A 1,150,085-nucleotide genomic window follows, 5' to 3' on the forward strand; every position below is an offset into this window, starting at 1 on the left:
GGAAGAACTCATTCATTCAACAACTGCGCGGTTTACTGGGCGACTTCGGATGCAAGCTCAGTGCGGGATGCTGGGGCCTGAAGAACACTGGGCCCTTAGGAGTCAGCTTGCGCGCGACCGGGGAAGGGGCAGGGGGACAACAGTCCAGACAGGAGTCTAAAGGCCCGCCGCCAGCGTGTCGCAACAGGTTCCCGAACAAGACCCGCGGGCCATTCCAGGGGATGCCCCGCTCAGGCCGGCTCCGCCTCACGCCAAACCCAAGATCCCGCGGGAACACAACTCTCGGGCTAGGGACCAGCGCGTCTTGGGATTTGGGGCGGGCGCTTGGGCACGGGTCCTAACGGCAGCAGTCAGCGGTTTGACCTTGAGGCTTGGCACCGCCCCCCCACCACCAGGCGATCCGACCCGCAGCGTCCGTAGCTCCACAGGCGCCAGTCCGGGGCCCAAATCCAGCCTCTATCGCCCCGGGCGCTTCGCTCTCCTCCTGTAGCCAATCCGATCCCGACGTGGTGCGGGCCAATGGCTGCGGTCAAAGTATCAAGGATGGTTGAGTCTATCAAAGTTCAGCCTTAACTTTTACATGTCAACCAATCAGTGGCCAATAAACAAGAAGCTTCCAAGATCAAAGGGGAAGGGGCGGGATTTCAGCGGTAGCAACGCCGCGGGGCGGAGGAATGACAGGCAGCTTCACTAATACCACGGACTTGTTTTTCCTACGTAACCAAAGGGGCAGGGCTAATTTGGCAGCAGCACCAATGGCTGGTTGGGGGCGTGTCCGCGGGGCCAAGCGGGAGCCGGAGGCCGGGGGCTCTCCGGGCCGCGCCTGAGGCAGACGCGACGGGGCCGGAGGGTTGCAGCGACAGCGGCGGCGAGGGTGGGCGTCGCAGCTGGCCCGGGTGGATGGAGTTAGAGGGGCGGGGTGCTGGCGGTGTGGCGGGGGGTCCGGCGGCTGGGCCGGGGCGGAGCCCCGGGGAGTCGGCGCTGCTGGACGGGTGGCTGCAGCGGGGCGTGGGCCGGGGGGCCGGCGGCGGGGAGGCCGGGGCCTGCAGGCCCCCGGTACGGCAGGATCCGGACTCCGGCCCGGACTACGAGGCTCTGCCGGCTGGATCCACTGTCACCACGCACATGGTGGCGGGCGCCGTGGCAGGGATTCTGGAGCACTGCGTGATGTACCCCATCGACTGCGTCAAGGTGAGACTTGGACCGGCTCCGAACCCGACCTGGGGCTGACCGGATCCCTGGGTCCAATCCGGAGTCAGGATCCCGGCCGAGAGCCGGAGCCGACATGAGTTCCTTCCTGGCTTCTGCCACTACCACACAATTCGACCGATACTCCATGCAAGCAAGGTCCGGGCTGGGAGTTGATCCCAGTCAGGAACCAGGACCCGTTTCTAACCGTCAGTGAGATATGAATCGGGACTCTGGAACGAAAATCTGTCAGCCCAAGCCCTGGATCTCAGCTGGGACTAAACAGGAATAGGGTGGGATGGGATGAGAACAGGTAAGTGCTACTAACTTGATTAAGGTGAAGCCAACTGGCGTGAATCAGCCTTAAGATGTTCTCTGGGCGAGTGCTTGTACAAGCTCCTTGCTGTGTCTACCCTTAAAAGTGACGGGGCAGGAACCAGAATCTGGGATCTCAGCTAGATAAAAGATTTACTTAATGTAATCCATGAGTGATGGGAAATCATTATGCAGTCAGAATTCAGAGTGCCAGACTGGAAATGATGTGGGAGAGACCGTGTTCTTTCCCACATCATCTTTCCCACAAAAGGTTTCGGTTTCTCTGTGCAGCAAGCATGACACTCCACCTATTTCCTGAACATGAAAATTGAGCTGGGATTAGGATTGGGCATGTACAGGGGGCACGTCATACCCCAATTGAGAGATGGAGTTGATCGTGTATTTCTTTAGCCATCTGAAGTCAGGTGCTGCTGAAGAAAGCTGGGTGAAGAGGGGAACAGGTTATTCTTTACAGTTTTTATTGTGCATGAGCTAAGGTACCAACCATTAAAAGTGAGGACTAAATTAAGTGAGAAACTCGAGCGTCTTTTGAAATAAATATAATGACAAAGCCTCGTGCCTCCTTTACATGTTAAGGGTATAGTCAAACAATATCCTGTCAACTGCTTGATGTATGTTTTCTCTTCTAATTAGGAATATGTTATATATTCAAAAGAAGGAAAGCATCAACTTGGGAAATGCAAACTCTGTCTCTTCTGCTTCTCTCTGGTTCCAGTGCTGTTGAATATTTTCATTAGCAATGTGGATGAGGAAATGGGGAGAGTGCTTATTAAGTTTTGTGAAAGACGTTGAGTTGCTAGGAGTATTCTAGCACAATGCAAGGTAACTCCTAACAAGGGCCATACCCATTGAAAGGGTGGTAAATGTATTTGACTAAAGTGGACATTAGAATTTAAATGCCCTTGTCAATTGGGAGGAATAGAAATAAACTGTAAAGTCTGTCAGAGAAAAGTAAGAAGATGGTTAATGCTCTAACAATACTGAAATGTAAAATGGGTAACTACAAATGAAAAGATTGAGACATTTATGTAAGAGTCATGTTAAATGGCTGTGAATTGTTAATGCTATATATCCAAAAGCTAATATGATCTAACTGCAAAATAACGTCACTATACTTAGACTGTGAGTAGAAAGGCGGGTTTAGGGTGCTATGTTTCAGGATAGGTATCAAATGAAAATGAGATCAAGGAGCGCAATGAAATTATTTAATGACTTGAAAAATACAGTGTAATGTAATTGACTTAGAAATATTACTACAACTTACCAATTTAAGTGTTGTCCCATTACCTTGGGAGGCCATCGCCTGGCTCCGTGTATTTACATAATGCTATTGTTGCTGTTTACAGATTCCTCTTAGAAATGCACATATCCTTGGGTGCATATCCTTAATGGGAGCAATTCTTTGTTCTATGACAAGATGGAATTGACTTTTTAGTAACTGAGACCATTTAGAATCAAATATGACAAATAAGGTGGGAAGTCAAAATGGGTAATACTTGTTTGGGTCAAAGATACAGTGGGACTAGAAAGCAAGGAGATTTTTTGCTTTGATTAACTCCTAAGGCTGTTAAACCCACAGAGGGAACACTTCTGAAGAGGAGTTCCAGAAATGTTTTGCATAACCACAGCATTGCTGGAAGTCACTTCTAGCCTTCCAAGTTTTGAAGAACAATTCTTACACATTTACATAAGCTTTGGAATAATAATAAAAAAAAATTAGTCATACAATATAGTCATGCCTCAATGCCCTGCATTAAAGTAATAATTTTTTTGATCTGGAGGGAAAAAATGCTCAGGAGTCTCCAAAAACACAAAAGCTTATTTTAGAAGAATCATTTTTATTTGTCATTAATGCTGGGACTTAAATGACTAAAGAGAATAACTAGGTGAGACCAGTAGGTTTAATGTCAGTATGTTAAACACTTGTGCAGACATGAAAGTAAAACAAATCTCTTTCTTCAGAAAAGCCTTCCCAGTTCACTTGTCCCCAGGCACTTATGTCCGTATTAGGCAGCTCTTCTTCCTCTTTACCGTAAATGGGTGGGGGAGAGGAAAAGCAGTCCAATCGTACCCTAAGACTAGAGGCAGGTATCCGTATTGGAGCCTCAAGGGCCACTACAGTGTTTGCAAATGAAAGCTGACATTGCCTCTTGGCAGGAAAGCCTGTGCACCCCTAGCCACTTATCAGGGTCAAGGCAACTTGAAATATCCTTGGGACGGACCGTGGGAAGTCAGTATAGCCTTGCTAGGCCATAGTTATTCAGCTGTTTCCATGGTCATATAGGGAGGTTTAACAGCTCCCTCCCCCCGCCCCCCCCAAATCCCAATTTTCCTTTTTTGTGCCTTGGAAGCAAGCACCAGACTTCATCTATACTACTGAAAGCAGTCAGAACTCTTCTCAAAGTCATCTGGCAAAGTACCCACGTGTCACCAAGGTGCTGCTTTTGGGCTCCAGTGGCGAAGCAAATAATCTACTTACATAATAAAGAAAGAAAGAGCAAAGGGAAATAATCTTTTCCAAATTCCTGATGTAAATGGTCACACATTCACCAATGAAAGATTAGGAAATGGAAACATGGGCTTATTTGCTTTCCTTGCATTTAATAATAATAACAAGTATTCAATAAATGACAATGGTTCTTGTTTGCCAAGCACTCTCTGATGTGCCTTATATTCATTTATTTATTTAATCTGTGACACTTCATGAAGTAGACACCATTTTGATTATTCTACAGATGAAGAAAAGGAGGCAAGTTAAATACCTTGTCCAAGGTCACGTAGTTTAAGTGGTAGAGTCATGATGTGAACCCAGTCTGACTCCCAAACCTTCCATACAGCCTCCCAAAAGCAGATTTCCAGAACCAAGCAAGCCACAGAATTTCACAATAGTGTTTGTTCCTAAACATGACCTTCAGATTAATAGCTGGACATATAAATCATTATAGCCACAGAAAAACTTGAAAATGAAAAAAAAAACAAACCTAATTTATTAGTGGTTAAGGACCAGTTAATATGCCCATGCATATTTGTGAAATGACTTATACAAAAGACAACAATGCCATGATCTGTAAATTCTAAGACATGAGAATCATATTTGAATACAATAAAAGGCTTTATATTTCTATCACCTCATAAATTACCAGTGGCTTTTACATGCGGTAACTCTTTCAATTCACACGACAGCCCTATAAGCCAGCCATTCTTACTTAGTCTTATGCTATAAGTGATAATTATTGACCCTCAGAGAGGTTAAGTGACACACCCAAAATTCAGGCATTCTAACTCAAATGTGGCTTGTCTTTGACTAAACCATTATCTCCCTATTTGTCCATTTGGCTTTTCGTCAAAGCCAGGCAGTGGGATTTTTTTTTATGTTGATTTGAAGTCTATTGATAAATTCTTCAGAGATTTCGTCTTTGCCCCAAAGGTAGATTTATTGACCCACAAATTAGGGGAGCCATATTCATTTTAATATTTGGCATAGCTGATGCCTGGGTCCCCTCCACAAGAGTGTATTTTCATTGAGTTATAGTTGTGAGTCAGATTTAGACGTGTGTAAAATGTCAGAGTAACTTACCCACAGTCCAGGTTTCTCTTGTGGATGAAGGGTTGCAGGCCTCTGAGGCCAGACCTTTCAAGACTGCTTGCCTAAACACGCAAAGCAATGCAATTTCTGAACATTCTCCCTATCCAAGATCAGTTTCAAAGAAACCTATGAAGACACATAATTTTTAAGCCACCAGACCCAGTTTATCTATTAGTAGCCATAGCCAGTAAACACCTGTAGTCTCTGTATAACTCACCTGATGTATTTTGTACTCCCCTGCATGATGTAAGCACACCCTTTATTGGACATTGATGAGTTTGTTTTTTGAGAAGTGGAAGAGAATGTGTCAAATTGTGATAAGTGATACTGTGTATTACTTATTAAACTTCCAGCAATTAAGCTTTTAAGCTTCCAGTTCTTTGTTGGTAGCAAGGAGGAGAAAATAATACAGAGGAATGTGGATTGCTTGTGCCTAACTGGGACCTGTTAATCTGGTTTTCTGTTAATGCAGTTAGTTTCTTTTCTCCATGCTCTTGAGAAAAGGCATTCCTTTCAGGTTCCAGATGGCCAACAAGAAGGTTCAAGCTTTTAGTTGCAGACTGAATCAGTGATTGGAATGAAGTAAGAATTTAAACTGTATTTGGGCTTCAGTTACCCCTATTGGCTCACTAATGGCCAGTTTATACTTTCTGACCTGGTGCAGGTACAGCTAAGATCCATTCATTTCATGTATTCGTTAAACAAACACATCTTGAATACCTACTTCATTCCAGACACTGGATATTGATTTTATATTAATGGTTTTAGTCCCTGTGTTACCTTAACCTTGAAATGGATCAATAGACAAGAGATCTTCATTGGGAGACACCCTTCAGAGAAGGTCTGTGATTTGGGGAAGTGTTTCAACTAAGAATAATTTCCCAAATTTCAGTAAAAGTTTGTCCAGGAATATCATACAAAGTGTCTACTGGGGGCATTTGAGATCTTGCTCTCCAGCATATGTTGTCAGTTTGGTGCAAACAAACTCATTATAAGAATTCTCTACAGATTTGGACATTTCTTACATTGACAGACTCATATAGATGGAATCATACAGTATATACTCTTGTGTCTGACTAATTTATTAATAATAATATGCTTGTGAGGTTCATCTATGGTATTACATGTAACAGACATTAAAAAAAGTACCATGAACTTTAGTTCCAATCATTGAATCCTCTAGAGATTCCAAGGATTATATTTCACAGAGACTGATTTTCTTCACTGATGCCAATTTTGGGATTTGGTCGACTTGGATTAGCAATCTGGAAGCTCTTTCAGTTTTAGAGACTAGGTTGGTTCCACCTCCATCGTTTCAGGGTACACTTTTCTTTCCCACAAAATGAGAGCAGCATCTATTCGGAACGCTACTTGTGCCAAGACTTTATCTTACAGACCCATCTGCCAATTCCAAAAAGCATGTAAAAGTCAGATTATCATCAAAGTTATGTCAAAGGATGAGCCATCATCTCATTAGTCAGTGTAGTGTTTGGACAGAAAGCAGGCCCAAAATCAGCCTTCAGAAATGCATGCAGTATGTTGTAGACAGCAAATACTTTAGAATCCATTTGTAAAGAATTCTTAGCCTGAGATTTAAAGCACAAAAGCAACTTCTGAAACATAGGCTTGATATTTGTTGCTGGGGCTGTGAATCATTTTGGAGTTCAAGGACACTTACTAAAGGGTGATATTCTCGTGGAAAATAATGGTGCTCCATTCTTAGAGTCATAAATGACTAGAAAAAGGTCCAAGGCTTAGAAAGATTGGATACAGATTTGGAAGGAAGTAAAACTGGATGCACACTGGCATGATTCCACGAAGAAGGTCTGCCCAGTGCCCAAAGCCTGAGTGTTGAGGCGGAGCGAGAAGTTGGCCTCACTGACATTGCTTTTCTCCTTTCTGTAATTTCAGACCCGGATGCAGAGCCTACAGCCTGACCCAGCAGCCCGCTATCGCAATGTGTTGGAGGCCCTCTGGAGGATTATAAGAACAGAGGGCCTGTGGAGGCCCATGCGGGGGCTGAACATCACAGCAACAGGCGCAGGGCCTGCCCACGCCCTCTATTTTGCCTGCTACGAAAAGTTAAAAAAGACATTGAGTGATGTAATCCACCCTGGGGGCAATAGCCATATTGCCAATGGTATTGAGCCTTCTGTGCGGTTCCCCCACTTTCCCAACTCTTTGGGCTTTGCTGCTGTCAGTGCTTTCCAGTCTCAGCATGGTTTGGAGCTGAAGCTTTGGGCTGGGGTAGGCCAGATTATAGGGGAGGGACTTCCAAACCTGATGATCTCAGACAACAGGCCGCTTCAACCCCACCCCTCCTTTGGGACACCTCAACAAAGGGTTACAATATCCTCCCTTACCTACCAGCTTGACTCTCTTCTCATCTTCTCCCTGGCATCAGCTTCTATGCCCTGGTAATGTGGAGACACCCTGACCTACCCCCGTTGTATGTCTCAATAATCGGGTGGTGTCCTGCTCCTCAGGGCAGGATCAGAGGTGACCCAGCGCCCAAGGAAGACACTAATGGAGCCCCAGCTCTTCGCCTCACCTATTCAGGATCCCAACTGACCACAGGCAGTTGGTGTCACTGAGGATATGACCTCAACAAGTGCATGGAAGTGGGACCAAGGGACTTCTGTATGGAGAAACCAGAGGGTTGGAAGTTGTGTGGAAGGAAGGGAAGGGATAATAGCCTGGAGATTGAGGATTGTCTGGAAACCCAATTGCGTGTGGAGAGGAGAGGGGGAGGAATATGGTGGATCAGAACCCAAGGAAAGGTCTAGAGGCACAGATGTTAGGATTAGAGACGGGCAGCTGGATAGAAGGTGAGATTCTGTGAAGATCTGACCACCTGCCTCATGTTCTCCATGCATTGGAGGCAGTTGATGTCCTGGAATCCCTTGGCAGCAGTATCTGCTTCCTGTTTGAGGCATGAACTGCATTTATTCTCAGAACCATTTTTATTGGTGAAATCTGGGCTGGTTTTTTTTGACCCCTCCTGGCCTTTATATCTTAGATTTGGAATGTATATTGACCTTAACTAAGTCGGTGGGGACAAATACCTTCATTTCGTGGAACAGGAGTTTAGGAGCAGCAGCTTCCCGTCTTTTGAACTGGTCTTACCATTCCCTCTCCCCACTGAGGGTTAGCACAGCCACTTCCCTTCACTCTGGGGCCTCAGTGAATCAGCAGCCCTCTCCAGGCCTTACATGTGGCAGTTGTTTTCTCCTTTGCAGGTGCGGCCGGGTGTGTGGCAACATTACTTCATGATGCAGCCATGAATCCAGCTGAAGGTAATGATTCCTCAACCTTTCCCTCTGTGGGCAGCGGCATCTGCATCTTTGGGCTTTTCCTTCCTTTCTGGTTTGCAGAAGCAAGCTGAGGAGCAAGCACCCCCATCAGTTCTGGTGGGAAATCCTGCCGTATTGCCTTGTCTCACCACTAGAGGGCGCTCCCTCCATGTTGTAGGTACTTAGGAGCCCTTCGGACAGGAAGCATGTTCATTGAGATTTTACTCATCTTTAGGGCTCCCCTGAGAAAGATATGGCTCTTCCTGGCCTGGGCCTTCTTGGAAGCCCCCTTTGATCTCATCTGAAAGATTAGCAGAGTATTTCACTTTTCTACAAAGATGTGAAGATGGATTTTGACACTTGAAAATGCTGCCATTTGGGAATGAAGATAGTTGAGATAGGAATGAAAGGTTAAATTGTAGAACTCAGTCCCTGCATTGTGGCTTGGATCTTGGCGTTTTAGTTGGAGAAGGAGGTACGCAAGAAATATGAAGGGATAGCACAGTTGCCATGTTTCTAAGTTCGTTTTTTGCCTGTCTGGGCAAGGCCATGGTGTGGAAAGCGCTAAAGCTAAGGTGAAGGTCTGCGCAGCTCACACCGTGTCATCTACTTGAGGAAGTAGGAAATATTTGGAAAATAAAGGCACACTCTTCTTGGCTAAGAATTTTGTTTTCTTTTTGGTAGCATTTCCTCCTCTCCTGTAGGAGGGTGGGACCTCATGTCATAATAGTTAGGTGCTCTTACTACCTGAGTGTTGGGATTGTTAGGGCTTTCTGTTCATCATTATGTTCACTGCCACTGAGTCATTTCTCGTTTCAGAAGTTGTTAGAAGGTAAGATAATAATGATATATTGATAGATAGGCACTTACTTCAAGGAAACCCTCTGGAATCTCCAAACCACAATGTAGCTCATATATTATTTGGCTGGTTTTAAAGAAATCTTACCAGAAGTGGGTCCATTGTTTTTTGTCTCTTTACCAACCCTATCCGATCCCCTCCTCTCAAATAAGGGAAATCGTAACTTACCAGGATAACTGACAGCTCACGCATTCTTTTCCTCTCTCTTACATTCGCTGATTCGCTGACGTGGGACTCTGAATCTGGACATTGCTCACCGGTTGGTTGCTGTTGCCGTTTCTTCCTTTTCATTGATGGCACTACCAGTGGTCAAGCAGAGGATGCAGATGTACAACTCACCGTACCACCGCGTGACAGACTGTGTGCGGGCAGTGTGGCAAAATGAAGGGGCCGGGGCCTTTTACCGCAGCTACACCACCCAGCTAACCATGAACGTTCCCTTCCAAGCCATTCACTTCATGACCTACGAATTCCTGCAGGAGCACTTTAACCCCCAGAGACGGTACAACCCCAGCTCCCACGTCCTCTCCGGAGCCTGTGCAGGAGCTGTAGCTGCCGCTGTCACAACCCCACTGGACGTTTGCAAAACACTGCTCAACACCCAGGAATCCCTGGCTTTGAACTCAAACTTCACAGGACATATTACAGGCATGGCTAGTGCCTTCAGGACGGTATATCAAGTAGGTGGGGTGACTGCCTACTTCCGAGGGGTGCAGGCTAGAGTAATTTACCAGATCCCCTCCACAGCCATCGCGTGGTCTGTGTATGAGTTCTTCAAATGCCTAATCACTAAACGGCAAGAAGAGTGGAGGGCAGGCAAGCGAAGTAGCACTGATTGAAACCAGGGGTTCAGACAGCACTGCTGCACCCTGCCCACTCCAGACACACTCTGTCTCCTGGCATTCTCCAGCCTTGAGTGGAGTTGGAAGGAAGGTAGAGGGCTCTCCCCAGGCCATTGGTGTTTTGGCAAATACCAGTTCCTGCCAACTTCCATTGCCACCACCTTTCCTTCCAGGCCCTAAGCAAGTGCAGCAAAACACCACAGCACCTTTGACAACCTCTCCATCCTGGGCCTGATGTCCTGCTCTATCTAGACTGTTATAGAAGGATAAGCAGCTCATTCCCCTGGTTCCTAATAAAAAGCCTTTACATGACATGGTTTCATTGGGTTTGTCTTGTCAAAGGGGACGTGAAATGCTGTCAACTATTCTTGACTTTAAGCATAAATCCAGGGGCCCAAGGGGAAGGAAGGTCTAGTGCGTGTGTGTCGTTTCTGGTTTTGCTGATTTTCACGGTGATTGAAGACAGTGGGGCCCTACTCCCCTTGTTTTAGTAATAGGCTCCAAAGAATCTCCCTGGTGGCAGGAACAATGGGCCTTTGACAGATCCTTGCTAAACAGATGCTCTTGATCCCACTATTGCCTTTTCCCTGGGGCAGTGGTGTGACACAGAAGAGGTAGAAGATCTCTCTAATTCTCAGCTCTGCCTGCAGCAGGAAAACTTTCCATGTGGCACTTCGTTTTCTAATGCAGTGGCAAAACTGAAATTGTTTAGTGAAGCTGCAAGTCCTGAAGATTATGTGGTGCATAAGAATACGCTTCATTTGGTTTTAAGGCTTTTACAAGTACTTCATATGTGATTGCACCTGTTCTCTCAAAACCTGTGAAGCAGGCAGTGCAGGTGTCCCCTCTATTTTACAGGTAAGGAAAGCTCACAGAGGCTGTGACTTGCTCAGGGCCTCACAGTTAGTGCAGAGCCCAGATCTTGTGTCCCCCAAAGGGAAGCTAATTGTGCCTTCCTGCAGGTAGCAAATGGGCGGAGGGCACGTACTCCAGCCTACTATCTCTTGAAGCTCCCTGCCTGACAACTACTTAGGCTGTCTTTGGAAACTCAGGAATGGGGCCTTCACTGTGCTTTGTGGGTCAGTCTGTTCCCTTTTTTGGATATCACTAATTATCAACTTCTTCAGTATGTAGAGTAGAAATCTAAACCCGGGAAACTTCCATTTGTCATCCTTGTTATGTCATCTGTCCATTCAGTAACTATTAAGTGTCTGTCAGGCACTGGTATTAGGGATGTGATAAAACCATCCTAGCCCTCAAGGAGCTTATTGTCTGGAGAGGAAGATGTAAACAGGCAATTAATTACAAGATAAGATGATAAGAAATAGGGTAAACCTAGAATACTCCTTTGTTGGACATCCAGCCTGCCCTTGGGTGATTGGGGGTAGGCTTTTGGAGGAAGTGACACCTGGAGGGCAAATAAGCTAACTAGCTGAAGAGTAGAGGGGAAATGTTCTAGGCAAAACCCTGTAGGTAAGAGAATAAGAAGTGTTTGGGGTTCAATATGCCGATATAATCTGCATGGCAGGCAGCTAGAGAACTAAGCATGGGTTGGGGCTTGAAAGCAATACTAAGGAGTTCAGAGTTTATCCTGAAGGCAATGCAGAGGCATTACAGAATTTTAAGCAGAGGTGTGGTGTGATCAGATTTACAATTTAAACAGATGACTGAGGCTCCCTGAGAAAGGATTAGAAGAGCAAGACTGGACAGGCAGGCAGAAGGGTTAGGATGCTGTCGCAGCCATCCAGGCAAGGCTGCAGGGTGGTCTGTGGCCGGGGAGATGGAGACAAGTGCTAGGCTGGAGCCACGTTAGGGCTGGAGAAGCAATAGGATTCGGCTACACAGCAAATCTTGTCCTCTTCCCACCGGACAGCCCTTCAAGTAGCTATGGAGTAGCTCTGTCCCAATGCACTTGAAAAAAACCTGTCAAGAAAACAGCAGGGTCTCCTGCTCTAAGCCTTATTTAAGTAAGCTCTGCCGCCCCTCGGATACAGCAATGGAAAAGAGATGCTAACGGTGCTAAGCCGCGGTCACTGGACTTGGACTCGCTGTGGAGTAAAAAGAGCATGATGAAACCATTGCAGGGGTCATTTCAGAGGGTTTGCTAGTGACAATGGAAGAGAATGGCTGCCTCCCAGCACAGACTAAGCATAAGAACAAAGGGATGCTTCTCAGGACCATGTCCCTGCAGTCACCTTTACAGAGCCACTGCCTGGCAGAGTACGTGGACCACAGCAGACACGGTGGCAGGAAGCCCCATTTTTTAAGACTAGGATGTGGGATAATTTCTGAAAGAGTGCTAGTCACGAAAGACCCCTTTGTCTCTAATGCTGCTCACAAGTAATGAGAAATGAATGCAATGTACAAAGGTGACCATCCAATCTCCAATTGTGCTCTAGCTACTGGAGGACAGTTAGTTTGGAATTTGAACAGGGCATAAAGTTTTGCAGGTCTCTGGGCCCAATTACTAGAGAAGATAGAAGCAGAACAGTATAATACGGTCAAGCAGTCTGGAATACCAGTGAGTGACTAGACCCCTGGGTCAGGAAGCAAGCCTCACCGTCCCCATGACTGCTCTGGGCATTTGGGACATTCTCAGCTCCAGGCCTCTCTGGAAAGCCAGGTAAGTTATGTGGCACCTAGAGGATGCAGAAGCAAGCCGCCACCAAGTGCCCAATTCCTGCACAGGACTTGGCTATGGGGAAGGCGAGAAAACAAGTCACAATTTGGCCACAGAAAACTTTTCTGAATTGGAGGTACAAGACCAGTGTGAAGGAAACAATCTTGTAATAACACAAGACAGTATGTAGCCATGTACTGGATTATACAGAACCAACGAGGTTTATAGACAGAAAAGATGAGATAAGTGTAGGTTAGAGTTAGGAATAAAGAGGTGGCTTTGCTGAACAGAATAAAAAAAATACTTTCATAAAAGCCAATAAAAATAGAGTATTGCTAATTTTATAAGATTTAGAAAACATAAATAAAAAGAAAACACCTTTAATCCCATTACCCAGAGAATATGTCAACATTTTGATGTACACATCATCTAGTATTTTTACACGTATTTTTGTTAATTTTCCAAAATCAGACCCCATTGTAACCAGCTTCTTTCACATAATAGTATGTGGTGTCCATCTTTCCACATTATTAAATTTTCTTCCATCACCACAGTGTAAACTACACAACATTTCATTGTACAAAGGTACAAAAGTTTATTCAGTCAGTCCTTGTTGCACCTTTATAATAATTTATTATCAAGAGCGTTGCTGGTGGGAGGGTAGAATCTGAATGAGTGAAAGGAGCGTAGGGTATGTGTGGAGAGGTGTTCAGAGTAGGAGGAGACGGTTTGGCGCCATCTGCCGGCAGGAGCCGAAGAGGTCCTGACCCGAGACCACGGTGCAGGTTAGGGGATAGAGGGGATGAAGCTAGTCAGCACGCATGTCAGAGCTAAGGGGGTTCTTAGAAGTCCTCTTGCTTCACCTTCCTCCTAGAGCCCGACCTCACTCTACAGCATCCCGGACAGGGGTTGCCCACCCCGCTCCCGGGTCTGGGAGGCCCTCCATGTCATTGCTGCAAAGCTCCCTCTGTTAGAAAGTTCAGTCGTCACGGGCTCCTGCTCCCACTCTAGATCACGTCACTCCCCCATTTCTGCTGCCAAATTCCTCACGGTGACCAGCAGTGCTTGACGTAATTTGGTCCCTGCCTACCTCTCCAACCCAAACTTACCACATAAAGATGACACATTCAAAATAAATACATATTTCTTGACAATCTAAAATAGTCCTTCTGTCATCTTCATTCATTAGTAGGATTGATAAACAAAATTGTAGCTGAACTATCAGAAACTTAACACGATTGAGGTTCAGACTAGATGTGCAGTCTTTTGTTACCTCCTGCCACCCACAGTCACACACTAAAAAAGAAAACAATTCTTTCCATTGAAGCACTTAAGTCTCCCTATAATGTCCACCTATAATCTCCTTCTGCCTGCTAGAGCAGCATGTAATCAGATTAATCTTTCTTCTCTCAGAAATATTAAGACAGCTGTCACGTCACCCAAGGAGGGTCAGATTATGGACATCCTGAAAGCTAGTCAGAAAAGTTTACTAAGTAAGGAAGATTATCCTAGATAACCTTGGTGGGCCTGATTCAATCAGCTGAAAGTCCTTAAGAGCAAAACTGAAGTTTCCTGAAGAAGAAATTCCACCTTGGACTGCAGCTTCAACTGCTCGAGTGTGTGTGTGCCTATAAATATGTATATAGTACATATATATGTGTGTATGTATATGTATACACACACACACACACACACACACACACACACACACACACACTCAGATACATCTCCTACTGGTTCTGTTTCTCTGGTGGAGCCCTGAGTGATGCAGGATACAAGTGCATGTACATGTAACAAGAGGAAAGCATCACTTACTGAGCACCACTGTTGGCCAAGCCGCTCACTTCCTTCGCCTCACTTATGTCTCACACAGTCTCCCCAACAATACTGAGAGGAGAGGCTATTATTCCCAATTTTCATGTGAGAAAACTGAGACTTAGAAGAGTAAGTGATTTGCCCAGTCCTGTGTTCTGTCGACACACTGTTTCCTCTATTTACAACATTTTGGCCTGAATCTTTGGATGGTGGGTCTCCTCTTATAGTTCAAGTCTGGGCTCAGATGTCACCTTCTAAGACAGTCTTCCCTGGCCACCCCATCTAAAGGTGCCCTCAGTCGCTCTCACGTCCCCCTGTTTTATTTTCTCATAAACTTTATCACTATTTGTTACTATGATGTTCATTCTAACTATTCCTTGTGTTAGCACCAATCTTCCTTGCAACAGGAATTCCACGAGAGCAGATGTTTTCTTTACCTTTCTTATTCATTATGATTTCACCAGGGCCTAGAAAAATGCTGGGCACATAGTAGGCCAGCACTCAAAAACTGTTGAATGAATGAATGAATGAATGAATGAATGAAATAACTGGACCCAGCTCCTGCTGCCAAAGAACTCAAAGTCCAATGGATAGCAGAGATAAATAAGTAGCCAGTGTGGCAATTGTGCAGTGGGAAATTTCGATCAAATTCAAGTCTCAATGCTCGTGGCGGTCAGAATGTTCACTTTGAATCAGGTGTGTAGTCCTCAGGACTGTGTAGCACTGTGACTAGGAGCACATTCTCTGGTGCTGGCCTTATGGGTTTCAAATCCCAACACTACCCTTTACTCATTAGAGTATGATCTTGGACAAGTTTGTAGCCCCTCTTACCTCAGTTTCCTCATCTGTGAAGTGGAATTGATAACAACAGATATATGATAAGGTTGTTTGTGAGGATTAACTGGGCTAATACATAGCGAGTGTTTAAAACCAGGCCTGGCACACGGTAGGCACTATTTAAGCATTTGCTGTTACTAGTGTGCCACACAACTAGACATTACACTCACTGTTCACTCCCTTGTAGTGCATTATCAATTGTTTCCCAATTAGATTATCAACTCCTTGAAGACAGAAGCCAAACTCTTTTTGAGCTTGTTCCCTAATGCTAAGGAATCTGGGTTTTATTTTGTCATCTGGTCTGCTAAAAAAAATTAAAAATTTAACTGAGCAAATTTGAACATCTAATTGGCTTTATTAAATGATTCATGAGTCCGGCAGCATCTCATCTAGAAAGCACAGAGATACTCCTAGGAGTTATACAAAATGGAAGGCTTTTATAGGAAAGAAGATGGGTCAAGGAAGTCATTTAACAACAACAACAAAAATGAAAGTCCATTGGAGGAAAGTAAGAGTTTAGGTTAACAATGGCTTCTCATCGGCCGAGCCACAGCATTTTTCATTGGCTAGGCTAGTTGCTGGGCAAGAAGAAAATCTTCCTTCCTCTTGCTGGGATGGTAAAGTAGACACACCTTTTGCTGGAGATGCAAAGTGTGTCTCTTCCTGTTTGGGGTAATTGATGAGGAGTAGTAGGGCATGAGAGCTCCTTCTACAAGTCTTCCCTACTCCAATTTTAGTTGAAGTTTTCTTTATTAATTTTCATTGGTCTGACGGTGAATCACCAAGGGATTTAATGCAGAGAGGGTTGTGGTCAGATTTGTGTTGTTATTAATAAACAGGTTATTCTGGCAGCTAGGGGATGGCTTTGTGGAGGGACAATGTAGTGGGTTGAATAGTGTCCTTTCTAAAATTCATGTCCATTTAGAACTTTATTTGTGACTTTATTTGGAAATAGGGTCTTTGCAGATGTAATTAGTTAGGATTGAGATGAGATAATACAGCATTAGGGAGGGCCCTCAATCCAATGACTGATGTCCTTATAAGAAGAGGAAAGGAAACAGAGACACAAAGAGAAGAAAACAGGTGAAGACAGGCAGAGTGTGGAATGGTGCAGCTATAAGCCAAGGAATGCCAAGGATTGCTGTAGCCAGGAGAAACTGGAAGAGGCGAGGAAGGAGTCTTCCCTAGAGCTTTTAGAGGGAGCATGGCCTTGCTGACACCCTGATTTCAGACTTCCAGCCTCCAGACTTGTGAGAGCATACATTTCTATTGTTTTAAGCCACACAATTTGTGGCATTTTGCTACAGCAGCCTTGGGAAGCTAATACAGAGAGTGTAAGGAATGGAGGCAGGGAAACCAATGAGGAGGCTGATGGGGCCCAAGCAGAAATTATGGGAGCCTGAACAAAGGCACTGATGGCAAGGAGAAGAAGAGACAAACTGCAGGGCTAGACAGGAGGCTGAATCAATGGTCCCTGGTGACCTGTTGTGCTTAGGGTTACAGACTGGAGTCATCTTGGGTGGTTTGTACATTTCTGGAAAGGAAAGCAAGTTTTCTGGGGAGCAATAATAAATATAGTTATGGACATGTGTTTAAGGCCTGAGTAGATTTTTGGAATCTGCAATATAGATTTAGGAGTTAACTGTACAGAGGTTATAGCTAAAGCCATAGAGTGGATAGAAAAGACGTAAGTTAGAATAAGGACGCTTTCTTTAAAAAAATCCTTTTAAAATAGCATACATAAAATGCTTAAATAACGTAAAGTGCACAGCTCGATGAATTTTTACATATGTACCGTGTTTCCCCGAAAGTAAGATCTATCCAGACAATCAGCTCTAATGCGTCTTTTGGAGCAAAAATTAACATAAGACCTGGTATTATATTGTATTATATTATGTTATATTATATTATATTATATTATATTATATTATATTATATTATATTATATTATATTATATAAGGCCCGGTCTTATATTATACTAAAACAAGACCAGGTCTTGTATTAATTTTTGCTCCAAAAGATGCATTAGAGCTGATTGTCTGGCGAGGTCTTATTTTTGGGGAAACACAGTATGCACTTGTGTAACTAACAGACAGAGAATGTTCCAAAACTCCAGAAAGCTCCTTGCGTCCCCTCATAGTTAACACCATCACTCAAAGTAACCACTGTTCTGACTTCTGTTATTATAAATTAGTTCTGCCTGTGCCTCAATTTCATAAAAACAGATTCCTGTGGTATATACTCTTTGCGTCTAGTTTCTTTGCCTTAACAGATATCTTTAAGCCTCATCCATGCTGTTGCATGTAGTTGTTCATCCATTGCTGTGTGGTTTGAATATACCACAATGTATTTATCCACTCTCTTGTTGATAGATATTTGGGTTACGTCTAGTGTTTGGCTATTTCCAGTTTTCACTACTATAAACATTCTTACACCCGTTCTTTGGTGAACATAGCACCCTTTTCTGTTGGGTAAAAGCGTAAGAGTGGAGTTGGTGGGTCATAGGGATAAATATGTTTTGCCTTCGTAGATATTTCCAAACAGTTCCAAAGTGGTTCTATCAATTTGTGCTCCCACCAGCAATGTATGAGAGTTCCAGTTTAGTGGAAACATTTTTTTCTACTTTTAATTTGCATATAATTTCACAACGAAAAGTTACCCCCCCAAAAAGTACAAGAACACTCATATGTTCTTTACCCAGATTCTCTAATTGCTAATATTTTGCCCCAGGTGTTCATCATTTTATCTATATCTATCTCTATCTAATCTATCTGCACACACATACATATTTTTTCTGAACTATTTATGCCTTCCTTATTTGTAAATACTGGATATTTCCTAAGGCTTCTGCTTACATAACCACATTTATCAAAATCAGGAAATGTGATTGATACAAAACATTATCTGATCCACAATATCTGATCCACCAATTGCTCCACCAGCGTCCTATTTTATAGCTATTTTTCCCCCCTGATCAAGCATCCAATTCAAGTCACACTTTGAACTTACTATTCATGTCTCTTTTGTCTTCTTTAATCTAGATCAGGTCCTCTGCCATCCTTTATCTTTCATGAACGTGATTTTTTTTCTTTTTAGATTACAGGCCAGTTATTTTGTAGAATGCCCTTCAATTTGTTTTGCTTGATAGTTCCTTATAATTAGATTCAGGACATGAAGTTTTGACAGGTGTACCACAGAAATGATATTGAGTCCTCAGAGAATCATACCAGGAGGCACGTGAAGTCAGTTTATACCTTTATTGGTATTGTTTACTTGAATTAAATGTTTATGGTTGTGTTCACTAGGTTAACCCACTGTAGAATTACTAATTTTCCCCTTTGTAGATAATAAGTAATTTGTAGGGAGGTGCTTTCAGTTTATGTAAATATCCTGTTCTTCATCAAACTTCCAAGTTTTAGTATCCATTGATAATTCTTGTCTGTCAATTATTACTATAATGGTTGCACAATGATTATATTCTAACCTCATCATTTCTTCTACATTTACTGGTTGACATTCTGCTATAAGAGAGAGCTCTCCCTTATTTATTTACATTAGTATGAGCTCATAGATTCTTATTTTCTTCCTCCTGTTCTATGGTAATATTACCATTGTTATTTATTTTGATGTCTAGATTGTCCCAGATTTGACCAATGGAGCCCCTTCTGATTCCTCTTTACTTTTGACATATCACCATTGTCTTTTTAGCACTTCTTTGCTTTCTGGTACAAACATGATATTGTAGGCTCATCTTGTGCTTTCCCTCTCTCAGCCCTGAAAACAGGCAATTTCTCCAAGGAGCCCTGGTTCCTTTTAGTGGAGAATGGTACAGTGTTTAGAAACTAAGATCTGAGTGCCATGTGTACTCTGTGCTACTGGGCATCTTCTTCTAAGCCCTTTAACAGACAGAACTAAGAAATATAAATAAATATTTACATCTTAATTTATTTATACACACACACACACACACACACACACAACTATGAACTCATACAGTTACCTCCAGTTCCAATTCAGTATCAGTTTCATTGTAGTCTTCCCTTTCTCCATATTTGTAACCTTCTTCTCCACTAGCAAGAACTGGCGCCCATTTTTCCCAGTATATTTACTCATTTGCTCAATTCCATAGTACGCAAAAAGTATTTCAGAATTGCTAACCCATACCACTATAGAAAAACTCGAACTAGAACTCAGTGTTCATTAGTTTTGATTTGTTTGTTTACTCTCCCTTCAGCGTGGTAATGTTGTTTGTTTGAAATAAAGTTAGGTTCAATTTTTTAAAATTTTTATTCTATTTTGGGGGGTTTTTCTCTCCTCCCTTCATCCTTATTGATTTTTTAAAGAGCAAAAGTACTCTTCACCTAGGGCCTGTGGGGTTTGTGGATGGGCTTCATCCACAAAACTCCCTGAAGTTGTGTGCAGACTATTGGATATGTGTGCATTTTTTTTCTGGGGAGGAAATCCATAAATTACAAAATATTATCGAAATTTTCTCTCTCCTTTCAAAAAGTTTAGAGGAGCGAGAGAAAAGAGCAGGAATCCAGGGGCCCTCTTAGAGGCTTCCCATTAGTGGGGTGGGAAGTTCCATCAGGGCAGATAGCATCTTATTTATCTTCTATTTCCAGTGCCAAGCACACACACAAACACCAAATGAACAGGAACCAAAGGAGAGAAAGAAAACTTGGGAGCAAGTCTGCACGCTGAAGCAAGCTCAGGATTGCTTTTTCTTCCTAAGTGCCTCCCCACCAGGGACAACATGGCATCAGGTCAAATAACTTAGATTGTGGGCCTCCTGGGGAGGCCTAGAACCAATCCAGAGGTGGGTGGGGGAGACACATACTGGTATTTGCCTACAGGTATCTACAGAAAAATAAACGGGGAGAAAAATCTCGGTTTGCTGCAGAGACACTGACCCAAGGTTCTAAGGTACTCCTTGCATGAGTTTCTTTTGGCTGCAAGGTCCCTGCCAAACTGGAGAACAAGAGCAATTATACCTGAATAGGGAAGCTGTGAGTCATGCAGGGTTTGCCCCCTGCAGGCACCAGCTGAAAGCATTCCCTGGGTGTGGCGGGAGGTTGGGACCCACCCTGGCATCTGACACAGAATGTTTCATTGAAGGGCAGCACTGTTTCTCCAGGAGCTTCTGCTGTGAAAGAGAGGCCGAGGAATACAGATAATGAGGTGAGGACCTCATGGTCGCAGATAGTCTCCCTGGAATGCCTCTTCTGTACAGCACAGCTCACTAAGGGCTGGCCAGGAATCCAAAAGAAACAGAAGATCTAAGTCCCTGCCACGTGGCTCAAATAACATTTAGAAAGTCATGGGTGGACTAAAGCAAAATCATAGAACACAAACTGAGCCCACACAAGCTGAGTAATGGGTGGAGTGAGTAAATCAGAGGACGTTTCCTAAAGGAAGGAGTTGATCCAGATTTTGAAGGAGGGTTGACGCTGAAGAAAGCAGAGAGAAGAGGCAAGAGTGTTCCATGCTGCGCTGACGGCTCAAGGAATGAGTAAGAGAGGTATGAAGACTAGACGGCTGGACCAAACAGGAGGGTGCTGAGGTTGTATGCCTATAAAAAGTATGCTTCAGGAGAGACTGAGTGATAAGAATGATGTTTGCGGAAGAGACAGTATAGGGCTGAACTGGAGAGCTGCCAAATGCAAAGAGAATGGCAGAGGGATTACTAAATTCACATGGATGGGAGATATTTACCTAAGCTGGGACAGACAGGAGTGCAATCGTGTGTTAACCCTATATGCTAGCAGGTCAATAAAAGATGAAAATAAGAATTTACATTGTATATGGCTCTGTGGTCTAAGATCACATTTGCACATATAGGATTCTTACAAGTAACAATGAGAATTACTTATAATGATTTATGGAGTGTCCGTTACGTGCTGGTCATTGAGTTAACTGCTTGGATAAGCCTTACAACCACTATCTGAGGGAAACATATGGGAGGCTGTGTACTTGCTACACTTGCTTTCATGAGTTGTAAATCTGCTCAAATGGGAGTCTCACAGAACCCTGTGTGTTAGGTGTGGCAGGAATTATAATCCCCATTTTGTAGATGAGAAAACAGACACTGAGAAAGGTTCAGGCTCTTAACAGCCACACAGCCAAAGACCGTCAGCCAGCTCTTTGGACCTGTAGGTCAGTGAGCCTTACACCTCACTTTCACTCTGATTTCATGTACAAAGCGTTAACAGCATCATCCAAGTGTAAACCATCACTTTGACCTAGATCTGCTGCCCACTTCAGCTAAACACACCAAATTCCTGGCATTGATTTACCAAAGGTTAGTCATTGAGCTTGTTCAGGGTCACTCAGTTGAGTCCGGTTTGCCTGGACAAAGTGTCCAAGGAATGGAAGCAGTGGTAATGGCAAGAGGATCAGCCCTCCTGATCACGTCCCCATCTCTTATAATTCTCCATTTCCCCCACTCCTTACTCAGACAGGGACTCCGCTGCCAGAAGGCAGAAGATACATTCAATCTGCACAGGCAGACAGAGTGAGGGCAAGGTCTCGAGGTCGCCATCATTTCTTCATGACAGAGTTGGACCTCAGGAAAGCAGACAAAATGCTGACCGTTGCTGGGGATCAGAGCAGACAAGGAGGAGATCCGTGGGGAGCCAGTTTCCTGGGCTGCGTCCCGCATATACTCCCGCCAGTCACTCAGAATCCGCTCTCACTCCCCAGCTGCCTCCAGCCAACAGCCGATTGTGGCCACACAAACAAGGTGTTCTTCCCATTCCCCTCAAATCCTCTCTTTTCCCGGAGCATGAGCTGCTTGTATCAAGTTTTCTAACACACACAATTACATGGGTAATTGTGAATCGAGATGGTTCTTGCCGGTCTCATCTTCAGAACACGTGAACTCAAGGTATGTTTTGCATCTGGCAAATCCTGAGATCTCTGCTTTATCTTCTGCCTGGCTCACTTGATTCTAAGACCGCTTTCCACAAACTCCAGAGATGGCTACCATGAAGCACCAGGGGTGGGGTGGGATGGGATGAGTACAAGCCCCACACGGGGCTCCAGAGAGGGCTGGGGAAGGCTTCACGTGCAGGAGATGAAGGACAGACAAGGCCAAGGTGGGAAGCACATGGGCTGCTTCTTAGTTTCAGGCACTGTATCTGTTCTTATCAAGTTAATGGCTCGACAGGTTTTCCATCTGAGAACAATACATTAAAATAGGCTCCGGAGCAAGGAGTTAGATTCAGATTTGGTTAGCTTGCCTGTCTGATAGATGTTCTAAGAAAGATGGCTGTGTCCCTTCCAGGGGTACTTCATATCCCCTCCCAAGAGCAGCAGCTCTGAATATAAAATTCTTCACACAGCATTTTCTTTTCCTAGAGCTTTCGTTCCACAAAATGTATTGAGCACTTACTATATGCCAGACATCTGGAATGTGGACACTGACAATAGTACTTTATAACTTTGCACTTATTCTATGCTGGGCCCTGTTCATTCTCACAATAGCCCTGTGAGTTAGCTATTAAAATACCCCCATTTCACAGATGACAAAACTGAGGCTCAGAAAGGTAAGACACTTGCCTGAACTCACGCAGCAAGTACAAAACAGAACCAGGATTCCAACCCTGAGGAATGAGAGGCAGTCCTGCCAACAGAAACCACATCCCTGGGGGATACTGATATGTAAACAAATCATGAAATGTAAGGTGCTCCTGGCTTCCACAGAGGCCTGAAGAAAGTGGTTTTTTCTCTTTCTGCCCATTCCTGGTGGTGCTTAGGAAGGGGACCCCAGGACCTTTGGAAATGTCAAGCTTAATACTTGTCTTTCTGTGGCTGCTCTTTTATTTGCTAATCGTCAGAAGGTCAAGAGGCCAGTGATGAGAGGCCACCTTGGAAGGTCCTTCTGTTCACATCTGACCTTCAGATTTGATGGGCTGTTGTCTCGTTGTCCCTCTGAACCCCATCCTGCTGCACTTGCCGTTGCCTCTGCACGGAATGACTTCCCACAGATGCCACCCAGCTCACTGTCTCACATCTTGGTCTCTGTTCTGGTCTCAGCTCCCTAGAAAAGTCTTCCTCGAATTCCTCATCTAAAATCGCCTCCTCACCCCTTCATTTCCTTTCCCTCCATTTTATTTCTCTTATCACACTCACCATTATCTGAGTTTTATTATCTACGTATCTGCTCATTGTCTGTCTCCCGAAATAAAAACTGGGCCTTTTTCTGTCTCTTTCCCCAATGGTACTTAGAACAGGATCTGCAACACAATAGATAATACGTAATCCATTGAGCAAGTGAATCAATTTACTTCTGCAAGGAAGGTATCATTAACATGGTGAACCTCATTTCAAAATCAGGGAACCGGTATAGAGAAGTTATACGAGTCCAAGTCACTCACGCAGGGCATACGCATCAGTCCGGACATATGCCAGGCCCTCTCCTTCCCACCGTCTTGGCTCTCCTCTCCTCCCTTGACTCAACTCACAGTCCTGTGGCCCAGGGACTGCTCACTGACTATAGAAAGGAAAGAAACCAACACCTAGCGCTTGACAGTCAGCCCCTGGGCGCGGCAGAGTGGCGTCCTCTGAGGAGCACGACACAGCGTCAATGTCCACACCTCCCGTCCAGTGGCCACCTAGAGTCCAGCCTCATGCCATGGGCCGTGCCCGGGTCACCCTTGAAACAGCAAGAGCAGCTCACCCTCTCCCAAGCGGCAAGGGATACCTGCCTCTCTCCCTCCTGGCCTCGGAGCCCTGCAGCACAGCACCACTGCTTCTGTCTCAATAGACCCCATGTTAAGGGAAAAAATCCATCCCACCAACAAGAGGACATCTGCCCCACCGAGGGCCGCGGGCGCTCCCAGCACTATGAGGATGGAACCCCGGGGGAAAGACCGACCTTCAGCTTCCTTGTACTAGGCTAGAGGCCACCCAGAGGGTGTGGAAGTGAGGGCAAGTGTGTACCTGACGGGGCAGAGCGCTCCGGACCTCACTCACAAACAAACAAACAAACAAACAAACAGGTCAAAGTGGGAAGAAATGTTCAAAGTAGCTGGGAGACTTGGGTTTATTTCACAGTCCGCTTTTTATAAGCTGTGTGGTATGACACTAGGGATGTTACTTCTTATAAACGGGAATAATAAAATAATACCTGCTCAGAGTACTTCTTACAAAGGGATAATGAAATTCAATAACAAATATGCAAAAACATCTTAGAAAGTCTAAAGTATCTATAAACACAGAGAAGTGCTACGTGGATTTTTTTCTGATTAAAAAAGGAAAAATGACTCATTATGGAAAATGCGAATATAATGAATATACAAAAAGTATAGAGAAAAAATTAAGATCACCTATAATTCTACTACTCATAGATAGCCACTGTTACCATTTTGTATATTCCTTTCAATCCTTTATCTAAAGCACATGTATGCAAATACATATTATATACAGTCACTGTGGGACTGGATTGCACAGACTACGCCCAGGGCTCTTTAGAATTTTTTATCATTAATTTCACTAGAGTAGTCATCTCAGCCCACACTGGAACTTTATCATTGTTCTGGCTAAGTAAGAAGTTTTAGAAACTTATGGCTAATAATTCCTCAGTCCTTTAGTTTAATAAATACACAGTTATCTGCAAGATGGTACACTGGGAAAATCATTACACTTGGAATCAGGAGACCTAAGTTCTTTCCCTGTGTCTGACAATTAAGAGCAGTATACAAATTGGCAAGAAGCCTCTGTGTCTCAGTTTCCCCATCTGTGAAATGAGGATGATAGTCTATGCCATGAGGGTCAGGTGAGGTCACATAGGGGAAAGTACTTAGAAAATGCACAAAGCAACGCCTGATGGAAGGTACTGTTTATACCCATCTCCACATGCGTAAGGACAGCCAAGGAGACAGTCTGCCTCTGTTAACCCCGATCCCATTTCAGAAGTCCTAACAATGGAAGGCAAAAGCTACCTTGAGAGAGTCTGCTGGTTTCTAAAATGCTAATGTACAATTCCCTTTGCCTCACGCACTTACTAATGAGTCATTCTCATCTAAACCAGAGCTAAAGCACACCCCAACGTGGTTACCCCAAGAAATGAGGAATTAAAAAAAAAAAAAAGGAAATGAGGAATACTGGTTCACCGCCCAGTTCCGGAGCCTCATCCTGGAGGAGTCAGAGCCACATCATCTCTGAGGCCATGGGGTCCTGGTTTCTCAAAGTGACCTCTTAGGACAACTGCAACTGGGCTTGTTAAATGTGAAGGTTCCTGGGGCCCCAGCCCAGAGCCAAAGTCTTTGGGGGTGGGGCTCAGGGATCTTCATGATTCACAGCACCCCTGTGTGTGATTCTGATGCACTCATAAAGTCATCCAGTGATCCAGTCCAACCTCTCATTTTACAGATGGGAAAACTGAGGCTCAAGTTACAAAGCTGTGAGTAGCCAAGTCAGGAATACAGGACCAGAACTCAGATTTCTTTCCAATCTCTCTGCTTCTTTCTCCTTCTTTCTTTCTTTCTTTCTTTCCTTCCTCTATCCTCCCCTCCTTGTCTTCTCTATTTCGATAACATAGACTTTTTCCTCTCACCACACACAGTTCAGCAATTCCCTGAGCAATTCTGTTCCACATGGTTACCGACCTTAGATTTCCAGTTTGCATTTAAATGATGTTCTAGTTTTTTTTTTCCTTTAAAGTCATAATTCTTTCAAAAATCAGTAACAAGGAAAGATGGTTTGAAACATGGCAGTGAGTAGCCATAACTTTCATCTGCCCGTGGAAGGTAAGACATGGAAAGAGGGCAACAAGCAGGAGTGGGAGTGAATGGCAAGTAGTGTTATTCATTTGTTCACACAGGCATTCACTCATTTATTCATCGGACGAAACATCTAGAGGGTGGCAGGTGCTGGGAATACAACAGCACCTAAGACAGGGTCCCTCTCTTTGTTCTAAGTCAGCTCACGTCACAGGATCACAGACTAAAAAATGAAACCGGGTGATGACCAAGTGAGCAAGTGTGGGGGCAAAAGGGGCCGCCAGCAGCAGCAGCAGCAGCAGCAGCAGCAGCAGCAGCGAGGGAATGGGAACACGGTCCCAGCCCAGCTTTGTCTTCGCACGTGACCATCCCCCTTGGCTTCCCGCTTCTTGGAGGAGCAGAATCTGTGGTCCAAGGGTCAGGTACAGTGTTTCTATTCCCAGACTGATCACATCCTTGGTTCAAGACCAGAATTCAGTGTGGGGAAAGAAGGAGACTCTTCCTTCCTCCTGGAGTGTCAGTTCCCGGTGTGCTGGGGACACCCGAGAGCCAATGTGTGGCGTCCCCTGACAGACCGCAGACTTAGCCGACCACAGAGAGCCAATAAACCTCATCTGCCTGGACTTTAATAAGGTTTTGAATGGGCTCCCACTTAAGTAGTCCTTGAGAAACTTGGAACATACGATGAGCATGAAAGTTTTATTAAGCAGGATGTTGGGGATATTGGTGGTGCTGTTCAGCAACGCCTGCCCCCAAATCATTTGTAGCATGAATTCGCTTTGCCCTCGGTTACCTCCTAGCCATCCTTGCCTTCTTCCCCCTCCGTCTCTCTCTTAGTCTCAGTGACCCTTTTTAAAATCATGTAACGTCCTTCAAAGGGACTTGTGCAGCTTGGAGCAGGGTTGGAAACTGGCACTTGAAGAAAAGCTGAGTTCAAGGGAGGTATAACAGAATGATTTAGGTAAACAAGGCCACTTCATGTTTCATCTTAAAGGTCAAAACCATAAAACCATTCTTAAATACATGCCGGCTGAGTACCTGGAAAATAAAACTGCCTTTTGAAAATAAACTTTGTCTTGTCCAATTAATTCATCATACGCCACTCCAAATGTGTGGTCTTGGCAGAGGGAAATGCTTTGCCAAGGCAGATGGAGGAGCAGAAATTGCCTGAGTGGGGAAGAGTGGGTTCCCCCAGTGAGGAGAGGCTGCACCACAGGGACACCAGGTGGCAGAGGCTAAAGAAACTGCTCAGGGTTTCTGTCTCTCTCCTCAGACAGTCACCCCATAAACTCATAGTTCCCCACCTGCAAGAGGCAGAAAACAGAATGGAGAAAATCATAGCTATCAATATTTACTGTGTGTCTCCTAAATGCAGAGCATTGTGCTAAGACATTTTCTTATGTTCTCTCACTTGATTTCCCCAATAATTATACCAGGAGGGCATTATTCCCTACGTCCCAGGTGACCTAGCCATGGTCCTCTACCTAAAGTGGGATTTAAACTCAGGCATCCCACACAGAGAGATGTCAAGGACAGCACAGGGAATATAGTCAGTAACGTAATAACTATGTGTGGTGTCAGGTGGGTACTAGGCTCATTGGAGGGATCACCTCATAAGTTATATGAATGTCTACCCACTTTGTTGTACACCTGAAACTAATATAATACTGAATGTCAACTGGAATTGGAAAAAATTTTAGTAAAAAAATAAAATAAACTCAGCCCCCCCCCACTCCAAAGCCTATAGCTTAAAAAAAAAAATCATAGAGAGAAGATGAATACAAGTATCTGTGCTTGTGATGACATGTGCATCACTCATGGTTTTCCTACATTCATGGACATATATGATGTTTGCAAAATCATTTATTTAAAAAAACATACAAGACATACATATTTAATACATTCTTATAAAAGTCAAACCATTCAGGGTGAATAGAATGAAAAGTAAGACTTCTCCTTGACATTCCCTATACTTAAAAAATATAGACATGGGTGGCCAGATGGTTCAGTGGTTAGAGCGCAGTGCTCACAACACCAAGGTCACAGGTTTGATTCCCACATGGGCCAGTGAGCTGCGCCCTCCACAGCTAGATTGAAAAAAAAAAAAAACCAACTTGACAAATGGAGCTAATGGGTCCTAGAAAAGCACACTGTTCCCCAATTAAAAAAAGAAAAATGAAAAAAAAAATAGATGTCACAAAAGCACAGCGGAGAAAAATAATTTTTAAGAGAAAATAAACAAAATCTATAGTCACTCCAATTTAATGTAACAACTGGGAGTAATTTTGAATATTACTTTTCAGTCCAGTTTTGTCTACACTCAGGGTGTTTGTTGTGTGATATACACTCGCTGTATTTTGCATCCTGCTTTCCTCTAATTATGTTCCAGGCATTTCTCATGTCATCTACCTGGTCTTATCCCTCAGAGTTAATCACTGGGTAACGTTTAAGTGAGAGCCATGGTTTGCTTAACCGTCCTTCTATTGCTAAGCATTTAGATTGTTTCTAATTATTTGCTATTTTCATGTGGGCGGTGATTAAGATCTTCATGCATATGTTTTTTTCTTTCTCTAGTTTGGATTATTTCCTTAGCATTCCCAGAAGTTGAATTACTGGGTCAAAGGGTGTGAACATTCTTAAGCGTCTTGATCCATAGTGCCAAGTTGTTTTCCAAAAGGATTGAACAATTTTCTCTGTTTGGAAGCTCTCTCTGCTTCCTCTGTGTGAGAAGTTCTGGGGAAAAACTTTGTTTAAGGCTTCATATTCTGTTTAACTGAAATCACTTACACTTTAATTTTGCTGTTTCATACGGCCCCTTTCAAAGTCTGTTGACAATGTTTGACCATCTGATTACTGGGTGGAAGATTTATACTGGTCTCGCTGTCTCCAGGCTCTTCCTGCCTTCAATCTGTTTTGCATACTTCAGCCAGATTAATTCTTTTGCAAACATCACTTGCCTTGTGTCACTGCCCTGCTCTGTAACTTGTAGTGACTATTTCCTCTGGGATCAAGTCCAAATGCCTCCTCTACTGGGCCTTGAAGACCCTCCATAATTAGGTCCCAACCCCCTTCTCAATTCAATCTGATCTCTTACCATCTCAGCAGGAATTTTCAGCCACTTCCCTTCCACTCCCCACATTATGCTCCATGTGACTTCTCCTTTATTTTTCTCTTTTCTCCACCTGGAATGCTTCCCCTTTTTCCTACTTAGTCCAAATCCTCCGCTTTCAGGGTGGTTCAGTCCCAACCAGTCAGTTGAGAATTCTTCAAGAAGAGCCATGGAAAGTGAAGAAAGACCTAGAATCAGGAATACAGAAAGCGGGGGAAACAAAGGAGGGAAAGCAGTGGGGATGCCATGCATGCCACGAGGGGGCAAGGAGGACACGGGTGCCCGTCCATTAAAGACATGAATGGACTGGAAACAGAGATTAGAACCACGGCAAAATCCTTTGTACTATTGATGACATTTAGATTGTTTCTAATGGCCTAAAGAGGGGATCTGTGAACGAGCAGGATTATGGGCTAGGGCTAATAAAATAACGATGACAATAATAATTATAGTATATTAGTTGGGATTAGCTTCACTTTCAGAAACTAAGACCTGAAAAATAATGGTTTAAATATGAGAAAAAATAATTAATATTTTATGAAAAGAAATCTTCAGGAAGTCCAGAGCTGGACTGGCAGATCCCTTCTCATCAAGGAACCAAGATCTTTGCTCTCTGCAAAGCCATCGCCAGGCTGTGCCCTCCTCATGCTCCAAAATAGCACTTGGGGCACCAGCCATCACATCCACAGTCCAGACCAATAACAGGCAGAAGGATAATGAAGAGTTTCTCCTCTATTCAGGGAGATTTCCTGGAAGTCCCATACAATGTTTCTGCTCAGAACTCATGGCTTAGTCTCATGGCTACACCTAGCTGCAAGGAAGTCTATAAGCCCAGATAAAAATCAGGACTACGTTACTAAAAGAAAGAGGAGAATAGATTTGGGAGCACACAGCTAGCAGTCTATGCTACCATTTATTGAGGCACTGTGGTAATCAATTTATATCTATTATCTCTTTTAACTTTTATACCAATTTTACGAGCAAGTACATAGTGGGGAAGGGAAAGTAAGACCTGGAATGTGTCTGAGTCCAGAGCCTTGGCTCTTTTTTATTTCCTTCTAGGCTTCATGGAGACTTAATTTTCATGATTAAAAATCAGAAACTAATTAGTAAATATCTTATTTTTGGCTTGAACACACACACATAGACACATATTCACCACAATTGTATAGTCTCTGAAATTGCATCTCACCATAAAGAATTCACTGGAGTCCCTCCTATAGTGTGTGCTTATTTTTTTGTATATTGTAGATCTTATTTGTGAAGATCTACACCTTTACACCTTTATAGGTGTAAGAAGAACCTATACACCTTTATAGGTTATAAAACACAGGCAGTTCTCAATAAATAATATTGAAATGATGTTCTAAAGGGAAAAAAACACTTCCTTTTTTAGAACGTTCCATGTACAGTTTTCACAAATGAGAAGCTTACTAAAATAGTTGTAAATCTGAAAGAGCATAAGAAAAATGAAATTCTTCCTCCTTCAATTTGTATTGTGCTTTGGATTGTTACTCCAGTTTCCTTAAAAAAAAAAAAATGAATTGCCACATAGAGAGGCTTGTGCTAATTTTGTGGTTGATTGGTATCTAGATGCCAGGAAGTAAGGACTCTAGGTGGAGTTGGATGAATATCTCACCCTTGTTGGAGAGGCAGGGTGAAGGTGAGGCACGATGGGAGTGGGGGGAGTGTAGGGGAGGGCATATATGATTACAAAAGGAAAGCTGTTTGGAAAAAGAGTTTCAGACTGATAGGGATTGTAGACATTGAAGGAAGAGCGAGACTAGGTTAAAAAAATACAGTGGGCATGGAATGGGGTGGTGGGAAGGCCAATTGGAGTTGAAGTATTTGCAGATAAGGCCATTTCAGCTTTGTACCACTGGCTACTCTTAGCTCCTCCCAAACTCTCAAGGCCAAATTATATCCAAGGGCTGCAGCTCAAGAATGATCAGGCCCAGTGACTGCCAATGTCTTGTCATATGCCCCTCTTACTGCGGCTGTGTGAGCCTGACTTGTCTGCAAGCTGCAGTAATGGAAGTTTTGCATTCTGGAGGAGTGAAAGGCTGGGTGTTGCCAAGGAAGGATGACAGAGAAAATTACAAGGAAAGGCTAGTTCCTAGAATGTAAGCAGCTGGAGGGCAACGACCAAGTCAGTTTCATTCCATGGTACATCCCCATGCGAAGTACAGTGCCTGGTTCATGGTTCCCTCCACTCTTACTCCATCAAGTTTTGTTCAATGAATGAATGAATGAATGAATGAATGAATGAATGAATGAATGAATGAAAGACTGTGGCCCCGAGGTCACAAGCTAAGAAGGATTCCTAAGCACCTTCCTGCTATCCCTTTAAGATGACCAATTAGGAATATCAGGAAACATTCTGTTGGAGGCAGCCCTGGTCTATTTCATCACATAGGCAACTGCAGGTTGAAGCCAGGGGCTGGTCACGACAGACACTGTGGTGGGTCTTTGGTGTGGGGTCCAGGATCTTAAATGGCAGAGACTGAGAAATCACTGAGATTGGAAAAGGGGAGGACTTTGTCCTTTCTGTGTCTCTTTTTGCCGTCTTCCTACCATTTACTGATCTCTTACTGAGTCTCAGGCACGTTCCTAAATGCCATGCATGCATTATCTCATGTAATCTCCTGATGTTCCAGGAGGGTCAACATTAACATTCCCATTTTCCAGATAAAGGAAATGGAATTTGAAGAGGTTAAGTAACTGTTCAATGTATGACAAGTCTAAAGTGAGAAAGCCAGATGCCAACCCAACTCCCCCTGACCCCCAAGACTTCATCTACTCACTCTGCTCCCTGCTTCTATCTGCCCCATGTTCTTGCTCACTTGCTCAACCTGTTTGCAAAACGTATTTTGTTTATCTATCTAACATTTTATTTTGAGATATTTATAGAAATTTCACAGAAACAATACAAAGTATCCCTGTATACTCTCCATCCACATGCCCCAAACGTTGGCTTTTTACTGTTGGGAGTAAATATTAGTTACATTTTCTAACTACATCGTTATAGTCCCTCAGACTTAAGTTTTCATTCATTTTTTGGGGGATGGCAGACCCCTGCTGAGGGTGAGGATAAGGAGCAACGTGGCAGCTGGCCAGTGGGCAGCAAGCTCCACGGACCACATGGGCTCCCTGAGCCCCTGGACAGATGTGCTGAGTCCCAGCATTCTCCCCGGGGACAAGAGGGTCATCCAGTGAGTCTCCTAATGGGGAGGCTGCTGAGGAATGTCCCAGACGCCAGGTTTGAGAAATTTATTAGCTACAAAAGATGTCTAAACACACAGAGGGCCAACCACGTGAAGACACAGGGAGAGGCCACCTGCTAGCCAAGGGGAGAGGCCCCAGAAGGAACCATCCCTGCCAACACCTTGATCATGAACATCCAGCCTTCAGAACTGTAAGAAATAAAGTTCTGTTCTTTAAGCCCCCCCCACCGCCCCCCACCCTCCAAAGATGTCTAAACAAGGGAAACATTAGCAATGATAGCCCTTCAGAGTAATTCCACCTCTTACTCTCTTGAGCTGTCAATTCAGGGCAGAAAGACTTACTGTGAACCTACTATGCGTGGGGCAAATGGTTAGATTGTCAATGATGCTGCCTCTAGCAACAGAAAAACAGGATGGCTGAGTATGAAAGATAAAGGAGGCTTGGTAGGAATTTCCCCCTGTAGTAGCCTGATCAGGAACCCTCAGTTGGGGAAAAACACACAATTATTTTGGAAACAAAATTAGGAGGCTGGGAGGTGGGTGGAAGTAGGCAGGACAAGATGGGACAAGTTCTCACATGAAAACAAGGCAACCCAGCTCTGTTTCCTGCCTAACGCTGGTGGTCTTTGGAAGGGGAGCAGCTCTGGGGGAAGGAGGGCTTGTTAGGTGTGGTCAGAGCAGCCACGGGACCAGCACACTGTAGTTGTAAGGGTGGGGCCTACCCACAATGCAGGCAAGCAAAGTTCAGCCGCCGAGCAAATCTAGATGTAAAAAGAGAGGGGGTTTGGCTAATGCTTCGGAGACACTATTTGCATACAGAGTAAAGGAGCCAGCCGTGGAGAATGAAACCAGGCTCTGCCACGCCAGGACCACTCAAGTGTACACGTGAGCCTTCCTGGTCCTCTTTCCTTGCATGTTCTCTATGCCTCCCTCATGCCGTTTCATCCTGCAGACTTTCACTGACTGAAAAAACCCAGTGGGGACCTGCTGAGGCTTCAAGTTGGACAGGTCTGGATTCAAGTCCTAGCTCTGTTGCTAACCAGCTGGGTGGCTACTTAACCTCTGGGGGCCTCAATTCTTCAATTGAAATGTGGAGATGCTGATACCCCTTTCATAAATTTGATGTGATGATTGAAGGAGATTGTTCATGTAAAGGGCCCAACGTGGCTCCAGGCAAGCAGTCTTCTTTCTGACTTCTCAGGCCACGTTTCCCTCACATCTGCCTGCCCTTGATCAGTGATAACACCGGGGGCCGGCATGCTGCTCTCTCCTTGTCCATTTTTTTCCAGGTTATGTTGAAAACAGACAAAGGAGCTTGAATACGGGTTTGATTCCTGGTTCTGCCACTTAACAGCTGTGTGATCTTGGACAAGTCACTTAACCTCTCTGAGCTCCAGCTTCCCCACTTGCAAAATGAAAATTGTACCTGCCTCGAATGAGATAATGTAGGGAAGTGTTCTGTAAGTGTTAAAGCACTTTATGAGAGTCAGCGGCTGTTTTGTAACCCTTCCCAAGTCCCTAGACAATTCCTCCACCCCCCACATCAAACCCAACTTGGGTGGACGGAGCACTGGACAGGGAGTTGGGAGCTCTGAGCTCAGGTCCCAGCCCCATCATCAATTTTGGGTCCTTCAGCAAATCACTGTCTTCTAAGGGCCTCAGTTTCCTCACATGTAAACTAAAGTGTCTGGAGAGAATCACTTTCATGACCTCTTCTATTGTGAGGTTCCACACAGTAGTCGTTGAAGGGGTCAGGAGTTTACTTTCCGACAGGAATACAGTTGGGTTTCGGGGACATCACTGCTTCTGGGCTCAGATCTGCTCTCCTTGCATTCTTCTATTAATATGGCCGGATCATGCACTTCCGCGTCATGTGTGAGCCCTCTGAGGGTGTCTCCAACGCTCAGTTGAGGGTAATCAGTCTTTTTGACCCTTAGCAGGGGAAATGTCTCCAGTTGGGGGGAAATGAAGTTGTCAAACATAGTCCTTAAGGAGAGGGAGATTTATAGGGGATCACATACAAAAGCACAGGAATTAAACAAACAAACAGGGAAAGAGCACTTAAAAACTCAGACCAAACAATGTATACCGCACGCTATGCTTAGGCAGGTCAACCAGTGGCCTGAGGTCTCCCCATGCACCACTCAGGCCGAACAGCCCAGACAATTGTTCATCTTCCAAGAAGCCCTTCCCAGAAACCATAGGGTTGCAGGAAGGTAAAGCCAATAATTTGAACAATGCTATTTCAAGGGGAAGAAACAGCCGCGGTCAGTAGTCCTTCGGTGACCATTTTAAAACTTGCCTTTGTGTAGTCCCAGATTAGGGCCCCTCCAACCCCTCCTCATGGCGCCCTGCTTCCTCACTGCCCCAGTCACACTGCTCTTTGTGTCCCTCAAGCATGGCTCCCCTTCTTGGTCCTCTTTCAGGTAGCATCTCCATAAAATACAGGCTATCTAGTTATATCCGCATTTCCAGATAAACCACAGTACTTTGTTTAGTGTAAGTATGTCCCATGCAATGCTTGGGATACACTAAAAAGTATTCATGGTTCAGCTGAAGTTTCAATTTAAGTGAGCATTCGGTATTTTTATTTGCTAAATCTGGCAACCTACTTTCAAGACATTTTTTACTTTCCGTTATCTCTGTCCAGAACACACCCATCCCCCCACCTTCCCTTGGTCACCTCCTTGTCACTCAGGCTCTACTCAAATGTCCTCTCCTTAGAGAGATGCTCTCTGACCCGCCCCCACCCCTATTTAAAGTAGGGGTGCCCCCATAGTGCCTCTCTAGCATATACCCCTGTATTACTTTTCTCCCTCTGAAATGAGTTTGTTGATTTTCTTGCTTAATGTCTGTATTCTGCAGCTAGGATGGTAGGCCTTGCTGCATGGTTTTCCCCTGATCATTTGTCATCAGGCATTTCATAAATATTGGCTGAAAGAATGAATGAGTGGAAGGTATGCGTTAGGGCAGTGTTTCACAAACTTTAGCAAAAAGCCCGGAGATTTTGTTCAATTTCATTAAAATCCAGATTCTGATTTGGTAGGTTGGGCATGGGCCTAATGCTGCATTTCTAACAAGTTCTAAGTGATGCAGGCACTGCTGGGCCACGGAGCGCACCTTAGGAGGCAACAGGATTCTCTGTGATGATGGAACTGTAGTGTGTCTGCACTACCCAACATGGAAACCTCTAGCCACATGGGGCTACCGAGTACTTGAAATGCAGACAGTGTGACTGAAGAATCAAATTTTAATTTTATTTAATTCTGATTAATCTAAGTTTAAATAGTCACATATAACTAGTGGCTCCTACATTGGTTACAGCTCTAGGAAGTGGTTCTCAATCTTGGCTGCATATTAGAATCACCAGAAGCACATTAAAAAATATAGATACCCAGGACCCACTCCAGACCAATTAATTCAGAATGTCTGGGTGTGGGTCTTAGAGCATTGATTTTCGTTGTTGGGTTTGTTTTTTAAAAAAATTCTCCAGGTTATTTCAAAGTGCATCCATAGTTGAGGAGCCTTCCTTAGAGTTTGTAAAGCAGTCATGCTTTCCTTTGCTCATTCAGTCCTCACTGTAGCCTGGACAGCAGGTAAGACAAGTGTAACTAAATATCATCAGTCCCATTTTCCTGGAAGTAACTGAGGTTCAGGAAGGAGAAGGGATTTGCCCAAGGTTAGTAATCGATGGAGCCAGGAGCCACACAGCCTTTGTGTTCCCACATCTATCCTCTGCCTCAAATTCTTTGTGAAAAAGAGGCAAATATTTATCCATCAATTACTTTTGTGAAGAATCATATGTCTGTCCATCCTCTCTCCATAGCTGCCACCAGCTTCCATCTGCCTTTGATGCCCCTGGGCTTTGTCTGGCCACATCATTCATTACCCAGGGAGGTGAGCCACTTAGAATCCTCACCCTGTTTTCATCATTGATCAGTAAAAGAATGGGTCTCTCCCTACCAGACAGGAAGGAAATCCAAGAGGAACAGACCCTCCCCTTCCTGCCACAGCCGCCCACAGGGCACATGCTGCCTGGTCTTTGGGAGAGAAGTCAACATGGGTGAGCGGGAGTTTACAGACCTTGCTGGGGTTTCCTGTGGCAGGGGTGGGATACCACTGGTGGGGGCCACACAGTCACACCGTGAGGGTGCTTTTAGGTGATTCATGGAACAACTTTTAAAATGTTTACTACTTATGTATTTATTTTAATGTATAATAAGAAAAATGCAGCTCATTAAATCTGTAATTTCACAGATATTCCTGATATTTGGTTCCTGGCAAATTATTTGAGAGAAAAAGGAGCACAAATGTTAAAGCAAAATGTTAAGGAAATAACAGTACAATAGGACTTGGCTTTGGCCAATATGGTGACTGCCACCTGGGTGTCCCCCGAGGGAGCAGTGGGAGGGGGTGGACAGTGTCCTTTGGGCAAAGGTCAAAGGTGAAGGGAAGGTTTTCATGGAAACTTTGTCAGCAGCACATCTTTCAATAACAAAGAATTGCTGTTGCTGACAAGAAATTCATTGTCTTGGAATAATGGCCAGGAATGAAAATAGCACAGCCTCAAGTTTTCCTGGGCCTGCAGTGAGGTCCAGCTGAGGGAAGGGACCAGCCCTTTCAAGCCCCAACAAGCCCAAGTGACAGCAAGCTCAGCCCCACGCTGAGAGAACTGTGCTCCTCTGAGCCCAGTGTCGGAAGACAGGTCCTAGTAGAGGCCAAAGGGCTTGGTCCCAGCTGTTCAAGGACAGGAGTTCCTCAGTTTCACAAGCAGCTCCCTAGAGCCTGGGCGGACTAAGCTCAGAGTGGCTACTGCTGAAAAGGGCACATCTGCCTCTGTGGGATCAACCCAATATGCACTCAATTCAAACCTTTCCTTGTCAGTGGGACTCAGAATTCCCTGGGGAATGGATGATCTGGGACCCTGGGATGGGGAAAGGATGTGTGTTCAGTTTACTGGGCTGATAGGCACCCTCTGAGGATAAAAATGGATTGGATCCAGTTTTTAGGAATGGGAGTGGCCATCTTTAAAATGTCCCAAGGAGGGGGTGGAGACATGACTAGGTGAAGCAAAGAGGATTTTCAGGAAGTAAAAATACTCTGTAGGATACTATAATGGTGGATACATGTCATTATACATTTGTCCAAACTTGTAGAATGAATGTGCAACACCACCAGTGAACCCTAATGTAAACTATGGACTGTGGGTGTTTATGATGTGTCAGTGCCACATGGTGCATCAAGAGTAACAAAAGTGCCATTTTGATGGGGGATGTTGATAAACGGGGAGGCTCTGCACATTTGGGGCGGGGTTATATGGGAAATGTCTGTACTTCTTAATTTTGCTACAAACCTAAAAGTGCTCTTTAAAAAGTAAAGTCTTTCAGAAAAAAAAGCTCCAAGAGAATACGTGAACACCCCAAATCCAATCAACGTCACCTGGGGTGAGGGGCAACTTCAGGGAGACCCAACTTGATTGTAGGTGTAACTAAAGAAACTTAAATTGTTTGTGTTTTATGACTAAACAAAATATAAATTCTAGCTAAAGAAAGAATGTGCCCAGAACTGACATAGTCTGTATAAGGCTATGCTCAGAGAGGCAGTGGGCACTGTGTCTTCAGTAGGAAGTAGGGGCCAACGTGCCCAGACCAAACCTGGGGTATCAGTTCTGGAGGCAGGTTACACCCACAACCACAATCACACCAATGGCTAACATTAACTGAATACTTATGTGCCAGTCACCATTTTAAAAGCATTTAATACTTACAGCAACCATTGGAGGTAGGCACTGATATTAGGGAACTTAAGTGACCCACCCGAAGCTACGTGTGGATAATGGACATGGAGATATCTGGCGTTACAACTGCGTGATAATGCCACTAAGACCACACAGGTGGCACCCGTGCTCCAAGCTCATGCTCCCAAGCCATCCTCAAAGGCGATGTGGCTAAGAGTGAGCAGAGTGGGGTGCAAGTCTTGGCTCTGTCACAGTCAGTTTCTTAACTCTATTATGCCCCAGTCCCTCGTCAGCAAAATGGGGGGGCCACCTGAGCTGTGTGAAGAGCAATGAGAGAATAAGCTCAAAGCTCTTGGCAGCATGCACGGCACAGGGAAGTAAAGCTCCACGGATACTCGTGGTTACTGACCAGCTTGACTTCCCTACAGATAAATCTTCTTGGGAAACCTCACGATAACAATTGCTCCCTTTTACTGAGGGCTTCCCACGTGCCGTGCACTCTGCTAAGAGCTCTGGGTACATCCTTCCTCAGTTTTCATACACTTAGCAAGGCAGGTGTTATCATTCTAATGCAAACATTTGCATTCTAGTTTACCCGTTTGCTTCTTGTGAATTTAATCGTTTCCCCAGAGACAAACAATTTTCTGGGTGTCGAAACCAAATAGTACCGTCCAGCCTGCAGAGCTAAGGCCCAGGCCCTGGAGGGCTCTGTGGGGGTGCCCAGAGGGCCCCTCCCAGGCACCAGTCTTCTGATGCACAGAGCAACCTCTATACGCTGCCACAGGATATACCCAGGACACCCTGAAGCTGCTAATCCAGCATCAACACTGTGCTTTTCCTTGAAGGATTTCCTTTCCTTTAACAAAACTGGTATTGGCTAATATTAATACATCATCACAAACTGTTAACACCAATGCTTGTTTGATGTGTGGCCTCCTAGACATTTTCATATGTTACACATGTCTCCTTTTTTAAAAAATGGGATTCTGTTTTATGTACTGTTCTTGCTTTTATACTTGATAGAAATCTTTCCAGGTCAGAATATATAGCTCTATATCATTTTTTAAAATGCTACACACACACTTTAAAAAATACAGCATGCTTTTTCTTTTTAACTGGTTAAGGAAGACTGAACATTTTTCCTTTTTACTCAACTGCATTTTGTAATTTTTCAATAATGAAGATATATTACTTATGTAAAAAGAGATCATACATACTTTTTAAATAGTGTTGAAGAGATAATATAACAACACTTTAAAAGTAAATACAGTTGGTTTCATTTTTGTTATTTTCCAGTTCTTGTCCACAGATAAGAGCTAGAGCAAATATTTTCCCCTAGTTATGACCATGCTGAAATACTACTTTATCACATTATCTGAAGCACTTGTCTGTATTTCTATAGAGCTCTCTTCAAGGCTTATATAAAGGGGAGAAGGGCATGGGGGGGGCGTGCGTGGAAAGTGCTGGGCTATTCTACAGGGCAGTGTCTAGAGCAGAACTCCAGAGACCGAGCCCTTAGCAGTCTAGTGAAACCTTTGGACCCCTTCTCAGAATAATACTTTCAAATGTATAAAATAAAATATAGAGGATTACAAAAGAAACTGGTAACATTGAAATACAACCATCAGAATAAAAATATGTAATATAGTAATAATATATGTACTTCTTTGTGCATTAAGGAAGAAGCCCAACAGTGAGTCTAATTTGTATCATAATTTCAAAGTAGTGAACACAAATAGTTCATGATAGCTACAACACAATAATGTGATTTAAAAACATCTGTGATTTCCATTGGTGACAAGCCTCAGGTTCACTAATACAGCAGCAGTCTGTTGCGTACATTTATAATTGAAGGAAATGCTACATTTCATTTTATGTTAGCGAAAACAAAAGTGCTATTTTTTTTTCCCCACTCAAGTTCATAGACCTCCTGAATTTTACAAGGGTAGTGGATGCTAGGTCAACAGACATCTATCTACTCCACAGAATTTCTATACTTATTAGCCTAGGAAAGGTGAGAGGAGAAAATTATTTCCAAGTCTCTTTCCCCTTTCATTTTTTTCTATCCCTTCTACCCAAATCACCAGCCTCTCCAGCTCCCATGACTATGAGATCCTTCAGAATTAATTTTGGGATTTCTCCCGTCTCTAGCCACTTGCCCAGCCCTTTACCCCGGCCACTCCCCACCATCCTCTGCACATCCATAGAAAGAAGCTCGTCTTGATTCCAACTCAGCACGTTTCATATTTGCACTAGATTTAACATGCACATCCCTCTCTCTTCCTTCCTGATATTTATGAAGTCGTCTAACAAGTCCAGTCAGTTCTAAACGAAGGAAGCTGGATAATCCGCCTACTTACTGGAGGCTGCCTTATCCAAATAGATGTTTTTCATCACGGGAGGTATTTTCCAGGACTCTGCAAATCCAGAGGATCAGTCTCCTTCCTTCACACAAGCATCGGCACTGGATTCATTTCTGAAATCACCGGCACCAACCAGGCTCTGATTCTTGGCCCAGGTTTCAGAAATTATCTGTGATTGTACTCTCCTTTTTTTCCACCAATAATTATAACATATTGCATTTGTGTGGCACCTTCTGCTTCTCAGAAGTAATTTCACATGTGAAGTGCTGTTGTCCCAGAGCCAGGATGTGGAGCCAGAACTCCGGATTGTTAACCCATCATTCATTCTATGACACCATGATTCAGTTACTACTGTTTCCATTATAACACAGAATTCCTTACTCGTGTAAACTCATAGTAAACTCGTGTCCCCTTTAGCTAAATATGAAAATCTCATGTTACTTGGAAATTTTGAATACTTAAAGTATTGTGGCTAAAAACAAATTAAAGCAATGGGAAAATTTTAAATGCTCCTCACTTAAAAAAAATCCTATTCTTATTTTGATTTTTAAAAACAACATATACTTAACGTCAATCATACAATATCCTACCATGATCAAATTGTCCGGGTTTGCCTGGGACTGTCTCAGTTTTAAAACTGAAAATCCTGCAGTCCACAAAACCCTCAGTCCCAGGAAACAGCTCAGTCTTGGACAAACCCTCTGTCCTGGGTTAACCAGGATACTCACAGATGTCACTGTGAGCTTTGATGTTGATGATTGGCTTCTTTTAGAAAAATCCTGCATGGGGTCAAAGAGCACAGTAGGGTCGTTTTCATCACCACACCTGTGCTGCTCCACAGAGGGGTGGATTCTCCCCCATCAATGCCACATTAAATCATCACATTTAGCCAGACAGGAAAAACATATCAAATACTAATTTCTCTAAATGATTTTTAAAATTAATAACATATTTAAATCCCAACAAATTTTAGCTTCATTGGTTGTAAGCAACGGGAACCAAGTTACTCCAACTTAAACAAAAAATGAATTTCTCAGAAAAATACGGAGTAGCTCACAAAAGCCAAGGAAACCCTGGAGATCCAGGCTCTGGAATGGACCAAAATTGGCATAGCTCCTGGAATCTAGGTAACAGAAATTCATGGGCAATTCCTTTAGAGTAAAGATTAATAAACTTTTTCTGTAAAGGTCCAGATAGTAAATATTTTGGTCTCTATGGTAAATACTCAATTTTGTCCTTGTAGCAGGAAAGCAGCCACAGACAATACATAAACAAATGATTGTCTACAGCTCAATAAAACTTTATTTATAAAAATTGCCAGAGAGCCAGATTTGGTCCATGGCCACAGTTTGCTGAGCCTTGCTTTAAGGTATACCCTTTGGCATGGATCTCTAACTATTTTCAATCTTCATATCACTTAGCTCAAGATTCAAGTTTAAGGGAGAGAGCATCTGATTGGCAAAACTTGGGTCAGTCGCTCATTCTTTGGCCAGGAGAGAGTGGTGTGCCTTGACTGGTCCGACTTTATCCAATTAGGAGATGTGATTCCCCCAAAGCAAAATTAAGGATAGTCACCAAAAGGAAGAAGAATGGATGCAGGTGAGGCTGAAACAACAGATGTTTGCCATGTCTGCCATCTTCTGACCTTTCCTCATCTTGTTAGTTTCTCTCTACCAATTTACACTCTAGGGAAGGAGTCAGAGAACCCCAGGTGAGCAAACTAAGTGAGGCTTGTGTGACAAAATCATGTTTCTCCCAGTATGGTGATTAAAATGGAACCATAATGAATGTTAAGTGAATGATAAAGACTAACATCAAATTTAGTCCTTCATTTTACAGAGGAAGAAATGGAGGACCAGTGAGGATATGGGGGGTGTCCCTGTATTGCCAGCTCCAAGGGTGCATATTTACATGTCTCTGTGAATGACATGCACACCCTGGAGTTGTGCAGAGCAGCCCTGGGAGGAGTGGGTAGCTTGGGGTTTGAGTTAGTTCATGAAAAGGATGGGATGAGAACTGTATTTTCTGACTTTCAGTTGCACCATTAAATTAAGTCTAATTAAGCGCAAGTCTTGATTTCTCCAACAGAAATAACCCCTTCTCCTCTCCCCTCCAAGGAGCCAGAACCTGGCACTTTTGTCCTTCTGGATTCAGAGCCTGCTACTCACCTCCGCAGAGTAGGCACAGCTTTGGTAGTAGGATTTGAGAAATACATACCATACTACCTCTCCACTGATATGTATCCTACCAGTCTATCACAACGCTGAAGTTAGAATGACTAGTGAGTGAGGAAGACAACTGCTCTTTTACACTCTAGTAAGTCAGTCTCAGGAAGAGAGTGCTCTGTTTATTTATTCTAGAAGTAAAGTTTTCTGGGTCACCAGTGTCTGGGAGTCATTTTGCTTCTGTTGTCCTCTAGCCCTGTTTTGACCCCCACCCACACTTCTCCTCTCCCAACACCTTCCCCTTCTTGGAGGTGGGGGAGGGGGGCTCTTTGATCTTGGCTCAAGTGGAAATCAGAGGAAATCCTAGATTAGGCTCCAATGGCCAAAGAATGTCTACCAGCCCTGGGGAGGGGCATTCAATTGGAATGAGATAAGAGCATGTATTTTAATTTACATTTATGAAAAAAATTGCATTTTGTGATATTTCTGTAAAAGTTGAGCTAATCAATGTAGGTACTGAATAGAGCAGGTTTGAGAGAAAAACAAAACAAAACATGTTGCACATAATAATAGGGTTAAGGGTGAGCAAATGTTCCAGTTTTCTCAGGACTGAGGGATTTCCCAGGATTCACTCACTTCTAAACCAATTCAATGAAAGAGGCATTACATTTATTTCTGTTTTAAAAATGAGGAAATTGAGGGACCGGCCCAGTGGCTCAGGCGGTTAGAGCTCCATGCTCCTAACTCCGAAGGCTGCCGGTTTGATTCCCACATGGGCCAGTGGGCTCTCAACCACAAGGTTGCCAGTTCAATTCCTCTAGTCCCGCAAGTGATGGTGGGCAGCGCGCCCTGCAACTAAGATTGAACAGGGCACCTTGAGCTGAGCTGCCACTGAGTTCCTGGATGGCTCAGTTGGTTGGAGCACGTCCTCTCAACCACAAGGTTGCCGGTTCGACTCCCACAAGGGATGGTGGGCTGTGCCTCCTGCAACTAGCAACAGCAACTGGACCTGGAGCTGAGCTGCGCTCTCCACAACTAACACTGAAAGGACAACAACTTGAAGCTGAACAGCACCCTTCACAACTAAGATTGAAATGACAACTTGACTTGAAAAAAAGTCCTGGAAGTACACACTATTCCCAATAAAAAGTCCTGTTCCCCTTCCCCAATAAAATCTAAAAAAAAAAAAAAAACCCAAACAAAACAAAAACCCTGCTTGCATATAAAAAAAAAAATGAGGAAATTGAGGTTCAGATAAGGCACATAGCTAAGTAACTGTGGAGCTGAGACTGAAACCCAAATCCATGTTCTTAACCATTATGATCATTTTTTTTCCTTCAATATATTAAAAAATGAACATATATTAACTTTTCAGGGATTATTGTGTTGAATTGGGTGGCTCTGGACAAGTCTTATCTCTCTATGACTTTTGTCTCAAACACATTATGCTTAACCATTCTTGTAAATGAAATAGAATTTTCAGAAATAGACACAAGTACATGTAAGAACTTAAGATAGGAGGGGGAAAGGTGAATTATTCAATAAATGTTGCTGGGACAATTAGGTAGCCATCTGAAAAAACAAAGCTGGATCACTATTTGACACTTTATACTAAATTCCAAATGGAGCAAAAAATTTTTGTGTGGGAATGAAATCAAAGAAATACTAGAAAGAAGCATGGGAGTGAAGATCTTTCTGAGTATGATACAAAATCCAGAAGCCATAAAAAATTAACAAATTTAACTACATTTAAAAAATATCTGCATGGCTAAACAAAATTCAAAGATAAAATCAACTGGGGGAAATATTTTCAATGCATCACAAACCAAGGAAAAATTTCCTTAATGGATAAAGCATTTGTACAAAGCATAAGAAAAAGATTAATGAACAATACAAAACCAGGCAACATAATAAGGAAATCATAAAGATGGACAGACAGTTCACAAAAGATACTGACTCCTAACCATTTGAAAAGATATTCAGCCTCGAGTTAGTATTGGCAGTCCAGTCAAGATAGCACAATAGGTAAACACTGTGCTTACTTCCTTTCATGACCACATCAAAATTACAACTAAACTACAAAATAGCCATCATTGAGAATCTCCTGAAATCTTGCTGAACCAAAGCCCTACAACTAAGGACACACAAAAGAAGCTGGTAGGAGCGCAAGACTGGTAGGAGGGGCAGCGCCAAGGAACAGGTTGGTACCACACCCGCATGTGAATGTTAAAAATCAGGAGGGATATCTTGGCTATGGTGATCCCCTCCAGAGAAGTGAGGGGTCTCAGCCCCTCTCCAGCCCAGGGTTCCAGGGCCAGGGAGAGAAGTCCCCATAATTTCTGGTTGTGAAAACCAGCGGAGATTGTGCTAAGTGAGACAGAGGGCAGCTAGAGTCCTAGGTGCTCCTCTTAAAGGGACTGAGCCAGACTTATTCACTGACAGAATCACTGGCTCCAGTGCTGGGGCATATGGAGAGGTGATAGAGACATATAGGGGGAAACTGAATTGTCTGGCTTTAGAACGAGGGCTAGAGGGGCAGCTTTCTCCCAGATGGAGCAGCTGCCAGAAGCCACTATTTCTTTGTTGAGCCTGCCCCCTTCCCAGTGTGCAGACATAGGCAGCCACCATATCTGAGTTTCCATCAAGCTGGCTGACACCATTTGTTTGCCACACCCTAATGATTCTGAGACCCTGCCCCACCCAACTTTCGGGCACACCCAAGCCACTTCCAGTGGCTTTTTTGTACAAACCACCTGCCTTGGCTCATGCTGCAGACTTTCCTAGAATCTCCCAAAGGTTTGCAGAACTCAGAGATGCAGCATCTGGCTTGGGTGTGTTCTGTACCTCTGGCTGAGAAGCCCTTAGCCCTGCACTAGAAGCTGCTGGCCTTGGTTTGCAGCTTGGCCTCTCGAGGCACTTCCAAGCATGGCACAGGCAGTGACCATCTGCAGATTGCTTTGTGTGTGGCTCCTGCTGTGTGGCCCTGGGTGGGGCATAGGCTACAGCTGAACTTGACCTGCCACAGGTCCTCTCACAGGTGGCCCTGGGGCTGGCGCGCCCATGGCTAGCTTCAAAATGAATTGGAGCATCACCCAGACATCTCCCAACTTGACAAATGCAAGGGGCAGATTGGGCAGGCACTAGAGCCGTGCTGAGGCAGATCCTGCTCTGTAGGGTCAGCCCCTGCATCACAACTCCTTCACTATAGTCACGGCCAGTCCTCACAACCAATGAGCCCAAAGGTCAATCCCTCCCACTGATGTGCATACAGCAACTGAAACTCAACTACAAGAGGAGGACACACACAACCCACACACGGAACACACCTGGAGTGTGTGGTTCAGGTAACAAGGAAGACTGCACCACTGAGCCCCACAGCACACCTACTACATAAGGCCACTTTACAGAGACCAGGAGATACAGCAGCCCTACCCAATACATAGAAACAAACACAGGGAGGCAGCCAAAATGGGAAAACAAAGAAACATGTCCTAAATAAAAGAAAAGAACAAAGCTCCAGAAAAAAAAAATCTAAACAGAATGGAGACAAACAATTTACCAAATACAGAGTTCCAAACACTGGTTATAAGGATGCTCAATGATTTCCAAAAGAATTCTAACAAAGGGATAGGAAACATTAAAAAATGGAGGTAGAAAACATAAAGAACAAATCAGAAATAAAGAATGCAAAAATGAAAATGAAGAATGCATTACAGGGAATCAACAGTAGATTAGATGAAACAGAGGAACAAATCAGCGATGTAGAAGATAAGGTAGCAGAAAACACCCAATCAGAACAGCAAAATGAAAAAAGAATCAAAAAAATGAGGAGAGTTTAAGGGGCCTCTGGAACATCAAGCATACCAACATTTGCATTATAGGGATACCAGAAGGAAAAAAGAGAAAGCAAGGAATTGAAAGCCTATTTGAAGAAACCTATTTGACAGGCAACTTTCCTAACCTGGCAAAGGAGATAGATATACAAGCCTAGGAAGTGCAGAGAGTTCCAAACAAGATGAACCCAAAGAGGCCCACATCAAGACATATCATAATTAAAATGTCAAATGTTAAAGACAAAGAGAGACTCTTAAAAGCAGCAAGAGAAAAGCAGTTAGTTATCTACAAGGGAGCTCCCATAAGACTTTATAAGCTGATTTCTCAACAGAAACTTTTCAGGCCAGAAGAGATTGGCAGTAAATACTCAAAGTGATGAAAAGAAGGACCTACACCCAAGATTACTCTACCCAGTAAAGCTATCATTTAGAATTGAAGAACAGATAAAGATCTTCCCAGACAAGAAAAAGCTAAAGGAGTTCATCACCACCAAACCGGTATTACAAGGAATCTCAGAGGGACTTCTTTAAGATGACAAAAAAAAAAAAAAAAAAAAAAAAGATAAAACATATGAATAATAAGATGGCAATAACTACATAGCTTTCAACAATTACTTTCAATGTAAATGGATTAAATGCTCCAGTCAAAAGATAGAGTGGCTAAATGGATAAGAAAACAGGACCCTTATATATGCTGCCTACGAGACTTCAGATAAAAAACCACACAGACTGAAAGGATGGATATTTTATGAAATATTTTATGAAAATGGAAACAGACAAACACAAAAAGCTGAAGTAGCAATACTTATACCAGACAAAACCAAGTTTAAACCAAAGACTATAGCAAGAAATAAAGAAGGACCTAGCAATTCCACTTCTGAGTGCTTATCTGAAGAAATCCAAACGCTACTTTCAGGGGATGTGCTCATCCGTATGTTCATTGCAGTATTACTTACAATAGCCAAGATATGAAGGAAACCTTGGTGTCCCTGAATGGATGAATGGATAAGGAAGAGCTGGTACCTATATACAATGGAATGTTACTCAGCCATCAAAAAGAATTAAATCTTGCCATCTGCGACAACATGGATGGACTGGATGGACCTAGTGGGTATTGTGCTGAGTGTAGTAAGTTAGGCAGTGAAAGACAAATGTCATATGATTTCACTTATAAGTGGAATTTAAAAAAACAAAATAAATAAAAGAAACAGAAACAAACTCATAGATACAGAGAACATTTTGATGATTGTCAGATGGGAGGAGGTCAGGGTGAGTGAAAAAGGGGAAGGGATTAAGAAGTACAAATTGATTGTTACACAATAGTCATGGGGATGTAGGGGTATAGAAGGGTATTGCATAAGGAATATAGTCAATAATATTGTAGTAACTATGTATGGTTTCAGATGAGTACTAGATCTACCAGGGCGATAGATGGGAGGGGGGTTGGGGCAGGGTGAAAAAAGTGAAAGGATTAAGAAATGCAAATTGGTAGTTATAAAATAGTTATGGGGATATAAAGTAAAACGTAGGGAATATAATCAATAATATGGTAATAACTCTGTGTAGTGCCAAGTGGGTACCTTTGGATAACTATGATGTACACCTGAAACTAATATAATATTGTATATTAGCTACATTTTAGTAAAAATCTTTTAAATAATTAAGAAAAGATATTCAGCCTCACCAATAATAGGAGAAATGAAAATCAAGACTATAATGAAGCACTGTGTCCACCCATTGGATTGGCAAAGATTCAAAAATCTGATAACTCTGGGAGACATCCAAGATGGCAGAGTACATAAACACCATGCCTGCTTCCTTCCATGAATACATTAAAATTACAACTAAATTATAGAAAATCAACCTAGAGAACCATCTGAAGTGTGCTTAACAGAAGTTTTACAACTAAGGATATAAAGAAGAAGTCACGTTGAGACTGGTAGGAGGGGCAGAGATGCGAACCAGGCTGTTCCCAAACCTCTATGTGGTTGTTGAAAATAGGGAGGGATACCTCTGCCATGGAGGTTTTCCCCGAGGAGCGAAGCACCCCAACCCCACTTCAAGCTCCCCAGCCCGGAGTACTGGTACTGGGAAGAGGAGCACTCACAACATCTGGCTATGAAAAACAGTGGAGTTTCCAACCATCCGGGTGGAATGGAAGGCAGTGGGAAACCCAGGCATCCTCTTAAAGGGCTCATAGACAGACTGACTCACTCGCAGGCACTTACCTTGGGCTCCAGCAAAGGGACAGGAAACGTATCAGAGGCATACAGGGAGCAGATTAAGATGTGTGGCTTCAAGGCCAGAGCCAGAGGTCAGTCACCATTTTCCCTGTGTGGGGTTCTTCTCCCATGCAGCCGGGCAGGCTGCTGCCATCTTTAATGTGTTGAGCCCACCCCCTATGCTAACAGCCAAATCTGAATCTGATTGGTCTGGTGAGCTCTGGCCTGCTGACTCACTGGGACTCCCCCAACACTGGAGGTACTTTCTCAGCAAGCAACCAGTCCCCTTCCCTCTGCCCCCGCATTGCACTCTTTCTTGGAAAACTATCGGAGTCCACAGGCCCCAGGTGGGTGATGACTGGCTTCAGTGTGCTCTGAGACTTTTCCTGAGTAGCTCCAAGCTCAACACTGGCACCAAACCAGAACCTATATTAACCTGGTGAACACAACTCTTCCCATTCTAGCGATTCCCTGAAACCCTGCCTCACCCAACTTGCATACTGTTGGAGGCTTTATCAGTTCCTGAACTTTAACGGAGCCAGTAGGTGGCAGCAGGCCTCAGGGTGTCCTGGATTTTTGCTACCCCAAACCTGGTACTGGTGGAAATTGTCCTCTGTTTACAGCATGACTTCTCCCACGTGCCTCCAGGTTTAGCACAGCTAGCAAGAAACTGCAGATCAGTTTGTAGCCCTACCAAGTAGTCCCCAGCTGGTCATAGGCAATGGGTGACCTAGGCCTGCTCCAGAGCCCCTCCCAAGAGGCCCCAGAACCAACCTGGAGGTTGGCTTCAGACCACAGCAGAGCATCACCCAATTAGCCCCACAAGCAGCATACACAAAGGGTGGTCTCAACATGCACCAGAGCCTGTGGTGGGGGAGGGGAATCCCACTCACTGGGGTAAGCCACCCACATAATAGCCTGTAAGCTGTGGACATGGCCAAACCCCCAGCCAATTAGCCAGAGGGTCATTCCCACCAACTGATGTGCCAAAAGCAATCAAGACTCAACCATAACAGGAAGGCACAAACAACTCACACAAGGGACACTCCTGGAGCACCTGGAGCAGGTCACCAGGGAGACTGTGCCAGGGCCCCACCGGGCACCAACTACATAAGGCCAAGACTGGAGACATAGCAGATCTACCTAATACATAGAAACAAACACAGGGAGGCAGCCAGAATGAGAAAACAAAGAAATACGTCCCAAATAAAAAAAAGAGAAGAAAACTCCAGGAAAAGAACTAAATGAAATGGAGGCAAGCAACCTACTGGATAGAGAGTTCAAAACAATGGTTATAAGGATGCTCAAAGAACTCAGTGAGAACTTCAACAAAGAGATAGCAAGCATAAAAAAGGACATAGAAACCATAAAAACAAACACACAAACAAACAAAAAAAAACCACCAGTCAGAAGTGAAGAATACAATTGAAATGAAGAATGCACTAGAAGGAATCACCAGCAGACTAGGTGAAGCAGAGGATTGAATCAGAAATTTGGAAGTCAAGATAGAAAACACCCGATCGAAAAAGGAAAAAAAAAAAAAAAAAAAGAGGAGAGTTTAAGAGACCTTTGGGACAACATGAAGCATAACAACATTCTCATTGTAGGGGTAATAGAAGGAGAAGAGAGAAAACAAGGGATTTAGAATGTATTTGAAGAAATAATGACTGAAAACTTTCCTAATTTGGTGAAGAAAATAGACATACAAGCCCAGAAAGCAAAGAGAGTCCCAAACAAGATTAACCCAAACAGGCCCACACCAAGACACATTATAATTAATATGGCAAAGGTTAAAGACAAAGAGAGAATCCTAAAAGCAACAAGAGAAAGGCAACTAGTAACTTATAAGGAAACCCCCATAAGATTGTCAGCTGATTTCACAGCAGAAACTTTGCAGGCCAGAAGGGATTGGCAAGAAATATTCAAAGTGATAAAAAGCAAGAATCTACAACCAAGACTACTCTACCCAGCAAGGCTATCATTTAAATCAAAGGCCAGATAAAGAGCTTCCCAGACAAAAGAAAAAACTAAAGGAGTCCCACCACCAAACCAGTATTACAAGGAATGTTAGAGGGATTTCTTTAAGACAGGGAAGGAAAAAAAAAAAAAAGATCAAAATTATGAATAATAAAATGGCAATAACTACATATCTATCAACAATTAATTTCAATGTAATGGATTAAATGCTCCAATCAAAAGACATAGGAGGGCTGAATGGATAAGAAAATAAAACCCTTACATTTGCTGCCTATAAGACAATCACTTCAGATTGAAAGACAGACACACAGATGTAAAGAGATGGAAAAAGATATTTAATGAAAATGGAAAATAACTACGGAGTATCCATATTTATACCAGACAAAATAGACTTTAAAACAAAGGCTATAGCAAGAAACATGAAGAAGAAACCCAAAATGCTACTTCAAGGGGATGTATCATCCATATGTTTATTGCCTTGTTTACAATGGCCAAGATGTGGAGGCAGCTTGGGTGTCCGTTGATGAAAGAATGGATAAAAAAAAGAGGAGATGGAAGGGAATGGGTTCTTCTCATCTGTGGCAGCATGGTTGGACCTGGAGGGTACTGTGCTGGGTGGAATATGTCAGACAGAGAAAGACATATGCAATGAGATTTCGCTTATATGTGGAATCTAAAGAACAAGTAAACAAACAAATCAGAAACAACAAAGAAATCTGATAACTCTGTATTGGTGAGAGTGTAAATTGGTACAATCTCTTTAGAGGGCAATTGGCAAGGTCTATCACAATTTAAAACAAACCATAACCTTTGATTTGATGATTCCACAGAAACACGCATGTAGGAAAATGATCTGCAAAGGTTTTTGTTGCAGCATTTTTGGTCATGGGAAGCAACCTATGCATCCATCAAAGGGAACTGGATAAATCATTGTGTTCCATCCGTACAGCAGAATATTAGGCAGCCATAGAAAAGAATGAGGAGACTACCTGTAGTGATAAGGAACGTTCTCCAAGATATAATGTTAAGAAAACTGCAGAACAATGTGTAAAGTATGCTACTATTTGTATGTGTGTGTCCTTAAGGAGGGTAGGTAATATATTGTGTATATGCTTCTCATTCATGTTTGTAAATGAGTGAAAATGTCTGGAAAGATACACAAGAAACTAGTAACAGTGGTTCCTATAGGAAGGGAGACTTCCCTTTCTTACAGACTTACTTTTATATCTTTAAAAATGTGTAATATGTTAACTTCCAGTTATAAAATATATAAGTCACGGGGATGTAATGTACAACATAGAGAAAATAGTTAACATCGTAATAATAACTTTATATGGTGACAGATGGTCCTTAGACTTATTGTGATGATCACATCATAAGGTATATATATGTTGAATCAATATGTTGTACACATGAAACGAACATAATATTGTATGTCAACTATAATAAAATATAAATTTGAAAAAGAATACATACATACATACATACGTACATATGTACGTTTTAAAATTTTGAGACAGGGCTGACTTCATGGACGTATTTACCTATGCACTTGCAAATGGTCCTGTACTTGTTTAACACTCTGATGTCGCCATGTGGAAATCCTTAACAATTTTTGAATAAGAGGCTCCTCACTTTCATCTTGCACTGGGCGGTGCAAATTATGTAGCCAACCCTGGAGAGACCCCTGATTTACAAGGGCTACCTGAGGCTGAGTCCTGATTTAAAAGGAGATACTTGTGGAATTTAAAGACATTTTCATTTTCTCGTGACCACTAACAACCACCATTAAACAATAAATATCCAGATCAATCTTTGCAAATGCAGTGCACACAACAAGAACCATCAGTATTTGCCTGCTCACTAAAAGCCCCACATTTACCAGCAGGAATACCTATCCTCAAATGATGAGGCTTACGCTGCCCAAATTGGAAAAGCCATTTACAACTTTAAAAAAAACTACCTGACATTTCAGCTTTCTGTGAAAGGAAGCTCTGCACAATAAAAATCTCATGTGGTTTCTGCCTGTAAGGAGACCAAACAAAATGATGGTTCTGTTAAAATACATGTGCACGAGATATTTTGCTTTTAGGAATTTTGTTATGATAACTTCTGAAAGCAAATAGACACAGTAGCACAGCTCCTACCTGATCAGGGCTGCAATGGTCTGCCTATCTCAAGTCCAAAGAGTCCTTATGATTTTGGCACTTTCAGCAAAAAATGCGTATCTGCAAGTGAATAGATTATAAACGTATTTTATTATAGTACTAGAATAAGTGCCAGAAACACTACAGCAAAGTGAACTAAAGACTAAAGTGAACTCAAAGGTTAAGGATGGAGAAAGATGCACCTTATACATGCATTTGTTGTGCATGTAGTTTCTCAGATGTTAAATTCAGGGTAAAATGATACTTTACAAAACCATGCCGTAGATTAAATGAGATGATGGATGTGAACACGCTTTGTAAATTGCTGACCTCTATCACCCACAGTGTTACGTAAAGATAGTGTTTCGAGTGGGTATTTGTGTTTCTACTGCCGACACTGTCTTGAATGGGAGATGGCCACGTGGAATGCCTACAACTCTAAGTAAAAAATTGTTTTTCCCCCCTAAGTACAAGAGTAACACAGGGCCTCACAATGCAACATAAACAAACAACCCAGAAGTAAATAGGGTAAAAAGTGAAAGTTCCCCTTTACCTTCTGCCACAACTACTCCTCTGTTAGCACAGTATGAATTCTTCCAGGAGATTTTTTTTAATGCCTCTGAATAATTTTAAATAAAATCACTAGGATTCTGAGATTCATCACAACCCCCTCCCCCACCTTAGGGAACATCATTGCTTCTCATGGGATAAGCTCCTCACCACTCAACCCTTTGCAGAAGCACAGATGCCTCTAACTCCTAACGCTGCTTCATTACTTCTGTTGCCCAATGCAACTGCTTCCTGGCTGTTGAGAATATTCACATGCAGTCATTTAAAAAGTAGTCCCTGCCATTAGGTGTTAGAATAAGCTTTAAAAGGACTTCGCACATAACACTTCAGTTTTTACAAAGACCCTATTAAGTAGTAGGATTAGTAGTCCCATTTTAGAGATGAAGAATCTGAGGCACAGAGAAGCCTGGTGCTTGTCACACACTGGTAAGTGGCAGTATGTACTTTAAAGCCCTAGTGGTGGATGACCTTCATGCAGGACTTTTGGAAAGCAGAGACACAGCCACCATTACAGAGTGCCAATGTTTCTCCAAGGCCACCTGCATCAAAACCCCCAGGGGCTTAAAAAAGGCAGATTCCTGGGTTTCAGTCCACACCTGTGGAATCACTAGTGTATGACCCCGGAATCTGCACTTGAAAAAATTATTTTAAATTTTTTTTTATTGTACTGAAATAAACATCAGAAAATTTTACCATTTTAATCATTTCCAAGTGTACAGTTCAGTGATGTTAAGTACATTCACATTGTTGTACTTAACCATCACCACCACCCATCTCCAAAACATTTTCATCACCCCAAACTGAAACTCTGCACCCATTAAACAACAGCTCCCCGTTCTGCTTTCTGCCTCTTACGTATTTGACTATTCTAGGTGCCTCATGTAAGTGGAAGCATACAATATTTGTCCTTTTGTGACTGGCTTATTTTACTCAGCATAATGTTCTCAAGGGTCAACCACATTGTAGCATGTGTCAGAATTCCCTTCCTTTTTAAGGCTGAATAATATTCCATTGTATGTACAGACCACATTTTGTTTATCCACTCATCCATCAATGGACACTTGGGTTGTCTCCACCTTTGGGCTACTGTGAATAATGCTGCTATGAACACAGGTGTGAAAATCTCTGTTCAAGTCCTTGCTTTCAATCCTTTTGGGTATATACCTAGAAGTGGTATTGCTGGGTCAACTGGTAATTCTATGTTTAATTTTTTGAGGAAGCACCATACCGTTTTCCTCAGCAGCTGTACCATTTTACATTCCCAACAGCAGTAAATAAGGGTTTCAATTTGTCCACATCCTCTCCAACAATGAGTTCCTGTTGTCTTTTTTTAAATTTTATTTTTATAATAGCTGTCCTAATGGGTGTGAAAAGGTAGAATCTGCATTTTTAACATGATCCTCTACATGATTCTTATTCACACCAAAGTCTGAGAAGTGCTCGGGTCTTTCTAAATCTTAGCAACAGGAAAAGAAGGGGCAGTAGCCTTCTGAGAAGCAAAGCAGGGATTTGGCTAGACTGTCATCACCAACAGTAGATGGATAGGGGAAGTTTGACCACCCCCCAAATGAAACATTTTTTAGAGGAATGGTCTTAAACCACCTAGTAAGAAGTTGGTAGGTTGAAGAGAAACAGGGAGACTGTTTCTGACCTTGGTAGCCACCCTGAGCTGGGTCAAAAGCAAAGAAAAAAGTCCTTCAAACCAAAGAGTGTCCACAGGAGCCTTGAACAGTACTTTGAAGTAACAAATAACATTTAGCTGCACAGTCCTCAAGAGAAGAAAACATTTTCTTTCTGGTAATGTCTGGCTGAGGAAGCACAGTAAGACCCTGCCACGACAGAAGAGGGGAGCTAATGACAGTTATGACTGAGAGGAGGCAGGAAAGGAGGCCAGGGAGAGGAGACCAATAGAGGGGTGGAACGGTGAGCCTCTGACCTCGGGTTTCCCTCCACCTGAAAGCTTCCTGAATACCTAGGTTCTTACTCATAGTTTTGGCATGGGAAAATGCACTACTGGTAAGAAAGTGGGAGAGATAGGATCCAGGATTTCAAGTGATGAAATTGTGCCCCCTAGTGGCCATTCTTTAGTTGTGGTGTTCTGGGACAACCTTAATTCATCACAGTTGCCTGGGTTAGGGAGAATTTTTTTTTTTTAATTAAATTTTATTGGGGTGACAATTGTTAATAAAGCAACATAGGTTTCAGGTGTACAATTCTATAATACATTATCTATGTATCACATTGTGTGTTCACCACCCAGAGTCAGTTCTCTTTCCATCCCTTTTATCCTCATCTACCACGCCTTCCCGCCTCACTCTCTGGTAACCACTAAACTATTGTCTGTGTCTATGAGTTTTGTTTCTTCATTTGTTTGTCTTGTTCTTTTGCTGTTTTCAGTTTTATATACCACATATCAGTGAAATCATATGGTTCATGACTTTTTCTGTCTGACTTATTTTGCTTAGCATAGTAATCTCAAGATCCATCCTTGTTGTCGCAAATGGCACTATTTCATCTTTTCTTACAGCAGAATAGTATTTCATTGTGTACATATACCACATCTTCTTTATCCAAGCATCTATCGAAGGACACTTTAGTTTTTTTCCATGTCTTGGGCACCGTAAATAAAGCTGCAATGAACATCAGAGCACATCCCCCTCAACCCTATTTCCTGTGTAATCCGGATGCTGGCACTACTTTCGGTAATGAAGGGTGACATCGGCTGCATTTCTTGAGTACTTCCATATAGTACCACAGTCCTCTGCACCACACAGAAAGGTTTTATTATTGTTGTTGTTATTACTATTCTTATGTAATGGGTGACGGAACAGAGCATCAGAGAGATTAAGTGACTTTTCTAAGGCCACAGGCTCCACTCTTGAACAACAGGTCCTCTTAACATGTAAGCACATAAACCATAATGGAAAAGAAACAGTAAGATCACTGGAAGGAAAATCTATGCCTTTTTACTTAAGTTCTCTGCTGTGGCAAGGGGAAAGCAGAGACATACACTTGAAAATAACTTTATGTAATTTTCGTACCATACAAATTATAAAATTATTTGTAGAAAAATTAGAAGACACAAATAGGCCAAAAAGGGGGGGGACAAAATTATTCATAATCCCACCACACAGACCTATTCACTATGTGCACTTTGTTGAATATTACCCAAGAGTTTTTACTATGTATATATCATAGTATGTAGTATTGTTTTCTTAAGAAAGAAATAATAGTCTTTTTGTTGTTGTTCATCGGGGCCTTGTATTTGTATGTATGTATTACATCCCTTGAAAAATAATCCCAGGAATTTTCCCCCCTGTGTGTTTTTATTTTGCTTCCTCCTGGTCCATGATGACACCTGAGGTCATTAGTACAATAAAACCAAACTGATGGGATGGTAGCAGATTGTTCTGTCATTTTCTAGATCACTATCTTGCACACCAAACTGGGGCTGATCACTCCACACGTGTTTAACCTGTGAACTTCACAACAATTTCCCCAGCTCTGTGATCATGAATGGCTCCACACTGGCCAATGGAAGCATGCTTCACCATCAGTTAGGGACCAGATGATGACTTTGGAGCAGACCTAGTAAGAACCGGTGGAGATGCTCCCGAGAGCTGTGGCCAGGATGTTCATGTGCACCATTAAGGCACCACGGAAAGTGCTGGAAAGAGCATGATCGTCTTTTATAACCTACTTCTCTCGTACTATATCACAACATTCTAAAAGCTGACTTTAACATTTTTCAGTGGCTTTATTCCTAACAGTCAAATACTGCAATGACGTCAAATAGCCAAATAGCCATCAACCAGTTAAATGAATACACAATTTGTGATACATATAATTTACCACTTTAATCATTTTAAGTGTACAATTCAGTGGCAATGAGTACATTTATATGGTACAATCACCACCACTATCAATTTCTAGAACTTTTTCATAATCTCAACTGTAACTCTGTACCCATTAAATAATATCTCCCCAGTCTCCCCTTCCCCCAGCCCTTGGTAACCTCTATTCTATTTTCTTTCTCTGTGAATTTGACTCTTCTAAGTACCACACTAAGAAGAATTGAATCATATAGTATTTGTTCTTTTGTGACTGGGCTTATTTCACTTAGCATAATGTCTTCAGGATTCATCCATGTGTCAGAATTTCATTCCTTTTTATGCTGTATAATATTCCATTGTACAGATATGCCACACTTTTTTAATCCATTTACCCATTGATGGACATTTGCATTGTGCCTTTAACTTTTCAAGTTTCCTTTCTTGCCACTTGCATAATTACAAAGCCGTTAGAATACCAAGGGGTGATATGATATGTGCCTCATTTGTGGCCCAGCATATGGTGGTAGAAAGACCCAAATTACATTAAGTAAACGCTTTGAAGAAGTTACCTCAAGTTCTTAAGTCTTTACCAAAGGCTGAAAGAATTCACCCTATCTTAGATGGTATCTGGAGAAAGTATTCTAAATAAACCAGAAAGCATTTTGTTGATCTGTAGCAGATCATGGGGCAGGGTGCATGTGGTTTTGACCTTGACACCTCAGCCAAAGCATAAATGAATTGAAACAATCCTGAAAAGGGGATTACTGGAAAGACCAAAGTTTCAGGAAGGCGGGAGTAATAGGCATGAGTACTAGGAGGGATGCTTAAGGGAAATCTTCTGAACTTAGAGTGATTTAGGACAAACAAAAGTATACAACAGGTAATAAAAATGTAGGGGTAGTTACCTTAAGAGATAGTTGAGGTTAAACTATCACTAGGCACTCATTAATATCTGTGGCGTGAATGGAGGAATGAGTTTAAATGAATCCAGACCCATAATGAATCTTTACTCACCGTGTATGAGTATTCTTCAACTTAAAGAGAGCTCCCCTCCCTATTGTCTCATTTGGTTCCGTCTGATAACAACCAAGTGAGTCTGACAGGGAAGGGATCACTCTCCTGACTGCACAGATCAGGAAACCAAGGCCCAGGAAAGTGATTTGTGGCATTACTTAAGAAACAGTGTTGGGCTTGGAGGCCAGAGTTCTCTGGGCTCTGCCACGTGGAGCTCTTACGCTTCTCTGTGACACCATGGTGTGGAGAATCAAGGAGCAGATCCCTAATCTTGAGTGTTTGATGTAGCACAGTGTAACCTCTCTCCCCACTGGGTGTCCCCAGAGACCACATCAGAGATGCTCAATAGATGGACCACAGTCCAACCATGTCCGTCACTTCTGCGTCTACACCACCTCTCTCTGGGGGCCTCAGCTGTAAGGGTTTGCTTATGGCTGCTGTTTAAGCTATGCAGCCATCCCTCCTTTCTCTCCGCTATAAAAATGCTGGGTTGGACTCTGAGGGTAACCATTACATTTAAGGTTATTGTCCGAGTCTAAAATACAATAATCCCCCCACCAACAAGTTAATGTTTTAAAATCAAGAGTTTTTTATAATCAACGTCAAAAGAAACTTTCCTGCCACCACTCCCCCCCGCCCCTTCTTCTGAATTGTTATTGAAGACGTGTAAATGTCATCTTTGAATTCAAGAAACCACTGAGCCCCTCAGAGCACGGGAGAGAGGAAATAAAACTGCCGGTAGGATTCTGGCTGGGCTTTCCCACTCACCGGGATGCCACCACCCTGTTGTTGGTGACATAGGTTCCTCACTGCTCACCCAAGTCCCGAGCCCAGGGTGAAGCCTTTATGCGTGAAATGGGCTCGCCATGAACTACACCAACATGTACACTTAAAAGCTCTACAACAGCAATCCCACTCCTAGGCGTGTACCCCGGAGAACTGAAAACACGTTCACACAAAAGCTTGTTCACAGATGTTCACAGCAGCATTATTCATAACAGCCAAAAAGTGGAAACAGCTTAAATGTCCATCCACCGATGAATGGATAAACAAAAGGTGGTATCTCCATACAATGGGATGTCCTTTAGCCTTAAAAGGGAAGGAAATTCTGATACATGGTTGAACACTACACGAAGTGAAAGTCAGTCACAAAAGACGACATATTGTGTGATTCCGTTTATATGAAATGCCCACAACAGGCAAATCCATAGGGACAGAAAGTAGATTAGTGGTTGCCAGGGCTGGAGGATGGGAGAACAGGAGTGACTGCTGATGGCGATGGGGTTTTTTTGTGGAGTGATAACTGAAAGTGATTGCTCTAAAAGTGAATGTTATAAAAGCGAACGTTCTACAAGTGATTGTGGTGATGGCTGCACAACTCTGTGGAAACACTAAAAATCACTGAATTGTACACTTTAAAATGATGAGGTTTATGGTATATGAATTGTATCTCAATAAAATTTTTTTCAAAACGGTAAGAGCTGTGTAAATAATTTTATAACTTATATCTCATTATAAATAATAATAAAAAGGAAGAAGGCTTTAGCAACTTCCTCTTGGACTCTGGAAAGCTGTTCAGGAAGCACCTCTTTGCCCAGAGGACAGGACACATTCCTGTGAAGCCAGAGTCTTTCAGCTTCCAAAGCTTCCAGTGGGGAGATCTGCAGGGAATGGAGAGAGCAGACATTATCTCACGGCATTTGCCATCCCTAGGTCTTTCCTAAGGAAGCACAACTAGTGACAAACAAATCTGTGCTAATATACCCGAAGGGCTGTCATGTGATACAGGGAGTGGGTTTCTGAGCGACTCCAGTGGACACAATCAATACCAGTGGATGAAGAGACAAGAAGGCACGGTCTCATCAGTAAGAAGAAAGACCCCTGAGAGATTAGAACTGTCCAAATTCGGTGTGAGGACCCTGTCTGGGCTGTGCTCAAGCAAGGCTGGAGAACCACTCTGGGCCCTTGTGTATGTGTGTTTTCTCCCAGCGGGGGACTGTATGATCCAGCTCTCAGGTCCTGAGTGTCTACATGAAGGATGAGGCTGGATTACAGGAAGGTTCAAGAGGGGGATGTTGCCAGAATCCGTGACAGAGGCATCAGAGTGAGGCAGCTCCCTCTCAGTTTGAACAGGTGGCTGTTTCTTAGCAGGTGGGCATTGAGATGAGGAAGGCATAGCTGTTAGCAGAGCCCGACTAAAGACTGACCCTGTTTGAGGGGAAAACTTGTTCAAATTCAAACTTTTGAGAGCTATCGGGAAGTTTCATGCAATGATTAAATGCAAGGGTTCTAGGTTCAGCCAGTCCTGGATTCAAATCCCAATCTAGTACTTAGTAGCTGTGCGACCTTGGGCAATGCATTAAGATCTCTGGGCCACCTTTTCCCTGATTAAAAACATTGGAACAGTAATAAGACCTGCCTCACAGAGTTGTTCTAAGGATTACATGAAATAAGGTGGATAAAGCGCTAGGCCTTAACATATATTAACAGTAACTGTTACGAACTGACCTAAACAAATTTAATTATGCACAAACTATTAGGTTCCTGCATAATTATTATGAGCTGTTGAGGGCTAGCTGTTCCCCCCACAGCTTCACAGTTTTTCAGATCAAACTCTGCCATATTTTGGACATTTATTAGATACACTTTTATCAGTAAGTAGACACAAAATCTGTTCTGAAAGCTGACCACAGCTCTGTCCTTTTAGGTGCTCTAACCAGGCCTTGCATGAAAAGTTTGCTCAAGAGAACTCCACAGTCTAGAAACTGGATTAGGTTAACCTTGAGGCTTTGAGTAAATCAAATTCTTTGACATGATGGCGGACACAAGACCATGTTCGAATACAGCCTCAGGTACCATTCAGAAAGGCAAAATGTACAAGGCTCAGAAGATTCTTTTTTCCTGTCATACAAAGGTGGGAAGTGACAGTAAACTATCTTAGCCTATATGCCTATCTTCCATACCACTGATTTTAATGATGAAACTCATTTCTAACTAGGTTTATTAACAAGCCACATTCCACTTCATGAAAAGCTCGTACACTTATTATACTAATTGTAATGCTCTGGGGATAATGGGAGATAACGATGGCCGAAACCCTCCGAGTTATAGTGAATTAGTGTTTGATTAAAAACACTAGGTGATCACTCCTGTCCTGTGTATTAAGCACAGTTTAAAAGAACACATACAGAGGGTGCCAAAACAATGTCATGCAGGGTCTCTGGTCCTGCTCCCCGCATAAGAACACAAGATATGGTGAGGCCAAAAAGGAACACCCACGGAGCCGTGGATAGGGGGTTCATACCACTATATTCTCGCTGGCGGCTGGGTTGGAGACTCAGGAAGGAAGCAGGAGCCACACGATCCGCAATCTGCCGTCCGCTTCTCTGCTAACCAACCAACCCCCTAGTGTAGCCACGGCAGTTATATTAGTGGCTAATGGCTAACTGGTAACAGCTGATGGCCACCCAGCCACAGTGGATGGCCATCTGATTACAGCTGATGGCCATCTAATAACCGAGCCAGCACCTTTCCACATGAGGCCAAGAGCCTAGAAACTGCTCTCTGGGACTCTATCCCCACAAATGTATACACATTTTAAGAAAGGAAAAAGCTGTATTAATATATACCGATAACAGAAGATGAATACAAGTCATGTTTGACTTCTGCAATTACAAGAGGTGCTCAAAGTAGTTACCATCGGCATCCAGACACTTCTGATTACGGGGAACTACTTACTGCTTGAGCAACATTGACCCAAGTGTTAACATCTCCTGTCACGCAGGGTGGCCTGCGGGGTCTCTGCTCCTGCTCCCCAAATAAGAACACAGGATGTGGCTAGGCCAAAAAGGAACACCCACGGAGCCATAGGTAGGGGAGTCATACCACTATAGTCTCACTGGAGGCTGGATTCACACGACGTGCGACCTGCTGTCCGCTTTTCTGCCAACTGACCGACTCTCTCCTCAACTCCACTCCCCAACGCAGCCGTGGCAGTTATATTGTGGCCAATGGCTCCATGGTTACAGCTGACAGCCAACTAGCCACAGCTGACGGCCATCGACTACCCGAGCCAGCACCTTTCCACGTGAGGCCGAGAGCCTGGAAACTGCTCTCCTGGCTCTGTCCCCACGTCTCCTAAAATGTGTATACATTATTTTGACAGCCCCGGTATTTACTATTACACTGCAAACCACACACATCTGAGAGCTGACCGCATTTCTCCAATGCCCTGCTACTTCTGAAATAGAGACTTGCTTGCTTTTAGTAGGAGCTAACCACCTGGATTCAGGAATACCTCTAGGAGCTAGTCTTTCCTTTAAATCCTTTAGTTCATTTGGGTTCTCACAACAACCCTTTGAGGGATGGACTATGACTCCCACTTCATCAGTGAGGAAACGGAGGTTCAAAGCCACAGAGCTGGAGGAAATGTGGCAGAAATCAAGTAAAGAAAAAAAGAAATGAGACTCTCCCTCATCTTAGGTGAGGAGCAAGAAAGAAACTAAGTATGGCCACTTCATCTCCTGCAGTTGAAAAAAACACACACACACAACCTTCCCGTAGTAAATAAGAATCTCGTCCTCTCACGTAACCCAGGGCCTCTCATTTACCTCCATCTGAGGGGCTGAGTGTTAATTTCAGACTTTCAATTGACTGCAGACAGATGCACTCTCTTCCCGCTGCCCAGCTGAGGACCTCTAGGATCTCTGCATGCTGCCCTGTCCACGCCAAGTCGCAGACCACCTCCATCTAGAATTACAGCAGACCAGGGCTAGGGTTACTGCACTTAGCACTGAAAGGCCGCCTCATTCCAGCCTTTTAGAGCCAGGCAGCTAATCACTCATCACTTGCCAGTTGGCTGGTGTATTTTAGGCTTGCTTTGTTTCTGCCAGGACTGAAAACAAGCAAAGCGTGAGGGGCCATCAGGAATGGAACAGGCTGAGCAGGGCTTGGAGGATATAAGTGACATGGGAATTTGGAGAATCAACATCCCCAGGGTGTTAGGGCTTGTGGACAGGTGTGAGGGTCTCCACAACTGACGTCATGCTTGTGACTAAGGGCCTCCATGCACTGTCCCCAGCCGGGATTACTGAGGGGCTACTCTGTGCAGGGCAACTTAAAATGGGAACTTCAACACAATCCCTGTCTTGATGGGGAGACTTACAGCAGGGAGATAAGACGGGTGTCCTCCTAATTTACTGCCCCCCCAACACTCTCAGTCAACCTGCTCCCCCTCTCCTCTTCCAGTCTCCATGAAAGATACTCCCATTCACCTTCTCACCGAGCCCAAGATCCAGGGGTCATCTTGGGGTCTCCCCTGTCCTCCACCTCTTACATCCGACAAACTGGCAGGTCCTACCAATGTTACCTCCTTTTCTTTCCCATTTCCATACCCTAGTTCAATATTTCATCGTTTCTCACTTTGATGATTGCAATCGTCTCCCTACTAGTCTCCGTGACTCCAGAGCCCCTTAACCTACCCGCTCCCCACTGTAGCCAAAGAGACCGCTCTGAAATGTGCATCTGACCATGTCATTTTCCTACTAGAAATACTTTGGCAGCTTCCTATGCCCAGAGAATAAAGTCTAAGCTCCCTGTTCATTTTGTCACTCTCAATAAATATTTGATGAACACTTTCTCTGTACTGGGTACTATGCCAGGAGCAAGTATACAGGTGTAAACAAAACAGAAACGGTCTTTGTCCTCAGGAAGTTTACAGACTAGGTGGAGGGAGGCAGGGGAGGGAGACAAACAAAACAAGCAAACAAAAAAACACATGATATCAAAATTGTGATAACAGGGCCGCCGGGTGGCTCAGTTGGTTAGCACATGAACTCTGAACAACACGGTTGCCGGTTCGATTCCCACATGGGCCAGTGAGCTGTGCTCTCCACAATTAGATTAAAGACTTGGAGCTGATGGGCCCTGGAGAAAAACACTCTTTCCCAATATTCCCCAACAAAAAAAATTTTTTTTAATTAAAAAAAAATTGTGATAACAGCCGCCAAGTAAAGGGAATGGGAGCTAGAATAGAGAATCACTGGGGGCACCATCCTGAGACAAGACATTCAGGAAAGGAGTCTCTGAGAACTTGGGAATGCATAGGGGGTAGCCCCATGAAGAGAGGGCAGAGCATAAAAGATGGGTGCCCTTAGGAGAAGAGGAGATTAGGACAAAGACATACACACATGGAGGGAAGACCGTGTGAAGGCACAGGGAGAAGAAGGCCATCTACAAGTCAAGGAAAGAAACCTCAGAAGAAACCAACTCCGATGGCACCTTGATCTTAGACTTCCAGCCTCCAGAACTGTGAGAAAACAAATTTCCGTTGTTTAAGCCACCAGTCTGTGATACTTTGTGATACAGCATAAGCAGACTCATACAAGTGGGATGTCCACTGCAGAGGCCATTGAAGAAGTCCTGCTGGGAGAAAGATGATGGTGGCTCATTCCAGAGGGGAGGAAAAGGAAATGGAGCAAACTGGATGGATTCCAGCTTAAAGTACAATCTGCAGAACTAGGTGATGGCTTAGAGGTGGAGTGAGGGAGGCAGAAGAATCAACAATGATCAACTCAGGCTGGCCTGAGCAGGGTGTCCCTGAGGTGGGGAAGGACTAGGGAGAAATGGGGGTGGGAAGAGAAGCAAGGCTCCTTCTTTGTCATAAGCTCCATCGAATTCCATGTTCTCAATGACAACAATGATAACATTGGCTGCCCCCCAAATACATCAATTAAATTAATAACCCAACATAAGTGTTTTTAAAAAATTAATAGACCTTATTTTTCAGAATATTTTTAGATTCATAGAAAAATTGAGCAGGAAGTACAGAGTTCCCATATACTCCTTTCTTCTGCACACAGTTTCTTCTGTTAATCCAATATGCATTTCAAAGCCAAAGGAAATTGTTCCTAGAGTCAAAACAAAACCTGTGCATGTGTCTCCCCCAACACAGAGAGATGGTTTTAATGTGCGAGACCTTCTTAGGGACACAACACTGAGTAAACTGGCCCCTAAGCTTTCTCTTAAAGCCCTCTCTCACCAACTTCCCACCTTTCCTTTTACAGAACTAGTTTTACTTTTCTTCCTGGAGCCTGGCTAACTCGTATTCATGCCTCAAAACTTGGCTTACATGTCACCTCGTCCCAGAAGCCCGTCCTGAGCCCTCCTGGTTGTGCAGCACCCTGCCCATCTCAAGGAAGGGAAATCTTCTTTACGAATGTGCTACCCCCCTGCCCCCGCCCCATGATACTATAACCAACTAAAGGGCAGGGACCTTGGCTTATTGTATCTGTTCCTTCCTCCTAGCACAGTGCTTGGCGATAGTAAATACTCCCTTAGATAGTTTTTTGGACTGAATAGAAAGTGGTGCCATGAAAAAGAGAGAGAGAGGAAGAAAGCGAAAGGGAAAAGTGCTCTGGGATTCAGGACTTAACAAAATCCAAGCCAGTCAGCAAGGCTGCCTGCTAATTGCAGATCACAGCAAACCCTGGGAAAAAGAATCATGCGGCTTACTGCAGAAGGTACTTAGAGGATGCAGAGGGGCAGACAGTAACGGCAGCAGCTGCTTGTGGTGAGCTGTTGTCTAACATGTCAGGGCTGGGTGTGTGCTGAGTGCTGAAAGGAAAACAGATCATCTTCTGTGTGCATGGCCCGTGTCTCTGACCCTTCCATTAGAGTGACCTATTGTGTGTGAATGTGACTTGGAAGCATCATCTATAGATTAGGGTTGAATCTGATTTTGTCCACTTGGTAAATGAGTGTTGTTTAAATGACCTTCTCCCGGGAGGTCATAATTCCATTTAAGTGGGAACTGGGTCTTATTAAGCTGTTTGAATTCTTGTAGTTCCTATAATGTCCTCACATTGTGGACCCCGTGCTACGTATTTGTTGTGTTCAACAAATCGTTTCTACTCAAGCTCTTGCCATGAACGGGCTGTGTGATTTTGGAGAAACCACAGAAATGTTCTATTTGTCTTCTCCAGAAAACTCCAGAGGAGAAAGTCTGGAAACAAAGCAGGGAGCTTGGAACAGAGGATCCACCTTCATCATTCCACGATCCTGCACCTTCCTTGCTGCTGGTATCCTGAAGATTTCCCCTTGATGCTAACCATATGAGTACCTTCTGCCGGTTTCCCTCCCCTCCCTAGTATTGCATAAACTCTGTGGGGCAGGGGGGGGACTTTTCTCTAATCAAAGATCACTAATGCGCAGAAAAAGGTACTATGGTTTCTATACAAAACAACAAAGCAATTTAACACTGTTGTTCTTTTCATGAGTGAATTGTGACGGGTTGAAGTTGTCTTATTTTTAAATATAAATAATAGAATAAACAATGCTATTAAATACTTTACATTCCATACTATAAGTCAATTAGTGGATAAAAGGAAAGTGAGGAAAGAAAGAAGGAAGGGAAACAGAGAAAGAGAGGAAGATAGAATGACAAGCAGAGGTTTCAAAAGAAGAGGCAGAGAGAAAGTGAGGCAGAAGAGGAGAGAAGAAGTAAAGATGGGGGAGGAGGAGAGGGGAGAGAAGAGGAGAGGAGGAAAAAAGGAGAGAAGAGGAGAGGAGAGGAGAGGAGAGGAGAGGAGAGGAGAGGAGAGGAGATGAAGAGGAGAAGGAAGTAGAAGAGCATCAGGGCAAAGAGAAGAAAACAGAGTCTCAAATGCCCTTGTTCGGCCCTGCTACTCACCAGGTGGCTGTCTTTCATCACAGGGTTATTTGTTCTCACCTTCCCTCAAAGTGTATGTCTCTAATTCCTCACTGTCCACAACTCAAGTCTTCAACTGTACTTTTAGTGATTTAAGAATTAAATCCATTATAGGAATTGCAGTCAGTTAAGGAAGGAATTCTTCTCTGGGCTGTAGGAGCAGTGACAAGAGCAATATTTGTCCCAGTGCCTGAGGAAATCAAGTAAACTCAGTCAGAGGGCTGGACTTTCCCTTCCCTGGACAGAAGCCAACCCACCTATTTATTACTGAATTTTTTCCCAAACAGTGATTGTTTTGGTGTCCTGTAAAGGTGGTCAGCATGTCCAGTTAGCATCATGTTATTCAGTGAGTAGAGAGAGGGATTAATAGATGCATGGGGCAACAAAACCTTGACATTTGATTGTGGGGGTTGTTCACTGAACAAGGGAGCCCAGCCTGAGAGACACCCATACCCACCCACCAATTCCAGCACCTGGAAAAGCCATGTCCACTTGGAGGAAGTGATGCCTTTTTCTAATTTTCCCAAAGGGGTCAAGAGTCCCACGTGACCCAGAGTCCATTCGGAGCAGGTTTGCTTATTGATCTGAAGGAAGGCTGCAAGGTTGTGGGCAGCTTTAGAGGCTCGATCTGCACATGTGATACACAGAGAGATTAAGAGACCTACTCAAGGGCATGTGACATAAGTAAATTTGGGAACTTAGCACAATGCCAGGCAGAGGTTTGTCGATGAACAAAGGACTGTGGAAGCTAAGAATAGACATCAGTTATAGAGACTTGGAGTCACATGCTTTTGCTGACTCTCTGAAGAGGAATTTGGGGCTGTTGCCAAGTCCCTCTCTTATCTGATTTTGGTCACTGTCAGGCATGGGTGGGTCTTCCTTAAAGGATTAGTAGGGATGGGGGATCCAGAGAATCCAGGTCCTTCCAGGGAAACCTGGGAGATGCCGGCACCTCTGAAGCCCGAGTCTATATGGCCTTGCATCCCTGGCCAACACCAGAGGGTGCTGACAGAGGCCCTCAGAAACGGCGCCCCAAAGAGCTGTGTGTCTCCCTGTCACCACTAGAGGGCACAACAGGGCACTGCTTCTCTGCTCTCCAGAGATGCTAAACTGATGGGAGCAGTGATAGAGCCAAGGTGTGGGACAGTTCTTACAGGAGGGACCTCACCAAGAGCAGTCATCCAGGAGAAAGTGGGCATTCAAGTGACGTGGCTGACAGTTGGTCAGCGTGTCTCCCAAAGTTTTCTGGTACAGCCACTATGGAAAACAGCATGGAGTTTCCTCCAAAAATTAAGAATAGAATTACCATACGACCCAGCAATCCCTCTTCTGGGGATCTACCCATAAAATTTGAAAACATTCACCCATAAAGATATATGTATTTCTATGTTCATTGCAGCATTATTCACAGTGGCCAAGAAATGGCAACAACCAAAGTGTCCTTTGATAGATGATTGGATAAAGAAGATATGGTACATGTATACAGTGGAATATTACTCAGCCATAAGAAAAGATGAAACACTGCCATTTGCAATACATGGTTCGATCTTGACATTATCATGCTAAGCGAAATAAGTCAGACAGAAAAAGGGGGGAACCATATGACTTCACTCATGTAGGATATAAAACTGAAAGCAACAAATGAACAAGACAAAGAAACAAAAACTCATAGACACAAACAACAGTTTAGTGGATACCGTGTTTCCCCAAAAATAAGACCGAGCTGGACAATCAGCTCTATAATATAAGTAAAAACTTATATAACATAGTATAATATAAGATCAGGTCTTATATTAATATTTACTCCAAAAGATGCATTAGAGCTGATTGTCTAGCTAGGTCTTATCTTCGGGGAAACAGGTTACCAGAGGGTAAGGGCGGAGAGGGGTGGTAGATGAGGGTAAAACGGATGGAAAGAGAACTAACTCTGGGTGGTGAACACAGAGTGCAATATACAGATGATATATTATAGAAATCTACAATTGAAACCTATGTAATTTTACTAACCAATGTTACCCAATACATTTAACAAAAACTTTTAAAAAGTTTTCTGGAGAAGGCAAATAGATCAGTTCAATACCCTGCTCTGATACTAGCTAAGTGATCTTAAGCAAGTTGTTTTACCTCTCTGAGCCCTCAGCTTACTCATCTGTAAAATGGAGCTACTAGGACTTGGGGCTGCAGAGTTATCATGAGCCTCCTAGAATGTACACTGCCTGGCACTTTAAGCAGCTGGGCTATAGTTTATGGTTATAAAAATCCTACTATGTTTCTGGACTCTGAAAGGGTAGTTGAGCCCTGAAGAGTGCCCCTGAAGAGCTTGGGCTATAGTTTATGGTTATAAAAATCCTACTATGTTTCTGGACTCTGAAAGGGTAGTTGAGCCCTGAAGAGTGCCCCTGAAGAGCTTCTGAATTGTAACTTCTTCTTTTTTTTTTTTTTTTTTTTTTTTTTTTTAAAGATTTTATTGGGTAAGGAGAACAGTGTGTATTTCCAGGACTTTTTTTTCCAAGTCAAGTTGTTGTCCTTTCAGTCTTAGCTGTAGAGGGCGCAACTCAGCTCCAGGTCCAGTTGCCATTGCTAGTTCCAGGGGGCAGAGCCCACAATCCCTTGCAGGACTCGAGGAGTTGAACCGGCAACCTTGTGGTTGAGAGCCCACTGGCCCATGTGGGAATCGAACCGGCAGCCTTCAGAGTTAGGAGCATGGAGCTCTAACCGCCTGAGCCACCTGGCCGGCCCCTGAATTGTAACTTCTTGGGGGAGGTTGTGTTCCTCCCAAATAGTCACTGTTACTAAAGTGTGTATGCTCAGAACCTCAGAGGTATTTTTTGTTTACATTCCAAGAGCACTGTGTACAACATTAAACATGAGTTGGGGGCATTCGGAGTGCAGAGCTGGGAGAGGGGATGTGGGAAAGGAAACTTGCCAGAGAGGAAGAAGGGATGGGGATAGGTGTAAGGACAGGACATTGAAAAGGAGGAGTTAGTGAAATACAGTGGGGGAGGACAGAGCATAGGATGGGATGTCACAAAGCCACTAAGCGGAAGGTGACCTGCGGACAGACATTCTCCTCTCTGGGCACATTTTCTCATCCTTACCATGGGGAGGTTGGCCTGATCCCCTTCTAGCTCTGACATTCTCTCCTTCCACATGGGGAAGCAGGAAAAGAATCCCAAAGGAAGTGGAGATGTAGGACAACGCTAACATGTGTTCCAAGTCATATTTCCAGTTGTTCATTCCTTTGTCACACGTACATCAAACATCCAGCACGTTCTGGCCACTGTAGGAAGGTGCTGGAAAAAAAAACAAAACACTGGACAGACAACTGTTCCTTGTCCTTAAGAAGCCAAGCACCTAATGGGCAATGTGGGTGCCTCTCTTTGTACACGTGCAGTCGGAGAAGGCAGGAAGACGTTGTGAAGGATTAAACAGGAAGAGGAGAAGGAAGTCTGGGTCTGACTTTCTTAGCAAATCCCTCAAGTTTCTGCTGACTGTTTGCTGCACCCATGTCCACTATCATCAACCAGGCAATCCATTTTGACAATGTTTAGAACATTCATAATTTTAAGAATAATATGCTTATAATGTTTGTGTTGTACTTTATACTTTTCTTAGCATTTTCTCCTAAATGATTTCATTTATATCTATTTCTGTAGGCAATGCAAAAGCAGCATAAAACATGATCCTTACCCTCAGGGAGCTTATTTTCTAATTGAGGATGGAGATAATGAGACAATCAATAAAAATACTTGGATCAAGGCCTAAATTTTGCAGGCGAGGCCATGTCCATCTACATTAAGAGAATGTGACATGCCATTGCTGGGAGCTGTGGTAGCTGGAAAAGACTTCATAATTGGGACAGTAAGGAGACAATGAGGAGGTGGCCAGTTAGCTCAGTTGGTTAGAGCCTGGTTCTAATAACACCAAGGTTGCCAGTTCGATGCCCACATGGGCCACTGTGAGCTGCGCCCTCCTTAAAAAAAAAAAAAAAGAAAGAAAGGATTTAAAAACACAATGAGACATTTCATCAATGAGGGTTCACTAGTGGTCTTTAGAGTATATTTCACACACAGTGAAGAGCCAAAGTATGGTTGAGGTAGGTATCTTTGATTTAGAGGCATTTGGAGAAAACGAGGATGGGGTTTATCAGTGATCTGCCACATCCAAGGTGACAAGGTAGGAGGCCATTATAGTAAAGTGCTTAGATGTTAGCATCAGACAGACCTTGATTTGAATCCTGGAGTCTTTGAAACTTTAAGTCTGTCACTTAAAAACTGGGTGTTTATATTCTCAAATTTTGATTTCTTAACCCGTAAAATGGAGCTCATGGCATTTACTGTTCAGGCTGGTTCCGGTATCAAACAGGTCAGGAGAAGCAGAGCCCAGTGCCTGAAACGTCTTAGGTGTTCGTCGATGTCAGTTCTTTCAGTCCTTCTGTTCTAAGCAAAGAGAGACTCTCAGGGAAATAATTTGTTCACTGACTGGTTCCAACCAAATGGAAGAGGAAAAGGAAAGGTGATGCCATTGGCAAAAGTTGAGATGTGAGTAGTTTGGGGGAATGGTGATGAACTTTACGTGACAAGGCGACAGGTACAAGTAGAATTATCCCCAAGGCATCTGAAAATATGACATTAAAGGGAGACCTAGGCAATCTGTAGCTTCAGGGCCTCTTAGTCTAAAAGTGATAATTGACACTGTGTGTGCAATGACAAGCTTTAGAAAAGTCACAGAGACTTGGAGGGTTGTATTAAGTGGGGCTGGAGAAAGAAGAGGACTAACTACCCTTTGAGAAAGAAAATGATCAGGGTAGTACAGGGTGTCCAAACCACAATAAGATTTCCCAGAAAAAAAAGTCATGATGCCAAACACTCAAGAGAGGTAATAAGGCACAAGTCTGAAGAAAAGCCTTTTAATCTCAAAGAATGAGTCTCAGATAATTAGGGGAAGTGGCAGGACTTTAACTCCTCAGGAGTGCTGGAGAAGGGAACCTGGCTGGCATCAGGCAAAGAGTAGAAACAGCTGACCGCAAACTTTGGGAGTAACTTTGAACTGGGCGTCAATATTCACCTCTTGGAAGGTAAGCATCATTCAGACTGAGGGAAAGAGAAGTAGCTGGTGAAGACAAGTGTTCAGAAATCTGACTCCCCAAAAGGGAAGGAAAGTTATTTGAGGAAGGGGCACCTGTGAGTGCTAAGAGAAGATAATATGGAGAGATAGCTACATGTTTGAGGGTGAAAGGAAGAAAGATAGAGAATTTTAAATTGTAGGGTGGGGGGACCTCAGAACTCAAAATAAGAAGCATTGTTTTGAGAAGTAGAAAAGAAATTATATCTAGAGTTTTAGGGGAAGTGTTATTTTTAGAGAGAATGGGCACTTATTCCTCTGAAGACTACGGAATAAAAACATAAATTGAGGAGAATGGGGCCCAAAGGGAGAGTCTCCTGGTGGAGCGCCTCAGCCTTCTCAGAAGAGTACAGGAACGTAGGAGTGTTTAAAGGCTTAGGAAGAGGGGACCTCCTGTGGGGTATACACCAGAACAGCCCAGGTACAGAAGAAATGGCTGAGCTAGAGAACACCCACTGAAGAATGACCAGGAGGCTGACAGTCAAAGAAACTGAGGCTCTTTCACCTGGAGAAGGGAAGGTATGCAGGGATTCAAAGGCTGGCTTCAAATTTTTGAAGAACTGATGTGCAGAGGGAGTAGACACCTGTGGGAATGGGAGGAGCAGCTGATGGAAGTTGCAGGAGGCAGATTCCATATGAACATAAGGCAGAACTTTCTCACACTCACAGAGCGGAGCGGTGAGTGGCTCTCCCATGGGTAGTGTCCCGGAGCTATGGGACAGTTACCTGCCTGGGATGCTGCAGACAGGAGTCAGTCTCAGAACAGAGTTAGACTTTGGTCATTTCTAAGGCCCTTTCCACCAGCACAGCTGAACTCTACAGGTATGTAACACATTTAATCTAAAGAAACTCAAGGCTGGAAGGGACCTGAAAGGTCATCTAATCTAATAACCTATTTGACTTTGAACTCCCTCTGTGAAAGGCTCACCAAGGAATGGGGGGCTGTAAAACACACCCAGGCTAAGCCTGAATCCACTAGTAGCCACCAAAGGCACAGAGTTTCTAGTTATGTATCACCTGGATAGAGAACTAATCTGTAGGCCCCTCAGAGAACTTACTGCCAAGATGGTCCAGATGAAACTTTCCTGAGAACCTGTCTCTAGGAAAGAGGAAATATGAGTGAAACATTGCTGAATCTTACATATAATCTTGATTTGCTCTTCATCCTTATTTATTACTTGAAAACCCAAACTTACAAAGCAAATGCTGGGTTATTACTCATATTTCAAAAGGATTCCTCACTTTACAAAATAATTCACTTTGGAATGCTTTTAAGCAACAAATTCCAGGGATGAACTTTAAAATGTACTGTGTTCTCCCCCTCCACAAGCAAAAAGTTCTTTGCACACAACTTTCCAAGAACTCAGTGTCACACAAAGTGAATTTCACTGGCATCACAACATAAGCACTTCCTCTGCTGATATGGCCACACAAAAGTGGTCAATGATCAGTTTGGGTCCATCCAAAGAGATGTTTAGCAGAGGACATCAATTTGATCCAGAATTTCAAGATCTACACCAGCCAGGGCTCTGTTTACCCAAGGAAGGGAGGTAGAAAATGTCAGAAATGTTCTCAGTGGCTTGGGGTTACTGCTACTGTTTACCAGCCATGTGGGCTTAAGGGGAATGACTTAATCTCTCCCAGCCTCAGTTTCTACGTGTGTAAACAAGAAATACCTAAGGCGCGTGCGCGCACACACATGGTAGGCAGGCCCTCTGGTGCCTCCCAGGGCTTACTCTGCTTCTTAATAAGCCAGTGAGGTAGCATGCCCAAAAGTTCTAATGCCGTTTTATTGAAGGTCAGAGCCAAGTTGCAAGCTAACACTGTGCCAGCACAAAACCTTGCTTCTCAGCCATGGCTACAGCCTGCAAGGCCATCACACCATCTCCTTTGGTGGCATATTCCAATAAGTAACCATAAAGGAAGAGGACCACTGATTTCAAGAAGGCATAAAGTGACAAGAGCTGCGGGAGATGGATCACCTCATACTCATGGCTCCTTCTTTATGCCCTCTTAGCTCTGATCCAGTTCCTAGGGGAGAAGGCTGCTTGGGTGGGAGGCCTGATTGCAGGGGAGTGGTGGTATAGAGGGTGAACTTTAGATCCTTATTACATCTCTCAGTCCCCAAGAATCCCTCCAACCATCATCAGCATCATCTTTACTACGGTTCAGTGGCAATTTCCATAACTTAAAAGTGAACCAAGGCCTCTTTTAACTACATGCTCAGCAGAACGGCTGAAACGGAAAAGAAATGCAATAAAAATACTAAGTATTGGGGAACGTGTGCTTCTACTGCTGTTGGGAGTGTAAAATGATAGAACCAACTTTAGAAAACTGCTTGGCAGAATCTACTAAAGCTGAGATTCATACCCCTTGACAGGGCTTGCACTTCTAGGTAAATCCTGAAAAGAAACGTTTATTACGGTCACCACAAGACATACTAGAACTGTGCTGTCCAATACATGTGGCTCTTTATATTTAAATTAATTATAATTTTAGAAAATTGAAAATCCAGTTTCTCCGTCGCACAGCCACATGTGACTAGGGCTACCCTATCGTACAGCCCAGAACATTTCCATCACTGCAGAAAGTTCTATTGCGTACTGTTCGAGAATGTGGGTACCAGCACCATTCACAACAGCCCCAAACTAGAAACCACCCAACTGACCATCAACAGCAGGACGGCTAGATTAATTGTGGTGTAGTCACACGACGGAATACTCTAAAGTGATGAAATGAAAGGAAATGACCTACAACTTCACGCAGCAGTAGGGATAAATCTCACAAACGACAAAAGCCAGGCACGTAAAGTACATACTATTTGATTCCATTTATGTCATGTTCCAAACCAGGCAACACGAATCTATCTTGGCTACTGTTAGAAGCCAGGATAGTGGTTATCCAGGATAGCGGTGGTGGAAGTCACAAGAAGAAATCACGAGGGAAGTTTTGGAGACTGGTAATGTTCTGTCTGTTCATCTGGGAACTGGTTTCACGGGCGTGTACAGTTTGTGAAGATTCAGCGAGCTGTACATGTATGTCTTTTCTGTACGTATTCATACTTCATACATTTTCTAAACACCCCTTTAGAAAACTCCGCTGTTATTAATGTTACCTACAGCCTAGGCTGGGGGGCGGAGTCCTTTCTATAAGCAAATGTGGTTTGGAGATGACTCCACCCCCTCGGCCCCCAGCCGCCTCCCCCGGACTACCTACCGAGGCCTTGCGCGCTCAGCAAACTCCCCAGAGCGTCCTACTCGTACTCCGCGCTGCGCGCTGGGCCTGGCTCTCTCCCAGGTTGCGCTCGTCGGGGCGGCTGGCTCTTCAAGTTTGGACTCTCAACCCGATTGTTGGCCAGGCTCTCCAGGAGTTCGCCGGTGCGCTCCCTGCCCAGCGGGCTCTGACCGCCCCCAGCCTGTCTGGGAGGCGGCGCCCGGCTCCATGTCACCTGCGCTGCCCCCGGCGGTTCCCAGGATCCTTTCCCTTCGCGCGGAGTCAGGCTGCGGCAGAGCTCTGAACTGTCTGGTCGCGGAGAACCCGCCGTCCTACCAGGACCCGGCCCCTCGCCCGGGGAGAAAAGCCCCGTCTGTGGCACTGAACCCTGAAGTGAAGGGGGAGGAGGCTGCGATGGAGGTCTGGTACCCATCCTCCTCCTGCACGCGCCTTTCTCCAGGGAAGCGCCCGCCCACCCACCTCACCCTTGCAGAGATGCGTGGCCCCAGGTTACTCCGGCGGAGCCTGGCAACCGCGGAGCGCGGGACCCGGGAGAAGCCCTGCCGAGAGGGGCTGGGTTTCTCCTCCCAACCCTTTCCTCCCTTCAGTAATTACCTAGAAGGGGCCGGAGGCTCCGCCTAGAACCTCTTTTCACCTTCCCCTTCAGTCAGTTTCTCCAGACCCAACCAAGGCCCAAGCCTCTGAGAAGACAGACGCCTGCCCCTGGCTTGCCAGCAAGGGCTCCGACCAGCCTCTGTGGAGACGTGCGGCCGCGGTGCTGCGGTTCTGAATGCTCTGGCCAGCCGAGCTACCCTGGCGGACCTGTGAGTGCCTCAAGGGCAGAATAGTCCTGGGCTTTTCAGCATGCACAGTGCCTAGCACCGGCCTGGCTTATAACATTGATGCAATGCCCCATGCCTACCAAACACTGAGCTAAGCTCCTTTTTCATGGATCACCTCATTTAACTTTCAAAGCCAAGGAGATTTGTACATGAGTGTTTACATATATAAACATCCATTTAGTTGTACACTTAAACTCTGTGCATTTTACCATAGCTTAAAAAAAACTATGAAAGGTGCTATAAACATACCCATTAAACATACCCATTTTATAGAGGAGGAAATTGGGGTTCAGAGTGCTCCTAACTTACTCAAGGTCTCTACCTCTGGATATGGTGGTCTGAGGTAAGAATTGAGGCTGCCTCACTTCAGAGTCTAGCCTCTTGACCCCTCAAGATTGGGCTCAACAGGAAAAAAGAAAAAAAGCCTGGCTTTCTAGAACCTATTCCACCTCCCCAGTGGTGCCTATCCTCTTCTTAAGCTCAGTGTGGCACCAGTGACTGGGTGGGGAGGGATTAGCCACTCACTCAGGGAAGCAAGAAAGGTCTGAGCCAGAAGTAATCTCTGAAATCATAAGTATAGTCCATCCTTCTCTCTGTCTGAGAGCTCAGAAACCAGAGCCCAAAGGGACGACTTACTTCACCTCTTCAAAGTCTCATTAGAGACTTTGCCTGCCTCATTAGAAGGCCTGCCTGCATTTTAAGATTCCTCCTGGCTGACAGGACAATCCATAGCTTCAAAAAAAAAAAAAAAAAAGCAGCAATTTGGGCCTGAGAGGGGGTCTTTTCCCCTGCAGAGGGAGCTCAAAGGAGAAGTGGCTGTGTTAGTCAAGGGTTTTCACCCTCCAATGGCCAAGGCCCTGGAACCTGAGCAACGAGCAGTAGGAAATCCTCCAGTGAAGACTTGGGAGCTATTTATACTCAGAGACTGAAGGTTCTGGGGAAGGGTAGGGAGCGGGAACGGGCTGGTCCAGGCTGGGTTTAAGTATCTCAAGACACGCAAACTGCACGGAAGCCAATCCATAGAACCATCTCTGTTTCCTGTATAAAGATCACACGCCTCTTTTCCAGAACAGGAGGGGATGCAGAGTGAAGGAAGGTTAGCGTGGGCTAGAAGGAAGCTGGGCAAGGAAGGTGGGGATCTGCCGGTGGGAGCACTAAGAGGCCACGGCCCAGCAGGATACAGACCAGGTTGGAGAAAAAGTTGCTTACTTAGGAAACCCCCAGCGGAGCAAGGGCATCTGCTCCCGGAGCCTTGGGTTCCTGGGGTACAGGCGCTGAAATCCCGCCTTAGAAGTGAGCGCTCCCGGGGTGCTGGCATCATCTTGATCACCCACCATTCTCCTCACCTAGTGAATGAAGGGGAAGTCGAATTGGGTCCTAGATATAGGATCGGGATTTATCCTATACATCCCAGGTTTCCAACCCCCATCCCGCCTGAGTCCTCACTCTCCTCCCCTTCCCTGAGTCTTCCCCAACCCCTAAACTTTGTGTCCTAGTGTCAAGGTCATTACCAAGTTTTCAGCCTCCTTTGCTAGGTTGTGAGCTGTAGGGTAAGGGGTCACAGTCTCCTGGAGAAGCCATGTCCCCAGACGTCATCATGGAGTACCGAAGTTGGGAACTTCCTCTGGGATCGTGATGGGTTGCCCGTCTTCTGCCTGCAATTTCCGCTGTCCTGGCTCTGCCGAGATGAGCCAAGAGCCCCACACCACATCTCCCTTGCAGCCAGCACCCAAGGCCGCATTTCCACACCACTGGAGCTATCCACATGGCCCTGAAGGGACCTGGCACCATGATCTCCTACTGTGTTATTTGTCCCAGAGGAAATATATGCCAACCTGCCCTCCACAACGACCTCACTGGGACCTCACGTGGAGGGAGAGGCAAACAAATCTTTGCACAGCACTATGTTGTGATATTGGAAAGTACCTAAGACTCTGGTGGCACATATGAGGGAGGGATTACCTTCACTTGGGTGGTTCAGGAAAGAAGCTTGGCCTTGAAGGAGGAGCAAGAGTTCACCAGAAAGATGGGGGTGAAGGGCATTCCAGGCCAAGGGGAGGGCCTGTGCAGAAGCATGGAGGCTGCAAGAGCAAAGCGCTGTTTGGACTGGCTTCCTTTTTGTCATTCAGGCAGCAGCTTAAATGTAATCTCCCATATGTGGCTTTCTTGACCATCTACTTCAAAAGAACCCTCCCTCCAAGACTTGGTTCTATTTCCTTTTTAGAATTGATCTACTATTTTTACATGTATTTGTTTGTTGTCTGCCTCCCTGGCTCACACACCCTTGAAAATAATCCTCATAAGTCTGCAGACACTGGTTTTTTTCACTGTCCCTGGGATCCAGAACGTGCAAGAGAACATATTTTCGTAGGTGCTCAGTAAATGCTGTTAGATGGATGGATGGATGAATGGATGGATGGATGGATGGATGGATGGATGGATGGATGGATAAACGGGTTGTCTGCGGCTGCAGGCGGAGAGAAACGTGTTATGAAGCGAGAATTCCCTCCCCGACCCTTAGCTTAAGCAACTCACGGGAAGATAACAGCTCCAGAAGAGAGGGTTGCTAGGAAGGGAGCTTGGGGCGTCACGGTGGTGAAGGCGGTGGTGGGAGGCAGTGTCCCAGCTCCACAGAGGCTTTTGAGAAAGGAGGGAACTGGCGGCGAGGAGATGAGGGACCCGCAGATGGGCGCAGAAACTCACGCTCAGCTCTTGGGTCTTTCTGCCTCCAGGGAGGTGAGGTGAGGGAGGGGCCTTTCTAGCCTCCCGCTAGATCCTTTCGCATGCGCCCAAGCCTCATCCTGGGCGGTCAGCGTGTTTTGGAGGGTTCCCTTGCCTGCCTCCCCTCTGTTCCTCCCCTCCTTTTTTTTCTTCCTTCTCCCCGCAGTCTCTGCAGCTCCCCAGCCCAGCGGCCTCGCAGCGGCCTAGTAGCCCCCGCCCACTCCTGTAAGGGCGAAATTGCTAAACTTGTAGCAATAATGACCCTGCATTCAGACCGCCGACTCCCGCTGAACGTCTCCGCGCCCGGACCCGCCGGGCCTAATCAGCGCGCCCCTTCCTGATGCCCGCCCAGCCCCCGGCCCCCCTTGCCGCCCCCTCCTCCGGCGCACAAAAAGTGGGGAACAAAACCCCCGCGCATTTCTCCGTCCCTCTGTTGAGCAGACTGCAGCACAAAGCCCCCGCTCTGAGAAGCAATGGGGAGCTCGGGGAGGACGTCAATCCCGACGCGCTGGGGTTTTTGTTCGCGCGGGGGACTTCGCCTTCCTACCACACCTTTTGTTCGGGACTCCAATAAAAAGCCATTCTTTCCGCACCTTCCCGGCCCGGAGCCGCCTTTCAGCGAGGCCCGGCCCCACAATGGCGCGGCACTCTGAGGCCTCCCCATTCACCCGCCTTGGCACGCTCACAATCGGCCGTGTGGCAGCACAGGCCTCGCACAGGCATTCTCCGCAAGTGACAAGAAGCCGTATAAAGCCGCGGCCGCCGGGGGAGAAGGGAGGGCGGCCGAGGGGGGAACTCGGCCGCGGCGGGGCGCAGCGTAGCGCCCTCCAACGCGCTGAAAGCCCGGGCGGTGGCAGAGGGAGCCGCCTTCGCGCTGCCTACGGCTGGGCCCAGTGGACAAGGTTTCCTTTTCTCGGGCGACCCTCGAGGTGGGGCAGAGTCTAAACGGTGATCTAACCCAGGCTTAAACACTAGCCCAAGCTTCTGGGTAAAACTTGGGGGGATTACAAAGCCCGGGACCTCAACAGGTCCTGAGTCTCCGACCTGTTCTCCCCACAAGAGTAAAAAGAAATTAATGAACAAAGCCATGAGGAGACAGGACATGCTGCCTGGGAGCTGGCGCAGGGGAGACCAGGCCTTGAGATCGCCCAGTGAGGACTGCTTTCCCTTACGCACCTTGTGCTTTCCTGCCCGCCCTGTTTAAAGGCTCCCTCCCCACTTTGGGGGGGCTAAACAAAGTCTGTAGCCGGCCAACGGTTTGGAAATATTGCACCTTGTTTATTGACTCCTGTAGTGTATGGCAGCGGTTGTGTACACGGCGTGTGAATATAGTTATATATATATATATATATATTATATGTGCTGAATACAGAATACGAAACAGAAAGGAACCTGGTAACACCTCTCATGGGCCACCAGGTCTCGGATTTGTTCAGCTCCCCCCCCCCCAACTTTTGATTTCGCTCCGCTGGTTTTTCTCGCAGAGTTCTATGCCCCCTGACAATTCGGGGACCCAGGCCGAGGTATCTGCTGTGGAGGGCAGGCGCTTGGGAAACGGAAAATCGACTGTGGTGTAGCGCTCCGGGCCCGCAAAGGGGGCAGAGGGTCGGTAAGGCCTGGGGATTTCTCAAGCCACGACGCCCATTTTTCTCTCCTTCATGCTCTTTTTGTCCTTGGATTCTCCGCCAACACTTCGCGGAGGCCGCGGGAAGGCCGAGAGAGAGAGAAGCCTCCTCGCTCTCAGAGAACCAAGCGGCAGCCAGAGTCCCAGCCTCTCGCACTCCTTTCCGGGCCAGGTCAGGGCCATCGTCCTCCCCGGAACCCAGCCGGCGTTTCTGCCTCAGAGACAGTCTCCGCGACCGGTCCCAGACATCCTCCTCGCCCCTGAGTCCCCTTTCCCAGGCCTCGCGTGAGCTGCGCCCCGGGGTCCTGGGGAGCGAGTTGTATGTTTTCATTTTTTTAACAAGGGGACCTGGCCCTTGGATCCAGCCTTTCTCGCGCTTCAGTCCTGCAGCGCCAGGCTGCGGTGGGGCGCCCGTAGCCTTGACCCTACCAGGCCCGGATGCCCTGCAAGGTGCCCTGCGCGCATGCGGCCCCGCCAGCAGCACCCTGGTGCAACGGGGGCGCGCCGCCACCGCCGCCGAAGCCGCCCAGGTTGCTCACGTTCACAAAGGGGCCGGCTCCTGCGGCACTACAGGCGGGCTGCATGGCCGCGGCCGCCGCAGAGGCCCCGCCGCCACCGCCGCCGCCGCCACCGCCTGCCGGGTACGCACAGCCGTAGCTACCGCTGTAGGCCGCGGCGGCGGCGGCGGCGGCAGCGGCGGCGGCGGCGGCGGCTGCCGAGTTCCCATAGCCGTAGGCGGGGAAGCTGTTGTAGGAATAGGCACCCGCGCTCACGCTGTAGGGTGCGCCATAAGCTTGCGCCCCGGGCGTGACGCACGGCTTGCCGTCCCGCACCAGCACCGGCACCGCCACGCGGCGCGGCGGCGGCGGGGGCGCGTGCGCACCCAGCTCTAGAGACTTGTCCTGCCGCTGTCTCTTGCACTTGTACCTGCGATTCTGGAACCAGATCTTCACCTGCGTGGACGTGAGCTTCAGGCTGCTGGCGAGGTGCTCGCGCTCGGGCGCCGACAGGTACCGCTGCTGCTTGAACCTGCGTTCCAGCTCAAAGACCTGGGCTTGCGAGAAGAGGACGCGGGGCTTCCGGCGGCTGCGTGGCTTCGGCCTCTCGCTGTCCTCCGCCGCCTTACAGTCTCCGGCCGCCTCCAGAGGTTTCTTCAGCTGGCAGCTTTCTGCGGAAGAAGGAAAACAACAGCGTCCCTTAGATGTTCCTGACCTCGCCGCGGCTCCGGCTCCGGAGCACTGTGGCCCCTTTTGGTAACAGCGTGGAGTGTGTGGTGGTAAATCCCCGGACTTTTTGGAAAGTTTGTGGCTCCTGGCGCCGTGGGACCAGGCGACAGCCCAAGTACACTCAGAACGCCCTTGAGGCACGTTCCATGGGGAGGGGTAGTTAGTAAGCGTTTATTTAGAACTTGAGCATCTGTGAGAGGAGAGATTACCCTGTATTACACGTGCGGCTCAGGGGGTTAATGACTATTTTCAGGAGGAAAGTTGTAACTACATAATAACTACAGTATTTGCAAACTCGTTTGCCTTCCACTGCGTCACCGATAGCTGAAGGTGTGAGGCATGTTGGTATTTGGGGGCCAGTATACGAGACTTGCTTGAAAATCGTTCTGCTAGGAAATGCCTGGGTGTAACGTTTGTGCATTGCCCACAGACTGATTTTTGCTCTTAAAAGACTACATGCCCACAGCTAAATGTCTGTGTGAGAATGTCTGTGCTACCTTAGAGAGAAAAGGAAATTTGATCGACTGATTTAGACAGTTTCACGTCGATTTTAGGCCCAGGAGAGCTGCCAGGGTGTAGGCCTTGGCTTCTACCACACCAAATCTCCTCTTGGGGACAGAGACTCTGATTGCATCCCCTCAGAAACAAACACTTCTTTAGAGGCTTTATTCAGTTATCGATTTCCCTACCCTCGTCACCTCCCATCCGATTTCAACGGCCAGAATCTCGGACTAAGTTCGGCGCGGTTTTCTTTTGGCCCGCAGCCGTACCGCCTGGGACACAAAGCAAAACGTTACGAATTTTCAAAAAAAGGCCGGCGCTTTAGGCGTGTGAGTGCTCTGCAGAATGGACTCTATTCCCACACACTCTCCGACCATCACGTCCCTCTCTGCTGGGTGCTGTGGGTGCAAGGAAGCTGAAGAGGCGAGGAAACCACCCAGCTGGTGTCTACCAAAGTTCCCGCGAATCTCTGCGAATGCTGGGGACACAACCTGCTTGGACGTTCTTTTCAGAGAAGAAGGGACCACTGCCCTGGCCTCAGAGAACTTGTCTCACGTTAGAGGGAAAATGGGAAAGGTTCAGGCTCTGACCCCTCTAGCTCTTGGAAATAGCAAAAATACTACGAGTTGTCAGGACCCAGCGGCAGCTGAGCCCGCGCTGCTTATCAGCCGCAGGGCAGCAATAACTACTTTCCCTTTCCTTGGATGCTGCATCAACGTCCCCCCCCCAAGGAGTAGTTGTCGGGGTCACCTTGTACGTCCCCTCCACCCAGGCTCCTTCGCAGGCACCTGCGTTTTGCGGAGCTGTCGTTGACCAGGGCGAAGCATGACCCCAGCCAAAGGCTAGAGGGGCACAGCCGTGCTGGCAAGGATTGTGGGCTGTTTGCGGGCGCTCCGCCATTGCTCCAGATGTGCGGGTACGTTTCCTTTTCCCCTCTACTCACTTTGGCTCCGGTCTCTCACGACCTCAGATTCCTCTTCATGTTCCTTAGGCCCGCTGCACGAGTCCCGCAAGACCGTGTGGACATAGCTCTGGGGACAGAGCCCCGAATCCCCGTGACCGTCAGCGGTGGCTAGAGAGTTCAAATAGGACAGTTTCTCGCCCTCTTCTTCCTCGTCCTCCTCCCCTCCGTCAGAAAATTGTGTCCCATCGGCGGCGGCTAGCATGCAAGGCACCGAGTGGAAGTGGTGCTCTAAGTCCGCCTGCAGTTGCGCGCTGTGGAAGTGCTGCTGCTGCTGCTGCTGCTCCAGGTTCAAAATGTCTTTGACTGAGAAAGGGGTGGAGGTGACCGGGCTTGGTAACATCATCAGGGCCACTTAATTGTCCAGTCCAAATACTCAATAAATCCCGGCGGGGGCGGGGAGGCAGCCCAGCGGCTCCAGCTCTCCTCTGGACTCTGCCGCTGCTGCCGAGTGGGGCTTTTGACAGACGCGGTCTCACTCCAGTCTAAATCGCCTCCATTGGCCTGGACCTGGGAGTCTGGGTTTTGTTAACAGCCACTGCAGGGACTGGGGCCTCGGCTGTGAAGCCGGTGCCCGGGGGTCGTGCGTCATGTCGGGGGAGGGGCTCTCTCCTCGGCCTCCCTCCCCATTGGTTTCAGCTCATGTGGACCACGCCCTCCGCAGTGGTGGGTTGGGAGTAGTGGCACTACCAGAAATAGACAAGACTAGTATAGAGTCGCGAAGTCCTAGTCGCTGCTAGCGGGGCTGCACTGCCCCGGGTGCCCGAACTACCGATTCCCGCCCCTCCTGGCTGCACCTTCCCGGCCAGCGCCAGTTCTGGGAGGCTTCCTGTCCGTGAACCAACTGCTGGGAAGGATGGCCCAAGGAGGGAGGTTTTTCTAGCTGCTGCTGGGCAGGAAAGCTTCCTGGCTTGTAAATACCGGACACTGGATCCCCAAGGAGACGGGATGTTTTATATATCTGTGGACCAACGACGTGTCCGTTCCCGCCTTGTTGGCTTTGTTCAAGCTGTCTCCTCCACTTGGAATGTCTTCCCCGCCCTTGTCTCCGTGATGCGAAAGCTGTTCTCCAAGGCTCTGCTCAAATACCACCTTCTCCATGGAAGCGCACTTCCTGATCACCTAGTCGGAAGTCATCTCTCCCGCATCTAACTTGCAGCGTGTTAGTAAAGGACAGTCGTGTCACTTATCATTTCCCACATAGTACTTTAGCTATATTGCTTTCCTGCTCTCCCCGGGTAGACTATGAGTCCTCCACCCCACCCAGCAGCAGGGTCCCGGTTCCACTTGCCCTTATAGCTCTTGCAGCGGCTACACGAAGCAGGTATGTGAGAGACAGGATGATAGAGTTATTACTGAACTTTGTTGTCTGGTATCATCTCTTGGTTCGAATCCTGGCCTAGTCAATGTGTGGCGCTGGGCATTTGTAAGCCTTAGTTTCTTTGTCTACGAAAAGGAGGGACAGATGAGGCAAAATAGGTCAGAAGTTTATTGCAGGGCCCCGCACATATTAAGTGCTCAATACATGTCAACTACTGCTATTCTGCATCAGAGGTCAAGCAGTATTTGTTTACTGCACTGGTGATGACATGGCTGAAGTGCCGTACACACGGGATGGCTTCACGTGGTCTTGAGTGCAGGATCTGTTCTCAGAAGAGAGGTGACCCAGCCATGGAGGCTGTCTTTTCTACCTATTGAAATCAGGCGCCTGTGTCTAGGCCTTGAACCTCGGAGACGTCTAATTTCTCCAACCCACACGCCTTTTGGCGCCCCCGTGCGGCCCTAGTTGTTTGCTGGGGGAATCTGTGGGGTCCCCTGAGATTCTGGAAACTCCACACTAGTGGGGGGGGGGATCATCTTTCTGAAGCACAGTAGGCGTTCGCCTGCCACCACGTCTAGCCCAGTGAGGAGCAGCAGGCGCTGTTGTGAGGCCCACAGAAAGCCCCGTGTGCAGCCCTGGTCTTGAAAAAAAATAGAGATCTGTTCAGATACACACATGGTGCCCCTGATCCGGCGCTAGCCACCCCAAGCATTTTTCCGCGGCCGAGATTGGTGGAGCTGGGGGAGACCGGCCTCAACTGGAAGGGGTGGGTAGAAGGTGGCGGGACTGTGGATGACGCCCTCGGGCGGTGGCAGACCCGGAATGGGAGTGGAGACGAGTTGCCGTGAGGGCCCCCGCCCCCCGCAACCGCGGGAGGAGTGGGTGCCCAAGGCCGAGGAGAGGAAGAACAGCCTGTCGGGAGGGGGGAGAGGCGGGGCTGTTCAGGAGGGAGCGGAAATGGTGCGGGGAGTCAGCCCCTGGGGCCGCCCGCGGAGCTAGGATGCCGCGCGGGCCAAGTGCACAGGAGAGTTCTTAGGTGGCGGCGGGCTAGCGACTGGGGGACCCTTTGTGGGCAGGACCTTGCGGGGGGGATGACCATCTCTCAGCCACAGAGGCGCCCGGTGCCTTTCTGCTTTGAATTCTGAGACTATTGACGCCTCAGGCAGGGCGGACTTCTCCAAACCAGGCCGTGGTGCTGCAGAGAGAAGAATGCGCCTCGTTTTGCTGCGGATCTCAAGGGCTCCAGCGCAAAGCTCGAGAAAGAGGTGGGGGTGAGTGTGCGGCACTGCTGGGTCGGGGTCCTTGAATGTGTGGGTCACGGTGGCAGGAGAGGGTAAAGGAAGGAGGCTACGTTCCAGCCCCAGTCCTCCAACCCCCATCCCCAGGGCCAGACCGTTGCAGGGAATGTTTCTGCTTCCCTCTGGTCCCCAATTTTTCGCATCTTTGGGTGCTATCCTTAACATGATTTCAAGAGTCAAAAAAGAAGAAAAATACAAAAACTACTGAAACTATCTCTCCCCAGTTTCCCGCCGAAGCCTGCATTTCTCCTTGCTACGTTCTCTTGCTTCTTCTCAGCACTTACTTCCCTGCTAGGCCTTTCCTAAACCCAACTCCAAGAACCCCCACTTTAGAGCCGGTGGGAAGGGCGGAGGCGGGAACACCGAGGCACGCCCACACACCCGCTGCTGCTGCGGTGAGTCCACCCGGAGTCACCGGCTTGCCTCCTCTCTGAGCAGGCAGCAGGCTGTCTCCTCCCCACCCCAGCTCGGCTCTCACCCAAACCTGTTGCCACCACCACTCCGCCAGGTACCCTCGAGCGAGGCCTGAGTGGTTCTCCGTTGTGGCCCCTGACCAGGTTGCTGGTCGCCCAGGGACAGAAGTTAGACCCGCTGGTCTGGAGGTCCAAGAGGATCCTGAGCGTGAGGACCGCGGGCTTAGGGGCCTAGGAGGCGGTTTCTGTGCCTTTCCCTCCCCCTTTTCTCTTATACGCAGCGCGGCGCACGGCTGATCTAGCGGGCAGGAGACTTCTACCCGATACCTAGAGCTGATCTTGGCTTTATGTCCTGAGCAGGGGCTCGGGTCCTCTTCGGTTGCCGTCCCCTGGTTGTTCAAGCTCCTTTTGGTGGATCTGGTTCCCCTGCAGCGGAGCTTCCCAGCCGGGATCTCCACCAGGCCAATCCTATTTAGGCCATATGCCTTTTCTGTGCCCACAGCCTGCAGCTCCGACCACTTGCGAGCGTGTGCGTCACCAGCTGTGCGCTGCTGCCCGGGAGGAAAGCGTCCGAGCAGTAGTTACATTACAGCAGCGGTCGGTTCTCCCGAGTCACTTATCAGAACGTGGAATCTGGTTCCAAGCGTATCCAGTTACAATCGCGTTCTGGGGCGTTTGCATTCTCTTGTCTGAAAAGAGGATCTTTAAAATCCTGGAGCTGTGCTCGACTAATAATAGGTTTTCGTTCCAGACAGTTTAGCTAATTACTGTCAGATAAAGTAAATATCATTACATCCATGGGAAGTGTTTGATTTTATTTTAATCGACTGTATCTGCCTACATACGCTTGTCACATTATACATTTATGGAAGTTCCCCTCCTCCCATATTTGATTAAAGATCACAGTAAAATGAAGGTAAATTCTATGAAAGGGAAATGCTATATGGGTGCATAAGCGATAAAATTATACCTCTTTTGGAGAAAAATCACACGCTAATCATTATAATAAATATATTATCAAATAAAATGCGATTATTCTTTGGAAACTGTAAAGTGTTCCCATGAGTTATTATTCTCTACACAAAATTACTTTATTAATATACATATAAATATAGGCAGAGAATCGATCATTTTAGTTATATGTGCCACTTGCTTATGTTGTCACCTTCCAACTATTCAAATAACCATTTAATTATGTAATCAAGGCCACAAAAATATGGAACGTAATGGCAGTTTTCTAATCTAAATGTAGCACCAAAGTCAGAAATGAGTTTTTTAATTAAAATTTATTGGGGGTGACAATGGTTAGTAAAATTACATAGGTTTCAAGTGTACAATTCTGTCACACATCATCTACATATCACAGTGTGTGTTCACCACCGGGAGTCAGTTCTCCTTCCATCACCATATATTTGACAGAAATGATTTTCTCTTAAAGCATGAAAAACCATCCTGTGATGAACTCAGCCAGCCAAAACTATATGATAACATTTCAGAAGAATTTTTTTCATAGATTTTTTTCATTTTTTGCTGTTTTCCTAGAAATTTCATTTTCAATGGCATCTTACCAAAAAATAAAAAAAGAAATAAAAACAAAAGAAAAAAGTTTCCTCTTTAGCAGCAGTACTAAATAGGTCTTTGTTACGTTGACGGTGGTGGTGGTAGTGGTGTGTAAGTGTACATGTTTTTTGGTTTGATTTTTAGTTGAGGAATGTTAGAAAGCTATCCAAAAGTTTTGAGCAATCTTGAGGCAACATTGTTTTCTGAGAAGGATGAATACATTTTCTATTTTTCAAGAGACATCAACTTGGTAGTTCACAGAAAGCAATAAACTGATCCAATTCCTTGAGAGGAAAAATTTCTTCATTTCGGTAATTTTGTAAGATACTTTAAAATGGAGCTTTGAACATTTTAGCTTGTTTTGCATGTGTCTGTATAAATTTTCCCAGATTGTGTTTGGAATTGAATTTTCTAAAGAAGCCACCACTTCCCTTCCCTGGGAGAAAACTAGTCCACAATCAGTAATCCATGTAGTTCTTTGTAAATTACAGGCCCTTGCTGAGGAAGTGAGTTTTGATTTCTCAGGGACAGGACTTTCCACATCTATCTGTGTATCTGCCCCACTCCAAAAAATTGTAAAATAACAATGTAAATACAGCTTTCATCAACAAAACCAGTTCTAGTCTGCCAATAAAACACACAAGTCAGAAAGGCTAACTTTGCCGAATGAAAATTAATGCAATATTTTATCAAACAAAAATGCCTAAATAAAGGATGCCTTTTTTTATTTGTACTATTTGAGCGTGTTGTTCAGGAGTGCAGTGAAGTTTTAACTTGGGGATTAAATTGGAATTCTGGGTGCGTTCCTTAACTTTTTTTTTTTAATGTGAGTTAACTTCCTGTAGTGAAATTTCAATGTCTGTAGACTTTTTAAAATATAGTCTGACTTCTGAACTTCGGCTGCAGTCTTTGGTGAATTAATTCACTTGAACCAGGGCGTCTGCCTGCTTTGCGCGGGTCTCCGAGCCAGAGTGGGGGAATGTGGTTATCTCACGTTCAAACAAGCAGAGATTTTTCGTGACTCTTCCTAGAGCGATATTCTCAATTCTCGACCCTGTCTGCTCTCAACCGCAAGCCTTGGGACTTCGGCCTTTCCCCAAATCTCCCTGGGGGTTCATGTTGGAGAGAATAACTTCAAACCGTTCGAGAACGAAAAAGACCTTTCTCGGAAAGAAAAATTTGCGGCAGTCTTGTCGCTTAAGTAACGCCTTATCTCGCCCTCGCTGCATCCAACTTGGAGGTCCCGGTCTTCAGTCGGCACCGGGCTGAAGCGATTCCCAAGGTACCGCAAGACCTTTGCTCCATCACTGGGCGACTGGGTTTGCGGGCCTTGCCGCCAACTTGCCCTTGATTCCCTGAAGCTCTGGGGTACACCCAGCAATTACCACTGCTCAGGCGACACTCCGAGCATGGCTGACTCTGCGGGGATGTTTTGGGTGTGAGCGTGGACTGCTTGCCTTGCTCCGCACCAGTTAGGAATCGGACCTGGAAAGGACCTAGGCCCCAGGCGGCCGCTGCGCAGCAGGGCGCGCAGCCACAGGGACAGGAGGCGTGACGCGCTGGAGGAGCCAGGTCCACACCCGCAACTCGGGGCTTTGACCTCGCAGGCTCCACAGCCCGCGGAGACGCCGCCGTGTCAGGTCGGAGATAAAGAAATGCGGGCCTCGAGGCTGCGGGAACTGTAAGGTTGCCAGGCCTCACTCTCCCCTGCCAGCCATGTGCGCGCGTCTCCAAACCTGCGTGCACTTTGCGCGGACCCAGAGTGCGGGGCTTTCTCCCGGGCGCTTTTTTTCCTCCAGCTGCGGGCGGAGAGCTCCCAGCCCTAGCAAGGAGCCCCGGAGTGACGCGGTCTGGGCCTCTGTCCTAGAACCTTCCTGTAAGTTCTCGAACTCCGCTCGACCTCTCCTCACTCCCTCCAACTCGAGAGAAAGACCTTACCCCTGGCGGCTCGCGGTACTCAGAGACCCGCAGAGCCTCGGAGTCTGGGACCCTAAAACTTCCGGGGCAGTCCTCCTTTTCCACCTTGTAGCCAGTCTCTCTCCCCTTTTGGCCTCGTCCTCTTTCATTGCGCCCATCTCTTACTCCTCCACCCCCTGCCTTCCTCCTACTCCCACCCCCTTTCCTTCACTACCCTTCTCCCACCTCCTTTCTCCCTCACCTCCTTCTCCCCTCCCTGGCCTCTTTTCTCTCTGGGTCTCCACTCCTCCCCACCGGTTTCACTCTTCCTTATTTTTTTCACTCCACTCCTCCCCCATTTTATTTCATTCCTTTTCCTCCTCCTTTCTCACTCCTCCACTCCAATGCTCTCATGCTTTTTGTCCCTGGACACTGCTGGAGTTTGATATGGAGGGAATTCGCCCCCGTCCCTTTCCCCTTCCTCCCCCCCCCCCCCCCCGCCCCCGCGCCTCCGCATTGTACTGGAGGGCTGCACTGGGGGGGGCACATTAATTGAGCTCAGCCTCACTGCTGAGACCCAGACCCCTCTCGTGCTTACTTTCTCAGGAGCTGCTCATAAAACCGCCCAGGCGCTCTTGGGCGTGTGGTAGGAACGCTCTGTGCACCCTGCTCCAGCCTGGAGGACCTCTCCTACTTCCCAGCCCCCCAACCTCCAGCAGCCTCCGCTGTGGACCCTGACCAATATGTGGGGCTCCAGGTGGCAGACTTGGCCACCCTCCCCATGGAAATCCCCACTCCAGGCAGATCCTGCAGAGCCTCCGTTTCCTTCTATTGTGGCCGGAGAGGATCAAGGTGGAACTGAAGGCGACCAGAAGGCCTGGGCCCCAGGCATCCCTTGAGAGCACAGTTGGGGGCTCCACAGCCACGGCTGACCCCTCCCCTACAACACACCAGCAGGAGCAGACTGAACTGGCCTCTTCTTTTTCTTTCCTGCCAGCCCCACTTTAGATGAGGGGGCTGTTTAGCCTTGAGGTCACCCCAGCTGGAAACTGTTGAAGTGTTTCTCTGGCTGCCTTAAAATGCAGGGGCCAAATCTGGGTGAGGAGAATGGGGTCCCCCATCTCACACCAGCCAGCGAGGGCAAGAACTGAGCACGCTGTAGCTCTTTCCCACCCACCTATAATCTCTTACCCTCTTCCTAGATGCTGGGTAGGGGGCCAGTGGGGCCACTGAGTCACTGGCCTCCAAAGTGGAGACAGGGTCTGGGGTCTTCTCCCCTGTGAGTTGGGCTCCCCAGCTGCACAGTGGGCAGCAGGCCAATCTCTAGCCCTTTGCCCCCCATCTGCAAGCACGTTTCTGAGATTGATGGAAGTTGCCACACACTGATAAATACAGGTTTCCAACAGATGCACGTGGACCTGACATATATATTTCTATGGACTTATCTTTCTCCTTGAATGCAAAGGAAGTTGCTTTCCTGTGTGAGTACCTGTGTGCACGTGTGGATAGACATGAGGAAGAAGGCACTCAGGACTGCGCATAAATGCAGGCTCACATTTGGGCTCTGCTCTTTCAGAGAGTGTGGTCAAAACAGGAGGGCCGGGCTAACACCCATTCTGAATCCCCCTCCCTCCTTTTGCCCCCACAAAAATGTGAATTACTGGTAGTAACATGAGATTTGGAGAGAAATGTTTATATGATCCAAGATGAAAATTAGCTTTCATGACTATCAGATGCACTATTTTCATACAGGCAATTTATGGGATCATTACAATTAGTCTTGTCCAAAGTGGTCCCATAAGGACCTGTCTAAGCTGCAGCCAGAGAAGAGGGAATAGATTTTATTACCAGCGTTGTAACGACTGTGTGTGTTCTTGAAAGTAATAAAACCACATTGAAATTATTCTGCAATTTAGACTTTCAAAAACTCCACATCCCCCCATTAGTATAGTAGAGAGGGTAGTCTGTGTGTACATGTTGTAACCCTCACACTGAGGGAGCATTCATATAATGTTTTACACCTCCCACAACCAGTAAGCCAGTCAAGGTGTCTGTGAATCAATGGACACAAACCTCGGGAACATGCTTGTGTAAGAATTGGCACCTATGATACTGTCCTTTGCAGGGAGAGCCCACAGAGTGAGGAGGCTGAATTTGGGGTGGGGCCCTAGAAGACCATGGCTTTCCCTAAATTAGAGTCACACCTCTTGCCTCTGTCTTGGGCCAAAGCATTGACCCTGGAATCCACTAGAGGGGTTTGGAGCCTGGTCCTGCTGCTTTTGTAGTCTTGTAACTCAAACCAGTCCTTCAGCCTTACTAAGTAACAGTTTTCTCACCTACAAAAGGAGATAAGAATGGTGCAGACTTTATGGGTCTGCAGTAAGGATTAAAGAAATGATGGAAGGAAAGTGCTTACAGGGTCCTCAGCACAGAGAGGCGAGTAGTAAGTGTTCTTATGATGGTGGTTGTTAAACACAAGAAGGGAGACTCTGAACCTCTCCTCCACTGAGCAGAGATCAAGGAGCAGGATTCCCAGGTGCCCCTTTTTCTCACTCAGAGGGAAAAAAACATTATTTAAATACCAATCAAATTTTGTGCTTTTTTTGTGTGTGTGTGTGTGGTCCCCAAACAAGGAGACTAACTTTCTTAATCTCTGAAGTTTTAGGATACGCGTTTGGAACCACCAACAACCTCCGCTTCTCCTCTTGGACTTCCCCCCTCCATCCACAGCAAACAAATCCCGCACCCTGACCCAGCTTTCCGCTCCCACAAATGCATCATTTTTAGCTGCAGTAAACAAATCCCCAAAGTTTCATGTCATTGTTATCGTGTTTAGATAAAGATCTGGCCAATTAGTGTCCACGCTGGAATGTAAATAAATCAGTTGCCCAGGACCTACCCCTGCGGGCAGTGGGCGTCCCTCTCCCACCCTGGCCTCCCCTCTCCCACCCTGGCCTCCCCTCTCCCACCCTGGCCTCAGCAGAACCCCCACAGTCCTCCTCTCCTTTTCCTTCTGGTATAGGTGAGAACTTCTGGCTTTCGATCTCTTCTCTCTGTCTCAGACTCGCTGTGTGACTTCAGGTAAGTCACTTACCCACTCTGAGCCTGTTTACTTTTCTGTAAAGAGCAGTTAATGATGACTTCCTCTCAGGGTTGGGAATAAGCAGCAGTAATAATAGAAATAATCCTGCCGATAGCAGTAATACTCCCACCAGCAATGGCCTTCCACGGCTTTTCTACAAAGCACATGTGTGGCTCATTAAGACCCTCCCCACTCCCCAACTCCCACATAAACTGTCAGACTTCAGTAGGGCTGGGAGACTCATGGGCATGAAGGTCAGAGAATTACACTAGCAGCATTGTAAACCCTTTCTAAGTGTCCACCTTGTTATTGTTTCTGTTTCTTGCAATAGCTCTTGTCTATGGCCCTATCAATGTAAGCATTTTACCGAGGAGGAAACTGAAGCTCAGAGAGGTGAAGTAACTTGCCCAAGCTTAAGTTCCTTGCTTTCCACATTCAGCTCCCTCTCTTTGCTCCTCTTGCTTCCCTGGGCAGCGCCAACATTCCCAGGCTGAGATCTCCACGCAGGGACTGCCTGCCCAGGTAGTTCTCCCTGCTTTTGCAAATTCCTGCTCTGTATTCGGCAGCCTTCCCCACCCCAAATCTTCTTGTAGGACCCAGGCGGTAGTCCTTAGCTGCCAAGAAGAAAGTGCCTAGGTGATGGGATTCACTGGTAGTTGCCTTGAAAATAAACACTGCTGAGCTCCCCGACGTGGAGCTCCCCCAACCCTCTCGGATGAACCCCTCAGAACTGCTGCTTTTCTCCCCATCTCCCTTCTTCTTTACTTTCTCTTCAAAGAGAAGAGGGGCTGCTAGCCCTCAGTTCTGCCTTCGGAAGTGCCTGCCATGGAATTAATATTAATTGTGATAAACTTCCCACCTGTGAACAAAACATTTCACATGTACAACCATTACATCCCTACGAGACAGATATTATTGCCCCTCCCCCCAATTTAGAGCTATGGAAACTGAGGCCCGTACAATGAAATGACTTGTCCAAGGGCACAGAGCAGGTGAGGGATAGATGCAACACTTCCAGGCCTGTGGACTAGACGCAACCACTCCAACACCTGGGTGGGCTATAGAGAACGTCTTGTCCCAGCCGGACTCCAGCAACTAGGACTCCAAGGCCACCTGGCCCCAAGGAGACCTTCCCCTAGCTGGTGAGCCAGCTAGGGTGTGGAGTCTCTGAGCTGATGGGCTAGTCCAGAGGCCTAGCTCTGGGAGTGTCCAGAGCCCCAACTCCCAATCCCTTAGAACAGGCTACAGGGCTTTTAGAGGCGGCTCCCCTCCCTCTCTGTCCAGACTTCACAGGCCACTCTGCCCACGCCCTTGGCAGAAGAAGGAACATCCCATTGGAAATCAACCACCGCTGCCCTGAGGGTTGGGAAAGTGCTAGAAACCATCCCCTTCGGAATCTGACAAGTGCCTGCACCTCGGGTGTGCACAACGCCTTTCCTGGTGCAGAATGGTGGGTTCAAATCCTGTCTCTACTTTGTCTGGGGCGGGGGATTCCTTAATTCTGAGCCCTGCTTTTCTGATTTGTAGAACTGGGAATACTAAAAGTACCTACCTCATAGGTCGCTCTGAGGATTAAAAATTACCTCTGTGAAGCACTTAGTGTGGTGACTAGCACAACAAACGTTCAATAAATGTTAATTTTTAGTATTAACCCCTGGATTAGTGGAGGCTGACTTTTTCGGTTTCTGGGTGTGAGCTCTGCGTCCCTGTCTGCGGATGGGGCGGAGAGGGCCGTGGCAGGACACTTAGGCTCAAGGTTTTGGAGAAGAGCTGGGTTAACCCGAGTTTCCGCTGTGTTTGGGGCTGGGCTCAAGCGGTTGCATTAACCCGAGGAGCGGTGGCGCGGCGTTCTTAGTGTGTGCGTCTGTCTCAAGCCACGTGCGTGTCCAGGCCTGTGCGTGTCAGAAGTTGGTCCCCGATGACGCGCCTGCGGGGACCTCACCTGCGCGGGATTTAGATTTCAGCCCTGGCAAGAACCTCGGGTTTACCTGACGGATGCGCGGTGTCCACGCTGTGTACACAAACTGAGCAAGACTGGAGTCCGGGGTGCTCGGCCTCCGGCTCATCGAACAAGTTGCGCTATTAATGGTTATTTTATTTATATCGTTAGAATTGTCCCCCCGGGTCTGTTTACACCAACGTCTGGCTGTCCCGGCCACAGTGTTTGGACAGGGGATTACACTAATGGATGGCGAGCTGGAAGGGGGGAAGGAGGCGCGGCTGGAAACGGGGCTCCGGGCCGCCACGCGGGGTGGGCCTCGGGGGAAGAGGGAGCAGGCCTCTCCTGGGCTCAACCTCTGACCTTAGGAGGGAAGGAAACGTGTCTGCCCGCGATAGGAAGCTTCGGCCTCCGGTGGAGCGGAGGCTGGAGGTGCCTGCTCCCGAGAGGCCCCTACCCCTCTTCTCTCAAGGCCGATTCTGAACTCGAGGTCGTCCTGCTTGGGTGCTCACACATCAACAAGTAAACAAGACCTGGAGCTACCAGGATGGCGGCAGCTTTGATTCTCCACGTCGGTGGCGGCCAGTTTAGTGCTGCGGCCTCCAAATCCGGATTATGGCTGAGCCCCGGGCGCCTGGCGGCTGGCGGGGTTAGACCGGCCTTCAAAGGGCAGCCGCCCAGCAATCGCGCAGCTCCCCAAATTGGGGAGGCCTCCACCGCATCTGGTCCTAGGTGCGCACCCGCATGCCCGCTGAGCGCTCCGGAGCAAAACGCGTCCTGTGCACCCATCCTGCTCAGTGGGAAAGGCCGCCATCTGGCAGCGGAGAGGGCAGGTGGCCTGCCCGCTGGCGCCCAGGGCCAATGAGGGTTTTTGGGATTTTGGCAGCTTCATCTTGAAAAGACTATGCCTGGAATTCCTGTCTTTGGAGCCAAGTGTCTTTGCCATAGGGCTAGGGCTGATGCATAAAAATGACATTTAGGTAGCATTTATTAGCGCCAGACACCGTACTAAGCACTTTTACTCTCCACAACAATCCTGCGAACTATTACAGAAGAGGAAAACAGGAAGTTTCAGTAACGGGCAAGGTCTCACACACACCTAGTGTCAGAGCCAGGACTTAAACCAAGCAGTCGGGCTACAGAACTAGCGTGTTGTCTTAACGTTTGGGTTTAGAGCACCCGTTTGGGACTTTGATGTAAGTTCTGGACCCTCTTCCGGGAAGAATGCACCTGGGTACGTGCAACCCTTTGTCAACAATTCCAGTGGCTTCACGGAACCCTCTAGACCCGTCCACAGACCTCCGATTAATAACTGGCTTTACAGGTTACACGGATCGCATTTGATTTAATTTGTTAATTTTGAACATGCACTAGGAAGATACTACTTTTTACATCCCTTTTATAACTGAAGATTCCTGAAGCTCAGAGAGGTAAAGTCACTTTCTTGACATCACGCAGCTGGTAACTGGTTGGGCTCTGAGGTCTTTGGGCTCTAGAGCCTTCCTACGCACCACTTGTCCAGTCTCGCCAGACCCTGAAGTTCTTTTCCTTCGCTCTTGGCCCTCACTTTCTCTCCTCCCGCGGGAGAACGTGGGGCCAGCCCTTTGGAGGATCTGGGTTTTACTTTGGAGGCCTGTGCGAGTTGCTCGGCTGGCGGGGGCGCAGCGCCAGGACCCCATTGCCCTGTGCTCTGTAGGCCACGCTGCCAGGACGCGCGCTCGGGTAAACGGTTTATCTAAAGACAACTTCTGTTTCTCGTTCGCTGTCTGGAGTTGCCCTGCAGCCAGCAATGAAAAATGCGCCTTTTCCCGAGACTCTGGCGCTGGTGATTTATGTGGGAACCGTCCTCACTCGCGAGGCCTGGGCTGCTCAGCCGGGCCTAGGGGGTGCAGGGCAGGGGCCGCCTGGAAGAGAACCTGGTGCCCCGGTCCTTCCAGCGCCCACATTAACGGCGCCCTCCTACACCCCTACCTCCAGGACATTTTACAGCCGCTAACCCAGGAAGCTGAGCGCTTTATCGCGGTAAAGTAAACACCATTATCCCAGGTCCATTAACACGGAGATTTTGGCGTTGTAAATAGACCACGAGAGGGAGAAGAGCAGGCCCCACGAACTCCGTTGTAAAACGGTGAAGGTTCTTCAAGATTTATGGCCGTTGATTGGCCCCCCAACCTTCTAAGAAATCCCAGTCTTGACCAAAGCCAGAAGGTGGGGCATTCCTCCCAGCCTCGAAATCCCACCCCGGTGTTAGGACTGCGAGGGGGTAGGGAGTCCCCAGGACTCATCTAGCCTAATCATTACTTTTCTTTAAGTCATAGCCCAGGAAGGCGGATTCCTTTCCTGCTGTTGATACACAGATAAACTCTGCAGCTCCCCAGGAGCTCTTAGCAGAGAGCAACCAGTATAGATGGTGCCACCGGCCAGGATGCTTGTGTTCCAGGCTCTTTCCTCATTTGTAAACTGCATAGTGCTTTCAGCAGCTACTTGGGAGTGTATAAAGCACAGGTGACCTGTAATTGGTGGACACTGCCCAAACACCCTGTAACCCAGGACGGTCTTTTGGCCAGCTCATATGGCCTTGCTTTCGCTTACGTTTCCAAAAAGAAATGCCCACTCAATTTACTTTTGGGCCAGCCTGTATATGAAATCAAGTAAGGACAATGGTGTTGGCCCACGGCAGAGTAGACAGTCCTAGGTGTGCACTCGGCGGATCTAGTGACCTGTCTGTCCCAGGACGTTTTTGCCCATTTAGCGTGTGGTTTTCTTATCCCCTCAAGTTAATATTTATATTGACAAAACAGTGGATTTTGAAGTAGGAAAGGTGGCTCAGTTTGATTGAGAAAACAAAGGGACCCTTCTCCAGGCCAAGGGAAGCTTCAGGAGAAGCCAGCTTCTCCTACCCTTTGCCAGGGTCACTTTCAGAACACAGTCCATGTTGGGAGGCCACTCCTTCTTTAGCCCTGAGAATTCAGTGATTTTTGTGAGAAACGCCATCCTGGCCGAAAGGCTGGCTTTTGCGGAGGGGCGACAGAGAAAAAACAAGGAGCAGAATGGTGCCAGAGTTGTTTTTGGTCTTTTGGCATAACTGGCTCTATCTAGAGCAGGGACTTTTAACATTTTTGTTTGTTTGTTTGTTTTTGTTTTCTGCCCAGGGCCCCTTTGACAACTTCGACAGTCTGCGGAAGGCTATAGACCCCCGCCCTCAGAATGATATTTTTAAATGCATAAAATAAAACACATACACTGATACTGAAATACAGCTATTAACACGTTTTCTTTAAATAGCAGGATAGTAATATATGTGCTTATTTTGAATTAAATAACAAAATCTAGTGGCAGGTCTAACAGCAACCATTATTTCAAAATAGTGCTGAATAGTGATGAAATTGGCTGTCAGGATATCTGTGGGAGCAGTAATGTGCTATTTCCGATTGGTGACAACGTCACAGGAACTACTAATACGACTGGGTTTGTTGCCTACATTCAAAAGTGAGTTAAATACTAAAGAAAAATTAGAACTAATAAAAATGAAGATATCTTTTCCCCCTTCGAGTTCATGGACCCCTGAATTGTATCCTTAGGTACCTTGGACATCCATAAACTGCAGGTTGAGAATCACTGGCCTAGGGTCAAAATCTCAATCACGGCATCTCAAAGAGTGGTCTTTGGATCGCCTGTGTCAGAATCTTCTAGGGGTGTTTGTCAGGAAATTCTCGGGCCTCTTCTAGAAAACTGGACCCAGAAAAGTGCATTTTCAACTAAATTCTCAGGGGATTGTTTTCTCATAAATTGTGAGACTGGCTGCATCTGGACTTCACTGATTAGCACCAGCGCTTTGGTTGGCAGCTTGAATGATGAAAGGAAGACCCACTTGGAGAACTGGGGGTGGGCTGGGGTGGGAGGGCAGGGATTCTGAGCAGAAGCCCTTCCGTGGAGACTACTTTGGTGTGGTGCACATGAACTTGGTGGGCACAGTAGGCTGGGGCATGGGAGAACACCAGGGAAGGAAGGTGGAGTGGGATATTTTGGTGAAGAGCTCCAATGTGTTGGCAGAGGCTCTGGAAAAACTTCAGAAATTAACTAATCCCCCCTTGATTCTGTATTTTACAAATGAGAAGAGAAACGTGCCAAAGGCCACATTGCTAGTGGCAGAGGTAGGTCTCTAGCCCACTATACTAAAATGCCAAGTTTAATCCTCACACTTGCTGGTGGTGAGTTCAGGGCATAACAAGAGGTCAGTGGCAAGCCATATCGCTGTGACCCTAGGCAAACTTTACTTCTCCATCAGCACTCTGCACTGGCTTCCTTTTTTGCTTTCAGGTTCTACTGAGTTCTGAGCTCCTGTTACAGAATTGTCCCATGTTGGCACCTTTGGAGCTTTCATTCCCTGCCTCCCTCCCTCCCTCCCTGCCTCCTTCCCTCCTTCCCTCCCGCCTTCCCTCCCTCCCTCTCTCCCTCAGTGAATGCCACCATCAAGGCCTGTCCTAGATGCTATGAAAAATACAGAACTGAGTAAAGAGGTGATCACTACCCTTAAGAATTTTCACAGATACCTTCTGTCATCACTACCAACCTTAAGTAATCCTGATTAAGTAAGCATCCAGGCCTCTTTTTGACCCAGGACTGATTTGATGTTTGTGTAATCACTAAAGGCCAAAGACGTCTTTTTGGAAGGGAGGAAGAGCTTGTAGCGTATTGATTACTTATCTTTTCTATTATAAAAGGTAACTAGTTAGACCATGAGCTTTGATGAGCACAATTGCAATGTTAAAATGTTGAATAAAATGGGGCTTTTCCAAATATAAGAAATGTGCTAGCTACATCCAACATGACTCTTGAAGATGATTATAAAATTTCTGGCTCCAGATCAGGCAAATGATTATAATTGACAGCACTAAGTACACTCAGCTCTAACTAACAAATTTTCACCTGGCGCTAGCTTTAGCTCTAGCAGTACCATTTGCCTCACTTTGTATTTCAATGTGTGTCTTCATAAGAACTTTGTGCTTCAGGCAAATAGTTGAGCTTGAATTTTCTCTTTGGTAAAATGAATATAGCAATGCCTATTTCCGAAACTTGTTAGAAGGAGTAAGATCATGTATGATAAAAGTGCTTTGTAAACTGTAAGTCACTATGCAATGTGAGTAGTTATTATATGCTTTCAGAGCCAGATAAATCTGGATTCCAAGTCTGGCACGAGCCACTGACTTGCCATTTGTATAAGTTATTTAACATTCTGGGCTCAGTTTTCTCACCCATAAAATGAGACTAATAATACCTGTTTTTCTGGATCATTGGTGTAAGAGTTAAATGAGATCGTTGTATGTTAAAGAGTGTCCACCACATTGTAAGGCAGCCAACAGCCATTCCTAGGTTGTCAAGGGGTTGGGGGGTGGCAATGACTGTGTCCTATTTATCTTTGTGTCTTTACAACATGGCACAGAGTGTTGCATATAGTTGACATAATTTTGGTTGAATGAATGATTAAGGAAATTTCATATATGTGTCCTCAGGCACAGAATAAGCAGAGCTACTCCTATGTCAATTTCAATGTCAGTTTTACCCCTGTGGGCCCACTACATTCACCTCTCTCCCTGGAAAAAGTTGAATCATTAGCAGCAAATGGCTTCAGCACATAGCTTGGGAAAAAGATGCAAGTTTCTAAATTAGCATTTATCCACCCATCAATCAACAAATGTTTTGAGCTAGTACTGTGTACCAAGCACTGTTGTAGGTGTTGGGGACTCAGCAATAAACAAGACAGACAAGATTTATGTCATCAGTCCCTTTAGCCAGTGTAAAGAATGACACCTCATTTCTGTTTCTTTTCTTATTTTCTTTTTGAGATGAGTGGACCTGAGAATATGGAGCAAATCCAGGGAAATTGCTGCAGTGACTGATCCTGGGAAGATGGTTTCTGTTTGAGGAATTCAAGGATATACAAAGGACTGGAGAATCAAGCATAGCACAGTCACATACACTAGTCAATAAGGACACAATTGACAGAGGGAGAAAGTGGAAGAGAGAGGGAGAGTGGGGAAGAAATATAGAGAAAGTTAATTTTCTATGGCTGCTGTAACAAACACCACAAACTTGGCGATTTAAAACAACACAAATTTATTATCTTACAGTTCTATAGGTCAGAAATCTGACATTTATCTCCCTGGGCTAAAATCAAAGTGTTAACTTTTCTGGAAGCTCTAGAAGAAAATCCATATCCTTGCCTTTTCCAGCTCCTAGAGGCTGCCAATGTTCCTTGGCTCAGAGTCCTTGACCTCCATATTTAAAGCCAGAAATGATACGCTAAGTTCTTCTCAACTGCCGTCTTGCCTGTTCTCTGTCTGACCCTTCCTCTGTAGTCAAGTCCCTCTCTGACCACAGCAAGGAAATTAAGGATTCATGTGACTAGGTTGGGTCCACCTAGGTAATCCAGGACAATCTTCCCGTATCAAGGTCTGTACTCTTAATCACAGAGTAAATTTGCCGTGAAAGGTGACATATTTACAGGTCCCAGGGATTACAGTGTAGGCATCTTTGGAGACCACTATTCTGCCCATGAGAGAAATATTTGCATGGCATCTTTGCCCCCCAAAAATGGACTTCCAATAACTGAACAATTAAGAATTAAGAATGCAGCTATAAAGTTCAACATATTCTAGTAAATTATATTGTACTTTTTGCTGAACATTCAGCAGCTGAAGACATCACATATGATACTCAAAGCACAAGCCAATGCCATGAACTTCTGCAGTCCCCTTCTGCTCGCAACCTCTCTTTGAGTCTTCAGGAAATCAACTCCTTATTAACTACACTTTATCTTTGTTATATCTCCAGGTTTCCATCTCATGCAAGATCAGTCCCAGACAAAGCTATGAGAGAGCTGACTTTTGTCTTTGAAGCCACTGCTGTCTTTATCACTAGACTGGCTCCTCTGCTTACAAGCACATACATAACTGTTTAATTTTTTTTTTTTTTAGGGTATACATATAGGAAAAGACTGGAAGTGAGTACTCCCAAATTATAGTATTTGTTAGGTGGTAAAATTATGGATTTCTATCTTATCTTTCTTTTAAACATTATCCACTGTTCTTTTGTATTTTTCAATAAATGTATATTCACGGGCTGGCCCGGTGGCTCGGGTGGTTGGAGCTCCTAACTCCGAAGGCCGCTGGTTCGATTCCCACATGAGCCAGTGGGCTCTCAACCACAAGGTTTCCGGTTTCAACTCCCGCAAGGGATGGTGGGCTGCGCCCCCTGCAACTAGCAACAGCAACTGGACCTGGAGCTGAGCTGCACCCTCCACAACTAAGACTGAAAGGACAACAACTTAAGTGGAAAAAAGTCCTGGAAATACACACTGTTCCCCAATAAAGTCCTGTTCCTCTTCCCCAATAAAAAAATCTTTAAAAAAAAATAAATGTATATTCACAAATGCTAGCCATTTGATCGAGACTAGTTTTGCAACATGGAACTGAGAGTTGGAGGTCAAGATTTAGATTTTCTACTTTTGTTTCTGAGGAGGCAGTCTTGCCTAAAAGTGAGGCGCACGAGACTCGGGTAGATCTAGGTTGGAGTCCTGATTCCTTCATCTACTACCTGGTTGGCTCTGGGCAAGTGACTTAGTTGCTTTAGGTGTAAAATGAGGAAACTAACTAGTTTTTCTCTCATAGTGTTAAATCACAGATGCATGCAAACTGGTCAGGCTGGTATCTGGCACATAATAGGCTCCCAATAAACACGAATTGTTAGTTTTAGAGCTCAAACATTCCTTAATCCAGCCCTCAAATTACATATCAAATCTATTAACAGGGACAACAGGGGTGGTCATGTTCCCAATTTTTAGATGTGGCAATTATGGACAAACAGAATGTGTTTCCATTTGAGAACCGTCAATTTGGGTGAAAGCCCATAAGTGACTTAATTATATAGACAAACACTACTGGTAATGCAGGATATGGAAGCAAAGAATAAAAAAACAGTCTTTCAAATTTATTTACTTATTACTTATGGAGCACTTAGTATTTTCTGGGGCCTCTAGAGACAGGTCTCTGTCCCCAAGAATTTATAGTACATGAAGGGAGAAAAGAAATGAATGCAAATAGCTACAAAAAGAGGCAGACTAGATAACAAGTACCCTGGCAGGTGAAAGAATGAGGTTTCCCTGGAGGGTGGTCAGGCTTCCTGAAGGTGGTGGGATTTGAGCTGGGCTTTGAAGGAGGGTGGGGTTTTGATAGGGTGATTGGATGGTGGAAGGGAATTCTGGATTACCCTGCAAGCATTTTCAGATACGAGCTTCCACTGGCGCAAAGATTGTTGTTCCCAAGAGCTATGCTTTTTGAAACAGGGAAGACTTTCAATGCAATATTGCAGTTATTTTTAAAATTACAAATATGCAAAGTATTTTTTTTAATTAAAGTTTATTGGGGTGACAGTTGTTAGTAAAGTTACATGGATTTCAGGTGTATTTAATAACATAAGGTGCTAATATGTTAAACTATCTCTCCGAAAATGCATATATCAAAAACGTTGCACAGTATGATTTCAATGATGTAAAATATACAGAAAAAAGATGATGGAAAATATTTTAAAATGTTAACATTTGTTGCATCCATAATCCCATATGGATTTTTAAATTCTGTATGATTGTGTATGTGCATGTGTATATGTGTGTGTACTAAATACCCAGAAAGAAATGTATGAAACAAATATGTTCAGTTTTAGTAACAACAACAATAATAGAAGCACTTATGAACTCTTAGATAAAGATAAAGAAATAAACACCAAGATAAAGAAATAAAACACTGCTGATATTTAGAAGTCCCCTGTATGCCCCTCCCCAATTGTATGCCTCCTCCCCACCCCTGAGGATACTATTAAGTATTTCCTTAAGTTTTTCAACTTACGTGTGCATCCCTAAGTACCATATTGCTTTATTTTTTGGGGGTAAACTGAGTGTCAAACACAAATCTAGCTGTGTGGGTAAAGGACAATATCGCCACTATTAGATGAAGGCTCCCAGAAGGAGGGAAGTAGTCTCTGGGTCATAGTCCTACTGTAGCTTTCCTGTGAGTTTACCTTAACCATTTGGGAAAAGTCAGTGGGCGGGACCATAAGTAAGATCTAAAGTCTAGAGCTCTGGAACCGGGGAATCTAGCAGGCTGTAGTGTGGGGCAGAGATAGGAAGATTAGTAGATACAGGGGCAGACGGAGTGGGCTGCTCTGTATGTGTTGTTCCTAAGCCCCTATAGATTCCCTCTAATGCTCAAGCGTAGATCCAAGAAGACTTCTGTGGAGTGAAATGAATGTCTTCAGTTGGTCCATGTAGCCAGTGTAAAAGGGAGAGCTATAATTTGATTCAGACGTGGTCAGGCCAAGCAAGTATAAATACGAAAATCGGGGCCAGGCTTACCTGGATGGTGCAATGGCGGAGAAAATCCTGGTGGTGACAATACTCAGAACGTTTGGTCCATGGATCTTACTGCTCCTGTCTGACCTGGCTGGCCTCTTCAATGGGGGCAAACTGTTCTCTTGGGATGTCCCACACTCTCTTAAGAATTGCGTTCAGCCCTCTCCTAGGTTGGCTTATAGTTTCCTGTATCCTGTGTTCTCTTCATGGTTATTGGTGTCTTTTGTAGGAGCACTACTTCCAAGAGCTTTTTGAAAACGGAAGGGTGCATAAGAAGTCAACAATGTGAGACTTTGAATATCTTAAAATGACTTTTATTTCACCTTCATATTTGATTGTTTATCTAGGGTTCTTGTGTGGAAAATTGTTTTTCTTCAGAATTTGGAAAACATTGCGGCATTTTCTTCTGGCTTCCTTGTTAGTGTTGAGAAATCCTAATCTTCTCTAAATCACCTGGAACCTTGTAGAAACTTTTCTTTTCACCCAAATGTTGTGAAATTCCACAATAACGTGCCTTAACGTGTTTTACTGTGGGTCTACTTTCAACCATTGTGCTCAGTAAGCACTTGGTGCCCCCTTTCAGTCTATCAATTCATGTTCTTCAGTTTGGGAAATTTTCTTGGATTATTTCATTGATTTTTTTAATTCTCTCTGTTTTCTAAATCTTTCTCTCTATTATTTGGATATTGGATCTTTGGACTAATCCTCTATTTTTCTTTTCTTCTCATTCCTCTTTTTCACCTCTTTAATTTTTTTTTTAAAGTTTGGCAGTTTTTTTTTTTTTAATTGTTTTATTGTGGAATATTGGGGAACAGCATGTTTCTCCAGGGCCCATCAGCTCCAAGTCATTGTCCCTCAATCTAGTTGTGGAGGGCGCAGCTCAGCTCCAAGTCAAGTTGTTGTTTTCAATCTTAGTTGCAGGGGGCGCAGCCCACCATCCCATGCGGGAATTGAACCAGCAACCTTGTTATTGAGAGCTTGCGCTCTAACCAACTGAGTCACCAGGCCACCCCTTTAATTTTTTGTTCAACTTTCTGGGAGATTTCCATGATGGTATCCTCTGGCTGAATAGCTGAGCTTTCATGTTTTTAATTCTCAAGAACTCCTTTTAATTTTGTTCTCCGAATGTTACTTTATTGTAATGCATATCCTGTTCTTGTTTTATGATTGCAATATTGCTCTTATTTCTCTGAAGGCAATATTGATAATTTGGTTTTATTTTCTTCTCTCTGTATAATTGCTGTTTCTTCCAAGCTACATTTTTGTTTTCAGTCTTTGAATTTCGTGATAATGGCTTTCCTCAGATGCCTGGTGAGACTCGAATGATTAAGAATGGGCACCTAGGGCCGGCCTGATGGCTCAGGCAGTTGGAGCTCCGCCAAAGGCTGCCGGTTTGATTCCCACATGGGCCAGTGGGCTCTCAACCACAAGTTTGCTGGATCGACTCCTCGACTCCCACAAGGGATGGTGGGCTGCACCCGCTGCAACTAACAATGGCAACTGGACCTGGAGGTGAGCTGTGCCCTCCACAACTAAGACTGAAAGGACAACTTGACTTGGAAAAAAATCCTGGAAGTACACACTGTTCCCCGATAAAAAATCCTGTTCTCTTTCTCCAATAAAAATCTTAAAAAATAAAAATAAAAAGAGTGGGCACCTAAAATGCTGATCGAAACTTCTGAGAGCAGGAGTAGGGCTTTGGACTCCATGTTTCAGTGATTTGGGTGAGCTGATTTTTGTGGAAACCCCAATCTCAGAATCTTCATCTTGGACTGGTCAAATTCTCAGGGAAGAAACTTCCAGTCTTCTGCCTGGTATGGCCTCTTCTGAGATTTTGAGGATTCTATGATATAAATTGGACTGGTTCTCATCTTTCTCCACTGTTAGCTTGGGATTCAGCTTTCTTGATTCTATCTGTCCCTACTCTTAGAACTGAGAGGTGAAAAAAACTAAAGAACAAAGGTGAGAGGTTAAATTCTGGATCCTAACATTCGATTTTTACTTCAGAAAAGAGTCAGACTGGTATAAAAGGATGCAAAAATCAATTAAATTCTATATGTCTTAGATGTTCAGCTAACCCCTGAATCATCAGGAGTAACAGAGGGAATCCTGGATTCCCAGAATAGGAGAATGTCAGAAGTGGAAGACACTCTGGAACTAATTCAAGTCTGCTGTGTGCAGAAAGTCCCCAAGCCGGTCACCTCGTATTTGCTCCAGAAGGCATTCTCTGAGCTCTGTGTTTGCCTGGCCTCATACACAGCTAGCTCATGATCCTGGAACACACATCTCCCAAGGGACGAGAGGGAGCCCAGAAGTCTGGATCTTGAGGGAAAGGAGACTTTCAGAGGTGATCTGACCAGTGGATCGTGTACTAACCAAATCCACCAAATCCAGATGCACCAAATCCAACTACATATATGTTGCTTCATCGGGTTTGGTCCCTCTTGGTAAAGCTCTAAACATTTGGTAGGGCTTGGTCCTGGAGGAGCGGGTCATAGAGTGGTTATAAGGAAGAACGATGGAGAAATACCTCACCTCCTATTGTCCATACCAAGGGCAATCCAAAGCTAGAACCCCAATTTTCAAACCCATCATTCAAACTCATGCCGTGGGATAAGTCAACACAAAGTATTATTCTTCCCAGCGGCTTCCCTTGGTAGACTCATAGTAAAAAGTAGGAATCAGAGGCTTTGAACATGGTCTTAGAAGTCATTCTGATGTTCTTTCTCTTATAAATTCCCTCACTTGGTAATGTACTGGCTCCACATCCTCCCTTTTGTGGTTTCATTATATTTTGCATTTGTTTAACTGTAATTTTATTTATGTTTGAATAGATATTAAATTTATGTTTTTCAAATTTCAAAAGGTACCAGTCTCCTATTTTCCCATGTACCCCAGCTCCTAGTTTCCTTCTGTAGAGGCAACCAATGTGATAAGTTTTTTCAATATATTTTTCAAAAACATTTTGTGCACATACAAAAGCATATAAGTACATATTATTTTTTCTTCTCTTTTTCCTTTTGTAAAGATGGGAGCATCTACATAACAATCCATTGTATGGATGAACCACAGTGTATTCAATCAATCTATTATTGATAATTCCTTATGTTATATCATCTCTGCTTTTTCTTTTGAAGGCTTTTTTCCTAGTCTTTCCCCTCTCTCTTTTAAAATATTTTAATTTAAAAAAATAGGATATAAACATTTAGAATTTTAATACGTAGGTATTGCCAACTTACACACTAAAAAGGTTATTGCTATTTACATTCTCACCAAATATATGAAAGTGCCTGTTTTGCATTTTTCACAACAGCCAAAATATGGAAACAAGCCACATGTCCATCTGCAGATGAATGGATAAAGACAATGTGGTATATGCATACAATGAAATGTTATTGAATCTTAAAAAAGAAGAAAATTCTGTCATTTGTACAACATGGATGACACTAGAAGACATTATGTTAAGTGAAATAAGCCAGTCATGGAAAGACAAATGCTGCGTGATTCCACTTATATGAGATACTTAAAACAGTCAAACTCGTAGAAGCAGAGAATAGAATGGTGGTTACCAGGGGCTGGGGGAGGGGAGAATGGGGAGTTGTTCAAATGGTACAAAGTTTGTTATGCAAGATGAATAAGTTCTAGTGATCTGCTGTAAACATAGCATTTATAGTCAACAATACTGTGTCATGCATTTAAAATTCTGTTAAGAGGGTAAATCTCATATTAAGTGTTCTTAGCACAACACACACATGCATGTGTGCACACACACTCACAGACACAAGGAAATTTTTGGAAGTGATGGATATGTTTATTTCCTGCTTGTGGTGATGGTTTTATGGGTGTATGTGTATGTCCCAACTTATCAAATTGTATACAAATATGTGCAGTTTTTTGTATATCAATAATACCTCAATAAAGCTGTTTTTTTTAAAAAAGAAAGTGTTTTTCCCCCACAAAGCTTCATCCATAGTTTATTTTAAATCTCTGAAATATTTGTCCATTTAAAAAACTTTATTTATTTTTAAATAAAAATTTTCACAATCTTATTATACAAAAGGTAAATGATTGCTGGATAAAATTTACAAAATACAGAAAAACCAAATAAGACGATATAAAAAAAAAACCATAATTTCATGCAGCAACAACCAAGTTACAATTTTGGGGGCATTTACTGCCAGTGCTATAATTTATATTCTTTTTCTTCTTAGTACAAGTATGATACCATACTACATATATTGTTTCTTAACTCACTTTTCAAAGTTAATCACATATGTTGAACATTTTCTGTATTATTAATTCTTTGTTTTTAACACATTAAAATTATAAAAACTTGAAACATGTAAAAGTAGATAGAATATCATAATGAAATCCATGTACACACTGCTTAGATTTAAAAATTAACATTTTCTCATTTCACTTCATCTGTTTCTTTTTTTTTGCTGAGTATTTTAACATTATGACATTTCACCCCATATACATTTTTTCTAGATTTTAGTAAAACCACTCTTCCTGAGTTCTCTCCTCAATCTGGTATTGTTACAAGTGAATATACATTTAATCATGTGATGCTATATGTATAATTATATGTAAAACTGCATGATAGAATTACAGGCCTTTCCTGAGGCAAAATGGTAGCACCAGGATAGCTCCTTGTCCTGAGGTAGCCAGCACCCTTGTCCTTTTCCTAGGGACCCAACAAAACCATTTACACAAAGTTGCTGGGAACTTAAAAAAAAATAAATAAATAAATGTTGGGCAGCATATAAGTCTTTAAATAATCTTCTGTAAAACAACATCAGCTTGAGGTAGCTAGGGAAGATTAATATTAATATCCATAGTTTACAGACCAGAAAACTAAGTTTCCACGAAATTAAAGACTTGCGAAAGGCCACATGCTATGAATAGAGACGGGATTCTAACTCATCTTGTTCACAACCAAATATTCTTCCTCCCAAGAGTTTTGCATCTTAAAAGAGGATTTGTGGTGCGGGGTTCTGGGCTTCAGAGGAAGATATTTGGGGAAAGAACTACCTTTGCAAAGACCAGTCTCTGCCTGTTCCACTTGGAGTTGGAGGTGAGCACATGAGGGTCTTCCTTGGGGGGAGCAAGCATTTGGGGAGATTTTACAAAGGGAGACCTAAGAGGATTTGGGAGTTTGCTGGACACTGGGAAAGAGGAAGAGGCATTAGGGAAGATGCCAAGGCTTGCGCTTGGATGAAAGGAAGAAATTGGGCTTGAAGCTGATTTGGGAGAAAGGATGACAGTACCCATCGACTTTGGCTTATTGCCTTTGGAAAACATCTAGAGAGAGGTGTCGAGTGGTGATTGGGAGATTCAGGATTGCAGCTCAGAACAGGAATCTGTAAGGCTGTAGAGTTAGGAATCACTGAAATAGAGGCGATGGTTGGTAGAGGCCATGGTAGGAGATGGATAGAGATAGAGTGGAGAGGGAGAAGTAGTGAGGGCCAAGGATGAGGTCATATACAAGGTCATCAGGAGAAGGAAGGAGAAAACCAAGAACAAACAAAGGAGACAGAGCAGCATTGGAGAGAGAGAATGAGAGGATGGTATGATGTCACCAAAGTCTGATAGAAGTCACCAAAGAAGTCAGGGCTGATCAACAGACCAAAGGTAACAGGATGGTCAAGGATGAGAACTGAGAAAAGGCCATTGGACGTGATGCAAGCTGATTGAAGGATTATGAATGGGGTGAAATATGGATAAAATAAGCATATATCACTCCATCACCTTATGTTCCTCTGCAGGGGACTCTGGCTCACAACCAGGGCAAAGGAATGGGACACTCCCTCCTCTCTCCCTGATACATTTAAATCCGCTATTTTTCATTTAAATCACCTTCTAAATAAAAATATTGGCAAGAGGTTATAATACAAGGCTCTTTGTCCTCCACCACTCTATGTCTTACATAAATGGCTGCTTCATAATATCCATAGGGAAGGTCCTGGTAATGATTGATAGATAGATAGATAGATAGATAGATAGATAGATAGATAGATAGATAGATAGATAGAGTTTAATTAAGGTATAACATACCTATAGGAAAGTACACAGATCCTGAGTGTACAGATTAATGAATTTTTCATAGTACGTATATCCCTGTGTAGCCACTATCTATGTCCTGATATAGAACGTTTTCAACACTCTAAAAGGAGCCCTCAGAGCCTTTGGCTGTGATTTTGGAGAACTGGCCCAACTCCAGCAGTGAACCCATGGTGGGGAGAAGTCCTGACTTCACTGTTCAGCTGCCCCTGAGAAACAGGCTACCCAATGGTGGGCAGTGTGGACACTGGGCTACTACCTGGATTAGAATTCTGGTTCCACTACTTATTAGCTTTGTGATCTTTGGCAACTTACTTAACATTTCTGTACCTCAGTTTCCTCATCTGTAAAATGGGGGCAAAATACTTGACAGGATGATGGAGAAAATTAAATGAAGCACTGAGAATAGTGCCTGGCACAGAGTAAGCACTCAATAAATATTAGTTCTTTATAAGCCATTGGTGGGAATTCCAGGTGTACTGTCAGAGCCAATGGAGCATATATTTGGGGGTGGGTCATGATGACTCTTCAAATCCCATCCTTAGCTGTTTCCACCTGGCTTACAAGGAGCCAGGGTTTTTCACTACATTCTCCAGGCTCTTCATGGGGTCTCTGTTCTATCCTATCCCTGGGCACTGCACACTCAGCTGAGGGAGTGGAGACGCCAAGCCTAGCTCTGATGGTGACCTTATCAAGACTTTCCATCACACCCACCGGGTCATTGGAAAGGTTTGCTCACTGTGCAGTCCAGCCAGCTTCCAGAGAATTTATCAGTGGGCTGGAACTGGGGTGTGTGTGACCCTTAGCTGCTCCCAGGGCTTTCCCCTTCCTTCTCCCCACCCTGGGTTCACCTCTGGAATTGGAGCAGTTCTCCACAATCTTGGCCAGGATGACAGCAAGGTGTGATGGATGGACAAGGAGCTGAGGAGTGGCAGGGCGCTTGGTCAGGAACCCAAGGCTGTGTTTATGAGAAGGAAGAGGCTGTTTCCTGGAGCAAGCATAATGCAGCTCTAAAAAAGGCAGGGGAAATACATCATGCGAGGGAGCGTAACCCTGGGAGGGCCACTGGGAATCCGAGCACCAGAGAAGCCCTGGCAGGTCAAGGTGCCTCTGACAAGGCCTTTTTTATAGGCCATTTGCGTGAGGTTTTGCTGCTGTTCCCTGCAGAGCTGACAGCTACTCAAGGTCTCAGTGGGGAGATTGGAAACTAATCTTAGCTGTCTCTGTCCAGACCTTCTTCACTGGCCCTGCTGATGCATTTAGAAAAGAAATAACAAACTCTATTGTTTTAAAAAACTGCACAAACGACAATTTTGGTTGTTGACTCTTTCATTGCTGCAAATAGATTGGGAGGGTCAGCTCTTTGCCTCCTTCCAAACCCAGGGCAAAAGAAAGTTTAACTGGATTCCCCCAATAGTCAAGAGAGGTCCAAAAATGTGTTTTTCCCAAAGTGTTAATATCTCTGTTTATCCCTAAGAATTCTTGTTCCTCTGACTTCCCTGAAGATCCTGTTGGGCTATAAAGCAGACCTAGGATAAAATGAGCTCTCGGTATTAGTTTCCTATGGCTGCTGTAACAAACTACAAACTCTAGTGGCTTTAAACAACATAAAGTTATTCTCTTATACTTCTGGACACCAGAAGTTCGAACTGAGTCTTTTAGGGCTAAAATCAAGATTCAGATAGGGCTGGTTTCTTCTGGAGTTTCCAGGGGGAGAATCTGTTCCTTTCATCTTCCGGTTCTGGTGGTTGTCAGCATTTCTTGGCTTGTGGCCCCTTCCTCCATCTTCAAAGCCAGCAGCATGTGGCATCTTCTCATTCTACATCTGCTTCCCTCTGCTTCTGTTGTCTAATCTCCCTCTGCCTCCTTTTACCCCCAATTTGTATTTTATTGTGGTAAAATACATATAACATAGTTTATCATCTTAACCCTTTTTAAGTATACAGTTCAGGGGTATTAAATACATTCAAATGTTGTGCAGCCCTCACTCCCATCCATCTCCATAGCTCTTCTCATCTTGTAAAATTGAAACTCTGTACCCATTAAACAATAACTCCCCATTCCCTCCTGCCCCCAGCGTCTGGTAACCACTGTTCTAATTTCTGTCTCTATGATTTTGGCTACTCTAAGTATCTTATATAAATGGAATCATACAATATTTTCTTTTTGTGACTAACTTATTTCACTTATAGCTCTGGCATAATGTCCTCAAGGTTCATCCATGTTGTAGCATGTGTCAGAATTTCCTTTGTTTTAAAGGCTGAATAATATTTCATTGCAGGAATATACCACATTTTGCTTATCCACTCATCTGCCACTGGAGAGTGGGTTCCTTCCACATTTAGCTACTGTGAAAAATGCTGTAGTGAACATGGATGAACAAATTTCTCTTTGAAACCCTGCTTTCAATTCTTTTGGGTCGGTACCCAGAAATGGAGTTGCTGGATCGCACAGTAATCTTATTTTGAATTATTTGAGGAACTGCTACACTCATTCCCACAGCAGCTGTACCATTTGATGTTCCCACCAATAGTGCACAAGGATTCCAATTTCTCCACATCCTTGCCAACACTTGTTACTTTCTCTTGTCCTGATAGTAGCCATCCTAACACCCGGGTGTGAGTTAAGTGGATCTTGTAGTTTTGATTTGCATTTCCCTAACAATCAATACTGCTGAGCATCTTGTCATGTGTTTAGTGTTTGTATATTTTCTTCAGATACATGTCTATTCAAGTCCTTTGCTTATTTTTGAATTGGGTTGTCTTTTGTTATTATCATTGAGTTTCTGCCTCCCTTATAGAACACACTTGTGATGACATTTAGGGCCCGCTTGGATAATCCAAAATAATCTCCCCGTTTCAATATCCTGCAAAGTCTCTTCACCCATATAAGGTAACATTCACAGGTTTCAGACATTAGGACTGGGATATTTTTGAGGGCCATAATTCAGTCTATCACATCCTTTAATAACCATAGGAATTTATTAAACATTTAGTATGTGCTAAATACTGTGCTAGGTGCCTTAATGCAGGTACCTTCCTAATTCTTTGACTCTGTGAAGTAGGTATTGCCCCCAGTTTGCAGACATACTAGTTAATATCCATTGAGTTCTTAGTTGTGCCAAGTTCTCTTCTTGGACTTTAGATGCACTAACTCTTTTAACTCTTATAGCAACCTGTGAGACAAGTACTATTATTATCTCCATCTTGGAGATGGGGAAACTGAGGCATAGACAGGTTAAGTAATTTGCCCAAGACCTTCTAGTAAGAAACAAAACTAGAATGTGAACCTAGGCAAATAGCTGCTAAACTTACTGCCAACTCAGCTTTTTTCTTCCTATTTCATAGCAGAAGGTTTACCTGGCTCTTTATTGTCTTTATTCCACTGACAGGGTAAAAGTGACACTGTGATCTGTGCATCACCCAGATCAGTTGGTCAAATATCAGTTTTTTTCATTGCCTGGATGTATTCTTTTACATTCAGTATTGCCCGTATACCCCCTTCAAAACTAAACATTCTTAGAGGAGTAACATTAAGTCATTAATACCTTTATGTAAATAGATTTACTGGGTAGTTTTTATACTAGAAAGAAAAGCATGAACTTGGAGCATTAAGAAAGAGAAAACTGGGATACCATGTCATAAATCATAAAGGGGGTAGGAGAATGGGGAATAAAATGACCCAGCTTCTGTCCTGCGAGGATGAGGTCATGGTGAGAAGGGAGGGAAGGAAGAAGGGAAAGATGGAGGGAGGAAGGGGAGAGAGAGACGGAGATGACAAATGAGAACTGGAGTGTTTTGAGCCTACTGAAGTCAAGTTTGCTTCAAGGTCACCATGCTGAAAGTGTGGAAGTGAATGAACAGCCAGGCATTGGAACTGGCACTTTACTGGGAAGCAAGGTAGAGAGAAGAGATGATAAAAGGGACTCATGCCATCAGGCTTTTCAGTCCAATAAAACCCCAGACCATCACCACAATCTATTAATTCAAAAAGTATTCATTAAGCTCTTACTGTATGCTCAAGGCTTTTCAAAGAGCTGCCGTTGAACCAGAGGGTAAGGGGGTTGGGGGGTGGGGGATGAGGGTGAGGGGGATCAAATGTATGGTGATGGAAGGGGAGCTGACTCTGGGTGGTGAACACACAGTGTGATTTATGGATGATGTGATACAGAATTGCACACCTGAAATCTATGTAATTTTACTAACAATTGTCACCCCAATAAATTAAAAATAAATAAATAAATAAAAAAAAAGAAAAAAAAAAGAGCTGCCCGTTGAGAGGGTGGCCGGATGGTTCAGTTGGTTAAAGTGCAAGCTCTTAACAACAGGGTTGCCAGTTCGATTCCCACATGGGCCAGTGAGCTGTGCCCTCCACAACTAGATTGAAGACAACTAGATTGAAGACAACTAGACTGACGACAACAAGCTGCTGCTGAGCTGACGCTGAGCTGCTGCTGAGCTGCCAGAGGGGCGGCTGGATGGCTCCAGCTCTTAACAACAAGGTTGCCGGTTCAATTCCCACATGGAATGGTGGGCTGCGCCCCCTGCAACTAAAGATTGAAAACGGCAACTGGACGTGGAGCTGAGTTGTGCCCTCCACAACTAGATTGAAGGACAACAACTTGACTTGGAGCTGATGGGCCCTGGAAAAACACACTGTTCCCCAACATTCCCCAATTAAAAAAAAAAAAAAGCTGCTGTTGGAGAGACTCCCACCGTCATTAATATAATCATGAAGTAATGCCTGGATTGCAAACTGGCAGCCCGGGGGCCTAATTCTGGAAGCAATATTTCTGCCAGCAAAGTATTTTAAAAATTGAATTCGATTTCTTTTTTTTATTTTTGTTTTTTTAGTTTAAGCGTGCCCTGTCCAGTTTACCACACTTCTCACATTCTATATTGGCATATTCCCAACCCACTTCATTCATTTCTTATCTAGCCCCTTAAAGGTCTTTGAGTTTGTAACCTTTGGGATAAGTCCTTTTGCCATGTGATAAAGGCTGCCAAACTTTGAGAATGAAAGCTGTTAAGCCAAGGAAAGCTATGGTTACAAGGATCTCAGTAATTCTAGAAGGTCACACACCTGACCTTTCAGCCTCATTTGTCCACTAAGTATACCCCATTAGAAGACCCATATGTCATGAATTTTACTGCCACAAATTAAAGGGTCAGATCATTTCCCATTTTGTCATCCACCCTTGGCTCTCCTGGGAGGCTGGAGGCTCTTTCTCCTGAGTAAGTGTTTGACTCAATAGCTTTTAATGGGTGGGCAAGATTAACTTTTAGCCTCCACATGTACCTGGGTTGTGTGGCCAAGAAGGGTGGTTTGGGCCAAGACTCGCTGGGGGCTGGCAGGAGCTGAGGAACCAAGATTATGTCAGGTGATTCTACCAAAAGTGGTAAGATGTCAGAGCTAGAAGAGACCTGAGGTTATTCATTCATTTGACACATATTTACCGAGTGCTACATTTTACTAGGTGCTGGGGCCCAGCAGTAAAAGACAAAGTCCCTGCCCTCATGAGACTTATGTTTAATAATGCAGTTACCCAGAAATCATGTCTGTAGTCCAGTGCCTTTATTAAGTACACAATGAAGTTAGGATCAGGTCAGACACATGAATTGTCTAAGGTCATATAGCTTGTTGGTGACAAAACCATGACTGAAAATAAGGGTTTTTTTTTTAAACTTCCTACTTCCACATCCTTCTTAATGGTTTTTATCTGCCTTTATCTTCCACAATGATCTATCCCAAACTGTCCTGCTACTGAAGTTGACCTTATTGAGGTCCCCTGAGCTTGATTATCAATTGATTCTATCTTAAAGGATTGAGCAAATTATCCCCTATTTATAGAGCAACTTCCCTCTTTTATTGCCACACTGTGTTCCTCCTTTCCTGTAAGTTACATTCAAAGGCTTCACCTACTGCAATTATTATATTTTTATAAATGGGTGCAGCCCTTGTTTAAAGGGGTCATTTTCACAGAAGAGTAGATAGTGTATGATTCCATTTATGTGAAATTCTAGGAAAAGGAAATTCTATTTTTATGAAATTCTATATCATATCAATAGTTACCTGGTATACATATCGTACATAATGTAAATATTGAACATATTAAGCACTCTAAGAGCCAAGATAGCTTCTGAAATACGTGAAGGAACCAGAAAAAGAAGGAAGCCAGAAGGAGAGGTCCGTGGGTTCAACTGAAGCATCAGCCTGCTCCACTCAGAGAAGCACACTTTTGTGAGAACTGATGGAAAGAAACCTGAGCTGCTGGAACCTATTCTCTATGAATTCATTGCATAATAAATGTAAAAAAAAAAAAACAACCACAAATAAAATAAAGACCTCTGTACTGCAAAAACAAAACCAAAATCAAACCTTAACTATCTCATGAAAAATCAAACCCTAAATTACCTTCATTAATTGTTCTCATCATGCTTGTGGGTAGAAGAAAGAAACTGAATTCTAGGTTCATAATAGTCAAATCCCCCTCTCCCTGGGAAATTTGACAGGATATTTTCTGGGGTCTTGAATCAATGTATCAACTTGCAAATAAGCCTGGCCCTGTCTGTATCTCTGTGGTATGCTTACGGTTAGTGGCCTTTTGCCTTTTCTATTAACTCAGATTCACCTCTAAACTTCTGGAAGTGAGAGGTTATGTTCATTTTTACAATAATATGAGTATGTACCATGGTCTCTGTCGTTATCTGATAAACACATGTGGATCGTTTGATTCCCTCTGCTTTCCTAAACTCAAATTGTTATTGCAATTTCATTTTTAAAGGGCTCAAATATCCTTGGTGTGCAAATCTCTCCATGGAAGCTCTGCAGAACCAGATTCGTTTACCAAAGTTACCTCGTCTTTCTCCAGCCTCACCGTAGCCTCTGGGTGATGGACATACTATTTTGAAGAGTGACATATGTAGGGCTAATTCTAATAATACCTTAGATTTGTGGGGTACTTGATGCATTTCATGGTACTTTCACATATACTATCCTCATAACCAGCCTGGGAGGTGTATTGGACAAGTATAATTACCCCCACTTTATTGATGAAAAGCCCAGGCTCAGAGAGGACATCAGATTCGCCCGAGGTCATACAGGCAAATCAGAGCAGAACTGGAACGAGGGCCAACAGCCATAGACAACTAACAAGACACGGGACAGAATAGAAAACCTGTAGTTATCATAAAGGCATTCATCATACAAATATATGGGGAAGGCAGCCACCATTCATGGAGTACCTACTATGTGCTAGGCACTATGAGAGGTGGTTTATGTACACGTATATTTCTATATCTAAGGTCATAGGAAATGTGTGGAGTTGTGATTCTGCGGGAGAATGAATTTTTAATTATCTCATTTTACAGAAGAGGAAACCAAAAGAATTCCAGGAGTCCAAAGGATGAGCAATTTGCTCAAAGTACTGGAAAGAAATCCATTCACCCTCCCTTTTGTAAGAATATCCCAGAATATATAGATGACCAAGCCCTAGACTTTCCTTAACCTCAGTTCAGTCTCTACTTCCATCTCTAGTCTCCACCCTCCTCCATCTTGATTTTCACTTTTATCTTCAACTTTATTCTCAATCTCAACCTTATACTCAATCTTAACTTCATCTTCTTCTCCCCAGGATCAGGGAGAATTAGTCTCAATAAACAGTAGTTGATGATAAGGAATTTCATGTTTCCTGAGTAACTCCACCTAGACTCCAACTTGCCAGCACAATTTCTGACACACCATCTTTCTCACGCCACTCTGTGGATAATTGTTTTCAAATATTTCTGTTGAGTAAGTTTGTGTATTGTTTTCGCCATTAATTTGTAAGCTCCCTCAGGATAGGAATTACGGTTATACTTTTTTCTTTAGACTAAGAAGCTAGCATAGTTATTTTTGGATTGTGGGAAGTTAATACATGTTTGTTCCCAGTGGTGACATGATTATACTTACATTGGGTACACAGGATTTCTTCACTAATCATTTTCATTTGCTTTTTGTATTGGATCCAGAAAAGTTCATCACCTTTTCTTATGTTCATGATACATTATTTGCTATTACCATTAGATTTTACTCAGTGTATTCAATTATTCATCTAATAAACATTTACTGTGCTAGGTAACACAGATATTAAAAGAACAAGGCACAGTCTCAGACTTCAAATCTTGAGGCATCAAGTAAGTTTTTCTCATTTTGGAAGAAAGCATTTTACTTATTTTGGCTTTATAATTGTTTTGCAAGCAGTAATTTGACTAGAAAAAAAAATAGCCATAATTCTGTGAAAAATTGTTGGATTATCCTTGTAAGGACCAGGAGAGACAGCAGCTTTTGAGGTCTTATATGATTCTTTTCAAATGGCCTTTAGCCACAATATGGCTGCATTTACTCTTACATTTGTCATGCCCTGTATTTCTTTAGTTTTCAACCAACCATACTCTTCTGGTGATTTACTTTTCATGAAGAGGAAACTTAGATTCAATAAAAGCACTCCCCCACCCACCAAAGGAGTAAGATGCCAAAGAAAAATTGGGAACAAATGTCAAAAAAAAAAAAAAAGGAGATCCTTTTATGACCCATGGTCTTTACCTTGTAAGGGGATTTATATACTACCCTGTAATATCCCCATCCAAAAACAGAACACCTCCCTCCAAACATAGTTGTAAGATACCCATGGTCAGGGAATATGACAGACTAGAGTTTTGGGATTCTAGCCAGATTGAATTTTGGTGAAGGGCTGTGTAGGAACACAGTGTGCTGATTTAGTACTGGGGTAGATCAGTGTGTGAAAGAAAAGAGAGTTACAGGATTCCCTTTTCTTAAACCTTCTATTTTGCTGCATTTTTTTTAGAAGTCATTCAACTGGATAAATATCATTTTATTTCTGAGAGCATAAAGAATAAATTTCAAAGTGCCCCTCCCCATGTATAGCATCCATCAATGTAATGGTTTGATTATATTATTATTATTGTCATAATTTCCATTGTCCCACATAGTTCACTATGGTGGCTTTGCAGTACAGACCAGAACAATAAGTATTTCAGAAGAATGAAGGATTGGGTATATTCTGTGGTACAGTGCAGGTAAGAAGTTGGTGAGCATCCTTCCCTCAGTATCTTTACCTTTTCCTACATCGTTATTTTTTCTATATCCTTCGAAATCAGAGGCTCCCTTATCTCTCCAAACTTATTTTCCACATGGTTCCTAAATCAAAACCCCTCTTGTAGGTTAGGTCAAATTTCCTTACTTTCATCTCTCCCCCACAGGATACAAATCCCTCCCTTAGTCCCCCTGGGGAGGAATGACTTTTCTGCCTTTCCCAATCCTTTCCTTCCTCCAAGGTCCACTTTAGACCAATGTCCTCCATCAAGTCCTCCCTGACAGCTCCTGCCCAGCTCCCTCTTCCTTCTCTGACATCCTACTACACAATGGTATGTGATAATAATAGCCTTCATTGGCCCAGTGGTTGACAAAGCACTGCCTTCACTTGTGATTTTCACAAGGCCCTGAGGTTGGATACGAGAATTTTCTTGTCCCTTCAGAGAGAACGAAAAACTATCCCACGGCCATATCGCAAATGGCAAGACTGGGATGTTGGTCCAGGTCCTATAGTCAGGAGATTGCCTACTGCAGCCTTTGGTCTCTATCTCACACTTCTATAGGCCAGCAGCGCCTAGTGCAGAGTTCAGAAAAAAATTAGATGCTCCAATAAGTATTTGTAGATTTGCTCTATTGACTTTGTCAGATCTTCATTTTTCTTCTTATATCCCACCTGCTCCCAACTCAAAGTGACCGCTTCCACTTGTCATGAACCATGAGTCTACAAAGCACCAGAGGTGGAAAACCTGTTCTTCCCAGACAGCATCTGTGATGGAAGCAGTATCTGGGGAGTGGGACTGGGGGCTATTCTATGGGAATGTCATCTGTGAGGGGCATGGTCTCTCTGAAGAGCTAGAGAGAGGGCCATATCTCTAAAGCACAGCAGAAGGGGACATGATTTCACTTGTTTGTTATGAGATTTTTTTTTTTGAACCAAAGAAAAGGGGTATTTAAAAAAACACTAGCAGAGAAAATCTCTCTCCTTTGGCTGAGTGACATTTCATGCCTGTTCATATCGTTATGTTAGTCTTTGAAAAATGAAGCACTAAAGCAGCCTCTTTCCTCACTAGACAAAAGGAAGAGTTGGGTGTTTCCCTGGTAGGAGACCCGAATGTGATGAGTGAAGCATGAGGATAGAGGCTGAGTCACTGGTATTGGGAGGGTGGGGAATCATAGCCTTCCCCTGAGCTTTCAAAGCCAGCAAATGTGCTTAGGGCCGTGGTTACACACACCTGTTGGCTGCAGCCAGTCCTGGTTTTGTCAGCATCTGGGACACGGCTCAGGGAAAATCTCCAGCTGTCTTTAGTTCTTTCGAAATGGATCTTTTCCAGATCAGGGGGGGCTAGTTGTTTTTTTTTTAAATAACTTAAAAAAATAATTTAGGATTCAGAATTAGTTGTAAAACAGTACAGAGAGTTCCTGTGTACCCTTTCCCCAGCTTCCCTCAATGGTAACTTCTTACCTAACCCTAGTTGTTTGTTTTTAATGTAGTATCTCAGAACAAATGCTTTATTATTATCTACGATGGTTCTAGGGGTTGGTGAGCTCACTTGGTTCTCATGTGGTGTCTTTCATCAGTTGTCATCAGATGACAACTGAGGCTAGAGCCATCTGAAAATTTCTTCACTCGTGTGAAGTTGGGCTGATAAATCAACTCTTTCCACATGGCCTTTTCTAGTTTTTGCTTTCTAACAGCAGGGATGTCTGAGGGTAATCAGATTTCTTATGTGGTAGCTGGCTTACTCCAGAGCAATTGTTCCAAGAGGCGTGGTGGGAGCTGCAAGGCTGCTATGATCTATTCATGCAAGTCCCAGAATATCACCTCCATCACATTCTGTTGGGCAAGCAAGTCACTCAGGCCCGCCAGGTTCAAGGAAAAGGGAGTTAGACTCCATATCACAACAGAAATTGCAAAAAATTAACTCACCACAACTCAGTTGGGTGGTCCCCAAGTGAGCGGACAGGGATACCAAAGAATGCTCATTATTGTGTTGTTTATGTCACTAGTAGGGTAGGTCCTTATGTCTGATTGGCCCCGTGAGAATTTCCCTCCAGTCAGTGTCACAGCACCATTAGGCTACATATACTTTCTAAATGTTGTCTCACAGAGCGATTGAATCACCTTCTCAAGCCACGTGTGGTAAGCAGAAATACAGAGGCAAGCAGGGAATATCTCTGTGGACTTTCGGGTAAATCCTGGAATTGGCCTCATACTGCTACAGCTTCCATGCTACAATTAAGTTGGAATCAATCACATAGTTTTTGCTATATTTGTGTCTCTTACAAAGTAATCTGTCTGGACTAGATAAATCTCAGTGCTACGTATTATGTGGGATATGACGATGACGTATGCGTGGCTCCTGCTCTCAGGAAGCTGGTAACAATCCTTCCCTACCATTTCGCTGGGGTCTGACTTTCCAGGCTGGGTGTGAAGCAGGACTGGAAAAATGGAGAGGCCCGAGGTGGTGAGCTAACTGATCCGGGGAAGCAATTGCCTCAGTTGTTGTGATAGTTAAAACTATCAGGGAAAATCTCCAGCTGTCTTTAGTTCTTTCAAAATGGATCAAAACAGGTTCAAGTGGTTATTCCATGAGGGAATCTGCAGCTTGCTTTTCTGACAACAGCCTCTCAGAGGGAAACATCCACCCGGTTCTCTCTTAGGCAGAGAATAGGAGTGGGGATTGGCATGTTGGATCTTGATGACTCTTTTTCTCAAAAATTTATCCTCTTCTGTGCCCAGATGCTAAATTATCCAAGGAACAATTGTTTGCTCACCCACAGTGTGGGTGGAGAGAAGTCTTCACCGAGGGGTTGGGAACGTCCAACTCAAGGTGGATGGAGTTGGGGAAGTCTATCTTAGGTAGGAGCACAGTGGGCTTCAACAAAGCTGGTGAAGCGAGGAGAGAATTAAGGACGCTTGAATTAAGGGCAAGGCGCAAACTGAGCAACTCGGCTGGTTTGTATATTGAACATGCTTCCTGTGACTCTCTTCCTCAAATTAAGACGATTATATGTCTAGTCCTGGGGGTGGTGAGGAGGCAATTTAGTGGAGAGGAAAATTAGGTGGGAACCGAAAATGGGTGTGTCTGACAAGAGCAGGAGAATTGAGTGAAAGGGCTCCACCTGGAGGCTTTTCCTGGTGGTGGTAGCAGAAAAGCGCACCCGAGTGAGTCTTGGGGTCTGAAGAAGAGAGGAGGAGGGTTCTCTCCTGAGACTCCCTCCTAAACCGTGTGAGAACCGTGGAGTTCTGAGTTGATAGAAGGGGCTGGTAGAAAACCGTGTGTGTCTGACTGAACTCGGAAGAGTGTGACGAAGTGGATGGGGGAGAGGCTGCCTGAAGTACGGGGAAGGGGAAGGGAGAAGCTGCTAGACAAATTCCAAGGGCTGGGCTTATGGGAAGGCCCCTCAGCGATGGTATTGTCGGTTCTCTGAGTGTCCCCTGTTCTTGCAGACATACCATCGTGCCTTTGCCCAGGCAGGCTGTTCTTTCTGCCTGGACTACTCTCCCCTCTTCTTGGGCCTGGGTGACATGAGGTTTTAAGATCCAACAGAAGCTTCAGGACCTTAGGGGGACCCTTTCTGATCATTCTGTTTGTTTTGGGGCCCCTCTTCTGTGTTCCATGTTATGTGGGGTTCCTATGGGACGTGAGATCCATAAAGGTAGGGGTTGTGTCTGTCTGGCTCATCCTAACAGTCCTAGTGCCTAAAACTTGTACATTCTCAATAAATATGAACTGAATGAAGTACCTCTGTTGTAGCACTTATCATAGGTGTGAAAACTGTGTGTAGACTTATCTGTCTCTCCCACTAGATTGTGAATTTCCTGAGGGCAGAGATCATGGCTTACTCAGCGTGGTATCCCCAGCTAGAGTCTGGGAAATAGAGGTGGCTTATCAATATTTGTCGAATGAATATTAGAGAGGGAGGGAGAAGTCTGGGGGTACCCATAAGGCTAGTTGGTGATTCTAAGCTCTGGATCACGGTAAGGTCCCTAGGGGAGCTTTAAAAATACTGACGACTAGGTCTCACGCCAGGCCATTCAAAACAGAGTCTCTGGGGTGGGGCCCAGGCATCAGTATTTTTTAAAAGCTCCACAGACAAATCTAATGTTGGGAATTTCTGGGCTACGCTCTAAAGGGATGTTGGAATCTAAGGCAGCCAAGAGAACATTCCAGAACAGAGTCCCTTTCTGTGGAGATGGAAGAGCTTTAGTTCTCTTCCAATACTGTGTAGGTACTGGAAGAGAATAAGGAAGGCTAGATTTTATGCTAACACTGGATGGATTCTCTCTGGGAGAAGAACTGAGGTAGCCAAACATGCTCTGCTTTTAAGAAATGAGGACATTTCCAAGGACGGTCTTCACGATAATTTCCCAGGACTAGCAGAATCTGTATCACTTGGGAGCTTACTACATAGAAATGCAGAATCTCAAGCCCCCTCCCTCCCAAACCTACTGAATCAGAGTCTGTATTTGCACAAGATCCCCAGGTGATTTGTGTGCACACTGAAGTTTGAGAAACATTGTTCTGAAGGTAGTTGTTCTCAAAGTGTGGTTGGGGTACCAGCATCATCTTAGATAAGGGGTGGGTGGTGTTGGGGAGTTGTGGTTCTCACACTTTAGCTTGAATCAGAATTACCTGAAGGGTTAATCTCAGATTGCTCAGGCAATTTCCAGTCCGAGGAGAAACTGGTAAACTCGAAAACCACTTCATTCAGTAGGTCTGGAGTGGGATATGAGAATTTGCATTTCTAACAAGTTCCCAGTTGATGGTGCTGGTTCAGGGACCACACTTTTTGGCTTATAAATAAGGCTGTTAGGACCATTCATGTACAAGTCTTTGTATGATATATGCTTTCATTTCTTTGGGGTAAATACCTAGGAGTGGAATTGCTGGATCATGTGAGAGTTTTATGTTTAATTTTTAAAGAAACTTCCAAACTGTTTTCCAAAGTGGTTGGACCATTTTGCATTCCCACCAACAGTGGATGAGAGTTCTAGCTCCGCCACATCTTTGCCAGCCCTGGATATGGCCTGTGTTTTAATTTTAGCCACTCTAATAGGTACGTGGTGATATTTCATTGAGGTTTTAATTTGCATTTCTTAATGTCTAATGAAGTTGAGCATCTTTTCATGAGCTTATTCACCATCTATATGTCCTTTTTGGTGAAGTGTCTGTTCAAATCTTTTGCCTTTTTCTTATAGGGTGGGTTAATAGCTCATTATTGAGTTTTTTTTCTTGTTGTTAAGTTTTGTGAGTTCTTTATCCTGGATATATGACTTCTATCATATATGTCATTTGCAGATATTTCCTTTCAATCATCCATGGCTTGTCTTTTCATTCTCTTATCAGAGTCTTTCAAAGAGCAGAAGTTTTAATTTTGTCGAAGTCCAATTTATCAATTTTTTTAATGGAATGTCCTTTTGGGGTTGTGTCTAAGAAATCTTTACCTAATCCAGGGTCACAAAGGTTTTCTCCTGTATTTTCTTTTAGAAATTTTATAGTTTTAGGTCTTATATTTAATTCTATGATCCATTTTTCTTGTATATAGAAATCCAATTTTTTTCATCATTTGTTGGAAACACAATCTACTGATTGTCTTCCACCTTTGTTGAAAATCAGTTGTCCATAATGTGTGGATTTATTTTTGGACTCTATTCCACTGATCTAATGGTCTGTCTTTACTCTGATACATTGTCTTAATTACTGCAGCTTTGTAATCAAATTGAGTTAGTCCTCCTACTTTGTTTTTCTTTTTCAAAGTTGTTTTGATAGTGCTAGGTCCTTTGCATTTCCATATAAATTTTGGAAGCAACTTTTCAAATTCTACAAGAAAGCCTGCTAGGATTTTTATTGGGATTGCATTGAATCTATAGATCAATTTGGAGAGAATTGACATCTTAACAATATTGTGTCTTTCAAGTGATGGACATGGTACATCTCTTCATTTATTTACATCTTTAAGGTTTTTCAACATTGCTTTGTAGTTTGCAGTGTACAGCTCTTTCATATTTTTGTCAGGTTTATACCTGTATATTTTATATCTTTTGATGCTCTTATAAATGGTATTATTTAATTTTGATTTCTGATTGTCCATTGCCAGTATATAGAAATACCATTACAGTAATTTTTGCATATTGATCTTGCATCAGCTTTGTATTCTCAATTGACTGAGTTTGCCCAGCTCTGTCTGTGTTGCCGCTCTTTGTGCTATGGCCTGGAAACTCTCAAGGAAGGAAGCGGGGACAAGTGTAATGCTTACTTCATTCGTTTCACATCTCTCAGGGATCACTACCTTTATTTGCCTAATATCCAGTGCCTTTCCAACTGTTGTTTCAGATATTTTGTCTTTTTTTTGGTTGTTTCGGGTGGGAGAATAAACCAGTCCTCCATCTTGGCCAGAAGTAGAAGTCTACATTTAAATTTTTTTTTTTATTTAAATTTATTGGGGTGACAATTGTTATTAAAATTACATAGATTTCAGGTGTGCAATTCTATATCACATCATCTATAAATTACATTGTGTGTTCACCATACATTTAAAATTTAAAGCATGTTTTTATCCTGAAAGTCCTTTATATATTTTATAAAATTAAAAATAATCAATTTAGGTATTTCTCAACTAAAACTCTAGTTTTCTTCACCTGAAAACTATTCCTGACCAAGTGAACTGCCCTTTGTCTTAATAGCAACTCCATTGCTCACTCCAAGATGTTAGAACAGAGCTGTATCTGAATATAAACCAAGCTGCATTAAATCACTGTGTGTGTATTTCACAATGACTGGCAAAACACAACTGTAGTTCTAGGTATAGCCACTTGAGCTAGAGCAGCAGCATTAAATCTTCGCCTCACTCAAGTATGGCCGTTCTGTGGTTTGCTTTACAGCTGACATGTCAAAGACATTATGAGGAAGAAGATGAAACTCAAAGGTAAGATTTATAAACATATGCTCCCTGCTCTTAGATTAAGTGTCTCCGAAGACTTCAACCTAAAGTGGATGTCTGTAAGTCAAAATCCCAATCATGCGCACGCTGATGTCTTCTGTTTGGATACTGGTGGGAATTATTAAGTGACTATGTAAATCTGACGACAGTGAAGTACAAGGATTTATTTGATAGTGTTGAATAGGGGGAGGTGCAAAATGTGAAGTAGTAACAAATGAGCACTGCCTGTGGACAGAGAGGAATGACTAGTTATTTCAGGCATGTGTTGAAGTATGAAACTGCACTGTAGAAAATAATGCAGACTCCGGGACCTGGATTCAAATCCAATCTGTGACAATTATAGCTGTGTAACTTTGGGGAAGTCACTTACTCTGCCTCGTGTCAGTTCCCTCGGTACTACCTCATAGGGTTGTTGTAAGAATTAAATAAAACAATATGTTTAAAGCATTTAGAGCAGTGCCTGGACATAATGAGCTCATTATTTTAGTTACTGGCATCTTCATCATCATTATTATTGTTGCTTTGGAGAAGGGCATGGACAAGGGCAGGAACGAATGTAGAATGTGTAGAGAATCAACAGGGAAGGTCTCCTCAAGAAGGTGAGCTGGGCTTTGAAGCATACAAAGAACTTAGAACAATGGAAGTGGGCCGTGATTCTGGGTCTAGGAAACAGAAAGAGCCCAAGTCCAAAGGAAAAAAAGTTTGAGATGTGAGCAGGTCTAGCTGGCAGGTATGGTGTCGCCAGGCATTAGAGAGTGATAAGACTGGAAGGGGAAAAAAATCATGAGGCAACTGTGGCAAATGAGGGAAAAGCAGGTATTGTGTATAACCCAAATATAAGCTGGATAGCCACATGGCCCCGTCTCAAAGCAATGATGAACTAAAAAAGAAAGAAAAAAAAATGTCTAGCAACCCAAACTATTTTAAAACTAATTCAAAATTTTGCTTGCCATTCTCCAAGAACATTAAAAAGCAAGCGATTCATGAACTACAGGGACAATTCTTAAACTTTCCTTTCCTCTCCTCAGAAATTCTTACACCTTATCAGCTCTGGAGCTTCTAATTCTCTTAACCCCTCACTTTCCATTTCTTTTCTCCTGAAACTCTCCACAGTCTCATGGGGATCCTTGTCTTTTGTTCCTCTCCTGCTTTCCTTCTGCCTCATCTGTCTTGTCTCTGTTTATCCACCTCCTGATTTTGGATCACAAAACCTAGGAACCACCCTGAAAGAGGCAGAACTCTCCTTAGAGGGCAGTCTTTGCAAAGCTATGAAAGACAATATTCTCTTCACGAGTGGGTGACAGAGAGGTTTATGTTATGGCAGAGAGGTAATATATTGACACTCCCACGTTAATAACATTTTTTACATCATCAGAGATAACACTAAGTTTGCACCTTTGGTGATAGGATAATGGAGAGTATGTCATTACAGAACTAGGGGAGCCAAAGAATATAAGAACACTGGGGGCAAGATGCTGAGTTTGGAACTGAGCATATTTTGTAGCTACAGCATCATTTCAGGTATAGACAGAGAAGAGAAAACTGGATAAGTAGATCAGGGATTTAGATGGATTAGGACATCGCCCTCAGAGTAGTGGTAGTTAAAGATACGGGAATGAATCAGAAGAGAAATATAGAGAAGATACAGAGAAAGATGAGAGTTAAGGACAAAACTTGAGAAAATACCTACATTTCAGGGCAGGAGTTGATAAGAGGATTTAGGAGAGGAGAGAGATATCCTGGTGGCCAGGTCTCACCCGGACCAATTCCATCAGATTCTCGGGAGGTGGGATTCAGGCATTACACTGTTGACAGCTTCCCAAGCGATTCCATGTGCAGCCAAGGTTGAAAACCGTTCTAGTAGCTTATGGGATGCTTGATGATTTTTCCGGGTTATGTGGGAAAGCATTTGTTAGGGAATATAATTTTAGTTTATTGGATTTAAAAACCAGAAACTAACATTCTCATTTTGCTGAGGAACCTGGGACTCAAAGAGATGAATGAATCTTGTGACTTTAAACGAGAAATGTAATGATTTCCAACCTCGTACTTACCTCTCACTGCCATAGACATAAACTCTTCCCCTTGTCTTCTCTCACCCTGCCCTTCCCCCACCAAGCCCAAGTCTTCTATCACCCCTGTCCCTAGATTTCCTGCCTCTTGGTATAAGGCTGCGCAGTCCTTCCGAAGGTTCTCAGTCCAGAGTTTAGGAAAACCACAATTCTGTGAGGTGAAAGGCTCGCCCGAATTACCTTCAGCAGCAGTCCAGGCCACGTTGTCAGAGGAAAACCCTTTCCGGGGCTCTCTCATAACTTTGTGAGCCTGGAGGGAAGGTTAACCTCTAGAAGAAAATGGGGAGGGGGCATCTTGTATTTCGAGGTGCTGGAGGTGGAGATGCCATGATTTCTAGCACAGCCCCCACCTCAGAGACTCCAGCAACACCCTGCGTGCTGTTTATGAATTGGCGTCGAAGTCTGGGGCTGTGGTGGTGAGGGCTGCCAGAGCATTTGTGGGAATTCTGTGACTCCAGAAGGCGAAAGGTCAGTTTCTTTTCATTGACAGTGTTCTTGCTGCCCAAGGGTTTATCTCTGGGAATCTTGACTGGTTTCCAGGGTCAGGCTTCACCTCCATTGTTATCTGGAAACACAGGAACAGCCGTTTTGTCCTGCCAGACTGGGTTAGACATTGGACCCCATTCGCCCGGCACTGTAATCACGCCCTTCCCCCACAAGTGAAGTTCTACACTCTTCCAAACAGCTGGAAGAGGATTTTTAAAAGTACGCAAACCTGCTCATGTTCCTTTCAAATACATACATTTATGCTTGATTTCTACTCCCCTCTGTGTTTCATTTTCTCTCTGGGCTCCACACAATCATCCTTGAGTGTGATCGAACATTGGAATGCACCGTGGAGCTTGGGGACACGCCTGAAATCTCCTGCAAACACTTGTCTTTCATTCATCCTCATACACAGAAAGGATGTGCACATATAACCCCTGAACTCATACATGATTCCACCAGCCCACAGTCACACTAAAAGTGGGTTCGAGTTACACATATGCTTGTTTACACCTCGGCTCCCACGCTCCCAACCTGGAGGTTTGTGTACACAGGACCCTTTCATTCCTAGCAGAGCCAACATCTGTGTTCACAGCCACATCAAAACACACCTTTAGGTTCCTAAGAAACAAATGGCAACAGAGAAGGGAAATAAGGCAGCTGAAAGCATGGCCCTGCTCCTTGTTCTGCTGCCCTGGGCTAACTTGGTATGCTGGGCTGCAGTGTAGACTCTTACAACAGGCCCTGATCTGACTCCAAGGCTAAGAGCAGCAATCTCCCCGCCCCCCCCCCACCCCCCCAGCCACGTCTGCTGGTTCCTCCAGCTGTCTCCAGGGCAATTCTCCCTAAATGCAAACTATTAGCATTTCCTGTTAAAACATTTCTAATAAATAAATGAATACATCATCTTCCCAACCCGAAGCAGGTCTGAAAGCAGCCTAGGAGCTACTCTGAACTAAGGACAGACATGGACCACCCAGCACCAGCCCACTGGCCCAGGGCCAATGCTGCTTTTGTTTGAATTCCTGTATGAGTAACTGCTCGAGCTGACGCCAGCCAAACTCAGTGAAATATTATTTTTAATATTAAATAAATAGATGGTGGGGTGTGTTGATCTTCCCCCCCCCCCAGTAAATTGCTACATCACAACATAGAAGCCAGCTCTTGTATCCAGATTTCCTCAGATAGCAGAAGGAAGGTTGACATTCTTTTTGACCTTCCTCATGGAGCACTTACCCCCCAGGAGACAGAAAAGTCCCAGTTGGTGTTGACAGGACCCTATTTGGAGTAAGCTGGAAGTTCAAATGGTAACAAAGCTTGTATAGGATCATCAACCATTTTTGTTAATTTTTCTAACTTATTGTTTCCTTTCAATATACAAAAAAGCACATGCTCTGTATATAAAAAATCAGAAAGCACAGATAAATAAGAAACTGCTGAAATTCTACTACCCAGTAAGAAATAATAACTGCAAATTTTTGGTGAATCGTTTTTCCACTCACTGAGTAATATATCTCTATATATCTATATCTATATCTACATCTATAGCTATATATCTACATCTCTCCCTATATATATATATCACTCAGTGAGTGTTGATTTTACAAAAATGGCTCACACTATACGTATGTATATGATTTGGGGCATCTCTTTTATATTCTCCTAAAACCCTACTTGTAAGGGCTGCATAATACCCCATCATCACATGAATATGCCACAATATACTCAACCAGTCCCCCACTGTTGGATAGTCAGGTTGTTTCCAAGTTTTTGCAATTATAAACAACACTCCAGTAAGAAATCCTTGTAGCCAAATCTTTGCTTACATCCTTAATTATTTTCTTAAGATAAAGTCCCAAATTTAGAATTTTAAGACTTTGGCTTATTGTCAAGTTGCCTCCCAGAATTATACCAACTTACATTGCCACCATCAAAATGGTCCCCTGCTTGTACCTCTGCCATGCTGCATATTCTTCAAAAAATAATCTTTGACAATGTGTTAGGGGAAAAAAAGAGCAACCAACCATAAACATTTAAGAGAAGAGGTGAGCACTATAGAACTTTTACAGGTCTGAATGTTGAGTGGTTGCAATATTGGGCAGTGACGGGGATGGACAGAAAAAGAGACATTGGCTGTCATGGCTCAGACTAGTGAGATGACGCCTCAGCACCAGGCAGAGCTGGATGAAATCAGTGCTGTGCTGCCCCAAGGTGAACCAGGATGAGAGGCTCTACCATGGGGTTTCCCAAAAAATGTATTCTCAATGAACTTCATTTATTTGGAGGAAAAGACACGGAGGTGAAGGAAGTTTGGGGAATAGTGGGATAAGCCAGGTTAGACCAAATCTTCACAGCAGGATTTCTCAGGACCTGTCAGATGCTAAATGGGGATGCTGACACTCCAAGGGGGAAAGTGGTATGCATTGTTTCCTGAGCTCATTTAACCACAGAACCAGCCCCGACCCCAGCTTTCTTATTTTCCACAGTGCATCTCATGGATCTAGCACTTGTTGGAACAAACCCACAGTCTGATGTTTCCACAGAAAGGTTTCCACAGAAACCTTTTCCTGTGGAAAAAGGTTTCCACAGAAAGGGCAGAGAATGGGAGATAGGATAGAAAAGAAGGAATGGGGGAGAGAGAAAGAAAGGGGCAAGAAAAAGCAGGAGAGCAAAAGGGGAATGAGAAGTAAGGGAAAGGACAGAAACAAAGAGGAAAGGAAAGGAAAAGAGAAAGGGATGTAAGAGAGGGAGCAAAACTTGAAGAGAATGAAGAAAAGTAAGGAGCAGGAGAGTAAGGATAGAGAGGACCTTTATTACTAGAACCACCTCCCATTGCTTTTAGGAGAAATCTCGGTGCCTGTGATGATATCCTCCGTGCTCATCTCCCCCTACAGGCCTTCCCATCACCCCATGTCACTCTCCAAGGCTGTTCTCTGTAAAATGCTACCCATTTCACAGCCCCTTCCTATTACTTAAAATGCAAGAATTCATTTGCAAGGGAAGCTCCGAACATAGGAATGAACAACAGGCCCCAAAGATACCTAGATAAAATAAAACATAAAATAAGAAATCCCCCAAAATTTTAATCACTATGTCTTTTGTTGTTGTGTGGCTTCTTGTAGCACAATAGGACATGACTAAAACTAAACAAACACACTCTACTCAGCCAGGAAGTCTAGTGGCCTAAAGAGCAGCTGAAGGCAAATTGACAGCTTTTAAACACCAACTGGGCCTTTCACCCGAGAGCCTGCTTTCAAGCAAACTGAAAGCACCAAAGTGGTGAAATAAATTCCTAAAAGCTTAAATGCAGTGCATGTACACAGTGCTAAACCCTTTAGAATTCCACAACAAAAAGGCATTTAATTATTTAATGGAAGCTATTTGTTATTTTTTTAAAAGTCTCAAGTAATGCATGCTAAAACAGAAATGAGCATTTTGAAATAAACTCATGGAGTGTTCATTCAATCCTGAAACCCCAAGAATTCTCAGAAATATGGGGTAGGGTTTGAAACAGTTACATTAAGATTGACACCAGAGTTTGTGAAGACAGTGATTCCCAACCTTTTAATCACCAAGGTTCTTTTTTTTATTTTAGCATTCTTCCCTATGATCAGTCACTTACCTTAGGCCCTCACTCTGCTTTGATGTCCACAGTTGCTCATGGGTTCAACACTGGACTGTTAGGTTGAGCAATAACATTCCAAAAATGTCTGTGACTTCAACAAATCTAAGTCATAGTGACTAGCTTGATATACCCAGGGTTAGTGAATGGAGTTGGTACTAGTCTGTCTAAAAGGACAGAAACTTTGATATTTAGTTAACTTTATCAACCCTATCACAGATAAGGAGTTGGCCCTTATATTGCTATAAAAAGGCATAAGCCATTATTATTGACTTTATAAATGCCCCAGAGATCCAAGACCCCAAGGATGAAAACGCCCATATTTGAGTTTTTCTGAAAACCTTCCAGCTTTCAATATTTGCTGAATTTTTCAGAGTTGACTCATCTTGAGCCTCTGAAAACGGGTGCTCAGTTCTCACTTCCTGTGCCCATGGCAGATATCTCTAGTTGATCTGTACAATCTTTCCCAATGAGTGTTTTTTACTTTTTAATACAGAGTTCCAAGAAACCAATGAATCAGAGCTGGTGCTGAAGATGAAACCAATTTGTCTTTCCTGCTTTACCCTCTATCTTACGTGATTTGTTTGTAAGGAAAGTACAGGGGGTACAGGTTCAGGGTTCCTCTGAGTAGGGAAGCTTGAGATTTCATAATAAAGATGGATGATGTAGAAATGAGGGGAACTAAGAGATGTAGAGTCACATGAGAATAAAATCTGACTTCTCCCCATCCCCACTGACAGCTAATTATAAATAGCCCCTTCTCATTCTTCTTGTCTCCTCTACTCCTCTTCCTAGTGCAGGTAGAAGGATTGGACAAAAAGGTATCAGAGTAGGAAAGGTTACTCCTAGAATCAATTAATTTGAGCTGGAGAAACATCCAAAATGGTCTTGGAATAATACTGATACCACCCTACAGGCAGCTTGCTTTTGAGACCATTTAAGAGACATGGGCCTGCCACGGTCAGGTTCTGGTGAGGACTCTCTTTCTGGCTTGCAGACAGTTTCTTCACCATGTCCTCATATGGAGGAGGGAGGGAAGGAGGAAGGGAGAGAGGGAAGGAGAGAGAGAGGAAGAGAGAAACAGTGAGAGACAGAGAGGAAGGTTCTCTGGTGTCTCTTCTTATAAAGGTACTTGGGGGACCCCCACGACTAGTTCATCTCAGTGAACATGTCTCATTAGCTGGAATCATATCATGGACCCATTCCTAAACCAATCACTGTGGCCAGTGTGATGGGCTTTACTGATTCCCTTAAACCAATCAAAGTTCATTCTGAGAATTGAACTCATCCAACTCTCTTTGGATGGGCGGTTCAACCCATCCAAATTGCACCACTGCTTCATACTCTGGGAAAGAGAGTAGAGATGAAGGGAGGTGACTGTGTTGCCCACTATCGCTTCCACTTTCAGACAATCCACTTTAAAGTGTTGCCTGTGTCTGGCATGTGGCAAGTTCTAAGTAACTATGAGTGTTCTAACCGACCATATGCCTGTTTATTATGAGCTGTATGAAAATCCAGGGAGGTTAACATAATGAATCCTAAGGTCAACATCACTACTAACTCTTATATGTGCCACATAAAGGAATTCAAGAAAAGGATAAAAGTCCCTGGGCCCAAAAGCTACATTTGGGGTTTCACTGAGACCACATTTCATGAGCTTCCACTCCCTCCTCCAGGTCTGGGAAGAGCCATCTTTATGCTTCTTCAATAGGGGAGTTGGCGTGGTATTATGCTAGCCTGGTAGGATCTGAATTTTCACTTTATTTAAAACATTTAGTATGATTTATATCCATAATCACTTTGCAAATGACCTTAGGATATGACTAGTTTAAAAGTTGGGAGTCTAGTATGCTAAGTGAAATAAGCCATTCACAAAAGGACGACTACTGTACGAGTATGATTCACTTATTAGGGGTACCTAGAATAGTCAAATTCATAGAGATAGAAAGTAGAATGGTGGTTGCCAAGGGCTGGAGGGAGGGGTAAGTGGGAAGTTATTATTCAATGGGTACAGAGTTTCAGTTTTACAAGATGAAAAGAGTTATGGAGACGGATGGTGGTGATGGCTGCACAGCAATGTGAGTGTATTCAATACGACTGAACTTTACGTTTAAAAATGGTTAAGATGGTAAGTTTTATGTCACGTGCATTTCACCAAAACTAGAGAAGAAAAATTGGGGAGTCATATGGGATTTTCTTTTTTAACCTGACTTTTACCATCATTTTTTTTTTCTTGAAAAGCTCTTTTCTATTTCTATTATAAACATTTTACTTAAGCAGTCAGCATAATTTTTTCCTACCTCAGGCACTTGGACTTTTGTTTTTGTAAGGTTAAATTTAGGCCTTCTCTTAAGGTACTCTCCATTTACAATATATTCTTTTCTTCTAAAATTTTTTCTTCTAAAATCTTTCCATTTTTATTCTCCCTGATAATAGAATTTTTTGCAGCTCCCTTTTCTTTCCCAAGTGGAAAAGAATTGAGATTTCCCAAGTTAACTTTTGTTAACGTTAGTAGCTACTAGAGTTACCACCATCACCCATTTTCTTAGGAGGATCAGAATAGCCTAACCATGTTTTCCGTAGGATGCAGCAAAGGCCAAATTCTACTGGTAACCTGAGCGTTGCATCTTCCCTCAGGCGCTCAACAGTCACCTCTGCCAGGCCCTTTATAAACATGATTTCATTGGGTTGTCTGAGAGGTCTGTATATCATCACCAGTACACACAGGGACACTCAGAGAGGTTAAGTTCAAATCTCACAGTTGGTATCCTTGGCTCCAAAGCTTTGTAATGTCTTTCTGTGCTCCGGTATACTACCTCCACCCAGTCTTTTCCTTTTATTCCAAGAAATGGAGATTAGGAAATCTCCATTTCTGACCTTCTGGAGCAATCCCCTCCTTTGGTGGGGGATTGAAAAAGCCTGGTGGGAAGAGCTGATGGTGGAATCCCCTGTGGTAAGCGACGAGTCATCACAGGTTTCTGACTCACTGACCTCCCACCTTCTCCACTCTCCTTCTGCTCATTTCCTCTCAGTTCCCCAGTTCTCACCTCACTGCCATCACCTCACCTAACCCAAAGGACACTTCGATCCTCTCCTTGAGCTAACGTGGGTGGAGACAAATCTCCTTCTTCCCTTTTTTGAGCAGAAACCAGGAGAACACTTTTCAAAAGGAAAGGAACATTGACTCTACTTTTGCTAAGCTGAAGTCAAACTAAACTGCAACCAGGAAAGACAAAAGCATCAGAGTAGATGTACTGACCCAGGGAGAATCCTCTTCATAATTTAACTGCTATCCTTCCAGAGCTGATGAGGCCTGACCTGGCTGCACTTCCATTCCCCATCTGCACCCTCCTTCCTTCCCGTAGGGGGAATGAAACAGAATCCTCATTCCTTCATCCTTCCTGGGCCAACAATGGGTCTGGGGACCAAACGGACCATTGCCCCAGAGAAAGAACCTTCACATCTCTCCAGTATTAAAAGTAACATGACTGATTTCCACACCTGGAACCTAGTGTCCTCTTCTGTTGTGGGGTAGAGGAAGCTGACACATTGAGCACAGGAGTTTAGTCCTCAAGGCCATTCCCATAAACAAAGTATTGTAAGAAAGAGTTAAGAGTGTGTGCAAATTCCCGCAGTGTTCCCACCAGCTGTAGAGCTCAGCCGGGCCACTTTCCCAAGTGCCATTTCCCTCCTATGTAGGGCATCAGGGAGGACTGAAGAGGTAAATGGACATAACACTCAACGACCCACCAAAACATTCCCTGTTAGCCAAGATCTTCTGAGCCAGGGGTCAACACAGCGCTTCCACTGCGGCGACAGCCTTGAATGCAGGTCTGCTGTGCTCAGGTTCCCCCCGTATCCCCATTGCTTCAGCCCTCATGTGAGCACTTGTTCTCATACTGCCTTGCACCGTTACCAGGCTGTGCATTTGTAGAGGCCAGAACCGTGCTAAGTAAACGACTGTTTGAATTGAATGCATGAATGCCCATGTTAGTAAAAGGAGAGGAAATGATTTGAATTTGAGAGACAGAAAGAGCACTTATACCAGAGGCTAATAGATTCATTCATTTTGACAGTCAGTTAGTTAATATTTACTAAGTATTCATAGGATACCTGGCTCTATTCACATACATTGTACCATTTTGGATGCCTGGCGGGGGTGGAGAAGGCAGGGTTGGGGGACTAGAGGAATGGAGAAGTCGGTCTAAAAAAAAATAAGTCTGAATTTAAAAATTTTATATTATTTAATTATTTTCAGATAATTATAATCGTTACACTGGGCTAAAAAGTATTGTCAGAGAAAGTAAAAACTGGTACTATAATATGATTTGTAATAACCATACTAGTGGTTGTTATGTGAAAACACTTCTGTCCTCTTCTATCCTCAAAGCCTGGTTACACGAATCCTTAGCATAACCTCTCAGAGCTAGTGATTTTAAATTCCAAGTCAGCATAGAGTCCAAGTGAAGGTTTTTATTGGACGGTTGCTATGGGCAGAAAGTCCTTGAGAAGAAGACATCATACCTTGGATGGGAGGACAGGATTCCAGAGAACAGCACGTCGTGTCTTGAAGGGGGTTTATGTTGCTTGACTTCCTCATTCATTTGATTAAGGAAGGGGACAAGCAGCACAGGAACCCCGAATGTCAGAGGCGTGCATGGGCAGTTGGGGGTAATACCGTCATTGCTGGGGAGGCCTGATGCAGTTAGGGTTGGGGATGGATTGATGGAGAGGGGAGAAGAGAGGGAGGAATCCAGGGCCAGTGATCCCTCAGTGGGGGCATCTGCAGGTTCAGACAGGTAAGAGAACAGACACGTTGAAGCAGGTTGGATCACAGGTGACACAGTGAGAAAGGGCTCCCAAGCATGAATCCTCAAAACGAGTGTTGAAATAGGAGTCAGATGAATCTGGGGTCCTCTCTCCTCTTGCAGTCAATCTTGAGCCATGAAATGGATGCTGGCTGATGTAGAAAGGGGCCTTTCGAAGGCCGTCTAATAAGGTGCCTCCAAGAATATTTGAATCCCAATGTGTCACAGGTTGAACAATCTTGGTAAATCATTTACTCTTTAGTCTTCCACTTTCTCACTGGTGAAGTGGGGATGGCAGCAAGAGCACTGGCCTCAGTGGGATGTTATGAGGCTTAAATAACTTGATGAAGCCACAGGCTCAGCATGACACCCGGCACCTACACGCTCAGTACCAGGCAGTGATGATTATTGAACTGTAGGGACCTAGGGCCACCACTGTTGGTTTGTGAGCCCCTCAAGGGCAGATTTTATGGCTTTATCTTTAAGTAGTCATTAAACTGCTTCATTCATCATCATTATTGTTGTTAATAAATAACACTCAGCTATTTTGAAACATGGGTTCTGCTTCCAATGGTGACGAATACCCAATACCGAGCAACCTCTTTGTAGACCTGGAACCAACTCTTCTGGGTTTCTTCCACCAGGAGAAGAGACAGCTGAGCCATAGCAACACAGGTAAGCTGTCCCATGATTCATCCTGCTCCCAATGCATACCCTGACATTATTCCATGAACCTCAGTTCAAGTCTACATCTTCAGCCCAAGATGACTCCATCTCCTCATAGGGAGGAAAAGCTAGAAAACAAACCCAGAGCTCTGGGTTCTGGTCCTTCTCTTATTATGTGGCTCTGTTATTCCCAATGCAGATCTTGACATTATTCCATGAACCTCAGGTCCCAGTAAAGGAGACAGCATAGAAAGAAAGAAGAAAGAAATCTGAGGGCAGAAGTAGAGAATTGTTGACTTGGAGGGTTGGAAGGTCTTGAAGGTTCTCCAACCAACTACCCCACAGTCAGTTAAGAGTGGTGCTAGTGATGCCAAGGAGGAATTGGAGAGAAGTGAAGGGAGGAAGGAAGGGAGCCCTCCAAGGAAAGGCAGGGGTAAAGACTCGAAGCTGGTTCAATGGAAGCCTTTCTTCTAGTTATGGTGTTAATGACTGACCAGTGTTATATTGGTTATATTGGAATATATAACCAGTGTTATATATTCCCAGGCTGAGATCCCTGGGAAGTAGACAGGAGGCTGTCCTCCAGATCCTGAGGTCTCCGGCTGAGAATTTCTTTTGCTAAGAGGCAGCTCTCAGCTCCTGTAGATATTTTCATCAGATAACCTAGGTTAAATTACAATAGACTCTTTTTACCCTAATTACTCTCTTTCGCTTAGCTTTCTTAGTATTTGATGTACATTACCATCTTTCTTTCTTTGCAATCCCTGTCCTTATTAAATGTTTTCTCTCCACAGTTCTCTTTCATTGAATATAAACTTTTTTAAAAAAATTCCCTTCATTTCCTTATTTTTCTCTCCCTCTGCCTCTCCAACTCTCTACCTCTTGCCCTTTTGCCCTCCTGTTCTGATTATGGATTTCCTTTTCTGTCTTACTTGCCATTCATATCTTGTTCTAACACTGCATATGAGTTTCTACTCATCTTCATGTCTACATTTTCAGCCCAAGGTGACTCCATCTCTTCATAGGGAGGAAAAGCTAGAAAACAAACCTAGAGCTCTGGGTTCTGGTCCTTCTCTTATTATGTGGCTCTGTTATTCCCTTAGTGCTTTCACTTCTTGGTTTGAGCATTGAAAATAGAGAATGAACTAGGATACTGCTCAGTAATGTGCACCATGAATCAACCACCTTTTGACTAAAGGCTTAGAAGACACAGCTTCACCATTTAAGGTGCAAAATATTCCAGGCTGATATTATGCCACTGATATTATGCTCTTACAGGATTAAGTATTCTGGCTGAAGCCCAGCTTCTGCCACTCTACTGCCCACAGGCATTGGGACACTTGGTAATTCTGGGTAGGCTTCACTATGGAATTATGGAGACTTTGGCAAGAGGGTCCTTCAAAGTCAATGCAGTCTCTCCAGCCACCTGACATCCCCAAATCCAGGGAAGGGAAACTCACTACTTCCTAAGGCAGCCCCGTCCATTTCATGGCCAAACAAAAAAGCTGAATTTTCAAAGAAAACATTCCTATGTTTGGTCATGGTGGTTGTTTGCTGAGCAAACTCTTTTTCCATGCCTGATAGTTATTCTTAAGTTTCAGTAGCCACAAGTCGTCCCCCTCCTATCAAGGTCTTTGCAAGAGAGGCCTGTAAAGTCATCACAATACTGGATTATCTGTCCTTTTAAAATCGACTGATATGGAGGTAAAATGTGTGTGTGGTGCGTGGCTTCAGCCCTGTCAACCTCACTGTCACATAGGACAATAAGAACTGACACTTTGATGGAATTACTATGTGCCAGGCATTCTTCTAAGCGTGTTGCATATATTGAATCAAGAAAACATGATTTCCCTAAACAGCTTTTACTATTTGCTTCCATACAGGGGCACAGAATATGATGACACATCAACAAAAGATGAATCTAGTCATCTAGTCCAATCCCCAACTTTCCAGATAGGTCCCAGGGAGGGTATGTGCCTCACCTTAGGTCACACAGCTATTAGTGGTAGAATGGGATCTCAAATGTCTTAATATGAACAAGCTCACCATTCATAGCCAGGATCGAGTAAGGTATTTCAGGCACCCAGGATTCTTTTCTTTTTTTTTTTTTTTGAAGAATCAGCCTTGTTTCGCTCGACATGTGGCTAACACTCTGCCACAAGGTGCCAAAATCACCTTTCTATTTTTCCTGTCTTTTTCTCTTTTAAAATAAGCCTTTCTTTGAATTTCCTTCCAGGCATTTGTATCATCTCTCCTTCCATTTCCCAGTCTATTTCAACATTTTTCTAAAGTAGCCAAGTGGAGTTCTTGCCAAGTTAGAGTGAGATTTCTGGATCGGGAACAAAACAATCATTTCACCTTCTCTGCCATTGATTCTTATCAGAACAACTGACAAACACAGTCAGTTGACCTAGTCAAGATCTGTCGGATCTTTCTCCTGCATGGCTTGCCTGTGATGAAGGCTGTCAGAGCAGGTATCAGGGAAAGGGGAGCCCTGGGCAGAACAAGAAGATGGCTAGTGTCTTATCTGACTGCATGTTGAACAGAACCCCTCTCTGGCAGGAGAGAACGGAGCTGGCTTCCTGGATGTTTGCTCCCATGGAAATCCACCTGAGTTCTGCTCCTGGGATAGCCCAGGAGCACGATATGGAAACTCCTGCCCAATCCTGGTTGTGAACATTTCTTCCCAAGAACATCTGTCTGTGCCCTCTCCACATTTGGATACAGGTCTGGCAACAGCAGTGGAGAGAAAAAACTTGAGTCCATTCAGAACATGGGACTGTTTTCTGGATATGAGTTTGGTGCTTCAGTGTGTGGGCTCCATAGAAAATTTTAAAATCATATTTGCCTGCAAGCAATGACAGCTTTATAAACAGTATGGACATGGGCAGTTGAGTCCAATTCAATTTATACCTAATGCTAAGGCAATTCCCAAACTATTGTGTAAAATATTGTTTAGAATTTGCTTATTGGGTTTGAACTTCTTTTTTAAAATACAGATATTATTATAGTTGTATTGGTTGGGGAAAAATACTGAAGACAGATTGGTTGATTTTTAGTTAGGTTTTGGGCAAAAGGGGCATTTTCTCTAATTGTTTGAACTTTTCTCCTCTTCAGTAACTAGAAAGGTGGCATTTGTATGAATTTTAGGCTCGCACAGTCTTGGGACTTGATCTTCATTCTACAACTTACAGTCGTGGAAGTTTGTGTGTGTGACTTAACTCTCTGAGTCTCTGCTTCCTTCCACGTGATAGCACTTACCTCACAAGCCAATATGGGTTTTAAACCAGATATTTGAAAAGCACATGGAATAAGTTTGCATAGTGTTAGGTATATAGACACTCAGCAAATGCTAGTTTCCTGTGTGTGTGTGTGTTTGGAGTGAAGAGGAGGAATGGAGTTGAGTATCAGTTGGAGGACCATTCCAGAAATAAAAGATCTGTAAACAATGACACTAACAAAAAAAAAAAAATCAGACATAAAACAGAAAGGAACAGAGGTGAGAAATGGAAAAAAGAAGTTTAGAAAAATGTTATCAACAACAAATATTTACTAAGCACCTCCTATTTATACATTAGGTCGTCCACCAGGAAATCAACGTACTAGACTCAAGAATAGTTCTTGTCTACAAAAAGCCTACAATACTTTTGAGGAGACAAGATTTGTTCATTTGTAAAAGAGATAATTAAAAGGCACAGCAGTTGTGAGAGAGGAGAGCAATCTCTGCATTTATAGTATCTTTGGAGACCAGGCAGAGGTTCAGTGGTGCCCTGGGTGGGAGGCAGAGGCAGATGAGAAAATCTTGAAATGATCAACCATTTGAGTCATACGACATAAGGCTTGGGAATGGCTTAACAAGGGAACTGCTGGTTTTTCTCTTTTAAACAGTAGTGGTGAAAAACTTAATATTCTTTGGAACAACAGAAAAATCCCAAAACAAACCTAAATGGGACCTGGTAGTCTCCTGCGGTTCATGTAAGGGGGAGGGGCTGATGGACAAGCTGAAGACCTTCAGTGCACACTCCTGGTTTCCTTATTTGCTTGAGAGACACCCCTACCCTTTGGTGAGTTACTTATCCAGATCCTCTTTAAGCTCCATTTCTTTCTTTTCCCAGCAGATCCCTGGAGAGATGCCCTTTCAACCCTCCATCTCTGCTAAATGCCTTTTGGATCCCAGCAGTGGAGCTCATTGGATGCTTGGAATGACTCAGAGCAGACTATTACTGAGGCCTATTAGCACTGGCAAAAGGAACTCTAGCCAAATCTTCCAGGTTAGGAGAGAAATGACAACTCCTCCCCAAGGTATTCCCATGACAAAGCACAGCAACCATCCTACAAAGAGTTAATACTCCCCCCACGCGTGCCCCCCAACTTGCTGCCAGAGATCAGCTAATCTGATAATTACGGCAACAAACACAGTTTAGACAAACAAGACCTGACCCTGAGGGTTTGGAATGAAAACATTTACTCTCTCCCTCCCCGGAGAGTTGGTGCCTGGAGCATACACACAGAGAGACACTGGGAAAATACCCTTGTGCTGGAGCGACAGGGTGAAAACATCTGTGTTCCTGAGCTGCTTAAGAAGATAAAGTTAACGGGAGAAGGGGTGGGGTGGGGGAGATGGCAGGAGCAGGGGATGGTGCCCTGGAAGCGTGTGCATGTTTGGAGCAGATGGAAAATGTAGCCCTCACTGGAGATATAAGCTAATTGTAATTGAATTTAAAACAGAGGCAGAATGAGAGCAGAGGTGCAAAGGGGACTCAATGATGCAGAATTCCCGTGAAAAGCCTGGAGAGGAGCTAAAGGAAGAGAAACATCTTAAAACACCAAAGCGGGATTTACTGCTGAGAGCTAGAGCGGAAGGATATTCAAAGTAGTCCATGATTCTAAGTGAGTTTGATAGCGGCCTGCCTGCGATATACGGTTTACGGGCTAAGTGGGTCGGTCAGCCTTTTCTCACCCCCAGTTTCGCTTCTCAACGGAGCAACATGTCCTTTCCCCTGTCTCAAAACCTGTCGAGCTACTTTTCTCCCGTTTACTTCTAAAATGCTGCTTCCTAGAAGAAACCTTTCTGGGTTGCTTACAGTGGAGAGTCTGACCTTGGCTGCTTCAACCCGGAACTGGAACAGTTTCTCCTTTCTCAATTCTACCCTTAAGTTTTGCTCCACGTACCCAAGTCATAGCGCCAAACGTCATTTCTTTTTCACACACGGCTGATGGTGTATCAGCTGCTAAACTCTCCTTGCCCCTCAGAACGCTGCAAATTATCTCTAGGCTTCCAAATCCCTGGGGGACTGCAGATCCTACATATGGATGACACCAAGCTAAGAGGAATCACTGTGATGGATGATAGGGTCCGTGTTTAAAATGAATTCCAATAGGTGAAAGATGGTCTAAAATCAATAAGGTAGGACGCGCCGGGAATGTGAAGCACTGCATTTAGGTTCAGTAATCAATGGTAGTAGTGTAGGGTGGAAAGACCTACGAAACAGCAGTTTATGTGGAAACGACCAAACAAAACATTTTTCAGCTCAATATGAGACATTGATGAACCTATCTGTTTAAATACCTACTGTACAATCATAGTAGGTATTAATCAAAGTATTGTGATCACCTTAACACTTCACTGTGTTCTTAACAAAGGAGGGGTAGGGACCGAACACATCTATTTAATTTTGTTTTAGTATGACTGTCAGCTGACCACGCAGAGTCCAGGAAGCTATACAGAACAATTTTGTCTTATTTGTTGGTGCTTTAATTTCAAATTCAAGTCCCCTGTTGCAGTCCATACTGGGGAATCGCCTTGGCAATCATCAGGGGCTTCCATATCCTGTTCATCTGGTTCCACTTGCTCCTCTCTTTTGAGTCTCACACAGGCCCACTTGGCTGTCCCGCTGGCAGTCTGTTGGAGAGTCCCCTGCTTTTCAAGGAGAGATACTTCTTTCTAAACAGCCCAGTTGTCTCCCTGTTCCTTACACACCCCATTGTCATTGGTGCATTTGTTCATTCATTCATTCATGTAGCTATTGGCCATCCTCTCTGTGCCAGGCACTGTTCCAGGACCTGGGGATTCAGTAATGAAGAAGACATGTCCCTGCCCTCATCAAGCTTATGTTCTCATGGGGGTAGGCAGATCCTAAACAAAAACTAAAAAAAAAAAAGTCACAGATAATAAAAATGTGTGAAAAGTTACCAGGACTTGAAAAGCCTTTTACTTTCTGCCTAGACTTTTCAGAATGTTACCTCCTGCTTTTTAACTCAGCTCAAGTTCCACCTTCCCCTTGGAAGCAGAAAACGCCTCCAAGCTCTCCCTTCCCTGAACTCCTGGGACGCAGGGGAGTATAACACATACCTTACCACCCAACAGCTCTCCAGTTGTTTCCCTAGTGCTAATTTTGCCTCCCAGCTGACTGTAGGAGAGGGTGAAATCTTTGAAGTAGAGAATATGCTTTCTATTTAAATATATTCAGTCAATCTCTATCTAGGATGCTCTTTAAAAGGAAATGAAAAGCACTGTTCAAACATGAGTAGGTTTTTAAGCCGATTCCCAGATAACAAGAAAACTTCTTCCAGTGCCTTCAAAATCCTCTAGAATAAGAATGTAAAGTTAGGACAATAGTTTGTTTATTTGCTGAATTTACCTCGCCAAAGAGCCCTAGATTCTGTAAGGAGATCTTTAAAGCAACAAACATACTTTAAACTGAGTAGTGGCAAGATTAGAGGGGACAACAAGAGGAAACATCCAACAAGCTCAAAAAGGGAGGGAAGGACTGACAGACAATGGCAAATTCAGAAAAATGCTCAGTCTGAAACTAAATCCAAACAACATTCTTTTGGGCCCTTTACACTCTGTAGAATAGAAGTGCCCCACCCACAAGAAACCCCAGAAACAATACCAGTGGACTGGTTAGAGGACCGGGTAAAGAAATAATGGCACCTTCTGAAGGTGGACCAGTGTGTGGAAAGAATAATGTCAGCAAAGCTGTATACACTGACATAAAGAGATGGCCACTACATAATTTAAGAAGCAAGTCTCAGAACAATATGATAATATGATTTGTTTTTATTAAAAAACTATATTTATGTATGTGTAGAAAAATGCAAATTGTTAACAAAGGCATTTCTGGGAATGGTGTTATATGTGCAATGGGCTGGGGGAAGCAGATAGGCAGCGGAATTTAACGATTTATGTTTACTTTATAATTTCTGAATGGCTGTATATCTTGCACTTTACACACACACACACACACACATACACATACACACACACACATTTAAAATGAGCAATTACTGCTTTAATAACCCAATAAACAGCTAACAAAAGCAGCTGGAGTTTTCACTAATCTGTCTTTTGGTGAAGATACGTGTTGTAGGGAACGGGATCGTTTCTAATGTTTGGTTTGCATCTTGGAGAATTATGGATACTCAGAGTTGTTCCTGGATGTGTATAGGTGTCTTTGGGCCACATGGGATGACTTCTGAAGAGAAATCCTAAGCATTTGCCAATGGCCCTACCCTAGGAGACACTCTTAGGTAGAATGAAAGCATATCCAAACCAAAGACATGGCAGGACACAGAAGGAGAGAGATGAGAAGGCAGCTAGAAGCTGTTTCATGAGTTTGCTTCCTTAATGCAACTGAAGGATGCACTGAAGAAATTCCTTGGCAAATTTATTAGTTGTATAAATGAACTACTGGAAAAACTGTATATAAATTTTTTATATCAACTATAATTTTAAGCAGTAAGGGAAAACAATATTTAGGAGATGTTGAAGTCAATAACGTGGCTTTGGAATGCTAGAGACATTTCGAGTTCTAAGTTTGCCACTTACTAGCTTTATGACCTTGGGCAAATTACAGCAAGTCCTCGAATAATGTGGTTTCATTCAACGTTGTTCAGTTATAAAGTTGATAAGATGCCTAGGAACTTATATCTCATTTATATCAATTAGCCAGTGGTAAAATTTATTTTGTCTTATGTCATTTCACTTAAAGTCGTAGAACCATTTGAGGGCATTAAGTGAGGACATTCTGTAAGTCACCTCCCCTTGTTTTTCTCCTACCTCTTCTGAGTCTCTTTTGGGGGCTCCTCTTTCTCTTTCTAGCCCTGAAATGCTGGTGTTCCCAAGGCTGTTGTCTGAGGCCTTCTTCTCCTTTTGTTGGGTAATATTATCTTCTCATGGCTTCAGTTACCACCACGTGCCCATGATATACGAGTCAACGGATCAGGCCAGCCCCTCTCTTTAGCTACATGCTCTGCCTAATGGCTTTTCATGGATCCCAATTTCCCACATGCTAAAACTCTTTCACATGCTTTACATGGTCTTTCAAAACCTGGTTCCACTTGATTTTTCCAATCTCATTACTCATGCATTTCCTCTTCCCTCTATGCTCCAATCATACTGAACTACTTTTCATTTCTCTGGCTAACTGTTATGTGCTCTCTGAACTCTGGACCTTTACAACTACTGTATTCTTAGCCCCAAGCCTCCTTTTCCCTTCTCTTCCATCCTCTTAGTTCATTCCTACTGTCTTTTAGATTTCATCTTACACCTCACATTTTCTGAGAAACCCTCTTTGCTCCTCCTGGTCTGAGCTATGTATCTTAGCACCTAACCCAGCGATTTCCCAGTACTGTGCTCCTTACGGCACTGAATGTCTTCTTTACACATTTGGACGGCTCACTAGATCATGAGCTCCATGAGAGTAGGGACCATATCTGTCTTGTTTGTCACTGTACGAGTAGAACATAACCCCCAATACTAGCACGTAATAGTCTTATAATAGTCTTATATTTGTTGAATAAAGCACTATTGTTATTAATATGAGTGAGGTGATATAATGGTTAAGAATTGGGCTCTGGGTTCAAATTTTAGCTCTACTTCTTACCAGTTATGCAACTTTTGGCAAATAAATTAACCTGTTTGTGCCCCATTTTTCTCATTTGTTACTCCATCTGAAATGCTTAGAGGTAATGAAGCACTAAATGATAGCAGTTTTTTCATTACAAAGCAAGTGCTCAATAAATATTAGCTATCTTAACACTTAAAAATGCTTAGAGCAGTGCCTGGCACATAAAAGCATCATAAGTATTCGTTGTTATTATCACTATAATTTTTTGTAATGAAAAAAATCTCTAATTAGTTTTAAAAGTTTAGATTTCTGAGTATCGATTTTCTTAAACCACAGCATATTTGTGTTTAGTAAGTCAGCTGGTCTAGTAGCTTTTCCTTCTAGGAAATTAATCGAGTGCTTGGGTGGAGTGTTAATAATGTTTTACATTTCAGTTTTTGCAACAGTGGTTGGACTTTGAAGATAATGCTTCTATCATTGTTGCTTTTGTTCTAGATGGTAGTTCTCAAATGTTGGTGTGCATCTGCGTCAGCTCCAGCTCGAGCTTGTGAAACTTTAAGCCACCTCCCCTGGAGTTGCTGATGTATATCGAAGTTCAAGAACCTGTGATCTAAGAAAAAGCCATTGGCTAAAATCAACAACCACCACTATGACCCTGTGGCAGCTTTGGGCTCGGCAGGACTCAGCCTTCTAGATTGCCTTCTAGCAAGGGCTCTGAGAGATTGGTTGCTGGGAGAGACCTCTGGGACTTTTGTCACTTCCAGGAGAGTCCTAGAGACAACTGGTTCCACCTCTAACAGGAACAGCAGCTGGAAACAGGTTCTGGGTTGGTTGGGGGGCTCTTGCTATGAGCTGTGCTGGATGTGCCCTGACGAGCCCGTGCTGGAGGTGCTGCCCCAGGTAGCAGCAGTGCTTCTCAAAGTGGGGCCCCATCACCTGTCTCCAGAACCACCTAGGGAGTTTGGTAAAAGGCATATTCCTTGGTCTTACTCCAGACCTACTGAACTGAGATGTGCATTTTAAGCCAGCTTCCTAGATTTTTCTTGGCATGCTAAAATCAGAGAACCGCTGACAGAAGGCTGAGTTGAAGAGGCCTTGAGATACAGTTAGTTCCAGTCTCTGCCTTCTGGGGTGGAGAGGTGTTATTGTTTTGTTTTGTCACGCTCCCTTCCTGGCAATCTGGCCAAGTTGGAGGCCCAGATATTCTGTGTGGAAACTCAGACTGACTTCGCAGATCTTAGATGGTCACCAGCCCTCATAGGCCAGGTAGAGGGTGTAACCCAGAAAAAACTTTCGTAAATTCGAGCATAACTCTCTTTGAGTTATTAGGTGTTACGTACTTTTCTGAGGACAACTAGAGTGGACATTTGGTTTTCAGGAGCTGTCTGGTTAAAATGATTTTCTTTTGAGAGAAATCTCAATTGTGGTCGGTGGGTCTGGTCTGGATTCCTCCTGTAGGGTCCCAGAGGCTACAGGGCTGTCCTGGCACACTTGGCTCAGGTGAGTGAAGCGTTTTGTAGGTGACATCTACTCTCCCTATCTGTCAAACAAAGATAGATGAGCAGGGACTTGGTTGCCGCAGGGGATGTTACCGCTTTGGTTTTCCCATCAAACTCTGTCAGGTTTTGTAACTTGAAGAAATGAAAGGAGGAGCAAGAGAGGGACAGTTTCTAATGTGCTGTCAGCAGGGCCCCACCACGGGCTGGAAGCCTCCCTCTTTGTCGGCCTGCCTCAGCCTTGACTTTGTTCCAGTGCTATTAGGGTAAAATCCTTGAGTTTCTCTCAGAGAAAGAGAAGTGGCCCGGGGCTGAGAGACACAGAATCATAAGTAATTTCTCTCATTATACACTTCCAGGGCTTAATTGCCATTTCAAAGAGGAAGAGCCATCACAGTGGACTTTGAGAATTTTGCCTTAGATGGGAGGCACGTCCCTCATCCTACAGTTTAATCAGTGTGCTTTTCTCAGGGGCTTCAAGTGGGGGGGCCTGGCTCTCAGCAAGGCTGAGTTGTAGGTAGTTTTCTGTCCCCAGTGATTTTTAAGGCTGGGACAGGGGAGAATTTGCAAGTGCTACTGAAGAGATCCTTCTAGAAGTGGGATGTGCTTGCATGGGTGAATTATCGAAAGAACCAGAGAGGTTGTTGATGCGATGCCAAGTGTAACATTGGATGAGAGGGTATCTAGAGAAATCAGAGCAACACAATCCCAGAATCGAGAAGCTACAGGTTTAATAATGAAAACCCTGGATGCCCTAGCAGTTTTTGTTTTGTGTATGTATTACAGATTTGTTTTATTTTTGTCAGCCACTATACTCTTTATTATAAAATTATGCATTCAAGATTATGATATTAAAATGATAATTAATTTAAATGGTCTATAATCCAGGATTACAGATGGTATGACAGCCAACAGCTCTGGAATGTGTTTCGGATAGTTACACAAGCAGTGCGTGGATACATTCTTGCTGTAAAATATTTAGAAGTTTACAAGGCAAAAAGTCCCTTTCCCTCCCATTCCTCTTTCCAGAGGTAACCACTGTCAACAGTTTGGTGAATACCCTTCAGTTATCTTTCTAAACGCTGATATATACACTTACATACACATACTTACCTTTCTACAGAAATGAGAGTATATATGGCATGTTGTTATGTAACTTTTAAAAACTTACTAGTATAGATCTCAGAGATATTTTCATGGCAGTAGATATGTCGTCCTCATACATTTTAACATTAGCACTGTACTGGATCGTGTGGATGTGCACTACTTATGTAATCACTCACTAATTGGTGGACATTAAAATTGCTTCCAATATGTTTGCTATTATAAATAATGCTGCAATTAGCCTCTGAGCATATGCACCTTTGTACACCTATTCTTGTAGGATGGATTCCTGGAAGCAGAATTGCAGGATCAATGGCAAAGCTCAAGCCATTTTTTTGTTTATTACCATTTCTACATTTGTTTATTGCAACGTATGTCTAACTCTGCTCATCTGTCGATTTGTCCCTATCACTAGTTCTCAATACCAGCAAGCACCTTAGATTCACTCAAGGAACTTTTGAAAATTACTTATGCCCATGATGTACCTCAGATCCCTTGAAGCAGAATCTTTGGGAGGAGGGCTCAGGTTTTGGATTGTCAGAAAAAAATTGAAAATTGTAATATGCAGCAAGGATTGAGAATCATTGATCTATACATTGAACAAAATAAAACAGAACTCTAAAGCATTTTATGATCATATAACCAATTACAGAAACAGTCAAATAATAACTGATCAACCTTTAATTGTTTCCTTCAAAAGCAGCTTCAGTAAATCAATTTGTCCAGGTGGATAACTTTGAGGTTTAATAGTTGTATAGCATTTTTGGATCTCGAAAATGCTTTCCTTTTTACTTATTATGATTATTTTTAAAGCTCACAGCATCTTCAATTCAAAGCTGTGAGAGGAAGGTGGGCCTGGAATGACATTGTCCATTTTACAGTCTCGAAAGCTGATAGGGTAAAATGATGCTTCTCAGTTTTAATGTGGTTAGGAAAACCTTCTTAAAATGCAGATTCGGGGGATCAAATATATGGTGATGGAAGGAGAACTGACCCTGGGTGGTTAACACACAATGTAATTTATAGATGATGTGATACAGAATTGTACACCTGAAATCTATGTAATTTTATTAACAATTGTAACCCCAATAAATTAAAAATAAATAAATAAAAATAAATAAATAAATAAAAAGTACAATGAGCAGGTAAAAAAAAAAAATGCAGATTCCAACTTAGTAGGCCTGGGGTGTGGCCTGAGATTTTGTATTTCTAACAAGCATGTAGGTGACGCTGGGGTTGCTGGTGTGAAGACACATTCTGGTGAGTAAGCACCTGGGTAAAAGGTAGTGAGCTACATTTTATACAATGAAGAACCCAATCTAATAGAAGGAACTGGGTGTCATAGGGGTACATCCTTCATATGGCCCTAAAAGGATTCCAAGCCTTTTGGTTGTCATACCATCTATAATCCCAGAGCTTGCCTAATACTATTTCTTGTCTTTGATTATAATCTTCTCTTCTGGGGATTCCTGATGGGAGCCCCTGGGGTCTTCAGTGTTCATTCCATTACGTTCTATGTCTCATTTACAGCCCAGCCCTCCCATGGGGAACCAAAGGACAACACTGAACTTGAATTGTCTCTGCCCACCATTTATTGTCTTGGGTCAATGGTTTTCCAGAGGAGACTCTACAGCCCAGCACTGGCTCTCATGTCCATCAGACATGAAGGAGATGCTGTATTCTCTTGGCGATGTCCATTCACCGTCTGTGACTGGGCTGTCCCCTTTGGGCAGTGCCTGTCCTTAGTTTTCCTCTCAGCCTTTAGAGATCCTTATCCTCTGTAGGATAAAAATAATAAACAGAAATAAACGTTTCTGATTCTCCTTTCTCTTGATACTTGTTTTTTTCTTTAACTTAATAAAACTCTATGTTACTCTTATTCGAGTAAATTTCTTACTTGCTTCACGTTTCTCAACTGAATCACAAAGATAAAAACATTTGCATCTTACTAATGGAAATTAGATTTTTAAAATGATGTTTTTGTATATTTATCTTTTGTAATAAAAGAGCTAGAAACAATAATAAAGGCATTATTTTTAATGTGCCATTTTTTCTTTAAAACATTGGCTGCCAAAATGGATTCCAGAAACTGAAGATTACTATGTGCAAAGTGTAGGATCTAAGAGGTGCTGCTGGGGTGGGAATTAGAAGTGGAATGCTATCCATGCTGGAGGGAACATTCTGAGGGGGAAAGAACTGGCCTCAACTAGATTAATCCCCCTTTTATATGCTTTCATGTGCCTTTTTTATGAAGGTACATAGCACTTACCATGGCTGCAATTTTAGTAATTTTATTTATTCAATGCTCTTATTAATTGTCTTCCCCACTAGAGAATCTGTGAGGACGAGGACTGTTTTTTCTGTTCACCACATCATCCTTAACTCCTAGTGCAATGCCTGGCACATAGTAGATGGTCAATAAATATTAATCAAATGAATGAGTAAATAAATGAATAAATTACACACAAAAAAAGAAAGAAACACTGGTATTATGAGATGAAGTTAAACTAAAGTTAAAACCAAAACCAAAACTAAAACTAAAACAAAACAAAATGAAACGAACAAATTCTCATGAAGTCTACAAAACTTAGCTTACAGAAGAAATATTCCTGATTGGAAAAGTTGGAGATCCGTTGCTTTAGGCATGTGGAAGACTAAAACTCACACACACCTTACCCCTCTAAATAATTTTGACATTGTTATGTAATTCCCTTAAGCCCTTATGTCTTTTCCATTTCTAGAGCAGGATGTTTATCAGTTCAGAACTTGGAACTGTGGTATGGAAATTAATATGATGTCAGAAAGCAAATACAGTGACTTCATCACAGGAACAAGGATCTCCCATGGTCTTTTAAACACATAATCAATGAACCAGTAATATATTTAAAATGTTTTTAAAATATGCTCTACCTCAAAGGGAAGCTGTGGGGTTGATTTTCAGGTATGATTTAATATAAAATATTCTGAGCTCTCTGGAATAAAAACACAATATAATTTCATTCTTTCATTCACTAAGTTTTTATCACACTAGAGGCCACATGGCATAGAGACCCTGAAGCTAGACTCTCTGGATTTATATCCCCACCGTTGTCCAGCTGTGCCATCTTACATAAATTGCTCAATTACTTTTTGCCTCAATTGCCTCATCTGTTAAATGGGATAAGAAGACACATCAGTTGTTATTGTACTATGAATGATTTAGTGTTTGTAAAGCACTTAGAACAGTACCTAGCATTAAGTCAGCACTAGATATATGGTTTTAAATAAACAAACTCTTGTAATGTGGTAGGCAGGTATTAAGCACCAACAGGCCCCCAGAAAAGTAGTGAACTAGTATCTACTGAATACTTGCTATGTATCAAGCACTAATTTTTAGGCAGTTTTGTATCAATTTTTATGAAAATTTTTATCCCCTGATGGAGACATTATCCTCATTCATTCCTTCAGCCAGTATTTGTTGAGTGTCTATTAGATATCAGGAGCTGTTTTAGGTCCTGGGATACATGTCTTGGAGTTTATATTTTTAAAAAAGTCACTATTTTATTAACAACTGTTTTTCAATAACTCCCTCGATTTTCAGATCTGCTCTTAACTGTAGCACACCATATTATTCTCTATCAAAAAATAGTTTTTCATAACTTCTGAAGTTTTAAATTACCACATCTGTAGTGCTTTGAAGAACTACTTTTTTTCCTCTGATCTACTTAATTATCATTGTTGGAGATGATCTTAATTTTATATTCTTGTGAAGTCTCTTTCAAATAAAAACTTGATTTTTTTTTTTTTAGGTAATAACACATTTGTTGGAAAGTATATCATTGTTTACTATTTTTCTATCAAAGCAATGCTGTATGCATAACTGTATAACTCTATACCTGTCTATCTCTGCAAACTTGTAAAAATTTCTTTAAGGTAGATTCCTAGAGGAGAAATTGCTTGGTAAAATGCTATGTACGTTTTAATTTCGACTGCTACTGCCAAAATGCACTCCAAGAGCAGGTTTTATCACTTGATACTCTCACCAGTAGTGCATGAAAATGCTTTACTACTGCCTTCAACAACACTATTTTATCAATATTTTTAATTTTTGTCAGTCTGATAAGAAAAAGTGAATAAATTGTTTCAATTAATACTAATTATTAATAATTAATAATTTAATAAATTATCAAATAATAATTTTGGTATTTTTATTGGCCATTTGTATTTATTCTTTCCTGACTGATTTCTTTACATCTTTAATTCATTTTAAAAAATCAATACAATGAAGCTCTGAGTATATAACAGATGTGACTGATAAACATACTGCAAATATTTTTTCCAAGTCATTGTATTTTTATTTATGGTGTCTAACACCATACAAAGTGAATTTTTTTCTTTATGGCTTCCGAAATTGTGTCATTTTTGGAATCTATTCTACTGTTTCAAAAGTCTCCGTTAGTTTCCATATTTTGTTTGTAGTTTAAAATGTTTAAATCTTAAATCTGTTTAAAGTTTATTTTTGTGCTTGATGCAAAGGAGAAAACCAAGTTTTTTTTAATCCCAAATGAATTTGACATGATAATTGACAATCACAACAGTATATGAAGATCTATGCTTGAAAAGGTGCATTGTTTCTAAAAACATATATTGAGAGTTAAATATGATACTATCCTGAGAGAGTTCAGGAAGCACATATATCGATAGCCAAAGCAGGACTCCGGCCCTCACACATACCAGCTAAATAAAAATGCTGTTGTAATAGCAATAATGATTAAAAAGAGTACTTATCTTCAGCAATTAAAAAAAGTCAGATATTCTGAAAGTCAAATAATTGGCAAGGGAGTTTATATTTTCAAGTGATAGTTTCCTTCATATAAATGTTTAATTATATGCTAGACGTCAATGACTCGTGAAAGCACTTTATAGAGGTGCCTCCTTTTCTGGTATATATTCCCAGGTTTATAGAAAATGGCTGATTTACAGGTTAGAGAGAGACTAGGGTGGAACCTCTAGGAAAGGAGGAAGAATTTAAAACAGAGTGGAAGTCTTTGGATTACCTTGTTCCAGATAGCTCTAGCTACAGAGTGAAAGTCCTATGTCTTTTTCCTGTTTTTGCCCGATCAATAAAGAAGCACTTTCGAGACTAGGTGATGCGGAAGATAGTTTTTCAAGAATGAATTCTGGATGAAAAAGTTCTAGAGATCTGTTGCACAACAACCTGCATATAGTTAACACTACTGTTAGACCCTTTACAATGGTTATGATGGTAAATTTTGTTACTTGTTTTTTATCACACTTTTAAAATCTATATTTAAGAGCTAATTCCGCATTGTGGTTTATGTTTTTAATCAATCAATGAATATTTGAGTACCTATTCTGTATGAAACATCTTGTTTCTGTGGAGGATACCAGGAAGTATAATTGATGATTTCAGTTCTCAAGGAACAAACAATCAAATTGGAGGGGAAAGTTAAGTACACGTGGAAATGAGCAAGCTCAGGCAATATAATGATACTAAATGAGGAGGAGAGACACAAGTTTTATATCTGATATTTTAGAAAAGGCAGGCATCTCTTTAGGCTACAGTGATAGAAATATGTGTTAGGTGGACTTAAATGGCTTTCAAGCACTTTATATATATGTTTTCCAAATTGACCCTTTTACTAGACCTAGGAGGCATTATCTCCTGTGTTTAACAGATGAGAAAACAAAGGTTCAGAGGTTGTAATTTTGCCAGGTTCACAAGGCAGAGCTGGGAACTAGACTCAGTGCCTTCCAGCTCTTACTCCTGGTGGGATTAATTTAAATTGACACTGAAGATTTGCTGCCAAAAAGAGTTTTGAGGGTTAGAGCAGAGTCCAAATGTACTAGGATACTGTGGTTATGTATTTGCTAGAATTAGGACTATTTTCTCCTCTCTGTCATCCTGCCCAAGAGCATCATGTAACTTTTAGTACAAAATAACAGATTTTTTTTTCTTGCTGCTCACTGGATAGAGAAATCGTATTGCCACAGATGAGGACTGGCCTATAAAGGCTTCGATTTCACTGCTGTACAGACACAGCCGTTTAGCCAACTGCAGTCCCATGAAAGACATTCCTACCCATCATTCCTACACATCATTCTTTAGAGTCATAATACAGGTGATATAGTTGAGATAGGTCTGATCTGCCTCAGGTGTGCTAGAGAGGAAAACTACCACAGGCAGCAGAATAAAGTCAGTGAATTAGAATTGAAAAGCAGTTATCAGGGCTAAGACCATAGGAGTTACACACATTTTTAAAACCACATCCTGCTAGTTCAGTAGATTGACTGCTACCCAGAAAGCACAGGAGCATTAGGTCTGTTCATACAATAACCCTATCTGATTGACCAGGGTCAAGCTTCTGTTTATCTTTGCCAGACAGAACCCATATCCTGAGCAGAGGACCTAAAACCTTCTGCGTTTTTCACCGGTTACTTCAAGGCAATACAGGCTGTGACGTTCTTTCTACATAATCACTTAAACAATAAGAAAAATAGTCTGTTTTTAAAAGTATTAGGTAAACACAGAGACACAGTGGTCAAGAGCTTTGCTTTTATTTTCTTTCTCGAGTAGTCAACGTTTTGCAAAGTAGGGCAGTGCTGCCCTCTACTGCTGGATGTTGAAATGTCAGCACTACACTTTCCTGCAAGCTATGTGAAATAGATGAAAAGACAATCTATTACATTGTTTTAGAGTATCCCTTTAGGAATTGTTTAAAATAAATATGTTTTCTGCAAGCACGTTGAATTTGTTTCCTTCATTATCATTATACTTTCGTCTTATATCAAAGCGTAGGACTTCAGGACATGACTCATAAAAAAAAGGACATCACAACTTGGGGGAAAATGCTTAACACATTGCTCTAGTAGGAAGCTGTATTTGTGATGCATTTAGGGAGAAACAGCAAGGAGCGAAAATTTTCTTCTGATTTAATTAAGGTCTGTAGCCTTGCCATTCTTCTGTCATTCAAGTGCCTTCATTTGCTTTTTGTTAAGTCAATGCAGTTCCTTTGTGTTTCTTCAACTGGAGATGATGACAGTCATTTGGGGAGTTGAGAGAGTAGTGGAATAGTCTTTCTAAAACACTTTCTACTCTTCAAGAAATACAAAAGGCTATTATTAACATAGCTTCATTTTAATTATTAAATATGTTGTCTTGTTACCTTTAAATTGCCTTGAGATTTTACAGATCACTATGAAGACGTCTCGAAAAACTCTAAATATTAAAACAATTATGTTCTCAGCTTTCTTTTCCATTTTTTAAAAATTTGAGAGTATATACCTGCAAGAGACGAGGGCAGAAAGACTTCAAAGAGAGTTAGCCTAACCATTACCCTACAGCTACTCAGGGACTAAAGTTTAATGTCTATGACAATAATAATAATTTCTACAACTGTGTTAAAACCGTGTGTACATCAATATTAAGGAAAAATCATTTTGTCCCAGTTTACAATAAGAATACTAAAACTCAGACACAGTAATTTACTCAAAGTTTCAAAACTAGTAATAGGCAAAACTAGAATATGCAAAGCCTACGCATTGTTCTGCTATGCAGCTCATTGAATGAACAAAATAAATAAATCTCAAAGGCAAGCGCTTGTAAACAACATCTGTGATGATGATGATGGTGGTGGTGGTGGCGGTCGTGGTAGTGGTGGTGACAGCTAAGATACTGAGTACTTACTAAGTGGTACAATTCAAAGTATTTTACATTATGTTATTTAATTACATTAACTCATGTAATCCTCACAGCAACCCCATGAGGTAGAACTATTATTATCCCTATGTTATAGATGAGGAAACTGAGGCATACAGAGGAAATCTAGTTCCAGAGGCCGTGCTTTAAACCATTATGCATACTGCTTCTTAAGTACAAAAACTATATAGCAAAACAATTTTGAAATAGTGCTCTGGAACTTAATTATATTCAACAAGTAGGTAAAACCATCAATAGTTGTTATCCTGTTGATATCTCTGTTATACAAAGGTCTTAGCCACTTAGAAAAAGTTCTGCCCATGTGGGTTCCTGGTTCAGGAACTAACGTTAGACCTTGTCCTCTCAGGGTCTCATTGGACCCTGATAACTGCTTTTCATTATGCCCTTCTGAGACAGGAAGCAGTCAGAGAGCCTTGCTCCATCCAATCCATGTGTATGGGTGGGGCAAGGAGTCATACTTGAGGGAAGAGAGAAGTGGGATTGGGGGGAGATGGTTGCACCAAAACACAATTGGGAAACAAGCCAGCTAATTGGAGGGGCAGGGTTGATAAGTGATCTCTTTCCTCAGCAAGAGTCAGCTCAATGCAGTGAGGCAACAGCACCACCTTAGGGGCTCCCTGCTTATCTTATCACTCACCATTTGGCCACATGGTGATCTGCAACAGATCTCTTACAGCTTTGGTTTTTAAAGTCACATTTGTTTGGCATACAACTCAGCTGCTAAACAATAGCTGACCCTTAGTGAAGCACACACCCAAATATAACCATTGCAAAACACTTTGCACTTGAACGCAAAGTGTGAAAAACTCCTCCTCCCCCTGACTTGTTCCTAAGTTTATAGGCTTTCGGGGTTTGAGGGGCAAGATTGAGTACAATAAGCTGGAGTAGGTGTGCTTAGAGGTCCATGCAGTGCCCACTGCTGAGGACCGGGCTTCCCTCTTCTGCTATGGGGCAGTGCTGCCCAGCCCTGAAAGCTTCAGATTGCCAAGAGAGTATATTCCAAAGGGATTTATTCCAGATGAAGCTGGTGCTGTGTGGATTCCCAGTTCCTCCCTTCCAGTTCTTTTGCGATGAGGGAAAAAAAAAAAAAAAGGCAGAAGGGCAACGGTAGGGAGGACGCTTGAATAGATAGATGTAGCAAAGTCAGGAGGCAGGGAGAATACCAGCCCATCTTTCTTTTGACCCTTATTGCCCTTCCCCGGGCACTCACTTGACCTGGCTGCTTACTTGTCTGGGCAATGTTCGCCTCTTGAGTGTTTTGCTTGAATTATTCACTCAGCAGGGAGGCAGTGTTGAATCAATTTTAAGTCAAAGTGTTAAAATTAGCGATGGCCTGGAAAGCATTTTGTTTATTTTAAGATTGGCATTTTGCTTAAGAGAGGCAGCCTGCAAGGCTGCAGACAGAAGGCCACTGAACTTAACCTCCAAGAACCTCATATTCCCAAGGAAAAAAGGTTCAGACTTGGATCCCACATAATATGTATTCTCCCCACTCCTCAGTAACTGTGCCTTTCTAAAATTCAGAACGGATATCATGGAGACATGAAGGAAAACTGTATGCAAATGGCACTTTCTTTGCCCCTGTCAGCATTGACTTGGTTGGAGCTGCTGAGGTTGTCAATAAATATTTATTTAGACTTAGCTAAGTTGATAGTGTTTAGCTAACCTAGGGTTGTTGTTCCCCAGGGAATGACGTAAAGTGTGACCATGATATTGTTGGCCAGTGCTGTTAAGATCATAGTTTTAAATCAAACTCTGTGAAGGCTGGGCTATAGAACACCCCTCTCAGCAGTTGCCCTCTGCCAGTGCTTTTGGAAGCACTGAAAGTTCATTGTTATTTCACCTTCAGCGTTGAACTTGCAACCTTAGAGGAAAATGTTGTTCATGAAACACTGTGGGCAGTTACCTATTAAACCAGAGGCAACGTTTCTAAAAAACAAAACAAAACAAAACAAAACAAAACAGGCAATCAAAGGTTGGCAGGTGTTGCATGAAGTTCTTTTGGCTTGTGTTTATTACCTTGAATGGAAAATTCATTTGGAGATTTGTTTTATTGTTCAACGAATAGAGGCTGAGGTATTGTTTTCTTCTGGAACACCAAGAGAATTGACTCCTTTTTCCACCATTTATTGAATACTTACTACTAAGTGCAAGAAACCCAGGGAGACTTACAGAGGGTAAGATCTCCAGCCAAAAGAAGCTTACCATCTACACGGGGTGTGGCAGATGTGTAATGATAACAAAAGCTAACATTTACAGCGTGCTTACTATATGCAACAAAACACTTTCTATGTATTAACTCACATAATCCCCACAACAACCCTGAGGAAAATATATTATCTCCACTTTACAAAGCAGGAACAGAGAGGTTAAGTAACTTGCCTAAACCTGCCCTAGTTAGTAAGGGGCGGAGCCAGAATCTAAATTTGGGCAAAGATTCCCAACAAGTGGGTTTCCTAAAAATTATAATATTACTAACAAGGTGCAGAAGCAAAGGAAAGAGAGACGGATTTTGACCAGAGTGAGTGTTAAGGGAAGATTTTATGGAGGAGGCATTTTCCCTGGGTCTTGAAGCAGGTGGGGCTGAGGAGGAAGGAATAATCAGCGGGAAGGAACAGCCTGACCGAAAGAAGAGGCTGTCTGGGTATCGGCCAGCTGAGGACAGCACCATCAGGTTGAGTGCTTGTGTGGGAGGGAGACGGCGCCCAGATCTTGAAGGTCCTAGTGAACCAGGCCCTCCCTGTAAGGAAAGGGGAGCAACAATCTCGAACTGTAAGAGTGGCAGAAAGGAACTCCTGATTTCTCCCTCATTTTTGGTAGATTGTCCCCTGTCTGACAGCAAGGCGGACGGCCCACCCATATTTCCCTCGGGGGGATACAGCCGGCCGAGATGGTCAAGGTCGTCAGCTCGGGTTCCGAAGCTGCACGTCCTGGCCGAGGACTGGCGCCCCAAACGCAGACGCCGGCGACTTGGCTGCCAGGCCGGGCCAGGCCGGGTCAGGAACGTGCGCGCTGCCGGGTCTGGCAGCAACACCTGTTCCGCTGCTACCGGAAGGCCAGTCCCCGGGAATTCCCGCCGGCCACCCCTCTTTCGTCTCTTGGCTCTTGAAGGTCGAGGAGGCAACCTCCAGCAAACACTGGCCGCTCGGCTCCTCCCCTCAGCCCCGGTACACCCCAGGAACAGTGGCCTCAGCGATAGGAGCATGCTCTGCCAATCAACCCTAGCCCCGGCCCCCATCTCAGCCGGCGTACATTGCATTGGTTGTATTATTACCGGTCCCCGATAAGATTCTCTTTTTGGATTGGCTAATAGCATCTCCTCCCTCTTGTAGCGTGTGCGTCAGAAGCTCGCGATTGGTTAGCCTCGTTGCCAAGCTCCGGACGCGGATCGGCCATTGGAGGCCGCGGGCCCGTCCCCCGCCGGCTAGGTGAAGGTGAGAGTCTCCTCCAGCCCGCCCGACTAGACGGAACGCAGCGGCTCAAGGCCCACGGTGGAAGTTCTTCGTCGACTCGAGCTCTCTCGCTATGGCGCCTCCATCAGTCTTTGCCGAGGTTCCGCAGGCCCAGCCGGTCCTCGTCTTTAAGCTCACTGCTGACTTCCGCGAGGATCCGGACCCCCGCAAGGTCAACCTGGGAGTGGGAGGTAAAGATGCTGTGCCCAGGAGTGTAAGCAGCCTGGGGAGCCGAGCCGACCTAACCTGTGCCGTGGGGACTGTGGGAGAGGCCGAGGCCCACCTTGACGCTGGCGGCATAGTGGGGCCCCAGAGAGGAGGCAAATCCACGAGGCTTACTTAGTTCACCCTGCCTATTTTACAGATGGGTATATTGAGTCCCCGGAAAATGGAGGTGTGTCCAAAGTCACACTGAACAGGTATAGCAGCCAGGACACAAGCTCAAGTTTTTCAGTTCCCTATTCTGTGTTCTTCATACTACATCCTTTTGCTTCGTAAGAAATGGGGCAGCTAGGGATTGTAAGGAATGCGAGGGAGATAGGATAGACTTGGAGTCCTGGTTGATGCGAAATGGGTAAAGGAGAACTCAACCCTAGGGAGCTCTGATCTCAGTGCGTGAAAATTTGAGAGACTACCATATATAAACCAGGTACTTTGCCAGGCCTTGTGGGGCAAGACCGAGGCGTGGTTTCAGCTTCAAGAGGTTTAAAATCAACAGGTGTTAAGTGAGATAATAAAGATTGAAAATGCTTCTGCGACAGGTTAATGCTTCGGGGGGGGGGGGAGGGGAGGAGGGACTGGGAAGAATGTTCTGGCCCTCCCAGATGTGGTAGGAATGGTAGAGATGGTGGAAAGGAGCTGAAAGAGTGTGGAAATTAGAAACTCACTTTCTGCACACCCTTGTCTTCATGTCTTGCTTGTACTTTGTGGACCTGGGACAGCTCAGAGCACGGGCCTCAGTTTCCCCTTCTGCCAAGGAAAAGATTTGGACTGACGTTCCTCTGAAATTTTTTTAACTCTCATCTTCTCTGGTGAATTTGTTGTTTCTGTCACTCTCATTTGGATGTTTGAAATTCTACAGACACTTAATCGATCACATACAAAGACCAGCCAGGGAGAAGAAAATGAGAAGGATGACATTCTATGCTGGGGAACAGACTTAGGGTAAAGGACTAAAAGTTTTGAAAAGAGAAAGTTGAACTGTTCTGGAGCAGAGGGTGTGGAGCAGGAGATTCAGACTTTCCACAGTGACTGTGTCTGTACATAGGACCTGTTACAAAAAAGTCTTCACCAAGGAGTATGGGGGAGGGGTGAGAAAAATGCCATTAAAAAAATGATGGTTTGTTGAAGCTGGTAATTTGTTGAAGCTGGGAATTGAGTACATGGACATCCATTATAATATTCTTGCAACTTTTGTATATATTTGAAATTTTCCGTAATAAAACATTTTTTTTTTAAAAGTCAGTACTACATAGTTTCACCCATGGAGGGAAAGTGATGTTTTTAGCAGGCATCAGAATGGGAGAAAAATGGAAAGACTGCCTTGAATTGAATTTCAGTGGTTACCATTCCAGCTTTTATTTAAATCCAATCCAGAACCTCCAAATATTTCTTTAGGGCCAGGTATATAATGAAGAACTAATATTGATATTGATCTGAATATAGCTTTTTAAAACTTCAGATTTCCTTGGATTAGTTACCTTTGAATCGTCTTACAGGGTTTTTGTGAGGATTAAATACATTTAAAGTGCTCAGAACAGTTTCTGGCACGTAAGTAGGCGTTATGTAAGTATTAGCTATTACTATTATTGTTGTTTTGGCATTTCTTTGGGTGGGGCATATAAAAGTTGTTGAATAAAAATATTTGGCTGAAGAACAGTAAAATGAAATAATTTCCGGCGTTGGTTCAGAGTAAACTGTTCATGCAGACTAAAAGCGCCCTGCTAGCTCAGGCCAGAAATGATTAGCCCAGACGCATATTCTGCAGCTCAGATGGTCACCTCAACTGGCAGTGGCAGTGTCTTTGTCATGTTTTCCAGAAACCCAGGAACACCAACTCCTTACTGTGAGCAAATGATTTGTGCTTTTAATGTCATGTACTGCTCACAACGATTCTGGAGGGTTGTATATTACTATTACTGCTTTAAAGGTAAGGAAGCTGAAGCCCAGATTAATGAAATAGTTTGCCCCAGGTCGTATGGCCATCCATAGTGGAACTAGGATTCCAGGCCAGGTTTCTCACACCTGGGTCTCTGCCCCGTCCTCTCTTTTGGGTACCTTTACATGCTTCAGAGGCAGCCAGTGCACTGTAGTAGGAAGAGCCAGGAGACCTGGGTACAGGTCCAGTGATGTGACCTTGGGAAGGTTAACTACCAGACTCAACTAGTTAAACAGAATGTCCTCTCTCTAAAATTCTAAGATTCATTTAGCACATTACATGAGTGTAGTGTAGGATAATAATATTACTGGCCTCATCAGTTGACTGAGGATTAAATTATATGTGAAATATGATGTGTAAGTGAAAAGTGTTATGTAAATGTTATTTTTGATGATACCTGTGACCCATCTTTTTCTGTGGATGGCAGGTGCTTGGATAAAGATCTAATTAGAGAAGAATAAGAGGTTTCATTCCAGCTTTTATATGTCCTAGCTTTATACACATCCCAAATATATTCTTTGTGAAGGAAATGTGATTAATCACTGACTTTGGGAGAGATACTCTTTGTTTCTCTGTGTTAAGATAAAGCCCCATGTGGCTATCCAGCTCAAGTTCTAGTGATGTTGGACATAATTAGAATAAACTGCAACCATAATCTCATTAGTTAGTTGCTACTTGCAGATCGTTTCCCCAGAGATTCTTCTTGCTGTGACTATGTCCATAATTTCCTTGTAGTTAGAGGAGAGCATCACATTTTCCACTGTTAAGTATGACACGCTCTGAGTTGACTTATTTCAGTGCTTCTCAGAGTTTCAGACAAATGGCTTTAAGGGCAAGGGAGACACGAGTCCAGCTTGATGCAGCCTGAAGCAAGACATTTCTTCGTAGACTTCATTCAGTCCGTTTATCATGTAGACTCAGCGTCCTTTTGTTCCAGACAAACTGCGCTTACTTTAATATTTGTTGTTGTTTTTTAGGTGGGTTCTGACATTGTCAAATAAAATTGTTGGAGAGGTGTGTTGTGTCAGGTGTTTCTGAGCCCCCCCCGGCCCTCTCCCCAGGACCCTAGTTGGAGAAGGGCCTTTGAGGTATACCTGCATGGGCTCTTGAGTGGGGATGGGTGAGGGGAATGGAAATCTCAGGAGGAGGAGGAGGAGGAGGAGGAAGGGGATGTTTCATCTTTTAATTCTCTTTGTCGTTCCTTTTCTTCTGGAAAGCAAGACTGCTGGACTCACCTGAAACCTGCATGACTCCTCTTCAAGAGCTTGTACCTGGGGAGAAGGGCACTGGTGCATGGAGCCTGGAGCAGGCCGATAAAAAGGCCGCTCACACAGTCCTCTGGGGCCTGCTAGCTGCGGCTTTCCCTAGACATCTCTTGCTCTTAAAAATAAGCGCATTGATCCGTGAACTTAACAATAAGACAGCCTAGCTCTTACAATCCTTGTGATCTTGGGCAAACTACTTGATTTGACTGGCCTCGGTTTCCAGATCCGTAGAGTAGGAATCACAATATCTGTTTTGTGAGTTTGTTCTGAGAATTGAGAGTAAGACAAATGTAAAGCATTGAGCACAGTGCCTTGTATGTACTATAAAATTTAGCAAGGATATACAAAGGTCAACCTCTATGATTAGTAAACTTGACCTAATGAAATAGTAAAGAACAGTACATTCAATAAGTGAAGTATAAATTACACAAAGAATTCAGTAAGCCCTTATCATTATGGTGGCTTCAGCTACTGTTGATGTCTATAATTATGAAATCTTTCTTTCCATCCTGTATTTCTTCCCTGAATGCCAGACCCATACTTACTACAGTTTGCTGGACACATCCTATAACCGCCTCAAATTCAACGTGTTTAAAACACAACTCATCGTTTCCACCTTCCCCTCAATCTTTTCTTTTTTTCTTCCCCTTATATTCTATGTCTTGGTCAAACCCCCTACCACCAGTCACTATTCATCCAGACTAAAAAGAGATCTTGGAGTCATCAGTGACCCCTTCTTGGATCCCACATCTATTTATTTGGTCACTAGCTTCTGTCTTTTCTACCTCATAAATCTGTTTTGAATACTCCCCTTGTCTTTCTCCCTGTTGCCACTGCCTTAATTCAAGACCTCATTATGTTTCTTTGGGATGATTGCAGTAACCTCTTAACTATCTGCCTCTTTCCTCCTCTCCAGTTTATTTTCTATCGTGTCAATCCTATTAAAATGTACAGCTGTCCATGTCACTCTCTTGCTGAAATACTTTCAGTGGTTTCCCCAGTGAAATGAAGTTCCTTCTAGAAGAGACTCCAAGACTCTTTGACTACTCCTTGCTGTTCCTCCATGGATCCTGCCTCCCAGCCTCATCTCTCCAAGCCTCCAGGACCTCGCACAGATGTTCCCTCTGTCTGGAATGTCATTTTTTTCTTGTTTATCATAAAAATGTTCCACACTTCATTCTCTGTAAAATCTTCCCTGATCCCTCACAGAAGAAATGAGGGTTGTATTCTCTGTTTCCTGGAGGGTAGACAGTTTTTTTCTTTATCTTTCCCATCCCTGTATACCTACTTCTAGCTAGTGCCTAGTTCATGGTAGACTCAGCAAGTCCTTGTTAAATGAATGAGCGAATGAAAGACTGTATGAGAAACTCATGGGACCAGCAAATGGGAATAAAATCCCCTGGGAGAACAGGCCTAGTGGTGGCTGTTAAGGCTTGGCTTCATTGCTCTAATCACTTAGTTCTGCTTCGTTAGGGCAGGTAGGCGAGGCGTTTGGAATACCTCTGAAACTGAACCTGGTGAAACTGGGCAGTGAAGAAGGAAGGTATAAATTGGTATAAATTGGCCAGTTTCTCTTTTGTCACAATATAGACGCATGCCTCTCTGTCACCAGTTGTATTACAGTATTTCTTCGAGTTGCATAGCGTATACAATACAGTATTGGTAAGAGCAGCAGTGCTTTGGCTTTTCTTTGTCTTTTTATATTTATTTAGAATACATGATTTACAAATAACGTTATCATAAATATAATATAGATAACATAATTATATATATAACCCCCAAACACAGATGTAAAGAATAATAGAACTGGCTTTTCTGTGAATTCCCACACTCTTGTATATCTAAATAGTAGCCTGTCTGTGTAGTATAGTACGTATATACTGCTGCTGCTTAAAGACTTCTAGAAACCCTCCTTTGGAATGCCCTTCAAAGTACTTAGACTCACACAAGAGACTATTTCTTTATAATTTCTCCATTAATATTATCCAGTTTATTCACCCACCTCTCTTGCTGGATGTGCTACAAGTATCATTTTTGAAAATTAAACTTTCAAAGAAATGAAGATTTGGCACCATTGAGGATATTCAAAATAATGAGATATCGCCTCTAAAAACAATTCCAAAAGGGACAACTCTTACTTGGAAGTAATTATTTTTACATCTCTTTTAAAAACCAGACCAAATCCCCCGTAATGAAGTAGGCTTTTTGAACTTGTCGACAGGGAATTAGTTTGTTGGACCAGGTGGTATAAAGTGAGTGGTGAGGTAGTATTGTGAGTTAGATCTATGTACCCAGAGACTGGTGGTTGTTTACTAGTTGTGTCAGGCTGGAGTTCTGGCTACATTTTTATTACTAATATACTTACCAGATTTGCAGATGACACATTCCTGGAGGGTAGAATGAATTAATAGGAGACAGATGCAAAATCAAAATGATCTTACAAAGTCTCATTTGTTGTTTAACTTTTGACCTAATACTAGAAATTTTTCCAAAGAAACACTCAAGAATATGTGTAAAGATATAAGTATATTCACCACAGTATTTATAATAGCAAATAATCAAAAGCAACACAAATATTTAATACATTATGCATAGAAAGGAATATTGTGTAGCCACTAAAACCATATTGTAAATGGCTTATATATATGAAAAATTTCCAATTGCATTCATCATAAGAGAAATGCAAATTCGTATTCTTGTATTGGCAAAAAAATCACTCAGTGGGTAAGACTAGAGAAGTAGACACTCATACTTTGATGGTAGGAATGTTAAACTAATAAAATCCTGATGGAGGCCAATTTGCATATATCTGTCAAAAACTACAAATACACATACTTCTCAGCCCACTCTTTCATTTTCAGTCCTGCATCTTACAGATATATTTGCACACATGTAAGATGATGTATGTACATGTTTGTTCACTGAAGTTTTGTGATAGCCAGAGGTTGGAAACAACTCAGATGTCCATCAACAAGAGACTGGCTAAACAAATTATGCTACATTCATCAGTTTTGCAGGTGTAAAAACAGAACAAAGACTCTGTATGCACAGATATCAACAGATCTTCAAGTGGAAAAAGCAAGGAACAAAACAGTATATAGTGTGCTATGTGTTATCTTTTATATAAATAGAGGGGCATAAGAAGCTGTGTTTGCTTGTGTATGCATAGGGAAATTCTGGAAGGCTGCACAAATTAAGAACAGTTGATATCTATGGAGGAAGAGGATTTGGAACTAGGGAGATGGAAAATAAGGATGGGATGGGGACATGCGAACATATCACCTATCAGAAGAAGAGTTAATGGTGATGAAAGATACTCATATAGTTAAAAAGTAGAAAAAAACAGGTTGAAAATTCTATATACAATCTGACACATATTTTATAAAAGACCATACTCGTGTGAAATAAAGCTTAGAAGGTTGTACACCAAAATCTTCGTACTCCTTATCTCTAACAGCTGAGATTACATGTTAATCGTAATGTTTATTATTTACTTCTGGGCTTTTCTAAATTTTCTACAATGGACATGTGTTGTTCAATAAACAATGTCAACCACCCTAAAAAGTGATTTTTTAAAAAAAGGGATTACTGTTGGGCAGAAATCAACAAGCTAAAACCTAATCAGAATTACTGTAAAATTTTCAGTGTCAAAATCACTCGCAAAGGTATAGGATTGTTGGAGACCTAAACGTTCAAGCAGAGAGGCAAGTGACCCCCGTCAGGAATCCTGCTCAGATCATTGGCTTGGATGTGAGCAGACCAGCTGCCCTCTAAATCTCTACTCCCCAAATAATCAGAGGGCATATAGGGGAAAACATCAGTGACAGGGTCACTCGAAGTGGATTAAAAATATTTTTAGTGTAGTTCAAGCAGTTCCTAGAAATTTGCTGTAAGCAGGATTAAATGTTACGAAATAAATTTAAATCAACAAAAGTGTGACGCCGATGAAGTGGGAGGAACTGTTAAAATGGTAAACACTGAATGATGTCAGAACTCAGAGAGAGGACACAGATACGTTTCAATGGGTTGGGTGATTGCGAAACCAGTTGTCGGAATCTCCAGCCCCATGGCGTTTGCTTACCTTATTTCTGTTCTTATAGGACAAGAGGAGGAGGTAGTTCTCTCACCCCCATCCCCTCCATGTTTATGTTCAAAGGGACAGTGTTCATCTGAAGTAGCAGCTAGCTAGCCCTCTTCTGGAAATCTCTTGGGGCAATGCAGAAGGAAGAAGACGCCTGGGCCCATGGCTGCGGAGACCTGAGTGCACTAGTACAGACGTAGTGTTTGCGAGCTACGCCGTTTTAGTTTGCACAGTGCTTTCCCATGCACTCACTCGATCCGGCTCTGTGATGTCCTGGCTTTGTTTTCACATTCTACTGTCTGGCAGTCATATATGTAAGAACTCTAAGGATAGGGACCATGTCTGTCCTGCTTACCCAGCTCCTAGCCCACTGCCTGGCCTAAGGCAGGCAGTCAGCAAGGGACTGAACTTAATTTTAGTTGCCCTCACAGCTCTAGTTTGATTGGACTGTGCAGTTCTAAACTCTTCCTTGGACGAAGCCTCATACATTCCCCTTACACACTCTTTCCCATGTTCCAGCGTATCGCACGGATGACTGCCAGCCCTGGGTTTTGCCTGTAGTGAAGAAGGTGGAGCAGAAGCTTGCTAACGACAGTAGCCTTAACCACGAGTACCTGCCAATCCTGGGCCTACCAGACTTCCGGACCCATGCGTCCCGCGTTGCCCTGGGGGATGACAGCCCAGCTATCCGGGAGAAGCGGGTGAGTTTTGGGTGAGGATGGATCTTCTTAGAAACTGAAGGTAAAAGAGATGGAAAATTCAAGTTGTGGTCAAGTGTTAGGTGTTAGGGCTTTTGAACTGTCAACGAATAAGGGTTTAAGTAGCGTAACCTCAGGAACCTGACCAGTGCAAATAACGTGCTTTTGTATAAAGCATGGAGTCTTCGATGCTCATTTTTGCCCAGTAGATAATCAGATTTCAGGTGCTGGGTTTGAAGCAGTCAGGAAATACCAAGCCAGGGGAATTTAATGGAATGGTCCAGGGACCAGGGTCTGGACCCAGCCCTGCCACTGCCTTCGACCATTAGGCAAGTCATGTACCCCTCTTGCCCCTCCGTCTCATCTACATGTTAGAAAAAGACTAGTTTTTGGTTCACGTTCCCATGAGGAGCATTTGTATAGCGGATACTTTAAGGGGCCTCTGAACCCCCTGAAATTTTATGCGGAATTCTATGTATATGTGTATCTCTGGGGAGGAGGTTCATCGCTTTTATTAGATTTTCAAAGGAATCTGGGGCCCCCAAAGTTCGAGAGTCGCCTGGCTAGATGCTCTCTAGTTCTGAAGTTCCTGCCGCTTCTAATATCCTTTCATTCTGCTAGCCTTCATCTCAGCATCTCATTTAAGTGCTTCCTGGTACGACGTAGTCTATGCACGTAACCAGAGACTCGTGGGAGTGGAACACATTTGGAAGCAGACACAGTGAGGGAGACCCTACGTGGCATGAAGTGGTATGGTGGGGATTCTCAGTGTTGTTGGGATTCAGAGAAGAAGGAGGCTGGAAGGGCCCGAGATGAGACTTCAGCTGAACCTTGGGGAATGAGGCCAGGACACTGGTTCTCAATGCTGGCTGTTCGTTAGTAGCACCTGGGGAGTTTTTAAAAACTTACTGGTGGTTGGACTCTACCAGACCAGTTAAATCAGAATCTTGGAGGGTACCACCCTACACCACCCTTGTACTACATTTCCCCCCTAATTCCTTTCCTTCCACAGGCATATTTTTAATAGCCCCCCAGGTGATTCAAAAGTATAACCAGGATTGGGAACCATGAAGTACACAGAAAAGAGAAAGGAGGGGGAATTGTCTGGAGTATTTGGAGTCCAAGGCCAGAAGTAAGATGAGCAGGTCACGGTTGTAAAAGAGACCTACCTGATTAGGGCTGGAACATGGTGGATAGATCCACCGGGCTGGTTTTGGCAGCCCAGGGCGGGGCGGGAGCTACCTGCAGGTTTGAGCAGAGGAGTTGCCCAATGAAAGTGTTTGAAGATGATAAACCTGGCTGGATGGTACAAGGGGGAAGAGCTCAACTTTTTGCAATAGTCCAGTCAGGTATTGTGCAATTTAAAGCAGCGGTCCTTATTGATCCCCTGGGCTACTGTTGTAGTGCAGTCTTCCTGCATGAAAGCGACCACATCTTGGAGTCATCTGATTGAATCCTCCACGCTGTTACCCAGATGCCCTGGTAAACAGAACGGCAGGGTACAGTTAAGGTTGCACACGGGCACATGCTTACATATATTAGGAGGCAGGGACGCTCCGATGAAGGTTTTGGAACTCAGGTCAGTGCTTAGATTAAGTAGTTAGGTTTTGTTTGGAGAGACTGTGACTTACTTAACTCAAGGAACCAAAGGAATACAGGTAGAAAAGGTAGAGTTTAGAGATTATGGGTGACATTGGGAAGTTGCTCTGAAAATCCAGTGTTCCCACAGAGGGAGAGGAGCATCCTGATGAGTTTTGAAAGTGGGGAACTTTGGAAACTGGGGGTTATCTTCTGAGATGCTGTTGATAAGTTAGTTGACATTCTGTTGTTGACAAGTAAGAACACATTCTGTGTTAGGGAGCTTCTTCCTCTCAGGCTGTGTGCATCCTTACAGACTTACTAACTATTGCGCAGGTGCTGGTTCCTCTGCCCCAGTTTGGGTCACCTACTACTGGAAGACTTGGGGCTGTGGCTTGTGGAATGTAGCCCTTCCTCTTAATCCAGTTCATCCCGTGTTGTGTTTTGAGCATAGAACACATTTAAATGGCGGTCTGTAAATGTTTGAAGACTTTTTTTTTTTAATGGTTTAGGATGCTCTCTTGGCATTTACATCACCACAGATACCGGTTGATACTGAGCGCTGAACCTTTCCTCTCTCTCTGGATGCCTACACCAGACCCAGGCTCCTGTCTCAGTTCAGCTCACCATCATCTCATTTGGATTCTTGGGATAGCCTCTTGCCTTAGTCTCTTGCTCATTCCAGTACATTCTGCACAATGCCGTTAGCATGATCTTCTTGAACAAAAAAAGCTAATCACGTCACCTGCTCCTCGCTTCACACACACAGTAGCTCCTCCATTATCTCTACAGGGTAAAAGCTAGACTTTGAACTGGATGGGCAGCATATTTGAAGCTAGCCTTATCCTAGTCTTGCAGTTACTCAAACCCTTCCTGCTTCCCTGCTGAAGTCCTGCCATTCTAAGACCCTGTGGTTTTCTAGACCCTGCAGGCCCTGTCATGAATTAGAGCATTTGCCTCAACTGTTCCTCTGCTGGTAATGTCCCTCCTCACTGCTCTACCTCCCCAGTTGCCACCTGTACGTCCTTCAAGGTCCCATCAAGGGTCACCTGTGTGCTGAATCCTCAGCCGTCTCAGGCAGAGCTAGTTGGAGCCCTCTTAGTTACGCAGGACTTTGCTCACAGCTTGGGAATAACAGTGCTTACCAACTTGATAAGTGTAATTCATTGTATAATTAAGTTGTATGATTGTGTAATTTATAAACCTGTCTCTCCCACAAGACCGTAACTTCCCCCCATTGCAGGGATGATGGCTTACTTATTTATCTTGCAAATCTTTCGTGTTTAGCTCCTAGCCTGGCACCTCAGAGATTGTCAGATGTTTGAATTCACACATTCATGCAGTCAGTGGATGAGTGCTCACCGCTCGGGCTAGGCGCTGTTCCTGATGTTGCACACAGGTGACCAAAACACCCGAATTTCCTCTGCCCCGGCTTACAGTTTTGTGGAGAGAAGACTATAAACAGAATAAATAAAAACACGATACAGTATATGAAAAGGTGATAAATGCTATAAAAATAGAGCAGGGAAGGCATATTAGGAGCCGTGAGGATAGAAGTGAGGCTGGATACAGTTTTAACGAGGGTGGTCATGGTAGAATGGAAATGACATTTGGGCCAAAACTTGAAGGAGATGAAACATGAAAGGAAGAGTGAATGAACCTGAGAAAAAACAGTAATCATGTTTTCCCTTAGATTTTTCTTCTCAGCTTTTAACATTTCCAGGTCCTTCAACCATTTGGAGGAGACCCATTTTCTAGACTCTTCACTGCCTCTTACTGCTTTTCCGTCTCTAGACCTTAGGATCCAGACCAAAGATCTCCTGCGTGGTAATGTTTCAGCTTCTGCAGTGACTGAGCCCCCGTTGGTAGGAGGGAGGGCTTGTGTGCCACGTGATGACGTCCCAGTTTCTCGCTTTGACCATTGCCTCATGGGCCTTTGGCTATGGCTCTCCTCTTTTCATCACTGCCTTTTTCTCTAGCTCATTGAGCCCATGTTTACCTAGCGTCAGGTGCCAGATACTGTGTGTGTGGCTGTGGGCGCCCAGGTCAGTGTCACATGGCCTCGCCTGCAAGCAGCTCCTCACAGTGAAGTTATCGCGTCAGTAAACTGTGACCCAGACAAACATTCTAGAGAAGAGCAGGGATTTCTCCAGGGAGCGTGGCTAAGTCGGGTGTACAGGTAATCTACTGACACACTTCATACCAAGTCTCACTGGATTTCCCTCGTTCTGGGTATCCCTGTTTAGACACCCACCTCCAGTTGCCTGGCTCCTTGAGAAGTCTGTACTTATTTTCTTTGATATTATGATTTTCCTTCTTCCCAAATACAGGATTTTATTGGGCTCTACAGCAGTTTGCCAAAGGTCAGTTCACAGAATGACCGAATTCACCAAAAATTTGTTTCTGTTAATTGCTGATAGAGTTTAGAGCAATTTGTGTTTCACAATTTGTGTTTCACTGAAGCCATCCAGTGTTGAATATATTTTTAGGGCATGCTAGTTTCTGGAGAGTTTGATGTGTCAAGTGTCATATATATCATGACTCTCAAGGATCAGTTAATGTTAGTGAAGTGGATTTTTCTCTTCCAAACCCGTTTTCAATCTCATCTATTGATGTTTTTGACTTCTTTTAATTAATGACTCCGCTTTCTGGAGTGGGAGAGAAACGGTGGCATTAAAAGTTGAGCACTGAAAATAAAAAATCAATCCTGGAAATGTTTTCTCTGATATCCACATGCCCCTGTCCTATATCCATGATAACTTAAAACCTTGTTTAAGGGAAACCTTGCTAATTTAATTTGTATAGGAAGTATCAACATTCCAGAATTGCTTAGGTGTTTGAAATGTGAAATAGTAAAGTCGACATTCAACTTAGCTGGGGACAAATGCATGAAAAATAAATGCACATTTGGGTTACATTACCTTGATAGAGATTTGCATTAAAGAATCCAGGTAGATCACAGTGTGAAGGTAAAACCTTTAAAGTAATGGGAAGAGACTGGTGCTCAGTGGGGATCACTGAAGAGCAGGGAGTTCATTGTGCCCATCTGACGTGCACCAGCCGTTCTCCCCTCGGTCCACTGCTTCTGCTTCTCTCTGCAATGGACAGCCACGCTCGCTTCCTCATTTCCTTGAATGTCACCTTTGCTTCTGTTTCATGTTTCAGATGGTATTTTTTCACAGATGCTCAGATCTCTGGATACGAATAGAACAGTGGGGAATAATAATGGTTGTAATTGGTATCATTGCCTTGTTCCTGGCTCCTTGAGAAGTCTGTACTTATTTCCTAGTAGAGGGGATTTCTGCTAATGATTCATTGTTCATCATGGTTGAATGAATTTGTCTTTCAGTTATTTTCAGGACGTAGCCATTGTTTGCTGTCTTACTGAGCATTTCTATCAGGAATGGCTATACTGCTTTTCTCATGTTACGATGCTCATTCGGGTATTCTCCATCTGGCGCGTGACAAATTTTATAATATATTTCTTAATAATCATGCATTCATGGAATGACTCACACGTGATCAAGGAGGTATTTTTAAATGTAATATTGGATTCAGACTGTTCAGTAATGTTTATTTGAGAAGTTAGTATTAATATTCATGAAAGAGCTTTTTCCTCTTTTTTTTTTTCCTTTGTCATCTTTTAGCACCAGTGTTATGTTAGTTTTTTAAAAAAGATTTTGAAAGCTTTTCTTTATCCAGGAAGATTTTTTTTTTTTACGTTTTTATTGTAGAAAATTTCAAATATACACAACAGCAGATAAACAGTGTAAAGAACAGTCTTATCATCCAGCTTCAACAATGATATGTATTTGGTCAATCTTGTATACCCCTTACCCCCCTGCCAAAGTCAAATTGTTTTACAGCAAATCCCAGACATCTCAATATATTTTAAAAATTACCTAAAAATTTTACAAATAATAAGTGAATACATTCTCTTTATTTTTAAAAGACAGCTTCCAGGTTAGGCCAAAGACCCTTTGGCCACTATTCCCACATCTTAGGCCCCTCTCCAGAGGTTGCCACTATTACTGGATTCCTTTTATTTAGATAGGCTTTCTCATGTGATCTTTTCCTTTCTTTCTCCTTAGTCCTATAGACACAGTAAGCAACATGTAATTTATGACATTTTGCCACTGAAAGAGTTATGCTAAAATCTTGTTAGAACTGTGAAAGGGCAAAATCAAAGCTATGTAGGCAAACAGCATGAGTGGGCACAGTGAGCAGATCTAAGTGACAAGACCCAGATTGACATCCGGCTCTGCCACTTACCCACTCTGTACGCCATGGCAAACCACTTCTCTGAATCAATTTCCTCGTGTAAAATGGGGATCTAGAACTTACTTTACAGGGTTGTGTGAGGATCAAATAAAAATGTGGGTGAAGGTATTTTGAAAATGGTAAAACATAGTTTTTTTATTATTGTCCATGTGAGGTCATTTTGAGATGAGAGGAAGCTCAAGGAGAGGAAAGTAGTATTTGCAGGTCACCTTTGTTTTGTTAGGACAGATTTCTAAGGATTAGTAAGCCTGTATTATAGAAGGGGAGAGGAGTATGACAAATTGATGTTGATGGCAAGCTGGAAACATTATTTTCCAGGCTCCTGCTGGAGGGCAGTTTTGATCTAGGGATGGGTGCCAAGGGGAGGGTGTGCTTTCCAGGCCACACAGTGAGGTGGTCTAGGTCCTCTGCCTCTGTATCAGGAGGGAAGCTCCTCTAAGAGTCACACATCCTGCGGTAAAGACCTGGCACTACTGCTTGTAGCTGGTAACTCTGAGCAAGGTAGTTCATTTCTCAGCCTTAGTTTCCTCATTCGTAAACATGGGCAAATAACAGTGTCTTCTTCATGCAGTTGTGAGGTTTCGTACAATGGTACATTTATAGGGCTTAGCACAGAGCAGGTGCAAAGTAAGTGCTCGTTATTATTACTGTATTTTTCCTAGTATTATCTGACCTCACCATTATCAACCAGTGACACTGCTTCTCTTTCAGGTAGGAGGTGTGCAGGCTTTGGGGGGAACAGGTGCCCTTCGAATCGGAGCTGAGTTCTTGGCGCGATGGTACAACGGAACAAACAATAAGGATACACCTGTCTACGTATCCTCACCAACCTGGGGTGAGTCCTTTAGCTGTGTAGGGAGGAGAAACAGAGAAGCCAGGGGCAATTATGACTCTCACTGCTTATACAGAAACTGTAACCCAGCCCTGGATCAGCTGACTTGGGAATGGCTTGAGCGTGGGATTATGGCAGGACATGAGTAACCCGATGCTCAGATTCACATTAGGGAGAATTTTTCCCAGGACTCTTGGTAGACTTGTATTGTCATGTATGTTGAAACTTCCCAGAGGAGCTTAAAATGTAGATGCGGGCAGTCTGTAGTAGGATGTGTTTAGCATGCTAAGACTGGCTGAACTTGTTCTTGGTTACAATCATTCTTCTAAATCTTAACCCCTCACCTAGAGGCCACCCAGTGGACATTCCAGGGTCCTGGAAGCTGACTTGTATCCTTTCCAATTACGCCTCCTTGTGTTTGTAAAAGCGTTTAATGTTTTACCCCTTTGCTTGCAGAGAATCATAATGGTGTATTTTCTGCCGCTGGATTTAAAGACATTCGGTCCTATCACTATTGGGATGCAGCGAAGAGAGGACTTGACCTCCAGGGTTTCCTGAACGATCTGGAGGTAGGTGATGAGATGAAAAAGTAAACAGAACCCTCTGGTATCAGGAGGATCAGAGAAAAGTCTTTGGATTAGGTGATAAGTGAGAGAGTCTGAGAGATTCTACGCAAGCCAGATGGCGATTTGTGAAATGGCACATAAGGAGAGAACACGCTGCCCCTAGACCCGTGTGCCTCCACTCTGTCCCCCCGCTTTCCTGTTGGTGTCGAAGCTGACATAGCTTCCTTCTCCTCAGAGTGCTCCTGAGTTTTCCATCTTTGTCCTCCATGCCTGTGCACACAACCCAACTGGGACCGACCCAACTCAGGAGCAGTGGAAGCAGATCGCATCCGTCATGAAGGTAAGTGCCTCGTCAGAGCATTTCTTAAAAGATAGCGAGTGTTAACATTTAATGAATTCAAAAACAATACTTGTTTACCGAAGAATTTGGAAAATGGAGAAGAACCCGAAGAAGAAAATAAATATTAACTGTAAATCCTGTTACCCAAAGAAAGCCACTGTTAATATTTTGTACAGAATGTCAGGTGTAGTTTTTTTTTTTTTTTTCAGTGTAGTTATACATATAAATAAATCTATTTTACAAAGATAGGATCATTTGTCTATACTATTTTATGTATTTATTTTTGTTATTTTTATTTTTTGTCTATACTGTTTTATAATATGCTTTGTCTTTTCATTGGAGCTCCTTTCCATGTCATTAAATGTTTTGCAGCATTGTTTCCCACACGTGGATATGTCACATTAGGGATTGACTAAATCAGTTTGCGGCCATTAAGATCTCAGGTTTCTTGCTCATATGAATAATTTTTTAATAAACTCTTTTTTATTATTTTTGGGGGGATAACTTTCTAGATTGGAATTTCCAGCTTCAAGTATATATCTATTCTTTATTACCATGTGTAAAGAGTACTGACTGAGACACTGTTACGTGCCAGGCAGCGCGGGGATGCGCTAGTGAGCAAAGCGGAGACGGGACCTGCCCTCAAAGAGCATGCAGACTGGGGACACAGCCCAGCCCTGTGACACAGCTGTGTGTGGGCGGTTATAGGCAGGCACATGGCCCAGACTTTGGGGGTAGTGTGTGTGTGTCGAGAGGGGTGGTAGTGGCAGAAGCAGCCTTCCGGAAGAAGTGGTTTCCAGGTTGGCACTGACAGATGAGGACAGGTGCGGGCTGGTGGAGAAGGAGTGTTCCCTGCGGGGGGAAGGGCATGTCCAGGAGCCCAAGGCAGAGGTCACAGCCCATTTGAGGAAGTGAAAGTAGTTCTTGGGATGGCCTGGATTCCAAGGGAATTGGGGGAGAGTGAGTGATAAGGTGAGAGAGGTACATGGGGCCACATCCTGTGCTGAGGCACTGCCTTCATCCCGAGGGCAGCCAGTAGCCCCTGCAAATCAGTGATGTCATGTGACGTGATTGGATGTGCACTGTCTTCAGGCCACCCTGGCTGCACAGCAGGGAAGGGATCATACAGGCTGGGAGGGTAGTTAGGTGCTATTGCTGTAATCCAGGTAGGAGTCGATGGGGACCTGAATGAGGTTGGTGGCAGTGGCAGACGTGAAAGGATTCCAGAGCTCGCAGGAGACAGGAGGTTTAGGACTTGGACTGTGATTGGATGTGAGGGATGAGAGCTGCAGAGGTAGGGGTGGAGGATGCACCCAGGCCCCTGGCCTGGACAGCTGGGGGCAGAGAAGCGGAATCCACATAGAAAGAGAGCCCAGTAAGAAGAGCCAGTTCAGTGTGGGGAGCTCTTTGAGGAGACCGTAGTGATAAGAATAGAGCCTCTGTCTTGAGTACCCAGTCGGCTAGCCCTGTGGTTGTGAGGAGGCCCTGGGGATACCACGCTGACACTTGACTAAGCTTGTCACACCAGGAATTCATGGGGAAGAAGCCACCGACATAGGACAGAAACTACTTCCATGCCCCCAAATAAGCCTTGCTAGCAAAGCAGCATCATGACACTCTAGGACAATATACTTAAAAAGGTAAGGGTTACTGAAATTGTTAGATTTGTTGGTTGGTATTTAGCTGAATAGAGAAACAGATGTAAAGTAGTGGCTGGACGGAGAAAGAAAGGAAGTATAATAGGTGAAATGGACAGTGTTAGAAGTTCCTTCCAGGCCCCGGTTAGGGAAGGAAAGCCGGTTTCGGAGGTTGGTTCTAGAAGGATTTCCTGCCCTGACTCGCTTTCCTTCCTCGCAGCGCCGGTTTCTGTTCCCCTTCTTTGACTCAGCCTATCAGGGCTTCGCCTCTGGAGACCTAGAGAAAGACGCCTGGGCCGTTCGTTATTTTGTGTCTGAAGGATTCGAGCTCTTCTGTGCTCAGTCCTTCTCCAAGAACTTCGGGCTCTACAGTGAGTGCTCTCCTGAGTTACAGCCCCACCCACCGCACCCCCTGGCCCCCTTAAGGGCCTCCAGGGCTGATTGTCGAACCTTTCTCTAGATGAGCGAGTGGGGAACCTGACCGTGGTTGTAAGAGAACCGGATAGCATCCTGCGGGTCCTTTCCCAGATGGAGAAGATTGTGCGAATCACTTGGTCCAATCCCCCTGCTCAGGGAGCACGCATCGTGGCCACTACGCTCTCTAACCCTGAGCTCTTTAAGGAATGGTAAGGGGCTCACAGCCTGGCGGGCGAGGGCTGGGAACGCAGAATGGTAACTCCCATTTCACTGCACTGCCTCTTCCTCTATTTTGGCTGAGGCAGGACGAAATTCCTTTCACCTCTCTGAGTCTCAGATACGTCTGTAAAACAGGGCTGCCACCTACTTCTTCCACGCGCATTATACCACACCTGGAATTTAGGAAGAGGCGCTCGACAAGTGGGAATTTCCTCCACTTTCCCAGCACTCAGGCTTCTTCCCCGTGACGTCGGGAACAGGAAAGAATTCCTGATAGAATAGACTGTCCAACTTCAAGTCAGTGTGACGTTTTGGGGGCCCTTCATTCTTAACTACTTTACAGATATTTTATCTTATTTTGAAGCAGAGTAACTTTTACATAGTAGTTAAATCTGCAATCTCTGCTTAATGAGGCCTGATAAGATACAGTATTCTGTCGAGATCAGTACTTAGGTGAAGTCTGAGTTACAATAGAAGTGGTGTTACAGCTAGTACAGCCAAGACTAGCACCGAACTCTGTCAGGAAATGCAATCCTCTCCTTCTGCCCTGTATATCCACATACATTTCCTAGGCAGGTCGGGATCCCATTTTCAGCTTATAGATTAGATTAGGGCTTTTAAACCTCCATGTTTCCATGTACCATCTCTCCGGTCTGGACTGGTATTTATATTTGCTGTCCACTCAGGACAGGTAACGTGAAGACGATGGCCGACCGGATTCTGACCATGAGAGCTCAACTCAGGGCACGACTGGAAGCCCTCAAGACCCCTGGAACCTGGAACCACATCACTGAGCAAATTGGAATGTTCAGCTTCACTGGGTTGAACCGTAAGTGACTCCCACCATTTTTGTGGGCGGGGAAGTAGCTCAGAGCCAGCTGGGAAGTAACCGGATTTATAGCTTGGAAAGAAGTCAGGATGCCAGCTGGTCAGGTGCTGATGGGGCCTGTCTTTCCAGCTTGTAGGTGGCTATCTTCTTGTTGCACCCTCACATTGGGGGGGTGGAGGGGGGGGGAGAGAGAGAGAGAGAGAGAGAGAGAGAGAACATGCCAGCCCACGAGCCAGCTCTCTGGTCTCCTCTTAAAGGGCACTACGCCCATCATGGGGGCCCCACCCTCATGACCTCATCTCAGCCTAGTTACCCGCCAAAGGGCCCCGTCTCCCAATAGCACCTATTGGGAGTTAGGGTTTCAACATGGGAATTTTGGAAGGACACAAACATTCAGTCCATAACAATTATTATTATCCCATTCCCTCAAACTGAGGCTGTCTTAAGGGTACAAATTAGTTAGGCAAAAAAATCAGCTGAAATTTTCTTGTGACTTTTCAGCAAAGTGAAAACGCTCTAGGGATTGTGGCATAGAGGAAGTACAGGCAGTTCCTTCCCGTTTCACCCACGAGCATTTCTGCAGACGTGGGGAAGCCCTCCTGCATGTGTTTGAAGGAGAGCTGAGAAGTGCCAAGGTAGAGAGATGCCTGCAGTTTTTCTGCCCATTGGTTCATACACACAGCACGTCTCATGCTTAGGCCCTTGTACAGGGTCCTGTGGAGATGAAATGTCAGAGGGAAGTTGCTGGTAGGTGCTCAGGGATAAGCACCAGGTTAAGGAAGAGATAAAGGAAGCACCTCAAAACCAGTTTTTCATGTTAGTGGACTGTTCTTAAGTCTGAGGGTTGTTTCAGTTGACAGGGTGTCCTGATGAATGTCACATGCAGGGTTTAGCTGGGAGGTAGTCCCAGACTAAAATTCCCATGGGAGGAGTGATATTCAACTTTCTGAGGATTAGAAAATTGGCTAGTAAGACTAGTTTCCAGAATCTACTGAGCGTATTTCCCTCTGTGCCAACTGGACAAAATAACTCCTTTTGTTTCTCTGTGTTATGGTAAAAGAGGGAAAATTGTAATTGTCACAGAATTGCCAAACCTCCGTGGCTTAAAGGATTTCTGCTACTGATCGTATCTCTTTCGGTATTCAACAGCCAAGCAGGTTGAATATCTGATCAATGAAAAGCACATCTATCTGCTGCCAAGTGGTCGGATCAACATGTGTGGCTTAACCACCAAAAATCTAGATTATGTGGCCACTTCCATCCATGAAGCAGTCACCAAAATCCAGTGAAGAAGCACCACGCCAACAGCACCACCAAAGCGGCCCTCTGTCGTGTGTGTCCTCTGCCTGCACAAACCTACTTGTACATATCACCGATTAGAGACTATTGAAGGACTGAAAAAGGCTGCTCTGGTGTGGAGGCGTGGCCGCTGTTCCAACTGGCCCCACGTGAAAGAATATCCCCTGAGAAGAAATGTGGGCCTGGGATTAGAGCCCTTTTAGAGGCCAGAGCAAATTACGGTTTCTATTTAAGAAGAATAAAAAGATACTTTGATCATAAGCCGTAGATATCTTGGCCCCTCGCTAGAAGCAGGAGTGTTGCCTGTGTCGCTTGTGTGATTCCTTGTGTTCCTTGACTCTGTACAAAGTCTAGTCCCAAAGATGAGGTTGTCTGAAGAGTCAAGTGTGATTGTGGGTTTTGGCTGTGTCTCCATCCGGTGTCCTGTCTCCCTGCTCTTTCTGCATGGTTGTATCCCTAGCCCTAAGCTTTCATTCTTTAGGGTGACCAAGGAAAGAAATATATTTACATCACACACACACACACACACACACACACACACACACACACACATTCTGAAACAGAAGTTTCACAGGACAGTATTTGCCCTTGCTATGTGTAGTGCTTTCTGATATTTTCTAGTCGACTCTATTCTACTGTGTCCTATTTCACTAAAGAAATAAAAGTGCTGCTTGAGACCTATGGAATTGACTTTGTGATCCACTAATGGGTTGGAACCCATGGTTTAAAACGAATGCTATAGCTGGACTTACTAGTTGCTAAAGAGAAAACTAACATGTTCTTGCAGCACGCCTCCCTTTAGTGAGCGGGCCGCTCCACAGCTCCTTGGCAGTTTCCTGGGCTTGTCCTTCAGAGGCCAGCTGTCTTCTTATAGCGTTAAGGCCCTGCACTTCATGGATTCCTGGAAGGGTTGACGTCACGCAGGGCGGTTCTGGAACACAGCCCCTGCCATTGCATTGGAGTGCCTCCTCCTCCTACTCTTTGAAACAATTAGAGCCGCTTGAACACAGGTCATATTTTCCAGAGAGTCCAAGTCCAAGGGACTCTTTCCATGACGGTTTTGTCGAATCTGAGTCTTACAACAAGAGGGCTACTGTTTGGAGTTTTAAACTATTGAAAGCTAATTCTTGTTATTTTAACAGGATCTGCCCCTTTCAAGGATGTCTTTGAGCTATAAAATTCTACCATCTTGAGGGATGATTGGGGATTTAGAAGTCATTAACTCTAGCCTGTCTCCACAATGGAATGGTTTCCCCCGTATTGTCCCTGACTTGTCATTTCCAGCCTGGGGAGGGCACGGTGGATCGTTTCAGTACTTGGTGAAGCCCGCCATTCTATTGATGGAGCCCCGTAACGAAAAAGATCTTTTACTTCGGTCCAGAATTTGCTCTCCATCTGTCCTACTCCCCTGGTCCCCTTCCTCTCTCCCTTTACACTACAAACACCAAACCCACTGGTACTTCTAAGTGATGATATTTCAAAGATTTGAAAGTAGCAGTTGTTATTCGCCTTGCTTTTCCATGGGAGACTCGTCCCCCCTCCCCCCATTCTTCTGTGTTTCCACATGGGGTGTGGATTCCAGGTCCCCTAATCATCTGGCTGGGTCTCCAGCATCCTTCGGAGAACCCTGTATACGTGTGCGATTGGGCCTGGCCGTGCAAATGATTCTAAAATGATGAAATGAACTCACACTCACCTCTTCATTACCTCCCACTCCATTTCCTTTCTAGCAGTATTTGTTCTCCTTCCTATTTAAAGATGCTTGTCATTAGTTAGGGAATAGGTTGACAGTACCTACAAGGGGGCAAAAATTAGTGCTCAGGGGCAAAAAAGTCTAAGATATTAAATTGGTTTGTGGCCCTCCAAAGCACAGTTCTACCTGACAAAATCTGATTTCTTGGTATTTAGTTTCTCTTGTTAGGAGAATTTAAATTTAATTTTTCTCTGCGTGGCGGGCAGGGGTGGGGCTAATGAAAAACTGATCAAAAACACTTTAAATCCAAGTGCCCCTACCAAAGTGCTAAAATGTTTTTAGCATTTAAAAAAAAGCCCCAATCTCAATGGACGTTAGCCTTCTTCATTCTAGTCTTACATACATGTTGGTCAGTGTTTGCCCCCAGTATGTTCCCATGAGAAACGGGCTCTGTGTAAGTTGGGAAAAGCTGGGCTTAATGAGTGAGGTCGGTCTCTTTGCTGCAGGACTTCTCAGGGCCTCTCGCGCAGGTGTGCTCTCTGACTTTCACAGGTAGGATGGTTTCATAAGTGTCTGCTCCCATCTCCGGGTGCTGCCACTTCCAGGCTGTGTGACCTTGTGAGCAGGTCACCTAACTGCTCAGAGCCCATCTCATGACAGTAAAACAGGGACAGACTGTAAAACCTTCACAGGGTGGTTTTGAGGAAGAAATAAGTGATTGTATACTTAGCACATAAAGCCCTCGACAAAATAGTTGTTACTATCCTTATTACTCTTAGGAAGTTAAGATCGTCTGTGGACGCTCCTGGGAAGAATCTTAAGTCATCCTGGCACAGGCCACTAATCATCCTGGGTGCTGCTTTGAGACTGGAAGCAGGTGTCAGATTCTGAACTTCCTCACATAAACAGACTTTAAATGCCCAAACACACCTTCCCACCTGTCTGCATGGGTTTAAAACTGACCAATAATCCTGGCCCACCCCGTTCCTTTTCCCAGCCTTTGGTTGGATTTGAGCCACGGTGGCTCCTCTCCAAAGGGTCTGCAGAAGCGAGCCAGTGTGACCGACACATCTCAAGGGCTTAGCCTTGGTCTCGCCCCCCCCCCCCCAGACCTTGAACTTGGAATGCGCCCACCAATGTCTTGCACATCACACGGATTCAACAAATACTTGTGTTAGTGCCCCTTGTCCTCTTTCACACTCTGGCGCCTCATTCGGGTTTTACTTTCCATTTCTGGCATTTGCTCCTGCAAAATCGTACCCATCTGTCTTCCCAAAGTAGAGCACCAGTGCTTTTCTGTAACCTTCCCTGCAGCCTCACATCTAGTTTTGACAGCCTTCGCCTCTTCGGGCAGGTGGGACCCAGGTGAGAGAATTACACGTGTGGTCCACCCAACCTGCTTCTCAAATGAAACCACTTCAGAACTCGGAGATTTCATGGGCAAGGAAACCAGTCACATTCCAGGAAAAGCATTTTCATTTTATTTAAAAATTATGTACAATTCATTAAGCCTTCATAAATGCTTTATTTTAAAATTAAAATCCTCTTTTTGTTTTTAGATTTTTTTCTTTAACCTGAAGAAAATCTTGGGGGTGGGAACAGGGAAGGGAGTGGTGACAGGCTCCTTAGGGATTCGGCAAAGGGATGGATGTAATGCAACAGCAGGGGCCTGAGCCCTGGGGCCTTTGTAATGTAAGAAACACCAGCCAGGCAGGTCCCCTTGGGCCAGTGGCCAGCTGGCCAAGAAGATTGCATGATGGCAGTTCTTGATACTTACTGTTTGCTGGTTTAGGTCTGAGGCACGCAGGATGGGGGTTGTGTGTGGGGGGCACTTTGCCTATTCCTACCAGGCAAGAGTACATGTGGGGGTGGGTGGTAGCTGCGGAGCTATCTATGAGAAGTCATGCACTGCTGAGCCTCAGGGAGAGCCAGGCAAGGGGTGTGACGTCAATAAGACATTGCTGGAAAAGGCATCACCAGCTGGAAAGTCTTCATTTCCACATGCTGCGGCCCCCCTGTCTCCAACACCCACTCTGGTTTGGAGGGGAAGAGAGGACGAAGTAATGTGGGGTGTAGATTATACAATAGCTTAGGGTGTGACATGAATTTCTGAGGATTTCCACTTCTTGGTGGGTGCCAACTTTCCCCATCTATTTCATGGACACTTGTGAACACCACTTACAACTAAAACTCTGTCTCAGACTGCCCAGTGGTCACTCTGCATTGCAGAAACTTTAGGCTGAAAGTTCCACTTTCAGTTAAAACAGTGGTTTTTAACCCTTTGTGGGTCTGAGACCTTTGAGAATCTCATGAAAGTTTGAGCCCTCAGGGAAAATACGCATAAGAACACATACGCTAAATTCCTACAGTGTTATGGGTTTCATAGACCCTCTGACGTCCAAAAATGGACCCCCTGGGGTGACAGACCCCAAGTTAAGAACCCCTGAGTTAAAGGTTCCTGTGGGAAAGCATTTTCTTTTGCACTCCAAGTAACCCAGCGGAATTATTATATCAGTGTCCCTCTCTCTATGTGATTATTGATTCAATGGGTGAGGGAACTTGGGAGTAATGGTTGTGCAGGAAGGGGAGGTAATCCCGGATGCTATACCCCAGGAAAAAGGTTGGAAATGGTTTGGAGATTCAGCAGACAGCACTGGATCACTGGATCCCTGACCCAGGGAACTCAGGGGTGGGAGACAGATCAGAAAGGAACACGGGTGTCCCAAAGACAAGCTTCACTGACTGCCACATTTTCCCTAAGGCTGGCTACATGTTCTGATCAGAATTATTCTTCAAGTAGGTATGTACAGTCATCCTGCCATCTGGTGGTTATGTTTGGAATTGCATCTGCACCCACATCGGGTGAAAAACCAGAGATCTTACGCGTTCTTGGAATAAAGTACACTTAGCTGAACTGCTGGGGTGCAGTAAGGGGTGGGGGTGGAGGGATGGATGAAAAAGAAGAATGATTCTTCAATGTTCCTGTGTAATGCACATGAAAGTCCCATGAGAACTTGCATCCTTCTTGGCTGACCTGGGCACTCTTTGGTTTGTCATGGCTAAACTCCCTTTAACAGCTTAGAATTTGTCCACATTTTTTTTTCTTTTTTGCTTGGATTTGAACTGAAAACCTGAAGTTCCATCTCTGGCTCCCGATTGGGTCTGTCTGCTCCCTGCTCCTCTTCCAGAGCAGATGTATTGATGGATCGATGACTGCTGATCGGGAGCCAAAGCAGATGTGTCCCTGGGTAAAACAGTGACTTGAGGTTCCATCTCACATTCTTTCCATGCCAGCTGAGACACGCTTCCCAGGCTGCTGGGACCTTTCTCTAACAGGAAACCGGTCACCGACAGTTTTCTGTACTGTAACTTCACATGCCAACATGGGTGAGTCCCACTGCCCTCAAGTTCTGGAGGAATCCTTGGGGCATCTCCTGAGCTAACCTTCATACCTGCTACTCCAGCTTCCTAGGTGCCTGTTTGCCAGTGGCAACTTTTGAGTTAAGCTAAGCATGAACTATGGCATCGGGATCTCAAAGAACAAAAAGGGCATCAGGGGTCCCAGAGTGGCGTTGTCCGCTTGGGGTCATTGCTTCTCCAGTCACCGACTGTCTTGTGGACAAGATCATTTCTAACACGTTCCACTGGAGGCACCTCCTTTCATGGCCACGGCAGGGCTTTGAGTCAAACGAGGCCACGAGGGAAAATCTGCCCAACTGCCAGGGGTGAAGAGGTGGTAAGGAAAGCAGAACACTCTGTCACCTGTGAGAGGCCTTGGGGAGCAGCACAGGATGGGAGGGTGGGTTCTCCCCCAAAGCTTTGGAATCTCACACACCCAACAAAGGCTGGCTGCCCTGTCATGTGATCAGAGGCGTTAGATTGGAGTGCTCCTCAGAGGCTCTGTCTCCTTCAGGTGACTTCTTTCTTTTCCGACCACCTGAAAAACAAGATTGGCAAGGATCAATCAAGGCTGGGGGGACATTCATACTCTCTGGGTGGTCCAAGGTCTCTTTAAACTAGAAGCAAAAATGGATACAAAGCTCTTGATAGTTTGGTGGGAAGTAATCTGCTTTGTATCCTGGTGCTGATATCAGCATATTTACATCTTGAAGGACTGGGATGCACCTTCCATCTGAGATGACAGCCCTAAAAAGCCACGAAGCCAGGTCAGTGCCTGTGGAATGGAGATTTCCTGGAAAGGAGTGAGTAAAAGCTCACGTAATGCCGAAGGATGATGTCTTTCCCATCCCCTGAAGGCCCTGGCCCAACTCACTGCCAGACGCCCTCGAGAGAGGACTGGTCTCACATGAGCCAGAGGTGGTGGGTGTCGCTGGGTGCCATTCCCAGGGACCATCATCCGCCCTGGGCATGTGGGAGTCATTCCATAATTGTCCTCAAGGACGGAAGGGCAATCTGTTCCCAGCTCTGTTGTTTTTAGGAAGGAGTATGTTTCACCTTGTTTTCTCTGTCGTTGACTTCCTTCCATGGGAGGATACTGCTTTTCTATTGAGTCTCCGAGACATAAATTATTTCTTTAAAGGACCAGATAATAAATATTATAGGTTTTTCAGGTTACATGGTCCCTGTGGCAATTACTGAACTCTCCACTGTGGCCTATTTATGATCCAATGGGTCTATTTATGATCCAAGAAGTCTTTATTTTCATGAACAGGTGGGGGCGGGGGTCAGGACTGGCCAGTGACAGACTCCTGTCCTAGATGGCCACCAGCTGAATGGGACAAATCCCCAAACTGTCAAGGGTGCAGTACCGGCCCAAACCCTCTGATGTGTTCCCACAATTGTACTTCATTGGGGTTTCCAAAAGGAGTCAACGGCCCCTCCTCCAGGAGTAAGATCTTAACATGCTTTTTCTATGAACCATCTGGTTGGCAGCTTTTGTCTGCGTGAAGAGCTACTCACTGAAGGTTCTCAGCAGCTTCTTGCCCATGGTTTCCTCGAAGTCGCTACTGCTGGTTTCTGTGTCCAGGTTGATGTTACAACATTCACTATCTGATGCTGAGAGAAAGGAAAGGAGAAACAACTCAAGTGTTTCCAATCTACACAGCCAGCGAACTAGGTGAGGTGATTCTGGTTGACGTTCCTCAGCAGATGAAAGTTCAAAACCAGAGCCAAGGCAGCGGTGGCCCTAACAAGGGAAGAATGCCCAGGAAGGCACTAGCTCTAATTAGTTAGCAAGAGGCACTTTAGTGCCACAAAAGGAACAAAGAGAGAAAAAAGGAGCGGAATCCAACTATCCAAACACTGTTTGGCAGGAGAGAAGAAGAAAACAAGATGTGCTCCACTCAGCATCTTTGCCAGACAAAAAGCACATCTGAGGACAGGTAGGGATGTCTCCTTCCTCAACTTGCACAGACCCTGGAAAATCACGGGGCTCAGTAACAATTAAGCACATGCCCCACATTTCATACTAAACACAGTGGGAATTCAGAAAGCCATAGAATCTCAGAGCCAGGAAGGTGCCCAGGCTCTTACCACCAATGTAAGGACGTGACCTGTGAGGCAAAATGATGCAGAGGAAACTGCACTGCACCCAGAGCCACAAGGCTGAGCCCTCTTCTGATGCACTATGTGGACTGAGAAAGTCATTTCACCTCTCCAGATCTCAGCGTCCTCATGTGTCACAAAAGGAGGGTGAACTAGATCATCTCCAAAGACTATCCCATCTTCTCCATTCTTATTCCTTTAATACAATTTCTTGCTACATGCTTTAGCTACTAAATTCAGCATGTGCAGGAGAAAAAGAACATCATTCAGGTCCTGGAACCGTAATTATGTATGCCAGAGATAATCTGCGTTAGCTACAAGTTCAAATGTGTCGTCTCACTGACTTTGAAACTATGAGCACTTGTTGGGTCATGACTCTGGACTTGAGGGGTCTCAAACCATGGCCTGGGGCAGGTCTAGAAGGTTGGGTGGGGTAACTGCTAACCTGGGGCTGCTGAAAGCTTGGGGAATTCTATCTGAGGCAAGCACAGAAGGATCTCAGGACTGCTGGGACCCTGGAGCTCGGGGCACCACCACTGTCAAGACAGAGGCGTTCAGTGTCTCGGAGGGGAGTGGTATGATCTCAGACTTCAGGACAAGTCCTACAGATTACGTCTGGTCTCTGGACCCCGAAGGAAGGGAAACACCCTGCCAGTGAGAGTGGGGCTGACATTAATGTCCTACTCTATAAAGGAGGTCTAAGAATGCCTACTCTTTAGAGAACATGGTTCCAGGCACCGGGATGTGGCCTCTGTATCTTATCTTATCTATGCTCAAAGCTACTTGGTGAGCTAGTCACTATGACTTGCATGTACTGACATAAGGAAACTTACCTATTAAGACAAAGAAACGGAATCTTTGGTTAAAGTAACTTGCCTAAAATTGCATAGCTCTTAAGTGAAGGAACCAGGCTCTGAACCCAGGAGGAAACCTAGCTCCTAACACTGCCTTCTGGGAGAATGAATTCAGATGGGCCTGATAGATGTTAGTTTCCTTCCCTGGTGGCATAAGGAAGAGGGAAATTTTACATGGGGGTTGGGGTCCCAGGCTCCCGTCACCCAGTGCCCGATGGTGATGACCCTCCCGCCCCCTTGTTCCTCCAGGTCCAATTCCCTCCCTGACCTGCTCTCGTGGGAACAGCTGCAGGAGACAGTGAGAGCTGCTGTGTGCTGTGCTCCAACAAGTCTGTCATATCCTCCTGGGTGAAGGCCATCTCCTCCATCCTCAGGTACACGACCTCGCCGGGGCTTCTCAGCCCATCTGAGCGGCTGCCTGGGGAGGACAGCGAGTGCGTCACCTCTCTGATTTGGAGAAGACCTGGGGCTCCATGAGGACACGCTGGTAGCTCTGGACAGCGCTGAGAAGGCAGGCAGGGCTGCCCTCACTCCGAGGCAGCCCGGCCGTCCGCCTGAACGACTTACACGTCAGGTTGTTGCTATTGTTCAGGAGAGTGACAGCAGGGTCATCCTTGGGCGTCTGGGGAGTGCCCCGGGTCGTGGGGGCCTTGGTGGAGTCTCCATCAGTGAAGGCCTCCATGTCGGGGGACTGGGGTGAGTTGTCCATGTGGCAGGCGGTCAGTGCATTCTGGTACTGCTGCCGTGTGATCTGGAGGGACGAGGCAAAGAGGGACAGAAGCTCAGGAGGAGCTGGGCGGAGCCCTCCCTAGATGGGGCCCACCTTCCTGAGCTCAGACGCAGCCCCACCAGGGTGCTTTGGAACCCAGGCCTCTGCAGCCCGGGATCCATGACCTTACCCAAGCTATAGCAGGCCAGGGGTAGAGGGACAATGAGGCAACCCTTTGCTTGTTTGCCACCAGAGTGCCCACTGTCATTTCTCTTGGATCTGGACTCTTAAAATGCACCTGGAAGAGCCAAGTGTTCCCCTGAGAGCCTGGAGGGGAAGGAGGGCATCTTCTGTTAGCAGGCTGGTCACCCACTGAGAACACAGGCTTGCACTATTGCCAATGGCTCTCTTCCTAAGGGTCAGGCAGTGGGGACTTGGCAAGAATGAGACCCCTGGCTTCTTGTGTAGACAACGGAACTAAAAAAACCTCCATATGAAGAGTGTAAACTCTGGCGAAAACCACAGATGAAGCCAAGGTGTATTATTTCTTCCCGATGCCTTCCGTAGTCATCTAGGAATCCATTTGCTAAATCCTTCAGGATATTACTGCCAGGAAGAAGCTCCTCTCTCTAGATGAATTATATACTTCCTGATAGTAAAGAAGAATTCAAAGATCCACTGTGTTTCCCCCTTTTGCTTTTATGACCAGGAAGTTCACAGATAAAGGCACTATTTACTTGGCAGTATCAAACTCATTCCTGATAGCTTTTCCACCAAATTGGTTTACAATCGCTTTTCAGTTTTTAATTTAAAACATCATTGGAGTATTTATTTATTTTTGGAAATCATATATATTACTGGAAGTGCCATAACTATCTTAAAGAGATGGAACTGAGAATTAGGTTTTCAGACGTTGGTGAAAGCTCTAGTGGTAGTGTTACTCGGAAGAGCTTGCTTTTGCAAGTAGAGGTTGGGATATGAGGATGGAACCTTCCATCTATATAGTGTATTACGGCACACAGAGCACTTAGGTACATGTTATCACCGTTGCTGTCATAATGACTGTATGGGGTAGGCATGAGAGGTCTTGTATGCCCCATTTTACAAATAAGAAAATGAGGTCCAGAAAGGTTGAGAGACCTGCCGACGGTTTAACAGTTTGCAAGCTTTCAGAGTCCTAGCCAGTGCACTGTCTCAGACGGTGTGGGCTTTGCCTGGGAGACCGCTATTCACTCTTTGGAGCCTGGAAGATGGAAGGTGAAGTGAGAATGTGGAAGTCCAAGTTCTCCAAGGGGAAACCCCACGGTCTAATAAGGGCACCCCTGGCAATATAGGCATTTTAGCTTAAAGGGCCTTTGCTCTTGCTTTCTGGGGGAAAATTATCTGAGCCTGGGCTCTGTACACTGCAAACATACCTGGCTGCATTAGGCTCCCTTTCACATGCCCGGTCAGGTTGCCTTTCACAATCCTTCAAGGGAGGTGCTCCAATAATTACTTTGGTTTTGGGGTATATAGGTACCTAGATGACTCACAAGAAGCTGGCATAGGGCCTGAACCAAAACCCAATCATAAAAACCCAGTTTTCTAATGTGCCCAGAGGTTTTTTGAAGGTGAAGCTTTCTTTGGAGCCTTGCAGGTTCTCCTGGCTTAAAGGACAGGAAAATTTCCTAAGTGACACTTGGTAAGCCCAACAAAGCACCTGGTATCACTCTGTCTATGTTTTTTTTTTTTTTTTTTTTTAATTTCTCTCTCTGTTTTAATGTCTGCAATTTATCAGGCCCTTAGGCATCTCTTAAATTTTCCTAAAAATGTTAATGTGACAAATTTTTGGTGGTGTTCCTCTCTGGGTTGATGCTGTTTCCAGGTTCTGAGGGTTTGGGGTGCCAGCTACTTGGCTCAGAGGGGAAGAACCCATGGCAGAACCCAGAACCTGGAAGACAGACGAGGCTACCGTCCCCACAGCCGCTGCCGGGAGCCTCCTAGCGCTCCTGAAGGGGCAAGACGCCTTGTTTCTATAGTAAATCTTAAGCTAACTCTGCTGCCAAAGCCTTTTCAATTAGGAACATGTTTAGATTGAGAGAAACGTTAGGGTGGATTTTTTCTAAATGATTTTTCATGTAAATTAAAAATTGCATTGCACTGGTAACTATTTTCTAGTTGTTTCAGCTCTTTTTTTCATTTACTTAGGTCTTTTTTTCTCTCAATTTATTTGAGATGTTTTTAAGATTTTTATTAAAATATAGCTAACATACAATATTACATTAGTTTCAGGTGTACACCATACTTATTCAAACTTATATACCTAAACAAGTGATCACCATGATAAGTCCAGCAACCATCTGACACCATACCACGCTATCACAATATTAATTATATTCCCTACGCTGTACATTACATCCCCAATGACTTATTGGTTCTATACCTAGAGGCTGGAACCTCTTATTCCCCTTCACCTTTCCCCCCTTTTTAAAAATTTCAATTACAGTTAACATGTGCTATTATTTTATATTAATTCCAGGTGTGCAGCATGGTGGTTAGACATTTATATAATTTAAGAAATGATCCCCCTGACTAGTCTAGTACCCACCTGGCACTATACATAGTTCTTCCCATATTATTGACAATATTCCCTATGCTTTACTTTACATCCCTTTTACTATTTTGTAACTATCAGTTTGTACTTCTTACTCCCTTCACCTTTTTCACCCTGCCCTCAACACCCTCCCATCTATCACCCCAACAAATCTAGGACCCATCTGACACCATACCTAGTTATTACAATATTATTGACTATATTCCTTATACTATACCCTACATCTCCATGACTGCTGTGTAACAACCAATTTGTACTTCTTAATCCCATCCCCTTTCTCACTCATCCCCAACCCCCCCCCCATCTAGTGACCGTTAAAATGTTCTCTGTATCTATGAATTTGTTTCTGTTTTGTTTGTTTATTTTGTTCTTTGCATCTGTTTTTGTCTGTCTGACACTCCACTCAGCACAATTCCCTCCAGGTCCATCCATGCTGCCACAGATGGCAAGAACTCCTTCCTTTCTCTGGCCAAGCAATATTCCATTGTATATATGTACTACCTCCTCTTTATCCATTCTTCTGTTGACAGACACCCAGGCTGCCTCCACATCTTGGTTATTATAAACAATGTTGCAATGAACACATGCACACATCCCCTTGTAGTAATGTTTGGGTTTCTTCAGATAAATAAATACCCCGAAGTGGCATTACTGGGTCCTTCTTTATCTCTTGTTATAGCCTTTGTTTTAAAGTCTATTTTGTCTAGTATAAGTATTGCTACCCTAGCTTTTTTTTTCATTTCCATTTTCATGAAATATCTTTTTCCATCCCTTAACACAACATCTGTGTGTGTCTTTCAATCTAAAGTGAGTCTCTTGTAGGCAGGATATGTAAGGATCTTGTTTTCTTATGCATTCAGCCCTCCTATGTCTTTTGAGTGGAGCATTTAATTCAGTTACATTGAAAGTAATTGTGGATAGATATGTAGCTATTGCCATTTTATTATTCATAATTTTGATCTTTTTTGTTTCCATCCTAAAGCAGTCCCTCTAACGTTATTTATAATGCTGGTTTGGTGATGATAAACTCCTTTAGCTTTTCCTTGTCTGGGAAGTTCTTTATCTGTCCTTTGATTCTAAATAACAGATTTGCTGGGTAGAGTAATCATGGTTGTAGGTCCTTGCTTTTCTTCACATTGAATATTTTGTGCCAATCCCTTCTGGCCTGCAAAGTTTCTGTTGAGAAATCAGGTGACAATCTTATGGGAGCTCCCTTATAAGTTACTAGTTGCCTTTCTCTTGCTGCTTTTAGGATTCTCTCTTTGTCTTTAAGCTTTGCTATTCTAATTATAATGTGTCTTGGTGTGGGTCTGTTTGGGTTCATCTTGCTTGGGATTCTCTGCACTTCCTGGACTTGTATGTCTATTTCCTTTGCCAGGTTAAGAAAGTTTTTAGTCATTATTTCTTCAAATAAGTTCTCAGTCTCTTGCTTTCTCTCTTCTTCTTCTGGTAACCCTATGATGTGAATGTTGTTACATTTGATGTCCCAGAGGTCACTTAAAGTATCCTCATTTTTTAAATTCTTTCTTCTTTTTGCTGTCCAATTGGGTGTTTTCTGCTACCTTGTCTTCCAAATTGCTGATTCAATCCTCTGCTTCATATAGTCTGCTGGTGATTCCTTCTAGTGTATTGTTCATTTCCATTGTTATATTCTTCACTTCTGACTGGTTCTTTTTAATGGTTTCTATGTCCTTTTTTATGCTTGCAATCTCTTTGTTGAAGTTCTCACTAAGTTCCTTAAGCATCCTTATAACCATTGTGTTGAACTCTGTATCTGGTAGGTTGCTTGCCTCCATTTTGTTTAGTTCTTCTGGAGTTTTCTCCTGTTCTTTCATTTGGGATGTATTTCTTTCTTTCCTCATTTTGGCTGCCTCTCTGTTTGGTTTTATGTATTAGGTAGATCTGCTACGTCCCCCAGTCTTGGCCAGGTGGCCTTATGTAGTAGGTGCCCTGTGGGGCCCAGTGGCACAGTCTCCCTGGTCACCTGTACCTGGTGCTCCAGGAGTGTCCCTCCTGTGTGTTGTATGTGCCCCCCTGTTATAGTTGAGGCTTGGTAGCTATTGGCACTTCAGTTGGTGGGACTGACCCTCAGGCTGATTGATTGTGGGTTTTGCCATGTCAACAGCTTACAGGTTGCTGTGTGTGGGGCTTACCCCAGTGAGTGGGATTCACCCCAGTGGGCTCTGGTGCCTGTTGAGACCGCCTTTTGGGTGTGCCACTTGTGGGGCTAATTGGGCGGTGTTCTGTTGTGGTCTGAAGTCAACCTCCAAATATGTTGGTTCGAGGGTCTCTTGGGAGGGGCTCTGGTGCAGGCCCAGGTCACTCACTGCCTGGTAAGAGCTACAAAGTGATCTGCAGTTGTTCACTGCTTATGCTAACCCTGGAGTCATGTGGGACAGGACATGCTGCGAACCGAGAACATCTGCCACCAGTACCGGGCCTGGGGTAGCTCCACAAAATGCCAGGACACCCTGAGGCCTGCTGCCACCTGCCAGCTCCCTTAAGATGGCAAAGTCTTAAGCTGATAAAGCCTCATATGGTATGCAAGTTGGGTGAGGCAGGATCTCAGGAGTCACTAAAATGGGAAGAGTTGTGGTCACCAGGTTAACGTAGATTCTGGTTTGGTGCCAGTGCTGAGCCTGAAGCTCCTCAGCAAAGGTCTCAGAGCACACTGAGGCCGGTCGCTGCCTGCCTGGGGTCTGTCAGACTGATAGTTTTCCAAGAAAGAGTGCAATGCGGGTGGGCCTGGTTGCTCTTGGAGAAAGTGCCTTTAGCGTTGGGGGAGTTGGGTGGGTCTGGGTCCCAGTGGGTCAGCAGGGCGGAGCTGTGGAGCTCACCAGACCAATCAGATTCAGATTTGGCCGTAAGCGTAGGGGGCGGGCTCAACACAGGAAAGATGGTGCCGGCCTGCCGGCTGCATGGGAGAAAGACCTCCGTGGGAAAATGTCAACAGTCCTCCAGCCCTCTTCTGGAAGCCACACAACTCAGTCTGCTTCCCCGTATGTCTCCAACGCCCTCTGAGTTACTATTCCTCCGCTGGAGCCTAAGGTGAGTGCTTGGGAGTGAGAAAGTCTGTGCTCGGGCCCTTTAAGAGGACGCCTGGGTTTCCCGCTGCCTTCCATCCCACCTGGATGGTCAGAATTCCCACTGTTTTTCACAGCCAGATGTTGTGGGGGCTCCTCTTCCTGCCATCAGTACTCTGGGCTGGGGAGGCTGGTGTGGGGCTGGGGTTCCTTGCTCCTCTGCACAGAACCTCAGGAGCTGAGATATCCCTCTGGATTCTCAACCACCACACGGAGGTTTGGGGTTAGCCAGTTCCGCGTCTCCACCCCTCCAACCAGTCTCGCAGTGGCTTCTTTATATCCTTAGTTAAACTTCTGTTCAGCTTGATTGTTCTGTAATTCAGTTGTGATTTCAATTTGTTCACGGAACGAAGCAGGCACAGTGTTTATCTACTCTGCCATCTTGGATCTCCCCTCTGTTTGGGTTCTTCTAATTAGTTTTGATTTGGCTTCTAGTCTAATCAAAGAAGGCCAAATGACCCTTCACCTAGAAAATATGGTGTGAAACACACTGCCTACTCAAGACAAATGTTCAAGTCCCAGTGTTGCACCTTTCAAGCTGGGTGACCTTGCTCAAACCGATAACCTCTCTGAGCCTCTTAAAAAGGCCCAGAGATAATGAGATAGCATGAGTGAATGTTACACAACTGCTTCTGGTTTAAAACATGTCCACATCTATTTCTCACAATTTAACTTTATAATTGGCATACATTTCAAAGAAAGGGGTCATACTTACCATCTCATGTCTAAACTCTCCATGAGGTGGGGTTGGGGGAAGAAGCAGTGTCCCCCCCGCCAAGTGTTAACTGGAGGTACTCTGGAGGCAAGACTAGATCTTGGGAAAGTGAACCCTCAACCCATAAAATAAAGCAAAAGAGAAAGTAGGGGCAGGAGAGAGTGAGAACAATAAGAAAAGGAAGATGGAGAAGGAAAAGAGACAATGAGTAAAGAGGGGGGAAGGAAGAAGGAATAGGGTGCATTCTGGTTTGATTCTGAAATGGATTTGTGGGCTTAGGGCTCCTGTCAGTTGGGAAAGTCTCTTGGGCATGTTTCAAAGCGCTCTATTTTATTTAACTAGTTCATTTCTGGAAAGGTTCTATCCCGAGTGTACTTGTAGTGACTGTACCACTCTCTCTTTGTTCTTAAGGAACAGTGATATGCCCCTCTAGTAACCTGGAATCAAGGATCCAGGAACTCTAACCCTCCCGTGAAGCACTGTTATGAAGGAAAGGTTGAGCTGGGTATAAAGTATTGCTTTTGGTAACAATACTGAGAAAATGCATTCCTTCCTCAGAAGGTACTGAGTTCCTTGTCATCGGAGGTGTTCACACAGATGTTAAATAACCACTTGTCCATGGTGTTAAGGACAAGATTCAGACAGCTACAGCCAGGAGCTACCATTAGTGGGAGGAAACATGGCAGAGGGTCTGTGTGTGTGTGTGTGTGTGTGTGTGTATGTTGGGGGGTGGGGAGTGGTTGGCCCAGGTACAGAGGTAGGAACAGAGATTGGGGAGGGTCTGCAATGTTATATAAAAGGAAAGGCACTACCCATTGTCCACCTTCTGTATGTGCCTCACAGCTTTGCTTTCACAATGCTTCCTCTTTCAAAAAAAAAATAAAAATCACGAACTAATGCCATGACAATGTTACCTTAAAAGAAATTGTTGACAAGGCACCACTCTGTATTTAAGGAAATAGCCTCTTCTCAGCTGTATTTCTAGATTCATGCATCACGGTTCGTCATTTACCGCTTGTTCAGAAACCTATAAGAACTCCTTTCCATCTAGCACAGTCCTCTCCAATAGAAATACAGTGTGAGTCACACAGGTAACCTAAAATTCTCTAGTAGTTACATTAAAAAATAAGTAAAAACAGTGGGTGAAATTAATTTCAATAACATATTTCATTTAACCCAACATTATCCCAAATAATTTCACTTCAACATGGAATCAATATAAAATTATTAGTGATGAATTTTATATTCTTTTCTGTACTACGTCTTTGGAATCCAATGTATATTTCACATCTACAGCACATCACTTTGGATGAGCCACATTTCATGTGCTCAACAGCCACTTGTGGCTACTGGCTACTGCATTGGACAGTGAAAGTCTAGCAGATCAACCTACGCTTCTTTGCCCAGTTGTGATAATCCGGCCTTGCATGGCCACAAGTGTCCTTACTGCTTGCCAGCACAGAACCACTGGTCCACCTCAGCTTCTGTCTTCACAGTTCCTTGAAGGCATCATGTTTATTTACCTTCCATATCCCTGTTTATCGGTGTCCCCCTCATGGCATTACCTTAACTCCCCTCTTATTCTTTCCTAATTCTTAAAAGTCCAGCACATTCTCCTGCCAATACAGTGCTTAAAATAAGTGCCACACAATCTTATAATCAATTATATATTACTCTGCATTGGTCACTGTCGTTTGACTTATGTTTCTTCTCCTTAACTAGATTTAAATCTACTCACCAAGCAGAGGATGTGATTTCTATTTCTTTAGTACAGCCCATGGTGCCTGGAACCATGGTTAATGCTCAAGACATACTTATGGATCAGTGCATCGAGGGACTCAAACCACTGTTTAAAAGAAAACCTGTTTTTATTCTCTCTTCGTTACTGTAGACAGAACCATTTCTCAGCAGTACCTTGAGTTCGAATTGTCTTCTATGCTTTGGCCAGTTAAGAACTCAAGTTCCCTCTAAATTACAAAGGAAACAGAGATCTGTTTCTCTTGAAACTAACAAAAGGTAAGGGTACCCTTTTGGACATTTCGACTTAGCAGCCAACGTGTCCAGAAGTTCACCTTGATCCAGTGTGAGGTCTCCTATCATTTTATGACGTTCATCCCTCAAAACACAATCCTGCAATTTAGGGATTCTGCCACCAGATGGTGATGGGGCGTCTTGGTTATAGTTACACAAGCTCGGACTGTAAGACGTTGGCCAAATAGTCTTAGTTTAATAATGATATCTACAAAACATATTTAAAAAAAAATTCATTAGGATTCTTTGGTACCTTCATAACTTATGAAGTACTATTAATCACAGCTTTTCATACCTTTCCCAGATAACCATTAGATAAAACTTTGTATCTAATTTTGTAACTTATCTTGAAGTTAAATTACTCCTGGACTTACTAAACAGTTGTGGAACTTCCTTCCATTGGACATGAAAAGCCCTTGCAAAATCTTCCTGCAGCCAGTCTCAGGGGCTTCTGCCAGTGAAAACACCCCTTTGTACAGTCTTCTCTTCAGCTTCCTCAAAAACCCTTCATGTTACAAAACGGGGTGAGTGGGAGAGGTAAATGAAAGAACAGCCTACATAATGGCCCTAAAAGTCCATTAAATCAGGAGGAAATTTTTAACTTTAGTCTTTAAGGCGTCATCTGAATTTATATATGTATGTATATTAAAAAAAAAAAAAGAGCTAAAACCAACACCCAAATAAATCACTATGTTAAAAGCACCTGAACTCCCAAAGTTCCCTTCGCTAGAACTGCCCATTGCAATCAGAGTCTTTCATTTGCAAACCAGGAAGTGGGCTCTCACCAGACACCAGCTCTGTTGGCACGTGGAACTTGGACGTCTAGCCTCCAGAACAGTGAGAAATAAGTGTTTGTTGTTGAAGCCAGTTGATGGTAATGTGTTATAGCAGTCCGAACACACTAAGACAAAGGGAAAGACCTGAGAAAACCAACCTAACAGAAATGCCCAGGGCTCTTCAAATAGAACCCAAATGCCTTACTGTGGCCTAAAGATGCCGGTTTACCCAGCAGCTGATGCTCCAGTCGCATCTCAGATCAGACTGTCATTGCACACCAAGCAGTAGCCCTCAGATCACCAAGCTCTTTCCTGCCTCTGCTGTTTCTGTCCTGAACATTTGCCCCACTTCCCCTTTCAGGTCTCAGCAAAAAAAGTCCTTTTCTTGGCCTGCTCTGATAACCATTTCTAAAGCAGCCTCCTTGCCTCCTCTGCTCAGTCTCTGTTTATCCCACCACCCTTTTTATTTCCTTCATAGCCGTCATCACGACCAGAAATAACCTAGGTTATTTACGTGGTTACTTGGCTATCATCTCTCTCCCCTTATTAGCATGGAGGGTACATCAAGGCAGGAGCTTGCTGTCCTGCTCACCACAGGAACTCGTCAATGCCGGGACAGTGCCAGGCACAGAGCACGCAATACTTGAACCACTTACTTATATTGTGACTTTCAATTTCTTTTCCCACCAGCCATGGGACCAGTACTACAAACCAAGCAGAGTCAGCATAAAATGTCTCCGCCCCGGTGTATTCCTCCCTCCACTTCTGAGGAAGGTCTGCAATCAGAGTGGCTGGAGGCAACAGGGAGGAGGATCACGGGCCATGGTTTTCCCAGGTTTCACCTCTGCGTCACATTGTTTTGGAACATAGTGGAATGGGATGCACCGCCTGTCCCACTTCCCCAGCGGACTCTACAGGCAGGATGGAGGGGATGGTTCCCGACCACCCGCCCCCGGGAGTGCGGGGTGGGGGGGAGTTACCTTCACAAACTGCACGTCGCTGAGGATGTGGACCGAGTAGTCGGGAGTGTAGAGGTTGTTGCTGCTACAGCACAGCTGGCTGTTGCTCCCCCCAAAGTCACTGCGCTCACGACTGGGCGACTCCGAGCGGTTCAGCGCGCTGCAGCGAGAAGGGGAGCGGTTCACTGCAGATGGTGAGGGGGAGCGGAGGCAGAAAAGGCAAAAGGGGCAGGTGGGGAGAAGGAGAGGGGAATGGAAACGGTGGGGGGGGGGAGAGAGAGAGAGAGAGAGAGAGAGAGAGAGAGAGACGTTGTTCACTGAGGTCCCACAGGACTTGAAGGCAATGGTAACACTGGGTCACTGGGTGGTGGAACTGAGCCTCCGGCCTCCCTTCAGAGCCCAGGAAAACACCCAGCTGTTCTATGGATGTGTATTCCCAAGAGGAGCAAACCCCTAGGACAGGAACTCCTGGCTCCACTCTGCTCAGGCTCCTCTTGTTCCCTGAGACCTCTGCCAGGCAGGAGCTGGGCAGAGGTTGTCACTGCCTTATTTGGTTCTGTTTTCTGGGTTAAGTGCTGTGGGCGGAAAAAGGGGGTCTGTATCAATCTGACTGGAAGGAACCTCACAGCGTGATCTGACCTAAATCCCTAACTGGGCAGGTCGTGGTGGGTAGTCACGCCCCAAGCCTACAAAAAGGTTCATCTTTGCCTTAAGCAAGCCCCATCCATTGTTCTTGTGCCTCTAGGTCAACACACGTTTGAAAGGCCAGAGCAATCCGCATTTTTAGATCTCCTCCAAGGGAGCACATAATCTTGTTAACTGTCCCGTCCCTTGCTTTCTCCCACCCTCTTGTCGTCTTCCTTGCTTCCCCTCCTTAATTCCAAATGCAGAAAAGAAGCTGCACAAGTGTCACCCTCCGAGCCTTGCGAGAGCTTGCTCCCAGCATGTCATCAGTTTGGCTCAAAATAAACACACAAAAATTCTCTGTAGGTTTGGATGCTCTTCCATTGACAGTGCCGATGGTTAGGTACCCCAGACCCTGAGACCCTCTACAGGGTGAGTTATTTTATGTAGACTCCATTCACAAACCTTCTTTTAGGAAGGCAAAGGTTGCCCTCAAAACCATCTGTCACTGCACAGATGACCAATCCGCACGGCAGTGATGCATTGTAGTCGGGATAACTCAGGTCTGCCCCAACATTGGCTAGGCCCAGGACGGGTGGGGGCCCGCAGATTATATGGGTATATATTTAAAGCACATTAAGAAGCTGTTGAAATAGGTTCTCTGCTTGTCCTTGACAAATATACTGAATAAAACTCCAGCTAAACAGGAACCCGCTACAGCTGTCTACTCTAGATTCTGCCGCCAGCAACTCTTCTGCTGGTGTTTCTCTTCTTAAATAAGTTTTCTGATTTCAGAAAAAACAAAACAAAAACCCAAACTTTCAAAACATCCCAAGCTAAATTACACTTGTTAAATCAAATTGTACCAGAGGTCCAAATCTCAAAATAGAAAATCTAGTGCCACTATTATAACCCCCGTCTTATCATATACACTTGTAAGAACCTGGAAGGCCAGGCCCAACTGCTTAATCGAGTTTTGTGCCAGAAACCAGGGCTGTATGAGGGAGAACCACTCCTGGCCCCCTTTCCCCAGGCTGTTTGAATGGGGAATGCTGGGATTTCAGTATCTGAAATGTGATCTAGAAGGAAGAACACAGGCTCTGGGTGGGTGGGCGGGCACTTCCCTTTGGCCACAAGAACTCATCCCACAGAGAGGGCCAAGACTGAGGAGAGCCAAGTGGGGTCCTCTAAAGTGTGGGGCTAGGGCACGGCTCCCTCTAGGCCTAAGGAGGGGCAGGGGACGAATAAGGCCTCCTCAATGTTCAGTCAGCTTCTTTTTCCATTTTCAAGAACAACTTCTTGGGAAAGTTCAATTAAGACCATGTCACTTGGTTTCAACATGCACTCTGTGAACTATTCTCCCCAGGATCAACAGAAGAGAGGTTCTGAAGGTGACCCTAGCTTTATCTCAACCTTGTAATAACCCCATGAAAGACTGCAGAGCCCCTCCCAGCCCTCTACTTCCCAACTGACAGCACTCTCCATTTCTTCCCAAAAAGGAGAACCGGGAGGCTGTCAGCTCCTCATAAACGGATTTATTTAGTTCAGTGGCTCCAATGAAGAGATTGACGCTGCTCCTTATTCTTTCAGGGTAGAACCTTGAGAATTTAATTCTCTCTTTTGAGATAATATTGCCCTCCATCAAAATATTTGATTAGCATCTAGTTGGAGTGAGTCCTGGAGGGCTGACAATCTGTTTGGGTGCCAAGCTATTATTGCTGTCTGGCAAACTGTGTATCAGAAAGATTAAAAATAACAATAGGTTGAATCATTTTCTCATTAGAACTATAAATAATCACTGCCTTGAGAGGATTATAGAACTAAGAGTTCCACTTCCAGTCTTCCCCTTCTTGGTAAATGTCATTCACATATATGCTGTCAGTTAAACCAGAAACCTGCAAATCACCCCAACAGCGGCCACTCCCTCAGCCCCACATCAAGTCCTCTTATCTCCACCTCCGACATAATAGCCCATCTGCCTCCATCTCTGTCTCCACTCAAGTCTGAGTTATCATCACTCTCACCTGGACTGCAGGCTGGTCTGCCCACTTAAAATCCTATAATCAGTTCTTACCTCAGGTGCCAAAAGCACAGTTTAAAAACACAAATCAGCTTCCCACTGAATCTGAATAGAATCCACACTCCTTGCTGTGACCCTTAAGCCCGCCATGACCTGACCCCTGCTTTCCTGTCCGATATCATCTTGGGACTCCCTTTTTCCCTGCTTGCTCTGCTCTGCTGCTGGCCACCTTGGAGGTCCTCAGTCACACAAGCACCCCCACCTCAGTAGGAGCCATTTCCCCGGCTCCCTCTTCCCCTCTTATCCCACCCCCCACTCCCTCATCCCTATACCCCACCCCCAACCACTTTCACTTCCCAGGCATTAGATCTCCTGAAACACCACTTTCTCTGAAGACCTGATCTGGATCACTGCCCTCTATTCATTCCTTCAAAGCACTTTTCACAAGTTTTAATTACACGTTTGTACTTATGTGTTGAGTTTGCTCAATTCAACTCTAAATTCCCTGAGGGCAGAAACCTTGTGTTTTCTGGTCATCATTGTATACTTAGTACCTAGTACAGTGCCTGGCTTAGAGTAAGTAAGTGCTCAATAAAAATGTGTAGAATGAATGAATCCGCACCTAAGAGTCCCTCAAGGAGTTTTGATTTAAAAACCTAAATTTTGTCTTAAATAAGGTTTCAAGGCTCTTACAACATCCTGGAATCAGAAAACCTTTCCTCCGCAACCAAAAGTCATCCTGGGGAAACTGACTTCTCCAGAAGCTAGGGTGGGTAGAAGGACATGCCCAAAACGCAGCTGGAGAGTTAGATTGTGCGCAGCGAGAATCCATGGGCACCAAGAAGCCTCAGGCATTGGCCTGGTAGCTTGAGAAAAGCCACAGGGAACATGAGGCCTTCCTGTCTGTCTGTCTGTCCTGGCAGTCCTGGAGTCAGGTGTGCTTATCCACTGGGTAACAGAGGACCAGACCCTCCTCCAGCGTGACTAAGGACTGAGCGGGACAGGGCTAGTGCCATGGAGACTGGCGTGAAGCACCGAGATGATTGTAAATGTCAGTAGTATCAGGCAGAAAAATAACGTGTTTCATTTCTGGTCCTGGTCCCTTGAAACCAAACGGATGAGTTCTGGCTTAGCTAGGTCCATCTGTGGCTGTTCTAAGGTGGGGGCTGGCTAAGTAAGTCAGTGGTGCTTCCTCTGGGCCAGTTGTGGAAAAGAAGCGCAGGCAGTCCTGGAGGAGGGCGGCTTCTCTGGCGTGAGAGTGGAATCTGGGAAACCATACCGTGAGCTGGTGAGTCTCGTTCTCAATTCAGTTGGGAACGAGAGGGGAGAGTGTAAGTAAGCAGGGCCTGTGGCTTCGGTTACCCTGAGAACTAGCCATCGCTCCTTGATCCTCCTCCCTCCACCTGGTAGGGCATGTGCTTCACACACCTGTCGGCTGGCCCCCATCCTCGTGCCTTACGTCACAATGCAAGGTACCTTCAAGGAGGATGACAGGGAAACACAGCCCTGTCTTATCTCCTGAACAACTTCCATCCATAGAAGGTTCTGCCTGGATCACTTCTACTCCCCGTTGGAAACAGAGGCAGCAGTGACCCCCCTGTGCCCCCAAAGCTCTCATCCTCACTGGCACCCAGCATAGGCATGTCACCCTGCTGTCACTCACAGGGACCTGCATGTCAAACACAAGCGACATCATTGTTGTGCTGGGAGGAAAAACATGGCTTTTTTTAAAAAAAGTAAAAACAATGCTATGGATGGTTTATTCACAAAGTCCCCAGATGAATCCCAACGCCAAAAGATACAACTGTCTGACAAAGGTCAGACCTATAAAAGTAATTTTTAAAAGAAAAAGGAACCCTCATTTCATGACAAAGAAAGTCCCAGCTCATCCGAGTGTCGTGCAAGATCAATGTTTTCATGTCCCAGAGCCTGACATTCCTCAATAGGTGGGATGCTGATGACTTGGCATTTTGGTAATTGTGCACATACACGCAGAGGTTTCTGAGAGAGGGAAATGGAAATGTTTTTAATAAAAAAAGAGAAGAAATCAGTAACAGACGAGCGTCCCAGCAGCATGGCAAACTACTTCAAGTTGTGTAATTCCCCTTGGCGTTTCCTAAGAGCACAGAGGCACAGCTTGGGGAACTGAAGTGAAGAGGGAAACCCTAAGTATAAGGCAAAGAGGTCTGAGAGGGGACAGACCAAACAGTGATATGTAAAACTGACCACAGGACCCCTCAACAGGAGAAGAGGCCAAGCAACCAACATGTCCCCTGCCAACTCTTGCTCATCAAACTCTGAACCTGGCTCTGGAGAGACTGGGTGATAGGGGTAGCGATTTCTACTCTAGACCACTAAGCGCTGTGGTGAAATGTGGCAGATCTCATTCCTGCAGCCTTTGCCTGGTCAGTCCGCAGGAGAGATCTGCCCTTGATGGCAAATTGGAGTTATTGAGGTTGGGCGGAGATGACACTGGGGTAAAATTGAGGGTGGGAAAGGGGGTGCAAGAGGATTTTGCACTGTATTTGGGGCTGGATGGAATCTCCCATTACTCTGCACAAATAGGCAGGGGCCGCAAAAACTGATACACAGCTCTGGGACTCTTACTTCGCTTGTGACATCTGTATCCAGAGAAGGTTCACAACTCTCTGTGGGGAGAAGGACGCATGATGCAGAAGAATCCTCACTCCCCTGTTCAGTCTGGGGATTTGAGGGGAAAGTAGGGTCTAGTGGCTACCTGCTTATATCTTTTGGAGCATCAGTAAGGGACAAGAGGGAACAGCCCACTTTGGTTACAGTCACTGAGACACGGGCCATCTGTACTCTCTAAACTGCATAAAGGAGTTTAATTACATAGATTTTAAGAGTGCGAACTAGGGGGGCGGCCGGATGGCTCAGTAGGTTAGAGCGTGAGCTCTCAACAATAAGGTTGCCGGTTCAATTCCCACATGGGATGGTGAGCTGCGCCCCCTGCAACTAAAGACTGAAACCAGCAACTGGACTTGGAGCTGAGCTGCGCCCTCCACAACTAGATTGAAGGACAATTCCCTGGAGAAACACACTGTCCCCCAGTACTCCCCAGTAAAATTTATTTTTTTAAAAAAGAGTATAAACTAGGATTATTAAAATGCATCATTCTGGGGTAATATTCAACAACAGACAACCAAATGTCAAAAGCTCTCTGTCAAAGCTCCAATGTGAACTCTGCGAATCAGCCCAAGTCAGGAGCCTGGATGAGCTTGCTCACATTACATGGAGCTTTAATGGTTCCCAAATGTTTACTACACAAGAGCCGACCCAAAGGAACATTTCCGCTTACTACATTTCACAAAGTAAAAAGATTATTTTTAGGGACTCCAGGTACATTCTGGGAGAAAACTCTATCCTCATTGATCTCAAAGCACATTATAAACAGACAAACAAGCATTGAAAAAGAACCCTTGCTCCGACCTCTCTCCTGTCTCTCTGCTTTTATGGATTTGGAAGGATTCTGAAATCATCTCTGCTGTTGGGAGAAGAAAGAAGGAATGAATCTAGGGAGACGGAATGATAACTGCAGTGGGGCTGTGTACTCTCAGTGGGTTCATCAGAAGTTTCCATTGTAAATGAAAGCACCTGTAAAGCTGGCTAATCGCACCACACACTGGACCGCTCTGCTCTTCTTATTTCAAATTGAGGCTCAAATAGAAGGAAACTCCCTACAGATGACGGTGGCAATATTTGGTGTGAGGCACTGCTGGCCTCAACCCGGTGTGAGCACCATATTCATTAGCATGGCTGCTTTCAAAGTCGGAACAAGTCACAGCCCCCTCGGGAGCACAAAATGCCTACATTCACGAGGGCAGTAAGGTCCCCGGCTGTAGGAGAGCAGGACCCAAGAGTCTTGGATTCTAGTCCTCGTCCCTTTACCTTCTTACGACACCTATGACACTGACCCAATGGCTTCATTTCTCAGTGCCTGTTTCCTCACCTGTTGTTTCCCAACAATAATCCCTGCTCATCTCCTAAAGTGGTTGTGGGGATCAAATGAAACGGCAGGGTTCTTTTCAAACTGAAAGGCCCTATTAATTTCCAGGATTTATATTCTTCTTTGTGTATGATGGGGCTAAAACATAACGTACGTAAATTAATGTTTATCAGGCATACAAATCACATAGGGAGCCAGAAATTGCCCAGGACTGCTTTCCACAAAATTCCTACTGTTTCCCTGAAAATAAGACCTAGCCGGACAATCAGCTCTGATGTGTCTTTTGGAGAAAAATTAATATAAGACCCGGTCTTATTTTACTATAAGACCAAGTCGTATTTTACTCTAAGACCGGATCTAATCTAATCTAATCTAATCTAATATAATCTAATATAATAATATAATATAATATCAGGTCTTATATTAATTTTTGCTTCAAAAGACGCATTAGAGCTGATTGTCCAGCTAGGTCTTATTTTCGGGGAAACAGAGTATGACTGAAGCTTCTTCTTCTGGTGATAGGCAACAGAAACAAGAGTGACAGTGGAAATGCCATAATATAGGTCCTGGGACTGTCACCCAACCACTGGGAAGCCTTGGCGGTTGGCTATAGATAGAGAACAGACAAAAGAAGGTGGAGAGGAGAGCCACAGGAGAAGCAACGTATCCCCGCCTCTCATTTTCTCCTGCTCTGCTCCACCTGTGGAATTAAACCAAGGGTTGGAATAAACTGGCCTTGCTCTCATTTCTTTTTCACTCACCTGTTTCCTGTTAGGTTGAACACCCACAGTCATGGAAAATGGGGGGATGGTTAAAAGAGCTCTCAGGAGCACGTGGCACCAGCCAGTTGGATGGGAAGTCTCTGCCTCCTGCACAGCAGGAATGAGTCACCACAATCTCTGTCTGACACTGGGTTACGATGAAATTTTTCACAATAAATACCAATAAACTAGAATTAACCTTTAGTTTAACTGGAAAGTTACAATTAACTAGGTTGTCTGGTTAACTGAGGGGTAACTAAAAGGAAAATATACCCCTGCTTTTATCGTTTTTAAAAATGCTTTGATCCTTTTGGTTGAAAATCTTGAAAAAAATGTGCATCTTCCCTTTCATAGCACATTCTTCATTCACCAAGGTTCCCCACATGTAAAAAGGATCTTGAAGGTCCATGATCTGGTCATTTCTAATTTTCGCTGGCAGGCAGGAGTAGACCTGTTAGCTGGTGAGGGCAACAGCTTGGCGTCTCACATTGACTGTACTGTCCGGTGGTCATCACGAAGGCATGGGCTCTCACAAAATGAGAAACATTTTATTTTTTGGTGGAAAATCGCCATCAAATGAGACAGAAAACTTTGGTGGAATTTGAGTATGTGGTTGACTTGTCTTATACAGATAAACATGGGAACCAGATAGATGACTGTTGATTGAAAAGTGATTTGGGAGAAAAAAGTCAACATAAATATTTCTGAAATTGCAGACTCAGGGGTTTGCGGTCTCAGGACATAGCCTTTTTGAATGTTGAGGGTCTACTCTGCAAAAACGTAACTGGCTTCTTGATGACTGAGATCATGGTGGGGCCTCAGAATCATTGCTGTGGCTTGAGGCTAAGGGAGACAGACGTAGAGGGTGTGGGAAATTGGACTGTGTTCTAACTTCAGAGCAATTTAACAAATAAATTCTTGGCCTGGTGATTACTTGTTTCCTGGGCCTGAGAGATCAACCTCTAGAGATGAAAACAATACAAACACTTAATTGATTGTTCAGATTTATTACATTCTACTCAACCCTTGAGTTACTGTGTAGCTCCATGAGGAGCTGCTATATCCAACTAAACAGAAAGTGCTAACTTGCACTTAACGAGAGGTTAAACCTAATGAAAAGGTGTTTTGAACTTTTACATAGAGCATCCTTTGTGCGAACAGAGCCAGAGAGAATATGGCCACCCCAAGGTATCATTATTAGGAAATGATGGGGATGAGTTAGTGGTTAGCTAAAGGCAGAGACCACATAGAAGAGGAAAAATAGGAATAAAGCATAATATACCATCGTTTCTTCCTGTTTTGCTCCTACTGCATGCCTCATCCCCCCATTCTACAGTCAGACAAACAATGAGGTAGCAGTCACACCACTTCTCATCCCATTATTTCTCCATATACATACACACAGGAGCTCAATTCACAAGTGACACCATTGAACCAGCAATGCTGGGTCTGTACGTGCAAATCAGTATTATCTGTGCAAACATCTATGCCTCAGGCATGGGAGTGCCTGCTGGGAGAGACTGTTCTTGGGTGGGACAGTGACAGAGGCCAAAGGCCTCCTGCAAACCCCACTGGATGTATGGGGACCCAAGACACCCATGCATGTTTACCTGGGGAGCCTGCCAGAGAGTCCCCTCTGCTGACGGCGAAGGTATGGGACACAGAGACGGGCACTAAAGTCAAGGGCCAAGGATTTGTGAGTTGCAGAGGGGAAGATAAACACAAAAGGAGAGAGACAAAGAGCGTGGGTGAGACAGTCTGTTCCTGGATCTTAACAGCATCACATTTTTCTGCAAAAGGGAATCTTGCCTCTGGAAACATGGAAATCGCACCCTCTTACAAAGTCACTCTCCAGAAAGAGGAAAAGGAAAAAGACTTTTCTGAAGGCCTTCCCAAAAGATGCACAATAATTCTTAAGGGAATCAGACCTGCCAATGACGAGACCAGCAGTGGGGAGCGTGCATATGCAGCATTCTCTCTGAACCAGCAAATCTGCGGGGAGCCCAGGACTGCGTTCCCGCCAGGCTCTCCCAGCCGCCACATGCGTCTGCTCACCTACCCGAGGGCGGGCTGAAAGCTAAGTGCATTCCCCAGCGGCACCCTGGGGAAGCTGTATCCTGCCTGGGGTCCCCAGGGTCTCCCTCTGTGGTCACAGTGTGGGGACTGTGCGTTGCTGAAGGCTCGGGGTGCAGGAAGGGCAGCACTTCCAGTACCTTAACGTGAATCAACTTGATGGATTAACTCACCGTCCCTTCTTAGCAAGTACAAGTGCTCCAGAGTGCCTCTTCCTGTCCCCCCTTCCTTCTCTCTCTTTCCCCACACACAGGGTCCGAAATGGCGCTGGCTAGTTATCACTCGGGGCCTGAGTGGGGTGCTGTGTGTAGCAGTACTCCAGTCCTTTTCCCATCTTAACTCTGATCAAGCAGTGTTTCTACTTGGAAATCTGTCTTCATCTGTCTTATCTGATCAGAGTCTCTTCCGAGTCCCTTCCAAGAGCTAAATGAAGCCAGTCTGTAGGTGACAGCACCCTGAAACAGGCAGCTTTCTGTGGTCTGTACTAGATGATTTTACTGCAAGTACCCACACAGGCAGGGGTGTGTGTGTAAGGCGAGCTTGGTATCTACCTCACAGTCATTTGCTCTGACATGAGATGTCAAAGAATACTTGAGTTGGGTCTCTAATGTGAGACGCACTGGAATAAGAAACCCCATAGTCTCATGAAGAATCCTAGCACTTCTGGGCTGCAAGTTAAATGTATACGCTGCCAAGCAGATGGGAGACTCGTTCTCTCCCTGCCTGCACAGCCCTGTGGGCTTCTGTTCTGGCGACCCTGAGATCAGGCCCAGTTCCTCCAGAGAGCCAGGCTGACCATGGTCCTCCCGGGTTCCCTGGCAACCAGAACCACGATAAAGGAGACAAGGCTGGCTTTGTTCCCTTTGCTTTTGCACAGGAAAGCTAGTGACTTACCTGTACCCTCAAGTTCAACTCTGAGGGATGGGTCACAGGGCCAGTGTGCTGGCCAACTCCTCATCCCATTTATCACCCTCAAAGGCCGACAGAGCTCCAGGCAGTTTGCTAGACAAGAGTTTACTGCCTGTGGCTTGGCCTTAAGCTCTCCCACAACCTACAGGCTGAGGTTCTCGGCCAGTGAAGGATGCTGGACCCGGGGCTGAAAGTCCACCAGGGACAACTGTAGGGTGTGGCAGTCACACTTCACTAAGCGGGGAGAGCCTGGGGGGACGATGGAAAATGTCTCTATACTCCCTATAGACAAATTCGACTTTTTTGTTCCCTCCTGAAGATTTCTAAAGATGCTCAGAAGTGTGGGGAGGGAAAGAGTTGAATGCTTCCTTTTAGTTCAACCAGGACCGAAGGAGAGATCGGCGTTGCAAGTTTGCTCCTGTCTCAAGTTGACTCCTTTACTCTGTTTAATCCTGATAAAATGGGAGGATTCTGATAAAACCAGGAAAGAAAGGAAGGAAAGGAGGAAACCAGATAACATCTTCCTTTTAAAATAATTTTCTTTTTTTAAGAAAGAAGGCCATCTAAATTAGGTGGGCGAGGGAGCCTAATGAAGCCCTTTTCCTCCAGATGTCCCACCTTTTTTGGTCTTCTGGAAGAGCCAAAACAGGACCAACATGTCTAGGTAAGATTTAGAATTCCAGAAGTGACTCTACCTTGAGCAATGTGACAGATGGAAATCTCCTTTAGAGAACCAAGGTTTACCTGGTCCTGGAGCCCATCCCTTTTCCATCCAGAGTTCTTCTTAGCACTGATGTTTCCTCCAGCAATCTTGCTTGAGATTTGTTGGTTTATAGAAGCATACTAATGTACGAGGGTTTTTTTATTTTACAGATCCCCTTCAACTCATGTTGGGTGACCCCTTAGGTTTGAGCAGCAGCTCCAGTTTCATTTCAGCCCTCTGCTGGGCTAGGATGTGAATTTACAGTGTAAATTGTTCCCATATAGAAATTGCATTCTGGCATATGATGGATCACAAATTTGTATTTCATTGTGCTGTGTGGACTAGTATGGACACCAGAATGCATCTGGGTCAGTCACTAACTTGCTGGGTGATTGGGAGCAAGTCATTCCTTTAGTTTCTCTATGTTAAAACAGTATCTACCTTTCATGTGCCAATGATTATGATATCAAGCGTTGGGACCCTCTGAGAAATCCAATGTAAAGTACTACACAAAATATTTTTTATGACAAGAGAAAACAACCTTCTTTGGCATTAAAATAGCCACTGTAAACACTAATAGCTGGAAGCAATGCATAATTCAGACCAGTGAGTCAAAAAAAAAGATAGAGAAATAATTCTTTCTAGATCACACTTACATCACAATAAATGCCATGCCTTCGAAACACAAGTGCAATAATTCTACACAGGAAATAGCAAGAAGGTAGAGCACAGGAGGGGCACAGCAAACCAGCCAGCAGCCCTGTGCCAGCCCCCACCATCAGCATGCACAGCCAGCTGGCAGACACCTCTCTACCAGCTGAGATGTGGCGAACAAGGAAAGAGAAGCAGATAAGCAACAGATTGCACCAGCCTGGGATTTACATCCTAAGAACTTGCAGTCACTTCTTACTAACCCCACAGACACACTAACAGCATGTTAGGTTTTCAAGTAAAGGCCAGTGGGTAAATTATCAGTTGAGAAGGAAAGGCTGAATCTCTAGCAGAGCACACAAATCACCTGCATTTCCTGGCAGGTGACAATAAATCGTGCCTCCCCTCACAACCTCCCTCCCCACCATTCCTCACTTGCACATGAGCAGAGAAGCAGCAAACATTCCAGACACACAGAAACTAAGCCCCCGTGGTCGGTGGGTACCTGGCAGGAGGCAGTGTTCCTGGCAGAGCATTACAGAGAGGCTGCCAGCATTTGCGTTAGCCCCAGCCCAGGCTCAGAGTGCTCGGTCCAGGTCCCCAGAGTGGGCTGAGGCAGGACCACGATGGGGAGGACGAGGGAGGGGTTTGAGAGATACATACGAAAGACAGAGGATCCAGCCAGGCTTCCCACCTTCCGCATATCGTTATCTAAGGACAGAAGGATGCAGTGGGTTTCAGAGGCAATTCAGAAAGTGCACTTTCTTATGGGCCTTCTCCCTTTTCCACCCCACCCCCAGCACCAATTAACCCTGCGAAAACCAGGCAATCAAATGGTAGCGTAAAAAGCAAAATAAATGTATCTTTTCATCCTAAAAATACCACCGTCCATCTCTAACACTTGATAATGTTACCATCTACCATGTACTTCTGCAAACAATCTCTCTGAATGAAAAATGAGTCTTACACCCAGTTTACAGAAGAGGACACTGAAGCCCCGAAGTTAAAGGGCTTGTCCAGGGTCCCTAACAGGAGTCAAGACTTGAACCCAGATATTTTTTTCTACAATGTCCCATTCCTTCCCCAATAAGCTATGGTCTGGGAACTGGAATACCTGAGCACGCAGTGGTCATGATGGCTGGGACACCATAGTAGGTGAAGGCTCCATTCTCGAAGCGAAGGCCTTCCTTACCAACTTCCACCTCCACTTTCCCCTGGAGAAAGAAGGGTGTGTACTCGCGCTTCCAGTTCATTTATTGACTACAACCCCAGGCATTCCGTCTGGATAACTAGGGGACTTAAGTTCTCGCCACAGGGGAATGTGAATTCTGTCCAGACTTACGTTTCAGAAATAGCACCTCCAACTTCAGTAGCCCTTGGCAGCAAATTAATTGCTTAATTCATAAAGCAGCATCCAGTCACAAATCCCCGAGCTCTCCTTGCATACTATAACGGCCCTTCCACGGGGCAGGTCCAGGCACCAGCTAGCCCAGGGCCCTGTAAACTGTCTCACTGGTTTAGTCAGAGATTAGCCCATCTCTAAGTCTGGTTGAGATAAAATCTGATTCTGTGTAAGCTTGTTGGATTTATCACCACTAATAATGATAGTGAGTAGCATGCACTGTGTATCCATGGGCCGGACACTGCTTTGTGGTCGGGATTCTCATTCAGTCGGTCCCCGAACCTTAGAAGCCCATACTTCTTTCATCCCCTGTTCACAGATGAATCAGTTTTGAGGCTCAGAGACGTTAAATTCCTAACTCACCTTGACCAAGTTTAGTTAGGAATGTGGTCAAAGTCAGTTAGGAAGTGGTGATATTGGAATTTTAAAGTCCGGTCTTTCCAAGTTCTGAACCTATACTCTTGTCACTCCATTTTCCTCCCTCCAACTTGGACTTGGAAACAGTTATGTTTATATTAAGTATAAGACAGTAGATCGTGTAGGTTCATGATGTTCTTTAAACACTGTGACAGGACCCTTCTTGATTTCCAACAGTGAAGTATGAAACTATTTTTGGAGAAGGGAGGCTGCTTTTTCGAGGCGATGTGGAAGGATGGGTGTGAGGCAACTACTGTCTCAGAGCAGACAGACTCCGGGTGGGTCAGAACAAAGAGAGGCCACATCTAAATTCACATGAACTTAACTACGACGGTAAGACAATCACCGTATTTAGGGTTCAAAAGATTCTGTTGGGAAGAGACGGGAAATAGTGACAGAGCTAATGGAGGAGCCAGGGATTCTGGCTCCTGATAGGGATTCTGCAGGGCAGCCGTTCTGGGAGTTCAAAAGCAGAATCCCTCGGCTGGAGAGGTACCCGCCGCACCCCACCACAAATATCACTGAATGGTCAAACTGAAAAATGCCGTCAAGATCCCACGACTCCCAGGACACCAGCCAGCCATCCTTGGCCCTTTCTTTGGGTCACGGACAAACGCCCACCTGATGGCCTTGTTCTCAAGGCAGCCAGCCGAGTCTTGGAACCTGAACTTGGGGAGGCATGGCTGTTCCTCCCCAGCCTGGGGATGCCCTCGCCTTGCCCTTGGAGGGTCTCTAACTTTCCCACGTACCTGGAGGAGCAGCACAAAATAGTCCACAGGGCGGCTGCGCTGGTAGAGGTAGTGTTCTGGAGCTTTCTTGTTCTTGTCGTCAAACTTTAGCTCCTGGATCACGTTGGGATGTTTCAGGAGCCGAAGCAGGATCTTCTCTGAGAGGTACAGAGACTTAAAGGGCTCCACTTCTAGGGGAGAGAGGGAGGCAAGACGAATCAGCAGCTGGGAGGAGAGAGGGTGGGCACAGCCACCCTCCAGTGCCTGTGTGTCTAGAGCCCCCTCCATTCATGCTCCAGGCACCCAGCTGGCAGCGCTCCTGTGACTCCCGGGGGTGGGGCATCTCAGGCCTTCCCCAGCCCTCTGGAGATGTATGTCCCTGAACTGGCACCTCAGAAAACAGGAAATTTTGGAAATGTCAGTTTTGTTAGTAATTTTCTCCTTTCGGCCTCAGTCTCCCGCCAGGAAGCAAGTGGAGGTAGGGAAAAGTGCAGCAGTGGTTTCTTTAGCTCTTTTCTGAGTAGAAGAGAGACAAGCAGAGTTGGGTTGTAGTCACTTCCTCCCTAGAAGATCCAGGCCTGGGGCTGGAAATGACACTAGGTGATGTCCTGTCACCCTACCTAGTGCAACCTCCTCTCCTGGAGCTGTGGTTCTCAGTCCCGGCTGCACACTGGAATTAGGCTGCAAGGTAATAAAAATGATCGGTGCCTGGGTCCCACCCTCCAGATTCTGCTTTAGCCACCTGGGGCTGAGACACAGGTGGGCAGTCATACCTGTGGCCATGAAGCGGTGTGTAGCTAGCAGCAGCTGTGGAGAGATCTTCACCCTCATCTCTGAGTCGGAAAGCTTAAACAAGGAGAAGTCATGCCGCTTCCTCTCCCGGTGCGGGACCCTCTGCTTTTTCCGATTGTCGGCTGTGGGTCACAGGGACAGATTGCAGCTAACTCAGAATCACTGTTGGGTTTGGGAGGTTTTCTCAGAGTTACACAGGACAGATGGATCGTTTGGGACCACGTGAATTTCTGCAAAGGGTCAACTGTAGGTGACATTACAATACCTCTCCCAGGGAGTGGAAGGATGTTGATAAGGGATAGAAGGTGGGAGCTGCTGTAGTCTTCTCTCAGGTGGTGCAGAGTGGAAAAGGGGAAAGGCTGGTCTGGGACTCCCAAGGTCAGGATTCGAGGGCTGGCGCCTCTACTTATAAGCTGTGCCACCTCTCTAAGCATCAGAAAGTTTGTTTGGTTTAATCTACACAATGAGATTAATAATAATAACTCTTCTATTCATCTCGGGCAGCTATTATGAGACGCCAACCAGAAACTATCTGTGGAAGTGCTTACAAAAGGGCATTCAAACATTAGGGACTTGCATTCTCAGCATCAAGGGGTTTGGGGGTCCCAGGGAGTTGCTGTCTCGGTCCCTCTCCTGTCCCCAGAGCTGGGTTCACCTGGTCTCTTCCTGCTGATTTAAACCACACTCTGAGCAGTATCTGAGGCAAGGAAGAGGGTGCTCACCTCCTCTTTCTACTCACAATTCTCTTGCTTCAACTCTGGCCCCTCCATGGGGAGAGAATTGGGGGAGATAAAGGGAAGAAGAAAGGAGAAGAAATAGGAATAGCTCTATAAGCTACAAAGGTGGGTTCTCTGGGTGGAGGCCCCAGGCAGGACCTGGAGGAACTCCAGACAGCCTGATTATCGATCGACAAAATTTGCTTTTTCCAATTTAACCTTTTTTCCTTTCTTCTTTTAATCTTGTCTTAAAACAATTTTTGGAGGGGTACGGGGGAGGGAGAGTTTTTGCTTTAGTCATATCTCTTTTGCTTTCCCTTAATTCTGAGTACAATTTGGAAACTTCCAACCTATTTCATCTGTGCTAAGGGGGGCAGGAAAAGGGGTTTGGGTTTTCTCGCAACTTGGCCTGGAGAGAAACCCGGCCTGCGGGGAACTTTCAGTGCAGGCTGAGTGGACATAGTGGAAATGAAAGGGAATGAACCCCTGGGACAGGGAACCAGGGCCCGGAATCTGGCTGCCTTGGACTCTCTCCTTTTGGAGTTCACCTCCGCTACACTGTTCGGGTTTCCTGCTAGAAGGGAGAAAGGCCCTCCACCGCACTGCGCTCTCTGGGCCTGCCTTGGGCTCTGGGCCCTGCTTTAACACTCCTATTGCTCAGATTGTAACAGTGATGAGATCCAGTCCCAACCTTCCTGTGGGTCAGGGTCAAGTGAGAAGCAACACAGTGTTCCTGGCTCCTCGGCCATCTCACAGCTCTTAAGGAATCGTGCCAGAAGCTTATTTACAAGGGTGAGAAAACACTAACCCTCTCCTTGAGAAAGAAGAGCCATTGCTCAGCAAGACAGCAGCAGGTATTTGTATCGGACCAGTTCCTTTGCTCTCATTAGTGAGCAAGCTTCTGCTTTGCATGATTGTTTGCCTAAATATCCCTCTCCCTCCTCCACCAGAATGCCATTTAGCATTTCATCATGGAGAATCACTCCTCTGATCTCCTTCTTCATTCCTTTTGTTTCCATAGTGAGCATTTGGAGCATGAAGGTTGTTAAAACAAATGCCTTTGGAGGAGCTTACTCATGTAGACTACACTGCTATTGTCAGCCAGTAATACTTCGGTGTGAATGTCTTCCCCGATGTATCTATGAGCCACTTGGGAATTCTGGTGGGCAGAGGCGGAGAGGGGAGAAGGCAATGGGGAGGCAGAAGTCAATCCCTATTTGAAGAAGATAGACCTGGCCAGGGCCTCACAGCAATACCAGATACTCTGACACTCCTGGTATGTTTTGTCAAGGCCTGGCTCACCTTTTAGGTTTGATCTCTTTTTCAGTCCAAAGGGAAGGCATTCTTTTTGTGCTGCTCACGGCCTTACAGTGTCAAAGCATTTTCTACTCGCTGCTTCTAGCAAACTAAGGACAGGGGTCTGGAATGAGTTATCTGAGGGAGGGAGAAGAGATTGTCCCACGAGGTGAAATTTGGAGGAAACAATTCCCCGTCTAGACCTGCCATGGATTTAGATACATTCTCATCCCAGAGACAAAGCCTGTCTTTGCAACGTTTGCAAGAAAAGCTTTGCTAAGTCTCAGGAACCAAAAGTAGTTATTATCTGCATAGAAGAGTCCATACTGTTCCTGAGAAGGAGTGGGTAGGAGTATGAGAAGACCAGAAAGAAGGGAGCAGGGGTGGGAGCCAGGAGTGCGAAAGAGAGGGGAAGGGGAAACCAGGTGGTAGGGCTGAAAAAGCATAGGGAGAAGAGCAGGGTCTCAGAAGGGACTTCTAAGGTTTGGCTTAGGTTGCGGTGGGCAATCTCATGACGGTTTCCATTACGTAATGGACGTTCTGGTGTGAGTAGATTGTTGAATGGAACCCCAGGGAGTGCTGGGGTCTGCATCTAAATGGACAAAGAGACAAAACAAGAACAACATAGGGGACAGAAACAAGGGCCGAGTGGCCACCCAAGGTACACTTCGTTTCCTTTAGTTCCTTTTTCATCCAAAGGCCAGGAGGTGTCCTTTTCATAGTCTTGGTTCCTGAAGGTTCCCTCCTGATAAACATTTAGTTAGGATATTCTCAGAGACACAGAGGTGATTCAGGGTGCGGTGTATTGCCGTACAAGTACCTGCATTAGGGGGCTGACATACAGCAACGCATGGGGCTTGTCCTGACACCCTTTCACACTGTCTATCAAACTAAGCCAGCTCTGAGGGCCTCAGAGGAAAATAAGATGACCTCAGACAACAGCCTAGGCCATGCACTTACTGTAGAGGTCAGTTTCGTCCAGGATCTCCGACTTAATGATCTCCTCTATGATGTCCTCCAGTGTGACAATACCCATCACCTCATAGAAGGGGTCCCCTTCTCCCTCATTATTCACCCGCTGAACAATGGCCAGGTGAGATTTTCCTAGAGAACAAATGAAGTCACAGTTAGGCACCTGGGACACATTTTCAGAGACCTCTCCTTGTGAGAAAAGTATACAAAATTGCTTTCTGACTAATTCCGAGACTGAACCTATCCCAGGACCTCCTTAAAATACGAAGTTAGTGTACAAGTTCACGTAAATGCAAAACTTACCCTTTTACATCTGTTTCTTTTTAGGAAAGTTACTAATATACACAAAGCCAGTTCAATTGTTTTTCTTTTAACTTTCACACAGTAGCAAGTACCATGGACCCTTGAACAAGATGGGGTTTAGGGGCGCTGACCCTCACAAAGTTGAAAATCTGCATATAACTTTTGACTCAACAGTCAGTCTCTTGCAAATGGGGATTGAAAACAGTAGTGGGAATGCAAAAATACTGTTTTTGAGCCACGGTTGGTTGAATCCGCAGATGTGAAATCCATGGATATAAAAGGCTGACTGCATTTATTGAAAACAATGCACATATACGTGGACCCATGCAGTTCAAAGCCGTGTTGTTCAAGGGTCAACTATATATCTAAGCTGAAGGAGGATGAATAGTCTAACTGAAAGAACAAGAATCTGAAGTCAGAAGAACTAGGTTAGAAGACTTTTCCTCCTCCAAACGTCTCTCATCCCCTAACCCTTAACTATCCCAGTTACGATCTGTGCAAATGACCCTTGTCAAATCATTTAACCTCTACTGAGTTTCAATTGTCTCATCGAGAATTGGAGAATAAAACCAGTATGGCGCCCAAATTCTCCGCTATGCCTCCCATGGAGAGGTGTGGTCTCTATCCTCTTCCCTTGAGTTTGGGTGGGCTTGTGAGTGCTTCAACCAACAGAGACAGGGAAGCATCTGCCTGCTATGAGGCTTCTGAAGCTAGGTCATGAAAAGCGTGTGGCTTCTGCAACAGAAACACGCTAAGAAGTCTGATGACTACCCTGAGGCCACCACGGTAGAATGGCCACATATAGGTGCTTAGGTGACAGTTCCAGTTGAGCCTGGCCTTCCAGTCATCCCACCAAAGAGCCAGACAGGTTAGCAAAGAAGCCATCTTGGCAGTGGATCTGCAATCTCAGCTGATTCAGCCCCATCCTCTAAAGCCCTCCAAATCCAGCTGATGGCACAGACGCTGCAAGGCAGAGATAAGCAATTCCTGCGGTACCTTGTCTGAATTCCTGACTCACAGAATCTGGGAGCAAAATAAAATGATGCCCATAAGGGGATTGTGGAGCTCCAATGACCTAGTGGATGTGTGCAAGCACTTGGTCAACTGTAATGTGTCATAGGCAGTTAGTTAATTTTTCTTGCCCAACAACTGAATAATAATAGTTAACATTTATTGAGCTCTAACTCTGTGCCAGGTACTCTTTGGAGCACTTTACGTGTATTGATTTATTTAATCCTCATAACAAACCCTGAGGCAAGTACTATTATTATCCTCATTTTAAAGATGACAGAACTGAGGCACAGAATGGTTAAGTACACAGCCACCCCTAAGTGGCAGGGCTGGATTGTGAACCCATGTAACTGGGTTCAGTCCTAACCGAGGGACCAAGTCTTACTTGACTTACCTGCTTCACCTTGGTTTGTTTTCATCTGCTGATAAACACATTTCCTGATCCTGTTTCTCCAGTGAAAATCTGGGTGGTTCTTTTCCTTGTCTAAGAGACATTTAAGGAGAAAACCTAGGGTACTGACTAGGATGTCATTCTTGCAAAAAAAGAGAAGGAAGTTCATGCTTTATCAGTGTTACTTTTTATAAACTTTTGCTTGGTTATTGCCAAAAACTTTCAGATAAGAGGAATAGTCAGTTTGCTGGAGGGAAAATTAACCTTTCACATTTAAACACATGAGCTTCTGTATCAAATGCTTCAAATTACAATAAAGCTACCGAATGGGGTTTTTAATTGGAAAGATCTGTGGTCTCTCAGGAGTGGTCTCTAATTTCTTCTCCACCTTCAACCTGTCCTTTGACTTACCCCTAATCTGATTTGATCATGCCACTGACCTGCTCCAAAACCCTCCCTGGCTCCCTAGGGTGCACAGAATCAAATCCAGACTCCTGAGTTTGGTATTATAAAGACTGCAAAATGTGGCTCTTTCCTATCTTTCTACATCCCATAATGATTCTGTATGCCAAGTGCCCCAGATTACCTCCATTCCATCTGTTTCCTCCATGCACACTTTCTAAGTTTTGGCTCACACTGTTTCCTTCTCCCATTCCATCTCCCTTGGCCCTTCAAGTTCCAGCTCAGGTGCTAGCATCTCAAGACAGTTTTCCTGGATGTTCCCCATTCTGAATCTGAACCAGCCTCTCCTTGCCTGTGTTTCTAAGCCCTTGATATCTCCATTAGCGCAATGATCACACAATTTGCTCCTTTTCATAACTAGCAATGGGTGTGTCCTCTACTGGACCATGTTTCTTCCTCAAATCATCATCTCCTTCAGGACACAGAGTTAGATAGGGCACCTTCCATGTAACAGGCCACCAACAAATGCCTGAAGAACTGAACTAAGACTGAATAAAAATCCATAGTGGATAGATGACTTTAAAAGCAGGCACCAAAACCTTCACTTTTTAATAAAATACAATGTGTTTAAATTAAAATTTAAACTCTGTCTCAGGGGTTTTAAAAATACCCTTCTTTGAAACAACTGCATCCTACCCAACTGAAGGGTTTTGTAGCTTAAATTAGATTATGTTACTTGTTAGAATATGCTGAATTTAAAGTTTTTTTTCCAACACAGTGTTCTTAAACTTATGGCAACTGTTCTCATTTTTCTGCTAACATGTGCTAGCAGATGACAAAATAAGTATAATGGAAAAACTTGGAAAAGTGATTTCTTAAAATTATTTTCTATAATTGGATGATTTTTGTATGTGGAGCCCAGAATATATAGAATACAGTCATACTTCCTGCCACTAAGAGATTAGTTCATATGAAACAAAATTGTATTATGTTTCGTAAAGAGTACTGTAACTTTCATGTGAATATCTTCCATTGGTCTACACTTTATAAGGTCAATTTAAAGACACACTATGTGATCACCAGGGAATAGAGATTTTAAGTTCTAGTTATATAATATCAAGACAATGTACTTAGATAATCTATTTAGAAACATTTTATAATCCACAATCAACTTTTATGATTCCCTCAAGTGCCTGTAGAGATCTACAAACAAATGAAGACGTCGTTCTTTCTTGGGTACAGACTGTAACAGGAATTAGCAATCACATAACCCTGTTCTGAGCTGACACTCACAGGGATAAGAAAACCAGCTGTTCCCGCGACACACATACTTGAGGTCCTCCCTCTCTCAAAAAGGTTGGTCTTTGAGAGACCCATCTTCCTGTTCCCTTCCTCTTCTTGGGCCCCAGAAGTGATGGGGGATGAGATGACCCCAAGGGAAGCCAATCTTGAGACATGGAAAAGTTAGTCACTCTCTTCTGCCACAGTACTTTGAACATACCTCTCTATTGGTATTTATAACAACAACAACAACAATAATAATAATAATTATTATTATTATTGCAACTACCATTTGCTGTAAACATTCTAGGGGCCAGGCACAGTGTTAACATCATACATACATTATTTCACCATATTGTTGTTCTCTATTTATATGGGATCTCCCCACTATGATAGTAAGCTCTCTGAGAGGAAACAGGTATGTCCTACTTATCTCCATTTCCCCAGAATCTAGACTAGCACCTGGCATACAGTCAGAACTCCATAACTAATGGGTGGTAACTGGATATGCACAAGATATGATGCAAAAGAATGAAGTTGGATGCTACCTCACACTATACACAAAAGTTAATTAGAAATGGACCAAATGCCCAAATGTAAGAGTGAAAACTATAAAACTCTTAGAAGAAAACACAGGAGTAAGTCTTTGTGACCTTGGAGTAGGAATTGATTTTTTAGATAAGACATTAAAAGCATAAGCAACCAAGGGGGAAAAAAATACACAAATTGGACTTCATCAAAAAGGGATACTACAAAACAAAAAAAATGAAAGACAACTTACAGAATGGGAGAAAATATTTGCAAATCATATATCTGATAGGAAGCTTGTATCCGGAATGTATAAAGAAAATTTACAACACATGAAAACACAACTCAGTCAAAAAGTGGCTTTTCCATACAAATGGCCTGTCTTGGCTCAGGTTGCAGACTTTCCTAAAATCTCTCAAAGGTCCACAAACCCTGAACAAGCAACATCTGGCCTCACCATGTCCTGTACCTCATGCTTTAGCAGCCCCAAGCCCGGCACTAATGGCAGCCAGTGTCAGTTTGCAGCTTAGCCTCCCCCCCGGAACCTTCAAGCCCAGCACAAGTGGCAACTATCTGCTGATCACTTTGTAGCTCATACCAAGTGGTTCTGGACAGGGCACAGGCAGCAGCTGACCTTTCCCTGCACTAGAAACCCTCCCAAGAGGCCCCGGTGGCCAGCTCCAGACCACACCAGACAACCCCACCCAACCACCTCCACAGATGACACAACCAAAGGGCAAACTCGTCAGGCACCAGAGCCCTGCTAAAGCAAATCCTGCTCTGTAGGGTCAGCCCCTGCACAACAGCTCCTCCACTGTAGTCACAGCCATTCCTCACAACTAATCAGCCTGAAGGTCAATCCCTCTCACTGATGTGCAAACTGCAATCAAGGTTCAACTACAATGGAAGAGCACAGACAATCCACAAAAGGGACACCCCTAGAGCATCCAGCTCAGGTGACCAGGCAGACTGTGCCACCGGTCCCCACAGGACACCTACCACATAAGGCCATTCTATCAAGACTGGGAGACATAGCAGCTCTATCTATTACATAGAAACAAACACAGGGAGGCAGCCAAAATGAGGAGATAAAGAAACATGCCCCAAATGAAAGAACAGAACAAAGCTACAGGAAAAGAACAAAACAAAATGGAGACAAGCAATCTACCTGATGCAGAGTTCAAAACACTGGTTATAAAGGTGTTCAATGATCTCAGTGAAAACTTCAACAAAGAGATAAGAAACATAAAACTGAAGGTAGAAAACATAAAAAAGAACCAGTCAGAAATTAAGAATACAATAACTGAAATGAAGAATACATTTCAGGGAATCAACAGCAGATTAGATGAAGCAGAGGATTGAATCAGCAATTTGGAAGACAAGGTAGCATAAAACACCCGATTGGAACAGGGAAAAAAAAAAAGGAATCCAAGAAAAGGAGGTTAGTTTAAGGGGCCTCTGGGACAACATTAAGCATAGCAACATTTGCATCATAAGGGTACCAGAGGAGAAGAGAGAGAGTGAGGAATTGAAAACCCGTTTGAAGAAATAATGATGGAAAACTTCCTTAACCTGGAGAAGGAAATAGACATACAAGCCCAGGAAGCGCAGAGTCGCACACAGGATGAACCCAAACAGGCCCACACCAAGATGCATCATGATTAAAATGCTGAAGGTTAAAGATAAGGAGAGAATCTTAAAAGCAGCAAGAGAAAACCAGTTAGTTACTTACAGGGAGCCCCCATAAGACTGTCAGCTGATCTCTCAACAGAAACTTTGCAGGCCAGAAGGGATTGGCATGAAATATTCAATGTGATGAAATGCAAGGACTGCAACCAAGATTACCCAGAAAGGCTATCATTTAGAATCAAAGGACAGATAAAGAGCTTCCCAGACATGAAAAAGCTAAAGGAGTTCACCATTACCAAACCAGTATTACAAGAAATGTTAAAGGGACTTCTTTAAGAAAAAGAAGAAAAAAAATAGGTAAAAAATATGAATAATAAAATGGCAATAACTACATGTCTATCAACAATTACTTTAAATGGAAATTAATTAAATGCTCCAATGAAAAGACATAGGGCGGCTGAGTGGATAAGAAAACAAGACCCTTACATATGCTGTGTACAAGATCAGATGGAAAGACACACAGAGATTGAAATTAAAGGGATGGAAAAAGATATTTTTATGAAAATGGATATGAAAAAAAGCTGGGGTAGCAATACTTATACCAGACATAATAGACTTTAAAACAAAGGCTATAACAATAGACAAAGAAGACCTAGTAATTTCACTTCTGGATATTTATCTGAAGAAACCCAAAACACCAATTTGTAAAGACATGCATCCATATGTTCATTGCAGCATTATTTACAGTAGCCAAGATAGTGAAGCGATCTAAATGTCCATCAATAGATGAATGGATAAATAGATGAATGGATATACAATGGAACATTAATCAGCCACAAAGAAGAATGAAATCTTGTCATCTGCAATAACTTGGATAAACCTAGAGGGTATTACATTGAGTGAAATAACTCAGGCAGAGAAAGAAAAATTCACTTATAAGTGGAATCTAAACAACAAAATAAACAAATAAACAAAACAAACAAACTGACAGATACAGAGAACATTTTGATGGTTGCCAGCTGGGATAGGGGTTAGGGGGATGAATGCCCAGGAGAACCTCACAACAAGGAATGTCAATAGTACTGAGTTTGGAAACCTTGCTTTAAAGAGACAGAAAGTAAGAAAGTGGCAGCAACTTCACAACCATATTTTGGTATTTGAAGAAGTTGAAATATCTTCTGAAGGGTCTTTAATAAATATAGCCTCTAGATGGTTTAGCCACGTTCCCAGAGAAGAGCTCCCAAGGACCCTGTTAGCATACCTCCTATGCCTTGAGAGAAAAAAAAAGAACGAATAATTGATTTGCTTCCTCTCTCTTTCAAAAATAGCTACAGCACTTTGGTAAGGTAACTGTTCCCAGGATAAAATACAGAAACTTGAGGATAGCATATTGCTTAGAAATACAGAATTAAGGAAACCAGAAATCATTTTATGGTTTTATGGTTTCTGCCTCACTTGACCTTCACCTTGTAAAATATAGTGGCTTTTGCCATGTTCTTATTCTCCTTGATGTCCCTGCAGCATCTTTTATTCATTTGGTAGACAGTATTGAGTGCCTCTTCTTTCTTACCTTGGTCTTGGTGACTCTCTACCACTTGAAGTGTGTCCTTTAGAGCAGCAGCACTGAACGTCACCTGGGCTCTTGTTCAAAATGCAGGTTCTCTGGTCCCACCCTTGACCTACAGAATCAGGATCTTGGGTGGTGAGGTGGGGCCCAGAGAACTGTTTTAATGCTATCCCAGATAATTCTTATTCATGTTAAAGTTTGAGACTCACTGCTCTTGCTACTCAAAATGTAGCCCTTGGACCAGAAAAATTGGTATCACCTAGGAGCTGGTGACAGATGCAGAAGTTTGGCCCCCAGCCCAGCAGTCTGAGTCAGAACCTGCATTTCTACATGATAGCCAAGAAATTCTTATGCACATTTGAGTATGAGGAGATTGGTTAAGGCCACCCTGGTTTTCTTCCCACCCTTATGACTGATATTATTCTGTTTCTATTGTGGATTCCTTTACTTTATCCTCACCTAGAGATAAATGTATCTCAGATACTCTAGCTCAGTGATTCTCAACCCTGTCTACATGTGGGAATCCCTGGGGAGCTTTAAAACCTATTGCTAGCTGAGTCCCACCCACAGAAGTGCTCATCTGATTTGTGTGGTCCAGGCATTGGGCTGTTTACCACTTCTTCAGGAGACTCTAAAGAGCAGTTGCAGTTAAGAACGTCTGCTTTTGCCAATGATATATCTGATAAGGGATTAATATCACAAATCTATGAAAAACTCACTCAACTCAACTCCAAAAAAACAAACGATCCAATTAAAAAATGGGCAGAGGACTTGAAGAGACATTTTTCTAAAAAGGACATACAGATGGCAAACAGACATATGAAGAAATGCTCAACCTCACTAACCATCAGAGAAATGCAAATAAAAACCACAATGAGATACCACCTCACCCCAGTCAAAATGGCTATCATCAATAAATCAACAAACAAGTGCTGGCGCGGATGTGGAGAAAAGGGAACGCTTGTGCACTGTTGGTGGGATTGCAGATTGGTGCAGCCACTATGGAAAACAGTATGGAGGTATCTCAAAAATCTGAAAATGGAACTACCCTATGATCCAGTAATTCCACTCCTAGGTATCTATCCGGAGAAATCCAAAACTTCAATTCAAAAATCTTTATGCACTCCTATGTTTATTGCAGCACTATACACAATAGCTAAGACATGGAAACAACCAAAATGCCCATCGGTAGATGCCTGGATTAAGAAACTGTGGTACATTTATACAATGGAGTATTATGCAGCCATAAAGAAGAAAGAAATCTTACCATTTGCAACAACATGGATGGATCTAGAGAACATTATGTTAAGTGAAATAAGTCAGACAGAGAAAGATAAGTACCATATGATCTCACTTATTTGCGGATTCTAAAGAAAAGAATAAGTGAATGAACTAATCAGAAACAGTTTTGGAGACAATGAGGAAAAACTGAGGGTTGCTAGATGGGCGGGAGGGGTGGGGGGTGGGGGGGAGGGTGAGGGGATTGGAGGGCAGTCGGTGACCACAGGATGGCCACGGGTTTGAAAATTAATCTGGGGAACGTAATTTGGTGGTTACCAGAAGGTAAAGGGGTTGGGGGGTGGGGGATGAGGGTGAGGGGGATCAAATGTATGGTGATGGAAGGGGAGCTGACTCTGGGTGGTGAACACACAGTGTGATTTATGGATGATGTGATACAGAATTGCACACCTGAAATCTATGTAATTTTACTAACAATTGTCACCCCAATAAATTAAAAAAAAATAATAATAATAATAAAAAAAAGAACGTCTGCTCCAATCTTTGAGGGGCAGAGGCTCTTCTCTGTCCTTTTGGTTAAAGATACCAGTAGAGCCCATCGCTTTAAATATCACCATTACCTCTTTCCTGAGAACTAAATTTATACGTAACATCAGTGTCTATTTTGAACACTCATCTTGTTTTAGACATTTTGCCTGAGCTATTCTCTTGTCTCCTCAAAATCACTTATCCAAATAGGAACACATGACCCTCGGGACCCATAATCCCCACTCTTTCTCCCTCTTCTCTGCAGGAAATGGCACCGTCAACCATCTAGTCACCAAGAGTCATAACCCAAGACTCATTTTAACCTTCTTTTCCTTTGCTTCTAAGGAAAAAAAAAAATCCCCACATTCTTCCAGTTAGTCTTTTCTTTCTTCATTCTTTCAACAGTGTTTATGGAATACCTACTATGTGCCAAGCACTATTCTAGGCACTACACATGCATCAATGAACACAACAGACAAAGTAATTTTCCTCCTGTAGCTTACATTCTAGTAAGTGGAGGTGAGAGATAATAAGATGGATAAGTATGTAAAATCTAAAGCACTGTGCTAAGAGGAAAAGCTAAGCAGGGAAGGGCGATGAGGGAGTGTGTGGGAGTGAGAGAGCAGGTGTTACAATTTTAGGTAGCAGGGGCCAGGAACGAACTCCTTGAGAATTTGCTATCTGAATAAAGATCTGCAGGTGGTGAGGTAGGGAGCCCTGAGGATATCTGGGGGATATCTTTGCAGTCGAACAAGATGCAAAGGCTCTGAGTTGAGCTGTAACTGATGTGGTTGAGGAATGGCAAGGAGGCCAGTGGGGTGGTTGCAGGGTGTGGGCGAGGACAGTAGAAGGAGCCAAGGTCAGGGAGCTAAGAGATGGGGTAGATGCAGCTGTATGAGCTTTGGAAAGACTTTGTAACTCAGAGTGAGATAAAGCCATTATAGGTGTGTGTGTGTGTGTGTGTGTGTGTGTGTGTGTTTGTTTTTGGCAAAAAAGGTGACATGATCCTACTTATGTTTTAAAAGGAGTTCTCTAGCTATTGTGTTAAGAATGGATTAAGTCTGGGTGGTGAACGCACGATGTAATTTATAGATGATGTGATATGGAATTGCACACCTGAAATCTATGTAATTTTAATAACAATTGTCACCCCAATAAATTTAAATAAAAAAAAAAAGAAAACGTCAAAAAAAAAAAAAAAAAAAGAATGGATTAAGAATGGATTTGCCCACAAAGTGGGCAAAGGTAGAAGCAGACCTCATAGGAAGCTCTGGCGTACATCCAAATAAGAGATGGGTGGTGGCTTGGACTGGGATGGTGGTAGCAAGGTGGTGAGATGTAGTCAGAGTCTCTAGATATGCTGAAAGCAGAGTCTATGTGAAGAACTGGATGTAGGACAAGAGAGAAAGAGAACTTTGGGCCTGAACAACTGTAAGAATGGAACTGCAATTTACAGAGTTTAGGAATATTGTGCAAGGAGTAAGTTCAGCAAAGAGAGCAGAAGCCCAGTTTTGGACAAGCTTAAGGTTGAGATGCCTTTTAGACCTCCAATTGGAGATGTCAAGTAGCAGTTAGAAATATAAGTCTTGAGTTAATGATATCTTTGGGAGGATGGATAAAATAACCAAGGGAGTGAGAGTAGACAAAGAGATCCATTGCGGAACCTGGGGCATTCCAGCATTTAGAGATCATAGAAATGCAATATTCATGTAACAAGTACTTGAGCATCTGATATAGGTAGGCCCTGCTTTCAGTGCTGAGGATATATCGGTGAATATGATGTAGCAGGAGCCAGTAAAGGAGATTAAGAAGGAGCGTCCAGAGGTAATGAATCTCAGAGATTCCCCCCTTCCAATTGCAAGCGTCTTTAATTTCCCTGTGCTCAGCTCAGCCTGGCTGACTGTCCTAATGTCCTAACCAATCCTCCTTTTGGTTTTTCCAGCTCTAACCCATCCTATCCATCAAAACTAGATTGTCCCCAAATACTGCATTTATGAGGTTATTCCTCATCTCAGTAACATGGACCAGTTATACTAGGGAGAATCATTATGAAGCCTTCTTGCTGCCATTAAAGGGCTCTGTGGTTTTGGGGTATATATATTTTGCCTTCTTTCCCACTACTCTATCAAAGTATTGTGCTTATTCCCCATTCAAAAAAATAATTGGTTTAAGGATACTCAGCTAATAAATGGTACAGCCAATATTTGAACTCAGGGAATTGAACAGGACCCACCCTAGTTGCCGTCTGTGGAAAGCTTCAAGACACAACTAAACAAAACTGTATACTTTAACTTCAGGCCTCTCAGACTCAGAACTGGTCTTAGAGGCTGCCTATTGGGCCAATTTGTTCTCCAGGTTCAGGCTAAACATAACAAGGATCCTGGGCTTAAAAATCACCACGATGACCCAGAGTGATCTGGCTAAGTTTGGCTGATATTCTCAGGCCAGGAACCCACCTCAGATGTGAGGAAGACACATTGAAAGGCAAATGGGCTGGCCTTAGTTGTCCTGAGATCACTTAATTCTGGGCCCGCCCAGGGGCTATGATCAAACAAGGCTGGTCCCTGAGAGAAGGGAGAGAAGTGGTTCTTGGGGGCGTTATTGAAAGTACGCCAGACACCTGAGGTGACCTTAAAACTCACCATTTTGAAGGTTCTCATTCCAGGTGAAGGTCGCCTACAGCTAGTCCAGATGTTCCACACTGTTTCTGATCTAAACCGGGCTGTTTCCTGAGAGTACAGGTCTACGTTCACCCTCTTTCCCAGTTTTTGCCATGGTAGTGATTGCCATACCTACTGTTCACTGGGTGCATACGTTCCTCACATCTCTGGAAAATGAGATGATTACTACTAATCTCTGGATGAGAAAACTGAGACTCAGAAAAATAAAGTGACTTGCCCAAGGCTGAGTCAGTAAGCGACAGAGCCAAGGAACACACCCCAGTCTGTCTGCTTCCACAGCCCGTGCTCTTCCCAACACACCCTGCAGACTCCACACTGGAGGCCAAATCTCAGGTTTCCTATCTCGAATGTGTTAAGAGCAATGGGAAGTAATGCTGAGCACCTAACGAGTGGGTTAGCAAGGGAGGAGAAGGGCTTTGAACAGAGCGGGGAAGAAAGGAGTCCCAGCCCCACCTCCCCACCATACCTCTGCCTTCTTGTCCAAGCCTTCCGATGTCTAGTCTGAGATTCCATTTTCGTGGACTGGTTGGAGCTTTGAAGGGTTTCATTGATCTGACTGTGATATTTGTTTACATGTTTGTTTATTTGCCTGGGATGCCTGAGGAAGGGCAGAGTTTTGGGTGAGGAAACCTCATGCTAAGTGGTGACAGGATAAAAGACATGTAAGGAAATTGCCACAACTCAATTTTGGTTTCCTGGGCCCTATCCAAAGTAAACAGCTCTCCGTTTTATTTATTATATACAATAACTTGTACATGTGCTGGATCAGAGAACACTTATACAAAATGTCTAACTAGATACTAGTCATTTGACTAGATCAGTGATGTACTGTGTTTCCCCAAAAATAAGACCGGGTCTTATGTTAATTTTTGTTCCAAAAGATGCATTAGGGCTTATGTTCAGGGGATGTCATCCTGAAAAATCATACTAGGGCTTATTTTCTGGTTAGGTCTTATTTTCAGGGAAACATGGTAAGAAGCAAATGGTGGAGTGTCTTTAGTGCTCACTGTACAGGCATTATCTTTAGCCTTTGCAGTAAACTTACAATGCAGTATTATTATTCGCTTTTTAAGAAGGAAGATAAGCCTCATTCGGAGTGGTAGAGGGACCTGCCCCAGTCACATAGCTAGTAAACGCAGGTGCTGGGGTCTGAGTCCAGGTGTCTATGACTCTGTGTCTGGGGCTTCACAGTCTGAGGTGGCGAGTCAGATGTGGCTTCTGGTTCTGCTTGAGTCACTAACATTGAGCAGGACACTTATGTCTCCAGATCCCAGGTGCTCATATACAAAACAGGGATAAATTCTACTGACTTCACATGTACAAAATGAGTTACTGTTTTGGAAAGATCTTTGCTAATGTAAAGGCTTTGCAACTATAAGGACTTATGATTGCTGTTTTTATTATTTATCTTTTCTGGGACTCAGTTTTCTTTATCTTAAAATTAAAGGATGGGACCAGGTGATCTCCAAGGTGACTTTTTTTAGCTCTAAAATTCTATACTTTTGTAAGTCCAAAGAGTCCTGGGCTGCAAAAACAGTTTAGTTTTACAGGGTGCTTCTTTGTGATGATATATGATATGCCAGAATTCTAACAATGCCAACAGTTACTGCCTCTTACATTTACAAAGGGCTGTGAACTCCTAATGTTTATATCTTAATATTGAATAATTGGAATAAGATGAGAAAAAGCTACCTTAACACATGCTAGATTTTTAAAAATCTATATATAATCAAATCACTTTCTATCAAATCAGAAAGAGACAAAAATGTTATCCTACCAGTCCTGCAGCAACCACCTTGATTTGGAAAAACAAAAGTCCCTTTCTCTAGTGGCCAGTTTAAAAAAAAAAGAAGAGGCTATACTTTGTAGAAATTATCTTGCTCCAATTCACCGGAAATAGAGTAATCAACACATTTATCACACACACAAATTGCTTGAGCCACTAAAAGATAATTATTAAAAGAACGAACCATGTCACCCAGAGCACCATGGTAACCAGCATCACCAGGGCATGAAAAAATAGTTGTTAGTCACTAGAATCTCAGTTGGTTGGCAGTTTGGCTTGCTAAGCAACACTGTAAAAATAGCAGAGTAGCAACCCATTATCTGGAGGTCTGATTTCACAGGGCTTTGAATCTGGTCCCAGAAGGAATATCCCAGGTCCCACCAACCACATACCCAGGTTCCCAGTCAAAGCCTAATTAATCATTTCTTCAGCAAACATTGATTGAAGCTTATTGTGTACCAGGCACCCGATTCCCAATATGTGTATTTACTTGGTTTCTCAGTTAAATAGAAGCTCTGAAATAAACGCAGATAGAATGGTTTTGTGATGAGTGAGGTGGAGGCAGGGATTTGCCTGAGGCCGACTCAAAAATAAATAGCAGCTTATCACCAGAGGCCAGAGAAAAATAAAAATGTAGTCAGCACTGCTTTATAATACTACATAATATAGCTACATTCTCATGACCATGCTCCTGCGTCATCACGAAAAGATTAAGTTATTTTTAGGATCCTTTGTTAAGGAAGGCAGGAATGGGTATAAAACATTTTAGACATAGCACCACCAAAAATGGTGAGAAGACACCATTCCGGCATTTGGAAGGAACAGAAATTATGTTTGACAAATGCCTCATTCTATGAAGTTCTCCATTTTTCTGGAAGCAAATTAACATCATGATCATTGCTTTGCCAGCACTCAAATGGATCACTGGTTCCCTCTCTGCCTTTATTTTTCTAGCTCAAGCTCCTGCCTCATTTGGATGCCCTTTCCCTTCCTAACTGCTTATCAGAGTCCTTCTCCTTTCACTTTCTCGGAGAAGTTTTCCCAGATCCTTGTGGGGAATTATTCTTCCCTTCCATGTTCACCCACAGATATTGTCTAGATGTCCTTGCCTGTCCCCCAGGCTGCTTTGCATCATTTCCATCAAGGCCCTTCCTCCTTTCATGTTCCTGGGGGGCAGCGTCTTTTCCATATTTATATCCACATCCATCTCCCAGAGCCCTGGCAGCCTGGCACTCAGTGAATGTGACTGCACTCAATTGCCCAGCTAACACTGACAATCACTAGAGGTGAAAGGAGGATTGGTTGGCAGAGGTGGCACTTTCTATAATGGATGTTGAATGGCCAAGGAACCCTGCGGGGCACCCACACTGGCCCTCTTTCCTCAGAGCCTTTGCAGGTCTGCTCCCTTCTCCTGGAAAGCTCTTCCTCTACGGTCCTCCTGCTCATAACCCTTTGGGACTCAGCTCAAATATCACCGGAGGAGGGGGGAGTCTATCCTGATCCACAAGACCAAGTCAGGGCTCCTTGTCGTATGCGGTCATAGCTCCCTACACTTTTTCTTCAAATCCCTTGTCACCGTTTGTAATTATTTACTGGTTAGTGTGTATGTCCCTACTTGACTGCAAGCTCCAGGAGGACAGCAGGCCTGACATAGAATAACGTCACATGGAAGGAGGAGGTGGGGGGCAAGGAGGGAAAAAAGAAAAATGAATTGAGAAGAATCTCAATTTGGAAAGGAACAGACAGCAGGAAACAAAGAGGATTGAGAGTTGTTATTGAAGATCCAGGGGTCCTCAAAAGTAGGTCTAGAGGTAGACCAGTTTAAGAGAGTTCTAGGAAAGACCACAGGCTCCCCCGCCCTCTGAGACACCCAAATGCCTTAAGGGATCCAGAAACACAACCAAATGTATTTTGTTGTCAAAAAATGGAATGAGGTGAGCCACTATATTCTTCAAATAAGAGAAGACTCACAAAGGATGATAAAAGGAGAAAATTGAATTGAACCACAGCCTGTGGGATTTACAGTAGATAAAAATATAGTTTTACAATGAAGGCTGTTATGCCCTGGAAAAAATAACTAAATCTAAAAAAAAAAAAGTGAATTAGATTCTCTGTTAGGTCTTTCAGTGTCCCTTTCAGCTTAGATTCTATTATTACCTGGTATTTCTTTTTTGCCAGGCTGAGAAAAAAAATTATTGCAGAACAGCATTACAACAATCACAATAAAAATTTCTAAAGAAAGAAATATAAACCGACAATTTTAGCGCCTTGTGTAATTAATTATTTTCATTTTTCTTGTTTCCTTTTGTTCTTGCTCCCTGTACATGAGGGACTATACTTTGTTTACTGTTTGCTCTAATTATTGTTTAGAAGGTAAGCATCTCATTCTAAATATTACTAATTATTCTTTAGCAATGTTTAACACATTTAAAGCACATTATATCTAATTAACACCAGGGAAATACAACTTTGAGGGAAGGTAACTTTTTATTTTCTTTTATGGAAGACAAAGAATGCAGCACTGATGTCTGGCAGCTTTTTAAAGAATTAAGCAACGGGTTGATTACTTTTCCTGCTATCATAGCTTTCAGAGTGATAAAGAATTTGGAGTGATAAAGCAAAACACGGACTTTTCAACCAGATTATTCCTCACTGAAAATGTTACTGAGCACTTACTCACTATTTGGATGTACTTTCAGTAACAGACTCCACGCAGCAGGACCAAAGACTGAAGTGGCTCCTTGTCAGCTCCACAGAGGCTGCTCAAGGTCTCTCTTTTCACAGTGATATTCCTAGGGCCCACCACAGTGCCTGGCCCAAAGCAGGGGTTCAGTAAATATTTACTGAATGGAAGAATGAATCCATGAATGAGCGAAGACTGAGTATGAAGGCTGCAGTAGGCCATCTTACCTAATTTTACGTGGCTATGCTAGTCTACAGGCAGAGTAGCCCCACATGATGTGGGGTACGCTGTCTTTTGTTTAGGAAGGTGGTGTTACTAACCCAACACAGCTAAGTTGTTTCATTGAGTTGAATACCAGAGCTGTAGGGCTCAGAGGCCTTTGACTTCAGAACAAGGCTTTAATTCTCTCCCCTGTTGTCTATTCAGGGTTGACTTCTAAAAGCAATCCAGCAAAAGAGTAGTACATTTTAAAAATTAAGTTCAGTATGTCTCTAAGGCTCCCGTTTGTAAATTAGTCTTCCCAGATTACAGAACTCAACCCCAAGGAGACTATAGTGAAAATAATACTATCATATTAAGAAACCACGCTTGGAATTAGAATAGGATATTTGATTTGTGGAAGAAGAATGTATAGATGCAATTATGTATAGATTCCCTTTATTTTCTGTTTAAGAAATTAAGGTTGTTATTATGTGCAGTATATTTTTAACACGACAAATTATTGAGTTATTATTTCAAGATAGTGGGATGATTAGCTGCAGGTGGTTTTCTTACTTTTTCTACTGTTCTATATTTTTCAATTTTCTAAATGAATATGCAGTACGGAAACTTATAAACCTCAGTAAAAATTTTATAAAAGCAAAATAACCTAAGGGTAGTTACTCTCTTCCTGCTTGTTCTCAACGCATTTTTATATTTCTAGTATAACACTTTGTTTTAATGATGTATAGGTCTGTCTTATCTATATATGTGTATGCAGAGATGTGACTTGTGAATTGTAACGTTGTTCGAATTGCGGGGAAAGGTGAGTCCAGGCCGCTTTCTAGCTTTACAAAGCAGACCACTATTCTCCCATTAGGCTGTAGACTCTTTGGAAGCAGAGATTGCATCTCATACACCCAACTCTTGGTACACTGCTTTGAACGTGATTGTTATAATAAATAGATGTAGCTAAAGAAGCAAAGACACGCTCTCCTTGTAACATGTAAAATTTGACTTTGTCCTGCTGCATGGTCCAAAATAATTGGGCTGGAGACAATTAATGATTCATTTACTAGAGTTCTGCAGATCCCTGCCATTACATTCAAGTTTACCTCCTTTAGTCATTCATTCAGTCATTCAACAAACATTTATTGAAAACTTATGTCATATCCATCAATAGGGTGCTACCACTACAAAGACAGATAAGACAGTCTTTGCCCTCCAGCTGCTCTTTATATGGGTTGGCAGCACAAATAAACAAATACTGATAATGTTAGTTCAATAATAGAGATATAGAATCATTACGTTGGCCAAAACTGGGGTTTACATGAGAAGCTTCCCAGAGGAGGAAGCACGTGCTTGGTGTTAAAGGAGGAACTGGAGTAGGGATTAGTCAGGCAATGCACGTTTCTGACAAAGAGAACAGCATGAGTAAGGGGACAAAGGAAAGATATAGCACAGTGTGACCAAGCTTAATGTTGCTGGAGCAAACAGCTGAAGCAGGGAGTGGTGAGTGGCGAGGCTAGGGTGACCAGGCTAGGGGGGTGGGCAGGGAGCAGGTCACGAGGTCACAGCTTAGACTTCATCCTGCAGGCCATGGGGAGTGCAGGAGAGTTTAAAGCAGTTGTAGTAGCACTGGAGAGGATGAATTTGAGGGAGACAAAAATTGGAAGAAGCAAAACTTTGGAGGCATTTGCACAAGTGACTAACAGATTTGTGTTTATATTTAATAATCATAGCTAACATGTATTTAGCATTTATTATATGACAGTTACTAAATAAGCATGATGCAATATTATCTTAATATTTCAAACAACCCGATGTGTAAATACTATTGTTATCCTCATTTTATAGCTAACAAAACAAAAAGTTAAGTAACTTGCCCAAGGCCAGGATGCAACCTGGGCAGTCTGGCACCAATGCTTATACGCTTCGTCATTATCCCATTTCTTTAATTTCTGTTTCTTGCATTGGAATGAAAACTCCATGCAGAGAGGGACCATACGATTGGTGTTCTCCACTGTGCCTGCGCAACAGGTACTCAGTAACTATTTGTTGAAATAAAATCAATGAATAACCTAAGTGGAAGAAATAGTGGACTAAATTACGTATAGGTGCAAGAAATATTTTGGATGCAATATTGGCAAATTTTTTTCCAACTTTGTTCCAAATATTTGGCAGACTTTGCTGACTGGTATGGGCTGAGTGTTTGTGTCCCTCCCCTCCCCAAATTCATATGTTGAAGTCCTAACCCCCACTGGGCCTCTGGGGAAGTAACTGAGGTTAAATGAGATCATAAGGGTGGGACCCTAATCCAATAGGTGTCTTTATAAGAAGAGGAGAGACCAGTGTGTTCTGGTTTCCTCTCTCTCTCTCTCTCTTTCTCTCTCTCTCTCTCTCTCTCTCTCTATCTCCCTCTCTCCCTCCCTCCCCCCATAGATGCACACATGAAAGTTCATGCAAGGACATAGCCAAGTGGCCCTCTGCAAGCCAGGAAAAGGATCTCACAGAAAGCAAATCAGCTACAACCTTGATCTTGGACTTCTAGCTTCCAGAATTGTGAGAAAATACATTTCTGTTGTTTAAGCCACCCAATGTATGGTATTTTGTAATGGCAGCCCCAGCAGACTAAGATAGTGATTAGTAGGATGAGGGTGGGTGGTAAAGGAGAGGTTTCTGGCCTGGGAGATTAGAGGGGCAGTGGTGCCACTAACTGGGGCAGATAATCCAGGAAAAGGAAGAGGAGAGATCGGTTACCACCAGTGGATCACACAACACTAATTATTCTGCACTTACGGTTCGCCTCACTCAAACATAGAAATGTAGCAGAAATTAGCTATTTAAATCCATTTATTCAATAAATGTTTATTCTTCCCCTAGGCATGGTGGCCACTGTGCTTATCCTGCGAATATAAAGTAAATAAGATTCATTCTCTGCCCTCAAGGAACTGTCCAGTGGGGGAGAAATATTGTTCCCTTGTGTAAAGCTAGCATGCTAGCAGGAAAGACTGTTTTCCTTTCCCCCACGTCTAAAGACCTGGAGCTTCTAGGAAGATTAGAGATAAAATCCCATATGGACAAGAGCTTTGCAGTCACGTGAACTGAATTTGAATCTGGGCCTTGGAATATACTAGCTGAGTGGTGATCTTAGGCAGGCCACATAACACTTCTGGTCTTAGGGTACTCACTTGTAACTGTGGGATTGTTAAGGGTTAGATAGGAGCAGGTAGGTAGACATGTTTTGTAAAATGCAATATGCATGTTAGCAATTATTGTCATTATAAAAGCTACATTTCTAATCTGCAGAAACCAGAAGTGACTCAGCCATGGGCAGCAAGTCAAGAGGGCCAGCTTTGAACCCAGTGGGTGGCAGGAGTTCTGGAATGGGGGATGGAGTAAGACTGCGATAGTGGGAAATAGAACAGGTGTTGGGGTCCTACAGGCCCAGTTCAAATCACACTTCAGTCAGTTATTAGCTATGGAAAGTTGAGCAAGTCATGTAATTGATCTGAGCGTTAGTTCCTTCATCTGTAAAATGGAGTTAATAATACGTCCCCTGGAGGGTTCTAAGTAGGTAAAGGGCTTGGTGCCTGGCAGAGTTGTTGCTCAATTAACAGTAACTGTTGTTGCTATTAATATTATCAGTTTCCTCTCCTACCGCCTAAGGGGTTTGTTTAGGTGGTAAAGAAACTTGAGATGCAAAGAATGAGGGACATGGAAGGGCTTTTATGACTTTAGTTATAAAGTTATTTTTAAAGGTGTAAAAAAAACAAAAACAGTCCAGCGTGGTTTTTCTCTCCTAACCTATGATGCAAACATAATTCTTATAGAAAATGACCACTGTATTTTATGGCTTGGAGCCAGAGAACACCCACCTTGATAATTCTTCCTTCTAAGTAAATCTACCAATCACTGTTAGTAAGGGCTCTCCAAAGGCAATGCTTCTCAAACTTTAATGTACACACATGTCACTTGGAGTTTTGTTAAAATGCGGGCTTTTATTCTGTGGATTTAGAGGCATGAAATTCTGCATTTTTAAAAAGCTCCCAGGTGAGACTTCTGCTGGTTCATGATTCACACTTTGAAGAAGGAGCAACGCTCTGAAGGGATGCAGACATAGCTTCCTTGGAGAGGTGTTGACTGTAACGGCAAGCTTCTCTTTCATGACCTACTTCATTAGAAACTACTAATAGAACGCTAACAAGCCTTTTTCAGACCAGATTTAGAAATTCTGCTACAGGATTCATTTCAGATCAATATCGACTTTCTTTGAGCAGCCTACTGTGCGCACGGCACCGTGTGCTGGGGATACAAAGATTAGTAAGACAATTCCTGCTTCCAAAGGCTGCCCTTATTCTAACACTGTATGCTCCTGTAGACTGTTGACTTTCTGAAGGCAGTCTTACTCTTGCCTAAAAGCATATAATGCTCAATAAATACTAAATGAGTGAATCAGTGAGTTCAGAGGAGTTTCATTAAAAATGTCTTCTGGCAGCACATGTCAATGAGACACTATTTTAACTGCACTCCGTCTTAATTATCACATGCAAGAGTTGGTTAAGTTAAAATGAAGCTGATAGGGTGGGCCCTTAGTACAATCTACCTGGTGTCCTTAGGAGATTAGAACAGACAAAAACACTCCAGGGAGGAGGACTCAGTGAGGACTCATCTGCAAGCCAAACAGGGAGGTCTCAGAAGAAATCAAGCCTGTTGACACCTTGATCTTAGACTCCCAGCTTCCAGAACTGTGAGGAAATATATTTCTGTTGTTTAAGCCACCCAGTCTATGGTATTTTGTTATGGCACCCCTAGCAAACTAATACAGATTTTCACAGCTTTTAGGCCCAGATCCAAGAGTCGCTTCTGTAGGGTACACAAAACAGAAGAATAATTCTAAGAGTGGATGGATGAACCCGAGTGCAGTGGGAACGAATCACGCAAGGACTAGGAGATAGACAGAAGAAGGTGAGACAGTAGCCCAGACTGAGCTAAAACAGCTGCAATATATATACATTTCCTCCCCTTCTCATGATTCCAGTACAAAGTCTAGGGCTATTCTCTCCTGAAATCTAAGGCTAAAAGCAGCTTTTGACATTTCCCCCTTGGTAGCAGGAGGAAGACCTCCGATTTCTCTCTGTATGCAAAGAGTTAAGAGTACCTGTGATGATAAAGCAATGAGATTGAATTTTTGACGAAAAAAATAAAAAACACACAAATTAGATTCCTGTTAGTTACAGGGAAGCTACATTTGAAGCCTGATTCTAAAGTCAGAGAATGAATTTTTTTCTTTAGTTTAGTTTTTAATAAACATGCCAACTGCTTTGTGCAGATGAGTGCCTCTTTCAAAATGGTCATTCTGGAAGGATCTACCTTTTTCTAACCATGTCACTGTTCTCAAATCACTTCTGGAATTGCTTCCAGGGTCTGTGAGATAGTCTTCTGAATGCTCTTAATGGTGACTCTTGAAGGTGGATTTGATTTTCAGAAATAACCAAGGGTCCTTCTGGATCAACTCCAGTTAGCTAGGGGGACCAGTCAAACTGCAGAGTGCCAAGAGGACTGACTCTAAAGTACCCAGGCTGATTTTTCTTGAGTGTATTGTACTCAACTCCAAAAGTCAGTTTCCAAGACAAACCCCAGGGATGTAGTAAACATTTTATAAGCATGACATCAGGGCGTGTGTGTGTGGGGGAGAGATGATGACAGCTCTAAAGGAAACCCCATGCATTTGGATATGCAAGTTTTCTAGTGGTCTCCATTACCAGAATATTTCCTCAGGTCTACATCTATCCTACCTCATGGGACCACAGTTCCCAGAAGTACAAGCACCACACTGCCTTAGTCAATTTTTAATCTGCAACCTGGGTACTTGATGTGTAGAGTGAATAGCTGATGGAAAATTAAATAGGGGGGAAGAATGTCTAAGGTGTCTGAGGCTCACTCTATGTGATTCAAAGCGCAGAACTAAGACCCAGAGAGAAGCTCCGGAGAAATAAATTTCTGCTCCATGTGAGAAAGACATTGTCAGCAGCTGGAGCTGTCCAGCAATGGAGTGAGTTTGCCCTAGAAATAGAGAGCTTCCAACACTGGGAGGAGTTTAAAACAAAGGCTGCTTGTTATGGGAACCTGTAGAGATTTCTCCCATAATGCGTGAGGAGAGGTTTCTCCTGCAATAACTTCCAAGGACTATCTCCAGACTCCATCTTGCACAATAACTGGCCATTGTTAGGCCCTGAAAAAATACTGGAATGGAATGAATGAGGAATAGGAGGCATCTTGTGAGCCAAGTCAAGGGAAAGAGGACCGGGGCTCAGTCAGCTGCCAGGAAGGTAGGGAGAAGTGAAATGAAAAGAGCCAGGGAGTCCGGAAGTGGGGTGTACCTTGAGTTACTGGTACCATAGGAGAGTTGCTTCGGGTGCCTGAAGCCTCATATGTTTCTGAAAGGGTAATATTTTTGAAGGGGGTAGTAGAGGGAGGAGATAGACCATTGCTCACCCTTTTTAAACTCCTCCAGCACCGTGTCCAGCCGGGTATCATTGAAGACACAGTGCAGGGGCCGGTTGTAGAAGCGGGTGACGGTGAGCAGTGGGGTGCAGTCGTCGGGGTCCACGAAGGCCAAGTCCTTGACAAACAGAATGTCAACAATATTGTGCCGCTGGTCGCCCTCGTACACGGGGATGCGAGTGTAGCCACTGCGCAGGATCTCAGAGACGGTGGCGAAGTCGAGCACGGCATCAGAGCGCAGCATGAAGCAATCTCCGAGGGGGGTCAGCACCTCCTCCACCACTTTGGTGCGCAGCTCCAGGGCGCCCTGGATGATGTTGAGTTCCTCTTTCACCAGGTCGCCGTAGGGGTCTGCCGCCCGCAGCGTCTCCAGCAGCTTCTCCCGCGTGTAGAAGGTGCTGATCTCTTGGCGCAGAACCCAGTCCAGCAGGCGGCCCAGCGGGTAGCACACGGGGAAGGCGGCTGCCATCAGGAGCCGGGTCAGGCATACGCTGTGCGAGGCGATGGCCAGCCCGTGCCGAGAACACACTGAATAGGGGCAGATCTCGGCGCCCAGGAACACGGCGCTGGTGCACACGAGCGCCGGCAGCCACGGAAAGTGAATCCCTGCCTCGCCATAGTCTTCCCCCGGATCCCCGACGCTCGGCGGCAGCGAGGTGTACAGCCAGCCAGCCAGGGCCGCGTTGGCTCCGGCTTGGCCCAGGAGCAGAGTGCAGAGCAGATGTGTCCCCCTGCCGCGCACGGCCTGTACGCGGCGCGCCTGCTCCTGCTCGGTGGCCGAGCCGCTGTTCCGCAGCACCCGTAACTCCACGGGGTCCAGCGAGAGCAGGCTCAGGCGCAGGCCGCTGAACAGGGCAGACAGGGCGAGCAACAGAAACGCCCCAAGCGCCCGCAGCCACACTGGGGGTAGCAGGCCCCCGCCGGGGCCGTACAACCGCGGGCGGACGCGCAGCAGGAAGCCGCCGGCGGCGCCGTGGTGGTGCCAGGCGCGCCCGTCCCAGGCGCACAGCGAGAAGAGCTTCCCGCCACCGCCCGCGCTGCCCCGCTCTGCCTCCCCCTTGCGCAGCTCCCGCACCCGCACCTGGACTAGAGCCGAGCCTGCCACGCCTCCGGGGCGCAGGGGCCCCAGGACCTCCACGTCGGATGCCCAGTCGCTCTGCTCTCGGCAGCGCTGTGGCCCTGGGGGGCGCGTGGGGACAGCGCTGGGCGCCAAGCCGCTCCCGCCTGGGGGCTCCTCGATAAACACAAGCCGCGGAGCCCAGTCGCCGGTGCCGTTCACCCCCGTTGAAAGAGTGGGTGCGGGTACCGGCGCCTCAGGCGCCGCGGGCCCAGGCTGGAAATACACCCGCAGGAGGAAGCTGGTGCCTTCTGCCGCGCGCAGGGTGCCCCCCTCCAGGGACACGCGGCCTCCAGCGGTGTCCTCGGGCCGCAGGCCCAGCAGCCAGGCGGCAGCGGCCGGTGGCCTAGGGGACAGGGAGAAGAAGAGCAGGAGCACAGCGCCCTGGCTGCAGCAGTCCCGGAGCCTGACGCCCACCGCTGCTGCAGCCGCCGCCATCCTGCACCCGGCGCGGCTGCACGTGATACTGCAGAAAGCAGAGCAAGAGCTGGAAGGAGGAGGAGCCGGAGCAGGGAACCGGCCCCAGGCAGGTCACCACGTGTACGCCCCCTACGCGCGCGGGCTGGAGGCCTTGGGGATTCAGAATCTGCCTGGGGAATGGATCCCTGCCGGAGGCTGGAGATGGCCACGCATCACTGCATGGTGCATAACTGACGCACTTCGGTATGTCAGAGCTGCAGCCTGGGGACAGCTCGGCTTGGCGTATGACCTCTGACTCCAGCAGTAGGGCGCCCTTCAGCAAACTCCTACCCGGCAGTAATTCTCTGACCGCCCCACCGCTTCCCCATTGGCCGAGGAAATTTCCCATCGTTTTGCCTCTCTAGCCTCTGGCGTTCCCCTTCCGGTCATATGATATTCTGTAGGCAAGTCTTGAACCTGTGAAAACTTTGTTTAGTCTCACCTCCAGCTGACCTTTCATGTTTTAAAATTTTCTAAATTTCTTAAATTCAATTCCTCGCTAAGACCCGACTGTCCACCAGTAAGAAACTTGAAATAAATCATTATACCACTGTGATGGAATACTACGCAGCAGGAAAAAAGAATGACGTGGATCCATGTGTTTGTGATACGGAAAAATCTCCAAAGTAAGAGTTAGTTGAAAAATAGTAAGATGCAGAACAATGTGTATAATATGCTACTGTTTATGTTAAAAGTATGTATGAATTTATGTGTACACATACATATATGAGATACTCAATTTCATATGCAGAGCATATGAAATAAATTTGTAATAGTGTTCATCTCTGGAGAGCAGGACTAGAGTCTGGAAGCTTGGTTGAGAGACACTTAAACGCGCGCACGCACACACACACACACACACACTGTAAGTTGCAAAGATAAAAGAGATCCCAGTACCCTTTACCAAGTTCCCCCCCAGTGGTTACATCTTAACTATAGCATAATACAGAAAGCAGGAAATTGACATTGGTATAAAGTGTGTGTATAGTTCTATGTCATTTTATCACATGCGTAGATTTATGTAACCACCACTGCACTCAAAATACAGAACTATTATTGTATCACCACAAAGATTTGGGAGGGAGACTTTTTATTGACTTCCTTGTATTGTTTGAATTTACCATGGGCCTATTTTTACTTTTATGCATTTATTTTTAAAATTTATATATTTAAAATTCACGTTTTCGTATAGTACTATTCTATAAGTTTTGACAAATGCATATTCATGTAACCATCACAATCAAGAATAGTGCCATCACCCCCCAATACTCTCTTGCTGTCTCTTCTCTTCCCTTATCTCTTCTCTGGCAGCTACTGAGTTGTTCTTCCCTATAGCTTTCCTTTTCCAAAATGTTATAGAAATGGTATAGCCAACATATAGCCTTTCGGATCCGGCTTCCCTGACTTAGTTAGCCTAGTGCATTTGAGAGTCATCCACGTTGTGTTTATCAATAGTTCATTCTTTTTTATGACTGGGTGGTATCCCATTATATGGATGTATCACAGCTTGTTTATCTATTTACCAGTTAAAGGACATTTGAATTAATTCCAATTCTTGGCAATTATGAATAAAGCAGCTATAAATGTTCATGTGCAGGTTTTTGTGTGAGCATACATTTTCATTTCTCTTGGGTAAATTTACCATAGGTCTGCATTATTTATAAAAAATAAAAGTAGCAATAATTTGGTATACTACCTTTGGCACCTCTGACTAATTTAAAAAAATCATTGCTGTGTGTGAAATCTTATTTTCCATAGAATGTGTGAGACCCCAAAGATATCGACTGAGAAAGCCTTGCAAAGGATAAAGCTCAAAGGATAAAATACAAATGGTCCCAGCAAAAAGTTACCTTCTTTTCATAACATACTCTTATCATCCAGAATGGAAATATCCCCTTTCTGGTTTGGCATTAGACAGGCCTTAGTAGGCTGCTGGTCACATTCCTACATAGGCTGCTTTTTCACAATGTGAAACAAACCTGACGTTGCCTTAAAATATACCAGATCCTGTCTATTACAAGCTGTTTCTTGCATGGACTGCTTAAGAGAGAGAGATGGGAGATTTAATCTGAAGAGGGAACATTGAGGCATTTATTGGAAGTATAGGGAAAAGGGAGAAGTGGGTTCAGGCATGTGATTGTTTCTCTTAAGTGTTGGGAAAAAACAAACAAACAAACAAACAAACAAACAAACAAAACCCTCTTACTTTTTCCCTGATACTTAAGATCTCTGTTCTCTCCCAATCTAAAGCTTCTTAGCACAAAGTTACCTGTTATCCTAAGGGTTCTCCCACCTCTTTCAGGCTACAGGACTTTATCATCATTATAATACCACCTAACACCTTTCTCAAGTTTTAGAGTTACAAAGGAATTTCATATTTATTATTTCATTCACACAAATAGCCCTGTGAAGTAGATATAATTATTCCCATTTTTACAGATCAGGTTAAACAACTGGTGAAATTTCTTTGGACTCTAGGTTGATGCTCACTCACCCTGCAGTGCTGACCAGGACCAAAATAAATAAAACCTTTCAAAAATATTAGATCACGAATTTTAAAATCTAAATTTCTGATTATAAAGTATTACATGCTCATTGAAGATAATTTTTTAATGCAGAAAAGCATAAGTAAAAATGACTATAACCACACCAACCTGAAATAAACACTGTTAATATTATGGCATACTTATTTTTTTTATTTTCTACATAGATAGATAGCTGAAAATTACACACACGTCTTCATATATTTGTATATTTTATAATTAAATACATATTATACATATAATTCTAGTTGGCTTTTGTCACTTAACATGTCAAGAGCGTTTTCCCTAATGTAATAAAAAAATTCTTTCATAAACATATTTTTTAGTGAATGATACTATTACATATATATGTATAATATTGAGGGAGGGAGGGAGAGAGAGAGAGAGAGAGAGGGAGAGAGAGACAGAGAGAGAGAGAGAGAGAGAGAGAACTGTAAGAATGATCTTATTTTCAGTTGTACCAGCTCTGTTATTAACAAGTATGAGGCTTCAGAAAATCGGTCCACTTTTCAGGGCCCATTTCCTCATCTATGACATGAAAGACAGTTTTAAGGTCCCTACCTTTTCATGAGTCAGTGGGTAAGGGCTAATGTACACTGGCTGAAGATAATCTAGAGAGCCTGAGTACGTTTCCTTGCTGAACAGGAGGTTCTGGAAAAGTACTGGGTTTCCAGAGTTCTCCAATAACTGAAAGGATTCCTGAAAGCACGTTCAGGCAGTGTGATGCTCGTAAGGAAGCGCTGCCAAAAACATGCCCAGAACCTGAATGTTGACTGTCTCCTAGTTTACAAAATGGGCCATTCCTCACTTCTCAAACAGAGGGAGGAAATGATACTTGCCTCTAATTTCATGATTATGCTATTTCAGAACATATAGGTTACAATGTTTTTTTTCATTAATTGCTCATTGATTCAACAAATATTTGTTAGTCCACAGCGTGACCTGTGCTACATACTGGGCATAGACAGATACTGTCCTTGTCGTCATGGATCTTAGTTTCATTGATGATGACAGAAATGAACCTACCTCATTCATTCATTACTTCTATAAAGGAGATATTCATAGTGGCGTGCATCTAGAGAGGAAGATCTGGGAAGACTACACCCAAAAATGAAATTTAATGAAAATGGAAGAATTGTTACCTTAGGAATAACATGAGTAAAATGTTATATTTTGTGCCTTCTATTCTTTTTTTGTACTACTTTTAAAACTATACCAATGTATTAATAATATTCCTAATAATATAATCCATTAACATTTGTCGAGTGCTCACTATGTGCCAAGTACATGGGTAACTTTGTGAAAGTGACATCATGAATGGGTAGTGGGTCCTGGTTGGATATACAATCTAAGCCGAGTCTTCACTTCAGAAAGTTAGGAAAATAATAATACCAGGTAAACCTTATATAAGGTTTACTATTATGTATTAGGCACAAAATAAGTCATTTAATTCTAAGAACATTTGGGAGTAGGTATTATTATTTCCATTTTACATGAGGAAACTAAGCGACAGAGAGATTGAGTACCTTGGTGACCAAGGTCATACAACCAATGGCAGAAGCACTGCCACTACCCTACCCTACACTATTGCTATCTGTCATGCTTTTGCCCAACATCCATACATCGTTCTGCAGAGTTACCCTTCTAACATTTCTATAATTGTAATATTCTGTTTCCTTTCATTCCTCCTTGTAGTGTATTTTCCCTCATTAACACTATTTACTATAAACGTATTTTCCTTTCCTCTGCTCTGTTATTATTGTTGTTGTTTATTTGTTGGTTTTACCAATTGTTGTTGTTTATTTGTTGGTTTTACCACAGGCACAGAGGATTGAGTTGATCATCTCTCTCAGTTCATGGGCTGTGAAAAGGCCTCGTCCCCATCCTCATCGCCAGTCCCATCCCCTCCCCATTCAGGCAGCCACTCCAATATTTTGATATGTCCTTACATCTAAGTATCCTTGTAAAGTCTAGAGTATTGGTTTGTGTGTGTTTTTTCTTTTATTGAGATATGATTCACATACTATAAAATTCACCCCTTTGCACTATACAATTCAGTGGTTTTTAGTATATTAATAGCATGGTGCATCACGATCTAATTCCAGAATATTTTCATCACCCCCAAAAGAAAGAATGTACCCATTAGCAGTCACTCTCCATCCCTTGCCTCAGCTTCTAGCAACCGCTGGTATACTTTCTGTCTATATATATGTGCTTTTAATTTTCATAAAAAGTACTATAAAACTTGTTCTGTTTCATTTTCACTCAACACTATGTAAAATCTGTTCATGTTGATGAATGTACACTTGGTTTGATGTTTCTAAATGCTTGGTGATCTTCCTCGGCGGATAGCCACAACATTATTTTCATCCATTCCCTTACAGATGGACACTTAGGTTGCCATTAACTTCCCACTACCGCAGAACCACAGTGAAATCCTTGACCATTCCCGATTGGACCTGAGGGAGATTCCCCTGGGATGTACCCCCTGTGGGACTGTTGGGTCACATATATTTAATTTCGCTCTGTACAGACAGGTTACTCTCCACCGGCAATGCCTGAAGTTTCCTGTTTTCTTACATCTTACCCTACAATTACTACTATTCACTTTCCAAATTTGGCCAAGCTGATGAGGTGAAGTACTATCTGATTTTTAAACATTTGGGTGTCTCTGATTTCTAAGGACTATGAGCATCTCTTCACATATTCATTAGCCTTTCAGGTGTGAGATGGGGCGGAAATGAGGTTAAAGTGTTGGGCTGGCATTTAAAGTACATCTGCTCTTTTATGGGACATATATTCAACCATGCTTCATATCTGAAAACACTAACCCACGCTTTAGTCTGCTTGAAGCCCTGGACCCTGCTTAGACAGTAGCATGGAGATGGAGCTTCCCAGGAAAGCAGGGGTAAGGCAGTCTGGACTCGTTAATGTCTACAATAAACCATTCAGTGTGTGCACAACATTTATGAGATGTAGGTATTTCACTTAGTAAGAGACGCTTCTGCCTAGGACAGGGAGGAGGTTTTTTACCCCCGAGAAAGGTCAAGAGTTTTTTTGAAAAATGATGAATTCCCCCAGCACCCAGGCTGTCAGGTCAATCCCACTTTGATCACCAGTTAATCAGTTTATTCAACACCTGAACCAGTGTGGGGTACTGGACTGGGTCACAAAGAGCTGGAAGCAGAGGTGATAACCTCCAGCCAAACAGAAAAAAAGATTGAAGATGTTTTCTTTACTGAGAGGAAATTGAAAAAATGAAAAGCTATTCATATATGCTTGACTTGAGTGCTGTTTTTCAGGATAATCCAGTTCCCAGATGGTCAGGGGGAAAATCGATCTGAGTAAGACAGTCTTTGGTGCAGGCCTGTCTTCATTTTTTTCTTTATAGAGCAATAATTCTCAAATTTTATTATGCATAAATATCACCGGGGAGGTTTGATTTTTTTTTTTTTAACAGATTCTAGAAGAATACATAAGAAACTGGCACCAGGGGTTGCCTCTCTGATGAGAAACTGGTAGCCAAAAAACTGTTCTTTTCTGATCTTTTAAATTTTGTACAATTGACATACATTTCCTATTTAAAACTAATTTACATTTAATTTAAAAATGCACATTCCTATTTCTATTTTTATTCTATGGTTCTGGAATAGGACCCAAGAATCTGCATTTTAGCAACTGTCTCCTGTGATTCCAATTCAGCTGACTGATGGCTCACTTTTTGAGAAACAATAATATAAAAGAGCGATTCTTAATCTTTTTTGGATTTGTGCACTCTTGGGAATTTCTTATGAAAGCTGTGGGCCTTTCCTCTAGAAATCTGTGCATGTACTCAAGGACACAATAATGTGAATATCTTGTGAATTCAATTACAGAGGTTCGTGGGAACCCCAATGGCATCATGTCCGTGATCCTTATGTTAGGGATCCCTGAGATAGAGGTTTTGTTCTATATCATGGCAAGGAGTTTTGGTTTTGTTTTTTTAAGAAGGAGTTTCAGAGAATTGAGAATATTTTAAAGTGTGTATGAGTGCATGCATGCACATGTGTATGTGTGTGTGTGTGTAAGAAAAAAGCAGGGGTAATTTCTACTTTTGCTGAAGGGGTTCCCTCTCCATTTTTAGAACCAGCTCCTAACTAATAAAGGAACAGAAGATGGATCCCTCAACAATTCTCTTCCAGCTACATCCTGTCCACAAACATGTTAATGAAATTTGCAGATGACCCCAAAAGAGGATATGCGGCATACACCAGGAAAGCCAAAGAAATTATATAAAACATTAGCAATATGGAAAAGAGAATGACACTCAACTTGGAAAAATTTCAAGTAGAGGCATCTGGGGAAAAATAATTGGAAAGAAAATTTTTCATGGGGAGGGCAACACCTGGAAAGTAGTAATGGCTGTAAGAGGCCCATGGGTGATGCTAAATGGCAAATTAGATATATGTCTGTTGCATAATATTGCGAGAAAAATATGACACTGGCCTCTTGTCACAAGGCAAGGAGATAACGGCTCTTTCTGTTTGGCCCTAGTGAGATAGCACCTGAAATGCTTTTTTTACTTTTGGACACTTCATTAGTGAAAAATTGTTGGAAATTTGGAGGCAAGAAGCAAAAACAATTAAAAGCATTTATTTGACACAACTCAACCATTCAATACCAATGGCACAGAGGGAAAGAGGAATAATGAAACTCTCTAATACTTGGATTGTGTTGCTGAGAAATAAAAGAAATCAAAGGTCTCTTCTTTCAATTTCAGCATAGAACCACTGATTGTTGGAGGTGGGAGGGACTTTGGAGGTGACCTTTGAGATCCTGGGCAGTGCTAAAATTTCGTTAGCTGGGCAGTTTGCCCTTGGGTTGTGCATTACACAGAGATCTAGCAAGGGTTCTCTTAAAACATAGAGCTGATGTTATTCTCCTGATTAAAATCCTCCAATGAATTCCCATGATATTAAGAATAAATTTAACCTTTTGGCAGGGCCTGCATTATTCTGCTGAATCTGGCTTTTGCCTATCTTGGTTTCTACCACTCACCCCTGAGCTCACCAATCTTCAACCATACTGGCCTTCTTGCTGTTTCTAGAACTCTCCAAGATCTCCCAGCCTCACGGCCTTTGCATTTGCTGTTTATTCCACCAGCTCCTTGCATTATTGATTCCTTCTCATCTTTCTTCCTTCCATAACCATATTATCTAAAGGTCCATCCCCACTCCATCATCCTGTTTATAGCATTTTCACAATCTGTAATTACCTTTATTTACTCGTTTATTATCCTTTCCCCCTATTAGGATATAAGTTCCAGGAGAACGAGGATCTTTTCTATCTCACTCATTCCTATATTCTTAGTGCCTTTCATGAAATAATAACTAACACATATTAAGTTCTCACCATATTCTTGATCCTGTTCAGTGTTTTACTTGTGTCAACTCATTTATTCCTCACAACAACCTTATGAGATAGGACTGACTATCTACCCCTTACAAATAGGGAAACTAAAATACAAACAGGCTAAGTTTCATTTGCCCAAGGATGATGGAGTGCCCAAGGTTAATCAGCAAAGAACTCAGCCCAGGGTCCCTCAGCCCATGGGGGGTTGGCCTCCTCTGTCCACCGCCCCTGGGGCTCTTCACCATTGCTGGCCGGGGGGGAAAAGGTTGTTGTGAGGAATAAATGAGTTGACATCCCTGCGCTGAGCATGGAGTGCAGCAGGTGGAGCTCAGAGGCAGGTGAGCACCGCCCCCTTGTGAGGCCTCCTAGAGGGACTAATGGGGGCGGGGGGGAGAATATCCCCAGAAAGTATGGACTCCCTAATAATTAAGGGGGTGGGGACTGAGAGCACAAGATTGGGGGAATGGCCCTCAAGGGATCAGATTTATACTCACTATTCTGGCCTTCTTGCTGTTTCTAGAACTCTCCAAGATCTCCCAGCCTCACGGCCTTTGCCGAACAGAAGATTTAAAATTCCTAATAGGGTATGCTCCAATTCTGGAAGTTTTTAGAAACCTACTATTGGGGGTTGGGGAAGGATTGCTATAGTTACTTTCCTGTTCATATCTCTTTTGGGGGCGATTCCAAGCACAACCTAGAGAGAACTCGAAGGCAGCGGAAGTGCCCGGGAAGTGCTTCTGCAGAAAGGCGGCTCTATCTCAGTCGGGAGCTTCCTCACAGCCTGTAACCTCGCGAGATTTCACCACCACTGAAGGCATCGCAGAGCCTCCTGCCGGCCCAGAACGTTTGCGCAGGGGAACTTCCCAGGTGTCACCAAAAGTTCTGGAACTTTCCGGAATGGTCAGTGACCCTCCAGCACGTGTTGCGCCTCTGCGCTTGTCTTTCTGTGGGGCCCAGAACACTGGGCTGGAACCGATAGAGCCTGTAGAAGACTGGGGGGGTGGGAGGGCCTGACAGGAGCCCCTGACCGGAAAATCCCTGAGAGTGAAGAAGAGCTGGCCCGAGTCCCGCGGGCGTGGTTGGGAGAGGGGACTCCAGGCCAGGCGCGGGCCTGTCCCCTCCGAGGGGCAGAGGGCGGAAGGGAAAAGGGAAAACCGACGTTGGGAAACGCAGGAAAGCTCTACTTCCAAAGAAGAGGGACCCAGGAGGGGATTCTTCCCCCCCCCCCCCAGCAATGGTGAAGAGCCCCAGGGGCGGTGGACAGAGGAGGCCAACCCCCCATGGGCTGAGGGACCCTGGGCTGAGCATGGAGTGCAGCAGGTGGAGCTCAGAGGCAGGTGAGCACCGCCCCCTTGTGAGGCCTCCTAGAGGGACTAATGGGGGCGGGGGGAGAATATCCCCAGAAAGTATGGGCTCCCTAATAATTAAGGGGGTGGGGACTGAGAGCACAAGATTGGGGGGATGGCCCTCAAGAGATCAGGTTTATACTCACTATTCTGGAAGACCGCGGAAAATACTGGTTGTATTTGGACTTGCACTGGCTGCAACCAGGTGACCCTTTATGGAAATGAGGAGGAGATTAGTGGGTAGGACTCCACTGAAGAACCTAGTTATAAAATATTAATGTAAAATCACCAGAGAAATAACTATAGCTCTGGCCGTGAATCTTAGAACTTATTTGCTTAGCCTGAGTCCAGAGATTATAGATATATTTATTCTTGCTTGCCCTCGTTCCATTCCTTCCACCTGCCCTCCTTCCTTTCTTCCTCTCCTCACACTTTTCACTCCTCCCCTTGCTTTGTCTCTTTCTCATCATTCCCTCCTTCCTCCCATTAAACCAGGAATTCTTATCCCTAGAATTCTGGTGGTCCATGAAGTAGGATGGAAAGAAAATCACACCTTTATTTTGTTTAACATCTAAGTAAATTTTTGCATCTTCATCAACTATGAAAGTAATTGTAAACAATAGTACTATTAGCAGTACACGTGACTATGTCATCAATAGAAATCACATAGTATTAAAGTACCTGTATCTTTGTCACCATAGAACTCACAGATATTGACATTCACATTGTGGCATTTAGAAATATTTTTACTCACTACTGTGAAATTATGAGTTTTTTGACTTGTCACCTGATCTTTTGTTCAATGCGTTGACATTGGAACATTTAATACTGTATTACTAATTTAAAAATATTTTGATAACTATAGTTCACTATAATTGGTTTCCTTTGCGTACTTTTCATCCATTCCTAATCTTTTTCCAATTTTGGTGGTTTCCAGTTCTTTCTTTCAACAAAATTGGAGAAGGACCTAATGTAGTTGTTAATTGATAGATAATTTAAAGTAATTTTTAATAATAGATCACTGTGGGATTTTTGGTATATAACTCTGGAGGAGGTGAAAGAATGTGATGTTGCCATAACAAAATGGTTACTATTCCTATCTACTTATTTACGTAAAAAGCTTTCTCAGTTTATATTTAAAAATAAAGGAAAGGGATTGATTTTGTACATTGACTAATACTATCAGTAAATGCATAGATTCATAAAATAAAAGCCATATTCACTAAGAAATGCAATTACAATTAAAGTTTTCTTATATTTAATATTTATATACATTTTATTGTATTTATGCTGTTTTGCTCAGTTGGGTACTAATACTAATTGTAATGACAGCTTAATTTAGAAGAAACTTTTTAATACTCTGAGCCTTATGGTCATGGTAAGTAACACCTTGATTTTGGACTTCTGGTCTTCGGAACTGTGAGAGAATAAATTTCTGTTGTTTTAAGCCATCAAGTCTAAGGTAATTTGTGACAGCAGCCATAGGAAACTAATACATAGGATATATAGTACGTATAAACGTTCAGTGTTAGTAGATATTGCCTAATAGTTTTCAAGAGTGGTTGTACCAATTTATATTCCCAGTTCTAGTTCTTCTACATCAAGGGTTGGGGGCCCTTGATGTTAAAGAGCCTGATAATAAATATTTCAGGCTTAGACCATAATGGCTTGTTGCAGATACTCAGTTCTGTCATTGTAACATGAAAGAAGCCATGATAATAAATTAATGGCTGCATTCCAGTAAAATTTTATTTACAAAAATAAGTGGTGGGTCCTAATTTGCTGATCCATTGGTATTTTCTGTCCTTTTCATTTTAGCCATTCCAGTCAATGTGTAGTAGTATCTCATTATGCTTTAAAATTTCTTATCCCTGATGACTAATGAGGTTGAGTATCTTTTCAGGTGTTGACCATTTAGATGTACTCTTTTGTGAAAGTGCCTGTTCAAGTGTTCTTTTTTTCATTTTTAAGTTAACAGTTTGAGATATAATCCACATACCATAAAATTCATTCTTTTAAAGTATAAAATTCAGTGGTCATGGGTATATTCACAGAGTTGTGTAACTGTCAACACTACCCAGTTTCACAGCATTTTTGTCACCCTCCTCCTCCAAAACCAACCAATCAACCAACCAACCAACCAACCAACTGTGGGGACAGTCCCAGAGAGCAGTTTCCAGGCTCTCGGCCTCACATGGAAAGGTGCTGGCTTGGGTAGTAGATGGCCGTCGGCTGTAACCGGTTAGCCATTAGCCACTAATATAACTGCCTTGGCTATGCTGGGGTTGGTTGGTTGGCAGAGAAGCGGACGGCGGATTTCTCATCGTGTGGCTCCTGCTTCCTGTGTCTCCAACCCAGCCACCAGCGAGAATATAGTGGTATGAATCCCCTATCTATCCCCTATCTACGGTGTTCCTTTTTGGCCTCACCATATCCTGCGTTCTTGTGCAGGAGGCGGGAGCTGAGACCCTGCATGACACCAACCAACAACAAACCCATATCCATTAACAGTTACTACCCATTTCTCATACTCTTAGCCTCTGGCAACCATTAATCTACTTTCTGTCTCTATGAATTTGCCTGTTGTGGATATTTCATATAAGTGGAATCATATAATATGTGATCTTTTGTGTCTTGCGTTTTCACTTAGCATGTTTTCAAAGTTCATTCATGTTGTAACATGTGTCAGTACTGCATTCTTTCTTATGGCCAGATAATATTCCATTGTATTGGATACACTATATTTTGTTTATCCATTCATCAATTGATGGGCATTTGGATTGTTTCCAGTTTGGGCTATTATGAGTAATCCTGCTATGGACGTTTGTGTACAAGTTTTGTGTGTTTATGTGGATATATGTTTTTAATTCTCTTGGGTATGTACCTAGGAGTGGAATTACTGGGTCCTATGGTAATTCTGTTTAATATTTTGAGGAACTGCCAAACTGTTTCCAAAGCAGGTAAATCATTTTACAATCCCACCAGCAATGTCTGGGGGTTCCAGTTTTTTCATCATCACTTGTTATTGTCTGTCTTTTTTTAATTATAGCCATCCTAGTGGTATTTCACTGGAGTTTTGATTTGCATTTCCTTAATGACTGATGATGTTGAACATCTATTCATGGTTTATTGAATAACTGTACATATTCCTTTGAGAAATATCTATTCAAATTCTCTGACCACTTTTTAATTGAGTTGCCCATGTTTTTACTGTTGAGTTGTCAGATTTCTTTATACATCCTGGATACAAGTTCCTTACCTGATATATGATTTGTAATATTTTTTCCCATTCTGTGGGTTTTTTTTTTTTTTTTCACTTTCTTGATGGTTACTTTTGAAGCACAAGACTTTTTTATTTTGATGAAATCTGATTTATCTATTTTTTTCTTTTGTCACTTGGGCTTTTAGTGTCATATTTAAGAAACCATTGCCTAATCCAAGGTTACAAAGATCTCCACCTATGTTTTCTTGTAAGAGTTTTATAATTTTAGCTCTTATGTTTAAGTATTTGTCCCATTTTGAGTTAGTTTTTGTATATGAGGTCAGGTAAGAGTCCAACGTCAGTCACTCTTTTGCATGTGGCTATCTAGTTGTCCCAATATTTATTGAAAAGACTATTCTTTCCCCATTGAATGGTCCTGATACTACTGTTGAAGACCAGTTGACCACACTTGTAAGGGTTTATTTTTGGACTCTCAGTTCTGTTTATTGGTCTATATGTTTGTCTTTGTGCTAGCACCACACTCTCTTGCTTATTGTAGCTTTGTAGTAAGTTTTGATGTCTGTCAGCCCTCCAACTTTATTCTTTTTCAGGGCTGTTTTGTCCACTCTGGGTCCCTGGCGTGTCAAGTAATACAAAAAAGACAGCTGGGATTTTGATAGGGATTGTACTGAATCTGTAGATCAGTTTAGAGTATTGCCAATTTAACAGTGTTAAGTTTTTTGAGCCATGAACATCAGAACAGGGGATGTTCTTCCACTGATTTAGGGCTTCTACAATTTTCTTCAACAATGTTTTGTAGTTTTTAGTGTATAAGTCTTGCACTTCTTTTGTTAAATTTATTTCTAAGTAGTTTATTCTTGTTAATGCTATGGTCGATGGAATTTTTTTCTTAATTTCATTTTTTGGTGTTCATTGCAAGTGTATAGAAATGCAATCTATTTTCACTGTGCTGATCTTGTATCCTGCAACATTGCCGAACTTGTTTATTAGTTCTAATTGTTTTTTAGTGGATTTCTTAGGATTTTCTATTAGATATATAAGATCATGTAATCTGTGAATAGAAGTCGTTTTACTTATTCCTTTCTAATCTGGACATTTTAAAATTCTTTTTCCTGCCTAATTGCTTTGGTTGGATTAAAGCCTCCAGTAAAATGTTAAATAGAAGTAGCGAGAGCAGACATCTTTGTCTTGTTTCTGATTTTAGGGGGATAATCTGAAGCTTTTCCAGATTATCCCCATCAAATATTTTTATCTCTGGGTTTTATGTAGATGCCCTTTGTCATGGCGTGGAAGTTCCCTTATATTCCTAATTTGTTGAGTGTTTTTATTATGGCGATATTTTCTCTTTTTTTCCTGAAAGCTTTTTAGTTTACTTTTCACATTAAGATCTGTAATCTATCTGGAACTGATTTTTAGGTGTTAGAGAGAGGTCAGAATTACTTTTATTTCCATGTGGATATCCAATTCACTTTCTTGACTGGACTGTCATATTTTTTTTTTTCATGAATTAAGTGGTCACATATGTGTGGGCATGTTTCTGGGCTTTCTATTCTGTTCCAATAGTACTGAAAAAAAATTTTTTTAATACTCTTTATGCATTCAGTTCACTTTTTGTATTATGTCATGGCTACTCTTTGTAGTTCAAAATCATTTGTCATAAATTGGTAGTCACAAAATAGTCACGAGAATGTGAAATACAGTACGGGGAATATAATCGATAATGTTTTAAAGATCATGTAGGGTGCTATATGGGCACTGGACTTATCAAGGGGATCACTTAAGAGATTGTGTAGATGCCTGACCACTGCGCTGTACACTTGAAACTGATGTAGAATAATATTGAATGTCAACTACAGTTAAATATATTCGTGTGTGTGTGTGTGTGTGTGTGTACAGAGGGTGTCAAAAAATGTATACACACTTTAAGCCAGGAAAAAACTGTATTAATTGTAATACTCAATATATACCGACAACAAAAAATGAATACAAGTCACATTTGACTTCTGCAATTACAAGAGGTGCTCAAAGTGGTTACCATCAGGGTCCAGACATTTCTAATTATGGCAAACTACTGCTTGAGCATAGATAACATCTCTTAAAATGTATCTACATATTTTTGGAACTGTGTGTGTGTGTGTGTGTGTGTGTGTGTGTGTGTGTGTATGTCACGGGATGTAAAGTGCAACATAGGGAATATATATAGTCAGTGAGGTTGTAACAGCTATGTACAAGGTCAGAGGAGTAGTAGATTTGGGGGGCTTATTTTATGAGGGGTGTAAATTGCTAAACATTATGTTGTTTTGTACACCTGAAACTAATATAAAAAAATAAAATTAAATTAAAAAATCTATTTGTCATAAATTTTAAAGTTAAGTTGAAATTCACATAATATACAATTAATCATTTTAAAGTGAACAATCCAGTGACATTTATTGCATTTATAATATTGTGCACACACTAACCATGTCTAGTTCCAAAACATTTTCATCACTCTAAAATAAAACCCCATATCCATTAAGCCTATATACCCGATTTTCTCTTTAACCCCCACTCCTGACAACCACCCTACAGATTTCTGTCCCTATGGATTTACTTTATGGATTAATTCTGGATATTTCATATAAATTGAATTATAGAATGTTACTTTCTGTGTCTGGTTTCTTTCACTTATCACAGTGTTTTCTACTTTTATCCACATTGTGGCAGGTGTTACATTAGTTTTTATTTATCCTTGCAACATTATCACAGTCTTAATTCCATAGTTTTGTAATAGGCCTTGTTATCTGGTAGTTCTCCAATTTTATTCTTTTTCAAGATTGCCTTGGCTATTGTTGCTCCAGTGTATTTTCCTATAAAGGTTAGAATCAGCTTGTCTATTATATTAAGGAAAAAAACTGGCTAGCATTTTAATTAGGATTGCATTAAATCTATATATTTGGGGGTAACTGACAATTTAACATTGTAATGATTCCAATTTGTGAATATGTTATATCCCTCCATTTTAGGGTGAAAGCCTTGCATGTCTTTAAAAAAAACTTATTCCTATGTATTTGATATTTTTGATGCTATTTAAATTATGTATTTTCTTAAAATTTCATAATCTATTTGCTTATCACTAGCATAGAGAGATAAAATTGATTTTTAAAATATTGACTTTGTATCCAGCCACCTTGCTCAATTCACTTAGTTCTAATAGTTTACCTGTAAATTTTTTTACACTTTGTATATCACAATCATTTGGTGACTATGACTTTATTTCTTCCTTTTTAATTTTTTTGCCTTTTAAAACTAATTAATTTAGCTTTATTGCATTTGCACTGTTGAATATTTCTAGTTAACATTCTATTCATTCCTTATCTAAAGGGGGATCTTTGTGTTTCTCCACTGAACCCCATCATGTGTGACACTGGTACTGCTGTCCACGTAAATTACATAAACTCCCTTTGCTGTTTGCTCAGTTGCTCCCAAGGGGCTCCCCACACACCTTGGAGATAAGTGACCTTCTGCAGCACCATGGCATCTGTCAAGGGATTGAGGACAGGAGAGTTTACTCCCTCTTGCAAGTGAGATATGTCAGAGGGCCCAGGTTTGGTTCTATCTTGTAGGTCCTATTTCCACTTTCGCAGGGAGGCCTCAGTGGCCATGCTGAGTTTGTGGGTGCTGCTTCCACGACCCAAGGCATAATGAGTAGCTGGGTATGGGGTCAAGATCTGTAAGAGGCTCTGCTTCCAGGACAGCCCAATATTGAGCCAATAATTGCCTCCCTAATAGCGTAGTATGAGGTTGAGGAGAGCAGTTTCTTACGTCAAAAACCTGTGGGCAATTGATAGTTACTATGGGTGGTCCAGAGCTCTAGGGCTTATGAGAGGAAGTTGTTAAAGCCTCTTGTTGGCAGAATAATGGCCCCAAAGATGTCCATGTCCTAATCTCTGGAATTGGTGAATATGTTGCCTTACATGGCAAAAAGGGACTCTGCAGATATAATTAAGTTAAAGACTTAATCGATATGCAGAGATTATCCTGGATTATCTGGCTGCGTCCAGTCTAATCACAGGTGTCCTTAAAAGTACAGGACCTTTCCTGGCTGTAATCGGGGAAATTTAACAGGAACAGTGGTCGAAGACGTGCAAGAATGTGGGCAGCCTCCAGAAGCTGCAAAAGGCAGGTAAATGGATGCTTCCCTAGAGACCTCAGAAAGGAATGTAGCCCCAAAGACAACTTGATTTTGGCTTAATGAGAACTGTGTTAGTCTTCTGATTTACAGAATTGTAAGACAATAAATTTGTGTGTTTTAAACCACCAAGTCTGTGGTAATTTGTTACAGCAGTAATAGAAAACTAATACACCTTTACAGTGAAGTAGCCTCTTTTGTATTGGAATTTGAACAGATTCTAGAGCCTTATGTTGTATAGGAAGCTCCCTTCAAAGTGAGGCAATCTGTGATTAACAGCATAAATAAGTTTTTGTAGTATTTGTTAATGAAAAATATGTTGCTTCCAGAACCCCGAAAGGCCTAAAAGATGTTGGGCTTGGTTAACGTTGTGAGTGCTGAGAGGCTCAATAGTTATTCCTTGACAGTGTCAGGGATGGAGGCGTCCCTGTTTGTCCCTTTGTCCTCCAGTTTATTTTTCATAGTTCCCCTAGGAGTATAGGGGGTCTCTTTTTTAAATTTAGTGGGATTGCTTGCTATAACTGAGCTTCCATATCAATTAAGGCCATAGAGATTTGCCAGTTGGTGTATTTCAACACGTTTAATGTTAATTTGGAACTTACGTTGTAGAGGCACAAAACCCAATTCGCACTTTTTAATTTTTAATTAATTAATTAATTTTTATTAGTTTCAGGTGCACAAGACAAAGTAATACTTAGACATTTATCATTTCTATCCTTCACACTGTGTGAACCCCCCTCCCCCATCCACTACCCCTCTGACATCGCACACAGCCATTACATTTCCACTGTCTCTATTCCTAATGCCGTACTCCGCTTCTTGTAAGTATATACATACATATATATACATATATATATAAAATTATAGTTGGCATTCATTATTATTCGGCTTCAGGTGTACAGTGCAGTGATCAGGCATCTACATCATCCCTGAGGTGGTCTCCCAAATGGGACATGTGTCCATCGGACACCCTACAAAATCTTTACAACATTACTGATTACATTCGCACTTTTTAATTTTTACTGTATAGATTCTTTTAGTAAATTTTAGGTTTCTAATTGGATTAAATTACGAACATCTGTGCAAGATTTTTTATTTCTTCCCTCTGTCACCACGTATGTGTGCGTTTACTGGATATATTTTTTTGGGGGGTAGTGCTATCTACTTTGCTCATATTTATAACTTTCTTCTTCCAGAGATTCTCTAATCTGTATCCTAAGGCTTATACCCCTTGGCACTGGTAGTTTGGGTCTAAGGATCTGTGCTTAACTCAAGTTTAACATCTTGGCTGTGCCATGGGGGTTTTTCTCTATAAACCTGAGGATCAGGAATTTTTTGGGGGGGAACCAAGGCCTAGCTGGCAGCAGCAGAGCAGAGTGGCCGGACTGCGGCACACTACATGGTGATTACTCTTCCTCCACATGAGTGATAACTCGGGCTCAGTGTATTGCTCAGTGTATGAGTCATTCCCCTAAATGTTCTATAGAACAGGGACCAACACCTGATTGAGACACACAACCACTGGTTACAGAGTAAGTATCATTTCTCTAAGTCCTGTGTCAGTCATGGCTTATGCTGGAGTTGAGACACACAGTTCAACAGGAAACACACAGGTCCTGTTCAAGATATATGCCCCAGGGCCACTTTAAGGAGGGACCCCCTCCCATAGCTTGTCTCTAAATGCCAATACTGAAACGCCCAACTTAGGTCGGTTAAATCTCTAACAGAAGCTTAGTAGGAATCAGCAAATGCAACACACAACAGCACAGCTCCAAGTGCACACTTGCCAGCACTCGGCAGGGCCAGTTAGCAGGTTACAGCGGGGGAAAAAGACCCTCAGTGCAGTGGTCCTCGTCTTAATATCCTCTCACAGCACTAATTGTGGGGGACAGGATCAACCCCCTCCACCAAAGATTTCATTTAGATGTTGAGACTAATTTTTACCACATATGCGCCAAGAGGATAGAAAAGGATTTATTATTCACACAATGAGGCTTTCTGGAGGAGAGGAGGGCAGGCTCCCAAGCATGCAAGAAGGGCTTGAGAGAGCAAGGAGGAGAGACTGGGTTTAGCTTTTATTATGGAAAGAGGGCAGGGATGGGGTGAGAATAGCCACATGTGGGCTAAGGCTTGTTGGGTGGGTCTCCCTGCCAGTGCCAAAGCGGGGGCATGCAGGCTCTCTTATCCGCTTGCCCAGATTTGGGGCAAGACTGTAAAAGGGTGGGGTGGGGCTTGAAAGCCGCCAGAAATGGAGTCAAACTTTTTATTTCAGTGGCTCTTTGATCAGTGTTACAAAACCCTCCATCATCATCTCATCAAATATTGCTTTTGCCCCATTTTCTTGTTCTTCTTCTTTCGGAACTCTAATGATGCGTATGTCAGATTTTGACTGTGTCCCACGTGTCTCTCTGCTCTGTTTATTCTCTCTCTCTTCATGTTCTCTCACTCTCCTCCAGCATCCCCAGAAGTCTTTTTCTTTTTGTGCTTCAGTTTGGATATTTTCCTATTGATTTCTCTTTGAGTTTACTTTCTATCTCTTTGCTAGGTCAGTGTATTTTTAGATACATTCATTGAGTTTTTAATTTCATATACTTTTAGTTTTAGAATGTGCATTTGATTTTTTATATAAATTCCACTTCTCTTTTGAAATTTTGTATCTTTTCATCTCCTTTGCCCATCTTTTCCTTTATTTTCTTTACAGAATATATGAATTATTTAAAGTCCTTGTTTGCCAACTTCAATATCTGGATCACCTATGGGCCTACTTTTATTGGTTATCAGTCAAAGGGTTGGTTTTGTCTTCATATACCTAGTAATCTTGGTTGAAATGTCGGATATTTTATATTAAATACATGCACACTAACAACAACAACAACTTTAGAGGTTTCAGATGATGATGTCTTTCACCAGAGACATAAGTTTCTAAGAACATAGAATGGGGTATGATCACCTTAGTTCAGTTACAAACTTATTTAGGTCAAGACTGGTTTGCAGTTTTGGTTAGATCTAGTCCACCTTTGTTTTCTTTGTTCCTAGAATATGGGCCTTTATGGCTTTTCATTAAGAGCATGGGGGTTCCTTTGTTTAGAACCAAGACTTGCAGAAATTTTCATTCTACTTTGCAGAGGTATTTGGATTAGCTACTTAGACTTCCAGCCCATGAAGCTTCGAAATATCACACATCTTTTGAGGAGACTGGCTGTGGGATTGAGGTCTTTTACGTCTCCAATTTTGATCTGCCAAGACTGCTGGTTTACTAGCTTACTGTTATTGCCAAGACAACTGCCAAGAGGACTCACTTTATTTTCCGGAAGCAGCCTTCCGACAAGACTGGATTCTCAGCGTCTAGCTGCGCCCATCTTGGCAAATGACATGAGGGGGAAAAAAGGTGGTATGAATCCATCATTCCCTCCAGGGTTTTCACCTCTCACTGTCTGTATTCAAGGCCCTTTCCCCCAGCCAGCCCTTGTCTCCTAAGTATCCATAGACTCTAGGAAATTGTACTCTGCTTTTCAGAAGTTTTGGCTTATCTTCAGAATTTAGCAAATACCTTGAGGAGGAAAACTGGCCTTGTATTTGAGGCTTCTCAAAATCGTCAATCTTCTCACTCCAACACAAGCAACTGTCAAACTTGGCTCGTTTCTGTGTCCTAGGCAGTATTTTGTGCTTGGCCCAATTCCCAATCTCAGCTGCAAACTGGAGCCTGGAAATGGCAAATGCCCCCATAATCCTTAGATCACGTCTGAACGGTTCTCTGTTTCTGCAGTTTTGTTCCTGATATTCCTCACTGCGTTCACAGCTCTTTGATACCTTTACATATATAATTTTTGTAATGTATCCAAATTTTAATTGTTGTTAAATGGTAATGTTTATCTGCATCAGACTACTTCACCCTACATGGAAACATACATATTCAGAGGCCCGTATTTTTTAAAAAGTCTTTGAAGGCCCCTAAACTAGAAAGTGATTAAACAAACCATACTGCAGTGTGATAAGTGTGACATGTTTAGGGGAATAAATGCTACTTAAGCCAAGGTTAAAGAAGCTCGATTTGCAGAGTCGGGGCACTTTCTGGAGGCAGTGTTGTGTCAGATGGTAACCCATGGGTTAAGCAGGAGTTAGTCAGGCATAATTGCGGGTGGATTTTTGGGAAATTTCCTTTGAATCTCTCATCTTAGCTAGCAGACTGCACCTGGCCTCTCCCTTAGACTTTCAGATAGTCAGTCCTGAGCACTTGGAAACTGTGTACGGTGTTTTCTGGTGTTCTGAGCTCTGGATATGCCCTTACCACACTTCCTATCTGCCTTCACAGTTGACCTACTGTTCTAAAATCCTGATTATCCCATAGAAATTTAGATGCTAGATTCTTGGAAACAGTGCATTTTAAATTGGATCTGCCATCTGGATCCAACTTTGGGTTCTAATTTCACTTGCCTAGGGTGGCATTATTTTGAAGGAACTTTACTTCTGAAGGGAGTAATTGCCTTTCATAGGACACCAGGCTAAAGGAGAGGAAAGGTTTGCTAAGGTCCCTTACCTGACGAGTGTTACGTTGGAGAGGATGCAGCTTCTTTCAGAAGCCTGAGAGAGTGAAAAATGTTTTCACAGTCCTTGAGGCTACGATGTAGAACATGGTACCTGGGAAGGTTTGATTGTAAATTGGCTTTTTCTATATTTTTAGATAACTGTATTCTTCTTCCCATCCTTAAAAGTTACCTGGGATGGGCATAGGTAAAGCTGTGAAGTCATTAAGAACTTAGATGGTACAAACCTTCTATATTTCTTTCTCTTCTCAGTTTTACTTTTTCACCATAGAGATCAAAGAAAGGAACAGTTGCAGTCTTTACAACCAGGTAACCCACCAACGCTTATAAAGCATTTTCATGTATACTTTCTTACTTTATTCTCATCTTGTGAGGCAAGCCTGGCATTTTACTAGTGCAAAACAGCTCAGAGAAAGTAAGCAACTGCTGAAGGGACAATGATGGGTTGTTCTTTGTGTCCTTAGTAGGCTCAAGGTGGTCTGGTGGAGTCTAGGATATTTCAGACCCTGTGAGGAAGATGTACTTTCATTGTAGTTTCTCTTATCCTGCCATTCTACGGCCAAATGTTTTTTAGTGTATCTCCCACTACTTTAGACCAGTGTTTGATCTGCTACCAGTTATTTATGAGCTTGAATAGACTGCCTCAGCCAGGACTATTAGCGATCTGTTTCCAGAAAGTACTAGTGAAGAAGACCTTCTATAGATTTAAACTGTCTTGTATTTGTTGGAGTTTTCTTTTGCAATAATATACAATTTTAGCAATGTGGATCAACTAGGACTTAACTGTCCATTTGAGTTTCTGTAGGAAAAATGTATTTGAATTTAAAACAAAACAATGAATACAGCTTATTTGTAAATTTCAAAGTGACCATATTTAAGTTGCTTTTTGTTGTTGTTGTCATCATTGTAAATATTTTGATTCTAATAGAGATAATACACCTTTAAGTTCGCCTGGAAGCAGAGGAGGCTAGGGGAAGTTGTGGTTCACTCAGCACTGTGTTGCCAGTGGGTGGGATCGAGAAGGAAGAAGCCATGGTACTGTTGAATATGGACACAGCCCCAGCTGGGCTGATGTATGGATCACGTCACAGGGTTGGCAGGGTAGGGATTATCTGGATATGGGAGAGAGATCTCCTGGGCTCTGAGGCCACTGGGCTAGAGAAGTAACAACAGGCTCACGTAAGGGAAGAGGAAAGAGATTTGCAGCCCAGTTTACCTGGAGGGCAAGGAGGAGTATCTTGATCAAGGCTGGGAAATAATAACCAGATTGCTTTCCATTTGATTTTTCACCTGAATCATTTTGTTTGATTGTCACTAATTGTAGGATTTGTTTATATTCCCATTCTAGATGAGACCACTTTGCCTTAAAGAGGTTAAGTGGCATGTTTCAGGTTTTTCAGCCCAAGTCTTTCAGTTCCAAAGCTATAATCTTTATCTGCTTCACCTTGCTACCTTATTAGTGTTTTGGTGTTTTTTTTTTTTTAAATAAATAAAGTTTTGAAAACAAAGTGTATCAGTGGGTTCCAGTCTCTTGTTAGTAGAAGTCTGGCTATACTTTCCAGTTGTCTCTTGTTTCAAATAAAATTTTAAATACAGTATTATAAAAAATTGGAAGATACAGAAAAGAGAAAAAAATGATGTTTAAAATCCAGGGTTTTTTTTTCTTGTCTTTTTTACATAGTTATAATAACTGTGAGTGTGCTTATATATAATTGTATATTGCTTTTTTTCATTTAACATTACAATCTAAACATTTTTTTATTAGTTTCAGGTGCACCAAACAATGTAATAGTTAGACATTTATCATTTATATCCCTCACACAGTGACAAACCCCCCTACTCCCATCCATTGTCCCTCTGACATCGCACACAGCCATTACATTCCCACTGTCTCTGTTCCTAATGCTGTACTCTGCTTCTTGTAACCACATATATATACATATATATACAATTGTAGTTGACATTGATTATTGTTCAGCTTCAGGTGTACAGTGCAGTGATCAGGCATCTACATCATCCCTGAGGTGGTCTCCGTAATGAGACAAGTGTCCATCGGATACCCTACAAAATCTTTACAACATTATTGATTACATTCCCCAAATTGACTATTGTGACCCCGGGGCAATCTTGTGGTTACCGACTGTGCTTTCTAATCCCCTCACCTTCCCCCTTATCCCCACCCCCCTCCCATCTAGCAACCCTCAGTTTTTCCTCTATGTCTCTGAGACTGTTTCTGATGAGTTCATTCATTTATTCTTTTCATTAGATTCCACATATAAGTGAGATCGTGTGGTATTTGTCTTTCTCTGTCTGACTTATTTCACTTAACATAATGGTCTCTAGGTCCATCCATATTGTTGCAAATGGTAAGATTTCCTCTTCTTTATGGCTGCGTAATACTCCATTGTATAAAGGTACCACAGTTTCTTAATCCAGTCGTCTACCAATGGGCATTTCAGTTGTTTCCGTGTCTTGGCTATTGTGTATAGTGCTGCAATAAACATAGGGATGCATACATTTTTTTTGAATTAGAGTTTTGGATTTCTATGGATAGATAAACTAGGAGTGGAATTGCTGGGTCATAAGGTAGCTCCATTTTCAGAGTTTTGAGAAACCTCCATACTGCTTTCCATAGTGGCGGCACCAATCTGCAATCCCACCAACCGTGCACAAGGGTTCCCTTTTCTCCATAATTTCGCCACCATTTGTTGTTTGTTGATTTATTGCTGATAGCCATTTTGACTGGGGTGAGGTGGTATCTCATTGTGGTTTTTATTTGCATTTTTCTAATGACAATCAAACATTTTAAAAGTCTTAATAAACCATTCATAAACCTTGTTTAATGGCTATTTGAAAGTCCATTGTGTGGATATCCCATAATTCCGTTCTGCTGAGGGCAGTATCGTATAATGGTTAAAAACACAAACTATAGGTTATTTGTATTGTAATTCTGGTTCTACCACCTTTGAGCTGTCTGTATAACTTTGGACAACTTAAGTACCTCAAAAACTCTTTGAATATTGCCTAATACAAAGTAAATGCTATTTAAGTAAACAATATTACTACTGTTAATTTTCTACTGATAAATATTTAGGTTATTTCATTTTCTCATCTGATAAACGATGCTATTACAAACATCTCTGTTCTGACAGAGTTTTGGGGACTTCGATTACTTGCTTACAATCCAGGAGTGGAATTACTGAGTCCAAGTGTATTTTTTAAAGCTCTGAAACATCTCATTAAATTGCTTTCCAAATGTGCTGCTAATTTACAGTTTACCTTCCCACTTGCAGTGTGTTAGAATGATTATCGCTCTGTCCTGTGAGTGCTGTTGGTAAAATGTAATAAATATAGCACGGTTTTTCTTTGACTTTTTTTTTAATTAGAAGATTTATCTTCTATTAATTAGAAATATGACTACTCCAGAAGCTATCATATATATAAATGAAACCCATTGTCTTGTAGATGGACTTAAGTAGAAAGCCGTGTTTTCTGAGTATAGACTCAGAACAAAGGGGGTTGGAGGACAAATCAAATGTTTTAGATCACTAGGCTGAGATTGCCTGAGATGTCTCTCTCCACAGTGGAGGTTATCATGTCAGTGAGAAAATAATGATAATAAAATTACATTGACCATTTACTAGGTGCAGGCCCTGTAATAAGGAATTTACATATATTGTGTCGTTTAAGGCCTATGGGGGGAAGGCCAATGCAGGGAAGCTTATGAGGTAATATTATTACTGTGATTTTATACCTGGAGAAATGAAGCTCTGAGAGGTGAAGCAGTAACTTGTCCAAGATCATCAGAGTGGGGATTCAAACCCTGGCACGATAATGCCCAAGTCTGTACTCTTTACCACTACCCCATTTTGAGTATTGAAAGTTGTTAGTTAAGGTATACTTTTATTAGATATAACTTTAAAAACACAATCCATTGATTAGACAATACTGTTGCATTCACCTAAGAGAAATATCCTTAGAAAAGGGTGTTCTTGCTCTAAATTGTTTTGCCAGGAGGTGAAGACTAAGGAGGAAACCTGGAGCGTCATTTGGAGTTGAAGGAGTTAGCTTGTCCATCAGTGGTGGACGCAGACAAGTATGTGTCCAGTCATATTGGCAAAGCCTTTTGGCCAGTGTGCTTGGAACCTTACAGGGATAGCCAGGGTTAGCAATGAGAGAGTAAGGCGTTTTGCCTTTCTCTGCCATGTTTCCCTCTCCTTTCTGTCTTCTCTAATTGGTTATAATCTGGGGCTGGGGTTTAAAAAAATCATACTTGTTATATTATTGATTAAAATCTAATTAATGTTAGGTTTTCTTGACCAATTTTTCAGTTATCCTTCTGTGGCTATATACAGTTTTAAATGTTTAAAGATTAAAAAGTACTTTTCCAGTGTCTCTGTTTTCTTTTAAAACTGGCAGCTGTAAAAAAACAAAAGTTGTTTTTCGCTTGAGCACGTCCCTTAATTGACTTCCCCCGCCTCCATCCCTGTTTCTATAGGAAGCACAAAATGTTCCTATCCCTTTCCCCAAAACTTTAGGACTGGGCACACAATCTCCTCAGAATTTTACAAATGCATCTTAAGTTATGGTTTGCCCAAGTTTTCAAATTCCTATTTCATATGACAAAGGCAAAGTATTTAAAAGTTTATTTTAATATTCATTATTCATCTTTCAAGGCACAGTTCTAGTCCCATCCCGCAGTAAAGATTTGTTTGACTGCTGTAGCCTGTACAATATTTCTTAATACCAACTCAACATTCGCTCTATAATCATGCACTGCTTTGTGAAATAGCTTACATATTTCGCCTTTTTTCTATTTACTTTTCATAATAGTAACAATATCTTATGTTATAGTTGTATGTCCTTTAGATTTAATGGTGATTCTCAAATAGGTGTTGTATGTGTGTGCATTTGTGGGTGGGGGGCTGGTAGCTGCTCATCAGACCTTGCAGATGAAGAAGGTCACGTGTTCTTTGGAAAAGCGTGGAACTTCTAGTCCCTGCTCTAGCCAGCAAAGTAAAGATTACTAAGTGGATGGGGCTAGAAAGGGAGAGGTGAAAATGGAGAGGGAATTCCTTCTTGAATGGGGGGAAGTGGGAGCAGGGAAGATACATGTCAGAAACTTAGAGATGTGTGTGATTTAGCTTTATCAGAAATTTGAGAAGTATTCTTCTAGAAGGTAGCTACTAACCACATGTGGCTTTTGAGCACCTGAAACGTGACTAGAGTGAATTGAGATGTGCTATTGGTGTAAAATAAACAGTGGGTTTCTGGCTTAGCATGAAAAAAAAAGAATGTCAAATGTAAAATGTCTCAGTTAATGTATTTTTTATATTAATTACATGTTTAAGTGACAATATTTTAGATAGATTGGCAATAAAACGTATTGCTAAAATTAATTTTACCTTTTATTTTCTTTTTACCTTTTTAAATGTTATTGCTGGAGAGTTTAAAATTACATTCCAGGCTTGTATTTGTGGTTCTCATATTTCTGTTGGGCAACAGTGCTCTAGAATGCAAATTCTGTGAGGGCAGGGGCTCTTGTTTGTCTCTGTAGTACCTAACACCTAGCACTGTGCCAGCCATGTGGTAAGCACTTCCTGTGTGTTTGTTTAATCAGGTTATCTCCTCTTCCAATTAGATTACAAGCTTCTGATGACTCATTACTGCATTTTAATGTTTTGAGTACCTCCCCATAGGTTTAGTAGAGTGTTATACACATAGTAGACATTCAGAACATATTTATTAGATGAATGAATAAAATAATACTTTCTGATGGAAATTTCTCAAATGTTTACTTCCTCTGTTATTAGCCAGTTCCCAGCTGGTTTTCAAACATTTCCAATGTGATATATCTGGCTACTTGCCCCTTTCCTTTCCTCTCCTTTCCCCTTTCTTCTCTTTTCCCCTTCTCTCTGTCCTTCTAAACTCTTCTTTTTCTTGGACATCTTCAAACCAACATGGTTTATAGGTCCTGACAACCTTTTATTTTTTCCTTCAAAAGCCATTTAGTCAGCCCTCTCCTGTTTCTAGCTTTTTGTTCATGCATGAAAACTTCAATTAAAGTTCACTGGAGGGGAATGGAGCTTGCTAAGGGCTGAGAGGAAGATGTAGCTTTCCCCTCTCTCTGCCTGGACACCTGCACAGCCTTTTCTCAGAGGGGCTCACTACAGTGTGATTTCCTCAGCAGATTGGAACCCTCTATGGGCCATCATCTTTTATAACTAAATGGGAGTGAGAACAAGAGTGAAAAAAAGATGTGAGCCAAGGAAGAAAAAAATGCACATACCCACCGAGAGTCTGAAGATCTTGGTGGTGGTGCCAGCCCTAGTCCTTACTAGGCATGTAATTTTGGGAAAATCTCTTCTTGGAATCTCAGATCTTCATTAGAAAAAAACAAGGAGATAGAATGATTTCTATGGTCCCTTCTGGTACAAACACTCGTTGATTCGCTAATTACTAACCAGAGAGGGCAGAAACAAGAATCAAACATCAGACCATTTTGAATTCAGGATGGGAAGTCCATTGGTTGACCCACCTTTTGTGACCTTGTATGCTATATTATTCTAATATCAATGTTGTAAATTCTTACCACTTTTAAGTGCACAGTTCAGTGGTATTAAATATATTGACGTTATTGTGCAGCCATCACCACCATCCATCCCTATAACCCTTTTCATTTTGTAAATCTGAAACTCTATACCTGTTAAGCAATAACTCCCCATTCTCCCTTCCCCCAGCTCCTAGAAATCACCATTATACTTTCTGTCTTGATGATTTTGACTACTCTTAGTATCACATATAGGTGGAATCACATATTATTTATCGTTTTGTGATTGGCTTATTTTACTTAGTATAGTTCTCAACGTTCATCCATGTTGAAGCATAGTTCAGGATTTCCTTTATTTTTAAGGCTGACTAATATTCTATTGTAAGCAAATAATATTCTATTGCAAGCAAAACCACATTTTGCTTATCCATTCATCTGTCCATGGACACTTGGATTGCTTCCATGTTTTAGCTATTGTGAATAATGCTACTATGAACACAGGTGCACAAATATCTGTTGGAGACTCTGCTTTAAGTTCTTTGGGGTATAGACCCAGAAATGGAATTGCTGAGTCATGTGGTAATTCTATGTTTAATTTTTTGAGGAACCTGCATACTGTTTTCCACAGTGGCCATTCCATTTACATTCCCCCTAGCAGTGTGCAAGGGTTCCAATCTCTCCACATCCTTGCCAACACTTGTTGTTTTCTGGGGTTTTTTTGATATTAGCTATCCTAATGGGAATGTAGTTTTTGTAGTTTTGATTTGCATTTCCTTACTGATTGGTGATGTTGAGCATCTTTTCATGTGCTTATTGGCCATTCATATATCTTCTTTGAAAAAATGTGTATTCAAGTCCTTTGCCCATTTTTGAATCAGGTTCTGTGTTTTTTTGTTGTTGAGTTTTAGGAGTTGTCTATATATTTTGGATATTAATCCCTTTTCAGATAAAGGATTTGCAAATATTTTCTCCCATTCTGTGAGTTGCTTTTTTTTACACTGTGGATAGTATCTCTTGACATACAAAATTTTAAAATTATCATGAAGTCCATTTTGTCCTTTTTCCTTTGGTTGCTTGTGCCTTTGGTGTCATATCACAGAAATCACAGTCAAGCCCAGTGTTGTGAAACTTTCATCCTGTTTTCTTCTAAAAATTTTATTGTTTTAAGTCTTATGTTTAGGTTCTTGATCTGTCTTGGGTTGATTTTTGTATATGGTGTTAGGTAAGAATTCAACTTCATTCTTTTGCATGTGGATATTCAGTTTTCTCAGACGTATTTGTTGAAAAGACTGTTCAAGTTTTTTTTTTTTGACTTCCTATTTTTTTAATTAAAATTTATTGGGGTGACAATGGTTAGTAAAAATACATAGGTTTCAAGTGTACAAGTCTGTAATACATCATCTATATATCACATTGTGTGTTCACCACCCAGAGTCAGTTCTCCTTCCATCACCATATACTGAGTTTTTGACCCCATTTACTCTCTTCTGCCACCTCCTTGCCCCCTTACCCTCTGGTAACTGCCAAACTATTTGTCTGTGTCTATGAGTTTTTGTTTCTTTCTTTGTCTTGTTCCTTGTTGCTTTCAGTTTTATATCCCACATATCAGTGAAGTCATATGGTTCTTGACTTTTTCTGACTTATTTCACTTAGCATAATAATCTCAAGATCCATACATGTTGACACAAATAGCACTATTTCATCTTTTTTTTATGGCAGACTAGTATTCCATTGTGTATATATACCACATCTTTATCCAATCATCTATGGAAGGGCACTTTGGTTGTTTCCATGTCTTGGCCACTGTAAATAAAACTGCAATGAACATCGGGGCACATATATCTATATGGATAAGTGTTTTCAGATTTTGGGGGCATATACCCAGGAGAGGGATTGCTAAATCATATGGTAATTCTGTTCTTAATTTTTTGAGGAACCCTCACACTGCCTTCCATAGCGGCTGCACCAGTCTGCATTCCAACAACAGTTAAAGTCTATTTTGTCTGACGTTAGTATAGCCAGCCACTCCTGCTCTCTCTTGGTTACTGTTTGCATGGAATACAGTTTTCCATCCTTTTACTTTCAACTTTTTGTGTCTTTGTATCTAAAATGAGTCAATAACAGACAGTATATAGATGGATCATGTTTTAAAATCCATTCTGCCAATCTCTGCCTTTTAATTGACGAGTTTAATCCCTTTATATTTAAAGTAATTACTGATAAGGAAGGGCCTATTTCTGCCATTTAGCCATTTGTCTTCTGTGTGTCATATGTGGTTTTCATTCTTCAATTTCTCCATGGGCCTCAAATTGTGGAGGAAATGAATGAATCATGGTTTTTAATAGTTAACACTTAAAAGTACTATTTGAAAGCATACATATTATTTGAGTCAGTACCAAGATGAGAAAGATAATTTATCAAATGTTAAGTAGTCTTCAGTAGAAGTATAATATTCTTAAAAAAGATGAAGTGATATAAGGGTTCATTTTTAAACAACCATTTATTAGACACTTAATATATAAAGTACAGTGCTTAGCTCTGTAAAGATACAAAATAAAATAATGGCAGCCACCATTTGTTGAACAAAGACAAACATAATGTTAAGCCATTTAAAATGTGAGTTTATTTAATCCTTACAACTCTGAGGTTAAGTAGCGTTATTATTCTCTTGTTCCCTTTCTCCATCGACCAGTCTCCTTGGCTCTGCTTCCAAAATACATCTAATTTCAGTCCACTTCTTGGTGTCTGTACTGTTACTACTCTAGTCCAAGCCCAATAATTTCTTATGTGACCTGCTGATCTCCCTACTTGCATTCTTGTCTCTCTCCACACAGGAGCCATCATGAATTTCTAAAAAAAATGTCTATAAGATGATGTCATTCTAATTCTTAAAACCCTTCAAGGACTTTCTGATATACATTCTATAAAATGGCAACTCTTTATACCATGACCTGCAAGGTCTTAAACAACCTGTTCCTTGCTTATCAGTCTTGATTTAAATGAGACAAGCTCTTTTACTGTGTTTCCCTGAAAATAAGACCTAGCCCGACAATCAGCTCTATTATGTCTTTTGGAGCAAAAGTTAATATAAGATCCGATCTTATTTTACTATAAGACCGGGTCTTATGTAATATAATATGATATAATATAATAATATAATATAATAATATAATACCCGGTATAATATAATATAATACCTGGTCATATATAGTATAAGATCAGATCTTATATTAATTTTTGCTCCAAAAGACGCGTTAGAGCTGATTGTCAGGCTAGGTCTTATTTTCGGGGAAACACAGTAATAGAGAATCCAACGAAGTCTAAAGATTTATTACAACCTTTAATGACAAAGGGAAGTAAAAGGACATTCCAAAGTTGTTCTTCTTATTTAACAAAGAACTTCTCAATTATTATATTTTTCAGAAAATAGATAATTCAAATATTACAAGGGCAATAAATTATTAAATGAAACAATCAGAAATGGAGAACTTACAGGTTACTTTCACTGGACAAAGCAACAATTAGCTTATTTTTTATGGTTTTACGAACGACACTTTCATAATAACAGAAAAAGAACACTATGTGTTTTCAAATGTCCTCAAAGTAGATAGCAGAGTAAGTTGGATATTTTGTGAATGTTCTCAGTGTAACACCTTATTAAACATAATAATTATACAAATAACAAGTAACATATATTACTTATACTATGTGCTAGGCACTGTTTTAATATCTTTATGTTTATTAACTTTTAATCATTCTAATAATTCATGAGATAGATACTGTTAGTCTCATCATTTTACAGATGTTGAATTGAGGTATAGAAAGGTTAAGTAATCTGCCTCAAATCATCCGTCTAGTAAGTGGTAGGGTTAGCATTTGAACCAGGCAGTCTGGCTCCAGAGTTCACACATTTAACAGTACACTGTAGTGCTACTCAAATAGAGCACACTGTATAGCTTTTTGTTATAGAACAGAGCCTCCTTTTATTACAGCTATGTGGTAAGAGAGAACACTTTAGTCCTGTCTTTCTGAGACTTCCTTCTCAAGTAGTTTTAAGGGACCATAGCTTCACGGCTAAGCATAAGAATTCCACTGGAACAGAGGGAAAAGAATAGACTTGATAGTCTTAAAACAATGGCCTTATTTTGGTTCCTCCCAACACACCTAGCTTGTAACTGCCTCACAGCCTTTGCGCTTGCTCTGCTTTCTGCCTGAGATATGTTTCTCCCTGTTCTTTGAATTGTTGCGTCTTGACATTTAGGTCTTCATTCAAGTGTCACCTCTTTAAGAGATACCTTCTCTCACCATCCATCTTATGTTGCCCTCTCTTAGGCTATATTATTTTACTCTGTTTTGTTTACTTTATAGCCTGAATTATTTATTTGTTTACTTTTTTATTGCCTGTCTCCCCATTATAATACCTATAAGCTGTCTGAGCATAAGGACCTTGTATTTTTCACTCTTCTACCCTCAGCATCTAGAACTGTACCCCATATATATAGGCATTTAATCAATACTTGTTGAGTGAATGAATGAAATCTCATTTAATAGACAAAGAAACAGGCTCAGGGAATTCAAGTGTCTTATTCAAGGTCACAGAGCTATTAAATGTAGGAGTTTGGATTTGAATCCAGAGCTGGAATTTTTGCAATTGCCTGGCTTGCAACATGAGATGGGCGTGCCCACAGTTAACCAACCATAACACAGGTTGGCAGACGGGGAGGGCTGGGGTGCATATGCAGGGCAGGTAGTGATGACAGGAAAGTGGTTCCTGAAATTGGCTAGAGGTTCTTTGCTTTCATACTTCACATTGTGGCTATTTTACTGTTCCCCAAAGTCTGGGAAAGGGAAGGGGAAATTTTGTCATTGTTGAACTGCACTGATGACAGGTGTGAGAGGTTGAAGTAATTATTAGATAGTTGAGATTTGGGGAATGCATATGTGTTTCAAATGTCCATGTTGTTTCTTTATAACTGGGGACATTTGAGGCTTTAATATACTGCTAATGTTAAGTAAGTATAGGAGTGTTTTAGAAGATGTGGTGGCATTCAAGGCCTTTGTGATCTGGCAGACTTTCCTTGTTGACATTTTCTCCCATTGCTACCCATACGGAATACTTCCCCAGATGATCTGGTTTGTTCACTGTCCCTCGAATAGATGTTTCACTTCCCCGAGCTCTTGCCTAAGGAGGCCTCTAACCGCTCTTGTGACAAATCTGGGATCCACACAAACTCACCATTTTGGAGTTGGAAGGGACTCTGAAGAACTGCTGATCCAGAAAGCTTAAGAGACTTGTCCAAGGTGACACAACAGTTAATGGCATAGCTAGTCAAGAGCCCAGTTCTCCTAGGATTATAGGCACAGGCTCTCTGCACAGCCCCACTCTGCCTCACTTTTGGGTTGCTAGGAGCAGTCTCTAAAGGATATGCTGAGAGGGCCTCTGAGTCTCCTCTGACATCAACTTTAAAATATGTGCCAGTGTGAATTTTCATATACAGAGTATGGGATTTTTCAAGAATGTCACGTCTGTTTTATTTACTCAGTGTAGTCCCTGACAGCAATATGCAAATACAGAATTTATTTAGTCTGCCTCCCCTGGTGACTTGCCAGTCTCCAAGGGGGGAGAAAAACATTTTGTTTCCCATGGGTTTTGTTTGTCATAGCTTGATTTCCCATAATGAAAACAGCCCTGGGTAGCCCCATATGGGACAAAGCTGGAGATTATTAAATGCTTCTGTCTTATATACATTGGGCATTCATATTTACTTATGAAGTTCCTCCATGCATTAAATTTAGAACTTGCCAAAATCTACCACTCAGAAATTGGTTTCTTGAGTATTCTGATGAACTACAGTATTTGACAAAGGAAAGCTAGTTTTTTAGTGTAAAAAATTGGAACCTGGGTTTTATTTACAATATAAGAATCTCTCTTAGCTAAGTGTATTCCCTTAGGTAAAGAATAAAAGCGTTGATTCTTATTGAGAACTGTAAATTCTTTCACCTGTTTTTTTTTTTTTTCCCCCAGAATGGATGTTTTTGGTCCAAAAATCCAGCATCATCCAGCCTTTCTGTGTGTAATTTGCTTGTAACATTTCTCTTAGATAGCTCATTTATGGGCTATCCCTTTCTATGGTATCAGTAAACAACAAGGCAACATTTTCATGAAAATAAGCCATTTCTTCTCCCTTTCTAATTGGTCCTATCTGTCAAAAAGAACAGCAATTGCAACTGTGGTGTTCTGAAATGAGATTTCTGTTCTTTTTTTGTTTTTTCTGATGACAAATGGAGATCCAAGGAATATATACGAGCTCAGTGACTAGAAGAGAAATAATGGTTTTTATAAATTGTGAATTTGATGATTTAGTTATTTTTGGTATTTTGAAGTCTATAATCTAAGTAGGCATTTATTTTTTTAAGGGAAAACTATGTCAAGAACATAGTCTGTTTTAGTCATTTCACTATTACTGTCTTCCCCTTTTAAAGAATACCCACGTGGTACTTTCAGTAAAGGAATGATAGGAATGATTAGAACCTTTCATTTATTGAACATCTACTGTATGACAGCTACTCTACATACTTTAGTTCATTTACACCCCTAAACCACTTTATGAAGTGGTTATTTTTAAACTATTTTTACTGATGAAGAATTTTTACTGAGGTCAGAATATCCAAGTAATTTGTCTATGGTCACACAGTTAGTGTGGTAGAGCCGGGATTTAAACCCAGATGTGTTGACCTCTGTGGTGGTGAATGCCAATTTCCTAGTTAATATTCATTCTCTTCTCTTTCTCATAAAAAGAATCCCAATTTTATTTGAGGCAGCAAAAAGCTGTATTTTCTCAGCCTCCTGTCAACTAGGAGTGGCCATGAGCTGTAAGTGGAAGTTGTTGGAGGGGACTTCCGGGAATGACTCAACTGGAAGTTGTCTTTTACTCATCTCGTCTTCCTATTTCTGTCTAGATAGTAAATGTGAAGGCTGGAGTTCCAGCAGCTGTCTTATGAACATGAGGGAAACTTGAGAATGGAAGCTGCGTGCCAATGCTAACAATTGTGGAATAGAAAAATATGAGTCTGAGACTTTGATGACAATGTGATGCTACATTCCTGGACACCCTACCTTCAGACTTGATGTTAATGAAGAGGAGAGAGAGAGGGGGAGGGAGAGGGGGAGGGTGAGAGGGAGAGGGGGAGAGAGAAACCCCATTCGTTAGATCTGTGTAACAAGCAGTTGAATGCAGTTCCTAATAAGACAGACTTCAAGAACCATTCTACATTTACTACCACTGGCCTACCTGCCATATTTTGAATAGCCGAGTGACTAACTTTTAAGATCAATATAATCCAGTGTCTTAATATTCCAAGTGTAGTGGGTGGACCAGCAGCATCAACATTACCTGGGAGTTCTAAGAACTGCAACAACACCTCAGGCACTGCCGCAGACCTATTGAATAAGAATTTGTATTTTAACAAGATCCCCAGGTGATTCGTATACCTGTTCAATTTTGAGAAACATTGGTTGTCTTATGGTCACAAGAAGTTCTTAACTGAAAATGAGGTCTATGAAGTATACTTATAGGTATGATTTGATTTATGCAACATATGTATTTATGATAAACAGTAGACCAACCACAATTTTGTCAATTAAATCATATTAAATATGCTGGGACAGAGGGACAGTCTTTTTTTTTCTCCCTCACGTCTATGTGCCAGCCATTGGGTTAAGCGTTTGGATTATTTTCATATTTCTTGAAATAATCCAACGTGTATAGACATAATAATGATAATAGCATTGCCATTTACAGTGAGGTAAACCGTAGGTCAGAGTGTTGAAGAAACTCAAACTCTCTAACAGGTAGCATATGGCAAAACTGGGACTTGAATTCAAATCTGTCAGATTCCAGAACCTGCATTCTTAGGCATTTAAAGTAATCTCATGGTGTAGTCTTTGGTAAGGTCGCTGTCTTTTTAAATGAAATGCCCTCTGGTCTTTTTCCTTACAAATTTTTAACATACTGAAACAAGTTATGTAATAAACATAAGAATATAATAATGTCAAATTATTTATTATTCATCAGTTATTATTGGCATTAATAGCATTATTTCTTCCAGAACTCTTTAATTGAACTTTTATAAAGTAATAATAATACATGGAATAAAATTTGCATTTTTGAAGTTCCTAATTACCCTTTTTTGACCATATAGTTTAAATTTTATTTCTTAAAACTGTTATTATTTTTTTCTGATAACATACGTAATATGTATTTATTGTAGAATGTTTTGGAAACATAGAAAAGTATAAAGAATAACATAAAAGTCACTTGTAAACCCAGAAATAGCCATATCTACCTTTAAACATTTTTTTCTGACATGCATATTACTTCATACATATTCATTGTCAGAGTATTATGAAGAGTCCTGCTGTCCTTAATTTATTAAGTTTGGGGTGTTAAATATCAACTTTTCCTAAAATGAGGTACACACACATTAAACTGTATTGTATATGATAGACATCTTGAAGTTTCCATCCTCTTCTTAGAAATTTGAGAATTTTTATTTCATTATATTGTGCATATGGCATTTATACTATCAAAAGTGTTAGCTAATTGTTCCAAAATCCACCAGGATACACAAATGCTACGTATTTCTATTACTAAATGTCTTCCAACATGGAAGGTGGGGTGGTGTCTAACGTGCCCTCAGAGGTGGAATGGCTTGTAGAAGCCTCAGCTGATGAAGAACCAACCTCCTTCCATTACCCCTATCGTTTTGACGTCATCCTGCCAGGCTGAGCTCATCACCACATAAGGCATCCATTTCATTTTTATTGAACAGCTTTGCTTGGTAGATTTTCCTTAAACTGAGCTCAAACCTTATTTTCCTTTGGTTTTCACCTGTTGGTCCTAGTTCTACTCTCCACAGCAATGTAGAACAAAGTACTTCAGCTTCTTTCTAATTTTTCTCAAAGTGAGGTGCAAGCATCCCAGCAGGATGAATGTGATGATCTGTCTTTTTGATTTCTATTTTGTGTATTGTTAATGCTTTAATGCGTTAGTGTTCTAAATCAGTAATGTATATTTGATCTGTTAAAATATGATCAAAAAGTTTGGAGACCTCTCTTCTAAACTTTCCAATATATGAAGCCTCTCTTTTATGGTCCCTTTTCCAGCTAAGAAGTCCCCTGAGGCCTTTCTTCAGCTGGCCTTCGTAAGATGTTATTTTTTGCCTTCTGTCACTTGCATCATGAGTTATTTAAGTATAATTGTATTGTTAGACATTTAGGTTCTTTCCAACTTATAATGTTCTGTGCTCATATTTGTACATGAATTCTTGTGTATCATTCTGATTATTTCCTTAGGATAACTTCCTAATTGGAATTATTCTATTAATAAATAACAAAGTTTTAAGGCATTTAATATATATTGCCACATTGCCCCTAGAAAGATTATATCACTTTATTCTTCTACTAAAAATAGATGAGAGTATCCAATTATTATAGCCTTGGCAAAAAGTAGTTATATTCCTGGGCCTTAATTTTTTATTTTACTCTTTTTAGTTAGATGGACAAAATGAAATTCATTGTTTTTTTTATTTTTAACTTTGTTGAGTTTTGGTGCTCTAATTGTTTTCTATAATTGATTTATATTGCACTAATGTTGTCTACTCTTCACGTTAGTTGTTTAGAACATTATATATTCACTGTTTGCTAAATACCCTTTTCCTTGATTTCATTTTTGGGCCAACAACAAATAAATAGAAAAAAATTAAGGCATCCCACAGGTAGATTTTGTCTCTGCAGGAATACGGAAAAAGAAACCTAATATTTGCAGGTTTAGATTGGTGTACCCATGATTTTAAAATGCAAACCAGCAGATTATCTAAAGAGATGTAAAGAAACATTTTACTGGTGTAAAGGCAGGATTTACTTTCTTCCAGGATCCTAGCAAAATTTTTTTCCCCTTTGTTACAATATGTTCTTTTTAAAAATTACATTGTCTGTAAGCCTTGGGTGCGTGCAAGTGTGTGTGTGTGTGTGTGTGTGTGTGTGTGTGTGTGTGTGTGTGTTTGGACTTTATAATGCCATAAAATGATAGAGATGATTGTTTTTACGCTATTTTTCCTCCCATCCTTGGGAAGTATCTTGGTTTGAATGGGGGATAAATGAATTCCTAGCAGATTTCCAACAAATTTGCTTTAAATGTTTTCCCTATAATTAGATAAAAACCTACCAGGTGACAATCACTATCCATTTTCTCCTCTCTGTCTTATCTTTCAGTAACTTCAGTCTTATATAATATAATATAGCACCATGATTTACTGTTCTAGTCTCCGCACATAATCTTACAATAATCAATGTAAATTGTTACAGTCATCAGTTTTTGCAGGCATCATTACATGTGTCGCTCGTTTAATAACTCACACAGAGACTAAAACTCAATATTGTTTCTTGTCTATTGTTACTAATACAGTTATCCTATTTGCCAGTTATGGGAATTTCAATACTCTAAGCACAGATCACAAACATAACACAGATTTAAACAAAAACAAAAACTCTAGAATGCATAGAAGAGCATTATAAATATAATTTGAATGAATACTATGCTGAGAGCAGGGGACAAGAGAAGGGGCTAATAAGTTATTTAAGACATACATACACGTATATTAAAGGGATTAGTGTGCAGCGAAAAACCCTGGGATGGAAGCAAAGTTCCTTTAAAAATTATGGCTAGATAACCATGCTACTCAAGTACCCAACTATGAAATTTCTAATACTTTTCCATAGGGATTTATATGCTAATGAAATAAGATATTTAATGATACATAGACTAGTTCTTGGGTTTTAGGTAAATAGGCATTAGTAAAGACAATGTAGTATATGAAGTACTGAGCATAGTGTCTGAGTCATCGTAGGTGTTAGTAAATGGAGCTATTAAGTAGTCTAGGATATTAGTCTAGTAGCCAGGATAAGTAGTTTAGGAAATTGACCACCCCCTCCAGGATATGTCATAAGGCAACTCACTGGTTACACAAGTAGCAAGTGACTGTATCAGGCACCTGCAGTTGGAGAAGAACAAGAACTGGTTTCATCCAGCAGGGCTAATCCCCTTGGGGGGACCTGACCTTTAGCTAATTCTAATGTCATTATAATCTTATTTACTTTGTGGTTACTACGACTCCCAGCATGCATCTGATGCCAGGACATTTCTGGAGGAGCCAAGGATCCTACCTACTGGGAGGAAACTGAAGAGCCACGTCAATGGGACCTTACCAAATCCTGCCCCCAGCGAGGTATAAATACCCCAGGTCAGGACTTCCTCTGAGCGACTCAGTCTCTGAGTTCGCCCTCACTTCCCCCTCAAGTGTGTACTTTCATTGCAGTAAACTCCCAGGTGTTTCCTGCACCTGTCTCACTCTTGGATTTTTTCTTGTGAGGAGACAAGAACCTGGTCACCGCTGCTCCAAGGGACATTCCTGTGAGCCTCCGGTGACATCTCGGTTATTGTTCAAAGTAGTAATATTGTTATATATGTAATAAAATTGTTCAAAAATTAGTTTTATTCATTTCCAGCAAATATTTATTAGGCACTTACTGTAGGCAAAGTATTAAGTATGATAATAAGATGTCCTAGGTTGGATGATAAATTGTACGGTCACCCTACCCTTAGGATCCTGAGGTGTAGGCATTGAGAAAGTTTCTTTGGCTCATGCCATCTACATGACCACCTACGGGGGAAACAGGGAGGCACTGAGGGGACGTGATAACAAAAAGAGTTAACTGCAAATACTGAGATAAACTAAAGGTTTCACTTCAGCTTGTCTTCATCTCAGTAGGAAAAATCCGACGCTGAATGCAGAAGTACTCCAGTTCTCCAAAATACTGGATTTTGGAGGAATGGGATCTAACTCTAGATCTAACTCAGTTAATAACCTGCTGTATGACTTTTCCTCTTCGGCTCTGCAAGAGCGTGTTTCCACATTTGTAAGGACTGAATTAAATTATTTCTTAGGTCCCTTGCAGTTCTGATATTAAATAATTATTTTTTTCATGAGAAGTGGACTGGGAAAAAGTCCTTTTGCAGAATTTTGTTCTAGTTTAAAAAGTTATATCCATGTAAATGAGATCACCAAATGTGCTGTTGGTGAAGTATACCTCCCAGCTGAGTGTTACGTGGTCTTTGAAATACTACCTGAAGTCTTGCTCCAGTTTGTTCTATGGAAATTGGGAAAAAATTGTTTTCAGACAGCTGTAGTGCCGTCCTTGTTAGAGAATTTCATTACCTGCATTTAACTTCCTACGAACTGATCGCAGACAGAATGGGAAGTTGTGAAATCATCCAGCTGCCCCCAAAGATGTAATTTCTTGCCAAGGCAGTTCTGATGCAGGGGCTGAAAGCCCCCTTTCCATTTCTGTGTTCATTGATTGATAGATTACAGCTCAGGTGCTCCAAGCTTGGTCCTTAGTGTCTGTTTCTGTCTCCTTGGACTTCTTACCTCACACTGTTAACAGGCATTTAGCTATTCTTTATTTATACAGATGATATCAGAGAAGTTATATGACCCCAGATTAGTTAATGATCTGTTTGTCCTTTATTTTCAATAAGGGCTTGCTTCAGATTGGATCTTAGAAGTCGTGTCCCTGGCATCAGAGATAGTGTGCGTATCTTCACTGGAGAGCATCAGGGCTTCCTTTTTGTCCCTGCTATTGTTAATGGCTACTCCCTCTTTCTGTAGTAGTTTTTTTTTTTTTAGAGGATTTGTCAGTGACTAGATCATCTATCAGTCCATCCGTCCGTCCATCCCATCCGTCCATCCATCCATCCATCCATCCATCCATCCATCCATCCATCTGCCTATCCGTCTATCTGTCCATTTTATATGTGCCCTGCCTAAAGATCTGTATCCAAGAACTCCAGAAGAGAAGAGTTGTATGCTTTGTTTCTCTTGGAAGGTAGTCCCACTCTTGTAGGGGGGCTTTATGTCTTGGATCTGATTCTTCCACATTTTAGTGCCTAGATTTAGAACACTATTTTCTTAGATTCTGTTTCCCTTGTGTATAATTTCAGCACTTCCCTTTAATCTGCTTTACAGTCATTACATTTAGGCCAGAGGCAGAAGGAGAAGGAAAATTCTCAGGCCATAATTTTGGTTTCTTACTTTAAAAAACCCTTGTATTATGGAGAGTTTCCAAAAGACCCCCAAAATAGATTTGTATAACGAACCCCTATGTATCTATCAACTAGATTAAAAAATTACAACATTTTGAGAATTTTTTTCAGTCATCTTCCTCCTCTCTCTTTTTTTCCCTAGAGTATTTTAAAGCAAATCTCAGCATGTAATTTCACTTATAAATACTTCAGGATTTATCATTAACTCTGAGAACTTTTTATTTTTTTAAAATAAATTACGATGACGGCCTGAGTTTTTTCCATCTTTGATGTTATAGTTTTTGCTTAAAAGGAACTTTAATACTGGGAGGAATATAAGGAAGGAATGAAGGGGAAGTTGGTGTATGTACATGGGGATATGCAGCGAAGGTCAGATTTGTTAAAGGGAATTTGAATCCCTCTTTTTAAATCAGATGCAGATGATCAGGTGATTCAAACCCTAATTGGTTACCCCTATGTAAGGTAGATGTTGAAGAAAATTTGCCTTCATTGGTTGATGTGTGCTTTTGTCTGTTAGCTTTTATCTGTTCCTGCATGTGAGGTTTTTTCTGTGCTGTGATCAGGGGTTGAGTAAATTCCCCCTTTGGTCTCATTCTCCCGAGCAGGGGAGATGTGAGATGAAGCTACTGTTCTGTCTGTGCTGTGAGGTGATAGTTAGCTTAGGGTTAAAAAAATTCTATGATCGGGGGTGAGAGAATTCCCCCTTTGGTCTCATCCTCCCGAATAGGGGAGATATGAGATGATGTTGCTTTCTGTCTGTTTCGCCCACATCAGCAGATGAAGTGAAGAAGTAGCTAAGTTATATCAGGATGACGTGACAGGCACGTTGCCAGGCCTTGTTGCTTATCTGGATAAATTGGCCCTTTGGCCGGATGGACGGCATTCATATCAGTAACTGCCGGACCCTCCCGGAACTGGCCATTCCCAGGGGAGGAGGAAGGAACAAGAAACTTGGCTCTAAGATACATCTGAGAAAATATATAAGACAGCAAACCTCAGTTGGCAATGTAATTATTATTTCGTCATTTGGTCATTTGTCATTGGTGATTTTTCATCATTCTAACTTCCAGCCGCGGACCTGGTGAGGTCTGGCTGGTTCCCAGCCTCTCCAGTGTTGTTCCCCATTGTTAGCCTTCTTGAGAACTTGTTAGCATCTTGAAAACTTGTATGAAGCTTGCAGCTTACAACATCAGAAGACGCCTTGACTTCTAACAACAACAACGGCAATAGCAGCAATATTCTTCAGATTGTTAACACCTTGAAAACTTACATGCAGCTTGCAGCTTATAGCATCAGAAGACGCCTTGACTTCTAACAACAATGACAACAGCAGCAACATTCTGGGGAACTAACAAGCAGCGGTGTGGGAGACGCCTGAGTTTCTCTCAGCTACAGATCTGACAAGGTTTTGATTTATGACTTTTCCAGTGCTGTTCTCCCCCAGTTTGGTGAGCTTTTGACATCTACTGTAATAGTTACTATCCTATAGAGCTTGTTACTGCTTTTGGATACTCCTTACTGATGTTGTTTGTGTATTTAGCCAAGTGATTTTTGATCAATAGTAAACATGTATTGGGATCTCTTAAACTTATATGTATGTATATTCCTTTGACATGACATTGTTATCAATGTATATAGTTTAGTCTTAACCACCTTTACTTTCTGACGTTAGCGTATTCTATTAATTGCCTTTATCTGTTGCTATTGTATATTGCTAAATAAATTGATTAGGTATTAAATAAATAAATTAGCCCCATTCTAGTGTGTGTCCCTTCCCTTTCTTCCCCCCTCCTCCGCTCATCATTACACCCCGATATTGCCATATTGCAGTTATTATTTAATTTCACTTGTAGGCAGATGCTTTTCTAGGGCTTCCCAACACAGGTCCAGAGCTTGAGAACATTTTCACAAATATTCCATTAGGTATCACTAAAAGGTAGGGTCTTTTGAAAAACATTAGTATAACCATGCAATTATATCACCTGTAGAACCATGTCACATACAATAATTAATGGAAAGTACTTAATATTAAATAACCAAATTTCTAATTCCTTATGAATACTCTGAATTTTTTTCATTTTGTTTGAGTCATGTTGGATTGGTTGATATGTTTTAAAAGTCTCTTTTAATTTAAAGTGTCCCTTGCCCCCTGCAGTTTTTTGTGGAAGAAACTACATCATTTGACCTGTAGAATTTTCCTAAGTCTGGATTTTCCTGTAGATTGGTAGTTGAGTTGGGAGATCTAGGTTATTTCCCACCCCCCCAAGACTTATTTATAAATAATGCTGTGTTCTTTTACCAGGAATCACATCATATCTAATTATCTCTCTTTTTTTAGTGTTATTTTCCCAAGGATCCATGATACCTCTTGGTGGGGAAACCTGTTCATTAAGGGTGCTCTTTGCTACTGGGTTGGTCATTGTTTCTTGGCTATTTTAGTGGATAGAACTAGGAAATATGATTTTTAAAACATAAAATACATCCTGAATTCTTACCGTGTTTCCCCGAAAATAAGACCTAGCCAGACAATCAGCTCTAATGCGTCTTTTGGAGCAAAAATTAATATAAGACCCAGTATTATATTGTATTATACTATACTATACTATACCCGGTCTGGGTTTATATTAATTTTTGCTCCAAAAGACGCATTAGAGTTGATGGTCCCGCTAGGTCTTATTTTCGGGGAAACACGGCAGTAGTACTTCCAATTCAATTCAGTACTAAAGGATTCTTACTTAACCTCTTTTTGTTTGTTTTTTAAATAATGTATCATTCTAATTCTCTTTCATTTTTTTCTATGCTGAGAATTCTGGTCCTCATGGATATGATAGGATAAAATAGAATATTACATAAAAGTTATAAAAGTTAATTTTCTTTATCCCACATTACACACATAACAGTCTAAAAATAATACCAACACTACCACTGACAATTGTGACTATTAGAGATGTATAAATTACTGGGCTTTAGAGTCACTTGAACTAGTTCCTCTGTGTGTAGTTAACCCCCCACTTGGATACATATGTAGGTTGCTTTGTTTCATTTGATTTTCAGTTTTTAAGGGCTGCTTTAAAATTTTTTCTTTTATAATTCAGTAAAATATGGTTCTAAGTTAAAGCAGTAAAACAAGCTAATTTTAAAAGTTTAATATTTTTATACAATATCTTAATCCACTTGTATTTTGATTTTTGTCTGTTGGCTTCCAATGTAAGCAGTATTAAAATTAGCCAGATAACTTTTTCCATTCCCCCATTCTTTCTCCCCTATTCCATTCCTTCTCCCCCAGCATTTGATTTGAAGTAATATCCTTTTATTCCCAGTTAATCAGCAAGCTTATTCTCCTTTTTTCAGACTTTCCCATTTTTTGATAGTTTTACTGGATCTACATTGCTAGAACATGCGGACATCGATTGCTATATATTCTCCCTTATGACTATCATTTAGTCTTAGTTCTTTAAGTAAATACACAGTTCATACATAGTTAATACAGTTCTTACATAGATGTCTCACCAGTTGTTTGGGTGGTCTCAAGTTTATTCTCTAATAGGCTTATCTTGAAGGACTCAGGAGAATAATATTCCTTGAGTTCTTAGGTGTCCCTAACAGCTTTTCTGTAGTTCACCTGAAAGTCAGTTTGACTAGATATGAAAATCTTGGCAAATATTTTATGTCCTTGAGTATCTTAAATATAGTATTTTATTGTTTCTCGGCATAAAGTTTTGAAAACTGATGATAAATCTGATTTTCTTTCCCTTGTAAATAACTTGGTCTTTTTGCCTATGACCAAAGGATATTTTCTTCCCTCCCCCCACCCCAGCTTTATTGAGCCAAAGGATATTTTCTTTTCTTCTTTATCCAGTATTTTACTAGGTTATGTCTAGCTACATTGGTCATTCTGGGATACAATGTATCCTTTCAATATGTAATTTTTTTCAATAGAGTTTTATGGAATTACAGTTTTTCACATTTATTCTGTTCCACTGATTTGATTTTTTTCTTCAGGAACTCCTATTATATGTTGTGAGATTTTTTTTTTTAATACTATTTTCTGTATTTGTCACTTTCTCTGATATTCTTTTTCATTTTTATTCTTTTGCATTCTTTATCTCTTTTTTGATCTGTTTCTTTTAAGCTTATTCACTCTTTCAGTTCTTTGGTCATCATGTTCTTTGGGTCTTCTTTTTGGAAATGATATTTTTCTTTTGTTTTTAATTCTTCCCTGAGTTCTAGCACCCCACACCAGAGTTTTTTAAATTGTGATTTGTGCTTTACTTTCGTATCTTCTATGATTTTCTTAATTTTCTTTACTGTATCTTGAAATATTAGGTTATAGTTATCATGGTCATGTCTTTTCTGGCTTATTATTTTTTATTTCTAGAGAATTATTCAACTTCTAGTTTCTTTTTTCTTACAATATTTTTGCATGAGGTTGATTCTTTTTTGTTGCTCATTTTTATGCAAAATTTGTTTTCCTGAACTTTTAGGAAGGAGAGGTGGGTTAGATCTCTCTCTCTCTCTCTCTCTCTCAACGAGCTCTTGCATTGTGTGTGTGTTTGTGTGTGTGTGTGTGTGTGTGTGTGTGTAGCATTAAAAAATGGCCTGTTGCTTTCTGCCATATATATTTTTGTTTGCCTCCTCCAATTTTATCTGAGATTTCTGTTTTCTTTGCCTCAATTATCTATGTACTTTATGATGTAGATTATTTTCCCAAATGTTCACCTCATTTTGGGGATTTGTTTGTAGAAGAGTTTCGGATGGTTGGTTTTGTGAGTTACTGGGCCCAGAGTGCTTCTGGGGGCCCTTCAGACTTTCCATGGACCTTTGAACCCATCTACAAGTTGGATTATACATCTTCCTAGTTTTCTCCTGCTGTTTTCAAATATGCCTGATGCTCTTTCCAGTGAGCGCGCATTGGAGAGAGAGAGAGGGAGGAAGGAGGTGGGAGAAAATGAATGAATGAATGAATGAATGGAGTGAATAAATGAATGAATATGAATAAACATAAACAAGAATTTATACACTTGAGTTAGGGGATTCTGAGAAGGCTTCAGGAGCCAGATTCTCTATGCCTTACTCTGTAAACGTATGCAGTATGCTCAGTAAAAGTGAATATAATCATGAATATAGACTTAATCTTTATATACTAATATATATTAAATTCAGAACCTATAGAGAAAATCAAATTATCAGTATTACTGAAAAAGGAAATCAAATCTGTTCTGTGCAAGATATATCCTCTGTTATAGAGAAAGGGGTGTCATTTAGTTCGAGGAATAAAAGATGATTAAAAGACATGCTACATTGATTTAAATATTTATTAACTCTGATTAAATATTAGGGCCTTACATAGACTGATTCAGGATATCTGAATAATTAAGAGCTTAGCCTCTGGAATGACAGACCTAGATTTGAATCCCCAAACTATTGATTTCAAGTAAGTTACTTAATCTCACCAAACTTCAGTTTTTTCCCTCTTTAAAATGAAACTATGAAACAAAATGAAGCTGTGAGACCCTGACTATTCGAGTTACTGTTAAAGATTAAAGATTAAATGAGGTAATGTGTCAAAATGCTTTGCACAGTGCCTGGTACTTAAGTGCGCAAGAAAGTTGCTTATTTTAAGTGTTATTCTTTGTCAGCATGAGAGGGTAGATGGATTTCATACCTGAGATGATGAAGGAAGGGCTTGCAGTGACATCAGCTTTATTTTCATATTGCATCTTCCTCTGGCAAAAATAGTTTTTGCCTATTTGTCTGCCTACAAGGTATTGTGTGCTTATTTTTTTCTGTAATAATATTTTGTTTTGATGCCAGCATGCCTTGCACACAGTGGGTATTAAGTAAATATCTGATAACCATTTTTGTCTTCACAGAATACGAATAGCACATTACTTGTCTTTAGACAATCTGGTTAAAACTCAGGTGGGCCGTGCCCAATTTTGTCTTCCTGAAGTTCATGCTTTTTACCACCTGGATTTGCAGACTTCCCAGCAACTGGGTTTTTTTTTTTTCTCTACCTGGTGCTGGCTGTTGCTAGGTTTGAGATTGCTGCTTCATCTATTTTATTCTCACAAAGAGCATCTATGGGCATTCATTTTCATGATGTTTCTGACTGATCTATTCCCTATTTTACAATTGTTTCTTCACCGTCAGCAACAGAAACCCTGGAACTTCATATTGCTTGCAGGGCTTACCCAGTCAATTTTTGTCTTCTTTGGCTTCGACGCATTATTTTATCAATGACGTAGTAGTAGTTTCCTTTCTCCCTTCTTCCCTTGGGGTGTGTGTTAAGTGCTCGCTATGAGGAATGCAGAAATGAGGTTCACTAAAAATTTAAAGAACTGAAGAAGTTTCAGCACTTAATTGCTAAAACATAGATACATTTAGCCAAGAGGAGCTGAGCAGAGCTAGTTGTGGAAATCTTGTCTGTAATAATGGAGCAAGGTTCTATTTGCTGTCCCCTCAAGTAATGCTTCTCAGACTTTACATCTGAATTTAATCACTTGAGGAACTTTTTAAAATGTAGATTCTAATTTGATAGGTTTGGAGTAGAGCCTGAGACACTGCCTTTCTAACCAGATCCCAGGTTATGCTATTGCTGCTAGATCTGTGGACCACACTCTGAATAGCAAGGCCTTAGAACAGAAGTGTGATCTGACCAGATATGCGATGAACTATTAAAATACATTTTGCCTTCCATTTACATTTTTATGGACACTAATTGTATAAAATAGAGTTGACAAGTTATATTAAATGTAAATATCAAAGATAAATGAGAGAGATCTATTTAGAGATTTTAGCTTCACTAAGGATGGATTAGGAAGCATATTTAAATTAGTATTAAAGGTTTAGTTTAGCCATTAATTTTTTTTTCTGACATTGTTGGACATTTCAGTTTTACCTGTACCCCACGAATTATTACAACCCTGTAAATTAGATCACTGTCCTTAATTTACATATAAAGAAATTGCGATTCAGGGAAGTTAAACAACTTCCTTAGTAAATAGTAAAGCTGGGATGAACTTAGGTCTGACCTCAAATCTCATTCATTTGGCATTGCAGTAAGCTGCCTTCCTAAGATTGTTTTTCTGGGAAATGGGCTTTATATAAATATTTTAAAATGTCTTATGGACCCCTCCAAATGAGTTTGTATGTTTATCTATCTGGGAAAGATAGTTTAGCTTCGTGAGTCTACAGAGTTCTGTGACACAGTGGTGATGGAAGGTGTGTGTGTGTGCATACACACTCATATTTTCCTCAAATGAGATACAATCTTGTAAGGAGATATTTACTCATCTCTAAAACCAGAGGCCTGAAATAAAAGATCTCCAAGATTCCTTCAAGCCTACATATTCTATGATATATGTGATATTTTTGTTTTTGAAAATGGATTGTGAAATAAGTGGGGGGATTTGAAACATTTCTACCAGCAGATGGCACTCCAACATTTCTCAGCAGGCAACCGTTAGCTATTCCCAAAGAAGAGACTAGACAAAACTGGGGACAAGAAAACAACAACAACAAACCCCCCAACTCATTAAAGTATGAAATATTTCAGTTGTAATTGTGATGGAAAATGTGTCAGGTAAAGACCCCTGTATATTAATATGAAGTCATATTAATGACTACAAATTAATATGAAGTGCAATTAATATGAGTACAAATTAATATGGAGTACAGATTAATATGAAGTCATAATCCCTTACAGTGCTCCATGGCACTTTTCACCATACTCTATTATAGCACTTATCAAATGGATTTGTATTTGTTAACCTGTTCATTTTCCCAGCTAGACTGTGAGGTTTTCAAGGGCAAGATTATTTTTTGGATCCCAAGGTGGGTGGGGGGCGGGGGGGTGGGGTGGGCAGGCACACTACCTAGCCCATAGTCAGGACTACCTAGCCCATAGTCAGGACTCCTTATTTGTCCACAGTCAGGACTCAATAAATATTTCTCCCTTTTATTCCGCCCCAAATTGGTTAAGTATTGCTTTGAATGCAGGAGAATGTTCAAGAAAATTGGTCCATGCAAAGGCTCTTTTTTCCCCCTTTTAACAATTACCTATAGGCATCGACTCTAAAGTGTTTGATGTACGCCCTTTGTTATTTTTGTATTCTTGTAAAATATATTGTTTTTGTGTGTGTATGTGTGTTTTATTTTTACTAAGGTTATTATGCTATAGACCTCTTTGTGTGTGTGTGTTTCTCACATATCATTGTATTTAAAGCCCATCCATGTTGTTGTATGTACATTTAGTTCGTTGATTCTAACTGCTGCTCTCCTTATTTGTCCACTTCCCTTGGACGGACATCTAGATACCTTCTATTCCTCAGTATTAAAATCAATGCTTTATTGACCATCCTTATTCGAATCTTCTTATGAACCTTTTGTGAGTTGCTTGGGAGTTTATGCCCATCGTGGGATTTCTGGGTCTTAGGGAGTACACAGGCATAATTTAACTAAATATTGCCAGGCCACACTCCAGAATGGCCTAACCAGTGTACACTCCCAGCAGCATGCAAGAAGGTGCCCCTCTCCCCACATCCACAATTAGTGTTATCAAATATTCAAATTTCGCCAATCAGATGGTGTAAAGTGAAAACATTTCTTGAATGAAGGAATAATCAGTTGAGAATCTATTAAAGCTAATAGGATATGTGATATTTACTTGCATAGTTTTACATCTTTGAGAATGATCCCTCTCGATCTGAACTTTAACTGTCTAAACTTAGGAACAGAATACACTCCAATAATTTTTTGAGATACCCCTTATTATTTGAAATCTTGCTCCTCATTACCCGAAACCTAGGAATCAAATAGATTTGAATAGCATGGTATCCCTTGCCATCTAAATTTGCTCTCTGAAACTAGAAACAAATATCAGAGGTGCATAGCACAGGATCCAGGGTATGCTGAGGCCTCACTCCAAATCAGTTGTCAGAATATCTGAGGGTACCCCAGGCATGATTATTTATAAAAAGCTCCTCAGGTGATTTTCATGTGTGGTCAGGGCTGAGAGTCACTGACCTAGACTCTCAAGTTATTTCTGAAAAGGAAAATCTAAGTCTTTAAACAAAGGATTGTGCAGGCAAGGCTTCAAAAAATCAAAAGAGAAATTTGAAATTTAAATGCCCGATGAAAATGAAAGTTACTTTCTCAAAGTCGTAGCACATCAATGTCTCTAGGTAACCAGAACGACTAGGAGAATTGACAAATTTGGTGAGAGTTAAGGCTGGTAATGTTTAGTACACGGGTATTGAACTAAGGAAGGACTTGTATCTGTTTAAGTGGGGACAGAACTACTCCAAAGAATTAGGGATCTAGATGGTAATTCAAGCAGAGGTAAAATATTCAGTTGAGTAAGTATGTACAAGTAGAGTCTATCAGCTGATTTTGATTATTGAGAAGTAGCCTGAACCTGTGGTAGGCTTTCTGTTTGGAAAATCATTATTTAACTTCCATTATTACGAACTAAGCATATTAGGGTATTTAAAGGGGTCAAAGTGTGTGGGATATAAAACTGAAAGCAAGAAATGAACAAGACAAACAGATAAAAACTCATAGACACAGACAACAGTGTAGGGGTTACTAGAGGGAAAGTGGGGAGGGGACGAGGAAGAAAAAGGTAAAGGGCGTCAAATATACGGTGACTGAAGGGGATTTGTCTTTGGGTGGTGAATACACAATGTGATATACAGATGATGTAGTATAGAATTGTACACTTGAAACCTATATAATGTTATTAACCAATGTCATCTCAATAAACTGAGGGTTGCTAGATGGGCGGGGGGGGCGTGGGGGTAAAGGGGAAGGTGAGGGGATTAGAAAACAATCAGTAACCACAAGATGGCCACGGGGTTTGAAAATTAATCTGGGGAACATAATTTAGTGGTTACCAGAGGGTAAGGGAGTTGGGGGGTGGGAGATGAGGGTAAGGGGGACCAAATATACGGTGATGGAAGGAGAACTGACTCTGGATGGTGAACACACAATGTAATTTATAGATGATGTGATACAGAATTGCACACCTGAAATCTATGTAATTTTACTAACAATTGTCACCCCAATAAATTAAAAAAAAAAAGAACTAAAAAAGATTTTTAAAGGTCAAAGTGTGCCATTAGCCTAGGGAACAAAAGAAAATACAGTCATAGCTAGTCACTTTTTGGGGTCAACAAACACACGTGTTCCAGACAAATGTTTTATTACAAGATCAAATTCTCAATGTTGAGACTAAAATAGGTGGTATACTTAGGTAAATATATATCACTTACATATTTTGCTTTCTTAGAAATTATCTTCAGAATTAATTCTTAGAATTGTCTGACTAGGAAAATAGTGTGAACTATAAACAACTTATAGTTGTTTGAAGGTATGTGTAAACAATTTATAGTTAATGAAGCTATAGAACATGTGAAAGGCAATCTGAATTTTTGTTCTGGGATATTATGGGCATATCACATACATACATACAACTTTAATCTGTAAAAGTTCTCAGGTATTTTCCGTAACAAACATACCAAAAGCATAGTCTAGTTATCAGTCAGTAGAGCTGGCTTTAGTCTCAGGTTCTTCAAGAAATAGCATTTTGAACTTTATGAGTCTCGATTCCTTACCTGAATTATGAGGATAAAGCTTGTCCTATCTATGCTATCAGCATAAAATGGAATCATATACATATAGGTGATTAATATACATGCGAAGGTATGACAATTAAGTTTGTGAGCTTGCTACCTTGTGCTTACATTGGCAGCACTGTAGAAAAAGCTTGGAAGGTTTCATAACCTTGGTATATCAGTGCCTCACAGCTGTGTTTGTGTCAACGTGTGGCGGTGTTTTGCTGAGTGGCGTCCATTATTGTTGTTGTGTGTTTTTGTGTGCCATTGCGATAATGTCTGAGCTTGAATTAGAGCAACGAACAAACATTATTACATTTTTTGTTAAGCTTGGCAAGAGCGGAAGTGAAATCAGGGACATGTCAGTCCAAGTTTTTGGGCATAATGCCAAGAAGAAAATGGCAGTGTACAAATGGATTAAATGTTTTTCTGAGGGGAAAAAACGTGTCACTGATGAAGAGAGGTCAGGACGGCCAGTGACAAGCAGAACTGACGAAAACATTGCAAAAAGTTGTCGAATTGTGTGTCAAAATCGTCGGCTGACTGTGAGAAGCATAACAGACTGAGTAAACATCAATAAAGAAACAGGAAAATCTTAACTGAAAACCTTGGCATGAGAAAGGTGTGTGCAAAAATGGTCCCAAAGGAGCTCACTGATGAACAAAAGCAAAGGAGAGTTGAAGTTTGCCATGACTTTTTGGAGAGGCAAGACGATGTTTTGAGCTGCGTTATCACTGGTGATGAAGCATGAGTGTACCAATACCACCCTGAAACAAAGCGTCAAAGTGCACAATGGAAGTCAGCCAATTCTCCACATTCTGTCAGTCCAAATCAAGAGTCAAAACGATGTTCTAACCTTTTTAGATATCAGAGGGATTATTCATTACTAATTTGTACCATCTGGACAAACAGTTAACCAAGTTTACTACTTGGAAGTGATGAAAAGGCTGCCTGAAAAAGTTAGACGAAAACGACCTGAACTTTTCGCCAACAATTTATGGCTCTTGCATCATGACAATACACCAGCTCACACAGCACTGTCTGTGAAGGAGTTTTTAGCCAGTAAACAAATAGCTGTATTGGAACATCCTCCCTACTCACCTGATCTGGCCCCCAGTGACTTCTTTCTTTACCCGAAGATAAAGGAGATATTGAAAGGAAGACATTTTGATGACATTCAGGACATCAAGGGTAATACGACGACAGCTCTGATGGCCATTCCAGAAAAAGAGTTCCAAAATTGCTTTGAAGGGCGGACTAGGTGCTGGTGTCAGTGCATAGCTTCCCAAGGGGAGCACTTCAAAGGTGTCCCTAGCGATATTCAGCAATGAGGTAGGTAGCACTTTTTCTAAGATGAGTTCGCAAACTTAATTGTCAGACCTCGTACGTTTACTGCTTGATGGCAACAATGGCAACAAAAACCATCTAGCTAGAGTTTTCCTATATAATGAGGTAGAACAATCACAAAGTTACGAATTTCTTTTGCCTTCAACTTTCCATGTGATGACAGTGTTGCCATTCCTTGCTCTTCCCAGCGGGACAGAGACACAGTGTGTTATTCCTCAGCCCTGTGCTGTGCCCACTCCTGTCTCCCCTCTCCTAGTGCAGAATTGGAAGCAGCATGTAAAACCTACTGAAATTCTCTTCTTTTTTTCAGATGCTAATCACAGGCAGAAGAGCTTGCATGGTTAAAACCTGTGGTATGTATCTTTATTATAACTTTTATTTTATTACTGCATTTATTGACATCACATTTGATAGAATTGACCTTTTGTTTCAAGTTTATCACAGAGTTATTTGTATTTAATTTAATTCTGGCTATAGTCATCATCTGACAGGATGTATCTGTGGCAAGTATGGGAGAGAGGGAATAAGAAATAACAAGAAACAAATTGTACAGTTGGTATACTATTTTAGAATTTATAAAGTACTTCCTCCATAAATAACCTTATTCGATTCTAACGCTACTCTAGGATATTATATTAACTTTACAGAGTAGGCAGCTGAAGCTTAGAATAGTTTAAAAATTTACCCGAGATCACAAAGCTAGAATCTGGCAAAGTCAGGACTTAAACTTAGGTCTTCCAACTCCTAGTCAAAGGTTTTTGTCCATTATACACTGACAAATTGTTAGAGGGTATGCAGTGTTTTAGCCATATACAGTGGAGTGTGGTGGTTAAGAACACAGATGTATTATGTTTCCCTGAAAATAAGACCTAGCCAGACCATCAGCTCTAATGCATCTTTTGGAGCAAAAATTAATATAAAACCCGGTCTTATTTTACTATAAGACCTGGTATAATATAATATAATATAATATAATATAATATAATATAATATAATATAATATAATATAATATAATATAATATAACATAATACGCATATTTCCATTAGTCTGAGATGGAGTGATAAAAATATTAGTGATTTTTCATGAAGTTAAATTTATTCAGTATAAACACTTGCTCTTTATTTTCACATATCATTTCAGCTTTTTCTTTTTTTTTTTGCTGTTAAAATGTTCTTTTCTTTTGGGAAGTAATAGTGATAAGTAGTTGATAGATTTTTTAAAGGACTTTCCTAGACAAAATAAAAAGTTGGCAAGTATATGTCAGCTCTTCCCCACTAACTAATACTTATTTTGACATCCCATACTCTAGAAATCACTGAATCAGTTTAATCTTCAAGATTTCTTACAGGTCTGGGGACCTAGACTCCTAGATATCAAAGGAATTTATCTATCAGGTACACTCAGTAACAGCAGGCAGAACATTTCCAAGAAGAACTTCAATACATCTAGTGTCCAGTAATTCATATTTTATGTAGAGATCCCATTTTTGTCCCCGAGGGAATTACAGTCTAAGACAGAACAGAGATGCAGATTGTTGTCACCGAGCACACAGAAGATAGGATAGAAATCTCAATCTAATAGTCAGATTAATAATGGGCTAATTACAGCATCTAATTTATGGTTAGTTGGGAGGCAAGACAAAAGCCATGCTATGAGGAATGGGGGCTAACAGGAAACAGTAGCCCTGTGGAGATCTGTACCCAAACTAGAGCAAAGAACCACAGAATCAGGTCGTCTTGGAGTCAACCAGGACTATCTGAAACTCCTTAAATGTTACTGAATTGCTTTCTTTGCCTCGATGTCCTGAATATGGACTTGACTATCGAATTTCAGTGGCTAGACTAGAGAGATAGTTTTCATCAGGAATTAAAAAAAAACCACTTTGTATTGTTGTTTTAATTTTTATACTACATAGAGGTTCTGATGAAAACATTAAATATGGGTTAAAGTGGTTAGGCCACCAAATAATTACAGAATAGTTGGATCAGTAGGCACAAATTGTGAATAAAATTCATAATTAAGCAGATTCTCATTATACCCAATTCATCCTTAGTCACAAGAGTAGGTAGTTTTTTGAAAAGTACATTAATTATAAACAGGTAGTGGGTGAGTGATTATTTTATTCAAGTGGTCTTCCCCTGGTTCCTGTTAATGTGGCTTGTAAAAGTACATTCACTTGTAAGCCAGGGGATGTTTAGGCCCTTGGAAAATCTGGCTGTTTGTTAAAAATATATAGTAATTGGTTTTAATTCTGAATATAGCAATAATTCTGAATTTGCAAGGTAAGTATTTCCTGGAGGAGATGACCAGGAAAATGGTAATAACTGGGAAAACAAATTACTGAACAGAAACCTAAGACAAAATTTAGTGTGACAAATAAAAGTATTTGTTTTTTCACATTTTTCTTGAGAACAGTACATGATTTTAGTGTGTTGATCATGATTTGCTTTACCAATAATTTATTTCACAGACATTTATTGAATGTCTACTAAGTGCCTGAGGTTGGAGATGCAAAGATACATTAAAATCTTTGCTCACCAGGCTGTCACCATCTCTAGGAGGTGCTCAGTGCATATTTTAAAATTACAGTAATTTCTACTGGAACTCATACCATACCACACACCCAAACAGAGAAACACACACATATTTTAAAGGATCTAGGCGTGTTAGAAATTTTTAGGACCCGAGGAAGTAGGCCTTAGGGACCTGATTACTTCAGTATACAGGACACCTATTACTTCAGTATATGGCATTTTGGTTTTTAAAATCATCTTTAAATAATATGCCTTGGGTTTTCTTTCTCCTTTGGCCTCATTTTATGTAGTCCTGCTTCTAGAAGGTCGTAATGGCACTTCCCAGTCTAACCCAACCTAACTTCTGGATTTCCTGGTTGCTTAGTTTGGTAGGAAGCTCCTCCACAAACTTCAGTTGAAGACCATCTACTGCAGCCCATCTCAGATTCCTTAACCCGCCCGAGGGGAGGGGAGGGGAGGGGAGGGGGGATAGGATGCCATTTCAGTCATTGTGGGCTCTCAGTTTGCCTTTTGGGGGTCCACCCTGGGGAAACATTTGCTCTGCATTTTATAGTTTTGCCTGTTTGACACCAGGAAGCCCTGGGACGCTTATGTGTACGCACACTGCATAAAGTAGTTCTCTTAATCTGCCCAGTAGAAGGCCCATTTTGTTCCAGAAAGAAGCCGAAAGTGGGCCCTACGGTCTAACTGCATAAACTGGGCCTGGCCTTTCCCCCGCACTTTGGTCTGGGACGCAGGGTCCGAGCTGAGAGGTGCTGTGGCTCCGGGATCCGTGAGCTAGGGCAGGTGGTGCACCGCGCGGTTCCAGGCTAGGCATCCTGGGGCTACATGTGGGCGGACTTCGGCTGACTTCGGGCCGAGTTTGAAAACCCAACTGCTGTCACTCCGTTCCTTTCCGGCACCGTAAAGGCGCCCTTCTCGGCAGCAGGGGCAATCCCAAGGTGGACCTCGTTAGGGTTTGGAGGGGTGGCTCTGCTTGTGCAGTGGAGTGGCCAAGTAGTGAGTGGTTTAGATGGGCGCTGCGCCGCCCAGACTATCCAAGCACAGACCAGGTTGCTTTGACTTGGCCTAAGTCACCGTATATTGAAGACCCCGAGACACTTTCGCTTCGGCTGCAGGCAGAACGGAGCTACGCGCAGCCTGGGCCCCTTTGCCCCTTCGGACGAATAAACCCTGTGACCTGGTCACTCTGTGTCGTCTTTCTGGCTACTCTTTGCCCTGTCGAGATCACAGGATGCTCAGCGCGTCGTAGAGGTCCCGACTTGTGTCCTTGGGGTCTCCCTCTGCACTCTATGCTTTGGCAGGAATCACAGTCGCTGCCGCAGGAACTCTCTGCAACATAACCACCCTTGCTTTGCAGCTTCAACCCAAAGGGAAGGGCCCGGAGCGGACGAAATGCCTGACGCTATCAGGACAAACAGGCGCGCGGCTGGTGCGGACTTGACTTCAGCGCGCTCGGGGCTGGCGCTGGGGCTTTCGAATAGGGGTCGGAGCTAGAACCGCCCTCCCCAGAGCCTCGCAGGGAGGGAAGTAAAACCAAGACGCCCCGCCCCGTACCCGAAACTTAAAGCAGTCCTGTTTCGATCCCTTCCTCCGCTTCCAGACCCTAGAGGGTTAAATCAGGAGGGTACAACGCCACCCCTTCCTCCTACTTCCCGCCTCTCCCACCCACCCCCTTACCTTTAAAAAGTTAAAAAATGTCTGCAGTCGAAATCTCTTAAAGGGGCGGTGCTGGTGAACGAGTACTCTTGGCACGAGTCGCTGAGAAGGCTGGCTAGGGGCGTGAGTTCGCTCCACCAGCACCAAAACACAGAAGAAAAAAAAAGAAAAAAAAAGAGAAGGGGGGGAAGGAAGGGAAAAAAAGGGGGGGAAAGCAGACAGACACACACTTTAGATAAGGACAATTAGTCACCAGCGAGACCCTGTAGGAAGAGAGGTTTAAATCAGAGGGATTTAATGAGGGTGCTCTGTGCCTTCCCTGAAGCCATGCCCTCCAGCAGCTCCCGCCCCCCCGCGTGCCTAGCCCCGGTGGCTCTCTTCTTGGCTCTGTTGCTCCATCTCTTCCTTTCCTCCCAAGCTGGAGACAGGAGACCCTTGCCTGTAGACAGAGCTCCAGGTTTGAAGGAAAAGACCCTGATTCTACTTGATGTGAGCACCAAGAACCCAGTCAGGACAGTCCATGAGAACTTCCTCTCTCTGCAGCTGGACCCGTCCATCATTCATGATGGCTGGCTCGATTTCTTAAGGTAAGGCAGGGGCTTCGATGGATCATTTTTTTTAAGTAACAACCCCCACCCCTTCCTATCCCCCATTCCAAAGGGGGAAGAAGAAGAAGAGACTAAGCCAAGCGGATCTCTCAAAGAGAAGAAAGGAGGTTTTCCTCCTCCTGGAATATTTGCTGTGAGGCTGTAACTGGTGATTGAGAAAAGCAGTGTTTTCTATTAAGATGCACATGTTTGCAATGCAGAAGGCATTTCAGAAACTTATCAGTTATGACTGAAAAAATGTTGTGCTTACATATATCCACAATTAGCCTGCCTCCCCGTCTCCTGAAAAAGAAACAAGAGGTTCAGGGCAGTTACAAAAGCGAAGAAAAGGTCTCGAGCAACAAAGACCCGAGAGGAATGGGTGTGTGTATGTGTGTGAGAGTGCGTGTCTGCGTGTGTGTCTGTTCAAGCGGGGATTGCACGAAAGTGGAATTTTCCACGGAAAGATCGTTTCCTCAGTTCTCTCCCACTTCTAGACAGAAAACGAATTTAAGCTGAGGCTTGAGCAGTGGACAACTTGGGTCGGATTAAAAAAATTATTTTATATCTTCCGCTGTCGTCTCCGGACTTCAGGACTTTGTAAGACGCTTTTTATAGACCGAATGGCCCCCCAGTCCCTCCTCCTTAAATCTCTTGCGGTAACTGCATAGTTTAGTTTTTCTTTAAAGAAAAAAAAAATCCTCGCTCCGGTCATAGCATATATAAGGAGAGCGGAAAGGGTCCTAGAAATACTCGGAGGATGTTTGGGAAGTCTGAGCCCGGCACTGGCGGATTAGCAAACCGGAGGTTTGTGATCACGGACCCCCTTACTGTAGGGCTTGTAATCCAATGGGCTCACCGTCTGCTAGGTTACTGTTCAGCAATGAGGCAACCACGATCCCTCCTCATCAGGGACAGAGTTGCAGTGTTAAAAAAGAAAAAAGAAAGAAAGAAAGAAAAGAAAAGAAATCGTCTGCAGTGTTGAATCCAAGTGTCGAGTCTAAAAATTCCCTCCAAATTGGAGCCCCAGCTGTGGGCTCCCGGGAAGAGACCTGAGCGCTCAGTCCCACTCCTCCGCCCTGAGGCCGCGTCTGCCGCGCGTCTTTCGTGAGTATCTTTCACTCCTCGCGAAATTAGAGTTTTGTTTGCGCCGACCCCTCAGCCCTCTGGGTCTCCACGGGCCCCGGACGGGTCAGCGGACGCGGCAGGTAGCGGGAGGCGCAACGTTGGGCGCTCTTCCACGCGGAGCGAGCGTTGCGGGAGGATTGAGTGGCTGCGGCCGCCGCCCGCGAGGCCGTTTCGGTTCCAGCCCGCGCCTCAGCTGGGAGGGCGGGAACAGCTCCGCGCGGCCCGGCGTCCTCCTCCGAAGCTCTTCCGTGCAGCAGAGCGAGTCCCTGAGCTCGTCCCCAGGTGGGGGACGACAGGGGTTTGCCGAAATACAGGCCCACTTGCATTGCACTTCTGCAGCTGCGGGGACTTCTTCAGGATTCTTGTTTTCTTTTTAAAAACCATCCTGTTCGCGCCAAATGCTTGCCGCAGAAAAGATTCTGGAAGTGGGCTTTGCGGAGGAAGGAGCCGTGGCGGGGCGCATCTGCGTTGGTTGTACAGGCTTCCGGACGGACAATGGTTGGAAATGCCGTTTCCGCGGGGCCGGACTGGCGCGGGCGTCCCCTCTGCCCATCGCTGGCCCACGCGACGCCGAGACCTGGAGTCCTCCGCCACCCGACTGCTCCGGGCGGCCAAGACTCTTCTCAGAAGCTCTCCCAAAGCGGAGTCTCGGGTTTTTCCCTCTCGTGTCCACCCACCCCCTTTCTGATACTCTTTCGTTTCTCCATGTGGATTTGGATTTTCAGAACTCCAACCAGCAAAGCGTTGAAAATAACTTACAGCTCTGAAGCTCAACAGCTGATCCCCTTAGCGTTACGAGCCTCTGCAAAGCTCTTCCACCACCCCTTCCCGAAGTAGCTGCAATTGGCTCTTAAAAAAAAAAACAAAAAACTATTAAAGGAAATCCTGAACCTAAATAGACGTAAAAAATGCTATTGTTCTTGTGGTCCTCGAGTTTCCTCCATCACGCAGGTTCCACATTTCGGCAAACTTCACTTTCCCCAGCGCTTCCAAAGGGTCCCAAGTGGGAAGGAGAAAAGATGGAGCCCAACTCGAGGATGGAGGACAGGATGTTACTTTTCCTGAGATCAGGCTGAATTATTTGAGGAGCCAAAGAGCTATTGCCTTTATTATGCGTGGCGGGGCGGGGAGTTCGCAGAACGGCTAGGACTTACCTGGGGGACGGATGCGGATGCTGTAAGGCAGTGGAAAAGGAAAACCAACTTGGGCATTAATAAAAAACGTTAGAATATACTTGATCTCAGGTGCCTGGTCTGAGAAAAAGAAGGCAGGTTGCACCTTCACAGAGGTTGCGGTGCCGCTGGGACGGAGGAAGCAGATCCCGGCTTTCAGCCTAGAGGTTTGGCAGAAGTCGGAGCCCCGCGGTCCGCGCGCTGCGCGTCTCAGTCTGGAGCGCGTTCCCAGTCGTGGCAGGAACCCGCAAAAGCGCTTTAGCCCCGTGTTCTCAGAAGTGTCCCACCACCCCATGCACACTGCCAACAAACACAATCTAACCCTTTGGAAATAAGTACCTTTGGCAAGCAGCGTCGGGGTGTCTGAGGGAGGGGACCACCGCCGGGAGCTGGGCTGCGGAGGCCAGGGCGGGCAGGGGCGCCGGGCTCATGCGAGACGCCGAGGTGCCGTCAGGGGCCCGCGCGGACCGCGGGCCGGGAAAGACACAGACTCCCCTCGTCCCGGCTAAGAAGCCAGCAGAGAGTCGGAGGAGGGTCTTGCTGGGTGCCCTGAGGCCTCTCGCCTTCCCCCGGGATCCTTTCCTCTCTCTTTTTCTACCCCTGCAGCTCCAAGCGTCTGGTGACCCTGGCCCGGGGACTTTCGCCCGCTTTTCTGCGCTTCGGGGGCAAAAGGACCGACTTTCTGCAGTTCCAGAACCTGAGGAACCCGGCGAAAAGCCGCGGGGGGCCCGGTCCGGATTACTATCTCAAAAACTATGAGGATGGTGAGAAACTTGCTTCCCATTCCTGCGCGGGGGGGGGGGGGGGGGAAGTTTGGGGAGTGGGAGCCAGCATTCGCTGGGGGCGTGTGTGGTGGGGGCAGATTTGGAGGAGAGCCTGGTAGAAGCCTCCCCACAGCCCCGAAAAGCTGGTAGCTGCGGACGAGGATACACCCGAGTGTGCAACTCTTGACGTGATTACGCAAAGGGGGCTCGCCAGATTGTCCTGGTTCCGGCTGCCGGCCTTCGGCTGGGCTGCTGAGATCTGAGCCAACGCTAGACAAAACTGGCAGGCTAGTCCAGTGGGAAGAAGATGCAGTGGGTTTCTTGAGAAAATTCAGGCAGGTTCATAAGCTACTAAAGGGTCAGGCTCACTTTTCATTCCTAAAATTCTAGAAAAAAGTGCCTATTTTTCTTATTTCTTGCTTTCTTGAGATGAGAATGCAGCCTTTTTTGGAAACCCCCTCTAAAGTTTTCTGGAACGACCCCTTTTGGTCCCTTGTCGGGGAAGGTTTGAAAATCTCCGCAGTGGGTTCTCTTTCAGATTGTCTAATATCAGAGTCGCATTTTTTTCCTGTTTTAAAATGGGATTGTAAATGCCAGCCTTCTTTCCTGCCAGGATCACTTGAGTTAGGTGTTAAGCTTTGAAAACTCCAGATCCTATTCCTCTGTGAGAGGCCAATCTTTAGGTTTGAACAATCTCATTTTTACTAGGGAAAAAATGAAAATGGCATTGAAAAATTTTTGTTTAGAGGGTTTGCTGTTAATATCTATGAATTTTCTGTGTAGGTAGAGGGACATACTTTCTTTCAAATAGGGAGGATGGGAATTGGTGGGTCCTCACCCACTGAGGCTGTTTAGATTGGATAGAAGAGGCATCAGTGTCCATTCTTGGAGGGCTAACTGTCCTGCTGTTCCTTCTCATAAGTGAGCTATAGTTTTATTTTTAAAGGGTTCATGGACAGTTTCTCAGAGCTCCCTGGATTTTGTTACATCTTGTCTTTATAAATCAGCAAACCAAGGAAATGCCGTTGTATTTTCTGGGGCTTTCACTGAATGGAAATTCTGGAGAGGTAGTGGGATTTATTAATATTTCAAGGGTGGCTGAGCAACGTTTTTTTTTTTAAGTGCCACAATGAAGAAAGAGACCAAGGCTGAGACTTCTTGAGTTTGAAGTGTGACTAGGACTTACTCTTTTATAACATTTGCCAAAGTGTGTAGGTGTTTAAATCTACATCTTTTCAAAGATAAATGCCATTGCCATAAAAATGTGGATTGCAAGTAGATTTTGCTGTCACTCAGCATAAAATGCTGAAAGGTAAAAGATAATCCTGAACAGCAGCTCTGATGGTAATTTGACCCAGGGCCCTATAGCTCCCAGGGTCACTGTCAGCTCTGCGATCAGACACAAGAAGGGAGAATATTAATGGTTTTCCTGATAAAACAGCTCTTCTTCGAATCCATTTGAACTACTTCTTTAGTTTGTAGAAAAACTTGTAAAAGCCCCAGGTACCACTGCGGGGGGAGGGGAAAAAAGGACCATTATAAGTTATAGGAATTGGCCTTTTTCTCCCAAACTTGTACCTAGGATTATATTACTGATTCATTGAGAACATGAGATCAGCTTAAAATGAAGGATACAATTTGCTTCCCTTTGTAAAAGGAGAAAGTGGGCATCTTGGGGAAAAAGGAAATTGGCAAAAGACTGTGCCCATAAAACTTCATAGAATTAAAAAAAAAAACAGAAATGGAAAAGATCTAAGAGATCATCTTCAATCCTCCCACCACTTCAGGGGCCAGTAGAGGATCATTCCAGATGGAATCCTTTTCTTGTTTTGTCCAATCTGGTATTAAATATCTCTAGGAATGTAGTTTTCACCACTCCTGTGGGAGAGAGTTCTTTTGTCCCATAGGTTTTTGCCAGCAAATTTATCCTGAAATTTCCTTTTATAAAAATCCCCTAAGTATTTGTGATTATTCCTCTTTGAATTGTTTTAGACGTCTACCTTTAAAATAATTTCTGTCCTTGGTGTGAATGTCAGCTTCAAAAAAAGGTTTCCTCATAGCTTTTTTTTTTTTTTTATCTAGACTACCTGGATTTAATTCTCTTAAAACTTTCTTTAAAGTCAGTCCTTCCAGACACTAATCTGTTTTATTGCTCCTAGCTGAACCCCTTTTGATTTATGTCTCCCCGGTAATAAGATGCTCTGAACTATATCAGTATTTGAGGCCTTAGCAGAGTTAAAGAGAGTGGGAATGCCCTATTTCTGCCCTTTGATGCTCATACATCCTTAAATCACCCATGTTGTCTTTGTTGTTGCCTTGCAGAATTGAAGGCAAAATTGTTTTTGGTATAGTCTCAGAATTTTGCAAACATTGTACTTCAGTTGTTACTTTTCAATTAGTGATAATTGTCATCATCATGGGCATCTTAAAATAATTAGGTCTTCTTAGTAAATAGTCACTTAGGCGTAAGTACCTTATTAGAAAAAAGATGTATTGACTTAAACGTAATATAGTATAATAACATACATTTTGAGTAATAAGACATACTTACTGGCACATTATGAAACTAAATGATGTAGTGAAGAGAATATGGAGTTTGGACTTAGAAAGCCTGCATTGCAGGCCTGGGTCTGTCACTTATGAAATGCATGGCCCTGGGCTTGCTGCTTCTCTATAACACATGAATGATGATAATACCTGTTGTGCATTGCTTTTGTGAGGGTTTTAAGAGGTAACGTTTGCAAAATATTCTGTCAATTACAAAGCACTATATGAAGGTTAAGAATTCTTACTTTTATTAGTATCAATTTCAGAAAAATTTAAAGTGGGATTAAAGAGTGAACAAGATTTGGTGAGACAGAAGTTTATCCAAAAGAAAAGATAGATTTAGGGAATTGTTTGAGCGGATTGAGAGAATGTAGGGAGAATTGTCTTTACGGAACGGAGGTGGAGAACATAGGGTGGCTTTTTTGTGTGTGTGTGATAATGAGAGAAGAGACTGATCTTTTAGTTTTGTTATATACAAACATACAAAAATGAACTGAATCATTCCAATTTGGGTAAAATATACTTTTCTGGTTAATTTATTCATATTGCTACCTTGATGTGAAATTTTTGTTATTGTTTTCCCCTGAATTAATAGTGCAATTAACAAGTCATGTGGCTTCTATTTTCCAAAGACTTTTTAAAGCATTTCAATGCAACTGCATTTTCTCTTTCTAAACCCACTGCTAATGTATCACTTTGGGAGCTTCTTCAGTTACTTCTTTAATACAGTTATCTATTCCACTCTATGCTTAGGTAACTTGAATTTCATACGAACATGGTGATGATGGAGGAATAAAAATAGGGGTGTTCTTCATACCTTGGAATTTACCCTTTGCCTAACTTCTTCTCTGTTCTGTGATGTTATGCTTTTCTTGCTCCCAACAAAGAAATCTTGGGTTAACCTTTTGTTCATAAGTTTATTTTGCTCCTGTTTACCCCTCTGTGTTACATATTTGGCGTGCTTTATTTGTATGCCTAGCTCTTTACTGTCATAACCATATCCTTAATCGAGATGGATACCATTTATTATGCAAACCAAAACACAGCTTAATATTTCTAAAACATCACATTCATCGTGTCACTTTTTGCCCAAAAACTGATTGTTCTTGGATTGCTTACAGAAAATGTTCAAACTCCTCACCTTGGCATTCAAAACCTTTCACATTTCAATCTCAGCTTACCTTTTTACCCTATAAATATACACCTTTTATTGCAGCCCCACTTGATTTCACTGTCTCCTTTAAGCACTACCTCAACCCCCTACCTTCATTCAGCCAGTATATCTCTCCTTTGAATGCCTTTCTCTTGGCTCTGTTCAAATCTCACCATCTACCCTACCCAATTTCTGAAGGCCTGTAGCAAATGCCCCTTATTTTCACAAACCCTTTCCTGAATAGGTCATTCCATAGTGATATCTTCTTTCTCTGGACTGTTTGTTACTTTTACTCTTTCTGCTGTTCTTTTGGCCACATTTGCCTTGTTTTGCTCTTTAACTTTTCATATATATATTTGTTTTACCTTTCCAACTAGAATGCACATTTTTTATAGGAAGGGACTATATCTAATTATTTGGGATATACATCCCAAAATGTCTAGCATTATGTATGACACATAGTAGAGCTTCAGCAAATATTTTACGTTAGGAAAACTGTTAAAGGCACTGGGAAATGGAGGTGACCAATGAAGGAAATAAATGAATGCATACATGAAGATTCTATTTGTTTTTTTACCTCCTATGCATATTCCCACGCAGTCCATTCTTCATGCCTCGTTTAATGACATTCTTCATTATTTTAACCACGTACACATTATCTTTGGTTGTCTAAATTGTCTTGGTGTCATACGATGCATGAAATCAACTTTAGCACCTGGTTTAAAGCCTTGCACTGGACCCGTATTATTATTATTATTATTATTATTATTATTATTATTTTGTTGCATCTGTTTCTTCTTTGCTTTTTCTTGTTAGCCTTATGTAGTTTCTATGTCTAATTTCCAATTCCTGATTTAATACCGTCTTTTAAAAAATGAAAAATTTTTAAAAATCTCTATCACCTGAAGATTTTCTCTTCAGAGAGCTTCTCAGATTCTAAATGATGAATGTGAATACACTTTGTAAATTCTAAGGCACTATACAACTGTTAGTATTGTTCTTCTTTTTCCAGGAAGTTATTCCAGTTTTAGTGGAGGTGAGGTAATTAATTCTTCTTCTTTCTATTCCCATTCCATTAATCAAGACGTCTGACATAAGAACAGCACAACTGCCAAAATATACATTTACCTTGAACTTATCCACCTTTCATTATTTTATTTCACGTACATGTTTCTTGAAATTCAATTACACTTAAGTATTTATTGATTATCTACTTTGTGTTTAGTTTCATGCTGGACAAAGAATGGCAGAATATCAGAGAAAAAAAAAAGACACTGTCCCAAATCACCATTAGAACACAACAATAATAACTGGTGTAGGCAAGATCCACTAATCAGTGTTAAAATAAGTAAGCAAAATTTTACGGCAAAACAGGATATTTGCATAGCATCAAAGCATCTCTCCCATAATATTTATTAATTATTGTGGTGGTTTTAGCATGTGCCCACAAATTCTTTGATACCTCTCCCTCTGCGAAATGGAGATTGATTTCTCTCACCTTGAGTGTGGTCTGGATTTAATGACTTGCTTCTAAAGAGGAGAGTCTGTAAAGAGGAAAATGTTAACTTCACGGTGGAGAAACTGACATCGTTTTAGCAAAGTGATGAAGGTGAACATCAGCAAATAAGTCATATTGATGTTATGTATTCCCTGATAGGATGTGATCAGAAGGGCATTTCACTTGTGTGATAGTCTTTCCCCAAATTCATATCTCTGTGTAGATACGAGAAAACACTAATCAAACCCAAATTGGACACGCTACAAAATACCTGACCTGTACCCTTCAAAAGACACTGCCAATCCCTGTTGTCAATGAACTAATAGCTTAGTGAGATAATGTTTGTACTGATAAAACTGAAGAGTAACACAAAGTCAATATAGAATGAAGTGCTAAGTATAACATAATAGTTTGCCAGGGTGTAATGTAACAGGAAAAGTAGAGATGGATGCTGGCCAGACTCAGGTGGGAGTTAGGTTAGGCCTTTTAAAAGATGGGTAGCTTTTGGAGAGGTAGAGATGAGAAGAGAGGACACGTAATTCAAAAGGGCATGAAGCAAAGCCTAGGTATGTGTTTGGGCAGTGAAGAGACCACCCTGGCTTCTGCATAGAAGGTACAGGTTAGAAAGTATCTTAGTTCACATTGCTAGACCCATGTCAAAATTTTTTTATAGAAGCCTATTTGCACATTTTTCTTAATTCAGAAATGTATATATATATATATATATTTGTTGTTGTTGTTGTTTGTTTGTTTTTGTTTTATGTTTTTTTTAAGGATGAGGCTATTTTCTTTCTTTCTTTTTTTTATTTGGGAATACTAGGGAACTGTGTTTCTCCAGGGCCCATCAGCTCCAAGTTGTTGTTCTTCAATCTAGTTGTGGAGGGCGTGGCCCACCATCCCATGTGGGAATCAAACCGGCAACCCTGTTGTTCAGAGCTCATGCTTTCACAAACTGAGCCATCTGGCTGCTGCAGAAATGTTTATAATTAAAAAAATATATATAAAAAATAAAGTACGTTCAAAATTAGATAAGAAAAGCTCATATTGCTAGAAATATGTCGAAATCAGGTTTTAAGAAGTTCTAATGTATTTCTGTTAGCTCCAAAATATGTAATTAATAAAGAGGAAGAAGAAAGTACATCTGTGAGGGAAAAGGTTGGTTGGATACATCCAGATCAGATTATGAGAATCTTGCATTTTAGGCACATTAAAATGGAATTGGCCCCATAGGAAAATAAAGGCCGTTGTAAGTTGTTCTACTTCTTTGGAGAAGGGGAGGACACATTTTCAATGTGAGCAATGTCCCTTGCCTTCTCCCATTCTCCTTTTCTAAAGTACTGCATATGTTCATGTACTCTCTAGCTAGTGTGTTATAACTGCCCTTGGTCAGACTTGAGCAATGAAACATGACTGAAAGATAATTTAAAATTGAATTATTAATTTGCTTCTTACATTACAGGGTATATAAAATAAAGTTTTAGAATTTGCTTGATGATTTTTAGGTTACCCTTCTTTTACAGAGTAAAAATGGGCTAGTATTTTATAATATTCATTCACTCATGAATTTCCTCATTTAATATTGTATTAAAGGATGCATTTTATATCATGTTTGAAATCTGGGTCCTGAGTGCTAGCTGCAGCTCACTCTACCCCTGTGAATTTGAATGTGGTATCTCACAAAGATGTAGTCATCATGTCATTTAGTCACTATTTAGTTATTGTGGCCATCTGTATAGTGCTAGAAGCAGTAGCGATCAGGATATTCTGGTCTGTTGCTTGTAGAGGTGGCTTAATTAATTTCAGTGAATCAAAAAGTATAGTAAATATACCTTTCAGTCTCAACCACATCTGTATGATTCACACCTGGTCATTGGGGCCTAAAGTAATTCACAAACAGTTGTGTGTTCCCTTATATCACTTTGGTATTGGTTACTATTGCCAAAACCAAATATCAATATTTTTCTTGCCAAATTTATTTAAATTCTCTCTCCTCTTCTCCCAGTTCTGGTGGTATGGGCACCTCATGAAGAAAAGAAGTTTCTTTCAAAATTCCCTGGCCTGTTCAGCTTGCCAGTCACATGGTCTGGGCTCCAGGTGTCAAGAGCCTCTTCTGAGAATCCTTCATCAAAATGGATTAGATATTAAGAATCTTAACTTCAGTGCTTCTTAGTGCCTTAATCAAGTGTTCAGCTGTTTCAGCCTATGAGGCAACGGATTGGAACTCTGAGCAGTGTGTGTGTGCGGGGAGGGGTTAGGGAGGAAAGAGAGAGAATGAATATAGTCTGAGCATGAAATAATTCGGTGTGTTTTATTTCTTGCACTTCTCCATGATGGTGATGTAGGCAAAGTAAATATACTTTTCTAGACTAGTGGCTAGTGCTGTAGAAGGTGTAGTAGCTAGTTGAACTCCTTGGTCCTTTGGTTTCATGATTTGACTGAGTTGGATTCAATTCTGTTCAGTTTTCTTCACTTTAGTAGAGTGAAGAACTGTAATTTTTCTTAATTCAATAAACATTTTTTGATTCCCCAACTATATGCCAAGCTTAGTGCTAGATATTGGGGCTACTAAGAGGAATAAAACATGAACTGTATCCTTAAAGTGCTCTGGTCTTACATATTCAGTAGAATTTTACAATGGTCTCCAGTATTAGTGCTCTACTTTAGTCAGACTAATCTTTGCTCTGTCCCTCCACTTTGCACATACGATAATCTCCACTTTGAACTCTCATCTTCCCTCCTGAATTAAAAATTTCACTTGTCCTTCAAGCTCTGCTCAAGTTCCCTTTTTCATTCAGCCTTTTGTTAAGCCAATCTCCATTAGTCTCTTCTCATTTTCTGATTTTTTCTGAAATTTTTCTCTAAATACTCAATCTAATTTAGTCCAAGTGCCCCAGAATTTATGTTTGATTGACTTAAGCAGACATCATTTTTATCTCTAGGAATTTACAATCAAACATGCTGGCATTGAAACATACATAAATCCATAAAGAGATAACCATCACATGGGACAGACACATTAAATCAAAGTATTTATGTTATTTACAAACCTTAATGCATGTGTTTTTTCTATTAGTATGGCAAAGAATGAAGAATGAAAAATATAAGCTGCATATTTAGAAAAGATGGGGTGCATATATGCATCTGTATGCTTGTATCGAGGGAGTTGGGGATAAACCACTACCTCATTTTTACTTACTCTTGAAAGGCAAAAACACGTTGGAAGGTGAGATTAGAAAGCTGGGAAAGGAAAATTGCCCAGATTTGGGGCATTGTCTCTGAAATACTACGGAAGAATGCATGTTTCTCTGCAGCTTAATAATAGTAATATAATAATATTGCCTAACATTATTGAATGCTTATTATGTGCAAGCAATTTACATGCATTAACATATGTAATCCTTTTAGCGACCCTATGAGGAAAGTACTGTTTTTCCCATTTAACAAATGGGGGAAACTGAGACAGAGTGTTTAAGTAGCTTGCTGAAGACCACCCAGCTAATGTCTTGTGCTCAAACAGGTGCTCAATGACATCAGTCATTAAACTTACAGGCTTAAATAGAGCCTCTGCTATGAGCTTCCCAAGGAGGCTTTGATGTTAGTCTCAGTTCTTCTACTAATTAACTGTGTGCCGTTGGGCAACTCGTTAACCCTCCTAAAGCCTTCCTTATCTATAAAATGAAGAAAATTGACTACATTGTCTATATGTGACGTCTGATTCTAAGATTCTGCAAGTTAAAGATTTCCTTAGACACATAAGACATGAAGGAAATAATAGCAGCAAGAATAGGATATTTTCAAAGGTTAAAGGATGTAGAACAAGCTGTAAGAGCTATAGGAGTTCAGAGCAGGAGGTTAAGGGAGAGCTGGAATAGTCAGGACAGGTGCCTGGGAGGGGTCTTGACCTGGCCTTAAGGGTGAATAATAATAATAATAATAATAATAATAACAACTACTGTTTGTTGAGCACTTACTGTGTTTTACATATGTTATCTCCTTTAATTCTTAACTCAAGTTGCTGAGAAACATTGCGTGCATATGTGTGTGTGTATGAAGAAACTGAGACTCAGAAAAGACATGTGCCTTACTCAAGGTCATACAGATGAGTAGTTGGTAGAACCAGGATTAGTTCCCAGTCCTATTCTGTCTTCACCATGCTTAGATAAGAGAGGGATCCAGTCTTGAATTCATTCATTATTTCATTTATTCATTCATTTATCTATTGAGCACTCCAAAGCCCTAACCTAAGCATTGTAGAGCATTAAAAGAATATGTGCCATAGGCCTTTCCATGAGGGTATTTGAAGGTCTTATGGGTTAGGACAAAGTAGTTGTTAGGTACCACAATGAAAGAATAATCATAGAGAGACACATGAACAATTGAAAGACATAGAGAGACACATGAACACTTGGTGACATATTGAAGGAATGGAACAACGATTGATGTGATATGAGATAGAACTTATTAGTTTCTCAGGAAAGGACGTGTATTTTGGAAGCAGACGCATTGAAGAGAATAATAGAAATGAATCAACAGTTATTGATGTAAGGGAAATGGCAGGGGAAAAAAGCATTAAAATAAGAATATTTAAAAAGAATATTACCATCAAATTGTTAGGAAATTTTAGAATTAGTTTATTTTTTATTTATAAACTGGAACCATACTCTGCCTTATTCTTCCCTCAAGTTCTAAGCCCAGTGAAATCTTGCAAAGGCTAAAGGGAACTGATAAGAGTGAGGTTTCAAGAAAAGCCTTCCTTCACCCCGCTCTCTTGTATTCTTTCTCTTTGAACTGAGATTTTGTTAAATTCAAGCAGAGAATACTTTTATAGCCACTTAGAATGAAGAAACCAAGAAGCAAAGAGGTTATATATTCTACATTAAGTCTCAGGGGTTATTTAAGTAACTGTACTGGTAAGTGGCGGAGCTGTGGTTGGATTCAGGACAGTCTCACTCCAAAGTTGGTGATTTTCACTGCCCCTATTATAACATAACATAACAGTACAATGTTCCTTATTCTTCTACCAGGACAGCATCAAAGGTCTTTTCTCTAGGGGTTTATATTAGCTTGAGTCTCATTGGAAAGTTTGAGAATGGGGCTCAATGAAAATCATTGTTTCCCTTTTGGCTGTTTCCATCTGTTTGGGCATTCATCACCTCACACCTATTCTGTCGCCTCTCTCTCAGGGAACTGGCTTCCCTGTCTCCAGCCTCTCTCCACCCTGCTGTCTGATTAATCTTTCTGAAACACCACAGTCCTCCTGTCACTGCCCAGCTAGAAAACTTCAGGGACATCCCTTGTCCGCTAACTCAAGTTCTCTCCATTCTTCTCCACTTTTCCAAGGCCCTCTAGAGTTAACCCGTCCTTCTTGGACAGCTTCTTCTCCTACCCACAGGAACCTGAGTCTATTCACAAACAAATGGTGTAGCTTTCTTTCACAAAGTCCTACTCTGCCATTCTTTATAGTTCTCACCCTTTGGATCCCCCCACCCTAGTTCCATCATATGTCTGCTCCCTTTCTATCCATTTCTGAATTCTTCCTCTTTCAAAGCCCTGCTTAAAATTGTCCTCCTTGTAAATGAATTCTTCACCATCTCAGCTCAAAGTGTTCATTCATTCACTCATTCATTCAACATTTATTGAGCCTGAATTTCTAAGGCACTTATTGTCTAAAAATCACTTTGGCTGTTTTTATAGTTTGCCTTATGTCTCAGATATTTTTTTGTGTAGGTTCATGTAGACTTGGCTTTACCCACTGTGAGAGGAGTGATTACATCATTTCTGTTGTTTCTGTAACATCTAGTAGAGTGACTTTTGCATAGTAGTTCTTCAGTAAATATTCGTTGACTGATTATTTGCTGTTTATTTGGTAGCTTAATATGCTAAAAGGAATAACCTCTCTTCCGTTCATTGTTTCTGCTTTTTAAAAAATTCATAGGATATTTCTAGTTAATGTTTAAATTTTTAATTCGTATTTTTACTTTTACATTTATGCTTTCTATTTACTTTATTAATTACTAATGTAATGCATGCTCATTAATACACATTCAGTATTACATATGTCAAGTTACCCCCAATCCCACACCATACCACTTATAGCAGTTTGGCATGTATCTTTTTAGACATTTTTCTATGCATACAGATATATATCAAATTTTGAATATATAAATGGGATCATATTGTTGTATAATTTACTTACCTAGATAATCTTTTAGTCAATAGTTATAGTCTGTTTTTCAGTGGCTAAAGAATAATCCATATGTGAGTGAGCTATAATTTAACCATTCGCTTCAACTTTTTCTTTGGTACATTTTAGCAAGCACCTCTCTTTTGCTATTTGTCTAGTTTCCAAAAAAGCAGTGCTGTAGTACCATAATTCTTTCTCCAAATTGGAACTTGCTCTAAATTACTTATTTTCCCCTAACATCTTTTTAAATACCCTTATCCATTTTAATCCTTTTAGTTATAATATATTCTTTGAACAAATAGCAAGAAAAAAGCCACAGCAAAACTAACCCTGTGCATCAAAGTATGGTTTCCTTTAGTAAAACAAGTACTTTGTAAAGTTTTGGATACAGATGGAAAGTGACACTAAAAGTATTTTGACTTTTTGTTCAAATAGTATATCCCCGTGTGATTTGAAAGCAATCCTGACTGAGGATTTCTTGATTCTCTTTGAATGTCACTCATCTCGTTAAAGCGGCTTTGTGAACTTGAATACTAGTCAGCTGAAGAATAGAGATTTATAAAAAGACCTGGCATATGTTTTGTTAGAAACGGATTAAAGAAGTCATAAGGTAGTCATTTTTGAATAGCTCCCTAATCAATCGTTCGTAGGAGAAAAATAATTACACTTTGAATTTGTAATGTTCTTTAAAGATTATAAAAACTCCTCTGATCCTCACAGAAACTGTGGATAGTTAGTCTTTTTTTAAATTTTGGCATTTCCATTTTATAAATGAGAAAACAGACTCAAAGTAGTTGCTCAGAGTAACATGGCTTTTAAGTGGCAGAGCTGGAATTAGAATTCAGTGCTTCTGCCTTCACGCCTGACCCTCTTAAATGTGGTATCGAGGTAATAATCCCTTTGCTCCACTGTCGTGAACCAGGGGATACTTGTGCTCCGTGGTGGTTGGGTCAATTTGAAACAGGTTCTCTGGGAGGCTAGAGTGGATTTTTGTGAGAAGCCTTGTTTGCTTGTAAGTGTGCTGGGGTCCAGGTTAGTCCCAGACGTTCGCATCTTTTGTTCTTTACTGACAAACTCCTGAAGAGGCTGCAGCATGCCGTTCTTGGATTTGTAGCACCTGAATCGCAGACTCCCTTGATACTGGGCTCCAATCCCGGGGTGAGGTTAGAACCAGCCCAGAGAATGGGACACAGGGGTCTTTGAGGGCACTCCAGGGGGTGCTAATATCCCCGAGGAGACTTTCACCAAGAATTTCAAAGCCTTTTAAATGCAAACATGCATTAACTATCACAGTGCACCCAGCCAGAGAGAGGAGGAGTCTGTTTCATTTACCACTGAAGGAGGCCCATCGTGAGTAAGTAAGCCGAGGAGCTGGAAATAGAACATGAGCTTTTTGGTGACATAGTCACCGAACCATGCAAACCTAAAAAAATCTTTGTAATCAACATTGAGATAAATCTCTGTGTATTAGTCATTGTCCTGGTAGGTACGATGTTTTCATCTGGGTATTTATTTCCTTGCAGTTGTTGAAAACCAAGATGGTGGACTTATTTGTCCACCCATTATGAATCCCCTTGGAGGAGTAGACTCAGGTTAAATCTAGTGAGGTGTAGATTCAAAAGGGACAGCATACAGGCCAGTCTGAGCCAAGTTAAAATCCACAGGTGAAACTAAACACGTAACCTAAAACCATTAGGAAAATAAATGCTATTGTTTCATAGAACATTTCTAGAAGCAAATGAATGGCACCCCAGTCCAAAGGTCAGGATTTTCAACAACTTGCAGCAGAAAACTTACACTTATTAAATGTCTTCACTAGGGGTTTTTGTGTTAGTGGATGACTGAGGTCTTTTGTTTCTTCTGTTTTCCTCATGGCAATAAGGTTGAAATTTAGCAAGCTTTCAAAATGAAATTTCTCATAGAAGTTATAACCGCAGGTTTTAAGTTTTCATCACCTAAATGTGGAACAGAACGATTGAAAACTTGGGGGGAGGGGACGAGAGTGGAGGACACATGTGGTGTGTGTCAAGAATCAGTATAAATCAGGAAGGTGTGGTCAGGGGGATTTCCTGTGTTACAGAACCGCTGAAATAGTGTTCCCCCACCCTGCATCAGTACATTCCAAATGAAGGTGCTGGCCTTTTGTGACACCTTGCAGAGATGGTTTGCCCCTTACCTGACACACACAGTTTCCTTGAAGCTTCAATCAACAGTTTGCTGCTAGGGGAAACTCATCTTGGGGATAATGTGTTCTTTGATTGTGTCCTTTCTTTTGTGCCTCATGAGTTTGGCAGGTACCTACCTGTAGGATGGGGCCAGACCAGCACATGTGAACTTGTTCCTTTTTATCCCTGCTGTAGAATAATTCATTTCCAGGTTTCAGGTATAATAATAACTACCAATTATTGAGCACTTATACATCCTAAGTAATGGTCCAAAAGCTTTTCAAAGGTGATCAGATTTTCTCCTTACAGCCCCATGAGGCAGGTACTATTAATGACTCATTTGATAGAAGGAGGTTAGTCAGTGGGGGAGCTTTAAAAGATATTGGGTCCTGGGCCAGTTAAATCACTCTCGGGTAGAGCTGAGGCACTGTGACTTTTACCATCTCCCCAGGTGTTTCTAAAGTGCACACCAGGGTAAGAACCTCTGAGTGAAGTGGTTTGTCTAAGGTACCCTAGCTGGCCTGTTGTGGAGCTCACATCTAGACTGTCTGAATCTAAAGTTCAGGCATAGACAAATTCTGCTGTAGTGCTGCCTAAACATTAAGGTGCATGTGAGTCACCAGGGGTCTAGTTAAAAATGAGAGTCTGCATTTCTAACAAACTCCCAGGTCTTCCCGTACTGCTGGTCTGGGGACCATACTTGTAGTTGCAGGGTTTGCTACTGGAGACTAACATTACTGTCTGTGGGAGTCAGAAGGAGAAAATGTTCACCCAAAGGCAGCAGCACGGTTGGGTAATGGGAGGGGCTTCTCATCCATTGTACTAGAGTGATGAAAGCGGGGTCATGTGCTGATTACATAAACTTGTGAGGGTTTTCCTAGGGCTAAATACCCTATTTCACATTACTTCGCTGTTCCTGAGAACCCTCGGAACTTCAAGACTACAGTGAAACTTCACTTGTTGAGACGTTTTCTTCTGTCAGGTAGGGATGTGGGTTGTAATGGCTAAATTGATCGGCTTTCAAAACGCTTTCCTCTTTTTCTTCAAGGAGGCTGAAACAGGAGTTGAGGTAGATGAGAAATTACAAGAAATCCATGGATTTGCGGTGAAATGCTCCTACTATGTTGTTATGCGGGAGACCCTGCTCGCTGCGCCATGTGTCGTGTGGGGTGGCCTAGGGGATCTCAGCTCCCGCTCCCCACATAAGAACGCAGGATGTGGCTAGGCCAAAAAGGAACACCCATGGAGCCATAGATAGGGGAGTCATGCCACTATAGTCTCACTGGAGGCTGGAGTCACACGACGTGTGACCTGCTGTCTGCTTTGCTGCCAACCGACCGACTCCCACTCCCCAGTGCAGCCGCGGCAGTTATATCAGTGGGCAATTGGCTAACCTGCTACAGCTGACGGCCATCTACTAGCCGAGCCAGCACCTTTCCACGTGAGGCCGAGAGCCTGGAAACTGCTCTCCGGAGCTTTGTCCCCAGATATGTAATATAATATCTTGTTAACATTGCAATATGCTCTCCCTATAGGGTATTAAAATGAAAGGGATATAGTCCTTGCTCTGATAGAACTTACACTTTTGAGGGGAAAATGACATAAAATAGATAATGATATGGTAGCAATATGAATAGAAAGATTACAGAGAAGGAAGCAGTAAACTTTACCTGAGGGAGTTGAGGAAGACTTCATAGGTGTCACCAGACAAATTTAGTTTTGTTATTATTTCCGATTGTTGTAAATGTTTTTAAGAGTTTAGGCTATTAGACCATTGCTGAGATTCTTCGTTTCCTCTTTATTACAGAATGGTTTTACAATTTTGAGATTAAGGGTCCAGGTGATTCACATCAATTGCATGCATAAAAAAGTTGACATTAAATGTATTTTCTTCTGGAAACAACAATATTAGTGACATCATCAGCCTAGATTTATTGAGCCCTTCCAAGGTGCTACAAGCATCGTCTCATTTAATCTTTTTTTTAACAGCTTTATTGAGCTATAATACATTCCATACAATTCACATACCATTTAAAGTATACACTTCAGTGGCTTTTAGTTTGTTCACTGAGTTGTGCCGCCATCACCACTATCTACTTTAGAACACTTAGAACATTTTCATTACTCCAAAAGGAAGCTTTGCACCCCTTAGTGTATCTCCCCCAAAGGGACCCCCTCACCTAACCTAGACAAGCACTACTATCACCATCCAAATCTCTGCGTTTTGCTATTCTGGATATTCCATGTGAATGGAAAGAGGAAGTTGAGGCTGAGAGAGGTAAATCTCTTAGATAAGGCCGCAATGCTACCAAGACGCAGAGCTAGGGTTTTGTACCCAGTCCATGCCCCTCACCCCACTTCTGGCAGGCAGTTTGACTCTAGCACTTGAGTCCTGATGCTTCCTTCAGATTACTTAGACTAAAAAAGTGAACCCAGAGCAAAAATGCTTGAGAGAGAACATAAACTTCTAAGCCTGTTTTATTGGTTCTGGCTATTAACGTGGCATTGTGTAAGGTATTTACCTCAAACTTAAGTTGTGTATGGGGACTCATGCCTCAAAGGAACAGTCTTTTTTCCTTTGCCAGAAACTCAGTGAAATAGGATGCTTTCCTTTGGTCCTGGACACGGTGGTCTTAGCCCGTGGAGGGATGGAGCCCATGGTTAGAAGTGATCTATTTAGTCATCGTATGATTCTTTATCAAAGATTGTTTATAAAGGAGTTCATTACTGACCTTTTCAGAGAATTGTTTTTCTTCTTCTTACTGAAGTGTAATGACCTAAAATAGTTTACCCCAAGGATATCTTTTCCTCTTCTCTGCGTTTTAGATTTTGCCTAGAAGTCTAATTTTTCTTAAGATAGAAAAGGTTCCCCCTTATATTGAGACCTGACCTTTTCCCTATAAAGGAATGTTTCTTTTAGTTCATGAGTATAATGAAACCTTTTTTGCAATGCCAGCCAACTATCTTTTTTGCCTGTTTAACTGCCCTTAGTATTTCTCACTTTCTCTTTGGTCTTACTGTCACTCTCCTATTCCAGGCCTTCTACTAAAATGATAACCTCTTATTTGGTGTCAGTGGTCCTAACTTCTCTGAAAGAAGGAAACAAACTGTTCTTGAGCACCTACCTCCTGAAAGGCAATTTACGTTATTTCTCATTTAATCCTCACAAGAACTCTACCAGGCAAGTTTCCCAAATACCACCATTTAAAGATGAGGAAACTGAAGATCAAGGAGGTTAAGTAATTTGTCCCAGCTTTACAACTAGGACTTGGCAGAGTCAGAGCCGATGATTCTAAAATCTGTTTTTTCAACAATGTATGGTTGCTCCCAATCCATTTTAGAATCTCATATCTGGCTCAGTGATCAGTACATAATGGGTGGTCAAAAATGCTTACTTACTTGTACTGAATTCCTGTTTTAACACACACAACATTTAAAAGCCAGAGAGGGGCAAATGTTCTCTTACTATAAAATAATGATGCTTAAGGACTCACTGCACACTTCGTCTTAGAGTGGACTTCTGTCCCTGGTATCTCTACCCTTGAGTGTGTGGTGGTGGCTTTTAAACCACTATACTTGTATATCCTGTGCCATGTACAGGGCCTGGCACATAGTAGGTACTAGATAAATATTTGTTGAAAGAATAATGAGTGGGTTAGGTGGTGGTGGTCCGGAATCCATCCAAATTTAAAACAAAGGTCTTTAATTCACTTAACTTGAGAGTGGTTGCCCTTCCAGTGGTTGTTTCTGGATCTGTGTTTGTAATTGCCATTAACCAAAAAAGCCCCAGAGTCTATAGAGAACCTATGAGTCTAATGTTATAAAATAGTCTCTTTTGGAAAATAGAGGTCTTGAGGAGCTATGGTTTGCATGGGAAGAAGGAGCTCTCACATCTTGAGAGTCTTGCTGTCTTTGAGCTAGCTTGTTTATTCAGAATGAAAAAAAATACAAGGAAAAACTAAAAACAGACAAAAGCTAAATGCACAGCTCTGAGTAATTAGTTATGAGGAGGGACCAGAATTCCTGAATTCTGTTCCTGCCCGGCAGCTGATTTACTCCACTGCTTCCAGCCCCTACCTTGCTCCCCCAGGAGCTTCATTTGCTTTACTAGTTAGTGGAGGAGAGGGCGGACAGTATGGAAGTAAGCATTAGGAAACCTTGATGACATTAGTAGGCTGATGGTTACCACATGGAGACAAGTATCATGCTCATCTTCTGGCATTCTTGGTTTATTGGAAATTGGAAGGACTTTGCATATAACTGGGAGCCTGTACTTAGAAGTATAGGAATATAGGGTGGGTTTTTGTTTTATGCATATTAACATATGATGCCTTTTTTGGGATTTTTTAGTCGTGGGCAGGAATATTTGGAAATGAAGAGATGTCCTTTTTTTTTTTTTAACCCCCCCCCCCCCCATACACAAATGACTTAATGTTTGGGAATTGGTGAGCTACAGATAATGATCGTGTGTCATTGGGCCAATCCCGTTTCCAATATACCAAGGCCATTTGGGAACCAGTTGTAAAAGGCTCGAAAGATGAAATTGCACTGGGTTTGGGATAAGACAATCTGAGAGTTGAGAGTTAAGGGGTTTGGATTTTATCCTTTAGACAAGAGAGAGTCAAGAAAATTATATGTGATGTTTTAGGAAGATTTTTCTTATGGCTTCTCACAGGACAGAATAGAACACTGGTAGATCCTAGCTGCAGAGGGACCAAAGAGAAGCTAGTGAAGATATCCAGGAGTGAGATGAGGACAGATCACATGAGTGAACCAGTAGTAGGAAAGGAAAGGACAGAGAGTCATTATAAAGGAAAAAGTGACAGAACATGGTAATTGATTTGACATGGGTAGTATCCTTTGTAATTAATTTGTGCTCCAGTTGTAACATGAAAGGGAGACTTGTTTTTGTTTTTTGTGTGGAATTCACTGGGATCAAACAGTGTTTATAAACTGAGGGATTAATAGCATCAGCATGAGTCAAGCTTAATTATTTTAAAAATTTAGTCAATGCAGGGAAGGTTTTTGGCTCCGTCATTTAAACTAGAAACAATCCTTTTTTTCCTACTTTTTTGTTCTTTTGATTGACTCCTCTCCCAAAAGGCGGAATAAAACCAGATAATTTGATAGTTGAGGATGGCTTGAAAAAATATTTTCAAATGATTAGTACATGGGTAGAAAACAACTTTGTATTTGAGGCTTCCCCATATATGTGACATATCTGTGTGACAGATATGTATGCATCTAGTTAACACACAGGGTGAAAAAATATCTTTCTTGTAGCTCATATTGCACGCCTACACCTGCCCTGTTGTCCTATAGTTAAAAGTTCTTGCTTATAAATAGGGACTAGGTGAGTGAGTGGGGTCTAGATCATCTTCTTCTTCTCCTTCTCCTCCTCCTCCTCCTCCTCCTCCTTCGTTGTCATCATTATATGGCTATTTTTTATTATTAATGACTTTTATTAAATATTTAATATGAGCCAGACATTGTACCCACATTATACCTACTATTTTATTCAATTCTCACAACCATCTTATGAAATAGGTACCGTTTCATTATTGCACAGATGAGGAAACTGAGGGTCAGAGATGTTAAATAGCTTGCTCAAGATCTTACAGCTAGTAAGTGGCAGAGCTAGGACAGCACTCAGATCACTCTGAGCCCAAAGCTCTGTTATATCTGGTAAAGCATTTCCATTTCCAACAGACGTGGGGAGCATCAGTTTTAGAGCTAAAAATCAGCAGCATAATATTGTACCTCCTAAAAAGAAATCTGGTCATGGGGTAGGAATTATTTACAAAATGTTTGACAGCATGTGTCTAGGTGCTTTGCTATGTGCTGAAAACCTTTCAGAAAGTCAGTGATGAATCTATCTGCCTAAGTAGGTTTTATCTTTTTTTTCAATTGTGGCAAAATAACATAACAAAAAAATTTGCCATCTTAGAACTAATATATGAATTCAGTAAAGTCCCAGGATATAAAATCAACATACAGAAATCAGTTACATTTCTATACACTAACAATGAACTATCCGAAAAGGAAATTAAGAAAACAGTCCCATTTACAATAACATCAAAAAGAATAAAACACTTAAAGTTAACTAAAGAGGTGAAAGATGTGTGCACTGAAAATTACAAAGCACTGATAACAGAAATTAAATAAGACACAAAGAAATGGAAAGACAGCCTGTGTTCATGGATTAGAAGACTTAATATGGTCAAAATGGTCATACTACTTAAAGCAGTCTATAGATTAAATGCAATCCCTATCAAAATCCCAATGGCATTTGGCATCTATTTCTGTACAGAAATAGAAAAAACAGTCCTAAAATTAATTTGGAACCATAAGGAACCCTGAATAGCCAAAACACTGTATTGTACATTTAAAATTTTAAGAGGCTTGATCTCATGTTGAGTGTTCTTATCACAATAAAAAAGATTTCTATCATAACAATATTGTAAATCCCCTAACGCTTATTATATGAATATATGAGGGTTTTAAAGTGTTCACTGTGACTATTTTGGGTATCCTAACTCAAATGGTAGCTCTATGAAAAGTAGAGTCCATCTATTTAATTTCTTCCTTACCCTGTGTTTTTAAAATAGTGAAGAACCACACAGTAGATTAGTTAATACTTTGATTAATGTATAGATGTGTTAATTATGAGGAAAGTAAGGGCATTCAAATGATAGAAACTGATATTTTTGAATATTTACTATGTGCCAGACACTGTGCTAAATGTTTAGTATATTTTGTTTCATTTAAATATTTACAAATCCCTGTGAGAAAGTTATTACTACTTCTCCTGTAGAGATGAGGTATCTGAAATTCAGAAACGTGAGTTGTGCGAGATATTGTGGTTAGTAAGATTTGAAACTATGTCTTTGTTGTTGTTTTTGAGTGTTTTTCCTTTCTGACTCCAGAAATATATCTCTTTACCTACTAATAAATTATTGTGACCTTGGAAAAAAAAGTTTACTGGCTTAACCATTTTTAAGTGTACATTTTAGTAGTGTTATGCCCAGGTAGTTTTGAGTCTATGAAAAGGGTACCTCCTCTTTTCACCTTTGTCAGATTTATGTTTTATATTAATAATTCTATATTACATTTACATGGTATATTACTGTTTGCTATGCACTTGGTATATAGATGTCATTTAATCTTCAAACAACATTGTTGGGTGGATACTCTTATTCCTATTTCAATGAAGAAGGAAAAGATTTAGAAGGTAGGTGGCTTGCCCAAGTTTAAAAAGCTATTAAATGGGTCATAGCTGGAACTTGAACTTGATATTTCTAACTCCATGTTTAATACTTTTCTGGCTGTAATCTATTAAAGTTGGTGGGGTATTCTTCCAGGAGTTGGAAGAAACGCAATTTGTTAATGCTGGTGATTCAGAAATGAATAACAACCATGCTTGCTTTTAAGGAACTCCTCTTGTAGGACAGACAGATATGTGTATAAATGCACACAAAATAGAATATTAATGTTAACCTGGAGACATGTACAATGTCTGGTGTTAGCAAGGAGATATAGAAAGTAAATAATGATCAGCTGACATTCGCATTTTCATCTCTTCTTATGTATCTGTGGGACAGTATTTCTCTCACTGGATTCTGAGGACTCCTGGAGGGTTGCGTGTACCTGTCAGTCTTCTCAGATGTTCTTTAATTGAATTTTAGAATTTTATTTTTCATCCATATGTGCATTTGGGTACATTCTAATTCACACTTCTCTCATAGGATTTTATTATCTGTATTTATTGGTCTTTAGGATTATGTTGGTGCCAGGTCATACTATAATTGTCTCAGATTTGTGAGGAAAGAGCAGGGGCAAACTTAATGTACAAATGATGTGATTAGCCAAAATGAAGGCAAAATCATGTCAGAGAGAGCTCTAGGACCAAAATTTTAGAAATAGTTCAAGTAGATAAAAGCGTTGTAGGGAATTGAATGATCCGTAGGGCCTGCACGCAACCTGAGATGACAGTGACAAGACTGGTGATGCTGCCTATGGTACCAGCTACCATTTCCTGGGTGCTTACTATGTACCAGGTGCTGTGCACGGTACAGGCATTGGCTCATTGACTGATCAAAATAACCCGATGAGCTCAGCAGTTTTATTTCCTTGTTTTCTATATGAGGAAACTGAGGCATGCATAACTTGTGCCATAAATCTTAGCTATAGTTAAGTCATGAGTGGTCATGAGTGGTGATTTGGTGTTTCAATAAAATGATACCATCCATCACATTAGATGTGATGGTAATTTAAATTTTATGGATTTTTTTGAGTTTGTTTCTATTTAACTTATAAATTTGTTCACTTTTTTGTAGTTGCTTGAGAACTATAGGTAAAAGCTGGTTTTTATACTTTTAAATATTTAAATAACATGAATGAAAATAGTTTACTTCAATTTTGGGGGTAGTCCATGAGAACTTACTTTCCCGACCTGTCTTTAAAAGGAGAGCTTTATCTGAAAGACGCTGTCAGGGAACATTATAGGTATTGTACTCTGTCCTCTACCACAGCAGCATGTCACTTTCTGGGTCTAGAGATTGAAATAGTGGACTCCCAACTTTTTTCATAGTGTACTTCTTTCTTTTAGTAAAGATTTTTAAGTACACCCACAAATTTTATTTGTGTATTTATTTATTTATATATTATATACTGTGTTTCCCCAAAAATAGGACCTAACCGGACAATCAGCTCTAATGTGTCTTTTGGAGTAAAAATTAATATAAGATCTGGTATTATATTGTATTATATTATATTATAAAGACCCGGCTAGGTCTTATTTTCATGGAAACACGGTACTAGTATTATTGTATTGTATGCTATACTTATATAGTGTATACTAGTATAGTATATCCACAAACATATAACTTATGACAGATTAAAATATATATGTAAATAGATATCATTACTTTCTCTTCGCATTCCCTGGTGCACACAATAACCTATTTTGGAGAACACTGGTACAGAAGACAGTGTTAGAATAAGATTGAGAAGATTGGGTCTATTCCTGGCTCTTTGCCTTGATTAGATAAATTATTATTTCTGGGCCTCTGTTTAGTCTTAAAACTTGATTTTCCAGCCTTTTTTTTTTCCTGTAAACAAATTATAACTTTGCTTTTTCTTACAATAGAGTTTGTGTAGGGTTGTGGATCATTATTGGTGTACATACTAATTGTAGGAGTCAGGACATTTGAACATAATTTTTGCCAACATTACGCATATTTTATTTATGATGAGTTAACGCCCTAGATTTCTTAGCAAAGGATTTTCCCATCATGTTGAGTGTCAATAAAATATAGCTTAATTGTCAAATATGTTTGTGAAACATTAGGTTAAATCAAGTTAAATAGGTTTCTTCAAGGAGCTTTTCACATACTAATATGCAGTGTAAACCTCTAAGAGAGGGACAAAGTTTGTATTTCATGAGACCAGTGTTTCCCAGAACATGCTTTGAAAAACTCTGGGTCTGAGAATTGGTTTTGGAGTCAGTGTGGTTTAGTAGTTAAGGACGTTGACTTTAGAGTCAGACAGCTCTGTATTTGAACTCCAGTGGTGTGATCTTGGGAAAGACATTTAATCTTGCTAGGTGTTAGTTGTTGTATCTATAAAACAGAAATAGTAAATGACTGACATTTATTGAGCACATTTAATCCCCTGTGAAATAGATTCTCTCATTATCTCTGCTTTATAGATGGGGAAACTCAGGAACAAAAAGGTTATGTAACTTCTCCAAGGTCATTCAGCTTGTAAGTGGTGAAGTAAAAAAATCCAACTCAGGTGGTCTGACTCTTAATTATTGCTCTATACTGCCACATTGGTTATTGTAGAATGACATGATATTATGTCATGACATTAAATGACATGATATGTAAGTATTAGCACAGAGCCAATGCATAGTAGATGCTTAACAAATGTAATTATTCTCTTGTTTCAGTTGAGTCATTACATGAATGCCCCATAAAGTGATCTGTGGCAGGAAGGACTCTAGTGAATGAAGAAGTTAGTAAAACTCCATGGGGAGGCAGGGAGTGGGAGAGATTCATGTGGGAACAGAAGGATCTACCCAGGCTAGTTCTTAGAGGGTTGGAGGCACTCTGTCTGCTTCCTAAACCAACCAGGGCCTCTCTTGGGCCCCCTGTGACTAAGAAACCAGCAAGAACTCCCCATCAGGGAGTGTGGTTGATTAGTTCAGAGGAAGGAGGATATCTATTCTAGGATATATCAAAGGTTTCCCTCTGTCTCAAAAAGGACCCACATGAGATGCACTGCTCTCTTCAGAACCACAGTCAGAGCTCATTCAGAAGATTATGTTCTACATAAACAAAAACAAACAGTCAAACAAAACAACAGCAAAAACCATGCTTGACATGTACCAAACCGTCAAGTGGGTTCTTTCAGGACACCAACTTTGGCACTTCCTAACTTAGAGTTAAGCTGCAGTCTTCATGTGGGTGTGATGTCATTTTGTACATGGCCCCCACCAGGCAATTTTTGCAGCAGGGAGCCCTTTTCTAGAATTTTCACAAATGACGAAACCACTTAAGTAAGTTCATACTTTTTAATGAGTCCCTCTCCTCCTAAACATGGGGTCTTTTTCTCCTCAACTGTCTACTCTGACATGTAGAAAAGGAGAGAAAGGTAGGTGTCTCAGTCTTTGGAGGGAAATGTGGGATCTTCCATTTAAACTTGTGTGACTTGCTTTCTTGGTCTGTTTGTATAAATATAAGAAGTCAGAAGCCAGTGAAAATAAAAATCGTGAAGCCTTCCATGAGACATGCAGAAGCAGCCTCCTTGAATGATAAACAAGCTCAGCTGCAGGAAGATCTGTGGTCTGATATTCATTACTGAAAATCTTCCATTGGATGGACAGTTTGTCCGGATGAGTTAATTAATTTTAAGAGCTCTTTGTCTTCTTAGAAATATACCATTCCAGATTGGCTGAAAACATGTTTACTTTGAACATTCATCAGTAATTCTAGGTCAGCCACCCCACAGCTTGGTTTGCTTTGGTGCCAGCTGCATGTGGCAGAAAAGTTAATTAGATGTCTCTTGTTGTGTTAAAAGGGGGAAAAGTCATGTGAGGGAACAGGACTCTTGCAGAGAGAAGGGAGTGTGGAGTTGCTAATTCTCAGAATTGGGAAGCCATGAACACAATGACTAGTTCATATGTAAGCAAATCAGGGGCTTTTTCCGAGGATAGTTTCTCCTCTCTGCAAATGAATTTCCATTTCGATACTCTGAAAATATTTAAACAAATTGTTTCACTTGTCCAAAGTCTCTCTCTTTTTTTTTTTAAATGCCAGATTTACCTTGCCTTCCAAGTGCTATTTGAGTCCTACCTTTACTCCCAAATGTTCTTGGATTGCAATGGCTTTATGAAACCCTCTCTTGTCTGAAGTTCTAAAGCATTAGGAGTTAACATCCGTGCTGTTCTCCAATGTATTGCACATTTTGCTGGTGTTTCAAGTGTATTTAGTAGGTCTCTCAATTAGATTTAGGTGAGGAATTACCTTGTGAGTGGGTAGAACAAGTGACAGCCTTTGCAAATGATTTTATAAAAAGTTTCCTCTTCCCTCATCTCTTCTCCATCCCTTTTTAAAATGTAATCAGTATTATTCAGGTAAAATTTCCTAATTTTCAAGTTTGCAGTTTGATGAGTTTTAGCAAACATATTCATTTGTTAATTACTACCATAATCATGATGTAGAAATTGTCATGATATAGAACATTTCTCGAAAAGTTTCTTCTTGCCCTGTTATAGTCAACCTCCCAGCCTCCCAGGAACTACTGATCTGCTTTCTGTCACTATAGTTTTACACTTTCTTGACTTTTATATAAATGAAGTTATGCAGTAGATAGCTTTTTATGAAAGGCTTCTTTCACTTAACGTAACACGGTGGAGATTCATCAATGCTATTGCATGTATCAGTAGTTTGTTCCTTTTAATCATTAGGGAGTAGTTTCCATTGAATGAATATACTCCATTTTGCTTATTCATTTACTACCTGATGGAAATTTGGGTTCTTTCCAGTTTTTGGCTATTATGAAAAAAACTGCTATGAAAATTTGTATCTCTGCATGGACATATGTTTCCATTTATTTGGGATAAATACCTGGGAATGGAATTGTTGGACTGTGTGGTAAGTGTACGTTTAATTTTAAGAAATTGTCAAACTTTTCCCCAAAATGATTGAATTATTTTGCATTCCCACCACCCATTTTTGAGAGTTCCAGTTGCTCCATATCTCGTCAAAGCTTGTTATGGTCAGTCTTTTTAATTTGAGCTATTTTAGTGAGTACAGTGGTATCTTATTGTGTTTTCATTTGCATTCCTGTAATGACTAACGATATTGAGCATTGTTTTATGAGCTTATTTGCCATGTTGATTTTGTTTGGTGAAATTTCAGTTCAAATTCTTTACCTTTAAATTGGATTGTTTTATTATTAAGTTGTAAGTGCTTTATATATTCTGGATATAAATCTTTTATCAGATATTTGTTTTTAAATATTTCCCCCCTGCATCTGGTTTGCCTTTTTATTTTCTTAAAATGTGTCTTTTGAAGAGTCAAAGGGTGGAGGGGGCCAAAAGATTTTTTTTAAAAGTATCCTTTCATTAGACACAGCTACCATGTTTCCCCGAAAATAAGACCTAGCCGGACCATCCGCTCTAATGCGTCTTTTGGAGCAAATATTAGACCCGGTCTTATTTTAATACACTATAAGACTGGGTGTTATCTAACATGATATAAGACCCGTATAAGACTGGGTCTTATATTAATCTTTGCTCCAAAAGACACATTAGAGCTGATGGTCCGGCTAGGTCTTATTTTGGGGGAAGCACGATATACACAATCAGTCAGGGTTCCACTTTTGCCCTGGGAACAAAAGAAAGCTCAGGACCAAACACTGCTAAATCATAGTAAGCCATCCTTTCCTTAACTTTCCGGTATGATCCATGTACTTTGTGAAGGCAGGGGCTGGGTTGTGGTTGTATTTGTATCTTTAGCATATGTGTACTGCACCTGGTAGTAATAGTAACATTTTTTGAGTACTCACTACATGATAGTCAGTGTGCTAACCGTTACATTTTTTAAAAAATCTAGGTGGTCAGTTCATCATTTAAAAAAATAATTTGTGCTTTTTATGTGTGTTCTAGGGTTTACAAAATACATTTTTAAATGATTAGAATCTACTTTCAATTAACATTATACAGTTTCATGCATAGTATAAGTACTGTAATTCTCCCTCTCATCTCTCATGCCATCAATATCACAATTTCATTTTAATATATGCTATCCACAAAATTCATTGTTCCTGTTTTGGCTTGAATCATTCAGCTATATGTTAGAGTAATTAAAATAAGGAAAAAGATTTTGTTTTACCTTCATTTATTCCTTTTCTGACACTCTTTAGTGGGTTTTTTTTTTAACATCTAAGTTTCTGACTATATCATATTCCTTCTGCCTGAAGACATTAATGTTTCTTCAAGAGTAGGTAGCCGACAAGAATTTGTTTGAGAAAGTCTTTCAGCTTTACTTTTGAAGGATATTTTTGCATAGTATAGAAATCTGGGTTGACCAGAGTTATTTTTCTTTTAACGCTTCAAAGATGTCACTCCATTTTCTTCCATGGTTTCTGATGAGAGGTTTGCTGTAACTCTTATTCTTGTTTCTCTGTAGACAGTGTGTCTTTTTTTCTCTGACTGCTTCCAAAATTTTATCTTTGTCTTTGGTTTTTCACATTTGGACTTTGATATGCCTAGGGTGTGTGTGTGTGTGTGGGGGGGGGGTTGTTGTTATTTACTCTTTTGAGTGTTATCTGAGTTTATTGGCCCTGGTCATGGTTTGTTGTCTGTCCCTAATTTTACAAAATTCTTAGCCAATATTTCTTCAGGCTTATTGTCCCTTTCTTTGCCTTCTAGGATTACAGTTATGCAGATAATACACCATTTGCTATAGTTCCTCTGCTCTTGGGTTCTCTGTTCTGTTTTTCTTTGTTTTGTTTTGTTTTAATTCTTTCTTTTTTTTTATATTTCACTTAGGTAATCTCTGTTTGACTTGTTCTCTCTTGCTTGCTTGCATTGCTTTTGACAAAATTCTGTTGTCATATATATTATTTTTATTCCTATACCTAATGTGTCTTTTTGCTCCATTTTTAAGATTTTTCTCTATCTATGGTCTTTAGCTATTTGATCATGATGTGCTTTGGTGTTGTGTTTTTTTTGTTTCTTCTTCTTGGAGTTCTCTGGGTTTAGAGTTTTAATCTACAGTCATGGACTGCTTAATGACAGGGATATGTTCTGAGAAATGCATTGTTAGGTGGTTTTGTCTTTGTGTGACCATCAGAGAGGGCACTTATGCAAACCTATATGGTACTGCCTCCTATACACTGAGGCTACATGGTACAGCCTAGTGCTCTGTAAGGGAGGAAAAATAATTTCCCTCTTCCTACCTGGGTTCTTGACTGAGACATCCTGTAATAAAAGACATAGTAGCAGGAAGTAAACAAAAGTTTAATGACATGTATACCTTCTGTCAATGTAAGGAACATCCAAATCTGTATAGAATTTCTATAAGAACTTAAAATGATTAGCGCCCAAACTGAAGACAATTTCAGGAAGAAAAATCTCAAATGCTTCGGAGAGTGACAGTTTGCAGTTTCTTTTACACATTTGGAATTAAGAAGGGAACACAAGGAAGATGACAGGTGGGAGACAGGATAGTTAACAAGATCATGTGTTCTCTTGAGGGTGGTTACACTTCAGAGAGATGTAAGAAAGAGGATTACTCTGGCATTTCAAAGGTGCGTTAAACTAGATGCACAAGAACAATGGACAAGGCTTGTTTAAGGCAAAGCTAAACCTTTCACTAAAGAAGTTATAGGCCTGCGGTGTGACTACTTAGTATGACCTGCCCAGTTAAGAATCTATGATTAGATCACCCTGTGAGATTACTTGCAGTCTCTGGACTTGTCAGATTTATTACAGCATCCCAGCAGCCCTTTTTTTGGTCCATGCTCCTGTATATATGAGAGACACCTGAAAACTGAGTAACTCACCCAAATAGCTGAAGCCACTACCTTAAATACTATCTTCAGCTGAAGAGAAAAGAAGATGCTGGAGGTGGGGGGAGTCAGTTATGGCAGGTTAGCAGGAAAAGCACAGTAAACAAGAGTAAGGTGGTTATGCAGAGTGCAGTCCTTGCACTCTGCATGCGATAAAAGTTTCTAGAGATGAGGTCATCCCCCTCTTCCTGGTACAGTAAGGGAGAAACCCTTACAAATGCTGATTTACCTTACAAAATGTAAATGTCTTTTACAAAGGGTACCTTCCACTTGGTTTTCAAAACTTCTCTCATGTCTGCTGTTTCTTAAAGTTAACCAGCCTAAAATAATTCTTACGCCAAAGAGACGTATTTTGGGGTGACAAGTTCTGTTCCCCTATAGCCCCTAGTCTACAAACTGGTATAGTATGTTACTGTACTGACTACTGTAGGCAGTTGTACCACAGTGGTAAATATTTGTGTAATGCATTGCACTATGACATTATGACAGCCACCACATCACTCACGAGGTGACAGGAATTTTCCAGCTCCAGTATAATTTTATGGGGCCACTGCTGTCTGTTGTTGACCAAAACGTTGGTATGCAATGCATGACTATAATTTGGAAGTTATGACCATTATTTTCTCGTTTTTTTTCCTTCTCTTATCCCTTTTTGGCACCAATTACTTACATGATAGGCTGCTTAATATTGTCTGGTAGCTCAGTGATGCACTGTTAGCATCTTTTCAGTCCATATATGTCATTTTGGATAGTTTCTACTGCTATGTCTTTAATTTCATTTATCTATTTTTGTGCAGTGTCTGAGTTACTATTGATCCAATCCAGTATACTTTTCATTTCAGTTATTATATTTTTTAGTTCTAGAAATTCAAATTTTAAAAAATTTCTCATTTTTACTCTTGTGCTTGCTTTTATCTTCTCAAATATATAGAATATATTTTTTTTGGTTGTTTTTTCATATCGTTCCATCATCTGTGTCATTTCTGTCTGTGTATCTGTATTGATTTTTCTCCTGTTTATGGGTCATATTTTCTTGCTTCTTTGTATGCCTGGTCATTTTTAATTCTATGTCAGGCATTTTGAATTTTACATTGTTGGCTACTCGATATTTTGATATTTCTTTAAATTTTTTTTGTCTTTTTTGGGGATGAAGTTAAAGTTCTCGGAGTCAGTTTGATTTTTTTGTTAAGCTTTGTTAGGGTGGTCAAAAACAGTCATTAGTCTATGGCTAATTTGACTTTTCTATTGAGGGCAATACCTTTCTGAGGCAGTAGCTTTCTACATCTACACTCTTCTTGATGCCTTGTCTGGAATGAGATCTTTTCAGTCTGGCTTCTCAGAACGTGAAATATTCCTGGTCCCATGTAAACTGTGGTGACTGTTTCACTTACTCTTTTCTGGTGGTTCTTTTCCTTGCCTTGGTAGTTTTCTCACATCTGGCAGGCCATTACCCAGAGACTCAGGTGACTCCATTGCAGATCTCTGGAGCTCCCTCCTGTCCTGTACTCTGTTCTGTAAATTCTAGTTGCCCTGGCTTCTCCAAAATCTGAACTCTGCCTCCTCAACTCAGCAAGGCAGCTGAGTTCTGTTTTGGTTTTTCATCCCTGGCAGTGTGATAGGGCATCTCAGGGCTCACCTCATTTGTTTTTCCTTTCTCAGTGATCGCTGTCCTGTGCTTTCTGTTTTTCTTTGTCTGAAACCATTGTTTCATGTATCTTGGTCCTGTTTAAGTAATTTAAGGTAGGAGGCTTAATCTGGTCTTGTTATTTCATCATGACAGGATGCTGAAATTTGTGATATGATTTTAAGGTTCTCAGAATGTCTCCTTGTCCTCAAATAGTTTCCTTACTGCCTTGCTGGGTGCTTATAATTCCACCATTAAATAATGATTAATTCGAGTCTTTTGGTATTTGAATATCTTCTTAAGATGCAAAAGTGCCCCTTAGGAATGGAAGCCTAACACCATAAGGAGCTCACTAAATACTTATGGGGCATCTGAAAGCACAGAAAAATTATAGAACTAGAACTCTGGGTACCTGGTTTCAGTCTGAGATCTACCACAAACTATGTTTGAACCCTGACTAAGTTACTTGTCTGGGCCCAGTTTTATCTTTTTTAAAATATAAAGGAGGAAAAAAGGTGATTAGTTGGCCTCTGGCTAAGAGCAGTAGGCCCATGCCTTCCTCAAGAAACTTAAATGTAGTTGGAGAAAGACAACTAAATTTACTGTAAACTCCAATAAATCATAAAGGACGATGTAGTAGAATATTATCTATGCTAAGTGTTATAAGAGTTCAGATATGTTAACCTAATAGATTAAATTATAAGGTCTTGAAGGAATAAGATAAGGCTTTGTGCAAAGATAGAAATCAATTTATTTCTTGAAGGATTAGTGCTTTGGAGGACTGGCTAAGCTAAAGGGGACAAAAATAAGGAGGATAAGATGTTCATCTTTGTTAGAAAATTTTATTGTCTAATGAGAATTTAGTCTTCTGATACTAGATCAATTGATACTAGATTAGTTACATTATACTAGATGTAATTTATAAAAACGGAAGCAATTGCTCCTTTTTTTCCTGTAACAGTAAGAAATAACAATATTTTAATAGTGGTTATAACTCTTGTGGTTATTTTGAGATGGTTATAATATATTGTTTTTTTCAGATTTGTGAGGTTTGTAGACACTTCCTAGTTTTTCTTAAACAAATCTCAGATCTAATTTGTACCCCAAATAAAATTTACTAAAGTTCCTCATCAGTACTCATCCCCTCAACTTCTCCTTTGTTCCCTACCTTAGTTAATGGCATTATTGTCTACCTTGTTTCTTAAGGAAAACTTTGAACTATTTTTGATTCTTTTCTGAGTCTAATCTCCCACATTCATTTGGCTATCAGGTATAGTTATCCTTAACCCTGGAATCTTCTTTCTTGCTAATGCTATGTTGCCAGTCTTTCTTGCCTCTCTCCTGGACTATTATCACAGATTAATGGGTCTCCCTGCTTCCCAGCTCTTCTAATATAGTCCTCATACTGCTTTTGGGGTTATTCTTGTGTATGGTCTTCATTAGATCACTTCTCTAATTCAGAGCCTCTGACATCTCTTCAGAGCCAGGAAGACAAAGCTCAAACCATAAAGGCACTCATAAGTTTGCTTCTGGATCATTTCTTCAGGTTTCTTCCCATTCTACTGTACTCTAGTCTTAGTATTCTATGTACGGTATGTGGAAAAGGGAATCTTTCAAAGAGGAAGCAGAATTAGCAAAGGCATGAAAATGGATAATGTACTTGGATTCTCCATCAGACAGACTTCTAGTTATCCTTTAATTAAGACTTGTCTCAGAAGTCAATTGCACTTCTCCTGACATCATCTCCTTTCCCTTTTTATGCAGATTGTACATGCTTATTACATTGTTCTAGAGTCATTTCTGTTGTTACTTGTTATTGTAGTAGGCTCCTTGAGAGCAGGGACCAACATGTATTCATCTCTGCACTCCTAATGTTCAATAAAGTGTGTCGAACACATTGTTGGAGCTGATGTGCTTGTATGAATGGATCACCATCATACGTAACTAATGCTCTCTTGAAAGCCTGGTCCTTTCCAGGACTCCTAGTTTTGTAGGTCCCCTGAGGCTGCCACTAGGAGGCTCCAAACCCATCCCCATGAAGAAATGGGGTATGCTTCCAAGTTAGGGAAGGAAATGATGATGCTTGACAAATCCTTATTAAAAGTTCCGATGTCTAAACCTCTGTTTTAATTTCTTTAGAATTGTGTGTGTGTTTTTTTTTTCTGGTTGATTTTGACATTTAGCAGCTTTGGATTACACGTAGACCTTTGGAGAACTCATATTATACCTAAATGATGATAAAGCCAAGGATGTATACGTTCTGGTCCTAGCCAGTCTACTCATACCATAGGGGGAGGTCAGCTCTCAATGAAGCTAAGTTAGTTTTCTTTTCAGGCACAGAATGAAGAGGGCAGGTGCCACTGACTCTAATCCAGTGCTTGAAAATTCTTTCTTTTATTCATCAAAAAGCATCTGTTATGTGTAATTGTTGGCTCCTGCCCTTGCCTGTTGTTTATGTAGCTCCAAAAGATTTGAAAATACCAGATTCCAACAGGAATTGCTGTCTAAGATTATTGCTGCTCTGTGACCAAATGTGCCAGGCGATTGGCTCTAATAGGCACTTACGACTGTTGCTTTGGTGAAGTAAATTCTAAACCGTTTCTTAGAAGGTTGTCTCTTTAGGGACCTTAGATAATGGGACAACTAGAGCTTCTGAGTGTTTTTTTTCTATTTGGATGTGAGGAAGAAGAGAGGAGCCCATTGCTGCAGAGCTGCATTGAGTTCTTCATGTATCTCTATCTTTTCTTTCCACATCTGAATTCTGTGTGTTCTTTGTTGGCTGAGTTAATCTTCTGTGAGGTTTCCTCCAGGATGTAACATTCTCTCTTTTTTTCTGAATTTAGTCGAACTAAATTTTAGAGTTGGAAGAACTTTAGTCCAGTCTTCTACCCAACGTGTGAATCCCATCAAGTGTGGGTAAAAATGGCCCCAGATACACTGAGTAAACGAGCAAATGTCTTGGTTTTGGCCAGGGTTGGTTATGTAACTGTTCTTATCTGAGCCCAGTGCTCTTCTAAGATCTAATGCTTTACTTCAAGCTGTGGGTATTATTGCTAACAACCATTTATGATTACCCAGTCCTTCCATGAGGTAATTTATTCACTTTTGTGAAGAATCAGTCAGGCCAAGCAAAATATCTTTGTGGATGGAATTTCAGCAATTACAGATGAAAGAAAAGGAGATGTGATACATTCTGCTACTTTGTAGAGGTTAATATTAGATCCAGTTCTACAGGGGCTCTCGCTTGAAAATCGACTTCAAGTTGATTGGGTATGAGTCATGGTGTACAGATGAAAAATCGGGGCTGTGAGGACAGCCTTAGAAATATTTAGCAGATGAATGATTTATGCAGAGTTGTTGTGGGAAGTCTCAGCTTCTGGGTTCAGCCTCCACCCCAATTGTATTGCATGTTTTCATGAACATTTTTGAGATGGAACAATGGTGTCTTCATCTGGGAATGATGCAAAACTAGAGAAATACTGCAGACCTCAGAGGAGGGAGCTGCAGCAGAGACTTGAATAATCATGGACGTCTGCCAAGTATCCATATATATTTGCATACATTTAGAAGAAATGGATAAAAATACTTGCTGAAGCAGATTCTGTCAGGGTGTCATTTATTCTGCTGGGGGATGTAGTGTGAAGAGCACCAGCATTTGGGAAGCCTAATCATTGCTTGGCATAAAATGCTGTGCAATTAAAATGCTGGGCAAATCACTTCATCCCTGACCCCAGTTTCCTTATCTGTGAAATTACGCTTTACTCATCCTTCTAGAGCAGGAATCAGCAAAGTACAGCCTGTAGGCAAAATCTCACCACCATCTGTTTTTATAAAGTTTTATTGGAACACAGCCATGCCCATTTGTTTATGTATTGTCTATGGCCGCTTTTTCATTACAACAGCAGAACTGAGTAGTTGCAACAGAGGCTGTATGGCCCACAAAACCTAAAATATTTACTGTCTGACTCTTTATAGGAAACGTCTGTCAACCCCTGCTCTGCAGAACATTTGAAAAACTTGAGGGGTTTACAATCATTGACCCAGGGATGCTGCTGGTGTCGGGTTGGTGGGGGCCCAGAATGTCCGATGTCCTGCAGGGCAGGATTTAATGAAGAACCGTCTCACCTGAAATTCCAGTCGCTCCCTCCTAAGGATTCCTCCCTTGTTCTTGATTCTAAGAAGAGCCATTTTGGAGCGCGACATTAACTCTTTCGGGCCACTCAAGCGACAACATCTCAAGTTAAATGAGTTAGGAATTTTTTAAATAACCTGAAAGAGTGTCCACCAAGAATCTAAATCAATTATTATTCTTAATGGTGAAATGTTAGAAGCATTCCCTTTAAAACCAGGAAGAAGCCAGCATCTCCCACAGGTCACCTGTGCCCTGGAGGTTCTGGCTCTCGCCACCACAGTAATGTTAAGAACTGTGAAGGGTCTAAGGGCTTATCCTGCTTGCACACTAACAAGGTGGCCTGCAGTTTCATGGATGCTTGCAGAAGATAGGAGACTCCTGTGTCACACACAAAGCAGTTTATTTTTTACAGCAGTAGTTGTGGCCCAAGTATCAACACATTTTTTTGCACTGTTTTTCTGAGTCTCGGTTCCCATAAGACAACAGGAAGAATGCGGGGTGATACTTGCTCACGCAAGGGGTTATATAACAGGAGGGGAACCCTCACAACAACATGAAGGAATCTTAAATGAATTTTGCTAAGTGAATGAAGCCATATCCCAAAGGCTACATGTTTTATGATTTCCGTTGATATGACATTCTGAAAAAGACAAAGCTATCTATAGGGACAAAAACTCCAGACGAGCAAACAACAGATCAGTGTTTGCTGCTGACACTGGAGGAAGGGATTAATAATACAGGGTAGCATGAAGGAGTTTCTTGGGTAATCAAACTGTTTTGTGTGGTACTGTGCTTGTGGATACTTGATTCTATTCAATTGTGATAACTCTTAGAGCTGTTACACCACAAAGAGGGCATGTCACTCTCTTCAATCAGGATGTTGCGGAAGCCCAAGATGGAATGTAGATTTACAAATGTTTCTCACTGTATTACAGTGAATGACACAACCACCCAGAAGGAGAAGGAAGGAGCGGACCTAAGCGGCTTTATTTTGACTGGATACTGTAGGGCTAAGGAAAAAAGAACTGGGAAGAAACACTACTGGAGTTGATAATTTTGTTTCTTATAGGGGTATGGATTAGCAATTCTGAAACTGCATGTATACGACTGTTGAACAAATAAGTGAATATATTGTAGTTGATGATAAGCAGGTTTTTCACTGTCAGAGAAAGAAATTGCAAATCAGTAAGTGGGAATGCTAGAAGGAACCCTTTGGTACAGGATTGGAGTTGGAGGCCTCAATTTGAACTAATGTGTTCTTTTTTCCTTTTAATAGATATACAGGTAAATAGATACAGAAATAAATATAGATATATATGTGTGTATACATCAGTTAGTATGTACGTATACTTTTCCTAGCTCTATTAACTGAACGTCCTAGAAGAAGTGACACCCCAGTAGCAGTGAGCACATGTTGTACCTATATTTTTAAATACCATTCTTAAACGAAAGGAACCAGTACTCCTTGGAGAAGTGTATGATTCTAGGTCTGGGACAGGGAAAATACAAGGTGATCCTGTTTTTAATTTTTTGAGGAACCTCCATACTATTTGCTGTAGTGGCTGCACCAATTTGCAATCCCATTAACAGTGCACAAGGATTTCCTTATGATTTCACTTACATGTGGAATCTAAAGAACAAAATGAATGAACAGACAAAATGGAAACAGACTCATAGATATGGAGAATAAACTGATGGTTACCAGGTGGGAGGGGGTTTGGAGGGCTGGGTGAAAAAGGTGAAGAGATTAAGAAGTACAAATTGGTAGTTACAAAATAGTCATGGGGGTGTAAAGTACAGGATAGAGAATACAGTCAATAATATTGTAATAACTATGTATGGTGCCAGGTGGGTACTAGACTTATCGGGGGGAATCATTTTGTAAATTATATAGATGTCTAACCACTATGTGGTACACCTGAAAGTAATATAATATTGAATGTTGACTGTAACTGAAAATAAAAATTGAAAAAAAGAAAAGATGATCTGAAACATTTGTGGTGTTAGAAAGTAAGGAAGTGCTGTTAAAAAAATGATGGGAGTATGTCAAAAAAAGACAGAAGCTGACCTGAAAGAGTTCCAAAGTGCCAAAGCTGGAACAATCTATGTAACGAAATAGATAAATATGATGACTTAAAGAATAAAGTAAATACCCATAAGTCCATGCTGATATGAATAATGGTTGAATAAATAAATAAATGGAGAAGGGGTAGCTCTTCCTTGCAGAAGAATTCCAATTAATAAATGTAGAAGGATTGAGAAAAATAGAAAATCACTGTTAGAATACCAGAGGAATAATTGCTGTTGACAAGATCCACTGATGAATGCTAAAATTAGTGGATGGAAGTACAGAAAAATGCAGTATTGTATAGCCTCAAAGTTTCTCCTATAGAATGTTCATTAATTACAAGGGCAAAATAGTAATTTCACTGCGGAGAAACCTGTCAGACCACCATAAATAAGTGATCACAGGTAACATCAGCATTAATAAAAGACCTAAGAATACTTCTGTGGTATCCTTCCCCCAAATCCATAACATGTGAAGAAAATTATTAACAAACTTCAACCAATCCAAATTGAGGGACAGTCTACCTGAACCTGATGAGTACTGTTGAAAAGTGTCAAAGTCATGAAAGACAAGGAAAGGCTAAGGGATGGACTGTCACAGTTCAGGGGAGATTAAGGATACATAGAAACTAATGCAATGTAGGATCCTGGATCAGGCTCTGGAATATAAAAGGTACTAATAGAGAAAGTGGTGAAATATAATAAAGTCTGTAGTTTAGTTAATTGTATTTGTACCAATGTTGATTTCTTAGTTTTTATAATTGTCTCTTTGTTGTAAAAAAGTAAACTAATATTATGTGTTTTTTATGCATATAATAAAAACATACACATACATACATACATACATACATACATAATATGAGGTCGGACAATTAAGTTTGCGACCTCATCCTAGAAAAAGTGCTACCTACCTCATTGCTGAATATCACTACAGTCACCTTCGAAGTACTCCCCTTGGGAAGCTATGCACCCATGCCAGCACCTAGTCCACCCTTCAAAGCAATTTTGGAACTCTTTTTCTGGAATGGCCATCAGAGCTGCCGTCGTATTACCCTTGATGTCCTGAATGTCATCAAGATGTCTTCCTTTCAATATTTCCTTTATCTTTGGGTAAAGAAAGAAGTCATTGGGGGCCAGATCAGGTGAGTAGGGAGGGTGTTCCAATACAGTTATTTGTTTACTGGCTAAAAACTCCCTGACAGACAGTGCCGTGTGAGCTGGTGCATTGTTGTGATGCAAGAGCCATGACTTGTTGGCAAAAAGTTCAGATCGTCCAACTTTTTCATGCAGCCTTTTCAGCACTTCCAAATGGTAAACATGGTTAACTGTTTGTCCAGGTGGTAGAAATTCACAGTGAATAATCCTTCTGGTATATATATTAAAAAAAAAGGTTAGCAACATCATTGCAACAAGTTCGTGAACTTAATTGTCAGACCTTGTACATACATATATACATACATACATACAGCTATATAAGTATATTACTTGCAGAATTTAGGATGGTGGTTATCTTTCTGAGGGAGGAGACAGGAGGGAGAATGTCATTGCAGAGAGGCAAACAGAGGGCTGCGCGTGTTTCTAAACTATTTAATTTCTTTTAACAAATCTGAAGCAAATACGGGAAAATGTTATAAAAGGATAGAGCTGAGTTGAGTGGGGGTACACGGATGTGGGTGGGTTTTCTTTGCACATTTCTCTGTTTGAAACATATAAGGAAAACAAAGTAAAAATGAAGGATTTTTTTCTACAAGTGATAAAACGCTGAATGCCTTGGAGATCCATGAGTCTGGGGGTGTGGATGCTGGCTTGTACTTTTAGTTACAGACATGAGGTGTGGAGTGTTAATTGGAATTTAAAAGAAGAGGACAACTCTAAGAGACATTTGAAGCCACAATGGATAACTTTGGTGACTTGAAGGGAAAGGGAGAGTGAGGAATAAAAGAGGAAGAGGGTTGGAGTCTAGATGATTAAGGAAATATGTGGTTGACTAAATCAGGGAAATGAAGGCACAAGCCATTTGGATGGAGGAGAGAGTAGATCATGAGTTTACTTTGGCTTGGGACTATAGGCTCTCATCACAGCGTCTCTTCTAGCATCTGTGAACTTTCAAGGGCCTGCGGAATAGTCAGGATCTTTCTTTTCCTGCTGCTGTTACATTGGCTGCTTTGAAGCCAGGAGAGAAGGGAGTGGCTCTGGTCTCATCCTTGGTCAGTTTGTGTGAGAACAGCCAAAGCATCTCTCAGGCCTGCACCTCATTCTTCTGGACATGGCTGTGCAGGAGCAGCATACAAAAGGATATCAACGTTGTGATATCTAATCCCATGTCATCTACAGAGGAAACCAAACATGGACTATGTAACAAGGGCATTGCAGACGCAACGTTTTAAGGTGATTTCATGTTTTGTTTTAATTTTTTGAAAAACTCTATAATTCTGGTTATTTTTTTTATTACTCCCAAACATTTCTAATTGTGGTAAAATACACATAACAAAATTTATCATCTTAACCATATTGAAGTGTATGGTTAAATGGTGTTCAGTACATTCACATTATTGTGCAACCATCACCACTGTCCATCTTTAGAACACTTCTCATCTTTTGAAACTAAAACTGTACCCATTAGAAAATAAGTCCCATTCTTCTCTCTTCCCAGACTTTGGCAACCACCATTCTACTTCTGTCTCTATAAATCTGACCACTCTAGGTACGTCACACAAATGGAATCATAAAATATTTATCTTTTTGTGACAGGATTATGGCATTTAGTGTAATGTCTTCAAGGTTCATCCATGTTGTAACATGTACCAGAATTTCCTAAGGCTGAATAATATTACATTGTATGTATATGCCACATTATGTTTGTCTTTTGATGGGCATTTGGGCTGTTTTTACCTTTTGGCTACTGTGAATAATGCTATGACATAGGTGTATTTTTGTTACTTTTTAACAGTTTTTTATTATAATTTACAAATAATAAAATTCACCCATTGTAGGAGTATAGTTCGTTATTTCTATGAAATGCATAGAATTGCGTAGTCAACATGAGGATCCAGTTTTAGAACATTCTCACGCCTATTTACAGTCAATCCTTGGTCCCATACTAGCCTCAGGCAGGCACTGGTAGTTTCCTATCTTGAATAATTTGATTTGCCCTTTCTAGACAGTTTACATAAATAGACTCATAGAATGCATAATCTTTTTGTGTCTGGCTTTTTCACTTTGTCTATGTTGTTGAGGTTATCTAGGTCTAGCATTTATCGATCGTTTGTTTCTTTTTATTGCCAAGTAGTATTCTACTATATGGATTTACCACATTTTGTGTATCCCTTTAATAGTATGTAGACATTTGGGTTGTTTCCAGTTTTTAGCTCTTATGCACAATGACACTGTGAATATTCATGTATAAGTCTTTGTAGAAACATATGCTTTTATTTTTCTTGGGTAGATTCCTAGGAGTGATTTGTTGGTTTGTACTGTAAGTTTATGGTTTTGTTGTTGTTGTTGTGTGTTTTTTTTTTTAAGAAACTGCTAAAGTGTTTTCCAAAGTGTCTGCACCATTTTGCATTGCGATCAGCAGTGTATGAGGGCTCCCATTTCTCTATGTCCTTGTCGACACTTGGTATTTTCAGTCTTCTGCGTTATAGTCATTTTAATGGATAATACCTCATTGTGGTTTTAGTTTGCATTTTCCTAATGACTAATGATGTTATGCATTTTTTTTCATGTGCTTATTAGCCATTTGTGTATCTTCTTTGGTGAAATATCTCCTCAGATATTTTGTTCATTTTAAACTCGGTTGATAATCTTTTTATAAGTTGTAAAAAATTTTCTTTATATACTTTATATATGTTTTTCAAATATTTTCTTTATGTCTTTTCATTTTCTTGATGATGTATCTGTTTGAATTCAAAGCCTGTGCCTTTAACTATCTATTATATTGCCTCACATAATGTCAGAGAAAGTACCTAACCCTGTACTTGGCAGGCTTTGATGACTATACTGAAATCATTTTATTGTGCCTGTGTCACCAAGTCTCAGCTTGAATATCTCCAGGAATGGGAACCTCACTCCATCCTCAAGTAGCTCTTTTCCTTATATCACAGCTTCTGTTGTTATAGTTTTCTCATACGGAACTGAATAGTATGTATTTTGGTTACTTCTGTAATGTTTGACTTTTGAGGTTTATACAGAGCCGAGTCAGTTATCTCCTCCATATGAAAGCAAGTCTTCTTTCATATGGCTTAGCACTCTCAAAAATTTCAGCTATGTTTTAAAAATAAAATTACTTCCCATCTTGATACTTTTCTTTGGATGCATTCTAGATGGTTAGTATCCTGCTAAGACTATTACAGCTGGAGATAAATATAATACCACAAGTAGGATATTAAAACAAAAATAATAATAGTTAACTTTTGTAGAGCTCTTATGAGGTGGGATGTGTAGGTGGCTAGGTATTTTATGACTCTTTACCATAATAGTGGATGAAGAAATTTAGGCTTACAGAGGCGCTTACTTCTGCAACTAATAAGTGACCACCAAGTCAGAATTTGAACTGAGGTCTGCTTAACTTCCACTCTTCATTTTGCTGCCCTTGGCTGGTATGGAATGCAGTGTGGCTATGTTCCCGCCTGTATTCTGAATGTTCTGGTTCTATCAACAGTCTAAGATTACATTAGTAGTAGCAATATCATATTTGGCAGCCTGTCACTGACTTATATTAAGCTTGTATTCAAATCAAATCTACAAATTTTAATAAGATCTTAAATATTTGAGCATCTATCTGGTCTGGACTTCCCACCTTATCTTATGTAATTAATTTTCAGTATAAACTTTGTGTTCATGTCTTTACCTACATCTTGGGGATTTCAGCCTAAGTTTTTAGGTTGCCTAGATAATTTTGAATTTTGAGTTTATCATCTGTGGTATTAACTCTTCCTCTAGATATATGACCATGTATATCTTTGATAAGTATTCTTGATTTGTGTTTAATCTAGTTTTTTGATACAATGTCAGACAGATTAAGGTTGAATAAAGAATCCATACAGCGTATCTATTTTTCCCCCAAACCTTGTTGAAATGTACTTTTCTAAAGTCTAGAACATATGTTTGGCCATGCCCTTGTTTTTCTTTTCTTAGTATTATTACTATTAAGATAACATGGTCACTTTATTTCAAAGTCCTGGTTGAATGATGTTGAGGATATCAGTTATAATTATTGCTTCATCTGCCTTTTGAGCAATAAATTTATTAGAATGGAACTAGAGAGTTTAGTAAGTGTTCTACTCTTTGAATTAGACTTCTATCGAAAGCTATCAAGATAATTGAAACTCCTCTTTACTCTTTATAATATGTTTTGGTACAACTTTTATAATGTTTTCTGGGAAAGTATCAGCCATATTCCTTTTTTGGATAGCTTATCTATAGTATGCTACTGTAATAGTATAATTAGGTTTTTCTTTTTAGTTCCTCACTTTTATTGTTTGTTGTCCTTTACTATTAAGTTCATGAGTTTCTATATAGGATTAACTTCCAGAAAGATCACTGTACTTGGCTTTGAAAATTACTAGATTTGGGGACTGACCTGCTATGTGAACTTGAGCAAGTCACTTCAGCTTTGTGTACCTCAGCTTTGAGTTTTCCCTCATGTATACAGTATGGATAATAATATTATTCTTTATCATTTAAGGTTGCAAACACAGATTAGGATTTCAAAAATACATGATTGACTATGAAAGGCTTATACAAATAGTGCCTACATCTCACATAATGAGAAATCAAAAGATGGGCAGTCTAGCACAAGTATGGAAGCTCGATAAAGGCCTTAGGGACTTAAGCTCTTCCCATCTTTCTGTTCACCATCTTTAGTGTGCAGTCCTGTGTCCTCTTGCTTCTTGACTCGTTGCCATAAAATGGCTACTACAACTCTGGACCTCAGTCTGTTTCAGGCATAAAGAATAGGAAGGACTAAAAGGCTGAAGGAAAAAAACCTGTTTTTTTCTTAGTGAGGTTTTGTCTTTTAATTTCGCAAGGGAAGTCCCCCAAGGATGTCTGTCTGCAGCTTATTGGCCAGAACAATGTTATGTGGCCACCTCTTGCTTCAAGGAAAGCTGGGAAATTGTGCATTTTTGCTTTTCAGTCTCTACAGTAGAGGAAGGCAAAGAAGAAGGGATTGTATTTAGGATTTAGGTCAGCTAATCAACAATGTCTGCCACATACTTTCACAGGATTGTTGGAAGGATTCAGTGATGCAATGTGATTCAAAATTTTTATATAGTGTAATTTGAATAAATGTAAACTAGAGTTATTTTCCTGTTGCCTTCTATTGATGGTCTTAAAAACTAGACTGTATCTTTGACCTTAAAAGTAAAAATCTATGGGATTGGACACTTACTTGAATGTTAGAGTTCCCTTTATTGCCTACATTTTAGAAACTGGTGTAACTATATTTAAGCATAAATACTGCATTATTTCTAAACAGCTCCCCTATTTTCATCTAAGAATGAATGAGGACCATTCCCACATCTGGCTAATCTTTGTGTAGCACACATCTTGGTCCTCATTGTCATGCGTTTTTATTTATCTCTGGGCTTCTCTTTTGGGGCTCTATTTATGGGTTTGAAGATTATTTGTCCACAGTGATGTTCCACTTTTCATGCTACATGCCCAATTTTTTGTAAAAATGTCATTGAGCATTGCTGAAAAAGCCAAATGTTTCTTATTGATGTTATAACACAGCCATTCGTTTTTCCCTTCCAAAGCCATTGGTGTCAACAGTGGCCGAGCAGTTATTTTTATTTATTTATTTATTTATTTATTTATTTATTTATTTATTTACCTATTTATTTAGCATTTTCTCCTAAATAGTTTGCTCTGTAAAACTTGAAAGTTTCTAGAGTTGTCATACAGATTGCTGTTGAGAATATAATTTGTTTTTATGATAATCAGCTGAATTGTATTTTAATTTGTAAAAATAAAGCAAGTAACTTCAGGACATGAAAGCTACCCTAATTGAGAAGCATTCTAGATGAATATTTGTTTTGGAGGAAGGCTGTTTTCTGGAGTAGACATCTGCTTTGAGTGAAACGCATACTGAATTTAAAAAAGCAGCCTATAACTAATGGGAAAATAATTGAGAAAGAGGCAGATCTGGAAAGCAACTCTAGCTGTACTCCTGCTTTCTTCAGTGACTCACAAAATACTTCTGGATTTAAAGAGTGATTACTGAGTCAGAATGTACCCAGAGGTACTTGAAAAAATAGCAGGAGAAATCATGAGCAGCAAACCCACAGAAGAGCAGCCCGAGTTTGAACTGAATGGGTTGGCTGGGAGGTAAATTTGAAAAGCAGGCCAAGTATCCCGAATATAAATGCGTGAGCTCTCGTAACCTGGTCCTAGAGCATGAGGTAGAGGAAGTGAACTTCATAGTCACTTGTATTCAGACAAGGTTGCATTATTTTTCCCCATGAAGAATGGTAAAAGATGTTAAGAAAAGGCCACAGGAGGTAAATAAGTACTGGAGGTGAACTTAGAAGGGAGATGGAGAAGTGATAATCTTAAATGAGTTCAGAAAGAGATAAGAAACAGAAAAAAATCTCCCAAGAATTTGGAAATTACCAGAGAAACTTGCAGGATGTATCATGAAGTTGGAGACCCTCAGGTTTATTACTTCTGAATCTCTTTATTCTGATAAAAATACTGGTCGTTTATAAGTTCTGTCATTTTGGGGTGGAATAGAACTTTGATGGGTGTATTTTTTGTTGTTGTTGTTTTGCTTTTCATTTGTGCAGCCTGCCTTTTTTCTTTTTGTAGACATTGTTCGAAGTGACGTTGCCTTGGATAAACAGAAAGGCTGCAAGATTGCCCAGCACCCGGATGTTATGCTGGAACTCCAACGGGAGAAAGCAGCTCAGATGCATCTGGTTCTTCTAAAGGAGCAATTCTCCAATACTTACAGTAATCTCATATTAACAGGTAAGGCTATTGGAGTTGGCTGGAATCTTAAGCACCGTCGATTGATGGCCTCCATCAGTTAGCAACTTGATGCTTGAGAGACACTAAAGTGGGATCCAGATGAGCCCACATCTGTCTGTCTCCACTCACTATATCCCTTTTTTAAATGTGATGACTCTTGTCTTCCTATAAAAAATATTTCTTGTAGTTTGCAGATGTATTTTGGCTTGAGGTTATGGGCGATTCAGCATGTGTGTTCTCAAAAGACAGAACCAATGAAAACCTAATGAAGCCTTATAAAAATAGGACTTTTTAGATGTGTGCCAGTAGATTTGAGAGAATTACTAAATTTGGTGTCTAGAAGCAGCTATTTTCCTCTTTCTGTGTATGCCCTTTCTATGAACCCAGTGAATATAAAGATGAAATGTAAAAGAGATAATGATCCACAGGCAGAGCTGAGCATGTTTTGTTCCTGGTGGAGTTTGAAAATATCTGGGGAATTTGACTTTCTTTTTAAGAGCAAAGAGGCTGTACGGCTGAGCCGTACTCCCTTACATCCTTGGTTCTAGGAGGGAAGTGAATATGTGTGAGAGAGAGCTCAAAGGAGAAAGAACTTTTTACCAGGTTGCCTGCAAACTTTGCTGGTAAAGAGCATGGGAGTTACATGCCTTTGTTAAGTTTGGGAAAAGATTCTAGTAGCAGACTCTGATGTGAGAATCATGAAGGGCTTGAGATGAACTAAGAAGAGCAGTTCAAGTTACCTCCATTTTCTTGAGGGCATGAAAGGCAGACATGGGTTGTATTGATCCACATAAACTTTATCAAATCAAAAGTGTGTTTTCCCTTGTTTATGAATATTTAAAAAATAAAAAGTGGAAATGTCTGACAGGCTATGAACATCTCACACTTATTTCTTTTTAAAGTCCAAGTTAGGAAAATTTCAACTTTCTTTTTAACAGGCTGCCTGGCATTTCACTAAGAATTGCTGAGTGGCAACCAAATTGTTGTGCGTTTGAAAAAGCACAAGGCTTTCCCAACTTTTCATCCTGTACCTGGTAGAAAACCCAACAGCATGAGATGAAAGCCAGATTTTAAATGTGGTTTTGGTGAGCAGAGGAGAGGATTATGGATTTCATAAGTATAGGCCCTGTTCTTTGCTCTTTGATAGCTCATTAAAGAAGGAAGACTTAAAAGTGATTTATGGCCAATGCATGCACTTCCCTAAATTGGTTAGTGAAACTGTGTTTAAGTTTAGATGTTTGGGAAGAACATAGATTTCTCTCCAAAATTTTCAGTGTACTTGAAGTGTACAGATTGTACATGTATTTAGTGTTTTCCAGTTCAATGATTGGAAATGAAATATTTTTATTCCATCCTTATTCTAATACTTTTAGGCACATGTTAGAGAGGTCAGACCCCATGTTCTTTAATGTGGCATAGAAAGGGCTTAGGGTAATTCTAACCCTAAACTGTGGATCCAGAGTGTGGCTTGAAGGCATATTATCTTTGAAAACACAAGTGTTCCATTGAGTTCAATGGAATCTTTTCTAATTCTCAGTAACATAATCCCTTTGGATGTTTATTCGCAGTTCAAACTGTTGGAATCAACATTGTCAACTTTTACCCTGACAACTTGCTTACTTTCCGCTAAACAAACTTACCCTAGAGAAGAGCCTCTTTCCTGCTCTTACTTCTCCCAAGCTGCTTCAAAGAGTCCTCAGGCATTTTCCACATTTTTCACCCAAATGCCGGTGCAGAGGTGGTACCTTGCTGCAGACAGAGCGTTTGGTGTGCCCCGGTGTGTTTACATGAAAGTTCAAAAGGTTTTGGTTCCAGGTGTTGGGAAGAGATGGAGTCATTTCAGTTTAGCACCAATGGTAAAGCTATTTTAATGTCCTTTAACTAAGTCTTTGATTTTACACAGTGTGGTTTTCTAATTGTTATGAAGTTTAATCCTTGATTTCTTGTATAAATTTTGAGAACATGGTCTCCAGACAGCTAAACATAATATTTAAACATAACTAAACTAACTTTTGTAAATATTTCCCTTTTCAGTGATGAATGTATATTGGTAAAGAGGGTGAGGTTGAAGGGGCAGAGACCTCTCAAATGAAGTGACTTTCTTTACCAACATGTTCAGAACACCTACTCTAGGATTTCTGCTTGGTGATGTTCCACTTACTTTGTATAACTCTGGCATAACGTTTGAGATACCTGCAGTGGAAGTATTTATGTGGGAACAGGATGAGGAAACTGGGCCTCCAAAATCTCAGAAGAGATCACTTTTTCATGCCTCTGGCCTCCCCTCAACCCCTCTCCCCAATTATTAACAGAATTTCATGTATATGAAATGTATATGAAACAAATACCATAATTGTTTTCTGGTCAATTAGTGGTATATTCTTTATTTCAAAATTGGGAAACTAAGATCACAGTATAGGAAAGAATAAAGTGATTGAAATGTCAGTATAGTAAGAAATTGATAAAGGGATTGGAATGGCAGGTGGGTAAAAGCATATTAAAGATAGCGGTAGTTGCCCTCCCCCTCACAAGCAAAGCCTCATTCTTCGATGGTCCATTTCAGCTGATTTGACCTTGAGCATTGAGGCGAGAGGCATGGCGTCATAATCTGCAGTACAGCTGATGCTCTCTCTTAAACAGCTACCTCTCAGATGAGGGCAAATGATGTTCTAGCTGTGAGGGTCATCTGACCATTTAATAAAAGGAAACAACTCTACAGTCCTCATGGCAGCCCACTAATGGAAAAGAATAATCATCCTTTAATGCATGTATCTTATTGAAGTAGTCCCCATTGGATCACATGTTTAGCAAAATACATTATATTTCTCCATGGTATTAAGCAAGTCTTAATGTTTTTATGTGAATGATTTACATGCTATTGGACATAACGTTAGCCTCACCTAACCTAGTGGGTTTTTGAAATAAAATCTAAGGTGATGGGAAAGTGATGGAGTAATTCCAGTGGAACATCAGTGATAGAGCGATTTTAAACGGGGATGAGTTGTATCCTGCACTTATCACACTGACTCACCAACACCTGAATGTATGCTTGTCCTGTAGCTTCTTGAGTCTGAGAGTGTTAATGTCACTGTGCATATTAATCAAGGAGTGACAAATGAGAGGGAGAGTTGGGTAGGAGCCTTTGAGAAAGGACAGGGATCATGTCTTCCATTTCTTTGTGCTCTCAGGATTCTTAATGTAATGACGTTCTGTAAATTTGTTAAAAATGTTCTGCTGTGTACATAATGAATGAATTCGCTTGAAGACTACTTGAAGGGATAATTTTGACATCTATTAAATAACTTTTATAGGTTCAGATTCAGTTATTTGTCTCCCTCCTCTCACACCCCCTCCACTTTGAGGTGTCAATTGGACTTTTGTGGCGGATCCCTGTACTAGAATCAAATGAAAAACAGAAACAGAAAATAAAAGTTGCACCTTTAAGATGCAATACATTTTCTAGGATTTTGCTTAGACTATAAACTCTTGGAGGGCAAGGAATAACCAGGCACCCTGATCCGTGGCCATTATAAATGGATGGCATTACTCAAGATGCTTTCCAGTATAGCTTACGAGGATTTGTCATGTTATTGGCTGCCACTTTTGGTTTTGTACCTCTTTCAGTCCAAAGTGGACGGGAATTCCTGTGGACAGCTTTACTGTGTGACTGTGGCAAATGAATTGAGCAAAAGAGGCTCATACTACCCTGTTGTGGCCCATTCTTCTAACTTCAATTAAGCAAAAGGGCTCAGATCAGTGGAATGAGAACTGTTCTTTCAGTTCCCACAAACCATAATGCTCAAAGGACTATTTTCAGATCTTTTAAATTATTTACATCATATTCTATAGCATTGAATATAACGTACTTTATTTAATCATCCCCCTATTAATGTCCATTAATTTATATACATATTGACATGTTTATTTCTGTAGAGTAGACATCTCAAGTGGGGTGTCTGGGTAAAAAGGTATGTATTTTTAAATTTTTTAAGTTTAGGTTTATTGAGGTATAATTTACGTGCAGAAAAAAAAATTTGACAAATGTATAATCTATAGAGTCATATAACCACCATCACCATCACGATATAGAAGATGTCTATCACCCTAAAAGTTCTCTTATTTCCCTTTGCAGTCAATCTCTTTTCCCCACCTCCAGTCCTTAGGTGTATCTGATGTGATATTTTACTCTAGATGTCATGTAAATAGAATAATAAAGTGGTTGTGTGTGTCTGATTTCTTTCACTTAGCATATTTTTTTTGATTCATTCATCTTGTTGCATATATCAGCATTTCATTCCTTTTTATTGCTGAGTAATATTTTATGTTATGAATAGCCTACAATTTGTTTATCCATTCATCTGTTTGTTGATGGACATTTGTTTTGTTTCTAGTTTTTGGTGATTATGAATAAAGCCAGTATAAACATTTTTTCTCAGATCTTTGTGTTGACTTAGGTTTTCATTTCTCTTACGTAGGTACCTAGGACTGGTGCTGCTTGATTTTATGGTGTGTGTTTAACTTTATAAGGAACTGTCAGACTATTTTCCAAAGCGACTGTACTATCTTGCAGCCCACCAACAGTGTGTGAGATTTCCTTCACATCCTTGCCAACAATTAGTATTGTCTGTCCTTTAAATTTTAGTTATTCTAGTGAATATGTAGTAGTATCTCATGATTTTATTTTGTGATTTACCTTATGACTAATTATATTGAGCATCTCTCCAGGTGCTTATTTGCCGTCTATATATCTTTGGTGAACTGTCTGTTCAAGACTTTTGTCCATTAAAAAAAAAATTAATGAGTTTGGTTTTCTTATTATGGAGTTGTAAGAGTTCTGTATATATTTTGGGCAACAGGTCCTTCATCAGATATGTGATTTACAAATATTTTTTCCTCTCTAACTTGTCTTTTTAATTTTCTTAATAGTTTCTTTCCAAGACCAGAAACTTCATTTTGATGAAGTCGAATTTATGAATTTTTTTCTTTTATGGCCTCCATTAGAAAAAGATTTTTAATGAAGTTTATTGGGGTGACATGGGTTAGTATAATCATATAGGTTTCAAGTGTACAATTCTATAATACATCATCTATATATTGCATTGTGTGTTCACCATCCAAAGTCAATTCTCCTTCTATTACCGTATATTTTACACCGTCTTAATGCATCTTGCCAGATAATTTTCAGAAAAGATTGTAGCAAGTCCCATTTCCACTAGCAGTGTACGAGAGTAATTATTTCCTAGCATTCTCATTCGCACTGGGGATTATTGCTCTTTTCAACCTTTTTCAGTCTAACAGGTGAGAACTATTATCTTACTGTTGCAATTTTCTGGCTCTAACCAGGGAGACTTCACATATTTATTGGTGATTTGCATTTTTTGTTTTGTGAATTCCTAATTGTAGTCTTTGCCTGCTAAAAAATGGGGTGCTGATTTGTTTCTTATCAGTTTGTAAGTGCTCTTTGTGAATTACGAATGTTAATCTTTTGTCATATGTATTGCAAACCATTTTCCTCCCTGGATGTCATTTATTTTTCAACTCTGTCTTTAATTAAGAACTTTAATCTTTTACTATGACTGGAATTTATGTTTATATATAGTGTGATGGAAGTATATAGTGTTGTTTTCTTCCAAGTAGCTAGCCAGCTTTGCATACACTGTTTTTAAAATAAAACATTCTTTTGCCACTGAACTGAAAGATCATATATGTTATATATTATATATCCACATATGTTTGTACCTATTTCTGAACAGTATTTTCTGTCATTTTTCTATTCTTTATTTCTGTGCCAATACTATACTGTCTTGATATCTGGTAAGGCTTATTTACCAATCCCTCATTCTTCTTTTCTGAGGTTTTCATGGCTATTCTCACATACTTATTTTTGTTGTTGAGTTTGCAGAACCCACCTTTATCTTAGTTAAAATATTTTTTTATTAAAATATAGCTAATATACAATATTATATTAGTTTCTGGTGTACACTATAGTTATTAAACATTTATATATGTACCTAAAGAAGTGATCACCATAAGTCCAGCAACCGTGTGGCACTGTCTCACACTATCACAATATTATTGACTATATTCCTCATGCTGTACATTACGTCCTCACGACTTACTTGTTTTATACCTGGAAATTTGGGCATAATTCTTATTCCCATTTGCCCTTCTCTCCTTTTAAAAATTTTCAATTACAGTTGACATTCACTATTATTTTATATTAATTTTAGGTGTACAGCATGGTGGTTAGACATTTATATAATTTAAGAAGTGATCCCCCTGACTAGTCTAGTACTCACCCAGCACTGTACATAGTTATTACCTTATTATTAACTGTATTCCCTATGCTTAACTTTACATCCCCATGACTATTTTATAATTACCAATTTGTACTTCTTAATCCCTTCACCTTTTTTACCCTCCTCCCCAACTCCCCTCCCATCTGTCACCCTGAAAAATCTAGTACCCATCTGACACCGTTTATAGTTATTACAGTATTATTGACTGTATTCTTTGTGTTATACCTTACATCCTCATGACTACTGTGTAACAACCAGTTTTTACTAATTAATCCCTTCCCCTTTTTCATCCACTCCAACCCCCGACCCCCAATATGGCAACCATCAAAATGTTCTTTGTATCTATGAGTTTATTTCTGTTTTGTTTATTTATTTTGTTATTTAGATTCTACATATAAGTGAAATCACATTGCATCTATCTTTCCCTGTCTGCCACACTCCACTCAGCACAATACCCTCCAGGTCCATCCTTGCTGCTGCAGATGGCGAAAACCCATTCCCTTTCCTGGCTGAGCAATTTTCCATTGTATATATGTACCACCTACTCTTTATCCATTTATCCATCAATGGACACCCAGGCAGCCCCACATCTTGGCCATTATAAAAAATGCTGCAATGAACATATGGATGCACTCGTCCCCTCGAAGTAGTGTTTTGAGTTTCTTTGGCTAAATACCCAGAAGTAGGATTACTGGGTCCTTCTTTGTCACGTTATAGCCTTTGTTTTAAAGTGTATTTTGTCTGGTCTAAGTATTGCTTCCTCAGCTGTTCTTTGGTTGTTTATTTCCATTTTCATGAAATATCTTTTTCCCATCCCTTTACTTTCAGTCTGTGTGTGTCTTTTGATCTAAAGTGAGTCTGTTGTAGGCAGCATATGTAAGGGTCTTATTTTCTTCTCCATTCAGCTACCCTATCTTTTGATTGGAGCATTTAATCCATTTACATTGAAAGTAATTGTTGATAGATGTGTAGTTATTGACATTTTATTATTCATATTTTTATCTTTTTTTTCTTCATCTTAAAGAAGTCCCTCTAAGATTCCTTGTAATACCGGTTTGGTGGTGATGAGCTTCTTTAGTTTTTTTCTTGTCTGGGGAGCTCTTTATTTGTCCTTTGATTCTAAATGATAGCTTTGCTGGGTAGAGTAATCTTGGTTGTAGGTCCTTGCTTTTCATCACTTTGAATATTGCCAATCCCTTCTGGCCTGCAAAGTTTCTATTGAGAAATCAGCTGATAGTTTTATGGGAGCTCCCTTGTAGGTAACTAACTGTCTTCCTCTTGGTGCTTTTAAGAGTCTCTCTTTGTCTTTAACCTTTGGCATTTTAATTATGATGTGTGTTGGTGTGGGCCTCTTTGGGTTAATCTTGCTTGGGAGTCTGCACTTCCTGGGTTTGTGTGTCTATTTCCTTCTCCAGGTTAAGGAAGTTTCCTTCATTATTTCTTCAAATAGATTTTCAGTTCATTGCTCTCTCTCTTCTCCTCGGGTACCCCTATGATGAAAATGTTGTTATGCTTGATGTTGTCTCAGAGGCCCTTTAAACTATCCTCATTTTTTTGGATTCTTTTTTCTTTTCTGATTGGGTGTTTTCTGCTACCATATCTTCTAAATCGTTGATTAGATCCTCTGCTTCACCTAATCTATTGTTGATTCCTTCTAACGTATTTTTCATTTTAGTTATTGTAGTCTTTATTTCTGACTGGTTCTTTTTTATATTTTCTATCTCCATTTTTATGTTTCCTATCTCTTTGTTGAAGTTCTCCTTGAGATTATTGAACATTCTTATAACAGTGTTTGGAATTCTGCATCTGGTAGATCGCTTGTCTCCGTTTTGTTTGGTATTTTTTCTGTTCTTTTATTTGGGACATGTTTCTTTGTCTCCCCATTTTGGCTGCCTCCCTGTGTTTGTTCCTATGTATTAGGTACCGTATTTCCCCGAAAATAAGACTGTATGTTATATTAATTGTTGCTCCAAAAGACTCATTAGGGCTTATGTTCAAGGGATGTCATCCTGAAAAATCATGCTAGGGCTTATTTTCCGGTTAGATCTTATTTTTAGGGAAACACGGTAAGACTACTATGTCTCCCAGTCTTAGTATAGTGGCCTTATGTATTAATAGTAGGTGTCCTGTGGGACACCTACTATTCACCAGAGCTGGTCACCAGAGCTGGGTGCTCTATGTATGTCTCTTGTGTGGGTTGTGTCTGCCCTCCTGTTGTAATTGAACCTTGGTTGCTGTTTGCATGTCAATGAGAGGGATGGAACCTCAGGCTGATTGATTGTGAAGACTTGTGGTGACTACAGTGGAGGAGCTGTGGTGCAAGGGCTGACCCTGCAGAGCAGGGTTCACTTTACCAAGGCCCAGGTGCCCGCCCAGTCTGCCCTTTGGGTGTTTCATCTTTGGAGGTGGCTGAGTGATTGTCTGGCTTGGTTTGAAGCTGGCCACCAGGCTAGCCGGCACTGGGACATCCTAGCAGTGACCCACTGCAGGCCATTTTTTTGCTGCAGCCTGTGCCCTGCCCAGACCACCTGGTATGAGCCATAAAGCAATCTGCAGATGGCCTCTGCCCATGCTGGGCTTGGAGGTGCCTTGAGAGGCCAAGCCTCGAACTGAGGCTGGCTGTTGCTAGTGCCGGGGTTGGGCCTACTCAGCCAGTGGTACAGGACATACCAAAGCCAGATGCTGCTTGTTTGGATTTTGTGAGCCTTTGAGAGCTTTTAGGAAAGTCCTCAACATAAACTAAGACAGGTTGTATGGAAAAGCCACTGGTAGTGTCTTGGGTATGCCTGAAATTTGGGTGGGGTGGGGTCTCAGGGAATCAGTAGGGCAGGGCAGATGAAAGGTGATAGCCAGTTTGATGGAGACTCAGATATGGCATCTGGCTGCATCTGCATGTAGGGAGGGAGAGGGTTCAGCAAAGAAACAATGGCTTCTGCCAGCTCTTCTGTCTGGGAGAAAGCTGCCCCTCTAGCCCTCACCCTGCAGCAAGACAATTCAGTTCTTCCCATATGTCCCTGGTGTCTTTCAAGCTGCTGCCTCAGTGCTGGAGCTCAGAACAAGTAAGTCCATCAGTTAGTAATTCCCTGTGCAGGCCCTTTAAGAGGAGTGCCTAGAACTGTAGCTGCCCTCCGTCTCACTCAACCACAATCTCTGCTGTTTTTCCCAGCCGGAAGTTAAGGGACATCTCTCCCCAGCACCAGAACCCTGGGCTGGGGAGCCTGGTGTTGGGCTGGGACCCTTTGCTTCTTGTTGGGGGAGGGGTGACCTCCACAGTCAAGATGTGCCTCTTGATTTTTAATGGTCTCACGTGGGTGTGAAATCAGCCTTTTCATGTCTCTACCCCTCCTACCAATGTCGAGGTAGCTTCTTCTGTGTATCCATAGTTGTAGGGCTTCAGGTCAGCTAGACTTCAGGCAGTTCTTAATGGTGGTTGTTCTGTAGTTTAGTTGTAACTGATGAGGTCCTGAGAGGAGGTAAACACAGCATTTACCTACTCTGCCATCTTGACCAGAAATCCCCTGATTGATATTCTTTTAGAATCTTTCTATTCACACAACACATATATACATGAATCATAAACATATAGGAAACAGCACATAATTTTATATAAGCCAATTAATATAATTTCTATCTTTTTTAAACATCTTTTCTCTTGCTGTTTTGTGGACATCTTTATATATCAGAGAATATAGGTTCATATTCTTTGTAATGGCTATATTGCATAGAATTACATTGTACAGATATATCATAATTATTGAAAGACATCAATAATGTTTGTGTTCGGTGGAGTCACAGTGGAGCGGGAGCAAACTGGGGGACCCACCAAGATTCCTGAGTCCCCTCGCTGGGCATGGCAGAGCCTGTGGCAGTGGGTGGAGGTGAGAAGAAAGGTGGGAGGAGCACCTGTGGAGCCCACTCGCTGGTATGGGGGATGGAAGAGCTGGGACCTGTATGAAGGGTCGAGGCCCATTCCCTCAGCACCAGCATCTTCCCTCCACCTGCAGGTCAGTTCCAGTCTTCCTTGCTTCCCATCCTCTTGCTTTTCCTAACCACCTTTATGGTCTTTTCCAGCCCCTTGATTAAAGTTCACGGTGCATTTTTTTTTAAAAAATTTAATTAACACAATAAATGGTACTTTTAAAAAAGAAGAAAAAATAATGTCTGTCTTCTATTGATAGACATCATGATTGTCTCTAATTATCATGATTATAAACAATAATGTGAGGAGCATCACTGCATATGTCTTTGTACAATCTCTAGAAGTATGAGTGCTATGACAAAGGAATGCATCAAAATTTTAAATGTGCATTCCTTTGACAGCACTTCCAGAAAGGTCATACCAATTTATACTTACATCAACAATGTATGATAGAACTCATTTATCTTGTCTTCTGCTAATGCTGATTATTTTTCATCCTTTTATCTATGTCAGTGTAATAGACAATAATTGATATGGCATTGTTGTTTTTAATTACATTTCATTGATTACTAGTGAGGTTAACAATCTTTTTACATTCTATACTTTTTTTAAGTTTCTTCTTTGAATTGTTTCTTTACCCACTTTTTATTAGGTTATTGGTCAATTTCTTATTGAATTATAAAATCTTTTTATATATTAGGGATAGTAATCTTTTGTCAGGTATATTGCAAAAAATGTATTCTTGGGCTTTTAAAATTTATTTTTGTTGTATGTATAGTTTAGTATTCTGTACACTTTGGATCTCTCTCTCTCTCCCTCTCTCTTTCTCTCTCTCTCTCTGCTCACTCTTGCCAGACTAGCATTTTGGGGATTGTCTCTGTCTTGCCCTTGGTGTTCCTAGTCCAGAACCAGGTTTTATAGTGGTGTTTGATTCTGCTCTGTAGTGGTATTTGGGGTGTTGTACATCTAGTCTTTGGCCACATAGCCTGCCTGAGTTCTAAGCATTCTCTCTCTGCCACTTCCCACCTACTGTTGCCTCTGGCAGCAGGCCAGCAGTCCCCCACCCCTTCCCATTTAGTAAGTCGAGCTCTGTCTGGTCAATCATTTCTCCCAGGGCACTTTTATTTGCATTATCTCTTAACAGTCAAACTACTGGTTGCCACGGTGACATGGGTGAGGTTGGCAGGTTGGGAGCAAGGACTAGTTTAGATACGGCAGTCACGGAAGGCCTCTCTTAGCTGAGACTTTCCAGCTCTTAATCAATTGTTAGTATGTTCTAAGCCTCAGTGTCCCCTGTCATTAATAGATAGGTAATAATATGTGCATTGCTATTCTCTTTGAATTATTTTTGGGAATTGTTGTCTCAGGCTGTGTCAAAGCTAGAGGAATAACGTTCTGTTCTTGTATTTGAATAATAAGATAATACGTGTGAAAATACGTCATAAGTGGTAAGAGATCTGCTTCATCTCTTTATAAATGAAGGAATCATAGGGTCCCTTGGTGCAGAAATGCACAGGTCGTTGGGCAGCTTTTAATTCCACCTAATGTATTGGTTCAACATGTGAATTTTGGAATCACATAGTCTGAGTTTGACTCTAAAACAGCCACTTACCAGCTCTGTCATCTTGGGCAAGTTTTTTTTGTTTGTTTGTTTTTGTTTTTTAAATTCTGTCTTTAGCTTTAACATCCTTAGGTATAAAATGGTGACTGTATCTTACCTACCTCAGAGAATTGTTTGAGGATTAAATTACATTATGTATATAATGCTTTAGCATAGTGCCTGGCATCCAGTAAAAATTCAATATATGTTGGATTTATTATTGTGATTCATTTTGCTATGCTTTTAAATACGAATATTACTCTTGGGTAGCTCAGTTTCTTTTCTGGTACTGAAATCTGTCTACTTTTAAAATGTCAGTTGACATAATAATGGTGAAACCAATCAGAAACAATTTTGAGCTCTGCTTTTAACTTGTGGTATCTTCATGATAAACCTTTCAGCCACTCTGAACCTTGGGTTCTCAGTTACCTAGGATTCATGTAAGGATTAGTAAAATAAAGCACAAAGAGTCAGTTAGTCCTCTGGAAAATACGGTCTGAAAATGTGTCATGTGGGATGCATTGTTCACAATTTTTTGGTCAAGCATTTTGAGTTCCTTGAAGGCATAATGCTAACTAGATGAATATCACTTGGTATTAGAATTCTTTCTGATTACCCTAAATTGAAGCTCTGAGGCTTAGCAGAAAAGAAATCAGAAGCAATTTGACATATTTAAAAGTTCAACACAATGAAGAGTCTGTGTAAAAGTCAGTGGTCATACACAAGTGCCCAATCATGACTAGACATTCCCTTTTTCTCCAACTGCTTTATGTTTTTAAGTACAGAAATATACTCTGTTCCTTGTAAGTCCTCTTATGAACCATCACATAAGTGAAAAAAAAAATTTTTTTTACAAACTCAATTTCTTATTCTTAGATTCAACAGACATAAAATTGCATTTCAATAAATATGATCAGAAAAAAGGTAACATAGGAGAAAAGGCTATAACTACAAAAACTACATTTTGTACATTAAAAGCCTTGTATTGAAAATTAGTACAAAGAATCACGAAAGGAAGTGCTCATGTTCTCCTCTCAAAATTAGGCTTTGGCCCGTTGGTGATTGACTCCCTAGTTGATGTATGCTTTGTGTGTGTGAATCCCAGAATGAGCTTCCTTGTGGTCAGTAGTCTTTGCATTAGGAGACCTGGAGAAATGACGATTATGTCTTCCTTTCTTTTCACCCATACTCTGTTAAAGATGATGTAGGAAGAAGTACTCTGAATTTATTTTAACTTGAGCTTTCCTGTTTTCTCACCATGAGAAATAGTTTCTCATAGGTTCCTTTGTTTAGGCTGATGACATCACATCAAAACATAATTGAGTAAAAGCAATATTTGGACAGTGAATTAAATGCAGGCAGCTTCTGCGGGTCTGGTTGAACCCAGCAGTGGATTTTAGAGGATTTAGGTCAGTGATCTCTAAGATCCAGGCCGGTAAAGGGTGAGGGTAGATAGGCATTTCAAGAGCTGTGCCAGGAAACCCATTGACTGGAGGGGTTTTACTAATAGCTAATTATGCAGTCATCTTGTTGGAAGATTATTAGTTTTTTTTTACCTTTTTTATTCTCAAAATAGAGTGAGAATTTTCATAATTGAGAGGAATTAACAATGTGCCATCATCTGTTAGTTTATTTTTGGTGTATTTCAACATATTGCAGTTCACATGTGACCAGTTAAGTAGATTTAAAGGGATTTTTGAAAAGAAACTGGACTAAATATAGTTCTAATGCCAGCACAAAGGAACAAGAAAATTGTACAGTTGATGGTTTGTCTTTCAGTATGAAATCTTTGTCAGCCACATAATGTGGTAAAAATAATCTGACAAGAAGTTGTCCAAAAAATGTATGAATTATCAAGGAGACTATCTGGAAATTGAGTTGGCGTGTTATTTTTATAATGTGTCTTATGGAACATTTATATAATGCCCAGGCATTATTATTATTATAATACTATTTTAAAAATAGGAGCGAAAAAGATTTTTACCATTATGAAAATAAAACACAATTTAAAAATGTTGCTTACTTAATTTTTAGCTGATAAAGATTGCTATTTTGACCTGTCTTTTAGAATGTAACTAAAATATTACTCAAGTAAGTAATGTTTTATATAGATATAATGCATGTAATTATATATTATATATTTTAATATATGCTATATATGTATATATATTTACATATATGGATGATTTATGATAAAAAAATCTTTTACTGATATGCAACCAAAAAAATTTGGAGGCCAACAACCTATGAAGTCCTTTGTTCCTCAAAGCAGTATAAGACAGTAGATGTGATCAGGAACTTTAGGGTTAAATAGATTGGGGATTTGATCCTGTACTTAATATCTACTAGTTGTGTGGACCTTGGGCAAACCATTTAAATCTCATTCCCATTTGTACAATAAAGAAAATAATATCTTTCATGATTTGTGAGGATTAGATTAACTAATTTATAAAGTGCTTAACACAAACCATATACTCAATGAATGTTAGCTGTTGTTATTATTAATAAAGAGATTGTTTGTCCTTTAGAGAATCTTCCATAAATTAGTCATGTCTCAGATACCATGACGATGTGAAGTCCCAGCACTGGAACTCAGGGCTGGGGAGCCTGGTGTGGGGCAGGGACCCCCTGGCTCCTCAGGGAGACCTCAGCAGCCGAGATATCCCTCCAGGTTTTTAATGGTCACATGCAGGTGTAGGACCAGCCGTTCCGTGTCTTGGCCCCTCCTATCAGTCTCAAGGCCACTTCTTCCTTAGTTATATGATTTCTGTTCAGCTAGACTTATGGCGATTCTCAATGATGGTTGTTCTGTAGTTTAGTTGTAATTTTGACTCTGCCATCTTGACCGGACGTGAAATGCACTCTTAAGAGAATGTCTAAATAGGTCCAGAAATACTCTGAGTTCTTGATTTTTAATTAGGAATATTTTTTCCTAAAATATCATAAAATTATATATATATTAATTAAACTTTATTAGGGTGACAATTGTTAGTAAAGTTACGTAGGTTTCAGGTGTACAATTCTGTAGTATATCATCTATATTATCACATTGTGTGCTCACCACCCAGTCAGTTCTCCTTCCATCACCATATATTTGATCCCTTTACCCTCATCTACCACCCCCCTCCCTGCTTACCCTCTGGTAGCCACTGAACGATTGTCCGTGTCTGTCACCGTGTACCAAAAAATGGTATTTTATGTTTGACTTGTCAAAAAATTATCTTCCCTTTCTCTCCACATACACTGTGGTATGTATTTCAAAAGTGAAGTTACTGATCCTCTACAAACTTATCGGAAATTTGTTTTATGAAAGGGAAAATGACTAACAATGAAGATTTGACTGATGCTTTTATGAATTTTGGGGTAATTTCAATATAATTTTTCATGTTTCCTAATCCATTGATAAAGGAGAGATGGAATAAAAATATCATTTTCTTCTGTCACCAGGATTTAAGTAAAAAATGTACATTTTATCCAGTTGAAAGCCTTATTTGCAATGGCTAAGTTACATTTACCCCGAACATATTTTCCCAGGATTAGTATTTTCTCACTGCCTTTTGTGAAAATGGGACTCTCTATTTTCTCATCTAGACGAGTCTCACTTCTCCAGAGATCTTCCCCTGTCCAGTGTTGGAAGGGAGGAGGATACTTCCCATCTATGCTTCCAGGGTCTGGAGGACATATGCTATACCTATCAAGGATGGAGCTTCTGCACACACCCTGAGGAGCAGCTTCCACATTTGGGCTGTGGTTTTCTTTTCTGCAGGGAGGACTTCAGGCTGAAGAGCTGACCAGGAGCTGAGAATGCAATCTTCTTTTCAAGTGGGCCTAGTCAAAAGAAGAGTATGTGCTAAGCAGGAAACAGTACAGAAAACTAATCCTGAGGCGCATGCCTTTTTCTTTTAAAATAGCTTCAAGGTAATGTTTTCTTAGGAGGAGAGACCCCTGCACCCCCAAATAATACTTTCTGTTTTTGAGTTAAATAATTCTATTCATGATGTTTAAAGAGATGTTTGCTTATGACACAAACCTATTTTCTAGCGTATGATGTCCGGAGAACAAATTGGTCCGCTTTCCTTCAAGGTTTTTTATTTATACGCCTCCTGTCCCTGTCATATCACTTTCTCCAGGCCTATATTTCTTGATCTGCCATCTGAGTAGATTTCACAGAATCTGCTTTTCAAGGGACTTCACATAAGCAGTCTCGTATTCAACAGTGATATTTACTGCTTTTATTTCTTCCAACTTAATTGTGTCTGTGTTGATTTTATTTTTTATTTTTTTTATCATGTGTTGGCAGTACCTAACCTAGTACTGTTAGGAAAATTTTTCTTCATGTCATCTTCAACCTCTTTGTACAAGAGGCAAATGGAAAAGAACGGAGCCCACATTTGTTATGTAGCCAAAACACATTCTGGAGTATTTGGTGGGTATTTATTTTATGCTGCCACTTCAGTTCCATTTTTTTCTTTGGAGAAGAAGAGACAGTAAAGAGCCAGCCTCATACAGCACAAAACCTTCCTATTTAGTACTGTCATTCCATTCTTGGAGCCACCCCATTTTCGACTGGAAAATAACCCATTTCACCCTGTGCCAGTTGGGAATGACTTTTGTTTGCCTGGCTGAAGTTGTCATTTTAGCATTTTAGTACTGTAGGCAAGAATTCCAGGAAACTCATAAAAAGCTAACCAGATAAAAAAATGTTTCCAAATTAAATATAAATTTATAGCTGGGAATGTTATTAGGAACCAAGTCCAACCCTGCCACATTATAGGCTACTGGTTCAAGGTCACATAGTTGCCTCAGTGGAACTAAAATCCAGGTTTTGGATTCTTGAGTTTATTGCTCTTCCCACTACACTGCAAAATGCTTTCTCTCCTGGAAATGAAATAAGTTCTGTCCAATTGAAAAAGAATGATGCAATTCAATAATTAATTCATGTATGTACTCCAGAAATTCTATTGAGGGGCTGCCCTGTCTCATGCAGAGGTAGGCACTCACACATGTCGAGGTGAATACGTCGGTGTTTCAAGCTCCAGATGAGCCCACTGTCTGTTGGTGTGATTGGCACATCCAGTTAACAAGTGCTCTACTCTCGTGTGGAGACTCAGAGTAACTCTGCCTGGGGAATAGGGATGTGGACATTTTACCTAAGTCTTGAAGGAAGAATGTGAAGTATAAAATGCGTGAGGGCATATAGTTTAATTTTATTGAAAATGGAACATATCATTTAATTCTTTATGGCCTATGGAGACTTCCAAGTCCCTGTAGTAAAAACACACTTAGAAGAGCATCCAATTTAAGAAGCCACTTCAGGCTAAGAAGATTAAAGCTACAGGATAAATTCAAGAGGGACTTTTAAATTCTCTTTAGGTCTTTTATCTTTATTTTTGGTGGCTGGGTGGTAGTTCCTAATATGGTCTCTTTTTAGGGTAATGATTAGATTTTAGGCATAGAAAATGGAGACAAACAATATCCCTTTATTATATACTTTTGTATTTATTTAGTTTTGAGTTTTTATAAGAGTTTATTTGAGCCAAAACTGATGACATATACCAAGGAACATGATCTCAAATGCTCTTACTCTTGTATTTTTAATAGAATTATAATTAGTTACCTAGGTGATAATATAAATTAGCCATGAAATATTATTTATAGAGAAGTTGAAAGAAACAGATTTCTAAATCTGAGGGGAATACTGTGTTACTAAAATAAACTATGATTTTTTTTTTCCCCTCCCGACAGTGTCTCTTCTTTCTCTTACTTGTGGGTTGCCATAGATCACTTTCAGTATGCCTTCTTTTTTTCAGTTTATGCCTTTTAGTCTGAAGTTATGAAATACCTGGTTAGTACTTTCCTGCCAATCTCTCTGAACACAATCAACTTTTCACAGACTCTGATATCCTCTCAGCACAAGCCTTTTTTCCAACTGCCTAGTTTTGTGTCTCTGTATTTCTTTTTTCTTGGCTCTGTCTGTCTTGTAGCTCAAAATAACAATATCTTCTTTTAACTCTCCAATAGCTCTGAACTATCTCTTAAAGAGAAGACATGTAATGTAACTGTCTGCCTCCGCTATTTATAATTCCTTAATCTAGAGGGAAATATAGCCTGTTTTATTTTACAGGAGTTAGATCTATATTTTTACGTCCTGTTTGAAAAAGCAGAACAGATGTAAGCTGCTAGCAAGGTCTCCTTATAGTTAGTCCTACCTTACTTCTTAGTGGACTATTAATATTTGCAGAAGGCTAGTGGGATGTGCTCTTAGAAAGATGAGTCCAGGAGATACTTAGTGTTCACTTTGTTCCCCTTCTTCATTCCAAGAAAACCAAATATGCTCAGTGTGCAAATCCCTGGGAGATACATGTGGAATGGTCATCCAGAAGTTCCACGACAATTCCAATAATATGTCGTGGGGATTTTGAGTAGTCTTTTATCAATCAATCACTTATTAACTGAAAATCCATTTTATATATAAGGCACAATGCCATGGAGAAAAAGCAGTTCTTGATTTCCAAGGTAGGTAAAACAAAGTGTTAAATATTGATTTAAGAATAAATGTCAATATAAAAGTATCGTTTGCAATTACAAAGTTAATAGCAAATTAAATTGTTATAATTGTAGTATTGGCTCTTTTGGAAAAGGAGTCTATGGAGAAAGCACTAACTCTTTCTAAATTAGCTGAGAAATGATAAAGGGCTAGAAAACCAATGACAGAAAAATTTAAAAAATTTACAGTGTCAGAATAGAAACTTAGTATGTAACGGTATAGCTAACATTTCTTTCAGAACTAACAGAACTGTTTAAGGGGAAGTTTAAATATTCTGTTGCAAAAGATGCCTAGACTATCATTAGATTAATGTTAGAAAAAAAGGACATTTAACATGTTCTAGGAAAATTAGTGAAGAGCAGTAAATTCTTTAAACGTAGGTGTCAAAAAGCCCAGCAGGACTAGTATTCTAATATTTAACATCAACAGTGGGAATTTAGAAAATAACTTCTTTAAGCCTCAGCTTCCTCAGCTATGGGGTAATGATAGTATCTATTTCAGTGGGTTGATGTGAGGATTAAGTAATATGTATGTTTAGGGTTTAGCCCAGTTTATAGTAAGCCCTCAAGTAAGTGGCAACAGTTATAGATATTATATAACTAACGTTTGGAAAAACTACTAGAGGTTTAAAATATAATAAAATTATTTTTAAAATTTTACCCTGGTTTTCTCTTATATGAAAATCAGAATTACTCTTCTTATACCAGTTCACAAGAACCCTAGCGCTTAAATCAGCTGATGCAGGTTTAAAAAAATGGTTGGTGAAATATTACTGATGAAATATCATTAACTGTATGTAAATTGCCCCCAAACACTGTTAAAATCTATATCAATAAAATGATTGTAAGTGGAGCTGGTTCTAAGATTTTCTTCCTTATAAAGATTTCAGAATAGATTTTCTAAATGTAGTAAATGGAGTGGTTGGCTCTTTTTTTTTTTTTTTTTTTTTTTTTAATTTATTGGGGTGACAATTGTTAGTAGAATTACATAGATTTCAGTTGTGCAATTCTGAATCACATCATCCATAAATCACACTGTGTGTTCACCACCCAGAGACAGCTCCCCTTCCATCACCGTACATTTGATCCCCCTCACCCTCATCCCCCACCCCCCAACCCCCTTACGCTCTGGTAACCACCAAATTACGTTCCCCAGATTAAGGTTGGCTCTTTTACTGACTTGTTAAGAACTAATATTTTCTACCAAACTAAATACCAGTACAACAGGTTATTTTTGCATTCTTTAGTGATAAAGGTCATAAGTTGGAATTAAGAATAAACGGGGCACATAAGCACATGTTCAGCATTTATTATATCATATTAAGAAAATCATAAGAGAGATCCAAACTTTGTGAAAGGAAGGATTAAAAAACATTGACTTGAATTTCAGCATATTTGCAAAATATATAGGCCCTCTGAAAATATGAGGTGTGTGTGTTTTCACTCACTGTTATCTTGTGTCAGAATTTAATGACAAAGGGCTAAAATTGGATTAAATTTGGAAATGGAAAAGATGGACCTCCATGAGAGACAGGCTCAGAGGGAGGAATAGAATCTCCAACAAGTTATAGCCATAAAGCCTTCGCCCCCATCCTACCCCTGGCCATTTCTGAGTCTTGACAACTTCATGAGGAGACAGTTCCTTTTCTTACCTGCATTTTTGGAAAGCACAATACCTGGGGTTCAGTCCTAGTTCTTCCACTTACTAGCATTTTGATTTAGGACACGTCACTTAATTTCGGTGAACCCATTTTCTTATCTGTAAAATAAGGGTAATGATGTCTGTCTAGCCAATCGGATTGTTTTCAAGATTAAATGAAATGATGTATGTAGAAGTACTTTGTAAATTATAAAACCAAAACCCTACTTAATTATGAGTATTATGGTATAGGGATATGCCTAGGTGTTAACTATATTGTGCTTAGGGAAATAGTTTACAAGGAATGTTATTGCAAAGTACTTATAACTATAAAACGAAGTTTGTAGCCTTGCAGCAAGATGAAATATTTTTGACCTTTTTAAAAAAATTTCATTAATGGAGATAATTAGATTGTGAGAAGAAAATGCTAGATTTTACTGCAAAAAGAAAGCTATAGAACTAATTGGAATGGGTCATTTGCTTTCCAGATTTCTTACAGAAACCTAAAAACATACTGAAGGCCCAGAATTTTCTAATATTACCAAAATAACCAAAGGCCTCTTATAGTGTAAAATAGGCTTTGCTGTTTAGCTTTCGTAGGGATTGAGGAGATATAAAAGTTCTTTAATCAAAAGAAGGATGCTTTTTTTCCTGTGGGAAAGAAAAACATGTTATTCCAGTTCCCACAATTTAGAGAAAATACAATTCCTGGAAAATATTTTAATGTCCCACAGTATGTATTGTTCCCAAATGCAAAAGTTCTATTTAGTTAACTTAGAAGAGATACACTAAATGTTTTCCCCTATAAATTTTCCATTGGAAATAATGAACTGACATTATTTCCAGGGGTTTGTGGAAGTGCCCTGAACTGAGCACAGTAGGACCACAGCTTGCCGTCTTTAGAATAATGGACTAGCTGCGGCATGACATTTATTGACCTGCTTATTAATGATAACCACAATAGCTACCACTTACTAAGCAGTTATTAGTTAGTAGGTGTTATACATTTATTGGATCTTCCGTTTACCGTATAGTCACTTAGAGGGGATGTTATTAGGTGTTGAGAGTGTGTGGGGAGGGAGGTTTCATGGATAAGCAGATTTGGGAAATACTGAGTTAAAACCATTTTTTATTTCACTGAATGACTTAGAGCCTTTAATATCCTGACATACATGTGAATCTCAACGAGGGGGACATAGACGGTGGTTTCCTCTAACTGTATTTGACCAGTAACCCTTTCTCTCTCCTCTCCCTTTCCACTTCCTCTACATGTCATAAGACTGGGATGATCTGAAGAGTCTACTTTCAAAAACACAGTCTGAAAGGATCTTTTGGAAACCTCAGGATTCTTAGCATTTGAGCTCATGCAGGTACCAAAGATGAGAGTAACTTTTCTGTTAATTTAAAGAACCTTTGCAAGGAGAGCTCACAGGGAATTAAAAACCAATAGTGAGTTTTAAGATAATGAACAAAGTAACGTGTCCTTTATTAAAAGAGAATATGGTAAAAGGACCAGAAAAAAAAAAAAAGATATGGCAGAACTGCAACATCAAGAACATTTGAATTAGGGGACGTAGTAATGACATTCATGCCCTCATAAAAGGGTAAATTAAAAGCAGCTGGGGATGAAGAGACACCACAATAGGGAACGGAGCACAGAATACCAAATGGAACATGTGTCGGAGACTTTGTACGCTTCTTCTCCTTCTTCCTCTTCCTCTCCCCCTTCACTTCCTCCTCCTCCTCCCCCCACTCCCTTTCTCCTCCTTCAAATCAGAGCAACTCCACTTTTTAAGGAAACAGAATTGGGCCAAAATCACAGCAACTAGTGGCTGTGGCTTTAAAGAACTCTGTTATTTATAGATGGGTGAAGTTCTGAGTAGTCTAGAAATAGACTGAAGTCCTAGGTCTAGTTTTTGTTCTGCATTCTGCAGGTACCAGCTAAGTGGCTCTGGATAAATAACATAATGTTATTTACCTTATTTCACAAGGTTCAGGTTAAATGAGGTAGTGAATGTGCTCTGTAATAGATTAATAAGTTTAGTTGTAGCTCTCTCTGTGTCTCTTTAAGGAATATTTTTGTCACTTATAGAAATGTTGGTCTGTAAATAATATTGCTGATGGCATATTATCATCACAAGAAGAAAATATAGTTTTGTGATTTTTATCCCTAGTTAAGGTCAAATTCAGAGGTTTGAATTAAAAGATTCAGGGAGAGTCCTGTGGGAGGGAGGTTGAGACAGATATTGCTACAGTGGGTTTTGAGGACGAAAGCAACAGTTCTCAGACCTAAATAAGCATAAGTATTTTCTGGGGAACTTGTTAGAAAAATGCAGATTTGTAGGCTACAGCCCTAGAGCTCTTGAGTGGAGGCAGGAAATTCTATTTTTACCAGTGAGTATCTCAGATGTTTTCGATGCAGATAAATCTTTGATCACAATAAAAATAATTGAGCTCAAAAAATAAAAAACTATCATAATAATAGTGGAATAAGATACAATAATGATGTACAGATGAAAGAATGACTTAGAAAATTTCTTAATATTTTCACATATTTGATCATGTGATCAAATTCTTTGAAATAATTTTATTATCCTACTCATATATTTATTGGTTTATGTATTTCTCATTTTTTAACAAGTTATTGAATTTTATTTAGCATTCACAGATATTTAAATTTATACTTGTGAAAGGGGAGTATCCTGGATAATGATTTAATGCTTTGGGGAATTCTTGTTGCAGTAGAACTTCCCAAATGCTCCAGATTCTTCTTGAACATGTTCCCTTATTCATTTTGAGTATATTTTTTGGGGGATTCAGATATGTGCCAGGCACTGTTTTAATTGCTGCAGAATATAATGATGACCATTTTAGAAAGGAAAATAAACTATATAAATAAAATATATACTCTGATAGATGGTGATAAATGCTATGGAGAAAAAGAAAAGCAGAAAAGGGAGCTAGGCATGCTGGGATAGGTGTTCCATGTTAAGTAGAGTGTTGAGGGGAGAATTCACTAGGGTAGCTGGGGAGAAAGTCGTATAGGTTATAGGGGAAGAGTGCTCCAGGCTGAGGGGTATCATGGGCAAAACCCTAAGCCACGAGCACGTGTGCGATGTTCCAGGGACAGCCAGGTGCCTAGTGTGGCTGGAGAGGTGTGAACAAGGGGAGTGCAGTAGGGAGATGTGTTCTGAGAGTGTATGAGAAGGGAGTTTTAGGAAGTAAGGGATGTGAGGGGACTGATGATTTCTGGTCTTGGGAATTCTTTCAACTTATAACAATGATCCTAAACTAATCAGAGCATCACATCATTCTGAGTTGGGTTTTCATAATCTGGTGAAGAATTTCCACAGAAGATAAAATAATTTTCGGTGATAGGGAAAATGTCTTATTCCTCTTGGAAAATCCAGTGCCTCCAAAGTAAGCATTTAATAAATATTTTGTTGAACTGCATTTCTGAAATGAATTGTCAGAAATGGGATTTGGGATTGAGATCTCCACATTTAGAATTTTTAAGAGAAATTATTTACAAGTTTATTTTGATAATAAATGTCAAAGTTCAAATTTTTTAAATTAGTTTCAGGTGTACAGAACAATACAATGATTAGACATTTACACCCCTCACCAAGTGATAACTCCAACAAGTCTACTACCCATTTGACACTGCAGGTAGCTATTACCATACCATTGACTAGATTCCCCATGCTGTACTTTACATCCTGTGAATATGTATGTATGTATATATTTATATATTTCTGTTATACTTGACATTTAATATTATTTTATATTAGTTTCAGGTGTTACAGCACAGTGATTAGGCATATATATATATATATATATATATATATATATATATATATATATATATAATTTATGAAGTGATCCGCCAGATAGGACTAGTCCCCATCTGACACCATAAATGGTTTTCACATTATTGACTATGTTCCCCATACTGTATTTCCCATCCCTGTGACTATTTTGTGACTACCAATTTGTATTTCCTAATCCCTTCATTTTTCTCACTCAACCCCTAACCCCCCGCCCCATCTAGCAACCATCAGGTTGTTCTCTGTATCTAGGAGTCTATTTCTGTTTTGTTTGTTTGTTTATTCTGCTCTTTAGATTCCACATATAAGTGAGATTATATGGTATTTATCTTTCTCGATCTGACTTATTTCACTTAACATAATATCCTCTAGGTCCATCCATGCTGTCAGAAATGGTAAGATTTCATTCTTCTTTATGGCTGTGTAATACTCCATTGTATAAATGTACCACAGTTTCTTTATCCAATCGTCTATCAATGGGCATTTCAGTTGTTTCCATACCTTGGCTATTGTGAATAGCGCTTCAGTAAACATAGGGGTGCATGTGTTTTTTTTGGATTAGTGTTTTGGATTTCTATGGAGGTTCCTCAAAAAATTAAAACTAGAACTACCTATGACCCAGCTATTCCACTCCTGGGTATTTATCCACAGTCAAGTTTTGGCAATCAGTTCTTCAGGTGATCTCCTTGTCCTCAGATGAATTAATTCAAGGCCTGCACAATCACAAAGTATTTCTTTTGGATAAAAGATATATCTTTTCCTAGTAATTTTAAAAACCGAAATATGTTGTCTATATTTTAGTTTTTTAAATTACGCATTGGACCTATTCTACCAAATAACATGTTTATTATCACTTAGGATTTATTTATTTATTTATTTATTTATTTATTTATTTATATTAGTTTCGTGTGTACAAAGCACTGTAATCGTTAGACATTTATCATTTATACCCCTCACAAAGTGATAACCCCCCGCCCCCAATCTGCTACCCCTCTGACATCACATATAGCCGTTACATTTCCACTGTCTGTATTCCTTAAGCTGTACTCCACTTGTGACTCTATATATAGTCACAAGATATATGTATATATATATATGATTTATTTTTAAGTTTAGGACTCAAAAAATTATAAAGAAATCACAGCTTAATTCCAAGTTTCTAAATTTTATTGAAGTTGATGGACGGGTTGATAGAGGGATCTAGATAATTTGATTGAATTTGTGATTTTGGGTCGTTTCAGATAATGAACTGTTAGGTATTGTCTGAAGTCAATGGAAAACCACTGGATTTTATTAATGAGAGTATCAGTCTTAAATTTGGAGTTTAAAAGGATTATTCTGCCACCTTTGAGGAGAATGGATAGTATTTAAGATAGGTGGACAGGAGACTAGAACAATGGAACTATTGCAGTTATCTGAGGATAAAATGAACAGTGCTATAGATAGTGGATCTGAAGAAGAAAGAAGAGTCTCAAGAGTTATTAAGGAGGTAGAACTGAGAAGTCTTGGTGGCTGAGTGTGTATGTGTGTGTGTGTGTGTGTGTGTGTGTATGTGTATGCGCGCAAGGTGAGGTGGAGTTCAGGAGAGGAAGAATGAGGAGTGTAGGATGAGTCTTGGGTTTCCAGGTAGGTGCAGATTGCCACTTTACCAATTTTTCTCCATTTGTATGCAAGCAAGTTCATAAATGTCTTCGAATTATTAGTGTTTATAGCTCAGTTCAGTAAAAAACAACAAAAAACAAGGAAAAATATAACAATTTAGTGGCTAAAGACAGTCATTGTTTTGGAATTGAGTGCAGCTTTTTTTCTAATACTCTTACTAACTATTATTTTAAATTATCAGCATTAATTGGAATTTCAGTTTCATTTTCTCTTTAACTAGGCGATGGGTCTGGAAATGGAAAAAATCTTGCTCTGGGCTGGGCATCAGGGCAATAGCAGACCAGGGAACATAAAGGACTTAATATCTAGTTCTTTCCTTGGGTTAGAAAACCACATAGGATCTCACCTGGCTATGAAGCTCTTCGTTTGTTCATGACCTTCATGTGTCACTTCTGGTGTTGTGTGCACATTTAAGAGAAAGGGAGCCAAAATCAAACCAGTCTTAATGAAGGGAGTTTCAGCAGTTCTGTTAGGAATACGCAGAGGATGCCCTCAGATGCACACCCAGAATTTCCACTGACGTCAGTACTTATTGCTCACATGTATCCAAGGGCAGGATCTGGCCCTTAGAAATTAAATTAAATAATTCCCTGGGTAAGACGCCAGAAAGTCACAGATCTGCTGAGAGGGACAAGCTACTAACCATGAAAGGGAACTTTTTCTGTGGTAATGTCAACACTGATGGATTAAAATGGCCCAGAGATGCAAAATATGGGCTGTGTCCATTATTGTTTAAGTTTACAAACACTTATGATCTGCAAATGTGTTTTCAAGAGTACACATGATTTTTCAAACAAGCAGGAGATGGCTCCAGTGAAGTTTTAATCTTTTGCCTGTTGTATGCTTTTAAATGCAGTGAAATTAAAAATTCTAAGCTCTAGCATTCCCAGATCACTGTTATTCTATAATTTTAGGTTTGGAATAATACAGAGAAAACCAAACATTCGCCAAACCAGTGCTACATTTCATCCATTGGTGGATGCATTTTCTACAATGAAGGTGTCCAGAGTTTGCAAATTGCTAGGAATCTTTTGGACTCAACAAATGGGAAAATGATACACTGCATGATCTTCTGATTTGGGGGTTGGATGGAGGTCAAGCTCTTGTCAATCCTCAGAAGGAGAGAAATTGGTTCTTTTTTTGCATAGTAGTAAATTGAAGGGAATCTTCATTTTGTACACAGTCAGGAAAACACGTATGTTCTTTGAATGAAAGATGAGATTAGGATAATTTGTTTTCCATTAGAAATCCAATTCAAATATATAAAGAGGTCATCATTTAAACTCTTCAAATGAAAGTACTATTGAGTATTATCATATTTAGATTGTTTAATGCTGATTATACTATTTCCTTTTCTCCAAACCTTCAATTCAATTAAAGAAACATTTATTGTGTGACTCGACTCCTTTAGGTAGTCTCAGGGCTGGCATTCTGGGCTGAGAACAGCCCCAGCTATCCAGGCACTTAGCACCTATTGATGCTACACTATCACAGAAGACAGAGTGTGGCAAGTTATATAATTTGCTTAGAGTGTGGCAAGGACGTATAAACAAAATTCTGAGAGGGAATAAAAATGTTCAAATTTGCCTGCTATTTTGGAAAGGCCCCAAGTAGCCCTGATCATCTGGGATAAAAATGAGTGTGGTTTTGACTGGTGGCAGAGGTGTGGGTAGGATAATGAGAACAGTATTCCAGTGATAAGCCTGAAAAAAGAATGAGATAAGTGCTTGATATGGATATTGGAAAGCAGTGAGGTGGCTGGTGTGGTTAGAACATAGGGTGCATTGAATAGTAATAGTGTAGATATAATAGTTAAGACAAGACCAACCTTTGGCCTTTGAATGCCAAGATGAGGAATTTGGATTTTGCTCTGAAAGCATTTCATATTTCTTAGTGCTTTTGTCCAGTCTCAGTCCATATCAGGATAAAATTCCAATCATTTCTCTTAATAAAAATAGTTTCACAGATATTATCTCCAAGCCTCTTCTGCTCACATGTAGTTTTTATTTTTTCACTTTCTTTCAACACTTTTAATAGCTATGGTTCTCTACCTAGTCAGGAAAGTTTTAATATTGAATAAATAGGTTTATGAACCAGTATGATGGTTGTCATAGAAGGGATTCAAGGTGAAAAAAGGTGATGTGAAATCTTTGGGTGAGAAAGAGACACAGGAAGTGCCTTCAGCGCTTACCTTCTTGTTGTAGTTTTCCCTGGCTTGTAGATGATGTGGGTTACTAGCACAGGCATGCAACTAGCTCCCGCTCGGCAAACTGGTGCTGGGACATAATATCAGGCCCCAATAATATCAGTGTTAGCCCCAATACACATGCTTAGACAAATTACTCCACTTCTCTGGACCTCATGTTAATGTACTTTGAAACTGAGGAGTTGGTCTAAATAAGCTCCAAAGTCCCTTCCTCGTCCATGATTCAATATTGAGCAGTCAGGGCTGCACGCAGCCAAAGAGATTTTCTTTGTTGCTGCCGACCAGTTCTGAGGTCTTTAGCATCTCACCTTGGATGCCTGCAGCGATTTCTGCATCTGGCTTGCTCTGCTCCCTCACCTTGCTTCAGACCTATACAGTCTGAATGAAGGGTGGTGGAGGAGGTGGGAATGAGAGGTGCTAGAGGTAGGGAGGAAAGTTAGTCGCCAAGGTGTACTTTGAGCAGGAGATGTGCAGGATGTGAACGGAGAGAGGCCGAAACACAAAATAGGTAAAGCTGAGCTTTCTAACTGCTGAATTTGTTACTTTTGTATGTACCCTCTGTGTGTCAGGCAGTATTGACTGGCCTGTTGGTCCATTGGCTTGTTTTTGCGGGTTCTATTCGGCTAAATTGTCACACACAAGCCCTCTGTTTGCTGGCAACCAAAGACACGCACTTACAAGAGTTCTTTTTTATCCCTGGTCTTACCAGGTTCTTCTGTTCTTGTTTCTGTGTTTTAGAATTTGGTCTGCTGACAGATAAAATTCAAATCATTGGCTCAAATCAATTTCTAACTAGTGGAGCCAACCTGCCCAGCAAAAGTGGTTCCCCAGGGAGGCTCAGTGTTGGTTTATTTGCAGAAATGTCGAACTTTTAAAACTAGCCCCCTGACTATATTGGAAATGCCATGCCCTGAGAACATTGGGATCCTGTGAGGACCTTTGACCGACCTGGGAACTAATATGTGCCAAGTGGTTTGTTCGGGAAAGGGCTCAATACATATTTGCAAAGAAAGAAGGCCACTTTACATCTTCATTTCCTCCAGCACTTTCCTTAGAGGGAAAAAAGCTTGAAATTAATGTCATTGTCCTTGGTTCTCTGGAATTGAAAATATGGACTTCAGTGCCCTTAAATATACTGGTTACCAAGAAAAGCAAATGCTTCTCTGTGGCATGCTGTTGACATTATGGAAACATTACTCTGCCTAGCATTTATTTCAGGATGGGGAGGAATTGAGTTTTATGGTTTTCTCTGCAAAGGGCACAAGCCAAACAAATCTCAAACTTTTGACCTGTCTGTGACCTTTTTCCAATAGCTGTAACTTTCGTTTCGGATCGGAAATGGGGTAGCCTGGCCTGAAATATCTCTTAGGAGAGAACCGTGACCAGTTACTTAAAAAAACAAAACAAAACAAACAAACAAAAGCCTTTTGCCAGACTCCTGTACAGTTTTGCAGATGAGCAATGCCTTCTGTCTCATAGGCATTTTCAACCTTTTGCAAAATTCTCATTGCCTTCTTTGACATTTGTTCTTTTTTTTTTTTCTCAAGACATTTTCTTTTACATTATTGACTCCAAAAGCACATTTGTTGGAGGAAAAGAAACTCAGGTCCCCTCTTAACAAACACCTCTTTCCAAGAAAATTAAATGACAAGATAGTTGAGAAGGATGGAGGACTTTTCACTGTCCTCTGGATTTCCGGCGGCGCACCCAGGAATGGTGTCTTCTGGGCTGAGGAAGAAAAGACCTTCACTGCTGGTTAGTGTTCTCTGTGCCCCGGCCCATCTGTCTCTGCCATCTCCTCCCTTGGTTCTCATACTGTGTGAAACTACACTGTCCATCATCTATGAGGCCTTTGTGAGTTTCTGAGTCTATTTGTATTGAAAATCAGGACTTCAGATCTGTTCCTCTTTGCCCCCTTTATCCTTCAAGCTTGGGCAAGAAGTCTGGGGTACCATGTCATAATTAAAATAAAGAGGTGAAATACATGAAAGCCCATTATGCATTGGGAAATGCTATGTAAATGTAAGATCTTACCAAAAATGAAAGGGAGGGCTTAACAAAATCTCCTAGACCTATTATGTGATTTACTTTAGGTAATGGAAATGCCCTATTTTTCACAGTTGGTTGTGATAAAAAATTTTTTAGCATAGTGACCTTGAATCAAGTTATCTAATTCACACACTTACTTTTGGGTAGAAATCCACTTAGAAAGATACTCTTTTCATCAACGTGTATAGAGTAGAATAATCCTTATCTTTTTTGGAAGCCTTTGCCAGTGTTTTATGTCCTTTGTGATGTGAATTCTGACTTTTAATGTAAGGATCTCCTGCTATAATTAAAGGCTGTTCCTTTCATCCCATTATAATGGACACAGGACAGCCATTCACCATTATTAATGTAATATTTTAAAAAAATTCTTGAAGGCTCATCTTCTCTGAGTGAAAGTATGTCTAGTTTCCTTAGATTTTCTGTCTAGTGACTATTTTCAAAACATCTCAATTCTCCAAATCTTGCTTTAGTTATAAAGCCCCAATAGAGATCTCTCATTAAAGGCATACTCAGTGCTGGAAGATGGATTTGTCTCTCTGCTGTTCTTTTATACGTGTTTCTACATATACATAGCAATCACAAATTTGTTTTTTTGTTTTTATTTTTTTTGCTACCCAATGACATAACATAGTTTTTGACCTTCAGATATTTTTCTGTTTTGCACGATAAGGCCTTGATTTAGAATGTGGGAAAAAATGAACTTTGAGGTTCCTAGGAAATAGGGTGAAAGTAAAAGCATAATTATTGGTGTTTATACTCCCTGTGAATTCATTTTTTCTTGCATTCAACAAATAACATGTATTTAGTATGTGCCAGGCACTAGAAATTTAGCAGTAAACAAACATGACAAAAATCTCTGTCCTCCTGGAACCAACATTCCAGTCAAGAATTTCTCTCCCCACAACATTTTCAGTTGAAGTTTATGTGGCCTAAGAATGTCGCAGCATGAATGCCATATATGACAGGGATGGCAAGTGATGGCAGTGGTGGCGGGCATACGCATATTTCACATATTGCCTCTATTCATGCTGAATTGTCCCCTGGATTTAACTTACAAAAACAAGTTCAAAGATACAGTCATTAAGAATTTTAAGATGGTGACATCAGAGCGTTAAACTAAGCACAGGTCCTTATGAGCACAGGGCTTTGAGTGTAAGGTACATTATAGAAGCTGTGTAGTGCGTTTCACAAAAACTACCGTGTTTCCCCCAAAATAAGACCTAGCTGGACCATCAGCTCTAATGCATCTTTTGGAGCAAAAATTAATGTAAGATCCAGTCTTATTTTAGTATAATATAAGACTGGGTCTTATATAATATAATGTAATATATAATATAATAAGACCGGGTCTTATATTAATTTTTGCTCCAAAAGACGCATTAGAGCTGATGGCCCGGCTAGGTCTTATTTTCGGGGAAACACGGTACATGCTAATAGAATAGCAAAGAACTGTGCAGGACATGACTATTGTGTGTAACTCCTCTGCTCACACTCATGTTACATTGTCCCATTGGATTTCACGTACAAAACACAAGTTCAAAGGTAAAATTATCCAGAATTTTAAGATGGCAACAATAGAGATTAAACCAACCATAGGGCCTACTGAGTGTGGGCCCCAGTGTGACTGTACAGGTTGCATGCCTGGGAAGCTGGTCCTGGCTTCTTCACTCACATTTCTGGTACCCGGGATGGGATGACTTAAACGTCAAACTTAGCTGGACCTATTGATGAGAGCACCTACATGTGGCCTCTCAATATGAATCGGGTTTTTCCCAGCATGGTGGTTGGGTACCAAGTGATGCAGTCCTTAGAGCTTTCAGAGGGCAGCTATTCCAGAAGCACTAGGTAGAAGCTGTTTGCCTTTAGTGACCTAATCCTGGCCACCATATTATGTCACTTATGCTGTACTCTATTGGTGGAAGCAGTCAAAAGACTACTCTGATTCAAGGGGAAGGGAATAGAGTCCACTTACAGATAGGAAGAGTGTCAAAAAAATTGGGACCATGTTTAAAACTGTTTCAGTGTTTAAAACTTATCAGGTGCTCAGGTGTTTTCACATTCTTTTATTTCCCGTCTCCTCTCCATTCCCATTTCTCCCCATCTAGTTCTTTCTCATCTCTCCTCCTCCTCCTCTTCCTTTTCTTCTCCCTCTTCCTTCTTTTCCGTGTCCTTCTTCTATTTTTAAAACTCATTGCAGCACACTTTTCCTCATTGTTGAATGGGAGAAAACATTTAGAGTTGTAGAGAAACATGAAAGTAGGTGAAACACTAAGAGAGAGGAAGAGAGAACATGGGATTAGCACTTACCTTTCCATTTATCTGTGTGAATTTATTGCAGTATTTTAAAATTTCAGACCTCCAGGTTATCTCCACTTACTCCATCTCAGCCCCACCTTCATTTCAGGAAATATCTGTGATTATGCACATTTCCATTTTTTCCCATTTATGTCTCATCTATTTGCCTTTGAATATAAATACTTCTGTTAGCCCTGGTTTCATGTTCTCTTCACTTGATTTCTCTGTCAGTTCTACTGCATCTCTTGACTCTTCTAGAAGCCAAGCAACATGGCTTCAAATGTTCTACAACCAGCACTGTATGAAAGAGATAGAAACTTATTCCAAATATACTGAAGCAAGATGTGGCTGCAAGAGGAATTTTGGCCTATAAATGTGAAAAAAAACCCACCTCATTGTATGTTCTAAGAGAATGCATTTGGCAAGAACATAGAGTTCAGTGGAAACTGATAGAGCTGGCTTGCATAAAGCATCTTTAACCCATCTGCCACTTAAATGATGGCTTCTGACTCAGTCTCCTTATTTCAAAGAATACCACTTAGTATTCCCTTAAATCTCAAACAGCACTCATACAAGAGCACTGAGGTTTGCTAAGTGGAACTAAATCAGAAACATGGAGACTTGGCATCACTCAGATTTATGAAATGATTGAGCAGTGTCAGGAAAACACCAAGTCAAACAATGTGATGAATTCCACACATTGTTTTCTCACATACCTCAGAGTACTTCGGTTCCAGGCTCTCCAGAGGCAATACCAAAGATGCCCTCACCTTGACAGAATTTTTGATTTTAAGAAGGAAATGTGTCATTGTGTTTTTCCTCAAAATCATCATTTCCCACATGCCATTGGCCTGGTTTATGTTGTCTACTAGATAATTAAGAAGGAAGGAAAGCATTTTATATTGATATTATTGGTTTTTTGATGAAGCTAGTTCAAACTAGGTACATTAAAGTAGTGTCACATAGGGACATTAACTAACAAATTAAAACCCAAATGAAATCTCTTTATAGTAACAAATTATCTATATATCCATGAAATTATCACCACAATCAAGATAACGAACACATCTACCTTCCCCAAAGTTTCCTCATACCTCTTTGTAATATCTTCCTTCCTCCCTTCCCTGGCTTCTCCATCCCTAGATAACCTGACCTGTTTTCTGTCATTATACTACAGATTGCATTTTTAAAAATTTTATATAAATGGAATAATACAGTATGTACTGTTTTTGTTGGCTTCTTTTACTTAGTATAATTATTTTGAGACTCCTGTTGTTACAATAGTTCATTCATTTTTATTGCTGAATAATAATCTGTTGTATCAATATACCACAATTTGGTTATCTATTTACCTGCTGATGGACATTTTTTTTGTTCAGTTTTTGACAATCAGAAATGAAAACGTCAATGAATATTCTTGTATAAGTGTTTGTATGGATAATGCTTTTATATCTCTGGCAAGTATATGTTTAACTTTTAAAGAAACTACCAAACTGTTTCCTATATACACTGGTCGTAATCATTTTCCTTTCCGCTAATATTGTATGAAGTTCTAGTGGCTCCACATCTTTGCCAGTACTTGGTATGATCAGTCTTTGTAATTTTAGCCATCCTAAAATGGCTAAAATGGTATATCATTATGGTTTTAATTTGCATTTTCCTAATGAAAAATGATGTTGACCATCATTTCATGTATTTATTTGCCATCATTATATCATCCTTGGAGAAGTGTTTGTTCAAATATATTGCCCACTTTTAAAATTGGGTTGTTTATTTATTATTGAGTTTTGAGAGTTCTTCATATATTCTAGATAAAAGTCTTTAACAGGTTTGTGATTTGCAAATATTTTCTCCCATCTCTGAACCGCGTCTTTTAAAGAGCATAAATTCTTACTTTTGATGATGTTCAGTTTATCTTTTTTTTTTTTCAAACGGGTCATGCTTTTGGTGTTGTTACATTCTTAATGCATGGAAAAACTTAAAAACAGAAGTATTTCAACATTTCTCTCTAAATTGCTCTGGACAACAGCACTGAAAAAATTTGCTTTATACTTCCCCAAATCTCCTCAGTACCTAGATATGTAGACCTCTTTGTTTTTCTGCCTCTACTTCACTTTTCCAGTCTCACAGTGGACAAACTATTCCAATATTATTTGTCCAAGTAACTGCATAGGTTTTTTCCCCCCAGGTTACCAAATAAGAAACGGCTACAGTTACAGTCGTTGCAGTATATACATAACCCACTTTAGATGAGAACAAACGTGGAGAGTGTGAACAATAGATGAGATAATCCATGACAGCTCTGAGTACTAAGTAAATGCTCAATATGGCTGTCATTTTCATTGCCATTTTATGCTGGTTTAGCTATAAACACTTTTCAGCATCACTCGCAACTGTGAAGTTGAGTGTTAATATTACGTAGATATAACGATAGTGTGCATATAATACATGTAAGCACATAAAAAGGAAAGAGGGAAGAAAAAGTTCTTTTTTGGACATACTTTTAAATAGAGCTTTTTTGTTTTTAAACTGGAAAATCACTTGTTTTCCACAGATGTAGTCATCTTTATAGGAATTTGTTTTTCTAGGAATTTGTTCATTTCTTCTAAGTTGTATACTGACCTAAACCAATAAGGATGTCCAACAACTATAGAGTTGAGAACTGAAGAGGCCTACCTCTCATGACTTGACCCTACGACTGCCCTGCAAGCCACAATACTTCAGTTACTAACATTTCTGGGCAGAGGTAGGAAAACAAAAGTTCCCTTGTTTCTTTCTTCCTTTCTTTTAGGTCGCTGTTCTCGATTTCCCTATGAGTTGGCCTTAAATATGTAAAGGACTTTTGAGATCCAGGTTGGATCTAGAGTTTTCTTAACCTGTACTTGGACATTTCTAGCATCCTAGCAGGCCTTAAGAATCTATCTAGAACCCCGAGGTATCTGAATTAACTGAGGCCTGTGAATCTGTTTTGTTCAGACCAGGTTTAGAGAGTACTCCCAGGGGAACACTGGCCTCATAGAATGAGTTGGGAAGTGTTCCCTCCTTCTCCATTTTCTGGAAGAGTTTATGAAGGATTTCTTCCTAAATGTTTAATAGAATTCACCAATAAAGCCATCTAGATCTGGTCTTTTCTTTGAGCAAAGAGTTTTAATTACTAATTCAGTGTCTTTACTCATTATAGGTCTATTCAAATTTTCTATTTCTTCTTGAGTCAATTTTGGTCATTTGTGTCTTTCTAGGAGTTTGTTCATTTCATCTAAGTTGTCTAATTTGTTGACCTGAAATTGTTCGTAATACTCTCTTATAATTCTTTTAGTTTCTGACAGATCAGTGATGATCTGTCCTTTTTCATTTCTGATTTTGGTGATCCTTCTTATCATTGTTTTTCTTAGTGAGTCTTGCTAAAAGTTTGACTTTTTTTTTTTTTTTTACCTCTTGTGGGAAGCATTTTTAAAACAAGTTATTTTCTCTATTGCTTTTCCATTTTTTGTTTAATTGATTTGCAGTCTAATCTTTATTATTTCCTGTTCTCTCTACTTTGGTTTTAGTTTACTCTTCATTTTCTAGGTTTTTAAGGTAGAAGCTTACATTATTGATTTGAGATCTTTTTTCTAGCAGAGGCATTTAAAGTTATAAATTCCCCTCGAAGTATTGCTTAGCTGAAAATGGATAAATTTATTGCTGGCTATTTTTTACTTCAGAAGATATAGTAGTAGTTTTTAATCTTGGTTTGGCAGAGACTATCCAGATATTTGTTCTGTTTGGACATTGGGGTTGAATATTTACTGCCCTGCCAAAGCTACAATCTTTAGGGGTATATACAGTGTTGCTGGGAATTCTGTTTTGTCCCAAATATTTATTCTCCAGAGAAAGTCTAACAAAACCATTACCCCAGCTGTGTGCCTATACCTATTCACTTTCTGCCCTGCATTTGTGATTTTCTGTGGCTTCTTATTTTACTATTTCAGTTGTTTTCCAGAATCACTTGAAGCTGAAGAGAAGGGAGGAAGTGAGGGAAACAGTGTTCCAAATGATGAAAGGAACTGGAAGTTAGAGGCTTGAATTTTATTCTCAATTTCACTGCTTGTCAGGGTCAGACATGTCTTTTGGATAAATGGGTTAATGTGATTTCAGAGGTGTCAAGACAGTTTTCATGCCTTTATTCCTTCTTAGTTACCTTTGTATGGTTGATGCCCACTTACTCTTCAATCCTTGGCTTAGTTATTTCTTCTTCTAGAATTCTCTGATCCTTAGCACTTGGTTAAACCTCCTCTTTCATAGCACCATGTCTTAAGTCTATTATAGCAATTGCCACATTTTAGCAAAACTGCTTCTTTATCTGTTCTGCATGTTATCTGAGGACAAGGCCCATCAATCTGGTTCACATTGTATATAGTACCTGGCAAAATTGGGTACTCGTGGAATTTTAAAAATGGATTTCTGAAATTGAGCAGTTATAGCTATATTCCTTTGTATATTTGTTACTCATCAATGTAAATTTGTTTTTCAGATCTTTTCCTGAAAGCAGAAATTTGTTGGGAGGGAGCTCGGGGTCACTTGGGAGGCAGCACCGGAGGAGAACTAGGCTTGGAAAGGGGCAAAGGCCACACACTATGGGCTCCATTTACCTTTGAGCTTAACATGGTTTATCGGAGTTCTTGTTTTTTGATGAATTTGGTATCATTTTTTATGTTATCTTCAATGATGAAATGGAAAGAATGTGTGTTTAATCTCACAAAATTGAGCTGGTGATCTTGTACCTGAGATGAATATGTTCAAATTTAAAATGATCTGACAAACTGAGAAAAGGACAAGATATAAAAAGGAAATTTCAGTTTGGAGTAATTACTTTACAAAACAAGTAGATAGAAATGGGATCATTTTCTAGCAATAGTATTAATGTGTGTAATATGCTTTAAGCATGAGAATAATAGTAAAAAGATAAGAATTGCTAGTTTTATAAGGAAATTTTCTCTGATCATATTCTTTCTAAAGAGAGCTATCATTCTATATTTTAAACCTAGAATTACCACATTTTAATTCATATTTAATGCTTGACACAACTTTTTTTTGTTTAGTTTGCTTGACTCAAAAACAATTTTAACTAAGAAATTCTGGTGAACAATACTAACATTTTACATTTGTATATCACCTGAAATTTCTTTTGGTTGATATAAAGTATAACTTAACAATAAGAACATCGGTACTTTGCTTTATAATCTGCAAAACATTTTTTCTTTAAAAAATTATAAAAGACTAGTTACTACAATGTTATTACAATAGCGTAATATTGTAATAACTGTGGTGTCAAATGGGTACCATACTTATCAGGGTGATCACTTCATCAGGTATATAAATATGTAATCATTATGTTGTACACCTGAAACTAATAAAATATTGTATGTCAACTGTAATTGAAAAAGAAACTTAAAAAGTAAAATAAAATAAAAATTATGAAAGAAGTTCATTTGGTTGGAGAAAATTACAGGATGTACTGTGTATATATATATACATATATACATATATATACATATATAAATATATATATTTAGCATATATAAGTATATATAAAGTATAAGATCTCCTCCCCTATGTTCTCCAATCCTGCTTACCTGAAATTGATACCATTAACAATTGTGTAAACTTCCAGACCTTTACCTATTCACATATAAATATATTTATGTATGTATATATAACATATATAGCAAAGGTATTACAGGCACACATTTATTTGCAATTAATTTAGTTATTTTAATGTACATCTTGCACATGTAGTTTGATGAATTTATGATAGCATTTCTGATTGTTAGTTTACTAGCAGTAGAATTAATGGAGTAGAGGTTATTCACATTTTGAATGTTACAGGCAAATTGCCTACCTAGAAGGTTTGTGCTCCCTCCAACTGTGTATGTGAGTGTCCTTTTTCCCACACCCTTGCCAACATGGGTGCTATTAAGCTCTTTAATTCTTGCCAAGCTGAAAAGCAGTATCTCCCTGTTTAGTTTGCAATTTTCTGATCTCTACTGAGGTTGAACATCTTGTATTTCTTCTGCGATTCTCCTGTGCATGCCTTGCCATTATTTTTCTGGTATGTGTTATTTGTATTTTTCATATTGATTTGTAGAAATTTTTGAATTTTTAAGGCTATTAACATTTTGTTAAATGTTTGTTGTAAATATTTTCTCTCAGTTTAGCATTTATCTTTTAACTTTGTTTATAGTGTGTCTTTCAAAAATTCATTTTTATTTTGTCAAATCTTCAAGGTCTTCACATGTATTCTCCTACAATCCTTAAATCAATCTATAAAGGTAGGGATTGCTACCATCATTATACAGATGAGCGAGCTGAGGTTCACAGAGCTTAAATGACTGGCCCAAGAAGGAAGGGACTCACATCTAAGCCTACCTTGCTGGAAATGCATGACACGGAGAACTGTAGAAAGATAGGTAGATTGGCTAAAGAGTCACAGAACAAAGAATGTTCCCTTCCCACCTGACTGCTCCTCAGGACCCAGCCGTTGGTTGACAGTCTTTACGGAGGTTGTACTGAAAGCAGCAGTAATAGTTTTGCGATGGCCTCGTGGTGGTTCCGGTGACATGAGGTGTTTGTAAGTCCTTTAGCTTAGACTTGACACCCATTCCCCTTCTTTGCCAACTTTGTTTTATGGCTCTTGGCTCAGATCTTGGATGTTAACTTTGCTCACTTCATGACTTCTGGCTCTGACCATTGGCTGCGCCTGTAGACAGATTACTGGCTGCAATCTCACTGGGTCCCCTGGTTCCAGATCGAGGATTTCGGCCCTGGTTGAAGGTCATGGTGCTGATACTGGGCTCTTAGGCCTTTGTATAGGTGGGTGAACAGAGAGATGGAGAGTTGGGGAAAATGCACCAGAAAAAACTATTTGAAAATGCTCTCAAATGTTTAATGAGAAAATTCAGCTACTGGATACCAAATATCTGTGAGGAAGTAGGGGGTAGATTGGAAGAGTGGTCCAAATTATTCTTCTTTCTGACTGAAAAGAACTAGTTATGTGCAGTTTACCTTCTCAGCATGTATTGAAGTCATATGAAGTCTCCTTAATCACTTTGTCACCTGGAGTTTGAGAGGAGCAGGGAGACTGGAAGTAACTGGCCGGCACCTTTCAGTTGATATGAAATCTAGAAAGTAAATTATTGTCAAATAAAAAATCAAAGTATAGAACAGTGTACATATTGTAATTCTGTTACAAAGTAAAACACTGCCCTAGAATATTGGTTAGGATTCTAACACATAACCAGTAAAATCCAACTCTGGCGAAGAATTGATGCAGAAAACCTCCCGATAGGCATTTTGGTGGCAAATTGATGGAAGTCTTGGAGCAGTTTCTGCCCATTCCCCCACCCCAGCATCTTGTATCCAACCGTGGGGAAAAGGTGACCTTTTCTCTAATACGTCTCAGCAGATGACAGTTTTGTAAATTAATTTTTATGAACAAATACTTCTGTTTTGAAGCATTTCTGTTTTTTTAAGGTAAACATCTAAACATCTCATTTAATCCTTCCACCAACCCTATTTACAGAGAGGGGATGGAAGATGCAGAGAGTTTAAGTAATTTGCCTGAACTCACACAGCCAGTAAGTGGTAGAGCAGGGCCTCCAGAGTCTGTGCTCTTTACCGTCCTACGCTATGCTACACTGCCCCTCGGGCGGAAACACGGGAAAGGGTGAACGTTTTCTTTGACAACAGCTAGCATCCATTGTAGTGAACACTTATGGAGCCTTTATTATATTTCAGGGCATGTACTACATACTCTACATGTAATATGTTACTTAATCTTCATGACAGTCGTTTGTGGGAGGCATTATTATTATCTCTATTTTATAGATGTGAAACCTGACGTTATAGTGGTAAAACAACTTGCTCAAGGCTATACAGTCAGTAATGGCAATGCGAGAGTTTACATGCAGATCTGTCTGGTGCCAGGACCTATGATACTAACATTTTTCTATACTGATGAACAAACACCAAAACCCACCTACATTTATTTAGCCTTCTAAGTATTGAACTCACGAACTGACAATTATAAGTTCAGACACTGAAACGCAATTTTCAGAAATTCTGAGAGAGTAATACGAATGGACACACATCACGTGAGGACTTGGTATAAAGGCAGTGTGTACCATGGAGGGCATCCTGGACCATCTGGGAGGTGGGTAATGGTGTTGGAGTTGTAGACCTGCCACCAACTCATTATATGACTTTCTGTAAGTTCACCTTTCAAGGTTGGAGACTTATCTGTAAAATTAATGCATAGGATTAGATAATCTCAAAAGAACTTTCTGATTTTAATCTTCATTGATTATGGCCACAGATAGATTATGAAAAGATGTTAGACTGTCTTAGAGTTTAGTTTTACCTGATTATGCAGTTGGACATTATACTGTCTAGGTCTTTTTGGGATTATTTTCCAACTGATGGGCACCCTTTGCCCTGGGCAGACACATTTCCTTCATGCCTAAGTTCCGCTCATCATCACCCTGTCTATGGCGCATCCTCTTGACCTCCGGGTTTCTATTCTGCAGGGCTCTCTGTGTAGGATGACATTCTTCTGTAAACCTGTTCTCAGCCTACCCTGTTCTCAGCCTTCTCTGAGTTCCTGGATTATTTGTCATCTGTCACCTTGAATTCTTTATTGTTGCCCATGTTTGCATTTTCTGTAGAATCTTAAATACCACAAGCTCAAACTTTTAAAGTCACAGTTGACTTTAAACATAAAAATATGTGCCACAAGGACATATGTTTATGTTCATATTATCATTTGATTATGTCTTTTGTGATTTGTTTTTAATATTTTACTATATTTGTAATAAGTGTTCTTTTTCTCTGGATGAGCATTCTATTTTATCAGTAGGTTGGGTAGGGGGTTTACATTTTCATTACTGCCTTTTCTGGCATTTTTCTAATTTTGTTCTTGTTAGGCAGGAAGTATTTCTTCAATAAGATATTTGTGAGCTAGGATTTTTCTCATGCAATTTCTCTAAGTTTTCATTTTTATTATAGCTAGGTGTGATTCCATAATGTTATACATTTTCATTATATTGAATTATATGAAGTGCTTGTGGTTATTAAATCTTCTATGTGACTTTTATGCCTCCACCACTAGACTGTAAGTTTTTTGAGGGCAAGAACATATCTGTAATGCCATCTCCTGATCTGGTACCTTTATCTAGGAATGGTCCCTTCAGTGAAAACTCTGTGAAAAGTGCTATGCCAAAACTTATAGTTATAAATTATAAGCCACTCTTCTTGCCAGCTCTTTTTCCTTTTTCAAAATGACATATGAATTTGTTGTTCCTAGCAAATAAGCCTATCATACTAGAGATGCTTGTTTATTTGGGTGGACATGTTAGTGTTTTCATTAGAGAGAGAGAGCGGGTAGGGAAGGGAAGGGGAGAGAAGAGAAATGTACTGGTACCTATGTTAACCTTTCTCATCACCAAAGTGATCCTTAGAATGAAGAGTTTACCACAGTTCCGCACAGTAGGGTGGAATACTCAATTTTAAAAAACCTACTCTGAGTAAGTGAGATTCTTGCTGTAACCATTGTACGGTTCTGGAACTGAAACTTGAATAGTGGTTTTTATTGGTATGAATAATGGTCTTTATTGATATTAAACTGGGATTGGCAAGCTATGGGCCTGTTGCCCATTTTTGTATGGTTTGTGAGCTAAGAATGGTTTGAAAATTTTTTTAAATGATTGAAAAATATCAAAAGAATATTTCATGACATGTGAAAAGTATATGAAATCCAAGTTTCAGTTTCCATAAATTGGAACAAGTCATACTCATTCATTTACATATTGTTTATGGTTGTTTTTGTGCTACAATGGCAGCGTTCAGTAGTTGTGACAGAACTCGCATGGCCCATAATGCCTAAAGTAGTTGCTCTCTGGCCCTTCGCAGAAAGTTTGCCTTTATACTTCTGGTATAAAACAAGATAGGATATGAGACCCCCTCCACACACACTAAAACAAGCGGGTTGAGAGCAGAATCTCTTTCCTGCTACCTTTTATTGCTTCTCCAGCAAGCTCTATCTCTCTTTCACTCCCCCACCCCCCACTACAGCCCTCCACTGTATTCACAAACACATATATGTTGTAGGGGAATAAATCTTTATTATTATGAGGTTTTGTGGTTGTACTTATTTTTTTAAATTGTATTTTCCTTTATTGTTTTAAATCTGGAGTTTGGACCATATGGGAAAGAAAAGTGGGGACCTCAGTATGTAGGCTCTCCATTTGGCAACAGCTGAAAGTAGTGCTAAGACTAGTCAAAAGGAGTGAGACTGAAAGTGAAGCTTTGTTGGCCTGTATCGGGAAATTTGGACCAGGTCCCACAATTGGAGCATCATTTTTGACCACTGTGCTGGGAATCTTGTTTTGTTCTACTGTACAGGAAACCTTTAGGGGTTAAACTCCTACCACTCAATTCTTTGTGTAGAAACACCACCGCAAAACTAGGGGCTCAATTTGGAGGAGAAGCTGAAACTGATTCAAACAAGATTTCATTAACTAATTTGGGGAGCATTTGGAGCTGTTCTGAGCTATACAATTACTCCTTTTCTCATCTCCACTGGCACTCTGAGAATCAGATCACCTGGGGAAAGCAGATTTAAAAAATTCCAGATGGTGTGTGCGATGCTCCAGCTGTGGAGAATCTCTCCCAGTCAGGCAATCTGCCTTTCTGCCGGAACCCTCTAAAACTGTGCTGCCCATTTGTCATGCTTCTCCAATTGCAGCCTTCTGGATAGCTTCTCTTTGCCTTGTCTGAGTCTTCCTTTCCAGTTTTTATCATCCCCCTTCATGAGCTAATGTAGTAACATCTCTTCATTGGCTATAAATCCATAGAAGAACCTGATATAAAATATGGTTTTGCGAAGGAAAATTGGAAAACATCTGTTTTTTTACCCATAAGATTCAGTGTTCACTTGTCTCATATGACGACGTGACTGTTTGTACATGTGTGAAAAAGAAAAGAAACAGGAAGAGGGAAAGGCTAGCACGAGGGTGAGCAAGAAAGAATTCCTGCATGTGTTTTTGTAGCAAGCTGGACAAAGAAGTTCATTTCCGTGTCAGCTTGGTTAGAATCCTGGGTTAATGTTGGGAAAGGTCAGTCTCACTGACTGACTGACCTCGACCGGGCTACCAAAGAAGTGTTTGCTTCTGAATTGGTCCTGGCTATTGTCTTGATACGTTTTGTCTGGAATTAGTATACCTAGCTTGAGGTGGCAAGATCTGAACGCTTATGGGCATCTTTTGGTTTCCAGAGGGTTCAGGTGGGCTTTCCTTGGAAGTTGACCCCTTTGGAGAAGTGAAGAGATGAAGTAGACAGAAGATGGAACCCCATGCTGTTGGCTGCCTGCTGTCCTTGTTGTGTCTTTCTGTAGTGACTATACCTTTCCTAGTTTGTAGAATATTAAATGGGTGAACTTTATAACCTTCCATTTTAGGTATGTTATAGTCCATAACTGAGTTCAGATAAGGTCATTTGAGTTTTATTTTACTTGGTACTTGGTACCTTCTGAAATCTAGATGGAAAATTTCATAAACTGGCAGGAACTAAAATTTCCTGTCCCATATTGTCACATTAAAAAAATTGAAGTAAACTTTATATATCATAAAATGCAAAGATCTGAAGTGTACAATTTGATTAGTTTTAATAAAAGTATACACCTATATAACTACCACCTTAAACAAGATCTAGAACATTTTTGTCATTAGAAATGCCCCTATTGTCCCTTGCCAGTCAATCCTCATCTTCCAAAGGCAACCACTGTTCTGATTTCTATCACCACAGATTATTTGGCCTGTTCTTGCACTTCATATGTACTCTTTGGTGTCTGGCTTTTTTAAAAAAATTATTTTTAATTATAGTTGATACACAATATTATATTACTTTCAGGTGTACAACATAGTGATTCAAAATTTATATGCCTTACGAAGTGATCACCATAATAAGTCTACTAATCATCTGTCACAGTACATCATTCTAACAATATTATTGACTATATTCCCCTTGCTGTACATTTCATCCATATGACTTACTTTACAACTGGATGTTTGTACTTCTTAATCCCTTTCCCCTTTCTGCCCATCCTCCCACCCTCCTCCCCTCTGGAAACCATCAGTTTGTTCTCTGAATCTTGTTTGTTTCTGTTTTGTTGGTTTGTTTGTTTTGTTTTTTAGATTCCACGTGTAAGTGAAATCATACGGTATTTGTCTTGCTGTGTCCGACTTATTTCACTCAACATAACACTGTCTAGGTCTATCCATGTTGTTGCAGATGGCAAGTTTTCATTATTATTTATGATTGCCTGGCTTTTAAAGCTTAACATAATGTTTCCAGTACTTATCCATGTTGTGTTTCAGTAGTTCATTTAAAAATTTTTTTTGACTTGTTTTCCATTGTATGACTATCCCACAATTTGTTTAATGCTTTCTCCTGTTAATGAACTTCTAACTTGTTTTCAGTTTTGTAGAGCAGAAAGTTTTAATTATAAGTACAGTTTATCAAAATTTTATTTTATGGCTAATGCTCTCTCCCATATAAGAAATCTTTGTCTACTCCCAAGGCCACAAAAATTTTCTTTCATGTTTTTTTCTCGGCATCTTAGAGGTTTAGCTTTTACACTGAAGTCTGTGATCCATTTCACATTGATTAATTGTGTCAGGGAGAGATTAATGTTCATTTTTTTCCATATGTTTATCTAGTTATTTCAGCATCATTTGTTAAATTGCCACTTAATTATACAGCTGAAGATTTGGGCTACTGCTTTGTAACTTTCTTTTTTGTAATGTCCTTCTCCAATTTTGTTATCTGAGTTAAGCTGCCTTATAAAATAAGGTGGAAACATTCTTTTCTATTTTCTGAAATAGTTTTTGTAATACTGACATTAAATCTTCCTTGAAGATGGACAGAATTTACCAGTGAATCTAGCTGGGCCTGGAGTTTTCTTTGTGGGAAATTTTAATTATATATTTGGTTTCTTTAATACATCTAGGGCTGTTCAGATTTTCTATTTCTTCTTGAGTTATTTTTGTTGTTCTTTAAAGGCATTTTCCCATTTTACTTAAGTTGTTAAATTTATTGGCATAAAGTTGTTCATAATATCATCCTATTATTTTTTTAAGGTCTGTAGGATCCATAGTGGTGCCTCCCTTTTATTCGTGATATTGTTAATTTGTGGTTTTTTTCCTTTTTATTAAATATTCTTGGTAGGTTTTATTAGTTTTATTAATTCTTTAAAAGAAAAAGACTTTTGACTTTGTTAATTTTCTCTATCGTGTGCTGACTTCTACTGTAATCTTTATTATTCCTTTCCTACTATATGTTGGATTTAATTTACTCTTTTTTCTCTAGCTTTTTAAGGTGGAAAGTTAGATAATTGATTTTAAATCTTTTTATTTTCTTGAATATAAGAATTTAAAACTATAGGTTTCCACTTTAAGCACTGTTTTGGCTGCATTCCACAAACTTTGAAATAAGTTATTATGATACAGATTGAAGTATTTTCTAATTTCTCTGTGATTTCTTCCTTGACCAATGGGTTATTTAGAAATGTGTTATTTAATTTGCAAATAATAGGATATTTTCTAGATATCTCATTATTACTGATTTCTAATTTAATTTTCTTGTTGGAGAACACACAGTAAGTTTTCAATATTCTGGTGTTTAGATTTATGGTCAGTATTTTTATCACCATGTTTAGCCATTATTTCATCATATCTTTTATCTGCCCCACTCTCCATGAGTGCTTAATTATATGTATGTTTGATCATTTCATATTGTCCCATAGATCCACAAGGCTCTATTAAATTTTTTCATTATTTTTTTTCCTCTCTCCTTCAAACTGGATTACATTTATTCATCTGTCTTCAAGATCACTGCTCTTTCTTCTACAATCTGCTCTTCAGTTCATCTAGTGAATTTTAAATTTTAGTTCTAGAATTTCTGTTTTGTTCTTATTGATTGTAGTTTTTATTTTTCAGATTCCTTATCTGTAAACTCAATGCTGTGTGCACATTTTTTAAAGTTAAAGTTTATTGGGGTGACAATTGTTAGTAAAGTTAGATAGGTTTCGGGTGTATAGTTCTTAATACATCATCTATAGATCCCATTGTGTGTTCACCACCTAGTGTCAGTTCTTTTTCCATCACCATATATTTGATCCCTTTTACCCTCTTCTACCAGCCCTCTGCCCCCTTACCCTCTAGTAACCACTAAACTATTATCTGTGTCTATGAGTTTTTCTTTCTTTATGTGTTTATCTTGTTCCTTTGTTGCTTTCAGTTTTATATCCCATATATCAGTGAAGCCATGTGGTTCTCAACTTTTTCTGTCTGACTTATTTTGCTTAACATAATAATCTCAAGATCCATCCATGTTGTTGCAAATGGCACTATTTCATCTTTTCTTATGGCAGAATAGCTTTCCATTGTGTATATGTACCACCTCTTCTTTATATAATCATCTATTGAAGGACACTTTGGTTGTTTCCATGTCTTGGTAAATAAAGCTGCAATGAACATCAGAGCACATACATCTTTACGTGATTGCTGGGTCATATGGTAATTCTGTTGTTAATTTTTTGAGGAACCTCCACATTGCCTTCCATAGTGGCTGCACCAGCCTGCATTCCCACCAACAGTGTATGAGGGTTCCTTTTTCTCCACAGCCTCTCCAACACTTGTTACTATTTGTCTTGTTGATGATAGCCATTCTAACCAGCATGAGGTGATACATCATTGTTTCATTGTGGAATTGTTATTAAATTCTAAACATCCAGCCAATATATGCACATTTATAAAACAGTCTGCTTGTAAGTTGGAGTGGTTCATTGTCAACAAATTTAAACTGAACATACGATTAAGTGCCAGTATAAACTAGCCACTATGTTAGGGGCTTTCATGCATGTTATCTGGCATAATCATCATAAAAACCCGTGTGTGTGTATGTGTGTGCACGCGCAGTATTAGTCTCCTAGTTTTATAGAGAAGAATTTGGGAAACAATTATGATTAAAAATGAATATTGTGACTTCTGGTTTTTGGCCTAGCATGTAAGGAGCCTGGACATCTCCACTCGATCCTAAAAAGAAAGAAAAAGCTGAACAAACGGAACAATCAACTCTTCTTAGATCCATCAGAGGAGTGAGGTCACAGGGCAAATTGCTGCCCGTATGCCTTATGTATCATCTAATTTGAAATACTAAAATCTAACCTAAAGAAGTCTGACATCCAAAAAATAAGTAACAATATGAAAGCTGCTCCTTTAGAAGACATCTAAAGCAATCCTTGTAACAAATATCAGGAGAACAATAAATAACTAAATTGGCCAATTCACCATCAAAATTTCAGTGATTCTAGGAATATTTATCTCAAAACCCATTAGTGTTCTTGTCCCTGAGTAAGACTCAGAGCCCTGTTTCTTGGAAATGGCTTGCCAGCCTCTCAGTGAAATGAAATCTCTAATCACCTTTTGTTTTCCATCTTACTTTAAATCCTACTTCACAGATTGTGTTAAGGATCAGTTTGAAATCCACTTCTCAAATCAGACTTTACAAGTGCTTTTTATGAATCTTCAAAAAACAATTCATAAGAAAATGTTACTAATTCAAGTTTTAAAAACGCACTCCTTCGGCAATCCCTGAGTGCTTGGCAACAATCATGTTATTAGACAAAACTGAAATAATCATCAAGCTGAGAAAGAGCTTATTTTATATATTGTTTGGTAGAAACTTAGTTACCCATATTCCAACATTGACTGGTGTCCTGACCAATCAACCTGTAAAGACATTTGAGAAGCCTAGAACTTGCTCTGTCCCTCTCTTCAAAAATGATAGATTTTACTTGAATTTTTACAAATGGAGCCACAACTACTTATAGCTGCAAAGGAGCAGCTATCTTAGCAGGTACAGAAAATGAGAAAACACTCTAGAGAGCTCTGGAAAGTTTCTAAGTTCTTGAAATTTGTGAAGAAAATGAAAGTTTTGTTTGTTTATTTATTTATTTATTTATTTTTTAGAGTTTTTTTATTGGGGAAGGGGAACAGTGTGTACTTCCAGGACTTTTTTTTTTTTTCCAAGTCAAGCTGTTGTCCTTTCAGTCTTAGTTGTGGAGGGCGCAGCTCAGCTCCAGGTCCAGTTGCCGTTGCTAGTTGCAGGGGGCGCAGCCCACCATCCCTTGCAGGAGTCGAGGAATTGAACTGACAACCTTGTGGTTGAGAGCCCACTGGCCCATGTGGGAATCGGACCGGCAGCCTTCAGAGTTAGGAGCATGGAGCTCTAACCGCCTGAGCCACCAGGCCGGCCCTTGTTTATTTATTTTTAAATGAGGAATCTATATCATGATAATCAGCTGTATGTATTTGGAAGCAGCCCTTCCCAGTTTTCACTTAGCATGCTGCTGCATGCATTAGCTTCATTTCTCACAGAAATGTGTCATAAAATAAGAGATATATAAAATTACCATTTAAAAATAAATAAGTAGTTGGTGTTTTCAGGAAAATCATTTCCATGAAATTCCAAATTTTATGAACGAATGTTAAGCATTTTCCTTCTTTTCTTCATGTAGAAACTAACCTTTTGTACACAAATTTGGTAAAACCGAATAATAATTTAAGCATGCTTATAGCTAATGATATCTAATCTTATACATGACAATAAATGTAACGCAACTAAGAATCTACACACATTATGTTGGTGTGTTAGTTCAGGCTGCTATAACAGAATACCATGGATGGGGTGACTTCAACAACAGACATATTTCTTAGAGTTCTAGAGGCTTGAAGTCCAAGATCGAGATGCCAGCAGATTCGATGTCTGGTGAGGGCCCACTTCCTGTTTTGGAGATATCCACCTTCTTACTGTATCCTGACATCATGTCTCTCCATCATGTGATGAAACTCTGCTCTCTTACTCTTCTTATAAGGCACCAATCCTATCTAGAGACACCAGCCTAAGAACTTCATCTAAGCCTAATTACTTTTCAAAGCTCCCCCACCCCCAAAAACTATCATATTGGACATCAGGGCTTCAACATATGAATTTTGAGGGGACACAAACGTAACAGTTGGCTAGTGCCACACTAACTAAAATAATGTCCTTAATTGTTAAAGATTTATGGACTATTTTTAAGTTCTGGAAAAGTACATATATACAAATTTGAGAAAATGCCATGCAGCCAACAAATACAATAATTAAAAATATTTTAGAATATTATCAGTAAATAATAACTTTGAAAAAATGAAATTTTATGAACTCTGGCTAAGACTATATATAAGAATGTGTAAATATGGGCAAGAATTTAAAAGGTGGGGAAAAAAGCCCTCTGGTCTATTTAAGGACATAAAATTGTGGGTAATATGAGTATTTTTCCTCTTAAGAATTCATTTATTATTTTTAAACCATTGCTTCTTAAACTTTAATCACCTGGGGATCTTGTTAAAATGTAAATTCTGACTCAGTGGTTGTGGGTAGAATATGAGATTCTGCATTTTATAAGTTCCCAAGTGATGTTTGTGCTGGTGATCTGAATATGACATTTCCTATAGCAAGGGTCTCTATTAGTCAGATAGAAATTGTGGGGGAAAAGGACGAAGTACTAATTTCTTATCCCACAAAGACTCCACTCAGTTTTCCACTTGCAGAAAATTTTTCATTCTGGCCACAATCTTGGGAAAAGTATTTGGAAAGTGAGGTAACCTCTTCCTAATGAGTACTAAAAGATATGTTCTGTTCTGTCAAGAATTTTGCCTGTGTTGTTCTGCACTGTATCCGGAGGCCTAGAAAAGTTTTTGTCAGTGACAAGTGCTCAGCAGTAGTCATGAGTCTCGAGGTGGCTTGTTCTATATGTCCTTAGTTGTAGGACTTCAGTTCAGCAAGACTTCAGGTGGTTCTCAATGACAGTTTTTCTGTAGTTTAGTTGTAATTTTGATGTGATTGTAAGAGAAGGCAAGCACAGCATTTACCTACTCCACCATCTTGAGTGGAAATCCAGTGTTAAGCATTTTCAGTGTTAAGTTGTTTCAAGGATTTGAAGAAAACTTGTTACTATTAAATCTTGGTCAGATAACTGATGATAGAAGGTTATATACGGTTATATACTTTCAAAATTTTTGTGTTGGGTCATCAGGGATTAAACAATGGAATATTTTCTGTGAAATTAGAAGTAGAACAAGAGCCAAGAGTTTTCAAAAAGCTTGGTATTCTGGGAGGCTCTCATCAGAAATGGTATGGAGAACATAGAATGCTACCAACAAAGGCATGAGGCACATTAGCTCCAAATGCCTACTGTGTGATTCTGCCTCACTTATGACTAGATTAATTACCAAGTTAATTCTGGTCAACTAGCCTTTTGGGGATGAGTGAAAATATTTAAAGGAAGAGGAGCCAAATAGCTCAGGAACCAGACTTTCCAGCCTCTTCCTTATAGTTGCTTCATATTCTGATGGTTGAGTAGAGGCCCTGGCCAGTGGACTCTTGGAATTATTTGGAGATTAAGCTATACCTTTTATATTCCAATGTAAGGAAATATTGTAGTATGTTAAATTGGAAGTTTCTACTAAGGCATCAATGTTCAATAGATGTCACATACTAAAAAAAAATGCCAGTCCAAGATACAGAAGGATATACCTGGAAACTGGTCACATAATCTTAAAAACTCCTTACCCACAGGAGGGTATTAAAGTATGGATTGTTAGATATTTGAGGAGTATTGTTTAAAGAAGCTTTATTTGGAGAAAGGGGTACTGTGCATCTTTTTCTCCACACCTCTCTTCCAGAAATAGGGTGAGAGTGCTTCCCTCTGCATTCAAGGTCAAGAGAGAAGGTCCATGTAAGGCACTTGATAGGGATTTCCTACCACTGATATTGGAGAATGCAGTGAAATGACCTGTCTCTCCAGGAAATCTGGAGAATAAATGATAGATGGCCTATCTACTTTGTCAGTGGAACCAAGGAGAATTGCTATTGCATTACAATTGGCCTGTACTTCTCAGAGTTTTTAGGGGACAGGGATCCATGAGTGCTTTTAGTAGGTCAGATGTGGGGTCATGTGAACAACGGTCAGTATGGAAGGCATCTTAGATCTAGTTCAATGGAATATTGTGCACAAAAAAGAATGAAAGCTTACCATTTGCCACAACATGGATGGACCTAGAATATATTATACTAAGTGAAATAAGTCAGACAGAGAAAGACAGATAGATACCATATGATTTCACTTATAAATTTGGAACATTTATTCTGTTGAAATACATATAGCTATTAAAAGGAGTCCAATAGAAGTATATGTACTGATACAGAAAAATTTCTGTGATATATTTTTAAATGAAAAAATGCAACTTGAAGAACATCTGTATAACATGATCCAATTTTTACAAAAAGAAAAATATACATATGAACTATATGTGTCCTTATATGCATGTATATAATCTGTAATTTACCTGTATAATCTTAGGAAAAAATTGTGGAAGGATACATATTTTAGTTAACAGCAGTTAAATCTAGTATGCAGGTGTGAAGGTGGAGGTTGACATTATACTTGGACATCATTTTTGAAGAATAATTAAGGATAAGTAAATATACCCAAAATATAATTAAAGTATAAAAAGTATATCCCTGACTAGTTATTTTAGTTTGGCCAGGTCAGAAATAAGATCGAAGCGCCAACTTCCTTCCTTTTCTTTTCTTCCTTCCACTCTTAGCACTAACCCTCCTTTGCTTGATTCCAAGACCCCCAAAGCCCTTTTCCACTGAATTGGTTCCTTTTTCTCTATGCGACCGCCCCTAACTTGGACCTTTTATAACCCATTGCAATGTGATGATCTTGTTGAAGCTGTAGTCTACTTGGAAAGGCCAAACAGCATCATGGTCCAGAACACCTGCTGCTTCAGAGCAGAAATGGCTACATATAGATAGATTTCATACAGATTTTAAATGCACTATCTTACTCGATTATTCTAATAGTCCTACAAATTGAGAAAGGTAAGTATTCCTATTTTAACAGAGGCTTGACATGGTTGGTGGCTTACTCGAGATAGGCAAGTAGGAGTGAAACATAGATCTATTTATTTATTCTGTTAGAATGAGAGCATGACCAATAGGAGGTGAAATAATTCCTAAGAGTGGGTAGAGCACTAGCTGAGAATCAGAAGCCTATGGCTTTGAACGTTTCATTTTACTACTTCAGACCTGTGCTTTATACTATTTTACAAGATTAGTCAGAGAAGCAAACTCAAATGCCTTTAAGGATTAGACACAAATTTAGATGAATGGAACACAGAGTATATAATTATAAAGGAGTGGAAACTTGTGAAATAGAGCTCATAAACTCCCTCCAAAGACTTTGAAAGTAAAACAATTAAAAAAAAATTAATGCTGCTAACACCAATTAAAGCAAATCTGTTGGTCAAATTCAGCCCATGGGCTCCCAGTTTGCAACTCCTACAATTAGTTGATTTCTTTTCAAGTGTAACATCCTCTTATTCTTTTTGTAACATAGACAAATGATTGAAAAATGAGAGCAGCAGGTGGCAGAGGGTATTGAATTTATAATATCGGTTTGATTTTAAAAAACTTTTTATTTGGGAACATTTTAGGGATTAAAGATATGCAAGAAGTTGCAAGGAGTACAGGGATATCCTGGGTTCCTTTCATCTAGTTCCCCCCATTAACTCTATCTTGCGTAACTTGAAGTATAATATCAAAATCTGGAAATCAATGTTGGCATATGTAGTTCAGTGTCATTTTGTCATGTGAGTGGATTTGTGTGACTGCCACCACAATCAAGCTACATAACTATACCATCACCACAAAGATCTCCTCATGTTACCCCTGTTTACCTACTCTTTTGACCAACCAGCATAGATGTACCACAGCTTGGTTAATCATTCACCTGTTATAGGACATTTTGGTCACTTCCAGTTTGGGGACATGGCAACTAATGTATGAACCAATTGTGTATATATTTTTGTGTGGACATAGTTTTCTTTCTGGGATAAATGCCCAGGAGTGTGATTGCTGGGTGGAATGGTGAGTGTATATTTAATTTTTTAAGAAACTGCCAAACTATTTTTTCAGAGTGACTGTACCATTTTACACTCTTACCAGCAATGTTTCTTTGCATTCTTGCCAGCATATATTCTTGTCACTATTTTTATTTCAGCTGTTCCAGTAGGTATATAGTGATAGCATCATGGTTTTAATTTGCATTTCTCTAATGGCTAGTGATGTTGAACATCTTTTCATGTGTTTTTTCACCATCCACATATCCTTTATGTCTTTTGTTCATTTTCTAATTGGAGTGTTTGTTTACTGTTGAGTTCCTTCGGAACTGTGAATATGTCACCTTGTATGGCAGAGGGGAATAGGTTATAGATGGAATTAATATTGCTAATCGATTGACCTTACGATAGAGAAATTACTCTGAATTGTCTGGGTGGATCCAATGTAATCCCAAGGATTCTTAAAAATGGAAGACAAAGCAGAAGAATAAGTCAGAGAGATTAGATGTGATGTAAGAAGGACTTGACCTGTTTTTGTTTGCTTTGAAGATGGAGGAAGGGGGTCATGAGCCAAGGAATGTGATTGGCCTCTAGAAACTGGAAAAAGCAAGGAAATGGATTCCCAACTAGCGCTTCCAGAAAGGAATGCAACCCTTCCAACACCTTAATTTTAGCCCAGTGAGACCTGTTTCATACTTCTTACTGCCAATAATCTAATAAATTTGTATTACTTAAGCAATTTAATTTGTGGTGATTTGTTATAGCAGCATTAGAAACTCATATAAGTGTCAAGATAATTCTTCTACATCAGTAAGTGTTCATCTATTACAAGATTTTAAAAAACGTTAAAAAAGAAGAGACATAAATGTTAAAATTGATAAATATGAATTTGAAAGGGATACGTGGAAGGAGTATGTGAGGAACCTGAGGTATTTCGGTGGAATCCTTAGGGTTCCATGGTATTCACTTTGAAAACTTTTGATTTTTAATGATTGAATAGTGCTGTGTTTTTCTGCTTTTGTAGACACATAGTTTTTTATGTGCTGATGTTTTTCTCGCCACCTCTTTCTTCAAGGAATGGGTGGACAGAAGGGGGACCTCATGATCTCAAGAAGTAACGGAATAGGTTGAAGACGTTTCCTAAACATTGTTCTATGTGCAAATATGTGTCTGCTGAATCTAGATACAACAGCTGTTTCTCACTTTCTTATGATGTGCTTCAAACATTCAGCAGTATCTGTGAAAAACACCTTTAAAATGTCTTATTTATGATGTGGCAAGTGGACATTAAGATTATTGTGCTTATACTTGAGCCAGATATATGTGGTGTGATTGATGCAGACATTCAAACTAAGTCTAAAAGCCTAGGTTGATCTGTGCATATTTTGTGAATGTTGTGATTGCTCTCATACTTAATAAGGTAGTGGAAACCCCAGGAAAAAAAATCACTGTCTAATAGCTTGCCATATTTGAACTTCTGGCATTCTCTACATTAGCCTAAAAAGTGGTGAGCTTATTTCTTTTTCATTGCCAATATGTCATTTTTACCTTAGAGATGGACCTACTAACTTAACTACAAACTGTTCATCCTTATATTTGAGGACTCTCACAGCCTCTCTGTTTTACTTCTCAATAGTACCCTATAAAGAATCCAAATATCAAAACTGGTTGTTTTCTGGTCCCTACGACTAATTGTACCTTTTCCTTTCTATGCCTCCCTCCACTTAAAATTCTTTCCTATCCTTCTTCCATCCTAGCCTACAGAAGGTTCAAGAAATTTTCAAATCTCAAATTCTATGTCCTTAAATGAAGCAACCTCTTATTGCCTCTGACTTGGAAGGAATTTGTCATAGGTTAATTTACTGTGCTATGTATTATGGAAATTTAAATGTTTATAAACTTGAGATAGAGACTTTCTGAATTATTCTTTTTTCATTTCTTTAAGACCTAGTTTAAATTTTAGGAGCTATTGCATAAGTTTGTATGAAATAACTATTGGAGCAGAAAAACTAGGACAATTGACATGGGCCCACTCATAGAGAAAATCCATCACATTCGAAAACCAGCTTTGGTGACTTGGTTTCAGTTTTTAATGTGCGACTTTTATTTTTCATTAATATATGTTTATTCCTAATACACTGGTTTCACGTATGACCTGGTAAGTTCAAAGAACTAGACTATTGAATAGCAAATAGTATATTAGTCTCCTTGGTATTATTACTTTAGAACCAAGAAGGGGAAAATTTGACTATACTATTTCTTAACTCGTCTCATAATTGAATAACACTCAAGAAATTATTGTTCTCTTAAACCTTGGGAGTCGAAAGGGGTAAAGGATGAAAATTCTTCCAAGGGTTCTTGTTGTATTGTGGACACATTTCTTCTTGTTGAACCTTCTTATTTCTCCCTTCAGCTTGCTCAAATTAATCAAAAACTAGATTTCAAATGAAACCAGATAGATCTTCTACATGTAACTCACATGTCCCCACTTCCATGCATTAAAGGGGAGAGAATGAAGGGTCAGTCTTGGCTGTATTCATTTGACAAATATTCATTCAGCATAAATATTTATCAAGCACCTAGAATAGTGTCTAGCCCATACATTAGTGACTAAAAAAAGTCCCTGTCCTCATAGAACAATCATTGTGATAGGTAGGGACATTTTCCAGATCATTACTCTATCTTTTTCTCATTGAAAGCCCATATTCTATTATCTTTCTATTCTTCCCAAATCTTTGCTGACTTTAGCTACCGTATTGGACTTACATAGTTCTGGGAATAGTTCATATTCTTGTCAACCATAGTGAAAAACCTTATAATTAATGTGACACTGGGTAAATGACTCTGAAGGGTATATTCCCTCACTGTGGGGTAAAATCAGTATTAGGTCAAATGTTTGGTCCTGCTTAACAAAACTAAAATCAGGCATCAAGAGAATCAAACTGGTTCCAATAGGGAGCAGTTTGGGAGAGTGAGTTATTTATGTGTTTCAAGACTCATCCCTGAGTTGGGCATGCATGAATCTGGTCCTCAACACCAACTTAAAAATTTTGAGAACAGAACTAAGAGCTAGATCACTGCTCCAGTACCATACTGACTACTGGAGAGCACAAAGTTAGGATATATTAAAATAGAATGGTAAAGCCTTTGAAAACAGGACTCTCATTGAAACTATAACCCAAGGAGGACTTGTGGCCTGAACTCATTCAGGTCGATTGCCTACTGAAACAAAAATATCAACATTCTCCATGGGACTGAAAAAGTGGCCAGGATAGACCCAAAATCATGTGGCATATAAATAACCAGGAAAATTTCAACTTGCTTTGGAAAAATAATCAACAGATGCAAATGACAATATGACACAGATGTTGGAATTATATGGCAAAGACCCTCAAGTAGCTATTATAGTAATGCTCCAACAACTAATTGTGGACATTCTTAAAACAAATGGAAATATGGACTGTCTCAGTAAAGAAATAGAAAATATAAAGCAGAAGCAAATGGAAATTTTGGAACTGAAAAATATAATACCTAAAATAAAAAATTCACTGCAGAGGCTGAATAGCAAAGTATAGATGACAGATGAAAGTATCAGTGAATGTGAGGATAGACCAAGAGAAACTGTCCAATCTGAACAAAAGGGAGAAAAAAGATTGAAAAATAATTTAACAGATCCTCAGGGATCTGAGGGGCAAAACTGAAATGTCTAACATTCATATCACCTGAGTCCCAGAAGGAGAGGAGGAAAACTGCAGTGTAGAAAAAATATTTAATATCTGAAATTTACCAAATTTGATAAAATACTTAATCCTGCAATTCAAGAAGCTTAGAGAATACCAAACAGTATAAACCTAAAGAAATATACATCAGATACCTCATAATCAATCAGCTAAAAACTTAAAGCAAAGGAAAAATCTTGAAAGCAGCCAGAGAAAAATGATATATTATTATAGGAGAACTACAATACAAATAATTGTGGATTTCTCATCAGAACCCATGGTTGCCAGAAAGAAGTGGAACAGCATTTTTAAAGCACTGAAAGAAAATAATTGTCAACTACAAATTCTGTATAGGTGAAAATATCCTTCAGAAAAAAGGTGAAATAAAGATATTCTTAGAGTAATGAGAATAATGCATTTCTAGGATACCTCTTCTTAAAGAATTGCTAAAATAAATTCTTCTGACAGAAGGGAAATGGTACCAGTAAGAAACTTGGAAGATAAGAAGTGAAGAACAATAGAAATGGTAAATTTTATGTTATGTGTATATTACCACAATAAAAAAGTAAAAGGATAGAAAATGTTATATTGTGTAAACACTAATAAAAAGAAAGTTGGAGAGATTACATTAATATCAGACAAAGTAGACTTCAGAGAAAAGAAAAATACCATGAACAAAGAAAGATACTACATAATGAAACAAGGATCAATTCATCAAGAAAACATAACAATCCTAAATTTATATGCACCTAACAACAGAGCTTTAAATTACATGGAGCAAAGTTACTAGGATAAATTATTTATTTAGATAAGTTACATTTAAAATGATTCTATTTATGTAAATTATACAAAATGTGTACTAAGCTATAGCTACAGAAATCAGATCAATGGTTGCCTGTGTACAAGAAGGTAGAATTACCAAGGGGCACAAGGAAACATTCAGGGGTGATGGATATGTTCATTATTTTTATTGTAGTGGCTTCTTGTGTACATACATATTTTAAAATTTATTAAATTATATACTTTAAATATATGTTGTTTATTGTACTTGGTTATGCCTCAGTAAAGCTATATAGAGAGTAAAAAGAGAGACTGGAACACATCTAATCTTTCACACTCGTCTTAGTTCATAGGCTCCATATTTCTTTCTATACTTACTCTTTTTCCCCACCAAATATGCTGTTTACCTTTTATGAATCCCTGGCGTCTTGACCACTTGAAGCTCCTTGTTTTGTTTTTGGATAGCTTCTTCCTGGCCATACATCAAGGAAAGTCAAGGGAGTGAGGGAAGTTCTGGAATATCTGATCTTACCATTCCAGTTGACAAAAGGGAACCTAATCTAAAGATAGAGGGTATGGGAAGGGCAGATTGCTCTTTTTTGGGGTTTTATTTGTTTGTTTGTTTTTTTGTTGTTTCTTTTAAGATCTTGAATCTTGAAGTCACAAAACTACCAGTTATTTACAAACTTGTTCTTCTGGAAGGAAGAAAACAACAACAATGATGACAAAAAACACACAAACAAAAAAAAAACAAAAAAAGCCACACACACAAAAAAACAAAAAACAAGCACATGGAAAGGTGCTCAATATCATTATTCATTAGGAAATACAAATAAAAACCCCAATGAAATATTACTTCACACTCAGTAGGATAGCCATAATGACAATAATTTTTAAAATGGAAAATAATAAGTGTTGACAAGGATGAGGTGAAGTTGGAATCCTCATACAATGCTGACAATTGTATGCTTATGGTCTGAATGTGTGATGTGGTATCTCTGAGTTGTGATCCGTGGTTTCTTTGGGTTCATATCATGAGTGCTTGTATTTGTGTTCGTTAAATGATTATAGAAGGGCTTTGTAAATAAGTGCTGCCTTAAGGATGTTGTAAATTTGGGGTTAATGTCAAAAAGAGGGCCCAGTCAAGTGTTAGAACTCCAGAAGAGTTGTAGAAAGGAAAGTCTTCACTTCAGACGATTATAATTAATTGGAAGAACAACTTATGTAGTTACAGAATGTTGATAACTAAATGACACCTGTAAGAATATTCTGAAATTTGAAAAGCATTTTATCATATACAGTTTCATTGATTCTTCTAACATCTCAGTGATGTAGGTGGCATTATTCGTATTTCATAAAGGAGTAAACTACTTACATTTCAGTGCCATTAATGTTAACCTAATGCATTTTTTGCTGGGTTAAAATCACTTAATGCTACCACCTTCAACACGAGATGATCCTTTTCTTCCTGAGTTTCCTCCATTCTTCCTGAAAGGGTAAAGTCCTTCCCGAGTCTGCTGGAACTTTTGCAATTCAAGACAAACAATTGTTCCTACCCCCAAAATGCTTCTTGGATGAAGAAGCAATTGGAAAGTAAATATTGGTTTGAAGCCTACTAATATTGCGGAGAGAAAAATAATACTGAACCAAACACCTTGGGGCTCAGGGAGTGAGCCCTTCAGGATAGGATGTGTCGAGTTATTGGGCAGGTCATTGTGTATCCATCATGATGCGTACCGTATCATGTATAGAGGCTTTGAAAGTAAAAGGATGTTGGGAAACATGAACTTGTTGAGGTGGATGCTTTGATAGTAATCTTCACTCTCTATGTAAGCCTTGGATGTGTTATTCCAAATTGATGTTTTCTCATTAATAAAATAGGAATAATAATAGTGTTTGCCTCAAAGGGCTTCTCTTGAGGATGAAAAAAGATCATTCATATAAATGAGTTAATATACTTGAGGTAAGCTAAGCAAGCTCTACATATTAGCTGTTACCATTAATATTAACAAATTGTCATGGATGAATACAAAGACTATATACTCTACTAGTAGCAAATCTGCTGGAGAACACTTGGAAGTCAGGGGAAGACAGTCACAGAGAACACTTTTAGGTAGACAGAAAGGACTTGGGGGAAGAGAGACTCACGCAGGGAAATTTCCATGGATGGAAACTTCAGCAGTCTGAACTGAAGGATAGGTCTTAGAAGAAAAAGAGAGAGAAGATCTCTACTCCTATGTAATCATGAAAGCAGTGAGGTTTAGTATTGTCTGGACTTGGGGTGGGGTGGGAGTTGAAGCAAGTGTGGAATTAGGAAAGGAAGTGACAGCCGATGAAAGTTTTATCAGTGTATTCATCTTTGTCAGGCTGATTTAGGTAGTGAGATTCTGTACTTGAAAATCAATCATAGTCTAGAACATCAGTCAGTGTAATGAAATGGAACCAAAATTTAATTAAATAGACATTGTTGAGCACCTCTTAGATGTAAGGCAATGTCTTATGTAACTGTGTTAATCTTGATACGTTCAGTGTGAGGCAAAGCCCATGATCTTCAGGAACTTCCTTAAGTGAGCAAATGGGTATGAGGATACTGAGAGAATTGACAGGGAAAGAATATGTTCTCCTGGCAGCGTGGTCTAAGGTGAAAAATACCTGAAGTCACTCTTGAGTGTTGCTGGTATTAGAAAGCTATTGGGACAAAGTGCTTAGGCACTTGTTTTGGGGGATGTCCCAATTTGTTTATTCATATACTTTCCCAGCTCAATGAATATGTTTTCACTTTCCATGCTATATTGGTTTGCTTTTGTTAGGTAACAAATGACCCCAAAGTTCAGTGGCTTTAAACAACAAATATTATTGTTCATAAGTCCGAGGGTCAGCTACCTGGGGATTAGCTGACCTAGGCTGGGTTTGGCTTAGGCATTTCTGCTCTTTGGACCAGTGAGCTAGCTAACCTGGGCATGTTCTTACGGGGATGGTAGAATGTATGGGAGCAGATGGAAACATACAAAGTCTCTTATGGCCCAGACTCGTAAATAGGCCACTGTCATTTCAACCTCATTCTGTTGGCCACAGAAAGTCATGTGGCCAACCAAATCTAGGGACAATGCACAGGGAAGTACACTTGACTAATAGAGGTGTAGGAGAGTGAGTGAACATTTCTGAATAATTATCTAATCTACCAACCACAAGCTCTGAGAACACTGGCAAAGGCTCTTCCAAAAGCCAAATACTTTGACTTCCTACCACGTAAGTCATGCCTCTTGCTAAAACTGGACCTTTGACTAGTCTTTTCTATCTGCGTAGCAAATTAAAATTTTCAAAGAGTTTTCACATGTTGTTTCAGAACTGCTTATTAATATAAGCAGAAATTATCATCCCTAAATTAAGAATCAGAGACCTGAAATAGTGATCCCAGGCTAACAATCACTAGGGAAGAATACACAGAAATTATTTTCCCCTGATTTAATACAGAAGAAATTCTGAAATATAGGTATATGCTCAGGAGCTATCTTGGGTCCTTGATGCAGCAAGTAGTCCTTTGTCTTCTGGTCAAGGGCAGGGAGATTGGAAGAATGGCTGCTACATATTTCGTTCTCTTTGTCTGGAGTCTGGGCTATAAACTCAGAGAGAAACCACAGTTTTCTTTCTTTGACATCAGATGGGTGGAAAACTGATTGTTTTGGTTGCTTCTACAATTTCCTCTTATTCTCAAAGCCTAGGAGATTAGAATTGATTACTACTTTGCCGTTGGACATAACTAGATTTGAAAGCATTTGTCAACTATTATTTGGCAGTGGTTGGTTGACACAGCCTCTAGTTTCACTTATGATTTGGTTTGGGTATGTGGCTGTTACTATTAACTTCTTACCCAACAGCCATTCCCGCCCTTCTTCCTTTCTAGAAGGGCCTCGCTTTTGTTCAGGAAGAGGCAGCTACATGCTTCTGGGGAAACTGATTCCCTCCCAACCTGAGGTGGGTGGGTCTTCATTTCTTTAAGTCAGTCATGGTAATTCTAATCTCCTTACCAGTGACTGATTTAGGAATAGCCAATGAAGTAAAAATGGGAGGCTTCTGGGAAAAGTTTCTTCACTTTTAAAAGAAATGCACTGAGAAAAACAGTTGTATGAGGAGGTAAGGCTTGCAGGTGCTGCAGCCATCTTGCTACTATTGAGGGACATGTGTGAGAACAAAAGCCAACCCTCTAAGTATAGTAGAGCAGAAACTGGAAGGATTTACATCATTAACGATATCACTGAGCCTCTGAATTAATCAACCCTAAAAACACCTCATTCAAGACTCCTCTTTTTATGTGAGATACTACATTTATGTATTGTCACATTAGTTTTTCCGTGTTGTTTGCTCCTGAAAGTGCCCTAATTAATTGAAAGCAGGACCCTGTAGTGAGATGATCCACATCTTGCCCTGCCTTCACCCTCAAGGAGGCAATAAATATGGTGGTCAGGAGCATGGGCTTTGAATTGGACCGGACCTATGTTTAAATGTTGGCTCTTGCCTTTTATTAGCTGACAACCTTGGATAAGTTATTTAACCTCTCTAAGTTTCCTTTGTTTTCTCATCTATGAAATGGGAATAATAATATTAGCTACTTTATAGGATTGTTAAGGAGTAAGATAATGCATTCACAGCCTTAACACAGTATCTGTCACACACTAAGTGCTCAATAAATGTTAATGCTTGCAAATGCATATTGATACTGCTGTCCACCCCATTTGTGCATTCAGCAAATATTGATTAGGCACATAGTTGGTAGGTTGAGTGTTGAGAACAGCTTGCTTCTCTCCTGTGAAGATGGAAATCTAAGCTGGGAGAGGAGTTACAATGATGGGAAATGGATCACCTGATCCCACTACCCTGAAATTTGAGAAAATGCTTCAGAGGGCCCTGACTCCACTTTCCTAGCCATGACGCACCCTCCTGTGCCATAGCTGGTTGTTTTACTTTGCGAAGTCATATCCATGGCCTCTGTGCCCCCTGGCCCTATAAACTAAGCGGAGTCACCATTTTCAGCCAGTATTTAAGAAAGAATCTGGTGATTATTCTAGAAAGTCACTTAGAACGCCTCCCTTCACCTATCCCCAGATATACCACTTTTTCTTTAGGAACAGGTCATCCCTGCCTCCACCCCAAAGAAAAGCCACGAGGGCGCTGCTGTCTTCTACTTTTACTAGAGCAGTCCTGTGTGTTCTTTTTTTAAAAAAATTTTTTTCAGTTACAGTTAACATTCAATATTATTTTATATTAATTTCAGATGTACAGCACAGCGGTTAGACATTTATATAATTTATGCAGTGATCCCCCTGACTAGTCTAGTGCTCACCTGGCACCATATGTAGTTGTTGCAACATTATTGACTGTATTCCATATGCTGTACTTTACATCCCCATGACTATTTTGTAACCACCAATTTGTATATTTTAATCCCTTCACCTTTACACTCAGCTCTCCAACCCCCTCCCCTCTAGCAACCATCAGTTCGTTCTCTATAGTTATAAGTCTGTTTCTGTTTTGTTTGTTTATTTTGTTCTTTATATTCCACATATAAGTGAGATCATATGGTATTTGTCTTTCTCTGTCTGACTTATTTCACTTAGCATAATATCCTTTAGGTCCATCCATGTTGTCGCAAATGGTAGGATTCCATTATTTTTTAATGGCTGAGTAATATTCTGTGTTTTTCATAAAAGCTTAGGAGACCTCTATCACTAGGTACTCTGCCCTCTCCCTAAAACATAAACATGCACCCAGCCTGCCCTTCCCCCAGATATGCCTCAGCATAGAGCAAAGAATTGTATAGTTGTGGGAGGAGGTAAAAAGCTTGGTAAGCTCTGTTCTAGAGAAGCTGTTGTGAGACTGCCTTGGAAATAGAATGGCAGTCCAGGAAAAGCACACTGAAATGCACTGGGTACACAGTGAAAGAGAACTGGGCTGGGGGCCAGGAACCTGGTATTTTGTAACCGACTTATTGTGGGACCTTAGGAAGTCATTTTACTTTTTCATGTCTATTTACTTAGCCCTAGTTAAGAACTATACATTCATTGAACAAGTATTTAGTTTATTTAATAATTACAAATATTTAATTTATGAATTATACATTCATTTGAATAATTATTTACTTAATGTTTTATTTTTTAATTAAGTGACTCTAAAAGATCAGGAACCATGTCTGGTTCTACTGGTTATTGTAACTGTTACTATGCTTCCCCGAAAATAAGACCTAGCCAAACCATCAGCCCTAAATGCATCTTTTGGAGCAAAAATTAATATAAGACCCAGTCTTATTTTAATATAATATAAGGCCAGGTATAATATAATATAATATAATATAATAAATAATACTGGGTATAACATAATATAAAATAATATAAGATAATAATATAATACTGGGTCTTATATCAATTTTTGCTCCAAAAGACGCATTAGAGCTGATGGTCCGGCTAGGTCTTATTTCCAGGGAAACACGGTAGCACAATTCCTGACTTAGAGTAAGTGCTCAAAAATAATTATGACTGAAGAAATGAATCTATAATATGAATGACTCTGGGAGAGGATCCCTAAGTTCTCTGCTTTTTCTATAAATAAAGGGAAAATATTTCATCATGTCCTCCTTAGTATAAAACTGAATAGTGCTTCTTTGAGAAGAACTATAAATGCCATTGTATTTGAAGAGGGAAACCATTTTGGTCCCTGAAGCATCAAGGTAGTGGGGGCATTAGGAAGAACTTTAGAGGAAAATTTGGCTATTTTAACTTGACAAAAGTGGATTTGGCAAAGCTGGAAAGTATGTATATACTTACTTGAAAGTAAGTAAGGTAAGTATGTGCATACTTACCTTAAAGGACAAGGTAGACCTATGTAAAGGTAAGACCATTACCTTGAGCTATGTGGTCTCAAGCAGGAATAAGAAAAAGTCCCATTCTTCATGTGTTAAAATAAATTTGAGAGCTTCCGTAAAAGTTACTGGGAAACTGAAGAATTCTGTAGGAGAAATCGCCTCCTATATGTGAGATGCCTCTCCTGCGGAGGGCATCTTGAAGTAATATGCAACTCTTGATGACACCTCTTCAGCACTTAGTAAATCTGACCTTTCCTTTTATCTGTCATTATGCTGAATCACATGGCCCAGCAAGCAGCTAACACATTGCAACCAAACTTCACAATTGCAGGCTGGGAACATGTGCTCCCTCAAATTGATTAGTGATATTACCAGTGTTTAAACTCATTTCCTGTCACCTTGGAGGATGGAGGTTACTTAACAGGAAGTCATTCTGCTGTCATCCAGCAGGGCTGCCAATGCAATTCTTTAAACTTGTCGGTGAGTAAAGAGGCAGCCGACTTTACTTGGTCTAAAGCTTTTGCACATGTTGAGTAATGCAGGCATTTAGCATATCATGGAAGCACCTAGATTTGATACTAATGGAATGTACATTAAGGAAAGGATTTCTAACTTCTCAAAAGTTTTGGCAAATGCTGACGTGGAAACGGTTTTAGTTAAAAATGAGCTTATTTTGTGTTTAAAGGGTCATTTTGCATTAGCTGTGTCTTCAAGTCGATTTTGAAAAATCACCTCTTTGGGGAGTAGGCAAAAAAGAAGTCCCAAGAGGCAATACATTTCCTCTAATAAATTCAAGCAACTTTTTCTTTGCATTGAAGATATTATTTGTCATACATTTTCCTTGTCATACTGAGCATTCCCAGACCATCATTTAAAACAGATTGGTAATTTGGCCCTTAATTTTGGCACCTGTACATCTTTTAAAGCTCTGGTCTGTGTTTGGAGACTTAACTACTCTGTAAGTTAATACCCTTTTAGGGCCTAAACACCACCATTAACAGCAAATTGGCCTCTCAGGATGCTGGATAGAACCATTTTTTATATTTATTTGTTTAATCTTTATTAGCCAGAGGTTGTCCAACAGCTCAGAGGGAGTGAATTGCCCATGAGGCTTGGAGGTACGTTTAAATCCTTCCCTATAACTTCAGGGTTGGGAGAGGGGTTTGATCATTGTAAGTACTTTGGGCTGCTTATGATTCCAACCTCGGTTTCTAGGCAGCCTTGAACACCCAGTTGTAAGCGGCTTGCATTCTCTGGTAGGCCTAATAAATCCTAGATTTCCATAGCTAGAGGAGACCACAGAGATCGTTTGGTCAAAACCACTTATTTTACAGGTAGGGAAACTGAAGTCCAAAGAGGGGAAGTGATTAAGCTGTTAGAGTTTTAAGTTATTTCTCTTCCCAGGAGCTGTTTGTTTTTTAATAGAAGTCTTCTAACACAAAATTTTTAAGAACCAAAAGGATTCCTGTTGATGGAGTTTCATGAACTTTCAGGTGGTGGAGAGCTATTCTTTTGTAGGGTAGCTCTTCAAGTAGGTGCCTATTCCTTTTGCTTTTTCTCCTTATTACTACTAACACCTCTGCTGGGGAGTTAAGACTTTAAAATTAAAGAGGCTCCATTCCATGTAATATCTGGGTGTGTTTATTTCAGGACAACACCTAGGCATAGAGCTTGACATGAAGTAGTTGCTTAAAAATATGTACTGAAAGCATATATCAAAATGGATTTAAAGATTCCAATCTAATGAAAAATAATACTCTATTGACGGAAGAGCATTTTACTTAAGAATCCAAACTGTCAACCCTAATAGTAGCTCATCTAAGCATGACTGATACTTGCTGAGTTGTCAGTATATTGAAATTGTGCAATTAACATTTATCCTCACGAGGGTTTTCTTGTCTATTCTGAAGTATTTGACTGAGCTTTTGCTGATTCTTGGCTAGTAGGGGTTGAGATGAAAAAGGAATTTGAGATTTTAGAGTTTGATGGCTTCTTGGAGGTCATTTAGACCAATATACTATCTAAGCTTTGTTTGATTTCCCTTTACAATAAACCTGCCAAATTCTTAAACAGGTTTTGCTTAAAGCACTTCCAGGGTAGGGCTGCTCCTCAGACCATGAGGTGGTCCAGTCATCTTTGAACAGACTGAGAAAAGGTATGCCTTTGAAAACAAGTTATTATCTTTAGCAATATCCTTCATCTCTGAAAATTTCTACTCATTGGTGGTAGTTCTGACCTCTGGAATCATAGGAGTCAAGACTAATCCCTCTTCCACAAGACTGCAATTCATGAGTCTGTTTATTCCCATGCTTGGAGGGTATATTGTTAACATTATTGCTGCTTCTAAGGGAAGATGATTCCTAAACAGGCTGATTCATGGTAATTTTTCTTCCTAAGTATGACTTATTTACCTTTTATAATATTTTGTGCTTAAAGATTTTCAAAGCAGTAGCTAATTAAATACATTTAGTTCCCTTCCTAGTCTTTTGGCTTTCCAAAATGATGGTTGCTTTATGTTTTTGTTTGTTACTTTCAATTATAGACAGTTTCATTTGATGTACTCTTTAAGCAGAATAAAGAATCTCATTCCCCTAAAAATCTCACTAAGTTTTGGATTATTTCTTTATGGGGAAACAGCTGTGGTTACAGCAGAGAGGATTCTAAAGGTCTGCCACTAATAATTGGTCTTTGGGCAATTCCACTTTTCAGTCCAAAATAAGTAAATATATAGACGATAATAGACTATATCACTCCTCTGCTCAAAAGTGTCAGTTGGCCATGACTGTCTTCCATTTATGTCCAAATGTTACTGAATGTTACTCCTATTCATAATGGGAGCCACAAATGATCAGCATCAACATTACTTAGGAGCTTATTGGAAATGAATTCCCAGGCCCCACCCAGACATTGAATCAGAATCCCTGGTCCTGAAAATCTGTGTTCTAATAACTTTTCAGGGGATTCTCATATACACTAAAGTTTGAGACGCATTGGTTAAACTTCTGAGACATTCAACATCTACTGAAATGCCCTAACTTTTCTTGCTCTTTCCTTATTATCTAATTTTAAGCTTTATCTAAATTCAAATACTTGATATTCCATCATGGTTTCCTACTATTTTTGCTCACACCATTCATTCAACTATGAATGTCCTTACTGCCTTTTTTTCTTTAAGACCCAGTTCAAGTGTGGCCTCTTTTATGAAGACATCAGGAAGTTTCCGACTATACGTGGTTGGAGACCACGTATATCTTCTTCTTCTAAAACTGTCATAGCAATTTATATCTCCCTGCACGTTACATTCTTCTCTAAATTAGTTGTTACCTTTCTTGATTCCAAACCTCCATCTACCTCCCTATTCCACCGTGACCATAAATTCTTGAGAGGTATGTCGGTCTCTGTCTCTGTCTCTGTCTCTCTTTTGTTAACTTTTCCGTAAACAAGTAGTTAGGGATTAGGAAATGTTTGTTGAGCAAATGAAATAATCTGCTATCAAAGGAAAAGCAATATACTCAGAATTTAGAGATATGGGTTCTGGTCTAATTTTTGCTGTCAGCCAATTTGATTTCTTTGAGCAAGTCTCTTTATCTCTCAAAAAGTCAGTATTTCTCATCAGTAAAGTAAAAGGTTTGGACTAGCTAATTGTTTCCCAAACAATGGTCTATAGATGAATGCCAGTCTGTGATGAAGTTTTCAGCAATTTAGGATGAAATGAGAAAATAAGAACAATATGGTGAGTTTTTAATGATGCTAAATTTATCTAATTTTTGAGTTCCAAGTTTACGTCCTTGCCATATTTTTGGTTATTAAAATTTTTATAACATTATGAAATGGTGCTGAAATTGATGGTGGATGCTGTTTTAAATGTCTTAATTTTGCTAAAGGAGGTGACTATGAGAAAATAAACAACCTTATTTTGGTGCCATATCAATATAAATATATATATATAACTTTTCTCAGTCTCTTCAAAGATGACTGGACCACCTCATGGTCTGAGGAGCTGCCCTATCCTGGAAGTGCTTTAAGCAAAACCTGTATATGTATATTACTGGTCCATGAAATCCATTAAGTATGTGAATCACCGGTTTAAATGCTCTCCAAGTCTCCTCCCAGGGTTAACATTCTATAGTCTGTGAATTGTAGTTGGATCAGGCTCGCACACAAAACCCCTGTGGAGAACCCAGGTGCTACAGGAACTGAAGTTTGGAAATCTACAAGAGACTGGCTACGTCGTCCCTGTGGTCCACTGTTGAATCAATACTTCAGGATGGTGTCAAGGTCATGTGGTTGCCAGTCACCCTGCTGTGGAGGAAGACTGAAAGCTGGCGCTGGTGCTGAGTCCTCTTTAAGATCCTTCAGAACAGCTCTGAAAGCTTTTGCACTGAAAAGCGACATAATTGAACCAAAATGGAGATTTTCATAATTACCCCCACCCCTGGAAAAGGTTTTGGTTCCCACCTGACAGAGCAATAGGAACTTTCAGGTATAAGTTGAGAAGTGGTATCATTAATAATAAATGGCACTTCTTGTAAAATGATGCATCGTTTCATATAGGACTGAATTCTGTTGAAATAATAAAGGGACCATTTAAGAAAAGCTTATCAAACTGTCCTTGAGATTTCTTCTATTTTCCTTTCAGCCCTCGTATCCATTCCCACCTCCAAGCCCTGAGTCTGGCTGCTTTAGTATTTAAGCAGACTGACTCAAGAGCCTTTCTGTATCTAATTTTACAGTAGCATATCTCTTGATTATTAACACATTAAAAGCAATATACTTCTAGCTTAGAAATCTGATACTAATTGGCTTTGGGATATTTTATTTAAAAAACATTTTCCAAATGGGTCTGTGAATTGTTCCGTTTCTTTATTCAGGACTAAAGAAAACATTAATTCTGCCAGGAAAAGTTTGTCCAGCAGGGAAGAAATATTAGTCTTGGAATTTACCTGTCAATCTTGTATTTTCATGTCCTTTGCCTAGAAACAAGCTTACAACCTAATTGACTTCTGATCCTTTCCTCTTGGCCTCTCATTTTTCTGAACATGGCGACTTAAATTAAAACAAAGATAAAATTCCAGGGGAAGCTGGCATTGATCAGGTTTTGGATTAAATTAAATTAACTGCTTTTTATTGAACTCAGCAGTATTAGTTATTAAAACCAGAAGGCTTTACCCTGGCTAGTGTAAAAAAAAGAAAACAATGACTCATACTGCGGCACAGATTTTATTGGGAAATTAAAGCACTCGTTCTCTCTTATTCCATTAAAACTTTTGCAGACAAACACATGTAAACAAGATCAGGAGATGGAAAGCAGTGAGGAGTCAGTCTTTCTGGGCTCTGGTGCTTCGTGGGTTCTAGCTTTCAGTTGCAGAAACTTCGGGAGGGAAATCTTATCTGTGAAGAAAACAGGAAGGCATAGTAGGATTTTCTTTTTTGGTGGGCATGAGTCGAACGAGTTGTCAAAGTACTCTTTTGTTTTTGTAGTGACTTGGAATTATGTACATCAGAAAGGGGAGAGGGCAGCAGGATAATTTAGCATTAAGAGCATTAGCCAGGAAGTTAGACCCCCAAATCCCAGCTCTAAATTTACCACTTACAGGCTGGTTGGCCTTGGGTTAGACACTTAACCTCTCTGCTCCTGTTTTCTCAGCTGTGAAATAAGGGGCTAGACTGGATAGTCTCTAAAGACCCTGCTCTCATTCTGTCATCTATATCTATGTTTTGTTTTGTGCAATGGGAGACCACCATGACCTCTAGTGAATACAGTAATTAACCCAGGCTGGCCCAGGCCAAATCTGGCCTGCCATCTATTATTACTGTTTTTTAAATTAACTAAAATGTCCATGATTTATTCAGATTTCCTCAGTTTTTACATATGTTCTTCTCTGTTCAGGATGTCATCCAGGATACCATATTACACTTAGTCGTTATGCATGTTTTTAGGCTTCTCTTGATTATGACAGTTTTTCTGACTTCCCTTGTTTTTGATGAAATTGACAGTTTCAAGGAATCCTGGTCAGGTATTTTAATAGAATGTTTCTCTTTTGGGATTTGCCTGATATTTTCCTCATGATTAGGCTTGGCCTACGGGTTTTGGGAAGAAAAACCCGTGAAAACTTTACCACGGATGTAAAGTGCCGTTCTCATTGCATCATATCGAGAGTACGTATTATCAACATGACTTGTCTCTGTTGCATTGACCTTGATCACCTGGCTGAGGTCGTGTTTGCCATATTTCTCCACTATAAAGTTACTCTTTTTCCTCTCTTTTCTACACTGTGCCTTTTGGAAGGAAGTCCCTATGCACAGCCCACACTTGTGGAGTGGGAAGATAAGATCTACCTCTTTGATGATGGAATAGCCATATAAGTTATTTATATTCTTCTGCCTGAGGGATTTATCTCTTCTCCCCCACTTAGTTATTCATTTATTCATTTCAGTGTGGACTTGTAGACATTTATTTTATTCTTTTGGTTATAATCCAGCATTACTTTATTTCATTGGTCAAATTGTTTTAGCTTTGGCCATTGGGTGGGAGCTCTTTCAGCTGGCTCCCATGTCTCTTTGGGTTTTTGTTGTTGTTTTTCTTGAGCGGTTCCTTTTGCCACCTGTTTTTGTAAATAAAGTTTTATTGGAATATAGTCACACTCATTCTTTTGCATATTCTCTATGGCTGCTTTTGCACTAAAAAGGCAGAGTTAAGTCACAGTAACAGAGATCATAGGGCCTCCAAAGCCTAAAATATTTACTATCCGATCCTTTACAGAAAAAAGTTTGCTGACTCTCGATTTAGACCGTTCTCTATGTTTTCCAGGAATGTGCTGTAGCTGTAACTTGATGTAGTATAATATCTAGGATTTTCAGATTTAACTTTATGTCATTTATTTTCCCACTCAGAACATGATCTTGACCATGAAGTATAATCATCAATGGTACCATCAACAAGCCTTTTTTAACCGCTCATGGGTTTGGGTGGCTATGTTCCTTTGGCTATGACTGCTTCCTTGCTTGGGTATTTGACAAGTTGTAAAGCGCCTTTTCTGTTAGCACTTTTGTTATTGAAAGGAAAAATTTGAAGATCAGGTGTATTGTGTCTTTATTCTCGTTACTGACTTGACTAAAAGAATTTATATGACCAAGGTCTGAGTTATTTAATTGCTGTGTACTTGAGAAATTCTTTGTTGATGGTGCTAGGTCTGCTCTGTGGAAGCAGATCGGTGGGGAACTTCGTGCGAAGAATGTTGACTAGGGTTTTATACAAGTCCATCAAGCTTATTTCATTAGTGAATTTACTCAAATTAGAACCAAAGGTTCCAGGAGTGAAATATGAGTGCATTAGCCCACTTCTCTTAAGTGTTTTCTAAGCCATATGCTCTGACCTGTACTGAGAGAAAATAAATCATCAGGCTCCATCCCGGTTTAATATGTCTAAACATCTGGATTTAGACATAAATCTTATTTCAGTATGGTTTTCACACTCCAATATCATCATCTCACCAAATTAGTAAAGTTGTCAATAGAGGGTGATTAGAGAAACGGGGTGATTTATTTCAAATAATAAGTGTATTCAAGTCCCAATGAAGCAACATTAGTGTTATAAATTCAAGTTACAGTGCAATCCTGTAATAACACAGACAGGAGTGGAATGGACACGGTTAGTACTCACATGCTCTCTCTGGCGTATTGAGACTGATATCCTATATAATGTCATACACACGGGACAGTGTTTGATCCATACTATGGCCTAATTCAGATTATAGCATACTGGTGCTCTATTTGAGAATTTTACTATAAAAATTAAAATAATGAACTGAGAAAGTTAAAGTTCTCCCAGGTACATTAAGCCTAGCACATAATGTAAAATCCTGTTTCTTTCTTTTTTCACTGCCAATCTTTTCAGATATGTAGTCATCCCATAGCCTCCACTTTCAGTTCACACTCTAATTAGTTTTCTGAAATCTGCCCTCTCTCTGATTACTTGCCTCTTGAAGGGGGTCACCATGACCTCCTATTTGCCAAATCCAGTGATCTTTTACCAGCTTTAGTTTCCTTGATTTCCATGCAACATTTGATACTGTTTTTCACTTCTGTGTGTGTGTGTGGTTTTTCTTTTTCTTTTTTCTTTTAAGTCTGGTTCTTAGCCCTTAGCTTTTGTTACTCCATGCAAATTTCCGTGATGATTTGGTTCCCTACTTTGGCTCCACCTCTATGCAGATGATAGTCAAATCTAAATCTTTAGCCTGACCTCTCTCCTGGGTAATTATCTCTAGGAAACATGTTCAGGTGGTGTCTTAGATTGTGTCAAATGCAGTGTATCTTAACTTGTCATTTTTCTTTCTTAAATTTGGTTCCTTTCTCTTAAATTTCATCTATTAATAATCTCACCATTCTCAGAGTTGGGTCTAACACTGGAGTGACATTTGATATACCTTTCTCTTGTTCTGCACAGCCTTTGAGTTAACACGTTCCAATGATCTTCTCCTTGCACTGTCTTCCCTGCCCTCCTCCCATTTTACTTTTCCATAAATATGTACTGAGTACTGCCACCACGTGCCAGGAGTTGTCTTCATTTTTCTCTTCTTCTCCATTTTACTCTAGCTTACCACTCCACATTTGTGCTATGACAGTGACAACCTCAGGCTGGCTTCTCTGCTTTATTTTTTCTCCACAAATTCATCCATCCTACCTCATGCGAAACGACAATTGTTAAAGTGAATTCTATAATGCCATGCAAAGAACTATAGCGGCTCCCCACTGTAAAGAGAATAAGGTAAAACTCGGAAGCTCGGTGGTAGAATCCTTGCACAGCTTGGCCCACACTTGTCTTTGTAGTGTCAGCTCCTTATTCCCTTTTGTATAATCTTTCCTCCAAAGCAAGCTTCCTCATAATCCACTAAACTCACCTTTTGTTTGGGCTTTTCCTTTTGAAAATCATGGTAGTGGGAGTCAGCTAAGATGCCTTCCTGATTCCAGTCCACAGTGGAATCTGCATGTCCTTCAAGTTCCAGCTCACGTCTCCTTCTCAGTGAGATTACTCGTGTGTTCGTACAGAGTGGCAGCATGGAAAGGTAGCATGGTGGATAGAAGGAGAAACAGATTTGAGCTGAGAGGGCTTACCTCTGCTGCTCAGCACCTGGCTGACTTTGGACAAAGCATTTTGCCTGTCCAACCTTCGTTTCCTAATTTATAAAAGTTAGAGTATAGCGTCACCTTTACAAGGATGTTGGGATCATTAAATAAGTAGACATATGTAAACTATCTAGGCATAGTATCTGGCACCTAGTAATTGCCCGCAAATGTTTGTGGTGAGTTATCTCTTTGTAATCTCCCTCCCTTCCTTTCCCTCCCCTCCCCTCCTGCTTCTATTCTTTCTCTCTCTCTCTCTCTCTCTCTCTCTCTCTCTCTCTCTCTCTCTCTCTCTCTCTCTCTCTCTCTCTCTCTCACACACACACACACACACACACACACACACACACACACCCCTAGCAGAGTACTTTGGGCATAGCATAAGGTCGGTGAATATCGACATGTACTATTTCACCTGATGGTACAGGATTGAACTGTATACCATCTCTCCTTTCCCTCCAGCCTCAGTCACCCCCAAACGCCACCCCCATCCCCACACGTACACACTCATATACTGGATCCCAGCAATAACCGATAAGTCTAATTCCAGGCTCAAGTAGAATTCTATCTCTGACCTGCCTTACCCTTTGTACAGAATGGAAGGGGAATAAGAGCTTGTCCTTTGATAATGATGGATGAGATTACAAGGTTGGAGTCTCTTTAGTATCCTCTGGTATCCAGGAGGTGTCACTACAGCCTTATGTGCATTGTGAAAGGGTAGACCATACCTTTCGCGTGAGTGGACCTTTTACTGTAGTATGGAACTCCTGGTACTGAGTTATCTTCATCTGGCCTTTCAACTCGTGCATTTATGACTATCAAAGGGGAAGCGTTGAAATTCAAGGCACAAATCCTTGTATAATCCTGAGACGTGATGGGGAGTTCCTGGAAGGCTGCGTGATCTGGTTCAATTGTTGTGTATGGAAAAAATAATTTGAGGCCTCGCATTCAGAGCAGTTTGGAGCTAAATGAAGGGGGATCTATGTTTCCAGGGAGCTGAGGCCAAGGTGTGATGATTATTCACAGGCGTGTTCGTGCCCTTCTTTAAAGAAGCTTCCATAGGCAGACAGTACTGGCCAAAAGCATGTGAAGAAATCTGTGGCCTTCTTTTATCTCTTCTTCATCTAGAATTCTTTTCTAGGCTCAACAAAACTAGCTGAGCTTTCCATCAGGAAGATGTTTGAAGGTTATCACAAGGGGAAAAAAAGCACACTAAAAATTTTCTTAATTTGGTAAAACTAAACAAAAAATTTTTTTTTAAAATAACCCAAAAGCAAAATCTTTGGATGGTAATATGCTTATCTGTACTCCCTCACCCAAATTACAGCTTTCTTTATTATATTTGCCTGTGATGAAATACATCAAACTAAGTGTTGGCTTGACCTTCTGACCTCAGGATAAAGATCTTGTCAAATGTCAGCGCAGCTAAGCTCTTGCGCAGTGAAGTACCTGGAAAGGAGACCTCAGAAAGGAATGGTTTGGGCATGACTGGTGAGAGCATTTTTCCTGTTGTATTAGAAATAAACCAGTGCTCCTAATGGAAGGAAAAGGTCGCTGAGCTGTGGGACGTGCCTTCTGTGAGATGAGGCTCTGACCACTAATGATACTTGTGCTTTTCATTACGACAGAGGTGTTAACCACATCGTGCTGGCTGTGTGCCAGCCCGAGCCACTGCAGCCTTCTGCTTCTGCAGCCTTCCTCATCTTCGCCTCGGTTGGCTGTAGAATTCTTCACTTCCTGTCCTAAACTTTTGTGAGGTGTCATGGCTGTTAAACAGCTGCCATGTTGCAGGCCAGATGTCGCTGCTCTTTAGTGTGCATGAAATGTGCCTCCTATAAAATATTAGATAGTTTAAAAATCTGTTTTGAAGGTTTGTAAAACACTTAGGATTCCTTCAGATAAGAGGGCTATTTGTATATTTCTAAATTGTGTGTGAAAAATGTGTCAAAGTATACAATACAGAAGGTGGAAATACTGTAGACGCTCAGCCTTCTGATTGTGAAGATTAACTTACCAGCTATTTTGAGGGGCAACAAGTGGATAGACTTTCAAAAATCTATAACTGGGTTTCTGATCAAAGGTCTTTAAAATGTAGGCATTGCATTGATTTTGGAGTGGGAGGAATCGGTTTTGACTGAAGTGGAGACTTTATTTAGGAATAGGAAACAAGGGAGAAGTATGCGTTCTTATTTTAAACATTGTTCTATTAATGTATAATTTGCATAGAGTGAAGTAATAAGATCTTAAGTGAACAGTTTGATCCGTTTTCACAAATGCATACCCTGGTGTATGTAGTCCCATCCCTATCATACCCCCAGAAACGTTCCTTAAATCCCTTCCCGGTCAGTGCTTACCCTTAATCAACCCCTGGTCTGATTTCTATCACCATAGATTGAGTTCAACTATTCTAGAGCTTCATATAAATAGAATTATGCAGTATGTACTTGTTTTGTGTCTAGCTGCTTAACATTTTTGAGATTCACCCATGTTTTTCTTTATGTCAATAATTTGTTCCTTTTTTGTTGCTGAATACTGTTCCTTATACGAATATATCACAGTTTGTTTATCCATTGTCCTGTTGAGGGATATCTGGATGTTTCCAATTTTTGGCTATTAAGTATAAAGTTTCAATGAGTCCGTGTGCAAGCCTTTATTTAGACATAGATTTTCATTTTTCTTATATTAATACTTAGGAGTAGAATTGTTGAATCATAGGGTAGAAAGATGTATGTTTAATATTTTAAGAAACTGGCAAGCTATTTTCCAAAGTGATTCTACCATTTTACAATCCCGCCAACAATGTACGAGATTTCTGGTTATTCCCCCTCTTCTCCAACATTAATTCTTTTTCATTTCACCGATTCTAGTAGACATGGAGTGGTACTTCATTATTTTTAACTTTTTATTTTCAAATTTTGGCTTTACAGAAGTTTTAAACTTGTGTAAATTTGGATTTGGAAGTTCCTATAAATCCTTCCCCTAGTTTCCCTTAATTTTTTTTTTTTAGCTTCCCTTAATGTTAATATCTTACATCATTCTAGTATATTGATCAAAACTCAGAGATCAACGCTATTGTAATACTGTTAACTAATCTACAGCTTTTATTTGGATTTCCTCAATTTTTTCCACTAATGGCCATTTATGTATGTATATATGTACGTATGTATGTATTTATTTATTCCAGAATCAAATCCAGGATACCACATTGCATTTAATCTCATTATGGTTTTAATTTGCACTTTTCTGGTGACTAATGATAATCATTTTTTCATGTGTTCGTGGCCATTTATAGATTTTCTTTTGTAAAGTGTCCAAGTCTCTTTCCTGTTTGTGTGTGTGTTTGTTTTTTTTTTTTGGCGGGGGGAGCATTATTTGATTTTTTATCATGAATTTTTAAGAACTTATTTTTCTGGGTATGGGTCCATTGTCAGATATATATATATAGTGAATATATATGTGTATATATATATATATATATATATATATATATATATATATATATATATTTTAGCCTGTGACTTGTCTATTTTCTTATTGGTATCTTTTGAGTAATAGAAGTGAATACTTATCTTAGGAGGAAAGTATAATGTTAGAGTTCCCATGGATCATAAAGAGGACTCAGATTTAATATTTTTGAAACTAATCTGGAGAGAGCAATATACTTTGACTTCTTCAGAGAGGTAGGTTGAATAAGTTTGTTTGGACTCTGAAATATAAATCTGAAGTGGAATATATCAGGAATGGGCCTAATAAAAAAACATAATTATAGCTCTAGTAATTACTAATACTTGTTGGGAGCTTAGTATGTAGCAGACCCTTTGCTTATTGCTTTCTAGACATTATTTCATTTTATTCTCATGTTATTCGAACTATCCTATGAGGTAGGATTATGATTATCAGCATTTAGTGGTAAGGAAACCAAGGCTTAAAGCAGTTGAATAATTTGTTCAGATTATGGCTAGAAAATGGTCAATACATACAGGGTTTGAATCCAGGCAGTCTGACTCCAGAGACTGCAGGCTTAATTTCTGCACCATTCTGACAAACAGAAAGACAGTCAGTGAACTTCAACGTGTGTGACTATGGACATGGGAACTGAGAGTTATCAAATATTGTTTCCTGATATCACTGTTGTGGCAAAAGGCATGTATTGATAACTTTCTGGAAAACTATTTCATCCTTGGATAAAGCAGGCACTCTTCTACCTAGAGCACCGTGGCTAATTATTTCTGGTCACCATACTTCAAAATGATGGAATCAAAAAGTCAACTGACATAATACATACACAGGAGGAGGAGTGGTGGTGATGGAGGTGTTCAAGATCCCACAGATGATATGGACTGAAGCTGATACATGCAGCTGAGAGGGAATATATCCAGAATGTACAAGTATCCAGAGCATGGACACAGTGAGCATGGTTTGTCACTGGGACCCATGACTGTAGCATAAAGGGACCATCATCGAAGCTTCTTCCGCTGATGGAAGCTTAAGTAAAATAAAAGGAAGAATTCTTTTACACATCTTATGGAACTTATTAACTGAAGAGGCAGTGAAGGGTAAAAATAGTAATATATTCAGAGGGAAGGTTGAAAGATTCCATGAGTTATTTAGGGGAGCTAGGCTGTGACAGGGAGGGGACAGGAACATTCCTAAGCTTAAGTTGATGTCCAAGAGGACAACTATGTTCAATTTCAACAAAATCTCATTGTAAAACGTTAAGATTTTCTATACGTCTGAACAACTTGTGTTTTCCAGAATATGACATTGTCTTTTTATGCTATTGTATATGCGTATCTCTCTTGCTCATGTGCACTATCCCTCGTCATCCGTTAAGACTCAGCTAAAAGACACCTCTTCTGTGAAGCATTACCCAACATTTCCAGGCAGTTAGTTTACTCCCTACTTCGTGCTCCGTGTAATTTCTTCTGTCTTAGCACCAATTACAGGGTTTAGGCAATCTTACAGCCTAAATTTTCACGGGTGAAAGACAGGCTGGCCAATCTTGAGGTCAAAAAAATCAAAGAGGGGACAAGAATGTATGATCTTTCTATGTACCCAGAAGTAGAAAACTGGATATTGATTAGCTGTAGTGATTCCCACCACAACTATTATTCCTCTATGAACTAGAGCTTAGAGATATTAAATAATTTGTCCCAGATCAAACAGCTGCAAAGAAGTATAACCAGAATTGGAATCCAATGCTCTCTAACTTCATTCAAATCTCATGCTTTAAACCAGTATAATATGAAGACTTTTTGATTCCTAGATCACATTTTAATTTGCTCCATGCTTGACTACCATAAGAATACATGTAGGGAAGAGGGATGTACTCCTCTCCTTAAGCACATTGGGCCTCCTTTACAGGTCTTGTATATTCTTTCGTGTAGAATATGCTTCTCCACTGCAAGGCTTGCAAGACTTTCCTTATTCTTTATTATTTCCACCATAGATCTAGCATAGTTTTTTGCACATAGTAGGTGATCAATGAAAATTTATTGAATTGAATTATATCTTACTGTGCTCCCATGATTCAACACAGAGGCTGGGTGGTGACTTGGGAATTACACCCTCATTGCCTTAGCTTCTCTATTGATCTCCCCAGTAAATGATTGGCCGCAACATAATTTCATGCTCGTGTTCTGGAATATATTAGCATTTTCTATTTTAAAATGTCTTATGCTGGCTCTTTCAGAGAGTTATTACGAAAGAGGTTCTATAAAAAACAAACCAGTTACTGTGAAAAAACAATTATTTAAATTATAGAATCAGTCCTAAACAAGGCAGAAAACGAAAGGGGCTATTCTAGTTCCCTAACGCCCAAGGGAACACTAAAGTATTTTATACAGTAAAAAATATACATTTTCTGTCATTTTGAACATCTAGTTTTAAAAAGTAACCTTGTCTACATATGAATTTATCCTGTACTTAGGGATATGCGGTAACATATTGTCTCTGTCTTTAAGGAAATTCAAATCTAGTTGGGAAGGCAAGAGAAAGTTAAAAGACATAATTGATAAAAGACGCAATTGGTTTATTTCTACATTGGTGGAAAGGACTTAGTACTGTATAGCTTGAGAGAAATATTTGTGGAACTGATGAAATGGAAGAGGTGGTTGAAACCGGGTACGGTCAGGGAGGATTTTGTAGAGAGGGTCGTGTCTGGGTGCAGCCTGCTTCAGAACAGCTCCCAAGCAATTTTACGTGGGTAGAGAAAAACACACCACTTTGCTAACTAGTCCCACTATGATTTCAGTAACTTGAAATAGGCTTTGGTTATGCTCAGCAGTCTTACTGTTTTTCTGGTCTACTCACTCTCCTTTTCACTTTCTCTTCTCTCCTCAAAACCTACATTTCTTTTTCCTCCTTTATCCTTTACTTCATTGGCATACAAACATGGATCCTTTTAAACCTACGTCGGACCCTGCGACTCTTCTGCTTACACCTTCCCAGAGGCATCCCTTGTCTCTCAGTGGCCCTACGAGGCCCTGTGGTCTGCTACCCACACTCCACCCCACCCAACTGACTGTCCACTCTTTGACCTTTCTCCTACTGCCCTCCCATTTGTTACCTTCACTGGATTCCTTGCTCCTCCTTAAAAATACAGAGCATGCTCTTCTGTAAGGGCTTTTGTATTAGCTATTCTTCTGCTTGGAAGTTTCCCTCAGATGCTTGTGTGGCTTATCTCTGACTTCCTTTAGATCTCTGTTCAAAGGTCAGAGAGGCTTTTCCTGGCCACTTATATAGAATGCTAATCCCCACTCTGACTTCAGCAGTCTCCAGCCCTCTTACTCTGCTTTATTTCTCTTGACATTTTGCATTTATTTGTTTATCCCTTTAGTGTGTATCACTTCCCATTTGATGTAAGGGACTTCGTTTTGTTCTGTGTTATTTATATATTCGCAGAAACTGCATGCTGTACACCCTCACAGCATTTTGAATGAACGAATGGATGAAGTAGACATTTGATAGATGGAGGCTAGAAAAGTCATTTCATGTTAGGGCAATGGTATGAGGAAAAAAAGGAGAGGTGGGAATATGATTAATAATAGAGATAGTGAGTAGACTAATATCCTGGAGCATTGGGTTTAAGTTGGGAAATGGTAGGACAAAATTTAGAAGGTTATCTTGGGGTATGTTGTGAAAAGTTCTGAAGAACAAGCTATGATATTTTATTTGTATATGTAGGTGATGTGAAGTGATTGCAGGTTTTAGAAAAATGGAGCATGTCTTTCCTACCACCAAACCAATGCATTAGGAACATCCCGTGGAACCTTACAATCTCTCCAGTACCTCTGTAGCTAGAGCTCTAGAAGCTTGCCTTATTTGGGACTATAGATAAACATATTTTAATTAATTTTCATTTTTGAGTTGGAAGACATATTTGACATATTGCTTAAACTACCATCATGACACTGTAAGTGCTTTCATGGCAAGAACCATTGTTTAGCACATTGTCTGGCATTTAGGAGCCAATAAATATTTGTTTTATGAACACTATTTGTTGAGTGGAAACAAGCCCCAAAGAATTTGAGTGACTTACCTTAAGGTCACCCAACAAAGTGGTTCCCAACTCGTCTTTTTGTAACTGTTCTTCATGGTTTTTTTTTTTTTTTTTTTTTTTTTACAGCAAGCAATTTAAGAAATTAACCACATAATCCATATTCTAGACTTAGATTTTTTCCTCCTTAAATGATTAACTATTAAAATATAACATTATTTACTGTACTAGAGGTAAATAACTAAATTAAATATACTTTGGATTAAAAATGCAGTGGAATAGAACTGTAAACAAGTTACCCATCTCTAGTTGATTGCTTAATTAAGATTATAATCTTACCTAGAATGTATAGTGAATTTTCTTTTCCATAATTTTTTCTTGGCGTCTGCTTGGTTGATTGTTGGCAACTCTGACATTGGAAAGCCACATCTGTTTTTAGGTGTTTAAAAGCTCTTTTTTCCTGATTCTTGATTTTCTTTTATTCCTTCTTATCAGAAGGAAACAAAATTTATTTTCTTTGCTTTCAGATATCAGATGTTCAGTGATTTTACCCTAAAAACTGAGCCAGGAATTCATTTGTCTATGTAAGATTCTCGTCAGTGTTTGGAATTTATTGAGTTCATAAACTTTCTCCATAGGGTGTCCTCCCCTGCCCCCAGCTCTTTCATTTGTTTTTATTGTTGTTTTGTGATTAACTTAAACAGCTTATAACTTGGCAGCTTTATATCCATCTTTCTTCTCACTTTCCCAGATCCCTCACAAAACAGCATTTTTGTGGGTATAATCCAAGAGAGCTTTAGACGACACGATTCAAATCAATGTTTTGTTTTTTTTAATGTGGTTATAGATGACATTTTATTTCTTTACCTGAATTTCTGTTGGGGGATAAGCCTTTTTCCTCTAAAAATTATTTTAAAACATATTGATCAAAAGGAAACAAAAAAATCATTTTTGAGGAAAAGATAGAAGAGGTATTTTCTCAGTGATAATTTGGAAGCAGTGATTTCAAATATGGAGTTAGTGACCGGTCAAATGGATACTTGGAGGAAAGGAGGCCAGTGAGAAGTGTATTGTTTAATTCAGGACGCAGGTATTAGTGTCAAAGAGGTATTAGGGAAATAAGAAAGAATGTATGAATGCAAGGATAGGATTGACTTTTCTTTTTTTTTTGAGAGTAGAAAGTGAGAAATAAAACTAGCTGTAGACATAAGGTATCCAGGAGGGAAAACTGGTTTTAGCTATATTGGGGTGGGGAGGGGAGGAAGGCATAGAACTAGAAATAACCACCAAGCAGGTGACGATGTTGGACAAGAAGTTAGAAGAGATGTCAGTATTGGAAATGGAGGACTGAACTTTCAGTAGTCTAGTGTTCTTTTATCTAAAGAATGTTTGGATATCCTGTGGAGCCAGAGTGAGTGGGAACAGGAGGAACGAACATTTCTTGAGCCCGTCAGGAAATTGGATGCTATGCTAACCTTTCATAAATGTTATTTTAATGACTCTTACACTAATTCTGTGTAAGAAGGCATGGGCGTCATTTTCCAAATGAGGACATTAGGGGACTTGATAGCACATGGCAGAGTCAAGGTCTAACTTAGTATTTTGTTTCTAAAGTATACTCTTCACATTTATATCACAGTGATGCTGACACTTAGGAAGGGGAAAACAGGAAAGAAATGGGGATAGGGATTAAAAAATACACCAGGATAGGAATTTTAGTAATATTTTATCTAAAACCAAGTTATATAAACGTGGAGTTGATTCTATTTGAGATTGTTTTTCGGTTGTCTGCTGGCTGATGTGCTTGAGATTTTCTCTCCATGTTTCATATACTCAATACATTGGAGTGTTGCCATCAAACATAAACATACTCCCATCTTTGGCTAAAGATTCCACGAGGGATAGCTACTGAAATTGTCAGAATTTGGAAAGGTTCTAATTATAATATCCCATCATCCTCCAAATTAGCAGCCAAACCACAGCAGTGAGTGAGCCATAGAGGAAAAACATTTTGACTTGTCAGCCAGGATATGTAGCTACTAGACAAAAATATTGTCTTAACAGTTTATTCAACATTAAATGTTGGGCTGTGCAATAATATTAAGTTCAGCCATATGGAATTGCCAGTATTCTACCATTTTTAACAACAAGAGTAACAAAATGATAAAAGCAATAATTTATTGACATTACTAAATCTTTATGATGTGCTAAATGCTTGCCATCATTATCTCACTTAATTCTCAAGGCAAGCTGTGCGATCGATAACTATTTCCTTCTTTTAAAGATGAGGCTAAGAAATGTTAAGAGTTGCCCATGGGCATATAGGTTGGAAGGTAGCAGAGTTCATGTTTAAACTGAGGTCTCTCTTACTGTAAGTGGCCTGCCTTTCAGTATACTTCGTCGATTCCTTATGGAGAATTATAAAAATGAAGACACTTGTAGCAATAATGACTGTGATATTCCTCTCACATGGAATGTGTTATTTACATTTTAATTAAACCATGCAAAAATGGATATATTGCTTCTCTAGCTGTAGGTACCTTCCTAATGTGGCTTCAAGTTTAGAATGACTTTATTCTGAGGCCAAGCCAATGTGGCTTTCCTTCTTTTTGTTTGTCTTGCAAACTTCTTCTCTAGATACTTATTTCTGCTTTGTTGCTTAAATATCCTTTTGGAAAACAGGGAGGATGTTGGAAAGAGCCTATCAATGAGAAAGGATATATTTCTTTTCTATTCTTTGTTTCTTTTTTAATGAGCTAATGAAGTAGTTATGTTTTGTAAAGTTGTTAGAAACACTGATTTAAGGAATACTGAGCCATTGCTCTTGGGGAAAATCCAAGGTTAGGTTCCTCTGAGCTTCTGGTCATATTGTCATCAACCAATCAATACATAGCCTTGTCTGATACATGTGTGTTTAAAGACACCTTATTTAATATGTATTAATACTTCATAAAAATAATTAATAGTATGCAGTATTTCTTTATAACATAAAACACTAGCCTTAGCTTCTTAAAGGGTGTAACATTTTCCCAACCCTGGGTAACACGACTGCAAATTTCTTTGGCTCTCAGATTCACAACAATGCTGTGCTGTATGCTTTTTGTTGTTGTTACTGTTGTTGTGTAAATTGGTCATCGTCTCAGGAATTCAGAAAGTAAGCTGCTTTTCCATCTTTCTATAGCTTTACTGCACACTATAGATGTTGTTTTAATGCTGTGTAGAGTGGCCTTCTTTTTCTGGAGGAATTGTATTATTGATTCATTAACATTGAACTCAAGGCCAACAAGTGGACAGTTTGACGGAAGGAGGCCGGTAAGGAGGGTGTTGTTTAAATCTACTAGAACTCCGGACTGAAGGAAGCTTGTCTGCCACATGCATTTCCCATGTCAGGCACGTCACATCCATCTTACACATTGGAACACTAGAGCGCACTTCAGCACTATGCTTGGGGACCACTTCCAATAGCAAAATCACCAACAAAAAGCACTGACATGCAAAGGATGTGGCATGTAATCGGCAGAGAAAGGCACACTTGTTTGCAGTGTGAAAGCTGAAACAAGAAGTCACCTTGTATGGCTTCAGATGAGAACATATGAGTCGGATGTGAAATTTTTTGCCGCTCTGAGCATGTCTGCGAATGACCATGAGAGCACATGAGGATTGATTTTGAGAGTTACCAAGACATTTTAGCAAGTGGACAACTTTGCAAATACAAAATCAGTAAAAATAAGGATCAAGTGTAATTGGATTTATTACAAACCACAGCTTTTGGTGCATAGCAGTTTTCAGGATTATGATGCTTTGAATGAATCCGGAAGAACAGGTAACATATTAAGAGCTACCACATGTTTTATGACTGCTTATTTCTCAATAGCCCTGTAAGGAAACGTGTTGAGTTTATTATCGGGTCACTATTAGTCAAACAGAAGCTGAAGTAAGTGATTACTTTCAAGTCACATAACAAGCCACTGGTTAATCAAAATGTAACTGTGGCAAAACCACACCAGATTGCAAATTTATTTTTGCCACTTCTGTTGGTACTACCCCACACCTCCTTTTTTTATTTTTTGAGGGCCTGTTGGAAGATGGAAGATGATCTCTTTGAGACTCTAGCCTGTTTTCCTTTATCTTTTATACTTGCTCAAAGGTACATGTTTCTTTAACAAACACGTATTGAAGGGTTTACCTAAGATTTGCAATTTTTAACATTTGCATAACAAGGAGGATGATGTCAGGCTGTAGAGTAAGCTGAGTTCAATGTTGGCTCTACCTTTTATTAGCTGTGTAGGTTTGGGCGTGGTATTTATTGTTCCTAAATCTGTTTCTCTGTAAAACTAGTGAAATAATGGTACGTTATTTCATCTATACTATAAATACATGAAATATTCACATATATGAAAATTTATGAAATTTATATTCATATGTACTGTAAATAATTAATATATAATATATATATAATTATTAGGTTGTGCAAGTAAAATGACATAAATTGTATAAAATACAGAGCACAAGCTAGGTAGATATAAGCATGTAGTAAGAAGTATGTATTATCAGTACAAATGATTTTGAGGATGCAAAGAACCTATTTTAAATGAGAACACAACAATTCTCTAAAGTAGGCAGTGTTCATATCACCTCTATTATTATGTTTTATAGTATAGTTTCAGAGAAGTTAAGTGACTTGCTTGCCAGACTCCACCACCTGAAAGTCTGGTTAGCTGTCCTTTCTGTGAATTTACAGTGAATCCTGTTCTCTCTGTTAAGAGTATCAATGATAAGATAATGTAATAAGTCACTTGAAATGACACGTGGGCGAGGTTCATGTTTGTTCTCTTGGTTGACTTCCTGGTTGCCCAGCACATTGCTTGGCACATAGTAGATCCCCAGTGTATGATTACTGAATGAATAGATTAAATGCCAAAGTCATAATTTTTATATAGTAAATCAGCCCTCTTGTTTTCCATCTTCACTCTTATTTCCCAGTATTGTTGCCATCATACACATGCTTCTTAGGTACGACACTAGATGGAAAGAGAGAAGACTGTAATGATACACAAAATGCAGTTCCTGTTCAAGGAGTGTACAGTCTATTACAGAGAGCCCATGGATGGTGTAGCAGTGTCCTATGGCTCCAGTAACAAACTGTCACAAACATAGTGGCATAAAACAATGGAAGTATATTCCCGCACAGTTCTGGGAGCCAGAAGTCCAAAATCCAGGTGGTAGGGCCACGTCATTTGAGGCTCTCGGGGAGGTTTTGTTTGTTCCTTGCCACATAGGTTTCTGGTGGCCCCAGGCATTTCTTGGCGTATGGCTGCATTACTCCAGTCTCCGCCTCTGTGGTCACTTTGCCTCTTCCTCTTCTCTGTTCCCTGTGCATTTCTTAGAAGGACACTTGTCATTGGATGTAGGGTCTACCCAGATACTCCAAGATGGTCTCATTTCAAATCCTTAACTTAATTACCTCTGCAAAGACCCTTTTTGCAAATAAGGAAACATTCACAGGTTCCAGGGTTTTGACATAGATATTTTGAGGGGCCATTTTTTAGTCCACTACAAATAGCAACCACTGTCAAGTCTATTTTTATGAGGGTACAAACAGTTCCTTGCTTCAGGTGTGAGAAATGATTATGTTGCCAACTAAAAACAGGGAGATGGCAGTATGTACAAAACACAACTTAGCCCTGCTTACGGATCGTCTTTGTAAAGTGTGTTAAGTTATGAATATCTTCCAAGCCATGCTAAGTTCTTACTGAGAAATTTAATATGCTGTCTCCCCCCAGCACTGCCCCCCCACCCCAGAAAGATGGTAGAATACAGGCTCTGAAACCAGCTTGCTTGGCCAGACGCCCCCCACCATACCCCATCATTTACTAGGCATGTGCCTTGGGTAAGCCTTGCCTATACATTGGGAATTATAATAGTGCTTACCTCATTGAGTTGTTGTAAGGATTAACTGAGTTAATATTACATATGAAGCATTTAGAACAGGTCTTGGCACATAGTAAGCACTTAATTAGTTTCATGCATATTAACTATTATTAGCTATTATACTTGCTTTTGTTGGAAATACAGGAGTAACGTAAGATACGGTCCCTTTCCTTGAGGGAAATACAGAAAATTATATTGAGAGGAAATCCTGTGGAAAATATAGGACTAACATAGCTGAGTTCTGGTTGTAGGATGAGAGACCACAATCAAGAGGTCTGTCTCAGAGCTTGTTATAGCAAATCTCATGTGAGAAAAGGGCGCCCGAACTGGAGCTATTGAAGAGAGTAGAAGGGTTGGATAAGTGAAGAGTTTTAAACAAAAGTGGACCAAGACTTGGCAACTTTATTCTACCGGGTTATGAAGGGGAAACAATCTATCTCTTAGTTCCACTCTATTTCTAAAATGAGCATTGGTTAGATTTTTTTCAAAGGTGAATTAATGATAAGATTCCTTCCAGAGCTCATTTTCTGAATAACAACTCTTCTGAGATTTGAAGGAATCCCCGAGGTCCAACAGTTTGTTCAGGTGCACTGACTGCCAGAAGCCTAAACCTACTTCCAACCTGTACAGTTGTCTGAATTGTTCTCTGCTGAATAATCCACCCTTACACTCACTCACTCCTGTTCTTATAGCTCTTGAAACACATGAGCTGGGTGTCAAATACCTCTATTTGAGAGAGGGCTTCTTGAATAAATTACATATGCCTGTTATTCTTGAAATACTTTTTCTTTTTACACTCCTTTACTCTGATGGAAAGATAGAGAAGTAACTAAGAACAAAGAAGAGCAAAAGTCTTGCAAAAAGAGGTGGCTTTTGCTTCTTTTCTTGGAAAAGTTAGTGTGATCTCACAGTAATTTTTCTACTTTGTAAGTATGCTGCAGAACACACACTGATTCTGTCATATATTAAGATTATAAGCTCAACAACTGTTGTAGTTTCTCTGTTAAATCTAATAAAGTTTCATGACAAGCAGTGACCCAAACAAAAGTGAGAAAGGAATTCACTTAGGACATAAAGTTGAAGAAGATACAATTAAAATAAAATCATTTTCATAATTCAGACTTCATATAGTTGTTATTCATTTAAAGAAGGTAAATGTAACATTTCATCTGCTATATCGATCACCAGAGTAACAAAACTGCTACACTCGATACCAGAACAAGAAAACTAATAGCATTAAGTTTTGCTGTTAATAAAGGTTTGATGTTATCTTTATTAAGTATTAGTTTACTGCTTCCAAAACAGTACATCTGCAGTCAATCTTCAGTTAATGGTTGTAGCTGGAGAGATATTTATTAACAGTAAAAGGTAACAAGGCAATAAGTTTGTAATGAATTCACTTTATAATGAATATTGGTGTCTAAAGTTGAACCACTATGCCTAACAGTTTTTCACAATCTATTTCTATGATCACAAGGTAATTATCTTCTCTATAAAGTTGCTGCAGTCTTTTAAAATCCCACATTAAAGATATTTTATTTGGCATTACAAATCATTCTTTTTGCTCACTCAAGCTCCCTGTATTTTGAACCTCCCTTTTGTCACCGTATGTGCGTGGTGGTGGTGGTAGTAGGGAAATGGGATATGATGAGGAGTAATATAGTTTTTTTTAAAGAAATTGTTTCATTTTTGCCCATTTTGTTTGTTACAGACAATTTGCACAATACAGACAGTAGAAAGGAAAGTTGAAAACATTACCCAAGTACACTTCTGGAAATTTCCGATGAAAAACATGAGCACGTTTACCAAGTGGGAAAAAAAAAAAGCTGTATTCTTATTAGAAGTTGTTCAGATTTGGTAAAACAAATTTGAAATTTACCTTTTGTTATAACCAACATGTGATCATCAAGGCCATCTAGTTCAGAATTAACTGTTTACACAGCAGACGTCCTTATAAGTCTTGCAGGCCTGGCTGTTTTATTTTGGAGACAGCATCTTCAGTATATGTACGTGAACATTTATCTTCAGAGACGAAGGTGTTTGTGGGCAGGACATTCTTTGAGCATTCTCAGATGATGATACAATATAGATACATATTCTGAAATTACTTAATCAGCTTGGCGTTTTTACTTGGGTAACTGCTCTTTCTGAAAAGGGTTTCTTTCTTCGTGTTAAAATTGTGACTTCTAGACAGAAGATTGCTTATTTATTCGGGTAATTTTTACATACTTGTAATCATGGTTATATAGCTCAAACAGAAAATTGCAAACACTGTCAATTTTGGGTTACTCCTTTGCTGAAGGGTTTTCTAAGCCAAGAGTCACTATAGCCTCTGATTGATGGAAGGGATGTACAATAAGCCTTAACGTTATAGTTCATTAGTGTAGTTTATCATCATTCCCACAAATCATTGCAAAATTATATTGTACAGTGGAAGCCACTATAGTTCTTGTAAGAAAAAAACTTCACAGGTTTATTTATTTATTTTTGGTTGCTTAGTGAAATCTAGAAAAATACACACCCCGTTCAACATGACGGAGACACTAATATTACATGACTTGGGAATCAGTATATGCAAGTTATCATCTTAAAAAAAACAGCCTGTATCAAAAGTGTTTTTGATCTCAAAACAAGGACTATACCTGCATGGAGTTGTCCCCCAAAATACATGTCTTATAAATACATTGAGAGATGGCTGCATCAAATGAGACTACATTTCCGGGAACTAAAATATTTTCTGCATTGCTGATTCAGGGTAGGACTTGATGTAAACAAAATAGAAGTAGGATGGTTGTCTTCTGTTGAAATCAAGCTTTTTGGGATGGGGGTTGAGGGGGTGTTTTGAGCTAAGTAACAGAAGAGAGGAAGAAGGAAATTTGTTTTATTTATTGCATAAATAATGATGCAATGTCAGATAAACAATTCAATGGAGAATAGAGATCGCAAAGAAATATCCATGTATGTGTGTTACTCACATACAGTAAGTTGACCCCACAAATCAATGGACTTATCTATGAAATATAAGTCCACAGAATTAGTAGAAGAAAATGTAAGTGAATATCTGTGTGAACTAAGGGCTCAATAAATGACTTCTTGACAAAAATTTAAAGCACAACCATAGGCCAGCACTGATAAATTAATATTAAGGATTTTTTAGTGCAATGAAGCCTCCAGGGCCAAAATTAAAGGCAGGCAAAAGAAGGAGAGAATGTATTAGCAATGTCTATAATCAGCAAGAGGTTAATATCTTGGATACACAGGGAATTCCTGGAATCAACAAGAAAAGAAAAATAGGTGAAGGATAGGAACAGAAAATTTACTTAGGAGAAAAACCTTAAAAGCTTGTAAGCATGTGCTCAAAATCATTAGTAATTTTGAAGATATGCACTGTAAAAACAACGAGATATTACTTACTACCTATTAGACTGGCAAAGTTAGAAAGTCTGACAATGCCAAGTGTTGGCAAGCATGAGGGATATAGGAGCCCTCATGCACTGCTGGTGGGCTTGTAGACTAGTGTAGCTATTTTGCAGAGCAAATAAAGAGTAGCCTTACTCTCTGACTTTGAAATTCCACTCATGTGTTTTACTCCCATGGAAATTCTCCTGTGAGTCCATAAAGAGACATACAAAGGGTATTCATTGCAGCTTTATTTGGTGGAAGGAGTTGGAGCAATCTGGGTGTTCATTGCTGGGAGAGTGCATGGATGAAATGTGGTGACCACACAAGGAGTATTATGCAATAATTAAAAGCCACTGATTTGTTGTTATACATAGCAACATGGATAGATCATAAAAACACTGTGAAAGAAACATAGAGTGATACATAGTACAGTACCATTTACGTGAATTAAAAATAGATTCTCACAAAATAATGCACAATTATAATAGCACATGCAAAGAAAAATATATCAAACACATTTAAGTGATTGTCAGTCTTCAGAAGAAGGGGTCTTGAATGTAGTATGGGTATAGAGAGAAAAAAAAATTGCTTTGCAAAGATCAATGGTGATAATGTATCATGAACTGAGTATAAGTAATTGTACCCTCTGCACTTGAGACCACAAGCAAAACAAACAACAAAAATAATTTTATAACAATAACATGAATTACATGACAGTAACAGTAATTAAAAATAAAGATCACCTACAGTTCCTCTACAAATTCTATACTATTTGAAAGAATGAATTTTGTTGTTGTTGTTGTTGTTGCTGTTGTTGTTGTTGGTCTTTGTAACACTGGTACCTGGCACATACCAGTAAGTGCTAAGGAAGTTTTTGTTAATTAAATGAGTAAAAGGAATGGACGAATGCATACAAGTACTTTGTTTCTCCGAAAATAAGACAGGGTCCTATATTAATTTTTGCTCCAAAAGACGCATTAAGGCTTATGTTCAGGGGATGTCATCCTGAAAAATCATGCTAGGGCTTATTTTTTTGTTAGGTCCTATTTTTGGGGAAACATGGTAATTATGTTTTAGTACTCCTGTGTTTTTTACATCTGTTATCTCCTAGTTTTAAACTGCTCTGAATCAGGGAAATAAATATAGCCTCTCCATTTTGGTGGCTCTGTGCACAATATCACAAACTGTTTTAATTAAATCAGAGGCATCTTTATAAAATACAAATTTGATTACTTCCATGATGAAATGCTTTATTGGCTCTATTTAGGCTTTGGGCGGGGGGAATGACTTTTAAAACTTAACATGTACATAATTTGGCTTCCAACTACATCTTTTTGCTTCATCTCTTTCTTCAAGCACCGTGAGCTCCATGACATGGGGAACTTCTTTCATTTTACAAATGTGACATGTTGTTTGATGACAATTTGCCTCATACATTCTGATCCTGGAATAATGCTCTTTCACCCAAGAAATGTACGAGGTGGTTTCAGATGCCTAGGACAAGCAAAAGGTCTATTTTTGGCTGGTTATTTATGTTAAATATTGTCCTGGAGTCAAGGGATGCAGAGATAAGAGAAAAGGGTACATTACCTAAGTTAATGTGCTTTTTAGTAAAAGCTTGCGTTGATTGAGCAGGGTTGCCAAATCATTAATTTTCCACTAATCTAACCCTATCCTTGCCTTCATTGAACCAGAGAAGGTTCCGTAATTATATAATGTCAGGGTTGCAACGAGGCTGTAACGTCACTCTAGTGCAAACCCCTGGTCAGTGGTTAGGAACTGAAGGCAGTAGGGAGAAGTGACTGCCTTAAAGCCACAATGCCTTTTGTCTTCAATCAAGGGTACTTTCTAGAAAACCACATCATGCTGCTTTTTAGTTAACCTCAAGTAAGGACCCAACATGAAAAATAAAACGAGAAACATAAAGAAGAGAAGGTTAATGTACAGACTGTCCATTTGCCACCTTCAGGCTTGTGGGATTTTCCCTTTCCTATAGAATAGGGGAAGTCTGAGCAAAAATAGTTGGTATTGGGCTTCAGACCAATGCAAGTATTAACTGTCTGAACTAGGAATGAATATTGAACATTTCCTTTCTGCTGCTGAAGAGGAGTGGAAAAAGGAAAGGTTCGTATAGTAATCTTGGGTTACTAAGACTGACTTACATAAACTTTACAGTGTTCCATAAGTCAAGATACATTTCTTTTTTGGTGGTGCATAAACATATATATCATGCTCAGCTTTGAGTAGTTTGTTATGTGAGGGAAGAGAAGACTCGACAGGAATCTCATGATTTGGTCATATTCTCTCTCTCGCTCTCTCCATGCCTTTATTACAGACAGCCACTTAATTACCTAATAATGTAAAGTGACTTTGATTTATGTAAATAAAAATAAAAAGTACTTACATAAGAGTTTCCACAGTAGTCACCTGACAGAAGTAAGGGAATGTCAATGAGAAGAAATCCGGGCAGTGTAGCTATGGGGATCCAGACAGCGCTGATTACCCAAAAGGCAAACTAAGCACATGCTTTAGTTAGGGGGCTGGTGAGGATAGATGCACCAGACTTTTAAAAAGGAATTAATGTCTTTTTTTGTTTTTTAAAAGCATGAAAATGGCCACCATAGAGAAGACCAGAAATGTATTAGGCTTGCTTATGCTTTTTTTCCTTTACAGGTTAGCATTGTTTTTATTTTGAATGACATGGTGGTAGATGTGTAGGGAGGGGGCAGACCCTCATTTTTTAATCCTAGAGAGGTCTTAGTCAGTCTTTAATATGAAAAAAATCATTATTTAAGCCAGGAGTAAATGAGTCATGTGTGTGATAGACTTATTTCCAGTATTCCCTGCGGCCTCAGAATGACAATCTTGAGTAGATCAGACATTCACTTGTCCTCTTGCTTCTAGTCCCTGGTCAATTTGGAAAGACACCCACCATAATTGGGTTGTTTCTGAGCTCTCTCAAGTGAAAATCTTACGAGGCATCTATCCGAAAACAAGTGGCAGTTTGGGGTCACTAGTGGTTACTCAACTGAATCATCATCCAAATATTTTACTTTATTTGCTTTACCAGTTCATTATTTAAATTATTCTTTTTTTTCCAAACTTAGCTTAGAGTCTGTCTGAGGCTTGACCACATGTGAAGTTTGACATTTTAAATGTCAGCTGGTTTGAGTTATTTGTATGTAAGAGTCAAAGATTTGTTTTTTCTTTTTAAACAGGGAAATGTCTATTGTTTTTTCCACTTGAAAAACTAAATAAAACATACAAATATTTCATGAGCTGTCCTCAGACTTTCCCAGAAAGAGTGTATTTGTGTTGAGACAAAGCACAGGGAAGTTGCAACCTCAGATGGTTTGGAAACAGATCACATTGCAATAGCTGAAGGGCCAGATAAGGGAAAACCTGTGGAAGGAAGATTTCCACTTGTTTAACTATAGATAAGAAAATATGGCTTCTCAGTGTCTGTGTTATAGCAGTTTGCAGTCTCATCAACTCTAAGACAGAGCCACATTTGGGACATAGCGGGGGTGGGGCTAATACAGTCGCATGTGCTAAACTGTTCCTGGGATATTCCATTGTCTCTTAGCTTAGACCAGCTTCAGTATCCATCTCGTCCTTCTGAGCTTAAGCCTCCATGAAACCTGCTAGCTAAAAGCTCAGAAGAAAACATTTTGGAGTCTACCGCGTTCTCCGAACTGCTTTCTTTTCTAAAGCATGGTTCACATGGCAGAGGACGATCTTAGAATGCAAACCAGATCATACACTCCCTTGCATAGAACACTAACTTTTTTCCCCATAGACTGGAACAGGCTTGCATGATCTTAACTCCAGCCTAGAAGGATTTAGATGCCAGCTGAGTTGAGAGGGGAGGGTTGGAGAGCGAGTGGACCAAGGGTGCCTGGCCAGTGGTTGGTAGAAAAGTTACAATGAAAAAAATAAAAACAACCCACCACTGTTGGACTGTCTTTTATTTTTATCACCCTGGCTGCTTTCATGTTGTGATCTCTGAAGTCTTTTCATTATAGTATTAACAGCTGCAATTCAGTATACGTATTGCTGGTACCTTTAAACAAAATGTGATGCTTTCCTTTCTCTTCCACCTTGCTCTGCTTCAGTCTGGTCCCTTTCTGTTTTCTCTGCCTCACCTCTTTCTTCAGTTACTTTGATTTGTCAAGCTATTTCTGGCCTCAGGACCTTCACAATAGCTGTTCCTTCTGCCTGGAAGCTCTTTCTCCCTCTCTTTGGCCAACTTCTAACCCTTTAGAATTCTGTGTAATTCAGTCCTCATCAAAGAGGACTTCCCTTGAGTGACTGAATGAATGAGAGAGAAAAAGAGGAACAATGCAGAGCCGTAGCCCTCAAGGAGCATGTAACACTGCTGGGATGATACGTCCTGAATACATGAAAAGTTCATTGACACAAGACAGTTCGTAAGTTAAGAGACCCGAGTGCTTAGTAGAGGCAGGGACCATTTTTAGTTGAGTTTTTTTGATGTAGAGCTCACAGAGTAGGTAGTTGTTGAAGAGAACGTGAAGGATGGTAATATTTGTGTAGGTGTAGAAGAGAGGTACAAGAAAAGGGAAGAATTTTCTTCTTTGGAAGAAGTGAACATGGGAATTGGGTTGGAGTGGAGACGTGGATTGGGAAAGAGAATCATTGAACTTTAGAGGGGGAAGAGACCTCATAGTCAGATTCAAATGACTTCAGTCGAACGTCTACCACGTGTTAAGCATATTAATATATTTTTTCTTAATTTATATTTATTCTAGTATATGAAAACATTATTATTTATAGAAATAGATTTGTAGAGGTTAAGTGACTTGCCCAAGATCACACAATTAGCAAGTGGCAGAAACTGGTATTTTAAGCCCTTCTTTCTTCACCTAGAGCCCGGTGTTCTTGGTGTTGTCTTGTGCTGCTTCTTACAAACAGTCCCCAAATAAAGTTGGGTTGGAAACAGATTGTAGAGGATCTGAATGTGAAATTTGAACTTTCTTTTTTAGGTAACAGCACCTATTAAAGGTATTTTGATCAGGGGAATTTCATGATGGAAGTAATATTTTAGGAAGATTATTCTGGTTGGCATGTGCAGGGTGGATGAGAAGTGGGAGAGTCTGTTGACAGAAAAGCTAGTAAGGAAGGTATTGCAATAGTCTAGGCATGAGTGGCCCGATCTGGAAACTGGAAACATGGAAAAGCAAGTTATGAATATTAGGAAGAGGATCAAGGAAGACTCAACAGTACTTGGTGAGGATTAAATATAATGGGCAGGAAAGAGAAACCCAGGTTGATTCCAAGGTTTCCACGTCATCTAGGAGAATTGTTTACCTCCATTAAAAGAAAAAGGGAAACCAGGGATTGACATTGATTTGGGGGAAAATATAATGAAACTGGGTTATTCATATGATGCGAGCAAGACATACAATTGGCGATGTTCTGCAGGCATCTTAAGAAGATATGATTGGAACTTGGGAGGTAAGTCAGGACTTGAGAGACTTAATTAATAGTTGACTAATAAATGGGGTAGCAAATGTCACGAATGTCGATGAAATCTCTAGGAGTAGAGGGTTTTGGTAGAGACAAGAGCAGAGGACTGGGAACAGACCCTTGGGGAATATTAACATCTAGAGGGAAGAAGGGGAAGAGGTAACTGAAATATAGATAGTAGAGTGATTAGAAGGTGGGAGAAGCAGACTAGGAACACTATGGAAAGGAAGGAAGGTGCTTTAAAAATACTGTAATTAGCAATGTGGCTGTGTCAGATGCTTGATATTTGCAGATAATATGGTTTCTAAGTTATTGTTAAAACAATAATCAAGTTATTAGCTAGTAAAGGGGACAAAATGAAAGTAATGTCGAGTAGCTTAATCTAATTACACTTTCAAAAATCTATTTTTAATGTGTAACAGCTGTTTTCCTCCAAAGAGAAACTGGACAGGAAACTTTACATCGGGATTACTAGTATTACATATTCGTGGAAAGGAAAATAGAAAATAACTAGAAAATAAAATAAAACACACAAAATTAGGAAAGAATAGGCAGTTGAGAGAAGAGCAAAACGAAAACTTGGGAAGGCAATGGTCACAAGTCCCTGGATGGACACTGGAATGGGGAGAAACTCGTGTGGGTTCGTTGAGCTGTGCAGGTGGTCCTCATTTAGTCACAGACATGCCCCTCAGCGGTGTGAACGTTCACCTGTGTTTCCCATTGACTTATGTTGTAATGTGGAATATTTTATCTCCATCTGGCATTCAGTCTAGGTAATAGATCCTGCTGTTCATAATGAATGTTCTTTGCTAAGTCATTAACTTTATCTTGACCTTTGGTTCCTAGTCTATAAAGGTATTTCTGAAGCCTTTTCCCAGCCCACACAGTCTATGGTTCTGTGACTTATCCTTAATTGGAAACTGCCACCATTGATATTCTTCACCTAAAGAAACATTTGGACACATTTGTTTTGGAAAGTCCTCATGTTTCCTGTTAAGTCATGGAATGCCTCGCCTGGAAAAAAGGCTATACGGGGGCATTTATACCCATCCTTTTGTATTTCTTGATGTTTCTGCATTTCTGGTCATTCACGTGGTTGGTACAGAAAAACCAAATACACAGCAAGGTAGCACGAGAATAAAGGGGAGGATGAGTGAGATGAAAGATGGAAATACAATTTCATAACACAAATGCGTTCTCAATGCTGAAAACAAGCAAAGAAAGGAGACCAGAAGAAAACAGTCTAAAATGTGAACAGTGGTTAAAAATGTTCATAGTGGTTATCTGCAGGTCTGGGAATTGTGGTTTATTTACTTTTATATTTTTATACCTTTTTCCTTTGCTTTTTGTATTGTCTAAATTTTCTGCAATTATCATATTTTAATTCTTACAATCATAAAAAAATAGTGATACAAGTGTCTTGTTAGTTTTTGACGCATATCCCAAAGGGCTTTAACATGATGGAAGCTTAATAAATCTATCTTGATTGTTTATTGACTGATTTTTAATGAAAGGAATGAAAACTGTGTGCTGTGGAGAAATCACGCCGTGTGGGTCCTGGGGATCCTTAAAGTGACTACCAGTCGTCTACAGGTGTGATCAAGGTGAATCAGGTTGTCCATTCTTCAAACATTCACAGAGAATGTCCTCCGTATAACATCAAGGAGATCTACAAAGATGAGCAAGACTTCCAGGAGCTAACACTCCATTTCGGGAAAATGAGAAATGAACATAGTAGCTAACTGCAATTTAAAGAGGATGAGTTCTTGCTGTGTTAGAGGTACACACAGAGCTGTGGGACTGACTACCGATGAGGGAGGGATGAGTTCTGCCTTGGGGTAGTAGAGGGATTTTTATTGTTCTGTTTTCAGATTGTATAATACATAACTAGTATCTCCCAAATTTACTCACTTTCAACCCACCTTCATAATTTCCCCCTTATCTGCATACCATTTTTTTCAGTTGATCCATCTTTTTAACTTTAATAATTCAAATAAATGAATTAAGAAAGTAAACTTTATCTTAGTACTATAAATGGAAAACTAGTTCACTTGCCATAAAAAGACAGTAACTAAAAATAAAGACAGTATAAACAAAATAGTGTTATTAAATTCTATCTAGGTAGTGTGGCCTGTTCCTTGGCTCTGAGACTGAGCCCTTATAAAAAGAACCTTAGCAAGTGTCGGAGACATGCTAGTGACATATTAGCATGACACTGAGACTTGCTTCTTAACAAATCAGAAAAAGAATTGGAAATGGAATGGTTTTCTCACAGTGTGATTCTGTGCTCTATGATGACTTTTTTTGCCACTCATGGTACCAGTCTCACTTTTTTGGAAGTACTTTGGGAGTCCAGTGAAATCAATAGTCCAGTTTAGGTTTCATGGACATGATCTCAGTAGAAAAGAGGCAGATTTCATGGAAGAAGTAGTGTCTGAGGTTTTTGGTTGACAGGATCTGAGGCAAGGTATTCCGATGGAAGCACTGGTTTCTACAGTGGCAGTAGAAAGAGAAGGAAGAAGACTTACTCCAATTTTACCGTCTTATTTTTCTGCTCTCAGAATTCATTTTGGGTCTAGATGTAAGGATGAGCTGCATGCCAGCTTTCCTATATTTCTGAAGCTTTCTTTCTAGTTGTCTCCATCTAGATTAAGGCCTCCACCCCCACTTGTCTCTGAGTCTGCTTTAGACTATAAATGCCTTTGCAGATGTAAATAATGGGAGCCTTTTTGAATGTAGACGACGTTTATATACTGAAAATGGACTTCACTAGTGGGGGTTGCTGGAGTTTATCAGCTGCAGGAATACAGCCTCTCAAATGTAGATCATCGGACACATTTGTATCATTTCACAAAACGTCTTGGGCACCAACAGTGCTTTGATGCTTTGAAATCCAAGATAAATGCTGTCATTCAAGACAGAAAGTGATTATTTCTTTACGGGCTAGACCTTTGGAGAGATGTGGGTGTTGGACTTGGCACGGCAGCCACTGGGACTCCTTTTCCACTGGCCATGTTTTTTCAGAGATAATTTTGACAAGAGACTGGAGAGAATCCCTCTCAGTTCTCTGGGGAATGTGAAAATACTAGACTTATAAGATCTATCTTGTTTGCCTCAGAAAAGCCCAACTTTAAGCTTGCTAAGAATAGTAATTTGTAGCAGAATCAAAAAGTAATAACGAAACCACTCCCTTAGAAAATATGAACTCACATCTCATGCTAATGTTCACAAAATATGTTCACCCTGCTTTTGGCGTAATAATAATAAATATAATGGATGTCATATTTTTAGTGCCTTCTCTGCTTACTCTATGCCAGACAATGTTTTTTACTTCACACACATTATCTCTAATCTTCGCATCAATTCTGTAAAAGGACTGTTTTTCCCACTTTCAGATGAAGAAATTGAGGTTTTTGTGGAACTGGCCAAGGTCGCATGGCTAGAAGTGGGAGGATCCAGTACCTCCTAACTCTATAAAGTCTGTGTCTTTCAATTAGGTTCCTAAATCTGACGTGATATTCCAGGTGAGGTAACATAGGAATACCATCCCGTAGAAATACTGTACACTTTTAATATTAATGAAGCTTAAAGTTTATATTTTCCTCTCTCCTCCTTCCCACCCCTGTGGCATATGCACATCATATAAGCATAAGAAGCTGTTAGAGCACAGGGCTCACAGTCAGACAGATCTGGTTTGAGTCCAGCTCCATCACTTACTAATTCTCGTATTTGGCAAGAGACTTAATCTCTCTAGTACTCAGTTTCTTTAACTATAAATCAAGTGTAGTAATAGTGCTTGTCTCTTGAGGTTATTATTACTAAATGAGATAAGGTAATTTGCACATTGCCTAGCTTGTAGTAAATACTCAATAACAGATAGTATGAATAATAATCATTATCATTATTCATTTATTTAATTCAAGTTTGACTTTTACTATTGCATCAGCTTCTCTTTTGTTTTATAGTTCTCTGTGTGACCTCTTTGTACTTCCATATATTTTTTTAACTCCATTATCTGACTAATCCTTGACTTTAACTTGTTCTTGACAATGCCCTGGCAGGTTGTACAAATGTGTTAAAAATGTCTTATGCAAACTACTTGGCCTGGTTTATCTATTGTATATCTATATAAGTATATATGACTGTGTGTATGTGTGTGTGTGTGTGTGTGTGTGTGTGTTTGAGTGTATGAGTGGGTGACATATGCAAAGACAATGAAAGACCTCTGAGACACTAGCCTTCTAGGGCATTATTTTGTTAACAACCCTAGTGATCTCCTCTCGGGAATCTAGATCCATCTTTAAATAGCAAAACTTTTTGGAAGATCTGTGACTCAGATTGTCAAAGCTCACAGAGAGCAAACACTGGAAGAAGAGGCAGCCCCTCCAGCTGCTCTCTTTCTTCTCTCTGCAGATGTGAATACTTCCCACAAACCCTTCTATGAAATCTGGGAGAAGCAGAAGGGAAACTGTTGAGCTGTTTATTTTACTGCAAACAAAGGTTAAGAGAGTCTTTTCTGAATATTTTTCTTGGAAGGCAAGAATGAAATCTTATATTACTCGACCAATATGTTTATTTTGAGGGAATTTCAGATTTAACTACCTTGAATTGGATCTGTTCATGACATGCCCACATGATCTTCTTAAAGCCCAAGCATTCCAATGCAACAATTGGGAAAAGCTGCTAAGGAAGTGGGGGGCGGGGAGTGAGACTCAAGAATCAGAAGGCACAGTATAGATGGAGCATGTAGAATTGTAGACCACACTCATGACGAGGGAACTTCATAAATCGGATGTTTGATGATCTCAGGCAAAGATGGTCATCCTTATCACAGTGAGGATGGCCCTTTCAGGAGGACTGAAAATGCTCCAATCTACACTTACTACTGTGGCCTGTTATAAGGTCTAACATGCTAATCTCATGACTTCATGCTGTAACATTCTTTTCCTCATTCAGTTTTTGCCAGCGTCGTAGCTTTCTTTTTATTCCAAAAATACATCAAGTTCATTCCCACTTCAGGGATTTTGCACCTGTCCTTCTTTCTGATTAAAATATTCTACCTTTAAATCTTTTCATGGTTGCTTCCTTCTCATTATTAAGACTTGAGGACAAATGTTATTTCCCCAGAGAGGCCGCCTCTGAGCAGCTTTGACAAATGCTACTTGCTTCCTAATATCTCTTTGCCCTTTCTTTCCTTGTTAGACACATTGGCACCTAACGAAATGACTATATTATCCAGACTCCCTTGCAGCTGGATGTTGCCCTATAACTAAGTTCTGATAAATGAAACGTAAGCTAGAGTATAATGTGATGCTTTGAAACAATTCCTAAAAGGAAGGAAATGCATCCTTCTTTCTCCCCATCTCTGTCCTGTTCTGTGGAATACCAAATGGTGACTGGGTTCGAGCCGTTATCTTGAATCACGGGGCAAAGGGCATTCACTAGGTATGGCGGAGCCGAGATCGGAAAGCCTGAGTCTCTGATGAATTTGTGACTCTCTACAGTAGCCCTGGGTTGTCTACTTCCAGGCTTCTTTTACATGAGAGAGAAATAAACTTTATCTCATTTAAGCCACTGCTATTTTTGCTTCTTTTGTAGATTCAGTCAAACCTATGCCAAAACAATTTAAAGTATCCCTCTCCTGTCTGTACCTGCCATGCTCTGGCATACCATTACTCCCTAATTTGTCTTCTTCAGGGCACTTTTTAACAATTGGAATTTCTAATGTCTTTCTTTCTTTATTGTTTTTCTCTCCCATCTAGAATGTAAGGTCTCTGGGGGAGGGACCTTCTCTTCTTTGTTCACCGGGGTATCCTCAGAGCTATAACAATGTCTAGTCGGTACTCAATACAAAATTGGTCGAGTGGATGAAATCTGTAGGCTAAGAGTCCTCCTACTCACGGCAGCATCTATGCTCGCGATTCTGCTTCTATGGCTGACCGGTCTTCTTGTGAATCACATCTTCTTTCTTTGGCTATAGTAATGTGTTTAAATACATCTTTCTAGACTTAGAGTTGTATATATCATCGATGCTTTGATCCATCGAGTATTTAATATTCAATTTAAAACCTTAATTCTTTTTTTAATTAAAGTTTATTGGGTGACAATTGTTAGTAAAATTACATAGATTTCAGGTGTACAATTCTGTATTACATCATCTATAAATCCCATTGTGTGTTCACCACCCGGAGTCAGTTCTCCTTCCATCACCATATATTTGATCCCCCTTACCCTCATCTCCCACCCCCCACCCCTCTTACTCTCTGGTAACCACTAAACTATTGTCTGTGTCTATGAGTTTTTGTTTCTCATTTGTTTGTCTTGTTCTTTTGTTGTTTTTTGGTTTATATACCACATATCAGTGAAATCATATGAAAACTTTAATTTTTAATTTCATTCTGAGGGGGGCATCCATTGTCAGCTGTAAAAACTTAAAAAGATCAAGTTTGAGTTATTAGTTTCCCTACAATGTAACCTAACCTATGTATATATTTGAAAGAAGGTGGCAAATTCTGGGTTTATGGTGTATTCTCCTCATAACTATTGCCTCCAATAAAATGAAAGGTTTTTATTACATTTATTTCCCACTAATGTGCTAAGCGCGACAAGATTGGTGGTTTGCAGCGTTGTCCTCCCAGGATCCCAGCAGCTACATGTTGCTGCCTGGTACTGAGCTTGCCACTTCTTTTGACCCCATGCAAAACAGCACATTAAATCTCAATAAAAGTGAGTAAAAGAAACCACTAGTGATGTGAGAAAATGTTTAGAATATCTTGCAAGTACTGAGAAATCAAGGGACACTTGTTAACTTTGGAATATTTCTAATGTTTTAAGGGAGGAAAATGAACTACCCAGGGCCAAATGGTAGTAGTGAATCTCTGAGAAGAAGTGATAAAGTCCGACGCCCTGTGCTCTCAGAGCTGAGAATGAGACCTCTATCCACGAGGGTGGGGTTGGCTTGTGAAAGGCAAAGAGGTTTCACAGTTTCGCTGGAGAGTAGAGGGGTGGCAAGGAGGATTATGGGCGTAGAAAGAAGTAGTTAATGCAAGAGGATATTACTCCAAGTACAGAGCTGGAGAGCACAGTTCTCCCCCAAAAGACTCCCCGACATTCACACAGGGCTGGCACTTAGGGGTGCTCAGCAAATGGTGAATCGAGTAGAAAGAGTGTAGCCTGTTTCCTCTGTGAGGACACATCAGCACTACACCTTATCTCACATTTCAAAATGAAGGAATCAGTCTCTTTAATTGTATTTCTTCATATGAATCAATAGGCTTTCTAAACCAAAGTTACAAAAGCTGTAGAAAACTGTATTAAAATCAATCTGAAGATTTCCTTTCTGTTACAGAAAAGTAAAAGTTAGGGAATAAAGAACCCTCAGAAATGTCGCAAAGTAATTTCAACCAATTGGTGATTTTAAAGCTTAAAGCTCATTATGTTTTCCCTAATGCTGGTTAGTATTGTCATTTTTAAAGGACATCTTGGTATCTGGCGATCACAAGTGCTTAATCGAGATTTTTAGTGACATATTTGGTGTCACTAGGGCTCCCAATAGAATGGAAAAGGGAATGAAGATTTTAGGCCTTAACACTTTACTGCCCATAGCCTTTTCCAAACTCTGAGTGCTCTGTTCCTCCCACTCCATGTTCTTTCTTAATAATAATAACAACTACTATTTATTGAGTGCTTCGTATAGATTTGCTATGACACTCAGCACTTTGCTTACGTTACCCTTACTTTTTAAATCCTGGCCAATTTGGGAATTTTGATTCTAGTTTAGAGATGAAGAAGCTGCAGCTTAGAGGCATTCAGTAAAGTGTTTAACATTGCATGGTCACCAATTGGCAGAGCTGAGAGGAGGCCCCAGGTCTGCTGGGCTCCTAAGCCTCTGTTCTTAACCAGCTGTGCGGTCACGTGGCCATGTTATACTGCCTCCTGATACCTGTTGTTTCACTCTCTTGTAATGGCCCAGATACGTATCAGTCTTACCCACCTTCTCCAATTCCTCAAGCTCTCCAATAGTCTATCCTTTCCACTCCCTCGCTGTGCAACTATGTCCTATTGCTCTTAACCAGGTGGGCCCACGAGCAGGGCTGGGTGGGTAACAGAGGAGGCCACAGCATGCAGAATGGGTTGGGGACAGAAGAGGGAAGACCCAGGCAGTGTGAGCACAGTTTGGTGCAGTGAGGTGGCTGAGTCTGCCCAGGTCCCTGGTGTGATGGACAGAAGCGTGGAAAGGTAAGCCAGCATTGATTAGGCCAATCGATCACAGTCACAGGAGCAGACATGCCCATGTGGGATCAGACCAAGTCAATGAGATACTGTCATGTGGAAAGACTGATCCCAAGGCCCAAGAAGAGTACCAGATGAATTGTAGCTCCCACTGAGGGCTTCCCACTGAGGACTTTCATTGGGGATCTCAGAGCTGCCAGGCCAACCCTGCTACCAGAAGGAAGCCCATCTCTCTTGTGTAGGAAATATTCCGCTTCCCACCAGAAGCAATTGCTATCTTTTTTCCAACTCTAACAGTGCCTTAGACTTATTCAGGGCCCTGGCAGAAGTAGAGGGAAGAAAATGTGTGGGATAGGTGTCACGAGTCATTATTCTTTGTCAGAGCTTACTACCACTACTGCTGTGGACTGCATTGTATCCCCCTGCAAAGTTCTGACCCCCGATGTAACTGTATTTGATAGGGCTTTTTAAGAGGCAATTAAGGTTAAATGAGACCATAAAGGGGGGAATCCAAATCCTATAGAATTGGTGGCCTGACCAAAAGGGGAAGAGAAGAGATCTCTTTCTCTCCATGCACACATACCGAGGAAAGGCCATGTGAGGACACAGGGAGAAGGAGGCCATCTGCAAGCCCGAAAGAGCTCTCACCAGAACCCGACCATCCTGGCATGCTGATCTCGGACTTCTGGCCTCCAGAACTGGGAGAAACTAAGCTGCTTTGTGTAAGCCACCCAGTCTATGGTATTTTGTTATGGCAACCCTGAGTTGATGAGTACAACTACTTGGTTATCAGAGCTTTTGTCCTCAGTGGCTGGTCATTTTCTTTGGCCAGAGTGGCAGAATTCTTTCAGTCCCGAAAAGGGAAAGCAAACTTATCAAAATAATTTACACTGAGTTATGAATGACTGACAAGTTGTAACCTGAGGGAGGAAGGATTTGCCATTTTAAAGTGACATTTGTTGCAGCCCGTTTCTCACTCTGTCCCCGTCCTTTTTACCCCCAATCATGGACCATTTTGCTTAACTACACACACACACACACACACACACACATAATATAGGAAAAAGAGGTGATCTGCTTAGCACCTCACTTGTGAAAGGGAGCCCACGCCTGACAGTAGATTGTTCTTTTGTGTCCGTGACAGGGGCAAAACAAAATCCTGTAAAACAGAATCAGAAAGATCAGTCATCCCTCTCTGTAACTAAGAACAGCAATTCAAGTCAGCAATCATTTGTTGTAGGGTTAAGAGTGGTTAAGGCTTTGGAACGAGCCTGGGCTTGAATCTTGGTGGCTGTACAGATTATAGCTATATGAACTTGGGCAAGTCACTTTACCTCTCTAAGCCTTCATTGCCTCATCTATTAAATGGGTTTATGATAATAATCATTCAAAGGGACGTAGGGATTCAGTTGGGTAACCTATATTAAGCTCGTAGTGGAGAATCTGGTTATCTAAGTAGTCAATAGATGTTAGCTTGGTTTCAGTTACTAAGCACCTCCCGTAAAGGACATTCTGTTTGGAAATACAGAGAAATAAAGCTCTGTTCCTGCCCTTGGGGAGCTTACAAGTATGAAAAACAGCATGCAGGATTCCTGTGAGACTAGGAGACCAGAGACACCGAGTTTTTTTTAAAACATCTTCAGAATCCCTGTTCCTCAGGAAAGCTACTGTCAGGTTTTCTGCACACTCAGTTTATCTGTCTTTTTAAGCCTTTGAAGTCAGCTACATTTGGCTTTTTTGCATCTTTCCTCCTAGCCCTGTGCACAATGTGGCCAAATATTATACCTCATGTATTATTTTTTTGTCACTTCCCTGGTGCTTCTCCAAAGCAGACCCTTGCCTTGCATGCAAAGGAGGGAGACTTCCTTGGAAGAACATCTAGTCCAAAGACTCCACGTATCACATATGCCGACTTTGTCATTTTTTTCACAAAGACAGTATATTTCCTCGAAGAAAAAACCAAAACCCAACAAACCCAAATAAAACGGCTTTGTGAGAATGATCAGTGTATCTTAATGGTATCAATTGGGATAAAAATACTTTGCTTCTCTTCTCAGTTAGAGCCAGGGCTGCAGTATTTCCGTAGTCACAGTGCTGTAGTCTATGCAGGTTTATTGCCGAGTGCTTTTGTTTTGAAAAAGAAAATGAGCTAGTGTTTGTCTCCTAAAGCTTATAAAATGGCGCTCTCACTTTCTTCACTTTGCACCTGTCTTCCTTCTCTAGTTAAATTAGTAGTAACCACCACTTCTTTTTTTTTTTTGAAGAGTATAAGCCACTTGTTTTGCAGAATATCCTTTGATTTGTGTTTGTCTGATATTTCTTTTTGTTTTTAATTAAAATTGATTGGGGATGATTTTGGTTAGTAAAATTATATAAGTTTCAAGTGCGTAATTCTGTAATACGTCATCTGTATATCACATTGTGCGTTCACCTCCCAGAGTCAGTTCTCCTTCCATCACCATATATTTGACCTCCTTTACCCTTTTCTACTATCCCTCCTACCCCCTTACCCTCTGGTAACCACTGAACTACAGTCTGTGTCTATGAGTTTTTGTTTCTTTATTTGTTTACCTTGTTCCTTTGTCGCTTTCAGTTTTATATCCCACATATGAGTGAAGTCGTATAGCCTCACTTCTTGTCACTTCTACTTACAGGCCTGGCTTAGATAGCCTTTACAGGAACTCTCCTTTATCATAAACTCTGACATAAGGTGGCACAGAAAGTCAGAGGTCAGTGTATGTGTAAACAGTGATGCCAATTGCTAGAACAAGTATAGGGAAAGAAAGTTCTACTACTTCTCAATGGGCTAAAAATCACAATGGTTTTTGGAAGAGGGAGTGTGTTGTCAGCTCATGACTTATCATTTGAATTGCTCATCCTCTTGAATGATTTATTTGGGATGGAAACATTGATTTGTTTATTAAGTGAGCACATCATGTCCATATTGCACTGAAAAAACAAAGGTGCTGGTACATTCTGCCTTCATATATAATGAAACTCTAGATTAATTATATTTTGTTTCTGTGATTGTGTGTTTTTAGAAAATCAGTTTTGGGGAAGTTGGTATAGTCAGAGTGATGGCCAGAAACATTTGGAAATACTGATAACATAGCAGGAAAATTATAATTGATCTGTGAAAAAGGACAGTACAATTTTATCATTCTCATTCATTTTAATCATTGAACAAATATTTACTGAGTACCTCCTACTGTGTTTCAGTGAATCTAAGACTTTGTCCATTAGCTTTTTTTCTTCCGTGGGATGCAACACGTGTTTATAGAAACGATACATGCTTCATAGTCAAAGCTTACTGAATTGGTAGTGTTACTTAATTTTTCTGAACCTTAAGTTTCCTATGTGTAAAATGGGACTAATAATAACTGCTTTATTAGGCATGACCTTTTTATTTCAAGTGACAGAAACCCAACACAGACTAACTTGGAAAAATAATAAAAGTAGAACTTGATGGCTTGAGGCGACTCCAAGAAGGTCCACGGATTGATTGCTGACACCAGCGACTGCAGAGCCGTAAGAACTGTCTCCTTCTACCAATAATCACTGCTAGTCTCCGGTCAGCTTCATTTTCTCCGATTGGTTTCTTTCATGTGGCTGGAAACCTGGCTACCAGAATCTCCTATTTCTTACATCCCTGACACAGCTTTGTCACCAGAGAGGGACTGAATTTCTTTTCCAAGCTCCATTTTAACAAATGCCAAGGAAAGACTGATTGGCCCACTTTGAGTTACGTTGATTGTGGGACAAGGCAGAGGTCCATACTTGACAACCCTCAAGAAAACTACCTGGTTAGAATGAGTGTGTGGCGGGCATCACATCATTTTTTGAAGGATTATTATGAGAGTTAGAAACAAAAATTCTTCTAACGTACTTGGTTTATGTTGTTAATTTTTTCTATGAGTGTGAAATGTTACAAAGTGAATAGTAAATGTAAAATAAGAGGTTAGTATTATCTAATTGTCCCTCTTTAGGTATCATTAAATTTCATCTAAAAAGGGTTTTGACATTGAAAACAATCAATATAAGGTTAAAGAAAAACTTTGAGGAGGGAAAATAACTACCCACAATTCTGTGTACTTCATGAATTGTTGCGTAGTCCCCTCCAGGCTTCTTCCACGTCCCCAAAACTTCTACAGCGTTATAACTGTGTTTACCTGTACTTTGTATCCTGCTTTTAATATTATGTAATACTTCCCATCTTTCTAGGTAGCAAGCAGAATAACATAATGGCTATATACTATTATTCCATCATGTTGATGGATCATAATTTATGTTGTACTTACTCTTTATTGGTTGGATTTTACTGTTTAATTTATGATAATTTAATCTATTTTTGGCTGTTATAGGTAACGTATTGTAGATTCTTAGTAGTGCACTGGATTAAAGATAGGTTTTACTAGCATAAAGTTGTTCAGAGTTAGGCAATTACAAGACTCGCTAAGTGTTCTATAAAAACTTGTGGCATGAGTCAATGTGTCAAAAAATGGGCTTCATGGAAGTAAACAAAGTTTAACATAGAAAGAGCGTTTGGCTGAGGATATTAGGAGAAGGAAAGTTACGTGCACTTGAAGTTGTGGTGAGGGAGAGATCTTGTGTTGCAATGTAGGCTTTCCGTGTCAGAACTTTGACTTCTTTATCTGCCCAGGTCTGTGACCTTGGACAAGCCCTTTACTCTCCTGAGCCTCAGCTTCTAGAGAATTTCTAGCATTCCTTTCAAATAAACAATTGTTTGATGTTGACTGTGTACAGACAACTGAGCAGAGAAAGGATATGAATAATGCTTTCCTGGTACAGATTACAGCGCTGAACAGAGCAAATTATAGTAATTGGGTGCAACTTAACTATTTTGATGGCTGCTGGAAGCTAGCGTCTGCTAAAGCCTGCACATCTTATGAATTCCTTTTTGTTTGACTGACAGTTTTACATCTAAGAGGGTAAAGAAAGAAAGCAATGGGAGAATCTTTCTGTGTCATCTACAAATGTGATAGATAAGAAAAACTATCAGAAGATCAGATGTGAGCAAAAGGTCATTGTTTAAGGGAAAAAAGAATGAATTTTGGCAAGGACAGTAATGTATATGTTTCCAGTGTATGTAAAGGCAGTGCAGAGAATTATAAAGCTTGTGCTTTGTGAACATGTAGAAGAAAAAGTGGTGTTCCATAATAGCCACGTTCACTAAAAAGAAACACAGCTAAAGTAAATTGGCTTCCTTTTTGGATGGGGTTCGTGGCTTGATGTATTGGAGAATTTCATACACAAAGGGTATATTGATCTCAACAAATCAATTTACAAAACGTTCAGTGTCATATATCTTGTAGCTGAAATGATGAATTTGCACCTAAATGAATTTGCAGTTGATTGAGCAACCATTGTGGTGTGACAGCAATCTTAGGCTCTGTCGATAGATGTGCAATATCCATAAAAAGGGAAATAATGGTCTCCCTGGTTATTAAAATTAATAGAGCACTGGAAGGTCCTTGGCACTCCAGGCGCCTTTTACTTCCAAAGTCAGTACTGTGGAGAAGATGAAAGGATAGATGTGCGAGCTTAAAGGGGTCAGGGATGAAGAAACTAAAGCTAACCAAGGTTTTCAGAAATGGATGAAGGAAAGAAGAACCTTTGTACTTAAGCCAAAAGGCAGGTGTTGTGACAGTGTCAGACCAAGCAGAATGAGTGTTACGGGTTTCCTGAGGAATGGTATTCTAGCTCATTGACCATTTTAATCCATTTTCACCCCTAAAGACTAACACATTATGCCAGGAACAGAGGAAATACTCAGTAAACAATTATTGAGTAAATGATACCTGCAAAAGCACGAACGGAATTGCCTTCCAAGCTGAGAAGATGCCCTGCCTATTCCTCTGTCTCTCAAGACCATGGAAAGAGTAAAAATTATAATTCATCCAAGGCAGTGCTACTGCCCCTAGCGTTGTGCGGAGAGAATAAACATGCCAGTAGTAGAGTATATGGACATTTCATCCAGCTCTTCTTTGTAGATAAAGAAACGGAATCCCCAAAGAGACCAAGAGGCGTGTCCAGGATCCCATAGCTAATTAGAAACACAATTGGTTTCTGAAATGCTCATCTCTTGGATCCTAGTGTAGGAAAGGTTTATGGGCCTCCTTCCTGCTCTGCTGCTCTCTGCCTCAGCTGCCTCATAGGCAAGTCCTTTAATACCTTCTCCATCTGAACATTTGTGTACATGGACTCCTATCAGTCACGCCTGAGCTCATGTCCTACCTCCACCCTTTGCCTTTCAAAGTGACCTGCATTGTTCTTCTTGTATCTATTTGGCCTCTCAATGAAGGCTTTCCCTTCACACCCCATTGCTCCCAGTCTGGAATTTTTGTCCTCAACCTTATCCCAATTCTTTCGTTTTCTCTTAGAAAGCCAAAGATAATGGTTTTATTCGTTATTTATTGCTGTGTAACAGCCTACCCCAAACCTAAGTGCCTAAAACTAACAACATTTATCATCTCAGTTTCTCTGGGGAAGGACTCTGAGAGCTGCTTAGCTGGGTGGTTCTGGTTTAAGGTCTCATGAAGTTTCAGTCAAGAAAGTGGCTGAGGCTGCAGTCTCATTCGAAGGCTCGACAAGGGGAGGATCCATTTACCAACTCATTCACATGGGATTGGCAAGCCTCAGTTCCTCATTGGCTGTTGGTCTGAAACTGCAGTTCCTCACCACATGGACCTTGCCATGAGCTAGGAGATAGAGAGAGAAAAAGAGAACGGAGCAAGAGAGGGAGAGAAAAGCCATTATCTTTTATAACCCAACTTTAGAAGGGACAGACCATGGGCCACATGTTATTTGTCACACAGGCCTTCTTGGTACAGCAAGAGAAGGGACTACACAGGGGTAAGAATGCTAGGAGGAGGGGACATTGGGGTCCATTTGGAAGCTGGCTACCACAAGAGTACAGGAGTGCTCTTTGGTGATGAGGTCCAGAAACAATTAACATTTATTTTAAAAAGCTATATTTGTGGGGTATACATCCATGTAGTCCAGAAATCAAAATACAGTCATGTACTGCATAGTGGTGTTTCCATCAACTGACTGCATATATGATGGTGGTCCGTAAGACTGTAATGGAGTGGAAAGATTTGTATCACCTAGTGACATTGTAGGCATCCTGAAAGCACAGCACCACGAATAACTGTTTTGTTCCAGTCTTATTCTATCGATAGTAATGCTATTGGCTAGAAATGCCTGGGGGCACGTATCTGGGCCCCAGTGAGCTTCCCACAGATATCTCCTGTTTCTAAACCAGTGTTAAAACTAGAACAATCCTGGGGGTTCTTATTATGATTGCAAGATGCCCTTCACCAATAACCATTAGGAAATTTTGAAGAAAAAAAAGTTTATTACTTACAGGTCCTGGAGTGTACAAGGCATGGGATTGGGGAAGAGTATGTGAGAGTGTGGGCTTGGGGCCCTGCTTGTATTAGGTGGGTCCAAGATGGGGCCCTAGGATTTCATGAGCTCATTTTCTTTTAAAGATTTTATTGGGGAGGGGGAACAGGACTTTATTGGGGAACAGTGTGTACTTCTAGGACTTTTTCCAAGTCAAGTTGTTGTCCCTTCAGTCTTAGTTGTGGAGGGTGCCGTTCAGCTTCAAGTTGTTGTCCTTTCAGTCCTAGTTGCGGAGGGCGCAGCTCAGCTCCAGGTCCAGTTGCCGTTGCTAGTTGCAGGGGTCACAGCCCACCATCCCTTGTGGGACTCCAGGCAACCTTGTGTCTGAGATCGCACTGGCCCATGTGGGAATCGAACTGGCAGCCTTTGGGGTTAGGAGCATGGAGCTCCAACTGCCTGAGCCACTGGGCCCACCCATGAGCTCACTCTTTATTGGTGAATTTAAAACATAAGAGCTGGAGTTTATAGGACAGGAAGAGAAAAAAAGCCAAGTAGCCCAGATGGTCAATTACCAAAATCAACCAAGATCTCCAAAACAAAGGAGCCTCAGTTCAAGGTAGAGGGTGTGGATCTTTATCTGGCTTTGTGGCTGGCACTGTGTTTATTTCATCTCTGAAGTGGATGCCTCTAGACAATCAAAGGTTAAGTCAGGTACTTGCATTACAAAAAGAATAGCCTCCGTCAGGGTTACTACTACAATTACTCACTTGTTTGTGGTAATGCTGGTGTCAACAAACCTATGCTGTCAGTCATTTAAAAGTTTAACACATGCAATTAGAGCAGTGAGCTATACCATCTAGTTAGGACACTCTATGTTCGCACAAGGATGAAATCACCTAAACGATGCATTTGTCAGAACCTATACCATTAAGGGGCACATGACCTTAATATGAAAGATATTCAATATAAGTCTGTTATTCGTGCCCTCATCTGGCCCCCTTCTGATAGTAATCATTTTTAAAACTTTCTTGTATATTAATGTAGAGTAGAGATTGGAAATATTTTTTTAATAAAGCATCAGATAGTGAATATTTTAAACTTTACAGACTAGACAGTTGTTGTCGCAACCACTTAACTCTGTTGTAGCACGAAAGCACCCATAAATAATAGTGTATAAGAGAACAGGGCTGTGTGCCAATAAAACTTTATTTATGGACACTGTAATTTGAATTTTTGAAACAATGTTCTGTCATGAAATATTTTGATTTTTTTCAGCTGTTAAAAAAAAAAAGAAAACATTCTTAGCTCGTGGATTGTATTAAAATAGGATGTTTTTGCCCTCTGGCAATAGTTTGCCAACCTCTGTTCTATACTTTTTTTATGTAAGAATAAGCAAATATGAATATATAGTCTTAGTTTTCCTTTAGGGACATTATACAATTCTAGATCACTCCAGACCAAGCAGGTCATCTGTAGTCTCTCAGTTTTGAGTTGTTGGTAATTCTGGTAACTACCTTAGTTCTTCAGCAGCTATTCAACATGCATACCTCCTCACAAAGCTGGGCTTCTCCTTACCTTGTTCAGAATGAGGAAACTTTTTGTGTTGCCAGAAAACGGGTTCTTGGTATTGGTCAAAGGAAAGAATTAAACGACACACTGAAGAAGCCATGTGATCAGTAGATTTATTTAAAAAGGATAGTACACTCTCCAGGTAGCATGAGCAGGAAGGCTCGGAGAAGAAGAGCTGCTCTGAAGAGAAGTGGGGTTTAGGAATTTATTACACTTGAAAGGGTGGAATATTCAGGACTTAAGGGTGGTGTTATAGGCCTTCCTAGGCGGGTCCTTGCTAACCACTCCTTCCTGTTGGGAGGGGCCTTTTTGTCCTTATTTGTCTCTCAGAACTGTCATGGCAACCCAGAGGGCGGGGATTTTTCTTGGCTGCCATGCTGGTAGTATCACAATCCATTATAACCAGCTAGAATTCACCTAAAGTGGTAAGATGGCGCCCTGGATGCTCTCTGGGGGGCCAAAGGCCAGTTCTTTAGTGGGCTTTAACTTAACTGCTGACCTTGCCTCCTCCTTCCTTTTTCTCCCCTCCTCCCTAGCGGGCCTATTCTTCCTGCCTATGGTAATATTAGTATATAGTATCTTGATCAATAGAGCCAGAGGAGATTTTGGATATCTTATCCACCTCCTTTTTTTTCCATTTTACAGAGAAGCAATCTGAAGTCTAGAATTTTTAAAATTTTATTTTATCAAGAGTAGAGCTAGTACTACAACCCTAGTCAAGGAAAGCCTTACTTTGCTGTGGGTCATGAAGAACGGGAAAATGGAAGGTCGTAGGATCTGCAGTGTTCACTGTCATTGAAGCTTGTGGTTTCTCTGTTCCTTTGCCCGGCATGATGACAGTGGTGTGTGTTTCTGGAACTTTGTGTCTGCTATGTGTGTTTACAAGGGCACGTTCAGTGTGCCATGGGTATTAACAGGAATGTGGCAGGACGTTGATGACTGCGAGGGAACAACAGAGAGGACAAAGGAAGGGTGGGTTTGTGATAGAAATGTGGGATTGGGTGGTGACTGGTAAATAAAAGCTTGTCTGTATGTCTAGTTGGCTTTTAACAATTTTTTAGCTTGGGGCCAGGGTTTCAGTGTTGTGGAAAGAAAAAAGACAAGTAAGGGAGAAGATGGATTATAACTTTCATTTAATGTGTCCTAATAACTGCCTTTTTTATTTTTATTTTTTTACCTTGTGGTTTGGTGGAAAAGGCATGTCTCAGATTTAATGGTGCCTTGAAGACATGCTGATGTTTTGTTGTTAGAACCACTGTTGTCAGTGCTGGGAACATTGGGTGATTAGGAGGGAGGGTAACAAGAAGGCATTTAGGCAAATAGCTTAGTGACCATTTAAATAGACCAAACTCTTCCCACTACCTAGCAGCTAATAGGAATCATGCCTCTTTTTCTTCCAGTGTCGCTCCTCATGGGTACCCTAAATCGAGATCTGTCTCCATGAATGGATAATCCTAGCTTGTCACACCATCGCCTTCTCTGGTTCAGCTCTTCGTACTCTATATGTTTCACTACTCTCTGGTCATATTTTATTTTAATTTTGGTTCCTGCTTTTAATTCTTATTGAGACCTTTTATTTATTCCGCCTATTCACCTTCAAACTTCTTCCCACTGGCTCAGAACCAATTTAAAAAATCAGAATTCTCATATTTGTTTGTTTGTTTATTTATTCATTCATTTTCTGAGAGCAGTCATTTTATGGCTTCATAAATTCATTCCACAGGCTACTACTGCCAGTCAAAAAGCCTGCGGTTTTGAGGCTTGTTTTCTAGCAGGGGAAGACAGACAATAATTTATAAATATTATCACTGAATGAGTATAGTATTTTAAAAGGTGACGTAGACTACTTCCATTTCTAGGCAGATAGGGTAGATGTATTTTTCCCTATTCCTCTTGTTAAGTACACCTAAAATCCATGGAATGAATATATATATAATATCACATGTACAACATATATACAGAGGGTGCCAAAAAATGTATACACATTTTAAGAAAAGAAAACTGTACTGAAATTGTAATACTCACTATATACTGATAATAGAAGATGAATACAAGTCATGTTTGACTTCTGCAATTACAAGAGGTGCTCAAAGTGGTTACCATCAGCATCCAGACACTTCTGATGACGACGAACTACTGCTTGAGCAATGTTGACCAAAGTGTCCACTTGTATACATTTTTTTGGTACCCCCAGTGTATAAAACAATTATAAAAAGACTCTGAAAGTTAGCGAGAAGAAGTCAAATCAGGCCCCAGGAAATGACATGGTGGTGAGTGCCCTGGGTTTTTGTTTTGCCTCCCATATCCCAGACTCGGAACTGAAGAAGCCAGCAACCTATAAATGCCAATGAATGCAGAGCAAAACTGCCCCAATAAAAGCTAGTTCTCTGTAACCGAAGGACCAGTAAAGGAGCAACCTGGCAAGACAGAAAACTTTAGACAGTTACTGCTCTTCTCCAGCCAAACACTACCAAAAATTGTGTCCCTACTCTATCGTGTTACTAAAGGTTGAGTGGGGAGCCTAGAGTTCTACTCTTGTGAAGTTCTAATGCTGTTCCCCAATACCGTTGTCAAAGTGATGTCATGTAAGTACAGTAGGGAACCTAGACTTTCATCCCTACCAAGTGGTAATGAGGTGCTCCTTTCCTCCTTCACTATATATAGTGTCAGTGGAGACTGTGGGGAGCTGGAGCTTGCACCACCACCAAGCAGTGACAAGGAGCTCCCCTTAGATGTCAGTGGAGGCTGAATGGGTAACGTGGACTTTTACTTTCACTTGGCAGTTACACAGCAGTGCCCTCACTTTCCCTACCCAAATGTGTCCAAAACAAAAATGAAGCAAACAAAAAAAAATACAGTTAAAACAGAAGGTTTAAAGAAGAACCAGAGTCTTGTTAACAAAATATGGAAATGTCCAGGTTTCAGTAGAAAATTACTTGTCATATCAAGAATCAGATCTTGAATGAAAAAAGACAATCAATAGGTACTATCTTATTTTTTTTATAAGGTCACTAATTCAATTCATGAGGGCTCCATCCTTATGACTTAATTACTTTCTAAAAGCTCTACCTCCTAATACCATCACATTGGGGGTTAGGATTTCAACGTGTGAATTTTTGGAGGACACAAATATTTAGTCCATTGCAGATGCCAACAATGAAATAAAAGAAATGTTAAAATTATTTGACAAAGTTTAAAGTAATCATGATAGAAATGCTTCATTGAGTAATTAGGAAGATAATTGAAACAAATGAAACATAGAAAGTCTCTGCAAATAAATAGGCAGTATAATAAAGGGGTCAAATGTAAGGTAACAGAAGAAAACTAGACTTTGGGTGGTTAGTATGCAATGAAGTATACAGATATTAAATTATAGTGGACACCTGAAATTTATATATTGTAAACCAATATTGTCTCAATAAATTTAATTTAAACTATAAAAAAGTTAACTACCACAGTTCACTCAGTATGAAATAGCTAATTTGAATAGCTGTAACTATGAGGATTGAGTTGACAATTTAATAACTTCCTGAAAAGAAATTTCCAGGCTTAGATGCTTTCACTGGAGAATTCTACTGAATTAACAGCAATTCTATGCAATTTCTCCAGAGAATAAAAGAGAAAGGAACATTTCTCAATTCATTTTATGAACCTAATATTGCCCTGGTATCAAAAACTTGAAAAACACAGTACAAATAAAACTACCGACCAACATTTGTCATTAATATCGATGCAAAAATCCTTAACAAAATATTAGCAAATAGAATTCAGCAATATGTAAAAAAGAATTTTATACCATGATCAAGTAGGGTTTATTCCAGGGTTATAAGGGTGGTTTAGTATTAAAAAAAACAACAACAATAAATGTAATCTACCATATTGACAGACTGAAGAAGAAATAAGATATATCAATTGATGCAGAAAAGCTTTTAATAAAAGTCAACATTTGTTCAGATAAAAACTCAGAAAAATAGGAATGTAGGGGAACTTCCTCAATTTGATAAAGAGCATCTACATAAAAGGTACAGTTAGCATTATACTTAATGGTGAAAACCTAGATGGTTTTTCCCTAAGATTGGGAACAAGGCAAGGATGTCTGCTCTCACCATTCTTATTTAAGATAATGCTGAAAGTTCTAGCCACTGCAGTAAGGCAAGAAAAGGAAATAAAAGCCATGCAGAACAGAAAGAAAGAAATAAAACTGTCCCTATTTGCAGATGACATGCTTGCATATGTAGAAAATCTTAAGGAATTTGCCAAAAACAAACAAACAAACAAAAACTAGAATTGAAACGTTAGTTCAACACGGTTGTAGGATGCAAGATATAAGATCAACATATAAAAATGTATTGTATTTCTGTATATTAACAATGAATATGTAAACATTGAAATGAAAAACACAATACCAATTGTAATCACTCAAAAAGGTGAAATGCTTAGGTGTAAATCTACCAAAATATGTACAAGATTTGTATGCTAAAAACTATAAAATGCAGATGAAAGAAACAAAAAAGAGCTAAGTAAATGGAGGGACATACCATGTTTATTTATGATTGGAAGACAACATAGTAAAATGTCAGTTTTCCCCAAATTAATATACAGATCTAACATAATTCCTATCAAAATTTCAGCAAGATTTTTTGAAGCTATAGCAAGACTATTTTAAAAGTTAAATGAAAAGGCAAAGGAAGTAGAACAGCTAATTTTGAAAAAGAAAAACAAAGTGGCAAGAATCAGTTTACCAATTTCAAGACTTATTAGGTAGCTAGAGTCATAAAGAATGTTTTTATTGGTAGAGACATAGACACATAGATCAATGGAACAGAATAGAGAACCTATAAATAGCCCCACAAAAATATGCCCAATTGATTTTTTGACAAAGGTGCAGAAGCAATTCAAGTAGGAAAGATAGACTTTTCAACAAATGGTGTTGGAGCAATTGGACATCCTATATCTCACACCTTATACAAATATAAACTCAAAATGGATTATAGACTTAAAATATAAAACTATAAACTTTCCAGAAAAAAAAAATAGGAGAAAATCTTCAGGACCTAGGGTGAGGCCAACAATTCTTAGAGTTGGCACAATCCATAAGAAGAAAAAATTAATACATTGGTGTTTGTCAAAATTAAAAGTTTTCTCTGTGAAAAGCCCTCTTAAGATAATATAAAGACAAGCTACAGACTGGGAAAAAATATTTGCAAATCATATGGCTGACAAAATAGAATATATCATCGGCCCTCTGTATCCGTGGGTTTCACATCTAAGGATTCAACCAAACGTGGATCAAGAAAAGTCCCAGAAAGTTCCAAAAAGCAAAACTTGAACTTGTCATGCACTGAGCACTGTGCTGAATTCACACAAATGAAATGATGTGTAGGCATACCCTGCTGTAGCCTATATGCAAATATGGGTTATGCGCAAATGCTATTTTATATAAGGGACTTGAGCATCCACAGATTTTAGTATCTGTGGGAGGTTCTGGAACCAATGCCCAGAGGAGACTGAAAAATAACTGTATAAAGAACTCTCACATGAAGAGGATATATGGATAGCAAATAAGCATATGAAAGATGGTCAGTACCATTAGCCAGTGGGGAAATACAAATTGAAACTACAATGAGGTACTGCTACACACCTGTCAGATTGGCTACAATTAAAAATAGTGACAATACTTGCTAGTGAAGATGCAAAGAAACTATACATTGCTGGTGAGAATGTAAAATGGCACAGCCACTTTGGAAAACACTTTGGCAATTTCTTAAAACTATTATGCTACCACCCCTTGACTCAGCAATTATGCTACTGGAAATTATCTCAGAGAAATGAAAACATGTTCACACAAAAACTCATCCATGATTGTTAGTAGTAGCTTATTTATAATAGCAGAAAATGTGAAACATCCTAGAAGTCCTTCAGTGGGTTAATGGTTGAACATTAATGGTTAAACAAACCATTGGAATACTACTCAACAGTGAAAATAAACAGACTATTGATACATACAACAACTTGCATGAATCTCCAGATAATTATGCTGAATGACAAAAAGCTAGCCCCCAAAGTTTACATGTTGAGTGATTCCATTTATGTAACATTCTTGAAGTTACAGAATTACAGGGATGGAGAACAGATTAGTGGCTGGCAGGGGTTAAACTGGAAGAGGGGGGATGGGCATAGAGGGAGATAGACCTGGCTCTAAAAGGAGAATCTGAAGGATCCCTGTGAGGATGGAGGTGTTCTGTTTCTTGACTGTTTCAAGGCCAATATCCTAGCTGTGATGATGTACATCTAGTTTTGAAAGATGTTACCATTGAGGAAAGTGGGTAAAGGGCACGTGGGATCACTCTGTGTTATTTCTCAATTATCTCAATAAAAAGTTTAATGCTATAGAAAAATAAAGTAGAGCAGTATAAGGGGAATTGGGATTTCTCGATTTGCAAGGAGGATGTATGATTTCAGAGCAGTCAGAGTGTGTTTAATTGAGGCAGTGACCTTTGAGCAGAGTTGAGAGGCGGGCGAGTTAACCATGCGTCTATGTAGGTGAAAAATCATTCAGCTAGAAGAACAGCCAGTGTAATCAGTAGCTTGATTGTAGGACTTACAATTAACTACTTATATATTGTCTGCCCCTAGAATCTGAGTTTCCTGATGCCTATGTCTATGCCTTATTTGCAATGTATATTTCCAGTGCCTAGCTAGACACATAGACACAACTTCCTTAATTCTGTTCATAAACTCAAACTTGTTTTTCATTATATAGGTCTAACTCTCCCACTCTTCTTCCTAGAATTCTATTTATTATATAACAAGTAGGATTACGACAGGTAACTTTGTTGTTTATAGACATATTCTGTTGTTACAGACATAACTTTGTTGTTACAGACATATTCTATCACCAGAAACAAATAATCTTCATCTTTGTCAATCAAAGATGCACTAAGAGCCCTGAGGAGGGGGCAAACCATTTCTGTTCCCTTTAGTTCTCCTTTCATTTCATAGAATCTGATTCAGAAAGGTGCTCAGAAGTCTTTCATTTGCTCCCTCCATCCCCTCTGTTCTTCCTCATCCCTTTCTCGTGGTGTGTCAGTTTCATGTAGTTGCCATGTTTTGGCTCAATGATTGTGAGAATCCTCTCTTCTGTGGAACGCGTTGGAGGCAAAAGCACCTCTTTTGCTTAGCCTGATGGCCTTTTGTAGCTTAACTTCAATTTGTTAGGCTCTCAGACACTCTATCTGTCACCAAGGAGTGAGGATAGGTTACAATGAAGTAGATAGAGTACCCAATCTTGTCACTCTTGATAGTCATAATAGTTGAGCACTTTATATGAGCACTTTATATATGTATCAAGCACTGTGCTGAGAGCATGACATACATTCTCTCTGTTAATCCTCAACTACCTTACAAGGAAGATACTATTATTGTTCTTGCATATACTGATGAGGAAATGGAGATCCCGAGAGGCTGAATGGCTTGTTCAGAATAACAGGACCAGCAAATGCCAGAGCTGGGACTTGAACCCTTGTATCTATATCAAAATCTAGATAAGACGTTATCTAGATTTCTTTATCAGTTGGATTCATAGTTGAAATTACATAACCCACTCGAGCTAGTTTAAGAATAAAGGGAATTTTTTAAAGGATCGTAGGTAGCTCACAGAATCTCCAGGAATGCCAGAGAGGTCCTAGAGTCAGCCCTTTCATTAGAGCTGATCACTTGTGTCTAGCACACAAGTCTTTCTCCACAAATTGTTACCTACTAATTTATAGTTACTAACCTTTACCTTAAAAGAGGAGCATGAGGGTAGGTGACAGAACACCATGGAAAATGTTCTCTTAATCAGGTACTCCTGCACCCATGGAAGGAGGTCTGTGACTACACTGATTTCAGAGAATTTCCTCACGGGATGTTAGCTCCAACTGCTAGAGAACAGACTTGGAAAGAGAAGGTCTGGGGGCCGGCACGGTGGCTCAGGCGGTTGGAGCTCCATGCTCGTAATGCCAAAGGCTGCTGGTTTGATTCCCACATGGGACAGTGGGCTCTCAACCACAAGGTTGCCGGTATGACTCCTCGACTCCTGCAGGGGATGGTGGGCTCTGCCCCCTGCAACTAACAATGGCAACTGGACCTGGAGCACGACTGAAAGGACAACAACTTGAACTGGAAAAAATCCTGGAAGTACACACTGTTCCCCAATAAAGTCCTGTTCCCCTTCCCTAATAATATCTTTAAAAAAAAAAGAAAGAGAAGGTCTGTGCTGATAAATGATGTCACAATTGGGCAAAGGAGCATGTGCTAATGAACCATGCAAAGCCCCAGTCACTAAAGCTGGGGTTTTACAGATGTGTTTTTATGGATCCTTATTTACCATGAACATTTAGATGGTAATTGGAGCACAAATTGTCTGTTCAAATAGTTATTCCAGCCTTCCCCTGACCGTCGTGATCTCCTGGTAATCCCTGTTTTTGCCCTCTCCAGCTGTCTGCCCCTCATTCAGAGAGAGGCCACCTTCCCCTTTGCCGCTGTGAGTGAAAGCGTTGATGTGTGGCCACTTACAGAGCATCTCAGCTTTCCACTTCAAAAAGAGGCCAGATTGCTTTATATGGTCACTGGCTTCTCCAACGTGAAAAGCAACTCCGTCCACTCCCAGAGCAGATGTCCCCACTGCTGACAATGACCTAAATAACAGCGATTTCCAGTGACTGAGTACTCAGTACGTGCCAGGAACTGTGCTAAGTGCTCTGTCTGCTTTGGCCCATTTCCTCCTTCCAACAAGCACACACTAGGTACTATTATTCTGATCAGTTTACAAATGAGGTTCACTGAAGACCAGAGACAGAAAAAACTCGCCTAAGGTCACCCAGTTTCAGCACCTAATGGAACCGGGATTTAGACCCCAGTGTGTAGGAGTACAGCGCCTGTACACTTGGCCATGCCAGACTCCCTCCCTGGACTAGGATTCTTGTGTGTTGACTTTGAGACGATGTCATCCAAATACTCCTCTGGCAGCTGGATGAAGCTGCTTGCAGCAGGAGAGGCAGCTTCTCGGAAGTGGATGAACGTTGTACTCTAGAGAAGACTCCGTTGTGTGCCTGAGTTGCTGTGCCCTGGGGCTCAAAGAGGAGACGGTGATTGTGTAAGCTGAGAATTCACTTGGTTCAAAACAAAATTCTTATGGATAGCATCTTCACTATTTTTAGTTCAATATGGTTTTTATGGGAAGTTTAATCTAATTTAATTCAATTATATGAAATGTTAGTAAAAGATGTTCTGGATGTTAGGATGGAACATACTCCCCAAGGGAGGTGGGTAAGTCATTAGGAACAAAATGTCTGACCGTGAGGGCTGTTAAACACTGGGTCAGTGTGTAGTCTCTGGGAAAATCCCGAGGACCAGCCACATTTCTGTCTCCCAAAGGTGGCTCAGGTGTGATACTCTCTTTAGAGGGCCTGGCATTTCCTTGTGAATCTTATTCCTCATAAGCTTAAACTACTGTGTCGGTTTAGGTCCTCTGAGAAGCAGGCACCAAGAGAGGAATTAGACATGTACGAGTTCTATGTGGAGAAACACCCATGAAGGGTGAAGGGAAAAGGAGCAGGAGTAGGCAGGGAGAACCTTCAGACAGCGGTGCCGGTCTGACACTGTAAAAGGAGCAGCAGGCAAGAAAATTGGACAGCAGGAGCTTCAGACCACAAAGTAGTTCTGAGAAAGTCTTGGCTGGGTTGATGGGAGTCTTTAGGCAAATGTTCCCCATTAAAGAAATTTGTGTTGGGGGGAATGGCTTCATTGCACCTGCTTAGTCATTGTCTGGGAGCAGCATGGAGGTCAGAGGTTGGAGGGTGGGGTGGGGAGCGTGGCCTCTGAGTGAACGCTGCAGTGGATCTAAAGGTACAGCAGCTGGAGGCTGTCAGACAGCTATGCTTCTAGCAGCAGGTTCTCTGGAAGGGACAGCTGAGTGGGCCATCTCCATGTCTGTCACCATTACATACTGCATTGCCAAACTGGGTACTTCCCTAAAATTTACTGCTAGTGTCAAGTGAGCCGGGAAGCAGACTTTGCATTTCAGCAGTATTTTCTCTGAAAATTAAATCCCTTGGCATCCAAGTGCATTGTCTAATAAAATTCCTTCATCCCTTCCTTTCTAGACACTATATTCAACTATCTGGTCTTTCATTTTTATTATTTTTCGAAATTACTAAAATTTTGCCATTTTGGTATCTAATAACTTGTCTAAGAGCTTCAAATTTATATTCCGATGTGAGTAGAAAGAACACTCTTGTACTTTTCACTTTCACTTTTCCATAAATGTTGACTGATCTAATACTATAATTTTGTCTCCAATATATTTAAAGTTCGTTCTTTTTCTCCATTTCCTGTGCTATTAGATTGGCTCAGTTCCCTCATCCTCACTTTCTTGGATTATTTTAGTAGCTTTCCATCTGTTCTTTCTGCCTCTGTCTTATCGCCGTTTGGTTCACCTTCTGTACAGGTACAAAACACAAATGTGACCTTTTTAGGAAACCTCCATGGCTTATTAGCATTTCGAGGAACAAAAATCCGAGCTCCCTAGCATGACAAGCGAGACAGTTCATAACTCTGCTCACCTTGCTAACCTTTATCTCCTTCGATTCTCCTCCATGTGCTTTCTATTCCAGTGCTATGGAACCAATTGTAGTTCTTCACACTGCCCCCCCCCCCGGTGTATATATGCTTTCCTTTGTCTAGACTGTGCTCTTTTGTGTCCACTTGACACATTGCTACTAAAACTCAGCTGTTACATTTTCTTTGAAGCTTTTCCTGATTTCTGTTCAGAATTGACCATTTCATCTTTTATTTTCCTACTGAATCTCCTAGCAGTCTGTGATTGTAAGCTCCATGTTTTGTGTTATAATAATTTGTACCCTTTCCTTAATGGACCATGTTGTATCTTATTTTTCTTTACAGCCCTTGTGCATGGCACAGTGCATGGCCCATGAGAGGTGCTAAGTAAATGGTGAACTGAATCAAAATGGAGTGAATAGTGTTTGTACTGCCCACAATGTTTACCACAGTCTCCTTGAACAAATATTTGTGAAATGGGATGTAAATGAATGAAATGAAAATGTATTTAAGGAACCATACAAGACCTCAATTTCAGTATCCATTAAGTGGACTTGTTGTTGATGATGTTTACATCTGATCAGTTTTCATTACTTGAGGGCAGTTGCCTTACTCGCCTTACTATGGGTCAGCACCATTCATATATGTATCATATATGTTTATATAAATGTGATGATGCAATAGGCAAGACCTGAGGGTCTGAGTTACCTGGTAAGCATGGCCCTGGTATATCATTTTAATTTCCATATAACGTGTTTGTGAACGATTATGTTGGGTTGTATCTTCAATGTGATAGCTCTTCATTAAAATTTCCTGTGGGCACTGCCTTCAGAAAGACTAACAAAAAAAGAAATGTAACTTCCTTGTTAAATGCCTACCAGAATCCCTTCTTTACAAGTGTTGCTACATATATATTTATTCCTTCCTTCCTTTGTTTCTTTTATTCATTCACTCATTCATTTATCTTTTATCTTACAGTGGTAAGTAAAAACAATCCACAAGGGAAAAAAAAGTAGATGCCAGTTATTGAGTGCTCATTCAGGCATCAAACTAGGTGACTTACTCCTCAGAACAGCTCTTTAAGGTAGTAGAAAATACTCTTTTCATTTTAAAGATGAATAATCGGATGTTCAGAGAAGTTAAATGGTGGAGCTAGGACTTGAAGGCAGGAGTTAGTGATTTGAAATAAGCCTCGTTTCAGAGTTGATTTCAGAATCATTCCCATCTACTCACCTGAAGATTGCTTATGTACTTTATTTATATTGCTGCGTTTTTCTTCTACTCAAATCAGGAATCTGATGATACCAACTTTTAAATTAGATGGCAGACAGAATTAAATTCTGAAAAACCATCATATTTATTGAACATCTAATGTATATAGTTAAAATGTTTGTAGTGTAATTTTTATTTTGCCTATAAAGAATTGTTTCTATTAAAAATGCTAATGATACTTCCTCAAATTCCTCCAGTTTTCAATCAGCTAATGGTGAAGGAGGATGCCGGGGAGGGTGTCCGCATTTAAACTGACAATGACAAATTAGTCTTGGGTGGATCTGTATTTGTGTAACATTTATAAATGGCTTCCTCCAAGCATGAGGGAGGCCACGAGTTCCATTTGGAGGCATCTTTGAGCCCGTTGAGTAGACATCATGAGCAAAGCTCACCCTTCCGAGATGAAAAAATTTGTGACAAGAAGTTATCATTGCAGTTAAATAAACGGTGGCAGATATGTCCAAGGAATATTGCAGGGTTTTGATCCCTTTATGAAACCTGTGATAGATGAATGTGTGGCGACGGCAACTCGTGGGCAACAGAGCAATATCGGAACGGCGGTAACAGGAGGAAATAGTATCATGTTAGAAGCCTTGGAAGGAGTATAAGGAATGGCTGTGTTCACCAGAGATCAACAGCTTCCACATGTCCCCTCTCCACGGCACCTGTTTTACTACAGCATAAAAATCAGGTCGTGTACATTTTCATACAGAACTTTTTTGTTAAATAAACATTTGTAAGAGTGAAGAAGAACAAAGTGGCTTCCTCCTTTCCTAGTTCCCCTACAAAAAAAGCAAGAATTGAAAAACCTGGCACAATCTGACATAGTTGCCAAGTCCCCATCTGAGGCCTAAATTTTGCTTTTAATAAAGACAGACCCCAGTCTAGCCCGGGGAGCTCCAGTCAGACCTGTAGCAGCCTCATTTCCTCCCAGTAGGAGGCATGGTAGATGCTCTAGAGATACAGCAATGCTAACAGGAAGGGCTGACCGAGGAGGGGAGCAGGGCCTGAGCTCCTTGGAGAGGAAGGGGCCAGGCCTATGTGTTAAGGCTAATCAGAATAGATGACCTGATTATCTCCCAGAATATAAACATGCCCAAAACTTAATGGTTCTATTTCTGTTGAAAGAAATCAAGAAACAAACTTGGTTATGTTATTTGGAATAAATCTGTGCAGATGGTAAGCAGAACCAGAAACTGTTTGAAGTTTCATGACAAGCTAGGGGCATACATGAATATGATAACTTTCAAAGCACTTGATTTTATCAGTGTGTTTACCTATCTGTCACAATAGAGCATAAAACGAAGGAATGCTTGCATAGACTGATATCTGAGAAATGTGTTCCTGGTAGCTGAGAAGCAACAAGAGTCATATATCAGTTTTCTGCTCTTTGTTAAACGCAGCAATAAACTAGTTCTTCAAAAATCACCTAACTGGGTGTCAAATAGAGTGTGACAGTGGGCAGATTTATAGCAAGGGGTAGACGTTGTCTGTATAACAAATTGTTCTCTTGCACCAGTATTTCATGCCCTGTGCAGATAAATCAAAAGCAATTTGTCACATTCTCAAAAATTCACTCCCATTAAGTTGTTAAACAAAGCAAGTAATTGTGTTACACAGTTTTCTATTCTTTAATCTTCAACCAAAGCACACCATTTAGTTCTCTGACAAACCTGGATGGTTATCACAGCTGGAGCAGAACTGGTTAAATCTTATTCTGTCTTCCAACAGGGAGCTAAAAGTAATTGCAAAATATTTTGTCCCCCTTGGCTCTGCGTGTACATTTAAAATTAAATTGGTTCTGGTTAGCAAGCTAGAACAGGGCAACTAAATTGAATTTTCTAAGGAATGTTGTGAATCCTATGTGAAAAACAACAACAACACACATACGAAGTTTGTATGTTTCCTGTTATCCTTTCTTTTGTACTCTGCTCTCTCCTGTCTATTGTAACCTTTCCATACTTAACTCCCTGTCGGTAAGGCCAGCCTCCACCGTATCTCACTTGGGGTTTTAGATGCATTTTTACCCGTGCGTATTTCTCTGAATGTTTCAGACGCTCCTTCTAGTAACCCTTTCCAAACACTCTTCCTATCCCCAAGTGCAAATTGCTCTCTTTCTTTCTTTTCTCACTCACACACTTTTCATGGGATGAGATTATTGTTAGCATTTTATTGAGTTTGCACAGAGAAAAAGCAAAACAGAAAGACCAGAGACTGGGGCATGTGAAATGTTAGGCTGTTGGTTATGTTTTTAAAGCATGATCACAGACTTTGGGTGATGTTAACTTCCAGAGTAGATGATGACATTCTAGAGAAGATTCTAGAATTGTCCCCTTAGAACTACGCCTTTCCCTTCCTGTCGTTTTTCTTTTTTTAATTTTAACTTTTATTTGCTTGCTATAAAACTAATGCTTACTTGTTGTAGGAAATATGGAAAATTTAGAGAAGTATAAAGAAAAATACAAAAAATTTTATCCAAGTTTATTGAGAAATATAGATGTATGTAGGAGAAAAAATAATCTTACCATCAAAGATAGAAACAATGAATGATATGTCATATTTCCTTCCAAACTTTTTTTAGTGCATAATACTTTCTATATTGTTAAAATTATACTGTATATACACTTTTGGATGTTTTTTAATCTTGGAAGGTTTTATAATGTTTTTTTTTTCCTTGAGTTGATCTTTGATGTAGGGGCCTGGCCTTGGGGCAAAGTCTACCATACATTTTCCTTCCATTATTCTCTGAATGTTTAGCTAGCAGGACATCTGGAATGTGATAAGATTGGCTTCAGTTTGGCAGCAGATGGATCTCTGTCTTCTAAGCTCTTCTCTCTTTGCCCATGAGGGTAGAGGGCAGGTATCTTAGTGCTGTCACGGTTCAGATTCCTCCGCTTCCATTAGGGTGATTTTTCATAGAGTAACTTTTGAAAGGGTAAGTTTTCTTATTAAACATTCATTCTCTATGTAAGAAGATACTGCATCAGACGTACATCCGATGTTACAGCAAGTTACTAAGTGCGACTGTCCTAGATTAAGCAGTGTTTGCTATTTGGCCTTTAGGCAACATATTGGAGCAATCTTAATCTTTATTTTATGGTTCCTCCCAAGAAGATGAATGCCCCAACTGATACTAAATGGTGTGGGTTTGAGAAATTCGTAGTATTTTTTTGTTTTGTTTTGCCTCTTATTTTTATTGAAGAAATAGCACTCGGTCTCATAATGCTTAAATCCTCCATTTTCACCTATTAAAATTTTATTTCCCTCACTGATCTTATGAGAAAGGGGGAAAAAATTAGCTGTTTACTTTATTCCCCATAATTGTTTGTGGATTTGAGGCTCCATCAGTCATTCAATATGGTACTCTGCTTGCTTTTATTAAGGAATCAGCCCCTTCTTTTTAAGTTCTTAAATTCTTCCCTTTCAACAAATCTGTTTAAAAATTTTTGAAGATCCATCTCACGTGCCCCCAGTGAGAGCTTTAATTTCATTTTATTTGCTCTGATTCAGGCATTTCTAAGCCATGCTGGGTGCTCAGTGGCTCACATCCCTGGGCGGTGAGTGGCATTTGGGCTGCACATTTGGGAAAATTTTAGACCAGTTTTTCTCACAAATGAAATGTCTTTATGATGGTATTTTCTGATATTTCAGAAGGAAACAAAAGCCAGGAATATGTCAGTCTTCTCTGAGGCCAGTTCTTTTTCCAGGTATTGCTGGGCCTTGCTTTGCCTCTACTGTTTACTAATTGAGGATATTACGAGAGGTTATAGAGGTTTACACACAATTTACTTTTACATGAAGATAGATGACAAGTGATTTCTGTCCTACAGCTCATCTCAACAGTTCTACCATTGAAGCAGATACGTGATTTCAATGGTGATCGATTTCCAATGTGTACAATAGTCAAGCTTCAGAGACAGTGACTTTAGTCATCTCTGGATGTAGGACTTCTAGGGGCTATTCAAGGTTTCAGTATAAAAAGGTGGGGTTCTTTTAGCATTTTGCAACTGAAGTTGTTGCTAATTAGATTATAGCATTACCTTGCATATGAATTATTTAATACAATTCTTTAACACATTTCTTTGGAATATCTGACATCTTTGAATAGAGAATCTTAACTTCAGCTAATGAAGTAGAGGGAGATAGAAGAAAGAAGAGAAACTTAAAACTTACACCAAATGACGTTGCTAGAGAATAATGGTCTACCAGGCTGGGTGTCCAGCTGAGGCAGATGTTAGCGGTTCAGTGGGTTGGTTTAAGAGATTATTACAGAGAACAAAGTCAGTTGGTAAACATAGGCCTTTTCTGTCTTTTTGCATCCTCCTCAAATTCCATGTCCCCAAATCTTGTTCACGGTGACCTGTCTCCTTATCCTTAGTGCAGCTTGTGCTATCAGTGTATTCGTTACAATCATTTATTACTTAAAATGTAGCCGGATACTATAGTAGACAAGTTATCATATTTAGATATATATCACATTAATTCTGCAAAGGTAGGTATTATTGTCTGTATTTTACAGAAGAGGAAAATAATCTCTTTGAGATTATGTAATTTCTCAATGTCAAACAATTTATAAGTGACAAAGCCAGTTTTTAAACCCATATCTATCTGGCGCCACAAATGGATCTATTTGCGACAGTCTCCTAATTTTTTTTGTCCCCACCTCCATCTAATTTCTAACCCCTCTTTTCTTTTTCTGCAGCACAACTATGTTAACATTAAAATATCAGTGTATCCTCAGTTGCCCAAACAATGAAGTCTAAATGTCTAGTTTGGTTTCAGCCTGATCCTAGCTGGATCCCTACCTCATCTCTGACTACTCTCCCACTCATTTCCTATCTTTCTACCTCCTGGCTCTTTATGGTCCAGCTGTTTATGCTTCAGATTTGTTGGCATTATCTGAATATTTCCTGCTCTTCAACATTTCTGTGGCTGTTTCAGTGCTTAGAACATATTCCGTCTGCCCCTTCTGTCTGTGAACTCCTAGTAATCTTCCTAGACCAGCCCCAGTGTTACTTCCTTTGTGAGGCCTTTCCCAGCTTTGCCAGGCAGAGTCAGTCACTGTGATGTCTGTACTTAGTTGTTTATGTGTCTGTCCCCTCTCAAAGGTCTTCAAACTCCCTAAGAGCAGGAGCCAAGCCTTAGTCTTTGTACCATCTCCTGCATCTCCTAGCAAATAGTCTGCTTATGGGCACCAATTAATGTGCTGTCCCTAGAAACTGGCAACCACGTTACGTCTTGGTCAAAGAAATACAATCCAAGATGAGAGCAACATTTGTTACAGTCCTCTTTGCCTCCAAACCACTCCGTCTATACCCAAACACTTGTTTCTTGTTGTCATCTGATACCTTCTCAACTTTTTCCCTCTCCTTTTTCTTGGCTAAGCTCGTCTTGCTTTTCTTCTGGTTTAATTCTGTCTTCCTTTTCTGATTCTTCATATTATGCATTTTCTTGTGGAGATAGAAATATCTTCAGAATAACTGGTGGAACTTCAAATCCACAAATAACTTAGAGGAATAGACAGCATCTGTAATATATTTCTGTTTCCCATACAATCATTGAGGAAAATGAAATTTTAGTAGGTGAATATGGGAGAGACCTCGTTCGATTTCTTCAACAAAAATAACAGGCAAAAGAAAACAAAAAACACAATGAATTTCTGAAGTCCACGCAGTTTAGTACCAGTTGGGGCAAGCATTAACCTTCGTGAAGGGTGGCAGGTGAAGCGGAGCAGGCAACAACTCGATTGCTTTTCGTTAAGCAAGGTCTTAGAGAAAGGCTGTGAAAACTCATGCTTGAAGATCTTTAACAACATCTTCGATCCATAAATGTATTTTGCGTTGAATTGGGTCTGGTGGAAAGACCACTGGATAAGATCAGCTGGCCTGGGTTCCAGTTCTCTGTTCTGGGTCACTCTGAATCTTCTAATGTGTTGTGCATTGTGGAAGCACTTTGCAAGCTCCCATGCAGTATTCTAACATTGAGTGATTCCTGTTCCTCTGGACCTGTCCTCCGGCCTGCAGTGAGCATTGTCCCTTCCTTCCACTAAAGCTTCTTCTGCCTTATCTCTGAAGACGTAGGATTTTTTTTTCTTTTATGTTTTCTTATTACATATAGCATACAAACTAAAAAGTGCATAAAACATATACACGTATGTACATGTAACAAATAGTTATACGTGAAATCTCATGTAACTATTAAGAAACAGAACACTGATGGCACTCCCTGAGGCCACCCCTCCCCCACCTCATGTGTCCTTTTTGCTGATTTTCCAAATATTTAGTCATGGTCTCTTTATCCCTTTCAGTTGTAACTCAGAATCCCCCTGGGGCCTGATGCTGTACTGCAGACAGTGAGGGCATCTGATAGGGGAAAGCCTTATCTAATAAAGCAACTCCATCTCATGGCCCCAGGTCCTCCTGGGGCACAGGTTCCGACTCCTTCCCTCCAAGCTGGCAGATTCTTTCCTCCCTCGCTGGGAAGGTAAGCAGGCAGCCCTAAGCGCTCCTGCAGGAAGCCCCATTGCATCCGTGATCTTGCTGGTGCCCTTCTCTCTCCCAACATAATTAGAGCTGTTCTTGTGAATACATTTTCCTTCTTATAAAAGCATTGTGGTCTCTTTTTAGAAAACATGGAAAAAAGTATACATAAGAGTATTAAGTAATCAAGCAGCGATAGCTTATATTTCTCTTGACTATTTTTTCCATATTTGAACAACTCATCGTCTTCTCTTTTTGTTTAATATGATATTACAGCTGTTTGCTCATGCCATTAAAGTTCTTCATTAAAATCATCTTCATGGTTGCCTAATATTCCACCACATGGCTATAGTTTCCTAAACATTCCTTTATGAATGACATTTAAGTTATTATTTTTAAAATGTTTATAAGTAAGCTTTTAGTAAACATCTTTGTACATACATTTTTGTCTGAATTTCAGTTTATTGGCTTAGGCTAAATTCCCCAAACTGATTTTTTTTTTTTTTTTAGTTGAAAGGTATTCATTTCAAAATATAACATTATTTTATGATTGTGGAAGTATTACATGTTCCTTATTGGCATTTTGGAAAATACAAGAAAGGAATAAAGATTATAAAAGTTACCCGTATCCATTACTGAGGTAACAAATAAACCCTGAAATGTCGGTAGCTTCACACATCAGCAGTTTCCTCCTCTCTCAGAGAAATGTGGCTTACATCTCTCCTGTGTGACTCTTTCAAGCATCAGGAACCCAGGATACTTCTCTTTGTGGCTCCAAAGTCACTGTGGTGTCACAGCTGACTGACAGGAGAAAAGGAAAGTGAAGTGTGGAATATCACACATAGAGCTACTGTGTTTCCCCAAAAATAAGACCTAGCCGGACAATCAGCTCTAATGCGTTTTTTGGAGCAAAAATTAATATAAGACCTGGTATTATATTATATTATATTATATTATATTATATTATATTATATTATATTATATTATATTATATTATAATAAAGACCCGGTCTTATAGTAAAATAAGACCGGGTCTTATATTAATTTTTGCTCCAAAAGACGCATTAGAACTGATTGTCCGGCTAGGTCTTATTTTCGGGGAAACCGGGTAGGCCTGGAATTGACAAATATTAATCCCACCCACATTCCATTGCCTGAGCTCAGTTATCCAGCCAAGGGAGCTATGTAGAAGGCTGCACGGGAGAGGATGTTTAGGGAAGAGCATTTCTCTTTTTATGCCAGGAGGAAAATGAAATGGCTTGGAGAATATGCCGCATTATTTTAAGCATATTATCCCCAGTCCATTCTTCTAGAAGTAACCGCTGTTAGTGTGTACTATGGTCCGATTGTGTCCCCCCGCCCAAATTCATATATCGGAAACCTAATGCCCAATGTGATGGCATTAGGACGTGGGGCCTTTGGGAGGTGAGTATGTCACGAGGGCAGAGAACTCATGAATGGGATTCGTGCCCTTATGAAAGGGGCCCTGGAAAGCTCCCTCACCCCTTCTACCACGTGAGGACACACAGAGAAGTCAGCAGGCCGTATCTTGGAAGAGGGCCTTCACCAAACCCAAACAGGCTGACACCTTGACATTGGACTTTCAGCTCCCAGAACTGTGAGAAATAAATTTATGTTGTTTATAAGCCACCCAATTTAGGGTATTTTGTTACAGCAGCTTGAATGGACTCAGATAGTATGCTGGTATATTCCCTTTTAATCTCTTTATGTAAGTATAGTGAATATTAAATAAAGTAGCAATTACTTTGTATATGTGTCTTGTGTCTAGTAGTTATGGCCTAACAACATATTAGGAACATTTTTATGTCACGAAATATTCTAACTTTGAAGATTTTTGAAGCTCTGGATGTATAATGACACATTGTTTTTCAAAAATGTGACATCAGCACTGTGTGAAAGTGACTTTGTGCTTCATCGTTTCACATCTTGCTCAGCCTCTTTTGGCCTTGGTTTCCTGATCTACCTACCTTATATAGTTGTTGTGAATATTTAACAACTTAGTGTAAGTAGAGAGCTTAAAATAGTGCCTAGCATAGAGAAAGTACTCAGCAAATATTATCTATTATTATTATTGTATGAAGAGACTTGAACTCCCCAAGTCAACTAACAGTTTTATTTTGTATCTTGGATACGTGTTGCATGCCTCTGTTTCATAGTGAGTGTTCTAAACACTTTTTAAGTAATATTTGATTTACAAAATAAGGTAATCTCTATTAAATAAGCTTAACGACAGCAGTGAAAGATTTTCAATAAACACTGAATGGTTGTTGGGGACGCAGGGAAGAAAAGGAAATTACAGTTTTTTGAACATCTACCATATGTGTACGTTAGACACTATTTTGTACATTTATGCCATGTCTCATGTAATTCTCTCAGGAACCCTGTAAAACAGCTGTTATTATCCAGATTGATTAGATAAGAAAGATGCGATTCAGGTAATTCATCTGAGAGCATAAGTGCTAGTAAGTGGTAGGCTCAGAACCCAGATCTGTCTCCATCAAAGTCTCTCTGCAATTCCATGATACCTCCTATTTATTCTGTCTTCTCTGTTGTACTGGTGGCGTGTTGATGTGGAATAATGTGCAGTTTTTAGGCCAAGAGATGTCAGAGCAATTACAGCCTATCGTTGAACACCCAAAAAAGAACCTGCAGCACATTTGAAAATCCTTTAAGATTGAGCTTTGCTGCTTTACTTCTCCATCTTCTTTTTCTCTTTTAGAGGTTTCGATTGAGAACCAGAAAGAGCTCTGAACTTTAGTATACAAACATTCAAACATTGCACTGGTATTAAAAACAAAGTAGAACGCTGTACCTCCTTACTCTGGTTGTATTGGTCCCTGAGTGCCCTGAGACCTCGGCTATGAATGTACATCAAAACACAAATCAGCTCTGCCTCAAAATTTTATATAATTACTTTCCTTGCTGGCCATTTAAAACCCAGTCTGGATTGATGCAGAAACTTGGGGAAGTTTGAGCACAGTTACCATTTAAGCTTCTTTTCCACATCCAGTCTCGTCAGTTCTCTCCTACCACCCTAGTTGGGGGTCTCTATATCCTTACTAATTGGACTGCTCTCATAACCTCCTAACAGATCTCCTTGCCTCTGATCTTTTTTCCTCCTACTTCATCTAGGTAAGTCTGTGGACCAAATCTGGTCTGTTTTTGCCCTGTCCTGAGAGCTAAGAACAGTTTTTCCATATTTAAAGGGTTGGGGAAAAAAAAGATGTGACAGATCCTGACAGTCAAAATTATTTACTTTTTTACAGAAAAAAGTTTTCTGACACTTGATCTAGATTATCTCCGACAGATCAATCTATGGAAAAACCTCTCACAGAGAACATGAGATGTATGACATAATGAGATGAACACTAGTCCTGGACTATGGAGTCTGGGCTTCCGGTCCTCTGTCTGTTTCCTCATTTAGAAAGGGAAGTGAAATAATATGATCTTTAAGTTCTTCTTGTTTTAACATTATAACATTTGTTTTTCTTTTTAATTTTTAAATGTATCTGAGTAATTCATGTGCATGAGAGATGTTTGACTCTGTATATACAGTGCAAGGGTTAGGGATGCCAACCCCCTTGGAGTCGAAAATCCATGTATAACTTTTGACTCCCCCCAAACTCAATTACTAATAGCCTACTGTTGACATAAACAGTCAATTCACATATATTTTGTATGTTATATGTATTATGTGCTGTGTTGTATTCTTACAATAAAGTAAGCTAGAGAAAAGAAAATGTCACTAAGAAAATTGTGGGATTTACAGTATTTATTGAAAAATCCTCATATAAATGGATTGTGCAGTTCAAACCCACATTGTTCAAGGGTCAATTGTAGAATATACCGGGGTGCTAAAAAAATGAAATGTATACACACTTTAAGAGGTCTCTTAAAATGTATATACATTTTTTGGCACCCTCTGTATATGTATGTGTGTGTGTGTGTGTGTGTGTGTGTGTGTGTGTGTGTTTCTTTAAAAGTGTCTACCACAGGATGGCCACGGGTTTGAAAATTAATCTGGGGAACGTAATTTGGTGGTTACCAGAGGGTAAGGGTGTTGGGGGGTGGGGGATGAGGGTGAGGGGGATCAAATGTATGGTGATGGAAGGGGAGCTGACTCCGGGTGGTGAACACACAGTGTGATTTATGGATGATGTGATACAGAATTGCACACCTGAAATCTATGTAATTTTACTAACAATTGTCACCCCAATAAATTAAAAAAAAAAGTGTCTAGATGAAACTTTTCGAGCCTTTTACACACACAAATATACATACACATACATACATAAATACACATCTGCAGTTTTTTCCGATTTAACGATATATTGTGGATATCCTAACTTGTCAATGCGTAAGATATTTTGATTTAAAAAAGGCAATACAGTGGTCTATTAACCCTGCAGGTGTGTGCCATGGCAAATGGAAAATTTGCATTTGTGCCTTGAAATGAAAAACTCTGTGAAGCTCTGATCTGGGCTATTCCCCAGCCTTCATAAAATGATGGTGTTAAGTTATTCCATATGGATGAGAGTTGTTCTTTCTTTTTCAAAGACTTATCTTCCTCAAACGTGCTATGCTTATTCTTGATCTCGTTCATGCTGCTCTGTTTTGCTTGAATTACCTGCAATATTACTTCACATTTATCCTGATTCTTCCAGCTCTCCAATATTGATCTTTGTCTTAAGATACCTTTATTTCTGGGAAGTTTCACATCTCATTGTTTAAGTCTAATTTACTCTTTTTTGTTTTTTTTAGAATGCTACTCTTTTGATCTTCTCTATTCTCTCTATTCTCCAGAAGTATAGGACTTGACTTTTAAAGAGACTGCATATAAGGACATTATTTCTGGCCTCAATTTTTCCGAAATCACTCACTTACAGCAGCTTCCTGTAAGTGAATAATATAGTTTAGTTTCTTAAAAGACATATAACATTCTGAAAAATTTTATTCTATTTAACAAAAATTATAGAATCCTAGATTTTATTGATAAGAGGGGCCCAGATAATCATTTGTTTTTGTGAATGTCGTTAGACAAAAAAGGCATCATTATCTCTATTTGACACAGATAATAACAGAGGCTGCAAAAGATTCTATGATTTGTCCAAATCTATGTGAACTAGTCATTTTTCTCTCTGGAAGAAAATTAAGCAGGTCCTTTCCTCTTCTCAGATTCGAACACAGTATTCAATATGTGTACACAAAGTGGCAATAATTTAAAGCATGCGCTTCAGAGTCAGAAAGACCTGGCTTCAAGTCCTTCCTTCATTATTTCCTAGCTGTGTAACCCTATAGACAAAGTAGTTTATCTGTGAAAGCCTTGATTTCTTTATCTGTAAAATGTCCATAATAATAGTACTTCCTCATAAGATTTTTGTGAAGATCAAATACCTAAATACACTATAAGACATGCTTATCATAGCTCCTAACGTAGAGTAAATTGAAATCATTGTTATAAATATCAAATGAATAAATTACCTTCACTATTAAGTTGTGATCATACTCTAGCACTTTCAATTATTGGCAAATGCCCTTATGTTTAACCTATATCCTTTATACTAAAATTTTACTTTCTATTCTTATACTGTTGGTTTTCTCCTTTTCACTTGTCTCTGAAATAAATCCAACTCTTTCACTTTTCCTCTAATGTTCCTTTGGCATCCCTGACTCCTCTCTGGGTTTTCCGTAGCTCATTCAGTTGTCATGTGCTGAGTTGAACAGCATAACTGAGCAAGAACCTGATCAACTACTCAGTGTCCTGGGCTATGCAGAGACCCATGATGTTCCTGATATCATAGTTTCTTCACAGTGAAACTGTGTGGCAGTGGTTTAGTACCTCCTTGTCTTGCTGGTTAGATTTCCCAGAAAGCAGATTCTATGATGGAGCTTAGCATAGAGGGAGTTTTTTGGGGAGTGCTGTCAGGATCTACACTTTGCGGGGAAAGGAAAGAGGCAGAAATGGGCAGAGGCCGAAGTTGATCTGTGGTACATTCCAAAGGAGAGATCAGCAAATTCAACCAAAGCTCTGGAGCCGGGATGGCTTTTCAGAGTCAGATGAGATGGTCCGTCTTACAGACCCTGACATTAACCAGTCATTGGATGCAGGCTGCATGACCTTGGAAGAAGCAGCTTTTCTCAGCCAAGTGCAATTCCTGGGGAGGGCTGTCAGCCGAGGGTTGTCAGCAGTCCTGAAGAGGTGTCCGGCAGATGCGACAGTGTCCACTGTCACTTCTTTTGTGCAGTCGTTTGCCCTAACCCTGAAGGGTATTGTCTTCCATTGTCGCTACTGAATACATTTTCTTAAATTTCCAATTCTGTCTTCAGTTTCTGTCCTTCTGGTCTTGCCTAAGAACTTAAACCGTGCATCTGAACCCAACAAAGGACTTTTCAGTCCAAGGCCTGTAACTTTCAACCTACTCCTTTTCAGCCTTTGTTGAATGTTGGTGGTATTTAAAGCAACTCATTGAAAAAAATCTTTATAACCAGTTGTTTCTAATGCTGGTCTGGGACGGAGGGCCACCAAAATGCAATGGGTAACAATCGCTGCCTCAATACTGGTAGGTTGGCTGGATAGGAGTCATTGGGGCCTGGACATTTAAGTACTTCTCATAAAATACTTCCGTTTTCCCAAGTTTACTTTAGTCTCTCTCCCCTCCCCCACCCCCATCTATCATTTGCTGGGTTTCAATTAGAAGCACTTGTTAGTAACCATGATAAATATTATGTAGGATAAATGCGAACATTTAGCGCGTATATGTGATTGAGGTTATCGATTATCTCTCTTTAGCTCCTGTCTCTTGTTATGCCCAGATAAGTGAGAACTGGCAATAATGTGTTAAATCTTAAAGATTTTTTGAAGATATCTTACATTTTTTTTGTCATTAAGATTGAAATATATATAAACAAGAGTTGGGAATTGAAATATTAAACGTCAAATGATATTGTTAACTCTGCTATATTATATTGAGTAGTATCTAAGATTACAATTTCAATCGTCTGCTTCTCTTTAATGTAGACCATCTGTCTGTAGAGCCACCTTTTACCATTTTTTTATTTCTTGACTCTATGGATTTATTGATTAACTTGTTCTTTAGCTTAAAACTTCCTCAATGGTTTTTTAAATATAGGGAGGGATAGGCTATATGCAGAGAATCCACAGTTTTTACCAGAGATCACTGTTATGCAGATAAGCAAGTAAGAAGTCCACCAGAAAACACGCTGTTCTTGTTAAGGCCTGTGTGTGTAGCCGCTTAGGTCCTCATTTGTGGGAGATTGGACTACAGTAAAACTTTGTGTTTAAATTGTCCTGGGAAAGGTTGTTGTCTTCACAGAGCTAACTTCCCTTTCACCTTTAAAAGAAGATGCATGTGCCTGATATGGGTATGGCGAGCTCCCAGCTCTCACTAAAATTCCTCCTCGCCTTCAGATCTCAGCCTGTAACAGCGTGTTTTCGACCACACCTGTGTTCTTCTGGTCAAGCTTACTACCCAGTTGGCCTTTGTCTCTTCCGACTATGATCTAACCCTTCTTCCATGATACTCGCCGTCTCTTCAGTCAGTCTTGAAATCACTACATTTCAAGCTGTTTCCTTTTCCTCTAGGAACTCTTAAAATGCCATCTGTTACTCTCAGTTACAAGAACAATATTGTATTTATTATTTTTTCTCAGATCTTAGGGCACATTACTAACTTTAGTCTCATTAATTTATAAAGAAAGTAGATAAACAAGTAATTCTAAAAGATTGATATGTCACAGTGTACTATAACATGTAGTTTATAAAATACTTTTTGTATCATGTTTGCATTTAATTATTATTATACCCCAGTGGGTGGCGTTTTCTCTATTTTACAGTGAAAAAAACTGGGACTGAAGGTAGTGAAATACTTGTTTAAGATCTCAAAGCTGTTAAGCCTATTTCATTTAACCTACATTTTCTGACTCTAAGTCTAGTGGCAACGTCTGTTCTCCCTTAGCACTTTTAGATACTTCATTTATGGTAAATGTTCATTTATATCTTAATTATGTGTTTCCACATCTGCCTCCCTTATTAGACTGTAAACTTTTTGAGGGCAGGCTCCAGGTTTTATTTGACTTCATACCTTAGTGCCTAATAGAATGTCTGATGTGACATACCCACTCTATAAATTTGTCAAGTCAGTGAATGAAATCAGGAAAGACTCACAAATTATTGTAGCCCGAGAACAAAGGTGAAATAAAACTCCAAAAGGAAATTTGAGGAGTAGTTTTCCAGGAATATGTAAGAAAATTTTAAGGACCTCTAAAGCAAAAAACAAGAAAAAGAGTCAGTAAAACCACTTCTTGGTTATAGTAGTAGAGAGACATAGGGTGAAGAAGAGACTAGGGAGAGACAGCATTGATTTTTTGACTTGATTAAAAAAATTTTAAACATCTTTATTGAGGTATATACTATGCAATTCACCCATTTAAACCATACAATCCAATGACTTTTAGTGTAATTACAAAGGGAATCTATAACCACTATTAATGTTAGATCATTTTCACTACCCCCAAAATAAAATCTGCACTCATTAGCTAGCACCACCCCAAACCTTCATCACCCCAAGCCCTTGGGAACCTACTAACCCCTCTCTCTAGATTTACTTATTCTGGACAATTCATATGAATGGAATCACACAATGTATGTCTGAATGACTGTCTTCATTCACTCAGCCTAATGTATTCATATGTTATAGCATATAGCAAATATGCTATAGCGTATATCAGTACTTCCATGTTATAGCATATAGCAGTACTTCATTCTATGGCTGAATAATACTCCGTTGGGTGGATATACGACATTTGTTTATTCATTCAGCTCATCAGTTGAAGAACATTTAGGTTGTTTACACCTTTTGGCTATTGTGAATAGTGCTATTATGGATATTGTATTCCAGTTTTTATATGGGCATCTGTTTTTATTTCTCTTGGGTATATATCTAGGGGTGGAATTGTTAGATCACGAGGTAACTTTATGTTTAACCATTTGAGGAACCGCCAGACTGTTTTCCCAAGTGGCTGCACTGTTTTACATTTCCATCAGCAGTGCGTGAGAGTTCCAATTTCTTCATATCCTTGTCAACATTTGTTGTTGTCAGTTTTGTTTTTTTATATAAGGAACTAAGAAACTGTGCTGCAAATATTAGGGAAGAGAACCTTTCCATATGCTAGGGGTTTATAGAATCAATGAAACTTGAATATGTAAGAAGAAATCAAGACTATGGAGTGTCTTTTCTGATATTTAAAAATTCCTTAACTGCTGTTTTTTTTCAATATTTTTTTAATGAAAATTTCAAATACACAGCCAGGTTGACAGAATTTTACATTGAATCCTTTTATACTCACTATGTAGATTCTGCTGTTAACAGTTTTGTATACTTGCTTTATCACCTTTCTATCCATCTATCCATCCACTTATCCATCTTATTTTGGTGCATTTTACCATAAATTGCAGAAATCAGTATATTTCATCCCTAAAGTTTTTTTTTGACATTTTTTTTAAATTAAAGTTTATTGGGGTGACAATTGTTAGTAAAGTTACATAGATGTCAAGTGTACAATTCTGTATTACATCATCTATAAATCCCATTTTGTGTTCACCACCCAGAGTCAGTTCTCCTTCCATCACCATATATTTGATCCCCCTTACCCTCATCTACCACCCACCTCCCCCCTTACCCTCTGGTAACCACTAAACTATTGTCTGTGTCCATGAGTTTTTGTTTCTCATTTGTTTGTCTTGTTCTTTTGTTGTTTTTAGTATTAATTAAAGTTTATTATTTGTGTCTAGGGTTTTTTCATTTCACACAAAATTTGCATACAATGAAATGTGCAAATAATAGCGTTCTAACAAATTGTGTACACACGTGTAAACTAGGTTATAGGGTTTTAAGTTAGAAAGGACCTTGGAAGTCATTGGACTCCTTCCTCCCATTTTACAGATAAGTAAACTGATGTCCAGCAAGGGGAAGTAACTTATTCAAAATGAAGGGAAGGATAGAACATCCACATAGCGTACTTTGACTGACATTGTCATCCAGACCTTAGGTATCGAGGTCGCTGTGATCCACAGGCAACCCCCTAACATGGCACTCTTAGGCTTTAACTCATGCTTATTGTACATAAGCTTAAATATAGCAGGACTTTATATGTCAAGTAATAAAGCTTCCTTTCAGAGCACTTCATGAAAGAAAAGTAAATTAAGACACTGAAAAGTCTAGCCAAGATCACGTTAAAATTTCACTTCTTTCTTCAATCAAACACACCTTTATTCAACTACTTCCTAGTCTGCAAAATCATATGCAAGTACTACTTCTGCTAAAACTTTATTCCAAATCTTTTTTCTAGATCTTTCCCTCATATTATTTGTCTCACATAATTAAGTCAATATTTTGTGATTGTGAATTGAGATCCTAAGGTATCTTGAATGCTGAAAGAAATAATGGGTGACTGTCTGGGTTGTTATTACATGAATGAATTATAGCATTTTCAGGCAACTTAGATGTTGAGTGCTCTGGAATTAAAGTCTGAGGTACCTGGTGTTGATTCGAAAGAGAAAGAGAGCTGGTAATAATAACTGAGGATGTGCCGTGTCCCAGGCATCATGTGAAGCGCTTTACATGCATTATTTCCTTAATCTTCATAATCCTCAAAGTGCTATTCTTATGAATATTAAACAGCTGAAGAAACTGAAGCCTAGAGAGGTTAAGTCACTGGCTCAAGATCACTCATAAATGATATGGCCAGAATGAAATTCCAGACCTGTCAGTGCCCAGAGCCCATCTTCCAACAACTCCGCTCTACTGTCTCTAAGATAGGTATCTTTGACTATTCCAAAGCTGTCAAGGAAGATTATATTAGGGCAGCTGCTGAGGGCAGAATCTGGACCAAATATAGCCATTAGAGGGAAGTATATTTAGAGTCAGCACGGGAAGTTATTCTGACAGAGCTCAAGAAGTAGACAAAGCAGGCGTGTGTAGCTGCAACTTCAGACATGAGTAATATTCAGGTAGGAGATATCTGCATACAGTTGGAGGTTGGATTTGTTCAGAGATTTCCTTAATAATGGGATCACTTGGAGGAAAAAAATTTTTTTTCTAAATTAGCTTTATTGTGGTACAATTAACATACAGTAAAATGTACCCATTTTAATGGTACACTTTTGACAACTGTATACAGCTGTGTAACCACCACCAAAATCAAGCTGTAAAACATTTCAATAAGCCTGCAAAGCACCTTTGTGCTTCTCCTTGGTGCACACCCCCTCCAGCCCCAGCTGCAAGCAGACACCAATCTGTTTCTCTCGCCGTAGATTATTAGATTGGTCTTTTCTAGCACTTTACATGACTAGAATCATACCGTATGTTGATATAGCTTTTTATGCTCGACATAGTGTTTCTGAGAGTCCTTCATGTTGTTGCATGTATCAGTAGTAGCTCATTCCTTTTTATTGTTAAGTAGTATTCTATTGTACGAGTACAGCCTAATTTTTTTTTTAATGTTATCAGTTGTTACCTTATTTATTTATTTATTTTTATTATTAGTTTCAGGTGTACAAAACAACAGTTAGTCATTTATACCCCTCACAAAGGGATAACCCTAATTTCTTTACTCAGTCACCTGTTGGTGGATGTTTGGGTTGTTTCCAGTTTTGGACCACAATGAATAAAATTGCTATGAATATTTATGTCCACATTTTTCTATGGGCATATGTTTTTATTTCTCTTCAGTAAATACCTGGGAGTGGAATTCATGGATGTGTAGTAAATGTAAGAAACTGCCAAACTGTTTTCCAAAGTGGTTGTACCATTTTACATTCCTACTAGCAATGTATGAGAGTTCCAGTGGTTCCACATCTTCACCAGCATTTGGTATTGTCAGTCTGTTAAATTTTATCCATTTTGATGGACATGTAGTAGTATCTCATTGTATATGTTTTATTGTAACAGCTTTATTGGAATATAGTTGACATATGATAAATTGCTCCTATTTATGCAATTTGATATGTTTTGACATGTATATATATACATATATATGTGTGTGTATATATATATATATATATATATATATATACACACACACCTGTGAAACCATTACTACAACCAAGATATGTCCATCATCCTGAAAAGTTTTCTCATGCCCCTTTGCAATGTTTCCCTTTCCCCTCCTGTCCTTCACTCTGTTCCCAGGTAACATTGATCTGCTTTTATTTTTTACAGATTAATTTTAATGTTCTAGATTTGCATATAAATGGAATATTACTGTATGTATTCTGTTTTTTGGTTTCTTCCACTCAGCATAATTATTTTGATATTGATCCATAGTGTAGTATTCTTTTTTATTGCTAGTGGTATTCCATTGTATAGTTGTACCACAGCCTGTTTATTCATCTATTGATGGATATTAGATTGTTTCTAGTTTTTGACTATTATAAATAAAGCTGCTATAAACATTTTTTATACAGGTCTTTATTTAGACACATGCTTTTATTCCTTTTGGGTATATACTTAGGAGTAGAATGTCTGAATCACATAGTAAGTTTATACTTAACTTTTTAAGAAACTGCCAAAATGTGTTCCAAATGATTGTACCATTTTATATTCCCACCACCTATGTATGAGAGTTTCCATTTCTTTATATCTTCACCAAAACTTGGTATAGTCAGCCTTTTATTTTTAGCCATTCTAATAGGTGTCCATTGGTACTTCATTATGGTTTCCGTTGTATTTTTCTAATGATTAATGATGCTGAACATTTTTTTCATATGCCATCCATGTATCTTCTTTGAAGAGGTGTTAGTTCAAAAATTTTGCCCACTTTAAAATTTGGTTCTTTGTTTTCTTATTATTGACTTTTTAGAGTTCTTTATATATTCTGGATACAAGTCCATTATCAGACAAATGGTTTGTAAATGTTTTTCTCCCTATATGCTACTTGTTATTTCATTATCTTGATGGTGTCTTTCAGTAAGCAAAAGTTTTAAATTTTGATGAAGTCCAATTTATCAAAAATTTTAAAATAGATTGTGTGTGCTTTTGGTATTCTAGCTGGGGCCCATGGACCAAATCTGGCCTGTTGCCTGTTTTTGGCAATAAAGATCTTTTGGAACACAGCCATGACTGTGTTTACATATTGTCTATGATTGCTTTAAAGCTACAACAGCAGGGTTGAATAGTTGGAACAATGACCACATGGCCCACAACATTTAAAATACTCTCTTGCCCTTTATCTACAAAGAAAACGTTTGTTTAACCTATGGCACAGAGTTTTTCATCTGTCTTTCTTGTACAAGTTTTATAGTTTTAGGTTTTACATTTAGGTGTATGATTCATTTCGAGTTTTTTTATTTTTTTATTTTATGAGTAGAGATGTGGATCGAAGTTTGTTGTTTTGCACACGGGCATGTGTTCCAGCAAAATTTGTTGAGAAGACTGTCCTTTCTCCACTGAACTGCCTTTATACTTTAGTTGAAATCAATTTTCCATATATATTTTAGTTTACTTCTGACTATTTGTTGTGTTCCATTTATCCATTTGTACATCTTTTCGCTAATGCCATACTCTCCTAATTATTTTAGCTTTATCATAAGTCCTGAAATCAGATAGTATTAGTCCTCCATTTTGTCCTCTTTCAGAAATGTTTAAGTATACTAGGTCCTTTGTATTTACTCATTTTTATTCTTATAAACATTTTGTTGAAATATTTTTGCAATTGTATTGAATCCGTTGGTCAATTTTTGGGGAATTGCCATCTTTAGAATATTAAGCCTTCCAACCCATAAGCATTGTATATTCTCCAGTTATTTAGGTATTTCATAATTCTCAATAATGTTTTATATTTTCAGTGCAAAATCTTCCACTTCTTTTGTCATATTTATTCTTAAATATTTCAATATTTCGATGGCATTGTAAATGGTATTTTAAATTTTTAAATTTCTGATTTGACATTGCTAATATAGAGAAATACTGTTGATTGTTATATTTATCTTGTATCTTGCAACCTAGTAGCTTTTTTTGCAGATTTCATTGGATTTTCTATGTAAACAATTATTTAATATGAGAAAAAAGAGTTTTGTTCCTTTTCCAATATGAATGCCTTCTTTTCATGGTATATTGCATTGGCTAGGACCTTCAGTCCAGTGTTGAGTGTAGTGGTAAGAATGGGCAATCTTGTCTTGTTCTGAATCCTAGAGGGAGAGGAGAGCCTTCACATTTTTACCATTAAGTGTGATGTTAGCTATAGGTTACTTATAGATGCCCTTTATCAAATTGAGAATATTCCTTTTTATCCCTATCTTGCTATGAGTTTTTATCATGAATGGGTGTTGAGTTTTGTCAAGTTTCTAATGCAATTATTAAGATGACTTTATGCTTTTTGTGTTTTGTTCCTATGGTTAATTACATTTGATTGTTTTTTCCAAATGTCGAAACAACCTTGTATTTTTAGGATACACCTCACTTGGTTATGATGTATTATTGTTTTAGATATTGATGGAATTTCCTTGTAGGAAAGTTTTAAATTACAAATGAATTTTTAAACTAGATATAGGGCTATTCAGAATTTCAATTTTTTTCTTGAGTTGCTTTTATTTTCAAGGAACTTTTCATTTCATTCAAATTGTCAAATTGATTGGCATAAAATTATTCATAATATTCCCTTATTACCCTTTTGCTATATCGAAGACCTCCAATGATGACTCTTTTTTTATTCCTGCTACAACATGTGTCTTCTTTCCTTTTTATGCTCAGTCTAATTTGAGAATTTTATTTATTTATATTTTCAATGAACAAGATTTTGGTTTAATTAATATATTTCTGTTTTTTTTTTCTCTTTTTAAAAATTTTATTCATCTCTGCTCTTATTTTGATTTCTGTCCTTCTATTTACTTATGGCTTAATTTGTTCTCTTTAGCATTGTAAAATAAAACCTTATGTCATTGATTTTATACATTTTTTTCTTTGTTTGATAAAAGCATTTAAGGCTATAAATTACTCCAAAGGAGAACTTTATCTGCATGTTCCATTTACCTTTATATTCAGTGCAAAATATTTTCTAATTCTTGTCTTTTCTTCTTTTACCTGTAGATTATTTAGAAGTGCGTTATTTAATTTCCATATATTTTGAGAATTTCCCAGATATTATATTACTGCTGATATATAAGTTTAACACAATTGTCATCAAAATCTCAGTAAGATTATTTTTTAGATATAGACAAGATTTCTTTCCCCTAAAATTTCAATAGCAAAGATTGAGAATAACTAAAACAATTTTGAAAAGAAAGGGAGGGGAATTAATCTATCTAGCTTCGAGTTTTATTATATCACCATAATAATCAAAAATGTGTACTATTTATAGAGGGATAAATACATAGCTCAATGGGACATAATAGACAACCCAGAAATAGACTCACATAAATATGCCCAAATGAGTTTCCCTATCTTTCTTTTTTCACTTTTTATTTTGAACAAATTTCAGACTTACAAATAAAACTGCAAAAATAATACAAAGAATTTCAAATACCCCTCACCAAGCTTTCCTTTATATTAACATCAAATTTCAAAACAAAGAAATTAACATTTGTACAATTCAAATTTTACCAATATTTCCACTAATGTTATTTTTCTGCTCCAAGATCTTATCCAGGATCTAACATTGTATTTATTTATTAATTCTTCATAGTCTCCTCTATCTTGCAGAATCTCAATTTTTCCTTGTATTTTATGGCCTGAACACTTTTGTAAAAATAAACTTTTTAGATTAGACAGTTTTAGATTTACAGAAAATTTGCAAAGATAGTACTGAGAGTTCCCATGTACATCATACCAAGTTTCTCTTACTGTTAATATCTTACATTAGTATGGTATATTTGTTACAATTAATGAACCCATACTGATAAATTATTATTAACTAAAGTTCATGCTTTAGTCAGAGTTACTTAGTTTTTACCTCATGTCCTTTTTCCATTCTAGAATCCCATCCAGGATACCACATTACCTTTGTTGTCATGTTTCCTTTGGCTCTTGGCTATAAGTTTCTCAGATTTTCCTTATATTTGATGATTTTTAACAGCAGTCAGGTATTTTGTAGAATATTCCTAATTTGGGATCTGTTTGATAGTTTTCTCATCATTAGACCGCGGTTATGTGTTTTGGCAAGAAGGCCATAGAGATAAAGTGTCATTTTCATCACATAATATCAACGGTACACACCATCAACCTGACCTATCCTTGTTGGTGACCTGGGACACCTGGCTGAAGTGGTATTTGTCAGGTTTCTCTACTGTCAAGTTATTTTTTTCTCCCATTCATATTGTGCTTGTTGGAAGGAAGTCATTATTCACAGCCCACATTTAAAGAGTGAGAAGTTATATTCTATCACCGTGTGAGTGGAACATCTACAGAGGGTGCCAAAAAAATGTATACACATTTTAAGAAAGGAAAAAACTGTGTTAAAATTTGCTGATGGTAACCACTCTGAGCACCTCTTGTACTTGCAGAAGTCAAACGTGACTTGTATTTGTCTTTTGTTATTACAATTCTAATACAGTTTTTTTCTTTTCTTAAAATGTATATACATTTTTTGGTACCCTCTGTCTATACTGTATTTTGCCGTGAATAATGCACACTTTTTTGCCCAACTTTGTGAGGGAAAAGTAAGGATGTGCATTATACATGGATAGTACTAATTCCATATCTATATAAATGTTTTTAGTTTTTTTATTTATACTTATGAGTTAAAAGTATAACTCTAGAAATCAGTAATGATATCCATATGCAAAATAATACCCTGGAATACGATACTTGGTTTTGTTGAACTTATGACAAACTTGCAATGATGAAGAGTTGAGTAAATATCGTAAACTTGTTACAGGCACATAAAATCTTGTACCTTGTATCTGTTCTTGTGTTTTGTAATTATTTCTTATATAAAATTTCTTGTACCATAATATGTTAAAAAATAAATGCTAAAATTCCTTAATAGTACAAAAAACAAGTACATAAATGTAAACAAATAAATATTTGAATTAAAAAATTCAAATTTTCCCCCCTGAAAGTTCGGGCCAAAAACGTGGGTGCACATTATACATAGGAGCGCATTATGCGTGGAAAAACATGGTAAATTTTTTGAAATTCTTCTTAATGAGAGATCTGTCTCTTTTTGCCATTTATTATGTACTCAATCATTTATATCATTTTGGACTATTAGATATTTATTTTGTACTTTGGGTTATAATTCAATACTACTTTATTTCATTGTTCAATATAGATCCTATATTTAAGTGTAAAATGCAAAACTATACAACTTCAGAAGAAAATGTAGAAAAATCTATGAGGCCTTGTTTGGTGATAAGTTTTAGATATCACACTAAAAGCATGATTCATGAAAGAAAAAAGTGATAAATTAGACTTAATTAAAATTAAAAATTTAGCTCAGCATAGGATACCATTAAGAGATTGAAAAAATAAGCCACAGACTAGAAGAAAAGATTTGCAAAGCATATATCTGATAGAGGATTTGTACTTAAAATATATAAGGAACTCTAAAAAGTCAACAATAAAGAAAAAACGCAACCTAGTTAACAAAAAAAACAAGCAAAAGATATGAACAAACACCTCATCAAAGAAAACATACAGGTGTAAATAAGCATATGAAAAGATGCTCAATGTATATTTTCTTGCAAATAAAAACATAAAAGCTTTCAAAAAGAAAAGGAAAAGATGCTCAACCTCATTTGTTATTAAGGTATTGAAAAGGAATGTAAAATGGTACTGTCACTTTGAAAGACAGTTTGGCAGCTGTCTCATAAAGCTAAACAGTCTTACTATACGATCTAACAATTATACTCATAGGTATTTACCCAAGTGATATGAACGTTTCTGTACACACACACACACACACACACACACACACACACACACACACACACACACACTAATATATAAATGTTTATAGTGGCCTTATTCATAATTGCCCCAAGCTGGAAGCAACCAAGAAGGCTTGCAGTAGGTGAGTGTACCGATATGGTACATTCAAACAGTGGAACGTTATTCAGTGATTAAGAAATGTTATCAAGCCACAAAAGACATGGGTACATTTTAAATGCATACTGCTCAGTGAAATAAGCCAGTCTGAAAAGGCTATGTACTGTATGATTCCAAATCTCTGGATTCTCTAATTTCTACCTTGTTTGATTTCTCTTACTTTCTTGCCAGCTCAGCAATTCATTTTAGAAGATGTTTTAATACTTAGCATTTAACTTTTTATGCAAGTCAAGTGATGTTCAAAGTGTCTAATTGGCTGTCTGATTAGAAATGTAATTCAGACATTTTCTTTTCTTTCTTTCTTTCTTTATTTATTTATTATTTTTTAAATTTATTGGGGTGACAGTTGTTAGTAAGATTACATAGATTTCAGGTGTACAATTCTGTATCCCATCATCTATAAATTACATTGTGTGTTCACCACCCAGAGTCAGTTCTCCTTCCATCACCGTATATTTGATCCCCCTTACCCTCATCTCCCACCCCCCAACGCCCTTACCCTCTGGTAACCACTAAATTACGTTCCCCAGATTAATTTTCAAACCCCCATGGCCATCTTGTGGTTACTGATTGTTTTATAATCCCCTCACCTTCCCCTTTACCCCCACCCCACCCCCGCCCATCTAGCAACCCTCAGTTTTCTTTTAATACTAAGTATCCTAGTTCTCATGACTTCCTTGTAATTTGACTCTATAAATGTTTCCATGCAATGCATACCCTTTCATTTTTAGGAAAAAGGGATATTTTTACTAGCTTTGTGACTGTAGCAGTTACTTAATCTTATTAAGCCTCATTCTATTTAAAAATGAGGGTGATAGTGATACTTATTTCATAGTAAGCTTTGTGAGAATTAAATGAGATAAGGTACATAAAGCACTTAGGCCAGTGTATGGCTGCTGGTAAGTACTCAAGTGAGCTAGCTACTCACCTTCTCATGGCTCCAGGAGAGAGGACGACTCTCCAAAGGTTTAACACCAAAAATAAGTGTTAATGGCTTTTTCAACAGTGTACTTTTCACTTCTGTCACAGAAGTTAGTCACAATTCTTGGCTACAGGGATAATTAAAATCACTCAGGGGGAACAAGAGACTTGTCATAAGGCAATTTATTTTCATTGTCAGACAGTTAACTGGTTGATGAATTAGTTTGTGGTTTTTGGAACTTGGGACTGAAACTCAACTCAGCAGAAAGGGCACTGGCCCAGTTGTGAATATCTTGTTCCCACATTGATCTGTAAAGGATAGTAGAGGGTTCTTTTGCTCAAGAAACATCTAAGAGTTCATAAATTGGGAGATCAAGACAGAAAGATTCATACTGGTTCATTTCTGGTAGATTTCCCATACTTACTCTCATGATAGACAATGAATATTTGCTGAATTAAGTAGAAGATGGACTAGTGGTATCAATACATATTGAATATTTTTATTCCAAAGCTCAGTTAGGATCTTTGGGATTGGGATGGGGCCTTGATTGTCATATTAAGTTGTGATTTTTTGAGGATTTGGATAATAAAACAGAGATATAGTGCACTTAACCAGGAACTTCTTATTTTCTCTCAAATACATTTTTTCTCAATAACATTTATAATATTTTACTTAAGGTTTTCTTTTTTCTTTTCTTGTCACTAAATTTTGAAAAGAATGTTTTTCAACTTTTTGCTCTTCTTTATTTTATGTTCCCCACCCCTAGTTTTGTGTCTTAAAGATTTGTGACCAAATGCTAGAAACATAAATAATTCTCTCTCACTCTCGATTTAAGAATGTAACAACTATTAATTCCATTACTTACATTTCATGAATCAGTTAGAAATAAATGTTCCACATCTGTGGGTTTCAGGTGCACTGATTCTCTGTAGTTTGAATTATTTATTCAGTTTACTCTTCACTCTCCCATGTTTATGGGATCATTTTTAAATTTTGATGACCTACTATTCAAATGATTTCCATGGGCAATTGCTGCTACTTTGGATATGGTTCTCTTTTTTCATTTCTTTCTGAGTTCAATTGCTATTCAGAGTAAACACTTTGAAGGAGTAACCAGAAGAGTTTAAAATCTAGTCCTGTCAGTAAAGTAGCTATGTTGAAAGCATGCCCTCTAATCACCCTGTGCATACAGCATGAAGATCTGGAAGGTTCTACCTAACTATTAGGATGCCCTAGGCTTGGAGTCCACTTTACAACCCAGATGATCCAGAAGTGTCATTTGTGAAAATTCTTCTTTACCGGAAAGCTCTTTTCCTTTGGTTTTTTATCGACTGAAGTAATTTTTAAATGTGTTCTATAACAATACCACCCTACAATTGAAAAGATGTTTTCAAAGAGAAAAGGACAGAATTACTCAGTTTATCCAAATATATGAACTCATTTCATTTTTCTGTGTTTTCTAACCTTTATATACATGTATGTACATTTTTGTATAGTTGAGATCATAATGTACAAGCAATTTGGGTCAGGCCATCTTCACTTAGCATTATAGCATACATATTTTCCCATAATATCATTTATCCCTTATGATAATAATGTCAGTGGCTTCTTAATTCTCTATCAGGTTTTTGTTTTTTTGTGTTTTTGTTTTTGTTTTTACCATTTTTCAATTGTCGAACATTTAGGTTTTTTGGCAGTTTTTCCCCTACTGCAGACAATAATTCTACAAATTATCAAATCTTGTTTCTTTTTTACATTTATTAAGGCTGAATCCCCAGAAGTGAGGTTATTGGGTCAAAACATTATTTAAAAAAAGTAATAGCTTTTATGTCTTCAGTACTTCCCATCAGGGAAGTGTCAGGTTGTGAATTTAATTTAATCTTTAGTACACTATTATCTTTGTGTTATAGAAGGGATAGCTATGTTAAAACAACTAAATGGACATTGAAATCCTGACAGTCTGAAAACTAGAGACTGCAACTTTGAACCACCATATGAGTCTCATGCTCTGGACGTATTTTACCAAATTGCTCTCCTAAAGAGTTCTACATTAATTTGTAGTAGTTCTCCACCCTATCCTGTCCACCCAAGCTGTGGAAAAGGTATGCATTCCTCCCCCAGTTTTGTCAATTCAATAAAAGCAAAAGATACCCTGTAGTTAATCTAGAATTTGTGAGCTGGAAGGGAACTCCTGGAATATCACGTTATTGACTAATAAATTGAGGTTCAGAGGAGTGAAATAATTTGTCCAAGACCAACCTGGATACGTGATTCCCTGGGCTAGTGCCATTTGCAATGTACTTGGCTGCCATTCAGCTGCCATCCAGTTTGTGTCTTCCTTCTGTGTCCTCTTTTCTTGTTCTCGCTTGGTCCTTGCCTATAGGTACCAACTATAAATGTTGCAGAGCAAGCCCAGGATTAAAAGGTTAAGAACCAAAACAGATCCAGCTATATGACTGAATCAACCTCACTTCCAGTTTATTTTTGCTGGGGAAGGGGCAAGAGAAAAAAATTTAAAACAAAAAGCCAATGTTGCTTTAGAAGAGGAAGTGACTGATAATGACACACTGGTGTCTCTGGTGAGATTACTGATTCTGAGGATATGGCTCCAAATGACTAGTTTTCACATATCTTTGAAGCAATTTCAGATTGAAAGAAGGGTCGGATTTAATTGGCTTCCCATAATTCTTTGTTTTTTGTTGGAGAAATACCGTGTTCATAGTTAAGAGATTTGCTAAGGCCTCATGGATTATAGAGAAACACCTTTTGATATATAAATGAATTATGTGTGTTTCGCTGTGTTTATGGTAGTCAGTTTTAGGAGGAGGAGAGGCTAATTGAGGGCTTAATGTGTGCCAGATTCGTGTTTAATGTACCTTCACTTACGTAATCCTTAAACAGAGGATATTATTATTCCCATTTTACAGATGAGAAAACTGAAGCTCAAAGAATTTCATTGGCGTACTCAAGGTTACAACAGATAATTACGAAGTGAGATGGTTTCTATCTGATTCCACTATGGTTTCTTTCATCATTGAAGCTCAATGACATTTTTCCTTAATTTTCTAGGGCAAACATTGGAATAGTTGATAATTGTCAGTTTTTAATAAGTAGACAAAATATTTGTCTCTTTCTGACTTCAGAAAATATGATCTTCCGACTAATGACCCTGTTATTCTGAAGAAATTTCCTGAAGTATGAGAATGTATTGTAAGTGATCAGATTCCACCAACAGATTTCAGTGGAAAATAAAGGTAGAGAGAATGGAAGGGAGAATCTACTAAATTTTCTTCAGGGCTGAGTACCATATACTGCTGGGCTTTCTTTAGAAGTTATCCTGGTGTATGTATGTGTGTGTGTGTCTGTGGTGTGTTTGGGTGCATGTGTGTTTAAATGCTTGTCTCTATTCATTAATTTCTGCAACTGGTCTTTTTGTGTGTTCACAGTTTTTAAAAATTGCTTTAATTGTGTTTTCCCAGTGTCATATTATTTTCACCAATGCTTACGTTTCCTGTCTTCCAAAGGATACGTTTGTACCAAGTTTGGCAAATGCTTGTCTTTCATCTCTCCCCAACGCAGCTTCTCTTATGTTTCCCTTGGTATGTTCTCCCTTTGTCTTGAAGATTGCATCATTTCTGCCCCTCCTCCCTTTTTCCTTTTTTTTTTTGTTAGTTTCTGGTCTGCCAAATTGCTTTTCTTAAAAGCTCATCCCTGTGACTATTTCTTGGATTAATCCTATTTTACTTTTGAACACCTGCCACACCTCAGATGCCCTTTCTTCTCAGACCCTCTAGCTTTCATAATGCCTCTGTCTGTCCTTCTTGCTCCCCATTTATTAGACTCGCTGATACTGTGTTGTCCACATGGTTCACATTTTTTAAACCAGAAACATGTGCATGGAAAGGAGATGCTAATAATAAATAATTAAATTTAGCATTTTCCATGTCTTAGACCTCTTTACCAATGTTATTTAGTTCTTTTATACAACAACAGAGCTAGTGGGTAATAATCAGTTTTTTTTTTCCACCATAGAACAGAGGGAGCTAATGACTTGAAGAAATTGAAGTAAAGTGAGATCCAACCCTGGAATTCATAATTATAATTCCTAACTTTGACCTGAAAAAATGAACGTATGCTGTATGTTTGTGTTCTATTAGGCATTGTCAGGGGTGATTATGTACATTTTGTGATACAGGAAAACTCATTGTTTAATATTGTAATCATTTGAAATTTTTGACCATCATCACTGAGGCATTCCTTGTGCTATCTCTATAAATGTACAGAGGACCCCAAACCATAAGTCTCTGCTTTGCCTTCTTCAGAAAGCAGAAGACTGAGAAGGATCTGACTGTATTGTTTCTTTTATATGAATATGACTAATTGCAAATTAGACCCATTGAGATTTGGAAACTGTTCAAGCAGCTAGTTGTACTATTTTTCAAATTCATTATTAATTCTGTTACTTCCCTGCTTTAAAAAACCCCTTCTGGCTTCTATTCCCAGCTGAATTAAGGAAGTACTCTAGGAGCCATACCTGACTGGCTCTGCATTAAATACATCCATCTTTTCTTGTGCTTTTCTGATCCTTTTAACCCTTTCCTTCTTCCTAATCTCCACTTTCCATAAGTCTACTCATCAGCCATTCCAGTATCTGATACTAAGCCTGGGACATGTTAGGAACTCATGTTCATTCAACTCTTTGTTGAATGGACAAATGTCAATATCCCTCCTAATGAATCCTTTTGTCTCTCTCCTTTGAACCTTTTTTATATCTCTGCAGGGGTTTCTCTGTGGTGCTCTTCTCTTAGTAGGCTCTGTATCTAAGTCATTATCATGCATCTCTCCTGTCCCCTAGTAAATCTTTAACTCTCTCTGGCTAAAAATTATATATTGCTATAGTGTTAAGACATTATACATAATAGATGCTCTAAAATTTATTTGGAGTTGGGCATATATGAAAGTAATAAATCTTTATTAACTATATTCTACTGGATAGATTGTCATGCTTTTATTTAGTCCAAGCAAATGAGGTTTTACCTTATATGTTTTGGATGTATCTGTGTATATAATTCATGTATAGAATATATGTATATGAACATTTGCAATATTTTTTCTTCAGTCTTGTTTTTGAAAATCACGTCCAGGAGATTTATGATTGAGAAATGCAAGGACTCATGGCAAAACTAGCTTTACAAGGACTAAGAACAAACCTATAAACATCTTTATAAAATTCTTAATTTTATATATCTTAATATCGATACCTCAGAAGGAACTTGCAGATTCTTTTCATCCTAAAGTTATAAGAAGATACTCATAAATTGGTTATGCTTTATTGCAGATAATATGGATATTAAGAGAATGTTTTCACTATAGCTAGTCTTTCATCTAAACTTTCAACACCTTTCAGGTTGTATGCTCTGTCTCCGGGTTTCACCATGGTCCCAGAGGTTAAAATAATTTGAGTACTTTGAATAGAAACACAAAAACAAAACAAACTACGACAGATAGGCTTAATTTAATATACTCTGTGGAACCGAGTAGACTTTTCCCAATTCTCCTAGGCCATAGCTCTGTCTATAGCAAAGCATATTTTTTAACCCCTATTCTATGTATTGTACCTTTCCTTCTTCTAACAAATGAAGCAAACAGTTCTAAGTTCTAAAATTATCCTCTATTGTTTCTTTTTTGTACTTCGAGGCAGCATGGCAAACATTTCTACTCTGCTCTGCCAACATTTTTACTTTTTAAAAAAATTCCCCACATCACCCTTCGTTTTCTGGAGCATCCCCAAATCAGCTGTTCATCATCTGCATCTCTTTGAGTCGTTATGGATGTAGTATTTAGCGCCTGCTGGAAGCTCCTCATCACCTCCCCTCAAGTCATTTTCTCTGAAACAGCAGCAAACAGTGTAGACTTGGTTGAAGATTTCCTGAAGAAGCAGAGGAAAGACTTTATATCATTCATTCCACAGCCAATACCTTCAAAATCCCTGTCAGATATTTCTACACTTTAAAATTTCTCCTTAGCCTTTCAACCACCAAGAATTGTCTCCCCTTATTTTTTTCTTCACGCACTACTTGGCTTTCTTGGCTCCTATCTCTACCAGATTTTCCGTTCCTCAGTTCCTCATCGCTTTCTTATGCACAGTTATTGAGGTCAGTTGTACCTCCTACCTGCAAACTTATACATCTAAATCCATCACAGGGCTCAATAAATCAAACAAACAAACAAGAAAAAAACAAAAAAAAAAGGACTCTTGGTAGTAGGATGTGTGTTGCTTAAGTAGCATGATCTTCTTTTATTACTCCAAACTCTAAGCCTATCAAATATTTATTTCAATTAAGTTCTGTGCTCTCCCCCAAATAAGCTGTCTTACCATTTGCTAAGACAATAAATAATTCTCTATAATGCCGTTACACATAATATCTCTAGTAGGAGTGGCTTAAAATTAACATTTTGGAATATATTCATTGGAAAAGTAAAGATACGCAAAAATCTGCCTATACTAGAATTTTGTCCAATGTATTAGGTGTTGTGAAGGAATTCCTATTGGGAGTATTAAATAAGACAACAGGTATAAACTGCAGTGTCTGGTTATTCTTACTGTTATTATTCTCACTTATTATTTTATTATTATAAGTTTTATTAGATACCAAACTAAAATGATATGTAAGAATCTTTTAAAAACAAATATGTTAGAACTCTAATGTCTAAATGAGTTTTAGTTCCTTTAAAGTAGTTCTTATTGAAGGTCAGATAAATACAGCCATATTTTTATCACTCTAAATATTTTTTCCAGGGGAATTAGCTTTCAGGCAGTTATGTTAAAACCTATAAACAAACCTAGGTCTGATAGGACCTAGGTTTTCATCCTGGTCCGGCCACTTACAATTCAGTGACCTTTGGAAAGTGACCTCACTTCTTTCAACCTCAGCTTTCATATCTGTGTGATGGGAATAATTCTACCTACTTTGCACTGTTGTTGTCATGAGAAAGCATATGCAAAGCATAGATGCTAAATAAACGGGATTTTGATTATGTACCTGGGTTATTCTTTGGGGCTCATGGAAATGTAATTCTAATCGACATACCCCCAATCATGGTTAAGGGCAGGTAAAGCATAACCCTCTTGGCTACACCCCAGCATAGCTGATATAGAAAGCACAGTTCGGATCTATATACAGATGAAGTCCTTACCCTCTCACAGCGGGGCTACACAGAACCAGATACTCTTCTGCCCTACATTTACAGAAGTGTTGGTATTACTGGGTCTTGGTCTTTAAAAAAGAAAAAGAAAAGCCTGTGTACTTTTTTGTTAAAATAACTTAGATTCTTAGATATGTTGGAATGACTGAATAGTATATAGTATTTATAATTTAGTGACATTTAATAGCAAATATTTCAAAGGTATGAGTTATTTTATACAATTATATTCTTATTTAAGATCATTTGTTCCTTGATTAAACAAATATTTATTAACTTCATGCTGAAAACATGATACTGTAACATTTAGTCAGCACCTGGAAAGAAGGATGCAGACATACTGATTTAGTAAGGCAGGTCACTCCAAGCAGAAAAACAGCCTGAGCAAGGGATTCCAGAAAACTGGCTGCTGTAGACAAGCAGGTAAAATGTTTCCTATCTTTGGTAGAGTTAACTTTTCTTTGAGCAGTAATCCACCGTGCCTTATTAGTAAAATTGGAAACTATTTCTATTTTTAAAATAGCCTCAGTTATGGAAGTTGGAAACCTGACAATTATATAGGAACTCATTGAAGATACACAATAGTAAATGCAAAAAAAGTTAATTTTTTGTGGCACAAACCATACAAATCTCTGTCTTTATCTTCCTACCTCTATGCAGGAGATAAAAATTAAAAATCTAAGAGGAACCCTTTTTCTCGTCTATCTACCCTTATAACAACTATTTAGGCATTTTGTTTAGGTTCCTTCCTGTGGTCTAGGATTAAAGACTATTCAGGAAAGACGTAGGCAGCCAAGATGCCAAGGAAGAGCTCTTTTTGTAGAAGCTTTTATCCCACGAATGAATGAAATACAATCAAATTCCTCTAAAGATACTGAAATACAAGCATATGTTGCCCCACTCTGTCTCTCCAGTCCTATGGGGAGAATGGATGTCCTCTTTTCCTCCCTGTTGTGGAGACAGTACAAGGCACAGTTCTGGCGGTCCACATGACATGTACAATCCCAGCATTCACCTGAACCAGTTTCCCAAATCAGTCACTTATACCATCTTCATGATTTTTACCATATCTACTTACCATCTGTTCAATTGTTGACTTAATATTTTTCCTGAAAGCAACTTACACTTTTTACTTAAATACTTATATTTACCTCACCTAAGGTGAATATATTTGTAGAATATGAAGTTTGATATGCTAGTTGTACTTTTTTTTAGTTTCTTCCAATTTTTTCCATTTATTCAGTTAGTTAGTTTCAGGTATACAATGTATCATAATAGACATTTACACCCCTCACAAAGTGATAACCCCCTCCCCCAAGCTCCTACCCTTCTGACATCTTATATACCTGTTACAATACCACTGGCTGTCTTCCTTATGCTGTACTCCACCTCCTGTGACTATATATGCACATATATGTATTTTCTTATAGTTGACATAAAATATTATTCTACTTCATCTTCAGTTGTACAGCTAGTTGTATTTTAAAATTCACAATAAAATTAAAACGTTTGCCTGTTTACCTCCCAGAATGTTCTCATGAGCCACAGTTGGTATATATACAACGTTGTGAGCAGTGGTGGTTTCAATTCACCACGGTCCCTTGACACTGCTGACTAGAATAACTAAGAAAATTATATCTGAAAAGTACCAAGAAAACTATTGCAACTATCCTATGTTAATAAGATATTATTTCTTACCATGTCAGAGTAGGAAGCTGTCTTGTTCATCACTGTCACTCAGCACCTAGAACAGTTTCTGGCATATGATAAATTTTCAATACTTTTTATGAGCTTATGGATAATTGAAGACCCACAGATTTTTTACTTCTTATTCTTTTACCCAGAAAATTTCAAAATGTGGCTTCCATTGAAGAGATACTAAGCGGTATCTGCTTGTTCCATATAGATTAACCAAAGAAGTTTAAACTTAACCACACTTAATTATCTTAGTGCCATCATGGCCAAAGGAGTCCCTATTTAACCTCACTTAATGCTGGAGTTTTGTTTCCCAAAGTATAGGACATATAATTCTAGGTGGTTTTAGAAATGATTTCACGTGGTTCATGGATATGGCATTAAGTAAAATTTGAATCACATAGTGAAGAATCACATATTCTGGTTTCAAGCCTCCTTTAATTCTGTTTACAAGTACACTTTCTTAATTGGGCACTAGCTGAATATCTCTCACATACTTCAAAAGGCAGGCAACAATATCTAATTAGATTTTAATAGCATTGTTTTGTTTTTCATTTGTATCTGTGTTTACAGAGAAGTATATTATAGTGATTAGGCAGACAGGCTTTGGAGTTACTCAGCCTGGATTAAAAATATCAAGTCTGCTACCTACTGGTTGTGACATCTTAGGTAGGTTACTTCTCTGTGTGTCTTTGCTCGTCACTGTATACGGATCTAATGATGGTACTTACTTCATGGCGTTCATGTGAAGATCCAAAGAGTTATGCATGCAAAGCACTTAAAATAGTACCAAGCACTAGCAAATACTCAATTAGTGTTTGCTATTGTATTTATTTTTGGCAAGTGATAATAGCTTTCCATTGTAGTAGTAAAATAAGATTTGAGGATTAAAAAAGTGGTCAGTATACTCTGGTTTCTCTTCAGATCACATAAATCTTTCACCTTTTACTAAAGATTTCCATGAAAAAAGTGGTCAATGTAGAAAAGAAAAATGAAGCAAATATTAGCATAGGTAGTAGAAGGCTATAGCTAAAAATCATGAAGGTGGATGAGTAAACTTTGGAAAGTAGTATGCTAGGGTGTTAGTTACAAGTGAGTTAACCAGTTTTGGTAGGGCCACCAAAAGGTAGTGTCTCCCAAATCAAATGTTCCATGGAACTCTTCCAAAGATTATTTGTGTGGAATCTCAGTGGACTTAGCCTGTAGCCTGGCACAGTAAGAACTCTATAAATGTTTGTTGAGTAATGAATGAATGCAGATAACTGGTACATAAACTAATAGAATTTCCTAGGCTAAAACTCTTCTATTTTACTTTTTGACAAAAATGTTGAGCCTATTGTCAGCCACCTTGTAGCCCATCTCTAAGCAGATTTAGGGTAGTTTTTCTAGTGATTTTCATAATAAAATGGCAACTTTGTCAGCTGTATGTTAATATTCAAATCATACAGATTTTCTTGCAAGCAGCAGCAATAGAATGTCTTTATTTTAGACTCTCACTAGAGACCTTTTCCTGCAGCGTCACTTACACAATTGTTGGCACAATCTTAGATGAGATCGTTAAGAGTTGAAGAAGATGGGCAAAGGAATGCTCTCTCTGAATTCCAAGACTGGATATGAATTTTCAGACCAGATAAAACAGATGAAAATTTATTTGAATCTCATTACTTCTTATCCTGTATATATGCTTTCATTAAGTTTCTTATGTTATACCTCTGGAGTTAATTGGACATGACTTTATTATAGAGACTGCTATTGAATATTTTATTAAGTCATCCTCAAAAACATTGTTATTTTGTTGTGCAATATCAATTCTATAAGAACCTCCCGTATAAATTCCTTTTAGAAGATGAATTATCATCCTTCCTTTTATTATAAAATAAAATTTATTTGCTGGACTCATTGAGTTTCCCTTATACTCCTAAGTGGTGGGAAGCTTGGAACTGAAATTAATGTTCTTTTACAGTAACATATATTAGCCTAGATTTGTAAGGAAATATATGCTTCCTATTGCTATGGATTTTATTTTAAGTTTATATTTTAATAAAATGTTTTGTAGTCTTTCATTGTAAGCTGTCTATAGTCCTATTTGGAAGGAGGAAGTGGTTTAGGTAGTGATAAAGTGCATGTGCTCAAACTGTCTGTTCAGATCTTGGTTCTGTTATGTCCCAGCTACATTATCATGATGTTTCACTTGATCTTCCCGTGCCTCATTTTCTCATCAATTGAATGGGAATAGACACCATCTCATAAGTTTGTTGAGAGGAATAAATCATGGAATGGTTAGTATAGTGGCTGAAAAATCATAACTGAAAATAAAATTCTAGTTATTTTTTTCAAAGGTAGGAAATGTGATAAATTAAATAATAAGGGTTTAATAATTATGAACAATAAATTCATAAAGAATTGAAATAGTTAAAAGTTAAAGGTGAATTTTTTCACTTCCAAAACCCAGGAGCCAGTTGTTTGTAGGACTGTGATTTGCCAAGGCCTATGTCCTACTGTAAACTGGGTAACAGATATGCCATGAGTGAGGGTATTTTGAGGCAGTTTTCATTGAACTTGTAATTTATTCAATGTCTACATGTTCCATGTGTTGCTCGGGGCTCTAGGGATTCAGAAATAAACAAAATGAAGTCCTAGCCCAAAGGAAATTCGCATATAGGTTTAAGAGGATATCAAAGGAAGAGGCTAGCTTCAGAGGGGAAAAAGAATCTAAACCACAGAGAATGCTAATATATAGCAATTAAAAGGAAAGTATGTGAGTTCTAGTCTTTAAAACTGACCTGAAACATTCACTTCCAGCCAAGATGGAATAACAGGAACCAGAATTATGCTCTTGACTTAAACAACTAAAAAGGCGGACAGACTATAGCCAGGCTTCAGGTCTTGGACAGTAGCCAGCCCAGGACTGCGATCACTGAAAAAAGGGAAACAAACATCTCCAACCCAGGGCCCAGAAGTAGTTTCTAGGTCGCAGCCCATGTACAGGATGCTCCAGGAGCGTGTAGGAAAGGGATCTTTTTTTTTTTCTCCCTTTTTCTGGGAGTCATAGGCCTTGAGGAAGTGTTGTTTATGCTGGGACCTAAAAGATGTATCTATTCATTCAATAACTATTTATTGAGCATCTATCATATGTCTGCGTTATTCTAGGTTCTAGGGTGTCAGAACTGAATAAGACAGACAAAGTACGCAATTTGCTCTCGTGGATTTTATTTCCTGGTGGATGAATAAGAGACAAGCAGGAGAAGGTGGTTAGGAGTGACAGAATGTTCTGATGGAAAAAAGAGAAGTTTCAATGACCCAGAAGTGAGAAAGATACTAGTATGTTCAAGTGATTAAACATTTAGTTTGATTAGAATGGAAACAGAGGGAGTTGGCCTGTGAGGAGCTATGATGAAGCTGGAGAAGATGCAGAGATGAGAAAATGGCAGAGGGTGGTAGGCCATGTGACAATTAAGGTGCCTTTGCCCAGGGGTAATGGGAAACCACTGATGTTTTTAAAGCAAAGAACAGATTGAATCCGTGTTATATTATGAAAAGTTCGTTCTGGCTCCAAGTCAAGAATTAATTGGAATGGGCAAGAGGTGGGAGATCAGTTAGGAGGTGAGTACCAGTGCCCCAGTGCATGGTAGAGACTGCATTACAGTATGACAGTAGGATGGAAAGTAGGTGAGTGAGATAGATGGGGTGATAGATTAAATGTCTGGGACAAGAGGGAAGGAAGAGAGAGAAGTGAGGGATGACTTCCCTATTTCTGTCTTCAGCAACTTGAGAGAGTGGTGTTGTTAACTGAAGAGACAATTCTGAAGAAGGAACATATTTGGGGGAGACCAGGGTAAGTTCAACTTTGGACGTATTACATCTGAGATGCCTACAAAATATCCATGTGAAATTGTCAAGGCAGTGAATACACAGGTTTAGAGTTTAGGTGAGAGTGCCAGCAAGATTTGGGAAGCTCCAGCATGTAGATGGTAGTAGAAGTCACGATGTTGGTAAAAGTATCCCTGTCCTCCAAGCATCCTTTTCTGTTTTGTTAACTTCTTTGTATGTTTAGTGGTTGTTTTAAGGTGTTTCACACACATGTGTATTCTGTAAGAGATGGTCTTACTCTTTGATTTCTGGGTGTACTTCTGCTTCTTCCTAGCTTCTGGTATAAATGTCTATACACAGTGAATGCATCATAAACATTTTTGGTAGAGAAATCAGGAAGCATTATTCTGGTGACTGGTAAGGACCCAATTTTCTCTCTAACAGGTATATCATTCCACATTCAAGGCAATAGATTTCTTAGGAATTATAGGAATTTTGAAGGATTTTTCTTCTACCATGATGTGTATCCTGGCAGAATAAACATGCCTTCCCTTATTGGATCAGGCAGCCAGGAATGTAGAGCTCTGGGAAATCCCTGAAGTAATGAGGTCTGCAGTGTAAAGACCCATGTGAATCATTTTCAGGCACGAGTTGATTGAGCTTGTCCCCAAATTGGCAATGGTTTTATGGAGCAAACATCTGTGGCCTTGGTGGACCTCAAGAAAATAGACTTACAGCTGACAGTTTTTGAGTTAATACTGGAGAACAACTGTAGGTGTGTGTGTGTGTGTGTGTGTGTGTGTGTGTGTACAATGCATTTCTGCAGAATTCTATTCCAATAGGGAACATGAGTTTTACATTATGGTTGTTTGCCTTTCTGTACATTACTTTGCCTTCAGTCTTTCTCTTGCTGAAGCTGCAGTGCTGCTCTGCTCTGATGTTTCTTCAGTGCAGCTGGAGGCATGTCTTTTGGCAAAGTTCTGTGTTTATTATATTCTCTGTGATGTGCAAAAGTAAATTTCTTCTTTAACTTTCTCTTTAAATACTTAGAATTATGAATGTGGTTTTAATTAAGGATTTCAAATTGAAACATTTCCTTTTTCTTAGGACAGTTTTCGGTTAGAATATTTTAGGATTTTGAGAAATGCCAGATCCCCAACTCACAAAGTGCAAAAAAAGAAATCATCAGTCATTCCTTTAAGCAGCAATGGTGTGGCTAAGGTTGTAGGGCGATGATTTGGGTCATAGTCACAGCTAAAGAACTCTTTTTTTTAAATGACTACAACCTATTTGCAGAGTTGGAAAACCTCCCCTAAATAACATGGTGCCTGTTTTTCCTTTATGTAAACTCACGCCTGTTACATTTAGGTCTTACTCCAGGCTTGGCTTTTCAGATCAAATACTGGCTTTTCCTCTTATAGACTTAGGACTTTGACAAATCAATTAGCTTTTGTGAACCGCAGGAGCTTCATATGTGTAACTCAGATGTTCTGCTCTTTCCAGGCACAAAATGAATATTTGAGAGTCAATGAGTCTAGATGCTCTGCTTTCTTTTGATTATGAAATGCTATATGTATAAATATGCTTGTAATTACATGGAAATAACTTTGCAGAACTATGACAGACCTGAGTCACAACTGTTGCCTCCAAGAGTTGGCCAGAGGTAAGAGGGAGACTTATTTTTCACTCTTTACCCTTTCATTTCGATTTTTTCCCCATGTGCAGGTATTACTTTTTTAAAAACAACAGAGCAAAATCAGTGTGACTCCAAGCCACTATCTTGTGAATTGTGAGAAATATTTTCTATTCTTAGAGTTTGTCTTTTCAGACATTCTTAGGATTGCCTTCCCAGTCCTAAGTGGTTAATCTTTACTGTCAAGGAAAAGTCTGTTGTGGATTTGTACCCGCGCCGGCAAAGGATTTCTACCTGCTGTTCTCTCTATCCCGTAGTGCTGCCCCTTTATTTGAGGACAGCTGGCAGGATCCACTAGTTCCTTCCCAGAAGCACAACTTTCTTTGCTTCCAGATTTGGGCCTCCGCCCTCCTCTCTCCACAGTCTCATGGCCTCAGCACAGGCTGCAAGCGGCTGCTCGGGAAGAACACAGAAAGAATGATGAACTCATAGACTTGTCAGGGTTTTCAGGAGGTCTACTCCTGCTGGAAGCTGTCAGCTCTGTTTTTAGGAGTGAGGATTGCACAGCTTCCTGGGTAGATATGGTCCGGTTGAGTCTTTCCCTCCTATGTTGTCAGTCTGAGAGTTTTCTCAATGACTTGGATGAAGATAGAGAGTAAATGTAGGACATAAAGGTGATAAAATCAGGACCCCAAAATATTTGACGAGGCTGCAACCAAAAAAGATAAAAATAGCAAGATGGACTTAAACACGAGTATATGGCTAAAGGATCTATGACTTAATGCGAAGAGATGTTTGAGCATCAGTCTGTATGAAAGAGAACTGTGATTTTATGTGAGAATGATGGACTACCACAAACGTTAATGCTTAGGCCGTTCAAAAATAAAAACAAAAACAAAACCTAGAATGAGAACTACGAAAATCTCACCAAGTCAGACGCTATCTACCTATTGCTTTCTGTGTCAGTATCTTATTTTTGAGGAGGACAGTAACAAAGTGCATTAATAAGAGAGTAACAAAAGTAGAGCAGGACCTGAGTCATTGTGATGATGTTTAATTACGATAGCTAGCATTTGTTTACCAGTTTCTATGTACCAACCATTCTGTTAAGCGCTTATGTTAGTTTTTGTTGCACAACTGTGGTAGATTAGATTATCGTGTAGGAAATATTCACTCCTCCCTCTCCCCAAATCCGTTAGAAGAGTAAACTTTTCCACCCCGTTAATGTTGAACATGCTATGTGACTCCTTTGGACTCAAGGTCCACAGAGTTTACTTCCCCTTCTCTTGACTTTGGATGTGGGCACAGGATTGTCTTTGACCAGTGGTAAGCTAGTAGATGTGACAGCAAGCGCACAGCTCTTTTTGTTTTTCAGGCTTTCTTAGTTGGGTTTGCCCTCTGACACTCTTCCTTTTCACCATAAGATGAACATATCTTGGGGAGCTGCTGGTCTGAGAATGATGGGACATCTTTGGAGCTCCAGACCCATTCTGTAGCTTTAGAAATGAACCACAGCCAAGACCAGCACAGGTCAGCTGAACTCTAGTGAATCTGTAGGCAAGAGAGCTAGAAATAATAAATGCTTATGGTCGTACTCTCAGTGTGGGGTGGTTTGTCATGTAGCATTACTGTGGCAATAGTTGGACAATATTGTAACAGACAACCTCAAAGTCTCAGTGGCTTACAATAAAAACCATTTTTTTTTTCTCAAAAGTCTGTGAATCTGCTGTATTTGGCTGAGATGGGCTAAGCGTGGCTTCAGAATGTTGATTGGGTTGTGCTTGGTATGTTTTATTTTCCTTGGACTAGTGACTCGCTGGGGGCATATTCTTATGGAAGATCATCACAGCACAAGAGTGTTTAAAGTTTCTGATTATGTTTCTTCTGCTAACATTACATTGGCTAAAATAAGTCATTTGTCTAAGTCCAATATCACTGGGGCAGGGAAGTATGCTCCATCCACAGTGGCCCTGCACACATAGCCAAGCACGAATGTATAGTTCTAATACAGGGAGGGTATGAAAAGTTAGGAACAACAATCATTTAGTCTACTACCCCAGTGCTCCACACATAATTTGTTTTAATCTTTACAGTACTGTGGAATCAATACAATTACCGTTTCTCTTTTACAGATGGGGGAAACTGAGATATAGAGCGGCTATTAAGTATCCAAATACCACACAGTCAATGGATTGTGGTTATAGGATTTGAACCTTCAGAGTATGATTCCAAAGACTGTACCCTTTACCAGAATGATTTACCTCCTCCAAAACATGTCATATGAGCACTGCTTTGCTTGGAGAGGAGAAGCCATATGTTCACCATCCTGCTAGTTCTGAAGGGCTCTCATATGGGAGAGAGAGATAAGATACGTTTTATGTGTCGTCAAAATGTAGTACCCTGGGTAAGGGTAGTGGGTAGAGAGATCAAAGGAATATAAATTTTGACACAATTAAAGAAAACCTTTATAACAGTCAAAAGTTCTCAAAGATGGAGTGTATCCAAACATATCTAAGCGACCACTGGGCATGGATGTTACAGAGAAGATTCCAGTATCGTATAGAGAATCAGGTTAGCTTGAGAGAGGAGTGAAACTTTAAGAATCCTTCCAGCCAAAAAATTCTGTAATTATATGAAAATGTAAGTTGTTCTAAAAGTAGATATTCATTCTCAGTCAATAAAGCCGTTACCACCAGTAATAAATCAGTTTCCCAATGTTTAAATGGCTAAAAATTTTAGCACTAGTTAATAATTAAGAATCTGATGTCATGCTCTGAGTCAGCTGTGCCCCATTCGATAATATTCCAGATGTGTGCAACAGATAACTTAGACATGGGCTACTCATGACAGCGAGGTAGAAGGACAAATCACTGAACTTCAATTCATTGAAGTCACTATCTCCCTCCTTGTCGCAGTCTGGGACTCAGTTTCCTCCTATGTAAAATGGGTGGTTAGGTATTCTCTAAAGACTTTCAATTTGGCTCTGATAGTCTGTGATTCTATCTATTAAATGAAGAACTTAAGGATTTATTGTTTGTTTATTTAAAAAATAAAAGTAACTTTGCACATCCAAAATTTACAATGTTGTTCTTAAAAAAAAAAAAAGCCTTATCTCTACTGGGGCATCTGTATACAAAGTGTGATTGTGTGTCTTGCTAAGTAATACATAGGAATCGTTCTTTCCCCCTCTTTTTCTCTTCCACTGTTCCTTTATCTTCTCCATTGGATTTTCTGAGAAGCTTTTAAGTTTAAAGTTGGTAATTAAAGTAAAAAATCTCATAATAAAGGCAGCATTTAAAGTTTTTACTACCTGCTTCAAGTTCTAAAGAACACTTTTCTTTTTAAATTAAAGTTTATTGGAGTGACAATTGTTAGTAAAATTACATAGATTTCAGGTTTGCAATTCTGTATCACATCATCTATAAATCACATTGTGTGTTCACCACTGAGTCAGTTCTTCCATCACCAAATATTTGATCCCCCTTACCCTCATCTCCCACCCCCACCCCCTTACCCTCTGGTAACCACTAAACTATTGTCTGTGTCTATTAGTTTTTGTTTCTCATTTCTTTGTCTTGTTTTTTTGTTGTTTTTGGTTCATATACCACACATCAGTGAAATCATATGGTTCTCTGCTTTTTCTATCTGACTTATTTCACTGATCATTATAATCTCAAGATTCATCCATGTTGTCACAAATGGTCCTATTTCATCTTTTCTTACCGCTGAATAGTATTCCATTGTGTATATATATCACAACTTCTTTATCTGTTCATCTATCAAAGGACATTTTGGTTGTTTCCATGTCTTGGCCACCATAAATAAAGCTGCAATGAACATTGGAGCACACGTGTCTTTATGGATAAATGTTTTCAGATTTTTTTGGTAGATACCCAGGAGGGGGATTGCTGGGTCATACGGTAATTCTATTCGTAATTTTTTGAGGAACCTCCACACTGCCTTCCGTAATGGCTACACCAATCTGCATTCCCCCAACAGTGTATGAGGGTTCCTTTTTCTCCACAGCCTCTCCAACACTTGTTACTATTGGACTTGTTGATGATAGCCATTCTAACTGGGGTGAGGTGATATCTCATTGTGGTTTTTATTTGCATTTCTCTGATGATTAGTGATGTTGAGCATTTTTTCATATGTCTATTCGCCATTTGTATGTCCTCTTTGGAGAAATGTCTCTTCAGGTCCTCTGCCCATTTTTCAATTGGGTTGTTTGTTTTTTTGTTGTTGAGTTGCATGAGTTCCTTGTATATTTTGGATATTAGCCCTTTATCAGAGGCACTGTTTGCAAAAATCTTCTCCCAGTCAGTTGTTTGCCTCTTTATTTTGTCGATGGTTTCTTTTGCTGTGCAGAAGCTTTTAAGTTTGATATAGTCCCATTCATTTATTTTAGCTTTTACTTCCCTTGCCTTTGGAGTCAAATTCATAAAATGCTCTTTGAACCCAAGGTCCATAAGTTTAGTACCTATGTTTTCTTCTATGCAGTTTGTTGTTTCAGGTCTTATGCTTAAGTCTTTGATCCATTTTGAATTAATTTTGGTATATGGTGACAGATAGCAGTCCAGTTTCATTCTTTTGCACGTGGCTTTCCAATTCTGCCAGCACCATTTATTGAAGAGGCTGTCTTTCCTCCATTGTATGTTTTTAGCTTCTTTGTCAAAAATTATCTGTCCATATTTATGTGGTTTTATTTCTGGGTTCTCAATTCTATTCCATTGGTCTATGTGTCTGTTTTTCTGCCAATACCATGTTGTTTTGATTATTGTTGCCCTGTAGTACAAGCTAAAGTCAGGGAGTGTGATACCTCCAGCATTGTTCTTTTTTCTTAAGATTACTCTGGCTATTCTGGGTCTTTTGTGGTTCCAAACAAATCTGATGATTTTTTGTTCTATGTCTTTAAAAAATGCCATTGGGATTTTGATGGGGATTGCATTAAATCTGTATATTGCTTTGGGTAATATGGCCATTTTAACTATGTTGATTCTTCCAATCCATGAGCATGGAATGTCTTTCCATTTCTTTGTGTCTTCTTCAATTTTTTTAAAAAATGTCTTACAGTTTTCAGCATATAGATCTTTCACATCCTTGGTTAAGTTTATTCCTAGGTATTTTATTCTTTTTGCTGCAATTGCAAAAGGAATTTTTTTTTTATTTCTTTTTCTGAGATTTCATTGTTAGTATATAGGAATGCAATGGGCTTTTGTACGTTGATTTTGTAGCTGGCAAGTTTACTGTATTCGTTTATTGTTTCCAATAGATTTTTGGTGGAATATTTAGGGTTTTCTATATATAGCATCATGTCATCTGCAAAGAGTGACGATTTAACTTCTTCATTCCCAATTTGGATGCCTTTTATTTCTCTTGCCTGATTGCTCTGGCAAGGACTTCCAACACTATGTTGAAAAGCAGAGGTGATAGGGGACAGCCCTTTCGTGTTCCTGAACGTAGAGCAAAGGGCTTCAGTTTTTCACCGTTAATTATGAGATTAGCTGAGGATTTGTCATATATGACCTTTATTATATTAAGGTATTTTCCTTCTATACCTATTTTATTAAGTGTTTTAATCATAAATGGATTTTGTATCTTGTCAAATGCTTTTTCTGCATCAATTGATATAATCATATGATTTTTGTCCTTTATTTTGTTTATGTGATGTATCACATTGACGGATTTGTGTATGTTGAACCATACTTGTGCCCATGGGATGAACCCCACTTGGTCGTGATGAATAATTTTTTTAATGCATTGTTGCATTCGATTAGCTAGAATTTTGTTTAGGATTTTTGCATCCATATTCATCAGAGATATTGGTCTATAGTTTTCTTTTTTTGTGTTGTCCTTACCAGGTTTTCGTATCATGGTAATGTTGGCCTCATAAAATGAGTTAGGGAGTACTGTCTCTTCTTCAATTTTTTGGAAGAGTTTGAGCAGGATTGGTATTAGATCCTCTTGGAAGGCTTGGTAGAATTCACTAGTGAAGCCATCTGGTCCAGGACTTTTGCTTTTGGGAAGGTTTTGGACGATTGATTCAATTTCGTTACTGGTGATCGGTCTGTTCAGATTTTCCAGTTCTTCATGGTTCAGCCTAGGAAGGCTACGTTTCTAAGAACTTGTCTGTTTCTTCTAGGTTATTGAATTTGGTGGCATATAGTCCTTCATAATATTCTTGGATGATCCTTTGTATTTCTGTGGCATCCGTTATAACTTCCCCTTTTTCATTTCTGATTTTGTTTGTTAGTGTCTTCTCTCTTTTTATCTTAGTGAGCCTAGCCAAGGGTTTGTCAATTTTGTTAATCTTTTCAAAGAACCAGCTCTTTGTCACATTAATTTTTATATTGTCTTTTTGTTCTCTATTTCATTTAGTTCTGCTCTGATTTTTATTATTTCCTTTCTTTTGCTGACCTTGGGTTTCATTTGTTCTTCTTTTTCTAGTTCTTTAAGGTGTAATGTGAGGTTGTCTATCGGGGATTTTTCTTGTTTTTTGAGATAGGCCTGTAATGATATAAATTTCCCTCTTAAAACTGCTTTCACTGCATCCCCAAAATTTTGGTAGGATGTATTTTCATTCTCATTTGTTTCTATGTATCTTTTGATCTCTCCTCTAATTTCTTCTTTGCCCCGGTCATTCTCTAAGAGTATGTTGTTTAATCTCCAAGTATCTGTGGTTTAAGAATACTTTTTAACAAGAAAATATGCTAAAATATGCCTGATAGCAAATTGCAAATTCTCTTGGAATTCTTTCCCAATAGAATGTTCTGTGATGAGATAAACTGAAGTTTGTTGACTGGGTCACATGCTCATATCCTTCTGGGTTGATGCCACTTGACCTTTCCACGATTACAGTTTCTTACATATGCATATAACAGAGTCCATCAGCTGAAAGTCAGAGAATATCATAAGGCAAAACTATTCTGGGTGGGAACAAAAGTACCACCCTACATTTTAGACTTTTCAGGAGAGAGCACAATGGACCATCAAGTTAATGATATGTGAACCTTCTGTTTCTGCTGAACATGTTGGTTGGAGTAGAAATATCAATTTCTTGGAGCAGATGTGTCTTGCTATGCTTAAGTGGCATGGTCTGTTACCAAAAATGTACTTGTTGCAACAAATTATGAGAGGGATAGCTTCCTGAAATCTTTGTATATTGAAAATTACATAATTAATGATATACTTTCTCATAGAAATAAATTTGAAGCCTTCTAACCCCTATAGAAAAAGTTTGGCTTTAATGATGTTTCTGTTCTCCTAATTTTATCACAGCATAGTGGAAGCAACTCAGGAGAAACTGCCCTTTCCTAAATTAGTAAACACTAGAGAGCCTTTATGTCAAAGGTTCACCCCCCCACCTCCCCGCCTGCCTCAGGTGATATTTAAATCATGATGCTTTTTGGAGTCATAAGTAACAATCGACCCATTCCTGACTACTAGGGCCAGCCTGCCACAACCTTGAGGTTTGGCCCTCTGAGACCTTTTTTACTGCATCCCCCCGCCTCTTGATAGTGCCCAGGGTCGTTATCTTTGGTTGTCCAGTAACCCTCTGATAGGCTTGCCGTCTCACGAGGTTGAACAGTTAACTTTGCGAACTTGTTGCAGCGATGTTGCTAACCTTTCTTGATGTCAGAGGGATTGTTCATTATGAATTTGTACCAACTGGACGAACAGTTAACCAAGTTTACTATTTGGAAGTGCTGAAAAGGCTGTGTGAAAAAGACAACCTGAACTTTTTGTCAACAATTCATGGCTCTTGCATCATGACAATGCACCAGCTCACATGGCACTGTCTGTGAGGGAGTTTTTAGACAGTAAACAAATAACTGTATTGGAACATCCTCCCTACTCACCTAATCTGACCACCAATGACTTTTTCTAGGATGAGTCCGCGCACTTAATTATCAGGCTTTGCTTATCTGTCCTTTTCTGGATTCCTCAAAATCCTTTCTTGACCTCATATCTATCAAAATTTATCTTCACGTGATTGCTTCAAGGCCCTGTCTTGTTCTAGGGATAACTGATTGTCTAGTAAGTAATAATAGATAAAAACACATGAATGCGTTTACATATATTTCAATATGGTGTCCAAAATGAAATAGTGCTCTGTGTTCTAGATATTCTGTGGAGGTGCTCCAGGGGTCCATTGGAGGTAGTAGGATTCTAGATTCCTCCCTTCCCCACCTCTCCACCCTCTACTGCTTCAATCACAAGAATTTTAGTTTCATCTGTTTTATAATTTGAACTTTCATGTAGGATTTCATTAAATAAAATATTCAGTGAATAAAAAATATTGGAAGAGCGCTTTCTTAACCCCAAAGTGAGATGAATATTGGGGCTAGTATTTCTCTGGCTAGGTCTTATATAAAGAAAAGAGCTTCTTCAAGGTCCATATTTGGCTATACGTAAGGCATGCTTCAGATGGTTGTGTGGGTCAAAGAAGAATGTCTTGATTATGACTCATTTTGAACAGCAAATGAAACCAAGTGCCGTGCCTTTCATAATGATAATATTTTAATATATTTACCGGTTGAGGAATTTTCTTCATTAGAATGTTTTAATATCAGAAGCCAGCTGCTCTGCATTCATCCACTCAATCAGAATGCATTTATGAAGCAATTCATACAGTGAATTGTATGTTCCCTGTCCTCAATGAGCCTAAAATACACATTTTATTTGTGTATGCGCCTGTGGGTGGGGGCATACAAATTAGAATACAGAGTCAAATGAACTGAATGCTTTTATAGATGTGCAGAAGGCTGATAAATATATTAATGTAACTATTTTGAACTTATGGGCATAGGAATTTGGGAGCCAGCCTTACTGAAAATGCTGGCATTTGAATTAAGTCTTAAATGTTGAAAGGGCTTTCAAAAGTTGAAAAAGGAAATATAGCCTCAGGGTTAGTGAATCATAGCACAATATCCAAGATTGTGCTGGATTACCAGGGATAATCCTTTTTTGATATCAGAGGGATTATTCATTATGAATTTGTACCAACTGGACAAACAGTTGTGTTACTTGGAGCAAGTTATTTAACTTCTCTTGGTCTCAGTTTCCCCATGCCACCAGAGTCCTCAAAAGAGCCCCAGGCATCGACTTAGGGGTGCCCGTAGCGCTACAGCACAACCATGTTTTAAATGATGTCACTTTTTGCCAGCCAACCTGGGAACGTGATAATCATTTATAATGAAGACCGGCAAATTATTTTCTGTAGAGGGCCACATAATTTGTGAGTGCATGTGTTTTAGGCCATGTGGTCTCTGTCTCAAAGCTGCTGTTATATGTGAAAGCAGCCATAGACAATACGTAAACAAATGAGTGTGACTGTATTCCAATACAACTTTAGCTATGGACACTGAAATTTGAATTTCATGTAATTTTCACGTGTCATGAAATGTTAGTCATCTTTTAATTTTTCAATCATTTAAAAATGTGAACATAGAGCTTGTGGGCCATACAAAAACAGGTGGTGGGCTGGATTTGGCTTGCAGGCCATTGTGCTGAGTCCAGAAATGGAACATGGTTCCCTTGGTGAAATGAATTCTGCATTCTAAACGGTTGACTTTGAAATAGACTTTTGTAATACAACCTGTTGGTAAGGTAGGGGCTACATAGCCTCTACTGTATATTCTTTTTACAGCCCCCTCTGCTGGTTGATTTTATTCACAAATACATTATCATGAACAGATTTCTAGGTATTCATTTCCCTTACAAATAATTTGTGATACCAACTCACATTTACTAGTAACATTGAGTTTGGCATCCTTCCATACAATTTGAAAGAGACTTTTTAAGCAAATTTGCATCTTCAGCTTTTAGTCTCTGGTACAGTGTTGTTCTTCTTCCAAATGGAGTTTTCTCTAACTTCCTACTGATTTATTAATGAAGGTTGTGGCATCAAGATCCTGAAGGTCAACCTACCAAGTACAAGAATGAGATAGCTATTGTCAAAATTGGTTTTCTATTAGTTTCCCTAAAAATGTCTCAGAGTTTTAAAGTTCCCAAGGAATCAAAACTTAATAATCATGCCTCAGTTTTGTTTGTTTTGTTCTATTTTACAAGCTGTAATTGCCAGTACTTACTCTATAACAGACAATCAAAGTCAAGAATGGCAGAATTTATAGTTTCTGGGTCAACTCTTGTCTTGATATCTAAAAAACCAAATTTCAACCTCCAGAGGTAGCGCTGCTAATGGTTAAGACAGATTCATTCACATAGGCATTCAGTAGCCATTGTTGTGGCATTGGGGAGCCACTTATACTTTCTGAGCCTAGGGGTGTCTGTAAGATAGGAAGAATAGCTATTGTGAAGCGTTGTTAAGGATTGAATGAGATGATGCATATGTTACCTGATAGCTATTGATAGCTGTGATTATTATTCGATAGCTGTTATTATTTTCCTCTAAGACCAGTGTTATTTTTTTATAACCTATCTCTTTCTCAAATAGTTTAGTCTGAACAATTTTTCCCACTCACACTGTTTTGTGATATCCTCTTATGTTACATTTTCTCTTCATCTCTTCGACATTTTACAATCTAGAAAAGATTCTGTACTCCACAAATGTAAAAGTTTCCACCCTGCATTCCCTGTTTCAGATAATGCGTACAAATGCTAAATAAAACTGTCCTAGATCAGTTCCTTAGTAACTTTAGTCTTAATACATCTTTATTAAAAGTCATATACATTTAACTTGCATTTTTGCTTCTGATAATTAATATAATTCTCTTTTTTAAAAAGGTTTTTGGGGTGATAATGGTTAGTAAAGTTACATAGGTTTCAAGTGTACAATTCTGTAACACATCATCTATATATCACATTGTATATTTACCACCAGAGTCAGTTCTCCTTTCATCACCATATATTTGATCCCATTTACCCTCATCTACCAACCGCCTACCCCCTTTACCCTCTGGGAACCACTGAACTATTGTCTATGTCTATGAGTTTTGTTTCTTTGTTTGTCTTGTTTCTTTGTTGCTTTCAGTTTTATATCTCACATATTAGTGAAATCATATGGTTCTCGACTTTTTCTGACTTATTTTGCTTAGCATAATAATCTGGAAGGCAGTGTGGAGGTTCCTCAAAAAATTAAGAATAGAATTACCAGATGACCCAGCAATCCCTCTCCTGGGTATATATACCAAAAATCTGAAAACATTTATCCGCAAAGATATGTTTGCTTCGATATTCATTGCAACTTTATTTACGTTGGCCAAGACATGGAAACAACCAAAATGTCCTTTGCTAGATGATTGGCTAAAGAAGATGCAGTATATGTACACAATGGAATACTATTCTACCATAAGAAAAGATGAAATAGCGCCATTTGTGACAACATGGATGGATCTTGAGAATATAATTTTCTTTCTAATGTAAGACAAAACTCCATTGAAATCCATGCTGTCGATTTTTTTAATCTTTGGAAGTTGATTTGGTGTGTGTGTGTGTGTGTGTGTGTGTGTGTGTGTGTGTTTCCTATTCATATTTCAAAACCTTTTTCAGTTGTAAATATTGTACTTGTATTAATATACTTTGGGGAATGGTCTAAAATTTATGGTGTTCAGTGTTCTCAACTAATAAAGAAATATTTGTTGCTCCGAAAAGATCACACTGTTTCTACTCCAACTAGCGATTGGAGGACTGAATTGCCTTCACGTTGTACTGATCTATTTTCTAGCTCATATAAATATATCTTTTATTTTTCTATTACATATATGTCTAGCTACAAAGTACAGATATGAAGTCTTCTCTATCTGTGCAAGTAAGATACTCAAAGGGACCTGTAAGTAATATAGATGATCCTGGAACAGATAGGAAGGGCTAATCAACATAATTAGGTGAATAGAACATTCAAGAGTAAGAGGATGAATTCGCTCTAAGTCCCAGAAAGGGAGCTGACTGCACATACTTGGTCTGATATCTCCTGAGAGATGATGTTTTTGGGTGACTCTACTAATTACAACATTTTGTGATCAAGACTTGGTGGACAGGGCCCTGGAGGTAAGAGTTAGCTGAGGAGAAGCTGAATGTGAGGAAGTGCTAGAGAGAGGAAGGAGACATTACGTACACTGGGGAAAAGCTAGACTACCTGCTGGGTAGTGAGTTTGGCCAGACTGCTGCAGATCACTGACTTCCTTGAGTGGCGAGGGAATAATACTAAACTAGTACCTGTTACAGTGTTTCAGAGTTTTACCAGAGACAATGGATAGCTCCATGTGGGATGACTGTATGCTTGCTAGCTTAGTTGGGAAAGGCAAGGGGCGGGGGTTTCATCTTATATTATCCTGGTTCAGCCTTAGTCTTAGATTAGGTACTGTGTCCCTGGGTCTCAGAGATGGGGCTTTCTCATCAGTGATTCTGCCTCATTCTGGATAATAGAGAATCTCTAATAGTCTGAGCCCAGGAGAGTTTCTTGCCCTGAGAGTGATACAGTGTGTTTCTAATCCCCCAGTGGCTTAGAGCTTTTGTACCTTCAAGAAGATAGGGAAGCTAAAAGTTCAGTGGGAAAGAAAAATAAAAGGAATAATAAGAATTCAAAAATAGCCTTTTACACACAATGCCTCCTTAAAATTTGGTCTAGAGTTTCCAATGTGTATGTTTACAACCTCCTTAGTTTTCAGCTCCATGTATGTACAATGTAAACAAATCTTACTTTTGACTTTTTTGTGGTTCCGATTTGTTTTCTGTGAAATACCTTCTATTAAGAATTGAATTAGAAGATAACTCATATGTTATAAAGCACAATAGATTTTGAGGTCAAATAATCTTCTTTGGACATTGTCCACCACATTTTTAGAGATAATAGTTATATTAGATTGGTGCAAAAGATAACTATGGTTTAAAAGGTTAAAAATAAGAACCACAATTACATTTGCACCAACCTAATAAATCAAGATAAAGAGATTTTAGGAGATGATAAGTGAAAATAACAGTGAACCAACACTTCCCTAAAGGACAAAATGGCATTAGTGGACCACAGCAAAATTATCCAAAAGGACAAGGTATATAATTTAAAGGGAAAGGTCCTTTTCAAATGCTCTGAGTCAAGGAGGCCCATTTGCAGCGTTGGGCTTATTTCATAATATTAAGCAAGAATATTTAACTATCTACAAGGTCCGAGAGCATAAATCAGACATCAGTGCACATATTTCAAGATCAAAGCTGTAAAGCAAAATGATTTGTGGGAACAACCAAACAGTTTGAATATATTATAGCTCTTTTCAGAGAACACTTAAGCATCTTATTCATTTTTGTCTCCCAGGACCTAGAACAATATTCAGTACATTTTAAAAATAGAACTAAAACAACAACAATAATATCTAGTATTTTTCAATTGCTGACTATGTGCCAGGCACTAGTCTAGGTTCTTCCCATGTGTTATGTCATATAATTATCACAGCAGATCCGCAAGGCAGGCCATGTTTTGATCCTCATTTACATAAGAGGAAATTGAGGCACAAAGAGTTTTCGGTTCTTACTCATGATCACATAGTAAGTAGAGATGTACATACTAAAACAATATGCACATCTCTAGCATATTTTATCGTAAGAGTAGAGATTATAATAAATATAATATAAAATATGTTCATCGACTATGTTATAGGTAAGGATTCCAGTCAACAGTAGGTTATTAGTAAAGTTTTTACAGTCAAAAGTTATACATTCGATTATGTTAAGTGATATAAGTCAGACAAAGACAAATACCATACGATCTCACTTATATGTGAAATCTAAAGAAAAGAATAAATGAACAAACTAATCAGAAACAGTCTCAGAGACATAGAGGAAAAACTGAGGGTTGATAGGTGGTAAGGGGTGAGGATAAGGGAGAAGGTGAAGGGATTGGAAAGCACAGTCGGTAACCACAAGATGGCCACGGGGAAACGAAAGTCAATTTGGGGAATGTAATCAATAATGTTGTAAAGATTTTGTAGGGTATCCGAGAGACACGTGTCCCATTAGGGAGACCACCTCAGGGAAGATGTAGATGCCTGATCACTGCACTGTACACCTGACGCTGAAGCTGAACAATAATCAATGTCAACTATAATTTTATATATATAAATACATATGGTTATGAGAAGTGGAGTACAGCATTAGGAATAGAGGCAGTGGAAATGTAATGGCTGTGTGCGATGTCAGAGGGGTAGTAGATGGGGGTAAGGGGGTTATCACCATGTGAGGGATATAAATGATAAATGTTTAACTATAACATTGTTTTGTACACCTGAAACTAATAAAAAAAAGTTTTAAAAAGTTATACGTTCGAAATAAGTCAGACAGAAAAAGTCGAGAACGATATGATTTCACTGATATGTGATATATAAAACTGAAAACAACAAACGAACAAGACAAACAAATGAAAAAAACACAAAAATTCATAGACACAGACAATAGTTTAGTGGTTACCAGAGAGTAAAGGGGTGGGGGTGGTAGATGAGGGTAAATGGGATCAAATATATGGTGATGGAAGGAGAACTGACTTACAGTGGGTAAACACACAGTGTGATATATAGATGATGTAATACAGAAGTGTACACCGGAAACCTGTTTAACTTTACTAACCATTATCACCCCAATAACCTTAAATTAAAAAAAAAAAAAAGAAGAAGAAGAAGATAGGGAAGATGGACGTGGACAGGGCTTTTGTGCCTTTCCCAGAGTAACTGTTATTTTCCTTCCCTCCCCTCACCCTTCCCAGGCCTGAAGCACCAAATAGTGCTCTTCTGGGTCTCCTGCCCCCTGCCCTCCCCGTCACCCTGCCCAATCATTTTAATGTATGCCTAATGAGATCCAGAGAGAAGAACCTGTAAGCGATGCAAAACTCCCTTTGCATCTTTGTATCTCAGACTCCCAGGCATTCTATGCCTTCACGCTAGCCCACACTTTGCCTTTCACAATTTGTTGACTTTTTTAGTTGAGTTCGTCTTACCAGCTTATATGGTGTCTGGATCTCCTACTCCCCTGTTCTGCCTGCCCCAGGTAGGCAAGTGCAGCCATCCCATCTCTCCTGGAAAGTGCCTGTCTTTCCTTAGAATTCAGGCTAGCTTTATTGATTATAATAGGTGAATAGTATATATAATAACCCTCAGTGGTTTAGAATAACTTCCTGTAAAACTAAATCTACAAGTGCAGAAAGCTTGGCCTTCTGGACCCTCACTAGTAATAAGTGTCCCTCCCTCTTTAGTGCCCATGGATCCTGGTTTTCATATATTTCTCAGTATGCTCCTTATATGTTGGATGTCCTTCTCTTTTCTCCCTTCTAGAATTTCAGCTCCTTGAGGGAGCAGTTCTGTCTATTATTCATATTTTCCTTCACCGCCTCCCTCGAACATCTGCCTATGTGTAGTAGTAGGTTCATACATGTTTGCTAAATTCCAATTAAAGAAAGTTGTTTAATTTAGTGACCTCAATTATAGATCACTAGAGTACTAGGTCTTTAAGGTCATTTTATTCCCTGAACGGAAAGTTGAAATGTCATGAGTTGCCTTTGATAAGCAAAGAAATGCTGACATTAATACCCAATGATACATTAAAACGAAAACAAAAAAGCAGGTTTCCATTTTCTCTGTGTGAGCACTACATTTAGCAATTCATAATTGAATTTCTTGTAAGTGAACCTTGAGACAATTCTCTCTGCTTGATTACACAGCAAACCATTTCTCATAAAAGAATCATCAACTCATAAAATAGTCATTATAATGCAAAGTGTGCATGAAATGTGCAATATAAGGAAATCAGTTAGAGGAAATTAAAAGAAAGAGCAGAGAACATCAAGAAATCTTCACTTTTAAATTCCCGTTCTTGCCTTTAAGATCTTCAATACCCAGAGTACAAAAAAAGGGGAAACTCTTTGTTGGTATATTATTCCTGATCGCTTTTCTTAATATAATTTTCAAAAAACTCTTATTGTCTTGGTTTCTTTGATCAGCCTACTTAGAATTAGAGAAAAAAGCAGAGGGAAGAACAAAATAATAATATTCCCTTTCGCTTGTCTAGACTTTTATAACTTTCAAAACAATTTCACATGTCTTATGTGAAATTTCGCATACCTTTAGTTCCATTTTACAGATAAAGTAACTGAAGCTCAGAGCAGATACATGAGTGGCCCAAAATCATGCAGTTGTAAGAAATAGAGTTAGATTATCACTTCTATCTTAGTATCATAAATCGCCTCTTTCTAACTGTTCTGTTTTTGCTAGGATTCTTTTATATACTGGAGGTGCCAAAAACATGTATACACATATTAAGAGATGTTAACACTTTGGTCAGCATTGCTCATGCAGTAGTTCGCTGTAATCAGAAGAGTCTGGACGCTGATGGTAACCACTTTGAGCACCTCTTGTAATTGCAGAAGTCAAACGTGACTTGTATTCATCTTTTGTTATCGGTATATGTTATTATGATTTTAATACAGTTTTTCTTTCTTAATATGTGTATACATTTTTTGACGCCCTCTGTATAAATTCATATATATATATATATGAATTCATGCATCTAAAATTCATATATATATATATATAAGAATTCATATATATATATATTCAAGTCCCAAATGCATGGAATAGTTGCTGTCAAAGACGTGATTGTTGTGGATGGGTAGGGTTAATAGAAGAGATAACACTTTTACTTTTTCTTGGCCATTTTACTCTAAACCATGCCACCTCCCTATGACAGAAACAATTTTCCTAGTGATATGTGTGTAAAGGAGAGGAGATAAAAAGGAGGAGAGGTGATAAGGAGATAAGAAAAGAGAGAGAAAAAAGAAAATGAGAAAAAAATACAGATAGGAAGCTCTATTTTTCTTTCTGTTTATTATCAATATCAAAGGCAATAACATTGACTAGGAGAACTTGGGGTAGAACTCAAATCTTGGGGAGCTTTGTTTGCTGAAGTGCCTTGCTTCTTTGGAAAGGAATGCAAGACATTGCCTTAATGCATTACTTGATTTATGGCAAATGTAAGAGGGAAAGCATCTCCCCTTCGGGTGTGTGTGTGTGTGTGTGTGTGTGTGTGTGTGTGTGTGTGTGTTTAAAACCCTCCACAAATGCTCAGAACTTTTAGGGGAAGTTTTGCTGTTCCTCCTCATTCAGCTGTGAGAAGAAACTGGTTTGGCCTTCCATAAAGTGCCTATTGCATAACAATTTTTCAAAAAAGATTAATGACAAGGATATTTATAAAAATGTCTCTGTAACTTTCATTTGTAACTATTCAGATATGTGGCTTTTGCCATTTGTATTTAATTTACATTTTAAAACTTTTGTTTTGGAGCTCAGCCAGACAACATATAGCCCAGCAGAGGGCCTTGGAACTGTGTAAACAAATAAATAAGTGATCCAATGAATGTTATATGCATACAGGCAAGTTCTTGGTTCTTACTCAAGGAAGTTAGCTCTCTAGTGGCAGGTAGATAGAAAAGCTCATCTTGCTTTCCCCAGTTTCTTTCTTCCTTCAGTTTGTAGATTATTAGAAAAGATGCAGGGTTATACGTTTTATGAAATCTTCATTTAAAGAGGATTAGTTCTTTGAATGTAAATGAAAGTGGGGGCTACTACAGTAGGACACCAGTCTTGCTAACATGGTGGGTTCATGATAAACCCTACATTTTTAGAGATATTTTAGTCTCCCTTTCTGGTTTACCTCCTAATTACAGTATCTGTTTCTCCTGGCTCTCTTAGAAGACAAGGTAAAGGAGAATCATTACCAATCTGGTTTTGTCTAGGTGATTCTGATTACTTAAGACATGTGGTAGTAGAGAAAAGAACTCCAGAAATAATTGGTCTGATCCCATATAGAAACTTTCTTCCAGGTAGAAGTGAACTTATTTGCACCACAATTAAAATAAAAATGAATTTATTCTTTAGCTTGGTGATCTCAAGAAGCTAGCATTCTAGCGTGGTCTAAGGGAGGTAAGCGTAAGATTAGAGAACTTTTTAAGGAAAGAATCCCTCAAAATGTGAAGAAATCTGGGAAAGAAGACCCAGGTTGTGAAAAGCCAGGGAGAAACTACAGAGAAAGAGTTGTTCCGTATCAGAGACTCTTGCTTTTTTTAGAAAGAGGAAGGGCAGAAGGAGCTGGGAAGAGGCATGAATTGGTTATGGGACATATTTTCTTGAGGAATCCCTTCCTGGCTTTACGCCAAACTAAAATATAGAGCCTTTTCACTTTGTAAAAACCTGTGCAGCAGGAGTGTAAGGACAGTGGGAAGAGAGGGGATATTAAGGCGGTCCAGAGAAAAATGGCAGCAACTATAGCATCACTAAAACTCAAGGATTCCTCTGTTATGCCAGGATCCCCGAGTCTCAGGTAACTTCCTGCCTCTGTCATCAAAACCTTTTGGGGTTTCACTTCTAAAGATTTTATAAAGCCCAGATCACACGATACCTCTCCTGAGGTACCTCTTCCCTTCCAAACTTACTTCTACTCAACAAGTATGGTTGGCTGTTTGTCATTACTGTGTAAAACAATCACAAAATATAGACTATGTTAGTTTCAGATATTTAGTTTTAGTCACATTGCCAATTCAGTTGACATAGATTCACAAGAAATCCTAAGTTTTAGAGTCATTTCTAGTGTCCTTTTCTGGTTCACCTGCTAATTAAACATTTATTTCTCTCAGTTCTCTGGGAAGACAAGATAAGGGGAAAGCAGTATCTACCTGGTTTTGTCTAGAAAGGTTACTTAACCTCTCTGAGGTCTCTCACCTTTAAAATGACAATAATAATACCCACTTTGCAGGCTTGTAAGGAGGATTAAAGGAATAATTCTAACTCATTTAGCATAATACCTAGATCCCAGTAAGTACTAGAGTCCACTGAATTGTTTCAAATAGTTACTTCTTTTAAAGTTGCTAGAACTGTTTTTATTCTTTCCTCATCACTTTTAAGCTGTATTTCTCACTTATGTAAGGGTTTGGGACATCTGTTTAACAATGTGAAATAGACACGGAATGTGTGGTCCACTCCATATGGGATAATTTATGTGATACAGAGAGAGGCCTTTTCTAGCAGGACACTTCTCTATCATTGGCTCATGTAAAACTCGCCCTTCTTACAATATTTGAATTCATATATCAAATATGAACAAATATTTGTCAATTCAGTTTTCTTATATTTACTTTCTAAAGCTAACTTACAGCTAATGATAATTTTTTATATTTATCCATATATTGAGAAAGAACAATGAGTTTTGCCATTTTTCTAGTTCTCATATTTCCTCTCCCTTTAGAAGATCTTCTGGCCATGTTTAAGCCTTGACTTTCACTTCCAAAGTCTTTGGTGAATCTGTTCTTTAACTTCCTGGTGATGAATCCAGTACTTTCCTACCCAGGTAGAACATGTTTATTTAACCTCTTCAGCGCAGCTAGATTTCTTGAATCATGCATCCTGAACCTTGAAATGTATTGCCTTTTGCAAGCAGAAGAATGGTTGTCAGATATTTGAAATCTTAGCTTACCATTTCCTTTATTTACTTTGATTGGTGCAGAATACTTTCACATATATCTACTATTATCCTTTACATACCTGTGTGTGGGTATATGTGTTTGTGTGTGTAGACACATATGTCAAAGTATATGTACATTAATTATGTAGCCCATGGTGAGACTTAATTAACAGGGAGAGAAACCCATATTATATACTAGAAAGTTGCTATTGGACAATTCACTTAACCTCTTTGGGCTACAGTTTCTTCATTTGTAAAAGGGAGATAGTAATACCCTGCTCTGTGTGAGAATATTCTTTATAGAGTGCTATGAAATTATAATGGATTATTTTTCATCTTCCCCACTAGACTGTGGGCCTTGAAATGGCAGAGAGTGAATCTGATTCACTTGTGTAAACCCAATGTACTTGAATATAGCATGCCCTCAACAGTGTCTTGTGAGAACGAGGAAAAGAGAGAGTAAAGAGGGGAGGGCAGGAGAGCAAAGGGAAGGACAGAAGGGGATGCAGTCGAGAGGAAAGGGACAGGGTGGAGGGAAAATCTTCGGTGTGTTTGGTACTTTCCCATCTTGGTTGAGTTTAGCAGCAGGGATTGAGTTGCAGCTAAAGGAACACTAACAGCTGGGCTTCCCTGCCACGCTCAGGACCTGGGGACGCTCACCCATTTATATGGCCTCCGAGACACACGTTCTGTTCATTGTGTCCACAAGACGAACTTGACCCATCTGTTTGGTACAGTGATAAAAATTACCAGAATATAAGCAGTAAGGGAATAATCCATTCTTTATAGTAAGACCCGGCTTTTATGATTTTCTAGCTTTGAGCTGATTCTCTTTGTCTCTAATCTTGCTGCTCTTTGGTCTTTCTTAGTTTTTAATCCCTTTGCTCACCTCCTGCTAAATCTGTTTTCTTTTTTAGTCTCAAATCCCGAATTAACTCCCTTAGCTGTGGACAAGTCTGCTGCATCTTAGTCTTAATATTTTTAAGACTTTCTTTTCACTTGAATTACTTTATGATATGCACAGAAAACATCTAGCCTAATGCATACAGGTTTATTCACACTTTAACAATTGATATGCTGGTTCGTATTGTTCTCCCATCACAGGTGAGCCATCAAATTCTTGTGGAAAAGTCAACACTGGTTCCTGTTTCCCACAGACAGTGCATTGACCATACAGACTGGATATTCTAATGAAGTACTAATTAAGGAAATTCTGTTAAGTTAACAGATCAAGTGTTCTGAGAGTAGTCTGGCAAAACATGGTCGCATAGACATGACATAGGCTAGCCTATAGATCTCATATCATATGGGATGAGAGTAATACTTCACAGAGGAAGAATCACATAGGCCAGTTGCCAAAGACCTGATGTGTATGTCACTGCTACCTCTTTTAATCCCTTACGCATAGCAGACATCAATACATGATCACAGTTCTTTTTCCCACTGAGGTCATACTTTGCCTAAGAATCCAGGAATGTATTCCCAATCCAAGCAAATGGGCATATAAAGTAAAATCCAATAGCCATTCTTGGAGTAGTGGTTAAACCCCAGGCTTTAGTACTTAGGCAAATTTGGGTTCAATCTCAGCTCAACCATTTATTAGCTGTGTAACCTCTCTTGGCCCCAATTCCCTTCGTTATAAAATGGGGATAATAATAAATGCCTCCTGGGATTGTTATAAGTATTAAATAAGATACTATGGAGTACTCAACAAATGCCTGACATAGAACAAGTGTTCCATAAATGCTAGCTGCCATTATGATGAGAATTAAAAGAGTAGAGTACCAGACATGTTTTGGTTGGCAGTATGACCCATCTCGGATTGAAAGGCAAGGGGAGATCGATTGCACTCTTAATACAGAATGTACACAACTCTGGGAAACCTCTTAATAATTTGGAGTTGGTGTTTCCCGTCAGATGTTGTTATGGAATCTGAAGGTGGATGATGAACTGAAGACGTATGCCTGTCAAGGATTTGCTTGAGTTAATCTCAGCCATCAGTCTTCTTCCTCTGTATTTTATACCCACTTGAACTTTCTCTAGGTTGCTTTGTGTCTGCAGATACACACTCTCTAACTTGAATGGGATATGATGGAATTCATCTCATGCCCTCATCAATGTGAACACTTTTGTTAAGAACAGTGTGCCATTACAGCAATTTGGCAGCTGCCTTAGGGAAGCTTATTTTTAAAAAGCATTTGTTTATTTATTTGTTTGTTTGAATCGCTTTCTTTGCCTGTTGGCTTGAGTTTTAGTAACTTTTTGATTTTTCAGATTTTACTGGAAGTTTTTTCCTTAATGATAAGGATGTTTGAATTGTGCATCTGTTATTCCAGAGATATCCCCAACAGATGCTAGCTACCCCACTCCTGGGTTTCCTAGACAACAAGGAAAAATGTGTGCAGGAGATTTGTAGCAAGGCATGTCTCCGTGCTCAGCATACTCACAACCTTATGCTATATTTTCAGGTTCCTTTTCATCTAATCATGAACTTCAAAACCCAGGTCATGATAAAGAAGAAATAAAAAGAAAAATATAGCATTGCATAGCTAAAAGACCAGGTGCTTTGGACTCCAGTCCCAGATCTGGTATTAACTATTCGTCTGAACTTTCTTGTTTAAATCACTTAACCAACCTGGGCCCTAAGATATTTGTCTTTTGTATGAAAATGGAGGCCCACATTGCTGGACCTTGGTGACCTGGGGGAGTCTCGGAGGCATTTGAGAATGCAGTGGAGGGTCATATAAGTAGTCTGCAAAAGTATATTCAATATCGTAATGTTATGTTTGGAAAACAAAAAGTGTATCATTCCATAAATAAAATTATGGAAACTAAAACTCAAAAATCTCTCCTGGGTTGGTAGGACATGTGTTAAAAAAGATTAAGAAGCAAAACTTTGCAGGTGATTCGCACCCCTTCTACATTTATTTGCCATGTAAGCGATGCCGGAATCAGTTAGGACTGGCATGTTCAAATGCGACTAGCACACAATTTCTGGCCTCTAGGCGCTACTTAATAGGACAGTAATACCCTTCTACTCTTATTTTCCGGTTTCTACTCCTTAAACCTCTTAAAATTTTAAAGTTATTTCTTGATAATTTTAAGTCGTCATTAACAGGTAATATAACAACTGCCATTTCAAAGTTTTTAGAGCACATCCCTTAAAATAATGATTTATTTAAATTTTTAACTAATACAAAAGAATGTTCCACTTGAAAGGGGTGAAAAGTCTTAATCCAATATTTCTTCATATCACTGTCAAAAGAGAACTTAAAATGACTCATCTATAAACATGGTCAATAAACTCATTAGGGTTAATTTTCTTCATAATCAAGTAGTTGTGTATTGGATCTAAACAGAATATTTTGCTTTTCAAAGCACTTTCAGATAACTAGATCTGTATAGTGATCCCAGCAGGTAGGCAGCCAGGGCATTCTATAGTTAGCAAAAATTTTAACTTTGACTTGCTTCTTTTAAAAACATTCTCAAAAGCTATAGGCTTTTTAACCCAGCTTATTTTCTTGTTACGCTGTATAAAGGCAAAGTGAAAAAATTCTGTTAGTAAGTTTATAATGTATTTCTCTGCAGAATCAGCCATAACAAAACCCCATCTCATGGTGAATAAACTCTAGCTGTAAAGAAAACCTGTAAAGTTATCTTGCTTGATAGGAAACAGAAATCCCACACCACATGCCAGGCCCAAGGCCCCTTATTCTGCATCTGTTCAATACTTGGAATGGAAAAGAATTCCTATTGGTTGGGATACACAACTACTGGTAATTAAAAGCTCTGATTCCTTTACTGAGCAGTCCCAAGACAATCAGTAGGAGCTTGTGTGCTAAAGACTCCAGCTGCCTTCAGCCTGCAAATGACCCAGTTCCCAACCTTATGTTAGTCCACGACACACCTGTGCACTGGCCAGGACACACTGGAGAGTAGACGGGAAGTCCCTTGTCCAGCCTGCTCGCAGCCACATCAGAGACACACACCAGGTGTGACTGGAAAGTAATGAGGCTTGCTCAGAAACAAAACATGACAACTGGACCAAGAACAGGATTTATGCATCCACTTGAGGATTGTTCCTCAAAGTGCTCACCATGGAAAACATAAAATGCTGCCATTGCTCATAACACTTTTCAAATGTCTCCCTGAGAATGGCCTTTGGAGACTAAGATCTTTCTTTATGCTCATGTGTTGGTCTCTTAACCAAAAACTTTGTGATTTGCTACATAGATCTGGTGGTCACAGGAGAAGTCTCCACAGGAGATAGACGCCACCAGAGATGCCATCATCGCCACCAACTACCCATTAGAAAGAGTAACAGGAGATGAGAAGCTGATGGCAGAAGTCATCTCTAGCCTGCTCACCCACTCTCCGCCCCGCAGCACTGATTAGCGCGGGGTGAGAGGCGCAAAGTAATGAGCTCTCCTGCCCTGACCCATGCTCCTGACTGAGTTGGGCAAATTGCTTTCTATTTCCCTTTCTCTAAGTCTTCCTCGTTCCTGCCTAGCTCTGAGGCAGCTGCCTTGCTGCTAACCGTGCTTTACCACCTTTCCCCTTCCGGTTACAACTTTCGGGATTACCTCCATTTCATTTGTGTCACACTTGGCAATGTCTTCAGCCAGGAAATGAAAATCTTAATGGCATTTAACCACCGCCTTAACCTTGTACATAAGAGAAAGAAATATTCTTGATTTGATGGAATTTGCTAATGGGGAGTGCCCTGGACGGAGGTTGGGGTTTTCAGTGGGAAGGCCAAGGTCAGAATCTTGGTGTTCTCAAGTTATGTTACCACTCTGAGTTGAACTTTCCTCATCTGTACTATGGGAATAGTCATACTTACTTTTCAGGGTTTGTTGTAAAGATTAAATATTAGAAATATATATGTAATGTAAACCTACATAATGCCTGGAACATAGTCTATATTTAATATGTGGTAGCTATTGTTCAAAGTAAATGCTGAAGTTCTCAGAGGCTAAGTGACTTTCCCGGTCACATGGCCGATCGATGTCCTGGTATGGGCTTAGATTCAAGTGCATTGAATCTGTCATTATGGCTAACCCATAGTTCTGACTTTTTCATTTCATTAATATTTCTCTGTCTTTGTCTCTGAAACTTTCTTGTGTACATGTCCAAATTGAACAAAGGTCTAAATGCTTTAATCTGCTGTCTAGTTCTAAAGAGATTGTTGTTGGATATACTGCTATCATTTAAATAACTATCTAAACCACATAAGAATATGAATAGCTTAAAATCATAAACTCAAGCATAGCTCACAGCTCCAACATGTAAGCAGTTTTAAATGAAGGTTCTTGCAGTCTAGAGACTGATCACTCCATACTCACTCAGTTGTTTTTACTGAAAGCTTTGCAGATGCTTTCCAGTTTTTACTGGAAGTCACCTTGCAGATGCCTTCTGAGGAAGTTTCTCTCCCCTTCTTTTATACTTATCAACCCAGAGAATATCAGAGCTGGAGAGACCTCAGATATCATCTGGTCCACTTCTTCAGTTTATAGGTGAGGAAACAGGCCCAGAGAGGGAAAGTGACTTCCTTAATGTCACATAACTTAGAACTAGAACCAGGTCAATTAATGAATAATTTAAATGAGCCCCTGCCACCAGTAACTCCCTAGAACCACCAAGGAATTCCTAGCTTATAATGAAACTATCATCTTAGGAATGAAAGAGAATCTGTCTTTAGCTAGAATTAGAATTGAGGTAATAATTTTTTCTAAAAATAGAAGAATTATATGTATCTAAAATTAAGTCAGAAGACTCAGAATTTTATTCACCTTTGCTCACCAGGCAGTAAACCCATCAGTTGGAGGCTTTAAAATCAAAGCATTTGAAGACACTTTGCCCTAACCTGGGGAAGGAGTAAAAAACACATATAGGTGTTTGGCGACAAGGGAAGATTTATTATTTGTACATTTATTGTAGAATGTTAGCTTTTCATGAGCAGTGATGTTATGTTTACTTTCAACAGTGAGAAGGCGGATGGAAATAGCTGTTAGCAGGAAGTAGGTTAGGGCATTTGAAGAACTTTTCATTTCTTTTCTACCGGTCTTTAAGATATGGTTTAATTTAATTATTGAAATTTTATATAGTGTAGTTCCAAAATCTCTCCATATCTGAATATGGAGGGTTATGTGCCCAAATCCTAAAGCCAAACAGAAATAACTTTTGAATTAGCGATGTCATTGTTTCACTGGAGTTTTGTCATAATTGAGAATATATTGTGTTCCATATTGGATTCTCCTTTCTAGTAGTAACCATTTTTTTATATCCCAACATAGAATTTTTTTTTAAGGGGGAACAGGACTTTATTGGGGAACAGTGTGAACTTCCAGGACTTTTTTCCAAGTCAAGTTGTTGTCCTTTCAATCTTAGTTGTGAAGGGTGCTGTTCAGCTTCAAGTTGTTGTCCTCTCTTGTTGGGTGTTGAGTTCGTATGTGTTAATTACTTAACTAATCAATAATTAGAGTGTATCATGAACCAAGAATTATGATTAATTCAATGCTGTGTGCAGTAAATTAAACAAACTTTTTCCCTCTTAAAGGTGATAGACCTTTAAATAAACATGGCTGCCATGATTTCCTTTCGTTTTCTTAGTAGTTTCAGGCTAAAGATGTTAATTTCTTTAACCATTCTTTCTTATCTCAGTATAAGTAAAAGTTGACTTACCTTCTTCTGAAATATTTTTTCCTCTGCATTTCATGATTCATGACACTATCCTCTGAGGCACTGAGGCTTGAAAATTTGGAGTCATCTCTGAACCTTATCTTTCTTTGTCTCCTCCTCAATCCAATTAGTTTTCAAGCCCTGTAGAGTCTCTCCGTGCTCTCTTCCTCTCTATTCCCACTGTCATCACCCCAGCCCAAGCCCGTATTATTTCTCTCCTGCAATATTGTAAAAGCTACCAGCTACTGTCTGTTTCATCTATCACCTCTCCCATCCATTTTCAACGTGCTGTCAGATTTATTCTTCCTTTATACTTTCATACTTCATGGCACACCTCTGCTCAGAACTTTTTACCATCTAAACATAAAGTGCAAACTCAATACCTTGCTCTTTTAGACCTACCATCTGCCCTTGCCTATTTTCAACCACATTTTTTACTTATCTCCTTTACCCATTATATAATTCAGTCAGCTGAACTATTAATTCACTTTTACCTTGTAAATCATTTCCTGCCCTATCCAGATAGTCAGGAGATTCTCTTAATTAAAGGATCATTTGTTTACTGGAATGAACAATGGACATGAAATAAGACCACTCAAGTTTAAGTTCACCAGCTGTAGGATCTTGGGCAGGTCATTGAATTTCTCCAAGCCCTAATGTCCTCATCTGTAAAACATGAAATCTAAATGAAGATTGTCAGAAAGTTTAAGTAGGAATGTCTGTTTTTAAATGCGAATGTATATTTTTTAAATGCTTTGTAAAATATTTTTAAATGTAATAATTAGTTCCTCCCCTTTCTGCCTCCCAAAGATGATCTTAAATACCACTCTTGGAAATTTTTATTTCCAAGGTAACATCATTATCTTTTCCTCCAACTGAAAGAAGTCCTCCCTTTTTTGAACCCCAGTAACATTTTCACTATGACTTACTTGGTCACTTAACACATACATTTTATTATAATCATTTATATGTATGTCCTATCTGTCCCACTAAATTGTAAGGATCCGGACGATTGGGTTCCAGATCATTCCATCTTTTTATGCATGTTCTAGAATTTAGTATAGTGTCTTGAACATTGTGGATGTTCTATTATACTTCATGGATGAATAATGAATCTGAATTTATGATTAAAAAACTATTATTCACCTTATTATAATCTATTTCCTTTTCTAATCTCCATCTTGTCTTTCATGAATAGAATAGTGGTGAGGTTTTGGAAAGGGTTTGAATCTTGTAAAAGTTTAGAACCTCATAACTGATATCAAATGCAACAGCAGTGCTATGTGAGATGAGTTACCAGACATCAATAACATGAGAAAATTATCTCTCCTAACTTCTGCATTCAAACTTTCAGTCTTAATGTTGCATGGCTTTGGTTTTGGCCTTTAATTTATAAAGTTTCCGTTTTTTAATTATGTCTAGATGGATGAAGTGAATGTTCATAACATGGCTCATTACCTACATTAGTAAAGACATACTCTAGTAAAATGTGAATCACATATTTTTCACTGGTGCATTTCTAGAAGTAATCTATTACAGTTTTATATTAAATTCTTTAGATGGTTTATGAATTTTAAATATAGACTAGATCATAAATTTCTAAACTCCTGTAGCTGGGTGAAGACAGTTTATAGGATCCACAGATGTGCCCCTAGGCCATTGTCGGGAGAGTTCTGCCTTGTAGGAGGGCAGCTGAGGGCTTAGGAGGCCAGTAAGGAGTCTACACCTTCCCACACTTTTTAAAATAATCATTTGAACACCTAGCGCTGTGCTAGGTACTGTGAGAAACATAAAAATGCATCAAGTATGGATCCTTCTCTAAGAGAGGTTGCAAATGTAAAAATATAATTATATTTATAATATATATATGTTATAGGTAGGCAGCAAGAATGTAATACGTTCAGCTCTTATGTTTCAGGCTCTATGTACATTATTATTATTTTTTAATGTACGTAATCTTTACAATAAAAGGGTAAGATACACACTATTATCTCCACTTTACAGATTAGAAAACTGGGGCACAAAGACATAAAGTAATTTGTATGTGGTCAGTGAACTGCTAAGCTATAGAGCTGCGATTTAAACACAGGTCTGTTTGATTCAAACGTCAATTACATACAGCAAGATTTGAATCGTAGGTTAGAGGTACAAACTACTATGGGATATTGGAGAGAAAAAATACTTCTAGCTTTTATTTTTAGGGATAATTTCTATTTTTTTCAATGAGAATCTGTCTGAAATATATAATATACTTTTCTGATGTTTTTTTAAAATTATGAAATAGTTCAAGCATACAGAATAATATAGAGAACAATACATGAATAGAGAATATCCATGAATCTACTACCCAGATTTGTCATATATTAGTTTTTATCAAATTTGCTTCATATTTTTTTAAAACTAAACCCTATTTACACTTACAGCTTTCTTTGTACCCATCCTAGATCCAATTTCTTCTCTTTCATGAGGTAACAACTATCTTGATTTTGATCTTTTTTATTCCTATGCATAGAAAAATAGGAAACAGTAGTAGTGGCATTGAAGGGCAGCCTTAGTAATCGCTCCCCTCCCATTATTTTTGATACTTGCCCCATTCTTTGAAATAGACAATTGTAATTTCTCTACCTTATGTAAAGTACAGTGCGAATGCTGTTTAAGCTTCCATTCTAACCAGCCTTTAAGCCTCTCCACTCAAAAATTCTTGCGTCAACACTGACTGAAAAGAAGGCATACATTTCTTGATGTTGCTGGGTCAAACTATGAGTATTAATGATAATGCTGTCTTATACTGTGGTGTGTTTTGATGTGTCAGCTTGGCAAGGCTAAAGTCCCCAGCTATTTAATCAAACACTCATCTACGTGTTGCTGGGAAGGTATTTTATAGATGTGATTACAGTTCATAATCAGTTGACTTTATTTAAGGGCGAGTATCCTAGATAATTTGGGTGGGCCTGATTCAATCAGTTGAAGGACATTGAAAAGCAGGGCTGAGACTTCCTAAGGGAAGAAGAAATTCTGCCCATGGGCAGCAGCTTCAGTCTGTGCCTGTGAGTTTCAGCCTGCCCTTACTCATGGCCTGCCTGTGCATTTCATACTTGCTGACCAGAGTCCACAATTGCATAAACCTTTTATTAATCCTCTTAACATATAGTGTATGTCCTACTGGTTTTGCTTCTCTGACTGGTTGAACTCTGACTGACATACATATATTATATTAAAAACAAATTGTGGTAGGGTATGTATTTCTTTGTTTTTCGCTCCTTCCTTCTTCCCTCCATCCCTCCCTTTTTTCTTTCCTCCTTTCCTTTTTAATATTATGTTGTTATTATTCAGTCATTCAGAAATTATTTTGAATTGCTCATCTATGTCTCACTCTGAGGCTATTTTTATCTTCCATTATATAACAGTGTACTGCATATACTAGGTACACAATACACATTTGCTGAATTGATGGTCTATAGCCATCCCTCTCCAATTTCTAATTTGTCAGTTCTAACATACTATAAGCTTATAAACCAGACAAGCAACTATGTAAGAAAAGTGCATGAAGTAAGGATAGGCTCTAAGTGAGGGTTGAAGGAACAGAATAAATGGCATGATTTTTATGCATCTGGCTCAGAAATATGTGAATTCTGATCAGAAGGCACTTTAACTTTTGTCAGGTCTTATGTAATTGGTTTTGTCAGAACCTGCTTTGTCCCACTCTACTGCAAGGCGGCAGATAGATGGTAAGCGGATAAAGACAGCAAAGCATTCCAGGTTCTGTGCTAGAGATTTGCATGGGGTACTACAAAAGAGTCTGAAGGAGGCAGGAGATCACTTTATAGCTCAGGTTACTGACTAAACATGTGAAACACTCTGTACAGCTAAGGACGGACAGCGTATATGATGCTGGTTCCTCAAGGTGATAATGGAGCTGAAAAATTCCTATCACCTTGTGACATCAGGGCCCTCGCAGTGTTGTAGCACAATGCATTACTTGTGTGTGTGTGTGGTGACGCTGGTGTAAACAAATCTGCTGCACTGCCAGATGTATAAAACGCTATACAATTATGTAGAGTACATAATACTTGGTGATGATAATAAATGGCTATGTTATCAGTTTATGTATTTACTATACTTTTTATCAGTGTTTTATGTACTCTTGCTACTTATAAAAAACATTGCTGTACAACAGTATGCTGTGTTACGCCAGCAGCAGCCTCACACATCTGTTTACCACGTCTCTTGATGGCATCATTTCTCTTGTGGTTGATTTAATCTCATGTTGTCCTATAAATTTAGTCTAGCCTAAGTGTACAGTGTTTATAAAGTCAATAGTAGTGGACAGTCGTGTCCTGGGCCTTCACGTTCACTCACAACTCACTGACTCACCCAGAGCAACTTCCAGTCCAGCAAGCTCCATTCATGGTAAGTGCCCTGTACAGGTGTACCATTTTTATCTTTTATACCATCTTTTTACTGTACATTTTCTATGTTTAGATACACAAATGCCATTGTGTTGTAGTTGCTTATATGTATTCAGTACAGTAAAATGCTGTAGAGCCCTGTAGCCGAGGCACAATAGACCACACCAGATAGCTCAGCTGTGTAGTAGGCTATACCTCCTAGGTTTGTGTAAGTACATTCTATGATGTTTGTACCATGACAAAATCACCCAATGATGCATTTCTCAGAATGTATCCCCACAGTTAACTGGCTCATGACTGTACTTCATTTTCAAAGATGGTTTTAGATTCCAAAGCAAAGGTGTGAACCCATGATTAGAGAGTTACAGACTCAGGAACTTAAGAGGCCGATAGCTAGTATCTAATCTTCTTTTAAATATGTAGTTGAAGAGTGGTCTTTTCAAGCAGTAACCCATCCATCAGTGTGACATAATGAGCAGCTAAGCAGACCGGCTTTGCACTTGTTCCTGCACTGGAAGGGATTGAGTGGTGTGGGACCATACCATTCTCTTTCGGGACTGATGAGTTATTATAAGGTGAACACCTTTATAACCACCACTGAGCTCAAGAAGTAAAACTTTTTTAGCTACCCTGAATCTCTTTGGTGTGTCCCACTCCAATTAACCCCTTTCCCCTCTCCAAAGTAACCACTATAGTAATCAATTTCTTGTATTTCCATATACTTTGATCGCTCAAGTGTGTATCCCGAAACACTATAGTTTAGTCTTGCCCATTTAAAAAAATTCATGATTTTGAAGTCTCTTTTAATAAGTTCTTCCTTCATCCTTTCTGGTCCTTATAGTTTGTCTGTGGAAGAATCCAGGGCATTTGTCCTGTAGCGTTTCCCACAGACTGAGGTGTGCTGATTATATACTTAGGTTGCAGTTCAACATGTTTCTCTGTCCTCTGTATTTTCTGAAAATTGACAGCTGAATCCAGAGGCTTGATCAGACTCAGGTTTGATCTCTTTGATAAGACCAAGAGTTCTCACACATTTTAATTTCAGGATTTCTTTATTTCTTAAAGTTTTTTGAAGAACCCCCCCACCAAAAAAAAAAAGCTTCTCTTTCTTTGAGTTATGTTTATCAATATTTGCCATATTAGAAATTAAAACAGAAATTTAAAAATATTTACATAATAATTCATTTAAAAATAACATTAATAAACTCATTACATGTTAACATAAATAAATTTTAAAATCATAAATAACTATATTTTACAAAATGAAAAAATGTCTATCGAGAAGAAGGACATTGTTTTACATTATTTGCAAATCCCTTTAATGTCTTGTTTAATAGAAGATATATCTGCTTTGGCATTCAATCTCTTGTGTTATGTTGTTTTATTTGAAGTGTATGAAGAAAACCTGGCTTCACACAGATTTGTAGTTGGGAATATAAGGACCTCACAGATCCCCTGAAAACATTCCAGAGTCTTTAGACTACACTTTGAGAATCTCTGGGCAAGTCTAGAGGTAGTGTTAAGTTTTTTCCTCAAGAGGGACATGATGTCTAGTGGCCTCTCTTTTTTGTGGTGATAGCAACTATTTTTGCACAGTGCCCAAATGCATTAAATCATGGGCGGTTGCAAAATGGTGATATTCTATTATTTATTTTTAATTCATTGGTTGGAATACTCTTGTAAAAATGTGCTTCCCACACCTACTGGTTACTCAGTGGTACAGTTAATATAGGAAAGGTAGGATAAATGATTCTTTTTCCTTATTTATCATTTTTCAAGATAATTAAGTTCTCTATCATCCTCTAAAGGCGACCAATTGGTTTTTAAAATATCACTATAGATCAATGGACATAAATATGTTCCAATCAATTGTAATTATTATCCCTTTTGAAGCTTATATTGCTCCATCTTAACTGGTTGGAGCCTCTTGAAATTGTCTCCTGAGTCCTGATAATGAGGAAGCTAAGCCCTGTCATTTTTTCACAATCAACATCTCTGAAATAAGAGTGTGTCTTACAATTAGTTGGGTGTCATTGTTTATTTGGCAACATTTTTTTCTTTTAGATATATGTATGATATAATCAGTAGCATCTTAGATTTGTTGAAGTACTTTAACACAATTAAGATTTACTTCTTGCTTAAAGTCTGAAGAAGCATGTTAAGAAGCCCTTGTCCATCTTGTTATATCATCTGAAGCACTGGCCACTAAGCTCACTGTGGCAGGGTTATAAAAAAATCTGAGGATTTTACCAGATGCTTTGAAAGTCTAGGCCAAAAAGTGGTAGACATCACTTCTACCCACATTTCTTCATTGGCTGAATTTAATCACATGATTGCAACTTAATTACAAGGGGTGCTGGGAAATGTAGTCTTCCTTTGTGCCTAGGAAAAAGTGATATGATGAACACAGCAATGCCTCTGTAATATTAGGTAACTTGCTTAACATCTGTGTCTCAGTTTCCTTATCTATAAAATGAGGATAATAATAACAAGATCTCCTTTATGGGGTTATGTTAAGGATTAAATAAATTAGTACATATAAAATATTTCATGCAGTACCTGACATATAATAAATGTTCAATAAATGTTACCTAACCTATTAATAACAATATTTTTCAATAGCAATGTCTTAAAACAAATGCCTAATATGTTCCAGAAGTCTGAGGCATGGTTATTCCTTAAAAGGTATTCTTCAGAACATGCTCAGGTTCAAGAAGCAGAGAAAGTTTTGGCAGATAGATCCATGTTCTAAACTAGCCCCTTAATGAAGCCATCGTTTTTGAATTCACCTTGAATTGTCAGGTCCAAGAATAAAGATCTCCATGAAGAAAACTAGTTAGTAGTCATGGCTTGATTTTTGCTTTTTCCCTAAAGGATCTGGTCTAAGAGCCTCATAGATTGTTAGGTGTTTGGAGAGCTGTCTGCCTCTTGACTATTTGAGTATGCTTTTAAAAGGTTCCAGAGATGGCTGTTTGTTGATAAATCAGGATAATCAGAAAGAAGAGTATTAGTGAAACTGTAAAAGTAGGAACAAGATTTTATGCAGTGGTGCCAGCTGTCATCCCATTTGGGAACACACATCATAGATTTCAGTGCTTTTCAGACATCTGCTCTCTTAGCCATATAAAACAGTCATGCTGTCAGCAAAAGCCCTGGCAAAAGAGCTCCATTATTTCAGGAATCACATTCCCAGGCCTGGTGCCTGCATCTCCATCGTGATGGATCTGGAGAAGTCCCGTAATATTCTCTTGCAAAATTAGCCTGTGACCTAGTACTTGTATATACATCTTCTTACCCCATGGCTGGAATTCAAGCTTCTTTCTACATTAGCTAAATATGGAGCCCTAGATCAATGGTATCTGGGCACCCTCTCTTCTCATAGTCTGAAAAGAGTAGCCACTATCTAAATCCTTTCCCACAAGGATCATGACCACACGTTGTCTCTAATCATCTGGTGCAGATTGTTAGCTACCTCACCTAGACTTTTAGAATCCTCCAGCTGAACTCATTCCTCATGACAATTATCTAAACCCTTAACATTTTGAGATTGAACCCAGATCTTGCAGTTTATTTCAAGCTGTTTGTCAGCTTTCACTTGAACCTAGAAACCATTGTTGTCATTTGAACTCTTTACCATCTGACGATTGAAACCAGACCCCAAGCTGGTCTTCCAAGCTTTTTAATGACAAGAGATTGAACCCAGACCTCATTCTTGACATCCAAAACTCTTACCATTTGAGGATTAAATTCATTCCCAAATATTGTCCGAGCTCCATGCCATTTGGGGACCAAACTTTAGGTCTTAGGACTTTTATCTAAGTTCTTTACAGTTTCTGGATTTAACCCGTGCTGCTCATATGTTATCAAAGCATTGTATCAATTGAAGATTGACTGCACAGCACGAGGCGGGCAGCCAAGCTCTTTAGCAGTTAGATATTGAACCCAGACCTCACTGAGGATTGTCTTCCAAGTTTTGTGCCAGCTGGATTTTGAGCCCAGTCTGTGGCTGCCTTCCAACCTCCTTATTGATGGGGGAGAAACAGAGGTCCCCAAACCACTTTAAGCATTCTATCCCTAGGGGTCAAACCTATCTGTGGTCATTATCCAACCTCTTTACCAGCTGTGGATTGGACTCGGCTGTCAAAAACCAAGCGAAAAGATTGGTTGAAAGCTCTATCTTTTCAGCTGCTAAAGATCTCGTATGATGATATTGGTAGCTCTGAGGAACAGTGCTTCTCAAACTATGGGTTCCCACTACCTGCGTCAGAATCACCTGAGGCTGCTTATTAAAAAGGCCTGTTTCTGGGCTCTAGCCAAGTTCTCTGGCTCAGAATTCTTAGACCCATGACCATGGAATCTGCATTTTTGGTGAGCACTCTAGTTGATTCCCTTGCACACTAAAATTTGAGAACCACTGCCCTTGAGCAAGGGCTCCCTTATCTGTTGGAGAACAATCCCAGATCTCCCAGCTGCCATCCAGCTGCTCACCAGCTGGGTCTAAAATGCAGGTTCTTATTAATATATTCTATCAGTACATTACTTTATTAGCTTGGATGTATATGCCAAGTTTTTCCTAACTGTTATTCAGTTGTGCTGGTTTATAGAATGGGACTCGTTCCTCTGGTTCAATGAATATGGGGGGAGGGCAGTAAGTTGAGTTGTGGTACAGCACAGCCAACTTTGCCACAGGGATTTTATTTGCCACTCAAAGAGGACCACCAGTACAGTACCCTGCTTTGGAGGAAGCACACCATCAGCCCTGAATGCATGTTCCTTAGCACCAACCCTCCTGCAAGTATGGAAAGGCTAGCATGGCTTCTCTGAAGGTAAAAACTGGTCCTCCCCCATCTTTGCAGCACACAAGCTGCTCAAATTGACATAGTAGGTGAGACTCAAAACTTCTTACCCACCCTCCTTCTTCTTGCTTTCTTGCATCCCCCCCAATATATAAAAAAAAATCAGAACATTTGCAAATGCACTCTTTTATAAGGAAATGCAGAGGGGTGGAGAATGAAAAACAAACAATCTAGATGTTAACATCTGGAGCAGACCAAATTAAGACATACGAACTCATTACTGCAGCAATTACTTACTAAGTCTGGGAAACTTAAACCTAAATCTGGGTTGAAATTTTTCAAGCATGCCTTTATATAAAAATAACTTGGGAAAAAATCTGCATGGACGGTTGTGAATCAAATTGAATTTCATGTCCACTATTGAAAATGCAAGGACCTGCTTTCCCATTGTTTCTGAGGGGAGAATCATGCTTTCTAGGGCTGAATGTGTGTTTGCTTTTAACCAAGAAATGTTACGTTAAAGAATATTTTAAACCATCAAGTCTTTCCCATATATAAGATGGCTGTTTATTTTTTAAACTTCTTGGTGAAAGTGAAAACAATTCTCTTAATGTTAGAAGTTTTGTTAAGAAGCGTCGCTTGTGTCTGCATGAGCACTTTTACCATAGGATTAGATTCAGGACGTGTCAAGAATCATTCTTGTAACTTCTTCTCTTTCTCCCCAGTAAGGTGTAACCCTGAGGTTCAGGCTCTGTCACTGAACGTCCGAATTTCAGCCTGACGCCTTTTGTTTCTAAGCCCTAGGAGTTGTCGTCATTGTTACTACTGTTGTTGTTTTCCCATCTGCCCGTTGAGTAGGGGAAGGCATGATGGGGGCACAGAGAGGTGAAAGTAACGCCTTCCTCTTCACTAAGTCCTCCTCCTATCCCGCTTTTGCTTCCTCTCCCCGTCCTCTTAGTTCCCCTCCCTCTCTGCCTCCCCTCACTTCTCCATTACACTTACTATTGTTGCTTTTTGTCTTCCCCACTAGAATGTAATCTCCATCAGGACACGGGCTGCATCTGTCTCACTCACTGCAGTTTCCTCAGTGCCTGGCATGTAGTAGACAATAATATTTATTGACTAACGGCAAGACTCCTTGCTTAAATGAGTGAATGAATGAGTGAATGAGAACAGCCAGAAAGGGAACAAGTAACTTCAAATTCCTAGTAATATTGCAGAATAGTGAGAGGTAGAAATTTCCTAAGTCGAGGTAATGTTGAAAAGCACTTAGAAAATGCAATCCAAGCCCTTATATTAAAGGCTGGATGGGATGTTTGTTTTGTGTGTGTGTGTGTGTGTGTGTGTGTGTGTGTGTGTTAGGTTTTTTGGGAGGAAGTGGGGGGGGGTTCACCTTTTAAAAGTTTATTTTTAATTGTGGTAAATATGCAGAACTTAAAATGTACCATTTTAACCATTTGTAGGTGTACATTTGCATTAAGTACATTCACATTTTTTGTAACCATCACCACCGTCCATCTCCAGAATTTTTTTCATCTTGCAAAATGAAACTCTGTACCCATTAAACAATAACACCCCATGTCGCCCTCCTCCCAGCCTCTGGAAACCACCATTCTCCTTTCTGTCTTTATGAATTTGACTACTCTAAGTACCTCATATGCGTGTAATCATACAGTATTTGTCCTTTGTGACTGGCTTGTTTCACTTTAACATAATATCCTCAAAGTATATTCATGTTGTTGCATTCAACAGAATGTCCTTCCTTTCTAAGGCTGAATAATATTCCATTGCATGTATATAACATTTTGTTTAGCCATTCATCTGTTGACAGACACTTGGGTTGCTTCCACCTTCTGACTATTGTGAATAATGCTGGTATAAATATGGGTGTACAAACATTTGTCCCTAATTTCAATTCCTTTGGGTGTATATCCAGAAGTAAAATGCTAGGTTATATGATAATTCTTAGTTTTAATTTTTTGAGGAACCTCCATCCCGTTTTCCGTAGTGGCTATACCATTTTTACATTCCCACCAGCAGTATGCAAGGATTCAAATTTCTCCACATCCCTGCCAACGCTTACCTTGTTTTAATTTTTTTTTTAATAATAGCCATCTAAATGCGTGTGAAGTGATATCTCATTGTGGTTTTGATTTGCATTTCCCTAATGATTAGTGATGTTGAGCATCTTTTCATGTGCTTATTAGTCATTTGTATATTCTCTTTGGAAAAATGTCTATTCAAGTCCTTCTCCCTTACTTGAATTGGCTTGTTTGTATTTTTGTCATTGAGTTTTAAGAGTACATGAAGTTTTCTTCCTGAGAATGTGTCAAAGTTCAAAAAGAAGGCAGGATGATATAGTGCCAATAATCTGTACCAAGAATCAGATGATTATGAGTTCTAGCCCTACCACTTAGCAGGCAGTGACTTTATTCAAAATTATTTATTCTTTCCAAGCTTCACCATCCTTGAAATTTTCACTCTTCTTACCTTGCAAGATTGTGGGCATCCAGTAAGAAAATACATGCAAATATTTTTGAAAACTACAAAGCTTTGTGCAAAGACGAAGCAGTGTGTATTATTTAGAATTCTCAAGAGAGACAGAATCAATAAGGGGTGTGTGTGTGTGTGTGTGTGTGTGTGAGAGAGAGAGAGAGAGAGAGATAGAGAGAGAGAGAGAGAAATTTTAAGAAATTGACTCTTTACAGTAGCGGAGGTTGGCACATCCAAAATCTGCAGGATAGGCTGGCAGGCTAATGACCCAGGGAAAAGTTGCAGTTCAAGTCCAAAGGCAGTCTCCTGGCAGAATCCCTTTTCCTTGAGGGAAGTCAGTTTTTTTCTCTATTAAGACCTTCAACTTACTGCGGGGGTCCATCCACATTGTAGAGAGCAGTCTGTTTTACTCAGAGTTTACTGATTTAAATGTCAACCTCATCTAAAAAAAAAATTACCGTGACAAAAACGTCTAGAATAATGTTTGACCTAATATCTGGGCAGCACGGCCTAGCAAAGCTCACACATAAAATTAACCATCACATGGTGATACAGTGGGCTGATAGATTCCTTGGTGGCACCGCTGCCCCAACAATCTTAAAGTAGCTTTTAACTGTTAACTTTTACTACATGATAACACAGATAATTCATTCAACCTTTCATTTCCCTGTTCTTTAACTACCATTATTGTTTCCCAAATTTAAATTGTAACCAAATTTAAGTTGCCCTTTTCTAAACATCTGTTTTCTTTTTTCTGTTGAAGGCTATTATAATTATATATTGCTATATAATAGACCACACCCAAAACTAATAGTTTACAACAATAATTATTTATCTCACAAGTCTTCAATTTGTCCAGTGCTTGGCAGGGAATCCTCATCTCTGTTCCATGTGGTATCAGCCAGCTGGACAGCTTAACCTGGGGGCTGGTGGATCCACTTCCAACACTGCTGACTCACATGGCTGGTAAGTAGGAGCTAGCATAATGCCTGCTACGGGCCTCAGTTCTTCTGCACATGGGTCTCTCCATGTTTGTCTTTCTCATGGCATGATGGCTGGTACCAAGAAACAGGAAGTTCTATTATAAAAGACAGGAAGTGGAAGCTGCCAGTTTCTTAAGAGTCCTGGTCCTAAAAACTGCCACATTGTCACTTGTGGAGTATTCTATTGGTCAAATAGTCACAGAGTCCAGATTCAAGGACAGAAGACATAGATTCTACCTTTTCGTGGGAGGGGTCTTGAAGAACTTGGAGTCAAGTTTAAAATCTGCTACAATGATACTTCTGTAAATCTCATTGGTGGGTCTTGTCTCCACTCTCTTCAGTGTTGCTGTTTTCAATATATTTAAAATGAGTATTAAAAATATTACAAATAGAGTGAAGTGGTTTTCTTTTTTTTGCCCCTATACAATACCGACACTTAATGTCCTTCAGAGTTTTTTCATATTCATCCAATAGATATTTTCTGAGCATCTACTATGTATTTGGAACTATTCTAAACACTTGGAACAGAATGGTGAACAACATAGACAAGGTCTTTGCATTCTTTGGCGCATACATTTTAGTGGAGAAACAAATACATGAAACTCAAATGATTTTAGACATTATTCAGAGAATTAAACTACAACCATGTGATAAGATGTCCGAAAATGAATGCTTTCAGCTGCAAGTAATGGCTGCAATTAACTAACAGTAATTTGAATAGTGAGTCTGGAGGTAGGGTGGTTCTGGCTGGTTAATTTAGTGGTCAGAGACATCGGCAAGAACCCAGTGCTTTCCATCTTTCCTTTCTCAGAGTTATGAAGTGGCTGCAGCGGTTCTGCCATCACACACATTCATGACTATGTCCCATAACAAAGAGGTAAAAAAGAAGGGGTGTTCATGCATGTATTCTTTCTTTTCCTTTTTCAGAAATGAAGGAAATTTTCCCAGGGGTGGGTCCTCTTCATGTCTCATTGGCTCGAGTTGTGTCACATGCTCATGCTTAAACCAATCCTAGTAATGGTAATGAGACCACCATAACTGACTTAGATCATAGGATTCATCCCCTGGGGATGTTGTCTGTCTCCCCACAAGCACTAGTCTGCTCAAAAGAAGAGTAAATAAAATTGGAGTTTTGTTAGCAAAGAAGAAGGTGGAACTGGCTTCACTTCAGTGACTACATTTTAAACTGGGAGGTTAGGAAAGATCTTTCTTGAGTAGGTGATAGTTAAGCTAAAATCTGAATGACCAGAAGGAGCCAGCCTTGCTTGAGCAAAGAGAAACACCTGAACTGTGTAATTGGTGTCTTCTGTCTTTCTCCAGCCTTTTTTTTTCCCCCCCGAATAATTATCCGTATATCCATTTCAGGCTTTGCTGATGACTTCCCTGTGGCTGTATGCTCTTTCTTTCCTCATAGTAGTACCTGTTTTTCCTTCAAAAAAGCTCAGCTCAAGCACTGCTTTCTCAGGAAAACCCCCTTTCCTTCTCCCCACCTCAGATATATCCCAACACTGGATGAAACCTTTTTGTTTGGATTAATAAACTCTGAAGCACCATGTTTTGTTTTTTGTTTTTGTAAGATTTTGTTGTAACTATTATAGCATAAATTTATGAGTATGATTACTTGGTGTGCTACTTCTATACCTTTGGCTGTAAGAACACAGACATCATACCCATTTTTCTCAATATTATATTCCAAATATAATATTGTGGCACAGTGCCTGACACATAGTAGGTGTGCCATAATGTTTGTTGAGGAAAAAAAGGGGAGGGAGGGATGGAGGGAATTCCTACCCTTAAGAAACATACAGGCCACTAAGGAAAATAGAGAAATAAACAAACAATTTCAGTGCAGCCTGCTAAGAGCTGTACTAGAAGTAAGATATTGAAAGGGTTTTAAAAGCAAAAACAGCAAAAACTAACTCTGCCTGAAGGGTTTTCTTGAAAACAAAGTTGACTCCTGAAAAGGTTTTGATAGTCTAAGCAATACCCATCACTTATTTTTTTCTTCATATAGCCAATTGAATAGCTTAAGGGAATAAAGTAATTTTAGTTTAAGAATCAGAGTGTGACTAAATCTTTCCCCTAGTTTATAGAATCACAAAAGATTAGAAAGGAGATGAGTAGCTGAAGTTATCTAAAGATTAACTCCTTCATTTTAAAGATAAGGTAAATGAAATGTCACTTTTAACCTAGCTGTCTGTGTTGATAAGAGACATTAGCACACACAAAATCTTCAAGTACCACAGGAAGTAGAAATGAAGGAATATATTCTGCGTTATTTTAATAACATTTTGTTGAATTCAAACATACGTGCAGAAAAGTACACACGGCATTAGTGAACAGCTAGAGGCCTTTTTTCCAGTGGGCATGTGTGTCACAAGCACCTGGCCCAGGAACTAGGTCATTACTAGCACTGAGACGATCTTGCCGCGACCACTCTCACTAACCTTCCTCTTCGTGTTGAAGATAACAACTGTTCTGATTTGAAACACCATAGATTAGTTTTGCCTGGTTTTGAACTTTATATAGATGGAAGCAGAGTATATACTCTTTTGTGTTTGGCTTCTTTCACTCAACAGTATTTTTGTGAGATTCACATTCCACATAGCTAGAGTTTGTTCATTATCATTGCTACATAGTATTCTGTTATTTCAATATACGAAGGTTATTTAATATATCTATCGTTGATGAACATTTGGGTTTTTCCAGTTTGGGGCTATTAAAAATAGTACTTCTATACAAGAATGTCTAGAGACATTTTGGGGTTTTGGTGAACATATGTTCACGTTTCTATTGGGTATATGCCTAGGAGTGAAATTGGCAAGTCATAGGATAAATATTGAGCTCTTTATATTGCCCAACAGTTTCCAAAAGTGGTTATCGAATTTACACACCCATTAGCTGTTCCATTTTTTCTACATTGTCACCAACACTTACTATTGACAGTCTTTTTCATTTTAGCCATTCTGAGGGGTACACAGTGTTATCCCACTGCATTCTCCTGATGACTAATGAAGTTAAGCACCTTTTCAAATGTTTATTAACCATTGGTGATTCTCCTTTATGAAGTGCCTTTTCAAGTCTACCCATTCTCTATTACCTTTTTCTTATTGATTAGGCGATCCGTCTTTATATATTCTGAATGCAGTCACTCTAGTGATTCTATGTATTACAAATATCTGCACCTACTCTGTGTTCCGTTCACTGGCTGAGTGGCGTCTGATTAAAAGAAGTTCTTAATTTGATTGTAGTGCAATTTAACAATCTTTTTCCTCTCTGTTAGTGCTTTTTGTTCAGGAAATCGTTGCTTACCCCATGTAATGAATATATTCTCTTGTGTTATTTTGGAGAATCTTTGTTGCTTTACCCTTTACATTTAAACCTACAATACCCGTTGAATTGGTTATATTTGTAGATGAGATGGGAATGCAGGGGTAGATTAACATTTTTTTTCTATTTCCATATCCAGTTGACCAAGCACCAGTTTTTGAAAAGATGCTCTTTCCCACACGTGTTTGCAGTGTAGTCTTTATCATAAAGCAAGTGCCCAGATAGGTGAACAGATGCTCCTGGGCTCTGTTCTACTCCTTTGGTCTATGTGTCTATCCTTATACCAACATCACATACTCTCAACTACTATAGATTTATAAGTCTTGGTATCTGGCAGAATGAATTCTCCAACTTTGTTCTTCTTCATTACCTTGGCAATTCTTGGCCTTCCCATTACCATATAAATTTTAGCATTAGCTAATCAACTTTTATAAAAAGCCTGCTCGTGATTGATCGAGAATGCATTTAATCTATAAATCAGCTGGGAAAAAATAACATTGAGTTTTCCAGCCCATTAAGATGATATATCCATTCATTTCTTTATCTCTTATTTTCAGCAATATTTCACAGTTTTCTGTGTAGATGCCTTATGCATCTTTAAATTTATTCAAATTTATTCAAAGCAATCTGGTTTCATATGCATTATGCTATTGGAAATAGTCTCGTGTTTCTCTAATTTCATTTTCTCATTGTTTGTTGATGGAATATAGAAATATAATTGATTTTTCAGATGTTCACATATATCCAGTGACCCTGCTTAATTTACTTATTCATTCTAAAATTTTATTTGCAGATTTTGGGGAATTTTTATATACACAATCATGTCATCTATGAATAATGACAGTTTTATTACCTTCTTTCCATTTCTTATATCTTCATTTTTAATTTTGCCCTGTTAGTTGACGAGGACCTCCAGTACAAAGTTGAAAAGAAGTGGTGCTAACGGCATCCTTATCTCCTTACCTTTGTTAGGGAGAAATCTTTCAGTTTCCATTATTAGTGTGAAGTTTGTTGTAGATATTTGTAGATACCCTTAATCATGTTAAGGATGTTTCTTTCAATTCTAATTTGTTCAGAATGTTTATTGTAAATGGGTGTTAAATTTTATCTAACGCTTTTGCTATATCTACTGAGATGATCATATTTTTTTCCTCCATGGTGAATGATACTGATAATTTTTGAGTGTTAAACTAACTTTGCATTCCTGGAAAAAACTCAGTTTGGTTTTGATGTATTATCCTTTTAATATATTGCTAGATTTTGTTAGAATTTTTACATCGATGTCATGGGAATGCCTGCCTTGTATTTTATTTTCCTTCTGGTAATGACTTTGTTAGGTTTTTAAATCAAGGTTATGCTGGATCTAAGCATATCAAGGTTATGCTCTAATAATAAAATGGAATAGAAAGTATTCCCTCTTTATCTGAATTCTCTGAAAGACTATGTGTAGGATTGGTATTATTTCTCCTTAAATTAATGTGAGAATATATATATTTATATAAATATATATAAGTATTTATATATATTTATATTTATATATATTTATATATTTATATTTATATATATATTTATATATAAGTGAAGTCACTTAGTTGTAGAGTTTTGTGTGTGTGTGGGGGGGGATGTTTTAAATTCAGATTAAAAATTTTAATAGATATTAGACTACTCATATCTCTATTTTTAATTTTTTTAAATTGAAGTATAAGTGACAACGTTATATTAGTTTCAGGTGTACAACATAATGATTTGATATTTGTATACATTGTGAAATGATCACCACAATAAATCTAGTTAACATCTGTCACCTTACATACTTAAAAAAATTTTTTTTCTCTTGTGATGGGAACATTTAAGATCTGTGCTCTTAGCAACTTTCAAATATGCAATACAGTATTATTAACTGTAGTCACCATGGCTGTACATTCTATCCCCTTGACTTATTTATTGTATAACTGGGAGTTTGTACTTTTTGAGACCCTTCACCCATTGCTCCCACACACCCTCACATGCCCGCTTTGGCAACCACCAATCTGTTCTCTGTATCTATGAACTTGTTTTTTTGTTTTGTTTGTGTGTGTGTGTTCGTTTGATTTTTGTTTTTTAGATTCTACATATAAGTGAGATTGTATGGTATTTGTCTTTCTCTGTCTGACTTATTTCACTTAGCATAATGCCCCTAAGGTCCATCCATGTTGTCACAAATGGCAAGATTTTATTCTTTTTTATGGCCAAATAATATTCCATTGTACATATACCACATTTCTTTTATCCATTCATCCATCGATGGACACTTTGGTTGTTTCCATATCTTTGCTGTTGTAAATAATGCTGCAGTGAACATGAGGGTGCATGTATTTTTTCGAGTTAGTGGTGTTTTTTTTTCTTCGATAAATAACCAGATGTGGAACTGCTGGATCATATGGTAGTTCTATTTTTAATTTTTTGAGGAATCTTCATACTGTTTTCCATATGGCTGCACCAATTTACATTCCCACCAACAGTGCAGTACATAAGGGTTCCCTTTTCTTTACATCCTTGCCAATACTTGTTATTTCTTGTCTTTTTGATAATTGCCATTCTAACAGGTGTGAGGTGATATCTCATTGTCATTTTGATTTGCATTTCTCTGACGATTAGTGATGTTGAGCATCTTTTCATGTACTATTTGCCATATAGGTCTTCTTTGAAAAAAATGTCTGTTCAGATCCCCTGTTCATTTTTTAATCAGCTTTTTTGTTGTCGTTTGCTGGTGAGTTGTATGAATTTTTTATGTATTTTGGATATTAATCCCTTATCAGATATATGACTTGCAAATATTTCTTCCATTCAGTAGGTTGCCTTTTCATTTTGTTGGTGGTTTTGGTGATGTGCAGAAGCTTTTAGGCTTGATGTAGTCCCACTGGTTTGTTTTTGCTTTCGTTCCTTCTGCTTTTGGTGTCAAATTAAAAAAATTATCCCCAAGAACATCCCCGTGTTTCCCTGAAAATAAGACCTAGCCAGACCATTAGCTCTAATGCGTCTTTTGGAGCAAAAATTAATATAAGACCCGGTATTATATTATATTATATTATACCCAGTCTTACTGTATATTAAAATAAGACTGGTCTTATATTAATTTTTGCTCCAAAAGACGCATTAGAGACAATGGTCCGGCTAGGTCTTATTTTGGGGGAAACCCAGTATGTTTTCTATTTTTTCATGTCTTGCATTCATGTTTTGAATCCATTTTGAGTTCGTTTTTGTGTATGGTGTAAGACAGAGGTCCAGTTTCATTCTGCACCATTTGGCTGTTCATTTTCCCCAATACCATTTATTGAAGAGACTGTTCTTTCCTCATTGTATATTATTGGCTTCTTTGTCATATGTTATTTGACCATTTGTGTGGGTTTATCTCTGGGCTTTCTATTCTGTTTCATTGATTGTATTTCTTTTTTATGTCAATTTTGGCAAATTGATTTTTATAGGAGTTTGTCCATTTTATCTATAGTTTTAAATCCATTGGGTAAAGCTGAGTATCATTTTATCCCCATATGTTACTAATGTATGCAGTCTATTGTGATGTGCCAATTTTAATTCCTGACATTGGTTTTCTGTGTGTCCTTTCTTTTTTATTGTTCAGACTTGCCAAGAGTTCATCACTGTTATTAATCTTCTCAAAGAAATAACTTTTGGCCTTGTTGATTTTTCTATTTTATGTCAGTTTTGGTTTTGTTGATGTCTTCTCTTATATTTATTTATTACTTGTTTCAATGTACTTCCTTGGGTCTTGCTTGCTATTCTTTTTCTAACTTATTGAAATGTAAGTTTATATAATGTCTTTTAGACGATTAATGATGTTGAGCATCTGTCCATGTACTATTTGCCATATAGGTCTTCTTTGAAAAAATGTCTATTCAAATCCTGTTCATTTTTTAATCAGCTTTGTTGTTGTTGTTGTTGTTTGCTGTTGAGTTATATGAGTTTTTAAATATATTTTGGATATTAACCCCTTGTCAGATATATGTGTATTTCTAATCTTCTTTTCTAATATGTGTATTTAAGACTAACAATTTCTCATTCCATTTGTTAACTGCTTTAGCTACATCCTTTCAGTTTTCATATATATGTACACACACACACACACACACACACACAGGGTGCCAAAAGATGTATACACAATTTAGGAAAGGGAAAAAACTATATTAAAATTATAATACTCAATATATACCGATAACAAAAGATGAATACAAATCATATGTATACATTTCCCCCCCCATATTTATTTATTATTGATCAATTTAAGGTACTCACATTTTCTAATTTCTGTTTTGACCTATTCCTTGACCTGTGGATTATTTAAAAGAATGTTGTTTAATTTTTATTTATTGTTTAAAATATTATTTAATTCCACTGCAGAGAACACATTCTTAAATCCTTTGAAATTTATGAAGACTTACCTTGTGACCCAAAATATGTTTTATTTGGGTAAACATTCATTGAAAAGCATGTGTTTTTCTGTTTTGGGTCTCTCTGAATATTTATTATGGAAAGTTTGTTGACTGCATTCTTTAAATATTATTTATCCTTGTTGATTGTTTTTACCTGCTTCTGAAGGTTACTATCAAAAGTATGTTAAAAATCCTCCACTATGATTGGTGGACTTGATTATGTACGCTGTTATTTAGGTCTGTTAACTTTTGCTTTATACCTTGAGGCTATATTTTTACAGGCATGAAAATTTAGAATTATTGTATCTTCTTTGTGGATTTACCCTTTCATCATTATTTTTCTTTATCTGTAGTAATCCATCTGTGTTAATTTTTATTGCTACTGTAACAAATTACCACAAATTTAGTGGCTTTAAACAACGCAAATTAATTTTCTGGCAGTTCTGGAGATTAGACATTTAAAATGTGTTCCCCAAAACTGTGTTCCTTCTGGAGGCCCCAGGGGAGAAACCCTTTCCAGGTTCCAGAGGTGGCTTACATCCTTCAGCTGTGGCTCATTTCTTTTATCTTCAAAGCCAGCAGCATAGCATATTCAGGTCTCTTTTTATCTGTCCCTTCGCTGCTGTGGTTACAATGTCTCCTGTCTAATTCTGACTCCTCTTGGATCCCTTTTATACAAGAAGTGTTCTATTAAATCAGGCCCATCCAGACAATCCTGGATAATCTCCCAATGTCAAGATCCACAATTTGATCACATCTTCAAAAATCTCCTTAAACAGGCTCCTGGGATTGAGGTGTGGACATCTTGGCAGTAGAGGGAAGCCATTATTCATCTTACCTCACCATCTTTCCATTTTCATTGTCTGATAGAAACGCAGAGGTACCTACAGCTTTCTTCTGGTTTGCATGGTATGTCTTTTCCCATCCTATTTCTTTTATTCTTTCCCTACACTTGTATTTAAAGTTTGTCTCTTTTTAATAATATATAGTGGGTTTTGTTTTTCTGTTCAGCTGACAATCTTAGTCTTTTTTTTATTTAGTTTCAGGTGCACAAAACAATGTAATAGTTAGACATTTATCATTTATATCCCTTACACTGTGTCAACCCCCCTACCCTCATCCATTGTCCCTCTGACATCGCACACAGCCATTACATTTCCACTGTCTCTATTCCTAATGCTGTACTCCACTTCTTGTAACTATATACATAATATATATGTATATATATATATACACTTATATATGTGTATATAGTAAAAGACAAAGATTGTTTATGTATACATACAGATATATATGTGTATATGTATATATGTGTATATATATATATATGTATATATATATAGATATATAGATATATATATAAACAATCTTTGTCTTTTAACTGGAGTTCTTAATCAATTAAATATTGTTAAGTATATATTTGGGTGTACATCTATACCTTACTGTTTTCTAATTATTCTATTTCTTCTGTGTTCTTTTTCTTTACTTTCTTGAATTTTAAAATTTATAACTTTTAGTATTTCATTTTTCCCCTACTAGGTAGTTTTTAAATATTATTTTATAACTTTTAGTGATTATCTCTGAAATTATGGCATATATTCTTGATTTATGATATCAATTAGTAATTTTATAATTTACTGGATAATGCAAGGATCATAAAATACTTTAAACCCATTCATCTACTTGCCATCTTTTGTGCTGTTGTTGTCATTTGCTTTACTTCTTTGTATATTTTGAACCCCACACTCCCAGAAGAGAGTGAGCATAGGCTGGAATCCACTGGGCACCTTTGCCTTTGTTGATAATTACTTTTGACCGTGAAAAAAATCCTTTAGAGTATAACGGCTGCTGCTTACCTTCTGCCTTTCAAATCTTCCGTAAATTCCTTTTTATTTTTTTGGCTAACTCTAATTCAGAACTACATGGAGAAGAGGATTTGGGAAATGTTCCCAACTTAACAAAGTAAACATAGCACAAACATCGCACTCTAAATGTCATTTTCCTCCAAAAAGTATTTACTTTTGTTCCTACCGGACAAAGGGCCCATTACCTTAATCCATTCAAGACTGAGCTGACTTGAAACTAGTTTCAGTCTTTGTGAGGACTTCTATTTCTGGTTTGTTCCAACTTCGAGGATGCATCCTATCAGGGTCCCACAACACTTGGGACAAGTGTGAACCAGCCCTGTGAGACTGTTGGAAATCGTGCGCGGGTGGCAGCCCTTCAGCAGCTGCTTTCTCCTGGACTGAGTCTTCTTGACTGTGCAGCTTCTTGGTGCTTCACTGTATGTGAATCAGCAAGTGCTTTGCGAAGAAGATCATGAAAAACTATTCAGCTAACCTCAATAAGGTACTCTTGTTTCATAGAGCTACCTCTTAGGTCCTGACTGGTTTGACGACTCTCCAGTGCCTTCGAACTGATTTTTTAAATTCAGTTTTTCTAGCAACAGGAAGGTCGATCTGATACAGCATGACTCTTCATAACCAAGAATGGAAATCCCAGGGTTATTTTAAAATTTATTAGCCACAAATGTGCAACAGAATAACAAGTAATATTGGGTGATAAACAGGAAAGGGCAGAGACAACATGAAGAAACAATAAATAATGACTATTGTACTGGCTGACTGCCCTATTGCTGAAGAAAATTGTTTACCATGGTTAAGTAAATAAATCTCTGCCGCTTCTCACTAGGGAGCATCATCCATAGAGTTGCCCAAATGACAAGCAGGTCATAAATTGCAGTTTGATATGTCTGCCCTTCATGTGTTTGTTAATTGGTTGTTTTCTCTGTTTTTAGTATTTTAACAAGTGTGGCCTTTCCCTTTAGTCATTCTTGGATAGACTATTAGCCTAATCACAAGTCAAAACCTCCAAATTTGATGAAAATCCATATGGTCCTTTTTACTTAATATGGAACAGAGTAATAAACAGACAGTTATGTTTGTATGGATCGCATCTGTATAATCTACAAAAATACTGGTAGGACTAATAAGTGAATTTAGCAAGATCATAGGCTATATGGTCAATATACAAAAATTAATTATATTTCTATATATGAGCCACAAACAACTGGAAAATCAAAATTTTTAGAGTATTATTTTCAACAGAATTAAAAACAAAAAGTACTTAGTAATAAATTTGATAAATTGATCTGTGAAAATGTTCATAAACATTTAAATTAACATGTACAAAGCCTTTTGCGTTAAACAAATTTAAATCTTGGCACCACCAGTTACTAGCAGATAATCGTTTAGCCTCTCTCCACTTCAGTTTCCCCTTTTTTGAAATTAGGATAGTAAAAATTACCTCAAGGGCTTGAAATGAGTTCATATACATGGCGCATAGCAGGTACTTAATAAGTTAACGGTCTCTCTCTTCGTTGCATAACAATGTGGGGACTGTGCTCTACCTCTGAGTTCAAAATGTTTTATTTCAAATGTGGCCAAATTGGTTATCTTAACTTTTTCAGATACTTCTTGGTTGATCAAAGTAGAAACATATTGAAGAATACCAGTAAAAATAGAGGGTGCCGAAAAAATCTTTAAATCTTTAAATTTTAAGAAAGGAAAAAGCTGTATTAAAATTGTAATACTCAATATATACCGATAACAAAAGATGAATGCAAGTGATGTGCATACATTTTTTGGCACCCCTGGTATAATGAACATAACCATTCGTTAATCAATTAAGTCACAAAACAAAGGCCGGGGAACTGTTCTGTGGAAAATACTACTTTATAAATCCAGATAGCAACAAAGAAGGTTATTTCTGAAGAGATAATAATTTAGAACTCACAGGATAAAGTAAAGGATTTTCTATTTTAATAACAATATCTAATAAAGTTGATTTAATTATTTTGTGCATATATTACTTCTTGGAGGAAAAATACTTTTTTATACCCTTTAACTCTGTCAGACTCATAGAGCATCAGTTCAGTGCAAAGGTGTATTATTGTATTGTTATGTCCCAAAGTGCCTAACATATTTCAGTTAGTGGTCAGTTCCAGGAAAGCTGATTACAAAATGCAGCACGCACACAGGACCAGATATAAGAGAGCTTGCAGTAGCTTGTTGCATCTGTGGATCATCTGGCTTCTTCTAGACTGGTGATTATGTGACAGCCTCAATACATGATAACTATAGTTCTATATTTTATATATGTGTGTTTATATATAATTTATATAAATATGTAAATAATTAATTTAAATTTAACATAAATAATTTAATGAATAAATAAATCATTTATATCATATCTATTTATATATGATACATTTACCATAAATGATTTAATAAACAAATAATTATTTACACAATACAAAGATAGCTTTTGCATTTTATACATAATTTACATAAATGTGTAATTTGTACTTTATAATATTTATATAATTAATGATATATAAAAACACGTAATATGTAATATATTATTATGTATATAATATATAATATATAAAATAGTGATTTCTATAATTCATCTGTCAATAATCCTACAAAGAATTTTCCAATTGATAAAAATGAGGCTTAGAGAAATAAAGCAAATTAGCCTAGGCTGTAGCTGGTCAACAGTGGAGATGGGACCCAGTCTCATGCTGATTGATTCCAGAATCTTTGTCTTTAAACATTATATTTTGCTCTTGTACAGCATTCCTTTATTTGATCTGGTTCTATTTGACTCGTGGGAGGAGGGCCACTGTTATACCTAGACGGAGAAGGAAGTGATTTTAGGGATTCTGGGAGCAACAATTTCTCTTCTTCAACTTCACAATGTTTTGGAACTGATGAATTGAAACTTATTAAAGTGACCGTATTTAAACTAATGACCGCAATACTGCCTAAAAAAGAGACATCCTATTTCTATCTATGGCATTTAGGTTAGAGTCCAAAAATGTTAGAATTTCTGGGCTTTTTCATGTTTTGTAGGAAGAAAATATTTAAAGTCCTGGTCATAAATCTTGGACCCAGGTTTGTGTTTAAGAGGCTCCGGTCTCATGGTGAGTGACACTTACTACTAGTTGTTTATTTCTTGATAGGAATGATAGATCAAAAAGCAATTTTTCTGGGAGGAAGAAAGCAAGGTCATTGCAGGTAATAGAAATGTCCTTGAGGTAAGGGGAAGTCAACAGGATTGGGAGGCTGGAGAGAGATGGACTGACCACCAATTCCCTCATGTTCTGGGATCTCTTTATTATGGGCTGCATCCAGCCGCATCACTTGGGGTGGCTTGTTAAAATGGCAAATTCTTGGGTATGAGCACAGGAATCTCTGAGCATGGGCCTCAGATATCTGCATCTTTCACAGATATTCACAGGTGATTTCTGTGCTCAGTAAAGTTTGAGAATTCCTGGAGAAGTCCTTTATTCCTGTCTTTTCCATTTCCAAATACTAGGAGTCAGGGCAATTCAGGTAAATTCGGATTACTGCCAGATAATCTCCTATGGGTAATTTATGATCCATTCAAAATCCTCCATGAACATATTCCTTGTGGATTGAGGGTGGAGCAAGAATTACCCATAAAACGATTATCCTGTGGTTGAAACCTGTCTGATATTCATGTAGCATTTTCCTTGGCTAGTGCTGAGGAGGTTTATGAGAAAGAACCACACTAATCTAATGAAAGCTGGAGTGGCTTTATTGAAATGAAACAAAGTAGACTTCAGAAAAATGAACATTGCAGGGGTGAAAAGGAACAGTATATAATGAAAAGGGGGATGATTCATCAAAAAGACATAAGAATCCTAAATGTGTATCCATGTAACAACAGAGATTCAAAGTATATGAACCAAAACCAGAGAGAACTGAAAAGAGAAATAGACAAATTCACATTTCTACTTGGTGACTTCAATACTCCTTTCACAATAATCAGTAGAATAAGTGGACAGAAAATCAGTGAGGGTATGGAAGAACTGACAACACTATCACCCAACTTTACTTGATTGACATGGGACACGCAATCTAACAACAACAGCAGAATGCATACTCTTTTCAAGTGTACAGAAAATATTCACCAAGACAGACCATATTCTTGCCGTAAATCCAGGCTCAATCTTAATAAAGTTAAAAGGACTGAAATCAAAAAATATGTTCTTTGACTAGAATGGAATTAAACTAGAAACCAATAACAGAAAAATATCTGAAAAATTCCCCAAATATTTAAAAATTTCTCAAATATTTGTAAGTTAAACCACACATATTTAAATAATCTACGGGTCAAAAAGAAAGTCACAAAGGAAATTTAAAAATATCTTAAATAGAATAAACATGAAAATACACTATCTTAAAATTTGTGGGATTTGAAAAAGCAGTGCTTTGAGAGAAATTTGTGGCGTTAAATGCTTATGTAAGCATCGATGTCTAAGCTCCGAAATTATGGAACTATAAAAAGAAGAAAAATTTAAATCCAAAGCAAACACAAGGAAGGAAATAGTAAAGATAAAAACAGAAATCAGTGAAATTGAAAACAGAATAACAGTAGATAAAATCAATGAAGGTTAACAGAAAAAATTGTATTTCTATATCCTAACAATGAACAATTGGAAATTGATATTTAAAAAATAGTATTGTTTATAGTTAAAGCTATGCTCGTCAGTTACAGCATCCCAAACTATGTCGCAATTAGGTATGGTTCGAACAAAATATGTATAAGATCTGCATGTTTGAAAACTATAAAACACTGATGAAGTAAGTCAAAAAAGACCTGAATAAGTAGAGATAATGTGCTGTGTTCATGGTTTGCAAAACTCATTATTAAGATGTCAATCTGATTTTTAGAGTGATCTGTAGAGTGAATGAATTCCCAACCAAAATCCAGCAGAACTTTTTGTAGAAATTGACAAGCTTATTCTAATATCTACTTGCTTATACGGTTGTTCTGAAAATCAAATGAGATAGCTACATGTAATTTACTATTAATACAAAGCTTAGCATACAGCAAGCAATAAATATCAGCTGCTATAATGCATTGCTTCCTTTGGTCAGTGAATGTCTTTGATCTTAGATACTACATTTCCTTCAATATATGAGAGTTGTATCCTCTTTGGCATTCATCCTCGTTCATTAATTTCTTCATTCATTGTGCAAATATTTATTGGGCACCTACTCTGTACACAGTATTGTTGTAAACTGGGGAAACAATGAATAAATAAACCTACTATGACCCATATGTGTAGGAAATTTTCATTCTAGTATCAAAAGGTATGGAATTATTTTTTATAAACTCTGTAATTACAATTGAGACAAGTGTTTGATGAAGTAGGGACTAGTGAGTGAGGTGACTGGGAGACTGAACTTGGGCTGCGAGCTTCCTTGACAAAGTAGCATCAGAACTGAGGTAAGAGGATAGGAAGAGGATGCTGGTCAAAGGGAACTGCCTGTGGACAGGCGAGGCAGTGGGAGAAGGCCAGTGTGGCTGGCCATAGAAAGTAAAGAAAGAAGTTCTAGAGGTTCCTGGAGAAGAGGGCAAGGACTAGATGACAGCAATAGTCTTTTATCATAAGAGTAATGGGAAGCTATTGAAGGGCTTCTAACAGGGATTTGGTAAAAGGAGGATTAATCCATCCATCCCTGCTTTCACGCATCACAGTGGTATTTGGAAGACCTAATATGTATAAGAAACTGAGCTGATTGCTGAGAATTCAGCCGTGAAGAAGCCATACAGACATAAGTTTATGGTGAAGCTAATGAAGCTTAGACTGTAGGACCCATCATTTGCACAGGCCCTTAGGAGTGCTGGTAACGGGAAAGGAAGGCCAATGTGCAATCAGTATGCGTTTCTATGTAAGCGTTTCTAGTAAATTATCTAAAGAAGTCTCAGAAGAGAGGGATCTTAATCTGTAAAGCTTCAGTAATCTGTTGTGATTTCTTTTCTCATTATAAATAAGCATACATATTTATACGTAATTTTGCATCTATATTTTATATTCTTTTCTTAAAGAAGTCTCCCTAAGTTGTATGAGTTTCAGGTCCCACAAAGTCTAGATCTACCCCCAGTGGCAGCCCTCTTACAGTCTTTTAGGGGAGGCAGGTTAAGTAAACAGTTAATATGACAAGTGCTATGATAGAGGAAGGCACTGGACCCAGACTTGGGTAGGGAGGTTGTGAAAGGCAGGGAAACTAGTACCTGAAGATTGTAAGAATTAGTAGGTACAAAAGCAAGGAGACTAATTAGAATGTCTTTAGGTCAAGCAGAAAGTTAGTAGTTACTGGTTGCCACGGAAACACAAATCTACTCCCATCGTGATTTTGAAGAAAATGATGAACTTGGATTAGACAAAAGGGCAAGAAAATCTTTTATGGTTTTCCTCCATCTGTTCTGCCTATAACAAGGAAAGATCAAAGAATTAAGTAAAACCTTGCCAGGAAGTAACAGAAGGCAGGCCTAGATAAGGTTGGTAGGAAGAGCACTTAATTCAAGTCAATGCCTCGAGAGAGCAGGAGGTCAGATAAATGGATTTGCCCTTCAGTATACTTTGAATCATAGATGTGTACTTTTAGTATTGCTTCGTATTTAATATTCCCAAGAATACAGCCTCCAGGTCACTGTAGCACTAAAGATTTCAGTTGTTAATATTATTAATATTATTTTCTTTATTTTTTAAATTTACAGATGCTGTTAACAATTCAAACTTCATTGCAACATATAGAGTAAGATATAATCATCCATTCCTAGCCCTCCTAATTTCCAGGGTTAGCTGTCAGTTTGGTGGGTTTCTGTCCAGAACTTTATCTGTGGATATGCAAATATATATACTCATGAATACAGAGAGAGCTTTCAAAACCCCCAAATGGCACCATACTGTACTTACTGTTTATTAACTTGTTCTTTTTTACTTAACAGCGTATCATAGCTGTTTGATTGGTCAATATTAATTGTTTTGGATGTTACTTTATATTCATACTAGGTATATGCCTTAATGAAAAAAAATTTTCTGGAAAAAGTTTTAAACATATGCAAAAAAGAAGAACCCTTCACTCATTTTCAATAATTAACAACTCTTGGCGATTTTGTTTCATCTATACACTCACTTGCTTTCCTACCCACTTATGAATAGATATTAAGGTTGTGTCTAAGATTTTACTACGCAAATAAAACTATAGTAAATATGTTTATGAATGTATCTGTGCATGCATATTATCAAAACTTTGAGCCTCAAAGCACTGGGTTGAGTGAATGTCGACTGAGGTATTCGCTGATGAAAGAGGCACCAGGGAAGGTAAATGTCTGGACTAGACTAGATTGCAAGAGAAAAACTAAGCAGGAAACTAAAATCTGGAAGTTAACAGTTTTGTATAGCTGGGGACTTTGAATGGAAACTAGTCATTAGAGATAAATGTTCTCAGTTAATATAAGCTCTAGCTTGCATGGCAAGCTAGTAAACTGGAACTTCAGAGCTATGTAGCTAGGGCACTAATTGGAGGCTATCAGGACTAGTTTATGGCACCTTTGAAGGCCTCTCTAAATGTAATAATGGGAATATAAGTTTTTATATAGAGACTGTAAAATTAGGGAAATGTGAGCTGTATTTGAGAGGCCCAGATTGCACTCAGATTGTGTTGGTGTGATTTCTCTGAAGATTATCAGATGTTTGCATTAGTCAGACCTAGTTATAAAACTACATGCTTTACCAATAAAGAGAACTTTGTTTTTTCTGGCTTAGAAAAAGGATTTATGTCTTTTTAAACTCTCTTAAGTGTTAGTGGAAGGGCTACTGAGGCATGACTCTCACTTAATTCCTAAAAGAGTTCAGAATTCTAGTTTCTTGATTAAGCACTATGTGCTTGAAATTATGTTTAATTGACCAAATGAGCTATCACATTCATTAGGTTATAAAGTTGTAATGTCCCCAATTAGTAGAGCTGGGAAAAGAGAGGACCAAATAAAAGAGAGATTTCTGAGGAAGAGTCACTCTTCTTTGGAGTTTAATTGGGTGTAGGAGATAGGAATTTTAAAAATGTAAGGATGAGGCTCTAGACACGATGACCAGAAGGGTGGTGGTACCGTCAATAGAAACAGAGGATTTGGGGGAGGGAAAAAGAGTTTGGGGGGATGATGATGAATCAAGAAGATTCTTGGAGTCAGAGAATTGTGGGCTAGCGATGTTGATGTTAGAGCAGCTCACGTAGAGATGTAGGCTGAAGTCATAGAAATGTGTCGTTTATTGGAGCTTGTAAAAGAACTCAAGGCTGAAAGTAGGTCTTAGAATATCTCCCTGTTTAGTGCAGAAGAACAAAAAGAGGCTAAGAAGAATCCGTCAGAGCCAAAGGAGCCTCGTCAGAGCAGTGACCCAGAAGAGAGAAGCCAACACTTTCCTGTATCCCTCACAGTGACTTGGTCATTACATGGAAGTCAAAAGTGGTTTGGATTTGCCCAACAATACACTTAAAAAAGGGGCTGCATGTAAGCTACTAGAACTTATTTTGTTACTGTTATTATTAAACACTATCACCAAGATATAGAGAATTTGTTCATTACTTTTCTACAAAGACGATCATCATATTGGAATCTTAATTAGGTTTACATGTCCCACTTAGATAAGGAAAAATGAAGACATTTCAAGACAATATCCCAAGTGTGTTATCAGGACCGCTTTTCTGGGAAGAGTCAGACCATATAATGGTGCTGGTGTGAGTTAACAATTGTTGAGTGCCTGCTGCATGACGTTACAGTTCATTCTTTAAACTTCACAGCAACTGTGAGCGAGAGGTGTTATGACTCTCGTGAAGGGAGAACCAAGGATTAGAGCAAAAATGTCGCATGTGAGTTTGGATGGAAATGGAAGTGTTAGATGTATGATTTAAAAGGTGAGAGTTTCATAATCATGAAGAGGATAGGTGGGGAGTGGGTACAGGTTTAGGTGAAATAAGAATGGCAGACACAACATGTGAATGTACTTAGTGCCACTACATTTAAACATGGTTAAAACTGTAAATTTTATGTCGTGCATTTTACCATAATAATAATAAAAAAGAATGGCAGAATTGTGAAAATATTGAAGCTGGGTAATAGGTACATGGCCATTCTATTTACTTTGTACATGTTTGAAATTTTCCATAATCAAATATTTTTAAAAATTAAGATTCTTTAAAAGAAAATTGAAATGTATACACTATTTTTTCTGAAGCATGAGAATTGGGTATATAAACTCTCTGTTATACAACATCCACATAACAATCTACTTATTTGAACAACATTACATCTGTTTAATCAAATCGTGACTATGAGATTATCATCATGATTCATCCTAGTAGTTTTTATATTTAATGATTTTTTTACAAAGCACTTTTGCATTGCATATATATAAGGTCTTATCCTTCCCTTTTACAGAGAGGTTCAGTGATTGCCTGTGATCTCATAGAAAGTAAGGGGCAGAGCTGGGACTCAAATGACCAGTGTTCTGACTCCCAAGTACAGTGCTGTCCCTGCTGTTCCCTGGATGGTGGCATTTCGATAGTGATCCCTTTATGACATCTTTACCAGTGTTCTGGAGCTCTGAGCCTGAACTGTCTACTCGCTAGCAGTGTCACTGGCTAACTTTGGGCAAGTCAGTTAACTTTAATCACTTCACTTTTCTCATTTGAAACTGAGCTAAATGATAGTTTTGGTCCTTCTTCATCTCTAAAAGTCTGTAGATTAGATTTGATGGTTGTAACTTGGGCACTACATAGAGGTATAGAAATAAAAAGGACAGCAGCAGTCCTGTTGTATGTGCTAGGTCATATACAGAGTTCTAATTTGATTTCTGGATACCATGTTTGAAAATTGACATTAATAATAATAATAAAAAACAACAACACCTATAACCAGAGAACAACCATAGTCCATACCCTCAAGGCCCTTATGATCCAGTAGTCTGGTTAAATTCATGTTACAGAACTTCTTGCTCAATCTCTACCCACTCTCATCCTTTCTATTTTCTACACAGACTTTGGATTGTCTGTTCTGTTCCTTTTCCATTGTTCTTAGTGACAAAATTTCCAACCTCATGTTTCATGTTTGTTTGTTTACTTTTAGCTAGTATTTGTGGCAAAATAAGCTACACTATAGTACAGCTGAAGAAAAGCTATACTACAGTGGAGATTCTTGTGATTGCCCCTGGGTGTCTAAACTAATTTCAAATTCATAAATGCTCAACCGTTCCTTTCCACATTGCCTATGTAAAAGCAACGTACTTATTTACCTAAATATTTAGTCTACTTTAATTAAGCTGTATAGATTTATATTCAAAATCAGTTATTTTTATTGGAAGTTTATAAACATATCGTTGTCCTTATTAATAACTCATATTCTGTTATCTATCTCTTGCTTCCTTAATTTTTTACTGACCTTTGAGATTTTCCTAAAGTTCTATATTCAGGGTTTTGAATTACCAAGGAAAGCCACTTGTGTTTGCATTTAATTCATAGGAATTTGTCCACATTATACTTCTATTTTTAGAATTAGCATTATATATTTGCTACCATCTAAAGCATAAATATACATTGATTTCTCTCTAGCAAAGCATACATATTTTTTTCTTTCCACCCCCCACAGCATATTAGTAATGGAACAAACTGATATTGTATACCTCCTGTTATTCTACATTGAAAAGGATAAACTTCTCATAACCTGCATAACTTGAATCTAATCTCAAGTAAAATCAGACAAACCCCAATTTAAAAATATACTATAAAACAACTATGGCCAGTACTTTAAAAAAAAAAAAATTAACATCATTAAAGATAAAAGATGAGGAACAGTTCCAGGTTAAAGAAGGCTAACAAGGTATGAAAATTAAACATAATGTGAGATTCTGGGTTAGAATAATAAAATTTCTGTAAAGAATATTTTAAAAACTTTTAGCAAAATTTAAGTAAGATAATAGATTATTATCTATAAATTAGATAATAATATTTTTAATTGAAATATACTAATGTTTTAATGTTATTTTCTGATTTTGGTCATTGTACTCTGGCTATATTAGTGAAAATTTCCTGATTTTGATCATTGTACCTTCATAATTATCCTTGATCTTAGGAAAAACACACTAAAGTATATAGAAGTTGAAAAGAAAAACTCCACAGATCTTAAGATCCCGCATTTATAACATCTTCATGATTTAGCAGCCCCAGCCCGCCTCTTAAATTAATGTCTCTCAGAACTCCAATCCTACCAGCTCCTTTTGACTAGAGTTCAACAGCCTTGGCCTTCTTTTGTCCCTCGAACATTCTGAGCTTGGTCTGCCTCAAAACCTTTTGTACTTGCTGTTTACTCAGCCTACAACTTTCTCTTCCCAGTTCTGTGCATGGCTGGCTTCTGGTCAGCATTGGGCCCTGGCTCAAATGTGACCCTTCAGCACTTCACCTCAGGGCAGTAGTCTCTGACTACTCAAACGAACATAGTTCTCTCCCACTCTCAGCTGCTAACCTGTTGTCGTCTTGTCTCCTTGGAGTCGCCATATCTGAATTTATCTTGTTTATTGATTGTCTGTCACCTCCCTCCCTCCCACTCTTCTTTCTTACACAGGATGTAGGTCCATGGAAGCAGGGACCTTGTCTGTCTTGGTGACTGCTATAAACCTCTTGTCTAGAATAATACCTGGCACATAGTAGGCACTCAGTTACATTTGTTGAACGAATAAATGCATTTAAATGTACAAAGCCTAGAGATGAGTAACAGCAACAAAAAAGTCAGTTGTAGGGAGTGGTATATGGATAACTGAAAAATTTATTCAACTCCGTTAGCCAGTTGATTTCATAATAGCAAGTGCCCATGACTCCAAAAGAGTTAACACCTAACATGCTGTCTGCTGTAATGGCAGCAGTGATTGATTACTTTCTGTTATACTTAGAGCAAGAGCCCGAGAGTTTCCAAATGTAACTGATATGACAATTAGGGGAGAACATCTGAGATCCAAATTATCCTGGGACAATTGTTCATGGCACGGTAGATAATTGTATGTTCCTGAAAGAGGAGTGATCTCCACGGTGTTGGAAATAGGGCATTCATACATTTTGAGAATAACCATTGGCCTGAGGGCTCATCCTAATAAAAAATTTTGCACTCCAAGTTATATTTTTGTCTGTGAAAATGTCACATTCCGAGTTATATTTTTGCCATGGTATTGCCACATTTTGAGACGTGCTGAAGAAGAACTAAGGCAAGCATTTGTTTAATAAAGCCACTAAGTAACAACATTCTTTATTTCATCTTCTTCCGACCTTTTCAAAGGCCTTCTTCAAAGCTGTTCTCTTTGAGGCTCTATTTATGCCATATTAAATGTCTCTCTGAGTGAATTCCTTGGGTAAGGGCCAGTCTTTATGGTGTTCTTGGTAATGCAAGACTTCGGAGCGATCTATAAATGACAGGTCTCCTTTGTACAGTTGGTTAGAGCAGTAACCACTACTCTTGGGTAGCACGAACCATTTCCTAGTCTTCATTTTTGTAGGAATTTGTAAGGAGCTGGGCTTCATTAGGCCCTTTAAAATGCGTAAAAATGTATCCACACTTTGCAGACATGATGTTTTTAGACACTTGTAAGTTCAAAGATATCCTTTATTCTTTCCAACTCAGTAAGAAGGCTGTTCCCTATGGAGGCCTAACCAGAAAGCAAGTTTGAAGTTTTCTTTTGTTTGGCTTATATGAAGTTATTGGTGAACTAACTACCTATAGAAGTCCTTCCACCCTATTTTCTATGTTTGAGGTGGGGGAGAAACAAAACTAAAGTTGTCTAATTTCACTCTTTATGTCTGTAGGAACCAAAAATATTTTTATACAAATTAGACACTGATACTGTTTTCACCTTGAGTTTTATAAAAAAGACTAACGATTGGATTTATTGGCTAAAAAGAAAAGTGTTTTGATTGTGTGGTAAGACCATAGCAGTAGCATGGGGATAGCAGCAGTACCTATCCCCCCAAAACAGGCACAGGATTTTATTTCTTCAATGGTACATTAATTTATAAGTTCTTCTTTTACATTCAGCTCAAGGTTGTACTTGGTTTTGTAAAAGCAGAGATGCTCGTGAACATGTTTTCTCATGCTCTTCTGGAGACAGCTCATTTTTAACTGTTGTGTATCTGAGATAGCATGGACAGTATTCAAAACAGGGTGATTTCAAAGAGCCATTGTCATTTTACCCATGAAAGAACTAAAGAATTAGATAAGTGGAAAACTTGAACTCTCAATCAAGTGTCAGGAAGAATAATTCCGTCGAAGAAGTGTGGAATTAGGCATTACAAAACGCTGGCCTATGGCTCTGTTTCTGTCTCGCTGTGTAATGTTAGGCTAACCGTGTGATCTCTCTGGGCCTCGATTCAAACATTCCCTCTGTGGGCAATATAATGTGAGACATAGGTATGAAATTATTTTGAAAATAAATAAGTGCTATACTATGGGGGATTAATTGGATATTAAGTAAAAGTATCTCTGAAACACAATTGTGTTTGTTTTGTAGATATATTTTTAGGTGAGGCCAAATTCCATTTAACAGGTATTTTGGTCAAATATTTGAAACTTATGGAGTAAGGCACACAAATCCTTATTTGGGAAAGAATTCCTTATAAGGAAAAAATCCACCTCGCTTCCCTCCTATCTTTCACAGCACATGTGCCAAACACAGAGTCTGTCTGCTTTCTCAGCACATTACCAGCCCTCAACACCAAGCCGTCTGGCTTCCATGTCCAATAGCATTCGTTTTCTTGAAGCTTATCAATCATCCTCTGATGGCCAAATCCAATGGCCTCTTGTTAAGGCTTTGTACTGAGGATCTGCAATAGTATTGCATTTGCTCCCTCCTTCAAGCTTTAATGCCTGCCCCACCCCACAATCAATTCTAGAATTCATTATGTCTTCATATTCTAAAGGGAAATTCATGATAGGCTGTGGAAAAAATGATAGAACATGAAACACAATGCTATATGTAAGTTGTGAGACATAAGATACTCTCTTTGTTCTATGACAATAAAAAATGTGCAGAATGTTTATTGATAGAAACTCAGAAGAGGAGCTATGGGTGCCATCTTAAGGCAAGGTCTGCCCCATCACGTTAAATTTGACATACCTCACGGCCGTCACCCTTTCCCACCCCCCAAATATTTTTGCTGTTCTCTGCCTGTTTGTGTCATTTGACCCTGGAGTCCATTCCTTTTTGAAGTTTTTTTTCTCCCTAGTCTCCGAGTCACTGCACTAATTCTCAGTCTTTATCTTTATTTATCTATCTTCTTCACATTTCAAGGCTCAATATTATATCATGTTATTATTTTAAAAATCACTTCCTTTCTTGGATCTCATTGCTGTTATTTCATCGTGGTTCTTGGATCGTTCTATGACTTCGTCTTATCTTTTCTTGACAATTCCGTTTACTTCTTTCCTGACAACAGTGACTCTAAGACTTAGCCCTTAGTAGAGTTGCCAGATAAAATACAGGACACCAATTGAAATTTGAATTTCAAATAAATAGCGTGTAATTATTTTTATCATAAGTATGTCCCGATTGTTTTATAGCATTATTTGTATTTGTTAAATCTGGCATTACCTTCTCTTCTTTCCCCATTTGGGGTAGATATTGGAGATGCGTTTCTCAAATTTCTCTTCAAAGAAGGGATTGCCCAGCTGGAGATCGAAGTCAGCAGACAGCCTCAGCTGTCAGCTCCTTCAGGTATCTCCTCACTCAAGGGCAGTGCTTCCAGGGCAGCCCACATCAGTGACTGAATGAAGTGGGAGGGCGGGATACACGGCCCAGCCATTTTCATCTGATGCAGGGCAAGTCTGTCAGGCAGTATTTTCTTCAGAGCTCCCCCTCAGACAGGCCAAGGATTTTCAGTCTGCATCGCAGTTTGACTTCTTCCTCTGCCCAATCCACTTCTTTCCCTTTCTTTCAAGGGTATTAGTCCTTAATAAACACCCAGACTTTGTCTCAGCTTCTGCTCTTGAAGAATCCAACCTGCGACACTCAGCCTCTGAAGGGACTCATTCCTATGACTTCAACTATGACCCTCCCAGCTGTGGTGGTGTGTCCCAAAGATGTGTCTATGGGTCCTTTGCCTGAATTCTCAGCTGCTCAGAGCACCTCTCCATTTGACTGTTTTCCAGACAGAATTAAACTTATCTTTCTAGTCATTCATCCAACAAATATCTCTTGATTGCTTACCATGTTCCAAGCACAGTGTCACTGGACTTATAACGATGAACCAAACATGCACAAATCTCTACCCTCATGGAGGGCGTTCTGCAGGGGAAGACAGATAATAAGCAAGATAAATAGATAAAGTGCATTATAAGTTGTAAAATGACCTGCACTAAAGAGAAAAAGAAGCAAGAAAGAAGGATAGGAAGTGTGTATATGTGTGTTTGGGGTTTTTTGGGTGGGGGGATGCAGCAGAGGAAATTTTAGATATGGCGATCAGAGAAAGTGTATTAATCAAAATAGACTGTGCTGTGCTACAGTAACAAATCCTGGTATCAGTGGTTTAACCCAATAAAAGTTTAGTTTGTGTTCATAAGAAGTCTGATACAGGAGATTCATTACTCCATCCAGTGATTCAGGATTCCTGTCTTCCACTGTGTTGTGATGCTGCCACATGGATCTATACTTTCTATGGGCGGAGAGAGATGGAGGCAGATTAGTAGCCAGTAGGTGCCTTGGCCTGGAAGTGACACATTTCTCCTGCCCAGGTTCCCATTTGCCAAAAGTAAGTCACATGCTCCCATCCTTAACTGGAAGTCAGGAAATGCCCTCCTGTCTGCCCAGGAAAAGGAAATGGTGTGGTGCTCATGCCATTGTTGTTTCCTGCCAAGAAGGCTTCACTGGGAAAGTGACACTTGAATAAAGACCTGAAGGAATTTTCTCAGAATTTTTGCTCTATTTTAAGAACTATTTATTTCAAATATATTATCACTCACAACTCCTTTCCTGTTGAAAATGTGCAGTTATCTTGTGTTCTTTTGTCTTCTCTATCTAACCAATCAAAAGTCTAATGCTTATCTATAGTATTGCAATAATTTCATATATTCTATTTCTATATCTAGCCCTTCCCCACTTTCCAGCCCCTATTCCATCTTCCCTGTCACAGTTGGTGTGAAAACTCTAAAGCAAAAATCCTCTTGATGAATGCTTTTCCTTAAAAAAATTTTTTTTAATGATATAAGAAACCCAATTGTAACCATGCATCTGTGATTTTCCCACTAATTATTATTACTTACATGTCTTAAAACTTATAACAATGATCAAGATTGAAAAAAAAACACTTTAGTACAAATGAAATACCTTCCTAATAAAAATCTAGCCAGTTATTAATCATTGCCAACACTATCTGATAAACAAAAATTTTTTTCTAAGAATTAGAGATTTTCTATGTTTTATGCTTGACAGTAGTTTCATGTTTTATATCAGCACTTTGCAAGCTTCCCTTAGCTCTTAAACTGCCTATAATTTATCAGAAAGATGTCACCTGTTTTCTGAAGACTTTGTAAATAGCTCTCACAACCTCTTTTCTAATTCTGCCTTCCTGCATGTACTGCTTCTCCCTCTTTCAGTTTCCCTCATTTTTTCATTTTTGTTCTTATAGAGGAAACACATTTAATTCTGTATAATTTAAAAGAAATATGCTCAGAGAATTTCAGCTTGATAGGAAAAAAATATGTTGTGGAGACACCCCGGCCCCATGCTTGCAACCAATGTTTGGCTCTCTAGTAAGTCTCTTCCAAATCAAGCAATCCCTGCCCTTTGATATCAGCTTCTTGGTAAAACCTTTTAAGTTAACTAAGTTAACTTGTTTGGACTTGAAGATAATGAGACCTCGGCAGTATTAGGACTGGTTTCTAGTTTGTAACGTTTTCAAGATTAGGGATTTTGTCTTACGTATTTTGTATTCTCTTCACTTCACTCAGTGTATGCCATGACTAGATAGTCAATAAATGTTGAATGTTGACTGTATTAATACATGAATTCTAGAACCTTCTTAAAAGATTCTTGCTAGTTTTGCTTCTGAATCTAAAAACACATTTTAAAATGAAAGTTTTTGAATAACAATACATATTAATTTTCTAATTCTCAAGATAATTTTCTGTTAGGGCTTGAATGGGTAGAGTCCATGATGTGTGTAAACACATCCCTTTTTTTCGTTTCAGTGTTACTATTTGCATGAAGTCTCCCCTTGAATGAAAGAGTGGAATTGTGGGAAGCAGCCAGTACCTTCCCTCATTTGCGCTTCCGCTGCCCATGTGGAGTGAGTTGGATAATATGGGAGTGCTTCTGCCTCTAGCTTTATTGCAATTGATTTCACCCCACTCAAGTGTCAGTTTGAATGTGTGGAAGGAGCTGTTGAGTCTTTTGGAAGAAAGAGGAAGGGAACAATTGAATAATTTCAAGGTATTCCTGTGTTAGTGATTTCAGGCACTAATCTTCCTCAGAGCTTTTTTATGACTTATCTCTGCATCTGACAATTGAGGGAAAATGAGACACTAAGAAACTAATTTTTCTCTTTCATGGGCTACATTCATATAAATGCATTTATATAGACTCACTGCCCCCTGAGCCTATTTTCTGCCCGGTAACCAAAATGGAGCTAAATCTCATACTGCAGCTTAAAATTAATGTCTCACTTAACATCTGTTTCACCATATTATTTAGATTTTCATATGTAATTTGATATAAATCTCAAAGACAACATGTTTTGCATTTTGGTTATATCATCAGTGAAGTCCATTAAACTTGACTGTAACTTGGAACTTTATCCTTTATTTGACTTTCACAACTTCTTTGAGATGATTTCTCTTAAAAGGAGGAAAACCTCTTCTATACTAGAATTTATTACCCAAGCTCCCTTGTGATTTCCGTAGAGCAACTTTATAGATTCATGGACAGTGAGAACAGAGACACATTGGAGATCATCTGATTTAACCACATCCTTTTGTACATGAGCGAACTGAAGCTCAGTGAGGATAAGGTCCTTGCCCCAGCAGCCAGCCTGGACGCAGAATCCTGCTCTCCTGACTCCCTCTATGTACAGATTTGGTCGTAGGTGTTCTTGTGTTTGATATGCTTGCGTTAGGCATACCTGTGGCATGAACGCCCATATCATATTTCCCTTGATTTAGATCACCACCAAGAAATACTGGTGGCATGAGAAAATCTTTCCTTCAAGGAAGCACAAGTAGTTAAATATGGCTGTAGCATAGGGAGTAAAACGGAGATGTGACAAGGGAAGAGGAAGGACAGGGAGACAGGGACTCCTTCAAAAAGAACCTTCAGGATGCTAAACGCAACAGTGATTTTATGAGGGCTTGACATAGGGTTTTTAAATTTTTCTTTTATTTTGTTGTGGGGCAAAAGGAAACTATAATATAGAGGACAAATTGCAAATTAATAATGCTATTAGAAGAAAAACAAAGATTCAACCGTCTTATTTTTAAAAAATTAACATATTTACTCTTTGAAAACTTCTGGTATCACACAATAATGCATTTTGTTGGTTTGACCGTTATAAAAACTAGGACATAATTTAGTTTGGTTTTCCCTTGTTTTTCTCATCTCTAAAATAAAGCTTATTTGGTTATTATGAGAATTTAAAGAGAGTTTGCTTATAACTTTTTGTATTCTTTTGTGTAAAAGAAAATGGCTGGCTTATTCAATTTGTCGAACTACCTAGCCACTTCTGTATATAGCTTTTAAGTATTGTGTTAACTTGTATTATTCTGCTCATTTGGGAATGAAGCCTGTGCAGGTGCTGGGGAGGAGAGTAAATGGCTTCGGTAATTCAACATCAATGACCTCCATATCATTTTTTTTTTTAAATCCAAGAAATTCAATTCTTTTTGTAACATGGAAGATGTCTACTGGAAGAACAGTTTAGCAGTGGTGACGGGCTTCTCTCTCTCTTTCTCTCTCTCTCTCTTTTTCCTCTACTACTTTTTATTTTGAAAAATTTTAAACTCAAAGGAAAGTTGAAAGTCTAGATTCAGCTATTGTTTAAACTTTACCACATTTGCTTCCTTCTCTCTATCACTTGTCTATCTACCAATGTAACTTTTTGCTGTGTCATTTGAGAGTAAGTTGTAGACCTCATGACCTTTCACCCCTAATACCTTAGGCTTCACCTCCTAGGAACAGGAGTTTTCTGCTGCATAATCACAATACCATTATGATACCTAAGAAATTGGACATTTATGGATTCAATATCATCTAATACACAGTTCATATCTTAATGTTTCCTAATTATCCCAATAATGTCCACAGTCGCTATTTTTACCTTCTCTTCCTCAATCGTGGATCCAAACAAGAATCATGTGTACATTCGCTTTTCTTACTCTTTAGTCTTTTTAAACCTAGAACGGTTTGCCCAATTATATTTTGTCTTTTGTGATATTGACATTTTTGAAGAATCCAGTCCAGATTTCTTGTAGAATGAACCTCAATATGGATTTGTTTGATTGTTTCCTTATGGTTAGATCCTGTTTAAATATGTTTGGCAAGAACACTACATAAACGAGGTGAGGATCTCCTTTTTTGAAAGCTCTCTGGACTGTAGTCTGGAGACTACATATGGGATTGAAGTGCGCTAAATGGGGAAGCTGTGGCAGTTATTTGGGTGAATGATATGGTGGCCTGAATTGGGGGACAGGTGATAGGAACAGAGGAAGGGAAAATCTGGGAAAGGTTTAGAAGATGGACTTGACTAACTTTGGTTGTGTTAGGTGACAGAGAGGGAAGAATCTAGGATAATTCTCAGGATTATTAATATGACTATTCATCAATTCAGGGAATATAAGAAAGGTTTATCGGGGTGGCTGATGAGTTTATTTTTCACATGTACCATTTGAAATGCTCATGACTCATTTAGGCAGACATGATTGATATTAGCAGTCTGGAATTCAGGAGACAAACCCTGGACAGGAGATTGAAATTTGGGAATAAAATATTTGCACAGAGGTAGGGGTAAAGCCATAGGGGTGAATCAGATTGCCTACAGAGAGTATCAGGTAAGTAGTGATGGGTGATAGGGCATTCCTAGTTAAGATTTAGCCATAACAACTAGTCCAGTGCCCTTTTTCCTGAAGTTCTTGTTTAATTTCTCAGTATTTTAAGTTTTGAGGTTGTTCCACTGATTTGGTCTTTAGTTACCAACTAAACTCAAAATTGGTGAGCCCCTTCACTGATGCATTTGCCTGAACTAGACTAGAGAATCACTGGCACTGACCCCATACTCATAGTGATCCATGTTTCATCTAGGTACCCTGGGTAGGTGTGGGGCTGTCGCCCCCAAAGGAGCCACACCTGATTTGAGATGGTGCTGGGGTATGCAGATGGGATTGAAGGTTGCTGAATGGGGAGGCTCCTCCACTGCTACTTGGTTCAATCCCAGCCTGTGCCGAGGCACATTATGCAAATCAACCAAACACAGTAAAGACGCTCATACGTCAGCTGTGCATGTACCCATGTGTGTTTCTGCAATCTGGATTGCAAGTTGGCGATGGGATAGGTCTGACCTAGCAGAAGAAAAAGAAGGGAAACCCAAAGAACGTTTGTCTCAGCCCCAAGTAATGCTTTGACTTTGTCGAGAGTGTGTGTTATGTTTCTGCCGGTAGCTTTCAGTACACGGAGAAGGAGAGTCCGGACCCAGTCATCCCTCCCCACTCCTCTAAGAAATCTTTCCTGCTTATCCCACAGGAAGAGGCCTGAGTCACCCCCAACACTGAAGAGTGTTTTATTGACACTGTGGTATTCTATTAGCAGAAACTTCCCGTTTCCAACATGTTTAGAGTCAGGTCAGGTGAATATCCACAAAATGGAAATCCTTATTCAGTGTCCTCTAAAGAGGAGATGAAGGAGCTTGGCAGTGTAAGAGGAAAAGAGAAAGCCTAAACAGTACTTCTTGCAGGGAAAGGGAAGGCTGAGCCCAGTGGGGATGGCTGAGTATTCAGTTGCCAATACCTGTTACTTAAGGACTGACGTTTTCCAGATCTCACTTCAGAAAAGGCAGCACCTGATTTCACTTAAAACTGCAGCATCTGCCCTGCTGCTTTTCCCTGACCAGGCCCACGCCTCACCAGCCGGAGCCATGAGGGCTAAAAGAAAGGAGGATGCAATTAGCTGGTGAATGGGGGCTGGGCTGAGTGGGAACCTCTTGAGAGTTCTGATCTGATTGTGCAGCTGACTTTGGAGGTTTTTTCCCACACACTCACACACACTAATAACATAGCCAAGTACCAAGAAGCAAGAGAGAGAGCTGACACAATCATTGAAACATATACTATTTTTGTTTTGGTGGTGGTTGGTGTTTTCGGTTTAATAGTTGTTATTCTCTAGCTTCTGCTTTCTTGAATCACCAACATTGATCTGTGGAGCAGGTAGGAATTTTTCTCTTAAACACTACATTAGCCCTGCCAACAGACCTTTAAAAGTTGATTGGTATACTTGTGTTCAATTATTTTGTTTTATTCTATTTTGGTCCTTAATGTCTTCTTGGTCTTCACAGTATATTTTTGTGTACACACATACACACAAATACATATGTGTGTGGACAAATACATACAATGAAGGCAGAGAAGATATGAAGGACCAAAATAGACTATGTTTATGTATGTATATACAGATGTAAAAATATTATATATATATGTATATATATATTTCTCCAAAATACGATTCAAATTTCCTGATGTTAATTTTAATCTAAACAATCTCCATTAAGGCTGGAATGAACCAAAAAGGTCAAAATTGCAACTAATGCAGAAAACTTTAAAAGCACAGAAATATTTGCTTAGTGATTTTTTAACAACCAAAGTATTGTATTTATTGTTTTTGCAGCCTGCTGTTTTTTATACTTAGCAATATATTAATATTTTTCTATGTCAAAAAGTATTTTTCTGGAGTGCATTTATTGAATCTGTCCTGTGGATTTAGTTATTCACTCCCCTATTGTTGGAAATCTAGCCAGTCTCTCTCTCTCTCTCCCTCTCTCTCTCTCTCTCTCTCTCTCTCTCTCTCTCTCTCTCTCTCTCTCTCTCTCTCTCTCTCTGACATTAAACAAAGCTGTGATGAACATTCTTATGTATTTTTGCATCCAGTTCTGAATATTCCCTCAGAGAAAATTTTTAGAAGTGGGGTTTTTGAGTCCAAGGGTATATGCATTATTAAAGTTGTTGATACATTTTTCCAAAATGTTTCTTTCCAGAGGAGGTTTTAAAGTTTCATGAGGATTATCTAATCTGAAATTTCCACAAACAGATTGGCGCTTAGAGCAGATTACAGATTACAACGGAGGTCATTACTGTATATCCTAAAAGTATCTGGACCAGAATAATAGGGGTAGTTGTCATGGAAGACTGTGCCAGAGTCATTCCCTCTACCCCTCTGGACTAGCTCAGAGAAATATGGCTAATCTGAGAATCGGGCCTCTGATTCTCTACTGATACTCATTGCTACATGTGCAGTGCTCATCTCTAAATGAATTTATGGTATCTGAGATTCAGAATGTTAAAACCCTACAGTCTAATTTAAAAGAAAATATAAGGAGATAATATTATAGTAGAGAAATAATTAAACTGTAAAAAAATAGATGGTTGCTGTGTTCACTGAATTAAATAATTCTGATAGATAGACTATCCTCAACTGCTAGGTGGAGGTTCATGTACCTCTGGCTAGGATCTTGGAATCAGGCCACCATAAGTAAGTTTTTAAACCATAAGTAAGTTTTTAAACAGGCAAAGTAGAAGTTAAGGGCCTCCACAAGAAGAGGAAATAGATCTTCCCTAATCAATCCTTATTCTTTGCTGGCCTCATTAGCTTACTGCAGCCTAATGGAACAACTGTTCTTGCAATTCTCATCTTTCCAAAAACTTCTATTGTCTAATAGATTTCTATTCGGAGTTCCAACCTCCCAGCAGTAATTCTCATACTCAATATGCTAATAATATTTTTGTCTCTAGAATTTATGCACGAAGATTAATTTCTGTGCCTATGTACAAGGGATAGAAACTTTCTCCTTATTTTCCATACCCATTCTTGTAGTAAATCAAATCAGTCAATAAATACTAGGCATTTAATTTGCATTAGGCACAATCTTAGGACTCCATTTATTATCTGACCTTCATAATCTCCAGTGTAATATGAGGGTCTTATTGACACTTTGGGTCTCCAGGTGTCATTGTTCCCTCGGTCCCAGTGCTAAATATTCCTCAAAATACCTGGGTACTCCCTTTTTCTCAGTGTACAGCCTGAGTAAATGACTACAGGTCCCTCTGGGAAATGAGAATCATTATATGATGCTACCATGTTTCTCCTAAAGACCTGGCTATGGCTTCAGTCCATTGGGTTCTGGAACTTTGTACTAATTAGCTTAGTACTAAGAACTAGCAAGGGATCAGGACTTTTCATTGGGACAACCATCCTCAGCCTCCTGCTCATCCATTTTTGTCTTTTTGTGGTTGTAGATACTAAGTAACACTCCTGTGTTTGTCCATCTATGTCCCTAGGGATATCGGGCCCTATTAACCACCTCTATGATGCCCTGGCCATTATGGTAATTGCAACCTTTTGGCTTAAGCACCACCACCTGGGTTCTATTGTTTTGGCCCATCATCCCATCCTCATGGTTGTTGAGGATGGGCCAAATGCAAATTAAATGCCTAGTATTTATTGACTGATTTGTGCCTAATGCAAAATAAATGCCTAGTATTTATTGACTGATTTGATTTACTACAAGAATGGGTATGGAAACCTGCAAACCTGGCCTGCAGATAAGAGCCACCACTGAACGTCTTAACGATGCTGTGCCCCTCTCTCCAGGACATTCCTAATGGCCTTGGTGGAATGATGTCCTCTGAGTTCTCCCTTGGACCCGTAACCCTCTGGTGAGTCTTCTGGCCTTACTAATATATCCATTCTAGCATGGCCACTTCCTTCAGTCTCTTTTATTCCTCCCTCTACTATCTGCCAGGGCAACTCAGGCAATTCTACTTTCCTCAACGTGGCCATTACTTTTTCTAGGATTCTAAATGTCATCCTAGCAGTGAGTTAGCGCCAGCCCCTGGGATCCTTGCAGGGATGTTAAATCCCATGTCCCAAGAAAGCAACCCCAAGTCAATGAATTCTTGATTATCTAGTCTTATACCCTGGTCCCCTTGATCGGGCATCTTCAAACTCCGATTCCAGGAGTACTTCCCTGGCTCTTGGAAACATGCTAGCTAGTTCTCACAACTCCTTGACTACACAGTCTTTTCATTTCCTTAACTGGGTAATGCTGGGCTTTAGTCCTAGCCATCACCTGGGCAGCCAGGAGAGGAGAAGGGCAGCTCCTGAGGGGGGCACCTGCTGTCTTGCAAGAAGAGGCTTCTGCAGTGTTTTTTGACATAGGGCAATGCTACCTCTTACGAGGGTAGAAAGGGCCACATTCTAAACTCTGGGGGTTCAGGAGAGTCATCAGCTCCAACTTCTGGGGCATCCATCCAGATGTCCCAATCCCAATTTTCAGGTTACTGGGTTTTTCCAACCAGAGCCTTGCTATTACCATAACAGACCTTTCTTGAGTGAGCATTTAAATGTCCCTGAAGCCCTGTAACTCTATCAGATCTTCAGTCTTCTACTTAGTTGTGTGTGCTCTTCCGCTACAGGATATGAGAACACCTTTATAAATGACCAGAGAAGTCCTCTGGCTCTCACACTTAGCCATTAGTTACTTGTTGACAGGCCTCAATTTCTAATTATTTTTCTTCAGAGCCTCAATACAATTTTGCAATAATCTGCAACTCTGCTGTCTTTGTACACATCCCTCCACCCCCATATTATTTAAATTATTGCAGCTGCATCCCTCTACCTGGCTGTTTTCTCTAGTCACTACCAGTGAAATCTTTAGCACCCACCTACCCCACTCAGGATTGTATCCTTTTTGCCCGCTGGGTAGTGCGTGAACCAGTCCCAGATCTGCATTTCACTGCCTGCTTCCTTGGACCACAGTCTCTGTCCTTTGCAGTAGTTTGAGTATGCCAAGAAGCAGACACAAAGATAGGATTAGATGTGCCAGAGATTGATGGGGGAGTGGGGAGAAGTTGGCGACAGTGAAGAAAGCCTTCAGACTACAGTGCTACCTCGGTTTTTGAACGTAATCCGTTCCAGAAGACTGTTCGAGTTCTGAAACGTTTGAAGACCAAAGCATGGTTTCCCCATAGAAAGTAATGCAAAATGGACTAATCCATTCCAGACCTTTAAAATCAATCCCTAAAATTGCAAATTTAGCATGAATTTTACTCTCTAATGATACGATAGATCCAAAAAATTTACAGCGTTCATAAACCAAAATGTTCATCAACAGAGACGTTGGAAAACTGAAGTACTACTGTAGTCTAATGTCTGTGGAGAGAGGAGAGGAAGAATAGGGTAGGAGGAGTCTTAGACTACAGCACATTCCAACAACGGTTCTTTTAGGCCAATAGGAAGCCCTTAAGCCAAATTTGTCTGTATATGTTCTGCAACTTGCTGGAATGGACTAGCCTTAGTACCTGTGGACACCATGTTCACTCACTGACTGGGAGCAGCTCATGGGAAGAGTGGCTTCAGCATGAACGTAATGGTGAATGCAGAAGGACAGCAGCTGAAGCCAATAACTAGTTATGCTTCCTGTAGCAGGATTTCTGAATGGCATATTTCACGGTGTGCCTGCACGTGCATGTGCGCGCGCATGTGCACACATACACACACACACACACACACACAGAGTCATTGCTGAAGAGCAGTAAATCATCATGTTCAATGCTAGTAGATTAGAGTGTCTGAGGGGCTATATCCAGAAAAAGGGGATTCTGGCATCTCTAATTCAAGTACACACACACAGATAGTACACCGAGGGATCAGACTCTACCATACCATTAGTATTCTAATTTCTTATTCAGAATGGGTTTATACCAAGTTTCTTGGCCAAACTAAAGAAATGACCCCCATTTGTGTCTTTGTTTCCATGTGAAAATGTGTACCAAGTTTCCCACAGCTGACTGACGAGTCTTTGGAACACAACAACATTGTAAACTGAGAGCTCCCTGTAGCCATGAGAGGACTCTTGGACTCTTTCTGGGCCCTCTGAGATATAAGTCACCAAGTATGTGTTCTATCACTGTTTCAGTGGTTTCAACAAAGAGCCTTCTCTCTAGTCATGTCCTGTCTGAACAGAGACTCTAAGCTCAGCAACAACATTCTATCTTCACATCCAAAAGAAGAAAAATTATATAAAGTATGGCTTTTATATGTGACCAACATGACTAGTGCATATGTTTTGGTGTCATCATTCTATCCTGTGTTGATCATCTGCTGAGTATATCCAAGTTACTATATCTCAGCCTATAAATTCCGAGAAAGCAAGGACCATGTCTCATCTTTGATTACATTCAATCCCCAAGTGATTAATTCAATGCCAACAAGTATTTGGTGACCTCTTTTCTTAACTCTCTCCCTCCTTCCCTGGACCAGCTCTTTATTGTTCCCCATTAGAATCACAGCCTTTGGAGAGATGCCCCATATCTCTATAGACTCCAATTTCTCTTCCCTGCATTATTTAGCAAACCGTCCCCCCCACCCCCCACTCATGGGAGAGCTGGATCTGTCCTAGAGCCAAAATGGTTTGAAGTCAAGTAAGAAGTGTTGTACTTCTTACTGCCATACAATAAGATTTATGACTGGCTCAGTGGGACCTTTGCCAAAAAACTGGTTAGTGTGTCATCATGGCATCTTGAGAAATTTCTTCCTAAGAAAATGTCTTTATGACTAAAGAAGCCAAGTTCCATAATGTCCCTATCCAAAATATCGTAACCACCACCTCCACCCGACCAGAACAACAGGTCGTATCCAGAGGCTTCGAGACCCATTTATGGAAGTAAGAATTTTTTTCATTTTTATTGACAAGTTCTGGGAAAGGATGGCCTGTGGATGTTAAAGTAATGATATTGTCTCTTGACAATTCTTCCCAGTTTGTCAGCGATCTCCTACATTATCCAATTTGAATATGTTTTATGCTTTACAAGAAAATTGATATTTATTTTCTTGTTTGAAATTTAAAATAGTCTTGGAAAGTAGTCAAGACAAATATTATTGACATCTGAAAAATAAGGAATCTGAAGTACCGTAGAGTTAAATGATGTATCTAAGGAGTAAACTTGCCAATGATTAGAAATAAGAGAGATCAGAGTGTACGATAATCTTTAGGAAATAAAATACAACAAACAGTAAATACATACTTACTACCCGCACTGTGATGGGCGCGACCACTAGAACAACAAGGACAGAAGATCGAGGCATCAAAGAGTTTAGAATCTGTGACGTGCTCTTCAATCAACTTCAGTCTGTCATTTCTATTAAAAGAAATCAATGAAAAAATATTTTCATTATAGGTATAAATAGACAAGGTAACAAACCAAAGGGTACAGAGGAGCTTTTGATGAAAAGCAATAGTCTCTTGCTCTTTCTCCTCCCAGTACCACCTATCTCAGCCCCTCTCTCCAGAGGCAACTTTTTCATTAAAACAAGTATGTTAAACCTTTTTTGTTTTTAGAATTTTTATTAGGGAAAAAATCTATAGAAAAGGTAGAGAAGGTAATAAAATAAGTACCTGTTTACCCACCAATAATTAACTTTGTTAACATTGATATGTCTTTACATACAAAGGTCTGACAATGAAGTTCGCGAACTTGTTGGAGCAATATTGCTAACCATTTTTGATATCAGAGGGATTATTCATTATAAATTTGTACCAACTGGACAAACCGTTGACCAAGTTTACTATTTGGAAGTGCTGAAAAGGCTGCATGAAAAAATTAGACAACCTGAACTTTTCACCAACAATTCATGGCTCTTGCATCACAACCATGCACCAGCTCACACAGCACTGTCTGTGAGGGAGTTTTTGGCCAGTAAACAATTAACTATATTGGAGCACCCTCCTTCCTCACCTGATCTGGCCCCCAGTGACTTCTTTCTTTACCCGAAAATAAAGGAACTATTGAAAGGAAGACATTTGAATGACATTCAGGACATCAAGGTTAATATGACGACAGCTCTGATGTCCATTCCAGAAAAAGAGTTCCAAAATTCCTTTGAAGGGTGGACTAGGCGCTGGTGTCAGTGCATAGCTTCCCAGGGGGAGTACTTCAAAGGTGACCATAGTGATATTCAGCAGTGAGGTATGTAGCACATTTTCTAGGATGAGTTCACCAACTTAATTGTCATACATCGTATATGTATACATGAATATGTCATTCAGAAGGGATCATATTATACCATTCTGGTAATTGCTTTCTTTCTTTTTTTTTTTTTAACTTTTTAAAAGCAATAATATATCTTAATATTCTTTTCTTATAAATGTATACAGATCTACTTTGCTCCTTTTAAAAATATTTTATATTGAATTTTAGGCTTATGGAAAAGTTCATCAAATTTTATGAACTCATAATTTATACATATTTCATAGAGTTTTCATATAATCTTTATTCAGTTTCCCCTAGGTTAGCATTTGACATAACTATAGTACAATTATAGAGACAAGAAAATTAACATCGATGCAATACTATTTACCTAACCTATAGGCCTTTTTCAAATTTGACCAATTTCCCCACCATTGTCCTTTTGTTGCTGTTGTTCTAGGATCCCATCTAGGACACTACATTGCATTTAGTTGTCATGTCTCCTTCAATCTATGATCGTCCTCAGTCTTTTATTCTTTCTCATGACCTGGACACTTTCAAGAGTCCAGAACAGTCATTTTGTAGAATGTCCCTTAAATTGGGGTTGTCAGATGTTTTCTAATAATTGAACTGAGGTTTTCCATATTTGGTCAAAATACCACTAAAATGATGTCGTGCTTTTCTCAGGACTTCATATGATGTACCTTATGTTAATATGTCTACTAAGGTTAATTTTGGTCACAAGGGTAAGCTGGTGTCTGCCAACTTTCTTTTCTGTAAAATTACTATTTTTATCTTTGTAATGACTATCTTGTGGGGAGATAATTTAGGCAATCCAAGTATCTTTTGTCATCACATTGTCACATACATCTAGGATCCATCAATGGTCTTGACTGCAACGATTATTATGAAGTGCTGCCTAATAGCAATTTTCTATCTCCATTCTTCTCCTTTTTTTATTTGGTATTCTGTGAGGAACAGCTGTTCCTTCACTCTCTTTTATTTACTTAGTCAATGATTTATTTATACAGGTGACTTTTGGCTGTTTATTTTATTCTGTGAGTTATAATCCAATGCTATCATTATTTATTTTGTTGTTCAAGTTGTCCCAACTTTGGTCATTGGGGGCTCCTTCAGTTTGGCTTCTATGGTCTTTGGACATGCATCCATCATTTTTGAGCACTTCCTTACTTTCTGGTACCGCAAGATGTTCTATGCTCATCCTCATTTTCTCTGACCTAGCTCTGTCATCAGTCATTTCTCCAAAGACTGGTTCCTTTATTAGCAAATGGTATTTAGAAACCAAGATCTGAATGCTACATGTGCTCATTGATACTAGAATGTCATTACTTTCAGGCCTGCTCAGATATATATCACACCCATGTACACATCTATATTTCTCTGTCTATCCATCTGTACATATATTAAAAACCATGAGTTATATTGATACCTCCAATTCCACTCCAACTCCACAGGGTTTATGCTAGATTTCTCCCTTTCCTTATTGGAATCTCTTTCTTTATAATTTGTTTAACCAGTCACAATTTGATAACCATTTGGATTGTTTTTAGTTATTAGCTAATAAAAAGAGTGCTGCAATGATAATCTTTGTACATATATCTTGGAGAGATTTTGCAAGTGTATAATATATACACATATACACTCATATATACCATGTTTCCTCGAAAATAAGAAAATTAATTTTTGCTCCAAAAGATTCATTAGAGCTGATTGTCCAGCTAGGTCTTATTTTCGGGGAAACAGGGTATATATACTTATGTACTCATATATACTCATATATGCATATATATGAAAAATACCTAGCAATAGAATTGCATGGGCAAAGGGAATGTACATTTAAAATTTTGATAGATATTTACAAACTATCCTCTAGAAATATTGTTTGCATATTTTAAAATCATTTTCTTAAGGGCACATTTTTTAAAAGCAGTCCTAACCCATTTACTACTGTCAATGTCTCTTTTACTCTTTTCCTATCGCCATTTAGATGGACTTCTGATGGATGGAATCCAGAGGTACCATTATACAAACTGGAAAACTACTTAGTTTTCCCTTTAATCTAGTTAAATTGATTAATGCAGTCATTAGTCTCTAGCCCAGAGTCTTCGGATAGTGTTGTAATTTGTATTCACAGACATTTCCCAAGTTTCATTCTCCTTCAACAGCTTCTGTCAAATTATAGACATTTACGCTGATTTCTTTATAATCTCGTTAAGGTTTCATTGCCCTGACTAAATGGGAGATATTTCTCTTTATATTAAAATTTGCTTTTAACTTTGAGATGTCTTAACTCTGTGCAAAATGGCTGTGTTTTCCCCCTAGGCAATTTTTAAACTGTTCTCTCTTAATAGCTACAATTAAAATTCCCTCCCTTCTTATTGGTTGTACTCACTAATTCAAATGGTTCCCCATTTACTGATGGTTTTTCCTGAATTACAAGAGGCAGAGTTGGTTCAGAGTTCTCTTCACTGTTTCACTTTCATGTTTCTTTTCTGACTTCCACTAGAAATTCCTGTTATTCCTGTCTATTGGATTATCACCTATGCTTCTCCTGTGTGCTTCACTCCACACTGAACACATAAAGCAATGAGGCTATTATTTGAATGTATTTAACAGCATAGTGTAATAGACATAATCTAGAGGGAATTTGCTACAATAAATAACGATAATTGAGGATGGGTGTTTTGGGTGCAGACAGATTATAAGTGGCATTGAATGGGCCTAAATAACACCTGTGTGAGATAGACGTTTATTAAAGCTTACTGTGTATCAGTCACTGAAATGGATGCTAAAAAAGTAGACATGATATCTTTTCTTTGGCAATTGCTCCAGTCTGCCATTAGAGCGGGAGTTAGAACTGAACGATGATAGATAGCGTGGTTGGCTGTTGCTGTAACAGGAACTGATAAATAGCTGGGGGAGACCAGAGGAGGGGGAGCCCCATTATCTCTACCTTAGGGAGTCAGGAAATAGCTCACAGAGAAGATCATTGACCTAGGCTATGAAGAATGAGGAAAAGAGGAGGAAGGATATTCCAGGAAAAGATTAAAAGCTTAGAACAACAGGGAGCCATTGAATAATGTGGTTGTTGAGGAATGACAGGGAGTTCTAATGTGGCCCATAGTTCATCAGACTAGTATTTGAGAAACTCTTGACCAGTGTAAGCAACTATCACACAGATAACGTGGCATATTTGTTTTAAGGATTCAGTCCAATCGTATTCATTTCTAAACTGGCAAAAAAAAGGCTAAAATTTGTGATTGTTGTGTTCTTTTGAAACTTTCATGTGAGGGGAGAGTGGCTAAGGACTTAGACACTTGATCCTTACCCTTAGCTTTTGGAGGACAGTACTGGTGACTCCAAAATGGGGAAATTGGGGCTGAGTACAATAGAGTAAAGTCAGTTTCTTCTAATTGTGAGTACCTGAGACTAGGAACAGATTATCAAATCACATGAACAACAAAATGCAAAGATCAGTCATACTTGAGCAAAGCTCAATTAGTACTGTGTTTCCCCGAAAATAAGACCTAGCCGGACCATCAGCTCTAATGCGTCTTTTGGAGCAAAAATTAATATGTCCGGATATATTATATTATATAAGACCCGGTATTTTATATTTATTATATTATATTATATTATATTATATTATATTATATTATATTATATTATATTATATTATAGACCTGGTCTTATATTATGTTAAAATAAGACTGGGTCTTATATTAATTTTTGCTCCAAAAGACGCAGTAGAGCTGATGGTCCGGCTAGGTCTTATTTTCGGGGAAACAGGGTATTTTGTTATCTGTCCTCTGAGGCAGCTTCCCCAGCCCAAGGGGGGAGGGGAAGTATAAGGAAAGGGGCCTGCTTGGGATAGGTACTGGGATGACGTCTTAGATACTGAGTTCTGTAGAAGATTTAATGCCTCATCTTGCTAGAACTCTGGGGGAGCACAAGTGGAAGCCACAGTTAATGCCCAGGTGAAACTTAAGGCTCCATAATTTCTATAGAAGAGGAATTTAGAGGTGACTGTTAGTTTGGAAAATGAGGCATGAAGCCATTGATAAGCTTTGTTTGTTTAGCACTTTATATAAGATTAAGAAAGTGTCAAATGTCCCTGTTAAAGAATGGGAGGGTAATCATTACTTTGAGGAAAATAAATAAATGAAATCAGGATGAGAGAGGGAGAAGCTAATCCTGGAGAGAGAATCAATGAAGGTGAGAATCAAAAACCTGTAAGCGCTCAGCTTAAAAGGGAGCAGGAGAACAGCTGGGATAGGCTGCTTTGAGGACATTCTTATCTGTAAATCAGAAGATCCCTGTGACAGCCCCACTCCCTGCCTTTACTTCTCTGTACCTCTCCCAACCTTTCAAAATGTTTTACTTGGAATTATATACTCAGCTGATAGTTCTCTCTTAACTCTGGGTTTATATATTCTACCCACTCAAATTCTTAACTTATATGTCTTATATGGCATCTGAAACTTAACATGTCCCCCCAAAAATTCTGATCTTTGCCTTCCCCTCTTCCCTTCTCCCATTCTTCCACACTTCTTCAATGTCAAGTTCATCTTTCTGTTGCTTTCTTTGGAATTTTCCTTGATTCCTTTTTTTGTCTTTCTCACACCCCACATCCAACCCTTCAGCAAATCTTACCAGCTCTACCTGTAAAACACCCCAGGAACCCAACCACTTCCACCACTCTACTGTTGCCGCCCTGGTCCAGGTGTTATGAACCCTTGCCTGAATTACTATGGACGCAACTACTTTCCTTGCTTTCACTTTTGCCCTCTGTTCCCCCTCCAGTCTCTTTTTATCTCAGCAGCCAGCGCAGTGCTTTTAAAATGTGAATCGGGTCATATTCAAAACCATCCAGTGGTTTTCTGTGAAATTCAGAGTAAAAGCCAAAGTCCTTACAATGGCTACTAAGGTCCTACACCGTCTGGGCCTGCTACCAGCCTGAGATCGCCTCCTACGGCCCTCTCCCTTGCTCATTCCGAGGCCGCCATACAGACCCTCTGGCAATTCTTCACGTCGTCAGTCTCATACCTGTCATGGGCCTTTGCCTTCACTGTGCTCTCTCCCTGGAATTCTTCCCATAGCTATCCACTTGACTTACTCCCTCACCTCTGTCGTGTCTCTGCTCAAATGTTACATTATCAGTGAGACTTACCTAAAATAGCATATCACCCCCATTGGTTCTATTATCCTCTACCCTGCTTTACTCTCCCATCCAACCACACCGCAATTACGTGAAACACAAACTCCACGGGGCTACAACCTGTTTTCTGTTGTGTTCACTGCTATAACCCTAGATTGTATAATATTGCCTGGCATATACTAGGTACTCAGTAAATATTTGTTGAATAAATGAATGAATCCTACTAGAAATTCTAGCCACCAGTTGCTTAGATGAATAGGAGTCCTATTTCTTTGTCGGTTGGATTGTTGTTTGTTCATTTTGTTTTGAAAGTGTCAAGTCTTTAGGAAACTAAGGAAAGTGACCATCATTTCCCCCTTAGGGTGAACTCAATGATCTTATCTGTTTGTAACATAAAGCAGAGATTAGCTTCATTTAAGACATGGGGTTTTTTTTTTGACAAAATGAGGTCCTCGGCCTTGATATTTTAAGAACTTATTTCTGGTGCTTGTCTAGTAACTATTTTGTTTCTTTCTTCCTATTATTGTCACAGAACTTCAACAAGTAAGTTGTATGTACCGGAGTCTATTTCTTTTCCTCTACCACTCATTCACACTCCCACCCTAAGTCTAGTTTCTAGCCTTACTTTTGATTAACCATAATGTGTTTTTTCCCCTCAGTTCTTTTTCTCCTCAATCTCTCACCAACACCTACTGTCACTGACCAGCATCTCCTTGAAACTATCTTGTTCTTGGTGCCTTACGACTACATTTCTGTGTTTTCCTCCTCCTTTTCTGTCGCTATTTCCCCCTTTTTCCTAACCTTTGCATGTAGACATTTTTAAGGTTCTGTCCTTCAGAAGCCTCAAGAACTTTCACAGTATCAGCAGTCGGCACAATATCCATGACCCCCAAGCCTGTTCTCTCCCACATCTCAAGCCCCAGCTCCTCATCTTCATCTGCCTTCTAGACAAGGTTCCTTAGAATTATAGGAAAGAGGTGCAAGGGAACCTGACTAGAGGACATATAGGCATTGGCACCCTCTGGTGGAGAGAGTAGAAAGTCATCTTTTAAGTATCTGCTCGCTTGGATGGAACCTGACAGCAGATGTTGCAAGGAAGATTACATTTGTTGAGCACCTACTAAGCACTCTCTATTCCAACATATGAATTTTCTAATAAGCTTTAGAATACATCGCTAGATCTCTCTTTGGGATCTTTCAATTTCTTACTACACCATTTATCTGCAACAAAAAAGATTTGGGTTGTGAGAAATCCTTGGCATGATTTTAAGGCAGGAAATTGCTCTCTAATAGGTGCTGTGAAGGATATAATGAGATACAGAACTAACCTTAAGGAACTTAACAGTTTCAATGGAAAAGAAGTCATTCTCTCTGGAGAAGTGACTCAGTCAAGAGGTAAATCCTAAAGTAAGCCAATATCACAGGAGCTGTCACTAAGCACTCAGATGCCAGTCAGTGGTATAGACCCTGCCTTTAGAAAAGATTGAGGTCACTGGGGAAGTTGGTGTGTTCAGGAATGACTCCATGAAGGAGGTAGGACTTATACTTACCTTTAAGGAAGTGTTTCCCAAACTTCTAGAACTCTACGTTTCAATTTTTACCAAGTTAACAAAGCATCTATATTGTTATTGCTCCACACTTTTCTTTACATTGAAACTTTTTGTTGTTGTTGTTAAATACCTTTGCCTTGTCTTGAACCATCAAATACACAAAATCACAGCTTTGATGTGCTTTTGTGTTTGATATGTATTTGTTTTTCTAATGTACATGAAACAAACACAGGAAATTCTTGTTAGATGGAGATAATTTCAGTTAAGTCCTCTCTTAGATTGTTGATAGGTTCCGTGACTTTGAGCAAAATGATGTATAACAAAACCAGTTTTACCATAGGCTACTTGATGTAAACAAGAGTTAAATTTCTATGGCATCTCATCAAATGTTATAACGAAACAACATTGAACAAAACAATGTTATTCAACGACCTGCTATAGTTCTAGAAAAAGGCCAGTTAAAAGGAATCTGAAAAAAAAAATCAATCATTGATATTAAATTCTGATGCAAAAGTTTGATTAAGATTTTAGTTTATAAATGAAACTAAAAATTTTGAAAATAAATGTATTTTATTGTATACTTGAATTATAAGCTATTGTTGCAACCATGAACAATTTGAACAATTCAAATTAATTGAAATGAGTATTTTTCTGATAAAATAATTTAACTTTTGTGGCACAATTATAAATATTAAAAGACTTCAAAATAGACCTCTCTTCATCTTTTAATATTCAAATTATTATATGAGCAGTCTATTTAGTTATCATCAGAGTTTTCTCTTCTTGAGATAATTGATCTAATTCTTCTAAATCCTTATTTGTTGGTGTAGTTTCATGTGATCTGAGCAGTTATCTACCAAAGTGTTTTTTGTTTTGTTTTGTTTTTGATCTCATGAAATTCTGCTACTTTTGCTCAGATTTGCAACTTGGCTTTCCAAAAGATTTATACTGGCTTTGCATTATATTGGAGAAATTGAAAACATCATTGATTTGATTAGTAAGGATATTGCCAAGCGGAAGGAATATTTAAGTCAGTTCTCAATTCAACAGTGAATATTTTGGTGTTAGGGTGACTTTTATTTTCCTTTGCATCCTTTAACTCTAGGACAGCCTTCTCAAACTTTTTGTACGCTTCAGATAATTCCCAAGTCTCTGGAAACGTCTTGATAAAAATTCTATCTAAAGCTTATACATGTCAGTGTGATCATTTAGTTGTAGATATTATAATCCAACAATAATTGCCAATGATCTTTTAAATAGACAGTGATTGATTGATTGTTTGATTTGATTGATTGATTGATTGATTGAGGATCTGTTTAGTTTGGCCAGTTTCTTAGCCTAGCCTTTTGTAGGCTGTCCCCTCTCCACAAAGGATACCAACTCTAATGTAGATCAGTGGTATAGTTAGAAGAAATTTCAGTTGTTTATTTTAAAATGTATTACTTGATTTTTTTTGTACTTTACTCAAGTAGGGCTAAAAGTCTTACCACAAATTTCTATCATATAAATGCTATTGAGGTATGTTATGTGCTATATGGGAAGTACAAGGATAGGTTTCTCCCTCCAATTAAAAAAAATGTTTTTTATTAGTTTCAGGTGCACAAAACAATGTAATAGTTAAACGTTTATAATTTATATCCCTCACACAGTGATAACCCCTCTCCCCCCGTCTACTACGCCTCTGACATCGCACAAAACCATTACATTTCCACTGTCTCTATTCCTAATGCTGTACTCCGCTTCTTGTAACCATATATATACATATATATATATATATACACACACACATATATATATATACATATATATATATATTTGTAGTTGACATTCATTATTATTCAGCTTCAGCTTCAGGTATACAGTGCAGTAGTCAGGCATCTACACAGTCCATGAAGTGGTCTCCATAATAAGACAAGTGTCCATCGGATACCCTACAAAATCTTTACAACATTATTGATTACATTCCCCAATCTGACTTTCATATCCCCGTGGCAATCTTGTGGTTACCAATTGTGCTTTCTAATCCCCTTTTTTTCTCCCTCACCCCCACCCCACTTCCCATCTAGCAACACTCGGTTTTTCCTCTATGTCTCTGAGACTTTTTCTGATTAGTTCGTTCGTTTAGTCTTTTCTTTAGATTCCACATATAAGTGAGATCATATTGTATTTGTCTTTCTTGTCTGACTTATTTCACTTAGCATAATGTTCTCTAGATCCATCCATATTGTTGCAAATGGTAAGATCTCATTCTTCTTTATGGCCGAGTAATACTCCATTGTATAAATGTACCAGTTTCTTGATCCAGTCATCTACCGATGGGCATTTCAGTTGTATCCATGTCTTGGCTATTGTGACTAGTGCTACGATAAACATAAGGGTGCATACATTTTTTTCAAATTAGCGTTTTGGATTTCTCCGGATACTTAGGAGTGGAATTGCTGGGTCATAAGGTAATTCCATTTTCAGTTTTTTGAGATACCTCCATACTGTTTTCCATAGTGGCTGCACCAACCTGCAATTCCACCAGCAGTGCACAAGGGTTCCCTTTTCGCCACATCCACGCCAGCACTTGTTTGTTGATTTATTGATGACAGCCTACAGACTGGGGTGAGGTGGTATCTTATTGTGGTTTATTTTGCATTTCTCTAATGATTAGTGAGGTTGAGCATTTTTTCATGTGTCTGTTTGCCATCTGTATGTCCTCTTTAGAAAAATGTCTCTTTATGTCCTCTGCCCATTTTTTAATTGGGTTGTTTGTTTTTTTGGTGTTGAATTGAATGAGTTTTTTATAAATTTTGGATATTAACCCCTTATCAGATATATCATTGGCAAATATCTTCTCCCATTCAGTAGGATGCCTTTTTATTTTATTGATTGTTTCCTTTGCTGTGAAAAAACTTTTTAGTTTGACATAATCCCATACGTTTATTTTTTTCTCTTACTTCTCTTTCCTTCTAATTAAAATTAAAAGTGACTTTTTAGACAACCTTTCTTGAAAAGAAAAACAAGTATTTAACTTTATTTTTTAAAATTAATCCCTTTCTTTTCTTTTTACGAATTTGAAGACTTATAATGCAAACATAATATGTTTTTGTTAAGTAACTGTTTTAAGTCAAAATAGAATATAATTTTTCTAAAGGTAGGCTTTTTAGGTTTATGTAAATAAAGTTTTTGAATTTAATTAATGTTGTTTTCAGTATGAAAATAAATTAACATTGTTGAATAGTAAAGTTATTAAAGCTATATGTCAGAACAATATGAATAAAATTATAGCCTCAGACAAAATTTTGTATAAAACTTTGAAAGAAAATGTTTTCTTACTGAGTGACATGAACGGGCTCACGTGAATAATTATAAAATTTATATATATATGATATATATGTGTGTGTGTATATATATATATATATATATGTTGGTTTCATGATGACTTTAATAGGCCTATAAATACATTTTAATTTTAATTGTTATTTTGGGACTAAAAATAAATAATTGCATTTATTTTTTTATGCAAAACCTATGCCTTTTGTTGTTGCCCAGTTACTTGATTATGGGTTGATGTGAGATAAGTTTCCCATGGCTTTTAAGTTCCAACTGAAATGAGGCAATTTCTGTCCTTGTTCTTGATGCTTCTTTAAAAAGACTTTCTCATACATATAAGATGAAAATGGCAGCCCCCCTATATCCCACCTCAAAAACTGATAATGAACTTAACCAAATGATCATGGTCCCACTTTATAGGTCCAAAAGACGTATAACAATTGCTCATGTGGCACCGTGGTCAGTCTGTATCACCTTTTGCAAAACACCTAGTGACATCTTATGGAACTACCCCTAGTGTTCCACAGAACCCCATTTGAAAAACCCTGCTTTAGGGACTTAGATAATGAATACTAGGATAATGTGAACTTCTTTACATAATTATTAAGCTAAAATTTGTTTTTCAGTCTGTATACCACTAAAAGTCATCATCCATACCTAGGAGAACACTGCCTAAAAGGACAAGTAAGGTCTGGATATGTTTAAAAGGAAAAAAAGGCATGCCAAATGAGGAGAATAATCAGAGCAAAGGCCAGTGCAGCAGGGACTTCTAAAATAAATAGAACTGGCTAAAATCAACAAAGAACACATTGACAACAATCGAGAGTCCTGAAGTTGAAGGGGAAATTATGGTTGAGTTGACCTCTACAGGCCTTGAACTAGGAAGAAAATGGTGTTGAAACTCCACTAAGGGTTTGAGGGGTGAGTGAAGCTGATGAAAGTGATTGGGGAAATATAAATCTGGCAGGATGGGAAGAATTTAGAAGCAGACATGAAAGTACAAATACTGCAATGATTCATGTAAGTGGAAATGGGAGCCAGAACTAGAATGGCAGCAGTAGAAGTGAAGGAATGGAATGGGGATGGGACATGTGGGGACTAGAGTTAATGGTATCTGGGATCAACCTGACAATGCGCATATTTGTACTAATGGTTATGGTATTTCCATTCTCAGAAATATTAAAAATGTGGAATTGGGTGAAATTTTTTTGGAAGTGCTGCTAGGTCGAGCTATTTTCCAAGACTCAGCAGCCAGTCCTTTCCCGGCCTTGTTTCCTGACACTATTCCTATTGTTTCATGAAGGAATACAGACCTAGCAGTGCCAGATCTTCTGATTTTTCAAGAAAAGCTACAAATCTAGCTGCTTTGTGATATCTTCCCATTTTAAAATGTTAGCAGTTCAATTTTTGTGTTAACAAGTAAAATATACTGTGGAATAGACTTGGATGCCAATTTGCAACCCCTGTCTGGAACTGTGTGTGCTGCTTTCTAAGTTCATCTTGAAATGTACCCTGAACCGAAAGGTAATAGTCCCTTGTAGAGGCTTCTTCTGTGTAATTCCTCTTAGCAGGGAGCTCATAGAAGGGCTTTTTGTGGTAGCTAATATTATCCTTTTGTCAGAATGTTGATTTGAAAGTTACAAGCCTTTCTCTGCTTCTTCCCAGCCAGGTCTCTAGACAAACTTTATAACTTTGCTGATTGCTCTGGACTCCACCTGATATTTGCTCTAAATGCACTACGTCGTAATCCCAATAACTCCTGGAACAGTTCTAGTGCCCTGAGTCTGGTGAAGTACAGCGCCAGCAAAAAGTACAACATTTCTTGGGAACTGGGTAATGGTAAGTAAGGATGTTATTTCTTCTGAATTGACAAGATAAAGGGTGAGAAATAAGGTGGCCTGGGGTATAGTCTCAGTCAGACCATCTCCAGTACACTGGCCCAGAAAACACTTAGGATGTTAGGCCACTGGGTTGGCCTTCCAAATAGTGAAAGACAAAATAGTGAAGGGCAGTAGATTTAGAGAATCCATACCATTTGCTTGTATAGTTATCTCTAGTGACCTCATTCCAAATATGGGGGAAATGCCATATGTGATTTATAACTAACAAATTAATGTTAAGCCAGATACAACCTGTCTGCGCAGCTTGGGCTGCATTTTACAACGTGTGTTCTATGGAACACTGGTTCTACAAGTTGACCCTTATAATTCAAAAAGGCTTGGCCAGATATATCTGGGGATTTCTCTACAGTACATGCACCTCTTGAAGCTTCACAATGCACATTAGCATAAAAAAGGCTCTGAGAAGTCCTGCTGCAGTGAAATCTGTATAACAATTTTTAACGCAGCATTTCTTAAACCATTTACTCAGAATTGGTTTCATGGGTGTACAACCTGCGCAGCACATAGGCCCCACACTTAGAAGAGACCCATGTTTGGTTTAATGCTCTGCTGTTGCCATCTTGAAATTCTTACTTTTTAAACCAGGGGATCTACATTTTCATTTTTCATAGGGCTGCACAAATTATATAGCCAGTCCTATTTAATTAGTATGTGTGTGTGTGTGTGTGTGTGGGTGTGTGTGCGTGTGTGGGTGAGAGAGAGAGAGAGAGATAGCGTGAGAGAGAGAGAGAGATCTTTTATCATCCCATGAAACAGTACTCCAAGGAACACACTTTAGAGAAATATTGCCTAAATCACACTATTTTTCATAATGATTTTATACATATATATAGTATACATATACTATATATATACTGTACATATATGGTATATACATATATGGCATATATATGTACACACACACGCACACACACCATATATGTATGGTTTATATATAGTATATGTATACTATATATATGATATTTTGTAGATTATATGACTAATATTAGTGAGTTAATTAATATGGGTTTTAGTTAAAATTATGGATAGTATAAATTTGAAAATATTCTGATTCTCTAATTAAAAGACGTTTTAGAAAACCTTAGAATAAGACAATTGAGTCTAACAAACTAAGACTTCTCTTAAAATCACTGTAACAAATTGAGATCAACATTTTTGTGCATGGCCTCATATATCCGTAGCTAACCCATATTTGTTTGCAGTGCTGTGTTTGTGTGTGTGCACACACCCACATACAAATGCACATGTGTATATTTACTGCACTCTACGATTTGAAGTCCTAGTAATAAGATAGGAAGGAATGAGGGAAAGGATAGGAAGGGAAGAATAAGTGTTCTATTTTCCTATCTGTAGCCATTAACTGGAATGTAGCTCCGTTTTTTTCCTCTTATTCTTCCTTTCTCGCTTCCTCCCCTGGAGTGGTGGAAATTTGGGGAGACTTAGGGAACAGATGGAGAGCCACTGAGTTGAACTGATGATGCTTTGGCTGTAGGGGAAGATACTGGGGTAGCCTGAGGTTTTTCATCTTCCCAAACTATTTGGGTACCATACATTCTATTGTAAAAGCAAGAGTGATGTGATCAGATTTGACTAGGAAAAATTATTACGTAGTAGGCCAAGTTCTTTACTGATCTCTCCACTTCCGATTTTCTATTTTACACTCCTTGGAATTCTGTATTTTATGTTGTCTCCTCACCCGCTTAACCTTACCCTGCTGCAATATCAGACTCCACCCAGCTTTGCTCTCTTCTCCAAACAGAACAACATATTCTTTAAACAGTACATTCCCCAAACAGGGCATTATACCTGTCATGAGGGACCAATTAGACATACTGTTTAAAATGGGTGCGTATAAGACAGTCAGAAGTGGTAGGGTCTCTAAGGAACTGGAGAACACAGACTCTTCCTAAAGGCTTTGTTTGTTTTCTTTTTAAAATATTGGGCTACCTAAATAAAATTGGTTTGTAAAAATATCTCAGCTAGTTATAGATAAGCCCAAAGCAATTAAAACTTACCTACAAGTGATTGAGGGGAATAATTCCTCCAGGGTTTTTGGCATCTCTGAATGTGGGAGCTTGCTAAACTAAATAAATCTTTAATTGGTATAACTGGAGTGATTTGGAGGTGGGTGTGGGTGGAGACAGAGTATATGCCTCCTTCTGCACGTACCCACCTATTCTAGACAACTAAGAGCCTCCCCTTCCCATCCACCTCTTTCCCCCAAATTATGCTAAATAGTTTGGAGATGGAGCTAATTACGTTTTAAAAACGTAATTTAGTCACCTTAGACACACAACACTTGATTCTCATCACCATCTTTTAAAACATCTCTTCAGGGTTTAACAAAAACAAAGAATCATTTGTGAGAAGGAGAAAAGGCACAGTGATAGATAAGAAAATAAATGAGTACATAGATAGGAATAGATAGGAAAATAACCAAATCTATGCGTTTAAAAATGTAATAAAGTAGACAATATCTGGTAATGTTTTTATGAGCATTTCTGTCCAGGTAGATAAAGATGAGTTTGAGTTTCTAGTCAAGAAGACTAGACTTGGTCCTTTTCCACTACCCCCCCTTCCCTTTTATTTTAAAATCTGCATTTCTATTTTTTTTTGATATGACTAATAAATAGTCTACCCAACTCAACATACCTTGTAGGGTTTGAGGAAGATTTATTTTGCTGCTTCTTCTAATTCATTTTACACCTACTGAAGTTTTTCTTGTGCTAGTGAATCATATCCCGTAAGATACAGTGTATATTCTGCCCTTCCCCCTCAAAAATTATCTGCAGGTCATCCTCCTGGCGTAGACTTGTCTCTCCAAACTTTTATCTGTTTTCTTCTTTGTAACCTTATTTTGTTGGACAGAGGTAATAATTGAACCATTATATCCAGATTTAGGGAGGGACAATGAAACTGGTCGTCCTTTTATCACTCATCCTCCCATATACCCACATCCTGTTAACAAATATTTTATCTTTAGAGCAAATCCAGCACGGGAAAAACAAAAGTAGACATTTCTTTGGTTGTTTCTCCAAGAACAGCTAACCTTCAAGTAGCTCTTTTTATCTCCTTTGATATCAATGAATAGCCAGATATACCCAATATCAAAGGTGAAGCTTACAAAAGTTTAGGATGTCAAAATCTGTGAAAGAATGACTTTCTTGATACAAGATTTTAAACCACATTTGTAGATGTTTCCTTAAATGTTATAAATTGTAAGCTCTTGTATTTGATGAAGGCTAGGTGATGATTATAGTTATTTGCATTTCTGTTAATCATTGGTGAATCTAAAGTAAGGAAGACCTGTGGGTATTTTCAAGCTGCGACTCAAAACCTGGAAGTGTAAAATAAGAATTTTAGTCCAGTTCTGCTCCAGGGACATGATATTTCTTGTTTAGAGGGGTATCCTTAACAAAAATCCTCTGAAAAAAATGTAGTGTCTTTAACTGAAGTTTACATTATGAATCGCTCCCTAAAATAAATGTGTTCCCCAAATAGATTAGCCCACTTCTGTGAGCAAATAAAGCTACTGTAATTAAGTACTTAATTAGTGTCATATATTCTTCCCTATACCTTACCTATACATCCACCAATTATTCTTTTAGTGGTTTTACTTATATGACTCAGTTCCCTGAAACTGGATATGTACTGAGCAATTTCATAAAATCAAATTTCTGACCTTACAAAATTGAATTCCTTACAGATGATGACTCTGGCAGCTCAGCTTTATTTAGTCGTGCATTCACTTAATATTTATTAAGCTTTCAGTCTGTGTTTGTGTGGATGAATGTACAGTGTATTTATGTATAGCCATTTATACATTTTGATTGTATACATTTGTGTATATATAACAGTTACAACTTTGGGAAGGCCCAGCACAGGGTTGAACCACTCTGTCTTCAAACACATTGCCAATTGTTTATGTGGCTAGGTCATAGCCCAGAGCTTTAGAGAACTGTATGTTCATAGGCTAGAGTTTTGATGGTTAGGGAAAGAGAAGAGAGAGCAAAAGGAGGAGCAGAAAAAGGAGGAGCAGCCCTGTGGCACAAAGAGATGAAAAACCATAAGTAGTTTCTTTACCGGCTTCCTTTTCTCCTTTCCCTCTCCCTGTCTGCTTCTCACCTTCATTACCTTCATCTTCTCATTTCTTTCTCCACATACTCCCCTCCACATACGTACTTTCATGCTATTTACTTATTCCTTCATTTAATATGTATGTACTATTGAGCACCTGCTGTGAAAAATATGCCAAGTGCTGGAGTGGGAGTTGGAGGATATCTTTGAAGTCCTTCTCTGCCCACTACTGCAGTGCTTGGGAGAGCGTACTGTGGTGGAGAGTGAATATACACAACAAAGAATTCCTAGTCTCTAGGAAGTTATTCTCTAAAGGTAAAGACAGGATAAACTCAAAACCATTGAACAATTAAGCCTTCCTATAAAAGAAACGGAGGAGCTTTTATAGTTAGAAAGGAGTATAGAATAAACCGGAGAAGTTGTTAAACTAACAAATAATATAGGATAAAAGTGTAAATAATGCATAAAGGTGTTGATAAATATATAGCTTACATTTATAAGCATTTAAGTTAATTATTCTTTTATTATTAACGGAATTTAGTGGCTTGAGTTACATCAATTCTTTATTTGAATTATTTGTCATAGTGGAGAACCATGTTCTCTCATGAACATGGTTTAGTGTTACAGTTTACAGTGTTTATCTGTTTAGTTTTACAATTAGATAGTTGAAGGACACATTTGTGGGATAGCTGCTACGTGTGTGGAGGTTGGATGAATCGTTGATATGACCAAGATCATTTATTTTATTGTTATCACAGATATGAGTCGGGTGCAGCTGACTCTTTAAGAAATACAATAAATAATTAACACCTTCTACTCATTTCTTAAACACTCCCTTTTATTTGCTTAGAACAGGGTACTATGAAAGAGAACACATCTAACTGACATTGTCCAATAGCTCTCCTGCCTACTATTCTTAAATATTTTAAAACCCTTCCATTACTTGTAAAAGCTAAAATAGAATCTGTTGTTCTGACTTACCTCATTGTCACACCAGTGAATTCTCTGTCCGTATTAGGTTGACAAGGGACAGAAAACCTGCTGTGGTCATTTTTTTGGCTTTGGGTACTAGACATGCACCCGCAGTGACTGTTCACAGCATATAAGGCCAACTCCATATCTCATTTAAAAGACTGAGCCACGATTCCCACTATATGCCATTCAGGCAAAGGTAGAGCTATAGAGAGTGGTTGCCAGGACTTCCGGGAGATGGAGGGAAGGATGACTAGATGGAGCATGGGATTTGGGAGGGGGGTGAACTTATTTTGTTTCATACTGTAATGATGGATACATAATATGGTGCATTTATCAAAACCCATACAGCCCTGTGGCTCAAAGAGTAAATCCTAATGTGAACCAGGGACTTGAGTTATAATAATGTATCACTATTGGTTCATCGATTGAAACAAATGTACTGCACCAATGGTACCATCTACCAATGGTACCATCTACCAATGGTAGATGTTAATAATGGGAGACATTGTGTACGTGGAGGGGGAGGATGGGGTGGAAATATCTGTACCATCGATAGAATTTTCTGTAAACTGAAAATTGCTCTAAAAGATAAAAACAAGGTCTATTAATTACAAAAATAGACTATGAGCCCTGGTGTAGACCTACTACTTAGAATTATGAATATCATTTGTTGTATTGTTTCACTTCATACTAAGGACAACCCAAGAATCAGTTAAAAGAATATTATTGGGCAGAAGATCTGAATAGACATTTCTCCAAAGAAGAAATAGAAATGGTCAATAAACACAAAAAGATGCTCAACATCATTAGCCATCAAGGAAAAACAAATCAAAACCACAATGAGATTGTACTTCACATCCACGAGGATGAACATAAGAATAATAAAAAAAGGAAAGTAACAACTGTTGGCAAAGTTGTAGAGAAATTGGAACCTCTCACATGCTGGTGGAAATGTAAAATAGTGTAGCCACTTTGGAAAACAATATGGTTCCTCAAAATGTTAAACATAGAGTTACATATGACCCAGCAATTCCACTCCTAGGTATGTATCTAAGAGAAATGAAAACATATGTCCACACATAACTTGTACACAAATACATAGTAGCTTTATTTATAATAGCCAAAAAAACGGAAACAATCCAAATGTTCATCAACTAATGAGTGGATAAATAAAATGGATATAGCCATACAATGGAATATTATTTGGCCATAAAAAGGAATGAGGTACTGATACATGCTACAGCGTGGATGAGCTTTGAAAAGATTATGCTAAATGAAAGAACCCAGTTACAAAAGACCACACTGTATGATTCTGTTTATATGAAATGTTTAGACTAGGCAAGTCTAAAGGGACAGAAAGTACATTAATGGTTGCCTATCCCAAGGGTTGACTTGGGATGAGGGGTGACTGCTGAAGAGAGTCAGATTTATTTTTGGGTTGACGAAAATCTAAAATTTGTTGTGGTGATGGTTGCACAGCTGTGTGGATATACTTAGAACCAATGAATTATATACATTAACTTAGTGGATTGTATAGTATGTAAATTATATCTCAATACTGCTGTGCCCCCCCCCCAAAAAAAAAAGAAAAAAAGAAAATTGTATGTTTATCTTTTTTGTTTTAAAGGGAATGCATATTTTGTCACTGATTGGTGACAAAAGACTTAAGAGTTATTTCCTTAGGAGGTTTACATTTGCAATTAGCAACAATATTGTCATCCTTTATTTGCATATTATTTAGTTTACATAGCACTTCCTAATACTCTTCCATTTGGATGTCAAGATGCTAAATAAAGTGCCTTATGATGTAACTATTATACAGGCGAGGAAACACTGAAAAATGTGAGGGGAATTGCTAAAGGCAGCAGTAAGTGCTAAATCTACGTCAGGAACTTGGGACTTCTAACAGAATGGGGGGGTACTTTTTCTATTACCGTTGTTTTTTTTAATGGTAGTAAAACTTCTTAACTTTCTTCACTTCATTAACTTTCATTCAACAAATATTTGACTACCTGGGATGTGCCAAAGGTACTGTACTAGTTTTGAGAGAGGAAACAGTAAATAATAAATAAATATCCCTGCCTACATCCTGGTAGAGGGGACAGATAATAAAGAGGATTTAAAAACAGTTTATCATTATTCTCTCTCACACATTTTTGCCCTTTTGTAATTCAAATTGAATATTCAAGTTGACCCTATTGCTTTTCTACCAATGAATTAATGTAGCCCTCCCTCCATCCCTTTCCTTGTCCCTGCCTCTCTCCCTCCCTTTCTTTCTGTTCATTTTACAATTCAGTGATCCTTAGTAAATTCACAGACTTGTACAACCATCTCCACAGTACTTTTTTTTAAAATTAAAGTTTATTGGGGTGACCATTGTTAGTCCATGGTCCAATTTTAAAACATTTCCATCACTCCAGAAAGATCCCTCCTGCCTGTTCGAGGTCAATCCCTGTAACAATTCCCAGTCCCAAGAAACACTAATCTGCTTTTTGTCATTATAGATTTGTCTTTTATGGACACTTCATATAACTTCATATAAGATACACTATGTAATCTTGTATCTGATTTCTTTCACTTACCATGTCTTGAGGTTTATCCATATTGTAGCATGTAAAGTAGTTCATTCCTTTTTACTGCTGACTAGTGTTCCAATGTATAGACGTATATCACAGTTTGCTTTTCCATTCACCAGATGACAGACATTTAGATTGTTTCTACTTTTTGTCTATGATAAATAATGCTGCTGTAGACATTCATATACAAGTCTTTGTATAGATATATGCTTTCATTTCTCTTAGGAAGATATCTGGGAGGGGAGGGGTATTGCTGGTTTGTATGGTAAATTTATGTTTATTTCTTAACAAACTGACAAACTATTTTCTAAAGTAGCTGTACTGTTTTACATCTTCACCAGTGATGTATGAGGGTTCCAGTTTTTCTACATCTTTGAAAAACACTTTATAACGTCTGTCTTTTTGATCATAACCATTCTAGTGGATTTAAAGTAATATCTTAGTCTGGCTTTAATTAGCACTTCCTTAGTGACAAATGAAGTTGAGCATCTTTTCGTGTGCTTGTCACCCATTCCTACGTCTTTGGTGAAATGTCCTCTCAAATCTTTTGCCCTTTTAATTATGTTATCTTATTATTGAGTTGTAAGAGTTTTAAATATATTCTGGATGCAAGTTCTTTATCAAATATATGATTTGCAAATATTTTCTCCTAGTGTATAGTTTATCATTTCATTTTTGCTATGGCATCTCTTGAAGGGCAGAAGTTTTGAATTTTGATACAATTCAGTTTATCAAATTTTTATTTTATGGATCATGCTTTTGGTGTCAGAGCTTTGCCTAATCCAAGGTCACAAAGTGCTTTCTTCTGTATTTTCTTCTAAAGGTTTTAGAGTTTTTGCTCTTACATCTGGGTGTAAGATCCATTAGGAGTTTATTTTTGAGTACGGTGTGAAGCAAGAGTCTAACTTCATCTTTTTACATGGGGATATCAACTTGTCCCAGCACTGTTTATTTAAAAGACTATCCTTTCCCTTATTAGATTCTCTTGACTTTTGTAAAAAATCTGTTGACCATAAGTGGGTTTATTTCTAGACTCTTAATTCTGTTCAATTCATCTGCATGTCTGTCCTTGTACTAGAACTACATTGTCTGGATTACAAGAGCTTTATAATGAGTTTTGAAATTGGGGAGTGTAAGTCCTCCACCTTTGTTCATCTTTTTCAAAATTGTTTTGGCTATCCCAGGTATTTGTATTTTCACCTAAATTTCAGGATCAGCTTGTTAACTTCCTCAATAAAGCCTGCTGGAATTTCAATAAAGCCAGCGTTGAATCTACAGATCAGTTTGAGGTAAATTGCCATCTTAACAATAGTGAGTCTTCCCATCCATGAGCATAGGTATTTCCCCATTTATTTAATTTTTAATTTCTCTCAACAGTGTTTTTTTCAATTTTCAGCATACAAGCTTTGTACTTTTGTTAAATTCATTCTTAAGTATTTTATTCTTTTTGATGCAATTGTGAATGGAATTATTTTTTAATTTCATTTTTGTATTGTATATTGCTAGTATTTAGAAATACAATTGGTTTTATATATTGATCTTTATTCTCCACCTTGCTGAACTTGTTTTTTAGATCTTGTATTTTTTCCCGCATATGTGTAAATTCTATAGGATTTTCTGTATACAGGATATGTTGTCTGAGAATGAAGGCAGTTTTACTTCTTCCATTCCAATTCAGATGCTTTTTATTACAAATGTTGAATATAAGTGAGAAGAGCACACATCCTTGCCTGGTTCCCCATCTTAGAGGGAAAATATTCAATATTTCACCATTAAATATGATGTTTTACCATTGAGCATTTCACCATTAAGTATATATGTTATTCTTAGATATTGTTTATCAGATGAAGGAGTTTCTCTTCTATTCATAGTTTGTTGGGAGTATTTATCAGGAAGGGATGTTGGATTTTGTCAAAAATTTTTTGCATCTATTGAGATATAATGTGGTTTGGGTCTTTTATTCTATTAATATGGTAATTTATATTAGTTGGGTTTTGACATGAAATCAACCTTGTATAAATCTCACTTGGTCGTGGTTTATAATTCTGGTGTATATATATATATATATATATATATACACACACACACACACACACACACATATATATGTATATGGCTAGATTCAGTTTGTAAATATTTTATTGAGGATTTTTGATTCTATATTTATGAGGGATATTCACCTGTAGTTTTCTTGTGATGTCTTTTTCTGGCTTTGGCATCAGGGGAATATTAGCCTCATAAAATGAGTTGGTAACTGTTTCCTCTTCTTCCAATTTTTGGAAAAGTTTGTGAAGGATTGGTATTATTTCTTCCTTAAATATTTGATAGAACTCACCAATGAATCCATCTGGGTCTGTGCTTTCTTTGTGGAAATATTTTTAATGACTACTTCAACATCTTTTATTGTTATAGGCCTATTCAGATTTTCTATTTCTTGGGTCAGTTTTAGTAATTCGTGTCTTTCTGGAAAGTTTTTCAGTTTATATAAGTTGTCTAAATTATTGCATAAAGTTGTTCATGGTAATCCCTTATCCTTTTAATTACCGTGAGGTCCTTAGTGGTGTTCCCTTTTTCATTCCTAATTTTGGTAATCTGTGACTTCTCTTTTTTTCTTGGTCAGTCTGGCTACAGGTATTTCAATGTTGTTGATCTTTGCAAAGAAACAACTTTTGCTTTCATTGATTTTCTCTATTTTTTTTATATCATCAATTTCCACTCTAATTTTTATTATTTCATTCCCTCTTCTTGTTCTGTTTAGTTTTCTCTTCTTTTTCTCCTTTTTAAAGATAGACGCTTAGATTATTGATTTGAGATATCTCTTCTTTACTAATACAGAAGTCTAAGATTATAAATGTCCCTGTAAGTACTGCGGTTTGTGTGTGTGTGTGTGTTTTGTTTGTTTGTTTGTTTTCTCTAAACAACAAAAAATTCTTTTCTCACTGTTCTGGAAATTGGAAGCCCAGGATCAAGGTATCAGCAGACCTGGTTTCACTTGAGGCCTCTCTCCTTTTTTCATAAATGTCCACTTTCTTGCTATGTCCTCATCTGGCCTTCCCTCTTTGTGTGCTTCTCTAGAATCTCCTTATGTGTCCAAATTTCCTTTTTTAAGACTTTTTTAAGAGGAGTTTTAGGCTCACAGCAAAATTGAAAGGAAGGTACAGAGATGTCTTGTGTATTCCCTGCCCCTCTACATGCATAATTTCCCCCGCTATCACTGTCTCTCACCAGAGTGGGACATTTGTTACAATTGATGAACCTGTATTAATACATGATAATCACTCAAATCCATAGTTCACATTGTGGTTCACCTTTCATGTATACATACTATGGGTTTGGACAAATGTATAATGACATGTACCCATCATTATGGTATACACAGTATTTTGACTGCCCTAAAAATCCTCTGTGCTCCACCTATTCAACCCTCTCTCCTCTACCCAACCCTGGTAATCACTGATCTTTTTACTATTTCCATAGTTTATCCTTTTCCAGAATGTTGTATAGTTGGAATCAAACAGTATGTGGCCTTTTCAGATTGACTTCTTTCACTTATTAATATGCATTTAGATTCTTCCATGTCTTTTCATGGCTTGATAGCTTATTTCTTTCTAGTGTTTAACAATATTCTGTTGTCTGGAGGTACCACAGTTTATTTATCCATTTACCTACAAAAGGACATGTTGATTGCCTCCAAGTTTTGGCAATTACAAATACAGCAGCTATCAATATATGTGCAGACAAAAGTGTGGACATAAGTTTCCAGCTACATTAGGTAAATAACAAGGAGCCTGATTGCTGGATCTTATGGTAAGAGTATATTTGTTTTGTTTTGTAAGAAACCTCCAAACTCTTCCAAAGTGACTATCATTTTGTATTCCCACCAGCAGTGAGTGAGAGTTCCTCACTCCACATCCTAGCTAGCATTTGGTGTTGTCACTATTACAGATTTTGGCTATTTTAATAGGTATGTACTGTTACTTCACTGTTGTTTTAATTTGCATTTCCCTGATGACATATGGTATGGAGCTTCTTTTCATATACCTATTTGCCACCTGTTTATCTTCTTTAGTAGCTGTTAAGGTCTTTGGCCCATTTTTTAAAAATCTAGTTGTTTGTTCCTTAGTGCTACATTTTAAGTGTTTTTTGTATGTTTTGGAAACCAGTTCTTTCTAACATGTGTCTTTTGTAAGTATTTTCTCTCAGTCTGTGACTTGTCTTCTCATTCTCTTAATATTGTCTTTTGCAGAGCAGCAGTTTTCAATTTTAATGAAGACTAGATTATAAATTATTTCTTTCATGGATTGTGCCTTGGTGTCACCCCATATGCTTTTATATTTTTTCATTTTCATTCCATTAAAAATAGTTTTTAATTCTTCCTGTGATTTTTTTTCTTTGACTCTGGATTATTTGTTTAATTTCCAAATATTTATAGATTTGTCAAATTTCTTTCTACTGAATTCTAGTTTAATTCTGTTGTAGTCACGGCACATACATTATATGATTTTTATCCCCTTAAATATATGAGACTTGTTTTATGTCCTAGCATATGGTCTATCCTGAAGGATGTTACATATGCACTAGAAGAGAATGTGTATCCTGCTGTCATTGGGTGGAGTGTTCTGTAGATATCAATCAGGTCAAGTTAGCTGATAGTGTTAGTCAAGTTTTCTATATCCTTGCTGATTTTCTGTCTCATTGTTCTATCCATTATTGAGAAATGTGGTATGGAAGTGTCCTTCTATTGTTGAATTTTCTACTTTTCTATCTGATCAATTTTGCTTCATGTATTTTAGTGTTCTGTTGTTGGTACATATATATTTAGAATTCATATATCTTCCCTATAAATTGACTCTTAACATTATAAAATGCTCTACATTGTCTCTAGTAACATTTTTGTCTTAAAGTCTATTTTGTCTGATATTAGTATAGTCATTCCAGCTCTCTTATAGTTACTGTTTGTATGATATATCTTTTTCATACTTTTAGTTTCAACCTATTTGTGTCTGTGACGTTAAAGTGTGTCTCTTTAGTTGGATCTTACTTTTTCTCAGCTGACGACTTCTGCTTATAATTGGAGTGTTTAACTTATTTACATTTAATATAATTGTTGATATAGTTGAATTTATGTCTATCAGCTTGTTTTTCATTTCTTTCTTCCTTTGTTTGTTTGTTTGTTTCTTTCTTTCTTCCTGATCCTCTGTTTCTCCTTTACTGCCTTTTTATGCAAAACAGATATTGTCTGAGGTACCATTTTAATTTATTTGTTTTTGTTTTATTTTAGTTATTTTCATAGTAGTGTCTTATAATACATTTTAACTTGTTGCAGTATACTTTAGAGTGGTAATAACTTAATTCCAGTTAAGTATAGAAATATTTACTCCAATAGAATTCTATATTCCCTTCCTCTGTGTCATTATTGTCCTAAATATCACATCTTTATATGTTATAAGCCCAATAATACAATTTTCTAGTTTTTGTTTCATGCAAGTCTTACTTAAATTAGTTAAGAGTAATGCATATTTTTAACTGTCTTTTATATTTACTTATATAATTACCTTTACTGGTATTCTGTCTTCCTTTGTATGGTTTTGAGTCACCATCTGGTGTCATTTCCTTTTGACCTAAAAGACTTACTTTTTCATTTCTTATAAGGCAGATTTTCTCATAATGAACTGTCTTTTGTTTTTCTGGGAAGGTCTAAATATTGTTTTCAGTTTGAAGGATAAAGTGCTGCATATAAAATTCTTGGTTGACTTTTTTTTTTCTTTTAGCATTTTGAATATATCATCCCAGTGTCTTCTGGCCTCCATTATTTCTGATATACATTCAGCTGTTAATTTCATTGTGTTCCCATATATATGTGAAGAGTCATTTCAGTCTTAAGATTTCCATTTGATCATATTTTATAATTTCTATCTCTTTATTTATATTTGCATGTCATAATTTGTTGTTGTCATTAAAAACTATGCATTTTAGATAATATGTTGGAGCAAGTCTGAATTCCAAATCCTCCATCCCAGAGGTTATTTTTGTAGTTTCCTTTCTGTTTGTATAGTGACTTACCTGGATTAATTCTGTAGAGTCTATCTCCCTTGCATTATGTACCTGCTGATATCTCTTAAGTTTTTAATTTTTTAATCATTTTTCATTTTTGAGGCCAGCTTCTTAAGGGTGGCCCATGAATCAACATACCTTAATGGTGAGACAATGATTGATCAGAGGTTGTACTTACGTTGAGCCAGTAAGGCTTCCACCCTTTGCCAGTGGATCTGTATATGGGTTGGGGAACACATTCAAAATTTAGGCCGTTTACAAGTCTGCCCAGCTTTTACTTCCTGACAGGCCTTCTCATATCTCCTTAATGAGTGTATCAGATTTTACGTTCATCTGGGAATCATGGTTAGCTAGTGCCCTCTCCAGTCTTTCCTGAGCATGCACAGCCTTCCAGAGTACAAGGGGTATATGTGAGCTTATCAAGGCCCACTGTGGCTGTCTTATTCCCCAAGTCTCCCTGATAAATTTCTTGTAAACCTGCTGGTCTATTGCTTGCCCCTACCAGTATCAGAACCTCAAGCTAGCCTAGATGTCTTTCTGGGACATGTGCTTCATTCCAAATCAAATTAGCTTCCAGCAGTGGAGCTGCTGGTATTTAGGACTTTCCTTGCCCTTTTAGAACTACCATGTAAGAAAAACTGAGGGAGGAGGTTTGCTCTAAATAATTTCACTCAGATACTTTGTTATTACTAAACATTAAGTTTTTTCTAACTTTTTGGTACAATGACCATCTTTATGAAGCTTTCCTTTTTTACCATTTGTATTAGCTTCCTAGGCCTGTCATAACAAATTATCATGATCTCAGTGGTGTAAAACAACAGAAATTTAATTTCTCATAGTTTGAGAGACCAGAAGCCTGAAATCAAAGCATTGCCATGGTTGATTCTTTCTGGAGCTCTGAGGAAGAATCTATTCCATGCCTCTCTCCTAGCTTCTGGTAGCTGCCAGCAATCCTTCACATAGCAGTATCCCTCCAATCTTTGCTTCCATTGACATGTGGACTTCTTCCTGTGTGTCTGTGTACCTGAATCTCCCTCTCCTTTCCCTTATAAAGACACTGGTTATTGGATTTAGGGCACACCCTAATCCTATATTACTTTATTTTAACCAATTACATCTTCAAAGACCATATTTCCAAATAAGGTCACATTCTAAAGTTCTGGGTAGACATGAATTTTGGGGTACAGTATTCAACCCAGTACACCGTTCATTATAAAGTATCATCTAAAAATCAGAATGGTCTCTCTGTGGGATTAGGTGATCTTTTATAAAGATTAGTTTGAAAATGAGTAGAGTGGTAAGATGGCACTTGAATTTTTTTGTTGGGGTGGTTCATCAAGTTAAGCTAGCTTACACTCTCTTTTTGGTTATTTTATTCACATTGTTAAGAAAAAGGCAGAGAGATCTGTGGACAGGAAAGGGTTGGCAGAGCCTCACCCTTCTGAACTCTGACTTGCATGTCTGCTTTTAATCCAGAGCCAAATAACTATCGGACCATGCATGGCCGGGCAGTAAATGGCAGCCAGTTGGGGAAGGATTACATCCAGCTGAAGAGCCTGTTGCAGCCCATCCGGATTTACTCCAGAGCCAGCTTGTATGGCCCTAATATTGGGCGGCCCAGGAAGAACGTCATCGCCCTCCTCGATGGGTAGGTCAGATTATTTAGCAGTTCTTATAACATTGTTCATTAAATGTAATGAATTAATACATTTGTATTTTTCCTGGTTATTTCGGTCTTAAGAAGGACAGAGAGACTTTTTCCACAGTGATTTCCCCCACTCTAAATCAGGGATTCTCCATCAAATAGTAGAATAACCTTTCATCTCTCCAGGCCTTTCACAGTCAGCGAGAGGTGGTGGGATTGGGGAGGGACATCGCAATCTCCAGGATAGCTTGGAGGGCATGCATTGTTTCAAAAGCCACATTTAATATTACAGCATTTCGTGGCATCATTTTATATTTTAAAAAAAGCAAAATATTATCTACTCTATTTGTGTGTCTTTTTACAGAAAATAAAGCTTGACAAAATCATGGCCAATGAAGCTGGGGTAAAATGTTGAGAAACACTACAAATACTTGTTGATTAAAGCACAACTTAACAGATAGATTTGCTACTAGCAAATTCTAGACAATTGCTTTCATGTGTGATTTATTTAATTTTGACAGACTCTAATAATCATTTTTGAAAGCATTGGTTATGGATGAAGTACTATGTTAAATGTTCTCTACCCCAGTCCTGCTGGTGGGTCAGCCCAGATCGAATAGTGGGTATAACCCATCCACGCAGGTTAGGTCCAGTTACGCTGGGTCTGAGGGAATGTCAGAGGGAATGGCATGAGGAAGGCTGAAGAGGCATATTGAATGCAAGACCCAAAGTGGAGATGTAACTGAAGCTGCAAGGGTGGGAATATGAGCAATGAAGCTGGAAGAGTTACGAGTTAGTCTGGAACACAGTGTATGCACCCAGGCAAAACTCTCACATAGGTATATTTATTTCAAAGGTGGGTAAAGTGAAGTGCACAACCCTAGTTAGGTTAGATACATGCCATATGAACACAAACAGTATACCAGGCGAGAGAAACCTTTGGCCAACCTCCCAGATACATGGCCTTTGTGGCTTGAATGCATTTGTGACTCTCTCTTCTCCCTTTTGTGATGGCTCAGTCTTGATCTAAGCTAATGAACATAGCAGATATTACTGAAGGTTTGGGAAGGCAGAAGATTTTACATTGTAACAACATTAACAACCTGAAATTTAATTTTAGGCATTTTCCTCTTTACAAAGAATCCCAAAGTCCTGACTTCAACTGTTGTTCTTTTCCCGTTCTTCTCTTTTCTCTCAGGAGAAACCTCCCCTTTTCTTGTGGAACAACTTCATGACTTTGGCCCCTACCACAAATGCAGCTCTGGAACTCTCTTTGCATACTTTCACTGAACTTTGAAAACACTCTGTGTGTGTGTGTATGTGTGTGTGTGTGTTTATGTGTGTGTGTGTGTGTATTTATGTGTGTGTGTGCTTGTGTATGTGAGTGTATGGGATGGAAATGGAGAGACTGGTTTCATTTTATATGTTATAATTAAAGGATAGGAATAATGTGTAGAATTTCATTCTTTTGGATCATCCTTTTTGTTTAATGATTTAATTAATGTATTCTCATAGGAATGACAATGTCCCCTTAGTAGCATGACCCTGTATCAATCATTCATTCATTTTGCAAATGTTTCCTAAGTACCTAATAGGTGCTGAGTACCATGTTAAGAACTGGGTATGTAAAAATAAACAAAAACGGATACTTCTCTGTCTTCATGGGGTAAATAATATGGTAGGAGAGAAATAGACATTTATCAACTGATCTTAAAACTGAGACAATATCAAGGAAAGGTACAAAGCACTACAAATGACTCCAAAAGCTGGGATTTGACTGAGTTAGGAGGTCACGGAAGGGTCCCCTTAAACAAGTGACAAATAAGAGGAAGAAAGATATTTAAAGTACAATCTAAATTAAGAGCAGACATTAACTAGACAAAGTGAGAAGTGAACAGTATCAATGTTCTTGGCAGAAAGAAAAGCATGTGCCAAGTCCCTGAGGATGGCCCCAACCAGGCCTAAAAAAGGGCCAGGTTGGCTAAAGAAAAGTCTAGGTAGAGAAATAATTAGGAGTCATATTATATGGGGGCTTATAGGCATGGTGAAGGACTTAGAATTACTTCAAGTTGCAGTGGGAAAGATATTGAACATTTTTAAGCTGGGGAGGGAAATAATTTTATATTATACAAAAAGTATGCCATGTTCACTCTATGGAAAATTGATTGGAGAGGAAGCTGCATAGACAGAGAAAGGGAGAAGTCTGCTGCAGTAGAGAGAGAACGAATGATGGGAACCTGGGCTAAGATTGCAGCACCAGAATATATTGTTGGAGGTAGAATCCAAAAGTCTGACGTATTGCATAAGTGTATGGTGATGTGACATAGGGATGTGTAAGTAGCTGGGTGGGTGGTATTATCATTTACAGAAACAGGAAGACTGAAGAAATAACTGGTTCTGGAAAGAAAATCATGACTTTAGTTTTCACGTTGTATTTATTATGCTTGAATCTAAATGGTGATATCAAGTATATCACTGAATATGAGTCAAGGGATCAAGATCTCTTCTGGGTATATTGATTTGGGAGGTCATTAGCATGCAAATGGGATTTAAGGCTATGGGAATAGAGGAGATCTGTTAGAGAAAATGTGAAAAGAGAAGACACAGAGGCTTAGGAGAGAGCCCAGAGGAATTCTCACATTTAGAGATGTGAGGGAAGAGGAATGACCTTAGAAGTAAGAGGAAAGGGAGAGTTTGAGTTGTCACAGGAACCAAGGGAATTAGAGTCTTATATAAGGAGGGAGTGCTGCTAGGAGGCCAGGAGGTCGAGTAACCAGAGGATAGAAAAGTAACATTAGATTTGGCCACATGCAGATTGTTGGTGACTTTGAGAAACACAGTTCAGTGGAGTGGTGGGAACAGATCACAATAGTTTGAAGAGTGAATGGGGGGTGAGAAACTCGAAACAATAATAACGACAACAACCCTTAAGATAATTTTTGTTGTGAAAGAGAAGAAAAACGAAGGAAGATGTGGGGTCAAGGAAAGTCATGGCATTGTCCCCCTTTAAAGTGGGAGACAGAACAGGTTTATATGTTGATAATACTGATCCGGGAAAGAAGAGCTAGATGATACAAGAGATGGAGGATATAACCAAAGTGAGAAGTCCTTTAAATTTAGAAGAAATGGAATCCAGATGGATTGGCCATCGTTAAATGGAAGGGTAATTCCACCAGGGTAACAGAAAGTAAGAAACAAATATTTCTCCACATCAGAGATTAACGGGTCGTACTGAGGAGACACTTCTACCAAGTACATCAGGCGTAGTTAGGGCATCCCAGTTTGTGAGCCTTCTGTAAACCTGAGCAGCACATAGATGCTATTTTGTTTTGAATAAGTCAAGACACTTGGATACGATAGTAAGTGACAGATAAAAGAAATGAGCATGTAACTGGGTGTTGTGGTGGCAAGTGGGGTCCACTTCTCAAAACACCCAAAAACTAAGAGGATTCAAGAGACTAGAGAAAATCGCTTAGGGCAAGGAAAGGTGCCAGTGAGCACTTTTTTCTTTTATATGCCAGAAAAAAAAAAAAAAGGAGATTTATCTTTCTTAATGTATATATACTAAATATACAGTGAAATATAACTTGAAACACATAAGCATTCCCAGCAACTCAACCAACAATAACAAAAATGTCAGCACTCTAAATTACCAGCTCTGTAGTCTTTTCCAGTTCTCCTGGTTATACAGATAGACTTTTACATAGTTGTAATCACTGTATATGCATCATTTTGAGTTATGCATCTTTTACCCATTGGTTTATATTGCCCTTTTAAAAATTTTTACATAGTTCTCATATTTGTCATTCTTAATAGCAAGAAAATATTCCATTGCATTAATGTACCAAAGTCTGCCTAAGCATTCCCTCACTATTGGGCATTTGAGCTGTTTCCAGTTTTTTTGTCTGTAATATATCACACAGCTATAAACATCTTAATACAAATAGATTTTTTATTTCTTTTGAATTACATCCTTGGGCTGTATTCCAAAAAGTTAGGTTTCTGGGCCAAAGTATGTATATGATAATTTTTATGGCTCTTACATTTGTTGCCAGATTTCTTTTCAGAACGATTTCACCAGGTTGCGAGGTAGCAACGTATTAGTGAATCTTTTCCCCCAATACTCCACAGCAATGAGTATTGTCGTTTTTATTAATTTCCTCTATTTTAAATAATGCAAGATTGTGCCTCATGGTTGTTTAAACTTGAATTCTGTTAACTATGAAAAGAACTGAACGTTTTCCAAACCCTTATGTTGTCTCCTTTCCCCCATCCCAGGTTTGGATAATGACACAATAACCGTTTTGCCCGAGGCGAAGATTAAGAGGCCATTTTAGATTTATTCCTCTCTTTTGTTCACATACTCCATTAGTTACTTACTAAGTTCTGTTATTTCTGACTCTCAGTAGCCCTCGTATACCATCTTCTTTTCATTTTTATTTTAAACCTTATCATTTTTCCTCCTAAATGATTTCTCCATATCTAGTCTCAGACTTTCTTTAATAATTTCTCCATATAGATTTCTAAGTGATTTGCAACATGTGGTCAAATCACTCTTGCTGGAAATCCTCCCTTTTTCACATGCACCTCTCGGTTTTAGGGTCAGCTGCCTGCCTCATTCTGCAGCTAGTCAACAGCTACACCCCCTTCTACAACCTGCCCTTAACTACATCAAAGTATATGTAAATTTGAGAAGATGCCATACACTTTTTATCTTTGCACCTTTTTATCTTGTGTTGTTTTCTTTGGAATGCCACTTTTTCCCCTCATTTTTCTGCTTCCCAGTAGATCTTTTCTGACATTTTCAGAAAGGATTTGTTATCACCTCCTCTGTCCTTGTATGGCACTTTGTTTCTTTGTCTGATGTCACACTTATCAAATTGATGATAACTTATTTATTTACATATATGCCTCCCCTAATAGACTGTGGACTAGGATCAGGATGGGCCTATGTTTTATTTATTCTGTAGCCTCAAAACCTAGGAATACAGTAGGTGTCTTATAAGAGCTTGTTGAATAAATACTATCTTATTCAACAACTGGCTCTAAATTCATCTGACCCCAAAACAATATGCATGAATATAATTGTGAAGTATTTTAAATCATTGTATAAATACTGATTTAAATAAATTATGGTGATTTATATACATCATAATGTTTAGCTTTCGTTTTATAGAGCCAAACTAATTTTTAAGCTTTTTTAACTTAAGTAGTTATAGCACTAAACGGGACTATCTTTCCAGTTAGGATACAAGCTCCACTAGGACAGAGATAGAATCTTCATGTTTGTATCTTCAGGGATTAGCATGTTGCCTGGAATATGGAACGTACTTAATAAAATGCTTGTTTTATTACTTTCATTTCCTCATTCAGGAACGAGCTATTCCTAGTCATTGATTTTTATCTAAAGGATGAAGAATTGTTCTTTGGGGTTATATCAGTTTCCTCTGTTTTCCTTTTGTAAACTTTTATGCATCATCTATGTAATGACATTTTATCTTAATCTGTTGCTTTTTTTATTACTCTGAAACAAGTTTTTATTGTTTCAGAAGTTTATTTTTATTATAATTGTTCTTGTCTACTTTCTTATTGATAATCTTTTCTATTTCTTCCCTTACAGTTAGGATAAAGTTATTATTTCATTTCATCTAGACTTTTTTAATGTTTTAATTTCTAATGTTAGGCTTTTTAAAATTATTTGGAGTTTATTGCTATGTCTGCTCTAGAGTAAGGACTTGATTTATTTTTTGGTGATTCAGTAGTGTCAAGAAAAGCAGATATTCTTTGGAAGCATGTTTACTAAGGCTCCATTTGAGGCCTTTAAATCATAATGAGATAAGCACTAAATTCCCTCTCAATAATATTTATTGAATGCCTATTTTTTGTTTAATCATTGCTTAAGTGCTGGATATATGTTGATGAATAAAGCCGAGAGAGCCACAGAACATAAGAAAACAAATAAATTACTGCAAATTGTGTGTAATTCTATGAAGGAAATGATCAAGGTGCCTGGGGTTAGGGGAGCTATTTGGACAAGGTGATCAGAGAAGAGTTATCTGAGGAACAATTCGTTTCAGCCTAGAACAAAAGAATGAAGGCAGCAACTGTTCAAAGAGCAGAGGGAAGAAAATCCCAGGTAGAGGTTCTAAGTTGTGATTGTCAGTGTCCTGAATCAGAAACAAGTTTAAGGGATTTGAGGAAGGGAAAGACAGGCAGTATAGTGAGCAAAAGGAGGGATCATCTGCTGATGAGAGATTTTTAACAGATTTCTATAAGACATTTAAACAGATGGAAGCCTGTTGACAAATCAAGCAGAGTAAAGAAGCGGCAACCCAGAGAACATCGGCTCTGGGAAAAGATAGCCAATCTACCTAGCAGGTAGGCTTAGAGTCGGGAGGGTAGGGTGAGAAGGGGGACGAAGCCAAGGGGCTTATATGAAAGTCTATCTGCAGAGGGACTATACTCACAGCGCAACTCCCCCTCCATTACTTTAAGTCCCCTTCCCTGCCCAGGCAGAGCAAAGACAGATCAGTCTGTTATCTCCAAGCAAATGCCAAACCAAAACTTAGGAGCCTTCACCAAAGAAACTGAAGTAATAGCCTGGTGATGAGCTAGTATTGCTAAGATGGAGTTGCTCCTGCATAATAAAACACTGAGCTAAGCATTATGGGATACGCATACAAAAGGCTGTCTGTGCTCTCCTCTTCCTCCCTCTCTGAAGTGAAATGTGTCAGTAAACAAGCTCTGGCCACAAAATAGACATCCCACTGAATAGAGAGATTTATCTAAAAAGCCCACATATTCGACAGCTAAGAAGAATCTGTGCCTACTACCCAGAAGAGTCTACTTAGACTACAATTTTTAAATATGAATTGATAACCAAAGATCACAAGGCATAAAAAGGAATCCAGTAACATGAAAGAAAAAAAGCAAGATAAATAAATTTAAAAATTGACCCAAGAAGAATTATAACTCAAGAACAGAACTTTAAAAATAAAAACCTGGAATAAGTATCCTTATAAAGATATAGTAAGATATTGTACTTTTAGAGTAAAACCATATTTCTATGAAAAAAGGTACAATTAGAACAAAAAGATATATTTTTTTAAACTAACATAATATAATTGCTGAAATTAAGTCCAGGATAGGTTAGGCAATGATTGCTTTAAATATAACACTGAAAGCATAAGTGATAAAAGAAAACATTGATTTATTGGACCTCATCAAAATTAAGAACTTTTGTGCATCAAATGACATTATCAAGAATGTGAACAGACACACAGAATTGGGAGAAAATACTTGCAGGTCATATAACTGATAAGGGACCTGTACCCAGAATATCTATAAAGAACTCTTACAACTCAACAATAAAAAGACAACCTATTTTTAAAATGAGAAAAAGGGAATTGAGTAGATATTTCTCCAAAGAAGATATAAAAATGATCAATAAGCACATAAATAGATGCTCAATATCATTAGTTATTAGGGAAATGTAAATCAAAATCATGAGATACAACTTCACATCCAGTAGGATGGCTATAATCAAAAAGATATACAAGAACAAATATTGGATAGGATGTGGAAAAACTGGTAATTTATTTGTTTTTTTATGTTCTGTAATTTATTTGTTTTCTTATGTTCTGTGGGAATGTAATATTGTGCAACAGCTTTGGAAAACAGTCTGGCAGTTACTCAAAAGGTTAAACATAGAGTTACCATATGATTCAGCAATTCCACTCCTAGGTATATACCCAAGATAAATATAAACATATGTCCACATAAAAATTTGTACACCAATATTTATAGTAGCATTATTCATAATAGCCAAAAAGTAGAAACAACCCTAATGTCCATTAGCTGATGAATGGATAAGTACAATGGAATATTATTTGACAATAAAAAGAAATGAAGTACCAATACATGTCACAACCTGGATGAACTTTGAAAACACTATGCTAAGTGAAAGAAGCCAGTCACAAAAGGCCAAATACTGCATGATTTCCTTTATATGAAACATCTAAAATAGGCAAATCTATAGAGACAAGAAGTAGATTAGTAGTTACTTAGGGCTGGTGGAGATTGTGGGGAAAGAGAAGAATGACTGCTCATGGGTATGAGGTTTCTTTTTGAAATTAAATATTTGAGAATTAGAATATATTTATGGTTGCACAACTCTGTAGATACAATTTTAAAACTATTGAATTATATACTTAAAGGGTAGATTATATGCTATTAAATTATATCTCCAGAAAGCTTTTAAAAGAAAAATCCAATAAAAGAATTGGAAAAATAAAATCAAGGAAATCTCCCCTACACAGAGCTTTAGACAGAGATAAAATATTACTGATATGAAGAATTAATTTAGGATACCAATAGCTGTCTCATAGGAAATCCAGATCCAGAAACAAGGAGGAAAATCATGGTTACAGAAGAGAATGAAAACTTTGTCAATCTTTACAATGTAAAAGTAAAGGGACAGTTGACAGAAAATAGATGCTAGAAATGGAGAGAAGAAATAAGATGTACAGAGACTGATATCCTTGTAGAACAAAGGTAGAGTCAGAAACTATTGTCTAAATCATTGAAATAATAAATAGAGAGGTGGAAAAGAGGAGTCCCAGTAAACCAAGCACATGGAGTTAATTCTTGGTTAGAATGACTTATGGTAGCATTTCCTTAAATGTGCTCTGGAGAATATCAGTTCTGCAGGATATTAACATTAAGTGGAGGGGGAAAAAAATAAAAGGTTCCATGATCAAGGAAGTTTGAGAAATACTGGGATATACAAATTTTCTGAAACACTTCCCATTACCTTTAATCCATTAGTTTACATTCTGAATCTCCAAGAAGGGGATTTAGCATGCAGACGTTCTTAAATTTCTTTGATCGGAGTCTTATTTTCAGAGACCATCTTGAGGAACGAGTGTTTCACTAACCATTTTGGACCACATTGACTTGGAATATGAGCCCTGCTTTAGGGGAGGAATGGCAGGAGAGCAGACAGTAACGAAAGAATTACAATTTGGAGAACTCAGAACCTGAAGTTACCGGCCTATTTGCTTCCACTCTTGTCCTCTCCAATCTATTCACCACTCAGTTGCCAGAAAATCTTTTGCAAACATAATTCACATGATGTCAGTCACTTGCTAAAGACTCTTTAATGACTTTTCATTGCTCTTGGAATAAAATTTAATCTTACCACATCTGACAAGGCTCTACAATGAATGATCTTGGCCGCTGCCCAGCTCTTCATTCTTATTTTCTCCAGCTTTCCTTTTTTCTTACTTTGCTCAGGCCTCACTGGCCTGGTATGTGCTAAGCTTCTCTTTGTTTGGGAGCCTTCACATATGTTCTTCTTTCCACCTAGAGTGTTCTTCTCTCTGCTTGCCACATGGCTGGTTTCTCTCTATCCATCATAGTCCTTCTTTGAGTAACCTAGCTAAATAATTCTCTGTCAACACACTTTTTAGTTCTCTTTATGGCATTTATCACAATGTTTAATTACCCATTTATTGTTTGTTTGTTGGTTGGTTAGCGATGATAACTCCATGAGGGTGGGAAGCATGTCTGTTATATTTACCAATGTATATTTGTATGCAGTGCTTGCAAAAAGCCCGGTACATAGTAGGTGCTCAAATTTGTTGAATGAATGAATGAAGAATGAAAGTTATTTTAACATTGTAGAGTTGCTAGTGGACTATTCTAATCTGGTCTAAGCTAGTCAGGGCCTTTAGCTCCTGTGGTGGCCCAGAGAGCTGTGGAAAGCATTGTGATTCGGGCAAAGAGGATAAAAGCGGGAGAGAATTAGAAAGCAAACAATGGTCTTTTCCATCACAGCAGACCACATGATGTATATTACGTGCTCAATCGTCTACAAACCAGAAACTGAAAAACTTGCTTTCTTACATCCAGAATTTCTATCTTTAGTAGTGTCTAACTACCAATACTTCTACTAAGTGCCTAACGATGACCTACAGACTCCACTAACTCAAAGCATAGATAGCAATGAAGGTTGTATGGGGGGATAAGGACGGAAATATCACTGTGTTCCCATACATAGGCTCCCATTATGACTCTGTGGGCCATAGGCATTTTTTAACTTCATGGGTCTCTTCGTCCATAAAGACATATTAAAACAACAGCCTTCTGTGTTTGACTATAGTGAATCAATATAGCAGGATTGGGGGAGAAAAAATAACAGGATGGAGAAGAGCATGCACTTTGGAACTAGATGAGATCCAGGTTAGCTACTAGCTAGAACATCTTGAGGAGTTAATCTCTCTAAAGCTTCAGTGTCCTCATCTGTAAAATGAGACTAATGAAATTACTTATTTCTTAGGCTTGTTGTAAGTTAAATGAGGTAATGAATTTAAAGAGCAGTTCCTGGTAGAGTTGACACTGTTGTTAAGGGTAACAAGTGTATTTCAAAGACGAAAAAGCATTGCATGGGACTCGATGTAGCCTTCTAAGCAGTTCAGAGAATTGAGTGAGGATGGAAACTAGAAAGATTAGCTACAATTACATATTCGTATAATGAAGGTGATCACAACTCTACCTCCTGCCTAGAAACCTGCTTACACCACATTCTAGTTTGTAATGGGAAGATACACAGCTGGGGACAATTTGGTGCACTGGGTAATTATTACAGTGTTATTCCTAATAATTGTTCTGTTTTATTTCAACTGTGAAAGAGTGATATGACTTGCCCAAACTACAGGAGGCGAGACCAATTTATTCCTCTTAGTGAAGGAGAGTGTTTCCATCTCTGCCTCTAGAGAGAGGCCAGGCCTCCCAGCTGCTGTCCAGTGTTCACTAACAGAGAAATACTGGCTACTGCAATGGTCTGCTCCCGAGCTGAGAATTGTGTTAACTACTACTTACTTCCAAACTTGCTTTCTTTTATATTTTTTTTTTTCCTGGAAAGGACGTATTTCCTGATTAGAGAAATAGTCTATTTCCTTATCCATACCAGAGGTTATCGGATACTGTCATGATTAAGAATGTTTCTCTCTTCCTTTAATGGTAGAGAAGTCGCATGGGAGTTAGAAAGAACATTGGAGAAGGCAACTGGACTTAGATTTGACACAGATGGGCTTGGGAAACATACTTTCTCACTTTATTTTCTTCCATTCCTTTCCTCTGTTTCCTCTTCACTTTCCCTTAGCACCCTACTTGCTCCTCCACGAATGGCCTGGCCTAACAGGTGCTGCTAAGATCAGAATCTGTCAAAGGTGTGGCCCATGATCCTCCTGCGTTAAAACACCTGGAGAGCTTCTTAAACATGCAGCATGATTCTTAGGCTCCAGCCCAGACCTACAGAAGGCAGAATGTGTGGAAATACGACCTAGATGTTGGCATTTTGAACAGGGACCCCCCCGCAAGAGATTCTCTGCACGTCAAGGTATGAGAACGACTGCCCTGTAATATAGGCAGAGCGGGTTTTGTTATCTTTATTTTACAGATCCCGGAGTAGACGTGCACTGGTGTTAAATTATTTACCAAGCCCACATTTACTGAGTGGCAACCGTGCACTGGGCAGAACCCTTGTTCCTTCGTGTATGTGATCTTGTTCAGCTTCACAACACCTTTGGGAGATAGTTGCTGTTCTTTCCATTTCAGATGGTTCTGGGAGGTTAGGCCACTTACCCAGTGACACTTGGCTAATAAGCTATGGAGCCAGGTCTTAAACTAGTTATCTGTCTGACTCCTGGGCCCATGTGGTGTTGTTTACCTGAACCTTCATCCTTGAATGAAGCCACACAGTCTAGCACACATGTACTAGAAAAAAATATAATCCTTCTTCCCACCGTGTTCCACAGTGTTCACTCTCTAAGACTCAGCTTCATTCCAGGCCCTGAGCTTTTGGAAAGTTTGCTTTTCCATGTGAAATTCATCATAACATCTTGATGCAGTTTTCCTCCTTCCCACCAGGCTCCACAGCCAGGGCCAATCATAGCAGGTCAGTTACAGCCTTCTTTCCTCGCATCCAAGTCTTCATGACTTCCTCAGCAGCATTTTCAACTGTCAAGACGTGTCTATCATAATATTCCTCTAGCCGGCACCTTCCAACGCCCGCCGTAGCCATCCAGATCTGTTTCAACGTCTTCTCTCACCACCTCCCCACACCCCTACCATTTGTCCTTGTTCTAATCAAGCAAACCTACTCTGTCCTTCATGTAGTGTTGTCTCACATCGGCCTCCATTTTGTTGCAGACCTTGTCCTAACCAGCCTCCTTCTTCCCAACCCCCCGTCAGCAGCAAATAGACGTCGTCTTGGGGGCCAGTTCCAGGAAGCAGTGGCTGGAACCCAGTCTTGAGAAGGATTCTTAGGCCAATTCTGAGATTAGTGAGAGTATTGAGATCTGCCATGGGCTCAGAAAAAGGGCACAGCACCACACACCTCACAAACTGGCCAGCTCTGCGTGGTTAAAGGAAGCACTTGAGAGCCAGAACTGGGTTTGAATCTCAGCTCTGCAACTTATTGCCTGGGCGATCTTGAACACAATTTCTTCATCTACAACATGAAAGTGCTAATCCCAACCGTCTAGGGTTGTACATTATATACAATGAATACCAAGCACCTGTCAATTGGTAAATGGTAGCTGACTTAGTTTTTCCTCTCTTCCTTCAAGAACCTCTATAAATTAAACCTGATAGCTGTAACTTATTGGCAACAGAGATCGACTGAAGAGTTTCACCCATTTCAAATCCCTCCATATTAAAAGCTCTATACTATCAAATTAAGGAAATTTTAAGCTAGAAGGGAAGTTTAAATAGAGAGTTGCACTGGCCATTAAAGTCATTGAACATATAGCCATACTATTTATCAGCCTGCTGCCAATATAATATTATATATAAATAGGGGTAGGGAGAGAAGGGAAGGGAGGAAGCCAGGGCGAGAGGAAGGGAGGCATGAAAGTAGAGAGTAAGAGAAAGGGGGTGAGAGAGAGAGAGGTCATTATTTTATTTGTTCAGTACAGCACCTAGTGTAGCTCAACATATAATTAGCCATGGAAAAGTAACTGGCTTTGGACCAAATGGGAGATGCCCCCCGCTTTTTTTCCCAGTGGAATATTTGGTTTATTTCTGATATAGTGACTCTCAGGACAGTGGCCGATTTGGGCCAAGGGGTGGGGATGGGGCAGAGAGCTAGAACTCCACCTTTGCTATAACTCAAGATGAATAATTTCCTCACAAGTTTTTTTCTAGGCTTTCGTGTAGAATGGCTGTCCTATCTTATTCATGTTAATCACATTACCAAAGATTCTTTTTGTGGATGAGAGAAGAAAGATCAGGCTGGCCACTCTGACTGAAGTTTTTACTCATTTAGACATCCAGTTAGTTCCCTGTGAAAGATTTATCCTCTTTCCTGGGAGAAAAATTTAGAATCCATGTTTTAGGGTTGCACTCTGTGGTCCAGAAGTAGAAATCAAACTCCAAAGACCATGAATAAAGATGTGCCTTATTATAAGAGAGAGCTGGTGATATGCCTGGGAGAAAAGGCTCAACAATATTTCAGATACGTCATATATGCAGGTGGATAACAAAAGAAAGAAATTCTCCCAGATTTGGGGTCCCTTGGGGGAGGAAAGGAACTCTCACAATGAAAGGGGATATTTTGGGGTTTTTTCCATAGCAGCAGATTGGCTCCAATGGGAAAGATTTCCCAATACTGAAAGGTCTGCCTGTCACTGGCCCATTTCCTTTGATACAGGTCCCTGCCCTTTCCCTCTCTTATCCTTCTTTGCATGACTGGATATCAGCATGAGGACAGACACCTCCTGTTTTCTGAGATAATCATTCAGAATTTCTGTCTTCACAATTCAAGTATGGAGACATCCAACCTTAGAAAACCAAGATCTTCCCCTCCTGTTGTTCTTCACATCCTGGGTCATCTTTTACTTGTACATTCATAGACCTAAATCTAGGGATTAGAATGGAAGTAGATGGTTGAAAATCCTTGGATAATACCAGACCCTAACGGAATTTCACTTCCCAGTGGTATTTCCCTCCTGACAGCACTGGTCTGTGTGCATGTTATCCACCTCTAATATGGCTGTTGCTGAGCAGTCTGCAGCTGTGTTGAAGTTATTCATTATGTGGTTGGGCCAATTTCTGAGAAACAGGCAGAACTGGAGAGCAGAAGAATCCATCAATGTTAGATTTGAATGAAGAAAAATTATGATCTTTTGGGACTTGTTGCCCTCCACAGTGCCAATATAGATATAAAAAACACCTGAAACTAATTTAATGGTGTATGCCAACCATACTTTAATAAAACATTTTAAAAACAGATTATGGAAATGATACAGATATAGAGAGCTCCAATTTCAGAGAAGGAGCGTGGGGGTGGGAAGAACTCCCCAAACTCTCTGGCTACACTATCTATTCCTTGGAGTTTTGTCTAATCAGTTTCCTTTATGTGTTATTTCTACGGTTGGTTTTTGTATTTCTAGATTTTTTTTTTTATATATCATTTGAGGACTTCTAAAAATAGAACATTTGGCCCACATTAGATGAGCTTTTTACACACCTCGAAAAACATGGGTACACTTGGTCATCCTGGTAGTATTTGAAAACGCATATTTTGTTTGACATTATTTGTGAATTAGATTTTTCCTCCTCAAAATACGTGTAGAAATGCTTCCATATGTTTGAAGTTGGTCTCATCATTTTGCTCAAAGGGAAAAATAAAAACTGTAGTTTATAGCAACTTTCATGTGAATACATATCATATAAAGGTGTTTTCTCAAAGTTAGCTAAAACAACTTTCTACTGCTTCAATATACTAGTAAAGTTAAGAAGATAATATCCTTGTTTAAAAATATTAAGTTGGGACTGAAATATTTTTTAAAATATAATGAAACTAAGCTATACTACTTTGATTTCTTGTACAAAATAAGATAATAGGTCAGGATCTGACTTTAATTTTTTTCAAATAGCCACAAATCCATATTTTAAAATGCTTTGTTTTTTTATGTACTAAATTTTTTATGTAATAAATTCTTTTTTATTAAATTTATTGGGGTGACATTGGTTAATAAAATTATATAGGGTTCAAATGTGCAATTCTAAAATATATCTCTATACTGCATTGTGTATTCACCACCCAAAGTCAAATCTCCTTCTGTAACGATATATTTGACCCCATTTACCCTTTACTACTTCCCCCCTCCTTCCTTACCCTCTGCTAACTGCTAAACTCTTGTCTGTGTCTATGAGTTTTTGGTTGTTTGTCTTATTCGTGTTGCTTTCAGTTTTATATCCCATATATGAGTGAAATGATATGGTTCCTGACCTTTCCTGTCTGACTTATTTCATTTAGCATGATAATCTCAAGATCCACCCATTTTGTTGCAAATGGTAGTATTTCATCTTTTCTTATGGCTGAGTAATAGTCCATTGTACGTGTGTATCATATTTTCTTTATCCAATCATCTATCAAAGGACATATCAGTTGTTTCCATGTCTTGGCCACCATGAATAATGCTGCAGTGAATATAGGGGTTGTGGGTACAGAGCCAGGAGTACAGTTCCCAAGCTCTCGGCCTCACGTGGAAAGGTGCTGGCTCAGGTAGTAAATGACCATCAACTGTGATTGGATGGCCATCAGCTGTGGCTAGTTGGCTGTCAGCTGTAACCAGTGAGCCATTGGGGCACTAATATAACTGCTGTGGCTACGCCAGCAGAAAATGGGGGCTAGCAAGAGATGGTGGCTGAGCTAGCAAGAGCAGATTGCAGTTAGCACGGCGGATTGCAGCTAGCCAATGAGGTTGGTTGGCAGAGAGAAGTGAATGGTAGGTTGCGAACAGTGTGGCTCCTGCTTCCTGTGTCTCCAACCAGCCGCCAGCGAGAATATAGTGGCATGACTCCCCTATTTATGGCTCCGTTGGTGTTTTATTTGGCCTCACCATGTCCTGCGTTCTTATGTGGGGAGTGGGATCAGAGACCCCGCGTGACACCCGGCAATGACAGGGGTACACATATCTTACAGATAAATGTTTCCGATTTGGGGGATAGATACCCAGAAGAGGAATTGCTGGTCATATGGTAATTCTATTCTTAATTTTTTGAGGAACCTTCATGCTGTTTTCCATAGCAGCTGTACCAATTTACATTCCCACCAACAGTGTATGAGAGTTCCTTTCTCTCCACAACCTTTCTAACATTGTTATTGTCTTATGGATAATAGCCATTCTAATCGGTGTGAGGAGGTATCTCATTGTGGTTTTGATTTGCATTTCCCTAATAGCTAGTGAAGTTGAACATTTTTTCACATATCTGTTAGCCGTTTGTATGTCTTCTTGGGGGAAGTGTTCAGATCCTCTGCCCATTTTTAAATTGGATTGTTTGTTTTTCTGTTGTTGAGTTGTATGAGTTCTTTATATATTTGGATAATAACCTCTTATCAGAGGCGTTGTTTGCAAATATCTTCTCCATTCAGTTGGTTGCCTCTGTTTTGTTGACAGTTTCTTTTGCTATGCAGAAGTTTTCTTTCTTTCTTTCTTTCTTTCTTTCTTCTTTCTTTTTTTTTTTCTTTTTTTTTTTTTTTTTTTTGTGCTTTTACTTCCCTTGCCTTTGAGGTCAAATTCATAAAATAATCTCTAAGACCAAGGTCCATAAATTTAGTACCTATGTTTTCTTCAATGCAATTTATTGTTTCAGGTTTTATATTTAGGTCTTTGATCTATTTTGTGTTAATTTTGGTGTATGGTGACAAATAGCAATCTAGTTTCTTTCTTTTGCATGTGGCTTTCCAATTTTCCCAGCACCATTTATTAAAGAGGCTTTCTTTTCTCATTTTATGTTTTTGGCTCCTTTGTAAAAAATTATTTGCCCGTATATATGTGGGTTTGTTTCTGTGTTCTCAATTCTATTCCATTGGTCTGTATGTCTGTTTTTCTGCCAATACCATGAGGTTTTGAATATTGTCGCTTTGTTGTCCAAGTCCAGGAGTGTGGTAGCTCTGGACTGTTTTTCTTAAGATTGCTTTGGCCATTTGGGGCCTTTTGTGATTCTGTAAAACTCTGATGGTTGTTTTGTTCTATTTCTTTTCAAAATGCCGTTGGATCAAAATTTAAAAATTTTGATGGGGATTGCATTAAATCTGTATATTGCTTGGGGTAATATGGCCATTTTAACTATGTTGATTTTTCCAATCCATGAACACAGAATATCTTTCCATTTCTCTGTATCTTCTTCAATTTCTTTTTAAAATATCTTATAGTTTTCAGTTTGTAGGTTCTTCACATCCTTTAAGTTTATTCCTATGTATTTTATTCTTTTTGTTGCAATTGCGAAAGGAGTTGTTTTTTTCTGAAATTTGATTGTTAGTATATAGGAATGCAGTGGACTTTTGGACATTGATTTTGTGTCTTGCAAGTTTACTGTATTTGTTTATTGTTTCTAATAGTTTTTTTGGTGGAGTCTGTAGTGTTTTCTATATAAAGAATCATGTCATCTGCAAAAAGTGACAATTTGATTTCTTCATTCCCAATTTGGATGCCTTTTCTTTCTTTCTCTTGCTAAATTCTATTCCATAGATTTCCTGACTAATTTCTGAGCTAGGAATGTTTTAATCGTTGCAACTTTTATTGTATATTTTTATAAATGGTAGGTGAAATAAATGTCCCTTGATTACTCCAATTTTTCAGAATTTTCTTGGCTTCTTCAGATGAATGTTAGAATGATTTTATAAAGTTTCAAAACTATCTGCAGGGATTTTTTAAATTAGAATTTTATTAAACCCATAAATTAGTTTAGGAAGGATAGTTGATTTTTTCCTGTCCAGGATCATGGTAGGTCTTTTCCTGTATTCAATTTAAAAATATTTCTCTGTAAATTGTATACTATTCTATATACGAGTCCAGTAAGTTTTATATTTAATTAGAGATTTTATAGATTTTCATTGAGGGAAGTGAGTTAGGGGTGTGGGGAGAAAACATTAACATTACTTTAAATGTTCCTAATTCTAGTTTTCCCATTATTTTTGTAATGCTACGTTTGATAAGGGAAAGTTGTTTAAGGACTTAATTATCAACTTATAGCAGAACAAATTATCCAATGCATATGAGGATCTTCAAATTATAGTACCATGAAGAACTATTTTCCAACTTCTAAAACGCCAAATTAGATGTGTTCTTAATCACCATTCCAGAGCCTTTTAGCCAAGCAGGGCATTGATGATCATATTTTCTTTCTAGTTTTCTCATGAATACATCACTGTCTCCTCAATGACTATTTACGTCGAGTTCTTTGAGGCACATTCAGGAGCATTGGAATACATTAGCCAGCATCAGCATCAAGAGTCTGTTCCTGACCTGCCCACTACCACAGTTAAAACTTCAGGGTCCTCTCTTACACTCCTCCCCCTACTTACACTCACCTGCCAGGTCCTGTTGAATGCTCCAACAGCGTTTCTCAATTGCGTCTTTCTTTCATTCTCACATATCAACGTCTCCTCTCTTCTACATTCATCTCCCGCCAATTTGTCCATACCAGTACCTTTCACTTTTACCATAGCCAGAGTGAACTTCCTAAAATTCAAGTCTGTTCCTGGCACCCCCTCTCTTGTTTAAACACAGGATAAATCCAAATACACGAAGAAGCTGGCTATTATATTTTATAATAACATGTTGAGTGCTAGTCATACAAACATAAACAGGACATGGACGTATACCTACTTGTACCTACAAAGGCCAGATGTGTTAGCATCACAGGCTGGTCTGACCTCCTGCCACTCCCTTACCTGTCCTCTGACACCCAGCCACCCTGGACTCCTGAGAATACACTCACCCTGACTCTGCTTTGCTTTGCTCAAGCTGTTCTTGTACCTAGCCTGCTTTTTATGGCAAAATCCTACCCTTCTTTCAATGTCAGATTCAATGCCATGTGTGATGTGAGCTTTTCTCAATGCTTATCTCTCTTCTAACACCGTAGAAGGTAAGGCTAACTGCTCCCTTGACTGCTCTCGCACAGCGGTTAGTTTGCACCAGTTGTGCAGCATATAGACTTTGAGAGCTTATTGTTGTTGTGTCTGTCTTCTCATCTTTATTGTGGTGGTCTCATAGTAGAGGCCCGAAATCAGTCACCTTTTATACCTGCTCCAGAGTATTGTCTAACAAACAAGGTGCTGAAGTGCTCAAGTCTGTGAAGGTGCTCAGGCCCTTATTCTTTTTCTGATAAATATGGTAGTGTTTTTCACAAGGCAAAAATTCAATTTATTTTTTGTATCTTAGAGTTATACTGTACTTCTTGACCTCAGTGATAACAGCTTGAAGGCAGCATGGGATCCTAGAAAGAGGGTAGGGCTCGCAATCAGAAAACCTGCATTTAGTCCATACCAGCTCTATGAATTTAAGCAAATCATATGACCTCTATGAGACTCAGCCTTCTCCACTATAAACTAGGAAATATCTACCTCCCAGTGTTATTTACAGGGTTCTGTGAAATTATACACATAAGAAGCTGAAAAAAAATTTATAATGAGAAAGCACAATAAATGTCAGTGTTACTTTCATTCTGGTTATTTTTATATGTAATGGAGACAGTTTTACATAATATAATATTTCTGTTCAGAGATTTTAGAAATTATTTGGAGGAATCATGCTCATGTAAATATATTTTTAAGTATTTTATTTCTTTTTTAAAAAATGATATTTATATCTAAGTTTGTCTAGATCTTCTAATTTTAAAGTTTCCTGGGGAGGGGGTGCAAAATTTCGTCTCCCTTCTTTATTTTTGGGTGTTCCTACTTGTAAGACTATCATCAGGTCTCCACTACTAAGAATATATATGTGTATATATATATGGAAGGGATAGTATTTTGGATGCTTATCCATTTCGTTCTTCCTGTATTTTTCCATTTTTCTCCTCTCTATTCAAACAGGTATTGTCGTATGCTTATTGGCTCAGAGGGAACACATGGTAGGATGAAAAAAGAATGCGAAAGTCCTTCTGCTTTTGAATTCCAAAGGGGGATCTCAGGCACAGGGCCAGAAAATAGTGAGAGAGTGGAGCTGCCCTCCCAGTCTCAAGAGATTTTCTTGGGCTGGGGAAAGAGATGAGGAGACAAGAAAGAGAAACACATGGGTTCCAAAGCAGAGGGTACCTATGCCCTGCTTCTCAAAGAGGAGTAGATAACCCCATACAAAGGGGCTCTTTAGGGTGTCTGGAGTTACTACTCTCTGGCCAGTAGGGAAGTTAGCAATCTGTGTAATCACAATAATAATATCCTCCTCCAAGCAAAGCAATTTTGAGAACTTAAGAAATAATACGTATGCATGGCTGGTACTATGTAGGTACTCCATAAATGTTGTATTCCCTCGAATACCCATTTGTGTTGGTCAGCCATCAAACTGGTTCCATTCCTTGATCACTCCCATGCTCCATTTCCCGGGGGGAGGAGGGGAGCAGGGGAGGCAAAACCATACAGACAAGAGCCAAGCTGCTTCCTCCTCCTCATTTCTTCCTTCTCCTGTCCTCCACCTCCTCCTGAAACCCTGTGGCATCTGTGAGGCCTCAGGTGCTTCCTCCTGGCCCTTTGGTTCTAGTGGGACCTACAGGAGCAAAGGAGAGTAGGGAGTTGCTAGCAAGATTGCTGTGTGCTTTGCAAGGAAACAGGTTTTGTCTCCCTTTGGAGCTGAGCTTGTTTGTCAGATGACACTCAGTTCTCTCCAGAAATGGTTAGATTTCTCTGTGTGGTGCTCAGATTTCTACATTTACACAGATGTTGCAGCCCATCACTGAGGCTATATTGATAGTGCTTCGTACTTAAATGAATAAATTGGGTTTTCCCGTTGCTCTTTTCAAAAGGAGAGGGCTGAGGTTTTTCAAAGTCTTCTATTGTGTTGTCATCCTTGGGAAATGTAGTACATCTCAGAGTTCTCAGAGAATAGGCAATGGACAGGTAAGTTTTGATCATAAGAAGTGAGGTGGGAGCTGTCAGGCATGGGCTTGGGAAGACAGACATAGGTAGGATGTCACATTGGGGCCTTGATTTTCAGATGGTGAAGGATATGTGGAGAGCTGAAAGTATGATTACCTTCACCTTCTTGTACAGTGTAACTTCCATTAGCTGTCGACAGGCCATGGTTGTGGCTGTGGACCCTTTCGGAAAGCATAGCTGCCTGGTCATTGGCCTGACCTAGGTGTCAGTCTATTTCATTTAACCCTGCGGATATGGTTTACCTTAAGTTGCAATATCTTTGTTCTTTCTATTCCTTACAGATTCATGAAGGTGGCAGGAAGCACAGTGGATGCAGTTACCTGGCAACAGTAGGTATTCACAATTTTTGCTCTTACTTATTATCAGCTGCTGTGCAATGAAAGATAATTAGTTGTCATGAAGTTTATAGATGACATGTATTAAGCTATCCTTCATCCTCCAAGAAAAAAGTTAAAACTAACTCCAAAGCTATTCTTATGACTATCTCATAGTAATATAATTTAAAAAACAACAACACTGGCACATTTTGGAAAGCTCAGCTATTATGTACACTTAAATTAATCTGTCATCAGTGAACAGGTAATGAAAATCTGAACGTGTCACCATTTCCCCACAAGCTTTACCTTAGGAATAAATTTCCTTAAGAGAGGAAATATTATTAATTACTCAATATACCATGTGAAAATAGAAACACTTCGTTATATTAATGGCAGTGGTCTTAATTAGTGCCAAGAGGGTCACTAATATGAAGCAAGTAAAAAAATATATATATGAAGGGAATGAAGCAGCTTCAAAAGAGAAGCTTACAGTGACAAAGATATGCTACCCTAAGAGGAGATTAATTTGTAAAGATAATTCTCTGATGTATAAATTTACATTTTCTTTAAGTCTCCTTATAACTTTTGTGCTGGAATGTCCAACATCTTACAATGTCTCATGATTTTATACTGGAATCCTGCCCTTCCTATTGGTAAGAAATCTATCCCACAGCATCTTCCAAATTGTGTCTCATTTAATGTGGTCCTTATAGCTCAGATATATGTTCCCATTCTGTGCCCTCATGCTGTCAACTATGGCCCTCTGTCTGTTACTCGTAACCCTTCCTGCCTAGTGAGTGCCTTCCTTCATCTTAAATGGGTCACAGTATTCCTTACATAATTCATGACATGTGTGAAAGAAAGAGAAGTGGACAAAATCTTTACTAAGTATCCCAAAATGAGTTTTGGTTTTTTTGCTAATCAATAATTTCAATCATAATGAAAAATATTTTATTCTACATTTATACTTTAAGTTTCTCTAAACGACAAGTTCCAAATATTTTCAGAAATTCTTATCTTCCTTCAAATTGTGTTGGTGAGTCATAGGTTAAGTCTGAAGATTTTGTGATTGTTTTGCTTAAAACCCTTCAGTGTCTTCCCTTTGCACTTAGACCAAAAGCCAAACTTTCTACTCTGTCCTATAGGGAAGGCCCTTTGTGTTTGGCCTTTGCTACCTCTGAAGCATCTGGTGGTACTCTACCATTGCTCATTCTGTTACAACACACTGGTGGTCCTTCAGTTCTTAGAAGGTTCACATGCATATGTGCCTCAGGATCTTTGTACATGCTATTCCTCTGCCTGGAATGCTGTTCTTCCCATTTTTGTGTGGCTGCCTCCTTCAGCTGCCATGTCATCTCCTTCGAGAGGCCTTCTCTGATGAGCTTATCGAATGAGGTTCCTAAAAAAATCTTTTCTTAGCTCTCCTTTTCATAGTGTTATAAACCTACAATTATTATTTTTTCTTATAACTTGTTTTTGTAATTGTGTGTTTTTCTTTCACCAAAATAGCACTTATTTAATTCAACAAGTGTTTATTTCGGCAGTTGTTTATTGGGCATTTACCATAGGGGTAAACAAACAGCAATGGTAATACTACTAACAATATGGCAGGAACTGTCGGCACACTTTGATATGCCTTACCATATTTCATCCTCAAAACAACCAAATGAGGTGGGCGAATATTTTTTTTAATCTCTTTTCCTACAAATTTGAGGAAATTGTAGAAAATCCAAAGATTGCATAGAAGTGGGCAGATTTTGAACTTGAAGTTTGGTTCTGTCTCACTCTAAGAGCTATTCTCTTAACTCTTACAGCTTTGATCCTTTACTGAATGTATTACATTCTAGTGGGGGAATTCAGATCCTCTTCAGGGTCCTCACTAATGGCTGGTATCTGGATAATGTAGGATAAAGGCTAAGCTTGAGGAATTTACAGTGTTTGTAGGGAGAAATAATAGATCAGTGTACAAATATTAATGGATAAGAATGGAAGGCTTGCTTCATTATCATGGCCGACAGGGAAGGATCAGAGGAAGCTTTTCTTTCCTAGTCAAGCACTCTTTCTAGTGCAAATGGAATGAGTGAGCACAGTATTTTATTTTTATAATGGAAAAATATATATTTTTTTATAAATACATTTTGTTTATTGGCTACTTTTAAAATATTGGCCATCTCTCAAGATAAAGATCATGTGTTTGCAACAACTCTAAAAATACCCCCAGAGCAGGCAATGGGTTGTGTTTCTTTTGGCTCCAGGATCAGTACTCATTTGAAGACAACAATTAGCACCTGGAATCTGTCATTTATTCTTCCAACTGTAGTTTTCAGTCAAGACTTGGAATAGTCATGGAACAATTCCAGGAAATCTTGGCAGGAGGACTCAGTAAAAATTAAAGCCAAATGCCATGTTTCTGTAAATCCTGAGAAATGCTGAAGTGAAAATTTCTTAGTAATGTAAAGGAAATCAAGAGTCATTATCAGGAGAGGAAAAAAAACTAACATAGAATTATCGATACATATCTATATATAGTAGCCAAAAGAATCAATTCAATACTGGCGTATTGAGCTTGAAGCTTGAACAATCAGAACGCTGGGTCTGCAGTCATAAATAAACAAATCTATATAGTTAGACTATTTTTATTTCCGAAGTTCAGGCTCTTAGATTTTTGAAAACCAAGATAAATAACTTAATGATTGGTGCTGCCCATTGTACGATAATAAATTTGGATTGTTTTAAGCCACGTTTGTGATCATTTATTTACAGCAGCAATAGAAAACTAGTACAGTACCTAATAACAGCGATTCAAAATACACAAAGAAAAAACTAACAGCTCCAAAGGGGGAAAAAGGGAAAAACAGACAAATCCATGCCATAGGTAGAGATTTTAAATATTTTTCAGTAATTAAACAACTAGATTAAAATAAAACAGGAGGATATAAATTTGAATAATACTATCAATCAGCTTGACCATCAACAGTTGTGGATTGTAGTTGAACACACATTCTTTTCAGGTGCACGTGGAATCTTCACCAAGATAGGCATATGCTCAGCTGTAAAACAAGTCTCAATACATTTGAAAGGATTGAAATTATACAGTATGTGATTTTGATGACAGAAATTAAGTTATATATTAGTAACAAAAATATCTATAAAACACCTTAATATTTGGAAATTAAATAACGTACTTTAAAATAATCTATGGATCAAAGAGAAAGTCGGAAATATTTTGAAATCATTATAAAAATATATCAGAATTTATGGGATTCAGCAAAATCAGAGCTTAGAGGGAAATTTATAATCTAATATGCTTATATTGAAAAGAAGAAACATTTGAAATTAATGACCTTAGTTTTTATCATAAGAAGCTATAAAAAGAACAAATTAAACCAAAGCTAAGTAAAATGAAGACAATAAAATAAAACAGAAATGAATGAAACATAAAATAGACAAACAATAGAGAAAATTTACAAAACCAAAGGTGTTTCTTTGAATAGGTCAAAAAATTTGAAAAAATCCCTATCTAGAAAGAGAAAGAGAAGGAGAGAGAATGGAAAAGAAAGAACATAAATCTCCACTATCAGGAATGAAAGAGGGATTCTCCATGTAGACATTGAAAGTATAACAAGGGAATATTATGAACAACTTTATTCCAACAAATAAATTTGTCCATTGAAATGGACAAATTTCTTAAAAATACAATTTACAAAAAAATGACACAGATTAAAAAGTCTTACTATCCCTACATACCTGGCTCTTTTTGGAAAATCTGGTAAATTCTTATATAACTTTATGTAGAAGCCAGGTCAGAGAGTTCTGGGCCCAGATCAAGTTGCTGACCGATGAGGAGATAGAGAGGTTACAGCTAACCTTTCTACCTCCTTTACCTACTAGATAAAGGTTGCATCCTTTACCTACCAGATAATCATGAAGCACAGCTCAAGAATGGCAGCCTTTGCTCACCAGGGAAGCAGGAGGTGAGGAGGACGAGGAGGAGGATGAGAAAGACAAAGGGAAACTGAAGCCCAACCTCTGCAATGGGGAAGACCTGTCCAATTACCCCGCACCTAGACCCTGTCATAGCTGGACCTGGCCGTGTCTTTCTGTGTGAACTTCCGGCTGAAGGGGAAGGATGTGGTGGTGAACATCCAGTAGCCACACCTCGGGGTGGGACTCAGGGGGCAGCCGGAGATCATTGACTGGGAGCTCTACAATGAAGTGAGGGTAGAGAGCTCATGACTCCTCGAGGATGGCAAGTGGTGAGAGTGCATCTGGAGAAGATCAACTAGGTGGAATGGTAGAGCAGCTTGGTGTCCACTAACCCTGAGATCAACACCAAGAAGATCAACCATGAGAACTCCAAGCTCTCAGACCTGGACAGTGAGACGCACAGCATGGTAGAAAAGGTGATGTATGACCAGAGACAGAAGTCCATGGGGTTGCCCAATTTGGACGAGCAGAAGAAACAGAAAATTCTGAAAAAGTTCATGGATCAACATCCGGAGATGGATATTTCCAAGGCCCAATTCAACTAACCTGTCTGCCTCCCTGAACTCTTGGGCTGAGCCCCCAGCTATCCGCCTTACTTTCCCACCCTTCCTTGGGACTTGAGGGCCTCAGCGTTGAGAAAGACATGGGACTGGCCCAGGTACACAGGTCGCAGAGCATCATGGGAGAAAGGTTGAGGCCTTGGGGGCTCTTGTCCTCTCCAGTTGGCCTACTGTTACATATTAAACTATTCCCCACCACCAAAAAAATAAACCAAGAAAAAAAACCATATCCTATGACAAAGCAATTCCATTGCTAGATATTTACCCAAAGGAAATGAAAACTTATACCGCACAAAGACTTTTTATAAGAAGTCTTTATATATATAAAACTGTTTTATATAAACAGTTCATACCATATATATTAAAACTGTTCATACCAGTTTTAATAATAATAGGCAAAAACTAGAAACAGCTGCAGGTGTCCATTAGAAAGAGAATACCTCAAACTGTTGTGTATTTATGCAAAGGAATGCTGCTCAGCTAAATAAAAGAACAAATGATGCACTGCACTCATGAATGAATCTCAAAATCATTATGCCAAGTGCAAAATGCTTTATATGAAAAAGCACATTTGTATTATTCCCATTATATGAAGTTCTGGAATAGATTTAAAAAATTAGAACAGTGGCTGCCTTTGTGGGTGTAGGGGGTAGGAGGTAGGGATATGGATTGAGAGGGAAAGGTGCATGAATTTTCTGGGGTGATTGTAATTTAATCTACATCTTGATAGGGATTTGGGTTACACAGGAGTATGCGTTTGTTGAAATTCATTAAATGATATGCTTAAGATTTGTGCATATGTATGTAAAATTTACTTAAGAAAAAGAACCACAAATACATATTGAACTAGCACTAATGGTATGCCTGTTGAAGTGCTTAGAATGAAGTATACCAAAGTCTGCAACTTACTTTGAAATGCCTCAAAACATAAAATGGGTGGATAGAGGGATAAATAGATTGATAAATGTGTGACAGAGCATGCATAGCAAAATGTTAATTGTAGAACTATAGTGGAGGATATATAGTATTTCATTATATAGTTCTTCCCATTTGTCTCTATGTTTGAAATTTTTCATACTAAAATATTATGGAACAGACCTAAATTGTTACACCTAAATAAATAATGTCATCCATTATGAAATATATTGCCATGAAAATATTTATGAAAAACATAATAAAGGGGAAAATGCTTTTGTCAAGTAAATAAAGTAAAATGTAAAAAATATAAATCATATCTCAATAATATAAAATGCACATAAACTCAAAAGGCACTAGTAGATTCATAGTGTTAATCTTTAGATAGAAAGAGTATAGGAACTCTTTTATTCTCATTTTTGCATTTCTGTAGTTTCTAATTTTTCTGTGATCAGCATTGTAATGCATTTTTGTTTATAATAGAAACCATCACTGCTCAGCTCCACTCTTGCCACCACCCTCAGTGCCCCCTCTCCAGAAGCAACCATCACAATTTTTGCCACTTTTTCTGGTATTTGTTTTCCTATGTCTAAATAACAATCTGATGCTGCTATTTCTTGTTCTGTTTTTTTCCAATTCAAATAGTATCTATTAGTTTCCTAATGTGGAAGGTGAGAATTTACCTCTCATACATCCCTCACTCCTCATCTATTGAAACATACTTACTTTTCCCCACCCTCCAATATTTATATCTTAAGTATTGGTTAGATCAGAACTTGCTGCTCACATTTTCGTGACTATATAAATAGGATTCACAGCAGAGAATGTGGTGTGCTGTGATTGCATTTTCTTTCTTTCACTATGTTTTGCTTTTCCTGGAGTTAATAATGTCTCTTTTTCATTTACCTAGTTTCCTAATCCATCCCTAATTCATCTCTAAATTCTGTCCCAGAGGCGGGTAAATATCTCTCTGGGCAAACACCCCAGGTAGCCCTCACTTTCATCTTGTCCTTGGAGATACTCCCCTGGAGCAGACCCTCCTCTGGTCCCACCTGCACTGGTCGAGTTCCGTGTTTCCGGCATAGCTGTTATCTTGGGATCTCCCCTCACCATCATCCTGGGGATTCCTATTGACTCTTATTTGTTGGACCCATGTATTTTTTGAGGTTTACTCCCTCCTTTAGATGGAACATTTTTTCCCCCAGAAATTCCTGAGAAAAGATAAATGAGAAGTAAACATGTTAAGACCTTGTATTAGAGTTTGATTTATATTTTGGATACATATAGATCTTCCTCACATTTTGATGCTTTGGCTGCATTTCATTCTAGCTTTCCTTATAACTATTGAGAAATTCAATGCCTTTTAAATTTCCAATGCTTTTTCTTTTTTGCCCTGTGTCTTCTATCTTAGTAATACTTTTAAGATCTTTGTGTCCCAAGTGAGCCTTTCTGTGGCTCTGTTTATTCTCTTCAGTAGGTGGGTGGTAGGCCCTGTTAATTTCAAAGTCATGCCCTTCCGTGTAGGGAAATTTTTCCGAATTCTTTTTTCTTTGATAATTTCCTTTTTTTATATATTTTTTATTTCTTTTTTCTGGAACTTCTACAAGTCAGATATCAGAACTCCTCAAACAGTACTCTAATTTTCAGTGTTTTTCTCTTGTTTTTTTCTTCTGTTTTCTGATAAATTATCCTTAATCATCTGCATTTTCTGTTGAAATTTTTATTTACATTATCATATGTCTACTTTCCAAAAGCTCTTTTTATTCCCCAAAGCTTCCTGTTTTATGGCTTCTTATACTTTCTTTCTCTCTGAGGATATCAAGTTTAATTGTTCATTATTTTGTTTCTTTTCTTCTTTACTCTCCTTTCCTGTCTTCCTTCCTTCCTTCCATGGTTTTTTTACGGTTTCTGTATTAAAGTTTGTTTCCTCTTTTTCCCTTCCTCCCCCCCACCAACCATTTCTATATTTTACTTTGTCTTTCACATTGAAAATTTTCCTAAATGTCAAGTGGTCCTTGGATCTGTACTCCTATTTAAGAGAGAGGCATGAAAATCTGATTGGACATTTATTCTCAACTAGTGGGGGTCTAGGTGGGGTGATCTGGATGGGTTATTACATACGGACTCCTAACTGTCCATGTTTTGTTGCTCAATTGAAGATATGTGGATTCTCATATCCTCTTCTGTGTTCTGTGGCAATATATTGTTTTGTTTAAGAATATGAAGAAAATTTGCTCTCACAGGGATATATAACTATAAAACAGAGAGGTATTTGAATAGACTTTTTCAGATTATTGTGGCTATTCTTCTCAGATACTACACCAAAATTCAACAAGTGATAGTTCCTTAAAGATTAGTTGCCATGTGGAATATAAGCCATACCAATGAATTCTTCATACTCTGATGCCTTACAATCTATTGGCCTTGCATTTTGAATGTCTTTAAGTTTTGGAAGCTGCTGAGCTCATGGTGGCAGATACAAAATATACTACAATTCCAATTTTCACTGAACGGTTCAAAGTTTATAATGAACACAATTTCTGTCAGTTGTTTTCTTTGAAGTGACAGGCTTACTTTATTAATTTTTGAGAAAATATCTTCCAAATATCCAAGTCTGAATAACCATAATTTGTCTGTCAGTCATTGTTTCAAATAAACATGTTCCATGAAAAAAGTGACCAGTTCAGTTTGCAACTCAAACAACCACAGAAGTGTTTGTCCTTGAGACAAACATCATACTTTGCTGTGGAGATGAAGTGTTTTATATATATATATATTTCTCATTTAGTTATACAGATTATTTTTTAAATATGTACCCAGGAGTTAAAAATGTAATAAATGAATATATTTTTTTACTTTGTCAAGGGAATGATTAAGTGACACTGCATCTTTGTTTTATTGCAAGTCATCGCCACTACAGTTTGATGCTCCTGCCTTGATTTGTGCTAAGTTGCCAGGAGTTTTACAAACTGTTGCTTTTGTACCATCAGTTCAAATGTCAGCACAGTTCCCCAGTACAAGCCATGCGAATCAAATCAATTATTAACACTTTATATATTGTATCACGTTTAGTATTTAGTGCCAATGCACCAAGTGTATTTTAGTGCCATTCATGTAAAAGATCTTTATCAATGCTTAGTGGTGTTGATGTTGGATGGATGCAAGAAAAAAAAGCTATGTCTGTAGATTCATCCAGATATTAATATCCTGAGATACTAACTTTGTCTTCATGTTGACAGCCAAATCCTTAGCTGTATTGTTGGGAAAGTGGCACTAGTTTCCTGAGTTTTCATTCAGCAGTGTCATTCTCTGAGTCTCTCAGCTACCGTGTATACCTTTCTAGCCAATGCAGTATGACAACCTACTCTTTAAGGTATTTTTCTAACTTTAAAATTTAGAAAAGTTTTCAAAATAATTTTAAAATGTAATTGCAAAACAAGACAACAAAATGTTCTTATGTCCATGGAGGCATAAGAAAAACATTAGAATTTCAAATAATTTATAGGATGATTATGGGATTACACAGATAATAGCAGGTATAATAGAAAAAAGCTTGTAAGAACACAGTAGAAACATTGAGAACAAATTGAGTTAACCTTTGAAAACATACATATGTATTTATATCCCAAAAACCATACCTTCGAAAAGTCTAGAAAACAAGAATATACAAGTATATATTCCATTAACTGAGCAATGACATTGTCACATGTCATATAGACCCTGGAAAACCCCACTGTACACTTGTGAGAGAATGAGTGTGAAAATGGCACATAGTTGTCTTATTGTTATAATGGAAAGGTTTTATCTTATGGACCCCTGCAAGGGTCTTGGGGACCCCCAGGAGTCCTTGGACCACACTCTACTATCAACCGATGTAGAGTGAGTTTCTAATTGCTTCTCAATTCTCCCGTTTCAGTTCACCTTCCTCCTCCCTCCCCCAACCATTCTCAAAGGCACCTGGTCCTTCCAGCTTCTGAGACTTTCTGGGATCCCACAGCAAGCGGCAGCCTGCTTTTCGGCCTTCCCTAAATAATTCGCAAGTGTCAAATTCAGCCTCAGCTAAGTCAGTTACCACTCTTCCTTCTGTTTTCCAAATTAACATTTTTATTGTGGTATTTTCTTGTCCTATTCTCTTAGACTTGTAGGTTAATGAATTTTTTTTTCTTTTTGATTCGTTACCATTGTTTTAGTTGGGTTTGTGGAAGGAGCTTAGTAAAATGCCTATTTTTTAAACCACAGTATTTAACCTGAAATCCTGCTGTCTGCTTTTTTGTTTCTCTAGGATTGTTTTTAGAAGACAACATTTAAAAATTAATCACCCCCCGCCCCCGACCCAAAACAAAATCCATTTTAAATATGTATCAAGTTAGCAATCCCAGTGTTCACATGCCTGGGCCCCACCAAAGACCAATGGATAAAAATCTATGGCTTTGTGGCCCAGACACCAGGATTTTTAAGAAGTTCAGGAGGTGATTCTGATATTTAGTGAAGAAGGAGAACTACTGTCCTGGAGCCTTCTCACTGAGCGTCCGTAGCCCCTGGGACGTAAACTCCAGAGCACACTCCCGATGGCTTCTTGAGCAGCATCCATAGCATGACCTGGAAACTTGTTAGAAATGCAGATTCTCAAGCCCCATCCCAGACCCACTGAACCAGGGACCCCAAATCTGTGTTTAACACGCCCTTAAGGTGCACTCTAAAGCTTGAGAACCACAGCCATAGATGGTGGCCTGTATCTGATTTCTAAGAATACGTTGATCGCCATAGTTTTTTGGCATAAAACTTTCTTCAGTAGCTTCTTTTCTGACATATAGATAGGAGGAAAGATGTAAGAAAAATTGTCCTGGGACTTGGCCTTTAGAAAATTCCTGCCCCTTGTAATCAGAGTCAGAACTTCAAGTCGTCTAATTTTCAGTTTCTTCTCATATAAAAGTTAGCACTTTTCTCTCTTTGGTTTTAGTCTGCACTTATATACATCATTCCTCACTTCTCTTGTTGCAGAAAAATGAAATATGGCAATATACTACAGCTATAGGCTTAAAGATCAATTTTATAATTTAGATTTTTAGCTGTGTTTAAAAGCATAAAAATGAACATTTTAAAAGTCATTGCAAGAGCAACTACGGATTTGCCCCGCAATATAAGTAAATGTGAATAAATGACTCTGAGGAGAGCATCTATTGGAAATTCATGAGCATTGCCAGGGGTAATGGCACATTAAAATGACTGGTTAAGCAACGATTCTGCTTTAAAAGAAAAGCTGAAGGAATCCATCACATAGATATTCAATTTTAGAGAAAAGAGTGCAAGTGAAATGTGGACCCTATTATTTAAAAAAAAAAATTGGAAAACCGATTTAACAATGTAAGTGATTCACAGGAGTGCTACACATATTTCAAACACTATTTGGAAGCAAAGGACCTATAGAGCTGCTGCGCATTATAGTTTGGTAGAAAGAACAAAGGCATTGAAGTCAGACAAGCCTGGACAGAATCCCTTTGATCACTAATGGATTTGGAGCTTTGGGGAGAAAGTAAATCCTTCAGAGGTCAGTCTTCCCATCTCTAAAGTGGGGGTTAATGCCTACCTCACAAAACTGTTGAGTTAATGTATTAAAAGCACTTCACCACAGTACATACATACAATATATTGAGCCCTCACGAAATGGAGTTTCCTTCTTCCTTCCCCTCTGTCTTTCCGTGACCCTTCCCAATCTCTCTGTGTTTATGAAAGTGTCTCACTATAGAAGATACAGATGTTTAGCACATACTCCATTACTGAGCATTTTTATAGCACTCTGCAGATGCTTCAAGGCATTTCCTTATGGTCTTCTCAACCAAAGGAGGAATCTGGGTGGTTCTGCGGGGTAATCCTGGTATGTTTTATTTATGAATTCATTCAAAAGATAGTTATTGAGCACCAACTATGTTCTGTGCTAGATGTTAGAGAGAGACTAGGGAGAAAGAGACAGCTCCTTCTCCCTGGGGAGCCCTAATGGGCTTCCAGTTAGCAAGAAGTGTATCCCTCTAGCAATCACACTATCCGTGATTCGTCTTCTTTGGGAAGAGAAAGTAGAAAGGAGAGGTGCTCCAGATGGAGGAAGTAAGGAGCACGTTAAGAAGAAAATCCTTGTGGTTCCCAGAGAGAGCTACACCTAGACAGATACCTGCTGCAGAGGATTTAAAAAGGAAGGATAAGAAGGGAAGGGAACCATAAGTGACATGGGGCTTGGCTGCAAAAATTAGAGAAAAGGAAGAAAGAAAAAGAGGACTTTCTAAAAAGCAAGTACAAGAATCGAAGAGCTCTTTGTTTTAAGAAAGGTTCACACACACCTATATGTGTATGTATATATTGTATTTTAATGAGTGTTTTCTGGGGTCAAGCTCTGAGCTAAGTTAGTTACAGAAGCATCTAGAGCTCTAACAGGTTTGATTTCAAGTCTTCAGCACCTATTGTCTGTGCGACCTCAGGCCAGTGGCTCAGCACCTCATTGAGCCTCAATGCCCTTTGTGACACAGGTGGTAGGTTCCTGGCCCAAGAGGTGCTGGCAGCTTTCCTCAGACTGATTTTGGAAGGCCACAGTCTCCATTGGTGGCTCCCTTTACCTCAGTCACTCCCATGGAAGCTGTTTCAGTATCTATTGTCGATTTGGGCGAGAGACAGTGGGCAATTCCCTTCCCATTTCAAAGTACACACACACACACACACACACACACACACACACACGGCGCACACACACACACACACACACACACACACACACACACACACACGGCTCAGTCTGGCATTATCTCCAGGTTCCCACAAGTGTCTCCTCTGCCTAAGGAGGGAAAGTTTGGAGTAACACTGGTCCAGGACCTTACACATAGCTAATACCATCTGCCGTTAATTAAAAGCTGTCCAAGCACATTATATGCATTATATCAAGGGCATCTGCTAAATGTATGGACATTAATGGGCAGCTTTAGAGACTTGCTAGGCTTGAAATCCCAAGACCATGCCTTCTATCTTTGTACCAGGTCCCAATTGTCTTTGTTTCAATCACCCTGCAGCCCACCCCAGAGAGGTGCTGGTTGGTTCTGTCTATCCTGTGTTCTTCAAGGGAAATCAAAGGGTTTGGTTGCCAGTTTAGACTTAGAAATTCCTGACCCTCACTTTTTTTATTCCTCGTTAAACAGTATTGCACTACTTTGGGAGTCAGACTGTCTTATTTGAATTCTGGTTCTAACACTTATTATCTTGTACAAGTCTTTACTGCACTGAGTCTTAATTTTTACATCTGTAAAATGGGTATTCGTTCAAAAAATATTTATGGAGTGTCTACTCTGTGACAAGCACTGTTCCAGGTGCTTGGGATAGGTTAGTGAACAAAACAGACAAAGCTTCCTACACTTATGGCCCTTACATTCTAGGAGGGTAGGTGGGCTTGGGCGAGATGGGGGAAAGGTGGGGTAGGAAGACAATGAACAATAAATATAATTAGAAAATTATGTAGTATGTTAGAAAGTCAAAAGTTGGAAGAAAGGAAGTGTTGGGTGGAAGGGAACAGACTGCAGTATTAAACATAGTGATCTTTGAGAAGGTGAGATTTGAGCAAAGATGTAAAAGAATGAGGGAGTTAGCCAAGCAGATACGTGGAGGGCGTGTATTCCAGGCAGAGGGAGCCGCCAGAGCAAGGCTCCACATTGGGACAGGGTCTTACGTGTCCTATTCGTTCCACCACGTAGGACTGTTGTGAGGATAAATGAGATGATGCATGTAAAGCACTGAGCGTAGAACTTACCACTCATGAGTGCTTAGTAAGTTTGGGCTATGGTATTGATTATCATTTTTGTGGAGACCCATTTCTAAATGTTCAATACATTGTAGAGTCTTTCAAAATGATCCACATAGCACATGAATGGAATGGTGCTTTGTGAAATTGCTATTATCCTCCCTACAGATTCTTGACTTTCATACATACTGCTTTGGATGAGAAAATATATATTGTCTCTGAATAATTTCCTTCCTTGGCAAGGGTCCTGAAGAGTGTAAACTGTTATAGTAAACATTTTTTTGAAGGTACATAGGAGATGTGACCACTGTTCCCTAGGCGGTCAGTAGCTTTGTCAGTCTCTCAGTGGTTAGTATCTAAAGTCTGCTACAGTCAAAAGCACAGCGACTCGAGGGAAGACTGTCCAGTATTCCCAGGCAATCTAACCATTTTCCTTCCTGTGTCTCTTTTCATTTTTGAAGAAGAGAATGGGAGATTTTAGGTTACTAAAATTCTGTTTTGGCTATCTTAAACTTCAGATCCTCAGAGGAATTGAAGCTCTATACACATAGTTAGTGTTTTATGTAATATAGTGTGTAAAAACCTTACGTCCACCAAATAGTGTTGTAGCCACTTGATATAAAATGAAATCCTTGAAAGACCTGACTTCCTTGCTCCTCAAGGTATGGTCCAGACCAGCAGCAGCAGCAGCGTTGCCTCAGGGTTGTTCGAAATGCAGTCTCTTGGGCCTCACCCCAGACCGGTTACTAAGTCATAATCTGCAGTCTAATAAAATCCCCAGGTATTTCATATGCATTTGAAAGTCTGAGACAAGACAAGTACCATGAACACCAACTTCCTCAGATGAGTAAAGTAAGCTTCAGAGAGAACCGGTAACTTGTCTACCTACTCGGGGATAGTCAATGGATTTAACTGAGGTCTGTTCACAAAGAGTCCATACTCTTTCCACTACACGACTTCCCTCACAGTTCTTTTGAACAGGCATATTTCTAAATCTTTTATAGAGAGAAAAAAAGAAATAGGTCAGCTTCCACTTGAATGTACGTTGAAAGCATTTGCCCAGACAGGCTGAGTGTAAACACCTGGTCAAAAGAAGAAGGGCTAGAAGATGATAATTGAATTTGTGTGTGGCTGTGGGTGGGTGAGTCACATGCTCCCCTGCTCTTCTGAGATGGCCAGCCTTTCTGTTGAATTAGGGAATCCAAGTATAATTGTTGGCAGGATTCTCCCCAAATCCTCCTCTGAGGAGCAGAAGACAAGCGCGAATGGGTAACAGCAGACCATGGGCCTGAGGAGATGAACAGTCTGGCGTACAAGTCAGGGAATGTCTATTTTTATGAGCAAGGAGGTATTTTTATGGTTTGCCTTGAGTGAATAGCCTCTGATGTTGGGAAAACAGACTGGGAACAGCTGGACCACACTCTGGATCAGTTGCCACAACAACTTGATACATTTGTCTTTGGTGTCATTTGATCCTTTGGAGAACTGTATTATCTCAACGTAGATGTCTGACTTTCAGGCTTACTTTCTGCAGTGAGGACGTCTGTTTGATTGTGTTCCTCAGATTACATGGAGTGTTGATCATATTTATTTGGGAGTTTGGATTCTAGTATTACAGACCATGGAAACTCACAGGATGATCCTAGGATCCCATACAACTGTCATTGTATTTACCACCATCAGAACTGATTTCCAGGCATAAACCATACCTGATAACAAGTAGGAAAATCATACAGATATTCAAAGTCATCCCCAATTTTCAATTTCTGGAAAATATATTCCCTATTATCATCTCAGGTGACCTTTGTAAGCAATACTTTTCACACTTGATCTCAGTATAAAAGTTACTGTTTTATTATTTAGTATTTACTTTTCTCTTGGAAAAATTAAGCAAAAGTAAATTTGCAAAGTAAAATTGAATACACTTGTGTGATTTCTAAGAGCAGCTTAAATCTTTCCTCTTAAGTTTAGAAATGACTGGTCTCTTGATGACTGAGAGTGAGCCCAGCGACTGTCACAGTTTGAGAAAGGGCGGAGTGCTCTGCGTGAGTCATTTGCACTGACAGACACGTGTTCTCCTTAAGAAAAGGGGCTGCTTTCTCTTGGATAAGAAACCGTCAAGCACTCTTATCCCAGTTCCCAAAGTTATGCAGCTGAAACTGGAGATCCTGATACACTTATATTGCCACTTCTGTGCCCACCACCACCATCACCACCACCTTCTCTGAAAATCATAGTTAGGCTCCTTTCTAAGAAGTAAAATCTCAAAGAGTTTACGAAAGCGAAGAGCAAAAATATGTATGTCGTTAGAAGCTATGGAGGATGGTTTTGAGCATGTGCAGGATGTAATTTCATTATTGTCTAGAGTTACATGGCTGTGTCTGGGATCAGGAAGTTTCCTAAACAGAATATATTGTTGTTAGATGGCAGCGTAACTGTGGTTTTTCTGCTGGTATTTGGTGCGGAGGTGGATAGCTGTTTCCTGTCATTTCCCCTGGTTTTTTCCCCCCCTTCTCTTCCCACTTCATTTCATATAAATAAAACGAAACAAAATTAAGGGTAACAAAGAACCACCATCAACAAACACTTCTGTTAAGTTCTACACTTGACCTATAGAAATCAAGGAATTCAAATTTTCTAAAATATTAGAAAATTCATTTACAGTGTGTGTAATTAGGATATTTTTCCAGCGCTTGTTCAACTTTTACATAAGATGCTTAATGTGAATCACATGAAAAATGTGGTTGAATGTTATAAGCACTTTAATATTTGCATTTCCTGTTCTGTGTGGATAATTTTGTAAATTTGGGGTTAGCTTAACATGCTGGGAAGGGGGCAGAAAGGGAGTTGGAAAATGCCCTTCCTTTCTGGATATTTGGCATGCCCTGAGTGAGGGAAGGGATGATGACGTCCCTGTGGCATGGAGGACGTTTTTACTTTATGAAAAGCTGAGTTTTGCCATAAGCAGAGCCGAAAGCCTCTGTCCCAGACAGACACAATTTGGTAGCCTCGCCAGCAGTAGCAATCTTTCAACGCTTGAGTAAACCAACCTACTAAGTGGGCAGACTAGGGGCTGGTGGGACTCAAAATCCCAGGAAAGACCTCCAGGTCTTAAGAGATTTCCCAGGTCCTTATCCGCTTACAACAGGAGCCAAATCCTCTCTGCTGTTTCTTTGGGTTTAAGGCACTTTTTAAGGTAATTGAGTCTTTTACAATTCTGATGAAAGCGATTGATTTTCTTAGAGAAAGTGCATGTTTATATGCAGAAATACACACATACACACAATTTTACGTAAGAATTCAAGTTTTTTTATGGATTTCCTATAACCCATCCAGGAGGAATCCTAAAACCCTACGTTAAGAACTAGGTTTGGGCATCCCTTCCTCCTGCCCTCATACTGCACTAACTCCCATGCCCCCAAACCCTCTTCTGAAATGCCCTTGAAGAACATAGAAAGACCCAACAATATTAATGTAAATTAATTTATTCTCATGTAATAAGAGACAAGAGACAGGGGTTGTGGGTAATAAGAGAACGAAGTCTCCCCTTCATTACTGCCCTTGATGTTTTGTATATGATTGCTCATTAAATCACTATAGAGAAAAGTGGAGATGACACACAGAAAAGACACCTTTGACTGTCTGAGGACATTTTCTTTTATTTTTCCTGGACTGATATTTGCCAGAGCTTTGATGAGAGAGAGAGAAAAGGCACTGAAATGTTGTATAATACCATGATCCGTACAGTTTTTATGAATTGCTCTCTCATAGATTCATGGCATATTTCTGGCTGGCATATTCTCTTTTCTAGCACTTCTGGCAACCTCTGTAAGGACAAGCATGTTTACTACTGTTGTACTAAAAATTTTCATTAACAGAAAATAACGCACAGCTGATATATCAGATATTTAGTGGTCAGATTGCAAAAAGCTACTAATTATTCTAGTACAACATCATTTTCTGGGATCTATTCAATCAACAATTGCTTTCTGCTCACTGGCTTCTGTGTTCAACTTCACTTATCCAAGAGCTACACGGTGTGTGAGTTTAGCAGAGCGACAGGAAAATCCCCTCGACTCTACCCCAGTCTCCTTACTGTCCTCTCTACTGTCATTTACTCAGATTAGAATCACTTGCTGCCTCCTGGGAATCTCAAGTGACACGGTAGCTGTCGCTTGCCTCTTTTGCTCTCTGCCCAAGTCACCACACATTGTTGAAGCTACACAATTCCAGTGTGTCTAGGAGAAAGGGAACTGATGTATTTTTGGAGGTAATTGTCATTTTATCTGATTCCTCTACTTCTCAACTTCTTTGGAGTCTCTTAGGCCTTCTCAACCCACTCAGGCTTCCCCATGCCTGCCCACTTTTATTATACTACTTAATCACTGTCGTTTTCACTTACGTATCGTTTTGTAGTATGGGAGAAATACCATTGTACTTGGAATTCAGAGATCCTAGCTTTCTAATCTATAATCTGCTCTTGACAAGTAATAGGGCCTTACACAAGTCGCTTTCATTTTTCTGAGCCTTGATTTCTTCATCAGTAAAATGAAGGTAACGTCATCTACCTCATAGAATAATTATAAGAGAAAAGGGCGATAATTTACATTAAAATATTCAGTTGAACCATCTGAAATTGCCACTGTTCAGCTGTTTTTGACCCATAAGAAAAGCAGTTTCATGTGGGTCAACCTAACATCAAACGCAGATCCTTATAAATGGGCGACAGTACATGTTGACTCTGAGCTTGTTTCAGTTTGGGGAAAAGTGAAACAATGATAATTACGAGGTTGCTTTTCAGATAATCTTTCCAGATCACACAGTAAAATCACACATTATTCCTGACGAACATCCTTCATGGGGGCTGTGGGGAGACAATTCAGGTCTGTTCCGTGTCACAACTGGCCCCTGAGGGTCAAGTACAAAAGTTTCAAGACCACAAGGTTAGATAACAAGATGGTTTTTCAGGCCCTCTGGAAAAGGGTAACTTTAAATACAATGCTTTCTAATTTTCCAAAGTCTGGCTAAGTTATACTGGTATTTAATGAATGAAAATTATGGTATAGAACATATATTAGGAGTATTGTTCCTAGAATTATGATTTTCATTAAAACACTGTCTATAATTATTCTGTTTTGTAGATGATGAAAACGAGGTTTAGAAAGTTTAAATAATTTATTTATCTTTATTATAATATATTTAATAAATATATTTAGTGACCATTTATGACGCTTTTTCAACAAGAGCTTTTCTATGTTTTAGCATTTACTCTGATTATAGGAGGACAGTGGAAGTGCTAAAAACCAACTTATGTCTTAACACGTGACCAGTTTTCTCGAGGCTGGGCCTGCCTTTTTTATGCACGTTAGGAAATGTTGGATTTGGGGAGAAAATGCCACCTCCCTCAAAAACACCTCCCTGGGTGTTGGAAACACACCCACCTCAAGTGATCCAAAATAAAAGTTTTACATGTCCTAAAAGAGTTTTTAAAAAATTACATCAGTGGATTATTTCCTGTCTTCGAGTGGTAATTTAATTAACTAGAATATGAAAAATCAAGGTGGCAGGAAATGATTACATTTCATGTAGGTCTCAAAAGCGGTTAGTGCCAAACTTCTAATGTCAGTTGGCCATCAACCAGCATTTCAGGGCCAGCTGGCCCTGTGACTGACGAGCTCTTCTGTCTTATGTATCTCAAGACCCCAGCACCTCTGCAGGTAATTGACACACTCCTACAATACTCATTGCCAAGGGTCCCAGGATTATCATACTTTTAGAGCCTTAAGACATGAACTTGACTGCCTGCATGCCCACATGGTTTATTCCCTGCAGGGCTGGCCTCCTGGCTGTGTGACCTGTGCAGTCACACAGGCTCCGTGCTCAGAAGGGCCTTGCATTTGCCTTAATGCTCTGCTGTCGATGTCTTGACATTTTTAATGATTTTTTTACCAAGGGGTTTTACATTTTCATTTTGTACTGGACCCCACAAATTACATAGCCAGTTCTGATTCCTTAGCATCCCTTCTAGGCTTTTCTGTTTTAAAATTTTCATGAAAATGCTTAACTTTGTTGAGAAGATCATGAAATACCTATGGAACGCGGGGCAGTAAGGGGCATGAGGCAATGCGACCTGAATAGTGATTCAGTGAGATTCTTCTCTGCTTCCAAAATGTCAAAGGCTGGAATGCCCCTTTGTGACTGTTACCTCAGGGTAACCTTTCCCAAGTCCTTCTTACTACAGAACTAGCCCCTTGCCTTCTCCTGATGGAGTTAATCTGCGTCACATACTTAACGTGTGCCTTGTGTTTCATCTGCACCATCCTCACAACGAGGAAAGGCTGGTATTGGTACACTCTTTGTACTGACGAGGAAGGCAAGGGTCAGAGAGCTTCACTAATTTCCTCAGGATTTAAAGCTAGGTCTGCCTAATTGTTTGTTTGCTTGTTTGTTTGTTTGTTTGTTTGCATCACGAGCATCTTTTCCCTAGTTACAGGAAGATCCTTTTTTAGTGTAATGGAAGCAATATTGAGTTCCATTGAGTTCCAGTTGAGTTCTTTAAATGTATCTCAACCCTGACCTCTTTCATTTCCTTCGTCTTATCTCCTATCTTCTCCCATATTCTCATTCCTTTTTGCCCTCCATTTTTCCTCCTTCTAGACCTGGACTTCCTTTCTCACTCATTCTCCAGCCCTATTGAAATTTCTGTTTCGTTAAGTAAACAAATTTCCCCACATCCGTAACCTTTTTGCAAATAACCGCTTTGCCTTTTGCAATTTTATGACTTTGATATCATCTTGTAAACCAGCCATCACTGCAGAAAAGCAATAACTTTGTGTGCATGATAGAGAATATTATTCTCCAAAGTAAACTGATCAATTACAGCAATTTTGGTACCGTTATCATTGCATATTGATCTCAGCAAACAAAGCATATTAGATAATGTAGAATTAATGCCTTTTCTATATTAATTTTACAAATATTTATTGAATACTCCATGCTGATATTTTAAAATAAAATAGTTATTAGCATTCAATAATTTAAATTCTATTCAGCAAAGTTCCTGTTGATTATAAGAAACACCACTGTATACCTGACCTATTTTGTTTCACCTAGACTGTTAATAATCAACTAACTGAGGTCTCCTTGCCTCTTGTCTGTCTCACTTCCCACAAAACACACATCTGATTATGTCATTTTAAAACAGTGATTCATTCGGTAGCTATTTGTTGAGCCCCTACTATGTGCCAGGTAGGTAATAGACACCAGGAATACAGTGAAGAACAAGATAGGCGTAAAGACTTGCTCTCGTGGTGACTGCATTCTAAACATAACTTCCCATTGTCTCCTTGTAAGATCAACACCTTAGAACAGTATGTGGTGCTTATCATAATCTGGACAGCACTTATCATGTTCCAGCCTTACCCTTCTGTGTTCTTCTACCTCCCTCATCCCTGGCCATGCTGTGCTCCAATGGAGGCAGTGGTTCTTTTTCCACAACATGCACTTTCATGCCACTGGTCTTTCTTCTCCTGGAATGCCTTTCTTTCCCTTCTCTGACTCATTAAAAAAAAAATAAAATCTTAACCTCTCCTTTAAAGTGGAGCTCCCATGTCAAAGTTTCAACTTCTTTACTAAGCTTTTCTTATCTAACTACCTCAACATAGCAACTATTGAATCTCAATTTCCTTCCTCTAACTCGTCCCTTTCTTGCTCTTTGAAACTGGGGGTTGTCCTTAAGTACTAAATTTAAAGATTTACAAGAAAAGTAAAAGCAGTAGTGGGGATGAAAAATTGCAAAATCCGTTAGCAAACTGAATACAGCACTATAATTCACCAAGGGTTCTGTGAGGATTGGTTATTCTCAATCCATTGATAAACAGGGGGTGATGTGTAGCGGTATTAGACGAGGTCCCAGCCTCCAAGGAATTTGCAGTGTAGCGGGCAAGATACAATTCTTTACATGAAACTGTAGTGAGCGGCATAAAAAAGTAGGTAATGGGGTGCTATTTTTGAGGCACAGACTAAACCAAATTTACAGATCTTATAACTGAAGGCATTTCAAGAGACCATTTGACTTGGCCCTCAACTCCAAGCAAGAAGTTAATGACCTGATTTTACAGGTGGGGTAAGTAAAGCCCACAGGGGTTCTTGCTCAAAGTCACATAAACAGATAGTAGCAAGAGAAGCCAGAGCCCAGGATTTTTCCTTTCCCGTGCAGAATTCTCTGTCCTGTACTCCCATCAGTCAACCCATTAGTAAATCCTGTTACTTCTACAGTCAAAATATATCCAGATCCCAAACCCTTTTAACCTTCACCACTACTATCATCAAAATGCAAAACAATTTTTACGTCTTCCCCAGACTATTGCAGTAGCCTCATACGTGGTTGTCTTGCTCCCACCTACAGCCTATTTTCAACTAGCAGCCAGAGTGATCCTGTTCCTCTGCTCAAAATCCTCAATGTCTCTTCATCTGATTTAAAATAAGAACCAAGGCCCTTAGGTTGGCCTGTAGGCCCTACGTTGATGGGCGCCCTGAAATCCCCTCCCCCTGCCACTCCCCTACCTCCCGCCCAATTCTACTCCCGCCTGCTTGCTGTTTCTTGAACTTGACAGTCATACTCCCGTCTTTGGCCCTTGCATTTGCTTTTCCTTTTGCCTAGACTACTCTTCCTCCAGAAATCTGCGTGACACTCTTGTTTCTATTAGGACTCTGCTCTAATGTCACTTAATCCAAGTGGCCTTTCTTGGTCCCCTTTTGTAAAGGAGTGATGTCCCCAGCCTAATGCTCCTTGTAACCTCTTCATCCTACTTTATTTTTCTCTTCATAGCATTTATCCCCAATTTGACACATTTATTAGTTTATTTTTATTTTTTTCTCCCCCTTCTAGAATATAAATTTCATGAGAGCAAAGAGGCATTGTCAGTCTTATTCCCTGCTGTACTCCCAGTACCTAGAATGATATTTGTACCTCAATAATGAATTGTTGAATGAGAGAACTAAAAAAATATTGGTAAAGATTGGAGGCCTAATCAAACTGGTTTCCATTACGCCCAGAACATGTCTTGTGTTTTCTTGATTCTTGGAATATCTAACCCTCACGCTTCTGCCATTGAATCTGTTCATCTTTGTGACCCATATTAAATCTTACTTCCTATGTAAATTTTAAGTGTTCTAAGGAACATTATTTCCACAGCATATTGACAATTGGTCCTTGTATTAATCAGGATTCTCCCAAGAAACAGAACCACGAGGACATGTATGTACAGAGATTTATAATAAGGAATTACCTTATGCAGTTATGGAGATTGGCAAGTCCAAATCTGCAGTGTGAGCCAGCAGACTCAAGACCCAGGAGAGCTGATGATGCAAATAAAGTCCAAAGGCATCTGCTAGACTGCCTCTTGCTCTCTCTCACTCGGAAAGGCCAGTCTTTTTGTTCTATGCATGCCTTCAACTGATTGGTTGAGGCCCACCCACATTGTGGAGGGCAATCTGCTTACTCAAAGTTTACTGATTTAAATGTTAATCTCATCCAAAAATACTCTCCAAGTTGACACATAAAATTAACCATCACAGCCTCTGAAAAAAAATGACCCCATTATGAAATAAATCTGTGAAATCCTGAATTAATTAATGTTTGTCCACTGTAGTCTTCTCAGAGTCTAATATGTACTGTCAATTTCCAAGGTGTGCACCCTTTGGGACTAATGTTCCATGCACATGCTAAACCAAAAGGTCATTAAGATTCTTTACATTTCTAAAAGGTCAAAGTCCTAATTGACTTGCCCAAGGCCACATGACTGCATAACATTAGAGATTAGACTAAAGCTCAGTTCTCTTGCACATCCATTGCACAAGGTTACTTATTGCTGCTTTGTAATAGCAAAAGATTGAAAACAACTTACTGGTTTATTTAGAGGGAATTGGTTAAATAAAATCCATGGTATATGCACATAAAAAATGCTATGCAGCCAAAAAAGAAAGAGGAAGCTCTTTGTGTGCTATTATGATACAATCTCTAAAATACATTATTTTGGTGAAAAAAGGAAAATCAAGAACCCTGGTATATAGAATATTTTGTATAAAAATGTGTATTTGGTAGGGATATATGCTTTGCTTATATGTGCTTAAAATCACTGATAACATGTTTTGCCTCTAAGGAGAGCAGGGTCACTAGGGTGTAGGGGTGGGAGGGAGACTTTTCACCACATGCCCTTTGTTCCTTTTGATTTCTGAACTTTGTGAAATGATTGCCTATTAAAAAACACAAACTAAATAAATAAAAGGCACTCTCGAGTGATTCTAATGAAACTGGGTAGGAAAATGCTGGACTGTGTGTTGTCCTCCTAGACCAGAATCCTTTGAAAGTTCATTAGTCCAAGTTTTTGGGTTTTTTAAAAAAGATTTTATTGGGGAAAGGGAACAGGACTTTATTGGGGAACAGTGTGTACTTCCAGGACTTTTCCCAAGTCAAGTCGTTGTCCTTTCAGTCTTAGTTGTGGAGGGCACAGCTCAGCTCCAGGTCCAGTTGCCGTTGTTAGTTGCAGGGGGCGCAGCCCACCATCCCTTGCAGGAGTCTCATGCTACCTCCAGTGACTTTCCTCATGTGTCCTTTGAAAGACATAATCATGTCCCCATTCCCTCCTCCTGCCTCTCCTACTTCTCAGCCCTCACACAGGTTTGTGATTCCCAGGGGAACTCCAGTTCTGGTTATTCTGTTTCTGCCAGGCTTAATACAACCTGAGAGGAAGGCGGTGTCATGGCAAGAGGGGCCAAGGAATGGCTAGCAGCCCAGATTGAAGGTGGATGTCCTGAGATGAGCCCTGGTCTCTGGTGCCAATTCAGTGTACTCCCTCCTTACATTTCACCTTTCTTCTCTGAAAAATTCAGATAATTTACTTGCATCAGGGATGTTTTGAGGCTCAAATAAGATTATAGATGAAAATGTGCTTGGCAAACACAATGGGTTCCATATATCTGAAAGCGAGGAGTTTGTTTTGGGAGAGTAAATTGCTCCAGGTGCATCCACTAACATAACAATAAAGCAGCACTGTTCTTGGTGGCTGCACCGCCGTCCCTCATAAAGGAAGCAGGAAGTGTCCATATCTTCTTCAAGCTCTGGAACCTCAGTCTGAGTGTATAAGGGACATTATGGGGAAGCTGAAACCCAGAGGCACAGCCAGGAATCCTCTTGCCTGTTCAGACGCGCTCACTGGCCAGCCCTTCACCGCAGTCTTTCCCGTGGCCAAGAGAAGCTGTGGTGTATCAGGGGTTCCTTTTCAAAGCTGCCTTTTTTATCTGGGGCACAGTAATTTCACAAGTAGAATATGGAATCATTTTCAGAGGCATTTGAAGAAGGCCCAGTAATGAGTTGCATGGTCTTAGACCAACGATTTCACCTCTCTGGGTCTCAGTTTCCAAGTCTGTAAATGAGAAGGTCCTTAGGACTATATAGCCCCATTCCAATTCTAAAGCAAGAAAACTACCCAGCACAATTGGTAGAAGGAAAACAGAAATCCCAGGCATTTGTGCAATTCTGCATTCCAACTGTCATCAAATGTAGACAATAAATTTGCAGTGAGAACCACTCCAGGATCCGCTTTCCCTTGTTCATTAACACATGACCATTCTTTTCCCCTCATGCGTACTTCGATTTGATCTGCCCCACCAGCCGCACTTCCTCTCTTTATTCAGACAAACAAATAACCAGCCTAGTAGCCAAGAATGAAATTAGTAGCAGGGGAAACAGCTTAATTTTAATGATGCTGCAACCAAATTTTAATTGAACAAAGACTCATAAGTTTCCCATTCTCAGCCCGTTAATACTTCACAAGTTCTCAGTGAAGTTGGCCACACCTCCCTCTGACGGAGGAAGATGCTGACACTCGTGGCATCTATTGGCAGCTCTCCTTTCCACCTCTAGAAACGCACCCATTTCCCTGTCAAATTTCAGTTCTACTATGGCATGGGTTTTGTTTGTTCTATTTTTAATTGTTTTAATGTAAATTTGTTCAGAGGAGACTCTTTACCTTCTCTTTTAGGAGGTGAGAGGGTGATCTCAAAAGAACTATCCATAGGACTCTCTTACTGTCTTTTTTTATAAGTTAGAAATGGAAACAGAAAGAATGATGTGAAAACAGTTGTGTAGCCAATTAATAATTAATAAGTATTAATATTTTAACTTTTGCTTATGATATTTTGTATAAAACAAAGCATCGTTGATATAAAATTGAGGTCTACTTGTTCCTGCACCTCATCCCATTACTTCCCAGAGATAAACCACTTACATAACTTTAGATTGTATACTTGCAATCTGTTTATTTTTATATTTTTACTAAAGCCACAAGAATTTATAAACTATCTGTTGTACTGCTTTGCACATTTGAAACATTGACATAAATTACTTAATTGAAAATTACATAAAATCCCATAAATACAGAGTGATAACACTCAGATTCTGCAAATTGCTTTCTTTGCTCATCATGTTTTTTAAGATCTATATATATTGTTACATATAAATTTATTTCATTGATTTTCTCTGCTATATAGTATAATGAAAAACGTTTCCAATTATAAGATCATAAAAATATCCTTTTTTTCTTAGCGGTTTAAAGGTTTTTTTTTAATACTTGAATCTAATTCCATCTGGAATATATTTTTCTTTATGGATATTAATTAGAAATCTGACTTCATACTTTTCTTCGTATAGTTCCTGCACATTTGGATAGATTTATTTCCAAGAATCTTATAGGTTTGCTACCCTTGTAAATGTTAACTCTTTAATACGTTTTCTAATTAGTTGTTTTCAGTATTCAAGAGCAGTATAGATTTTATATGTTCATCTTTTAAGTAACTACCATGGTAAAAAGTTCTCAGAATTTTTCTGTAGTTTCTTTAGCTTTTCTATAGAGCATCATATTGCTTGCAAATAGTGATAAATTTGTGTGCTTTCAAAATTTTTTTTATTATTTTGACTAGTTAAAATAGGACCTTCAGTGCAGTGTCAGTGAAAAGGGTAATGGAAGGCCTCCATGTCCGTTCTTGAGTTAAATGGGAGTGACTTAATTTTCACCACAAAGTATGATGTTTTCTCCGGGTTATTGATAGAGAGCCTTAATCAGGTTACGAGGACCTTCTTATCTTCCTGGCCTGTCCAAGTGTTGTTTTATTATTTTAAATAATGGAAAGTGTCCATTTTTATCCAGCTTCTTTTCTGTATCTATCGAGAGGATCATGTGTTTTTCTCCTTTAATGTTATGATAGTGCATTACATGGACAGAGTTTTTCATACTCAACGGTCCTTCCATTTATGGGATAAGGCCTATCCAGACTGGAGGATTTTTTAATATATTGCTAGATTCTATTTGCTCATATTTCATTTTTAAGATTTTTGTTTCCATATTCATAAGTGAGACGATTCTATAATTGTGTTTTCTTGCACTCTACTGCCTTTCAATTCAGTGTTCTACTATCCTCATAAAATGATTTGAGTAGTTTTCTTTCTTTGTCTATTCTTTGCAACAGTGTATTTAATATAGGTATTATTTGTTACACTTGTATGTATAGAACTTCTGCTCTGGTCAGGAGGGAGTAGTTTATATTGTACTAAGTCTCTCACCAAAAACAACTCTAAAAGCTGATCAAATAATAAAATAACATTTCGAAGGCCCTGGACTATAACCAACACAGGGAGACTTGGACTAGGATCCTTGAAAGAAAGGAAATTCATGAAGTGAATCCCATGCCACCATCATCCCTAGATTGTTTTTTTTCCTCAGGACATTTTCCAGATTACCACCTAAAAGAATAGAGTTTAAGCAGAAAACAGCATTCTTACTGGACTAGGGAGACAGAGTCAGAATTTGGAGCTGCCAAAAGTGGACGGGTTTTAATGGGTAAATTCCCAGAGAAAAGCAAAGCCCAGAGAAGGAGTCCAAAAATATGAATACAAATTTCTCACAAGTCATTGGTCAGCTCCTCAGCTGCATATACAAGTGGCAAGACCCCTAGAAACCAAGCAGAAAACAGCAGCTGAGAGGCTAAAGTGCTGCACAAAGATTTCAGCAACCACGTGGTGACAGAGAGACGGAGAGATGAGCACTCAAGTCCTGCTAACGTGTAGGGCCTTTAATAAACTCCCCTGGTTTTCAGTTGGGACTCTACAAGTCTCATACCTTAGGAGTACTGACCATGCTTTGAAGTAAGGACAGTAAGGGCAAATCTGAAATAGATCAAATCTACCAAAGCTTTAAATCAAGCTTCAGTAGAATCAAGGTGGTCTGTTGGTATTCCACATTCTTTCCAGAAGAAACCATAACAGTCTTTGGAGAATGGCAAATCATCCACAGCCTTTAAAAACTTTCACTCACAATGTCCAGTTCCACTTGAAAATTATGAAGCATGCTAAAAAAAATAGAACCAAGAGACCAGAAGCTAAAGGAAGAGAAACACATACAGAAACGTGCACATATGAGGTCTGAAAATTAAGTTCACAAACTTATTGCAACAATGTTGCTATCCTTTTTTGATATCAGAGGGATTATTCATTATGAATTTGTACCAACTGGACAAACAGTTAACCAAGTTTACTATTTAGAAGTGCTAAAACGTCTGCGTGAAAAAGTTAGATGAGCTGAACTTTTCACCAACGATTCATGGCTCTTATGTCACAGCAATGCACCAGCTCACACAGCACTGTCTGTGAGGGAGTTTTTAGCCAGTAAACAAATAACTGTATTGGAACACCCTCCCTACTCACCTGATCTGGCCCCCAATGACTTCTTTCTTTATCTGAAGATAAAGGAAATGTTGAAAGGAAGATATTTTGATGACATTCAGGGCATCAAAGGTAATACAACGATAGCTCTGAATACCATTATAGAGAAAGAGTTCCAAAATTGCTTTGAAGGGTGGACCAGGCTCTGGCGTCAGTGCATAGCTTCCCAAGGGGAGTACTTCGAAGGTGACTGTAGTGATATTCAGCAATGAAGTATGTAGCACTTTTTCTAGGATGAGTTCACCAACTTAAATATCTGACCTCATGTACAACAAAAGGTTTGCATCCAGAATGGATAAAATATACTGCTAGGCAATAAGAAAAGACAAGGAATTTCATCTTAACAAGGACAAAAGACAGGAACAGACGCTTTACCAAATGCCCTGTTTCATGTATGGAGCGGCCCTCTGAGATTTATGATGGAAGTTGCTGCCCCCAGTTCCCACCCTTGAGGCCTATGCTTGATCCAGGTTGTCTTGATTCTATTCAGTTACCACTCTGATTTTGAATCCCTATTTATCTCTACTATTTGGAGATTTCCCTTCAAGTTTAGCCAATATTCTTTATTTTATTTGTGCAGCACTTCTATATGTTTAAGAGTGGAGGGGTGATTCCTAATACCCAGTCAGTCATGTGTGTTTACTTAAGTCCAAATTCCATTTTTATGAAGTCAGTTTAGATTAGAGTGGGTAATATGGCCCTGGATTGTTTCTGGATTCATGACTTTATATTATTATAAATCATTGCAGGCACAGTAGATTACAAGAGTTCACAAAGAAAGGAGCTCTTCAGACGAGGAAGAGGGAAATAGAGGTTTATATAGCCGTTGGAAACCCATGCTGAAAGACCAAGTGTACTTTCAGCACTTTCTTTTCTGGTTGACTTTACTTTGAGAACTTGCTCTTTGTCACTAGGGACCTGGTGGGTTTTTGCTTGTTTTATATAAGCAAAGGATCTAACCATTTACAGTGATCCAATGATTGTCAACATTTGGATCTACTCACAAATCATATCTCCTGTGATGCTGAATAAAATGACTCCACCCAGGGCCAGGGAATACGCATTTAACAAACGAAGATGTTGATTCATATACTCAAGTGTGAAACCATTACAGATAGGTAGGTACATGTATGTTAACCCTACCAGTGATGGCTGTGTATCAACTGTGGGAAATATGGCAGATAATGCTTAACTCACGAGGATAACTTGTATTTTTCCAGCTGCAAAGGGTTTCAATTGTTTAGGGTGGCAAGGACTAGCAACCTATGGCCTGCAGGCCAAATCCAGCCTATCAAGGGTTTTTGTATGCCCAGCGAATCTTACAAAATGTTATTAGCATTTGCAAATGGTTGAAAAAAATCAAAGAACTTTGTGACTTGAAAAATTCTACGAAATTCAAATTTCAGTGTCCATAAATAAAGTTTTATTGGAACACAGCTATGCTTATCAATTTGTGAATTGTCCATGAATGCTTTTGCATTACAATAGCAGAGTTAAGAAATTGCGGCAGAGACCATATAGCCTCCAAGCCCTAAATTACTTGCTATCTGTATCTTTGCAGAAAAAATTTGCAGACCCCTGGACAAGGCTATAGGCCTTTACCGTTCTGTGCAGGCCTATCAGTCTCCCCCAGGATGCCTCCCCCAAGGATGTCTTTACTTCACCCCCAACACACACAATACACACAAACACACACACACACACACACACACACACACACACACACACACGCCCTGACTGAATGTCCTGCAGTGAAGCCCTGAACTATCTTCTTCATTGTGGAAAAAGAAATAAAAACTGTCCTGTTTTCATTTAGAAAGATTTTTTAACTTTACGTGTTCTGTGATTTTGGGGGAAATATATTCTGGAAATATGAGGTAACTTTGATTATATTAATTCAATCCTTACCAACTTTTGGTGCCACTTAGAAGGGCCAATTCTAGCCCCAGGAAAACATAAAAATGTCTAAAAAGTTTTAGAAGGGAAAATCCATTTGCAAGTTAGAGGTTAATAGATTCATGATTGAACCTCAAACTATATTGTATCAAATACAACATTTGATCTGACAAAGAAAAGAATGTTTTTAAACTTGACAAGACAATACTACCTCCTGAAGTCTTCCCAAATGTTTGGTAAGGTAAAAGATGTGTTTTGGAGAAAGGAAAATAAAGCAGGAAGTAAGACTAAGGGACTTTGCTTTGCTTTGTGTGTAAAGAGGGCTACATATATAGTTTGTGAATTATTGAATGCCTTTTTTTCCCCACAGTTTCTCTCAACTTTCCCTCTGGCCATTTTTCTGTCCAATAGCAAAAAGATAAAAATAAATGAGGAAGAAAGAGTAAATGAAAAATAGGGTTAGAAGAACAAGAAAGCAATAAGAAAGATTGGCACTCTAAAACATGTATCAGCTGGTTTTCTTCTCTTGTTAGAGATGGGCTACAAATTTGATTCTATACTTTCAAGTAGACAAATCAAAGTTGTAAATAAAATCTAGTGTACATAAGTCAGAAACAAAACTAATTTTTCATGAAAAACATCACTTTCGTGATACTAAGCCTTGAGGTAAATTTTTCTGGTGGGTCTTAATACAAAGTCTATTATATGATATAGATGCTATTTTACACACACACACACACACACACACACACACACACACACACACAATATAGACACTTTTTGCCTATCCTATTCTTTCAAAGACATGGATACAAAGTCCACACTAAGGAAAAGGCATGGCATAGGAACTGAGACAGTGCAAACCAGCAGTGTTTCTCAACCTTATATATAAATGAGAGTGTGGAGAATCAAGCTGAAATAGGAAACTTACATGAGACCTTGGGGCAATTCATTTTGTTTTGCTTTCCTTACATGTTGGATATATTCTTGTGTGCATCGGTTGGACATCATTTGAAAATGCGATTTCACTAATGCGAACTAAAATATACAATTCTCATGTGTGGAGGGGACACCCAATGGTGTCATCTGACTATGTGTCAAGAGGAGACTTTGAGCCTTAGATCTGAAAAGGGCCTTAGAAATCATCTTGGTCAAAAATGGCAAACACGTCACACATGTGCCTTCATTCCTTACTCTCATTACCATGGCAGACATGACTAATTGATCACATTAATGCACTAATTGACAATGCAAAGTGGAGATAAGGCTATTTCTCAACAAGACCCTTAATGCAACTACTACCAAAAGATTAATGCAGGCCTACACAGTAAGAATGCTTTAGTGGACTTCTGGTTTTAACCCCCAATATGTAAATAGTTTGGAAGGTGTTACTCTCGTTCATTCAACAAGAAAAAGCTGAACAGTTTGATGAAGAACTTTTCTTGGACCCATCAGAGAATTAAGATTGCAGGGCAAACTAACACCCTGAAATCTGGAAAGACAGGTGAATCCAGAGTCACCACCCAATTTTGCTTACTTGAAACAGAAAATACTGAAGCCATAAACTGGTAGGAACACTTACATGGTTGTTTTGATAAATGGCTAGAGACTTAGTCTAGACAAGCTTGAGAAAAAGAAAATCCTGGAGGCTTCAGTCGTAGACCCCTGCCCCACACTTTTTTGAAGAAAAATCCCCTCGTAGCTCTGGCCAGGGAAAGGTAAGCGTGAAACATAACCAGAGCATTCTCTATAACAAAGGTCAACTCTCCAAGAGAAAAATCATAACCAGAGCCTTATCCCATTTGGGGAAAGGCATTCTTCTCACTTTAATCCCTCTAGACTTCCTGTCTCACTTAAAGGGAAAGAGATATACCACAGGAAAGATATTGTGATGTTTATAGCCCAGAGATAGAGACCCACGAAAAACTCAGATTGAATCACAAAGTTAGGGAACAGATTCCTTCGTCTCTACCCAACTACCACACCAACAGTAGGCTACTATAGTAGCTGAATTATAGCTGAAAGAACTGCAAGACACAGGCTGTCTGAGGATGAGTAATTAAGGCAGCCTAACGTCAAGAGATGACACACAAACAAGGACATTAAAGGAATTTGAAGCCTCTGTACCTACAACGACAGCAAACACAAAACATAGCTCAACTCCTAGCCCAAATCCTCACAGTGGATGTCTATTTATCTCAGTTTCCCAATTCATCATGTTAGCTTTCAACAAAAAATATTACAAGGTATACCAAAAGGCAAGGAAAAACATAATCTGAACAAACAAAACAAGCATCAGAATTAGACTCAAGGATGACACATATGTTGGCATTATTAGACAGCGATTTAAGAATAACTATGATTAATATGTTAAGGGCTCTAATGGAAAATGAGAATAAATGAATAATGTAAGCAGAGAGATGGAAATGCAACAAGATCAAAAGCAAATACTAGAAACCAAAAACACTAACAAATGAAGAATGCCTTTGAGGGACTCATCAGAAGACTGGAAAAACCTAAGGAATTAGAGCTTGAAGATAGGTCAGTAGAAATTTTTGAAACCGAAATGAAGAATGAAAAAGAAAAAAAAAAACAGAACAGAACATCCAAGAACTGTGGGACAGTTTCAAAGTGTACAACATAAACATAATTGGAATACGTGAGGGAGAAGAAAGAACAGAAGAGAACAATGAAGTAATAATGGCTTGAAGTAATTCAAGTATTGAAGTAATAATGGCTGAAAACTTTACAAAACTTTACAAAACTATAGATACAGGAAGTTCATAGATACCAAGTAGGGTAAATACCAAGAAAACTACACCTAAAAATAACACATTCAAGCTGCAGAAAACCAAAGAAAAAGAGAAAACCTTGAAAGAAGCTGGGGGCGGGGCAGGAGGAAGCAAACTTTACCTGTAGAGGGCAAGGATGAGAAGTGCAGTCATGCGCCGCCACTTAATGACAGGGACACATTCTGAGAAATGCATCATTAGGCGATTTCATCATTGTGTGAACATCATAGCGTGTATTTACACAAACCTTGATGGTCTAGCCTGCCACACACCTAGGCCATGTGGCGTAACCTATTGCTCCTAAACTACAGCCTGTACAGCATGTTACTACACAAATCATGAGATTAAATCAAGCACAAGAGAAAATGATGCAATCAAGAGACTCAGAAAACATGAGCTGTGTGATGCTGCTGCCAGGGTAACATGGTATAATGTTACATACTGTTTTACAGCAAACTGCTTTTTATAAGTAGAAAGCAGAAAGAGTACACTCTAAAATAACATAAAAAGTGTAGTATAGTATAGTAAATACATAAACCAGTAACAGTTGTTTATTATTGTTGTTACTATTATTATTATATACTGTATATAATTGTAGGTAATTTTAAAAGAATGGCAGTGAAATAGGTTTGTTTATACCAGCATCACCACAGACACATGAGTAATGTATTGCGCTATGACATAACAACTGGCGACAATGTCACTAGGGGATAGGAATTTTTCAGCTCCATTATAATCTTATGGGACCGTTGTCATATATGTGTCACATTGTCTGTCACTATGCAAAGCATGACTGTATATGCTTTTATTTTTGCCCTTCTCTGAGGAGCATAATGGAACCAGGAAGTATCCCTTGAGATTCCTCAGAGAGGCAGATTTTTATTTTTTCAGATATCTGCCTCATTTCGGAACCTGGATACCTTAGCTAGGTAAAGGAATAGGGGCAGGTTGCCCTCAGGAAGCCTTGCTCTGCCAGCATTTCTGGTAAATTGCTTGAAGAACTCTCAGAAAAAAAGGGACTTGATTCTCTGAGTTTCTGGGAGTTTGTTGTGATTTATTTTGTCATTCTCAATAAGTGTTTATTTTTGAGCCTAATTTTGTGTTTTGTGCTTTTTTAAAAATTAATTTCAGGTGTCCAAAATAACATAAAGATTAAACACTTACAACCCTCACAAAGTGATAACCCCAACAAGTCTAATACCCCTCTGACACTGTATCATGTTATTACAATGCAATCGACTATATTCCCTATGTTGTACTTTACATCCCGTGTCCATATATATATATATATACACACACACACACACATATATATACATATCTAATTAATTATAGTTGGCATTCAGTATTATTTTATATTTGTTTCAGGTGTACAGCACAGTGTTTAGGCATTTATATAATTTATGAAGTGATCGCCCCAATAAGTCTAGTACCCATCTGACACCATACATAGTTTTTACAACATTATTAACTATATATGTTTTGTACTTTTGATTTCTTTTTCTTAAAAAGCATCCCACACATTAAGTTTCAGCGCCAAAACACGTGGATCCACTCCTGCCCACACTTTGGGTGCCATCATCTGCTATGACTCTGACAATTCCCGGAGGTGCTGTCTTCAGAGACCCTCCGATGGGCGGAACTGTAGATGGCTTCCCCCCACTCTCCTTCCCTGCTCCCTGTAGTGCTCTCCTCAGCACTGCTAGGACAAAGAAAGGGCCAGCTGTCTGAGCCTCTGCCAAGACACAGTGTCTCTGCACAGACAGTGGGTTCATGGGGGAGAATGGCCTGGGCTTAGGACCCAAAGTGTGCAAGAAATTGAGAGAAAAATCAAGAAAACAGGGCCCTGCGGGTAGCACTTGAGCCTCAGGGCCACACTTTTGGCTCATTGTGGGTTAGATTATACAGGAAGCCCTGCTTTTATTAAATGTCTTTCTTGAGCACGCATTATGTGCCGGTGGGATTGCCCACAACCCTGACCTTTACTTGTGCCATTTTTCAACGATAACAATTTTTTCAAAGTGCCAACTCTGAAATTCCTGAACCACAACCCTTTAGTTAGCTGGGTGACTCCTGTATGGGTTTCTAAGAAACCCAAAGAAACACCTATATTCTGTAGGATTTTTTTTTTTTTTTTTTTTTTTTTTTTTTTTTTTTTTTTTTTTTGGTTAACAGTCTTCAATTCATCCAAGCTTTGCGTGCCCAAAGAAGTTGTAAACACAAGACAGGAAGGTTGATTCATTACAAAGAAGAGCAAGCATAATGTAGCCTTAGAAAGAAAACCTAAAGGCCAGTGGGAATGTGGTCAGCAGGAACCCAGAGTGGGGACCTTTGGAGGAGGGGCACATACAATTCATACACCTTTGGAGAGCCTCAGGTCAGCCTCTCCAGTGTTTGGCTTCGAGGTGTCAGAATAGGTTTTATAGGTCAACAGGGTTGTTCTAATGATTATCCAAGATTTTCCCCCTTCAGCGGGGAAGGCCCCCGTTTTATGGAACTACCTGCCCCGTCAGCAGGCTGGGTGTTAGAATTCCGAGCCGACTGCCCCTCCTCCCCAAGAGCAGCAGGCAGCAAAATAGGCCCGGAAATTCCTGAGCATTGGGAAGCCAGCTCTAAGCAATTACCTGAAATAAAAGAAGGGGTCAGATAATAAGGGGCAAAGGTTTCTCCTTTTAAAGTAGAGAGCCAGGTAAACAAAACCAGCTGCCCCTGGAGCCAACAAACTCTCCTCATTAAAGGTTTTAAGAGGTTAATGGACATAAGTGTCTAATTGTAGTACAAGGCTGAAGACTGAATCTAGGGTCTGGAGGGGGGCAGGTTTAAGGGGATTAAGCCCTGGCTGGCAGGGGCCGAAAGGAGATGAGACCTGCCCCTGGCAGAGGAGCCCTAAATGGGCAGAATGGAATTGAAGTGAGAGTAAGAGGATTTGACCCCGGAGTCTCTAATGTTTCTGTCAGTCTCCCTGGGAAATGGGCCTTGGAGTGTCAGCTGGGACAGTTTGAAGTTTATATGCTAGTAGAATAGGATCTGGAATAAGTTTCTGAAATAACTAATTATGGGAAATATTATGTGTATTTACTGTGAGAAACTCTGAAAGGGTATACAGCAAAAGGTTAGCAATGGGTCTCTCTAGGCTTTGGGCTTATCAGCGATTTTTCATTTCCGTACTTTAATTTTGTTAATGTGCATTTTCTAACGACTCCATGATGAGCCTTATTTCTTTTATAATAAGCAAATAAAGGGCAAAACTTTAAATAAGGTGGAAGGTATTAAACTGGAAATAAAATTTAAAACTAAGGAGGGCAAGTGAGTTGCTGAATAAATTGGTAAGTGGTTCCATTTACTTCGTATGCGCTGCCGTCCCCAGGTATGTGCTTGCTATGACTTCCCAATCTACAGGCCAGCAGCAGGAGTATAGTATCGAGTCCACACAGAAAGGTCTCACCCTCACTGCATTTGTAATAGTGCCCAGAAAGGTAATTTCTGCACAGCCTCTCTTGGCTTCAGCTTTTAGTTGAACAGCCCCAGCCACTGGTGGTGTGATCCTAAGAGAGGCTGAAATTTCAGGAGAGCTAGGAGGGGGCTATGATTTACCCAAAAGTATCCATCAGTCTTAGTGTTTCTAGAACCAGTCATTATGCCCGGGTTTATGTGGAAGATACCAAAGCACCTCTAATTGATGCATTTCCTTCCTCTCTTCCTTCTTTCTTTCCTTCCATCAATCCATCTGCTTTATTTGGTCTTCTGACACCTTTGTAGCCATTACTAAACCAATTAACTTTTGTTAATTAGACTGGTTGGTAGCTAAGATTCATCTTTATCATCCTAGTGAGAAAGACAGAGAAAAGCAGAGTTGCCCCCAGGTCACTGGACAGTCCGTTGGAATCCAGCCCGACTTCCTTTTACCTAGTCTTAGTGAGACGTGGCCATCGTCATCATTTTTAACAACTAATTCTTTCCAAATGGTTACACAGGCGACTCACCTCCTTCATGTCCAAATCTAAATGATACACTGGGCCCTTAACCACAGGCAGCGACTGTCAGAGAACCACAGCTCTGTAATAGGCAGGGACTTTTTAAAGAACCACGAATAATGGACACTTAATGTTGCCTTAGAAGCCTCACAGTTCTGAAGGGTAAGTGCAGCAAGCTAACTGTTCAAGGGTTTCCCAAGAAAAGGGTTTGGATATTTATCAGACTTATACCTATGGTTAAATTATCCCCTTTCTTAAAAGTGATACTAAATTCTAAGGCAACAAACTTCATGTTTCCATAGTACAATATAAATGTGGGTGTGAGTTTGCACATGAAAATTGCTGAAACTTCTCAGTATAATATAGAGATTCCTTGGACATCCAAATGGGAATTTGACTTGGACTGAGATTATTAAAAAGATCATGATGGTCCGGCTGAGAAAGGAAGGGACTCTAAGACAGTGCCCGGGGCCATATTTGAGATAATGTACGGGGCCATATTTGAGAAGCATTTTAGAGGGTGTCTGACATCTCTGTTAACTTCTCTTATTCATTTTGGAAAGGTCATTCCTTACAAGCTGAAGAAGACACCCAGGTCAACATTCCCTGGCTCAATTTTAATCTGTACCACCTCTTCATACCTTCAACCTCTGATAAGTTCTGCATACTTGATATTTCAAACAGCATCATTCATTTCCTTGATAAACCTAGAACCTGGTCTGACAGGGCCTACACATCCTTGGCACCAGTGTTCTTCAAGGCATTCTTTCTCATAAGCTTGTGGTCATAACTGACTCCCTTCCTGTCTCTTACACTCTACAGAAGCTTTATTTTATTAGTGCTTCCTTCACAGACTCTCACTTTTTATTTCTTTCCATGACCTCCCTTACTTAGACCCAGATCTCTTCTCGCCTTCACTATCGAGATAAGATAACCTTGTCACCTTGGTTTCCTGCCGGGAGCTCTCCCCGCTCCAGGGTAATTCACAGCCCACAGGAATATGCTGACACCAACTGAAAATGATTGAATCCAGCTTGTTATGTTAAAAGTGGGGCCAAGAGTAGGCTCTAAAAAACTTAAGCCAAAGTTCTCACTGGAATTCCTCCTCTACGTGTCACATGAAGGAGGAACTGGACTGTTTCTGGGTCTAAGAAAGCAGCCATTGAGTGGCAGTAAGAAGGAGCAAATGTTAGACCCGTGTTAGAAGAGCCTTTCATGGATTTGACCTTTGATACAGTGGGACAGCACTAGTTGTGTATGTAAGTGGCTTCCCTGGCCTAGATAGTCACTTCTCAGGGATGTTATAGCAAGCTTACATGTGTGACATCATGTGACCGTTAACGTCTTTTGAAGCTCCACACTTTTGCACCATAATCACAGTCCCCTCCATCCCTCCCTCTGCCTCCCACCTCCTGGGAATCCAGCATCTGTTCTTGCTGCTCCTCACTTCCCTCATTCCAAATCCCACAGTGGATGAACACGCTCTCCTCCTCCAGGCAGATGCTCCGCTGCTCACCCCATCCCGTGGCTTTTCAGTCTAGGTTGCTGCCACCGTGGGCCCTTGAGTAACCTGGAAGGTAGATTTGGTTATTGAACACCTTTCATGTGCCAGGTTCTGTGTCTAGCATTTTTCCTGATTAGTACAGTAACCCTGTGAAAACACTATAGTTTCTTTTAAATCAATTTTAAAGAAGGAGAACCCCAATATCTTATAAGTAGTATATGGCAAGGCAGGGATTAAATCAAGTTCTGTGTACTTGAGAAAAAGGACTAAAGGAAAGAGGAGAAGAGTGAAGGGCCACTCAACCCTGGGCCATGGCTTGTGTGGGAAAGGGAAGGTGTTCACAGGGAATCCTACCTATTGCAAAAGTGCAGCTGGCATTTTTATCTCCATAAGCATTAAACTGTATGTATGACCAGCAAAACTTATCAATTCTGATGTTTAAAATAGTGACTGGGTGCTAACAAAAGGAAAAGGGAAAACTATAATACATGTGATAAGAAGACCGCTAGTTACAGGGCATTTTTATCATATGCCTAGTTATCATGTAATATAGGACCAAGTATCCATGTCCTTCAGTCTGTGTCAGATTAGCATTGCATGAATTATTTTTTATTTTACGACTATGTTTTCATATGCCTCACTTTCGCATAGTATGCTTTCTAATCTAGTTCTTTTAAAAAAAAAAATCAGAGGCGCTAATAGTGAACTACCAATAGGAGGAGGTTGTGAGGCAAAGGACATGGCTGTGCCCAGCACATGATAAATGTTTGCACATAATAAATGTTTATTGGCTCTGAGTCTCGCATCTGTACCAGCAACAAAGTAAAAGGTCATGTCATTGTTTTGGTTTATTCCCTACTATAAGGAATCACATAAGTTTTCAAAAGCATGGACCCTTTGATACAACAATTCCACTTTTAGAATTGAATACTCACACTAATTTAAGAACCGAGTCCCCTATTGTGTACGATCCCATCTTTGTGAGCTGAAAATTAGAGAAATTAGAAAAAAAAGAACCGAGTTGTTGAGCGCCCGCTGAGTGCCAGGCACTTTAGATTTGTGTGCTTCATCTTCAGTTAATCCTGAGAAGTAGTACGTCACCTCTTTTTTCAGAATAAAAACATGGAGGCCAATAGAGGCCAAGTATCTTGCACAACATCTCAAAGGTGGTAAATACCTGATTTGGAATTCGAAGTCAGATGTCTCTGGCTCCCAACCCCATACTATTTCCCACATACGAATGTTGGATTCTGTGGAAATTTCTGAGAGGGTGAGGGGGGCCGAGGGGAAGTCTGAATGGGTGGAGCTCTTCTCCCACCTGCCTTACAATTAAAAAAAAACCATTCTACTAGTGCGTCACATACTGGTCTGGAAATTTAACATTAAAAAAAATTTGTACATAGTTCTATAATACATACTGATAGGTTGGTGTTATTAAAAATGAAATAATCTATCATTAGCCATCAACCAGGAGGACCTGAGTGGGCTGGAAAAGGCACCCACGAGTTATAAGCATTGATTTCAATTAAAGTGATTTAATTTGGAATTTTGCAAAGATGGGGGTGGCAAGGTTTGAGACAATGAAGGCCACCTAACCCTCGGCCCGTCTCAGCTTAGTCTTCAAAGTAAGGATTCCCAAAGAGGGTCCCAAAGAGGGTCCCCACAAAGGTGGGTGGACATGTTTTGGTCAAATGTTCACAGTGTAGTATCAGCATAACGTGCTGATTCACTTAAGCTGCCTAACAAAACCCACCAGCACACCAATGACTGCCAAATTTGTTACTGTTTTAGGAGAGAGCTCCTACACTTTACTCTGACTCATTTATTTCTTCATTCATTCACTCATTCATTCATTCACTTTGGAGGTGGTAGGAGAAGGTTAACTATAAGACATTTTGCCCAGAGAAGTGAGCTGGAGATGAAAACTTTGAGACCCATTCACTGCACTAAATCTTATTTTTGTGGTTGGAGTTTGTTTTCTTGTTTAAAGGTGTGGAAAGCTATCAAAATATTTGAGTATTCTCCCAAACCTCTCACATACCTTTATTACTTTAAGGTATGGGTAGGGATTGTATGGGATGGGTATTAAATTACTTTCCCTAGGGGGAGAAATAATAAGCTTTTCCCCATTACCCAATTTGGTTTATGGATTCCTGTCAATTCCTGTAGAGCAAGCAATGTAGTTTCATGTGACAAAGGTTGAGAAAAAAAATTACAATATTAGCCCACAAATGGAAGAGGAAATGAAAAAAATAAAAAGTGTATTATTTATTCACAAACTACCCAGGGTCAAACTCTTTAGGATATAAGAGCCCAAGTGCACCCTGGGTTGTTTCCTCAAACCACAGAGGCCTCTGACTAGAGAAGTCTGTGGAGTCTCCTGCTCGAGATTTTATCTGATTGTTATTTTATTTTTATTCCAGTTGCTACATTGATGGCCGAGTGGTCAAGGTGATGGACTTCCTGAAAACTCGCCTGTTAGACACACTCTCTGACCAGATTAGGAAAATTCAGAAAGTGAGTAAAAGTCTCCCGGGAAGAAGAGGAGACAGTTGGGGGGTAAGGCAAGGAAAAGGTCACCAGGTCCCAGCTGGTCGTCAGCGCTGTGGGAACCAGGGTAGAAAAATAGTCCAGTCCAGACTCGCATGGTCGAGAGCTCCCTCTCACAGCTGAGTGCTTGTTGTTTTTCCCATTGAGAAGGGTTTGAATGTGCCGTATCCAGATTTAAAAGCTCTGTTTTAATAACAAATATTTTGTAATCAGTTGCTTCTAAATTGTGAGCTTCTTAAGGATAAGTTTGCTGTGTTATTTTCCTTTTGGAGGGGTTTATATTGGGTTAGTTTAAGAAGAATGGTTACATTCATTCAGTGAAATTCCTGAATTGGGGCACCGGCAATTCTGAGCCATATTTACACTATTTCTATATGTCTTCGAATCAGCCAAGTAATGTTTTACTTTTGTATAGATCAGGAGAAAGCTAATATTATATTAAGCAATTAATTGTGTGTAGGTCTTATTAGCAAGACATCTTTGGTCAACAATTCTCAAACATGAGTACAATCAAAATCACCAGAGCTTATTCATAAAGTTTCCAATTTCACTTCTTATGTTCTGATTTAGTATATTTGGAGTGGGTGTTAGACATCTCTATTTTTAATAGTTATTTGCAGAAAACTTACATAAAAGTAGCAACAGATAGGCTTCCATTAATATGAGATAAATAATTAAGTTAATGGACAAATGCTTATATAAAAGTAGCTGTGAAATAAAATCCTGTTTGGAGCATTCATAGAAAAGCACTTTTGATTGCTGAAGTGGAAGTCTGTACCTTTTTTTGTATTCATACCAATGTCATACTCAGATTACAGATATTCCTTGGAGTCCCCTGGTTTTCAAAGCGTTTTGGCAGCTGGGAAGCCTCAGGACTTGTGGACTTTTGCCTCCATGTCTGATCCCTCTGGGGACTAGGTGCATTTGCCCGCACCCTGATCTGTCACTCACTGCCTTCTACTAGGCAAAGCCTAGGAGAGCTATATGACTTGAAATATCTCTGCCAGGGTCTGTTTGACATTCATTTAGTTTTTAACCTTTAAATATTTAATATTTACCGAGTACTTAGCAAGTACCTGGCGAAGTGCCAGGTGCTGGGATACAAAATGGAATAAGTAAGACATGGTCTCTACCCTGGAGGGACTCATACTTTTAAGGTTTAATACTTACTTTGAGCAGGATGAAAAACATTACCTAATGCAGTAGAATGTCAACCTATTGAACTCTACAGTTTTCTAAGCACATTATGCTAATCTGATATTAGGTACTGTTCTCTAAAAGGAGTGAGGAACTTCTTCTTCTTCTTCTTCTTCTTCTTCTTCTTCTTCTTCTTCTTCTTCTTCTTCTTCTCCTCCTCCTCCTCCTCCTCCTCCTCCTCCTCCTCCTCCTCCTCCTCCTCCTCCTCCTTCTCCTCCTCCTTCTCCTCCTCCTTCTCCCTCTCCCTCAACCCCCACCCGCTACTGAGTGCTTACTGTTCCCACACTGTTCCAAGTATTTGTATACAACATCGTACAAGATAGACAAGTCCCTATATTTTTGACTTTTCTGGAAATAAGTCTAGTGACCTGATCAAAGGGTTGTTGTTGGAAGTGAAATGATTCAGTGGTCTCATGGCACTAAGATTGAAGGTTCTAACTGTGCTCATGTAATTATTTAAATAGAACAAAAACCTCTAAGTCAGAACTAAGACAAAGGTGTTGGAAATTAGGTTCTCCTTTTCCTCCCACTACCCAGCCATCACCCTCCACCACAGCATACTCCCTTAACAATCACAGAATGTTCCAACATTGAAATAAGTCAGCTCAGCTTACCTTCTCATCTGTGCAGGCAGGGCCAAAGGAAGTTAAGGACAAGGGCTCACTGTGCACAACTGAGATTCAGACGCTTAAAAACATGTCCGATGGACTTGGGTGGGAGGGCAAAGTGTGACTGCGGGGAGGAACAGGGGCGCCTCTAAGAGAAATAACCTACATGCGGAAGGCATCCAGTAGGGTATGGTGCGAATTAGCAGGAGGGCCTGCAGCCGTCGTCTGGCTGTTGCACATAGAACACGCCCAGCGATCCCCTCCGGCCTCAGGAACTGCTCTGGTTATATCTCGCTGTGCAATAAATTATCCCAAAGGTCAGTGGCTTAAAACAACCATTTATTATGCCTATGGACTCTCTGGGTCAGGTATTCCCATAGGGAACTGTGGGGATGGCTTATCTTTGCTCCAGGATGTCAGGAGTTTCCACTGGAAGACTCAAAGGCTGGGGCAACTTAAAGGCTGGCGACTAGATCATCAGAAGGCTTGTTGACTCATGCATCTGGCAGTTAGTTGACGTCACCTGTCAACAAGCACCTGTGTGGGACTGATGACTGGAATACCTCCGTATGAACTCTTCATGTAGCCTGGGCTTACCCCTAGGGTTTCCAAAGTCAGATGCCCAAGAGAGAGCGGGGTGGGAACTGTGTCACCTTTTCTGACCTACCCTCAGAAGTCACAGTCTGTTCTTCAAAATAATCACCAAGACCGATGGAGATTTGAGGGGAAAGGAAATAAACTCTTCTTGACGAGGGAGTGACAAGATTCTGGAAGAGTGCATGGGAGCAGAACTAGTTTTGCAGTTATTTTTGGAAAATACTGTCTGCCAAAGTTCCATCCCCTCTGTTCATTTAGTGGCCCTTCAGTCATTTCCATGACTAGTTTTCTTTTTCCAACTCTCTTTTACCAAGCTCCTGCCAGATATTGCCTGAAATGGGTATCTGCTGGAGGTGTTGCTGGATCACAGATCCCCTGAGATTTGATTCATGGGATAGACCCTCCATGGGTCCAGACCCTGCAGCAGCCTGGACGCAGTTCTTAGGGCCTCCAGGATGAGATTCTCTCACCACAGCCCAGGATGTGCTAGGTACTGGGCTATCCTGTGGAGATGAGGGCTGGGGCAACAGAGAAGGGTCACCAAACTTTTCCAGTTGAAAAGTTGCTTTGGCTGTTCCTGAAGACCCCTGTGAGTAGAAAGGAGGTGTGGAGAATGAGAGTCGAAGGCGCAGACTGGGGCCAAGTGGCCAAACTTCTTTCTTGTGAATACCCAAAACTAGTTTGGAGGTGAGCCAAGTAAGATTTTAATATGTATATACCTGGAACCTTCATTCAAAAGCTAGAAATGAAATCTTTGTTTTGTCTCTACTTTGGGAAATTCAGAGAAGTCGTAATGGCACTTGTCCCCTTTAGCCCCACAGTGACGGTAAAAGGGGCAGATTTCCCACCAAAATGGACTCATGTGGGATCGGTTAGATAAATCGGTGGTGAGGCTATTTGAATAAGAGATAGGATACAGGATTTGAAGTCCGGTGGCTTGGGTTGGAGTTCAGGCTTAGTCATGTGACCTTGGGACATTACTTAATTTCTCTGATTTTGTTTCTTTATGTATGAAATGAGGACGCTAAGAATACTATCTTCCTTCACTCTTAGGAAGTTTAGGAAGGTGATGGGAGGCCCTGTTTGGTTAATTGCTATTGAATGCTAGTTCTTATTGCTATTATTACTGTTGTTTCAGTTATTGTAGTTATTATTAATAATAATTTATGTAACTGGAGAAGCTTCATGCTACTTTTATCCTCAACTTGTTCCTTGCTTCTTTCCTCTCTCCTCCTCCTTTGAACCCTGGAGAATATGACAGGTGATATTTTTGGCACCTGAAATGCAATGACTCAATTGCTAAAAACAGCTGTGGTTTCCAAATTTGGACTGCCACTTACAGAAGAATTCTCAGCTTTCTGAGCAGTGGGCAAATTCTTATTATATGAAAATCTACAGGGTGCTTTTGGAAACCAAACCGTTTGGACACCCCACTTCTTTGAATGATCCACACACCCTCTCTCTTCCACTAGAATGAGGCTAATTATCTGTGAGTATACTGTGGGAGATGAGTCAAGAGAAAGAGTTGAGAATCTAACAGTACAGGCAAGAAGAGTCAGATGGGAAAGTGAGAGATGTTTAGGATGCAGTGCAGATGGTACAGTGTGGAGATCTGGGCTGACTCCAAAACAATAACATAAGAACCAAGAAGAACCACTTTGGCTTAAGTCGCTTGGACTCTATGATTTGTGTCTTCATCTCCTAGAGGAATCAGAGGAGGAAATAACACTTTTTGATATTATTTTTCAGCAATTGAATAAGCACGGGGAGGAGTTGGTAAAATGCTAGTCATAAAGGAAGTATTTCCAAAAGTCCTGTCCCTGTGACTGCATTTTGAATACCAAATGAACTGAACAATTGGCTTCCCTAATATTTGAAAAGTTCTTTCCTTTCTCCCTTCCTTCTTTCTTCCCTTCCTTCTTTCATTTGTCAACTGTGTATAACATCCTTAGTATTTCCGGGACCCCTGAGGATAAAATGGTAAGCAAGACTCATGATGTGGTGGTTGTCCTTATGGTCTAGTGGGAAAATAGTTAACGAAGCAAGTAATGGCAATAACATGCAATGATGCTTATATTTAGTAAAGATTAACTCTTTGAAGTCTCAATAAATGCAGTAACATTATGCCACTTTCTCCAAAATATCTTAGTTGCAGGATCATGGGTGTAAGTAAAGCAGAAGAATATTTAATCCTTTTGAAGTAATGAATAGATCAAAAAAGAAACTTTTTTCTTAACCAAACTTCTGGTTTACCTCCTTATTTGAGCCTCTTCGTACATCAAAGGGTAAGAGGGTAAAAGAATAATAATCATCATTCAGGATCATAAAATAACTGGATACACAATTAAAGGAAAAATGAGGGCGTCAGTGTTAACCTTGTCTAATGGAGAAAACGAGAAAATGAAAACACGTGACTAGGGTAAGAACAGTAGTATTGCCACAAAAATCAGTACTTGATTGGTTGATTCATTCATTCATTCAACAGCAAATGCTTATTTCAATGTTCCAGTGCCTACCATAGCGCTTATCACTTGACAGATGTTCAATAAATGTTAGAGGGAGGAAGACAGGCAGGGAGGGGAAGGTGAACGAGCAGAGTAAAACAGTGGAGGAAGTGTAAAAGAAGTAAAATAATGTCTTTGTCTCATTCACATTTGGACCTGCTGTCTCTGCTATTCACGTGCAGAAGACTATAGTCTGCTGGTGTTGAATAGATAGAAATTGATTTCTGTAGCCATAAATGGGCTATGCCTCCATGTGGGCATAGTAGGAGATTGTGTTTAGAGGTGAAGGAAAGGTCTCTTTGTGCCTCAAAATAACATTGCAGTCTGTTTGCTAATGCCGGATGTTTCATTTTAGAAAAATAATCTTTCATTCTACATTAGAAGGAAGATGTAAAATAGAAGTAACCTGAAAAGAGGTAAACTACACTGATTTAAAGTCAGACTGTGGTGTTAACATCAAAAGCAGGTTTTGATGGAGGGGAACAGAAACACAGGCCAAGGAAAGACTCAGGAGAGGCAGGGAACCCCAACTACAAGCTGTCCCAATCCTAATAACCTTTACCGACATCCATGGGTGATTCTCAGTTTTATGGGGCCAGAAGCTTATACAAAGGGGACCTCTTTAAGAAAAAGAAACAAAACAATTTGCACATTTTAGAAATGCATCCGACCACATGAACACATTACGAAGGTCTTCCCAGGCCATAGGAGAGGCCTGTGAAAGTGGGGAGCTGGAAGTTTAAGCTTCACGAGCTTCCCAATAAATGAGCCTCTGTGACTGCACTTGGCAGTTCAGCTGCAAATGGGAGACTATGAGCCATGGGAAATGTCGGCTCTGCTCTTTCCTATAGAAGACACTAACGGTAAAGAGGGGAATCTGGCGGGAAAGGTATGTTTACCATACAAGGGCTCCAAAGTTTAGGTCATTGTCCTTCCATAAACCCTATTTTCTTAATTCTTAACACAAATAATTATAACATATACCATCAATTTAATAACAGCTGGGGGAAAAGTGTAAACAGCTGACAAGTTTCTTTTGATATTAATTATGAAAAGCATTCTGATTTCAAAACAATGAAAATGTGAAAATGCATGAACTTACAGAAATATAGTAATTATATTACCTTTGAGTTTACAAATGCCATGTATTGGGTGCATCATATATCACTAATCCATTGAAGAAACCAGTAATTTGCTCACGGCCATACTTGCTGGGTAGTAAAATCAGAATTCAAGCCCCAGCAGACCCATTCAACTCCAGAGCCCACATTCTTCTCTAATACACAATTCTGCATCTCCATACTTTTTAACCGTTTATTTTGTAATCCATGTAATATTTATATTCCTAACCACCCAGGATTGGGAAGACTTTTTAAAAAAAATACTGAATGTTTCTGGTGAAAGAACATCAATTTGATCCCCAAATCACTTGATATAACCTGGGGTGTGTGTCCTAGAAATGAGGGTTGAAGGAAAGTGGGTACCACAGTATGAGGTAATATCTAATATTACCACCATATTCGGTGATGGAAGAGGACGTGGCTCTCCAGGGAGAGATGTGCGTTCGTTCACTGGACTCCATTTATGTTTCATGTGTACTAGCTTTTGATCCTGTTACATGCCAGGCACTGACGATGTGAAGATAATGCTCCCAGGGCATTTGGAGGAAAGGCCCTGGGGACAAATTGCCGTTTGGAGCAAAAAGCTTCTTCAGAAGGAAGAGGCATAGTGGGGTGACTTTCCAGTGTTTCCACATGGAAGTGGAGACTTTCTAGGTTTGTCTTGAAGAAGAGGACATTAGCTCTGACGCTGGTGGAGCCTGTGACTGGTCGGTGGGTAGACTGTCCAGTAAGGCTGAGGGGAGGGGTTGGTTACTCACAAAAAAGGGCTGGGGGAGGGAGGAACAGTGATTTATATGCGAGTAGCTGCTGTCCAATTCCTCCCTCTTCCAGCACTTATCCTCGATCATAGTCATTGCTTTGGGACTCGGTGAAACTTTCTTCCTTATATTCTTGCATATGCTCATAATTTCCTTGCCTCCGGGTGAATTTATCTTTTTGTGTGTATGTCTTATTTTAATTTTATGTTTTGTTGCAATTACATTCAATTGCTTTTCTGTGGTTTGAGATAACAAGAGCAGACAATGCAATTTTAAATCCTGAAAATGACACAGGAGCCACAAATTAAAAATTGATCTGATACCAAAAGAAAATGGGCAAATAAGGCACTCCGGAACACGGAGATGATAAAAAGAAATTACACCGAAAAAAATTAATGGAACTGACAGGAAGTACATTAGACAGAAGAAATAAATCAAGAATATGATGAGATATTGGAATAGCTGAGCTCAGAATAACCCTGCTTGTCTAACCTAAGAAGGACGTATTAAATATGGAGGCAGTTTAGTCAACCAGAAGCTTCTAGGTCTCCTCAAATAAGAAAATTCAGTCAGAAAGTAGACGGAGTCCTGAACTGCGATCGGAAGGATTTGGGGTTTGCTCTTACGGTTTTGAGGCTATTAATTATCTTCTATGAAACTCAGCCTTTCCATCAGTAGAATATTATCTCTCTCATTTATTAACATGTTAGTGATTTCCTTATCTTATTATTTCACGAGTATGTAATAAGTAAAGTCATTGCCAAGCATTCCATGAGGCATGCAAAAAGGGAAAAATGTGGCTTTCTCAAGCTTATAGGATAGGAAGGAAAACATACAGGCAAACAGAAAATTACAACTCAGTATAATAATGTCAAGGTCAGAAATAGGTTCAAAGACCTTTGGGGCCCGGAGGAGTGAACAATTAATTTTCTGAAGGTTTAAGGAAAGTTTCAGAGAGGAGGTAACATGTGAATTAAGCCATGAAAAAATATCAGACAATGTGGGTGAGGAATGAGTAGGAGAGAAGGTGATCAGTACAAACCTAAAAGAGGATTGTGTAGTTGCCAATGGTGAGTCCATTGTGTGTTGTAAACCATAGGTGTCATGACGAGGGAGGGAAGAGGAAGTAGCTAAGTGGTGGTTATGAAGGATCTTAGATAGCAAGTTAATTAAAGCAGTTGGCATCGTATCCCATGGGTCAGTGGTTCTCACTATCACGTCACCATGTCTAGCACACTCCATGGACAAATGGATGAAATAGACCATGGGTTGTACGCGGTTACTGGCTCCTTAGGGTTAATTTCCCAGTAAAGGAGACGTTTCATAATTCTGGTGAATGAAAAGAATATTACTGTGACAACTTTCAAGTTACTCTTAGCACATCTCATAACTAATCACACAGACTTCTCTCTTTGATTGCACGGTTGAGTACTGCTGGTAATGGGGAACCAACAAAGGGGAGGGACTTGTCAAGCTAACAAATGGCAGCAATGTGGAGGATGGACTAGAGGAAGATGGACTTGGTAGGAAGACCAAGGGAGAAATGATAAGATCCAACACTCAGGAAGGGGCAGTGAGGAAGGAGTGATGGAATGATCCCCCTCCTCTTTGAATATAGTAGGTAGCTTAGTCAAAACCATGCAAGAAGGATGGAAAGAAACACCGAAACATTATTCAACTCTCACTTGGATCCCTTATAAATATAATAAGGACCCAAGAGACAGGGGCACCGCCAAGAAGAGTTCTGTGCGTAGGTAAGGTTTAAGAAGCTTCTTGAAGCTAGTCAGCTCCTTTGAACCAATGATACAGGGGACCAGTCCTGGTTTCGTAAAGAGCCATTGCTCTTTCTGAGGTCCTGGGGAGGTTGATTTTCAAGTAGATGAGATGCTGGAATTAATGGACTCCAGCTTCTTTTGGAGGGTGGGCCTCCTGCCAGGGCTGATTAGCCCAGCTGGCCTGTCCACTGTTCCTGTTTTATTGCTTCCTTTCTCATTAAGGAAGGTGTTGGGTTTGGATAACCATAAACAACATGTCTGCTGCTACAAGGCTACCATCCCTTGCAGAGCCAGTGGCTGAGACCAGGCTCTCTGGAGTCTTTTTCTAAAGACTTAGGTCACAGTTTTGAAGCCCAGGTTTGAAAATGTGCCACATAAATGGTTATTTTCCTTCTTATTGTTTTTTCCTTTTTTAAAAAAATTCAAAATAGTATAGAGAAAAAAAATCCTAACCTCTCTCTTCTCTCTCACCCCTCCTCCTTCAGCGTAGCCATGTCAAATAGTCCTGATGTCCTCGACTCCTGCAATGTGAGGGAAGGGAGCTGGCAGGGTTTCCCTTTGCACCACCCTGCCCCCAGAAAGCCCAAGGATTCTAAGCAGCCACTGGCCGCTTGGTGAGCTATTCCATGGGTGCCTCAAAATTCCCTTGTCTGTTTGGGCCCGAGGGCCGAAGTCTATTTGGGACACAGAACTACTGAAAGGGAACCAACCACCACTCAGCTTCCCTCTGCCCTCACATCAGCGACCTCAGCATTTGTGCTTCTCCCTCCCCAGATAGTGTGTTCCTTAAAATAACCTTCATTGGCACATCATTTCTCAGCAGGAACATGCCCTTGTTTTTTCCAGTCCTGCAATTTTCTCTCTTCCAGCACAGGGAGAATCATATTTACGCAGAAAACCACAGTGTTGAACTATAGCCCTCCGTTTCTCAGAGTTTCACTTTCTAAGGGAATTTTGCAGGTGGTTCCATCTGGTTTTCCTGATTGTTTTTCTCTCTTCTTCTGCCCATACCTATTTCCTCCCCAGTCCCAACCAGCACCCAGCCTCAGTGCCTCTCCCACACGTCACCATAATGGTCTTCTCTGTTTGGGGTAGGCACACATCAAGCCTCTCGCCATGTCCCAAACAGTAAATGCTCAGAAAATCCTCATTGATTTATACCAACTACTCCCAGGACCTTTAATCTGAATACTATCTAGGAATCTCTTTTCCCCAAAACATTTCATAAAACTGGTTTAGGTTTTGTATCAAAGTTCTACCTCTCTGGGTGTTGTTTTGTTCATGTGGCATCTCCAGAAAAAGGCAGGAATTGCCTCTGTGCTGACAGTGGATAAATGAATTACTCTGAATGCTAATTATGTCCATGTATAAATTATGTCCACGTGCATTTTCAATTCTAAAAAGGCCTTTCTCTACTCTTTAGCATACATTTAGCCTATTACCTATCACCACAAGTATTGTATGCAAAAGAAATCAACCAACCCTAATGTTAGATTGACCCGAATACAATCCCATGTGCTTTGGACAAGGAGAGATCTAGGCAATATTTGCTTTACATTTTAAGAGCTTGCCATATGCCATACACTTTTCCAAGTGCTTTAGAAATATTAGGTAATTTAAATATCAAAAAATGCTTCCTGAGATAGTATTATTTTTTAATTTTACAACTGAGGAAATGAAGGCATCGAGAGGTCATGTAATGCACTGAAGGTCGTGCAGTGAGTAAACGATAGCACCAGCAGTCAAACGAAAGTAAATGTGTGCAGTCCATGCTCCCAGCCACCACTCAATAACAATTCTTAGGTTGTTTCTCTTCAAATCTCCCTGCGAGTCAGAAGAGAATTCGGATGAACTGTTCTTTGCACAGTGTCTGTGTCCTTCCAGAGTCCTCTGTACACAGTATTTTATAAATCCAACCATTTTCTAGAATCAGGTCCTCATTTAAATGAGCTAGACTTTGAATTTCTTTTGAAGTATAACCACCTCATACAAATTGCCACTTCACGTTGGGCATGCCGCCTTCCAACGAAGTACTTATGGCAAATGTCCTCGCAGGGTGAGTGGTGGAAACACACGATTATCATCTTCAATATAAGAGTATTATAATGAGCTTGATATGTCAAAAAATCCTGGTGTCAAATCACGCTGAATGGTGATTTGCCTTCACCAGTTCTGGGGTTATTGAATTCCATATATAAATTGTCTGGTAAGCAAAGCAGTGGTTCCCTTTCCTTCTCTGAAATTTCCATTTTTCAAAATTCAAGGGTCAGACTCCAGGCTTGATATTCTGAGCTTTAAGCAAATAAGCACGTGTTGCTCTCATCTTAGATCTTTCATTCTGTTACAGGTTTTCATTGTATGCCTTTATTTTTCCTGATCTCTAAGGTGGTTTTGCAATCAAGGTATTGCTTCCAACTCTTTAACCAGTTTAGTTGCTCTTTCTCAGGTTGTATAACTTCTTTAAAGAGTGACAGTTTCCTGTCACCTTGGGCATTGGCAGGTTTGGAATTGTGTTCACCTCTCTGGGTGACTAGAGCCCCCCAGCCTCCACTTCTCTGTGCCAGGCACTCTGCTAGGAAATAAATATCGAGGTAAACAATACAGGGACCTCTGTCCTCCAAGAGCTGACAGTTCAGGGTTCCTCGGAAGTAATCCATAGACACCTGGACTTCTTTCTAGGATCATAAATGATAGGTCAGAATCCCCCACAAAACTGTAAGTATCTTTGGCATTAGTTCCTCTGAATTCATTCATCACGTTAGAGGGACTTGCATAAATGTTCATCTGCTACATCTATGCCGCTTCCCACTAGCTCTCAGGATCTTTCTGTGATTGGCCCAATGTCATCTATCCTGAGCACAACCCTGTCAGGTATTAGTCCATCTCACGGATGAGGAAATTGAAGTTCAGAGTGGTCATAGAAATAACAGAACTTTAATTTGTGTATCACTTTACAGTTTTCATGATTTTAAAATCTTTCATTCCTTTACTCACTACACTCCAGATGGTCTTCTTTTGGTTCTATAAACAGTCCTATTTCCACCTCAGGTCCTTTTTTTGTGCTGCTCCAGCAGATCCATCAGGGGGCTGGCTCTCTCTTCATTTCACTCAGGTCTCGACTCAGATACGGCCTTTCAGAGGGACCTTGCCTGACCCCTATGTAAAGTATCGACCCTCCCCTCCTGCTAAATCACTTTCTATCAGATTACTGTTTTATTTTCTTCCTTGTTCTTATTATTTCTGTTTCTTTTGTTTGTCTACTTTTTATCTTTAGTCTCCTTCCTTGGACTAAAATGTAAGCCCATGAGAGCAGAGCCTCGTTCTGTTTCATTCACTGCTATATTCCTGCCCCTAGAACTCTGCTTGGCGTATAGCAGGTGCTCAATAAATATTTGTTGAGTGAATGAATAAATGCATTTGATAACGCCTTAATGTTTTTGGATGGAAAACCTTAGCCCTTTTCTAGTCCCATTTTTGTATGTTCTCCTCAGGTAAGTTCATCTATTCCTGTGGCTTTTTCTACCACTCTCACGATTCACCTCCAGTCCAGATCGTTTCTGAGATGACCAGCTCTAACCTGTATTGAACTTTTTTTCCTGTCTCCCGTATTTGTTGTTTGTGTAGTTTTAACTTGCATAATCAAAGATACTCTTGACCTTTGGAGGACAGGAGCCAATGGGACCTGCATTAGTATTACAAAATGCTAATAGATTTTAACATTTTGTATTTGGAAGAGACTTAAATTTCATCTACTCCAAAGCTTCACGTGTTGATGAAGAAATTGAAGTCCAAAATAATAACGAACCAAAAGTCTCACAACTAGTGTCCAAAATCCCCAGGACTCATTCCTTTTTTCATATTAGTTATCTACCTACGTAAGTTCTACCTCTCCTTTTGCTACACATACGCATGCGCACACACACACAGCTTTACTGAGATATAATTCACATGCCAGAAGGTTCACCCTTTAAAAGTGTGCAATTCAGTGGCTTTTAGTATATTCACAGAAGGTGAAACCATCGCCACTATTTAATTTTAGAACATGTGTATCATCCCCAAAAGAAACCCCATACCCATTTACCGTCACTCTCCATCCTTCACCTCTCTTCTTCTCCTTCTCCATTCCTAGGAAACCACTAATCTGCTTTCTGTCTCTATGGACTTGTCTATTGTGGTATTTCATATAATGGATCATATAATATGTGGCCTTTTGTGTCTGGTTCTTTCACCTAGCTTAATGATTTCAAGGTTCATCATGTTGTGGTATTTACCTTTTTATTTTGTTTTGTTTAACCAAACCCCCTATCTCTAACTGCCTCATTTTTTTTGAAGATTTTATTGGGTAAAGGGGAACAGGACTTTATTGGGGAACAGTGTGTACTTCCAGGACTTTTTTTCCAAATGAAGTTGTTGTCCTTTCAGTCTTAGTTGTGGAGGGCGCAGCTCAGCTCCAGGTCCAGTTGCCGTTGCTAGTTGCAGGGGGCACAGTCCACCATCCCTTGCGGGAGTCGAACCGGCAACCTTGTGGTTGAGAAGACGAGCTCCGACCAACTGAGCCATCTGGGAGCTCAGTGGCAGCTCAGCTCGAGGTGCCCTGTTCAATCTTAGTTGCAGGGCTCCGCCCACCATCCCTTGCGGGACTCAAGGAGTTGAACGGCAGTCTTGTGGTTGAGAGCCCACTGACCCATGTGGGAATCGAACCGGCAGCCTTTGGAGTTAGGAGCATGGAGCTCCAACCGCCTGAGCCACCAGGCCGGCCCCTCTAACTGCCTCATTTTAACATCTTTGTGCAAAAATTAAATTCTGAATATCCTAGAAGCAAAAGGCAAAAATAAAAATAGATTACTCAGTTCTAGTTAGTCATAAAGGTAATACAAAGTTTATCAAGAGCACAAGTAGTTTTCTAGCACTGTATTTTAAGAGGAATCTTTGAGGTGGTCCTTTAATTTCACCTTATGGCTCTGTCTTCTGATCATTCAAGGTATTTTCCTGGAATTCTTATTTATACTATTTCCAGTTTCCCTTAGTTGGACACGGTGAGCATTGTTGAGAATGCGGAGAGGGCTGTGTGTGGTGTCTTCAATGACACTTCTTTTTCTGGGTCCGAGGAGGAATTCTTATTTAATTTTTAACAACATCCCAGTCTGACCTCCACTACTAATTCTCAGCGTCTTTCTTCCATTTTTGATCACTATCTTACTTCCATCTGAAATGTTTGAAATATTTTTACAACTTTATTCTTGAAAGGATCAAGTACTTTGCCAATTCTGATTTTAAAATAGGTCTCAAATAATACAAATTCTTTGGTAAATGAGGGAAAGGGCAGGGAGCTTTACCTAGGGAGAGATGAAAAGAGGAATCTGATTGCTTGCTGATGTCTGTCTATGGGTTTGGGAAAAGGAAGGTTCTGGCATATATGCTACACTTCACATATATTATTTGCTATTTTTGTTTTAATTTTCACTTTCATCTCTAATCCCTATTTGTATTCATCTCTCTCAAATACATGCTTTTCTTATGTTTGATATATATCTTTAAGAGATGTGTATTTTTATATACCATTTAGTGTTATTGAGTGTCACTGAGTTATTACATAAATAATAATGTGTCATAAATCTCATTCTATTGCTGTTTTTTAAATAATTTGTTATATTTCAGTTACAGTTGATATACAATATTAGTTTCAGGTGTACAACATAGTGAGTAGACATTTACGAGTGTGTAACTTACAAAATGATCACCCAGATAAATGCAGTCAGTACCCATTGGACACCATACATAGTTATTACAATATTATGGACTATAGTCCTTATGCTATTCTTTACATCCCCATGACTGTTTTGTAACTATCGATTTGTACCTTTTAATCCCTTCCCCCTCTTCACCCACACCCCCCAGCCTCCCCTCTTATCTGACAAACATCAAAATGTTTTCTGTATCTATGAGTTTGTTTTTTCATTTATTTTGCTCTTTAGATTCCTCATATAAGTGAAATCATATGATATTTGTCTTTCTCTGTCTGACTTACTCCACTTAGCACAATATCCTCTAGGTCCATCCATGTTGGTGCAGATAGCAAGATTTTATTCTTTTTTTATGGCAGAGTAATATATATGTATACACACACACACATATATATCACTCTTCTTTATTCATTCATTCATGATGGACACTCAGGTTGCCTCCATATCTTGGCTATTGTAAATAATGCTGCAATGAACATATGGATGTGTATGTTTGCCTTAGAGGTAATGTTTTGTATTTCTTCGGATAAATACCAATCCAGAAGTGGAATTACTGGGTAGGTCCTACTTTGTCTCTTGTTATAGCCTTTGTTTTAAAGTCTATTTTGTCTGATATAAGTATTGCTACCTCAGCTTTTTTTTTCCCCCCATTTTCGTGAAATATCTTTTTCCATCCCTTTACTTTCAGTTTGTGTGTATCTTTCAATCTGAAGTGAGTCTCTTGTAGGCAGCATATGTCAGGGTATTGTTTTCTTATTCATTCAGCCACCCTGTGTCTTTTCATTAGAGCATTTAGTCCATTTACATTTAAAACAATTGTTGATAGGCGTGTAGTTATTGCCATTTTGTTCATATTTTTTATCTTTTCTACTCTTCATCTTAAAAAAAAAATCCTTTTAACATTTCCTGTAATACTGGTTTGGTAGTGATGAACTTCTTTAGCTTTTCTTTGTCTGGGAAGCTCTTTATCTGCCTTTTAATTCTAAATTATAGCTTTGCTGGGTAATGTGATCATGTTTGTAGGTCTTTACTTTTCATCACTTTGAATATTTCCTGCCAATCCCTTTTGGCCTAAAAGTTTCTGTTGAGAAATTAGATGACAGTCTTATGGGAGCTCCCTTATAGGTAAGTAACTTCTTTTCTCTTGCTGCTTTTAAGATTCTCTCTTTGTCTTTAACATTTGCCAATTTTAATTGTGATGTGTCCTGAGGTAGACCTCTTTGGGTTCATCTTATTTGGTCTCTCTGTACTTTCTGGGCTTTTATGTCTATTTCCTTTGCCAGGTTAGGGAAGATTTCTGTTGTTATTTCTTCAAATAGGTTTTTCAATTCCTTGTTCTCTTGCTTCTCCTCCTGGTACCCCTATGATGCAAATGTTGATACACTTGATGTTGTCCGGGAGGCCGCTTAAACTCTCCTCAATTTTTTGGATTCTTTTTTCTTTTTGCTCCTCTGATTGAGTATTTTCTTTTACCTTGTTGTCCAAATCACTGATTTGACCCTCTGCTTCTTCTAATCTATTGTCGATTCCCTCTAATGTAGTCTTCATTTCAGTTATTATATTCTTAATTTCTGACTGGTTCTTTTTTATGTTTTCTATCTCCATTTATATGTTTCGTATCTCTGTATTGAAGTTCTCCCTAAGATCATTGAGCATCCTTACAACCAGTATTTTGAACTCTGCCTCTGATCGATTGTTTGTCTCTGTTTTGTTTAGTTCTTTTTCTGGAGCTTTGTTCTGTTCTTTCGTTTGGGTCATGTTTCTTTGTCTCCCCATTTGGCTGCCTCCCTGTGTTTGTTTTCATGTATTAGGTAAAGCTACTGTGTCTCCCGGTCTTAGTAGAGTGCCTTTCTGTAGTAGGTGTCCTGTGGAGCCCACTGGTGCAGTCTCCCTGGTCACCTGAACCAGGTGCTCCACATGTGTCCATTGAGTGGGTTGTGTGTGCCCACCTGTTGTAGTTGAACCTTGATTGCTGTTGGCATGTAAGTGGGAGTCATTGACCCTCAGGTTGGTTGGTTGTAAATACTGGCCATGACTACTGTTTGAGGAGCTGTTGTGCAGAGGCTGACCCTATGGAGTAAGATTTGCTTTAGCAGGTCTGGTACCTGCCAAGCCTGCCTTTTCCATGTCTCATTTGAGGAGGCAGCCGGATGGTCCAAAGCCAGCCACTGGACATGCTGGACATGAAGACCCTGGGGCCTCCTAGGAGGGGCTCTGCCTCAAGCCAAGGTCAACTGCAGCCAGTGCCCTGCCTGGGGTCACCCAGCATGAGCCACAAAGTGATCCGAATATGACCACCACTTGTGCTGGGCTTGGAGGTACCTAGGAGAGGCCAAACCTCAAACCCAGGGCAGCTGCCACCAGTGCTGGTCTTGGAGCTGCACAGCAAGAGATATGGGGCACACCAAGGCCATATGCTGCTTTGGGAGGAGGGGGTTGTGAACCTTTAAGAGATTTTAAGAAAGTCTTCACCCTGAGCCAAGGAAGGCTGTTTGTATGGAAAAGCCCCTGGAAGTGGCTAGGGTGGGCCCAAAATTTGGGTGCAGTTGGGTCTCGGAATCACCAGGGTGGGGCAAATGGTTGATGGAGATTCAGATCTGGAGCCTTCCTGCTAATGCAGTCTGGGTAGGGAGAGTGTTCAACAAAGGAACAATGGCTTCTGCCAGTACTTCTGTCCAGGAGAAAACTGCCCCTCTAGCCCTCATCCTGAAGTCAGACAATTCCATTCCTCCCTGTATATCCCTGGAGCCTTTCAAACTGCTGCCCCAGCTCTGGATCTCAGAGTGGATGAGTCCGTCAGTGAGTAAGTCCATGCACAAGCCTTTTAAGAGAATCACGTGGGACTCTCCAGCAGCCCTCTGTCTCACTCAGCCACCATCCCTGCTGGTTTTCAGAGCCAGAAGTTGTGGGAACTTCTCTTCACGGCACTGGGACCCTGGATTGGGGAGCATGGTATGAGGCTGGCTGGGTCCCTTCACTTTTCAGGGGGGGATCTCCACAGCAGAGATATCCCTCCCAATTTTTAACCACCACATGTGTTTGTGGGACCAGTCCGTTTTGCATCCCTACCCCTCCCACCAGTCTCAAGGTGGCTTCTTCCGTATATCTTTAGTTACAGGACTTCTGTTCATCTAACCTTCAGGTGATTCTTGATGTTGGTCATTCTGTAGTTTAGTTGTAATTTTGATGTGGTCATGAGATGAGGTAAGCACAGCATTTACATACTCTGTCATCTTGACTGGAAATCCCTGTTGCTTTTTATTTTTAACTCACCACTAAACTTCTAAAACCTTTGCATGTTCCTGGCTTTACATTGAATATATTGGTGTAACTGCTGCATAATGTTTTATGGGGTGTATCCACCACAATTTACTTTTCCATCCCTCTAGCAGTGGACACCTGCCAGAACCAGTTACATAGTGAACATCCTCATACTTGTCTCCTTAGAGACCTAAGGGAAGATTGCTTTGGGCTACATGTCCAGGAGAGGAATGGGTGAGCCACTGGACCTAAATACACTGCTGTTTTTATCCAGTGCCTCTTGTGCATACCCAGCTTCCTCTCAGTTCCACCTCTTTCTCTATCCATCTCTGCAGAGACTAGAGTTAAGCAGGCACACAGGGTGAAACTAACTTGGTGCTGGTGTAGTGCAGTATGTCCTGGCCTCTCATTTCCTGCTCTGGGATTCCTCTAAGGCAAAGATGTGGAACACAGGGAACCTGCTCAGTACTCATGCCTGCACAATGGGGGCAGGGCTTAATAGGAGCCAGGAGATAAATATTTCCTTTTGTCCCCTCTTGGGGGACAGTTCTGAGACGCAGTTCATAAGGCTCCTGCCAGGATCCCTGTGGGATTGAGTACAAGTTGCCAGCAGTGGTTGACAACTTGAAAATGTTTCCTTGTCCCAGTTTTCCCTTCTTCCCTATTTCAGTCCCCCAGTTCTTCATTCTTGCTGTCTGTTATTACTTCCCAAATGAACTAACTATAGACAAGCTTTCAGAGGCTATGCAGTGTACAGCATTTTCCCTAAGTACTGCCAGATTGCTCGCCAAAGGATCTGAGCTCTGATCTGGATAATTTGGCCAATCTCCAACTTGTGGATCGTGACTGGGCCATTTCAAAACTTCAGAGAGCCACCTTTTGACAAGAGGCTTTGCCTCTGCTTAGAAGACTGCTCCCTGTGTAGGCTCTTTCACCTTTGGGTCAGTGATTTTTCTTTTTACACTTACTGCAGTTATTTCACAATGTGGTTGTAATATACATACATGTCCTGGTAATTATAAAATACCTCTCCCAAACATTGATCTCTGCTTAATCTCATGATTCATGACTTCTTATGCATGGACAGTGCATGCATCCATAGATGTGTTGTAACAGAGTATTAAGAAAATTTGCTTCCCAATACTTGTTAATGTGGAAACATCATAGATTTATGTTTTCCAGTGAAGGGTGTAGCAGTCAGTTGATGTCCTGGAATATGCACTTGTTCTGTCACATTGGGTTTACTTTGAATGGACATGTGTCAATATCAATGCTTGTGTGTGTGTGCCAGGTGACTGTAGGGTCATGAAAACCAGCACAGGTCATTACCACCTGGGAGAAAGGGATTGGAAGAACTTCCTTAAGGGATATATGTGTTCCTTCTCACAGCTTTCAAAAATCTGATCATCCCCTTCTGCTTTTGTTATGAACAGGTGGTTAATACATATACCCCAGGAAAGAAGATTTGGCTTGAAGGTGTGGTGACCACCTCAGCTGGAGGCACAAACAATCTATCTGATTCATATGCTGCAGGATTCTTGTGAGTAACTCTTGCAGTTTTACTCCCTCAGGCTTTGAGGAAAGGACAGTGAAACTCCGACAATGCTCGGTGTGCTGCCCATGGGCTGGAGGGGGTACGGTGGGGGGGCGTTCTTTCCCGTTGCAAATTCTTCATCTATTTCTTTGTGAATGTGTTTAACCATCCAATAAACAGTGATTAGGGACTTCTCTGGATACTAAAATATCAAGCACAGGCGTTAGAGCAAGATGGTACTAGCAGTGGTCATAAAAGCAATAGGAAGTTTATTTAAAGTCTGTTGCAAAACACAGTGCTAACAACATACATGTCTCATCTAATTTTCATCAGCGTCCTGGAAGACAGGTAAGAGAAACCACAGGGTTTTTGCCCTCCAGAAACTTCTAATTGGAGGAAGGGAGACAAGAGATTAGTAAAGCCATAGGAGATGAGGGCCATAATAAGAATAATCATTTTAACTCAGTAGTGCTTCCCATGTGTCTTACGTGCTTTATATACAGTTAATAATTTAACAATCAATGAAATAGATACCATTATTTTATAACAACCCACTGAGATAGGTGCTAGTATTAGTTAGTGGCAGAGATAGGCCTCAAGCCCAGGCAGTGTGCTGCAGAGTCCAGTCTCTTTGCAGCTACATCAGACCACCTCTCTTTCTGCCTTACATGGTCTGTCTATAGCAGGGAAGTGATAGACTGTGAAGGAACCAAGACTCTTACTGGGAGGATCAGGAAGCGCTTCATGGGAAAAGTGGAATTTGAATGGGACATAGATTACTCTAATTTCTGTAGGTGAAGAATGCTGGTGATGGGAGAGGCAAGCATTCTCAGCTGAAGGAACATGATGGGCAAAGGCACAGGGGATGGGAAATGATTAGTGTGATGAACGCCACGGCATCTGGAGAGATGCAGTGAAGGTGGAGACGATGGAGGGGGGTTAGCAGCAAATCACACAAGGCCTTGGAAACCAGGGAGAGGAAATGAGGTCCTGTTCTATACTCAGGGGCGAGCCAATGAGGATTTTGGAAGAGAGAGGCACCACCTGACTGGTGTTTTAAAATGGTTTTGGCAATAGTACGCTCAAGAGTTTGGAAAGGCAAGGGATGGGAAAATGAACTTGAAGGCTACTGCAGTTGTCTGGAGAACAACGTAAGCCAGAGGCATAAGGGCCCCCGCCTGGCCTGGCAGTGCTATGTAGCAGGGACAAACCCCTCAGGGCCACGGACCAACCTGATCTCGTCTAATCCTGTGGTCCTGGCTGTTTTGGCTGAGCAAAGTCCTCATAAGAAGCTTCTTTAATATATTTGTGGAAGACAAATCAGGCCCGTCAAGTAGACTGCCTTTACAGACGGAGTCCTGCAAATGTAGATGGAGATAATGAGTGAGTTTTAATACGCGGTGATACCTTGGGTCTCCTACCTCTGTGTTCTTAGCACTTAACTGGGCGGCACAGAGCAGGTGTTCAGTGAGCGAGGTTCCCATGAATGAAACTGAGTGAATCAACATTTGATACAGTGTTGCTGGGAGTCTTCTTTCAAAAACAGACTCCCCACGGGGTTTCACTGTGAGCCCTGGGACAAGGGTGAGAAGTGAGGTTGGCAGTCAGTACTGTAGGCGGCCTCTTGGAATCAACAGTGGAATGGATTTGCTCAGCTGTTGCAAAAGAAGTCTGCGGCAGGGCTCAGTAAACAGCCCAGTTGTACTGAGTGTTTTCCTGAGCATTCTTCTCTTAGAGAATGGTGTGAAATGAGAAATACTACAGACTTTCATGGAGGAAGCTGGAGAGAGACCTGTCTTTTCACAGGCATCAGCCAAATATCCGTAGACCCCTGCAGTCACTGCAGAGCACAGATAAACACAGTTGTGTAGATTTGGGTTGTAGTTCAGTACCCATTGCTTGGTCGGCACAGATCGTATGAAAACTAGCCCATTGTGCTACCCTGCCTCTTGATTCCCCATTTGCTCTCGCTCCACTGGCAGTTACCCAGCATTATGCCCTTTGAGTCCAGTTCTCCAAGGGGCATAAATTGCTTCCCAGGGAAAAAAAGTAAAGCGTTATAGTAAAGCTCCAGAAAGTTAGCAAGAAATGGGAGAAAAGGCATTTTTTAGTCTTTTTTCAACATAAGGCCTAACTATGAGTTTGCAAGTACACATACCCATGCATTGCATAAATCAGAATTCTTTGCTGCCAGTCATTCAAGGGTAGTTTTCCCAATCCAGGCTTTGAGATTCTTTGATGCACTACCAACATCCTTGGCATAGCACTGTGTCTCCAGCTTCTAGTGGTGTCTGGCACATAGTAGATATTCAATACACTTTTGTGGGATGGAAAATAATGGTTGTGGTAGCATCCTTGGTGGAATATTCCAGTCATCTTATCACCTTTCTCTACCTGACCATAAAAGGGAGACTTGGAACATCACTTATTTCCCCCTCTCCGAGGCCTATTATTACATGAGGAAGATGAAGATAACTACGGTACTAACCATCCACTCTGAAAATCCCTGGGGAAACAGGGGTTCTGGCCACAGTCGTTTGTAAATGCTGTGAGGTGTGCATATAAGATGTGGGTTTGGAAAGGAGGATGCATATTCCTCCCTCTCGTGTGAGAGTTCCTTCAACAACTTCCATATACTAGCAAGAATCACATTTACTAATTAACATCTATTTGTGAAGTATATATAATCTTCGCAGGTGACTGTGCTAGGCTCTGTAAAGGTCACAAGCTGAAATGTGATACCATGTCTGTGAATGTGTATGTACAGGTATTTACATGCCCAGTGCTTTAGAAATGACTTACATGGTCACGCAAGCGTTTCTGTTATCTGTCTTCAATGCTGAGAACAAGGCCTGGTATGTACAGTTGATTAATTAACGTTCTTGATTGAATGAGCAAATGGGCTCTTTCCATATAGAAAAATATCAAAATACGGTTTTGCGTTGATATCCAGATGCTGCTAGGTGTAGGGACTCACATATGTGTGATTTCATATTTACTCATCATTTTGTTTCTTTATTCATTCAACCAGGGTAGGAATAGACAGGTGAACAAGACGTACTTGTTTTCATAGATAAATACTTGTTAGATATAGACCCTGTTGTATTTGTGTTATTTCCACATTGAAAGAACACTGACTTGGGAGGCATCAGCCCAGCATTCATGTTATATAGTTCCACCACAGGACATTTAATACTGCCTCTCAGTGGCTAAACAAAAAGCTAAACCTGTTATCCTGATTTCACAGAATTGCTAAATTAATAAAAACAATAAAGGCAAGTAGCTTAGGCATGTGATATTGCAAAAGTAATTTCAATTTCCTGGGTCACGATGTACCAATCGGAACAACAAAAAAGGTTGTTATTGTCAGAGTTTCTTTTTCATTTACAACTTTTGTTTTTTTGCTTTGCTTTGTTTTATTTTGGGTTTGTAACTCTAATTATCAGTAAATACTTGTTAGTTTTTATAAGAATAAAATATAATTGTCAATGTGAAAAAGATTTGAAAATATTAATGATATTCATTCATAATATAGAAATGCACAATGCTCTTTATTCCAGTAAGGAAAAAAATCTTAGTTCTACAAGTCACTGGTTTGGAGCTCCATATGCTTTCAGATTTGGGAAATCATAACTGTGCATAATATGTCCCTAGTATACTAAATGGTGATTCTTAAAGGTCCTAGAATCTAATTTGATCCATATCAATTTCAACATAACAAAGAGTATTGAGCACCTACAGTGTGCTAGGAACTGTGATGGGTGTTTTGGGTACAAAGCTGCAACATATGTCTGTTCTTGATGAGCTCATAACCAAGCAGGGGATGCCAGAGAAGTAAGCAAGTGATTATCATTCAGTGGATGGGTCTGCAGAAGGTATAAATGAGAGTCCAGGAAGTAGAGAGGAAGAGGGTTCTCTTGTTGGCTGGGGCAGCAGAGGTTAGAAGGAGGTGACACTTCACTTGGAGATTAACAGATGGAAGGAAATTTGCCAGATGAAGTGAGTTAGAGGAAGAGAGGAAGGGAATTCTAGGCAGCACTTAGAACATGTATAAAGACTCAGGTAAGTATGTGAAAGCATGGTGTATGAAGGCCGCCAATAGTAGTTTCATGTAGCTTAGAGCCTGGGGAATGGAGTTCAGGATGAGAGAAGAGGAGAGAAGTGAGAGATGAAGTTAGACACATATGCTTAGGAAAGATTGTGAAATGCCTTATATCCTGAGAAGACTGAAGCCCACAATTCTTATCCATATGTATTACAAGTAGAAGTTTCCGTACGTTTCAGAAGTAGGAATACAAAGAGAGAGAGAAAAGTAAATTTGTAAATGAATGAATGAATTGAATGTGCAAATTATGAAGGCAGAGTTAGCAGTGGGTGTTGGAAGAACCAAGAGGGCAGTATTTTGAAGGATAAGATGCCCTGGAAACTGGGTGTTGGGCGTGTGGGTTATGTAATAAATGTTTAAGCGATGCAGGCCTTCCACTGTGATGTGTATGTAATGGCAGTGTACTTGAATCCCTGTATAGTTAGTTATAGTGCCAAGGAAAATTATTATTGCACCGATTGCTGACAGTGATATATGAGGAATGCAAATGACTAGACTTCTGTAGCACAGCCATAGGAATATGTGGGTTAGAGTCACATGAAAGGTACATGTACATTGATAGGGTGTAAGCAAGAGAGTTCAAGTGATGAAAAGTATAGTGTCTGCACCCCTGTGATTGTGTGTCCTGTGGTCGGGGGAGAGGAGGCCGATAATGAGGCTTACAAACGGCTAGGGTGTTCATTGTATTTGTGAATATTCCAGGAACAAGAGATAAGTCAGTAGCAACAAGCTGTTTTATGACCAAGGGCAATTCATTTTACTCCCCTGGACCTCTGTTTCTTTTCCTATAAAGTGAAGAGGTTGGATTTGATAATCTCTAAAATCTCTTCCAGCTGTGTACTCAATGCTTCAAGTAATCTTTAAAGTACAAGGTAAATTTGGTGGGGGTGGGGGTGGGGGGGGTGTTTGTGTGTGTTAGCCAATCTCTACAGAGCTTGTTATATACCATTTAAAAATATATTGATGTAGCTTTTCCCCCCTGCTTTTTAGATGGTTGAACACTTTAGGAATGCTGGCCAATCAGGGCATTGATGTCGTGATACGGCACTCATTTTTTGACCATGGGTTCAATCACCTCGTGGACCAGAATTTTAACCCATTACCAGTAAGTATGAGATCGAGATTCTCAGCTCTTTTTCCATGTCATTCAGTTCTTTTGATTGTGCCTTGTTCCACACTGGAAGAATTTTTCTCCTCCTTCTGTTACCAATTAATTTCATGAATTGGTCAGAAGCATCTTGAGCCATTTCACAGACCTTTGGCTTCACCCCCCACCACCCCGACACACACACACACACACACACACACACACACGTATGCATATACACATATATGTACGTGTGTATATAACATATTTATATATTTACTACTATACTTGTAAGAAACCTTGTGCAGTTGAGATTCCACATCTACTTGTGGCCTGTTTGAACTCTGCTTGAGAGTGAATTTCTCCAGATTGTTTTCTTTTCATGCTAATAGGAGACATTAGTTAACGTCAGATGCAACATGTTGAAAGCAGATGGGAGAGTGTTGGCCAAGATCGGATACAGTAGGAACCCATTTCTTGGAGAGAGCTGAATAAAGTGCACTTACAGTTAGATGTTGATCCCTCTGTGACAACGAGGGGATTTGCCCAGAGCAACCAACTTTTCTACTAAAGCAAAGGAGAGGGAAAACTAAAGAAGACTGGCACAAGCAGAGATCTGGTTTGTCTCGTGACTTTACAGACCGATCAGAGAAATCCCACTCAGTCCAGAAAAGCTGAATTTGCCAGAAATATTACATGGGTTTTCCTTAGCACAGGTGTCTTAGTCATGATGACAGGTCAGACTCCTCTCATGAACCCATAGAATGGTCATCCCCTTCAAGATGAATGAGTTCTACCTCATGTAACAGAGGGACTGACAGCCCAGGGTCAGGGCAAGGGGGCAGGTAGACCAGCCCTAGAACCTGTCTCTATGCCCTGGTCCAGTGCTCATCCTACGGAATGACCGCTGCCCGGGGGTCCACCGTAAACAAACCCCATGGAACCAGTGAGTGTTCCTGCCATGTGCTTCACTCTGCTTATTTCCAGGCCTGAGTCAGGAGACCTCCAAACCTAGAACAGAAAACAGCTTGGCTCCCAACAGACGAGTTCCATGTCTCCAAAGGATTTCTCTAGGCAAAGTTCTGAGTAATTACTGTATCGCTAATTGCACATCACTTCAATTCGATCACAGAGCTAAAACTGACTGGCACAGTTGCTTTTATGCAGAGCCAGGATGCCTCTCTCAGTGTGTGTAGGGTTGGGGTACAGAGGGGTGCAGAGGGGAATTTCAGTTTGGAGCCATAGGGTTTTTTGTTTGTTTTGAGCTCATAATTGTGGAGATAGAACAAAATAATAATTAGAAAAATATCTATGAAACGTAAGCATTAAACAAATATAATGTCACGTGGAAGTAAATAGTTCTTGATCATCAGGCAGTGGGGAGGAGACTAGTAATAGATAAATGGATATATAGATAAGAGGGCTGTACCAATGGGTCACGGAGGGCTCCTTCTGAGTGTGTCTACAAGGAAGGCTTCTCTGAGAAGGTGGCATTTAAGCTAAGAGCCCGATGACAGAAACGCAGCACAAGCTGTAGGGATTTTGCAGAAGAGCTTTCAGGAAGGGGACGGGGCTAGCACAAAGGCTTCACAGCAGGAACACACTTGGCACGTTTGAAGAAACAAGAACACCAGGCTGGCAGGGAAGGGGAGACCGCCTGGACATGAGGCCAGCAGCGGTCAGAGCACACGGGGCTTTGTAAGCTAAAAGGAGTGTGGCTCTTACTGTGAGTAGTATGAAAAGCCATTGGAGGGTTTTATGCAGGGAAAGAACGTTTTAAAAAGATCACCCTGATATAATTAATGCATTGAATGTGAGTTACAATGTCTTTAATAATGTGGATAATAATTAATTCATAGACTACTTTCATATATGGTCCATCAGGAATGCTCTGGACACTCTGTCCTCTCTTCCCTCTGCCCTGCCTTTTCCTTTCCTTTCCTCCTTGCCTTTATTCCTCCTTCCACTCATTCAAATCTCATTCACTGGTCTTGATCGTGTGCTGTAGCTGATGACTATTCCTGGCAATCGGCCACAGTGATGACCCAAAAAGACAAGGAACTCCTGGAGCTTATAATCTACTGAGGCATACTGAGAAATGAAAAGTAAATAAACATATAAACACGATAATTACACTTCGTCATAAGTGTTCTAAAGAGAGCCTGGTGAGATAACTATGACTATTTATACTTACTTTGCTGATGAGAAGCTGGGGTTATTAAGAGACTTACCCAAGTCAGACAAGTAGTAAGAGCTGGAACTCACAGAGTTTTTCAGTTCTAAATCCTATTTTCTTTTCACCATGCTGTGCTATTTCTTCCAGTACCGTCTTTGGTGTCTGGGCTGTGGTCTGAGGCCAATGTTCGCCTCAGAATTGGGTCTGGAGGTAGAAACAGGCGTCTTAAGGAATTGGAGAAAAGAAAACCTAGCCTAGAAAAGAGATGGTCTCTGGGTGACTAGACAGGCTTGATTTCCAGAAGTGGACAAACCTGGATTCCACATCAACTCTCTGTGTAGCTGTGCATGTCCCCGTGTAGGTTAAAGACGCAACTTTGCTCTCTGTAGATGGGAGTTTCTGCATGTGACTTCCTGTGACAGTATGGCACAGGAGACCTCAGTTGATATGTGGTGGCAGCAGAGCTCATAGAAGTTCAAAGGAATCTAAAACAAATCCCATTGACTTAGCACAAATGAGCTGGACAGCTGTATTTCTGGAAACACCAAGCTCTAATAAAGAAACCGTATGTAAAAACACTTAGGAAGGTAGCAGACTTTCTTTTTATCTTTGTGCTAATAAATTCTGCACCTTGTAAGCAGAGAACTTGGCACCTGGGAGAGCGTATCCTAAGTCTCCCCTGGAAAGAATTTACTAGGCCAGAGAAGAGCACCAATCTGACAGACCTCACCGGCAGGTCTCTAGAATGTGCGATGGAGACAGATCTGGGAAAGTGCAGGATGCCACTTCAGAGAGTTGTACCGTTGATAACCAAACACTGTCAATAACAACCTGTGGATTTTATATTGTGATTAAGTCTTCAAGAGAGTTTGTTAAGCGCTTAGGGGATTACTGAGTTGTGTTTTGGTTGCCTCCCAGAAATATCAGTATTTTCTATTCCAGCTCCTTCAAACCTAGCTCAGTACATTTCAGGAAAGGTTTTTATTAGCAAACACTGTTTTGTTTTTGGTTTTGTTAATGCTCTAAGATAAATTCAAAAAAAGTGAGGATCTTGGCCGAATGGCTCCTCAAACTATATCCCACGTTACGCCTCCACCCCGCAGTCAACTTCGATGCCAGCTGATAGGATTCCCCACAGGTCGGACAAGCCCACCTCCCATAGCGCCGTTCTGATGTAAGGTAAGAGAGAATAGGAGGGTGGCCCTTAGAAACAGAAACCTGTCTTCAGAAAAGATCATTTTCAACTACATCCTTTGTTCTTTCTGGTTCTTCCTCCAGAAAAGTGCCAGCTCTCTCCTCCTGCCATGAGATTTTCCTTCTCCTGGGAAGAGGAGAGCATTGAGTTCAGTGGTGCTTCATCAGTCAGCTCCCACCCTCTTCCCCTGACCCCCGTGCCATTGGGAAAGAGGCAACGTGTGAGTCTCCACAGCCAGTCGGCTAGTCACGGGCTCCCTGGGGAGTAAGCGATGTTTGTGCAGAAGAGATCTGCACATTCGGTGGACAGAGTCCAGACCCCACCAGCGTGGGCATTTCTCCTAAGAGAGGGTTTTGGAATTTAGCTTGCTGCTTTTTTTAAGAGCTTGATTTACAGAGCTCTTAGGGAAAGGAATGGTGAATTACGAGTCAGCATCTTCTTCACTCCCACGCCAGCCTAGCAAATATAATTCAATTCAAAAAACATTGACGCTTCAAATGTGTCTGGCTCTGTGCTAGGTGTTCTGGGGATGTGCAGATAAATAAGATATAGTTCTTTCATCTGCAGAGCTCACAGTCTGCTGTGTGTTTGTGTCTGGGGGATTAAAATTTAGATTCCATTTAGGATAAAATAGAGAGCTAGTTCACACTGGATTGCCTTTTCTATACTGGGTGGAGTGAGGGGATATTTATATTTTGCTGTCAGCATTCTGTTTTGCTGACCGCCCCTGCTGAATAATAACAGACATTCAATGCAGCCCAATGCACACTTACTGAACACTTGCTGTGTACATTGTTCTGAATACAGTCAGTGGTCAGAGATAGTAGTACAACTCCCTAGTCTATGGTGGGATTAAACCTACGGCTGTGTTCCCATAGCAACAGGATCTAAGCCAAGCCACCACTAGGTGTCATTTGGCCACTGGAAAGAAACTGAATCGTAATGGTGCCTGCCTAGCTTCGCTGGTTGGCTTATCACAGGGATGAGATCCTAAGCGCTCCGTTCTTGTTTCCCTTTGAAATGTTAGACAGGGCCCCTTGTGTACTGCACAGCCAAGGATCAGCTTAAATCTGTCTCTTTCCTGAGGAAGAACATCCAGTTACAAACCCATGTCCCATTGATGCTGGACTGGTGCACAATTTCTTCTTATATGAAGAACACTACCTAATTAGGAGGCCTCGTGGGGAGCAGCAGAAGCCTGGTACTGTGACAAGATTCAGGATTCTAGTCCTAGTTCTGCCATTAATTAGATGTATATCTTTGGGTTCCAGTTTTGTCATTTAAGTTGTGATAAAAATGTCTCCTCTATCTACCTCTAAAAGATATTGTTACAATCCTTGAGAAAATGAGATGTGATAATAAGATTCTGATTTTTGTATATACACGTACACACAGAAAATTACTGGAAGGGACTACATCGAAATGTTAAAAGTGGTTTTCTTTGGGTGGTGGTATTACAGAAAGTTTTTATTTTCTTTGTGGATTTTTTGTATGTCAGATTGCTAAAATCAGCATTGTGGCTTTTATAATCTGAAAAAAAGGCTAATTTGAAACGAAATAGAGTGCTTTGAAAGGATTAAGTGCTTTGAATAGTTAAGCAAATCTTATCCTGGCCTCATTCAATTATCATTCATCGATGGGTTCAGTCACAAACACTTACTACACTCGTGCTACGTGCTGATAGTGTGCTATCCACTGGAGACCCTGTCTTGCCCTCCAGGAGTTCACAGTGTGGGTGGGAGACAGAAGAATCAGCCAGGACTGTGGCACAAGCATTGTCAGGACAGGAGAGGCACAGCGGGGGTAGTGCAGTCATCGGGCATCAAGAAATGCCTGGAGGAGACAATGCCTGAGCTAGCTCTTGAAGGAGAAGAACAAGTTAGCCATAGGAAGAAGAGTTTGAGGTCTGAGGAGGATCTTCCAGAAAGAGGCAGTAGTATGTGCAAAGGTACAGAGGCGTTAAATTTTCCAGAGAGTCATGGTTTATGGTGGGTGGTTTATGAAAAATTACTTAGGCAAGCTTTTCCCATTGCTGTCCGGTGGCCACACAGGGTGTGTGAAAATTAAAGAATTTCAAAGCTGGAGGCACAAAGGGGAGGTACAAAATCCAGCCAAAGTAGCCTGTGACCTGTTTCTTGATGTAGCTTCCTTTCTCTTTCTTTTCTTTCCCGTGGGAGCCATCAAGAAGATGAAAGAAGCAGAGTGTACCTGTTTAGGGGTAGCTGTGATGTGAAACCCAATCCTCTCATTAGAGGCCCTGACAGAACCTTCTCCGTGCACAGCCTTCCTTTGTGGGGACCTGCAGCTGCTGAGAGAAGGGTGTCTTCAGCTGCAGGATCAATCACTGGGACTCAGGCTGGCTCCATGTTAGTGGCCAAAGCACCCGGGCTGCGTGCCCAGTGGGCATGACTCGCTTCTTTCCTCCTCTCTGCCTCCAAAGCCTGGCTTCTCAGATCAGAGCCTGCGCCTGCACCGTCTGAGTAGGCAGACAGCTCTTTTGCCCCTAATGCTTTAAATAGAAGCCCCTCTGATTTTCCATTAGAGTCCTCATTCTCTGCTTACTTATCAACCTGAGTGGTGTGTGGGGGATGTCAGCGACAGACGTTAGCAGTTGCCACAGCTCACCCCAATGAAAGCTGCCTCGGGAAGTAGAAAAAGCTCCCCACCTGAAATTAGAAGGTGCAGGTTAAAGAGCAGCACCCCGTGGTTCCAGTTGCTTGAGTCTTCGTTTCCAGCTCTGTGAAATGGGGCTAACTGTGCTCAGTTGGGCGTGGGGAGTATTTGAATGTAGCGTTTAAAAGCAGCGTTGGCTTTGGGAGCTGACTGGCCTGAGTTTCACACCCAGCTCTACCACTCATTAGCTCTGTGTCCCTGAGCCGATTACTAAACTTCAGTAAGCATCAATTTCCCCTTAAAATGGAGACAGTAACAGTGTCTGTGTCAGAGGATTGCTGGTAAGGATTAATGGTGCTGCATGCGTGTATGTAGCTTTTACCACATAGTAAGTACTCAATAAATGTTAGCTGCTGCTATTATTTACAAAGTCACTTTGTCAAATGTAAAATTCTCTAAGTCACAGTAATAATTATCGTTAGTAATTTGAACATAACTGTGCTGAGATAATATACATTTGAATATCTGTATAGATATCTGGAAATCAACTCAAGTAATAACTAATGTATGAAAAGTAGATATTTTTTGTAAAAAATATATTGCTAGAAAATTAGAAGAATGCAAAAGGAAAGCTGTGATTCCTGCACCTAAGAGGAACTGACTGCAAGTAGTTAAAGACAAGCTAAAAATTGCATTTCATTTTCCTCCAGAAAGATTCTGCCAACCTTTCCCAGTGGAGGCAATTAAGGCTGTAACTGTAATAACACCTTCATTTGTATTTATAAATGGCCCAATAAGCCCTGGAAACCATGATATGTCACATCAAAGTGCTAATGACAGCACATTACTCGAGTCACTGAGAAGCAACAATTGAAAATCTCACTCTGCCATCAACCATTTATATTGTTCCCAGATTGCAGTACTGAGGGATTACAGCTACAGCAAATCATGTGACAACCTAAATAAATTAAGGAGAAGAAGCAATTATAGCCTTAGTGTGTTTGACTTCAGTAGCATAGTGTGCTGTCCTCAAAGCTACCTGCTGATGACAGACGGGCAAGGCCAGCTCTGGAAATGAGAAGAGCTACGTTCTCCCCTAACTTCATCTGTTCACCTAAAACACTGGAAAATTGTCGAAAAATAATCAACAAAGAGGAAGGGAGGATGGAAGAAAAAGAAACGGAGATAAAAAATGGAATGCCCCTTGGTGGGTTGGAAAGATCTTTTGTTAGTGCCACAATTTGACAAAATTTAAGGTTATTTCACTTTAAATATTATATTTGCAAATCCTAAGGGCACAGTGATGTCTGGGTATGATGGTTAGGAACTTACAAATAGGCCTCTGCTAGAAGTGAACATGAGAGCCAAAGATAACACGTTGTTGTTTTCTAACTCAATTATGTTTTTGTCTTGTTGTTTAAGTAAAAGTAGTTTAAAAATAGAAATAGAATGAACAGTTATTCTGTTTTTAAGTCTTATTTAAATACACTACACTGTTGATATAAATTTTTTAAAATCTATCAGTTATTAGGTACCTCACTAACTTTCAACTATAATCAATCTCTGCTTATTTTATCTCGGATTTGGTTTTAAACATTGAAAGGGTTGAACAGAACACACCATTTTTACTCACTCTAAACTTGACTTGAGCAGACCTGCCTTGTATTCTGGAATTCACTGCCCTCATCTTGGTGTCAAAATCCTTATACCCTTTCTTCATTAGAGCAGTGATTCTCAAACCTGGCTGCATATTATAGTCACCTCGAGGGCTTTTAAAAAAATACCTACACTCAAGCACCATCCCCAGAGAGTCCGATTCAGTTGGTCTCTAGAGGATCCCAGGTGTTGGTATTTTTAAAAGCTCCCCGAGTAATTCTAATATGCAGCCAGAATTGAGAACCACTGGGTTCGAGGTTTCCACTTACCCTGATTAGATTAGAAATGACCTTTTTCTTTTCCTGTGCTGTCCTCAACTCTTGCTTCAACTATGAAGCTATTAACAAAATATTCAGTAATGTCATTCATTCATTTGGAAAATATTTGAGTATCTATTATGTTCCAGACCTAGGTAGACATACTCTAGTGTCTGAGGAAAAAGAGATGAAGGCAAGATCTCTGCCTTCACTGGAGGCTACAGGATAGTAGAGGAGACTGAAATTCACCAGAAAATTAACAAATAATTGATTACAAAATTCAGAATGCTGTTTAGGAAGCAAGGAGGCTGCTAAGTTGAAGAATAATGAGGAGAAGATACCTCTTTAGAAAGTGTGGCCACGGAAGACTTCACTGCAGAGGCAGCCGTTGGAGGAGTGGGTGGAAGAAGAGACTTTCTGTCAGAGGGCGTAGCATCTGGAAGGTCCCAGGGAAGAGGTTCCGTCATACAGCGGAGGCCATGCAGAGCCTCCAAGACCACGCTGAGGCATGGTCTACCCACGGCCAGGCATACAGGCAGCCAGCAAACTGCTCCGTACGATTTATGTCAGGCTGCCTGGTACCCCACCCGTGCCACCAGCACTTGGCAAGCTGCTTTGCTTCCTGTCTCTCGCCCTTTGTGTGAATAGTGGTGGTGTGCTCCACCGCCTGCCCCTACATCTGGGATCTCTGATTCAGCCCGATGTCTACTGTGTTTCCCCATCACTGACCTGGTCATCAACGTGTGCACCCTCTGTCATCTCTCAGCAGGCTTTGAAATGAGAAGAGCCGAGTAATGATACCTGTGAGAAACATTTGGGAGTTGGTCATACCGTTCTATTTTTGTGTATATTAAAAAATGTCAGTGATAATTTTTTAATGTCCCCATGCTAGAGTGTTATGCCATACACTCAAGCAAAGTACTAGTTTAAGTGGTGTGAGACATCTCCATGTGAACAGCCTGTTTGGGGTGACAAAACACGGAGCCCTGGAGAAATAGCCACTAGATGATTATGCTAAGGTCTGTCTTGTTCAATCAGTATCCCCAGAGCTGAACGTAAGGGTGCCTGCATAGGAAGTACTCTGTAACTATTTGTGAAAAGAAGGGAGTGAGGAAGGATTCCACATGAACAGCAGGCAATGGGCTTTGTAGTCCTCGGAGGTGGGGATTACGACTGGCTGGAGGAGAGGACCGAGAGGGGAGAATGGGTGAAGGCTTGTGCACAAGCTGTCAATAGTGGACATTCGTAATGTCAGTTACCCAAAGTATACGTGTTCCTGAGAAAGCTCATTGGCCCCTGAGCACTTCCGTGCTGAGACAGCAGGAAGGAAGGCGTGCCTTAGGATAAAAGGAAGACTGGAGTTCTAGATATGATTCCCGGTTCTCCCACCAACTCACTCATCCTGGAGCACTAGGCACTCTGGGTCCGTCTCAAGTGTGGTGGTTAAACTTGGTGATCTGAGGTCCCCCTCAGCTCTGACGTTTTCTGATCTCATTTTCAAGATTTCCATACCAGTATCTTCAGACAGAACTTCTAGCTGAACTTACATTTATAAAACCTTTCAAAATAAAATTAAACTGGACTATTTCACTTTGAAATCATTCAGGGAGTAATCCCTCTTTTCTCAAGGCTCTTGTAGCCCTGTGATAGCAATCATCACTGTCTTCCGTTGTTGGAGTTTTACAGGTACATCTAATTTCCTCTCTAAGCGTAAGCTCCTTAAAAACAGAAGCCATCTTTCCTATCTTTATATTCCCCACAATACCCTGCTCATAGTCAATCCTTACTGCATTCTAAGATGCGCCGTAACTGAGATTCTGGGGGCTACAGTGCACACTCAGTAATGGAAATATGCAGGGCAGGTTTTATTGTCAGGTGTTGTGTGCACACTGCACAGTGAGGCGGGATAGCTAGGTGCTCAGAGACTGGGCTCGAGTCAGACAGATCTGGAAGCTTGCTGTGTCCCATTTGGCAGATTGCCTCATCTTCCATCTTTTCTATAACAGGGATACTAGCACTGTATCTTATAGGTCCTTCTGAGTGCTTAAGACGGTGCCTGACACTTAGTAACTACACAATACTGTGACCATTATTATCTATTCTAAATATCTGAAAATTATTCCTTGGAATTAGATGAAATTTTAACATCTTGGGAAAGATGGAAGCACCTGGGAAACAGCCACCCCAGCAGGCAGGGATGCTTACCAATGATTGGTAACAGGACACATTTCAGATACAGTAATGCTATTTGGTACATATAGATTGTTTTAGAACTGTCCAAGTCCTCCACATCTCATTTCATACTCCACAAACCTCCATAATAATAGGTTTCTTCTTTGGCTTCTTTGACTTTGTTCTTTATGTCCCACTCTAAGTTTCCACAGCTTACTCCCATCCATTAATTCATCTGGCCTTTCCAGCTTCCTGATAAGGCAAGTAGGATAGATAGACTCCTGTTTAGCAGAAAAGAAAACGGAGGCCCAGAGAGGTCCAGCAACTCACTCAAGGGAATACAGCAAGGTGTTGCCGGTGGTTCTGAGTTCTCTGATTCTTCATCACTACTTTGTGTTCTCCTTCTGGTCGGTTCTGCCATAGCTCAGGAGAGTCAAGAATTCAGGCCAGCATCATACCCTAGCAGCCAAGGCAGATAGAAATGATAATAAGGAAGTAGAAAAACTGGCTTCGAGGTAAAATAAAATGATCCAGGAGATAAAACCTGGGATTTAACAGTGGCTGACTTTTGTACATTTATATTTGCACTGAATAATGAAAGGAAAAAGAAAGGGACAAATTTTCAATTTCATGCAGCAGCAGCTTAGTTTCCCTGCTTCTACCGAATATATTAACAGCAAAATATAGTATCTACCACTCTTATGGCAGTTATCACTTCCCCCATTACTATGTGTGTGTTTGTCTAACTCCTTGAATGTGGGACCACTTAAAACCCCTAGAACCATGAGCAGTGCAGGAGCTGCACCATCCTTGAATGTGGGACCACTTAAGACCCCTAGAACCACGAGCAGTGCAGGAGCTGCACCGTCCCCTAAGGTTTAGCCATGTGATGATAGATGGCACGTCCAGAAGTCAATCCAGTCATTTGCGAGAGCCACATCAGGGCATTCTCCTTCTTGAGGAAGGTTCCATGTTGGCTCTGAAAGACAAAAGATCATTAACGTGCTTTCACTAATTTTACCTCCAAGGAGGTGCTACAGACACATTGCAGGCTTTGCCATGAATGCAGACGGCCTTGACCCTTGCCCTCAGGGGCAGTGGAATAGGAAAGGTGTTGGCAACGTCCCAGGTAGCATACCAACTGCCATCAGTCTGTGCAGTGGATTCATTTCCAGTTCCAGGGTCTGTAATAGCTGGGGTTATAGGAGTAACAACTAAATTCACCAGAAGTCTCCAATTCCCATCACCTTCGGGCCTCCAGGGCTGTCGTATTGAGATAGTACATCCCTTACTATCTCTGCTGCCTTTTAAACTGTAATCAAGGCTGTGGTTTCCCTTCCCTTCCTCGGACCCCTCACGATGAGCTAGGGAGGCGGGTAGGGGACTGATTTACATGTCCCACTACAGGTGAATATGCCCACTATGTATAAACATCCCACTATGTGTCCCGCTACTTCTCTTCATGGGACTCTTCTCAGTCACGTGGATCCGCTCTGGACATGATGACAGCACAGTCATGTAAAACATCGACACATTTAGTGGGGAGTGTCCATTGGAAACACAAGAGGACACTGATTCGGGCCAAAGGACTCTCACCCACAAGGCCACTTTAGATTTATTTTCCCTACTGGAAACCTTGTCCAAATCTTACTAGTTGAATTCAGGAGACCTCTTCCCCAATAAAATGGGTAGAATTGTGACTCGGTCACCTGTATCCAATAAAAGTGTGAGTTCCTTCCTCCCTGAAGTTACTCAGCATACTTGCTTAGAGCCTTTGGTCCCTCGTGGAGACAGGGAGACCTCAGCCCCACATCTCGTCATCGATCTCCTTCAAACAGCTCACGTTGGGGTAGAGGGAAGGGAAGGACCAGGGGTGCTGATGGAGAAAGCAGCTCACGCCACTAAGCAAAGCTTTGCATTTACATTAATTTAGGTTTTTTTAAATAACAACTTTATTGAGATAAAATTCACCTACCACAAAATTCACTCTTTAAAAGTGTATAGTTCGGTTGTTTTTAATATATTCGTAGAGTTGTACAATCACCACAATCTATTTTCAGGTATTACCTGAAAAGGAAACCCCATACCTATTAGCAATTACTCCCCTTTCTCTTTTACTCCCAACCCCTGCCAACCATTAATCTACTTTCCATCTCTGTGGATTTGCCTGTTCTGGACATTTCATATAAATGGAATCATACGCTATGTGACCTTTTGTGACTAGGTTCTTTTACTTAGCATGTTTTCAAAATTCACCCATATTGTAATATGCGTTAATATTTCATTCCCTTCTATTGCTGAATAAAAATCCATCGTGTGGATATACCACACTGTATCTATTCATCAGTTGATATATATTAGAGCTTTTCTACTTTTTGGCTATTATGAAAAATGCTACTATGAAACATTCATGTACAAGTTTTTATGTGGCATATGTTTTCATTTCTCTTGGGTATGTACCTCAGAGTAGAATTGCTAGGTCACATGTTTAATTTTTTGAGGAATTGCCAAATTGTTTTCCAAAGTGAAGTCACCATTTTATATTACCACCAGCAATACATGAAGATCCCAATTTCTCCACATCCTCATCAATACTTGTTATTGTCTGTCTTTTGATTGTAGCCATTCTGGTGGATGTGAAATGGTATCTCATAATGGTTTTGATTTGCATTTCCCTAATGACTGATGAGGTTGAGCATCTTTTTATGTGCTTATTGGCCATTTGTGAATCTTCTTTGAGAAATGTCTATTCACGTTCTTTACCATGGTTAAAGGGGGGCTATTTGTATTTTTATTGCTGAGTTGTAAGAATTCTTTATAAAACAAATTCATTATCAGATATGTGATTTGCATATTCCTCAATTCTGTGTTGTCTTTTCATTCTCTTGATGGTGTCTTTTAAGCACAGAAGTTTTTAATTTTGATAAAATCCAATTTATTTATTTTTCATTTTGTCACTTGTGCTTTTGGTGTATAATCCAAGGCCACAAAGATTTACTCCTATGTTTTCATCTAAGAGTTTTATAGTTAGTTCTTATATGTAGATCTCTGATCCATTCGGAGTTAACTTTTGTGTATGGTGTGCGGTAGGGATCCAATTTTATTGTTTTGCATGTGGGTACAGTTGTTCAAGCATCATCTGTTGAAAAAAACTGTTCTTTTCCCATTAAATTGTTTTTTGCACCCTTGTTGAAAATCAGTAGACTATAAATATAAAGGTTTATTTCTGGACTCTCAATTCTATTCCATTGATCTATATGTTTATTTATGCTAGTACCATACTGTCTTGATTACTGTAGCGTTATTGTAAATTTTGAAGTTAGTAGGTATGAGTCCCAAAAAGGAAATGTTTTTTTCAAGACTGTTTTAGCTGCTACTTTCAGTTTTGAGTGGTGTTGCCAGCTGCTCATTGCTCAACTAAATGATCTTCCAGTGTTTTCAGTCCATTGAAAGTGCCTTCTCAGACCGCATTATTTCCGACACCCTCTATTTCCGCTTTAGGGACCCATTGGCTCAGTAACAGCAGCCATGTTGACTTTAGGTTGGAGTCACAGGGCTCTCGCTGCCCCATTGTTATGATAATATCCTTTCCCTCACCCACCTGGGGAGTGTGAACAACAGTCAGGATACCATTTTGGTGGTTTGTTTCCATCCCACCTTTTACTGCTCAGCCTCTAAATGTTAATTCAACTTTTTTTCATCAGCAGACAGAACAATGGGGGACCCTACTCCCAAACTCACCCACTATTTGGGTGAGCCCTCAAAACCAGATACTAGAAATCTTTGTATGTCCCCAAACCTGGCCTGCAAAGCCCTTGTGCTTCCTCATCCAGAAAGTCATGTCATTGGCATCATTCCATTCTCATCATCAAAGCTGTCATGAACTGTGAAGGATCTGAGATTTTACCCTACTTATGAGCTAATCTGTTAGCTTTTGTCCTTCGTATATGCATATGTAGCCCAAGGACACAAGACTCCTGGGTCAGAGACAAAAGACCTTATATACTCATGCACAGCAAGCAGCACGAGCATTAGCATATTTCCATTGGTTCTTCTGGAGGCCAAGCCCCATTGAAGCAAAGCACTGGGCCCAAATGAATGATACACAGGCAGTGGGTTTGAGTTGCAGCTGGGGAATTCATAACCAAGGGCCCAGCACTTTTTGAACAAGCAGCAAACAGGCCATTCTTCGTTCTCCCAGGAGTGGGCAGTTTTGTGGTAGTCGCCCTCTACTCACTTGGACCTGTATAAGTCACTTAGTTGTCTGTGTGAGGAACTACAGAATCTGCCTTTTAACCCAAAACAGGTAAGCACTGCCATCTGGCACACTCACCAAGAATGTGCAGGGACAATCAGGACTTGTGGCCAACTGCCTCTCCCAACAACCTACCCCTCGGCCCTGTATTTCTTGACGAAACTCATATTTACACCTACGTATACCAGCGTGCCACTCTGTCGACCACTCTGATGAATCTGACTGGCAGAGTCTGGGACGGAATTTGTGCCATTTGTCTTGTACAGCCTGATAGTTAATTTTATGAATTAACTTAGCTAAATCACAGTACCCAGATACTTAATTGAACATTACATCATTACGTGTTTTTGACATTTAATTGAAGGTATTTTTTAGATGAGATTAACATTTAAAGAGTAAAGCAGATTATACTCCACAATGTTGGTGGGTCTCATTCAATCCACTGAAGACTTTAATAGGAACAAAACTGACTCCTAAGCAAGGAATTCTGCCAGCACAGTGCCTTTAGACTCTAGCTGCAACATAACCCTACCTGAGGTCTCTAGCCTGCTGGCCTACCCTGCTGATTTTGGACTTGCTAGCCTCCACAATCATGTGAGCCAATTACTTAAAATCAATCAGATAGATGATAGTTGATAGATGATCGTTAGATAGATAGATAGATAGATAGATAGATAGATAGATAGATAGATATAAACACACACACACATCCTATTGGTTATTGGTTCTTTCTCTAGAAAACCCTGACTAATACATACAATATTAATTAAGGCTACTACCAGCAGGACCTTTATAAAATACTGACCATATAGTATTGCAACTCATCTGTTCATTTCTTTTTCTCCTCCTCTCCCATGAGAGGGAAAAACACTTGAGTTGAAAGTGACTGTGAAACCTTGGGTGCTGAGACTTTATTTTAATAAACTCTGTCTCCCTCAAACATAGTAGGCAACTCAGTAAAGGTCTGTTGAATGACAGAGGGACTGACTGAGTGTGTGAGTATGTGATCGGATTTCTTCAATCCCCCACAGTTGCCTTCCCCAACATCTCCATTCAGCAAAAAGGCCTAGCTATCTTTCAAGGTCCGTCTCACAGATTAACTCTTTCTTGGAGTTTTTCTTGATTTTCCTAACAGAATGTTTCCTCTCCTGCTTCTAAACCTCATTAACATTGACTCTGTATCCTTTTATTCATTTAGTATGCATGGTGTGTTATCTATAAATATTATAAATATCTACACATATTTTTACTCTTTTGCAAACTGGTCATATTTCCCTTGCTAGATTATAAGTTCCTTGAGTGTGGGGACTTACTTGGTATAGTGATTCTTATATCTCCTCTAGCACCAAGTACACAGTACCTAACAGTCACTCAAAAATCATCTGCATGAGGCTATCTCAAGCCAGGGTAGGGAATCGCTACTGCAAATGTGCTAATTACCCACAGCTGGTCTTCAAGGTGTTTCTGATTATTAGTTTGCAGTTCAGATTTCCTTTAGGAAGCATGGCCTTTTTTTGTTAATGACCGCTTTAACGACCATGCATCTCTGTAATGATTGGTTGCCTTTAAAATGAGCCAATAACTAGATGTTTATAGAGAGCATACATGTGAAAGACCGGGGAGTAGAATACCAAAACATTCAGAGATCCAAATAACATGGGTGTTGAATTGTTCTAGAAATCCTAGTTCATACACCTCATTATCCTCTCCATCTTCTGAGCTACCACGAAATGATAGCCTGCTATATGCCAGGAACTGGATCATTTCATACCACGTTTTTTAATCCTCAAGACAACTGGAAATACTATGTTTAATCTACTGTTGAGGAAATGGAGGCCCAGAGAGTTGAGGTGATTTACCCAGTGATCTCTCACATCCTACCTCACCTTCATGCCTTGCTCATCTCTAAGCCCTTCAGAGTCCATCTCAGCATCCTCTTGTCTCGAAGCCAAGCCACCTCCTGTCATTCCTCTAGTCTCTATAACCACTCAGAGCCTCTTTAGCTCTTGTCTAAATCATCATAGCGACCTCCTTATGGTTCTCCTGCCTGCAGTTTCTTCTACTTCCACAGTACCAGTCAGAGATATGGTCTTGTCTTTTCCCGGATCCCCATCATCTACATAATGCCCCCCACTTCTAAACACGGTATTCAAGGCTTTCCGTAATCTGGATTTCGAGTCTTACTCCTAACCACTCACTCCCAGATTACATGTTTTCCACTGGAATCACCGACTCATTATTACCCCCAAATACTCAGTACTTCACTCCAAAGCCCACGCCCAGTGTTGCCTTCTCTAATGTCCCCAATAGGACTCTCTCATTCTGGTTCCCTTGTAGCACTTTGATTATGTGTGACACTTGGTTCTCACTATACAGTGCTGTCTATCATAGTTATAAAGACCCAGGTCAGTCTCTCCTTTTAGAAAATGAGCAAATTGGAGGCAGGGAATATTATGGCTTAGTATGCCTAGCATCTAATAGGTACATAAGGAAAGATTATGATGTTGGCTGGGATTAAATTGAAATGAAATTGAATTTGGGGTGGATAAAGCATTAGAAACCATAACCCACTCTGAGGGACCCTTACAGCTGCTGCCTAAAGGGACACTGATTATAAATTATTCAATCATTCTCTATACTGTAACCCACCCACCGTTCAGGCAGTATTGTATCAACTGCAACATGGGCAGAAAGGGATCTCAGATATATTCAGGACTAATTTTCTAAGTGTTTTACCAGCTCTGAAAAGCACCTGGGTGCAGTGGTTCTATACCAACTCAAATAAGACTTGAGAAGGGATTTGAAGGGTGAGAGAGAGGTAGCTTGCCAAATGAAATGTCTTAGAAACACCAATTTAATGACTTACATATAAATTAATCATAAACATGTGGATTAAATTTCCCCAGAAAAGGCATGTTTTGCCTCTCTGTGGACCGCAAGTGATTGAAAAATGATTGGAGATATTTCCTGAGCCCAAAGACTAAGAAGGAGCTGGTCTATACTTCTTTAACTGCAAATATTAGTGCAATAGATAAATTATCCAGGGGTCTGGGGAAGTTAGAAATATGGACAGGAAATAAGAAAATGAGATTCAGCTTGAAAGAATGCTCCAGGTACATCTGGGGCAAAATAATCAGAAACAGAGAGATTTTGTTTGAGGGAGAACCCAGTAAAGTTATGGAGACTACAAGACATTCAGGGTGCTTTCTAGTTGGCATGGCCCACATGATAGAAGACTGGCCATTCTTATTCCTTAGGCTGCAAGAGAAGGCCCTGGAGTATAGAAATATGAAGTGGTACTCCTTGTCTACGTAATATAAACAAAGCCTTTGCTTTTGGTTATATCAAGATTTTCCCAGTAGAAGAAAGGTTTAGCTAAAATTAGACTAACTTTTCCAGATAAGGAAATACATGACCAAAGTCAAGGATGTAGTGTTTGAGCATAGAGTCCAGAGGCAAAATGGGGTCTGAATTCCAAGGCAAGAGAAACTGAAGCTCAAGTTCAAATGGAAACCTTCACGAGGGAAGAACACAGTATTTGTTTGAAGTCATAAAGGCATTATGGGCCATCCACAGGGAGCGTCCCTAGAAGTGTTTTATCCTTCCTTGTCATTTGGAAATACATTTGAAGAGACCAGATGTCCATCCCAATAGGTCAAACTGAAGGACAGTTATTATAGGAAACTTCTGACCTTGGAAATTGGGCCATGTTTTGCCGTGTTACACAAGTGTATTGGCATGAAGACCAAATGTTCTAATGCCAAGGAAATACAAAGAGGTTGAAGAAAATAATCTGTTACTTGCTAGGGGGCAGTATATCCTGATTTTATAAAAGTTTCTGGATGCCCAGTGAAGTGTGAGAAAAATGATAAGGATCAGTGATAATAACAATCTTTTACATTTGCACAATGCTTTGCCATTTTGGTGGTGCTCCATATAAATTGTCCTATAATCTTCCCAGTAACTACCAGGTAATGTTACTGTCTCACTTTTTATAGATGAAGAACCTGAAGTACAGAGATGACAAATAATTTGGAGCAAGTGGCCGTGTCAGGGACTCAAGTCTGGTTCTTCTGATCCCTAATTCAGTGTTCTTCCGCTATCTAACTGATTTCATAGCGTATTGGTTTAACTCTATAGAGAAGAACACTATAGCTAGTCGAAAGTCTCATTCCTTGTTGATTGGATTGATTGATGTGAATAATTCACATTCCTTGTTGATTGGATTGATTGTATGGTCTAAGCATTTTATTATATGGACTCCTTTAGTGCTCACAACAACACTATGGGGCAGACCTTATTATTACCCTCACTTTAAAGATAGAGAAACAGGTACAGAGGGACTAGGTGATTTGCCCGACTACTAAGTGGAGGGGAGGGAAGTCAAGTCCAGGCCGTCTGTGTCCAGGACTCGCTCTCTAACCACTACATTGTACTCTATTTAGAAACTATTTTGTGATAAATATCCTTTTCCCTGGTGAGAGGAAACCTATCTCAGAATGGACTTGACATCTCCTCCTGGGTGTATCTAAACCTGGGGTACAGATTTCAATTGACTGCAGGCTTCAGTACTAGAGCGAAGCTGAGGTGACATGCCCTTCAGCGGATGGCACATCATGACTCCAGCCTAGACCTGTAACTCTTCGCCCTCACTATTGTGACCACTGAATCCTGAATAGAAAGGAGAATTCCAAGGTTGAGCAAATAAGGAGTGATATCTAAATAGTACAATTTTTAAATGATATGACTGCTGGATGCAGGACCAGAGATTCCCACTGGCAGGATGGTTGCTTCTTTCTTCTTAATGGGGAATGTAGAGAATGAAAAGGTGTTTTGCTGTTGTTGTTGTTTTGGTTAGAAGAAAAGACAATAGGCTTTGAGGGTTTGGTGTTCAGACCAGCAGACATGCCTGCCTAATTTTTTCTCTTTTTGCTTTATAGAGAAGTAGTGACTAGGGGACTTGGACTCAAGAGCTGACCTTTTAATTCAGCTCATCTCTTTGTTTAAATCTACTAGCTTAATGGAGACAAGGCAGGGAAAATTGTGAACATCTGGATAGTTGAGTCACAGTTGCCGGAAGGCTTTTTCCTGACAGGCTGACTAAATTCTGCAGTAATTCCATGAGGAGTTTGAGTCAAAAATGAGGATTCAAGGGGAATGAAAAGAACCATTCCAATCAAGGCTGAGGATAAAAGTGAAGTCTTATCAAGAAGTGATATACAACAGTGTGGAATGAGTGTGAAGGGAAAATAGACAACTTGCAAATGCTTCTAGGGAGAACAATCTGGATAGTGAAAGATAATGAATCATATGACAGAAGTATGGCTTGAAAGTCCTGGGGAATTTAGGCTAAAGAAGGGCACACTCACAGGTGATGTGATGGTTATCTTCTGATATGTGAAAGGAAGTCATTTATAAGAGCATTTAGATGTGTTCTACAGGGCATAGACTTTTTATAAGGCACAGAACTGTACCCCTGGGTGAAAACTACAAGGAGAAGGATTTCAGCTCCTGCTAAAAGTGATGAGCCAGGATTTGAAGCCCAAGTCTAATCAGAGAGCACTTCATCTTAACCACTATTTTATTTTAACAGGAGGGCTTGAATTTATATTCTACAACTCAGATCTTTAAAGAACAAACTTTATTTCACAAACTGATTGCTCATGAGCTCCCCCTAACCCTGCTTGGGAATAACAAGACACAACAAAAATCAGTTTGCCAATTAAAATAACTCAATTTTTTTCTTCCTGGTAATTCCGCAGACTTCTCAGAGTTTCCATTTCTTTCTCCTTTCCTTCCTCCTAGATGCCATCTGGGTACAAAGGGATGCTGATTTCATATGCAGATAATGGGGAGGGGCCACACGTTCTGTCATCTGGGTACTGATTGATCTTCACTCAGTCATGCTCCCGATTGCCTGGTGCACTACCCTGGTATTTACTGAGGGACAATGGATGCTGCCAGGTTGTTGTTTTTTTTGGTGTCGTGTTGGCACCTTCTATTGAACATGGACATTGCCGTTGCTCTGTGTTAAGATCCCTGTACTCTGAGACTTCCTTGTACTGTCACCAAGATTCTTCCAGAACACCAGACCCCTCAGCAGTTCTCAGTGACCTCGCAGAGCACATGGGGACTTGTGGATCTCTTGCAGGAAAGCAAAGGCCATGGAAGGCAGGAAGCACTCACTCAGGCTCTCCCTTTGCAGAATCGCACCAAGCCACTGTTTCTGGGCCATTGTAGCTGCCCTTGGTTAGTATGTGATGTCTCCCCCCAAGTTCCATATGAAAAGTAGGACATGTGTACGCTCTTCTTTCAGTTTCTCCTTCTTCTGGCCTGAGAACTAGGGAGATGAATACTGGGTCTCTTTCTGCGATCCAGGCAACTTCCGACCTCGCTCTCATCCCCTCCAAACCTTCCCTGACCTAGTATCAGTCATGTCCTGAGTCCTCTCTACAGGAAGGCTTCCAGTGAAACTTTATGGTCAGACCTCTAAGCTTTGCTATGTTAAGAAAAACTTTAAGAATTTGGGAGAATTTAACAAGATCTGTTTTGTAAGACTTTGCCTCACTAAGTTTTTGAAAGCTAATTTGAAACTCAAAGCTGCACTCTGACTCTTTTGTTGTAAATCGTATCTGACCTTCTAAAGAAGCTTGAATGCCCTTGATTCAATATATAGAGTTGAAGGGCAAAAAGACGTACAGAGAATGAAAGTTAAATTGGTTATTTCATGTATTCTTTTGTTTCAGTGACATATTTTATAATTTAAAAAAATTTAAATACATTGGTTTTACATCTCAAAATATCATTCTCATATACTTTACTGCTTTCTGTAAAGAAAATCAGCCAGAATACATTTGCATAATCCTTTATTCAAAAATGCCAGGAGAAAGAAGGCTCTGAAGAAGTATTCTGACTTGGGGAGGGAGGACAGAACTTTTGAATAGGACTTCAGCAGATGGGGTTAGCCGAAGTTCAGCTAGTTTCGGGAATCGTTGGATCAAGACAGTTCTCAGAAGAGGGAGGAATTGTATTTGTGAGTTAGCAGCCATTGTTTGGGCAATTTGAATTTTATTAAGAGTAGAGAGGAACAGCTGTGCAAGGCGAGGACATGCTAGGGCCATAGTGGAAAATTCTCTGGCCTTACGTGTGTCTGAATTTATAAAGTGGAAAAATACACCAGTTGTTCTGTTCAGCATGTAATAGGCTACTTCCTGAGTAACTATTCTAATGGTGCGACCATAACCCACCGTGAGGTCTCTGTCTCTCGATAACTAAATTTGCAAGTTCTTTTTTTTAAATAATGAGATGGCTCAAAAAGCTTTGAACGTAGTAGGCTTTCAATCAACGTCTGCTTTGCAGGGCTGAAAAGAGACCCCGCCTTTGAAGAACTCACCAAACAACAAGTAAGAAAGACATAAGCAAATCAGTCTGTCACAATGAAAGCGTGTTCAAAGTGTTGTGAAATGTCAGGGAAGAAAGTGGTATGTTTGCAGAGGGGATGACATTTGATTTACACTTTAAAGGACGGTAGTGATCGCAATGATAAACATATTAATATAAGCTACTATCATTTACATCTATCATATGCTTCCCACTTACAGATACATTATCTTGAATCCTCAAAATATCCCGCTTAGTCCATTTGGCTTGTGTAACACACATACCATAGACAGGACGGCTTATAAACAACAGACGTTTATTTCTCACAGTTCTGGAGGCTGGGAAGCCCGAGGTCAAAGCGCCAGCAGATTCAGTTTCTGTGGAGGGCCCTGCTCCTGGTTCATAGATGGTTATCTTTTCTCTGTGTCCTCACATGGCCAAAGGGCTGCGGGATCTCTCCGGGGTGTCTTATACGGGCCCTTATTCCACTCAGGAGGGCTTTAGTCAACCCCCCCCTCCCCCCCCCGCTAATGGTATTAACACCATCACATTGGGGCTTAGGTTGCAACAGGCAGATTCTGAGGGCGGACACAAGCGTTCAATGTATAGCATCCACAGTGAGGATCTTATTTACTTAAGAAGAACTGAAAAGCAGCCCCAAGAACATACATAGACAGGTATCTTGCCTTCCTACCTGAAAGGCCAGACCTGCCTGGGAACGAGTCGCAAAAGGCTCCTGTGTTACTAAGCAGAGTGTAAAAGAATGTCACAAAACACTCTGTTAGTAAAATGAGAAAACCAAAGACAAAAGGAAATTTAAATTTTCTGTAAGAATACAAGTTCTCTTAGAGGTTTCGGATAATTGAGTGATTCAATCACTCAAAACCAAAACAAAACGAAACAAAAAAAAACCTTGCAGTTTGGTCTCAATAAAGCTGTTTAAACATAAATAAATAAAAGGTTCCCATAAGAATGTCACTACTCTTTAGTGAGAGTCAAGCTATGAAAGAATATATTAACTGATTGCTGAAGGTGAAATTTCAGAAGAGAAATCTTGGGTTGGTGAAGAATGGGGCGGGGACGGGGAAGGAGCAGCAGGAAGAGGAAGTACCTGCAGACCTTTCCTGGTTCAGACACTGCCCAGGTTGCCTCGCGGCCAAGGCACAGGGCATGCTCAGTGCATTTGGCGCCCTGAGGGGGATCCTTTTAACATCCCCATTCCTCAATGTGACAATTATTTATAGTGATAATCGGTAATAACATTATTTTCTTGATTCCTTTTTTAGTATTAAGCCCGTTGAAATGGAAAAAAATACATTTCTATTTTAAAGATATTTTTATACAAAGAGATTGTTCAAATTCAGTACAAGATTTTGTATAAACTAAAATTTGAATTTGTCGAACAGGAATAGTTACCTTGCAGCTCTGTTTTTACGGTTCAAATTCACTTTACATGTAAAGTGACAGAATTGAAATAACACTAGTTCTGTTTTTTCATCTTTAAGATCCCTGAGCAATCACTGTTTTTTCAGAAGCTCCGATTTAAATTTAGGAATATGTGATACCACAGGGGTTGGCGATGTGAAGTGCTGGCTGGAAGAGAGTTTGCACGATTCCAAACAGTTTACTCTCAAAAGGAACATCTGCTGCCAACTCCATGTGTGTAGGGGACCCGCTGAATAACAGAGTTCTCAGAATTAACTTCCATGTAGAATACAATATTCACTAACAGCTAAATTATTAAAATGTGCTAATTTGAAGCTTACACATATATTATTAAAACTCAACAATCACTACTGCAGTTGTTTCGACGTTAGACCAACAAAAGACTTTTTCTTTTGTTGGAGGAGTATTTTATCACTGGCAGTGCTTAGAACTGTTGGCACATGGTGATAATAAAAAGCAGACTGACTTTTAGTCAGTTTTATTATGGTTTTTGAAATCTCTGCACACAATGCACCCCTCGATGCCTGTACCCAGGGCCAGTCCTCAAGCCCCTGTATGTGGAACGCGACTGACGTAAAGTGGCATGGCCGTGGTAAACAATGGGTTTCATAGCCTAACCACCATCCTTACTGTGAATAAAATGCTAACGTAAGAGTGAAAAATGGCATCATTTAAATCTAAATTTGCCATAGGTCTGTTACAGAATCCTAGCACTGACATTAAAAGGTTAATTTTTATCAAACCTTGGAGTTCATGGAGGCTCTAAAGCACACACTACGTTGTAATAAGTTAAAGTGAATTTCTCAAAGGAAAAATCGGTTAAGAAGAAAACACTGACTTATTCAAACTACTTATAGCCAGATGTATTCATGGGGCACCCAACACACTTTTTGTTTTTGAATGTTGAAAATATTTTAATATTAAAAAAATAGAACACAAAAAGAGGAAGAATAATAAGCAAATAATTATAACAGTGCTATACAAAAGCATTTGAAATTACAACTTGTAATGGCATATTGTCTGAGTTTACCTCTTTTTCGACAGAAAGGTGATATGAAATATAAGAGAAGTATATACCAGGAAAACAAGACCGATTGACCGTATAACCTGAATAATTAAGAATTTTAGAGACTCCTTATATAATCTACTCAGATATTAGAGACCTAAAGTTTATTTGGAGAAGTAAAATATCCCATCTACCTAAACATCCATTCTTTCCTTCCTGCTTGCCTGTCTCTCTGCTCTCTTTATGTCCCCATTCTTTTTTTTTTCTTTCTTTATTCATTCAGTTCTTCATCTATCCCAGGCACTGTGTAATTTGTAATTTGTGGATTACAGAGGTGAATGTTATCATTTTTGCCCTCAAAAATCTTTCAGTCTGGTGGCAAAGACAGACACATAAACAACTTATTTTAATTCGGTGTGGTTAGTGCTGCATTGTAAGAATGTACAGAGAGCTGCAGGAGCATCGAGGAAGAAAGAGATCATTAGCTCTGTGTGGGCGGAGAGAATCTCTGTCTAGGAGGTGACATCAAACTGAGTTTTGTGGGTTGAGGCATTCTCCAGGTGGGGATGCACAAATGCAGACGTGGCAAACATTCTCCGGAGTCGAAGGCTTGCTTGCTTTTCTTTTTTCTTCTCCTGTTCCTCGGTTTTAAATTGAAGTAATTTGAAGTAAATTGAAACTTATTCTCAATGTTTTACCGAGCACCTCATATGGCAACATTCAGTTAACAGGAAATTCCTGGATTATTGACAGCGGACAAGTCATGACTCGATTTTATAGAACAGGTTGTCAAGCTCCCTGAACTAGGATCTTCACAAATTTGAATTCTTAACCCTCAAATCTCCTTTTCTTTCCGCTTGGCTCTTTACACAAGAGTGAGTTTTGGACAAACAGTACTTTATAATTTTTTCCCATCTCTGTCTTTCAGGTTGATGGGGCCCTATTAATTCTAATAGCACATAATTTGGTGTATAAAACCTGCTTGCCCTCGTTGTTTCCCCTTGAGAACAGGGTTAGGGAAGTGAACCCCACACCCACACCCCTGACATTTCCTTTCCTCAGAAAGCTGTTTCAGGTGAGAGGTCTGCTCAGCCTCATTGGGAGAAGAGCCATCAGGCCTAGCCAAAGGCTACCTAGCCAGCCCCTGCAGGTCCCAACAGCAGCAAAATCAGTTGAGAAAAGGAGAGCCGATTCGTCTCGGAAATGGACTCAGATCAATGAGAATGCACTCATCCGAAACCTTAGAAGTATGCTTGTGCCTTGTTTTCTAAGCTACCACAACTGTCTTCCACCCCACATGCGCTTCTTAGACTGTGACCTGCCACTCCTCCCAGGGAGCAGAGGGTGCTGAGTTCCCTGTCCTTGGATGTGGGCATAGCACTGTGACTGCCTCCACTAATAGAGTACAGTGGGAGGTTTCCTATGTGACCTCCAAGACTAGGTCCTGAAAATACTAGGCACTTTGCCTTGTTCTCGCAGGACACTTACTCTTGTATCCCAGCCTCCACGCAATGCGTTGAGAAAGCACAAACTATCCTACACAGAGAGGCCGCATGGAGCAGCCACAAGTAAGTCATTCAACCAATAGCCTGTCTGAGGTCCCAGCCAACAGCCAACATCAGCCACCAGATACTTGAATAAAAACGCTGCTAGTCCCCAGCCGTTGTGTCCCTGTAACTTTTAATATTTTATTTTCTATAGTAACCTTATACTATTAACCTAGAATTCCATATGACCTACACATATGATCTCGTGTGTAGATCTGCCATGACAAACATTATATTTCTAGGTTTGTGTTGGGTTAATTTAAGTAAGACACACTATAATTGGGAATGTCACCTAAATTATTTTCTTCATGCCTTCCCTGTTCATGAATCTGAGAGAAAAAACAAAAGCTGGTCTAGCTACTCTTCCCCCTCCTGAGATTACAATGCTTTCATCATGGCTGAGTCTACGAGCTGCAAATGGAATCTAATATGAATGATTTAAGGTAACCCTGTCTGTCAGACTCTCACCCCAGGATTTGCATTGGACACTCTCCTCTACCTCCCACTTCCTGACTCTACTCAGCAGGACATGTCGTCCCATTATCAACCTGGCTTCAACATAACCACACAGTCTGTTTTTCCTATTGGTTAACCTAAGAGAAAGGCCCAATACATAGAAGTTTCAAGAGCTAAGAATAGAGAGAAAGAAAGATTGGCATTTCTGCATTCTGTGAATAACAACAATCAACCTGAGATGTGTGTATTTTACTGTTTCAAATGCTTTATACTGCTGATGAGGATGCAGAGAAGCGATCTCTCACACACTACTGTGAAATGGTACAGCTACTCTGGAAAAAGTTTGGCAGTTTCTTGAAAACTAAATATACACTTGCCATACAACTCAGCAATCAAACTCCTAAGCATTTATCCCAAAGAAAACTTATGACTATATCCACATGGAAACATATACGAGGTAGGACAATTAAGTTCACGAATTTGTTGCAAAGCTGTTGCTAACCTTTTTTGATATCAGAGGGATTATTCATTATGAATTTACCAACTGGACAAACAGTTAACCAAATTTACTATTTGGAAGAGCTGAAAAGGCTGCATGAAAAAGTTAGACAACCTGAATTTTTTGCCAACAATTCATGACTCTTGCATCATGAGAACGCATCAGCTCACACGGCACTGTCTGTGAGGGAGTCTTTAGCCAGTAAACAAATAACTGTATTGGAACACACTCCCTACTTACCTGATCTGGCCCCCAATGACTTTTTTCTTTACCGGAAGATAAAGGAAATATTGAAAGGAAGACATTTTGAGGGCATTCAGGACATCAAGAGTAATACGATGACAGCTCTGATGGCCATTCCAGAAAAAGAGTTCCAAAATTGCTTTGAAGGGTGGACTAGGCACTGGTGTTGGTGCACAGCTTCCCAAAGGGAGTACTTCGAAGGTGACCATAGTGATATTCAGCAATGAGGTATGTAGCACTTTTTCTAGGATGAGTTCGTGAACTTAATTGTCAGACCTCATACACTGTTTTCATGGGAACTTCCTTAGTAAAAATTAACAACCAAAATGTCTCTCAATAGGTGAATGGCTGAACTGTGGTACATCTGTACCAAGAAATACTACTTAGCAATAAAAAGAAATGAACTATTGACCAATAAAACAACTTGGATGGATTTCAAGGGCAGAATGCTTAGTAAGAAAAGCCAGTATCGAAAGATCAAATAATGTATGATTCTGTTTCTATAACATTCTTAAAATAACAATTATAGAAATGGAGAACAGATTTATGGTTGTCAGGGATTACAGGTGGTAGGGGTTATGGGATGGGAATGACTGACGGGTTAGCATGAAGGAGATCTTTTCTATACCTTGATTGTGGTGTACAAATGTATATGTGGGATAAATGGAATATAGCTATACACACATTGTATCTATGTCAAATTCCTGGTTTTGATATCATATTATAATTAGGGGAACTTGGTGAAGGGTACATGAGACCAATCTGTACTATCTTTGCAACTTCCTAAGAATCTCTAATAATTTCAAAATTTAAAACAAAAATGAGTGTTTTCTCACTCTCTTAAAAATCCTTTTAGACATGTAAGCGTTTGATATTTATCCCCATTTTACAAATAAAGAATGCGAGTCTCAGAAAAGGTTTTGACTTGCCTAAAGCCACATGGCTAAGACGATACTGGAACTGCATCTTCTGACTCCAACTCTAGTGCTCTTTCATTCAGGTTTTAGTAGAACCAACTTAGCTCTAAGGGTCAGAGCTTAAAATTTCTGTTCTTATTTCACTAATACTTCATTAGTGAAGTATTATTCAATTGACCTTTTGAACCACCTGAATTTACCAGATAGTGCATCATTTTATGAAATGGCCATTTGTAGCTCTGTAAAATTCTCTATTTATATGAATAGAAATGTTTTAGAACCAAAATAACATGAATTATCTATTTGAATACAAAGATTTAATTCAAGATCTTTTTAAAAGTTTAACTAGATATGTTTGGAGCTTTAGGGCTTAGAAAATTGAAAGTCTCAGAATATGTTGGGTTTTCCTTCTGCAAAATGGCAAGTATATTTGCCTATCATTTTTGTGGTTTCAGTATTTATACACCTGGAAAAGGAACACAAAAATTGCAAATGATAATAATAATACAAAGACAAAAGAATACAAAAATTGCTAATCTAAAATGTATATAACTCCTTTTGACCTTTTCTAATTTTATTTTCTTTAGAGTAGAGCCAGATTTTAAGATACTTGAGAAAAATCTGAGGTCAAACTCTTATATAGTTTTATTACATTTTCCTCAGCTCCTGTCCTCATCTAAATCAACAACAATTTTCTTTTTCAGTGGGCCTTTCCTATATCAAGTCTTTCCAAAACATTCAATGTAGTTTTCATGGCAATAACAACTCTCTTCATATTTTATTAGTTCATCTATCTATCTATCTATCTATCTATCTATCTATCTATCTATCTATATATATATATATATGAAAATCAACCACCATTGGCATAACAGATTTGGGGGAAAAACACAACTGTTTTTTGATAGGTAGTTAACTGACGGAAGTAGGAATGTGGGTAAATCAGTGAGTGGCCTCATAGCCATGAGCATTTAGTAAGTCATGAGCGCCAGTCATGTTGCTCAGAAAAGGGAGTGTGTCCATTAATCCAGTAAGTTGGTTGATGGAAGTCAGCAAAACAGTCTCTAGTGTATTATATTAAAAAACCAGAACAGCAGGCTATATCATATACTAAAAAGGGGAGTAATTAAAAAATAAGGACCTCTTGGAAATTAAAAATATGATTTCTAAAAATAACAATAATATTGAAAAATGAAGTAGAGTCCCCAAATATAGAACAGAAAGAAAAACAGAGACAGAAAATATGAGCTAAGATTTATAAAATAGAGAGGATAAGAAGGCCCCCCACTTTTACTAGTAGGATTCCTGGAAGAGAGAACAAAGCAAATGGAAGAGAGGAAGCAATCAAGGAAATAATACGAGAAAATATTCCAGAACTGAATATGTCCCAGAGCTGAGGGGAGATAAAAGTTTTGATATTTTCAAGGGCATAGCAAATTCTGAGCAGAATGAAAGAAAAATAATCTACATCTATGCACATTATTATAAAATTTCAAAAAACCAAAAACCAGTAAAAGATACTAAAAGCTTCCAGATAAAAAAGGGAACAAAGCTTAGATTGGCATCAAACTTCTCATCAGCAATATGGGAGGCTAAAATACAATAGAGCAATGCCTTCAAGGTTCTAAGAAAAGTTAATTTCTGAGTTTTTAACTCAGAAATCTATATGTCACCTAACTTTCAATCCAATGTAAAGGCAAAACACAGACGTTTTCAGACATGAAAATCCAAAAAGCACCAGTTGGGAAGCAGATCTACAGAAGAAGTGGCCCATGTTGGGACAGGAAGATGGAGGACTCCAGGAGGAAGGTTTCAAGAGTGAAAATGGCAATGTGATGAAACAGGAATTATGTTGATTTTAAGAAAAACAGAAAACATGATAAAGGCATAGAGTTCAAGAATAAAAGAAAGTCTTAGAAACGGGAAGAGTGAAGATAGGGAGGAGAACCAAGTAAGAAAATTATGATTCAAATAGGAGCAAAGTAAAAGTTGATACAACTTTCTGCAGGTGGTTTTCAATATTTAGAATACACCTTTTAGACAAATAATGGAAGATAACCAGGGTTATAGAACAGACCATAAATATTGTCAGCCTTGGAAAAATGTAAAAGTAAAGGCACAGCTGACAAAAGTTGGGAGGTGGAAGGTGAGAGGAGAGGTGAAGGAAAAGATGGGAGAACTAATGACCTTCTTTTACAAAGTGGAGTTGAGTGTCCTTAAAATATGAGTACCACTCAGATAACCTGTTCATATAGTAAAGATGAGTTCATCACTTACTGCAGTAATGGAGAGGCTTGCCTTGGCAAACCTTAATCTATTTGTGTTCACAGACTCTTTTTAAATATACAGTGAAGTGTTGATGGTCTGGCAATAGGACTCTTTCCCATTTTAGATTTTCCTTGCATGTTAAACCCCCTACTTCTGGCTTAGGGCCATTCAGCAAAAATAAGGAGAGAGCTGGAGTCACCACTGTTTCAGGATCTACTCAGAATACTGTCTAAAGGTGCTAAAAAGCTTATCCTGGAAATCTCAGGTGAACTCATCCTTTCTTATAGGACTGAACTGGAGCTTTCGATGCAATGCTGGATCTTTTAGGTCATCCTCAGTGTTTTCCCATTCTGCATTGTTTCATCTGATTGTTTGCATCTGAGGTTCCCTCTAACATATGAACTAATCGGTGTACATTTGTGAGCCCTGGATGATGCACAACTAAAATTATTCTAAATTTCTCTGCAAATTTCACTGTATCTTGTCTAAGCTTTGGGAAGTCCTTTTTCAATGGCTCTCAGCTCAGATTGAGACCAGAAATTAAACCCCTTCCTTGTTCTGAAAGGGGTTTCACTTTAAGAGATAATTGAGTTTTGAGGGTCTCTGGCCAGTTAGGAGAGAAGGGGAGTAGGTGAAGAGATAGAAGCAGAGGGAAATGGAAGAACATAGGATGGGGAGGAGACATAGTGAGGTGAGAGCCATTTGTTTCAAGTTGCGTGTTGTGGGAATTATCTAAAAGGAAGAGTTTTAAGTGTTTCACATTTTTCTTTTGGCTTGACCGAGGAATCACGTAAGGAAACAATTTTGGAATTTGAATTTCTTTTAGATGCTCTTCATCCCAATCAAAAAATGCTGACCATTTGACATTTACTACCTTTTCATTCAAAACTGTTTCTCAAATGAACATTTTTTTATTCATGTCAAAATATTGTAATTATGAATTATCCTTGAGAAATTATGCCATTTGGAAAGTAAGCTCATGAATTTGGACTTTGTATAACAAAGTCCTGTATCAAGGACCTGTAACAAGCAAAGAGTATAGACTGGAAGGTTGAATCATTAGATTTAGACTGACACAAACCCCTGAGAGGCTGGAAACGGTTAAAAGTGTCACTGTGTACCTCATGACTTAGGACCCCATCCAAATGGCTGAGCCATTGCCGTTGGAAAACTTGAATTTCCAGTTCCCATGGGACAGAAAGTTTAGAGAGGAGATCTCTTCCAGAATCAGAGTCTCACAGACAAAAGAGCAAGAGGGAGAAAATTTCTTACAAGTTTAGAAAACTGACCCAAAGCATAGTTTCTTCAAAGGATGCTGGTCAGGAAGAAACTGACAGGGTTCCAGGATGCAGTACCCCCAAATATGGCACCTTGCCATATTGAATATTTTAAGCTGAAGGAGTTTGAGACAACAGCAGAAACATACCTCCCCTTTCCCCCATCCCCACCTTCTTTCCTGAAGCAGGAACGGAGAGAAGAATCCAAAGATACAGGCCTTGCTAAGTTTCCCCTGTTTACTACGCTTAAATTAACCTCAACTCTTTGACCCATCATATTTTTCCACGACTCTCCCCTCTTCGTCAAACCTAGCATAAAAATACTAAAGTTTAAACGTTTCTTTGGGTCTTCGTTTCTTTATGAACATCTCCTGTGTCACTGTGTAGGCATTAATGTAAAAATTTACATTAATGAATTTGTTTGCTTTTCTCCTGTTATTCTGCCTTTGTCAGTTTAACTTTTAGATCCAACCAGGGACCCTAAGAAGGTCAAGGAAAACTTTCCTCCCTGACAAAACCTCCTGAAATTCTTAGTCCTGGGGGCCAGTTTGAGGAACAGACTCTGAGTCTTTGTCCTCTCTCCTTCGAATTTGTATCTTAAAGATGCACAGTAAGAAATGGGAAGTACATTCAGAAACAAATAGTATAAGGCAGAGTTCTACCAAGGATAGAAGTTTTCCCACTCTGATCATGTGATCAAAGGATTCCTAAAATGAATTTCTTAATCCTGGGACACAAAATAAACTCAGCATTTGAGCAGCTGAAGGAAATAAAATAAAAAATGTCAGAGCCAGGCCCAATGCAGGACTTAGAAACTTCAGTGCTGACGTCAGAGAGACCCCAGGGGGAGGCTGAGGGGCTCTGAGCAGCTGAGAGCCTTGGAGCCTCGTGATGAAGAGATCTCAATGGAGCTGCCAAAACTGTTCAATGCTGGCTCCAAAATACCACCAAACTAACCTGTTGATAAGGCAAAACTGAGTTTATTGCTTGCTGTGGTAGAGAGAAAATACCTTTGCAAAGTCTTAGTAGCACCTCAGGAGAGCAAGTACAAAGCCAGGATATTTATGAGGCTTTTTGGAGGTCTGGTTTAAAGTGGGTCTTTGAAGGTGTGGGCTCGATTTGGATTGGGTAAGTATTGTGACATAATAGTGTAAGATTAGCAGAGCAAGAGTTTTGAGGTGAAGGTTCTGTTGACCACAAACAAAAAGTCAGCCATTTTACTGAAGGTATTCCTTCAGCAAAAAAAAAAAAAGCATTCATTTGGTAAAAAAAAGAAAAAAAAGAAAGGATTGAAATCTGGTTTGTGCAACCATGGTGAGCCACAGGCAAGTCTGGCAAAACAAAGGAGAGGAAGTTCTTTTATAGACAGGAAGAGGAAGTGTGTGTGGGGGGTGGGACGGCTGTTATAACCATAGAGTTCTTCCTTAGGGCCTTTGAGACCAATATAGGGTGTGAGAGCTCCTCCTACAGGCCTTCCCAATTCCTGTCTTGGTTAAACCGTCATTAATTTTACATTTCATAGTGTCTTGGACAGTAAACAGTCATTTGATACTATCTATAGAAAACTTGAGCAGTTTGATGTTCCTTTAAATGGGTTTTCAGGAAGTTCCTGAAATAAACAATAAACTTATTTTCAAGTTGTATCTTCTTGGCCAAGAGCTTCCTGGAACAGAAAAATCACATTGATGAAGACAGTGAAATGATAAAAGGAGTAGCTGGTTTCCTTTCTCAGGGGGGAATCAAGAGGTAACTGTGTGGTTGCTAACAAAAGAATCATCAGTTTAAATATGTTGTTTGAAAGTACAGAGGTGAACAGTAGAGGAAGCAAGAGCACGATTTAATCCTATTGGAAGAAGGAAAGAAGGACTAGAGGGTCAGGGCTTTTAAAGAGCTAAATAAATCCTCATCTTTCATACCAGAAAATCAGGGATAATTTCTAAAATTGGTAATTAAGAACTAGTAGTACATTTAGTGGCAGAGGCAGCACTCTTCATTATAAACCTTTTGGTTCTATTTTTAACCATATGAATATATATTACTTTGGCAATTTAAAAAAATAATAAATAAGGAAGGGCTAATTAGCTATTGAAAGTTTGGTAGAAGGACTATAGAGAGTAAGGGCTTCGTTAAAGAAGGGATCATTGATAACCATCTCCAAGTTTTCTCAAGGTGGTGAGCGGGGAGGGTTAGGGAGAGCACAGGGAAGCTGAGGAAATGTTCTAGAATTGTAGGCAGCAAGGAAACAAGGAAGTAGGATACTCCTGAGCACGATACTCAGAGAGAAGGAGGTCTGACGGTGACAGATGCCGAGGTGGCTGGGACCCTTCTGAGCATGATCTTTTCTGTCCCCTGTACTCCCTCCGTCTCTACTTGTCCTTTTCCTCTTTCACTGGCTATAACATAGGCCTAGAATAGTTTTTATTACAATTTTCGGTGTATTTATTGACTATAGTTTTATGTTTCCTGTTCATAATTGAAAAAGCAGATGAGTTAAACATTTTCTGTTTCTCATGAAAAAAATATATTAAACCAAATTGAGTTGCTTTTTATTTCTCTGTGGTCTTCAGTCGACTTCATTTTGTGGGTGAGTGGTCTTCAAAGACTCGGCCTTCCCCCTCCTCCCAGCCTACACTATTCCCTTGGGAAATGTAATCCACCTTCTCATAGACCAGAATTTTTATTGTTTCCCTGGTGATTTGTATTCTTCTATGACACCATTAATTATTTTAACCTACTCTAGGTTTTATCTGTGATATCACAGGTTGGTCACTTTGTAGCTTAATATATAATATTCAAATTATTCTGAACTCAGTTTTAATCTTCACATATATTTCTTCCACTAAAAAGTGAAGCAGGTATTTCATTCCACTTACAACTCAAGAGTCAACTTCATTTTTTAGGTAAACAGCGATAATAAACACCTAGATTATAAGTGTCAGCATGTGAAAATATTAACTAGAGGTTCACATAGGATTAGCAAAATCCTAGTGGATAACTATTAAAATAACCACTTGCCTTTATCAAATGAATTTAGCTCAAATATACATACAATTAAAAATGACAAGAAAAGATTAAGTAGCCTGTCTTAAATTTGGAAACTGTAGAGAATTAAAGCTTTTGGTGGTTGTAGGAGGCTGGGGGCAAGAAAGTCAAGAATTGGCGTCATGGCATGGCAGTAATATTAGACTAGGATCAGAAGACATGAGGTGTAGTTCTAGTCTCTGATCAGCTATTTGACCTTAAGCAAACTTCTTAATTTCCCTGAGCTTCTATTTCTTTATCCGTAAAACATCTACATCATAACATCATAAGGCTGTTGTGAAGATTAGTAGAAATAATAAATATGAAATGCTTAGCATAGTGTGTAGCACATAGTAAACACTTAAATATAAATATTAACTATTTTATCTTCATTGTTTCTATGACTATTACTACCGCAAATTTACCATTCGGCTTCAGGCAAGTAACTTTACCTATCTGGGCATGTTAGAATAGATGAGTTCTATCTTATCTCTGTTGTCTGTGACACTCCAGTTTAGCTTTCTTCCACCTAAGATTCACCAGACAACCACAGCTGTGTGGTTACCTGTATTCTTTCTCTGGATAGGTAGATAGCTGACATCCTATCTAAGGTTATTATAAGCAAATTCAATTATATGTAGGTCTTAAGCAACATCAAAGTCTAGTAAAAATGAACCTAAATTCTTGTCATGATCCATAATTAGTTGCTTAAACCCAGGATCCCATCTAATGTCTTTTCCTTTTCAAGGCTGCTCAGCCTGATTTCTTAGGGATCCTCCCCTACAATGACTGGCTGCAGAATTAGCCTACCTAGCTTCTCTCTTTCCTGCTATCCCAGAAAACAGAAAAAACAACAACAAAAAAGCAAGCTAGTCTTTGTGGAGACACTGATCTCTGTGGAGGCTACTGAGATTGAGGTAGTCCCCAAAGTTCTAGAAATTGGATCTCGTTGTTGTGGAACCGTCCGGGATAATGTAGTTCCAGCCTCACTTAATAGTTTCTGGATCGTGACAGTTTCTCTCAGTGCTCAGTCTCCAGTCTCTCCCTTTACTTTAAATTAGTAGGAAACTGAGGACAACTTGGGAGTGTCCTGTGGTAGAAGCAGACCTTGTTTCTGACTCCAGTGCACCATGAGGGTCACCCTTCCTGGTCTTTGCTTCAGGCCCAAATCTTATCTAAGGAGTCTGTCTGCACCTTGGGTCAGTTAGATGGGTCTGTGATATCTGAATGGCTCCACATTCTTCGGGAGGTGTCAAGACACCTAGGACTTCCTGTCTAGCTTCCTTCTAGAGCTTTCCAAGGAAAACTACTGCTTCTCTCTCTCTCATTTCTAATGTTCTCCTTTTCAGTCTTTGTTCTCTTTGCTTTTTGGTTTCCAAGGATTCTATTGATATATCCTCGAGCTCAGAGATGTTTTCCTCAGTCATGTCCAGTATACTAATAAACCTATCAAAGGCATTCTTCATTTCTGTTACAGTGGGTTTTTTTTTTATCTTTATCATTTCTTTTTGGTTCTTTCTGAGGATTTCCACCTTACTGCTTACATTGCCTGTCTGTCTGCATGCTGTCTACTTTCTCCATTAGAGCCCTTAGTATATTAATTATAGATGTGTTTAAATTCCCAGTCTGATCATTGAAACATCCCTGCCATGTCTGGTTCTGACGCTTGCTCTGTCTTTTTAATTTTTTTTTTTTTTTTTTTTTGACTTTTGGTGTGCCTCGTAATTTTTTCTTGCTAGTTGGACTTCATGTACTGGATAAAAGGAACTGCTATCAGCAGGCCTTTAGTAATGCTGTGGTGCAGTGTAGGGGGAGACACGGCGTTCTATCGTCCTGCCATTAGCCTCAGTCTCTCCGTGAGCCTGTGCCTCTGGACAGTGAACTTCACAAACGTTTCTCAATTTTTATTCTCCTCTTAGGTGGGTAAGGATGGCTAGAGTGAGTTGGAGGTAGGCGAGTCCCTTCCCCAGCTCAGTTAGGCTCTGATAAAACCCCAGCAGGTTAGGCTGTGGTTAACGGGTTTTCCCCAAGGGCAGGTCTTGTTAAAGAACAGAGTGCTCTGGTGTACTTTAAAATGGTTTCTTCTCCTTTCCCCTTACCAGAAGCTCAAGGGGATTTTTCTCTGATTATCTAGAACCTGATCAAGCTCCTGGTGGTAAATTATAGGAGGTCCCCCATGACTGGGTCCCCTAGAGCTTTTAACTCTCAGAGTCAATTATAGTTCTGGTTTCCCTACCTGGGCACTGGTTCCCATGGCAGTTTCTGCTCCCACGTCTCTGCTCCTGTCACTGGTGATGACCTGTATTCACCTGTCTGACTCTCCAATCTTGGGGCCAGTAGTTTGTATCTCTTCCTCTCTTAGGGATCCAAGAAGAGTTCTGGATTTTTCAAGTCTGCTCAGCTTTTTTACTTATTGTTAGGACAGAGTGGCTACTTCCAAGTTTCTCAAGTGCAAAACTAGAAACCATAAGTCTAATGTTCTCTTTTTAATTATTATTTTTTTAATTTTAAAGTAATGCATGAATAAATTATCCTTTAAAAAATGAATATATTCCAAATAAAGAGAGTCTCCCTTGTATTCTAGTCATAGTCTCATTTCTCTTTCTACCTCCTGGGAGGTGTCCAGGTCTCCACTTTTATCTTTTAATGTGTATTCTTCCAGATTTCATGTTCATATGCATATATTGGAGACCTTTATTAATATATGTACCTCTACCTAATGTTTTTAAGTGTTGCAGTAATCCAGTTTGGCTGCACTCTGCTTTATTTAGTAATTCCCCTTTTTACATACCCCTTTTTTACATTCCCCTTTTTTACATTGAAGATACCTCTGTCTTCAAGAAATATAGTAGTGCTAAATGAAAGAAGCCAGTCACAAAGGACCACATAGTGAGTAATTCCATTTATATGAAATATCCAGAATAGGCAAATCTGTAGAGACAGAAAGTAGATTAGTGGTTTCCTGAGCTCGAGATGGGAGAGAAGAGTAGTGTCGGGGGTTGATTGCTGAGGAGTGCAGGGTTTCTTTTTAGGGTAAGAATGTCTTCTAAACTTGTGGCGATGGATGCACAACTCTGTGAATATACTCAAAGCCATTGAATTGTACACATGAATCGATGAACTATATGGTATGTGAACTGTATCTCAATAAAGCTGTATAAAAGAAAAAGAAATATAGTAAGAATCTCACTAAATTTGCTTCATCAAGACTAATTAAACTAGAGGCAATCTCTAAGGACTGCTTAATAACACTGGTGGTTTCTAATCCCCACTCCTCATTCACAGAGGGGGCTCTCCAAAGAGTCCTTCTTCAGTTGCCTCCTGGTAAAAATGGATCCTTTCCTTAGGAGTAAGTAGAATGATCTATATGCTGGCCTCAAGTGTCAGGCTCACCAATGAGCTAGAACAATGTCTCCTCTGAACTACAGGCATCTCTGAAGGCCTTTCTATAATAGCGGTGAGTGTCAGGTTTTGTGTTGCTGACTCTACGGTCCTAATAGTCAATGCTGCTGTTATATTTAAAAACAATAACAACAAATCATTGATCACCATTTGTTGAATGCCTAGTATATGCCACTTGCACTAATCCTTACAAGAACCCCCAGGAGAAAGTTGATATCATCTCCGTTTACAATTGAGGAAAATAAGGTTAAGTAACTAGCCCGAGGCCACGCAGATCTGTTGTCCCAAAGCCAATGCCCTTTCTACTACCTCTGCTGTTTTCTACGTATTTTAGCCTAGAGTAACAGGCTAAGGACCTGAGGGCTCTTTGAAGTCAGAGGCTTTACTGATTCTTGTCTCATTTGCCTCCCGTAATGGGGGGCTCAGCACACAGTTGGTTCCTAGTCCACGTAGGTGAAAATGCATTCTTAGAACTGTCTCCTTTACTTCATCTGTGCAGGTCTGGCCTGAGTGTGGCCATGTACCTACCACCTGAGGCGTCTGAGCTGCCCGGTGGCGGATTCACACAGAAGGCCATGTGGAGTCTCTGACTAACTCCAAGACGGGATTTTCTTTTTAAAAAAGGATGTTACGAAGAGTCTAAAGGGAAATGTTAGGAAATTAAAATCTGTGGATTCAGCATGAAGGCTGCTTACGGACGCATTAGTCATGGAAGGTGAATTCACTCTCAAGAAAGCAGAAAAGTGAAGAGATCGGAGGATGCAGTTGGCAGGATGCAAATGACAGTTACAAGAGTTAACAAAGTACCTTGAGAAGGAAGAAACCCAACCCCAGTGATCCCTAATGCACACGAGCATGTGTGGATCAAGTTTAGAAGGAGAGAAAATTAGAGCAGTAGCTAAAGCAAAAAGATGCTCATTGAATGTGCTTGCATGTTCATGGAAACAAAACTGACCTCTGGAATACGCAGATGCTATCTCCAGACAAAAATGAATCAATCATCAACTATAGCATCTCACCTCAATGGAAGGGTGATACTATATTTGGAAAGCAGCTTTGTTTTGAAATTAGAGGTAAGGCCTGATAATAATGGAAAAGAAATACTAGAGGAATCCTCTTCCTCTGGATTAGAACTCCAGGACATAGGGCCCTGTATAAATAGACAAAAGTCCTCGCGCGATAGACAGTTATGAAAACATGCCTGACCTAACTGCTCGTGCCTGAAATGAATCAAGCTGGGTGTAAAGCCCCTCCCTTGCTCGGCAATTGCTTTGTGTGAGATTTGTATGGAACGTGGTTTGGGGCGCATCGTTGAATGCCCTTGATTCCGCTCGCTGTTTCCTCATCTCATGAAATAAATGAACAGTCCATGAACATTGTCACTCCAAAATTGGAGTCTAGTCTCTGGAGGAGGTAAATCTCGAATTCCACCCTAGGTCTGCTATGGACATGTTAGGAGGATAAGTCAGTTACTTCATTTCTCTGTTCCTCAATTTCTCCTTTTGTAACAGAGATAATGCAGTTTCATCAGTCAGTTACCTCAGGATAAAGGCTTTTCCAAAATACAAAATTATTTCACTCCTTTGAAACCCATTCAACATCATTCAATATATATGGGTCTCCTTCGTGTAAGGTACAGGGCTAGAGTCTGTGCACTATGCTCCTCATGCTTAATCCATAGGATTATTGTACCAGGCAACCATTGAGCCAAGCATCGACGTGCATTAGGTCTTTTCTACTTTCTTTTCTAGAAATATCTCTGCTGGAATCCGACGCTGGAATTTCCTAACGTTTCCAAGTTTAGATAATAAATCTTCCATTGCACTAGTATAATTTAATGCCTTTATTTGCCTGAATTATATTTTAAAAAGCAAGTTGTGCAGCCCGACTGCCCTCAGTGAGGCCACAACAAGCATATTTCATTAGATTTATACACTTGAGATTTTACACTCTACAGTACTAAGAATTTTAAACATACAATAATTAACACTGTTCAGTTGAAAACAGCATCTGGGAAGGCACAGTATTTTTAAAATTGGACATGATAGATTATTTCAAGCCTCAAACTTGGAGTCAGAGGACGCAAGGTGCAGTTTGAAAGAAGGAATTCCAATTGATTTATCTTAGTTACTTATCCACCCCTGAACCTCTCATCCGTGGCCACAGGGTCACATTTTACAAAGGGCTGCTTCTGTGGTAACCATCTGATGGCTCTGCTTTATATGAAAAAGTTAAGGGAATCAGTAAATGGGAGCTGAGCAGACAAAACAATGAATCCAACTACCAGGTTATAACTAACTGCTGGTTTTCCTATTCTAATAAGCAGGTCCAAAGGGAAAAAAAAATACAGAGGGTGCCAAAAAAATGTATACACATTTTAAAAAAGGAAAATATTAAATTGTAATACTCAATATGTACCAACAAAAGATGAATACAAGTCATGTTTGACTTCTGAAATTACAAGACGTGCTCAAAGTGGTTACCATCAGCGTGCAGACACTTCTGATTACGGCGAACTACTGCTTGAGCAACGCTGACCAACGTGTCCACTTGTATATATTGTTTTGGCACCCCAGTAGTTCCCACAGTGCCTAGCCCATGGACAATTAAGAGTTAATTAATTAGCAACCAGCACAGCCAGCTTTATTTGTGAAGCAAGGTTTATTTCTCCTAAAAGAAAAAGAGTTAATTAATTAAATGACTTTTATTGATGAAAACAAAACAAACTTCTTCATTGTCCAGAGCAAGAGTTCTGAAGCAGTCAGGAGATTCTTCTTAAAGAAGAAGAGTCAAGTCAGCAGACGAATTCATTTGAGTGCCTACTGCCTACAGTGTACTGCACGGTGAGGGCACAGAAGTGGTAGAAGCCAGGCCGCGTAGATATAACCAGTAAGGGCCGAAGAATGGACATAAGCTGAACAAAGAAAGTACCGGTAACTATGAAATAGGCTCCTTAGGGGAAGACTGCCTTCAAGGAGAAGAAAGGTTCAGATCTGGCTTTAGAAAGAAATGAAGGACAAGGAAGGAATAGCTTCGGGAGAGGATTCCAGCTGCCAGGAAGAACACTGGCAGAGATAGCGAGTGGGCATATTGGCAAATGGCAGGAAAAGCTGGTGAGATATAAAACAGCTGGTCCAGGGGAGCCCTCTTAGCACTTAGATGGATGGACTCAATAAGCAGAGATAAGCAGAGATCAATAAGCAATAAGCAGAGATCGTGTTAGGTTCTGAATTAGGAGAGGAAAGTAAATGGAACTGGTAGAGGAGGGAGTTTACAGCGCCTCTCTGGGAGTCAGTGGAATAGGGGGTGTCCAGGAGACAGGGAGGTCTTCTGGGCATCAGTCCTGGTCTGAGTCAGAGACTGAGGAGCTCTCCTGGAAGAGGTGAATGAGAGAGACTTCTGGGTGGAAGGGTCCCGAAGAGTAGTCCTGCTAACATCCTCCTTCACTTCCTCATCCCTGCACCCGAGAGCCAGGTTCCATGAAGAACGGGCAGGAGTAAGTAGCACAGGTTTGATAACGATTAGAGAGAGGAGGCTTGCTGGTGGGAACCAAGAAAGGCTTCGTGGGGTAAATCTGGAAAGATGAACTGAGTTTTGACGGCTACAATAGTACTTGATGAGGAGGAGAGAGAGAATGAGAAGGAATATACATTTGCCCTAGGGGTGCTATTTAATCGTGACCTATAATGCTGTGTAGTGTGTTATGGCTCTTTAGAGTTTAATTGAACTTATATTTTATAATTTAAATTTATAATTATAGTCTATATTGCAATTAAAACTAAAGAAGGACAGAAGACTAGAAAGCTAACTAGTCCAACGTATTTTATTTATAATAGTTTTATTGAGATATATCTCACATACCATAAAATTCACACCACCCATTTAAAGTATACAGTTCAGTGGTTTTTATTATAGTCACAGAAATGTGTAGCCATCACCACTCTCTACTTTTAGAATATTTTCATCAACCCCCAAAGAAACCTATTTTTAATTCAGAACTCACAAACAAAATGAGAACGGAGGCTTTGATTGCCAGGAGTTCTCTGTCAGTCCTAGCTGGGTAGAAACCTTGAATGACTCTCATTAATCTTCGAGTCCCAGGCCACTACTGCTCTACGGAAAAACATCCTGATGTGGCTAGGCTGCACGGGGTGGAGAGGAAAGGTCCCGGAGCCCAGAAAAGAAAGATTTATAAGAGAACCTCTAGGGAGAGGAAAGGGAGCTGTTGGTCTCCCAGGGAAAGAGAAGCCAGCCAGGGAGCAGGTAAGAAGGCAGCCCTTCTTGCAGCAGCCCCAGTAATGTGACAGCCTCACGGGACAAGTGTGCAACTGCTCTAGCCCCACACACCTTCTGGAGCGGAACGTAGGACCCTTTTTCTTCTCATCCTCCCTGGAGCATTTGGCATGCTCATCCCCTTCTTTCTTCCGTGGTGCTGCAAAGTGCCGTACCCTGAGCTACAGACGTTCTCTGTGTTATCTCACAGAGGTAATTTAATCCCTATACCAGCCTGATGATGAAGAGACGGCTATCACACGTTTCCTTAGAGATTAAAAAACTAAAAGTTCATAGAGTTAAAGCAACCTGCTCAGGATCATATACCTGATAAGTGCCAGAATTGATTGCAAGCCCCAGACTCCAACCAGGATTCACTTAGCTTCTAGATCTTTACTGTGACTGTCAGTGGGATCAACGTCGTTCTGCGTCCCTTTTGATACCCCAGGACAGAGAACCAAGACATAAGAAAAAATCTCCTACCCACGCCTGATAAGAGCACTGTGATGACTAAGGCTGTAAAAAGCTTTGAATCCTTCACGAATATTTCTGAGAGTGGTGTGATCTTCCCAGCAGTGTCTTTTCTGTTAGTACCGTGCACATCTGGCATCCTAGATCCCAGATGAGTGATTTTCATCCCATGCAGTGGGGCCACGGTACTGGGGATCCTGCCGGGTCAGCTGTGCTCAGAAAGGCCTGCAGGAGGTGGCTAGTGCTGGTTTTGTAGCCCCTGATTTATTAGTGTCTCCAGCCAGAGACCAGTGCTACACAATTTGGTACACACACACACACACACACACACACACACACACACACACGCCATCCATTGGGAGAGGAATACAAAGACGGAAATATTCACAAGGCATCACCATTGACTTCTCTTTTCTCCCGGATCAACTGGTCTGACTTCTCCCTGCTGCCTCCTTTGCCTGTGGTCTGTCAGCTGCAGGTGATGACAAGGAATATTTCAGACTCTTTCCCCATCTGCTCCAAACACCAGGAAGCTTCAGGCTTGCTTCCCTCCAGGCCAGCTTAGAAATCCTGGTGTCAGGATAGAACAGGCTTCCAAAAGCCAACCACAGAACATTTAATACCTGTGCAAACCCCACATAGAATTCATATGCCATGGGGTCACGGCTTTATGAGTGTTTCCATGACATGGTATTATTACACCCCAGATCTCTCACCTCATATGTCACTCAAGCATTCTCTGTCAGGAAACCAAGGAATAAACATCCAAAAAGAAGATTAATATTAGAGAGACTAAAAGAGTAAAGTTCACACAAGCCATATGGTTCAGCTCAGAAGGGATGTGTCAGCCCTTCTCTCTATCCTTCAACCTGCCTTCCACCTCGTCTCGTCTCACACTCCAAACAGGAATCCTTTACAGCAGTGTTGCTTTGGTTACCTGTGACAGAGTTAGTGAGGAAACTTGTGAAAAATGCAGATTCCTTTAAAGAGCAAAATAAACAAACAAATGAAACAGAAACAAACTCATAGGTAGAGAGAACATTTTGATGGTTGCCAGAATGGAGGGGTGTTAGGGGGATAGACAGAAAAGGGGAAGGGATTAAGATGTATAAATTGGTTGTTACAAGTAGTCACGGGGATGTAGGGTATTATAAGGAAAACAGTCAATAATATTGTAATAACTACGTATGGTGTCAGATGGGTATTAGATTTGTTGGGGTGATAGATGGGAGGAGTTGGGAGTCAGGGTGAAAACGGTGAAGGGATTAAGAAGTACAAATTGGTAGTTACAAAATAGTCACGGGGATGTAAAGTAAAGCACAGGGAATGTAGTCAGTGATATGGTAATAACTCTGTATGGTGCCAGGTGGGTACTAGACTAGTCAGGGGGATCACTTCTTAAGTGAAACAAATGTCTAACCCCTAAGCTGTATACCTGACATTAATATAAAATAATATTGAATGTCAACTGTAATTGAAAAATTAACAAAGTGGGGGAAGGTAAAGGGGAATAAGAGGTTCAAATTTCCAGGTATAAAACAAATAAGTCACGGGGACGTAATGTACAGCACAGGGAATATGGTCAATAATATTGTAATTGCATGGTAAGGTGTCAGATGGCTGCTGAACTTATCAGGGTGATCACTTCTTTAGATATATAAATGTTGAATAACTATGGTGTACACCTTAAACTGATATAATGTAGTATGTCAGCTATATTTTAATAAAAATCTTTTTTTAAATGCGGGTTCCTTAGAGTAGCATCTCAGGGACATGGCCAATCTATATTTCATGAACTCCCCAAAAGATGCTTGTGAACAGCAGTCTCCTTTGTGACCACCCCAAGAAGCAAACCATCTACCCCTGACTGAGTACATTTTGTCATGTAGAAGCCACTACTTCCTTGGGCAGCTAAGTCTAGTGTAAAGTGATTGTAATAAGGGGAAAAATCTCTTATTGGACTGAATTTGACTTTACATAATTCTCATCCACTTTTCTTCCCATTTTCCCTCTTCTCTCTGGAGCCACAGGGACTAAATCACCTCCCTTCCATTAGAGAGCCTCTAGCTCAGGGGTGACCAAACTTTTTTCAACGTTTTTCACCAAGCGCCATATGCGGTAAAATACACAAACAGCCGGGCCACTCACTCGAGGTGAAGTACGTATTGCCTCACCTGGTTTATTTAAGTAAACTAAATATATTTTTGGAATTTGCTACGGGCAAATTAACAATGGATTGCGAACTGCAGTTGGCCCGTGGGCCGCAGTTTGGACACCCCTGCTCTAGCTCAAACCCTTCTGTGTCCCACCTCAGGAATCAGAGAACTGAATCCACCATTGGACTAGGATAGCTGGTCAGGGCAGGGCACTGAAGCCAAAGGTTTCCACCTGCCAGGAAGGCAGCAGCTGAGCGTCCTGGTTAAAAGCCCAGCCTCTGGACTCCTATTAGAGGCAGGCCCTGGCCTATCCCCTTAGGCAAGATACTACCTTTCTCTGTGACCCATTTCTTCATCTGCAAAACAAGGGCGACGACGATGATGGTGGTGATGATGATGATGCTAGCTAGGGTAAGTTTTTATGAAGATTAAATAACATAATACACATAAAGCACTCACAAGAGTGCCTGGTATATATTAAATTCTCTGTAAGTATCATCTTCGTCGTCATCACCATTGAGTGGGAAGAGGGCACAGAAAAAAATGTTCTTCAAGTTTGGACTTCTGCTTCTTTTGTCTCCATTCCACAAATGGGCAAAAAAGTAAAAGCTTAGGCACATAAGGTTGAGAACCAGTTGTTCTTCTATACTACACACCAAGTAGAATGATGTGGGCAGCACTCATAACAGGAAAGGTTGCCATTAGTGGGGTGACTATGTGTCCCAGCAGTTTGCCCAGAATGTCCCCATTTTGTTCCTGTGGTGATTAGTGATACTCTTAAAAATGTCCCAGTTTGGATAATAAAATGTTGAATCTCCCCAGGCATTAGATTTTCAGAAGACTTTCGATGTGGGTTGGAAGCATTAAGACAGGTTACTCAGAGAGCTTGTGAAATCTTTTCTGTGGAAATATTTAAAACATGCCCATCTGGCTGGGATGATTTAGAACAACTGCAAATAAGTACTCATTTATAAGCCCTGAAAATGCTTTGTTTGGTTTGGTTTAACTAAACTACCTTGCCCTGTCTCCAGGAGGTACGTAGGTAGTAAAATTAATGAGAACAACATTCTTCACTATTCAATTTGCCAAACAAAAATTGTTTTGTGCTGTGGACTAGTAGACGCGGATGAGGAACCATTATGAGCTTACAGCCAGGAACATTCTGCCTCAGATTAGAGAAAAGAAACACTGTGAGTTTGGAAGTTACCAAATTCTTGGGCAACTAAAAGTTTAAAATGAGAACGTAGATGACTACTTGGGAAAGAGTACTATAATAATAGTTAGCAATGTGCCAGATACTGTACACACATTAACTTTTCATCCTCAAGACACCCTATGAATTTAGTACTACTGTTATACATACTAACAGATGAGAAAGCTGAGTCACAGCGTTCGGGAACGTGCTCAATGGCAGACTCGCGATTTGTCCCAGGCGATTTGGATCCAGAACCTATGCTCTCCACCACTGTGCTGCGTGCTCCCCAGACAGAAGGAACACTTTAGTTTAAATGAAGTGGGAACTGCCAGGTTTTAGTCCATCTGAGTTGGCTGCTGAGGAGAGCAGACTGTTTTGCAACTGAGGGAAACAAACTGAGGAATAAACGAAGAAAAGTCGTATTGATAGAACTTCACACTTAATCCTCGTGGCATCCATGGAAGGTAGTATCATCGTTTCCATTTCACAGTTAAGGAAAGGAAGTGCTTAGACAGGTGAAGGAGTTTGCCCAGGCCTCATCGTAAGTCAGGGGCCGAAGCAAGATTCTGACTGAGGATTCCTGTCTGACCCTGGAAACCCTGCCCTTAGCATCTGTGGAAAGTACCTGTGATCGCTATTAAGCCAAACATGCAGGCTACGAACTTAAATATCTAAAATGACCCTAGGCGTGTGTGTCTGTGTGTGTGTGTGTGTGTGTGTGTACACAGAAAAAGGCGTGTAGCAAAAACGTCAACAGTGGTTATCACTGGGTAGTAGAATCATGGGTAATTTGTTTCTTCTGTATATATTTCTATATATTTTTTTAAGTTTTGCTTAATGAACATGTGCCTTTTTAATAACAGATTTACTGAGATACAATTTACATGCCACACACTTTAAAGTGTACAATTCAATGCTGTTTAGTATCTTCACAGACTTGTGCAACCATCACCACAATCACTTTTAGAATGTTTTCATCATCTGAAAAAGAAACCCCTTAACCATTAACAGTCACTGCCTATTTGCCCCCAACCCTTTCAGCCCTAAGTAACAACTAATCTGCTTTCTGTCTCTATAGAATTACGATTCTGGACATTTCATATAAATGGAATCATACACTATACGGTCTTTTGAAAATTGCTTCTTTCACTTAACATAATGTTTTCAAGGTTCACCCATGTTGTAAGATGTATTTATACCTTATTTCTTTTCATTGCCAAATAGTATTTCATTACATGGATATACCACATTTTATTTATCCACCCATCAGTTTATGAACATTTGAGTTGTGTCTATTCTTTGGCTATTATGAACATTCATGTACAAGTTTTTGTGTGCACACATTTTCATTTCTCTTAGGTATATGCCTAGGAGTAGAACTGCTTGGTCCTATGGTAACTGTCTGTGTAATCTTTTGAAGAACACATTTATCCCTTTAAAGCTTTTTTTTCTTTTTACTTCTTCTTTTTTTTTTTTTTTTTTTTTTGGCCGGGGACCCAGGAACCACTTATATGATAGTTGGAACAGGGAAGATCATCTTAAAATTAAATGTTCCATGTCAAGCCTCTTATAAAATCAGATCATCCAAATAACAAGGAGAAAAATAGAAAAAAATAAGAAACTGATCTTCAAGAGAGATTGATATGTACGTTGACTCATTTGTTCATACCTCAAATATTTTTTGAGTATTAGGTTGGTTCAAAAATAATTGCGGTTTAAAAGGTTAAAAATAATTGTGAAAACCACAATTACTTTTGTACCAACCTAATATTATATACAAGAAAGGACTAGTAAATTTGAAGTCAGAAGACCTAATCTCTGCCTTTCCAGGTTCTCTCGAAGGATGTCTGTAAGGCTCCAGTGGGATCCAGTATTTCTACACTGTAATTGCTGTTCAGTTGTGAATGAGATATAGTAGGAGTGATCTCAGGGAGGCAAAGTCCTCCTGAAGTGAACCAAGAAAATACACTCGGTGGAGAAGAAAAGGCCTGAGAGGCAAAGAGGAAGATGGGGCCAGTACTGGGCTTTGCTCTCAGGCTACTCAGGGTTCATCAGTAGACCCCAAAGGGAGGAGCAGGGCCCAGGATCATTCATCTGTGAGGTGCATCTCAGGGCAGAGACAAGTCCTGGGTGGCATCGCCCCTTCCTCTTTGTCTCAACAAAATGTGGTTGGGAGGAGAAAGCAGCAGCACGTGCTGTCTCACTAGCAAAGGAATGAGGGAGAAAGAGATAGGTTGTGACCACCCTTCCCAGTACCGAGGATGCTGTGGTGGAACAGATTTTTCAAGGCGATTTGGGGATGCGATTGGCACTAATGATAGGTAAAGCTTAAAGAGGAGGCCAAGGGAATTTAGAGAGAGTGGGAAAGGTGAGCATGGATGAAATGGATTCTTTATAATTCCAGCTCCGCACTCCATTTCTCAAAACCTTTCAGTAGTCTGTACTATGTATAAAATGAAGTCCATAGTGAGGCATCCATGACCCTCCGTGGTCTGACCGCAGCTTAATTTTCCAACCTTACTTCCCCCTGCTTCCCTTCAATAGATCCAGCTACACTAAAGTATTTCCTCTTGCCCAAATGAAATCAGAATCTGGCCCTTGTCTAGAATTACCTTATTTATTCTCTGTTTATCCAAATAACTGCCAGTTTTCAGAGCCCAACTCACAAAACGACTCCTTCCACTTGGACTCCCCAGAACCCCCACACCCTCCTTCCCATACAGAATTAATATCAGATTCGCCAGGATACGTATAATCCGTTACCTGTGTGATGACTTTCACAGGTTGCCTTTACTTTCCTCAGAAGGTAGGTCTCTCGGGGGCAAGACTGTCCATCAATTCCCCTGCCCCTGACATAGAGTCTGGTATGTACTCTGTATCAATAAATGTTTGTTGAATCAGTGGGTGGATGAATTAATGGAATGCAGATGTGGATAAGGGGAGAGAGAGAGAGAGGTTTGGGGGATGTGAGGATAGATGTAATCCGATAAAAGTCAGTGCAGAGACCATGAGACCATCCCACCATGAGAGGGGTGGGATGACTAAAGATGTGCTGAGGTCCAATCAGATGGGAGTAGAGGTTGGTGCTGGGGAGCAAGAGTGGGCAGAGGGGAAGGGAGTATACAAGGCAAAGCGTGATCTCCATCCTGGAGACTCAAACTTGAGCTAATGAATCGGTAGACAGAGGCCTACAGTGCTAGACAGGGAGCATCAATGAGTGAAGTGAGTAGGGAGTAATGCATACCCTCTGAAGGGTAGACCCTCTTCTCAGCTCCAGTGGATTCTTGGACGTGAGCCACCATAGACAGATCTTGAAATATTTTCAAGAAAATCCAGAAATAGGTATTTTTTTTGGTGAAATCTCCCATTTACCAAATATTAGGAACTAATTAGGGTTTTTAAAACTTTTTATTGAAACAATGTATATACAGAAATATACACATAGTCTAAATATACACAGAGTCTAAATGAATTTTCAATGACCAGATGAATTTTCACAAACTGGACACATCCATGTAACCCCTTGATCAAGTATCAGAATGTCACCCACAATTCAAAAGTACCCTCTCATATGCACCCTTCCAGTTCTTACTGTCTCAACGGTAACCACTATCTTGACTTCTAACATCATAGACATATGTTGCCCATTTTATAATCTATATAAATGGAAGCATGTAGTATTTAAATTTTTGTGTCTGGGTTTTTTTCACTCAACACTATGCTTCTGAGAAGCATCCATCCTGTTGGATGCAGTTGTGGGTTGCTCAATCTCATTACTGTGTATATCCCACTGTGTGAGTGTACCCCAATTTATATGTCCGTTCTACTGCTGCCGGATGTTTAATTTCAGTGTTTTAACCATTACACATAGTGCTTCTAGGAACATCTAGTAAATGTCTTTTGGTGAACATATGTGCACATTTCTACTGGGTATATACCTAGGAATGAATTCGCAGGGTCATAGAAATATGTATATGTTCAGCTTTAATATATATTGCCAATGTGTTTGTATAGATTTACAGTCCCACCGACAGTATATGAATGTTCCAGTTTCTCTACAACCTTGTCAACACTGATTTTTCTTTTTTTTCATTTTAGCCATTCTCATGGATGTGTAGTAGTTTGGCATTGTGGTTTTGATTTATATTGTCCTGATGAATAATGAAGTTGTTCATTGGCCTATGTTCATTGGCCATTTTGATAGCCTCTTTTATGAGATGACTGTTTGAGTTATTTTCTTGTTTTTCTATTGCATTGTCTATCCTTTTCTTTATATGTCCTTTTCTTTATATATTCTGGATATGAATCCTTTGACAGATACAGGTACTATGAATATCTTCTATTCAGTCACCTGCCTTTTCACTTTTAATGATGTTCTTTGATAAACACAAGTTCTTAACTTTAACATTATCCAATTTATCAATTTTATTTTAATGATCAGCATTCTTTATGTCGTTTAAGAAATATTTGCATACCCCACTGTCACAAAGATGTCCTCCTATGTTTCCTCTAAAAGCTTTATTGTTTTACCTTCCATATTTAGCTCTGCAATCCATCTGGAATTGTTTTATTATATAGTATAAGGTAGGGTCAATAAATTTTTTTCCATATGTATATCCAATTGTCTCAACACCGTTTATTGAAAAAGATCATCCTTTCCCCAATGCTCTGCAATGTTGCCTTTGTCATAAATCAGGTTATTGTATATGTGAGGGTCTGTTTCTGGACTGGGTATTACATCTCATTTGTTAGTTTTCTGTTCTTGCACCAAAATCTCAGTGTCTTAATTACTGTAGCTTTATAATGTCTTCCTATCTGGTGGTATAAGTTTCTTCCAGCTTTGCTTTTCTTCTTCAAGATTACATAAGGTATTTTTAGCCTTTTGTATTTCCATATAGAATTTAGAAACAGCTTGCTAATTTCTGCAAAAGAACCTGCTGAAATTTCAGTAGAAATTGCATTAAATCTGTACTTTAAGTTAGGGAGCATTAACATCTTTACAACAGTGAGTCTTCCATTCTATGAATATGGTAAATCTCTTCTTTTATTTAGATTTTTCAGATTCTCTGAATAATGTTGTATTGTGTTCAGGGTAGAGGTCTTACCCACTTTTCATTAGATATATTCCTAAGTATTTGATATTTGTTATGGCTTTTTTACAGTTTTCTGTGTTGCTGTTAGTATGCAGTAATAAATTTGATTCTTGTGTGTTGACCTTATATCCAGTGATCTTGCTAAATTCACTTAATGCTAATAGTTTGTAGATTCTTTTGGATTTTCACATACATAATAATATTGTCAGGAAATCACAACCGTTTTATTTCTCCTATTCTGATTATTACTCACCCTTGATTAGAGCCATCTATTTGTGTGATCTACCATTTCTGTTGGGATTTGTTGTTCATACCTCTTTCCACCACGTTCGTATTTCCTTTACCCTGAAAGTACGCTTCGTCCTCTGTTCTTTGCATTCCAGGGAGAGACTGTTAGTATCTGGTGAGCTTACCCCACCCTTTATTACCACCAGTCTCTTTTGACTAGAAGTGTATGTGGTAAACAATGACAGTGGGCAGTCAACATGGTTTCTTATTCAACGCAGTCTTTTCTGTGGGAGGGAACTAAGTCTCTAATAGACTCATTCTCCACTTCTCTAGTGTCCCACCTATGCCCTTAGATTTCATAGTGCCAACAACAGTAGCTTTCAAGACTGAAGCTCTTTATTCTACCTCAAGTAAACAAGCCTAACACTTGGTAAGGATGCTAATTATGGTGTATGGTGCTAATTATGGTGTATTGTGGTCCTTGTTTCATTGATAATGGGCCTTATTCTGTGTGTGTGTGTGTGTGTGTGTGTGTGTGTGTGTGTGTTGTGTGCCCTCCCCGTTGAGCCTTGATTGCTATATGAGCCTTATTCTTAATGCTGCTTTTCATTCTTTTTTGTTTTGTCAATGGGTTTTGAAAAAGGGGAATGAAGTTAAAATGCCTTCATTACCTCATCTGCAACCAGATGTCCCCTTCACATTTTTAAAAACTGAAATTTTGGGGTTTTATTATAAACTTTATATATGCTCATTGTAGAAAGTACAGAAAATAAATGGAAATACACAGAAGAATCGTTAATAGAATAGTACGGACTTATTTGCTTGAAGCAAGAGCAGCAAAGACTTTGGTAGAACTGCAAGACAAGAGGTGTTAATGGACAAAAGAATCCCTCGGAGAGCCAGACTGTGCCAAAATATACAGCCCTCAAAGGGGACTTTAGTTAGACAAGTCTACAAGACAAGCCGAGTGTGCAAACATAAACAGCCCTCAGAGGGGAGATCTGGGCAGGCAAACACAGACAGAGCCCTGCAGGAAAGCAGAGGCTGCAGGAAAGGAGAACGTGCAAACAGCGCCGCTCAGACGGGAGGCATAAAGAGGGTGGAATCCCAGGCATTAGAGGTGCGGGAAGGCTTATTAAGTTACACTCCATTCCCTGGGGCTAATGCTGAATCATTCCCAGTTAAAGATTAATTTAATGCATTTTGCTAAATGGCCCAAAAGGGGACATGACTTCCCCAGAGAAGACTAAGCTGTTATTGCTAGAAGAGACCGTAGGGATAGTCTAGGCCAATACCTCCCAAAGCATGGTCCATGTGCCACTACTGGCATAGGAAGTTATTTTAATGGTTCACAGATTTTTTTACTATAATGGTTTCTTTTATTTCGTGTTAGAAAAAAATTATAGCTAACACACCAAAACCACAGTTTCACAGATTGTCTTATTTAGGAGGAGGCTAACGTTGGTACTAATGTTAAGCCTGGATTGATTTAAAGAAAACTGTTAAGCAAATAAAGCACAGGTATTGTGCAGATATTGCAAAACTCAAGACTATTTGGGAAATACTGAACTAGAGCACCTCCCTCATCTCAGCTGTGAAGAGACTAAGCCAAAGAAGAGACATGACCCACGCAAGGCAGAACCATGACAAACACCCAAGTCTGTTTAATTCTCAGACCAGTGTGCTTTCTTTTGCAACTGACAAGATTTCCCGGTTATCTTGAGAGAATTTGGAATTGGAAGAGTTTCTAGGTATTCATTTGGCTGCCCACTTACCTTCAAGATACTTGTATAATTTGCAAATGAACTGTCTAACTTGATGTAGTCATTCATTTAGTAAGCATTAAAAAGCATTGTGGGGAGTGTTGTGAGGAATACTGTGGTAAGAAGACGGGGTCTTTGACCACAAAGAACTTACAATTTTATGAGGAATTAGATGTTTTAGTACAAATAATTATTCAGGACACAATAAGGTTAATGTAGCTACAACAATACAAGAGAAGAATTGTACAAGAACAGAGAGCCTTCATGAAGTAGGTGTTACTTGAGTTAGGTTTGGAGGAATGAGTAGGATTTCAATGAGCGGAAAAGGACAGAGAGGGACTCAAAAAGATGTTGATACACCCATGTTCATGGCAGTATTATTCACAATAGCTAAAATATGGAGGCAACCCAAGTGTCCATTGACAAGTGAACAGATGAACAAAATGTGGTATATGCATACTATGGACTATTATTCAGCCTTAAAAAGGAAGGAAATTGTGACATGTGCTACAACAGAAATGTTGAGGACATTATGGTAAGTGAAGTAAGCCAGCTATAAAAGACAAATACTGTATGAATCCACTTATATGAGGTACTTCAAGAAGTCAAACTCTTAGAGACAGGAAGTCGATGGTGGTCGCCAGGGACTGGGGGAGGGGCAATGGGGAGTTACTGTTTAATGGGTATAGAGTTTCCATTTTGCAAAATAAAGAATTATGCAGATGGATGGTGGTGATGGTTGCACAACAGTTTGAATGTACTTAGTACCACTGAACTGTACACTTGGAAATGGTTGAAATAGTACATTTTATATTATGTGTATTTTACCACAATAAAAATAATTGGAGGGGGGAAACAAAGGAAGGAAGGAAGAACACTTCAGGCTCAGGTAAAGAGCAGGAACAAGGACTGAGAGATGCCTGAGTACACAGTGAGTTTGGATAATGATGAGTAGTGTGGTCTGACTGGAGGCCTAGGTAGAGGAGGCGTGTGCGAGATGCTCGGAGAGGTAAGGCTTGAAGGATGGGATGAGTCAGTCCTGGTGGGCACCGGATGCAGTGCCAAGAAATGTGAATTTTACTTCATTAAGAATGCATGTCTGACCCCTGGGGATCCTGGGAGACTGAACACACAGGTAAGGGCCACCCAAAGTCCCACCTCTTACCAGGGAAAGGACTAAAGCTTCATTAACAGGTAGAAAGAACAGACAGTAAAAACTGAGATCACTCAGAAAGAATAAGCATCTACTGCAGTTACATAGTTAATCATTTATATGTGTGTGAACAGTGTTCTCTGTTCTCAGTATAACCTTGTGGTAATATGTGTGGTTCCATCTTTTAAATATTTCCAGGAATGCCGGGAATATGTTTTCTTGAAATAGTTCATGTAATCCACTACCTGTGGAATTCATGTGACAGATGCTTTGAATCAAGTGTAATGTTAGTAATCTGAAAACAAGTGTGTATTTATGCATGTCATCTTAACTAAGGGATGGAAATAGTGATGAGGCTAATTGCAAAATATCAGAAATCCTAAAAATAGTTGATATCCTGATTTCGAATCCAATTTAAGCAATTTTTATTGATGTTCTTCTGCAGGCTTGAGTTAGGCTTGGATGAATGAGTAGGACACAGACTGTTTAGTGTGTCCTTAGAGAAACAAAGAGGAGAATCAGGGGCTTTCTTGACTCGTGGGGACCTTGCAGTCTAGTAGTGGACAGACATCACTAATATAGGCAGACTAAAATCAATGTTACGAGGGAAGTTCATCTCGGGTGTGTTGGAGGTTCAAAGAAGAGGATCACACTTCTATCTCATCAAGTCTAAGATGCTGTCAGCGGAAAGACACACCTTTATTTTATGCACCACTATGAAAAAAATAACTCGGATACTTAAACGATGCATTGCTTTGATTGTAAGAGGCATCCGTTTTCTAGAGATGTTAAAAATGTGGGAAAAATCATCTAGAATTGATGAAATGTGGTAATTGAAGAATTCTGACAGATTGAAAGAAGAGAAAAAGCCCACCAAGCAGGGGTCCTTCTGTTTTTTATATACTACATACTTTCTTTGATCATTCACATGACTGCAGTCACCCCCTCTAGGATCCTGACTCATAAATCTTCAGCTCCTGACAGAATTTCTCTCCTTAAATGCAGACCTTTATATCAACTTAATTTTAGTCACTTATTTAACACTTATTTCATTCAACTTTATTTCGTTCATTTAACACCTATGCATCTATCATGTGCCTGGCAGCATTCTAAGTGTTTTATTTAAGTGTCATAAAAAGCCCCTGATAATAAGTATTATTATCATGGTACCATCATCATCTTCACCATTATACAAAGAGGTCAAGTAACTTGCCTAAGGTCATACAGCTAATAAGTGGCAGAACTAGAGACGATGGGCATGACACATTGCAAGTCGGCAGGACTTGAATCTACAGTACTTGTCAGCTGAGTGGCGTTGGAAGCCGAGAGATAAGGAAGGTTTGAAAAGACAAGAAAAATCACTGTCTTCGTTTGCTAGGGCGGCTATGACAAAGTACCACAGACTGGGTGGCTTAAGCAACAGAAACTTACTTCTCACAGTTCTGGAGGCTGGGAAGCCCAAGACCACAGAGCCGGCAGGTTTGGTTCCTGGTGAGAGCCCTCTCCCTGGCTCGCACATGGCTGCCTGCTCGCTGTGTCCTCACATGGGGAGACAGAGAGAGCTCGGGTCTCTCTTCCTCTTCTTATAAGGACTCTCATCCCCTCATGGGACCCCACCCTTGTGACCTCATCTAAACCCAATTACCTCCCAAGGGCCCCACCTAAAAATACCATCATTTTGGGGAGGGGAGGGAAACGGGGGTTAGGGCTTTGCCATATTAATTTGAGGGGCACAAAAACATTCAGTCTAACAATCACCAACAGGATAAGGAAGTCACATAAGAATATTCCTTTGGAAGGGAAATATTTACACTTGGACAAGTTGAGTTTTTAAGTGCTGCAAGAAATGCAGGTACAAATACCTATCTTGTACTCAGTTGGAAACACTAGTGTATAGCTTTGGGCAGATATTGGGCCTGGGATATGGATTTGGGAGTCAGATGCAGAGCTGAGCTGTGGGGGTAGATGGTATTGCTGAGGAAGAGCTCTATCAGAAGCAAGCTAAGGACAATGAGAAAACCCCACATCTAAGAGAGAGAGAGAAGGTCCAGTCTGAGTTAGAAAGACTCAAATTGTGGAGCGTCACAGAAGGCAAAGAGAGTTGCAAGAAGGAGGTTGTTGGTCAGTGTTAAACTGTCAGTGTTCAATGTAGAGGTGAAGAAGAATAAGGACTAAGTACGACCCTCACATTTGGTAATGAGCTCACTGGTGACGAGAAAGAACACTTGCATCAGATTGATTAGAAGGAAACTTGTGGGTAGGTGATTTTAAAAGAAAGCAGGAGTTGCAGATATTTTTTCAAGATTGTGCTGTGAGGCAGAGCCACAGTCCTCTAGAAAGAATGAGGAAATAGATTTTTTAAATCGAATTTTGAAGTAGTGAGGGCATAGACTTAATGGAAATAAGTCAAAATGCAAGATGCAGATAATTAGAGGAGTCTACTTCTGAAGGAAGCCAGAGAAAAGGGGATCCTTAACAAGTAAGACACATCATTCTCTGCAAAGGAGGGATAATAATAATAAGAAGAAAAAGAACAACAACAACAACATTATTATTTTGGTCTTTTGCTAAGTATCAGGAACTATTCTAAGTAGTTTATAAGTGTTTAATTTAATCTTACCAAAATTCTGTAAGGTAAGTACTATTATTTTTCTCATTTTACAAATGAAAAAAATGAGACTCAGAGTTTTAAACAGCTGTCTGAAGTCTCAAAGCCACTGAGTTGTATAAGCAAGATCTAATTTGAAGTGAACTTGATTCCCAAATCTCCACTCTAAACCAACACACCATAAGATTGCGAAGATTTTCGGATTGCTAGAATCGGAGTTTAGGATACTTGTGTCAGGTGGCCTAAAACTTTGCAGTAAAATAGAATCATCCACTGCAAGTGGGCAAAAGAAGGTGAGGTTGGGGGCTCTACTGAAACAGGGATGATTTGGGAATAGAGATCTAGTAAGAGATTAATCAAAAGACCCATATCCTTCTTACCTGCCACAGTGAGAGAAATGGGACGATCACTGTAAGATTAATTTTGTGCTTATTTTTCTTGACCCCTCCCAGATGGATCCAGATGCCTAACTACTGGATTATAGAATTAAGGGTCGGGGAAAAAGGCCTAACATTTCAGCTTTTCAGTGTGCGAAACGGGAGTCCTACAAATGGAATGCCTATGTCAGTGTTCAAAGGAGCTCTGTACCTTCTCACCTGAAGGTTAAAAATATTAACTATCCATCTCCAGAATCTCTGAAATCATACAGGAAGATAGAGGGGAAGGGAATTTGTCCACCATTGTCAACAAGGCATTTTTTGTTGACACCATTCACTAAGTCATCAGAGAAGCAAGAGTATGGCCAAAGTTTTATAAGAGTTATTAGATGTAATACATCTTCTCTGTGGCCTTAATGTTTTGTCTTCTTCTGAAATTTATAACTTTCATTATATTATAGTTATTTGTGGGCATTTTTTTGTCCCCCCGTGAGACCGTCAGCTTGGAAGGCAGGGACTGTGTGTTGTCAATATCTGTGTTTCCAGTGCCTAAAATCTCATAAGTGCATAATAAGTCTTTAAATTGAATTATTGTGTGAGAGAAAGACATCTTACTCAACTACTTGGAAGTTATGTCTAGTTCAAATAATTCCGAATTTAAATGAATTCTTGGATGTGGGCAAGTCAGTTTTAATATCCTCACTTTACTTTTTTTTAAGTAATTTATGGAGACAATTGCAATGTTTCAAAAAATATAAAGCTTCTGTATGGTTCAGAATTTCACATATGCAGCACATTTTAGAGGAGTACATTTCAACTTTGAAAAAATTAAATTTCAAAAATTAAACCGTGACGTAGCACAATGAGGATGGCCTAATGTTTAAAGCCTTTTTAATTATAATTGAAAAGTAGAAAACTGTTTTTCCAACTACAAGGATTCTAAACATTTATTCCACACTAAATTATTACATTAAAACCCTGTTTTTTTAATTACATAAAGGTAATTAATTTAAAAATTCTCTATCTAATGAGTCATCTGAGTCCTAAATAAAGATTATTCCTAAAAAAAGAGCTATTTCTCTTCTTCACATTGTTTTTGCTTCTCCTTTATAATTTGATACAGTTTATATTGTAGTTCTTAAGTCTACACAACCTTAAATTTAATTATCCTTATACTTCCTTTTTACATCTAGAATCCAATTATATCATGGTGGATGCATTTGAAATGGCTATGCATTTCAAACTTGTTGTTTCCTAACTGGATTATAAGTCTTAAAGTGCTATGATTTAGTTGCTTTTGCTTATTTAATTTTCTTGCTGTTTATCTTTCCCTCAGTCTTGCAAACTATATTTTCAGAGAGCAAACATTATCTATTTAGGTTATTTGTGTGCTTTTGAAGGAGTTTATGTTTCATGTCTGTGGTTTATTGCTCCAGAATCCTGTGGACTCTGTTCTCTGTTCATGCCGCTTATCATTATTTTTTTAATGATTCTTTTGCTTTCTTCATATGTGCTTCATTTCCTCAAAAATGTGTTTAAGACACACTTGTAAATGGTTTTAGTGAATGGTCAAGCCAACCATAATTGCATTTGGCCCACTACGTCTTCATGGTCCCACGATGGTCAAGGTGACAAGCCCTTTACCACATGGATCAGTTTATGTTGCATCATGTCCAGGTCACAGATCTTGCTCATGACCTTGTTCAAAATTCATACAAATGTATATTTTTAGGCATGAGAGAAACTAGATGAAATCATAAGTACAAATTAGTCCAAATCCAACCCCACTGCTAATAAAGTTGTTCCATGTGTGTATCCTACTATTGATGGCGTATTCAAGCACCATTTATTCAACAACAACAAAAATTATTGACTTCTTTCTATGTTCCATGTGCTCTTTTAGTTACTAGAGATACATAGGGAACAAAAGACATTATTCTAGCTCTCATGGAATTTTCAATATTATAGACCCCCACCCTACCACTGATAATAAAAAAGATAATTATGTAAGATAAATAGTATGTTACATAGAGATAAATGCTAAGGATTTTGTTTAAAGCAAGTAATGTGGTTAGGAAGTATTAGGTAAATTTTTAAATAGAGTAGTATCTCTACAAATATCCATTGGGCACCTGCTGTGTTCCACGCATATGGTGAAAAGGCAGACACAATTCCACCTTCAGGGAGCTCACAGTCCAGTACATAAAACAGATACTGAACAGTGTCCTAAAAAGAAAAGAGTAGAGTACAACTAGGTATTATAAGGGGTACCAACCTGAGTGTCAGGAAAAATCTCCTTGAAGAAATGGCATTTATAATGAGAACTTATGATGTTGTGTTAGCTAGGTGACAATGAGGGACAGCATTTCAGGTGAATCAGTAGGGTCACCTTGAGAAGCCCAGTCAGTTATAGAATCATAGATTCAGTAGGCTTTTAGACATCACTCTTTCCAAATTCTCTGTTTCACATAGTGGAAAACTAAGCCCCAGGAAGACCACATGATTTATCCAAGTTACTCAAAGAGTTAGGGACAGGATTAGAAGTAGAACTCAGAACCCTCAGAATGAAAGTTCCACAAGAAAGGGATTTTCATCTGTTTTCTTCACTATTGTATTTCCAGTGCCTAGAACAGTAAACATTTGTTGAATCAAAGAATGAATGAATTGCCTGATTGGCTCTTCAGTTCTTTTTCCACTCTCTCATAAAGCTTATACATAATATTGTAGTAGGCCCATAGAGAGAGTATGACATGTGAAGTAAAATAGACACATTCCCTGTCCTGCAGTAGCTTGTCATATTAGACCAATGGGTCTCAAATTTTTGGTCTCAGATCGCCTGTACACTCTTAAAAATTATTGAAAAACCCAAAGATATGTCGGTTGTCTCTATCGATATTTACCCTATAGAAATTTAAAGTTTTTTAAAAATATATTTTTATATTAATTCATTCAAAAGTAACAGTAAATCCCATTGTATGTTAATATAAATAACCTATCTTGTGAAAAATAGCTCTATTTTACAAAACAAGAAAGTAACTAGTGAGAAGAGTGCCATTATTTTACAGTTTTTCAAATCTCTTTCATGTCTAGTTTAACAGAAAATAGGTGAATTTTCATGTGTTTCTGCATTCAATTTGTTGCAATATATTATTTGGGTTTAACTATATATTTGGGTTTAACTGTACTTACAAAGACATGTAGTTGGAAAATGGAGAGGTATTTAATAGCCTTTTCAGATAATTCAGGCATTCCTGTTTGATACTACACCAAAACTCAATCAGTTGTGATTTTTTCAAAGGTTAGTTGCAATGTTGAATCTAACACTCTATTCATGAATTTTTCATACTCTGTTACATTAAAATCCATTGATATGTCTTGTAATTTGAATATACATTTTACTCATGCATGATTTTGTAACACCATTTTTTGGTCATTTAGAAAATACTGGTTCACTGAGCTATGTGAATCTTCCAAAAGTTACAGAATTTCATCATACAATATCAAAGAAACCACTTTGTTGATGTTACTACCAATCTCATCAGAAATTAATTATTGGGAACCTGGTCACAGAGGTAGATCCAAGTTTTCCAAAATTCTACTTTTCACTTGAAAGTTGAGGTTTTATTATTGGCAACGAATACTGTCATTTTCTTTGAAGTGACAGACTCACTTAATTCATTTTGGAGAAAATGTCTGCTAAAATATCCAGGTCTGAATAATCATAGTTTGTCTGTTAATCATTCATTCAAGCAAAAATTATGTTCCATGAAGAAAACATTTAGTTTGGCTCACAATTGAATCACATGACTGCTTTTCCTTGAGATAACTGATGTAATTTGGTATGCAGTAGAAAGGCTTTATGTGTGCTTCCCGTTTCGTCACATGGAATATTAAAAGATACAGGACTCTGACATTGGAATTTTTAGAAAAGCTTTCCAGATTATTCTACCCTATGCAGTCAGGGTTGAGAACCACTGATCCACACCAACTTTATTTTCAGATGAGGAAACCAAAGCTCATCAGTGTTTAAGTGATGATAAGAGTTCCAGGTAATGCAACAGTCAGGGCAGAGCCTGAAACCCAGGTTTCATACTTGTCCACTCAAGGGCTTTCCTCCCATATTGCCTTCTCTTAAAGATGTAGGAAGACTGTGCAAGGGTGCAGGGAGAATTGTGGAAGACGGAACTAAGAATGGTGGCTTACCATTGGGTAAAACCAGGAATGAATATGGCTGTTAAAAAAGAATAAAGAGCTGAGGAAAGATTGCCAAGAAACTGAAAGAGGCCCCTGTGTGGGAGACAAAGAAGAAAAGAGAAGGAAGTGGAGGGAAAGGGTTAAGAAGGGGGTTGTGGGGACAGAGAGAGCTAGGAACAAAGAAAAGAGATAGAAGAGGTGGCAAGAAAGGGGTAGATGGGAAAACTGCTGAAGTAGAATGCCACCCACACTCTTCTAAAAATATGAGTAAAATGTTTAAAATAGGATCACAAACAGCTTTCTTAACATGCCTTTTAAGGAAGGGGAAACATCATGCCTTACAGTTACCAGATGGTTAAATATTGTGGAGTTGATTTCTTGATAAAAATGCTTTGACAAGAGAAGGCCCAAAACAGATTTCCACCTCTTCACCACTTTCCTGAGCCTGATATTAAGCACCCATCTATTGCTTTCCCCATGCAGTGGGTCAGTAATTCTGGAGAATGGGTATTCTGGTTCTCTATTTGGCGCTACTATAGAAACCAGCCTAGTCGCTGGCCACCTATGGACGATTTATACAAGATGTATCAAAGTACTTGACAACACATAAGAAACCGTCTGCTGTGGCCCCACCAGTGTCTTCACTATCCTCACAAATGGGCATGCTCACTCCATTCACTTGCATTCCTCAAGAGCCTGCTCAAACTTTTCACTTCTTCCATTAAGCTAAACGAAGCAGTTCTCCAGAGATGAATGTATATCCTTTTTTAGGAAACACTGAAGCAAGATCAGAAGCCATCTTAATTAAGGGCAATGGTTCTCAATCTTGGCTATACATGTAGGATCACCTAGGGAGCTTTTAAAAATTCCAATTCTTAGGCAACATTCTAAACGAATGAAATCCGACTTTGTGGGGAGTTAGGGGGCAGGACCCATTTATCAGTACTTTTTAAAGCTCCCCAGATGACTCCAGTTCAGAACAATTGCTCTTGGCCTTCTTAATGAGGTATACTGTGCGACATTACAGAGACCTAGAGAACAAATAGCCTGCCTTGTTCGCTTCCCGCTGCCCCAAGAAACTAGTGTAAAATAGTAATAAATACATTACCAAATCTACTAATAAGATTGGGTAAACCAGGTTTCAGGAAGGTTTGTAACTGTCAGGACCACAAGAAGATGAAGAAAGCCCAGTGGAGGAGGAAGCTGATAGATGCTTGACTTTGAGACACCATTCTTTCCTGACTTCCTGGCTTCCTCTCTGACTATACTTCATATCCCTTTGCAAGCTCTTCTTCCTCTACCCATCCTATAACTATCAATATTCTTTAGGGTTCTGTCCTAGGCTTGCTTCTTTTCTTATTCTACGTACACCCTATGTAAGCTCCTCCACTCATATAGCTGCAATTATCATGTGTTCATTGGCCATGTGTTCACGGACATACTTCTAGCCCATTTCTCTCTCCTGACTTTGATCTTCCCACTGGATATATCTGATGGGCTTGTATAAACGTAAACTCTACATCTAGATTCCCCTACCCGTCCACTCCCTTGCCGTATGAAAGCCCTCCTGTGCCCTATCTAAATGAAGGGCACCATCCACCCAATTGCCTGAGCTAGAAACCTTGACTTATCCTTTCACCTCATTCCCCATCTCCTTAATTTGTCTCCGCCCTTCTGCCATGCCTCTCTTCACTCTATTCTATACTATACAGCCAAAGTGATTTTCTAGAACACAATGCCTGTTAACATCTCCTTAAAACCCTTTAATTCACTGCCTCTAGAATAAAATTCAGATTCATTAAAATGGTTCACAGGATGCATGATTTGGTCTCTACCTACATCTCCAGCCCAATCTCCTGCCACTTCTTCCTGCACTCTGTGCTCCAGCCAAATTGAATTTCTTTTAGTTCCTTGAATGTGGTTTCTTTCGTTCTCACCTCTGGGTAAACTCTATTGTGTTCATTGCTGGAATCCCAGTCCCTGTCACAGTACCTGGTGAGTAAGGACCCAAGAAGCACTGTGGCCCAGGAGTAAGCATGCATGAGAGACTGAATGTGTTTGCAGACACATAAAGCCTTTGATATTCTCCTCCCTCGTAATGAGCTAATAATCCGCACTAATGTATTGATTCAGAGTAATAGTCCTCTTGCCCTACCTGACTCAGACCTCTTTTGTTCTTGGCCTTGGCTTAGCCAACCTGACCCTTGCCTCTTACGTGCTTGACCTCACTTCCTGATTGTCCACCACCAACCCTGACCTTTCCCTTTCTTCTCCCTCTCTGGTAACCAGATCCATCTCCACGTAACTCTGCCTTACTAGCTCAGTAGGAAGGACATCAGTATTACTGCTCACATCAGAAGCACTCTCTCTTTCCAGCATCACCTCAATGCTTTCTACAGACTTGCTTCTTTAGCAGGTTTATTTGGGTTCTCCACCATCCAAGATAAAGCAATAAAGAAATAGTTATATATGAAATGGTTTTTCTAATGATAAACAGAGAATATCCTTTTAGCTCTGCTTTGGCTCCAATTCTCACTGAACCTTTGCTTGTGTAACAAATTGGACTTTTCTTTGTCCATTTCATCTGAGGCCCCAGAGCTGAGGTCAGTGGGTATAAAGTGCCACACGTCTAAAGAGGTTAGAGCTAGACCATTTGGGCAGGACTTCCCAAATCATTCTGGACCCAAACCAAATGGGATCTATTGCCCATTTCCTGTCTACATATGAGAGAGGCTGGGAGGTTGATGAAAGAGAAGATTGTGTTTGCATGTGAGGAGAGTTGTATCAGCCCAGCAGAAGGTACAGGAGAAGGTTCTTCTGCTCTACCCCAAATTGTTTTACAAATTTACCTGTGCTTAAAACTCAGAGCTTAGGAACCACAGCCTGGGCAAAGTCCTACCTTCTGTGTTGCATGTTTCATAATATTGAATTATTGCTTGGCGATTTCCCCAAACAAATTATGTAGAAGGATAAAAGTAAGTCTTAATTCATGTTAACCCAGTGTAAAAAATGGCCTTAATTTCAAGCACCAAAGAAATATATTTCCAACCAACACATAGTTATATCACCTTTTATTAAAACTGTGTCAATACCTGTAGGGCACTGATTTAAAAGTGTAACACTCCTTCTCCGACATGGTTACTATTCTAGGAGTATCTATTCTAGGAGTATCTTGCTGTCACATATGTGAGCTGCAGAAACAAAGACACGTCCATAGAAATGTACAAAGACATGTCCCACAAGAGAAGGGTCCGTGTTTAGGCATCTCCCTCAGAGGGTGAACCAAAACCAGATTACAATAATAATACCAGTCAATGAGGCAGTTTTGCCCCCATATGCCTTTCTTCTTTCCCTCTACACCTTCAGGAATTGGTGGAGGAGAGGATTAAATAAAAAGCAAACAAGCAAACAAACAAAAGTATGTATCCCCTTCCTTCACTAGTTTTCTGATTCAAATGTCAAGCCTAAACTGGTCAAGACATGAATGGAATTTGATGAAAAACTGAAGTTTTGATATAAGATTTGACTGGGCTTTTCAATACCTGAAAATTAATATCCAAAAGCTAAGAAATCAGCTTTGAGATGACATTCAAGGAAAGTGGGTTTGAAAGACAGAAGGAGAAGTGTAAAGTTGTTTTCTGTGGATACCCCACCAAATCAAACCCTTTCAATAACCCATTACACTTTTACTCCTAACATCTAATGGGTGGGGGGCAAGGAACTACCTCACATATGAAGCAAGCTTAGGAGATAACATGCTAACTTTTTATCAAAACTTCCAGAAGTTATATACCCAAATGAAGGGAGTTCTCTACAAAAACAGTCCGTTCACAAGGCTCTACAGTTCTTTAACTGATACTGCCTTTGCTCAAAACATCTCTGAAGCATCTCTTTAGGAATTGCTTTCTGAGTTCAGTCTTTGATACCTACAGCTCATTTTTATCCTTTAGTGGGGGCTTGGATTTTCTGAAATAGCAAAACTGTTATTTTGAACCAAGACAAATGAATCGAGTGGATAATTTAACTGAGAAATTTCACTTGGGGTGAAAAAATACGCCAGGTATGAAGTGGATTTCTTCCATGACTTTTACTGGCTTAAAAGGCACTACGATTTAAATATCCCAATGGTTGTGAGTTGTGGCCGTGCTATTTGAAGCGCCCCATGACCAAGCTGGTGTCCAGCTTTAGAAATCAAATTGTCATTTGTCTCTCAGTAGGACAAAACAGGTGGCCGTTGTCAGACCTTCAGATGCCACCCTTTCCTCAGTATCGTGGTTTTTGCCAGTTCTTCCAATGGTGATGTCCTGGCACTTAAAGCCTTATGTCTAACCCCCATTTCTGTTACTTTTTAAACTATAAATTTCTTCTTGTCCTGAAAAACTACGTCATCTCCAAGCCTCCTTTTCTTCAGACAAAACAACAAGCACAGTTGTTGGACACTAACGAAAAATCTGGTTAATTGCTCCCTGAGGACCAAGTGAAACTGTTTCACATCATTAGAAAAAAATGAAAATGGTCATTTTGAAATTCAGACTAACTATTAATGACCAACAAAACAGTATGTTCTCCATCTGCATTTAAAGTCCCCATGAAAGACTTCTCACATTGGCTTTCATTGTTCTGTCCAATTTAGAAATTTCCAGATCCTACCAAAGTCTGCCGGACAGCTTCCTAATTCCCTCCATTCCTCAGAGAGAGCCGTGTTCAGTGAGCTATCCCAGGCCTTCATGCTTTGCTTCAGGAAGTATCTTTCCAATTCCTCTGCTGACCTCCTGGCTGGAGTGATCTAAGGATTTCTCCCCATCTTGAATACCAATCAGAACCACCTCTGAAAACTCAGATCCTAATTTCATCACAGAGTTAACTGGTGTTTGGAATCATACAGGTCTATTCAATATAGAAAACATATGTTTAAAATTGACGTTTGGACCAATTTTTGCATCCATTAGATCCCAGATTTAGAAGACTTGCATGTGATTAACATTACGAAACATAAACACTGTGTTCCAGTGACTCAAAAGAAAGCCAGGAAATTTTGTATTAAGGCATTATTATATCTTCAAAATGTCCCATTGTGACTCCCATAAATACCTCCCCAAACCTACCTTCTTCTATAAAATTCTACTTTACACTGTTTAAGCCTCACATTATGGCAATGCTTCTTGACATCACAGCTGCTTCCTTTGCGACCTGGCCTGCTGGCTGAAACCTCTGTCACCGACACTGCTCCTGACTGCATCCGGCTCTGTAGCAGTCAGGGCCAAACGTCCACTGACAGAGAGGCACTGGGAGAGGTCTACAGGCTGACAGGGCATGGCAATTAGAGGGGACCTTAGTGACCATCCAGTCCCTACCACTGAGAGTACTGAGGCTCCATGAAGGGGCACAGTGAATATCGACGTACCTAGGTCCTCAGTGAATATCCAGGCACCAAGGGATCAGAGTAAGTCCAAAGCCCTTGCAGAAATGGAAATGGGTTCGGACTCGTGAAAGAGAAAGAACTCCGTCAGCCCTTGTCCTTAAAAATCAGTAAGGCCAGAAGCAATTCAGGTCGAAATAGACAAAGGGAAGCTTTGCCAGGATCTACAGTCTGTTCTGTGAATCCCAGAGAGAGAGAAGGCTATTATTCCACCCTCCAAAAGGTAAAATGATAGGCTAAAATCAGAATCTCTAGGCAGAATCTCTACAGCAGAGATTGCTGGGAGCTTGTCAAGCAGTGAAATCAAGGCCATGGACTGAGCGCCAACCGCACAGTTGGTGCTCTCCTGTATGACCTCACGGCATGTGCCTCAGGACCCCTGTGCCTGGAGAAGGGAGGGTTGGGGTACTCCACTGAAATGGTCATTCTCAGCGTAGAGTCCTCAGATCACCAGTATCACTTGGGGACTTGTCAGAAACGCACATTCTCAGGCCCACTCCAGTCTCACTGAGTCAGAATCTCTGGGGCTGAGGCCCAGGAATCTGGGTGCTCACAAGCCCTCCAGGTGGTTCTTTATGCACGCTAAAGTTTGACAACTGCTAGAGGATTGAAAGGCCTCCAAGTGAGGAATGGAACACACAAGTGAGCTGAGGTAAGTCTGGCTGGGCTGAGCACCTTTGACCAGGAGAGAGCACATACCTGCCCCTATCACGTACGCACACCCCTCCACTGTATTCGTCTCTAAGTACAAATGAAGCAGCCAGCAGGAGCCAGTGGGCACCAACGTGGTCTGCAGGTTTTTTAAATCAGATGAAGCCCTGGCAGTTGGTGAGGCTCAAGGAGATCTGAGCCAGAGGAATCAGGGATGACTGATCATCTCAGCACTGGATAACCAAAGGCAACTCCGTCTTCTTACTGCTAGCAGAGGAGCAGCAGGAGTGTAACCTGGTTTGTGGCTTTTAAATCAAAATGTGATGAAGAGGTTACATTGACTCTGGTAGATCAATCTTCCTAGCTGCCCAGATTGAACTTTTTAACTCAAAGTCTTCTGTGACCCCCTAGTTCCTGTCTAGTTACATGCAGACCTCCCTGATCTGGTTACAAATCCACGTTTGCTAACTGTCACATTAAACACAGTTATTTGTAGTCACCTTGAGTTATGTTTTTGGAACAAAGCACACCAGATCTCCATAAATTAATGAAAATGGTTACTTACACGTGCGTCCTTTACCCTGATAGTGTCTGGCAAGCGGGAGCCGAGTAGCCCTTGGAGCAGGAGCGTAATGCTTGGCTAAGTTTTTGTTAACTAATATATGTTGTATTTTAATTTTAAAAGGGTTTTTTGAATTACAAAAGTAACACATAATTCTGGTAAGAAATTCAAGCTGTATGGGAGGACATAAAGGATTCCCTCTAAACAAGAGTATCAGCTTCTCATATAAGAGTTTTTCATGTTAATTTCATAAACTTCGCATGCATGTGCAATAATATATTTATGTGTGGCATATACCTTTTTAAATGCCATGTTCTGCACTTTTCTTTTTTCACTATATCTTGGACAGCTTTCTATCTCTGTGCAAATTGTTCTACCTATTAATATTCTAAGGATACGCCATCATTTATATAACCTTTCACTTTATTAACAGCCGTTTAAGTTGTTTACATAGTTTGCTATTATAACAATGCTATAACTAGCGTTCTGGTATTTACTCAAATGTTCATCAATATTTATTGATCTCTCCATGTGTGACATACTGTGGGAAGGGCTAGGTATACATATCTGAATAATATCCTTTGCTTTGTGGAGCTTGAGATCTAGTACCGTGTTTTCCCGAAAATAAAACCACATCTTATATTAATTTTTGCTCTTAAAGACGCATTGGGGCTTATGTTCAGGGGATGTCATCCTGAAAAATCATGCTAGAGCTTATTTTCTGGTTAGGTCTTATTTTGGGGGAAGCACGGTAGCAGATACGTAGAGAACAAATGAGGAAGTAAATATATAATTACAAGTTGTGATAAATGCTATGAGGGAAATAAAATATGCTAATGAAGAGTTAGCTGGGAACACTTACCTAACAGTAGAGCCAGGGAAAGACTTTTTGAGAAGTCCCAATTTAAATTGGGACTAGAGATAGTAGAACATTCCAGGCATAGGGAAGAGCACTGCAAAGCCTTAGATGGAAAGGAAGTTGGTATTTTCAAGAAATTGAAAAGAAGCCAATGTAGCTAAAAGGTGATGAATGAGAGAGAGTGGCATGAAATAACGTTGGAGAAGTAGGCAGAAACCATCATAAAGTATCTTGTAAGACATGTTAAGAAATTTGGGTTTTATCTGAAGTGTTATTGAAAGCTGCTGGAGAATGTTATTCAGGGAACTAATGTGATTAGATATAGATATGTAGAGATAGAGATATATAGATAAAGATATACAGATATAGGTGTAGGTATAGAGAGGTAGAGATAGAAATAGAGATACAGATATAGATACAGACATATAAAAAGGCTCAGATACACTGTAGAGAACAGATTGTAATGAGATATGGATGAGGCCAGGTAGGAAATTGTTTCAGTAGTGCAGGCAAGACGATGATGGATTGTTTGGGCCAGGCTTGTGGCTATAAAGGCAGACAAATTCAAAACATATTTAAAAGGTACAACTTACGTGAATGTGGGGACTGAAGAAGAGAAACCTGGACAGCTAATGAGTGGTGGAGCCACTCCCTGCATGAGGAAGACTAGGGGAAGAATAAGTTTGTCGGGGAAGGATAAATCAAGGGTCCACTTTGACCACATTGAGATGCTTGGAAGACATCCAAGTGGAGTATCAAGTATGCAGATTAATCAAAAGTCTGGAGCTCAAAGGAGATGTTTGGACTGAAGATACAAATTTGTCAGTATACCTAAAGTCAGGTGACAGGATGAGGTTTGATGATGCAGGAGAGAAACAGGATGAGAGATGACAGACGGACTAACCTTCTCTGGGGGATATAGCATTTCTGACTTGTACAGGAAGAGTAGGGCACAGAATCAACCATGAAAAGATTGGATGATGGGAAGAAGAGGAGCTCCCAAATCATGGTTTCTTGTATTGCTTGAAGCATAAGGCAAAGTCACTGGCTGAGAGGAAGGGAAGTGAATGGAGAAGAGGATTTGAGCAGAAAAGAAATGTACAAAATAGTTGTCTCAGAGAATAGAAGAGCAAGCTTGATGAAGAAACTAGAGAAACATAAGAGGGTTACTGGTAGCATTGAGAGCACATTTGAAGTATGGGATCATGTTTAGAAGTGAAACCTTTTTGCCTGATGGTGTGGTTTTCTCCAGCTACATTGGTGGCGTGGGTACAAAAAATGAAGAAGATGAGTGGTTACGGATGTCTTTGTGTATTATTGTAAGTCTGTAGTAAAAATACCTAAAAATAAAATTACTGAGTCAAGAGTATGTGCAGAGTAAATGTTGATAGCTATCACTATCAATCAATGTATTGCTGATTTAGCTGGAAAATTTTAAAAAACACTTTTCATCCCTGTTAGTCTCTTTCAACACAACAAAAACAAAAGCAGTAACTGGATAGTAGTATTATTAAGACCAATAACTCAGAAGTGTCAAAGCAGACAGAAAAGTTTAATGCAATTTAAGGTGAGAAACAAAGCATTTACTGCATAATTCATCTTGTGTATATGAGCTTATTGCTGTATGTGTGTTGGTTGAGTAAGGATTTGGTGTGTGTGTGTGTAAAAATGGAAGATGACCTACCTGGCCCTGAATGGGCCCAAAGACATCATAACTGAGCCCAGGGTGTACCATAAGAGGTCTGCGGTTTTTACCACCGATTTTTCACGATGTCTTCCCACTGTGCAAGTCTCTGTCAGGAAAATGGAGCGGTCTGGCTAGAGATGGTTGGGAATTGCTGTGAGTGGGGTGGAGCTGTCAGATTTATATGGCTTTTTCTCTTAAAAATATACAGCCTCCCTTTTTCATTTGCAGTAACTGTAAATCTCATTTGGGGCTGTTTCTTCCCAATCACTTGGCTCCCGAGTTCTAATGAATGCACAGCACCTCACTCAGAGGGACTACACTTCCAGCCGACACGTCAGGTGGGAAACTCAGAATGGTTTGGTCCCCAAATTCCTTCTGGGTGTCCACGTTTCCATAGTTCTCTCCTTTCACTTACCAGTCAAAGGTTATTATAACTAATTGGGTGTCTGTCCTACACTGGCTCTCAGGGTTTGATCTGCACACACTTTGCTCCACTGATGGAATCACCATGTGGCCTGGGGAATGAGTGTTGATCAAAGTACTGTTCATCCTCTTGCTCTCCGACTCGTTTTTTTTTTTTTAATTCCAGCTCTGCCTCTGGAAATGCCCTCTAAAACTCACATCATATGCTTTTTTGATAAAAATGACATGACTCAGAGAATGTATCTAGAATTATATCTCATAAACCCGGCTTTCAAAACTTAAGTGTGTTGAATCGAAGCCAGTCAAATGAACTAAAGCTGGCTAGGGGAAGACAAACGCGGGAGAGTGATGAGTGACTCTGGGCTGAGGAGAAGAATGCCTGCTGTGAGCCTGTCAGGGATGAAGAACCGTTTAATTGTTGTCTGTCTCACCATCATTCTTGATCTAGAAGGCAGATGTTAAAGCCACCTTAATGAGAATGTAGGCTATCCTAAATTTAGAAGCATTCTCCAAGGCATAAAAAATGTAGGTGGAAAGTACACAAAAGAAGAAAATGCTTTTCCCAAAGCTACCATCATTGTACTAGAAGACGCAGAGGTTCAGAGATCACCTGACCGCGCACAGTCCTCACCTGTCTTACCCCTGAAGGGCCTCAGATCAGCAACTTGGGAGCTGGGAAATATGGCTGATTTTACTGTCCAGGTACCTTCATGAGCTCTGTGGTTGCAGATACCTTCCCCAGAAATGACCATAGGATTCAGAGGTCCAGTTTTAAAGCATGCCGGGCACTGCGGTAGCCTTGTGACGGGAGACAAGTTTAGTTTTCCGATGCATACTTTTTGAGCACCTGCCTTGTGCTAACACTTGTGCTAGGTGCTGGGAATATTGCTATGAGGAAACAGACGTGGCCTCTTGCTCTCGAGAAGCTCAGAGTTGATCTAGGGGAGAGACAAATAATAAGTAACGTGATAAATAAGATAATTACTACAGATTGTGAGAAATACATGAAAGGTTTGGAGATAATCTGGAGGAGACCTGACAGATGAGAAAGAGGCGGCCTCCAGAAGAGCTGGGGGCAGCCCTTTTGTGCAGGGGTCTTAGAAGGCACAGGGCCTGCCAAATTCATAGAACAGAGAAGAAAGGTAGGTGTGGTGAGGTAGGGGAAGAGTGGTGTGAGATGGGGCTGGAGAGCTAAGCAGGAGCCAGATCATGCAGAGTGCCAGGTCACCAGAAGGAGTTTGGATTTTAGTCTAAGGGCGATGAGAGCCAGTGAAGGTATTTAACAAGGAACTGCTGGGAGCTGATTTAAGTTTTAGGAGGATGACTTTTGCTGCTCTGTGGAAAACGGAGTGTAAAGAGTGGAGCAGCGGGCCTCGAAAGAAAGCCGTTGCAGACCAGATGAGAAACTGTGATGGCTCAGACTAAGGTGATGGCATTGAAGAGGGCAGAGGGGACAGAGGAGAGATATAGCAGGAGGTAGAAATGAGAGGACATGTGGATGGATTGGATGGGAAGGAAGTAAAGATAAGAGAGGAGCCATTTTTTTACATTTACCTCCTTTCATGCAAACCCTTAGATAGTATTATCCTAAATCACATCAACACTGTACAAACTCCCCAAGAAAGGGTGGACTGGCTGAAAACCTTCACAAGGGACTTGAACTGATATTAGTGCAGTTGACCACTGGGTCGTCTTCCAGAGAGCTGGGGCCCAAAACTTTCTACCCAACCCCAGTAAGCCCTGACCCTAATCTAGTCATGACCACAGAAAGGCAGTCTTTCACCATCATTCCCTGTTATGTTCAAGATTTTCTCTCCAGGCCTCTACCCCGCATTTATTCCCATTTGGAATTCCTAGCCCACCCTTCTTTCCATTAGTGTCATCTGTAAACTTAATGATGCCCATGTTCTGTATTTTAGCCTCCAGGTCCCTCAGAAACAATGTTCTCCGTATTTGTTTTTGAAGTCATGAGCAAGCAGATGGCCATGCTGCATGAGCACAGGCACTGAAATGTGAACCAAGGAAATGCGATTTTGGAATGAGACTGGTTCTCCGGGATGAATGCTAAACTTCCTACTATAGAGTTTCATTTAATGTTGGCATCAGAATAAAACATCAGAGTTCATCTGATAGGTCTGATACATATGATTGTTATTATGCTACGAGAGAAACGACACGTGTTAATGACTTACGCACATTTCTGTTTCACAGCCACACCTCAGTTGTAGTTTTCTTTATAAGAATGGTCAGTAATATTCTCTATCACCCATGCCAACACCAACTCACAGTAAAAGAGAAAGATTCCATCTGGACCTTACTTCTAATCATTGTACTCAGAGAGCTGACTTTTCCCCCTTGTACCCAGTCTTCTCCTATACCTTCCCCTAACCCCAGGTCCTTAAGTATCACACATAACTGTTTTCCACATCTAACCATACTAGAAGGCTAGAAATAGCAGAAACTTGAGCTTCTGAGACTGTGGACTTTTTGCCTGAGGTATGATGGCAATCATCCTGTCCCTTTGCTGTGGGGTGACGAAGGGTGTGTAATGGTGGCAAATTACATCTTAGACAACGCTTCATAGAACTTTGCTTGCACCTATGGTAAAAGTGCTCTTACTGGAGAGTGACATCAAAAATTTTAAGTTGAAACATTATTCACAGTCAGTGTTAAAAGCTGCCAACACTACTTCCCTCATGCTGCCAAATCCCCGCATTCGTTTATGGAGGTAAAATATTGAAGAATCTTTCTACCAGTCTCGTCATTCTGAGTTCACACCCTCCCCAGCCCAAGCCACCCCCATGTTTCACTCCCTACCTGTCTGAGCTCCGGAGGCCACAGAGGTAGATGCTGGTCACTACAGTAGCCCACAGGTCTGCTTTGCTTTCTCTGAAACGTGTGGGTCTCACCCATCAAACTCAATTTTCACCAGAGGAAGATCTTTCATTTCCCTTAGTTAGCAGCAGCCATCTTTTCTTCTCCTTCTACGGCGTTTCCTTTTATAGTCAAAAAGGTACTCTGGATCTCCCTTAGGTCTGTCTTCTCAGCAAGTCTCTCCCACCCTATTCGATAGTATATGCCTGTGAAATATACAAGGAGAAGGGGACGCTGCAATGCCATAGCGTGGTTGAGATGAGTGAGAACTGGTCTCGCCACCTACATAATTCGCAGGACCCCCTACAAAATGAACATGTGGGCACTCAACTTCAAAAAAGTGGCATGAAACGTACTAAAATGTATAGTTTTTTTCCTTTCCACCAGTCTCTCTCCTGACTTATGGTATTTTTTACTTGCTATTAACATTGTTCTAAGTAAAGAAAAATTAAAATTTTAAGTAATTAGCATAAATTTTGCCTTCCATCTTTATATTGTGCATGTGAAACTTAAGAGCATTTAAGTTGTATGCAAATCACCAAAATTATACAATTTGTATTTCATAGCTTGTATAAGCATATGAATTTTGTTCTTACCAGGACAAGGGGCACACAGCACAACACTAACTCAACTGTTTTCTATTTCACTTCTTGATATGTGCACATTCTACCAACACTCTCTGGTTACTGGGTTACTGATAAGTAAAGAAGGACTGAAAGAAAAAGGGATTATAGGTCGCCCTATCTTTCCCTTTCATTCTGTTATCATTTTTAGCAAAAGCAGTTGGCTAATCCAGGGAAGTAATATGAGGAAGAAAGGACATGATAGGGTTCTTTTATATTTCTTAGAATGCTATTGCCTTCTTCTTGTGTCAAAACACGTTCTGGTGTGAACAGAACGTGTGGCCTCTCCAGGCTGTCAGCCCCTGCACTCCCCATTTACACGCACTCACCTAGCACTCACTTTGAGCCTCATCAAACTCCCACGTAGCACGGATACCAGAATTCTGTGCTCGTGGGGCATCACAAACACTGTGCATTAATAGGACAGCAAAGAACTGCAGACATGCGTGCGCGTGTTGTGCGTATCTCCTCTGCTCAGTGTACGCCCCATTGTCTCTTTAGACTTCATGTACAAAATAGCAGTTCACAAACAAAATTATTAAGAATTTCAAGGTTGCAACAGTAGAGCATTAAGCCAAGTGCAGGGCTCTTTTGCGTGCAGGCCCCTTCTGAGCATGGGGGTCGTAGGCAGTTGCACAGGGTGCATGCCCATAAGCCGACCCTGGCACTGAAAAAAGGGTGATAGGATTGGGTCGTTGGAAGAAAGCAGGTGGGACAGACCTTGGCTCTGCCAAGAGAAATCCCTTATTATATTATAAAAGGCCTCTAACCTACTGGACTTTCTGGTCCAGTTTCTGTCAAGAACATCTGAAAATGTTGTTTATGTCTTTGTCTAAGGGGGTAAAAAAGATAGAAAGGAGCTCTGCTGATTTTTCATTCTAATTGGCTAGAAAACTTCACTGAGGTGGAAGTGAGAGACCAGGTAGTGAACCTACATGACATAGACTCTAATTCCTAATCATAAGGGAAATTTTTAGATGCATTTTCAATGTTCCACTTATATACTTAAAGCAATCATTCTCACTTAAAACTAAGGAAGGGTGATCAGGGCAAAATTAGGATAAAATTTTTCATCCAGCTTATTTTGTGTGGAAAATTTGTGCAATTCAAGATTTATGCAAATGTCAAAATTATCAAAGTATGTAATGAGATTTATAATAATGCCTCCATTCAGGGCTCAATAAGCTGTTTTGCAGCTGGCAATTTTCTGGAATTGGACTTTCCTTGGAATTTTGAAAATTGTGTACATTTCAGAGAGTCTCTCTTCTAGTTCATACCGGGTTTCTGTGCCAAGGTTATTGTTCTTTCCAGCTTCGCCAGCAACGGATATTTCTTTATGCAAAGTCTGTAAAACCTCATAAAGGAGGCTCTTCAGGTGTGCACTGATTGATTTCCAATATGTGGTAGTTGCACATGAAAGTATCAAAAGTGTTTGCGAGTTGGTGCTGTAGCTTCCCATTTGCACTTACTAAGAATAATAATGTATATTGGCAAAGTTCCTGCACCAAAGTTCCTGTCTCTAACCCTCAATTACTCCCTGGATAGTAAGGACGAGGGATTGGGTGAAAATACAGACCTTTTCCTATGGTCCTGTGCTGTGCCCAACCAAGGAAACTACACGTAGTCCCAGGTCATAGGCAGCACCACAGGGAAAATTGAGCCGTAGTCCAGAAAAGTCCCGCTGTATCGATAGCCACCTTGGTGAATTTTGCTTCTACTATAGTTTCTGTTGGGAATGATTCAGTTGGGTAGTGTGAGTTTCTCGTTAATTGGTGTCCTCCTCTTCACTTGGTATCACCAAAAGTAGTCACCATAATGAGAACTATACTCAAGGCACCGGGTAGAGTACAGTGTTTTTCTTTCTCCTTGCCTTTTCTTTCTACTGCCGCTATCTCCTCCTCTTCAGATTCCCTGGTAGAGGTGGGCTTCATTCCACAAGACCTGTGTTCTCGCATCCTAGAAGGACCTCACACACCTCATACACATCTTTGCTTTTCGTAAATAGCAACGTATCTATCAGCTTCCGTTATAAGATATGAGGGGAACAAAGATTCTCTGTCTTTCTCCAGCTTGATTCTTTATCTTATTCATATTTCTGCACACATGCCCTGGCTTTGGCATATACATGCCCTTAATTTTGGTGACTGCAAAGTTAATTATTCTTTTAGAATCACATAAAGCCTGATAGCAATAAAAATATCCTAAATGCCATTATAAAGTATGGTTCTTACCTTGCACCTGAAACCCACTCTCCTGGGCGGCCTGGATTCACTTGAATACGGGCCTTGTGGGGGGCCAGCTCTGGAGTCCAGACAGCCTTAGCGGACCCCATAAAAGCACAGCATATTCCACACTTTTCACTTAAAAAAGTAAAATATGAGGTTTTGGGGGACTAATTCCTGAAAATTCATTTTTAAATTCTCTCTGTAGATGGTCCTAGGATTTATAAGTTGTGGCCTGCCCAGCAATTTAAGTTCTGCTTAGAAACAAAGGGAGAGACTAACCTAGTTATATGCAGCCTGCATTTCTTTTCCTCAGGAAAGATCCTGAAATTAGAAGTGCCTCAAGCATAGAAAACCTGTTTCCAGTGTTCAGGAAAAGAAAAGGGAGCTAGCCCCTTCTCCTAACCCCAGTTGAGTTCTGGATGTATTTGTCCTGCAGAGGGTGGGTTGATAGACAAAACTGCTTTGGTCATGCTTTCCCAGCAGTTACACATTGTAGCCATTTCAGGTTCAGCCATGCGTGCCAGATTGAATTAAATGCTTTTTAAAAAAAACGACCCTCCAAAGCAGGAAAACATCTTTCTCTGACTGGTATTTTTTACATATTTGTTAATGAGTGTCTGCACAATAAAGATGTGGTCTGTAGCTTGTTTTCCAAGGAGAAATCCAATTTGGCTCTCATGGATGTTGCTGCTACTCAGATATAGTTTAATTCTTTAATTGAAGCAGCTGCAAAATAACTTGTGGGCAACACAATGTTCCCCAGGCTTTCCTGGAGCTGTCTGGGTAGAGACCACCTTCACTTTTGTGTTCTGAATTCTCCCCACCCCCAGCTCATCAGAGAGGCTGTGGAGAAAGTGTCTGCTCTGGGGCTGGTTGACCCTGGCATTGGCCTGTTAAAACTGTGGTCAAGACTGTGGCTGACTTCACAGACTCAGTTCTACTCTTTGTAATCAGGAAGATGCCAGCATGATGCCACCCTGAGCAAAGGAATGAATCGATTTCTCTCCAAATGCCCTTCCAGAAATCTCTCCACTAGCTCGGCTTCTGTAACCTGCCCAGCAATGCGTGATTATAAAGCCTCTTCTCTAAGCCCTCATGTGCACTTAACTTTCACGATTTGCACCAATACTTTTGGTACAGAAAGTCTTCGGTGGCAAAAGAGGGCAAGTTTGGGGAGAAAAAGGATCTATTCAAACCTACAGGGGCTTGCACCCCCTGTAACACCTTTGGGTGTCTGCCTACCAACACCCAAAGGGTGAGTCAGTGAAGGAAGGAGAGATGGGATCTCAGAGTCGGCTCAGAAACTCTACTGAGAGACCGTATTGGCTTTGGCCAGTTAGACTGAGCTCTTCAAAGCATGAGACGGCGCCTTAGTTATTTCTGTGTGTCTAGTGCATCACAGGTGCTCAGCAAATAATGACTGATGATGATGATGATGATGGTATGTAGACAAAAATCTTCCTACTATCTATGCATTCATTTCTAGTGAAGGCAGGACCCTTCTCTGTCCCTCTCCTTGGCCTGATTCTCTAAGACTTTGTTGCACACAGGGAACTGCCCCCCACTTTTACATAAAAGTATCACTATTCACTTTTATTTTAACCTTTGTCCTTTTGGGCTACTTTTTCTTTCTATCTTGTTCCTGCATTTTTGTCCCATCTATACTTTATCCTCTGCTTGTTCTCTTGTGATTGGCCAGTTATTTGAGTTCTGTCTCATCTCCCTTAGGGATGCTGCTAAATATCCTAGGACAGCCCTCCAAACAGAATCATCAGGCCCAAGCTACCAATCGTGCTGAGGCTGAGGGACCCTGCTCTAGATTTTAGGATCAGGGAAATGGTATACTTTCTCCCAGGACCCTGGGATTCTAGAGAAGGCATTATTCCTAGAATATTCCCCTGCATCCAGATAAAAAGTAACTGTGCCTGGAACCAGGAATCTATCTAGGGAAAACTCACTGTTTTTTTCTTTTACTGCCACACTCACAATACTCCTAACACCAGATATGTGGGGGTTTTCCCATACCAACCAACTATGCAACACTAGCTGGGTGTCCTGCAATTAATTCAGGTTGGTAGTTCTGACACTACCTATCTGGAGCCAGCATGAGATCCCACAGCTTAAGGGCTCAGTCCCACAAGACTGCCCCCACTTCAGACGCCAGTCGTAAGCCCTAGGGTGTCCTTGCTCCTGCTGACCAACCACCTGCTGTACATCAGCATTCCCATGAGTCCCTCCTGAGGTTTGGTAATTTGCTAGAACAGCTCACAGAACTCAGGGAAACACTAAGGTGTACTGGTTTATTGGATGATAAAGGATGTGAAAAGGATGCAGATGGACAGCCAGATGAAGAGATACACAGGGCGAGGTACAGAAGAGCATAGGTGCTGCTGTCCCTGTAGAGTTGGGGGGGTCCCACCCTCCTGGCATATGATGTGCTCAGCAACCCAGAAGCTCCCCAAACACTGTACTTTTGTGATTTTTGTGGAGGCTACATCATAGAGGGGTGATCAGTTATTAACAAAATTTCTAGCCCCTCTCCCCTGTCCAAAGAATGGGGGAGGGAGCTGAAAGTTTCAAGCTTCTAACCATGCTGGGTCTTTCTGGTGACCAGCCCCCATCCAGAAGCCCAACAAAGTAACCTCATTAGAACAAAAGATGCTCCTGTCACGCAGGAAATTCCACAAGATTTAGGAGCTCTGTGTCAGGAACTGTAGTCAAAGACCAAATATTAGCAGGAGCTGAGGGTAGGATATTATTTCATAGATTCTCAGAGAATTAGGGAAAACCCAGTGAATTTTTTCTTATCACTTACTTTTCTGTTTGCTGAATCCCAACTTAAAATTGAGATTTTGGGCAGCCTGCTCCTTTTCTTTTCACTGCAGTGCTCAATTGATTCTTACATTTGTCCCAAGTTAATTCTTCATATTCCAGGCCCTTCCTCACAGTGTGGGTCTCGGGTTCTGCTCAGGTCTTCAAAATTCAGCAAAGAGGGGTACAGGGCATCTCGGGGGCATGGGGGGGGGCCATTCAGGCAAGCAGGAGTGCATTTACCTCTTGCCTTTCCCTCTGCCTAATTCAGCCAGTGAAGTGTGGCCTCTATTTCACTGATTCTCACAGAAACATTCAGCGGAGGAGAGAGGATGGGGCTGATTTTTATCTCCAAGAGCAGTGGCTCTGAATTTTTACGGGAGCTTTACAGTGAGTTCACCAATCAGTGAGATAAGATGTTTCCCCCTTTTGGCTGCATATTGATTTATTACCCATTTGATCAGGCTAGCACTCGTAATTCTAACAGCACTTTTTAATTATAGATTCAGAGAACTGCAGAAGTGAGATTTATCTACATAATTTTAGTATATTCATTCATTCATTCAACAAATATTTCCGAAGCACATACTATATATCTAGGCACCGGGCTGGGTGCGAGAGCTACAACTCTATCACTTAGGTACATTGTGTTGTATCTCTGAGCCTCAGTATGCTCACCTGTAAAAAGGGCAGATAATAGTGCTTCCTCATGGGATTGTTTCATGAATTCAGTGAGATGATGCATGTGAAGCACACATTAAGCACTCAAGAAATGGTCATTGTCACTGTTATGAGCAAACATGGACCCTAATGTCCTTGAAGAGTCAAGTGGAGAATACACACAAGTAAAGAGGCAGTTAGCACAGTATGAAAACTACTAAGAGGGAGGGACCACAGGATCCACAAGACCACGTACAAGAGAAGCCCCAGTCAGGACTGAGGACTTCAGGAGGCGTCTTAAAGGAAGTGTCACTTAGGCGGAAACCCAGAGAATGAGAGTCAACCAGGCAGAGGTGGTGGAGGAAGCGCTCCAGGCAGGGAAGAGCATTTCCCAAGGCCCAGAGGTGTGGGAGCATGGGCCTTTCAAGGAACTCGAAGGAGAGTGGTACTGCTCAGAGGTACCGACTGTTTTCCTTTACACGTGTGCCCTTCAAGTTTAATGGCACAGAGAGACACTTATTCTCCCCCAAAATAAGAGCACCCTATTTTAGAGATTGCATACAATATAGTAAACATATTTAACATCATTAGATAGTCTTCTCAAATACAATTTTTAGCAACTGCAAAATTTCCATAGTCAGATCTTTAACCTTTCCAATACATGCACACGTGTGTGTGCGCGCACACACACCCCAGTTATGTTTTGGGGCAACTTAGACCATAATTGTGTGCATGCTATAATATGACTATTTTCAGGAGGCTAAAAAAATCTTTCAAGGAATCAAGAAAAGAATAAGCAACATTTATTAAATACTTGTATATCAGCCGCTATGGTAGACATTTCCAGGTATATTATCTCATTAAACCTCTGTAGAGAAACTGAGGTTTGGATATAATAAATAACTTTCCAGGCTTCTAATGTGTGCTTGTAGAATGAAAGAATGCATTCACAGCTCTCACTGGGTTGCTCTGAGCCTTGGGCCACAGCCCAGAACACCCTTCCCACCCCGAGTTCTCTAGTGTATCATCGAGCATCTCATGACCATGCAGTGTTGGTGTGATGCCTGCTCACCCTCCATCCTTAACTGCCCCTTGCACCTTTCCAGCCTAGTCGTGCACACTTGAGCTAGGGTGCTCTCTCAGGAAGCCAGACTCCAGGTCGAGGTCCATGCAGGTCCTGCCAACAAGTTAGGGACTATCTGAACAGAGCTTTCCGGTATCATGGGGACTCAGAACGTGATCCACAAAGAGGCATGGCCCTTGGCTCTGTGGACTTCTTACCCCATGGAAAGGGGTGCAGCTGACAGTATGCCAGAGCTCTCCAAAGCAAGGACCCCTTGGTCCAGCTCTATTAGTGGAAATATTAATAGTAAATGTGACAAATCGTGAAGTAAGTGGGTAAAAACAAACCATGTCGAAAATAAGCAGTGAATTCATATGTACTGAAAAATGACAAGAAACTTCAGAACTAAATTTCAGGGACACATTAGGAAAGACGTAACAAATACAGGTTTGTTAGTTATTACTATCGCTCTGTTTGATTCTGTTTTCTTTAGGTATGTTCTTTACTTGTCCCTGGCAGAACTTGATCTCACTGAGCTTTCGTGGGCTGGGGGTTGGGTTAGAGGGAGGTGGATTGAGGAGAGAAGGGAAATACTGCTTTTTTTGCTGTGCTGCCAAAAGCTATCCCATCCTCTGGAATTAAGGATTTGAGTATTTAGAAAGCCACAAATCCTGTTTAATGTCCTATATCCAGTCAATCACCATGTCCAATCAATTTTACCTCCCAAATATCTCTCAAATCCCTCTTCTTCTCTCTAATCTAATTTCCTCCACTTAATCAAACTATCATCATGTTTCTTCTAAACTAACCTCCTAAATGGTTTTTTCCAATCCATTTTCTGCACAGCTGTGAAAGTCAACTTGCTAAATGCAAATTGAATAGTGTCACTTTCTCTCTTAAAATTCTGCAGTGGCTTCCCATTTGTTTTAAGATAAATTCTAAAATCCCGAGGTCTGCATGAACTGGACCTACCATTCTCACTTTGTATTCATTTGTCCCTTTGTTGTCACACTTCAGTACGTGCACACTTCGCAGAAGCAGCTCCACGCTAAACTGGCCTGCTTTCAGATTCTCAAACATTCCAAACTCTTTCCTATCTCAGAGCCTTTGCAAAAGTTCTTTCTCTTGCCCAAGACATTTCCTATCCCCACCGTCTTTTCCTCGAATCTTAAATGTCACGCCATGAGACACCCCTTCCCTGACTACCCTTTCCCCCAGACTGGGTCACATCTTCTGTTAGATCTCATAAATTCCTCCATTACTGTTAGCAGTATCAAAATTAACTAATTGCCAAATTTAAAAAAATAAAGAAGGAGAAGAAGAAGAAGAAGAAGCATCCAACTGGAGCACTGATAGCATTAAAACTAAATAAAATCATTAAATTCTTTCATGCAAAAAAAAAAAATTTAACTAATTGCCTAACTCATTCATTAGCTTAAGGACTGTCTTACTTGATAGATTATAAACTTCATGATGGCAAGGACTATGTTTGTCTTATTCCCCACTGTATCCCTAGCCTCACTCAGAACTTTAAACGTGGCACACATTCTGTAATTGAGTTCTGACACCTCCTCTAGGCCAGGCGTTCTATGAGGCACAGGCTGTAGGAATGGGTAAGCAATCTTAGACCTTGAGGAATACATGGTTCAGCGATTAATCCAGTAAATTCTGCGACCCTCCGTCAGTTTCTTTCTCTTTTCCCATTTATTTTGGTTCAACCTACTCCATATACTGCATTGTCTAGCTTTCACACAACAATTGACTTTTTGACAAATACTAAAGAAAAAGAAAAGATTTAAAACCTCTGTCTTTTTAGTGTCATCTGTTATTAGTTTTCCCTCTCCAACTAATAAATGGGCACTATTTTTCTTCAACCTCTTCTCATGTCTGATACACTTAAAGAATGTCTGTCTGTGTCTCTCATTGTCCCTTGAAAATTGCAGTCATTCCTTGCTTTGGATTTTTTTATTATTGATGTAAAAAGCCATTATGTTTGCCTTCCTTCTTTTTTTTTTTTTATTAGTTTCAGGTGCACCAAACAATGTAATAGTTAGACATTTATCATTTATATCCCTCACACAGTGATAACCCTCCTCCCCCCTTCCACTACCCCCCTGACATCGCACACAGCCATTACATTTCCACTGTCTCTATTCCTAATGCTGTACTCCGCTTCTTGTAACTATATATGTAAAATTGTAGTTGACATTCATTATTGTTCAGCTTCAGCTTCAGGTGTACAGTGCAGTGATCAGGCATCTACATCATCCCTGAGGTGGTCTCCCTAATAAGACAAGTGTCCATCGGATACCCTACAAAATCTTTACAACATTATTGATTACATTCCCCAAATTGACTTTTGTGACCCCGGAGCAATCTTGTGGTACCGACTGTGCTTTCTAATCCCCTCATCTTCTCCCTTATCCCCACCCCCCCTCCCATCTCGCAACCCTCAGTTTTTCCTCTATGTCTCTGAGACTGTTTCTGATGAGTTTGTTCATTTATTCTTTTCATTAGATTCCACATATAAGTGAGATCATATGGTATTTGTCTTTCTTTGTCTGACTTATTTCATTTAACATAATGTTCTCTAGGTCCATCCATATTGTTGCAAATGGTAATATTTCCTTCTTCTTTATGGTTGCGTAATACTCCATTGTATAAATGTACCACAGTTTCTTAATCCAGTCATCTACCAATGGGCATTTCGGTTGTTTCCATGTCTTGGCTATTGCGTATAGTGCTGCAATAAATGTAGGGGTGCATACATTTTTTTTGAATTAGAGTTTTGGATTTCTCTGGGTAGATACTTTCTTGATGACTCTTATTGTATGAAAACTTCTCATTATATTCCATCTTTCATACAATGTCTTTTTTTGTTGTTGTTGGAGATGTATGTGCATTCTTTTTTCTTTCCTATGTGTTTTATGCATAATTATTTCTGCTTTTTTATATCATTTCCTTAAGAGATACCTAGAGATAATTTTATTTGTTTAATTTTATTTATTATTATATAAATGGCACATGTTCATGGTAAAATAAAGAGTGAAAAAGAAGAAGAAGGGAGGGAGGGAAGAAGAGAGGAAACATAATTTGTCAGCTCAAAGCTGGTTTACGTGAGGGAGAGATAAGGACCGTGAGAGAGGGAGGATGGAGTTTTCAAAACAGAAGGATAAATAGGGAACTGGGAGAAGAACAAGGTGAGAGGGGAATCTGAAAATGGTGCACAGAGCTAAATAAAGTTGAAAATTTCATATCCCACTTGGTTTTTAAGCTATCCTCAACTGACTTACCAGCCAAAATACTTTATTCTCCCGAGGAAAGAGATGATAAACAAAGAACAAGTCACCATAGACCCGTCTCTCTTTGGGTAACAGAGATGCCAGCATATGGGTGGATCAATGATGTCATCTTCAGAAAGGAAGCTCTGATAAACCATGCAGACATAATTATCCTTTGTTATCTTTTTAATATATTATTTGACACATTCAAAAGATTGTCTAGGCCTACATGTTACTTTTAAAGCAAAATAATCCATCAGCCCAGGCCCAAAACTAAAACATTGCCAATAACTCCCATCAGCCTGTACGTGCTCTCATATCCCATTCCCTGGTTTCCTCTTGCCCCACTTAAGGCAACCGTTATCCTAAATTTTGTGTTTATCAACCTATTGCTTACATACCTATACACACAATTTTATTGCAAATGTATGAGTGCTTAAACAATATATATGACCTAAATATGAACAGATATTTTTAAAAAATGAAAAGCAAACATTTGCCTGCAGCATAAAAGAAATACACAGCTATTGCCTGGATCACATGCTTTACCTGGGCACATTTATCCTTGAATTCTGGGGGTGAGGGGGGAGGAGATTTGGGGTGGAGCGCGGAAACGAAGGCTTTTTGTCCATTCATGTACACTTTGGGAAGTGGAAGTGAAGAGATCCGTCACAAAGTTTTCATACGATACCAAAATGATAGGCAGGGAGAAAAGAGATGTAGAAGCACTTTGAAAGTGCTTTCTCTAGAAAAGGAAAGTCAGTGAATCTGCCAACAGAGCAAATTTAGAGCTTAACACTGGATTGTCTTTATTGCTATGCTTACTACTAAATGGTGAATAGAAATCTTGTAAAAAGAAAATGTTTTCTGATTTCAGTCACTGAACTGAGAAAGCTTCCATGTTTTCTTCTCCTTTCAAGATTTGTTTTTATTATAAATGACCTAGAATATTTTCTCAATAGAAAAAAAATACATGATTATGAACTTCCTCTTTCAAAAGAAGGAAGGAGAGAAAGGAGGGAGAGGGGAAGGGAGAGAAAGAGGGAGGGAAGACAGATGCCTGACTGGAAGGAATTTATTTTTCAGTTCCTTTCATATTTCTTGATAGGAAGATTTAATATAAAAAAAGAAAGTAAATTCTCTTCATTTGATCTGTGAATTCAATGAAATTCCAAAGCCGCAGTAGGTTTTGTTTAGATATTTGATAATCTGATTCTGAAGTGGCTGTGACTGAGTAAAGGTCCAAGAGTAGCAAAGCCCTTCCTAAAGGATGAGACAGGATGACATCTCTACCAGATTTCAAGACACATATAAAACAATGGTAATTAAAACAGTGTGTATTTGTTCGGGACAGAAAAATGGAACAGAATAGAGAGCTCAGAAACACACCCATGAATATATGGAAGTTTGATATATGATACAGAGGGTGCTGCAAATCACTAAAGGAGAGACTATTTAATAAACGATGTGGAAAACTACGCAATTAGATACTTACCTCGTCCCGTGCTTCAGATCAATTCCAGATTGATTAAAGACTTAATGAAAAAAGAATTACAAGTTTTAAAGTATAAAATATCTTTATGAACTAGACATGAGGGAGGACTTCTGAATATACAAAAAGAGCTAGACATTTTATGCCCACTAGACTAGCAAAAATTAAGAGGTCTGAAAACAACGTGTTGTCAAGGATGTGTATCAAAGGGACCTCATACAGACACTGCTTGAAGGAAGTATAAGCTGGAATCATTGTAATCACTTTGGAAAACAATTCAGCATTGTCCTATAAAGTTGAATATTTGTATACCTGGGTAGCACACAGCAATTCCACTCTTAGGTATTACCCTAGAATAGTGTTTCTCTAACTTGAATGAGCAGCAGAATCACCTGGAGAGCCATGCAATTTGGGGCTCCCACCTGTGGAGATTCTGATTCAATAGATCTGTGATAAAGTCTGTAAATTACAATATACCTAACATAAAAGCTATATGACATATTCATATATTTACATATATTTAAGATGTATTATATAGTATGTAATTTCTAAGAAGCACACAAGTGACAAGGCTGCTGCTGGTTTCCGATCAGTAGGAGGAATGCTTTTCCAGATTTCTTCACCCATGTCTTGGGAAATAGGAACAAGAATGTGGAAAGCCACATTGTTCATAATAGCAAAAATCTGGACCCAACCCAGATATCCATCAGCAGAAGAATGGATAAATAAATTGTAGTATGTTCACACAATGAAGCATACAACATTGAAAATGAATGAACTATAAGTACATATAACAACCTGGATGAATCCTAGAAGCATAATGTTAAGTGAGAAAAGTAAGTCACAGAAAATTATATACAGCATGACACCACTCTTTAAAAGCTAACAAGTTAAATAATATACGGCTTAGAATAAAGCTAAAATATAAAGCAAGGGAATGAAAAGCAGAAAAATGGGAAAGGGAAGAATTGTATAACCATATGCAACAGTGTGGGTGTTATGGTAGATTTTAAGGTGGATGATGGTTTCTGATATGCTTCAGAACTGTCATGTAAGTTACATATATTCTCCTGTATGTGGAAGATATATACATAGTACACTTAAAATGGGGGCAAAAATTAATGAGTGTCAATCAGGTAAGCTAAATGAGACAAAAAAAAGATTACATGGAAACTAAAATTGTAATAACAATTAAAATACTCATAGGACATAGTAAATGACAGAAATGATCCTGGAGAAAATGGGTATGCAATGTCCAGGACAAACCTGAGACATCCTCTTGCCAAGAAAAAACAAAAGTATTAAAAAACAATGATAAAAGAGATGACACATGTGCGGAATTGAAGATGGAGATCTAACAGACTCGCCCAAAGCAGAGATTGGAGCAGAAGGAAATAAGATTAAAGTTATATATAAAAATACATTCTCATGGGTTGAAGAAATGCCTTAGTATTTTTTATCAAAAGCACTCCAAAATACCAGCAGATTACTGCAGAAACCCACGTTGACACATTCCTGGTAAAAATTCAAATATCAATCAAGGATAAAAACATGACTCTTATAAGCATCCTGGCAGAACACAAAAGATAGAAAATAAACAGGCTAACCAAACATAGAATAAAATTTATGCTACCCTCAAACTTCTCTGGAACAACGAACACTACAAAAAAAGTGATTTCAGAGTTTATTTGGGAAGATAAATTGATATGACTAATTTAAGGAAAATTTGAACAAAGAAAGAAAAATTATAATGAAATGGACTTGAACCTGTAGATACTAAAATGTAAATTATAATCATTAAAATGATGTGAAACTGATATAGAAATGGAGACTTCATTAGAAGAGAAGATCCAGACACAGAATTATATATAAATATAACATTTCTTACCAGTATATTATGATATGCATAACATAAAAGATATATGATATATTCATATATTTACATATATTTAATATGTATCATATACTATATAACATAATACAGCATATAATATATAATACATATTTATATTAATATAACATAATATATAATACATATCTACATATAAATGTAAATATATTAAAATGAAATACATATGATATATGTAATTATATATATAGTATATGTAATAATTCCATATATAATATATAATACTATATATATATATATATATATATATATATATATATATATATATGAAACTTGGTATGTCATAAAGATGATGGGCTTAGGGACAGGTTATTCACTATATGATGCTACAACAACCAGTAAATTATTCAGAAAATAATAAAGCTAGTACCATACACCAAAATATTTTTCAATGAACTAAAAGGTTACATTTTAAAATGATAATATAAAAAGAACTAGAAAAATGTAAGTTAATATTTATCTGAAACTTGTGTGAGAAAGGACTTTCTAATAAAAAAATAAAAAGGAACGAATCAAGAAAAAAAGATTGATATATTTTCCTATAAAAATTGTTAAAATTCTCCATGTCAAAAAAATTCATGAAAAGTGATAAAAGGCAAACTACAAACTTGGACAGAATGTTTGCTCCATATATATTCTAAAGGATTCTTACCATTAATATTAAAAGATATGTTACAAATCAGTAAGAAAAAGGTGCACATCCCATTGGAAATATGGGTGACTATGATAAACACATCACAGAGTAATAATCAAAAACACAGAAATTATAATAAGAGACAACTGAACCAATGAGATTTTCTTCATCTGTATGATTGACAATGATTAAATATTTGCCAATTTAAATATTAGGAGACTGTATTTAAAAGCCATCCTAAGGCCATTTAAAGTTAATTAAGGTAAATGGTCTGGCAAAGTTTCGAGCTCAGCACTCAGGACAGATTTAGAGCTATTCTGGTGACAAAGGGGCTTTGAGACTTTGTTCTGATGTATGCAATTCACCAGACGTTTTTAAGCAGCTGATGTTATAGATGGCTACAGAATAAATAAATAAAAAGATCATTGACAGGCTTCTACCTGGAAAGATGAAGGCTGAGAAGACATGGGTGATGTCTTTAAGACCTTGAATAGCAGGCACTGAATAGAATGTTCCCCGAATTCCAGAACTGGGGGAGGGGGAAAGCCCCTGGACAAATTAGGAAGCCCTGTGTTACGAGTTATAAACGCTGAAGTCATTACCCCGTAATAGGTGATTAGCACTAATACATTACAAATGCAAATTTTATATTTGAATCAAATACACAAATGAGATATGCTAACAGCAAATACAGTACAAATTAAGGCGGTGAATAAGTTTTTGTAACTTCAAAAATATGTATGGATGACAGATTGAATATTTATTATTCAGTTCCAAATGGATCCTGGAATAATTAAAAGCATCACATTCTCTTTAGTTTAGAATTATTCTTTTTAATTTTAGAATTTCTGAGGATGACCCAGAATTAGCACCATGGTTTGCAAACATTCTTCTCTTTGCGTTTCTGACTCTGGAAAGCAGGACTCCAGTCTCCTGCCTGGAGAAACTCATCTCCCTCGCACCGCACTGGTCATCTTCAGGGACAATATCTGGAGGATGACATTTTGGATTCTCATCTGGGTGGCAGTCCTAAAAATTGGAAATCTTCCATTCTGCAATTAAACAGACGCCATAAACCAGTATGAAAGTACAGTCAAAGCAAAAGAAAGTTGAAGACTTAGGGCCCCGACTGGTTGTCATTTCATTTGTGAAAAACTTTCGTTCGTTTGTTTGGACCTGCTCTGGGTCTGCCTCACCTCCATTTCCCTATCTGGTCAGTTGACAAAGGGCACTTTAGTGCGGGCTTCACTGTCAGCCCAGGATAAACCCTTCATTTGTTACAGCCACATTGGTCCAGATTCACTGTACTCCTGCTAAGAAATACCGTCTGGCCTGTGTGTTTGTCATGCGTATTCATGTATCTTTCCCTGACTGTCTGCCTCTGTTCTCCTCAGGACTACTGGCTCTCTCTCCTTTACAAGCGTCTGATCGGCCCCAAAGTGTTGGCCGTGCACGTGGCTGGGCTCCAGCGAAAGCCGCGGCCAGGCCGAGTGATCCGGGACAAACTAAGGATTTACGCTCACTGCACAAGCCACCACAAGTAAGTTTTTACACAGATGGCACAGAAAGCCACTCACGGGGCTTCAGGCTTTGGGCCCCTCCTAGAATTCCATGCCATTTGGGACTCCTTCAACACTTACTGAAAACTGCCTCTGGAATCACTCACACTACCTGCTCTTCACGGGTTTCAAGTGATCTCTGATAAATAGCTTTTTTGCCAAGTAAACCCTTTTCTCACATTTAGAGGATTTATTCATAAAACGTTCCTAAAAATACATGCCACTTGTTCATTTACTTCTTCATTCAACAAATTTTTATTGAGTATCTTCTCTGTACCAGTTGATGTAATGCCCGAGAGACTTTTTTGTGTGCCTCTGGCTGAACCACGGTGAGACATATAGAATCTGGTTCTATGATCCGCCAGCAGAGCTTGAAGAAATAAGTCGACATTTCTAAGACACATGTGGGAGAGCTATACCACTAAAAACTTAGCCCCAGACCAGGGTATCCTAAACTGGGGGTCCCCAGGATGAAAGGAGTGCCTAAATATAGTCATGCCAGCTTTAGAGACATTTTCAATATTTCAAAAACCTTTTCAGCTATTTTAAGGGTTAAGAAGTTAAATAAAATCTAGGCTTCCTGTTTTAGGGGGCTGGACCTACAACAGCTCAGCGTGGGAATGTGTGGCTATCCTTCTCTTTTGGGATCTGAAGCATTGGTTGTCATTGGAGTTGTCTTTAAAACAACAGGAAAAATGAATTATCAATAAATAAAGTTTGGCAGATAAAATATTTTAAACATGAGGATTGTAAGGTGAAAACTTAACAACAGCCTAAAGCAAAACTCCTCAGACCATATTTGGCTTTCTTACATCATTTCCTGTTTAAGGAGCAGAGTAGGCAGCCCTGGAAAACGAGAATTCTTTCTCTTAATGCAAAGAAACCCTGGGGGCGGGGAAGGGGGGGTGGAGGAGAGGGGAGGAGTCAGCAAGTGCCTCCAGCCAGACCTTCATTCCAACCGGCCCATCAGGGGCCTGATCAAGGGCAGTGGACAGCACAAAGAGCCCCAGTGGTCAGGTTACAACAGACGCTCCTTCCCCTTCCTTGATGAGAGAGGAGCCAAGCCAATTAATTTATCATGATAAGATTTTTCAAAGAATCACTCTGAGCACAGGGAACCAGGGGCCAGTTGTCTTGTCTGTAGATACAAGTACCTATTGTGGATGAGAGGAGGCTGGTTTGGGCAGAGGCCAGAGGTTTTCAACATCCCTTTTGCTCAACAGGAAGCTCAATCCAATACCTGACAGAGAGTGACTGCTTTATGGCCTTGGCCTGAAGTTATCTGATCACCACACAAGGAAACATTGTATTCCTTGTCTCCTCCCTGGCCCTAAGGTAACCACCCAAAAGGTGGACCCCCAGCTTCAGGACAGGAAAATTATTCTTGGCACCTTTTGTCTCTTTGGGGAAGCACATCAGTTTGTGGCCTTTATACTATGTCTGAAGACTCAGGAGGGAAAATGTCAATAGCATGGGGCCTAAGAGCACTTGAGTGTCTTCACAGAGGGCTCCCACCTGCTCTCATCCCAGTGTTCATTCTGAAGTTCTTTAGGTTCTCACGGAAGTCGTCACCAATATTCTGAGTATACCATGAACTAAGGTCAGTGTCTCATTTGTTTTTGTATTCTTGGTGTCTAATATAGCAACTGGCATACAGAAGATCTCAGAAAATATTTGATGAATGAATGAATGAATGAATGAATGCAGATATAGGGCATTAAGACATTACTGCTGACTTACAGTTCTAGCTTCCTTTACCTTTGATATCACCTCATCATCCAGAAGGAAGTGGTGTGATGGAGAGGTTAAGAATTGTACCATGCACTAGCATGAGGTCTCAGACAAATTACCAAAGTCATCTAGATTCACTATTCTCTACATCATCAGCTCTCCTCTACTTCCTATGGGGAGTTATTCCAGAACCTCTCTGGGGAAATGATGCTACTATGCTTCTGTCAGTGCCATTCCTCCTTCTCCTTGAAAACCCTGAATGGATGCACTGCACTGGCTGAGGTTGCAGGTCTCCTTCATGTCAGTGGGTGTCAAGTGCCCCAGCCAGGTAGGCACAAGGAGAGAAGTGTCTCTGCTCCATCTCTCTGGGAAGCCATGTGCCCTCCCTGTGCCCCCTCATTCTCCACAACAGTCATGAGGAAGCACTAGTGATTCACTTAATTTATTTGTGGCCAACAAGGTCAAGGTCACAGAAATGTGCCAGAGTGGGTATGTTGACTTAACACTATTCAGTCTTGATCGATATTCTGAAAATATATAACCTCGGTCAAATCAGGGATTAGGTGAGAAAGTATAAATTTACCAGTAGAAAAACCCAAATAAAGTACCTATTAACACAACTCCTGCACTCCAGTGTGTATGGAACACTTACTATGTGCCAAGCATCTTGCCTGTAATTTGCGTTTATATTATCATATTGAATCCCAAAGGTCCTATGGTATCACTCCTCTATGCAAGTGATACCATTAATAATGCAAAGAGTTTTACAGGTGGAAAGAACCCTTAGAGATATTTTGGCCCAGTGTCCTACACAACACAGGAATTCCTTTCACGATCTCCCTGACAGTTATGCCACCTCTACTTGAATACCTCACTGTCTCTCAGGACACTCTCTTGCATTGTGGGTCATTTCTGACCTAGAAAAGCGTTGTCTTTTATTATTGATTTAGGAGACAAAGTTAGATGCTCAACCAACAGCAGCAGGTGCTTTTCTGTTCTCTGTTCTAGAGTTAACAAATTAGAACAGCATGGCAGTTCTCACCTTAGGTCTTCTTGTTCAGAGAACAAATACGCTTTGACTGGGAAAAACCTTTTTCTAAACCATTCTGCTGAGACAATGTGTGTTTTGAGGGAGGAGAGCTGAGGTCTTTAGCCAAGTTCAGAACCAATTGGAATCTGGTGAACACTGAAGCAAACTTGAGCCTTTTGAGGTTCAAGTTCATTTATTATTGGCAAAACATGACTTCCTGTTTTTCAGAAGAAATTTTTTTTCAGACTCATAAAAAAAGGTTCCTGAGGCTTCTTGGACATCAAATGGCTCTTACAAAACAATATTTTGATGAGTTAAGTGTAAATGAATCAGAAACATGTGGATTAAATTTCCCTTGAAATACACAGGGGCTTTGAAATTAGGGGAAAAAATGTTTGGCAAAACATGGCCTGACTTTTACCAAACCCAAAAACTTTGAATTAGATTTGGAGACAGTGGACCAACCCAGTTTTCAAGCACTCTGACTTTCACTGAGAATGACGATGGATTCTAAAGCATCGTCCTCCTTTCCCTTTCCTATCTCCCAGCTTTACTGAAGACATTTCTAGAACAGTGACTGTTTTTTATCTGGAAGTCAAGAGGTACCTCCCCATGTGACATTCCCCACCTCTTACATCCAGGATATTCCAATTCTAGCCTCCCTTCCCTGACTCACTTCCTCCTCCTCCCATGGCAACACAGAGAAGATGTCAGAAGGCAAAAGAACAGCCAGAGAGATGAACTCCAGATATGTGGATTCCCTACTGGGGAAAAAGTCTCACCATGAGTGAGACATGGAGCAAGACAGATGTTCTACCAGACAAAAGGGGACATTCACTGAAAGAACCCAAAACCACCTGGACTAATTGCCTGCAGGCCATGCCTTCAGTCAGACCCCATTTTCTTAGGGATTGGATACTCTTCCAAGATTAATTTTCTGTGGGCAGAAAATATACATTCTTCAGGGATCTTGATATCAACACCGTACGTCCAGGTTGGTGCTGCATTCCCCACCCAAGAATGTGTCTTCACAGCCGAAAGGCCCCTGCTTAACACCGTTGCCCATCAGCCAAGCAGGGAATGGGGTGGCTGAGGCAGTCTTTAATGCCAGTGCCTACCTGAGGTGGCTTCAGTTGTTCTGTGAGAGCCTCTGCACATTGGTCTCTGGGCCAGCTTTTAGTACTGGTTTGTCTCCCCCAGAGGAACTGTAAATGGAAAGCAGACCATTTCCAAGCAGCTTGAAAAGACAGCTTTCCCTGGAGCGAGGCTGTGATTGCAGGTCTCCCTCCCACCTGCCACTTCCCTACCCCCCACCCTTCTCCTCTGCACTCTGAGGCCTCATTCTGCCCGGTTCTGCAGGAGAGAAACTCACAAGTGAAGCCCAAGGCTCACTCTCCCATCCCCTGCTGGCCTTTGAGAAGGTTGTTTGATGGCAGGTAACAAAAGGGTTTGCCACAGTCGGCAAAACTGGTACCCAGGCATGCCTGCATTTGTTCACACTCCGAAACCCACAGCACCTGTAGTTAGTTAATGGTGTCTTCCTTAGTTTTGCAAACGGCTACATTAAGCTTAAAGCCCACCCATGGAAGATAGTTGGTGTTCTTCAATGACGGTAAATGCTGGCATATCTTTCTTCAGAGCTCTGATGACACAAGTGTGCTCAAATAAATCGGCATTCTCTTCTGACCTAACTCATTAGGCTCCAAAAGCTAATTCACAAACTTCAGGGGGTTGAGAAGAAGGACAGGAGGAGGAGGGACCAGATAGAAGAGTCATTGGATAATTTATCAGAATATCAAAGCAGGCATCCGAAAAGCCTTGAAGACAGTAATGTGCCCTTCTACACATGCAAAAAACATCATCTGACGCACAGCCAGTAGGATATACTTTGGTAATTCTTCTCTTAACCTTAATGGATTGCTCTGGGCAAGTGGTTCCCAAACCCAACTCATCTGCCAAATATCCCAGAAAGATTTTTTTTTTTTAAATACAGATTCCCAGCCCCAGTCACAAATGGATTGAATCAAAATCTCCAGGGATGAGCCCTGGAAACTGTAGTATTAAAAACAAACAAACAATCCAAGTTATCATATTGACCTGCCCTTGGTCATTCCACTCTTAATTAGCACCTTTAGAAGCAGAGAGGAGTGACCCAAAGGCCGAGGCGTGCTGTGTCTGCAAGGAATGATAGTTTCCTCTGGGCAGAGCTGATGTAGAGTTTCTCTGAACTCCTCCTTTGAAGGCAGGACCAGGTCATTTTTTCTGTTTCCTCTCATTAACCCATCCAGATGGGGCCCTCAGGGACCCCTTAGAAGCACTCATTTTTCCTACAAGAGAGAAGGAAATCATTATAGTTCTGTTGATGCGTGCTAAAAGGCCATGTAGGCATATAGTTCTCCCAGGTTTCTGAACATCCTGTACTGGTTTAAAAGGATTCCAAAATGGTGAATAGTTTTATAATCTTGGGGTAGGTAAACAGCTAAAGCAGAAATCAAAAAGATCAATACATTTGACTAAATTAAACTTTTAACTTTTAGACATCAAATACAATGTAAACAAACTGAATTGGTCAGAGAAAATTGGGGGAAATTGGGCAACATACATACAGATAAAGGGTCACCATCTTTAATAAGTAAATAGTTTTTATAAATCAATAGGAAATTGGGAAAAGGACGTGAACAATCAGTTTCCAAAAAAAGAAATGAAGTGGCAGACCAATGAAAAAAATGCTGGCCCTCAGTGTGAATTTTTAAAAAGTACAAATTAATACAACATAGACATCCCATTATCATCTCTCAGGTGAGAAAGGTTACTACCCAGTGTTCTCAAAGGTATGAGGAAATGGGTGCTCTCAGACATAATTAATCACAGCAAATTGGTACAAGCTTTTTAGAGAGTTAATACCAATATTACCAAAATGTGTGTGTCGGTCAGGATAGGTAAGGCTATGCTATGATAATGAAGGACCTCCAAATCTCCAGGGCTTTCAATAAGAAAATGTATTTCTCATTCACACTATTCCTCTGTCATGGCTCAGGGGTAGCTCTACTCCACATCGTCTTCATTCCAGGATACAAGTCAATAAAGCAACCTGGCTCTTAAAGCTTCTGCCCAGTGAGTTTAACATGTCCACCCACATTTCACTGGCCAAAGCCAATCATGTGGTCACTCTAGGCTTCAACAGAGCAGGGACAGGAAATTGTCCACCGAGCACCCCCTAGGAATGAACTAGACAATTTGGTGAGGACTCATGCAATGTGTATTCCCCTTGACCTAATGTTTCCAACTTTAAGACTTTATCCATCAGAAATAATCATGATGTGCAAAAAATTTTGTACAATGTGTACAAATGTGTACAATGAAGTCCTTCATCACATAATTTGTAACGGCAAAAAATTGAAAACAACCTAAGTCCCCAAAAGGAGGACAGTAGTTAAATAAATTGTGTTACATTTCTATGATTATAAATTTAGCATTCTTCTATAAGTAGAAGACTATATAATAACATAATAACATGGGAACATGTTTAAGATATTCACGAACTGAAAAAACTGAACAATGTGATGTCAGTGATGTAAAAATTGAGAAATATGTGTGTCTGTGTCATGTACACAGTACATATTTGTCAAATTAATAAACTGAAAAATGCTGGAAGGATGGTTACCAAAATGTTATTATAGCTCAAGATACTTGGATTATGGAAATTTTCTTTTTCTTCTTTGTGTTTCTCTATATTTTTCTTCCTTTCCTTTTTTATTTTATTTTATTTATTTATTTATTTATTTTGCAATGAGCATGTTTTACTTCCATACTCAGTAAAAGATTTTGTTTTCTCAAACCACTGCAATACATGTAAACAAAAACAAAAGGAGTGTGGTGGGAAGTGGGCATTTCCTTTGCAGGCATCTGCAATAACAAGGCCTTCCTGACTTTGAAGGTTTAGGGTGGCCAGCAACCATATAATATGTGCCCTTTCCTGGGGTAGTTCTGTCTCATGCGGTCTATGAATTGTTTAGAAGCATCTAACAGACCACTTTGTTTCCATCTTGTTCTCTTCTCTCTCTATGGATCTCAGCCACAACTATGTTCGAGGGTCCATTACACTTTTTATCATCAACCTGCACCGATCAAGAAAGAAAATCAAACTGGCTGGGACTCTCAGGGACAAGCTCGTGCACCAGTATCTGCTGCAGCCCCATGGACAGGAGGGCCTGAAGTCCAAGTAAGTGCTGACCTGGAAATAGCTTAAGCGCAAGTGTAGCAGGAGCTGGGTGGGGAGGGAGCTGCAATCGCCCCTTCACTGTTGATTAACTCGGGAATTCGGTGGGATACAATCAGGGCACTGCTGACTTCCTTTGGGACCCTGGTCCAGCACCGCTCTGTCTCTAGACTTGGATTCCTCAACTGTAAAGCCGAATAGTAGACAAATATTTCTCAACGAGGGTCCTCTTGGGCCTCAGAGTCATTGTGCAGAACGATCCCATTTGAAGCTATTTAGGATCCTTGGCCCCTGTCCACTGAATGCCTATAGCAACCCCTAGTCATGTGACAACCCAAAACATTGGCAGTTGAGCACCATGTCCCTTCCAGGAGTAAAGTTCTATAATGCTATAGCTCCCTGTTTGTCATCATCTTCAAACCTCGTGGGAATTAGAGGAAGAAACCCTGACCAAAGGGTCAGAAGTTCAGAGCTCACGAGTCAGTTCTGCCCCTAACTTTGTAACTTAGGGCACTTTACCTCTCTGGATCTCAATTTTCTTATCTGAGAAACAGGAGAGAAATTATATTCTGGGGACTTGTGGTCCCTTCGAAACCTATAAACATATGACTCCGTGATACCGCCCACTTCCATCAGTCTCTACTAGAGACCACTGACGACAGTGACCTCTACCAACAGAAAGCAGCTCTAGGCCGTGATGAGAAGGGCCTGGTCAAGGGTAAAGGTACCCCAGCTTCCCAAGGAAGGCCTCCCAGGAAGGGTAAGGGATGCTGTACAGACTGGGAACGTTCCCATTCCATTTTTAATGTTTACCAAGTTTAACAAAGCTGTAAACTTGGAGCAGGTGGCTTGCACTCCCACAGCTGCCCACAACTATTTGCGCTATAATTATTCGCTGTTGCACTGCAACCTTGGTGGCTTGCATTTGGCTTCCAACTGTATGTGCAATGAGAACAAAACACAATCTGGGAAGTCACTTACTGAGTTTCTTTAGCCCACCCTGCAACTGTATGTGCAGTCTTGGTTCAGGTTCTGGCTCTGCTTTCTGGCTACGTGTACCTCGCTTCTACTTTTCTTTCCTCTCCATCCTATCTAGATCAGCAGAACTCTCGTAAGTATTTTATCCCCTCTCTTAACCTCCCAGTAGTTCATGACTGGTGTACTGAATTCCTGGTCTTCATCGTAGGCAGGAGACTAGGTTCTGGTTCATGAAATAATCACATGACCTGGGCTAATCCTTTAATCCTAATCCCTAGGCCTCAATTTCCTTACCTGCAAAATTCAAGAGTTGCTGTATATTTGGTAAGGTCCTCCCCAGCTCTAAAATTCTCATCCTGGGTCTGATTTTCTGAGGACCATGAGTCTGTTTAAGTCTCCCCCTGCCATTCAATAATGACCTGCAAAGTCACATCTGGCAGAAGGGCTGGCTCTTCAGCAGTGATTGTAAAAATTCAGCGTCCTCTGGAACCAAAGATTAGGAGGTGAGTCTGCCCAGTGTCAGGAAAACCATGTGTACCACATGGAAGGAACTGACCAAATGCCTAGTCTGCCAGGCCAAGGTAGCAATCCCTGCTCTGCCACTTGCTGGCTGTGTGTCTTTAGGCAAGTGATACGATCTCTATGAGACTCAGTTTCCTTCTCCGTAAAGCTTCTCATGTAGAGAGGGGTAAATGAAGTAATCCATGTAAAATTACTGACATAGCAAGTACACAGTAAATGCCTATTTTCTTCCTTTTCCTTGACTTAGAACTCTAGCTGGTTGGAGAAGAAGAAGGGAACAACTGTTCTAAGAATGTTTTTCAAAAGCAGAATCCTCTCACATTCTTAAGATAATGTGCTGCTAAGACATTTGTTAAGATTATGATAAAAAGACATAAGAATTGCATAAATGCGAAACCATGAAACATGAGGAGATGGTAGTTAGAGGGTGGCATCCTTTTATGAGCTTGTTTCTCCACCAACCAAGGGCACAGGCCTCTAACCCTTTTCCCCCATTCTGCCTCTGTGCCTCCAGGATTACTCCTCTGATGTTTGAATCTGGCCATACCTTGTCCCTGTTCTACCTATACCCGTCCTAAAGAGGGACTGAAGTGACTCTCACTGGCTACTGATATGCCGCATTTCTAATTATGCTGTCTTCTACCGCACCTTGTTACTGTATTGGTGAGGAGTTGTGTTACAGCTTTGTTGAGAATGGGAGAGAGGGACAGGGAAAAAGAGAATTTCATCCCACAGGGGTCCGAAAGAGTGGTTTGATAACACTCACTGCGATCAAATAATGATGTCACGCAACTGGAAGAAGAGGGAGGAGAATCAGAAGGCCTGGATATGAATCGAGTTGCTACCATTTATCTCTGTGATCAAACCTCAGCTCCCTTACCTGTCAGATATGGTGCTTGTGAGAATCAAATTAGAGCATATGAGTGAAAGGAAGCCTCCTACAAATGAAAATTTCACATATCCATGCATACACATACATATATAAGTATAGACACCACGTATGATTTTACACACCAGGGATGCCAAAAAAAAACTATACAAGTGCACGCTTTGGTCAACGTTGCTCAAGCAGTAGTTCGCCATAATCAGAAGTGTTTGGACGCTGATGGGAACCACTTTGAGTACCTCTTGTCATTGCAGAAGTCAAACATGACTTGTATTCATCTTTTGTTATCAGTATGTATTATTACAATTTTAATGGCTTTTTTTCCTTTTTAAAAATATGTATATATTTTTTTGGCACCCTCTGTATATTGTATTAGAGAGTTTGGCATTGGAAGTCAACCGAACTGGATTCCAGCTCTCACACTGCTTCTTCACTGTGGAATTTGGGGCCCCTTCCTCACATCTCTAAACCTGTTCCTGTCCTGTAAACCACTGCTGATCGAAAGCTCTCCCACTCTAGACCTCGGTGGCTCTGACCCTGCGCTGTGCCCTCTTGGACTGTAGGTGCTCCACGGGGACTGTCGTGTACACGTTCAGTGCCACGTCCAGCATCTACTCAGTAACTACTACTAAGAGCAAGAGCCCTCAGTGGTTCTGGGATGGCGGGGGGTCCCACAGGAAGGGTGTGGTTTCAGTGCAGCAGACTCTGCAGGAAAGGATGAAAGGAAATGCTAGGAAGTGATTTCAGCCTTTGGTGTCTCCCTCTCTCTTTTATAAGCCTCTGGAGTCCGATTCTGTGTTCTGTGTCTGCTAATTCCTAGCTGCAGCCTGAAGTCATATTAGCTCAGGAGAGGGTGGAAAGCTCTGGGAGCAGGGGAACCTATAATTGCTCCTGTCTGGAGGAACCAAGAAGAGAATACAGAGCAAGTCAGTGTACCATTCAAGCCACCAGTTGAGCATTTTGGCCTGGGGTTTCAAGAGGAGGGAGATGTTGGCAAGCTTTTTGATTAGTAGGGAACATGGGGTAATTCTCTTTCTCTTAGAATTGCCATTAGGGCTGGAAATACTTGAAATCTGAAAGGGTGTCTCCATGTTAACTCAGCACTTGGACATGTCAGGTATTGCACAGGAAGCACCTCTGAGGCCACCAAGCAGGCATAGTCTAGGCATCCAGGGATACAGGGAAGGTTCCTGCTTCTCATCTCAGTGAGTGAACCAATCATAAGACCCACCACTCAAGTCTTAACTCTTTATATAAGAGATAGTTCTCATTCTACAAACTATACAAAAGATGGGTCCCCTGTACCCTCCAGGATAGGGGAAGGGAAACTTTTATAAAACTGCCATGTATATAAGAGAAGGGTATTGTGTGTCTGGACTACATATTTTTCAAGGATGGCTGGAGGAAATGGGGGAGATTTAATTCAGAGAGGAAAAATAGGGTACGTTGTGCGGTCTTTTTTCAGATATTCAAAGGACTGCTAAGTAAAAGAAAACAGATTTGGTCTAGAATCCTCTAAAATGACAGAAGACCAGGGAGTGCAGTTTAAAAGAGAAAGATCTCACCACAAAAGGAGCTTGTTTTCCCAAAGGCTTGCCTGTACCGACCAAGGACAGGTTAGGCTTTCTTGGGAGGTGGCCTATTAATCAGACAGTGAGCGAGCGGCCTTGGTGCTCCTGAGGTGCTCTAAGATTCCTCATCTGGTGGGAAGTTGCGGTAAAAGATGACTGCTTCCCATCGAACTCCAAAATTCTATTATTCTCTTCTATTCACCTTCCCCTCACTCCCAATTCACTTGTGGAGCCTGTTGTCTCTATGCTCACCAGTATAGCAGCTTCTTCAAGCCACTGAAAGGCCACACGAAGAGACTGTACTAGGGGAAGGAGTAGTGGTTATCAGTCTAGTTTTCCTCAAAAAATCTTCAGCTTCAGGTCCCTCCTTGTCATGTTCCCTGGTTTCTCATCTTTCCATAAGGAAGACTGACCATTCACACCCAGGACCATCATAGTTCCCCTTCTGGATAAGTCAGAGGGCACTTCGAAGGGCAGCTTTATGTTCTACAAAGGAGAGACTCTGCCCAGTGCTTTGTCTGATCACAAATCAATAAACACTGCCCTCTAGGGAATCGTTTCTACCCCAGACATAAATATCTCCAGTATCTTCAGCAGAGAAGCAACAGGAAGTCAGGCCAAACAAGTCAACTTACATCAAAACAACAGGAGGACTCACTTTTTGGGGGAAAGTTAAACCAAGAGCACGTGTTTGGCCAGGTCCCAGTGTCCTTCCCTGGTTCCTTCCCCTGTCCTCAGACAGTCTGTGGCTCGGACGTCTAGACCAGAAGACACTCTGTGTTTGAAGACCTCTGGGGATGGAGTGCCCACAGTGTCCATCCTGTCTGAATTTTCTAAGAACACTTAACTGTATAAGAACACTGGGGCTTGCTGTGCCTGTGGCTGGGACTATATAGATAAGAAAGAGCTTTAATAGCCATAATCTCATTTAACCTTCTGAACAGGGCCATGAAGCAAGTAGAACAATTCCTGTTTCTCTCCCATTTTAGAGCTGAAGAAACTGAGTCTTAGAGCATTAAGTGACTTGAATTCAAGAGTCACACAACTGGTAGGTGACCAACCTGGAAAATACCTAGCATCCAGTTCTCCTGACCCCAAATTCAGAGTACTTTCTTCAACACTGTGCTACCCCAAGAGTCCAGTAATATAAAATTATAATAACATAATGACACATATACAGTGTGGATAACTGAACTCTGTTATGATACTGTCTAGGTTCATTTCATCTTAGGCTCTTTACATAATGAATATATTTTATAAGTATTAGGTTACTCAGCAATGTTCTCTCCTGTAGGCAAAACTCATCCCAGTTCCATTAACTTTTCTTCACAAGCCCTAATTTCAGATCCTTCTTAAAAGTTCTTCTCTGAACTGCTTCTAAGATTCTGCTTCCTAGTCACAAAATTTTAGTAAAAGCAAATTTTATCTTGGCAAAATTGAGGAATTCCCTTCTGTTTCTTCTACACTCTTCTCAAACAAAGGGATTATAAACTACCAGGAGTGACTATAAATTGATTTAATTGGAAGTCTTTAAAAATCAGTCTCAACGTATTCCATTTTGACCCCATACACACAGGTACTGCGAGCTGCCCTCCGCCTAATGGAGCCCCCGTGAGAGGGACAGCGCTGAGGGAAAGATGCTGGCAGGCGAGGTTTCCCAGGGAAACTGCAGAGTATATAGCTTCATCCATTCACGAACTTTAATTGAGACCATACTTTGTGCCAGACATAACTTGTCCCTCTTCAGCAACCAAACTTGCAGTGGCAGTTAATCTGGCTAAAACTTTAAATGAATTGTGGTCCCATAACTAGAAGAACTCAGGGATCCAGAGTAGACAGAGCAGGGGCAAAAGTCTGACTGTAAAGTTTAATGTGAATGCTTCAGATCACAATGTCTCTTGATCGACCTAATGACAGGCCGTGTCAGCACCTGGCCTTCCAGAGCTATTTAATGTGGGATGTTTGAGGGAGAGGTCTCTGCTCTCAAAGGGTTCATCTCTATTATTAGAAACAATCAGCTAGCAGGAAGCAAGCAGCCTGTGGATGGTGCCATGAGAGAGAGAGATAATAAGTTCCACATTAAATGTCTGAATTTCATATCTTCACGAGCCTCTCCTTCAGCTGCCATGATTTTAGCTGAAAGAATCTCCAGTCTCTTATGAACCAAGAATCTTATTGCCTATTCTGAGAAGAAATGAATATCATTTTTCCCCCTTTTTCTACATACTGCTTTTCTTTTTTCCATCTCTCTGGAATAAACTTTTTCTTTGATTTCACCCTCATTAAATCCTATATCAAAGAAAAACATTGGCATCCAACTGCATGCCTTTGGAGAGGTGTCATTTAATGTTAGCCAAACAGAATGGCTCTGAAAATCCTCAAGTAACTCCCAGGTGCTAAGATTTTAAAAATAACTTCATGTCCCTTTGGAACAGAACACATTCTGATACTTCATCTCCAGATTCAGAGCTTGGCTGGTGTGAAAAGTCCTGAGGGCTGACCTGGCCACCACCTGACGCCCCACAATCTCTCTCTGATGATAAATGGGCGCACCACATGTATTTTGAGACATGGACAGATCTGGCAAAAGGAGCTTTGGGAAAACCCTTAACCCTGAGAGTTCTGCACCAAGACTTCTTGCTCACACATTCAAAAATAAAATCTGAAGACCTGTTTTCTGGAACCAAAGGGCCATTACCCAGTTTATCCCAGCCAACTCAAGATATCTAAGGGTTTAACTTCTACACTGCGGGTATTCTTTGGTACCTAGAGGTTTTGAACTCGGGTCGACCAGATGTGTGTACTCTCGGCAAGTTTCTATTATCTTGTTTGGCATCCATTAAATTAGTTTCTTTTTAAAATAAACCACTGTGTTAAAGTTCCACATTTATTAAAAGATGGCTTTATAGAGGAAAAATTGGAAGTACTCTTAAAGATCAAGATGTTTCTTCTATACCATCCCTCGCAGAAAGCCTGTCAGTTTCTGCTTGATGACTGCTCATCTCATGAGGTGGCCTACTCTAGGACTAGAGGGCTCAGCTGTAGAAAAGATCCTCGTTACCTGTGGCCAAAGGGTGTTTTCTTCTCATTGCTACCCTTGCTTCAGAAAACTTAAGCAGAGCAAATCTATATGTTCCTTATCACAACTTTTCAATATGTCTCCCCTTAAAATTCTAGTCTCCAAGCTAAACGCTCTCAGCTCTTTCAACCACTCCCACTCCTCAAATAGCCTGGTTTACAGATTGTTCACTGTCCTGCTTGCTTGCAATCCATTGAATTTTAGAACCTTATTTCATATTGATTAACAGTTCAATTTTCTCACCTCAGACAATCTTAGCTGTAGAGGTCTGACAAGGAGAAGGAAATGTGAACATTTTGTTATTACGATTTACCTCACCAAACACAGAATAGTAAGATTTTTAAATCTTTGCCTACTTTATAATGAAAAATAGTATCTCTATTTAATTTGTATTCTTTGAGTATTAGAGAGGTTGAAATTTTTTATGTCTATTAGTATTATTTTGCTTTTATGAATTTTGTGTGTCCTTTGATTATTTTTCTACTGGGGTGTTACCTGTTTTATTAATGATTTGTAAGTTTTTTCTAATATAAGGCAATTTACCCTTTCCTATCTACTATATGTGTTGAAATATTTTCTCCAGCATATTATTTGCTATTTTCCAACGATTTCATTTTTATCTTGATATATGGAAGTGTTCCCTTTTTACATAGGTAAATCTATTTATCTTTTGCTTTGTGGCTTCTTCTTTTCTACTTATATGTGTATGTGTTTATATTCCTGAAATTGGATAAATAGGTATCTTTATTTTCTTCTAGATTATTTTCTGTTTCATTTTTTATAGTCATCTCTTTAATGCATTTGGAATTTGTTTCATTATCCTATAAGAGGTAAAGAACATCAATAGTTGTGCTGTTCAAGCTGAGAGTTTGTGAAGTTTTAACCCATGCAGGGCTTCGGGTGCTAGTTTTAAAATGCCACTTTAAAAAAAAAAAAAAAAGATCCTTTTTTAAGAATAAGGGTCAGAATAGAGAGCTCTCTGACCTGGAAGAAAAGGCCCTGCAAGTGCAGATGCAACTACATCACCTGCAGCCCTTTTGAAAGGCCACTCAGAGTCCCGTAGGAGGAAAGCTAAGCTGCAGAGGCTGGGAGCAGTTGGTGGCAGGAAAGGTGCCTTCGAGTGGGAAGCTTTTGAGCCACTGTGAGTGACAGGAAGGTGATACTTACTCTAACCAGCAACACTCAAGTTAGTGTTCCGCTTCAGAAAGTCTGAAAGACACTGTAAAAGTAGAAATAGAAATATATATATAAGTGTCTATATTTATAAAAATACTTATCCTTAAGGCTGTGAGTCAGTCTGTAGAAACAAAGAAAGAGAAGTAAATACCAGGGGTGCCCAAAGAAAGTGTACACATTTTAAGAGATGTTATCTATGTATTACTTTTTGAAGTTGAATTGAATTACGGTAGCAACGTGGAGTATGACGTTCGCTCAAAAGTTGGCATTAATCAAATGAATGCTAGTGTCATTCATTGTATTACAATTTTAATACAGTTTTTTCCTTTCTTAAAATGTATATACATTTTTTTGGCACCCTCTGTGTTTAGAGAAATGACCCTTACCAATCTTTAGTCAATGTAAGCTTACTCACTGAAACAGAGGAGTTTTGCGTGCTCATTTGAGGATATCTGTGGCTCCGAAAGGGATGGATAGCTTTAACCAAAGTATATAGCATTATCTAAGTAAAAAATTACATACATATCTAGACGACGCAGTAAGGGTACTGAATGATATGTTTAATCCCCTTAGTTCCTGTTGCCTAAACAGAGCTCGAAGCACTGTAAGGAGCTCTCTGTGACACAGCTTGAGAATTTATACAACTTGCACTTGTAGAAAAGGACAAAGTAGTCCCTTTGACTGTTAAAGGAACACTTCATCATCCATGCGAATGTTTCACCTGATTTCGGTTCTTAATCCATCCTGTCAAGGATGCCACACACTCTTCCCCAAGGAGCCTGCTCGTCTCCCCAGTGTGCACAATCCAGGGAAACATGAAATGAAGTGGTTCTATTGAAAGAGCAGAAATGCTCGTTTCAGACTAGTCAACAAAAAGCATACCTTTTAAAAGGTCACATCTTCCTTTTAGGTTAAAAAAGTGAGGCCTCCTAACATGGTGCTCTACAAAAGTAAGAAAAGCTGGTTTCATTCAAAATAAATTCAGAATGCAGTGGTTAGAAAGCTGATTCGCCTCCACCCCCAGCTGCAAACATATTCCCACTCTTTCTTCTACCCCTGGTGCTCAACCGTGCCTGCAATTTGAATTACCTGGGGAGTTTTAAAACCCCCCGTGCCCAAGCCTCACCCCAGACCAATTAAACCAAAATCTCTGGGCTGGGACCCAGGCATCAGTATTTTTTAAAGCTCGCCAGGGGATTCAAATATGTGGCCAAAGTGGAGAACAGTTGTCCCCCTAGAAAACATTGGAACAAGATCCCTGCTGATTTGCATCTTTGATTTCACCCAGATTCTGTTCTACATTCAGGCACTAAGCCATTTTGCCAAAGGTGTGAACATGCCATAAACCCCTAGAGGGTTCTCTGTAACTGAGTGGAAGGATGTGTACGGCTCCCCAAAGGTTTCCTTGTTTGTTTTGTTTTAACTCCCAGATTAGTAATGTACAGATCACTCTGCAGATTAGAGCATCATAAAATGCTTTTATATTTTACAGTCACTCGACATCTTAAACCAAGATGTTTGGGAATCCAGGGTTTTCACTGTTATTTTCTAAGAGTTTTTCATTTGTTTTCGGCTCCGGGATACATTTATTTCCAGCTCATTCCCAGCAGCTGGAATCTCTCTGCATAGCAGTCCCTCGGGGCTGTGGCCTCTCCTCTCCACCTCCGCTCACTTGGGGGACCCTCGCTGCAGGCACAGAGTTCCATTCTGTTCCAGTTGTCACCTGGATGAAATACTGGTAAATGAGCGCTTTAGGGTAAAGCTAACATGTTTCTGAGTAGTTGATTCTAAACTGAGGGACAGGGAAGCAGAACATGTAGGCAGTTCTGGTGGACTGAGAAGAAATGGCCCTTTGTCTTCTCCTTTCTCCACATACTCCAGAGGCTGTGGTTCAGGTGATGGACACACACAAGCCCCCGGGAAGTAAAAAGTCCTAATCCACCTCATCCTTATAGCAGGGCCTGGGCCCTGAATCAGTATTTCTTTGGCTACCAAGCATTGGGAGCCCGTGACAGGATGTGGTTCATTCCAAACAAGGGGCTGGAGCATGAGCCTGTGCCCCAACTGCCAGACACCAGCAATCCCTGGCAGACTACCTCTTCCCTGCTCATCTTTGCAAGAATGATTCAGTCACAAGCACTCTGCACTTTGACATCTGTGGACCCTGGAACACAACCTGTGCTACTTATTCTTCCCTATTGAGGGTACACCAGTGCACCTGGTATTATAGAAGACACTGTCAACATCCGATAAAACAGATATGTATCCTTTTGATTTAACGTATTTCGATAGGTATCCTGGGAGCCATGACCTAATAGTAATGGAACTAAATGGGGGCATGGCTCATGGACTGTACCTCATACTGTTACATATGGAAAACGTATCTGTGCACATGTGTGCAGGCATGCACACGTGCACGCATACACACATAAACACCCACCCACCCACACACACACACACACACACACACTCCTGCCCTCTTACCTGACTCTCTTCATCTCACCTGCAGGCTGCCTGTAAAGGGGATGATCCTGCACCCCGCCCCCCTTCCACTGCCTCTTCCAGCTTCACACAGTTGGGGCTGCAGAAACCTGGTCCCTTCTCCTAGAGGATACTTTAAGACAAGACAAGACAGACCACAAGAGGGTAAATATAGGAGAGTGGGAGTGTAACGAACAGAACCTGGGAAATCCTGAGGGCTGAGGGCCAATGAGCAAGAGCTGGAAGAACGAGCTACATGTCTAGGAAATGCTGGAGGGAACACAGGCTTACTAAAAGTTTGGGAGTACAACATCTGCAGGGCCACTTTGGGGGCATGGCACATCATCTCACATGACTGGAATATAGATGCTTTATGGGGTGAGGGGAAAGGCCACAAAAATATATTAGGGCCAGAAGGCAGAAGGCCTTGAAATCCAGGCCAAGAAGTTGATTTCCCTTCTGTCTGTCTCTCTCCTTGTGTAATGTGTTAATTACCATGTGTCTGACCACACATTTGCATGTTTCTGTTTCTGTCTATTATAATTGAATCTTTACAACACAAAGAACAGCAGGGATATAAGCAATGTCCCTTACACTCCACTTGTGAATGCTGGTGATCATGGCACCCATTCCTTACAATGGGAAGGCAACAGAGTTAACCACTTATTAAAGTCTCCATGAGTTTTATAGCTGGTTCCTGTTGTGTCCTGTGGTTTGAGTGTGATTATGCCCATGACATGGACCTTTGACATGGTCACAGAATCAAATTTTCTTCCCAAACTGCCCCTACATGATTCCCTCATCTCTTGGGAGTTAACAACCTCAGTATAAATCCAGGTACCTTAGATGGGCTCTCATCTTGTCTACCAAGTATGTTCAGTTATTTTAAACCCTTAGAAGTACACGGTGGGGATAAGGGGGATCAAATATATGGTGATGGAAGGAGAACTGACTCCGGGTGGTGAACACACAATGGGATTTATAGATGATATAATACAGAATTGTACACCTGAAATCTGTGTAATTTTACTAACAATTGTCACCCCAATAAATTAAAAAAAAAAAAGAAGTACACGGTGGAATCCCATTGTGGCTTGGACAATTATTATATAGACTTGACTAAAACACAGATCAGATCAGGACACCCGCACCTAACTGCAAACAGGAAAAGCCTATATCCCTAACAAGTCGCCTATAAAATCCCCCAGCTCTGCTTGCATAGTGTCTTCTCTGCTCAGTGATACAGAAGCTGGATCGATACTCCTCATTGTTTCAATATGCCCTCAAAGAGCAGGACGAAGGGCAAATGATCTTATCAGCCTCCAAATGTCTCGGCAGCCAGGAACTTCATATATGAGGTGGACTTTTGAAGGGGCAAGGGAAACAGGAAGCTTTTGTCTCCATTTGTTTTTCTCTTGCAGTCTCCTCTCTGTAACAACAATAGAGGAAGGGATTGGCGTGTCCCACAAGCCACATGAGAACTAGAAAGGTTGACTGAGTGGAACTCAACAAGCATTCATTTGAACTGTCATGGGCAAGAAGGCACTGGATGACGTGGTACTGAAAATTAAGAAATGAAAACAACTCTGTGTAGCAGGAAAAATAACTCCTGCACATGGATAAAATAAAGCTGAGAAGGATGCGTGCTAAAAGGGAGCGGCAGACAGTGTGCCTCTCCTCCAGCTGGGGCTCTCAGATAAGACCCTGGTGGAGGAAGCCGCATCCTATGGGGCCCGGAGGAAAGTGCATGTATACTTTTTGACAAATTCTAACCAGATTCCATGCAGAGCAGAAAGCACATAGGAGGAAAGCTGCAGGACACACTTGGGAGGAAGTGCACCTCCCATGACCTCTGAGGAGTAGGAGCAGCAGAAGATGGGTCATGAGCATCCGACAGCCTTTGCTCCAGCTGGGCATGTGGGGCCAGGGACGCTGGCCTGTGGTGGCCACTCCTGAGCAGCCCTCTCAGCGGGGTAGTAATCACTCATGGCCATTTCAAATGAACTTCCTCTCAGCTACCCCAGAGCACAGCCTCTCCCAGAGCAGTAAGGGGAGCAAGGCCCTTCTGTCCTCAAACCTGGCCGGGCTCTCTCCTGGCTCTAACCTGCCCCTGACCTGGACAAAGGAAGGGCAGCTGCACATACCACCTTGCTAACCCAGGCAGGCGACCTCGATGGGGCAGCCGGGGCTTGGCAGGGGGGTGAGGGTTGGGCGGGGGGCGCTGTGAAACACACACAGGTGATGGCCGGCGGGCTGGGCGGAGGCGCTGTGGACCTGGGACTGGAGAGCCGGGCGCCAAGTCGCTCAGGCGCCACCAGCCCAGCACCTGCACGGATCCCCTCCCTGCACACTGTCCGGGAAGCCCGCACCACTGGCAGAAATCGCAGCCGGCTTCGCACATTTCCTTAATACGGTATTAGCCTTATTCCAGGTGGGACCCCAGCCGAGTGGACCGCAAGGAAGTTTTTGTTGTGATTTGATTGATCCTGTGGTTTCTTCCTCATTAGGCCAAGCCCAGGGCACAACTCCAGGCCATCCCCGGGCGGTAGAGGGGGTGTGGGGGCAGACGCACGTGCTTCGGCTTCCTGGGAGCCACTGCCTTGCCCCCATCCCCTCCTGCGCAGTTGTGTGGAACAAGAGTGACCTCTAGTGGCTCCTGGGGAAGCACACTGGAATAGGGTCAGAACTAGGAGGTGTGCGGGTTATTGAGCAAAGCGAGCTGATATCCCCTAAACACCCTCCCTCCATACAACCCCCCGCCACACACACACACACACACACACAGATGTTTATTCATTCTCCTTCTTCTCGCTCTCCACCAACCCCTACTCCTCTTTCCCTCCCTGCCTCTCATCATTTAACAACCCGGAAACAGACCAGAGCGGACTGGTGGCATATCTAGGCCTGCACATGTCATGCTCAGAATCCAGTCTCTGGCCTTCCAGTCCAGTGTCATTCGTCTAGGTTGTAGTGCTGCTACCCCCGTATTTATATCCAATCCTTCTTTTATTGAGCATCTACTGTGTGAGTTGGTGGACAGGAGAGTGCAGGAGGAAAAGGACAGACACATGGTCTTCCTGTCTTGGGGAGAGACTGACAAGCAGTCAGCAATCGCACCACCATGTTATGAGTGCTGAGACCGGAGATGTACTGGGTAATATGGGAGCACTTTGGAGGAACAAGTAGGAAAAAGAAGCTGGAAGCGGGGAAGGAGTGTGAAGAAGGTTTCAGGCAGAGGCAACATGTACAAAACGCTGAGATTAGAGAGATTGTGATTGGAGAAACTGCGGCACAGAATGAAAGGAAGTGGTGGGTGGTGGGGAGCTAGAACGGGTAGGAGCTCGAGTGAGCCTCTAAGGAGCTGGAGAACTACGTAAAAGGTGCTTAGGGGGTCTTGCAAGGACTTTGGACAATGTTCTAAGATTAGCAGGGAAGCACAGAACATTTAGTAGGTCAATGTCATGATCAGATTTCTATTTGTGCAGGATCACTCTGAATTTGACATTAAAGTCTGCCTCAGGCTAGCTGTTAGGCTGTGGGCCACCTGCCTGAAAAATGTTCAAGCCAGAAGGAATGTTACAGTTCATCTAGTCTATCTTACAAGTTGAGAAACCCAAGCTCAGAGAAGGCAAATCACGTTTGCAAAGTTGCTCAGACGGAACTGGTTATCTCTTCAGTCCTTTCACTTCCCATGCAGTGCCCCAAGTATTCCAGCCTGAACCAGACACTAGGTCCCAAGACTGCTCCCAGTAATACACAGGCTTCCCCTGTCTCTGCTCCTACAAAAGCCCACCCGGAGCCAGACCAGATTCCAGCCACGTATCTTCCAGACAGTCAAAGGGCATGCTCACTAGACTTGCTTTCGAGACCTCAGAACGATGGAAAGCTTGCTTCGATATTCATGGCTAGCAAGAGCCATGATAAGACGTGAAGACCAGAGACTATAGACAGGTGGTGGGGGAAAGAGTGACCTGACCAAGGGGCTGCCATAGAGAGCTGAAGAGCAGAGGGCTTGACTCCAAATTGAGACATAGAATCCCATTTCAAATAGCATGCAAAATAAAGAAAACAGCTTTAGGGATTGCAAAGTACCTCAGACTTTGTGAAAACAAATGGTGATAAAACCCAGTTGTCCTAATATTTGGATAATTTAAATGCCCTCAGCAGCTAGGGAATTAAGAGAAATAGTTCAACATAGTCTGGATCATTTAGCATTTGGTTTGAAAAACCATGGGCAGTGAGAAGGTGCCAGAATATGATGAAAATATGACAAGAAAGGTTTTCAGAGAAAGAAATATGATCCTGGTGAGTGCCATCTGGAATTGGAGAACAACATGAAATAGTAGAAAGAAATGTCAGGAAGCCTGAATTTGAGACCTAGCTTAGCCACCTATTAGCTATGTGACCTTGCCCAGACCACTTAACCTCTCTGACCTTGTCTCAATAGTGAAGTTACAATAATAATAATAATCTTGCCCTATGTGCCTCCCAGGGCTCTTTAGCAATCACAAGGAAGGCCAGATAAGACTATGGGGAAAGGCAGCGGTGCAGTCTCAGCTCTACCCTTACTGGCTGTGTGACTTCGGTGAGTTTTAGACCCCTCTAAACTTGGATTTCCTCATCTGTAATATAGGGATGCTAATACCTGCCTTGGTTGTAAGGACTGAATGCGATAGTCAAAGTAAGTCATAGCATAGTGACTTTTGCATTGACAGTGCTCAATAATCAATGATTTTTTTTTATCATTAACATGATTATGTTTGCAAATTTACAAATTGTTCAATGCATGAAAGTGAAAGATTCCTGTAATATTTAGCTTGATGTGACTTCACTGGATAACAGGATAAATATTAAAAGAAAAATATAAGCAGGAAAAATAGAATGGAGGTGGTAAAGCACACAGTCCATCTTTATAATGAAGGGATTTTGTAGAGGACATAGGAGGACTCAAGTTCTCACAAACTTGACTCATATTGGCTTAGCTAAGAGATGATCCTATAGATCTTTTTTAAGGAGGAAAAACACTAGTAATGATCAATTTCCTCGTATTAGGGTGGGATAAGGAATCTAGTGACTCTAAGAACCAGTGATAATTCAGGTCTTATCTAACATCTCCAGAGCCACTGAGAGCAAGAGTAATTGGTACGTTAATGAAATCTGTAAAGACACTCAACGAGCCTCCAGGGAGCATCTTTAGAACTGGAGAAATTCGACCCAGAAAGACCAGAAATAATGCAAAAGCGCCTCAAAATTCCATTCACTTGTTCAGAAACTATTTCGTCCTTACTCTGTGCCAAAAATCTTGTTAGGCACCGAGGATTTAGGGATGAAAGACAGGATCCCTTTCTGCACCAAGCTCACAGTCCAGAGGGACAGAGTGAGTAAAACACTACAATTCAGTGAGGTGCTTATAGGGAAGTTTAGGGTACAAGAGAGCCCAGGATGAGGCTCTTAACCCCGGGTCAGAGAAGGTTCCCCAGAGGGAACAACACCTGGGCAGACTCTACAAGGACCAAAGTAGTTAGTCCAACTGAGGGAGTTCCGTATGCAACCCCCCAGAAGCTGAGCTGCAAGTCATTTCATCTGGTCTTGCTGGGACAAGGGTGCAACCCAAAAGTAGGAGGGTTCCTTTGCAATGTCAACAAATGTCATAGCCCTCTCACAGTATAGCAATTGTCCTTTTACGATATCTTTTTTGAAAAAGAGCTCATGATGCCCTTGTCCTCTCAAAAAATCTTACTGGGAATTTTATGACAGTTTTAAATCAACGTGTGTCTTAGTTATCCCAACAGTGTCTACTGGCATTCACCTCTGAAAGATATTGACTATACATTTATTGAACTTATGTGTTGTAATCCTAACAATATCTACTTACATTTTTCATTTGAGAAATATTCTCATCTATGTGCAAGACTTACTAGTTTTTCATTGTAAAACAATCTTTATTCATGCGTATATTGATGAAAGCCTTACAAGACTGCCAACTCTTCCCACACCCTCACCCAGAGGTCTGTTATCCACAGTTACTTGGCATTGGAGTGCTGGCAGGGTCTGAGACTGGAGAGGTATCGAGCGAAGGCTTCATTGTCCGTATTCACGTAGAAGGAATGGGGAGTTGCAGAGCTTGAAGCAGTGACGGCAGCATATGTCTCGGTCAACAATGTGGCATGCGAGAGCGTGAGGGTCTAAACTAAAACAATAGCAGTCAAAGGGGCAGATTTGACAAATATTAAAAGGTAGAATTGACTGGACTTAGTGACCCTATATGTGGGAACTGAGCAAGAAGTCTCAGATGACTCCCAGCTTTCTGGCTTAGGTAATCAGACAGATAGTGGTACCAGCACAAAGATCAAAAGGCAGAGAAAAGGACAAGGTTTGAGTAGAAGATTTTGACTTTGGGCAGAGTGACTTTGAAGTTCCTGTGGGACAGCTAAGTGGAGAAGGATCTAGGCTGGAGGTACAGGTTTGGGAAGCAATGACATGTGGCTAATAATCAAAGTCCCGGATGTAGCTAATAGCGCTACAGGGGGAGTACGTAGTGTGGGAAGAGAAGATGTCCACAGACAAAGCACCAGGAACCCCAATATCTGAGAGTCAGGTCGAAGAGAACAGTCCCCTTGAAAAAGAAACAACATGCAGAAATGAAGAAGGAAAACAGAGAGAGAGAGAGAGAACATGGGTACCAAGGAAAGAGAGGGCTTTAAGCAGGAAGCCATGAAACTTGTCCATGCCATAAAGCAGTCAAGTACAAGGACCAAAATGTTTACTCGTAACGGCAATGAAAAGAATAACAAAAGAACACCACCATCTCCCACATATATGGCTCATTATGCTTCCAAAGCACTTTCATATTTTTATTTCATCACATTCACACTATCGCCTATGTAGCATTCTTACTAAAAATGACAGGAAGTGAGGTTAAGAGATTTGCCGTAGTATCTAACAAGTTAGTGGTCCGGCTCCTGGAGTTACAGATCAGTCCAGAATCAACCATGCTCCCTGTTCCACACACCCGAGTTAGCTTTTTAACCAACAAATAGGGAAATTAGAATGGGGCCTGTTCCAGAATAACTACTCGTTATAAGTATAGACATTAAAAGACTTGCCTATCACACTTGGTTTTGCACTTCCCAGAACCCAAAGAGGTCAATACTCTGGGATCAGCTGAATCTAAAAGGGCGTTATCTACGTAATTCCTCAAAGGGAAGCTTGCACCTAATTCTGTGTGTAAGAGGGACCATTGAAGGTTTTCAAGGAGAGAAGTGATTGAGTATGACATCAATTTTTATGAGTATGAGTGTGGAAAGATTAATTCGTGTTATAGAATTTGTATTTGTCAATGCATAGGTCTGATTGTTGGATAGTCACACCATCTGAAACAAAATAATGAAAATACACTGTGAGGACATGTCTGAGCTGTTGTTTTGTTTTGTTTTGCAACAAAACCACCTCTCCTCACCTGCCTCCCACTCCATGAGGAGGCTGTCTTCAACAGAGAGGGTCACTCAAATTTGGAGCAAAAGCTCCTTGCATATTTGGTGAAGTCAACACCTACCTTCAGATCTCGATTCTCCCACCGCCGCACCTTCCAGAGGCAGGCCTGGATGTCCAAACAGGAGTCAGTCCCCTTCTCACTCATTTATTCCTCAGGCATACCAACGAGAGGAGGAGGAGTCAGACCTGGACCGGACCCAGACTTATTCATGTGGGCTCAAGTCTGGAGCTGCTTCTCTGCCTCACTCTCCACTGGGAACAATTTACAACACACTTATCTCTGGGAATTCACTGCTCTATTGGACATGAGTCTGATTATCTCTCTCTAAACCTGTCTATCATTCACAGCGCAGAAGGAACACTAAACAAAGACCTTTGTATCAATTTCTAACATTTTATTTTCTTTACAGCTCAGATGAGATAGCACTGCAGTGTTATCACATTGGAGGTTGGGCAAAGCCCAGAAATAGTCATCACCATGTAGTGTTGATTTTCTGAGGGTAACTCACAGCTTTATTTCCAGCTGGTGGCCTGGTTCAGGCCTTTTTTTCTGACCCATAAAACTGAGCTTTGACCTTGGTACATGGCTGTACGAGTCATTCCCCAGTCAGGAAAAACTGGGAAGTTGTCTGAATTCTGCACCCCAGGCCAAAAGATAGGTGATCTGTTTCTCTTTGCTCTCTACATGCACTACATGTGTGGCCTCCTTCTTAGGTTTGAAGGTGGCTGGTCCACAGGAAGAATAAAAGCGGGCAAGACAGATGAATTGTGATCACAAATGCCTACTTCATCACCTACGTTGTTGTGTTGCTAAAATAGAAACACACATTAAATATTAGGTATGAAAATTCATTCTTAGATTACAAGAAGGAGAGTTGTTAAAGATATGTCTCTGTCCTTCAGAACAACCCAATACAAGTAATATGATGTCAGTTCTCTCATCTGTCAAATTAATGAAAAATTTGAGTTAAACAGGAGATTTCTGAAATCATGTTAAGCCTGTGCATCATTCCACGAGCAAAAACTCTTCAGGTAGAAAAGTCAAACTGAAGTGCTATTATGATTTTTAAAAAATTAGGCATGAGGGGCGGCCAGTGAGCTCAGTTGGTTAGAGCGCGGTGCTCTTAACAGCAAGGTTGGCGGTTCGATCCCCACATGGGCCACTGTGAGCTGCGCCCTCCACAACTAGATTGAAACAACTACTTGACTTGGAGCTGATGGGTCCTGGAAAAACACAAATAAATAAAAGTTTAAAAAAAATTAAGCATGAGACACTTTTCAGCTTCTGCATCACGGAGACCTGTCACTTGTCTAAATGATATGCCTGTGGAACTAGACTACCTGTGTTCAAATCCTGGCTCCCAGACCTACAGGCTGTATGACCTTGGGCAAGTCAATTACCCACTACCTGTAGAATAGGGATAATGATAATTTCCTCCTCAGAGTGTTGCTGGGATGCTTGAATTCATTATTAAAATCAAGCCCCTAGGTGAGATCTGGGCATAGCAAGTGTCATTGATAGCTGCGCACATATCAGACTGGCAGCAGTCTGGGGCTGCCTAGGCTTTGTTGCAATGGCTCCCTTTTAACGCAATGCTGTTTTTCCTCACTTTAGAGCAGTGCAGCTGAATGGCCAGCCCTTAGTGATGGTGGACGATGGGACCCTCCCAGAATTGAAGCCCCGCCCCCTGCGGGCTGGCCGGACATTGGTCATCCCTCCAGTCACCATGGGCTTTTATGTGGTCAAGAATGTCAACGCTTTGGCCTGCCGCTACCGATAAACTCTCCTCACACTCACAAGGTGCCAGTGGGCCTACTGGACTGCTTTCTACTCCTCTGCCCCCATAGTATCCTTATTTTTCAGACACTTTCTTAGCAACAAACCAGTCTCTGCTGCCCCATCCTGCTGGAATCAACATAGACTTGCTCTCCGAAAAGACAAATGTCATAGCACGCGCTTAGCCTATATAGGTCACATCCACCCCAAAGGAAAATGTGGACATCATTTGTACCTACAGAGGGATGAAGGTATGTGTTTAGAGCTGGATGTATCTTTGTATATGTACCATGAAAACCACTCACAGCGCACCCCCAGGACAAACTGAATAACAGCCCAGGATCCTGGCCGCACAGCAATAGAACTACAGACTTCAGCCTATGGCTGCTGCCCTCAGCAGAAGATGAGAAAGGAAAGAACCTGGCGGACTTTTAAGAGCCCGATCCTCTTCCAACTCCTTCCTTTGTTCCCTGCTGTTGCTCTGGGTTTCCTATCAGCTCTTGTCTCAGAAGGGAGCAAGTGGGTGAGTCAGCACCGGCCTGCTGGGTGAGCTGTTGATGTCATCTCCCAGCTGATGTATGAGTGTGTGTGCCTCTGGGTTTCTGACAGGGGCATCAATCACTGGCTATTCCGCTGGGAAGCGGGTGCTTCAGAAGTAAAATTGCAATCATTCTACAGATTTTGTAAGAAGGTTCTATTCCTCTGTGAATCCGGATTCCCCGGGGTTGAAATGGGAGTCAGGTAACAGTGTTCATTGAGGGGAGAGCAATGTATTCAGCACCACAAAAAGTAATTATCATCTGTCATGTGGCTCTGAGGGAGAGAGTTTTAGTACGAAGAGAAAGCACAGCAAACCACCACGACACATGTACACACACACACACACACACACAGAGCAAATAATTAGACCTTCAAATTTGAGAGAATATTTATTAAGGATAAGCCCTTAATGCTTTGGTTAACCAAAATCATTAAAAAAAAAAAAAAAGAGGTGTAAATATCAAAGGTCCTCCCTGCAAGACACAACTAACATTTCTGCCTCTTCCCAAGTAGCTGTGTGCCTCCCAATGCATTTACAAGGCAGAAATCCAATCTGGTCCTTAAAGACGACCAGGACCGTCCTGTCCCAGACCAGCTTACTAGATCAGCGAACCAAGCTTTCAGGTAGCCATTCTGGGGAAGGTGAAATCTGGAGACAGGTCTGATGGGCAAACGGTGGAATAGTCAGTCGGTGGGAAGCTCCGCGTTGGGCAGGGGGCAAGGGGAGTGAGTTGAAGTTCGTGGTACAGCCCTTCCGTGTGGCTCACAGGTTGTGTGGGTCTCTACACACAACCTGTGACTGAAATGACTTTCTTTTCTGTGGATGTGATTTTCTTTTTCGGGATAAATGACATGAATGATGCTTTTCTAAAAGGAGGAGATATTTGACAATGTCACAGGGTTCCAACAAAGAGAGTGGTACAATTTCTATTGTGAAAGGATAGGAATGGGGGGGGGGGCAGAGTCGCTGAGGCCAGAGGCCAGGGAGACTGCAGCAGACGCCCAAGGGGGTGAGGATTAGAGCCAAGTCTGCAAAGTCAATGGTGAGGTGAGAGACAGGAGGAAGACTACTTGACAGGAGAAGAGGTAGAGGATTCTCAGCGTGAAGAACTGGGAATTTGGGAGAGGGAAGCCATCAGGCGTGTTTTATGTGTCAGGAAGATAGTGGATTCAGTTTTGACAGGCTTATTATTAGGTACAGGAAGAACAGCACACAGTAGGTACATCAAGAAAGGGGGAGACCAAAGACCGGTTGGACCCAGCCAGTGGGTGTCTCAGCCTGGATGCAGCTGGAAAGAGAAGAGCAGACCCTGACATGCAGCCACAATGCTACCTACAGGGGCCTCCTCTTCTCTGAAAGCAGGCACCTCCCACTGAAGCTTCAGCTCTGAGAGGGGAAGAGAGAGAAAGGAGGAGAAAGAAGTGGCAGAGGACAGGCCAAAGTGAGGAAGAGAGCAGAAAAGAGAAGTGACAGACTAAGGGGTGGTTTCTCCAAAGTTTTACAAATTAGTGCCGGTATCAAAATCTCTTCCATCGCCTGGTCCAGGCACAGCTGCAGAGCCCCTGATAATAACAAAAGTAACCAGAGGTCCCTACAGGCCGGCCCCGGGCTACTTTGCTTTACATACACAGTAGCCCACTGTTTTTTCTATGAGGTGTGGAGAGGGTCGGTAGCTTTCCCAGGGTCACCCAGGGCAATGGGTTGCTGAGCTCAGAATAATCCAAAGCCCGTGCATTTAACCACCGAGCTCAGTGGCTGCCCAATTCAGACTCACCCCCTCACCTCGTCATAGAGTCTGCTAATTGAGTACAGCCAGGACCTCCAAAGCTCCATTCAAACCAACCTTCTGTAAGTAAGTGTTGATTCTTCACTAAGCCTCTACACATGCAGAATATAGGCAGTTCCTGCTGCTTCTGTCTTTCTCTGTATATTAAATGCTGCTCCTATGAGGTTTCAGTTTTGTTTTGTTTTTTAGTTAATAAAAAGGAGAAGGGAATCACTGAACTTTATCTTTGGAGTCCTGAAATTCTAACTTTATAGCTATCTCACGGAAGAAGTATTTGCCTTATTCAAAGGAAACTGAGAAACTCACTGTGACGTCACATTCCATAGAGACTTTAGTACAGGGCGTCTGTCCTGGATTTTTCATTTTGGGGTGGGAGGAATGACTAGATCAGTGGGAATCACTCCTTATAATGGACTCCCCTGTCACACTCCCCCCAAAAGACAGCCTGTGGCAAAATTCAGCATCACCATCTACATCAAGGGAGCAGCTTGCCAGGCTGGGCCTCTGGGCAGAAGAGCTCATCCACCAGCCTCCCCAGATCAGATGTTTCCTCCTGAAACAAGACATGGCTGAGATAATCTACGACTTTAAGAACCACTTTATTTTAAACCAAAGAATGGGCTTCAGAAGTGATTATTTGAAAGCGTGATAATGTGTAATGGGAAGTCTGTGCCTTTTGTTGAGATGATTTTCTGCTGCTTCTGCCTCGAGGAATGATTTTCTCCTTTCTTATCACAAAGGCTCAGAAAAAATTCTCATTGTTATTTGGAGAGAGTGTCCCAATTCTTCTAGTGCCCTGAAAAAGCTGCAACAGTGGGATGTTAGCATTATCTCCAGCTGGAGAAAAGCTTGAGAATACCAGAACTGAGAGGCCTGGGAGTCCCAGAACTGCAATTCCCAAAGGCGCGGTCACCCTCCCCAGCAGCTGGCAGTCCTCCGGCAGATGGGCCCACGCCCCGTACCTCTGACAGGGCAGAGGTAGTTGGTGGATTCTGCCTGAGAGGCCCTCACCAGCTCTCAGCACCAGGGAGCCTGTGCAGCCTCCTGGGCTGGGTCAGCAGGGAGGACCCCACATGACGGTGAACTGCTACGCTGCCATGTGGTCCCAGCCAGGCCAGGCCCAACATCTGTAGTTGTGCTCTACCATGTGCACTCAGCGTCCCTGTGTTTGGGATGGATGCATGACTCACCTTGGAAATCCACTGAGAGCAGTTTATTTCTGAAAATAAAAGGGCAGTGTTTAATCTCTGCAGAAGCAAAGGTGAACCAGGTGGATCCCTCTGACAGTAAAAACGCTGGAACAGGGAAAGACTTTAAAATTTTGGAGTATCAGTATAGCAACCAAAATAGAGAGATGGCTTGGAGAGGGCAAGGGAAGAAGGAGCCTACACATTTGTGCAGCCTGGCTTTCTCCTCGTCCCTTGTGTGCAGCCTCAGCCTGGACACTGCCAATGGCTCTTTTCCACTGACATACTCTCCAGTTCCACAATCTCACCTCTGCCAGCCACTCCGTCCCCAACCTGGAGCCCACTGAGAGGGAATTAAGTTTTGATTGTAGAAACATTTGCAGTCTTGTCTTAGGATGTACCGGAATTGAAAACAAGATAGCAAGGGGTTCTCAAAGAGAAACGGTTATTATAAGACCCAAACATTGTGCCATTGCAACGGGCATTATATTGTAATGGGGCATCACTGCCTCCTAGTTCTCCTAACAGGGACACAAAGGTTTCTGTAACTGCCTTCCTATCCCAGGCCTCGGCGGTGAATATTTGGGGAGGACCAGAGAGGCAACTTATCCAAGACCGTCCAGATAAGCACAGGGGCAGAGCTGCAACTTGAACCCAGATCTGTTGGACTCCAAAGCCTGCTCTCGTTGCACCATGCTCCCGCTCACTGGACTGGTTGTGGCCACCTTTGTCTCGTCTCCGTGTTGTTCACAGCTAGCTTTCTTGACGTCCTGTGTGTGTCTACAGAGAACCCTAGCAGTGCCTTCACCCAGTACAGTCAGTCTTGGGTTTGGGGACGCCACCTAGCAGCTCTGATGACAGTGAGTCGGGCCGTGACCAGCCTTGGCTGTAGAATTTTGAATCTAGGCTCATCGCAGCCCTCCTGGTCTGCTCCTCTCCCTCTCTGTTTTTCTGTAGAACAGTTTAAAAGGCCACTCCCACCACCACCACCCATCACAGGTGATCATTCCTGATCATGCGTCCTGGAGGTAAGCGGCAGAGCCAGTCAGCACCCACAGGTACAATGTCTGCAAGCACTGCTCCTCCTCCCCACCCCGACCCCACTCCCAGCAGTTTGGAAGTTTCTCTGCATCTTCCCAGACTAAATGATAAATCCATTCATCGTTGCCCTAGGGGTAGTATTTGCAAATATCACTCTAAGACAAGATAGCCAAAATACCAAAAGACAGCAAATCAAGTGCTTCGGCACCCACTTCCTTCCAAACACCAGAGCAGCCCCTGAGAGCCCTGGCAGCGTTCGTGAAGAGCCGACCAAGTGCTAAATTACTGTCCCACGTACCCAGCAGAGAAAAGGGGATCCTTCTTCACAGCCCACATCACAAACATAACTCTTCTAGTTATTATTCATGAACTTATTCTAGGATTCTTTTTTATGTTGTAAATGTTATGTAATAAATTATATTTTGGAGAGAAGCAAAAAGAAACCTTAGTTTTATTATCTGGAAGTTGGCAAAATGAGTGCGGGGATGCCTCCCAGGGAAAGTTTGTTCTCTGTGCAGGGGATTTGAACAGGTGTGAATATTTTCTTCCAGAAAACAGAGTATATTAAGGCTTATATGATCCCAGTGATTACAGAGTTTGGGTCCATGAGGTAGTTTATATTTTGAGGTAATGTTTTGTAAGTAATAAAATGTGAATACTCTAAGTTTCTGTTCTCAGGGTGTTCTGTGGGGAGAGGGAGGCCGCTGTTGTTGATGCTACCCCTTGACCTTAAGGCTGACTGCCTGATGAACTAACATATGCTGAGGAGCTTTGTTTCCATGGTGAGCTGCCCTCTTCCTCCACAAGCTTTGCTTCAAGTAGTCTAAATGGAAATCAAATTTTATCAACCAAGTTAGATGTCATTGTCTATCTTAGTTAAAATAACTATTAGGTGCAGTATCAGGCAAAGCCCCGAATTTCAATGGCTGAAAAAAACTGAAGTTTATTTCTTGCTCATAGATCGTGTAAAATTCAATTAGCGGTAATGGGATAAGGTGGGCAGGTGTTCTGTTCCATGTAGTCCTTTCGGGATCCAGACTGATGCGGGTTCTCTGACATCTTCAGCACTTGGCCTCCAGAATTGCTATGGGCATCACCAAGATAGACCATATCCAAGGTCATCAATAAATTTAAAAGGATTGAAGTCACATAAAGCATATTCTCTGACTAAATGGAATGGAAATAGAAATCAATAGATACCTGGAAAACCTCCCAATATTTGGAAATTAATAACATACTTCTGAATAAACCATGGGTCAAAAAGAATCAAAAGAAAAATCGGAAAACATTTTGAACTAAATGAAAAAACATATAACATATCAAAAGTTGTGCTGATAAAGCAGCACCTTGGGGGAAAATTATAGCAGTAAACTTCTGTGTTAAAACAAGACAAAAGGTCTCAAATCAATGGGTCAGTTTCTGTCTTAAGAAACTATACAAAAAAACAGCAAATCAAATCCAAAATAAACAGAGGAAAATAAATAGTAAGTATCAGTACAGAAATTGGTACAATAAAAACCAGAAAACCAATGAAAGTTGATGAAACCAAAAGCTATTTAAGAAAATCCATAAAATCCTTAATGTGACCTGAATCCTTCTAAATTTATTGAACAGAATAGAGAGTCCAGAAATAGATCCACACATATATGGTCAATTGATCTGAGACTAACGTGTCAATGTAATTCAGTGGAGCAAGGATATTTTTTCAACCAATGGAACTAAAAATATTGGACATCTACCTGCAAAATAATGAACACTTCTATCATACCATCTACAAAAACAACTCAAATGGATCATAGACGTAAATGCAAAACTATAAAACTTCTGGAAGAAAACACAGGAGAAAATCTTTGTGACCCTGGCTCAGGCAAAGATCTTTTAGACAGTACACAAGAAGCATACAGATTTCTGTTCTTTTGAAAGTCACTGTAAAGAAAATGAAAAGACTAAGCCACAGACTGGGGAAAAAATGCAAAACCAATATATGATAAAGGATTTGCATGCAGATTTATAAAGAAATCATATAAATAATACAAAGCAAGACAATTCAATTTAAAAATGGGCAAATGATTTGAACACTTTACCAGAGAAGAGATATAGATGGCATAAGCACATGAAAAGAAGTTCAACATCATTAGCCTTTAGGAAAATGGAAACTAAAACCACAATGAGGTACTACTACAGACCTACTAGCATGGCTAAAGTTAGAAAAAGACAATATCAAATGTTAAGGAGGCTACAGAGCAACTAAAACTCTCAGTATTGCTCGCAGGAATGTAAAATGGTGCATGCACTTTGAAAAACAGTTCAGCAGCTTAATATAAACTTAAACATACATTTTTCCATACATCCCAGTCATCCCACTCCTAGGTATTTACCCAAGAGAAATAAAAACTTATGTTGACACAAAAACCTGGACACAAATAGATAAATTAGATTACATCAAAATTGAAAACTTTTGTGCTACAAGAGATACCATTAAGTGAAAAGACAAACCATATAAAGGGAGAAAAATTATGCAAGTCATATATCTAATAAGAGAAATAAGATATATCCAGGATATATAAAGAACTCTTACAACTCAATAATAAAAAGACAATTAATTTTAAAATGGACAAAAGATTTGAAAAGACATTTCTCCAAAGAAGATATACAAAAGGCTGCAAAGCACATGAAAAGATACTAAACATCATTAAGCATTAGAGAAACACAAATCAAAATCACAATGAGATATCACTTCACACCCACTAGAAGGGCTAAAATAGACAATAACAAGTGTTCACGCAAATGTGGAGAAATTGGAACCCTTATACATTGCTGGTGGAAAATGGGCTAGTAGAGGGAGGGAATAAGTAAATAGCAGCATATCCATTTGATGGAATTTATTCAACCACTGAAATTCATGGTTATGAAGAGTTTGACTTAAGAGAAACATGGTGAGTGAAAAATAATAGGATAAAGAGTGCACAGCCAGAAGATCTCAACTGTGGGTGGGAGACAGAGGTGCCTGCAGTCGGGCTATGTGCTGTAGATGGGGAGTTGGAAGGTTTGGGCTAAGGTGGGCTGCCAGGGGTGGGCAGTGAACGGGGAAGGGGAGGAGGAGTGATGTTGGCTTTCTCTGCAAGTGGCAGAGGCATTAATTCTTGGCCCCTGCCTTTGCCCAGAGGGCGCTCGATCTGCTGTACCCCAGATGGTCCCCAAAATTCAAAGTTCCCAGGAGGCACCAGGGCACTGAGGGGTGACTTGGGTGTGTGCATTTAGTTCCTTCATGACCTTCATCAGCTCCAGCCCCACTTTCAGACACTACAAATGTACACACTGTTTAAGAAAATCTTGCAAACACCGGTTCAAAACGAAGCCCGTAATGTGCACCCCCAACCCCCAAAATGGATTGAGAACACTTAAAAAGAAATTCCAGCGCTGGCACTCTGGTGGCAGCTGGGCCCTTCTGCAGTGTGTCTCCTCCCCAGGAGGTCAGGGAAATACGCAGCTCTCGTCCAGACTTGCAGTTCATCAAGTAAAGCCAGTGGGTAAGAGCCCAGCCAGGAACCGGGAGACCAGGGTGCTCATCCTAATTTGGCCCCTCAGCAAGTTATTTCTTCTCTTTGGGCATCAGTTTCCTCTTCTCTAAAATGCGGCTAAATGGGGAAGTTCCCAGTGCCTCAGTGGGAAATTGCTTGAACTAAAGCAAGGGGAAGGGCCTAGCACAGTGCCGGACGCAGCAGGTGCCCCCGATAGTTGTGGCCGAGTCCCCCAATCCTTTGGCGCCCTCCTTGATGACAGGATGAAGGTGGCCACGCGACAGCAGGAGTCAGTATTCGCTGGGCCGGACAACTAAGCCGCAGCAAACTGCACCTCCGGCAAAAGCTCACCAAGGCAGGGGCGGGGCTCGAACCTACGAAGCTGTGTCGCGGCTTCCAGCCCCTCCCCGGGCTGGGCGGTCACGTGGGAGGTCACGTGGGCCCACCCGGAAGCGCGGCCCCGGGCCAGGGGCTGGTTAGGCGGTGTTTGGGCCGCGATCTGGTCCGTGGGTCTCCTCCACTGATCCGGCGCCGACCTCGGCTGCCCACTCCGTGGGCGGCCCGGCTACCTCCGGGACCCCCGCGCGGCCCTCCCGGAACTGGGGGAGCGGGCCCCACCACCAGCTTCACCCTCCACCCGGGCTGTGTGGCCGTAGGTTCGTCGCTTCAACTTCTCACAAAGTTTCTGCAGCTCCGAAGTGGGGCGGGTGCCACAAGCCGGGCCTTCTTCCCAGGGTAGCTGTGAGGTCTGGGAGGATTTGGGGGCGAAACTGCTGCGTAAACTGGAGAGGACGGCAAACAGGAATGCTGCCATTGGGGGCCCACGGAGGCGAAATGCTCACTCGCGTTCGCGGATTCTCCCTCCTGGGTCCTGCAGCCCAGCGGGGGCAAGACCGAGGCCCTAAGGGAGCGGGGCCGAGATGGAGCTGCTGGGGGCAGGAGCGGCGGCCGGTCGTTGGGGGCGGTTTGCTGGGCAGGATGGTGAAAAAGCCCCGAGGGTTCCCCCAGGTTGGTGGGTGCCCTCTATAGCTCCAGTGTGCCCTGGGTTCCCTCCCGAGAGCAGGGTGGGGAGGAGAACAGGGGGATCATAAAATGACACCGGTGAGATGCTCTTACCATCAGACTGTTGGAATAAAAGGTAGAACCTAATGTCCACTGAAACGCACTCCCGTTTGTTCTGGGAAGACGGCGTTAAGGCCAGCGATGCCGGTGTTGTCAGTCTCAGTTATGTTGCACAAGATGCTGAGCCGCTAATGCCCTTTCATGCCTCTCATGTGCCGAGTCTGGTTGGTTTCCTAATTAAGCTAACTCTTTATATTGTTCTTGTCTTTTGTCATCAAAATGTGAATGATCTGGAACCAGTTTAATTCATCCTGTTAATTTCATGAAGGGCCGCGGGTTAAGAATAAAGACCCACCCCCCCCCCCCCCCACGGCCCCCAACTCTATGTAAGAAAGAGAGTTTGCTGAGGGAAGGCCTGCCTGCTTATAGTCACTATAACCCTGTAGGGAGGTGGAGTGGATTTCTCTCCCTTTCACAGCAGGAGTTTGAAGTTCAGAGAGGTGTAAGGGTCTTGGCAAAGCCAAAACTAGAACTGGCTCTCAGGTTCCTTTTGTGTTGGCTTATTTACTGCCATTCATCGCATCATCCCCAGATACCCGCTCTCTTCTGGGACTGCTTCCCCACGCGCCTGGGTTGTGCTCTGCTGTCTCCTGACAGTGCTGACACACTCCCTGGGGCTGCTCAGGGCGGGTCTGCTGCCCACACCATGGCTCTGAGTGACCCACAGTGAAATGAGAAGTCTTGGAAGGAAACTGTAGGTGGAAATTCAGGTTTGTGGGCGCCTGCTACGCCCAAAGGACTGTGCTGGCCGGGTTCCTGGTCTCCACTGTGGGAGGGATACAGGGCACTCAGTCACCTCAGGCCACCGGGAGGATGTTCTGAGCGGACTGCCGCAGGGCCAGAGAGAGACCTTGGACCACTCAGCCCTTCACCACCTTGTCCAATCCCAGGAACAGGCAACAGTCAGAGCAAGGACCTCTGCTTGGCCTCATGACCTCTCTGTTTTAAGCATTTGCAGGACCCACCGAGTCTGTCTACCGCAGGCCTTTCTGAACCTCTGGCCGTCTGGAAGCTCCGCGGTGCTCCTTACCAAGGTAGATGATCGTGCCTGATCTGGGGTGGACGGAGGCAGGCAGCACCCACTCGGGGGCTACTCAGGGGCTGTGGGAGCTGGACAGAGTCGCAGGCAGTGGGCTGAGCCCTCCTGGGCTCTGCAGGGCCCTTTCTTCCCCACCCCTGCCCAGCTCTGCATCCTCATGTCAATTTTGCCTCTTCTGTCCTTCCTCCTTTGCATCCAGGCCTGCTGTGTCTCTAAGCTACACCTCTGAATCTGCCCCTCCTTCTCCTAGCCTCCACCAAGGAGTGGGTCCTCAGGACCCCACACCAGGATGATGGGCCTCCATAACTTTAACCTCCCCATCGAGGACGCGCACACCACTTCCCACGCCCTTACCGGGGCTCTCGCTGTTAACCACGGCCTCCATTCCATAGCCCGCCATTCCCAGCCCTGAGACTCCCTGCCCATCAGCCTGGCGCCTCGAGCCCCCATCTTTGTCACACTCACCTGGCAGTCCCAGGTGAGCCTCTTCCAGGTCCACTTGCCCTAATCCAGCAACCTCTTCACACTCCCTTGCTCTCTCAGTCTGCCTCGTGTTTAGCAATTCCACGGGAATAGGCGACATGCTCTTTTTCACTGTGCTGGAAACACCTTAAGGCCAGGTACCCTGAGTTGGAGTTGATAAGCTAGAGATTTGGGGGGAATTCAGTAAGTACCACTAAGCTGGTCTCCTAGGGAATCCTAAAAAGTGTAACTGAGTCTGAGACCTCGAGGTGCTATGATCCTGTTGAGGAAACTGACCTCCACTCACGAAAGAGTCAGAACAGAGCTTGCTAATCATAGCACACGTGCAGCATGGTCACGTCTGTGTGGCACATGGGTACACGAGGAGGTTTGAAGCCCCTGCCTGGGGTTCTCTCAGCTGCAGGCAGCTGGCCTGAGAGCTCTGGCCTCCCCCGAGGGGGAGAGGACCACTGACTTCCTTCACCCAGAGGAACAAGGCACAGTGGGGGAAACTCGGGATTAAGAATCTACCAGTTGGTGGAAAATAAAACACATTTTGTATAATCAGGCATTAAAGTGTGTGTCATAGAGGACACCTGTGTGAGTGGTGGGGCAGGAGGTTCAGAGGGACCAGAGATACTGGAGGATGTGACTGAAGACGCAGCAGCTAAGCAGGTGGGAGAAACGTGGAGAAGGTCAGCCTGTTTCCATGCAGAGCAGGGGGACCTTGTGATTGAAATTCCTGTAATGCTACATCCACTCCTCGTGGGCTTTGAAGCTCGTCTGCTGGAGCTGTTTTCGACTTGAGGAGAAGCACTTCTGGACTGCCCAGAGGCAGGTGCACAAGCCGCGCTCCATTCCAGACCAGGCTCTGACTGTCTGCCGCCAGACTGCCTCCCTGTGCAGTTGACTCTGTGTCCAGATCGAGAGCTGGGTCCTTCCTTAGCTTCGGTCCAGGAGGCCCGTAGTGGGTCTGATGCTGTGGGGAAAACAGAGGAAACAGCCCCAGCCTTCGCCTCAGACAGGCCTGGGTCTGGATCCCAGCCCTGCCACTTCAGGCTGTACCACATCCTGCCCTGTAGGATGGCAGGAACTAAAGGTTCCTCCTTTATCAAGGCGTCGTGAGAGTGCCACGAAATAACACCAGGGAAGCCCGTGTGGTAGTGCCTGGCGCGCAGTCAGAGCCCAGCAGGCATGCGCTGGGATTAGGATCCTCTTCGTGACTCAGGCCCAGCTTAGAGACATGGGGGTGACCTTGACCTTGCTTCTCCCTGGCAGATGAAGTGCATCTTGGTGGCCACAGAGGGTGCTGAGATCCTCTTCTACTGGACAGATGAGGAGTTTGAAGAGAGTCTGCGGCTGAAGTTCAGTCCCTCAGAGAATGAGGGAGAAGAGGTGAGTGCTGGACAGGAGGGGTGGGTGGGCGGGGACAGCACAGAACTACCAAGAGGCAGGAGAAACTCCTGGCCCAGCCACGGGAATTAATGGCGGTGTGTGTGGTCCAGCATCCCTCACACACGGCCCCACAGCCTCAGGGGTCGGCCTCCTGATGCTCTTGAGTGCAGTGACTACACCCTGTACCCCCTACCCCACCCCAGAACTCACTAGGCTAAATGAGGGCAGGAGAAGGAAGAACGTTAATCACACAACAGAGAAATATAATCTCACCAGTTTCTCTACCTAAAAAGTTTAGCATAAGCTTGACATTAATTTTTGTAACAGCCATGTTAAGGTACAATGGACATACTATAACCTGCACATACTCAGAATGTACAATTTGACACACTTTATTGTGTCCATGTACCTACGATTCCATCACAGTCAAAAAAATGAGCATATCCACCATCTCTAAAGTCTGTGATCCTCCTTCACCCCGCCACCCCCACTCAGGCAACCATGGGTCTACTTTCTGTCACAGTAGATGAGTTTGTATTTTATAGACTTTTATATGATGAACTCATACAGTATGGGCTCGGGGTTAGGTTTTGGTTTTGGTTTGGTCTAGCTTCTTTCACTCAGCCTAATTATTCTGAGAGTCATCTCTGGTAGCGTGTATCAGTAGTTCATTCCCTTTCAGTTGTCTGTTGGATCACTACACCACAGTTTCTTCCTCCATTTATCTGTTGATCGTAACAACATCCGGATTGCTTCCAGTTTTTACTCTTACACATAAAGCAGCTGTGCACTTTCACATACAGGTCTCTGTGTGGACATCGGCTTTCATTTTTCATGGGTAAATCTGTAGCGTAGCGTGGCTGCATCATGTAGGATCATGTATGTTAAACTTTTTAAGAAACTGCCCAACTTTTCCAAAGAGGTTGTATCATTTTATATTTCACTAGTAGTATATGAGAGTTCCATTTCCTCTTTGTCCTCGCTAACTCTTGCTGCAGTCAATCTTTTTAAATTTAGTCATTCTAATATATGGATATCTAATAGAAAGTGACTTTTCTATTAATATAATTTGTTCGTGACAGATTCGTTGTGTTTTAATTTTCATTTTCTTCGTGACTAATGATTTTGAACATCTTTTTATGTATTTGTTTTCCATCTTTATATCTTCTTTAATGAAGTTTCTGGTCAAATCTTTCACCCATTTTTTATTGGGTTGATTGTTTATTATTTTTATTGAGTTTTGAGAGTTTCTTATATATTTTGGATACAAGTGCTTTAGTCATATATATTTTGTAGATATTTTCTTCCAGTCTATGCGTTGTCTTTGCATCCACTTAACAGTCTTTAAGAGCAGAAGTTTTTAATTTTGATAACTCCAATTTATCTTTTTTGTTTGTTTTTGCTTTTATGGATAATGCTTTTGGTGGCATATCTAAGAAATCTTTGTCCAACCCAAGATCACAAAGAGTTTTCCCTATATTTCCTTCTGGAAGTTTTGTAGTTTTAGGTTTTATATTAGCTCTAATGATGCATTTTTACTTTTTATTATAGTGCAAGGTATTGTTTTTTGTTTGTGTTTTGCATTTGGACATCCAATTTAATACTTTAATATTACAACTCAGAGACATAATTTCCATTCGACATTTTGAAGGAGTCATTTATTTTGAAAAATTTCTCCAGATTAATTTTGGGTTAAAAAAATCTCTATTGGGGATGCGTAGAGGTGTGCTTGCGTTTCCACAGCAGCAGAGACTGGTTGCCTGGCAGAGCCCTTCCTGCTCTAACAGGCTGAACCATCAGCTGAACCAGCTTCACTTCTGCAGTTAATTCACCTCAACATCACTTGTATTCGTGTTCCAATTGTTAGGAATCTAACAAGGTATCCAAGATCATGGACATTTAAATGGTTTTGTTGAAACTAAAAAGCAGGTCTATTTGATAGGCTCTGTTATTTTTTTAGCAGTCAACATGTGCAATTTTTAAATTAAGAACGTTTAAGTATTTCAGTTCTTAATCTGTTACTTCAGCTAGTTTTTTGATGATGTTTTATTTCCTGTTTAATGAAAACCTGGTAAAGGAACAAACTAATATCCTCCTGATTTTTCAGTTTCTAAATGATTAGTGTAAAGAAAAAAAGTCTTTGAAGTTTTATTTTTTATATACACAACACATTTTTTTTCTTGATTCTATAAATAATGTGAATTAATTGTAGGAAATTTGGAAACACAGAGAAATAGTTTTTAAATGACCCATAATTTTACTACCCATAGCTATTAGCTCTTTAATATATTTTCTTTGGGTCTTTAACTTTTATATATAGTTGGGATCATGCCACATTTACAGTTTTATTTCCTTTTTTTTTCTTCACTTGCCATTATATCTAAAGCATTATTCCATTTTGTTAAATATTTTCAAAAGCGTAAGTCTTAATGGAAACATTCCAGTGTATGAATAAATGCCTCATCATTTATTTAACCATTTCCCCATTACTAGACATGTGTATTGCTTGTAGTTTGCTGTAACTATTGCTTTAGGGAACATTTGTGCTTGAATTTTATTCCACATCTGATTATTTCCTTAAGATGAGTTCCTAAAAATAGAAACATGATTCAAAAGTCATTCAAAGATACCGTGCCGCTATATAATTCCACCAACTAATATACAAGCATGTGCCTTTTTGCTCTGCCTACACCAAATATTTTCATCTCCCCCCAGAAAAATTTCTTGCTACACCTGCAGAAAAAGCTACTACTTTTAAATCGAATTGCTGTACACAATCTAGATTTTTTTTTTTAAACAGGACTTTATTGGGGAACAGTGTGTACTTCCAGGACTTTTTCCCCAGTCAAGTTGTTGTCCTTTCAATCTTAGTTTGAAGGGCGCAGCCGTTGCTAGTTGCAGGGGGCACAGCCCACCATCCCTTGCGGGAGTCAAACCGGCAACCTTGTGGTTGAGAGCCCACTGGCCCATGTGGGAATCAAACTGGCAGCCTTCGGAGTTAGGAGCACGGAGTTCCAACTGCCTGAGCCACTGGGCCAGCTCCCACCATCTAGATTTTTAAGGGACTTTTCTATTAATATAATTTGTTCATGACAGTTCAAGAAAATTGTGGTGTGTGACTAATTCAACAAACATTTGCCTATCTGGAAGGACAGTCAACAAATATTGAGAACCTACTATGTGCCAGTCTCGGGGGGTAAAACAGTGACCATAGCAACATGCCCCGCTCTCACGGAATTAGAGGCTAAAGAGGGACAACATACAGTGAACCTAAAAAGCACCATGAGTTCAGAAAGTGATAAATGGTCTGAAGAAGTTAAACCTGCGATAGGATGGGGACTGACTGGGGCAGGGTGGTCTGAGGGTGGGTGATGGATCAGAAGAGGAGCCATCTGAGCTGAGATCTGAATGATGCGAAGGAACCACTGTTCAAGCTTGACTCACAGACTGCAGCAGCTGGACACAGACCTTGGTTCCTGAATGCTGAGAATGTTGGAAGAAAAGGTGCTGCGCAGTGCGGTGAGCACTCATGTTTGAAAAGCTGCACGCTGCCCCTGGCTGCTTGCCTGTTTTGCTTTTCAAGGGAAGGTCTTACTCAGTCAGCTCCTTGTAGATTTCACCAGCTCCAGGTGAAGACTCTGTTTTCTCCATATTTCAGGCACGGCTCCCGGAGTCAGCCTGAGGAAGGTCAGCTGTTTCCCTCTTTTCCATTCCAATATTGCACATTTGAACTATTACCATTCCACTGGCTTTATCCTATTTTATTGGCAGATTTCCAACACATTTGTCCCGTTTCTTTTTGGTTGTATTGGTTTTGTTCCTTATTTTGGAGGGTAGAGGGAATGAATGGGGGAGGAGCTTACAAAAAGTGAAAGTCTGCTTGTTATAGAAATAGGGAAAGTACAGAAACATATAAAAGTGACCAGCCTTGGACATGTGTCTTTGCCCCTCTCTCTGGTCATTTACCTTAGGATAGATCCCCCTGCAGAATTTCTGCAGCAAAGGGCATGGACTTTGGTTCATGTAGTGAACTCTCTAATGACCAGCTCTCCATTAAATGCCCCAAGCATTCTGCTGTGGACATGTGGTCTAATCCCTTAACGTTCCCTTCTAGATTCAGAGCCTGAACAGCACAATTAGTTGGCTGGTCCCTCCCAGCCTTCCTAACTACCACCCAAGGTTTGGGGGCAGTGTTTTTCGGCCCCATTCTCTGTCAGGACACTGATACCCTCCCAGGTGGGTCTAAAACTATGGAGACTCTTGGTGGCATGTCATATCCTTTCCTTTGTCCCCAGGGTCTGGCACATTAAGCCGTGTAATTTTTCTTCCCCTTTCATAGCTTCCCGCCTTGGAGGACCAGCTCAGTACCCTCCTGGCCCCGCTCATTATCTCCTCCATGACGATGCTGGAGAAGCTGTCAGACACATACACCTGCTTCTCAACAGAAAATGGCAGCTGCCTGTATGTCCTCCACCTGGTGAGTGTGTGGTCCTGGGGGCCTGTGTCCCTCTTCCCTCAGCTCCACGGCAGTCCACGTGCCTCCTTCCCCCTGATCTTGAGCTTGACACTCCTTCAGAAGGCAGAAACTGTGTCTCACCCAATCCCCTGGGACCTGAGCCTCCCCTGCAGCCCCCAGGCATCAGGGCCTGTGAGGGGGTCCCCTGGGGCCAGCTGCTAGGAGCCCGCTGTGCCTGCAGTTCGGAGAGTGCCTGTTCATCGCCATCAGCGGAGACCACACAGAGGGCGAGGGGGACCTGCGGCAGCAGCTGCGCGTGCTCAAGTACCTGTTTGAGGTGCACTTCGGGCTGGTCACTGTGGACGGCCAGCTCATCCGAAAGGAGTGAGTGCTCTGGTCCTTTGCTAAGCACCTTCTTGAGGCAGTTTATGCCCACTGCCCATCTGCACTCTGCCCCTGGCTCCTTCCTGGGTCTCTCTCATTGGCTTTGTGTCATATCTGTGTGAGAAAGACTGAGAAGTGCAACGCTTGCTCAGTCTCCTGGCTCCTGGTTCCGTGCCCATCCCACTCCACTCCCCAGTCAGGGCACGGCCTGCTCTGTGCTCTGTGGGCTCTCCCAGTTATTTAGTTGTATTACATGTGCTCACCCAGCCCTGACAGTGATCTAGGACTGTGCTCCTTTGGTTGAGGCTGGGGACAACCAGCTTTTTCACGAGTGCCTCCCACTCTGCCCCCAGACTGCGGCCCCCAGACCTTGAGCAGCGCATCAAAGTGTGGGAGCATTTCCAGAGCCTACTGTGGACCTACAGTCGCCTGCGGGAACAGGAGCAGTGTTTTGCTGTGGAGGTGACTACAGGGTGCGGGAGTCCTTAGACCAAGGAAGTGTCAGGTCAGCAGGGTTGTGCAGCTTTAAGACCATGTTTTGACCCCCCAATGAATGAGGTCACAGGCAGAACCTCAAACTCATGCCATTCGAGAGTTGCTCTTTCTGACCACATGGTGGGTTTGGTACTCTGATGGGCCTTCCTCCAATAAAACAGCGAGGTCCTGGATAGAACAGATTTTTAATGCAGTGTTTGGGCTCACAGTAAATTACAGAAACCTCAGAAGATAGCCCCTTCAACCACAACCCCTCCTCCCAAAAACTTCCATTGCGTTGAAACTGGAGTGGGACGTAGTGAAAACTAAGCATCACTAGAGGCAGGATTGCCTGAGTGCAAATGGTGATAGCAACACTACAAGCAGCAACTCAGCCTGAGGCCAGCAGCACCGTGGGAAAGCTGCGCCTGCGCTGCTCCTCCCACCCAGACCTGAGGAGCTAACGTGGCTGTTGTCAGTAGCACTCCCTGGCCCGTGTAGACAAACATAAATTCTCTACATCAGTGGTTCTCACACTCCCGTTTGCAGCAGAATCATCTGGAGGCTTGTTAGGTACAGGTTTCTGGGCCCCGCTTTTCTCATTCAGTTGGGGGCGGTAGTGGGGATGCTCTAGAATTGGCGTTTCTAACAAGTTCCCAGGTGACACTGACTATGCTGGTCCAAGAACTACACTTCGAAAGCCCCTGCTTTAGAGGACAGATTAAGAGCAAACAAATAGGAGCTCACAACTAATGATCAAATGCACAAGAAAAGAAGCCTCCCTGAGTGAGAGTCAGGAATCAATCACCAACAGATTTAGATCCCAAGGAGCTTGATATACTGAAATTGTTAGGTACCGAATATAAAATAACTATGACCTATTAAAAGATATAAAAGCTAAAAAAAGAACCCATAATGTAGGTATTTACGAAATGAAAACATAATTGTTAAAATGAAAACCTCAAGGGAAGGGTTAAATGGTAGATGAGACATGGCTAGAAAGAGAATTAGTGAACTGGAAAATAGATCTGAAGGAACTCATTTTCATATCCCTCACTCACTCTTCCAATAAACATGTAGTACCCACTCTATGCTAAGAGGTGTGCTAGGCCCTGGGAATACAGACATGAATAAACACAGTCCCTGCCCTTGAGGGGAAACCAGCTTTACATATATACTAAAAGATACAATAAAATTTCCTGGGTGCTGCCATATTAGGTTTCTCCTCAAAATCCACAGTGGCACAAAGGATGGCATGCTCAACTTTCTGGACATCGGGGAAGGCTTCTGGTAGGAGGTAATCTAATGCAGTTAAGATACAATCCACACTCTTTCGCAGCACCTACCAGGACTTGTATGATCTCTCACTGCCTGTCACCCCAGCCTTTCTCATGCCTCTCTTGTCCTATGTACTGGCCACCTGCAACTTCTTCCCATTTCAGGAGTACTCTCCATGTAACTCTGTGCAGTATGGTCGTCATTAGCTACATGTGGCTATTGAGTATTTGGGTTTTGAGGGTTTAGTAACAAAAAAAGAACGTCAAATATCCCAGTAATAATGATTTCATATTGTATGTTGAAATGGTAACATTTTAGATGTATTGTGTGAAATAAATTACTACTTTTTAACGTAGTTACTAGAAAAATTTGAATTGTGCTTGCCTCATACATCAGTCGGACAGCACTACTCCAAACTCTCTCCCTGCCTCAGTGCCTTTGCATATGCTCTTTCTTCTGCTTATAGCATGCCCCGCCCCCTTCTCTGACAGGATTTTCTTGTTCTTTAGCTATCAGGTAAAGATTACCTCCTCAGGGACATTTTCTTTGTACACCTTACCCAAGTAGGTCTCTGCTGTGTTCTCTAGTCCAGTACTATCTATTTCCTACACAGCACTTATTAAAGTTGGCACTTATTTGTCTTTTTCCTTGCATATTATCTGAATCATCCATTAGAGTCCAATGCCCAGACTGCTGGTCTGAGTCTCCCTGTTTCCAAGTGTCTGGCACCTAGTGTGCGCTCAGGTGACTGAGTGAATGTCCCCACCAGCCAGGGCACGCAGCAAGAGAGGGTGGTAGATGACATGGCTTTCTCTCCCTGCCCACCTCTGGCCAGGCTGTGGAGCGGCTGATTCACCCTCAGCTCTGTGAGCTGTGCATAGAGGCTCTGGAGCGGCACGTCATCCAGGCTATCAACTCCAGCCCTGCACGGGCTGGCGAGGAGGCCCTGCACGCCTTCCTGGTCGTCCACTCCAAGTTGCTGGCTTTCTACTCCAGGTGAGCCTGAGGCCTCCTGGCCCCTCACATTTACCCCCCCTGAAAAGCACCACTTCCCTGGCCAAGAAAACCTTCAAGACCCGTGTCTTCTGTGAAGCCTTCTCAGATTCCTCAATTCTTCAACCCCTCTCAGCTCACTCCCTTCTCTGAATGATTTCTTCCTGGAACACTGTCTGAGTCTGAATTTAGGACTTCCTGATAACGCTGCTCCTGGTCCCTGGTGCTTTCCCACTGGTAATTTTTTTTTTATCAGAACCAAGTTTTATTTTAAAAATCAATGAGTTAATTTTATTTCTACCTTGCCTTTCTCCAAAATCAGTGAGGTCAGTTGGCATATTTGTAAACTCCTTGAGGGTAGGGACCATACTCCAGATTCCCTTAACCAACCTGTCCCCGTCCACTGCCACCTGCAGGACACTGGGGGTACCAGGCATGTGCTGAATAGCCACCTGTTCTCTCTGCAGCCACAATGCCAGCTCCCTGCGCCCAGCCGACCTCCTTGCCCTCATCCTCCTGGTTCAGGACCTCTACCCCAGCGAGAGCACTGCAGAAGATGGCAACACTCAGGTCTCGGGCAGCTCTCTGGGCAGCAGGAGGCCATCAGTGAGACAGCCCCAGAAACCAGTCTGGAGGGTGCTGGGCAGGCAGCTGGAGAGGCTTTGGTTCCTGAGTCACAGTTCTGGGCACATGATCGGGCCTGACGTTTTTTTCTGGTGCTTTCAGATGCAAGGAGAATTCTAGAATGCATGGGTTACAAGTCCAGATTTTTGGAGTCCGATCATCCCAGCTTCACCCCCTAGCTAGCTGTGTGAGCTGGGCAGGTCCTTGCCCCACCTGAGCCTTGGTTCCTTTATCTGTGCCATGGGGTAGTGATGGCATCTACCTCTCAGGGTTGTTTTGAAGAATAAAGGAGACAGTTTACCAAGAGCCCAGCAGTGCCCAGCACTTACTGAGGGGACACTCAGTAAGTGCTAGCCACCACTGTCACCATCACTGTCATCAAAGGTGGTGGATTGGATGCCAATAGGGTGCGATTTTAGTGGTTCTGGAGAAAGACTAGACCACTGAGAATTGAAACATCCCTGGAACGTGAGAACGCACACCAGGCTGTGAGGTGCAGTGGGGACATGCCTGTCCCTCTGCTCTGGGCTGTGCTGGGAAGTGCTGGGAGGTGGTGCCTGTCCGACATGCTCTAACCAGTCTTCCGTGCTTGTCACAGCCTTCTCCACGGAGGTCCCGCAGCAGCCAGAATATCCCTCTGCAGCCGGCCTGGAGCCCCCGTTCCTCAGGCCCTGCCAGGAGTTCTGCAGGAACTGTATGTGCTGTGCACCCACCCAGCAGGGAAGGGCGGAGAGGGAATGGAAGGGTCTGCCCCTCCCCAGAGAGTGGGGACCAGGGTTGAGCCCACATCCCCAGCAGCCCCTTTCTCCCCCCAGGAGACAGACAGCTTCTCCCTCCCTGAGGAGTACTTCACGCCAGCTCCTTCCCCAGGGGAGCAGAGTTCAGGTTCAGGTGAGACCTGGAGGGGCGGGCAGGGCAGAGACAGATGCCAAATGGAACCCATAGGGAATCTGTCTTAGGGTCCAGAGGACCCCCTGCCTGGTAAGGACAGGTATAGACACCCAGGTTCCTGGAGAACAAGACACTGTCAGCAGCAGCCCCTCTGTCTACCCTGCCAGCTCCAGCTTGAATTCAGGGACTATCAAGGCCACTCAAATGACTGCTAAAACTGTCTATGACAAGCCGATTTCATTTAAAAATTCATCTCATATGTGTGTTTTTTGCAATTAATAAGTAATCAAGTAATTAAAAAGTAACAATCATTTGATTTCAAGTACAGTGTTTTAAAATATAAATATTCATTCTCTATAGTTTATACCTTACCTGTTTTTTCAAAGTATGTGGATAAACAACAAGAAACTGAAAATATTTAGAATGCTATCAACAAAACAGAAAAGGGCAACATTGCTTAGAGAAGGTGAGCCAAAGCCTAGACTCCTGTCGTCACTATGACGGGGCATCACGTTTATTTGTGAAGTTCTTAGAGAAGAGGTATGTTCACGTCATCCGATAGGAGACAGAAGGCCAGAGATTCAGGAGGAGAAACTTCTTCGGGACTGAGTTTTGAAAGGAATTTACTGGATGTCTTCCTTAAGCCAGTGGTTCCCAACCGCGGGTGTACATTAGAATGACCTGGGCCGCTTCCGCCAGACCAGCTGTATAGTCCAAGGGCTGGGGAGCAGGTGTGAATACTTTTAGAAGTTCCCCAGTGAGGCCCAAGATGGGAACCACTGCTATGCACAGATTTAGGTTAGAACAGTGGTGCTCACCCCGGCTGCACAGTGGGCTCACCTGGGATCTTTAAAAATTACGGAAGCTGGGCCTGTGCCAGAGATTCTGACTTAACTGGTCTGGAGCGTGGCCTGGGCATCAGGATTTTCAAAAAACCTCATGCGCAGCCATAGTTGAAAATCACTAGGTTAGAAGTTCTTTAGGTCCTTGGCCGGGTTGCAAAGAGCCTGGGACGCCCAAGATCATATGCCAATTCATATGTGCTTGTATGTTTCTCTAGGGCCAGGGTCCCTAGCTGTCCTCAGTTCTCTAAGCTGCGCAGCGAGCCCAAAACACATTGAGAAGCACCACTGTGGAATGATTGCTGCAGTTCCCTTTTCTTCTCCTTCCCCTCATTCATCACGATCCTCCTTGCCCCTTTCTCTCAGTGGGTTTTTATGCCTCAGAGCTGTAAAGAATGCCATTCTACAGTGCACGGAACTCAGCTTACGAATGGCTTGAGGTGCACTCACCCGTTTGTAAATCAAGTGTTTGAAACAGGAACAGGCTTCCCCAGAGAAACGTGGTTATAAATAATAGTATTTGCAATAGACTATGAGAGAACACTGTTATTACAAACATATTTCCAATATATAGTGAGTTCAGTAGGTTATTATGAACTGTACTAGGAAAGGAAACGTCACTCAATTCCCAGCACGCACATAATAGGTGCTCAGTAAAATGCCTGGGGAAATGTGGACCGTGCGCTGCCTTCTAGTGAAGAGGCAGTGTTACAGCCAGGAAGGGGCCTGAAGGAATAGAGCAGAAACAAGGAGAGGATTGAGGGGGCCAGGAGGGGGCCAAGGAACGTGCCCCCCACATTGCCAGGTGCACCCTCAGGCGCTTGCTCCCAGCAGCTGGCTTTGGGAGACGGGGAGCTTGTCTTCCCAGCCCAGGCTGCTTCAGTCCCGGTAGCGCAGAGTTCGCCTGCACTGGCTGGCTTGGGATAGGACGAGAAGGGCAGTGCTGCTCCAGCCCATACTAAGTGCCCTTACCCCTGCCAGGTGCTCAGAGCTGCTGATGGGGCGGGGCCATCTCTGCTCCACACTCCCCTCTGACATGCTACTGAGCCATTGTTTACGTTTTCCGGTTATTTATGTTGTTATTTTATTACCTGTGGCCTGCAGGTAGCACCGTCTGGCTGGACGGGGGCACCCCGCCCAGTGATGCCTCCCTGGTCCAGGTGAGTTTCTCCTGGGGGTAAGGGGTGCCAGGGCACGTGCTGATCTGAGAAGCTGCAGCGGGCGCTGGGACTCCCAGGGTTTCTCTTCTGGGTGACCCCACCAGCACTGGCCTTCCTCCTGCCTCCTCAGGGCTGACCAGTGCAGGAGACAGAGCTCAGCCCAGAAGCGGGGGTTGGGGGCAGGGGGTGACCTCCACTCCTGAGAAAGCCCTACCCTCCTCACTGTTCTTGAGTGAAAGTCCAACTGAATTTTTAATTTGTTTTTAATGAGAAAGTAAATATATTCCTTATAGAAAAATTGGGAAATAACAAAAGTAAAATATGGAAAAGGAATAAAAATCACTGTCAGTCCCTCTCCTGGATGTTAACTACTAGATTTGGGGGTATTTCCTTCTAGTCTTTCCTGTGATTTTATATATATACCCAAGGCGTCCATCACGTGCATGTTACTACTTATTTAGCAAATCCCCAGAACAACTAGTACTTTGTATGCAGTTTTTAGCTGTTATCATAAGACTGCAGTGACATCCTTATAGAGGAGTTTTGGTGGCATCTCTAATAATGTCCTTAATTCTCTGCTTTTGCCCACTAAAGGTTTCTTGCTCAGAGCCTTCCATAAGGCTGGAGTCTTGCTCATTTAGTCATTTTATGCCTCAGTTTCCCCATTGGAATGGCTGTCAGGATGTTCTGAGAGTGGTTGAAATGACAGACTGTTACTTAACTTTCAAGTGTCGTCTGAAGACATGGGGAGGGAGCCTCTCCCTCTCACTCTGCCCCTGTCTGTTTCTCCTGCCTGTTTTGTCCTTTCTGTACCACCCACTGCCCCTGCTTGGCATCCAGTCCTGACTCTGGGTAGAAAGGCCCAGAAGAAGCTGAGAGAGAGGCAGACATTAGAATTGGAGCTGCTTAGGCACTGTCAGCAGAGTTCAGGGATCAAAGAGCTGCAATTTCTTGGAGCTAAACTGTTTGCTCCCTGTGGGTATCCATGGGTATGTCTGACGTGCGGAGGTGGCCTGACAGATCCCCCAGCCTTCCCACGGCAGCTCCTCTTCCTCCACAGGTCGCTGAAGACACCCTCCAAACGCTGTTCCCTGGCTCCCTAGCAGCTGCCATCCCCCAGAGGATTTTCCTGGATGCCAATGTGAAGGAGACTTACTGCCCCATGATGCCCCACACCATGTACTGCCTGCCCCTGTGGCCAGGCATTAACATGGTGCTCCTGACCAAGGTATGGGTGCCCCCCGCCGGCCCCAGTGACGCTGCCGCCTGGACACCCCCCCACCAGGCTGCCCGTCCCCTGCCTCTGCTTCGTCCCTTAGAGCCCCAGCACGCCCCTGGCCCAGGTCCTGTATCAGCTGCTGGATGGCTTTTCCCTGCTGGAGAAGAAGCTGAAGGAGGGTCAGGAGGCTGGGAGCTCCCTGCGGTCCCACCCGCTCATGGGGGACCTACGCCAGAGGATGGACAAGTTCGTCAAAAATCGCGGGGGACAAGAGATTCAGGTGAGACCAGATTCCCACCAGATTCAGGAGGAGGCAGGGCCTGTTCTGTTCACACCAGCGAGGGGACAAAGGCTCTGGGTCCTACCTCTGCCCCACCACAGCTGGTGGGACCTTGTTTCTCCGTTAGGAAACGACAACAAAAACTAACATTTCAGAACATTTTTATGTGAGTTGGGCAGAACACAAATAGTTCCCACTTTTTAGGTGAGGAAACTGGGGCTTAGATGGTGACCTGGCCAAGATTCCTCGGCTGGTGAGCAGTGGGACCAGAGCCTGACCCGCGGACTCAGTGAAGGCCAGTGGTCTGCCCCCCACACCCTCGCAGCATGGCAGGTCACACACAAGTGCAGGACGCAGCCCGCTCCCACCCCAGGGGACTTAGAGCCCAGGTGGGAGACGAGGCCAGGAGACCAGGGACAGTGCGTAAGCCTAGAAAGCAGGGCGCAGTCTAGTGATGAGCCTGGGAGGAAGTTCAGGGGGGTAGAGTGCTTGTTCAGCAGCTGGCAGTGCTCGGGTCTGTGTGCAGAGCAGAGATTCACTGTAGCTGCAGTGCATGTCGGTCCCAAAATGAGCAGAAGGAGTGGAGGAGACAGAGCAAGCGGCTGGAGCCCCAGAGGGCCCACTCAGAGCAGTCGGAAGGCTGAGCATCTCACCATACTTGGGGGCATCGCGGTGGCACCGTGATGGAATGCAAGGTTCCCCTTTAAGGAGATGGCCCAGGGTGCTCCTCAGTGCCCAGCGCCTGCCCCATGTCCACCCTCCCTCAGGTCACTTCCCTGTCACTGACAGCATTAGTTTATGTGTCTGCCAGCCAGGCAATGAGCCCAGTACTTGTCACACAGAAACCGCTCTTGAAATAAACGCCTGCCGAGTGAGTAGAATGTGGTGTACAGTGCGGTACAGAGAGCTGGGGGGACATGCCAGAGACCCAGCTATGGCTGTGCGCGTGCGGATGTGTGCGGGGCCTGAAGAAGCCATTGAGAGGCTCGGTGCCTCTCAGAGCCTGAGATGTGGAGAAGGCCTCTCCTGGACCTCACTGTGGGCTGACCTGTCCCCTGCCCTCCTACAGAGCACCTGGCTGGAGTTCAAGACCAAGGCCTTCTCCAGAACTGAACCCGGATCGTCCTTGGAGTGCGTAGTGGGCTCTGAGGACAGTGGGGAAGGTTTGGGCAGACGGGCAAGTTTCCTCAGGCCAAGAAGGAGCCAGTGCTCAGGAAGGCGCTTCCGAGGGGGAGGGCACCCTGGGAGAGCGAGGTCCAGCTCGCAGACGCTGGAGGAGGTGGGGAGGTAGAGTGGTGAGAGGCGAGGAGCGGGACCGTGAGGACCCACACGGAGGTGGAAGGCCCGGTTCTGGCCCAGCTTCACTGAGTCAGCACTGACGCAGTTCGACCTCAAGCATGTCCCTTCCCTTCATTTATTGGTAAAATAAACTGTGGAGTTGGATGAGTCTCCATGTCCTTCATCCCAAGTATTTGGAACTCCACCTTGGGGAAAAACTGGGAAGCTGCCTCCTGGGTCATTGGGGGTAAGGGAGTGCTTCGTCAGCCGTGTCCACACGGGGATGAGGTGCTGTGCTAGGCGGGTCTGTCATCAGTGCAGGAGCAGGAGCACCACATGCTCTCCCAGGACCCGTCCGCTGTGACACCCTCCCTCCCTGTGTACAGGCTGCTCCAGGCGTGCGGGAAGCTGAAGCGGCAGCTTTGCACCATCTACCGTCTCAGCTTCCTGACCACGGCTCCGGGCCAGGGAGGCCCACAGCTGCCCCAGCACCTGCAGGACCAGGTCCAGACACTCATGCAGTAAGTGTGGGTGTGGCCCCTCGATAGCCGGGGTGGGGGGCGGGACACCTTCCCACACCCCCGCTTCCCCCCCAGAGAAAAGCTGATGGACTGGAAGGACTTTCTGTTGGTGAAGAGCAGGAGGAACGTTACCATGGTGTCATATCCTCATGTCTGAGCCCCAGGCCTGTCCAGAAAAGCCCTCGTGTCTGCCCGTGTCCTCCACCTGCTGACTCTGAAGGATGGGAGACTACATATTGCAGCACCTCAGCTTTGCTCTGAGGAAAAATATAGGAGATAGTGTCCTGGAAGCCTCTCTGTAGGAACACTCCAAGGCCGAACTTACAGAAATCCCTGGTGTCCCAAAGTCACTTCATAAAAGCCTTGGAATTAGTGTTGTCAGTGTCCAGCCAGCAAAGTGGTGATGGGTCTTCCACAAGGGCAGGGTCCTGGGGGCCGCGTCTTCCTCCTCAGAGGCGACAGTTCACAGCAGAACGTGAAGGCTCTGAGAAGGCCTACAGGAAATACGCTTATTCTTGTTTAAAAAACCGTGTCCAAGACCTAGTTGCCCCTGTTATTATAGAACATGGGTTTTATTGAACACAGAATGCCCCTGGAACTTTATACAAAGCAGCTTTTCCTGTATTAAAATCTCTAAAGGCTCAGGCCTCCAGTTCACTGAAACTTCTGTCTTCAGTGAAAGGGATGACAGACAGCCTTGTTAGCCACCAGCCACTGCCCTTCCATGGGTATCTGTTCCCCTCTCAAATAGGACCTTCCAACCACTCGAGGTGAAGTGCAGAGATGGAACAAAGTTCACGGTGACAGAATCACGGTGAGGTGTGTGTTGGGTGGTCAGCGAGGCTCACTCACTAGCTGTGTAGCTCTGCTCTCACACCAGCCTCACCATGTGTATAATTTAAACTCGTTCCTCTTGAAAATCATAAAATAGGAACATACCATGTTCCTGTCGGGTCCAGAACACCCCGTATTAAATCTTCTAATGTCATGGATCTATCGTATTTGCGTCTCAGAACTTCTCAGCGTTGGGGGTTAGGAGGTACAGAGAGATCTGGAAGGGGAGCTCCTCGGGGGGTGGCTGAAGTGGAAACCTTCGAGGAGAGGTGGGCACGGTAGGCCTGGCCTCCGACTCCACTGCCTACCCTTGCTGGAAGCCTAGGTCAGGGACAGAGAAGTGTCCTCCCGGCTCCTGGCTTACAAGCACCTTAACTCAGACCTCCACCTACCTAGAAGACTTCCCAGGCTTGGTGCACTTCATCTATGTGGACCGCACAACCGGCCAGATGGTGGCCCCTTCCCTCAGCAGCAGTGAAAGCACTTCGTCGGAGCTGGGCAAGGGGCCCCTGGCAGCCTTTGTCAAAACCAAGGTAACCACTGCCCAGCCCCTGTGCTCTTTACTGCCCGTAAGACACGACGTGCTGGCCTGCACCCTGCCCCAGAAGGACGAGTGCCCCTGCTCTCGGGGCTCCCCTGAGGCTCTGGAGCACACCCCACCTGCACCCCTACGGTGCTCCTGTGTCAGCATCTGCGCCCAGCTCTGGAGGCTCCTAAGAATAGCAGTTTATCTCTGTCCCTCGGGCCCCAGTCGGCCACCAGAGCCATTTGGGCCCCCGCTGATGCCCGGGGGCACCTTCCTGGGTATTTTCTGAGGTCCTGGACTGGCAGAGTCTGGACAGCAAAGTCAGAGGAGGAAATGGCCAGGGCATAAACAGATGCTCAACAAGCATTTGGTGAACTAAGTAAACAAAGAAGAAACACAGCTTAATCAAGTGGACTAAGAACTTAATCTCAGAACTTAAAACTGAGAGTTTTCTACTAAGGAAACATTCTCTGGTGGTTCTTCTGTTCTCTTTAACTGACTCTTCTTCATGGCAAACTAGTATCCTTGGTGGAGAGGAGGAAGGACCTCTGCCACTTTCTGAAAAACTAGATATATACACAGACACACACTTTTTTGTGTGTCCAAAGAAAGCACATCAATAACGGTAAAATAAGATGGGTGACCAAAGGCCGGTGTTGGGGATCCAGCTCTGGCTCTCACTCGCTCTGTGGTTGGGGTATCCCTTAGTCGAAGTTATGTTTCCTTATCTGTGAAAGAGAATGGTTACACTGTTGATGTCCTGGAATTGTTACAGATACCTGAGATGGTGCATGTGAAATATTGAGCACGGTATGTGGCACAACATTGAGAGACGGTTCATTTCCTGGTACCGTCGTCAGCCCCACCATCTTCTTCATCCCTCTTTCCAGAGACAGTTGGGTTCTCCCAGTACATTTCTTTCATTGCTTTCCTGTGCATTTTATTGTAGTTGAGCTCTTTGTGGCTATGCAATTGTGTTTACCACAGTTGCACTTCATTTCGTATCAGATGCATTTCCTCATGTCATTAATTCTTTATAAACATGATTTTTAACGGCCCCACAAGAGTCCATCATGCGAATGTAACATAATTTACTTAGCCATTTCCCCAGCGTTGAACACTTACGTTGTTTCCAGGCTTTCGCTGTTATAAATAATTCCGCAGCACACACCTTCGTGCATCCATCTTTGTCCTCATCTCTGATTATTTTCTCGATACAGATTCCCAGAAATGGAATTACTAAGTCAAATGGGAGGAATGTTTTTAAGGTTATTGATACACATTGTCAAGTTGCTTTCCTGAAGATATAGCAAATCCGTGTGTCTGTTTGCAGATTTGATTAGACATTACGTTGTGGTCAGGTTTTGGAGTAAAGCGCGTGTGCCTTGCACTCGGCTTTTTGGTGAGAGCCTCATCAGGCCTTTTCCTGGCTCCAGGAAGTGGGGGAGCCAGCTGTCCCTGCTGCGTCCCTCAGGTTACAGGCACTCTCAGGAAGCTTTGAATTAGGCAAGAGCATGGCAGAGGGGCTGGCTCTAAGGCATGCTGTCCCTCGGGCACTGTTTCCATCACACTCCTTGGTGAGCCCTGGTTTGGACTTCACCCCTGAAGCAGTGGATGTACCTAGTTCAGGGTGCTCTATGTGTTTACATACTTTACCAGCACCTTCCCGGCACAGAACCTATACCCAAGGGGCCCCGCCTGGAAGGGGACCAGGTGAGTGGCTGGCCCTAGACAGCAAGGAGGGGTTTCCAGGGGGCCACCCCTCCATCTCCTCCTATATTAATTGACAGTGTCTTTGGTTATATTCTGGCTTGAATGATGAGTTTACTAATTTATGGCTGGTGTGTCTATATAGTACAGTTATATAAAGTGTTTTTACGTATATTTTATCGTCACAGTAACTAGAGGGGTAGTCCACCCATCCATCCAACGTGGATTTATTCTTCAGCTGCTGCTCTGAGCCAGGGCCATGCCTGGGCACGAAGGGAGAAGAGCAGGACAGGCCCTGGACCTTCAAGGAGCTCCTCTTCTGAGGACTTTTCTTCCCCCAGAGACGAGAGCCTGACCTCTGCCCCTGCCGTGGGGAGAGAGTGACCCCGCAGGCGGTGGCCGTCAGGGCAGCCATGATCTCTCCTTTCCCCAGGTCTGGTCTCTGATCCGACGGGCTCGTAGGTATCTGCAGAAGGGCTACACCACGCTGCTGTTCCAGGAGGGGGACTTCTACTGCTCCTACTTCCTGTGGTTCCAGAACGAGACGGTGGGTGCGGCCAGGCCCCCGGCCAGCGTGGTCCTGAAATGCTTTCCCTTCCTGTAACGCTTGGATTCCTTTCTTCTGGACTGTGTTCTGTCTGTCTCTTCATCTCTTCTTGTCCCTGGTGGAGCTGACAGGCACAGCTGGTATGGGACCTGTTTCCACACAGACTCTGAGCCCTCCACCCAGCTGTGTAAAAGACTCATGCTGTCGTACAAGGCAGAGTCCAGGTAATGTGAGAACAGAGACACACGCCCGTGCGAGAAAGGCTGCTCAGGTCACGTGCTTCCTCAGTGGTCCCTGGTCATCGTCCACTGCACTTACGAAGCACTGTCATTCCCATCGTAGCAGGGGACAACACCCAGGAGGCTCAGAGCGATGAACCAGCCTGCCAAGGCGACGCTGACTGTGGCTCGGATCTCTTGCCTTCTGGCCTGTTTTCTAGACCTCACTGTTACGACAGTGTACACCCAGGGCGTGGAGACTTCCTGTGTGTGTCTTCCGCCAGCCCCTTTCTCTCTTGCTCTGACTCTTGCTCTGTCTCTGTGTCTTTCCTCTTTCGTTTGCTTTCTTTTCCTGTTTCTCTTTGTTTTCTCACTTGTCACTGTTAGTCATTATTCCAGCTCTCTAAGGGTCATTCCTTCTACCCCTCACATGTCTTTGGTCCCCATGCACCTTTCCCTCCCTCCCTCATTCCCTACCCTCTCTCTGCTCCTGCAAAGAGGAGACCCTGTGGTGACAGCTCTCCCTTTCCACAGGGAAATGGTTATTGGGGTCTCTCACTGCTGTTCTCACAACCTGGCATCCACAAAGCCCCATACAATGGTTTGGGCAGGTATCAATGACCCACTTCGCAGGAGGAGACCCTGATGCCCTAGAGATCAAACACCATGGCCGGGGCCACTGAGGTCATTGGTGATGGAGCCAGAATCCAGACTCAACTCTTTTGACCTGCAAGCTCCCATCTTTGCTCTGTGCCCTCAGAAGTTCCCAGTGTATATATGACCTTGACCTTAGCTTGTAGGGCAAAACATGGTTTCGTGTGTATGGCTGTCCCCCTGGGGTCACAGACTGAGGCAGAGCTGTGGGGGGGAGACCCAGTGAGCAGTCTGGCTGCACCTGTGCCTTTGTGTGGCCACTTATCACTGCCAGGTCCACCTCCTCACCTGCAGGCGGGTCCCACAGTGCCCTTGTGAGCGTGTCTGGTACACACTGGGTGCTTAGTGGATCTTGACTCCCTTCTCCTTGTCACACCCTGGGAATTCCCCGCCCTAGAATGGACACAAGGACGAGAGACCATCGTTTTCAAAGGGAGACTTGGGCCTTTTTATAATGCTTTGCTCTCTGTGACACCTCCCTGGATCACCCTCTTGAGCACGTGCTGGTCACTAACCCAGGTCCACTCACTGATGGGCATGAGAGTTACCACGTGCCAGGCACGATGCTCGGAACGTTATATACATTATTTCTAATGTTTGTTGGGGATTATCGTTAGTCCCAAGTTACAGATGAGAAAACCAGGTAAAGAGATGCACGCATTTTTCCCAGCAGCAGGTACCCACCAGGCAGGGTTGAGCCAGCCCTGAACCCGGGCCCAACCCAATCCCATGCTCTCCCACCACACCCACCGCCTCCCCAACCAAGACCCTCTTCCTCCTTCCTCAGGGGTACAAACTGCAGATAATCGAGGTGCCTGTCCTTTCCGATGACTCGCCCCCCGTGGGCATCCTGGGAGGAGACTACTACAGGTGACGCCGATCAGAAGGCTGTTGGGGACAGTGGGCACACGGGTGATGGTGACAAGTGCCAGCTCCGCATAGCCTGGCCTGGTCCAGAGAGAGGAAGCGAGCGAGGAGCACATTTGGTTGGCTCTTGGCACCCTCTTGGCAGCATTTGCAAATGTCTGCACGGGGCCTCACAACTTCCCTGCTGGCTCTGTGGCATTCTTACTTAGGACGCTGCTGTCAGCAGACCCCACACAGGGTTAACCCGAAGGGATGGACCACAGTGGCCTGGGGCTGAGCCTCTACAGTTAGGTCAGTGAGGGGTGGGGAAGGCCTTGCCAGCCGTGTGCTGGGCCCAGTGAGGTGACAGTGTCTGCATGGTGCTGGGAGAGGCCACCGGCTTTGCAGGGAGTGCCGTAGCCTTGCTCCTGACTAAGCCTGCCATCCCTTTTCCTTCCCCAGGAAGCTCGTGCGTTACTACAGCAAGGGCCACCCAGCGGAGGCTGTCAGGTGCCACGAGCTGCTGGCCCTCCACCTGTCCGTCATCCCCATCGACGTGCTGGTGCAGCAGGCCGGTGAGCTGGCCCGGCGCCTGTGGGAGGCGTCCCGCGTCCCCCTGCTGTAGGCCAGGGCGGACTGCCCTGGTGCAGTCTGCCTGTGCACCCCACTTCTCCAGCCCCCATCCCCACCTGTAGAATCCCCACAGCAAGAGCCGCCTCCCCTCCATAGTGGCCACCGGAGGATTGGACAGTCCCCAGGGCAGCCCCATGATTTCTTAAACTTCACCTAGAGCAGCCCCCACTCCAGGCAATGAAGAAACCCCCAAATTCTTCCCTCTAAAGGAGGAGGAAGGCCAGGGTGTGCTTTTGGTCTCATTGAAAGAACAGTGGTTGTGAGGTTAGAGCTGGGGCAGCCCCTCTTTCCGAGCTGCTCTCCGTTTATCCCCAGGAGACAGGAAGTCCCCAGTGCCTGCAGGTGTCTTCAGACACCCTACCCTCTCGCTGCTGTTGCCCGAGTGGAGGAAAAGCTCCTTCAGGAGGGCGTCTCCTCCCCAAACGAAAGGCGCTCTCTGGCTAGGTTTGAAGTCCAGCTCTGCCGCTTCCTGTCTGCGATATTAGGCCAGTTTCCTAAACTCGAAACCTGTCTCCCCACATGTAGAGTGACGGCACCTCCCTCTCAGGTATTTGTCAGGGCTGCCAGACATGCAGCAGGTGCTCAATAAACACTGGTTACGGTTATTCATATTATTCAAGCCAAACATGCCTGGCTGGACCCGTGGTGCTGAGAAACCCTGGCGAGTCCGGGCCTCTTGCTGCCGCACGCGGCTCTCGTCTCCTGCCCCAGCCCCACCCCCGAGATTCGTGTATTCCGTTCTGTGGATCCCAGGCTTTGAGGTTTTTTAAACCCTGCCAGGTGATCCTGCTGCCCTGGACTGAGAACCTCTGCCCGAGAAGTGCAGCCCCTCTCCTCCAACCTAGAAGCCCCCGCCCCAGAATGGACACAAGGACGAGAGACCATTGGGGTACTGGGTCTGGAGAAGCGACGAAGTCAGCACGCAATGCAGCACAGTGGGGGTTCATTCATGACATGCCGACAGCAGCTGGGCCTTCTGTCTTCAGTCAGGAGCCAAAATTCATGCCAGGAAGACTGTTCTTTCCCGTTATGGGGACAGCTAGGGGGACAGAGGTCCTGAGGGAACTAGAACCACACCACGAGCTGAAGTCCTCAGAAGGAGGCCGTGAGGGACAGAGTCGACACGGAGCTGACCAGGACTACGTTCCTCTTAATAGCGGACAGAAGTTTAAAGTACCAACTGCGGAATTTACGGAAGAGTACAAAGGGGAAATAGTCTGGAAGCCCCCAGCCGTTTAGGGCCTCCACCTTTGTCACCTAGTATTTTCCCTTAATTTTTAGCAGCTGCGTGATCTGACGTGTCCAGTTTAATCCCCCGTTTTCCAATATTAAATTTAACACCAGGGTGAACATCCTGAGTGGGATTTAGTAGAGATACACAGGTGGGGTGATCCTTCTGTGGTGTCGTGCTGTGAAGGGGGGTCTGAGTTGAGAGTAGAAGGGTCCTCAGAAAACCCTCTTACTCGGAAACACCTTTTCCACATGTTCTCTCCCTTTGGGGATGCGTTTCTAACAGCAGGTTCCTAGAACACTGACAGATGTCGGAGCAGTACAGACATTCCCAACTGCTGGGGTGCATTTCTACCAGGGGAATGGCCTGTCCTGCTAACTAATGGGCAGAGAACAAAGGGGCTCCTAATTCAAGACAGACCCGAGGCCGGTAAGGAAGTGCTTCAGCTGAAGGGATTCACAGATGTGATCCTAATCCCCGAGGATTCTTGGAAAACGGGACAGGTGCCAAAGGGCAGCAGAGAAATGGCCAGGCCTTCACCAGGAAAAGGTGAACCCGAAGAGTTACGAGTGAACTGGCCCCCAAGCCCATCAGCCACTGCAGCAGCCTATTCAGCGCATGGCGTTGAAGCGTTAGGGAGAGAACGCGTGGCTTTCTAGGGCCCACTGACCGGTGTGGCCCTCGCTGCTGCTTTGTTGAGGCCCTGGTCACGGTGATGGTAGGGGTGTTGGCCAGCAGGCTCCCTAAGTCTGCTGTGGGTGTAGAGCCGTTCACCCCTGTATAGGCTGGCAGGACGGAGTGGAAGCAGAGTCGGACCCGGGTCTGTCTCTTTCCTTAGGAGTCCCACTCCAGCACTCCCCGGGCATCTAATTCCTCAATGAGAAGCAGGATGGCACAGGGAGAAGAGAAACCTGGGACCCTCTACCACCAGAACGTCCGCTGCCCACACCCTTGTCTGAGCCGCAGGGCTCGCTGCCCCATCTGTAAAATGGGAACTCGGGGGCTTACATGAGAGGCTGCTCAGCTGACACAGGGCTAGAGAATTATCAGCATGGCGATGGTTATCCAAAGGCCTGGAGGCAACACAACTTCAGTTAACAGCCAACCTCCCTCAACTCTGCCCTGTGTGGACTCCATGGGGGGCGTGTGCAGCTCAGTGGCCTCTGTTTAGCCCTGGTGCTGGGCCAAATATGGTAGCTGGACAGCAGCTCCTCCTCTCTTCCTGTTTTCTCCCTGCTCCTCCCCCTGCTGGAGGGGACAAAAAAGCTGATTGCAAGCAAATTCCCGGCCGAGTAGTGGGCAGAAATGGCTGCAAGTGGCCGAGGTCTCAGAAGGGCCATGCGTGCCTCTCCCTGCCCTGCTTGGAGACGAGCTCACTGGGAAGCCAAGGGACGCCTGCAGCCTGAGTACGACGCGGTGGTGATAGGAGCAGGTAAATCGGGCTGAGCCAGAGACAAGCGCTGGGGAAGGCAGCCCTGCTCAGAGGCCTGGAGGGACCCCTTCCCCTCCCTCTTGGCACAAGATGGCCAGGAGTTGGGGCAAGAGCAGGGGGTGGTGGAAAGCCCACCAGTCTGCAAACAGGCACCAAGGTTCTGCAAACAGGCTGGCTCTGCTGTCGACTTGCTGTGTAGTCTGGGGCAGATTGTTGCCCTCTCTGGGCTTGGGTCTTCCTATCTAGAATGACCAGGGAAGACTCGGTGAGCTCAGGGGTTTCCCTGTGTCTCCTATGAAATTAGCTGGTTGCCACCACATTCTTGAATTATAAGGGTTGGAAAGAAAGAGCCCTGGGACAACAGACCTGCGAAATCCACCACTTCAAGTGCCCTGAGTTTTGGGTCATCACCACTTTACCACTAAGCTCACCCATTCCCAAAGGAAACTGGAAGTTTTATAAAGAGAAGTTAGGAAAAACTAGAAACGAGTCCCAGAGATCCTAGTACATGACCACAGAGGGTGACAGCCCCCACACTGCCTTGCACATCTGGGGCATGTGGGGATCTGCTGCAGTGGTCCTGCTTCACTTTGCTGTCCCCCAGGCTGCAGAGCACCCGATTCGAGCAGGTGACTGTGTGAAGCTGCGGCCAGGACCAGGGACCTGGTCCCTTTCCTCGGGGCTTCCCATTCACTTACAAAGGACTCCAATTTCAGCTTTTGACATTCTTTCCAACTGGGTTTATACAGAGAGACAGTGACAGGACTGAAGGGAGAACACGCTCATCGCACAGCTCCAGAGCTGCACCGTGTGTTGGCATTTCTTCATATGTGTGTGTGCACCGAGAGCAGTCGTGCGTGGGAAAAGTCTAGCAGTCACCCCTCCAGCGGAGAATGTGTGCATTTATACACATGCCTCAGTTTATTAGAAATGCTAAGAAAGAAAAGCGTAGCACACTTTTACATTTCAAATAACAAAACTCTAAATTCCAGGTTTTGATTCTCATCCAATTTCTGTGATTTTTGCCAAACTCAGTGGCCAACCTATGGTTCCAATTGGCAAATGAGGATAGTTCCGAAAGGAATGTAACTTTAAAGAGTAGAACGAACGTGAAATGAGGATTTATGTCCAAATTTAACTCTGTCTTTAATGATGGGGCTGACTTTCCTTAATCAGATAATCTCCTTTGAATACTGGAAGAACATTTCCTCTATTTTTTGTGCTAGTCACAATGTAACAGCTACAAACACAAACAGTGTTGAGTTTAATCTGCATTATTAGCATTTTTTCCATCACTTTCTTAAGTCTAATAACAGAATAATAAATCAAGCCCTGATGGGTAATGCTGGCTGATTTCCATGGTGTAAATACTCTGGGCGCGGCCTTTTTCAAGTGACCAACATGACATCACCAAATGGGAATTTGGGAGCAATAAACACCTGGTCATGGTTATATAGTATGGCTGCTGTACCGATACATATAAGTAAATAACCGCAATAGAATAGATAATAATAAAATGTAAAATAACTAGGTAGCGGGAAGTTTTGAGTACTTATTACCTTTGTTTTTAATATATTTTGTTGTAAGTGAATATAACTTAAGTTTTACCAATGTGAGCGTGTTTGACAACCGCTCCCGTGCTCCAGCCCCCACTGACAGCTCAGTGAGTGGAAGCTCCCAGGCCTCAGCCTCAGGGAGGAAGCCCCACAGCTGCCCTTAATGACAGCTCACCCCTGCTGTTTCCTGGGAAGGAGGCTGACTCTAGGCGTCATCTCTGCCTCCCTAAAGTCCTACCAGTACCTGGGAGCCACCTTGACGATGACCCCGATTTAGTCATCTGGCTCAACATGCCTCAGAATGACCCAGGAGCTGCTTCAAATGCAGTTAGTTCCTGGGGCCCGGGCCTGGTGATCAGGAGTCTGAGGATTGAAGGTGGCTCTGGAGGTCAGCACGTGCAACCAGCACTTTGAGTGGATCCAATGCAGGTGGCTGCAGCCCACCAGGTGCAGCCCACCACGTTCAGAGCAGCGTCCGTCCAGAGCTGCCTGGGCCTGCTGCCTAAGGATGCCGCGGGTCAGGCCTGAAGATGAGCTGAGCCTGCAGCTTAAGGCCCTTCAAGCGGCAAGAGCAGGTCACCAGAAGCCACAGGAGGGCTCAGCCAGGCCTAGGGGTGGAGGAGGGTGAGGGGAGGAGGGTCTGAGGGTATCCGATCCTTGACCTTGGTCATCTGAGGTGTGTGTGCTCATGTGTGGGCTTACGTGTGATGATTGAACCAGGACCCAGTTGCCTGGAAGCCTTTATTCATTTTCCAAGTTTTATAATCGGTTCTAATTAAAGGACAAATAGCTACCATTTATTGAGGGTCTGCTCAGGGTCAGGGCTTCACATACATTATTGGTTATACTCTCTGCAACACTGCACAGTTCCCAGCACGCTCTCTGTTTTACATAGGAAGCAGCTTGAGGCTTCCGGCGGTTAAACTGACTCTCCTGAGGCCATGCCTGGTAAAGAGCAGAAGCCAGCTTGAGCCCCGGATAGTCAGTCTTTAAGTTGTACGTATTTGAGAGCCAGGCGTTTCAAACTGCAGGTTGCAATGAGTCCCACCCAGCAATATTTTTAAAACTTAAAGAGAATTTTCACACGTATAGAAAAATAGTATATCCACCAGCATTATTTAAATATATATATATGTATATATATATAAAATAGATCATCACCTGATTATCACATGATAAGAGTTATTAGATCAGGAAACATAAAATACATTTCTTCCTGTGGATCGTGGTCACAGAGGTTTGAAAAACTCCATTGTAGAGATTCCGTTAATGGATGACAGGTGGGCTCAATGACCTCTAAAACTCTGGGAGTTTCTATGTGCAAAATTTAAAACAAAATCACCTCAGCCGTGAAGAAATCCATCATGTGGGTCATTGCTGCTCCCTTATTTATGGATGTTTGTGAAATTATCAGCTAAGCATTTTATTTGAGTAAACACCGAGTTCAGATTGCTGCTCAGAGAACACAGTCATCTTCTGACATCTTTGAAGATGCAGCGCGACCTTCTGTCATCAAGGAGAGACACGTGCCAAGTGGTGCAGATAAGGCCGGACCGCCTCCCTGAAAATGAGCTGGGCCTGTTCTCTGCCCAGTGCGGAGTCTCCATCAGCAGCTGCACCTGCTCTGGGAGTAAAGAAAGAGGATGCCGCTCAGCCCCAGTGCCCGCGTGCTCCGTGTGTGGGCCTGAGGCTGCTGGCATCAGAATGACCTGGGAGCCTGCGAGAAGTCGTTCCAGCCCCCACCCCCAGCCTGCTGAGCAGACCCTGGGGAGGGGTCTGGGAATCAACATTTACAGGAATCCTCAGGTGATCCTAAAGCTTCCCACACCTGCGGATGCACTCGCTACCAGGTGGGCATGGTGTGGAACATGGGATCCCAAGCGCAGGTCAGCGCTCTTAGCCCAGAGGCAGCCCTCCTAAGGTTTTTGGAAAGAATCTTTGTTTGTAAGATAGGTAAGTTTGCCCAACCAGCTAGGACCCCTGAAGTATACTAGCTACTCCAGCACACATGGAAACTGTATATGTTTAATTACTTCATTTTGAACTGTTTCTGCTTTATTTGGGGAACACTGGGGGTTGATAAAGACAAACCCATGTGCCTAAAGCCTTCTGGGGCACGACTGTGAACCTCACTTGGCAAATCAAGCCAGGCTGGACAGCAGCTGCCCACAGGACCAGCACTCCCCTGGCAGCCATGGCACACAGGGACATCCAGCATCAGCACACCGGCTCTCCTGGTACGTTTCCTGGTACATCAGTGGACCAGCCATGCTTCCCTTCTCTGCTCTGCCAAGGAAACTGGGACGCTCCCTCCGATGGCCATCCGTTCATCCCCACATGACAAGCCCCGCAATATGAGGTTTCGTGGGACAGCTTTTGTCGGGTGACTGTGGATTTCTCCTTGCCCCTCACTCCAGCATGGAGCTGCTGGCCAAGACAAATGACAGGGCGTTTTTCAAGCTGGGGCAAGAACTAAGGTTTTCTGGCCCCCCACAGACCAGGTGTTTTGTGGAATTGAGCTAGATGCTGTTCCAATACCCAGGTACAGGTTTGGTGAGGTCCTCCAAGGCTACCTCCCCAGGATCTTCACAGGTTTGGGGACAGGGATGGGTAGCTGCACTCCTCAAGGAATGTGTCTGTCTGCCCGCTGACTGGTGTTGCTTTCCTCCCTTCTCCCCTGTCTCGTTGCAGGTCACAACGGGCTGGTGGCTGTGAGTACCTCCCCTCTCTGCCCTGCTCCACTTGCTCCTGGGCATGTAGCGCTCAGCAACAACAGGGGAGAAGGAAAGGCAGGCTAGCCTCCTCTCTCTGGTGCTGGCCAGTGGCTGGGCCAAATGGACATCGGCAGTAGTTAAGGAGCATGTCAGGGGCTCTCTTTCCTGTCCTCTCTTCTCTACTCCCTTCCCCTCCGTCCTCCCCTCCCCTCCCCCACCTCCTCTCCTCTCCATGCAGGTGGATTTACCCCCCCACCCCACTGTCGGCCTTGGGAGAGTCAGGGAACTTTCAGAGGCCAGATAATGAAAAGGTGGGGAAGTGTATAACTGGCATAGCCTGGGAGCTGTGAGGCTGGGTCCCCACGACTCCAGATTACGGGCAGTTCTTGTGTGTGGAGCCCTGTGCCCCCAGCTGGGTCTAGGCCATGTACCAACCTGGAGTATACAGCTGCTACACGGTCCCACACGTACCCCAGAGACAGCGAGGAAGACAGTCTAGCAGAGGGGATCCTAAGCTGAGTTGGGCCAGGGTTACCCTCAGGGCTATGTTTCTCCAACCTGAGGCCATGTGCCCCTAGGAGGCCACAGTGCGTATTAGTGGGTGTCCAGGCCGCAAGACAAACACAGAACATCTTCCTGAAGCAGTGGTTGCTCCAGAATATCAATACAGGGGACTTAGAACACCAGTCCAGAAGCTATGAGACGTCTGTTGAATCTGAGTAGTTTCCCTGGCTTACCAGTTTTAGTTGAACATTTTACAGGGGACATTCTGGAACTCAGCTAATCAATAATTTAAAAGATCAATTTTATATTGACATAAACCTGGGTTTGTCTCCCAGCTCTGCACTTTCATCTGTGGTGGGTAAGGCACATCACTTAGGCTCTCTGAGCCACGGTAAAATCAGAGTAAAGACGCCCAGCCTCAGCGGTGTAGTGAACGGAATAGGTAACGTGCATGAAGGATCTGGCACAAACACTTACACGAGTGGTGACTCATGGCTGGAGGTTTCTAGCCCGAGGCCCACCTGGGTACCATCTGCCATGAATTGAGCTGGGTGGTGACTCCCTGCAGCCAGGAGAGCACACACTATGGGGAACCGGGTGGCTCTCAGTGAGAGGGTGCTGGGGGGAACCGATTCTTCGTGGGATGATTTGAGGGCGAATCTAAGGAAGTAGGGGTTCACTCTAGATTGGACCCTGTCAGAACGTGGGACAACACTGTGACCAGGCATCTCAATAAGTCCTGTCTGTAGGGAGGGGCACTGGTGTGAAGAGAGTGGGAGTAGTGAAGAGGCAGCCGTCACTTGGCCCAGAGAGGGGGCGTTTGGTATTTTGTGGGTGGCCCTGAGACCCGGTTTTGTGCTCAGTGAAAATAGTGAAGAAGGCTTGCTCTGTCTCGGTCTATATGTTCTCAGACTACCTGGTCTGAGGTGCACATTCTAACAGGAGAACAACACGACTCACCTCTGAGGGCCAGCCCAGCTTCCCAATGTCGGGGCTGCTCTTTTTCCTTTTGCATCAGGATGTGTCAGGAGTGTAGATTCTGGATCCAGATCATCTGGGTTCAGTTCCCAACACCTCTACTCATCAGCTCCGTGAGCCTGAGGAGAACCATTGACCCCATCGAGCCTCAGTCTCCTCATCTGTGAGATGGGGAGAACCATGGTGCCTGCCTCTGTGATGCTGGGCTGGATTCAATGAGATGACCCACTGCAGTGGCTGGCACATACTAGTCGCCAAGCGAAGTTTTTTAAAAGTCTGAGTTCTGAACTACATCGTCCCTGTTGTCACCTTGGGGGATGGGGGCAGGGGCGGGTGGGAGGACCAGCATTTAGGTCTATAGATTCAGGACTAGTTCAAGTCAAGAAATGTTTATTGATTTCCCACTAAGTGCCAGAGAAAAATTAATAAAAACTCCTGCATCCTTTGTTCTCCCAAATAACGCTGTGCTATAACCATAGCTACTTTTATTGAGCACATTTTATGTGCCAGGGACCGGCTCAGTGATGCCTCCCAGCAGACCTGCAAAGCAGGCAAAGTGGGTATTATTATCATCAGCCCCATTTTCACTCATGAGGAAACGGAGGCGAGGTGGAGTAGGTGCTGAGGCTGCCACAGCAGAAGGAGAGAAAGGAGTAGAAGCTGGCGGTCTGACTCGGCGCTCACAGGCAAGCTTGCTGTGTGAGGAGGGAGGGGGCTCACCCCGCCTGGAGGAGATGGGCCTGAGTTCACAGAGTCACATGGGCCTGCCAGGAGGGAAGGTCACCTTCAGCTGGGAACTGGAGGGGCAGGAACAGTCATGTTGAATCTCAAGACAACGGGGAAAGTGACAATTCACAGGGAAAGTAAGGAGAATGGCATTCCCAGAGGGGGGACAGCATGAGTCGAGGGGTGACGTGCTGGCCCTGTAGTGATGACCCTCAGACCACCGGTCAACCCCCCGGCATAAAGGGAGGGCCCTGTGTGCCCCTCCAGGCCGCCTACCTGCAGAGACTGGGGGTGAACACAGCCGTCTTTGAGAGACGCCATGTCATCGGGGGTGCTGCTGTCACCGAGGAGATCATCCCAGGTGAGCCCCAAGAGGTGGTGTGGGGGACAACGGGGAGTCACCCCTGGTGACACTGGTGACTCTCTTCTTCTGATTGGGTTTCAGGGTTTAAGTTCTCCCGCGCGTCCTACCTGCTCAGCCTGCTGAGACCGCAGATTTACACCGAGCTGGAGCTGAAGGTAGAGCCCCCACCCTGCAGCCTGATGGTGTTGGGGACAGTTCCACATCCCCTACTATATACCCATGGTGACTCCCCACATCTGAGGTATCTCTTCCACCTGGGGGTTTGTCTGTCTCCCACGGCCTCCTTGGTACATTCCCACAGATGGGTTTTGTCTAGCCCACCTTTGCGTCTTAAAAATCGAGAAATTTCACATAAAAATAGGCCTACTTTTGATGGATGAACGTTGTCAACCTCAGGCCTGTGTTCCTATGTGCCGCACTGGCTGATAACCTACATGGGACAGAGTCCCAGCCCTCCCCCTTCACTTCCTGGTGTCCCATCGGCCCCCCCAGGGAACCGGCCTGACCCCTTGGGCCTCTGACTTTGCAAAGCTGAGCCCAGTTAAACTTTAGCTCCTGTTACCATTCTTGGCAGCCTGAGCAGGAAGTCAGAGGGACTTTCACCTTTTCTGGCTCCTGGGCCGTTTAGAGGGGATCCTGAGAACTTGAAGTCTGCGCCCATGGACTTCTCTTAGTCAACTTAACTTTGGTCCACAGGCCAGCCGACTCTGCCCCCACCCTTTTCCATTCCTTTCACCCTTCACTGCCTCTTTTAGAAATTCAGTCACCACATTCCTGGAGCCCCCTTAGCTTCTACCTGCTTGTTGCCTCTGTCACCCACCACTCAGAGACAAAGGTCCTCTGTGCCATCCGTACAAGCAGGTGCCATGAACTTAGCACGGACATTAAGTTGAACATTTGTAATTAATAAGACGTTGAGCCTCTGTTCACAGCTCTTTGGCTGCTGGAACTGGTTCATGGAAATGCGTTCTCTGAACTAGATAACTATAGAAACGCACTCCAGGAATTATTCTCTGAGCCCCTAAGAGAAAGGGAGACAGAGAGAAGAGAGGAAGAGCCTCTCACCTACCAGGCCTGGGAACGGGGCTCTGGTTTTCAGTCCCCCGCCCAGACTATTGCTGAAGGCAGTTTGCAAACACACCAATTATGCAGTGGCAGCCGTGGTGCTGGGTGTGTGGGTAGACCCTTCTTTTGAAAAATCTAGCTTCTGAAAACTAAGAATCACAGAATAGAAAATTTCCATATGATTATTCTCTTTACATTTTAAATGCATCAAGGGGGCTTCCATTTAAGGTGACCCTGGAGTACAAGAGTCTGCAAAGTAAATAATGTTTTTGGATGTGAATAATTCATCTACCTTGTAAGAATGGATTTTCACATAATGGTTGCTTTCATGTGTTTTTCCAAATTTTAATTATTTATTCCTGGAGTGGAGGCCGTGATAGACTAGTGCTGGGAGCCGGGCCTTGGAGTCACAGAGATGTGGTGTTGAAACCCAGATCCATCTCTCAGTGTGACCTTGGACAAGTTATTTATCTTCACTGAGTGTCGGTGGTTGTATTTGTACAATGAGAATGATATATTTCTAGAGTTGTTGTGAGGCAATCTTTGTAAACCCAAGTACAGATCCTGGAACGGGATAGCGTGGTGTGGCGTGGCGTGATGTAGTATGGGTAGCATGGTGTGGTATAGCTTAGCACGGTGTGGTGTAGGATGTTGTGGCATCGTGTGGTGTGGCGTGATGTGGTATAGTGTGGTGTGTGTGGTGTGGCACGATGAGGCTTGCCATGGAGTGGTACGGTGTGGGATGGTCTGCCACAGAGTGCCTGGGCAAGAGGGCTTTTTATATACTTACATGAAAAAATCGGAAGCAGGACCTTGGGACCCTGTATGCAGGTACCTAAATGGTCAAAAGCACAATGAGAGAAAGGTCAAGGGCAGAGGACACGGATGCCTTCATATGTTGCTTGTGCTGTGTTCTGCAGGAACACGGGCTGAGGCTCCATCTTCGAAACCCCTACTCGTTCACCCCCATGCTGGAAGAAGGCACAGGGAGTAAGGTGCCCAGGTCCCTTCTTTTGGGCACAAACATGGTAGAAAACCAGAAGCAGATCGCCCAGTTCTCGCAGAAGGATGCCCAGGTAGGGGAGCTGCCCAGCAGCTGGTTTCCTTCTCCCTCGCCGTCCACTGGCGGCAGCTCCTGAAAGGAAACGGGCCTGGTTGGCCTTGTCCGAGAGTACCTGCCAAAGGCCCCAGGGGCTTGGATGGGCTACTCCACCTGCCCTGGGGGGCTCCAGCCTGTGCTAGCCTTTGACCTTGGGCTCTGTGCAGAGAAGGGGATGGAGGTCAGTGATGAAGACCAGTGGGCTTCAGAAACCCTCAATCCCATGTGTGTTCAACATGAAGCCACGACTGGGTGGCCTCCGCTGGCTGACCATCCACTGCTGTGCACTTATACTGTTGTGCTTTCTGTCACGCCTGCTTTCATACAGAACTCTAACTGGCTATCCATACTAAAGCACCCGAAGGCCAAAAGGAAGGATAAAGGGCAGATCAGAGACAATTAAGGACAGAATGAACTGGACCAGGAATTTAGGATTAGAGACGTATAATAAACATTCATTCGATTTGGCATCGATCCCCTGACAGCCCAAGGAAAGAAACTATCCATGATGGCGTATGGGTCTGGTGAAAGGAAGTGCCCACATCTGAGGGAGAATGCTCCTTTTTTCCTCCGAATTGCATTGTAAGGAATTTGTTTGGGTAGTTATTGAGTGTAAGGGGCCTGGTGTGACTGGTTTTGCAGACATAAAAAGATTCTTTGAATTGCCATTTTTTGTATTATGCCAAAATATAAGCTGAAGGCATAGCATTAACTCATATCTTGGTGGAGACATTTTTATGAGAAGAATTTAGGTTAATACAATCACTGTGTTGCTTTTTTGCTGTGTTGATCTCGTGTTGGATAAGGGCCAAGAGAAGCACAGACACACAGTGTAGCTCTTCAACCAGCAATTTCCAAACCTGGCTGACAATCAGAATCACCTGAGGAGCTTTGCTTTTTTTTAGAAGTGATTCTTTTGTGCAGTGGGTTGGGGACCCCTGCCGACACCCCATTCTCCAAATCCTGCCCATCTCAGATGCACTAGAAAGGATTCAGGACGAGGCCAGGTCCTTAGACCTATAAGACAGTGGCTGCGGCCTTGAGTACTTGTGACCACAAGCCGGAGGCAGGGGCCACACCCCATGGTAGAAAGTCAAAAATCTGAATTCTGGTTTTGTCTTTGCACATTGTCGTGTTGCAGGCCTGCTGCAGAGAAAGCTGTTTAACTTCATCTTTATTAAGACTTCTCAAATGTCCTTCAGTACAGGACTTTGCTTTGTGTAAAAGTTATTAAAATTCCACGGGTACATCCATGAGTCTAGATGAACCAAAAATTAAAAGCTCTGGGCTGAAAATTAAGATAAGGCCTCCAGCAGCACAGACATCCACCCCTGTTCCTGTCGCCCTTCCTTGAGGGAGGGGTGGGTGTCCTAACCAGTCTGTCAAAATGGATTCTGTCGTGGAAACTGGTGGGGTGAAGGGATGCAGGCTACTGCCCTTGTTTATGGTGACAGGACATGGGAGATTTGCAGACCAGGCACGAACCGTCAGCATGCTGGGATACAGGCAACGAGATCTTACTTGGATCGGTAATATATGGACAGACAGGCGATAAGGAAGAAACTTTTAAGTGGTTTTTGGTTTATCACAGAGACCACATTCTAGGGATACTTGCCAGTTTTTGGGGGCTGACTCCTGGTCTTGGCCAGTATTAACCCTTTGTCCCTGCTGCCACCCGGTGGCTCTCCTACTACGCAGGCATTCTCTGACCTCCTGTGGTGTTCACATCAACACACAGACCTAGAACTGGGAGTAACTCAGCACAGCCACGCTGAGCCACGTTGGGCAGGAGCCCTGATGAACCGTGGAGGCTCAGCTGAGGAGCAGCAGGCCCCCTGGGGGCGGCACGGAGGGCAGAGCCTGGGGACAATGTCCCCCTAGGGTTCTAGGCACTGGGGCCTTGACGTGGAGCTCTGTTCCAGGCCTTTCCCAAATATGAGGTCTTCATGAATCGCTTGGCATTGGCCGTCGACCCTCTGCTGGACGCAGCCCCCGTGGATGTGGAGGCCTTCTGGCGGGGCTCCCTGCTACAAAGGCTCAAGTCACTCTCCACCCTCACACCCCTGCTGCAAGCAGGTAAGTCCACAGTGCAGGCATCAGGGCACAATGAGTGACCTTCACAGAGTTGAGCCCATTTTCTCAATGACTGGACATAAACCTGACCATCCAAGGCAGCCGGCCAACTGCCATCCATTAATAGGGGCTGCCTGGAGCACATTAGTGAGAAGGTCTTAGCGAGGCCCTAAACTAGAGCCTGACACAAAGGCTTATGTGCAAGTTCATTCTGAAGGGTGACCTAGGGACAGGAGGAGCGAAACTGGAGAGAGCGAGAGTCAGTACCAGGCTGTGCTGACCACCATGCAGGTGACAAGGTACCAGGCTTGTGAGGACCCTTGAGAAGCGTTATGAAATGCACGTGAGGACCATTTCCAAGAGAAGAATGGGGAAACATTTATCCATTAGGTTCTGTCCCCCGTTGATCACAGGCTGTCCCGTGGTGTATTAACTCTCACATAGGGCTGTGTATCTATGGGTGCCAAATGGTTTTTGTGATGGTCCTGTCGTAGTACCAGAGAAGCCCAAGGGCAGAAATGAAGAGGTGCGTCTTACAGGTGTGAGGTGAGATGCTGTCAGCTGCACTGTGTGAAGCTGTTTGAAGCCTACATGGAGCTCATCACTGTAGCCATGGGTAGAATCAGAGCCAGGAGCCAAGAGAGTTTGAAGAGGTGCCCTCATACAAGAAGGATGCTAGGTTTGAGCTCAGCAAGAAAAAATTCTGTGATCAATTAGTGATGTCTGCCACGGATATGAGAAGGGAAGGTTTGCGAAGCACGCTATTCTTTTCTACGCACTTCTTGAGGGTATAAAGGCCAGTTTAGCTTCTATATTCTAAAAAAATGCTGAACCAGTTAGCTATGGTCACAAAATTGCTGCATAACAAACAACTATAAAACTCCAGTGGCACATAAAAATTTATTTCTCATGAATCTGCATGGTTCAACTGATCCCAGCTGGGCTCGGCTGATTTGGTCTGGTCTCACACACATGTCTGTGCCTGGGGCAGATCGGCCAGGTCAGCTATGCACCAGGTGCCTCTCATCCTCCTCTTGGAAGCTGCAGGCCAGTCCAGGCATGGACTTCTTACATCAATGGCAGAAGCACAGAGGGTAAGCCCCAATGTACAGGCCAGTTTCAAGGCCCTGTTTGCAGCACATCTGCAAACATTCCATTTGCCAAGCAAATCACGTGCATGAGTTCAGAATCAAGGAGCAGGGAAGGTCAGCGCAGCTAGGGTGGGGGGCACTGTAGAGTTACCTGGCAAAGTGTGTGGATACGGGGCGGGGTGAAGGATCAGAGCCAGCAGAATCATCACACCCTCCAAAAGTAGACATTGCTGCTCAGATTACCAGCCCAAAGAGCTTCGTGCAATAAACATGCAACAAACGTTCATGCAATGAGCATTTATGGAGCAACTGCTGTGTGCCAGACGCTAAGCTAGGCCCTGGGGCTACCATGTCTCAAGGCCTTACTGCCCTTACTCTCTGAGATTATCCGAGAAGTGGACTAGCCACACCGGCTCCCTCCCACGGCACAGCCCTCAGAGTTCAAAGTAAGGGACTATGGTACAAATTAAAATGTTTCCAAAAATAATGCTAAGAACTAAAATGTGTTAAGTGCCTATGAACTTGCAAACACTTTACATACCTCATTTAATCCTCACAGTAGCTCTTGGGGGTATGAAATATTCCTCCTATTTTACAGATAAAGAAAACAGGTACAGGGATATTACAGATTAGAGCGTTTCCTTCTTGCCTATCTCAGGTTATGTTTTATGGATCTTCTCTTTCAGGCCGCATCCTAGGAGTCCGGCTGCCCCAGTATTACCAGGTCCTCACAGCTCCAATTACCAAGGTGAGGGACTCCCCAGCCTCAGACCCGGCCTGGCACTAAGAGTTTCTCTCCTCCCGAGGTCCGTCCAGAAGCCCTTCTCGCTGCCATTTTGCTGTCCCAGGTGCTGAATCAGTGGTTTGAGTCCGAGCCTCTAAAAGCCACTCTAGCAACAGATGCTGTGATTGGAGCCATGATAAGTCCCCACACTCCGGGGAGTGGGTGAGTCGGGGAGACGAGGTGGGGCAGCAGGCGTGGAGTGAGCTCCTCAACCAGCAATAACAACTGTCATTTCTGAGCTCGCCCAGAGAGCCAGGCAGGGAGCCAAGCACTTCGCATACTATTCATTTAACCCTCGAGGTGACATCTGAGAGCTGTAGTTCAGAGAAGGGAAGTATTCTGCCCAAAGCCACACAGCTAGTAAGTGACAGAGCAGCTCTGCAGCCCAAGTTGTCTGACCACCCCCCCACCCACCCAAATCTTCCTTCTTAGCCTCTGCTCTCTAGAGCTTCAGTAAAGAAAGCCTCTCTCCCACCTCCCACTGTGTTATCTCAACTTGAATCTCTTTATCCCATTCTCTGTCTCCTCACTCTTTCTCACTTCTCTCTCCCTCCCGGGAAGCCCCGTTGCCCCTGCCTCTCCCACTGATCCTTCTCCTGGGTTCCAGAACACGCTCACACACAGACACCTTTGTAAGGGATTGAAGCTGCCTTTCCCTTTGTGACCGGGTGGGTGTACTGACAGCCTGATCCAAGAGGGGGCAGTCAAACACAGCAAAGTCTGTAGTGTGGGAGCCGGAATGGAGGGGTGTGTGTGTGTGTGTGTGTGTGTGTGTGTGTGTGTGTATTGGGAGAGAGAGAGAGAGGATGCTGCCAAGTGTTGGGCCATGTCCAATGCACCAGAAGATGCAGCTAGAAGCTGTCAATGTGGCTTTTCTCTCAAGGGAGGAGAGCACCCTTTGGAAGTGGTTTTCAACACACATTAAGCCAGCCCCAAATTCCCCACGGCCATGGAAAAGGGTGGCAGCATTTGCCACACCTTGGCCACACTCCATGATAAAACGGCCAGTTTTGTTCTACCAGCTGGGCCTCCTATCCTTTTCTCTGAGGGTCTCCGGGAGGCTTAGCTGCTGCCCATGGTTGTAAAATGTGCCTTTAAGTAATTTCTTTCTTCATTAATCCTTTCAATAAATATTGATGGAGCCCTGGCCGTGCTGGGTGCTGGGGCCACAGTAGTGAATGGAACTGAAATCCTATGGAGAGAGAGGTAGACACAGAGCAAGTAACACTAGTGGAGTGCCGTGAATGTTACGATCAGGGAAATAAAGCAGGGGAACAACGTGGTCTGGGGTCAGAGACGCCCTCCATGTTTAATCTGAGACTCTAAGGATGGGAGGGATCAGCCAAGCAAAAGGTGCGGGAGGAAGAGGATTCTGGGCTCCAGACCAACATGTGCAAATGCAGGGAGTCCATGCAAAGAACTGAAAGAGGTTCAGTTCGGCAGGAATGTGGGGTGCTTGGGGGCGCATGGTGAGGGATGAAGCTGAGGAGCAGGCAGGAGCCCTGGATGTCATTTTTGGGGACTGGCCATTGCCCTAGGAGCAGCAGTGGGCCAGTGAGGGCTTGAAAGGATGGAAGTAACAGGTGCAGAGCTGGGTTTTGGGATCGGGCTCCAGGTTCTGCATAGAGAAAGGTCTGCAGGGAAGAAAGAGTGGGAGAAGGTGTTCCAATTTGGAAGACAGTACCGCAGCAGTTTAAGGAAGAAAAAAAGAGTGGCCCAGACCAGGGAAGAGGTGGCAGGGACCAAGGGTGTTGGAAACCTCTCTACGAGGCACAGTTGACAACGCTTGATTAGATGTAGGCGATGAGTGACTAGTAGGAGGGAAGATTGACACCCAGGTTTCTGTTGGAAACTGAAGGTGCCATTCACTGGGATGGGAAAAAGAATGAGTGTAAGATGCCTGCCAAAAAACCATTCAAATGGAGAGATCTGTGGCTAGCTGGACACACAGGCTGGAGCTCAGGAGAGAGCTGGCATCGCAGCTACATTGTTGGCACCAAACCTCTGCACAGATACGTTTGCATGGGGAGAGAATGTAGGATGGGGAGGCAAAGGACTCTTACAAAAGCCTAGGGCTCATTTAAAGCCTAGTGGGACGGGGCTGGAGACGGGAGGGAGAGGCTGAAAGTACAAATGGAATGGATGATTTGTACCTAGAACTCTGGGGAGATTAATTCCACCTCCAGCTACTGATTCTAAGGGTCTGTCGTCAGGTATGTGCTGCTACATCACGTGATGGGGGGCCTGGAGGGGATCCAGGGGGCCTGGGGCTACGTCGAGGGAGGCATGGGTGCCCTGTCTGTTGCCATCGCAAGCTCGGCCACTGCGCACGGTGCAAGTATCTTCACTGAAAAGGTGAACCCCCTTCTACCCTGTACCCCAATGATTGGCTAGAATCCCAGGATAGAACACAGTCTCAGATTAGGAAGGTCCGTCGTTTTACTGATGGACAAGGCAGGGCTCAGAGTCAAGGGCCTCGGGTTATGCAGCCTCTTGGTGGCTGAACAGCTGTCAATCAGGTTCCAGTTCTTCTGTGAACTCAGGTCCCCTGTGAATTCACCACCACTAACCCACATTTAGGCAAGGGCTTCCCATGCGGGGGGGAGGGGTGGGGGGGTGAGCTAAGGCTTCTCCGAGGAGCTGTAGAGCTCGGCAGGGTGGATTCAGGATGAGGAGGCTGTGAGAGCCGAAGAGCAGCACAGACAGTGGAAATCCCTCAGGATCCAACCTGCCTTCCCTTCCTGGGGGTTTCTGGGGCCTTGTTCCTATGGGCTCTAGACGGTGGCTAAGGTGCAGGTGAGCAGTGGAGGACGTGTCCAAGGAGTCGTGCTGCAAGATGGCTCAGAGGTGAGGAGCAAGGTAGTGCTGTCCAATGCATCGCCACAGATCACCTTCCTGAAGCTCACCCCACAGGTGAGGCCTGCGGGGTGGAGGTTAAGATGTGTGCCGAGACAGGGACTAGAAAATGGGGGTGATCGAGGGAGGCAGGACTGCATTGGGGCAGGATATGCAAGTGCCAAGCCGCTCTGCATCAGAGGAAGCCAGCCCTTCTCTTTCTTACCTAATAGGCAGGTAGCAAACAGGGAAGAAGCCTCACAGGTGAGGAGAAAGATCCAGAGAAATGAGGTGCCATAGGCCAGGCAGCTGGCAGTTGGCAGAGCCAGACCTGGAATCCATGTCTGACTTTCAATCCAGAGTTATTTATAAAACTTTTCTATCTTAATTTTTCCCTTGTAATCAGCTCTAATTCCACTGTGTGTGTCAATTATTTCTGTATGAATGCCACATAACAAACAACTACATGACTTCTGGGCATTTAACAAGAAATACTGATTTAGCACACAGAGCTGGAGAGTTCAGCTGACCTGGGCTCACTCAGGCATCAGCCGTCAGCTGTGAGTCAACTATTGGGCCCTGCTGAACTTGGCTGGGCTCGCTCCCATGCCAGGGGTCAGCGGGCTGTGGCTAGTCCAGGACAGTTTCTGCTGGAATGACCGGGGTGACTCAGCTCTGCTCCATGTGTCTTTTCATCCTCTAGCATAGTCTCAGCATCTGGCAGAAAGCAAAAGCAAGCAAATCCAATCATGCAAATGCTTTTCAAGCTTCTATTTGTATCCTATTTACCAATATCGGCCTTGTCTCATGGCCAAGCCCAGAGTTAGAGTGGGAGGGCGTTACAAAGGGGCACGCATACAGGGAGGGGCAAGGATTTGGGGCAACTTTTGCAATTGACCATACCTTCCCTGTCCCCAAAAGATACATGTATATGAGCATGGAGCTCCCAACCATTCTAGGAGCTATTCTTAGAGACAAGCACCACTTTTTCTGAGTGGTTCTACTAATAAAATAACAAAGATAAGTTCTTGTTAAGGCTATTCTGAGATCATAGTAAGACTTCCAAGAGCTTCCAGACCAGAGGACAAAAGAGGACTGCAGACCACCAGCCATCTCCAAAGCAGGAGCTGGTGTGGGCCACTTACAGGCAGAACTGCTGGCCGGGTACAGAGGAAGAAATGTTCGGCACTGAGCAGGAGGGGGTCCAGGAGGGCTTCACAGAGGAGGTGGCTTGGCTGAGCTCTGAAGGATGGAGCGGATTTCCGGAAGCAGAGGTCAAGGGACCAGTCTGAGCAAAGGAGGAAGGCAGCCCCTTGGGGGCCTCAGCCATCCCCAGGCCTTTCATGGAAACTTCTCGTTCCAGGAGTGGCTTCCCAAGGAGTTCGTGGAGAGAATCTCTCAGCTGGACACGCAGTCACCCGTGACTAAGATCAATGGTAAGAGGCATACCTGCCACACTGCAGAGCTGTCTCTTCTGACATCATCTGAGTGGGCAATGTCCAGGTCTGGGGAAAACTGAATTACATCATCATCTCTATCCCCTGACCTCCAGCCTGCCCCTCAATTTGAAGGCGAAACACTCTTCTACTTTTCTCTTCCCAGTCCACCACTTGGGTGAGCAGGGTAATGGGTAGAGAAGGAGGACCCTGGCGGGGGTGGGGGAGGGGCGTTGAGGACACAGGCCTTTGGGTCCTGACCCTCCCCATCGGTCCCTCAGTGGCTGTTGACAGGCTGCCCGACTTCCTGGCGGCCCCCAATGTGGCCAGGGGCCAGCCGCTGCCCCATCACCAGTGCTCCATCCACCTGAACTGTGAAGACACCACCCTCCTCCATCAGGCTTTTAAAGATGCCATGGATGGCTGGCCTTCCCACAGGTGGGTGGGCCCTGGGCTTGTGTCCGCTGGGGTATTCTGATGCATGAATGTGGTCCTGGGGAGGCGGGAGGAACTGTCCAGACACGCAGGGATGGCCTCTCACTCCTGGTTAAACGTTGACCGTGAGGTAAAATCTGCCTAAATCCACACTTAGGTTCTAAGGCCAGGAAATACATCCCAGGCAAGAAATCTGTGGGCCGGGCAGGCAAGGGGTGAAGAGTTGGACTTGTTCCACCAAATGTCACGGGTTAGCAGAAGGGGCAAAGAGCTGCAGAGATAACAGTGCTGGCACATGGGAAGAAGTGGAGAAAATGCTTTCTGGGAGAGAAAAAGAGATTCTCTGATTCAGCAGCCTGTCGGAAGGCACACACTCACCCGATTCCACATTCTCTCTTATCTCTGATAAGCTGCCTTCATGCAAAACTTCTAAAAGTATTTTCTACCTCCCTCCGCAGCTGTATCCCCATCCTTCTGGGAACAGGCAGGGACATTGCAGGAACAAGCATCTTTCCATACTGTCAATTGTCCACCAACACTTGGTGAAGACCTATTCTGTGCCAGGCTCATATAGATACACGCTGGGGGAACTGGGGATCAGGCAGGGGCATGAAACAAACTGCTGATCATAAGATGGGCACACACATATTTATAGCATGAGGTAAAGAGGAAGTGTGTCCTGAGAGAAGGGAAGAGGGCAAAGACCACCTATCCATTCATAAATATTTTGGGGCCCCTACTCTGTGGCAGGCTTAGTTCTGGGACCTGGTCACAAAGCAGCAAGCAGGGTCAACACGGCCTTTGTCCTCAGGTCTCCGACCTACAGTGGGAGACAAGAGAGGCAGCAAACATGCACTGATGATATGGAGGAAGCTAGGTCAGGAGAGGGGAGGGTTTGCTAGTCTTTATAAGGAGGTCAGGAAAGGCTTTTCTGGTATCATGATGCTTGAGCAGAGACCTGAAGGAAATGAGTATACAGGTCTTGTGGATATCTGAGGAAGAACTTTCCGACAGGGGGAAAGTCAGATGCAAAGGCCCTGGGGCAGGCGTGTGCTACTCTGGTGGAGGCACAGGGATGAGGCGAGTGGCTGAAGAAACAGAACCTGGGAGTGAAGGGTAGGACGTGGGGTCCGAGCTGCAGCTGCTATAGCCTGCTGGGCATTGTCGACCACTCCTGGCCAGGGAAGTTTGTGCAGAGCTTGACATATATTTTAGAAGAACCACTCTGGCCACTGTGTGGAGAAAAAGGGCCATCTGTTGCAATTTGTTACCATTGCAGAATCCAAGGGAGACGGGATGGTGGCTTTGACCAGGGTTGGGGCAGCGGATATGATGAGAAGTGGCCAGATACTGGGTGTTTGAAGGTAAAGGTGAAAGGATTTGTTGCTGGACAGGAAATAGGGTGTGAGTGAGACAGAGGAGCCACCAGATGATGGTGTGTCCCTCTATCGACAAGGGGAAGATGGTGTATGCGGGAAGAGCAAGTTTTAGGGGAGAGCAGGCATTCAGGTTTGGACAAGTAACCGCCAAGGTGCCTAGTGGACATCCGAGTTCAGGAGAAACATTGCAAGTGAGGGACGCAGGGAGACGGGGCATTTCGTGTGGCTTTGAAGAGTGGTCAAATTTGGAGAGCAGAGGAAGAATGCGTCCAAGTAGAAGAGGTGGTGTAAACAAGGGAGCGTCAGGAAGCAGGTCCTAGTTCAGGGGGTGTCAGGCAGCCCCAGCAGCTGTTTGACTTGGCCTGCTCAGGACAGGTAACCAGGCAGGGTGAGCTTGGTTGAAATCTGACCGCCTGAGCACCTGCTGTGTTAGCCTGACTCCTTCACTTATTCGTGTTGTCTGTCTGGACCTTGGAGACAGTTGAGACCCTGGTTAGAGTACAGGCTGTGAGATGAAGGCAAGGAAAGGCCACACACTGAGAGGCGGTTGTGCAGGACCAGAGACCTGGGGCCTGGGGCTGGGGGAGCCCTTCGGGAGTAGTCTGGACCATTCTATGGTCACTGAGCCCATGCAGGTGAACAACCCCCATGTCCTTACAGAGATAATCGGCCCTGCCTTGACATCATGTCATCTCAGGCCTTCCTTTGTCCCCAGCCATCGCAGAGCACCCCTAGCTCCTTCCCTTGGGGCAGCTGCTGTTCTTCAGCTCTGCCCTCCCTGCCCCTTCTCACAGGCCTATGATTGAGCTCTGCATCCCTTCCTCGCTGGACCCCACCCTGGCTCCCCCTGGCTGCCATGTCATCTCCATCTTCACTCAGTACACTCCCTACACACTGGCTGGTGGCAAGGTCTGGGACGAGCAGGCGAGAAACACCTATGCAGACAAAGGTAGGAGGGCTGGACGGGCCTGTTTCCAGAGTGACCGCCGGCCATGCGGGCTCACTGGACCTCTCTCTTCGTGGCTGCCCCATTCAGGATTAAAACCTTCGGGTTCTGTCCCAAGCGAAGAGAAGTGCCGTGGGAACTTAAGTCAACATACCGTACCTCCTGGGTTCAGGCACTGGGCTAAGAAAGGGAAAAAGGCACAGTTCCTGCCCTCAAGTTGCTCACAGTCTAGTGGGTTGAGTAACAAAGAAACCAGCCTTACAGTACAAGGTACTATGTGAACTGAAGGAGGGAGCCGTGCGCCAGAGAGACAAGCAGAGCTTTCCAAGGAAGGGACATGTGAGCTAGGTTTTAAAGGGTGAATACGAGTTGGCCAGGCAGCAAAGGGCATTCCAAGCACAAGAAACAGCTTGAGCACAGCAATGAGGTGAAGAAAGCTTTGCATAGTCAAGCGGAGACAAATAACTTTGTGTTTAGGGTTGGGGAAGGAGGTGGGAAAGGGTGGGGGCTGAACCAGCCTGAAATCCACAGGTCTTTGCACTGAATTATTTATTTGCCTGTGGACTGTTTTTGTTTGCTTCTTGGGATGTAATTTGCATATGCTAAAAGAAACCCATTTTAAGTGTATGTTTTAATGAATTTTAGTAAATTTGCCAAGTGTGCAACGATAACCCTTCCCTTCTTCCTCTTAACACCACCCCATGTGCTTGCCCGGCTCCCAGTGTTTGACTGCATCGAGGGCTACGCCCCTGGCTTCAAGAGCTCCGTGCTGGGCAGGGACATCCTCGTCCCACCTGATTTAGAGAGAATCTTTGGGCTTCCTGGAGGGGTGAGTATAAGCCTGGGGGTCCCTGATACATTCTTCTCTCTACACCCCCTCTTCCTGGCGAGCCCTCCACACTCAGCCTTTATCGGAAACGGGGACAGTGGCCGAGACCATGGTGGAGGGGGGACAGAGGAGTGGTCAGATCTAGGGAGTGGGGACGAGTCTGGAGACACAGACAGGACAGACAGTGCCTGCTGAGGAGGTCACCAGGATGGTGGCCCTTCTGCCTGCATGTCCACGTCAGCCTGAGCCCTCGGACTTTCCACAGAGGGACTTCCCCTCTTAAGGCAGCATGTCCTCAGGCTTCTGTCCGATGTATGAAAAACTCACGGAGACTGGAGGCAAGGAGACCCGTTAGGAGGCCAACGGGAATCCAGCAGCCACAGCCCATATGGCTATGGATCACATGAATGAGTCTCGGCCAAATCGAGATGTGCTGCAAGTGTAAAAGGCTCACCAGATTGCAAAGACTTAGCACGCACACACACGTAAAATGTCTCATTAGTAATTTTTATATTAATATGTTGAAACGATAATGTTTGGGATCTACTCGGTTAAATGAAATACAATTGACATTAATTTCACCAGTCTCTCTTTAAATTTTAATGTGGCTACTAGAAAAGAAAAATTATATATGACTCACGTTATATGTTTATTGGCCCGCGCTGGCCCAGATAAAAACCAAAGGAGGAAAAAGGGTGATGGATGTGGAAGGAAGGCATGGGGCGGGCAGAAGTGAGCAGTCTTGGTAGGTCAAGGCAGAAGTCATGTGCAGGACGCAGCCTGGAGGCCGAGGAGGGTGGTGTCTTCCCCCGAGGCCGGGGAGAAGGGACAGAGCAGACTTCAGGGGTGAGGATGAGCTCAGTTTGGGTCATGTTGAGGGTTAATGGAAGCACATCCCCACGGCGGGTCCTGCAGATGTTGTCTTCTTGCCCAAACCTGCCCCACAAGTCTGTCCTTCCCATGTCCACGCTGCCTCCCTTCCTGGCTAGTCTGACCTAGGCCAGTGGAGCAGAACTGAGCTCGGGTCCCAATGCCCTTTGTCAGCCATTTACTGTGATTCTGCTGGAGCTTGGACCCCCGGGGTCCAGGCTCAGATGGGTGTCTTGGCCAAAGAAACATGTGCCAGAAGCCAAGATAAGTCAAATTCCTCTATTATTCAAATAGAATGAGTGGGTTTCCTAGTCCACAGCAAAACCTTTCAAATCTTCCTGTTCTTTCCCATTCAGTTTCCATGTGCTCTGAAGATGCTCCCCACCCTTCTTTCTTCCTAAAAAAAGTGCCTCTGGAAAACCTCACCCTTCCGCCGTAGGACATGTGGCTATTCTCTCTCTTCCTCTTCTCTTTCTGCATCATAAGAACCAAGGAAACATCCCAGAAGGAGAACAACCTTCCTCAGAGAACAGGCGAGGGGAAGACACCCACAAAGGCGGTAAAGACCACAATACCCCACGCTAACGGCTGTGGCTCTGCCTCCCACAGAACATATTCCACTGCGCCATGGGCCTGGACCAGCTCTACTTCTCGCGCCCCGTGCCCCTGCACTCCGGCTACCGCTGCCCTCTCCAGGGCCTGTATCTCTGCGGAAGTGGTGCCCATCCTGGTGAGTGGCCCTCAGTCCCACCACTACCCTGTGTGGCCAGTGAGGGCTGGCTGGACATCAGAGGCTTACAGACGGGGAATAGGATAAACAATGAGGGAGGAGGCAGAGTAGGAGGGAGCATGGAAGTCCCCCGAGAACAAGCCATACCCCATATTCAGAAGCCTCAGCGTTTGGGAAAACTATCAGTGGTGGCCTCGGCCAGACCGGCCATAGCCCACGAGTGAGCTCCCAGCACCTCCTCCTGAGGTTTAAGGGTATGTCCCTGAGACATCTCTCTAAATTCCAATTTGGGGTTCTGAGAGAACCACGTCCCTAAGTTCCCCCTCCATATTTTAGACCAGCAAGAATCAGTCAAGTTAAGTTTCTCAATTTTAAAATCCGCCCCTGCACCTATCCCGAGACTAAGCGACCTCACCAAGGCAGCCGCTTCATTCTGACCCTTTCTCGGAGCTGCGTGGGCCTCGGCCTCCCAGAAAGGCTCTGTACTTCCACATCGTCCCCCTCAAGCCCTCGCTCCCATGTCTTAGTTTCGCCTGCTGAGAGTCTCGCCATCTAGCACGTCAGCTCTCAGACTGAGAGGGGCCCCTGCTTGGACTTTGTGCCCGGCCCCTGCCCCAGAACTCCGAGGCAGGAAGCCTGGAGGGGAGCCCAGAGTCTGTCTCCATAGTCGTCCCAGGTGGTTCTGTTGCCCACAGCCCGGGCACCTCCCTCAAGCATCCTGCTCTGCCTGGTCGCTGCTCTCTGTAAGCCCTGGTCCTGCCTGCTCCCTAGGGGGTTCTCAGTACAGCTTTGGTTCACGGGAGGTTCCCTTCCAGGAGGAGGTGTCATGGGAGCCGCTGGACGCAATGCAGCCCACGTGGTCTTTGGGGACCTCAAGAGCATGTGACCCTGAACCAATTCTGACCCAAGACGAAGAATCCACCCTTGAGCTTTTACGTCCCCATTAGGTCAACTGCCCAGGTTATGGCTTGAGGCAGACCAGCCCTCAAGGCTCAGGTGACTATTTTAGAAAACACGTACAAGTTACATTTGGTACTGGTTAACCTTGTACCCAGGAGTTCATGAATGAGCAGGTTTTATTTTGTTAAAAATACTGTTTCGTAGCTAGTTTCTATTCTTTATGTTAGTAGAATAGGTTATATGCAGTAATTTGTAATGACACACTGTGTGATAATAGGTGAGATATACTTGTCTGGGATACTCAGGATTCTCACAACATCAGCTCCAAACAGTCCTTTGGACCCACAAGCATCCCCGACGCACTGCTGGGCCCCCACCACCAGCGGGTTGCAGGACTGCCCTGGTGAGGGCCAATCTGCTGCTGTCACATTCCAGGCAAACTATAGGAAAGGACCCAATTCCCCAGGGACCCACCACGTCATCCCCAGGGGCCACGGGCCTGAACAATGCTTGGAATCTCAAACTCTCAAAACCGCCAGTCAGGCAAACAGCAGTCAAGGGCGAATGCAAGGGGGGTGCAGCTGAGGGCCACCTGGGAGCCCACATTCCTGACTCTCCAACATTCACCTTCTTTCTTTCCATAAGCGAGACATACCCGTCTGTCGCATCACTAAAATCTCTCCACATAAACCCATGTTATTCTAAAGTGAGTAGGTTGTCGCTCTTGGTCAGGAAGATTCATACACATGGCCATGCCGCCCTCCCAGCCAGCTTCTCCAATCCCAACAGCTCAGGCCACACCGGCCAGAGAGTCCCATCAGCAGAGGAGGCGCAAGGTTCCCTGAGGCATCTCCTCCCTCCTTTCCTCGGGGAAATTTATATAGATTAAGCTTTAGATTAAGATTATATAGATCTGCTAAGTGAAATAAGTCAGACAGAAAAAGCAGAGAACCATATGATTTCACTGATATGTGGCATATAAACCAAAAACAACAAAGGAACAAGACAAACAAATGAGAAACAAAAACTCAAAGACACAAACAATAGTTTAGTGGTTACCAGAGGGTAAGGGGGGATGGGGGGTGGCAGATGAGGGTAAGGGGGATCAAATATATGGTGATGGAAGGAGAACTGACTCTGGGTGGTGAACACACAATGTGATTTATAGATGATGTAATACAGAATTGTACACCTGAAATCTATGTAATTTTACTAAGTTGTCACCCCAATAAACTTTAATTAAAAAAAAAAGATTATATAGATCTAGATTTATATAGACACCCACCTCATTGCTTAACTTCGCGAAACTCAGGTTTCTCATCTGTAAAGGAGTTGTTTTAAAGATCGAATAAGACTGTGGGTCATGTTTTAGTCCAGGGTCTGGCACATGATAAGCATTCAGTTCACTCAGTGCATGTGGAGGGGTGGGCTTGCTGCTAGCACTGTTGGTGGCGATGTCACTGTCATTTCTGCATTCTGCAGAGAAGAGGAAGGAGGGAGAGAGGGCAAAGGGGAAGGAAGGATGGAGGGAGAGAGGAACGGAAAAAGCAGCACGTGGGTGAGGGCAAGGGCTGGCGAATACCTGTGGCAAGATGTGTCTTCATTCTCTGTGAAGGTGGGTGCTTGTTGGCATTGCCCTCCCCGCTCACCCCTTCCTAATTCTCACATGAAGAGCAGAACTGAATAACCAAGAAGAACTTGTGAACTCTCCAGAGGCCTGGGGCAGATCGCATCAGACTCGGTTTTTCGAAAATATGAATGTTTGGGTTTTCGGTGGCGTTTTTTTGTTTTGTTTTGTTTTGTTTTCTTGTTTTTTTAAATAAAAGTCACAGATGCTTAATTTAGGAAATTTTAAAAATACAGTAATAAGAAAAAAACATAAAACTCAAACATAATCTTAACTGCAGAGATAATCACGGTTACTTATCATTTTACAACGTTTTTAGCTGGTCTTTTACATAATTTGGGTCCCATTCTATATTCTACATGAGTTTTATATCTTTCGTTCATTTTACTTCAAGTCATGAGCTTTTTTCAGTGTTATAAAAATTCTTTGAAAACGTGATTTTTCACAGCTGCCTAGTATTCCCTGGTAAGGCTCTACCTACCACGATGTATTATGGGACATTGAACTCAGCCTTGGCCTTGATTGCTAATTCGCAGCAGCCAAAGCCCAGAAAGCTACCCTTTTTATCACATCTACTTGAATGACTCACCATCCTGTCTACCAAAGAAGGAACTCAGAGGAGGCCAGGGAAAGGCGAAAGAGCAGTTTTAGCACCGAGAGGAAGAATTTCCCACTGTTTGGTGACTCCCTGTCTCTGTCTCACGTCTCTGGAAGATACATTTGGTTCAGCCCAAGATACACGAGCGGGCCTCAGCCCTACAGGGTGCCTTGTCTCTTCCAGGTCCCAGCACATGCCATCCAGCTGAGCAAGGGAGATTCATCACTTCCCTCCAGTGATGACTCTAATTGACCATGAATCGAGCAAGGGGTCCCTTGCTGACTTCAGAATGTAAATCTCTTATGAGGATAAATAAGTCAGCACCTTATTGTTACCTGATTTACAGTTGCCCATTTCCCCAGAGCAGTGGGGAACGCTTCCTCTGAGGCACAATCATGTGAAAACCCAAAGTGCACGCGAACTTCCCCTGGTTAAGTCGTTAGGTGATACAGCCAGCCCTGTCTGCCCTAGGGACCCGTGGGCGACGGTGTCCAGAGTCTAGGTGAGATGCAAGGTTTACAGCTCTGAGAGGAATTCGAGCATCCTGGTTGGGGGAATGACAAATGTGGGCAGCCAAGCCACCTGCAGGCCTTACGACTGTGCGTGTTCCTGACACATGTTCTGTTCGCAAAGCATTTGACAATGCTGAGCTGTTCTGGGGGAACTCATATTACTGCCGTGGTAGAAGCCCAGAAGCAGCAGGGACCGAGCCTTGCCGAGCACAGGGTGACATTCTGTGGGGAAGGGGAGAACGTATAAAATGAGAAGTGACACACCATGCAAAATAAGGAGGAACACAAATGAACAGCAAACCTGAAAAAATATTTAACCTCACCAGGAATCAATTACATGCAGTTAAAACCACACTATCGTGTTTTACCTATATAACTGAGAAAAATTATTGATAACAGAAAATTACCAGGATGGACAGAAAAAGACACTGTCATAAGCTATTGAGAGCAGCATAAATTTGTATTTGATAAGGAGCTTCAGAAGACAATATTCAAAAGCCAACTCACTTGGTGGGTTATTCAACATCTTGTCATATAGCCTAAGATATCAGAGCTTTCCCGCAGGATTTAGGTACAAGCATATTCGTTCAGTGTTATTTGCAATGGCAAAACATTGAAAACAGCTTAAATGTCCCAAAATAGAGAATTAGTTAAATTAATCATGTGATGGCATATCAAAAGGCAATTTTTAACAAACTACTTTTGAAATTACTTTTTTAAATCACATGGAAAAATGCTAATAAAAAGTAAGATACAAGTGGGACTCCAATTTTGTTTACAGAGATAAAAAAATAGAAACTTTTCTCTCTCTAATATATATGTACCTATATATATTTATGTATATTAGAGATATAATACACACACACACACACACACACACACACACACACACAGGATTAGAGAGAAAGGGACTGAGATGGAGAACAGAAACAGAGACAAATGTTAACGTAGCCTGAAGTCTGTCTTACCACTTGGTGGCAGTTTGGAAAATGTTCCTTATTACCCTTAGATAGCCTACCTTAGTTTAAGAACAATCCCAAAGTAAATGGATAGGGCTTTGAAGCTGTGTTTAAAATGATGGTCTAATTCTGGTCCAAATAATTTGTGCATTCCTTATGCATTAATGTATTGATCACAATTCAGAGGATTTCAGACATGGTCTGGGTCTTAGATTTCTTTGGTGGAGGGATGGGGTTCTCCATCACCTAAGGTTCCCTTGACATCACAAAGGGAAAGGGCAGCATATTATCCATGTTTCAACAGCCCAACAGAAACCCTGTGGCCTAGTAAGGAGGCTACAGAGATGAACCCAATCCTGGACTTGCTTCGGTTTTATCTGAAATTACATCAGTTCTATTATGCAGGTTGTCTGATCAACAGCACTATAACTGGTTAGATATGACTTTGACAAATAAAGGAATTAGAAAATGAATTAAATGATACTGAGCAAATGATATTTGCTTGGTGACTTGGTATGCAGTAATCTTCCAAAACAATGGGTCTCTTAAGAAAAAGTAATAAAGAGGGTTGTCAATAGTGCAAAAGCACTGGAGCCAGACCTATACTTTCCCCATTGTGCCAGTGGGCTTTTCCTGCTGTGTGCTCTTTCAGGACCTGTGGAGGAAGCGTAGGTCTGGCTCCAAAGCTGCCGTGAACACAGCTGATGACGCCTTCCTCACATAGGGGATGTGAGGATTGCATGTATAAACACAGCTCAGCAAAACATGCGTGCCCTACAGCACAGCAGTTCCACTCCCGGTAGATATCCAACAGACGTGCATATATGTGTTCAACAAAAGGCATGTTAGCCTGCTCATAGCAGCACTACCCAAATGCCCGGCAGCAGTAGAATAGAGAAGTAAATTGTGGTGTCATCACACAATGGAATCCTATTCAGCAGTGAGAATGAACAACCTAGAATCACAGGCCACACTGGTATGTTGAGTCAAGAAAGCCAGGCACAAAATAATACAGGCTGTTGGATTCCATTTATAAAATATAGAAAAACAAGCGAAAGTAATCTATGCTGTCAGAGATTCACCTTGAATTCAGGGCTGGAAGGGAGCCTGAGAAAAGATGTCAGGTGCCAGTAATACCCTGAGGTTTGATCTGTGTGATGGGTACAAAGGTACGGTCAGTCTCTGAGAAATTCTCCCAGCCCTATACTTGGGATGTTGCTATGCCTGCATGTCTATGACACTTCAGTAGAAAGGTAAGAAAACTAGTTTGGTGCCTGGCACAAAGTGGTATTTGTTGTTAACATCATTCCTATAAGGCTCTTATTTCTTGGCGAAGCCCTGAGCCTGAGTCTAGACAAGGATGGGGAAATGAAGGAGGACGGTAAGAAAGGAGAAGAAAGAGGGAGGGCCAGGAGGGTTGTGGGGGGTAGAACTTCAAGGTGCCCTGCATCCACGACCCCTGCTTCCTGGTGTTCACACCCTTGTTGACCCCCTACCCCTTCCTGTGACTTGCTTCTAACCAATAGAAGACGACAAAGGTGATGGGAGGTGTGTGGTTATATCCCAGAAGACGATGGGATCCATCTTGCAGGAATCTCTCTCCCCCTGGCTGGCTGTGAGCAAGAAGCTGGTCACATTGGGAATCCCCACATAGCAAGTAACTGTCACATCCTCTAGGATCTGAGAGCAGCTTCCAGCTAACAGCCCGCACACACCTGAAGCTCTCAGTCCTACAGTCTCAAGGAACTGAATGCTGCCAGGAGCCATGTGAGCATGGAGACGTGTCCTTCCCCGGTCGGGCCTTCAGGTGAGAGAGCAGCCCTGGCCAACCCCTCAACAGCAGTCTTCTGAGACCCTAAGCAGAGGATCCAGCTACACCTGCCTGGCCTCCTGACATATGGAAACTATGAGATAATAAATATGTGTTATTTGAAGCTGATAAATTTGTGGTAATTTGTTACATAGGAATAGATAATAACAGAGAAGGCCAAACATGCACATGGTGGGTACCAAATATATCTGATGATGTGAACTGAAATTGTGCCCCTAGATTTCAAAGCATTTACATTTAAAATGACCCTGTGATCTGGACATCTCTCCCATGATGGCTGGCCACCTGTCCCCCAGCAGGGCTAAGCCTGGAGTCAGTCACCACTGAGGTCATCAATCAGACACACTTGGGTTTGTATCTTGGCTCTACTGCCATTTCACCTGGGGAAAGTTCCTTAACTCAGAATTCTGAGTTTCACTTGCTTTTGGCGAACGCAGATAGTGATGTTTTGCCTGGTATGAGGCATGCAACAAAGACAAGTTTTCTTCCTTCCTTACAAAGTGACATGTTACCACACTCAGAAACAGAGGGTTCAGACAGAGTGAGACACACTGTGGGACACTCTGGGCCCACATGAAGCAGAGGAATTAAATTCAAGTCACCACATAAAGATCACTCAGAGAGAAGGCCCCCAAGCTAGGAGCTTCCATCCTAGGACAACAGCACCTACATATTCCTCTGCAATCAACTACACCCCCTCACCCCTACACAGATCAATATATCAGGGCAAGAGAGAAGGAAGCAGGTGGGGTGGTGTGCCAAAGGCAGAATCTGTGTGTGGGCTGGTGAGCTGTATTTCTGGCCCAATAAATCAATCCGCTTCGAAAGAACTCCTCCAACTCCATGACTGTAATTGGAGCTCCATTCCTCAGGGGCTGTTTGTTACGTTCAAGGTCAGGTGACAAGCACAGGTTTTCAGAGTTGTGCATAGTCGCTCTTCACCTGCCTCTGAGAAAAGCTCTGTGATATCTGGAGAATCCGCTAAAACAAGTCTGTCTGCAGGCTGTTGAAAAGTTGGGAGAAATAGGATTGGGTTAAGCCCCAATTGCTCTCCTTGTTGGATTTCCATAACTCACTTCAACATTCTCTCGAGGATGCCTCCCCTAGAAGGAGCATCTGCATTAATTTGCTATTTGTTGAGTCTTGCTACAGCAGAGATACCTAGGCACTGGCCCAAAAAAAGAATCAGATGATAAGAATAACAGCTGCTGTTTACTGAGTCCTGACTCTGTGCCAAGCACGGCACTAACCAAGCATTTCACTGCATTACTTCACTTAAATCCACAACCAGCCCAGAAGCTATGTACACTGAGTGTCTGTTTTCACAGATGAGGAAACAAGCCCAACGAGATTAAATAGCTTGCCTAAGGTCACAGAGCTAGGAGCTGACACAGTCAGGATTTGAACTGAGGTCTTTCTGACACCCAAAATCATGTTCTAAGCAAGAAGCTATACCCTGGATCCAACTAGTAGACAACTGGTTGTATTACTGTGTCATGCAGACTCTCTGGTTCTGCTCCCCACATAAGAACGCAGGACATGGTGAGGCCAAAAAGGAACACCCACGGAGCCATGGATAGGGGAGTCATACCACTATCCTCTTGCTGGCGGCTGGGTTGGAGACACAGGAAGCAGGAGCCACACGATCCGCAGCCTCCCGTCCACTTCTCTGCCAACCAACCAACCCCTTGCTAACTGCAATCCACGCTTGCTAGCTCAGCCACAGCAGTTTTATTAGTGACCAATGGCTAACTGGTTACAGCTGATGGCCAACTAGTCACAGCTGATGACCATCTACTACCTGAGCCAGCACCTTTCCATGTGAGGCCGAGAGCCTGGAAACTGCTCTCTGGGACTCTGTCCCCACACACCACAAGACCCACTAATTGTTGACCTATTTTTGTGTAGGGTTATCCACAAAAGTGAAGTAAGGTCCCTAGCCTCAAAGCATCTACAGTCTAGTGAGGGGAAAATAAAAACCATGCATATGAAGCTTATTAACAACTCTAGTGCCATATGAATCTGTACAGTGCACACTAGTGGAATTTGATGGACAGACCAGCTGCGTGTGAATGGATAGAATCAGGGAGTGGTTCTTCCAGCAGAAGGGACGTGAGCTAGAGTGAGAGCACACTAGATTCATCAAGTGAAAAGACTTGATGAATGAAAAGGATGAGGGTGGCATCCTGTAATAGTTCCTCCAGGGTGCCATGTGGCAAAGGCAGGGATGTAGGTATGGGCAGAGAGCTTGGGAGCACACGTTTGGATGGGAAGAGGATTTGTGGAATGCAGTGGCGGGACACAAGCAGGACAAAAGGCTCACGCTACTGAGAGCCTCATGCCTGGCTAAAGGCGGGCTTCACTGGACAGCCAATGTGGAGTCTGAGAAGGTGTTGGGGCTTTTACACAAGCTGGAGTGTGTCCAGTCCCTTGTCTTATTTAAGTGGTCAGTGCACGGTGTTGGAAGAGGGGAGCTTTGGGGCTGCCCTCCACCCCCTTTGGCTCTCTCCCAAGGCACACAAATGAGCTTTTCAGAGATGGAAGTGAGTTAGGGATGCGACATTGTCTCTAGGAAGCTAGAACCAGATCTTTAAACCGTCCCACCCCATGGTCTGCCCTGGACAAGAGCTCAATGTGGAAGTGTGAGCAGGAGGCCAGCATGGCTCCTTCTGGTCTCTGGAGGACAGCCCTTGCTGTCAATAGCTTCTTGTTCACCCCTGTCACAGGGAAGGAGAGAGACCCTGGCCATGGGACCGGGACCGGGGAAGCTTTACCCACAGCCTCTGCTTTTTGTTAGAGATGTTTGTAAAACCTTGTAAGTAATGGCCCCGAGAGCCATCTATTCCAAGAGCAGCCCAGATGCTTCTTCTGTGAGCACCAGCTTTGAGACTGTGCGGAGCATTTCATCAAGGATGGAGGTAAGAATCCAGGGGCTGGCTTTCCCCTACAGAAGTCAGAGACTCATCTGCACACTGTATAAACTGGGGCAGCCCACATTTGGAGTTGGGAAGAAGTTTAATAATAGTAAACAAACTTCCTTGGAAAGGATTGGCCTAAAGGGGAACTGGTTATTAGGATAAAAAACAAAAACAAAAACAAAAACACCACCACCACTGCTTTTATCGTAACCCTGCTCAGTCTGTAATGAGAAAACCTCTCTTCTGGAGAAACGACCTCCTACTGTGAGTCACCCAAGCCCCAGCTCCCTACCCGTGGCCCAGGAAGCAGGAGCATAAAGGAGCAGTCAGGTGTAAATTATAGGCGCCCATCAGGGCAGGAAGCAAGGAGAGTTATAATAGCAGAGTAATTAATTTTACGTAAGTGGGATTAGCAGTAAAATAAATAGGAGCCCCACCGCTAACCCTGTCTGGAATGCTGAATGTCTGTCCCCTGCCAAGGGGACAGAAAAACCAACGGCTGAGCAGGAATCAGGTCACAACACGGTCGCCTACCTCCTCTTAAGGACAACTCCTCTGGAAATCGAAGGCAGAAAAATGTTTGTTTTTACCCAATCAGGACTCAAAAGGAGATGCTATGCCTCCCACTGATGGTTCAGCCACCTTTACGGTGCCCATGAGCCAGTGGAGTCCTAAATGCAACCTGAACAATAGGGAGAGGTGGCCCAGGATTTGGGCTAACTTGGGGGCGGTGAGTTCTAAAGATGGACCCATGAGGAGCTTCTGTTCCAGGCTGAGTACGTGTTGGTTTTATTTTTAAATTGTCAACCTCTTGTTTGTTTGTTTGAGGTTTTTCTTTGTTTTTTTGTTGTTGTTTTGTAAGGTTTTTGCCCCTTTCACAATTTGAAAGCAACCTTTGTTCAGGTGAGTGGAGTCCTGGGTTCTTTGGCACCTCGGAGGCTGAGGGTGTGGTGGGGAGACCAGGGTTTGAGCAAAGCCAGGCCAAAACGCTGGCCAGGTTTGAATTTCAACTCAGTCTCCTGATGTACCAAGTGGGGTCAGTCACACTTTATAGAGTTGTTGTGAAGACTAAATTAAATTAGGTCAAAAGCAAAAAGCCCCTAGTCTGAGTTCTGACACGCTGAGGATAAAAATGGGAGTAAACGGCAGCTCTCTCGCCTCCCCTTCCCCCCTGCCCCAGTAAAACAGACGGAGCCAAATAAGAGAATCCATATTGGATGCTACCCAAAGGAGGCTATATCAATATGAAAATCTTCCTAAAGTAGGAGAATTACCTACCCTTTAGCTAATCCCCAGTAAGGACCTCCAGGATGCTTCATGAGGCTGTGATTCTCAGTCCATTTGTTTGGAATCTTGAACTAAGTCAAGGTTTTAGGGGGGTTGGAGGGGGCAGCAACATTTTAATATGTCCTTTAACCGGGGATTCCAAAACTTTTTTGTCTATACCAAACAACACCAAATCTTGTCTATTCCACGTCTCCCCTAAGGTTGGTAATTCGGGGGATGGGGTTAGGGGAAGGAGGTGAGACTTGCAGAGGAACCAAATGAATATGTCGCATTGAACTCGTTGAACATGCAACATACATGACTCACTTTCTACTTATGTTAAAAGAGGAGAATCTTACACTCTACACTTGATTTGACATTATGAATGAATGCCCTTTGGTCTCAAAAATCACCGTAATTTTATTATACTAACCTTAATTGTAAGACAAAAGTTATTAGAATAGCACACATCCACAGGCATGCAAGCGCCCCTAAATAGTAGGTTGCCCAGTCAGACCAGGTTGTGCAGGATTTTCCCAGTTTTAACACAGAAAATGCCACATTCTGGCAAAACCCTTAGTCCTGGGCAAACTGGGATGGCTGACCGCTCTGCCATACAAGCAAACTATAAGGAATTATGTCTATATCTCCTTTAGCAATAGGGGTACATGAGTGATTACTTCCTGAACAACAATTCATTTACATGTAACGTGTAGATAGTGGACCATTTTATAGGCCAAAAACGCCTCTCATCAGACTAAAATGGATAATGAGGGCACAAAACCTCTCTTTATAAATAAAAAGTATGAGTAACAACGATTGAAAACCGCAATAGTTCATAACAACAGCTGAAGAACTAACTAAAAAGCATCCTTCCAAAAATTGGAGAAATTCGACCTATGTAAATTAGGTGTGGAATAACAGAGTTGAGTCCTCAGTAAACCGTGCAAACACTAAGTTTAGTTTATGAATACCAAATGTGTGTGGGTTACTGGCAAGTCGCCTTCAGTTGTCTGTGAGGAGGAAAGTCATGGTGTGTGACTCACCTGTAGGAACCAAGGAAGAGGTCAGCTCTCCTAGGTCAGTCGTCAGGAGTTCCCACCAGGACGGCAGGGCCAGCACCAGGAAAGTCGCTGCTGTAGCTCATTTAATAAATGAGAACACCAGCGCCCAGTGGAGTTACACGACGTTAACAAAGCTATCGTTGTCATGAAGACCCCAAAAAGGATTTGCTGAGTATGACAGAGGTGTGTCAGGAGGCAGAGATGTAGGCTTTTTAGATATTTAGTCTGTCCTATTTAGTCACTCCCTCCAGATACATCTGAAATAGTGAAAGAGGGTTGATTCGGTTACCCTCCAAAAAAGCCTGGTGTCCCAACCAGGCTAACCCAATGCCTGGCTAACCATTGGGTGTCCTAACCCAATGCCTGGTGTCCTTATAAGAGGAAAAGTCACCACACACACACACACACACACACACACACACACACACACAGACGAGAGCATCACGGTAAGATGGAGGCATACATCTGAGTTACGCTGCCACAAGCCAAGAAACACCTGGGGCTCCCAGATACGGGAAGAGGCATGGAAATCTCCTTCCCTAGCATCCTTTAAGGGAGCACGGTCCTACCCACACCTCAATGTCAGCCTTCCCGCCTCCAGAACTGAGAGAATCGATTTCTGTTGTTTTAAGTCACCCAGTTTGCAGTACTTAGTTACAGAAGCCCCAGGGAGCGCTGGGGCTGGCCTCCCTCCCATGCGTGGGCGCACAACTCAGGCATGGAGAGAGTGGCAAATGTCAGTGCCGATGTCTGGGCACCAGGAGGCGGTGGAGCCCTGGCGGGCACCCCTCCCCTTCTCCCCGGGCCTGCTGTTCTTCGCCAAGTGCTTCCAGCAGAACCACTTGACATTTTCCTGTCCACACCCCATTTGGCAGAGGGCAAGAGGTTCGATGAGCCGTCCTGCCCTTCACTGTTGTTTCTAGGACAAAAGAAAAGAGCTCATCAGATTACAGGGAAGGGCTGCCTCTGCGAAAACTGAGATGGTTGCACCTTAGTTTGCTTTTACATTTGACGTCTTCTTATAGATGCAACATACAGACTTGGCTGAGTTACAGACTACTATGATCTAACTGCCCGTGAACTTCCCCCCGGAGGAGAGAGTAAGCTTCCCCAGGGCCAGGACGGCACCAGCCACTGCAAAGCCCATGGTGATAAGTATTCACCAGACACACAGTATGGTCCTAACTTTATCAAACGAATGTACTTACACATCTATCTACATATTAAAATGTCTGGAAAGAAAACACCAAAATGTCACCGATCCAGGATGGAATTATAAGTGTTTTCATTTTATTTTACTTTTGTTTATTTCTTTTCTGATATTGCTACATTAAACAGGAAAAACTGATGCAATAAAACTAACAAAAGAAAAAAATCACCCATGATTACAGCTCTTGAGCACAAATACTGTTAATATTTTGATGCCTGATAGAAAAAACACCAAGAGAGCTATAATGACACAACCACATGTAATACATAACTTTAACCCTTTCCTACTCCAGAAAGAAACAAAGAAGCCTTTTTCCAATGAAGCACTTTTTCTTCCTAGTTGTGATCACCCTGAGTTTGTAAAACTGTGGTTTCACCTGAAGTTATAACAAGTATTTTCTCATGTTGCTCTAAACCCTCATTTCACAATAATCATAATATTGAATAGGTACATAATAGTCCATTAGGTTTATAAACCTTCCTTTACTTAGTCCCTATAATTAGACATTTCAGTTTTAGATTTGGAATTTTAAAATTAGGAATTTTGTGTTTTATTCTAGCATCAAAATTCAGAGGGCCAGGTAACTTACAAGTAGTATGATCTCATTTACTCTCACAGGTTAATTTTTATTACTGAGCAATAATCTACCTTGTGGCCCTCTGTTATATATGTATGTCTTTATGTATGTGTTATCACGGTGTTATCTCCTTTTCTTTAAATTGCAATTTTTTAATTAAATTTTTATATTTTGCCACATACCAGCCAGGTCATGACCAGGCATTCATGATGCAATTTTTCACTTGACTACTAGCTTTGTTAGATCGAAAGTGATTTTGAATATCAATTGATATTGAGTAAAAGAACACTGTTCCTGCCACTAGGTCTCCACTTTTAAAATACCGTGCTGTTTTCAACTTAAATCCTGCCTTCCCTTCATCCATATGACATTCCTGCCTTTCTGCAAGGAGGCAAATACGTATGTGGCATATGCCACACCACCCCTCATTCCTTGCCTGTGGCCAAATCACCAAATGGTCACTATATTTTTTCCCGTGAAACTGGACACAGCGTTGATCGGCCTGATACCGGAGATAGAAAACTGGGTCATCTCTGGGCTCAGTAATGTTGGATGTCTCTTCTAACACTGATATTCTGTGAACCTTTATCTAAATCTTTCCCCTTTTTAATTTAAAATCTGAATTGTGTAGAATTGGCAACAGGACATAAGAAGTCTCTGCAATCCACACATCCTGACGTGAGGAATCTGGTACCAGGAGCGGAGCCTCCCAGGACCGACCAGTCTGCGGCAGGAAGGAATCGCCTGGAAGCTGGAATCAGAGGATCCGCGGCACACAGACGATAAATCCACACCAGGGGGAAATGGAGACACTTCCTGAACCACACACTTGGCTGAGGATTTTCACGAATCCTTGGTGAGGAGTGATTGGAAATTAATACCAGAATCCCACTGTGTAGCTGCGGTTCACAATATATAATTATGCTTGAGTTAACGTTACAGTCAACTGCCTGTAATTCTCATTCCATCGTGTAGGTTCAGACAGTCTCAAACAAGTTTCTCTGTTGTTTTTAGAAGTCCTGCAGTAAAAACCTTACTGGATATCACTATAAATCTGTCCTGGAGGGTCCCCCAAGTGACTGTAGCAAAGAAGATTTCTATTCCCAAAGTGAGGAGACCAGGATAGCAGAAGCCTTATTGTCAGAAATGCTGCTGTGTAATAAAGCTCAGTCTGGACGGGGCTACTACGTGTTACAGGAGCATTGCAGGGCTCACACGTGCAGGCATTCGTTCATTTCACAAGCACTTATTCAGCACCTACAATGGTGCAGGCTCTGTGCTAGATACTAGGGATGCAACAGCAAATAAAACGGAGTGAAAAACCTCAGAAGCCTCGAGGAAGTAAATAAGCAATAAAGGTATGAGTGGGGATCAGGTTCTCAGAAGAGAAGATCTGGCATAATCCCGAAGATCAAGGATGCGGAAGATAATGAGAAGTTATGCAAAGGACAACATGAGGCTATGCCCATATTGTGACAGACCAGGTCCCTGGAACCTGCACGAAACATTGAGAATAAAGAGGCGAAGAGGGCTGGTCTTTGTTTCATGCTCCGGGGGCATAAATAGCACAAACAGTGAGATTCAGAGGTTTTGAATTGCTTTGAACATCAAGATGTCAGGTGGCAAGTGCCCTGTAGTGCATGCAGATGGCTTGAAGTGGGCATGTGAGCGAGGACAGGAAGTCACATCTTCCTGGAGTAGCGGGAGATGGAGCTATCAGTGAGCGACGATTGAAATGCTCATCTCGGAGCACAGCTGCAGGAAGGACAGCCAACGAGATAAAGGCGGGCAATGGAAGGGAATGTGTTTCATCAGGTTCTATCCTTGTGTGATGCCAACCCGTGAAAGGCCAAGAAGGGAAGCTTGGAGGCAACCCAGCTTTGTTCGTGCTCAGCCTCAAGGGGCTTACTTGCTAGGAAGGGTTTAGCAGTCGGGTTCTCAGTAAAGGAGATGATGCTTAAACCAGGGCTTTTGAAATTACTGGTGGAATTTATAAGTCTACTCGTGAGCCATTTGGCCTGGGGATGTGTGACAGAATCTAGAGGAGACTCACCTGTTCACAATGCTTGAAGCTGAGGAGAATCTGAAAGTCCAAGTGATTGTATCCCCCAGGCTCCCATCCTCCATTCCTCAAACCTCCACTCTGTTACTGTTGTTTGCAGCTGCTTTTCCTGCCTCCAGCTGCTTATCTGGAGCAGCCTGGCCTCATTTGATAATAAGGAAAATTATAACAATGCCTCCCTGTACCTGTATGTAGCTCACAGCTTGCAAACTTCAGACAATTTTTATTTCATTGGATAGAACAACATGGAGACAGAGAAAGAGTACACATTATTACCCACCCCCATTTTCCAGCAGAACAAACTGACGCTCAGAGAATCGATGAGTATTTTCTCGGAGTCTCATAGCTGGTAAGTGGTGCTAGAGTTCCAGCTCAAGTCATCTGACTCTAAAGACCACCGCACTACAAGTGGTCTGTATAAGGCAGTGTGTTTACACAGTTAATTGTAAACTGTTAGTTGCTCTTCAGCCTTACAGTTGAATCCTGTAAGTTTCTGGATGAGGACTCATTCCTGAGAGAGGCAGAAATGCTCCTTCTCATCAGCCAGGTTTGGAGGAGGTGGGGCCCAGTCCATTTCTGCTAGAAGAAGACGGTGGTAATGATGGTGGCTGTTTCCATGGCATGAGTAAATCTCAACCTGCAGGGCCCTGGCCCAGCCCTAACCCAGTTTGCACGGCCCGAATCTTAGTCCCCAACACCTAGCACGTTATGGCATAATAGTAACTTGCTCTGTGGGCACTCAGCATCCATTTCCTAACAGCATTTGGAGAGTTGGATGTCTTTCCCCCTTTGTGTGCCGTCTCTTCTCTCCCCGGGCTTAGGGGTACACATATGGTCCCACTACAACCAGTCAGGCTCTCTCCTGGGACTCCGACAATTGCAGAGTGACAGGAAAATCATCGGAGCAAATTTATTCCAGGGGCAGAGCCCCAGGAAGCTATTAATTAGTTTCTCCTGCCCGGACCCTAGAGCACTCTGGAGTCCTTTCCCAAGCCCTGTTCTCCCTCCATCCCACTGGATTCCAAAGGCCAGCTAGTGCCCCGCCAATCAAACTCTCTGCCATCCAAGCTAGCTAGATTCAAATTCTGTTGCTCGCAACGAGAGAACATTGATCAACTCCATTTCCCTTCCACTCCCCACACCCTCTTCATCCTCCATCTCTTTCTTAGGGGACACAGGATTGCATAAAGGAAAAAGACTGGGAATCAAAGCCAAAAATCTGAGTTTGAATCCAGTCTCTGCCAAGGCCTCAACAGAACAGCAAGTTCACAGTGAGTGACATGCACCCAGGACACATCTAATAGAGCTTTTATCAATAGATCCTGAGATGTCAGGTCAATTAAAAATAGCTTCTTAGATAAATAAGAATAAGGAAGGAATTCATCAAGCTGAAAGCAAAGCTGTTTATCCTGGGGGAAGAAAATGGAACTAGAGCAGGATCCACAGCCATTCCTTGACCTGTAAGGGGAGCTTTGTCCTAGATACTTTGTGAGGAAAGAGGACAGGCCCAGAAGTACGCCCCACAAAGAAGAGTAAACACGCTGGCATCCCAGGCACCCAGCAGGACAACCGTCCCCTTTCACTGGGGGATAAAGAGGGCACTGAGGTGGTGGACACGCTGAGGGTGGGTTAAGGTGAAGTCGGAAATTCCGGCGACGTCAGGCTGGCTCTGCGTCAGGTGGTGTGTTTGGGGCTGAACAACCCTTTCCTGTTGTGCATCCGTCTCAGGTTTCATGCCGTGTGTGGAAAGAGGGGTCATCAGGGCTGTGTGCAGGCCTCTGTGTATTACCCAGAGGGATGTGTTGGTCCCTGGGCTGTCATTAGGCTTCAGGAAGTCAACAGGCAGCTTCAAGATCAGGGTCTGACTCAGGCTTTTGAAATGTGGAGGCACAGCCCAAGTCTGCACTGGAGTGGTTCCTGCCCGGTTCGGGGGCTGTAAGCAGTGGGTGCTCTGTGCTCTTCACGCTCCCTCCTTTCATCTGAGTCCTTTTCCACCGAACTGAAAAACAACATTTTTATTTTTAATTTTTGGTCTTTGACTTGACTCCATGCAGCTTCCAACAGCCTTCAAAGCAGGAGCCTCTTATGCCAGAATGGAAGAAGCTCTGTTGGGGTGACCTGACCGGCTCCTCCTTTGTTCTGAACCAGAATTCACTTCGGGTCACTATTCCAATGAATGATGGGTGTGACTGTTCAGATGTACGTGCCCACCTGAGCACTGTGCTTTGGGCCACATCAATAGGCTTCTGGGATTTTATATCTGATGGGAGCTGTCTGGATGAAGCCCACTCTGTGGCCTAGCTAGAGTTGTGTCTTTCACCCAGCACTTCCAAAATTGTTAAAAAATTCATGTCTGAAAGTGTGGAAAAGAGTTTTGGTAACCAGTGAATCCTCAGACAGCAAAGCCTGGCATTGGACAGGGGCAAGAAAGAAGAGGTCTTCAGATGTCCCCATCGCTGAGGCCATCAGAGCCGGGACGCTGGTTGTAAAAGACGTATTCTTCCCTTCTTGCTTCCTTTTGCTCAGATAACAAATTGTCACCTGTCTCTCCTCCCTTTGGAAGTGGCCTCCTACACTGGTACTGGGTTTGGCCATGTGACTTTCCTTGGCTGACTGGACAGTAGCAAATGGACACAGAGAGTTAAAAAGTACTTGCATATTGGGGCTTGCCCTGTTGCTGCTCCTAGGACCCTGCCACTACATGAATACGTCTGTACTAGTTTGGTGGACGGTGAGAGACCACGGGAAGGTGACAGAGGTGGTCCAGTCGATAGCTGGCCGTCCGCAGCTGACACAAACTTAAAAACAGTCATTAAGACAACTTACTTTACACTGTCATTGATCCCTGAAATGTGCAATATTTTAGGGTCCATCTCTTATTGGTCCTACAGCTTCACCCCATGTTAGAATCCTTCAAAACAACAAGGTGACTGATTTAATAGTTGGAGTTTTATTCAGTTGTCTTGCATCCTGTAACTGTGTTTCTTAGATGCCTGAAAGTCATGACAGAAAGTGAAGTTTTGAAGGAAAACTTTCTGGAAATTAGGCTAACTTCATTCTCTAGAACAAGTAAATGGATCATGGAGAGGAAAGTTCCCTGACGTCCAGTTTGCCAGGCAAACTCCATGGAGCCCAGCCCAGGAGAGTCAGACTGGGCCAAACGAGATGGTTGCCCAGAGCAGAAAGGGAAGCCCTGGCCAAAGGGAGCTTCAGGGCACGCGTCCCAGTCACAGCAATCAGGCAGGGCTGTTGGGGAAAGCGCAGGCCAGAAGCAGGGAGATGGGCCATAAGATCACAGTCTGGAAAATGAGGAACACTTGGGAAGTAAGAAATTCAAGCAGACGGTAGCAAATGGTTTAGGGACAAGAACTACGGATGTTGTGAGTGAATTAGTGGCTTCTTCCACTGCATGGCCCTGGAGGAGTTGGCCTCTGGTTTTCAAATCAGCAGAAACCCCCTCAAGGCTTGGCTGAACATGATCTCAGCAGATCAATTAGTGGTTATTAATGAAGCACCACCAATATACCCGAGGTTGGGCTAGTCACTCCGAGGGCTGTAAGACCAGGCGAAGACCCCTGCCCTCCAGGAGCTTACAAGTTACTTCCTGGAAGCCATACCAACCAGATCCAGACAAGTTCAGAACAGGAAGTGGAGAAATAAGTGGAAGTTGAATGGTTCTGTGTGGATTTCTGGAGGAGAAAAGGTTGAGTTAGATCATGAGAAATGGCTAGAATTTAACAACAAAGAAACTCTGGCCAGGGATCAAGACAGGTCAATATGAAAGAATGCCACGATTGAGTAGTGATGTCTGCATCAGCACAGACATCCTGCTGTCTGTTTACCATCTCTGGCCTAGATGATATTTAAAGTTCCTTTGATCTTTAATGGTCCATGACTAATGGCATTTGGTCTAAGGTACAGCCATGACACCCAGAGTCCATGTTACTTAAGGTGATCATGGAAGGAGGCAGATGGTATTAGACTGTCCTCGTCTGAATTTTTCACTCAGAAACCTCAGAGACTGGTTGGTCTGGCCTAGAACACTCCCCACCACAAACATGCGGGCCACGATGAGCAAACAAACAAACAACAGAAACCATAGAAAACACTAGATGGGAAGAAAAGTAAGGGAATGATTAACATAAAATTCAGAATTTCCTTTAAGAGGAGGGAGGGGAATTCCACTGGGGAGTGCATACAAGAGGAATATTCTATTTGTTAAGCGGGCTGGTATTTGGGAATAGGGTACATGAATATTCTTAGTGCTAATTAATAGACATTTGGATTGTTTCCACTTTTGGGTTATGATGAATAAGGAACATTCATGCATAACTCTTTGTGTTGACATATGCTTTTATTTCTCTTGGGTCTATACCTATGAGTGGACTTGCTCAATCACATGGCAATGTTACGTTTAACGTTTTGAGAAACTGCCAGATTATTTCTCAAGGTAGCTGACATTCCCAACAGCAATATATAAGGGTTCCAGTTTCTCCAAATCCACTCCAACACTTATTATCTATCTTTTTTCTTATAGCCATGCTAGTGGGTATGAAGTGGTAACTCGTGGTTTTGACTTGCATTTTCCTCACTGCTAGTGATGTTGAGCATCTTTCGTGTGTTTACTGACCTATATGTATATTTTCTCTGGAAAAAATGTCAATTCAGATCCTTCATTTATTTTTCAGCTGGGTTATTTGTTTTTTTTTTTATTGAGTTATAACCCTCATCAAATATAATTGGCAAAAATTTTCTCTCATTCTGTGGGGTTTTCTTTCACCATCCTGATCAAGACTTTGGTCTTCAAGCACAAAAGTTATTCATTTTGATGGTGTCCCATTTACCTATTTTTTCTTTTGTTCTTTGTGTTTTTGGTGTCGTATCTAAGAAACCATTGCCTAATCTGAGGTCATAAAGATTTTCCACATGTTTTCTTCTAAGAGTTTTGTAGTTCTAGCTGTTACATTCAGGTCTTTGATCCATTTTGAGTACATTCTTGCCTACGGTAGGAGATAAGGATCGCGCTTCATTAATTTGCCTGTGAACACAATGTATATTATGGCCTAATCTCAGAAGTGACTTACCGTTTATTATTTCTCCATATTCTATTGGCCACACAGGCCAATCCTGCTACAATGTGGAAAGGGACTACACATCCCCTTCTGGTCATGAAGATCAGAAGTATCGTTGGGCATCATCTTGGAAGCTGGTTACTGTATCACACTTAGAATTCTCATAAATCAGGGAAATTCTTTGATACTGCCTTTACTGAACAACAAAAGCAGATTATAAAATATTCTGTCAGCTGTAAGTGATAGCTAATTTAATTCCTCTGTTATTGATTTACTTTTTTGTGTGTCCTGGTTATAACAAGATCTATCACTTTCTGAGCAACTGCTTGGTTCGTGGCACACAGCCAATTTTCCTACTCATTATTTCTAATCCTCACTTATTGGGTATTAGAAACAAGGGATTTTTATACCCAGGTATTGATAAAGGAACCAAAAGAGAGGTTAAATGACGCATCCAAGGTCACCCAGCCAGGAAGTAGTAATCAAGTTCTAAAACCTTGGCTCATCAGCCTTCAGAGTCCTTCCTTTCCCCCTCCCAACTGCCATCCAAAAAGCTCCTGGGCTTGCAAATCAGGGCTGGGCCTCACCTGCTTCTCTGCTCTCTCCATGCCACATCAGCCTGGTCATCTTTTAAATCAGCCTCCTGAAAACCCTCAGAAATGAACATGGGGGAGCCATCAGCATTAGTTTGTACTAGATCGAGCTGCAGGATTTGGGGAACAGTGTCATGGTGGTTGGTAGGCCCTGTGGTCTGTTCAGCTCAGCTGCCATTCTTGTTGCTACAGCAGATCTCTAGGGTATCGTGCTGAAATTCAAGATATATCCAAATACATTTTTATTTGCGTTTCATAGTCTGTTTTGAATAGCTGAACTCCTTAACAGTTATCCAAAGTGTATTGTTTTCCTTTAAAAGCACACTTTAATATGTTTCACAGCATCCAATGTGATTTTATTACATCTTGGAATCAAAATGTTTTCTCAAATGAATGTCTGATTTTATGAATGTGAAGACTATTAGAAAATAAGTCTAGTAACACATTAAAAAATTACAGTACTGGCTATCTTTATACGTATCCATTCCAAAAGGAGGTGTGATATGCCTCTCTCTCCCTCTATTTCTCTCTCTACCCACCCCCCCCAACCCCGCATTTCCAGGAGACTCAAAGACTAACTGATGGGCATAGAGACAACAGCAATGTTTTTGGCCCCCAAGAAATTTAAAACCATTTTCAAACACTAAGTTCCTTGTACTTTTGGAAGAGGATAAGATATTGTAATCTGGGGCTTTCCACTATTTAAGAATTTGCCATTAAAAAACAGCTGTTGTTTTTCTCCTTTAAAACACACCTAGCAAACCACAGGCAGCGGTTCTCCTTGTGCTCCTGTCATTTCCCTCCCCTCTCCTAGCCTCTGGAGATTTTATGTTTCTACTGGGGGTGGGGGAGGGACAACACCTCGGAAATCAATTCACCTCGCCTAGCTTCAGGCTGCCACAGAAAAAGTAAACATATCCATAAAAGTGGCTCATTTATTTTGCTGTATTTGGTTGCTTCAGGGCCCTCAGGTGGCTCTCAAGTTCCTCTAGGTCACAAAAACAAGCCTGTAGTTTCAGAGGGATGCCTGCGCCTCCAGTGGGCTTTCTGCAAATGCACACACAAAGGCAGCCCTTGTCTACACGGGACAATCGGGGAGGCTCCCGCAGACCACTGCAGGGGCTTCCTAACTGGCCTTCCTGCCTCCAGCTCTCCCGGCCTCTGCCCAGACTCCACTCCACAGAGAGACCTTTCTGAAATGCCCAGCAATTCTCTTCCGAGCTTAAAATCGCTCTGATGGCGGGAAGGAAGACAACCAGGCATTATGAACCTCTGGAAGAAGTCTTAAAAAAAAAAAAAAAAAAAAGATCAAACCTGAATCTGATGATATCTGCAGCTCTCCCAGTTTATAGGAAACACACACAGGGAGAGGCACATGTTAAATATCACCAGGGGCATGCAGCCCGCAAAATGCAGACTGTGGGAAACGCTACAAGACAGGTTTCTTCAACAACAAAAAAATGCAACGGAAATAAAAAGATGAAACGGGAGCCTGTGAATTAAAAGAGACTTTAAAAAGCAATACACGGGCTTTATGTGGCTCCTGAATCAAATAAACAAACTGTTAAAAAATATAGGGAAATATGAACACTTGACTGGGTACTTGATGACATTAAGGAAATATTGTTAAACATTTTAGATGACTTAATCGTTATTATGCGTGTGTTAAAAAAAAAAGTGTTTTGTTTTGTTTTTTTAAAGAGTCCTTATCTAAAGAGACACATACTAAATATTTACAATTGAAGCAACATGATGCCTGGGATTAGGGTCACATGAATCCAGGAGAGTGAGAAGTAAAGGCACAGCTGAAACAGGACTGGCCACGAGTTGGTCATTGTTGACGGTGGGACACTGAGCCCATTTGCTATTATTCCCTCTACTTTTGGTATGTTTGGAAAATCTCTATAATAATTGATTTTGAAGTGAAAAAACAAACAAACAAAATGTTCTGATGGGTACCCCGTGGTCTCTATCAGCAGTGAAGGCCCCATCTCACTGAGATCCTGATGAAATGCAGACAATCCTCTTTAAAAATGCATGTACACTCAGATATTTCCGTGCAATTTGGGAGATCAATGACCCCTGACCCTCCTTACACTTCTGGCCCTCAGGTTCAAGTATTAGGCAATGAGCTTTGTGGTCTGGGCCCAGCTCCCTCTGCAGCTTTCCTCCACCACCTGCCACAGGTTCTGCCACACCTGCTCCTTTGTGCCTGCACTCATTTGGTCTCCTCTGTCAGAAGACCCTTTCCCAAGAAGGCCCACATCAAATCTCCCCTGCTCTCTGTAGTTCTCCCTAACTGGCAGCACACCCCCTGCCCTGGCCCCCACCCTACAGAATGAATACTCCAGGCCCCCTGGCCTCCAGCATGCTGCTCATTGACTAGCCTCCGTCTTGCCCTGTACTAGAAACCTGCTCCCATTCCCCAGAGTGGGACTCTGCTCCCACTCCCCACACAAGAACGCAGGTTACAGTGAGGCCAAAAAGGAAAACCCATGGAGCCATAGATAGGGGAGTCATATCACTGTAGTCTCGCTGGCGGCTGGGTTGGAGACACAGGAAGCAGGAGCCACACAATCTGCAACCTGCCATCCGCTTCTCTGCCAACAAACCCACCCCTTGCTACTGCAATCTGGGCTTGCTAGCTCAGCCACAGCAGTTTATTAGTGACCAATGGCTAACTGGTTACAGCTGATGGCCAACTAGTCACAGCTGTTGGCCTTCCACTACCCGAGCGAGCACCTTTCCACGTGAAGCCGAGAGCCTGGAAACTGCTCTCTGGGACTGTGTCCCACACTGGGCTTCCGGTTTGTTCCTGTTACAACCAGGAGTTCCCTGAGCAACCCTGGAGCCACCTCACCCTTGTCTGTGCTGAGCCCAGAGCTTTGCACACAGTCAATAAATGTTGGTTAAAATGAATTCAATGGAAAATATAAAGCCCTGGGGTCAAAAGAGAGCTAATGGGATCTCGCAGCTCACCTACTAAGTGCAGAATGGAGAACACAGCATTAAGATCACCGCTACCTGGTCTTGGTCACATCTGTCAGGTGAGAAGTCTCTGCTTTGGTGTGGAAGTGGGGAGCTTGGCCAGGTCCAGTGGCCGACACAGCCTCGCCCACAGGGACTCTGCCCTTGATCTCAGCTAAAAGGTGAAGGCCACGGAAGACTTGGGGCCCATCTGAGACCCACATCAGGTGTTCCATTCTCATCCCTGACAGCCTGGGGAGAATGTGCCCGTGGGGTGAGGAGGGGTCCTCTTCAGGGGCAATCACGTTGCTCCTGAAAGTGATGCTAGGCTTCCAACCTGCACCAACCTGTGACCCTCCAGCCCTCACACCTTCTGTTCTCTTCCTGAGTTAAGCCTCCTTCACCCCTCAGTGTAAACTAGTGCTACTAGGTCAGGGTGAGATGGAGGACTTTGGACATCCAGGAGACAGCCTGAGACCCAAGGTGCCTGGGACTGCAAAAGCAGGACCCCTGAGAAGAGTTCAGAAGGGGAAGGGCCCAACCAGAAGAGATGAGTGAGTATTAAACAGGGCAAACAAAGCACCTCAAACTAGGAAAGAAGCCACCAGGCCCCAGAGGAGTCAACATGGGTCTCGGTGAGGAACGGACAGGGCCAAGGCAGGCCCCAGGGGGGGCCCCAGGCTCTGCTAAGACACCCACCCACCCACCACGGCATTTGCCTGGTACTTGGTATTTCTTTGAAGGATTTTGGCTTTCCTGTTTTTTAAATGGCACACCCTAACTTGAAAAGGTGGGAGAGGGACAAAAGGGATAACGTGATCTTTTTCTGAGCTTGCATCAGGTCTACGTGACAGTGTTGGGTGGCAAGTCTGAGCAGCTGCAAACTGATTTCCTTTGCCCAACCAGGCACTGAGGTTTCCCTTAATGCAAAGGAAACGCTTTCTGAGCACAGTACTGGGCTGTAACCTTGAGTACCAACCAGGCACCTGTTATCTTAGGGGCTCTTCACTGTCATCCAATGAGGGAGGTAACGTCACTCCATTTTATAGTTGAGAAAACTGAGACTTGGCGAGTAAACTGAGTAGTTAAGTTCCTTTCCAAGGAGACATGGTTAGCAGGTCGTGGCATTGGGATCAGAAGCCAGGTGTGACTTGCTTAGAAGCTCAGGGCCTGTCACAACCATCATTTTCTACATGTCATGTTTCCTTCCAGGTGAGAGGCTCCAGTTTCTTCAGAGAAATACCTGGGCCTCGAATCACCCTACCACCTCTCACCACCAATAGTAATTCCACTCAAACACCGCCCTGGGAGCAATAAAGTTCTTGCAAATAGAACATGGTATGGAAGGAAACTGGACTTCCAGGCTGTAAGGGAGCAGGTAGGTGAGCGTGGGGTCACACCTACCCTGCAGGCTTGGCCAGTGTGTGCTCTCTTTCTTTTCCTCTCTGGACAACGAGGAGCATTGCTATGCGAAAGTCCTTTAACAAACCTATCTGTTCTGGGAATTGGCTCTTCCCCTCCGGGGCTTCTGATTCTGAAATCCCCCACTTCCCCTTCTGTCAGTAGTATCTTAGAAGGGACCCCCAAATCGTGTCCAACCTTAGTCACACCCACGTTCTCTGACAGATCTGGAAATTGCTCTATTAACCTCTCATTATCTCATTAGCGATTTGGTTTTGACTTGCCGGTTTTGTCCTTCAAAGCTCTGCACCCCCCCGCCCCCTCCTTCCCATGGCGTGATGACGGATGTACTTGCAGGGAGAGCTCGAGCTGTTTCCTCTTTCTCCCTTTCTTGTCTGCAGGACTTTAATTCTCGTGATTCATTCTTTCCTTTCTTCTAATCATAGATCTCCGTAGCCTGACGTGCACACTTGGCGTTTTTCTTTGCTCTTTGAAGACTTCCGTGGGCATTTCCGGAGGCTCCGGACCCTCTTCTGTCCAGAGCTCATCTTGGGTGCATTTTCACGGTTATTTCCTCTCTGCGATTGTAACTCCCATACAGCAATTCCAGGCACCCGGGGCATGATCCACATCCTAGCCTCCTTCCCTCTCCCAGGAAAATGCCCCCAGACTCCAAAACCTCACTTCTTCATCGACCATAATGGCAATATTAACTGACATTTAAGAGGTGTGCTACAATTTTCAAAGCCTGTTGCTCTGCCAGATAATCTCAGCAACCCCGTGCCTATTTCCCAGCAGGGGAAACTGAGGCTTAGAGACTCTCCAAGGTGGCACTGCTGGTGAGGGGCATTGTGGGAGCACAAAGCAGGTTTGGAAAAAGCACCTGCAGTTCGGAAGTGTTTTTCTCTTTCGCTTCATTAGTCATCACCAGCAAAAACCCTGGAATGTGAGTTACACTCTTCCTCCAAGAGGACCGAGTTATGGACGTGTGGATTTGCCAAACTGAATTCCAAAACAATTGTCCTCTGCCCACCCCACTGCCAGGTGTGAAAGTGTCTGTTTCAGCAAGCTTGAAAGGGTAGGATTTTGGCCATCTGTTTGTTACTCCTGTAAAGGCAGGGTAGTATCTGCCCTTCTTTGGCCTAAATTCCTGGGCCCCAGGCCTTCTATGCTTTGTGGGAGACACACGAGAGGAACAAATAGAGGCTAGAGCCGTCCATATGCTCCTCTGTTACCACAGTTCCCTTCTCCAGTCGAGTGTCCTCCGGGAGCTCCTCCGGGAGCACATCCCTTCACCCTGATCGAAACCCAGAGGGGTCTTCCATGCAGACAGCGTCAGCCCCAGCACTGACGGACTGCCACAGCGAGAGTTCACCTTTTCCTCTCTGAACACCTCAAATCCCTCACACCAGGTTCCGGCAGAGGTTCTGTACACGTCTGCCTTGCACATGAGCGTTCTCAGTAACCTTGCCATTGCCTGTCCACTCACTGCCCCTTCCCGCTTGAGCTTTTCCATGGCTCCTGAGTGCCTCACTCTCTGAACTCTAGCCCTAACTCTTGTCACTGAACCCGTGGACCTCGTCAACGTTTGAAATTCTTCATAATCACTGATTTCCGTCTGATTGGAACACCAGGACCTTAGCTCCTCCTCGCTGTCACAGAACCCCATGGCTCCAGGCATCACAGCTTTCAGAGACAGGACTTATGCTCACAAGGTTGGCCCATCTCATAATCTATAGCCTTGGCCACCAACTAGTACTTGTCTTAGTCCAGTTTGGCTGCTGTAACAAAATTACCATAGACTGGGTGGCTCAAACAGCAAACATTTACTTCTCACAGTTCTGGAGGCTGGAGTCCAAGATCAAGATTAGATGTGAGGTGAGGACCCATTTTTGGTTCACATAAGGCCACTTTTTACTGTATCATCACATGGTGGAAGGGACAAAGGAGTTCTCTCGGGTTCATTTTACAAGGGCACGAATCCCCTTCACGAGGGTGTCACCCTCATGACCTAATCACCTCCCAAAGACCCCCACCTCCTAATGCCATCACCAGAGAATTAGGTTTCAATATATGAATTTGGGGGTAAGCAAACATTTAATCAGTAACAACACCTAATATCTACCCTGGTTACCTTCTGGGGCCAGGCCTGTGGGACCTGGGGAAAGCCCTGCTCACAGAGTGAGACCTTCCTTCTTGGCATGGGATTCTCCCGGTAAGCCTTTCCTCTTGTCTTGGAACTTGCCTGAGAAGTCAGAACACCTGAAGTGTGTGTCCTGTGCAGGGGAGGGCAGGGGACAGGGAGCTGCCTGGGGAAGTGACACATGGGACGGGGGTGGGGATGGGGTAGCCCACAGGAGTGTCTCTCCAAGACAGTCTCCCTCAAAGCCAGGATGGAGGAAAAACTGTCTGGAGACAGTAATGTGCTTTAAACCAAGGACCACGGTGATAACGGGGAAAGGGGAATAGGGTCAGCAAAGAGAATCATAGAATCATACAGTAGAGCAGTTAAGGAAATGAAATCTCAAAATTTAATTCTTACAAAAAAGAAAAAAGAAAAGAAAACCGAAGGTAAACGTGAGGTAAACATGTGAGGGGATGGTGTGTCAATGAACTCAGTGGGGGAATCTTTTTCCAACGCATACATGTATCAAATCATCGCATTGGACACTTTGAATATTTTACAGTTTTGTCCATTATACTTCAATAAGCCTGGGGGGACAAAACAAAGAAAATTAAACCTCCAAATAATGACCCTATTCATAGTTATTCCCACCTCACCTCTAGTTTTATCTTTCTGGTTTGGTATTTTTTTTTTTTACCTTGAAATAATTATAGATTCACAGATTGCAAAGATAGTACAAAGATGTACTAACTTCACTTGGGAGATCTTTATTTCAAAAGCTAGCACCAAACTTTCCCCAGTTTCCCCAAATGCTTATGTAACTATAGTACAATATCCAAAACAGGAAATTGGCCCTGGGACAATGTGAGTCTATAGTTCTATGCCATTTTCTCACATGTGTAGATTCGTGTAACCACCACCACAATCAAGATATAGAACTGTCCCATCACCATGGAGGATATAGCTTCCCTTTCTATTGGCTCCTAAAGGTATCTCAGGTATTCTGCTTATCAGGGTCTCCTTTACGTCCTGTGATACCTATCCTACCACGTAGGGTCTATAATTATCTCCATTTCACACATCAAAAGACTGAAGCTCAGGATGGTCACGTTTCTCACTCTGGGTCTCACAGCTGGTAAGTAACAGAGAGAAGGACTCAAGTTGGGGTCTTTGTGTCTCCATCATATAGCCACTACGCTGCACCACCTCGGGGCCGGTCAGGAGGGCCTCTGTAGTCTGAGTCCGTAGGGTATCAAGCTGGGCTGGATACTTGGGACACAGGGACTGAGGAGAACATCATTATTGCATCGGCCTTGTCTGATCTCATCACCAGAACTTGATACTCTTCTGGTTCACATTAACATTTAGTGTAGAAAGTGGTTTGTAGCAGATAATAGAAGAACAACGTCATTTAAGGAGAAATGTGGAATGTCAACCCTAAACAAGAGAACGAATTTGTGAAAGAATAAAAGTGAGCAAGAAGAACATTTCCCCCAGGGTAGCAAGGAAGGGCAAGCCTAAGAAGACGTGTGCTGCAGAGGCTTACACAGAAGGGTGAGCCACGTAGCACTGGGGTTGGAAGAGCATTGCCAAAAATCTCCGGGGCAGGGATGGAAGAGCTGAGGCACCTGGAAGGTGCGCTCCAGCAGGGGCTATCCCTACACACGGGCCTGCAAACCTCACTCTCTTTCCCACCACCGCAGCAGTGATGATGTTCGGAGCAGACCCTGGGGGTACGTGCCTCGATTCCTGCCTCGCCCACTCCATTCTGCAAATGAAGAACTCTCTCCCTCCTTGCAGCATCATTTGCCTTGGAGATATCAAAACTGGAGGCTGTGTTTCACCCCTACTGGTTCGAACCAGACAAAACCAATAAAGGCCCATGAATTACGGAGCAATCCTGGTACGCTGGGCCTAAAGGAAGACTCTGCTGAGCAGTGAAAAAGTTAAGATTTGTTTTAACTCATCACGTACCAACCTACAGATTCATCATATGTTTCATAGTCCAGACTCATGGATTCATAATGAGGATGTGAATTCACACATATGGACTTATGGATTTATTCCACTCTCCCCAGGCTGTAAGCGTCAATCTTTAATTGGCATAACCATAGTGAAAACTTCCTTTTCTAGAACATAAAATCCCCAGACAACCTGCCCTCCTAGAGCCCTTGATGAATTTCTTCCCTGGAGTAAGTTCTTCACCAGACAAGCAGATTATCTCAGCTCTCATTTAGTTTCATCGCTGTTGTGTTCTTCGTTTTTCCTTTAACAATTTATTTCTCTCTCTCCAGGAAATCACTTCAAAAATACAAGCAAAATGATGATTACGACGAAGAAAACCTCATCTGTATTTCCTTTCTTTTCTCTTCACAGCATGATTGCTCTACCTTTGCAAGAAATTAGTTGTAACGTATCACACTTGATCATGATGGTGCGATTGAGAACCAACGAATCCCCATCATTTATCCTGCAGGAGGCATCATAGTTTTTAAAGTCAAATGCAAGGATGTCTGAGACTCGAGGAAGTTCTGGTCAGAATCTCTGCGTAGTCAGTTAGTGTGGCTGCTGGCAGAATGTCACTAATTTTGAAATGCCTTAAGGTGGTTTCCCTTGGCAAGCAAGACCACTGCTCTTTAGTGAGATGGTGCTTTTGGAAGTGTCTTGACGTGGCCATTTACGCAGCAATTACTTACATGGAACTTCTTTCCTTCTCTTCTCCCTCTCTCTCTCTCTCTCTCTCTCTCTCTCTCTCTCTCTCTCTCTCTCTCTCTCTCTCTCTTTATGGCTGCAACGTTTTATAGTTATATGTTATCACATTTTCTACTTCCTTCTCCACTAAGCTCAGCCCAGGCAGTGATTATGTTTAAGAGCCTCCTCTCAGCACGAAGCAAGATGCCTGAATTCTTAGTTGACAGCAGCTTGCAGACTTGGAAAGTTTTTCTCTATTATCCTGGCGAATGTGGGCTCGGTTGAGGTCAGGATGAGGAAATGTCTATGTTGTCCAGACCTGCGGGTCCCCGGGTGCCGTACTTCAACAGCAAGAAAAAAATGTATAGTTCTCGCTCTAGCTGCGAGTCCAGATGTGCACACTCTGAAGAGACAGCATGCTGAGAGGTATGCAAGACGGACATTCGGGGCAGCTGCTCTTCAGAAGTGGGGCCTGTAATTTAGCACCAAGTACCTTCTCCTGCCGTTTGTCTGGAATTGACATTGCACTGCCGTTCAGGGTGTTTTGAGAGAAGCCATAAATCTCTCCCTGAGTCTGATTTGATCTAACAAGCTGCCAAGGCTCAGAGGATGAGCAGGTAGGCTGGCTCCTTGGTGAGGTACCTCCGGCCGTCCTTTGGGGGGTGGCCTCAAGGAATGAGTTACGGCCCCGGGCTGTGATCATTACTTGAAATTTTTGCACATGGAATTGTTACCTATGTCTGCAGTTCTCAGGAGGGCAGAAGAACTTAAATGCTCCAGCAGATGGTGATTCACTTAGCTGTGATCCAGAGATTCTACACAGAAGAGCCATGAAGGAGTTCTTGCATGTGACTATTAGAGACCCGAGAGCGGCTGGTGTAGGCAGATGATGAACTCTGTTCGACTAATCCAAAAGGTAACTGACAAACAAGTGGGAATTCCAAGTTCAGTGTCCAAAGGAGGCGACCTTGATGGGGGTGGTTTATGTTATCGCTTTTATATTTTTTTCTTCCAAGTGATCACACCAAGAGGTGTTCTTGTCTCAAGATGAGGGCATCTTTAAATCTAACGTTTCTAAGTTAAAATTTTACTGTGTCCCAGATACCTGATGTAAGACTTCTCACTTAATCCTTATAATAGCCCTCTGTGATAGCTGTCGTGATCCCCTTCAATGACCACCCCGAAGCTTAGAGAGGAAAAGTCATGTGGCCAGGCCCCTCAGCTAGTTAGTGGCAGAATGGAGGTTCAAATCATGCTTCCTTCTTGAAGTTGCTTTATCTCTAAGAGGGTGTTTTAATCTGCGTGGTCTGCTCCAACAAATATGAATACAGAAATTTAATTCTCATAGTTCTGGAAGGTGGGAAGTGCAAGATCAAGGTGGTGGCAGATTCAGTTCTGGTGGGGACCCTCTTCCTGGCTTATGAGACCCACTTCAGGGCCCCACCCTATGACCTCATTTAACCTAATCACTTCCTGAGAGGCCCCATCTCCAAATATAGTCCACTAGGGGATAGGGCTTCAACCTATGAATTTGCAGGGGGCAGGGGGACACAAACATACAATCCATAACAGAAGGCTATCAGTTCCCACTTGACATGAGTACGTCGAAGGCATGCATGAAAACCCCTATTATCCAGCTCAGCATGAAATAAATATTTGTCTGCTTTTCCTAAAGGAGAGCAGGTAGAGAGCTGCATCTAGGAAGGTCTGATAAAAGGGGTGACTGAGGATTGGGGTGACGGGAGTTGAGGGCTAGACCCAGACCATGTGTCCCTGTGAGAGGCATAGGTGTGCGCTGGAGAAGGAGCATGTGAGCCACCAGTTGTTCTGAGCCAGGTGTGCGTGGTGTCTGAAGTTCCCCAAGGGGGACCTGGGATTGGGGGTGGAAAGGATTCTCAAAGAAGCAAAACAGCAGAGGTTTCTGTTTCTCCCTTCCTTTCCCTTACCCCCTTTTCTTTCTTTCTCTTTTCCTTATTATTTTATATTAATTATTTATTTGGACTTAGCCTCTAGAGCCTTTAAGCAGGATTAAATAGAGGCCATCTTATATCTCATCTAGTATCATAGTAACTCATCCACCTATAACATTAGTGCCACAAATTCATCCAGCCTCTTCTTGAATACCTCCCCTGACAAGAAACTCACCACCTCGAGGGCCAGCCCATTTTCAAACCCCATCTCTCTGCAGGTGCTGGTTCTACCTTCTGGGGCAACACAAATGGTATCAGCTCTTTAGAAGACATTTAAAACAAATCCCTCTCTACTCAGAATTCACAGTTCCCTTACTGGTTGTTCATGCTCAGTGCTGCCATCGGTATTTCCATTTCTAAGATTAACTAGTCACTTTTGAAGATATATTTTATGTCGACACCAACACCAAGTTCTAGTTAAAATAAGCATGCATTCACCAGAATTAAGCCCATTTGAACTACATGGCTTCCTTCTGAGCCAGAAAGCTGCCATTCATCCACTCCAACACGACTTAATGAGCATTATGTGCCAAGACCACCCAGGGCACGAGGACTACAGCTGAGTGTCAGAATTCCTACTCCCATTGGGCATTGAGTCTAACAGGGGAGACAGGTAATAAGCAGGCGAATAAGAATGCCAGGTAAGAAATGTCACAAAATAATAACATTTTCTTTCACAATCAAACTACAGTGCTAAAGTCTAGTGAGCACTTATTTTGAGCAAGGCATTCTGCTAATTATGGAACTCATAATCTTGTATGCAAGTACAGGGCTTTTTTTTTTAATAGGTTTCATAGAGTTGATGCTTTGATCCTCACAAGAACCTTATAAAGTAAATAGGATAGGCATTATTTTGATTATTAAGCCCATTTTGCAAATGAGGGAAGTGAGACTTATTTTAGCAGCAACACAGCCAGTGGGTGTGTGAGAACTCGCAGCCCTCTGACACCAGCACTCTCTTCCTAGCGTCTGGCTGCCACACACTCAAATTAGTGGGTTTGCTGATAGCTTATCCTTGCTTCCCAAGCCAGCTCTATTCAGTCATTAGGAGTATTGTTTGCCAGTTTTTGACAAATGCATGCATTCATATATTTATTTGATGTCTTTGGTGGTTTGGAAAATGTATCTTGTATCTCGCTGTAATCATCAGTCTTTCTAGGGAGGACATGTGGGGAGCCAGGAAGAGAATTGCCAGGACCAAGAGACATCACTGCAGAGCAGGGAAGCTGGTTTCTGAGTCAGGAAGTGCAGGGTGAGACATCTGTGGAGGTCAAGAAGCCACTCCTTCAATAGCCAGGACTTAGGGGCAGGCAGGAAGCCCCACGCAGGGGGTCACACCCAGGGGGTCACAGTGCACAGCTGCAGGGGAGAAACCGAGCTGGGCCAGTGGGTTGTGAACGCTGCCGGGGAACAGCAGAATGAAAGGTCTCCCAACAATTGAGGAGGCGGCTGCATTTGGAAGTCTGCTAAATGAGGTGGCAAAAAATGCTGCTGGCTCTCTTGCTGAGCAGTCCGCCTTAGCTAGACTCTCAGCCCTTCCTTCCTCCTGCTCGCTCAAGAAGGGACAACCTGAAACAGAACAAACTCGTCCTTCTTCGGGTTTCTCATTATCAGTCTTGAGAGAGAGAAGAGAGAGAGAGAGAGAGAGAGAGAGAGAGAGAGAGAGAGAGGAGAGAGAGAGAGAAAAGGAAAAAACCTACACAAGGCATGTTTTATTCGTTCTCTGATTGGTTCTTAGTCATTCTGCTATGTGACCTCTTTACGACATATGTGCCTATGGCTATAGATCAAATCCCTCGTGTTTGTACTGTTCAGTTAACTGCACCAGAGACCACATGGGGGAGCTCACATGAATTTGACATTGAGATGGGGCAGGGTTCTGTCAAAGACATGAGATAAACGAGGGGTGGCAGGAAGCAGGCTCGACACAGGACACGGAAGAGAATGGAAGGGAATTTAACTCGGAGAGAGTATGAGGATGCCGCAGGACATGAGGAAGGAGGCGCTTTTCATCTTTTCCCTCTTGCCTTGACCAGTCAGATCCTGCCCCTGCAGAAGGTCACCCTTTCCAAAATAGCCCTGGCCACCGCAGCAGAGATTCCAGGGCTCCTGAGCTGTGGTAATTATGACTTTGCCATGTACTCAGTAGTTAGACCCCATTGTTCTATAGGAGCATTACGAGTTGTCCTTATAATGATATGTGAGATGAAAGTAAAATGTAAACTAAGGGAGTAAGGGACAAAAGTAAAGTTTAAATTAGAAGAGTCCAATTCGGACAACTTTGATGGGCTTGATGGCATTTGGTTTACTTTTTAATCAGCCACATGTGACTGAATCTCTCTGAACCACATTCCTAGTCTAGAACTTGTTAACTCTAAGATCCCTCCAAGCTCAGAGATTCTAGGTACCCATGAATAAAACTGAAGGAGGAATGAGAAGGCAGAAGAACACTTGTAAAGAAATCTTGAAGGACACTAGATGTTTGCAAATCTGCTAATTCGCGTGCTCTTTGCAGCATATTTCACAGCTATTATAACAGTGTTTTCACATATATTGGTTTCCTCAGTAAATCCTCACAGTGACTGAGAACTGCCTCGTTCACAAGGACGATGTGCCTCAGTGGGTGGAATTGAATGACTTGTCCAAAGTGGTGTGTACACAGAACCAAGAAGCAAACCGAGGACGTCTGGCTTGGCCACCCTCATTGTTCACTGTCTGGCTCTTGAACTAATCACGTCATCCTTACTTTGTTCTCCATTCCTTCATCTCATGTGCTCTCAACATGTTCCTCCTCTCATGTGCTCTCAACATGTTCCTCCTCTTGTGTGCTCTCAACGTGTTCCTCCTCTCATGTGCTCTCAACGTGTTCCTCCTCTCACGTGCTCTCAACATGGTATGCCTCATGTCCTACCTTGACTCCCGCCAATGGCTCATATTCACCCCCATCAACCCAGGACTGAAGTTATTCTCCTTTAACCATCTCCAGGCTCCCTTCCCCATCATAATTCCTGTTCAGTCTTGGGTTGCATTTGTTTTGCTGATCCAGGCAATACTCAGCTCAGACCCTAAGACTCACCCTGGTGTGAGAAAGGAATTCCACAACAGCCACACCAAGGAATTATGCGCATAAAGCAAGGGGCCTTTCTGCCACATCTCCGAACAGTCAAATCAATTCAACAAATATTTATTGAGCATTTACTCTGTGCAAGGCATGGTCTGTGTGTTTAAAAAGAAAATGGTACGGCCTTGTGGTCGTGGGAAAAAATAAAAAAGTGGTTAAACCAATTGTAACCATCTGAGAGACTCCAGGGAACTAGAAAGGTTCCATAAAGCACTTGTCCAATCAGACAACTATGTCTATTTATTCCAGAATAAGAATAATGACATCTCGAAGGATATGTCATCCCTTTGGACAGCAGTCTGACTACTGTTCCAGAAGCCAAACAATGAGTTACATCAAGAAGTGGCGCCATGCCTGCGGGAACTAGACCAGGCAACCAGAAAACCAGCCGCTGGGAGGCAGCCCCGTGCAGCCCTGGGGTGGAGTTACACCGAAGTGGCTTCCAGGGCTGAAGGCGAAGCTAGAGGGGGACGTTGTGCTCTTTGCTTCTCTTTGATCACCTTTCCAGGCGTCCCTCTTCCTGTCCACGTTTAGTACCCAATTGGGCCCCGTATGCATCTTGTGTGTTCCTTTCATCTTGCAGAAGGACCTCTGTCTATACTTTCTTGGCACATGAAACTAAGACATTAATTCAAGGATCCTGGGAATGTATTTGTCTGATAGAAATTGGAGGAAAAGTGAAGAAAGCAGACAGGGACTAGGTCCCCCTAGAGAATAGTCCCTTAGCAGTCAGGCTAAAAAAAAATAAAGTAAAAAATGTGACTTCTGGGGCATCACATGAAGCCACATAGAGAACTGCAGGGACCCTGAGGATGGGTGACACTTAAGTCCTGACACCACTTCCAGCAGAGGGCCCCTAGAAGCCCAAACATCTGCGCTGGCCATCACTGCTATGCTGTCTGACTAGCAGGTCTTCCAGCAGCTCTGCTTCTTAGCGCACTCTCTTACGTTCAGTTCTGCAATCACTCCCACTTCACGGTCGCCTCCACCCCTCGAGGGCATAATGAACAAGCATAATTCCTAGAATTGTTCAGTGTCTTGAAATCTAATGCAAGATTAAGAGCTCCTGTTGTGTAGGGACCAAGTTAAACATTTGAGAGTCTCTTAAAATTATGAAAGAAATACAGCCCACTGTATAAAATTCAAACCACATAGTAAAAATATTGAGGTCTCCTTTACCTCCTTCCCCAGGTACCCACTATGAACAGTTGGCCAGCTATTCTTCCAGACTTTTGATTATGCATGTCTATCAATGAAGGGTGTGATTCCACTGTTTAAAAGCTTCTGGGGAAGAATGGACTACTGGAGCAAAAACAGGAAGTCCACTTAGTGGAGGAGGAGAATAATGGCTGCCCGGACAGACATGGCAGCGCAGGAGATGGAGCCAAGTAGGCAGATCCAATATATTTTGGGGCAGTAGAACCAGTAAATAATTGTTGAGTGACTCACTGAACCAATGTTTGAGGTGACCGGCCTTTTGCTGTGCTCCTCTTTTGTCCACGTTCTCCCTGGCAACTGTCAGAAAACCAGAGAGCTTTAAAAATAGACCCAAGCTTCCCCTCACCTGCCATCTAAACACAGTCCCTGGATAGCGGAGCAAACGACAGCATAGGGAACCGCCACCACTAGACATGGAGGAGACCTTCCCATTTAAGGCCCTATTTTTAAACACTGAGTGCTTACTAGAAAGTGACCCTCCAATGTGCATGTGTATTTATTTCTTGACAGTTTCCAACCCCAGGGTGAAATTTGAAGAGGCCGGATATTTGGGAAAATAACCAACTCACACCACCTTTTGAATTGCCCCAGATTTATCCTTGGGGTGTGAGCCTATTTGCAGATTTCTTTTCTCTTCCCACTTGTTTTCAAAATGCTGAATTGTCCCTATACATAGCCAGGGAAGAGGCTGGCTTTGCCATGAAAATAACTGCTTAGAGAAACAGAGCAATTTGGAATAAGCAAAAATAGCTCTTTGTGGTAACTTGAGTGTCTCATTTTCGATATTGATTTCCGTGCCCTCTTGAGTGTGGTTTTCTGGCATTGAATGTGCAGGCAGGTGACGGCACCACCCTTGTTTATTTCCTGGCTCACACAACACACAGTGGCTCTCCGGTCACATATGTTTAGAAGGCTGAAATAAACCCAGGGAGCAGACTTATTTTCATGTGTGGCCATAAAACCTGTAGGTACCACATTCATGATGGGCCATGGATGTGTTACAACGTATTTCAGACACCACAGAGCATCTCACTTTTTCTGTGAGATGTGATTATTACCACCGGGTGCTGTCTGAATTCGCTTCCTTTTGTTTTAGGGCTCACTGCCCAGGTGACTTACTGAGTAGTGGCATTTCTTCATAACAGTGGTTTTCCACCACGCCATACCTCAGACCTATAAATGCCTGGGGAAGGATCTGGGCCTGTGCAATGTAAAAAGGCTGCCTGGTGTGAACCCTTCAAGTCCTGCTGCTTTTGAACCACCTGCACGTGCACACTACTGGGACGCAGGGAGTGACTGAGTGCCCACAATGCGAGTATGGAAATCCAGGCAGCTGCAACTCTATGCCTAGAAACGGCAGCTGAGACCTTAAGGAAACACTCCACTGGCCTGTGTCGCTCGCTGGGGAATACTCTATCTGCCGTGGGCGAGAGAAAAGGACGTCCCCCCAAAAAGCAAGTCAATAATAGATAGGATGGATGAATCTCAAGATAATTACGCTGAGTAAAAAAGAAGCTAGACAAAAAACAAGTGCTTATGGTAGAATTCCATTTATAAAAATTCTTGAAAATGCAAACTAATCTATAGTGCAAGAAAGCAGATCAGTGTTCGCTGGGGGTCAGGGAGGGCCAGGGAGGGATGGATTATAAAAGGGCCCAAGGAAACTTTTTGGGGTGATGGATATCTTCATTATCTTGGTTGTGATGATGGCTTCATGGGTATATGTGAAAGCTGATTAGATTGTACACTTTCAGTACGTGCAGTTTATTGTATATCTGTTATACTTCTAACAGGCTGGGGGTGGGGGGAGACTACTGCCAAAGAATTACATAGGGAGTAGTATTCTTGAGCCATAAGAACATTAGACTACAAGAACAGTTCATCTTCAGCAGCACGCTTAGCCCCTGCTACGCCGTTACAGGCATCATCTCATTTTATCCTCATAGAGCCCTAGGAGGAGAGGGAGGTGTAATGACGAGTTTGCTTGAATTCCCTCAGTGAGTAAGAGGTAGAGCTGGAATTGGACCCACGTCAAAATGACTCCACAGCCCAAGCCTTAAATCCAAAGAAGTATTTAGTCTGCCACTAAACAGCCATGTGACTGAGTTGGGTGAGTCCCTAAGCAAATATCCTTTTGTAGGCTTGAATACCCCTCAAGCAATGTCTCTTTATAATAAGGCTTTCTTTTTGGAAGGTCACCAAATTGTCTCCAAAATGAGTCAAAGCCTGTAGGTCTTAAATAAATAGCTGGCTGATGCCATTTAATTACAATGTGGCAATATGAATGTAGAAGTCACTAAAAATGCATTTGGCTTTCAGCTCTCTACTTTTAAAGAACGGTGCGTTACTGTGGCCCCTCGATGAGAGTCCCTAAGGGCCACTTTGCGGGGGCCACCAAGGTAACACGCTATCCATGTGGCTGGCGCTGCTGATGCCAACCTCTGAGCCAACAGAAAGAGGGCCGCTCCTCTCCTCACCAGAGGAGGAAGTACCAGAATCTTAGTGCCCTTTGCCCTTCTCTGCCCTACCTGCAGGCAGGCTGGCAAGCTTTCTCTCTCACTGGGCCTAGGGCTTGTTTCACCCACACCTCAGGTCTCCACGTGTTCTCCAAATCTCAGCTGTTCCATTAAGTAGGAGAAGAAGCTGCTACTAATTTTCCCCTACAACTAAAAAAGTATCCTTTCATCAGAGTAATGCCATGACCTTCAGCAGGTCACTTCAGTCTTCTTGGAACGAGTTTCTTCAAATGCAATCAAAATAACTAGTTACATAACACTGGGAAAATCATCTAACTTCTTTGTGCCTCATTTTCCTCATCTGCAAAATGGGAATAAAAAGAGTTGTTTTATGTCACATGTTAGTCATATGACTGATGTAAGGATAGAATGAAATAATAGAAGGAAAGCGCCTAGAACAGAGCCTGATACATAGTGCATAACTGTTAGCTGTGGTTGAGTTGTTGTTGTTATTTACTTTGCCATCTACAAAGAGCTTGAGGTGTTAATTTTGCACCCACGTTACAGAAGAGTGACCCAATGTTCAGGAAAGTTAAGTAACTTGCTTCTTAGTTGCTGCAAGCTAGAGCTTGAGCCAGGAATTGACCTGATGATCAAAAAAGTCCTCCCCACTCTAGCACTAGGTGAGTTTTCTTCTGTTCGACATTGGCAATGTTAAATCTGCAATATCCTTCTTACAGGGATGGAGGAAGAGGGGGGTGGGCAGGTGGGACCTTACAGCGCCCCCCACTCCCACACACACATACTCTGCCAACAGTACACTGCCCCCTGTTGGCAAGTCGCTAAATCTGAGTAGCTTCCCTCATAATTAGCAGTTTACTTCTGCTCACCTGGTGTCCACTGCCTCCTGCAAAGGGGGTTCATTTTCTACTTCCAAAAGTATATTCTGCTAGTGAGTCTGAAAACTCTTTTCTGATATCAGAACTCTGAAGTTATTTGGAACTGGGTAGAAAGCCTCCTCAGTAACCCTGAATCACCAGCAATCCTGAAGGACACTCAGACACTTGATTTAGAAGCATCTTTCTGAACCAGATGAAAACTCTGGGAGAGCAATGCCAAAACTATAACTTCTGATTCTTCCTGATTTGCTGCTGCAAAATCCCAAACCTTATCTGGCAATTCAGTGGTCTATTTAAGAGGAACATTTTTCAGGGACAAAAACATTGAATTGAGTTTGCCTTCAGAATTGAAAGAAGAAAAATAGCTAGTGTTTGCTTGTTGTGAGCGCCTTCATACTCTGAGTTCTGGCACAAGAAGCAGAAAGTCACTTGGGCTAATTTAAATAAAACAGTTATGGAGAGAGTGAGGGGCATCTAAAGGCCACAGGTTTATATCCTCATGTCCATAGTCTTTTTGTTAGAGTGTTGCTTAAAGAATGTAGTCTTAAAGTTGTATATGCTTCAAGACCCACCAAAGCTGTGCTCCACACATCACCTCCCTGCTGACTGGTCTCTGCTGGCCAACCCACCTGTGTGCAGTGACTGAGGTGGCTGCCTCCGGCCAGACTACATTCAGCACAAAGCCTAGTCTCATCACCTAGAGTTTCTGCCACCTTCGGTCAAGTGCAGGCATCCTCGGGAGCCTGGGTATAGGAGAGGGAGTGAATGGAGAAGGAAATATACTGAGGATAATTGGAGCCAAGTTTTTCACTATTGGAGCACAGATGTACAAATATGGACCAGGGAAAGACAGAAACAAGTCTGAAGTGACAAACTGTAGTTGGGAGTGTTGATGTAAACTTGTAGATAGATAGATAGATAGATAGATAGATAGATAGATAGATAGATAGATAGATAGATAGATAGATAGACAAGTAAATCAGAAGAGGTAGCTCTTCTTTCCCATAAGATGTCAACAAACAAATGTAGAAGGAATGATGGAAAGGATCTATCACTATTTGGCAACCATCATAGGGGTGGTTGATACAGGTATCAACAGACTTGAAGGCTGGGGACAGGTTTGATGAGGAATAAACCTCTAGCCTTGGAATATCTCCCCACAAAATCCCTGTCAGCCACAAAGGGGAAAAGGGCGAGTTTACAGTAGAAAAGTCTGGTCGACACCACCTTGACCAGATAAACGATGGAGGATCCATCACAGTGGTATGAGGGTAGACATATCATGAGCCCCTGATGAGATGCACTGAGAACAGCCCAGCCTCGTTTCTGTGGGCTTCCTGTCACAATGTATGGCCTGAGTGTAGGAATGATGAAACATTGGAAAACCCCAGTGAGAAATCTGAGCCCTTTATACACTGTCAAGGTCAAGAAAGATAGGGAAAGACTGAGGACCTGTTCCACATTGAAAGGAAATAAAGAAATATGACAAACAAAGGCAACATGTGATCTCAGATTGGTCCTGAACCAGAAAAGAAAAAGAAACGTTGTGGAGAAGGTTGGCAAATTCTGAGTGAAATCTGTTGCAGCAATGCCATTTCCTGATTTGGAGGATTTGTGGTTGTTAAGTAAGAGAGTGACCTTGTTTGGAAAAGCACACACGGACGTATTTAGGGGTATGAGGGATCCTATCTACAACTTGTCCTCAAATAGTTCGGAAAAAGAATAATGAGAATGGAAAGATGTGTACACCGAGAGGGAAGGTATGGAGCAAATGGGGTAGCATGTTACCAAATGGGGAATGGGAATTCTTTGTACTCTTCCTACAATGTCCCTGCAAGTTTGAAAGTACCACAAAAATTTGTTTATAAAACAAGCAAGCACTGACATGGCTCTCCATGCCCCCCAGACCCTTGGCAAAGGGAAGGGAGCGCTCCTTCACTGTGATGAGTGGAGCATTTTAGAAAGCTCTAGCCTCAGTGAATCACATACATCCCCCTCTCCTGCTGACCGGTGCAAAACACCAAAGCAAAATAAAATAATTTTTAAAATCTCTCACGAGAGTAAATAAGACACTGGTCCTGCTTTGGTGCGCCTCTGAAGAAACCCTTTGTTTACAATCTCAACAGCAAACAACTGATTTGTGCCAGAAATGGAAAGCATTTACAACTTAAAAATAGGTGCCTTTGGCAAACAGTGGGGGCTGATCTGTGCCGAGGCAAATGCATTGTCCTAAATATTTCCATCTACCTCTGTCATATTATAAAGGCAGTAATGACAGTGAAGGAGACCGCACGGTGGAGCGTAAAGAGCTCAAGCCTGAGAGTCAGACATGGCTGGGTTCCAGTTCACACTCCTCCAATTTCTAGCTGTGTGTCTTCAGGCAAGCGAGTTCAGGCTTCTGAACCTTGGCCCCTTCACCTACAAGGTGTGGATGACAACAGCTCCTTCCTATGGCTGTGGTGAGGCTTGATGAGGCATCAGACGCAAAGCATCCTGCAAAAATACCTGTTTCCTTGCTTTCTGTGAAACACATGGAAAACCTCTGAGGCCCTCGGGGCTCCGGGGGCTGTACTTTAAGAATCATCTTAACAGAAAATGAGGCACTTTCCCAGCTTCCTTTGTGTCTCTCCAAGCTCAGGATGCCTGGCGCTTGTGATTTCTTGCCTTCACCCTAACGACATTTTTTTTCCAGCCTGTCTTTATTTCAGCCAGACATCCCTTCATCTCACGGCACCAAGTCCAGGCCACACTTTGACGTGGCCAAATTTATTCTTTTTCCTTGAAGACACTTACCTTCACTCCACATGGCTTATAAGCTAGGAAAACCAAGAGGAAAAGTATTCATCCGTCTTAGCCTGTCTGCAAAGAGAAGCAACACAGAAAGAAATTGGACGGAGATGGATTTTCAGAGGGCTGAACTTAATAGCAAAAAGCCAAATAAATCTTAAGGAGTGTGTCCACGAGACTCGGAGGCACTGCTTCAGGTCCTTGTGTCTTAGAAGCTGGTTTATCCTAAGAACATGTCATCTTTTAAAAGCCACCTGATGTCAGGGTCGGCAGTTGTTCTTGTGCTGTCCTCCCATTGCTCTTCCACCTCCAGTAGGGGTGTCACCCATCAGCTGGTATTTGAGGGCAAGCCTCATAATCATCTTCTACCTAATCCTTTGCCGTCACATCCATTGGAATGGCAGAGGGAAGAGAGAAGGATGGACCCGCGGGGGGCTTCAGGCTCTCACATGAACTGCTTCAAACCCAGGAGGGACAAAAAGGAAAGGACAGAGGAGACAAATGGCCTAGAGACACCCTGATTCTATTCAGCTCCAACATACTATCCTGCAGCGAGGGCGAGCCTGTTCCAAATATACTCCTTAAAGAGCATCTCCTACTAGGGATGTTCCTCTAGTTTTCCTCCAGAAAACAGAATTATGACATAGTACTGCTTTGGAAAAAATATGCTTTTCCCCCTTTTTTCTAATTACCAAAGAAATACGTAGTCATAATAGAAATTTTAGTAAATAGAGAAAAGACAAAAATAAAGATAAGGAAAATCATCTGTAACCCTACTGATATATATATATATATATACATTTTTCCTTTTTCCAAAAATGCAATGGTCCTATACATGATCTTTTGCAACTTGCATTTTTCATTGAACAGAGAAAATCATAAAGCATCATCCCTTGTCACTAAGAATCCTTCCAAGGTATTCTTTGAGATGGTTGTATTGTGTTCCTTAAGATCACAGTTTATTTAACTAAATCTCTAATAGTGAATAGTTAGGTTGTTCCCCAAGTTTTATTATCTAGACAATGCCAAGAGGAATATTTTGACAGCTCAGACTTCACACGTAGCCATAATGATTTCCTTAGAATAAATTCCCATCAGTAAAATTAGTGTAGCAACAGAATGCACATTTTTAAGACTTTTACTGTGTATTGCCAGTTTTCTTGTCAGAGAAGTTGTACCAATGAAATCATACATTCTTACTTTCAGGGGAACCCAGCGGCCAATCCTTCCATTATCTTTTTTACCCCATTGTGAAACTAACTTGCGTGATTTATATACACAGTTTGGAAAGGTGAGGTCAGGTTAGCAGCTTGTGACAGAAGTGGAGACAGGAATCAAGAGCGGGCTTTAGTTCTGAGAGTGCTTGTCCCACCTGCTCAGAAAAGCATCTGTTCCAGAAAAGAGGAGCTGTGGCTGGTGATTCCTTCCCATGGCGTAAAGACCTCAAAAACCAGGATGTACCAAAGAAACCTTTTTCTTTCTTTTTTCCATGTATAAAAGTAACACAAGCTCAATCTAGATGATTTGAAAAAGAAAATTATAAAGAAAAGAACCCCCCACATTTCCACAACCCAAAGGTTAGTGCTATGAACATTTCGGCAGAGTCCTTTCTGTCTGTTTTCTTTACATAAGTGTTTTGCTTGTGAACATAACTAATGCATCCCATTTCGTAGTCTGATTTGTCATGTTTTGTTCTCTACCAAAGGACTTTCTTGAACCTCCCCCCACACCAATTGCAGAAGGCTGCTTTGCTTATCTCTCACGCTTTCAGGGGGCAAAAGGGGTGTTGGTGGAGGGGTGCTTTCTCAGCCTGGACCTGGGGAGAAAGCCTCACATCTTTCCCAAGCCTTTGACCTCTGGCTTGGAGGACCTTCTAAGCTCTCCTAACTGGGCTTGCCTCTGCGGTAATCTATAAGCCATTAGCTGGGGCGATATTAAATCTGGAAGGGTTCATCCCTAAGACCTCAGCTTTTATCCAGGGTCGATATAATAAACGGGCATCTGAAGAGTGTTCCTGCATCTTCCACAGAAGTCTTTGAAGAGAGCGTCTATTATATGCCTCGCTGTCCTTATTTAAGATTCTCATGATAAATTTGTGCTCACAATGAGTGTCAGGGAAAAGTTTGCCTCTCCTGACAAATGGCTGTACTTCCTTTTATCCAATAACTCATCACATTTCCCCTTTCACTTTAGCTCAATTTAATGTGCAATTGCAGTAACTATCTTCTGCTAGGTTTCTGGTTTAATCATTTCCTCCCTTCATCCATATGACTTTGGATATTTCATCTTTAATCTCACAGTCCTGGGGCCTCTATTTTTAATTGTCAGTTATCTCAAATTTGTTTGGAAGTTAGGAGGAACACAAATCATAAATAAATAGACGGTAATCTGGACCCCTAGGCCATCTATTTAAAGTCCTATCTGCCTTCATAATTAATAATTCCCTTCATTAATTCCATATTCTTTCTTGGTATTTCCAGGCAAGTGCGCCCATAGAGCTATTATCAGAAGCAGTTTGGGTACATTATGCCTGACTGAGAAGAATGGGATTTTTTAGGAATGAATAGCTATAGATTGGTGTCACTTAGTCATTTTCCTATATAACTAAATCCTGGTAAGAGCCTCTCTGATCAAACACAGCCTTTTACTCATAAAACAGTAGGTTATTTCCATGCAAAGATGACAGCCACTCCACTTTCATGCCACCTCACTTGGTGACTGATAAAGCAAAATGGAAAGGGGGCTTCTTAGCGGTGCCCAGGGACCCAGGGGAGGGGACGCTATTGTTTCTGCCTGAGCCAGTTCTGTCCCTTAACATTTATTTACCCCTTATGCCCCACCATGGACCTCCTTTGATGTGTGTCTACCCACTTTGGTATATGTCACCTTGGCGGTCTCTCTGTTTCCTAAGTCCACTCCCCACCACCGTCAGGGCCACTCTTTAAGTGGGAAATTAAATTAGAGACCACAGCTCTTCACTTCTCTCTGCATCTACATCCTTGCCATGGTCTCAGCATGGGTAGAGTGCTCTTCCTACTCCTTGACCTTAGGCTTGGCTCTGTGACTTGCTTTGGTCAATAGAATGGGCAGAGTGACAGTGTATCAGTCGCAAGTCCAGGCCTTAAGCGGCCTGGTGAGCTTCCACTTGCTCCCTGTGCTGTAGCCATGAGAAGAGCTTCCTTCAGCCTGGGGCCCATATGAAGCAGAGCTTCCCCAGATGAGCAAATGCTGTATGCCACTGAGAGATGATGGCTGTTTGTTACACAGCAAAAGCTGACTGATACACTTCATGACAGATCCTTCCAGGAAGATCTGGTTCTTGTTCTTGATTGTATCCCACTGGCCTTGATTCTTCTGACCATTCAGTCGATTTCCAAGTCTCCTGGAAATCAGACTTCACTCCTATGTGTATTCTCAGCCTGTCTCAATGATCCCAACTCAGGTCACAGTCCTGGGCCTCTTGCTTATCCCTCAGGGCTAGAATCTCTCGGATGTCCTGATAACGAGCAGGTATGAAATGTGGACCTCTTAGTCCCTGAACCTTGGGTATGTTATTTCAGATACTCCTCAGACTTATGTGGCAGGTGTTATCTTTGCTGTACACACAAGGAGGCTGATACACTCAAAGGAAGGTTACTTGCCCACTCATAGCCATGTGGAGGGAGCACTCAAACTCACCTGCGTCTAACTCCAGAGCCCACATCATGTTGCCATCCTTTCGTTTGCCTAAATTGTGTGAATCACTCTGTGTCCCACCAACTAGGTGGGCAGACAAGCAATCTCCGTCATGCTCAGGACCAGAAAGCTGGGTGAAGGGCTGGGTCCTGGATTTGGGTAGCTGCCATCCTCGCCTTTGCATCCTCCACTCCCCACTGCAAACCCTCTCACCAATTGCAGGTGGTCTCCTAGCCAGGAATTGTGGCAGGAGCCTGTGTAGGTCCTGTATAAGACCCCTGTGCTGTGTTCTGATGAGCAGTAAAGAGGCCCTGGGGAGCCATCCTGTGTCCGGTGGAGGCTGGAGAACTCAGGGGAAGTAGAATAACGGGTAGTCAGGGAGGCTTTCCAGAAGCTTCGGGGAGGAGCTCCATGTGGCTTGTGGGAAATTCGGATAACATTTGGTCTCCCAAGGCAAGGCCTGAGCCCCTACTACTGCTGAAAATCACCACAGCAAGGCAGAGCTAGATACGGCCCTAGAAAATGTTGGTTACAGATGGGGAAACTGAGGCCCATTTCTCTACAGTGCAGTATCTCACTCGTCACTTCGCAGCAGCGTCAGCAAGAATTATACCACTGTGGGAGCATGTTGGTCTCCTTATTAAGGCTTATTATAAGTCTTTGTGTTTAACTTGAGAATATATCCCTTAATCCTAATTCTGCATCTTGTGCATGTAGTACTATTAGTATCTAATTCATTGAACTGAGATGTGACCATGCGAGACGACCATGAACGAGACGCCCTGAGCCATTGAAGGTGGTACATTTTCCTTAGGTGTTCTTGCAGAACTTTTGTTTAACTAGAATGAGTACATTTATGTCATGAAAACCTGTCCCCTCCCCACTCCACAAGCCCAGGGACAGGTGCATTTGCTCCTCCCAGCAGTCTCAGGATAGAAATGTGTTTCTAAGCAGACATGTGCCAATGTCATCCTGAAAAGAAGGGGCTCTTCCCTCCTTTGCTTATTTTCCACGTCCTCTCGAGTCTGCTTCCAACCTCATAATGAGGTGCGTCACCCGAGAGATGGAGCTCACTTCCTCAGAGACTTACTCCTTGGAATAAGGACCAAAGTTGGGCTCTGTTTCTGGTTGAGAACACTTAGTCTATCTTTAATCGATTTCCTCCTCAGAGTGAGGAAAAGAGAGGGTCACTCCATTCACACTTTTAACCCTCACCCCTGATATCCATCCCTCAACAGTGGGCTGTTAACATACTCAGATCCTTCTCAGAAGGGAAGCCCAAGATCTGCTCAGCAATGTCCCCAGGGGCCACCACTCAGCTGTCCCCCAGCAAGGTGTCCTCACTGCCCTTCCACAGGTCTACCAGAGGTGACAGCCCCAAGGAGCCTCCCGGTGCCTTTTTCACCCCTTCTCTGATGGGTGTAAATTGGTTCACAAATCCTGCAATTCATTTAGCTCATGCTCTGCTGAGTTTCCTCAGTGATTTTCTGGTTTATTGCCTATTGCTTGGTTGCTAAGATTCCTTGTAAATTACGCTGCCCTCTGCTCTGCTCTGCCATTTGTCCAGGCTCAGCGTGGAAACTGTTGTCCCGGCTTTTGCCATGTACTGGTCATGAATTGCTCTGAATCAACAGCTCTGCTGCAGGCAGGCCCGCCACCTGAATGGCAAGGAGGTGGCAAGGTGAGACAAAACCCCAAGGACACAGAGCGAATTTATGCCACCAGGCAGAACTCATCTTTCTAGCCTGTCTCATTCTGGATGAGGAATCAATATACTGAGGTGGTGAGATCACTCAGCACTCTTGAAATGTCTTTTGGTGCCATCCCCTCACCCTAGGGGCTGTGGATGACTGAAAGACCGACAGACGGCCCTCCATGAGCACTACCAAGACAGACAAATAAGATGTGACTGCAAGAGGTTGAAAGTGCAGAGAGATGATCTAGGTTCAAATGCACCTCTGCCACTTCCTGGCTGTGTGACCTTGGATAAATTACTTAAGCTCTCTGTGCTTTAATTGCTCTTCTGTAAAATAAAGATAACAAGATCTGGATTGTTATCTTACAAGCACTGGATTGTTGTAAGGTTTAAATTAGATGATGTTTATAAAGCACAGTCCCTGGCCTATAGCAAGTGCTCAATAAATGTTAACTATTATTACTATTATCGTCAACATCGTGCCAAAGCAACACGCCCTGAGCCAGTGAACAATGTACCTTTGCATCCCTTCACCCAGCTGACTGGGCTCCATGCTGCAGCACTGTTATTCTTTTTTAAAATAGTTTTCTACTTTTTGATTATAATTGACATACAATATTATATTAGTTTCAAGTGTACAACATAGTGATTAGACAATTATATATCTTACGAAATGAACACTCCAAGAAAATGAAAGTCATTTTGGGGAATGTAATCAATAATGTCGTAAAGATTTTGTAGGGCATCCGATGGACACTTGTCTCATTTGGGAGACCACCTCAGGGAAGATGTAGATGTCTGATCACTGCACTGTACACCTGAAGCTGAAGCTGAACAATAATGAATTTCAACTACAATTTCATATATATATATTTCCACTGTCTCTATTCTTAATGCTGTACTCCGCTTCGAAGTACAGCGTTAGGAATAGAGACAGTGGGAATGTAATAGCTCTGTGCGATGTCAGAGGGGTAGTAGATGGGGGAGGGGATTATCACTGAGTGAGGGATATAAATGATAAATGTCTAAAAAATTATGATTAAAACATATAGTATGGTAAATATAAAATAAAATAAAAATAAAAAAAGAAGTCTATTATCCATATGACATCATACATAGTCACTATAATATTATTGACCATATTCCCTATGTTGCACTTTACATCCCCAAGACTATTATTATAACTGGCAGTTTGTACTTCTTAATCCTTTTCTCCTTTTTCACACTTCTCCCAGCCCCCCTTCCATCTGGCAACCATCAATTTGTTCTCTGTATCTATGAGTTTGTTCTCTTTTATTTTATTATTCTTGTTTTTTAGATTCCACTTATAAGTGAAATCATATGGTATTTGTCTTTCTTTGTTTTACTTATTTTACTTAGCATAATAACATCTAGGGCCATCCATGTTATCACTTAATGGCAAGATTTCATTCTTTTTATGGTTGAGTAATATTCCACTGTGTGTGTGTTTGTGTGTGTGTGTGTGTATATGTGTATATATATATGTGAATGTGTGTATATACACACACACACACACACACATGCGAGGTCTGACAATTAAGTTCAGGAACTTGTTGCAACTTTGCAATGATGTTGCTAACCTTTTTTGATAGCAGAGGGATTATTCATTATGAATTTGTGCCAACTGGACAAACAGTTAATCAAGTTTACTATTTGGAACTGCTGAAAATGTTGTGTGAAAAAGTTAGATAACCTGAACCTTTCACCAGCAATTCATGGCTCTTACATCACAGCAATGCACCAGCTCATACGGCACTGTCTGTGAGGGAGTTTTTAGACAGTAAACAAATAACTGTATTGGAACACCCTCTCTTCTCACCTGATCTTTACCCAAAGATAAAGGAAATATTGAAAGAAGACATTTTGATGACATTCAGGACATCAAGGGTAATACGACAATAGCTCTGATGGCCATTCCAGAAAAAGAGTTCCAAAATTGCTTTGAAGGGTGGACTAGGCGCTGCTGTTGGTGCAGTTTCCCAAGGGGAGTACTTTGAAGGTGACCATAATGACATTCAGCAATGAGCTTTGTAGCACTTTCTAGGATGAGTTCGCAAACTTAATTGTCTGACCTCATATATCATAAATATATACCACACTTTCTTTATCCATTTGTGTATCTATAAGACACTTAGGTTGCCTCCACATCTTGGCTATTGTAAACACTGCTGTAATGAATAGATTACAGACTTAAATGTAAGCCCTGAAACTATAAAACTCTTAGAAGAAAACATAGGCAGTAAATTCTTTGACATTGCTCCTAACAATATATTTTTTGGATAGGTCTCCTCGGGCAAGGGAAACAAAAGAAAAAATAAACCTAAGGGACGATATCAAATTAATTTTTTTTTCACAGTGAAGGAAACCATTAACAAAATGAAAAGACAACCTACTGAATGGGAAAAGATATTTGTCAACGATAACCGGATAAAGGGTTAATATCCAAAATATATAACAAATTCTTACAACTTACCATAAAACAAACAATCCGAATGAAACAATAGGCAGAGGACCTAAATAGACATTTCCCCAAAGAGGACGTACAGATGGCCAACAGACATGTGAAAAGATGCTCAACATCACTAATCATGACAGAAATGCAAATTGAAACCACAATGAGATATCACCTCACACCTGTCAGAATGGCCATCATCAATAAATCAACAAACAACAAGTGCTGGCGAGGCTGTGGAGAAAAGGGAACCCTCATGCACCCTCGGTGGGACTGCAGACTGGGGCAGCCACTTTGGAAAACAGCATGAAGGTTCCTTCAAAAATTAAAAACAGAACTACCGTATGACTCAGCAATTCTACTTCTGGGTATTTATCCAAAGAAATCCAAAACACTATGTGGAAAAGATACACGCACCCCTACGTTCACTGCAGTTGTTATTCCACCACTCCTTTGATGGTGTTTCTTGTTAGTACCCTCCCCTGTCTGCCTTCCTCTCCAGCTCCCTCTGGTTAACACAGTAGCTTCATACTTTCTTGCACCCTTTAATTGGGAGTCATCGTAATGAAAAGAGGGGCTCAGGCTTTTGCTCCCACCTCTTCAGAGAAGCATTGTCAATGACACATCACATGTCTATACATGTCATATAGTTACATAAATTACAGGGAATATTTACATAACTTATACATGTGAACTGTTATGTATAGATAAAATATTTATATAGGTCCCTATAGAAAGGATAATGAACGTGATCCTGGCACAGACTGTTTCTCAAATGTTCTCCGACAAGCTGATGGATGCATTGTTCCATATTGACCTTCCTTTTATCTGTCTTTATAAAAGAGCATTGTAGAATCCTGGGGGCTTAGAAGCCACTCTACAGAGCCCTTCACAGGAACTCAGAGGAGGAAGGAACCCCAGAAGTCAGTGAACCCAAACTCGTACCACGCCCAGAAATCCCTTTTCCAGCAACCATTAGTCAAGGAATCTGCAGATCCCCACAGAGGAAGAGCCTGGCCCACTGAGGGGTGGGCACTCAAGACGTTATGCAGTTATCTCTGAATTTGAACTGAAATTTGTGCCTTTCCATTTCCTCACCTTGCATCCTCTTGGACAACAATGGAAACGACCGGCTCTTTTAAACACAACAAGCTTTTCAAACATTTGAATCTGCCCTCCCATCTTTCCTTAGCCCTCTCTTCTCCAGCCTATAGTGCAAATTCCCTCAGTCATTCATTCCATTCCCCCTTCCCTGCTTATCTCCGCCCCAGTCATTTCCCTCCGACCACAGCCTAGTCTATTAACACGCTCCTTAGAAGGCAGAGCCCCGCCTGGAATGCCTTCTCCCGCCTGGAATGCCTTCTCCCGGATGTGATCTGAGGAGCCCAGCAGCTCTCCTCTCCCACATCATGACAACATAATGAATTTAGATTCGTTCTATAATCTACAAGTTGAATTGGCTTTTCAGTTGTAGCTTTGGCAACTAGAACCTCTTCATAGCCTCTTCACTGGGACTGATGCTGAGCCATGGCTCCCCTCACCTGCTCTTACAAAACCGATTCTTTGCACCTAAAGGTGGAACTCTACTTTTATTCTTTGAAGTCTTTGGCTTAGCACCTCCATTCCTCTGCAAGCAGGGATGCATGTGAAGGGTGAGGGAGACTCAACCACTCCAGCGCTTGGAGAAGTTTGAATTTTTACTGTGAACCTGTGTCAGGTATTTCTCTTTCCCCAGCATCTATCACAGTGCTGCATAGGCAGCAGGCACTAACGAATAGCTGAACTGCATCCAACCTGCTGCTGTGTCACCCCCCCAATTGTAAGCTTGAATGTGATGCACGTGAAAGTTCTTTGACCATTGTCAGGTACTGTGCAGATACCAGTTATTGTTATTGCTGTTATTATGGATACTAAAAGCTTATGGAAGGCAAGAGCCATAGGTTGTTTTTCTCTGTCTCCATAGTAACTGGAAGGATTGTCTTGTATGCTGCAGGAGCTCCATAAAAGTTGTCGGCTGAGCTGAACCAAAGGAGCTTGCCCAGCATCTCAGACACAGAGTTAGAAGAACATCCAAACCTGGTAGGCCCTGACGAGCGTGTGACAGGAGATGAGAGCATAGCATAAAAAGGAAAAGGAAGGTGAGAAGTTGGGGCTGTGCCGAAACTAAAGGCACCATTTCCCACAGTTTCTGCACCAGATCAGCTATCGCTGCATAACCAGCCGCTCCATGGCTAAATGGCTTAAAAGCAACAGGCATTCATTTATCACTTGAGACTATTGGTCAGCTGGGCCAATCTAAACCAGGCTTGGCTGACCTTGATGGCTGTGATCTTGTGTCTGCGATCAGCTGGTGGGTCAGCTGGAGGCCCGTCACACATGTCTGGAGGCTGGCCGGAGGCTGGGGTGTTGGGGTGACTGGGCCATGTCTTGCATCATAAAGCCCGTTTATGCTTATTCACTTGGTAGCTCCACAGAGTTCCAAGAGAAAACGCAGAAGTTCCCAAGATGGCTTGAGGCCTTGGCTTGGGACTGGCATGATGTCACTTCCACTGCATTCCATTGGCCAAGCCCAAGTCACGAGGCCAAAACAGATTTAAGGGACTGGGAAGGAAAAACCTCCACCTCTTCAAATGAGGACCTGAAGTCACATTGCCAAAGGTGCAGCTATAGGGACATATGAAGAACTGGGGACATTTTTATAACTGGCTTACCCCTTCCTTCCTTCTTTGCATGCATCCTTCCATTCACCCAGCCATCCTTCCACCCAATACACACTGATTGGATATGTACCAGAGGACAAGACCACACTAGGTGTCGGAGACATTGCTGGAGAATATACATGTGGGTGACATGGGCCCTCGACTTTGGAAGGGGGTTCCAACCCCAAGCAAAGCACCACTGGGGCAGAGTAGGAGGAGGGCTGCTGGTAGCCACAGAGCTGCTTCCATGGCACCAGCAGCTCTGGCCTGATGTGGCCACAGTACGATGGTCCTTGTGAGGGTCATCCGTCCATGCTCGTTTGCTTTTGTGACCAGGCTGAATCCTGATGCCCAGCCAGCACTGCTGCTGCTGCTGCTGCTGCTGCTGCTGCTGCTGCTGCCAGAATCCTGAACAACTGACGCATTCCGTCAGTCACTGCACAGCCACTCCGCATGTCTGTCTGGCCCTCGTAAGGACACGAACAACCTGAGGGGCTTCTGGAGGGCTTGAGAAGGCTGGCAGCTTTTGTCGCTGCAGACCTCTCCCAAGATGACTTGGGACAAGACTGGCCCCCCAGGCCTGGTGCAGCCCAGGGCAGAGAGCCCCCTGCAGAGCTCTTGGCAGGACACTGTGATAGCTCAGTTTTATGGGCTCTTAAATCTTAACATCTGCTAAAATGAGGGAGCCCGGCAGCAAGATTAAGCATTGCTGGGCCCTTTAAATCATCAGCAGCAGCCACCCTGGGGGCTGGATTTGTTTTAGGCCCTGGCATGATTTCTGTGCCAAAGATCCAGGGAAACGAGAGTGCTTAAGAGCTGGGGTTCTTTGCCAAGTTCTGCCACTTTTACCAGCTGTGTGACCTTGAGCCAGTGACAGAATTTCTCTGTGCCTCAGTTTCCTCTTCTGTAAATGGGGTTGTAAGCACTTGAAAAAGAAAGCCTCAGGAAGCTCAAGGAAGTTCAAGGGGTTCAAATTCCAGGGTCCAATGACTGGGAGCCCTTGGTGGCTTCCAGCTCCAAGAAGAGCCCCTCCACTCGCACCGCACTCCACGATGCCTTGGAACCGCAGGAGGCCAGGACTGCGTTTCTGCAGGAGCCCTCAACTCTTAATCAGCCGGAGTGAGAAAGAGGTGCCCTGACCAACCCTCAGGTGACCCAGACCTGGGATACTCAATAATCACTCCGAGTTACCCTGAGGCCCACTGTGGAGGCGCCACGGCTGCGCTCATGCCCCTAACTTGCTGGCTATAGCTCCGGTCAAGCCACTTGAGCTCTCTGAGCCTCTCAGAAGCATCACAATGCTCCCAGGCCATTTGGCAGGACACAGAGCACATCAGATACGAAAAGCCATCAGTAGTTGACAATATCTGTGCCATTCACCCAGTCGATCAACATCTGCTAAACACTGTGAACCAAACACTCGCCCTGGAGAGAGAAAGATGAGCGTGCCTCCATCCTGCAGGGGCTCACAGCTGAGAGGAGAGCAGGCTGTCTTCCACCTCCTCACAGGGATGGGGTCTGGCGGCCTGAGGAAGGAGCAGGTGAGCCTGAGTGTCCAGGCGGCTTCACAGAGGAGGCAAGAGCAGTGAACGCATGATGACTGGAAGGGATGAGCCACGAGGCTGCGAGAGCAGTGCTCCAGGGAGGGAGCCACCGGGGCAGGAAAGCAGGACAGGCGACTGTGGCAGCGATGGGCGACTGCAGCCGACCGGCCACCGGGGCCAGGACGAGCTGCGAGGAGGTCCGGATGGGGAGACGATAAGGTGAGCTCCCAGAGGCGCTCGGGGCCACGCTGAGGGGCTGGCTTCTAACCTGAAGGTCATGGGGTGTCAGAGAGCAGCAGCAACATGGGCTCACAGGGAAAGGAGCAGGGCTGACCGCTCCGGAGGCCCCCAGTGAAGCAGAAGCAGAGCTGGCCCCAGAACCATGCGCCCCGCCCCACTGCTTTACCGGCTCTCTGGGAGCCTGCATGAAGTGCCACCCATGCAGGCCCCCACTTTCCTGGGACCCCACAATGGCCCCCAGCACACCTTCTCCATCTCCACCTGCAGGGCCTCTACTCCTGCCCAGCAGGGGCTCTCTCACTGAATTGACCACCCCACCCCCGCCCCTGCCCCCCACCCCGGGCCTGGCCTGGAACCTGCCAGTAAACCCTGCCCCACGAGAGGCACTATGAAATTCTCTTCATTAGACTCCTGATGTGGGAAATTAAAACTATGAGCCTGAAACTTTTCAGGGCAGCAAATAATATTTACGGTAATACCGTTTTAGAAGATCAAATATTTATAATAGGGTAGACTCCACCATGCTCCTGCTGGCTGAGCTTCTGGGGCTGCAGCAGCGGCGTGATGAATGGGCCCACTCAATAAAATGTTTTCAAAACCATTTGTGCTCCTGGTAGCTCCCCTCCAAGGGGCAAGGTATGGCCCATGGCGAGAAATGCTCCTGGGGGCTCGGTCAGCCAGGGTTACATCTCTACCAGCGACTGCAGTGAGGTCCACCCCTGCCCCTACTCCCCCGGTCTGGGGGCGAGGTCCCCCCTGTTCAAGTGCTGGGTTTCCCATCAGCCTTTCCCGTCATCACACCTGACGCTGTGATTACCACTTTTCTTCCTGGATTTATTTACCCACCAAAGAGTTCATTTCTCAAAACGCAGACAGTGTCTGTCTTGGGCACGGCTGTTTCCCCGGGGCCTAGTACAGGACCTGACACATGGTAGAGGCTGAACACATTATTACTGAATGAACAACATGCCCCTAAACTCATAGTTTTCTTTAAAAGCCAATTGTGAATCCATCGAAGACGAATTTTACTAAATCTTTTTCTTTTCTCTAGCTGTTTTGTGTACATGCTTTTAAATAATACGATCCACTTCACAAAAGAATTTTGCTTGTTTGTTTGATTGATTGATTGATTTGAAGTCCCCCTTTACAGGTCTAAAATGTGTCCCTTTCTTACTTGTGATATTATTATTAATATGATTTTATTATTGTTTGTATGCTACAATTATTCTTTTTTTTTTTAAGATTTTATTGGGGAAGGGGAACAGGACTTTATTGGGGAACAGTGTGTACTTCCAGGACTTTTTTCCAAGTCAAGTTGTTGTCCTTTCAGTCTTAGTTGTGGAGGGCGCAGCTCAGCTCCAGGTCCAGTTGCCGATGTTAGTTGCAGGGGGCACAGCCCACCATCCCTTGCGGGAGTCAAAACTGGCAACTTTGTGGTTAAGAGCTCACGCTCCAACCAACTGAGCCATCCGGGAGGCAGCTCAGCTCAAGGTGCCGTGTTTAATCTTAGTTGCAGGGGGTGGAGCCCACCATCCCTTGTGGGACTCGAGGCATTGAACTGGCAACCTTGTGGTTGAGAGCCCACTGGCCCATGTGGGAATCGAACGGGCAGCCTTCGGAGTTAGGAGCATGGAGCTCTAACTGCCTGAGCCACCGGGCCGGCCCCTATAATTATTCTTTTGATGTCTCTGTCTTCTCATCCCAAATCATACCCCCTTGGCCTTCTGGAAACTTTTCTGAACTGTCTCTGATTTGGGGGTGTCCAGTGAACAAGATGCATGCCATATTCCACTGTGGCTGGTCCATTGCTGAGTGCAGAGGCAGAACAATGTTTTCTGGCAGGAGGCCAATCAATGACGAGGCTTCTTGGCCTCTGCAGAATGTCTTCCTGTAAATAATGCAGTTTTCAGGGCCTCTAGGTCCCTTTTCTGGGTTTGGTTTGATCGCTCAGTAGGATGTAATTCAGGTCAGGGGACAATGGCCCTGACCTCAGGATATTCCCTTCTCCTAAGGGTGCTTCCCGAGTCAACCGATTGAGAGGTGGGGTGCATGGCCTCTGGAGCCTGGGCCAACATCTGTGATCTGGCTTTTGCACATGCAGCACGCACAGACAAAACAAAGTGTGGCCTAGACGTAACGAGGCTATGTTTGGCTCATGCAGTAATGAGGCTTACTTTCTGGTTTCACTCTGAAGGCCAAATGAGGTTGTCAAGGGTGTTTCCTATCAATTCTATTAGATGTGAAATCTAATCAAACACTTTTTAAAAAATTTTGATAAGTTAACATTTATCAGTTTGCCTGTGCCCAGATACAGTTTCCACCTCCCAGATTGCTGATGGATTAGTGACAAATGGCTTCTTTCAAACATCCTGCTTACTTATTGTGCAATGATTTTACCCTTTATTATAGATCAGTGGTTCTCAAACTTGTCCGTGTGGCTGAGCACCTGGAAGTTATGGGGCTTTTTGCGGAATACCATGAAATACTGATATATTTAATATCATTATATGAGCCAGCAACAATATTACTAGCAGAAAATATGACTATATTAATGTGTGCAATATAATATTACAACCACTAACACACATGTCCTAGGAGAAGAAAATAAAATAGCTTCCAAGTTGAGACTGGCTGTGTGCACAATTTCTCTTTCGTATTTGTGTGCTGCTTGTTCGTTCATTCTGTTCTCTCTGGAGGCACCCAGCAATCAGGAGCAGCAGATACCAAAGCTTTGAGAAAAAAATCAAGGACTGGAGTGAGAAGATGGAGCAGGTTTGAGCAGGAATCCAGCCCAGCCCATGAGGGTGAGAAAGCCCCTTCCAGCTGCCCAGACATGGGCTCTGTTACTAGAGATGCCCCGGGACTCAGGTGGCCCCAGCACTGTCCGGAAGCCCTGAAGTGGCTGAGACCTCGGGTTGAAACACTAAATTCCAGTGTGAGTTGGCTACTGCTGAGCTAATGTCCCTGCCACCTCATGTTCTCATGCATCCTTCAGTCACTTGGGCAAATCTCTTCCTTGTGACCATGATAAGCCAGGTGGACATAACTGGAAGGATGGAGAAGCAGGAATCAAAGGAAAATCACCACCTGACCATCCGTGTCGCCCAGGAGAGGTCCCCATCCAGGATCTCTGACTCCGGGCCTGAGCTTGCATTGCCTGAGGAAGTGGAGAGAGGCTCTTGATCTCTCTTCCCTTCTTTCCCACAGCAGCCACCACCCTCCTGGGCCCACTGCCTCTAAAGGTCCTCTCTGCTTGAGAGTCACAGTCTTCGTGGATTCCTGTCTTCAATCAATGTCCTCACCACTTCATTCTATACCCACCACGTCCATTTCCTGGGGCTGCCATGAGTCATTACCACACACTTGGGGTCTTCAAACAACAGCAATTTTTTCTCTCACAGTTCTGGAGGCCAGAAGTCCAAAATTAATTATCTCTGGATCAAAATCAAGGTGTGAGCAGAGCTGCATTCCCTCCAAAGGCTCCAGGGCGGAAGCCTCTTCCAGTTTCTCCTGGCTGCAAGCATTCCTTGGCCTGTGGTTGCATGATTCCCATCTCTACTTCTGTCTTCACATGGCCCTCTAGTCTTCTATCTCTTATAAGGACTTAGGACCCGCCCAGGTAATCCAGGCAGGATTTCGCCTCAAGAGCCTTAACTTGATCACATCGACAAAGACCAGTTTCCTAATAAGATCCCATGCGTAGGTTCTGGGGATGAAGATGGAGACATATCTTTGAGGGGCGGGGGCACCATTCAACCCGCCACAACCAAGACAAGACCACTGTAGTGGGAAGTCTCACGGCAGGCGTGATGCTATTCACCCATATGTATCCCTCCGCAGTCTGCTCCTTTGTCCCACTCTTGCCCACAATCTCTTACTGTAGCTTCCAAATCCTGCCTGGACCCTATCGCAGCCACCCCAGGATAAACAGTCCTCCCAGCAGCAGCCCTCATTGTTGCATTTTGCTTCAGTCCTTTCTCATCCGAACACCAGCACACCTGACCTCCTAGAAGGAAGTAGATTTTCCATATCTGAGTAGACTACGATCTGTTGCAAAATAATAAACAAATTATTTCTTTAAAATAAATGTTGGAGAGGTTGTGGAGAAAACAGAACTCTCATGTACTGCTGGTGGGAAGGTAAGTTGGTACAGCCACTATGCAAAACAGTATGGAGGTTCCTCAAAAAATTTAGAATTACCGTATGACTTTGCAACCCCTCTTCTGGGTATTTACCCAAAAAATCTGAAAACATTTATCTGTAAAGATATATGTACCCTTGTGTTCACTGCAGAATTATTTTCGGTGGCCAAGACATGGAAACAACCTAAGTCCTTCAATAGATGATTGAATAAAGAAGTTGTGGTATATATATACAATGGAATATTACTCGACTGTAAGAAAAAAATGAAATACTGCCATTTGTGACATGAATGGATCTTGAGATTATCATGCTAAGCAAAATAAGTCAGACAGAAAAAGCCAAGAACCACATAATTTCACTTATATGTGGGACATAAAACTGAAAGTGACAAATGAACAAGATAAACAAATAAAAACTCATAGACACAGACAAACTCATAGACATATAGTGGTTACTAGAGGGAAATGGGGTAGGCGGAGGTAGAAAAGGGTAAAGGGAGCCAAATATATGGTGACAGAAGGAGACTTGACTTTGTGTGGTGAATACACAACGCAATACATGGATGATGTATTATAGAATTGTACACTTGAAACCTATATAATTGTATTAACCAATGTCACCCCAATAAATTTAATTAAAATAATAATAATAATAATAATAATTACACTTTTAAAAACTAGCTCCTGGAGATGCTCTTTTGGGTACAAACTTAACAATAAAGAAAAGACTTAGAATTATTTATTTTCTACAATCAGGATTGGAGACTAACATTATCACAGGTCTGATTAAAGCTAAGAATTTCTAGGGGACAAGTCTTGTCCCCTCTGCCCCTGGGGAAATATGGTCCTTAAGATCGTGAATATAATAAAGCAGATAACTTGAGAACAGAGTTCCACCTCTGGGAGAACCTGCCAGGTGCAGCAAAACAGAAAGATGAAGCCCCTGCCAGTCTAGACGGCTGCCCAGACCCCAACCCCAGAGAAATCCCATTAGGCTGGGGAGTGAAGGTCCCCAATGTCACCCCACTAATCCCTTTCTGCCTTATCACTTCTGAAACACTTCTCATCTGCCAGGGGATTATCATTTCATGTGCTGTTTGTCATCAGGCAGTTAAACTTCTTGCTCTTGTATATTCATTTTGGCCATTTGGATTTTCCATCTCATTGTCTCTTGTCTGCAGGGTAGAATTGTAAAGAAGCCTCCACAACTCTTTCCGATCCCTACCCTTTCGGAAGATGAAACTGAGCAGGGATAAAATGGCGAGATGCCCGGTCCTGGAGTCGCCACACCTCACGGGCTCAGCATGGAGGGAAGGTTGCAGCCAGACCCACCTCCGGAGCAAAGCACCGAAGATGGCCTCAGTACTTCTGGTAGAGAGCAGGGAGGCAGGGAGTTCTGACATCACTACTTGGTGTAACACTGCATCACTTCCTGGCTGAAGTCATTAGGAAATTACCTGTTTCTTTTAACGTCTGTGTCTCACCAGGCTGAACTCCCAAGGACAGAGATAATAATAGCACTACTAGCCACCATTTATTCAGCTCTGCCTCTGTGTCACGCACTGTCTAAGTACGTGACATACATAACCTCATCTAATCTTCATTCCAGCTCAGTGAGCTGGGAGCTCCAAAGTCTTCGTTTTGGAGATGAGGATGCCCCTGCACAGAGAGGTTAAATGACGGGCCCAGGGATGGAGCCGGAATTTGAATTCAGTCCGACAGGCTCCAAAGCCTCCGTTCTTAACCCCAGCACCAACTGTAGTGCCTGTCACATGGTAGGTGTTTAATAACGTGGTGAAAGGAACCAGTGGGCAAATGAACGCCTTCTCCCTGCTTCTCCCCCTTTGCCCAGGCGCAGCCCGTGCGAGCCTCCCCCTCACTCCCTCAGCTCGTCCCAGCACAGAAACTCTGCAGCCTGGCTCTTCCACCCACGCGCAGATCTGTGCCCTGATTGCTGCTGTGAGGACCTGGGCCTGGTGCCTGCAGTGTCGCTACAAGGTACTAGCGAGGGCATGTGATTCTGGGGCAGAAAATGTTCAGAGGACAAGAGGAAAGAGAAACCTAAGTTCTCTTCTGAGACTTGTGGGTGTGGCCATCATGGGAGGAAGGCAGATGATTTGGTTTACCCCGTCAGCACATTTCTCCCTAAAAATAGGTTAGCCCCTATTGTTACCACCTGCCCTTGGGTATTGGCTGCTGAGGAAAAAGGCATAAAGTAGATGTGAGAGGGGCCTGCCCCCCCACCCTGGGGCCAAACTGAGAAGGACATCATGCTGGGTCTTTAACGGAATCAGAGCCTCCGAGAGCTGAGGGCCCTGAGGGTGACAGGCTGTGGAGGGAGAAGGGGGGCTTTGGCGCCAGGCAGGCCTGGCTCTCCCTCCTAGCTGAGCAGCCTTGGACAGGTCCCTAAACGCTCGCAGACTGTATTTCCTCACCTGTAAATACAGGACAGGAAGACCTACCTTCAACGTGATGATGAATAAAACGTAAACATGTGAAGGACCTGGTTGGTTCTCTCCAGGCCTGGCCGAGGAACTGGCCTATGTCTTTCTCCTTTGGCCCTTCGACTGGGTCTGAAAAGCCAGATTATATAGAAGCTGGTTAAACGCACAGGCCCTAGAGGCAGGTTGGGATCTCAGCTCTGCAGCTTACTAGCTGCACGCCTCCATGCAGTTTCTCCAGCTATAAAATGAGGTGCTCAGTTGTCCCTCCCTCATAGTAGTTGTAAGGATGAAGTGAGGCAGACGGCTTGATAAGTGTTCCTGCTGCTAGTAGTCTCTCGGCAGCAGTGCCTTTATTCTGACTCCCACCTCATCACCAGGAGACAGGGAAGTACTATCACCTACGGTGGCCAGAGTGAGAAGGCCCCGCCCTCCTCCTTCACCACTCCTCGCTCTGGAGGCACCTGACGTAAAAGACCCCAAGGAAAGAATCTGGAACACTCAGAACCCTGCGCACTCCCACAGAATGTTCAGGTCTCAAGGAAAGAATCTGGAACCCTCAGAACCCTGTGCACTCCCACAGAATGTTCAGGTCCCCCGTGTCCCCCGTAGGAGAGCCCATCTGCCCTAGCAAAGATTCAGGAACTGAAGTCTGGGACTCTGCAGAGGCAGTCCTGGGTGGGAATCCCAGTTCCCTTACATGTAACGTTAAGCTAGTTACTAATCTCTCAGGGTCTCAGTATCCTCATCTGTGAAATGGGGAGAGTCATAGTATCCTATCTCATAGGGTTGTTGTGTGGCTTAAATGATGCGTGTAACTAATTTAGAATAGACCCTGGTAAATAGTGAGCACTCCATAAAGTTGAGCTATAACCCTTTCCATTTGTATAGTGCTTTGCAGTTTACAAATCATGTTCATTCATATTCTCTCCTGTTGACAATCCAATCATAATGGCAGACCCCAGGGGGGCCTTCAAATTCATCAAGCGCTAGACATTCCAGGGTAGGAATTATCCCTGTTTGACAGAAGAACCCAAGGCTCAGAAAGATCGCATGACAGGCCCCAGCCAGGGCCAGGCCTGTAGGACATTGGAGAACATCCTTTTAAATCACGGTGCCAGCCTATTTCCCAACCAAGGAAAAATGTCACCACACCCATGGAGGCATTTAATTTGGTTACAGCTCTGGGGATCTAAGTCACTTCTCTGCACAGACTCTGCTGGATAAACAGCTCTGCTACGTGTCACCTCCCTGAAGAGGCCACTGGCATAAGGCCAAGGCTTGGATGTCAACGCGTTGGAAATAGTTGCCCACTCATTTTCATCCTGCAAATAAATGCCTGGAGTCTGGCCAGCAGCAGGATGACCTCAGTACAGATGAAAGCAGAGCCCCGTTGACCAAAGCCCCCAAGCTACAGGGAAATGACCCCTCCTCTGTTGTTTTCCAGAATGTTCTCCCTATTAAATTGCAGGCTGCATCAGTCCCCAGCTGGCAACTGTGCTCTTGCTTACGCTGTGAAAACTGTGATTATACTCATGTTCCCCAAACACTTGTGTGCTGACCCAAGGGGCCCCTTTAGCAAAAAGGCTCATGGGCCTGAGTAATCCCCCAATTTCAAAAGACACCCTTTTAAGAATGCAGCCAAAGCTAAACCCAAGCATTGGCAGGTATACCTTCTATCCAAGAGAGCAAGGGGTGAGAAATACTGATAGCCCTAAACAGAGAAACTTCTAGTTTATTCTAAAAGAAGAGAATGTGTTCATTAGTCTCCCAGTCCACCATGGAGCTGCTCCAGGCCACCGTGGCCCAAAATGTGCGCCATGGTATATTCTCAGGATATTGATAGCCCACCAGGGGCAAGAGGGGAGAAGGGCATTGGGGAGAGGAAGGAGCTCCGTGGTTAAGTAAGTTTGGGAAACTCTGGACTAAAGAATGTTAAACCAGCATCCTTCCTCCTCCAGCCTTTGGGACTATTGACATGGATGAGACAGAAGAGAAGGGTCCCGAACACAATGCTTCCCAAACATGTCTGAGGACTGTCACCAGAGGGCTCTCCACTCTCCAGCCCTGAAGCATGAAGCCATGCAGTGTGGTGAGGCCAGAAGTGTTCCCGTCCCCATCCAGACAACTCCATAAAGGCAGGGACCTGCCTCCTTCATCTCTGCTGCCCCCGAAGCACCGGGCACACCACCTCGCCTGTAGAAGGCAGTAATAAAAGTTTGTTGAGTTTAACAGAATTCTAAGTCCCTTTAATTCTCAAGCTGTTTGTCAGCAACTTTCCACGGTCTCTGCCCTTGGAATTCTCCAAACAGATTTTGATGCTCCCAAGTGTCCCTGATTACTTGGAACAGTCTCTATTTCTGTCTCAATTAAATGCAGTTTAAATCTCTGCCCAGGATGCTACTGGCTTCTGAGAACTGCCCCCTGGGACTCCAGGCCCTTCGGGGCAAGAGAAAAGCAACCAGCCACACGAGTTCAAGACCCAGCTCCTCCCTTCCCTGGCGGTAGCTTTGGGCCACCACCTTTCTTTAAAACATGACTCCTTTCTTTGAAACAGGAGCTTCATTATGTCCTAGGCTCCTAGGCTCACGTTGGAGATTTAACGAATGAATGGAAGTGATGTATCCGGCACACGGTGGGCCCTTCCTCCACATTAATTCCTTTCCTTGTCACACGTCCCAAAGCCTGCCTAAGTTATCAAGACAAGCTCAGCCTCACAGGTTGGAAAGGACCCTGGCGGGGGAGAGAAAGGCAAACCTTTAGCTGACGATTATCAAGATGCCAAGGAAGAGCTCACAGACAGTGAAGTTACACATCTCCCCAGTCCCGGAGTGAATGCCCGGCTGGGCTAGCCCGGCTTCCAGAGGCCCTCAACTTGAGGGAAGGCATTTACACTTAGTCAAAACCACAGGATGCCTAGTACTTAGCCTGAGGTTTTAGCAAATAATTTATAACCCCCATCACCAAACTCGGCTTCCCGTTCAGAGCATTCACGCTTATGCTGGGCGGTCTGCAGAGAGGGGTGCACACACCCGGCCCGGGGCCCCCCACTCAGCCACTTAGCAGCTGTGTGGTTTGGGACACCCTAATGTCTGTGAGACTTGGTTTCCTCACCTATAAAATGGGAATCATGAGGCAGACTCCTGAGAATGTTATTATAAAGATTTAATGAGCTAGAGCAAAACGAAAGGACTTTGTAAACTGCACAGCGTTAACGTTCTGCCATTCAAAGGGAAGCTGTTCTGATGCCATTTGCTAGAAGCAGCTCAGGGACGTGCCCAGGGCACACGATGTGTCACACGGCCTGCCCAGTGGGAGAGACTCATCCCTCTGCATCCTGCCACAAAGGCAGCCCTGGAAGTGGGAGGCGGGAGGGGCAGGCTCTTGGTCTCTGCTGTTACTGACTCTGCCACTATACCTGTGAGCCAGCAGGGTGCTGCAGGGCGCCGGGCAGGTTTGCTTTGTGGTGCTTGTGGCTACACCTACACCCCATCTCTACGGTTTTCGCCTACAGCTTAGGACTCAGGTCACCTCGTATATGGCCCAGTTTGCCTGGTTTATACCTATTGTCCCCGTGTATTTATAAATAAAGCTCCCTTTTACTCTCAAAAGTTCAGATGATAGTTCACATGGTCCTCTGACTTACGACATTTAAGAAAATAGAACTTCCTCCCAAGCTCACTCCCCATAGGTAAAGGAGCGAATGTCAGCAAGAGAGGCACTCGTTAAACAAGGAACTACTCTTACTACTGGCATTCGGATGTGATGAAGGGCTATGGGACCTTAAGCCTTGCCTGTCACCTGTCTGTGCCCCTGTTAAGTCACCAGGAAATGAGGGTGTTGGCCAGATCGCTCACGCCCCGTGGTGTTCTGACTCACTATGTCCCTGTCTGTGGCCATGACCATGCGAGAGGGGGCCAGGGCTGTCCCTCCCTCCGAGCAGAGCTGAGGGGCGTGTCTCACTGCCAGGTGCGCCTTCATGGCCGGATGCTCAGGTGAGGTGAAGGGCACAAACCCTCTGAGTGTGTGGCGCATCCAAACGTCCTTGGGGGACTTGGTGGGCCTTTGCCAGGACTCAGCAGGTGGAGGCCGGGGAGCAGGCAGGTATGCGTAATAAAGGTCCTTTCTCTAGTCCCTACACCCCATCTTGGCCACCCTTCAAGAGGAAGCTCACCTGCGCCCTCCTCCCTGGAGATTTTGCTGAATTGCAGCCCAGCACCCCTATAACCCGGGTATGTTCCCTTCCTTCCTTCCTTCCTTGAATAAAAGTGACTTTTATTGAGCACATACTACATGCTGAACATGTCACCGAGACTACACATCATCCTGTCCCCACACAACCCAGTGAGTTATCAAATAGTATCTCCACGTTACAATGACAGAGACTAAGACTCTGAGACCACACTGGGGAGAAGGAAAGAGGCCAAGGAAGAAATGTGATCGGTTTCCACAAGGGGTGGGGGGTGGGTGTCAATTACTACTTGTAAATGAAAAGAAATAAAAGTGAGAAGGGAAGTTCCCGTGGTAGGGAAAGAGGAAAGACGAGAGATGGAACCATTTAAGCTTTCCAACAGCTGACTGTATGTGTTCTGACTGCAGTGGCGCTCATCCTGCGTGGCTGAGTTGTGTATCCTCATGTATGGTGGGGAAAACAGCAGATCAGAAAAGTGAAGTGATTTGCCCAAAGTCACACAGCTCAGGTGGTAAAGCGCGAATTCACATCGGAGTTCCCGGATTCCACGCCCACCGCACTTTCATCTACAGCAGCTGCCTTGTTTATTGAGCAGGCACCAGCCCCAGGAGCCTTTGCCGCTATCTCCAGTCAAAACGCCACTTGAAGACTTTTATGGAGGTAGTCTCTGGAGTGGGACATTCTGAGATGGTGGCAATGGGGACCACGGGAAAGGTTTGGGAGGGGGAAGACATCCACCCTACTCCCCCGGGGCCTACGGGATTGGTCAGTACGGCCTATTTCATCCTGGGGCTCAATAGGAATCCCCTCCCAGGACACCACTCTCTGAGCCATGCGCCTCCCTAGCCAGGAGGGGAGGGGAGGGGCTCTAGGCCCGGCCCCGCCAACAAAGGCTTACTTGGAAAGCCTCTGGTAGTCCCAGATGTGCTGAGAAATTCTGAACGTGAACTTCTCTCCCACCCACCCTCGGCAGGTCCCACTGCCCCCAGGGAGCACCCTTCCCTTTCACATTCATCCACAAGTGCTAAATGAGTACCACAGTGTGGGAGGCACCTGGCCGGGCTTCGGGATGACCAGGACCCAGCCCGGATGCTCAGGAGCCCCTTTCTAACGGTAGGGACGAGGCAAATGCACTCTCCAGAGGATGGCGATGCCAGACAGCAGAAGCAAAATACCCAGGAAATCATTTTAAAAGAAGAAAAGTGTACGTGCACAAAATCATTCTTTGAAATGACACATTTGGTTGCGTACGTATTTGTTGCTCTACCTCTGTGGTTTTTAAGTGTTTAAAAGCACAAAGTTTTTTTCCAAATAAAATCTTTCCCAGAGCCCCAATGTGTAATTACAGTGACAACAAGAACAATAAGTAGGCGGTGAAAAAGACAAAGGCAGATTTCCTGTGGTTGAATGAAGAGTCAGATGTCACCCCTTGGACAGCCCTAAACCCAGCCTGAGAACTCCCAGTCTATATGATGACGAATCCTGCTGCCAGTAAATTATTATTATAAGGATGAGGCAGCAACAGCAGAAAATGATTAATTAATGATGAAAACCAAACAAAATGTCAGGTGCACTGCAGCTCCTGCTCAGGAATTATACTTCTGGTGTGAGTAGTGAGGCTTCAGGTTGATTTTAATGACTCGTGTCTCCTAAGGGAGGCAGGGAGGGGAGGGGATCACACGTCCACTGTATGGGGAGTGCACTGAAAGTAGGATTTCCCAGGCAGGATTGGAGATGCTGGTGACAGGAACCAGCATTTGCAAGTAAAGGGACTAACTAAGCAGAGATCTGGGGACAGTCAAGTCCAGAGGGTTAAATGGAGCACAGAGGATGAGGAGGGAAGTTGGGAGGAAGAAGACAGAGGGAATCAGAGCTTAGAAGCGCTTCCCCCATCACTGGGTGTTTTTCTTTGATTTCCACGCAGCAGACAGCTGTGTTTCTGAGCAGGGCGTGACCCACGAAGCTGTCTTTGTTGGGGGTGGGCGGTGAAGAGGGTCCAAGGCTGCCCCACAGTGGTTCCCTGGGGAAGGTGCTCCCCAGCTTCTCTCTTTGCGGGTGGATGTGAGCCCTCTGTCTCTCTCTAGGAGCCAGGGTTCTGGGCATCCTTGCCTCTGTCATTGGAGAGCCCCGTGCTCAATGACCCTCCAGGCCCCGGGGAGCCCTACAGCAGAAGCTGGTTCAGGGACGGCCATAAGAGGGCAGGAGAGGGCTGGTTATGGGCCTGCAGCCACTGCCTCTGCTGTGTGCTAGCCTAGCCTGCAGCTGGAGGCCATGGGAGCCCTCCAGGGCCTGGAGTCTGGGGAAGGTGGGTTTGGGGGTGGGAAGGAGAGGGAGGAGGGAGGAGGGCGGAGGGAGGAGCAAGGCGAACACTGCCCTTTGGGGACAAACACCATGATGAGAACTAGACAATGTCAGTCAGGCCTGGGTTGGATTACCAGCTGAAACACTTCCTGGCTGTGTGAGATTGGATGAGTTAACTGACCTCTCTGAGCCTCATTTCCGCTTTGGCAAACTGGGAGATGTTAATAGCAAAGTTATAGAGGTGTTCACATGAAAAAAAGTGGAGGCACAGTCTGCAGTAATCCTACTGCACGGGCCAATGCCTGCCCTAGGTATGTGTGCACGGACGAATGGCGTGTGGTCTCGGATGGGTGAGGACTTCTCTCACCTTCACGGGAAGAAAGTCCACAGGGGGCACTGCTGGCACCGGCAGCCTTCCCAGGGCCTCTCTCTGCCTCCAGACCACACTGCTCTTGCTCTATTTCTCTCACTCCACCCAGTGGCCCGGTGTCCAGCTGCATCCCACACCCCTGTCTTTCTGTGCCTGCGTCTCCAGCTCCTGCTGGGACGCTGTCACTCGCTAGCATGGGATGTCAGCAAGAGGGGCTTCAAAGCACCCAAACTACAGGTTTTCCAACAAAGCCCTGGCGGCCTGGGGAGGTGCCTGTGGGGGTACCTGGGCAGGACTGGGGCAGAGAGGGACCTTGGACCCCCTCTTCCACTGTAACTACAGAGGCTCAGCTGTCCATCTGTTGCATGTAACAGAATTCCATATATGCTTCTGTTTGAACAAAGGATTCTTTCTGAGTGTAAGAAAGCCGTCTAGTCCCTAAAGTGGGACGAGACCAAGCAGGTTCAGCACTCCGTCCAAACCTCCAATCAACATTGTCCCCAGCCAGACAGATTCCATCCTCTCCCTGTTGTCACCTTGCTGATATTTATAGCACGACCGTGTCCACCAGAGAGCATAATGGGCTTTTTAGGCTAAACCAATTAAACTTTCCTCCCGTAAGTCATGTCTCCTGGATGGCTTCTTCTGCCCTTCTCTGAACTTGTTTTATCTTCATTACCTCAGCTCTTCATGGCAGGGAAGGGCACAGCCCGGGAGTTCACACATCCGTTACTGGGGGATGTCTGCCTCTCTTCCCAGCCCCACCTGCGTCCTTCTGCCTGCGACCTTCTGCCCCAACTGCACTTCTTCCCTGACTGTGTAAGAGTCGCGCTGCAGACCTGGGCATTGCTGTCGACCCCTTGGAAAGTCTGCAGAATACACTCAAGGAGGGGCCACTGGTCTTTCCCTCCTTTTTCTTCCTTTGCTCCCTCTGATCTTCAAATCTCAAGCCTTTAAGCCTATGGGAAACACACTGGACCGGCACCACTGCAGCGTGCGAAGATGACTACGTCCCAGGGTGTGCCTCCAGGCCCGACGCTGGCGGGAACTGGCGGGAAGCACTTCCCAAAGGTTGGTTATTGAACTCAAGGCCTTGTGAAGATAGTGCAAAGAACCCACGAGCTTAAAAGCAGTAATGCTATGCTCCCATTTCTTTTCTAAATCAATAATAAGACGTTTATTTTCTTACGTAGGACGCTGTGACTGCTCTGAGGGTATGCCCTGAGAGCACGCCTCCCCGAGGAAGCTGAGATCAGATAAGCCTGGCGTGACTGACTCTCCAGCCTGCTGGCTCGTCACGCAGCCGATCACCAACCACCATCCAAGTGAGTTTTACCATCAGGCGGTATTAAATTCCTTTTCTGTTTAGTCATACTCAGTTTACTTTACACCCAGTATGGACCACTGGTTTCAGACAAGAAGCACACGGAACTCTGAGATGGAAATACAATATCAAGTTAAGGAGGAGCATAAAAAAAAAGCCAGAATAATTCTCAAAATTTTCCTAATACTCTATAAACCAAGGCTAACAAGGGAAAACACTCATCGGTAACTATAGACAATTTGGTTTTCTTTACTAAGAATAAAGAGGATCCACTCCTGCAATGTGTTTTTGAGAAGTGCTTGCAAATAGCAGCTTTAAACTTTCTCTTTAAGCTGAATATCCAAGAAAGGAAACCCTTTCCATTAAAAAGACTAGTTGATTTTTCAAAACAATGTAATTTTAATAACTCCAAATAAAAGGTACTACCGTGTTTCCCCGAAAATAAGACCTAGCCGGACAATCAGCTCTAATGGGTCTTTTGAAGCAAAAATTATTATGTTATATAAGACCGGGTCTTATATTAATCTAATGTTTCTTATATTAATTTTGGCTTCAAAAGACCCATTAGAGTTGATTGTCTGGTTAGGTCTTACTTTCGGGGAAACATGGTAAAAACAGTTTTTATGCTACAACTTATAATTACAACCTGCATTTTAAAATATATTTGGTCCCCAAAAGAAACATATCACATTAAAATTTGTCATGAAATTGCCTTTTGGCATAATTAAAGTAAATGAAGCAGTATATATCACTTATTCAAGGGGGAGAATACCCAAATCCATCTTTAAACATTACGGAGATAAAGGGTGGTTAAAATAAACTTTATAATATAATCTTTAATACACTGATCTAAAATTACATTACCTTTAAAAATCACCCTCTTACATACCAGAGAAAAACTACAAAGTAATTTTTAAAAATTCACTAGTGTTATTCTCTAGATTTTTTTGCTTTTTCTCTTTCTGGATCCATTGGTAGATTTGCATAAATTTTCAGGGCCTCTGTGGTTGGATGAGGTTGTATGCCTACCCCTGGCCAATGAGTTGAGAGGGGAAGGTTCTAGACCCTCCCAAACTCCTTTTCCCTCTGGCACAGTGACTTGAAACATTTGAAATGGTGGCTGTTCCATTAGCTTGGCTTTCTGAGAGCACAAGCATGTCTGGTGACCTATCATGGACATGTTAGCTGAGCAAGAAAGAAAACTGTGGTAAGCCCCTGAGATTTAGGGGTTATTTATTACTGTATCTTAACCACGCTTATCCTGGCTGATACAATTCCTAAATGGGAATATGTGAGATTGTCTATCACTAAGAATAACAGACTAACAGGCTAAGCTTGGACCTTGGAGAAAAACACACCTATGTCTGAATCCTGGACTAGCCACTTAGTAGTTACGTGGCTTGGGCAAGTTACTTAACTTCTCTGAATTTAGTTTCCTAAACTTTAGAAATAGGGAGCACCATATCCACCTTGATTGGCTTTTAAAAGGATTAGAAATAGCACATGGAAAACATCTTGCACCAAGTTTAACACATAGACACTTTAGAAATAGAAGCCATCATAAGATGTTTTAGTAAACTTCCTTTAAGCTTATCTGCACAGCACCCCTTTTCCAAGCCCTCCCCTTTTTTGGCAAACTACTCCTCCCCCTTTCTCATCATGTGATTCTAGTGAGGTTGCCAATCACAGTGGCCTGTGCCCTGGCAGAAAGGATGGACAGGTAACCAAGGCCTCATCAATCTCCGTCCCATTCCCAGTGATTGGTCAAAAAGCTGGGCATGTGACCTAAGCAAGGCCAATAAGGGCCATGGGATTTGATATAGAACAATAGGAGAGAGGTTTGATCCTCCATGGATAGTGACCAATGATGTCATAAGCCTGGAGCTGACAGTAGTCATATTCCCTACCACTCAGAAAACCTCTTCAACAGAAGAGAATGAAGGCCCTGTATAGAAAGAAGAGCCGAGAGATGGCAGTGATGGGGAGGGAGGAGGGAAGAAAAGAGAGAGGTAGGAAAGGAAGGAGAGAGGGAGAAGCTGTCATCATAGTTTCCCTGGATCTGTCCAGCCTTGTCCGATGCTAGCAACACCTGTTTATTCCTAGTTACATGAGTCAAAACATTCCTCACGGGTTAAGCTGGTTTGTATTGAGTTTCTGTTGTTTGCGACCAAAAGTAGCTTGATGAATTCAGACATGCACATATAACACATAAGACATGGGCACACAAGAGGACATGAAAGACATTTCTCCAAAGAGGACATATGGATGACCAACAGACATATGAAAAGATGCTCAACCTCACTAACCATCAGGGAAATGCAAATTAAAACCACAATGAGATGCCACCTCACACCAGTCAGAATGACTATTATCAAAAAGGCAACAAGTAAAATGTGTTGGCGAGGATGGGGAGAAAAGGGAACCCTCGTGCACTGTTGGTGGGACAGCAAATTGGTGCAGCCACTGTAAAAACAGTATGGAGATTCCTCAAAAAATTAAAAATAGAACTACTATATGATGCAGCAATTCCACTTCTGGGTATTTATCCAACAAAAACACTAATTTGAAAAGATGTATGCACCCTTATGTTCACTGCAGAATTATTTACAATAACTAAGATATGGAAGCAACCTAGGTGTCCATTGATAGATGAATGGATAAAGAAGATGAGGTATATATACAACGGAATATTACACACAGTGAGAAAGAATGAAAACTTGCCATTTGTGACAACATGGATGGACCTAGAGGGTATTATGCTAAGTGAAATAAATCAGACAGAGAAGGACAAATACCATATGGTTTCACTTATATGTGGAATTTTAAAAAAACAATAACAAACAAACCAAAACGACTCAGAAACAGAGACCAAAGTGATGGTTGCCAGAGGAGAAGACAGATGGAGATGGGCAATAGAGGTGAAGGGTATTATAGTCAATAATATTGTGATAAGTTTGCATGGTGACAGGTGATTACTAGATCGAATTGTAGGGGCGATCGCACTGTAAGGTATAAAAATGTCACTATATTGTACACCTGAAACTAACCAATATAATGCTGTATACCAACTGCACATAAATTTAAAGTTTTTTAATTAAAAAAAAAAAAGCAAAAAAAAAAAAAAAAAAAAAGCATGGGCATACAATAGTAACACAATCCAGGCAGAATGTGGTAAGCACCACAGAAGATAGGCCAAAGGTGAGCAAAAACACAAGGGAGGGAGCAGTCACGCCTGAGGAGGCTGGTGGTGATCAGGGAGGACTTCCTGAGGGAGGTGGCATTTCAAACAAAGCCTTGAAGAAGCATAACCTGCCAATGTGTGTTGTATGTATTTATTTTACCTGTGGAAACACCAACGAGAACATACATCCTTTTCCTCACCTCATCTCTTTCAGACTCCAGCAATAAAACCAGAAAGTCATGTGAATCCTACTTTCCCAGGACTGAAGATTAAATTAGTGCTAAAGAAAACATTTCAGAAAGTTTCCAGAGAGATTGTTCTTAAGCCCTGAATTTATCCACATCCCTCACCACCCCAAATACTAAGCAGGTGCCAACAAAGTGGTAGGATAGGTAGGCAAACAGGACTAACATGCCCTGCTAACTTCATGGAGCTGGTAGTCCATTGGGAGTGGGTGAGGGGAAAGACATCGGAATGATGAGAGCCATAGGAGAAAGCAACGAGGAGCGAGATGGAAAATAACTGTGGGGACTGAGGGCATCTATCTCAGAGCGTGTCCAGAGCCTTTCTTATTCGGGACTGCAGAGAAAAGGATACTGTCGCAAATGAGAGGAAGTTCACCAGGGCAGAAGGACCAGTGCATTCAAAGGCTCAGAGGTGGGACGGCGTGTATGTATCAGTGAGACTGAAAGAAGCACAACGTGGACAGAGCGTGAGGACATGGAGGCTGGAGGGGATGAGGCCCAAGAGGCCGCCCCGGGATCAATCACACAGCCCTGACAGCCACGGAGGAGCTGAGTGTACTTTATAGGTGTAGGAAGCCCCCATAAAGTGTACAGCAGGGGAATGACAGGTCCCTCCCATCCCCATTGCTTCCAGCCCGATCCTGCCTTTTGCCCCATCAGCCCCACGTGGAGGATCTGAGTACCTCACTCACCAGACTGGAGGCTCCTCCTGGAGACCCAGCGTCTCTGTCCTGGTGTCTGGCCCCATCTCACGTCCTGGTGCTCAAGCTCCGGCCTTGGCTACTTGCCCTGTAGCCCACTTTCTCTGAGATGAGAGCCTGCTCTACTCTTATCACTTGTCCTGGGTAGAGTTTCTCAAAACATTGTCCCTGGAGCAGCTGAATTAGAGTCACACAAGGTGCTTGTGCAAATCCAACTCCTGAGAGTGGCTGCCTGGGCCGGCCTGAGGTTCTAAGTTTGCAGAAGCTTCTGACGGCTTTAGAAGTACCCCTAAGTGGGAGGCTGGGGTACTCCTGGACTCCATCCCAGGGCTGAGCCCTGCCTGCTGGTTCACCTACTTCGCCCTCCTGCCAGATGCCCAAACGTGGACCTCCTCCCCACGGTTCCCCAACTCCCCAGGCTCCAGGTCACTGAGGCACATCTGCAGGTCTATACCCTTAATTATTTCTTGCAGGACATGCTCCTGGGTGCTGGACATCTGTCTGGCCACCAACCCCCGTCTATCACTGTGTCCTCCTCCCCAGAGCCCCTGCATGGTCAACTTCTCGTGCCTGCAGCGTGGGCCCCATGGGCCCCATACGCAGGTTACGCCCCAGGCCCCGTGGCTCAGCACGTGGGCTTTATGGTGGGCCGGGCCGCGTTTGTACCCTGGCGTTGCTGCAGACCAGCTGGGTGGCCTGGGGCAAGTTACTCATTCTTTTTGAGTTTCCACTTCTTGTCTGGGAAATAGAATGAATAATAACTGTCTTGCACACTTCCTCTGAAGAGTAAATGAAATAATACACTCGGCAATGCCCAGCATATAGCCAGCACTTCATAAATGTTAGCTACTACTGCTGTTACGACCCTGATCACTATTATTATTCCTGGACAGGTGTGAGCTGCTTGACAACCAAGCTCCCATTCATTTAAAGGATGTTAGAAACCTTCCTCCCGACAAGAGCTTCGTCTCCCTTGCTGTCCCTCCCTGAGTGAGGACACTGGTCCAGGCAGTGTCATTGGGTCAGTCAGGAGAGGGGAGATGACAGGAAGCAATGGCCCCAAGAACCACTGCCCCTCCCCCAGGGCGGGAGCACATGGCCTGTACTGAATTCTCGGGAAGGAGAGGGTCTGCGCCCCAGTCCCCTCCTTCCATACCTGCAGCTCTGGCTAAAATCTATTTTTATCAGCTTTGTGCTCCCCTGAGCTGAGATGTTCGGCTGCAGCAAACAGCTTCCCTAGGGGGTGGGGGAGGGAGGACCTATAACTTCCATGCCTTTCTCAGACATCATTGCGTGAGTGGTTCTGCTGCTCTGGGACCTTTGTTTGCTCCAGCTGGGGAACCAGCTCTGGGAGCTGGGGCCGCAGAGCTGGGCTGAGGCCTGCACAGACCCCCAGATGGGAGAGGAATGCATTTTCTTCCAACTCAACTGCCTGGGGGTGGCCTGAGACCTCCAGGGATAGGGCCAAGATAGACACAAACCCACATGGGAACCGTCCCCTTACCTAGCGCCTACGGGACATATCAGGAAGTGAGCTGCACAGAACCACACCTATTGGAGTTGGCAAGGACCTCAGAGACCATCTCTCCGACCCCTCCATTGAACAGCTGGGGAGCTGAGGCCCCGGGGGGAGGGGGACACTGTGAGTCCACAGTGAGGCAGAGCCACAGCACCTGCCCTGGCAGTGCCCTCCCTGGGGGACTTGCTCGTAGGGCTGCTCAGCCAGATCGTCTGTTGCCCAGAGCAACAGCTCCACACCTGGCTGGGCCAGCGCCCCTCTCTTGCCAGCTGGTTGGCCTCTGGTCTCACTCTGTTTACTGCCAGCATCGCCTTTCTGTTTGTTTTCTTCCGAGAAGAGCCAGAGGGACCAGGCAGGGCCACAGCTATTGAATGGCCCTTCTGAAGAGCAGACTGTTATTCCAGCAGCTCTGGAATGTGTAGAAGAATGAAACGGAACTGCTATTTGCAGGGTGGGGAATGATCTGGCCCCAGCTTCAGCCCTGTGTTTATTATGGGGTCAGAGTTTTTCAACAACACCAAATCCCAGATTTCAAAGCATGGGTGCGTCACTTTCATGCCTGCGCCTCCTAACGTCCCTGGGACATTAAGGTCATGGGGTTTTACAGCCACCAAAGTCTGTAGATAAAGGGCTGAGGTCCCACCAGTTGAGCGAGCAGCCCGTTGTATGGCTCCCACTCTTCCTACTCTAGATTGAAGGTCTGGGAACCAATTTAGTCCCACAGTTCTGGGGCCAGGTAGGGAGTTACTATATGCGATGCAGAAAGTCCCTCAAAATGTATGGGTTTTCCAAATAGAGGGCCACTCCAGCCTACACAGCATCTTTGTGTGAAATAAAGTAGAAAACGTTTCCCGGTCTACAACCCATTTTGTTTCCAATTGTTGAAAAAAATGCTGTAATATTTGATTATGTTAGTACAAGATAGCTGATGGCCAGAAAACTGTCATTATTCCTGTACAGATCTGCAATGTATACGACATGAACAGGACCTCCTGTTGTGTGACACGTCACCTGCATGGTGGTGCGTGGCAGCCTGCCGAGACCTTTGATTCTCCCCTTCCATTCCCTGAACACTTGGTTCAGCCTGGGATGCACAGCCCATGGTGACCCAGGAACTCGGGGAGCAGACTGACAAAGTGCTGTGCTAGGATCTAAGGGCCTCCTCCCCCCTCCTCAGCACAAGAAATGGCCAGAGGTCCCAGGGCAGAGACAGGAGCCAACAACGGCGTGGAAGGTGAGAGGGGCAGAAGGCTGGACGCTACTCCTGGCAGTGTGGACGGGGCGCTCACGGGGCGGCAGGGCTCAGGGACGCAGGCCAACATGGGCGTCTACAGGACAGCAAGAAATAGGGGCACAAGGCCAAATGCATCCAGAAAGCACTGGAACCCTCCCTCCAAGGTCTCCCTCTGAGCCGGGAAAGGAAAACCCTAGCTAACTTCTCCAAAGGGAGAGCATGAGAGGGAAGGGCTGGGAGAACAGGCTCCCGGGTCTCATTCTTCTACACAGGCTGACAGAACTATTCAAGTCCTGGATAGTCCCCACCAAAATCTCTCAAAATGGGGGGAGAAAAGAAAAGGTAGACCCTGGGGGTTTTTAATTCACTGTCCCCTTCCTTTAGGAGCCAGAAAGACAGCTTAGCTTCCCGCTTACCCTCACCCCACCTGTCCCTGCCTCTGGGCCTTCACCTTCGTCACTGCCTCTGGTCTCATTATCTGCCCACTGATATTCAGAATGATTTCATTAACGTCATCGAAAATGCAGTCATGAAGAACTTATTAAGGAAGTCTGAACTAACCAATGCTTCCCACGAAGAGCCAACTTAAATACCAAGCAAAAGATCCATTTCCAGCGTCAAAGAAAACCCCAAATGCATACGGTCAAAGAAATATTGTTGCTCTTGGTCGATGCAGAAGGTGCTGCCAGAAAAGCTGCAGGAAAATTATTAACATCTATTTTGGGGAAATGTGGATTAAAAATAAACAGCCGTAGTCGAGGGCAGACATATGACGATGGAACAAATGTGAAAGGGGAGTGCAAAGCCGTTCAGCCACAAACTTTGAGCCTGAATAATCAAGCTCTATTTGTTCCCTGCAGGGTTCATAACTTAAACCTTTTATTATGCAAAGCAGCCAATTTGGTTTTACATGGCCCAAGGAGGCGTGGCATGATTAACAGATCATATTTGCCAGTCACTTCATTTATGAAAAGGTGGACTGGCTTGAAAGAGATTGTTTCAAGTTATTTTCAACTCTTTGGACATGGCGACCTGGGCCTTCTAAGTCAGCATTCTCTCCTAAAAGCTGATGCAGAGAAAAACTGATGGCGGGGTGGGGAAGTGCAGGGGATGATCCAGGATAATCCGCAGGGTCCCAGGGAAGAAATCCTCCCTGCATGTGTCAGTGAACAGCCTTCTGCATCCAAAGGTTCAAGAACGGCTGAGCAACCATGCGGGCGGGTTTACAGTCTTTGTGGCTCCTTGGGAGCTCTCCAGGGTCCTGACACCTCTGCTTGAAACGCACGACCTAGGGGACTCTCAGGCCTTGAGCTGGGTCTGCCACCTCTGCCTTCCTGGATTTGGCCCTCCAGAAACCAACTACACCTAATCTGAACAGCCTGCCAGTGTCTGCATCCTCTTCGGTCTTACACTACATGAAAAAGCCACATCGTATAGTTGAAAATCACACAGATGTGAGTTCAAATCTCAGTCCTACCACTCATTGTGTGAGTTGGGAAAGTTATCTCTTCCCCTGATCCTCACACCCCCTTCCTGTAAGATCAGAGAATAACACTTGCCTTTTAAGGTTGCTGTAAAGATTTTAAAAGTTGGCCAAATATAAAACAGTTATCTTGTGTCTGGCATATAGTAGGTGCTCAATAATAAATGCCTACATTATCACACATTTGCCTCAGTGTTGTGCTTAGGCTGCTCTATCAACCTGTCAGTCCCTGGACTGGTGACCCCTTTCTGTCCATGAGTTAGGACTCAGTGGTCACAAGTAACAGAAAAGGGGCATGAGCTGATGACAAAAGTGGGTTTGCATTACAAGGTCATGGTGGTGTCTAACGGAAGCCAAGAGCCTGTGTGCACTGCACGTCAGTCGGGCTGCAAACCGGGAGCAGTGAGGTCACTGGTACCCCTCATCATCTCCCAGCTCCTTCCTTCTAGGATGTCTTCTGAGTCCATCCGGGGGTCAGTTACCTCTGTTCTTTCACTTGGCAGAATACGCCCTGTGTAGTTCATGGGTAGTAAGGTTGTAGGTATAGAACAGAGACTGCACCAGACTGACTCCATTTTCTCGGTCTCAATTCCAGCTGATCAGAAGAGAAAATCTGATAGGGCCTGTGTGGAATGACCCCTGATACAAGCCAGACTGGGGGCAAGGTCACCCAACAGGAACACGGCTACTGGTCTGGGAGAGACATTTCTGGGGGAGACGGGACAACATGTATCCAATAGAGTCACTTGGATTTCCAGTGCGAGTCACTTTCAGTTGCTGGTTGATGCATATCGGTTGTTAAATTATACCACAGATGATAGATAGATAGACAGACAGACAGACAGACAGATAGACAGATAGATGATGATGATGGAGATAGATAGATAGATAGATAGATAGATAGATAGATAGATAGATAGACAGATAGATGATGATGATGGAGATAGATAGATAGATAGATAGATAGATACATAGATGGATAGATAGATAGATATAGATAAGGCTTTAGAAGTGATATGGGGTAAAGGTACTTCAGTTTATAGTTTTAAAATGTGTTGTTCTTGTCCTGCGATTCGTGCAGAATAAAAAGCTAATGGTCCTTGTCACAGTGGGACCTACCAATGCCATTCGATAACTTTCCCTGTGGGGATCGCAGTGGGAAACATTGCAGAGTCTTTGCATAGAAATCCCCAAAGTGCGCCCAGTCCCAGAAGCATCCTGTGTCCCTGGCAAGGAAGGATGTCAGAGTGACCGGGCCTCCTGGTTTCCTAGTCTGTGTACCAGAAGTAGCGTGACCCTGAAGGAGACACCCCTGGCCAAGGGCTGACCGCACAGAGAAAGCTGCGCTTAGAAAGTGTCCTCACACAGCCCGCTCCAGGATAAATGTTCAGCCTCAAAGGGCTTAACTGCATAAGCTCATTCTCCAAGCTCTTCGGACCCTTCTCTGCGTCCTTTCTTCCTGCCCGTAAGTCCTAACACCCTTGCAGCAGCCTCTGTTTTCTGTCTAGGTGGTGCTTCTGAACTTGGCTGGACGTCAGAATCATATAGAGAATGTTTAAAATACTAAATTTCCTTAGACCAGCCCCCTTTCAGGGATTATTTTGAAAGCTCAGTGGTGGGAGCAGGAACTTATTTTTTAAACAGCTTCCTCTGTGATTTGAATTTACATTAGACTTGAGAGCCCTGAACGAGGGTAAACAGTCTCAAAGCACAAACATAAGTTGAGGATCTGTTGTGCGTGCCTGGGGGTAAAGACTTCAGATGTGACTGCTAAGAACGGCCTCTGCTTCGAACACAACGCCTTGGGGAGCACTCCAGGCTGATCATCTGAAGGACTGTCTGCACTCTTAAGGGTGTTGCCCCATCTTCCCAAGAACCCTCAGGAGAATGGAACCCAAAGGCCTGCAATTAGAGGAAAACACTGCTTTTGTGAAAGACAGCTAAATCAATGCCTACGGGGCAGTACGGGTGGAGCGGCTGTGATCACAGGGTGATACTCTGCAGGAGCCACTGTTTACATAACTCAACAGCCAGGACTAATTGCGAAGGGTTAATTGGTAATGAGAAAGTGAGAGGCCTCAGCCCCCCTATGAGGGGCAACGGCAGTTAGGACCAGCAGAGACTCAGGGAGCTGGACCAAAAATAGAGACTAAGAGTGAGCTTGGGAGGACAGAGAGGCTCACAGGAAACTCAGGGAAACAGAGAACTAGATGGAAAATGCTAAGGAATGCTAGGCAGACCTGCAGGCTTGTAAACTGAGTCATCTCGGTGTGGCTCAGGGGGAGAGCTCAGAGCTCTCCAGAGACAGAGAATTCGGCCTTAGACATGGACTTGCCTCTAACAAACACTGACCTTGGATAAGCTGCCTAACCTCTCTGGGTCTTGGTTTTTCCATCAGTAAAATGGCAGGGTGGAAGCAGTTGATCTCTGGGTTCTCTTCCAACTCCAAGACTGTGGACAGTGTTACTACAGTCTGGGGAAAGCTCAACCCTAGCTGCCGTGTGTGCTGGAACCTCCTCCTCATTCCCCGTCTGGGAGCTTCATGCTCAGATTCACCACACCGAGGGGACCATCCCCTGATGACTGACTGGAGGAGAGAGTTGGGCACCAAGGGAGGGAGCCACCTAGGAGGGAGCCATGGAAGCTGGGAGCCTGGAGGGGGGTCAGAGCCATCTGGGGAGCAGGAGCATCTGCAAGCATAAGGAGTCCCAGGGCCAGACCCAAGATCCCGTCATGGTCTTCCTCCCCCACTCACCCTCTTCTAGGGACCTGAAGGGACCCTGCAAAGAAGTCTCACTGCTTCTAAAGACAGATGGAAAAACCACAGTTCTGCTCATGATCGGGTCACACAGGCTGCCCAAGGTATCAGGATTTTTTGCTCTCAGCTGGAATGGCCTCAATGCAGCGTGGTGACTGGGTCATCTGGCAGTCACCCACCCCTTTGATGGGTAAAAACCAGATGGTGAATTACAGCTTCCTTGTGCCGTCTGTCTGGTCGCCGTGGGTTCTGTATCTGTCAGTGTCTGGTCGGGAATACAGAAACCACAGCAGTTATTTTAACAGAGAGAATTTAATCTAGAGAATTGGTTATATGGGTATTGGATGACTGAAAGGAAAAAAAAAAGGTGAGGAAGTGGGAGAGTCATTGAGAAAACAGAGTGAACAGTGCAAAAGCAGCTGCCTTCCCAGGGCAGGAACAAAGGAAGAGTTGGGGTTGTTAGAATCCAGAAGCTGGAGGAGGAACTGCAGGGAGAGGAGCTGGGACCGCGGCTTCTGAGGAGGGGTGCTGCCCAGGGGGTGTATCTGAGCGGGCACAGAGCACAGTGAGGCTGCTTCTAGAAGTGTGCAAGAAAAGCTGGAAACCGGAACTGACTTCTGCTGCCAGGATGAAGAACCATCCATGGGGTAAGGTTGACAGAACAAGAAGAAAATCTGGAAGGAGTAAGTCCCAGCTCCCCTCTCCTCCAGCCTTTCTGTCTCCTTCTGGACCCCCCAAGGCGAATTCTACCAGGGACCAGCTGGCAACGGGAACCGGTGGTTTGCCAAGTCCCAGCCCAGGCCACAAAGCCTCATACAGACGCGTGGGGTTGGGCTGAGAGGCCATATCTGGCAGTTCAGCAGCCACGGGAGCCATAGCAGGTGGAGGAGAATTAAGGAGGCCCAGGGGTACAGTGTAACAACTCAGCTAAAATTTGCTTTGCTATGATGCTTTGGGACCCATGGAACTGCAAGGGCCCTGGTAGATGGGTTTGGGGTGAAAACTGAGCTTGCAATGGCAGTGGCCTCCCAGCTGGTGCCCTAGTAATTCAGGGTTGGACAACCCCACTATGGATACAGGAAACCAAGAAAAGTCTGGCTTGCAGGCTCACCACTTTCCGTCTCAGCAATTTCTCACCAGCTTGCCTTTCTAGAGAGGAAAGGGGAACAAACTGTGAAGAGCTAACTTCTCAATGCAGATGTGGAGGGAGAAGAGCAACCCCCACTCCAGCAAGGCCTTCACCCCAGAACAGCCCTCTAGGGGGCAATGCCTCCACTTCCACCAAACTGTCCTTGCTGGGTCAAACCGACTCAGTATGCCGGAAGGAGGTATCACAGACATCTCTCGTCAAAAAGAAGTCTGTGATACGTCGGTGTGGTGGGGGGAGGGGGCGGGGTGGGGCACATATAAAATTCTGCATGGCCCATTTTCACTAGCTACATCACTGCAGGAGTGTCAAGTCTGGGAAGTACCTGCCTGCCTAGACCAGGGGCAGACATGGAGCCCAGTGGGACAGCTACACTGTGCCAGGCCACTGTCCCTCAGCTTTTACCACCCCCGAGCGGGCGGCCCGACCGCCGGCCCCACTGCCTGCTCCGCCTGCGTACCTGGAATGAAGGAATTAGTAGCCCTCACCAGTGCCTGATGGAGTATAAGTACCCCAGTTCCCTAGCTAACTTTAGTGGGCTAACTCTCAGTTGCCTGTGTGACACGATTTCTCTGCAGAATTCAACTCCAGATGCCCACAGAAGTAACTCACATGGAAACCCTCTCCTTCCTTCCATGTCTCTTTCCCACTCCCACAGAGTGTTTCCAGGATCACCTCCTGGGTCGCAGTGTCCTTGACTGGGGGAACTAAGACACGCAGGAAGTGGGGAAAAAGGAGAGAGGCCTCGTGACCAGACAGAAGCTGACCCTGGTGAGACAATGAGGATCCAAGCCTCACCCTCTGCGGGCGATCCCGATCCCCCACGGAAGTGCCCACAGCCAGGCTGCCCTCTGGAGTCTGGCCTGACACTCCGGCTGAGGTTTCTCTGAGGGAGGCTGCAGCTGTGCTTTAGTTGGTTTGTTTTCCCCGTGACTCTGTCACGCCCATATCTACATGACACCCGGGGCTTTGAGCTCTGAGCATACTTTTGAAAAGGGAAAATCTGGGTCAGGCTGTCACCATCCAAGTGAGGTTTCAAAGGACTTTCCATTCCCCAAGCCCTTCCCTTTGAACTTGGCCAAAACTTTCCTCCCAGGCTGGTATTTCTTCCTCAGAATGATAGCCCAAAGGTGAAAAATGCAGGGCAGCGTTCACCGCAAGTGGGTGGAGTTGTTTTTGAGTCTGATGAGTAAGTGAGGAAAAGTACTGGCAGTTGAGGCTGGCAGCCCCAGTGCTGCCTGGGACCTCCCGGCCTGCTGTCCAGGCCTGGCCAGTCACTCATGGCACGAGCTGCCACTCAGAGAACCCCTTTATGAACCACAACTGGTGAAAGCCACCACCTCTTTCCTTCTCGTACCTCCTGACATGGCTGTGGTACGTGCTCATCCACAGAGCTCTAGCCCGCAGAAACGTGTCCCAGCCCAGACAGGGCCAGAGGGCACTGCCAGCATTGGTGTCACCATCCTAGGAGCTCTTCCCTGCATCCTTGGGTCATCCATGCCTGCATGCCCTGGGCTCCTGGCTCAGTTGGCCAATTCAGGCTAATTCAAGTCCAGGGCACTTTTCCAGTGGCAGGTGGAATGGCTGGGAGTTGGTCTCTCTGAGCATGTGTATGATTTGTGGGGATGGGTGTGGAGGGTGCGCTTCCTTTCTCCAGGACTCCAGGACGTGGAGCATGGTTCAAAAGAACAATCAGATGCAGGTCCCACCTCTGTCCCCCACAGCCATCCAGCAGCCCCCAGCATCCAGAGGGAAAAGAGCCTGGAGCCTCTTGGCCAGTCTCAAAGGGGTCCAGAGAAAGCTTTGAAGCCTGCCGCCCCCACCAGTGTACCTGCAGTGGGGAAGGGGGAGGTGGAATATCGGCAGAGTGGACACTCCTCAGGCACTGCCACGTGATGGATCAACGTGCCAGGTTGAAGCTCGAAGCCGGGCTCTGTCCCACTGGTTTGGAGAGCAGAAAAGCGGGGTCTGCGAGGATGGGCCCCACAACAACCTTCCTCCATGTGAATTCCCTCTTCCTTGTACTGTCAGAGCCAGATGTGTTCCAGCAGAGGTGGCTCCTTTCCTTTTTCCTTTTTATTTTAATTTTGGTGTACAGTTCCATGAGTTTTAACACGTGCAGATTTACGTACCCACCATCATAGTCAGGATACAAGACAGTTCCATCACCCCCAAAACTCGTGCTGCCCCTTTGTAGTGATACTTTCCCCACCATTACCCTTAGCAACCACGGACCTCTCCTGTCAAGGTGGAAACAGGGAGAGGGCAACCCAATGAACTGAAACATAAATGAAGTCCAATAATGAATTACATGGTGGACCAGAGAGATTGTGAGCCATTTGGGGCTTTTCCCCAAAACACCAGGTGGACAGACCCCAAATTGAAGCTTCCAGTGGATACATCAGGAACGAGCCTGGGTTGGGTCTCAACAGAGCTGGGACTTAGCCTGGACTCCACTGTGTGCCTCTAGGCAGGCTTCTCGGCTTCTCGGCATCTCGGTTTCCTAGGATCGACTCTTGCCAGTTTGATGAGGGTGTTTCCATTGTGACGGTCAGGCTTTCTGGTAAGCATCAGAAGAAGGTGGACACAAAGGCTTAGGTCCCACATGTGGCCAACCTCCAAGCCACGCTGGGGAGAAGAACCCCGCCTGAAATATTGAGGACAAACTACTTTGTGGCCATTCAAAACTCCGTACTTCACAATCAAGAAGTCTCTGGGGGAGTGGGAACTGTCCTTAGACTTAGAGGCCATAGAACAGATCTGACCGGAGGACAGAAATCCATTCTGGCAAAAGGCGGGTCAATTTGTGGTTGTGTCTGAACTCTCTCTCTGGACCACCCCTGTGCCTCCTGTCCTTCCTCACCTCCCTAAGCTTGCGTCTCTAGATTGACGGCTCCATTCCCATTCAACAACAGTGAGTTCCCAAAGCAGAAGACTGAAACCTGGGGCTTGAACCAGGGACACCGGGTTCAACGTTGAGCCACTTTCCGGCTGGGTGGCCATGGGTAAGTCACTCCACCTCACTGGCCTCACTTTCCGTGTCTGTAAATGGGGCGATAATAGCATCTCTTTCGTGAGGCTGTTTGGAGGGTCAAATGAGGCTACGCCTGTACAACAAGCCTTAGCGTGGGCCTGGCACACAGCGTGTTGTCAGCAGTGATTAGTTTTGTTTGTTGCTTGCTTGTTGATATTGTTGCTTTTTAAACTTCAAAGAAGGACATTGGACCTCAGATATCTACACTCTCTTCCAGCTCTTGTGTTCCTAAAACAGAGTAGGGCCTGCTTCATCCATTTACAAAATGTAAAATTACGCAAAACTGAGTTACTGGAAGCTATTCCGGAAGAAGGGCCAGCTCTGGCTGGCTCAGTTTTCACCACTGAACCCTGACTGACTCAGAGCAGTTTTGTTGATTGCAGAAGACCAGAAATTCTCCACCTCCTCGTTGCTGGTGGAAAAAGTCACTCTGAGAGGGCAGAGGCCAGGTCAGGGGCTTCTGGAGGCTGAACAAAGAACGAGAGGAGACCTGTGTGCCCCTCCCCCGCCTACACGCGTCGTCTCTCACAAGCCCTTTGGTTCCACCGCGGATCTCTCCACTCACGGTTAAGCCACAGAAGCTTGCTTCTGGACTTTGCCTTGGCTGCAGGAGGCAAGGGGAGGTCCCACCCCCACCCCTTACCTCATAAATGTACAGACTCCACTTTGCCTCACCAGGTACCTGAAAACTGCATCATAAAATGGATTGTTGTAAAGCAGTGCACATTTTCTCAGAGGCCCAGGGTTGTAACTGGTGGTGTCTGGTCTGATCGGTGGTGACTCAATAGCAAATTTATCACTGATAACCACCAACAACGTTATAAATGCAATACTGTGTGTCTCCACTTACGATACTCGGGTTATGCTCCAAGTCCTATAAAATGGGCATGAATATACTGAGTATTATATAAAATGAACCAATGGTCTAGATGCACTATATGTGCATCTGTAAAAATACAAACATATCATACATTTGAACTAAAACCAATATTCTAGCCTTAATGGACGGCAATTAAATATTTAATACCAGTTTTCCCTACTCGCTTTGAACTCACAATGAATTTGGGAAGGATGATTTAGGTCACTCAGGTCTCTTAAAAACTGCTCAAGGAAGCCTGACTGGTTACTTTGGCCATCAGTAACCAAGGTCCCGGAGGAGACAGTGGCATCAAGCTCGAAGCACTGAACTCCTAGCTGAGTGACGAGCAGCGGTGGTTAAGGATGGTGTGTGCCCCACGGAGGAGCGTGCTCCAAAGGGACGTCTGCCCCACACAGCGCTCCCCCAGCCCTCCCACCTCTGCAGGGGAAGTGTCCCTGCTACTTACCCAGCAAGGTTGGTGGCTGTGCCTGTCTACTGAGCTAAGGGAGGGAGGGCAGTTTTATGCAGTTGCCACAGGAGTGCTTTGAGGGACCCCTGGCATCAGAACCACGGGAAGCTGGGCCTCGTCCTGACGTCCTACTTCAGTACGGCTGAGAGGGACCCAGGAAGCTACATTTTAAGCAGCCCCTTGGTCATTCTGGTGCACATGGGTTTGAGAATCCCTGTGCCAGGGGTTATTCTCATCTCATCCTCCCCTGGCCATGCACTGCAGGCTACCACTGTTTCCCCGACTACAAGAAAACCGAGTGTCGGCGTCCCGCATACCCATTCTACAACTGTCCTCCCTTCCTTGTCCATTATTGTCTGCGCATCTTTCTAGACCTTTTTAAAAACGCATTTGCATACTCACATAGAATTTGAAGTTCTTATTGTTTACAGAATGGCATCTTTCTAACGCACTGGTATGGAACTTGATTTTTTCACTTTACGAAATGCCAGGAAACCACTCCACGTCAGGGTGTGTAGATCTGCCTCGTTCTTTTTCTCTCTAGCGTCCTATTTCATAACAGCATTAGCCACAGGTTCTTTAATCACTCCCCTCCTGAGGAATGGGTAACCTCCCCGCCCATACACACACACCTTTCTTCCCTCCTGTTACTAACCATGTTTCTTTGCACAAGTCCTTGGGTTCACTCACAGTCTATCTATGGGTCCTTCCTCGGCAAAGAAGAAAACAGACGGCCCTGGGCATTGCTCCCGGCAGGGTAGGCAGCACTTGGCTGACCCTCCACACTTCCACGAAAAGCCTTTAAACAATTACCTGGCCTCTACCTGGAACATTAGCTGCTCTCACTGATTTACGCCCCCGTAAGCGAGGGCCCTCGTCACTCATCCCCAGGATAACCTCCCACCTATTCTTCCCGTGGTGTCTCCAGTTTGTGCTACCAGATTGTTCTTCCTCACCCACCATGGGACGTGTCATTCCCTACGGAACCCACAACACCAGGCAGGGGCCCGCCTCTTAGCAGGCTGTCGGTCTCCCTCCAGTAAGTGCTGGGCCTGCCTTTCCAGCGTGAAACCCCGGCGGGCCCGTCCACTGACCTTCTGCTCTGACCGGCCGGAGTCTCCGCTCTTCAACTAAGTCCCAGGTGGGAGCTGTTGGGGACGCCTCCCCTCCCAGTTTGTATCCCTGCAGATGACCTGCCTGCTCTCAATCCCCACACAGGGCTCCCGCTCTCATGAGAACCCCTCTGGGATCACTCCTGGTACAAGCCTTTCCTCCATCCTTTGTTGGAGGTCTCCAAACACTTGTTATGTCCCTCACCTCTGCTGAAGTTCTTCACTCCAACTAGCGTCCAGCTGCCTCCTGTGTGCAGGTCTCCTCTTCCCAGTGGGCCCGCCAGCTCCTCCAGGGCAGAACTGCCCCAGTGCTGTAGACATCAGAGGCCCTAATTCAGGGCTGCCTCGGGGCAGACACTGACCAGTGAGGATTCCTGAAGGACTTAGGTTCTGTTCTCGGCGCCCTTCACCCCTGTGTCGCACGTTCCCTGTGGGACTTAAACCTACTTGCCAATGATTACATCTCCAGCCCTGCATTATCTCCCCAAGACAAGACAACACCTCTTAGCTGACTGCTAGAACCATCTACACAGAAGTCTCCATATGTGTGAAGCAGGACAGAACACCTGCCCCTTCCCCAGGCTCTGTGTTCTCGAATTCAGCCAGTGAACATGATAGCCCCGTCCTGCATCTCACCCAGCTGCCGGCCTCGGGCACATTTCAACTCTGAGCTTTTGCTGAGCCTTTCTCAGCTGCAGTCCTGACGGCTTCCAACCTGCTGGATCAGCCTTACCCAGGTGCTCCGCTAACCCAGAACAATCCATCAATAAATGAGGAGGAGCTCACTTCCTCCTAGCAGGAGACTCATCCAGCAGGCGTGTGAAGCTACGGAGGCCAGGCCCTGCCAGAGTTTCTAATTCAGAAGGTGGGGCCTGATAATTGGCATTTCTAGTAAGTTCCCTGGTGATGTTTAGGCTGCTGGTCTGGGGACCACACTTAGAGATCCCTGCTGCCCTAATTTTAGGTGAGCCTGAGGCAAATCCCTACTTACTTCACATCCACCTCCAAATCTTGTCCTTCTCTTTTTGCAGCTGGTTTCACACAGCTGATGGGGAAGTTACCCATCAGGGCTGGTGGCCAGGCCGCTGGCTGATGAGCTAAGGGCAGGAGGGCAGTTTTGTGGGGTTGTGACAGGAGTGCTCCAAGAAACCACTGGTGTCAGCATCACCACAGCACGAATTCGCCCTCCTCTTTCCTGGTGCAAGCCCTTTATCCCCTTTATTTCAGTGTTTTGTGTCCTTTGGAGGGTCACAGGCCACTTTGAGAATCTGACAAAAGCACAGGGCTCATGTCCCTAGAAAAACATATATACAGACAATTTGCATACAATTTCAGGGGACATCACAGACCCCTCCGAATCCCACCACGGACCTTAGGCCGAGGACCCTGCTCTAATTCAGTGATTCCCAACCTTCCCTGTGCAATAAGATGTCACCTAGGGACAAAAAACACACATGCCCAGAAATACCGCACCACTACCACAACAGCAGACATTCTGATACAAAGGGCCCAGGGCAGGACAGCGGCACGGGCCATTTTTAATGCGCAGCCAGGTTGAAAATCACTGCAACTGGCCTCCTCGCTTTGCCCTAGCCCCTCCTCCCTCTTCCACACCGCCTAGACCGGAGGCATCTCAAGGCCCTTCTGCTCGGTGGGGCCCTGGCCAGGCCTGAGGCCCTGCAGCCTGCCTGCCATGATGATTACGGGGGGGGGGCCATTGCTTGGTGTCTGTCCAGGGTCACTTCTCCTCCATTATCATCCTCACAAGGGTTCTCACAGTCAATCTCTAGGCTGTAGCTCATGTCTTCTCTGAGACAACATCTGGAGGTGTTAACCCCATCCTTCCCACGTGGGAATAGCCATATGCCCCATTAACTGGGCCACTCCTTCCCACTTAGATTCAGATTAGCAATAGAAGGAGCTGCGATCCTGTCCTGTCTTCAGAAACAATTAAGATGAAAAAGTGTCTTAAGCAACCACACGGAAAGGTCGGCTTTAGCACAAGGTGTTCGCACGCTGAGGAGAATCAGCGTGAGTGGTAGCATCCCCAGAGGGTGCTTTCAGATTTCCAGCGTGCGGGACTCTGTAATCAATACCTGGAGACAGCCCAGGCAATTGTAATTGATTAAGCGGAGTGCTTAAATAGAACGATCATAGTCTAATTATCGCGCATTGCTGACTCGAGGTATCCTCTAAAGTTATAAAAACAATCGGTGGCTTCTCCCTACTCCTTCTGAGGAACTGAGCAGGAAGCAGCAGAGGTTGGGGGTGGGGCATCAGGGCAAGAAGAGGAACAGTGAATGGCTCCTGCCCCTCGCCTGGGCAGCTGGGGTTTCTGGCTCCCCAGCATCCTTTCCCTTTTGTGGTACCACACTTTACTTTCCCTCTGAGGACCTAACCCCGGCCCCTTCCCACGCCCCGCCCCCCTTGCCTCTGAGCACAAAACGTCATCTGCCCCAATCAGACCTTCTCTGGTTGAATTTAAACTGGAGTGAGATGACCTGAGGCCACTCCACCGGCAGCAACCTGAACCAACTGCCCTTTCGTTTCAGCTAATAACCAAGTCCCCAGAACGGTTAGCCTGCCTTTTATTGGTCTGGATTTTCCAGCTTTTCCTGTATCCTTCCAATAAATCCCTCTTTTACTTCAATTAGCCAAAGTTGTTGTCTATGTTTTCCAAGCAACACAAGCTAACAGACCCATGTTACCACAAAAGGCCCTGCTAGGAAAGTTCCAAGGGATGACAGTTAAGAGGCTGTATCCTGTGTCTTCTGTCAGGGCGGGCGTCTAGGCCACTTCAGGGCTAAGTGCAGACACTGTTAGGTCAAGGCCGTAGTGCATGGGTACCAAGACAATTCCGCAATATAGGGAGGAGCTCCACGAGGCCAGCAGACTGCAGCCTGGCCACCTCCCAGCAACCAGAGGTAACACACAATGGGGCAGCTAGCTGCTCTATCTTTGGGGTGCTTGGTCCTCTCACAACAAAAGTTTAAATCGGTGGCTGGTGTGCTAGCTTCCTGTGGCTGCTGTAACAAATTACTACGAACTGGATGGCTTAAGACAACAGAAATTTATTCTCTCAAAGCCTAGAGGCCAGAGGTCCGAAATCAAGGTGTCAGCAGAGCTGTACTCCCTCTGAAGTCTCCAGGGGAGAATCCTTCCTCGCCTCTTCCAGTTTCCAGGGGCCCTAGGAGTCCCCTGACTCCAATAACACCAATCTCCAATTTTGTTTTTACGTGGCCTTCTCTGGGTATCTGTGTGTCTCAAATCTCCCTCTCCTTTCTCTTATAAAGACACAATCATTGGATGTAGGGCCCATCCTAAATCCAGGATGACCTCATCTCGATTTTTAACTTAACTGCATTTGCAAAGATCCTTTTCCCAAATAAGGTCGCTTTCACAGATTCCTGGAGTTAGGACATACCTTATTTGGGGCCATTATCCAACCCACTATAGCTGGTGTCTAGGCCTGGAATCCAGTTCTTGCCTACATGCCCACTCCTGCTCACCCCCACCGTCCATCAGAGCGAGGCAGGGCATCGACACCCCCAGAAAGCAGGCCGCATCTCATAAACGAGAGCCAGCACTAGAGGACGGCTGGTTGATTAAGAGGCCAGCAGAGTTAGAAGCAGCCTAGGAGGAAGCTAGGCACAATGGTTGGGGGCATGCCACAAGGTCGGAATATAATGTAGCTCAAAGACTTTAGGTCTGGCCATCAGTACCCCCAGATTCCACCCTCGCTCCACTGCAGTGGAGCAGATGTTTCTTATGCAGCATTCCATAACCCCCTGGGGTGGCTAATGCCCCAAAGGCAACCTCCACAATAGGGGACACAATTGGAGAAAGAACTGGTACATAAATGTCCCTGCCGCCTATCCTTTTGGGAGGAATCCTGAGGTGCATCCCTCCAAGGAGGGTCCCCAGCAGACAGAACCCCAATTACTCACTATGGTAACCAGCTCAATAATCCATCCCCAGATGGCTTTCTCTCTTGCCTCTATCATTCTTCTCAGTCCTTTATTTCTGCTTTCTGGGATTACCTCCTATGTAAACAATGTGCACCCTAGTCCCTGTCCCAGGGACTGCTTTCAGGGGAACCCAAGCTAATTCCACTGATACTAAAAGTGGTCCTAGAAAGCACACCCTTAGGATGGGATTCTGTAAGTGGATCACTTATCAGGTCACACAGCAAAAGGACAGCACTGGTGGTGGTACGTGGAGTAGTGAAAACCTTCGGTATGCTATAGCTCACAAATATTAAGACTGCTGCCAGTGGTGTATTGGGATAACGCACAGATGGAAGAGAAAACATTGACTCATGCAGTAACGCTAGTACTTGCTTGTAGGGAGACAGTGGTAATAATAAAGATTATGGAATTGGATGACGTTTTTATATTGTCCCAGAAATCTCAAAGAAAGAAAATAGGCTCAGACAATTAGCAACTCAGAGCATGCTAGGAAGGCCTCCCTGGCAGCATCTAAAGAGGTCCTCATTCTCTGCAGCCACATGGCAGACGGCTGAAAACTGGGTACAGGATTTCATCAGAAAGGTTGCCAAACTGCAAAGGGTGTGGATGCAGTTTCAACGGGTTTTGGATGTGAGGACGCTGACAGGGAAGGAATGGGCCTTGAGATCTAGGACGGGGCGTACAGGTAGATGTGTATGAGAACTGTGAGCCCTCAGATTCACCTGAACCCTCTGCGCTGGCAGAAGCACCCCTGGCCCCTCACTAGAGAAGACAGCCCCCCATTGAGAAATCCGGCCCACAGACAACAGTCAGAGTCCTCCCCTGAGGGAGACACCTCACGAGCTAATGCTTCTCCTCCTCAAGATCTGACTGACTGAGACGAAAAGAGACAAGATGCAAACTACCAATAGTAGGAATGAAAGCAGGGATAGCACTACAGACACTAAGGCTTTAAAAGGAAAATAAAAGAATGTTTAAAAATATGAATAGTGTATGCCGATAAATTTGACAACTTCGATGAAATGGACACCTTCCTTTAAAATCACAAACTGCCAAACTCATTCAATGAGAAGTAAAGAACCCAAATCATCCCAGACATCTTAAAGATACTCACAGTTAAAAATCTTCCAACAAAGGAAAACTCAGGCTCAGATGGCTTCACTGGGAAATTTAACCAAACATTTAAGGAAGCAATAATATCAATTCTATAGAATTCTTCAGAAATAAAAGAGGAGGGACATGGACTTCTGCTTCTGAAAAGATGAAATAGGAGCACTTTCCCTGTCCCTCCCACTAAGGGACAGTTTAAGTACAACTAGAAACCTTGGGCATTGTATATAAAACAAACATAAGAAGAAATGTGGAGAGAAGGCAGACGAGCTACTAGGGACCTTGGGACCCAAGGAACAACATGATGGTGAATTCCCTGAATTTTCTTTTTGCCCCATTATATCCCAGACTTGTGGCTAAGGAAACCAGCAACCTGGCCAATAGACACAGACCACAAAAGCCTACTCTCTCTAGCCAAAGAATCAGTAAGCTGATCAAGACAGGAAACTTAGACAATAACTGCTCTACTCCAACAAACGCCACCGAAAAAATCTTGGGCACTATCCCCCCAACCTGAAGCGCACACACACACACACACACACACACACACACCCCAGCAAAAGCTGAATGAAGAGGCTGCATTTCTACTCTTACCAGACTTTAAAAGACACCGATCCCCATACAGGGTGGTATCAGAAAAGGCTGAGTAGGGATCTGGGACTTGTATCCCCCTAAGTGGTAACGAGCCTGTTCTCATCCTCAATCCCCTCCCACAGTCTCAATGGAGCCTAAATTTCCATTCCTATCCAATAATAAGGGGATTCCTCTTCTCCTTCCCATAGGTACGGTCTCAGAGGAGGCCTAGTGGAGGGCCAGGACTTTCACCCTCACCCAGTGAGTGGTAACAGGTGACCCCCAACCTGTGGTGTCGGCAAAATCCATGTGAGAAGCAGTGACAAAGCACTCCTATTCCCCTCAGCCAGGAAAGTATCAGCGAAGACCTCGCAGGGAGCCAATCAACCCCCCACGCCACCCCCTCCTGTGTGGGAAGGCTGGATGGGGACCGTGAAGTTAGACCCTGACCGAGCAGTAACACTTGGTACCCGCTTGTTCCCTGTTGAAACAGTGTCAGAAAAAGTTAAAACAAAAGGTTTACACAAGATCCAGCGGGCCATAATATAATATCCAGAACGTCCAGATTTCAATCAAAAATCACTCATCATAATGAGAACCAGCTCTCAAACTGAATGAAAAAGACCACCAGGAGATACCAACAACATGACAGCCATGTTAGAATTACGTACCACAGACTTTAAAGCAGCCATCACAAAAATGCTTCCACAAACACTAACAGAGTTGAAAGACATGGGAAAATAAAAATTTAAAAATCTCCGCAAAGAAATATGGAGTCTCAGGGGAAAAAAAAAAAAAGATAGAAGATATAAAGAAGAGCCACAAGGAAATTTCAGGACAGAAAAATACAATCACCAAAATTTAAAATCTCAACGGATGAGCTCAACAACAGAATGAAGAGGACAAAGGATAAAAAAACTCAGTGGATTCAAAGATGGAAAAATAGAAAACACCTAATCTGAACAATATAGAGAAAATAGACTTAAAATGATGAACAAAGCCTTCGGGAACTCTGGGACTATAACAAAAGATCTACTATTCATGATTCTTGTCATTGGAATCCTGGAAGCAGTGAGCATTAGCCACACATACTTGAAAAGTTCTTCAAGAAGCTTCTCAAGTAACGGACATTAGTGGTGGGGGCGGGGGGGTGCAAAGCTGGGGTGGTAGATTATGGAAGATGCTGCGATCTCCCCATAGCTTACAGCCAGTTTTATGAGCACATGTTGACAGCCCCCTGAAAACTCCCGGATGTAAACTGAGTGAGAATTTGACGGGGGTAGGGGCGGGAGGGATGGCACGAGAAGGATTACCTAAATAATAAAGACAAGGACCTGGAAAATAATGGCCTTTACCCTTAGTCTGACCCAGTAGCACCCTGGAGCCTGGAAAATATAGGTTATATTTACTTTTCTAGATTTCCCAAAGTGGCTCCATAAATAATAACTGCTCAATAAACATCTGTTGAACAAATAAGTAAATGAATGATCTCATCTATGCAAATAGATTTTACTGGCTGATGTAATTCACATAATAATATAAATATAATTCATGACTTATGTGACTTACTTTGAGGGCAGGAACTGGGTCTTTACCTCTTTTTGTCTCCGCTGTGCCTAGCAAAGTGTTGTCTGTACAAATATGATGAATACATGCCCAATATTTAGTACAGGATAACACCCCAACTTGAATGAGACACATTCGCCTATTAGCTCTGGTTTACAAATCCTTGCAAAGGCATGAGGTGTTACACCAAGTTCCCGTCACCACCTCACCACAGTGACAATAATTCAAAGCGTGCTGGTGGACAGAAGCTTATGCTCATTAAGTGGTAATGAGGAGAGGAAACTATTTCCCCTAAGAAGCTAAATGTCTACTGATATCTTAGTGGAATTCCTTCTCTCCCGCCTTGTTTATTAGCACTCAATGCTAAAAGGAGATGTCGTTTATCTACATTTTTCTGGATAGTTCAATCAACACATTCGAGGTCAAGCTGTCCTAAGAAAAGCGGTTTTCAGTTAATGGATAGGAAATGAAGCTTTTCTTGTCCTTTCTGGGCAGTTTCCTTTGTGAACAAACCCACAACCGTGTACTTATTTAACTCTTCTTGGGCCACTGGTGTACCCAGAATGGTCCAGGACTAAGAATTATTCCTGCAACTCGGGATCCATTGTGAATTACGAAAGCCAGGACCAGCTACTGGGGAAGCCGAGGGCATTTGGAACAGGCTCCAGGTCCCTTCTGCCTGCCCAGAGCTGGGGGACATCAAGGTACCTGTTGGCCAACTGGTCTCCCAGAAGATCTCAGACTGCATTTTTTGTGTTGAATAGATGGTGAAATTCCTGCTGTGGAAGAAGATCCTGCCAGAGTCTAGCTGTTGGCCTGACCTCTCAGTCCTGCCCAGCACAGGTGGGGATCCCTGAGGACAATCAGGGGGACTCCTTCCAGCACCACCCCAGTGACACATCCCTTGGGGACATGGGGATCACTGTATAACTCTCTGCAGGATAGAAGGCATGGCAGTCCCACCCCACTATAAAGGGACTGAAAATCCATTTGGGAATAACTGTGATGTAGAAGACTTCAACTCCCAAAGACTCAGCCCCTCAGCTGCGAACGAGGCTCCTCTCCATACCAGCGGGCCCCCGAGAGGGCTGCGCCTGCCACGTGGGTCTGGGGCTCCAAGAAACAAGGCATCCACAGGGCTTCAGATTCTGTCAATGCAAACATTTCCCAAGCGTGCGGTCTAGAGGGGTGGTTCTTGAACCTTAGCAGCCATGAGAATTATCTGGAGGACTTGGTAGAACACAGATGCTGGGTATGGGGTGGGGCCTGATCATTGGCATTTCGAACAGGGTCCCAGGTGATCCCGGTCTGGAGCCACATTCGAAGTCTAGGGGAGTCTAAGTCAGGTTCTCTACCTGGACTAGTCTCTCTCTCCTGCACCCCACATCCTCACTCTTGGTTTGGCCTTTGATGAGGTGGCTCCCCACCTTGCCTCCAGCTCTCTGTCCCTGGTCTTGGCTCAGCTCCTGCTTCATCCAAGGATTGCCCTTGACCTGTCCTGGCAGGTCCCCACCCTCTTCCTCCTGGCAGACCAGGGCAAGGGACTTCCCCACCCAGACGGCTCCTTGCTGCCCCCTTCTGGTTAGTGGAAGCTGCGCACTATAGCTGGTGACACGAAAATGAACCCTTCTGTTAGTCCCAGCCTTGAATAATCTTATATTCTCGCTGAGGAGATAAAACCAGTTCCTCGTAGAGAAACTTTAAAATGTTATAAAGCTATAGATCAACAAACTGAGATGCAAGAGAATACAAAACTGTGTTTAGGTCGCATGTACCTCTCTTTCATCAATAGCTCCGTTCCTGAATTCCTATTTCCCCGACTGCCTCAATTAGTTCCAGAGATAATTCACAAACAGTTGATCTGGTGCTAGGAGTGGCTCCTAACACGTTAGCCTTCAGTTTGGCTCTACTCCCAAGTCAACAGTGACCTTCCTAAGGGGACTAAGAGGCAAGACCCTGGGCTAGGGGACAGGCTGTACAGGCTGTGAGTTTCCCAAGCTAACCCACTAAGGCCAATCTGCCGCAAGAAACTGCGGGGGGCAATACAGTTACTATATTGATCATTTTAAAAGATCAGGAACGGTGTAGAATAAGAAATGTTTTTTAATTTAACTTATCCGGTGTTGCTTGAGGAAAAAGGGGTTCAATTACTGGTGGATGAGAAGGTCGGTCAGACTTGTGTGAAATTCTGAAAGGACCTTGGGGGCTTCAGGGCTGTGGCACTGAGTCGTCATTCTATCTCATATCCCCCAGAACTGATGGCTTTAATTTACCTGAACAGAAGCTCATTCTGCCACTGTGCCGATGTTTAGCTGTTGAGACAGGGAAATTTGGGGTTTGCAGGTAGAAATGAGAGGCAAGAGGGAGAATGGGAGGGGGAGATATTCTCAAGGGAGCTGGAGAATCGGGGAGAATTTAAAGAGGGGTATATGGTTGAGAGGAAGAGGCAGGGAGAGAAAAGGAGAGCGGGGCGTGGGGTGGGGTCTAGAGGGAGACGGAGGGAATGACGACGGGGAGAAAGATGACGGCAATGGTGACGATGGCCTTCTTCAGGTGAAGAGTTAAAGACGAGAAATGGGGTAAAGAGATAAGAGCTTGTATCTTTGGGGCGGGGAAGCTGTGCGGCAAAGATGGACGTTAAGCTCTTGGTATCAAATCAAACTGAATGCCCAAACATCTGCGGGAATAGCAGGCCTTTTTGGCTGGGGATCCCAGGGGCAGAAGTGGACTAGGGGAGTCTAAGTCAGGTTCTCTACCTTTTAGCAGCTTACAGGTTATTAAAACCCTCCCTGTCCTACTCCCACCCCAATGAAAGGTATGAATTTGTGAAGACTTAAATATCAGCTCAAGACAGCACCAGCAAAGGTTAAGGTGCCTGCAGCCCAGCTCTAATGAAACCCACTCCCCACACTCTACCCTCTTCAGAAAGCTTCAGTGTGCCCCCCGTGCCCCCCATTTGCCAAGGTGGGGTGCAGCCTCCACCTGGCTCTGGGGCTAAATGGCTCACAGCTCTCTAAACATAACTCGAGTGACTCAGCAGCCCCCAGGGACCACGTCTAAGCCACGTTCCTACCTTCCTAGTGCCCATCCTGCCTGCCACCCTCCACAGCTTCCTCACACCTGGGCAACAGGCCCCGCCTCTGGCTCCCCATGCTGCAGAGGGCATCACTGTGGCCCGTGTCCAATTGTGCTCCTCCTCACAGAGCACGGACTTCACAGAGCCAAGGGGATGTGCCCCTGGAACCTGCACCTCCTTTCCAAACCTGTGCTCCATGAATTCTTGCCCAAGAGGCCAGAGCGTGCTTCCAGCCCTTCCCGAGTGCAGACTGTGTGCCAGGCTGTGCACCCGGGCTCGGGGAGACCAAAGGGCCGCCACTGTGAAGGTCTGCACAGAGCCCAGTGTGTGCATGATCCTGTCACAGCAGAAGGCCCCTTGCTGTGTGGGATGGAACAGAGGGTAGGAGAGGGAGGGGATTGGCCACATGGGGCTCAGGGCCAGGGGCAGACACTCCCCAGAATAATAACATGTTCCACACAGAACTCCAAGGAGCGGAAAGTTCTGCATTCAAACCTGGCCTTCCGGGTCTTTCAAATGGTGTATTTGTCAAAGTAGGAGGAGAGATCGTGTTTTATTTGACAATGAGTTAGTTTGATTTTTAACTCTAGGATACTTAGACATAAGGTTCAGGCCCGCTCTGACTCAGGCCCAGGCCCTGCAAATGTTGGAGTGGGCCCGTCTATCTGCAAACATTATTGGGTAATGGAGATTCTTCTGAAGCTTTCAGAGGACTGGGGGAAGGTGACATTGCATACACAAAGCAAAACTTCCTAAGATTTCCATTTAATCAGCTCTGTCCTTCCCTCCAATTTCCTCTCCTTACTATAGCCAGCCCATCTCTCCTTTGTCCCCAGGAAGCATCTCCTTGGCTAGCCCCTCCAGCTTTGCTAGATCGACCTCTTCATTTCCACCCCCTCCCTGCCCCCAAGACTTCTCAAAATCCCCTCAGTTCCCATCGCCTCCCTGAGCAGAAGCCCTGCACCAAGTTAAACAGCTCCCAGCAAACAAAAAGTCCACCCTGTGTGGAAATGGTCTCTTCTCCCCACTTGCCCAGCTTTCTGTTACTACAGTCTACTTCCCATCACTGCTGTGTCTCTGAGTCATCTCTCAAAAGCTCTGGGCCTTCAACAGCTCCGGGCAAAGGAAAAGGCAGTATGACGATGTCCACGGCATCTTGTCTGCTGGTTGACTGTGAGCCTGTCTCCTCCTCTGCTCTGCAAATTCTGTGAGGAGAGGGACCACATCTGGCTTGTTTTCATCTCCCCAGCCCTGGCTCCAGGGCCAGCGCAAAGCGGGCCTCTTTATTCAGTCCACTAACGCTTACTGAGCACTCGCTACATGCCAAGCCCTTGACAGAATCTGGGCTCAGAGGTTAAAAAGTTCAAAGAGCCCCCAGAGTCAAGGCGGACACAGACCTGTACTCCAGGGTGCAACGGAGGGTGTGGGTACCACTGAGGCTATGTGCACAGTCACACAAACGAGGAAGGCGGCAGTCTCGATCAGGCCATGGTTTACTGAGATGAACCGAATTGTCCCATCTGACCCCCACAGCAACACCATTTATGGATGAGGAGGTGGCCACTCAGCTGAGACAATCCCACCGCTAGTAAGTCATGAGGCTGGGCCTGGGACCCGAGCCCCTCACTTCTCAAGGATAGGGGGCTCAGAGGAACCCCTGGGAAATCACTCCTTCCACTGCTCCCCAGCCTCAGTCTCTGCCCAGTCTTGCAGGTTAAAGGACTTCCGGGCAACATCCATTCATTCCCTGGGCTCTAGCCTGGGCCGCCCATGGCTTCCTGGTTATTTTTAGCTCTGGGTGGCCAGGCTTGTGATTGGCAGCAGGCGGGGCCCACGTTTCCAAGCCCTCCGTGTTGTTCCTGGCTGGGCATGAGAGGTGGCTGGGGCATGGGGAGGGGCCCAGGCATACCTGGTACCACAGCCCACAGCTGCCTCATTGTCCCTGGGGGAGGGGCTGGCCTGCTGCTGCTGCCACTGACCCAAGTCTGGGAGCATTCTTTCCTGTTGATTCATCACAGGGAATGCTTTGGGCCAGGTTGGGGCAGGACAGGGGCACGGGGGGGACATCTGGGACATGGGTGGCCAGGGTGGGTGGCAGTCCTCTGGCAGCCAGGTCAGTGTGACCTGTCACTCGGGGATCAAAAAGATCCATCTTGCCATCCTAGCCCTTATCGCACTCTGCCTTGTGGTAGTGTTTATTTACATGTCTGCCTCCCCCACCAGACTGAGAAGGCCTCCCACCCACGCCCCTGCAGTGTCTAGCACTCCAGCACCCCGGCTAGCATGTAGAAGAAAATCAATAAAGGTTTGCTGAATGAATGAGCCTTTGGAATGACACTCAGGCAAGGTGGGGGGAAGGGGAAAACAGGATGTACTGATGAGGACCTAGGGAGGACGCTGGAGGGGTGGAACTCTGCCCATTTTACAGATGGGGGCATTGAGGCACTGGGAAGAACCAAGACTGTGGGAAAGAACTTGGAGGAAAGGGACTGCTATTCAGGCACTTGGGTCCTCAACGAAGCTGCTGGGACTCCCCTCTTGCAGCCTTTCCTACTTGTACTCCACAACATCCACGAGCCTGTCAAGGGCCAGGAATGCCGCATTCCAATAACCTTAGATGGATCAGAGAAACGGAGAGATCAGCCTGTTACACCCAAGAGCACACCTGCACCACACCGTCCTGATCATTTGCACGGAGCCCCCCTCAGCCCCTCTGCCCACACCCCCAGAGGGTGGTCCTAAATAAACAAGCACCGTGACAGGGTGGCGCTCCCATGTGAAGGTCCACTGGCACCTTCAGGATCTACTGAGTGTAATCCCCAGGTCAGCTCGGTGTTGGCAGGGGGGAGTCCCTGGGGAGGCCCTATATCACCCGGTTTGCAAAGGAGGAAACTGCGTCTTAGGGACTCACGAGGCCATAGCGCACTCCTGGCACATGCAGCCCGCTGGCGCGGAGCCACAGTTCTTTCACGGGGCCTCAGATCCTCCCACCGTCCCTCCTGCTGCCGCGCGCCAGTTTCTACAGAAAACAGCTCCCCCTCCTTCCTGACCCCCTGCGACTTCGCGACCCCGGGATTTCCCAGCGGGGCAGCGGACGCGGCGTTTGCCGGCTGGCAGCCCGCCACCCTTGCCGCGTCCGGGCTGGGAGCGCAAAGCGAAGGGGCCGCGGGGCGGGACGCCTGCCTCGTCCAAGGCTTCCCGGGGCGGGGCCTGCGGGGCCTCCTCCGCGCCCGCTGGGTGGGGGACTCCCGTGGCCCAGCTAAATAAAAGGGCCCCAGGCGCCCCAGGAGGCCCGTTAGAGCTGCTTGGCCGCAGTGCCCGCCCAGCCCCGGACCATCTGAGCTCCAGCTGGTGAGCCTCCGCCTGGCCCTAGCCCTGGGTCTGTCTCTTGCTGTCCTGTCTGTCTGTCCCACTTCCGTCTCTCTGTGGGTCTGCAATCCTCTGAGGGTTCCTGAAGGCTGGGCGCTGGGAGAGATGTGGGTCCCATGGACATTTAGCGTATCCCCCTAATCGTTCACCCACTCACTTCCAATGGAAGTGACCAAGCTGAGGAGCTTGGCCCCAGGCAGGCCCAGGGTGGTGCGTCCTGGCCTCGAGGTGCCTGAGTGTCTTGTTTGTGTGCACGCTGAGTGTAACCGTGTCTTTGCTTTCTCACCAGCGTGCAGGCAGGGGAAGGAAGGGACAAGACAGGTTCAGATGTCACTCCTGTGACTTGGGGGACAAAGAGGGAGGGCAGAGCAGGGCTCTCCAACTAACCAGACCACAGCTGAGGGGGGTGGGGGGCAGGGCGAGGATGGAGGGTGGGCAGAGGGCTTCAACCCCCACGTCCTATGCCTGAACAGGCAGAGCTCAGAGCCCATTTGCTGGCACTGCTTCCACTCACTATTAATCAGTGGTCCCAGGGAGGGTATCGGGGCTGAGAGGGAAGCCCCACCCCATCCCCAAGAGCTAGAGAGAAGGGGCTTCAGGTGATTTCTGGGGCTGGTACCCACCAGGGCAACACCCCCAATGCTCCTTCCTGAACACCCTTGGGCATTTCCAGTCCTCCCTGGGGGAGAGGGGACAGCTTGGGCCAGGTGCCAGAGTTGCCTGGCAGCACCTGGAACAGGTGCCTCTCTGCTTCCAGCTAGCAGGGTCCTGCATCTGTCATTTGGTTGCACTCAGTCCTGGCACCCACCCCAGTGCCCTCCCACCACAGCTGGGTCATAAATCAACCAGCAACAGGGTGGAATTTCATTCACCTCCCTCCTTCCTTCCTTCTTACCCCCAACCTCCACCTCTCTCGTGTCTGAGAGCCTGGCTTCTGGAGCCAGGCTGCCTGGGTTTGAATCCCAGCTAAACAAGTTACCTAGTTTCTCCGGGCCTCATCTTCTCGTCTGTAAGGTGGAGACAAGTATTCAATAAATATTTTTATATTAGAATAATTATTGCCCCCCTCACCCATCTCCTTCACTTGGGAAAAGCTGCCACTTTGAGGCTGTTTCCTTCTCTAAAGGAGGCTCCTCCACCTGGTCCTCTTCTCTATGCTCAGCACTGGGGGACCAGTTATGGGGACACTGTGGAGATTGATGCCAGAGACAGGAAGCAAACATACCAAGTGTTAGGAAGGAGGGGACCTGGGAGGGCTTCATGGAGCCGGGGGGAGCATTTGAGCTGGGGGTTGAGAGATGTGTAGGAATTTAACAATCTGAAATAAAGGGAAAGGGTACTCCAAGGAGAAGGAACAGCGAGTGAGAGCAAAGGCGTGAAGGCTGGGCATTGAAGGATATGCTGGGGAATGTGAGCAAAAGCTGTAGAGGGACGTGCAGTGGGCAGCAAAACTGTATCTGACTCTCAGCTCCCACTACTGCCCATCCACCTCCCGGCGCCCAGGGTCTTCCTACAGAAGCTCACCCCTGCCTCCAGGGTGGCCCCTTGGAGGGGAGGGAGCCTGTTGGCCCAGGACTGTCCACAGCCTCTAACAAGACCTCCATGGTGCTGTGGGGATGTCAGCAAAGGCATATCTGCCTGGCCCACCCCACGGCCCATCAGAGCATGTCAAAGATATAGGGACCCCCTAGGGCCCTAAAAGACCCCCTATATCTTTTAGGGGGGACCCCCTAGGGCCACCCCCTCTCAGAGAGAGGAAAGCACATGACTAAGTCATATAACAATTTGGTGGCAGAGTGAGGAGCATCCTGGCTCCTGGAAATGAGGAGCGGGGTCATCTCTCAGGCCAGACCCAGTGTGACCACTGAGTCCTAACAGCTGGAGAGCCCTGAGCCCAATCCTTCCCAACCTCCCTTGTCATCTGTAGAAGGTTCCTACCCACAGCGACTTCAGTTTGGCTCAGTCCCTAGCTGTCTACCTTCTCCTCAGGGGTGATAGAGAGGGAATGGGGTCATCCCGAGCAGCAGAGACACTGCTCGTGGTGACAGCCAGCTGGGAGCCTCCAAAGGCTCTTGAGTGGGGAGGGACATGAAGAAAACAATATTTAAGTCTGGAAGGGAAGTGCAGGAGGAGTCAGGGCAGGAAGAGACTTCAGCAGGGAGAAGGGGAGGAGGCAACACAGCCTGAGGAAACGGACAAAGGAGAACCTGGGTTCAGAAGGAAAAGAGGCAAAGCTGGAGCATGTCACAAAGAAAGGTACCAGGGACTTACTGATGAGTTAGGATGTGGCCTCCATTCCTTCTTTATCCAAAGAGGGGCTGGGACCTACCTAGACCAATGGTTCCACAGTAGCTGTTACAGTTGCTGTTACTAATAGTTAACTGTCTGCTGAGAGCTTGTTCTTCTAAGGGTTTAACATGTATTCATTTAACTTTCACAAGAATCCTACGAGGTAGGTACTATTATCACCCCCATTTTACAGAGGGGAAACTGTGGCACTGAGAAATGAAATCACTTGCCCAAGACCCCCCAGACACTAGTTCGTGGAGGGGGGACGGTGAACTCAGGTAGCCTGACTCCCAGTCGGTACACAAACTCTGTGCTATGCCACCTCGAATCCATGCACCAAGTATATTTACTGGGTGCCACCTATATACCTGGCTCTATTCTGGGCACGGGCGGCACAACACAAAGTCCGTTTCAGTGGAGCTTCATCTCTGAGCCCCGTCGGAGTGCTTCTAGGAGCCCACTAGGCCTAGCCCGGGGCCGGCCAAAGCAGGACTGGCAGCTGAAGGGGTGGGGCTGGGTGCGGGAGGGAAAAGGAGTGATGCTCTGCCAAATACCAACCTGTGGGGAAAGGAGTGGCCGGAGACCCCCGGGAGACCCTCCCTACTGAGACTGACCTGCCACATAATCCTCCAAGGGCAGCAGTGGCCCTTGGAAGAGGGGTGTCCCTAGAACGTGCTCTCTTATGATGCAAGCACTGAACAAGGAGCCAAGGACCCCACTTTCTCCATCCACTGCTCCAGGCCACCTCAGCACCACATGAGCCGCAGAGCCTGGCGCTGGGTGAACGTGCGCAGGGCACTGATGCTGCAGACGCTATGCCATCTCTAATCAGCTGTAACTTTCTCCACTACGCTCTTCTCTGACCAAGGCTGCTCATGTATGAGGGAGAGAGGGCCAGCCCCAAACCTCACCCCCTGTAAGGACCCAGAGAGCATCTGATCACAGCCTCCTAGAGACAGGAGCCGAAACCCTCCCGGGGCCCCTCGCTCCCTCCTCTGCATCACCTCTGCATGTGCACAAGGCCCTGCATCACCTAGCCCCAGCCTAGCCTCCCCTACCCGTCCCCTTCACGTCCCCAGTACTGCAGTACGGGGTTAAAAGGGCACTTCCTACTCTTGCACAAACTCACCTCTTTCCCTTTCCTGCTTTATCCATTCTTTTCTCTCTACCCGAATGCCCCTTTTCCCACCCAGGAGAACTCTTATTCATCTGGCAAGACCCAGGCTAAGCGCCCCTTCTCTGAAAGCCTTCCCTGATTCCTCTTCTCTGGGCTTTGTGAGAGCAGGGAGGAGTGTTTAATGCCTTCACTTCTGTGTCCCAGCACCTGGCCTACTAACGGGCCTGAAGCAAGTATTCCAGAAATGGTTTTTGAATCAGTGTATGCATCGTGCACCTAGATGGACCTAGAGCCAGGGCTTGAGAATATCATAGACTATCTGAGCTGGAAGAGATATTAGACAACATTTGGCTCATCCTCCTCATTTTAAAAATAAGAAATGAGGGCCCACAGAGTTTAAGAGACTTGCGCAAGCCACACAGCAAAGGAGCGGTAGAGGGCTTGGCTTCTCTCAAGTGACCCTTCTGCACCAGCATTCCACGTGCTTTCTATGCTGAGGGTAGCCAGGGTGCTGGGAACAGCAGAGGGCAGGTGAGGGCAGTGTCCCGGGATAGATATGTTGGCCCTGAGGACACCTCTGGGGGCTCCCCCCTGACTCACGGGGTAGGCCACCTCCTCTACCTGCGTATAAGACTGTATCAAGAATAGCTATTTATTGAGCACTTACCCCGTGGTAGGCTTGTGCTACACACTTTACATGTAGTGTTTTATTTAACACAACCCCACTGCAAGACAGGAATTATCCCTACTTTGCAGCTAAGGCGACTGAGACCCAGTAAGATTAAACTTAAACTTCCTCAAGGTCATATGGCCAACGACTGTTGAGTGTGAACCAAATTGACTAACCTCAGAGCGCAGACTCAATCAGTGCTGCCACCCACCCCACACAGGGGCCCTGCCGTGCTTCCTCTTTGCTAGAACAGGCCAGAGGTCAGGGTTGGGGGTTGGGGTGGTGAGCATTGCCACGTTTACTCACTCCCCAGGTGCCTTGGCCTCATCTGCCCTTGAAGTCACCATGATGTGGTCCCCACCAGTCAGCCTTACCCTGCTCCTGCCGTTCCTGCTGCTGGGCCAGGCCCCTCCCAGCAGGCTACAGTCACTGGGCACCACACAGCTACGGCTGGTGGGCCCAGGAAGCAGGCCGGAGGAGGGCCGCCTGGAGGTGCTGCACCAGGGCCAGTGGGGCACCGTGTGTGACGACAACTTCGCTCTCCAGGAGGCCACAGTCGCCTGTCGCCAGCTGGGCTTTGAGGCAGCCCTGACCTGGGCCCACAGTGCCAAGTATGGCCCAGGGGAGGGTGAGTGACTGGTACTGTCCAGCAGGAATGACAAGGAAATGGTCGTGGGCTTCTCCCAGGGGCTGGGCTCAGCGAGGCTCCAACAGAACACATCACACTCCACCCATCCTTGACTACCCAGCTTAAAGGACCTCCTCCAAGAAGCATTTCCTCAGTGCCCCAGCTGCAAATGACCCCTGCTCCAACCCTCCCATTCTAGCTTGCCATGAGGCCACCATTATTACCACCACTCAATTCTAACTTCCTTGAACATAGTCATGGATACACATGTATACAACATTTGGGTGCAAATGTTGTTGAATGAACAAATGGATGGATGAATGGGTAAACAGAACAGATCAGTCTAATTACTAGATCTCCCTGGCGTTTTCCGGACACAGATTCTGTAGGACCTGATGCCAAGAGGAGGCACTAGGCAGGGTTGTAGATACCAAGATCCCGGGAGAATCAGCTCATCTCTTCTCTACATACCCCTGCCCCCCATCTTCTACTCAGGGTTTAAGAGGAAAGTTGATAACTAGGGGTTCTCATCCAGGAGGCAGAGTCCATGACCTGCCTCTCTGTGCCCACGCATGTGTGACTGTATATATGTGACATGTGTGGCACCCGAGCATCTTGTGCCTTCCCCCACAGGACCCATCTGGCTGGACAATGTGCGCTGTGTGGGTACAGAAAGCTCCCTGGCCCAGTGCTGGTCTAACGGCTGGGGGGTCAGTGACTGCAGCCACTCAGAGGACGTCGGGGTTGTGTGCCATCCCCAGCGCCAACGTGGCTATTTTTCTGAGAGGGTCTCCAATGCCCTTGGGCCCCAGGTAAGGAGGCTTTTCAGGCCCTGGCCTGAACCAAGTGTTTGGTCGGGGACAGAGAGCTTCCCGGGTGATGAAACTGGAGTGGGGAGAGCGTGGCCTGCAACAGGTGCACGGACAGAGGGCCCCAGCTGGAGGCAGGGCCTGCTGGGAATCGCTGAAGCCGCTGCCGGTAAGGGAGGCGGCAGGGAGCAAGGGGCTGCCTCACCCACAAGGCCTGGCTACAACTGCTGCCTCTTACGGCACAAACCACCGAGCTAACAACAGCCCAAGCCAGACAACAAGCACAGGCAGGGCAGGTCCTGGCTCCCACCGTCCCCTGACAGACAGCCGCCGCCTGAGCACAGCTGGCCCAGAGGAGGGGCTCCACGTGGTCTAAGTGGCCCCAGGGCGACAGTGGGGTTCTTGTGGACCACGGGATCCCACTGGTGGTCTCAAGCAGCTGGTCTGTGCCCATCCTCAGCTCTCCCCAGGGTGGCATGAGGAAGGCCCCCCCTATGCCCGGCGGAAGCCTCCCAAGCTCCAAGGGCTCCCATCCTGACCCCAGGGAGGGCACAGATCTACCTGGTTCTCTGTGGAGTTGAGGAAAAGAACCCTAGACAAAGCAAGGCTCTGCCTCGTGCTCGCCATGTGGCCTGGGACAAATGCCTCCTCCTGTCTGGGCCTGTTTCCTGGCCAATCCAATGAAGGGCCATGTGGGGTGATCTGTAAGGACTCTGAGCCCCAGCTCTCCCACGTGAAGAGCTGCAGCGGGCTCAGCAGGGGCAGGAGTCCTGGGGCCCACGGTGACCACACACCCTGCAGGGCCGGCGGCTGGAGGAGGTGCGGCTTAAGCCCATCCTAGCCAGTGCCAAGCGGCAGAGCCCGGTGACCGAGGGAGCCGTGGAGGTGAGGTACGAGGGTCACTGGCGACAGGTGTGTGACCAGGGCTGGACCAGGAACAACAGCAGGGTGGTGTGCGGGATGCTGGGCTTCCCCAGCGAGCTGCCCGTCGACAGCAACTACTACAGGTAGGAGCACGGCTTGGGGGAGGGCTCCGGGGAGGCAGGGGTGTGGGGCAGCGGCTGTGCGCACATGTGAGGGTATGTGAGGGACCTTCCCAAGGTCAACGAGCGGGCAGGGTGGTGTCTATGGCAGGACATTCAGTGGGTGTTGGGACTGGGAGGGAAACAGGCCCAGCTGAGGGATATGCCTGACGTCTGGGTTATGGAACCCTCAGAATAATTCAGAGGAGAGTGGGGGTGAACTTTGAGATCCTGAGAAATGCCTAGAAATGGTCAGAAAATAAACACTGTCCCTGCTAATCAGATACAAAGAAATGACTGTAGTACAGAATACTCTCAACAAGAAAACAATTGAATGTAAAATCGTGTCCCTAGTTTCAAAAGTAGACTTTACTGAGAATGACGTACAACGCTGCCCAAAGGGACTAGACGACCTGAGTTCTGGTCTCAGCTCTGCCAGTAACTAGCGTGGGGCTTAGGCAGGGCTCTGGGTCTCAATTATCCAATCCCCAGGGAAGTGGCTCAACTTTGCCCCAGTGAATTTCCTCAACCCTGATCCAAGCCAGGCCTCGACTGGGTTACGGTAAACGAGATATAGGGTGGGGTGGCATTTGGGAGAGGACACATAAAACATTCTGTCAGAAATGTGACAGAAGTGTCACAGATTGCATCAGCTGGTAAACGACGGCCAGTCACAGTTGTACCAGCTCGTCGGTGAAGATTGTATGTTTCTCATCAAAGGGGAAATGTCCCGTGTACCTCTGAGTTAACCACCCTTTCCTACCACAATCAGTTCTAGGTGCTCTGTCCTGTCTCTAACTTAGGGGACCCTGGTCCTGAAGACCAGTCATGTGGCTCCATCCTTGCCGGGTGGCTGGGATGGGGGCCCCTGACTCACCGCTCCCTAGTAATTGCACACCTGGGCCTAACTGACACACCCGCCACCCATGAGGAGGGCAGCCCTGATTATAGCCTCCACCTGTCCCCAGAGGGCCTCTCCCCTGGCTCACCTTCTCGTGGGGTACTCCCTAAAAGTGGCCCTTCTTCTGGCATGGGCAGAGGACAACAGGGAGCTGGCTGCCCCAGGGCAGCCCAGTGCAACAGAGACCTGACTTTAAGGAAATCTGTGAAGGGGTCACCCTCTCAGGGCTGCTGTGAAGCTCAGCACTGAAATAAGATCTGTGAACAAGCTGACAAATGGTGCAGTCTGTTGTAAATTCAAGGACAACTGTGAGGAGCCAGGGTGACAATGGAGGGCAGGGCGGGTAGGACTTCTGCACCTACTCTACTCCCCACCTGTTTTCTCCTCCCCAGGAAAGTCTGGAATTTGAAGATGAAAGATCCAAAATCTAGGTGAGCAGTGTACCCTGGGGGAAGGATGCAAAAGGGCATGACAGGAGGGGCCTCCTCTCCCCTCCCCTCTCTCCCCTCCCCTCCTCTCCCCTCCCATCCCCTCCTCCCCTCCCCTCTCCTCCTCTCCCTCCTCTCCCCTCCCATCCCCTCCTCCCCTTCCCTTCCCTCCTCTCCTCCTCTCCCTCCCCTCCTCTCCCCTCCTCTCCCCTTCCCTCCCCTCCTCTCTCCTCCTTTCCCTCCTTTCTTCTCCCCTCCTCTCCCTTTCCCTCCCCTCCCCTCTCCTCCTTTCCCTCCCTTCCCTTCCTTTACCCTTCCCTCTCCTCCTCTCCCCTCCCCTCCTCTCCCCTCCTCCCCTCCCCTCTTCTCCCCTCCTCTCCCCTCCCCTCTCCTCCCCTCTTATCCCCTCTCCTCTCTCTTCCCCTCCCCTCTTCTCCCCTCCCCTCCCCTCCTCCTCTTCCCTCCTATCCCCTCTCCTCCTCTCCCTCCCCTCCTCTCCCCTCCCCACCCTCCCCTCCTCTCCCCTCCCTTCCTCTCCCCTCCCCAGCCCCTTCCCAATGCCTTGGCTTCCCTGAGTCCTGAGCTTCCCTCAACCCCTTCCCCACCCACTGTCTCCCTTGTCTTCCAGGCTGAAGAGCCTGACCCAGAAGAATTCCTTCTGGATCCACCGGGTCAACTGCCTGGGGACGGAGCCCCACATAGCCAACTGCCAGGTGCAAGTGGCGCCAGCACGGGGCAAGCTGCGGCCAGCCTGCCTGGGTGGCATGCACACTGTGGTCAGCTGTGTGGCAGGGCCCCGCTTCCGCCCTCTGAAGGCAAAGCCTGGGCGCAAGGAGCCCCGGGCAGAGGTAGGTCCTGTGGAGCCTGCACCCCAGCAGGGAGGCACAGGCCCTCTCTCAGCAGGACCCTGCCTTTTGGGGAAGGACAGGTGGGGAGGACGACAGCAGCCCCTATCAAGGAGGCACAGGTGCAACCGGGAGGAAGTGAGCAAAGCACAGAACCTTGGAATGTATTGAAAAGGGACCAGTTATAACCCTACCATAAGTGGAAAGCTTACATCACCCACCATGAATAGGAGGGCCCCATAAAGACAGTAATTACATTGTAGCTACATCCCGTATTGAACCTGGGCCTGGCCCAGTTATAAAAAGCATTGAGCAAAAGCTGGTGAGGTGTTACAGACAGGGCAGCACCCCTTGGTGGTCTCTTCCATGAAACAGGAAGGCGTGGAAGAGAATCAAAACGGAAACAGCTTCCCCACTATCTAAGTCAGTTTACTTAATACCATGTCCCCTGCACGTCTCTAAAAATCATTTCACAGGGAAGTGTCGATCTAGTTCAACCCCGAACGACAAAGCAGCAGCAGAGGCTGGGCAAGAGGAAGGGCCTAGTGACAGGTGGCAGGGTTGTGAAGCCCAGGGACCACTCCTAAGGCTTTCCTTAGAGCTGGAATCATGATAGAGCTGCTATCATTATGGTGGTGGCTCTTTGTCACTGAAGAAAGGGAGGTTGAGACAAACAGCTTATTGGAGGTAACAGCTGTGGGCTGTCACCGGCAGGACTGGAATTCCAGTCAGTGGCTCTGCCCAGCTCCCAGGGGCCCTGCCGTCCCCTGGGCTCCCACGGTGGCTCAGCCCCTCCCTCCTCCTTGGCCCTCCCTGAGCCAGTTTTCTCCCAGCAGGAGCCAAGGGTGCGCCTCCGCTCTGGGGCCCAGGTGGGCGAGGGCAGGGTGGAAGTGCTTATGAACCGTCAGTGGGGGACAGTCTGCGACCACGGGTGGAACCTCCTCTCCGCTAGCGTCCTGTGTCGTCAGCTCGGCTTCGGCTCTGCTCGCGAGGCCCTCTTTGGGGCCCAGCTGGGCCAAGGTGAGTGAGGAGGCCTGGATGGGGTGAGAGGGCCTAGAGGTGCCACTGCTCCATCCCTTGGTGGCCCTGGGGTGCCAGGGCCCAGGACAGAAGATCTCCCCCTCTGGGGAGGGGAAGCCACCGCGCGGGAGCTACAGACATGGAGCCTCACATAGCATTTCTCTCCCTGTCTCTGTAGGGCTGGGGTCCATTCACCTGAGTGAGGTGCGCTGCAGGGGATATGAGCGGACCCTCGGTGAATGCCCTGCCCTGGAGGGCTCCCAGAATGGCTGTCGACATGAGAACGATGCTGCCGTCAGGTGCAATGTCCCAAATGTGGGCTTCCAGAATCAGGTGAGCTCAGGTCTGGACATGACCTGAGGCTTGGGGACTGCGGAAACCCTGAGACAGCCCCAGGACGTGGCCTGGAAGCAGTGGGGAGGGATTCGTGAGAGGCAGCTCAAGCTTCTGCTTTGTGCCCGTCAGCCTTCCCCTGGGGCCAGTCTGGAAAGCTGTCCCCTCTCTGAGTCTCCCCGGGCCTGGCCCGTGTCCCCTCAGGGCAATGGGAACCCAGGTGAATGCGCTCCCCCATGACACCCTCCCAGGATCCCTGAGAAGGGAGGCGCCTAGGGCTGAGGGCCAAAGGGCTGTAGGCTGGGGAGTGACACCGGAGAGGCTGCTGGGATGTGGACTGTGGGCTGGGCTCTTGTGCCTCTGACCTTGGTTCTCTCTTCTGTAAAACGGGATTAACTGTCTCATAGAGTCACTGGGAAAGGGATGATGGGTAGGAAGCCCTTTGCAATTGGCAAGTTGTCATTAACGGGAGGGTTTCAGGTAGGCGGAGGCCGAGTGCTGGAGCAGGAGCCCCAGGACCGGGCACGTGGAGTCAGACGCTCCAGCAGGCAGGGACATTCGGGACTATCATGTTACAGAGCAGGGTGTGTCGTGTCAGGGCCACAGTGACTGGCCTGGGAGTGCTGAGCTCTCCCCTCCTAAGGCCGCCCTGCTCCTCACACACCTCTAACCACTGCAGGTGCGCTTGGCTGGCGGGCGCACACCCGAGGAGGGTGTGGTGGAGGTGCAGGTGGAGGTGAATGGGGTCCAACGCTGGGGGGCCGTGTGCAGCGACCACTGGGGGCTCACCGAAGCCATGGTGGCCTGTCGACAGCTTGGCCTGGGCTTCGCCAACCACGCCATCAAGGTAGGCCCCTGTCTTGCTCCGCAACTTCCTGTGCTAAAGCTATTCATCTATCCATCCATCCATCCATCCATCCATCCATCCATCCATCCATCCATCCATCCATTCAACAATTAATTATTGAATGAAACTCTGGACCCACATAGTGCCGGGTGCTGGGGATACTATGGTGACAAAGACAGATCCTGCCTCAAGGGAGGGAACTAAAACGTCACTAAAACATTCACCCAATAGGCACATGATCGTGTCTACAGGAAAGATGGATGGAAGTCAGGCAGATGAGGTGGGGTGGGGACAAACAGCCCATGCAAAGATCTGCGGCTAGAGGAAGCGCGACTCGGTGGAGGAAATCAGGCACCAAGGGTGGAGTGCGGACCGAGGGCGAGTGGTATGAAGTGTGAGGCTGGACGAGGACGCAGGTGTAAGACCATTCAAAGCCTGCAGTGCAGATTTTTAAAAGATTTCTTCTTTGCTGTTTGTCAAACAGTTGGGGTACAGACGAAAGTGAGTACAGGGAAACACATTCAGCAAACACACCCCAGATGAGAAGTGATGCTGGCTGGACCAGGCTAGGGGCTGTCCTGGGAGAAAGAAGTGGACAGAGTCAAAAGATATCAAGGAAACAAAATCAAGAGGCTTTGGGCATGGCTGTGGGGGACAAACCCCTTCCAATGCACCCTCACTGGCCTGCCAGGCAATGCTGGGCACACCTCACCTGGAGAACTGGGCGCAACCCTAGTGCCACCAACCATCTGGGGCTGGGAAATGAGACAGGCCACTGGGGTGGGCAGGAAGGGAACAGGACCATGCTCTTCAAGTAGCTGAGGGCTGCCATGTTGGAGAGGGATGGGAACAGGGCCAGTGGTGGAAGCCACAGGCAGTAGATTTTTGCCTCAATACATGAAAACAATGTCTACTATCAGAGGAGTCCAAAGTGCCGTGGACTGTTCCATCACTGAAGATTTTCAGGCTGAGGCTGGGCACAGGCTTTGAGGGGGGCTAGGCCCCAGATGGGTGTCAGAGATGACTGCAAAGGCACCTCTCAGCCCTGACTGGGTGGTGCTGCTGTTTCCTTAGGACACGTGGTACTGGCAGGGGACGCCCGGGGCCGGAGAGGTGGTGATGAGTGGCGTGAGCTGCTCAGGCACGGAGCTGGCCCTGCAGCAGTGTCAGAGGCATGGGCCGGTGCACTGCTCCCACGGCGCGGGGCGCTTCTCAGCTGGCGTTTCCTGCACGGACAGTGAGTAATGGGGAGGGCCCACGGCCCGTGGGGCAGGCAGGCCTGGGCTCTCCCAGAAGCAATCCTACACCTTCCCGTCTCGAGGACGGCCCTGCGTGCTGGTCCCAGCGCCAGGCCAGCAGGGTGGGGGAGCGGAAGGAGGGCTGGGCCTGAAGCAGCAGCTCTGCCATTTACCAGCTGTGTGTGGCCAACTCACAGATCACATGGGGATACAAACCCTGGCCTGTCTATCTCTTGGCCTTATTGTGAGAATTAGAACAGAGAATATGTGAAAATATATGGATATACAACAGTGTTTTCCAAATTTCACGTCATGATCTATAGTTAAAAATACAAAAAGAAAGTATAGAAAACAACAGAATGTATTTAGTAAGGGTAGTACTGTTTTCTTGGAATTACGTATGTGTATACGAGATCACCACATAAAATATATTTCCTACTGCAGTTAGTAGTAAGAAAAAGGTCTGAAAACTGTTGTAGAGGGTACATAAATGTGAGGACAGGCGGACCTCAGGCTCCCCGTGTGTGCTCCTGAGCTGTGGGATTCACCCAGAAGGCTGCAGGCCACGGCCATTTTTAGTCATTGGTCTGCCCCACGCACCTAGATTCTTGGGGCAGCAGCATCTCTGTTAGACATCTGCCAACCAGGTGTGTACCAAGATATCTACATATATCTAGTCCAAAGGCTGCAGGCTGGCACCAACCCGCCAGGCCCCTTGACCTTCCCAACCAAGCTTCAATGCCAAGACAGCTTTAACCTTCGTCAGTGAGCTTCAGGGCTTTCTGTGTCGTGTGCACGTTGGAAGAACACCTGGCCTTCAGCACACCTTCCCCTGCAGGGTGATGGGGCGCTGGAGTGGCCTCACCAGCCCCAAGGCTCACTGCACGGGGGCCTGCTCTCCACTCCCTCCCCTTCCTGGGAACTTGTACCCCTCGCTCTTCTGCCTGGAGTGGCAGCTATGGCTTCACTACGGCTTAGCACAGCCGCCCTGCTGCCTCTGTGGCCATCCCTATTTGTCCTCTGGGATTTTTCTCATTTCTTTCCTTATTCTCACTTCTCTTTCTCTCTGAAAGCCCTCCTTCTTTCCCTCGGGAACTCTACGGTTTGTCAGTGGGCAGACCCTGGCTCTCTCCAAAATACACCACAGGAAGGTCAAGTGTGTCTTCAGTAACCACAGGCACCCTACAGCAAACCAGCCGTACCCCCACTCCCACCCTCAGTGCCCATCCACCGATGTAACCCAGTGTCCCCATCTCTGTAGTCAGCGCACAGGCTCACCCCTACGATGCCTCAGACAACAACCTGAACTATAACTCTGTTTTAGCCTGGACAAGCACTGAGGACAGGCACCTTCTCTCTCTTGATGTCACATGGCAATGGCTGTGACGTCCACACTTCCGTACTAACACACATGAGGGAAGGCAAACGGCAGAGGCGGCGTGTGGCTTCTGGGGAGGGTGAGAGCCTGTGACAGGAAGGGAACAGGAGAGGCACTGAGCAGTCGATCAAGACGGGCTCGGGCATGTCGGATGTTTATGCACAGAAGCACCAGACATGTCCATGGTGCTTCAGAGGACAATGCACACGATGCCCTGGTGTGAACACCTGTGAGAGCCATCGGGGTAGACAGGGAACCTGGGAGAAAGCACAGTCCTGGGCACTGCAGCAGAATGGACTAGAACGGCGGAGCTCGGGAGCAGGCCTGGGGATGAACTCTCCCAACTGCCCTCCACTCATCCCTCTCCCCCCGCCCCAGTGAAGGCACAGAGACCCAGAGAGAGACAGTGAGGAAGCTGAGGTAACCAGGTCAGACACCAGCAGCGCTCACCGAGGGGTAGTAGGAGCTAAGCTGCACAAAGGCACTTACAGGCTGAGAAGCATTTTACAAAAGAAACACATCGACTGTGTGCTTACCATGGGCCAGATAATGATCTAATCTCCTTATAGGTATTATCACATTAATATCGCTATTATTATCCCCGTCTTACAGACGAGGAAAATAAGAGACAGAAAGGTTAATAAGCAAGTCACAGAGCTAGTTAATGGTGCAGTCAGAAATTACGCCAAAGCACGACCGCAGGCGGTCTGGCACCAAACCCAACAAGCTTAGCTGTCACCCTAGCTGCCTGCCCGGGTTAAGGCACTAAGTCGTTCCTTTGTTACTAGAACGCACATCTCCTGACACCTAACCCACCCTACTCTCTTGGGGTTCCCCAAAAGAGCTCAGTCTGGGGGCGAGCCTGTCCCCCAAGCCTGAGCACCAACATGGCTGCCCTTCTCCTTGCACCCGCATTGTGCCCTCTGCGGCGCAGGTGCTCCAGACCTCGTGATGAACGCCCAGCTCGTGCAGGAGACGGCCTACTTGGAGGACCGCCCGCTCAGCCAGCTCTACTGTGCCCACGAGGAGAACTGCCTGTCCCAGTCTGCTGACCACATGGACTGGCCCTACGGACACCGGCGCCTGTTGCGCTTCTCCTCGCAGATCTACAACCTGGGCCGGGCTGACTTCCGTCCCAAGGCAGGACGCCACAGCTGGATTTGGCACCAGTGCCACAGGTGAGTGCCTGCCCGTGCCACGGCTGCAGAGGAACAAAAAGCAGGGTCGAGGGGCCAAACCAGCCTGGTTTTTCCCTGGCCTCGAGCCAACTTTCCCGGGGACGTGTGTTCTCTGGGTAAGAGCCGTACTGGCCTGGCCTCCACGAGGCATCAGAGACTCCCATCACCAGCAGCCTCTCCAGTGCTCTCACCGGCCCTAGAAGTGTCTGTGCTGATGGTGCTCGTGGGCTCCGGTTCCCACAGGATCAGCCAACAGAACAGGTACTGCCGCAGGTCTCTCTGTTAGAACGACACTGGACAATTCTATGTGGGACCTTACCTTAGGCCTGGTCTTTAAAAGCCAGGTAAAGTAGGGACTCCCAGAAACCTGGAGACCCAAAATAGACATCCCATCCAAGATGCTAGCTCTGCAGGAAAACCTTGCTGGTTTCTGCAACAGCTAAGCAAGAGCCGCAAAGAAGAGCATGAATAACTGGTACTAAAAGGAGACAGCGGGCATTCTTTCCTATCAGGAGTCTCCGGCCCAGACAGGAGGAGAGACAATGCCTGTGACAAAGGCAGAATGGGAAAGTTGTGTTGCTTCTTCAGGACCCAGGCCGTGGGTGGGAAAGCTGAGAGGAGTGGGCAACGACTCTGGGACTTGGCCTTGCTGAGACAATGAGCACCTTTCCCTGTAGCATGAACAGAGCTGTCATTAGAACTGGATTGGAAACAATGGTAGCAATTTGGCCCAGGCTGACAGGAGCACAGTAAGCACCGTCCGCAGCCGCTGGGCTCCCAGGCTGGTCCCTGGAGGTGCCCCTTTCTTCCACCTCCGGGTCAGGCCTTGAAGCCAGGCCGCTGGAGGCTACCAGGACAGAGCTTTTACCTCCCCTCACCTGGGTCGACACCCTAGGCAGCTGTACCTGCTGCTAGGCAGGGGAGCCAGGAAAGCAGGCTCCCTGCCGTGGGTCACACTAATGTTGGGTTTGGGAGGGAAAAGGGCACTGCCCTGCTATTATAACGTTCCCTGGGTAATGAGGGGGCCCGGCGCCTCCCTCTGTCCTGCCAACTCCTCCAGAGGACCCTCTTCTGTTGCTGCCAGACTGACAGCTCTGCCCTTTCTGCAGGCACTACCACAGCATTGAGGTCTTTACCCACTACGACCTACTCACTCTCAACGGCTCCAAGGTGGCAGAGGGGCACAAGGCCAGCTTCTGTCTAGAGGACACAAACTGCCCCACAGGTAGGCGGTTTCCTGTCAGCACATGCTCCTGGTGTTATAGTCTTCACCCCCTTTGGGGTCGGCTTCCCCTCTGCCCTGTTCAGTAACCTCCGGCACCTGGAGAGTAGGGCATGGCAAATGTCAGCACACAAGGCAATTCAAAAAGATCAATGTCATACTTTCTGAAATCTTAGCTGGAAGGTCCCTGCTTCCTCTGCATCCCCAGTACATGTTGTACCAGTTCTAAAATGCTTAACACTTTCTGTTTTGGATGACAGTTGCACACCTGTCCCATCTCTGCTAAGTGCTTTGAGGGCACAGCTCGTCTGATTCCCATTTGTGTACACATGCTGTGCCTATTCCTTCGGAATGGCACGGTCAACGCCAGCTCTTCAGAGGGTTCGATAGGTGGACAGGCAAATGTATTAGCACAGTAGCTAGAATCTTCCAACCACATTTCCTAGGACAACAAGGATTTCCACTAGAGCATCCAAAGAAATAATCTGTCACAGGTGGGGTTTCTGACAATGCTGGATTCATGGCTACTAGGGATTCTGGCTCTGACACTCAGGCGAGTTATTTAACTGAAACTGGCCCCTAATCTCTAAGAGCTGATTGGTGAGGCCGAGGTGAGGAATAAATGGTCGGGTCCGTGAAAAGAGCAAGCAGAGGGCTTGGTCCTGAGTACCTAGCCAGTGCCTCAGTAACTGTCGCACCCTTCACTACAGGTCTGCAGCGGCGCTACGCGTGTGCCAACTTCGGGGAACAGGGAGTGACCGTTGGCTGCTGGGACACCTACCGGCATGATATCGATTGCCAGTGGGTGGATATCACAGACGTGGGCCCCGGGGATTATATCTTTCAGGTAAGGGGGTGCATGTCCTCCACAAGTTTCACAAGCGTCCCTGAGGTCACCTGAAGAAGACTGTCACAAACAGGGTCTCTGACAGCTCTGGCACTTGAAGGAGCTGTGTCTGCTTTCGGGGAGAGAACACTGAATCGGGCCAGGGGACCCGGGTTTGAGTCCTGACTTAATGGACAGTTGTGACTTCTCAGTCCCATCTGTAAAACAGGGACGTGAATGCCTACTTCCTGGGTTAGCCGTAAGGGTCAGGGAAGAATATAAACACGCTTTGCAGGACTACGTGAAACGGGAAGAATGATTCTAGTTACTACCAACACACTCTGAAGCCGCATCACCTCTTTTCACTTGTCCCCTCCTCTCACTCCAGGTGGTTGTGAACCCCAAATACGAAGTGGCAGAGTCGGATTTCTCCAACAACAGGATGCAGTGCCGCTGCAAGTATGACGGGCACCGGGTCTGGCTGCACAGCTGCCACACAGGTGACTGCGCCACTGGGGGCCCGCTCTGCATGGGCGCGGGCAGCTGCAGGACTGCGTACGTGTGTGTGTATGTGTGTGTGTGACCTGAAGATGTGCGTAGAAGGCAAGGTGTGGGACACAGTGGACTTTCCTTTGACATTTTCACAGGTGGATTTCTAGAACACACTGATCAGACCATCAGGCCTCTCCCAGTAGCTACTACTTCTGTAATTCCTTTGTCTTTATACTTGGATTATAAACGCAGTTTTCTGTCTTAGTCTTTCCTGTTACTTCTAGCCATGTCAGGGTTTCCTTTTCCTTCTTCCTATGATTTTTCCGCCTCCCTTCCATATGGTCTTTCTTAGGGGCCTCCATCCTAAGCTGACTGCCTCACAGGCAGAAAGTAGAAGCCCCCCCAGATCTGTGTTGCTATCTCCAGCTGGGATCACTGCTTACAAGAAGGGAACCATGGAGAACAGGGCTCAGGACACTTGCAGGACCCACAGTATCAGACAAAAGAGGAAGCAGCGATCCAGCGGGGGCAGAGTAAGAAGGTGGTTGCTCTACTTGTCTGTACAGAAAAGTAGCCATTTTCCCATCTTCAGGTTTAAAAATAGCTTGTATTTTCTATGGGCTGTGTGCTCACACACACACTGGCATATGTGGGTGGGGCAGACTTGCCTATTGAGCCAACACTGGGCCAGGCACTAGAAACATAACTAGGAGTAAGACGCTGAGCTCGATAGGGTAAGACATGCAAACGGATAAGCCCAATACTACTGAGTACCCCAGACAGGTATGAACTAAATGCTGAGCAAGCAGAGAGAAAAAGCAACAGCCTAGAAGAAGGGATATTTGAGCTGGGTTTCAAAGGAGGGACAGAAGGCAGAAAAGGGAGGAGTAGGAAGAGCACAGGATTTGGCTTCAGAAGGCTTCACTGGGTTCCAAATCCAACTCCAACCACTTTCTAGCTGCAAGACAATGAGGAAACCTCAACCTCAGAAGTTTTCTCTATGGTAAAATGGGGCTACGTACTTCAAACCCACTAGGGTTCTTTGCAGGGAGGGTTATGATGGTTCCTATCAAGAGAACAGACTTTATCCTGTGGGCTTCGGGGAACCACTGACACATTTCAGTCAAGGGGGCAGAAAGATCAGATTTATATTTCAAAAGATAAGTCTGGCAACAGATGGAAGACAGAATGAGAAGAGGAAGAAGAAAGTCTTAGGTTTGAGTTCACCTGACTGTAGATTTTGATGCCATTCAACGAGACAGGAATGTGAGAGAAACCAGCAATGGAAACCGGGGCTGCACACGTGGGAGACAGCAGATTCTCTGCAAGGCCGGCAGCCGCCTGCACGGGATCCAGGGCAGCGAGGAGGGGAAGGAAAACAATGCAGTCTGACCCGTCAGGGTCCTTGCAGAAGACAACACACTTGGATGAGCCTGCAGTTATTTAGTGAACAGACTGTTTATACAGGTGTGAGTTAAGACGAAGGAAACGAGGGATGTCGAGACACCCAGGGATAAGCAAGAGTGGAAAACTGTTTTCACCTTTAGGCTTGAGGGGCAGAGGGTGCCCTGGATCTAGACGAAAGCTGGAGCTGTGGAGGAGGGGAATCTGGCCTGCAGTCATAGCAGTCACTGCCAGAACAGGGGAAGAAATACACCAGCTATTCTCTCCTTCCACCCTCTAATCTCTTGCTGTTGCTTCTCACTGACCTAAATCACCAGAAAGCAGAGGATGAGGGAGCCAGGGTGAGGCCATCTCTAGGGGTCAATTCTCCAGGGCACAGAGAGAACAAAGTGGGGTAGGAATGAATCTGGGAGGAGCAAAGGAAAGGAACCAGCACCACCCTTCCCACTCAACAGCCTCTTTTCCCCAGTGTCCCTGAAATTGCACACCTGTCAGGGTCTATTTCTATAGAGAGAACTGGGGTCTGTGTCTGACTGATGGAAAGGATGAGCTCGGCAGAATGTCTCTGTGTGTTTGTGAAGTTGTCAGGGAAGGGATGAGACTAGGGCACGGTTGCCTCCTTACCTGTTTCCTTTGGCCCATAGGGGATTCTTACCGAGCCGATGCAGAGCTCTCCCAAGAGCAGGAGCAGCGTCTCAGGAACAACCTCATCTGAAGCCGTCACTGCACACTCCCAGCTGCTGCCTACACACCAGATACCTCAGCTTACTGGAGCCATGCCCTTCACAGAACCCTAACTCAGAGGGAAAGGGGCCAGTGCCAAAGGGTACCAAGAACTGCTCAGGAAGCCTTTGCGGCATGATCAGCAAACCAACATGGTACTGCTCCATTGGGATGGCTCTGGGCCTGCCCCAGGGCCTCTGGTCTATGCACTATGACCTCCAGGCTTTGTTCAGCCAAGCTCCTCTTCCATAAGGAGACCCAATTGTTCCTGGGTTTTGCCCCAGAGTTCCTGGTTCAGGAGCAATTAGTTCCTTAGGGATGGACTATGGCCCAGTCCCCCATCTAAAGGGTGCTTTGCAGTACAGGACAAAGGGCCAAAATACACAGGAGGTGGGATTAGCTCTCTGCCAGGATCTCAAAGCAATACAACTTGTGTCAAAGTCACAACTGGCAGAGAAGTTTGTGAATCTGTTCACTGGCTCGATCTGTCCTCATTTAGAACTCACCTGTCATACTAAGTTTGTTCTTTAGAGCCTGTACTTTTATCCTATCGCATGGATGGGTGTTTCTAGTATCTCTGGAAGCTTAGGCCTCAAGCATTCCCTGATGGGCCAACGCCACCAATTACTGAATGCTTGAGAAGAGGCAAGATTTGCAGAAGTGAACAGATAGGGCCTTCCTGCAGAGCAGCAAAAAGAAGGTCAAGGAGAAAGACTGCTGGGGTGATATGGACCCCAACCCCAGCCAGGGCCTCTGCCAAGGAAAAACTACGTGCCATATACCTGGCAGGCAATCCAATCTCCCTCAAGATCACTGTGCAGCTCAGGACGGGCCTCAATGTCAGGTCTCAGCCAAGTTTCTGAAGGGAACTTTGCATTGAATAAATTTCTGCAATGGAAAGAACATCGGTGAAACAAGCCACTCATCTCTGTAGGAATAAGACGACAGGTCTGGTAGAGTGGGGGACAGGAGACTATGGGGGAACATTTAATTTAGTGAAGGACTAAATGTAGGAAAGGCTACCATCCCTGCTTAGTGTGGCTGTGATATGCTCTTGCTCAAAGTAGTATAAAATCCCCTGGTCTTCGTGGACATGATTCTTAATCTTTTCTCCACGTGGACACACTTACGAGATGATCCTTACCGGTCTGACACCCTAATGCCAATAAAGGTTGCTCACTATGGACTGCTACGAAGACAAGACCGGCTGTGCTTCTTTGCCGTTCCCCGCACGCTCCCACTGAGCGGTGACCATCATGCACAGGGCACACCCCTCACTCACAACAGCCCCACTACGTTTTTCTGACGAGACATTAGTCAGTGTACCGTCTGCTTCCCAATTCCTGCCCCAGCTCAGCGCTGAAACACGGGTTGGAAAGGTTAAGGAATGAAAGGTAGGAGGCCAGGGGAAGTCCAAGGATTGTAAACTCTTGTAACTGGGGCTGCAGAGCCAAAATGAATTAACTCAGATTTACAATAGTGCTTCCCTCCTCCATCACGAGAGCTACCCTGTCCTTAGAGAGTAAAACGGACGTGCTCGGGGGTAAGCTCTGTGAATATAAAGAAGTGCTTTCATCCTTCTTCTCCTCTACCTTCTCTCTTTTCAGGTCGACCTCATCTCCTTCATTAGGCAGAGGGAGCATTATATTTTGGCATGGCAATTTAGGTAAACAAGGGAAGGACTGATTTCCTGTTGGAGCCAGCAAACATCTCCCAAACAGTAACAACATTATACTCGCACATGCAGCTAATGGTCTGTGAAAGAATGTGCAGCTAGTGGGGGCACATGTGGTGACTGATGACTAGATTCAGGCAGGGAGGTTACCCACAGCTTCTTGCTGGGTCCAGTTTCCAAGAGGGCCAGAAAAAGCAGGCCAGGCAGCCAGCCACCGGCTTCGGTCTCAGTCTCGCTGCCCACATCATACGTCTGATAGGTGCAGCCAGTGCTATTTCTTGGAAAAAGCTACACAAGGGTTGTGCTGTTACCCCTCTGAGTTGAAAGGGAAGGGCATGGGAAGCCTGGTGGCTGGCATGACTTGTAACTAGATGAGGAATGTTAACAGAACACCAACCACCAAATTCCAGACAGAACCAAAAATGTCAGGAGATTTTCACCTCAGCATACTTTTTAGTCTCAGAGAAATTAAAGTGCAAGGAACCTCAGCTTACTCTTCAGAAGCCTAAGTTATTTCTATTCCACAAAGATTTTCACTCTACGGGGAAGATATCAGACCTCAAGGGGAATGTACCTTTCTACTATTAATTCCAGGTGATCCTGGATTCAGATGTTCAACATATATACGAAGCAACATACATGCAGAACAGAGTGCACTAGCTGTCCTCTCAAATATCTAACAAAGGAGCCAGTGGCAGCTACAGGGTACTCTCCAATTAGCTGCGCTCGAGAAGGCATGGCTTAGGTATGGCTGAAGAGCTGACTCCCATCTGGACAAGCCCGATGCAGTCTGTGCTGGGCCATGGCAGGCCTTCTTACCTCCAGCCAGTAGACATTGATCCCAACTACTAGAAAAATACAACCGAAAAGCACATTCTCTACTAATGGTAGAAGCAGCAGCACTCCATAGCTTTTTTGGCTGGAAAAAAAAAAAATCTTTTTTCTGGGTCTGGTTATAAGGATAAATCTGAAACTTAGAGGTGGTTGACTATTAGCTAACAAAAAGCATAAGCTACTAGCCACCTAGTACAAAGCATTAGAATGAGAACAAAAGTAACTTCTGGAAATTATGAGGACTACACGCAAACTTGGTGATAAACACGGGGCTGTCACCATTAACAACACCCTTAAAAGCTAAAATGCTGTTAGAAAGGGCAAGGACCTTCAAAAGCAAGTGATGAGGGCAATCATCTCTTTTTTACCGCCCAAGGTCACTCTGGGCCTTGAAGAATCAAAACCGAGCAAACCTTATGCTGTTCAGTAAGAAGCCTGGCGACAATTCCCTGCTTTCCATTTCCTTTCAAATGCAGCCATATTGTTCAAACAGACGTATCTTAGAGAAGTCCCTCTGTGAAGACAGCACAAGCTGAGCACCTACAAGCTGAAGAGAAGGGCACTGGTCTAAGTCCTGGAGCAGTGGTCAAGAGAAGGGCTTATTTAATCCCCCTGACTTGGAAGGGAGGCATTGAGCATGAACAAGAGACGCTTTCAGAACTGAACGAGACTACGAGAAACAATGCTGAGACACTGCGAGGGCTCTGAGACCAGAATAGCAACAGGGGTAGTTGTGTCAGGACTAAGACCCAAGGCAGTGTCATTTGAGGACCGTTTGAAAAGAGCCCCACTCCACCATACTCTAGGCAATGCTAATAATCTATCATTGTCATGGGCACTAAATCATACAAAAATGAGGCTACTGCCCTAGTTGAAAGCACAATGAAACACTATTTCTTGCTACCTCAGCATCTTAAGGTCTAGCTCTACCATTTCTTCAGTGCGGCACTACTTTCCAAAAATACTGAGAATGCAGATATGAAACGGATAGAGCCTGAGGTGACGGCTCTGACGTGTCCATGTCCTTTAGGAGGAAATTTCTCACTGCCCAGAGGTGTTTGTTTTATTCTGGCTGCTCTTCATTGTAACAGATGGTCTGGCGCTGCTTGTCGAGTACCTCTGGCACAGGCTGACAAGATCATACCAAGAACATGCTGTGTGCCAGATGCTTTCTGCAGGATGTCAGATTTGACAGAAATGGGAAAAGGCTGGCAGGTGGGGTGCAGGTGCACGAGGAAGGCCAGGATGGAAGAGGAGCTGCCACGCACCGGTCCCAGGACAGGCACTTCCGTGGTACGCTCTGGGGCAGGCATGACCAGCTCTTTCCTTGGTGGACTCAACAAAACCAAGAGACCCAATGAACCCACACACAGATTACAGAAAGGAGATGACAGCAGAGCTGCTCTCCAGTTTCTTTGTAAGAATGACAAAACTGACAAATACCAGAGCGATCTGTCATAAAATGGGCTTTAATGTCTCCCTCTTACAACGTGATAGTACTGCTGAAACTGGAACTGGTATACAGCTCCCAGAACTGGCTTCCCACGAGGAATGAAGCTAGCAGGCCCCTGGCTGCTGTGCAGCTGGAGCAGCCCCAGGCACTCAGCTCAGTACAAACTCTGGAGTCCAAACACCCGCATCTGCTGCAGTTCACCAATTTTGGAGTTCTGGGACTGCAGTGTCGATTCTGTGAATACCAAATACATCAGACGCTGTTCCGTCTCTGTACTAACTGCTCCCTCCCCTCTCCCTCAACATTGCGGTTTTCAGCTTTATGAGGTACTAAGGAACACCCTGGTTTTGCAGGGCATAAATCTCCCATCATCGCAGGTTTGAATCCTCTGTTTTGTATTTGCTTAAAACATCCTGGAAGTGTGACCCATGCTAACATGACGTGCCCTGTCCAGAGGACTCCTGAAGTCACATTTTCCAAGTTTCTTCCTAGCTCATGGCTCCCTTCTATGCCTGACACAGTACAGCGATTCCAAAGAACTGCGTTTAGCAATGAACACAGACAGGAGTCTGTCTTCTTTCTGTACCAGTTGTCCTTCTCTTGATCGCATTATCTCTTTCTTTCATTAACACGCACATCTGCATGTGTAGAGCTCTGGAAGAATCCTCTTATCTGAAGACGATGGAAATGTTTTCTGAATTCACGGAATTATCTCTTTCATTGAGTGACGTTCAAACTGCAGATTGGTCTCTGCCTTCCCAGATGTCTTCTCGTTGCTTGGCTTCCAACCGTTTTCTCTCTGCAAATCAGGGCAGTGTTAAAAGTGGTACTTCATATAACCAGTGACTTTCCCTTAATCCAAATTACAAGGCAAACTTTAATCATAAGATAACTGGAATAACTGGATTTCTTGGTCTTCTCTTACCTGATTCCAAGAGTTAATATCTTTAACTTTCCAAGTGCTTTGTTAAATGGAAACGTTACTATTACTTATAATAAAAAGAGAGAGATCTGGGACTAATAGAAATAAAAAGTATATGGAGTAAGTCAGAATCTAGCACGACCCAGATTCTAGTCTTGCTGTTAATATATTTATTTTAATTCTGTTTCTCAACTGTGTTAGTGCATTATTCCCAGTTTACTGATCTTTATAAATATTTCAACAGTGATCAAGGATATGTTTCAATTGTGATCAAAGATATGTTTCAACATTCTTCTTCTAATTTCTTGCTCAAGTGGAAATGGTAGCCACGAGGCTTTAGCCATGTCTTCCTAGGACAATCTTACGGAAAAAATGTTTCAGAGGCAAACCCAATTGCAGTATTTTCAGAGCACTTTCAGGAACCAGAAATCTTCTGCAATACACAATTCCAACATGGAAAAATGGCTACATATAAGGGAGTGAAAACTAGGGACTATTTCTAAAACAAAAACAAAAAAAGCACAAATCTGGGCAATGCATCTTCCATTTTTAACAAAGAAACTTGGTTTCCATTGAACACTTTCACCAAGACCTGAGAAAATACAAGCCATACATGGTTTGGTGGCCCAAGCGCTTCATCAGGTGCCACAATACCAGTTCTAATTTCACAGTTTGTCATTTATCTTGACATCATAAAATGCAGATGATAAGCCTAAGTGCTTCCTTCCAAGAGCTATTATTTCAGATGTCCATAAAAGATTTTGCAAGTCATGAACCAGAGGGATTATAGAAATCAAAATCAAGGTGAATCTAGAGTAAACACTTGCTATTTTGACATATCTTTCCAAATCAGCAGAATGTCTTATAAAATTCCTGTACTATATTTGACTGTACTTTAAGGGCAAAGAACTTGGTCAGGAAACTGACTAGCACTTGTAAATGTTGAGAAAGAGAAATTCGCTGCTATTTGGGCACCATCTTGTGGCATGATCAGAATATAGCAGCAAAGTTACAAGAAGCAAAAAACCGGGGTCAGCAAATTCCCAACTGAAGGCTGGTTAATTTAGTGTCCTGTTGACTTGGCTTTAAGATAGGCCTGAATTGGGTTGGGATTCTCTAGGAAACCGCACATTTGTCAGGAAGGCACTGCGGTTCTGATTCTCACAAAGAGGGGAAAATTTGGAGTGGATCTAAAGGCAAAGCCAACCTTAGATGAAAGCAATCAAAACCTGGTTCTGTAGTCCAAGAAAAAGTGAAGAAACCAGAAAAGTGAATTATTAGAACTCACAGTTTTCAGTAAGCTCAGAAACTTAGAAAGGCAACATGGGAAGTTATCAGACAAGAAATCCAGGTGCAGTAGAAAAATATGACTGGTCCATAATCCACAATTCCAAAACCCAAGCAGTTCTGAAAACAGTTTTGTTTCTTTTGGTGGTAAATCTAACCTGAAGGATAGGAGGCTGTTCACATGCGCCATTTAAGGTGACTAGTCATACCCTCTGCTGCAGAAATATTAATGTTAATGTGTTTGATTTTGGTGGTGTGAAACACATAAAGATAACCGTATCTTTCTAAAATTGGAAAAATCTCAAAATTCTGTAACATTTCCTACCCTAATGCTTTCTAATAAAAGACTGTAGATCTCTATTGCCAAACATATGTACATATAAGAAGAAATTCTGGTTGTAAACCATATGAGAAAACCAGTAAAAGTAGGGAGACAAACAGAGAAACAGAAAGGAATAGTGAAAATGTGAGGTATAAATTTAGAAATACAGAACATGAATGGAATAGAGAAATATAGGTGAGGATGAGACTTAAAAATATTTTCTTCATTTTAAAGAGTAAATGGAAGTTTGGAGGGGGGCGTTCAGTGACTTGCCTAAAGTTACATAATCAGTGAAAATCTGAAGCTGGAACCTAGGTCCTTAATTCTTACACCAACATACTTTCACTATCCTGACATCTGAAAATATCTACAAAGAAAAGGAAAAAATGTGGGAAAAAAATTTATTGAAAGAAAGATAAAGAAATATGCTGTTCCTTTATTAATGGGAAAGGAAAGCAGATAACAGCTGACAGACTGAATGAAAAAAGCTCTTAATTAAATGAGTTGATTGAAATCACCACTTCTCACTGAAGGAACAGAAGTCGAAGATTTAAAAAGGACCAGTTTGGTATCTATCATGTTTGAAAACAATCAAAAGGGATGTAAATTACAACTTTCAAAAATTTACTTCTACACCTAAGAAAATAATGGAGAAAATCATCACAAAATCTACTTGAGGACGTGAAGTACAAGTCTAGTCAAACTAATCTAATTGCCTTCGTTTACAGTGTGACAGACCTGGTAGATCAAGGAGGAATGACCTCCTAATTTTAGCAAGGTTTTAGATTTTAGGCTTACCAAGTATTTATATAATCATTAATGCACTGGGAAACCATAGTCTGGATCACCTAAGTGTTAAGGGGGGATATTACTCTGGAGAGTGGGTTGGTTATCAATGTATTAAGTATCAACACAAAGAGCTACATGCTATTTATTTAGCAATAGTTGGTAAAATGGTCAGTCAGTACTAGGATTAACATTTTCCTCTCTGATCTAGGCCAGGAGCGTAAGTTTATGAAAGAGCCGGTAAGACCAAAAATATGGGTAAATACTGTATCTCAGAGTAAAAGACCACATTCAAATGAAAGGAAATGTGGTTACAAATGAAAGAACTTTACATCAGGGGAGAAAAGAAACCAAGAAAATGCCACAAGACCTAGATTATGAGTCAGCAATGCAGCACTGCCCTTGCAGGCAGAATAATGGAAATGCCTAAAAAGGATTTCAAAAGGTAGCAACTGTTGATTAATTTTTTTATTATAGTTGACTAAGTATACTGTAGAGATGATTTTACTTTTAAGTTCTTAGTGATTTAATTCATCAAACTAAGGGATCAAATTATTGTTTACTTATTGTCTTTCAGATCTTTAACACAAAAGATGGCCTTTTAGGACCAGCCAATTAATCACCTATCCCCAAGAGTAAAAAGGAAATTAAGAAACAAAATTATATCAGGCTTTGAAAATGATAGAATAACTTATTCTGGGAAGTAATGCTATCTATCTCCAATTTCAGGTGGGACTCAAAACTGGTTCAATAAATAGACTGTAGGGAAGTTTTACACATGTTCCCAAGTGTGGTTTTTAAAATATGGTTTTATCATTTAGTGTGAATCACTGGTTAAAACACGTAATTAAATCAATACAAAGCACGCAAGGATGTACAGTGAACATTTTGATAGCTGTCAGATGGGATAGGGGTTGGGGAGTGGGAGAAAAAGGGGAAGGGATTACGATGTACAAATTGTCAGTTATAAAAACATTCACGGGAATGTAAAGTACAGCACAGGGAATAGAGTCAATAATACTGTAATAACTATGTATGGTGTCAGATGGGTACTAGATTTATCGGAGTGATCACTTCATAAGTTACATAAATGTCTAATCACTATGTTGTACACCTGAAACTAATATAATACTGTATGTCAATTGTAATTGAAAACTAAAAAAATCAAAATAAAAAACCACACACAAAGCACTCAAGGATGATCTATGATTTCATTTCCCACTCTCACTGTAACTCTGATCTGTTATGTACTCTGCTGGACTAAGAAAATACTTTCCCATGTTCAAGGGCTTATGAAAATAAAGCTCTTATCCTCCAGATATATACAATATGATTTGCTTAAAATGAATTGGGTACTTCCTTTTTCTCCATTCTTTCCAGAGTACCTTTATTTTCCGAATCTCCTTTTTAAGGACTAAGACATACACTTCTCACTAAAAAGGTAGAAAAACCAAAGTAGGGTGGAAGAGCTTAGCAGGAAGTATTTAAACCCCAAAATCACAAATCCTAACTTCATTAATTAGAAGAGTTTCAGATGCAGTGTTCAGCTCTGGGTTTCATAAAGAAACACATGGAGGACTTAACAGGGTTCAGAGTAGAATCATGAATGAAAGAAGATTTATGAAGAAAACTTAAAGTAACCAAGTCACTCATGTATTCAATGAACACGCATGTATACTAAGTACCTTTTCATAAACCAGGCACTGTGCCAAATAGAAGGCCTCAAGCGGGAAAAAGAAAGGCTAGGGGATTACTCTGTAGTGTTATTAATAAAAGTACCTACTCGTATATCAGGATAGCACATAGATCTCAACTCCCATTCTGTTTTGATCAATTGGCAATGGTCAAGTCAAAACGTGACCCAAAGGGAACGTTCTGACGGATCAGCAGTGTGTGTCACGGCACTGGGTGGGGAGCGGCAGTACATAGTGCGTATTTGTCATTACGGGCTCACATTATAATAATGAACACTCATTCCCAAGAATCCCACAAATAATAACATCCTGAATTTATAAAGCCCTTTTCTCAACACTTCTACACGTTAACTTAGGTTGTGCTCCAAAGTTCCCCAAGTTAGGTAAGTCCGACATTACTTTTACTTTGTTGGAAACTGGGGCCCTGAGACTTGCCCAGGGCCACACAGCTAGTTAATGGCAGAAACCCCACCACAGCCCAGATTCTGGCATTCCTAGATGATCTGCCCTTGATCTGTATAGTTAAAGGTTGTTAGAACAGAATGGTGTCCAGATGTTCCCCATTTCTACTAAGGAGAAAAGAAGAGGAAACTAGTTTAAACTATCATACAGATTTAAGTGAGACGTAAGGAAGAATTTTTTGACTGAAAGCTGCTAACCGCTGGAAAAAATAACTAAAAAGAAGCCTGTCATATTTTATTTTCTGATGGCCCTAAAATTTTTTTAATATTTTTTTTTCAGGGGAAAAAATGTAAATTAACTCAAATTAACTCAAAATGTAAATTAACCCCTTCAAGAGGGATGATTATAGTATTATAGAAGGAGCACAGGTTTTAATTAGAGAAGCCTAGGTTCAAATGCCTCCTCTCAATTTACCAGCTGGGTAACCTTAGGCCAGTTATTTAACTTCTCTGGGCCAGCTCTCAATTGGAGATAATACCATCCAGCACAGAGTTATCATAACATGTTACATTACCTGGTCTTTCCTTGCAATCCTTTTAATCAACAAAAACCCTTTTATGGCTTTTAATCTTAAAATCATGAGAACTCAAGTGAGAGGAGAAACAACTGCTTAAAACACGAGATTCATATTTTCTTCCTTACTCAAAGCAGATGTCCCTACTAGGTTGTAAGTCTTAAGGAGAGGAACAAAATCTTGCCATCTAACTCTAAATAGAGAGCACAATGCTTTGCACAGAGCAGGTGCTCAGAATGCCAAATGTGGTTGATAGAGTATTACAGGAAATTTAAAATTAAAAAAAAACATGCCCTGGAATCTGCACCGAACTCACCATGATATTGTTGTTACTAAGAAAAACAGCAGCAGCTAACAGTTCTCACATAATAATTACAGGCCTATAGAAACAGAAGGGAAAGCATTCCTACGATTTTGAAGATGACGAAGTGTCTTTCATGGATTATCTTACTTCATTTCCACTTTATGGGTGAAGAAACAGAGGCCTCCAGAGAGTGACTAATTTGCCCAAGGTCACACAGCCAGTAAATGGCAGAGCTAAGATGTGGACCCAGACAGTCTGATTCCAGAGTCTATAATGTTACCATTATGCTGTACTGATCCCTCCCCCTCCAATGAAAGACGGTCTGGAACAAAAATATGTTCTGCTTAATACAGTACTTTTAATTTCCATAGAAAAAAAATCTTGCTAAGTGAGAAGCCTTAGGGTCCATGCAGGCAGGTACAAGAGTATCCACTCAATACATAAAGAAACCAGAAAGCAATAAATCAGGAGTTTTCCAAATGCATCTTCTCAGATATAAAGACTGGGAAAGCTCTGAAGCATAACAAAAAGCCCTCTATAATCTGTACAGCCTCAGCACCAATAGATGGTAGGAACTTATCACAGTAGATCTCTATTCACAACTAAATGCCTTCTTTAAAAAAGTAACAGGGTACCCACTTAGCCAACAGTCTCATTTTTAATTGCATCAAGGAAATGCTCTTCGTATATCTGGGTACTTAAAACAAATACTTCAAGTGGAGCTGCATGCTGATGTGCCTACAGAGAAGAAGAGGGGAATACTCAGACGATACCCATGTGAAACTGCTGCTGCATCTGTAGAGATCCACAGGAAAGCATGATAACTACAAAAGGAGTCATACCTCCTTTTTATAGATACCACTGTTATTACCCTCCATTGAGCTTCTGAGATAATTGTGGTTCTCACAGAGAAATCATTTTCTTCATGAATAACCAATTAATAAAGGGTTAAGAACACTGCATTCTCCTTTAATTCTATTATTGCCATCTATAAAAACCACAGGAACCCTCCCGTTTCTATAGTCTATAAGAGGCCTCTGAATGAACAATGCATTGGAAAAATCAAAACGGCTTCATTATAATCATTAAGGTTTCAAAAATTAGTTGGGTTCTACACTGGAACTCTAACACCTGCCATGCATGACACACTCTGTCACTGGTTATCTGGCCAGTGCAGCCGAGAGTCCACAAGCTGCCTGCTATCACCAAAGCAGAGTGGACAGGAAGTATTAATGGCCTTGTTAGACTGGCAATAAACAAGGACTTTGAAACTTCAATTCGTTTAATGGAAAAATGAAGTTACTTTTCAGTAAGTGGAATTTTCAGAATAAATTGCCTTCGCAGATTCCACAGATCGTGGGCTAAGGCAATGAGACTGTCTAAAGCCTGAAGGTTGATAAAAAGTACTTAAGTATAAAGCTGGAGTCCCAAGCCTTTCCAGACAAGTCAACAGCCTATAAAGTGGACACAGAGATTTTAACCTCAATTCCAAACTACAGAGAAAGAAAAATCCTGCTTGTTGATCAGTTGAAATATCTTCTGAGAACCCTTAGATACTGAAAAATAATCAGCAGCTGGGTAATCGAGATGTACTCTAATGGAGCCACTCAGGACTGTCTTTACGGAAAAAAACACCCCCCACAGTTATCATCATCAATGTCAGTTGCTGGCTTTTCCTTAATTTGTCTTCTAACTAAGATCTAAACCATTTGATAATACCATGGCAATCATGGCCCAGTAAAACCACAGTAAATAATGTTTTCTGCCTGGGAGACTATTATGTTTTCACAGGGAAATTTTTCTCAACATTTGGAGCAAGAACTACAGAAAAAGCCATGGAGGAGCTGAGAAGATGAAACCTCCTATCTCGGAAAACAAGTAGGAGGATGGATTAGGATGCCTTGGTGTGTGGAACAGGCATACAAATCCTGAAATGTCTTCCTCCTAAATATAAGGCATGAAAACAATTTCAATACACTTGGGAGGCTTCTAGGAAATGGAAATGACAAAACGGAACGAGTTTCATTCTTTTTTTCCTTTTTTTCACACACGCCTTCTAGTGAGCTCTAAAAGGACTAGAGAAGAACGCCATCACTCCAACTCACCTCGGGCTTCTTGCAATTTCTTGAGCTCTGCTTCCCGTTCAGTTTTGCTCTGCTTACTTCGAACACCAAGGGCACTGATGACTAGCCTTCTGGCTAGGGCTGCTGAAGTCTCAGGACGCTCCTTTGCTGGCTGGAGGAATTCTGGAAGGGAGAAAGGGAATGAGTAGGAGACAGTAAGGAAGAGAAAACACTCTAGCTCCAAATGATTTAACCCAGTAATTAACATACAAAATACACTAAAAAGGGCTGCATCAGCAGTAATTAATAGGAGCCTGATAGATGACGATCAGAGGAAATTAACATGGCAAAGCACAAACAACCCTGTCTTCATTATCTGTATTGACACAATTTCTTACAGTGACTCTATCAAACAGCTAACAGAGAGGTAAACTAGATAAGGATGTCATCAGAAAATGGTTGCTGCATTGCTTGCAGTTAAAATCTCCCATTCTCTCAAGTGGCTGCTCAGGTGCTACAATGTCTTTTCTCTTTTTTTTCCTTAAAGACACACTCCTTTTAACACTAAAATTAATAGTGATATGCCTTTACAACACTGGGTGCTGTACAAGTGCTGAAAAATACAAGGACACTACTATCAACAAGAACCCCCCCCCCCCCCCCCCCCCGAGATTGTTGGCTCACCAGCATAAGCTCTAGCTTTGGCCTTGGCTGCTCTTGTGGCCTGTGACAAGGGCCGGATCTTCACCATGGTATGTTTACTACCCAGAGCATCACGAGCTGCAAAGAGCAATAAATATAAGGAAGGAGAAGATATGAAGAAGAATGATGCGAAGGAAAATTTAACAGTATTTTTTAAAAAGTATTTCCTAGATGTTATGATGCTTTTTTTTTCATGGCAAGCAAATGAGATGGTAAGCTCTAGAAAATCCCATAAGGAACAACTTGGCAGTGATTACTTTAGATCAGGGATCAGCAAACTATGACTCTATGATCAAATCCAGCCAAAACCCTATTTTTGTAAATAAATTTTGACCGAAACAGAGCCATGCTCATTTGTTTGCATATTGTCTATGGCTGCTTTCTGGCTACTGCAGCAGAGTTAAGTACTGACAGAGACCATATGCCTTAAAATATTTACTATGTGGCCTTTTAAAGAATAAGTTCGCAGACCTCTAATCTAGGTGGTTCAGATGGGAACCAAAATCTCTAATTTCTTTGAATGCCTCTGCATCATTATGTGAAAAGGCCCAATCATATATTCAGAAAGTAGGTATTACAATCTCTCACTGGATAAGTTAAAGGGCTACTTCAAATTCATTTGTCTAGGTGAAAAAAATCATAAATACTGTAAGATTTAATCACACAAGCTTCTTACATCTCTACCTATAATCTGTTTATGTACTATCATAACTGCAGCAAATAACCTTGAAAGGAGTTGACTATCTCTCCAAATACCATTGGATTAAAGTGAAAAGGGAGACCGGAAGCACACAGGTACCAAAACACCATGCCTCAAAAACCCGTTCCTGCCAATTACTTGGAAAAAATGCCAGTTGGCTAAAATAGAAGGGAAATAAGCAGACGAAAATGGACGATAAGAAAAGAACACTGAAATCCATTGAGTAAATACCTGTAATTGGACTGGAGAAGACTCCTAGGGCATGTGTATCATCCACCCACTTAATATCAAATCCTTTCTTCCTGCAACAAAAAAACCCACAATTTTATTTCTTAAAATTTACTTCTATGAAACATCTTTAAAATAGTGTCTCATAAAGCACTGCATGATGAGAAACACCCAACGAGCGCACAGGTGGAATGGGAATAATGACACAAAAAAACAGCTTGGAGGACAGAAGAAGCCACTGAATTTTAAAAGCAATAATACCATCATAAAGAACTACTTGGTAGTATTTTATTTTCCCAGCCATTTTATAGACATCAACTAATTAATCCTCACAGGTCCCTTTGGGGAGGTAAAAGGATTTAACACACTATTTACAAGAGACAGTCTCACGGGCACAAAACAAGAAGAGGTAGAAAGGGGATGCAGAGGAGGGGTAGAAGAATATTAGAGGAGGAGGTCGGCAGGGAAGGTCACTTGGATTTAATGCATACGAAAGGTCAGACAACTAAGTTCACGAACTTTCCACCACGTAAGCACACAGTGGAAAGTTTGCGAACTTAATTGTCCATCTTTCATATGTAGGCTCAAGGACAGAGACAGAGATAGAGAGAGCCAGAAGAGAAGCATATAGGTCATTCAAAGCAAAAAAAAAAAAGTATATACACACATATATATATAAAGTAATGGAGAGGGGGGAACAACTGTAATCAGAGAGGCTGACCCATTCTTCCTTACTTCTTGTAGAAGCAAAGTAGAAAGGGAAAATACGAAGAAATGTGGCAAAGCCAGGAAAATTCAGGATAAAAGAAATCAAGAGAAATATCAAATCCAATTATAAAGAATCAAAAGAATGCCCCCTGAAGGACTAAAGAACACCTTTATTTCGGAGCGGAGCTATGCTAGTAAGCACAGGACTATCCACATGATGACATCACAGGTGGTGCTTTAGCGAGGAGCTTAAACCTGCGCACAGACTCAGTATAGCACTGGGAAAGAGCTCGGGGTTGGAGGGACAGATATGAATGGACTCAGGTTCTGCCACCTGCTGTGAGTCCTTGGGGCGGGTGAACCCTCTCTTGAGCTAGGTCTGCTGATCTGTAGAAATGGGCATAGTACTTCCTCACAGACTTGTTGTAAAAATGGAAATGAGATCATCCATGACAAGGCCAACAGTGGTATGGAGCACTCAGTGGGCATTTAGCAAAGGAAGGGCACTCGTTTTTATTATTAACAGCAATATTCATCAGGAAGATTATTAATTTTAATGAAGATAGTGATTAAAACACGAAGCTGACTGTAGTATTTGACTCACAGACATTATTCTAGGCTTTTGCACCATGACCTTTTCTTTATTTTTATAAAATACTATACAAAGGAAAAAAATAAAAAGACAAGTGCTAAAATATTTTCTCTCTTTAACAACCAGTCAAGGAAAAAACTCCTTTGAGGGGAAAAAGGAATAAAGGAGGCTTTGAAGGTTAGAGAATTTCCTGAATGTAAGAGTAAGTTTGACCATGACATAAAGTGACCATAGGGGTTGGAGACTGTGAAAAAATTCAATAGTAGAAACCTGTATCATAAGATAGTTTACAAAAAGGATAGAAAAGGACCTAGATGGGTTCTGGAGGGTCTTTTACACTTTGGAATTTATAATCCTTTAAAATGCTTCTCTTTTGAGAATGTTTCTGGATTTGATTTAAAAAAAATGATCTTACAGGCAAGATTAAGAAGAAACAAATCAAAGAGAAGTTAATAAATAATTCATAAGAATTAACAAATCTTCAAGAAAGTCTAGACATCAACAAAACTGATTCTTGGTTTTAAAAGTCATCATTATTAATGACAATCTAAGGTAGTTCTGATTTGTGATTTAATCTCATTGACAACTTTTTAAAATCTGTTATGCGTTTTATATGGAATAGGCTCTGATACTGGGTCTTAACATAACTGTATGAATGAGACTGGCTGACCACCTACACTATCTATTTAGAATAAGGTTTATGGAAGACACTGTTAACTGTCCTCCAGCATCCAGTCACCCCTTCTTTCTTTTATAGAACGGATGCTCCCACCAACCAAATATAAACGAGGTACATGGCTGCTAGCTAGTTTTGCCTGTTCTAGAACTTCATAGAAACAGGATACTTGTTTTTGCACATAAAGTTTCACTGGATACAGCCATGCTCATTTGTTTACAAATTGTCTATGGCTGCTTTTGTGCAACAATGGCAGCGCTGCCTAAAATATTTACTATCTGGCCCTTTAAGAAAAAGTTGGCGCTATCTCCTAACAATATAAAAATCTTACAAAGTCAAGAGGTACAGGGATTGAATTTTAAATTTAAATTTTTAATATAAAGAGTGGAGTGTGAAAGTGACTTTGTTTCAGACCCTAAAAATCTTTTAATAACTCTCTTCCTGGACTATTTCTTTATTCCTAAAGCTTATTTTTTCTTATAAGCTAGAGATACAGAGGTATACTTCTGACACTTTTACCATCTCCTATGTATTTAGGAATGATATGCATAGCAATAGTCAATGCAATTGTTTACAAACCCACTTATATCAGTTTTAACTTATACTCACTACATAATTTGAGTAAAATTAAACCAATGAAATATGAGTGTGAAATAGAAGAGTTGTTGTGTCTATAACAACTTAGTTGAGTACTTTGGAAGACTAGAGAACGATGAAGTCACTTAAGAAACCCAAGAATCACTATCAATTATGCTTGGGCAAAACAGCCATAAAAGACATAGAAAACATTTCACCCCATAAGCAATATGCACTCGATGACTCTGAAGGTAGTTAAGGTTCTTATTCCATGTAAAAGAAATGAAACTAGAAGTCACAGTAAGATATCAGGACAGTGACATATGAGAACTCTTCTATCAACAGACCAATAACCTAAAAAAAAAATAAGAAAAAAAAAAAGGTCTGGCACCACATCAGAGACTGGCAAGTGAATCGACATTTATTAAGTATTGTTAAAATAAACTAGTTGAGACATGTAACAATCATTTTTTATCATCCTCCACTTGATTATTTCTATCTGAGTGGTCAGAATAACCTCAAATCAATAATCTAATTTACAGTGCTCCTGGACTGTTAGTGCCCTTGGTGCTTGGCAGAGAAAAACAAATCTCTTCATGAGAAATCCTCTTCTTTTATTGCAAGCCTCAATTCCCATAAATATAATTCCAAGGAAAATGGGTGCTCACAGTAAAAAAAAAAAAAATTTAAAAATTAAAAAAAAATAAACCTCCAAAAAAGCAAGACACTATGAGTGAGAAAAAAAGAGTTCAGATAAAGGAACTACCAGACAAAAACTATAGGGGGTCTATGTTTAATACACTTAAAGAAATTTTTTTCAATCTTGAAAATATTTGGAGAAAACAAGAAACTAAAAAATGGCCATGCAGATTTGGAAAAGATATAATAGATAACTTTGAAAAATAAAAAACATAATAAAATTAAATTTGAAAATTCAATGGACAGATTTAACAGCAAATTAAACACAACTGAAGAAAAATTAGTGAACTGGTAACTAGAGGCTAAAGAAATTATTCCGAATGTAACAGACAAAGAGATGGAAAATATGAAGGAGAGGTGCCATGAGAATTAAGTGAGAAGTCTAATGTACATTTAATTGGCATCTTAGAGAAGGTAAAAGAAAGAGAAATTGACAGAGGTAATATTTGAAGAGATAATGTCTGAGTGTTCTCCAAAACCAATGAAAAACATTAATTCATTGATTTAAGAAGCCCAAACAATCTCAAGAAGAATAAAAAGAAACACAAACCCACATCATACTGAAAATGTCGAATACCAAAGACAAAGAGAAAACCTTGAGAGATTATATTCAGCTGACTTCTCATCCTCCACAAAGGATGAGACAGAAGAATAACTCCAAGTTTCTGAGAGAAAAATAACTGCCAACCTAGAATTCTATATCCAGCAAAAATGTCTTTCAAGAATGAAGTTGAAATAAAGCCATTAAAAAACAACAACAAAACCGAGTTTGTTACCAGCAGACTGCTGTTACTAAATTAAATGCTAAATAATATGCTCCATCCAGGAGGAAAAAGATTTCAGATGGAAGGTATTAGATACAACGAGGTATAAACAAAAACAAAGAAAGTGGGTAAATCTGAATGCTGAATACATAAAACAATAACATCAAATGGAGCTCAAAAGGAAAAAAAGAAAAAACATAAAAGAATCAAAATGCTCAATCATAACAGCATATAAATTGGGGTGAAAAGAGGTGAAGAATAGAATTGGGGAATGGAGCTAAAAGCCTTTACAGTGTTTGGACAGAATGTAAAACTATTAACTTTAGCCATTGGTAAGCATGCATTTTTTAATTTCTAAAGTTATTAACAAAAAATGAAAACAGTTATCATTTCCCAAAACAAATGGACTGAGAAAAAAATACCTCATCAATCCAAAAGAAGGCAGGAAGAAGAGAAAAAGATGGGACAAGTAAACACACAAAAAAAGATGGCAGGCATACATCCAAAAATGACTGACCCTTGAACAACATGGGTTTGAACTGTGCAGGTCCACTTATAGGCGGATTTTTAAAAAAACTAATAGTATAATTACAGCACAGTACTGTAAATGTATTGTCTCTTCCTTATGATTTTCTTAGGTTATTTATTTATTGGAAAAATCTAGGTTATTTATTGTAAAAATACAGTATATAATATGTACAACATACAAAATGTGCGTGAATGAATAGCCTATTTATGTTATTGGTAAGGCTTCCAGTCAACAGTAGGCTATTATAGTTAAGTTTTTGGAGACTCAAAAGTTATGTGCAGATTATTGATTGGGTGGGTTGGTCGGTGCCCCTAACTGCTACCTTGTTCAAGGGTTAACTGTATATCAATAATTACAATAAATATAAATGGACTAAATGCATAATGAAAACAGATTTAGAAGTAATCATTGATATCGTTCTTCCAAAATGCAAAAATGGAGTCCAGAAAGACTATTTGGCATTTTTAAGAAACTTAGAAAAAGAGTCATTTGAAACAGAATATTTCTTATGGTCTTGGAAAAGACAATAAACAAACTCGATGCTAAAGTAAACAACAGGGAATATGAAAACAAAAGAGATGACTTTTCAGAAGACATTTTAAGAAAAATTCATCCCACTTTCCCTAGTATCCCCAACCATTTGCAAATACTTACTGATAACTGCAGAAAACCCGTAGGAGGTCTTCAGTGCGAAATTCTTGGGGGAAGTCATAAATTTCAATGACATGTGGGAATTCACAATCACTGAGGTCAATATCAGGAACTTCATTGTTGTAATAATCAAATCTAGGTTCCTGGATGCTTTTTCTATTCTTCATATTCCCGGATAACTAAGGAGGAGGAAGCATAAAAGTGGCTGTTACATCAAGCCCAGAGCATCATAAAATATCCTCCCATAAACAATCCTCCTCGTCTCCATGTTCCTATTCCTTAACCTTTATCATTGTCCCTGTATTAATACTGTTCAGAAATACAATAATAACCAGGATTCTATCACTCAGTTTATTTTATACATGTGGAATACTTGAAAAGGTATTGAAATTCCAGCAAAGACAGGCAATGCGTGAAAGTTAACTTGCATCTCTCAACCAGTGTGTGAGAAAATGCAGAATGATTAATGTGGTGAGCTACACATAATGGCACATCTTGGAAAATGAATTTCAGAAAATAGCTGAAGAGATGAATTAATAACTTGTGTTTTATGTGAGCTTATTGATTAGACTCATCTCATAGTTTCTTCTTTGGAAGAGAATAAAAACAAATCAAAATTTTTAAAAATGAAAACACTCTGTTAGTCTACCTTTTGTTGAATGTAGTTAAAACAATTTAAGTGATACACATAATTATATTTAGGTAGCATGAGAGCTACCTAAAGGAATTCCCACATGGCAGGTTAGTAAAGGAATTAATAGTAATGAACAATACTTAAAATTCCACTATCCTATGAAAAAACTAAAGGCTATTTCACATTGGAAACAGAGAGAAAGGGAAAAATGGAAAGTGGCAGCAAAGCCATTCTATCATTCACCTGTTATAAAACCTAGATGCTAGTACTGACCGACCACCCAAAGCCTTCAGACCCGAGAGTATCTTCTCTGTTAATCAGATCCCTTCAAGCCCTTGCCTTTTATACTGTGCTTCTTTTCCCATGAAATGAGGAAATGAAAACTTGCAATGCCAAGGATATATCCCTTGAAGAAGTGAAAAATGGATTCAAGAATTTTATTTGGGAGGGAGGAAAGGGAAAAGGTGATTTAAGTAAAATCAACAAAAGTGTTTATTTATTACTGTGTCTCTAGTTCTTTTTCTCCACTAAGCTTCAGTTTTACATCTAAAAAAATATGGAATAGCACTTACACCTCATAGATAGCTATGTGGATTAAATGTATTAAGTGTTTAGCATACTGCCTGGCACCTAAGTATTCAATGACAAATTTAGGACCTAAATCTGGGAACATTCTGCATTTTCTACAAGCTGTTCTCACAGCCTGGAATGTTTTGTCTGCTCCTGACCCTTTCTCTTCTTTAAGACCCTTCAATCTTTATCTCCTCTTGAAGCTTTCCCTATTGATTCAAATGTGGTGGTTTCTCCTTACCCTATACTACTATATCACAACACTTAGCAATTGGATATATACCATATTTCATCAATTCTAAGACACATGTTTTTTCACATTTTATTAATAACATCTCTGACATCAGGATGCATTTTACAGTCAGACACTGCTTGCCTACACATGCATGAGCATAAAGTACCAGTACCAAAACTTGCAGAAAGGGTGGTTAGCAATGTGGAAGAAAATCCCAGATATAAGAATAGCTCTATGTAAGTACAAAGGTGGCTTAAGAAATCAAAACAATGATTTTCGCTTCTTTTATGTATTCTTTTAAGAAATGCTGCATCTTCAAAGTTCTTGGTGGCACAGAGTTGATACAGGATGGAAAGGCATCAAGATCAATGACTGAGTCAAGAAGTTATAAGAGAGAGTTGGACTGTAAACACAAAGTTTTCGGGAAACCTTAACCAATTTATTTCACCTACATTTTCCTTGTGTAAGAAATGATATATGATTTAAAAAATTGTCTAATGAAGTCTAAAAGAGTTCTTTCAAAATGTATAAAATAAAAATTCTAAAGGGTAAGCACTGTGTGAAAGTTTCAATTTTGTCTTTCTTAGTGATAACATGAAATAATTATGTATTTATTTCACAATCAATGGCATTTTCAATTCAATGAAACCGGAGACTCAGATTCTGGTGCCAACGCTGGCACTAACCTTAACGAGGTAAATAACAACTTTTCTGGGCCTTGGTTACCTTACTTATAAAGCGAGAGGGCTCGGCTACATTATGTCACAGGCCCTCTCAATGCTACCATTCTGTTTTTAAAAAAACTTGTATACTTCTGCCCCCTAAACAATTCAAGTTTTAGTCCTTAAAATTCAAGAGCTGTGATATAATCCTAGCTCTGATCTTGGAAGGCAGGAGTAAAAACATTTTTCTGGGTACATTCACTTAAACACAATTAAACGTAACAACTTTAAACTATATGGCTAGAACCAATTTAAATATAGGGCAGCATGAGGGGGTTACACGAGCAACGACAACTGAGACTTGACCACCAGTTGGTGGTGTAACGTCATCTCAGTGGCTTCCAATGTCACCATGTCTACGTACCGTAATTATTTATAGAATTAACCCATACAGTCAATTCTCAATCATGTAGGTTAGGTTATTCAAGCACTTTGGTTCTATTTTTCTCTTCCACTGTTATCTTGTGGCTACTTAACTGCTTATTGACTCCCTTTCTATCGAAGAAAATCAATTTAAATTTTTAATATTTACTATAAACCTTGATAAATTAAAAGATTTGATTGGGGAACAGGCTTAAGCTATAAACAAAAAAATAAAGTTTTTAGATTATCTGGATTTGATTCTATATAAGGTATTCCAATACCAGAGAAAATAGAGAATAACAGCCAAGAACTTTTCATGTTGGTCTATGGTAATGTGAATAAAGCAAAAGATAGAATGTTAAAATGTTTTATCCATTTAACTCCCCATCTTTGCAGATAGGGAAATAACACTGTTTATTTAAAAAATAAAAAGTGTTTTAAGTCTTTTCAAATTTCACATGTCCTAAATCCAAAAGCATCCAAAAAGAGTTCCCTAAAAAGATAATACTGCAGTGTTTAATATACACTGTAAGTTATAGCTTCCAGCCTCTTCTATGCTGCTGTAGGCCTAAGTCCTTTTCAACAGTTAAAGGATAAATTCAGACGTTTAAACTCTAACATTCTATATATTAGCATAAGACTAAATAATCTCTCTGGTATTCCCTATCTGCAAATAAAATTTTGCGCGCGCGCGCACGCACACACACACACACACACACACACACACACACACACACACACTGGGGGTGCCAAAAATGTATGCCAGTGGACACTTCAGTCAACGTTGCTCAAGCAGTAGTTCGCCGTAATCAGAAGTGTCTGGATGCTGATGGTAACCACTTTGAGCATCTCTTGTAATTGCAGAAGTCAAACGTGACTTGTATTCATCTTTTGTTATCGGTATATATTCAATATTACAATTTCAATATAGTTTTTCTTTCTTAAAATCTGTACACACCTTTTTGGCACCCGCTGTGTATACATACATACATATATATATATATATATATTTATATATATATCAGATATTTTATATCTATATCTACATTTATAGGCTATGCCTCCATTAACCTTATCAAGAAACCAAAGGCCAAAAACACAAACTTTGGCTTCAAAAAATGTTGTAAAACTGAATGGGTGGAATGTCATGCAAGGTGCCATCTAAAGATTTCTCTAAATTAGCTGTCAGCAACATCTCAATACCGATTACCATCAATGTGAGAAAGCCATGGTCACAGCCTTGGATTAAGGCACAGTAGAAGAGAAGAAAGGGGGAAAGTGAACATGCAAGCAGAAAAGGAGAAGGGCAAAAGGAAATAAAAAAGAAAGTTACAATAATGAAACGTAGAGTGCTCCAACAATTGGTTCAGATGATAATTTACTGACCCCAGTGCCAGAGGATAAATTTGTGAGATCCAGTTCTCTCCCCTGAAAGTAATGTAACGGCACACAAAGGGGCAGGGGCCCGAGTGAATATCCAACAAGGACCTGGCTCCTATTCGGAGAGGATGGACAGGTTAACATGGCAGGCTGGTGTTGGCATTCTTGGGAAGATGTTAAATAGATCCACCGAACAGTGAAAAAACGGTGGCAGGTTAAATTTATAGTGCAGAGAAAGACTGAGAAGGCAGGGAGACATCTGTATTTCCTCTTCTCCCCAGCATGATTGGAAAGACTAGATGGAGAGATACCATTGATGAAGTAGAAATGTAAGACTAGGCTGGCCTGAAATAGTAAAACTAAGTCAAACACGGGTGATGCCACAGGTTTGAATTTCCCAAACTAACCGTGACAGCTTAACTCAGGCCCTGCTGTGGTACTCACTGGCAACAATGGTCCGCTGGACCGACGAAAAATTGCAAACTTAGCATTGATTGCCATTCCATTTCTTGACTTCTCTAGTCCCTGATCCACTTTTTCCTATGCTCCCTTTCGCTACCTAAAATCCTGCATCACCTCCAGGCTTGCTCTCCCACATCCAAAGTATCCCTTGTTTGTTACTTTAGAGTATGAATTAGTCCTTGCCTATCTGTCCCACTCAGCAACAGCAATAGATACGTACTTCTGACCTTCAAACTGCAGAGTCAGATCCACTGGTTTAGGAAATGAGCCAACCTTGTTCCAGGCAGCCAGTGTAATAGTGTGACCCGTCCTCTGAAGGATCAGAAATACTGTCTTTGTGCTTTAAGCCTAACGTCTACTATGCCTGGGCATCTCCCTGGCCTTGCCTTACCAATCTCTGCTTTTGGTCAATTCACACAAAAGACCTTCTGTGTAAGGCTGCTGATTAGCACTTAAACTTCCTCCGTTCCAAACCTAGGCCTTATTGGAAACTTATATCTCCCCACACCCAAACCCCAAATTCATCACAACAAAAAAGTCTGAATTTACATATATTTACACAGTTGGCTACCCACTTCAGCAGTCAGGCTTATAGCTGGGTCTGTCTTTTCCTCCTTAGCACTCCTTCCCAAAGCCTAGCAACAGAGTATCCAGTATGCTTAGAAGTAATTTCTGATATAAATTATTAAATTGATTCAAATCAAAGTGTGGGTAAGATGTAGTTGTCCCAAAATATATGTTTCTATCTTTAACCAAGCTTTTTAACACAAATACATTTCTAATTTTGGGACATAGCTGTTGCCTGTTTTTTTTCCTGACGCAGGTAGGGTATGCACTCGGACCCTCTTTGCCAACCCTACCAGTTCCCCTCCCTCCAGTACCACTAAACAGGGAATGAATGAAATGAATGAGCATGATGAGTCCTGTCACTGCTCCCAACCATACTGCACACCCTACATCTCATGGAGCTCACGGAAGTGAAAGCACTGCCTGGGACACAGGCACACCAGGAGTCACTGAAGCTTGAACAAGAATCCCTCCTTTTACTGACAATATAGGCCCAGAAATGTTTACACCTTTCTTTAGTTCTGAAAAGGAATCAGAAATTAAAATGCTGTCGGTTTGAATGCAGATTTAGAGGGGAAAAAAGCATTATATAACAGATCTAACAGAACTCAGAAGGGAGATTTTTAATTTTAGGAGTTACTGGGTTCAAAAAAACAAACTATGAACAATGGAATCTACTTAATGTTCGCTCTTTCTATGTGAACCAGAGATCTAGTCACCATCCACTATAGGACTGAACAATCCACAGAGCACATAATTCAATGGATTCTTCACTGGATATCCCAAGTGACTGAATGAGGATATATACCAGAAGGTGGGTCTATAAATCTCCACTTAGACAGCCAATGACATGCTAATTCAGACATTTAAATAAAAATAGTAAATATAAGTCTGCTAAGATGAGCTGGAACTAATAACAAAAGATACTGTGAAAAGAAATTAAAATAGCAATAAAAGAATGAGGGAGTATATGGAAACTATACTTTTCACTCAATTTTTTTTTGTATACCTAAAACTGCTCAAAAAAATAAAGTTATTTACATTTATTAGAAAAAATAGAAGTAGAAAATATAACTTAGGAGCATAGAACAATCCAGTGGAAGTGGGGATTATAATGGCTTGTATAATTCTATGGCCTCACCAACATGAAATGGTATCAACCAGTTTAGCCCTCAGGGATCAAATCCTCTTTTGAAGCCATTGTCTAGGTTACTCATTAGACAATCAAATTATATGGTTTTTTTATATTAATTATCCTTCAGACTGTGAAGTGACTGTCTACAGGTTACATTCTGTCTCTCCAAATAAAATAAAAGCAGCTTTAGAGCAGGGAAGAAAGCTGGCATGTAGCACAGTGCCTTTACCATACTAGTGATAACCACAGTACAGACCTAACTATTTGCAATTTCATGTGGCAAACTCTAAGTGCTCCATGTTTGCTACTTAACTGCAAAGTGATGGGTGGCCAACTGTCCAGGAAGTCCCTGGGGGTGGGATATGAAGGACTTTCCTCCCTTTGTACTTTCATATAATTTGTTTTTGGTGGCTGGATTATGAATTTTTCCTTTCAATTTTGGGTTTTCTATTTAAAAATGAAGAGCATTTTTGCAAAAGACTATAGAGAGACAGAGAGAGTATATGAGCATGAGTTAGCACACGCAGATGGACTGGGCGGTGTGCTCCTCGGCGCTTCTCTTTTCCATGGTTGTACATTGTTATAACAGGAAACTCTTACCTAATTATTTGCCCCTGTCTACAAACTGAAATCAAGGCCAGTGAAGGGCCCAGACGCCAGTGTCCGTCAACATCAATGTTATATTGCTGATATCTATCCCACCAGTAAGATTGCTATTCAGTAGAGGAAATAGGCTATGAGGTTTTATCTAGATAATAATACCGTGTTTCCCCAAAAATAAGACCTAGCCGGACAATCGGCTCTAATGCGTCTTTTGGAGCAAAAATTAATATAAGACCCGGTCTTATATTATAGTAAAATAAGACCCAGTCTTACATTATATTATTATTAATATATTAATGTTATTAATATATTAAAATTAATATTATGTTAAATAAGACCGGGTCTTATATTAATTTTTGCTCCAAAAGACGCATTAGAGCAGACTGTCCAGCTAGGTCTTATGTTCGGGGAAACACGGTAATTCCCGTGTTCTTGCACCAAGATCTCAGAGGGTTAAAAGAAGTCAAGCCAACATCGTCTTCTGTGTAAATGACCGATTTACGCACCACCCCACGCCATGGCTTTCGGAAATTGTCATCTTAGAGACTCATCAAGAGTTGCGTTTCCGGGAGCCCAGTAATAACCGAGCTATGCTCTCACCCTCCTCAGGCAGTGTCAGAGGTTCCAATGTCCCAGGAAACAGCTTCACATGCCAGTGGCTGCCACACCCTGCCCCACAGCATACCTCTCTGCCTATTAGAAATATCAGACATACCTCCATATATCTAGCCATTGTCAACAAACAGGCCAGCTGGGAAAAGAGCCAAAAATCTTTGGCTTTGGAATGTTTTCAAGGTAGGCAGACACTCTGATCTAGCCTTTAATAAAGTATGTTTGGAGCAATATAAATAATAAATTAAGAGTAATAGTCACCAAAGGACTATTAATGTTATTGGATTTGTGGTATCTTTTAATAACATGATTATTATTACATCTTCTAAAACCTACAGCGCAGGAGACCAAAATTTCAAGTTGGATCCACGCGGCATTCTCAGTCCACCTCCTTTCTTGCTCTCCTCCATCCTCATACCTCAACACAGGCCCACTCTCTACCAAGCAGCCAAGATGTCCAAACACAGCACCTCGGCCCTGGCTGGCTGCAGCTTAAGACACTGCAGACTCCAGTTTCCTACGGTCCCCAGCTTTCGCTCATGCTAGTGTCCTCTTTGCCTATAGTACTTACTGTGATCCTCAAAATACTGACTAGTTCCCTGAATTCTTTTGCACCTCTTCTAAATGGTGTTAAGACCTGCATAAGAGTTGCCCACCTGAATCCCCTGTCCCCTCAGTACAGAAGCTACAACCTTAAGCTACTACACAGAATCCAAGTTCCAGCTGCACTGATGTTTTGAAAGTGCCTGGAAGCCACGCTCAAAAGGAAGAGAGCCTCAACTCTGCCCTACGGCCTACATCCATTCAATGAATATTTGCTGAGTCCTAACACGTGTAAAAAGCTGTGTGCCATGCCCTTCGTTTGCAGGAAGCTGTTCTTTCTTCCTGTGCATACCTGTGCTCTCTACTCTCTCAGGTAGTCCTTCTGCCAGCTCCTATGAACACTGCTTCCATTCTCAGACCAAGGCCTTCTTCCACTGCGTGGATCCTTAATAACTTTTCTATATTCACCCAACTTCCCCCATTATTAATAATGTCTTAACCCAATTTGAGTTTAAAACCTCTGCTGAGTAGTGTTTTTCTTTCTAGTTATGGGCTGACAGCCATTTCTAGTTACCACACTCACTTTCTGATATACATTGAGGTTTGTGTATTACCTTTGAGCAGTGGTTCTCACTTTACGTGCATCAGAATCACTTGAAAAACCTATAAATATACAAACTTGTAAATGTACTTGTAAATATACACACCATACAATGGGAACCATCGCCTTTCAGAATCTGATGAAAGCTATGAAAAACTGCACATACATGTAAAAATTATCATGCAATTTCAAGGGATTCAGGGATACCCCTTTATAGATACTTTCTGCTCTGTATTTCTTTCTAAGGAATGGTCAGGACACAGTGCTTCCTGATAAGAAGTGTTAGCTGTGGTACAGGTGTGCATGCAAACACCTAAGTGTGGGAAGGAACTGCTTGGTAGTGGAAAGGCCGTTCTAACCAACAGGCTGCCCTCTTCAGTCTCATGCGTCCCTTTCACACACATACGATCCTTTTTCTATACTTCTGGTTTAATTCTAAGAATCAGAAGACTCATCATTTAGTATTTAAAAGGCTCTTTGGAATCACTCAAACAAAGCTATTTTATAGGTGAGGAAATGGTCTGGTAGAAAGAACATCAACATTGGATTAAGATAGAATTCAAGTATAATCCTGATTCTGCCTTTCCCAAAGGTATGACCAATAAGCTTCAATTTCCTCATTTATGAAACTGGCGATTTTATAGGAAAATCATTTTTTTCCCTTCCAGGCAAAGGTTATGTGAACTCACTATAAGGAATGAAAGAGGGAGCCGTTCTACTATTTAAAACCAATGATTCTTATTTATGGTAAGGAATTTAAATGTTGGATAGAGTGAATGTCTAAATTAAGAAAATGAAGACTGAACCAAATGATTTCTAAGATGCCTTCAAAAATCTAACATTCTGCATTTATGAACTAGCCAACATGTTATTATTCACTTATATTTTCTATATAGACTCAATAATTATTAATTCTTTCATTTAACTCACCATAAGCTCCTTAAAATATAATCATGCCTTCCTTTATTTTACCCTTCCTTTCTCTACTTTTTTCCCTCTACAGTGTTTAATGACATTTGAATATCTACTGGAAAAATAAGTATGAACAATCACAAATTCTTCTCCTTCCCTCAAACAGGCCATGTAAAATACATCTTGTCAATACAGAAAAGCCCTTTTGAAGAGGTTTCCCTCTTTACTTCCTCAAGATAGCCAGAATCCATTAAATTCATCTTTATTCAATTAATATCTCGCAGGACTTGGCTACTATAGATACAGCTCAATTCTGTATGTTTTATTTTTTAAAGATCTACCAGATATTCTTTTCTCAATCTATAATAATACAATCCTAGTAGTTACTGCAGGAACCCTTACATTGGGTGTAATATGAGTGAATGTATACGAATACCTAACAAAATTACCCCCCAAATCCCAGGTTCTATAAATCTATAAATTATCTAAGCATCAAGCAATTTCCATCAAACATACCTCCTGCAGAAGACGTGGGTCCAGGCAATCACCGTCATCATTAAACATGGACTCCCAGCTCTCCTCAGGGGCAGCACTTCCCTCCATGTGAGAAGTTTCAGTTGCTTTCAGTTCCATGGATGTCTCCATAGATACCGATTCTGTATCAGGAAAGGATATACCAAATTCTATATTCCCTGAATCATCTTCCTCTTTCGTTTTGAACTCTTCAGCAGTTTTCAGTTCATGCAATGTGTCTGTTATATCACCAATACAATCTAGATCATTGCCCAATGCACCATCCGAAAGTACTTTGGTCCCATTTAACATACTGAGTTCAGAGTCCAAGAAAGTGTTACAATTACTACCAGCAATCTTCTTTATAGGTGAGGAGGAAGCACAATCTGAGAAGCTCTCTATCAACTTTCCTGTGGACTCCATGAAACTAGACTGAACACTTTCAGCATAAACATCTGAGCAAGCAGTCAGGTTGCTGACATTTTCAGCGTCATTTGTACTTCTAGCTGCGTGAAGATGGCCTGTATCTCCACTCATTTCTAAGTATTTTGAGAAACTACTGGTGTTGCTACAGGTCTCATCAGCTGTTCTAACTGCAACTACACAAGGGCTGCCTACAGTGACTTGATCAGACACAGCATCTGTAATGTCCATCATACATGCCTTATTTGTAATGTCACCTCTACTCTTAGACCCATTACCTGTATCTGTTTCATGAACAAGGACAGCTGTATCCGAAGGTTCATACTTTACACATAACTCACCAGCAGTGCTGTCATTCTCCTCAAATTCTCTAATCATTGTTGGATCAAAAATGTCACTTATGCTCTCTAATTTGTTGACTATAGTCATTTTATGAGAGCTGTGACCCATTTTCTCAGGAATGGAATCTATACCTTTCTGATCCAAGATGACATCTGTACTGTTGGCTGTGTCACCACCATTCTCAGCTTCAAAGTCTACACAAGTTTGATCAGTGACACCATCTGGACTTCCAGAACCAGGAAGAGTGGTGATGCCTCCACTGCTGAGCGTCAACATTCCACCTGACGTCTGCGTGCCTTGTTGTACAAGCCCAGAATCAGAGCTTAGCTTTACTGGTGCAATCACACTCTCAAGTTTCAAAATAGAACTAAAAACTCCAGGAAGCTGGGATCGTATCTCTACAACTTTGGCAGCAGTTTCAACTCTGCTTTCCAAATCTTTGTCTTCAAATGTTTCCCCACTTAGTTCGTGCCTACTTAAATCACAGAATTCCACATGTTGGAATGGTTTGTTTAGAACCTGAGCCTCACTGATTTCTGAACAAGACTGAGCTGGAAGCAACTTCTCATGTCCTGTCACAGCTGTGGTTTCAACTTCTAAACACTCCACCTTCTTTGGTTTAAAATGTCTTTGTAAAGGTACATTAGGTATAACCTCAGGATTTAGGACTCCTTGCTGATGTCCTTGGGATATTATTTCTTTGGTTTCTGTGGCTCCCTTCTTAGTACACACCCGATCTTTATTTCTTTCTTGAAGGCACGTGTCTTTTCTTAATTTTGTTGAAGATTTCTTTCCTTCCCTACGATTGTACTCTTTTTTATCAGAATTAATACTTAGTCTTTGAGCCTCAGGTTTGTCCTGTTGGGAGAGACAATCTTCTTTTTGTTGCTCTTTCACCATGCAGTTAGGTGGAACACAGCTTTTTTCCTCATCACCTGTCTTCAGAAGTCCTACACCCCTCCGAGCTTTAGGTACATAAAGTGCCATGTCAGGCCTTCTGGCTCGAACTCGGCATCTTGCTGCTTCTTGCTGCATGGCACCACCTCAATCTGCAAAAAAAGAGAATGATTTAATTACCAGAAACTAATTGCAATGTATTGAACCAAGAGATTTTTAAAGAGTAGGTAGAGGACCTACTAATCTATCCTATAGAAACCCTCAAGTTAAAAGAAAGAAAACCTGCCATAAAATAATTAATGCAATCATGTAAGCAACTAATGAAAGTAAATTCCAAAATAATTCATGAGCCCATGAATTTTATCCACATATCCTCTTTCTTCGTATTTCCAAAACCCTTTACCTCTACCTCCCAAGTTCTCTCTACTTTTTAAACAAGTAGCCTGGTCTTAGGTTGAATTAAAACAGATTATAACAGTGCTTCTCAGCTATCAAGTACTCATAAAACACAACTGTCTCCATATTCTAGGAGCTCAGAATTCACATAGAAGAGTATACTCAAAGAGGACCCCTAAAACACATTTACTCAACATAAATATATGTACATAAGTATGATTTTAAGAGTAACTTGCATGGGAATAACTTAAATGTGGGCTAGAAAATGAGATGACTAATCAGGGACTGCTTTCTAGAAGATGCTGCTTTTGAACTATGATTTTTAGGAAAGAAATAGGTAGTGGGAGAGAGAAAGTCATTATTCTATTAATACTACTTAATCAAGTGATCTACTATAAATGTTCTTCCTCCCAGCAGCAATAAAACAGGCCTGGGTAGGATGAAGGAGGGTGGAGCCCAAGGAATGTGATGAGAAAACTCACGCTAGTAATTTCCTGACAACCGCCACCATGGTTGCTCAATGGAATTCAACAAGGAGAAATTTCACAACGGTTAAATAAACTTCTATCTACTATCTACAAAATAGAAGAAAAGGTACTAGACAATTTCATCCTGAGTTATTCTTCAAAATAAGTGAAGTAGATAGCAGTTTGTCCAGAGCAAAGAGAATACGGAGGTGCAATATACATAGCAAAGAAACAAACATGCACACTCACAAGCACGTGTTGTTAATATTTCACCACATACATTTCAAAGGACAGAGATAGTACGAGGAAAAGAAAGGCTAACGAATCCTATCCACTCTGCCTCAGGTCCCTAAGATTTCACCTGATCCAGAACACTTCCTCAGTGAAGACGCTCTGCTCCTTCAGGCTGTTTTCTTTTCAGTCCAGGTAGATACCTGGCCCTGACCAAGTGTCCTTAGGGATCTTGTCCCTTTTCTTTTCTGATGGCTTACTTATCATCTAGCCCACTATTCTTCGTGGATTTTCTTTCTATCTTTCCATTTGTGGAAGCACATGACTTTAACATTTAGCCATGCCAGGATTTTTCAAGCATGCCTACTTTTCAGGACAGAAGTACTAAAGCATATTTCATTGGAGGGGATGCTATGAACATAGTATATCTTGATCTCAGCAAAGCCTCTGTCAAAATACATTCTGACGAATTTCTGTAAATGTAATAAGATGGTAAAATGTGAGCCACTTAACAGAACTGGTAGGAAGACTCACAACAAAAAGTAATGACGATGGGTGGAAGTAAATTTGAGAGGGTTATTTAAAGGAGAACTGTGTCCCCATAGCCCTTTGAAATTGAACATTTTAATTAACATGGATGTAAACAATAGATATTGAGTGCTTATCAAATCTGTACCACAAAATGGATAGGATTAATAAATACCAAAAATGATAAAATTACAAGTTTATTATTGTTTCTACAATCTGCAATCCTGTGCTGAAAGCAATATGAAGACATAAGAATGAGTAAATACAAAGATCTGGGTTAAAAAGAATCAAACACAGTAGATCTGACTTGTGTACAATTTGCACAAAAAAACTCTAAAGGCTTATACTCATCTACAAAGTCAGTAAGAGCCAAAAGATAGTGATGTCGATGTTTAGAAAGGCAACACAGTATTAAATTAGAGTCCAGAAAATATACCACACAATGTATGGTCAAAGGAACTAAAGGTGTACTTCTTGCCCAAAGAGGTCTAAACAGAAATATCCCAGCTACCTTTATACATGAAAGGCTGCTCTACAGAAAAGAGAAATTTTCTCTTCTACCGTGTTTCCCCGAAAATAAGACCTAGCCAGACAATCAGCTCTAATGCGTCTTTTGGAGCAAAAATTAATGTAAGACCCAGTATTATATTATATTATATTATATTATATTATATTATATTATATTATATTATATTATATTATACTATACTATACTATATAAGACCTGGTCTTATATTATAGGAAAATAAGACCGGGTCTTATATTAATTTTTGCTCCAAAAGACGCATTAGAGCTGATTGTCCGGCTAGGTCTTATTTTCGGGGAAACACGGTATGTTTCTATGCTTCTGTATTTCTCCAGAAGTCGGTACCAGAACCAACTGGTAGAAATTAAAAGAAAACAAAGGTTAGTTCAATATTAAAAAAACTCTACTTCTAGAGTTCCCTAATGTTACTTTCAGGTAATAAACTATCTCTAGAATAATTTAAATACATTCTGGATGACTGACTGATACCAGAGAAAGAATTTCTATCTGTAAGGCAGCTTGGTCTGGACAAATTTTAAGCGTTCCTCAAACTCAAAATTCTATGATTCTACATCTCATCTACAACAGACATATACAAAAGGCTTCAAATTTAAAATTGTTATGTGCTACAGCTAATGACTTTTAAAACTCATTCTTTCTTTCTCTCTTAACGTCCACATATTGTTATGATACAATTTCCTAAAGCTGAATAACAGTATAAATTTATACTATTGTCTATTTCCTACCAAAACATTGAATTCAATTATGCCATGACCAGCAACGTGCTGATAAATGTTTAGCAACTGGCTTTCCAAGTGTTGTAGTTTGGAGTACTGGTTGATACTTGTGTTTATGTCAATGAGGTAAAAAATGTGACTTTTTGGCTGAAGTGGTTAATCATTTTTGAGGGAAAGAATATATCCTCAATTTCTTGAGCTACGCACAAAGTACTAGCTAAAGGCATGCCACTTTTAAGTTTGCTTTATTAGCATTTTCTCCATCACTTGACGTCTAGACAAGCAATAAACAATAAATCAAGCCCTGATTTATAGCGTTTGCCAAACTCTACAGTGTAAATATTCCCACCATGGATAATTTCAAGCTACATGTGATGTCACTGAACAAGGAGATGGGAAAAGATATATACAGCAGCACATCATGATACAGTATTTCAAGCATAAAGGTACAATACACAAAAAATAACTTCAAGAGCATAGATCATAGTAATATGTAATAAAATAACCACGAGGTGATGAATTTTAAGCATTTATTACTTTTTTGTAAATGTAATTTATCTAATAATAAGCTATGTTATTTAACAATATTCCTAAAATTTTAATAATCATCTTTCAGGCCAGTAGGAAATACTCTAATATACCACTGGCTATGACAATCCTTTCATAATAATTCAGACACGCACAAAAAAGGAGCATCTTGTGGACTTCCAAGATAATGCCAATGCAATTTAAAGCCTTGTTGTGTTTTTATGAATTTCTCTTGCAAATGTAGGCCTTTAATGTTGGGAGAAGGGGTACCTGTCATACGCAATTTTTAATCTTGGATTAAAAATTTCCAACCCAGGTATTTACTAATAGCACCTGATATTTTCTTTTTCTCTCTCAAAACAGTTTTATAATAACTATTCCACAATGTTCTAAGTTCTTTCATCAATCCAGTCTATTTCTTAACTGGAGGGGAGAATCAGTTATTTGGGGTGCATTTTGCAGCTAATTTATCCTGGACTAGTTAGTCAACAGCATGTAATTCTGTTCAAAATTACATTTTCTAAAGAGAATAAAAACTCAAATCCATTACAATGGTGAGTAGTTAACTGCGATCATACACCTTAAAATATTGTAGGCCAAATCATTTTTTTCTAACTATACTTCTGAACACTGAAATCATACATGATCACCTGTCCAATTATTTCTACAGTTTCAAATTCTCCTTGAGAGAAAATATCAGCAACTGCCTATAAGTACCTCTTTGACCCATCTTCATGAGTAAGTGAACTAGCACAAAACAAATCAGGCTTTTACATTTTCATAACAGAACGTCAATGCTGTTTGCCCACATTTGGTATCTAAAACATATGGATCCCTCTTCAATCAACAACAGAAAATATTGGCACTTAAGGCACTAACTGGATAATTCAACCATGAACTGATTTGATCCAGTACTTACCAAAGCTCACTTGAGACATCTGTTATTTGAGAGAAACTGTCGAATGGGCATGTTAACGTCAGTCTTCCAGAACAAATTCTCTAAGTTCTATCACTTTGTTACCTCATTAGAATGCATCATAACTAAATCATATATTTTGTCTTAACTCTTTATTTGGAAATAATTTCAAATTTATATGTAAATTACAAAAGTAAAAATACTTGCAAAGAGCACCTGTATACTTTTACCCATATTTATCCACTATTCACATTTTATCCCATTTGCTTTACCATTTGCAATCATTTGTGTTCCCCCTACACACACACACACACACACACACACACACACACACGCATCTATTTTTTTTTTCCTGAAAACTTTTGAGGACAAATTATTATACAGACACCATGGCCCTTTACCCCTAAATACTTCAGAGTATATTTCCTATAAACACGTATATTGTCTTACATAATTGTAACAGTTATCAATGTCAGCAAATTTAACACTGATACTTTTACCAAATCTAACATAAGTATTCCAATTTTGTCAGTTTAACCCAGCAAAGTCCTTTATACGTACCATATTTCCCTCTCCAACACTGGATCCAGTTTAGAAACAGGTAATACATTTAGTTACCATGTCTCCTTAACCTCCTACATTCTAGAAAGTTTCCAAAGACTTTCATTGTCTTTTATGACAATGATATTATGGAAGACTAACTCTCCTCCCCGCTTTTAAATTGAACATCCCTCATTTAAGGTTTGTCTGACGTTTCCTAATGATTCGACATATTATCAGCCAGAACAGAGGTGGTCATGGGTCTTTAGGGCATGACATCGGGAGGCACATGACTTCTATCTGTCCTTCAATGGCGATCTTAACTTTGATCACCTCATCAAGGTATTATTTAATTTCTCTGCTGTATAATTACTGTGTATTTTCTCCCTTGTAACTAATAAGCAGTCTGTAGGGTGACACTTAAAAAGCACGCAAATATCCTGCTCCTTATCAAAATGTCCCCCCAGATTTTGCATCCACTAATGATCCTAATCTGATTCAATCTTTATTATGATGGTTGCAAATAATGATTTTCCTACTCTGCAAGTCACTTCACACTTACCAGTCAATCCCTGGCGTTTTCTGAAAGCAAAAGTAAACCATTTATCTTAGCTCACCACAGAAGGTAAAATTCCCTAAATTAAAACTCAATTTAAATTCTTAGCTTTCATAGTTGGTGGATACACCTGAAGAATACTTTCTAACTTTTGCAAATTGAAGTTGAAAGTAACAATCATCTTATTCCATGTCCCATTTATAAAAGAAGAGGAAATGCATGTCTAAGTTATACTGGTCCTTTAACAGACAGAAAGAACATAACATAATCCTTTCCGCTCTTTTCCACAAAACACAGAATTAAGTTTGGTGTTCAAACACAATGATTAATCCATCCCAGATGTCTGGTGACATTTATCTCTCTGTCCCTTTTTAAAGCCATCTCAAATTCCTTTGGGAAGGAAGCAAGGCAAAATCAATTAATATATGTTAATAAACATATGTGAGGGCATGGGAGGAAAACATTTTTTATGAGAAATATTTAGACAATATATTTTATATCTATTTTTCAACTTACATTTGTTTGAACTATGACATATTTTTTAGAATGAAATGTCCCAAATGAGGTATACATTGAGTTCTGACCCTGACATCCTTTCAAATGACTTGCAAAAATATGCAATAGAAAAGTATTTATGTAAAGCATATATTAAAATGTCAATGCAAACATCCTGAATGCAAGGTTCAACAGTTTCAATTCAAGATGACAGATGAAGTACACAAATATACCCTCCCCCACCAAAATGGGCCCACATCTATGTGGGGATTCATTTTATAATAAATGTGGCACTTCTATTGGGAAAAATATGGAGTATCCAATGTCAGGACAACTGCCTGGTTTGCCAAGACTTTACTGAGGATTTGGGGTGTATATTTATGTGAGATCAGTCTATGATTTTCCTTATTAGTATTGGGAATTATATGACTGGGTTATCAAGGTTAATATAAGACACATCATATGAGTTAAAGATTTATGTATAAGGCTGGGCTTACTTCTCCTTAAATATTTGGTAGAAACTCAAACCCACATGAAGGTAAAACAGTACAAAAATCTCGGGAAACTTTTCCCCTTTACTCAATACCCAAGTGAAAACAGACAAGCTTCCTTATTTTATTTCTGTAACTGAGTAATTTTCTTTTCTAGTCTCCTCTTTGAGTGATGCTACCATGTTTCGCGATTTAAGGCTTTAGGAGATGAACTCAGTTTCTAACTCCTCCCAGGTGCAATGCTTCCATTCCTATCTCACACATAGCTATTAAAATCTAAGCCTCTTGGTTACCCTGAGTCACCATTCGGGAATAAAGATCTGGCAGAATCAAACCAGTGAACAACTGAAGAAGGGAAAACCCAACAAGGATGACGACAGAACAGGAATCAAGAAAAAAAATGTCAAAGGATTAAGAAAAAAATCTCTTGAGAAACTGCTAATGCTCTCAGTTTTGGTAAAACGGATGCACCAGTCGAGTCTCTATGATAAATCCCTAAGAAAATAAAACAAAGTGAAAGATGCTATCAGACTAGCGCACAATTTTAGTGGAAAAATTACACTAAGAAACTGTATGAGTGAATTCTGAGAATTAGCATAGCTGTAACTACAACTTAAATTTTATTAAATATATAGTAAAATCAATGTTTTCATTTCAGAAAATTGTCCCTAACAAATATTTTTTCATTAATAACTATGAAACTTTAGTCACCATTTTAAACAGGCCCACTCTAAGAGGTATTTTCAAAATGCCAATTTTCTCACTTAACAATATCTCATAAGTGTATATTCCTAAGGGAAAGAGGCTATTATCTAAACTGTTAACAGTGGTTACATCTGGGAGAGTAGAAAGTGGGAGAAAAGAATTAAGGAGCATAATCTTTTTATATACATATTTCAGTATTGTTTGAATTTGTTACCATTAAGTGCAGTATTTTTGTAATTAAAAACAAGATCACTAAAATTTAAAGATCTGCTATTATTTTAGTATAAGAGGACATTACCATAAATTGCTGTAGGAAAAAGCAAAAGCAATGAAAAGTGATATACAGATCTTTTCCCCCCTTCTTTCGCCTCCCTCTCCCCCTCCTGTCCAAGCCGTTGTTTCTCACTCTAGTTGTGTAGGACACAGATCCCTGGCCCATGCTGGTATTATGAGCCTTATGCTCCCACCGCCCCCACCCCCAGCTGAGGCAGTCAGTCACCAGTTGTTGGTTGGCCACTCACAGCAGCTCACGGCAGCTCTCGCTGGCTGCCGGCCACTCCTGGCAGCACACGGCCACTCATACTGGCCACCGGCCGCTCAAGGCAGCACACGGTAGCCCACGGCAGCTCACGCCCACCTCCGGGTGCTCACGGCAGCCCAGTTCCAGGTAGAGATGTTGCTCACAATCTTAGCTGTAGAGGGCGCAGCTCACTGGCCCACGTGGGAATCGAACCAGCGACCTTGGCATTAGGAGCAGGGCGCTCTAACCACCTGAGCCACTAGGCCAACCCAATAAACAGATCTTTATTGGACAAAATTACTATAAATCGAAAAATGATGAAAGAAAAGAGTAATGTCTTTAATACACCTGACGGGATAATAAAACAAGCAGCACAGAAGTTACTTGATATTGGAAAGATACCTTCGAATGTTGTAGAATGCTGAAGCAACCTCTATTGTTTGACCTAAGAATGATCTAGAACTACATTGTCCAATGCAGAAGCCACTGGTCAGATGTAGCTATGACACGTGGAAAGTGTCTAGTCTAAATGGAGGTGTGCTGTGCATGTAAAATAGCCCTGAATGTCAAAGACATGGCATATACTCCCCCCAAAGGAAAATGTCTCAATAGTTTATATTAATTATATGTTGGAAGGACACTATAATGGGTTATATCAAACACATTAAAATTAGTTTCATCTGTTTATTTTTGTATTTTTAAATGTGGCTACTATTCAAAATTTCATTATGTTGCCCATATTTATGGTCCATGCCGTTTCTAAAGGGATGGCACTGGTCTCAGATCTTACCATATCCATATCCTTAATTCCACAAGAACAAACACAGTCTGCTTTTCCTCTCGCGTCTTGCTTATTTCAGATTTTTCCACTTTCAGCAACAAGGGAATATACCAAACCAAGAAAACAACTAAAACATGAATGTATAGATAAGCTTATCTCTGCACACTTTAATGTTCCATATGTTTATAATGATAAAAAAAAAAGCATCAAAAGAAGTAAAGTCTACTTCTGTTTCATAAATCAGAAAATAAGACTGATTAGACAACATTCCTATGTGGTAAAGTTACCCTCAACAAATTTAACACCATTTCTTCTAACTTAAGTTTTTTTCCTGAAAATGAGGGCTTTTTATCTATGTTTGAAACTGTGGAGGGCCTTAGATTTAGAATCATTTCTTTGCATACTAATAAAGTAACTTCCTTTGTTTTACTATACTATCAAAAGCATTCTTAGTCTCATTGATCTATTTATAAACTGGCAAGATAAGAGATGCCAACATCCTTCAGCAGCATATATGTAAAGGAATAAAGATATTTTAGTAAATTTAGTATGTTTATAATTAAATGTAATATATAAAATATATTAAGCGATACAAGTAAACCAACAGATTTCTGAGCACTAAGATGGTTATATACTTTTAAATTCTAGCCATCCCCTCAGAAAGATTCACTGTTCTCCTCTCAATTTCATAGTTTGGTGAATTAGGTATCACTGACAACCCAGTTGTTCAAGCCAGAAACCTGGAAGTCATTATTCCTGACATTTCAATCAATTACCAAGCTCTTGTTCATTCTACTTCTACACTGCTCCCAGTGATTTTCTAAAATACAAACCAGATTTGGTCATTTCCTTGTTCAAAATTCTTCAGTGGCTCTTTATTATGTACACACTTTAAAGCATCTTGCATAGCACATTATTGGATTCTACATAACCTAGCTCCACTGCTATCTGCCCAGTCTCATCTCGAGCCACTCCTAATCTCAGACTTTATATTCCCTCAACTCCAACTCCAGGTAGTACTGGAAACATGCCCAGCTGCCTTCTTACACCTCTGCGGTTTAAGGCATACTATTTTCTCAGTCAGATGCCTGCCTGACAGTCTCTACCTGTCCTTCAATTCTCACCTTAAAGAGGCAAACACCTCTTTAACTTCATTACTCACTCTCCCTCATATATTACAGTCCTACCCATAATTTCCCACTATGTACCTCTCCATATACCTGCATTAAAGCAATTATCATATTGCTTTGCAGTTATGTGTTTGCATGTCCAGCTCTCTTCTACACAGTAAGTTCTTCAGTGTAACTTTTTGTCTCTGTATCTACAATGCCATAGCACTGCACTTGGCACTAAATATCTGTCAAATCATGGCAAGTGAAACGTCTCAACAGGTGATGCTCCCCAACCTCAAGATTTGGGGCCCCATTCATTCATTCATTCCACATACATTCACTGAATAACTATTATGTGCCAGGTCCCATGTAGACACTGGGAACACAACAATGAACAAAACAGTCTCTAGCCTCAAGGAGTTTACATTACAATGGTGGAGACAAAAAAATAAAACAAAAACATACACTTAAACATATAATGTCTGACAGTAATAAATGCAATGGAGTAAAATGAAGCAGGGAAAGAAATACAGAGGGATGGGGTGTGTGTCTATTTTAGAAGGGAAGACCATGTGGTAAAGCGGGGAAAGCCTCTCTGAGGAGTTAATACCTGAGCTGATACTTGAATTGAGTCAGTGAGTCACTCAAGTTATCTGGGAAAAAGAGAATTCCAGGAAAAGATAAAAGCAAATGCAAACGTTCTAAAGCAGGACAAGCTTAAAAAGTTCAAGGAATAATAGGAAAACAGCAGAGTAATAAGGGGCACAGAAGTCAGCAAAACAGCTGACAGCCAGAATTAGTCCAGGGGCTTACAGGTCAAGGCAAGAGCTTTGATTTTGAATATGTTGGGAAATCACTGAAAGGTTTCCACAAGAGAATGACATGGTCTGACTTACCTTTGCTGAAGATCATTCTAGAAAAAAATGTGAAGCACTGACTATAAGGAGTACGAGTAGGAGTAAAAATCTGTAAGGAAGTCTAAACACTAATAGACCGGCATGCAGCATGTTCAGGGCAGTAACAGAGGCGGTAACAGAAGTGGTTAGATTGATGTTATTCTGAAAGCAAAGCTAACAAACCCTTGCTGGACTGACTGTATGGGACGTGAAGGGAAGAGAGGAGTCACTTTGAGAGTTTTGCTCTAATCAACCTGAGTGATGACAGTTGTTACATTTACTAAGATAGGGAAGGCCGGGGAAGGAAATAGGAAAAGAGGAATCAAAAGTTGTGATTTGGACATTTTAAATTTGAATGCCTGCTGGACATCCTGTACAGTTGTTAAAGAAGCAACTGGATATATAAGTTTGAAGCTCAGGGGAGGTGCAAAAATTGGAGATAGAAATTTGGGGGTCATCCCGATAAAAATTCAAGCCAAGGAACAGGATACGACCACCTAGGGAATGACAAAGACAAGAGATTGAGACATGGGGGAACTAAAACCCTTAAAGGTTTTCTCACAAAGAGGAGATGTGCCCGGCAAAGGAGACTAAGGAAGAAAACAGAAGTATGTAACATCCCAGAAGCCAAGTGAAAAAAAAAAAATTTTTTTTTTTTGAAAAGCAAGAGTAATCATTTGCATTAAATGTTGAAAGGTCAAGTAGGAAGAACTGAGAATTTTTCTACTGGCTTTGGCAGGACAGAGGTTGTTGGGGGCACTGGAATGGTTTCAGCGGGGCTGGGAGATAAACACTTCCCTGGAATGGGTTAGGGAGCAAGTCTGAGGTAAGGAAGAATGACGCAGCCGGGAGGGAGAAACTGATGACACAAATGGCGGGTGGGAGGGTAACTATGATAAAGGCATATATGCAATCGCTTTCAAGGACCGGAACAAAACTTAGCACCTATAAGATTAGAAATTCTGTCAATTCCTGCCTTGTCCTATCTTTATTAGAAACGCCAGGGGAGTATTAAGTGGAATATGATATTCTGAATTGCTCAATTATTCCCTTCAGGACAGTTGAGGCACCTTGAGCCTCAGGATTTACACATAAATCAAGCTCACATGTTCAACATCTTTCTTAGAAGTTGTGCTTGCCTTAGTGAAGTTCAGTATTCATTCAAGCCTGTACAAAATCAGTTCTTCAGTCACTAAAATTCAGTCAGTCTAAGGAACACAAATTCGGCTTCTTAGCAATGGCCAGTATATATCTTTGGAGTACTGGGTGATCTTGTGAATGTAGCAGTTAAATTCACTTACAAAATTTATAGAGTGCTCAATGTTCTGATAACAAAACTAGACTACAAAGTTCTTTTTCTTGGTCACTAAGGCTACTACCTGAGGAATGAAGTCTTTAAGCAGAAAAAAGGGATTTCTTTAAAGAGGTTACCTTTTTAAAAGTAATAGATGGCCCAAAGGTCTATAGTAGAGAGGAAATCTAGTTTTAAGAAAAAATTTAACAAAGTTTAAAGCCAACCCAAAGAAGAATTTTATATTTTCCTTAATACAAAGCATTATACAATAAGCCTTTTTATTAAAACTGTATTTTATCGCACAGAGAGCATCACTATGGACAGTTTGCTGTATACGAGGTGTCTAGACCTCTTTATATTTTTAAAACAGCTTTGTAAATGAGACTTATCTGCTATGAGCACAGAATCCTGTATAGAAAGACTTTCTAAAACAGTTTTTTCCTTTTTTTTGCACTCCAGTTAAGAACATTTCATATCATGACACAGTACATCCAGAATCATACACATATACATGACTGAAAAAAGTTCCATAAAATACTTACTATTTGCACTGCTCTTTTTAAATTAATTTTTTATTTTATTATTATTTATTTTATTTATTTATATAACAGGACTTTATTAGGGAACAGTGTGTACTTCCAGGACTTTTTTCCAAGTCAAGTTGCTGTCCTTTCAGTCTTAGTTGTGGAGGGTGCAGCTCAGCTCCAGGTCCAGTTGCCGTTTTCTAGTTGCAGGGGGCGCAGCCCACCATCCCCTGCGGGAGTCGAACCGGCAACCTTGTGGTTGAGAGGACGCGCTCCAACCGACTGAGCCATCCGGGAGCTCAGCGGCAGCTCAGCTCAAGGTGCCGTGTTCAATCTTAGTTGCAGGGGGCACAGCCCACCATCCCTTGCAAGAGTCGAGGAATTGAACCGGCAACCTTGTGGTTGAGAGCCCACTGGCCCATGTGGGAATCGAACCGTCAGCCTTCGGAGTCAGGAGCATGGAGCTCTAACCGCCTGCGCCACCGGGCCAGCCCTGCACTGCTCTTTTTTAATCTATTCTATTTCACTTCTTTAATTTAAAAATATTTAGAGTCTTATCATTTAAAATCAATTTATCCAGTGTTGTTTCACTTGGTTGTTTGGAAAACCCTATACTAAATAGCACACTCAACATCAGAAACTTTCACAGCAGGGATGAAAACATTCTCTATTTTAAATTATTTGGAAGTTTGATTGTAGAGCAAGGTAAAAGGGAAAGTGAAACATTAGTTTAAAACATCGGAAGATTATACCACCTGACCAAGAGTCATTACCAAAACAATAAATTTAGGAATATGCCCAATCTTTCCACACGTTCAAGGTCCTCCACTCCTAATGTTGAGCACATTTCTGCAAATAACAAACCAAGACATGTCCTTCCTCTGCAAAAGAGCTTCACTTTAAAACATACTTGATCCAAACACAATACAGAGGCATTTGCGTGTAATATAATAACATGAAAAATTATACTTGGACAGCAGAGAAATGGCTTCCTATTTTAAAAACTATAAAGTCTGCTAATGAACCATAACTGATTTCTCCTGTAGTTTTCTTAATGCATCCTTCCGTAAATGAATTTGCACTAGTTAATACAATGACACATTTCACACTTGAAAACACCAAATAATGCCTACATCTACTTGGAGGTTTATTCTCACTTCTATTCAAACCAACATAAAATATATGTTGTAATTTAAACTAACAAAAACAATAATTTGTGACATTAGTGCCTACAGCTGAAGAGATTACTCTAGGTCTCCCCCTTTAACAAACCTGAACTGAAGAGAAAAAAGGTTTTAAACCAGGTAAACCTTATTCAGAGGACCTTATGTAGACTGTACTCAAAGGCATGCAGGAAACAGATTCACTAATGGGAAACAACGTGGAGGCCAACTCCTCTATTCAAACTGCTAAACGGGCCATGTATAAAGTGACACAGCCAGGCCTTCTTCACTGTGAAAGGCTGCTCTCACCCACACATGACACAACCATATCATGGGCTCCAAATTACTATTTTTCAGCAGAGTACCTGCTTCTCATTGGTTCTGTCTCTTCACCACCACCTGTCACTTCTTGCCACTCTAAGCATTTTTCTTTCTCTCAATCTAATGAGTATTGCTAAATTCCAGTGTGTTCAAATTATATACTAAATAAAACAAGGCTTCTAAGTAAGGACCTGACATGCTTTTTACTTGATCGAAGTGTCTGAACTTTAATATATGAACTTTGTGATACCTGTTTTGGCCCCTTGCCAGACGTTTGGCTCCAGCGCCATCTGTGGCACATTTGCTTATGTGATGCCATTCAAAATAGTCACATCCTCATTTAAGCCTCCCAACAGCCCTAGGGCATGATAGTATTACCAGTCCAATTTTACAGGTGAGAAAACGGAGGCTCAGGGATAGTAAATAAAGTGCCGAAGGCCAAAGAACTAGAATGGGGCTGATTCTAATCCAGGTCGGCTGATCCAGTGTGCGGCCTCAGCTCCTAAGGCCGGGTGGCGGTGCGAACACACCAGTGTGTCTAGTGCCCTCCACTTTAATATCCTGACCATCCTCTGGGAAAGAAAAACAGCACCAATTAGTTGATGTCTAGGGGATCAGGAGCCCTAACCACCTCCTTCCACCTCTTCCAAAGCTGCTCCAAAAGACGTAACTGAGCCATGGAAGTGAAAAGTCAGAGAAACACCAGTAGGTCAGCAAAGCTGATCGGGAAGGTCCAGCCTTGTCTGTGACCACACTGGGCCTGTCCTACAGGGAATCTAAACCCAAGACTCTCCACTGCCGTTTGAAGATCTACGTGCCGAGGATGGTTTAGGACTGTCCCTTCCTAGATGCAGCCCTAAACGATCTCTGCATACCTTGCCTGTTGTAAGCGTCAATAAACATTTCTTGAGCAAATGTAGGGGAGGTATTTTTTGCTCCCTGCTGCCATACCAAACTATGAGCTTGCCTGACTCAATTAACCCTGAGGTCCTGGAAAGCAAGAAATGCCGTATCCCAGTTATATCCTCCATGCCCGGCACCATCCCTGGCAAATGGATGGCATTCAGGAAACGACTGGTGAATAAGGGAGTGTAAAAACAAATGTTCCTAACACAAAGCAATATCAATCCAGATGTTTCTCCTTAATTTGAGACTGTGAATAGGTGAAAGGTATGTGTATTCTTGACGAAAGTTAAGAATTTTTTGTCGTGTTATTTTTGATTCAATTCATGAGCTATTATCCTAGTAACACAGATCCTTTTTAACTTGTTTATGTGACACGATACCTATCTATTTAAGGAAAGAAGTCTTACACGCAAATTAATAGTGAGAGAAAAATTAAACCAGAGTAAGATTAAAGGCCTATCCCCATCCCTGGTTCATTCTTGAAAATTACAATGTCCTGCCACCATCAAAGAAATGATGCTCTATATTTTTAAAGTATTATCCATATTTACAGATTGTTAATATACAGGCATGTTCCAATTATGAACAATGTTGAAAAGCACTAAGCATGAATACATCTGAGATTATAAAAACCTTGTAGTATGTTGGATTTTAAAAATTGTACATGGCAATATAATTTAAATCTGTATGGCCCTGAAGAAGTCAATGAATGAAGCACTGTGCCAAATGCTCATACAAATTATCTCATTTAAGCATCATAACAAGTCCCAGAGGTATGTATGTTACCATTTTACAGATAAGGTGACTAAGAGTCAAGGTCACACATCTAGCTAGTCAGTATAGGAGCCAGAATTGAAACCCTGCTTAGTCTAATACTCAAGCTCTTCACCGCTCACAAGTCTGCATCCCATAGTATATCCTCAACAAAACAACTCTGAATTTTCCAAATCACAACTGCCTAACTTTAGCATTGTGATAACATACCACAATTATTTTTAACTTCATCATTGTGAGGAGTAAAATAAAGGAAAATTGTTGACCTTAATGAGCTGCACACATACCTTCCCACCTTAACCACTGAAATCTTAAATCATATGGGGGCTGTTTATCACTAACTTTCCCTTTCCTGAAAGGTAGTCTTTGCCCCGCAGTACCATGAAAACTCTGTTGGCACCCACCACTGTGTTCGATACAAAACTTGCCACAGCCATTAGCAGTGGCGGTCACTACCTTAGGTGACTCTGGAGTCTGAGAAGACTTGAGCTCACTAATGCAAGTTCTAAAGGTTTCTATAATATTCACCACACTAAATGTTGACTAAAAACATCTGGGAAAAACAAGAAAATTGTGTGATTAAATATAGTAAGTTTCTCTCTACATGGAACAGCTCTTTGAGAAGATCAATCGTATCCTATTTTTGTTTCAAAAATGCAAGGAAGCTGGTTTGCAGATTCTATTTGTTTATATGCCAACAGGCTAAACATCAACATTGAAGGAATCAAACTATCTTCTGTTTTTCTCACTCCTCAAAAAAGATCACGAAAGAAAACTTTATTTGCCGTGACTTACATATTATTTAGATATTGTTTCCTTTTCCCCTCTTCTTACTTCCACCCAAAACCTCAATGAATTTTGAATCACAGGCCATGAATGGTGGTCTTTATTAAAATAAACCAAGGATTTTTTTCTTCTACTCTCTCTCTCTCTATCAAGTAAGGAAGGAAGGAAAGTTGGAGGTTCTGCAGAAACATACCAAAGCTTTTATTTTACAGGGCACATTTCAAGCTTTCCCTCTCCCTCACTCTCCAAATTCAATCAATTCACAAGTTCCACTGATCTTGACGCCTGAGTATCTCTTTAATCTGCCTAGCCTTCCCTATCCCTAACAATACTCTGGGTTAAATCAACTCACAAATGCCTAGATTACTATTAAACCCACCTAACAGGTCTGTTTTGCTTCCTTTCCATTCATCTTCACCTTGCTTCCTGAATGACCCTTTTAAAAACAATTAGTTGCTCAGACATACCCCTCCCCTAAAACCTTTCAATGACTTCCCATCATTCTTATGATAAAATCAACTTTTAACATGGCTTACAAGACTCTTCCTAACCTGGCTCCAATCAATTTCTCTTATCACCTCTGTCCTTACATGCTACACAGCTACATGGAACTTCTTTCAGATTCCTGAACTCTCCATGTTGTTTGTTTTGTGGTGTGTGTTTTTTTTTTCCTCTTAGCCTCTACACAGTCCCCTCCTTCTAACTAACTAGTCTACTCCCCTGCAGCCTCCTAACCACCTTCACCTGACTAATTCCTACATAACCTTTATGTTTATGTCTCCACCAGAACTTTCTCTGAGAGCCTTGGCTAATCATTCTAGATTAGACTGGATGACTGCCATACACTTCTCCTATTACAGCTCTTATTTGGTCTTCTCCAGTACACTAAATGCTTATTAGAAAAGGGATTATATCTTCTTGCTCATCACCGTATCCCCAAAACTTACCACAGTGCCTGGACATACAGCATAGTTCAATTTTTATTTATTTATTTTTTTTGGTAGAATTAATGAATGAAAGAACAAGCAAACAAAACTAACAATTTGGGGGGGGGGCAGAAATTGAAAGGGACAGATTTAAATGGTATTCTGATCAAGAAAAATCCCATATCAAAATCACATCCTCAAATAAGTGGGACTTCTAGATTCTGCTTATTAGTAGAAAGCTGGAAAATGCCATTCCTATCCTTAAAAAAAAAAATAGAATAAAAGGTGGATAATGTGCAAAATCACAAATTTTCTTGAACTCATCAGAGAAGATCACAGGACAAGCAACTAGCCCAAAATCCAAGGAAAGAAGACAGGCTCCTCAAAGGCGAAATGGAACATGAGCACTTCTTCACCTACAGTAAATGCTGGACACCACACAAGCCAGGAAGAAAAAATCAAGTTAAAATGTTTTAAAAATTGCTGAAGGCCAAATGTGAGCTACCGTGAGAATACAGAACCCTTGACAACCACAGAAATAAAGAGAATTCTCACCCACTCACAGAATCTTCACAGACCTCCCCAAAGTGATCTTTAGATTTCAATCAGAAATTAACAAGCTGATTCTAAAAGGTATATAGAGAGGCAAAGGAACTACAACAGCAAAAACATATTTGAAAAAAAAACCAAGTTGGAGAACTCACAGTACCTGATTTCAAACTTACTATAAGGTACAGTAATCAAACCAGTGTGGTACTGGAGAAAGGGTAGATATATATAGATCAATGGAATGAAGGGGGAAAAAAACGGAGTCCAGAAATAGACTCACACATATATGATCAATTGATTTTCAACAAAGGTACAAAGGAAATTTGATGGAAAAAGGATAGTCTTTATAATTAAAGGTGCTGAAACAATTAAAAACTCATGTGACAACAAAAAGATAACTTTTATATCTCATACCAGATACAAAAACTAAGTTAAAATGAATTACATACGTATATACAAAACTGAAAACTGTAACACTACTAGGAGAATTAGGAGAAAATCTTTGTGACTTTGGGTTAGGCAAAGATTTCTTACATATAACACCCAAAGCATTATCCATAAAATTTTTTTTTAAATCTTAAATCCATAAACTGGACTGTAGCAAAATTAAGAATTTCTGCTCTTCAAAGACACTATTAAAAGAATGAAATAATAAACCATAGATGGGAAATAATATTTGCAAATCATATAACTGATAAAGGACTTTTATCCAGAATATATAATGAAACTCTCAAAACTTGAAATCTGAAAACAAACAACTATCTGAACAATACTTCAGAAAAGATATAAAGATGGCAAATAAGCACACCAAAAAATGCTAGTGTCATTTATCACTACAAAAATACAATTCCATTTATGTAAAATTCCCGAAAAGGCAAAACTTTAAGGACAGAAAATATATCAGTAGTTGCCAGAGGCTTAGGTTCAGGTAAGGGGTTGACTACAAAGGGTCCCAGAGGAATTTTTTGGATAGGTGGAACTGTTCTATACCTTCCTTGGATGAGAGTTACATGACTGTATGCTTTTGTCACGATTCCTAGAATGTACTCTAAGGACGGCGAATTTTACTACATGTAAATTATGTCTTCATTCTTTAAATCAAAAAACAACAACAAACAAAAAAATCCCACATCCCCTAGAAATTCCTACTAAAATACCGCTGACAGCACTGACTCTGATTCTTGGCTTTAAAATATACCTACCTAGAAGCCAGTGAGTAATTAGTACAGCCTTAATGAAGTAACATTACCAAGACTAAAGATCAATTTCTTTCTTAAAACTTGAGGCTACAGTCTTTCCTAATTTAATTCTGCAGTCATTATTTAACACTTCCATGACTTCAACTTTGCATGAGTGAAGATTTTAAAACTTAGTCTCCTTTGACTGTCAACTCTATCAACTACTTTACCTGTAACCAAACCACACAATTCTTTCCATTGCACTCAGGGAGATATATAAAACTGTATTTTTAATCTGGATAGTTTTATCCTAAACAACCTTAGGAAAGAGGGATCTGAGAATAGTCGAAGATATTCTGGCAATTCCAAATGACACTAAGTATGTCAATACATGACAATGTTTTCTAAAACACACTTTTTTCCGCAATTCCTTGCTCAAAAACCTGTTGACTCACCAAAGTCTACAAGATATAAACTAAGCTTAACTGGCATTCAAGGTTTCTCCACAATTTGGTGTCAATCTACTGTTCCAAGCATATTTCTACCACTCTTGGACATAAATCCTCGTCTGCACTGGATGGCCTCATGGCCTGGTCATTCTAGCTTCAGAAATGCCCTCTTTGAATTATCTCAGGTTAAACAATCCTAGTCCCAATTCATTGTATAGGCTGATCTCAAATCCAGCTTTTTCCTTTTACTATTTCAAGACACACTGATTTCACCCTTCTGTGATTTCATGTGCATTCGTTATCTATGGTATTCATTTGTCATTATATACCACGAATGTCATCTCATACTCTATTAATATAGTTTCTTTTTTTTTTAGATTCTTTTTCTAATTTTTTTTTAATTGGGGAATATTGGGGGGCAGTGTGTTTCTCCAGAGAGTTGTCCTTCAATCTAGTTGTAGAGGGCACAGCTTAGCTCCAAGTTCAGTCGCTGTTTTCAATCTTTAGTTGCAGGGGGCGCAGCCCACCATCCCCTGCAGGAATCGAACCAGCAACCTGTTGTTGAGAGCTCACACTCTAACCAACTTAGCCATCCGGCCGCCCCCTATTAGCTTCTTGAGGGCAGATACTGTTTCTCATATGCTTCTGTATCTCCAGGAACACAACATATAATAAATATTCAGAGGAAAAAATTAATGTGGAATTTTACTTAAAATTAATTTTAAATCACTATAAATTTTAAATTCATTTAAAGTACTTCAACGACTTCCTGGAAAGCTTATTTTACAGCTTGAGAAACTTAAGCCAGGGGCACTAGAACTTTAGCCCCCTGACATCTACCTCTGTAACACATTCATCTTCATATTTCCAGAGTTGAATACTGTGCCTGACACATGGAAAACACTCAAATATTTAAATATTTAACTAAATTTCATTTTCTAAGGCTGCAAAGTAAGAATTCTACCCCAATCCTCCCACGACAATATTAGTGACTTAAAATGTTCTCTAATTTTTCGTATTTGTTCACAGATTCTCCCCAAATAGATTACAAATATCACAAAGACAAAAACCATGCTTTCGCCTCCTTAAAACTCACACATCAACTATCACAGTGTTGAGTCCATGTATAATAGGTAGGTGATATTTCTATCAGATTTTAAAAAGAAACATAAAAGCAGCTTACATATACTTCTCTGCCCCATGTAAAAACATACTAGTTACTCTTCCTACTGGGAAGATTTATTTTTCATCATCTTTGGCACAAATTCTAGAATGCTATCTGCCAGGTCCCATGCCCCAATAAATATGCATCCACAAGCAATTATGAAGATAGATAGCTTATGGGGAGGGGGCACTCTTTGGTCAGGTCCCAATGCTGGCCAGTGGTTAGGGGGAAGGGCAAGTGGGGGAGGGGTGTGGCCCTGTGATTAATCACTGCCCACTCTGCTTAGGGGTATTTATCACAGCCCGCTGTCAGGTAAATCACTGGAAAAACACCTCTTCAGTAATTAATGTGAAGTGACGGATGGACAGCCCCTGGGCCCATTAATCAGGAACATCAGCAGCCTACTGAGATTATGAATGTCAGGATGCATAAACTGCCGGTGGATCAATAGGCCCAGGAATTCATCCAAGGCTCTCATTTCCGAGGCATCTCCGGTACATTAGGCTCCCTCGACCCCTCCCCCAATCTGAACTGAAAAGCAAGGTTTCAGAACAAAGAGCAGGAGCTGAGGTCTTAAGTGACCCCTGCAAGCAGACAGTCAAGGAAGCTGCCCATGACGAGGGAAGGTAGCAGGGTGACACAGTGAGCGGCGCCACGCTCACCGAGAGGCTCTCAGAAGGCTCGGTGTCCTGGAAAAGCAAAGAACCGGGCCGGTAACAGAGCCTGATGATCTATTTTAGGGGTGATTCCAGCTTCTTGCTTCTAATCTTTTACCAATTTTCCTGTCCACACTTTCTTTCTTTTCATACTGGGACCACTAACAAAGGGTAGACACAAGTAAAGAAAGTAAATTCAATTTCTGCCACCTAACAACTCAGGTAAAATTTCTATTTAACAAGAAACAAAGAATTTGTGTAAAATAAAATCATTGAATTATCCTTGAATTTAATTTAGCCTCATCCCACGCCAGCATAAGCACCCCCAGTGTCTTCAATTACGAAGAAGATGGTCTTCCTGATTCACTAGCATTTACAAAGTACTCTGCCAATATAAGATATAGGTTAAAGGCTAATCTGTGTGGTGGGATTCCAGTGAAATGAAATCACATCTTAATTCTATTTCTTCTCCAAGTCAAACAAAAAAATTATCCATCAAAAGGGTCTGCTCAACTTGTAAAACAGTATGGAGCTAAAGAAGAAATACTGTTTGATTGGCGCCCCAAGTTTAGTCAGTTTTGTATGGAAGTAAGGCTGTGCTTCAGCCTCATATTGAACACCGTCTGGGCTGGCAGTGACGGGAACGAAACTGCACTTGCCACATCCCGCCAAACCCCAGTGCTGTGCTTTGCGGTCAGACTTGGGCCAGGGCTGCAATCGTTGGTTAGAAAGTATCTCAGAGTTACGGCTGCCTGTTCCGCTAAATCTCATTTCATCCTACTGATGGATAGATGGACAGATGGCTGCGTGGTGAAAGCAGCACTATCAGGCAGCTTCTATGGTGCCTCTGAATGATGGATAGCCCTCTTTCTCCTTTCTCCAAACCACCATCGATCCAAGCCATATTTCAGCGGTCAGAAGCCCAGTAATATTAAGACACACAATCAGGTTAAGTTACTTGCAGTGTAAACCTCTGAAACAGAAATTCTAACACCTCTGCTTTGCTGTCATGAACTAGGCTGAAAATGTTACAGTTTCATTCTTTCTAGCTGCTAACCCAATGAATTCCAACAGCTCAAAGCCCAACGGGAACAGCTGGGCTCCATTCCTAGGAGCACTTGAAAAGCTAGCTTGCTTGCCAAATTTTTTACTAGCCAGTTCTGTGAAATGAACTCTGCAATAGTTGTGAGCAGATCTCTGAATATGTGTATCCAGTAGAGTGTGAAGCTATTAGGACCATACAAACCATGTCGAGTTTCTAAGTGGTATCATCACTAACCTCTCAAACGTGCGGAGGCTTGGCTAAACCAACATCAAGGAAGGTGATTAAAACCAGGACAGATTAAAACTGTGTCTTTTGCACGTAATCCTGTTTCTATCTAGTCTGCTTCTACTCTCTTGCATACAGATCAAATCCTAAATCCTAATCCTTACCTGTTTGCACAAGCACACTTCTGCATCTGTTTGCTCTGCCACCTTCTAGACGTTCACCTCAGCTTGTCTATTTGGACTCCATGCCCTCCTTGTTCCTGCCACGTGACCCTGTGCTCTCAGACAGCAATTCAGACTTGTATAACTGGACTCTGCATCAAAGTTATTTCCACTCGTTTGGGTGGAAGAAATGGAGTCTGCCCTCCAGGTTTGTGATGGATTCCCAGAACCCATGTGCGTCTTTTTTCTAAGCGTCTTTTTTCTAAGCTCACGTATCCCCAGGTGACTTCTCTAAATGCTTCACTATCAACTAGAACCCAAATCAGCTTGGCTTGGCTCCTAGTCCTGCCCCTCCTGACTGACTTGCCGCTAACCTGAGCCTAATGCTCACAGAAAACGTGTTTGTATTCATTTGTGGGGTCAGAAAAATGTCTCAGTGGAGTGACGACTGTCACTCTTTTTGCTGTCATGACAGTTTACTTCAGTACTTTAACATGTACGCCTTAACAACACCTATAGCCCTGTTCCTATCAAAAAAAGAAATCATGTGCTATTTATACAAGATACTATTTAATTATAATGTATCAAGAATCCCGCTGCCCTTCACATACACATTAAAGAATTTTTACAGAATCTTAGAGTTGTGTTACTAAAGTCAGAAGTCAACATCCTAAATTTTCGAATAAGGACACTGAGGATCTGAGCTTGTAGCCTCCATGATTAGATAGATATTAAGTAGCAAAGCAAGTCTGGAACCTAGATTTCAATGACAAGGAATGTGCTCATTCTACTAGATTTCTCAGACATTTCACTTCCACACGGGATTTCAGAGAGGGCAGGGGTACTGAGGGTTGAGTGTCATCGGTGTGTGCGCCTATGTGTTTGGGGAGGAAGGTGGTCCCCTTACTACTGTGCTTGCCCAGGGAACGTCTGAGAGCCACTCGGCATCTCGGAGAGCAAAATTAGAGGAATCCCTGACAACTAGAAACCTCCACTTTTCTATGTATTTGTCCCAGTCCTGTCTAGACGGGTGAGAAGAAAAAAGCAGAAAGATAATACAATAGAATCAGCAAAGCAGGAGGCCCCATAACTTAAATCAAATCAAACGGATAGAAGAGCAATGTGTCCTCTTCATTTCCAAGGATGCCATGTTCTGGTCCAATGCAGCACAAGTTGACTGATTGGACTTCACCCTCTGGTGGCCAAAATGTGTCACTGCCGCATTTCCTGATTGCCAAGCTACCTCCATACAGATCTCATAACCTTACAGCTGAAAAAAAGACTTTGAAAATCATGTCGTGTAACCCCATGTTGGCTGAGGAATTTATCTAAGACTTACAGCTACATGAGTGGGAACTGAGACCAGAACCCAGCTCTCCTACCAACTAAAATAGTAGTTTTATCACCATCATAGCTGCCTTAGCCAGGGTTCCATCCACTATATGCTCAGGATACACCATACTCGCTGAGCAAAGTTTAATCAGAAAGTTAATTGTGCTGCAAAAATAACCACACAATGCACAGCAAAACCAAATGTATTATCCACACTAATGCTCATCTCCATTAGTATAAATGATCACAGTGACTTTTCTAGCCCATTCCCACAAAAATGTGCTTCATACACTGGACAAGAACTCTACTACAACTATTCTTAGCACCAGATAAAACATTTCTAACAATTCAAAAAAAAAAAAAACACTTCCCCAGAAAAAAAAATAGCTGGTGTTAGGTGAATAATAAGAAATACGTGACATTCTGCGAACTCTTATTTTTATTTCTATATTTCTATATACTCTGTAAGTTCATAGAAAGGCTTTTATTTGCATTAGCCAAATACATTTTAGAATAACCAATTTTTTTATACTCATTCTCAAGGCTATCTTAAGCCAACACAAAGATCCTCTCCTTCCATTAAAAAAAAAAAGTCTTTTTATAGAGTTTCTATTTGGTTTAGAAAGATCTATTAAGCAGTGCCTAAGAGGACAATGACATATTTTTCAAAATCTGCTGCTGTGAACCATGTCTAATTATGTTTTCTGTTTCATTAAGGCTTAGGTCCTACAAGCAAAAGTGAATTAGTGGTGGAGTAGTACCAACAGTAGCAGCAGAGGAAAAGAAAGAGGAAAAAATAACAAGCTACCATCTAATAACTGCTTACGATGTGACAGGGGCTGGGCTAAGTGTTTTGCATATATTATCTCATTTGATTCCACTATAGCACTGAGTTAAGTAGTATTAGCCCAATTTCACAGATGAGAAATCTGAAGCTTGAATAACTCAAGATCACACAGCTTCTAAGTGTTGGTTAGGATTTCAAAGTCCCTGCATTTACCTACTACACTAGACTGCCTGCTAGCAGGATGGTCCCTCACAGGAATAGATTGAGTTCATAAATACTCACAATTTTCTTAGTATCTGTATAAATGCAAAGCAACCAAAGAGAGTTCAAAGACTGCTACAGTAAAACAAAACCCAACTCGAGTAAGGATGAAGGAGGTTTGTGCTTTCAGAGCATGCTATTCCCAATAACCTTCCAGACTTAGAAGTGCTGACAATGATACTGCACTATTGTCTCTGAAACTTCCCCACTCACCTTGCCTCACCCTCTAAGCCATATGGTGAAGAACCTCACCAGGTGTCAGGAGAGGAACTCCCTCTCTTCTAGTCCCCATAAAAGTAATCTCTATACTTCTTCCTACTAACTCCTCCCACCATTTGAAAACATTATCCTTCGCTACATACTTCCCTTTCTCCAGAGGCACATGTGAACATGGGAACAATGACCAGTGAAATTGGTAACAGAGTTCTTAGACTGGAGGAAGTCTCCAAGCAGGAAGTAGAGTACACTTTCAAATGTGAATGTAAAAACAGAAGAAATTGGTATATCAAATACCTACTGCAAATGGTTTTTTCAGATATAATCTTAAGCAGAATGCAACGGTTACAGTATTTTAATATTAGTCTGCCTTGGACATTATAGCCTTTGCTTCTCTGCATGTTATTGGACAAAGAACACAGCTTACAAAACTGGAAGAAACATTTCATGAAAAATCTGAGTATCAAGACAATGAAAGACACAAGATACATGATTCCAGTAGGATCTTGGGGGCCCCAAAATACGTAAACAAACCATGGCATGAAAAGGTTTTTCTTACAACATAACGTAATTCATGCCCCCAACTTATTTTACACTTCACCGGCACAGGCGTCATGCATCAGCACCAACTGATTTCATGCTTTACAGGCTGGGAAACAGTCCGCAGTTTAGTCTCTTTCACACTCCATTGACATGGTAACCCCATGGTTCACCAAGTTTAATGTTAGCACCTATTACAGACCACCGCAAAAGGCAGTCAGATCAAAGCTTTAATATAACTGAACAATAGCAATATAGTATGTAATAGAAAGAAAGGTAGAGAGCAACGTCTACTTCCTATTCTGCATATATACCTGGGGGAGGTGGGGAGAAAAGGAAGAAACTCCCTCCTAAAACTTCTTCCCCTCACTACCTATCTAGAGGTTAGTCTGTGTTTCTAGACTTATTTGAAATTAGTTCTTCTCCTGGGTTACACTGACATCCTACAGTGACAACAGAAGAGCCGAAAAGGACAAGGCTTTGGGGAGGACTGTGCCTCAGACCTGACTCACATTAACCTTGATGTTTTTCCCCTTTTGGATTCATAGACTAAAGCTAATAAACCACTAAGTAAATTTTGAAAGCACAGGCTTACTCTGTGCTAAGTGTTTCATGTATATTGTTTCATTTGATTCCAACTACATACTAAGAGGTAGCTATTACTATCTCAATTTTACAGATGAGATATCTAAAACTTAAGTTACAGCTTTAGTGTTGGTTAGGATTTCAAAGTCCCACCACTTAACTACTACAGTGGACTAGAACATGTGCCTTCTGAAAAATAGGGTAAAACAAAGCATAGCAGAGAACAGTTTAAAAACAAAAAACACTGATGTGCAATAGCAAAAAAGAGAAGAACTATCAAGGAAGTGGAGTCCGTAGGAAACTGGAGGCCGGGACTCATGCTGCCTGCGCCGTTCAGCCAACAGACCGACACAGGAGCTGGGCTACAGAATAAGTGTTTATTATCAGAGCACCGGTGGTCTGAGAAGGCAGGGGGTTAACACCTCCAAAAACTGCCTTAACATTCTCAGATGGACTTGGGGTATTTAAGGGACAATCTGTGCGATCCTCTAAGAGGCTACTAGAAGGTTGGCGGTGTGGGGACCACATGAAGCCTTCCCTCTGGCAACGAACAATGACGGGAGTAGCCTCCTAGCCCACTGAGATGGTGAGCAATAAGCCTAAGGGTATGAATCAAGTTTCAGGGTAATTTTGTAGAACTGGGAACTGGATGGGACAGGGGACATTCTGAGCTCAAGACACAGGGGGCTGAGTTATCGTTAAGCTACAGGTCAAGGAATGGTGAGGCGGGCACACTGCAAAGCCTCTCTACTGGGGCTGGAGAGCCGGTGACCAGTCTGCATCTACCTCCTCCTCCTCACAGCTACCTAGAAAGTGTGAAGCCAAACGTGGCTGGTAAGAAACTGAGCAACCACAAGACTTTAAAGCAAGTTTCACTTTAAAGCAGGCAAAGAAAATATTAGGTAATTAATAAGAGCTTTTCTTATATGCAGATTGAAAGTTTACCAATTAAGAGTTTCAAGAATAACAAATTATGTTCCTTTAAGGATCAGGAAGCCTGTACTGAATGCCACAGATGGTTTTCAAAGAAGAATCATCTACTGAACAAACATGGCTCAGGTTTTTAAACAGCATCTAATCTACCTATTATTCTTATGATACAAAAAGAAAGATAAATGTTAAAGACTGGTAAAAGCGAGTAAGTAGTGGCACTTTCTTGCAGGCAGACAAACATTAAGGGGACTCACTATACTGAGGTCTACGTCAAGGGCAGCGGAGACTGTCAAGCAGGCCTGACTACAATGCCATGGTGTGAACTACTAACACATGAATAATGCAGCCTCCCCTTTCAGTTACCTCTACCTGATCGGGAGGATAAGACATTTTTTTTAAAAAGTTGTTTTAAGATAGTATATAGCTGCCAAATAAAGAGAAAAGCAGTAAATGATAAAAACCCAGAGGAGAGAGCTATCAACCACTAAGGGCCTCGAATGGTTGAAAAAGACGTAATAAAGTAGGTAGAATTGGAACCAGCCCTTTATTTTTCTTTTGTTTATTTTATTTTTTATTAAAGTATAATGGGCATATATTGTATCAGTTGAAGGTACACAACATAGTGAGTCAACATTTACATACCTTACGATGTGATCCTAAGGAACAAGGCCTTTGGAAGACAGCAATGACGGGAGGTGTTCCAAGTAGAAGGAACAGCCTAAACAATATGAAGAGGCAGTAAGTCAAAAATTGTTACTTTGGAGTTGGTTATAGAAACTAGTCTAGCGAGAGTCAAAGATTCAATGGGAAGTAGTGGAAGATTCTGCCAGAAGATGATTTTCAGCCTGGAGGACCTTCAACACGAGGTTTAGGCATTTGATATCCCAGGCAACGGAGAGTCGCGTCTAGAGCCTACAGACGGTTCCTGAGAAGTGATACTACTACAGCAACTCTAGGTGTCCACACCTTCCCTTACTCCATCTGCCCTTTCCTTTACCCCGGCATCTTTTTAAATACGTATCATCAGTGTAGAGGTGATAGCACAGCACAAAATCTTAACAAAACCTTAACCTCTCTCTTATGCTCCCTTACCCCAATGGTATCAATGACCAAGCAGTAACACATTTAACCAACAACCAGAAACAGGATCAACAGCAGGGACGGGCTCCAAAACAATGCGCGCCAAGTGCAATCCCATATTCAGAATTAGACATTATACGTAGGGGAACCATCGAATACATGTACTTTGTATAACCATTCTCACACCCAGAGAAAGAACTGAACCAAAACCTGCCCCACATTAAATTCCACTCCACAATCCAAACAACATCCAGAAACTCTTGCCTTGATGTCTGATGAAGACTGCTACAGTTGGCAGAGTGTTTCTGCCACAATACCAACTGGTGGTATGTGGACATGTGAGTGTGTACACACACACACGTATAAAAAATAAGGAGCAGGCTATACATCTGTCTGAAATAAAGGCCCAGTCACTTTGCATCTACATATGGTAACTGGCCTTACTCCCTCTACAAATGCCCTAAGAAGATAAGCCCTATCCCCACTACTCTGACTTGATAGTCTCATTTCCTGGCATGAAGTGATATTTCTAGTCTCTTCAAAATTTTTAAATCTATCCAATCCATACTCTCATCAAAAGAACACACCTCATCTTACAGTTTTGATGACAGAATGAAACCATAGCACCTTGGAAGGAAGAGTGAAACACACGCTTCCCAGCTGATCAAAGCCCACACACGCTGCAGCTAACAATAGCTTCCATTCAAAATGCCCACAGCCCCTGAGCTGCTCTGCCCTTCCCTCGTTTCTTCCCCTCCCCATCTCCTATAACTTACACACAACCACCTCACTCTGCTGTCCATCTTCCCCCAACTGCTGCCCAACAATTCACAGGCTGTCACAGATTGTCAGCATTGCGTTTAGGGACTTGAGAAGTACTCTTGTGGGACAATGCAGTGTGTTAGTATAGCATTTTCCCGGACACAATGTCACTCTTTATAGCCAGTTGCAAATTAGCTACCTCTTAAAAAAATAATACTCCTAATAAGACAGGTACAAGGAGATTTTAAATAACCAAGATTAAAACTCACTTTACTTTGCTGAGCTCTAGGCCGTTTCTGAGCCAGACACAATACCCAGGAAAATCTCAAGTCAGCTTTCTGATGCTAACAAAAGCAAAGAGACTACCAAAGAACATAACAAAAAAGAATCTCCTTTCCCCTTTGTCTGTGCCTATGGCTCTTCACTCTTAGATTCTATTTGAGAATACTTTGTTTAAGCTCGGCTCTCAAGATCAATACTTACTTCTCACTTGCTATGCAAAACCATTTAAAAGAAAATTCTGCATATCACCAGTTTCAATTCATGATGATTTCCATCCAATGTTTTGGCCACGTGCTTCAAGCAGCACACAAGTACTGTTATCTTCTGACCGTTGCTGTGACTGACCCTCTTGTTACACTAAAGCCTTCACCCTACACATCAGCTTCCCAGGTGCCAATGGCTGGCTATACACGAGTCACAAGCTGAAAAAGACTGAAAAGATCCTCAGGGATGTGGGTAAGGAAAACCTCTCACTAAATAGCAGGTCACATCAACTTACTAAGTCTTCCGGGAAAAAATTTTAGTTGAAAATACATACCTACAAATTAATATTAAAAAACTGAAATCAGGGCGGCCGGTTGGCTCAGTTGGTTAGAGCGCAGTGCTCTCATAACACTCAGGTCGCCGGTTCGACTCCCACATGGGCCAGTGAGCTGTGCCCTCCACAACTATATAGAAAACAATGCCTTGACTTGGAGCTGATGGGTCCTGGAAAAACACACTGTTCTCCAACACTCCCCAATAAAAATTTTAAAAAAACTAACAGTTTCACTAGATATCTATTTTTCATTTCTAAATTCTTTGATAGCATTATTCATTCTGCTTTATGATGCTTTACTAAGGATTAACTGACGATCATTTTTTAACCCTTACAATAACAGTGCATCTTTGCTGATCCCTATATGAACTGTAGGGAAGCTAAAGCTTGACAGGAAGGATGTCAATTCTCAGTTCTTACAGTAGAAAGAAAGCAAAGTTAGTAATCCAACATTGAGAACTAATTCCAGTATTTAAGTAGCCTGTTCTCTTCACCACAACAAAATTAAGAAAGACAGTGAAATAGAAGCAAGAAAATCTTCAAAAGAGCCAAAGTCTTTCAGGAAACTGCCAGTTTCAAGTTTGTTTTACATGCGAGTTATAAAATAAAATGACAGTGAAGAAACAAAATATAAGCAAAGAAATATTTACAGTAAATGAACAGTATGTCTATCAAATATGCATAAGTATAGTTAACTGACTTACCAAATAAGAGACATTTATTATTTGAATACTAAGACTCTAGAACACACAGACAGACCGTCTGAAGGCAAATGGTACAAAAGTTCCCTTCTGATAGACAGAGCAGCCTCATCTGGAAAGTAATAATAAGAGTTATTTTTATAAAACTATGTAGTTATCACTTCTTTGACATCTGTCTATACACTTAACTTTCATTATCTCATTTCGCGAATACCAAGAGTTTAACGCAGTGATTTACCATAGATTGTGCAATGAAAATAAATACACACACACAAATACTTTCTAGAAGCTCATCAACAAAAAGAATAAGGAAATGTCATCTCTCATTCTCAGTCTTCTGAGAACTAGTCATAGGAGGCAGAAACATTTATTAACTGCCATCAAAAAAAAAAAAGAGGTAAGACACAAGAGAAGTGATCAAAACCACAAAAAGATGTTCAGCTTCTAGTCATCACTACCATGTTTCCCGAAAATAAGACCTAGCCGGACAATCAGCTCTAATGTGCCTTTTGGAGCAAACATTAATATAAGACCCGGTCTTATTTTACTATAAGACCCAGTCTAATATAATATAATATAGTATAGTATAGTTCAGTACAGTATAGTATAATACAATATAATACCGGGTCTCACATTAAGTTTTGCTCCAAAAGACGCATTAGAGCTGACTGTCCGGCTAGGTCTTATTTTCGGGGAGACACGGTATAGTTCTAATAAGATGGCACATGCTGGATGCTCAATAAAAATATGCTGAATGGATGAATGGATAAAAAGCCTCATCAGTTAGCAAAGAAGAAATAAATCACATTAGTTAGCAAAGAAATACAAAATACATATATTCTTTTTGCCTATCAAACTGGCAAAGATTTTTAAAAAGAACAAAAAGGTTCTGTTTTGGTAAATGGAAACTGAATAGGGCTCACACATCATTGGTGGAGGTATACATTTTGTTAATACAGAAAGCATTTTAACAGTATTTCAAAATCTTTTATATATCTAAGGACCTTTGTACCACGCAATTCTCCTTCACAGAATTTATCATGAGGAAATAACTGGACTTCTACAAGGATACTTATTCCCCAACTATTTATAATAAAGTGAAAAATTATGAACAACTTTAATGTCCACCTACATGGGCCAGAGTAAATAAATTATGGTACATCTATATACTATGGAAAATAGACATTAAAAAGAATAATGCGGCTCTATAAATATTGATATATCTATAAAACATATTAAGTTTTTAAAAAATGGAGAATTTAACAAGAAGTATACGAAATCAATAAAAAGAAAACTTTAAAACATTCCTGTGACACAAAAGTAGATCTGAACAAATGGAAAGATATTCCTTGTTCTTGGATAGAAGACTCAATACAACTCTAATTAATTTATGAATTTAACATAATACCAATATAAGCAAGCTTTTTTATAGAAATCGACAGCTGATACTAAAGTTCAACAGAAAAATATGTAAGGACAGCCAATAAAACAGTAAAAATTTTAAAAGGTAGCCTTTGATATACTATAGTTAAAACTGTGATAATGGTGCAGAAATAGACAGACTAGTGCAAAAGAACAGAAAGTACAGAAATAACTCGATGGAAACAATATATGATAAAGGTGGAATCTTAAAACACTGGGGCAAAATTGTACTTTTTTAACAAAATACACTGGGACAATTAACATGTGAAATAAGATTTTTAAACTCATATAATATTCACTTAAACAAATTCCAAATGGATGAGGGATCCAAACGTAACAACTAAAACCATACAAGTACTAGAGGAAAACATGTGTGGGAAAAGGGAAAGGTTTTCTAATTATTATCTAAAATTCAGATGCAACAAAAATTGGACTACATAAAAACCTAAACACACACACAAACACACACACACACATCCCAAAGTCAAAAGATGACTGGCAAACTGCAACATATATCACTTACAAAGAGCTAATATCCCTAATATATTAAAAAAAAAAAAAAAACTCTTAAAAATTGAGGGAGGAAAAAAATAAAAACTTGATAGAAAAATTAACAAAAAGACACAAGACAACTCACACACAAAACAAATATTAAAATGACTTTTATACATATGTCAAGATGTTCAATCTCACTACTAATAAGAGAAATGACTGTTAAAACTATAGAGATGCCATTTCTTACCCGTAAGATTAACAAAAGTTAAAAAGCATAACAACACACTCTGATGGGAGTTTGTAGGGAAACTAATACTCTCATACATTGTTGGTGGGAATTCAAATTTGTACAACCTCCCTCAAAAGGGATTTAGCAATATTTAAGAAAACTATATATGCTTTTAAACTTTTGACCCAACCATCCCATTTCAGGAATTTACCCAAACATTCACTGCCCATGTGATAATATATACAGACAAGGTTAGTCATTGTAGCACTGCTTGTAAATGCAAAATATTGGAAATAGCATAAGAGAATGCTAACATCTTCACAACAGAGTACTATGCAACTGACGGAGGGAAAGAAAGGTGGAGGGAACGTGGGAGGAGCTCTATAAATTAATGTAGAATGTATTCCAAAATATACTGTTAAGTGGAAAAAAGGAAAGTACAAGAGTACTTATCCATAGTATGCTACCTTTTATGTAAGAAAGAAGAGGAAATAAGAAAATATACCTGTATCTCTTCATTCCTGGGGAAAAAATACATAGGAAGGATAATTCAGAAAATGATGAGACCGGTTGCCTGTAGAGTGGGTGGAAACAGGATGGAAAGAATAGAAAAAAGTGGATGACACTGCTCTGAGTATATATTTTTTACACAATTCTGCCTTTTGGAATCATGTTGATGTTTCACGTACTAAAAATAAATAATATTAATTAGGATGAAGAGAAAAACTTAGAACACAAATAGAACTGAACTGTATTTCAAATGACTAACAATCACGTGGGGGAGGGAAGACTGTTCGGGAGAGAAAATTAATCCAAGTAACTTTTGAACACGGTTTTTTAGATCAGCACTGTCCAACAGAAACGTAATAGGAGCCACATATGTAATTTAATCTTTTCTAGTAGCTGCATCATAATAAAGTAAAAATAGGTAAAATTAATGTTATTGATATATTTTATTTTATCTAATATATCTAACATATTTCAGCATATAAACATAAAAATATTATTAAAATATTAAAGAGATATCTCACATTCCTTATTTCATACTAAGTTTTCAAAATCCAGTATTTATTTTACACTTCCAAAACATCTCAATTCGTGTGGTTACCAGCTATCATACTGGACAGTGGAGATTTAGAAAAATCTCAACAAATATTGAACTCTGCTTACTAGGTGCCTTTTATATAGTGGTATGAGTTAGCAATTCTTAAACTATTTTCTGATAGTCTAGCATTGAGCCAATAAGTAAGAACATGAGTAATGGGACTAGGTTCTCACTGCTGGAAGAGGGAGTTATAAACACCAAACGAAGGACAGAATACAACGTGTAGTGTTGGACTGGAATCAGTGGCATCGATATAAACTCACTGCTTTCAGCAGACAGATCAAGATGTATGAGTGTGTGTGTGGACGCACACACGTACCACATGTATCTATTCTCTAGATGCCTGCAGCGAGGGCCTAGAAGCAGTGACACCCAGCAGCAATGAGGACATGTACAGAGTCCAGATCCTGGCTTATAAAGCCATTTGCGGGTGGCCGGTTACCTCACTTGGTTAGAGTGTGATGCTAATACCACCAAGGTGGCCGGTTCGATCCCTGCATGGGCCACTGTGAGCTGCGCCCTTCTTAAAAAAAAAAAAAAAAAAAAAAAAAAAAGCCATTCTCTACTAAAAGGAACCAGAGGCTCCTTGAAGAAGTCACACATTCCAGGGCTCAGGCTGGGAAAGTGCAAGATGAGCCTAGAACATCTTGTGGTAAAAAGTGAGGAAGTGCTCAAAGAATGACAAGGCCAGCCAAAAGGAAAAAGAAATCAACTTGAAGGGGCTCCTACTGGCCAAATCAGGGATAGCATCAAAATAATGAAGTAAAGTATTATTATAAATGAGTATAGAAGGAATGATGGAATTAGAAAATCACCATTTAGGAACCATCATGAAAATAATTCAGGCAGAAATCATCAATACTAAAATTAGTGAGTAAAAGTTCAAAGAGTAACAGTATATTTATAAAGTCTCAAGTATTTTTTCGAAGATACTTCAAAATTACAAAGGAAATGTAAATGTACTTAATCCCTCTAAAAATGGTTAAAATGGTTAATATAATGGTACACATATTTTACCACCAAAACAGTTACAAAAGGAAAAACAGTAACTTTACACTGGAAACGCTGGCAGACACTATCTTAATGAAGTGATCCAAGATCACGTGACCACTATTTCACTGTCCTGTGCCTCCTGACATGATGCGCTGCGAGGCGAAACAGTACTTCTGTGATGATCCTGCCAGAAATGGGTCACCTGAATCCAATTATCAGGATTCATCAGATGAACCCAAAATAGAGGCATTCTACAAAATAACTGGCCTGCACTCTTCAAAAATGTCAATGTCATTAAAAAAAAACAACAACAAAGAAAGACTGAAGAAATGCTCCAGATTAAAGGAAACTAAAGAAATATGACAACTGAATGCACTCCACGATCCGCAATTTTCTTTTGCTATAAAAGTACATTATTGGGATAGTGGGTGAAATTTGAACAAGTCTATAGATAATAATATTAAATCAATGTTAATTTCCTGATTTTTGACTGCACTGTAGTTACATAAAAGAATGTCCTTGTTTTTAGAAAATGCGCCCTGAGTATTTAGGTATATAAGAGATTTGCACCTTACTCTCAAACAGTTCGAGAAATAAATATCAGAGAAGGGGGAAATGTATGTAAAGTGTTAACATCTGAGTAACTGGGTGAAATTTTTTTGTACATTCTTCTAACTTTTCTGTAGTCTGAAATGATGTCAACATAAATCAAACAGAAAAAAAGATGTTAGCACACTACCTGGCAAATAATCTGCAATCACATAAAATGGTAGCTGTTAGATATTGTTAGTAAGATTCTGTGCAAGAAATTCTCTTGACTCAAGATACATACACTTTTATGGTGGAAAAAATGGGAGGAAGCAAAATAATACATATAGCATGTTTCATTTAAACATACTTGTACAAATACATAGGTAAATGCATAGAAAAGACTAGAAAATATACACTAAACAGTTACTAGTTCTGGGTAGTGGAATTAAAGTGATTCTTATTTTCATCCCATACTTATCAGTATTTGCTGTCTTATAATGAAGATGAATCGCTTGTATGTTTTTTCCAAAAATTATTTTTAGAAATGAAAACAATAGCCCACAATCAAGGTAGGCATGATATCCTTCCTTTTCCATAACAGTGCCCTCTCAGCAGACCTATATTTCGTTACTGTATTTGAATATCATCTTCTGTGTTACTTTGCCCTTCATAGATTAAAATTATAATTTCACATAAAAATATTCAAGTTATTCTTATCAAATCATTTCAGTAGTGAGGGTTAAGAGACTGGAATGGACATACACAAATAATTTTGCTTCTTACCAAAATCCTACTAAAATAACAGTAAAGTTTTTTTAAAGGCATAAATCAACAAGGTTGGAAAGAGTAGGAAAGGAGAAAAAAAGTAACAAAACTTTGGACGCTGGAACACATACAGATGAACGCTAACTGTATAGCAGATCCTGGAGAGCCAAATCCCAACCCAGCAGTACAGAAAGCTGAGACCCACCCAAATGACATCCAAAATCCGCCCAAGGATCAGGACTGCCCTGCCAGCACCACCTCTGCAAGTGGCAGTGAAGCGGAGAAGGGGCACGGGTGAGAGCCGTGTGAGGGGTAGTTAGAGCCTCGGGTCCTCTCCTCATCCCTGAGGAAAGAATACTTGCGGTTATCTCTGCAGAGTGGCAAACAGATGACCTCTGGTTTGGGGGCTCACTAGAAGCAGAGGTCTTTAAAACTGGATACTTATGCGAGCATACTGAACACTAAGATCTACTGCCCCCATCCCCATTCCCACACCAGCTCCCAGAAAAATGCAAACTATTCTACATTGAAAGGGTCCCACAAGTACAAATACCCAGCACAGCACTGAAATAGACCCAGATCCACACCACGCACATCACTGTGAAATTGCGGGTACTGGGGACAGAGATCCAACAAGTTTCCAATGAGAAGGTCCAAACAAAAGAAGATTCATGTTGGCTTAGGACTTCTAAACAACAACAGGGGACAAGGAGAAAAAAACTATGCCTTCAAAGTTCTGAAGAAAAATACTTCTAATCTAGAATTTTACACTCTCCAAAACTATATTAATCAAATGTGAGGACAGGGGGAAAAAAGACACTTTGCTATGGAAAGGCTCAAAAAATTACCTCTCACGTACTCTTTCATTGAATATTACTAGAGGATTGAGAATTTACAGTTCTTAACAAATTAAGGGAAAAGACTGACTGTTTGTAGCCTTAGTAAAAAGTTGCCAGGAGAACCAGCTTTAAATCCACTCAGTTGATCAGGACAACTTGCCTCAGCAGGAACTCTTTTACAAGCCCACCAATCGGAGACCAATTCATTTCAATAAATACCCCCTGAGCGCCAACCAATCAACAACCATGTCATCCAAGCAACCATGCATCTGCAGATGACGTTAACCCACTTCTGCCTCTTATAAATCTTCCAATCCCTCTACTCCACACTGCCCAAAAACAGGAGCACGTAAGATTAACAATCTGCTTTGTTCAGGGAGACTGTGCCTGGTTAGATATTCTGGACAGTGAGTGATGGTCTCATCATCCTTTGACACCAAACAAGGAAATAAATCAAAACAAAAGACATGGGATATGGAAAACAGGATATTCAACACAAGAGAGAAGTGAAGGAATATCCTGGAAGGAGATTCCAGGATGCTAACTGCACTACAAGTAGAAGGTAACCAACCCAGACTGAAGCTACGTGACAGAGAGAGACAGGCACGATGCAGGTGTCATCCCCAGGTTCTCTGCCACGGCACCATCTTCTTTACTTCAACACAACTACTAAAGGACATGTTCTACCTAAGCCAGAGGGTGAATGAAGAATGAGGAAGGTAAGAGTTCCAACAATACTGGATTCAAACTTAAAAGGAAAGAAAAGTCCAAGGATGACAACAAAGGGAAATCAGCCCAGGAGAAGAGCTGTGCGATGGTAAACCTAGCAAGAGCAATGAGGGTCTCCAGAAGAGAAATTTCCAAGAACATTTTTAAAAAGGAAAGAAAACTGGAACTGACCGATGACTGTGACCCTGGGGAAAACTGCGCTGAGAAGACACTATCGGAAAACAAAATTTGCACAGACATAGTAATGTAAACACATTATTTGACTTAACTAATACTGTAATACAACTAAACTGGGAGGCTAGGGAAGAACAGCAGTGGTGACAGTGTTTAAGAACAGTAAGATATTCTCTACCACAATACAAACTCAGTATCTAATGGATAAATTGGTGAATGAAAGGCCAGCATTACACATATATTATTTTAAAGTATGGAGATATGCAAACCTAGAAGAAACAACTTAAGGAGGTGAAAGTGGTGCTACCCTTAGGGAGGGGTCTAGAAAGAGTGGGGAGGGAAGGGACAGGAACTGTATTTTGTTATAAACCGTTTTTTTACTATATGAATTTATAAACTATGTCTATTTTAAACTATCTGTTGATAAAATATAAATAATAGCAACATATAAACTTCTTATCTTAAATATATTGTTCATCATTCCAAAATACACACATAAAACATTTCAATTAAAAGGGACAGAAAACGCTAGGAAAAAAGTTCTTTTTTTATTGCACGACCTTCCTATTTCCAATACTGAAAGAACAAAAATATAAAAATAAAATTTAAAAATGTTAAAGCAAATAATTGCCAATTAAGTGGACAGAGAGAATTCAGTAATTGTAATACTAGGAAGATTGTACATCTGACCTTACTTACAAATTCATTAATGATCAGGAGAGTGCAAATAACACATTTAATTAAATTTGCTCATTTATCTACTTTGGGAAGTACAATTAACAGCACTGAGAAAGAGTAGTAATATAAAGGACAGAGATGGATTAAAAACATTGGCCCAAAACAACCAAACCGGAGAGCGAATGGAAGGGTAGGTACAATTACAGGCTTAAAGTAACACGTAGGGATACCAGAGGCTTATTTAACCTCAATTTTACTGCACAGTGTTGCCATATGAAGTAATTTTTGCCAACACTAAGTTAAATGAGGTTATGTGTAGTGCCTATACACACACACAAAATTTTTTCCTTATAAGAGACGGATAATCCTAATTAAGCAAGGATTTATGAAGGGATTACACCCTAAAAACAAAGCACTACTGATGCAATTTGACAAGAGAAGTTTTATAGTTTCATAAATATAGAAACTCTATCAGGGATTACCAATAACGAATTAAAGTGTCCTAAAGACAACTCTGTTATCTACTCTGTATTATTCATCTAGCTACCTTTGGATTATCCTCATTGTTCCTGTTCTTTATTCTCAAGCACTGACCATTCAAAATAGTCTACATTTCCCAACCTCTTCAACATGAAGACGTGGCTGACTATGGCACCAAGCTTCACCAACGAAATACAAGCAAAAAGTGATACAGTATGTAGTTTTGAGGAAGGCTCCTTAAAGAAAGGGAGACCTTTCTCTTTCCCCTCTCTGCTGGCTGGAATGTGGATGAAATGGCTGGAGCTCCAATAGCTGTATCTTAGACCATAAAGTGACTTTGGAAAGAATAGAATCCATGTACAGGGCAGCAACATGAAACAATGCTAAACCACACCAGTCTTAGATTACTACTGGAATTCCTGACATCAAGAAAAATCAACTTCTATCACGTTTAAATCTGTTATTTGGTTGCAACCAAATCTAATCCTAATTATTGTAACACCTATCCTTGTAATATACACTAGTTCTTTCTCTAAACAATCTCTTGCTGCTCTTTTGCCAGCACCTTTTCTGCCTCCCAGTCCTTTACTAGGAGTATTCCCTCGATATTCCGTCCTCCCTCTTTCCTGCTCTTCTCTAAGTTCTAGGCCAAACATTCTAAAAAAAACCACACCTCTGTTTGTCTGCTCTTCTATCTGAGCTCTAAGTTTATCTCCAGCTGCCTATCATTCACTTTTATGAGCTATAATTAAATAGGAACAAGTGATTTTTAAAACACAATAGATAACTAGACAAAGTAGTGATGTTAGCAATAGTAGTCGTTGTGACGATAATTAATAGTTAATATTTACTGACTCTTCGTATTTGCCAGGCATTGTTCTAAGTCTACGAGTTCATCCTCACAACAATCCCAGGAAGTAGGGATTATCACTAACCCACTTTAAAATGGAGGAAACTGAGAACCAGACAAGTTAAATAACTTGTTCAAGACATTAAATAATATACTAAACAGATCATTCCTCTTAACCAGAGTGCTCTAGCACCTTATTCCATCACAGCCAAAAACATTTTAAGATTGTCCTCAGCAGCCATGATAGTCATTTAAATATCCACCATGGTAATAAACTTTGTGTCTCTTAAGATTAATTTTTAGAAACTGTCAAATTATCACTTAGAAACAAGAAAGGTAAATAAGATGAGTGATTAAGCAAGATAATACTCTTTAGGGGACAAAGTATATGACATGACCATCAAGTAATAAAATGAGTTTTCTTAGATGGCTCTAGTGGTTCTGAAAGCAGTTCCAAAAGACAAATTCCAAAGATTATTTTCTTGCTAGAATAAATGCATGGTCTCAACAACGGATTACTTTAAAAGGCAAAGCATCATTTGCACTATTCTTTATTTTTAAAGCACCAGATTTTTCAAACTACCTCTCAAGTTACCTAATACATAAAACTTGCAGGTGACTTTCAACGGAAATACTATCAGCTATAGAATCGAAACTATGTTCTTCAACCTAGCCTTCAAAGGCTGCCACCAATTCTTTTTCATTATCCCCACACACATAAACCTAACAAATCACATCTCTTTACTATTCATCATCAATAAAAACTATACCTTCCATTTGTGCAATATTGTTAACATTTCCCTTTTTGTCTCTCAGTTCAAATATTGTACTCATTTTTGCTTCTAATTTCTCATCACTATGTGGAATTTTCTTCTATCCTCTCCAGTCAAATTGTTATTCTATCACTTCCTTCAATATCCTCCTCTCCCATGCAGCATAAATAACCTCACAGAGATATTGCTATATTTTGCATTCCTCAGCAGAGAGATCACCCAGTAGTAGAACTGAAAGAATCTCAAAGATTGACCAGGCTAGGACTTCTTTTGTGTATGAGTGATTTTCCAAGGAGAGGGTTAACTTCCATCAGATTGTTGTGTCAAATACCTTGGAGAGTTGATTTGACAGCTGACACAATGGAAGCCTAGATATATCCTGTAACTTGCCCTAGTTTCCAGATGGTTAAAATATGGCTGTATTTTTCTAAATCCTCAGAATGATTATGTACGGAATTTATGATAATAGTAATAAATACTTTAAAATTTAAAACTACATTACATTTTGAAGTCAAAGATAAATGCCTCAACCTTGAAGTCAAGTGTCAGAGGCAAAGAAAAGTTTCAGGCTCAAGGAAACAAACAAACACAACACACAAAAAAAAAAAAAAAAAAACCACACTATGGCAAAAAGGGAAAGAATAGCTATGTCACATTAACGATGATGGTGGGAAAAACCAAGAGCTACATGGCTCCTGGGGCTTGTCAACTCCAGTACTTAATAAATTGTTGGTTCTCACCCTGGAAGAGTCAAGATGTCTAAAAGGCCACTGGAAATTCTGAATGTATTGAAAGATGGCCACAACCAAGTTTGAAACAGTTATTTGGTATGGTTGAAGAAAATTACTCATAAACAAATCAAGACTACTTCTTTTCCTTCCGGGTCTTTGGCTAAAAATGAAAAAGTGAAATGAAAGCACAAAAGTTCTGGAAAGATTCATATAAAAAACTTTCAAACCACTAAAATCGGCTAATAAATTTATCTTTTTCTAGCACTCGGTTTTAAATTCCAGTCTATAATCTCTTCTCCAAGACTCTTGGGTTCAAACAGTCTTCAGAATTCAGTTGGGTTTTTTTTCCCCCCAGATTTTAGAAAGGTTAATATGGTATATAACCTAGGGTACAAAATATTCTAACCATGGTCTGGGGCGACATTCTCTAATTATACACATTAATATTTCTGTGGAAGTAAGTATGAATCGATAATTATACTACATGCAATAAACAGACTACAAATAGTCTTACACCAATGCAGACTGACTTTTGCTGCCAACTGTGTTTGCCACAGACTTCTTAAAAACTTCCCATTTTCACAACAGTTTGAATTTAGGAAGCATGGGTAAGAAACTATGGACCTCAAATTGGTTACATCTGAGAGGTGAAATTATAGATGGATTTTATTTCTTTCCTCATTTTCAAATTTTTCTACACTATCATATTATTTACATGTATCAGATTATTTACAAAATAAAAGGGAATGGGGACAAAACCAAGTACAGAAACTGACCAACTTGCAAACTGAATTAAAAAGAAAAGATCTTGTTCAGAGACTAAAAGTCAAGAAAACAATTGAAAAGTTTGAATTTAAGTTTTTTACAAATTTAGTATAAGTTTTTAAACTAAATTAACTAATAAAAACACCATTAACATTACTAATATTCAACAGGATTCAAAAAGAGACACTGTTTTATTAACTCATTGTTTAACTTACTATTATCTCAGTTCAGAAACTGCTTGTGACAGGTGGTCTTTCTCAAAGAGGACACCTATCCCCACCCATTATATTTGTCTTAAAATGTGACTCTGACACTCCTCCAGAGAGAAGTGGGTTCAGTGTAACAACCGCTGCTCTCCTTGAATTTGGCAAGCTCCTGTCACTATGTGACTTCCAAGGCTAGGTCACAAAAGACAACACAGCTTCTACTTGTTTCTCTTGGGATGCTTACTCTTAGAATAACAGCCACCACCATGCTGTGAAGATGTTCAAATTAACCTATGTGGAGAAATGGGTGTGTACGTGTTTTGGGGGATGGCCAAAATCCACCACGAGACCTGAGTAAAGAAGCCTCCAGCTTCTAGCTCCCAGCCAGCAAGTCAGCACCAGCTTTCCATTGTTTCTAGCTAAGGCTCAGACCAAGCCACCTCCACACTGCCCGATCTAAATTCGGACAGAATCCCTAGCTTAATCAAGTGGTTGTTTTACATCACTTTCAGAGTAGCTTGCTACATGACAAAAGCTAACCAGAAAAAGCACCCATTCCTAGCTCGTTAGCTTCATATTTAAACACATACACGCTCACATACCCTAAAATCAAGCTTTTCTCAACTTTGAAGTCTAAACTGCCAATGAGAAATTGGGCAGCCCTGTTTAAATAAGACAGTTTCTACCTAGGGAACTTAAGGACTCATCTCAAATATACTCTGAGTACCTACTACATGTGAAACACTTTGCTAAATGTCTAAGACACAAAAATGAATAATCTAGTCCGTAGCTATTAATCTAATCTAGAGAGGGAAGAAATAAAAATAGGTATACAAATAGTTTGTGAAAGTACCTAAGTGCCAAAATAGGAATATGAAATTAACTCTACCACAAATAGTTAATTTGTAAAATCATTTTGGACTTACAAACAGCTTTTTGATTCCTTTAGGAAAGTAGAAGAGCTTTAGTAAATGCCTAGGAAAAAAGAGCGGGGAAAAACATGAAAAATGTAGGCCTTATTATGTGTTTAGATTGTAAGGTTATAAGTGGTTTTTGTTGTTCTTACAAAACTTTCCTGTATTTTCCAAATTTTCTGCAGTAAGCGTGTATTAGATCTTTAAGAAAAAAAATTCCAAAGAAAATAATAGTTTTACTCAATTTTTTTATATATATATTATGTGTTTAAACTACACTATGAAGGGGGTCAAGCAAGCAGTTAACAGGTTTGTAACATATAAGCTGACTTGGTGTTTGCATGCTGGAAGTGCAAGTTAAATTTAGTATTAAAGGAAAATTTTTAGTGTGATAAAAACCACATAAACATGTCACTTGATTTACTATTACTATCTGCTTTTCTTCCCTTTCCTAGCTAATTACAAATATTTCAAGTTCTCCCCAAATAGAGAAAAACGAAGTCAACATGCTCTCCCTCTCCCGGTCACATCCTCCTGGTCGTTCCCTCTCACATGCTCTCTTGCTCTGTCTCACCTACTGCACCTGTCTGTCACTTCTGAGGTGGCCCTTCCCGCTCCATCTCTGATGAGGCCTTTTGAATCTCACTGCCTCTGCCTCTGACTGTCCCTCTCAGTGCTTCTGACTCTGTCTCTGACTGCCCCTCACTTCCTGCCTGTTGTTCCTGTGTGTTCTCGTTACCCACTCCATTTCTAAGACATTCTTATTGAAGAGTCCCTCTAAAGTTTATTGACAAACAGGGTTGGTACTGTTAGCCCTATTTCACAGATGGTAAGGAAACATAAAACAGGACGGCTAGTATAAATCTGAGAGGTTAGGATTTAAATCCAAGTGCTTCCCTCTTTCTTTAAAACTCTTCTAGCATTGCAAGGCAAAGAACTTGAAACAGCCCAACTGCAAGTCAATAGTAACACTACCCGTACTCTTTTCTAAGAGGCAAACCTCATCTTAAGGAGTGCCACACACCTTTTGCCCATATTTTTGCCTCTGCACCAAGTTAAATGGTTATGAACTTGACTATTCCAGAAATCCATATCACCATATTCACAGGTTAACCCACGTTATTTGGGGTAAACTTACTAGATACCAGAACCTGCAGTTTCCAACAGTGCTTCTCGATTTTTATTGCTAGTCCAAAACCAGCCATGTTTGACCAAAAAAAAAGATACAAGAGGGACAACAATTATTTATAAAACTGAAGAGTGAATTTGAACACTGGAAAACCATAGAGTAGGCTAGCACTGGACAGTGAAAAATGCACACCACGGACTGGGAGCAACTGGTCCACGTTTTATTGAGAGGAGAAAATCCTCTCCAAATGCAGCTTACTGCTGCTGAGCAACACCCTGTAACTTCTCTTCTATCTCAAGCTCTGACAACTGGAATTTCTCTGTAATTCAGTGAGCTCTTTGGAGGTACCTGGGCTTCATCCATCCTGCTGGGCTCATGAATGGAGAACTGGGCCCCCTTCCCCAAGAGCGCATCTTGTGGTGGTGGCACAGAAGTAGGGTTCTTTCAAGACATGAATAGCCTAGTTCCCTTTCTTTCCACTTCTCCTATGGGTGGGAAGTCTGCAACTCATAGAGTTCAACAACTAAAAGAAATGTCTGAATTATAGTTCAGGTTAGTGGTTGTCAGAGATCACCCTGCAGGTCACCAGTTTTATACAAAGTGTGAGCGCTACTCATATTCATACAGTTTTATAATTTAAAATCTATACTTTTACTTCCAGCACTAGTTCATTTACTTCCATTATGTCTAATGAGTGCATGAACGCCTGATCAACAATACACCGGTCTTATCATTCATTCTGGTGAGGTATTTTGTGAATAGTTAGCGTATGAAGCTAATGAGGACAGGGTCACAGATTCAAACATGCCGGCCAATTAGCTTTGCTGTGTTTCAAGGTTGCATGGTCACAATCAACAACCTTAACCTTGGCTGACAAAAAAATATTCTGATCATGTGAAGTGTTGGGGAAATGAATACAGGTGTATCACTAAAATCCATGACTATCACAAAAATTAAAAACAGTAATAATAAAAACATCATCTGTCTTTTACTAAGCCTGGGTAGTATGTATCTAGTTCAAATCATCTCTAATCTTTTCAGTCACATAGGGTTGGTATTATTATCCCTGTTTTACAGATGTTGAAAAAATGAACTCTGAAAGGATTACATGAACCAAAGCCACAAACCTAGTAAGTAGCAGAGCCTGGGTTCACACCGTGGTCTATCCAACTCCAAAGCTTAGGTTATTCCCACAATGTCATCCTATCTCTCCAGAGGATGTCTTAGGGGCATAGGACAATCAACGAAATGTTCTTATTCAGAATAATTCAGCACAGTCATCACTGAGCATTCACTATGTATCTGAGGTGTGATCAAACATTACGGTGAATGTTTAAATAAAAAAGTTATTACAGTAAAAGACACATGTAAAAGACACACCACCATGAATCCCCCTCAAAAGACTCCCCCCTCGCTTCGAACACACTTATCCCATCGTTTTTGCCACTTTCTGAAGCAGTTCTGGAAGTCCTCTTTCGTGAGTGTCTTTAGTTGCGCTGTCGTGGCTGCCTCGATGTCCTGAATCATTTTGACTTTGGGGAAGAGCCAGAAGTCGCACGGTGCCAGATCCAGTGAATAAGGTGGATAAGGACACACTATAATGTTTTTATTTGACAGAAATTGGCATACCAGAAGTGATATGTGACATGGAGCACTGTCACGATGAAGGACACACTTTAAAACACACCTTCTCTCAACTGTAGCTCACACCGCACTGACTGCACCGAACAAGCTGAAACGTGTCACACGCTGTTACTAAGGTTCAATGGGCTGCTTCCCAATTGAAGATCCTGCCTTTCCATTGGATAGCACTCGGCAGCACATTTACCATTATTTTTTTATCACAACGGGAAAGGCTCTGTGTCACACATGGCTTCAGGTACACGGCAGTTTCTGTCAAATAAGAACACTTATGTGTGTCTTCATTCACCTTATTCACCGGATCTGGCACCGTGCGACTTCTGGCTCTTCTCCAAAGTCAAAATGACCATGAAAGGTAAATGTTTTGAATCGATTCAGGACATCGAGGCAGCCACAACAGCTCAACCAAAGACACTCACAAAAGAGGACTTCCAGAACTGCTTCAGAAAGTGGCAAGAACAATGGGATAAGTGTGTTCGAAGAAGGGGGAGTGTTCTGAGGGAGATTAATGGCAATGTGTCTTTTACTGTAATAACTTTTTTAAACATTCACCATATTTTTTGATCACACCTTGTACTCAGATGCTATAGCTGAGAATGAGTCTACCTTCCAAAAACTTCTTATAAGTAAAAAAACAGTCAAGGAACAAAAGTATTTAAAACATAAAAGAAAAAATAACACATGATAGCACACAAAGTAGATTTTAATCTATTTGGTTATAGCTTTGTATATATGTCTATAGCAAAAAAAACATTTATCTTGCTGATTCACAACTAAAGGTAAGAATGAAACTGACAAAGCAGAGCCAGGAGATAACCACATCAAAAAAGGGGAAAAAGGAAACATTTCCTAAACATCTAAATCTGCCAACACTGTACTTTGTAATTAACAAGGTATTTGAAGGAATTTAAAATAGACATTTCATTTCTTAACCCTAAGACTCTGCTTTGATCAACAAATCAGTTTTCCCTATCAGGCTTTCCTCCTTGGTTTGTCTCCTTGCAGAAACACACACAGACTGATGCCACCATTAGCGCCAGTCACTAAGAGTTTCTGACTTCAAAATATTATGTTACCAAGTCTTCTGGACCTTACCCACTAGGCCGAAATTTTACAAATACTCTGGTTTAAAAAAAAAAAAAAGGAAAAAAAGAGGGTGGGGCTGGGGGGTAGGAGGGAAGGACAAAAAGGCTATATAAAACTCTAGTCAATAGTCAATATCTAAATCATAAACATACACAATTGCTCTGCTGCAAGCTACGATGTATGGACAGAAAACTGCATTCTTATTACAGGTTTTAAATGAAGCACCAGTCCAACATCACATCCCAATAATCGTTTCACTACAGGATTTTGGAAACATCTAAAAGTGAAAAACAGCGTAATATAATCTTTACAGAAAATGCAATTGCTTTAAGGGGAAGAAAAAACACACCGAAATCCTGCAATCTGAGAACTTCTGTTTACAGTATTTTAAGTTTGTGGGTTAAGGATAACCATTCTTACTTCACAAACAAAAAGGAATCTCAAGACCTATCATCATTATCACTATCAAGGTCATCAATTACAATAGCAACAGAATAATAAGCACTTAGTCAAGGCGCTACTAAGCTCTTTATATTCGTATCTCATTTAACCTTTATAGAGACCTTGTGAGGTAAATGCTATTATCTCCAGTTTAGAGATGAGTAAACAGTCTTAGAGAAATCAACTAATTTGCAGACACTCATAAACTAGAAGTCACAGCAGCAGGATTTGAACTACTGTAATGCTATCCTGTTTTTTGAACCACATTCAAGTATTTTTCAACCAATGATTTCAGAATAAACACAAGTTAAGATTACCTAATTACTACTCCAAACCCATAAAACATTTATTGTAAAATCCCCATTCTCTACAAAGGGAAGAAAAATTAAGACAAAAAGCCACCTGCTTCGTCTCAGAGCTTAATTGCCAGAAAAAGGAAACTGGAATACTGGCTATTTATATTCTGAATTCTAACTGTATTCTAGCACATATACATAGGATAGGTGAAAATAACCACAGTATTTCAGCTAGTAGGCACACAAGGTTAGTGGAATTGTTAGAATCAGAGCTAGGTTTAACACGAGTAGTATATGAAAGGAGGGGGAAGACACAAGAGCTGCTGGAGACAGGCTTTCGTTTAGCACTATACCTGAGATACTTGCACCTGTGCAGTGCTGAAGGAAGGTCGTAAGAGAGTAAGGGGGTAGACAGGTGCGTCTGTGTGGCAGGGAGAGAAGTGTCCAAATTCTGGCAGACCTTAAAACCCAGATGAAGTTTTAAATGGACTCCACAGGTGACAGGGCCCTGCTCTCACCTCGTCATCAGGAATACGGCATGAAAACATTTGTATGGCTCATACTCGTTTCCAAGGACACCTTCCCCCGTTTATTTACTCATTCCACCTTCATAAAGATCATGACCATGTTTATAATCAAGTTCATTAAGGCATGAATGTGATTTTAAAAGTCAACTGACCTGGACTTAAGACAGGATAAGAAGGTTGTCACTGAAACATGCTTTCTCACATCTATCACTTCTGCTCAAGCCCACAAGACTGGAAGGCAGAGAGGCCAAAGACTATTATCTCCATTTTTCACATTGGGAAGCCGCGGTAAACCGGCTACAAACGATCGCAGGTCCAGCAAGTGGAAGCCCTGAGACTCCGCCCCCAGGGACATCAGCCGCCAAATCTTGGGATTCTTCCCTGACTCAACTGTGCGAGGCGGCTTTCCCGATAGGGAAAACTTCAATACTCGGACTTCAGGTTTTCCGAGGGCCTCCCTAGAAAACCAGGAAGTCCATCCTGCCGTGTAGGCTGCTCACTCCCAGGCAACAGCCCCGGGCTCCGGGGCAGCGGAGCAGATTCACTCCAAAGGCCCACGGCCCGGAAATCGCCCGCAGCCCCGTGGTGGCGGTCTCGGGATGGCCTCGGAGGCTCCCAGTCCCGTACCCCCGGGTCGCCACGGACCCGCTCAGTACCTGTTGGAACCCGTAAAAAGAACGTCCCCTTCGCAGGGTGTATTTGGAGCGAGGGCCCACAGCAGGTACGCAGGCCCTGGGAGGGCAAAAGGGCCTCAGGAGGGTCCCCCACAATCCAAGCCCCGCAGGGGTCGAAGGGCGGGAGTTTCCCAGTAACCTCCGCCCCAGGCGGGGGCCCGCCCCGCGCGTCACGTGAGGGAAAAAAATACCGCTAACAAAACAGAAAGGAAGTCTTGTCCCAGGTGTGAGGGGAGAAGTGGACCCGAGGAGCCCCAGCTTGGGGTGCGGAGGGAAAGAGAGACAGGGACACGGAGTTACCGGGAGCACCGTCGCTCTCCGCTTCCGCCGCCTCCTTGAACCTCTATCTCTTCCGCTTGTGCCAGTGGGGCTGGAGCCAGGCCTGGACTCCGCCCCCCGGCGCCGCGGAGCCTTCTGGGGGTTGTAGTCTCGGTGAGACCGAGGCCTCGCTGGCTGCCTCCGGGTCACGTGGGAGGAGGGGGCTGGTAAAATGAAGAGGGTAGGAAGGTGTTTACGGCCCAGGCTGCTCAACCCTTCCTACTTCCCTTCAGCTGCAAACTGCTCGGGTCTCTTCACGTCCGACTCGATCATACCATCCCTCTTCTTTACAGCCAAGTTTTTTGAAAAAGGTAGTCTGCACTCACTGTCTCCATTTCTTCCATCCTCCTCTGCGCTGCAGCATCTGCTGCCACAGAAAATGCCCTTGTTGCCATCAGTGTCCTTGCCAAAATCATCGGAGATAGTTTCAGGTCCTCTAACTTAAGTTTTAGGCACCATTTGACGCTGTTGGACATTCTTTATCAGTTATCTTCTGACACTAGTCAGGTTTTCCTTCTTCCTCTCAGGTCATTCTTCTCAGTCTCCTTCAAGAATTCGTTTTCTAATCCACCTCCTTAATATTAGTGTTCTCCAGAGTTCTCGGTATTGGAGTGGGGGAGGGGAGACTCCGCCCCCTTCTCTCTTGAACTTTCTGTTTGTATTCCCAACTTCATTGACTGACCCTGCCTCCTGTCCCACACAGGGGTCTTAAATGTAGCAGCTTGAAAAGTGGCTACCACCTCCCTATTCACTAACATTCACCCCAACCTTCAACCTAGATTCCTCCTTCTCTCACTTCCTCTTCCACCCATGCTCAAATAGTCACTAAATCTTGTAGAACCTATCTGCCAAGTATCTTGAATCTATTCCGTCTTCACACCCATTGCCACCGATTGTACTCAAACCTGCATCGTTTCTCACCTGATTACTGTATGGGCTTCCTTACTGGTCTCAGCACCTTTATCGAATCCTCCCTACTACTGTAAGGCCCGTTTATACAAAGGGAACATTTAATCATGTGACACTTTTGGTAAAATCTTTTAAAAGATCTACTTGATTGAGTGTGGGAAGAGGAATGGAGGTGAATCCTTTAGGCGGCTTTTGCAAGGTATGGAAGCCAGCTCCACGATTCTCTCCTTCCCACCTCTCATACTGCAGAGGTTCAGAGAAAGGAGATTTATAGCAGATCTTATTGTGAGGTAGGTGGGCACAGACATTTTTTAAAAGTTCCCCAGGTGATTCAATCATTCAACAAGAATGTCTTTTGTTGCCTACAATATATACCAAGCATACTGGTATCCAATATATGCTGGATACTAAGAAAATAATAGTAAACAAGACAGCCCTTGCCCTTAGACAAATATTAATCAAATGATTCCATACTAAAAAAACAATAAAACCCCAAATTACCAGCTGTAATAAGAAAGAGACAGGAAAAGTAATGTCTCTCTCCCTTTCCCTCTGCCACCTGCCCCAGCAGTTTACACTCTTCATCCTATCAAAAACAGCCTATCAGGAGCTAATCCCCTTCCACTTGCCTCCCTTCTACATCTACTAGATATGCCAAACTCCTGTATTGCATTTGCTCTCTCTTTTTTGTTTGTTTGCTTGTTTGTTTGCTCTCTCACTTTTGCACAAACTCTCTATTTGGAAAACCCTTCCTTTCTTCCTTGACTAACTTCCATCCTATGTTATTTTCCTCGGTTGGATTCAAAGCAAACCCAGGAGAACACCACCCACACGGAAGGATTTTCTGAGGATTGGATTGAGTCAGGTGATAACTGCAAACCAAGCAAAGGTGAGCTGAGTAGGAGAGCCAGGAACAGTTGAATGTGGGCTAGATTGCAGGGCTATGTCAGCCAGTTCACAGGTGTAGAACCTGAGCCAACGTACCCATCCTCCAAAACACAGACCAAGTGTCATCTCTTCCAGGAAGCCTTGGCTCTGTTCCCTCCGGATGAACTACTGCTTCTGTCCCGAGTACTGTGCTAACCTCTCTTCCTTCCAGTGATATGCTAAAGCCAGCCAAACCAGCTTTGAAGTTTGTTTAACCAACTGTTAAACACTCAGGAATTTTGAAAATCAGTTCTTAAGCCACTGGTAGCTTACAGTCAGTTGGGAGGGAGGATTTTTACCACCACAGAAACCAGCAAATGACAAATCAGGGTCTTTTTTTTTTAGAATCAGTTTACCAGGACACCACTCACTGTCTTTGTCATACCATGCATCTCTACATTGTGTGGTGGTGATTACTCCCCTCTTAGATGAATTCCTTGTAACAACTTCATTTAGCAAATATTTATGGGTATTTATTCTATGTATCAGAGACTAGCAAGGTGCAGAAGGGGTATATAAACAAGCATTTTTTGTGTACAAGCGGAGTACAAACAAGCATTGTTCCTACTAGTATAGAGCTTACAATCTAGCAGATAAGATAGAAAATAAAGAACTCTATACTTACAAATTGAGCTAGGCTGCTTTGTGATAGAACATTCTGGCATGAGTGGTGATGGATACTAGTTTAACAAAGTGGTCCAGGAAGGCCTCTCTGAGGAAGTGACCTTTCCACTGAGCACCAAAGGATGAGAGAGTCAAGAGAAGAGCCAGGGAAAAGTGTTCCAGCCCAAAGTGTTCAGACTATACAAAGAAAGAGCTAGGCTGTTTGAAGGACAGAATGATCAATTTTGCTGGGATGGTGTGATTATAATTTTATGTGTCAACTTGAGTGAGCCACAGGATGCCCAGATTAAACATTATTTCTCGGTGTGTCTTTGAGGATGTTTTCCAGTGCAGTTAGCATTTGAACTGGTGGAATCAGTAAAGTACAGTTGACCACTTGAACAACACAGGGTTAGAGACACCAGCCCCTGTGCAGTGGAAAATCCAGATATAACTTTTGACTCCCTCCAAAACTTACCTACAGTCATGTCCCTTGTAATCCACAGGGAATTGGTTCAGGACCTCCCATGGATACCAAAATCCATGGATGCTCAAGTCCCTTACATACAATGGCATAGAACAATGCATGCAATCAGCCCCCCACGGATTCCCAACCAGTGATTAAAAATACAAAATACAGTTATTCGAATACACAGATGTGAAACCCAAGAATAAGGAGAGCTGACTCTATATTTATTGAAAAAAAATCTGCATATCAGTGGACCTGTGCAAATCAAACCCGTGTTGTCCAAAAGTCAGCTGTAGATTACTCCCCACTCTGAGGTGGGTGGGCATCATTCCCTCTGCTGGGGCCTGAATAGAATAAAAATCAGAAGAAGGAAGGAGTCAGTCCTTCTTGCTTGTCTATGTGAGCTGGGACGTTGGTCTGTTGGTCTTCTCCTGCCTTTGGTCTGGGATTTACCTCATTGGCTCAGGCCTTTAGACTCAGGCTGGGAGTTCACCACCAGCTTTCCTGGGCTTCCAGCTGGCAGACAACAGATTATGGGACTTCTCAGCCTCCATCATTGCATGAGCCAATTCCTCACAATAAATTTCCTTTTAGGGGCAGCCGGATGGCTCAGTTGGTTAGAGCATGAGCTCTGAACAACAGGGTTGGTAGTTCGATTCCCACATGAGCCAGTGAGCTGCGCCCTCCACAACTAGATTGAAGGACAATGACTTGGAGCTGATGGGCCCTGGAGAAACACAGTTCTCCAATATTCCCCAATAAAATTTTTTTTTCCTTTTATATATACATATATATAGAATGTATACCATACACACACACACACACACACACACATATGTAGGATATATATCCTATTTAGATGTACATATGTAGTATACACACACACACACACACACACACACACACACGAGGCATATATATATCCTATTGGTCTGTTCCTCTGGAGAATCCTGACTAATACAGATAGCAAGAGTGTGACTTAAGTGACCCATATGACATGATGAGGTAACTAGGGCCAGGTGTGCACAGCCTTAAAGCCATGGTGAGGACTCTAGATTAAATTATAGCCACTAAGGGGGTGGTGTTCTCTGACTCACATTTTGATACAATTGCTCTTGCTTTTGTTTGCAGGACTGAAGTAGAAGTGGGAGCCCATTTGTTGCAGTAGTCCAGGTAAGAAATAATGAAACAAAGTGTTGGCACTAAAACTTGACAGATATTTTGCCAATTGAGTCAACACGACATGCTGATGATTGAATGTAGGGGAGATGGGACTAGTGAAGGAAAAAGGATCCAAGGACAGAAATTGTTTACTTTCATGTCCATATCTTCAGCCCCTAGAGTAGGGCCTGGCACATAGTAGGTGTTCAATAACTGTGTTGAGTGAATATATCCATTCAGTGTGCTAAGCTCTGTGCTCTGTCACTGTCCCCTTGCTTCATTCACAGGGCCTCCACTAGCCCATACAGTAGCTTTGTGCAGATTAATAAAAATACCTCTTCCTCCAGATGGACTTGGCCCATTACCAGGGTACAGAGACTGATAAATGAACATGGGCTGAGTTTCAGCCCCGAGTTACCCCCTTGGCGGGCGCCCTTGTGCAGTGCACAGTCTGTACAACCACATACAAGCAGCCCCTGCTTAACATCTCTGGGAGATGGTTTTGTGGCACTGAACCCAGTGTGCACAGGGAGAATTTGAGGTCCAGGGGAAGGAAACTGTCTGCTTGGGGTCACTGGAGCTGCTGCTGTGACTGCGATTCAAACCTTTACTCCCCAAATCCCTGTGGGCTCTTTAGCCTCGGAGCCACATTGTCTCTCCCAAATCACTCAGCCCATCAATAAAAAGCTAAATTCAAAATGGTGACTTTGCTTCCTTGAGTTTCTCATCTGTCTCAGTTACTATTGATAGAGTATTTCACATTTATATAGTATCCAATATGTGCTCCGGCCCTTACAAAATACAATGAAAGCACATGAAACCAAAGGATCTTTTTTTTTTTTTAACAGAATAAATAAGGAATGGCTGGTTTAAAGGGCCCTGAGCTCTTAAATAAACATGAACTGTGGTTTATGTTTTACATGAACCGTAGTTTAACGTGATGCAATAAGCAATACAGGGCAAAAAAAAAAGCACATGTACAAGCTGTTTTTCCTTTGCACCCCAACCAGAAGAGGAAGGGATTTTGGAACAGCCTGCTTCAGAAATGTAAACTAGGCAGAGGGTCAAGGTTGGGAGTCAGGACAAGAAATGCCCTAGAAGAGGAAACGGATTCCCCCGTTAATAAACAACAGCCTTTAACAAGTGCTGACTGTGTGCCAGGAGCTGTGCTAAACCCTTTCCATGCCCCATCTACATTAATCGTCGCTTAAGTCTACAAGGTACAATCTATCATTTCCATCCTTTTACACTGGAGAAAGCTGAGGCCCAAGGCCATGCAGCTAGTAAGTGACAAACCTGAGATTTGAACCAAGACAGTCTGGCTGTAGAGTCTGAGCTCTCAGCCACTAAATTATACTGCGTCTCATTCAGGCGGTCCTGATGCCGGGCCCCCTGTTTTAATAGTGTGACCCTTTGGAGTCCTAAGATAATTAACAGAGGCTATCTGGTTCTCAGACTCTTAGGGCTTCCATGTCGCCTGTCTGCTCAATAATTATGGCATGGTGATTCCCAACCTCGCTTCAAACTAAACCATTTGAACAAGGCATCCATAAGAGAAAACCCTGCCAGGGGACATCTCACAGTCTCCTTGGAGTTTTAATATCCTCCTAATATAATACCATAATTACCCAGATGGCATGGAAGATGGAGGAGAAACTGTTATCGAGAGAGGGACTAAATGAGCGAGTCTGCCGCTTGGAAATGTGGGCCCTGATAGGTCCCTCCTCACTTGAGATTTCTTTTGTGACTTTCAGCCAATAAGCGCAGAAAGATCCAAATTTTGTAGAACTTTTGGGTACTTGGCTCCTTCCCTGGGAAAGTGCTACTATCTAGAATTGTATGGGTCTTTGGCATCAAAGGGAGTAAACATAAGACTTTTTAGGACAATAGGAGGGCAAGGTATCGATGGATAGCTCCCATTTAATTCATGAGGAAAAGCAAGACAGAGATCTCTGGTGAGCAGCAATGACTCCAGATCCCTGGGCCTAAAATAGGAGCCCAGAAAACTCTCCCAACTCTAATTGAAGCTACCTTAAAAAGGGCTTGGCCACAATGATTGTTTTAGTTGACTCTCTGGGCTGTGACAACACAGCAGTTGCTGTCATCTAGCTGTGAGCTGTGCTGGCACCTCTACCCCCACCACCACCACCACCACACACACACACACACACACACACACACACACACACACACACTCCCGCTCGTTAGCTTTCCTGCACCAAGGCTATTCTGTCCACCTCAAGGCTTATATGGCTAAACTATCCAATGCCACAATGCCCACTTGGAGGAAAGGGCTTGGTGGTATTATGCCCGTAGTTATCATGATCTGAGGATGACTTGGCTCCTTAGAGCGATAACTGAGAAACAGTCTAGTAACTTCTCTCACTTAGCATCTCACAGCTCAGCTCTGACTGAGCCAGACAGATATTTAGAGCTGGGCTTTTGGGTTCCAACATGGCATCATTTATGGCCTGATTTTTACATCCTCAATACCTGCCTCAGGATGTGCAGTAAGCCACACCTCTCATCCCAAGGTGCCATCAGGAGCCGCTGGCATGCATCTAAGACGGTGCTGAGTGCCCACCTAGAAGGCAAGGTGGTGTATGCAAGGGAACAAACTTGAGACCAGGACCCAGAAAATTTCTACTATCATAAAGCATAAAACCTTGAATGATTTACTAAACCTTGGAATCCTCGTCTGTAAATTGGAGACCCGCAAAGGCCACCCACCTCACTGGGTAATCATGAGGATTAAATCATATAGCGGATGGCAAATAGTCTGGTCAACTATAAAGGGCTAACAAGGGAAAGGGCCATGCACATTACACAAAGTTTTGCTCATAAAGGACAGAGATCAGTAGGGAACAAACAGATGTTTGAAACTGCAATGTTAATTCTTTTTTCCCTTAGGAGAGAAGTAGAGGCACAGTGACACTTCTCCAAAGTTTTCTTCCCTGCACACAATCCCTGGTCCCAGACCCTTCCCCATGGATGCATAGCACTCAAAAAGCCATGATCCCTTATCAACAGCACCTAACAGACTAGAGCCTTGCATAGAGTGGAAAATTGTGAAATATTTTTTAAACAATCGTCTCTTGTATCCAACAACAGAACATCAAGAATTTGGCTAGACATTTTCAAGGATCCCCTAGAATTTGTCACCCAGTCCCTCATCTAGTGCAAGGAGGCCCAAATCAGCCCATTTAACTGAAGAAATTCACGAAGCCAAACTCAAAGCAGACAGAACTTCTTGTTTCACTGCAAACGACCACATTATTTCACACCTCGTTTCCTTTGTACATGCTCTCCCCTCTGCCTGGAATGCCCTTTCTCTCCTTCCTGCACCTCCATCCGGATCCAGCTCGGTAAAACATTCCCAACTTCCCGGGACTAACAAGTCACTTCTGCGCCCTCCTCCCAATGAGCTCTCATAATCCTTACTTATAGGGCCCCCACCAAATCATGATTATTTATGTGTGTCTCCACCCCACCCAGAGAAAGTGTCATCAGTAAGAACAATGCGTGGCCCGTGCGTCCCTCACTTGTTTACTCGGTGAACTAGTCCTCTCTCTGTCCTTTTAGGCAGGGCCGGGAATGGGGAGCCAGGGGTAAAATCAGAGGAAATCAAGTAACCAACAGCTTTAGTTTACACTCTCATTCCTCAAGAACACTTTGCAGACAGCCCCACCACCCCGATTCCTTTACCTCCAGAAATAATCTTGCAAAGCATAGGACGAATTGCCTGGGAGTTATCAGAACTTCACAAGAGTAATTCCACTTGACCTGGTCCCTCTACTCACCATTAGGCTGATTCATAATAAGCTGAATAGCTTGGGTTTAAATCCTAGCTCTACTAATTACTAGCTGTACAACTTGAAGTAAGTTACTTTCTCTTTCTGTGCCTCAGTTTTCTGATGCATAAAATACTAACAGCAGTGACTAACAGAAGGTGGGCAAGGATTGTGAGAACTAAATGATGTGCTTTATGTAAAGTGCCCAGCTCCAGGCACCTAACGAGTCTTCCATAATGGCAGCTGGATTGTAAGTAGTCCAGTCTTAAAGATAGCAAATCCATTCTATTTAAATCGGCAGAAGGCTGGGTTTGTTCCAGGACATCCTGGGCAGAGAGGGGGTGTTAGGACCGCTCTGGAGTTCTCTCTGGAGGTTCAGACAACTGGTGTCATTGACCTTTGCTTCTAATCTGGACCCATCGCTCACCAGCCATGGCCTTGCTTAAGTAGCTTATTTTCCCAAAGCCTGATGTCCCCAGTAGGGCCAGCAGTACTGAGCTGTCTCACAAGGGGGTGCTGGAAAGATCAATTCGTGTTAGCAAAGTGCTTTGGAAATGTAACATGCTAAATATTAATGGGTCTCTCTGAGTGTCGGGAAATGTGCAGTCTGAACTCTGCTCAGGGCAAGCTGAAGGTGGGGAGAGCAATTCTGGGCAGCCTGATTGCCACATCCTGGGTCTAATTGGGAGGTGGTGCTGATGAAGGAGGAGTGAGTGCAGTGAGCTTCTGGGGGCTGGGCAGGGCTGTGGGGTGGCAGCTCTGGAAGGAAGGATGTTCTGGGGAAACCCCTAATCCACAAACAGACACATACCTGGGGTAGGTTTGGGGTGAACCCAGAAAAGTCCTCAGACTTTCTTTAGAAAAAAAATCAAACACAAGCTCACTGCTTGCTGTTCTCTCTCTCATTCCTCAGTTCTGCAAAAGACAGCACAGTGTGGCTGTCAGCCGTCTGAGTTCTGATCCTGCTCTGATCCTGCTTCTCTTTGGGGCTTCCACAGTGCTCCGTGCTTGTTCCTCTGAGTGCATGTAATAGACACCGTCAGTGCTCTGCCCACGTCCTCTCGGCACCATCATCCCCTAGACGCCCATGGCTTTCTACTGCCTGTGGCCACACAGGTACTCAGCCAGAAGTCAGGACAGGCCAGGAGGTGGGAGTTAATGGGCAGTTCTCACATTGTCGCCCTCAGATGGGATGCCACCAAGACAGCGTCTGCACTCGGTCTGAGAAAAGCCCAAGGGGAGTGAGCCCCAGTTGCCCATAGCAATAACCTGCTCACTCATAGACTCGGTTTGGGTTTCTTTTCCTTCTCTGACTCAGCTTCTCACTCCTCGCCAGGCTCTTCCTGGGATCACTGCCTGGGGACCGCTCCTGAAGCACCCAACCTAAGACAGGCACTTACGCTGCAGTGTAAGCCTCTCATCCTCAGCAGACATAAGCAACTTAAGGGAAGAGACTGCGTCTACTTCATCTTTGTATCCTCAGTGTTTTGTGTCATGCCTGGAACATAAGTGCTCAGTAAATATTTGTTGAATGAATGGATGAGTCAAGCACTGGGCCAAAGGATGATATTAGAAATAATAACTGAACACTTACTGAACTCTTCTATAAGCGTCCCTCACTCTTCTCAGTGTTAACCCAGGACCAAGGAATTCTGTCTCAGAGATTAGAAGACAAACAAAGACTTGTAATAACTGAACTTTCCAGATGTGGTCCAAACGCGCTTGCACACCACTGCAGTTAGCTGGCATCCCCTGCGGACGGCTCCCGACAGCCTTGCGTGTCTCTTGCAACCCTAGCTTCAGGAAATTCATCACCTCAGGCAGGACAACCGCTTCTGCTGTATATAACAGCAAATGTTCATTTTCCTCATGCCAACTCCTCAGGCCTCCTCTCTCTTTTCTGTTCTTCACATCAAAAAAAAAAAAAAAACTGGCTGACTATATTTTATGAGTTTTCTGCAGTGTTGCCTTTCTTCCTAACTTTTTTTTTTTCTTTCTCGGTGCTAAAAGAAAAGGAAAAGCATGAATCTGTAAGAATAGTGTCCAAAAACTTGAAGCTAGAGAAAGAGGTAGTGCTCCAGGAAAAGCTAAAACACAACCAAAGGGACTCAATAGCGCTGTTTGGAGAACATCAAGAAAAGGCTGAAACCCACTGTCTGTAGGAAGTGTGACAGTGCACGTGACAGAGATGACATCAAACTATTTCACATTTGTTTTTTCTCACTTTCTCTAGTCTTTACAAAGGTGCTCAAACTAGACATTTTATGATAATCAATATAAGATTGTATAGGATTCCAGCAGAAGAGAAGCACCTAAGCAATTTACAGTGAGGTCCCATCATACACATTCGACTACTGGCATTTGGGGAAAGAGAGAAACAAAGACAAAGAGAACGAGAGAAGGAGCAAGCAATTGCAATTTAAGTGGGCTAGAACATACTGCCTGCCTTTCCACCCCCTGAGCATATGCCCCAGGGAGAACGTGAGACGGGAGATAATAAAACAATTGTTAATAGTAATTGAAATACTCCGTGCCAGGTGCTAGTCTGAGGACCTTCAGGAGTTAATGATTTGGGTCCTCAATTATAACCCTATGAGACAGGTACTATTATTATCCCATTTTACAGATCAAGAAATGGATGCATACAGAGTTGGAGTAAATGCCTGTAGTTATAGAGCAAGTAAGTAAGTGGAGCCAGGATTCAAAATTAGACAGTCTGGCTCCAGTACTCACTAGACTCAGTTCCCAGACACCCACTACGGGAAAAGCATCTAACCAGATAAGAGTGATTTGGGTATTCAGAGAGCCATATTTTTCACACTGCAGGCTCCTAATGCAAACAAACCAATTCCTGGGGTGCACAACTAAGAATCAGTGATTTGTTGCCATGCTAAGGTTGTTCAAGGAAAATTTCAATGAGATGTCACTTCTAGCTTGATGTCACTTTATGCTGTCTTGAAAATGGAACCCTCATGCTAGATGTGAATCCTCTGTGCACGCGATTCGTCTAGGTCCCTAGGCCTGGGTGGAGAATCTCCCAAATGGCTGAAAGAATTTGCAGATCTCAGAGCCATAGTTGAAATCTTTGAGAAATCATGAAAAGTAGGAAATAACACAGGATTTCAAATGAGAAACTACTTGCATTCATTTTCAAAGGGATTGGACGTGTTTCTAGATACTATTGTCAAGTACACGAGATACTAATATTAATATCTATATATTAATATTTATATATTAATATCTATATATCTCTATATTAATAATAATATTAATATCTATGTACCAATATATAGATAGATATTAATATCTAATATAGATATTAATATCAACTGCTGCTAACTAGGCTATCAAGAAGGTTAACTCATTCATTCACTCCACAAATATTTATTTGTTACCTATTATGTGCCAGGGGCCCTATTCTTGGCACTGGGGATTCAGCAAGGACCAAACAGATAAAAACCATGATTTCATAGAGCTCATATTCTACAGGGAAACCGTCAATTAATAAATAAGTATAAAGATAATTTCAGGTAGTAGTAAGGCAGGGTAAGAGTATAGCAGGTAAGAAGTTGAGGTGGGGGAGGGGCAGATTTTAGGTCTTTCTGTACAAACTGAAAATTGAGAAGAGACTGAATGAAGTAAGGGAGCAAGCCATGGGGGAGCCTGAGGGAATGCCCACAGCATAAAAACCCTAAGATAGGAATCTGGCAAGTTCAAGGGACAGCAAGGAGGTCTGTGTGAGCAGAGTGGAAAAGTGCAAGCGTTCTTGTGGGCAATGAGAGGTGGCCAGGCACCAGGCCATGTAGGACCCTACAGGTCACTGGGAGGACCTTGCGTTCATTTCTGAGTGTGATGGGAAACGTTGTAGGGTTTGCAGCAGGAGAGTAATGTGATCTGATTTGATTTTTAAAGAGATAACTCTGGCTACTGTGTAAACACAAAAATAAGTCATCTCTCTTCTCTTCGTTGGAAGTCACTACCTTTCCCTCAGTAATTCCACACTATGTGACCCATTCTCTGCGATAGTATTTACTTTACTCTTTATTGTGTTCCCTTCCTCCACTAGAGTATAATTTCCTTGGAGACAAAACCCCAAGTTTATTTGTCCTTGTCTCTTCACCTCGATTACCCCTTTGGCACACATGTCCACCGGCACACACATCCCCATGCACACACAATGGCTAGAATAGTGCTGAGCAGATGAAACACTCATAAACTCTAAAAAACGACTAACATTACCATGAGGCAGGTTTCAGCTGAAAAGGAGGAACTATTGAACAGAGGAGTAGAAAAGTGGAATGGCCCGCTTTCAACACACACACACACACACACACACACACACACACACACACACACAAGTTCCCCATTAGAGAAAATCCCCAAGACTTCCATCTTTTGCAAGGAATACTATAGAATGGCGATAGAATGATCAGATGGGAGCTTGTACCTTCTAAGGATCTTGGGAACTCAGACTTTTATAACTCTAAGAATAATTGCTAGGTCATGAAAAAAATAACAGAACTTAGTCTATTCAAGAGTTAGCTTGATCCACCCCACAAAGTCATGGTCACACTTTCACGGAGATTCTCCTTGCCTGGAGGCACCTCGAGGCACCTTGTCAGCTTGATAGACTCCTCTTCACCTCCCAAGACTCACCTACATGCCACTTTGCGTTGGCTTGTTCTCTGAATTAGTAAGATCACAAATGAAGTATTGTGCATACGGGGCACGACAACTTAAGAGGAATGTAGACACATGGGGGCATGACCACAGGACGCTAACCAGAGAGTTGAGGGGTCCGAAAACCCTCCGAAGAATTTCTCTGGAAAAAAGACTAAGGAAGGAGGGTGGGGGTATGGGAGGCACACCAGCCATCTTCAGGTAGTGACAGGGCTGTCACAGGACACAGGGAGATCTCACTCTGTGCTGTCCAGAAGGCAGGTGTAGGACCAGTGGGAAGAAATTACAAGGAGGCAGGTTTCTGACCTGCTTAAGGAACCACCTTCCCCACACCTAGCCCCGGGCCTCCCCTGCAGCAGGAACACAGTGTGTTTTAATTGAATTGGAGGTTTAACAGTTCCAGCTATTCAACAATGAAATAGGCTCACAAAGCCTCTAGAGCAGCCCTCCAGAAAGCCATAGGAAAGAGTCCTACTGGAATAAGGTAGATTGGATTAGCTCAGGAGAGGCAAAAGCTTTTACATTAAGTCTTAGCCACGAATGTCTGGCAGCGGCTGCCTGAAACACTGGCGAGAGCATTTTGAAGCTGCACTTCTGCTCAGCGAGCAATGGGAATGTCTGCTGTGGGTGGAGGACTAGGGGATGGCAGCAAGAATACCTCCTCCAATACCTCAGGACTCTTTCAACCCTTCAAGAGCATGTTCCTCTGCTGCTATGTGTTTGTGGGAGGGGCCTTTGGTGCGCCAGGTGCAACTGCAGGTATGACATTCAATGAAGTGTCTTCCAGTCCCCCAGAGGACACGTTGCTGCATTCTGCAAAATCAGCATGGAACGTCCATCCACGGACCCCGTGGCTTTCAGATCTGCTCAGAGACCTGGGGCAGCTGGCATTGATTCTGTTTGTTTCCTTAGAAGGAACAGTATTGATCTACTGCATCACGAAACCTGCTTCTGGGTCGCCTAGTTCCAACAAGCAATTCCCTTATCTTCGGCAGCCATTTCAAAGTCCCCTGGACACTCTACTTCTATTTGTCTCAGCCTCTAGCTCACAGGCTACTGATGCCGGGCACCACGGAGCAGCCCCCGTTTAATCAGTGTGACTCTCCTTTTGACCTTCAAAAAAATCACATTGAACGTTTACCACTTCAGGGCCAGGAACAGTGATGGACATTCCGCCTAAGGTTGACGCCAAACCTCAGTCTGGTACAGACAACAGATAAATGACCAACTTGGATATGGGCAATTCTGGCAATAAAAGTGAAATTGGGGCTGGCTAATGGCAGGGAAGGGAGACGGAGCTCTGATGGGGGTGGGCTGGGGCTGGGCGTGCTTTGATGGAAGAAGGCGCCGCAGAGGAGGGAGGTGGGTCTTGAAAACTTGAATGAAGGTCTCTCCTAAAGCAATTACCACAATATTATAGTTTGGAAGTCACCTCTAATGACCTGACTAGAGTTCCAAAGATTGGCCAACAAAGTGTGAAATTGGGGCCAGGGCTGGACCAATCATGAGGAAGATAAAGTTTGGCATTTCCCTTCCTTCTGGATCCTCTTCCTGAAACATGGATACACTTCCTCAGGCGCAGGATGACGGTCCCTTCCTCTAACCCCCGCCTACCCCAGAAGAGGGCGCCCTGTGCCCTCATGCTGTCCTTTTGATGGCAGAGTCTGTCTGTTGAGGGTACTGCTGATGCCCTACCTTGTGTGAATTGTGCCCAGCTCCAGAATACTCAGGCTCCCGCCATCACAACTGGTCTTCTCCACCATGTTTGAAGCAGCATCCTTTACAATAGGCAAAAGGTGGAAGCAACCCAAGTGTCTATCAATGTATCCATTGATACATTGGATGATGGATGAACAAAACGTGCTATACACACACAATGGAAGATTAAAAAGGAAGGACATTCTGACACATGCTATAACATGGAGGAACCTGGAAGACAGTATGTTAAGTGAAAAAAGCCAATCACAAAAGGACAAATACTATGTATTGCACCTATATGAGGTACCTACAGTAGACAAATTCATGGCCATAGAAAGTAGAATGGTGGCTGCCAGGGGCTTGGGGAGGGGAGAGTGGAAAGTTGTTTGACGGGTACAGCGTTTCAGTTTTGCAAGATGAAAGAGTTCTGGAGACTGGTGACACAACGTGAACGCACTTAACACGGCTGAACTATATACTTAAAAATGGCTAAAATGGTACCTTTTATGCTTTGTGTGTTTTACTGCAATTAAAACAATTTAAATTACAAATATCAAACAAAAAAATTCCCCTGATCTTTCCCTTGCACCGTCCTCCTTCTGAAGCCAGCTGGCCTTACATGTCCTTTCATCTCATGGTCTCTGATTCTATGATCTTTGCCAGGAGAGGCCAGTTCAGCCAACAAGCTGATTGTGATAAATGGGTGATAACAGGACAAAGGGGTACTCCTCCCAGTTAATACACCATGACTGGAATCTTCTGGAAATCATCCCTGGAAGCCAAGGCTCATATTTAGCGGAGAACATTTAAGAACTGCAGCAGTGTATGCCATGAGAAGTTTTTTGAGCTCTCGTTGGACTGGAAGCCTGTATGTGTCCTTGTCACGGCTTCCCCAACCCTTGGCACTGGGCCTGGGGCTTAGGACACACACAAAATGATTTTGTTTTCACCATAACAGTGAATGAATAAATTAATGAGTAAATGAAGCTGGGCCCTTTAAATAATACAAAGTAGGCAGTTTTAAGCATAAAGCGTCTTATGGGAAATGGTCTATTTTCTACTTGTGCACTGAACAAGTTGGTTTTGTCTGCTGATATCCTTTCTTTTGGAGGAGCTACCTCTCCCTCATTCCTGGGGTCTGAGGGGCTATCAACCACTGCATCCTTCTTCCCTGTGGGCCACAGGGGTGGGCATGGGACCCAGGCTGGCCCAACTGTAGTATTACATCCTTTGGACCCACTGACTTATCCAGATGTGGGCATAAGACCCAAGCAGGGTCCATGAGAATCCTGCTGTGAGATTTGCATGTGGACACAAGATAGAAAGGGCCTCTCCCACTTTGGCTCACAAGCCAGTAGCCACCCTCCCCACCAACGGAAGAGATCCTGAAACCTATGTAACTTTACTAACCATCGTCATCCCAATAAACTTTAATTAAAAAAATAAAAAAAAAAGAAGAGAACCTGCCTGAGAATGAAATGATAGAGGCAGGTCCCAGAGCTGGAGAAACAGAGACAGCACCCTGACTTCAGTAGTTGAGCCCCTGAATGCAGCTGTGCTTAAAACCAGACCCACTCTACAACTTCCCGATTATGGCAGTCAATAAGTTCTTTTTTTCCTTTTCCCTTAAGCTTGTTTCAATTGGGCTTATGGACCTTGCCACAAAGAATCCTGACAAGTACAGTCTATTCATTTCAGTTTGAGGGTTTTCCATATGTGTTTCACCTTATGACATTGACTATTTTTAAGAGTCCACAAAATGTATTCTGCACATCTTTGCATGCACTGCACCAAGACGCAGCATACAAATCTGGAGAGAAAGAATTTGAAAAGCCGGTGTTTGTCCTGAGAGACATTCTAATGGAGGTAAAGGGTTGGGGGGAGAGAAGAATTTCATTTAACTAGTATTTTTAAATTATCTGCTATGTGCCAGATGTTTTCACAAATAATTCCATGAAATTATTTACCATGAAAATAAGGTATTAGTATATGTACTTTATAGATAAAGTCATGGGTCAGAGAGGTTAGACAACTTGCTCAAGTCTACCCAGCTATGAAGAGGTAGAACAAGGTTTTAAACTCAAGCCTCTGATTCCGAGGTCAGTGGCCTTGCCACTGCACAATCCTCCTTCTCGGACAGGAGATAAGACAAGATCAAGACTAGGATAAGGAAAATGGAGGAATTTGTTCATTGATCCATTCAGTGTATACCTATTCAGTGTCTGCGATTCACCAATGTCTACGAAAATACTTGTTCAACCAGTATATATTACATAAATATAAAATATTACCAACATGTGCAAAGCACTATGCTAGGCACTGTAGAAGGGGGGAAATAAAAATGAATAAAATCGTCATTTTCCTCGGGCATACACTAGAGTAGACCTAGAAATATTACATGGCAAAGTATGATTAATGGCGTAAGAGAGGTTCAAAGTGTTGTGAGAGTTCTGAGCGGGAAATGTTCACATCTAATGGAGGGAGCTGGAAAGACTTCATTTTTAAAAAAGAATATTAGGTAAGTGCAAATGAATGTACTCCTAATGATGTGTTTACCGAGGTGCCGATGGGATTTTAGAAAGAATGGAAAAGAAAAGGAGAAAGGAAAGAAGGAAGGAAGGGAGGGAGGGAGGGAGGAAAAAGAAAGGGAGGGAAAATAGAGACTAGGAGAGGAAAAGAGGGATGGGAAGGATGAAAAGAAAGGAAAAGGAAAAAAGAAAGGAGAGCAGGAGGGAAGGATAAGAAAAGAGGTAAGCAAGCAGACAGGTGAGAAGCTGCAGCATCAGCCGGGGCTGTGGCCTAGGTAGCGGGCCATGGAATAGGAGTTCGCTAACCTTTCTCTCCATCGACACTTTGTTTGGGCAAGAAGCTGTCGGGATTATTCACTTATCCATTCTACTTATCACTGCAAAATAATTCAAATTGTTACTCAATCCCGTAACCCCCACATCTTAGAACAGAAGGAACCTTGTCATTTAAAATTCTAGAGGTTTTAAACTTGAGTGGGAATATGAATCACCAATCACCTGGGGAGTTTGCTCAAATGCAGCCCCCCAGGTCCTATCCCGAAGACTCATTTTCAATAGCACTGGTTTGACTCCAGGGACTTTGCATTTTTTTAAAAATCATTTGGGTGAATCTGACGCAAGCATTCTGAGGACCACGCTTCGAGAAACATTACAGCCAAACTGTATTGTTTCACAGGTAAAGAAGCAATAGAGTCTCAGAGAGGTCAAAAGACTTGTTCAAGATCACAAGGCTGGTTAGTGAAAGATCCAGGCCCAGAACTCAGGTCGATGAACTCTTAGTCCATTGCTTCTTTGCCACTAGCCTTAATAATTACACAGCTCAGAGTTTGCCCTAAATATTGATATTGTAGGAAATTGTTCAGCCATATGGAACATCCCTATGAACCATGCTCTGAGAAGCACAGCCCTGTCATCCCAGAGCACAAGATTTCAAAGCTAGGTTCTCCCAAATTCCAGTGTTAACTTGTACATAGTTAGCACTAAATAAATATTTGTTGACTTGATACATCCCTAGCTGGAATATAAAAATGAAAAAGAAAAAAAAGGTTCTAGTGAATCTTTAGGTAAAAGAATAAGACTCTCAGGTATTTTCTTGTATCATCTTGTCTCCATAAGGTTGCCCTTGATTCAGGCTAATTTAATGAGTATTTATTGAGCACCGACTATTTTCAAGGCCCTGTGCTCTGTACTTAGGGGGCACAAAAACAAAAGTCAGCTTTTCTAGTCTGGTGAGTGACATGTTGTATGGGTTCAAAAAAGGAAATACTTATCTATTCAGGGAAATCAGAGTCAGAGTACATTTTATTGATATGTCTTTTGAGATGAGTCCTAAAGAATGAGTAGGATTTCAATAGATGAACTATGAAGGGAAGGTAGTCCAGGTTGAATTCATCTCACTGGCAGCAAGGTGAAAGAAATAATAAATAGCCTAGTTTGGCTGTAGCTTGGGCACCAATGAGAAAGTAATGGGATTATAAGAGTAGGAAGATAATGAAAAGACCCTGTAATAGAGGACTTCTATTTAGAATGAAATGTTTGGATTAAGTCTGAAATATATTGAGAAATCATTGAAATGTTTGATTGCTTTGGTGGTTTAGGAATATGTTTCTGATAAAGGTGTTATGTAAGGCGGTCAGAAGCTGGGATATCAAGGAGGCAGGAAGATCAACAGGGAAGATAATCAATTCTCGAGAGAAGTAATGAGGGTACTGCCAGAAGCAAAAGTATGAGGTCATGGCGGATGACTGGCTGTAGGATATAAAAGAGAGAAGTATGTGGATGATTCCGTAGTTACAAACTTGAGCAACTGAAGAATCAAATATGGAGAAATAGGGAAGTAAAGTTGGTTTGGTGGTGGTAAAAATTTTGGTGTTCAATGCTAAGATTAAAGCTTCATAGACCACATGTGACCACTCACCCGGAGTTGGAGATGAGGAGACAAGTGTTAGCGAGGGGTGGAGAAGAATCATCTATATACATGTGATCACGGAAGCTGTTGGAATGGGTGAGAGCAATAAGATCTAGAGTACAAAGCGGTCACGGTGAAGAGGACTATAATGGTTATATGTTTCAATTTCAAATAACAAAATGCCCTACACGTGGTTTAAATAATACAAGGAATTTATTGACTTATGTAACCAAAAAATCCAGTGGAGTGGGCTTCAGGTATAGTTCAACCAGAGATCTGGATCCATCATTCTTCAGTTCTCCAAATTCTGCTCTATTCTGTGTTTTGACATCATCTTCATACTAGATTCCCTCAAGGTTGTAAGATGGTGGCCAACAGCAATGAGGTTTGTATGATTTATCATTTGTTCCCAAGAGGAGAGAAAGAACGGGCTTCCCTCAACTCTGAAACGTCTTGCGCTTTGCTCTAATTGAATCTCATAGGTCACATGTACATGTCAGGTGTTGATTGATCTGGTCGGCTTTCACCTGAGCCGTCAGGTGATAGGAAGAATGAGTTTAACGCCAACAGGCTTAGGTCAGTCATAGCTTACTACTAGAGCGGGGCGTGGGATCGATACCACCCACCTCTTCTGTCTGTTATACAATAGGCGGTAAAAATGATTTAAAGTTCACTAAAAGGTCCAAGAACAGGTTCTTCTAGAGGTAAAATATTGGTAGGATAGGAGGTCTAAGGAAACTGTCCTGCCATGGAACCCAGACAGGAGAAAGTTTCAATGAGGACACCATAGCCAACAAGGTGATGGGGCTGATGACAGGTAAATAGCATTTGCTTGGGTGATTCAGAAAATTATTGGTGGCCTTGGGATGGCTGTTTTAGTTGATTGTTGGTCATCAATGAAAGAGAACAAAAACTGAGAAGCAACTGGAAGAGGAGAAGGCGATGTTTAGACTATTCTTTCAGAAAGATGGATGGTGACAGAAGGAGAGAATTGTTCAGGGGGAAAAGGAAAAAATACTTACTGCTTTTAGGAAAAAGGGAGACTTGATAATTGCAGGCTGTGGGGAAAGAGCAGGAGAAAAGGTGGGCGATGGGTGATGTGAAAAGAACGGAATAACTGATGCAGCGTGGTTTTGAAGAGACAGACAGGAGAGAAGGAGGTCAAACATGTAGGCAGGGGGTTTTGTTTGGAAAGGAAATTGGACACCTCTTCCTCAGAGATCAGCCTAGAAGGGGACCCAGGGTGAAAATAGATACATTGACGTGGAAGGAAGTTGAGGAAACTCAGGGACACACGCCTGTAATTTTCTCAGTAAAATCACCTCTGGAGGGTGAGGGAGGGTGGGTGCCCCAGGCAGGCCCAGAAGATTTGGAACAACCGCTGGTGGAATTCATTAGGAGGCTACAAAACAAGAGTAAAAAGACTGGAGAACTACAAATTAACAGTCTTTCTGGAGAGCAGTCTGGCACCTTGCAAGAAAAGCCATAAAAGAATTTCTAGCCTTTGACCCAATAATCCCTCTTCTGGGAATACATACCATGAAAATAACTGAAAAGAAAATATACGCTATTTGCAAAAAGACGTTTATGGCTACCTTGTTCATAATAGGGAGTTCCTGGAAACCACCCAAATGCTCCACAATTGGGGAATTGTTAAGCAAACTATGGAACATTCATGTGATGGAATATTATATAACCATTTCAAATGATAAATGTGAGTTTTCTGTCAATACATGAGAAAGTGTATACAGAAAAATGTTAGGTGAACAAGGTAGAGTGGGAAATAGGATGGATAAGTTGATTTCTCCCTTGAAAAATGATGCTTCTACGGTAATAGGGTTCATAAAAGGTCACTGAATTATGTTAACAGTTGGTGTGAGGAGGCAAAGAGATTTTTCCCCCCCTTTTAGAATATTGTTGAAATACACATTTTTAAAAGAGTTGCCGAGCAGCTGAAGCCGGGCAGCATGCATTTGTAATGACGCTGACATGCAAGGCTCTTGGCAATCTCACTTTGCAGAGAGAGAAAAAAAGTAAGCGTCAGGGACACTCAGAGACACAGACTGGCAAGGTGACGGTCAGGAGGTAGGGGTCACCAAGAGAGGACCAACTTCTTTGCTGAAATGGCTCATGATGGTGCAGGCTTTGTAGATTGGTGAGCAAAGACAGAACAGATAAGGGGACTAAGGAGGTTGGTAGGAGGGAGAGAGGCTGCAGGTGGGGAGGAGGCGGGGAAGGAGGTGAAGAGCTGTGCTAATGGAAATGAACGAGCAGGAGTCTTGGTGCTCAGAGGCGTGGTACGGAACTGGGGCCGCGGCACGATGAGGAATGAGAGCTGAGTGGTGGTTGGCGGGAGGGTGGAGAGAGGTCCCAGGGGTAAAAGAGCTTGAAGGATACTAATATTACATAAACATATCTGGAATGAATAGAAAGTACAATAAACACAATGGCATTCCCACATTAATTCACCCAACAAACACTTATTGAGCGCCTACTATGTACCAAGTTCTAGGCACTAGGGAACCAACAGCGAACCAAATAATGTGATTTGCCCCACCGGGGACTGCACCCCACCGGGTGGCCCTGAAATGTGTTTCCTCCCTATCGTAGGTCCTAGCATATGGTTGATGTTCAGTTAGCTTTCGTTAAATGGGTATAGAAATGAGATGAATTCTGCTGGTCTTTTAAAGCAGGTCTATTCAGTATGCTGGAGCCCCAGAAGCACGTGGAAGGGAGGGCATCAGAGTTGTCGGCCTGCCCTCGAGCAGCTGGAGAGCTGCTGCCCAAGGAGGTGGGCAAATAGTGATGGAGGGGTCAGGTTTAGAGAGAAGAGACACCATCCTTTCTAGAACCAGGGGGAACAACAAGAAGACTGAGCAGGGATAGCATATATTAAAATGGTCACTGGTGTCTTTGAGAACATATTCATGGAATGTTCTTGGTGTTTTCCATGAAGTCATTCATTCACCACTTACTGGGCTTCACCTAGGGGCACAGCTCTGGACTAGGAACTGGGGGGCCTGTATTGATGAAAACAACTTAACTGCTGTTCTCAGAAAGCTTACAAAGTTGTAAAACTGGAGGTGGTCTTGAAAACTGGGACTTCAGAAGAGAGGAGCTAGTCCTGAATCCCCCAGTGAAGGAAGAAGCTGTGACAGCTGCTCAGGGCTCTGTCCTCCCCCAGAGTTATGTGAAACCTGGGGGCAGAAACAAGAACACTATGCTGTGCAGGTGGTCCAGGGCTTAGCCAGAGGCTGGAAGAGCCTGGGGACTGGAATCTGAACAGGGAGAAGCTGAAATGCTGACTGCATAGCAGCAGCTGAGGAGGGAACTAGGAAGGATATTGGGGAACGGATTGGGAAAAGAATGGTCGAAGGGGCTGCTGAACTGGGGAGGGGGAGAGTGGTCGAGGGATGGAGACTAGTTCTGGGAAGGTGACAATGATCTTTCTCTAGGTCCTTACCTTGTGGAGGATCAAATGGACAAAGGACTACAGAGCAAGTGGCGTGATGCCCTGGAGGCAGAAAAAGCCTGAACTCACAGAGATGGGGAAGGAGATGGATCAATGGGACCTGGCTCAGGAGATAGATAGCACCACAGGCTCCTCTGCCAGTTTCCCTAAGGGGTCCCTGGCACCAGAGGCAGGGTGGGTGGGGTTCATTCAGTTAGTCAGCAAACTTTGTTGAGCTCAGACAGCCTGGTTTCTAATTCCTCCTCTGCTATATATTAGCCATGTGTCCTTGGACAGGTCACTTCTCTCCTCCAAGCCTCAGTTTCCTCATCTGTGAAACAGGCGTAATAACCTGGAAGCTTACATGAAATAATGTATAGGAAGGACCTTCAGAGTGCTAGAGGAGCCATTAGTCCATGCTAGTTGGTGTTTTTATTAAGAATTCTGCCTACTTCTGTGGAGGATACAAAGAGGAGCAAGATACACTCCCTGTAATGAGGAGAGACAGACAAAAACAAGGGATTACCATCAACTGGAATATAGTGTGGTGATTGTTAACACAGTAGCAGGCCTGCTATGGGAGCCTGAAGAGGAAATAATTAGTTCTGCCTGGAAATGTCAGGGAGGGCTTCCCAGAGGAGGGTGCGTTTGAGCTGGGCCATTAAGAAGATCACCTAGCAGAGAAGAGGGAGAAAGGAGTTACAGGCAGAGCAACCACATTGAGCAAAAGCAGGGAGGCAGGCAAGGGCGGCATGGATTTGGGGAATAGTAGCGAGGAGTGCTGCTTGCCTGCAGCCTTGCAGCGTAAGGTTGGTAGAGGGCTGCAGGGTCTTTATGGCCATTCTGGGAAGCGCCTTGAGCTAAGAGCCTGGGTTACGGTGTGTGGATGGATTCCTGCCACAGTGGGCAATCTCTGAGCTTTTGTCAGCAAGCAAGTGACCTGCCCAGGAGAAATGCCTCTGATGGGAAGGAGGACAGGAGAAAGGGAGCGAGAGCCAGTGCAGGGAGACCAGCGAGGAGGCTGCAGCTCAGATCAGGCCCTGCCCCCTGCAGCCACGCTGCAGCACTCCTTCTAAATGATTTCTTATTTGGGGAGCCAGGGCCCATCTGCAGCAGTTAGTCATCCCTGGTACCCAGAGCACCCGGATGCTGCTGCTGCTGCCACCCACGCAGCAGGGGAGAGGACCCCTTATGAATACAGCACCAAGACGCTGAGGGCCCAATGTCCCCCTCCTGCCATTCTGGGGGTGCTCTGTGAGCTCTGCACTAGTTTGGGGGGACTGTCAGAAGAGAGCCTCAGATTCTTTCACAGGAAGAGTGAGAGGACAATCCCCACCTGTTAAGTTGAGTTTCCTTTTCAAACGGAGAGAGCCTTGCTGATGAAGAGCGATAAGTGTCTTTCACTGGTGAGGAAAGGATTTTAATAACGTCTGCTGATGACTCTTGCCCTGTTCCACAGAGATACAGAGGCTCATTCTTCTTTCCTTTAATAACTCGGCATGACTGCACTTTGCAGGGAGCCAGCTCTGTCCGTTCCCTTCTCCTCACCCCAGTGCCACACAGCCTGCCCTCTAGCCCAGGTCCTTTCCCGGTGACTCAGTCTTCCTCTCTTCCCTGCTGCCAGATTCCAGGTGCCTTTTCTTCCCTCCCTCGTTTCTCACTTCTCCGAGAGGGTCACAAGCCTGGGAGGGGCCTTATGAACAAGACACTCGCTCTAAAGCGATGGACGGGCTGACCACTGGCAGAGTGAGGGCTGCATCCCGCTGGCCGTGATCACATAGGCTGGAGATCTGGCCAAGGAGATTCGTGTTAGCAGATAAAATGAGGTTCTCAGACTTCAGTTTACTTTAGAATCACCTGTGGAGCTTATTAGAAACAGTTCCAAGCCTTGCCCCTGAACTTGGCTCTCCAGGTCTGCAAAGAGACAGAACATTGCTGTTTCCGCAAGGCGCCAGGGAGACCCCGGCTGGAGGGTGTTGGCCACGCTGAGAAACTGAGGGGTGAGCTCGGACAAGTTGCTGCCTCAGACTCACCTGCTCACCCCATCCAAAGACCCTCCCTCCAACTCCACTTGTTTTCAACAATCCACAGGAGTCCTGAGCCATTTTGGTGGCTTGGGAACTTGAACTGCATGGTATGTTAAAGTTGGTTTTGTCATCACGGTAGCTAACATTTATTGAGCATATGTATGTGAGGAATATGGGTGACCGCTTTGCATGACCTGCGCACGCTGGGAGGTGGGTCTTGTTATTCCCTGTACTGATATTTCGTGACGCCCAGGGCTCCAGGTCGGTAAAAGCACAGCAGGGACCAAGGCCTGAGTGCCCGTCTTCCTAGCGCACGGCCCTATCCCCAGTTCCACACGCCTCATGACACAAGCACATTGGAGATAGGCCCGAGGAGAGGAAACATTTAGGAAACTTCTTTTATGGAAACTTCTTTTCCCATAAGAAGTCCAAAGGAAATTGGTCCTCCAGAGAAAAGGCCGGTTTCCCTTCCCCGCGGCCTTCTTGTATTCAGACTGATATCCCTCCTCCCAAATAACTCCCCTGTCCACCTCACAACCCTGAACTCAAGTCCATAATACACAGTCGGCCATCATTCTCCCAGATTCTCTGGCCTATAACATGGCAATTCCACTTGACGCCTCTCTCCTTCAGCCCTTACCCAAACCCTGGGGACCCTTTCACTGCGGCCTCTCCGGGCTTCACCCCCTGAATATTCACCAGCCCTCACTGCCCCCACCACTTCATGTCCGGAAGACTTCCTTCATTCCTTTCCCAGCTAGAATCCAGTCCTCCGACCTTCCAATATGCTAGGTGGTGAGTAGCGTCAGTTATGTCTTCCTAAGCCTGCTGCTGTCATCGTACATTACCTTGCTTAACCATCTCATTGGCTCGGCCTTCCACTCTGAGTCTAAACTCCCCCGCCACGCCAACCCACGTCTCCCTGCTTCAGCAGCAGTTCTCCTTCCCTGGAGGTCTGACTTTTACTCTGTTCTTTCCAGCCCCTAGGCCTTGGCTTGGGCAGGTTTTGCCATCAGACCAGCCCCGCCCCATTTTCTCCAATCGCAACCCCTCCTGCCATTAACAGCCCGCTTCCAAACTCTTCATCTCCACAAAGCCGTCTCCCGCGAGGCCTACCTTCCGTTACTTTTAATTTCCTAATGCTGAGCGTGGGGTTGCCATCACACACTCTCACCCTCGTTTATTTGTTGTCTTAGAATTATTCTAAGGTTGTTTCAGGTCTGTGCGTTTTTCTCTCCCCAGCCAGAGGCCGTTGATGTTTAAGAACAATAACCAGACCTTGCTCTTCAGCAGCCCCACCTCCAGAACACAGTGAGTGGCGTTAGTCACTTTGCGCTGAACAGAAACAATTCCTCAATGACCATCCTTTTAATTACAATGAATGACTCTGAAGTCCAAAGCCAGCGGAGTGTGTGCTTTGTAGATAGAAATGATCACATGATATAATGGGGATAAAGAACGCAGGACTAGAAGGTAGGACACCTGCTTTGTAATTCCACATTTTCTTCTGAGCAATCCAGGGCAAGTCATTCCACTTCTCTGGCCAGAGGAGGGGTCAGGTCACATGTTCTGTGAGACCCTTTTCAGCTGCCACATTCTATGACCTGTGCTATCCTATCCACCCTCTCTCTCAGCCAACGGTCGAGGGCACATGTGTCTCTCTGCACCTCACTTTACTTATGTGTGAAATGACAACGATGGTGAGAGTAGCTAATTTATAGAGTTGTTGTAAGGATTAAATGCAACAGTTCAGAAAGGACTTAGCCCCGAGCCTGGCCCATAGAAAACGATCAATAAATGGTAGCTATTATTAAGTCACCTGGCCAGGGTGAGGAGAGTCCCAAGGAGAAAAGAGGGCCATCCCCATCCCTAGCGTTCTGATCCAAGTAGGAAGTCCAAGAGTCCATGAAGTTAACTGAGCTCCGAAGAGGTCAGGCTGGGGCCCTGGTTCGGGGGCCCTGCCCGGCAGCCTCGCCGTGGCTGGAGCTGTCCCACTAATGACCGCACTGGTGGCACTTGAGGTGACCCTGTTGTATAGTCCCATCGATTTTCCCATTGCTCTTTAATGCTGTGTATTAAAGGCTTTGCAGATCCACTCTGTTACCTTCTTTCTTTATTATCTCCAGGGCCTGCCCAACTGCTTGGGAGGATTAAATTGCTTGAATGCAGTAAACATTGCTGCAGGGCCGATCCCTCTGCTTGGGCAGAGCTTGGAAGCCAGGAGCCACGGAGTCCTTCCTGGCTGTCTCCTCAGGTGATGCACGCCGACAAGAACCGCGCAGGGAGCACAAGCTGTACACGTACACCGGGCAGGCGCTCCACCAGCACCAGGTGGAGGAGAGGCCGGCAGAGCCAGGTCCTCACTGCTCTCCTAGGCATCTCCTCTGGTCTTTCCTGGGCTCAGCCTGCTCCTGGTGAGTAACTGCCTTCGCTTGACCCTCCCTTCCCTTGTTCCTCATCTTGCTTCCTGTTGGCTCCTTCTGTTCCTGCCCAGATCCCAAGATGCGTGCTCTGGCCCTGCTTCCTGGTGGTCTTTGTGGGGTGCTCGCATTTAGTATTCTGGATCCTAATACATACGTACATGGCTTCACAGTCACCTTACTCTGAACTTAAGTTTGCCTCGGTTTGCTTACGTGTGAAATGGGCATATGAGTTCTCTTATCAGGACCAGAGGGAGTTGAAGTCCATCCATGTGGTTCTCTGAGCAATAGAGGTCAGGAGAATAAGCGTGTTATTACTTTTCAAGTATGACCAAAGATAATGAGCTTGGTATTTTATCGTACAATACATCTATGCAAATTTATTTTCTCCCATTCACCTTGAAAAGCAAAACACCAATTCATAGATGTGCCTGCAACCCATTCTCAGCCGGCGTCCTAGTGAGCAAGTCTCCATCTCTGAGGGTGGAGTTGAGTTTGGGATATGGGCCACCAGAATTGTCTGGTAAACAAACTAAATTCTCTTCTCCACCCTCACAACGCTGTAAGTAAGGAGATGACTTTATGGCTAAATTGGTACCAAGGGTCATCTCAGGGAGGAGGTTTGAAAAATACTTTGGAATAAGTGTTGCTTCGCAAGGTGACAGCTTTGAAGGGAAATGCACTGACATGCTTAAGCTTTGATCATGCTTAAGCTTTGATGTTAAGCAGGGCCTTTTTCGGTGGCAAGTGGAAGAAATCCTTAAGAGGGGAAAGATAATTTCGTGTCTTGGTGATGGAAACATTCATAGTTAGATCTTGATTCAGGCGCAGCTGAATCCAGGAGCTGAAATAATATATTCAGGACTGGACTTTTCTTGATTTCTCAGCTCTTTTCCTGTGTTTTCTTTTCATTCTCTAACAGGCCTTCCAAACATGGTGGCTCCCAGCTGCTCAGTATTAAAATCCAATGGAAAAGAGAGCTTTGTTTTCCTACCAGTTTCAACAAAAGCCCCAGGACAGGCCACCATCAGCTTGGTTTGTGTGATGCCCTTCCCTAAGCAATCTTCAGGACCAAGGATGGAAGGAATCCCCTGTGTGACCAGGCCAGGGTCATATGTGCATTCTTGAAACCAGATGCACTTCACATACCCGAGTGGGAAATGGATGGCTTTGCAAAGGGAAAATGCAGTGCTGGCACCAGCGAAGGGGGCAAATGCTTGCTTGACAGACAAAAACGACAGAGACGCACTGTAGCTTTTTTTAAAAATGGGTTTCATTGTTACTATATTTAGGCGATGCAATCGTGAAAGATTTTTTTTTAATTTTACTTTACTGTTGTATTACAGTTTGTAAAATAAATAGAACTGTAGGTATCCCTCAAAAACAATGCTACTTGAGCAAAAAAATTTTCTAAATGAACTGCTTTATTCGTTTCTGGTTGCCTCTTGCAGTGTCCTTGCAGTGAAGGGTAGGGCATTTTTCTGGAGAGGTTTTCAGGAAGGTCTAACCAATTAGCATGGGTATGTTCTCATTTGTTCTCCCCTTTATACAACATTTGGCTGGCATGTTGGGCAATTCTCTGTGGTTATAGAATAAAAGAGTAGTTTTCAAGCTCTTTTTAGAAGCAGAACCCTTTTTGCAAATGCCATCCCCCTCCCCCAACTTCTCAAACAGATGACAGCAGAGCTGCTCTGGTTGACCTGGGGTAGAAAAGTCAAATCCCATCTGCTGAGCTTTCTCTTTTCCCTGTTCTTCTCCCGTCTCCCTCAGCCTCTGATTTGTGACTGCAGGATCCTGAGGCCCCAGGAAATGCAATTTAAAAACCACTGGAATAGAACAAAGTAACTGGTTCTCTAGAACAAAGTCTAGGGCTTTGACTTCAGCACCATAGTGGGAAGGAGCATAGAATGGACCTTTATTGAACATTTACTGTTCAGGTGCTATACCTGCTTTATCTCCTTTAATGCCCATGACAACCCCATGAGGTAGCAATTATTACCCCCTTTTACAGATGGGATGATTGAGGCTCAGAATGTCACAAAGCTGTCAAAGTATGGAGATGGTTTTGAGGCCAGGTCTCTCTGATTCAAACCACCCCATGCCTTCTTGTATATTCATGGAGTGCTTACTGCATGCCAGGTGCCTACCAGGTACTTTGATATGAACTACTTTATTGGGTCATTACAAAACTCTCTCCCCAGGGAAAAAAAAACCCAGGCTCCAAAGACCACATACTGTATGATTTTTATATAACTTTCAAAACTACATCTACCTGACCTATAATGATAGAAGTCAGAAACAGTGGTTACCCCAGTCGGAGTAGGTACAGAGAGGGTGGTGGGTACTGACGGGAGGAGTCTGAGGGAGCCCGTGCAGGGCTCGCAATGCTCTGCGTCTCGATCCGGGTGATGGCGACGTGGGTGTACACACATCAAAAAAATTTATCAACTGTACACTTAAGATTTGTATGATTTATTACATGAGAGTTATACCTCAGTGTTTTTGTGGTTTTTTTTAATTAAAACCTTACTATTTTAAGAAATTATCATTGTAAATCGGAGGGAACTATGGTTCTGGAAGATAACTTGTCTAGATCAGACTGTCAGGATTGGAATCTTCCAAGGACTTTATGACGCAGTCCTCCTGGCGCAGGGGCTTGCCGGGGGCATTTTCAATGGCCTTTGGGTGGGAGCAGTAATGTCTAGGGCTCGTCATCCACAAGAGCCGTGTGTTGCTCAGGATGCTGGCTGGTCACGTGAGACACACAGAGCCAGGTCTGTATCCCTGCCCTCTCCTGTCACGGCCACACCCCCATCCTCTTCTCCACTGCTTGCTTTGGTTTGATGGCTCCTTAGCGCTCTCTTCTGTGTTGGTTTGATGGCTGCGAAAGGACACCCTGGAGATGAGGACGGAGCACGGGGCAAGGCCTGGGCTCGGAGCCATGAAGGCCTGGGGAGAGAGGGTGGGAGCAGGTGAGGGAAGGGAAGCCAAGCCTTCCCAGTGTCACCAGGGATATGCTGTCTCCCGACCAAAGGCCTGGCCTCTGCACTCCCTTGTGCTCAGAACTTCCTAAGCCAGTCCTCCTGCTCCCCAGAGAGCCCGCCAGGTATCACTTCTGTCTATTCAAACCCTGCCTAGGTCCTTTGCCTCTTCCCTTATACTATAAAAACAGTTTCTATTTTTAAGTTCCATTGTAAGCAAGACCCTGGGATTCAGGCCAGGGATCCAAGGAGCTGGGAAACCACAGTCCCAGGGGCCAGACAGCCATATAACTGAGTGAATAAAATGGCAGCCGCTTGTCACTGGCTGGGTATAAATCTAAGTCTGATGATGAATCACTGTGAGACCCTGAGCGAGCCCCAGGCTCCGTGGATCTGAGGTGCTGAGCTAGGATCATGTTCCGAGTGGAAGGCCTGTCTCCCTCCAGAGCCCTCCCCCTCAAATCCACCCCCCATGAAGCTTTAGGAACAAATCAACCCCAAGGCCCAATCTGGCCATATCACTCGTCCACTTAAAACTCTTCAATGCCTCCCTTTCCATCCAGTAGCACAGGGGAACCACCAGGGGGTTTAAACAAGGAAATAAGTGCTATAATAGAGTTGGCATCTGAGCCCTGCCTTTCAGGAAATGAGCAGAGACCCACTGAGAGGACTCGTGTTATATGAAGTTGGAATGGCCAAGTCGGACAGGTTGCCACTGGGAAGGCCAGGCTAGGACTTCATACACAGCACTAACATCCAGTGAAGAATTTTAAACAGAAGAATAATCTGGCCATAGCCTATTTCCTCTTTGGATAATCCTACATAGATATTCTACATAGTCTGTGTAGGATTATCCAGGGAGGAAATAGGCTGGAGGCAGAGAGGTCATTTACATATTCATTTTAAAAAGCATTTATTGAGCACCTATTATGTGCCAGGCACTATCCAGGGTCCTGAGGAAACAAAGATATGGATCTTGGCCTCCTGAACTTTATCATTAACAGAAAGGAAAAATATTGAATAGGAAATGACCAGCGCGATGGGTGATGTGAAGAAGTGCAGCAGGGGGTTAGCAGTGCTTATCAGGGAAATCTTATCCAGTCTGGGGTAGTTGTGATGTGTCAGCTGAGACCTGAACAACAGGAGCAGGAGGTGCAGGGGTGGGGAGGAAGCATTCCAGGCAGAGGTAACACACGTAAAATGTCCCTGAGGCTGGAAAGAGGAAAAGGACACCTTATGGAAAGTTTTTAAAAGTTAAATATGGCTCAACCTTAGAATGGAGACAATCCTGGTAGTTGAGGCTGGAGAGATGGGGGACAGGGGTGGGAATGGGGGGGTTTGAACCAAGGGTCTGTGGGAAAAACTACTTATCATTTTAAAGATTAAACTCTGGCTAAGGAGAATGGATGGGTAGAGTAGAGAAAGAGGGGTGCAGGGCAGCCATTTAGGGATGCCAGGAGAAAGATGGTGAAGGTTGTAGTGGGGAGTGGATGGATTCCAGGGTCCTGTGGACAGTCTGCAGCACCCGTGGGAGGGAGAGAAAGGAGAGGAATGGAGGAGGACTCCTGTGTTCCTGGACTGGAGATGATGACCACAACAGATCAGCGAAATCCTCTTTCCTCTTCAGTCCCTCCTGAACACCTGAACACCTCCTGTGTGTTCTGTGCTTTGCCCTTTCATTGGACCACAGGCTCCTTGAAGCCAAATCCCAGGTTTTGCTTTACCTTGGACACCACCTGTCCCAGGACCTTCTAAGTAAGAAATGCTCAGTAAATAGCTGCTAACTGAATGAACGATCACCATTGAGGAAACATTTGAATTGATCCTGTCTGTGGCCAGACCCAGCTTTCCCTCCTCTCCACTCCCCACTCTAGTGACAGGCAGAGCCCGGGGCAAGGGGCAGAAGTGGCTTGTGGACGCAGTGCCACCTGGAATGCTTAAAACATGCATTGTGAGTCAAGTGGCCCTTCTCACAGTTAATCGATGGCAGCATATCCTGATCGCTTTCATTATTATTATTTTCTTATGCATGTGTGATCGGGAGATTTATTGTTGAGGCTACAGAGGCAAAATCAATTATTCATGTTATAAATTAGAAAATGATTTATGTCTACAGCAGACGGGGCCTCAGCGAGCCGAGCCCATTACAGATAAGCTTTGCTGAAAGGACCACGATTTATCTGTAAACTTCACAAATTGCAGCTCGCCGGTCCAGTCCTGTTCCCAAGCCTCCGCCTCCACCCCCCAGGGTACCCATCCCTCTTCCTGAGTCATTCTGCCTTTCTCTGTTGTCCACCACCCCCTTGACTCTTATTTCCTCTCCCTGTTTCCCACTGACTTCATGTTGTTCTTCATTCCTGTTTTTCAACTTTGACTAATGCCCCATCACTTACTCGTATCTTTTTTGTGGGCAGAGACATTTGAAGCTTCTAAATAAACTTTCTGGTCGCTAGGGATAGCCCGCCTCGTACCGGGAAGAGTTAGGTAACAGACTGGGAAAGAATCCTCTTTGTTCAGTTCATCTGCAAACCTGTCGAGAGGATGAAGGACGAAATCACAGCTCTCAGAACAGCTGACTCCTGTCTCAGGTAAAAGACAACCGTCACCCAGCATTCTGTCTTTCTCTCAGGTTCTTCCCAGTGAACGTGGTAATGAGAAACAACATGAGGGTGTGAAAGGCCCAGGGGCTTTGGAGTCAAATCGATAGCTGTGCTGCCATTGGTGTGACCTTATGCTCCTTGGGCCTCAGTGTCCTCATCTGCAAAATGGGTTTCCAGCATCAGCCCTATCTCATGGGATTGTTGAAGGAGTAACAAAGATGGGAGGCAGGAAGGAGTAACAAGGACAGCAGCCCCAACACTGTGCCTGGCACACGGGGAATGCCTGCAAGATGTTAGTTTCATGTGGGTGGGTGGACAAAAAAACTACAAGTGGAATATCCCTCTCTCTGTCTCTCATTTTACTGTTGAACAAGAACAGCTGCCCTGGACTCCAAGAAGAACTGAGCTGGGATCCTGAGGGTAAGGGAAAAGTACGTCCCCATGACAACCACTTCCAGGGAAGGCATCACCGGTGTAGGGAAAGGGACTGACCCAGGAGCCACAAAACCAGGGTACAGACTTGCTCTGCCTTAAGAACCTGTGACCAGGGCAAGCCATGTGGCTCTCTGAGTCTCATTTTCCCCTCTTCCAAATGAGGATGGTAATGCTTATCCTCCCTACCTCATGGGTTTTTGTATCACGTGAAAGGCTCTAGAGTTGCTTGGAAAACTCAGAACCTCTCAACAATCTTGATAAAAAAAATTCACAATGCCTTACAGCGTTCTTATTGGATGATGTTATAGGAGAAAATTGGCAAAATAAAAACAAAGGGAGAGATTTTTGTTGGTTGGAGTGCAACTGTGGCAGAAATGTGCTTAAGGAGAATCAGTCTCTTAAACAATTGAGTAAGTGCACCTAAAATGCCCTGGAATTGCCCCAAAGCCCCTGAGAGACCTACCTACTTCACAGCGCACCGATGCCTGAGCCTCTGGCCCCACCACACTCCCAGATCCAAGGCTAACGTGATGGGAGAGGGTAGCCTCATGTCTGATTCAGTGCAGTGGCAGGAAGCACTGACCCCCAGGGGGTATCACCCTTCTAAGTGCCCACAATGTGCCAGGCTCAGGGGTTACCTGTGGACACACCAGGCCCAGCAGCTGCCCTTAGGAAGCCCATAGTCTCGCAAAATAAAACCACACATACGCAGAAACTTATCAGTTGCAAACTGCAGAAGCTTCCACAGCAAAGATGGAAAGGGAGCTATGAGTCCAAGCAAGGGGCCCAGCTTCCGTCTGGGGAGTCAGGCAAGTCCCCATGAAGAGTTGGGTCTAAGCCAAAACCCAAAAGACCAAAGGACAAGTAGGGGTTCTAAGGGAAAAAACTGCATGAATCCCCCACAGGAGAGGGCACAGGGAGCTAAGGGAAGGAAACAGGCCAGTGTGGCTGGAGTGCAGTGAGTCAGAGGCAGGTGAAGGCAGAGGGGTGGGGTGCTGGGCAGGCCTGTGTCAGCTTGTGGACAGAAGCCAAAACTGCCTCATGCTCCCCAGGTGAGAACCTGCCTGCTTTTGAGTGACTGTCTAACTGAAGCCCAGGAATCTGATCCCAGGGGCATAGTCCTGGCCTGTCGTACTCATGCCCACCCTCTTCTGAGGAGCTAAGTCTCCTCCTTCGAGAGCTCTCATATTGAAAGTCAGAACCCCTCCCCCTGCTCCCTGGAAAACCATGGGAGACGAGGCCCAAGACTCCCTGAGAAGGTTCCACGGAGCCCACTCAGCACTGTCTCCAGAGCCCTGGACCCTTTCCCTAAATCTATGGGCACTTGCCCTCCTGGGTCCTGAGCACTGAAACTAATTTTCCTCACCCCCTACGCTCTTTCTTAGAGTCCTGACACCTGATCTTTCAGCTGATGGGAACCCCCTAAACCTCTCCTCTCTGTGCCCCTATGAGACAGTCCCTAAGCCCCCTGCCCTGGCCCAGTAAGAAACGAGTCTCCTGCTCTGGACACATGAATCTTCTGATGTCTGTCCTACCGCTGACCAAGAAGCCTCGGACCACCCAAGCTCCAGCGATATTCTCACAGAACCACGAGACTCAACTTCACTTCTTTCACTAGATTCCCCAAGGACCGGAGTGAGCTGTGTCCTTGGAGTGTCAGATACTTCCCTCAGAAATTCCAAGCCCAGATTAGATGATCCCACTCCCCACCGCCGAACCCTAATGGCTCTGCATTGGCCATGCCTGTAATGAGGTCCACAGTCGTTAACATGGCAGAGAAGGTCTTCGAAGAGGAGCCCCACATCCCCAGCATGTCCCCAGCCCTGTCTGTCCTCCAGCTGTGCAAAAACCTTGCCACGCGCCGTCCCACCTTCATGCCTCTTGTTTGTGCTCCCTTGCCGTCAACATCCTGCTTGCGTGTCACGGCCCAGTTCAAATGCCCCCACAGGGAGGGAGACGGCATGGAGTGGTAGACAGAGCCCCGGGATGGACTCTTGGCATCTCTACTTGATAGCTGTGTCCCTCACTCGAGACCCAACCGCTTTGGGCCTCAGTCTCTCCATATCTTAGATAGAGACGGCACCATCTCCCTCCCAGATAACACCATAGTCTACATATTTGGGCAAGAGCTAGAGCTTGGGGTTTAAACCTGGCTAAGGAGAGAGATGAAGACTTGTATCCAGACAAAAAAATGGGAAGCAGCATTTCAGAATGTAGCCCAGGCCTTTCTCCCGAAAGCACTTCATGGAATAGGGCCTCGTTACTAATGTGGGGCTGAGATGATGCCTGTGAAAGTGCATCGTAAGTGTTAGATTGCTGTACATAGCAGTTATCATCTCTGGTTATCAAGGAAGGAAACCAGGGACTTTGGAGGGAGAGGCGGTGACAGACAGACTCATGACAGGAGCCAGCAGCTGCCCCTGGGACACCAACCAGCTTGGATCAGGATGGGAGTCAGCTCCTGCTGAAGAGGGAAGTGCAGGAGGTTGATGAACTAGCTTTGGCAACGCTTGGTTACCTTGTCCTGCCGATAAAATCACCAGCATTAAAAAATGGAACCAACTCCCTCCCTTGCCCTTGTCCTTGGGTGTTCTGTGTATCTGAGCTCTGTCCTTTTTTGCTGCCAAATTACTTTTGCTCCTCTCACTCTGAAAAGCTCGTCGTGAAATGACCCTTATACTGGATGCATTAAGGGTGTGGATGATGCTGAAACTAAATGTGGCTGGACTCACAGGGGTGGGGATATGGGTCTGAAGAGAAGGGATCATTTGGTCGCTCATCCCAGGCAGCAAACTATGAGGCTTTGTTTAAAGACTAAAGGGAGTCAGTCTAAAGTGGTATTTCTCAGCCCAGGTTCAGAATCAGGCCTGGAATGGAATATGGATTCTGCCACTTAGCAGCTGTGTGACCTTGTGCAAGTTACTTAACCTCTCTGAGCCTCAGTGTGCTATTCTGAATAATGGGGGAGAGGGGGAATAATATCAACCTTACTGAGTTGTTGCAAGGATTAAATAAGGTTACTTGTTTAACTTAATGCCTGACATTATTATAATTATTCAGTAAGTCGTAGCCATTATTATTATTAATAACCTTCCCAGCTGAACCCTCCAGCTTTCTCTCAGAAACTTGAGAGAAGGCCAGGAATTAAATTAAATCAGGCTGGGAGAAAGAAGGCAAGATGGACATTAGGAAGCTAATTATGGTTGAGAAGGAAATAGGCTTGTGTAGGGAGCAGACTTTACCGAGAATGGGAGCCCTACCTCCAGTCGCCTTTGGCATGCCATCAAATAGGGATGGGCACAAGCACAGAGCAGCCAACGAGATTCATCCCGCCCAACCTGTGCAGGGTGCAGACAGGGTCTGGCAAAGACTCTGGGGTGGGATCCATGTGAGTGTAACCGTGCTGAGCCTCAGCTTTTCCTCTTTAAAAGGATCTCTAAGCCTTTATGCAGAAAAGTCTAGCACAAATGTAATACATTTTTGTTGAAAAGGAGGGAGGTAATAGACAGGATGAGAGGGAAGAAGGGAGGAGAGGAGGAAAAGGAAGGCAGACTGTAAGGGAGGAGGCAGTGGGAGCAGACTGGGGGTCTGGGCTCTCACCTGTTCCCTGTCTGTGATACCTGCCAGGTAAGCAGTCTGCATCTGGTCAGCAGAACCGCCGCAGAAGCTTGGTTGTATGTCTGCTATAGTCTGATCACTCCCCATGCTGCTCTGAGGCCTACAGCTGCTGCACAACCCCTGCCTGCAGATGCTGGCAAGCTTGCAGCCACCCACACCTCCAGGCCCAGGCTCAGGCAGGGCGGCATAGGGGAGAGCTCAGAACTCCCAGGCCTCTGACTGCCTCCCTCCTCCTCTGACCCCACGAATCTTTTCAGCTGCCATCCCAGCTCCTCTCCTTGCTTCACTGACCAAGCAGCTCACCAGCACATGGTCCCTCCGGCTCCGGAGTCTTCCATGCCTTTGCAGCCTTGGCCTGTTACACCCTTCCTAGGGAGAAGAATCGTCTGAAGCTTCCAGCATCCTCCTGCTGGCTTGCAACTGCCTCTCCCTTTGCCTTCCCCTGCTACTGACTTCCCCTGCTACTCTCTTACCACAGTAGTTTCTTTCATCTTCTGCATGGTGGCCCCACTTAGTTTTGAATTAAATCAGTGCATCTGGTTCTGTCCTGTGTGGGCACTTAATATCCAGGGTCATCTTAAGGGAAGCCCCTCCCCATAATCCACCTCCAAATTCAACCACGCCCTTGGTCTAGAACATTGTCCACTCCCCATGCCACCCTCTACCCTTCTCCCCCTGCCAAAGTCTACAAATGATCCTTCCATAAGTCCCTTCATTTAGCTTACCTCTTCTGATATTGATTGCACATAAGTCCCAGACCCAATGTCACTTCCTCCATGAAGCCTTCCCAGAGATCAACCATCAGAATTAATCAGCAAAACTTTGCATAAAACAATGTTTTAAGCAAAAGTCACACGCTGCCTGCATTAGACTCAGTCATGTGTCCGTCTCCACACCCTACCCTTAATCTAAGTTTATAAACGGGAACCCTCTCTTATTCATCTCTGCATCCTGGGCTTGTTGTCTAGCACGTGGAGGGTTCTACAATCATGTTTGCTGAGTTGACGAAATGGTGGCCACTTATGGTTCGGCTGGTTTACCGGGACTCAGCTCCCACAGAAGATGGAAAATTATGTTGTCAAGAAGGACATCTGCTTCAGGGTCACAATCCCCCAGGGATGGAGCAATGACCTGGCAATTTCCCTCCCCAGCCCTGTGGCCTCCAGTGCACACAGAGGAGGGTCCCTATGTGTGCAATTCCCATCTGTCATCACACTGCCATTGTCTTCTCCAGCAGTACTGATTCCACTAGGACCTCAAGATCTTTTTCATCTACACACATATGTAGCCACTGAGTACCTCCCCCACTTCCACGCACACTTTTTCACTTATATAGTTTAATTTTCCCTCTTTGGAGGAAAAAAAAAACACCCACATCGTTTTGACCCCTTTGCCTGTATAATCACCAAGAAAGAATCTAATTTGGATGAACATCATCTTCGTCCTTTTCCCAATTTCCATTTTCCCTGTCGATGCCATCCTCAGGTTAAAAACCTCAGTTACTTTTGCCCTTCCCCGCAGCCAGGGAGTCAATTCATTCTTGGGAATGTTTCTGGATTCATCTCTCCCTTCCCATTTTTAGACTTGCCACTGTCACAACCTCAGCCCTGAGGATAGCCCTTAGGAATGCGAGCTCAGAAAAGAATATTAGAAATCACGGTCCACACGTCTCATTTTAGAGATGGGGAGGCTGAGGCTCAGGTGTGAACTGCCCGGTGTCATGGTAAGACAGAGAGGACACCCCAGGAGGGCACAGTCCACGTCCGCCACATTCAAGTCTGTATTCTCAGCACGTGGCAAAGTAGCACATAGCAGCCTACTCAGTAGGTGCAAGGTTTGACCTGCAGAACCGGATTCAGAGCTGGGTCTTCTGACGCCTCTCCCATGGCTCTGTTCACCCCCCAGCAGTGCGGGGCCGCTGGGTTCATTCCCAGCCACCAGCCAGGCCTTTGCAATCTAAACTGTGCTTCCACATCCATCAAACGCTTCCTCAGCCAGCTGTTCTCCTTCCTCAGAACTTAACACAGTCCTTATTCATTGCCTTATAATGACACATCCTGTCGCGCCTTTCTCAAATTATAGGGACATTAATGTTTTTCTTTCAGAAAAAAAACAAAAAACATCCAACAGTGTGTGTCATTGAGGGTGATAGAAGGAAGGGAATGGTCTCTGACATCCTAAATTCATGGAAATCCAGACCTGAAATCCCCACAGTGTGATCCCAGGCCAGGAAAGGAACTGCTTGAATGGGCCCAATGCGGGTAAGGAGGAGAGGGACAGAAGAGGGTGCGCGGCCAGGCACGAGAAGACAGAGGAGTGGGAGCTGAGGGAAACTCAGCCTTGTCTGGGGGAACAGAGGTTCACTGTCCTGCACTCAGTACGCTCTGACCGAGGGCTCAGCAAGTGGAGAGAGTTCAGGACATTTTCAGTCTTCAGACTAGAAAGCAGGAGGTAGTTTCCCAGACTGGTGTCCCCACTGAGTGCACCCCTTTATTGGGGTCTGTAGCTCTGCTGCTGAAGGGAGGACTGTCTCCAAGCATCCTGATGTCTGGTCCAACATCCACGACTGGGTTTCTCCCTCTGTGCTAGCTCGGGCTGCCGTAACAAAGTACTGCAGACTGAGAGGCTTAAACAACAGAAATCCATCTCCTCACAGTCCTGGAGCCAGACGTCTGAGACCAAGGTGGCGGCGGAGTTGGCTTCTTCTGAGGCCTCCCTCCTTAGCTTTAGATGGCCGTCCTCTTCCTGGGACTTCACACGGTCTTCCCTCCGTCAGTGTCCTTACTGCCTCTTCTTATACGGACACCAGTCAGTCGGATGAGGGCACACTCTAATGACATCATTTTCACTTTGTTAGCTCTTTAAAGATCACGTTTCTAAATACAGTCACAGTATAAGGTACTGGGGGTTAGGACTTCTGCATATGAATTTGGGAGGGGACCAGAATTCAGCCTGTAACACCCTCCCAGAGGACATAGTCCAGGATGGTGTGGACACAGGATAAAGGCTGCAGAGGACCTGGCTTCTCCTTGACCTGTGTCCCGGGGCAGGGAAGACTTGGAAGTGGATAGCAGCTGATAACTGCCCACAGGTTTAGGGGTTTCCAGGGAAAGAGCTTTGAGAGGATGCTGCTTCTGAGACTGTGGCAGCAGCAGGCAAGTTCTGCGCATGCAGTGCCTTCATCACTATCCCAGGAGAGGCAAACTCAGCCTCGGCTGGGATATCAAGTCTCCCTGGGCAGAATCAGGGTGTGAGACTCAGCTTGTTGTCCCACTGGCAAATGGGCTGACGGACCCAGGCCGCAACGAACTCTCTGTGATAAGGGTTGGGAGCCAGATAAGCAGCTCCCTCAGCAGGACCAAGATGGTGGGAAGTAGAGAAAGGCAGCGGAGCCAAAGACCTTGGGAATGGAGGCCTGGTGGTAGGCCGATTGTTCTCACGGCTCCCGTTAATAACCTTGCTAAATTACATCCTCCACCCTATAATTTTGTAGTCCTGACTGCTCTGATTCTGGACTCGACCATGTAATTTGATTTGGCCAACAAAATGTTAGCAAACATGTTTGCAATCAGAAACTTGAAAGGTACTTGTGTGTTTCCATTCCTTGTATGAGGGGGGTTGTTGGCCATGCCCTGAGAATCTGTATGGGTGAGCTGCTGGACCCTTGACAGAGAGCTGCGTCGTCTTATAAATCCCCATCATCCAACCCATCCAGTGGCAACCATCCTCGGTAAGTCAACAGCAAGCCAAATACCCCACAAATGTGAAAGAATCCAACCATTATAGGAAAATCTCCCAGCTGAGCTCAGCCTCAGTCATCAACCCACAGCAAGCTAAATAAATGCATATTGTATCAGGCCTCTGAATATTGGGGTGGTTTTTTAGACAGCATTATTGTGGGGAAAAAAAAAAGAGAAAAAGCTGATTCAAGAGACAAAACAAGACAGGCAGTATCCAAGCACCAGACAACAGTCAGTGATCCAGAGACCCATAAATCTGAGGGAGTCTAACACTGAAGACCCTCACAAACCAGACTGGCAGAAAACTAGAGGCCAGAGCAACAGCCAGAGTTGAACCCTGATGTCAAGGCAGATTTTCCTTACCTTACACATCTGGTTCCCCCCAAATCCTGCCCTTCACCCTGCCTTCCATCAAGGTTATTTGTGTATTTGCCTAATTCCCATACTAGATTTTATGTCCTCGTTTATCCATCACTGTCTCTCCCCTTCTCTCCATCTCCCAAAGGTGCCAGAAAAACACATTGAATCGAGAGCCAGAAGCCTGACTCCTCTAATACTGAGTGACCTTGGACAGCTTAGTCCTACCACTGATAATGAGTTTCATTGTCTGTAAAGTGAGAGGTGGGGCCAGATGACATCTGGGTCCCTTCAGCTTTGATATTCTAGGTTCCCTGTCACTGGTGCTCCCAGATCTTTAGTTCCTTGCAGGCAGGTGCCTTCCCTTTACTTTCCACCATCCAGTTGTTTTCCTTGCTTCTAGTCTGTATGCAGTTTTTTTCCAGCTACCTGAGGAAAAAAAGCATTAAAAACCTATGCATTTCTGGTGTCATCTATTATCAGCTTTCCCTCATCATCTATTAGGAAGAAACATTCCCTCTTATCTTCCTCTTGTTCCTAGTGTATTTTAAAGAATGTTTTTCTATTTCCTTTTATGTCTTTTGCAGGTTGCATCTCATTCTTTTCTTTGATTTTTCTCTTCTCATACCTATAAATTCTGGCTATTTCTTTGTTCTCTTCTTGGGCAATTGGGCCAAGCTTCTTGTTTTTGCCTTTCCAACTGGCAGATCTGTCCTCTCTGCAGCTTTTTGTTTGGCCAATGAGATTTCGCCTCATCACTTACCAAATCTTGATAATGTTGGGAGGTTTTTTTCACAGGACTTTAATTAATTCTTCATGCTGGAGAGCTGGTAGATAGTCACAGCGCTGCAAGTTAACTGAGTGACCTTGGGCAGGTCATTTAGCATCTCAGAGCCTCAGTTTCTTCATCTGTAAAATAGGGAAATACCACCTGCTTTACTACCTGCCAGAGTGGCTATGAGCTCTGAGATGGTAAGATAATCTTTGGTAAATTGCAAAGAACTGTATAAAGAGAGGGGTGATTGTTTTTGTGGATAGGCTTGATCTTCTGCCTTAAAAGGGTGAACTCTGCAGGTAAAAACAGGATCCAGAGCTGCTTTTGGCCGGAAAAGCCCTCTGAGCAGGGCTGCTTACCTTTCCTGGCCCATTTCCCACAGCTTCCTCATTTCCCTTTCAGAAGATAAGACCGTCTAGGGGACCCCAGCCTAATGCTGTGTGTTTCTACTACCGTGCTCCAGAGGATTTCACATTTTTATTTCCCCAGTCTGATTCTACATTATCTTTCTTCTGGTTCTTTAGGAAGGTCCTCCCTCACTTCCGGTGATGTCATTTGAAGCCATCATTCTCATGTCCTGTGTGCCCTTCTTCCCACACCAGGTGAAGCCATGAGACAAGCTGATCAATCAGAGTAGGCACACATAACCTAAGCAGGGTCAGTCAGAATCTTATCTGTGACTGACGTGTGGAAGTTGGGAGACAGGAGCTACTTTTCTGCTGGTGTTGCAAATCAGAGAGGGTATGATCCTGGGACTCCTGGCAGCCATCTTAACATCACGTGATGAGAGTCTGCTCCAGAATAAAGCAAAGCAGAGAACGAGGGTTGAGGAAGGGGCAGAGTTATGATGATGTCATGTGACACGTATTTCTCCTTCTTTCCTCCCCTCCAAGATTCAGCATAGCTGAAGCTGGATCTATACCTAGACCTCCTAGTCTTGTGAGCTAATTACCTACCTTTTTGATTAGGCGTATTTGAGTTGAAGAAGCTATTATCATCCTGAAAGAGTTCTGCCTAAAACACCTCAAATAGGTTTGGAGACTCTCTGCTCCTTCTCACCACCAGTTGGTGCTGTCAAAGGGCCAAGATGGCAAGACAACATACAGAGGAGGAAGAAAAACAGAGGAGCTGGTCTTTCTCTCTATAAGCTCACATAAGCTGTGTGCAGACTAAAGTGTTCCTTCCTCCCATGGTGAACTTATGGGGGAATTATGAGGATTTAGAAAGACCCCAGGCTGTAGAGGGAAACAATACGGGCCTTTGTCCTGCTCCACTTATAAGCCATGTGATTTTGGACCCATACCCTCTCTGGGTTCCCGTCTTATAGATCTATTTAGAAAGAATGTATGTACAGAACCTGTCTTATAGTAGACACTCAATAAATGGTACCTATTATGAAGTTTCCCAATATTTCTGAATTCAACTTTCTAACCTGAAATTGCTTTTATTTTGTGTTTCCTTTCCTATTTTCCTTGGAAACTTAAGTTGCAATAGTTTTTGGTCATTTCCTCTAAGGTTATCTGCAACTTTAAAATACTCAAAGACTTCTTTTTCCCTGGATGCTGCCTGCATATAATGGGCCCTCAATGAATGTTTGTGGGCGAACACGGAACTGAAAAGTGCATTCACTGCATCGGAGCTCTCCGTTCAGCACCATGGAGCTGTCCAGAGCACTCTGAACCCAGGGAGTCAAGTCAGAATTGAGAACTGAAATATGGATGACGTCTTTACTTATGTTAATTAATAGACCTCTTTAATTATGTTAAGTGTATTAAGTGGTCTCTCCAACCCAGAAATAGACTCCTTGGTAAGCGGGAGCTTTTCATATGTTTTACTTTTTTTCCTTATTTATCCAACAAAACTTTATGCAAGTTCCTGCACTAGGGAGATATCTGTTGCTCTCAAAGAGCCTATGGACTCCCAAAAGTAAATGTACAAAAACAAAAACTCTCCTCTACACATTTCTAGACACATCGTGTCTGCTCCATGGGATAAAAACAGAATCACATGATATTAAAGATACAAAAAAAACCTTAGAAATTATTAAATATTACTCTCAGCACCCCATCCCACCTTCCCAACCACAATTTATTTATAAATCCAGAAATGGATGGCCCATGACTTTTACAAGGCCACATTCTGGTTCATTATTTGCTTTTGAAAAAAAAACAAATGCCATGTATTCAAGTATTAAAAGGTTTCCATCCAAAGTTCTTCATACTTTTCCCCCTGGACAAGAGCCATCCGGCACTCCCTGTCATGGGTCCACACCGGTCCTTTCCCCTCCAGCTTCTCCCTGAGATTGCCTGTGCTTTTTGTTCAAGGCCACACCACTGCTCTTTTCCTTTTTCATGTATTCCTTGTTCTCAGATTAGTCTGGCTGCAGAGCTGGTCCAGAATTTCAATCATATACATAATACCATGGTCACCAGCATTAGGAACCCCTCTGAAGGAGGATGTTTTGCCTCTGGCCAGTCAGGATCTCCCTGCCAGAATACCCTGTCCTCCTCCCATCACCTTTGGATAGAGAATTATTCCCCGTTCCCCTTGCATAGAGTAGAAAAGCTCCTCCAACATCCTACAGTTCATGTTGTTCACTTGGGGAGGGGAATTCTATGGGATATGGGATATATATCTGGGATATGGGATATATATCTGACCCTCAAAAAGGGAGACAAGAATCATCTGGTAAGTTCAGAAAAATGCGCACCTGGGTAAGATTTGCAAGATCCTTTCAGACTGCCCCTTCCACATAGAAATCACTCATTATTCTCCCATTCTAATGCCCAGGCAGGTATGTCTAGAGCCCTTTTATATGGATATGTCACCCTCACCTACCTTTACCCATCTCCTGATGGAGAGCTCTTCTTGGAGGAGAGGAGAACAGAGGAGAAAACATGTATATGTATGCTTGCTAGCTTATTGCTGGCTGTCTACCCCACCAGACTGCAAGCTCCATGAGGACAGAAACCAAGTCTATTTTGTTCATGTTGTTTACCCAATGCCTGACACATAGCAAGTACTCAATAAATACTTGTTGAATGAAGAAATAAATAAAACCAAAGAAGAGAAATTGGAGAGGCAAGCAGAAGAGAGACACCTCCCTGCACATATATCTCTGTGTGGTAGTTAATGGGATGGGATGGATGAGAGGACAGCCTGTCCTCAGGGGCTTGCCTGAAGGGTCCTCATGCTCCCTCCCCTCCCCCAAGGGCCAGGGTTGCTTCCTGTGATTTCTGATCCAGGGCTGACATCAGTCTTCAGGGGAAGACACAACGGGTGGCTGACTCTCTTCTTATCCTTGTCCAATCATCTGTAACTGTGACAGATGGCAACCAGGGAAGGCTGCAATGAAAAGGGGCAGAGGCAGTAAAAGATCAGGGCAGAGAAAAAGGAGCTGCCTGAGGGTTTCAGATTCAGGTCACCTCTGAGTTTTGAATAAGTGAAGTGGACAAGCCCTTCTTTGGTCTTTGAACACAGACTGAGCTCTCCCTTCAGCCCATGATGCAGGGTTCTGGGGACATGGGTGTTCTGGCCAGCTTGTAGCAATCTACATGCAAGGTATTGCAGACATGTTTGTTAAGAGAAGGGCCCAGGATGCCAGAAGTTGTCTTAGATTCTCTAGAATTGCCCAGAAGTGCTGTGGGCTATGCGTGTCTCGGCTTGACATTATTTGACCTTCAAACTACTTTACCAGCCTCATGGACCATTACACTCCCTCTATGCTTCATGGTATTCCCTTTATGCCCCCTATAATTCTTCAGGGAATTTGATTAGCAACTTCCAGAATTCATCAGAGGAGTCAATGTGCAAGAATAGCCATAACCATTTTGTAACAGAACAAAGAGAGGAACTTGTCTTACCAGATGTCAAGTCACATTACAAAGCTACATGAATTTAAATAATGTGGTACTGGCTGAGATACAGAGAAAGAAGACAATAAAATAGAACAGAATCCAGAAACAGAGCCAAGCATTTAAGGAAATTTGGTATGAGAAAGAGATGTTATTTTTAATTAGTGGGGAAAGGATTGACAATTCATTACATAGCGTTGGAACAATTAATCATCTGTATGGAAAAAAAGCCAGATCCCTACCTCACACCACATGAAATATATTTCAAATGGGTTACAACTTTGAAACACCCTCTGTTCTACTGCTTACATTTCTTTAAACATTTTTTTCTTTAAATATGCACTTCCACATCTCTATGCCTTTGCTTTGGATTATTCCTTCTGTCTAGAACAGTACAAGTCCTAACTCTGTTCCCCTTCTCCTCCAAACAACTGTCCTCTGAAGACCCAAGCTAAATGCACCTCCGCATGGAAGCTTTCCCTTCGTTCCCCATTGAGTTGGAAGCTCCTCAAGGACAGAACCTATACCATACCTTTATATATCTATCTTCAGAGTCTAGAAAAGTAAGAATAAGGAGTTTTGAATATATATACTAATGAGAATGGTTATGATGATGGTGGTGGTGGTGGTGCTGGTGGTGGTAAAGAAGTTTAACTGATTGCTCTAGGAAATAGGATAGATGACTCATGGTTTGCAAACAAAATAATCTTCATCCAGCTCCCTAATTCAATTGAGAATCAGGACTCCAAGTTCAGTTCCTTCTCTGACATCTATCTATTCCTGATTTAGAATTCAAACTTAAAGTGATACTTGTCAACCAAGGCCATTCAAAATCTTCAACGGCCTATTCTCAAGAAGGTTAAAATGTCACTATTTGGGAATAAGCAGTATAATCATAGAAATCAAATTTTTAAAAAACTCTCATCACTAATCAATTAATTAAAAAAGCATTTATTGAGCTTTTTCTATGAGCCAGGATCTACAGAAGATACAGAGAGCTAAATTCAAAGTAGCCAGTTACAAAGGATATACAGCAGTATATGCCATATTCTAGTGCTGTGATTAAGAACATGGGTTTGAAATCTGAAATATGTGGGTCTAAATCCTGACTCTGCCATTTACTATCTAAGTGGACTTGAGTGAATTATTTTACCTGTCTGAATGTATGTTCTCCCATCTACAAAATAGAGATAATATAAGGATCTATTTTATAAGGTTGTCATAAAAATCAAATGAAACATATGTAAAGCACTTATCACTTAGCATAGAGGCAGACACGTAGGAAACAATATATGCTATCAATACCTTTTTTGTTGTTATTCTAGAACAGCAGTTTCCAATCTGGCAATAGATCCTAATGAGGTCCCAGAATTATTATAGGGGAACTCCAAGTCTGCATGACAACTGGGAAAAATCTATAGAATGAATAAACAATATGTCTCTTACACATATGTCTTACTATTTTTCAAATGGATATAAATACGGCTGTAATAAAAAAATAATCTTAGATAAGAAGAGAGTATCTTTTTTCACTTTATCACTTAATATTTTCCCAACTTCTGAGCTAAGAAAAAAAATTTACCCAAAGACAGTGAGAAGATTTTGCTTCCTTTTCTTTGGGAAACTCAGAAACATGTGCATGGCTACTGGGCAAAGGATTTTAAAAGACCATGCTCTGTAGAAGAGACTTAAGAGAAAATCCCGAAGTTGAAGAGTTGAGCTGGAGGTTGTGCCTTCTTCTCACTACCTTTCCTTTCATCTGTAAATTGCTCAAAGATGGGAACAAAATGACCAGGGTCCTTCCTGATATCAGTGCTCAGCTCAAGGTGAATGTACCACAGCTAATCCTCTAAGGTTCCCAAAACCATCACTACAGAAAAGAAGAAAAGCCCCAAGCAGAAGTGGGTCCCATGGGGTGGTGAATAGAGACCCAAGGCAAGGTGAAAGGGCCACTTCTTAATAGAGCATCTGGGGTTTGAAATGTGAAAGGCAACATTAAGATTGATTTCCCTGCAAAGTGCCTTTTTCGTAAATGCTATTTTTGGGTGTTTAAGTGGATAATCTTTATTTTCAGGAACTTTTCTAAAGGAATTGGACTTGAATCTTTTAAATGCTGAAATTTCATTTATTGAAACCCCTGTCGGTCTTTGGTGGCCCAATATTTCGGTCTCCTCTACAGTTATTACCAACTTTAGATTTCCCAACTAAAAAAATCCAGGCATGTACTAGAAGGTGTGGCTGAGAGGGCAGAGCAGGGGTCAGCCCATGTGTGAAGAGAAGGGGCCAGCCCAAAGAGACTACAAGCATCTCACAAGGCAAGGCACAGACACAGAGGCCAAGTGCTCAGCCTTCCCAGCTGAAAGAGAGACTTGCCAGAATTACAGCATCAACAAGTCACTGAAGCTCAGAGAGGCAAGACTCTTTCCCAAGGGCAAGGAATTGAGCTCTAGAAGAGCTGGTGTTAGAATTCAGGTCTCCTGGCTCATCAGTGACACCTTCTGTATCTGCCACATAGCCCTTTCCCACAGTGGCACCATGGAGAGGGGGCCAAGAAGCCAGGAACCCCAAGAGCTGAAGGCAGGAAAAGAAGACTGACTATGCTGACGTGTCTTCTGCCACACAGCTTCTGATTGGTGCCAGAGTAAGGATTTGGGGGAGCCATAGGATGGAGAATGAAGGACACGGAACAAAATTTTCTATGGAATGCAGTTAGGAATTCTAAATAGGACAACCATTGGTTGCCGGCCCATCACCCCTGAAACACTGGAGGCTCAAGTTTACTCAGTGTTCAACTTACCTCAGACATGGAGACACCTTCCCCTGCCTCTGTTCAGGAGCACTGCAGCCAGAGATAGAAACGTGAGAATAGCGTCAAGAAGTCTGACGATGGAAGAGTAAGTGACTCTGGGATCGGCAGTATTTGGATACCAGGTGTCCTGAGCTCATTCGAAATGTAATGCGGTTATAGTACACCCTACTAGCTTAGCAACCCCCAAGAATATAATTTTGTTCTAATAACTCCAGCACAAGTCTAGGGTAGGCCTTCTGTTGGCTTGATTCGAATCACATGCCTATTCTTCAACCAATTACAGTGGCCAGGAGAATGCAACGCTCTAATTGGCTAAGCCTAAGTCATATGTCCACTGAAATTCCCTGGACAAAGGATAGAAGAGGGATGGATCCCCGAAGGAAAATTGGGATCTTGTGTCCAGAAGGAAGATGTTTGACAGTTAAAAACGAGTACCCACTCCACAGCCAAACCATACCTTCTCACTTGTACTCTCCTAGCTTTTCCAGGCCACGAGCTAAATACCTAAAATGCCTGAAGTGTTATTGTACACCGTGTGTTAATGTGTCACCACTTTCTCATCACATATTTGTATCCTGGCTCTTTAATGAAAGGCCCAATATCACACCTCCTTCCAGTGACCTATGGTGAAAAATCACAACCCCCAAAGCATAACATGGGTGGGGAAATGTTGAGAAAAATCCGTTTCCGAGGTGCCTGTCAAACACCATTCCCCATCAGCAGCTCTTCCTCCCGTCCTCAAAGAGCTGACCCTAGGCAGTACCACACTCCACTTACAGGCATTTTAATTCCAAAATTTAAAGGCAAACACAGCTATACAAAGACTCAAGGTTTTCATCAGAGCGTGTTTGTGTATTTATGTGCATGCCTGAGTCTTATTTCAAGCACAAACAGCCCAGCTTGAATCTTAAAAGACTTCATCACTTGCAAATATGCAAATATACCCCCTCCATCTTCCAACTACCTTCGCCCACCCTTGAGTCTTTGAAAGCGTTCTGCTAGGATTAAAGGACTGCCACCACTCTTTCTAGGCGGTTTAGAACAGGGTTTTAAACTCTGCATCGTATGAGAGAAAACCAACAGGTTAGCCCGACTAAGCTATTTGGCCTACATCATTTGTCCCAACTGCCTCAACACTGGCAATGTCCCACCCAGGAATGACTCAACATTGTCAAGAATTCAGGAGCAGCTAAGAGAAATGAAGAGAGGTCTGTCTGCCAGCCTGGAAGATAGACTCAACCTGGAAAATGATGTGCAGGCAATAAAAGTGAATGGGCTAAACACGAGGTGTTTGGGAGGTCATGCTGTCCCCCAGCACTGACCTGATAGTCCCCTGATATTTTCTCTACCCTGGGGCTGGCTGAGTCTTTAGACCATCATAACTCCATGCCTGCATCCTGGGCTCTTCTTCTGGGGATTGTGTAAAATTGACTCAGAGAATTGAAAGCTCTCAGGTTTGGAGATCAGACAGATCTGTTTTTACGTCTTGGCTCTCCTGCTTATTTGCTCTGTGACTGTGGGCAAGTGTCAGTGTCCATATTTGTAAAACAATGATGATATTACCAAGCTTCCAGTTGGCTATGATGCTTTAATAAACACTTACCGAGCACCTATTCAGCCCCAGACCCTCCGGGTATAACAGGGAACCAGATATGCAGTCGCTGTCGTCATAGAATTCTAATTCTCTAAGTCATATAATAGTGTATGCAAAGTGCCTATAGGAAATGGTAGTTATTGGTAATGATGGAGACTTAGGAATTCCAAAAGCTCACTACTATTTGGGCAGAAGCCGGGTGACAGAGGGAAGAAGCATGGGAAATGGCCCCAAAGGATCAGGGGAAGTGGGCCGAGCTTAAGTTCTTCCTCAGTAGAAGAAATAGTTTGTTGATAAACCACTAGTGAGTGCTGCCTTTTAAGTAGGAAAAGTCTTCAAGACTTAGTTGGGTAATCAGAACTCTCTCTCTCAACTCTCTCTCTCATTCTGACAGTGGTGTATTATTGTCCTTATTTCACCCATGAGGGAGCTATGACTCAGAGAGGTTGACTGCCTCACTCAAGGTCACACAGCTGGTACGTGATAGAGCTGGACCAGTACCTGAGTCTTTCCATTGCCAAACCCCATGCTATTAATCCCTGTACCTACCTCTCCAGCTCCCAGAAAGGGACGTGAAACCCTCAAGCTCTAAAGGTGGCAGACCTTTTCCCGAGGTCTACACAGCTGCTGGAGATACTGAGCTCAACGTTACTCTGAACAATAGACAGTCTTGTATTCATTCAACAAATATTCATGAACTCCAGGCACTGTTTTGGCTTTGGGCATATAGCACTGAACAAAGATAGGCAAAACTCCTTGCCATCGTGCAACTTATATCCTAGTATGGGTAAGGGACGATAAACACAATAGGTAAGGAAAACACATGGTGGTTAGATAATGATAAGAGCGGGGGAGGAAAATGATGCAGGGATGGAGGCCAGGGGTGTCGGACAGAAAGTTATAATTCCAGCTAAGGTAGTCAGGGAAGGCATCTCAGAGAAGGCGGTGGTGAAGTGAGACTTGTGGGTATCGAGGAGAAGACTAGAGAGAGGAAGAGTCCATTGAAGGGTAGAATCGTCTGTGACTTGGCTTCCAGAATGCCACACCAGAGGGACATAGCAGCCATGAGACTGTGCCTGACAGACCCCCACCTGCAGGGACAGGATGGACCAAGGCTCCCAGTGCCGGGCTCTGAAACCCATCACCCAGTGCCCACCAAGGCCTTGCTCCAGCCCACAGGCTGCTCCAGCGCATGACTGAGCACAGCAGGGAGGCTACAGCAGGCCCCGTCCTCCTCGGGAGCCAAGCCTGCTCCAGGAGGCTCACAGCCTTGCTGAATCTTCCTTAGACTGCAGGGCAGTCAAGCATGCTTTGCTCAATCTTCTCTCCTGCATGCAAGGGCAGACTTGCATTGCTTCTTCCAGCCTTTTTTAGTTCCCTTCCCATTTTCTTTCACACAGGTGTCTCCCTCAATAGAATTGGTGCCCCTTTCATCACATCTTGCAATCTTGCTTTTTGGAAAACAACAGACTAACACGGGGAGGGGGGGCAAAGAAAGAAAGAAGGAAGGAAGGAAGGAGAGAGAGAAGTGAGAAGGGGTAGGGGCGGGGAGGCGAAGAAAGGAGGTGAGAGGAGAGGAGAGGAGAAGAGGGGAGGGAAAAGGAAAGGAAGGGAGGGGACAGGAAAATAGGGACCTGGGTTTCCAATAAGCTGTGATCACTGAGCTAATCTTGAGTTATCTTGGGTTGAAGAGTCCCTGCTCTGCAAACTCACGCATTTCTAGGCTTTTGTACTTTCTTTTCTTGATTTGTTTTGGTAATTTACTAGTAGAGTTCCTTTTAAGTAAATGACAACAACTACAAAAGCTCCAGTGTTGTCTCAGCTAACGGAAGGAGGGAAGGCACTCATCCATATCCGGACACATACACAGCAGAAGCCTTAACAACAGTGGCAAGGGGAGATCAGGGGCCAGATGTGCTGGTGGCAGCAGCCAGCCCAGTTGGAGGCTGAGGAAGACACTGCGCTGGAGGCCATGGGAAGATAAGCGTGGGAAGGAATGAGCCACGGCAGCTGGGAGTACCTGTCTATCCCACCTCTCACGCCGGGGTTTTAGCGTGAGTGTTTCTGGGAGGGAGGGGAAAGGGCTGGGGACGCGAAAATCCTTGGCAGGGTTTAGCAAGGTCTGTCCTGGGTTCACTGACTTCAGTTTTCCTACTGGTTTTGAAGGGAAGTCAGTCATTTCCGGCTGTTCTACAAACATCAGCTCCAATCGATAGCATCAGAATCATTTCTTTGCCCCATTTGTTTTCAACAGCCTGCCACTGGCGGTCCCCCACGCTGACTTTCTCCAGTGGCAGCTGTGTTCTCTATGCTCTCAGGGCTCCCTGTCGGTGTACAGCAGAGGTCCCCAGCCGAGCAGCAATCACAAGTTCAGGCCTTTAATCTCCTACTCAGAGGGATAAGGCCCCCGTTCACCTCCCTGAGCAGATTACAGCACTTACTGCACAAGCAGCAGACAGCCTTCCTTTCCCTCGTTCTGTGTTTGCTCCTGAGAATATGATTTCTGGGTAGGCAGAACCTTTCTATCCACCAGACACTCTGGAAAAACTTTGTAAACCTCAGTAGCTGCAGGGAAGTCTTCCTTCTTCTAGAAGGACGGAGTTCGTGTTCTGCACGTACTCCCCCCTCACCCCCCAGCCCCAAAGGATTAGGTCTACTCTTGGATAAAGCCTGGCCATAGCCAGGTATCCCCATCAAAGCAGAGCACTAGAGTGCCTGGCCCAGCCTTCGCCCAGACAATTCCAAGAAGCTCTGATTATCCATCTATCCTCACCTCTCTGAGCTCCTGCTACATGCCCAGCTCTACGCATATGTTACCCATGGAGCACCCAAAGCTGCCCCCAGTGACGCTGCAGAACAACAGAAGAGAGGGCTGGTGGACAGTTGATGGCCACTGCACATTTAGCCATAATGAAATGGTCTTCACATCCTGGAAAACAGGCAGCAGAGCGTGTGACCTGGGGAGGGGGTGTTATTTGCTTTGCCCCTTATTCTATATTCCTTTACTTGTTGGTTTATAACCAAGTCTGACTATACTAGGCAATGGACTTCAGCCATGGTGGGGACGGTTTTATATGGAGGACCACTGAATCACAAAAAATATCAGCCAAGGAAGAAAAGTGGTAAAAAAAAAAAAAAAAGGAAATTAAATAAGATACATTAAGCGAGCGGTATGGGTGGAGGTGGATAATCACGCCACTAGAGTATAAGTTCCACACGGGCAGGGAATTTAAAGTGCTCTATTCACTGCTGTATCTCCAACTCCTGGCACAGCGACTGGTACATAGTAGATGCTCAATAAATACTGACTGAATTTATATTAAATAAATTGACAAAGAGAGAGATATGGTTTTAAAATTAAGATCTCCTTCAGGCCTCTGAACAGCCTTGCAAGGTCCATGTCATCATCCCCACTTTACACATGGGGAAAGTTGAGGTGTAGGGGGATTAAGTAAGGTGTCTGAGGTCATGTACTTAATAAGCATCAGAACTGGTTGTTATCCCCAGCTCCGACTTGAAAGCCAGTTCTAGTGTTAGCCCTGCCACTACCTGCGCAACCCTGGCCAATCCATTTCCCCTGTTTGAGCCTCGTTTTTCCATCTGTAAAAGGAGGAGCTCATGGGATACGCACCCAGTACAGTCCCACTTCCAGATCTGCCTTTCCATCAGGGCAGGCCCCCCAGTCCTTCTTCGTGCTGCCTCGATACCCCACATCTCTCTGCAGCCTGGGCCCCCGTCCAGCAAACAGTGGGCCCATAAATCTCACCACTCACTTTCTCCAACCCAGCCAGCCGGACTCCTAGACCTACTGCTCGGCACCTGCTTCCTCTCCTTCACATCCCCTCCTCTGCTGACGCTACTCCCTCTCGCCGTCTTTTCCACCTCAGCTAACCAGGAACCACTTCTCTCTGGAAGCAGATCAGATTGGAGTGAGTGACACTCCTGGGGATAGGGTGGGCCTTCCTTAAATGCCGGCATCTTCCTTCATGTTGCCATTAGAGCTGTTGGCTAACCTGGCAGATGCTTAATTGAATCTGTTGCTGCAAATAGTAGGAAGTGGGCCGAACAGGACAATCTTAGAACATGGTAGAGGTCACCTATTCTTTTTTTTTTTTTTCCATTCCTTTTCTCTGTCCCCCACGTCCTGAAACCTGTAGCTTGGTCTTCTCAGAAGTGCAACACAGCACCCATTTATGACAGACACCAGTACTATGTGGCAGGATGGGGTAGAGGGCAAATTAGAACAGAGGTGAAAAGAACGCAGTAAGTACCTGGTAGAGGCAGTGATGATTGATCGCCAGCATTGGGAGCTGGCCAGGGCACCTGGGCGAATGCTTTGGCAAAACAGGGCGGAATCTTGGTACACCTCTTCCTGGGATTTGGGTCGAGTTCTGGGCTGAAGGACACAATGCCTCCTCTGAGGGAAAACTGGGGAAAGGAGAGATGGGGGCTGAGCCTTAGAGAATCAGGTAGAAAGGTCTGTAGTCACCAACTCCAGCAAAAGCATAGGTTGTACATCACCTGCAGGCAGCTGGGACACTTAGAGCTGCTCGGCCAATAACGATAATGGCGCTGCCTTTTATTAGGCCATGCTCAGTGTTTGCAAAGCCTTTGCACTGGGACTCATTTGACCCGCACAATAATTCTGTCAGTAAGTAGGGCATGAACTGTCCCCACTTTACAAATGAGGAAACTGAGGCCAGATCTGACATTCATCCATGAATTTTTAAATTCTGCCTTGGCCCAGGCTCCGCTCCTCCCTGCAAAGACCCTGCCATAGATATGTGCACAGATGAAGGAGGGCCCGGAGGATGTTGTCGTCCTCACAGTGAAGCAACATGGTGCGCTGGTTAAGCACATGGACACTGGAACCAGACTTACTGAATTTGAGTCCTGTCACTACCACTTACTAGCTGAGACCCCGGGCAGCTCATTTGCTTCCTTTTCTCATGCCTCAATTTCCTTCTCTTGGAGAAAGGGATTGTCATAGGATTTACTTGCTAGCTTGTTGAGAGAATTAAATGCATTTAATACTTGCCACCGCACTATGTAAGTGTTAGCTATTATTGCCACGATTAGGTGGGTGGGGCTTTGAACTCATATCCCAGTAGGCTGGACGTGCAGGGATACTCTTTCCTTGTAGCAAAGGAGTTCATTTATTCCCTTCAACATCCAAACTCAGATCTGAGAACATGATGGGACACAAGGTCACATTAAGTCAAAGGAAGGGTGAGAGAGCAAGAGAGGGGTTCGTGCCGATGCCCGGAGTGAAACTGGTCTGTTTCCTCACCAAGGCTCCTTAGGTCTGGGGAGTAACCTCAAATGTGACTTCTTCAGAGAGAAATGAAAGGGGATAGATAATGGCCTCGTCCCACAGGGGTTGCCAGCGTTAGACCATAACCCACTTGAGCATCCTCAGGGATGGATGAGAAAGTGCGATGACCAGGACTAGATTACCCCTCTGACAAGGGGCTCACCCCCAACTGCCCTCTGCCCCCTCACTAAGCCTCCGCAGTGGCCACACACAGCCCTTGCATCAGCCTGTTCCATCAGCCACACAGGGGCAGGGCTGGTCTATAACTCAGACCCTCTAAGTCCTGCCTGCCTACGTGCTCATTTCACTCTGCACATCGTCTCTGTTGGTCACTGTCTGCGTCTTTTTCACCACTGACAAAATGGGGGTCATAAATCTAAATGTTTGGAATTCTGCTGGGAATGACATGAAAGGTCTTTGCAGATGGGCAGGGCTCTTTAGACTGAGGGACTAGCTAGCGTAGTGTCATGTGCAGTGCTTCTAGAAACAAGCAGGGTAGGACCTTGGATTCCTGGGTGCTGGAGGAAGATCCAAGGTACATGGGCCCATACCTAGACTTGCCCCAGCTGCTCACGTGCTGACTCTGCTCTCTCCACCCTAAGGAACGCCACACGTCCAGACTTAACAGCACTACTGGGAAACTGCAGTTTCACAACCCAGGGCAGGGTTTCTTGACCTGTTGGAGACAATGGACCCCTTGGAAAATATAATTAAAGCTATGGGCTCTCTCCCCAGGAGGCTGCGTGGCATGGGGATGCTCACAACATTTTGTAAACAGTCCGGAAGGTATCGCAGTCCCCTTTGAAGACTGTCCCCAAGTCCCTGACTCAGGGCACAGCTTTGGGCTTTGTTGGTACATAGAAGAGTGAGGCTTTCCTAAGCTATCGCAGGAACCTGTAAATCCTAAGAATTCTTACGTTTGTTGAGTACTTCACACTTTACAAACAACACGTTTTCCCTTCCATATCCTCACAGTTCTTCCAGCCATTGTGCTCATGATGAAAAGGAGGCTCAGAGGAGTTAAGTGACTTTTGCCCGACGACACGCAGTTAACACAATGAATAGTGATGGCTACAGTTTACGACAGCTACCTGCCAGGCATTTTAGATATGTTAAGCCTAATTTCCCAACGGTATCATAAGGCAGATGTTACTATTATTCCCAGTTTGCAGAAGGGGAAACTAAGGCTCGGAACAGCTACGTAACGTACCCAAGATCAAACAGCCACAAATGACAGAACTGGGATTTGATCCCAAGACTGGCTGAGTACAAAGCCCATCCTAGACACGTAAGGGGTCCTTGGAATATAAAGCAAGTATTTTTGTAATGACAGAGCTATTTGGTTAACAAAGGAAAGGCCTTTGTTTAAAAGCAGCATTTGAACAGTGCAGCTATATTGGCATTACACCAATACAGAGCAGGAAAAAAGTGTGTATTTAGATACACTGAGCTGTCATAAAAGCCTGCCCATATCTGGGTCTTTCAGCCAGGCCAACCACTCCAGGCACCACGCAGCTGGCCCCCGTAACAGAAAGCTCTGGCCATACCAGGCACATTTTGCTGTAAAAGCCCTGGACCGGCTCAGAGCATGCTCACTTTTGCTCCTTGATTTTTTAGCACTTACTTAGCACCTGCTTTCTTGGCTTGTCTCCCACACAGAGCCCCAGCCCCACACCTCAGACCTGAGGACCAACTGAACTTGACGTCTCTTGGAGCCCTGGCCTCTCTTTCAGATGCTGTCTGAGCTCAGCCTCTGCCGTTGTTCTTGCCCCCTCTGGGATTCCCTGTCCCCCATCCCAACACCGCATCAAGCCTATTTGGTCATCATTCTGCAGCCAGGCATGTGCCTCTCCCCTCCAGGGGGGAATCAGACACTAGTTCTCAGAGCAAATTAATCTGTGGCATCCTGGCTTCTCAACCAGCTTCTTGAAAAGTTGGTTCGGTGGACATGAATCAGACATACACTGATTCAGCTCAGTTCAACTATAAACCTAAGGACCGGGTCGCCTGGTGTCATCACTCCCACACCCTTACTGTGTCAGTCAGTCTGAATGCCAGGGAGGCGTGAGATAGCCTCTCAGTTACGCAAGCATCCTTTCACACATTCACTGAGCACCTGCTCCGTGTAAGGCCCTGAGCTGTGTGCCGCAGGCACACCAAGGGAGCTCATAATTTTTGAGTTCCTGCATTGGGCCAAGCTCTGGGCTGGGCGCGTTTCATATATCCTTATTCAACGATTAAAACAGTGTTTGATTTAAGGTGTGTAGTTTTGGAAACATTTGGCAATAAGAGATATAAAACTGGCTTAAGCAAAGAAAAAAAGAAGAAAAATTCAGAGGTTCATGGAGGAGATAAAAATGCATGCAACAATTACCATACATGATACATGGCTAGAAAACAGTGTGAGCATTTAATGGAGCAAGATGATACTTGCTCGGAGAAGTGTCTATATACTAAGGCCTCCATTTAAATGGGCTTCCCTCTATTTTCCACAGGGAATCCCTATCTTCTCAGTCATTAACACACTTACTTTTGTTCTTCACCCCCCCAGACAGATAAATATCTTATCCATGCACGTCAGCAGCAATTCTACTCATTCGGGCAGTGGTTCAAGGCAATGATAGGGACCCAATGCATCTTGATTTCCACGTGGCCTTTGACAAATGCTTTACCTGGTGCCCTTGAGGACGTGATGGGGAAATGAGAATTAGGTCAGAGGACAAGAAGCGGAGTCACAGCTGGATGAGCAACCACAGTCAAAGAATGTTGATGAGTTTTTCTGCATCAGCCCAAAGGAGGTCTCTAGTGGCATGCCATAGAGCTCTGTCCTTGGCACTGACCTCGTTGGCATTGTTACCTGTGACTCAGAAGACACCGTACGAGGTGTTCTAATCAAGTTTGCAGCAGACACAAAGCTGGGAAGCATAGTTACCACCACAGATGACAGAATGGAAATAAGAAATGACCTCAACAGGAAGGAACACAGGGCTGAAACCAACATGATGGAACGAGAAGAGAGAAATGCAAAGTCCTGCATTTAGGTTAAAAATTAATTGCACAAGTACCGGATGGGGTAGACCTGGTTTGGCAGCAGTCCATGAGAAAATGACCTATTTGTTTGTTACTCTATAAATTGGCCGCTAGCTCAGCCTGGTCCAACTGTGTTATGTGGTTGATACACGATACATAAAGGGAGAGCAATCTTGGCTACATTAAGGGAGGTAGAGTTCTCTGGTCTACATCATAACATGGCCTCACCGTGCTCAGAACTGGTCAATCCTATCAGGAGCACAACACTCAACCCTGGGCATCACAGGGGGAGAAGGATGTTGAGAAATTGGAGCACATCTTGAGAATGGCAGCCAGATGGTGCAGAAGCTGAAAATCATGTCCATGAAGAAGGCTTGAAGGAGCTGGAAAACTTTGGTTCAGGAGAAGGGGCAAATCGAGGGGCGTGTGAGTGCTGCTTCAAACATGTGACGGGTTGTCACATGGAAGCTGGAGTGGACTTCCTCAGTGCATGCCCCTAGGTCAGTCATTTCCAATTAAGTTTATCTGCTGAGACAGACGGGACAAATAACGTTCACATGCCCAACACGTCCCCATGGCAGACCCTCAGTTTTAGACTGCCTCCGCCATTCCTGCAGGAAAGTAAAGAACTTGCAGTCACTTGACACGGTCACAACAATCAAAGTCCCATTCGTTGTGGTGACCTGTTGATCTCCTGCAAGAGTCTGGTGGTTGAGGACATGTCACAGCTTCTCTTCCTGCTTCTCCACCCTCCAGGAGGGAGTGTGCTCTACAGACCACCAGGTCTGAGGATGCTGAGTAGGGGTGACCCTGCGGGGGATGGGCAATACATAAATCCAGTGTGCAAATATGCTTTTGGTCTCTTGTATGGCAAGCATGGCCTTTCCTTGAGTTGAAATGCTGAAAGCCAAGAATTGGTAGACTTTTTGGCATGGAAGTTGACAGCGTGGGCCTTTCGGCTGGCTTCAAGTCTAGGCTTCCTCACTGAGGTAGAGAGTTCTCCAAAGGGCCCAGTATGGCTCCCTGGCACCCCTCACTGGGGATTGGGGCCAGAGTCCCAAGAGTCATAACCTGTTCTTTTGCCTTGCCTTGTTCCCTGTGTTCTACAGCTCTGGGGACCTCTCACAGCGGCATGCAGGATTCCCATATTTGGGTCCCTAGACAAAGATTATGGTCTCCCCAGACACCCGAATAGTCATGGGACAAAGTCTACCAAGATTAACAGACCTATCTGCATATTCGAGACCTTTCTGGCTTGTTTGCCAGCTGGGTGACTTTGAGCAAGTTACCTGACCTCTCTTATCCGTTTCCTCATTTGCAAAATGAAGCTAATAATGGTTCCTACCTCCGAGGATTAATGTGAGGGTCAGATGAGTTAAAACATGTAAAGTTCTTAGCACATTGCTGGTCCCAGGGTAAGCGCTCGATATTAGCCTAACTGTGGACCCATTCTTCCTTCTCAATGACTGACCCCCCGGGGCAGAAGTAAGAGCGGGTGTGGGTGTGCCCAGTGCCTGTCAGGTGGCAGGAACACCACACTCTCCTCTTCTAACGCAGAAAGTGTCCGGGAATACCAGTGAATAAAAGTGACACTGTTGTAGGAGTAATCTTGAACCTGCACAATTTAAAAAGTAAATGATTTGCAGACTTGTCACAATTTTTAGGAAAAATGCCGGGTAGCTTATGTCACAACCGATCACACTGTTGGGCATTGTGACATCAAGCTGAGAACCTGGCTTGTGAGTCTGGTTCTTATAACACTGTGTGCGTGTGTGTGTGTGTGTGTGTGTGTGTGTGTGTTACAGAAAGAGACAAAGAGAATGGGGAGAGAAGGGGTGAGAGAGACAAAGGGCAGGGTAGAAAGAGGAAAAGAGGGGGAAAAGGGAGGGAGAGAGAGAGGAAGAAAAACGGGGAGGTAAAAGGAACAGAGAGAGGGAGAGAGACAGATGCATATTCCTTATCCCTGGAGATTTTGATGAGGTAGATCTTTGGGGGGCACTGATCTGTGTGCCATGTTTTCTGGAACCCTGAGAAGCGCAGCTCCAGAAAACAGAACCAGGAATTTATGGAACTGAAGCACCCTGTAAAGAGAGGGTTGGTAAAAAGAATTTTCTAAAAAGCAGAAGATTCTGCCAGTGGGGCAGACGGGGTCACTCAGCTCCCTAGTACTGGAGGTACTCACACCAAGAGCCGCCAGAGAATGTGCAGGCAGCGCAGGTGAGGGGTCAGCTGAGGAGAGCAGACATCAGCGGAGCCTGCCCCGCTCACCCACCACTGGGGCCTGCAAGCAGCTGCTTGGGATGTCTGTCCGCTGAATTACATGTGAGCCGCATCCCAACCCTGCAGCCGAATTAAGAAGCAAAATTGGTATTGGACAAGCTCTCTTTCCTCTCACTGCTACCTCCATGCGGGTGGCAGGGCGGTGGATAAAGACTCAAGGTCAAAGAATCAGTATCTGCTGGGCCACTCCTTGACTTCCCTGGTGAAGGCTTGGGGCCTCCTTTCTCTCAGAGGTCTTAATAAGAGGACTCCTAATATTGACAAAACCCTACGAACATGTATTTAGGAGCTGGTTGTGACTTTTCTATCATGCATCACCTAGCACTTCGGTATTTACAAATCCTCACTGCTATGAGCAGGGGTTCTAGGCTACACGGTCAGTGGAAATAACATGTGAGCCACATGTATCATTTAACATTTTCTAGCAGCCACATTAAAATTTGGAAAAAGAAACAGGTAAAGTTAATTTTAATGACATATCGTATTAAACTCAATATGTATCCAAAATACTACCATTTTAACATGTAATTGGTATTAAAAATTATTAATGAACTATGTTATACTCTCTTTCTTTGTACTGTCTTTGAAATGGGGGTTATAATTTACAATTAAATTGCATCTCAATTCAGACTAACCACATATCAAGAGCTCAATAACCATATCTGGCAAGTGGCTACATTATTAGACAACACAGTTCTAGTTCCGAAACTATCCTAAAAACTTCCCAGCTTTTCTGCTTACTAGCACATAGCATCAGGCAAGTTATGTAACTTTTCTTTATCTGACTTGCCTCCTTAATAACTAGTGAGGATAACGATAGTCTCCATCATCGAGTTGTTATAAGGAAGGAGTAAATGAGCTCATCTGCATAAAGTATATAGAAGAGTGGCTGGCACATAGCAAGTGCTCAGAAATTCAACCCTCTCAGCTTTGTCACAAAGGAAGGCCAGGAGTTTCCATCTCTCTCTTATTTTTTTAATAAGATACAAACATTTATTAAGCCCCTCAATATGCCAGACTCAGAGATAGAGGTCATGATCTCATTAAATTCCCCAATAGCCCAGAGAGGGAGAGATTATTGTCATGTTTTAATGATGAGGATCAGAGAGGTCACATAACTTGTCCAAGGCCACACAGCAAGTGCATGGCAGAGCAGGGATTCAAACCCAAGTCTCCTGACTTCAAAATCCTATTTTTTTCACTGAATTATATGGCCTGAGATGAAAAGAGGTGACCCAAGCTCTCAGAGCAGGTAGTGACAACTCTGGCCTTGAGCTGTCACCTGATTTCCCCCTCCATCAAACTGCCTCCCCAAGGGGGAAGCGTGGTACCACAGTAGGGTGAAGGGGACATTTTTGGTAGATATCTTTCTGGAGATTCCTTCAAATCACATCTCTTTATCTGTTGGACCTTTTTGCCAACAAAACTGGGCCTCAGCATCTGAACTGAAGGTGCAGAGAAGATGAAGAGAATGAGTTTCTTAGGTTCACCAGAAATATTTCACAACACCACAACCCAATTCTTGCCCAGGTTCTGCCAACTTTCTATATCCTTACGTTCTCAATGCTTTGAGATAAGGAAGTGGGTGCTCTGGCCAGAATGACACATCAAAAGGATGTGTCCAGGTGCCTCTTCCCGACTGCTCTTTGCCCCAGGATGCTCCAACTCCCTAGCCTGAAGATGTGAGGAGATCAGGGGAAAAAGACTAAAAGAAAAAACGGGAGACCCAGCAACCAGGATCCAGTTACAGAAAGAAAGGTGGGGGAAGAGAGATAGTGAGAGCAATCGAGAATAGCAATGCAGCAAAAAGAGCTTTTAGTGATAATTAATAATTAACATTTTTAATGATGTCCCGGCGACAGGAAGAGGCCAGCACAGGGCTCTGGGGCACAACTCAGGGTGACAGCACCTCCAGGAGGACCGGCAGCAGAGCCTCATTAACCTTCATGAGCCCGCCGTGTAGCCCTCATGCAGCTGGTGGGCTGCCCGCAGCTGAGCTGGCCTCCGGCACGACGAGTTCAGGAGAAGGGAAGTCTGGGGCAATGGTTTAAGGTGGATAGGCTACGGGGAGGAGAGGGTTCTAGGGAATTCCCTTTCGGGGCTCCCAGATCCAGCTCCTGCGAAAACTAAGTACCTGGCTTTCCGAACCTGGCCGAGGCAAACAATGGAAAGAAGGCATGTTCAAAGACATAGAATATTCCTAGGGAACAGCAGCATGCTAACAGCCAAGGGAAGTGGGGAAGACAGTGGAAGGGAGTAAAGGCAAAGGACTGCGTGGGTTGGTGGGGGGCGCTGTCCCAAGAGCGGGCAGGAGGGACTTGTTTTATGGCTACGGCTGTGATGGAGGCAGTCAGACTGGATGGCAGATGGTGTCCTCAAAATGCATATGTTGAGGCCCTCGCCTGACAGAAATCATTAAGTTAAATGAGGTCATAAGAGTAGGTCCCTGACCTGATGGGATCGGTGTCCTTATGAGAGGAGGAGACACCAGAGCACCCTGCTTCCCCATACAGACACAGAAGAAGGGCCATGTGAGAACACAGCAAGAAGGTGGCTGTCTGCGAGCCAGAAAGCAAGCTCCCCGCCCCCACCATCTTGGACTTCCCAGCCTCCAGAATGGTGAAAAAAGAAATTTCTGTTGTTTCCTCCAACCCGTCTACAGCGTTTTCTTAGAGCAGCGTGAGCAGACTAACACAGGAGTGAATGAAGTGATTGTGGCAATCAAAACCCTAGTGATGGGCTCTAGGGTGACCAACCGTCCCGTTTGCCTAGAACTGAGGCATTTCCCAGCTCGCAGGGCTTTCAGTGCTAAAATGGGGACAGTCTCAGGCAACCCGGGATGGTTGGTCACCCTCGCTGGTAGCAGCAGCAGCTATAATTAGTTGATACTTTATTTCATATTGTATCGTATATATTCATTTTTAAACTGCCGCATTCCTAAAAGATGGGGATGCTTTAAGCCCTTATGTGCCTTATGGATACAAAGTGTTTCACAAACACATCTGTCCCACCAATCTGAGCCAGCTCTTTGCCCGCCAAACTCAAGCTTGGTCCGTTTTACGCCAAAGGCCAGTGTGGACTCAGCCAGCTGGAGGGACCCTCTCCCGCCAAAGGCCCCACGGCCCTCTCGTTAGGTGCCAAACAGATGCCCAGGCCTCACCCTTGGAGTTTTGCTTCCTTTGAGCTGGGTGAGGCCTGGCTTAGGCGGGCTCAGCAAACTCTCCAGGAGCCTCCAAGAAAGAACAGAGCTCCAAGTGGTCAACAGTAGTTCTGTCTACTGCTACTTATGTTTATTTTATTTGTGGTGACTTTTTATTCTGAAGCAATGTCAAATTTACAGAAAATTTCCAAGAACTGTATGAAAAACTCCCAAATCCCCTTTAGGCAGATTCACTAATTGTTCATGTTTTGTCCCTTTACTTAATATTTTTCTCTCTTTTTAATTAAAAAAATTAAACAGAAATGAAGCTTTCCAAATGTGTATGACACAACTTGACAGCAGGACACATATAATATCTAAGTAAATGCATCCATATATTTTGACAGCTCAACACCTGCTTACTGACAGAGATGGGCCATCATACCTTTTGGTGCTGAAGGTCATGGTTACCTGGGGTTGGGGGAGAGAACGGGGTTTGGCTAGGATGAGGGACAAGGAAGCTTTGGGGGATGATGGAAACAGTCTATATCCTGATTGTGGTGGTTACACAATATATAAATATGTCAAATTCATCTATCTGAATGTATACTTACAATAGATACATGTTATTGTAGACAATTTACATTTCAATAAAGTTGATTTTTTAGAATGTATCCTTTTTTTTTTTTTAAAGTTCAGTGGCCTCTGTTCTGAAGAACCCAGCAGACAAAAACTGATGCCTGAAGAAGTTTGGATTTTATGCCCTTCATTATCATACATTTATATGGCACTTATACATCAGGCTCTGTTCTAAGCACTTTACAAAAATGAACTCATTTGATCCTGACAACAAGCCTGTGGCGCCAGGGCTATCATGGTCCCCATTTTACAGATCAGGAAGAGAGGTTAGCTAGTGGTCCCAGATGGCACGGCTAAAAAGTAGCAAAATGTGACTGCACCCAGGCAGGCTGGCACCAGAGCCCCTGCTCTTTGCCACTATGCTAAGCTGTTTCTTTACATGATCATGAGAAACCAGGTCCTGTCTAAACATGGACTGTCTGCTCCATAGCAGAGGCGCCCCTCAATGCCTGGGACCAGCCAGGGGGCAGAGCGAAGCTGACTGTCCTTGGGGCTTCGCCGCTGAGCACCCATGCCACCGACTCTCCTTCACTTCCCCCAATCCTCGACACTCCCTGGATCTGTCATTCCCATCTCTAGTGCTTTCCAACTGCCCAATTTTAGGAAGCATCCAGCGATGACACTTAGCCTATGGCTGGAGACAGGGTTGGTCATTGGAGCCATTCTGTCTGTCTTCAAGGGATATTAACAGAAAATAAATATCAATGTGTGATTTCCTAAAGTTCTATGTGTCAGGAGCTGGAGCTGGTTTCCTGGTGACTTGTGTGATTCCTGTAAGTCAGGGCTCTGGGGGAGAATGCTGGACCAGATCTCAGGAGACATGGTTCAAGCATGGACTTTACTACTGAGTTGCTGTGTGATGTAGGGCATGTTACTTCCCTTCTCTGGATCTCAGTTTTCTCATCTAAAATAACAGGAGGTTAGACCAGATCAAAGGTTCTTGGCCTATGGATCCCTGGGAAGTTCCTGGATGGGTTTCAAATGTTCTAAGAACCCCCAAATTTGTATGCAGAGTGTTTTGTGCATGTGGTTAAAGAGGCCCATAGATCCGTCTGTTTTTCAAAGAGACCCACTATTCTTCTAAAATTTCAGCATCACTTGCCTGCCAAGGTCCTTTCTAGTTCTAAAATTCTAAGATTCTATGTCTTAATCGAAGTCTTTGTACTGCACATCAGCCTGGAACCTTCATTTATACACAATGACAAAGGAAACCCAGGATATTCATCAAAGCAAGGACTAGCCCATGCGTCTCCTGGTTGTAATCTAGTCTTATTCATTCACATATTCATTCATTCATTCATTCATTCAATCAACACATGTCCATTATAATAATTATGTGATATTCAAATAACTTTTGACCAGTAGTTCCACATACGCCCAGAGCCTAAACAATGCCCCAGGGACTGACGCTGTATAGCACATAGTACACATTCTGTATGTGAAACAGTGAACAGGGAAGCTTACAATGGTGCAGGGAATGCGAATATGGGTAGAAAAGGGTGAACCCTAAATTAAAATACCTGCATTTTCACCTCAATGTGGCTCCACACAAAGCCTCTTCCGCACTGGCCTCTCCTTTTTCATCTGTACAATGAGGGAACTAGACTAGCTAAGCTTCGAGGTCCTTACTGGATTTAAGATTCCAGGATGTCAAGACTACCCCAGGCCATTCAGATGGGGTTCCGGGAAAGAGCAGTGCCTAAGGCTTCCCCACCACAGGGAGGTCTCTAGCTAAGTGTATTAGTTATCTATTGTTGTGTAACAAATTAGCCTAAATGTTAGCAACTTAAAACAGGAAGTATATAATTTCTGGTCAAAATGGCGGAGTAGGTAAACGCTGTGCTCACCTCCTCTTAGGACCACATTAAGTATAACTAAATTACAGAACAACCATCACTGAGACTCGTCTGAAGTCTAGCTGAACCAAAGCCCTACAATTACAGACATACAGACACACCTCGAGATTGGTAGGAGGGGCAAAGACATGGAACGGCTGGTCCCACACCCATGTGTGACCATGACAATTGGGAGGGATATCTTGGCTGTGGAGATCCCCCCAGAGGAGCAAGGGGTTCCAGCTGCACCCTAGGCTCCCCAACCTAGGATTCCAGTGCCAGGGAGAGAAGTCCCCATAACTTCTGGCTGTGAAAACCAGCAGAGACTGTGGCTGAGTGAGCCACAGGGCAGCTGCAGTCGTAGGTGCTTCTCTTAAAGAGCCTGAGCACGGACTTACTCACCAACAGATTCACCCACTCTGAGCTCCAGCGCTGGGACAGCAACTCCAACGGCACCAGGGACATACAGGGAGGAACTGAATTATCCACCCTCTGGGTGAGGGCCAGAGGAGCAGCTTTCTCCTAGAGGGAGGAGCTGGTGGAAGCCACTGTTTGTTGAGCCCTCCCCCTCCCTGTGCACAGCCATATCTGAGTCTCCATCTAACTGGCTATCACCTTTTGTCTGCCCCACCCCAGGGCTTCCCTGAGACCCCGCCCCACCCAACTTTTAGGCAGAGAAAGACAGATGCAATGTGATTCCGCTTATATCTGGAATCTAAAGAACAAAATAAACAAACAAATAAAACAGAAACAAATTCATAGATACAGAGAACATTTTGATGGTTGCCAGATGGGAGGGAGGTTGGGGGTGAGTGAGAAAGGGGAAGGGATTAAGAAGTACAAATTGGTTGTTACACAGTAGCCATGGGGATGTAGGGTATAGTATAAGGTATATTGTCAATAATATTTAATAACTATGTATGGTGTCAGATGAGTACTAGGTTTATTGGGGTGATAGATGGGAGAAGGTTTGGGGGCAGGGTGAAAAATGTGAAGGGATTGAGAAGTACAAATCGGTAATTACAAAATAGTCATGGGGATATAAAGTAAAGCATAGAGAATATAGTCAATAATATGGTAATAACTATGTATAGTGAGTGCCAGGGGGTACTAGACTAGTCAGGACGATCACTTCTTAAGTTATACACATTTCTAACTACTGTGCTGTGCACCTGAAATTAAGATAAAATAATATTGAATGTCAAAATAAATGAAGTGTAAAAAAAAAAAAAACCCAAGTATTTATTACCTTGCATAGATTCTGAGGGTTGGGAATCTGGGTAGTTGTAGCTCAGGCTCTTTCATAAGATTGCCATCAAGATGTAAGCCAGAGTGGCAGTCATCTGTAAGCTTGATGAGGGCTGGCGTTTCTGCTTCACGGCTCACTCATGTGGCTTTTGGCTGCAGTCCTCAGTTCCTTGCCACATGGGTCTCTCCATAGTGATGCTCATGCCATGGCAGCTGGCTTCCCCCAGAGCAAGTGATGAGAGAGAGACAGAGACAGAGAGAGAGAGAGAGAGAGAGAGAGAGAGAGAGAGAGAGAGAGAGAGAGAGAGAGACCAAGATGAAGGCTGCAATGTCTTTTTATAACCAACCCAGGAAGTGGTATCCTATCACTTATGTTGTATTGTCCTGGTTGTACAGATCAATCCTGGTATAATGTAGGAGGGAACTACACAGAGCGTGAATATTGAGAAGTGGGAAGCATTGAGGGCCCTCCACCCAGGCTGGAGCCAAATCCCATAGGGCCCCCATTTAGACAAGACCACTGCTCATAACTTTTCGGGAGGGAGTTCGGGTCTCAGTGGGGAGAGTTTGGGCATGAGCCAGCCAGTGTCCTCAGTGGGATGTACTACCTACTCCTTTCCCAAAAAGCCCAGTAATTCTTCGGGGCTCCTCACTGAAACCCCACTGCCCAGTGCAGCCCTGAGGTCAGAGCTGTGCAGGAGGCTCAGCTGGGACCACCCTAAACAACCCAGCAAAACCCCAATTAACTAGAGCAAAGTGAGACAGGACCCTCACTTAATCAGATGGTTTTCTGTATTCAGCTTCATAAATCTAAATACTATGGTTAATGATACAGAGACAAATGGCAGGCAAGTATATTGCTATTAAAGATTTAAAGAAGCCCTTGAAAGGACTATATCTATAAGCTTGTATGCTCTCTACATCTAAAATATTGTGAGATACTGCAAGATCTAAACTTATCAGTGAACGATCTGTTGCCTCACTTTGCTCGCTAAGGCAGAAAAATGAAATAAAACATTTTAGGAAGTTTTTAAAAATCAACATTTCTAACAGTGCAGCCTTTCTGCTGAACTTTCATCTAATTAGGAAATTAAATTAACCAGACCATTTCACTTCCTCCGTAAATGGGATTGAATTTCTTATGGCAGCGACTCAGACTCCTTTCTGGCACTTGCCGCCCCCTTTATTTCTCCCTCAGCCTGGAATTCTTGGTGACTCTGGAGTTAGAGTGAGAAGATATGGGTTCCAGTTTCTGTTCCATCTGTTACATCTAGGTCATTTGGCCTCTCTGGGCTCCATTCTCCTCGTTTATAAAAGGAGATTAAAGTACATGATTCTCTGAGTCTCCTTCACCCTAACATTCCAGGACTCCTTATATTGACGATTCTCTCCCTCTTCACCTTCTGAAATATGACTGGTTTTTAAGGTTGCAAGTAAAACGCTATCACCACTATGGAGCCTCCCTTATCTCTGTAGACAGAAGTAATTTCTTCCTGCAATTAATAGGTTGTTTTATGTATTATGCATAAGACGCTAAGCTCTTTGAGCACAGGGGACTGGTCCTTCTCATCTTCCTTTAAAGCACAGTGTGAGCACCTACTATGTGCACTGCACTTTAGCACACAGTAGGTGCTCATACTGTGGTTTAAAGGAAGTTCAGTGTGATTTTTGCAGCACACCGCTGAATTCACTGCCCTCAGCCAGCAGGGGGAGCACGTTTGCGCCTTAAAAGAAGCCAATTCTGAACCTGTACTCTACAAAGATGGATTGACCTCTGAGGATGAGAGAGACCCATGGAACTGGGATGAAGGCAGGGATGACAGAAAGACTGTTCTTTCTGACTATGAAGCCACCATTTATTTTTCAACTTGGTAAACAGAAGAACATCTCGAGAACAGAGAGCAACCTTCATGATAAATCCAGAGCACTTCCTATCTCTAAGGCTTGCATGGAGTTACAATGGGGAGACATTCTTGATTAAGCACTGTGTAACCTGGGACATTAAGTCTATGATAAATTGGGAGATAGAGGCCTGCAACCTCATTATTTTTAGGGATATTTAATTACAAAATTCTGTAACAAAATTACACCCTTATTAAAACGGTTTCTCACCAAAGAAGGGGTCTCAAAAGGTGAGGTGATGCCAACAGGATAGGCGCTATGCCTTTAGGGCTTTCCCAGAGCTTTCCCTGGTCCACCGAATTCTGTTCAGAGATCAGAAACAGCCCCGTGGGGAGAGTGGTCTCTCTCTCCACCTGCCCCCACAGAGCCTGGAGCGCCAGGCAGCTCGGATTCTTTGAAGGAGAGCTGCTTGGTGGATAAACCTGCTTCTCTTTAAAAGGACTCACACCTTCACGTAACATGTGCTCATTAGTCACTCACACCGTGATATAAATTACACCATTTCCACCCTCCAAACGGGTGGCGGGGATTGTTTAACCTGAGAATGGTCGGTTTGACTTTATATTAGAAGAAGTCATCATTTTGCCGTCCACAATACTGTGGGGGAGGGCAGCCAGAGTGATGAGCCTTTGTGGGGGGGGGGGGGCGCTGTGGGCAGCCAGAGAGTGGTGTGGCAGACATGGAACAGAGGGGGCACCAAGAGATGGCTAACTGCTGAGAACCATACTGCTCATAACTGCCCCTGGACTTTTCAAAGAGCCTGTTCCCACCAATCAATGCATCAGACCACAGGCCCCAGTTGTTCATTCAGGAGATACGGTTCCTTGGCGTTCCCAGGGAGTTAACAGTTTCTCCACCATCTAGAAGCAGAAACATGGCGATCCTGGTGGTTAGACCTTGGGGTATTGTTTTAGCTCTCAGAGATTGAGACCCAATCTCCTCAACCAGCAAATAGAGAGAGTCATCTTACTCCCCTCACGGGAAACACGCTTATGGATACATTATTACTCTGCCTAGTGCACAGTGAGACCTCAGCTACTGTTGCTGCTGCTGCAGTTGTGACTGTGGTTGTTGCTGCTGTGGTTGTGTTTGCTATTGTTGCTGTTGCTGTTGTTGTCGTACCTGGCACATAAGAGGCCCTCGATAAATACCCGCCGGTGTAATTACAGACTCGTTCTGTGCCCTGTATCCAGGGCTAGCCTGCGACACAGGTCTGCTGCTCATTACTTAGACCCACGCTTGTTCCTCACCCCTGAGCTGCCTAATTAGGAGCCACAGAATGGTGTTGAAATAAACCAAGAAATCTGACACCCCCGCTGTGCTCCCCTTTTCCTCGGTCACTGTGAAGACCTGAGCAGTGCTCCTCAGGAGATGAGTGCTACTTCTAGAAATTAGACACTCTGCAGCAGTGGTAGAGACGGCTTGCCAGATGCCTTGTGGCAAAGGTCCACCAATGTCACTTTAGGCATATCACGTAACCGCCTTTTTTTCCCTTCTCATGCCTGTGGGGCTGCTGTGAGGCCCGGTGCCCATTCAGTACCTGATGTAGAGTAGGTATTCAGCCAACATTAGCTTCCTTTCCTCCAGCCCCTTCTCCTGCACCCCAGGTCCCCAGGAAAGGCCTAGAACATCAGAGCTGCAGGGAATCTGAAAGACCAGCCAGCTCTGTCATATTTTTCCAGACTAAGGAAGGACATACAGTGAGACAGAGACAGGTCTGGATGAGAGGCCAGGTGACCCGCTCCTAGTCCACGCTCAGCCCCAATATTGCTGTGCCACCATATCACTGTCGTGGGGCTTAAGCTCAGAGCTTCATTTTCCTGGTTTCATTCCACTGGGATTGTGGCTCTCCTCCTTCTTTGAAATTACATCAGCAGAGCTCTGATGACCATTAGCCACCATGGGTTTTCCTTTCTGAGGTCACACAGGTCTTTAGCTATTAACTCACCTGTAACCATTTGTACTCTGCTCATATTTTCAGCAGAACTTAGGAATTGTGCCTTGGTCTGGGCTTCTCCTTATAAGTGTAGGACTCGAAATTCAAATTCACAAACCAGAGTCTATTTTCTGGAGCACATCCAAATGTGGGTGAGTGAGAATAGGCAGTTTATAATCCCGAGATGCTAATCTATCTTTCCAGGTTCTGAATGTGGTGGAGAAAGTAATAAAGTTGGAGAACAGAATAGGTTCCAGGCCTGAATGACCAATTAAGCTTTTTTTTTAAATGACCAAAGGCAATATCTATAAGATACAAGCTAATTATAAGAATTAACAACAACCACTACCAAAAAAAACTCAGACACTTCAACTATATCAAATACCGAGGACCAGAAATGCAAAACATCTTATTTTCACTACATCTGATATTTTCCTGCCTATCTGTCAAATTAAACAAAACTCTAGCTCTGGCCTCAGTTTACCTCTGGTCCTGGATATAGAAGGGAGGCAAGGATGACAGGAAACCACAGGAGGGATGAGAAGGCCTCTGAGTTAAATGCACAAAATACCCGTCAAAGGGCCTTTTCTCCCCTGCTACTTCCAATCATTCATCCAATAAATAAACTGCTTCACAAGCACTATACTGGGCACCAGGGATGCAGCAGTCCCTGCCTTCATGGAGCTGACATTCCCAGTGGGGAATACAGACACCAAACAAGCATACAAACAGATAAATAATATAGTGTCAGAGAGTGCTGAGCCCTAGGAAGGCAATGCAGTGAGCTAATGGATATTGAGGAACTGGGCTTGCGTATTGGAGAGATGGTTGGAACAGCATCTTTGAGGAAGTGACCTCTATGAGCTGAGACCTGTGCCATGAGCAACTAGCGATGGGCTGTGGGACAACATGGGAGAGGTTGGCAATGGACTGACGGTATAGGGCATGGGGAGGCAAGGTTAGGGATGGTGAGGTAGAAGCAGCTCCTGGGGTCAGACAAACCTGGATTTGAATCTCAGCTTTCAGACTTACCAGCAGGATGACCTTGAGCAGGTTACTTAGCCTCTGAGCCCCAGCTTTGAGATGGGGATGATGAAAATAGGACCAGCCTCACAAGGTTAATGTGAAGAATAAGTGAGAGGAGCCATTGGACGTGCTTAGCAGGGTGCCTGGCGTGCTAAGTCAGTGGTCGGTAGGTCCAGCTTCTATTAGGGACCTTTTAGTGGACTCCCAAGGTTACCTCTCTACCTCTCACGGGCCCTGGGCCCACCACTGAGGAAGCCACCAGGTGGCAGTCTTTCAAGCTTTTCAAGTTTAGCCAGTGCCCAGTCAACACTCCTTTATCCTTGTTTTCACCCAACAGGAAAGTGCAAAGACTCAATCCTCCGAAGACCCTTTGCGTGCAGGTGTTACTGGAAATAGACAGCGAATATTTTCTGATTTCAGCAGCAACATGAATGGAAAGAACACCAGCCTAAGAGTCAGATGTGGATTCTAGTCTCCACTTAACCATCGAGTTTGGCAATGCATTAGATCCATCTGGGCCCCAAGGTCCCCATCCACCTATACCATGGTATCATCGCAAGGCCCAAATGAGGCTTGTGTGTGGAATGGCTGGAGGCTGTCCCAGTGTGCTTGAGCGACAGTCCCAGCTTTGCCACTGACTTGCTGTTTACTTAACCTCTGCTTTTTCATCCATAAAATGGGCATAATAATAGAATCATAGGCTCATTGGGACGACTAAAGTAGTTAAGGCATATGAACAGGGTCCAGCACATGTAATTACAGCCCCAGTGTGTGCTGTTACCATTTGTAAAGCACCATTTAGGTGGATCAGCTTGTGAACACAAGCCTGGGTGGCTTTGGTGGGTGGCTGCTGGGGAACTGAAGAGAAAGGGGAGCATTTGATAGAGGGTGAGCTCCCAGGGGATCATGAATAAGGAGAGAGAGGGAAGATTTCCATATGGAGATGGAGAGGGGAGGTCCATAGTAACCAAGCCGGGGAAGTATTGCCTGCCCCCAAACCTTTCTAGAAAATGTGCTAGGGGCAGGGGGCAAGAGGAGGAGTGGGAGGTA

At 41.8% G+C, this 1,150,085-nt stretch overlaps 9 protein-coding genes, 2 long non-coding RNA genes and 2 pseudogenes across 28 annotated transcripts; 9 read left to right on the plus strand and 4 right to left on the minus strand.

Moving 5' to 3' along the window:
- The first annotated feature begins 810 nt into the window (after positions 1–810).
- SLC25A28 (solute carrier family 25 member 28) lies at positions 811–10,414 on the plus strand. Of its 3 annotated transcripts, none has more exons than XM_033129993.1 (4): positions 811–1,191; positions 7,022–7,250; positions 8,350–8,406; positions 9,569–10,414. In XM_033129993.1, exons 1-4 carry the CDS (start codon positions 901–903, stop codon positions 10,099–10,101), a joined length of 1,110 nt encoding a protein of 369 aa, XP_032985884.1. In that variant the 5' UTR covers positions 811–900; the 3' UTR covers positions 10,102–10,414. The 3 variants fall into 3 exon arrangements, with proteins under 3 accessions (XP_032985884.1, XP_032985886.1, XP_032985885.1); XM_033129995.1 differs by having other exon boundaries at positions 853–874; XM_033129994.1 differs by lacking the exon at positions 811–1,191 and adding an exon at positions 1,213–1,501.
- LOC117035890 (uncharacterized) lies at positions 8,415–70,212 on the minus strand. Of its 2 annotated transcripts, XR_004425282.1 has the most exons (4): positions 70,101–70,212; positions 67,476–67,630; positions 66,985–67,153; positions 8,415–9,561 (listed from the first exon to the last, which is right to left on the minus strand). It is a non-coding gene; the product is annotated as an uncharacterized LOC117035890 (long non-coding RNA). The 2 variants fall into 2 exon arrangements; XR_004425281.1 differs by lacking the exons at positions 67,476–67,630; positions 70,101–70,212 and adding an exon at positions 52,879–52,959 and having other exon boundaries at positions 66,985–67,183.
- Positions 70,213–80,181: 9,969 nt separating this feature from the next.
- Positions 80,182–83,862, minus strand: NKX2-3 (NK2 homeobox 3). Its single transcript, XM_033130753.1, has 2 exons — positions 83,197–83,862; positions 80,182–81,694 (listed from the first exon to the last, which is right to left on the minus strand). Exons 1-2 carry the CDS (start codon positions 83,558–83,560, stop codon positions 80,952–80,954), a joined length of 1,107 nt encoding a protein of 368 aa, XP_032986644.1. The 5' UTR covers positions 83,561–83,862; the 3' UTR covers positions 80,182–80,951.
- Positions 83,863–160,466: 76,604 nt separating this feature from the next.
- GOT1 (glutamic-oxaloacetic transaminase 1) lies at positions 160,467–181,394 on the plus strand. Its single transcript, XM_033131138.1, has 9 exons — positions 160,467–160,699; positions 168,532–168,713; positions 175,281–175,404; positions 175,858–175,970; positions 176,203–176,307; positions 178,165–178,315; positions 178,405–178,570; positions 179,267–179,409; positions 180,559–181,394. Exons 1-9 carry the CDS (start codon positions 160,582–160,584, stop codon positions 180,696–180,698), a joined length of 1,242 nt encoding a protein of 413 aa, XP_032987029.1. The 5' UTR covers positions 160,467–160,581; the 3' UTR covers positions 180,699–181,394.
- A 4,101-nt stretch (positions 181,395–185,495) lies between these two features.
- Positions 185,496–242,085, minus strand: CNNM1 (cyclin and CBS domain divalent metal cation transport mediator 1). 3 transcript variants are annotated; one of them, XM_033131134.1, is made up of 12 exons: positions 240,383–242,083; positions 217,646–217,789; positions 214,655–214,795; positions 213,903–214,072; positions 212,449–212,548; positions 211,998–212,045; positions 208,609–208,671; positions 199,648–199,811; positions 189,328–189,511; positions 189,029–189,178; positions 187,322–187,417; positions 185,496–186,338 (listed from the first exon to the last, which is right to left on the minus strand). In XM_033131134.1, exons 1-12 carry the CDS (start codon positions 241,944–241,946, stop codon positions 186,259–186,261), a joined length of 2,904 nt encoding a protein of 967 aa, XP_032987025.1. In that variant the 5' UTR covers positions 241,947–242,083; the 3' UTR covers positions 185,496–186,258. The 3 variants fall into 3 exon arrangements, with proteins under 3 accessions (XP_032987025.1, XP_032987028.1, XP_032987027.1); XM_033131137.1 differs by lacking the exon at positions 187,322–187,417 and having other exon boundaries at positions 240,383–242,085; XM_033131136.1 differs by lacking the exon at positions 208,609–208,671 and having other exon boundaries at positions 240,383–242,084.
- A 57,268-nt stretch (positions 242,086–299,353) lies between these two features.
- HPSE2 (heparanase 2 (inactive)) lies at positions 299,354–819,783 on the plus strand. Its single transcript, XM_033130730.1, has 12 exons — positions 299,354–299,643; positions 302,550–302,707; positions 346,968–347,129; positions 600,286–600,459; positions 615,680–615,851; positions 637,077–637,124; positions 677,717–677,810; positions 696,842–696,948; positions 702,038–702,152; positions 791,998–792,143; positions 798,999–799,145; positions 818,945–819,783. The coding sequence occupies exons 1-12, from the start codon at positions 299,354–299,356 to the stop codon at positions 819,108–819,110; spliced, it is 1,779 nt and encodes a 592-aa protein (XP_032986621.1). The 3' UTR covers positions 819,111–819,783.
- Positions 472,426–472,656, plus strand: LOC117036099 (small nuclear ribonucleoprotein G-like; annotated as a pseudogene).
- On the plus strand, positions 637,708–641,644 carry LOC117036266 (nuclear migration protein nudC-like; annotated as a pseudogene).
- Positions 819,784–827,621: 7,838 nt separating the features above from the next.
- HPS1 (HPS1 biogenesis of lysosomal organelles complex 3 subunit 1) lies at positions 827,622–852,178 on the plus strand. Of its 8 annotated transcripts, none has more exons than XM_033130687.1 (20): positions 827,622–827,838; positions 829,254–829,338; positions 831,084–831,200; positions 835,540–835,677; positions 835,898–836,040; positions 836,394–836,502; positions 838,628–838,788; positions 839,253–839,391; positions 840,008–840,103; positions 840,225–840,300; positions 842,247–842,302; positions 843,363–843,530; positions 843,622–843,801; positions 844,871–844,932; positions 845,466–845,600; positions 845,676–845,741; positions 846,823–846,967; positions 849,104–849,217; positions 850,877–850,959; positions 851,398–852,178. In XM_033130687.1, exons 3-20 carry the CDS (start codon positions 831,084–831,086, stop codon positions 851,558–851,560), a joined length of 2,151 nt encoding a protein of 716 aa, XP_032986578.1. In that variant the 5' UTR covers positions 827,622–827,838; positions 829,254–829,338; the 3' UTR covers positions 851,561–852,178. The 8 variants fall into 8 exon arrangements, with proteins under 8 accessions (XP_032986578.1, XP_032986580.1, XP_032986579.1 ...); XM_033130689.1 differs by having other exon boundaries at positions 829,263–829,338; XM_033130688.1 differs by having other exon boundaries at positions 827,622–827,834.
- Positions 852,179–852,366: 188 nt separating this feature from the next.
- Positions 852,367–878,573, plus strand: PYROXD2 (pyridine nucleotide-disulphide oxidoreductase domain 2). The gene is made up of 16 exons (XM_033130696.1): positions 852,367–854,231; positions 858,479–858,498; positions 860,977–861,070; positions 861,155–861,228; positions 863,059–863,214; positions 865,160–865,313; positions 867,088–867,149; positions 867,250–867,347; positions 869,399–869,540; positions 869,964–870,098; positions 871,384–871,456; positions 871,738–871,894; positions 874,065–874,219; positions 874,939–875,045; positions 876,525–876,645; positions 877,461–878,573. Exons 1-16 carry the CDS (start codon positions 854,105–854,107, stop codon positions 877,529–877,531), a joined length of 1,746 nt encoding a protein of 581 aa, XP_032986587.1. The 5' UTR covers positions 852,367–854,104; the 3' UTR covers positions 877,532–878,573.
- A 99,246-nt stretch (positions 878,574–977,819) lies between these two features.
- LOXL4 (lysyl oxidase like 4) lies at positions 977,820–998,533 on the plus strand. Its single transcript, XM_033131280.1, has 15 exons — positions 977,820–977,952; positions 982,360–982,674; positions 983,308–983,486; positions 984,285–984,490; positions 985,799–985,837; positions 986,463–986,682; positions 987,516–987,699; positions 987,878–988,032; positions 988,712–988,879; positions 989,954–990,116; positions 992,430–992,673; positions 993,783–993,898; positions 994,606–994,742; positions 995,110–995,221; positions 997,262–998,533. The coding sequence occupies exons 2-15, from the start codon at positions 982,392–982,394 to the stop codon at positions 997,330–997,332; spliced, it is 2,277 nt and encodes a 758-aa protein (XP_032987171.1). The 5' UTR covers positions 977,820–977,952; positions 982,360–982,391; the 3' UTR covers positions 997,333–998,533.
- Positions 998,534–1,001,302: 2,769 nt separating this feature from the next.
- On the minus strand, positions 1,001,303–1,077,418 carry R3HCC1L (R3H domain and coiled-coil containing 1 like). 6 transcript variants are annotated; one of them, XM_033131146.1, is made up of 8 exons: positions 1,076,511–1,076,804; positions 1,027,230–1,028,147; positions 1,026,337–1,026,476; positions 1,016,485–1,016,660; positions 1,011,290–1,011,360; positions 1,010,341–1,010,436; positions 1,009,699–1,009,839; positions 1,001,303–1,002,101 (listed from the first exon to the last, which is right to left on the minus strand). In XM_033131146.1, the coding sequence occupies exons 2-8, from the start codon at positions 1,028,131–1,028,133 to the stop codon at positions 1,002,034–1,002,036; spliced, it is 1,596 nt and encodes a 531-aa protein (XP_032987037.1). In that variant the 5' UTR covers positions 1,028,134–1,028,147; positions 1,076,511–1,076,804; the 3' UTR covers positions 1,001,303–1,002,033. The 6 variants fall into 6 exon arrangements, with proteins under 6 accessions (XP_032987037.1, XP_032987033.1, XP_032987035.1 ...); XM_033131142.1 differs by lacking the exon at positions 1,076,511–1,076,804 and adding an exon at positions 1,077,333–1,077,418 and having other exon boundaries at positions 1,026,337–1,028,147; XM_033131144.1 differs by lacking the exon at positions 1,076,511–1,076,804 and adding an exon at positions 1,077,015–1,077,301 and having other exon boundaries at positions 1,026,337–1,028,147.
- On the plus strand, positions 1,076,957–1,087,091 carry LOC117036325 (uncharacterized). The gene is made up of 4 exons (XR_004425350.1): positions 1,076,957–1,077,079; positions 1,079,067–1,079,148; positions 1,081,390–1,081,431; positions 1,086,547–1,087,091. It is a non-coding gene; the product is annotated as an uncharacterized LOC117036325 (long non-coding RNA).
- The last annotated feature ends 62,994 nt before the right edge of the window (positions 1,087,092–1,150,085 follow it).

This window comes from Rhinolophus ferrumequinum, chromosome 16 (genome assembly GCF_004115265.2).
Source record: "Rhinolophus ferrumequinum isolate MPI-CBG mRhiFer1 chromosome 16, mRhiFer1_v1.p, whole genome shotgun sequence".
NCBI classification, from domain to species: domain Eukaryota; kingdom Metazoa; phylum Chordata; class Mammalia; order Chiroptera; family Rhinolophidae; genus Rhinolophus; species Rhinolophus ferrumequinum.

Bases quoted from the DNA above. Each gene is read 5' to 3' on its own strand.
- NKX2-3 (XM_033130753.1), bottom strand. From the start codon at position 83,560: ATGATGTTACCAAGCCCGGTCACCTCCACCCCTTTCTCAGTCAAAGAC. The intron at 81,695-83,196 runs GTGAGTAGAGGG...CTTCTTCCGCAG, and splicing joins CGTGAGAGACCGGAGCCAAA to AAAGCTGCCAGCTGAAGAAA.
- LOXL4 (XM_033131280.1), top strand. From the start codon at position 982,392: ATGATGTGGTCCCCACCAGTCAGCCTTACCCTGCTCCTGCCGTTCCTG. The intron at 987,700-987,877 runs GTGAGTGAGGAG...CTGTCTCTGTAG, and splicing joins TGGGGCCCAGCTGGGCCAAG to GGCTGGGGTCCATTCACCTG. The intron at 995,222-997,261 runs GTGACTGCGCCA...TTTGGCCCATAG, and splicing joins GCTGCACAGCTGCCACACAG to GGGATTCTTACCGAGCCGAT.
- HPS1 (XM_033130687.1), top strand. From the start codon at position 831,084: ATGAAGTGCATCTTGGTGGCCACAGAGGGTGCTGAGATCCTCTTCTAC. The intron at 840,104-840,224 runs GTATGTGCTGTG...TTCTCCCCCCAG, and splicing joins CCAGGAGTTCTGCAGGAACT to GAGACAGACAGCTTCTCCCT. The intron at 844,933-845,465 runs GTGCGTAGTGGG...CCCTGTGTACAG, and splicing joins GAACCCGGATCGTCCTTGGA to GCTGCTCCAGGCGTGCGGGA.
- GOT1 (XM_033131138.1), top strand. From the start codon at position 160,582: ATGGCGCCTCCATCAGTCTTTGCCGAGGTTCCGCAGGCCCAGCCGGTC. The intron at 160,700-168,531 runs GTAAAGATGCTG...CCCATGTTCCAG, and splicing joins GGTCAACCTGGGAGTGGGAG to CGTATCGCACGGATGACTGC. The intron at 168,714-175,280 runs GTGAGTTTTGGG...CTTCTCTTTCAG, and splicing joins CAGCTATCCGGGAGAAGCGG to GTAGGAGGTGTGCAGGCTTT.
- CNNM1 (XM_033131134.1), bottom strand. From the start codon at position 241,946: ATGGCGGCGGCTGCAGCAGCGGTGGGCGTCAGGCTCCGGGACTGCTGC. The intron at 212,549-213,902 runs GTACGTGGGAAA...TTCTTTCTCCAG, and splicing joins ATTTTGTGCTGCTCCTCCAG to GGGAAAGTGGAGGTGGAAGT. The intron at 189,512-199,647 runs GTAACTCCCCCC...TCGTCCCTCCAG, and splicing joins GCGACGTGCAGTTTGTGAAG to ATCACACGGCAGCAGTACCA.
- SLC25A28 (XM_033129993.1), top strand. From the start codon at position 901: ATGGAGTTAGAGGGGCGGGGTGCTGGCGGTGTGGCGGGGGGTCCGGCG. The intron at 1,192-7,021 runs GTGAGACTTGGA...CTGTAATTTCAG, and splicing joins ACCCCATCGACTGCGTCAAG to ACCCGGATGCAGAGCCTACA. The intron at 7,251-8,349 runs GTATTGAGCCTT...TCTCCTTTGCAG, and splicing joins CAATAGCCATATTGCCAATG to GTGCGGCCGGGTGTGTGGCA.
- HPSE2 (XM_033130730.1), top strand. From the start codon at position 299,354: ATGAGGGTGCTCTGTGCCTTCCCTGAAGCCATGCCCTCCAGCAGCTCC. The intron at 637,125-677,716 runs GTAGGTATTCAC...TTTTTATTCCAG, and splicing joins GATGCAGTTACCTGGCAACA to TTGCTACATTGATGGCCGAG. The intron at 792,144-798,998 runs GTAAGTTTTTAC...TATGGATCTCAG, and splicing joins CACTGCACAAGCCACCACAA to CCACAACTATGTTCGAGGGT.
- PYROXD2 (XM_033130696.1), top strand. From the start codon at position 854,105: ATGGCTGCAAGTGGCCGAGGTCTCAGAAGGGCCATGCGTGCCTCTCCC. The intron at 863,215-865,159 runs GTAGGGGAGCTG...GCTCTGTTCCAG, and splicing joins TCTCGCAGAAGGATGCCCAG to GCCTTTCCCAAATATGAGGT. The intron at 876,646-877,460 runs GTGAGTGGCCCT...GTTCCCTTCCAG, and splicing joins CGGAAGTGGTGCCCATCCTG to GAGGAGGTGTCATGGGAGCC.
- R3HCC1L (XM_033131142.1), bottom strand. From the start codon at position 1,028,133: ATGCAGCAAGAAGCAGCAAGATGCCGAGTTCGAGCCAGAAGGCCTGAC. The intron at 1,016,661-1,026,336 runs GTATGTTTGATG...CCTCCTCCTTAG, and splicing joins ACCCACGTCTTCTGCAGGAG to TTATCCGGGAATATGAAGAA. The intron at 1,009,840-1,010,340 runs GTGAGCCAACAA...TCTCCCTTCCAG, and splicing joins CAAAGCTAGAGCTTATGCTG to AATTCCTCCAGCCAGCAAAG.